The following is a 1,069,614-nucleotide window of genomic DNA, read 5'->3' as shown; positions in this document are numbered from 1 at the left end:
AATTAGTGTTGACATTGTTTGTGAATAAACGCTAAACACTGCTGTATGAGATTCACTATTTTTAACTCAAATGTTAACCTATCTGCTTTAAATGGGTTAATACTAAGATAATGGGTAATGGAATATCATATAACTATGTTAAGTGTTTTTCCCACTGGCAAGTGCCAATAGCAATTTCTAGGCTGTACTGTCTGAAGTGATAATTTTTGTATATTTGGTTAACATACTGAAAGGTTTTTTGCACTTTTATATAACACCTCCAAAAACAATTTTCTGTACATGAAAGTAGAATTAATATTTTATATTTCAATATTTTGTATTTCAATCTTTAAGTATTGTAATTATGTTCTATTTCATTTCTGCAGTATTGCAGCAGCGCCCCTCAAAGGGACATGAGTTCTAATAAATCAAGTGCACTGCTCTTGTGCTGGACCAGTTTTCCTTTTCAGCCAACAGATGTTTGGAATATTTCAATGGTGTTAAAGAATCAGCGTTTAGGATTTGAAATGAAATAAATTCTATGTCATTCTGCCAATTTACACTGTTCATCTTTTATCACACTGCATTCTCTCCAACATTTCCAAAATCAATTATGAAACTGTTCTCTTCTGATGATTCCAACAACAAATTGACTCATATAGCATCTTCTATGTAGTGAGATATTTCATGATTCAATATTTACTGGGGTTCCAAGCAGTAATGATGAGATAGAATTTATTATTCCACTTATTCAGCCTTGCTTTCTTGTACCTTTTATTCATTTTAGGAAGATAATTTTAAAAGATATATAGCTACAAAAATTGCATAAGGCATTAGAAGGCTGCTAAGAAAGTTAGTCTAAATATTGAATACATCTGCACTTGGAGAGACACGGATTAATGAGGGATAGTCAGCATGGATTTGTTAAGGGAAATATTCTGATGAAGAGTCACACGGACTCGAAATGTTAACTGTATTCCTCTCCGCAGATGCTGTCAGACCTACTGAGATTTTCCAGCTTTTTTTGTTTTTGTTTGTTAAGGGAAGGTCATGTTTGACAAATTTGATCGAATTTTTTGAGGAGGTAACCAGGAGTGTTAATGAGGGTAATGAATTTGATGTGGTCTACATGGACTTTAGCAAGGCTTTTGATAAAGTCCCTCATGGCGGACTGGTCAAGAAAGTAAGAACCCATGGGATCCAAGGTAAAATGGCACATTGGATCCAAAGTTGGCTGAGAGGCAGGAAGCAGAGGGTGATGGTAGATGGATGTTTCTGTGACTGGAAATCTGTTTCCAGTGGGGTTCTACAGGGCTCAGTGCTGGGGCCCTTGCTGTTTGTGGTGTATAAATGATTTGGACTTAAATGTAGAGGGTATGATCAAGAAGTTCTCGAACGACACAAAAATTGGCAGGGTGGTAAATAGTGAGGAGGATAGTCGTAAATTGCAGGAGGATATCAATGGACTGGTTGGATGGGCAGAGCTGTGGCAAATGGAATTCAATCTGGAAAAGTGTGAGGTAATGCACTTGGTGGAGGCTAGCAAGGCAAGGGATTACACAATGAATGGTAGGACCCTGGAAAGTACTGAAGATCAGAGGGACCTTGGTGTGCATTTCCACAGAGCCCTGAAGGCAGCAGGGCAGGTAGATAAGGTGGTTAAGAAGGCATATGGAATACTTGCCTTTATTAGCTGAGACGTAGAATACAAGAGCAGGGAGGTTATGCTGAAATTGTACAAAACACTGGTTAGGCCACAGCTGGAGTACTGCGTGCTGTTCTGGTCACCACATTATTAAGAAGGATGTGATTGCACTGGAGAGGGAGCAGAGGAGATTTACCAGGATGCTGTCTGGGCTGGAGGGCCTGAGCTATGAGGAAAGATTGGATAGACTGGGGTTGTTTTCCTTGGAAGGTTGAGAGGGGACCTGATATAGGTGTTTAAGGTTATGAGGGGCATAGATAGTGTGGATAGGAAGGGACTTTTTCCATTAGTAGAGGTGTCAAGAGCCAGGGGGCATAGATTTAAGGTAAGAGGTAGAAGGCTAAGAGGGGAGTTGAGGAGAAAGTTTTTACCCAGAGGTTGGTGGGAGTGTGGAACTCTGTTTGAAAGGGTGGGTGAGTCAGAAACTCTCGTAACATTTAAGAAGTATTTAGATATTCGCTTGCATTGCCATAGCCTCCAGGGCTATGGGCCAAGCGCTGGAAAATGGGATTAGTGTAGTCAGATCTTTGTTGGCTGGCATGGACATGAAGGACCGAATGGCCTCCCTCTGTGCTGTAAATGTCTATGAATCTAAATGAGGTAGTATGGAAATACCTTGGTGATGAATGTTCCGGTGTGCGTGTAACTGAACCATACAGAGCTGGAAAGGCTTGTTCACAGGACTTCTCTGTTAGTTGACCTCAGCTGAAGCACTAGTTAACTTCCGAGCCTTGCAGTCAGGTAGGGAAAATTCCGCAAGCTTTCCCACTCTTGATCAGTTCCTCTTGCTGGAAAGTGGGCATGTATATAGGTATTGGACAAGGACAGGACAGGCTCAGCTGCGACTGCCTGTAATTTACTGGCAGTCACTGTTCTGGAATCACGCCATGGGCAATGCATCAGTGCAACAGTACTCCAGCATGAAATAGCACCCTCAGAACACCATGGGAGAAAATGGGAGGGTAAAATCATATATTTTAAAAAATAGATAACCAAGTCTTTTATGAGTGGATCTGAGTGAGTTCGGATGAGATGGTTAATAGTGATAAATGCAAAATAATTGCCTGCTAGAGTGCATCACAATATTTATCAGTTAACAGTTAATATAGTATTAAAGGAAGACAATCAACTGGAATCTGTTTCCAACGTACTATTCTTCTGCATTACATAAGAGTGTCCTAGTATTCTAAATCGTAAATATTTTGATATGCAAGACAACCATCAGTACTAAGTACCTTTTTCAAGTAAGAATATATTTTCACAAAGAACTCGCAGGTGCATCTGACTTTCGTTTTAGGTGCCATTTCAATTACTCTTTCATGGTAAATTTGACAATTTATCTTTACTGAGCTTTTTAAAAGTTGCAGTACCAATAACTTCCTGATCGTGGCAATGCTGAGCTATTCAAAATGACCTTATCTCAGTAGAACCACTATTAGGAAATTAAAGAAGGGACAACCCTAATGTGCATTCTGTATTGTTTTATCTCATCACAACATTAAGTTGGGAGTTACAGTATTTATTGTTATTCTACTAAATCAATTGCACAAAGTTTTTGACCATTTTTCAATTAAGTATCTATAGAATTCTTAGTTATTTGGTCTTCATTGTTTGTAAAATTATCTAGGAATGAATAAACACTCATCTTTAACAATAAAACTCAAATTAAAACAGTATAACAAAAAAGCTAATGTTAATCTAGTGCATAAAAATCATGTAAGCGATCATAAATTTTCTGGGACAAATTACTTTTACAACTCTGCAAAGCTTTCACACACACGTTTAAGTTATTTGCCTTGTTCCTTTTACACTCCATGCCAGCGACTCTGCATTTTACAACAGCAAACTATCTGGCCTGATAGATTGGACATCATCCATTTTAACAATACATCAATGTTCTTTGAAACTCTTTAGCAGGACAGCATATATATATAGAGCAAGAAAGAACAAGATCATCCCAGAGGGAGAAAACAAGAGATCATCAGACAGGCAGAGAGAGAGAGAGAGAGAAAGGTTCCAGTGTGGAGAAATGGAGACAGACCACTGCACAGACAGATAGTGGCTATCTGGTGGCTACCAGAAACTATCACTCAGACACTGGAGGAGCAATAGAGGAGATGGAGCCACTTGGAATTCAAATTCATTAGAACATAAAGTGCAAAAGTAAAGGAAGTACAAAATTGATAAAGAATCACTTCTGACTCCAGGCTTTGAATTAATATGAATGCTATCAAATATGTCTTTCAGCAATCTATAGTCCAGAGTGCAGTAATAGCGATTTCCAAAGGAGGGAACTTCTAATCTCACATTTAGAACTTCTCTGATGTTTCAAAGATTTTATTATTTTCCAATGAATGCCAAAGCCAGGAGATTAATACCCTGCCACTTGCCTCAAAGATAACTAACAAGGATGCTTTCTAGTCATGTGAAAGGCCAGCACTTATTCCCACCATTCTGGTCATTTTAATCCTTACATTGTGAACCTGGATATCAATCTCAATATCAATAACCGCAGAGAGAGTCACTGCCACTTCTAGTGGGCATTCTACTTAGACAAGCGAAGGTTGAAGATGTCGAAAGGGAATTTAGAATGCCATAATGGCCCTTCAAGTGGGGAGCTCGTGATTATTCCTCTCAAATGGAAAGAATAGGCATGGAAAAGAATGCAAATAGGATTTTTTGATGAATAAGATCCAATCCAACCTCAAGAGACAGCAGGAGTGATTAACCATTGGAACTCTTTTTTCTATCAAAACAGCCAAGAATGTCTAAAGCAAGATAATGCAGGGTTGTAGCAACTAGTGCGTGCAGTCTCCTGCTTTCTGCTATGGAAAGGCAGAGCATGAATTTAACCACATCAAAAGGATGATAGGCAATGTGAATCGTGCTGGGATTCAAACCAGTCCCAGGTTCAGCAACCAACCAAGTGGGACAGCTTACCCTGCTGATTTCACTCTGATCTCTGGAGGCTATTCACGAAACAAGAACATTCAGAACATCTTACATTGAATTTTGACATTACTTTAGTCTTCAGAGACTGCTGCCCTCATACACGCACCCCACTGCCTTCCCCCCCCACCCCCCCCACCCCACCTCCACAACCCTCCCTCTCCCCCGACCCACAAATAAACTGCTCAAATAGAGACGCTGGTAGAAAAATGATTGGAAATGAATAGGCTTCAAAAATTGTCAATAGCAAATCAAGTGGCGGACAATCTTCCCTTATTTCACAATGGAAGGTGCCATAAAAACTGCTGTCAGAGTTTCACATCACTTTTTTTAAGATATTTTTTCTTAAGTCTTCTTTTCAGGAGGAGAAGCTCCACACACAGAATTCGACCTAAAATGGCGGAGGCACAGATGAGGCCTCCGTGCATGGCTCCAGCTAATCCATTGGAGAAAACATCCTGACCTGTAAGAAAATACACAAAGATAAGAGAATGATACTGACTACAAGTCTGGACATTCTCTAGAAATGAAGTAACCAGGGGCTGAGAAACTGCCTGAGATACTTCGGGAATTTCTGTTAGGATTTTTTACACAGAAATTCAATAACATTTTAAATGCCCAGTTACAATGGAGATAGCCATGGAAGAATTTGGACATGCCATGCCAATGTTTGTTTAAGAGTTTAAACACAAGTGGGTAATTTGAATAGGGCACTGGCAGTGAGAATAATAGCCAACATTGGAATGGTTTAGTGATCTCTGACCCCTTCCCTATCAAAATCCATTAAATCAGCAATCTGATGAAATTGGTTTCTTGCATGCCAAAGAGAACGTTTTTGTGAAGAGGCCCAACACTTGGAGCAGAGCTGAGACTGAAGAGAAACAAATTACAAGCAATAAACTAGAATTTAAACTGCACTTTCTCTTGCCAAGAACAGCTAGTCTTGGCCAAGCATTGCTTGTGTCAGGCAGAAGGTATAAAAGGAGAAACATGAACAGTAGAACACAGAAAGGTAAACTCATTTAGAAATTAGATTTAATCTAGCCCATGTCCTTAGGCAGTTTGCAGCTTCAGCTGAGCTCTAGAGGTTAAGACACAGCCAATTCATTTTTGTTTTCTAATTGCTCATTGTACAATGACAGTTTTGTCATTCCAGAGAAAAAGAGGCCTAATATTGCAGAAGATGTGATGAACAAAACATAAAGGTAAACTGTTACAGAACAGAGGACAGACCTGATATTCATTCTTCCCTGGAATGGTGACATAGTACTGGGGGATTATCAGAGTAAAATAGAGTCCTTAAATAGAAAGACTATGGAGTGAACCGGATTTTTGGCCAGCTCGCCACATTGTCCCTCCCCCGCTGTCCGCCATGATGTCCAACGCCAATGGGGCAGGAAAATTCCGCCCTACATCTCTCCCAGGAGAGAAAGGCATATGGCAGGTGTAAAATCTAGCCATTGATGGCAACAATACTGCTTACAACCAATTGTAAAAAATTAGCACTTTCCCACTTCAGTATTGATACTTTATCAAGCGGGAGCATTTTCACTTTCCTTCTTACACAGTTATTAACAGTAGAATCCATCCATATCAACATTCTGGGGGTTACCATTGACCAGAAAGTGAACTGGATTAGCCACATAAATACTGTGGCTACAACAGCAGGTCAAAGGCTAGGAATCCTGCAGTGAGTAATGCACCTCTTGACTCCCCAAAGCCTGTCCAGCATCTACAAGGCACAAGTCAGGAGTGTGATGGAATACTCCCCACTTGCCTGGATGAGTGCAGCTCCAAAAACACTAAATAAGCTTGACACCATCCAAGTCAAAGCAGCCCACTTGATTGGCACCTTCCACAAACATTCACTCCCTCCACCAGCGATGAACAGTAGCAGCAGTATGTACCATTTACAAAATGCACTGCAGAACCTCACCAAGGCTCCTTATGCAGCACCTTCCAAACCCACAACAGCTACCATCTAGAAGGACAAGGGCAGCAGACACACGGGAACCTGGAAGTTACCTGGAACCACCTGGAAGTTATCCTCCAAGCCATTCGCCATCCTGATTTGGAAATACATCACCGTTCCTTCACTGTCGTGGGGTCAAAATCTTGGAACTCCCTCCCTAACAGCACTGTGGGGTGTACCTACACCACTGGGATTGCAGCGGTTCAAGAAGGCAGCTCATCACCACCTTCTCAAGGGCAACTAGGGATGGGCAATAAATGCTGGCCTAGCCAACGATTCCCACATCCCGTAAATGAATAAAAATAATGCATTCTTTCCGTCTGTCCTGAACTATTGAAAGCAACAGGTTTCTACGTTAGTGTCAAAGTATTCCTGTAGTCTTCCAAGTTTCAGTCCCATATCTGCAATTATTTTTGATTGCACTTTCCCCAGTTTGTCTTTTCCAAGGTCACCCTAATCTGGTTCCTCCATCACTTGTCCAATGTTAGTCAGGAAGGACATATTTGGTGATTCCGTGCTTCCAGTCGTGAAGCAATGCTTGAAGTGAGTGCAGGGCAGTGATGGGATCACACAACTACAGCCCTGATTCACTGACCTACGTGTCCTTTGAGCATCAATCCCTGCTGGGAACATTACATTTTCCCCGCAGTCTCAAAACAACAAGTGGAAGGGGTAAACCTTCCCAAAAAGGGTAGCCAGGTGTGAATGCTGGTTGATGGCTGAGATTAAAAAGTACTCTGGCTGAGAGACCAATGCTCTACTAGCTTTCACCTTTGTTTCAAAGGTTTGGTACAACCAATTGTTAGAAGTAAATATTTACTACATAGGTTCATGGGTTTGGTGATACCTTATCCTTGATCTGTGGAAATATATCCGAGGCCCAGTTTATTAGCTTTCTGGCAATAGCCATCTTCAAATTCTCATAATCTATTCCTCTGTTCTTTACTTTTGTGTCCTTCCATTCCTCGAATCACTCATAACGTGCCATGGTCAGAATAGTCATACAGGAATTTCCTGATCATTGGAAACAACAACAACAACATATATTTATATAGCACCTAAACAAGGCACTTGGCATTATAAAACAAAATAGGATACTGAGCCCAATAAGGAGATATTAAATCAGTCAAGCAAAGGCTTGATCAAAGAGGCAGGCTTTAAGAGCTGTCTTACAAGGGGAATGCAGGGTGAAGGAGCGGAGAGGCATAGGGAGAGTATTCCAGAGTTTAGAGCCTTGCAACTGAAGGCACAGCCACCAATGGCAGTGTGATTAAAATCGAGGAAGCCCAAGAGGCCAGAATTGGAGGAGCACAGATATCCCGGGAGGCTGTGGGGTTTGAGAAGAATAGGCATAGGGAGGGGCAAGGCTATTGTGAGATTTGAAAACAAGGGTGAAAATTTTAGACTCAAGATGCTGCTTGACTGGGAGCTTACATATAAAATTATAGCTGTCTGCAATAGATGCCTCACAGAGATGAGTTTGAAAGAAAACCTGCCTCAAGTTTTCAAGTGATGGCATTTGCTATTACAAATTGGTGTCATAGGAAATGTCAAAGGTTAAAGAATGACATTAAAGACTGAAGACATTTTCGTCTCTGCACACTACAGAATGATTGGCTGAATAAAGCGAGCTTTATTTAAAGAGGCAATAACCTTTTTTACAAAGGCAATGAGTAATAACATTCTCGTTTGAATTGTAAAAATCAATCCAATCTTTTTTAAATGTTATTGTGACCTTTTCTCCAACTTTTATTCTTCCCCTCTTCAGACTGTCTTCAACTAATCAGGTGATATTAAATAAAGTTCTGAAGTGCTTCACCATTCCAACAATTGCCTTTCAATCACTGACAGTATTTTAATGTTTTCACCTATGTTGCTGAGACAATCCCTCACCTTTAAAAGTGTAGACTCAAGCCCATCCTTCATAACTTGTGCTCTTAATATACAAAGGTAAGCGCAGATGAGTGACACCATTCAATCCATCTTGCTCATCCTTCCATAGAAACCCCCTTCAATCATCTGCACCTTGAATGACTCCAGGGATTGAGACTTTCTTATCCTCTCTGCAAAACCTTTCTGGGTTATAATCACTATGTGTGAAGAAGTGTTTCCTGATATCAGTCCTGAACATGTCTTTTATCAATTTGTACCTCTATTCCCCCTTCTCCTGCAATTACTTTTAACTTGAAACAGTGCAAGCATTAATTAGCTTTGTTTGGTCACAGTGAATCTAACTAATGTTTAATGATAACTGTGGACTGAATTTTGACTAAAGCCACCTTAATTAAGATTAAAATCGAATGAGAGTTCCTATTGTGACAAGCAGAATATCTCTCCAAACTAAAGACAGCGAGGGCAGTTGCAGCCAATAACCTTCTGCTTCCAGAACATGGTATGTGCTGTTATGTCATAACAATGAGAAAATTATACAGAGGCTTATTAATATTAAAAATGTATGTTAGAATTTCAATCATAAGACCAATCTACACTTTAGAAGCCTTATTATGAGTGATAATCAACAGCTCCTCAATTTTCCTTTGAGTGCATGGGCCATTTCTTTAGGTACATGGCCCCTTTAAATTTTTTTGAGCAGTCAGTCATGCATGGTAATTTAAAGGGGTTGACTTGTGTGTGGCTTGGGAAGGGTCCTTTGGGTTTCTGTGGTTCATTTTCCAGTTGGCAGGCTGTTACTAGTGGAGTGCTACAGGGATCAGTGCTGGGGCCTCAACTATGTACAATTTATATCAATGGCTAGTATGAAGGGGTTGAAGGTATGGTAGTTAAGTTGATCATGATGCAAAGACAGGTAGGAAAATAAGTTGTCAAGAGGACATAAAGAGCCTACAAAGGGAGTTAGCTAGATGAAGTGAGTGGACAAAAAATTGACAGGTGGAGTATAATGTGGGAAAATGTGAACTTGTCCACTTTGGCAGGAAAAATAGAAAAGCAGTATATTATTTTAATGGCGAGAGAATGCAAAACCCTACGGTACAGAGGGATCTGGGTATTATGGTATATGAATCACAAAAAGTTGGTATGCAGGTGCAGCAAGTGATTAGGAAGGCAAATGGAATGTTGGCATTTATTGCAAGGGGAATCAAGTATAAAATTAGGGAAGTTATGCTACGGTTATACAGGGCATTAGTAAGACCACATCTGGAGTACTGTGTACAGTTTTGGTCTCCTATAATAGCATTAGAAGTAGTTCAGAGAAGGTTCACTCAGCTGATTCCTGGGATGAAGGGGTTATCTTATGAGGAAAGATTGAGCAGGTTGGGTCTTGTCAAGCCTAGAAGCACTGCATATGTCCCATTCACAGACAGCACTCTACATTTGAAAAAAGATGCCTAAAAAGCAATACAATTATGTGGACTTGGTGAAGTAATTGTGTAACTGAGCCATATAGATCATTAGCTTCCAGGTTTGAGTTCCAGACTTGTGTTAAACTAGCTGATACCAGCCAGGGTGCCAAGGGATCACTGAAAGTATTGTACGAGAAGGTAGATAGAGTTTTGCAATATCAGGGAGTTGAGGGCTATGAGGAGCTAGCACGAAAGAGGAGTTGAGGCCTGGGGCAGATCAGCCATGATCTTATTGAATGGCAAGGGAAGGCTTGAGGGGCCGAATGGCCTGCTCCTGCTCTTATTTCTTACGTTCTTATGCTCTAGAGTTTGCCTCAGAGGTGCTGAACCAGAGAAATATCCTGTTCTTGATGGCTATCTGGCAATATCTACTGCTTTTGTGGATGTGGGTAAGCTCAACTGTGATACACTCCACTGTCAGATAGGTTGATGACCCTGACTGTGTAGGCTTAGATGCAAATAATAGTCACTTGAGTGAGATCGCAAAGAGCAACTACAGCCTGTAGCAATATTGGTACAGCAGGCAGGCATGCAGCTGTAGAACACAGCATACTGTTTAGATCTTTTGTTAATTAAACCACTTAGCTAGTGGCGTTTTGCTCTGATAATTAACCAACTACAGCCCACTAACTCTGAGCTCTAGACTGAGCTTTTTATGAAGCCTAATGCAGGGAAAAAAACATCAATGCAGCATCAGTGGTACCGTACCCCAACGGAAGTCCCATGCAGGAAGGAGAAAGGGACAGAAAATGGGAAATGAAAACTTAATCTTTCATGACTGTAAAAATATTGCGCCATGAAAAGACCTACAACACAAATCTGAATCTATCCAATAATAAACTGGCACACTACATAAAGTTTTTTGGCGTTCTGAGTGAAAGGATGTCTGTTGTTACCTGGGTATCGCTCTTTCCAGGTGAAATCCTTGGCCGATGGAAAGGTAACAAATAACATTGGAATAGCTTCCATAAATTCCTCTCTGGTTGCAGAAATTGTGTAGTTCATTCTGAAACAAAGCACACAGCTGTAGAAAACACTTGCAGCTGCTATTCTCCTCAGACACTCATCCCCTAAATTCCTTTCCCAGTTTTTAGAAGTACAATTTTTAGAATATTTGTGATATTCTGAAAGGCTGTTCACTTATTAACAATGCTGACAGGAGCAAGTTGGACACAAGTGTACATTTTCTCTCCATTTTACTGGCAGCACATTACTGATAAGAAACAGGTATTAATTTTATCATCAATTTATATTACTTTATCCTAATTGCAAAGAAGCTACAAGGGAAATGTCCAATTGTTAATTAACTGTTAATTGATCTGGCTGCAGCTGATGGAAAGTTATTGTGTCGTGTTCCATTGATTAAAAACTTTTATCTTAGAACCTATTTATCATGAAACATTATCTCTGCAATTGACAAATAACAATGAAGAGCTGAATTAATAATAAGTGCAGTACTGCAGGTTTGTTTTCTACAAGTTTGTGTTGCTGCAGTCAACATGAAGATGAATCAGTGTGACATATGCACCCACTAATTATGTAATTTGATCTATATCACCAAGATTGTGATCCATTAATACGTGTCTGTCTTTTGTTTATATTTGAGCATATATTGTTGAGCTCCATTCATTAAAATTAGTCTGGATCTGTATTGGGTATAAATTGGGATGACACCCCTATTTTCTATGTAATCTGCTGGATTGCTCCTGGTTGGCCACATTACAGTTATAATGTCTTGGTCTACTTCTCTCTCAGATATAGAACTGGACCTTGAATTAACTTGGCATATCTAGAAAAAAAATGGTGAAAAATAATACAATTGAAGCAGGGCCCTAAAGAAGGTTAGATGTGGAACAAAAAAAAAAGAAACAGTCTGATTAAAATCACGAAACACCAATAAATGGGAGAAAGCAAGCCAAACCAAGCCGGCAACACAAATATTGGGATGGATTGAAGCAAAACATAACTTGATGCAAAGGATTTGAAGAATCCTTTCACACTTGAAATTGGGTTCAAGAGAAGCTAATGGGATGGATGTCTCCTGACTCCTAGGATTGTAAAGATTGTGACTGAATGGAGTTAGTGCAAGTCTTAACCAGTTTGCTATGGGTGTGCATCACATGCACATAGAACTGCTCATATTTGAACAGTCAATTAACATTTTATTCCAAAATTCTTCAAGGTTGCCTTGCATGGATCTTGAAACTGAACCTGAAAGTGATGAGTACTATTCTGGAGTTGGGGCTATAGTAGAATAACCTTTTCTGTATAAGCCATGCTCTAACTGACCTGGGCATTTTGATGTCTACATTGGGTGCAAATACCATAGATCATGGCATATAAGTCGACCTGGTGCAAAAGATGACCCCATTTATTTGGTGCCAAAAATCATGTTTAGGCCTATTCTCAGTGTAGAACTAGACCCCACTTTTCTGATAGGACGTACTATTCTTGCATGAGGAGTGGGCTTCAAGTATGCACCTCAGAAATGCATATTTTACTCACCTTATAAGTCAGTGCATGGGATCAAGCAGGCAAGTGTTGCCAAGAAGATGCATGGGAGCTTAAGACATGCCCATGCAGAGCAACAAACAGAAATGGGTCCTCCAGCAAAAAGGATGAAGTACAAAACTGGTTTCATGCTAAAGGTCATAACATATGCTAACTTGTCAAATAACAGTGCTGCAGTGAGGGAATTCAATGTTCGTGAAAAACTGGTGCGAGAATGGAAGAAGAAGGAATCCACCCTGAAGAAGATACCCAAGACCAAATGCACCGTGAGAACAGGGATCAGCCACTGACCTGATCGTGAGAAGCATGTATCAGAATAGGTCCTTGAAAATCGTCAGAATGGTTACATCATCACCAGAAATGCAATGCGTATATACGCACTTAAGGGGCCAAATCGAACCATGAGTCCAGCAGAGATTAGAGCTGGTTAATGTAGCTGCTTTACGGAATGAAAATGTCTAGTGTTGCGACAGCAGACCTAGATCACTTAGAGACTTCCAAGAGACCTCAATGCCAAAATGACCAGATTCCAGCAATTCATCATCAGACAGCAGCAAAAACACAAGTACTCATTATGTCACATTGGCAACATGGATGAAACGCTCATGAATTTCGATATACCCATCATCCGAGCTACTGAGTGGAAAGGTTCGAAAACAGTTCTCGTGAAAACCACAGGACGTGAGAAGACAAGATTCATGGTGGTACTGGCCTGCATTGCCGACGGAACAAAATTAAAGCCTGTAGTAATTTTCAAATGTAGAACCATGCCGAAAATCAAGTCCCCTGCAAGCATTTTTGTGCATGTTCAGGACAACGGTTGGATGGATGAGAATAATGGAGTGAAGTTGTGGAATAAGCGTCCTGGTGGCCTACGCAAAGCATGCAGCTTATTAGTGTGGGACATGTTCAGATCCATATAACCAATGAGATCAAGAGGTGCCTGTGAAGAAATAACAACCAAAGCACAGTTATGATAAAGGGTCCAACATCCACCTAAAGTTTCACTACACCTGGATTACTGTGTGCAGTTTTGGTCCCCTTACCTAAGGAAAGATATACTTGCCATAGAGGGAGTATAGCAACAAAGGTTCATCAATCTAATTCCTGGGGTGGATAGTTTGTCCCATGAGGAAAGATTCAATGGACTGATTCCATTCAAATATCGACAAGGTAGGTGCAGGGAGGATGTTTCCCCTGGCTGGGGATGTGTCTAGCACCGGTGGACACAGTCTCCGAATAAGGGGTAGGCCATTTAGTGCTGAGATGAGGAGGAATTTCTTCACTCAGAGGATGATAAATCTTTGGAATTTTCTGCCTCAGAGGGTTGTGGAATCTCAGTCATTCAGTATGTTTTTAATATATGGAAATCTATCGATCTCAATCTCGAACATAAAGGGATATGGAGATAGTGCAGGAAAATGGTGTTGAAATGGAAGATCAGCCATGATCTCATTGAATGGCGGAGCAGGCTCGAAGGGCTGAATAGCCTATTCCTGTTCCTATTTCTTATGCTCTTATGCTCATAGTTCAACCTTTGCATGTGTGTCTCAACAAGCCATTCAAGGGTCATGTTCGCGCCAAATGGAATAGGTGGATGGTTGATGGAGCGAAAATCTTCACAAAGAATGGAAATATGAGTACTGGGCAATTTGATGTTTTCTGTAGGTTTGTCATCAAATCAGGCAATGCTATTAATGCACACGCTGTAGTCAGATTGTTCAAAAAATGCAGAATATCCAATTCAATGGGTGGATAGGAAGGTGATTTGTTGTGGAGGGATGATTCTGAAACTGAAAGCGCCAAATCTGATCCAGAGTGGGATCCTTATGATGATGCCATAGCCAAGGTGACTCAGAATGAATTTAATGAATGCTTTGCATTGAATACCAAAGATAATGAATTTGACAGCTTTTAAACCGTTTTGATTGTGGTTAACAGTATGCTTGTAGAATTGATTTATTCAAAAGATGTGCCACTTTTAAAGTTTCAATTACTGGTGTTATTTTTTTTCACATTTCAATATGGCAACCACATACACCAATACCGATGGTTCACCTTTTATATTCAGGGAATAATTAAACCCCCATTTTTGAAAGGATTTTTTGAGGCTTCAAAGGTCAATTTATATGCTGGGATCTGCAGTAGTAGAAATATATTCCATTCGCCATCACTGGTGCCCCTCACCCTGTGCATCATTCAATTGCTGGTATTGAGTTTGAGTTAAGCGTTGCAGTGACTTACAGCTTATCCAGGTTGTTGTTTTGATAAATCCAATAATTGGTTGCCTTCAATCCTAAGCCTTCTGTTGTACCTTTGAGACCAACAAAGACAAGGAATGATCCCATGCTATGCTGGACCATGTCAAGCTGGGATTGAATGGCTGCATGGGAAAGAAATGCTGATTAGCATTATAACTGCTGTGTGCCACTGCATGGCAAACAATACACACTCTGCATTTTTATGTAGTGGATGTGAGAAATGTGGCATATTTTTTCTTCTATCTGTTCATGGGATGTGGGCATCACTGGCCAGGTCAGCATTTATTACCCATCCCTAGTTGCCCTAGTTCAAAGGGCATTTAAGAGTCAACCACATTGCTGTGGCTCTGGAGTCACGTGTAGGCCAGACTGGGTAAGGCGGATTCCTTCCCTAAAGGGCATTGGTGAACCAGATGGATCTATTTTTACAACAATCGAGAATGGTTCCATGGTCGTAATTAGGCTTTTAATTCCAGATTTTTATTCAATTCAAATTCCATCATCTGCCATGGCGGGATTCGAGCACAGGTCCTCAGAGGATTACCCTGGGTTTCTGGATTACTGTGCGACTATGCCATCGCCTTCCCACGAACATTAAAATTTAAGTAACCAAGGCATCGTAATCTGTCTTGATGTCTTCAGTAATACCAACAAAGCTCTTTCCCAATAAAATCACTTGATGGTTTACAAATGTCATTGAAACACAGGAGCATGCTTCTATTTATAACCAGCGATACATAACCAATAAAGATCAGTCCTGTGTGCTGGAAATTACAATATATCAATGGTGCACATGCAGAACATTCCTGAAATTGGTACCAATAAGACCTGTTGTCTATTTGATAAAGCGGATTATCTTTTTACCAGGTTGGGCTTGAATTTCTTTTGGGAAAAGATGTTCATAAGTGTTGAATATTCCAGCATCAGAGATCACTGAAGGGGCATATGTGTATACTTCTTCCTGTCCTTTATTTAGAGTCACTCCTACAAAGAGAAAATTAAATGTTTATAGTGAAGAAGTTTCAAGTGCAGCAAATTAACCTAATAAAAATGATTAAAACAAATATGTTGAGTTTGTCTTATTTTCCCTAAAATTAAATGTTTAGGCTTGGAGGTGAACAATCTGAGAATTACAATTTCCAATCTTCTTTCACTCAAAATGCCTGAACTAAATTAGTCAGGCTGTTGACGATATCGGGCGGAATAAAGGTTGCATTAAGACTTAAATTGTGTAAGGATGAATCACTACAACCATTACGTAAACTGGGACCATGAGTTTAACAGGGAGCCAGGAGAGGTGGGTTGGTCGAGGTTTCCATCTCACAGCTGATTTGCATTTGATGGTGTTACATTGATGTAAATACTTATGTAACTGTAAACCGCTCTTTATTTTTTTACTTGCTGAACACTAATCCACCGAAGAAGAATCCATTATCATTATTATCGTGGCCACGTCAGTTGTTAAGAGGGTAATTAATAGTTGAGCAAGATTTTGGCTGTACACAAGATAATACCAGAATAAGGAAGGTATTTGACCAATCCTAGTTCATCCAGAGGCTCTCAAATGTCCCTCAGTCCAACGAGCTCTTCAAAGATACTAGGGACTTGGCAGTGCTTTTCTATCAAATTCACATATCAATTACTCTTCTGTGAAGAAGAATTTTTTGATAGCACACATCTTTCTTTTACTATTTTGAATCTGTCCTCTTACCTCATTCTCAATTTAACTGAAAATAATTTTCCAGTTTTATCTTTCCCATAATGTTTACTGTATTAAATACCCATCTCCTCTCAGGTGCCTCCTTTCAAGGTTGAAAACCTCCTGCCTTGTTGTGTATATTATAATCAGCCCTGCATACAATATAATCTGCCTTACACTTACTTATTTTCTCTCTGATAAAGTATTTCATGTTATAAGTTTCTACTTAAATCAGGATAAGCAGCGGACATTTCCGGTATTTAGGATGGTCAGATATTAGACTTTCAAATAGGAAGCCAGAGTTTGAAGTCCTGTCTTGTTTGATATTCAGATCCAGCTAGTGTTAAGGTGAAAAGTTGCTCATTTGAGCTGGGCCATCTAAAGGTGAAATAAAACCTGATTTAGGGTGTGGAAGAAACTCCTGTGGAAAGCTGTTCAAACAGGCCTGAAGGTGGGTTGACCAAACAATAGCATTGACTGATTGTTGAAAACTATATCATCCTTACTTTCTGACTGAGGAAAAGCAGAGGAAAGGAACTGAGGATATACCAACGAAAAGCATTGTGAATTGAAACTCACCAAAAGCTTCCCCATCTTTGTTTATCAATATCCGTTGAACAGGAGCACGCACAAGTACAGCCCCACCTGCCCTCTGGATGACAGGGACAATATGGAAGGCGATCTCACTGGCCCCTCCTTTGGGGTACCATGCTCCCCGTTTATAGTGATGTACTAGTAGTGCATTCATGACAAAGATTGTATCTTTGGGAGCAACACCTAATAAGCCAAACAGATTTTTTTTTTTCAAACACACTGTATTTGTCCTTTCACATCAATCACAATATATAAGAAAGCTATAATTTATAACATAAATTTATAACCTGTACACTCAAGCAATCATTTTCATGTTCCTGTGAACAATACTCCATAATGATTACCATGCATGAATGTGTTAAATTGTGCAAAGTTTCATTTTGGTGAACATTCGTGCCTCATAAGTGTGCTGTAATGACCATCTTCGAAAAGAGAGAATCTAACCATCTCCTCTTGAAATTCAGTGGGATTACCACCATCAAATCCCCCATCATTAACATCCTGAGGGTTATCATTGACCAGAAACTGAACTGGACCAGCCACATAAATACCATGGGGAGAATTTTTAGCTTGGTGGGTGCCTGACCCGACCGAGCGTAAAATGATGCGTGATGATGTCAGGCAATCATCCCGACGTCATCGTGCACTTGCGCGATATTTCGGTTGACGGGCGCGCGCTGGAGTCGGCAGTCTGCCCGCCGACAATTAAAAGGCCTATTAAGGCCATTAAAAAGTTAATTGAGAGAAATTTTTCACTGCACGTCCAACCTTACGGTGGGCGGGCAGGCGAAAAGGTTTAGGAAACCTCATCCACAGGCGGGATGAGGTTTTCAACAGCAAATAAAAATAAAAATCAAGATTTTAAAATTGAATTAATAACATGTCCTCACTCATGTGACAGAATCACATGAGGGGACATGTTTTATAACATTTTTAAAATCGTTATTTTTTATTTTAAAAAATGTTCATCTCCCTGAGGCAGCTCTGTGCCTCAGGGGGATTTTCAAACATGCACCCGCATGCAGGTGTGAAGTTCGCACTCACCCTCCTCCACCCCCCCTCCTCCGCACAGGCACGCTTGTGTTTCACACTGGGTGGGCCTTAATTGACCCGCCAGTACTAACCGTACACTAAGGAGAGAGTAGGAGAGCTGTAAGTAGGAGCCTTGCCTTCGTAATTTGATTTGGATCTTGGAATTATTTTCGGTATAGCAGTCAGGTCAAGGATGCAATGCTGCTGTCATTCACTTGCTCTGCCACCACTGCTACTGTTGCTATGCAACTTGCCCAGGCATCCTTCTGCCTTTGTTTGGGCTTTGAAATGCAATCATTACTACATGCCCTGTCGGCTTGCTGTAATCATGTGACCTCCGTCATGAGGCACAGGGCTAAGGAGAGCCATCTTAGATTCAGTTCAGTAAAGACATTACTCTAGAACTACTGCAGTCTTTGAACTGAAACATGGTATGAGAAGTGGAGCTGAGTCTGAGTTTTAAAAAAGTTGGAAAAGCTGGAGAGAAGGCACAGCTAATAAGGAATGCAGAAATGCTTGGAGTTGCTACAAGCTGCTTAAAGAAGCCACTGACAAGGAAAAGCAAGCACAAGGTGAAGGCTGCAAGAAAATCACTGGGTGAGTTAGAAAAAGGCTGTAAATTTTCCCCTCCCAGCTCCTGTTGAAATGAAAGGTGATACACGGTAGAACTGGCAGTTTTTCTATTTGCAACGCAAAACTACGAGATTGCAACAGATTTAATTAACAAGCTGGAGCTGGTATGAATAGCAACACTTTTAACATTGCGGGGAGGGACTGCTACAAATTGTTTTCCACCCTAAATCTCTCCAAAGAACTGAAAAAAACAAATGATAGCCTTGAAAACATGCTTTAAACCCCAAATGAACGTAACTTATGAATGCTATGTATTCAGCACTAGGGTTCAAGGTGAAAAAGAGTGCATTGATCAGCATGTGACTGCAGTAACAGCTCGCAGAAACATGTGAGTTTGGGCAACTAAAAGATCTCATTAAAGATAGGATTGTCTTAGGCATAAGAGATCCTGCAGTGAGAGCAAGCCTACTGAGAGAGGAGAAACTTACTCTCAAGAAAGTGATAGACATCTGCGCAGAAGTGCAGAGGTTGTAAAACGTCAGCTAGAGCATATGTAAGGCAGAGGAGACCAGGAGTTACATTACGCTGGTAGATATTCCAAGCCGAAAGAGCAAAACAATCATGGACAAGGGGCAGAATGCAAGTACTGTGGAGGATATCATATAAAAGAAAAGATAGATTGTCCAGCATGGGGAAAGCAGTGTTTTAACTACAAGAAATTGAATTATTTTGTACGCAAGTGTTTGGCTAGAAAGAAGCAAAGCAAGCCTATACAGATGGCCACCGGAGAGATATCAGCCGAAGATTCTGATGAAGCACTATACACTATACAACAGGTTGTTTCCATCATACCTATAGGTGATAAATGGTTTGTGACTGTTAGAATGATGACCGCAGAAGGAGAGCATCAAATGAACAAGAAATGTCAGGCAGACACTCTTGCATCATACAACATCATGACCTTTACAGACCTTTGAGAAGTGGCTCCACATGGCGATCCAAAAATGAAACCCTTGAAAGTAAGGTTGAGGCTATATAACAGCTTGATGCTCATAGCGAGAGGACACATTAATCTGAAAGTACAATGCAATGGCAAGAATGAAGATCTGGAGTTCCAGATCATAGACGGAATGCAAGAGTTTATGCCAGTCAGAGGAAGTTTAAAGCTTGGACTGGTAACCCTAAATGTGCCAAAAAAGATTTACAACATGTCACAGTGCACTAAATCACTGACCGCTGAACAGATCCTAGAATAGCACAAAGATGTGTTTACAGGGTTTGGACGTTTACATGGTGAACATCATCTTGAAGTAAATGAGAGTGTAAGACCAATTCAGCATTTGCTGAGAAGAGTTCCAGTTGCCCTCAAGTCGAGCCTAAAAATTAAGATAGAAGAGCTGGAAAAGATGGGAGTAATCAAGAAAGTAACAACTCTTACAGACTGAATTAGCAGCATGGTAGCAGTGAAACAGCCTGGAAAGCTGAGCAGTCCAACGATCTAAATTAAGTTTTAAAGAGATCTCACTACCCCATGCCAACAATTGAAGGAATTTTGCCACAACTTGCAAGGCAAAGATCTTTACTACCCTAGATGCGAAGGATGGTTACTGGCAAATGAAGCTGGATGAAAGCCACAGCTTTCTAACTACATTCTGGATGCCGATCGGGAGATACAGATGGTTCTGTGTAATGTTTGGCATTTCCATAGCTCCAGAAGAGTATCAATGTAGACAGCATGAGATCTCCCCAGAGTGGAAGTCATAGTGGATGATTTACTATTCTATGGGTGTGGAGACACAATGGAAGAAGCCATTGCTGAGCATGATCAGAATCTAGTGCGACTGCTAGAGAAAGCTCGCCAGGTGAACCTGAAACTGAACAAGAAAAATTTGCAACTGAAAATGCCTGAAATCAAGGTCATAGGTCATGTACTGACAGCAAAAGGCTTATGCCAGATCCTGACAAGGTGAGAGCTGTAGCTGTAGTGGGGTCTGACCCCAAGCCACTGCAAAGCATTTTTCTAAAACTGCTACTATCTGCTCCAAAGCAGTTGCAAAGAACGTTACCTTGTTTACAGAGAAATCATCTACAAGGAAAACAGATGCACATCACTAACATGCTGTCGAGAGTAGCACTCACAGTGAAGAAAGTAGAGGATGCTACAACAGAATGTGAAATCTTCCAGATTCCACATGAAGCAGCAGCTCGACATCTTCTGGAAGTCATCAACCCAGAAGAGACATTGAATCTAACAGACAAGCACCTTACTCAAATCAAGCAAAATACCCATCAAGATGCAATTCTCCAAGTGCTGCAAAAAGTAATGATGAAAGGATGGCCTGAGAGCATCAAGGACACACCTGTGATCACAAGAGCTTATTGAGCACACCGAGATGAAATAACAGGCAAAGATGGCATCTTGTACAAAGGAAATAGAGTCATTATCCCTCGGGAAATGAAAGGAGAGATGCTGAAGCACATCCATGTAAACCATCAAGGAATTGAATTGAGTCTAAGGAAGGCAAGAGAAGTGCCTTACTGGCCAAATATGAGCAATGAAATTAAAGAAAACATCAGCCAGTGCGGTGCTTGTAATGAGTGCCAAGCTAAACAAACTAGAGAGCAACTGATGACGCATTACATCCCAAACAGACAATTGATGAAGCTAGGAGTAGACTTCTTTACTCTAGTAGGAACTGATTATCTTGCCACTGTAGATGACTATCCTGACTACTGGGAGTTAGACCACTTGACTTCAATGACGAATGGTGCGATAGTAGAGCGCTTGAAAGCATACTTCAGTCATTATGGCATTCCGGACATTCTGATTAGCAACAATGGCTCTCAGTTCACGAGTGAAGAATTCAGTCACTTCACAAAGGATTGGGAAACTCAACACTGTACATCATCTTCGCACTATCCCCAGTCAAATAGAAAGGCTGAGGTGGCAGTGAAAATTCCCAAGGAATCAAAGGAATGATCAAGAAATTGAGCAAATCTAGCACAGATGTATACAAGGTAATCCTTGAGTGGAGAAACACACTGACTGAAGGCATGGAAAATAGTCCAGTCCAAAGACTAATGTCATATCGCACTCAAACCACTCCTGCAATAGCTAAAAAGCTACTGAAGCCTGAAATAGTAACCGATTGGAGTGAAAAAATCCCAGGTGAAACAGCAGTTTGACAAGACTGCCAAAGCATTGCCAGAGTTGAGCATTGGAGAACCCATCAGGGTACAAACCTTCAATGTTCTCAATAGGAGGCAGCCCAGGTGGAAACTTGGGACATGCATAGAATAATTGTCACCTCAATCGTATGTGGTAGAAGCGAATGATCAAACATATCAGCGCGGCCACAGGCTAATGAAGCTGTTCCTTCACTTTAGGCGGCCAATCAGGAAGATGGGATCTCACCAACTGCACAGTGTACAGAACGGCCATCACACCCAGAGGTCCACTGGCTCCCAATAACTGAAATGGAACAACAACAGTTATCACAGCAACAAATGCCACGGGAACAACACTCCCCAGAGAGGGAACATCACCCAGATGAACAGTCAATGACGACATGGATGCGTGTCATTAAGAGACCTGCATGATTTAATGACAAAGTATTCAATGCATGCACAGAGGCTGACTAGAATAATGAACAGTTTGTTATTGCATGAGAACACTTGTGTTATAGTGGGTAACTTGGGTAATTCACAATTACACATGATAGTGCATGCAAATTTGTCTTTTGTTTGTGAGTAAAAGGGGGATGTTTTGTCTGTTGTTTGTCGTGAAAAGGGGGGGTGTTTGGGTTTTGAAATGCAATAATTTCTAAATGTCCTATCTGGCTTGCCGTAATCAGGTGACTTCTGCCACGAGGCACAGGGCTGGGGGCAGCCATCTTAGATTCAACTCAATGAAGACATTACACAAGAAAGAATGTAATCTTTGAACTCATAACATCCAACGGGGGGAAATAGCAGCTCCCTCCTCCTGGTGACCTCCCGCACTAACCCCTAATGCACAGTGTCAGAGAATCAGCAGAACCTGGCTACAACACATCTGCTTGCCGTTTTTTCTTATCATGTAGCAGTAATTTAGCACACAGTGCACCTGCCCCATTAATAGATGCAGACTACCTTGCCTGCTCCTTCCAAGTTCGCTAGTGTCACGAACCCTAGCACCACATTCCTCCTTTCCCCCAAATCCTCGGCCTCATATTTCCTTGCCCTGCCATTCCCATCCCTCTGCGATTCCTGACCCATCCCTGGTTCCACATATCATGATAATGACTTCACCTCCAGCAGTGGCCTAATTCTCACCTGGTGGGCTGTTGCACTTTGCCAGCTCCATTGATGTGAGCCCTGAGAAACAATCATCTCCGAGCGTCACCTTTCAGCCACCAGGAATGAACCCTGCACCCCATCAAAAATAGGCCGCCCAGTATCTGATCTTTTAATGCGTAGCTATGAACTTACATAACAGATGTCCCATCATTTCCACTTCCTGTGTAATGAACCCCCATACTTACCTTGAGTTTGGATCGGGAGATTGGAGTTCAGGAGGCCTCTGGACTCTAGCGCAAGTGCCGGCTGGGAAAGGGCCGCATATGCGCAGTTCGTCTGGGTTTCCTGTCTTCAGGCTGGGAACCGGCCCTGCGCGCCCGAACAGAAGAAAAAAAAAGTGAAACGGCGTGAGAAACAGGTCAGGTGACCCAAGCAGCAGGAGTGCCATTAGAGAGAAGGTGCCCCACGGAGCAGGACACAGGGAGGGAGACAGGGAGAGGTCCCAGAAGAAGGCCCCAGGCAGGGACAAAGACAGGGATTGGAGAGAGGTCCCAGAAAACAGTCTTGGGTAAGGGACAGGGACGGAGATCAGAAATAGATCCTGTTAAACAAAGTTGAGAGAAGGGAGCGGAGCAATTGGCCCCGAGTTAAAGAGAAAGCTGCGGGGAGCGGACCTGAAGCAAAGTGGGATTTGGAGAAGCCAGAAGATCTGAGGAGGTAGCCGAAGGTGTGTGACTCCTTACTGCGGGCCTTTGGAGCAGGTGTTCCATTTGGCGCGGCCGAAGATCTGAAATTGCTCTTGGAAGGTGAAGCTTGAGTGGCTGTGGAGATCCAGAGGAAAGGATCTCAGAAGGCGAGATTGAAACCTGGGAGGTGAATCCTTGTTGAAGCTGTCCGAGTGGGAGCTACTTTTGAGGAGAATTCCAAGCCGAGTTCTTTGAATGTGAACATTGGAAACCCTCGTGAGAAAGACAGAGTTTCAGAGAGACTAGTTGGCTCACATTGTGATGAGCGTCTGGGTGGGTTGATGAAAAATCAATGGAATCTGCTTTGGTGGATCTGTCGCTTGTTTTGGGGTTAGTGTGTCTGACCATGGTTCATTCACATGTACCACATACTTACCCTGAATATTAGAGCATAAGGTAGATATGGTAAATTGTGTTATCCTTCCGAATTTGTGTACACCTGTAAAAGTGTAGATGGGGTTAAGGCATGGTGTGATTTGAATCATTTACTTGCCTTTGTATTGAAATCTTTCCAATCTTTTTGTCTAGTGTAATATAGTTCATTTTTCTTGTTTAATAAACGTTTTGTTCTTTGTGTTAAAAGCACGCTAGTCTGTGATTGTGTTCAGTAACTGTTCTCCATGGTTTCTAAAAAAAAAAATAAAAGTTAGGATCTATCAAGCTAGATTATGCTAATCTTTCACTCTGGGATCTAACTTGTCCAGCATTAATATCAGCTGGGATTGTGACATCTGGAATATTTGAATTTGATTATCTTCTGATCTGGATGGTATATTTTAAGGAGTTTGCTGATTTGCACAATTCTGTTTGCTGTGAACGGCATAAACGTTTTGAAATAAATGACCTGTAGTAGCTTAAACAGCAATGTCATGCCAAACGATTTGGAATGTTAATGTCAATGTATATAGTTATTGTGTGTATATAGTTATATTTAATGTTGCATTCTGAATGAGACAGCAAAATATACCATCAGCTGAGGTCTCTTTAAAGAACCCTGAAAGACAGCAAGTGACCACCAGATGGTGCTGAAGGGCTATCTGAAGAATGAATAACCAGCAAAACCAAAACCATTTATACTGTTTTCTGACTGCGTTTTAAACAAAATCATACTGGGAAAGAGAATATAAATGATAAAATAGGCAGAATTTTTTCGCACTATTTAGGTTTAGTAGATTTATTTAAATTACTTTAATGAATTAGATATGCTTATACTGAAGAGGTTCCTTTAGGGAAAAATATGATTATGCAAGGATATATTTTAAATTAAATACACTCAGAAACATGCATTACAGCACAGAGGAGGCCATTCAGCCAGTTGTGCCTGTGCTATCCCATTGAAAGAGTAGTCATACTTAGTCCCTTTGGCCTGTAATCCTATAAATTCCTCATCTTCAGGTAACGGTCCAAGCTCCCTTTTAAAATTATTTATGGAATCAAGTTCCACCACCCTTTCCAGTAGAGAGTTCCAGATCCCAACAACTTAAGCTTAGATGAATTATACGTGTGATACGTACTGATAACAAGAAGTGAATGATGTTAATGTCTTTATTCAAACTTAGAGCAAGAGAAGCGGCCCAGAAATGTGTAGAGATAGATATTCTGAGGGGGATGCAGGATAAGTAGAGTGGAATATCTTGGTGTTCTTAATACATAGAAACATAGAAACTCGGAGCAGGAGTAGGCCATTCGGCCCTTCGAGCCTGCTCCGCCATTCATTATGATCATGGCTGATCATCCAACTCAATAGCCTGCTCCCGCTTTCTCCCCATATCCTTTGATCCCTTTCGCCCCAAGAGCTATATCTAACTCCTTCTTGAAAACATACAATGTTTTGGTCTCAACTACTTTCTGTGGTAGCAAATTCCACAGGATCACCACTGTCTGGGTGAAGAAATTTCTCCTCATCTCAGTCCTAAATGGTCTATCCCGTATCCTCAGACTGTGACCTCTGGTTCTGGACTCCAATGATGGTGAAACCTAAATTCACCATCTTTAGTTCATAGGTTGGGAATCTGGTTCTTGATGGACCTTGGAATCTTGCAGGAGGCACATGCACAGGCTGGGAAATGGCCGCACGTATGCAGTTGGGAATTTTTCACATCCTCCAGGCTGTGACTGGCCCCTATGTGCCTACACAGGAGAAAAGAAACAGAGCAGCGTGAAAGCGCAGGTCAGATCTCCTGAGAGGAAACGTCATCATCTTGTAGCTGTCCCAGGAGCAGAACACAGGAGAGGGGGTGCAGGGAGAGGCCCTAAACAGAAGTCTCAGTTAAGGGACTAAGCCAAGGGACAGAAATAGTTCCTTTAAGTGAGATTGGCAAAGAAAGGATCAGAGTAATAGACTCCGAAATTCAAGGAAGAGGTTCAGTGAGCAGAGTTTCAGTGACGTGGGCGCGAGAGGAGCCCTGGAGGTCCGAGAAAGCAGCTGAAGGCTGGTGACTCCGTGCCACAGGCCGCTGGGGCAAAGGTACCCCCTTTGGAGCAGTGGTGTTCGGCTTGGCACAGCTGAAGAGCTGAGGTTGTGCGTAGAAGGTGACGCTTGACGGCATTTGGAGATCGAGGAGAAAAGAATCTCAGAAGGCGAGATCAAAACCCTGCAAAGTGGCCCGTTAGTGAAGACATCCGAGTTGGAGCAACTTAAGAAGAGAATTCCATGGAAAGGTCTCCAGGTGTGGAGATTGGAGGAAACCCTTGTAAGAAAGATGAAGTTTCAGTCAGATTAGTTGGCTCGCAAGTGTGTGGGCTGTTGAGAAATCCATGGAATCAAGTTTGGTCCCGTCTGTCATTTATTCTGTAGTGTGGGATGTTCAACCAGTTTGTCTGTTAATTCACACATACCTCATAATTACCCTGAATGTTAGAGTATAAGATAAATATTGTAAAATGTTTTATCTGTCCGAACTTATATAGTAAAGTTTATTTCTCTTTGTTCAAAATCTGTGGAACCTAAAGGCTTTATTCACTTAGTAAGTGTCTTGAATCTCGAACTTCATCTGCTTTAAACAAAATGTTATCCGTCCCTAACCAGATCTAGCCCACCCCCCCTTCCCCACCCCGCTCCCACCCCCCCACCATGTCCCAGGGTCTGGTCAAGGAACATGACAAAACATTTCAACAATACAAAGTGACTAAATCTGTTGGCATAAAATTACCTTCCCAAGTTCCATAAATTTCCCTATCGTTTGCTCCTCTTGTGGAAATTGCCTCTTTAAAGCATTAACAAACTCTTGCTTCCCTCTGTGGAGCTCGTATTGACGACATTTCCCGTTTTTACCCAGGATAATGGTATCACATTGATCATCCATTCGCATCCATTCCAGCTGCCCCTCAGTGAATTGGTCTATGATTACTCTCAGGGGTCTGCACTTGTCCTACATAATGAATACCTGAAAACGCAGGGAGTTTGGATCAATAATAATAGTTTCTGATATCAAATTTTAGACCATGAGGATCCGAGGTTCTCAGATTCCCAGGGGCTGAACTTTTGGGTCCTGCCGAAGTTGGGAACAGAGGTGGATTGGGATGAAAACTGCGATGTTGGCTGTTGTGCCGGGTTCCTGAACCTGTTCCCGCTGTCGACCATTTTGACTGACAGAGATTTGGGGCCCAGCTGGGCTGCCTGCTGCCAATGGATGGGCAGGCAATTAAACTCATGGTGAGCCTTGTTACCCAGGGATTAAAGAGGCCGACTGGGATTTTCCAGTCAGCCTCCTGTCTCCCAATTTACTGGGCAGGTGGGGAGCTGACAGTGGGGGCTGATCAATTTAAATATCACACACAAAGCAGAGCTTTATAGACTAAAGCAATTAATATATTTATAAGCAAATAGTACAGTGAAACACAAACGTCAGAAAGGTGTAGTATAACTAGGCATATTGACAATGTGACCATCTTTTTAAAAATTTATTTTTTCAGGGGTTGTGGGCGTCACTCACAAGGCCAGCATTTGTTATCCATCCCTAATTGCCCCTGAATTGAGTGGCTTGCTAGGCCATTTTAGAGAGCAGTTAAGGGTCAACCACATTGCTGTGGGTCTAGAGTCATATGTAGGCCAGACCAGGTAATTCCTACAGGTACAGGGTGCGATTGACTGCACCCACGTGGCGCTCAGGTCTCCGTCGTTACACTGGGTGGACTTCATCAACCGCAAGGGATTCCACTCACTGAACATGCAGCTGGTGTGCAACCAACAGAAACGCATCCTGCAAGTGTGCACACGTTTTCCAGGGAGTGTGCACGATGCCTTAATCCTCAGTCGGTCACAGATCCCAGGAGTCTTCCAGGGTCCACTGAACCTGCAGGGTTGGCTCCTTGGGGACAAGGGCCTTCCGCAGAGGATGTAGCTGATGACACCCGTGCAGTGGCCTCAGACTGCAGCAGAGCGACTCTATAATGAGGCTCATGCAGCTGTTCGCAACTTGGTGAAGCAGATCATCGGGATGCTGAAGATGAGGTTCCGATGCCTGGACTGGTCTATTGGAGACCTGCAATACAGTCCACAGAGGGGTTCATGGATCATCGTCGTCTGCTGTGCCCTTTACAACCTGGCGCTGCAACGGGGAGAGGAGCTGGATGAGGAGGAGATGCAGGAGCTGCATGTCTCCTCCAATGAGGAGGACACCGGTGGGGACGAGGGTGAGGAGGTCCTCAGAGGCGATGATGACGGGGATGAGGCCCTCACTGGCCAGATGAGGCAGGTGTGCTTGGGAGGCCCTCATAGCTACTAGATTTGAAGAGAATGATGGCGACATGCAGTGAGGTGACCCCATAGATCCTCACATCGTATTTGTGAATGTTTGACTCCAGTGTGAACACCCTCTGTGAGAATGCTCCTGTCATGGAGATGCAGTGGAGGCCCTAATAGTCGCTCAATTGCAGGAGGATGATGACAACATGCAGTGAGGACACTCCATAGACCTTCACACAGCCTATGAGAATGTCTAACTCCTGTCTGGCTGAGTTGCACTCCGTGATCAGGGTCATATCATGGAGACGCAGCCCATGAAACTTTAGAAGTTCTGATGCTTTGTCCGCCTTCAGCACCTGAGCCCTTCAGGAGCTGGAGCACAGCATCAGTAGACACAGATGTTGAAGAGATGGGGGCCAGCCCCTCCATAAAGGTGCTGAGAACACATTGAAGGAATGATGAAACTCTGTGACGCCTGCCCACTACATTCTGGCAGCAATGGCCAGCACCGCTAAGGTACAGGCATCAGTAATGTCTCCAGGGAGTGTGAGGCCGGACCATCACTGTGGTCTGAAGGTTGCACAGAGCACAGGGAAGAGGCCCTGGACTGAGACACCTGCCTTTATCTTGTGCAGAAAGGTTTCGCATCTGAGTGACAAGAACAAGAATACTGCTCGTTACAACAAGGAGCCATAGGCAGGGAGACATTGTTGGGAGTTTATTGACAATAGTAAACAGTATGTATAAGTGATTAACGCCTGTGTCCAGGCTCTGCAACTAATTCTCCTTAACTGTCCTAACCCTGCTGGTATCTCTTGTTGCCTCCTGAACATCCACAGTGGAGGTGGAGGCAGCCTGCTGACTGCGACGCCCTGTCTGTGATGACTTTGGCAGACATCCTCTAGAGGGTTGAGACCTGGAGGGCCCCGGCCTGCTTTCGGGGTCCTGCTGTGTGGCAGTGGTACCCTCCTTGGCCTGTGGAGCTGGAGCTGCTGAGGTCACAGGAAGAGGGGAGTCAGGTGGGCCGCACACTCTCGGAGTCACCTGAATGGATTGGTCCAGAGTGTGCACCTGTTGATGCTCCTCCCTATGGGTGCCTGGGGGTCCCAGGCTGACTCCTTGAGAAGCAGGGGTAGCTGGAGTGAGATTCAGCTGCCTGGCACCCCTCTCGTGTGCACAATGTTGGAGGCCAACTATGGCAACAGCGATGGAGTTGAGCCTGCACAGTAGTGCAGGAGTGAAGTCCTGGACCAAGGTCTTCATGGCGGCTGCCACTGTACCAGTGTTGGCCTCAGTGTGTTGGCATGCCGGCGCTATCACATCATCCTGATGGCAGACGGACTCCTCCATTCTGCCTTGCAATCTAAGGAGTGCAGTGGACATCCCTTCCTGATGTTCCCGAGCTTGCCTTTGTAGCTCCAGCAACTGTGACATGACCGAGTCCAGAGGCTCATCATCTGACTCAGACTCAGCAACGTTCTGGCCTCTAGCAGTGCTCCGAGTGCTGGGGACCTGGGAAGTCCCTGCCATCACCTGCTGTGGATCAGACAGTGCGATGTGCTCACCAGATTGTGATCCCGAGGCTACTCTAAAGCTGGGTCCCAACGAAGTGTGTGTCTCTGCGCTGGTTGAGGTTGTGGGTGGGCGCTGTGATGGGACTTCAGGGAGGGTGCCTTCAGATTCCTCTTTGGAGGTTTCTTCAGGGCTTGATTGGAGGCCCTGGGTCATGGACTCTGTTGGCTGTTTGGCAGAAGTTCCTGTGAAAGCAAGGAGGGATAACTAGTGCGTGGCAGAGGCTTGTGGAAGAGGACAAGTCACTCACGGCTTAGTTGTCTGATGGATGTTGCACTGCTGGATCCTCAATTGATAGAGCAGCGCCGACCTCACCGTCAGCACAGGACCGGTCCAGATCCTCGCCAGGCAGCTGGATGGCTCTGTTTTCAAAGTCCGTGAGGATTTTGATTTCAGGTATTCCGCCACTGATCTGCAACCTCTCTCTCTTGTTGTGTGCCAGCTTGTCCTGCATGGACAGAGACGGAGAAAGAGTAAGCAAGAAGCCTGCCAGACCAGGTGATAGGTATACCTGGCCTGTCTGGGTGATGAGTGGTCCCATGGATGGGATGAGGACAATGAAGTTGTGTGTGAGAGAGTGAATGGTGATGTCCCTTGAACTGGCAGTGAGTGAGATCCTTGTGAATGTGTGATGGGTTTGTGAGTGTGTGAGTTGAGAGCGTTGAGAAGAGTAAATTACCCTAGTGGAACGGAGGAGATCATTCACCCTCTTGCGGCACTGGGTAGCTGTTCTCTTCAGAAGGACATTGGCGCTGACCACCGCTGCCACCGCCTCCCAAGCTGGATTGGTCACATTGCTGCCCATCCTGTGGCCAGAGTTGGGGTAGAGGACATCCCGGTGGACCTCCATGACATCCAGCAGTCACTTGAACGATGTGTTGTTGAAGCGGGGGGACTGTGGTCTTTTTCCCTTTGCTGGCCTTGTCTTCCATGCAGCAGTGGTGAGCCGGAAGCAATGAGCGCTATGCTTGTGTCTGGATTTTAAACATGGCACCCAGCACGATGTGGTGGATAAGAGCCTGCTGGCCATGGAAATGGTATATTTCCCGGGAGTGCATAAATAATGAGGCAGGTTTAGGACGATATGGCGTGAAAACCCGCCATTGCGGCCGGTGAGTAAAACATCGATTCCACCACCCGCCCCCGCAGCCGCACATTGGGTGCAATTTCCCCAAATTTGCACGACATTAAAAAAAAATGTCATCAAAATTCCATTTTTCTCCCCGTACGGTGGAGGTGTGTCATGCCCGGTACAGGCATGTCATATTATGAACTTACAGTCAATACTTTTAAAAATTGGATACAAACAAGGTGGCTGCTGCAAATCATGTGGCTTTTGGCACTTGGGTTATGGACAGTGTCAAGTCTTCTGCGATTATCAAATTAAATATGAACATAGGGAGGGTACCTCACAGCCATTTGTAGCATTCACATTTCTCATTGTTTAAGGATGGGCCACATAATGACTATGGAGTTTCCAGACCCCATGTCTTCATGTTTACTACTGGACGAAAGGGAAGATCAAAACTCAATCGCCACTATCAACTTCCTATTGTATCACAATGGCTTCCTCCATTCAAACTAGATGGGGTGGGCCTCAGAAGTCTTAACCCAGTGGTCATGTGACTGAAACAGGTTTCAGGGATTGCATCCCTATTACCCTAGAAACCAGTAGATCCATGAGAACCATCAGTTGTCAGCCAGTCCGAAAATCAGACTGAGAGTAGCTGCAAGTCATCAAGCAGCCAAAGCATATAACCTGCTCCAGTTTCAAAGTTCACCTGAGAACCAACTTCCTAGATATTCAACTACAAGAGACCTCACAACCTGCTGTGAATCCTTTGCTTTACAATACCCTCAATTCAACTTTAAGTAATTAAAACCTTTCAAGAAACCATAGGCCTGTCACCCTGGAGACCGGAGGTCATAATTCAGAGACTGAATTGACTGTAATATGGAAAGGTGCACAAACTTTATCTGTATCTAATCTCTGTGTCTGTGTGCATGCGAGATTGAGTGCGTGTGAAAATAAATAACCTCCTTCATTTTGAAAGCAGGGAAGCTAATAGCTTAATTATTAAATTGGAATATACACTGCACCTCCTTTCATAGAAAACATACTGATTACGGGTAGTAATAAAGCAAATACATTCTATCATGATAGAATTCATTAGATTATATTGACACACTCCATTCTTCCTGCCAAAATTCATCATTTCACACTTCTTGGCATTTTCGGCCCATCGAGTCTGCTCCGCCATTCAATCATGGCTGATAAGTTTCTCAACCCCATTCTCCCTCCTTCTCCCCATAACCTTTGATCCCCTTACCAGTCAAGAACCTATCTATCTCGGTCTTAAATGCACTCAATGACCTGGCCTCCACAGCCTTCTGTGGCAATGAATTCCATAGATTCACCACTCTCTGGCTAAAGAAGTTTATCCTCATCTCTGTTCTAAAAGGTCTTCCCTTTACTCTGAGGCTGTGCCCTCGGGTCCTAGTCTCTCCTACAAAGGGAAACATCTTCCCCACGTCTACTCTATCCAGGCCTTTCAGTATTCTGTAAGTTTTAATCAGATCCCCCCTCAACCTTCTAAACTCCATTGAGTATAGACCCAGAGTCCTCAAACGTTCCTCATATGATAAGCCTTTCATTCCTGGGATCGTTCTCGTGAACTTCCTCTGGACCCTCTCCAGGGCCAGAACATCCTTCCTGAGATATGGGGCCCAAAATTGTTCACAATATTCTAAATGTGGTCTGACCAGGGCCTTATAAAGCCTCAGCAGCACATCTCTGCTTTTATATTCTAGTCCTCTCGAAATAAATGCCAACAATGTGTTTTCCTTCCTAACTACTGACTCAACCTGCAAGTTAACCTTAAGAGAATCCTAGACTAGGACTCCCAAGTCCCTTTGCACTCCAGATTTCTGAATTCTCTCTCCATTTAGAAAATAGACTATGCCTCTATTCTTCCTACCAAAGTGCATGACCTCACACTGCCCCACATTGTATTCCATCTGCCACTTCTTTGCCCATTCTCCTAACCTGTCCAAATCCTTCTGCAGCCTCCCCCCCTCCTCAATACTACCTGTCCCTCCACCTATCCTTGTATCATCTGCAAACTTAGCCAGGATGCCCTCAGTTCCTTCATCTAGATCATTAATGTATAAAGTGAAAAGTTGTGGTTCCAACACTGACCCCTGCGGAACTCCACTAGTCACCGGCCACCATCCTGAGAAGGACCCCCTTATCCCCACTCTCTGCCTCCTGCCAGACAGCCAATCTTCTATCCATGCTAGTACCTTGCCTCTAACACCATGGAATCTTATCTTACTGAGCAGCCTCCTATGCGGCACCTTGTCAAAGGCCTTCTTGAAGTCCAAGTAGATAACATCCATTGGCTCTCCTTTGTTGAACCTGCTCGTTACCTCCTCAAAGAATTCTAACAGATTTGTCAGGCATGACCTCCCCTTGATTAAACCATGCTGACTTTGCCCGATTTTACCATGCACTTCCAAGTATTCTGAAATCTCATCCTTAATAATGGACTCTAAAATCTTACCAATGACCGAGGTCAGGCTAATTGGCCTGTAATTTCCCGTCTTTTGCCTCACTCCCTTCTTAAACAGGGGGGTTACATTAGCGATTTTCCAGTCCTCTGGGACCCTCCCTGACTCCAGTGATTCCTGAAAGATCACCACTAACACCTCTACTATCTCTTCAGCTATCTCCTTCAGAACTCTGGGGTGTAATCCATCTGGTCCAGATGATTTATCCACCTTCAGACCTTTCAGTTTTTCTAGCACCTTCTCCTTGGTAATGGCCACCATACTCACCTCTACCCCCCGACTTTCTTGAACTTTGGGGATGTTACTCATGTCTTCCACCGTGAAGACTGAAACAAAGCACCTATTCTGTTCCTCCGCCATTTCTTTGTTCCCCATTACTACTTCTCCAGTGTCATTTTCCAGCGGCCCAATGTCCACTTTTGCCTCTCTCTTACCCTTTATATATCTAAAAAAACTCTTGCAATCTTCTTTTATGTTACTGGCTAGTTTACCCTCATATTTAATCTTCTCCCTCCTTATTTCTTTTTTAGTTGTCCTCTGTTGGTCTTTGTAGGCTTCCCAAACCCGTGGTTTCACACTGCTCTTCGCCGCATTGTATGCTTTCTCTTTAGCTTTTATGCTGTCACTGACTTCCCTTGTCAGCCATGGTTGCCTTGTCCTCCCTTTAGTATGCTTCTTCTTCCTAGGGATGAATTTTTGCTGTGTCTCCCAAATTACTCCCAGAAACTCCTGCCATTGCTGTTCCCCTGTCTTTCCTGCTAGGCTCATCACCCAGTCAATTCTGGCCAGCTCCTCCCTCATGCCTCTGTAGTTGCCTTTATTCAACTGTAATACCGTTACATCTGATTCCAGCTTTTTCCCCTCAAATTGCAGGGTAAATTCTATCATATTATGGTCACTTCCTCCTAAGGGTTCCTTCACCTTAAGCTCCCTTATCAAATCTGCCATTCACACGTACTCTCTGCTTTCTGTGTCTTATCCAATTTTGTATCTATGCTGCAACTGCCCCTTTAAATTAAATTTTGCTAACAAGCCTATTTTGTGATATTTTACCCTTTTGGGTACCTTTTTCTATGTTACCTGTGAATCCATTCTCATATGCTATCTATCACTAGTCCACTGAACGGTTACCCATATTTTTATCTCAAGATTCAACACTGTTCACACTTTCGCTGCCCTCTAGCCTAATCCTACACGAGTACTTGCTCTTCCAAAACTCTGTTGTCTGCATCCTATACTCGTCTTCCACCTCAGCTTGTGTCTTTCAACACACTGATTTCAAATTCTTTTTTCTGATCTACAAATCCCTAATGGCCTTATTGGTTCCTAGCACCACAGCCACCTCTAGCCCGACTCCCAGCTCTTTTGTCCTTAGCCCTTTGTGTATCCAAATCCTCCCTTTCTAGAGGCAGAACCTTCAGCTACCTCGACCTTACTCTTTCAAACTTATTCCAGAACCTCTTTACCATCCCTTTAATAACTTTCTGAAAACCCACGCTCTCACCTTTGCCCTCGGTCATTGCTGCTCTTCTTCTGTCGCTCGGTATCCACTCTTTCCTTTGTGAAACTACTTGAATTAAAAGTGCTTAGATTGTGCAAGTTGTTGTTCTTTCACATATAAGAGACCAGGCTATTACCAAATCAAGGAAGTAAATCTTGTTCACCTTTCGATTAAAAGGTGCAGTCTAATCTTTAAGTAAAGCAGTCATGAGGCCAACAGATGGATACCTAGAGATATACTATTTAAATTACTTTCATAAGGAAGTTTAAGGGTTTTTTTTAGCCCTTTTATTCCCATCATTATTATGACAATGCCACTGCAGAGGATTCTGAGAGTTCTGTATGCTGTTACAAGGATGCGCTTTTCAAAGATAAAATTTCTAATTTCACTTTTTCTGGCTGGATTTTGAAAAACTGGAACCCTTTAAAGGCAATGGAAACTGCCCAGACTGCAACAATGCACATAGTTTCGCATTCTGCAAAATGGGATAAAAAGAAAAGACACTCAACCCCCTGGTGGTGTGAAAGGCCTCATCTCCTGTTGGCTTCACACCATCCTGAGATTTTTAAGATGTTACTGAGATGAGAAATCAAAATGCAATTACCTGTTCTGAAACAATAACTGCAGCAGACATTAACAAATAGCATTTCTCTGGAATATACAGCTAGCAGGGTACTTTGAGAACTGCTTACCAAGCAGGAGAGACAGAAGAAAAGACAATGCTGTATTGAACAGGCTGTCTGAAGTCTGTTTCTGTCTCTCTCCTGGAAGTATTGTGCCCAGTTTTGCAAAGTAACCACCCTGAAAAGTGAAATCTACTGCGAACCGAGACCTATTGGGAATAAAACATGGAAGTCTACTCCGTTCAACTACATCCAGGAGGACAACTGAATGAAATGTCCACAATGTGGAATTACCACATTGGGACCAGCCAAAGAACAGATAACCTGTTTTATTTTTCATTAAGTGTAAAAATCCTTTAAGCCTTTCCTCTTACCATGCCACCTGTACCAGTGTGTGTGTGTGGGCCCAGATGAATGTATGTGGCGTGTGGCGTATAACTGCTGGCTGCAATTACCTATGTATTTTTTAGTTCTGGAAGTAGTTTCAATAAACTTACCTTGTTCTTTGTTTGCCCAAGAAAACCTGTTTGACCAATTCTTTGCATTTGGGAAGTGGAAATAGTTGGACTCCTACAGAATTGGGAAAGTATATCCTCTCTAAATTCACAACAAAAATGTTGCAGTTAGACCTAGAGTGGGAGAATAGAGGAGTCATTTCACGCCCCCTCCCCCCCCCACCCCCCACCCCCCCGCCCCCCACCTCCCCCCCACCCTCCCCGCCACACCACCCCAAGCGTTCGTAAGAATACACATGTTAGAAATGTCTTACCAACATCAAACTCAAATCCGTTTTCACTGAATGTATGGCAACAACCTCCTGCCTGGTCATGTTGCTCCAGCACCAGAACACGTTTTCCAGCTTTGGCTAGAACCGCAGCCACCGTCAGCCCTCCAATTCCACTGCCAATGACAATGGCATCAAGACCCAGTAGTGGCAAAGCCTGAAAAGATGAGGCAAAGGTAGAATATCTAGTACTGAGGACAATACCTATTGTACAAACTTTACATTGGACTAAAAAAAGCCTGCAGTGCACAGTGTGGAAACTCTTCCCAAAGATTCCTGATATTTAAAAGGAAATATTTTCCATTCCCAATCACATAATGGACTTCTTCCAGTTGCAGTATTCTTCTGAGTAAACTGGTGTATTTAATTCAGATACAACAGTAAAAGCAGATTGGATGATGAATGTCGGAGGTACTTAGTATAAACTCAATTATACCCAGGAGACATATGATTTGAGTTAGAGTTGCTCAGCAGAGCCCCAGTAAATTGGTATTTAATTAATCACAAAGCTATTTATATTGTGATGAAGAATTTGTAACAAGTGGAAGCTTGCTTATCTTTCAGCATCATATATCAATCTCAACTTCAGAAGGTCTTTCCTCATTCTGGATTCATCACAGAGAATTGCCTTAATATTATTGAGAAGATTGTAAAATTTTAGTATTTTTGCTGATTAATAGCAAGCGTATAAAAGGCTTGCCCAATAGTTAAGTGAGTAAATACACTACATCCAAAGTTCCCAAAACCTGTTGCAAATCAGTTTTGAATTTAATAATCTCCAGTTATTTATGATTGTAGATGTTGATTATCTATTAGTTCTTTCTGGGCTGTGAGCATTGCTGGCAAAGTTAGTATTTATTACCCATCCTTAATTGCCCTTGGGAAGGTGGTGGTGAGCCACCTTCTTGAACTGCTGCAGTCCAACTGATGTAGGTACACGCATAATGCTGGATCTTTCTGTAGTGGTTTCATACAATTGAATGACTTGCTGGGTCATTTCAGAGGGTAGTTAAGAGTCACATTGCTGTGGGTCTGGACTCACATGTAGGCCAGACCAGGTAAAGACTGCAAATTCCTTTCTTGAAAGATATTAGCGGACCAAACAGGTTTTACTGACAATCTGGTATATACGTGATTGAGAGTAGTTTTTTAATTCCATATTCATTGATTCATTGAATTTAAATTCCAGCAGCCCATGATACGATTTGAGCTCATTACCAGAGCATTAGTTCAGGCCTCTGGATTGCTAGCCCAGTAACATTACCACAGTGCTACCATTCTAATTGTGATTGCTCTCAGGCTCCTTTAACCGAGCAGTGCGACTAAGGAGTGGAAACAATCAAATGTGTCTCTCCCCTATTTCAATCCGCTAGAAATACATATACCTGGACATGGGGCTGAATTTTTTGGGATGGGGAGGGGGGCGTTGTTCTAACTAATGTTCTAGTTAGCTACATATATTCACACAGGGCCCTGTCCTTTGCAGATAGAAGGAGCATGTCCACACATTGCTCCTTTTTCAACTAAACAAATGTTTGGGCGACAGCCATTCCCTCGTTCATTCCTATTGATAATGCCTTGACCAACCAGAGTTGACCTGCCTGGTTTGAATTTGAACACAAGCTTAGCAGTTAACAGTTCCCCGGTGCATTCTCCATGGCAACGCATCTACCAATCAGAGTCCACTTGATAACCAATCAGCACTCTCTTCTCATGCAGTATAAATTGTTGTTCCCTTTCCTATTGGTATACTTGTGAACCATCCTGATGAGGGCAAGACAAAAAACTTAACATCATGCCCCTTTGCTGAGTAATACTCTAGCACTATACTACCAAACGACTACAATGGGTTTTCTTATTTCAGTCCAAAGATTGCATTGTGTGAGTTTTACCGTGGATCAAATTCCTAAACCTAACTTTTAAGCATTAATCTTTATCTGATTTCAAAACTACAAGCTGTTAATCATAACAACTCTAAGCAGGAAGCTTTTATAATAGCTGCTTGTCAAACCACACTGCAGTGAAGCTATATACAGGGTTGCCTCCTTTTCGATAATTAGAGAGGGGGCACTAAAATCTCTAGCATTGCAATACTTATTTACAATTGAGTTTGGAAGTTTGCACATACAAATAAGAGGCCTAACACCTGCTTGAGATCTCCCATTTTAAGGTTGATTTGCTCTGAGGTAGCTTGCACTAATGGCACCTGCACTCAGTAAAACGAAATCTTGGGAACAGTTTGTGACATACAAGATAAGTCATTACTTTTACTTGCTTGATTATGGAGCCAAGTGGAGCAGGAGTGCTCCTCCTGGTCTGGCCTCATGGTCAATCAATGTTCCTTTGCGTTTGAGGCGCTACACTCAACACCCCACTAGCTTCCAATCCCTATTTAGCCCCCTGTGGCTCCTTCTTGATTTTGATTCCAACCCCTGGTCCCCAGTCCTTTCCCCCAAGGCCTCAATCCCAACCCCAACACCTCGGCCACACCAATTTTAGGGGGAGTTAGATTTGGAGCCTGCGATTCAGTTCTACAACAGGCAAAGAATTTACAAGCTAAAGGATTAGCATAGCTAAAACAGAAATTGCTGATAAAAGAGAGATGTTGAAGCTTTGTGTCCGGCACTCATCAGGACAATGTTGTGTCCATGTGCTCATTTGACATTGCTAGCCTATTCACCTTAAGGAAGCCATACATATTTGTGCTGTAGCATTATATCATGGCGATCTAGACCTGTCACCATTGTGTGAATTAGTATTCATTGAGCTTATGAACTCGGCAACTCAAGCAGTTGAGTTCAGTTTTAATGACACCATGGATGCCCAAATAGATGGTGTTGCCATGGGACCCCTTCTAGGCCCAGATCCCACAAACATCTTTGTTGGGTTCCATGAGAAAAGTGTCTTCAATGGAATGACACCTAACCTCTTACCCCTCACATATTTCCGATATGTGGATGATACATTCTTTATATTTAAATCTGCAGCTGCATGTAATAATTTCCTTACATACCTTGATGGGCTCCATCCTGTGCTCAAATTCACCTTTGAAATGGAGTAGATAAATGAACTCCCCTTCCTTATAGTACTAGTTGAGAAATCTGTCAGGGGGTTCTGTTTGGCAGTTAACTGCCAGTCACCAACTATTGGTGCACTCACCATGGCGACATCTCTACCAATCAGAGCCAACTTGCCAACCAATCTCTTCTCTTGCAATATAAATTGTTGTTTTCCCCTTGTTTTGGTATTCTTGCGAAGTGTCCTGATGAGTAGAAGATGAAAAGCTTTAACATGTCTCTTATTTCAGCAACACGCAAGTCCTGTGCTACCAAATGACTATTTAAAACAGAAATGTTGTTGACATGAGCACTCCGAACATTGTTGAGGCCAATATTAGACAATGGCGATGGAAAGCAGCTGAGTTCTGATTGTGCTTGCTACAGCATTCAGCCAGCTATTCATTTATCAATCAAAATTTGTAAAACTATTGGAGAATAATTCACCTGGCTAAAAAAGCTCTAAGCATCAATTATCTGACGGTTTCTAATGTTAAAATGCTTTAGTTTGGCCACAATTTTTTTTTATTCATTCACAGAGTGTGGGCTTCACTGGCTGGGCCAGCATTTATTGCCCATCACTAGCTGCCCTGGTGAAGGTGGTGGTTAGCTGTCTTCTTGAATCTCTGCAGTCCATGTTGTGTAGGTATACCCACAGTGCTTTTAGGAAGGGAGTTCCAGGATTTTGACCCAGCGACAGTGAAGGAACAGTGATATATTTCCAAGTCAGGAAGGGGAGTGACTTGGAGTGGAACTTCCAGGTGGTGGTGTTCCCATGTGTCTGCTGCCCTTGTCCTTCTAGGTGGTAGTAGTCGTGGGTTTGGAAGATGCTGCCTAAGGAGCATTGGTGAATTCCTGCAGTGCATTTTGTAGATGGTACGCGCTGCTGCTACTGTGCGTCAGTGGTGGGGGGAGTGAATATTTGTAGATGTGGTGCTAATCAAGCGGGCTGCTTTGCCCTAGACGGTGTCAAGCTTCTTGAGTGTTATTGGAGCTGCACTCAACCAGGCAAGTGGGGTATATTTCATCACACTTCTGGCTTGTGCCTTGTAGATGGTGGACAGGCTTTGGGGAGTCAGGAGGTGAGTTACTCATCTCAGGGTTCCTAGCCTCTGAACTACTCTTGTAGCCATAGTATTTATATGGCTAGCCCAGTTCAGTTTCTGGTCAATGGTAACCCCCAGGATTTTGATAGTGAGGGATTCAGTGAGGGTAATTTCATTGAACATCAAGGGGCGATGGTTAGATTCTCTCTTGTTGGAGATGGTCATTGTCTGACGCTTGTGTGGCATGAATATTATTTACCGTTTGTCAGTCCAAGCCTGGGTATTGTCCAGGTCTTGCTGCATTTGGACATGGACTGCGTCAGTTTCTGAGGAGTTGCAAATGGTGCTGAACATTGTGTAAAGTCCTCCTTACTAACATCTGGGGCTAGTGCCAAAATTGGGTGAGCTGCCTCACAGATTAGTCAAGCAACAGCCTGACATAGTCAACTTCACGGGATCATATCTTACAGATAATGTCCCAGAAATCAAGGAATCAAGGTCATTGATGAAGCAGCTGAAGATGGTTGGGCTGAGGATACCACCCTGAGGAACTCCTGCGGTGATGTCCTGGAGCTGAGATGACTGACCTCCAACAAACATAACCATCTTCCTTTGTTCTAGGTATGACTGCAACCAACGGGGAGTTTTCCCCCTGATTCTCATTGACTCCAGTTTTGCTAGGGCTCCTTGATGCCACACTTGGACAAATGTGGCACTCTCACCTCACCTCAGGATTTTAGCTCTTCTGTCCCTGTAGAACCAAAGCTGTAATGCGGTTAGGAGCTGAGTGGCCCTGGTGGAACACAAACTGGGCATCAGTGAGCAGGTTATTGCTAAGCAAATGCCGCTTGATAGCACTGTTGATGACCACTTCCATTACTTTACTGATGATCAAGAGTAGACTGATGGGGCAATAACTGGCTGGCTTGGGTTTGTCCTGCTTTTTGTGTACAGGACATACTGGGCAATTTTCCACATGGCTGGGTAGATGCCAGTGTTGTAGCTGTACTGGAACAGTTTGGCTAGGAGTGCAGCAAGGTCTGGAGCACAAGTCTTCAGCACTATTGCTGGAATATTGTCAGGGCCCATTAACTTTGCAGTATCCAGTGCCTTCAGCCATTTCTTGATATCACGTGGAGAGAATTGAATTGGCTGAAGACTGGCATCTGTGATGCTGCGGACTTCCAGAAGAAGCCGAGATGGGTCATCCTCTTGGCACTTGTGGGTGAAGATTGTAGCAAATGCTTCATTCAGCCTTATCTTTTACACTGATGTGCTGAGCTCCTCCATCACTGAGGATGGGGATATTTGTGGAGCCTCCTCCTCCAGTGAGATGTTTAATTGTCCACCACCATTCATAACTGGATGTGGCAGGACTTAAATCCATTTAAGGAGCTTAAATCTGATCCATTGGTTGTGGGATCACTTAGCTCTGTCTATGACTTGCTGCTTATGCTGTTTGGCATGCAAGTAGTCCTGTGTTACAGCTTCACCAGGTTAACACCTCATTTTTAGGTATGCCTGGTGCTGCTCCTGGTATGCCCTTCTACACTCTTCATTGAACCAGGGTTGATCCCCTCGCTTGGTAGTAATGGTAGAGTGGGGGATATGCCGGGCCATGAGGTTACAGATTGTGTTCGAGTACAATTCTGCTGCTGCTGATGGCCCTCTGCACCTCATGGATGCCCAGCCTTGAGATGCTAGATCTGCTCAAAATCTATCCCATTTAGCATAGAGGCAGTGCCACGCAATATGAGGGAGGGCACCCTCAGTGTGAAGGCAGGACTTCATCTCCACAATTACTGTGCGGTGGTCACTCCTACCGAAACTGTCATGGACAGATGCATCTGTGGCATGCAGGTTGGTGAGGATGGGGTCAAATATGTCTTTCCCTCTTGTAGGTTCCCTCACCACCTGCCGCAGACCCAATCTAGCAGCTATGTCCTTAAAGACTCAGGCAGCTCAGTCAGCGGTGGTGCTACCGAGCCACTCTTGGTGATGGACATTGAATTCCCCCATCCAGAGTACATTCTGTGCCCTTGCCACCCTCACTGCTTCCTCTAAGTGATGTTCAATATGGAGGAGCACTGATTCATCAGCTGAGGGAAGGCGTTACGTGGTAATCAGCAGGAGGTTTCCTTACCCAATGTTTGACCTGATGCCATGAGACTTTGAGGTCCAGAATCGATGTTGAGGACTCCCAGGGCAACTCCCTCCCAACTGTACACTGCTGTTCTGCCACCACTGCTGGGTCTGTTCTGCTGGTGGGACAGGACATACCCAGGGATGGTGATGGTGGTTTCTGGGACATTATCTGTAAGATATGATCCCATGAAGCTGACTATGTCAGGCTGTTGCTTGACTAGCCTGTGAGACAGCTCTCCCAATTTTGGCACTAGCCCCCAGATGTTAGTAAGGAGGACTTTACAGGGTCAACAGAGCTAGGTTTGCCGTTGTCGTTTCCGGTGCCTAGGTCGATGCCGGTTTCATTCCTTTTTTGAGACTTTGTAGCAGTTTGATACAACTGAGTGACTTGCTAGCTCATTTCACAGGGCAGTTAAGAGTTGGCCACATTGCTGTGGGTCTGGAGTCACATGTAGGCCAGACCAGGTAAGGACGGTAGATTTCCTTCCCTAAAGAGCATTAGTGAACCAGATGGGTTTATACAACAATTGACTTTGGTGTCATGGTCATCATTAGACTTTTAATTCCAGATTTTTACTGAATTCAAATTCTGCCATCTACCGTGGCGAGATTCAAACCCAGGTCCCCAGAGCATTACCCTGGGTCTCTGGATTACTAGTCCAGCGACAATACCAATATGCCAAAGTTTTTTTTATTAAAGACTTAACTCTGTCACAAAAAGAGTTTTATTCTGTTTCCATAACTTGCAAGTTCCCCTAAATATGCAAGGGACTATTCATAGTTCAAATGACATACCTCGCTTAAGGATTTTGTTCCTGGCATCTTTGTCCACTACCAAAGGCTGGGGAGGTTTTCTGGTGTCAACAGCAAAAGGGTTTGTACTTGAAGTAAGAAAAAAATAGACTAAAATAACTAAAAGTAAAAGAAGCAGAAGAAACAGAAAGAGCAACATGCTTATTGAATGAACAATTGACAGCAATGCGACGAGAAGGCAAAGTCAAACACAGATTATGGGCAACAGCCAAATGGAGGGAGATAAGGACAGAGAAGGAGGGTAGAGTCTTGTGTTCTTTTTATAATCTGCAAACGATAAATTTAAAGAAAGGAATCTCTTTCAATCATTTATCTTCATCTCCTCCCTGCTAAAGGCCGAAATATCTTAGCATTACTTGAAAACAACCAGCGTTTTGTTGACAAAAAACATGCACTGTCAAAATCCTTAGCATCAGTATCAGTAATTCAAATAAGCCAGACCTCAAACGCTGCCACTTTTCTAGACAGCATCTGTTGGTAGTAATTCCACCCCGCAGGACCCTCCTTTAATTTCCTTACTGGTCCCACGATCATCACCTTTGGCTTTCCACCCTTTTGTCATTTAATCTCTCCTGCCATCGACCCTTTCACAGACCTCCCCTTATGTTCTTTCCTCTATTCCCCACTTTCCCTGCCTCTGTACTTGATTAAAACCTGATACATCTCTAACTTTTTCCAGTTTTGATGAAAGGCCATTGATGTTTACCACTTCGCAGAGGTTGCCTGATCTGTTGAGTATTCCAGCATTTTCTATTTTTATTTTAGTGACACATATTATTGAGTGTGATTCTCTTCCACATTCTCAAGGGCAATTAGGAATGGGCAATAAATTCTGACCTAGCAACCCCCCACATCCCATGAATGAATAAATAATGCAAAAAAGGCCTGGCAGGGGATGAAGTCAAGGGCCTGGGGTAGAATTGGGGAGGAAAACACAATGTTTGGAGGCCATGGGCAGGGAGGTCAGAGACTGAAGTGGGCAAGGGCATAGGCCTGGGAACAGGATGCAAGACCTGGTTTTGGTGGGGGGGATAAGGTCAGGGAACTCAGTGTCATGATGTCATAGGCCTGGGAGGGGTCAAGGGCCTAGAGGGTATGTGAGAGAGGGGGAGAAGGTTGGTGGGCACCTGTGGCAATCTCATGTGTAATATACCTTTAAGAAGAATGCTATAATGGAAGGCCACATGATCTTAGTATTCAACAGCAGAGTAGCATGGGCTAACTAGTCAGTAGGAGTAGATTAGAGTTAGAGTCTGTAATGTAGAGACAGGGTTTGTGTTGTAAGCACACACGTGTAACTGCTAAGTTCCTTTGTAAATAAATAGAAAGTGTTCTACATAAGAACTGTCTGCTGATCTAATCTGTCTATGGCACCAACTCAGTCATCTCGAAACAAGCGTGCAACCCGGATCCATTAGTCCATCTAAATTAGGGACCAGGATCCAACAAACTGGTGACGAGAGGAAAAGCAAGAAAAAGCAAGGAAGGATGAGAAAAAAGCAAGAAAAAGCGAGGAAAGAAATCAAGTGAACCAAAATCAGGCCATACCTTGCACGGTAATTGTAAGTTGAATTTCCATCCTAATTGTCGAAGCAGTCCCCTCGAAGCATGCCACAGTTTGAAAGAGTTGATTCTTTTGACCTAACCGCAGATGATTGGTCTTATTATGATGAACACCTCGCGTTCATTTTCCATGCTAACAACATTGCGGGGAGGAGAAGAGGCGAGCGATTTTCTTATCCACACGTGGGAGTAAGACCTATGGATTGATTCAAAGTTTGATGGCATCCAGTGCCCCGGATTCTATAAGTTTTGATGACTTAGTGAACCTTATTAAGGGTCATTACCAGCCCAAGCCCTTGGTAACTATACAACGGTTCACATTTAACTCAAGAACTAGAGCCCCAGGGGAGACAGTTGCTTGTTATGTGGCAAGTCTGAAACAGTTAACAGAATATTGTGAATTTGGTACATCTATAAATGACATGCTTAGAGATAATTTGTTGTGCAGTATAAATGAAGATACGATTCAGAAGAGATTAATGTCTGAAACAAATTTGTATTTTTAGATAGAGCTAGAAATAGCACTGGCCATGGAAAGCTCAGTGAGGAACTCAAAAGCCATAAAGGGAGCACAAAATGGTGCCGTCCTCCTCATTGGGAGGGGATCCCCAGCCAAAAAAGGTGCAAAAATGCACAGCTCTGATGAGAAGCGGGAAGCAGCCACAGCTTTCAGACAAATAAAAAGAAATAACTTAGCAGCGAAAACATGGAATAATGGTGACAGAGGTGGAAGCAGACAACTTTGTAATGAATGAAAGTTTTAAAAAATTGAATGTTTTTACTGTCATCGAAACTGACACCTCATGAAAGGATAGAATCAGGCAAATTTTCAATCAAAAGAAAAAAACCCCATGAGATCCATAACAAAGAAGAGCCTGAAGTAACAGATTCAGATATTTATTAATTGTATAATTTAAAGTGGGAAGAATAGAACCTATCTATGTAATGGTGAGGGTGAATGACAGGCCTTTCAGAATGGAGGTGGACACAAGAGTATCCACTCTGGTAATAGATGAGTATGCCTTCAAATACCTGAATTATGGAGAATGTAAACTAAATTTGCAAGAAACAGATGCCAAATTGAAACTTACACAGGAGAAAACATCAAAATCAAAGGCATAAGCAGGGTTACTGTACAGTATGGAAGTCAATCAGTAAATTTACCCTTGATGGTGGTAGCAGGTGAGGGGCCAAGCCTCCTTGGACGAAACTGGTTGAAAGAAATTAAATTGGATTCTGGAAATCAGATTGCAAATCCTGATGCACTTAGCCGTTTGCCTTTGAGAGAAAATGATGAGGATGTTCCCATTCCTCAAGAACTCATTTTATTATTGAACTTCTTAGATTCATCGCTGGTGTGTGCTAGACAGATCAGAGATTGGGCAAGTTGAGACCCAGTCTTATCCAAAATACGAGAACAAGCTCTTCACAGTTGGGCACAGAACAGGAATCTGATGAAATTGAAACCATATTTTCACAGAAGCTATAAGATAACCAGCCAGGATGGTGTGGAGAGTGTGGAGAGCTCAAGTGGTTGTTCCTCCAAAAGGACGAAATACATTGTTAACTGAGCTACATAGTGTACATCCAGGTATTTCCCGAATGAAGGCCATAGCACGCAGCTACCTATGGTGGAATGGAATGGATGGGGAAATAGAGAGCTTAGTGAGAAGTTGCATGCAGTGTCAGCAAGTGCAAACATTACCTCCAACAGCTCCGTTACATCTGTGGGAGTGGCCAGGAAGGCCATGGGTGCGATTACATATTGACTATGTGGGACCTTTTATGGGAACAATGTTTCTCCTTATTGTTGATGCTCACTCAAAATGGATGGACATATATGAGGTATAGTCACCAAAATTTTCTGCTACAATAGACAAGCTACGTCAAAGATTTGCCATCAGTGGACTATGAGAAGTGGTCATATCAGATAATGGCATGGCACTTATGAGTACTAAGGTTCAATATCTTATTAGCCTCAACGGTATCACTCATGTAAAAATTTCACCGTACCACCGTCCTTTGATTGGACTGGCCAAGAGACCAGCTCAAACATTCAAAACTGGCATGAAGAAAATAACTGGAGACTCCATAGCGACCAAGCCAGCATATTTTATTTTCCATGATAGGACACCCCTCACACGACAACAGGTGTCACACCTGCGGAATTGTTGAAACGCCGTCTCAGAACGAGATTGAGCTTAATAATGCCAGATTTAGGAGGGAAGGTGGAAAGGAGTCAGGGACGTCAGAAAAGTGGGCATGACTGGCATAATCATGACAGAAAGTTTACCTTGGGAGAGATGGTATATGTGAAAAATTTTGATGGAGGACCCAAATGGTTATCAGGTGAAATAAGTGCAGTGACTGGACCTCTTTCTTACCGTGTGAAAGTGGAAGGCTCAGTCATACGAAGACATATAGATCATATAAGGAGGAGCGAAACAAAGTGTCTGGAAGTGATTCCTCCAGTGTTCGCGACTGCGTCAACGTCTCCTGTTGAAAGAACTCAACTGAGCACAGAGCTGTCTGAAGGATCGGCTGTACCTGCAAGAGTCGAGCAAACGGATTTGCAGGTGCCCACCAAAATACCTGATGTTCAGACAACACCAGGAAAGGAGGTTCCTGAAAAAGCACCTGAAGCTGTAGGGTTGAGACGTTCTACATGTACAAGGAAACCCCCAGAAAGACTGAATTTGTAAATTACTTATGTGTAAACAATCTGATATTTTGAGAAAAATTGTAATTGTAACTGTAAAAAGTATTTCTGAGTAAATGGGGAGGGATGTGGTAATCTGATGTGTAATATACCTTTAAGGAGAATGTTATAATGGAACATCACATGATCTTATTATCCAATAACAGAGTAGTGTGTGCTACCTCAGTAGTCAGTAGTCAGTAGTCTAAAGTTAGAGTCTGTAATGTCGAGACAGGGTTTGAGTTGTAAGCATGCATGTGTAACTGCTTAGTTCCTTTGTAAATAAATAGAATTTGTTCTAAATAAGAACTGTCCTCTGATCTGCTCTGTCTATGATACCAACTTGCTCATCCCGAAACAAGTGTGCAACCCGGATCCATTAGTCCAACTAAACTAGGGACTAGGATCCAAAAGAACCGATGCCTGATTGCAGGGGCTGCCCAGGCAAATGGTAGAGGTACCTTTTGGATCCAGCAGCCCTTATTTGGATGTTGCTGTCAGATTTACCAAGGCTTGAGAAACACAAAGTTGAAAAATGGAATAACAATGCTCGCAGCCTCATTATCATATTTAAAATGCAAACCTGCTTCCTTTTCCGCCTTCCTACTTTAGATATAGCTAGAAGTAGGCAGGCTGGGGGCAGGGGGGCTGCAGATGGAGGCTTGGATTGGGATTCTGATTTTTAACATATTAACTCCCCCCACCCACCAATTCAAACATATCCTTTTTTGTTTAAAATTGCCCCCTAAGTCTTATTCACCCATCACCCCGGTGATCACTGACCTACATTGGTTCCTGGTCCAGCAATGCCTCAAATTTAAAATGATAATTCTTCTTTCAATTCCCTCCAGGGAATCATTCCTTCATAATTTGTTACCTACTCCAGTCATACAAGTCTCCAGATACCCTTCACAAGACAGCACACCACAAGAGCTCTGATGGAAACAACTAGCAGTGCATCACAACTCAGCAAAATGTGCTAGGTCTCTGTAACGCTGCTGGGGGTGAAATTTGCACTATATCTGACTGGGACCCTGGGTTTTATAAATAGGGGCACAGAGCATAAAAAAGGAAGTTATCATCATCATCATCATCATCATCATCATGTGTGCTGGGTCTGAAAGTAGGTCCTTGACCCATAGTAGTCTTACCACATCTCTCCATCCTGTGCCAACATTTTCACTTGCCGATGACTTCCTTCAGTTTTCAAGCTACTCAACTTTGATATTCTCTTCCTTCTTCTTCCTCCTTTGCCTTGAAAGATTCCCTCCATAACTTCTCCCACTAGTCTGTTTATACTTGAGATGTGCTCCTTTCAGTCTCTCCGCCTTTTCGTAATTACGTTCAACAACTTCCTATGCTCATTTCCTCTCCTCAGGACTTCATCATTTGTTACTTTTTCTGTCCAGCAGATCCTTTCCATTCTCCTCCAAAGCCACATTGCAAAGCTATTCAGCAAGGTAGCCTCCTCCTTAGACCATAAGACCATAAGACATAGGAGCAGAAATTAGGCCATTTGGCCCATTGAGTCTGCTCCGCCATTCAATCATGGCTGACAAGTTTCTCAACCCCATTCTTCCACCTTCTCCCCGTAACCTTTGATCCCCTTACCAATCAAGAACCTATCTATCTCGGTCTTAAATACATTCAATGACCTGGCCCCCACAGCCTTCTGTGGCAATGAATTCCATAGATTCACCACTCTCTGGCTAAAGAAGTTTCTTCTCATCTCTGTTCTAAAAGGTCTTCCCTTTACTCTGAAGCTGTGCCCTCAGGTCTTAGTCTCTCCTACTAATGGAAAAATCTTCCCCACGTCCACTCTATCCAGGCCTTTCAGTATTCTATAAGTTTCAATCAGATCCCCCCTCATCCTTCTAAACTCCATCGAGTATAGACCCAGAGTCCTCAAAAGTTCCTCATATGTTGAGCCTTTCATTCCTGGGATCATTCTCGTGAACCTCCTCTGGACCCTCTCCAGGGCCAGAACATCCTTCCTGAGATACGGGGCCCAAAATTGCTCACAATATTCTAAATATGGTCTGACCAGAGCCTTATAAAGCCTCAGCAGCACATCTCTGCTTTTATATTCTAGTCCTCCCGAAGTAAATGCCAACATTGTATTTGCCTTCCTAACTACCAACACAACCTGCAAGTTAACCTTAAGAGAATCCTGGACTAGGACTCCCAAGTCCCTTTGCACTCCCGATTTCTGAATTCTCTCCCCATTTAGAAATAGTCTATGCCTCTATTCTTCCTACCAAAGTGCATGACCTCACACTTCCCCACATTGTATTCCATCTGCCATTTCTTTGCCCATTCTTCTAACCTGTCTAAATCCTTCTGCAGCCTCCCCGCCTCCTCAAGACCACCTGTCCCTCCACCAATCTTTGTATCATCTGCAAACTTAGCCAGAATGCCCTCAGTTCCTTCATCTAGATCATTAATGTATAAAGTGAAAAGTTGTGGTTCCAACACTGACCCCTGCGGAACTCCACTAGTCACCGGCCGCCATCCCTTATCCTCACTCTCTGCCTCCTGCCAGACAGCCAATCTTCTATCCATGCTAGTACCTTGCCTCTAACACCATGGGCTTTTATCTTACTGAGCAGCATCCTGTGCAGCACCTTGTCAAAGGCCTTTTGGAAGTCCAAGTAGATAACATCCATTGGCTCTCCTTTGTTACCTCCTCAAAGAATTCTAACAGATTTGTCAGGCATGACCTCCCCTTGATTAAACCATGCTGACTTTGCCCTATTTTACCATGCACTTCCAAGTATTCTGAAATCTCATCCTTAATAATGGACTCTAAAATCTTACCAACGACCGAGGTCAGGCTAATTGGCCTGTAATTTCCCGTCTTTTGCCTCACTCCCTTCTTAAACAGGGGGGGTTACATTAGCGATTTTCCAGTGCTCTGGGACCCTTCCTGACTCCAGTGATTCCTGAAAGATCACCACTGACGCCTCCACTATCTCTTCAGCTATCTCCTTCAGAACTCTGGGGTGTAATCCATCTGGTCCTTCCGCAAGGTCCAAATCTCACATCCATACAAAACAACATTCCAAATCAAGTTCTTGAATTGTTTGTTCAGCTTTCCGTTTAGTCACCATCTCTTCTTACCTTTCCCATTTCTATCCTTATTCTCTATTCTTTGTTGCATCTTCCATCTGTAGATATTATACTTTCTAGTCCTCTTCTTTCCAAGAATATATGAATATTTTGAGGAATGTATCATTTTGGTTTTGCCAGTGTTCAATTTCATTCCAAAGGTCATGTTTGCTGTTACTAGTCCATCTGCTAGTTCTTATAACCTTTCTTCTGTATTTGCTACAAGTGCTTGGTCATCTTCAGATCTAACTAATTTTAACATTCGCCTCTGCACAGCACCCCCAAACCCCCCACAACCTTAACGCCAGATTATTTGGCATCTTTGATCATTGTTTCTGCATAGATATTGAAGAGGACTGGTAATAAGAAAACTCTAGCTGAATTCCTCTTCCAATAGGGAGTTATAGAAAACCTTTTTAAAATGCTGGTTTGGCCTCAACTGTAGTATTGTGTCCAATCTGGGTACTATGCACTTTACAAAGAATGTGAAGGCAATTGAGAGGATGCAGAAAAATTTACAAGAACGATTCCAAGGATGAGGGACTTTAGTGACGTGGATAGATTGGAGAAGCTGTGGCTGTTGTCCTTCGAGAAGAGAGGGCTGAGAGGAGATTTGATAATAGTGTTCAAAATCTTGAGAGGCATGGCAGAGTAGATAGAGAGAACCTGTTCCCATTGGAGAAGGGTCTAGAACCAGAAAACATTGATCTAAGGTAAATGGCAAAAGATCCAAAGGTGCCATAAGGAAAAACCTTTTTACACAGTGAGTAGTTAGGAACTGGAGTGCACTGCCTGAGAGTATAGTGGAGACAGATTCAATGAAGATGCTTTGGTAAGACTTTACAGATGAGTGGGTATGTGGGTAATGGAGCATTGGTGGTGAAGAGCTGCTATCCAAAGGGACCCAGAGTCTGAGTAGGTGCTTACCATCAACATGGCCAGAGGAAAGGTATCCTGGATACTTCTCCCTGCCTCCTCCTCTAACTCCTCATCCTTCGATGCAGAATGTCCCCTCTCCACAGCCTCTGCTCCAACTCCTAGTATTGCAGCCTTCCAAAACCTCCACTCTCACTGAGGATGCAGTAACGCTCCCTGCCAAATCCAAAAACTCACCATAAATCCTTCCAAACCACTCCGCAGTGCCACAACAGCAGAAGTTCATCTAAAATGGCCTTACCTTCAAGGTGTGACCCTTTAAGTAACGTTAGTCAGGGGATGGGATGGGGGTGGGGGCGGGGGCTCCCTTTTGCAAATGAACGCATGTTCTTTGGGGAGGGACAGGTGAATGTGGTGAATGGACCTGCCTGGTCCAAGTTAGGACTACTTGCATCAAATCAGCTGGAATGGATGCTTGACATCATGATCTGGCCAGTTGGAAAGCTTCCACCGCATGCACGGCACGCCCACATGAGTATTCAATGAAAGATGTCAACAGAACGTTGTATACCTATGCAGGAGCAGTTATACATTTGGAAATAATTATTGGCACATTAATGACTCTTCAGAAATCTTTTTAGGGAATGCTTTCAAAAGCATTAATTCATGAATTCAATTGTTAAAATGTATTCTTTCATGAGATGCAGGTGTCACTGGCAAGGCCAGTTCCCCATCTCTAATTGCCCTTAAACTGTATGGCTTACTAGGCCATTTTGGAGGGCAGTTAAAAGTCAACCATATTGCTGTGGGTTTGGAGTCACATGTAGGCCAGGCCATGTAAGGGCAGCAGATTTCTTTCCCTAAAGGACTTGAGTGAACCAGATGGGTTTTACAACAAACAATGATAGCTGTCATGGTCACCATTACTGAGACTAGCTTTCAATTCCAAAGTTTATTAATTGAATTTAAACTCCACTCGCTGCCATGGTAGGATTTGAACCCATGCCCCAGAGCATTACCCTGGGCATTTGAGTTACCAGTCTAGTGACAGTTCCACTAACACCACTGTTTCCCCCAAATTACAAATTACATTACAAACAAGTCAGAATTTCCCATCCCACCCTAGATCATTACATCCAGTTTATTCAATAATTCTCGTGTAACGTTAATAAATAAGGCATTTCTTCAATGATGTAAACAGGAAATAAAGACATTAACATTATTGAATTCCAGCAACTGTACCAAACACCATATTATTGAATAAATAGGTTAGAATTGATGAAAGTAAAAATATAGTGTGCAGGTTGAAGTTTAAACTTGAGTGATTGCTCCCAGCACTAATTATAAGCGAAATGTTACCATAATACAACAGCAACTCCAGATCAATATCCTAGATTTCTAGGTATTGGGAGTGTTTCTTCTACTGTTGTAATTACTGGCAACAAAAATAGGATGTTTGGCTAGTTGGGCTTGTATAAATAAAGCCATTTAAAAGCTATTATAAATCCATTTTAACATTAAAGTTTAGAACTAACTGATAGAAAATTGCAGGCCATACATTGTCAACGTATTTCATGTGTGCTGCTTCTCGCTGGTAATATTAGACTGCGGAATCATCCCTTAAGTTCAATATGAATCAATATCAATAAAAGTCATTGCCCCACGATAAGGGCTTGGCATGGATTGAGGATTGGTTAACACACTGAAGACAGAGAGTCGGGATTAATGGGTCTTTTTCAGGTTGGAAAGATGTAACTAGCATAGTGCTACAAGGATCAGTCCTAGGGCCCCAATTATTTCCTATCTATATTAATGACTTGGAGGAGGGGGCAGAATGTAATGTATCCAAATTTGCTGATGATTCAAAAATAGGTGGGAAGGCATGTTGTGATGAGGACAAAAGGAATCTGCAAGGGGATATAGATAGGTTGAATGAGTGGGCAAAAACTAGGCAGATGGAGTTTAATGTAAGAAAGTGTGAGCTCATGCACTTTGGTTGGAAGAATCAAAATGCAGACTATTATTTAAATGGAGAGAGACTCCAAAAAAGTGCAGCACAGAGGGATCTGGCTGTTCTTGTGCATGAAACACAAAAAGTTAGCATGCAGTAATTAAGCAAGTAATTAAGAAGGCAAATGGAATTTTGGCTTGTATTGCTAGAGGGCTGGAGTTTAAAAATAGGGAAGTCTTGTTACAACTGTACAGGGTGTGGGTGAGGCCGCGCCTAGAGTACTGTGTACAGTTTTGGTCCCTGTAGTTAAGAAAAGATATACTGGCATTGGAGGCAGTTCAAAAGAGATTCACTAGGCTGATTCCTGACTTATCAAGAATGGCTAAACAGGTTAGACTTTTATTCATTAGAGTTTAGTAGAATGAGGGGTGATCTTATTGGACCGTACAAGTCTTTGAGGGGGCTTGACAGGGTAGATTTTGAGAAGATGTCTCCACTAGTGTGAGAATCCTGAACTAGGGGACATAGTTTCAGAGTAAGGGGACATTCATTTAAAAATGAGATGTGAAGGAATTTCTTCTCTCAGAGGGTAGTGAATGTCTGGAATTCTCTACTCCAGAGAGTTGTGGAGGCTAGATCACTGAAAGTATTTAAAGAGGAGGTAGATAGAATTCTGAAATATCGGGGAGATGAGGGCTATGAGGAGCTGGCATGAAAGAGGAGTTGAGGCCTGGTGCAGATAAGCCGTGATCTTATTGAATGGTGGGGCAGGCTTGAGGGGCCGAATGGCCTACTCCTGCTCCTAATTCATATGTTCTTTAGGACTAAGATGAGGAGAAATTTCTTTACTGTGTTGGGCAGTTGGTGGGGGAGTTGGACGGTTAGCGGTGGGGAAGGTCGGAAAGTCAGAGGGTCTAGCAGTCATGGGGCATGGTTGAGGGCAGATCAGGCAGCTGGTGGGTGAGGGTCAGGCAGTCTGCAGGGGTGGGGGGGGTGGTGTTTGGGCAGTGGCGGCGGGGGGGGGGTGTTGGTTCGGGTCAGGCCTGGCGGGAGATAGTCGTGGTCTGGGGTGAGGCCCATGAGGTTTGTGGAGAGTCCCGGTGGGGGGGAGCCCTGTGGTGAGGGGAGAGTCCCATAGAGGGGATGGTATTCAGGGGTTTGGGGGAGTCCCATGGGGCATTGGGGGTTGGGGGGAGTCCCATGAAGGATTGGGGTGATTCCGGGAGTGGGGGGGGTGGGGTGGGGGGTGGGGGGGGGAGAGTTGGGGGTGGGGGGACGGGACGTGAGCAAGGCATTCATTGGAAATAGTCTAGGTGCCGGGGGAGTCCCCGGGGGTTCGGGGCTTGGTGGATTCCCTTCTGGGGTTGGGGTGAATTCTGGGGAGAGAGTTCCATAGGGGCTGAGTCCCATGGTGGGGTGGGGTAGTCAGGGTATTGGGGAAGTGTCTCAGGGGCTCTGGGGTTGTGAGGACTCCTTGGGGTGGGGGGTGGCGGGGGGTGGTACATGGGTGTTTGAGGAGTCCTCTGTTGGTAGCTGGGAGTGGGAAGAGTACCCTGGAGGCTTGGTAGGGTGGTAAGAGTCCCGTGGGGGCTCAGTTTGGGTCTGTACATTAGAACACGGAAGCTAGAAGTTGTTTTAATTCTTCTAACTTTTTCCTGGGTAACTATTGATGTAAAACAGTCAGAATCTTCCAAAATATGCAATTTAAATCATATTTTCGTTGGTTCCCAGTGCAGGGCAATTGCGCGTCTGAAGTTTGCATTTCCCAGGCAATTGCCATGCAATTCTTACACAAAAACAGAATTACCTGGAAAAACTCAGCAGGTCTGTCAGCATCGGTGGAGAAGAAAAGAGTCGACGTTTCGAGTCCTCACGACCCTTCAACAGAACTGAGTATAGTTAGGAAAGGGGTGAAATATAAGCTGGTTTAAGGTAGGCGGGGGGAGAGAGAAGTTGAGGGGGGGGGTTGGTTGTAGGGACAAGCAAGCAGTGATGGGAGCAGATAATCAAAAGATGTCACAGACAAAAGGATCAAAGAGGTGTTGAAGGTGGTGATATTATCTAAGAAAATGTGCTAATTAAGAATGGATGGCAGGACACTCAAGGTACAGCTCTAGTGGGGGTGGGGTGGAAAGACTGACAAGGTATTAGTTATAGATTCTAAAATAATGGAAATAGGTGGGAAAAGAAAAATCTATATAAATTATTGAAAAAAACAAAAAGGAGGGGGAAGAAACGGAAAGGGGGTGGGGATGGGGGGAGGGAGTTTAAGATCTAAAGTTGTTGAATTCAATATTCAGCCCGGAAGGCTGTAAAGTGCCTAGTCAGAAGATGAGGTGCTGTTCCTCCAGTTTGTGTTGGGCTTCACTGGAACAATGCAGCAAGCCAAGGACGGACATGTGGGCAAGAGAGCAGGGTGGAGTGTTAAAATGGCAAGCGACAGGGAGGTTTGGGTCTTTCTTGTGGACAGACCGCAGGTGTTCTGCAAAGCGGTTGCCCAGTTTGCATTTGGTCTCTCCAATTCTTACCCCTGGAACCCTGGGGGGTGGGGGGGGGCGAGGGGGGAGATGGTCCCTAGCGCATCTTTGGGATATCCCCCCGTTATACTGCCCTGGAGTATGATTTGAATCACTCTTTCTATGTTAAAGGGGCAAAGGCTTCCACTATGTGCCATTCTGGAGATATTGGATTGCTGCTAATGATGGTGAGAATTAGATTTTGCAACTTTGCATTTTTGCAGATCAAGATCAAAAGGAAAATAATAAAGACAACAAAACCAAATTTTTTTCATGAGAAAACTCTGAACATAAAGACGATTTTGGTTGGCTGGTCCATTGCTGTAGTGTCTCGTCAAATGTGGAAAATACATTGTGAACCCTTTCAATGCTGTTCTTTCTCTAACTTAGCAGCAGAACTCTGACTAATTAAAGGCATTGACTGTGACAAAACAAATGCTTTAAAATTTTATATAACTTTCAGTGGACACTTCTGGACATTTTGTTTTCTGAACCTGATGAAAGTTACTCTCCAGAACATGATTTTGATGTTTTTGAGATTCAAAAATGTAATTAAATGTAAATAATATAGAATTAATGAACTTTGAAGATTATAGGGCATGTGGGTTAATCTGAAGTTTTCTTGGGCAGAAGAGGTGAGAGATCTGCAGGAATTCCAATCCATTGAGGTAAGAAAGCTGCCTCGTACTTGAAGAACTTTAGAAATGGTGATTCAGGCAAAGTAAAGTTTGTGAGGTAAATTGTCTCCCCACCTACCAAGTAACCAGCCCAGTAACCAAATGTCCCTATTGTCATTATAGTGTGATTACAATGAGCAAGGATTGCAATGTCATCAGCTGGACTCGATTGCTTTGGATCATCTGAAAAGAAAACATCTCCTTTGGAATTATCAATGTTCTCCTTACACCAATCCATTCCATTACTTGTCACTGCAAAAATAACATCTTTGTATTTATTTCTGAAGTAAGCCATTGCTGTGTCCAAGTATTTCTTATCAGCTATGACTCCTTTCCAAATATTTGGCATTACATGTATGTAATCTCCTCTTCGAACATGAACACCAACATATGTAACATTCTTTCGCTCCCCCGCAATACGTCTAAGGAATGCATTGGTCTGTTCTTTGAGAAAGTCATGAAAGGTGAACTCACGGAGAATTTCTTCTCGGATATGATGATAAAAGGTCCAGGAACACGGGTATCCTGACAAGCGAACATAGTCTCCTGGGATACTACGGTACTGATCGTCCATCCAGTCATGGAGATTATAACCTTTCCAATGTATCCTATTTCTCACAGTGTCATGGAGGGTCGGAAGTGTAGTTTTGAAGATAGGGGACAGGTAATTGGCCATGGCAGGTAAAATATATGCTTGGTGACCATTCAATTTTGCCAACGCGTATAACGTTGCATACTCGCCCATCTGGTTGCCGAGTCGCCCAATAGAGTTAATTGTCCAAATTCCTTTTGAAGAAATCTTCACCCTTTCAGAGTCTTTCTTTGTTTTATTTTCCAATGGCATGGTTACATTTCTGAAACACTGAAGATATTTGGCCATTATGTTATCATAGCTTAACTGATATCTGTTGGCTATGAAAAGTAATGTTATTGAAAAACATAACAACGTTGAAAAGACCAGCATTTTCTTGCTTTGGCAAACATGAACTCTGTTCAAAAGAACCATCTCCACGCTGACTCTTCACGTTGTGATTCTATGATTCTTTCCTCAATTCAGGAAGGAATTCTGGAAAGTTGAAAAATATAAGCCACACGGATCAGTACTATAGAATCTATGGTGAAATTGAACAACTCTTCAAAATTTGCTGATGGATTTTGTGTAAACTGTTTTTGAAAGATATGTATAACACATTATCATTATAATTGATAGCATAAGAGCTTAGTGCAGACAGACATTAAGTACACGATGGATGAGTATGAAAATTTCCCATCTTGATTGGCATCACAGGAAGACTTGGAGAAAACCACTACTCCATTAGCTGTGTTGATGTATGTCCCATGTGGGATGCATTGAATTACACAGCCCAGTCCCAGATTTGATAACAACAAGTGGATCACAGACATGGCAGCAATAAAAGGGGGAGGCGATGGCATAGTAGTATTATTGCTTGACTAGTAATCCATGGACCCATGATAATGCCCTAGTGACTTGGGTTTGAATCCCACCACAGCAGATGGTGGAATTTGAATTCAATAAAAACCTGGAATTATAGGTCTAATAATGGCCATGAAACCACTCTTTTAAAAACCCCATCTGGATCACTAATGCCCTTTAGGGAAGGACATCTGTTGTCCTTAACTAGTCTGGCCTAGTGTAACTCCATGTAACTCCAGATTTTAACTCTGAAATTGCCTAGCAAGCCACTCAGTTGTAACAAACCACTACAAAATCACAAAAAAGGAATGAAACTGGACGGACCACCCGGCAGCAACCTAGGCACTCGAAATAGCAACAGCAATCTCAGCCCTGTCGACCCTGCAAAGTCCTCCTTACTAACACCTGGAGCCTAGTGCCAAAATTGGGAGAGCTGTCTCACACTAGTGAAGCAACAGCCTGACATAGTCATCCTCACAGAATCATATCTTACAGATAATGTCCCAGACACCACCATCACCATTCCTGGATATGTCCTGTCTCACTGGCAGGACAAACCCAGCAGAGGTGACGGCACAGTGGTATGCAGTCAGGAGGGTGTTGCCCTGGGAGTCCTCAACATCGACTTCGTTCCCCATGATGTCTCATGGCATCAGGTCAAACATGGCCAAGGAAACCCCCTGCTCATTACCACGTACCGCCCTCCCTCAGCTGATGAATCAGTGCTCCTCCATGTTGAACATCGCTTGGAGGAATGGCGCAGAATGTACTCAGGGTGGGGTACTTCAATGTCCATCACCAAGAGTGGCTCAGTAGCACCACTACTGACCAAGCTGGCCGAGTCCTAAAGGGCATAGCTGCTAGACTGGGTCTGCGGCAGATGGTGAGGGAACGTGCAAGAGGGAAAAACATACTTGACCTCATCCTCACCAACCTGCCTGCCGCAGATGCCTCTGTCCTTGACAGTATGAATAGGAGTGACCACCGCACAGCCGTTGTGGAGACAAAGTCCCGCCTTCACATTGAGGATACCTCTATTGCGTTGTGTGGCACTACCATGGTGCTAAATGGGATAGATTTCTAACACATCTAACAACTCAAGACTGGGCATCCATGAGGCGCTATGGGCCATCAGCAGCAGCAGAATTGTAATTGAACACAATCTGTAACTTCATAGCGTGGCATATTCCCCACTCTCCCATTACCATCATGCCAAGGGATCAACTCTGGTTCAATGAAGAGTGCAGAAGGGCATGCCAGGAGCAGCACCAGGTATACCTAAAAATGAGGTGTCAACCTGGTGAAGCTATAACACAGGACTACTTGTGTACCAGGCAGCCATAAGCAGCAAGTAATAGACAAGGCTAAGCGATCCTACAACCAACAGATCAGATCTAAGATCTGCAGTCCTGCCACATCCAGCCATGAATGGTGATGGACAATTAAACAACTCACTGGAGGAGGAGGCTCCAAAAATATCCCCATCCTCAATGATGGAGGAGCCCAGCACATTGGTGCAAAAGATAAGGCTGAAGCATTTGCTACAATCTTCAGCCACAAGTGCCAAGTGGATGATCCATCTCAGCCTCCTCCGGAGGTCCCCAGCATCATATTTGCCAGTCTTCAGCCAATTTGATTCACTCCATGTTACATAAAGAAACAGCTGAGGGCACTGGATGCTGCAAAGTCTATAGGCCCTGACAATATTCCGGCAATAGTACTGAATACTTGTGGTTCAGAACTTGCTGCACCCCTGGCCAAGCTGTTCCAGTGCACCTACAACACTGGCATCTACCCGGCTATGTGGAAAATTGCCCAGGTATGTCTTGTACACAGAAAGCAGGGCAAATCCAACCCAGCCAATTACCGCCCCATCAGTCTACTTTCAGTAAAGTAATGGAAGGGGTCATCAGAAGTGCTATCAGGTGGCACATGCTTAGCAATAACCAGCTCACTAATGCCAAGGGCATCAAGGAGCCCTAGCAAAACTGGAGTCAATGGGAATTGGGGGGAAAACTCTCTGCTGGTTGGAGTCATACCTAGCACAAAGGAAGGTGGTTTTGGTTATTGGAGGTCAGTCATCTCAGCTCCAGGACATCACTGCAGGAGTTCCTCAGGGTAGTGTCCTCGGTCCAACCATCCTCAGCTGCTTCATCAATGACCTTCCTTCTATCATAAGGTCAAAATTGAGGAGTTTCACAGAATCACAGAATCTCACAGTGCAGAAGAGGCCCTTCGGCCCATCGAATCTGCACCGAGATGTGAGAAACACCTGACCTACTTACCTAATCCCATTTACCAGCACTTGGCCCATAGCCTTGAATGTTATGACATGCCAAATGCTCATCCAGGTACTTTTTAAAGGATGTGAGGCAACCCGCCTCCACCACCCTCCCAGGCAGCACATTCCAGACCCTCACCACCCTCTGGGTAAAAAGGTTTTTCCTCACATCCCCCCTAAACCTCCTGCCCCTCACCTTGAACTTATGTCCCCTTCAACTAAGGGGAACAGCTGCTCTCTATCCACCCTGTCCATGCCCCTCATAATCTTGTACATCTCGATCAAGTCGCCCCTCAGTCTTCTCTGCTCCAACGAAAACAACCCAAGTCTATCCGACCTCTCTTCATAACTTAAATATTTCATCCCAGGCAACATTCTGGTGAATCTCCTCTGGACCCCCTCCAGTGCAATCACATCCTTCCTATAATGTGGTGACCAGGACTGCACACAGTACTCCAGTTGTGGCCTCACCAAGGTTTTATACAACTCTGATTATTGCACAATGTTTAGCACCATTTGCGACTCCTCAGATACTGAAGCAGTCCATGTCCAAATACAGCAAGACCTGGACAATATCCAGTCTTGGCTGAGAAGTGGAAAGTAACATTTGCGCCATACAAGTGTCAAGCAATGACCATCTCCAGCAAGAGAGAATCCAACCTTCGCTCCTTGATGTTCAATGGCATTACCCTCACTGAATCCCCCAATATCAACACCCTGGGTGTTACCATTGACCAGAAACTGAACTGGATGAGCCATATAAATACTGTGGCTTCAAGAGTAGGTTGGAGGCTAGGAATTCTGTGATGAGTAACTCACCTCCTGACTCCCCAAAGCCCATCCACCAAGTACATTGCACAAGTCACGAGTGTGATGAAATACTCCCCTCTTGCCTGGATGAGTGCAGATCCCACAACACTCAAGAAGCTTGACATCATCCAGGACAAAGCAGCCCGCTTGAGTGGCACCACATCCACAAACATTCACTGCCTCTACCACCAATGCACAGTAGCAATAGTGTGTACCACCTACAAGTTGCGCTGCATGAAATCACCAAGGCTCCTTCAACAGCACCTTCCAAACCCATGACCACTACCATCTAGAATGACAAGGGCAGATAGATGGGAACACAACCACCTAGAAGTTCCCCTCCAAGTCACTCACCATCCTGACTTGGAAATATATCGCCGTTCCTTCACTGTCGCTGGGTCAAAATCCTGGAACGCCCTCCCTAACAGTACTGTAGGGTGTACCTACACCACATGGTTTAAGAATGCAGCTCACCAGCACCTTCTCAAGGGCAACTAGGGATGGGAAATAAATGCTGGCCCAGCCAGCGAAGCCCACATCCTGTGAATGAATAAAAAAAAAGAGGTGCCATTCAATTGCAAGACATTCAAAGTTTCTGGTCTATCATCACAAGGGAACTGTGTTGCCTGCACACACTTATTTCACATCCTTACAAAGTATTACAAAGAATTTACAGCTGAGAATCAGGTCATTTGGCCCACTGGGGCTTTACCAGTGATTATGCTCCACATGAGCCTCCTGACAGTCTTCTTCATCTAGTTCCATCAACATATCCTTTTATTGCTCATTTATTTATGCTGGTTCCTCTTAACTGTATCTATGTTATTCACCACTTTTTGATTGCTATCTGGTAAAGACATTTCTCCTGAATTTCCTATTGGATTTACTAGTACCCATCTTAGATTTATAGGCCCTTATTAAGGTACTGTCCCCAGTGGAAACATTTCTATGCCTACCCTATCAAACCATTTCAAATCTTAAAGGCCTCGATCAGGTTACTTCTCATTCTTCTCTTTCCCAGAGTAAAGAATTCCAGCCTGTTCAATCTGTCCTGATAGGTGAAACTTCTCAGTTTTGAGTGTTCATTTGAATGAGAGTAAAGGTTTCTTCAATCAGAATTTGACTGCCTATGTTTCATTGCCAGTTTTATGACAAGGTTAAGAGGAGCATGCTCTTCAAAGGGGTTTTTGAACGGCTGCTTTTTAAAATTCAATTTCATGAGTATTTCAAAGACTTGCCAGTGTTATTATATGCTCATTGGTTGTGTGCCTAGTGCATACTAGGGAAGTGGGCATGGGGAGGGTATGTATAAAAAGCGGGGGCATGAAGAATATGAAGGGACATTGAGGGACATGGGAAATATTGGGGGCATGAAAGGGTCATGGGGCCTATGAGGGGGCATGGATGGGGCATGAAGATTGGTGTGGGGAATGCAGGTGTGGGGGGTGAGGGTTGGAGGGCCTAACAACCATGAATTGAATAAAAGCAAAAAACTGCGGATGTTGGAAATCCGAAACAAAAACAAAAATACCTGGAAAAACTCAGCAGGTCTGACAGCATCTGCGGAGAGGAACACAGTTAACGTTTCGAGTCCGTATGACTCTTCAACAGGACTAAGGGAAAATAGAAAAGAGGTGAAATATAAGCTGGTTTAAGGGGGGTGGGACAGGTAGAGCTGGATAGAGGGCCAGTGATAGATGGAGATAACCAAAAGATGTCATAGATAAAAGGACAAAGAGGTGTTGAAGCTGGTGACATTATCTAAGGAATGTGATAATAAAGGTACAGATAGCCCTAGTGGGGGTGGGGTGGGGGGAAGGGATCGAAATAGGCTAAAAGGCAGAGATAAAACAATGGATGGAAATACATTTTAAAATAATGGAAATAGGTGGGAAAAGAAAAATCTATATAAATTATTGGGAAAAGGGGGGATCGGAAAGGGGGTGGGGATGGAGGAGAGAGTTTATGATCTAAAATTGTTGAACTCAATATTCAGTCCGGAAGGCTGTAAAGTCGGAAGATGAGGTGCTGTTCCTCCAGTTTGTGTTGAGCTTCACTGGAACAATGCAGCGGGCCAAGGACGGATATGTGGGCATGAGAGCAGGGTGGATTGTTGAAATGGCAAGCGACAGGGAGGTCTGGGTCATGCTTGCGGACAGACCGAAGGTGTTCCGCAAAGCGGTCACTCAGTCTGCGTTTGGTCTCTCCAATGTAGAGGAAACCGCATTGGGAGCAGCGAATGCAGTAGACTAAATTGAGGGAAGTGCAAGTGAAATGCTGCTTCACTTGAAAGGAGTGTTTGGGCCCTTAGACGGTGAGGAGAGGGGAAGTAAAGGGGCAGGTGTTGCACCTTCTGCAGTTGCATGGGAAGGTGCCGTGGGAGGGGGTTGAGGTTTAGGGGGTGATGGAGGAGTGGACCAGGGTGTCCCAGAGGGAACGATCCCTACGGAATGTCGCTGGGGGGGGTGAAGGGAAGATGTGTTTGGTGGTGGCATCATGCTGAAGTTGGCGGAAATGGTGGAGGATGATCCTTTGACTGCGGAGGCTAGTGGGGTGATAAGTGAGGACAAGGGGGACCCTATCATGGTTTAGGGAGGGAGAGGAAGGTGTGAGGGCGGATGCACAGGATATGGGCCGGACACGGTTGAGGGCCCTGTCAACCACTGTTGGTGGAAAACCTCGGTTAAGAAGGAAGGAAGACATGTCAGAGGAACTGTTTTTGAAAGTGGCATCATCAGAATAGATGCGACGGAGGCGAAGAAACTGAAAGAATGGGATGGAGTCCTTACAGGAAGCGGGGTTTGAGGAACCGTAGTCGAGGTAGCTGTGGGAGTCGGTAGGCTTGTAATGAATATTGGTGGACAGTCTATCACCAGAAATTGAGACAGAGAGGTCAAGGAAGGGAAGGGAAGTGTCAGAGATGGACCATGTGAAAATGATGGAGGGGTGGAAATTGGAAGCAAAATTAATACATTTTTCCAGGACCAGACGAGAGCATGAGGTAATCATCGATGTACCGGAGAAAGAGTTGTAGGAGGGGGCCGGAGTAGGAATGGAACAAGGAATTGAACCCAGCCGATGCCCCAGTTAATGGAGACAGGCTTTCTAACTTACTGGCCTCGCCATCTGTCCACCTCCATTGCTATCTCATGCCTGCCTCCTGAAGTGGTGGGCACATTTCCAGCCCATTCCCACCTCCCCAACAAGACATTAGGTGGGCAGCCCCCACCAGGACAGCGATGGAATCGCGAAGTCGGGAGATATCCTGCTTCCTGCTCCTTGATGAAAATCCGTCCCAAAGCGAGTTTTTCCAGTTGTGGGGAAAAGCAAGGCTAGAGAACATCAGCATATCATAGTCAGTAAAAAATCAAATGCGGATGCTTCTCTACCCAGAAGGAGGTGAGAATGTGGAACTTGCAACTGCAGGGAATAGATGAGCCGAATTACATGCATGCATTTAAGGGGAGGCTAGATAATCACGTGAGAGAGAAGGGAGTAGAGGGTTAATGATGAAAGACATTCGGCCTGTTTTTGTGCTGTATATCCTATCTAATTCAGTCTCATTCTCTCAGTTGTTGAGGGAACGGCTTGCCAATTTATCTATTCTTTGTCATTCCTTGTGTTGTATTCAATTCTCATTACAATTTAAACTCACACTGCTAAAAGGTCCTGAAAATAATTACAACTGAAGAAGAAACTTGTCTGACATGGAATTTGACAGGGTTTTAATTCAGATTCATTGTCAATTTTGTTTTGTTATTAGAATATAAAGCTGAACCAAGGTTGGAGGGTTTGGATAGTGCAGTGGATTAAACTATGGCCATTCTCTTCGGGGCATTAGGATCAAATACAATCTCAGTCAATGGGAGAGAAGTTTCCTTTTTTGGCTGGTAGGTTTTTTTTATTCATTCACAGGATGTGGGCTTCGCTGGGTGGGCCAGCATTTATTGCCCATCCCTAGTTGCCCTTGAGAAGCTGCCTTCTTGAACTGCTGCAGTCCATGTGGTGTAGGTACACCCACAGTGCTGTTAGGGAGGGAGTTCCAGGATTTTGACCCAGCGACAGTGAAGGAACAGCGATATATTTCCAAGTCAGGGTGGTGAGTGACTTGGAGGGGAACTTCCAGGTGGTTGTGCTCCCATCGATCAGCTGCCCTTGTCCTTCTAGATGGTAGTGGTCATGGGTTTGGAAGGTTCTGGTTCATGCATGGACATTTGATTCCTGGTATGCACTGGCCCACAAACCTAAAGCAAACAATCTCTGTATAATAGACAAAGTCCCATTATTTCACTTAGTGCAACTAAAAGATGGTTGTGTGAGAAATTGAAAAAATGTACCACCGCTATGCAAAATGTTGGATGTTCTTTTGATATAAACAAAATACTGCGGATGCTGGAAATCAGAAACAAAAACAGAAAATGCTCGAAAAACCCAGCAGGCCCGACAGCATCTGTGGAGAGAGAAATAGAGTTGACATTTCGCGTCCATATGACTCTTCTTCAGAGCTAAAGAGCAGTAGAAATGTGATGAAGGGGGGTTTAAGGGGGTGGGTGGAGTGGCTGAAGCTGGATAGAAGGCCAATGATAGGCAGGGGCAAAGGAGAGGTTGACAAAGATGTCATGAGGAGAATGTGAGAGGAGGACTCTGGGACAGGCAGTCAGCAGCACCTAGAGGAAAGAGCGAGAGGAGGACTCTGGGACAGGCAGCCAGCAGCACCTAGAGGAGAGTGCAAAAGGAGGACTCTGGGACAGGCAGTCAGCAGCACCTAGAGGAGAGTGCAAGAGGAGGACTCTGGGACAGGCAGTCAGCAGCACCTAGAGGAGAGAGCGAGAGGACGACCCTGGGACAGGCAGTCAGCAGCAGCTAAAGGAGAGAGTGAGAGGAGTGTCCCCTGCAGTCACCGTCACCGAGTGAATAAAAAGAGTGACATCACAGGAAAACCGTAAGTTCATTATTTGGTAAGTAACTGCTAGTTTGAACTACCTATCCTAAGTTGATTTCAGATTAAGGGTGACTACTGGGGCCCAGGATCGGTGGCCTAACACTTAGCTTCAACTCAGCAGAGAGAGCGAGTTCCAGTTGATTTTAAAAAGTGTATTTTGAATCTCTATTCTAACTTGCTTTCAGATTAAAGGTAAATAGGTGAAATATTTTACAGATTGATAAACTAAAGACCAGTAGGAAATTTAAAAACAAATTTAAAAAATAATTAAATAAAATAGAGATGCAGGGCCAGGCGATGTGTTGTAGCTGCATGATGTGGGAGCTGGTGGACCCCATTGTGGTTCTTAGTGACCACATCTGTAGCAAATGTTGGTTGCTCGAGGAATTCCGGCTCAGAGTTGATGAGTTGGAGTCTGAGCTTCGGACACTGTGACACATCAGGGAGGGGGAGAGTTACCTGGACACTGTTTCAGGAGGCAGTCACACCCCTTAGATTAACTAGCTTAAATTCAGCCAATGGTCAGGGACAGGAGGGTGTGACTATGAGTGAGGCAGGTAGAGGAATCCAGGAAGTAGCACTGCAGGAGCCTCAGTCCTTGCCCTTATCCAACAGGTTTGAGATTCTTGCTCCCTATGTGGATGAGAGCGGGGACTGTAGGGAGGATGAGCAAACTGAGAATAGCACCGTGGTACAGGGAGCCATTCGAGTGGGGGGAGAAAAGAGAAATGTAGTTGTAATCAGGGATAGTATAGTTAGGGGAATAGATACTGTTCTCTGTAGCCAGGATCGAGAGTCCCGAAGGCTGTGTTGCTTACCTGGTGCCAGGGTTAATCGATATCTCATCTGGGCTGCAGAGGAACTCGGAGTTGGAGGGGAAAGATCCAGTTGTCGTGGTCCATGTAGGTACCAACGAAATAGGTAGAAGAAGGAAAGAGGTTCCACTGAGGGAATATGAGCAGCTAGGGGCTAAATTAAAAAGCAGAACCAAAAAGGTAATAACCTCCGGATTACTACCTGAGCCACGAGCTAATTGGCACAGGGTCAATAAGATTAAAGAGGTAAATGCGTGGCTCAAAGATTGGTGTGGGTGAAATGGGTTCAAATTCATGGGACATTGGCACCAGTACTGGGGAAAGAGGGAGCTATTCTGTTCGGACGGGCTCCACTTGAATCAGGCTGGGACCAGTTTCCTGGCGAATCGCATAACTAGGGTCGTAGATAAGGCTTTAAACTAAATAGTCGGGGGGAGGGTTCAGTTGCATGGAAATATAAAAAATCAAAGTTTAAGGAGAGGGTAAGAGTGCAGGTTAATGACGAGGCTGATTGCTATCAAAAAGTGAAAGGAAGGGACAGAGTGTATGAATGCCATATTGTACCAAAGAATCATATAAGAGTAGGGAAAATTGACAATAGGGCAAACTTAAAGGCTTTGTATCTGAATGCACATAGCATTCGGAATAAAACTAATGAGTTAACAGCGCAAATAGAGATAAATAGGTATGATTTGGTGGCGATTACTGAGATGTGGTACAGGGAGAACAGGTTTGGGAGTTGAATATCCAAGGGTACTCAGTGTTTCGGAAGGATAGGCAGGAAAGAAAAGGAGGTGGTGTAGCTTTGTTAGTAAAGAAAGAGATCAGTACTATAGTGAGGAATGATATAGGCACTGAAGAGCAAGACGTAGAGTCAGTCTGGGTAGAAATAAGAAATAGCAAGGGAAAGAAGTCCCTGGTGGAAGTAATCTATAGGTCCACAAACAGTAGTTCAGCAGTAGGGCACAGCATAAACCAAGAAATACTGGGAGCATGTAAGAAAGGCACGGCAATAATCATGGGTGATTTTAATATGCATGTAGACTGGACTAATCAAATTGGCAAAGGTAGCCTTGAGGGAGAGTTCACAGAGTGTATTAGAGATTGTTTCTTGGAGCAATATGTTGTGGAGCCAATCAGGGAGCAGGCTATTCTGGATTTGGTTTTGTGTAATGAGATGGGATTAATTAATGTTCTCATAGCAAAGGATCCTCTAGGGAAGAGTGATCATACCATGATGGAATTCCAACTTCAGTTTGAGAGCGAGAAACTTGAGTCCCACACTATTGTTCTGGAGTTAAACAAAGGTAACTACATAGATATGAGGGCAGGTTTAGCCCTAGTAGACTGGGCAGGACAAGGTAGGACAGTTAATGAACAGTGGCAGATATTTCAGGAGATATTCATTTCCTCCCAAGTAAAATATATCCCAATGAGGATGAAAGATGGTAAGAGGGGGAAAAGCATCCATGGCTAAGCAAGGAAGTCAAAGATAACTTAAAGGCAAAAACTAAGGCATACCAAATTGCAAAGGTCAGTGGCAAAGGTCAGATTGGGAAACTTTTAAAGATCGACAAAGGGTTACTAAAAACATAATAAAAAGAGTAAAGATAAATTATGAAAGAAAACTAGCGCAAAATGTAAAAACTGATAGCAAAAGCTTCTACAAGTATATAAAAGGAAAGAGAGTAGCTAAAATGAATGTTGGTCCCTTGGAGGACGAGACTGGGGAGTTAATAGTGGGGAACGCAGAAATGGCAGAGATGCTTAATCAATATTTTGCATCAGTTTTCACAGTGGAGGACACTAGTACCACCCCAATAGTAACAGGTAGTGCAGAGGATATAGAGAAGGAGGAACTTAGAACAATCACCATCACTAGAGAAAAAGGTACAGAGCAAACTATTGGAATTAAAAGGTGACAAGTCCCCAGGACCTGATGGCCTACATCCCAGGATCTTAAAGGAAGTGGCAGCGGAGATAGTGGATGCATTGGCTATAATATTCCAAAATTCCCTGGATTCTGGAAAGGTTCCAGTGGATTGGAAAAATAGTAATATATTGCCCTTATTCAAAAGGGGGGGGAGGCAGAAAGTAGGAAACTATAGACCAGTTAGTTTAACGTCTGTCATTGGGAATTGTTGGAATCCATTATTAAGGAAGTAGTAATGGGGCATTTGGAAAGTCAAAATGCAATCCATCAGAGCCAACATGGTTTTATGAAGAGTAAATAGTGTTTGACTAATTTGCTGGACTTCTTTGAAGATGTGACAAGCAAAGTGGATAATGGGGATCTTGTAGATGTAGTATATCTGGACTTCCAGAAGGCCATTGATAAGGTGCCACACAAAAGATTAATACACAAGATAAGATCACACAGAGTTAGGGATAATATATTAGCTTGGATAGCGGATTGGCTAACCAGCAGAGAGCAGAAAGTCGGGATACATGGGTCTTTTTCTGGATGGCAGGCTGTAACTAGTGGGTTGCCACAGGGTTCGGTCCTTGGGCCCCAACTATTTACAATCTGTATTAATGACTTGGATTCATGGATAGAAGGTACTTTAGCTAAATTTGTAGATGACACCAAAATAGGTGGGAAAGTAAGTTGAAATGAAGAAATAAGAAATTTACAAATGGATATGGACAGATTAGGTGAATGGGCCAAACTTTGTCAGATGGAGTTTATTGTGGATAAGTGTGCGGTTATCCATTTTTGTCAGAAGTATAAAAAGGTGACTTATTATTTAAATGGAGAGAAACTTCAGAATGCTTCAGTGCAGAGGGATCTGGGTGTCCTCGTGCATGAATCGCTGAAAGCTAGTGTGCAGGTACAGCAGGTAATAAGGAAGGCAAATGGAATTTTGGCACTTATTGCTAAAGGAATAGAGTATAAAAATAGGGAAGTGTTGTTGCAACCGAACAAGGCATTGATGAGGCCGCAGCTGGAGTACTGTGCACAGTTTTGGTCCCCTTACTTGAGGAAGAATGTAATTGCACTGGAGGCGGTTCAGAGGAGGTTCACTAGATTGATTCCAGAGATGCGGGGCTTGTCTTAGGAGGAGAGATTGAGCAGTTTAGGCCTATACTCGCTAGAGTTTAGAAGGATAAGATCTAATTGAGGTATATAAGATGCTAAAGTGGATAGTCAAAGTAGACGTGGAGTGGATATTTCCCCTTTTGGGGCATTTTAGAATGAGAGGCCATAGTTTTAAATCTACCAAGGGGTGGTAGATTTAAATCAGAGATGAGGAGGAATTACTTTTCTCAAAGGGTCGTGAATCTGTGGAATTCACTACCTCAGAGTGCAGTGGATGCCAGGATGCTGAATAAATTTAAGGAGGAGATAGATTTTTAATTAGTAATGGGTTGAAAGGTTATGGGGAGAGGGTGGGAAATTGGAGCTGAGGCCGAAATGAGATCAGCCATGATCGTAATGAATGGCGGGGCAGGCTCGAGGGGCTGAATTGCCTACTCCTGCTCCTAGCTCTTATGTACTTATGTTCTTATGACCAAAAGGACAAAGGGAGTGTTAATGGTAGTGTTGAAGGCTAAAAAAGGTGCTGATAGTGGCAAAGGTAAGAAAGCAGAATGTGATAATAGCAGAACAAGGGTAAGCACTCTGAAAGGAACAACAAGAACAAGTTGACCCTTGTGGGAGTGGGTGTGGGGAGGGGGCGGTGATGGGAGAAAAAGAATGGTATAAAAAGGGGGGATAATAAAAGGGATAAAACAATGAATAAAAATAAAAATAAACGATAAAATAATTTTTTAAAAATAGGTGGATAAAAAATAAAAACGTGTTTTGAGAAAAAGAGGAGCGAGTTCATGGTCTGAAGCTGAACTCAATGTTAAGTCCGGAAGATTGTAAAGTGCCTAACTGGAAGATGAGGTGCTGTTCTTTCTGTTTGCGTTGGGCTTCACTGGAACATTGCAGCAAGCCAAGGACGGACATGTGGGCGTGAGAGCAGGATGGTATATTGAAATGGCAAGCGACAGGAAGGTCTGGGTAAAGCTTGCGGACAGACCGAAGGTGTTCCGCAAAGCGATTACCCAGCCTGCGTTTGGTCTCCCCAATGCAGAGGAGACCGCATTGTGAGCAGCGAATGCAGTAAATGTTCTTTTGATGTTGAAGCTGTGGCAGTTTGGTGATTCAGAATTGGTAGAGCTTCTCTCTGCACCTAACCTGATCTAAGAATGCCTGTTGATACCGGGTCCCTGAAATAGATCATTCAGAATCATTAGATACTCCACTCTCCAGTACTGAAATTATTTTGATGAGCACAAGTCATTTATAAATTTCCTGCAGTAAAATTGTTACAAATTGGTTATTTAAAAAATTTATTGCAAATTAAGAGGTCATGTCCCAGTATATTTTGAACTTTCAAACAAATGTTTTTCAAAACTGACTGCAAAAGGCTGCAAAATGATGGCCACTTGAGGATCATTTCTTTTGTGGATTGAAGCCACTCCCCTGTTTCAGGAGGTAACAAAAGGAACCTCCCAGACTGATGTTGATTCAATGTGCTTTTCTGAAGCTATTTCAAAAGAGTAATTGCAAATTGAATGGACAATTCAAATACAAAGGCACTGACTGTCTCAAACTCTAAAACATGTGAATTCCACAATACAGGGTGTATAATTGACCTAACCACCCACCTTATTTGGCAATATGTTTATATTACTAATAAAATTGGTACTATGAAAGGGGTTTCATTGTTAAAAGGTGAAGTTCAAAGAGGCTGGCGAGACAATGAGACTTTGAATTCAATCAGTGGTGGTAGGTATAACTTCAGTAGTTTTCGGGTGTGCAGAGCAGAGGCAATGTAAGATCAAAAGGCAGCTGCAAGCCTCCAACTGGCTCCACAGCAACTAATATGAAAGAACCTCATTTTGAATTCATAAGGTGAAAATGCTTTGCCTGATGTTTGGTTAAGTCTATGGGTTGCTTTTGAATTAATGGAGATTAGTTTGGGAATTTTTTAAAAGTTATGATAGTAATAATTTGTAGCCATGTGTATATATATTTTAACCTGTGTAAATTAATAAAATGTTTCACTTAGTTTAATGTAAAACCTCGAGAACTGGTGGTCTGATTCCTGAATTTAGAGTCACATTTCAAACATAACACTTAAAAAATTATATGTTATAACAGTTGTTCAAGGTTTCCCTCTTTTCCCTCCAACTGCATTGGTCATAACAAAAGTAATAAACAGCAATACCTTGAAAGTGGGAGAAGGACTCCCTGAACCTGTTCCAACTTTGAGATCACCCGAGAAGCAACGTCCTGGAAATTCGAACAGCTTACTGAGAATCTTCTGCTTTGCAAGACCTTCATTTCAAATAAAGCATCAATCCATCTAAGAAACTACAGTCATGCCATGAAAGAGACTGTGATAATTATAAGGTGCAACTATATTTTATATTCATCTGTACCTAATCTTTGTGTTTGTGTCTGTGTGTTTGTCTGTGTGTAGTATGTGCGAGATAAGTGAGCGAGATGTTGTGTTTTAAACATTCAGGGTAAGTGTGTGATAATAAATAACATTCTTTATTCTAAAACTCACAAAAAGCTTGCTTCTGGGTATTTTTTAATTGGGACAATTACTGAGGGTAAGAAAACACACAGCCCCTACATGCAAACGTATTGATCATGGGCAGTAAAAAAGCAACACATATATTCTGTCCTTGACAAAGAGAAAAAATTTGAAAAGATATATAGAAGAACAATTTTTAATAGCTGTTTAGTAGTACAGAACTTGACTATTGCTGAAAAAAGACATGTTGTTGAAACCTTTTGTCTTGCACCCATCAGGACAATTTGCAAGAATACCAAATGTAAAGGGAACAACAATTTATGGTTCATGAGAAGAGAAGACTGATTTGTTGGCAAAATGATAGGAATGTTGCCTTATGGGAGGGATCTCTCCCACATCCACATTATATAGAGCTACAATGATGCATCCTGACTTGTCTCCACAGAGGCTTTTAAATGCAGTGAGCAGCCCTGTCAGGTCTCTAAGCTGTTCTGCATTTAGTTGGGTGAACATGCAGTACAATTTTGCTAGAATTTCTCTATTAGTTAGCTGGATGGTAGGGGCTTCAGTGTGGGTCTCATCCAATCTCCATGCAATTCATCCTTGCTGTTCCTCTCGTCCTCTTTTGTTTAGGGAATGGGTTTTCCCTTAGGCTGTTCCACGTCCTCTGGAACACTATTGCCCTCAGGTGAATGTTCAGCTCCTGCTGTACTCCCCTGTTGCTCTTCAACTAAGTGAAGCTTCACCCTTACTCTATTTGGGAACTTCCCTGATTTCCATTTAAATTTACCATGAAGCTACCTGCTAAATCGATCATTGGCTCATTAGCTTGCTCCTTTGGCTTGTGAATAGGCATTCCACTTACTTGTTCCAAGTGCCCTGGAACACTTCTGCCCTGAAGTGGATGTTCAGCCCCTGCTGTATTTCCTTGTGGCTCTTCAACTGGGTGAGTCGTCTCACTCACCATCTGCTTGTCTGTTTGTGAGCTACCTTTGTCCCTATTTAAATCTGAGAAGAAGGTTTCTATAATCCATGATTCAGGCAAATCTACAACAGGGACAGAGGTGGGAATCTGTGTGTGAAGCCAGAAGAAATGGGAGAGATACTAAATGAGTACTTCTCATCAGTATTCACCAAAGAGAAGGACTTAGTGGTTGATTTGTCTAGGGAAGAGTGTGTAGATAGCCTGGATCATGTTGAGATCAAAAAAGAGGAGGTGTTAGGCATCTTGAAGAATGTTAAGGTGGATAAGTCCCCAGGCCCAGATGGGATCTACCCCAGAGTACTGAGGGAGGCAAGGGAGGAGATTGCTGGGGCCTTGACAGAAATTTTTGTATCTTCACTGGCTACGGGTGAGGTCCCAGAGGACTGGAGAATGGCCAATGTTGTTCCATTGTTTAAGAAAGGTAGCAGGGATAATCCAGAAAATTACAGGCCGGTGAGCCTTACGTCAGTGGTAGGGAAATTATTGGAGAAGATTCTTCGTGACAGGATTTACTACCATTTGGAAGCAAATGGGCGTGTTAGTGAGAGGCAGCATGGTTTTGTGAAGGGGAGGTCGTGTCTCACTAACTTGATCGAGTTTTTCGAGGAAGTGACAAAGATGATCGACGATGGAAGGGCAGTGGATTTCAGTAAGGCCTTTGACAAGGTCCCTCATGGCAGACTGGTACAGAAGGTAAAGTCGCACGGGATCAGAGGTGAGCTGGCAAGATGGATACAGAATTGGCTTGGTCATAGAAGACAGAGGGTAGCAGTGGAAGGGTGCTTTTCTGAATGGAGAACTGTGACTAGTGGAGTTCCGCAGGGATCAGTGCTGGGACCTTTGCTGTTTGTGGTATACATAAATGATTTGGAGGAAAATGTAACTGGGCTAATTAGTAAGTTTGCAGGCGACACTAAGGTTGGAGGAGTTGCAGATAGTGAAGAGGATTGTCAAAGGATACAACGCGATATAGATCGGTTGGAGATTTGGGCGGAGAAATGGCAGATGGAGTTTAATCCGGACAAATGTGAGGCAATGCATTTTGGAAGGTCTAATACAGGCAGGAATTATACAGTAAATGGCAGAACCCTTAAGTGCATCGACGGGCAGAGGGATCTGGGTGTACAGGTCCACAGGTCACTGAAAGTGGCAACGCAGGTGGATAAGGTAGTCAGGAAGGCATATGGCATGCCTGCCTTCATTGGCAGGGGTATTGAGTATAAAAGCTGGGAAGTCATGCTGCAGCTGTATAGAACCTTGGTTAGGCCACACTTGGAATATTGCATGCAATTCTGGTCACCACATTACCAGAAGGATATGGAGGCGTTGGAGAGGTTGCAGAGGAGGTTTACCAGGATGCTGCCTGGTCTGGAGGTTATTAGCTATGAGGAGAGGTTTGAGAAACTCGGATTGTTCTCACTAGAGCGACGGAGATTGAGGGGCGACTTGATAGAAGTTTACAACATTATGAGTGGCATGGACAGAGTAGATAGTCAGAAGCTTTTTCCCAGGGTGGAAGAGTCAATTACTAGGGGACATAGATTTAAGGTGAGAGGAGAAAACTATAGAGGCAATGTGCGGGGCAAGTTTTTTACGCAGAGGGTAGTGAGTGTCTGGAATTCGCTGCCAGAGGAGGCGGTGGAAGAAGGTACGATAGTGGTGTTTAAGAGGCAGCTTTACAAATACATGAATAGGATGGGAATAGAGGGATATGGACCCCGGAAGTGCAAAATGTTTTAGTTGACGGGCAACATGATCGGTGCAGGCTTGGAGGGCCGAAGGGCCTGTTCCTGTGCTGTACTTTTCTTTGTTCTTTGTTCTTTACCGTTCCTGTTTTAACAAATTTGCATTCCCTCAGGCTCTTCAGCTAAATGGGTAATTTCCCTTAGTGATTTATTTCCTGCTCTGGGACTTCTCTGGTCGCTGTTTAATTCTGGGAAAAACGCATCTGTCAACTGATTTCTGGGTCATTCTATGGGTCTATTTGAAATTCTACTGGACCTTCCTGGACCTCTTTTAATTCTGCTGGTCTAACTTTGGCCTTGTTAAATTCAAGCAGCACTTTCCTAGCTACTTCTATTGTAACAGTTTGTATTTCACCCTTTAGGGCCTCTGAACATTCTCCAGCTCCCTGCAGTTATGCAGAATTTGGTGGTTGTTTCTGTCTTCATTAAATGCAAGCAGCTTTTTTTTTTAGCTATTCCAACTGTTAGGGATATTAATACCCCCTGCAGGACTTCTGAACCTCTCCTGGCTCCCTGCAATTCTGCAGATTTCTGCTGGTTTTTTCCAGCCTTCTCAACCCCTTTTTTTTCGCTAGCTAACACTTTACTGCCAGCCAGATTGTATCCAAGTAGGAAACCTATCCTCGCTAACGGCAGCTCAGGGATAATTCCCACCAACACTGGGCTTGAGACTAGGTCACACTGCAGGTGGACCTGATGGAGGGGGATGCAGACACGTATCCTCCTCCCACTCCACTGGTCAGTGCCTTGGCTTTCAGGGAGGATTCATGTGATAGGCTTCTGTTTCCCTCCAGCATTAAGGACTGAACGACCCCTGTATCCTGGAGCAGCACAATGGACTTGCTCACACCTGGGACAGCACGGGAGCATTGCTCCTGGAAGGACAAAACCCTGAAAGCTCCCTAGGGTTTTCTCTGGCTCAGCCACACAAAGGGTCATTCCCTCAGGGGGACTAGTTTCCATGGCGAGGGTACCTGCCTGCTCCGCTGCACTTATCTATTGGGGCATCCTTCAGGAGCTCTTATGGAGCCCTATAAGATCCATGGGCTTCCCTTTCAACCTCCACCACTGAGCTCTGGAATATCTTATTTTGTTACAATGGGAACACACTGGACACGGCTGTTCTCTTTTTGAGCTCGAGGAGGGTTTCTTGTTTGCTCATTAGTGCCTTCCTTCCAGCCCAGCCAATTACCACCCCATCAGTCTACCTTCAATCATCAGTAAAGTGATGGAAGGGGTCATCAACAGTGCTATCAAGCGACACTTGCTTAGCAATAACCTGCTCACTGATGCTCAGTTTGGGTTCCACCGGGGCCACTCAGCTTCTGACCCCATTATAGCCTTGGTTCAAACATGGAGAAAGGAACTGAACTTCAGAGGTGAGGCAAGAGTGACTGCCCTTGACATCAAGGCCGCATTTGACCAACTGTAGCATCAAGGAGCCCTAGCAAAACTGGAGTCAATGGGTACCAGGGCAAAAACTCTCCGCTGATTGGAGTCATACCTGGAACAAAGGAAGATGGTTATGTTTGTTGGAGGTCAATCATCTCAGTTTCAGGACATCACTGCAGGAGTTCCTCAGGGTAGTGTCCTCGACCCAACCATCTTCAGCTGCTTCATCAATGACCTTCCTTCCATCATAAGGGGATATTCACTGATGATTGCACAATTTTCAGCACCATTTGTGAGTCCTCAGATACTGAAGCAGTCCATGTCCAAATGCAGAAAAAACTGGACAATATCCAGGCTTGGAGTGACAAGTGGCAAGTGACATTTGCACCACACAAAAGCCATGCAATGACCATCTCCAACAAGAGAGAGTCTACCCATCACTGACATTCAAAGAAATTATCATCGTTGACTCCCCCACCATCAACATCCTGGGGGGTTCCCATTGACCAGAAGCTGAACTGGACTAGCCATATAATTACTGTGTCTACAAGCAGCATTCTGAGCTTTTCCAATTTGGATTTGGCTCAAGGGAGGGATTCAGAGTAGGTTTGACCATCTCGTTTACCTGTTCTGGTTGATAAGTGAGGTCCAAATGCTCTACCAGCAACTGATGCAGATGACTTTTTTAAATCTTACTGGGTAGTTTTACTTGTATTTCCCTAGCCACAGCTTTCAATTATTCTACCAGAGATGGTGGTGTCTCGCCATTTAAATCTCCTTGTTTTAACAACATCTGCACATTGAAACTTGCCATTTTTCTAGTGTTAGGGGAAGGGAATTTTCGGCCGTAATTTTCTTTAGTTTTAAAGATCATTTCAGCCGTTGAATTTCCAGTCTTGGCTTCCAACTGGTTCCTTTTATATCAGATTTGGCTCGTTCCTTAATTTGAGCTCTGGTCAAATTTTTGGTCAGATTTTGCTTGTTTGGTCAACTTTTGGCTTATTTGCAATGGGTCTACTCTGGACGAGTCCGCTGTTCCTGTTACGGACAGGAGAGAGAAAAACTGAACTTCTCCATCCTCCACCCGCTTGACCATAAGCAGAAGTGCTTTTGAATTACTTTTAAAGTAGGGTGTGGCATGTTTTCCGAACACTTAGTTTGTGAGATCCAATTTAAAAGTAACTTGCAGCAAACTCATGTTATGATTAATTCAGAAAGTTAGTTTATTCACATTCAAACCCGGGGTGGGTGGGGGAATGGGGTGTGGGGGGTAGTGTTTGCAACCTGACAGACATATACAGTAAGGGGGGATAGAAAAAAGGAAAATTTATGCATCAATACTTTATTATTTTAGCTACTTTTAAAATTGACTTTTGCTGAACCACAAGATGGCTGCTAAAGGTCACAGGAATCACAAGATTGGCCATCTATTTTGGAAGCTTCCAACAGAGATTACAGAAACAAAAGAGCTTTGCTCTCTTCCTTGTAGAATTATGGGCACCAACAGTAAAATAAGCACAAAAATGAATATATTTCACGTGATCTCCAAAGCCCAAGGAATCAAAGTCCAGAGGTGTTTCCTTCATTGTTGGGGACGGTCCACATGAGTTTCTGGTTGGAGACTGCAACACAAACATCCTTGAAATGAATGATGAGGCAATGATCAGAGACTTATAAAATCAAACAGGCTTTGAGGAACTGAGAGATGACGACCGGCTGCTTGGTAAGCCGATAGATCTGCTGGAGTTCTTTCCAGTTGGTGTTAAAACAGAAGACTGAGCTGTGAGTTGAGAAATGTAATATTAATATTGTCCAAAGGGCTAGAAGCCTGGGGTCATGTGTTGTGGCTCATTAATGAGTTAATTTCAGCTCTGCAACCATTTCCTGTGCTTCTGGCTGAAATCCATTGTTTCCCTTTTGAGGCAAAATGGTGGCTGTTAACAGCTCTTCAGGTATAACGAGTTTTTATATCTCTGCCTTTGTTATTATCCTGGCTGGGGGCATGGTGGGAGTCAGTTTGCCTGTTAGTTGTCTAGTTTTGATTATAATGCGGCCTTACAATAGAGTGTGAGATTCTACAAGGAAGAGAGTGAGACTCTTGTTTCTGTAATCTCTGTTGGAAGCTTCCAAAACAGATGGCCAATTGTGTAGTTCAAGTGACCTTTAGCAGCCATCTTGTGGTTCAGCAGAAATCAATTTTAAAGTTAGCAAAAAGATTAAAGTATTGATGCATACAGTTTTGATTTCTTTTCATGCCTTATTGACATGAAAGTCCTTTCACCCTCTGGGGAAAAAAATGAATTTTATTTCATTTTTTTATGTGGCCTTGCAAAAGAAAACAAAGAGGTAAAGAGGTATACATCCATTCTCTCATTCACACCGGAAAGTCAAACACACAGCTAACAGGTGCAACATCAGTTCCTTGATGCACTTAAGAGATTTTAAACTCGGAATAGGGCGTCAGCGATGACACTGCTCTTCCCTGTGATGTGGGCAATGTTTAGGTGATCTTATTATATTCAAAACCTGTCTTTATTGGGAAAGACTATTTGAGTATTGGCATTCTGAATTTTTCTTTCTCTTTTGGGGCCAGGCATAAGCGAAGATATGGATTTCAGAACTCAGTGCCTCTTAAAATACCAATTATGTTTTGTCTAAAGGAGGGTTTTACATGGCGGTTAGCACCCAGGTAGTTAATATCAGTCAAACTGCTCTTGGTTATCTGTAGGGGTATTGTGTGCTTCTCACTATGTAAATGACAAATTCTTTTGACTGTAGGGCTGAGCTGCTTTTGTCAACCTTAACTTTTCCCAGTCCACCTTTGTAACCTGTGAATTTATCTGTTTGAACTCAAGCACTTTTAACAATCTGGTTGCCACGGGTTTGGTGGGCTGCAATCTGATTTTTGCCTCCTCTAGAAATTCCAGTTTAGCATCCGGCTTGGGTGTGAGAACACCCGGGGGGTACTCCAGATACTGTTGCAAGGCTCTATCAGTTGGTGCTGCAACATTTAGTTAACCTCCTCCCGAACCTGGGCCAGCTTTTCTGGACCCGGATGATAAGGTTGTTGTCTTATGGGAGGGACCTCTCCCACATCCACATTATATAGAGCTACAGTGGTGCAGCCTGGCTTGTCTCCACAGAGGCTTCTAAATGCTGTGAGCAGCCCTGTCAGGTCTCTTCACTGCCCTGCATTTAGATGGGTGAATATGGAGTCCAATTTTGCTAGAATTTCTCTGTTTGTTAGCCAGGTAGTAGGGGGTTCAATGTGGGCTTCACCCATGTCTCCCTGCCATTCATCCTTACTGTTCCTCTTATCTTTTTTTGTTTTGGGAATGCGTTTTCCCCTAGACTGTTCTATGTCTTCTGGAACACTACTGCCCTCAGGTGGATGTTCAGCTCCTGCAGTACATCGCTGTTGCTCTTCAGCTAAGTGAGGCAACACCCTCATTCTTTCTTGGTCTATTTGGGAACTCCCCTGGTCCCCATTTAAATCTACCATGAAGCTATCTGCTAAACAAATCATTGGCTCATTAGCTTGCTCCTTTGGTTGGGAATGGGTGTTCCCCTAACTTGTTCCATGTGCTCTGGAACATTACTGACCCCAATTGGATGTTCAGCTCCTGCTGTACTCCCTTGAGGTTCTTTAACTGGGTGAGGCATCTCACTCACCATCTGTTTTTTTGTTTGGGAGCTCCCTTTGTCCCTATTTAAATCTGGAAAGAAGGTTTCTATAAGCCATACTTCAGGCAAATCTTAGATTTCAGTTCTGATTTCAGTTTTGGCTTCTTTTTGACATGGCACTACATGGCTCCGAGGCTCAATCTCCCAGTAATGCCAGCTCTTCCCTACCAAGTGCTACTGGACTGTGACCCTCTCAGATGTGCCGACCCTCTCTCTCCCAGGCATTACAAGACTCTTTCACAAATGCTACCGAGTACTCTGATGTTCCAACCAAGGCCTGCAACGATTATTCGATTTTGCCTCGATTTTGCTTCAAGGCTGCAGGCCATCAGTTCCACCCCCCAGACATGAGTTCAAGCTCAGGCAATTCATTTCCTCTCAGTCAGCTATATGCAGGTACCCAGCCCATCCCATACGCAAATACAATTTCAATCCAAACACCCTAGGTTCTCTCTGGTATGCATGTTACAGAAAATTTCTTCAGACTATTTCCCAACTGATCAGGATACTGTTCTTGCAATTGCCCAATGTTTCAATAAAATTCGGACATAGAAACAAATAGATTTCTAAATTATCACTGACTGTGTAAAATTAATACCAGTGTATATGTAAGAGATGTGTTAGATACAAGCCTGAGTTCTTACAACACATACCCTCTTCATCAGTCTTCACTGTTTTGTTAGATATAAAGAAGAAAAAATGGTGCCAAGCAATAGATTTGAAAACGGTTAGGTAAAACAAGAGTTATTGCCCTTTGATGGCATTTTTAGAGCTTAAATTTTTACAAAAACAAGGCGCATTGAGTAAATATTAAAGTTGATTACACGATACTCATATCTCTGCTAATCTTACCTTTGCTGCGTACGGTAATTCTTTGGAAGAATAATTATTCACGGAAAGTAGTAATATCCTTGTACCTGTTTGACGTTGAAGGCAGCAAGAATTGACTGAAATTTGTGGTTGTGTAGCCTTTATGAGTGTACAATATATGATGTATCCTCTCTTACAGCCTGAGGTGAAATGAATATCAGGAAATTTGAGTGTGGTTAATGATTTACAATGGGAGTTTATAAACCGGTTGGGACAGGGCATCTGGCACTCAGGATTTACATGAAAAAAAAATCTTTCTCCAGTTCAGGTGATGTAGTTTTAGTGTCCTTCAAGCTCTTAGGCAACATTAGTAATAAAAATATAAAACGCTGGAAAAACTCAGCAGGTCTGACAGCATCTGTGGAAAGAGAAACAGAGTTAACGTTTCAAATCTGTATGACCCTTCTTCAAAGCCCAGCCAACATTGACGCTTTTCACATATTTTGCAATTTGATGGCTGTAAAAATCTTAAGCAACACTATAAAGGAAAATGTTGGGCATCTTGACGCTGTCACTTCAGGGTTGGTTCAGATTGTCATTCTTCAAGGGCTGGTCGAGCAAGTATTGATGTAAAGAATTTTGCAAGCAGTGTCCCATTGTAGTTGAGTTTTCCAAACTGGAAGGTGAGAGATGCAATGGAGGTGAGCTTACACCAGGGGCAGACTTCCCATCATTGCTCATGCAGACCTCATAATAGACAGGCACACCTGCATGGAAGTATCGGAAGTCACTGATGCTTTGAGAAAAATTCATTGGACAGCAAGAGCAGGAAGCAAAACACTTGTATTTACACAGCACATTTCACAATTTCAGGACGTCCCAAAGAACCTTACAGCCCATGAAATACTTAAAAAGTGTAGTTGCTGTTGTAATGTTGAGAGACATGGCAGCCAACGTACCCATAGTAAAGTCCCACAAACAGCTATCAGATCCACAATCAGATAATCTATTTTAATCATGTTGACTCAGGAATAAATATTGGCCATAGTACCCATAGTAAAGTCCCACAAACAGCTATCAGATCCACAATCAGATAATCTATTTTAATCATGTTGACTCAGGAATAAATATTGGCCAAGACACCAGGAGAACTTTCCAGCTCTAATTCAAATAGAGCCTTGGGAATGGAACTGAGAGGGGAGGCAGGATCTCCATTTAATCTCTCATCTGGAATACAGCATTGACAGTGCAGCGATCTCTCACTACTAGATTGGCCATTTCAGTCCATCAGGCATGACCCAGGACACAGAAAATATAATATACAATTCAGTACTTACATGCCTCAGTTGATTTACTCACCAAATGTCTGTCCAACATCTTGAGAATAAAGGTTCTCTGTTTCTATTGTTGGTCCATTCCAAATATTCATGAGCCTCTGTCTCAGGTATAAGCTTACCACACACTTGCATCCCTCCTTTCATCTTCTTCATCAAATTGCTAGTAATTTCAAGTGTGGAGTAATACTAATTACAATATCCATTCCTTGCAGATATCAACATGTATCTGGTTTCTGCTTTCACCTTGCCTCTTCTGAACTTTAGCTCAAGTTCTCTCATTGATGTTCTCAGGGCCAAGGTAAACACTTTCTCAAGGTTCAACTAGTAAATACTGTTAATGACCTGGAGTAAAACTTTCAGCCCCTTGATTAGGTCATGCTTTATCTGGATTTTAATTCTATTTATCCGTCTTGGCTCTGTAACCTTCAATGCTCTTGCCTAACAAAAATCTATGTATTTCAGTATTGAAGTTTCAATTGACTTAGTCTCAAAAGCTTTTCGGTGAAGGAGAATCCCAGTTTTTCACTCCCCTTTGTATGAAGCAGAACTTTCTAAAATCACCCCTGAATGGTATAGCTCTGATTTTAAGGTTAAGACACCATTGTTCTGGACTTTCCCACCAGGGGAAATCATTTCTCAATCTGCACTTTCAAATTCTTCAAATTGCTTTAAACACCTCAATCATATCACCCCTTAGTTTTCTAATATTCTAGGGAATGCAAACCTTGTCTATGCATGTTGGCCTCTTAATTTATCCATTTAGCTCAGTATCACCCTGGCGTCTCTGTGCTCTAAGGCCAATATATCCTCCCTGCGATCCAGTACCCAGAACAAAATGCATTACTCCAGATGGGGCATCATCAGAGCTCCGTACAGTTGCAACATAACTTCCATCCCATTTGTACCCTAGCTCGCTTGAAATAAGGTCAGCATTCCATTAGACTTTTAATTAACTTTGTACCTGTCCAGTACTTTTTAGTGGAAAATCTCTTCATTCGTCCACAGTCAATAAATTCTCATCATTTAGAAAATACTCTGATCCATCTTTATTTGGTCCAAAGCATATGACCATAATTTTCCACATTGAACTATAGCTGCCACAATTTTGCCCGCTCACTTAATCTCAATATTGCTTTGAAGCTTTCTGCTCTGTCTGCACTATTTATTGTTTCACCTAACTTAGCGTTAACTTATCCTTAACTTGAATATATGGCTCTCTATTTTTCTACCAAGTCATATATAAATATAATGAGAAGCTACTACTCTTAGCACATCACTGGTCACATCTTGTCAACTTGAATGAAGACCCATTATTCCTCCCATTTCCTACATTGCACCTCTGGTATATTATGACGTGAAAAGTTGTTTCTAATTTCATGGTAATTTTGAGACTGCGTCCCTTTGTTCCAGATTCCCTCAGCAGAGGAAATAATTTCTCTATCTGCCTAATGATTTCTTTTATCATTTTAAACATGTTGACGAGGCCACTGTTCAATTTTCTAAACTCATGCGAACACAAATGAAATTTGGTAACAAGCAAATAATTAAAATAAAAATACAACTGGCTAGTATGAGAAATTGGGTTAATAAGTGGCAGGTGGAATTCAATGTCAGAGTGAGGTAATTCATTTTGTTTAAAGAAAACGCCAAAGGTATTGTGAACAGTACGAGGTTCAGTGTGATGGAAGGACAAAGGAATTTGTAATGGTAATGCCCTCAGGTTGGTTGATAAGGCTGCAAAAACTAATATCATTCTGGGCTTCGTCTCAAAAAGGTATAGAATATAAATGCCAAGAGGTAATGGCCTATATAAAACCTCACTTAAAGTATTGTGTGCAGTATTGAGCTTCATGCTGTTGAGGTTTTAGAGAGGGTACAACGCAGATATACTTGGATGCTGCCTGGTCTGAAGATTAGCAAATATGGCAAAAAGGCTGAGTTGTTTTTTGTAGCTGGATATGCAGATTACAGGGGGGAGAATAGAAATCTTTAAAATAGACACAAGATTAAATAAGAAATTTAGAACAGGAGTTAGGGGAAACTCTTTCACTGAGCAGGAAGTTTGTGGGATAAAAGCAAAAAACTGCGGATGCTGGAAATCCAAAACAAAAACAAAAATACTTGGAAAAACTCAGCAGGTCTGACAGTATCTGCGGAGAGGAACACAGCTAACGTTTCGAGTCCGTATGACTCTTCAACAGGACTAAGGAAAAATAGAAAAGAGGTGAAATATAAGCTGGTTTAAGTGGGGGTGGTGGGGGGTGGCACAACCCCCTTAAACCAGTTTATATTTCACCTCTTTTCTATTTTTCCTTAGTTCTGTTGAAGAGTCATACGGACTCGAAACGTTAACTGTGTTCCTCTCCGCAGATGCTGTCAGACCTGCTGAGTTTTTCCAGGTAATTTTTGTTTAGGAAGTTTGTGGGATTCAATTCCATTATTAGTGGTTGAGGCACAAAGTCAGCATTAATGATTAAATTGGAAAGGTGAGTGAAGGTTGAAGGGATCAGGTGAGAAATATTTCCTTGTTTGGAGGGCAAATGTCAACAAGGACTGATTGGGCCAAATGGCCTGTTTCCATGTTGAAATTTCTATATGTTGACCCTGAAGTGGAAATTTCGTGGGTATAGTTCAACCTATTGAAAATCTGTGATTCAGTATTCATGTATACCACGAAGCAGGCAAGCAGTAGTTTTAAGGTATAAGTGAAAATTTAGAAAGGGTGTTTTTTTTTTAACAACTAAGGCAAGGGTTAGGAAAAAGAAGTTTGAGGAGGAAATATGCTCCCCTGATACAGGGAGAGCATGGGTTCGATGGAAGAAATGACCAAAGCAGCAAAGTGTGACATGGGAAGGTCCTGCTGATTTTAATTGCAGAACTGCAAAGATTTGTAGGGCCGTCTCCGATCTAGCAGTCGGCCAAATAGAGATTTAGCTGAGAAAATAATGACAAATTTCTCTGTGGCTGTGATAAAAACCCCGCCTGCTTCCTTCCATTTCCAACAAAACAATCAAAAAGTGGTTACAATTTCTGGTGTGCATGCAATTGTAAAGAACAAGCCAAATAGCGGAAGCTTTAATTGAATATTCTTAATAATTTGAAGAGAATCATTAATTATAAGTTTTGGGAACTTGATTTATTAGTCATTTTATTAGTATGAAGCAAAGAATTGCCATATTTATTTTGCTGTAATGAAAGGCCACATACCTCAAATGTTTCTCTCTACAAATGCTGCCAGAATGACTGAGCATTTCCAGCATTTTCATTTTTTATTCCATTTTCTCTGAGCTTGCAATCAGGAGGAAAGAGGAATGGGCAAAGAATTCTGAAAACGTTTAGCAGGCAAGGCTGCACCTGTGGGTCAAAAGAGAGTTGTTGGGATGAGACGCGCAGATTTATGGACTTTACCAGGGCAGGAAACGTGACTTGCGGGGTAACGTAATTAGGTGCGATGGGAAATTTTGATTTCCCGACAGTGGGTTGAGATGCAATGATAAAGTCAGCAGCATGTTTGTGGCGTGTCGAAAATTATGCCGGCCTGTGGACCTGTGCTTGTGATACATTTGCATGTGATACATTGTCGTTAACATGAAAAAGTTTTCAATAAGTTAATTCCTACCCTTAGGATAAAGTCAGCGGCACACAAGAATCTCATGGCACCGGGTTCACGATTGATTCAAGGTGCTGTCACCATTTGGCTTTGTGCAGTTGTGACTAAGGTAAGCAAGTTTCCATGTTGATCTCTGTGACCACAGCACAGTGCGTGTTGACAGGTTGGTGTTCGGATGCAGGGAGTTGCAGTGGATGGAAGGGCCTAGAGCCCTGGGTATGGTGGTCCTGCAAGGGGATGAAGGTGGCTGGGTCAAAAATGGATGAAGGGCCTAAAGGGCGGGGTTAGTGCTAGCAATGGTGGGTCCTGAGGGTCAGATTGAGGGTGCTGTGTGGTGGAGGGGACATCCGTAGTCAAAGTGGGAAGGTGTAGTCAGCATCGGGGCTGGTGTAGGGTCAGGGTCAGGTACTAGAAGGTCTCATGGGGTGGGTCACGGGAGCGAACAAAAGCGTGGAGGAGGACAACGTGCGGGTTCAGGGTCAGCGTTGGCATTGGGTATGATCACGGGTATAAGCACAGGGGGAGTGATGGCATGTGCAGTGAAATGGCAATAGGATCCAAGATAACAGGGGAAGGCAGGTTCAAGGGTATTAGGGGAGAGGTTATGTTGGGTTGGTCAAGGCTGATGGGGGTAAGCATGAGGGTGACAGGGGGAGGGTAGAAAGTATAGGGTTGTCTTTCCAATGTAACACATTATCTGTAGCTCACTGAGGATGCAAGTTTTGTTGCCAGGATTGCAGATTGAAATGGGAGGAGAGTCGTTTTGGATGGGTTGAGTTCATGTTGCACACAATTGGCTGACTGCAGGGACTCCCTAATAATTAGTTAAATGGATGAGAACCACGGATGAGCATGCTCTCACATGTATGTCTGCCCTCTTCAAACAGTGTAATTACTATGCTATGGTATGGCTGGAGGTGTTTGCCAGGCTGACCCAATCCTTAAGGGAAACTTGGCCAAGCTATCCGCAACAGTTTTGCAATTTGCATTTATTGCGAGAAGGCTTGTGACTGAATTCAGAAGTAATGAGTCCGCTAACACCCTTAGAGATTTAAAAAAATTAATTAAAACATTTATTAACTAAAGAAAAGGCTAAAACACATACACAAGATTACAGTTACACAGTTACTTAATATTATAACAATTTCTAGAATTCCTAATTAACCAGACTCCCGATTACACACCCCCTTTAAGGCAACAGTCCCAAATAGATTTTAATTTTTTAGAGACAACCCAGCAAGGTTACTACAAGCACCCACTCTACAATGGAATTCCAAAGGCTTTTAACCCAACTTTGGTTACTGGAACAGCAGACTTCTGCAAAGTGACTAGAGGCTTTTCCCAAGCCTGTTTCACATGGTATACCTATCAGATCTCACACGGCCACCCCCCACACAGCCTTCCATCTTTCTTTAAATATATTTATTCCTCTTTAATCTGTAAATCCCCCTTTCCTCCATGTCTTTAGAATTTACCTTTTCCCAAATTATAAAACTCTTTAATGCTGTCATTATGGTCAGCACTGTTTGGAAAAATCAATGTAATACACTGCCTTATTTATCTTGTTAGTTGTAAACATCCTACCTTCCCTTGGAAAACCAAACACCTCTCCACTTATCTTAACAATAACCCACAATAATATTATGAAAAATATGATCATATCATGACACTGCCATAACCACGGTTCTTATTCACCCGATATTTCCACAACTTCAGGAGCAGGAGAAGAGAATGTGGAGAAAGAGATCTCTTGCTGCCCAACAAGATGCCGCAAGATCAACAGCAGGCAACACCAGCGGGGGAGGCTGGTCCAGATGCAAACATCCAGGGAAGGCATCAGCAAAGACAGACGTTGGCATGTCAATGTATCCAGAGGACAAGAGCAAAATACCTCCAAATGTTAGAGTGGCAATGCCAGAGACGCCTGAAGATGTCCCAGGAATTGGTCAATGAGATATGTTGGATTGCTTATCAAGGCATGTAGCCACATGGATCTGGTTGGAACCCCATGCCAGTGGTCCTCAAGGTTAAAACTGCCCTCCTCAGGTGAGGATTTATAAGAGTATGAAGAAGAGCCCATAAATCCAAACGGGTCTTTCATGAATGCCAAGGCCGTGGAGAGACGTGCAAGGTATGCCAGAGACAACCTGATCTACACAAGGTTTGCACAACAATGACACTTCTGCATGACCATCAGGCATGATCATTGCCTGATCTTCATTGCCTTCCTGGGGTGTAGACCTAACCCTGCCATCCTCCCTTGCCAAATTAACTCTAAATCAGCCTCCTCTACTATGTAGAATAGAATGGGGAGCAGAGCTTTGTCACATATGTGTTGGTATCAAGGACATCTGAGGGGTAACAGCATGCCTTGCCCAATTGTTCTGATCCAGCACCATTATTCAGTTGCTTTGAATGCATCTGCATCTGCCTCATTTATTGCCTTTGGGAGTTAAGCAGGCCAATATCCTCTAGAGTGCATAGATAGGGGTGCCATCAATGCTGGCATTTAAACCCATGTTCCATAGAATGATTATCACAGAAGTAATAATTCATATGAACATCCAATAAAGAATGCATGAAAATGCAACACATCTCATTCAGAAATAATGTGTCCCTTTCTCTTCTCCAGCCATCACATTGTGAAAAACATGGGGCATTCCATGACCATGCTATGACTGGCCCCAACAATTCTCAATAATTACAATCAATTACAGTAAAACAAATTATATTGTGCTTTTTTATCAATTCAACATAAAATGGTAAAATAACCCCTGCCACCTTAATGCTCACACTTTCAATTTTTGTTTTCTTCAACTACATCTGGGTGGAGTGCTGACATTAGCAGCTGAGGTAGAGGCAGTCTGCCTTGTGTCATGCCCCCTTGCCTTGGATGACCATGGCGGGCACCCTCTCAAGCTGTGGGACCTTGAGGGCTCCATACTACTGGTGTCCTCCTGGACTGGTGCAGTGGTATCCCCCCTCGGCTTTGCCTGCTGGAGCTGTTGGGGTCAGTAGTGGAGAGGACAAGGAAATGCTGGTAACCCTGGCTGTGTCCTGAGACAAAAGCCTTGGGGCAGCTGGCACACAGGGCTTCTCCCTCATCTGGGTGTACATTGGCAAGTCTCTGAGGGGAAGAGGCTCATGGAGGGAGGTCCGGGGCCTCGGCTCCCTCTTGCCTAGCCACCGCTGCACTGAGCCTATTGGTTCAACCAGGTGAGGAGGGGGTGAACTGGCTCCCCTTTATTTAGCAACCTCGCTTGGTCACAACAAAAGTTTTTCAAATTCCTTGTCCCTGTAGATGCCTTTTCCAATCCAATTGTATTTACTTTTTAATTAGCAGCCAATCAAATCAAGTTTTCTTGATTCAAAGGAAGAGCAAGTTCATGAGCTTCTAAACCGAGAAAAAATAATAAAAGACATGACAACGACAACAACACACACAGATATCAGAGGTAGGAAAATTTAGAATCTAAATAAAAGTTAAAAGAATATACAATTAAGTTATTTGCTTGTCCTTGAGGAGTAGATTGTTAAATGTTGCAGCTGTTTGAAGTTAGCTGGTTGCCTTTAAAATTCTGGAGTTGAATTGAAGTCCAGGTAATTGCATTTTGCTGGAGACAATTTCCTTTCATTTAATTCTGTTATCGGTCTCCCAGAAATCAATGGGTTTCTCCTGAGGTTCTTTCCAATGAACAGTCACTTTCCCTTGGGTTGGATTTTTATACAGTAGAGATAGGGCTTTTCTTAATTTAAGAGAGAGAGAGAGAGAGATTCCTTACTGCTCCCTTCATCAATTTTTCAAGATGACTTCAACACGTCTGGCTTGGCAAAACCTGTTCTTAAAAACAAAAACAAAAATACCTGGAAAAACTCAGCAGGTCTGGCAGCATCTGTGGAGAGGAACACAGTTAACGTTTCGAGTCCGAATGACCCTTCAACAGAACTAAGTAAAAATAGAAGAGAGGTGAAATATAAACTGGTTTAAGGGGGGCTGGGACAAGTAGAGCTGGATAGAGGGCCAGTGATAGGTGGAGATAACCAAAAGATGTCACAGACAAAAGGACAAAGCGGTGTTGAAGGTGGTGATATTATCTAAGGAATGTGCTAATTAAGGGTAGAAAGCAGGACGAGCAAGGTACAGATAGCCCTAGTGGGGGTGGGGTGGGGTGAAGGAATCAAAAAAGGCTAAAAGGTAGAGATAAAACAATGGATGGAAATACATTTAAAAATAATGGAAGTAGGTGGGAAAAGAAAAATCTATATAAATTATTGGAAAAAAAGGGGGGGGTGGAGGAATCGGAAAGGGGGTGGGGATGGAGGAGAGAGTTCATGATCTAAAATTGTTGAACTCAATATTCAGTCCGGAAGGCTGTAAAGTACCTAGTCGGAAGATGAGGTGCTGTTCCTCCAGTTTGCGTTGAGCTTCACTGGAACATTGCAGCAGGCCAAGGACGGACATGTGGGCATGAGAGCAGGGTGGAGAGTTGAAATGGCAAGTGACAGGGAGGTCTGGGTAATGCTTGCGGACAGAGCGAAGGTGTTCCGCAAAGCGGTCACCCAGTCTGCGTTTGGTCTCTCCAATGTGGAGGAGGCCGCATTGGGAGCAGCGAATGCAGTAGACTAAATTGAGGGAAGTGCAAGTGAAATGCTGCTTCACTTGAAAGGAATGTTTGGGCCCTTGGACGGTGAGGAGAGGGGAAGTAAAGGGGCAGATGTTGCACCTTCTGCGGTTGCATGGGAAGGTGCCGTGGGAGGGGGTTGAGGTGTAGGGGGTGATGGAGGAGTGGACCAGGGTGTCCCGGAGGGAACTATCCCTGCGGAATGCCACCGGGGGGGTGAAGGGAAGATGTGTTTGGTGGTGGCATCATGCTGGAGTTGGCGGAAATGGCGGAGGATGATTCTTTGAATGCGGAGGCTGGTGGGGTGATAAGTGAGGACAAGGGGATCCTATCATGTTTCTGGGAGGGAGAACAAGGTGTGAGGGCGGATGCCTCCTGTTTATATTCCCAAAACTGCATTTTATTAACCTGTCTTGCAGTCATTGTTGTAGAACAACTAATCACATTTTGATCTTTCATCTCAGAAACTTCTGACGCATTTCATGATAACAGAAACCAACAGGAGATAACATTATTTTATCTTTTATAACAACAGGTGGTGTTTGAGTGTCTGTTGGGTGTAGCTGGCTGGTTAATATTTCCCAATGCGGTTTCCTCTACATTGGAGAGACCAAACGCAGACTGGGTGACCGCTTTGCAGAACACCATCGCAAGCATGACCCAGACCTCCCTGTCGCTTGCTATTTCAACACTCCACCCTGCTCTCTTGCCCACATGTCTGTCCTTGGCTTGCTGCATTGTTTCAATGAAGCTCAATGCAAACTGGAGGAACAGCACCTCCTCTTCCGACTAGGCACTTTACAGCCTTCCGGACTGAATATTGAGTTCAACAACTTTAGATCTTGAACTCCCTCCTCCATCCCCACCCCCTTTCCGTTTCTTCCCCCTCCCTTTTGTTTTTTCCAATAATTTATGTAGATTTTTCTTTTCCTACCTATTTCCATTATTTTTAAATGTATTCCACCCATGGTTTATTTCACCCCACCCCCACTAGAGCTACCTTGCTTGTCCTGCTCTCCATTCTTAATTAGCACATTCTTTTAGATAATATCACCACCTTTAACACCTCTTTGTTCTTTTGTCTGTTACATCTTTTGGTTATCTCCTCCTATCACTGCTTGCTTGTCCCAACAACCCTCCCCCACTTCTCTCCCCATCCCCCTTAAACCAGCTTATATTTCACCCCTTTCCTATTTCTCCTTAGTTCTGTTGAAGGGTCATGAGGACTTGAAACGTCAACTTTGCTCTTCTCCGCTGATGCTGCCAGACTTGCTGAGTTTTTCCAGGTATTTCTGTTTTTGTTTTGGATTTCCAGCATCCGCAGTTTTTTGTTTTTAACATTTCCCATTGTCTTTACTATTGATTAAAATTTAGCACTTTGCATTTTTAATCTCTTTCTTAGCTAGCGTGTTGGGTTTTGATGTCTGTAGGTTGCCTTTGAAATGTCTTTCTTTTCACGCTTCCTTTCAGAGGGGGTTCTTGTTGTCTTTCTCACCTTCACCTTGGAAGGTGGCCTTGCAGTCTAAAGCAGTTTGCTCTCATTTTTTAAATACTGAATTTCCAGTCAGTTGAAAGTTTAAAAAAAAATCATTTTCAAAAAAATGCAGGTCAGAGCGTACCTGGATCAAATGTTTGACCTGGCTCTCTCCATAGTGGTTGCCATCCTCTCCATGGATGAAGCCATGGACTCAAATGCCTGCGACATGGTAGAACCCATGACGTGCTGGACTTCTCTGAAATCCGTGCACAGCTGTGCGTTATTGCTGACGCCTCTGCCATGTTGTTCTCTACCCTCTGCTGCAGGTCCGGCTGGCTTCTTGAGGCCGTGACCAGAGGCCTGTCACCAGCATGGGGCTCAGCAGGGGCCAGATCCCCAGAAGATCTCTGACTGTCTGGGGACCCAGCTGTCACATCCTCCCTCAGCTGCAGGGATGTGTCTGTGGTATTCTTACCAGATTGAGCCCCCGAATCTACACAAGAACCCTCCATGGGCCATGTGGATGTAACTGTGCTGCCAGAGGTGCAAGATGATGAGGATGCATCCTTTGGGCATTGGCTGCTTGGCCTTGTCTTGGCCATGGCCTGGTCCTTGGATGGTGATGACCTGTAGTGGAGAACAAAAAGGACCAGATTAAGAATCACCACAGTTTGAAAGCTTCACATTTCATTGCATCCATCCGTTGGGCCCATTTGCCACAAGAAGGGTGATTGCCTCATCCTCCTTATACTCCTGGTCGGTGCAGCCTCGCCATCTGCCACCAATCGTGCTCCCTCCTTGTCAGCGATCTCCATCACCTCCTCCTCAGCAGCCGTGAGGAGCCTCAGGTCTAGGACTCCTCCTCCCATGCATTTACTCTCGCAAGAATTGTGGATCTGCTTGTCCTGCATGACAAAGTGCAGAGCTAATGACATGTCAAGTGACACCTCACTCCCTTACCTACATGCATTCCCGTCATACCTGCTGGCCTGTCATTCAAACATTGCCTCCAAGCACACACAAAAGGCAAACTTCCAGATGCTTTGGTCTCAATTGCCATGTGGCACTAAGGCAGTTTGCACATCCACTCTTCTGGTATAACTGCCCACTTGGCACATATACATCATTAATGACTACATGAGAGACTCCTGTTGAAGATGCGATACTGGCACTTACCCTTGCAGATCGGAGCAGGTCGTTGACCCATTTCCTGCACTGGACCCAGGTTTGGCAGATGACCCCATGGTTGCTCACTTCCTCTGCCACCTGTGCCCAAGCTGCCTTGGTCTGGCAGGAGGGCCTATACATACCATCTTCATACCTTTCCCTTATGGCCTGAAGGAGAACATACAGGGAGGCATCGCTGAACTGTCTGCTGCGGTGGTCAGGCATTTCTGCGAAGATATGCTATTATCAACCAATGGCGGAGCTTCCTGGCAGTGATATACAGCCTCTGTGTTTGAATAGGAAGCTCTTTAATAGGCTTCCAGCAGATGTTGCATTGCCAGCTGACCAATGAAAAGTTTCCCCCACTGCTAAAGCACACATGTTTTGTACGCATGCCGCTGACACTTAGAATTTTAATTATAAGTTCTGTTTACAATGTTGGGATTGACACACTGTTGAAAAAATCCAGGCCAACGTTTCAGGACAGTCAGCCTTCATCAGGGTTATGTCAGAGTGGAATCAGTCAACAGATTGAGCACTTAGAAATTAACTGAGCTGATGTTAATTAAAACAAAGAAGAGAGGAAAAAAAGAAGCAGAAGTTAAAATTATACAAATGTACAAAAACCATTGTGTCTTACATAAGTGTGTGTGTTTCCCTGAAATTAAGAGAAGTGAGCTTTAGGGCAGCGAGTCCAGGTACAAGCCCCAATATTGAAGGGAAATCGCCCAAGAGCAGAGGGTTCAAGGGCAACAGATAACAATTTTACAGAAACAGGTCCATTACTCTGATGTCTCAGAGGGGTACCACAATCATTCCAGAGGAAGACAAGGTAACAAGCTCAGTGCTACCAACTTGTAATGGGGAGGTTGTATAAGTCCTGGAAACATGACTAACAATGGGCATTGAGACTTCAATCTATGCAATAGATTAGTTAACTGATCCTGTTAATTTGTCACTAAGATAAAAGCAAAATACTGCGGATGCTGGAAATCTGAAACAAAAGCAGAAAATGCTGGAAAAACTCAGCAGGCCTGGCAGCATCTGTAGAGAGAGAAACAAAATTAACATTTCAAGTCCATATGACTCTTCTCCAGAACTGTTAACTTGTCAGCTATTTAAGGAGTCTAATCATATAGCATTTATCCATGTTCTTACTTGTCAAAATTACAATCAGTAAGCAGATAATGAGGGATTACCATAGTATAACTGACCATCCTTTGTAACAGTGTTACCTACTCAATCAGTAAATGTTAATGTTCAAGTAATTTTTGCACTCAAAGTCCATATTTAAGAGCTGCCAATTTTGTTTCCAGCTTAAAATATGTGACTGCTCATGGAGTCTTTGTCTGGCCTCTCTGATGAGTTGAAAGTAATGTTTGATTAATTTAATCAGTACATTGTGCATATCAGAATTGGAGATTTGTAGTATAAATTCTCATATAAATCAAACTGGCTGATTTAAGACAGTTCAGCATGCCAAATTTATACATAGACCGGATTGTTCCTTGCTGAGAAGTTAAAGAAAGAGTTTAAGGACTCTCTTGACCAGCAAATTCTTCCACAAGTTTAAACTCTTTCAAAATCCTGCTGCCCTTATCCCAACTTGCACCAAGCCCCGTTCACCCATCACCCCTCTGCTTGCTGATTTACATTGTTCCCAGTTGACACCTGAAGTGCTGTAAACTGCAAGGCTATGGACCGGATGCTGGAAGGTGGGATTAGGATGGGCAGCTAGTTTTTTATTTTTTCCTTTTCAGCTGGCACAGACACAATGGGCTGAATGGTCACTTTCTGTGCTGTAACTTTTCTATGGCTGGAATTTTACAGCCCCATTGGGGCAGGGATGGGGCTGTAAAATGTGGTGAGCCATTCTAAATTCCATTGACTATGGCGGGACTGTAAAATCCCGCAGGCATAAAATTCAGCCCTATGGTTCTATGGCAACAGCTTGATTTTAAGATTGTCATCCCTGTCTTTAAATCTCTTCAATATCTCTCCCCTTCCTATCATTGTGACTTCCTCCAGCACGACAATGCTTTGAGATACTTGTGCTCCTCCAATTCTGGTGCTCAGCTCCATGGAGTACATTTAACAACTGGCAAAGTGATAATATTCGCCAAAAAGTGTCACCCAGGGAAATGCAGTACAGGTACATTAAACTTTGTAGTCAGAAGGCTAAACCCAACCTATTTTCAGTTTTATCTGAAGCAAAAACAAAAATTGCTGGAAAAGCTCAGCAGGTCTGACAGCATCTGTGGAGAGAAAGACAGAGTTAACGTTTCGAGTCCGTATGACTCTTCTTCAGAACTCAGAGAGAAGATCAGTACTTCTTCAAGGTAGGCATTCCTGGAACAGAAGTGGCAGTCAATTAAACACTAAGATAAAAGCAAAATACTATTGGATGCTGTAAAGCTGAAATAAAAGCAAAAATTGCTGGACAAACTCAGCAGGTCTGACAGCATCTGTGGAGAGAAAGACGGAGTTAACGTTTCGAGTCCGTATGACTCTTCTTCAGATACTGATTTGAAGAACTGGGCCAATGTTTCTGGGAATGGAAGCAAGCCTTTTATCCTTGCCGCTTTGGTATCAGCCCACCTCTGTCTCCGACTCCAGGCGCGACTCCCTCCAAGTGATGAAAATCCTGCCTGCCCGTACTGTTGGGATGGAGATGGGATCATCATTGGGATTAATCCTGACTCCTGCTTCCCTCTTCCAACGGAAAAAATACAGTCTGTCTTGCTATCTCAGCATGCGCACAAAGAAGTGGCACATGCCTCCTATTCTAGCAATGCTGGTTTCACTCTCCAACTGGGACTTGAAACGTTAACTCTGTCTTTCTCTCCACAGATGCTGTCAGACCTGTTGAGTTTTTCCAGCAATTTTTGTTTTTGTTTCAGATTTCCAGCATCCGCAGTATTTTGCTTTTATTTCAGTTTTATCTGACCTGCTAAGTAGCGTTTCATCATTCCTGGGAAAACATTCCTTTGCTCATTCTCCCACTCCCAGCACAGAACCACAAATGCACCCTGCAATGAGAAATGCTTACCTGCTAAAGACCCACTGCTAGAAACAGGAGATCTGACATGATTCAAAAAATACAGTCTGTCTGGCTATCAAGCATGAGCACAATGCTGATCTCACTCTCCAACTGGGACTTGGACTGAAATTTTTCCGTTAGAAGAGGGAAACAGGAGTCGGGATTAATCCCAATGTTATGATCCCGTCTCCATCCCAACAGTACCGGCAGGCAGGATTTTCATCACTTCGAGGGAGTCTCGCCTGGAGTCGGAGACAGAGGTGGGCTGATACTGAAGTGGCAAGGATAAAAGGTTTGCTTCCGTTCCCAGAAACATTGGCCCAGTTCTTCAAATCAGTATAAAGCTCTCTTCACACTCTCATCCCCAAACCACTATCCCCTTCAGCCCTACTCCCTTTCATCCTCCTTCATTCCCTCCCCCTCAGCCCACTTCACCCCTTTACCCCACCTTGATTCCCCCAAGTTCCATCACCCTCCTTCACCACCCTACCCACTTACCTATTATCCACTTTATAAACAGAACACACAAGGCCTATATTACCATTTGGAGGTCCTTGATTGGCTCATATCTCTGTCAAAATAAACAAACACCACTTAACGGAAATTTGAAAAATTATATTTTAAAATTCTTTCATGGGGTGTGGGTGGCATTAGCTATGCCAACATTTATTGCCCATCGCTAATTGCGCTTGAGAATGTGGTGGTGAGTGTCCTTCTTGAACTGCCATAGGCCATGTACTGTAGTGTAAACCCACAGTGGAAGGGAGCTCCAGGATTTTGACACTGTGACAGTGAAGGAACAGCAATATAATTCCAAGTCTGGATGGTGTATGGCTTGGAGGGGAACTTGCAGGTGGTGGTGTTCCCATGCATCTGCTGCCCTTGTCCTTTGAGGTGGTAGATGTCATTGGTTTGGAAGGTGCTGTTGAAGGACCCTTGGTAAGTTGCTGTGATGCACCTTGTAGGTGGTACGCACTGCTGCCACTGTGCATTGGTGGTGGAGGGAGTGAATATTTAAGGTGTTGGATGGGATACTGATCAAGCGGGCTGTTTTGTCCTGGATGGTGTTGAACTTCTTGAGTGTTGTTGGAGTTCCACTCATCCAGGCAAGTGGAAAGTATTCCAGACTTTGGAGAGTCAGGAGGTCAGTTACTTGCTATAGAGTTCCCAGCCTCCAACCTGCTCTTGTAGCCACAGTACTTAAACTGCTGGTCCAGTTGAGTTTCTGATCAATGGTAAGTCCCCAGGATATTGTTAGATGGGGATTCAGCAATGGTATTGCCATTGGATGTCAAGGGAATATGGTTAGATTCTTTTTTGTTGTTGATGGTCATTGCCTGGCACTTGTGTGGTGCAAATAATACTTATCACTTATCAGTCCTAATATGAATGTTGTCTAGGTCTTCCTGCACATGGACATGGACTGCTTTAGTATCTGAGGAGTCATGAATGGTGTTGAACATTGTGCAATCATCTGCAAACATCCCTACTTCTGCCCTTATGATGGAGGGAAGGTCATTGATGAAGCAGCTGAAGATGGGTGGGCCCTGGACACTATCCTGAGGAACTCCTGCACTGATGTCCTGGGGCTGAAATGATTGACCTCCAAACCACAATCATCTTCCTTTGTGTTAGGTATGACTCCAACCAGTGGAGAGTTTTCCCCTTGATTACCATTGAATCCAGTTGTGTTAGTGCTCCTTGATGCCACACTCAGTCAAATACTGCCTTGATTTCAAGGGCAGTCACTCTCACCTCACCTCTTGAGTTCAGCTCCTTTCTCCATGTTTGAACCAAGGCTGTAATGAGGTCAGGAGCTGAGTTGCCCTGGCGGAACCCAGACGGAGCATCAGTGAGCAGGTTATTGTTGAGTAAGTGCCACCTAATAGTACTGTCGATGACCCCTTTGATCACTTTGCTGATGATCAAGAGTCAACTGATGGGGCGGTAATTGGCCGGGTTGGATTTTTCCTGCTGGTTATGGAAAAGACATACTTGGGCAATTTTCTACATTGCTGGGTAGATGCCAGTGTTGTAGCTGTACTGGAACAGCATGGCTAGGGGCGCTGTTAGTTCTGGAGCACAAATCTTCAATATTATTGCCAGAATATTGTCAGGGCCCATAGCCTTTGCAGTATCCAGTGCCACTCAGCCATTTCTTATTATCACGTAGAGTGAATTGAATTGGCTATCCTCTTCAGGAACTGATATCTCTGTCAAAGCCATCAAACTCTTATTCCCCAGGACAGCTGAATAAACAAACACTGCACAAGAGAATCCATTAATCCTTTTGAAGGTAGCCAAAAGCTCATACATCCACCCAAACTTTCAAAGAGCCAAACTGATGGCTGAGTTGATCAGCAAAGGATGAATGAAAGCTATCAAAGCCTTCAAATGGCCAAGCAGATGGCTGAGCTGATATGCAAGGAAAGAATGAAAACATTGGCAAGTGTTTAAACAATTAGCTCTAGATCTCACACTGGGCTAGCCTTTCAACATTGTGCAATACAGAATAACACTTAATCTAATGGATAAACTATTCTAGTGCATCTGAACATTTTCCCACTTTTACACTTGTTCTTTCACTTGAAAACTTGTCATTTGTCAGAGAAAGCAACCTAAAAACCACATTGGAAAATGTGAATAGCCATTGAATTATCACAGCACCTTCAGAACTCATTTTCCTAAGCACAGATATGACTCAGGCTACAACATTTCATGTAAAGAGGCTAACACTATTTTTACTCTCCTTTTATACTCTTCCCAACTCCAATCCATGGTTCACACCTCCACTTTGCAGGTGTGATTTTGGAGGGCTTCCAAATGCAGCCACCTTGATGTTCTGAAATTCTGGAAAAATCTAATTTGTAGTGCGTAGGGTTCCTGACCCGCACTCTTACTCATTCCGTTGGAAATGGCTGGAGATGGAAGTAGGGGCGGGACTTCCATCTTCACCACTCAGCGGCCATTTTGTCCCCTGAAACGGGGACGAAACATGCTGGCCTTGGAGTCAGGGAGATTCCTAAGGCAGGTCCTGACTGATGAGGAAAGAGCAGTGTTTCAGCAAGTGGGAGGCAGTTGTCAGCTCAAATGCCCTCCTCCAATGAAAGCTGATACAGCATCTTATAATTATTGATTCACCACCTGCATACCAACTGTTTCTACCATTGACTTCATTTCCTTCCTGGGGTGAACAGTTTTCATTAATTGTATTCCTGTCACTCATATGGTGGCTCTACACTGGGACTGGTAGTAGATCGATCCAAGGGTAAAGGTGATCTCACAGATGTCTTTTGCACAAGTGTTACCATGCCACCCCATGAATGTAATAAAAATTATCAATTGCTCATGTTTCCAAAGCTCGGGATTGTATTGCTTGCAGTTGGATGCTCCAGTTTTAGTCTGGCTTTCAGGGCTGAATTTTAGAAATAGAAATGAGGGAGAAAAACACCAGTGAAACTCCAGGAAAGAGAAAAGAAAGAGACAGACAGACATGTATAGAAAGAAAGGGAGATAATAAGATATCAGTGAGGGGCATAGGAAGAGATAAAATAAAATAGATTGGTTACCACAAGACATGCCTGCAACTTTTCATGGTTTCTGTCATAAATTGCATAAAATTTTATATTTTTCCTGTGTCTAACCCATTACAAAAATACCGTAAAACTATAAACTAGAAGCTTATTATACTCCATTCTCACTACTGGTATGAAGAACAGGGCTTTAGGGCAATCATGAATGACATCATTGAACAATATGTTGTACAGAACCAGTGAACTGAGAGATTCAGCTGTGACTGCCATTAAAAGAGGAACAGATTAATTTTATGAACAACCTCAGCTGATATTCACATTGTTACATTAGAAAATACAACACAAATTTTCACAGTTCCAAGGAACATGGATGTTACGGAGAGGGTAGAGAGAACTATTGCAATTCCTGTTCCCTTTCTTAACATCCGTAATCAGTAAGCTTTTGAGATGAAGATATGTGTGTGCTTTTTAACCCCTGAGTATGTGGATAATTTGAATAACCAGCAGTGAGCTTTTCACGGGTTTAAATAAAAAGAGTTGTTTATTCACGTGATCCCCCTGAAATCTAATGCTAGGGCACTCACTCACAGAGTCACACACACAAACATGCTCGAGGAACATACAGTCGAAAAGAACGGTGAGCTTTTACAAGTTAGAAATAAAAGGGATAGTTCATAAATCACACGATTGTCCTGTTTGGGAAATCATGCCTTGCAGGCCTGTTGGAAAAGATGTCTTCATTCCTGAAGTGCAGTTTAGGTAAGTTCAACAGCTGGAGTACGTGCTGAAGTTGTTTTCAAGATTCTCTCGAAGGGATGGACTTTCTGCAGGTCATGTAGTTAGTTGCTTATAGTCTCATCACCAGGACATCAGTTGGCGGTGTTAGTGGACATGAAAAGACACAGGCTTGGAGACGTTACAATATTACAGTCTCCGTTTCTGAAGGCATAGCTGTTCCTGCCCTTTCTGCTGCTACTGTGGGCGGAATTTTCCGCTCCTGTCAGCGGTGGGACTTGTGGTGGGTGGGGGCACAAAATTGGAGTGATGGCAAAAGTCATTTTCTAACTGGCGGGAAATTATTTTGGAATTTTGCTGACTTTCATGGCAGGTTGAGTTTCCCGGTGATCCATGTCGGGAACCACATCTGCATCCCTCTGCATCTCATGAGTTCTCATTAAAAATGCAATGCGCCGGAATCACATTCTCACTCCAAATTTAAATGCCCCACCAGCAGATAATTAGAACTGCCTGTTTCACGACCATATAAAAGTGGTGTGTACCTGGCAATCTTCACTTCACAAGCGAATTTGAGGTATGTGGATGCTTTATTCGCCTAGCCTTCACAGTTGTGCTGGGAGATCTTGGTGCTTCTATGAAGCTGTGCCAGGGCTGCTGCACAGGAGGCAATACCAGCAGGGGGTGGGGGATGTAGAGGCATGACTGGGGAGCTGGGGGGGAGTGAGTGGAACCAGGGATGCAAGAGGGGAAAACACAGGTATGGCTTGGGGGATGGGGGGGAGGTGCAGGGAATGAGAGGAGCATGGGAGGGAAAACTGAAATACAGACAAATGACTTGGCGCGGGGAAGTGAGTGGAGTACGGGAGGGAAGACTGGAGCACAGATGCACCACTGAGAGGGGTGGTTTGTCAAAGGCACAGAGAGTAATAGTGTGAGACAGTCCTAGGGCTGAGGCCACACTGGAGGACTCTGCATAGCACGCATGTCTTGGTCCTGGCCCTGGGAGAGGGCAGGGCATCGCCCTGAGAATCAAGGGCCAGTGGAGGCCGAGGAAGACCCTGATGCTACTGAAGAGTGATTACATCCATAGAGGTGATTGGCACAATCAAGTGTGTACAGAAAATGCCTATCATACATGGAGATGAGTGAGAGACAGTGCCTGTGATTGTCAATGGGTGGGGTGGATCATATATCATATATCATATATCATACATCATATATCATATCATATCCTCCGTGAGGATCTGACTTCACAAGGACTAGGAGACCATACAATGCTGGTAATGCTGAAGGTAACTGCTGCTCTCAACTCTTTTTGCTAGTGGATCATTCCAAGGCTCCACTGGGGACCTCTGTGGAATATCGCAATCGCCTGCTCATAAATGTATATGGGAGCTGGCCGAAGCCCTTTTTAAGGAAGGCACACAATTATGTCCAGTTCTTTTTGGATGAAGCCAGCCAGGCTGCCAGAGCAGTGGGATTTGCAATGGTCTCCGGCTTCCCACAAGTGCAGGGTGCCACCGACTGCACACATGTGGCCTTAAGAGCTTCCTGGCAGCAGTCAGTAAGATTTATCAATAGAAAAGGCTTTCGCTCTCTCAAAGTGCAGCTGATCTGTGATCACCGAAAGTAGATTATACAGGTTTGCTCGAGGTATCCTGGGAGGTCACTTGGCTCTCACATATTGAGTCACTGGCAGGTACCACAGATCTTCGAGGGTTCTCAGTGCATTCAGGGGTGGCTCCTTGGAGATAAAGGGTAACCCCAAAAGATTTGGCTAATGATACCCATTCAGCGGCTACAGAGTGCTTCAGAGGAGAGGTACAATGCGGCTCATTCTGCAACACGGTCATTAATTGAGCAGATGGTTAGCATGTTGAAGATACGTTTCAGATGTCTGGACTGATAAGGCAGCACTCTCCAGTATTCTGCACAGAGGGTCTCCCGCATCACCGTGGTTTGTTGTGCCCTACATAACCTGGCGCCGCAAAGAGGGCATGAGTTACCTCATGGGGAGATGGAGCAGGTGGCACTTTGGACAAGGAGGATGTGGAAAGGGATGAAATCGAAGAAGGTGAGGATGATGATGCCTCACAGGAAGAGGTCATAGCCCAGGCAGGCATGCCCATGAGACTCTTGTAGCGACAAGGTTCCAAGGTGATTAATGTTAGTGTGAGCTTATATGGGTGTATTTCCTCTGTCCGTTCAATGCAGATTAGATATTAAGACCTTATTTGTAATCCTGAACATCTCAATGAAGGACATCAATCTCAGAATGAATAGTCATAATCATGTGTAACAATGGCCTCATCTTTGGAAGGCTAAGCAGCCTATGGAGCATGTGGTCATTCTGTAACTGGATAAGAACTCCAGCAGCGTTCAATCTGAAGCACTCAGTCTGAAACAAGTAGATATGTTGCTGCTCTTTCAAACATTGCGCCAACATTTCACTGGGCATGGCAGCCTTCAGGAGGCGGGAACGCCACTGGAGCGTTGCAAAGTGCCTCATCATCATCATCGTGTTGCTAAACCGTGGAGTGGAGGGTTTATTTCTTTTGGGCACCATGCTCATTTACACCTTTAGCCCACACCTGTCCTGCAGAGAGTGAAGGTGTATGTGGGTGCTGTTTAAATATTGTGCCAGGACCTCCGACCCCATGAGGTTGATTAGCCACAATCTGGTTTACTGTTTGAAGACATTCATCCTGAGGGGGCACTGAGACAATCACTGTCTTTGTTTCAGTAAGACCCATTCAATTGAGGAATGTCTTTTGGATGGCCTCAGGATATGGGCAGTTGACACCTCTTAATCTGGAATCTATCCTTTTGTCTTTGCGACACAGCATAGTGCTTTGTGAATTCACGGGTCAGTTATATAACCCTTGGCGGCCACCTTTTGCAGCACATATGAATCTGTTCCAAAAGATTACACATTGAGTAAAGTTCATATTTTAAAAGTTATAAATATTCCATGCCTTTACTGGGCATGACATAGAGCAAATGGATTTGAGATGGTTGACATGACCAATGATACAATAGAATGGTGAGGCAGGCTTGAAAGGCTTGTTTTAGCTATCCTCCCCTCCCAGTCCCAGCTAGTGGAAATCAGGCAGGATGGCAGTGAAAATAAACTTATCCTCTCTCATCCAGCTGCTTTTTCGATGGATCTGAATATTAACTGGCTCTTCTGATTGGGCGAGCAGGACATACGCCAAAGCTAGAGGGGTCCTTTTTAAAAACGCAAGTCTGGTCCCAATGATATTAATGTCAACCAGGCTGGATGTCAGATGGGAAACCTGCAGAAAAACAGTAAAAGATGTCCTGAAGAATGCCCAGCAAAATTTCTCCTTCCCCCTACTCCGTTGTACGAAATAATAATGATAATTTTCCAATTCTGATCCCTATGCCTCTTGAAAGAATTCAGAGAAGATAGGGTTCAGGTGAAAGACCATTTTGTTGTGTTGATAAGGTGAGGTTTCAGATTCTGCTACTTTGGGGAGACATGGCACAAGAAGTTAAAACAAGGGGAAAAAATGGATGAAATGAAGATAACAAGGAAGCAATTTTGTATAAAATCAGGGCTGCATGAGAAAAGAGACAAATATAAAATGTGGACAACATAAGACGGTGAGGCATTCTCATTGAGGTTTGTCCAAATGCAAACTAAATGGTCAGACAGTAAACAGGGAAACCATTTACAAAGAAATTACAAGTTTTTTGACTCAAAAGTGAACTGCAAGATAGTGAGATGGTGATCAGGACTGGGATAAGGAATATAGTCTGGCTCTTATTAAACTGAAAAATACTTCAATCATTTTAATGGGAATGGCTGGGATACATGTGGAGAGTACATATTAAATTGACTGCTATTGGTAAGCTCCACCTATAATGGTGTGAGCTGAATAATCCTTTTTCATTCCTCATCATATTTCATAGCTTCTCATGATAGCATTTTAAGTGTTGCTTCCTGCTGATGCCTTTCCACTGTCAGGATCTCCCTAATGATTTGTTTGTTGCTTCAACTCAATCAAATGTCAACAGCTGCGATTCAGTATTGAGAGGTCCCTGCAGAGACACTATTTCACATCTGATAATCTCAGTTCATGGTGAGATTTATGCATTTATGGCTCCAATGCATTCGACTCATTTATCAATGACTACATATTAGCCAACTAGGGAAAATCAAACAGTATCACACACTGTATATAACCAAGAACGTCAATAAATGTCAGTAATATAACAATATCTTTGCTGGCTTTACAACATGAGTTTTCTCCATAATCCTCTCTCTCTCTAGAGATATTCAAAGTAAGGAATAAAAGTGTACTTTGAATCCCAATTTTCTATGGCCATGATACAGTATAGATAGCTGACTGGGTTCTTTCATCACTTAGCATCATTAATTAATCTCACTCTTATTTCAATCCCAAAGGTCAGGTTTGACTCAGCTGGCAGTGCTCTTGCCTCTGAGTCAAAATGTCATGGTATGAAGCCTCGATCATCAGAGTCTCGAGCTCATGATCTAGGCTGGCTAAGGGAATGCTGCACTGTAGGAACTGGAGTAGGTGTAGTTAAGGCCTTATAGTGAGGCCCAGGTCAGTCCTATCAAGTGGCAAAGAACAGGGAGCTCTCCCAGTGTCCTGGCCAACATTTGATCCTCATAAAACATCACTAGTGTCAAGGACCTATCATATTTTGCATAATATTATTGTGGGATATTGTAAAGTAGGCTTATGTGTGTGTGTGTGTACATGGTTCTGTGTGTCGCTGATTTAATTAAATTAGAGATGATTAGGCTGCAAGGTTTAAATTATCAAAGAAGTGAGGTGGAAAACAGGTGTTTGAAATGGGGATGAATGAACTAGAGTGAAGGCTCAGCAGAGACGGTGTGAATTAAATTAGCATTTTTAGATAAATGAAGAAGTGCGTGATTTTCAGAGACATGGAAAATGTTTACAATTGGCAAGAAAAATAGGGCAAGGTTATTACCTTGATTTTTCCCAAAAATGCTGGCCATAATGAGAACATGAAAGATTTTTATATTCTGGGAAAAGTAACTTCTAAAGACCAGTTAAAACAGTGGGATTTACAAATCAAAAGGGATAAAATATATTTAAAGAAGGACGGTAGGCTGTGTGATGTGTTTTGGCCATGTGAGCTCTGGAAAGGCGACTGTGTGAAACAGACTTGGGAAAAGCTTCTGGCCACTCTTCAGAAGTTTGCTGTTCCAGTAACCAAAGTTATGTTAAAAGCCTTTGGAAGTCCATTGCCCAGTGGGTGCTTGTGGTAAAACTGCTGGATGACTTTATAAATTTGGAATCTATTTGGACTGTTGCCTTAAAGGGGGTGTGTAGTTGGGAGCTTGGTTAAGTAGAAATTTTGGGAACTGCTATAACTGTGTAACTCTAATCTTGTGTATGTTTAAGTTTTTTTCTTCTTCTGTTAATACGAGTTTTAATTTAATCTTTAAAATCTCTAAAGGTGGCAGTGGACTGATTACTCCTGATTTCAGTGCACAAGCCTTCTCGTACTAAATACAAATCGCAAAATTGTTGTGATCGCGTGGCCAAGTTTCCCTTGTGGATTTAGTCAGCCTGGCAAATACCGCCTGCCATATCATTACACCAGAATCATTGTTAGTGGGACCTTGTGAGACAAGTTGGCTGCCATATTTAAATCCATAATTTAGAATATTTCATTAAACTCAGTCTGCAAGTGTAATTGTGTTGAGACTTGGCATTAAATTAAACTTTGGATATTTTTTCCCTATTATTCAAGTGTTGGATGCTAATTTTAGGTTTTATTCCCCATTATATATAAAGGCATTTATTTACCTCACCTTGTATACTAGTACTCTAGACTGAAGGCTTCTCAATACAAAAACTCCTGAAGTCATTTTAAACAGTAACTCAATGATCCTTCAGATACTGGGGACTTTGCAGTCACAACAACTTGCATTTATAAAACACACTGGAAAAAAACATGCCCAAAGCTCCCCAGTTAGGTTGAAAGCTGGTGCTATTTTTCTGGACACATACAACTCATGACAGCCAGTATGCACGTCAGCATGAATATTCATGTAAAAAGAATCTAATCAAACTTGGTCTGGAAATTGGATAGTGCCTGAATTAGGGTGTGATCCTGGTGCAACACCTGCTGTATGAACCTAACGTGGATCACGGCTGTTTGGTTTGCTTGTTGGCTATCCCTCGATTTGAGGGTGATGTCTACTCAGGGTCATGAGTTTCTGCCATGGGTCTTCATGAGGCTGATTTTCAACCCACAGGTCTTTGGGCACATGGGGCAGGATGTCCCACAAGGTATTGGGATCCAGAGTGCAGGACTATCTTCCTTAGATCCTGGTAGAAGCCTATGTGTGACTTTGCTTAATGTGGGGACCTTGGGGTGCCATCATTGTCCACATGATCTAGTTGGGTTGGTGGTCAGATTTTGGTGACATATCAAACCATGATGACCAGGACAACCTTGTTGTTGTAGCCTTCTTCCACCTTCAGAGTCGTTGACACACACTTCCTTTGCCAGTTCTGCCTTTGAGGACTTTTTGAACCAGACTTGGTCTGACACCTCCTCCTGACCTTGCTACGTGGATGGCCCAACCAGGAGCAAGGAACCCCTGATGGTACCTCTCAAGGCATCATCAAAATGTACAAGCCTCTATGCTATGTCAAGGTGGTGATCCACAGAGGGATACCTGAACCTGTTGGTACAGTAGAGGCAAGCTGTAGGCATCATTCATGGCCCCAGAGGCAGCTTGTTGGTTGCAGGAACAAGATTGTCCAGCTTAGATGCCAGCCTTGGGCAAGTCCACAGAGGAGGAGATCATCAGCAGGGAGAGATGATAGGGGATGACAGGCAGTGGCCACAATGGCCTAATAATTGTCTCTCATGACACCTGGTTTTCCAGGGGTTCTTCATTATTAGTTACTATGCAAGTGGTAACAGATCAAAATTCTGTGAGAACAGATACGCTCAGGTAGTTTTCTTTTTGGTTCTATAATTGAAGGATACATGAGGAACAAATCTATTATCATGGTCTAACCTTGGGATTTGTTAGTTTCTTACTCTAGAAGAGATCTTGCTGTCAATTAAGTCAATTACGATCAAGGCATAGCTGGGGCTGCTCTCTAAGATGCTCCTCAGTCACCTTCTCTCAGTGAGTGACATCACTACGACATTGCTTCTTACGGACATGCACAATAGCTATCATTAGAGTTAACTCTATACTCTACATCTCCCCTGAGTCTTTATCCCAATGCTATTATATACACATTCCCCTACACCTCCCCACAAACTCTCTTCTCTTCAAGGAAAAATCTCTGCTTATTTCACCAGTCTTCCTGAATGGGTGCGGAGCTCCTTCTGAGGTAGGTGGGAATCCTGATGCTCTGAGGTCAGTTTTTTGGGGATTGTCACTCCTGGTTTCCCTCATTTGTTCAATAGGTGTGACGCTCTCTTGAGGTCAGGGTACTCTGCCCATGCTGTTAATGGTGGTCTGTCCATTGAGATTAGGGCAGACCTGTTCCTTTGAGTGATGCCTGACTGTGTCTTCCTCTCTCCCCTTTCAAGGATTGGAAGGTCTTGAGCCCTATGCTTCTGGTTAAGCATATGAGCTTGGCTTGCTTGATTGACTTCTTCCTAGCTTGATGATGGTTTTCCACCATGACATTTGGTAGCAAGGTGGGGGGCAGGAAAGGAAGTTGGGTCTTTAGCTTGCGGCCCATCAGGAGCTCAGATGGGGCAAACCCATTATGTAATGGTGTCGAATGATAACACAGAGTGAGCTCAAAGTTGACAGTGCATACTCCTTGCTCAGCTTTTCATTAGGCTGTGGGTATTTTGGGGAGTTTGTGGCATGTACAAATTCATGTGACTTTGCGAAGGATTGGAAGCACTCATTGGTGAATTGTGACCCATTATAAGAGATGAAAACATCCAGAATGCCATGTGCAGAGAACATTTCCTTCAGGAAGGTCACGGCATCAGAGGTGAGGCCATGTAGCTTTTGCACCTCTATCCTGTGGGAACAATAGTCTACCATTATAAGAAACATTTTCCCTTTATAGTCAAACAAACCCATGCCAAGGTGTTCCTAAGACCTTGATGGGAAGGAGGAGGGCAGAAGTGGCTCTTTCTGCTCCTACCTGTGGGTGGTGCAGGTGACACAGCAGAAGACCATCTGTTTAATAGAGAGCAAACTCCCTGGCCACATACAGGCTGCTGTGCCCTGACTTGACATTTGGTTATGCCAAGATGTCCTTGGTGGATCTTCTGGGGGACTTCCAGTGAAGAGCTCTTGCTACCAGGAAGTCATCTACAATGCTGAAGTGGTGCTGCTGTTCGAATTAGTGCCTCAAGGCAGGATTGCTTGGGATGTACTGTGGCCACCTGTCCAAACAGTGCATGTGAATCTGGATGTTTTCTTCATCTTGCCTTTGTGATGTACGAAATTTGAGCAACTTCTGGTCTGTTGCTGACAAGTATTTGGTAGTCAAGGCTGTAAAGGCTTCAACATCCACTATGAAGGTTTTGTCTTCCTGTACTGGGTAAGTAGTGGGTATCCTGGACAATGTATCAACCATAGTCTGATATTTACCCTAAATGTACTCTGTAGTAGCATTGTATTGCATGAGTTTGTAGGCCAAATTGCTTGCTATCCATCCCTTCCAACCCTTGTTGCCTAGTTTCTGCTTAATGTATAAGTGTGTTTCTCTGAAATGTGTTCCTTGCATATGATTTTATGATTTGTGGAGGGGAGTGAGAAAAACTACAAAGGAGGCAGATTGCTAGTGGTTTAACGAGCTTTTGAAATTGACATGTCTTTGTGAACCATTATTTGTGTTTCTTTTGTTTCAAGTGTGGCAGTAGCTCAATGAAAGGCTGCACCATGTTTGTTTCAAATAAATGAGATCATTAAACTAATCATTTGTGATGTTTGCAGTCTTGAGAAACCACCGTTTCTGCTTGATTCAAATAGATGGGGTTTTTCAACTAATCATTGTCATATAATGTTTGTGGTCATGTTGGAATTGAATTATTGTGACTGACTGATGAGTGACTCAGCATGTGGGGCGCCTGCTACGAGGTAAAGATAAGCGGAAGATGGAACTCAACTAATCCGTGATATGGGTCACACTACCAAAGCCAATCAGAAGCAGCTGTAGATATGAACATGATTGATTTAAACTTTACAAAGTCTGTAGAACTTCTGAAAACAACTCCTTCAACTGTTCTTACAAACCTTATCAGCTTTTTTGACACCAGAGGTCACGACAAAAGGAGAGATCAGCTTAAAAGGAGGAGATCACACAGCTTCAGGTACTGCAGTCGGGTAGGAGTGATTTGGTCAATCACTCGAAGACGCGGAGAGACGGGATGACGCCAATGGCCGGACAGCAAAGTGATGATTGCTTCGGTGCTGCTTCATGCTCTCGTCTGGACCTGGAAAAATGTATTAATTTTGCTTCCAATTTCCACCCCTCCAACATTTTCACATGGTCCATCTCTGGCACTTCCCTTCCCTTCCTTGACCTCTGTCTAAATTTCTGGTGATAGACTGTCCACCAATATTCATTACAAGCCTACCGACTCCGACAGCTACCTCGACTACAGCTGCTCACACCCCGCTTCCTGTAAGGACTCCATCCCATTCTCTCAGTTCCTTTGCCTCCGTCGCATCTGTTCTGATGATGCCACTTTCCAAAACAGTTCCTCTGACATGTCTTCCTTCTTCCTTAACCGAGGTTTTCCACCCACGGTGGTTGACAGGGCCCTCAACCGTGTCCGGCCCATCTCCCGCGCATCCGCCCTCACACCTTCCTCTCCCACCCAAAACCATGATATGGTCCCCCTTGTCCTCACTTATCACCCCACCAGCCTCCGCATTCAAAGGATCATCCTCCGCCATTTCCGCCAACTCCAGCATGATGCCACCACCAAACACATCTTCCCTTCACCCCCCCGGCGGCATTCCGCAGGTATCGTTCCCTCCGGGACATCCTGGTCCACTCCTCCATCACCCCCTACACCTCAACCCCCTCCCACGGCACCTTCCCATGCAACCGCAGAAGGTGCAACACCTGCCCCTTTACTTCCCCTCTCCTCACCGTCCAAGGGCCCATACACTCCTTTCAAGTGTAGCAGCATTTCACTTGCACTTCCCTCAATTTAGTCTACTGCATTCGCTGCTCCCAATGCGGTTTCCTCTACATTGGAGAGACCAAACGCAGACTGGGTGACTGCTTTGCGGAACACCTTCGGTCTGTCCGCAAGCATGACCCAGACCTCCCTGTCGCTTGCTATTTCAACACTCCACCCTGCTCTCATGCCCACATGTCCATCCTTGGCCTGCTGCAATGTTCCAGTGAAGCTCAACGCAAACTGGAGGAACAGCACCTCATCTTCTGACTAGGCACTTTACAGCCTTCCGGGCTGAATATTGATTTCAACAATTTTAGATCATGAACTCTCTCCTCCATCCCCAACCCCTTTCCGATCTCCCCTTTTCCCAATAATTTGTATAGATTTTTCTTTTCCCACCTATTTCCATTATTTTAAAATGTATTTCCATCCATTGTTTTATCTCTACCTTTTAGCCTATTTCGATCCCTTCCCCCCACCCCACCCCCACTAGGGCTATCTGTACCTTGCTTGTCCTGCTTTCTACCCTTAATGTCACCTATTAGCACATTCCTTAGATAATATCACCACCTTCAACACCTCTTTGTCCTTTTGTCTATGACATCTTTTGTCTATCTCCACCTATCAGTGGCCCTCTATCCAGCTCTACCTGCCCCACCCCCCCTTAAACCAGCTTATATTTCACCTCTTTTCTATTTTTCCTTAGTTCTGTTGAAGAGTCATATGGACTCGAAACATTGCTCTCCGCAGATGCTGTCAGACGTGCTGAGTTTTTCCAGGTATTTTTATTTTTGTTTTGGATTTCCAGCATTCGCAGTTTTTTGCTTTTATATCAGCAAAGTCTGCTTCTATGCGAGGGTAACTCAGAGATCTGGTTGTAAGTGCAACTTCTCCATGAATTGTTATTTACAATAACATGCTTAGTGGAAACAAATTGAATCTGATCTGAGTGTGCCTCATCCATACTACTCCAGAGTAAGAGCCTGAACTTAAAAGTAAGACCAGGATTTCCCAACCCTGGTACAGCAGACGTGGCGGGCTATTCAAACCTCCATTCACTTCAGCGGGACTCGAAGATCCCGCTGGTGAGAGGGACCGGAAAATATTGACCTAAGGTTTTCGTATCCAACGAGTCGAAGTTGGAATTGTTGAATCCTGGGTGGCATTTTTGTGATTTCCGTTGTGTTCAACAATGGTATTATTGGCTTGTGGTTGGTCTCAACCTTAAAGTGCAGGTCCAGTACATAATCAGAGGAGTTCTCACATGCCCAAGTTGCGGCAGGGGCTTCCTTTTCGATCACAGCATAGAGCTGTTCAGTCTCGGTTAATGACATGGGTACACAGTCAATTGCCCTTCTTTTGTCATAACTTTGGGCCTGGAATGGCACTGCTCCCAGTCCTGTTGCAGATGCATCAACTGCTACAATCGTGGAAAGCTCTAGTCATAGTGGCTAGGACCTCTGAAGATGTTGGCATCATTTTGATTTTTTCGAATGACTGTTGCTGATGCTCAGTCCAGCACCGCACCTGGTCCTGTCGCAAAAGATGTCTGAGGGGTTCATTTAAGTGAGGCAGGAATTTGCCTGGTTGGTTGACCATGCCCATGAATCTTTGTAACTCTGTTACATTTCTAGGTAGCAGGAATTCCTTTATTGCCTTCATTCTGCGGGTCTGTGGTAATCTCACTTGCTTGTATAATATGCACTAGGAACTTTATTGTGGGCCTTGAAAGCTCACATTTGTCATCGAGTGGCAAGCCTCTTGCAGCATGAGTAATACCTTCCTGACCCGTTTGTCATGTTCCTGTTGCAAGGATCAAGATGTCATCCATCTGGCAGATATGCTATCAATGTCCTGCAGCATATTGGAATATTTCAGGGCTGATATGATGCCAAATGACAGATGGTTAAAACTGTACCATCCAAAGGATGTAATGAAAGTCAATAGTCATTTGGTAGTACAGAGCTTGAGTATTGTAGAGTAGCTAATCTCTCCGATGCTTCTCAGTGATCTCATGGAGTGATATCATTGTGACATTTTTTTTTTGAAAAAGGTACTTTATTCATAAAATACCTGGAAGAACATTCCAAAATATTTCAAAGTCACCATCACAAAAGTACAATCAGATTCAACTTTTACACATGGATCACGAGGTGCATCAATACAATCAATGAATATTACAATCATTTCAATATGGTCATTACAGACAATCAGACAATGGTATTGGAGTTATCAACATACATCCTGATGCAGTCTGAGGTGTTTCAATACAATTATAATACAATTAGTATTCAATACATACATTCATTTTGAGCTGTACAGCCCGAGGGGCTCTCAACAGTTCCCAGCCCCTCGGTGCACTGTGGCAGAAAGGTCTTAGACAGCGACCTTTCCCCATTGCGCCTTTGCGGCGGCTGCCCCAAGCTTTAGTGCGTCCCTCAGCACGTAGTCCTGGACTTTGGAATGTGCCAGTCTGCAACACTCGGTCGTGGACAACTCTTTGCGCTGAAAGACCAACAAGTTTCAGGCAGACCAAAGAGCGTCTTTCACCGAGTTGATGATCCTCCAGCTGCAGTTGGTGTTTGTCTCGGTGTGTGTCCCTGGGAACAGCCCATAGAGCACAGAGTCCTGTATCACAGAACTGGCTCAGGATGAACCTTGACAGAAACCATTGCATCTCTCTCCAGACCTTCTTTGCAAAGGCACAATCCACAAGGAGGTGAACAACGGTCTCGTCCCCACCACAGACGCCTCGAGGTCAACGCGCAGAGGGGGTGAGACTCCTGGTGTGTAGGAAGGATCTGACGGGAAGGGCCTTTCTCACCACCAGCCAAGCTACGTCTTGGTGCTTGTTGGAAAGTTCTGGCGATGAGGCATTCTGCCAAATGACTTTGACAGTCTGCTCGGGGAACCATCCCACAGGATCCACCCTCTCCTTTTCCCGCAGGGCCTCTAAGACGTTACGTGCCGACCACTGCCTGATGGACTTGTGGTCAAAGGTGTTTCTCTGCATAAATTTTTCCACGAGGGACAGGTGGTACGGCACGGTCCAACTACTTGGAGTGTTCCGCGGCAGCGTGACCAGACCCATCCTTCGCAACACCGGGGACAGGTAGAACCTCAGCAAGTAGTGACACTTGGTGTTTGCGTACAGAAGGTCTACGCACAGCTTGATGCAGCTGCACACAAAGGTGGCCATAAGTATGGGGGCGATGTTGGGCACGTTTTTTCCCCCTTTATCTAGAGGCTTGTACATCGTGTCCCTGCGGACATGATCCATTTTCGACCTCCAGATAAAGCGAAAGATGGCTCGGGTGATCGCCATTGCACAGGAGTCTGGAATGGGCCAGACCTGCGCCACATGCAGCAACAGCAAGAGTGCCTCACACCTGATGGTCAGGTTCTTACCCACAATGGAGAGGGAGCATCGCTCCCACATGCTCAATTTTCTTTGCACCATAGACACTCGCTTCTTCCAAGTTCTAACGCATGACCCGGTCCCTCCGAACCATATCCCCAGCACCCTCAGGCCGTCAGCCCTGACAGTGAAGGGGACAAAGGATCGGCCAGCCCAGTTCCCAAAGAACATGGCCTCACTCTTCCCACGATTTACCTTGGCTCCCGAGGCCAGTTCGAACTGGTCGCAGATGTGGATCAGTCTGTGCACCGACAGCGGATCCGAGCAGAAGACGGCAACATCATCCATGTACAGGGAGGCTTTGACCTGAGTGTCTCCACTTCCTGGGATTGTCACTCCTCTTATGCCCGAATCCTTCCTGATGGACTTAGCAAAGGGTTCCATGCAACACACGAACAGGACAGGGGAGAGAGGACAGCCCTGCCTGACTCCAGATTTAATAGGAAAGCTATCTGATTCCCACCCATTGATTGAGACTGCGCTACTGATGTTAGTGTAGAGCAGTTGGATCCAATTGCGAATTCCCTCCCCAAACCCCATTTTGGAGAGCACATCCACCATGTAGGTGTGCAATATTCTGTCAAAGGCCTTCTCCTGGTCCAGGCTGATGAGGCAGGTGTCCACACCCCTGTCCTGCACATAGGCAATCGTATCCCTGAGCAGCGTGAGGCTGTCAGAGATCTTCCTGCCCGGCACAGTGCAGGTCTGGTCAGGGTGGATCACCAATTCCAGAGTGGACTTGCCCGATTGGCGATGACCTTGGACAGAATCTTACAGTCCACATTCAACAGTGAAATGGGTCGCCAATTTCTAATTTCCTCCCTTTCCCCCTTGTGCTTGTAGATGAGGGTGATAATGCCTTTCCTCATGGATTCTGACATACTGCCGGCCAGGAGCATACTCTCATACACTTCTAGCAGGTCTGAGCTGATCCAGTCCCACAGAGCCGAATACAACTCCGCCGGCAAGCCGTCGCTTCCGGGAGTTTTACTCTTCTCGAAGGACTCAAGGGCCTTAGTCAGTTTGTCAGGAGTTAGCGGTTTGTCCAGGCTCTCCCTTGTACTGTCGCCTAAGACCTCCGTGATAGAGGACAGGAAGGACTGGGAGGCCGTGCTGTCTGTGGGCTTCACATCATACAATCCTGCATAAAAGGATTTGCTGATCCTCAAAATGTCGGACTGCGATGACTTTACTGAGCCGTCTTCTTCCTTCAGGCTGCTGATCACAGAGCTCTCTCTGTGTACCTTTTGGAAGAAGAAACGTGAGCACGTCTCATCCTGCTCCACGGAGCGGACTCTGGAACGGAAGATGATCTTGGAGGCCTCCGAGGCAAAGAGAGAGGATTGCTGGCTCTTCACCTCTTGGAGTTTCTCCTTGACATCGACTCCCATCGACTGCAGCCGCAGCAGGTTCTGCATGTTTTTCTGGAGTCGGGACATTTCCCTCTGTTCCTTTCTAGCTTTCTGGATACCTTTGAGGATGAAAAACCTTTTGATGTTTCCCTTGATCGCTTCCCACCAGTGTGTTAGGGACTCAAAGAGGGGTTTCACGGTTCTCCAACCTTTGTAATCCCTCTTGAGCTCCTCAATGTTCTCTGGGGTCAGCAGTTGTACGGTTAGCTCCCATGCCCCCCTGCCCACCCTCTGGTCTTCCTCTAAGTGACAGTCAGCCAGTAGGAGGCAGTGGTCAGAGAAGAACACTGGCTTGACGTCAGTGGATCTGACTGTGAATGCACGAGACACAAACAGGAAGTCTATCCTGGAACGGATGGACCCGTCTGGCCGCGACCAGGTGTATCTACGCTGCGCTCCATCTGCAGGGTTGCTGAAGACGTCGTGCAGCTTGGCATCCTTAACTGTTTCCATCAGGGATCTGGACTTAGCGTCCAATGTGCTGTCGGCCCTGCCGGATCGTCCAGACGCATCGATGATGCAGTTGAAGTCACCGCCCAGAATGACCGGCCTGGAGGTCGCTAGCAGCAGTGGGAGCTGCTGAAAAACCGCCAGCCGCTCACTCTTTTGTGCCAGGGCATACACGTTAATTAACTGGAGTGGAGCATTCTTGTACATTACGTCTGCTACGAGGAGGTGCCCGCCCACCACCTCCTTAACCTCGGAGACGGTGAAGTTGCTCCCCGCAGCTGAATACCCAGGCCGGAGGAACGAGAGTCGTTTCCTCCTGACCAGATCGATGGCCCATGGGACCACAATTGTGACCATTGCCTGTAGGAGCTGAGGTGCGGAATCGCACAATCCTACAGAAGCAACAGGTCAGCTTTGACCTTGGCTAGGTAGTCCAAGGTCGCAACACATCGCGTAGTAGATTTAATGCTACGCACATTTATGGTTATAATCTTTATCCCCATTTTTAAAGCATTTTGTCGCTTACCAAACCTATTGTCTTTGAGAGTTCTGGACCTTTGGTCTGCTCCTTCATACCCATAGTGTTCACAAATTGCCTCACTTTGGATGGGCTGAGGAAACTGTCCTGAACCACCCCATTGGAGATGTTCTGCTCAGGTGGCATCTGGGGGTTCGTGCAAAGAATGGGATTTGAAATGTCTTCTGTTGGAGAAGTGTCTCCGATCCTCTCCACCTCTGGGGCGTTGCTGCTCCCGGCTTCCCGGAGCTGGGGTGCGCTGAGAGCTTCACTGCTCCCAGATTCCTGGGGCTGGGGTACGCTGGCCTCTTCGGGTTGTGGGCAAAGTTGGGGTGCGCTGGTCTGCTCATTGTCTCCAATGTTCTGGAGCTCGGGTGTCTCGTCCTCCAACTCCCTAGAGCTTTGCTGCGTCTTCTGTAGGTGCCGCCCTTTCCCTTCTTCCTCCGAAAAGCAGCTGCCCTTGTCATCCATGTCGGATGGGAGACGCCTCTTGCCACTTGTCTGGGAAGTGGCTTGGTCCCTTCTTAGCCCCTTCTTCCTTTTGGCTCTCTTCACCAGCTGCCACTCCCCCTGCTGATTTTCCGCTACTGCCTCCTCCTCCATTGATTCGCTCTCCTGAGGAGTGGGAGGTCCAGGGGGCAGTGCTGTTGATTGGCTGTCTGCTGCCTCAATCTTTTCCTCCACCTTGTCTCTCTCTGTGCCCTCCTTTGTCTCGTTGTTCTCACTGGGGGCCTTGGTGGTTGGAGAGTTGCAAGTGTCCTTGGTAGTAGTGACATTGACCATTCCATCTGCTTCCCCCTCGTTGGCTTTGGCTGCCTGTGCATAAGTGAGGCAGCGTTTGGGGCAGGTCCTGTAGAGGTGGCCTGCCTTACCACACAGGTTGCAGCACTTAGTCTGTTTGCAGTCCTTTGTCTGGTGCCCTTCCTGTTTGTAGTTCTTGCAGAGGGCGGCGCTGCAGTTGGCTGCCACATGACCAGACTTGCCGCATGAGGGACAAAGTTTGGGCTGCCCAGCGTAGACAAGGTAGCCACGGCTTCCCCCGATAGTGAAGCTGGAAGGAGGGTGGAGGATGGCTCCCTTACCATCGGCCTTCAGCGTGACCTTGATCTGGCGTTTGCACGTCCAAATCCCGAAGGCGTCTCTAACCTTGGTGCAGCTCCCAACCTTGTCAACGTACCTGGAGAGGAAGGTGAACACGTTGGCGGCAGGGAGGTGGGGGTTGTAGAGATGCACAGTCACCACTCGGTCCCATTGCAACAGCAGAACAAAGAGCAGCTCCACCGTCAGAATCTTCATCTCCGGCTGGTCTCTCTTCTCCTCGAACACCTTCAGGAACTTGACGCAAGTTGCCATACGCTTGAAAGTCACGTCAAAAAATCCAGCGCTGGGGAAGTCTTGCAGGGAGTAGATCTCCTCCGCTTCAAATCCACACGCCTTCAACAGGATCCACTTGATGAAGAAGGCCCGATCCATGGGTGCTCCTCCTCCGTTGTCCTTCACCGTCACCCGAGCGGTGTTACGTACCCCATGGTATGGGGCTCGATTGGTTATAGCTATCACTTCACGACTACACTTGATCTTAGCCAAAAGGTTGAGAAGCGATATCATTGTGACATAGCTCCTTACTCACATGCTGAGTAGCTATCATTAGGGTTAAGCCTTTGATCTAACTCTCTACTCACAATGGAACTAAGAACTCCTTAAATTTGCTTGTACTTGCCCAAAGCTGCAATTTGCATTGTAACCTGATACACCAACACCCATTTCAGATATATTTTTTGCAAAAATATACTTTATTCATAAAATATCTGAAAGAACATTACAAAACATTTCAAAATGGCCATCACAGAAAGTGCCATAATATTCAAGTTATTTACATAGATCATGTTGCACCCTGAGGTGCTTCAATATAATGAAAGAAACATTACAAACATTTCAAAATAGTCGTTACAGAAAGTGCAATGGTATTTAAATTGTCTACATAGATCGTGTTGCACTCTGAGGTGCTTCAATGTAATTGTGATACATGTAATTTTCACTGCATGCATTCAATGTGAGTCATACAGCCCAGGGGGTGGGGTGCTATAGAATTCCCAGTACCTCGATGCACTATGGCTGAAAGGTCTTAGACAGCCACATTTCCCCATTGCGCCTCTGCCATGGCTGTCGCAAGCTTTAGTGCATCCCTCAGCACGTAGTCCTGGATCTTGGAATGTGCCAGTCTGCAAAACTCGGTCGGGGACAACTCTTTGCACTGGAAGACCAACAAGTTTCAGGCAGACCAAAGGACATCTTTCACCGAATTGATGATTCCCCAGCTGCAGTTGATGTTCGTCTAGGTGTGTGTCCCTGGGAACAGCCCATGGAGCACAGAGTCCTGCATCACAGAGGTGCTCGGGATGAATCTTGACAAAAACCACTACATCTCTCTCCAGACCTTCTTTGCAAAGGCGCATTCTCCAAGGAGGTGAACAACAGTCTCTTCCCCACCACAGCCACCTTGTGTGCAACGTGTGGATGGCATGAGACTCTGGGCGTGTAGAAAGGACCTGATGGGGAGGGCCTTTCTCACCACCAGCCAAGCTATGTCTTGTTTGAAAGTGCTGGCAATAAGGCAGATATATACTATTTAAATATACCAGGTCTGTTAGCTGCACCTGTCCCAAAAACTGTCAGCTGTGCCTCAGTTGGTAACACACTCACCTTAAATCAATGGTTTCAAGTGCCATTCCGGTGTTTGAGAATAATAATCTAAGATGGCACTCCAGTGCAGCACTGAGGGAATGCTACACTGTCAGATGCACTGTCTTTTGGATGAGATGTTAAACTCTCAAGTGAGTCTAAAAAGTTCCTATGAGAATGTTTTGAATAAGGGAAGGGGAGTTATCCCTAGTGTCCTGACGAATATTTATTCCTCAATCAACATAATAAAAAAAGATCTTATCCAGTCATTATCACATTGTTGTTTGGGAGCATGTGTGCAAATTGGTGTTGTGTTTTCTACACTACAACAGTGACTACACTTTAAAAATACTTCATTGGCTATAAAGCATTTTTAATTGTCCTGTGGTTGTGAAAGGTGTAATACTAATGCAAATCTTTCTTTCTTAAAATCTCAGTGCAAGAAAGATTTTTTCTTCTTTTAAAGAGATTTAGCATATTAGAATGAGCAATAGCATAATTTTTAATTCATGGTATACCTCTAATACTTTCTTATATTCCAGTCTTTGTTTGAAGCTGTTTAGACATTGTCTATGTTGTCAGTAACTGTCTTTTCACAGAGTCTGCCAGGCGCTGCTATATTGCTTCACAATGTTTGCTAAATGATCAGAGATTTATGTCTAATCAGCATTTATCTCACCAGCCTGCAGCTATTAGATGTACTTAACCCAAGAATTAAAATGATAAGCTGTTTTGCAATCAGCAGTAATGAGTGATTAATTAATGCACTTACCTACAAAACACATTAGAAGTGCATGATCATTGGAAATAATTACTATGGCACAATAATAAAAACACAATAATAAAACACTGCCATCTTTAACTTCAACACAAATATAATGCACTTCTTTTATAATAAAATCTTGGTCTGAGAAAATTATACTAGATCACAGCCAAGTGATTGCAAGTGAAGGAAAACACACATTAAGTTAGACGTGAAAAGAGGCAGCAGTACTGGAGTAGGATTTGCACAACTTGTGCATCAGTGATTCAAGATTGCTTGACGCCAGTGCTTGAGACTGAATCAACATTTCCTGTTGAAATAACTCAGCCAAGTACCAATGTATCTGAAGGGCCGACTGTACCTGAAAGAGTCGAAGAAACAAGTTTACAGGTACCTGCTGTGGAACCTGAAGCTCAGACAGCTTCAGTAAGGGAGACTCCAAAGCAAACTTCAGAAGCTGTAAAGTTGAGACGTTCTATACGCATAAGGAAACCCCCAGAGAGACTGACTTTGTAAATAATTGAACTGTGTAAATAACTTGATGTGCTGAAAAATTGTAAAATGTATTTTTCAGTGAAGTGGGAGGGATGTAGTAACCTGAGATTTAATATACCTTTAAGACAAGTATTGTAATGTAAGGTCACATGATCTTATTGTCCAATAGCAGGGTAGCGCGGGCTACCCTCCATGTGGGAGAGTCTTGAGTTCGTCACTGATGAGTGAAGACAAAGTTTTATGTTGTGAGCACACACGTATAGTTCTAGAGTTAGTTTGTAAATAAACAGCATGTGTTTATTCTAACAACTTTCTCCGGATGTTCTCTGTCTCTGTACTGATTCTGTCACCCCAAACAAAGCGTGAAACCCAGATCCTTCAGCCTCAACAAATCTGGGGTTCTGGATCCAACAACAACATATAAAAACTTAAAGGTCTTTGTTTAGCTCCTTATACTGTACACACATTTCTTAAAGATCCCCTGAACTTCTTCCAGGTTAAGGACTTCATACTCTGGGCTCCTAAATGCAGTCAGCTGATTTTTAATGAAGTAATTGTGCTTGTACCATGATGCAAAATGACACCACAAAGTGAGTATTGGACCTGTCTTCACGATGTTTTGAACATGTGGCACATTCAAATATGTGGAGACAACATTCAGTGAAGATGAAAATTATGCTGTGCATTTAGACATAAAACCAGGGAAAGGATTTTCAGTTCAGGGGAGAATCTGAAACCGGCCCCTCAGGGGAAACAGTCACTCATTAGGATTGACATTATAAGCATGCCTTTAATTGATCAAACGACCTTATGTTGCAACAGTAACCACTGATTTAATGGTGTTTTCTTCACACACCTACCTCTCAGGCAATAGTTTAGCAATAGGCAGGAACACCCTAGAAAGGTAGGACTGAAAAATTCTGCGTGTTGTCTTTGAGGTGGCTGTGGTGGGGAAGAGACTGGCGTTCACCTCCTTGTGGAATGTGCCTTTGCAAAGAAGGTCTGGAGAGAGATGCAATGGTTTTTGTCAAGGTTCATTCCGAGCAGTTCTGTGGCACAAGACTCTGCACTCTATGGGCTGTTCCCAGGGACACACACTGAGACAAACATCAACTGCAGCTGGAGGATCATCAGCTCGGTGAAAGATGCTCTTTGGTCTGCCTGAAAGTTGTTTGTCTTCCAGTACAAAGAATTGTCCCCGACTGAGTGTTGCAGACTGGTACATTCCAAGGTCCAGGAATACGTGCTGAAGGACACACTAAAGCTTGGGGCAGCTGCCACAAAGGCACAATGGGGAAATGTCGCTGTCTAAGACTTTTCTGCCATAGTGCACTGAGGGGCTGGGAATTGTATAGACCCCTCGGGCTGGTATATCTCACAAGAAATATATGCAGTGAATACTAAATGTATCATAATTGTACGGAAGCACCTCAGAGTACAACATGATCTGTGTTGATAACTTGAACACCATTGCACTGTCTGACTGTCTGTAAAGACCATATTGAAATGTCTGTAATGTTTATTGATTGTATGGAAGAATCTCATGATCTATGTGGAAAAGTCGAATATGATTGCACTTTTTGTGATGGCCATTTTGAAATGTTTTGTAATATTCTTTCAGATATCTTATGAATAAAGTATATTTTTCCAAAAAAAAGGTCATAAGACTAAGAAATAGGAGCAGGCGTAAGCCATTCGGTCCATTGTACCTGTTTTGCCATTCAATAAGTACAAGACTGATCCAACTGAGGCCTTAACACGCTTTCCTGCCTGTTCCCCACAACCTTTTGACTCCCTTGGCAATCAAAAAATCTGTCCAATTCACCCTTGGATATATTCATAACCCAGCCTCCACTGCTCTCTGAGGAAGAGAATTTGGAATACTAATGACTTTCTAAGAGAAAATATTCCTCCTCATCTTCACCTTAAATGAGAGACCTCTTATTTTTAAACCGAGCCTCCTAGTTCTAGATTTTCACATGAGGGGAAACATCCTATCAGCATCTACCCTATCTAGCCTCCTCAGAATCTTATATGTTTCAATAAGGTTACCTCTCATTCTTCTAAAATCCAAAGGGTAAAGGGGCTAAACTGTTCAAGCTTTCCTCAAAAGACAATTGCTGTAACCCAGGAATCAGCCTAGTGAAATTTCTCTGGACTGTTTCCAATGCAAGTATATCCCTCCTGATGTCAGATGACCAAAACTATAGCAGTACTCCAGGTGTGGTCTCACCAATGTCCTGTACCAGAATTACCTATTTTTATACTCCATCCCCCTTTCAATAAAAGCCAACATTCTATTTACCTTCCTGATTATTTGCTATACCTGTATGCTATCTTTTTGTAGTTCATGTACAAGGGCACAAAGATCCTTCTGTACTGCAGCATTCTGCAGTCTTTCTCTATTTAATAGATAATAATCTGCTTTTCTATTCTTTTTGCCAAGTGGAGATCCTCACATTTTCCCACATTATATTGCAGCTACCAAATCTTTGCCCACTGACTTGACCTATCTATCCATTTGCATGCTCTTTGTATCCTCCTCACAACTTGCTTTCCTACCTATGTTTGTACCATCATCAAATTTGATTACAATACAGTCTGTCCTTTCATCCATGATTTTGAAATGATCGTGTTAGGTTCAAAGTACTGAACTACGTTCCTAAAAGGTCACAAAAAGTGAAAGAATGAAGTTGCACCTATAATAATACAAATGTTGAAACAGTCTCCGATTAAAGTACAGCAATTGGATTTATATCATTAAGTAAAGAAGTCACAAGGAATGTTGGAGCAGGCCCTAGGGCCAAATGGCCTACTACTGCTCCTAATTTTTATGCTATTTTTCTTTCTTATATAAGGTATGTTATAGCCTGTAATATAAAAGGTTAATGTTAAATATGTAAATATATATTCTACTTTATCAGTGATGTAAGATCACATAACAAAACATGGAGCGAGATAGTTCTTTGTAAAGTCTCATGCTAAGTCTGTATTGTACATAGTATAATTTTTAATAAAAGGTAGAGTTTATCAGCAGCCTTGCCTCCAGCAGCATCTATAAGTCAAGATCATGAACAACCCCATCTAAGATGCACAATGGTGATATTAGACGGCGGCAGCAGAAAACGCGATGAAAGAAGCAACAAGTAAATGGCCCAGCAACTGGAAGAAGCAGTAAGAGAAATGATTGCAGGACAAGGACAGGGCAGGAAAATCTTCAACAGAAGTCCAGAAGCCAATCTTAGCTTTAACAGAGTGCTTCGACCACGTGGAAGGCCCAGATCAAGCTGAGAGGTGGCAGAACTTCTGTCGCAGGTTTACCAGGTTTAGGGCTAGAATAGAAGACTAAGCAAGGAACATGTCAGTACTTTATTCTACGCCATAGACACTAATGCATGGTCAGACACAGCATAAATGAAAATGCAGTGACGTATAAAAAAGTTATCAAAGCCTTTGACACTGATTTTAGTCTTCAGAGGGACACCATTATCGTAAGAGCAAAATTCAATAGACGTACCCAAAGACTGGGAGAGAGCGTAGATTCCTTCATTATTGATTTATATAACAACTGTCCCTAAGGCCCACAACAATGATAACAGATAACTGCATATCATCTGCATCTCAGATGGATTCAGTGGAGCTTGCTGCTCCTTAAATGGTTTTGCTTTCAGTTGACTATAGCAGGAGTTGATCAGCACTTTCAGACTGCACAGGCCACGCTGCCATTTTTAAAGCACAAAGACTCTCAAAGTCATAACCCGTCATTCTATGGTGAATGAACAGGACATGGCACATCATGAAAGGTTTGACATGCCTTCAGGAGGCACTTATCACATCAACAGAAAGAAGGAATAGACATCTAAAGCATCTTTCTGAAGTTTCCTGTGTCATATCAATGTAATGTAATGTGCTTAGTTTGGCGCAAACTGATTCAGGGGAAATCATCGGTGTAGTTGTCAATGTTCTAGTATTTAAAAATAGTTTAAATGGTCATGTGCCTCATTGAGCTTTATATTTAACATTTTAGCCAGAAAGGAAGTAAAAAGGAAGAGGCTAGGGATTGAATTTAATCTTCGTACTTTGAAAAGATAGGGTGGGGTCGTGGATGAGGTGTGGTTCTAAGGGGAAGCCTGGTCAATCTGTTATTCTACATTTGAATTATAATGATGCTTATATTGTAGACGGGGGCCAAGAAATTCTCCTCTGTCACCTTGATGGGATGTACTTGAATGAGCAGGTCCAGGAGATACAAGTTCCCTCAGGAGCGCACTATCTTATTGGATGGCTATGGAGAGTTGCAAATTAAGATGAAAAAATACAATTGGCTATTACTATTGACAACCCCCACCTGTCCATTTAATGACCATTGGTTAGGTCACGTGGGAAATCTGCTCTGCTGCATGTCCTGCTCAGAGCTGACCAATTTGCCAGAGGTATCCGTCACATATTCGAAGGGTTAGATTTAACAGGATTACTCTCTCCCGCACATCCAAGGCCACCCCGCAGCGAAAATGCGTTGCGGGCAGCCTAAACAGGCAGAGTGGGATTCTACCCCTCAATGGGGGGATGGGACACCCTCGAGAGATGCTGGTCAATCAGATTGGCCAGCAGCTCTTGCATTCCCAGCAGTGCCAGAACTCAGTAGTGGGCACTGTAAGCAGGCCCATACTGAACTTCAATGGATCACAGAGAGATGTGAGTCCTGAGTTTTAAGGGTGGAAAGCCTAGGGAGGCAGGTGAGAGAAGCGGGATGACATGTCATGGAGGACAGTCAGAAAAACAAAGGGGGGGTGGGGTGCTGTAGCATCATAGGGGGAGGGTGTGCTCCTGATGTATACATGGCATTCCCCAAATGATGCTGCCCCCACCCCCAGCCACTTTTTTACAACTTGTGTTCAAAAAAACAGACAGCTCACTCCTGTCTGACTGCACATGCCAACCCTATAATGATGTGGGCAGTGTAATATGGAGGAGATGGTGGTGTAGTGGTAATGTCACTGTACTAGTAATCCAGGGGCCCAGGTTAATGCTCTGGGCACATAGGTTCAAATCCCAACATGGCAGCTGGTGGAATATAAAGCTAATTTTATTGATTGTTGTAAAAACCTACCTGGTTCGCTAATGTCCTTTAGGAACATATGATTTTGGTTTCATAACTCATAAGCTTACATGTCTTAACAAAGATTAAAGGCCATGAAATTTGGCTCGTTAATGCTTGGTTCTTCAGTACTTCAAGTGCCATTTTGACTCCAAAATGGCACTTGCAACACTTCTGGAGCGAGCCACATTGGATACCATTTTGGTGGCCGTGCAAGCTTAGACTGCTGCCATCATTGCTGCAGATACCAGTGTTCAGTGGGGTGTCATAGCAGTCGAGCAATCAATCCAACAACATATTAGGATTGATGAGACATTTGGCCTGGTGGGAAGGGCAGTGGCTTTGTGGAGCATGAACCTGCTGTCCTGTCTCAGAATGTTAGCATTCACATTCCCATCTGGCACTCTTATCAGTATCCTTGTAGTTGCAGTCAGCCAGCCAGCCAAGGCTGAATATGCTCAGGGCTAAGATAGTGTGGTCCATATCTAGATGTTCTAGGGCCAGAGCTGCCCAAGGCCATTTGTAGCCTCCTCCACTGGAAGTCAGCAGCCACTGGGGTAGCACTGTGTAGGAGAGTTGGATATAAAAAGGCACAAGGAAGGCAGGCATTAAAGGAATGCACAAAGGTTGACGTCTGAATGCAAGATGGTGTTTTTTTCATACACCTGGTACCATTACTTTTGCAAAGTTTGTCTGGGGTCCCAGAAAAATATTTTAGCAAAAACATTGCCTGACTTTGTCCCTGTCTCACCTCATCTACTGCTGAAACCCTCATTCATGCCTTTGCTACTTCCAGACTATTCCAACGCATTCCTGGCTGGTCTCCCATATTCCATCCTCCATAAACCTCACTGCATGTGTCTTAACTTGCAGCAAGTTCCAGTCCCCTATCACCCCTGTGTTCATTGGCATACATTGGCTACTGGGTAAGCAACGTTCTGATTTTAAAATTGTCATCCTTGTTTCCAAATCCCTCAATGACCTCACCCCTCCCTATCTCTCTAATTTCCTCCAGCTTCACAACGCTCTGAGATATGCTCACTTCTACCCAGCCCACACTTTGTTCTGGCCTCTTAAGCATCTCCAATTATAATTGCTCCACCATTGGCAGCCATGCCTTCAGTTGCCCAGGACCTAATCTCTGGAATACCTTCCCGACAATTCTGTCTCTCTACCTCACTTTCCTCCTTAAAACCTACCTCTTTGCCCAAGTTTTTTGTCATCTGACCTAACATCGCTTTATGTGATTCTGAGTCATTTTTTGCTTTATAATGCTCCTATGGAGCACCCTGGGATGTTTTATTATGCTAAAGTTGCTATAGAAATATAAGTCATTGTTGCTGGTACAAGGTGAAATTTGAACCTGTAGTAATTATAGTTATATTTAGTGTGTAAAGAACCTTTAAGAATAATACTTGTTTGACAAGATCACATGATCTGTAGTAACTAACAGGAGAGTAGCACAGGATACCTCAGTAGCCAGTGTAGAGATAGAGTTGGAGTTGAAAGCAGACATGTAGTTGCCACTGAGTATATTGTAAATCAATTTAATGTTTCCACCCAAAGAGTATCTGCTGATCAACTCTATCATTAATAGCACAACTCGGCCACCCTACAACAAACTGGCGATGAGGATGGCATTGGACTGAACAGAAGAAATCAAGTTAGCAATCGCCCAGTGATTGTAAGTAGCAAGCTCCTTTAGAGTTGAAGAAGTTATCCTCTCTCAAAATGCCACAATTTGTGAGAATTGATCCATTTGAACCAACCACAGATGATTGATCTCAATACATAGGACACCTCACATTCTTTTTTCAAGCAAATGAGATTATGGGAAAAGAGAAGAGGTGAACCATCCTCTTGAGTACTTGTGGGAGCAAAACCTACAGCTTGATTTGAAGTTTGACAGCACCCAGTGCCTCAGATCGAAAGAATTTCAATGAATTGGTGGATCTCGTGAAGGATCACTTTCAACCAAAGCCCTCAGTCATGATGCAGAGGTTCAGGTTTAATTCATGAAATAGAGCCCCGGGTGAGACAATTGCCTGCTCCTGGCAAATTTGAAGCTTCTAACAGAATATTGTGAGTTCGGTACGGCTCTGAATGACATGCTTAGGGATCGTTTAGTTTGTGGTGTGAAAGAGGACACTATTCAGAAAAGATTATTGTCCGAAGTGAATCTGTATTTCAAGAAGGCGCTAGGGATAGCGCTGGCCATGGAAAGCACAGTAAGAGATTCAAAACCAGACAGGGTGCACAAAATGGCACCGTCCTACATATGGGTGGGAAACCTCAGCTGAAAGAGGCGCGATAAAGCGAGACTCCGCCAAAAAGCGGGAAACAGCCCCCACTAGCTGAAGAATAAAGAAAAATAACTTAGCAGCGAAATTAATGAGTAATTTTAATAGAGGCAGAAACAATCAGTCTTTTAGCGGTTGGCAGTTTAAAAAAATTGAATGCTACTTTTGTCATAGAAATGGACATATGATGAGGCAGTGCAAGGAAAGATTCAATTAGGTTTGTAAACAAAAGAAGAAGCCCAATGAAATCTACAATGTGGAAGAGCCTGAAACAACACATTCAGACATTTACTCATTTAATCTGAAAGTTAGAAAGACAGAAACAATATTTGTCACAGTGAAAGTAAATGGCAAAACTGTTAAAATGGAAGTGGACGCGAGAGCTTTCACAACAGTAATTGGGAAACATATCTTCGGATATTTGAATAATGGTGAACATCAATTAAGTTTAGAAGAAACAGACGCTAAGCTAAAACCATATATGGGTGAAGACATTCAAGTAAAAGGCGTAAGCAGAGTAACTGTCCATTATGGAAGCCAATCAGCAAAGCTACTCTTGATGGTGGTAGCAGGTGAAGGGCCAAGCCTCCTAGGGCGAAATTGGTTAAAGTAGGTTAAGTTAGAATGGGCTGAAATTTTCCAGTTGAGAACAAGTGAGCTACCAGAGCTACTTAGAAAGTACGCCACCACCTTTAAGGACGGACTGGGGAAAATCCAGGGCCTGCAAGCCAAGATTCATGTGGATCCGGAAGCGACCCCTCGCTTCATGAAGGCAAAACTGGTACCACGTGCCCTGCAAGTAAAAGTTGATATTGAACTGAACAGACTAGAGAAACTGGGCATTATACAATCTGTTCAGTTCTCACAACGGGCGGCACCCATAGTCCCCGTCTTTAAACCTGACCAAACGTCCAAATTTGTGGAGACTACAAACTGAAAGTTAATAAGGTAGCTAAGCTAGACAGGCACCCATTCCAAAAATCAAAGACCTGTATGCCAAGCGGGCAGGAGGGCCAATGTACACAAAGCTTGACGTGAGTCATGCTTATCAACAATTAGAGTTGGATAATGCCTCCTGGCCATTTGTCACAAGTAAAACCCACAAAGGGTTTAACACTATACATGATTGCCTTTCGGTGTCTCCTCCACTTGAGCCATCTTTCAGAGAACAATGAAAAGTTTACCGCAGGGACTGCCCCAGGTTTCAGTCTATTTAGATGATGTATTAGTGACAGGATTCACTGAAAAAAAACATTTGACAAACTAAGAAGTCTTAAAACACTTCTTGCAAGTTGGAGTACATTTAAAAAAAGATACGTCCACATTCCAAGTGAGGGAGCTAATCTATTTGAGTCACCAGGTAGATTCACAGGGCCTCTACCTGGTTCAGGAGAAAATAAGAGCCATAAATGAGAGGCACCTGCACCAAAGAACGCATCAGAGCTCAAATCATTCCTAGGAATGATCAACTATTATGGGTGGTTCTTACCCAATTTGTTTACAGTGCTGGCCCCCCTGCATTCTGTACTCAAAAAGAACCAACATTGGTCTTGAGAGGTGCCCCAGAAAGAAGCTCTCACAAAGGCAAAACCATTGTTGCACTCGTCCAATCTATTAGTGCATTATGGCCAGACAAAAGAATTGGTGCTGACATGTGACGCATCTCCCTTTGGAGTGAGAGCAGGTGGACAATGGCGCAGAATGGCCAATAGGTTACATGTTAAGAACACTCACCACAGTGGGAAAGGGATATTCACAGATAGAAAGAGAGGCCTGCCCATCATCTTTGATATCAAGAAATTTCACTAGTACATACATAGCTGTCATTTTACAATCATTTCAGACCACAAACCATTCCGAGGATTGTTTAGTGAGGACAAGGCTATACCACCCATAGCCTCAGCAAGAATGCAACTATGGGCTTTAATTCTGGCAGCATATGAATACGCTTTCGTACATAGGCCTGGTAATCAAATCGCAAATGCTGATGCCCGTAGTCGTTCGTCTTTACAAGAAAATGATGAGCACGCCCCAGTTCCACAGGAACATGTTTTACTGTTAAATTTCTTAGATTCCTCGCTGGTATGTGCTCGACAGATCAGAGACTGGACAAGTCAGAACCCAGTCTTATCACAGGTACGAGAACGAATGGTACATGGTTGGTTACAGGAGCTGGTATCCGATGAAATGAAACCGTACTTCAACAGAAGACATGAAATAACCAATCAGATGGCATCTTATTGTTGGGAGCATGAGTGATAGTTCCTCCAAAGGGAAGGGAGCCACTTTTAATTGAACTACACAGTGCCCATCCAGGACTTTCCTGAATGAAGACCATAACACGCAGCTATCTATGGGGGCCTGGGATGGATAGTGAAATAGAGTTTAGTAAAGCACTGTGTGCAATGTCAGCAACTGCAAAATTTGCCAGTGACAGTTCCATTACACCCATGGGAGTGGCCAGGTACACTCTGGGTGAGGTTACACATTGACTACGTTGGACTTTTCCTGGGAACAATGTTTCTGTTCTTTGTTGATGCCCATTCAAAATGGTTGGACGTATGTGAGGCAAAGTCACCAATGTCAGCTGCAACAATTGAGAAACTACGTCAGAGTTTTGCCATTCACGGACTACCAGAAGTAGTCGTTTCTGATAATGGCACGACATTTACGAGTGCTGAGTTTCAACAGTTTATCAGCCTCAATGGTATCACTCATGTGAAAACTGCACCGTACCACCCTTCCTCAAATGGACTGGCCGAAAGGGCGGTTCAAATGTTCAAGGCAGGCATGAAAAATCTAACAGGCGATTCCTTATCAACCAAGTTAGCACGCTTTCTTTTTCATTACAGGACTACCCCTCATACAACAACAGGTGTCACACCTGTAGAAATATTGTTGAAACGCCGTCTCAGGACAAGATTGAGCTTAATAATGCTGAATTTAAAGGGGAAGGTGGAAAGGATTCAGGGAAACCAGAAACCTAGACACGACTGGCATAGTCAAGAGAGGAAATTTACAGTGGGAGAGCTGGTATATGTGAAAAACTTGGGGGAAGGACCAAAGTAGTTACCAGGTGAAACAAGTACGGTGACTGGACCCCTATCTTACCAAATGGAGGTGGAAGAACGGATCATCCGTAAACATGTGGACCATTTAATGAAGAGAAAGACAAATCATCAAGATATGGTTCCACCAGTGATCCTGACCGGGTCTGTGTTTCCTGTTGAGGATACTCAACCCGGGACTGACTTGTCTGAAGTTCCTGTAAGAGTGGAGGATACAGAACTGCAAGTGCCTACCGAAGCACCTGATGTTCAGGCAACTCCGAAAAAGGAGGTACCTGGCAAAGAATCTGAAGCTGTGACGTTCCACACGTACCAGGAAACCTGAAAGACTGAACTTGTAAATTATTTACCCAGTGTGAATGTGCGCTTGTATGCACAGCCGAGTTAAAGGGGGAGGACTGTAGTAACTATGGTTTTATTTAGTGTGTACTTTTATGAGTAATACTTGTTAGGCAAGATCACATGATCTGTAGTAACCAATAGGAGAGTAGCGTTGGCTACCTCAGCAGCCAGTATAGAGACAGAGCTGGAGGTGAAAGCACACATGTAGTTGCTGCTGAGTATATTGTAAATAAATGTAATGTTTCCATCCAAAAAGTGTCTGCCGATCAACTCTATCATTAATAGTACAACTCGGCCACCCTACAACAGAATCATTAAAACAATTTATTTTACAGGCCAGTGAATGTATAGAGTAAAAAATGTGATTAAATCTGCCTTCCACCAGTTTTCATTCTCTCCATGTAAAGAAAGGAAAATAATAAACCATATATGTTGTACCTTTCATGGGCTGACTTCCAGCTTATTTATTACCATCCTTTCTAGTTGCAAAAATCAACCTGATCCTGGAACACCCCAAGGTAGATTTTCCTTTGGATTTACAAATTTCACAGTTAGAAGCTGCATGTAAAAATGTGTATGCTCAAAGTGTGTCTGCCACAGTATTGGCAATGGTGGATGTTGTGTTTCTATGTCTGCTTTACCCAAACTCACCAATCTCACACCAGGACTGGTAAATGCAGGTTTATTTTAAGATACAGTACAGAATCAGCAGACCGGACTACTTTATGGATTCAGCAACTTTCACTCACAAGGACAGCACAGCTGCAATTCTTACATGCTACAAGCTGCTAGTCACATGCTGCTCTACTGCCTGGCCACTTGCTCATTTGCATATTCCCTGGAAGTGATATCACAACATCCCCTTTTTTTGCCAAGAGAACATTGCACACAATAAGACTGAAAATATGTGCACAGTAGGGTTGAGTGTAAACTATTTACAAAAAAGATAGATCTTTGTTTAAGAGTTTAAGAATTTAAGGGATCAAGAGTCTGCATAATGTAAGGGTGGCTTATTTGCTAATCCTCCCAGACCTTGGTGGTGGTATGACCTTCCTGAGATCTAGGCTTGTCACATAGGTGTTCTTGGCTTATAAGTGTGTTGGCATCGTGTGTATTATCAAAGTTTTGATTGTTTTCATGGTGGTCTTCCACAATTTCACTTTCCAAGTTCTTCTTTGGATGTGTCTTGGATGCAATTGGAGTGTGGGTGACCAGGTTCCCTGGGTAGGATGTATGACCCGAACCTTCTGTCCAATGGCAGACTAGGCAGTTCTGCACCTACATGTCAGTTATGTGCTGTCTTCATCCTCCCTTGTGTTTCGAAAAGTTCCTCCTGTATTTCTGAGAACTGGGACAGGAGATGGCTTGGCAAGGTTGTCCTAACCTGAACATGATTTCAATGGTCAGCCCATATCTAAAGGTGTTGCATTAATGTGGAATGTGGCAATACAATGCTTTTCTTTGAGCATGTAATACTCAAATATACTATATACTATATGATAGTAGCAAAAGCCTCTAGCTGTTTGACTTCATCCACACATTGAGTCACATTCATTGTGTGGAGGGCCTGTTTGCTTTCCAGCTGAAGATGTTTCCACGCTGAATCTCCATTCTGGTCCATCTGGCTGCTAACCCCGTGTATGTGCTTGCGCTGATGTGGGTCTCTGGCAAACTCCCTGTTGTTGCTGCCAGTATGCTGCATATACTTTTTGATTGATTGTATCTTATTGTAATCTCTGGTCACACCTCCAGAATCAGATTTCCTACATAGGTGAGCCCAATATCCTTTTACACCGCATACCTTCCCAATGCCTTGGGATGCAGTACAGTTCAGCGGTGGGTGTAGGAAACCACACTTTGCACATAGCTTGCTTGCTTTCTGCATCCTGGCTGCTATGCCAATAATGGTAGCTGACCTAATGCTTGCAGGTGTTGTCCAGCGGCAATTATTTCATATTTTCTGCCATCATTTAGCAGTGTGTCACTATTGTGACTTTCTTTTCCCTTTTGGAAGGCTTTGATTGGCGTCGAAGCTACAGCCAGCTTCATGTTCCATTTTGACAGCTCAGTTTCTGAAAAACCACAGTCCTTGTCCTTATCATGGCGCTTGCTGATGAACTGATCGATTGATTCTTGTGGCTGCTGTCTGTGGGACATCAGGCCCAAACGGTGAATCCCAAAATTCGCTTTTATACGAAGCTGATCCTCCAGCATGTTCCACAGATGAACACGGTCCTTCTGATCCTCCTCAAGCAAGCCCAAAGTGTCGACTCTATGCAACCCCCTCTTTTCCAATGACTACCTGTATCTTTACTACTTTTTATCCAGTCCTATGATGGATAAGTCTAAAAATCATAGTTCCATCCTTTGATTCAAAAGCCTGAGTTCAGATATGATATCTGTGGCTTTCCAATTCATGCTGGGGATTCTGCTGGTCATCTTCCTGATGTGTAGGGGATTTGTAACCTATCTACTCCATGGAGAGATTCACTAGTACAGCTGCTGTGCTTTGCTTCTCCTTCCCTCTTCGGCTTTTGGCTGCAGTTCAGGTTTTTTTCCATTTTTGTGCACTTTTTTCTTTTGTGCGGTAATGGCACCCGAGGATGTGGCAATGGCCCTGCAGGTTTTCCTGTCCAGTTCAAACCCACTGCGCAATTCGGACCTGACTTGCTGCTCCCATTAACCACCGATCCAGCTAGTCCACCAGTCGGGAACTCAGTGTTCTGCAAAGCACCGTCTGTAGAGGGGCTCTGCCTCCTGGGGTTTTGACGTGCATACAGCCTCTGAGTTGTACCAAATCTTGTCTGGGACTCATCCTGTGGTCTTCAAGATCATACTGCTGCCACATGTTGTGTTTCTATGCCTGCTTTTTAAAATCTTACCAATTTCAAACCAGGACGGCTAAACTATATGTTGGTTTAGTTTATTTGAAGATGCAGTACAGAATGGCTCAGCAGACAGGACTGATTCAGCAACTATTACTCACAGGCACAGCACAGCTGCATTTCCTACACACACATTGCATAGTACTAGCTGCTGGTCACATGTGTCTACATCTTGGCCACTTGTGCATTTTAAAAAATTCATTCACAGGATGTGGGCTTCGTTGGCTGGACCAACATTTATTGCCCATCACTATTGCCCTTGAGAAGGTGGTGGTGAGCTGCCTTCATGAACCACTGCAGTCCCTGTGGTGTAGGTACACCCACAGTGCTTTTAGGAAGGGAGTTCCAGGATTTTGACCCAGCGACAGTGAAGGAACGGCGATATATTTCCAAGTCAGGATGGTGAGTGACTTGGAGGGGAACTTCCAGATGTTGCTATCCCCAACTATCTGCTGCCCTTGTCCTTCTGGTGGTAGTGGTCGTGGGTTTGGAAGGTGCTGTCTAAGGAGCCTTGGTGAATTCCTGGTGATTTGCATATTCCCTTAAAGTGATATCACAACAGTGGACATTAAGGGTCCCCAGCGACCATCTGAACTAAATACTGGTAGGGGTTCTGTATTTAGGAGTGTTTAAGGAGAAAATAGAGGCTGAAAGCTGTAGGGAGGGGAACCCATGAAAGCATGGTCTTTATTAAAGATCAAATCGTTTCTAATTCTATAGCATTAAAACTTTGTGGGGTGATTTTCCCAGATACTTTAGGTGCTAAAGAACCTCTGAGCTGACCAAGATGGGGTCTTAAGCTGAAACACCAGTTTAGCCCATGTTTAGTGCAAAACAGAATCTTGGTAAATAAGTTGAAGTTTGTTTTATGAACAGCCACCCAGAGAATTATTAAGGTGCTGACTGCCACTTAAATTTCTGGCTAGTGCTTACTAGCACTTACTAGCAGAAGCTGCACAACATTTTGGTGAATAGCACTTGAGGAGACTGCTTCCCCTAAAAGCAACCAGCTGATTGGGAATAAACATGGCATTGCAGCGTTTTCACCTTTTGCGTTCACTTGCTACTCGAAGTCTGAAGGTGATTTCTGAAACAGATCTAGAGACTTTCTGAGACATTTTATCTAGATTTCACCAACACGCGATCAACATTTGTTACAGAAATTCTGTGAGAACTTCACCTAACAGATTAAGTGCAGTGTTGCTGTACCTATTGGACATCTTTTATGAGTTACCAAGTGAAAGGGAGGGCTTGCTCATCAACATCTTGCTGGGGGGGTCCTTGCTCTGCGAGAATAATGATAGGAGGACATGAGGTTAAGCAGAGCAGTACCAGCTGCTGCAGGAGCAAGGGACAGGAGGGGTGGAGAGCAAAGTTGATTCCTTCCCCACCTCCCACAACACACCCTCATGGGTTCAGACACTCCTGCTCCTTTTGTTATTCTTTAATGGGATGCCAGTGTCACTAGTAAATTCAATATTTGTTTCCCATCTCGAAATGCCCTTGAGAAGGTGCTGGTGAGCCGCTTTCTTGAATTGCTGCAGTCCGTGTAGTGTAGGTATACCCACAGTGCCGTTATGAAGGGAAATCCTGGCTTTTGACCCAGTGTTAATGAAGGAACAGTGAGATTGTTCCAAGTTAAGATGGTGTGTTGCTTGGAGGGGAACCTGCACCTGCTGCTTGCTGTTCTAGTTGGTAGAGGTTGAGGGTGAGTTTCTGCAGTGTGTGTTCTCAGGACTTCCAGTGCTGCATCCAATAAGCTGCAAGCTTTCTCATTCAGTGCTTGAGTCATCGCAAAACTTGCCATTGTGTGTCAGCCAGCCCACTCCACACCTTCAGTGGCAGTGTTTGTGTGGAACCCACATATACTGCTCTACGAAAATTGTGCCTTATCAGTGCTCGAGTGCTAAACCTGTGGGAATCTAATTTAACACCTTCAGGCAAGTTCAAACCATATGGCTCAGCAATCAGGCCCCAAATTATGTTCTAAAACCAGACTTTCTAACAGGCGTGTCTATTTTTTAAAAAATTCATTCATTTACGGGATGTGGACGTTGCTGGCTAGGCCAGCATTTATTGCCCATCCCTAATTACCCTTGAGAAGTGTGCTGCCTTCTTGAATTTGTTTTCAACCTATCACCAAAAAACCCTGTGAATTCATTGTTTCGCAACACATCACTTAAAGAAGGTTTATTCCCAAATCCTTTCTGTGAAGGAAGAAAATCAAACTTCATGATACATAAAATGTCACATTTCATCTCTAGTCATCACACTTACCTATCTTGGTTTAACAAGGTGACCTGTGTTAGTTTTAATAATCCAATATTTATAATCCATATATTTAAATTGATTCTCAATCTGCAATACATTCTTGCTCAATAATTTAAGGTCTAACATTTCCTCCATCGTGACAGCCTTGTAAAGTTCGGGAAGTTCATCAGCTTGAATCTGTGCCATAAAACTGGCTATTGAATTAGCTTTTCTGGAAGTGGTTACCATGAAAACTGCAATCGCGGCCGCCTGTGAACATATTAATGCAATAAAAATAACCTTTAAAGTGAAATTTCCAATAAATGAATAACTTTTTAAATTAGGCCTATTTTTCATTCATTTACTAGGCCAGCGTTTATTATCCATCCCTTGCTTTATGTCTCATCCAAAGTATGACACCTCTTAACAGTGCATTACTCTCTTGCTCCACCAATCGTTTGTAAGAAAACACAACACTCAGTGCAGTACTCAGCTATAGGAGGGAAGGGTAAAACTCCAAGAAGTACGACTAATCGGAAACAAAGCAGCAGGTTAGTGTGTGGGGGTGTGGATTCAACTTCATGGAAAATTATGAAAAAACTGAAAAGAAAGGAGAGCCCAGGAGAGGCTATTAAAGTCTCCAGAACACAAAATAGGACAGAGTGTTTGGAAAGGGCTAGGAATCTAACTTCAGGCACATCAGGTAAAGGGACGACATGAGAAAGGGGATGGGAAATACAGGACTGAAGGTGTTGTATCTGAACGCACGCAGTATACGAAATAAGGTAAATGAGCTTGTGGCGCAGATTGAAATTGGCAGGTATGATGTGGTGGGCATCACGGAGACATGGCTGCAAGGGGATCAGGACTGGGAGCTAAATATCCAAGGATATACATCCTATCGAAAAGATAGGCAGCTTGGCAGAGGGGGTAGGTTGCTTTATTAGTGAGAAATTAAATTAAATTGATAGCAAGAAATGACATAGGGTCAGATGATGTAGAATCTGTGTGGGTAGAGTTGAGGAACCACAAAGGTCAAAAAAACCATAATGGGAGTTATGTACAGGCCTCCGAACAGTAGTCAGGATGTGGGGCACAAAATACACCAGGAGATAGAAAAGGCGTGTAAGAAAGGCAAGGTTACAGTGATCATGGGGGATTTCAATATGCAGGTAGATTGGGAAAATCAGGTTGGTAGTGGATCCCAAGAAAAGGAATTTGTGGAATGTCTACGAGATGGCTTTTTGGAGCAGTTTGTGGTGGAACCCACTAGGGAACAGGGAATTCTAGATTTAGTGATGTGTAATGAGTCAGATTTGATAAGGGAGCTAAAGGTGAAGGAACCCTTAGGAGGAAGTGACCATAATATGATAGAATTTACCCTGCAATTTGACAGGAAAAAGTTGGAATCACATGTAACAGTATTACAGTTGAATAAAGGCAACTACAGAGGCATGAGGGAGGAGCTGGCCAGAATTGACTGGGAGATGAGCCTAACAGGAAAGACAGTGGAACAGCAATGGCAGGAGTTTCTGGGAGTAATTTGGGAGACACAGCAAAAATTCATCCCTAGGAAGAAGAAGCATACTAAAGGGAGGACGAGGCAACCATGGCTGACAAGGGAAGTCTGTGACAGCATAAAAGCTAAAGAGAAAGCATACAATACGGCGAAGAGCAGTGTGAAACCAGGGGATTGGGAAGCCTACAAAGACCAACAGAGGACAACTAAAAAAGAAATAAGGAGGGAGAAGATTAAATATGAGAGTAAACTAGCCAGTAATATAAAAGAAGATTGCAAGAGATTTTTTAGATATATAAAGGGTAAGAGAGAGGCAAAAGTGGACATTGGGCCGCTGGAAAATGACGCTGGAGAAGTAGTAGTGGGGAACAAAGAAATGGCGGAGGAACTGAATAGGTACTTTGTTTCAGTCTTCACGGTGGAAGACATGAGTAAAATCCCCAAAGTTCAAGAGAGTTGGGGGGCAGAGGTGAGTATGGTGGCCATTACCAAGGAGAAGGTGCTAGGAAAACTGAAAGGTCTGAAGGTAGATAAATCACCTGGACCAGATGGATTACACCCCAGAGTTCTGAAGGAGGTAGCTGAAGAGATAGTGGAGGTGTTAGTGGTGATCTTTCAGGAATCACTGGGGTCGGAGGGTCCCAGAGGACTGGAAAATCGCTAATGTAACCCCCCTGTTTAAGAAGGGAGTGAGGCAAAAGACGGGAAATTACAGGCCGATTAGCCTGACCTCGGTCGTTGGTAAGATTTTAGAGTCCATTATTAAGGATGAGATTTCAGAATACTTGGAAGTGCATGGTAAAATAAGGCAAAGTCAGCATGGTTTCATCAAGAGGAGGTCATGCCTGACAAGTCTGTTAGAATTCTTTGAGGAGGTAACGAGTAGGTTAGACAAAGGAGAACCAATGGATGTTATCTACTTGGACTTCCAGAAGGCCTTTGACAAGGTGCCGCACAGGAGGCTGCTCAGTAAGATAAGAGCCCGTGGTGTTAGAGGCAAGGTACTAGCATGGATAGAAGATTGACTGTATGGCAGGAGGCAGAGAGTGGGGATAAGGGGGTCCTTCTCAGGATGGTGGCCGGTGACTAGTGGGGTTCTGCAGGGGTCAGTGTTGGGACCACAACTTTTCACTTTATACATTAATGATCTAGATGAAGGAACTGAGGGCATCCTGGCTAAGTTTGCAGATGATACAAAGATAGGTGGAGGGACAGGTAGTATTGAGGAGGCGGGGAGGCTGCAGGAGGATTTGAACAGGTTAGGAAAATGGGCAAAGAAGTGGCAGGCGGAATACAATGTGGGGAAGTGTGAGGTCATGCACTTTGGTAGGAAGAATAGAGGCATAGACTATTTTCTAAATGGGGAGAGAATTCAGAAATCTGGAGTGCAAAGGGACTTGGGAGTCCTAGTCCAGGATTCTCTTAAGGTTAAGTTGCAGGTTGAGTTGGTAGTTAGGAAGGCAAATGCAATGTTGGCATTTATTTCGAGAGGACTAGAATATAAAAGCAGGGATGTGCTGCTGAGGCTTTATAAGGCTCTGGTCAGACCACATTTAGAATATTGTGAGCAATTTTGGGCCCCATATCTCAGGAAGGATGTTCTGGCCCTGGAGAGGGTCCAGAGGATGTTCACGAGAACGATCCCAGGAATGAAAGGCTTAACATATGAGGAACGTTTGAGGACTCTGGGTCTATACTCAATGGAGTTTAGAAGGATGAGGGGGGATCTGATTGAAACTTACAGAATACTGAAAGGCCTGGATAGAGTGGATGTGGGGAAGATGTTTCCATTAGTAGGAGAGACTAGGACCCGAGGGCACAGCCTCAGAGTAAAGGGAAGACCTTTTAGAACAGAGATGAGGATAAACTTCTTTAGCCAGAGAGTGGTGAATCTATGGAATTCATTGCCACAGAAGGCTGTGGAGGCCAGGTCATTGAGTGTATTTAAGACTGAGATAGATAGGTTCTTGATTGGTAAGGGGATCAAAGGTTATGGGGAGATGGCGGGAGAATGGGGTTGAGAAACTTATCAGCCATGATTGAATGGCGGAGCAGACTCGATGGGCCGAATGGCCTAATTTCTGCTCCTCTGTCTAATGGTCTTATGGTCTTATAATCACAGGTTCATTCCCAGTCCCTGCTTGGTTAGATCACCTCAGCCTGAAGGCAGTTAAGCTGCCAAAGTTGACCTTCGTGCTTGTGGCCTACGGATAGATGAATAAAGTCTGGCATAGGACCTATGGTGATTCTTGGTCAGTTACACCTACAGGAGCGAGGTAGAGAGAGGAAAAAATCAAATATTGGGCTTCCGGGAGCCTCCACAAGATTAAATGTCAATTAGGTAGTTGCTTGCTGTCTGCATTCCTGTACCTTTAAAAGGTGAAGGGTTGCTATCTCCAAGAGCTGCTAGCTAATCAGAGGGCCAGCAACTCTTCAGCCCCAGCAGTGCCATCAGGCGCAGTGGCCACTGAAGGAGCCCTGGGGCAACAGCCATGGAAGAGACTCCCAAGGGGAAGTGGGTGGGCAGGTCCCCGTGAGGGGGAGTTGTTGTATGGGTGAGGGGTCCTTTCAGCAGGGGCCACCTGTAGAGTAAAGGGTTATCAGAAGCCTACATGAAGCTGATATTACAATGATGTAAGATCCCATGACTGAGGCGTAAGCGAGATCTGGAAGAGGGGATGCTCCAACCTCATGTAAAGATTCAAATGTATAAACACTTGCTGAAAATAAAGAGTAATGGTTTTTTTTTAAAAAAAGCAACAGACTTGAGCAGCATACTTTGGGAGAATAGGCAATTCCAAAAACCCCCATCAAGACCCCTACTACACAACATAGCATGCTGGCAGGGAGTAAAAGACCCAATGAACCTCATAAAGAAGATACAGGGCTGGCAAGAAAAGGGATCCTCAAAGGAAAGAAGAAAGGAAAAATAATTAATACTCACCAAGGAGTCGGAACCTCGCGGGGACAGCAGATACAAGCTGAGACACAGACCCGGAGACTGGACAGTAGTGAGCACAGGCCTGAAGCAGCAAGCAGCAGGATGGAAGCAGGAACAAGTTCAGGGCTCTGTCGACATTCCAGGGCTCAGCAGAAGCATGGAATCCAACTACCACCCCCAGCACCATTTCAGAGTGCAAAAGGCTCACAAAAGGCCAAGTATTGGGACAACTGGAGAAAAATGTTCACAAGGTACAGAACTGATTCAGGGTTACAAGAAAAAAGATCAAAAAGACCTGGTCAGTACATTACTTTATGCAGTAAGATCTATTGCTGATGCCATGATAGCCAGTCAATGTGTTGATGAGACTTAAACCTCTTATGACAAAGTCCTGTAAGCTTTCAACTATTATTTCAGTGTCTGTTGGAATTTAATAATTGAGAGGAGTAAATTTAATTAAAGAATGCTAAGACCAGGCAAAAACACCGATTTGTTCATCAATGACATCTATAGACTAGCAGGGAATTGTGATTATAGAATGTTAAAGGGTGAGCTGAGTCATGACAGAATCGTAGTCGGGGTCCTGTGTGAAACATGATTAGATCTGCTTTAAACAAGAGAGGATTTAACATGAGTAAAAGCAGTGCCGATTGCGAAGCAAATGGAACTCAGGAAACAGAATCGGGCATTTGTTTATGGTGAAGGAGAGATCCCCTGGAGAAGATTGAGTGAGAGCATTCAGTTTGTAGGCCATAAGAGAGAAAGTGCATCAAAACCAAAGGCTGCCAAAACAGGGAAACTTTAAAAAAGGGGAGAAAATTTGAAAACAGAGCCATACAGAAGAGATGGAAGAACATTAAGCAAAGGAAATAACCTTTCTGGGGAGGTAAATTATACCGAAAACAAATATTGGAATATTAAACTCGAAGTGGATGGACAACCCCACAGAGTTTAAACTAGACACAGGAGCAGGGGTTTCTGTTTTATCAGATGAAGTCAAATGACTCAAACTCTCATCTATTAAATGACAAGGCCCTGGTGAAAAAGTGAAAGGCCAACTCATGGCAAAGCTGAAATATAAAAATTGAGAAATCCTCGAGCCTCTCTGTCATTCACAATAAACTACTAAGCAGAAAGGCATGCCTAAAACTGAAATTAATCTATGTAGTGAATGCAGTTGCTAATGAGAACGATTGCAGTACATTTCAAAATTAATTCCCAAAGTTGTTTACTGGGGCTAAGAAAGCAGTAGTAATTTAGATAATAGCACAACATTTGGGGTCAGAAGAAGGAAAATTTAATCCAGATAGCAATTCAACTGAATTGGCTAGAATTCAATTGCAGATGAAACTCTTTGCCACGGAAAAAGAAATGAAAAAAACTTGAGCTTGAAAAAGAAATGCAAAAGTAAAAACTTGAATTTAAAAAAGAGAAAGGAAGAGAAATATGGAAGCTTGAATTTGAACTCTAGATAGGGAAATTAGCGAGGGAAAAAAGAGAAAAGGAAAGAGCCAGGGTTTCAAAGAGAGAGAGAAATCAGACAGTATGAACTAGCTAAAGAAAAGCAGAGGTCACATGGATTAAGATAAACTGTTCTACTCAATATAAACAATACTGTAGAGAGCCAACCTTCAGACACGAAAGATGAGTTTGCTAATGAAAAATGAGAATTGGTGAGAACAGCAGAGTGTTGGTCACAGGAAGTGAACACTTGAATGAGGACTTGAAACGTCTAAATGACAAACTTTTAGAAGCAAATTCAATAAAGATAGATCTTCAGTTAAAAGTTGATGAACTTTAAGTATCAAAGGTCTCCGTTAAATATCATGAAAAACGCCTTGAGTAGAAAAAGGAATTGCTGATGAATTAGAACAGTTCTTGAATACAGAATTAAAAACCAATACCTAAGAAGTACTGGAACTTTGCTGTGAAAAGAGCAATGAAATCCTTGAACTTCGATACAAACTAGAGAACAAAACAGGATGGGATGTGCAGTATGGAAGAACAGAGGTGCCACCAGGCTCAGAACTTTAATCACAGGCATAGAGCATGTGAATTGTCAGTGCTGAAGCTGGGGGAGGAGTAAGGGTCTCAAGCCAACAGAAGGAAAGCCTTGAAAAAATTCCACCACCAAGATTGTACAGGATTGAAACGCACCAGGGCATCATAAGGAGAAACTGCAGAGGTCCAAATGTGTAAATACTAGCTATAAATAAAGAGTAATGGCTTTAATGGACAGCAGATTCAAGCAGCATACTTTGAGAGAATAGGCAATCCCCAAAACTCCCGTCTAGACCCCGGCTACACAACAAAACGCTACCCTTCCCATCAGGGTCACAGATCGCCCAATCAAGAGGGCCTCGCCCTGAACCCGAAAGGAGACCACCAGGGTACACCTGGCTGCCTCTCCATGTGACATCAGTGGCAACACAATGAGGCCTTAAGTGGCCATTTAGGGCCTGAATTGGTCTGCAGGTGGGAAAGCCATCCTCAATCTTCCCTAATTTAATCCAGGGGAATCAGGAAGGCAATGGGCATTCCACCTCCTGCCTTCCCTCTATATTATATAGCTCTCCTTGCAGCCTTCCAGTCTGCTTCCTGGGGCGAGGTGGGGGAGTGAGGAATTAAATTTCACTTATTACAGTTGAAATAGTTGCCAAAATTCATTATCCTGGCTCGTAACTAAAGAGTAACCAAGTTAATGAGGTAACAGAGAGCTTCTGGTTATTATGGAAGCTCATGGCAACTTAAGTACATACACTGTTGAAAGGATGATCAACAGAAATGTTACACAATTGTAAAACCCAGGTGGTAATTACTATAATAATGTTTACAAAATTTTCAGCACTCACTTACTTGCATCCTACGCACTGGAGCCAATCAGAAATCATATGCACCATCGCATGTAATTCACAAGACATCAAGAAGAGATCTGTATGATTTTTTCTGTCAATTTTGCCTTCCAAAAAGAGTCACGGATGGAATTTTGTAAGTGGTGTGCTGTTCCTGATGGCAGAACCGGAAGTGTGTGTCACTTCTGCCCTCTTGCTTTTTCCCATTTCCCACTCTATTAGAATTAAGATTTAAAGTGCTGGCGGCATGGCAGGAGACAGGTGTGATTCCTTGGCAGGGATGCTTTTCAATGGGGAAACCCCACTGTCGGCTAACTATTCTGCAGCCACTGGCAGGGTGCAAAAGAACCTCTTGGCGGACAAGCAGACTCTGCATCATAACCAAAACTCTCCTGCCCAACTCTATTGTCATTAACATAAGATTTATTGAGAGCATTGGTGTTTTTCAAATTTAAATTTCAATTGTAAATAATTCCCATTACAATGGTTTCACTTTATTCCTCTGTGCATGCATCATTGTTATTTGTTGAGACCAACGTAGTCACAGAGCTCAATGTACTGATACACTTCCTGGTTGGCAGACATTAATGGTTACAGCAGATTTAGGGACATTTCCTTTATTCTGGAAGAAACAATGTTGTGTTTTTTGAATCACTCTTTATTGAATGTTCATGTTAGTGTCCAGTGTTGTACTCGCCACTCTGTGGGATATGGCTGTACTTACAGCTCAGCTGGGCCTCCCCGCTATAGATTGCAAAGGAGATTTTCTGACATCACTCTCAGCTGACCCAGGAAAAAGTTTGTATGCTTGGCTGGGAGACCAGACACCCGTTACTCTTGTTGAAACAACTGTGCTACAGAGAAACCATTGCTTGATCAACAGCTCTAGCTGTCTGATCCCTAAGGTCAATTTCACAAAGTTTATTTACACAAGGTTAAGTGGTTTCAAGGCTTTGTGGTTGCTGTTATTGATACTTTAAAGGGTCTGGATGATTGGCATTTCTATTGCCTTGTAGTAAAATGACTTTTTTTAACATAATGGAAAGTACTGAATGAATTACTTTTGTAATTTTTTTTTTTACACATCCTACTATCACTTTATAGTTCATTGGTTTTATATTGTGACTAGTAGGTCAATAGGCATGCTAGTGCCATAACCTGGCATAGGGGGCATGAGGAGCATGGGGGTGTGTAGGGAGTCTTAGCTTGGCATAGAGGGCATGAGGAGGACCTTTTCAATGGACTTTTAAAAGGTCCCCTCATGCAGACTAGAGTTCACAACTCCTCTGAAGTGCCGTGAACCATGCACAACTCTTTAAAAACTTGGCCTGACTCCATGAAAATTGTGTAGGAGTAGGACCTGCCTATCTCCACAATGGAGCCAGCCAGGTTGGGAGTGCTGGGTGCAGGCTTTTGACAGGAATCAGCCGAAACTCTTTAAAGGCACTCCCGAAAATCAGACAGCCCAGGAATGGGGGTCGGGAATGGAAGAATTGAGACTTGCCCGCTATTGTTAAAGGGATCCCAAGTCATCCCGACTTACTAAAAATTCATCCCTCTGTATCAGGAGTCATCAGACTGAAGGATTGCTCTTATAAAATCAGTCAACTGTTCAGTTAAAATGATGCTGAGAGATAGCAAGATGTATTTTACACTTCAAAACAAACAAAGTGAGAGGAGAATTTAATAAACAAACCAACATGAAGACACAAAGGACCTTCAGCTCCTTCCAAATTGTCTCACTCGGTTATAGCTAATGTATCAAAATAAAAATGCAACAGAAATAAAAAATTTTCACCCCAGCCAAAACTATGTAATCTCCTGGGAGAGATGAAAAGAGAGATATAAATCTAGGCCTATTTGGGGGGAAATTCTTCTCCAACACCCTTAAGTGATCAGTTAGTCCAGGATATCACTCTGGTCCTAATAATTTTATGCAGAACCTATCTATGTATGAGGCCATCTCCCCTCCAACTAGAAATGTGTTCAGCTCTTGCATGAATTATATTACTCATTCACAATTTACTGAGGTAAATACAAATGGCCAAAGTGCTCCATTAAAAGGCTATGAAAAATAGAAATGGTTGAGCTAATGTTAATCAAAGAAAGCAGCAGATAAAGATTTCTGCCAACAATCATAACCTTAGTGAGTGATTTATTCATTTTGCACCATCACTATGATAATGAATAATTCTCAGGTTCGGAGGGAGAATGACAAGGGTCAAAGCAAAAGAGAGTTAGGGTGAGGGAGAGTGGATATGGGGGCGGGGAAAGGCAGAGAGAAAAAGAGGGAAGGAGGATAAAAAGAAAAGAAAATTAGAAATTACTGAAGACATAGGATGAGGGGGAAGACTGAAGGGGGGAGGGTGCAAAAGTAATTTTATTTTTGACCTCTATCATCTTCTGCTCCAGTGAGTTGGGTGCAGCAAAATACAAATGCGCATTCTTAAATATTTGAGGGATGATAAAGCTGCTGAAATTAAATTGCAAAAGGAAATTAATAAGCAGCAGTGACATTAGATGCAAATTAATTATTTCTGGCAGGATAAGAAAGGGCGTGTCTTGGTTTGCATACAGTAGTTTCTGATCAGATGAGGTGGTACAGTTTCCTCAAAACTATTTAAAAATAGGATTTCTCCCATCTCTTAGCGCACAAGATGTGGCCCCAGAAACATTGGTGGCGTGAGCAGACAATATGGCACGATCGATTTCACGAAGGCGTGAAACCAGTTGGTGATCGCCCGCTCAGCCCGCCGATGGCAGGCCGCATTTCCTGCCAATGGACGTCAGGAACCTCACTGTCATACGTCAGCATATCATTATAAGGCCAGCCCACTGGAATTGTCTGCCACCCCACCACCCCCGGCCACCCACATCCCCCCCTGGCCCATCCACGTCAGCAGGAAAGCATGCTGACGTGTTTCACAACAGCACATAAGCGCCGTGCACTTGCCGGCCTGCGCTTTGAGGGGAACTGGTCGCCTGGTGGACTTCAAGCTTGAGGGGTGCTCGGGTGTTGGGGTAAGGGCAGCCCTGCCATCGAGGTGACATGTGAGGGGAGGGGGGGGGCAGCCCTGCGGTTGAGGCGACTTGTGGGTGGGTGGGTGGGGGGTCAAGGGCCTGCCGTTGAATGTAGCGCACAAGCATTAGGGGTGGGGGGGTTAGTGTGGGTGAGGGAAGAGGCCACGCATTAGGGAAACCTGTATAAAGTGACCTTTTCTCTGCAACTCAGACAGTTCAGGCGCAGCCACATTGATATGATTGGAGTTGTGCTTCTCGTTTATCTGCCCACCCAAGCAATACAGAAGCAACAAAGTGCCACCAAGTGCTCCAAAGCTTTTCACCCCCTCACACCCCCTTCCCACCCCCGCACCCCCGCCCCCGGCCCTGGGCACGGACTGCATAGTCATGAGCATTTTAGTAGACTACACAACAGTTGGACAACTGCACATGTTGTACAGTCTCCTCGCTAAGGCTCACCAATTAGAAGTCACTGCTGGAGGTGCTCACAGCTCTTGCAATATCAACATCCCGGTTTGGACCAGTCTCCCCCATGGTTCAAGCCAACAGTGCAGCCTTGCAGTGCGGGTTAGGAGAATGCCTGCGTCTGAGCTGAGAGCACAGCATGCAGTCCCATGGGCAAATCTGCTGCCAACTGGTCGGGTGAACTGGGTGGTAGTGGCGGGGTTTCGGGCAGCCATGCAATGCACTAATCTCTGGCCATTCAAGTGGTGGCCAGCACCCTCTGGGTATTGTTAAGGGGCCTTCAGTCTTAACCAATACAGGTCCTTAGTATACCCATGCTAACCACGTGTCATCATCCTGCAGGAGGACTACATCAGAATCATGGAGCCTGGTGAATTAGCTGTATGCCTGATGGCCTTCAGAGCGCAAAGGTGACAGAGGAGAGAGCGACTGAGGCTCCTGGCTGCACAGGGGCAGAAGCAGCAATCTCAGGAAGAAGGGGCGACTAGGACTCCCGCAGACGCTGCCCAAGAGCCACAGCAAGCCGGCGCCTAGCAACACCCAGGGTCTATAGATGCCGGTTTTCATTCCTGCAGATGACCGAGAACCAGTGTCGCTGAAGGCTGCGCATGTCTAGGGAACTGGCCGGTCACATCTGCCAGCTACTGCAGGATTTGGCGCCACGGGAACATGGACTGCATCCACTGCAAATGGCCATGAAAGTGACCACAGCGCTTAAATTCTACGCCTTTGACTCCTTTCAGGTCTCTGCAGGTGACCTCTGTGGGATCTCACAAGCCTCTGCCCACAAATGCATCCATGAGGTCACAGATGCCATCTTTGCAAAGGCACACAACTTTGTGCATTTCGCCTGGGACCAGGACAGCCAGGATGTAAGAGCAATTGGATTCGCCCCGATTTTGGGTTTCCCACAGGTGCAGGTTGCGATCGACTGCACTCCTGTGGTGCTCAATGCACGGTGGACTACAGCAAGGGGTTTCATCCACTGAATGTGCAGCTGTTGTGTGACCACCAGAAACGCATCTTGGAGATGTATGCACAGTTTCCAGGTAGTGTGCACAACGCCTACATTCTCAGTCAGTCACAGATCCCTGACGTCTTCCAGGGTCCACAGAGGCTGCAGGGATGGCTCCTTGGGGACAAGGGCTACCCACAGAGAACGTGGCTGATGACACCTGTGCGGCAGCTTCAAACTGCAGCAGAGCGATGCTATAATGAGGCTCATGCAGCAGCTCACAACTTGGTGACGCAGACCATCGGGACGCTGAAGATGATGTACTGGTGCCTGGACCGGTCTGGTGGAGCCCTGCAATGCAGTCCGCAGAGGTTGTCATGCATCGTCACCCTCTGCTGCACGCTTTACAACCTGGCATTGCAACGGGAGGAGGAGCTGGCTGAGGAGGAGATGGAGAAGCTGGAGTTCTCCTCCAATGAGGAGGACGCTGACAGAGACGATGGCAAGGAGGTACTTTGAAATGGCGATGACCAAGATGTGTCCTCGTACTGGCTAGATGAGGCAGGCAGGCTAGGGATGCACTCATAGCTGCTAGATTTGTGGGGGGATGATGACGACATGCAGTGAGGTGACCCCATATATCTTCACATTGCACCTGTGAACATTTGACTCCAGTCTGGTTTATGGCAGTGAGAATACCCTCTGTGAGAATGCTCCTGTCATGGAGACGCAGTGGAGGCCCTAATAGTCATTCAATTGCAGGAGAATGATTATGACATGCAGTCAGAGCACTCCACAGATCTTCACAAAGCCTCTGAGAATGTCCGACTCCTGTCTGGCGGAGGGCAGCTCGCTTGCGCTCTGTGATCAGGGTCACATCATAGAGATGCAGCCATGAAACTTTAGAAGCATCTGATCCTTTGTCCGCCTTCAGCACCTGAGACCTTCAGGGGCACAGCGTCACTGATCACAGATGCTGAAGAAATGGGGGCCAGCTCCTCCTTAAAAGTGCTGAGAGCACACAGAGAGAATGATGGAACCCTGTGGCGCCTGCCCACTACATTCTGGCAGCAATGACAAGCACCTTCGAGGTGCAGGCATCAGTAATGTTTCCAGGGAGTGCGAGGCCAGATCATCACTGTGATCTGAAGGCTGCACAGAGCACAGGGAATTGGCCCTGGACTGATACACCTGCTTTTATCTTGTGCAGAAAGGTTTCACATCTGAGTGACAAGAATTCTGCTCATCAGTACAAGGAGCCATAGGCAGGGAGACATTCTTGGGAGTTTATTGACAATAGTGAACAGTATGTACAAGTGATTAACACCCGTGCCTAGGCTGTGCAACTAATTTTCCTTAACTTTCCTAACCCTGCCGCCATGTCTTGGTGCTCCCTGAACATCCACAGTGGAGATGGAGACAGCCTGCTGACTGCAACGCCTTGCCTGTGATGCCCTTGCCAGGTGTCCTCTGGAGGGCCGAGACTTGGAAGGCCCCAGCCTGCTTTCACTGTCCTGCTGTGGGGCAATGGCATCTTCCTCGGCCTGTGCAGCTGGAGCTGCTGAGGTCACAGGAAGGGGGGATTCAGATGGTCCGGACACTTGGAGTCACCTGGACGGATGGCCCAGAGTGTGCACCAGCTGATCCTCCTCCCTCTGGGTGTCCGAGGGTCCCAGGCTGACTTCTTGAGGAGAAGGGGTAGCTGGAGTGAGTTCGAGCTGCCCAGCATCCCTCTCGCATACAAACGGTCGGAGGCCAACTATAGCATCTGCGATGGAGTTGAGCCCGCGCAGCAGTGCAGGAGTGCAGTTCTGGGTCAAGGTCTCCATGTCGGCTGCCATCCTACCAGTGTTCACCTCGGTGTGTTGGCATGTAGGCGCTATCACCTCAGAATGAAGGTGGATGGACTCCTCCACCGTGCCTTGCAACCTGAGGAGTGTAGCGGACATCCCTTCCTGAGGTTCCCAAGCTTGACTTTTCAGTTCCAGCAACTGTGATGTGACCGAGTCCGTAGGTTCATCACTTGACTTGGACTCAGCAAATTTCTGGCCGCCAGCAGTACTCCAAGCGCCAGATGCCAGGGAGGTCCCTGCTGCTGCCTGCTGTGGATCAGACAGTGCAATGTGCTCACCAGATTGTGATCCCAAGGCTACTCTAAAACTAGGTCCCACTGAGGTGTGTGGCTCTGGGCTAGTGAAGGGTGTGGGTGAGCAGTGTGACGGGACTTCAAGGAGGATGCTTCCAGATCCCTCTTCAAAGGTTTTTTCTGGGCTTGATTGGGGGACTGTGATGGCACAGCCGATGGTAAATGCTGAGTTGTTCAAATCCCAAAGAGAAACTTGAAACAACTGCCACAACTTGCAATTTGTATAAATTTTGAGATGTGTGCCTTGAATTCAGTAGTAATAAGACCACCAAGTCTTGTGGGTTTTTACAAAACTAGATTAAAACATTTATTAATAGAAGAAATGACTTTAAATACATATATAGATCTACAAATTACTACTATGATAACTTCTAAATCCCCTACTTAATCTGACTTCCAGTTACACTTTTGTTAAGGCAACAGTAAGACACATAGATTTAAAAGACCCAGGCAAAGTAAATGAAATCCTGAGCAATCGAATGCAAAGTGAGTTCTCTTAACTTCAGTCCCTGAAGGCAGCAGCTTGGTACACACAGGCTGAAGGCTTTTCACACTTGTTGAATCTTAGACTGCCTTCCCTTACACACAGCCTTCACCCCTTTATACATATTTTCCTCTTTGTATGCCAATTCCCATTGTTTCACTATGTCCTTTGAACTTTATCTCATTACTAATAAAAAGTCTCTCATAGCACTAAGTTTTACTTGTAATCTTTGGGAAAAATAAATAAACATACTATTTGTTACTACTTCTGCTGGCTAGGTATACATTACACTTTCAAATTCAAGCCACACCAGTTTGTTTAAGAATGCCAATTGCCCCCTTTACATTTCACATTCTAAAACTTCCCCATGTTTACCTAATTAACATTTCAAACCTAACTTCTCTTCTTACATCAAAGCACCCAGGCGAGCTGCCTCCATTGGCTGTTTCCCAGCTGTGCCTGCGGAAGCAAGGGGAGAAAATTAATGCATGGCAGTGACCTGTGAAATAGGACACAGTATTCACAGCATGGTTGTCTGATGCATTTTGCACTGCTGGATCCTCACTTTGAAGAACACCACCGACCTCACTGTCAGCACAGGACAGGTCCAGATCATCACCGGCCAGCTGGATGGCTCTGTTTTCAAAGTCCGTGAGGACATTGATTTCGGCCATTTCGCCACTGGTCAACAACCTCTCCCTCTCTTGCGCCAGCTTGTCCTGCTTGAATAGAGATGGAGAAGGTGTAAGCAGGACGCCTGCAAGGCCAGACGATAAGTATGCCAGGCCTGTGTGGGTGGTGAGTGGTCCTGTGGACAGGGTGAGAACAATGACAGTGTGTGTGAGAGAGTGAATGGTGATATACCTTGAACTGGCAGTGAGTGAGAACCTTGTGGATGTGTGATGGGTTTGTGAGTGTGAGTTGAGAGATGAGAAGAGTGACTTACCCTGGTGGAACAGAAGAGGTCATTCATCATCTTGCGGATCTGGGTGGCTGCCCTCTTTCGAAGGGTGTTGGTGTTGACCACGGCCACCACCACCTCCCAACTCAAATTCATGAGGTTGCTACCCATCCTGTGGCCAGAGCAGGAGTAGAGGACATCCTGGCGGGCCTCCCCAGCATCCAAAAGGCACTAGAGAGACACGTTGCTGAACCTGGGAGCTGCAGTCATCTTCAGTTTCAGGGGCATGTCTTCTGTGCAGCAATGGTGGTCTGGAAGCGCTGAGATGTGTGCTTGCAGCTGCACTTTAAACATCCGTGATGCAGTGGTGGGGCGATGGTGGGCGGGAGTATGAACCCACTCCACATGGAAATGGCGTGTTTCCCGGGAGTGCATAAATAATGTGGCGGGTTTGGGATAATACAGTGTAAAAACCCGCCATTGAGGCCGATGGGTCAAATGTCATTTTATCCACCCGCTACCACACTTAGTGCAAATCTGGGAAAATTCCACCCATCATCACACTAGTGGGTGACTGAGACACAAAGCCCAGGATCATGAAAGTCCTGTGTTATAGCAGCTGCAGCACCTTTTTGGACATTACAATTGGCCTCAGTGCTCTTAGATTTTGGAGGATGAGGAGACAGCCAGAGTTTCTGCTCCTCATCCAAAGGCTCATGTTGAGGTGGATTTGTGTGCAATCATGCATATTGCTATTTTTGAAGGTTTTGTTGATTTGAGCAAATTGTTTTTACACTCAAAGGAATATAGGAATTATAAATAGACCAGAGCACATCTAACTCATCTGTTATGGCCGATGCAGTTGGCAAAGCAGATTTATTTAAAAATCCCAGAGGGAACTTTAAACAGCTGTCATAACCTATAATTTTAAGTGTTATGTTTGAGATGTGACTCTAAATTCAGGAGTTAGACCACCAGTTCTTGAGGCTTTAAATTAAACTAATTGAAACATTTTAATTTACACAGGTTAAAATATATACACATGGCTTCAAATTACTACTATCATAACTTTTAACAAATTCCCAAACTAATCTCCTTTAAGGCAACAACAACCAACTTAACCAAATACCAGGCAAAGCATTTTCACCTTACAAATTCAAAATAACGTTCTTTGCACTTTGCATCCTGTGAAGCCATTTGGAGACTTGCAGCTGCCTTTTGATCTCACATTGTCTCTGCTCTGCACACCCGAAAACTGCGGAAGATATACCTACCACCACTGATTGTCTCGCCAGCCTCTTTGAACTTTGCCTTTTAACAATGAAACCCCTTTCATAGTACCAATTTTAATAGTAATATAAACATATTGCTTGGTAGCTGCTATGAAGATGTCAGTTTAAACCCCACTTCTTGAATACTCTGTTCAAAAAAATGCAAATGCACGCTATCTCTCTTACATATCAAAACTAGTACCCATCAAAGCACCCAGACCAGCTGGCTTTAATCCAATTAAGACACATCTGCGGACTAAACCTCTATTTTAAAAGAAAAATATTTTCTAAAACATTATACACATTAATAGCTTCATGACACACCCTCCATCATCCTAATAGTCTCATGGTATAATGATGATAGAGTTGATGATTAGTAGAACCATAGAACCATAGAACACTACAGCACAGAAAACAGGCCATTTGGCCCTTCTAGTCTGTGCCGAAATATTATTCCGCTAGTCCCATTGACCTGCACCTAGTCCATAACCCTCCAGACCTCTCCCATCCATGTATCTATCCAATTTATTCTTAAAACTTAAGAGTGAGCCCGCATTTACCACGTCAGATGGTAGCTCATTCCACACTCTCACCACTCTCTGAGTGAAGAAGTTCCCTCTAATGTTCCCCCTAAACCTTTCCCCTTTCACCCTAAAGCCATGTCCTCTCGTGTTTATCTCTCCTAATCTAAGTGGAAACAGCCTACTCGCATTTACTCTGTCTATACCCCTCATAATTTTGTAAACTAGTGACAGCAATCACTCTCTACTAATCAGCCTGCAACAGGACCAGGGATAACATGAGAAAAACTGCAATGGTAGACAGCTTTGGGAATCAAAGCTCGAAAGCAACAGTATACTCTATCTTTATTCTAATGCTTTATCTTGCAGTCAAAATGTGCTAGAAAACTATCACACACTTCTACCAGCTTAAACCACCTATGGAATATAGGCAATTCCCACCTCTCCAACCTAGCAGTGGATAGACGATATCATGAAGGTGCAAGGCAACAATGAACATGAATGGATAACTCACAACTAGAAAAATCACACATCTATGACAGAGAATGATGCACAGTTCATGCAAGTGAGGGAAATGTATAAAATTAGGTGAAGGACCAAGTTTCATATTGTAAAACATTACCAAGGAAGCAAAGAAAATGTGTTTATGAAGAAGTGGCAGCTATGTGACATTATGTTTGAATTTAAAACAAAAAATTGTAGGTTGTAGTTTTAAGTATATGCAGTTGCTAAACATTTGGTATAGGAAGATAGCCATTAATTTTCAATTTTTAATGTAGCAATTGCTATAAAAGTTAATAAATACTATTGTTAAAGATTTAACTCAGTCTATGAAAGGGTCCAAAATTTAACTCAGCTAAAACAGCTAAAAATCTTTTGCGAAACTCACACACTATTATGATCCCAGCTGATGTTACTACTGGACAAGCCTGATCCCAGGGTGGAACCCGGCTTGATAGATCCTAACTTTTATTTTTTGTTTAGAAAAGTGGAGAGCGGCTACTGCACAGAGTCAACTGATGAACTTTTAACAAAAGAATAAAACACTTATTAAACAAGAAAAGGTGAACAATATTACAATACTCCTTCGCCCACACTTGTACCTTTACAGATATATACAGATTCATAAGGATAACACACGTTACAAAAACTATCTTATAATCTAATGTTCACAGTAAGTACACAGTCCATGTAAACCACTAGGTGACTGGTGGTCAGACACACCACACTCTGAAACCAAATGACGGATGCCACCCCAAACTTGTCACACCGTGAGCCAACTGGTCTCACTCTGTCTTTCACAAGAGGGTTTCCAATCTCCACTCTCAAAGAATTTGCTTTGGAATCTTCTCCCAAACCACACTTTCTCTTGGATGCCTTCCACAAGAGTCCGCCCCCAGGGTTTTGATATCTCTTTCTGATGTTCCTCTCCTCTGGATGTGCATTTAAGCCTAGCCTTCCACACTTCCTGTCAGATACTCAGCTATGCCAACAGAATGCCACTGCTTCATGTACTCATCGTGAAGAGTTACAGACCTTTGGTTGTCTCCATGACTCTTCTGGCTTCTTGCAAGCCTATTTTGCTTTAAGTCTGCTTCGTGCAGCTTTCCCTCTTTAATTTGGAGCCTTTACCTCTGCTCCTTACCTTAACTTCACTGAACAGGACCTTGTTCAGATTCCTGTTCTTCTCCCTTCACTGTCTTCCTGGGACCTTTCCCTTGTTCCACTCTCTGATTTTGGCACTTTTCTTTTCATTCTTAGGAACATGCTCCCTGCAGTTCCCCATCCTGTGTCTAGCTTCTCATGGCACCTGCTTCCAACTGAACTAAAACTGCTGTTCTGTTGCTGTGGGTCCCCCTGCTGCTAGCCAACAGCACAGTTTTTTTTTAATTTCAAGAATCATAAAACCTCATTAGAATGCAGGTATACAAACAAACTGCCCCAGAGTTACAGGCATCAGTTTAAAGTGAAACTAAAACTCAGGTTCCCTTAACACACAAATACAGAAATAGAAATTAAACTTAAAGCTATAGCTTATTCCTAACACCCACAAATACAAATACAACTTACTTAAACTATATCTAGTTCCTAACAATGCATACACAGGTGCAAAGGCCTTGAGAACAGGGTTTTCCAGACCAGGAAACAAGAAAACAAGATAATAACATTACATCTGCTATTTATAAAAATCATCTTGTTTTGTTTCTAAGCAATTGCTTAAAACAAAGTGGTCTAACAGTAAGACAGACAACAGTATGTTATTCTAAAAGCAACAGATTTTCTTTATATTAGGAACATAAGTAAACAAGTCAAATTTTGCGGGACCATCATTGGGTTGAGACCTTAGACAGGTTTCCGCATAGCTGAGACAAAGACAGCAGAAACTATGCTTCATACTTTTGATTGTGAGTATAAAACTAGTTATTATTTGTTTGAATATCCTACTTTTATTCTCTAAGTGGATTTGAAGTTTGCATTTACTATATTTAGATGAATTAGTTTATCTTGCATTTATACTCTAATATTTAAAACATTACTATAATGTAATCCAAAATGTAATCTTATAATAAAGTATTATAAAGTAACCATTACAACAGGTTGTAGTCTTAATCTGTAAACCTCATGGACTCCAACACTTCTAGAATTTTTAGTTATAAAATTCTAAGTTCTGAGAGAGGTTATTCTTTAAGAGAGATAATTCTGCTATAATTAACCATGTATGCTTTATTCTGAGATATCTTTGTTTAGTCTAAATACTCCTGGAAGACAGGATATTTTATCTTAAGACCAAGTCAATAGCTAGCAGAGCTGATTTAAGCTCTTATGATGATTTAAAATTTCTTTCAGTTGAGGATTTAAACTATCAATAAGTTTGACTGAATAAATTTACCTCGCTGGGGGTAGAGATAGCAGAACCCTAACACTTTAAAGCCTAGATTTTGCAGTCAAGTGACCGTGCTTGCTGGTGAGTTTGAAGAAAGCTGGCCACAAAGATCTAGACTTTCCTGATGTTAATCGAATTCTGGCATTAGCTTTATCAGATCTCTGGTGTCCAGCAACAGTGATGTCATCAAAAGGGCCAAGCAGAAAGTCACATTGATGAATTCTTAATGACAGCAGTCCAGTAAGTAAAATGTCTGGAATATAATTCACATTTTAATAATTGTACAGAAGGCAAAATAAAGACGAGGGAACACATATGGGATTATGATGGAAATTGAAATATTAAAAACATTGCAAAAATATATTAAAAATCTATGGAATTAGAGAATGGAGAAATTTGACATTTGTTATGATCCTGGACCAAACCACCAAATCCTTGGTATGATATGGTTAGGAACCAGTAACTTATACTTTAAAGTAGACAAGATTGAGATCCCAGGTACTACTAAGAGAATAGAGCCAAAAGATTCCACAGTTTTGAAGAAACAAAATAAACTTTACAATACTAAGTCAAAAAAGTAAAACAATTTACAATATCTGTCTCATACACTAACATTTAAAATTAACATGAGATACATGTGAATGAAGAGCAAAACTGTGGTTGAACATGCTACACTGCATAATAAATGGCAGATGCAACTCAGATCCTATATATTTCACAGCAAACTGTCCAGAAGTCAGCGTCCACTGTGAATTACACAATCCCGTTAAACCCTGTCTTCCTCATGAGGGATTCCAAGCTTTTCACTTTCAAAGATCAAGTCTCTGAATTCTTTCAAAGACATTCTGACTCAGATTGCCTCAATGACTGTACACCTCCCAGGGTTTCAATCTCACCTCCCAAACCTGCATTCCCCTGAATCACCAAGCCTGCATTCCAGCACTGACTCACAGACAGGATTTCAGCTCTTCATCCACACCAAGGAGAACCCCACTGCTTTAAAGAATTAACTTTGCACCAACAGCACAGAATCACCAACTTTCCACTGTCTTTTCAGCTCTCCAAGGTTTCTCCAAGCCCCCATTACTTGGACCCTGCCAACCACAGCACTTACATTGCCTGAAACCTTTTCCTTTGCTCCTCTCACCAGTGGTTTCTCTCCACAGTGTTTCCTACTGGTGGTCTCCTCCTGGTTGTCTCTTCCTCTCAGTGGTCGGCTCCCAATGGCTCCTTCCCTGCTTTTTTCTCTTTCCCTCAGGGAACTTTCCCTGTCCACTCTCCCTGTTCCAGGACTCCTCTGGTAATTGCACCTTGGGTCTTGTGATTGGATTTTTGTCCTGTTTCCCCCTACACTGGTGTTTGTTCCAAGAATTATATGTTGAGGAAGAATGAGTCTAAAATTAGCCTGTACCTTAAAACAGGTTTATTTCCAAGACAGCAAAACAAAGTCACATACTCTTCCAGTGCCTCCCCAGAGAGTGAACTGGTTTATATACGCTCACAATGATTCCCTAATCCTTCCCCAACTGGGGACAGCTGTGCCCAATTTACCAATTTAAAGCATGCGTTTCATTGCAACACAAATTCAATATTAACGGAGATGCTCTAGGTACTTGCCCCAGCCTGAAGATCTCGCAATGCAGAACTGCACATGTGAAGCCAGCTCCTGATCCCCGCAAGCGCAGAAACTTGCCGTCTACAGGGAACTGGAGCCCTTGGCCCCTGGCCAGGTTAAGGTAAATTCCTATTTCTTGACACAGTCCACAGAAATAAAATTGGTCTTTCATGGTCAGGGATTCTGATTCTCTGTACACAACTGGAGTATTTCGGTCACCTTGAGATAAAGGCCAGAAGTTTATTGGCTCTTTTGGCTACTGTTCTGTAGCTATGTACTAGTTCAACTTTTGGCTCATGATTCACCTCCTAGAATATTTGGCATGATGGGGAAGCTATCGCTGCCCTTCTATTCAGGCCTCCAGCTAAATTTTGCAGAACAGGTCTTGGTGACAAGCATGGCTTCATACTGGTGTCCTGCTTGCCTGTTCAGAGGAGTAGGTTAGCTTTGGAAGCCTCCAACTCCACCGAGTTGTGTAATTGTCCACCATCATTCATGACTGAATGTGGCAGGACTGCAGAGCTTAGATCTGATCTGCTGTGACATGAAACTATAATGATTTTCATAATATTACTGTGGTTTATTGTAAAGTAGGTTTATGAGTGTGAGTACTTTGGGTGTAGATGGTTCTGTCTGTGTGGTTTAATTAAATTAGGGACAGGTATGCTGCAAGCTTGAAATTATCAAAAGAAGTTAGGGGTAAAAGGCATTTGAAATGCTAATAAGTAAACATGGACAACGTCTTAGCATGGATGGTGTGAAGGAAATTTGCATTTTTAGATGTGAAGGAGTTGTTTGGGTTTCAAATGGATGGTAGGATGTTTACAAGTAACAAGATAAATAGGGCAAGGTTATTACGTTTATTTTTCCCGCAAGGTACTGATGATATTGACAACAAGAGAGATTTTTATATTATGGTAAAATTATATTTTCAAAGGCATATAGAAACATATATAAAGAAGGAGGGAAGGTGATGTTGTGGGTCCATGCAAGAATATGTAAAACAGCCTTGGGGAAGCCTCCAGCTATTTTTGCAAAAGTTTGCTGTGTTCAGTGGAAAAAAGCCTTTGGAATTCCACTGTTGAGTGGGTGCTGTGGTAAACTTGCTAGCTTGCTATTTAAACTAAAAATCTATTTTTGACTGTTGTCTTAAAGGGGTTGTGTAGTTGGGAGTCAGTTTAATTAAGAATTTTGGGATTTGTTATAGTATTAAGTAATTGTAATCTTATGTATGTGCTTGAAATCTTTTCTTTTGTTAATAAATGCTTTAATTTAGTTTTTTAAAAATCTCTAAAGGTGTTAGTGGACTCATTACTTCTGAAATCAGTGCCTAAATCTTCTCGTAACAACTAGAAATTGCAAATCCATTGTGATAGCATGGCCAGGTTTCCCTTGTAGATTTGGTCCAACTGGCACACATCACCTGCCACATCATTACAGTTGGTTATGGGATTGTTTAGCTCTGTCTATCATATGCTGCTTCCATGTTTAGCACACAAGTAGTCCTGTGTTGTAGCTTCAACAGGTTGACACCTCATTTTTAGGTTTGCCTGCTGCTGCTCCTGGCATTCCCTCCTGTACTCTTCATTGAATCAGGGTTGATCCCCTGGCTTGGTGGTAATGGGAGGGTGGGTGATATGCCACACCTTGAGGTTACAGATTGTTGTTGAGTACAGTGCTGCTGCTGCTGCTGCTGATGGCCCACAGCACCTCATGAATGCCCAGTCTTGAGCTGCTAGATCTGTTCGAAATCTATCCCATTTAGCATGGTGGTAGTGCCACACAACACAATGGACGGTATCCTCAATGTGAAGAGAGGACTTCGGCTCCACAATGACTGTGCAGTGTTCACTCCTACCAATACTGTCATGGACAAATGCATCTGTGACAGGCAGATTGATGAGGATGAGGTCAAGTATGTTTTTCCCTCCTGTTGGTTCCCTCACCACCTGCTGAAGACCCAGTCTAGAAGCTATGTCCTTAGGACTTGGTCAGCTCGTTAAGTAGTGCTGTTACTGAGCCACTCTTGGTGATGGGCATTGAAGTTCCCCATCCACAATACATTCTGTGCCCTTGCCACCCTCAGTGCTTCCTCCAAGTGGTGTTCAACATGGCGGAGCACTGATTCATCAGCTGAGGGGGGGGATGGTATGTGGTAATCAGCAGGAGGTTTTCTTGCCTATGCCATGAGACAAAGACTGGTGTAGGAGGAGTGGCTCTGGTTTGTGGGGCACTGGCACTAGTATTGGGGAAAGTGGGATCTGTACCACTGTGACAGTCTATACATGAACCGTGCTGGGGCTGGTGTCCTCATGAGCCGTTTAACTCAGTAGAGAGGTTTTTAAACTGAATTGTCATGGCAAGGGATCAAATTTGGGAAGATGTGGTAAGTCAAAGAGTAGATGCAAGGCAAGAAAGACAGGTATTAATATGGGAAATGATAAACAGACTGTGACAGGAAGGGACAGAGAGTACAATTCTAAGACTAAATCAGCAGATAAGGCTAGACTCTACAAAAATAATAAAAGGGCCAAACTAAAGGCTCTGTATCTGAACGCACAAGGCATTTGAAACAAAACAGATGAACTGTTAGCACAAATAGATCTAAATAAGTATGATTTGATAGCCATTACAGAGGCATGGCTACAGAATGACATAGATTGGGACCTGAATATTGAAGGGTACGTGACTTTGGGAAGGACAGGAAGTTAGAAAAAGTTGGAGAGGTGGCTCTGTTAATTAATGATGATATTAGCACATTAGAGATGGATAGCCTAAGTTCAGGAAACCAGGATGTAGAAGTGGTTTAGGTTGAGATGAGGAATGATAAAGGCAAGAAGTCACTTGTGGGAGTGGTGTACAGGCCTTCTAATTGTAACTACACAGTAGGACAGAGCATAAAAGATGAGATAATGGGAGCTTGCCAGAAAGGTACAGCAATAATCATGGGGCATTTTAATCTACATATAGACTGGAAAAATTAGATGGGAAAAGGTAGCATAGATGAGGAGTTCATAGAGTGTTTTCGGGATAGTTTCTTAGAACAGCACATTTTGGAGCCAACCAGAGAACAGGCTATACTAGACTGGTGTTAAGCAATGGGATAGGATTAATTGATAATCTCATAGTGAAGGCACCCCTAGGTAGCAGCGATCATAATATGGTTGAATTTTACATTCATTTTGAGGGTGAAACGAGTGCATCCAAGACTAATATTTTAAACTTAAATAAGGGAAATTATGAGGGTATGAAAGCAGAACTAGCTAAAGTGAACTGGCAAATGAGGTTAAGGAATATGCCAATAGAAGTTCAGTGGCAGACATTTAAAGGGATATTTCAGAATACATAGAATATATACATTCCAATGAGAAAGAAAAATTCCAAAGGGAGGGCCAACCATCCGTTAACTAAAAAAGTTAAAGGCATTATCAAACTTAAAGAAAAAGCATATAATTACACAAAGACGGGTGGCAGGTCAGGAGATTGGAAAGAATATAAAGAACAGAAAAGAATGACAAAAAGACTAATAAGGAGGGAAAAATTAGAGTATGAGAGGAAGCTAGCCAGTAACATAAAGGTGGATAGTAAGACTTTCTATAGATATTTAAATAAGAAAAGTGTTAACAAAGTGAGCGTTGGTCCTTTAGAGAGTGTGCCTGGGGAATTGATAATGGAAAGTAGGGTGATGGTGGATGAATTAAACAGGTATTTTGCTTTGGCCTTCACTGTAGGAGGGCACAAGTAATAGCTGTAAATCAGAAAATGGAAGTGAGGGAGGAACTCGGGAAAATTACAATCACCAGGGAAGTGGTATTGAGCAAATTGTTGGGGTTGGGGGCTGACAAATTCTCAGGTCTGGATGGACTTCACCCTAAGGTCTTGAAAGAAGTGGCTTATGAGATAGTTGATGCACTGGTTTTAATTTTCCAAAATTCCCTAGATTCGGGGAAGGATCCATTAGATTGGAAAATGGCAAATGTAGCTCCTTTATTCAAGCAGAAAGCAGGAAACTATAGGCCAATTAACCCAACATCTGACATAGGGAAAATGTCAGAAGCTATTTTTAAAGATGTTATAGCAGGGAACTTAGAAAAATTCAAAGCAATCAGGCAGAGTTAACATGGTTTTGTAAAAGGGAAATCATGTTTAACCAATTTATTGGAGTTCTTTGAAGGAGCCACATGTGCTGTGGATAAACAGGAACCAGTGGATGTACTGTACTTAGATTTCCAGAAGGCATTTGATAAAATGCCACACCAAAGGTTATTGCAGAAAATTAAAGCTCATGGTGTAGGCGGTAACATATTGGCATGGATAGAAGATTGGTTAGCCAACAGAAAGCAGAGAGTTGGCATAAATTGGTCTTTTTCTGGTTGGCAGGATGTGACGAGTGGTGTGCCACAGGGATCAGTGTTGGGGCCTCATTTTTTTACAATTTAGATAAATGAATTGGATGAAAGGACAGAAGGAATGATGGCTAAATTTGCTGATGACACAAAGATAGGTAGGAAAGTAAATTGCAAAGAGGATGTAAGGAGGCTACAAAGTGACATAGACCAATTAAGTGAGTGGGCTAAGATCTGGCAAATGGGGCATAATGCCGGCAAATGTGAAATCGTTCATTTTGGCAGGAAGAATAAAAAGGAAGTTTATTATCTAAATGTTGAGAGATTGCAGAGCTCTGAGATTCAGAGGGATCTGGGTGTTCTGGTGCATGAATCACAAAAGGTTAGTATACAGGTACAGCAGGTAATTGGGAAAGCTAATAGAATGTTATCATTTATTGTGAGGAAAATTAATTGCAAAAGTAGAGAGGTTATGCTTCAATTATACAGAGCACTGGTGGTACTACATCTGGAATACTGTGTACTGTACTGGTCTTCTTATTTAAAGAAAGATGTAAGTGTATTGGAAGCAGTTCAGAGAAGGTTTACTAGACTAATACCAGGAATGGGCAGGTTGTCTTATCGAGAAAGGCTGGACAGGTTAGGCTTGTACCCACTGGAATTTAGAGAGGAAGAGGCAACTTAATTGAAGCCTTTAAGATCCTGAGGTGTCTTCACAGGGTGGATGTGGAGAGGATGTTTCCTCTTGTGGGAAAATTTAGAACTAGGGGTCACTGTATAAAAATAAGGGGTCGCTCATTTAAGACAGAGATGAGGAGAAATTTTTTCTCTCAGAGGGTCTTGAGTCTTTGGAACTCTCTTCCTCAAAAGGCGGTGGAAGCAGAGTCTTTGAATAATTTTAAGGCAGAGATAGATAGATTCTTGATTGCCAAGAGGGTGAAAGATTATCGGGAGTAGGCAGGAATGTGGGGTTGCCATTACATTCAGATCAGCCATGATCTTATTGAGTGGTGGAGCAGGCTTGAGGAGTGGCCTACTCCTGCTCCTAATTCCTATGTTCGTATGACTTCATGGGGTCTGGCGTTGATGTTGAGGACTCCCAGGGAAACTCCTTCCCGACTGTATACCACTGTGCCACTACCTCTGGTGGGTCTGGCCTGTTGGTGGGTCAGCACATCCCAGGGATGGTGATGGTGGTGTCTGGGACATTATCTGTAAGACATTATTCCATGTGTATGGTTATGTCAGGCTGCTGCTTGACTAGTCTGTGGAACAGCTCTCCCAATTTTGGCACATGCCCTCAGAGGTTAGTAAGGAGGATTTTGCAGGGTTGACAGGGCGGGGTTTGCTGTTGTCATTTCTGGTGCCTAGGTCGATGTAGGGTGGGCCATCCGGTTTCATTCCTTATAGACTTTCTAGCAGTTCGACACAACTGAATGGCTTGCTAGACCATTTCAGAGGACATTTAAGAGTTTACCATATTGCTGTGGATCTGGAGTCATATGTAGGCCAGACCAGGTAAGGACGGCAGATTTCCTTCCCTAAAGGACAATAATAAACAAGATGGGTTTTTACAACAATCAACAATGGTTTCAATGTCATCATTAGGCTTCTAATTTCATTTTTGTTTCCCTGATCAAATTCAACATCCACTATGGGATTCGAACCCCAGCCCCCAGAGCATTAGCCTGGGTCTCTGGATAACTAGTCCAGTCTCCAATGCTGAGAGCTCTTACTGTACAACATTTACTGCTTCAATATATACGTAGAGATTGTTATGTTGATTCCAATGTTGCCACTTTCAGTTAAGAAACTGCACAATGATCCTATCAGCCTGTTACTGATCATAATTGCTGTGACACTACCCTCATGAATTTATTGAGGAATTCTTCTCAAGTCAATCAACAAAAATAACAGTGTCATACACACATGCAGGAGTAGAAATTACTTGAGTAAAAATTATTAGCATCCATTAATATTCAGTCAGAATTTTTTTTTAAGGAAATGATTTCCAAAGAAAATGAATTAGAAATTTTAAAGCATTACCAATAATTCATTAATTCAGTTACTCATAAGTCAGAATTTTGCATTCTGCTCTGGATCATTACAACCAGCCATTCAATAATTTTCATGGAGCTTTATATAAATAACACCTTTGCTTATTTGTAAAAACAGGAAGTAAACAGTTTAACATCAGCAATTGTGCCAGGCATCATATTATTGAACATAAAGGCTGCAATTGATTGTGCATGTTGACATCTAAACCTAAGTGATTTCTGCTAGCACTAATAATAATAAAAATGTTACTGTAATATAAAAGCAACTGTAGATCAATGTCTCAGGTTTTCCTTTCAGCTGTTTGTGTGATGGGGGCTTTACTTGTACTATTGTAATCATTAGTGACAAAAATGGAATGCTTATCTAGTCAGGGTCATATATCTAAATATATTTAAAAAGCTATGTGACAAATCAATTTTAAAATGACAGTTTAAAATGTATTGACAGAAAAATCACAGGCTACACATATTCTCTAAAATAACTTTAGAAATAGTGATTCAGGCAAAGTAAAGTTTGTGAGGTAAATTGTCTCCCCACCTGCCAAGTAAGCAGCCCAGTAACCAAATGTCCCTATTGTCATTATAGTGTGATTACAATGAGCAAGGATTGCAATGTCATCAGCTGGACTCAATTGCTTTGGATCATCTGAAAAGATAACATCTCCTTTGGAATTATCAATGTTCTTCTTACACCAATCCATTCCATTACTTGTCACTGCAAAAACAACGTCTTTATTCTGAAGTAAGCCATTGCTGTATCTAAATATTTCTTATCAGCTACGACTCCTTTCCATTGGTTTGGCATGACATGTATGTAATCTCCTCTTCGAACATGAAGACCAACATATGTCATGTTCTTTCGCTCCCCGCTAACGCGTCTAAGGAATATGTTGGTCAGTTCTTTTATAAATTCAGGAAAGTTGAACTCATGGATAATTTCTTCTTGAATGTGATGATAAAAGGTCCAGGAATATGGATCTCCTGAGAACATAATATTGTCTCCTAGTGTACTAAGGTACTCGTCATCCATCCAGGCATTGAACTTATAGCCTTTCCAATTTATCCTATTTCTCACATTGTCATGGAGGGTCAGAAGTGTAATTTTGAAAATGGAGACAGGTAATTGGCCATGGCAGGCAAAATATATACTTGGTGACCATTCAATTTTGCCAATGCGTATAATGTTGCATACTCCCCCATCAGGTTGCCAAGTCGTCCATCAGAGTTAATTGTCCAAATTCCTTTTAAAGAAGTGTTCACCCTTTTGGAGTCTTTCTCTGTTTCATGTTCCAATATCATATTTGCATTTTCAACAAAGGTAAGATACCTGGCTGTTATGTTACCATGTCTCATATCTCATATCTGTAGATTATGGCAGCTAATGTTATTGCACAGAACAATATTAAAAAGACCAGTATTTTCTTCCTTTGCCAAACACAAACCCTGCTTAAAGGAACCATCTCCACAGCTTCCTTCCATTGTGACTCTATGATTTTGATTTCTTCAATTCATGTGGAGTTTCTGAAAGTCCAGAAATTGCTCATTATTATAAAATCAATGATGAAGGACAAGTCCTCAAAATTTGCTAATGGGTTATTTCTGTTTATGAAGCTACTTTTGAGAAATACATAGGATTCATTACTGATGAAATTGAGGGCATAACAATTTAGTACAAACAGATATAAAGTAATATGACAGGCTGGTAATGAATAATTAGCATCACGATTGGCATCACACTAAGGCTTGAGGAGAACCACTTAGTTGATGTGTTTAGTATGTGACATGAACTGAATCGCACAGCCTTGCACAGTTCCGGATTTGTTAGATTTGGTGACAGAGGCATTCTAGAGGAGGAGAGGGGCCTTTATCCTCTTCTCCCTGAGGAGTGAAGACCAGGATGAAAGTGCATGTGAGCTTGACAGAATAGTGGGTTTCCCGATAGTGCACACATGTGGTTTTGAGGGCCTCTGGTCACCACATTACAGGAAGGATGTAATAGCTCTGGAGAGAGTGCCGAGGAGGTTTACAAGAATGTTGCCAGGGTTAGAAAAGTATAGCCACGAGGAGAGATTGGATAGGTTGGGATTATTTTCCTTAGAACAAAGAAGGCTGAGAGGTGACTTGATTGAGGTGTACAGAATTATGAGGGGAATAGATAGAGTGGACAGGATAAAATTGTTTCCCTCGATGGAGAATTCTAGAACCAGGGGACATAGATTCAAGATAAGTGGCAGAAGGTGTAGGGGGGACATGAGGAAGAGCTTTTTAATGCAGAGGGTAGTGGGTGTCTGGAATTCGCTGCCCAAGTTGGTGGTAGAGGCAGAAACTCTAAACTCTTTTAAAATGTACCTGGATCTACACCTTAAGTGCTGTAAGCTGCAGGGCTATGGGCCGGGTGCAGGAAGGTGAGATTAGAAAGGGCACCTGGGTGTCCTTGGGCTGGCATGGACAACATGGGCCGAATGGCCTCCTTCTGTACTATAATTTTCCTATGGTTCTATGGTTTCTATGTGGCAGAAAGGACCATTGGCAGCGGTAGTGCACTAGAGAAAAGGCTGCTGCAGCTACAAAGAGTCATGCGCTAATCCAAACAGATGGTACACAACAGGCACCTTCAAGCAACAAGAATGGCCATCCAGTGTCCCACCAGAAACAGATACATGAGGCGAGTGACAAACCAGAAAATGACGATGATATGCATGATGAGATGAAGAGTGGTGAACACATGTTTCACACCATCAATCTCATGGAAAACATTGAGGCCATCACATTGTCTGAAGTGTTTGCCAAGATTTGAATTAACTGTTCTGAGAAAGTTCGTAGCTATTTGTTATTGAGCAAGATTGACACAGGTGCAAGTGCCAACGTACTATCTCTGCGGATTTTAAAAGACATGTATCCATAGACATAGAAGGCCATGATGAAACCTAATACTGTGCAATATTTGACGTACAACGGATCACTAATTCCATGTGCAGGTTCCATAGTCCTGGAGTGCAAATCCAATAAATCCTCCTGGTTGCTGCAAATGTTCAACATCGTGAAAAGTAAAGATCCAGCTATCACAGAATGCTGTGACCTCATGTTAGTAACAATCCATGGAATCTGTGAGACCTCACACAGCAGATCAACCTCAGAAACTGTTTCTCTCAACTCAGTTCATAGCCTAACATCAAAATATTCAGAATGTTTCAAGGGAGCTATAGTGTTATGCTTAGTGGAGAATGCAAGTTTGTTAATTGATCTGGTACATTTTGTGCAGCGCACATCCCAACAGCTACGAGAGAAAACAGCAAAAGATGCCACACTGCAGGAACTGTGGAAAACCATCATTGGAGGATGGCCTGAATTAATTCAGCATGTCCATGAACACAAGAGGCCATTTTGGCCTTACTGGGATGTGGTAGGCATCTCCCAGGGAGTCATTTTTAAAGGCTGGCAGGTCATCGTACTGGAATCTTTGTGAACTGATATTCTTCAACAACTTCATCACTCACACCTGGGCATGGATCAGATGAGAAGATTGGTCGGGTATGAACAATTACATTGAAGTTGTTGTCAAGAAATGCAAGGCATGTCGAGAGCATATGCCAAGTCAGCATAAAGCACCATCGATGAAATTTCTACCCATCCTTGATCCAAAATTGCATCCGACCTCTTTCATGTCCAATGGCACTGACTTCATTGTCATTGTCAACTACTTTACCAAATATCCCATTATTCGACAGTTGTACAATACGTCAAATAGAACTGTTGCGCACAACTGTTGCACACACTCTAAGTGCTATTTTCAGCCTATATGTTGTGCCTAGAGAGACCATTATGCATAACGGTAAGCCATTCCAGGAAAAGTGTGAGAAGTGGAATATCGATCACAATACTTCTTCTCCTCATTACCTTCGATCTAATGGCCTAGCTGAACAAATGATTCACATGGTGAAATCCCTAATTCTCAAATGTAGACAGACCCAGCAAGATCTACACATTGCAATGTTACATCTGAGAGTGACACCATTAAAAGGAACTATTCCATCGCCGTCAAAGCTCATGTTTGGCAGACCAGTGCCAATTCACCTACCCTTACCCATTCTAATCGAACAGAAACTAGAGAGCAATTTTAAAACTGCAAGAGAAAATTTGGGTACGCAATCGCCATGTTTACAGTTGGGACACCAAGTTTGCGGTCCGAATCTCACAGAACGTACATGGCAACCAGCCACAACCGAGGACAAATCAGATCCATTCCAGCTCCTCAACCACCGTACAGTCATATTGCATCTAGGACAAGACCGCAGACGCAACCAGGAACAACATCCAAGAATGATAATCCCATAGATTACTGTGAGCAATTAAATACACCCCCAGACAAGGTTGCCATTACAAGATCTGTGCACACCAACAGATTACCTCTACCATTAGAGACTCATCGATTCACCAGTCCTCTATACTTATGTAAAGGCAACTAAACACGGACATGTATTGTAAATAGTTATACTTCTTTGGAAGGTGGGAAAGCATCTTTAAACAGGACAGGGGATGTATGAATGATATGATATAAAAACATGACAGTGAAATGTGCCACAATTAGCAGCACTGCTTCTGGGTTTGTAAAGGAAAAATGGTCAGGATTCCCCATCAGTAACCCCTATTTTGAAGTGAATGGACATCAGGTGAGCACAGAATCAGATTCAGCTGTAATACATTCCACATGATGACTGAGGCACTGGAATGCAGCCAGCTGTCAGTTTGCCATTTCTTTCACAAATACCAACTAATAGATAATAGGGCAAGTGACTTAAACACAATATTTAGCGATAACTTGTGTTTTGTAAAATTATTTTAAAATTAGAAATACACAAATATTTCTTTAATAAGAATAATATTATGGCCCTTCTGTACAACAGTGAAACTCTGTTGACTTCATTAATAAACCAGCTAACTCTAATTCCAATTTCTGTACGTAACACATGAATAGACCTGGGGATATCAGAGAAGTATTGTGTAATAACAGTAATGTTGCAGGTTAAACAGTGATCATTCAATAGACACCCCAAACATGTGAAAATAACTGATTGTACATAAATCACAACATAACTTATGATTGTTTAGCGAACACAGCAAATGACATTATTTACCATTAATAGGGTATAATACTGTATATTTACAAACAATATGCCTTGTCATTTGTACAATGTAAAGCTTTGATCTATTTACTTCTTATAAAAAAAAGCTACAACCAAAAATACTGTTCACAATTTGTTTGCGACATGAATACAAAAAGTGACCATAGTATTAACTAAATGTGCACTGAATAACTTGCATTATAAGACAAATTACACTTTGTTGCTACTAAGAAAAATACTTTGGCTTACTTCTGTTCATAAAGGTAAAATCCATGTCAGAATACAAATACTCTCAATGTGCACACCGTACAGAAAGTCCTCCACTGGTTGGAGCAGGCAAAAAGTTTTAAGGGAAGCTGAAAGACAATGCACAAAGCATCAAGCTAACTGAAGCAGGGTAGCGATCACTGCACTGGACAAGCAATCATTGCCCCTACTCCGCCCATTGGAAAGTCTCAAGGGCCCACACAGACCCAACCGTTGAAAGACTAACTTCTTGAATTATCAAACAGCATCAGGTCTCCTTACCAAAAGACAGCAGCTCCAGATCAGTTTGTTCCTTTACTTCGTAGGACCCATCACTGACCACATCCTTAGCAGCCAGGGGCTTGACAAGACCCCTGCAGATTTTGACTCTGTGTTAAGAACCTTCAACATGTTTTTTACTTCATCTCAGGAAATCGTTGCTGCAGTCACGGGCCCCACAAACCAATGGAAGCGGTTGAATTGCTTCTTACTGCTTCATGCGCTGTAGTTAGTTCTCGCCAACAGGAGCCTGCAACAGATGATTCCATTCCTGCTCGACTATTTCATGGAATTGGTCAGGCCAGACCAAGTATGCAAAATTGGCCTATCATCCCACAATGCACCAACGAAGTGGCAAGGCCCACTCACCCTTTAGGCCCAAATGCACCACCCTTACTGAAGCCTGCCAAACTGGTCAAAAGGGCGGGAACCTGTGCCGCCACCATCTTGAAGTATTTACACTGCAGCACAAAGAGATAACACAGGCAGAAACACTGCTCAACAGGCAGCATAAAGTGCCTCCAATGTGGGAGGAGAGGGCATTTCCAGTAGTTCTGTTCATTTAATTCTCTAATAAGCGTAGAGAGCAAAAGATTGGCTACAACTCACAGCTCTCACAGAATATAGACTACAAACAGACATATGATATCTCAGAAGTGCAAGATCATTGCCAAGGCTTCTGGTCAGTCACTTTAGAAGTCAAAGGATTTCCAACCTGCTATAAGCTCGATGCGGGCACTGGGGTATCCATACTGGTTGATCATGTAACATGGCTCAACACATCTCCTGCCTAGCCATCAAATATTAAACCCCAAGGTCTGGGGTGGGGGGAGGAGACTAATTTGCACATTAAGGATCAGATTACATCCACAAGGTGTGACAGATCACAGAGACCCTCTATATCTTGCATAATCAAAGTATCTCTATTCAACAGGAATGCGTGTATACAACTGGGCAAACTAGAGAAAGTAGATGAAGTCCTTCCACTGGACAACAGGACCATGTTCCATCAGGAATTTTCATGACTCTTCCAGGGACAGGGTAAGCTAAAAAACAAATATTACATTTCATTGCTCCCAGATGCCATGCTGCTGTGTCTGTTCACCCCCCACGAGGCTATTACATCCTCTAGTACCGAAGGTCAAAGAGGAACTTGACTGCATGCTGCACAGGAGTGTCACTTCACTGGTCACACAACCAATTCAGTGTTGTTTCCAGCTGGTTATAGTTCCCAAACCGAATGTTCAACTCAGGCATTGACCTCACACAATTAAACAAAGCAGCCCAGAGGGAAATCCACAATAGTGTCTGTAGATGACAGCCTGGCAAAGCTTACCAATAGCATCCACTTCACCAAACTCCACGCTAGTAGTGGGATTTAGCAAAAACCTCTCGACCAGGAGTCTAGACTGCTGACAATCTTTATCACGCTGTTTGGCCGGTTTTGTTTGAATCGCCTTCCTTTTGGCATCTCATCAGCCCTGGAGATATTCTAGCGCACCATGTTCACAACCTAGAAGGCAAACAAGGAGTCATCTGCCACATGGATGTCGTCCTTATCCACCACTCCACAAGAGAAGAGCGTAACCACAGGGTCTTGGACAATGACCCACAATTTTCTAATGACCACTTCTGGAAATTCACTGCTGACAAGGAGATCGCCCATATTATCAGCTAGCCCTGTTGCATTATCGAGCCATGCCTCTAGCTAATACGAACATAGTAACAGGAGTAGGCCATTCAACCTGTCAAGCCTGCACCATTCAACACGATCATCGCTGATCATCAACCTCAATGCCTTTTTCCCACACCATTCCCATATCCCTTTATGTCATTGGTATTTAGAGATCTATCAATCTCTGCTTTAAACATACTCAATGACTGAGCTTCCACAGCCCTTTGGGGGAGAAAATTCCAAAGATTCACAACCCTCTGAGTAAAAAAAAATCTCCTCATCTTTGTCCTAAGTGGCTTCCCCCTTGTTTTGAGATTGTGCCCACTCGCCAACCAGGGAAAACATCTTACCTGCATCTACCCTGTCTATCCCTTTAAGTATTTTGTAGGTTTCAATGAAATCACCTCTCTCCATCTTTGAAACACTAGAGAATACAGGCCCAGTTTCCCCAATCTCTCTTCTCAGGGCAGTCTTGCCATCTCTGGAACAAGTCTGGTGGGCCTTTGTTACACTCCTTCTATAGCAATAATATCCTTCCTAATGTAAGGAGACTAAGACTGCTCACAGTACTCCAGATGCAGTCTAACCAATGTTCTATACAATTGAAGCAAGATTTCATTACGTCTGTTCTCAAATCCCCTTGTGATAAAGGCTAACATACCACTATCCTTCCTAATTGCTTGCTGCACCTGCATAATAGCTTTGAGTGACTTATTGACAAGGACACCCAGGTCCCTTTGTACACATACACTTTCCATCTCTTACCATTGAAGAAATACTCTGCACATCTGTTCCTCCTACCTCACATTTTTTTCATATTACGTTCCATCTGCCATGTTCTTGCCCACTCACCGGGCAGAATTGTCCCGGACTTGCACCAAGTGCGGCAGCGGGCAGGTAGAATGACATTTTACCCATCGGCCGCAATGGTGGGTATTCACGCCTTATCATCCCAAACCCGCCGCATTACTTATGCATTCCCAGGAAACACGCCGTTTCCATCATTCGCTCGCCACGCCATCGCCTTGCTGCTTCATCACGCCGGGCAACATATTTAAAGTCCAGCTCTGCGCACACATCTCATGCTTCCAGCCCACGACTATTGCAGGGAAGATGCCAATAAAAGGCAAAAAGACTGCAGCCCCAGGTTTAATGACGCGTCACTGGAATGCCAATTGGACATCGTGGAGGCTCGCTGTGATGTCCGCTCTGGCTGCAGGATGGGCAGCAGCATCACCAATCAGTGCCAATGCTGCACAGAAAAGGTTGGCCATCTAATTCAGATCGAGGATGAATGATCTCATCTGTGCTGCCAGCGTATGGCAGCCATCTCATCACTCTAAACTCACACACTGTTATGACTGATGCAGTTTATAAAGCAGAGTTATTTAAAAATCCCAGAGGGAAACTTTAAACAACTGTCATAATCAATAATTTGAAGTGTTATGTTTGAGATGCGACTCTAAACTCAGGAATCAGACCACTAGTTTGAGGTTTTACATTAAACTACATGAAACATTTTATTAATTTACACAGGTTAAAATATATACACATGGCTACAAATTACTACTATCATGACTTATTACAAAATCCCAAACTAATCTCCATTAAGGCAACAACAACCCATAGACTTAACCAAAACACCAGGGAAAGCATTTTCACCTTACAAATTCAAAATGAGGTTCTTTCCACTGTGGAGCCAGTTGGAGGCTTACAGCTGCCTTTTGATTTTACATTGCCTCTGCTCTGCACACCCGAAAACTACTGAAGTTATACCTACCACCACTGATTGGATTTAAATTCTCATTGTATCACCAGTCACATTGAAATTTACCTTTTAACAATGAAACCCCTTTCATAGTAACAATTTTTTTAGTAATATAAACATATGGCTTGGTATCAGTTAGATAGGCATCAAGTTTTCACTCCACTTCTTGAATACTCTGTTCAAGGAATGCAAATGCATGCTATCTCTCTGTTTACATCTCAAAACACCCAGACTAGCTGGCTTTAATCCAATTGAGGCATACCCACAAACTAAGCCTCTATTTTAAAATGAATTAATTTTTCAAAAAGTTATATACATTAATAGCTTCATGACACACACTCAAGCCCGTCACACTTGCACTGGCATCTCACTCACTGCCAGCTCAAGGGACATCACCACCCATTCTCACATACACATCTCCGTCTGGCCTCATCTCCTCTGGAGACTGCCTCCTTAGCCCTCACCATCTTGCGGCCACTTGTACAGATCAACATGTGCCTCCACACACACCCTGAGTTACCCTCCTTCTACAGTACAGCTCTCGTCCTGCAGCCTCTTCCCTTGCCTGAGGCCACTTCTCCACCTTCCCCTACAGCCATTGACAAACCACCCCCATATGGCTGATCGGGTAGGTGGAGGTCTGCCATGAGGCCCCCTAAAAGTGATGTGGTTGTGTCTGTGAAGCCTGGGGCTGATGACTGCAAATGTTGACCACAGCAAGGGAGGCAAGCAAACCTTGAAGTCTTGGGCGAAGTGCAGCCCACCAAGTGCACGTCACTTATGTGCTGTTGTGAAACAAGTCGGCGTGTTTTCCCGCGGACGATCCAACACAGGGGGATGAGTCCGGCGGGTAGGCCTAATAATGATATGCTGATGTATTACAATGAGGTTTCTGGTGTCCAATGGCAGGAAACACGACCGCCATCAGCAGGCTGAGTGGATGATTGCAAGCTGGTTTCATGGCCGTTGTGACCCTGATTGTGCCATATTGTCCGCTCACGCCACTGAACATGCCAGACGCATGCGGGTACGGAAAATCCCGGCCACTAAGTCTGTCTAAATCCTCCTGAAGGCACTTTGCATCTTCTTCACAACACATTCCCATCTAGCTTTGTGTCGTCCGCGAACTTAGAAATATTACATTTGGTCCCCATATCTAAATCATTGATATATATTGTGAACAGCTGGCGCCCAAGTGCTGATCCTTGCGGTATCCCACTAGTCACAGCTTGCCAATGTGAGAGTGTCCAATTTATTCCTACTCTCTGTTATCTTCCTGTTAACCAATCCTTAATCCATGCCAGTATATTACCTCCTATCCCATGCGCTTTAATTTTGCCAACCAACCTCCTGTGGGGGACTTTATCAAAAGCCTTCTGAAAATCCAAGTATATTACGTCCACTGACTTCCCTTTATCAATTTTGTTAGTAACATCCTCAAAAAACCCCAACAGGTTCATCAACCATGATTTTCCATTCATGATCCCATGTTGACTATGCCCAATCAGATCATTATTATCCAAGTGTTCATCTATCACATCCTTTATAATAGATTACAGCATTTTCCCTACTACAGATATAAGGCTAACAGTTCTGTAGTTCCCTGTTTTCTCTCTTCCTCCCTTCTTAAATAGTGGGGTGACATACGCTATCTTTCAATTTGCAAGAACCAACACAGAATCTAAAGAATTTTGGAACAAGGTCACCAATGCATCCATTATCTCCATAGCTATCTCTTTCAACATCTGGGATGTAGAATATCACATCCTGGGGACTTCTCAACCTTCAGTCCCATTAATTTCTCCGATACAACCTTCCTGCTAATGCTAAGATCCTTCAATTCCTCATTCTCCCTTGGACCTTTAATTTTGGGAGGTTTCTTGCATCTTCTTCAGTGAAAACAGACACCAAGACAACATTTAGTTTCTCTGCCATTTCTCTATTCCCCATTATAAATTCTCCTGACTCTGCCTATAATGGACCCCCTTGCTTGTCCTGCTATCCATTCTTAATTAGCACATTTTTTTAGATAATATCACCACCTTCAACACCTCTTTGTTCTTTTGTCTGTGACATCTTTTGGTTATCTCCTTCTATCACTGCTTGCTTGTCCCAACACACACACACACCCCTCCCCCCCCACCCCCTTAAACCAGCTTATATTTCACCCCTCTCCTATTTCTGCTTAGTTCTGTTGAAGAGTCATGAGGACTCGAAACGTCAACTGTACTCTTCTCCGCCGATGCTGCCAGACCTGCTGAGTTTTTCCAGGTATTTTTTATTTTTTGTTTTTGATTTCCAGCAACCGCAGTTTTTTGTTTTTATTTTTGTTTTTACCACATTTGTCTTAGCCAATCATTTCTTTTTACGTACCTATAGAAGCTTTTACAGTCTGTTTTTATGTTTTTTGCTAGTTTACTCCAGCTCCTCAGGCTGAGGAGGGTGCATCTGCCCCTAAGCAGGAAACCCATATCAGGCAGAGTGAGGTTGTGAAGGGAACAACACACGCCAATGATGCAGGAAACCCTATCGGGAGTATACTGTAGTGTGCCACCTGAACGGTCCAAAAATCTGAAGTGCATCTTCAGAATGCCAATGGTCTGGTCGATTAGGAACCGTGTGGAGCTATGAGCTGCATTGTACCCCTCCTCCGAACCACTCTGAGGCAGATGCACTGATGTCATTAGCCAACGTTTCAGTGGGTACACCTTATCCCCAAGCAGCCATCCCTGCAGATGTTTAGGCCCTTCGAATATCTGAGGCACCTGGGAGTGAATCAGGATGTGGGAGTCATGGCAACTCCCAGGGTACCTGACACAAACATTCATTATGTGCTTCTGATGAGTTCTCACCAGTTGAGCATTGATGGAAGGCTATTCTTGGCAGATATGATCTACTGGAGCTTGGGACAAGTGAAGACATGCACGGCATAGTTTCTCTCTCCATAGAACCATACAAAGGTTGCAGCACAGAAAGAGGCGATTCAGCCCATTTTGTCTGCACTGGCCAAACAGAAAAGATTTTTAAAAAACTAGCAGCCCACATTCATCCCACATGCCAGCACCTGGACCATAGCTTTGTAGGTTACAACACTTCAGGTGCAGATCCAGGTACCTATTAAATGAGTTGAGGGTTTCTGCCTCCATCACCAAACCAGGCAGTGAATTCCAGATGCCCATTAGCCTCTGGGGGAAGAAATGTTTCCTCATGTCCCCTCTAATCCTTCTACGAATCACTTTAAATCCATACGCCCTCGTAACAGGACTCTCTGCTAGCGGAAGCAGGGCATCCCTGTCTACTCTATCTAGGGCCCTCATAATCTTGTATACGTCAATCAGGTCACCCTTCAACCTCCTCAGTTCCAAGGAAAACAACCCTAGCCTATCCAATCTTTCCTCATTGCTGCAACTTTCAAGCCCTGGCAACATTCTTGTAGATCTCCTCTGTACTCTCTCAGGAGTAATTATGTCCTTCTTGTAATGTAGCGACCAGAACTGTACAAAAAATTCCAGCTGTGGCCTAACCAGCGGTTTATACAGCTCCATCATGGCGTCCCTGCTTATGTCTTCTATACATCGTCCATATGCTTCTTTACCATCTTATCCATCTGTTCTGACACCTTCAGGGACCTATGGACATGCACACCAAAGTCTCTCACTTCCTCTACCCCTCTCAATATCCTCCCATTTATTGAGTATTCTCTTGCTTTGTTTGCCCTTCCCAAACACATTACCTCACACTTTTTTGGATTGAATTCCATCTGCCATTTTTCTGCCCACTCAACCAAACCATTGATATAATTCTGGAGACAACAGCAATCCTTTTCACTATCAATTACATGGCCAATTTTCTTGTCATCTGCAAATTTCCCAATCATGCCACCCACATTAAGTCCATAGTATTAATATAAACAACAAGCAGCAAGGGATCCAACATTGAGCCCTGTGGAGTGCCACTGGATACCATTTTCCATTCACAAGAACACCCATCATCCATTACCCTTTGTTTCCTGTCCCTGAGCCAATTTTGAATCCAACTTACCATATTACCCTGTATTCCAGGGGCTTTTACTTTTCTGATAGTCTGCCATTTGGGACCTTATGAAATGCCCTACTAAAATCCATGTAGACAACATCCACTGCACTACCCTTGTCAATCCTTCTTGTTACTTCCTCAAAAAACTTGATTAAACTAGTAAGACATGACCTTCCCCTAACAAAACCATGCTAACTGTCCCGGATTAATCTGTTCCTTTCTAAGTGACAGTTTATTCTATCTCTCAAGATTGATTCTAATAACTTTTCCACCACAGAATACGGACTGATGGCCCATAGTTATTTGGTCCACCCCTCATAATAATGCTAATACATTCGCAGACCTCCAATCCACTGGTTCCTCACCCATACCTCACCTCATAAGTTGCTCATGATTAATGACTGAATGCCCTTTGGCCCATTATCAATGCTAATTATGGAAAGCACATGACAGTCCTCCACCGATGGGATGCCATATATGCCACACCTATGCCTCCTTAATGGTTGCCTGCATACCCAAATTTCACATTCCTCTGTGTTAATGTTGAGTTGCAGTGACTGTGATGTTGACTCCTGAATATCTCTGTTACTGTGCTGAAAAAGGCATGTCTTCCAATGGCTATCTTCTCAAGGAGGCCTTCCTCCTTTCTTTCTAATCAGAATCCAGTTTACTTTTGTAACACCAACAAGCTAGAGGGCATCCCCAGAAAGGGCCCCTTACTCCAGCTGCGTGCTCCTCCCACACTGCCTCAGACCCCTCCCGTTCAGAATCGCTACCACTTTTTATTTATAATTATACCATAACTTCAATAGAGCAAGATGGTGGTTCTGCACTACTATTTCGAGACCAGCTTCGACATTCCCTCTCTCACTGTCTGCGTCCAAGAAATTTACCTGGAACCTCACGGTGTGAGGGTAGAGCTCCCTCCTGTTATTCTCCAACCTCCCCTAGTAATACTGGATCCCATTGTTGTTGTCATCGACATTCCTACCTTCTCCCACTGAACCCATTACTACTGATGTGCCCATGTCCTATTTGAACTTCTACCTTCCCTATCTAGAAGCTGTGTGCCAGGTCACCCACCCACCAGGAAAGATTCACATAACCACCGCCACCCCCCCCACCCCACCCCAACTCCTTTATTATGTATTCCCCAAATACAGGCTTCAGCCACCTCCCATAGCCATTACCATCCCATCTGCAACCCAATACAGACAAGCCCATGGACAGTGACTGTGAAAACGTCCGACAAGTCAAGCTGTGCATTATTCCTAATGAACATACAGCCCTTACTCCTCTCTGGAGCTGGGTTACACAGTGCTTGCCATGAACACTCCTGCAGCATGGCCCACTGCACCTCATGACTGTCTCAACTCTCTGGCCCTTGACTGTGAGCTCCACAGAGCCCCAGGACCATCTCTACCATCTGACTCCTGACTGAAAGCCCCAGACCAAGGTCTTTGACTTTTACAGAGTTCCCCATTGCCCTCATGACTGAAGACCACACTGTGACCCTTCCCAACATCCCCCCCATTAGCCTCCATGCGACCCATCCCTCTTGTACCACACTAACACATCCCACCCTTCCAATTCCTAGAGTCTGCGTGTATCCCCTCCCATTCATACATGTGGTATCCCATTCACCCCCTTGTTTGTCAGCGTTTCAATTTCCCTTGATGGGCTCCAGCCTCCCACCCCTCGGTCTCCCCTCTGCCTTCCATCGTTCCCCCCTTCCTCCTCCATCCCCTTGCGAAGCCTTTCTGCCCCTCTGCCTTCCATCTTGCCCCCTTCCCCCAACCCCTTGCCAAGCATTCCTGCCCCTTTGCCACCCACCCCACACCATACCCCCCCAACCGTGTGCATGTTGTCCATTCCTCCGGTCACAAAACTAGTCTCTGTTTGAACGTTGAGCCCTGCCTGAGTACTGCTGCACAGTGGTGTCCTTGTGACTATGGAGGCAGCCACCAGGGCAAACCAACCCTACAGTCCCAGCAGTGTGGAGTTCCACTGGCCTCGCAACAAGACCAGCGCAGCGCTGTGATAGCTAAGCTATGTATGTTGCCCTCACCTCAAAGTGTGAGCGAAGTGAAGTCCGACCTGTGCACACCACTCTTTTTCAAATGAGATTCAGACCGATGTGGTTTCCCGTTGGCAAGATTGGAAAGCAGCACGTGATTCTGGTGTGCAGCTTATTTAATGAGCATTCATGAGTTGGTAATGAATGAAAATAGCCATCACGCCACTAGTCGGCAGGATACCCGACACGGAGAATTGCAAACTATTTTTATATCGGCGGGTTTCTGACTTTTTTACTCCCACAAAATTCTCTGTGCCTGCCCACCAAGAAATCCATCATTGGCAGGGTGGTAAAATTCTGCCCTTTATCTTTCTTGAGTAGTTCCAGATTTCCAAGAGCTATGTCGATAAAAGCAACTGTAACCATCACACTGAGTTGATTGAGAACTCTAGCTTAGGCTTAACCAAAGTAAGATGAGTCCTGAAAGTGAAATGTTGGAAGAGTGTTGCTGCTTTCATTATGTAATAAAATTAATAATGTAATGATAAATAATAATGTAATTATTAATAGTGCAATTTAGCGTCATAAGAAAAAGCAAATTTTATATTTCCAAGATCACTGCTTTTATAATTTATGCTCGGGTAGGGAGAAAATCCCTGGAAAATATTTATTTTTAGGAGGGGCTTCATGAGATTTGGCATTTTCATGAAAGGGATTCCCAGGATGTTAAAGTCGGGGAATCACTGATATAGAGTGGCAACTGTGATTAAAACTGCCTTCATCTAACCTTCATTCTCTCCTTGAAACAAAAGAAAAATAATAAACCATGTATTATTGGTAAAGGCTGAGTTGTTCAAATCCCAGAGGGAAACTTGAAACAACTGTCAGAAACCATTTTTGCAATTTGTATGTTTTAAGATGCAGACTTTGAATTCAGTAGTAATAAGACCACCAAGTCTGAAGAGGTTTTTTATTAAACTAAATTAAACATTTATTAATACAAGAAAGATTGTAAATACATATATACGTCAACAAAATTACTACTATAATAACTACAAAAATCACCTAATTAACTTGACTCTCAGTTACACCCCCGTTAAGGCAACAGTAAAATCCATAGATTTAACAGACACCTGGCAGAGCACACCCGGGACAGTCACATTCAAAGTGAGTTTCTTACAGCTCTGGGTCCTTGCAGATAGACTTGAGGTTTACAGGCTGGAGGCTTCTCACACTTGTTGGATCTTAAAATGCATCTACCTTACACACAATCTCCTTTATCCTTTATACATATCTTTCTCTTTGAATGTAAATTTTCCATTGTATCACTAGGCTTTTAACTTTACCTCTTCTAACAATAACATCCTTTCATCCCTCTAATTTTATTAGTAAGCTGAAAAAAAAAACACATTGCTTGGCGTCTTCTAGCTAGATATAAGATTTCATCCGCAGCCTTGAATGGTTTCTTTTAACAAATGCAAATTTACACTTTACCTTCTACCCTCCTTACGTTTATCTAATTGCCATCTCAAAACTACTGTACATCAAAGTACCCAGATTAGCTGGCTTTAATCCAATTAAGACACACATAGACCCCACTAGAACTCTATTTTAAAAAATAATTTCAATAACATTATAGACATTAATATCTCTTCATGACACCCTGTACTCTGTATCTTTCATGGGCTGGCTTCCTGACATTAGTATTACCATCCTTTATAGTTGCAAAAACTGACCTGCTCCAAGTCCAGGACCAGAACTCACCAAGGCAGAATTTCCTTTGTGTCCCATCGGTATGCAGCTTACAAATTTCCAAGTTGCAATCTGCACATAAAAATTTGCATGCACAAAGTGTGGCTGCCACCATATTGGCAATGGCGGACATTAAGTGTCCCTGATGACCATCTGAACAAAATACTGGCCTCATTAAAAGATGTATGTATGAGTTCCGCATTTAAATTTGGATAACATTATGAAAGACCTGGGAGCCTTGGATTCAATCTTTTCTATGCTCCCACCACTAGATTTCCCCAACAACGTGCATTTATATAGCACCTTTAAAGGGAGCAAAATGTCCCAAGTTTTGCTTCCCAGCACATTATCAGGCAAATTTTGACAACAAGCCACTTGAGATATTAGGGCAGGCGACCAAAAGTTTGGTCAAAGATGTAGGTTTTTGCGGCAAGATAGAGGCCGAGAGGTGTAGGGAGAGCATTGCAAGAAAGCACGGCTTTAATTAAAGAACAAATCTTTAAAATAGTTATTTAAAGTAGGTTCATATTGCTCCACCAATCACTTTGTCAGTCAACAGTTATGGAGGAGTGTTGATGTCAAACATTAAATTTCAACTTCATCTGCTGGACTCACATATGGAATTCTTTCAAAAAATACAGTTCTAAATGTTGAAGCACTGACTTAAGGTGGTTGTCAGAGGTCACCTGGCATGTCAGCAACTGCAAGTTGGTCAAGTTTCTGGAAGTTTCCAATGTGGATTACAAATAGGATATGCTCAGGCAACCCTTCCATGGAATTTCCAACCTGCTAATGTCCAGGATTACTTCAAAGATGGACCTAAACTTAAAATGTTTGCCACAATTTGCATCACTACATGGATACACTCCATTTGCATCAGGATGGAGATGGACAGTCTACAGAGACAATGGCCACCTGAATGTGTTGATATTTTCCTTCCTAGCTCATCACCTTGAAGAATGAGTCATTCAGAAGTGAAGGCTTGGACATTAAAAAAAATCACCTAGGCCATAACAGTAGCCAAGGTCTGTTCAGGCATAAGATAACCAATTACTTTCGGTAAAATAACCAATCATCATGGAGAGTGAGGTCATGTGATCAAATGCACCTTTTTCAAATTTCTTTTATTACAAAACCTTTCTTGCTTTGAGGCAGCCTAGAGAAGGAACATCTGAAAGCAACAAAAAGGCTGCTTGCCTCTCCCTCTCTCTAAACTAAATTGGACCCCGGTGTCGCTTATTCATACTGTGGACAGCAGGCAGAGAAATCCATACATTCCACAGCAGCATTTCCATAAGGAAAAACCACAGACTGCTGTCCACAATATGACATAAGTTTTAAGAACTATCTCAGCCACAAACAGCAGTATCAAAGACTTACAATCAGTGAAATCTCTTCATTTATTCGTCTTTTCTTGTTGAATCTTAATTTGGCCAAAAGTTAACCTCCTCTACTGTATAACTTTTGCAAGATGGTGCGTGTGTTTCAACAGTTGGACATGTGGTGACTTTTTAAAATGTTTTACTATCTTTAACTGGACGGGTTTTTAGCATTATAAAAACTAACCCCTTTCTTGTTTAAACTCAAAAAAAGCCTGTCTGATAGAGTTCTTGCAATTAGCATGTAAACAGTTAAGTACTCTGCTGGGTTAGATCCGCAAAGCCAATATGCCTATTAGGCTGTCAAGGTTGACCTCAGGGATTGTGGCCAGTTCCTGGGTGGGGGGTGGTGGGGAATTAAATTCCACTGACTACAGTGAGCATTTTCTGCTTTTAACACCTTCCACTCCAGTGAGTTGGATGTAGCAATATCAAAGTGCACAACCAAATGTTAGCATCATATCTACAAGAATTGTATTTTCTTTTAAAATTTGGAAGGACATTGCTTTATTAGGACACTTGGGAGCTGACCTGGACATTTTTTCAAAAAAAGGTTGCAAGTTCACCTTGGACTAGAGCAAGCCTGCCTTCTCCAAGAAATTACCTGTCCAGCACCACATTTGAGGGGGAGAGTTATTTGTTTAATTGAACTGCAATCACTTTAATTGATGGAAAAAAATTGTTTTAAAGGCAAAGGCCTTAGTGATTTACTGGAACTCATCTGACGGAGATGAGCTTTATATTTTGAACTTGTTGTTTTGAACTCATTTGGGAATGAACTGAAAAAGGGAAAAGCTGCCCAGCTCATGCTCTCTTTGCCTTGCTTGAAACCCAATGTGGTTATCAATATCCAGCTAGGAATCCTCATCTCAGGGGACATACGAACATACAATATTGGAGCAGAAGTGGGCCATTCAACCTCTTGAGCTTTCTCCTTTGATAACCTTTGATTCCCTTGCCTAACAAGAATCTATCTACCTCCACCTTAAAAATATTCAATGACCCCACCTCCACTGCCTTCTGAGGCAGAGTCTTCCAAAGCCATACAACCCTTTCAGAGAAAAAAAATTCTTCTCATCCCTGTCCTAAAGGGCAACCCCTAATTTTAAAGCAGTGCCCCTAATTCTGGACTCACCCACAAGAGGAAACATCCTTTCCACATCCACCTTGTCGAGACCATTCAGGATCTTATATACTTCAATCATGTCACCCCTCACTCTTATAAACTTCAGTGGAAACAAGCCCAATCTGTCCAAGCTTTCCTTGTAAGACAACCCACTCATTCCAGGCATCAATCTAATATAACACAAAGCTTTGATGTTCCTGGGCCTTGGTGCTTCAGTCACCCACTACATAAATTTACTGGGTGTGATATAGAATTTGTTCACAAGAAATTGCTGATGTCTCTGGGGGCACAATTTGTACACTAAGAGATGGGATAGGTGCGCTAAGAGAAATCCAATTCTAAAATAATTTTGAGGAAACTCTACCATCTCATCTGATCAGAAACTACTGTATGCAAACCAAGGCAAGCCCTTTCTTATCCTGCCAGATATAGGTTTTTAACTTGTATTGAGTGTCACTGCTGATTTTCGAATTTCTTTTAACAGTTTAACTTCAGCAGCTTTATTGTCTTTTGTTGTCCATATGTGTTGGTTTGTTAAATTTTCCTCCGCTTTGTCTGTTTATTCTGAAGTGTAAAACATATCTTGCAACAGCTGCGTGAATACTCAAATATTTGTCAATTTATTGTGTTATGACCAGTTATGACCAGTCAATTTATTGTGTTATGACCAGGATGAGAGGAGTGCACAGTTTATTTAGCCGCATTACTCCATAGTCGTACCACTCATGTATTTACTTAATTCACTTACCAAAATGGCCAATTATTTACCTTTGCTACTGTTACACCCAGAATAAAAGAGACTTTAACCAGACTCCTTTCAATAAACTGTGTTATATCTCTGACCTACCTCCAACTTGCCTGTATTTGGAAACCCGAGAGGCTGAGACCAGAAGGATTGATCTGGCTCTATTTTCCTTCATGCTGAAACTCCGTTGGTGAGTACCTCCAGGCATCTACTAGTCCTCACACGATGGAGCACCAGATCGACAGCATCAGAACCCTGCAAACTTTATCCTTTTTATGAAGATTTTTTCTTCAATCACCCATCTCTGCAGAGATTTGTTTATCCTTTGTGTGTATGTGTGTGTGCGTGTGTGTGTATGTGTGTATTTTCTGGAAAATTTTAAAAGGGATAGATAGTTACACTTCCAGATTACAAATTGTGTGTTAACCAGTTCTTTCAACTTGCTTTAAAAAAAAGTTTTCTTTTATAATAAATCAATTATTCTGAGTTTATTGAAAGGAGCCTGGTTAAAGTCTCTTTTATTCTGAGTTTAACTGTAGCGAAGGTAAATAATTGGCCATTTTGGTAAGTGAATTAAGCATTTACATGAGTGGTATGACTGTGGAGTCACAGGGCTAAATAAACTGTGCACTCCTCTCATCCTGGTCATAATTGATAAATATTTGAGTCTTCACACAGCTGCTGCAAGATGTGTTTTACACTTCAGAATAATCCGACAAAGCAGGAGGAAAGTTTAACAAACAAACGAACAGACAGATGGACAACAAAAGACAATAAAGCTGCTGAAGTTGAACTGTTAAAAGAAAATCGATAGTCAGCAGTGACACTCAATACAAGTTAAAAACCTATATCTGGCAGGATAAGAAAGGGCTTGCCTTTGTTTGCATACGGTAGTTCCTGGTCAGGTGAGATGGTAGAGTTTCCTCAAAATTATTTTAAAATTGGATTTCTCCCGTCTCTTAGCCCACCTATCCTATCACTTAGCACACAGGTTGTGCCCCCAGAGACGTCAACAATTTCTTGTGAACAAATTCTATATCACCTAGTGGGTGACTGAGACACCAAGGCCCAGGAACATCAAACCTCTTTGAACATTACCATTGGCCTCAGTGTTCTTAGATTTTGGAGAAGGAGGATGGGACAGGGGGACAGTCAGAGTTCCTGCTCCTCATCCATGTTGATGCAGATTTGTCTGCAGTCACGCTTATTACCTTTGGGGTTTTGTTGATTTGAACAAGTTGCTTTTACATTCAAAGGAACATAGGAGTTGCCAGCTGTATAAAGGTCAGGGCACATCCACCATCCTGGTAGTCTCATGGTAAAATGATAATGGACTTGTTGATTAATCACAGCAATCAATCTCTAATAATCAGTCTGCAACAGGCCCAGAGATGACATGAGAAAAACTACATTGGTGGAGAGCTTTGGGTATAAGCTAGAAAGCAACAGAGTACTCTCCTTTGTTTGGATGTTTTCCCTTGGAGTAAAAATGTGCTAGAAAATTATCTCACACTGCCACCAGCTTAAACCACCTATGGAAACTAGGCTATTCGTACGGCTCTAACCTAACATAAAAGCGAATAGACAATATTTTGACGGTGCAAGGCAACAAGGAGCATGTATGGGTGACTCACCACTACAAAAATCAGACATCCATGACAGAGAATGATGCACAGTTCATGCAAGTGAGAGAAACGTATAAAATTAGGTGAAGGGCCAGGGTTCATATTACAAAGCATTACCAAATATGTTTATCAAGAAATAACCACTATGTGACACATGTATGAATTTAATAAAAACTAGAGGCTGTAGTATTAAGTGTACGTAGTGGCTAAATTTTCGGTATGTGGAGATAACCATTCATTTTCGATTGCTCTCAAAGTTAATAACTATTTTAATGCCTGGATTTTGCAGTCAAGTGACTGTGCTTGCTGCTGACCTTGAAGAAAGCTGACCACGAAGATCTAGAGTTTCCTGATGTTAATCTAATTCTGGTGGTGGCTTTGGCAGCATCCAGCAACAGTGATGCCATCAAACAGGCTGAACACAATCATCTTGACAGATTCTCACACCCAGCAATGCAGCAAGTAAAAAGCCTGGATTATAATTGACATTTTAATAATTGTACCGAAAGCAAAATAAAGATTGGGGCACACAAACATAGGATTAAAATGGAAACTGAAATATCATAAATATTTGAAAAAATTAAAAACGGTGGAATTAGAGAATGGAGAAATTTGACATTCAACGAACATTAAATTGGTCTTTCAGGATCACAGAGGTTGGTTCATACTTCTGAGTCTCTTTACAACCGGAGTGTTTTAGTCACCCTGAGGTAAAGGCCAACAATTTATTGTCCCTTTTGGTTACTGTTCTGTACCTGTGTACTAGTTTACACAGCCTGCCTTCTAGAATAAAAACAAAAAGCTAAAAGCTACTGCGGATGCTGGAAATCCAAAACAAAAACAGAATTACCTGGAAAAACTCAGCAGGTCTGGCAGCATCGGTGGAGAAGAAATCAATTAACGTTTCGAGCCTTCACGGCCCTTCGGCAGAACTGAAGCATAGTTAGGAGAGGGGTGAAATATAACTGGTTTAAGGTGGGGGGGGCGGGGGGGAGAGAGAAGTTGAGGGTGTGGTGATTGTGGAGATAAGCAAGCAGTGATAGGAGCAGATAATCAAAAGATGTCACAGACAGCGGGGTGTGAGGAGCTGTAGTCGAGGTAGCTGTGAGAGTCGGTAGGCTTGTAATGGATATTGGTGGACAGTCTATCATCAGAAATTGAGACAGAGAGGTCAAGGAAGGGAAGAGAAGTGTCAGAGATGGACCATGTGAAAATGATGGAGGCGTGGAGATTGGAAGCAAAATTAATAAATTTTTCCAGGTCCCAACGAGAGCATGAAGCAGCACAGAAGTAATCATCGATGTACCACCCCTCCATCATTTTCACATGGTCCATCTCTGACACTTCTCTTCCCTTCCTTGATCTCTCTGTCTCAATTTCTGATGATAGACTGTCCACCAATATCCATTACAAGCCTACCGACTCCCACAGCTACCTCGACTACAGCTCCTCACACCCCGCTTCCTGTAAAAACTCCATCCCATTCTCTCAGTTCCTTCGCCTCCGTCGCATCTGTTCTGATGACGCTACCTTCAAAAACAGCTCCTCTGACATGTCCTCCTTCTTCCTTAACCGAGGTTTTCCATCCACGGTCGTTGACAGGGCCCTCAACCGTGTCCGGCCCATATCCCGCGCATCCTCCCTCACGCCTTCTCCTCCTTCCCAGAAACATGATAGGGTCCCCCTTGTCCTCACTTATCACCCCACCAGCCTCCGCATTCAAAGGATCATCCTCCGCCATTTCCGCCAACTCCAGCATGATGCCACCACCAAACACATCTTCCCTTCACCCCCCCTGACGGCATTCCGTAGGGATCGTTCCCTCCGGGACACCCTGGTCCACTCCTCCATCACCCCCTACTCCTCAACCCCCACCTATGGCACCTCCCCATGCCCACGCAGAAGATGCAACACCTGCCCCTTCACTTCCTCTCTCCTCACCGTCCAAGGGCCCAAACACTCCTTTCAAGTGAAGCAGCCTTTCACTTGCATTTCCCCTAACTTAGTCTACTGCATTTGTTGCTCCCAATGTGGTCTCCTCTACATTGGAGAGACCAAACGCAAACTGGGCGACCGTTTTGCAGAACACCTGCGGTCTGTCCGCAAGAAAGACCCAAACCTCCCTGTCGCTTGCCATTTTAACACTCCACCCTGTTCTCTTGCCCACATGTCTGTCCTTGGCTTGCTGCATTGTTCCAGTGAAGCCCAACGCAAACTGGAGGAACAGCACCTCATCTTCCGACTAGGCACTTTACAGCCTTCCGGGCTGAATATTGAATTCAACAACTTTAGATCTTAAACTCCCCCTCCCCCCATCCCCACCCCGTTTCTCCCCCCCTTTTTTTTTTCAATAATTTATATAGATTCTTCTTTCCCCACCTATTTCCATTATTTTTAAATCTAAAACTAAAACCTTGTTAGTCTTTTCCACCCCATCCCCACTAGAGCTGTACTTTGAGTGTCCTGTCTTCCATTCTTAATTAGCACTTTTCTTAGACAAATATCACCACCTTCAACACCTCTTTGGTCCTTTTGTCTGTGACATCTTTTGATTATCTGCTCCTATCACTGCTTATCTCCACAATCACCACACCCTCAACTTCTCTCTCCCCACCGCCTCCCCCCACCTTAAACCAGCTTATATTTCACCCCTCTCCTAACTATGCTTCAGTTCTGCCGAAGGGCCGTGAAGGCTCGAAACGTTAACTGATTTCTTCTCCACCGATGCTGCCAGACCTGCTGAGTTTTTCCAGGTAATTCTGTTTTTGTTCCGCCTTCTAGAATGTTTGTCATGATGGGCAGCAGGATCAGAGAGAGTAACTTATTGGCCTGATTTTAACTGCCACCGAATACTTGGCTCCCACCAGGTGGTGCAGGTGGTGGGAGTTAAAATCAAGCTCTGGGTTTCTGCTCAGCAGTCGATTTGTATGTATAAACAGTGAGAATTTTCCTGTCAACCGTTCCTGCATGTTTCCATTGTAACCCACTCAACGACTAATCCAAGAAGCCAGACTGATAAATGCTTGGGAGCAAAACATTGTCTCCAATGTTGAGAGCTCTCACTGTACAACATTTACTGCCTCAATATTGACTGCTGGTGAGAGAATTTGAGAAGCATAATTATTTTGACATGTGGAGATTGTTGTGTTGATTCCCAAGTTGCCATTTCCAACAAAGAAACTGCACAATGTTCCTGCTAAACTCCAGTCTGTCACTATTCATAATTGCTATGACAATACCCTCATGAATTTATCGAGGAGTTCTCCCCAAGTTAATCAATGACTGTGACAGTGTCATTCACACATACGGGAATAGTTGTACACTTGAGTGAAAATTATTAGCATCCATTAATATTCATTCAGAATTTTATTTCTTTTTAGGAAATGATCTCCACAGAACATGTGATAGGAATTTAAAAACATTACTGATAATTCATGAATTCAATTACACATAAGTCAGAATTTTGCATTCTGCCCTGGATCATTACAAAAGTGCATTCAATAATTTTCATGGAACATTATTTAAATAACACCGTTGCTCATTTATAGAAACAGGAAATAAACAGTTTAACATAATCAAACAATCAGCCAATGTCCCAGACATCATATTATTGAGCATAAAGGCTGCAACTGATGAAAGCAAAAACTTAGGGCGGAATTTTCCATTTTTGAAACTAAGTGCGGTGGTGGGCAGGTTTCACAGTGTGTATCCCGCTGCTGGGAATGTCGGGAAATCCTGCCCGATTCCGTGCTTGGAAGCTCATTAATTATGCCCAGGCGAGTATCTCTCTGCATCACCTGGTGGATCGGGAGCTGATTCGTCCACCCTGCTGTTACCTAACGGGGTTGAAGGTCCGGGCGCCTATTTAAACACCACCGGAGCATGCTCATCTCGCTCTCTCCAGCCCACCTGTCTCCAGGACACGCGCAGAGATGTCTTCCACCCAAAAAGGAGCAGGCAGCACCCCGCTTCACCCACCAGGCCCTCGAGGTCTTGATCAGAGGAGTGCAGGTGCATAGGGATGTCCTGTATACCAGGGGCAATTCCAGGAAGCACACTAGCCTCAACTCTCCGGCCTGGAAGGCCATTGCAAAGGAGATCAGTGCAGCTCGTAACCGCACCTGAAACTAGATCCAGTGCAGGAGGAGGATGAATGATCTCATCCACTCTGCCAGGGTAAGTCATCCTTCAACTCCCTCCAGCATAAAACTCTCATCATGGCATGATGTGCTCAAAGGGCTACTGTCTTCAGGGATCTCACACAACCATTAACAGGGGACACATATCACCACTGACTGACTAACAGAACCTTTCACATCGCCACCATCCCATCTATCATGCTGTTCACTCTCCTTCCTCAGACCCGGTCAGGAGGGCTCACCACACACAGGGGGCATGCATCTTTCCCAACCTGTGCTCCATCCTTTCTCATCGCATGCCTTTCTTTTGTCTTCATCCAGAGTAGGCTTGCCCACAACAGGCAGGAAACCCGGGGTGGAGGGGGGGCGGTGGGGAGTGGGGGTGGTGGTGGGGGGGTTGGTGATGGGGCACGGCCGATATCGTTCCCCTCAGTGTGTTTGAGCAAGCTGATGCTGAGATCGCTGGGGGGGACCAGGAATGCACCTGTGGAGAAGGGGAGATCCTATTTTCTCAGCAACCTAGTATGGATTACACCTCCATCGGTTCATCACATCCTGACAATCACAGCGAGTGACATGCAGTCTAATACTCCTCATGCTCATCAGCTAAAACTCCAATCTCTATCTTATAGACACCAGCAGATCGAGGCCCGCAAGGGTGCTCACCATAAGCCCCAGCCCCCAGGTCAATTCCGAAGAGGAAGCTGAGGAAAAACTGTCACTGCGCTCGCCCGCACCCTCCACAGCGCAGAGACACACATCTCATTGAGGCATAGCTCTAGACTAGGGTCAGGCCCACCTATTGGAGAACACCTCACTGACACGTCCCCACAAAAGTCAGAGGCAAGGATAGTCCAGGTCTCCGGCACTGCTGGAGAACAGCCACCCGCTAAGTCGGAGTCAGATGATGAGCCTCTGGAAGCGGCCACCAACTCAATGCTGCAGATGTAACGACAGGTGGCGGAACATCAGGCAGAGATTCGGCAGTCACACAGCAGGCTAGAGCGGAGGATGGAGGATCCATCCGTGTTCTGTCTGATATCGTGGCTCCGACATCCAAGCACCTCGCGGTCACCATGGGAAAGGTTGGTGACTACCATGGACACCCTGGCCCAGCAGGTTTTGCTGGATTTGCGCTCAGCCCTGGAATCCATGCCCATACACCCTTGTGGGCACCATCAACAAGATGCAGGCGACGGGGGGGATGAGGCACCTTTACCTCCCTCAAGGTGCACCTATAAGAACTGTAATGGTCTATGGTAGTTTCTGCCCTACTTGCATTGTTGCTAATGCTGTCTTGTCTTTGAGGCGCTGCCACCCACATCGAGGTGACCAAGATGCCATCCCCGAAACGTTACATCTGAATCCCTCGTTGCTATGAGAAGGTTTGAATGAGAAGCGCTACCTAACCTGGCTCAGTGAGCCAATCTCTGATCTGACATTCTAATGAAGAATAAATTGTTGATGATCAATGACTGGATGCCCTTTGGCCCACCAGGAATGCAAATTCCAGACAGGATGTGACTGGCCTTCATTAAAGCAATGCCATATATGTTGCACCTGTGCCTCTTTAATGATTGCCTGCATTCCCAAATGTCACATTCCGATATACTAATGCTGCTACGTAGAGAATGTAATGCTAAGTCATTGACTTCTGAGTATCCCTGTTACAGCACTGATAAAGGCTTTGACACCCAATGGCTTTCTTTGCAAGGGCTTTTTCCTCCTTTCTCTCTAATAAGTCTCCAGTTCACTCCTGCAGCACCAGGCTGGAGGACACCCCCAGAATATCCACTTTCTATGTGGGAACCGTAGAATTTCACAGCACAGAAGGAAGCCACTCGGCCCATCTTTGTAACTGCACAACTCTCAGAAAGAACTATCGATGTCATCCTATTCTCCATATTCCTCTATTGTTTTTATTTCAGATATGAAACATATGTTGGATTCTATTCCTGCCACTGTTTCTGGTGGGAACATTCCACATCCTAACAATCCTTCAGTCCTATTCGAGAGTCTGTGTGCATCCCCTCCTGTTCATACATTTGGCATCCCTTTCACCACCTCTGTTCATCAGCGTTTCAGTTACCCTAGTGGGGCTCCAGCTTTCTACCCTTCAGTCTACCTTTTGCCACCCATTGTTCCCCTTCTCCTCCACGTCCTTGCAAGGCCTTCTTGCCCCTCTTCCTTCCATCATGCCACCAACACCCCCCACCAACCCCTCTGCAAAACCTTCCTTTCCAATTGCCCCCCCATGTGTTCCCCCTGCCTCACCACCCCAATCCTTTGCAAAGCCCCCCCTTGTGTTTCCCCTTCCAGACCCCACCTCCTCCCAATCCTTTCCCAGGCAGAATGCTGATTTCTGAATGCTCAGCCTGTGGGAGTGCTGCTGCACAATGCTGTCCTTCTGGACAACGGTGGCGCCAACTGGGAGCACACCTGCCCTACAACACCAACCCCCTTCCCCCACAAAGCCCTGGTCACAATACTGGTCAGTGTTCTGAAAGTTGAGCTCTGCCTGAGTACCGCCGCGCAGTGGTGTCCTTGTGGCTATGGAGGCAAGCACTGGGAGCAGACCAACCCTACAACCCCAGTGGTGTGGCGTTCCCCTGGTATCACAGCGAGACTGGCGCAGCGCTACGGAAGGTTGGCTATATATGTTGCGCTCACCTTGAAGTGGTGAGCAAAGGTCCGACCTGTGCACGCCACCCTTTTTCAAACAAGATTCAGACCGACGTGATTTCCTGCTGGTGTGATGCAAGATTGGAAGCGATTCCGGCGACGAGCTAATTTAATGAGCATTCCTGAGATGGTAATGAATGCAACTGGCGTTCACGCCATTAGTCAGCAGAATATCCGGTCCACCATTAATCCGTCATCAGGAGAATTTTTATGCTGGTGGGTTTCCGATTTTTGGCATTCTGTTAAATTCTCCGCTCCCGCCGGGTGGGATGGGAGAATTCCCTGATGCGCAGGTTGACGACTGAACATGAGTGATTTCTGCCAGCGTTAATTATACTAAAAATGTTGCCGTGATATAACAGCAACTGTAGATCAACGCCTCAGATTTTCTTTTCAAGTGTGATTGGAGCTTTACTTGCACTGTTGTCATTATTTGTGACAAATCTAGTCAAGTCCTTACATTTACATATATTTAAAAAGCTATACGACAAATTAATTTTAAAATGACAATCTCGTAGTACACTTTATTGTTGAAGTACAGCTGTGACCTTGACCGGCATTGGTCTTTGAAAATATTGTTGATTTTCCATACAGTGGTTTTACTAATTTTTGGAGCAAAAAAAATCACCTACCCATTATAGAAACAGCCCAATCTTTATCTCCATTTGGTTCCACACTAGGAAGATAAGGCAGAATTTTACATTCCCATGACAGGAGGTTTGAAGTTGGTCTGCTCCGCAAGATTCCTTTCCACTGTTACATTCTTCTATATGAAGTAACTGTACCAATCATACACCAGGGATTGGTAAAACAATAGTGTGGGTTCTTTATTTGAAGATAAGGCTAATATATATTATATATACCGCAGATTAAGAAGGGCACCCTTTTTCGAAACTAGAGGCTTACACTTAAAGAATCAAACTATTTATATGACAGCAAAAGAAAACCATATTGTGTCTAGCTATACCCTGATACAAAGCAGTAGATTTTAAAATTCTCTGAAAGGTATCGGTGGTTTGCTTATACGCCCAGACTTAGTTATGCTGATCTTGCGTGGAGACTGTTGTATGTTTTCAGAATGCTGGTTGTCAGTAGGGGAGCAGTGTTTGGTTTGCATCTTACACCATGTTGCTTAAGCAATATGATTACTTGGGCCAGAATTTTCCAGCCCCATTGACATCAGGCATCATGGCAGGGAGTGTGGGGGTGGGCGGTGGGAAATACGGCCAAGAAAAAAAAAATCGGTTTTACGCCATTGTGAAACTAGTTTGTGGTCGTTCGCTCCACTGTTATGACACAGCAGTTGGTAAAGGCTGAGTTGTTTAAGTCCTAGAGGGAAACTTAAACAATTGTCATAACCTATATTTTCAATTGGTATGTTTGAAATGCAGCTCTGATTTCAGGAATAAAACCACCAAGCCTCAAAGTTTTTTTTTATATAAAACTAAAGATTTATTAAATTTAACAACAAATTAAACACGTACACATGTCTACAAATTACTACCATAATAGCTTTTAAGCACATCCCAAAATTAATCACTCCCAGGTAAATCTACACCAAGGCAATAACCCATAGACTTTAAACAGACCCCAGGCAAATCATATTTGATCTTACGAATTCAAAATGAGTTCCCTTGCAATTTGGTTTCCTTTCAAAACCAGCTCTAGGCTTACAGGTTGGTTAGGTCTTAAATGCTTAAATTCTGATTCACACACAAACTTATTTTTGTTTATACCTAGCTTCCCATTTGAATGTAAATTTTCCATGGTATCCTAGGCTTTTAATGTCACAATAACATTTTCATTCCACTGATTTTATTAGTAATATAAACACATTGCTTGGCATCTCCCAATAGGTGCAAGATTTCACCCATTATTTTGAATGGTTTATTCAACAAGTGCAAATTTACATTTAATGTCCTTATGTTTATCTAATTAACATCTCAAAACTACTATACGTCAAAGCACCCAGACTGGCTGGTTTTAATCCAATTAAGACACGTACACACACACACAGACAGAGATCCTACTACAATTAAAATCTAAAAATAATTTCCAGTAACATCATAGACATTAATCTCTTCATGACACTACCTGTCAACGGTGAGCCAGATTTCCTGTCGCCACATGTCAGGAATCTAATTTCAATACTTTAGCATCTCATTATAAGCCCTGCTCGTCGAAATCATCCCCCCACGCTGGATCATCCGGGCATATCAGCATGTGTTTCACAACTGAACATAAACGACGTACACTTGAGGAGCTGCACTTCACTCGGGACTTCGAGGTTTGTTTGCCTACCTTGCTTCGGGCAGCACTCATGGTCATCAGCGCCAGGCTTCACAGGGTGCACTTCATCACTTTTAGGGGGGCTCACGGACATGCCTCTACCGACCAGACCAGCCGTAATGCAGGGGTGGCTTTTCAATGGCTGCAGAGCTAGGGCTTGCTTGGGGAAGGAGGAAGAAGTGGCCTCAGGCAAGGGAAGAGGTTGCAGGGCAAGGGCTGTACTGGGGAACAGGTGTATCCCGTGGGGTGTGTGGGGGCACATGTTGATCTGTGCAAGTGGCCTCAAGATGGTGAGGGCTGAGGAGGCAGTCTCCAGAAGAGATGAGGCCTGATGGAGGTATGTGGGTGTGTGAGAGAGACAGAGAGAGAATTAAGGTGATGTCCCTTGAGCTGGCAGTGAGTGAGATGCCAGTGAATGTGGGATGGCCTTGTGAGTGTGAGAGTTTAGAGTGATAAGATTGTTGCCTTACCCTGGCAGCACAGATAAGATCATTCATCCATTTTATGCACGGGATGGCCGACCTCTTGTGTGCAGCTTTGGCAGTGACCACCTTTGCATCACCTCCTCAAGATCTCCATGGTGTCCAGAAGGCTTCCCAGGGGTGCGTCACTGAACCAGGAGGCTTCAGCCTTGGCTTTTGGGGCCATGTCTTCACCAGAGCAGTTCTGGGCTGCAAACATTGAGAAATGTGTGCAAGGCTGCAGTTTAAATATGGCATCCTGTGTGAGGAAGCGCTGAGGTAATGGGGTGGCGGGCAAATCGGAGGCCGCCCGCCAGCGAGACGGCGTGTTTCCTGTGGCTACATAATTAATGAGGTGGGAAAGGGACGATATGGCGTGAAAACCCACCATTGCGGTCGGTGAGTAAAGTGACTTATTTCCCCCCTCGCCTGCTACCGCACTTTGTGCAAATCTGGGATGATTCCACCCTTGGTGTTTCTGGTTGTGCTATTTTTTAGATTTGGCATTTTTGTCACACTGTCAAGCCATTTGTTGTTCATGCTTGACATCATCTGGGTTCTGGGCATATGCTGACAATCTCCAATGGATTCGATCTGCCATCAGGTGAGTGTTGTAGTCAAATTTTTTTGTTCGACTTTCAGTTCGGGAGCAATTTGTTACCCACATACCAGTCGTGGCTATCTTTCACCTTCTCCTATTTTTCAATGAATACATTTTGTCCTCCTGGGATTATGGACTAGTGATGACTGGGGAGTGTTCTCTGCACTTATCTGTCGAATAGTAATTTGGCAATATTTCTGCAGGGCGATGAAGTGTGCAAGTTTGGAATGGGGATAAGTGTTTGGTTCCAGCTGTCACATCGCCTGTCGGTTGATGATCTGCATTGTACAATTAGACTGTCTTCTCTCTGTGTAGGTATGGGGTTTCCAATGGCACACCTTTTGGTCTGTGATCCTTGTCATTGTCTTGATGATACCATGGATGGTGACCAAGGATAGGTCCTTGCATGATGTTGGGCCTGCAATCACTGAACCGATAGTGTCCAAGATATAAAATGTCTGAGGTGACCAGAGTGAGTTGTTGTTGAGTGTAATGGATCCGAGATGGAGTCTCTGGCCAATTGTATGTGATGAGTTTGGCAGTGGTTGGTTGAATCATCATTTGTCCCATCTATGGGTACATACATTTCAGCATGTGAAGGAGGTGGATGTTTGCACCTGCACCCGTATCCAGCTTTGCATACAAGTTATGCTGTCCCTGAATGTATGGGTATTTAATCTGGATGGTGGAAAAGGCTTCTGTTGACACCACTGTGCCAATACATTGTGATCTTACTGTTACTATTTGGCAGACAAATGTGGACAACACCCCCCCAGTCATCATTCATCAATACTCCCATGGAAAAACAGGGGGAAATGAGAGATGGCTATGACCAGCATCTGGGTAACGAATTACTCAACCTGAACATCAGGCAGAAAGTTTGAGTACAATACCCAACTTGAAGGTTTATGGATTCCAGTAGAAATTGTCAGCATTTGCCCAGCACCAAGATCATTTCAAATATGACACCAAAAGGCATGACAGTGCAACCAAATAGATGCCATACCAGAATAATGCCACAACCTGAAACAGTAAGCAATCCTATTGCAAATAGAGCAAGGGTCTAAGAGGCACACAAACACAGTATCCCTAACCAGCGTTCTGCAAACATACAGCAACCTTCAGCAAAGATCATCATAACTAAGTCTGGACGGATAAGCAAACTGCTGATATGTTTCACGGACTTGTAAATTTAGACCTGTGTTAAAGAACATTCAGAAGCATTGTTGTTTTCCTTTTCTGTTATGCAAATAGTTTGATCCTTTAAAGGTAAATCTTTTGTTAAGAAAAAAAGGGATGTTGTGATACGATGAGAGCAGATCTTAAACTTCTGTCCATCATTACCATGAACACAGGATATGATGTATTAGTCCCACAACTTGTAATTAGTCTGCAAGCAGCACTAACAGAGATTAGATGTACTATACTTAGACCCCTAGCTAAATCTTTGTACAGTCCTATCTTCAAATAAAGAACCAACATTATTGTTTCACCAATCCTTGTGTATGATTGGATGATTGGTACATTTACATCGAAGAGAAGAAGAATGTAACACTGCCCTCCCACCCTAACTTCTCCATGATTTAATTCACGAAGAGTGAATTAAAAAAAAATCAAGTTAACTTTACATCCTTTTCCTTGAGAAAATCCTTAAAATATAGTTGTTTTTGAGTGTCAGTTCCACTGCTGTACTGTCTAGACAAACATGAACCGTAAATTGTGAAACTCTACAATGCTGTTCATTCACTAATCTCAGCAACATAACTGAAACTCATTAAAATATATTAGGCAGTGACTTTGACAAAACAAACACTTTAAAATTTAATATAACTTTCACTGGACATTCTGGACACTTTGATTTCTGAACTTAATCTATGTTACTCTCCAGAAGCTTAACTTGGTGCTTTTGCAATTTAAAAAATATTGAACACAAGCAATATAAAATTGATGAGATTTTAAGATTATAGGATATGTAGCTATTGAGCTAATTTGAAGTGTTTTTGGGCAGAAGAGGTGAGAGATCTGCAGGAATTCCAATCCATTGAGGTAAGAAAGCTGCATCGTACTTGAAGACCTTTAGAAATGGTGATTCAGGCAAAGTAAAGTTTGTGAGGTAAATTGTCTCCCCACCTGCCAAATAACCAGCCCAGTAACCAAATGTCCCTATTGTCATTATAGTGTGATTACAATGAGCAAGGATTGCAATGTCATCAGCTGGACTCGATTGCTTTGGATCATCTGAAAAGAAAACATCTCCTTTGGAATTATCAATGTTCTCCTTACACCAATCCATTCCATTACTTGTCACTGCAAAAATAACATCTTTGTATTTATTTCTGAAGTAAGCCATTGCTGTGTCCAAGTATTTCTTATCAGCTATGACTCCTTTCCAAATATTTGGCATGACATGTATGTAATCTCCTCTTCGAACATGAACACCAACATATGTTACATTCTTTCGCTCCCCCGCAATGCGTCTAAGGAATACATTGGTCTGTTCTTTGAGAAAGTCATGAAAGGTGAACTCACGGAGAATTTCTTCACGGATATGATGATAAAAGGTCCAAGAACATGGATACCCTGAGAGCATAACACACTTTCCTGGAATATTACGGTACTCATCGTCCATCCAGTCATGGAGATTATATTGCTTCCAATTTATCCTATATCTCAGTCTGCCATGGAGGGTCGGAAGTGTAATTTTGAAGATAGAAGACAGGTAATTGGCCATGGCAGGTAAAATGTATGCTTGGTGACCATTCAATTTTGCCAATGTGTATAACGTTGCATACTCGCCCATCTGGTTGCCGAGTCGTCCATCAGGGTTAATTGTCCAAATTCCTTTCAAAGAAGTGTTCACGGTTTCAGAATCTTCCTCTGTTTCACACTGCATTGTCAAATTTTCAAAAAACTGAAAATATTCGCCTATATAACCATATCTCAACTCATATCTGTAGATTGTGGTCGTTAATGTTATTGCACAGAACAACATTAAAGAGACCAGCATTTTCTGGCTTCTCCAAACAGAAACTCTGCTTAAAGGAACCATCTTCACAGTTTCTTCATGTTGTGATTCTGATTGCCTCAATTTAGGTGGAGTTTCTGAAAGTCGAGAAATTGCTCATTATTATAAAATCAATGATGAAGGACAAATCTTCAAAATTTGCTGATGGATTATTTCTGTTTATGAAGCTACTTTTGAGAAATACATAGGATTCATTATTGATGAAATTGAGGGCATAACAACTTAGTGCAAACAGATATGAAGTAATATGACAGTCAGGTAATGAATTTTTAGCATCATGATTGGCATCACACTAAGGCTTGGGGAGAACCACTTAGTTGTTGTGTTTAGTATGTGACATGAACTGAATTGCACAGCCTTGCAAAATTCCAGACTTGATAGATTTGGTGACAGAGCCATTCTACAGGAGGAGAGGGGACTTTATCCTCTTCTCCCTGAGGAGTGAAGACCAGGATGAAAGGACATGTAAGTTTGATGGAATAGTGCGTTTCCCAATAGTGCACACATGCAGCTTTGAGGGCCCCTCAGTGTTAACAGGGCTAATACTCCCATGGCAAGAGCTGCCACTCTGTTGATGTGCATCTGGTGCGTGACCAGACTAAGAAATGCATCTCAGAGAATTCCTACTATCCTGACAGCACCCACGATGCTTTTAACTTGCTTAAGTCTGCAATACCCACCATCTTCGGGATCCTAGACACTCCACCAGACGGCTGCTCACTGACAGGGGAACCCGGTCCACACATGGCTCTTGACTCCCCTCCTCCATTCCATGCGAGGTCAGAGGGCCTTCAATGAGAGCCATAGTTGGAGGCAGTGGTGTAGTGGTAATGTCACCAGACTAGTAATCCAGAATGCCCAGGCTAATTGGCTGGGGACACAGATTCAAATCCCACCACGGCAGCTGGTGGAATTTAAATTCAGTTAAGACACCTGGAATATAAAGCTAGCCTCAGTAACAGTGACAATGAAATCATTGTCGATTGTCATAAAAATCCATCTGATTCACTAATTTCCTTTAGGGAAGGAAATCTGCTTTCCTACCTGGTCTGGCTTACATGTGACTCCAGACCCACAGCAATGTGGCTGACTCTTAAGTGACCTCTGAAATGGCCTAGGAAGCCACTCAGTTGTGTCAAAGTCTACAAAAAAGAATGAAAGTGGACAGATCACCCAGCATCGACCTAGGCACCGGAAACAATAGAAAACCCAGATCTGTTGACCCTATAAAGTCCTCCTTACAAACATGTGGGGGCTTATGCCAAAATCGGGAAAGCTATCTCAGACTAGTCAAGCAACAGCCTGATATAGTCATGCTCACGCAATCATACCTTATGGCCAATGCCCCGGTCACCACCATTATCATCCCTGGGTTATGTACCGACCCACCGACAGGACAGATCCAGCAGAGGTGGTGCCACAGTGGTGGACAGTCACGAGGGAGTTGCCCTAGAGTTCTCTACATCGACTCTGGACCCCATTAAGTCTCATGGCATCAGGTAAAACTTGACACTGGCCCCCCCCTAGCCGATGAATCAGTACTTCTCCATGTTGAACACCACTTGGAGGAAGCACTTAGGGTGGCTAGGGCACAGAATGTACTCTTGGTGGGGGACTTCAATGTCCATCACCAAGAGTGGCTCGGTAGCACCAGTGCTTATTGAGCTAGCCGAGTCCTAAAGGGCATAACTGCTAAACTGGGTCCATGGCAAATGGTCAGGGAACCAATAAGAGGGAAAAAGCTACTTGACCTCAGCCTCACCAATCTACCTGTCACAACTGCATCTGTCCATGACTGTATTGGTAGGAGTGTCCATCACACAGTCCTTGTGGAGACGGAGTCTTCGCTTACTATTGAGGATACCCTCCATCATGTTGTGTGGCACTACCACTGTGCTAAATGGGGTAGATTTCAAACAGATCTAGCAACTCAAAATTGTGCATCCATGGGGTGCTGTGGGCCATCAGCAGGAATAGAATTGTATAAAACCAAAATCTATAACCTCATGGCCCAGCATATCTCCCACTCTATCATTAGCAAACTGTGGGATCAACCCTGGTTCAGTGAAGACTGCCGGAGGGCATGCCAGGAGCAGCACCAGGTATACCTATAAAGGAGGTGTCAACCTGATGAAGCTACAATACAGGACTACTTTCATGCCAGACAGCGAAAGAAGCAAGCAATAGACAGAGCTAAGCGATTCCACAACCATCGGATCAGATCTAAGTCCTGCCGCACCCAGTCGTGAATGATGCTGGACAATTAAACAACTAACAGGAGGAAGAGGCTCCACAAATATTCCCATCCTCAATGATGGGGGAGCCAGGCAAAGTAGTGCAAATGACAATGCCGAAGCATTTGCAACAATCTTCAGTCAGAAGTGCAGAGTGGATGATCAAACTCAGCCTCCTCCTGAGTCCCCAGCAATGCAGATGCCAGTCTTCAGCCAATTTAATTCATGCCACGTGATATCAAGAAACAGCTGAAGGCACTGGATGCTGTAAAGGCTATGGGCCCTGACAACATTCCAGCAATAATATTGAAGACTTGTGCTCCAGAACGAGCTACACCCTTAGCCAAGCTGTTCTAGTACAACTACAACACCTGCATCTACCCGGCAATGTGCAAAACCACCCAGATATGTCCTGTCCACAAAAAAACAGGACAAATCCAACCCGGCCAATTACTGCCCCATCCATCTACTCTTGATTATCAGTAAAGTGATGGAAACTGCCATCAACAATGCTATCAAGTGGCACTTACTTAGCAATAACCTGCTCACTGATGCTTAGTTTGGATTTTGTCAGGGTCACTTGGCTTCTGACTTTATTACAGCCATGGACAAAAGAGCTGAACACAAGAGGTGAGGTGGGAGTGACTGCCCTTGTCATCAAGGGAGCATTTGACTGATTGTGGCATCAAGGAGCCCTAGGAAAACTGAAGCCAATGGGAATCAGGGGGAAAGCTCTCCACTGATTGGAGTCATTCTTAGCACAAAGGAAGATAGCTGTGGTTGTTGGAAGTCAATCAAATCAGTCCCAGGACATCAGTGCAGGAGTTCCTCAGGGTAGCGTCCTAGGCCCAACCATCTTGCTTCCATCATAAGGTCAGAAGTGGGGATGTTTGCCGATGATTGCACAATGTTCAGCACCATTTGCAACTCTTCAGATACTAAAGCAGCCCATGTCCACATGCAGCAAGACCTGGCCAACATTCAGACTTGGGCTGGTAGGTGGCAAGTAACATTTGAGCCATGCAAGCACCAGGCAATGGCCATCTCCAACAAGACAGAATTCAACCATCGCCCCTTGATATTCAATGCCGTCGCTGAAACCTCTACTATCAACATCCTGGGGTTTACCATTGACCGGAAACTGAACTGGACCAGCCATATAAATACTGTGGCTACAAGAGCAGGTCAGAGGCTGGGAATTCTGCAGAGACTAACTCACCTCCTGACTCCTCAAAGACAGTCCACCATCTACAAGGCACAAGTCGGGAGTCAGGAATACTCTCCACTTGCCTGGATGAGTGCAGCTCCCACAACATTCAAAAAGCTTGACACCACCCAGGACAAAGCATGGAAGTGGTAGACACCTCCAATCCAGCACTGCCAGACTGACCCAGGATGGAGCATCTTCTAATTACTGTCTCAGATCCTACTGCAGCACAAATAGAACCCTCCACTCTGTTAGTGCTACAGTTAGAGAAGATCAGTTAGAGGTAATGAGATCCCTAGCTGTTGCCATCCAGGCACAGATAGCTGCCATTGTGGATGTGGCACCCCATCCATCATGCTCAACATCCACTCCCTCCACCATTGATGCACAATGGCAGCTGCGTGTACCATCTACAAGATGCATTGCAGCAACTCACTGAGGCTCCTTCGGCAGCTCCTTCCAAACCTCGACCCCCTAGAAGGACAAGGGCAGCAGATGCCTTGGGAACACCACCACCTGCAAGTTCACCTCCAAGCCACACACCATCCCGACTTGGAACTATATCGCTGTCCTTTCACTGACATTGGGTCAAAATCCTGGAACTCCCTTCCTAACGGCACTGCGGGTGCACTTACACCACATCGACTGCAGTGTTTCAAGAAGGCTCACTGCCACCTTCTCAAGGGCAATTAGGAATGGGCAATAAAATATGCTGGCCTAGCCAGCGACGCCCAGGTCCAAAAAAAGTATTTTAAAAAAAGAGGCCATATGCGACACCATGGAGCAAGCTATCTTGATTTTGATGGGGCTTTCTGCAGTACAGTCCGTCTCCATGTTCCTGGTGATCTGCTGTATCCTGTGTAACCTTGCATTTATGAAGGCTCAACCACTGCCTGCTGGGATTTGGAGGCCATTTTGGGAGAAGGAGGAAGGAGAAGGAAGAGCAAGAGACCATATGCACCACATGCAATGCTGGACAGAACAAGAGGGACCACATTGTGAGGCTTCGCTTCAGCTGAAAGGAACTTCCTCACCCCTAACAAGGATCCACCATTCCATTACAATACATCATATCAGACTCCCCATGACAAAGTCCCTTTTGCCTGCATCACTCAATAAAGGCCGACAACAAAAAACTTCACATGACAACATACACACATTATACAAAAAAGAGAACTATTACCCTTGTGACTGGTGCTTGTTTTGTGGGTGGCCTTCCAGGCCTAGTGCTATGCCAGTGGCTGCAGAATAGCTGACATTCACTAATGCAAAGGGCCTTGCACAACCCCCTTGATCAGCTCCGAGCCTTGAGGTCTGACTTTAGACTACACCACCTTGAAATATGTGGCAGCTGTCTGGACTGGCTCTCTGAGAGCCATCAGCGGGGGCACTGGTGAAGGGCAGAGGTGGGAGCACAAATGCAGTCACCCTAAGGGAGGTCAGCAGGTTTGTGTTCAACTGACCCACTGTGACTTCCACTAGGGGTCACCTCATCAATCCTACTAATTTGCTTCAAGATACTGAATGCTCTGTCAAGCTCTGAGATCCACATCCACAATGGCAGAAGCTAGGGATCTCATAACCTCTAACTGATCTTTTCTAACTGTAGCACTGACAGAGTGGGAGGTTCCGTCTCTGCTGCAATAGAATCTGAGACAGTAATTAGAAAATGCTCCAGCCTGGGTCAGTCTAGCATTGCTGGATTGGAGGTGCCCACTTTCCACTTCCATAGTGGAAAGCATAGGCTCCAACCTCTGCATGAGGACCTGTTCACAATGGAGCCAGACTCCTTTACACTATTAGCCACTGACTGAAGGCTATCTGGCTGGTTTGTCAATACACCAAGCATCTAGGTATTCATGTTCCTCAGAGTTATCCTTTGGTCTGCCCCAGAGGTCCTTAGCTGAATCCTCTGCAGCAGAATGGGTGTCCAAACTTAACCTCCGAGGACATTACACATCACTGATCCATCCCCCTCCCCTGGCTCCAATTTAAAGGGGAGGCTTTCACATCAAAGTCTGGCATTGTGATGTTGCGTCCAAATGTTAGGAGCGGCAAGGAAGATGGAGGGTGGATTTCTCTGTAGACGTGGTGGAACATCAATTGAGATTGTCTAGAAGATAAATAACGAGAACTTACATGTTATTGACTGGAATTTTATGCTGCATTTTCCATTTCATAAGTGGCACATGGAATCCGTAGGCCACCAGCTCTGACCGGTGAAAGGTGTCAACAACAAGGCAAGGCTTCAGTGCCATCTCTACCAGCCAGCCATTCTGAAAGGCTACATTGACTTGAAGGAGTTGGGAATGGAGGCCATTGCTGGCTAGCAGCAGAAGGACTCTAAGGATGGAAGTTACAGCAGGTTAAATCAGGTAAGGGTGCCATTACCAGAAGGTGGTTGTTGTGTATGGGTGACATTAGCAGTGGGTGGTGATCGGGTAAGTGTGCTATTACCAATGGGTGGTAGCCAGGTAATGGTGCTATATGCAGGGGGTGGATTGGGGGGTGGGGGGGTGGTGGTTGGAACCTTCACGGGACAGAGGGACAGTGGAACGTGCTCCAAAGGGATTAGCAAGGGGAAGGTTTCAGAGGTGACAGGGAGAGACCACCTGGCATGGGACTGATCCACCATGCATCCACTATCTCTGCAGCTACTTCCTTTAAGACCCTAGAATGCAGACCATCAGATTGAGGGGACTTATCAGCCTTTGGTTCCATTAGTTTTCCTAATACCTTTTCAAGTGATCATGTTTGTTTTAAGATCCTCCCTCATTTTTTCCACCTGCTTTTCTAATATTCTGGAGATGCTTTTTCATGTCTTTAATTGTGAAAACAGATAGAAAATACTTGCTCGCAGTTTCTGCCATTTCCTTGTTTCCCATTATAAATTCCCCAGTCTCACCCTAGAAGAGACCAACGCTCACTTCAGCTACTCTTTTGCTTTATATTTACCCCTAAAGTTATTTTCTGTCTGTTTCTATATATCTTGCTAGTTTACTCTCATACTCCAATTTCTCCCTCTATTATTTTTGTAGTCATCCTTCGCTGGTTTCTAAAATTTTCCCAATCTTCTGGCCTTTACAGCATTGTACATCTTTTCCTTCAATTTGATACAATCGTGAACTTCCTTAGTTTAGCCACAGATCCCTCCTGCAGAGTCTTTCTTTCTCAATGGAATATATCTTTGTTGAGAGTTATGGAATATCTCTTTAAATGACTACCTCCCTGACCAAAGTGTCCAGGTAACGTTCCACCTCCCTGATGCACAGTGTCCAAAGTTCAGACTCAATAAGCTGAAGTTCCTCCGGCTACAGACACTCATTATAGATGTGGTTGTCTTGTATCACAACAGGTATCCACCATATGCACATGCTACAGCTGCATCAAATCACATCAACTGCCCTGCAATCATTTATTTTCAATTTAACTAATTAGTTTTCAAGTTCAGAATATCATCCAATGATTATCTGTAGTCGCACTATGGAGTTTAACGGATTACATTGTAAATTTATAACCCTTATATCTCCCTGCTACCAACTGAAACTACTGCCCCAGTTTAGAGAGGGAGAGATTATTAGAACTCACCAATCACCTACCTGCACAGTTAATAAATGCCTCTGGGCTTCAGCTCTTGGTTTTCATTGTCTCTGGCTCCTTCTTTTGGAGCCTCACTGTCACCAACTTCCTCTTGGATCACTCCTTTTTTTTATAAAAGGCAAACGAGCACCTCCTCCCTAACGTAGCAAATTCCCGGATTTAAGCACTCGGTCTCCAGCTTATAGCTTTATGCAATTTACTTGCTGTTAAGAAACCCACAATGCCACCGCTGAAAACACAAAGGCGCTGTTATATTATAAAGAAGCTAAGAAGGAAAAATTATTGGCAAATTATTTGGGCCTGTGTATGCAATTATAAAATGACATAGCCTGTAAACACCAGCAATAATAAACTGACTAAACTGATTGGAAGCGGTTATATCGGCGTTGACAGAATCCAATACTTTGGTCTAAATAGTAGCCCTCATTGTTTGAACAGTTGCTTCACCTGAATGATGATTGAGAGGTGGAGCAGCAATGGCAGGAGGGAGGAGGCAGTGAGCGGGGTCAAGGCGCTGTGTTTGGAAGGAAGGAGCAATGATCAATGGCGATAGTAAGGTGGGTGTGACCTGCAGCAAGAGCAGTAGCAGCCCACACTCTTACTTTCTACCACATTTGTAACATCAGTCAGTACATATTACAACAGGCATTGAGCAAGTTATTAATGTGTTGTTGACCAGGGTAAAGATCTATGGGACTTTGGAATCTAAACAACCCAAAAGACCATCCCAGTCCACCTAGTCAGCTCCAGAGCTCAAAAGTGTCCTTGTCATCTGTAATTTAAAACTGCAGTCAACCAAACTGGGGAGGAATGGCACACATATCGTCCCCAAATCTCTTTTGATTGTTCCCGGTCTGGTTGCCACCAGTCCAGCAAGAGGGGGGTTTAAAATCGCCCCATTGTTTCAGGGGTGGAGCTACACATAACTTGGGCTGCTCTCATTATCAGCAGAGTCCTTTCCTGAGAACTGAAGTTACAATCTACTGTCCTCATTTTTATAAATAGAGAAATATTTTGATTTTCAATGAGCTACAACCTGAAGGTAGCATTCGCACTGATGAATTTGAACGCCCACGATAGCACAAGTTACTATTTAAGCTAAGAAAAAAAACTCTATCCAAACTGTTTTAATGACTAAATCAGAAACTGGACCAAAAGATCGATAAAAAATGCAGAAAAGCTAGATTTACATGCGCTATCATGTGAGTTTGCCAAGAGACCGTATCTCGCCGACACACCCTAAACTCTAGTAGATTGTACAACAAGTCAACTATTTATCAATTCAGATCACAGAAATAAATGGCTGAGTGTGTGTGAAACAAAGTTAGGAAGCAGAGATAGATCGAGCAAAGTTGATGCAGAGCAAACCTGTACGAGCAGAAGGAAATCACTGCTGCAGAGTGACAGCGAAAGGAATTAAATTTGGTGCTGGAAAAAGTGAAGGACAATCCTTTTGATTAAAGATAAGTCTAATATAGATAAAGCAAAGTTAGGGCATTAATGTCAACTTTGGGGGTTAATGCATTAATATTTTTTAAAGCACATTTATTTTCTGCAAGCCTCTGAATTGCAGAAATTATGCTTTCCCTCTTACCCTACATTCAAAACAACTTATTTGCCCGCTTTCGATTTTAACATTGCTTACCTCAATTACTTTATTCTCTTGTCTCCTTCATTCCTTTCATTTCATAATAGTCATTTTTTTGTCTTTCCCATTGCTCTTTATTGTCTCAGTCTCCTAGTTTTTTTTTCTTTCCTATTTCACTGGGCCATTGTTTCTCTACCACAGGGCGTTCAATGCTACTTTTTCCCTTCCCTGACAGCAGCGTTAATCTGGCACCATTTCAAGCAAATTTACCTGCGCAACACTGACATAACCAGCAGACAATCAATCAAATTAAAATGTTCTCACCTGTCAAAAATCAGGAAGTTAAAAGCACTTCAAATTGCTTTTAGTTTAACTTTTTAGGTAGTGGAATCAATGTTTTAAGATGGACACTAAAAACACACTTGCAAAAACATGATTTGAAAATGTGAATTTTTTTAACCATGGAGCAATATGTTAATTCACAAATATTAAATCAGCTTTTCAGGGCCAGTAAAGGTGTTTAACAGTAATTATGAAGTTAGTTCGCTGTTAAAAACCCAGCCACACCTCAGTCAGCGAGCTCTTGAACAGAGGTTTTATAGAGCATCAAACAGGTTCAAGTGGAGATAAAAACAAAAAGCTAAAAGCTACTGCGGATGCTGGAAATCCAAAACAAAAACAGAATTACCTGGAAAAACTCAGCAGGTCTGGCAGCATCGGCGGAGAAGAAATCAGTTAACGTTTCGAGCCTTCATGGCCCTTCGGCAGAACTGAAGCATAGTTAGGAGAAGGGAGAAATATAAACTGGTTTAAGGTGGGTGGGGGGTGCGGGGTGCGGGGGGAGAGAGAAGTTGAGGGTGTGGTGATTGTGGAGATAAGCAGTGATAGGAGCAGAAAATCAAAAGATGTCACAGACAAAAGGATCAAAGAGGTGTTGAAGGTGGTGATATTTGTTTAAGAAAAGTGCTAATTAAGAATGGAAGACAGGATACTCAAAGTACAGCTCTAGTGGGGGTGGGATGGACAGACTAACAAGGTTTTAGTTTTAGATTTAAAAATAATGGAAATAGGTGGGGAAAGAAGAATCTATATAAATTATTAAAAAAAAAGGGGTGGTGGGGAGAAACGGGGTGGGGATGGGGGGAGGGGGAGTCCCCACCCCGTCTATTTCCATTTCTCATGCCGGAATGTCTCAAAGAAGGGAAAATGGGGAAGGAACAGGAGGGACTGTGCCCCACTTCAGTGACCAGGACCTCCAGATCCTAATGGAGGATGTCCAGAGATTGAGCTCCATAGCAAATCTCATTGGCTGGTGAAACCCACCCATAGTGACCAAGAGGGCATGGCAACAGATAGCCTCCACAGTCAGCGCAGCAGTGGACCATACGGAAGAACTTGGATTCAATGTGTGAAGAGGTTCTGTGACCTGCTGTGCTCTGGCAAAGTGAGTTGTTCAGCAGAAACACACAGAGGTCCGAGTGATGGTTCACATCTGAATGCTGAATCTATGGTGGGAGGCCTGGTTCATACATCTCCTATAGCATAGAGGCTTATAGAGTGGCAAGCCACTCCGATAGGTGCACATAGTAGAAGATGAATGTACACTGGGGATGCTTTGCCAGATTCAAGAGTTTTGTTCTTGGTGGCCCTATATATTAGGTTAACATTGCTATTTGTGTTGTAACTGCAGGCCAAGATGTCTCATAATGCCCGGGAGATAGTCTAGACTGGAGTTGGGGCTGCGAGTCCATGGGTGATCAGGAACGTGGAGGAGACAGGCATAGAGGTAGACAGAGTGTCTGCCCAGTTGTTTGTTGGGGATGGAGAATCGCACATAGGATGTGCTGAAGATGGTGGTAAAGGCACTTTTGAATATGGTTGTAATGGTAGAGCTGATGCTGTTAGTTCACAAAGCAGTTGGCATGAGAGTGAGTACAAAGGGTGGGTTGCATGATAAGGGCAGTGCAATTATGGTTAGAGGCTATAGGCAATGGTATGTATCACAGCATGCTCTCACACTGTAAAGGGGTACATCTCACTACGTACTTTTGTGTTTAGCACAGGTCCCAGCACCGCTTGCTTAGCCCCCCCAGACAATCTCATACCTCGGGCATCAGGAGGAGGAAGAGATGCCTGTGGAGGCAGAGTCACATCAGGCTAGCCCACTGTCTGCCAACACAGACATTCGCAGATGGAAGGACATAGCGCACATTTTGAGTCAGTGGCATGTGGTGAAAGGTGCTGCACCAGAGTAAAGGCAGAGATGTCAGCATCAGAAATATCTGTGCACTGACCCTCTTGGAGGAGGGAGCAAAGTCACGATAATGCCCCGGTAGGCATGGAGATAGAGCCTCGGGGGTCACCTTATGGGGTTACAGTATTTGGAGCTTACGCACTGCAAGTAGAGGGGTCCATGGCAGTGATGAACTGTACCTTGTCTCAGGGGCTTGACCGTATGCACTCCAACCATGAGTGAATGGCTAATCTCATTGACAGACACATGCAACATCGCTCAGAGTGGATGCATGAGCAGCATGACTCTCTGCAAAAGGTACAAAGCTCATTCAGGAGCCTGGAACAGTTTGCTCAGAGTATGAGCACTAACATCCATGGAATACATGAGGAGCTGTGTTCCCTTGACAGAACATTCGCACTCGTGGCACAGAGACTGCAGGAATGGATGACTGCAGTGCACCAGCAACCAGCACTACCTAATCCACCTAAAGGTCAAACTAGCGCTGTGGATGTTAGTGAGAAGGGTGAAGATTCTGAAAGCATCTCAAAATCCTCATCTTCTTCTAACTTGCCAGCCCCTCTGTCAGAGCTGTAAAGCCACTCCCTTACCTGGGGCTATACTCTGCCTAGGTTTTAGTCTTACTCTGGGTATGCAATGGTGCAGAACAACCATGTGGCTTAATCAAACTTTACTGAGTATCACAAGTCACGACCAGTATACACACAAAATGGCAATTGGCTTTCCCACGTGCAAAAGTCTCATATCTGGGTGGTCGATCCACTGAACGAGTCCTCTTCACGTCCTCAATGGCTGATCAGACCATGACTTCTTGACAATCACCCTGACGCTCTCGGGCTCCTGATATTTATAGTGTGAAGTATGCCACTCATGTTGGTGCTCATGCCCCGTTTTGGATGCCAGAAAATGGTGGCACTAATATTTGTCCAAACCCTTCCCCTCTGGGGTTGTTGCCAGGCAGTTGTATCGTGGGTGGATCCCCATTTCTCTTCCTATACACCTTTGCCCTCACCCACAAAGTGCCATGTCCATCTTCTGGGTTTTGCCCACTTTAAGTCAGTTTCAACTGCTTGAGCTGCAAGTTCATAAAAGGTCAACCTTGAGTTGGAAAAATAACTTCAGGACTTATTAACTTCCTTGTCAGCAAGACCTTGGTAAAGGTAAGCAGTCTCCGCTCTTATCTTGTCAAGTACAGTCACAGAGTCCCTCAGTTGAGACAAAACAATTTACACAATTGTCTGACAGTTTGCGATTGGCAATTTTGTCCTTAAATTAGAAAGAGAAAAATACATTTTTTAGCCCTCGTTCAATTAGGCATTAGCCACAAAGCTGTCTGTTTTACATTCCTCCAGTCATGTAGCCTTCCATTGTTCAACTTCCCTTTGTCCGTCTCTGCATACAGTACTGCCAAGTGGCATTTATATGTATGAGTATCGTATCCGAAGCATTCCATCTACAAGCATTAGTAAAAATTAGATTAAAAGAAAACGTGGGTGAGGAATGGGATTACAAAAAAACTTAAAAGAAAATGGGTTGACCTTAAGTCTTACAGAGATCTCATTTGCTTTACTTGTCCCAGCGGCAACGGCTGCCCCTGCAGAAATGCAGAGCCTGTAGTCCGAGGTAGGTCCCCAACAGGTCCCTGCACGATGAGGCTGGCCACTATGCTCCTCAATGCCGTATAGCACGAGAGTTGAGCCGCCTCCCTCTACCTCCTCTGAGGCAACACAGGAGGACACTTCTTTGGAGCGTTGTTGAGCACAGGGTGCTATGTCACCTCGATCACTAATGGGCTCACCATGGTTTAATTTCATATCACTTTGAATATATCACAATTATGCACATTGTAAATGCAAATCACTATTGGCAAAAAATGTTTTTGTCTGCTTTTGTATGCAAATAGCCTCTATGAGAATGTTAATGGGATGAAGGTAGATCATGCCAATGGCACTGAAGACTGCATACTGAAATCCTTCTCTCATTGACACCATCAGGTGCAAAGGAGTGCCCATGCATGTCTGATAGGGAGTTTGGTTCCTTCTCCAGATCTTCAGGTAGGGTAGTCGTACACTAAGGGGGGTGGATTGAGATGCTCCTTACAGCATTTCTTGTTCATCAATTAATGTCTTTAAGGTGGGATTAATGATCAGACAAGATCAAATCCAGTTTATCAGGTGCACTACGAGCATGAGTGCTGTGTTGCAGGCAGTCATCTGCATATGTGTATTGCATAGTCAATTAAGTGGATTTTCTGTATGTTAAGATGCCATGTATGCTCCAGGAAAACATGGTCAAGGCCAGCGAGAGAAATCATGGGCCCTGGTGCTTCTCCTGCTTCCGGGCCCCAGCTCACCACCACCTTCTCAAGGGAAACTAGGGATGGGCAATAAATGCTGGCCCAGCCAGCGAAGCCCACATCCCGTAAATGAATAAAAAAATAAATTACCACCAACTCTCTCCCCCTCCACCCCCCCTTACACCCCTCCACCACCCAGCCCGCCGCCTTTAATCCTCCCTCTCACAGACTTCAGGTGCCTAGAATTGGGAACCATTGTCACACTGGGGTTGAACTCTTGTATATAGGGTTCTTGCTTTTTGTACTCTATGCGTCTATTTGTAAAGCCCATCGAAAGCTCAGGTTTCAGTATGATACACTTTACAACCATGGCTTTGTCAAACAATTACACGTGACCTGGTTGTTCATGTGATGTCACCAGCTCTGTTTCTTCGATCCAGCCCCTTTGCAGTATGAAGACAGCAACAAAAATGGCAAAACCTCCAGCAAATTAGCACCATCCTATTCACCCGCAATAATGTACTATTTCTATCCATGCAAGTGGGCTTTGATGACAGAAAAAATACACGTTGCATTGAGTGATAAACGTTTTCTCATTTTAAACTGAAACTCAACCACACTTGCACATTCCCAGCATGGAGCATGTAATAGGAGAGCAAAGAGGTGCAGATGCTGGAAATCTGAAATAAAAGCAGAAAATGCCAGGAATACTCAGCAGGCCGGGCAGCATCTGTGGAGAGAGAAACAGAGCCAACGTTTGAGGTCCATGATCTGCACAAGTTCTGCTGACGGGTCTTTGGCTTTTGTTTCTTCCTGTACAGGTGCTGCCAGACATGCTGAGTGCTTCCGACACTTCCTGTTTCTATTAGAGCAACAATAACCCCTTTTGCCAGCCCTTCCCCCCATCCCCCTCCCCCCCCGAAAAAAGCAGTTAGACTTCTTGTGAGTCTCTCATGCTCCTTCAGCAAGAAATCCAGCAGCAGCTGCCTGAGGTCTGGTTTGGCAATGACATTAAACACAAATTTCAGAAAAAAGACTTAAGGCATGAGGAAAGCATAAACAACTTGCTGAGCAAAAAAAAAAATCAATGTCAAAACAATAAATTAGTCATTTAAAAATAAAGAGTAATTAATAAAAATGACCATTAAAAGGGCTAAGGAACAAAACCTTTTTTTGCCTTTTAGCTTAAGAAGCAGATCTAGAGAGAGACAGACTAGGCCTCAAGGCCTGGTCACCAAGGAAGGAGGTGGGGACCCGGGCCAAGCTAAGGAGCTGTGTTTAGCTAACGCTAACATTGCATCCGCCTCACATGGTGCACATTCCCAGCTGGCCTTGGCGGAATTCATCCCAAAGTGGGGGACAGAAGCAGGTTGCCTTTCAGCTTGGCTTTCCCTCCTCACACGGTCTGGTGTGCAGATAAACTTTTGGGGAGGGAAGAGGAGAAGAAGGGTGTGTGTGTTTGTGTGTGTGTTTGTGTGAGAGAGTGTGTGTCGGCATCGAATTGCCTGAGTGTGTGTGTATGAGTGTGTGTCTGTGTGTCCGGCTCAGTCCTGGTATCAGCATTCTCTCTCACTCTCACTCCCTCACTTACTCTCACACTCATTCAGTCCCTCTCGGCCTGGGAGCTTTTCAGATTCTATCGCTGAGGAGGAGTTCGGGACAGCTGTGAAGCTGGCAAGACGCACGTCCTCCCCACCCTGTCGATCAGTCCAGCGGCCACGGCTCTCACTGTTGCTGCAACCACCCTTTTCCCTGGCCTCTCCGGCTCGCTCTGCCATCTTGACTCCTGTAGCCCTTTAGTGGGCTGGTGCCTGTGCGGGAGTGCAAGAGTGGACTCCAGCACCCAGAACGCACCCTGTCTGTCAAAACAAACAGCCATAATCTCTGTGCAATAACCGCTTGTACCACAGGACGTTTCCTGGAGCCAAGTGCCCACTGCGCGATTGTAACCAGCACATTGAGACCAGCAGCGGCCGCTTGAGAAAACAGGGGGGTGCTGTCTGAGCCCAGAGCCCCCAGAGGCGCTGTCCCCAGTGATTAGTACTGTGTGCACCCTCCCTGTCCAGGGTCCTGGCTTCACCCTCCAACACCCTTGGGTTTTACCCACCGGCCACTTTTCATGCCGTATCGTTTCAAACCCGCCACATTAATTATGCATTCCCGGGAAACACGCCATTTCCATGGCTGGTGGGGTCTCATTCACCCGCCACAACCATCACATCACCGCTTCATCAAGCTGGGCGCCATATTTAAAGTGCAGCCACACACACACACCTCTCAGCGCATCCAACCCACGACTGCTGCACGGGAGACAGGATGGCCCCGAAAGGCAAAAAGACTGCAGCCCCCAGGTTTAGTGACACATCCCTCGAGCACCTTATGGACACCATGGAGGCCCGCTATGATGTCCCCTACCCCAGCTCTGGTCACAGGATGGGCAGCTGCATCGCCAATCCAGCAGGGGAGTTGGCAGCAGGAGTGGTCAGCGCCAATGCCCTGCAAAAGAGGGCAGCCACCCAGTGCCGCTACAGGGTGAATGGTCTCATCCGTTCCACCAGGGTAACTCACTCTTCTCATCGATCTCAACTCACACACTCACAAACCCATCACACACCCACAGGGATCTCGCACCTCAAGGGACAACACCACTAACTCTCACACACACCCTCACATCTCCATCAGGCTCATATCCTCTGGAGCTCACGTCCTCATCCTGTCCATGGCTCCGCTCACCACACAAACATTCCTCACAGTGCCATGTGTCCTGCTCACACTCTCTCCATCTGTTTCCATGCAGGAGAAGCCTGCTCACATCAGCAGGGGGAGGTCCCAGACCAGGGGCGGAGTGGCCCACATTAAGCTCCTCACTCACTTTGAGGAGTGTGCCATCGCGCTGACTGGTGAGGACTTTCGGAGCCTCAGGCAAGATCTCTCACATACGCGGATCCTTCACATTTCACACTCACCTCAGTGTCCTGATCATTTTCAGTGCTATCTGCTGGGGTTTGCTTTTGGTTGTCCATCTGAGCTGACCTGCATCTCCGCCCACCCAATGATCACACCCCCATGCAGCCCCTGATCTCGCCCACCACAACTGTTGTTTCACTTTCGATTTGGACAGCATTGTCTTGATTCGCTTTTTTTCGTCAGTTCCCCTGTCTTTTCCCCTCCCCCGATCACCCATTTCTTTTCCCCCACAGTTGGCCCTCCCCCGGCATCACCTTCCACCTCCCCTCCGTGACCTACCAGCCACAACCCTTTTCCTTCAGGGATAACCAGGTGATCGTGCACGTTCCCTTCCTTCCCGAATATCCCACCCCCATCCACATTCACCTCCCCGACCTCATTTCCATCCCCAGGGTCCGTGTCTCCTCCAAGTCCCCACCAACCACCCTCGCCATCCCTTCCAACACTACTATCAAACCTTCAACCTCCCACCCTACCACCTCACTCTGCCCTCCATCATTCTCACCATCCCCTCATTCCATGCCCACCCTCAAGTTCACTGCCCAGAAGGCAGTCATAGACCCATCAGAACCCTCCCTTGCACTTTCACCTGGGCATACCCCCTCCGCACCCCTACCCTCCCGCCCGGAACCCGTTCCCCCCACTGGACCCCTTACCCACTCCTGACCCCTTCCTCCCCAGAACCCCTCTCCCACTCTCGACCCTTTTTCCCCTGGAACCCCTTTCCCACTCCAGACCCCTTCCCCTCCTGAACCCTTTCCCTCCCTGGACACCTTCCCCTACTGAACCCCTGCCCTCTGGATCCCTTCCCCCGTCAGAACTCCTTCTCCTCCTCCGGATCCCTCCCTCCCCAAAACCTCTTCCCCTACTCTAGAATCCTTCCCCCCACCCGGAACCTCCTCCCACCCCCCGCCGGACTCCCTCACACCCCCTCCCCAGCTTAGTTCCTCCACCTTCCTGACTCCATCAAACACCCTCACTTCTTCCTACTGCTTTACTCCTTCCCCCTCCCTGACTTCTTCCTTCCCCCAGGACTCCCTCCCCTATCTGCATTCCTTTCTCCCTCAGAGCTCCTTCCTTTACACCTTCTAACACCCCTTATGCCTACCTCCCCAGTTGCCATCTTCTCCCTGTTAACCCTTCTTCCTCCTGTACTCCCGCCTTCCCTCCCAACCTACCACCCCAAAACCTTCATTCCACCCCCACCCCCCCGCCCAACCTCACTCGCCCGACACCTTCATTCCGACTAGGCACTTTACAGCCTTCCAGACTGAATATTGAATTCAACAACTTTAGATCTTGAACTCCCTCCTCCATCCCCACCCCCTTTCCATTTCTTCCCCCTCCCTTTTGTTTTTCCAATAATTTATATAGATTTTTCTTTTCCCACCTATTTCCATTATTTTTAAATCTATACTTTTAATGCCCTGTCAGTCTTTCCACCCCACGCCCACTAGAGCTGTACCTTGAGTGTCCTGCCATCCATTCTTAATTAGCACATTCGTTTAGATAATATCACCACCTTCAACACCTCTTTGTCCTTTTGTCTGTGACATCTTTTGATTATCTCCTCCTATCACTGCTTGCTTGTCTCTACAACCACCCCCACCCCCCAACTTCTCTCCCCCCACCCCCCCTACCTTAAACCAGCTTATATTTCACCCCTCTCCTAATATTACTCAGTTCTGTTGAAGGGTCATGAGTACTCAAAACGTCAACTCTTTTCTTCTCCGCCAATGCTGCCAGACCTGCTGAGTTTTTCCAGGTAATTCTGTTTTTGTTTTGGATTTCCAGCATCCGCAGTAGTTTTTTGTTTTTACCTTCATTCCCCCACCTGATGGTAAGCTCCGACACCTGCACATTACCGTTGTCAAAATATGTTCTGCAACAGCATCATCGCCTGGTTAGAAAAGCCTCTGCATGTTTGCAAGGGGGTGGAGCAAAGGCGCTCAGATTGAAGTAATGATATTTCAAAGCTTTTTTAAGCCTCCCATTTTTTTAAACTGAGCATAACAAAGACACCGCACAAGCCACATGGGGCACCATTTTCCCCCCGTCGGTGGGGGGGCGATGTGCGGGAACGGGCGTGGGCGGGCGGGCTTCCGATTGGCGCCCCCAGTCAGGGGTGCGCTGCCATTTTACATGGGCAGGCCAATTAAGACCCGCCCAGCGTGACGTCCGCCAGGAAGCGCTATGCGCTCTCTGTGCGGGCGGGGGGGGTTTCCCTTAGCCGGGAGTGCGCTCTTTTGCGCATGCACGCGGAAGAGCGCACAGATCTCCCTGAGGCAAAATGCTGCCTCAGGGAGATCGGCTCACATTTTAAACTTTAAATAAAGCTGAGAAAAAAATTCCCTGCCATCTCCCCTGATGTGACGCTGTCATATGAGTTGGGACATGTCCATAGTTTTTATTTTAAAATATTGTGAGATTTTAAAATCCTCATGAAACCTCAACCCGCCCGTGGATGGGGTTTCATGCTTTTTCAGAAGCCCGCCAGGGCTCCCGGCCTGCCCGCCAACCTTAAGGTCCATTAATGACTTCAACTGCTTTGTTAATGGCCTTAGTAGGCCGTTGACAGGTCGGCGGGTGAGCAGATGACTCGGGTGCACGCCCGCCGAACTGAAAGTCTGAATGACGCAGGGTGACGTCAGGACGCAGGCCCGACGTCACCCCACATCATTTTACACATCGGCCCCGTCCCCGCTCGCCGACCGGAAGATACAGCCCATGGTGAACATTTTCTAGAACAATGGAAAAATCCGAAACCACTTGCTTTAACTTTAATTGATTCAAGCTCTCCTGACAGGAAGTTATGGAAAAGCTCAGATTTCATTCTCCTCAGAGAATGCAGATTGAACTAGGTTCTTTTTTATCTTCTGTGGTGAGGAAGACAGAGTTGCTGTTTCGAGTCCATATGACTCTTCATCAGAACTAGAGAGAAATAGAAATGTGGTGAAATATAAGCCGTTTAAGGGGGGGTTGGACAGGTGAAGCTGGATAGAAGGCCAGTGATAGGTGGAGGCAAAGGAGAGTTTGCCAAAGATGTCTTAAACAAAAAGTCGAAATGGTGTTGATATTGGTGATACTGGCTAAAGGAGGTGCTAACGGTGACATTAAGGGTAGAAAGCAGGATGAGCAAGTGACAGATGGCCCGAGTGTGGGTGGGGTTGGGGGAGGGGATCAAAATAGGCTAAAAGGTGGGGATAAAACAACATGGAAATAAATACTAAAAATAACAATAGAAATAGGTGGGAAAAGAAAAAATATATATAAAAAATATATATATAATAATTATTAGGAAAAAGGGGATAAAAAAGGGTTGAAGATGGAGGGGAGAGTTCATGATCATAAGTTGTTGAACTCAATGTTAAGTCTGGCAGGCTGTAAAGTGCCTAGTCGGAAGATGAGGTGCTGTTCCTCCAGTTTGCGTTAAGCTTCACTGGAACATTGCAGCAGGCCAAGGACGGACATGTGGGTATGAGAGCAGGGTGGAGTGTTGAAATGGCAAGCGACAGGGAGGTCTGGGTCATGCTTGCGGACAGACCGAAGGTGTTCCGCCAAGCAGTCACCCAGTCCGTGTTTGGTCTCTCCAATGTAGAGGAAACCGCATTGGGAGCAGCGAATGCAGTAGACTAAATTGAGGGAAGTGCAAGTGAAGTGCTGCTTTACTTGAAAGGAGTGTTTGGGCCCTTGGACGGTGAGGAGAGGGGCAGATGTTGCACCTTCTGCAGTTGCATGGGAAGGTGCCGTGGGAGGGGGTTGAGGTGTAGGCGGTGATGGAGGAGTGGACCAGGGTGTCCTGGAGGGAACAATCCCTGTGGAATGCAGCCAGGGAGGGTGAAGGGAAGATGTATTTGGTGGTGGCATCATGCTGGAGTTGGCGGAAATGGCGGAGGATGATTCTTTGAATGCGGAGGCTGGTGGGGTGATAAGTGAGGACAAGGGGGACCATATCATGGTTCTGGGAGGGAGGGGAAGGTGTGAGGGCGGACGCGCGGGAGATGGGCCGGACATGGTTGAGGGCCCTGTCAGCCACCGTGGGTGGAAAACCTCGGTTAAGGAAGAAGGAAGACATGTCAGAAGAACTGTTTTGGAAAGTGGCATCATCAGAACAGATGCAACGGAGGCAAAGGAACTGAGAGAATGGGATGGAGTCCTTACAGGAAGCGGGGTGTGAGGATCTGTAGTCGAGGTAGCTGTGGAAGTCGGTGGGATTATAATGAATATTGGCGGATAGTCTATCACCAGAAATTGAGACGAAGAGGTCAAGGAAGGGAAGGGAAGTGTCAGAGCTGGACCATGTGAAAGTGATGGAGGGGTGGAATTTAGAAGCAAAATTAATAAATTTTTCCAGGTCCAGAGAAGAGCATGAAGCGGCAGCGAAGCAGTCATCGGTGAACCGGAGAAAGAGTTGTGGGTGGCTCACCACCGCTTTCTCGGGGGCAGCTGGGGATGGGCAGTGGATGGGCACAATCTCATGGCCCAGCATATCCCCCATTCTACCATTACCATCAAGCCAGGGGGTCAACCCTGGTTCAATGAAGAGTGCAGGAGGGCGTGCCAGGAGCAGTACCAGGCATACATAAAAATGAGGTGTCAGCCTGGTGAAGCTATAACTCAGGACTACTTGTGAGCCAAACAGCATAAGCAGCAAGTGATAGACAGAGGTAAGTGATCCTACAACCAACAGATCAGATCTAAGCTCTGCAGTCCTGCCACATCCAGTTGTGAATGGTGGTGGACAATTAAACAACTCACTGGAGGAGGTGGCTGCACAAATACTCCCACCCTCCATGATGGAGGAGCCCAGCACATTAGTGTAAAAGATAAGGCTGAAGCATTTTCAACAATCTTCAGCTGGAAGTGCCGAGTGGATGATCCATCTCGGCCTCCTCCAGAGGTCCCCAGTATCACAGATGCCAGTCTTCAGCCAATTCGATTCACTCCACGTGATATCAAGAAATAGCTGAAGACACTGGATACCTCAAAGGGCATTGGCCCTGACAATATTCAAGCAATAGTACTGAAGGCTTGTGCTCCAGAACTTGCTGCACCCTCGCCAAGCTGTTCCAGTACAGCTACAACACTGGCATCTACCTGGCTATGTGGAAAATTGCCCAGGTATGTCCTGTACACAAAAAGCAGGACAAATCCAACCCAGCCAATTACTGCCCCATCAGTCTACTCTCCATAATCACTAAAGTAATGGAAGGGATCATCAACAGTGCTATCAAGCGGCACTTGCTTAGCACTAACCTGCTCACTGATGCTCAGTTTGGGTTCCTCCGGGGCCACTCGGCTCCTGACCTCATTACAGCCTTGGTTCAAACATGGGCAAAAGAGTTGAACTCCCGAGGTGAGGTGGTAGTGACTGCCCTTGACATCAAGGCAGCACTTGACTGAGTGTGGCATCAAGGAGCCCTAGCAAAACCGGAGTCAATGAGAATCAGGGGGAAAACTCTCCACTGGTTGGAGTCATACCTAGCACAAAGGAAGATGGTTGTGGTTGTTGGAGGTCAATCATCTCAGCTCCACGACATCACTGCAAGAGCTCCTCAAGGTAGTGTCCTTGGCCCAACCATCTTCAGCTGCTTCATCAATGACCTTCCTTCCATCATTAGGTCAGAAGTGGGATGTTCGCTGATGATTGCACAATGTTCAGCACCATTCGCGACTCCTCAGGTACTGAAGCAGTCCATGTCCAAATGCAGCAGGACTGGGACAATATCCAGGCTTGGGCTGACAAGTGGCAAGTAACATTTGCACCACGTAAGTGTCAGGCAATGACCATCTCCAACAAGAGAGAATTCAACCATCGCCCCTTGATGTTCAATGGTAATACCATCACTGAATCCCCCATTATCAACATCCTAGGGGTTACCATTGACCAGAAACTGAACTGGACCTGCCATATAAATACTGTGGCTAGAAGAGCAGGTCAGAGGCAAAGAATCGTGCGACGAGTAACTCACCTCCTGACTCCCCAAAGCCTGTCCACCATCTCTACAAGGCACAAGTCAGGAGTGTGATGGAATGCTCCCCCCTTGCCTGGATGAGTGCAGCTCCCACAACATTGAAGAAGCTGGACACCATCCAAGACAAAGCAGCCTGCTTGATTGGCACCGCATCCACAAACATTCACTCCCTCCACCACTGACACACAATAGCAGCAGTGTGTACCATCTGCAAGATGCACTGCAGGAATTCACCAAGGCTCCTTAGACAGCACCTTCCAAACCCATGACCACGGCTACCTAGAAGGACAAGGGCAGCAGATAGATGGGAAAACCATCACCTGGAAGTTCCCCTCCAAGTCAATCACCATCCTGACTTGGAAATATATCGCCGTCCCTTCACTGTCACTGGGTCAAAATCCTGGAACTTCCTTCCTAACAGCACTGTGGGTGTACTGCAGCGGTTCAAGAAGGCGGCTCACCACCACCTTCTCATGGACAGCTAGGGATGGGCAATAAATGCTGGCCCAGCCAGCGAAACCCACATCTCGTGAATGAATAAAAAAAAGATCAAAAGGCAGCGGTAAGCCTCCAACTGGTACAACTGGCTCCACAGTGAAAAGAACCTCATTTTGAATTCGTAAGGTGAAAATGCTTTGCCTGGTATTTTGGTTAAGTCTATGGGTTGCTGTTGCTTTAATGGAGATTAATTTGGGAATTTGTTAAAAGTTATGATAGTAGTAATTTGTAGCTATGTTTACACATATTTTAACCTGTGTAAATTAATAAAATATTTCATTTAGCTTAATCTAAAACCTTGAGAACCAGTGGTCTTATTCCTGAGTTTAGAGTCGCACCTCAAACATAACACTTAAAATTGTTGGTTATGACAGTTGTTTAAAGTTTCCCTCTGGGGTTTTTTGAATAACTCCGCTTTACCAACTGCATTGGTCATAACACTGGATTACTAGTCCAGCGACAATACCACTACACCATCGCCTCCCCATGCTGCTGCTTTCAAGCTGGTAGGCGTTCTTTTGGCTTTTCAGCTTCAAGAGCTTGCCACCATTCTTAATTGGACGGCAAACCTGCCCCCTGGTCACTGACTGATTGCTGCAGGAAAAATCACGTTGAGTGGCTATTTCCCACACAGTGGCCAGTATTTTCCACACCCGCTGGGGTCAGGCATGTTTGGTGGCGTGAGTGGACAATATGACGAGAAGACCAAAATTCAGTTTCGCGACGTCATGAAATCAGTTTGCGATCATCTGCTCAGCCCATCGATGGTGGGACGCATTCCCCACCATCGGACGTCAGGAACCTCATTGTAATACATCACCGTATCATTGTAAGGCCAGCCTGCCGGACTCCTCCCCCCCACTGCTGGATCATCCACCCATGTCAGTGGGAAAACATGCCGACATGTTTCACTACACCACATAAAAGGAGTGCACTTGGTGGGCTGCACTTCACTCGGTTCATTTGCCTACCTTGCTTCGGTCAGCAATCGCAGTCATCAGCACCACACTTTACAGACAGCACCACATCACTTTTAGGGAGGCTCATGGGCAGGTTTCTACCCACCAGACCAGCCATATGTGGGTGGCCTTTGAACGGCTGCTGGGCTAGGGCTTGATTGGAGAAGAGGGAGAAGTGGCCTCAGGCAAGGGCAGAGGCTGCAGGACGAGGGCTGTACTGAGGAAGGGGGGTATCCCAGGGTGTGTGTGGGGGCACATGTTGATTTGTGCAAGTGGCGTCAAGATGGTGAGGGCTGAGGAGGCAGTCTCCAGAGCAGAGGAGGCCAGATGGACATGTTTGTTATGTGTGTGAGAATGGGTGATGATGTCCCTTGAGCTGGCAGTGAGTGAGATGCCAGTGAATGTGTGATGGGCTTGAATGTGAGAGTTTAGAGTGATGGAATGATTGCCATATCCTGGCGGCACGGATGAGATCATTCATCATCTATATGCATTGAATGGCCAACCTCTCCTGTGCAGTATTAGCACTGACCACCACTGCCATCGCCTACCAAGCCGGAGTGATAATGTTGCTGTCCCTTCTCCGGCCATAGCTGAGGTACAGGACATCACAGCAGGTCTCCACAGCATCCAAAGGGTGCTTGAGGGCTGCAGTCTTCTTGCCTTTCAGGGCCATGTCTTCTTTCCTGAAGCCCTGGGCTGGAAGCACTGAGTGCAACTGTACTTTAAATGTGGTGCCTGGCATGATATAGTGGCCTGGTGACAGCATGGCAGGAGAATCATAGTCCCTTGCCATGGAAACAGTGTGTATCCCGGAAATGCATAATTAATGTGGTGGGTTTGGGACGATACGATGTGAAAGCCCTCCATCGCGGCCGAGGGGAAAGACAGTGATTTTCCTGCCCGCTGCCACAATTGGTGCAAATCTGGGACGATTCCGCCCAGCCTGTGCTTCTGACCCACATTTGTGCCTAATGGCAGGGTTCAGAGGCCTGCAGGAAAATTCCTGCCCCAAGGAAAATTTCAGAAGGTTTTTTTTTTCAAAGAAAGAGTAGCCAAAATATTAATGTTTCAATTTTGTGATTAAAGGGCAAATTTTCTGCTGATGACACATCCATGCTCTACCAGGGTGTTTCTTGTCAAGGACCTGGGAGAGGGGGACCTTCTGAGTGGGTGCAATCCCAACACCAACTGGGTCCAATGCTGAGAGGTGGAAATCTGAAGGAGGAGGTTATAATTGTAGCCAGGACTCCTTAAAGTGAAAACTACACTTTTGTGTTTGTGGGTTGGGTGGTGGGACTGAAATCCTTCAACAGCTGTATACCAGATGACGATCCTGGAGACTACAAAGACTCAAGGAGGAGGAAAGATGCTTTCCTTATGCAGTAGTTCTGGAAGTCATGCTGTGGGAGGTTGCGTAAAAGTGTTTTGCCACTTTTGGTTGCGTGCGACACACTCCATATAAGACATCTGGCAGGCTGAGAGGGACATGTTGGTGGAGTAGGTTAATGTTGTGTCTTCTGTTAGGAGATCTTCTTGCAGATGTAGAAAAGAAGCAACATCTTGAAGAGGTTTGACAAGATAATTAAATGCTGGTGTTATCCCTTTATAGTGTTCTGTTATTTCCCTGTCAACCAGTTGCACACTTATAACATAGAATCATAGAATGATACAGATAGAAGGAGGCCTTTTGTCCTATTGTGACTGTACTAAGCCTTTGAAAGAGCTATCCAATTAGTCCCACTTTTACTCCAAAGCCTTGCTAATTTTTTCTCTTCAAGTGTTTTTCTGATTCTGTTTTGGAGTTATGCTTCCAGGCAATGCATTCCAGGTCATAGCAACTCACTGCATAAAAAAAACTCTTCCTCATGTCACCTCTGGTTCTTTTGCCAATTGCATTAAACCTGAGTTTTCTGGTTACTGACCATTTGGCCATTGGAAAGTTTCTCCTATTTATCAAAACTCTTCATGATTTTGAATACCTCTCTCTAATCTCCCCTTAATCTTCTCTGCTGTAAAGCGAACAGCCTCAATTTCACTACTCTTACCACGTAACTGAAGTCCCTCATCATTGGCACCATTATAGTAAATCTCCCCTGTACCGTCTCTAAGGCCATGACATCGTTTTTAAGGTGTAATGCCCAGAATTAACCACAATGCTCCAGCTGGGGCCTAACCAGTGTTTTATAAAGGTTCAGCATAATTTCTTTGCTTTTCTTCTCTATACTTCTGTATGTGCAGCCAAGGATCCATATGCCTTTTTAACAGCCTTCTCAACTTGTTGTAACACCTTTCAAGACTTCTGTACATCCACTCCCAGGTCTGTCTGTTCCTGCATCTACTGAAATGAATCATTTTATAATTCCCTGCACTAAATTTCATCTGCCATGCGTCTGCTTATTTCACCAGGCTATGTCCTCCAGAAGTCTGTCACTGTCCACCTCACTGCTTACTACATGTTCAAGTTTCATGTTATGAAAATATTGAAATTATACTTCATATACCCAAGTCCAGGTCATTAATGTATATCAAAAGGATATTGATTAACACCTACACCTGGGGACTGCACTGCACACTTGTCTACAGTGGGAAAAGTAACTGTTAACCATGGCTCTCTGCTTTTTGTCCTTTAGCCAATTTTGTACCCATGCTGCCACTTTTTCATTAATCGCATGCTAACAAGTTTATTACGTGGTACTTTATCAAACGCCTTTTGGAAGACCACACACATAATCAGGATTAGTCAAACTTTTGCCTTGAATAAATCCATGCTGGCTTTTACTTATTAACCCATATTTTTCCAAGTGACAACTAATTTTGTCCCTTATTGTTTCTAAAAGTTACTCTGGCTGGCCTGTAGTTATCCGGTTTATCCTTCTCCCCCTTTTTGAACAGCGGTGTAACATTTGCAATCCTCCAATCCTCTGGCACCACTCCCACATTTAAGGAAGATTGAAAGATTGTTGCCAGAGTCTTGGCAATTTCTAAACTAACTTCACTCACCAACCTAGGCTGCATCACATCTGGTCTGGGTGACTTTTCTACTTTGAAGACCTGACAAACTTTTAAGTACCTATTACTTTATCAATTTTTGTCCTATACAGTTTGTCTACTACCTCTTCCTTTACTATGACATTGATAGTATCCTCTTCTTTATGAAGACAGATGAAAATAACTCACTTATTACTTCAATCATGGCTTCTACCTCCTCAAGAAAATCTCCTTTCCAGTTCCTTGACTGCCCCTTTACTATTTATAGTTTAAATCCATGTTTACATACACTCCCTTTAGCCCTCTTATTTCCTTTTTCAGTTTTCCCCTATACTTTCTGTACTACAGTTCTCTACATAACTGCTACATAGCTGTTCCTCAGGGTCTTTATTTTTATTCATTCATGGGATATGGACATTGCTGGCTAGGCCAGCATTTATTGCCTATCCATAATTTCCCTTGTTCAGGGAAATTTGAGATCCAACTGCATTGCTGTGGGTCTGGAGCCACATGTAGGCCAGACCAGGTGGGGATTGCAGATTTCCTTCCCTGTAGGACATTACTGAACCAGATGGGTTTTTAATCAACAATGGTTTCATGGTAATCATTAGGCTTTTAATTCCAGAGTTTTGTTGAATTCAAGTTGGATTCAATCCGGGGTCCCTCGGGCATTGCCCTGAGTCTCTGGATTACTAATCCAGTGACAATACCACTATGCCATCGCCTCCATCTCCTTTGCAGCAACACAGGGAGGTGGAGTAGAAGCAACAAAGAGGGCAAGCTCTGCACCATGCCCTCCGCCAGGTCAGAGCTGGACTCCTTCAAGCCCCTTGACAGTGACAAGAGGCTGCCTGACAGGCCAGCCAAAGCGCCCAGCATCTCGCTGTGCATGTCCATCAGTGCTCTCCTGAATGCCGCTCCATTAGGGTCCTCATTTGAGTCTCCTATAGCATAATTCATTTGTGACTTGGCCCTCCAGTGAGCTAGCAAATGAACTAATCCTTACCCCTCGTCTGGCTGCAGCCTATTCATGCCCAGATGACTCACTACATGCTGATCCCAACTCTAACACTAGCCTCCAAGGTATATACAGTGCCGATATCTGAGCTGGTGGTTGAGTGTCAGATCAAGTGATGGAGCCTCTTCATCAGTGCTGTGCTGTAGTTCTCTCTCTTTGTCCATGGGCTGCTGTGGCTGGGCAGCAATTCTTGGCTGTCTGAAAGTAGGGAATCAGAAGAGAAGGTTGGTGTGAGGGAAGGTGGGTAGGGAAGAAGAGATCAATGGAGACACCATCAGCAACTTGCTCCTCATGCCAGATAGCAAGACGTTGTTGTTCTGGGTCCATAAAGCAGGAGCATAACACCATTCTCAATGTTTTCAGTGATGTCAGATGCCATGGGCTCCATTGCAGATACAGAGAATCTCCTCTGTAGGGCTCAGGAGATACAGGCATCCTTGTCTCCAGCCGGTTTCTCTCTGATCCCTTCTATTGAGTGCTACCTTGCCCTGCAAGAGAGAGTGAAGAATATCAGTTGTGTTGCTCTGTGTTTGGGTGATATACATACCACAGCTGCATTGATGGGGAAATGTGGAGGCAACAAGAGCTGGGTGTGAGGCTGGCAGCATTGAGAAGTGGGTGAGGATGAAGTGGAATATTTGGATGTTAGATGTGTGTCTTGAGTGTCAGGGAGTGCTGCTGGGTGAGTGATGGGACTGTGGTGCATTGAATGGCGTGACAGGAAAAGCGGGTAGGAGATGACTGGTCCTGGGTTCCAGACTCCAGAGGTTGACCACCCTGGCCACCAGTTCCCATTCTCTTCTAAGGGTGGTCCTTACCTCAGTCATTGAGTTCCAATATGCTGACAATGCTGCAACAAGTGCTGTGTCGGAAACGATCTCCAGAGAATTATCGATGTATTTACTGAGGCAAATGAGAAAATGGTACTTATACTCAGCATTCAGAAGACCAAAGTCCTCCATCAGCTCCAAATGGACACACCCCAGCCCCATTGGTTAGGATTCATGATCAGTGCCTGGAAAATGTGGAACACTTCCAGTAGCTTGGAATTTATCTTTCACAGGAGGCTAACATTGACAAACCAAAGGGAGCGAACTGAGGGTGGGTGTGGTAGGAGGGAATGATGAGCATGAGAGGGGGCAGGGGTAGCCGGAAGGGTAGGAGGGTGAGTATGCCTCAGTAGCAGTAGAAGGGACAGTGAGGGTGGTTGGTGGGGGCTCAGAGACAGTCAAGGACCCTGGGGGTGGGAAGGAGGAAGTCAGAGAGGCCAATGTGGATCGGGGTGGGATTCTTAGGAAGCTAGGGAACATGCACGTTCACCCAGGCATCCTGGAAAAACAAGGGTTTGGGTTGGTAGGTGACAGTGGGGAGGTGGAAGGTGATGCCAATGGGGTCCACAGTGATGGGGGAAAGGGCATGGGCGACTGGGGGAGGGGAAAGGACGGGAGCTGATCAGAAATTTAACGACTACCATGGTTACCGTAGTCGAAAGTGAGTGAAGTCTCGTGTTGGACGGGCACAGGTGTTACATGGGAGTGAAGTCGGTGGGTGGGCGGAAATGCAGGTCGGCTCAGATGGGCAACTGAAAGAGAACCCCAGCAGGCAGCATTGAAAATGCTCAGGACGGTGAGATGAGCGTGATGGAGGAAGGCTCCACGTGCACGGGAGAGAGCTTGCACGAGGCTTCAAAAAGCTCTGCCGCACACACACTTCTCCCTCTAGAATCACTCGTGGTCCGGCTGCGTGCAAGGAAATGCTATTGGGGGTGGGGGGGACAGTGAATGCAGCCGGAGGACTCATGAAGCTTATAAATGGAGCTGAAAGACACCATTCCACATTACCCAGTGAAAGTGAATATATTTTCAGATTAAAAAGTGACAAAATGTGTTCACCTGTGCAACCACTTGTGTTCAGAAATTCTTAACTTTTCTAGGTCTACCTTCTAGGTGCTGCCCTGACATCCACACCAGGGGTGGAGACAGCCTGTGCAATGGTTGGTCCTGTTGCCTGTGATGACTTTGGCATGCAGCTCCTGGAGAGCCGAGGCCTTCGGGGCCCCAGCTTGCTTTGGCTGCCTTCCCACGGGCCAGCGGCCCCCTCTGTGGTGACAGAGGACGAGGTTGAGGGAGAGGACAGCCTCTGAGATTCCTGAGTGAATGACCCAGGGCTGTACAGCTGCTGCTACTTCTCCTTATGAGTGCCTGAGGGCCCTGGCCTGACTCCTCGAGGGGAAGGAGCACCTGGAGGGAAGTCGAGGTGTGCCAATGCCTCTTGCGTTGCCACTGCAGGAACTCACCACAATGGAGTGCAGGTCTGCGCACATCTCTCTGTTCTGCTGGACCAGGGTCTCCATGGCATCCCCAATCCTTCCTATGAAGACCTGTATGCATGCACTTGTGGGCACCACTTCATCAGAGAGCAGGCGAATGCACTTCTCCAACTCATGTGCTGCTCTGTTGAGGGCTTCCAACAGCTCTGCATGATGTTCCCCTGCCTTCTGCTGACTCTCCAAGATGAGCTGTAAGGCCGAATTCAGAAGCTCATCATCTGACTCCCACCTCACAGATGCCTCTTCCCCAGCAGTCCTCCGAGTGCCGGGCAGCTTGGATGAACCTGCCTCCTCCTGCTGCGGACACGTGTCTGTGACCACCGGATTGTGAACCCGAGCCTGTTCTAGATCTAGGTCCCACTGAGGTGTGTGTCTCTGCACTGGTGCAGGGTGTGGGTAAGCGCTGTAACGGGTCATCCAGGCTGCTTATTTCCAGCTCTTCAATGGGGGAGGAGTCCTCTTCACTGGAGGTGATCTGGATGGAGCTGAGGGACTGGCTAGCTGAGAGTTGGTCACTTGGCAGAGCTCCCTGTGAACCAAAGTAGAGATAATTAGACTCTGCATGGCAGCAGAGTCAAAAGCAGGAGAGAGAGCACTCACATTTGTGTTAAGGGAGGGATGATGTGGTGCAGGATCCTCACGTGGATGTTCACCGCTGACCTCACTGTTGCCACAGGCACAGTCCCCGTCCTCACCAGTCAGTGCAATGGCACGCTCCTCAAAAGCTTTGGAGCACTTGGTGGCACTTTGATGCCTCTGTGTTGCCTGAGTGGGCAGATAAGCTACAGGCCCAGCTCCAAACATGTCAATGTGGCTGCGCCTGAACTGTCTCAGCTGCGGGGGAATGGTCACTTTATACAAGGTTTCCCTAATGTGTGGCCTCTTCCCTCTCCCCCACCACACACGGGCTTGTGCACTACCTTCAACTACAATACAATCCTTGCCCACCCCTCCCCCCACCCTCCCAAGTTGCATCAACTGCTGGGCAGCCCTTGCCCCGGCACTCCACTGTCAGCCAGTCGGGGAAAAGCAACTTGCCTGTACCCTCACCTGAACGCGTGGCGCCTCAACCTTGACCCTGGCGAGCTCTGCGCAACATTAGCATGCACTCACCTCCGAGTTCCCCTTGAAGGGCAGCCCACCATGTGCCTGCTTTATATATGCTGTTGTGAAATGCGTTGGCGTGCAATCACACTGATGTGCTCGGATGACCCAGTGTGGGGGGTGGGGTGGGTGGGGTGGGGGGGGTGATTCTGGCGAGCAGGTCTTATAATTGTAATTATAATGCAGAAGTATTACAATGAGGTTCCCACCGTCCGACAGTGGGAACTGTGGCCCGCCATTGACAGGCAGAATGCACGATTGCAAATTGGGTTCATGATGTCGTGAGACTAATTCTTGGCCTTCTCGTCATATTGTTCGCTCATGCTGCCAAACACGCCCGACGCCTGAAAATTCCACTCTAGGACACATCTAATTCACCCTCCACCATCCTGATAGTCGTGTGGTACAGTGATAATAGAGTTGTTGATTAACCACAGCAATCAATCTCTACTAATCAGTCTGCAACAGGCACAGGGATAAAATGAGGAAAACTGCAACGGTGAGAATCAAAGTTGGAAAATAACAGAGTTCTCTATCTTTGTTTCAAAGCTTTCCCTTGGAGGTCAACTGTGCTAGAAAACTATCACACACTGCTTGAACCACCTATGGACCTAGGACATTCATACCACTCAAACCTAACCAGCAGAGAATAGACAATATTTTGATGGTGCAAGGCAACAAGGGGCATGTATAGGTGACTCATAACTACAAAAATCAGGCATCTATGACAGAGAATGATGCACAGTTCATGCAGGTGAGAGAAATGTGTAAAATTAACTGAAGGGCTAAGGTTCATATTGCAAGACATTACCAAATAAGCAAAGACAAAATATGTTTATCAAGAAGCAGTGATTATGTGACTTATGGCTTGGATTTTTGCCATGACAGGGAACCTCTACATTGTGACGAAAATGGCGGATGAGACTGGAAGTCCCACCCCAAAACACAGCACTTCTTATTTTCATGAGGGTGGGACAGGAACTGGGCCAGGGTTTGCGCATGCTAGGTTTATGGAGGCAGGTAGCCTTTTAATTCACCAACTGCCTCCACTGAAGTGTGGTTTTAGTAGGCTAGGAGTGTGAAACCCAGAGTGTGCAGATTAAACCAGATAAGAGCTGGTCTGAACTTGGGGTATTCATTCGGATAGCTAGGTTGCCCGTTTAGAGAGTTAAGGTACCCCTTTGGATATAGTCCCAGGATACCTTTGGGAGAGGTTAGGCATCCTTTGGGGTAGGTAAGGCACCCTTTGAGATTGTTAAAAGTAAACATTACTGTGTGTAAAAAGTACATACACTCATTGGAACTGTTAAAGCTGTCAAAGAAGTGTCAAAGAATACCAGGTGACATGATATTGAAGGGCAAAGGGTGGTGTGTGGGGGGCATGGGTTGGCATGAGTTTGCACTAAGTTAGCAGAAAGACTATGAAGGGCTATGTGGATGTGGGGGCATAGGGGAAAGGATGGGCTGTGGGGATTGGGTATAGGGGCATGGGGTGGCACAGGGAATATGGTGGGCCATGGGGGCAGGGGAGGGCATGAGGTGGCAAGGGGGAGTGTGTGTGGGGAGGGTGAGGGGTTGGAGTGCTGTTCTTTGTATCAATCTATTTCTAACTTTAATTCAACAAAGCGTGGGCACAGAGGCAAGCTATCCGCCCAGCTCACCTCCACACCGGGCAACATCCACACTCATTCCGGGGGTGGTGGGCCTGACTTATTATCCAGCCTGCTCCCCACCAGAATGCAAATCAGAGCTGCATACTGCCATTTGTAAAATTTGGGTTCACAGAGCTAGGAATTATCCTGTCTCTACGCAATCAAACTGGGAGCGAAAGCCGGGGCCCATGTTCGAATTTTTAATGAAGTGACAATGTCACACGAGATGGGACATGTTAATAAGAAACACATAAGGTTTATTAAATTTTAAAAAAAACGGACATCCCGCCAGTGGATGAAGTTTCATGAATAATCTGGAGCCCGCTGGGTCTCCTGGCCTGTCCGCCAGCCTTAAGCTTGGACGGGCGGGTCTTTAACAAGGTTAATTAGCCTGTCAATGGCCTTAATTGGCCATTGACAGGTCGGCGGGCGGACAGCTGATTTCGCTGTCCACCCGCCTTCCTGAAGATTTAAGTGGACCGGGATGATGTCGGGGGTTCCTCCCGACGTCATCCCATGTCATTTCCCTTCGGAGAGCAGGCCCCGCCCCCCAAATCGCCGAGGGGAAAATCCTTCTGATGGTCACCCCACAGCTTACGGACGTGCAGACAGAGAGGGAATGGGTGACCATCAGTCAGAAGAAAGGCGTCAGACAGGTAGTCAGGAAATTCCCCGGGTGCATCTCGCTCGAGAACCATTTTTCGGTGTTGGAAAACCATGACAGTGACGGTTCCTCTGGGGAGTGCAGCCACGCTCATGGCACTGTGATTGGCTCAGCTGCACAATGGGGGTGGGGGGAGGGAGGAGGGGAAAAGCAATAGTGGTAGGAGATTCGATAGTAAAGGGAACAGACAGACACTTCTGAAGACTTGGACATGACTCCAGGATGGTATATTGCCTCCATGGTGCCAGGGTCAAGGATGTCACTGAACTGTTGCAGGGCATTCTAAAGGGGGAGGGCAAAGAGACGGAGATCATGGTACATATTGGTACCAGCGATAAACGTAGAAAGAGGAATGAGGTCCTGCATGCAGAATTTAGGGAGCTAAGAAACAGGTAACAAAACAGGACCTCCAAGGTAGTAATTTATGGATTACTTCTGGTGCCACGCGCTAGTGAGTATAGAAGTGGGAGGTTAGTCCTCCAGCATGGCTGGAGAGATGGTGCAGGAGGGAGGGCTTTAGATTCCTGGGACATTGGGACCGTTTCTGGGGGTGATGGGACCTGTACAAGACGGACGGGTTGCACTGGAATGGGACCAACATCCTTGCGGGGAGGTTTGCTATTGCTGCTGGGGAGGGTTTCAACTAACTTGGCAAGGGGATGGGATCCTGAGAGGAGGTTCAGCAGGGGGAGATGAAGAGTCAAAATTAGAAGAGAGAGCAAGTGAGTCTGGAAGGCATAGAAATTATAGGTCAGATAAGGCAAAAGGGAGTTTGGCAAGGTTGGATGGTATTTATTTTAAGGCAAGGAGTCTGACGAATAAGGCAGATGAGTTGAGGGCACAAATTAACACATGGAAGTATGATGTCATTGCTGTGACAGAGACATGGTTGAGAGAGGGGCAGGATTGGCAGCTCAATATTCCAGGATATAGGATCTTTAGGCGAGACAGAGAAGGAGGTAAAAGAGGAGGGGGTATCACAATATTGATCAAGGCATCAATTACAGCAATAAGGAGGGATGACATCTTAGAAGGCTCCTCAAATGAAGCCATATGGGTAGAACTTAAAAACAAAAAAGGAGCAATCACATTGCTGGGAGTGTACTATAGGCTCCCAAACAGTCAGAGAGAACTAGAAGAGCAGATATGTAGGCAAATTTCAGAGAAGTGTAAAAAATAATAGGGCAGTAATGGTGGGGGATTTCAACTTACCTAACATTAACTGGGTTAGTCATAGTGTGATAGGTTTAGGGGGAGCAGAATTCTTAAAATGCATCCAGGTGAGCTTTTTAAGCCAGTACGTTGAAGGTCCTACTAGAGACGGGGCGGTCCTAGACTTAATTTTAGAGAATGAAGCTGGGCAAGTGGTAGAGGTATCAGTGGGGGAACATTTTGCAGATAGTGATCATAACTCCGTTAGATTCAAGGTTGTTATGGAAAAGGACAAGGATGGGTCAGAAATCAGAGTTCTAAATTGGGGGAAGGCTGATTTTAAGAGATTAGCATAGAAAGGGAGGAAGTTCTAAGTGGCCTGGCAGGCTTAAAAGTAGATAAATCTCCAGGCCCAGATGAAATGTATCCCAGGCTGTTGAGTGTGGTAAGAGAGGCAATAGCAAGGGCACTGGCAATAATTTTCAGTACCACTCTGGACACAGGAGAGGTGCCAGAGGATTGGAGGACAGCCAATGTGGTACCGTTATTCAAGAAAGGAGGAAGTGATAAACCAGGGAACTACAGGCCAGTCAGTCTAACCTCAGTGGTGGGAAACTATTGGAAGCAATTCTGAGGGACAGGATTAATCTACACTTGGAGAGGCAAGGATTAATCAAGGACAGTCAGCATGCTTTTGTTAAGTGGAGGTCATGTCTGACCAATTTGACTGAATTTTTCGAAGAGGTGACCAGGTGTGTAGATGAGGGCAATGCATTTGACATAGTGTACTTGGACTTCAGCAAGGCTTTTGATAAGGTCCCGCATGGGAGACTCATAATGAAGGTCAGAGCTCAGGGGATCCTAAGCAATTTGGCAAATTGGATCTAGAGTTGGCTGTGTGACTGGAAGCAGAGGGTGATGGTCGAGGGGTGTTTTTGTGACTGGATGCCTGTGTCCAGTGGGGTTCCACAGGAATCAGTGTTGGGTTCCTTGCTGTTCGTGGAATATATAAACGATTTAGACTTGAAAGTGGGAGGGTTGATCTGTAAGTTTGCGGATGACATGAAAATTGGTGGGGTGGTAAATAGTGAGGAGGATAGCCTTAGATTACAGGAGGATGTAGACGGAATGGCCAGATGGGCTGATCAGTGGCAAATGGAATTTAATCCGGATAAGTGTGAGGTGATGCACTTGGGCATGACAAACAAGGCACAGGGATACACGATGAATGGTAGGACCCTGGGGAGTACCGAGGGTCAGAGGGACCTTGGTGTGCATGTCCACCGGTCCCTTAAGGTGGCGGGACAGGTAGATAAGGCGGTTAAGAAGGCATATGGGATACTTTCCTTTATTAGCTGAGGCATAGAATATAAGAGCAGGGAGGTTATGCTGGAACTGTATAAAACGCTGGTTAGGCCACAGCTAGAGTATTGCGTGCAGTTCTGGAATCCACATTATAGGAAGAATGTGATAGCACTGGAGAGAGTGCAGAGGAGATTCACCAGGGTGTTGCCTGGACTGGAGAGTTTTAGTTATGAGGAGAGATTGGATAGACAGGGGTTATTTTCCCTGGAGCAGAGGAGATTGAAGGGGGACATGATTGAGGTGTATAAAATTATGAGGGGCATAGATAGGGCAGACAGAAAGGAACTTTTCCCCTTGGTGGAGGGATCAATAACCAGGGGGCATAGATTTAAGGTAAGGGGCAGGAGGCTTAGAGGGGATGTGAGGAAGAATTTTTCACCCAGAGGGTGGTGGGAATCTGGAACTCACTGCCTGAAAGGGTGGTAGAGGTAGAAACCCTCATAACATTTAAGAAGCATTTGGATGTGCACTTGAGATGCCATGGCATACAAGGCTATGTGCCTAGTGCTGGAAAATGGGATTAGAATAGTTAGGTACTTGTTTGACCGGCGCAGACTTGATGGGCCAAAGGGCCTTTTTCTGTGCTGTAGACCTCTATGACTCTAAAACATCATCTTTGTATTCATTCCTGAAGTAAGCCATTGCTGTGTCTAAATATTTCTTATCAACTATGACTTTTTTCCATTGGTTTGGCCTGACAGGTACGTCATCTCCTCTTCGAACATAAACACATATGTTACATTCTTTCACTCCCCTCTAATGCGTCTAAGGAATGCCTTGGTCTGTTCTGTGATAAAGTCATGAAAGGTGAACTCATGGATAATTTATTCTTGGATATGATGATAAAAGGTCCAGGAACATGGGGTTGATAGAAAATGAACATCATTTTCTGGAATGCTATGATTCTGATCATCCATCCAGTCATGGAGATTATATTGCTTCCAATTTATCCTATTTCTCACACTGTCATGGAGGGTCGGAAGTGTAATTTTGAACATAGGGGACAGGTAATTGGCCATGGCAGGCAAAATGTATGCTTTATGACTATTCAATTTTGCCAATGCGTATAATGTTGCATACTCCCCCAACAGGTTGCCGAGTCGTCCAATTGAGTTACTTGTCCAAATTCCTTTCGAAGAAGTCTTCACCATTTTAGGGATTTTCTCTGTTTCATTTTCCAATATCATGGTTATATTTGCAAGAAATGGAAAATATTTGGTTGGTATATTGCCATATCTTAACTGATATCTCTAGATTATGGTAGCTAATGCCATTGAACAGAGCAATGGTAAAAAGACCAGCATTTTGTTGCTTTGCCAAACAGAAACCTTCCATAAAAGAACCATCTCCACAGCCTCTACGTGTGATTTGATTTCTTCAATTCAGGTGGAGTTTCTTAAAGCTTGGAAATTGTTCATTACTATAAAATCAAGGATGAAGAACAAGACTTCAAATTTGCTGATGTATCATTTCCTTTTCCAAAGCTGCTTTTGAGAAATTCATTACTGATGAAGAGGGCAAATCACCTTAGTGCAAACAGTTAGAGAATAATAGGTCAGGCGGGTAATGGAAAGTTAGCATCATGATTGGCAATACACTAAGACTTATGGGGACCACTTAGTTGCCATGTTTAGCATGTGACATGAAGTGAATCACACAGCCTTGCACGATTCCAGATTTGATACATTTGGTGAAAGTGACATTCTACACGAGGAGAGGGAACTTTATTCTCTTCTCCCTGAGGAGGGAAAACCAGGATCAAAGGGCATGTGGGCTCGCCAGAATTGCCGGCTTCCCGATAGTCCACATGTGGCTTTACTGGCCCGTCCACCTTTTTCGGAGCGTTATTGCCACGGCAAGAGGTACTTGTGCTGTCTGTTTTCATTTTGCTCGCTAGTTTTCTCTCATACTCCAATTACTCACTCCATTCTCATTTGAGTCATCACTTCTGGTTTCTAAATTATTCCCAACCCCCTGGCCTACCACTAATATTTGCTCATTTTACATCTTTTCCTTCAATTTGATACCATCCTCAATTTCCTATCTTCATCACAGATGGTGGGTGGGAGTTTCCGGTCCCACCAGTGGTGGGCATCGTGGCAGGCAGGACCATAAAATTCGGAACGCAGCCAAACTCATTTTTCCACCAGTGTAAAAACGGATTCCAATTTTCCGCTCCCGAGTTTCATGGTAGGTCAGGTTTCCCACCATGCCACATCTGGGACTGCATCTGCATGCCTGTGCAAATCATGAAAGCTCATTAAAAACCCAGCTCGCCAGAATCACACTCCCACCCCAAATCTAATAGCCACACTACTGGTGTGAACAGCGATCGGACATAACTGAAGTGCACCTGGCAAACTGTACTTTACTCATGACATTGGGGTTTGTGCATGCAGCATTCGCCTACCTTTCACTGCACTGAGCTCACGGCTGCGCTGAGTCTGCTGTGCCAAGGCTGCTCAGGCAAGACCAGTGGGAAGAGAAGGGCTGGAAGGTGGGGGGAAGCTATGGGTGAGACTAGACAAAGGCAAGGGAAGGGGGGAGTGAAAGGCACACGTTTAACTGGGGTGGGGAGTGGGTGGTGACTGAAGCCTGGGAGGGAAGGGGTGGACAGAGGTATATACCTGGGGGGTATGATGATTGCAGTGCAGGAGGGAAGGGTGGACAGACACACATGACTCGTGGGTTGTGAATGAGAGGGGATAAGTGAAAGGCAGTCTGGGGGCAGTGTGCACCATGTAGTCGGGGCCAGAGAGCAAAGGGACTATGGGGGCAGTGTGCACCATGCTACAAGGCTATGCCTGGCGCACATGTCCTGGTCCCAGTCCAGGGAGGGGGAGGGCCTGTCTATGCTGCCATCAGTCATGCACAGCATGGTATGCAGGGTGTAGTCAGTCCCTCATGCATTTGGGTCCTGGGGGTTGGTGGTCTGGCACTGGATGGCAGATGGCACAGCCACAGTCAAGGAAGGCATCTGCAGCCTGTAAATAGGGAACTGGCACTTGATCGTTCTCATTGAGGGGTCACATCTAAGTAGGTCACTGTGCTTAGGGCCTCAAGATGGGGAGGGGTGAGGTCGACATGGGGCATTGGGACATCCACAGAAAACAGTTCAAGGAGGAGGACAGGGATATCTACAAGAATCATGATGGGCTTCAGGGTTAAAGAGGAGGCAGGGGAGTGATTGAAGGGAGGGAAACTTGCATGTGATGCTCTTCCAGGATGATAGGAGGGCTTGGACGGTGACAGGGTGGGGGGAGTGTTGGAAGCTGGCCTCATAGAGGAAGCCGAGCAGCATCATTTCGATAGCAGCTTGGGGCCAAATGTTGAACGGTTATGAGTGAATATTTGTCCCTCTCATGGGAAGGCACAAAGGTCAGAAAGATCCAATTGTAAAGGGGCCACGGTGAAAGTACTTACGCAATATGCTCCGAAGACTTCTACACATTGCAGCTGAGAGGTTCAGACTTCTTACACCTCAATGATTACAGCCATTACATTAGTGCAAGGCTGGGCTCTATAAGGAGGCAGACTGATGGTGCCCTGACTGAGGTGGGTAACATCTGGCTGCACTCATCCAACCCCCGCTGGGAGTGCTCTGTCATGCCTGGGGTGTTGGGGGGTGGGAGGTGTGGGCAGTGGGGGGATGGGGACGAACTCAGCTTCCAGTGATCCTTAAGGCTGTGCTACAGATGCAAGGGAGGGTCTGGGGATGGAATGCCTGACTTGAGGGCAGCCCAAGGGCTTCACAATGACTCCCGAGTTTGGCAATGGAAGGTGATCATTGCAGGGTAAAGGTCATTCATGTCTTTGATCAATTTTTCCATGGAGACATGGAGGCAGCAGGCAACACTGCCTTTTTTATTCCTCCCATGCAACTAGGGAGGAGAAGAAGGGCCCATCATCGGCAGGCTGGGCAAAGCGGAGAGCCTCACCCTGTGGAACATGGGCTAGCAGGACCCCATGAAGACCCAGATGCTGAGGCTGAGAGACCAATTCCACGGAGGCATTTGGCATGACCCAGGGTGTACAGGAGATGCCTCTCATACTTGCAGATGAGCAAGAGACGGTGCCGTCGATGCCTTCAATTGTCAGGGGATGGGGTGGCTCACATCTGTCAAAGTATTCGGGAGGATCTGACACTGCATGGCCTGGGAAGCCAGCCATTGCCATTGGCTGTAAAGGTGACCACTGCACTCAACTTCTTTGCAAGTGGCTTGTTCCAGGGCTCCACTGGGGGCCTCGGTGGAACATCACAATTCTCCGCTCATAACTGCATCCGATAGGTCACTGCCACCCTGTTCAGGAAGGCACCCGATTACATCCAGTTCACCCTGGATGAAGCCAGCCAGGCTGCCAGAGCAGTGGCATTTGCAGTGATCTGCAGCTCCCCACAGGTGCAAGGTGCCATCGACTGCACACATGTGGCTTTAAGAGCTCCCTGGTAGCAGCCACAACAATTCCACACTCTCAACGTGCAGTTGATCTTTGATCACCAAAAGCAGATTATGCAGTTCTGTGTGAGATATCCTGGGAGTTTGCACAAATCTTACATTTTGAGTCACTTGCAAGTGCCACAGATCTTCAAGTGCCGTTAGCGCATTCACGGTTGGCTCGTTGGTGACAAAGACTACGCCCAAAGTATGTAGTTAATGATGCCCTTTCGGTATCCACAGAGTCCTTCAAAGGAGAGATACAATGTGGCTCATTCTGCAACACACTGCTTGATCGAGCACACCATTGGCTTGCTGAAGATGCATTTCAGATCTCTGGACCAGTCAGGTGGCGCTCTCCAGCACTCTCCCCAGATGGTGTCCCGCATCATCGTTGTTTTCTGCTTTCTCCATAACCTAGTGCTCCAAATGGGGATGAGATGCCAGATGGAGAGATGGAAGAGTTGCACATCTCCTCCAATGAGAGGCATAAGCTCGATTAGGGCCAAGATGTTGAGGCCATAGAAGAAGAGGCCATAGCATGGGCCAAATGTGGCAGACATGCCCATGCAACACTTATAGCCACAAGGTTTCAGGGCGATGAAGATGACTAGCTCATTCAAGCCTCTTTCACCTGTGCCATCCATGCAGGCCTGACATTAACACCTTCTTTGCTGTCCTCATTATCTCAATGAAGGATGTCAATTTCAGAATGAGTAGTCATAATCTTGCGTGACAATGGCCTCGTCCTTGGAAGGCTAGCAGCGTATGGCTCTCCACAGGGCATCTAACATGCAAGAATAATTCTGCATATGAGATCCCTGTGGACTGTAACCTTGCAAATGCCTGCTGGCCTTGGGAGATTGTAAGTTAAAAGTAAGGAGAAGGTTGACTTATCCCTGGCGACCTCCTCCAAAGCATTGGTGGTGAGATTGGTGGACCTCCGGCTCCCGTCAAAGGGGTAAAAGACCTCCTGCCAGTCCTTGATTGCCTGGAGGGGTATCGCCAGGCGCTTGTTACTGAACTTGGGCGCAGATGGTTTGTCTCTTCTGTAGGCCATGCTGGTGTTTGCCATGACAAGCCCTGGGCTGCAGAGAGTGAATGTGTGTGCAGGTGACCTTTAAATATGGCGCCCAGAAATACGACCCAATGAGGTAATGGAGGGGCAGGTGAATCTCAACCCGCCCTGCCACAGGATACAATGCGCTGCTTGTTCATGCATACATAATGAGGTGAAAAGTGAATGATCTGGCGTGCCAACCCACCTCTCCCACTGGCGGGGTCCACGCTGACTTTCTCTCCCACCACTACACTTAGAGCAGAATTGTCCCAGAGTTGCACTAAGTGCAGTAGCAGGAGTAAAAAACGTTTTACCCGCCAGCCACAATAGCAGATTTTCGTGCCGTATCGATTGGTTCCCACCTCATCAATTATGCAGCCGCAGGAAATACGCCATCTCACTAGCGGGCGGCATCTGAATCGCCCGCCACACCATTACCTCCCTGCTTTCTCACTCCCAGTGCCATATTTAAACTGCAGCCGCGCACGCAGTTCTCAGTGCTCGCAGCCCAGGACTGCTCCAGTCAAGACATAGCCCTGAACGCCATAAGAGTTCAGTGACTGGTCACTGGGATGCCTTTTAGAGCCTCACCACCTCCACCACCACTCTGGCTGCAGGAGATCCAGCAACCTCGCCATTCCAGCTTGGGAGGCGGTGGCCCTGGTGGTCAGTGCCAACACTGCACACAAGAGCTTGGCCATTTAGTGCAGAAAGAGGATGAATGACCTCACCCGTGCCGCCGGGGCCAGGCAACCATCTCATCCCTCTAAACTCACACACTCACAAGCCCATCACACATTAACTGGCATCTCACTCACTGCCAGCTCAAGGGGCACTACCACCCACTCATTCGCACATGCCCTCACATCTCCATTTGGCCTCATCTCCTCTGGAGACTGCCTCCTCAGCCCTCACCAACTTGAGGACACTTGCACATTTCAACATGTGCCCCCACAGACACCCTGGCATAACCCCCTTTCCCAGCACAGCCATTACCCTGTAGCTTCTTCCCTTGCCTGAGGCCACTTCTCCCCCTTCCCCAAGCAAGCCCTAGCCCTGCAGCTGTTGAAAAGCCATCTCTGTCTTATGGCTGGTCTGGTAGGTAGAGACCTGCCCGCGAGGCTCCCTAAAAGTGATGTGGTGCTGCCTGTGAAGCCTGGCACTGATGATCGCGAGTACTGCCCGAAGCCAGGTAGACAAATAAACCTCGAATTCCTAAGCGACATGCTGCTCGCCCAGGTCCACTTCGCTTATGTACAATTGTGGAACATGTTTGCATGTGTGTCCGGATGATCCAGCGTGGGGGGACGATTCTGGTGGGCAGAGCTTATAATGAGATGCTAAAGTATTGAAATTAGGTTCCCAACATGCGGCAGTGGGAAACATGGCCCACCATTGACAGGTGGAGCCGACAATGCTGAACTGGGTTCATGATGGCGTAAAATTGATTTTGTCTTTCTCGCCATATTGTCCACTCACGCTGCCACACGCCTACTGCCAATGGGAGCGGAAAATTCCAACATTAGTCTCTGTAGTGGTAAATTCCGCACAGTGTATCCTGCTTGATGAGTCTTTTTTTCTCAATGGAATGTATCTTTGTGCAGAATTATGAAGTATCTCCTTAAACGTCCGCCACTGCTTCTCTATCATCTACCACTTTAGTCAATTTTCTTCATACTCTTGGAATTGCCTTTATTTATGCTTAAGACACTAGTTCTGGACACATATTTCTCAACCTCCAACTAAATATGAAATTCAACATGTTATGATCACTCTTAACTACAGGATCCTTTCCTATGAGGTCATTAATTAATTCCAACTTATTATAGATTTACAGGCCTAAAATAGCCTGTTCCCTGATGAGTTCCAGAATGTATCATTCTAAGAAACTGTCCTGAATACACCCTACGAACTCCTCCTCCAGGCTACCCTTGCCAACTTGATTCATCTAATCTATAAGATTAAAATATCCCACTATTATTGAAGCTCCTTACTTACAAGCCCTAGAATATTCAGGTTCCAGTCTATCATATCATAGTCATTTATTTCTATTTGTGGTATCAATTCACCTATCTTATTACAATGCTGTGTGCATTCAGATAAAGAGGCTTTAATTCTATTTTGCTACTATTGTTCCCTCCACTGACCTTATTTGGTGGTGTACTCTTATACATGAACACTCTGTCCCTTCCTGTCACACTCCGGTTATCATTCCCACATCACGACCTGCACTATTGCCTTGTCCTTTCTCTTTCATTTTCCAAATCTCTCCTCACATGAGCCCTCCCCCTCCTTCAGTTACAATGCCCTAAGGGCATTGGCACAATGGACTTCCATTGGATTTGTCCATGAATATGCTTGGCAAAGTGCTGCAGTGGTTTGCTGTTGCCCTCTGCAGAATGGCTTACCTGGAAACTCTCCCACCCTTTACTGCCTCCACCAGGCGCATTGGAAGGATTTACAGGTTGATAATCAACCCCTTTGGCCACATTATGAACGCACCTCCCATGGCCATCAAATCCTGAATTGGGGCTTGAACCCAGATCTTCTGGCCGAGAGTTAGGCACCGCTACCACTGCGCCATAAGACCTCCCTGTCCTCCCTCCACTATTTAGTTAAAAGCCCTCACCCTAGCCCTAGGTACACAATTCACCCGGACACTAGTTCCAGTGTTGTTCAGGTGAAGACCATTCCAATGGTACAGCTCCCTCTTTTCCCAGTACTGGTGCAAAGCCCCAGGATTTGAAATCCATCTCCCCCAAACCAATCGATGAGTTACACATTCAACTCTCTGATTTTATCTACCATATGCTTATTTATTTGTGGCTCAGGCAATAATCTAGAGATTATTAGTTTTGTAGTTCTGCTTTTTAATTTAGCCCCTAGCTGCTCATATACCCTCAGCAGAGCTTGTCTTAGCCCTACCTATGTTGTTGGTATCCATGTGGACCATGACAACTGGATCCTTACCCTCCCACTACAAGTTCCTCTCCAGCCCTGAGGGCATGTCCTTAACCTTGGCACCCATGCAGGTAACATAGACTTCAGGACTCAAGCTCTTGGCTGCAGAGAACAGTGTCTATCCCCCTAATTGTCTCATATTGCTACTAAATTGCTTTTTACTCCCAGTGCTTCAATAGCCCCCCTGTACCATGGTGCTGTGGTCAGTTTGCTCATCCTAACTGCAGTCTCTGCTCTCATCCACACTAGTTTCAAGAACATTGAATCTGTTGGACAATTACAAGGGCTGCGTCTCCTCCATTGCTACCTGCGTCTCTCACTGTCACATCCTTCTGGCCCTGATCACAGGCCAAATTGGAAGCATGTAGCCTAAGGGGTGTGAAATAATCCCTGGAACAAAATAGTACAGGTACTATCCCCATCCCTGATGCATCACAACATCTGAAGCTTGTACGCCAGCCCATCAACTCTGAGCCAAAGTTCCTGGAGCTACAGGCACTCAGTGCAGATCTGATTGCTATGGATCATTAGCTTCAACATGCTACTGTTGCAATACATCACCTACCCTGTCATCTTGTTTGCCTTTAACTAATTAAGTTTCAAATTTAGATTATCACCAAATGATTATCCGTAATTATGGAGTTTAACCAGTTACACTATAAATTTATAATATTTATATCTCCTCACAACTGACTTGAACTGCTGCCCAGTTTAAAAGGGGAAGAATACCTAAACCTCACCAACCACCAACCTGCACACATATTGGTGCATCCAGGTTTCAGCTCTTGGAGCCTCAAACTTCATTCTTTTTTGCTTATTTTAAAATGGGCTCTTGCAGAATAAAAAGATGGTCACATGACTCGCAAGATTGGCCATCTATTCTGGAAATCTCCAACAGCAGTGACAGGGACCAGTTCCAGTTTCATCCTTGTGGAATCTCACGCCCCATTCTAATCACAAAGCCAGGGAACTCACAGACATTGAAACTCATTATTCCTGCAGAGGTGCTAACAGCCCCATCTCACACCTGGGACTGTCAAGATTCATTTCAAAAAGGAACAGTTGAAGGGAAATGAACATCATTTCTATCTTTTCAAACTTACCACTCTAGCAGAGTCTGTGGGTCTACGAGGACAATGTGCAGAATTTTCCATTTGCAATCATCCCCTCCACTCGCCAATGGCAGTTCATGTTTCCCGCCAGCGCACATCGGTAATTTCATTTTCATACATCCACATATCATTATAAGCCATGCCCGCTGGAATCATCCTCCAATGCTGGATCATCCGGGCACATCGGCGTGATTGCACGCTGACCTGTTTCACGACTGTACACTAAGTGACGTGCACCTGGTGAGCTGCACGTCGCTCACAACTTTGAGGTTTGTTTGCCTACCTTGCTTCATGCAGCACACGCTGTCATCGGCGCCAGGCTTTGCAGGCAGTACCCCGTCACTTTTAGCGGGGTTCACGAACAGGTCTCTATCTACCAGACCGGCTGTAAGGCTTTTTAACAGCTGCAGGGCTAGGGCTTGCTTGGGGAAGGTGTCGAAGTGGTCTCAGGCAAGGGAAGAGGCTGCAGGGTGAATTCTGTACTGAGGAAAGGGGTAGCCCAGGATGTGTGTGGGGGTCACATATTGATCTGTGCAAGTGGCCTCAAGATGTTGTGGACTGAGAAAGCAGTCTTCAGCGGAGATGAGGCCAAATGAAGATGTGAGGATGTGTGTGAGAGAGTGAGTGTTGATGTTCCTTGAGTCGGCAGTGAGTGAGATGCCAGTGAATGTGTGATGGCCTTTTGAGTGTGTGAGTTTAGAGGGATGAGAGGGTTGCCTTACCCTGGTGGCACAAATGAGATCATTCATCCTCTTTCTGCACTGTTGGATGGCCAACCTCTTCTGTGCAGTGTTGGCATTGACCACCACTGCCACCACCTCCCAAGCTGGAGTGGTGAGATTTCTGGACGTCCTGTGGCCAGAGCAGGGCTGGAGGATATCACGGTGGGCCTCCAAAAGGCATTCCTGTGACAGATCACTGAACTCTTCTTGGCTTTCAGGGCCATGTCTTCACTGGAGCATTCCAGGGCTGCAAGCATTGAGAACTGTGTGCGCGGCTGCAGTTTAGTTATGGCACCTGGAGTGAGGGAAGGATGTGGTAACAGCATGGCGGGCGATTCAGAGACTGCCCACCAGTGAGACCGCATGTTTCCTGTGGCTGCATAATTAAAGAAATAGGAAGCGAATGATATGGCGTGAAAAGCCGCCATTGCGGTCAGTGGGTAAAACATCATTTTTCCCACCAGCGACCACACTTAGTGCAAATCTGGGATGATTTCTCCCAATAGCTACTCGGAACAGGGCCACTAATTTGAATAATGACTCATTCAGAGGCTAATGATTGGGATATTATAAGCAATAACACAAAAGCCAGATGCAGGCACCAGATAAACAATCCTTTATGAAATTATTGTGGATGAAAGAGGTCATTCGACTTGAGAGACCATTTTGAAATCTCTTTATGCAGTTGAGAACACAAAAACAGACCAGTCTGCTAATCTACCTCCATCCTGCAAGATCAACAGCAGGATTTTAGCTTGACCAAGCAACCTGCAACAAGTCTCAGCCCCTTGAAGCCTGCTCATCTGCAAGCCACCGGCCACTGCCTGCCAAGTAGAAGTCATCCCTGAATATCCATCTTATTTTGCTGTACTGCCCTCCATTTTAAAGGAATTGTTTGCTGCTGATCTCCGCCAGGAAACTATGGGAATTGGAACCTCTCCGTGAAGTAATCCCCCTCCGGATTTTGAATTTCCGAGGTGAACTAATATTCATTTCTGTGTTTCTTTTAGTGCTGTTATCCGTTGTTGTAAAACTCCCCTGTGTGTGTGTGTGTGTGTGTGTGTGCGTGTGTGTGTGTGTGTGTACATCCCCCACCCCACCCCGGGTTTGAATGTGTGAATAGAATAGGTTCCTGAGTTAATTATAGAGGGAATTTGCTGTGAGTTACTTATAAAATTGAACCTCACAAACTGAGAGATTGGGCAAATACACCACAGCCTAGTTTCAAAACAATTAAAAACCCATCTGCTTACGGACAGACAGTGAGAGGATAAAGAAGTTCAGTTTGCCTCTCTGCCCTGTCTGCACCACAGGAATCGGTGATGGGTCGTCAACTATTTACAATCTATATTGATGACTTAGATGAAGGGACTGAATGTATGGTGGCTAAATTTGCTGATGACACAAAGATAGGTAGGAAAGTAAGTTGCCAAGAGGAGAGTAGAGAGTTTACGTAGGGATATAGACAGGTTAAGTGAGTGGCAAAAAAAATTTGCAGATGGAGTATAATGTGGATGAATGTGAACTTGTTCACTTTGGTAGGAAGAATAGAAAAGCAGTATACTATTTAAGTGCAGAAAGGTTGAAGAACTCGGTGTGCTCAGGATTTAGGTGTCCTGCTACATGAATCACATAAAGTTAGAATGCTGGTACAGCAGGTGATCAGGAAGGCAAATAGAATCTTGGCGTTTATTGCAAAAGGAATGGAATATAAAAGTAGGCAAGTTTTACTACAGCCATTCATGGCCTTGGCGAGACGACATATTAAGTTCCCTGTGCAGTTTTGGTCTCCTTATCTGAAAAAAAGATATAATTACTTTAGAAGCAGTTCAGAGGAGGCTCACTCGACTCATTCCTGGGCTGAAGGGCTTATCTTATGAACAAAGGTTGAACAGGTTAGGCCCATACCCATTGGAGTTTAGACGAATAAGGTGATCTTATTGAAACATATAAGATCATGGGGAGACTTGATAGGTTGGATACCCAAAGGATGTTTCCACTTCTGGGGGAGATTAAAACTAGGGGGCATAGTTTAAAAATAAGAGGTTTCCCTTTAAGGTAGAGATAAGGAGAATTTCTTTCTCCCAGTGGGCTGTTGGTGTGTGGAATTCTCTTCACCAGAAAGTAGTGGGGGCTGGGTCCTCAAATTTATTCAAGGCTGAGTTAGATAGATTTTTGTTAGGCATGGGGAGTCAAGGATTACGGGGGGAGGGTGGGAGGGGGGGGGGCTGCAAACAGGAAAGTGAAGCTGAGACCACAACCAGATTAGCCACGATCTTACTGAACAGTGGAGCAGGCTTGAAGGGCCGAATGGCCTACTCCTGCAGTTTCCAAAAAAAAAATTGATAATGCAGAATTTCGGATCATGGACAAATTTGACATTTCACCAATATTATATGGGGCAGGATTTTCCATTGGTCAAGCAGTGGCGGTGGGCGGGCCTGGGAGCAGCCGGGAAATGGATTCCACAATTGGCCCCCAACTGCGATTTCATCCTGGATGGCCTATTAATGGTCAGCCAGCGCGAAAGGCGCGCTGAGAAGCTCAGCGCTGCTGGGGTGGGCTGGGGGGGCCGGGAGGAATGTGAGCGCTAAAGTCTGCGCATGCGCTGGGGGAGCTCGCACTGAAAACTCCCTGAAGGCACAGAGCTGCCTCAGGGAGTTGAAGAATTGTGGAAACAAAAATAAGGAATTTAAAAATGAGAGAAACATGACTCAGTCACATGAACAGGGACATATTAAAAATGATGCGTAAAAGCTTTTTGAAAAAAAATTACTGCTGGAAACATCACCCTGCCCGTGGATGAGGTTTCATTAAAAATCCAAAGGCCGCCTGGCCAATTTGCCTGTCCACCAAATCGTAAGGTTGGACGGGCAGCGAAAAATAGCTTTCAATTATTTGATTAAGGGCCTCAATAGACCTTTTAATTGTCGGGGGGCATGCTGCCGACTCTCGTGCGTGCCCGCCGAGCGTAATATCGTGTGAGTGCACAATGATATCGGGATCCTCGCCCAACATCAGCGTGCACCATTTTACGCCCGATCGGGTCAGGTGCCTGCGGGAAGTAACATCCTGCCCATGAGGGGACCAGTAAGGGTGTTTAACAGTAATTATGAAGTTAATACACTGTTAATAACCCAGGTTAATAACCTCCTTGAACAGAGCCTTGAACAGGGTTTTTACAGCCAGTCCAACAGTGTTCATGTGGAAGTTCCTGTCAATTCATGATTGTAGGGGAGATTGTGGCAACCTTTGCTATGCAACCTTGGAAGGAACCTGAACTCACTTACAGCAACTTCTGCTTTATTGTGTGTATTTCCAACTTCCCAAGTTGCTTTGAGCTTCAGTGGAATAATGATGGTAAACATTGGTAATTCCTCTGTCATTACCAGGATAGGGTATTTTCTTTGACGGTGTACAAGCACAACTATCTATTCCAGAAAGCATAGGGGCAGCTGGGGACTGCATTGAAAATGATGGCTGAAGGACTTGATACATTCTTTCCTCCCATACACATTTTTTTTTACATGCATCGAACTGAAAAACAAATAAAATAATTTAAGCTTTACTTGAATATTTTCAGTATGTCAAAGAGAAACATTATTTTATCAAGGGAAAATTGAATTATTCACCATTTTGTGAGTATGAAGCAAAGAAACTCCACATCCATTTTGCTTTGATGTTGCAATCAGCCACAGAAATATATTGATCTTGTACTTAAATAGCTCATATCAAGCTTTAAGTGTGAATGGTAAAGTTCAGAACTTTGTATCTGTATAAATCCAGATGCAACCTGTATCAAATAACATGGGCGAATAATGTACAGAATACATACCAAGTTGAGACTGTGTTATGATAATCATCTTTCAGAAATGAAGGTGTGGGCAATAAATGCGGGCCTGGCTGGTGATGCCCACATTCCATGAATGATTAGAAAAAAATGTGCAACGGACTCGTAAATAGTGAGTGCTCCATGTGTGAATGAGCTATGGGATATCTTGCAACAATAGAAATCTGCGGTAAGGTAACAATATCATACGCTACCTTCACTATGGAAGGAGGCAATTCAGAAATAATTTGTGCATGTACTTAAAATGTTTGATTAATGCATACAATTTGCTACTCATCTCATGTATTGTTTATACATGCCTTACAGCTGTGTCACATATCTCAATGATATTGATGGAGAGCAGCTTTAAGATTCTAAAATACTTCTTTACGTACAACCCAAATCAGCCGAAAACATTTCGGAAATCCTATTGTTCAAAATTCAGAGTCCCCATCATAGAAAACTATTTTCAAAAGTTGTGACATATACCTCTGAACTTGGTCAAAGCAACCGGTCACTCACTGATGACTCTAAATCTATTCAAGGGATTAAGTGAAATGCATAGACATTTTGTTGCTCAGAAGTCTAAATTTAAAGTCATCAATGTGAAAACATTGAATATTTTGGGCAGTCCAAATTAAACGAGCCCTGATTATTCCAAGGGATGTTGATGCAAGGGGTCACCAGGAAGCAATATTGTTAAAGATGCTGTTTCTAATTTGGGCACTTGTTTCTGTTCAGCCAGTTGATCAGTCGGATCCTGGGGCCCAACGTAACATTGTGACGCCCTTATCAAACTCTACGGGAAAGGATGGAAAGAACACAACAATCTCCCAATATCTCCACTAGCTGTTCATTCTGTCGTCATTAAATCAGAATCAAAGGTAGATGGTTTGTGAACCAAGAAAAACAATAGCAAAACACTCTGAAACACCAACGTTGCTGTGTATGAAATAGGAGATGGATGATTTTTAGCAATGTGGTAATATTTGAGAAGGGAATGTGCTACTCTTCTTTCCTTCGTCTCGTGAACTACAGGGACAAGGACTATAATATAAGGCACATCAGCAAATTTTGGCCTGAGTTCTGAGCTCCAGGCATCATATGTGCTGGGGGACTCCAGGAACACCCCACCAACCCACTCAGCCCTGGGAGTCCTCAGGTGTGGATTGCATGGCAATTGCCTGGAAAGTTCAAACTTCTGTTGGGCAATTGCACTGCAAAGGAGCCATCCAAAACTTCAATTTAAATCACAAACTTCGGATGGTTCCGTCTGTCTTACAACAATAGTTACGCAGAAAAGGTTAGAAGAATTAAAACCACTTCTGGGTAACTGTGGGCAGAATCTTCTGGCTGGCGTGCGGGTAGTGGAGCCCGCACGCCAGCGCTTAAAATGTCGCGCGAGTGTCCCGACGTCAGCGCGCGGCATCGCGATATTTTGGTCAGCGGGTGCGCACAGCAGTGGGACGCGCGCCCGCCATTAATTAAAGGCCTCGTTAAGGCCCTTAACTTGCCAATCGTCGACGATTTTGAGGGGCTCGTGCAAACTTCGGCTCGGCGCCCGGGCCCAACGGGCAGGCGGGTAGGTGATTTTTTTTTACAAACCTCATCCAGTGACGGGATGAGGTTTGATGGCGGGTTTAAAACGTTTAATAAAGTTTATTTCATTACATGTTCCATCTTGTGTGACATTTTCACATGAGGGGGACATGTTCATGAATTTTTTATTGTTCTATTTTTTATAATTGCCAGCCTTTCAGCGATCTCCCTGAGGCAGCACTTTGCCTCAGGGAGATGTGTGCTCTTTTGCGCACATGCATGAAAGAGCGCACTCCTGCAGTTGGGGAAGCCCCCCGCCCGCACAGGAAGCGCATAGCGCTTCCCATCGGGCAGCCCGCTGGGTGGGCCTTAATTGGCCCGCCCACTTAAAATGGCGGCGGGGCCCGTTTCGGGTGCGGCGATCGGCTGCCTGCTAGCCACCAAGCTGGTGGGGCCCGCCCGCCCATCAAGGGCAAAATTCTGCCCTATGTTACTGACCCGCCCCACTCCCCCCATCCCCTGACCCTCCGGGGGACCCCAAGACTACCCCACAGCCCCTGCCAACCCCCTCAACTATTCACCGCCCCCAAACTGTCAAAGGCCTGTCAAGGCCATTAATCAACTAATGAAGCCTATTGCCCTTAAAGTTGGCGTGGGGGCAGGCGAAGAGCCCAGGCGGCCTTCGCAATTTTCATGGAACCTCATCCACGGGCGGGATGAGGTTTCATGAAGGGTTTACAAATTAAATAAATTTTTTCGTTTAAGCTCATTGACATGTCCCAGCTCATGTGGCACTGTCACATGAGGGGACATGACTTAAATTTTTTTCTTTTCTTTATTATTTCTTTATTAAAATGTTTGGAATTTAAACTAATCTCCCTGAGGCAGCTCTGTGCCCCGACTCAGGGAACCCACCCCGCAGTTAGCACAGGGAATTGGCCTGCCCACGTAAAATGGCGGCATGGACCCAATCAGGGGAGCTGAACAGGTCCGCGCCTGCCCACACCCGCCCCCGCACAACCCGCCACCCCCCGCCATCGGGGAGAGAATTCTCCCCTATGTGCTCAAACTTGGGAATAGGACTTGAATGCAGAACATTACAATTCAGAGACGAGAATGCTAACAACTGAGCTGCACCTATAAATGTTTCTGCTTATTCAATGGGTGGTAGTACAGTGTGCCACCACACAGTCTCTAATATACAAAATTATTTCAAAAGGGAACAGGCAGTTAAAAGGCTATTGAAGTGAACACTCAAAGATAATTTCAACAAAAAGTCCACTAAAAACAAGTGAATAGGGCACTTGGCAGAGCACACACCTCCACGCTGCACCAACTCAACATCATCATGACCAGGCAGATCCTCCTCGAGGTTTCTCCCTGCCTGATTGAGGCTCTGTCGCTACAAACCTGGAAAAATATATTTATACTTATACATATTTAAGATTACTATAGGGTGTTCCTAAATCTTAAGCTATAAATATGAATCATGAATAAATGATGCCAGTAATTTCCACCACATTAGTTTTCCCACCAATTTTTTAATTTCCCTTCAGTATTTTCTCCTGGATAATGGGATATATACCGAAGAATCAGGAATCAGATCAGGAACTGAACTGGGACATTCTGAGCCTGCTGTCCTGTGACACAAAACACAACACATTTATACCCAGTTATTAACCTCTAAACTAACTGCATTAAACACATTTACAATAAGCTTTCTTACCATTTCACTCAATGATCTAAAGTGCAATTTTTATTCATTTTGTTTCAATTTAAGCATTGGGAGTGATTTTAACTTCCTCAAAGTTCACTGATATCTCAACAACAAAAAAACAGTTGTAGTAAAGTGGAGTGCTATGTACCTCCAAGAGAATGTAGTTGGTTGACCATGTGACTGTATTGACCAATCACTACACAGGGCGGGCTTCTTGGGTAACTGTAAGTCTAGAGCTGGAGGTGATTGAAGAAGCACCCATGGGGCAGAATTTTGTGCTTGACGTGTGGGGGGCGTAAAATGACGGGCGGTGACGTTGGACGAGCGTCCCAACGTCCCCATGCGCCATCGCGATATTTCGCTGGGCGGGCGCGCACTGAAGTTTGATGCACACCCACCATTAATTAACAGGCTAGTTAAGGCCTTTAAACAGGCAATTGACGCCGATTTTCAGGCACCAGTGCGATCTTTGGCTTGGCACATGGGCGCAACAGGCAGGCAGGTAAGAGACTTCTTAATAAAACTCATCCAAGGGCGGGATAAGAGGGCTCAGTGGGGTTGTCAATCTGGTTTGTGAGTATTTATTGTAGAAAGTTTTTTAAACTTGCCTGTGTGATCTGTAACGGTTCAGAACGAATTCCAGCAGCTTCCTGTGTACTTCTAACCTTCAGCTCAGCACTCTGCAGTCAGGAATCTTTATCGGGCCTGCAGCTTTCTGGAGGCCTCCCTTTAGCCTGGGTATGCGTTCTGATATGTCCACTGGAGGCAGCTCCTCTGAGGAGGAAGGGAGGGCTAGAATAAGAAGGAGGCCAGGAGTGCACAATCAGCCTCCAGGGGAGCCACCTTTGGGAGGACAGGCGCAGGCACAAGGGGTGCAGGGCCAAGAGGTTGTCCAAGGTGGAAGGGGCCGCAGAAGATGCCGATATCCTGCTGCCAGGGTATACAGGCGGCGAAGCAGCTACCTTGATATGTCTAAGGTGCAGTGCCGAAGGAGGCTCCAGTTGTCAAGGGAGACAGTCAACTACATCTGTCAGATGATTGGCTCTGAGATCTCCCCTAACTGTGTGGGCGGACACCCCATGCCAGTGGCTCTGAAGGTCACAGCTGTCCTCAACTTCTATGCCTCTGGCTCCTCCCAGGGCTCGGTGGGTGATCTTTGTGCTGTCTCCCAATCAGCTGTCCACACTTGTGTCAAGCAGGTTACAGACGCTCTGTTCAGACGGGATTTGACCTGCATCCACTTCCGCTGTGACCAGGCAAGTCAGACACAGCGAGCCAGAGGCTTCGCGGCCATTGCTGGCCTCCCCCGTGCCCAGGGTGCTATAGACTGTACACATGTGGCCATCAAGGCGCCAGCAGGTGAGCCCGGTGCCTTCGTCAACAGGAAGGGCTTCCACTCCATGAACGTGCAGATAGTGTGTGATCACAGGATGCTGATTCTACAAGTCTGTGCAAGGTACCCAGGCAGCTCCCATGACGCCTACATCCTCAGACACTCCCAGGTGCCGGGACTCTTCAGTGCTCCAGCCCAGCTGGATGGATGGCTGCTGGGTGACAAGGGCTATCCCCTCAGAAGGTCATACATGACGCCTCTCCACCATCCAAGAACAGAAGCTGAGCAGCGCTACAATAGGAACCACAGCACCACAAGGGCTGTGGTGGAGAGAGTCATCGGTCTTCTCAAGATGCGCTTCCGATGCCTGGATCGCTCAGGTGCCGCACTCCAGTACCCCCCAGATCATGTCTCAGTGATAGTGGTAGCATGCTGCGCTCTCCACAATCTTGCGCTGGAAAGGGGGGGACGCAGTGGTCGATGAAGACATTGACACAGTGGATACGGCTGCACACGATGAGCCCAGCACTGATTCTGAGGATGAGGAGGCACAGGGGAATGATGAGGGGCTAAACGCTGACCCGGGACTACACCAAGGAGGCAGGGACACCCGGGAATCTTTAATCCAATGAATCTTCAGCTAGCTCCACACGAATAGATCAGGAGGACCAGCCTTGCCTGGCGCTTCCATAGTCGGCACTTAAGTGCTACATCTGCCACTTCATCAGCTGTAACTAAGGGCTTTGGACATAAACCTCAATGTCCCCTCAAACACTCATGACATGTATGGAAAACATATAAATGCAGAACAAAGGAGCCACCCTCAGCCATGGTAACACATCTGGGTTTAATTTTCTCCATCATAAGGTCACACAAGATGAAAGCAAAATGTTTTTCAACCATAAACAAATAACAAGTCCCTAATCTCGGGCCAACACAAAAGCACCAGTGACAAACCCGTGGTGTGCCTAAGGTGCCTTATGTTTACGTTTTCGGGTGCTACGTCTTGTTGCTGCCCCATCGCTGGGAGTGGTATCTGAGCCAGCCTGCTGACTCTGCAGTCCTGGTGGCCTCGATGACCTTGGTGGACGTCCTCTGGCCCGTGGAGCCTGTGCTGGCCCCGCCTGGGAGGGATCTGCCAGGTCCACAGCTGGCATCTCCCCAGTCGTCGCAGGCTCACCCGATAAAGCGGTCACTGGGAGAGGGGCGGAGCAGCTGGTGCCCTCATCCAGAGCGCCCTGAGAGGAGCCCACAGATACGACAGGCAGCTGCTGCGCCAATGTGAGGTCGCCCCGGACCTCCCTGCTCACCGTCGATGGATGGGCAACGAGCTAAGAAGCTTGAAGCCCACACCATCTCCCACATTGGCAATGACCAGCTGTGGCCACTGGTGCTGTGAGGACTTGCAGGTCCGAGCGTATCCCCAGGAGAAGCTGCTTGTTCTCCTGGAAGCCCCTCTCCATGAGAGTCACCATTCTCTCCATGGAGGAAGCATGACGCTCTGTCATGAGGCTCATTGCATCACTGATACTCCGCATGGACTCCTCCACCATGGACACCAAGCGAAGCATAGTCTCATGCAACACTCCCAGATGCTCCCGCACACCCGGCCGCATTTCCTGTAGCTGTGGCGTCGCGGACGACTCCAGAGGCACATCATCAGGCACCAACTGAGCATGTGCCTGGTCCCCTGCAGTCCTCCGACTTCTGGCACCATCGGCACTCTCTGTCCCTGCCAGCTCCTCCAGTGATTGTGAAGTGCCCTCACCACTGTGCCCCGGGACAGTAGCTGATGTTGGAATTCCCACCAATGTGCGAGTATCTGCACTGGTGCCTGCCTCGCCGAAATGGTGTGACGCAGGTGACAGTTCAGGGCCCTGAGGTATGAGAGGGGGTATCTGCAATTGCTCCTGGCTCTGATGATGCTGCAAAAAACAACAAGGACAGTGGATCAGTTAGCGTGCACACAGTGACACACTTCATCCCTTTTTCCATGGTATATTATGCGCTCAACCTTCCAGAACCTTTGGACATGAATATTAGTGGGGTGGCAAATAATCAGGAGGAGGCCAAAACATTTCAGGTGGATACAGGCGGGCTGGTCAGATGGCCTAAGGAATGCCAAATGGAACGTTATGTGGATAAGTGTGAAGTGCTGCACTTGGGCAGGAGAAACAAGGTATGAGAATACACGAGGAATGGTAGGACTTTGGAAAGTAAGGAGGATCAGAGGGACATTGCTGGGCATGTCGACAGGCCTGTTAAGGTAGCGGGACAGGAACATAAGGACTTTAAGAAGGTAAATGCCATAGTTGCCTTCATTAGCCAAGGGATAGAATACAGGAACAGGGAGGTCATGTTCCAAGTGCAGAAAACACTGCTGAAGCCACAGCTATAGTTCTGCGTGCAGTTGTGAAATGCGCTTCATGGGAGGGATGTGATTGGAGTGGAGAGAATGCAGAGGTCGCTGACCAGGGTGCTGGCTGGGCTGGAGAGTTGGAGTTATGAGGAGCACAGCATAGACTGGGCATATTTCCCCTGGAGCAGAGGAGATTGAGAGGTGGTATTATTGAGGTTTATAACATTATAAGGGGCATAGATAGGATGGACAGAAAGGAACTTTCCTCCTTGGCAAGGGATGAGTAACCTGGTCGCATTGATTTAAGGTAAGGGGCATGAGGTTGACAGGTGAGGTGATGAGGAACTTTTGCCCACAGAGTGTGTTGGGAATGTGGGACGGGCTGCCTGAAAGGGTGGTGGACACAGAAACCCTCCTAACATATAATAAGTATTTGGATGTGCAGTTGCGATGCTGTGGGATACAAGGCCATGGGGACAGTGGTGGGAAATGGGATAAGGCAACTTTGGAAGGTGCTGGACACACACACATCTTTGAAGGGCCGAGGGACCTTTGTCTAAGACCCAGACCTCTGACGCTATCAGTCTGTGACCGAGCAATGTTGCAACAATAATAAATCAAACAATCATCAGTGCTATGGATGGTGAGAAGACAGAGCGGATGTCACTGTGGACCTCAAATACCTGGCTGTTCCACCCCAGCCTCACTGACACCAGTTGACCTGGGTGCAAGGCGCCTCTCAAACTCCAGGGCCTCCTGCTCGAAACGGCTCAAAACCATCAGCTGGGCCTGGCTGCCTCCAGTTCGTGAACGCTCACACGCATTGTGAGCATTCTTCTCCTGGAAAACAGGGAAGACCATTCATTGCAGCTAATCGCACATGGACTCTGCACGCGCATACCACACCCCAACCACAGTGGCCCATATCAGGCCTCCAATGCCTCGTCTCCCCACTTCTGCTGATCAGTCACACAAAGATAGTACGCCTGCTCCCAAAGCCCCCCAACGGCCACCTTGGACACATTCTGCATCCATCACTTTAGGAAACACACGGGCTTAGCTCCCATAGCAAGGAGGCACAACTAGGTGTGGCGCCGACAGCAGCAGATGGTTCTTGGCCACGAGACCTTGAGGCTTCCCTTCCACAATCTCATCATCGTGAATAGGACATGTGTTGGAGTTCTGAGTATGCACCGAGCTGCATCTCCTGCAGGCTGCCCCCAGACTAGTCATGTGTGATTAAGAGAACCCACCTCCTCATCAATCACTTAGGCTGATGTAAGCATGGGCACTATCTGCTTGCCCACCCAGCGTATGAGAAATGCCCAACATAATTTAATGCAGTCACGACAGTGAGACTTGGGGGGGTGCCCTCAAAGGCTAAGGCTACCTGCTGGGTTGAATGCCCAATGCCAACATGGTACTCACCCTTCCGGAGTGCAACAAATCGTTGAAGTACTTACGGCACTGGATCCAGGTGCGCTGCACGTTGCGGGAGCTCACCGCCTCCGCCACCTCCTCCCACCTCCTTGAGGAGGGCAGCAAGGCAATAATCAGAAAAGTGAGGGGCACATTGGCCCCCCGCTGGCCTACCCTGCAGCCTGGCCTGCTCCTGTGGCAGACCCTGCAGCCTGCCCTGCTCCTCTGCCCTTCCCTCCAGAGTGCCCTGCTGAGCAGACCCCCTGCGGTTGGATCTCCAGGTGGCCATTGTGAGCAGCGTACAGGAGGCTTCCAGGCCTTCTTTTAAACAGACTGCCGGGTCGCCATTGGACCTGGCGGTCTGTACACGCCTGCCACAGCCCGCACGCTCCCACTATCCTCGGGAGTTGGAAATGCGCTGGGCGGGCCTTAATTGGCCCGTCCGCACAAAATGATGTCGCGGCCCCGATTGTGGGCACCAATCGGGTTCGTGCCCGCCTACATCTGCTCCTGCTCCGCCCACCTGCCAAACGGACAATTTTGGCCATGGTGTTAGTGCTCTGTTCTTAGTTCCAATAAGCTACCAGTGCTTGTTCAGTTACTCGGTCTCTCTGCCTATATTGTTTCAAGCACCAACTAATGTGTTAATATCAAGGGTACAGATAGCATTCGCTGGACAAAGCGAACCTGATAACCAAAAACATAAAATTGGCGACGAGGATAAACCGGATCAATTGACATCAATCAAGAAAGCCGAGGTAAGCTAGCTACGTTACTTTGCCATTACCTTGAAAGCTGTTTGAAAGCGCAGTCTCCTCAGTCAGCGAGTATGCCGCGGTTTGGGCATCTTGAACCATTCGACCCTGTTTCTGATGACTGGTCTCATCACGTCAAAAGCCCAGCGTTCTTCTTTACCGCTAATGACATCGCGGGGGAGGACAAGAAGAGGGCGATTCTTTTGTCCAATGCGGGAGCAAAACATATGGGCTGATCCGCAGCCTCACGTCGCCTGACACCCCCAATACGAAGACTTTCGACGAGTTAGTAAACATTGTAAAACACCACCTGAAGCCAAAACCCTCAGTCACTGTGCAGCGTTTTAAATTCAATTTGAGGAATAGGCTTCCAGCAGAGACAATCGCTGGCTGTGTAGCTGCTTTAAAGGAATTAACGAATCACTGTGAGTTCGGAACGTCAATTAACGACATGTTGAGAGATTGATTGATATGCGGAATCGGGGGTGATGCTATTCAAAAGCGATTGCTATTTGAAATTAATCTGGACTTCAGTAAGGCATTAGAATTGGCAACAGCCATACAGAGCGCTGTTAGAGACTCAGAGGCAATAAAAGACACACAAAATGGCGCCACCCACCTCGTAGGGTGGGAAGGGCCGGTAACAAAAGGTGCGAAAACATCAGACTCCACAGACAACTGGGGAGTGCCCACTATGTACAGACCATTGAAGCACAACAGTCCGACAGTGAAAACCCACATCACTAATGAGAAAAATGCATCCAGGCAGCCTGCAGATAATCGCCAGTTCAGAAATATTGAATGCTTTTTCTGCCACCATAATGGTCACACCATACAGCACTGGCAAGATCGGCTGAGACAGCTTTTTAAAAACAAAGGTAGAAATCACGAACAAAAACAAAAATATCTGGAAAAACTCAGCAGGTCGGACAGCATCTGCGGAGAGGGATACAGTTAACGTTTCGAGTCCGTATGACTCTTCATCAGAACTAAGAAATATAGAAATGAGGTGGAATATAAGCTGGTTGAAGGGGGGTGGGACAGGTAGAGCTGGATAGGGGACCAGTGATAGGTGGAGGCAAAGAAGAGATTGCCAAAGATGTCGTAGACAAAAGAACAAAGGGGTGTTGACGGTGGTGATATTAGCTGAGGAATGTGCTAATGATGACATTAAGGGTAGAAAGCAGGACGGGCAAGGTACAGATAGCCCTAGTGGGGGTGGGGTGGGGGGAAGGGATCGGAATAGGCTAAAAGGTAGAGATAAAACAATGGATGGAAATACATTTAAAAATAATGGAAATAGGTGGGAAAAGAAAAAAATATATTTAAAAAAAATATTAAAAATTATAAATTATTAGAAAAAGGGGGATCGGAAAGGGGGTGGGGATGGAGGAGAGAGTTCATGATCTAAAATTGTTGAACTCAATATTAAGTCCAGAAGGCTGTAAAGTGCCTAGTCGCAAGATGAGGTGCTGTTCCTCCAGTTTGCGTTGAGCTTCACTGGAACAGTGCAGCAGGCCAAGGACGAACATGTGGGCATGACAGCAGGATGGTGTGTTAAAATGGCAAGCGACAGGGAGATCTGAGTCATGCTTGCGGACAGACCGAAGGTGTTCCAGCCCTGCCACCCCACCACCTGCCACGACACCCCTACATGCCACTCTACCCACCTGCCACCTCATCCACCTGCCACCCTAGCCACATACCACCTCACCTGCCTGCCACTCTGCCCACTTATCCGCTTACCTATCCCACCTACCCATTTACTCATTCATCCACTCACTCATTCACCAATTAACTAACCTTTATCCATTCACCCATTTATAAACATTCGCACTGCACTTTTAAACTTACCATATGGCAGCTAGGGCTGTTAAAAGGGGGCACATCCAGTCTCCCCCGCAACGCTACAGAGCTGTGACAGAGCACACCCAGGAACGCTGCCCTCCGAATTTCTGGAGAAACCACGTTAGGAAGAAATGTGGAGCAGCATCTAGGCATGGAAAAGTTCGAGCGGAGCGGCAATCTGATGATTATCCACCTTCATGGAAGATCCGGGAGGTACTGGATTAGTAATCCCAATGCCTGGATTAATGATCCGGAGACAGATGTTCAAATCTCACCAGGACAGCTCAGGAATTTAAATACAATTAAACAAATCTGGAATGAAAAGCTAGTATCTGTAGCGGTGGTCATGAAACTATTCAATTGCCATAAAAACTCATATGGTCACACTAATGGGCAACTCCAGACCAATGGTAACATCTTAACTGCCCTTTGAAAAAGCCAAGCATTCATTTGTATTCAAGAAAGCGACTCACCCACCATCTTCTCAATAGGAATTCGGGACGGGCAGTTAATGCTGGGCTTGTCAGCGACGTAAAGACCCCATGTATGAAAAAACAATGAGTTTCTGGTAAAAGGAAGAGAGGGGCTTAATTAAAGTGAGGGGGAGGCCTGCACTGTGTGTTTCCTGACAGCAGGTCTAAGGGGGGAAAGTGCTGACTGGCCAAGGTCAGCGCTGAAGTTTTTAGCCTTCCCTGCGGGTCAGGAGGAGTAGGTCCTGGTGGTCTCTCTCTTTTCCCACCACACCAAACATTTAAAGGAGTCTGCTGCAGGGCGTTTAAACGAGGCCCTGCTATTGAGATCGGCAGGGCCTCCACATGCCCAGCCTTGCCGGGTTTAATCTGCACAATATCAGGGCCTGTTGGTCATTTTGAAAAATCAAAGCAAGTCTTCAATATCCTTTGGATGAAAAACTTGTGGGAGTGACTACACAGGATATGGCTGAGATAATCTCTGCATATGAGGCTGAATTATGCCAGAGTGGTGGGAGTCCTGACGCTGAGCTGTAAAGCAGGAGGTGGGGGGGGCGGGGTGACCATGCCCCAGCAGGTTAGGGGGCCCTTGAGCATATATTTTGGCGCTCAGGCTATTCACTGTCTGATGCGAGGGCTCACGTCCCTTTAAATGATGGGATCCCCAACTTCCACAGTGAGCTGTCCAATCAGAGGGCAGGCAGCTCTTCAGTTTTAGCAGCGCCACCAGGGGGCAGTGTACACTGCTGCAACTGCAGCTCTCAAAATTGGGCTTGGGCTTCCCCACATGGTGAGCGAGGTTCAGGGGTCGCCTGGGCCAGTCGTGTGGGCCCCGGTGAAGGAGTGGAGTGATTTGTAAGGGTGGGACGGGAGGGGGGGATGTTTCTGTCAGTGCAGCTGTTGTAGGGTGGCCAAGTTGTACTATTAGTAATAGAGTTGATCTGCAGACACTTCTTAAGTGGAAACATTAAGTTTATTTACAATATACTCATCAGCAACTACACATGTGCTTTCAACTCCAACTCTATCTCTACAGTGTCTGCTGAGGTAGCCCATGCTACTCTCTTATTGGTTAATACAGGTCATGTGATCTTTCCTAACAAGTATTGTTCCTAAAGGTGCATTACAGGCTAAATAAAACCTTAATTACTACATTCCCCCTTGTTTAACTCTGCGATATATATAATATTTACAAGTACATATTTTTCAAGACAACATAACATACACACTGGGTAAAGAATTTACAAGTTCACTCTTTCAGGTGATTCCCTGGTACGTGTGGAAGGTCCCAGCTCCACAGCTTCAGATTCTTTGCCAGGAACCTCCTTTTACGGAGTTGCCTGAACATCAGGTGTATCGGTGGGCACCTGCAGTTCTGTATCCTCAACTCTTACAGGAGCATCAGGCAAGTCAGTCCTGGGCTGAGCATCTTCACCAGGGAATGTCGACCCGGGAGTGGTCACTGGTGGAACCAAATCTTGGTGATTTGTCTCTCTCTTCCTTAAATGGTCCACATGCTTTTGGATGACCTGGCCTTCCACCTCCACATGGTAAGATAGAGGTCCAGTCATCGCACTTATTTCACCAGGTAACCACTTTGGTTTAAGTCATCACACTGTCACTGTGCATGCCAGGCACCCTGGTGAGACAATGGAGATCTGCATCACGGTGCCATTGTCTTCCAATTTTCAATGGGGACTCCAGGTTCGAGGCTCATGTCAATGAAGGGACTAAACTAGAATGGTTGCACAAACCGAAGATCTCACCTCTGTGCACTGCACTCTTACCTTCGTCTGGTACCCCTGCCTCTCCACGCCTGGTTGCACAGGGCTCTCAAGCACCAGGGCACCTTGGTCATCTCCGGAAAGGATTAGGAGACTTGTGGGGCCTCCGCTGGTCCGCGACCTTTCTAAATTGCTATGGGCCGTCTTCTCCTGATACAGCAGAGGAGCATTGATTAGTCCACTCTGTAGCTGCAGCGCCATTGCAGTCTGGCCAACCCCAGCTGACAAGCACCTGGCAGGGCACATTCAGGTCGTGGGCCTCGAGCCACAAGGCACTCAGTCCAAGCAGTCAGGGCTCACCCCCTTCGCCAGCTCCAGCGTCATTGACAGTTGGCACTCAGGCTCTAACACCCCTGAGGTCCATGGGGAGACGGCTACACCTTAACTCTGCTTATGCCTTTTATTTGAAAGTCTTCACCCATATATATTTTTATCTTGGCAGCTGTTTGTTAATTAATGTTCACCATTATTCAAATATCTGAAGGTATGTTCCCCAATTACTGCAGTGGAAGCTCCTGTGTCAACTTCCATTTTAACAGGTTTGCCATTTACTTTCACTGTGACAAATATTGGTTCTGTCTTTCCAACGTTCAGATTAAGCAATGAGTAAATGTCAGCATTTGTTCGGTTCAAGCTCTTCTACATTATAGGTTTCATTGGGCTTCTTCTTTTGGTTACAAGCCTGCTTGGATCTTCCCTTGCTCTACCTCATTCTCTGTCTATTTCTGTGACAATAGTAGCATTCGATTTTTTGAAACTACCAATCACTAAAAGACTGATGATTTCCACTTCTATAAAATTATTCTTTGATTTTGCTGCTAAGTTATTTTTCTTTATTCTTCAGTGAGCAGGGGCTGTTTCCCGCTTCTTGGTGGAGTCTCACTTTCTCACGCCTCTTTTGGCTGAGGTTTCCCGCCCCTTGTGGAGGACGGTGCCACTTTGCACACTCTGTATTACTTTTGAACCTCTTACTGCGCTTTCCATGGCCAGCGCTATCTCTAGCACCTTCTTGAAATCCAGGATTACTTCGGACAATAATCTTTTCTGAATCGAGTCGTCTCTCACATCCACACACTAAACAATCTCTGAGCATATCGTTCAGTCGTACCAAACTCACAATGTTCCATTAGCTGCTTCAAATTTGCCATGGGGCATGCAATTGTCTCAACCAGAGCTCTACTTTTTGAATTAAACCTGAACCTCTGCATCTTGACTGGGGGCTTTGGTTGAAAGTGATCCTTCACGAGGTCCACCAATTCATTGAAATTCTTCAAATCTGGGCCACTGGGTGCCATCAAACTTTGAATCAAACCATAGCTCACACGAGTACTCAAGAAGATCTTCTCTGCCCCCATAATCTCGTTCGCTTGAAAAAAACTGAGGCATTTTATGTATTGGGTCCGATCATCTGTGGCTGGTTCAAAAGGATCAATTCTCCCAAATTGTGGCATTTTGAGAGGGGATAATTTCTTCAATTCTAATGCAGCTTGCTATTTACAATCACTGGGTGAGACACAGTGCCAATTTCTTTTTAACTTGATTCCTTTTGTTCAATCCTGTTTTATCCTCATCACTAGTTTGTTATAGGGTGGCCAAGTTGTACTATTAGTAATAGAGTTGATTACAAGCACTTCTTAAGTGGAAACACTAAGTTTATTCACAATATACTCATCAGCAACTACATGTGTGCTTTCAACCCCAACTCTATCTCTACACTGTCTGTTGAGGTAGCCCATGCTATTCTCCTATTGGTTACTATAGATCATGTGATCTTTCCTAACAAATATTATTCTTAAAGGTACATTACACACTAAATCAAACCATAATTACTACAGCAGCCCTTGCCACCAGGCAGCCTCTTCTATGAGCCACTGGCTGCCCACACAGGATGCACCCACACTGGGCCAGGAAGGAGGCAGGCAGGGCTTGCTGGGAAACCTCTCCACGTGGCAAAGGGCCCACTAGCCTCTTGTGAAATCACAGCGGCGATGGGTGTAGGACCTTAAATGGCCTCTTAAAGGCCTCAATTGGCCTCTGGACGGGAAGGCTGTCCTCCACCTTCCCAATCACTGATAAAATTCCAGGGCATCAGGAAGGTGACAGGTTAGCCACTCCCACCCACCCACATCTTCCCTCCCCGCACCAACGCCCACCACTCCCCCACCCCTGCCGTTTCCCAACCCACCCATAAAGGGCTGGTAAAACCCAGCCCATTCAGCCCATAGTGTGATAATAATTTAAGGAATGGCAGTGCTAACAATTCACAAAATCTATTTTAAACTAATAGAGGAAGATGAGTCTGACCCTGAAATTACAGTGAGGTCAGCACTCAAATGACAAATATACTGGAGGAATTATTTAGTTGTGTAAAGTACAGTCTTTTCAAATACACTATTTCTAATAAACCTTTACCACGGGGACTGACATGCACTTCTTCAATTTTCCAAAGGCAGTCTGAAAAAATTGTTTAGCGATGACATTGCCTGACTTTGACCCCTGTCGAAGCTCATCTGCTGCTGAAACCATTATTTACGCCTTTGTTGCCACTAGACTTGACACTTCCAAAGCACTGCTGGCTACTCTCCCACATTCTATCTTCTGTAAACTTGAGGTCACCCAATACACTGATGTCCCTGTCTTAACTCGCACGAAACCTTATTCATTGATCACCCCCGTGCTTGTTGATCTACATCAGCTCCTGGCTAAGCAACATCTTGATTTTAAACTCTCATCCTTATTTTCAAATGGGGAGACAGTGGTGTAGTGATACTGTCACTGGATTAATAATCTAGTAGGTCTAAAATAATCCACTGGGGACATGGGTTCAAATCTCCCCAAGGCAGCTGGTGGAATTTAAATTCCATTAAAAAATCTGGAATTAAAAGCTAGTCCCAGTAATGGTGACAAACATGTTAACTCTCATCAACTGTTGTAAAAACTCATTTGGTTTGCAAATGTCTTTTACGGAAGGAAATCAGCCATCTTGGGAAATGGCCTAGCAAGCCTCTCAGTTCAAGGTCATCTAGGGAAGGGTAATAAATGCTGGTCTTGTCAGAAATGCCCACATCCCATAAAAGGAAAAAAAATACCTCCATGAACTCACACCACCCTATCTCTGTAATCCCCTCAAGCCTCAAAACCCTCTGAGATATCTGCACTCCTCTAATTACGGCCTCTTGAGCATTCACAACTATAATTGCTCCAACACTGTTGGCTGTGCCTTCAGGTGCCCAGTACCTAATCTCTGAAATATAGGGCTGAGTTTTGCCCTTGACGGGCGGGCGGGCCCGACCGACTCAGCGGCAGGCGGGCAGCCAATTGCCGCCGCCAAAACAGGCCCCACATCCATTTTACATGGGCGGGCCAATTAAGGCCCGGCCAGCATGACGCCCGGCAAGAGGCTAAGTGGTGCCTCAGGGAGATCGCTGAAAGGTGGTGAAAGTTTAAAAATAGAAAAATAAAAAAATCATTAACACGTCCCCCTCATGTGAAAACGTCACACGAGATAGGACGTGTTAATAAAGTCCACCAGAACTTGATTAAACTTTTTTAAAGCCGAAATTAAATCTCATCCCACTAGTGGATGAGGTTTGTTAAAAAATCACTTACCCGCCTGCCCGTTGGGCCTGTGCGCCAAGCCGAAGTTAGCACGGGGCCCTCAAAATCCTCGTCAATTGGTGACTTAAGGGCCTTAACAAGGCCTTTAATTAATGGCGGGCACGGATCGTGCTGCATAGCGCATCCGCCCACCTAAACAGCGCGATGCCGCCCGCTGAAGTCGGGACGTCATTTTAAGCACTGACGTGCGGGCTCCGCCACCCGCACGTCAGCCAGAAAATTCAGCCCATACTCTCTCTACCTCACTTTCTCCCTTGAAATCTATCTCTTTCCCAGCCTTTTAGTCATGTAATTGAATATTCAATTGATATCCAAATATGACTCAGCCCCATTTGTAATTTTATAATGCTCCTATGAAGCATCTTGGAATGTCTTATTACGTTAAAGTTGCTATAGAAATATAAATCATTGCTAATACGAGGTTGGCTATGAATCATTAACCCAGTTTATTTGCAACTAGTGAACAAGTAGAGTAACAATTGTGATTAAATCTACCTTTAACCAATTTTCATTTTCTCCTTGAAAAGAAAGGACAATAATTAGCCATGTACCCTGTACTTTTAATGGGCTGACTTCCTGCTTATTAAAATTACCATCCTTTCTAGTTGGAAAAACCAACCTGCTTCAAATCCAGGACTGGGACACCCGGAGGTAGATTTTCCTTGCAGCCCCTCAGCGTTGGATTTACAAATTTCACAGAAGCTGCACATAAAAATTTCTATGCACAAAGTGTAGCTGCCACCAAACTGGTGAAGTGGACATTAAGGGTCCCTGACAACCATCTACACTAAAGACTGGCCTCATTAAAATATGCAAGTTAGGGGTTCTGCATTTGAATTTGTTGCCTGGGAGCCTTTTATTCAATCTTTCTTATACTCCCATCACTAGATTTCCCCAACAACAATGTGCATTTATATAGCACCTTTAGAGGTACCCAAATGTCCCCAAATGCTTCACAGACACGTTGTCGGGTAAATTTTGACACCGATCTTAAGATAGGCGACCAAAGGTTTGCTCAAAAAATGTAGGTTTTTAAGGAGGAGAGAGCAGCTGAAAGGTGTGAGGATGGGATTCCATGGAAGCTCTCATGAAAGATCAAATCTTTAAATTATGTTTTAAAGTAGGCCCATATTGCTCCAACAATCGCTTCGCGAGTCAGTGCAATGCCTAGTGTGGTACTCAGTTATAAAAAAAACGAAGACGCTCACGGATTAAATCCCCAGTTTCTGCTGAGCTAGATCCCCACGGCCAATATGGCAGTTAAACTTTCAAGCTTGACCTCAGGGCTTGTGGCCTATGGAGAGAAAAACAAGTTCTGGAATAGTTCCTATGGTGATTGTTGGCTAGTTACACCTACAGGAATGAGGAAGAGAGAAAAAAACAACTGTATGATTTCTAAGATCAGGCTCAATTGCAATGCACCCACTGAGCTGAATTTAATGGCCATGGTGGTAGCTCTGTCCACCAGCCACAAAGCCAGGGACAACCTCACTGTGGCCAATTCCATAAGCCCGCATTAGATTAACTTCAGTCGGGCGGTTGCTGCCATCGGGGTTCTGCGCCTTTCATGGTGAAGTTGCTATCTATCTGAGCTGCCGGCCAATCAGAGGGCCAGAAACTCTTCAGTCCCAGCACCACCACCAGGAGTGGTGGCCACTGCTGGCAGTTCAGAAGACCCGGAGAGCCACCATGGAAGGGTCTCCAGAGGAGTGGCGAGTGGGGCAGTCAGTGGCCAGCCAGGCAGGCACTTGTGAGAAGGGAGTCATTGTTGAGGGCAGGGGGTGCTCCCTCAGTTGGGACTGCCCTTACCGTTGGGACTGTCTGTGGCTCACAGGATATTTTATCAGAAAGGCCTCAATCTGGGCCCATAGGGCACCAGCGGTGGTGAAATAAGGCCTGTAAGTGGCCAGTTAAGGGCCTGGATTAGATGGCAGGGTGTGGCATAATGGTATTATCACTGAACTAGTATCACAGAGACCCAGGGCACTGCCCTGGGGGCCTTGGTTCAAATCCAACACATAAGATGGTGAAATTTGAATTCAGTAAAAATCTAGAATTAAAAGTCTAATGACAACCATGAAATCATTGTCAATTATAGGAAAAACCCATCTGATCACTAATGTCCTTTAGAGAAGGAAATCTGCCATCCTCACCTGGTCTGGCCTACACCATCCAGGACAAAGCAGCCTGCTTGATTGGCACCCGTTCCACAAACATTCACTCCCTCCACCACCGATGAACAGTAGCAGCAGTGTGTATCATTTACAAGATGCACTGCAGAAACTCACCAAGGCTCCTTAGGCAACACCTTCCAAACCCACGACCGCTACCATCTAGAAGGACAAGGGCAGCAGATACATGGGAACATTGCCATCTGGAAGTTCCCCTCCAAGCCACTGACAACCCTGACTTGGAAAGATATCATAAGACGTAGGAGCTGAAGTAGGCCATTTGGCCCATCAAGTCTGCTCCACCATTCAATCAGATCATGGCTCTACTTTCCTGCCTTCTCCCAATAACCCTTAATTCCCTTACTGATTAAAAACCTGTCTATCTCAGCCTTGAAATATACTTAATGACACAGCTTCTACAGCCCTCTGTGGCAAAGAATTCCACAGATTGACTACCCTCTGAGAGAAGAAATTCCTCCTCATCTCCGTTTTAAATGGGTGATCCTTTACTCTGAGATTATGCCCTCTGGTCTTAGGCTTTCCCACAAGGGGAAACAACCTCTCAGCAACTACCCTGTCAAAGCCCCCTAAGAATCTTATATGTTTCAATAAGGTCGCCTCCCATTCTTCTAAAGCCCAATGAGTACAGGTCCAACCTACTCAACCTTTCCTCATCAGAAAATCCCTCCATCCCCGGGATCAGCCGAGTGAACCTTCTCTGGACTGCCTCCAATGCCAGTATATCTTTCCTTAGGTAAGGGGACCAAAACTGTTCACAGTATTCTAGATGTGATCTAACTTGTGCCTTGTATAGTTTTAGCGAGACTTCCCTATTTTTATACTCCATTCCCTTTGAAATAAAGGCCAACATTCCATTTGCCTTTCCTATTGCCTTGTATGTTAACGTTTTGGGATTCATGCACAAGGACTCCCAAATCCCTCTCTGCTGCAGCCTTCTGCAGTCTTTCTCCATTTAAACAATATTCAGCTCCTCTATTCTTCCTGCCAAAGTGCATAACCTCACATTTTCCCACATTATATTCCATCTGCCACTTTTTTGTCCACTCATTTAACCTGTCCTTGTCCCTCTGTAGACTCCTTGTGTCATCCTCACCACTTGCCTTCCCACCTATTTTTGTATCATCTGCAAATTTGGTGATAGTACGTTCACTTCCCTCATCTAAGTCATTAATGTATATTGTAAATAATTGAGGCCCCAGCACTGATTCCTGTGGCACTCCACGAGTTACGGGTTGCCATCCTGAAAATGCCCCTCTTATCCCAAATGTCTTCTATTAGTTAGCCAATCCTGTAGCCATGCTAAACACTACCCCCAACAGCATGGGCTCTTTTCTTATTAAGTAGCCTTACGTGCAGTACCTCATATATTACATCTATTGGCTCCCCTTTATCTATCCTGCTTGTTATCTCCTTGTTATCTGCTCAAGAATTCTAATAAATATGTCAGGCATGGTTTCCCCTTTACGAAGCCATGCTGACTCTGCTTGATTAGATTATGTAATTCTAAATGCTCTGCTACAACATCCTTTATAATAGACTCTAACATTTTCCCAATGACAGATGTTAACCTAACTGGCCTATAGTTACCTGTTTTTTTTGTCTCCCTCCCTTTTTGAATAAGGGTTTTACCTTGGCAGTTTCCCAATCCTCTGGGACTTTTCCAGAATCTAAGGATTCTTGGAAGATTACTACCAGTGTATCCACTATCCCTGTGGCTACTTCCTTTAGTATCTTAGGATGCAACCAATCAGGTCCAGAGGACTTATTGGCCTTTAGCCCCGTTAGTTTCCCTAGTACTTTTTCTCTAGTACAGTTATTGTATTTATTTCCTCCCCCTCTTCTGCCCCTTGATTATTTAATATTTGAATGCTATTAATATCTTCTACCGTGAAGACTGAAGCAAAGTATTTATTCAACTCCTCTGCCATTTCCTGATTTCCCATTATTATTTCCCCAGCCTCATTCTGTAAGGGGCTTATGTTCACTTTGGTCTCTCTCTTCCTTTTTATATATTTAAAGAAGCTCTTACTGTCTGTTTTTATATTACTTGCTAGCTTACCCTCAAAGTTTATTTTCTCCCTCTTTATTATTTATTCTGTCATCTTTTGTTGGTTTTTAAAACTTTCCCAACCCATTGGTTTACCACGAATCTTTGCCACATTGTATGTCTTTTCTTTTAATTTGATACTATCCTTAACTTTCTTGGTTAACCATGGTTGGTTTACCCCCTTTCTTGAATCCTTCTTCCTCACTGGGATATGTCTTTGTTGATAATCATGAACATGTATTAAATGTCTGCCATTGTTTATCAACCATTTTTTCTGCTAAAATCCTTTCCCAGTCCACCCCAGCCAACTCTGCTGTCATTCCTTTGAAATTACCCTTATCTAAGTTTAGCACAGTTGTTTCCAACCCAAGTTTCTCACTCTCAAACTGAACGCTAAATTCTACCATATTATGGTCACTGTTTCCTAGCGTATCTTTTACTCTGAGATCATTTATTAAACCTGCCTCATTACACATTACCAGATCCAAAATAGCCTGATCCCTTGTTAGATCCACAACACATTGTTCTAGGAAACTGTCCTGAATACACTCTATGAACTCTTGCTCGTGGCTACCTCTGCCAATTTGATTTTCCAAATCTACATGAAGATTAAAGTCACCCATGATTAATGGACTGCCTTTTTTACATGCCCTCATTACCTCCTGATTTATTCTGTGTCCTACAGTATAGCTACTGTTCGGGGGCCTATAGACTACTCCCACCAGTATCTTCTTCCTCTTGTTATTTCTTACCTCCATCCACATGGATTCTACATCTTCCGATCCAAGATCCTTTCTTGCTATCGTACTTAATCCATCTTGCACTAACAAAGCTACCCCACCACCTTTTCCTTCCTGCCTGTCCCTTTGAAAAGTCAAGTACCCCTAAATATTTAGTTCCCAACTTTGATCTCCTTGTAACCATGTCTCTAATGGCTATAAGATTATATCCCTTAACCTCTATTTGTGCCATTAATTCATTTATTTTGTTCTGAATACTACATGCATTTAAGTAAAGAGCCATTAACTTTGCCTTTTTACCATTTTTTCCTCCTTTGACCCTATTTGCTGCTTTTTTTTTATGTTTGTATGCTCTGTCCCTTCCTGTCACACTCTGGGTATCATTACCTGCAACGCTGTCATATCCACCACCCACCCCCCACCCCACCCTCAGCTGATGAATCAGTGCTCTTCCATATTGAACATCACTTGGAGGAAGCACTGAGGGTGACAAAGGTGCAGAATGTACTCTGGGTGGGGGACTTCAATGTCCATCACCAAGAGTGGCTCAATAGCGCCACTACGGACCGAACTGGCCGAGTCCTAAATTACATAGCTGCTAGACTGGGTCTGCGGCAGGTGGTGAGGGAACCAACAAGAGGGAAAAACATACTTGATCTCACCCTCACCAACCTGCCTGCTGCAGGAGCATCTGCCCATGACAGTATCAGTAGGAGTGATCACCGCACAGTCGCTGTAAAGACGAAGTCCCAACTTCACATTGAGGATACCCTCCATCGTGTTGTGTGACACTGCCACTGAGCTAAATAGGATAGATCTCAAACAGATCTAGCAACTTAAGACTGGGCAACCATGAGGCGCTGTGGGCCTTCAGCAGCAGCAGATTTGTGCTCAACCACAATCTGTAACCTCATGGTCCAGCATGTCCTCCACTCTATAATCACCACCAAGCCAGGGGATCAACCCTGGTTCAATGAAGGGTGCAGAAGGGCGTGCCAGGAGCAGCACCAGGCATACCTAAAAATGAAGTGTCAAACTGGTGAAGTTACAACTCAGGACTACTTGTGTGCCAAACAGCGTAAGCAGCAAATGATAGACAGAGCTAAGCGATTCCACAGCCACCAGATCAGATCTAAGATCTGCAGTCCTGCCACATTCAGTCATGAATGGTGGTGGACAATTAAACAACTTACTGGAAGAGGAGGCTCCACAAATACTCCCACCCTTAATGATGGAGGAGCCCAGCACATCAGTGCAAAGATAAGGCTGAAGCGTTCGCAACAATCTTCAGCCAGGAGTGCCGAGCGATGAATGGCCTCTTCCAAGGGTCCCCAGTATCACAGATGCAAGTCTTCAGCCAATTTAATTCACTCCAAATGATATCAAGAAATGGCTGAAGGCACTGGATACTGCAAAGGCTTTGGGCCCTGTCAATATTCCAGCAATAGTACTGAAGACCTGTGCTCCAGAACTTTCCGCACCCCTAGCCAAGCTGTTCCAGTACAGCTACAACACTGGCATCTACTGGCAATGTGGAAAATTGACCAGGTATGTCCTGTACACAAAAAGCAGGACAAATCCAACTCGGCCAATTACTGCCCCATCAGTCTACTCTCCATCATCAGTAAAGTTATGGGAAGGGGTCATCACCAGTGTTATCAAGCGGCACTTGCTTAGCAATAACCTGCTCACTGACAGGCCATTTGGGTTCTGCCAGGGCCTCTCAGCCCTTGGTTCAAACATAGGCAAAAGAGCTGAACTCCCGAGATGAGGTGAGAGTGTCGGCCCTTGACATCAAGGCAACATTTGACCGAGTGTGGCATCAAGGAGCCCTAGCAAATCTGGAGTCAATGGGAATCAGGGGAAAACTCTCAGCTGCTTGAAGTCATACCTAGCACAAAGGAAGATGGTTGTGGTTGTTGGAGATCAAATATCTCAGTTCCAGGGCATCACTGCAGGAGTTCCTCAGGGTAGTGTCCTAGGCCCAACCATCTTCTGCTGCTTCATCAATGACCTTCCTTCCATCATAACGTTAGAAGTGAAATTGTTCGCTGATGATTGTACAATGTTCAGCACCATTCGCAACTCCTCAGATACTGAAGCAGTCCATGATCAAATGCAGCAAGACCTGCACAATATCCAGGTTTGGGGTGAAAACTGGCAAGTAACATTCATGCCGCACAGGTGCCAGGCAATGACCATCTCCAACAAGAGGGGGTCTAACCATAGCCCTTGTCATTCAATGGCATTATCATTGCCGAATTCCCCAATCTTAACATCCTGGGGGTTACCATGATCAGAGACTGAACTGAACTAACCATGTAAATACTGTGGTTACAAGAGCAGTAACAGAGGCTAGGAATCCTGTGGCGAGTAAGCCTGTCCACCATCTACAAGGCACAAGTCAGGAGTGAATGAACTGGCAGTGAGTGAGATTCCTGTGGATGTGTGATAGGTTTGTGAGTGTGTGAGTTGAGAGTGATGAGAAGAATGACTTACCCTGGCGGAATCGAGGAGATCAATCATCCTCTTTCAGCACTGGATAGCTGTCCTCTTTTGCAGGGCATTGGCGCTGACCACTGCTGCCACCTCCTCCAATGCAGGATTGGTGATCTTGCTGGCTGGCCTTCACTCAGAGCGGGGATAGCGGACATCACAGTGCACCTCCACTGCACCCAGCAGGTGCCCGAGGGAGGTGTCGCTAAGTCTGGGGGCAGTATGTTTCCTCTCTTTGGCAGCCATCAGCTGACAGCAGCTTCCTATCCTTGGAGAGTCCCAGCTCTTTGCAGGGGCGGCCTTTAAATATGGCACCTGGTTTACTGAAGGCCTGAGGTGATGGCGGGGCGGGAGAAGCAGAGGATGGCTTACCAGCGACCTGGCTTGTTTCCTGGGAATGAATTACTAATGAGGCAGGATTGGGATAATACGGCACGAAAACCCAGCATTGCAACCAATGGCTAAACCGTCCTTTTCCTCACTCGCTGCCACACACAGTGCAAATCTGTGATGATTCCGCCCATTATGTTTGAATTTATTAAAAACCGTAGTCTGTAGTGTTAAAATGTGCATGTCTGCTAAATTTTGGGGATATGATGATAGCCCTTCATTTTCTATCCTTTCTGTAGCAATTGCGATCAAATTTGATAAATACTTCAATGCCCGGATTTTGCAGTCAAGTGACTGTGCTTTCTGCTGACCTTGAAGGAAGCTGGCCACAAAGAACTAGCCTTTCCTGATGTTAGTTGAATTCCGGCGGTAGCTATAGCAGATCCCTGAAGTCCAGACACAGTGATGTCATCAAACAGGCTAAGCAGCAAATCACATGGATGAATTTTCATGGACAGCAATACAGAAAGTAAAAAGCCTAGGGCGGGATTTCACCCCCCCCTCCCCCCCCCCTCCCCCCCCCAGTCGGTGGGGGGTTGTGCGGGAGCGGGTGGGTTCCCAATCAACGGGAGCGCCAATTAATGCCCGCCCAGCATGACGCCCTCCAGGAAGCGCTATGCGCACTCTGTGCGGGCGATGGGGAGGGGAATTCCCTGAGCCGGGAGTGCGCTCTTTCGCGCATGCTCAGATCTCCATGAGGCAAAGTGCTGCCACAGGGAGATCGGCTCAGGTTTGAAAGTTTCAATAAAGAAGGGGAAAAAATTACTGACATGTCCACTCGTGTGCCACTGTCACACGAGCTGGGGCATGTCAATTTCTTTTATTTAAGCATTTTATAAAAATTTTAACACCCTCATGAAACCTCATTCCGCCCGAGGATGAGGTTTCATGTTTTTTCAGAAGCCCGCCTGGGCTCCCGGCTTAAGGTTGGACAGGCAGGTCCATTAATCATGTTAATTACTTTTTTAATGGCCTTAATAGGCCTTTGACAGTTTCAGCCGAAGTGAAAATCTAAATGGCGCGGGATGATGTCGGGACTCCCACCCGCGTCATTTTACGTGTCGGCCAGAGGGTCCCGCCCCCGCTCATCGAACAGAAGATTCTGCCCCTGGAATATAATACACATTTTAAAAATAGTGCAGAAAGCAAAATAAAGATTGATGCAAACACATGGGATGAAGGTGGAACCTGAAATGTCATAGACAGTAAAACAAATTAAAAATCTATCGACTTAGCAAATGGAGAAAATTGGCATTCCATTTGATATTGATCTTTCATGGCCAGAGACGTTGTTCAACAATTCTGAGCCTCTGTGCAACTGCACTATTTCGATTGCTCCGTGATAAAGGCCTGCAATTTATTGGCTCTTTAGGTTACTGATCTGTAGCTGTGCACCAGATCAAATTTTGGCTCATGATCCACATCATAGAATGTTTCGCATGACGAGGAAACTGTCACTGCTCTGCTACTCAGGCCTCCAACTGAATTTTGCAATACAGTTCTTGACAAGAATGTTGGCTTCATACGGGTGCCCTGTTTGCCAGTTCAGAGGAGCAGGTTAACTTTGGGGATAGTGAGAAGGCAGCAGGATCAGGGTGGGTAAAAGCAAAATACTGCGGATGCTGGAAATCCTGAACAAAAACAAAAATACCTGGAAAAACTCAGCAGGTCTGACAGCTTCTGCGTAGAGGAGTACAGTTGACGTTTCGAGTCCGTATGACCCTTCATCAGAACTAAGGAAATAGAAAAATGAGGTGGAATATAAGCTGGTAGAGGTGGGTGGGACAGATAGAGCTCGATAGGGGGCCAGTGATAGGTGGAGGCCAAGAAGAGACGGCCAAAGATGTCATAGACAAAAGGACAATGTGGTGTTGACGGTGGTGATATTATCTAAAGGATGTGCGAATGGGGACATTAAGGGTAGAAAGCAGGACAAGCTAGTGGCAGATGGCCCTAGTGGGGGTGAGGTGGGGGGAAGGGATCAAAATGGGCTAGAAGGTGGGGATGAAACAATGGACTGAAATAAATTTAAAAATAGGAGGGAAAAGAAAAAAATATAGTTGTAAAAAAATTATAAATTATTGGAAAAAGGGGGATCGGAAAGGAGGTGGGGATGGAGGAGAGAGTTCATGATCTGAAATTGTTGAACTCAATATTAAGCCCAGAAGACTGTAAAGTGCCTAGTCGGAAGATGAGGTGCTGTTCCTCCAGTTTGTGTTGAGCTTCACTGGAACAATGCAGCGGGCCAAGGACAGACATGTGGGCATGAGAGCAGGGTCGAGTGTTGAAATGGCAAGCGACAGGGAGGTCTGGGTCATGCTTGCAGACAGACCGAAGGTGATCCGCAAAGCGGTCACCCAGTCTGCGTTTGGTCTCTCCAATGTAGAGGAGACTGCATTGGGAGCAACGAATGCAGTAGACTAAATTGAGGGAAGTGCAAGTGAAGCGCTGCTTCACTTGAAAGGAGTGTTTGGGCCCTTGGACAGTGAGGAGGGGGGAAGTAAAGGGGCAGGTGTTGCACCTTCTGCGGTTGCATGGGAAGGTGCTGTGGGAGGGGGTTTAGGTGTAGGGGGTGATGGAGGAGTGGACCAGGGTGTCCCGGAGGGAATGATCCCTGCAGAAAGCCACCAGGGGGTGAAGGGAAGATGTGTTTGGTGGTGGCATCATGCTGGAGTTGGCGGAAATGGCGGAGGATGATCCTTTGAATGCGGAGACTGGTGGGGTGATAAGTGAGGACAAGGGGGACCCTATCATGGTTCTGGGAGGGAGAGGAAGGTGTGAGGGCAGATGCGGGGGAGATGGGCCGGACACGGTTGAGGGCCCTATCAACCACCGTGGGTGGAAAACCTTGGTTAAGGAAGAAGGAAGACATGTCAGAGGAACTGTTTCGGAAAGTGGCATCATCAGAAAAGATGCGATGGAGGCGAAGGAGCTGAGAGAATGGGATGGAGTCCTTACAGGAAGCGGGGTGTGAGGAGCTGTAGTCAAGGTAGTTGTGGGAGTTGGTAGGCTTGTATTGAATATTGGTGGACAGTCAATCACCAGAAATTGAGACAGAGAGGTCAAGGAAGGGAAGGGAAGTGTCAGTGATGGACCATGTGAACATGATGGAGGGGTGGAAATTGGAAGCAAAATTAATAAATTTTTCCAGATCCAGACGAGAGCATGAAGCGGCAATGAAGCAGTCATCAATGTATTGGGGAAAGAGTTGTGGGAGGGGGCCTGAGTAGGACTGGAACAAAGAATGTTCCACATACCACATAAAGAGACAGGCATAACTGGGGCCCATGAGGGTACCCATAGCCACATTGTTTATTTGGAGGAAGTGAGACGAGTTTAAGGAGAAATTGTTCAGTGAGAGAAGCTAGACGGAGGAGAGTAGTGGTAGATGGGGATTGTTCGGGCCTCTGTTCGAGGAAGAAGCGGAGAGCCCTCAGACCATCCCGGTGGGGGATGGAGGTGTAGAGGGATTGGACATCAATGGTGAAGAGGAGGCGGTTGGGGCCAGGGAACTGGAAATTGTTGATATGATGTAGAGCGTGCGAGGAATCGCGGATGTAGGTGGGAAGAGACTGGACAAGGGGAGAGAGAATGGAGTCAAGATAGCAATAAATAAATTCCGTGGGGCAGGAACAGGCTGACACGATCGGTCTGCTGGGACAGTCCTGTTTGTGGATTTTGGGTAGGAGGTAGAAGCGGGCTGTCTGAGGTTGGGAGACTATGAGGTTGGAAGCTGTGGAGGGAAGATCTCCAGAAGAGATGAGGTCAGTGACAGTCCTGGAAACAATGGCTTGGGGTCATGGTCCAGGGGGAGGTAGAAGGAAGTGTCTGCGAGTTGACGCTCAGCCTCTGCAAGGTAGAGGTCAGTGCGTCAGACAACAACAGCACCACCCTTGTCAGCGGGTTTGATGACAAAGTCAGTGTTGGACCTCAGAGAACGGAGTGCGGCAAGTTCAGAAAGAGACAGGTTAGAGTGGGTGAGAGGAGCAGAGAAATTGAGACGACTGATGTCACGCCGATAGTTCTCAATGAAAAGATCAAGAGCAGGTAAAAGTCCAGAGGGAGGGGTCCAGATGGAGGGAGAATATTGGATGCGGGTAAAAGGATCCGTTGAACAGGGAGAGGAATCCTGCCCAAAGAAGTGAGCACGGAGATGAAGGCAACGGAAGTAGAGTTCAGCATTGTGCCGAGCCCGAAATGCATTGAGGTGAGGGCGTAAGGGTATGAAATTGAGTCCTTTGCTGAGCACTGAACATTCAGCATCGGAGAGAGGAAGTTCAGGGTGTATGGTGAATGCACGGCTGGGGCTGGGATTGGAAGACGGGATGGGGACGGAGGGACGGGCAGGGGTGGAGGGTCCTGGTTGGTGTCATGAGTTGTTGGAGCTTGCGTTCCTTTGTATCTGAAAGAAAGAGTCAAACTTTCTTGTTGAGGCATCGGATAAGATTTGGGTAACTGATTGGCCTCATTTTAACTGTTCTCAAACACTTGGCTCCCACCAGATGGTGCAGATGATGATGGTTAAAATCAAGCCCTGGGTTTCTGCTCAGCAGATGACTCGCATGTATAAATAGTTACAATTTTTCTGTCAACAGGTCCTGCATATTTGTTTTGTGACCCACCTGATGACTAATCCAAGGAGCCAGACTGATAAATCCTTGGGAGCAAACTGTTGTCTCCCATGTTGAGAGCTCTTACATTTACTGCCTAATTATTGACTGCTGGTGAGAGAATTTGAGAAGCATAATTATTTTGACATCTGGAGATTGTCACGTTAATTCCCAAGTTGCCATTTTTAGCAAAGAAACTGCACAATGTTCCTGTTAAACTCCAGCCTGTCACTATTCATAATTGCCATTACAATACCCTCATGAATTTATCGAGGAGTTCTTCCCAAGTCAATCAATGACTGTGACAGTGTCATTCACACATACAGGAATAGTTGTACACTTGAGTAAAAATTATTAGCATCCATTAATATTCATTCAGAATTTTATTTCTTCATAGGAAATGATTTCCACACAACATGTGATAGGAATTTAAAAACATTACTGATAATTTATTAATTCAATTACAAATAAGTCAGGGTTTTGCATTCCACCCTGGATCATTACAACCAGTTCATTCAATAATTTTAATGGAACATTATTTAAATAACACCTTTGCTCATTTATAGAAACAGGGAATAAACAGTTTAACATAACTAAACAATCAGCAATTGTGCCAGACATCATTTTACTGAGCATAAAAGCTGCAGTTGATGAAAGCATAAACATAATGAGCAGGGAACGTGAATTATTTCTGTCAGCACTAATTATAATAAAAATGTTACCGTAATATAACATCAACTGTAGATCAAAGTCTCAGATTTTCTTTTCAGTTGTTTATATGATGGGGGCTTTACTTGTATTGGTAATTATTTGTGACCAAAATGCATGTTGCCATTTTTAAACTTTTCATTCATCGATTCTTGTCACATTCGTATATCTAAATATATTTAAAAAGCTATATGACAAGTCAATTTTAAAATAACAGTTTAGAACGAATTGACAGAACATTTCTGGGCTACACATATTGTCAATGTGCATTGTTTGTGCTGCTCCTAACTTGTAACGCCTGATCAGAGAATCGTCCCAGTTTCTCTGCACAATGATATTACAAATATATGATTAGTGTACACCTGATATTGTTGAAGTACAGCAGTGTTCTTGATCAACATTGATCTTTGAAAATATTATTGCATTTCTATAGAGGGGATACCGATTTTTGTGGGAAAAATCACCTGTCCATTATAGGGACAAGCCAATCTTTATTTCTATTTGGTTTCATAACAGGAACATATAAACAGGAGAGGCCATTTAGCCCTTAGAGTTTGCACCACCATTCAATGAGACCTGGGCCAGAATTTTGCCTAGAGGGGTCGGCCTGAATGGGTGTAAGATCACGCAAGTTGATGTCAGGTGAGCGTCCCAACTATAAATTATGAACCCCTTCAATGGTGTTCATTCATCGGCCTCAGCAAAATAACTTCAATTGCATTAGTACTCCAGATACCCAGGCTAATGATCTGGGGACCAGGGTTCAAATCCTACCACCACAGATGGTGAAATTTGAATTCAATAAAAAATCTGGAATTAAAAGCCTAATGATGACCATGAAACCATTGCCAATTGTTGTAAAAACCTATCTGATTCTCCAATGTCCTTTAGGGAAGGAACTTTGCTGTCCTTACCTGGTCTGGCCTACACGTGACTCCAGACCCACTTCTCAAGGGTATCATGACCATGGATCATAGCCCCGAATTACTTACAGACATATTGAACTTTTAAATAAGATATGTATTTTGTTTAAAAAAAGGACATACAAGCAAAATCTGGCTGAGACTGTAAAGTAACTACTTGCTGGAAAATTCCTATGTGGATTACACTTGACCAACTGGTCCAGAGAATGGAATGTTGCATCTAAAAAGGTGTCAAGGTCTCCTTCAGGCGGAGATACTTCAAAGGAAAAGATGCAATGCAAAAACTGAATGGTGGTTGCAGAGATAACGAAGGCTGATTATCACCTCACCAGGAATCATGTCCTATGACTTATAACCCAGACTGTGGACATGATGTGAGTTGAAAAGAAAGCAGATCTGGGTGAAAGACATGTTTGTTTTTCCATTCCAAGAATACACAAGGAAAGGGGTTAAAAGCCAACTGCAACCTGATCTCTGAGGGATAGCTTTGGCATTCCAGGTCTGGTGTGCAAGGATGTGCTATGAAGGTCACAGCTGAAGAACATCAACTGGGCATCCCTGCACTTGCAGGTTAACAAAAAATCTCTCTCTGAATGTTGGAAGCAAGTCACAAGTTGGCAAAGTCATGGTCGAAAAGGAAAAAGGACAGCTCCTTCCAGCGAACTTGCAGAACCAAGAATCTCCAAAGCAACTGCTCAACTCCCAAAGTCAGCTCTACCGGAATTATCCAACTTCCCTTCCAAGAATACACAAGGAAAGAGGATAAAAGCCAACTGCAACCCTGGTCTCTGTGTGCTAGCTTTGGTGTTCCAGGCTTGGTGTGTGAGGGTGTGTTGTGAAGGTCTCATGAAAATGTAATAATTTTCATAATATTTTTCTGGTTTATTGTGAAGCAGGTTTATGGGGGTGAGTATAACTGGGTCTGTCTGTGTGTAATTTCATTACATTTGGAGTCAAGCAGACTGCAAGCTTTGACTCATCAAAAGAAGCTAGGTGCTTGACATGCTAATGAGTAAACATGGATACTGGCTTCGCATGTAAGGTGGGAAGGGAATTTGCATTTTTAGATAGATGAAGGGAGGTTTGGATTTCAAAGGGATTGTAGTCTGTGTACAAATAGCCAAATAAGCAAGGCTAAGGTAAAAGCAAAATACTGCGAATGCTGGAAATCTGAAACAAGAACAAAAATAGCTGGAAAAACTCAGCAGGTTTGACAGCATCTGCGGAGAGGAACACAGTTAACGTTTAGAGTTTGGATGACTCTTCATCAGAACTAAAGAAATATAGAAATGTGGTGAAATATAAGCTGGTAGAGGGGGGATGGGACAGGTACAGCTGGATAGAGGGCTAGTGATAGGTGGAGGCAAAGAAGATTGCCAAAAATGTCATAGACAAAAGGACAAAGAGGTGTTGACGGTGGTGATATTAGCTAAGAAATGTGCTAATGGTGCTCTTAAGGGTAGAAATCAGGACAAACAAAACAAGTGGCAGAAGGCCCTAGTGGGGGTGGGTGGGGGGAAGGGATCGAAATGGGCTGAAAAGTGGAGATAAAACAATAGATTTAAAAATAGGTGGGGAAAGAAAAATATGTTTAAAAAATATAAATTATTGGAAAAAGGGGGATCGGAAAGAGGATGGGGATGGAGGAGAGAGTTCATGATCTGAAGTTGTTGAATTCAATGTTAAGTCCGGAAGGCTGTAGAGTGCCTAGTAGGAAGATGAGGTGCTGTTCCTCCAGTTTGCTTTGAGCTTCACTGGAACATTGCAGCAGGCCAAGGACGGACATGTAGGCTTGAGAGCAGGGTGGAGTGTTGAAATGGCAAGTGACAGGAAGGTCTGGGTCATGCTTGTGGACAGACCGAAGGTGTTCCGCAAAGCGGTCACCCAGTCTGCGTTTGGTCCCTCCAACGTAGAGGAAACCGCATTGGGAACAGCGAATGCAGTAGACTAAATTGAGGGAAGTGCAAGTGAAGTGCTCCAGCAAGGCTAAGGAATGTGTTTCTTTTTCTCAAAGGTTACTGACAATAAATAGTAGCAACATGAAAGTTTTTATATTGTGAGGAAGATAGTTTCAAAGACATATGAAACAATAATATTTATATATTAAAAAGAAAGAAACATAGATAAAGGAGAATAAAGCTATGTGTCAGGAGAAGGCCCTATGAGTTCTAACAGAAATGTGTGAAATGGCCTTAATGAAGCCTCCAGCATTTGTACATAAACCTACTGTCTACCGAATCTGAAGCTGGAGAAAGCCACTGTCCAGTGTATTGTGTTAATTTGCTGCATCTGTTTAAAATTGAAATCTATTTTTGGACCATTGCCTTAAAGGGGGTGTAACAGGGAGTCAGGTTAATTAGAAATTTTAGGAATCATTATAGTAGTAATTGTAGACTTATGTATGTGCTTGACATCTCTTATTTTGTTAATAAATATTTCAATTTTTAAAAAAAATCTCCAAAAGTCTTGGTGGACTTATTACTTCAGAATTCAGTGCACGCATCTCGAAATAAATACGAATTACAAAACTGTTGTGATAGTGCAACTAAGTTTCCATTGTGGATTTGGTCCACTTGGCACACATCATCTGCCGTGTCATATCAGAAGGCCATAGCTGAATAACATCAACTAGGCATCCCTGTGCTTGCAGGTTAAAAACAAAACTCTCTCTGATTGCTCAAAGCAAGTCACAAGTCAGCAAAGTCACAGTTGAAAAGGAAACAGGACAACTCCTTTCAGCTAACTTGTAGAATCAAGAATCTCCAAACCAACTCCTCAACTGCCTAAAGTGTGCTCTACTGGAATTAGCCAACTTAATGGCTGCACCGTTTCATCATCTACTCCTCACGGAGCAGCCAATGACTGAAAACATTTATCTTTATAACTTTCATTTCTGGAACCACTTCTCATTGCTAATCAATGTGTGTTGCATTTTTATTGCTATTTTCTCTCGCATTAGTAACTAATAAACTCACACTTTCTCTGACTCAAGACAGCTTGGTCAAATTGGCTCCTTTGGAAGCATAAATACATTTGGAAAGGAGTCATAGCTGATAACGAAAGAAGGGTTCCTTTTTAAATTAACCTTGTTATGACCAATGGAAGGGGTTGAATAGAGGAGGGGAGCCAGTTCAAACCCTGCCCATCCAGGAGCATATCAATTTGGGGTACCTCATCCAGGATCATAACTAATTGGAGGAACCTCGCCCGGGGCCCAGGCGCAATAAGGGGCAATTAGGGATGGGCAATAAATGCTGGCCTAGCTAGTGATGCCCACATCCCATGAATGAATAAAAAAAACCTAATTAAAATATATTAGGAAGTGACTTTGACAAAACAAATACTTTAAAATTAAGGTAAAGTTCAATGGACATTCTTGAAACTTTGGGGAGGGTTTTCGCCTCATTGGGCAGATGCCCGGGAGTGGGCATGCAACAATCCACTGCCCGCTATCGGGCCCTGACCGCAATTTCATGCTGGCTGGCCAAGTAGCGGCCAGCTAGTGTGAAACACATGCTGATAGCCTCATTGCTGCCAGGGTAGGGCAGGATTAGCGCCAGCACTGAAGTGTGTGCATGTACGCGAGTGCGCTCAGTGAAAGCTCTCTGAATGCCCAGAGCTGCCTCAGGGAGCTGAAGATCTTTAACATCAAAAATAAAGATTTCAAAGACAAGGAAAGCATGTCCCCTCATGTGACCGTAAGGTTGGACGGGCAGGGAAAATTTCACTTTAATTAATTGATTAATGGGCTTAACAGCCCTCTTAATTGTCGGCAGGCGCGTTGCCGACTCTCGCGCATACCCGTCAACCGAAACATCGCGTGAGCACACATGCCCGCATGCAGAGCTGAAAATCCCACCCTTTGATTTCTGAACTTAATCTAAATTACGCTACAGAAGCTTAATTTGGTATTTTTGAGATTTAAACATGAAGGGCATAGAATTAATGAGCATTGAAGATTATAGAAATCTAGCTATTAGGCTAATTTGAAGTGTTTTTGGGCAGAAGAGGTGATAGATCTGCAGGAATTCCAATCCATTGAGGTAAGAAAGCTGCCTCGTACTTGAATAACTTTAGAAATGGTGATTCAGGCAAAGTAAAGTTTGTGAGGTAAATTGTCTCCCCACCTGCCAAATAACCAGCCCAGTAACCAAATGTCCCTATTGTCATTATAGTGTGATTACAATGAGCAAGGATTGCAATGTCATCAGCTGGACTCGATTGCTTTGGATCATCTGAAAAGAAAACATCTCCTTTGGAATTATCAATGTTCTCCTTACACCAATCCATTCCATTACTTGTCACTGCAAAAATAACATCTTTGTATTTATTTCTGAAGTAAGCCATTGCTGTGTCCAAGTATTTCTTATCAGCTATGACTCCTTTCCAAATATTTGGCATGACATGTATGTAATCTCCTCTTCGAACATGAACACCAACATATGTAACATTCTTTCGCTCCCCCGCAATGCGTCTAAGGAATGCCTTGGTCTGTTCTTTGAGAAAGTCATGAAAGGTGAACTCACGGAGAATTTCTTCTTGGATATGATGGTAAAAGGTCCAGGAACACGGGTATCCTGACAAGCTAACATAGTCTCCTGGGATACTACGGTACTGATCGTCCATCCAGTCATGGAGATAATAGCCTTTCCAATGTATCCTATTTCTCACACTGCCATGGAGGGTCGGAAGTGTAGTTTTGAAAATAGGGGACAGGTAATTGGCCATGGCAGGTAAAATGTATGCTTGGTGACCATTCAATTTTGCCAAAGCGTATAACGTTGCATACTCGCCCATCTGGTTGCCGAGTTGCCCATTAGGGTTAATTGTCCAAATTCCTTTTGAAGACATCTTCACCATTTCAGAATCTTCCTCTGTTTCATTCCTCAACGTCATGGTTACATTTTCAAGAAACTGAAGATATTTTTCTGTTATATTACCAAATCTTAACTGATATCTGTAGATTATAGCAGCTAATGTTATTGAAGAGATCAATGGTAAAAAGACCAGCATTTTCTTGCTCTGACAAACAGAAACCTTACATAAAAGAGTCATCTCCACAGCCTCTTCACGTTGTGATTCTCTGATTCAATTTCTTCACTTCAGGTGGAGTTTCTTAAAGCTTGGAAATTGTTGATTACTGTAAAATCAAGGATGAAGGACAAGTCTTCAAAATTTGCTGACGTATCATTTCTTTTTAAAAAGCTACTTTTGAGGAATGCATTACTGATGAAATTGAGGGCAAAAAACCTGAATGCAAACAGATATAAAGGCCAGAATTTTACGGTCAGCGTGCGGGCTCAGCGGGAGCCGGCAGAGGCAGCTGGGAAGCCGATCGGCTCCGCACCACCATTTTACGCAGGCAGGCCAATTAAGGTCCGTCCAGTGTAAGATGTGACAGCAGCAACAGGGAGAAGGGGCGGGGGCAGGAGCTCAATGTCTGCCGGGTTCAATGGCGACCCGGCAGCCGAATCAAAACGGCCGCGGCAGCCGTACGAAGGGTGCCAGTGAAGCAGACGCACCTCGTCATGGAGCCCTAAGTGCTGAACACGGCAGGCGTGTGAGTGAGTGGTAAATGTCAATGAGACAGCATCTGGACAAGGGGGTGCTGCTTGGAATGAGTGTCTTGCGGCTGCAGGGTCAGGAATCGGCTGAGCCCTGCGAGGTGTTCCTCAGGTTGGGGTTGGCCAGGCTGCAATGGCGCTGCAGGTACAGGGTGGACTAATCAATGCTCCTCTGTCCTTTCAGGACAAGACATCCCATAACAATGCCGAGAGGCTGCAGACTGGCGGAGGACCGCCCCACTTTCTAGTCCTAAGTAGATACGAGCAGGAGGCCCTGGAGCTGGAGAGGCACCATGCGCCAGGTCAACCGGCTGTGGTGAGGCTGGGGTGCCACAGGGAGGTAAGAGTGCTGTGCGCTGAGGTCAGAATGTCTGTAAGACCAACCATTCCACTGTTGTCTCTATACTGATGTCAGCCTCGAACATGGAAAGACGAGGGCACCCTGATCCGAGTGTCAGGCAGGCACAGTAACAGTGTAATGACTTCAACTGATGACATGTCCTTGTCCTTCCTTTCAGGTGTGCCAGCAGCCCATCGGGGTGAGGAGCCTGAAGGCCCACCGCTGACCCCAGAGGACAGCAACCATGGAAATGCACCAGCGTCACACCCTCTCAGCCAAGCAGGCACCAGCACAGATACCAGCACCTTGGTGGGCATTACATCGGCGGATAGTGTCTCGGTGCACAGCGGCAAGGACACTTCACACTCATTTGAGGTGCAGGCGGAGGCAGAGAGTGCCCAGGGCGCCGGCAGTCGGAGAACTGCTGGGGACCAGAAACATGCTCAGTTGGTGGCTGATGATGGGCCTCTGGAGTTGTCCCTGAGGCAGCAGATGCTGGAAGTCCAGCAGGGTGTGCGGGAGGATCTGGCGGAGATACATGAGGGAATGCGTGCCATGGTCTCTGTGATGGAGAAGTTCATGCAGAGCATGTGCAATGCAATGACTCTCATGGCCGAGCGCACTGCCCCCTCCATGGAGAAAGTGGCGACTCTCATGGAGAGGCTCCTCCAGGAGCTGAATCAGGGCTTCCTGGGGATGCGCTCGGGCCTGCAAGCCCTCACACCGGCAATGACCTCAAGCAGTCACTGTCAGTGTGGGAGATGGATTGGGCACCCAGTATTCCAGCTAGGTGCCCATGTATCCAATGGTGAACAGGGAGGTCCACAGCGACCTGATGTTGGTGCACGAGCTGCATGTCACCTCTGCGGGCTCCTCTCAGGGCGCTCCAGATGGTGGCAGCAGCTCCTCCGCCCCTCTGCCAGTGACCGCGGTGTCCGATGAGGCTGCAGCGGCTGGGGAGATGCCAGACCGCAGGCCGCTCCCTCCTAGGCGGGGCCAGCACAGGCTCCACGGGCCAGAGGGCACCCGCCAAGGTCAACAAGGCCAACAGGACAGCAGAATGTGCAGGCTGTCTCCAATGCCGGTGTTAGCGAGGGGGGGAGTACCTAGACGTAGCACCTGCAAGTGAAAACTTAAAGCACCTGAAGCACAACGCGGGCTTATCACTGGTGATATTTCTTTCCCCCAGTTTTATGTTAAATATTATTTGGTGTGATGGAGAAAACCTTTCAATTTAATTTGTATTATGTACGCCAGGCATCACATCATTAAATGTGTTTCTGTTCAACAAGCCTCTGGGTGTTTCATTAGTTCTGCAGGTGCAGGGTAACCCATGATGTTATGAGTGACTTGTTTGTCATTGAACTTGATTGAAATGGCACATAGTGCATGTTGTTCACCAAGCAAATGTTCCTGTCAGGTATCGAGTATGGAGCCTGCAGCCCTGGCATGTGGTGGTGGTTCTTATTTGGTGGCTAGCTGAAGGAGTGTTGGATCAAAGCCTCCCAGGTGACCCTGCCTCCCTGGAGGTTGCCCAGGTCAGCGTCTATCCCCTCAGTGTTCTCCTGACCATGCTCGTCCTCAGACTCTCTACTGGGCTCATCGTCTGTTGCCAGAGCAGCTGCATCAACATCTTCTTCCTCCACTGCGTCCCCCCTTTCCAGTGCCAGATTGTGGAGAGTGCAGCATGCAATCATTATCAGTGACACATGATCTGGGGGGTATGGGAGTGCGCCCCCTGAACGGCCCAGGCATCGGAAGAAACCGATGGCTCTCTCTACTAGCTTGTGGAAGCATGGCTCCTATTGTAGCGCTGCTCAGCTTCTGTTCTTGGATGGTGGAGAGGTGTCATGAGCCACCTTCTGAGGGGATAGCCCTTATCACCCAGGAGCCATCCATCAAGCCAGGCTGGAGCACTGAAGAGACCCGGCACCTGGGAGTGTCTGAGGATGTAGGCGTCATGGGAGATGCTTGGGTACCTTGCACAGACTTGCGGAATCAGCATCCTGTGATCACACACTATCTGCACGTTCATGGAGTGGAAGCCCTTCCTGTTGACGAAGGCACCGGGCTCACCTGCTGGCGCCTTGATGGCCACATGTGTGCAGTCTATAGCACCCTGGACGCGGGGGAAGCCAGCAATGGCCGCGAAGCCTCTGGCTCACTCAGCCTGGCTGGCCTCGTCCGTGCGGTAGTGAATGAAAGTCAATGCACGCCTGAACAGAGCGTCTGTCACCATCTTGACACAACTGTGGACAGCTGATTGGGGGACACCACACAGATCCCCCACTGACCCCTGGAAAGAGCCGGAGGCATAGAAGTTGAGGGCCACTGTGACCTTCAGAGTCACTGGCATGGGGTGTCCACCCACACAGTTGGAGCTGATCTCAGGGCTGATCATCTGACAGATGGAGGTCACTGTCTCCCTTGAGAAATGGAGCCTCCTTCAGCATTGCACCTCAGACATATTGAGGGTAGCTGCATTGCCGCCTGTATACCCTGGTAGCAGGATAGTGGCGTCTTCTGCAGCCCCTTCTGCCTTGGACTTCCTGTTGGCCCTGTGCCCCTTGTGCCTGTGCCTGTCCTCCCATAGGTCGCTCCCCTGGAGGCTGAATAGGGACACCTGGCCTCCTCCCCTTTCTGGCCCTCTCTTCCTCCTTAGAGGAGGTGCCTCCAGCAGAGACCACAATCCCCATTCCCAGGGTAAGGAGAGGCTGTCTGATACCTGGAAGGACCCAAGTGTTATGACTCCTCCGGAGTCCTGAACTGAAGCCTGTTATTTCTGTCAAAGCAGCTCTGAAGCGAAATGTTCACACAAGCTGGCAGCAGCAACTTACAAGCTAAAGTACAAACTACTCGCATTAGCGAGCCCACTCACCCCTCTTATCCCGCCTGTGGATGAGGTTTTTGAAAATGTGGCCTACCCGCCTGCCCGTTGCGCCCATGCGATGCCCTGAAAATCGCACGGGCTGCGTAAAATCGCAGACAATTGGTGCCTCAAGGGCCTTAACTGGCCCATTAATTAATGGCGGGCACACCTCTGTTTCCATCGCGCGCCCGCCTAGCGAAATATCGAGATGGTGCGCGGTGACGTTGGGACGCATGCCCGACGTCATCGCGCACCATTTGACGTTCCAGCGTGTCGGGCACACGCCCGCACCCCAAAGGTAAAATTCCGGCCAAAGTGATAGGACAGGTGAGTAATGAAAATCCAGCATCGTGATTGGCAATACACTAAGACTTGGGGGGACCACTTAGTTGCCATGTTTAGCATGTGACATGAAGTGAATCACACAGCCTTGCACAATTCCAGATTTGATACATTTGGTGAAAAAGACATTCTACCGGAGGAGAAGGAACTTTATCCTCTTCTCCCTGAGGAGGGAAAACCAGGATCTAAGGGCATGTGGGCTCGCCAGAATAGCCGGCTTCCCGATAGTCCACATGTGGCTTTACCGGCCCGTCCACCTTTATAGGAGCGTTATTGCCACGGCGAGAGGTACTTGTACTGTCTGTTTTCATGTTGCTCGCTAGTTTTCTCTCATACTCCATTTTCTCACTCTATTCTCATTTGAGTCATCACTTCTGGTTTCTAAAATATTCCCAACCCCCTGGCCTACCACTAACATTTGCTCATTTTACATCTTTTCCTTCAATTTGATACCATCCTCAATTTCCTATCTTCATCGCAGATGGTGGGCGGCGTTTTCTGGTCCCACCAGTGGCGGGCATCGTGACAGGCAGGACCGGAACATTTGGAATTTGGCCAAAAGTCATTTTCTCACCGGCGTAAAAACGGATTCCAATTTTCCGCTCCCAAGTTTCATGGCAGGTCAGGTTTCCCACCATGCCACATCTGGGACTGCATCTGCATGCCTTTGCAAATCATGAAAGCTCATTAAAAACCCAGCTCGCCAGAATCACACTCCCACCCCAAATCTAATGGCCACACTGCTGGCTAATTAGACCAGCGTGAACAACGATCGGACATAACTGAAGTGCACCTGGCAAATTGTACTTTACTCACGACATTGGGGTTTGTGCGTGCAGCATTCGCCCACCTTTCACTGCACTGAGCTCACGGCTGCGCTGAGTCTGCTTTACCAAGGCTGCTCAGGCAAGACCAGTGGGAAGAGATGTGCTGGAAAGTACATACCTGACTTGGTGGGGGTTGGGGAGGGTGTGGGTGAGCATAGACAGAGGCAAGGGAAGGGGGGAGTGGAAGGCACACGCTTGACTGGGGTGCGGGGGCTGGTGACTGGGGCCTGGGACGAAAGGGGTGGACAGAGGCACATGACTAGGGGTCTGGTGATTGGAGCACAGGAGGGAAGGGTGGACAGAGACACATGACTGGTGGGGTGTGAAAGGGAGGGAATAAGTCAAAGACAGTCTGGGGACCGTGTGCATCATGTAGTCAGGGCCAGAAAGCAAAGGGACTATGGGGCAGTGTGCACCATGCTACAAGGCTATGCCCGGCGCACATGTCCTGGTCCCAGTCCAGGGAGGGGGTGGGCCTGAATATGCCATGTCAGTCGTGCATTGCATGGTATGCAGGATGTGGTCACTAACTCACATATTTGGGTCCTGGGGGTTGGTGGCCTGGCACTGGGGCAGCAGATGCCACAGCCACAGTCAAGGAAGGCATCTGCAGCCTGTAAATAGGGAACTGATAAGTAAAAGTGGGGTATTCGATAGTCTCATTGAGAGGTCAGGTCTTGGTAGGTCACTGTGCTTAGGGCCTCAAGATGGGGAGGGGTGAGGTCGACATGGGGCATTGGGACATCCACAGAAAACGGTTCAGGGAGGAGGACAGGGATATCTACAAGAATCATGATGGGCTTCAGGGTTAAAGAGGAGGCAGGGGAGTGATTGAAGGGAGGGAAACTTGCATGTGATGCTCTTCCAGGATGATAGGAGGGCTTGGACGGTGACAGGGTGGGGGGAGTGTTGGAAGCTGGCCTCATAGAGGAAGCCGAGCAGCATCATTTCGATAGCAGCTTGGGGCCAAATGTTGAACAGTTATGAATGAATATTCGTCCCTCTCATGGGAAGGCACAAAGGTCAGAAAGATCCAATTGTAAAGGGGCCACGGTGAAAGTACTTACGCAACATGCTCCGAAGACCTCTACACATTGCAGCTGAGAGGTTCAGACTTCTTACACCTCAATGATTACAGCCATTACATTAGTGCAAGGCTGGGCTCTATAAGGAGGCAGACTGATGGTGCCCTGACTGAGGTGGGTAACATCTGGCTGCACTCATCCAACCCCCGCTGTGAGTGCTCTGTCATGCCTGGGGTGTTGGGGGTGGGAGGTGTGGGCAGTGGGGGGATGGGGGCGAACTCAGCTTCCAGTGATCCTTAAGGCTGTGCTACAGATTGAAGGGAGGGTCTGGGGATGGAATGCCTGGCTTGAGGGCAGCCCAAGGGCTTCACAATGACTCCCGAGTTTGGCAATGGAAGGTGATCATTGCAGGGTAAAGGTCATTCATGTCTTTGATCAATTTTTTCACAGACACAAGGAGGAGTGCACAATGGAGGCAGCAGGCAACGCTGCCCTTTTCATGGCTCAACTGAGGAGAAGAAGAAGGGCCCAGCATCGGCAGGCTGGGCAAAGGGAAGATCCTCGCCCTGTGGAACATGGGCTAGCAGGACCCCATAAAGACCCAGATGCTGAGGCTGAGAGACCAATGCCACGGAGGCGTTTGGCATGACCCAGGGTGTACTGGAGATGCCTCTCATACTTGCAGATGAACAAGAGACGGTGCTGTCGATGCCTTCAATTGTCATGGGCTGGGGTGGCTCACATCTGTCAAAGTATTCGGGAGGATCTGACACTGCATGGCCTGGGAGGCCACCCATTGCCATTGGCTGTAAAGGTGACCACTGCACTCAACCTTTATGCAAGTGGCTTGTTCCAGGGCTCCACTGGGGACCTCGGTGGAACATCACAATTCTCCGCTCATAAACGTATCTGAGAGGTCACTGCCACCCTGTTCATGAAGGCACCCGATTACATCCAGTTCACCCTGGATGAAGCCAGCCAGGCTGCCAGAGCAGTGGCATTTGCAGAAATGTCCGGACTCCCACAGGTGCAAGGTGCCACCGACTGCTTGTATGAGGCTTTAAGAGCTCTACCCTCACACCGTGATGTTCCAGGTAGATTTCTGGGAAACGGACAGTGAGAGGGGGAGTGCCAAAGATCATTTTTAAATAGAAGTGCAGAGCCACCATCTTGCCCTATCAGAGAAATGGTGCAGTTAGAAATCGAAAGTCGAAGCAAATCTAAATGGGAGGGGTCTGAGGCAGTGTGGGAGGAGCACACTGCTGGAGGAAGGGGTCCATTCTGGGGGCATCCCCTAACTTGTTGTTGCTGCAAGAGTGAACTGGAGTCTTGTTAGAGAGAAAGGAGGAAGACATTCTTGTGAAGAAAGCCATTGGAAGTCAAGCGCATAAATCACAAACTACTGGTAAAGGTTTTAACACATCTCCCTGACATCACACAAGGGTGCGGAAACTATCTTCAGTGAGATTGACATCATATGAATGTGAATCTCACAGAGGGAGAGTGGCACTGAGTGGGAGGATGGCTAAACCTCGAAATAAGTGGATTCCAATGTGTATAATCACAACATCTTCACTTGACCAAGCTATTCACAGAAACATCAAATGTATTTACATGAGTGTAATATTTTTACCAATGGTAGCCCACCCATGGCTCTAAAGTGATTTCAATAATTCTTAATTTTCCTAACCCTATCACTGAACCTGGGTGCAGCCCCAACATACGCAGCAGAGGTGGAGGCTGCCTGCTGACTGCTATGTCCTGATGTCTGCAATCACCTTAGCAGGCATCCGCTGGTGGTCCGAGGCCTGGAGGGCCCCGGACCTTATAAGGGTCTCCTGTTCAGGGGCAGACACACCATCCTCGGCCTGAGCAGCTGGAGTGGATGGGGTCACAAGTAGAGGGGACTCTGAGCAGCTGGACACCTCTGTAGTGTCCTGAGAGGATGTTATGGCTGACGCTTATCCTCCCTGTGGGTGTGCAAGGGCCCCGCCCTGACTCCTTGAGGAGAAAGTGCACCTGGAGGGAGGTCAAGGGGCCGCGTCCCCATGTCGCCTACATCTCGATGGTGCCCACCAGGGAGTGCAGGGCCGAGCACAAATCCAGCAAAACCTACTGGACCAAGGTCTCCATGGTAATCTTCAACTTTCCCATGGTGACCTCAAGATGCTGGTATGCTGGAGCCCTGGCAACAGAGATAATGCGGACGGACTCCTCCATCCTTTGCTGTAGTCTGCGAAGTGACTGCCGAATCTCTGCCTGCTGTTCTGCCCTGTGTTGTTGAATCTGTAGCACTGACTTGGCAGCAGCTTGTAGAGGCTCATCATCTGACTTGGACTGAGTGGGTGGCTGGTCTCCGGCAGCCTCTCGTGTGATTGAGACCTGGGCTGAACCTGCCTCCAACTGCTACGGGAACGTGTCTGTGAGGTGTTCTTCTGTAGGTTAGCCCAAGCCTAATCTAAAGCTATGCCCCACAGTGGCCAGTGTCTCTGTGCTGGTGGAGGGTGTGGGTGAGTGCTGTGACGGTCCGACCTCAGCTTCCTCTTTGGACATAGTCTGGGGGCTGGGTTTTATGGTGGGCACTCTTGTAGGCCTGTTGGTGCTTATAAGATAGAGATTGGTGTTTCAGTTGATGAGCATGAGGAGTATTAGACAGCATGTCACTCACTGTGATTGTCAGGATGTGATGAACTGATGGATGTGTGATCCATGCTGGGTTGCTGAGACAATCTGATCTCTCCTTCCCCACAGGAGCGATCCCTGTCATCCCCTGTGATCATAGCGGCATCCTCCTCGAATCCCGTGAGGGTGACAATGTCTGCCGTCCCTCCCCTGGTCTGGGGTCTTTCCCTTCTGTTGTGGGCAAGCTTGCCCTGGATGAAGACAAAAGAAAGGCATGTGATGAGAAGGGATAGAGCAGAGTTTGTGAGAACGATGCATGCCCCCTGAGTGTGGTGAGCTCTCCTCAGAAGGGACTGAGGATGGAGTGTGCACAGCAAGATAGATGGGATGGTGGTGATGTGAAAGTTTCCGTGAGACAATCAGTGATGATATGTGTCCCCCGCCAATGGTTGTGAGATCACTGAAGAGAGTAGCCCTTTGAGTACCTGATGAGAGCTTGATATTGGAGGGAGCTGAAGGATGACTTACCCTGGCAGAGTAGATGAGATCATTCATCCTCTTCCTGCACTGGATGGTGTTTTTGCTGCACTGGCCAGTCGCGCTGACATCATTTGCGATGGCCTCCCAGGCTGGAGCGGTGAGGCTGGTGTGTTTTCTCGAGCTGTCCCTGGGGTAAAGCACATTCCTATGTGCCTGTACTCCTCTGGTCAAGGCTCAGAGGGCGTCGTCGCTGAGGTGGGAGCGCTGCCTTTTCCTATTGGCTTGCAGACTTATTTTGGGTCGGAGACGTCCCTAATAGTCTCCTAGAGGCAGCTGGGCTGGAGAGAGTGAGGTGTATGCGTTCCAATAGCGTTTAAATATGGCATCCCGACTGCTGAACCTGCTTGGTAACATTGGGGCGGACAAATCAGCTCCCAACCCGCCAGGTGATTCATGAGATACTTACCTGTGCATAATTCATAAGTATCCAAGCCCAGAATTCGACACAATATCCCACCATTCCAAACAACGGATACACGACGCGGAACCAGCCCACCACCGCACTTAGTTTCAAAAACGTAAAATTCCGGCCAAAGTTAAAATCTACTGTTCTCGTTTTAATAATTACAGAAATGTTTTTATTTACAATGAGCACAACCTGCAGGTAATATTTACACCGATGAATTTTAAATGCTCATAATCACTCAGGTTACTACTTAAACGAAAAATAAAATTCGGTCTCAATTTTTGAACTACTAAATGAGAGGAACACCCAGCCTTGGATTGACAGGCACATAATGTCTGCCAAGAGATTGTACCTTGTCAGCACACCCTACACTCAGATGGATTGCACACCAAATTAGAGATTTATAAACTGAGGTCATGGAAATAAAAGACTGAGTGCGCGTGAAATCAAGTTAGGACGGAGAAGTGCAGTGATCAAAGTTGGTGTCGAGTGAACATATACCAACAGAAGGCAATCGTTGCAGTAGATTGACAGTAAAAAGAATGAAACTTGGTCCTGGATAAAGTGAAAGACATCCTTCAATTAAAGAAAAGCCTAATTTAGATCAATCAAACTAAGGGTAGTATATAAATGTCAATTTTTGGGATTAATGCATGACATTTTTCACACATTGTCTGAAAGCTTGTGAATTGCAGAAGTTAAGCTATGTCTCTTTAGCTGCATTCAAAACTCCTTCACTCACTCACTTCTACCTTTAATGTTGCTCACCTCAATTTCTTTATTCTGTTTGCTCCTTCGTTCCTTTAATTTCTTCCCCTCTTTTCTCTGTCTTTGCCGTTTCTCTTTATTGTCTCCGCATCCTAGTTTTCCTTCCCTATTTCACTCCACTGCAGTTCTTCCCCAGCCAGACATACAAACTGCACCTTTTATCTCAACAAGGAACACAATCCTCGATGACAGTTATGAATTATTTTCTTTGCTTAGTAATGTCACATAGCATGGGTTGTCAAGGATAATATTTGTATAATGTGGTGGAAAGGATGGATTGTTGCCAAATCAAACACCATCTTCTTGCTTGTGTTAAGACATTCAAAGAGAGCAGTATTTTAAAAAAAAATAAATGCAAATTTCCAATAATATCCGAAAGAATGACACATCAAGATTTCATGGTTTAAAACTTTTATTCTAACAAATGACTAAAAGCATCATTGACTAAACACTATTTTCTTTTTGTGGACAATGTGCAATTTAAACTACAAAGAGGAATGTTCTCATACCTATCACACATTGCACTCTCCATGGAATTACAGTTCCTACTGCAAGCAGTCCACATTTTCTCCCAGCTTCCAATGTGTTCCCATATCCCCGCTTCACCAAGTAGCAATTTTGAGTGACCATATCCATATGCTTCCTTCATTTTTCAGAGAATTTCTTAAATCCACCACCAGCAATAAAGCATGTTCCAATGATTCTTCTCCCCCCCCCCCCCCCCCACCCCCGGCCATGCCAGGAAGAATCTCCCAGAATCCTGAGATGGCTGCTGGATGTGTCTCTTTGGCGAGAGACCATCTCCTCCCGTACCTGGCTATGGTAGCTCACAAAGTCAGGCAGTCTCTTTTCTCTGTTGACCACACAAAACTTCTGCTCTCTGTCAATGATATTCATTAATTTGTAGAAAAACTTGTAACCTGAACTCGAAAATGGCTTCCTCTGCCCTCTTCCCCATGACAACATGAAACACATCAACCTGTGACTAGGTAGGAATAGTAATTTGCCATCCCTGATCCCTATGCCCTTTCACCTTAGAACTAAATGGACTGCTTACAGCACAACTACTTACAACCCACTACCTTCAACACCTTTCTGGGAATTTGGGAGACTCAGAATCTACTCATTGAAACTCAGAGACTGCTGCCATTGTCTTCAAGTGTAAATAGCTTGCACCTTCTTCTCAGTGAAATAATCTAAGCCTTCCTCTGATCTCCAACAATCAAAACAACCAGGATTACTTTCAGGCAGACTGCAGAACTGGTCACATGTCCCCCTTCATTTACCCTGCTACAGTTCCAAAATATAATAATCACTTTTTTAAAAAGAAAATACACTCTCAAGATGTAGGGGATGTGGGTGATGCTGGTGAGGCTGGCATTCATTGCTGATCCCCAGTTGCCCTGTAAAGGGAGTGCAGTGCCTTCTTGATACTCACTGTAGTCAGTGTGGGGAAGATGTGCCCACAGTTCTGTTAGGTGGGGAGTTGCAGGATTTTGAGCCAGCCTAACAGGAAAATGAGCAAAGAATAATGCGTTATATGGTGCTGGTGAATTATGGAGATAGATAATGATTGCTTGGTGGGGAGTGTTGAGCCTACACTAGAAGTAGCTTTCTCCCCATTACAAGGAGAGAGAACTATACATAAACCAGGATATAAGTGACTGTGCCACTGCACTCACCTTTCCTATTTAGGTCATTAAACTGCTTTCTGTATTGGATCCAGAGTGTGGGACACACTCCTGTTGTTGACGCCATCCTCTATATTCAACCATGCCTTCTTGATTTCATTTACAGGCTTCTTTCTCCCATGAATAGGGGACAGTGTCTTCCCACAGGCCGTTTGAACCCCCAGCATCATATCAAAAATGGTATCACTAAAGCAAGCGCCAGTCTTTGCCCCTGCTGTCACTTCCTTGTGTTTCTGCTCCTAACTCCAGTATCCATCAAATTTCATATTAGTAATACCCCTTTAAATACTGGGCCAGAGATCAACTCACGTGGGTTGTCATCAAGCCTGCTCCACCCAATAGGTCGGCAGAAAGGGTTGATGTTGATTTGTGATTTGGAAATATTTTGACTTTATTGATTTTTCATTTGCACCTTGGATCTCTGATTTAGTTAATTGTGTGTGTGTAAAATTTAATCATGCTAGGAGAAATGATACCTAATCTAACTGCACCATTCAGGACGAAAATCAAGTGAATTGACATAAAACAAATGTGAGCAAATGATAAAACAATTTATCAGGAGATGTTAATCGCCTGTGAATAGTCCATTTAATTACTTGCACATTGTTTTAAATAGCATTTTAGGAACAAACAGAACTGATCTATTCAAAAAGGGGTTAAATGAGATTAAACAATTCGATGCTATGTTTTATATTGACCAAACAAATGAAGATTTGCATATCTCATGATGTACTAATTTGATTGTGTAAAAATTCATGGCTTGTGTATTGTACCAGGAAACTTGCCAGCAAACTGATATTTGAATGATTTCTGTAGGACTTTTTGACGATTCTCCAAAATTTTTTATATGCTTCCTGGTTAGGATGGCTCCCTAGAAAGATTTCACCTTTGTGATTCTGCAAATGAACCTTTGTGGGAACTTGAAGCCTAACCAATCAATGAAATCTCATACACAATTTGGGTGCAATTTCTTAGTGGCACCCAAATATGGAGACTTACCTCCATTCTGCACAGATTAAAAAACCCAGGCTGACACAGGGCCTCCTGATCTGCTACCTTGTTAAGTAGCTCAGGAGAGAGGCTTCAGGGCCCCACCATCAAGTTCAAATGAGGGTCAGAAGCCTATATACTGGGCTAGGGAACATATCTGGCTGTGGTTTTCTCCAAATGTGCCCATTAATGGACATAGGGCAGGCCTGCATCTAATTAGAGATGACTGGGGAGCTCTGATAAAAGCTGGAGGGCCAATAGGAGGCTCTGCCAGCACTGAAGAAGCAGCAGGCTATCTTTTCAGGTAAGTGAGGGAGAGAGCACCCCAAGATGGTGTTATAAAGAAAAAATATCTTCAGCAGCTGGACCACCACTGTGGTGGGAGGCAGGGAAAACCCTTCCCACAGGCCTGCCTGCGTCTGCAACTGAAGGTCATGAAGGTCGGGAGCCTGCCTGGATCACTGGCTCCCCAGTCTGCTAATGGCAGAGGACCTCCAGGCAGCCACACTGTTTCTCAGTGCCTCGCCAAGCCTGGAGGCCCACTGCAAAATTCTAGTTGGCCTCAGCCAATAGGCCTTAATTGGCCTCCAACAAGCTGAGTTGGTACCCAACTGCTTGTGCCCCCCTCCTGGAGAAATGGCCCGGGAAAAAGATGGAGTCAGAAAACTAGCACAACCACAGGCAGGGCAAATTTACATTCCTGCCCACCTCCGTGCCCACCCTCTTCAGGGAATAACAACTCTGCCCAAGATTTTGTGTACCCATTGATCATTGGTCAGGGTCTAGGCTTTTGTCCAAAATTAGTGTAAAGGTCAGGACAATACCTCGAAGGCTTTTAATTTGCACTCTTTTTTTCTTAGCTACATTTGGTATGATTTACAACAGGTTTTATAATGTAACTGTTTTGCAGCCTTTATCTGCTGCAAAAGGTCTACAATTAAATTTTCTCCTTTTAACTCAATTTCTGTCAATTCATTACAATGTATTGAGCATTATTCTGGTTCTTTTATTAATACCTGACAGATTATACACACTCCGGCCTTTTTTTCTCTGATTTATCCTTGTGAACATTTAACATCTTCCCGGCCTGCAGAGGACAGGGGGGCATTTAAGTTGTGACTTTGCAGCCACAAAAAATTGGACAAGTTATAGGGGTGCTGATAATGGAGCTGGGATAGGGGGTCTGAGTACTGCTCCAGGGGCAGGCAGACTGAGCTCCGGGTCTAACTACACTTCAAGAAATTGAGCAAAGACATTGGCCTGGTCAGCAGCAAAGCAACATACAAGCATTCGAATTAGGAGCAGGAGTAGGCCATTCGGCCCCTCAAGGCTGTTATGCTATACAATAAAACCATGGCTGATTTGATTGTGGCCTCAGCTCCACTTTGCGTTCAACCCCCTACATCCTTTGACCCCTTTGTCAATTAAGAATCTATCTAATTCAGCCCTAAAAGTATTCAATGACCCTGCCTCGACCACTCTCTGGGGAAGAGAGTTCCATAGACTCATGACCCTCTGACAGAAAAAAAAATTCTCCTCATTTCCATCTTAAATGGGAGACCCCTTATTTTTAAACTGTGTTGCCTAGTTCTAGTCTCTCCCAGAAAGGGAAACATCCTTTCAGCATCCACCCTGTCAAGCCCCTTCAGGATTGTATATGTTTCTATAAGATCACCTCTCATTCTTGTGAACTCCATGGATACAAGCCTAACCTGTCCACATTTCCTCAAAGGATAGCCCCCTCATTCCAGGAATCAGTCAAGTGAACCTTATCTGCACTGCTTCTAATGCAATTATGTCCTTTCATGAATAAGGAGATCAAAACTCTCCATAGTACTCTAGATGTGGTCTCGCCAATACCCTATACAACTGCAGCAAAGCATCCCTACTTTTATATCCCATTCTCCCTGCAATAAACAACAACATTCCTTTTGCCATCCTAATCACTTGCTGTACGAACTTTTTGTAATTCATGTACTAGGACACCCAGATCCTTCTGTACTACGCAGTCCTGCAATCTCCCTTCCCTTTAAATAACATGCTGCTTTTTTATTCTTCCTGCCAAAGTGGAATATTCACCTTTTCCCACATTGTACTCCATCTTCAATATTTTACCCATTCACTTGATCTATCTACATCCCTTTGCAGACTTCTTACGTCCTCTTTAAAACTTACTTTCCTATCTTTGTGTCATCAGCAAATTTAACAACCATACATTCAATCCTGTCATCCATGTTATTAGTATAGATTGTAAGTAGTTGAGGCAACAGCACTGATTCCTGTGGCACTCAACAGCGCTCAGCCTGGAGCTCAATAGAAGCTGCCCACAAACTCTCTGGCTTGGTTTTCCCCTTTCCTGGCAGCAGTTTTTTAATCTGGTACCAATTCAAGTCAATACTTTGGCCTACAGCAACAGTGAAGCCAGTAAGCAACCAATAGGTAGGCAACCAATCAAATAAAAATGTTCTCAGACCGCAAGCAAAGAATTTAAAAGCACATAAAATCAATTTTAATGTAACTTTTCAGACAACAAAAATCAATCTATGACTGTTATAAGATAGAAGCTAAAATATAAAACTTTCAGTGCTAGAATCCATTATTTGTAAGTTTATGGTAGTATACTAGAAAATCATGGTTTGATCAGGCAGAGTTAACATGGTTCTGCGAAAGGGAACTTGTGTTTAACTAACCAGTTAGAGCTTTTTGACAAAGTAACCTTAAAGGCGGTGTCAGGAAGATATAATGTTATTGGAATTGCAAAGTAGAGTAAGTTTGTGTGTGTGGTATTGAATTCTTCATCAAGATGAAGAGTGACAGAGTTGATTCTGAGACTAGGGTCCTGAATTTTAATAAAGGAAACTACGATGGTATGAGGCACGAGTTGGCTATGATGGATTGGGAAACGTTACTTAAAGGGATGATGGTGGATTGGTAATAGCAAACATTCAAACAACACATGGGTGAACTGCAACAATTGTTTATTTCTGTCTGGTGCAAAAGTAAAACAGGAAAGGTGGCCAAACCATGGCTTACAAGGGAAATTAGAGAGAGCATTAGATCCAAGGAAGAGGCATACAAATTGGCCAGAAAAAACAACAGACCTGAGGATTGGGAGCAGTTTAGAATTCAGCAAAGGAGGACCAAGGGATTGATTAAGAAGGGGAAAATAGAGTATGAGTAAGCTTGCGGAGAATATTAAAACTAACTGTAAAAGTTTCTATAGGTATGTGAAGAGAAAAAGATTGGTGAAGACAAATGTAAGTCCCTTACAGTCAGAAACAGGGGAATTTATAATGGGGAACAAAGAAATGGCTGACCAACAAAATACATACTTTGGTTCTGTCTTCACAAAGGAGGACACAAATAACATACCAGAACTGTTGGGGAGCACAGGGTTTAGTGAGAGGGAGGAACTGAAAGAAATCAATATTAGTAAGGATATGGTGTTGGAGAAATTGATGGGATTGGAGGCCGATAAATCCCCAGGGCCTGATAATCTACATCCCAGAGTACTTAAGGAAGTGGCCCTAGAAATAGTGGATGCATTGGTGGTCATCTTCCAAGATTCTGGAGACTCTAGAGATTCTAGAGAGGAACAGTTCCTACAGATTGGAGGGTAGCTAATGTAATCCCACTATTTAAAAAGGGAGGTAGAGAGAAAACAGGGAATTATAGACCAGTCAGCCTGACGTCGGTAGTGGGGAACATTCTAGAGTCCATTATAAAAGATTTAATAGCTGAGCAATTGGAAAACAGCGGCAGAATTGGACAGAGTCAGCATGGACTTACGAAAGGGAAATCATGCTTGACAAATCTACTGGAATTTTTTGAGGGTATAACTAGTACAGTTGATGAGGTGGAGCCAGTGGATGTGGTTTATTTGGGCTTTCAGAAGGCTTTCGACAAAGTCCCACATAAGAGATTAGCGTGTAAAATTAAAGTGTATGGGATTGGGGGCAGTGTATTGTGATGGATAGAAAACTGGTTGGCAGACAGGAAACAAGAAGCAGGAATAAACAGATCTTTTTCCGAATGGCAGGCAGTGACTGGTGGGATACCGCGGGGATCGGTGCTGGGACCCCCAGTTATTCACAATATATATTAATGATTTAGATGAGGGAACTAAATGTAATATCTCCAAATTTGCAGATGACACAAAGCTGGGTGGGAGGGTAAACTGTGAGGAGGATGCAGAGATGCTTCAGTGTGATTTGGACAAGCTGAGTGAGTGGGCAAATGCATGGCAGATGCAGTATAATGTGGATAAATGTGAGGTTATCCACTTTGGTAGCAAAAACAGGAAGGCAGATTATTATCTGAATGGCTATAAATTGAGAGAAGGGAATGTGCAACAAGACCTGGGTGTCCGCATACACCAGTCGCTGAAGGTAAGCATGCAGGTGTAGCAGGCGGCAAAGAAGGCAAATGGTATGCTGGCCTTCATAGTGAGAGGATTCGAGTACAGGAGCAGGGATGTCTTGCTGCAATTATACAGGTCCTTGATGAGACCACACATGGAATATTGTGTGCAGTTTTGGTCTCCTTATCTAAGGAAGGATGTTCTTGCTATAGAGGGAGTACAGCGAAGATTTACCAGACTGATTCCTGGGATGGCGGGACTGACATATGAGGAGAGATTGAGTCGGTTAGGATTATATTCATTGGAGTTCAGAAGAATGAGGGGGGGGATCTCATAGAAACCTATAAAATTCTAACAGGTCTAGACAGGGTAGATGCAGGAAGGATGTTCCCGATAATGGGGGAGTCCAGAACCAGGGGTCACAGTCTGAGGATATGGGGTAGACCATTTAGCACTGAGATGAGGAGAAATTTCTTCACCCAGAGAGTGGTGAGCCTGCGGAATTGGTTACCACAGAAAGCAGTTGAGGCCAAAATATTGTATGTTTTCAGGAAGGAGTTAGATATAGCCCTTGGGGCGAAAGGGATCAAAGGATATGAGGAGAAAGCGGGAGCAGGCTATTGAGTTGGATGATCAGCCATGATCATAATGAATGGCGGAGCAGGCTCGAAGGGCCGAATGGCCCTACTCCTGCTCCTATTTTCTATGTTTCTATGTATGTTTAATCATGGACTCTAGCATTTTCCCAACGACAGATGTTAGGCTCACTGGCCTATAGTTTCCTGCTTTTTGTCTCCCTCCCTTCTTGAACAGGGGCATCACATTAGCGGTTTTCTAGTCCACTGGGACCCTCCCGGAATCCGGTGAGTTCTAGTATATTTCGACCAAAGCTTCCACTATCTCTGCAGCCATTTCCTTTAAAACCCTTGGATGCAGACCATCAGGCCCTGGCGACTTGTCTGCCTTTAATCCCATTAGTTTGTCAAATACTTTGTCCCTCGTGATAGAGACTGTTACAACATCTTCCCTCCCATTAGTTCATTGCTTATGGGATATCTTTGGGATGATTATAGTGTCCTCCACCGTGAATATGCAAAATATTGGTTTAAATTATCTTCCATTTCCCTGTTCCCCATTATCAATTCTCCAGTCGCATCCTCCAAGGGTCTCACGCTCACTCTCTTTCTTGTTATATACCCATAGAAGCTCTTGCTGTTTGTTTTTATATTTCTTGCCAATTTATTTTCACAATCAATTTTCTCCCTTTTTATTAGCTTTTTAGTCATCTGCTACTGGTTCCTAAAAAATTCCCAATCCTCTGGGCCACCACTAATTTTCACTGCTCTGTATGCCTTAGTTTGTGATTGGATATTCTCCTTAGCCACCTTTGTTAACCACAGGTGATTCATCCTTCTCATCGAGTCCTTCTTTTTGACTGGGATAAATTTTTGCTGAGCATTATGAAACGTGTGCTTAAATGTCTGCCACTGCTCATCCACTGACCTTCCCCTTAGTCTATTTTCCCAACCTGCTTTAGACAACTCTTTCTTCATACTCTGCAATTGCCCTTATTTAAGTTGAGGAAACTGGTTTGAGACCCGAGTTGCTCACCCTCAAACTGAATTTGAAATTCTACCATGTTGTGGTCACTATCCGCTGGAGTGTCCTTAACTACGATATCTCTTATTAATCCCGCCTCACTACACATTACTAGATCTAAAATAGCCTATTCCCAGGTAAGTTCTGCAGTATATTGCTCTAAGAAACAATCCCTGATGAACTTTACAAATTTGTCTTCCATGTTACCCCTGCCAAACTGATTTTTTCAGTCAATATGCAGATTAAAGTCTCCCATGACAATTGTAGCATCCTTCTTACACGCCTCCATTATTTCCCAATTTATACTTCGTCCTAAAGTGAGGCAACTCATTGGGGGCCCATAGACGACTCCCATTCGTGACTTCTTCCCCTCGCTATTCCCTATTCCCACCCAAACTGATTCCACATCACAATCTATTGCACTTATAACACTGCTCACCACTGCACTGATACCTTCCTTTATTAGCAAAGCTACCCCACCTCCGTTTCGTTTTTGCCTATTTTTCCAGAATGTTGAATACCCTTGAATATTGAGTTCCCAGTCTTGGTAACCCTACAACTATGCCTCTTTCAAGTCATATTCATTTACTTCTATTTGTGCCATCAACTCAGCTATCTTGTTACAAATGCTCCATGCATTCAGATAAAGAGCCTTAAGCTCTGACTTTTTACCATTATTACTCATTCGGGTTATGATTTCTGCTGCACTCTTCTGTTTATGTTTTCTGCCCCTTCCTGTCACACTTTGATTATCGTTCGCCTCTTCACTACCCTGCACCTCTGCTCTCTCGTTTCTTTTTGATTTTTTAAACTTCCCTTCAATTGAACCGTCCCCGCACTAGTTCAAAGTCTGAACTACAACCTTAGTTTTACGATTTGCCAGGACGCTGGTCCCAGTGTGGTTCAAATGAAGCCCGTTCCAATGGAACAGCTCTCTCCTTCCCTGGGATTGTGCCAGTGCCCCATGAATCGGAACTCACATCTCCCACACCAATCTTTGAGCCACGCATTTACCTCTCTAATCTTATTTACCCCACACCAATTTGCACGTGGCTCAGCTAGTAATCCGGAGATTATTACCTTTGTGGTTCTGCTTTTTAATTTAGCCCCGAGCTGCTTGTAGTCCCTCAGCAGAACCTCTTTCATAGCCTTACCTATGTCGTTGGTGCCCACATGGATCATGACAACTGGATCCTTCCCCTCCCATTCCAGGTTCCTCTCCAGCCCAGAAGAGATGTCCTTAACTTTGGCAGCAGGTAGGCAACACAGCCTTCGGGACTCTTTGCTGCAGAGATCAGTATCTATTCCCCTAACTATGCTATCCCCTATTACTACAGCATTTCTCTTTTCTCCCCCCACTTGAACGGCACTCTGTACCACAGTGCTGCGGTCAGTTCACTCATCCTCCCTGCAGTCTGTGCCCTCGTCCACACAGGGCGCAAAATCCTCATACCTATTGGACAAGGGGACTGGCTGAGGCTTCTCCAAAGCTAAATTCTGGATCCTCGTATCTGCCTCACTCGCAGTCACACCCTCCTGTCCCTGACCACGGTCCAAATTTGATGTAATTAATCTAAGGGGTGTGACTGTCTCCTGAAACACCGTGTCCGGGTAACTCTCTCCCTCCCTGATGTGTCGCAGTGTCCACAGCCTGGACTCCAGCTCATCAATTCTGAGCCGAAGTTCCTCGAGCAGCCAATGCTTGCTGCAGATCTGGTCACCGTGGATCACCACCAGTTCCCATGTGCTACAGCTGCATCACATCAACTTCCCAGCCATCTCTATTCTATTTAATTAATTAATTTGGATGTTAAATATTTTAAAAGTGAATTTCTTAACTATACTCTTCAGCTGTAATAACGCCTTCTGATTTAAAGCACTTGGCCAATCAAAAGAGACACGGAAGAGATACCCACCTACCTGTTTTCCTTTGATGTCATACTTTAGCTCTGACAGGTTGAAGGGGCTCTCCGCCATCGGTTTTTATCTCCCGTCACCACTGCCATTCTCACACAGGTCCGCTCTCCGTGGAACCGCTTCTACTTCTGGGGAACTATAGAACTGACCCACCCAACTCCCCCACAACCCTGTCCCTTCACAATACCCCACAACTATCCCACACACCCCACTACCTCTCCCGACTACTCCCTGACCCTCCACGGGACCCTCCCCGACTACATCCCCCACCTCCCTAACTACCCATGACCCTCCACAACACTCCTCCGACCCCTCACAGGACCCCCCAAATTCCCTCCTCAGCCCTTGGCTACAACCCAACTGCCCTCCCACCCACCGACTACACCTCCAGCCCCCAACTGCCCTCCCTCCTGACTCCACCACCCTTCCCCGACCACACCTCTTACCCACAGACTGCACCCCCACCCCAAACCACTACCTGCAACCCCCCGATCGCCCTCACAACTCTCCAACTAGCCCCGCAACCCCTGACTGCTGTCCCCATTTCTCAATAGACCTCCGCACTCCCTGACTACCTTCCCCAGTCCCCAACTACACCTCTGCCCCACTGAATACCCCTCCCCCCCCCACCACCCCCCGAGACCCCTGACTTGCTGACTGCTGTGGGAAATTCCTGGGAAGTTTGAACTTCTGATGGAGAATTCTCCTGCTCCCTGGGATCACACTAATGGGCAACTCCAGACCAATGGTGACATCTTAACTGCCCTCTGAAAAAGCCAAGCATTCATTTGTATTCAAGAAAGTGACTCACCCACCATCTTCTCAATAGGAATTCGGGACGGGCAATTAATGCTGGGCTTGTCAGCGACGTAAAGACCCCACGAATAAAAAAACAATTGGCAGAAATTTCTACACCGTTGGGGGAGGGGGTTGTGTGGGGGGCGGGCGTGAACTTGATTGGTGCCCCCGATCGGGTCCGCGACATCATTTTACACGGGGTGGGCCAGTTAAGGCCCGCCCAGCGTGGCGCGTGCCCGGAAGCGCTGAGCCCTCCCTGTGCATGCGGTGGGGGGGGGATTCCCTGAATCGGGGCCTGCACGAAAGAGTACAAAGATCTTCCTGAGGCACGGGGGAATAAAGAAATTTAAACATTTTAAAGCATGTCCCCTCATGTGACTGTGTCACATGAGCTGGGAGATGTCAATGAATTTTTAGAAAAAAATTTTGTTCAATTCTTAAACACTTCATGAAACCTTATTCCACCCGTGGATGAGGTTCCATAAAAAATGCAAAGGCCGCCTGAGCTCTTCGCCTGCCCCCCGCCAACCTTAAGGTTGGGCGGGCAGCATTCTTAACTGCTTTAATTGATTTCTTACTGGCCTTTATTGGCCGTTGACATTTCGGCGGGCGCGCAGCCGACTCTGTCGTGTGCCCGCCGAATGAAATATCGCGATGACATCGAGACACACTCCCGACATCATCGCACGTCATTTTACACGTCGGCAAGTGGGCCCCGCCCCTGCTCGCCGACTCGAAAATTCTTCCCAATGAGTTTCTGGTAAAAGGAAGAGAGGGGCTTAATTAAAGTGAGGGGGAGGCCTGCACTGTGTGTTTGCTGACAGCAGGTCTAAGGGGGAAGGTGCTGACTGGCCAAGGTCTATGCTGAAGATCATAAGAACATAAGAAATAGGAACAGGAGCAGGCCATTCGGCCCCTGGAGCCTGCTCAGCATTTCAATAAGATCATGGCTGGTCTTGTGTTTCAATTTCCACATTCCCATCTCACACCAATAACCTTTGATTTCCTTGCCTAACAGGAATCTATCTACCTCTGCCTTAAAAATATTCAATGACCCCGCCTCCACCACCTTCTGAGGCAGAGAGTTCCAAAGTCGCACAACCCTCTGAGAGAAAAACTTCTCCTTATCTCTGTTCTAATAGATTGACCCCTAATTTTAAAACAGTGCCCCCTAGTTCTGAACTCACCTACAAGAGGAAACATCCTTTTGATGTCCACCTTGTCAAGGCCGTTCAGGATATTGTATACTCCAATCTAATCACCTCTCACTCTTCTAAACTCCAGTGGAAACAAGCCCAGTCTCTCCAACCTTTCCTCATAAGACTACCCACCCATTCCAGGTATCAATCTAGTAAACCTCCTCTGAACCGCCTCCAATGCATTCACATCCTTCCTTAAATAAGGAGACCAAAACTGCACACAGTTTTCGAGGTGTGGTCTCAACAATGCCCTGTATAACTGAAGCATAACATCCTTACTTTTATGCTCAATCCCTCTTGTAACAAGGGATAACATTCCATTAGCCTCCTTAATTACTTGCTGTACCTGCAATACTAACTTTTTGTGACTCATGCACTAGAACAACTAGATCCCGCTGCACCTTAGAATAATGCAGCTGTTCTCTATCTAAGTAATACTCTGCTTTTTTGTTCTTCCTGCCAAAGTGAGCAACTTCACATTTTCCCACATTAAACTCCATCTGCCAGATCTTTGCCTACTCACTGAGCCTATCTGTATCAGTTTCTTTCCCGCACCCGCTGCGGGTCAGGAGGAGTAGGCCCTGGTGGTCTCTCTCTTTTCCCACCACACCAAACATTTAAAGGAGTCTGCTGCAAGTATTTAAAGGAGGCCCTGCTATTGAGATCGGCAGGGCCTCCACATGCCCAGCCTTGCCAGGCTTAATCTGCACAATATCAGGGCCTGTTGGTCATTTTGAAAACCAAGTCTCCAATATCCTTTGGATGAAAAGCTTCCACTCACTTGTGGGAGTGACTACACAGGATGTGGCTGAGACAATCTCTGCATATGAGGCTGAATTATGCCAGAGTGGTGGGAGTCCTGACGCTGAGCTGTAAACCAGGATGGGGGCGGGGTGACCATGCCTCAGCAGGTTAGGCGGCCCTCGAGCACATATTTTGGCGCTCAGGCTATTCACTGTCTGACTCTAGGGCTCACGTCCCTTTAAATGATGGGATCCCCAACTTCCACAATGAGCTGTCCAATCAGAGGGCAGGCAGCTCTTCGGTGTCAGCAGCGCAACAGGGGGCAGTGTACACTGCTGCAACTGCAGCTCTCAAAACTGGGCTTGGGCTTCCCCACATGGTGAGCGAGGTTCAGGGGTCGCCTGAGCCAGTCGTGTGGGCCCCGGTGAAGGAGTGGAGTGATTTGTAAGGGCAGGGCGGGAGGTGGGGGGATGTTTCTGTCACTGCAGCCCTTGCCACCAGGGAGCCCCCTCCATGAGTCCCTGGTTGCCCATATAGGAGGCACCCACACCGGGCCAGTATGGAGGCAGACAGGGCTTTACTGGGCAACCTCTCCATGTGGCAGAGGGCCCACCAGGCTCTTGTGAAATGACAGCGGCGATGGGTAGAGACATTAAATGGCCACTTAAAGGTCTCAGTTGGCCTCTGCACAGGAAGGCTGTCCTCCACCTTCCTCATCGCTGATAATATTCCAGGGCATCAGGAAGGCAATGCCTCTCCACTCCTACACACCCCATCTTCCCTCCCCATTTTATGGCCACACCAACCGCCAGTCCCGCCCCCACCACCAACACCCCCCACCCCCACCATTTCCCAACCCGTCCCTCATGTTGTTGGTAAAACACAGCCCATTCAGACCATAGTGTGATAATATTTAAAGGAATGAGGGCTAACAATTCATAATAAAATGATCAGAGTGTATATTTTATGTTGCTAAAGGAAGATGAGTCTGACCCTGAAACGACAGTGCAGTCAGCACTCAAGTGACAAATATACTGGAGGAATTATTTAGTTGTGTAAAGTACAGTCTTTTCATATACACTATTTCTAATAAACCTTTACCACGGTGACTGACACGCGCCTCTTCAATTCTCCAAAGGCAGTCTGAAAAAATTGTTTAGCGATGATATTGCCCGACTTTGCTCCTGTCTAAGTCCATTTGCTGCTGAAACCTTTATTCACGCCTTCATTGCCGCTGGACTGGACTCTTGCATTGCACTCCTGGCTGCTCTCCCACATTCTACCCTCCATAAACTTGAGGCCATCCAATATCCTGCTGTCCCTGTCTTCACTCACACCAAGGGCGGGATTTTCCCAGAATTGCACTAAGTGCGGCAGCGGGCGGGTAAAATGGAGTCTTACCCGCCGACGGAAATGGCGGGTTTTCACACCATATCTTCCCGGCCTCACCTCATTGTTTATTTATTCCAGGGAAACACGTCATTTCCACGCAGGGCGGGCTCTCATTCGCCCGCTCGCCATCGCCCCGCTGTTGCATCGCTCCGGCCGCCATCTTTAAAAGGCAGCCGCCAGGAATGCGCTCATCGCCACCAGCTCACCACCGCGGTCAGGGAGATATGGCCCACAAAGGCAAAAAGACTGCAGACCTCTGCTTCAATGTCGGATCCCTCGAGCGACTGCTGGATGCTGTGGTGGCCCAACAGGATTTTCTCTACGCCCTCTCTGGCCGCAAGATGGGTAGCGATGTCACCAACCCGGCATGGGAGGCGGCGGCAGTGCAAAAGACCTACAGAGGAGGACAACCACCCATTGCCGCAAAAGGATGAATGGTCTCTCCGATCTGCTAGGGTAAGTCACTCTTTTCATCACTCCCAACTCACACACTCTGAAACCCATCACACATCCACAGGGCCCTCTCTCACTGCCAGTGCAAGGGAGAACACCACTCACTCTTTCACACACACACTCATTGTCCTCATCCCATCCATGAGATCACTCATCACCCACACAGGCCAGGCATACTTATCATCTGGCCCAGCAGGCGTCATGATACACTCTCCTCACCTCTATCCATGCAGGACAAACAGGCACACAACAGGAGGGAAAGGTCTCAGACAGGTGGAGGGATGCCGGAAATCAAAGTTCTGACAGAATTTGAAAACGGAGCCATCCAGCTGTCCGACGATGACCGGGACCGGTCCTGTGCTGACGGTGAGGTCAGCAGTGCTCTACCACGTGAGGATCCAGCAGTGCAACATCCATCAGACAACCATGCCCTGAGTGATGTGTCCCGTTTCACAGGCCACTGCCATGCACTAATTATCTCCTCTTGCTTTCACAGGCACATCTGCCAAACATCCAACAGAGTCCATGACCCAGGGCCTCCAGTCAAGCTTTGAAGAAACCTCTGAAGTGGGATCTGAAGACACCCTCCCTGAAGTCCCATCACAGCGTTCACCCACACCCTTCACCAGCACAGAGACATGCATCTCGGTGGGATCTAGCTTTAGAATAGCCTCGGGATCACAATCTGGTGAGCACATCACATTTTCTGATCCACAGCAGGCGGAGGTAGGGAATTTCCAGGTCCTTGGAACTCGGAGGACGGCTAGAGGCCAGAACGTTGCTGAGTCCGAGTCAGATGAGGAGCCTCTGGACTCGGCCGTGTCACAGTCGCTGCAGCTGCAAAGGCAAGCTCGGGAACATCAGGAAGGGATGTCCACTGCACTCCTCAAGTTGCAAGGCAGGATGGAGGAGTCTGTCCATCTCCAGGCTGAGGTGATAGGATTGGCATTGCAACGCACCAAGGTCAACACTGCCAGGATGGCGGCCGCCATGGAGACCTTGGTCCAGGACGTCACTCCTGCCCTGCTGCATGGGCTTAGCTCCATCGTTGATTCCATAGTTGGCCTCCAACAGGGTGTACGTGAGAGTAGTGCTGGGCATCTCAACCTCACTCCAGCTACCCCTTCCACTCACGGAGTCAGCCAGGGGCCCATGGGCACCCATAGGGAGGAGGATCAGCAGGTACACGCTCCGGGGCCATTCACCCAGGTGACTCTGGGAGTGACCGGCCCATCCGAATCCCCTCTTCCTGTGACTTCCGCAGATCCAGCTTCACAGGCTGAGGAGGGTGCCACTGTCACACAGCAGGACCCTGAAAGCAGGCTGGGGCCCTCCAAGTCTCGGCCCTCCAGAGGACGACAGCCAAAGTCTTACAGTCACAGTCAGCAGGCTGCCCCCACCACTGCTGGGATGTCCTGGGAGCACCAAGACGTAGCTGCTGGGTTAGGAATGTTAGGTAAAAGTAGTTGCACAGCCTGGCCATGGGTGTTGATCACGTGTACACACCATTCACTATCGTCAATAAACTCCTAAGAATGTCTCCCTGCCTGAGGCTCCTTGTTCTGATGAGCAGTGTTCTTGTCACTCAGATGTGAAACCTTTCTGCACAAGATAAAGGCAGGTGTCTCAGTCCAGGGCCTCTTCCCTGTGCTCTGTGTGGCCTTCAGACCACAGTGATGGTCCAGCCTCACACTCCCTGGAAACATTACTGATGTCTGCACCTTGGCGGTGCTGGTCATTGCTGCCAGCATGTAGTGTGCAGGCGCCACAGAGCTCCATCATTCTCTCTGTGTGCTCTCAGCACCTTTAAGGTGGGGCTGGCCCCCATCACACCAGCATCTGTGACCAGTTATGCTGTGCACCAGCTCCTGAAGGGCTGAGGTGTTGAAGGCGGACACAGCATCAGATGCGTCTAAAGTTTCATGGCTGCACCTCTGAGATGGCCCTGATCATGGAGCGCAAGCGAGCTGCCCTCAGCCAGACAGGGGTCACATTCTTAGAAGCTAAGTAAAGACATATGGAGTGTCCTCACTGCATGTTGTCATCATCCTCCTGTGATCGAGCGACTATTAGGGCTTCCACAGCATCTCCATGACAGGAGCATTCTCACAGAGGGTATTGACTGGAGTCAAACGTTCACAACTGTGATGTGAGGGTCTATGGGGACACCTCACTGCATGTCATCATCATCCTCCACAAATCTGGCAGCTATGAGGGCCTCCCGAGTGCACCTGCCTCTCCTAACCAGTGTGAGAGCCTCATCCCCATTGACATCACCACCGAGGACCCCTTCACCCTCAACCCCATTGGCATCCTCCTCATCGGAGGAGACATGCAGCTCCTCCATCTTCTCCTCAGCCAGCTCCTCTCCCTGTTGTAGTGCCAGGCTGTAAAGGGCGCAGCAGATGACGACAATGTGCAGACTGTATTGCAGGGCTCCACCAGACTGGTCCAGGCACCAGAATCATATCTCCAGCATCCCAATGGTTTGCTCCACCAAGTTGCGAGCTGCTGCATGAGCCTTGTTATACCGTCGCTCTTCTGCAGTCCAAGGCCGCCACGCGGGTGTCATAAGCCATGGCCTTGTCCCCAAGGAGCCATCCCTGCAGCCTCTCCAGGATTGAGGGAGAGAGAAAAAAAACAACTGTATGATTTCTAAGATCAGGCTCAATTGCAATGCACCCACTGAGCTGAATTTAATGGCCATGGTGGTAGCTCTGTCCACCAGCCATAAAGCCAGGGACAACCTCATTGTGGCCAATTCCATAAGCCCGCATTAGATTAACTGTCAGTCGGGCGGTTGCTGCCCTCGGGGTTCTGCGCCTTTCATGGTGAAGTTGCTATCTCTCTGAGCTGCCGGCCAATCAGAGGGCCAGAAACTCTTCAGTCCCAGCACCACCACCAGGAGTGGTGGCCACTGCTGGCAGTTCAGAAGACCCGGAGAGCCACCATGGAAGGGTCTCCAGAGGAGTGGCGAGTGGGGCAGTCAGCGGCCAGCCAGGCAGACATCTGCAAGGGGTGAGTCAGTGTGAAGGGCGGTGGGGAGCTTTATCAGTGGGCACTGCCCTTACCATCGGGACTGTCTGTGGGCCACAAGGTGCTTGACCAGGAAGCCCTCACCCTGGGCCCGCAGGGCATCAGCGGTGGTGGAATGAGGCCTGTATGTGGCCACTTAAGGGCCTGAATTGGCCTCTGGGTGGGACGCCTGAGTGGGCCACCCTTATCCTTCCCGAATTTAATCAGGGGGAATTGGGGAGGTGAGGGGTACTCCACCCTCCCATCTTCCCTCCTGATTATACAGCTTTCCCCTGTACCCACCGCCACCCCACATGGCCACCACACCCCCAACCCCACCAGCATCCCAGCCTGCTCCCTGGGAGGAATTAAATTCTACTCACTACAATTGAATAAGCTGCCAAAACTCACGACCTAGACTCAGGCCTAAAGAATAGCCAAGTTGATTAAGTAACAGAGAGCATCTGAAGTTTATAGCAGCATAAGTACATACACTGTGGAATGAATAATTGACAGAAATGTTACACAATTATAAAACCAACAGGATAATTACTGTAATAATATTTGCTAAATTTCTCCACCCACTTGTTTGCATCTCACCCAGTGGAGTCAATCAGAAATCATAAGCACCATCACAAGACACAAAGAATAAATCTGCATATTTTCCTGTCAACTTTGCCTTTAAAAAATGTTATGCCTATTATTGGATGTATAGATCTTAAAGGATTAAATCCTAGACAATGGGCTGATTTGTCTGTCTTTGGTTTGGAATGAATCAATTTTCAAAAGGATTTTGCCTAACGCCCAACATTCCTTTTTATTACACAATTATTCCAATAATTCTTCACACGGCCTTCAGTAGCTCTCAACGTGATATGAAACTAGGAAATCAGAGATCTGGTATCCCACCTAGTTCAAAAGAAGAGAACAATGGCTCTGTTCAGCATTCTAACTGTATCATGTTTCATTGACTCAGCAATTTGCTCAGTTAAAATGAGTTGCTGAGAGATAGTAAGATGTATTTCACACTTCAGAACAAACAAATGAGATGAGAGGAGAATTTAACAAACATAGGAACGAACATATGAACACCAAAAGACCCTCTGGTCTATCCAAATTGTCCTGCACTGTTGTAGATTATGCAGCAAAATATATACACTTTACACCCCAACCAAAACTATGTGACCTCCTGGGAGAGATGAAAAAACAGATTTAACCCGAGGCCAATGTAGGGGAAAAGACCTGGGAAATTCCTCTCCAACCCCCTTAAGCGAGCGGACTTGGACAAGGAGATCACTCTGGACCTTTCGATTTTATGCAGAACCTACCTTATGCATGAGGCCATCTCTGCCCCATCCTGAAATGTGTTCAGCTCTCGCATGAATGATATTACTCATTCACAATCTACTGAGGTGAACACAAATGGCCAAAACACTGAAATAAAAAGCAATGCAAAGTATAAATAGCCACACGGGTGTTAATCAGTAAAGGCAGCAAATAAAGATAAAAGCAAAAAAAGTGCGGATGCTGGAAATCCAAAACAAAAACAAAAATACCTGGAAAAACTCAGCAGGTCTGACAGCATCTGCGGAGAGGAACACAGTTAACGTTTCAAGTCCGTATGACTCTTCAACAGAACTAATGAAAAATAGAAAAGAGGTAAAATATAAACTGGTTTAAGGGGGGTGGCGTGGGACAGGTAGAGTTGGTTTCCACCCTGTCAACGATCATGATCTGATGAGTGATTGATTCGTTTTGCAATATTGCAATAATATGCATAATTCTCAGGTTAGGAGGGAGAATGAAGAAGGGTCAAAGCAAAAGACGAGAGTTAGGGTGAGGGGCAGTGGATATGGGGGTGGTGGGTAGGCAGAAGGAAAAAGAGAGAAGGACAAAAAGATGAGAGAAAGTTAGATTGGGAAAATTACTGGAGACGTCGGATGAGGACGGGGGGGTGTATCTGAAGGAGGGAGGGTGAAGAATCAATTTGTTTTACACTTTTATCACCTTCCACTCCACTGAGTTAGGTGTAGCAACATGAAAGCGCAGTCAAATATATCACAAATATAATTCAGTGTTGGCAAAGCTGCTGAAATTAAACAGCTAAAAGAAAATCGATAATCAGCAGTGACACTCAATACAAGTTAAACACCTATTTCTAGCAGGATAAGAAAGGGCTTGCCTTGGTTTGCATACTGTAGTTTCTGGTCAGGTGAGATGGTAGAGTTTCCTCAAAATTATTTTAAAATTGGATTTTTCTCATCTCTTAGCGCACAAGATGTAACCCCAGAGACATCAGCAATTTCTTGTGAACACATTCTACATCCCACCTTGATACCTCAGTATGTTTATGTAGTGGGTGACTCAGACACAAAGCCCAGGAACATCAAAACTGTGTTATATCAGCTGTAGCACCTCTTTGAACATTACAATTGGCCTCAGTGCTCACAGATTTTGGAGGGTGAGGATGAGGGAACAGAGTTCCTATTCCTCATCCAATGATCCATGTTGATGTGGATTTGTGTGCAATGCTTATCATTATCTTTGGAGGTTTTGTTGATTTGAACAAATTGCTTTTACATTCAAAGGAACATAGTAATTGCCAGCTTTATAAAGGTCAGGGCACATCCACCATCCTGGTAGTCTCATGCTAAAATGATAATAGAGTTGTTGATTAGCCACAGCAATCATTCTCTACCAATCAGTCTGCAACAGGCCCAGTGATAGCATGAGGGAAACTGCAATGATGGAGAGCTTTGGGAATCAAAGCTTGAAAGCAACAAAGTACTCTATCTTTATTTGGATGCTTTCTCTTGGAGTTCAAACGTGCTGGAATACTATCACCCACTACCACCAGTATAAACCATCTATGGAATCAAGGCAATTCCCACCACTCCAACCCAATCTAGCAGAAAATAGACAATCTATTTTATAGTGCAAGGCAACAATGAGCATGTATAGATGACTCACAACTCAAAAGGCAGACATCTATGACGGAGAGTGATGCACAGGTCATGCAAGTGGGGGTAATGTATAAAATTAAGTGAAGGGCCAAGGTTCATATTGTAAAATATTACCAAAGAAACAAAGACAAAATGTGTTTATCAAGAAGTAGCAATTATATGACCCTATGTTTGGATTTAATAAAAACTGTAGGTTGTAGTATTAAGTGTACTAAATTCTTGGTGGATGAAGATAACCATTCATTTTCCATGCTTTCTGTAGCAATTACTATCAAATTTGATAAATGCCTGGATTTTGCAGTCAAGTGACTGTACTTGCTGATGACCTTGAAGAATGTTGGCCACAAAGAACTAGGCACTCGTAATGTTAATCTAATTCTGGCAGTAGTTATAGTGGAAAGGAAATTTCCTTTTTTCCTGATATTACTGTGGGATACTGAAGCAAGCTTGTGGGGGCTTTGTGCATGCTTGTGTGATTAATTTAATTAAACTGAAAACAGTCACACTGCAAGGTTCAAATCATCAAAGGGATAAAGTGTAATAGCAGGCATTTTGAAATGGAAATGGACAAGCTAACATTTGCATTTGTAGATAAGTTGAGAGGTTGTTTGAATTTTAAAGGGGAATCAGAAAGTGACAAGGAAAATGTTTGCACCTTGCAGGAGTTCATAGGTGAACAAGTAGAGCAGGTATCATGTTTTATTGACCCAAAAGCAAAAACAAGATGGAAACATGATAGATCTTTTATTTGGAAGAGAAGAAAAAGGCGCCGTGCATTCAGGCGAGGGCTTTTTCCCGGCTGGCAGACAGTGTGGTGCCGGGGCAAGGGCTACACTGCTGTTGGGGCAGGTTGGCAGGGTGTAAGTCAACATGGCCTGATGGTAGTGCACAAGCACATGCCAGGGGGGTGGGGAGGAAAGCCGCCATGCATTAGGGAAACCTTGGATAAAGTGACCATTCCTCCACTGCTGAGACAGTTCTGATGCAGCTACAATGACATGCTTGGAGTCAGGCTTCTAGCTTATCTGCCCACTCAAGCAACAGTGGAAAATGTCTCCAAATGCTCCAGAGCTCTTCACCCCTCGGGCACAGACTGTAAACTAACGAGCGTTTTAGTGGACTGCAGAACAATTGGGTGGCTGGTCACCTTGTACAAGCTCTTTGCTAGAGCTGGCCATGGAGCAGCCACTGGTGGAGGCGCTCACAGAGCCGCTTGCAATGTCATCACTTAGCCTTGGACCAATCTCCACTTTGGTTCAAGCTAACAGTGCAGTCTTGCAATGCAGGTTAGGGGAATACCTGCGCCTGAGCTGAGAGCACAGTATGCAGTCCAATGGGTGAAGCTGTCGCCAATCGGTCAGGTGGAGTGGGGCGGAATGTGGGTGGGGTTTCAGGCAGCCATGCAGCGCACTAATCTCTGGCCATCCAATTGGTGGCCATCACTCTCCGGGATGTGTGAAGGGGCCTTCAGACTTAACCAAGAGAGGTTCTTAATACACCCATGCTAACCCATGCATCTCTCTTTCATCCTGCAGGAGTAGTACATCAGGAGCATGGAGACTGGTGACCTAGCTGTATTCCTCATAGCTTACAGGGACCTGAGACGAAGGAGAAGAAAGTGACGGAGGTGCCTGGTTGGGCAGAAGGAGGAGCAGCACCCTCAAGAAGGGGAGGCTGGGGCTCCTGCGCACACCACTGAAGAGTTACAGCGAGCTGTCACTGGTTGGCATCTAGCTAGACCCAGGGTCTACAGACAGTGCTTGTCATTCATGCAGATGACCAACAACCGGTGTTGTTGAAGACTGTGCATGTCCAGGGAACCAGTCAGTCCCATCTGCCAACTACTGCAGGATATAGTGCCACGGGGACATGGAGGGCATCCACTGCCAGTGGCCATGAAAGTGACCATGGCACTCAATTTCTATGCCTGTGGCTCCTTTTTTGGCTCCACAGTAACCTCTGTGGGATTTCGCAAGCCTCCACACACAAATGCACCCAGGAGGTCACCGATGCCATCTTCGCAAAGGCATAAACATTGTGCATTTCGCCTGGGATCAGGAAAGCCAGGAAGCAAGAATACTGGGATTTGCTCAGACCTCAGTTTTCCCACAGGTGCAGGATGCCATCGACTGCACTCATGTGGTGCTCAGATCTCCTTGACGACAAGAGGTCAACTACGTCGACCGCAAAGGCTTCCACTCGCTGAATGTTCAGCAGATGTGCAACCATCACAAACGCATCCTACAGGTCTGCACATGATTTCCAGGGAGTGTCCATGACTCCTACATTCTCAGTTGGTCTCAGATCCCTGACGTCATCCAGGGTCCGCAGAGGGTTGGCTCTTGGGTGACAAGAGCTATCTGCAGAGGGTGTGGCTCATGACACCCGGCCTCAGACTGCAGCAGAGAGAAGGTATAACAAGGCTCAAGCTGCAACTCGCACTTTGGTGGAGCAAACTATTGGGATGTTGAAAATAAGGTTCCAGTGCCTGGACCGGTCTGATGGAGCCCTACAATACTGTCCACAGAGGGTGTCATGCATCGTCATCGCCTGCTGCGCCCTTTACAACCTGGCGCTGCAAAGCAGGGAGGAGCTGGCTGCGAAGGAGATGGAGGAGCTGCATGTCTCCTCCGATGAGGAGGACATCAACGGGGATGAAGGTGAGGAGGTCCTCGAAGGCGAAGATGATGGCAATGCGGCCATCACGTTGTTCAGATGAGGCAGGCATGTTTGGGAAGCCCTCATAGCTGCTGGATTCATGGATGATGATGATGACATGCAATGAGGAGACTCCATAGATCCTCACACTGCATCTGTGAATGTTTGACTCCAGTCTGGCTGATGGCAGCGCACATACCCTCTGTGATAAGGCTCCTGTCATGGAGACACAGTGGATGCCCATTGTCCCTACATTACAGGAGGATGATGACAACATGCAGTGGGGACACTCCACTGATCCCCAAATAGCATATGTGAATGCCTGATTCCTGCCTGGCTGATGGTAGCTCGCTTGCGCTCCGTGAACAGGGTCATATCTGGAGAAGCAGTGAGGAAAATTTAACTTCTCCTGATCCTATGGCATCCTTCGGGAGCTGAACCCTTCAGGGCCAGACTGTCACCGGACACAAATGCTGATGCGATGGAGAGCCAGCTGCACATTAAAAGTACTGAGAACGCATGGAGAAAATGGCTGAACTCTGTGCCGCCGGCCCTGGACATTCCGGCAGCAATGATAAGCCCAATTGAGGTGCAGGCATGGCTGATGTGTCCAGTGACTGGGAAAGCACAACATCAGTGAACTGGGAAGGTTTAACAAATACAGGAAAGAGGCCTTGGACTGAGACACCTGCCTTTATCTTGTGCAGGAACCAAGCTTTCACATCTGAGTGACACGAACACTGCTCATCAGAACAAAGAGCCATAGGCAAGGAGACATTCTTGGGAGTTTATTGACAATAGTGAACATTATGTACAAGAGATTAACACCCGTGCCCAGGCTGTGCCATCGAGGCCTTCCATGCTCGGTAGGCACCGCAGGGACTGGGGTGTTTTATCGACCCTCTTTACCACATTTTGACTTAATGTTGGTAAGTTTCCTTTAAATATGGTCTTTTGTTTTTGCAGTTTCCCTTAAGGGGCTGTCTTTTAATTTGTCCCCTGATTTGTTAATTTAGTTTATTTGGTTTGGACCTGAAAGAGTCGTAACATAAAAGAGTTACACCATCCTGATTGGGCTCAGATGGAGCTCGTTGCTGCCTGAGCAGTTGCTCTGAATGTGGTTGTGGCTGTGTCTGGAGCTGCTGCCAATGGGAAAGGGACACCTTGCTACTACTATTGCTTTTTCCAACATACTCCTCTGGAGTTTTACAATCTGGTCTGTTTTTGCTGCTGCCCAAGGCACACTAGAAGCCTATGGCTGGTAACGTTGCCAGGGCTGCAAGGCCGGAAGAATTGGAGGAGAGAGAGGAAGTGTTGCAGGACAGGGAGACCAGGAGGCAAGGACTTTTTAAGAGCACCAGAGGTGAGTGTCTGGACTTTTGTTCAGTGGGGGCTGTGAAGACTGTGTGTTTTGTAGGGGAGGAAGAAGCCTGCAAAAGGGAGTCAGAGAGAAGGGGTGCATACGTGTATCCATTTAACATCTTGCCCCCCGCACCTTCTTGCCCCGCCAGTGTCCAAGTCCAGATAACTGGTGCTGCCTGGTGAAGAGAAATGGTGCTTACTTCTGCTTGCCAAGCAGTACCGGTAACCTGGTGAAGACATTACCCTCCTCTATTGGTAGATCAGCAAGGCCCCACCCTCACTCCACTCCACCCAGTGACACCCACCCACCCTGCAACCTTTCCCCTCCTGTGTCTCCCTGTCCTTTATCCCCCCCTCTCCCTCCTCCCCTTCCACCTTTACTTAGCATCGGGAGGGAGGGGCTGCACCACCTTTCCCCCTCTCCAAATACGGTATCACTGAAAGAGCTCCGGGTGGGTGTGGCTCATCCCCAATGGCTACCGTGGGGTCACCAGTGGCCGGTCCCTCCGAGGCAGCTGTGGAGGCGGCGCTATCACTGGTGGCGGGGGCCCCCAAGAAGACCAATGCAGGAGTAGCTGCTTCTGTGGCCTCCGTTGCTCCCACAGACCCATCTCCATTTTGCCTCCTGACTAGGGCCCTGGGGATAAAGAGCTACATTCCCCCAAGATGACCATCGAAACACGCATGAAGGCTTTGGCTGGGGTTGGTGGCCCCTCCGCCATTGTTGCAGATTTGAGCATGTATGTGAAGGCCATGTCCTTCCTGAGGTCCGAGTGGGCAGTGCACCTGGCCCTGGCCAAGGGGCTCACCGTAGGCGGGACCTATCAGGCGGTGGATCCTCTTGAGGACACCTGTGGAGAGGTTTATTCTATCTAATGCCCCACCCTTTATTCCCGGTGGGCTCCTTCTACCCCCCACCCGCCTGCACCAAATGGGGGAGGTCAGGTCTGGGGTGGTGCCGATCCTGCTCAGTCTCAGGGAGCCCGATCTCCTCCACGTCTACTCCTTCCGGCACCATGTCTTTGTCCGCCTAGCCCAGGAGGAGAGCACGGAGGGGCAGTTTGATGTAACTTTCGAGAGGGCTGCCTACCACATCTTCTGGTTGGCGGACGGCATGTGGTGCCATGCCTGCGAGGAGGTGGGGCATGAGCCGAAGAACTGCTCTGCCTCCAAGGCCGCCAGCACCACCCAGGTGGCCGCAGCTGGCACTGCCGCAACCCCTCCCCCACCACCCACTCCATCTGCTCCACCGCAAGGGGGGAGTGATGCTGGTGGTGGAAGTCACCCCATCTGCCAGTGAGGTGGGGGAGGAGCATCCCTGCAAGAAGGGCAGCGGAAGGCTAAATACCCACAGGTGCACACCCAGCCCCTATTCCAAACCCCAACCCCACCCAAGGCCCCTTCTGCCACCAGCACAGGGAGTAATGACAATTCTGGGCCAGCGTCGCTCTTGCAGGGGTCATGGGTCCATAGGTACGTCAGCGCCGAGTAGAAGGCCCGTTGGCGTCCCTGTGCGTGAACCCGGGTCCGGCGACAGAGGTGCATGCATCCCCGAGCTGACGGTGATGCTACACCGGGTCAGGGCACCCGGGTCCCAGAGGATGAGGTGCCAGGGGGACGAAAGCAAGGAGAGGGGGGCCTCCACAATGGAAGTATCCCTGGCCCTGAACCTTACCTGGAAGAGGCGCCACCCCTCGGAGGGAGAGGACCTCGTCGAGCGAGAGGTCAAGCACATCAACCCCGCCCACGGTGAAGAGGTGGCGGTGCCCTCGCTGTCCCCGGCCCGTGATCCTTCGCCCTGCCCTCTGGGAGCCCGGGATGACATTACCGAGCTGCCCTAGTCCCCTGAGGTGGGCACTTCGTGGGGTTGTGAGGGTGCAGCAACCTGTAGCTCCAAGGTGCCCTCTGACCTGCTGGGAGACTGCGGTACTGTCAGTGACACTGGGTCATTGGGCGGTGGTGGGAGAGGGTCCCAGCTCCTTCCCAACCGTTGGCACCGGGCGCCTCTGTCCTGGGTCCAGAGCTTTTTCTGGACTCGCTGGGTGACCTGGTGCCTGGAGGGGTGGGGGAGAGCCGGGCTCTGAGCCGCCACCACTCTTTGACCCAAATCCCCCAGAGGAGACCAGACAGGACCCCCCCGCCCTTGACCTTGGGGGTGGGATCGAGGTGGAAGTTGAGCTGACTGGCAGCTCTGAACCAGCCCCCCGTACTCAATATGGGGAAGGGATCAGAAACTAGAGGCGACGGCCTGGAGGAGGATGGGGTTTCGGTGCTGAGCACTGGGGATGACTTAGAGTCACTATCGGGTGAGGTGGTGGATCCCCTGGTGGCCCCCCCACCGATTCACCGCTCATCCCTTTACGGGAGGTCCAGGACTTTTTGGCGAGTAATCGCGGTCTGGTCGCCGAGACAGGGTCCAGTCAGCCCTGGACTGGTGGCATTCTTTTCCATTTGTGTTCTGGTCCGCCCGTGAGGCCCTCAAGGCCCTTGGGCTGGAATGGAACGCCAAGCAGAGGTTCCATACGTTCCTTGCTGGGCTCCTGAAAGAGAGGAAGGATTAAAATAGTCCTCTCCTCCTCTCCTTCTTACACTGGGCATGGTGATGGTAGCACATAATTCTGACAATGAAGGCTACCATAGCCAGCCTCAACACCAAAGGCAGCAGGGACGCCCAAAGCAGGTTCCAGAACTTCTCGGTCCTCAGGGTTGGGAAGTATGCGGTGCGGTTCCTGCAGGAAACCCTTACCGTTCCGGGACTCGAAGCCACGTGGATCCTGGAGTGGCGAGGGTGGGTGTATACATCAGTCACCTGGCCTCCAATTCAGGCGGGGTGGCTATCTTGTTGGCCCCACATTTTCAGCCGGAGATCTTGGGGGTCAAGGAGCCGGTACCAGGCCGGTTGCTGCACCTGACTGTGCACCTGGGGGGCGCGGAGCTTCACTTTGTGAATGTGTACGCTCCCCTGGGCGCGCAGCAGCAAGCGAGACTCTTTGAGGAAGTGTCCACTCATCTCGGCTCCATCGACACGGGCGGGTAAATTGTCCTCGGTGGGGGGGCGGCGATGGGATTTCAACTGAACCCTCAGTGCCAGGGACCATCTCAGTGCCCAGCACCACACGCCAGTTGTGAGTAAGTTGATGGACCTGGTCAGGTCCTTCGACTCGGTGACATCTGGTGACATCTCCAACCTGACTCCAGCGTTTTCACTTTCATGTCACCTGCAGTCAGAGTGTCCAGGCTCAACCGCCTTTATGATCCCAAGGCGCTCGTGTCCTGTGTTCCGTCGGCTTCTGTGCGGCATGTGCCGTGCACGGACCATCATCTGGTGTGGGCGGAACTCGCTCCGTTCTGCGCTCGGACGGGGATGGCGTACTGGCCCTTTAACAACCTGCTCCTGGAGGACGAGCTGTTCCGTCGTTTCTGGGTCGGCTGGAGAAGGAAGCGGGGAGGTTTCCCCTCCTTGAGGCTATGGTGGGATGAGGGCTAGACTCACATCTGCGTCTCCGGTCAGGAGTACGCGAAGGTTTCAACAAAGAGGCAGAAATCCAGGTTCGAGGAGTTGGAGAAGGAGATACTTGACCTGAAGACACATCTCCCTCAGCCCGATGTGGACCCGGCCCTGCGGCTGGTGTATGAAGAGAAGAAGAATGCGCTGCGGGACCTGCAACTCGTCGGGTCCCCTATAAGCCTGGGGGAGCTGATCGGCGCCCTCGACAGACTCTCCAGGGGCAAGTCCCCGGGGCTGGACGAGCTGACTGGGGAGTTGTTCAGGGCGTTCTGGGACATCCTGGGTAACAACTACATGGGGGTCCTGGGGGAGAGTATCATGACCAGGGAGATGCCCCTTTCGTGGCGCAGGGCCGTCATTGCCCTGCTGCCTAAGAGGGGGGATCTCCGTCTCCTTAAAAACTGGCGCCCGGTCTCCCTCCTCAGCACGGATTACAAAATCTTTGCCAGGGCAATGTCTTCTCACCTTGTCACCGTGCTGGGCCACATGATCCACCAGGACCAGTCCTACACTGTCCCGGGCCCTACCATCTTTAATAACATCCACCTGGTCCGGGACAGTTATCCACTTTTCCCAGGTCTATCTCTTGACCAAGGGAAGGCATTCGACAGGAATATTTATTCTGGACTCTGCAAGCACTCAGGTTCGGGACGCATTTCGTCGCCCGGATCCGACCACAGAGTGTCTAGTTAAGGTTAACAGGTCCCTGACAGTGCCCCTTCACTTTGGGAGAGGAGTATGTCAGGGCTGCCCCCTGTCTGGCCAATTGTATCCCATCTGTGTGGAGCCTTTCCTGCACCTCTTGCGGAGGAGGTTGTCAGGATTGGTTCCGCACAGGCCGGGCATCGGGATGGCCCTTTCGGCTTATGCCGATGACATGCTCTTCATGTTCACCGACCTGACTGACCTGCAGAGGATGCGCGAGTACCAGGATGTCCACTGTGCCGCGACCTCTGCCAGGGTCAACTGGGGCAAGCGTTCTGTACTCCTGGTTGGTCAATAGCAGATGGGTCCCCTTTCCGAGGAGCTCAGGCCTTTCACCTGGAGCAGGACCAGCCTCCTCTACCTGAGGGCCCACCTCTGCCCTGCTGAGGAATCCTGGCAGGAGCTGGTGGCCAAAGTCGCTGAGCGGGACTGCTCCGAGTGCTGTCTTACCAGGGTCGAGTGCTGGTCATAAACCAGCTGATCGCCGCCATGTTGTGGTACCAACTGGTCACTTTGACCCCTTTTGGTCACAGAAACCCAGAGAATGCTCATCAATATCTTCTGGGACAAAAGGCTGTACTTTGTCGCTGCTGAGGTCTTGAGTCTCCTGCTTGAGGACGGTCAGGCGCTGGTCTGCCTACGCACTCAGGTGGCGACCTTCCACCTTCAGGCCCTGCAGCGATACCTTTACGTTGAGCCCCCTCCAAGATGGTGGTCCCTGGTGACGTATTTCTTCCAACCAGGTGCACGGCCTGAATTATGAGGTGCAGCTTCTGTTTGTAGACCTGAGGGGCCTTCATAGCTCCTTTCAGGCATTGCCCGTCCTTTACCAGGACCCGATCAAAGTCTGGAACGTGGTCGCCTCGCGACGCAGCTCTCCCCCGTCAGGAGTAGCGGCTATCGTCAGAAAGCAGCTGCTCAGGAATCCGCACCTCCGCCATTTTCGCTGGCTGCTGGAGAGGAGGGCTGTGACTACTGGGGTGACCAGGATCGGGGACGTGCTGTGTGGTGGAGGAGTGGGCTAGATGATTTCACAGGTGTTGGGACTCAAGGTGGTGCAGGTGCTTGGTGGTCTTCCGTCTGAGCGTACCCTTGCTTGGACAGAATTCCACATTGGCCCCAAGCCCCGAACCCTCCCTCGGGAGCCCGAGCCCCACAACCTGATTGGCTTGGCGGAAATGCCCTCTGTGCCCTTTAGCACAGCATGGTGGGGTTTCCTGTATGGGCTGCTGCCACACACCCTTCACATCCTTGCCTGGGCATGCCCTGACATGCCTCGTTGCCATCCGGGGGCAGAGGTCCCCATTGGGGGACCCTCAACGGGGGCATCTCCCCACTTTCCATCAGGGTCCTGGAGTTGAGGGTGCTGCACACAGCAATTCCATACAATCATAGGACGTGTCAGATCATGGACTCCCAAAACACTTGCGTTTTTTGCGGCCTTGTGGAGTCCGTGGGCCATGCTTATATAGGTCGTTTTAGGCTGCACCCACCTTTTAATTACTTTTAAAACCTTTTGCTTCTGTTTTGTTTGGACTTCAGTCCCACGCTCCTGATCTCCGGGCACCTGGTGCGGACAGGGAGGAGGACCTCCTCCTAAACCTGTTCCTGGGCCTGGCCAAGTAGGCCACTAACAGGTCCAGGCAGCGGGTGATCAAGGGGGCCATCTGGCCCGACTGTTTGCCCCTCTTCCGCAGCTACGTTCACTGCCTGGTGTCCCTGGAGGGGCCTTCCATGCCCAGCGGGCACCGTGGGGACTGGAGTGTTTTATTGACCCCCTTAGTCACATTTTGGTTTAATGTTTGTATGTTTTCTTTAAGTTTTGTTTTTGTTTTTGCAGTTTCCCTTTAAGGGGCTGCCCTTTACTTTATCCCGGGTTTTGTTAATTTAGTTTATTTGTTTGTAACCGGAAAGAGAGTTACATCTTCTTTACCTTCCTAAACCTGCTGCTACACCTTTGTGCTCCCCGACATCCACAGCGGAGGTGGAGGCAGCCTGCTGACTGCAAAGCCCTGACTGTGATGACCTTGACCAGCTTCCTCTGGAGGGCCGAGACCTGGGAGGGCCTTGGTCTGCGTTCGGGGTCCTGCTGTGTGGCAGTGGCACCCTCCTCAGCCTGTGGAGCTGGAGCAGCTGTGGTCACAGGAAGAGGGGATTCAGATGGGCCAGATACTTCCGGAGTCATCTGGGTGGATGGCCCTGAGGTGTGCGCCTGCTGATCCTCCTCCCTATGGGTGCCAGAGGGTCCCTGGATGACTCTTTGACGAGAAGGGGTAGCTGGAGTGTGATCGAGGGGGCTCGCACCCCTCTCGTGTTGACATTGTTGGGGGCCAACTATGGCGTCAGCAATGAAGTTCAGCCCGCACAGCAGTGCAGGACCAATGTCCTGGACCAAGGTCTCCATTGAAGCTACCACCCTACCAGTGTTGACCTCAGTGTGTTGGCCTACCAGCGCTATCACCACAGTCTGAAGGCAGACGGACTCCTCCATCCTGCCTTGCAATCTAAGGAGTGTAGCGGACCCATCCCTTTCTGATGTTCCCACAACTGTGACATGACTGAGTCCAGAGGCTCCTCATATGACTTGAATCAGCAGATTTCTGGCCTCCAGCAGTCCTCTGAGTGTCGGAAACCTGTGTTGTCGCTGCCGCCACCTGCTGTGGATCTGACAGTGCGATGTGCTCACCAGATTGTGATCCCGAGGCTACTCTATAGCTAGGTCCCACCGAGGTTTGTGTCTCTGCGCTGGTGGAGGGTGTGGGTGAGCGCTGTGACGGGTCTTAAACTAGGATGTCATCAGATTCTTCTTCTGAGGTTTTTTGGGGCTTGAGACAAGGGCCTGGGTTGTGGACCCCCGCAGCTGCTTTCCAGATGTGCCTGCGAAAGCAAGAAGAGATAATTAGTGCATGGCAGGGGATTGCGGAACAGGGGAACTGACTCATATCATGGTTTTCTGATGAATGTTGCATTGCTGGATCCTCATTTGGCCGCGCACCACCAACCTCATCGTCAGCACAGGAACAGTCCAAATCATCGCCGGCCAGCTGGATGACTCTATTTTCAAAGTCCATAAGGACCTTGATTTGATTTCAGACTGGCACTCCCTCACCAGTCTGTGACCTCTCCCTTTTATATTGTGTGCCAGCTTGAACTGCATGAATACAGGTGGAGAGAGTATAAGAAGGACACCTGCCAGGCGTGTGTGTGGTTAGTGAGTGGTGCCATGGACAGGATGAGGACACAATCCACAGGGCAGGTGAAGGTGTGTGTGAGAGAGTGGATGGTGATATCCCTTGAACTGGCAGTGAATGAGACCCCTGTGGATGTGTGATGGGTTTGTGAGTGTGAGAGTTGAGAGTGATGAGAAGAGGCATTTACCCTGGCAGAAAAGGGAAGACCATTCATCCTCTTTTGGCACTGGGTAGCTGTCTTCTTTTGCAGGGCATTGGCGATGACCACTGTTACCACCATCTCCCATGCTGGATTGGTAACATTGCTTGCTGGTCTTCACCCAGAGTGGGACGGGGATAAAGGACTTAACGGCAGGCCTCCACTGTATCCAGTAGGAGCTTGAGGGAGATGTCGCCAAATTTAGGGGCAGCATGTTTCCTCCCTTTGGCAGCCATAAATTCCCAGCAGCTGCCTATCCCTTGAAGAGTTCTAGCTCTCTGCAGGGGTGGCCTTTAAATATGGCACCCAGATTACTGAAAGCCTGACGGCGGGGCAGGTGAACCAGAGAATCAGTGACCTGGCCTGTTTCCCGGGGATGAATTTTAATGAGGAGGGACACACCGGGAATGGGACGATGTGGCGTGGAAACCCTTCATTGCGGCTGCCTGATGAAACATCCCTTTTCCTGGCCACTACCGCCCTTAGTGCAAATTTGTGACGATTCCACCCATTGTCTCCCATGTTGAGAGCTCTTACATTTACTGCCCAAATATTGACTGCTGGTGAGAGAATTTGAGAAGCATAATTATTTCGACATTTGCAGATTGTTGTGTTGATTCCCAAGTTGCCATTTTCAACCAAGAAACTGCACAATGTTCCTGTTAAACTCCAGCCTGTCACTATTCATAATTGCTACGACAATACCCTCATGAATTTATCGAGGAGTTCTCCCCAAGTCAATCACTGACTGTGACAGTGCCATTCACAAATACGGGAATAGTTGTACACTTGAGTAAAAATTATTCGCATCCATTAATATTCATTCAGAATTTTATTTCTTCATAGGAAATGATTTCCACACAACATGTGCTAGGAATTTAAAGACATCACTGAATTCATGAATTCAATTACAATTACTTCCATTACAGAATTTTGCATTCCATCCTGGATCATTACAACCAGTACATTCAATAATTTTCATGGAACATTATTTAAATAAAACCTTTGCTCATTTATAGAAAAAAAGAAATAAACAGTTTAACATGACTAATTAATCGGCAAATGTGCCAGGCATAATTTTATTGAGTATAAAATCTGCAATTGGTCAAAGCACAAGTTTAATGAGCAGGGAATGTATGATTTCGGTCAGCACTAATTATAATAAAACTGTTACCGTAATATAACAGCAACTGTAGATCAGTGTCTCAGATTTTCTTTTCAGTTGTTTATATGATGGGGGCTTTACTTGTATTGGTAATTATTTGTGACCAAAATGCATGTTGCCATTTTTAAACTTTTCATTCATCGATTCTTGTCACATTCGTATATCTAAATATATTTAAAAAGCTATATGACAAGTCAATTTTAAAATAACAGCTTAGAATGAATTGACAGAACATTTCTGGGCTACACATATTGTCAATGTGCATTGTTTGTGCTGCTCCTAACTTGTAACGTCTGATCAGAGAATCGTCCCAGTTTCTCTGCACAATGATATTACAAATATATGATTAATGTACACCTGATATTGTTGAAGTACAGCAGTGTTCTTGATCAACATTGATCTTTGAAAATATTATTGCATTTCTATAGAGGGGATACCGATTTTTGTGGGAAAAGTCACCTGTCCATTATAGGGACAAGCCAATCTTTATTTCTATTTGGTTCCATAACAGGAACATAGAAACAGGAGAGGCCATTTAGCCCCTAGAGCTTGTGGCACCATTCAGTGAGACCTGATCTGTGAATTTATTCCATAAACCTGACTTTGCCCCATATCCCTTTGCTTAACAGAAATCTATCAACTGGGATTTAAAATGAAAGTAAACCCACCACCAACCGCCATTTGCGGAAGAGAGCTCCAAACATCTACCACCCTTTGCATATAGAGGTGTTTCCTGACTTTGCTCCTGAAACACCCGGGGCAGAATCTTCCACCTGTGGGGCTGGCCTGTCAGGCGCAAGCGCAGAGCCTGTCGCCGCCCGCGATCGGCTGTGCGCCGCCATTTTATGTGGGCGGGCCAATGAAGGCCCCCCACCCAGAGTGACGTGTGCCCAGTAGCGCTCAGCGCTACCTGTGCGGGCGGAAGTGGGGGGGGGGGGCGAGGAAGAAGAAAGGGTGCAGAAATCTCCGAGGCACGGAGCTGCCTCTGGGAGATTGAGTTCAGATTGAAAGTTTGACAAAAAGATTAAAATTATTCAGACATGTGACAGTTTCACATGAGCTGGGACATGTTTATGAATTGAGCAAAATTTATTTATTAATTTAATAAAAGCCTTCATGAAACCTCATCCCGCCTGTGGATGAGGTTTCATGAAAAATGTGAAGGCTGCCTGGGCTCTTCGCTTGCCTGCCAACCTTAAGGTTGGATGGGCAGCATCGATAATGATGTTAATTGGTTTTTAAATGGCCTTAACAGGCTTTTGACAGTTCGGCTGCGCGCCCGCCGAACAGGAGACCCAAATGAAGTGCGGTGACGTCATGACATGAAAATTCTCCCCCATGTCCCCCATTACCAAGATTACTTAATGGCTGAAATTTTACTGCTCAGTTTCCCACGCTACCCTGAAAACTTCAATCAAATCCCACCCCCTGCCCCATCTTCTAAATTCTCATTTGTTCAATCTCTCCAATTTAACCCTTGGGAGCCTAGGAAGCTTTCTAGCAAATCTACTCTGCATTCCCTCCGAGACTAATGTACCTTCTGTAAGATGTGGTGCCCAGAACTAACCAGGGTGCTCCAAGTGTGGTCTAACTAGGGCTTTGTATAGGTGTGGCGTGATTTCAAGCCTCTTGTATTCTACGTTCCTAGAAATTATGGCCATTATTCCATTAACAGATTTGAAGGCCAACATTCCATTCAGGTGAATAATCCACTCTGCCAGTTTTTCACCCAAGTGTAAAAGTGAAATAGTTTCTGTAGGAGTGAGTTGTTGCAAGGCTGTAGGTTTTGGATAATTCGGGACACAAGAGGAAAGGATAATAAATATTATAAAAACAGAAAATGCTCCGCATGACAAGGTCAGCCACATATTGTTTTTATTTCAGGTTTACAGCATGCGCAGTATTTTGCTTCTGTATTAAAAATATTATGATTTAAAGCATTGTTTGTATATTAAGGGGCAGTGGTTCCAATGTTGTGGTATTCTGGAGATATTGTATTGCTGTTTTGATGGTGAGATAAATTGCCCTTTGGTAGTACAGAACTTGTGTATTGCTGAAAAAAATGTTTCGTCTTGGACTCATCAGAACACTTAGCAAGAATACCAATATAAGGGGTAAACAACAATTTATACTGTATGTGAGTGCTGATTGGTTGGCAAGTGGATTCTGACAGTTAACTGTCAGTCACCATCACTGGTGCATTCTCCATTGCAACTCCTCTACCAATCAGAGTCCACTTGCCAACCAGTCAGCATTCTCTCACATACAGAATAAATAGTTGTTTTCCCCTCATATTGGTATCCTTGCAAGTGTCCTGGTGAGTGCAAAACAAAAAACTTCAAAATGTCCCTTTTTTCAGTGATGGTGCGATAATTAGGTTTGGCAGCCTTGTGTTCTTACAGACACATAACAAAAAACAATAAAGACAGTGAAGTTAAATTTACATCCTCTTCTGTGAAGAGAAAGTCTTTAACATATAGATATAGATTTTGACTGTACATTCCACTGCTATACTGTCGAGTCAAACATGAACTATATATTGTGAACCCCTTCAAAGCTGTTCATTCACTAACAAAATAACTGAAACTCATTAAAATATATTAGGCGGTGACTTTGACAAAACAAATACTTTCAAATTTATATAACTTTCACTGGACATTCTGGACACTATGGTTTCTGAACTTAATCTAAATTACTCGCCAAAAGCTCAATTTGGTATTTTTGAGGTTTAAAAAAATATTGAACATAAACAATATAAAATTGATGAGCTTTGAAGATTATAGGACATGTAGCTATTGAGCTAATTTGAAGTTTTCTTGGGCAGAAGAGGTGAGAGATCTGCAGGAATTCCAATCCATTGAGGTAAGAAAGCTGCCTCGTACTTGAAGAACTTTAGAAATGGTGATTCAGGCAAAGTGAAGTTTGTGAGGTAAATTGTCTCCCCACCTGCCAAATAACCAGCCCAGTAACCAAATGTCCCTATTGTCATTATAGTATGATTACAATGAGCAAGGATTGCAATGTCACCAGCTGGACTCGATTGCTTTGGATCATCTGAAAAGAAAACATCTCCTTTGGAATTATCAATGTTCTCCTTACACCAATCCATTCCATTACTTGTCACTGCAAAAATAACATCTTTGTATTTATTTCTGAAGTAAGCCATTGCTGTGTCCAAGTATTTCTTATCAGCTATGACTCCTTTCCAAATATTTGGCATTACATTTATGTAATCTCCTCTTCGAACATGAACACCAACATATGTTACATTCTTTCGCTTCCCCGCAATGCGTCTAAGGAATGCATTGGCCTGTTCTTTGATAAAGTCATGAAAGGTGAACTCACGGAGAATTTCTTCATGGATATGATGATAAAAGGTCCAAGAACATGGATACCCTGAGAGCATAACATACTTTCCTGGAATATTACGGTACTCATCGTCCATCCAGTCATGGAGATTATATTGCTTCCAATTTATCCTATATCTCAGTCTGCCATGGAGGGTCGGAAGTGTAATTTTGAAGATAGAAGACAGGTAATTGGCCATGGCAGGTAAAATGTATGCTTGGTGACCATTCAATTTTGCCAACGCGTATAACGTTGCATACTCGCCCATCTGGTTGCCGAGTCGTCCATCAGGGTTAATTGTCCAAATTCCTTTCAAAGAAGTGCTCATCCTTTTGAAGTCTTTCTCTATTTCACACTGCATTGTCATGGATACATTTTCAAAAACCTCACAATATTTGGCTATTATGACACCATATCTTAACTCATAATTATAGATTATAGTAGCCAATATTATTGTACAGAACAACATTGAAGAGGCCAGTATTTTCTTGCTTTGGAAAGCAAAAACTTTCCTTAAAGGAACCAGTTTCTTCATGTTGTGATTCTGATTTCCTCAATTCAGGTGGAGTTTCTGAAAGTCCAGAAATTGCTCATTATTAGCAAATTTTGAGGACTTGACCTTCATCATTGATTTAATAATGTATCAGTCCTTTTTATGAAGCTACTTTTGAGAAATACATATGACTCATTATTGATTAAATTGAGGGCATAACAACTTAGTACAAACAGGTATAAAGTAATATGACAGACAGGTAATGAGTATTTAGCATCATGATTGGCATCACACTAAGACTTGGGGAGAACCACTTAGTTGATGTGTTTGGTATGTGACATGAACAGCCTTGCAAAATTCCAGTTTTGAAAGATTTGGTGACAGAGGCATTCTACAGGAGGAGAGGGGACTTTATCCTCCTCTCCCTGAGGAGGGAAGACCAGGATGAAGGGCATGTGAGCTTGCCAGAATAGCCAGCTTCCCAATGGTGCACACATGTGGCTTTGACGGCCTCTTCATGTTAACAGGGCTCATACCGCCACGGCAAGAGATTCAACTCTGTTGATGCGCAGTTGGTGCACGACCACACCGAAAAACCCATCTCAGTGATTGCCTACTATACTGGCAGTACCCACAATGCTCTTGTCTTGCAACAGCCTGCATTTCCCACCATCTTTGGGCCTCCCAGCCACACCACCAGATGGCAGCTCAATAACAGGGGTAGCTTCTCCACTCATGGTTCATGACCCCACCTTCTGCCATCCCATTTGAGGTCAGAGGACATTCAATGAGATCTATGGAGCCACGTTCAACACTGTGGAGCAAATCATCATGCACCTAAAGCAGAGATTTTGCTGGGGCCTTTCTGCAGTACGCACCCAAAAATGTTTCCATGTTTGCGCTGATGTTCCGCTTCCTGTGAATCTTCGCAATTATGAGGGTCCCGTCACTTAGCCATTTGGAGAAAAGGGGGAAGGAGAAGGAGGAAGCGGGAGGCTATACACACCACGTGTTCCACTTTGTTCCTGGAGGCAGTCATCCCCTTAGATTAGGCAGAACTTTAGAGTTGGTCAATGGTCAGGGGCAGGAGGATGTGACTGCAAGTCAGGCAGGTAGTGGGAGCCAGCATATAGTGATGGAAGAGATTCAGCCCCTGACTTTGTCCAACAGGTACGAGATGCTTGGTAGCTGTGTGGATGAAGAGAAAGACTGCAAAGTGGGTGAGTGGACTGGCCCTAGCACCATGCTCAATGAAGCCATTCAAGCAGGGGGAGAGAAGAGGAATGTGGTAGTGATAGGAGACAGCAAAAAGTGAGAGCCCAAATGGCTGTGTTGCCTGCTTGGTACCAGGGTTCAGGACATCTACTCAGGGCTGGAGAGGAACTTGCAGTAGGAGGGGGTGGATCCAGTTGTTGTGGTCCACGTAGCTACCAATGACATAAGTAGAACGAGGAAAGTTCTGTATAGAGTGTGTGAGGAGCTTGGCACCAAATAAAGAAGCAGAACTTCAAAGGTAATAATCTTTGGATTATCACCTGAGACATGTGCAAAATGGCATAGAGTCCATAAATTTAGAGAGATAAATGCGTGGCTCAAAGACTGGTGTGGGAAAAGTGGGTTTCGGTTCGTGGGGCACTGGCACCAGTACTGGGGAAAATGGGGGCTATACCATTGGGACGGTCTACACCCGATCCATGCTGGGACCAGTGTAATAACTAGCTGCATAACTAGGGCAATAGAGACGGTGTTAAACTAAATAGTGAGGGCAAGCAATCAAATTTGTGAAGATGTGGTAAATCAAAGAGTAGAGACAAGGCAAGAGAGAAAGGTAGTAATATGGGAAAGAATAAACAGAGGGTGACAGAAAGGGACAGATAAAACAAATCTACAGGCAGAATTTTCGGGAAGGCGGAACAGGAGTGGGCGTGGGCGGGCGTGGACCTGATCGCCACTCATGATTGGGTCCACGCCGCAATTTTATGCGGGTGGGCCAATTAAGGCCTTCCCAGCGTACTTCATGACTCCGTGCGTAGCGGGAGTGAGTGGGCGGCGATGGGCGCGCTCAGCTCACCGGGTCCAATGGCGACCCTGCGGCCTGTATAAAGGAAGGCCTGGCAGCCTTGGGAAGGCTGCTCACAATGGTTGGGCGAAGGGCTCTGCAGAGGGGCAATGGAGGTGACACAAGTCCGGAGGATAGGCCATTGGGGCAGGCCAGGCCGGAGGATAGGCCATTGGGGCAGGCTAGGCCGGAGGATAGGCCATTGGGGCAGGCCAGGCCGGAGGATAGGCCATTGGGGCAGGCCAGGCCGGAGGATAGGCCATTGGGGCAGGCCAGGCCGGAGGGTAGGGCCCTCGTGTGACAGTGTGCCCCTCGTTTTTCCGATAACTGCCTTGCTGCTCTCCTCGAGGAGGTGGCAGCACAGCCGGAGGTGTTGGCTCCCCAGGATGGGAAGAGGAGGCCCCCCCGACATGATGAAACGTGCCTGGGAAGGAGTGGCGGAGGTGGTGACCTCCCACAATGTGGTGCGGTGCACCTGGATCCAGTGTCGCAAGCGGTTCAACGACTTGTTGCGCTCTGGAAGGGTGAGGACACTGTTGGCATTGGTCACCTAACCCAGCAGGTCGGCTTTCCCCCCTGCACCCCCACCAAGTCTGAGTATAATGACTGCATTGAATCATTGACGGCATGTGTCCTTTGCTGGGTGGACCAGCAGATATTGTCCATGCCGAGGTAAGCCTGAGAGGATGGTGAAGAAATGGGTTCTGCACCCACAGCATGTGTTACACTTAGACCCACATGACTGGTTTGGGGGCAGCCTGGAGGAGCTGCACCTAGACGCTGTGCTTGAGCTGCAGGACATGTCCAAGTCAGGGTGATGAGATGCTGGGAGGGGAGCTTCAAGGTGGCAACGAACCATCTGCTGTCCTCTGCATTCCACGTGCTTGCACCTACTTGCTTTGGAAGGATATACCGAGTGATGCCTAATGTGATGTAGGCAGCGTGTGGCCAAGGAGTTGGGGGGGTGGGGAACAGGCCTAGCACCTTTGTGTGAGTGTTCAGCAGCTGCGGGATGAGGAGGCTCTGGATCCCTGATATGTCCCACTCTGGTTGGGGTGGGCTGTGCTTGAAGAGAGTCCATGTACAATTTGCACAAATCAATGCCCTTCTCTCATTTTCAGGAGAAGAATACTCATAATGCTGCAGAGCGGTTGAGGACTGGAGGTGGCCAGGCGCAGTGAGCCATTCTCAGCTGTTCCGAGCAGGAGGCCTTGGATTTGGAGAGGCGCCATGCACCCAGGCCCACTGTCGGTGAGGCTGGGGTGCCATGGCCAGGTATGAATGCCCAGCAGTGAGATCAGCATTGTTCCCCCAACAGCCATAGCACTGTCGAATGTTCAGTGATTTAATTTTGCAACATGGCTTGACCATTGCTTATGGAAGGATAGTGATCTGGGGGACAGGGATGCACTTTGTCATCATCTCCATGTTTAACTGATCCAATGTCCTTGTTCTTCCTTTCAGTAAGAGTGGAGCAGGGCCTCACACACCTGAGGGCCGTGAAGTCTCACCTGCGTCACACCATCTCTGCCAGGCAGACACCAGCGCAGATACTAGCACCTCAGTGGGAGTTAGAACATCGGCTAGTGTCCCGGGGCACAGCGGTGAGGGCACTTCACAGTTGCTGGAGGAGCTGGCAGAGACAGAGAGTGCCCATGGCGCCAGCAGTCGGGGGGCTGCAGGCGACCAGGCACATGCTCAGTTGGTGTCTGATGATGTGCCTCTGGAGTCGTCCGCGACACAGCAGGGGCAGGAAATGCAGCCGAGTGTGCGGGAGCATCTGGGGGAGATACATGAGGCTATGCTTGGCTTGGTCTCCGTGGTGGAGGGGTCTACGCAGACAATCGCCAAAGCAATGAGCCACATGTCCGAGTGCCATGGGTCCTCCATGGAGAGAGTGGCGACTCTTGTGGCGAGGCTCCTCCAAGGGACCCATCAGGGCTTCCTGAGGATACGCTCGGACCAGCAAGCCCTCACATCGGAATTGACCTCAGCTGGTCAGTGCTAGTGTGGGAGGTGGTCTAGGCACCAAGTTTCCCAGCTCGGTGCCCATCCATCCACAGTGAGCAGGGAGGTCCGAAGCAACCTCACGTCAGCGCAGCAGCCACCTGTCGTCTCTGCGGGCACCTCTCAGGGCGCTCCGGATGAGGGCGGCAGCTCCTCCACCCCTCTCCCAGTGACCGTGTATCCAATGAGCTGCGACAATTGGGGAGATGCCAGCTGTAGAACTGGCACATCCCTCCCAGTTGAGGCCAGCGCAGGCTCCACGGGCCATAGGACGACTGCCAAGGTCATCGAGGCCAACAGGACAGCAGAGTCAGCAGGTTGGCTCAGATGCCACTCCGAGTGATGGGGCAGCACCAAGACATAGCATTCGGAAACGTAAGGCGCATTAGGCACACCACGGGTTTTTCACTGGTGCTTTTGAGTTGGCCCGAGAATGAGGTCTTGATGATTTGCCTTGAACTGAAACACCCTTGTCATTTTGTTTCATTAAGTTTCTTTGCCTGTGATATTAAATTCAGACATGTGACCATGGTTGAGAGTGCCCCTTTTCATCTGCATGCGTATGGTTTCCAAAAATGTTAGGAGTGCTTTGTGGGACATTCAGCTTTATCAACAAGGCCCTTAGTTACTGTTCCTAACCTGGCAGATTTTGCACTTAGGTATCGAGTATGGAGCCTACAGCCCAGGCTTGTCCTGGAGGTCCATCTGTGTTGTGCTAGCTGACGGTTCGACGGTTTAAAGCCTCCCAGGTGTCCCTGTCTCCCTGCAGTATGCCCGGGTCAGCGCCCACATCCTCAGCATTTCCCTGTTCATGCTCATCATCGGACCCACTGCTGGACTCATCATGTGCAGCCGCAGACACTGCGTCAACATCTTCGTCGTCCACTGTGTCCCCTCTTTCCAGCGCAAGATTGTGGAGAGCGCAGCATGCGACCACTATCACTGAGACACGATCTGGAGGATACTGGAGTGCATCCCCTGAGCGGTCCACGCGTCGGAAGCGCATCTTGAGACGTCCGATGGTTCTCTCCACCACAGCCCGTGTGGAGCCGTGGCTCCTATTGTACCGCTGCTCAGCTTCTGTTCTTGGATGGTGGAGAGGCGTCATGAGCCACCTTCTGAGGGGATAGCCCTTGTCACCCAGCAGCCAACCATCATGCCAGGCTGGAGCACTGAAGAGCCCGGCACCTGGGAGTGCCTGAGGATGTAGGCGTCGTGGGAGCTGCCTGGGTACCTTGCACAAACTTGCGGAATCAGCATCCTGTGATCACACACTATCTGCACGTTAATGGAGTGGAAGCCCTTCCTGTTGACAAAGGCACCGGGCTCACCTGCTGGCGCCTTGATGGCCACATGTGTGCAGTCTCTAGCACCCTGGACACAGGAGAAGCCAGCAATGGCCACCAAGTCTCTGGCTCACTGTGTCTGACTTGCCCAGTCCCAACGGAAGTGGATGAAGGTCAATGCCCGTCTGAACAGAGTGTCTGTAACCAAGTGTGGACAGCTGATTGGGAGACACCACAAAGATCACCCACCGAGCCCTGGAAGGAGCCAGAGGCATAGAAGTTGAGGGCAGCTGTGATCTTCAGAGCCTCTGGCATGGGGTGTCCACCCACACAGTTAGGGGAGATCTCAGGCCCAATCATCTGACAGATAACGTTGACTGTCTCCCTTGAGAGACGGAACCTCCTTCAGCACTGCACCTCAGACATATGATGTCTTATAAAATGTGTTTATAAATTTTATAAAAGCTTCAGGAAACCTCATCCCGCCCTTGGATGAGGTTTCCTAAAAAATGTGAAGGCTGCTTGGGCTTTTCCCTAGTATGGGCAGCGTTCTTAACTGTTTTAATTGATTTCTTAATGGCCTTAATAGGCCGATGACATTTCGGCTGGCATGTGCCCACCGATCGAAATATCGCGCTGGCGCACGATGACATCAGGGCGCACGCCCAACATCATCACGTGTCATTTTATGCGTAAGCATGTCGGGCCTGTCCCCGCACGCCGACCGGAAGATTCAGCCCATGGAGAAAATAGAAATAAATAAGTATGACCTGATAGCCATTACAGAGACATGGCTGCAGGATGACATAGATTGGGACCTGAATAGTGAAGGGTACATGACGTTTAGAAAGGACAGGAAGCTAGGAAGAGGAGAAGAGGTGGCTCTGTTAATTAATGATTGCACTAGCACAATAGGGAGCGATGACCTACGTTCAGGAAACCAGGATGTGGAAGCAGTTTAGGTAGCAATGAGAAATAATAAAGGCAAGAAGTCATGCGTGGGACTGGTGTACTTGGTCAGACGGGTTATAAAGGAAGAAATAATGAGAGCTTGTCAGAAAAGTATGGCGATAGATATGGGGAAGTTTTAATCTGCATTTGGACTCAAAAAATCAGATGGGGATAGGTAGCCTGGGTGAGGAATTGACAAAATGTTTTTGGGATAGTTTCTTCGAACAGCATTTTCTGGCGCCTACCAGAGAGCAGGCTATGCTAGACCTGGTATTGAGCAACGAGATAGGATTAATTAATGATCTCATAGTGAAGGTGCCGCACCCTAGGTAGCAGCAATCATAATATGATTGAATTTTACTTCCAGTTTGAGAGAGAGAAGAGTGAGTCTAAGACTAGTATTTTAAACTTAAATAAGGGCAATTATGAGGGCATGAAAGTAGAGGTAGCTAAAGTGAACTGGCAAATTATGTTAAGGGCTAGGTCAATAGAGATGCAGTGGCAGGCATTTAAGGGGATATTTCAGAATACACAGAATAGATACATTCTAACAAGAAAGAAAAATTCCAAAGGGAGGTCCCACCATCTGTGTTTGATTAAAAGTGTTAAAGATAGTATCAAACTTACAGAAAAAGCATATAATTGTGCAAAGATGGGTAGCTAGTCAGAAGATTGGACAGAATATAAAAAAAGCAAAGATGACTAAAAGATTAATAAGGGAGGAAAAAATAGAGTACAAGAGAAAGCTAGCTCGAAATATAAAGACAGTAAGAGTTTCTATAGCTACTTAAAAAAGAAAAGTTAACAAAGTGAGCATTGGTCCTACAGAAAGTTAATCTGGAGAATTCATAATGGAAAATAAGGAGATGGCAGATGAACAGGTATTTTATTTTGGTCTTCACTATAGAAGATACAGATAACATCCCAGAAATAGCGGTAAATCAGGAAATGGAAGGGAAGGAGGAACTCAAGAAAATTACAATCAGCAGGGAAGTGGTACTGAGTAAAGTGTTGGAGCTGCGGGCTGACAAGTCCACAGGTCATGATGGACTTCACCCTAGGGTCTTAAAAGAAATGGCTAGTGAGATAGTTGATGCATTGGTTTTAAGTTTCCAAAATTCCCTAGATTCAGGGAAGGTCCATTAGATTGGAAAATAGTGAATGTAACTTTTTTATTTAAAAAGATAGGGAGACCGAATTAACAGGAAACTCTGGGCCAGTTAGCGTAAGATCTGTCTCAGGGAAAGTGTTAGAAGCTATTATTAAGGACATTATAGCAGGACACTTGGAAAAATTCAAGGTAAACAGAAAGGGGCCAGCATGGTTTTGTGAAAGGGAAACCATGTTTAACCAATTTATTGGAGTTCTTTGAAGAAGTAACATGTGTTGTGAATAAAGGGGAACTGGTGGATGTACTGTACTTCCAGAAGGCATTTGGTAAGGTGCCACATCAAAGGATATTGTGGAAAATAAAAGCTTATGATGTAGGAGGTAACACATTGACATGGATATAAGACTGGCTAGCTAACAGGAAACAGAGGGTAGGCAGAAATGGGTCATTTTCTGGTTGGCAAAATATGACAAGTGGTGTGCCACAAGGATTAGTGCTGAGGCCTCAAATTTTTACAATTTATATAATTGACATGGATGAAATGACCAAAGGTATGATGTCTAAATTTGCTGATGACACAAAGATAGGTAGGAAAGTAAGTTGTGAACAGGACGTAAGGTGGTTACAAAGGGAGAAAGATAGGCTAAGTGAGTGGGCAAAGATCTGGCAAATGGCGTATAATGTGGGAAAATGTGAAATTGCACATTTTGGCAGGAAGAATAAAAAAGCTTATTATCTAAATGGTGAGAGATTGCAAAGCCCTGCAGAGGGATTGGGTGGGCTAGGGCATGAATCGCAAAAGATTAATGTGCAATTATAGCAAGTGTTATGTTGTTACCAAGGGTTTGCTCTCCTCAGCGAACACAGTTGCGCGCTTATCTACTGAGGTGTTGGTCGGTAAACTAAACGATGTGGACGAAGAGACTGTTGTGTGGAGAAGTATATGCTGTTTGTTCATATAAACAACAGAGCACAAACACATGCTTCTTGATCCAGAACCCATTCTACACTACTGATTTACAACGTAGCCTGCACTACACAGCAATTGGGTGATACAGTCACGTAGTCAATCTGCTCACATTCTCTTAAAGGTGTATTGCACCTAAGATTACCACAGCAAGTAATTAGGAAAGATAATAGAATGTTATCCTTTATTGTGAAGGGCATTGAATACAAAAGTAGGGAGGTTATGCTTTAGTTATACAAGGTATTGGTGAGACCACATCTGGAGTACCATGTTTAGTATTGTCTCCTTATTTAATAAGGGATGTAAATGCATTGGAAGCTGTTCAGAGAAGGTTTGCTAGACTGATACCCGAAATGTGTGGTTTGTCTTATGAGGAAAGGTTGGACAGGCTAGGCTTGTATCTGCTGGAGTTTAGAAGAGTAAGGAGCGACTTGATTGAAACATAAAAGATCCTGAGGGGTCTTGACGGGGTGGGTGTAGAAAGGATGTTTCCACTTGTGGGAGAATCCAGAACTAGGGGTCACTGTTTAAAAATAAGAGGATTTAAGACAGAGATGAGGAATTTTCTTTTTCTCTCAGAGGGCTGTGAGTCTTTAGAACTCTCTTCTCTTCCTCAAAGGCAGTGGAAGCAGAGTCTTTGAATATTTTTAAAGCAGAGGTAGATAGATTTTTGATTAGCAAGGGGGTGAAAGGTTATCAGTGGTTGGTGGGAATGTGGAGTTGAGGTTACAATCAGATCAGCCTTGATCTTATTGAATGGCAAAGCAGGCTCGAGGGGCTGAGTAGCCTACTCCTGCTCCTAATTCATGTGTTCATATATCGTATATTCATGTATATGTGTAAATCTGGACAGAACGAGAAGGACCATATTCTGAGACTTTACTTCAGTTAAAAGGAACTTCCTCATCTTCAACATGGATCCACCATTCCATTACCACACCATTCCACATCATATCAGACTCCCCATGACCAAGTTCCTCCAGCCTATATCACTCAATAAAGGTTAACAGCAAAAACCCTCACATGACAAGGAAATTACGGAGAGGAGGCATTCACACTGAAGTCTGACATGGTAATGTCACTTCCAAATTTTAAAAGCGGTGGAAAATATGGAGTGTGGATTTCTCCCAGGTTGCGATGGAATGTCAATTCTGCTTGTCTACGAGGTAAATAACCAGAATTTGCATGCTGTTGACTGGAATTTTATGGCGTGTTTGCTTTTTCATGGGATCTAAGGGCTGTCAGCCCTGACTGGTAAAAGGTGGCGACAACAAGGTAAGGTCTCAGTGTTATCTCTATCAGCCAGGCATTCTGCAAGGCTACTTTGGGTGAACGTGTGGGGAATGGATACCATTACAGGCTGGAGCGGAAGGATTCTGAGGATGGGGTTTACAGTGGGCGGCAGTCAGCTAACGTAGCCATGCCTACAGGTGCTGGTTGTGTATGGGTGTAAATAGCAGTAAGTGGTGGGTGGGTGGATGGTGGGGGTATGGTGTGAAATCTGCAAGAGATGCAGAAGCACAGTGCAACGTGCTCTAAAGGGAGTAGCAAATGGAAGGTTCCAGCAGTGGTGGACTGCAAATATGTTGCAAGAAAACAGGAGAGACTGTGGTGTTTTTACCATCCTAGCCCCTTAATTTGGAGCTAATGAAATCTGATGCAGCTCGCGATTAATTTTCCTTAACATCGGCCAGATGAAGCCAGGCAATTGCTATGGATAAAGTGAAGAACCATGCTTCAATTTTTTTTAAAAAAAGTCTAATATAGATCAATTAAAATTAGGGCATTGCCAACTTTGGGGATTAATGCATTAATTTTCAGCACACTTCATTTCCTCAAAGCCATTGAATTGTAGAAGTTAAGATTTCCCTCTTTACTCACTTTCAGAACTGCTTCATTCGCTGACTTCGGGTTTTAACATTGCTCAGCTCAATTACTTTATTCTCTTCATTGCTTTCATTTTCTTCCCATCTTTTCTCTGTCTTTGCCATTGATTGTTCTTTATTGTCTCCGTCTCATAGTTGTTCCTTCCATATTTCACTTCATTGCTGCTTTTCTATAGCGACATGTGCAAGACTGGTTTCCCTGTTCCGGCAAGTGTCTGTACCAAGGAAATGCTTTGATCTTCTCCAGCAGTGACACCAGTAAAGCAGACTCATTAAAACGGACTGTTCTTTCTTATTACAATCAGGAAGTTAAAAGCACTTGCAGTCAATTTAAATATAACTTTTCAGATAGCAAAATCTATTTGAATATTTTAACTGTCAAAATAAACAACCTGTCCAAAAAAAAACTTCCAAAAATTCTCATCGCGGAAAAATTTTATAATTCACAAATATAAAATGAGCTTTTGAGGACCAGTAAGGATGTTTAACAAATATTATGTTAAAAAACCCAGCTAACTTCACTCAACAAGGTCTTTAAAAAAAAGTTTTTAACAACTAGCGAGTCTAACAACGGAAGTTCCTGTCAATTTCTAGGGCCAAAACTTTCCGCTTGCTCAGTTTGTCAATTAAGTACCGCCCAGCGTCTTAGCGACTCCCGGGGACAGGGGTTGTAACTGGAGGATGATTTGGGGGGAGGGAGGATGGGGTAGGGGGGAGGAGGAGGTGGAGGACTCCCCGCCATGTCACCAGCCAGGTGTGGGCGGAGGTTGGCGACACTGCGATGATGTGCACCCAGTGCCGCAAAAGATTCAATGATTTGCTGCGCTCTGGAAGGGTGAGTACCATGTCAGCCTTGGCCATTTGACCCAGAAGGCAGTCTTAGCCTTTGAACCACCCCCCCACGTCTTGCTGTCGTTACTGCATTGGACATTTGGCGCATGCTGGGTGGGCAAATGGGTACTGACCATGCTTACATCAGCCTTAGTGGTTGAGGAGTAGATGGGTTCTCCCCACAGCATATGTTGGTGTTTGTCGCATTTGAGTAGTCTGGGGGCAACCTGCAGGGGAGGCAGCTAGACACATACTCAGAACCCCAACACATGTCATATTGATGGTGATGAGATGGTGAAAGGGGAGCCTCAAGTGCCATCTGCTGGCCTCAGCCGCCCACCTAGTTGTGCCTCCTTGCCATGGGTGCTCAGACCAGTATGTTATTCAAAGTGATGGACGCCGAATGTGTCCAAGGTGGCCGTTGGGGGAGGGGGTTGGGACCAGCTGTACTATCTTCTGGGGACTGATCACCAGTAGTGTGGACAGGAGCCGCTGGAGGCCTCAGGCCCTGTGGTTGGGGTGTGGCGTGCGCGTGCAGAGTACATGAGCGATCAGTCCCGATAAATCCTCTTCTCTGTTTTGCAGGCAAAAAGTAAGCACAATGCCCGGGAGCGCCAGAGGACTGGAGGTGGGCACACCCTCTTACAGCGCCTCACACCATTTGAAGAACAGGCCATGGAGCTGGGGAGGAGGCCAGGGCGGCCGGGGGCGGCGAGGCTGGGGTCCAGCAGCCAGGTATTTGAGGTCCACAGTCCCATCCACTCTGTCTGCCCACCATCCAAACCACTGATGGTTGCAACAATCGTTAATGCTGAAACAATGCTCATTCACAGACTGAGACACTCTGACGTGTGGGTCATACAGAAGGGACCCTCGTCCCCTTGAGGATTCATGTCTTCACCACCTTACAAAGTCACCTTATCCCATTTATGACCACGATCACCATGGTCTAACATACCATTGGATCGCTGCTGCACAGCCAAAGAGCTATTGCATCTTTGGGGGTTTGAACCTCCACCACCCTTTCAGCCAGTGCGCCCCATATTACTCTGTCCAAAAGGTCCTCAGCACCTCAGCTGTGAACCTCATGGCACTCAACTTAGATAAATGCCACCACGTTACTCATCCCTGCGCCAAGGGGAAATGTTGCCTTCTGCCCACCCGGTCTATGCCCTTACAAACGGAATGAAGGCCAATAATGTGACCTCTCAATCTCCTGTGATCCATGGCAAATGTCGCAACTGTTTGCGATGTTTCCTCAGCCCCGCAACTATCCAGGCCAGAATGCATCCAGGTCGGTACTTCTGCACTCTCCCCACTCCAATGGTACATAACATGCCATGTGGCATTCCTGAGGCCATCTGACCAGCCTGTCTGCATGTGCGTTTAATGGTTGGGTCTCCTCTTGACTCTTTTCCACCCCACCAATGTTCGTCTCCTTAGGGTCTTGAAGGGTGAGCGACTTATGAGGCTGGGGGGAAAGGGATGAAAGGTGTTACTGACTGAACGCTAACTGATGCACTGTCCTTGTTGTTAATTTCAGCATCACCACCAGAGTGACGCGCCCATCGACCCTGCAGCCCCCCCTCTACACCTGAGGGCCAACAAGTGCAACTTGTGGCACATCATTTCAGCCAGCCAGGCACCAGCACAGCCACAAACACCTCAGTGGGGACTTTACCGTTGGCTAGTGTTCTGGGTCACAGTGGAGACGGCACTTCACAATTGCTGGAGGAGATGGTAGGGGCAGAGAGTGCCGATGGCTCCAGCAGCCGGAGGGCTGCAGGGGACCAGGCACTTGCTGAGTCCGGCACTGATGACGTGCCTCTGGAGTTGTCACCAATGCAGCAGCTGCAGGACAGGTGGCAGGAAGTGCGTTTGCATCTGGCAGGGTTGCATGAGGGAATGGTTCAGTTGGTCTCTGTGACGGAGGAGTCCAGGCAGAGTGCACGTGAAGGCATGAACCTCAAGGCAGAGCTTCAGGCATCGTCCAATGAGAAATTGGTGACTCTCATAGAGAGGGGGTTCAATCGGATGGAACATTTTATGATTGGGATATGCTCTGACCTGCAAGCCCTCACAGCGGTACTGGCCACAGGTGGTCATTCCCAATGTGGGAGATGTTGCAGGCACCAAGTGTCGGCACTCGGTGCCCATGCATCTGTGGTGAACAGGGAGGTCCAATGTGACCTCACGTTGGTACAGCAGCTGCCTGTCATCGCTGCGAGCTCCTCTCAGGGTGCTCCGGATGAGGGCAGCAGCTCCTCCACCCCTCTGCCAGTCAACGTTTCTTCCGTTGAGGCTGCAACAACTGGGGAGGTGCCAGTTCAGGAACTGGCCACTCCCTCCCAGGCGCAGCCATCATAGGCTCCACGGGCCAGAGGACGCCCGCCAAGGTCATCGAGGCCAATAGGACAGCAGAGTCAGCAGGCTGTCTCTCAAGCCACTCTGAGCAATGGGGCGACACCAAGACGTAGCACCCACAAACGAAAGCATAAGGCACGTTAGGCACTCCACGGGTTTGTCACTGGTGATTTTGTGTTGACCGTAGAATAGCGACCCAAATTTTTCTTATTGCAATGGATTGTTGTTTGGTTTTCTTTTGGACAGAATAAAGTCCACTTTTGTGACCATGGCTGAGGGTATTTCGTTTGTGGTGCATTTTTCTTTATCACATAGTTATCATGAGTGTTTGAGTGGACTTTGATGTTTCTATACTAAGCCCTTAGTTGCAGCTGAACAGGTGAAAGATGTGGCACCTTAGTGCCACGTGTGGAAGCGCCAGGCATACTGTTCTTGCTAATCCATGTGTGTGGAGCTAGCTGAAGGTTCTTTGGATTAAATTGTCCCGGGTGTCCCTGCCTCCTTGGTGCAGTAGCGGGTCGGCGTGCTGCCCCTCATCATCGCCCTGTGCTTCCTCATCCTCTGAGCCACTGCTGGATTCATCATGTGCAGCCTCAACGAGGGCATCAAGGTCTTCATCGTCAACTGCATCCCCCCCTTTCCAGCGCAAGATTGTGCAGAGTGCAGCATGCTACCACTATCACAGAGACGTGATCTGGGGGGGTACTGGAGTGTGCCCCCTGAGTGGTCCAGGCAACGGAAGTGAATCTTGAGAAGCTCTCTCCACCACAGCCCTTGTGGTGCCGTGGCTCCTAATGTAGCGCTGCTCAGCTTCTGTTCTTGGATGGCGGAGAGGCGTCATGAGCCACCTTCTGAGGGGATAGCCCTTGTCACCCAGCAGCCAACCATCCAGCCGAGCCGGAGCACTGAAGAGCCCCGGCACCTGGGAGTGTCTGAGAATGTAGGCGTCATGGGAGCTGCCTGGCTATCTTGCACAGACTTGCAGAATCTGCATCCTGTGGTCACACACTATCTACACGTTCATGGAGTGGAAGCCCTTCCTGTTGACGAAGGCACCGGGCTCACCTGCTGGTGCCTTTATGGCCACATGTGTACAGTCTATAGCACCCTGGACGCGGGGGAAGCCAGCAATGGCCGCGAAGCCTCTGGCTCGCTGTGCCTGACTTGCCTGGTCGCAGCAGAAGTGGATGAAGGTGGATACTCATCTGAACAGAGCATCTGTAACCTGCTTGACACAAGTGTGGACAGCTGATTGGGAGACAGCACAAAGATCACCCACTGAGCCCTGGAAGGAGCCAGAGGCATAGAAGTGGAGGGCAACTGTGATCTTCAGAGCCACCGGTATGGGGTGTCCATCCACACAGTTAGGGGAGATCTCAGGGCCAATCATCTGACAGATATAGTTGACTGTCTCCCTTGAGAGTCGGAGCCTCCTTCGGCACTGCACCTCAGTCATATTGAAGTAACTGCTTCGCCGCCTGTATACCCTGGCAGCAGGATAGTGGCGTCTTCTGCGGTCCCCTCTACCTTGGACAACCTCTTGGCCCTGCGCCCCTTGTGCCTGCGCCTGGCCTCCCAAAGGTGGCTCCTCTGGAGGCTGATTGTCCAGTCCTGGCCTCCTCCTTATTCTGTCCCTCCCTTCCTCCTTAGGGGAGCTGCTTCCAGTGGAGAGGTCAGAACCCATACCCCCAGGCTAAATGGAGGCCTCCGGAAAGCTGCAGGCCCGAGAAGGATAACTGTCTGCAGACTGGTTTCAAAGTACACAAGAAGCTCTTGGAAATCGATGAGAACTGCTAACAATCACACAGGTAACTTTTAAACACTTTCAGCAATCAAAACTTCGTGGAAAACGTGAACAGCCCCTCTGAGTCCACATAGCCCGACATTGCATGAGTTTTATTAAAAACCTCCTGCCCTCTGGGCCCGTGCGCCGACCCGAAGTTCGCACGGGCCCCTCAAAATCCAGGACAATTGGCAAGTTTAAGGGCCTTAACGAGGCCTTTAATCGATGGTGGGCAAACGCCCCAGTGCTGAGCGTGCCCGCCGGCTGAAATATCGTGATTCCGCGTGATGTCGGCACGCTCACGACACATTTTAAGCGCTGACGTGCGGGCTCCACCACCCGCACATCAGCTGGAAAATTCTGGCCATGATTTCAGGGAGATTGCAGTCTGAGGGAACCGTTACTACACAATCTTTGAAGGCGCCTCTGCTCACAAACAGCAACTTCTGGATTTGCTGAAATAATGATGGTGAATGTTGGCAGTTTCACTGTCATTACTACAACGGAATCCAGGCCATTTTCTTTGTCAGCATATAAGCACAATTTTCTATTCCAGTAGGGATGGGAGCAGTAGGGGACTGCATTCAAAATGATGGCTGAGAGTGTTATACATTCTTTCCCTCCACACATACTGAAAGTAGGCTGGATCTTCCTTAAATAAAGTCATAATACTGAGTCCGGTGGTTTCAACCAGGGTTGTGAAATGCTCTACTATTAACAGCATTGCCCCTGGGTTTGTAAAGGAAAAATGGTCAAGATTCCCCAAGAGTAATTTTGAAGTGTATCATCATCAGGTGAGCACAGGATCAGATTCAGCTATAATATTTCCCCCATTGTCAACCTCCCACAGTCTAATTATCAATGACTGAGGCAGCCAGCTGTCAGTGTACCATTTCTTTCACAAATACCAACTCATGGATGATAGAGCAAGTGACTTAAACACACCATTTTTGGCAATAACTTGTTTTTTTAATTATTTTAAAATTAGAAATACATAAATATTTCATAAAGTAAGAATAATATAATGGCCCTTCTTTACAACAGTGAAACTCTGTAGACTTCATTAATAAACCAATTAAATCTAATTTCAACTCCAGTACATAACACATGAATAGACCTGGGAATATCAGAGAAGTATTGCGTTACAACAATAATATTGCAGTTTAAACGGTGATCATTCAATAGATACTCCAAACATGTGTAAAAAAAAACAATTAAAGATAAATAACAACAGTAACTTTACAGACAACGTGGATTTTTCTTTCACTTTTAAGAAAGACATACTATTGCTTAGCGAGCACAGGAAGTGACATTACTTACCATTAATAGGGTATAATACTGTATATTCACACACAATATGCCTCATCATTCGTACAATGTAAAGGTTTGACCTATTTATTTCATTTAGAAAAAGCTACAACCAAAAATACTGTCCACAATTTGTTTGAGACATGAATACAAAAAGTAACCACGGTATTAACTAAACATGCACTGAATCACTTGCGTTATAAGACAAATTACATCTTGTTGCTACTAAGAAAAATATTTTGACTTACTTTTGTTTGTAAAGGTAAAATCTAGACCAGAATACAAATAATCTCAATGTGCACATCATACAGAAATTTCCCCACTGTTTGGAGCAGGCAAAAAGTTTTAAAGGAAGCTGAAAGGTAATATACAATTGCCGTGTATGTTAAAAAAAAATCAGAAATACACTTCTCCAATATAATTTTATTTTTAAAATCACATTAAAACTATAAATTGTTTTTCGGCAAAGATAAGGTAAATGGTAGATTTAGGCAAAGTAAAAAGAAATGTGGTTACAATTTTTTTTATATGCATCTAACTGACAAACTAAATAACAACTTTTACTTGAATATTTTTAATGTGTTGAAGAGAAACATTATTTATAAAGAGAAAATTGAGTTTGTTGCCATCTTATGAGAAACAAGTCAAGAAACCCCACATCTATTTTGTTCTAATGTTGCAATCAGCAGGGACAAAAGTATATTGGTCTTGTACTTAAATAACTCCTAATCAAGCTTTAGGTGTGAATGGTAAACTTCAGAATTTTGCATTTGTTTAAATCCAGATGTACCCTGTATCAAATAATGTAGGATAATGATGCACACAATACACACTTGTGACTAAGTTGTGATATTCATTTTTCAGTAACAGACTCTCAAATAGCGAATGCTCCATGTGTGAATGAGTTACGAGATCTCTTGCAACAATTGAAAACTGCAGTAAAGTATCAGCACCATACCCTACCTTCATTGTGGAAGGTTATACATTCAGTAATAATTTGTGTGTGTGCTTAAAGCATATGAATAATACATACAATGTTCTACTTATGTCACACTATTTATCGGAGGCCGTACTGATCTGTAACATATCTAAATAATGCCTCAATAGCTATTAATGGAGAACAGTTTTAAGATTTAAAATACTTCTTAAAGCACAAGCTAAAACATTTTAGAAATTATGTTGTTCAAAATGTCAGAATCCCCATCATAGAAAATTATATTCAAAAGTTGCAATATAGACCTCTGAACCTTGATTAAAACATGATGCTAAATTCACTCAGGGATTAAGTGAAATGCTGCTTAGAAGTCTAAATTTGAAGTCAACAATGTGAAAATGTTGAATATTTTGGGCAGTCAAAATTAAATGAACCTAATGATTATGAGAGAGGTTCATGTAAGGGGTCACCAGTCAGCAATATTGCTAAAGATGCTGTTTGTAATTTTGGTACTTTGGATCAGCCAGTTGATCAGTCGAATCCTGGGGCCCAGTGTAACATTGTGACGCCCTCTTTCTAAACTATGGCAAAGGATGGACAGAACACAACAATCTCCCATTATCTCCATTAACTTTTCATTCTGTGGACACAAAATCAGAATCAAAGGTAAATGGTTTGTGAACCAAGAAAAACAATACCAAAACACTCTGAAACACCAACCTTGCTGTGTATGAAGTGGAATATGGATGATTTTTTAGCAATGTAGCAATAAATTGAGAAGAAAATGTGCTACCCTTCTTTCTATTCACTCTTGAACTACAGGGGCAAGCGCTTTAATGTAAGGCACCTCCACAAATGTTACATTTCTTCTGCTGCTTTGGTTGTGTCAGCATCACAGACTAAAATCCATATTCTGTCAACATTTATGAATGTGGTTCACAATGTGACAATGACCTGTTGATATGATAATCTGTTTTTTGTGATGTTGATTGAGGGATAGATATTGGCCGGGACACCAGGGATAACTCCCTGCTCTTCTTCGAAATAGTGCCACGGGATTTTTTACATTCACCTGAGCAGACAGATGAGAGTCCAGTTTTAACATCTTATCCAAAAGACAGCACCACCAGCCGTGCAGTGCTGTGCTCTGATTACAGTGCCCACCTTTGATTACATAAAAATAACTACGTGTGTTAGGTATGGAGCTAATTAGCAACTGCAGTGTTGAATGCATCTTACACATTAATTCATAGATAGATGAAATGCCTGAATGGGATTTGGACATTGTCTTATCTAGGAGCTGCTTATCAATGTGAACAAGGATACAACCGATGCTGTAACAGTGCCTCTGAGGAAGGTGTTGGGTTTTCTGATGATGCAGAGGTCAAGGACTGACTTGATATCCTAAAATCATACACAATGCCATTGACAAAATATAATCAATTCACTTTTCTTTCTTACCATTGTTACCAAATTGAGAGGTGATCTTGTTAAAGTGCTTCCATCATGCACTAAAAGATAGATCTCGGGATTTGTAAACACAAGCTGCTTCAAATCTTTACCATAAAACCGACAGGTTAAAAATTTCAAATGGAAATGTGGCCACTTAGATTTAATTTAATCACAGGAATTTTTTGGATATGGTGCTTCAAAATGATTGTGTGATTATAGAAAATGATAAATGAAAGTTTTGTTTATTCCAAACAAACACATCAACAATTTGAATTTTTGTAGTGTATTTTATATATATAAAGAACATCCAAATGCATGTCACTGAGGTGCTGAGCTAAAGAAGGAAATAGTAGGAGGCTAGATATGAAATTAGATCAAAGAATTGGGCTGCAAGGAGGTTCTTTAAAGAGGAGACAGAGCTAGAAAGAAGGGGAGTCTAAGGCAGGAACCCCAGAGGCTGGGAACCAGGCAACTGTAGTCTCAGGAGCCAATGGTGGGGCTAAGGGGGGTGGGGGGGAGGGGAGGGGCGGTGGTGGTGGTGTGTGGGTGGTGAAGCACATGAGGTCAGAGTTGGGGGAAAGGAGTAAAGTAAGTCTAGTGCATGCATCAATATTTGGGCACCCGATGACATAGTTTTAGCCATTAAAGTTTGGACGAATGAATAAAACAAGTTTCCCCCTCTCAAAAACTGGAGTTTTAAACACGAACCAACTCTGATGCACAGCAGAAGGCTTTAAAGAAATTATTTTTGCTCCATTTTCATAATGTACAGGTGGTAGCAGAAGACTTTCTATGTGCACCAATTACAATGTTCGAAAGACGTTCGTGAAGAAGGCATTTACAATTTTGCATCAAATAGTGTGCAAAGGAACTCTCATGTTTACATTCATACCAAACCTCCCACATGCACTTAATAGTTCTGGAGATGCCAGGAGATTGTTTTTCCGTTCGCTTTTGAGAAGCACAGGAATATATGCAGGAATAGAAGACACCATTGCAATTCATTTGGCTGGTGGCGAATCCTGACAAAATCCTGATGGGTTTGGAATGTATGTGGTTAAACAAGTTAAAAAGTAATCCTATGTTCCGCGGTTGAGCCGGTCAAAAGGCAAAACTAAATTCACCACTTCAAATATAACCGAGTCAACCTCCTTCTAAATGGGAGCTTGCAAGTCACGACTTTTCTTGGTGTTCTTCTGAACTTTAAATTAAAATAGCTGAAGCCGAGAGAGTGATCACAAATTTTTACAATTCTACTAATCTACAGGGATTAGTCTTCATTCAGCAAAACATGATTCGGTAAAGTTCCAAAGAAAACATTGGTTTTGCAAAACTATACATACATTGGCTTTTGCTAAATTCAGCCTACAACAATCGTACACTTACAGCAATTGTATACTATTTCATCTGTTTCTTTCAAAGTAAATCTATAATTGAATCTTTTTTACATTGATAATTCCTTCACGTTACATATATAGAGTTTTTTTTAATTGTTACAAAGTTAAAAATACAATAAAAAACAACTTTTTAAAAGTACCCCTTCCCAGGGATTTATTTTTAAAAAATGATCTTCAATATATTAACTGAACAACTATAGAGGATGGGTCTGATTTTAATCACTAGAAGCAATATCTTTTTTACAATTGGCTAGCACTGGAAATACATTAAAAAACAAAATCTACAAAGAATGCCTAGATACTTAAGGATGAGCAATACTCTCTGCAATCCATCATTTACAAAAGATTAATCACCCATCCACAAGGTGAAATTCTTCTTGTTAATTTTGGTGAAAAAGCACAAGGCCCAAATAAGATTTTCTGGGTTGTATACTCCCATTTGCTCTTCCAGTAAAATTATAGACTGGAGGGATTTTATTCCTGAATTTATTTACTGCTAACTGACTGGTATGTATGTAGTAAAGGAGCTCAAGGGTTGATGTAAATAAACTGAGGAGTTTACACAGATGGATTCGGTGAAATAAACAGGACATCTCTGCAGTACTTTAGTAAAAATATTAAACAAGACTGTGGGAATAATACCATACAAATACTCCATTCATACTAAGTGAAATGTGTATTATTAAATGAGTGTGTGGATTGTTCATTGGATTGGATTGTTCTGTTTGTCCATTCACTAGCAAGGAAGATGGGTGTTCGCACTTGTAAACTTTTGATATCGCTATTTCACTTCAGTTTTATTTTATTGGGAAGGAGTGAGGGAAAATTTGGTAAATGTCTAACTTTCCATCTTGAAGACCTGGCTTGTGATTTCAGCCAGCACCAGTGGTATAAAATAAAACTCTATGATAACTGTCAATATGTTGCAGCTAAAGTTAATGAACAGCTCACATCTCAAGGGCATGAATCCACATCATTACAGCTCTGAAGCTGAGATTCACAAAGGCAACAGGAAATTGGTTATTTTATTTTAGGCATAACCACACTGAACAAATTACAACCAAATGATATTAAACGTAAAAAAAAATATAAAATCTATCATTGATGGGACAGGGAGTGGGAACTAAAGCCTGTATGCTTTAGCAGTGAACTGAAACACGGTTTTCCATCCTAAGAAGGCTCAATTAGAACTTTTATCCAGTTTTTAAAATATAGTCCAAGTGAGCCAATAAAAAGAGATACTGTCCTGTAGAGGACGCTTGTTATTAATAAATGTTAGTTCAAATCTGGTTGAAAAAGTCCTATAGAATAAGAGTTGTGGAAAATAAATTCCCAATGCCAGTACAGAGCAATAAGCAGTGTCCAATTTAATGAACACTTGTAGGAGTCACAAACAGGGCAAAACCTGGGATAAGACCATGCTGTGCTGTATTATCACATGAACACGTTAATGTACAAAATCCTTTATCCATGATTTAATTAAGACATTAACATATTTCCAATAGTTTACTGCCTCTGAAACAGTAATGAAATTCTTATAATTGTGTAAAGCTTTCATGTGTGATTATTGCACAGTTTTAAATATATATTGTGTACAGTTATTGCATGAGGACCAAGATTTCAGTATCCAGCAGCCTGTGGTCAGTGCAAATCTGTACAGTTTAATGTATCTCACCTGGTGTAAGGGCAATAGTTACAAGTTAGAATCCTGATAAACTCTGAATCCAAACTCCCACCTTCATCGTTGTGAAGTTCTTTGCAAAAAATTAAATAGGAACAGAAACTTAAAAAATAATGGATGCCTTGAATTTCAACACAAAGGTGCCCATTACTATTTTCCTTTATAAGGAACAATTTATTCATTTTCCTGCTGAAATCCCACAAAGAATAAGTGAAACCTTGGTCTTCTTGTGATTTTATTTGATAATTAATGGACTTATAGGAGTCAGCAAAATTTGCCATTAACCTTTGGACACTGCAGCCCAAAAATCTTAAATTTGCCTGATCCCTGTATTGTTCGCAAAATAAAAATGATGGTAGCTGGAGAGCATTCCCATTCTTTCATTTAAAACCCTTTTTAGATCACCTCCATTGCTGATTGACATAATATAACTGTTGTCACCGTGAGCTGCTGCCCCAATTATGACCAGCCTAAACGGGGCCCTCTTAAATTCTAAAGGACCTTTTCTATAATGTTAATGGTGCTCTGTGTAAACCATATTCCTTTATCCTTTGGAAAGCGTTAGTAGACCCAGCTCACTGGCACCCACTGGGGCTCTGTGCAGAGTTTCTCCATAGCAGCCCGAAGTTTTTGGAAGGCCTTGTCGAGGTTATCATTCATAATGGTGTGATCAAAGTAGTGGCTGTATGCTCGCTGGATACGGGAGCTCTCATCCACTGTTTTCTTCAGATCAGTGTCCTTGAAAGAAATATAAAAGAAGGACTTAGTTGCTATGCTGTGGAAGGTGTATGTTCTCTGATCTCAAAAATGTTCCACATTCCATTCTGTAATCTGTCCAATTGTTCTAAAAAAAACTGAGAGCGGAAATGACGCAATTCAGTAACTGACAGATGTTTAATATCTTGAATTAATAGGGCGCTTAAATAAGGCAGAGAAAATTCAAATCAACTTCTTAAGGGTTCATGTGCTGCTTTGACACATGTTGTTTCAAGGACTGGGAGCAGATATTGTATAAAAGCTGATGTTATCAATATATGTTGTGTATCAGATTCAGACTATTTTATATCATTATCACAAGATAGATATACACACAAGTCAATTGTATTAGTTGTTTATGAAATATGCGCCATCAATATGACAGGCATGCTCCACATGCACAATTCATCATACTTGAATGCTCCTTCATCACCAGCACAAGTTGTCACATTGTCACAGAACAGCCTGTTTTCTGTGGTATATGACCCAGTTTAAAAGGTTACTGAAACTTGCACAACTTATATAATACAAATAAAGTGTTGGCTTTTTTCCCCCCAAGCGTGTACTCCTTCATCTTCAGATTTCAGTTTCAAATCTAACCTGTGAAAAGGACATAAGTACCTACTGTGTCCAATGGCTTTTGGAGTGAACCTAACTCCTTTATTTATTGTTACAATTTTGAAGCTGAAAGTTGTTATGTTTTGGGGCTGTGTCTTTAATGTAAAATGAAGGGGGTCATAAAACCTGCTCTGAAGTCTGTCTGGCTCAAAGCCTAGGTGGTTTGATTGTTAGAGACTGGGGGTTTGGTGGTGGGGTTGGTTGGGTGGCGGGGAGGCGGTGGTTTGCAGATTATTTTATTTGAAGAAGGTGCAAGCTCTTCACACTTGGGGCAAATTCTTACCCTCGTCGGGCGGGCTCAGTGGGGCGGTCAGGAGGCCGACCACTGCCTGCGATCGGGGCCGGACCGCGATTTCACGCTGTGGGCCAATTAAGGCCCGCCCAGCGTGAAATGCACGCTTCGGCGCTCGGAATTGCCTGTGTGGTCGGGGAGGGGTGGTGATGGTAGGAAGACGAGAGCGCAAGTTCACACATGAGCGCGAGTGCGCGCTGGAAAAGCTCCCTGAGGTACAGAGCTGCCTCAGGGAGATGAAGATATAAAAAATGTTAAAAAAACTTGTCCCCGCATGTGACTCTGCCACATGAGCAGGAACATGTTAGAAATTAATATGAAAATTGTTCTTAACAACGGATCGAAACCTCATCCCGCCTGTGGATGAGGTTTCGCAAAAAATGCAAAGCCGCGTGGCCTTTTCGCCTGTCCGCCAGCCATAAGGTTGGACGGGCAGTGAAAAATTCAGTTCAATTACATTGTTAACAACCTTAATAGGCCTTTCAATTGTCGGCGGGCGTGCTGCTGACTCCCGCGCGCCGACCGAAATATCAAGTGAGTGCGTGATGACATCGGGACGCTCGCCCAACATCATTGCACGTCATTTTACACTCGAGCGGGTGGGGCGTGCACCCACCCACTCAGTGAAAAATCCTGCCCTTGGACAATAACATCTGTCATTGGGAAAATGTTGAAGTCTATTATAAAGGATGTGATAGCAGAGCATTTAGAAATACACAATCTAATCAAGCAGAGTCAGCATGGCTTCATGAAGGGGAAATCTTGCCTAACAAATTTATGAGAATTCACTGAGGAGGTAACAAACAGGATAGATAAAGGGGAACCAGTAGACGTAATATATTTGGATTTCCAAAAGGCATTCGATAATGTACTGCACATAAGGCTACTTGATAAGATAAGTGCCCATGGTGTTGGGGGTACTATATTAGCATGGATAGAGGATTGGCTAACTAATAGAAAACAGAGAGTTTGGATAAGAGGGGTATTTTCGGGATGGCAACCTGTAACTAATGGAGTGCCACAGGGATCAATGCTGGTTATTATTTACAATACATATTAATGACTTAGATGAGGGAAGTGAATGTACTGTCGCCAAGTTTGTGGCTCACACAAAAATAGATTTGGAAGGCAAGTGGTGAGGATGACACAAGAGTCTACATAGGGAAATAGACAGGTTAAGTGAGTGGGCAAAAACTTGGCAGATGGAAAATAGGCCAGAATATTGCCGTCAGCGTGCAGGGGCGGGCCCAACACATGGACGCGTAAAATGACAAGCAATGACACGTGCGTGCGTCCTGACGTCTTCACGCGCCATTTAGATATTTCGTTCGGTGGGCATGTGCCGGAGGCGACTGCGCACCTGCTGAACTGTCAAAGGCCTGTTAAGGCCAATAGAAAACTAATTAAGCTGATTAACAGTGCTGCCCGTTCAACTTTAAGGTTGGTGGGCAGGCGAAGAACCCAGGCAGCCTTAGCGTTTTAGAAAAATTTTTAAAAATAATTAAATGAAATTTGTGAGATACACAAACATGTCCCAGCTCATATGACACTGTCACATGAGGTGACATGTTTAAATGAGATTTCAGATCATTTATTGAAAATTTGTACTATCAACTCCCTGAGGCAGCTCCCCGACTCTCCCTCCTCCCCCCGCCCGCACAGCTAGCGCTAGCGCTACCGGCTGTGCGACACGCTGGCCGGGCCTTAATTGGCCCGCCCACGTTATATGGTGACATGCAGTCGATCGTGGACGGCGATCGGCTCCACGCCTGCCCCCGCCCGCTCCCACCCAGCCCGCCCGAGACAGGTAACTTTCTGGCCATAATGTGGGAAAATGTGAGGTTATGCACTTTGGCAGGAAGAATAGAGGAGCTGAATATTATTTAAATGGAGAAAGACTGCAGAAGGCTGCAGCGCAGAGGGGTTTGGGAGTCCTTGTGCATATATCCCAATACGCTAACATGCAAGTTCAACAGGTAATGGGGAAGGCAAATGGAATGTTGGCCTTTATTTCAAGGGGAATGGGGTATAAAAATAGGGAAGTCTTGTTAAAACTATACAAGGCACGAGTTAGGTCACACCTAGAATACTGTGAACAATTTTAGTCCCATTATCTAAGGAAAGATATACTGGCATTGGAGGCAGTCCAGTGAAGGTTCATTAGGTTGATCCCACGTATGGAGAGATTTTCTTATGAGGAGAAGTTGAGTAGGTTGGGCCTGTACTCATTGGAGTTTAGAAGAATGAGAGGTGACCTTATTGAAACATATAAGATTCTTAGGGGGCTTGACAGGGTAGATGTTGAGAGGTTGTTTCCCCTTGTGGGAGAGTCTAGGACCAGAGGGCATAATCTCAGAGTAAGGGGGCACCCATTTAAAACAGAGATGAGGAGGAATTTCTTCTCTGAGAGGGTAGTCAATCTGTGGAATTCTTTACTGCAGGGAGCTGTAGAGGTTGGGTTGTTAAGTATATTCAAGGCTGAGATAGACAGATTTTTAATCAGTAAGGGAATTAAGGGTTATGGGGAAAAGGCAGGAAAGTGAAGTTGAGGATTATCAGATTAGCCATGATCACATTGAATGGCAGAGCAGACTCGATGGGCCAAATGGCCTACTTCTGCTCCTATGTCTTATGGTCTTCTGGTCTAATGGCAAAGGCAGCTGTGATGCAGGTTGGCAGACTGAGAGTCTCCAAAGTCCCAGAAAAGTGTTGAAAATGTTGGGTTGTAAACAGTGGTGATTTAAAGTGTCCATTTACTTCCAAGATAAAAGAGAGTTGGGGGTCTCAAGGATAGCTGAATCAGCATTTCTATCTGGATGCAAGGTCCATGTGATGCACATCGCCTTGGAGAATGGCTTTGAGAGTGGAACGGTCTCAGACATCCCTGAAAACTCACAGACAAGGTTAAGCTTCTGCCGGCATCCGGGAAAGGGAGAGCGGCCATAGACAGCCAGATGCCGTGGTCCACTAAGCAGGAATGTGGGTGAAAGCTCACACTCAGATTGAAAGACCGATTTCATGGCTGGAGGATTTGCTTGGCTTGTGCTAGTGGAGGAATCTTCATGGATAAAAAAACTCACCTTTAAAGACAGTTCTGAGATTAAAAGTTCCCAGGCTGAGAAAGGAAAAGAACAGTAGTAAACCCTTGGGAGTTAAGAATGACTTTGGATTGGTTCCAGGAGACTTAAAGAACAGTGTAAAGTATATCAGGGAAGTATGTTTTCAGTTGTGCTAAAGGAAAAAGGGGAATTTTCTGTTTTGTGGCTTAAAGTATAAGTTGCCTACAAAGGTACTGTTAATAAAGGTTCTTTAAATCTTTTGTTACAGTAAAAGTCTTAAAATGTGAAATCTTGACATGTCATCCTTTCAGCTATTAACTGAAAGTTCAAATTTCTTTGTCAAAGGTTTCAGACTCTTCAGAGATTGTAACATTATACTAATCACTTAAAAGGTGTGCTTACCTTTCATTTCGCTAAACAAAATAGCAACATTGCCATTAAATTGAGATACAACGCTGTTGGCTGGAAAGAGATAAATTTACACAAATTCAACTTACAGTTAATTGTTTTGTTGTAACTCCTGCATCAATTGCTGCCCTGTGCATTGCCCGCAGGGTGTCCAAATCTGGAGCCTCAATAAACACCACATAAGGCATGAATTCAGATGTCCTCAGAACCTTTAGCGCCTACAAAATATGAGGAAACAAAAGATTGCATTTCTCCTTCTGTATCATGGCCTTAATTTTAATGACTGCCTGCAAATACCATCCCTTAACTGGTAGAAGAGGGGGGGTTAAAATATTGGGATCAAGCAATCCAGTCTCATACCCTCCTATTTCAAATTTCAAAAGTACAAATCAGTTCATCTAGGGGTGCAATAGCATAGTCTAGGTTACCGGGCTGATAATCCAGAGGCCTGGACAAATGATCTGGAGTTGTGTTCAATCTCACCTGGACAGTTCGGGAATTTAAATACAATTAAATAAATCTGTAACAAATCTGCAATGGTGGCTCTGAAACTATTTAATCACAACACAAACCCATCTGGTCACACCAATGTGCAACTCCAGACCAACAGCAACAACTTGACTGCCCTCTGAAATAGCCGAGCAAGCCACTCACTTGTACTCAAGAAAGTGGCTCACCGCCATCTTCTCAAAGGCAATTAAGGAGGGGCAATTAATGCTGGCCTTGCCACTGATGTAAACATCCCATAAATTTTTTAAAAATCAATGAGTCTATGGCAAAAGGAAGGTGGGAGCCTAATTAAAGTGAGAGTAGGCCTGAACTGTGGACTTCCCGGCAGCAGGTCAAAGGCAGAAGGTGCCGACGGGTCAAGGTATGTTCTCTTCAGCACAGGATCTGTTCTATTTAACACTCCCTATGGGTCAGGAGGGCCAGGCCCTGGTGGTCTCTCTCTTTTCCCACCACACCAAACTTTTAAAGGAGTCTGCTGCGGAGTATTTAAATGAGGCCCTGCTATTAAGATCGGCAGGGCCTCCAAGTCCCTAGCCTTGATGGGTTTAATCAGCACAGTATCAGCGCCTGTTGCTCACTTTGAAAAATCTGACAAAATCATTGGGGAGCCACAGAGTGGAGGGCCCAGCAGCCAATGTAAAATAGCAATAGCAATGGGAAGAGGACCTTACATGGTCGCGTAAGGGTCTGAATTGGCCACTGGGAAGAAAGACGGTCCTCCACCTTCCCCAGTGGTGATAAAATTCCATGGTGCTGGGAAGGCCGCAGTCACTTCACACTCCTCCCCTGTCTTCCCTTGATATTTTGTGGCCCTCCCCAACCCTGCTTCCCAGCCTGTCACTCGAGGGCTGGTATAATTCGGCCCGGAGTGTGATAATATATTGGAATGGCAGTGCTAGCAATTCACAATAATGCAATCAGAATATATTTTTAATTTAATAGATAAAGATGAGGCTGACCCTGAAACTGCGGTGAAGTACTGAGTTGATTATTCTGTTGTGTGGCTATAGCACATCACAGCCCTTTCATATACACTATTTCTAATAATCTTTAACTGTGATGACTGACCTGTAAGTAAAAATCAATTTATTTGATATTTACAGTCTCAAAATGTTTTCTTACCTCTAAAATTAGAGCCAAATACTTTCAGATTAAAATTTGGAGTCAAAGTAAGCTCCATCAGGAACTTGATGTAAAGCAGAGTTTCCCAAAACGGTGCATTGTGGCTCCAATGAGATTTTAGGATCGCATGCTGTGAGGTAACAAAGGCTGTCTTGCAGCTTAGACTGATTCCTAACAGCTGCAAGGCCCCTTTAAATCCTGGCGTGTTTTTCTATTAGTGGGCACGGCCTAATGGACTGCACTCTGAGGCCCCAACTGCTGCTGCAAAAAAAGCCGATGTTCATTTCTTTTGGAGAAACCCTGCCTTTTCATCAGCTGCCCGGTGCTCAAATTCTGTTCCCCCCAAAAAAAACCACCCCTGTTAAAAAACTAAACCACCCCCCCACCAGCAACTGAAGCTTCCCCTCCTCCCACCAACTTCATCAGCTGAAGCTCCCACGCTTTACGCCACCTTTCCTCATCCAAAGCACACCCCCCCCAGCACTCGCACCCCCCCCCCCCCCCCCGGTCTACAGCTCACATACCCCCCGACCAAAATTTAATTCTGGTCACATGAAGTCTGAGGCTTTAAAATTGGGTCAAACTCGGAAGACGTTTGGGTGTTTGGGAAGCACTGATTTAAAGTGTATAAGGACACAAATGAAATTTTAACCTCATTCTGGAAAGTCAGCTTTACAATACCATGGTAACTACCCACAGCATTGATTTTATGGCCTGAATCTTCTGGTTTGCGTGCCGGGATGGGCCCCACTCACCGACGAGTAAAATGACGCGCGGTGACGCCAGGCGTGCATCCCGACGTCACCGCACGTCATTCCGATCTTCAGTCTGGCGGGTGTGCACCGGAGTCGGCTGTGTGCCTGCCAAACTGTCAAAGGCCTATTAAGACCATTTAAAAACAAATTGAAATAATTCACAGGGCTGCACATCCAACCTTAAGGTTGGCGGGGGGCAGGTGAAGAGCCCAGGCGGCCTTCGTATTTTTCATGGAACCTCATCCAAGGGCGGGATGAGGTTTCATGAAGGGTTTATAAATGTGATGAAAATTTTTAGTGAAATTTATTGACATGTCCCAGCTCATGTGACACTGTCACATTAGGGGACATGTCTGAATAACTTTTTAAATTCTTTTTTTCAGGTTTTCCAGATCAAATTAATCTCCCTGAGGCAGCTCCGGGAGCCTGCACAGGTAGCGCTGAGTGCTTCGGGGTGTGCATCATGCTGGGTGGGCCTTAAATGGCCCACCCCTGCAAAATGGCGGTGCGCAGCTGGTCACGGGCGGCGATCGGCTACGTGCCCACTCTCAAACCGCTCACCTGACAGGGAGGAAATCCTCCCCTATGGATTTCGTATGAGAGGCTACAATGTATTTATTGCAGCTTTTTAACGTGCATTGCAGGTAAAGAGTCTTCTGAAGTCCAACCCACAATGAATAGATTTTCAAATAATAATAATAATAGCAATATTATGTTGTAATTATGCAAATATCCAATCCTTCCCTTACCTGTGGGTTTGCATCCAAGATGCATATTTTTCCACATTCAACAACCTCATGAATGGAATCAATCTTTGTTCCATAAAGGTTCCCTTCATATTCACCATGCTCCAAATACCGCCCACCTTTGATGTCATTTTCCATTTCAGCACGGGACACAAAGGCATAAATGTGCCCATCGTTCTCGTCCTCCTTTGGCTTTCGTGAGGTGACTATAATGAACAGATACAACAAGAATCCTCAAGCACTTCAAAGGAAAAAAGGACTTCAAACACGGGAAACAAAATCAGACCGACACAAGAGGTCTGTCCACAGCTGTCAAGAGAAAAGCCAGGTTAATGTGTTGGGTGATAAAAGCAGAAAACTGCGGATGCTGGAAATCCAAAACAAAAACAGAAACAGAAATACCTGGAAAAACTCAGCAGGTCTGGCAGCATCGGCGGAGAAGAGCATGGTTGACGTTTCGAGTCCTCATGACCCTTCAACAGAACTGTTCTGTTGAAGGGTCGTGAGGACTCGAAACGTCAACCGTGCTCTTCTCCGCCGATGCTGCCAGACCTAACGTTTTGGGTGTACGCACTTCAGCAGAACTGCAAACTGAACAATGTGTGAGCGGCTTGGCAGGAATTACAGAGGACAATGGGTCAAACTCCTCATCTCAAACTGTTTAGGGTGAGGAATGGGGAGAGCTCTGAAAGTAAATGCTAGCCTAATTTTCCTCTTTGTGGATGCTGTCTGTTTCTACTTTTAAAAAAAATTTAACTCCAGTTTTTCTGCATTTGGATTCTTGCCCTTTATTTCCTCATTTCTTTTGTTTTTTTACCTTTATATATCTTCCACGGGATTGTTTAGTTATTTCCATGACTTTCATCATCTCATTGAGTGTTTATACATCATCACCTTCCATAAAAACAGCTTGCAATATCAATGGCAGCACTCTGGTCTCTATGGCCAGAACCTTTGGTCGGCGTGCAGGGGCGGGGACCCGCTCGCCGACGCGTAAAATGACGCGCGGTGACATCGGGCTTGCGTTCCCACGTCACTGGGCGTCATTCAGAGATTCAGTTTCGCGGGTGTGCACCAGAGTCGGCATGCGCGCCCGCCGAACTGTCATAGGCCTATTGAGGCCATTTAAATATCAATTAAATTAATTAACAGAGCTGCCTGTCCAACCTTAAGCAGCCTTCGTATTTATCATGGAACCTCAACCACCTCAAAAGTTCATAGACATGCCCCAGCTCATGTGACACTGTCACATGAGGGGACATGTCTTAAACATTTTGTTTTCTTTATTTAAATTTTTCAAATTCAAACTAATCTCCCTGAGGCACAGAGATCATGAGATTTCTGCGCTCTTTCGCAAAATGGCGGTGAGCTCGCTCCTGCTCAGCCCCCACAACGAGGAGAAAATTCTCCCCTATTGACAGATAAGCATCTCTGGTCAGGTTCCACTACAGGAGCTGACTTTTCTCTCTGATGGCGGGAAACAGGGGCTGGGACTGTTCCTGGTGATTTTCTCTGGTGTGGTCAGTTAATAGTCAGGAGGCAGGTTCATGTCCAACTAAGGATGGCAGATGGACTCTCGTAGTTGGAGGCCACTTGGAGGCCTTCCATGTTAAAAGGCTTTAATGGAAGGTATGTAAGCAAGAGGACACTTCAGCATGGAGGCACCCTCTCTCCAGCATCTTAAAATATTTAAATAAAAAATAAATTCAGCAACTGCACCACCATCGTTAGGGAGCACCTCTACTGGGCAGCCTGTGACTGCTCCTGCACTCAGGCAGGCAGAAAGGGCCTCTGGGCCTGCAGCCAGGCAGGCAAGGAGGGCCTCTAGGCCTGCCTGGACTGCTACCTGCCCAGCTCTCTCCTGGATGTCCATCACCAGGCACCTAAACTGGCCCCGCTGCCCACAGAAATCTGGAAGCCATCTGGAAAATTCCAGTCAGCCTCCTTTAAATGGCCTCAGTTAGGCTCTTAAAGAACCTGATTGGCAACCTGTCACATACGGGCAAGTTGACATGTTGATCCTCGATCCCATTGCCACAAAAGTGTCCCAGAGGCAGGATACAGTAAGGGAACTGGCACAAAGACTCCATTATTAGCTCCCGCCCACCTCCAATCCCAGTGTCAGCGGGAACCAAAAATCTAGCCCTAGGCCTGGCTGCCAGCGAGTGCTACATTGTCAGAGCGGCTGTCCTTCAGATGAGAGGTTAAAGGCTCCATTTGTCTGTTCAGGTAGCAGTATTTGAAGAGGAGCAGAGAAGGCCCTCAGGTGTTCTGACTAATATTTATACCTGAAGGAGCGGTTGAACTATTATTTATCTTAATCACTGTTTGCGGGACTTTGTTGTACATAAATTGGTTTCTGTGCTGGCCTGTTTTTCTATGAGTCATGTAATATAATTGAATGTTACTCTATGGGTTATGGAAGTGTGCAGGTTGTTACTACCATGAGGTTTATAAGATTAGTAAATTAATAGGTAAAGTCAGGGTAAGGGAGAAAGTAACAAAATCTTAATCAGGGTTACTATGCATGTATGTGAATGCATGGAGTATACTAAATAAGATTGGGGAGTTACAGGCACAGATTGCCATGTGGGAATATGATGTTGCGGTGATAACAGAGACCTGGCAGCTTATGGAAGTGCAGAACTGGGTGTTAAATATTCCCGGGCACAAGGTGTTCAGAAGAGATAGGAAAGGAAAGGAGGGGTGGCGGTATTGCTTAAGGAGAGCATTGCAGTGCTGGAGAAAGGGCATGTCCCAGAGGGTTCAAGGACAGAATCAATTTGGCCAGAGCTAAGGAACAAAAAGGGTGCAATTACACTGCTCGGTGTAGTCTATAGACTGCCAAATAGTGAGAAGGATGTAGAAGACCAAATCTGCAGGGAAATTACAGAGAGATGTGGGCATTATAGAGTAGTTATAATGGGGGACTTTAATTACCTGAATGTAGACTGGGACAGCGGTAGTGTAAAGGGCGGAGAGGGGCAAGAGTTCCTTGATTGTGTTCAGGAGAATTTTCTACAGCAGTATGTGTCCAATCCAACAAGAAAAGATGCACTGTTGGACCTGGTTCTTGGAAATGAGGCGGGCCAAGTAGATCATGTGTCAGCGGGGGAACATTTAGGAGACAGTGATCATTGTATTGTATGTTTTAGGATGATGATAAAAAAGGATGATAGGCAATCCAGAGTAAAAATAATTAACTGGACAAGAGCCGGCTTCGATGGGGCAAGAGCAGAGCTGGGTTAAATAGAATGGAACGAAAGATTGGCAGGAAAAACTGTAACTGAACAATGGGCTTGACTTTAAAAAAGAATTGGTTTGGGCACAGTCAAGGTATATTCCATCGAAAGGGGAAGGTAGGACAAACAAATCTAGGGGCAGAATTTTTCATATGAGCTCCGTGCCTCAGGGAGATTGAATCGATATTAAAATTATTAAATAAGAGGTTTAAAAATTTATTTAAAAATGTCCCCTCATGTGACTGTGTCACATGAGTTGGGACATGTTTTTATATTTATTTAATAAAAGCTTTAGGAAACCTCATCCCGTTCATGGATGAGGTTTCCTAAAAAACGCGAAGGCTGCTTGGGCTTTTCGCCTGCCCACCAACCTTGAGGTTGGACGGGCAGCATCAACAATTACAATAATTGCTTTGTTAATGGCCTTAACAGACCGTTTACATTTCAGCGGATGCACAGACAACTCCAGCGCGCACCCACTGAACAATATATCGCAGGACTGCGCGATGTTGTTGGGTCACACGCCCGGTGTCATCGAGCATCACTTTACGTGTCGGCATGTCGAGCCCGCCCCCGCACGCCGAGTGAAAAATTCTGTCCCAGAACTCCCTGGATGGAAAAGGAGATTTGAAATTAAGATAAAGAAGAAAAAGTGCGCTTATGACAGGTGTCGGGCAGAAAATACAATTGGAGACAAGGGAAATTAGAAAGTTCAGAGGGGAGGTGAAAAAGCCTATTAGAGAAGTGAAGAGGGATTGTGAGAAATGACTGGCAGTCAACATAAAGGAGAATCCCAAAGCCTCCTATAGGCATATAAATAGTAAAAGGGTAGTAAAAGGAGGAGTAGGGCCGATTCAGGACAAAGGAGCCATGGGCGAGGTATTTAATGAATATTTTGCATCCATCTTTACCAAGGAAGCAGATGCTACCCAAACCATGGTGACAGACGAGGAAACTGTCACTAGAAGGGTTCAAAATTGATAAGAGATGAAGTGTTGAATAGACTGTCGGTACTTAAAGTTGACAAGGCACCGGGACCGGATGAGATGCATCCAAGGATATTGAAGGAAGTGAGAGTAGAAATTGCAGGGACACTGGCCATAATCTTTCAGTCTTCCCTAGATTCGGGGTTGGTGCCAGAGGTCTGGAGAATTGCAAACATTGCGCCCTTGTTCAGAAAAGGCTGTAAGGATAAGCCCAGCAATTACAGACCAGTCAGTTTAACTTCAGTGGTGGGCAAGATTCTAGAAACAATTATTCGGGATAGAATTAGTAGTCACACGGTGTAGGATTTTTCAGTCAGCGTGTGGGGGCGGGCCTGACACGTCAATATGTAAAATGACGCGCAATGACGTTGGGCATGCGTCCTGGCGTCATTGCGCTGTGTTGCGATGTTTCGTTTGGCAGGCACGCGCCGGAGTCGGCTGCGTGTCAGCCGATATTTAAACGGCCTATTAAGGCCATTAGGGAAGTTACTAAGCTCATTGTTGAAGCTGCCTGTCCAACCTTACGGTTGGTGGGCAGGCAAAAAGGTTTTTTAGGAAACCTCATCCACGGGCGGGATGAGGTTTCCTAAAGCGTTTATTAATTAACTTTAAACATTTTATGAAATATAAAAATATATCCTCTCTCATGTGTCATGAGAGGACATGTTCAAATAATTTTTTAAATCTTTTATGCGTTATTTACAATAGCAATTCAATCTCCCTGAGGACGAGCTTCCTCAGGGAGATTGAAGCACTCTTTCGCGTGCATACATGAAAGAGCGCAGGCCCCGACTCTCTCTCCTCCCCCCGCCTGCACAGCTACCACTCACATCTTACGTTGGGCGGGCATTAATTGGCCCGCCCATGTGAAATGGTGACGCAGAGCCGATCGTGGGCAGCGATCGCTCCTGCCCGATCCCGCCAAGCCCACCCGCTGCCTGAAAAATTCAGGCCATGGAAACATATGGGTTGATATGGGAGAGCCAGCTTGGATTTATAAAGGGGAAATCGTGTTTAACTAATTTTTTGAAGAGGTAACAGAAAAGGTCAATGAGGGTAACGCTGTTGATGTGGTGCACATGGACTTTGAAAAGGCATTTGACACAGTGCCAACACAACCGACTTGTGAGAAAAGTTATTGCTCATAGAATAAAAGGGACAGTAGCAACGTGGACACAAAATTGGCTGAAAAATAGGAAGCAGAAAGTAATGATCAATGGATATTTTTCAGGCCAGAGGAAGGTTTGTAGTGGAGTTCCCCAGGGGTCGGTATTGAGACCCTTACTTTTCCTGATATATATTACTGATTTAGATCTGGTGTGCAGGGGATAAATTCAAAGTTTGCAGATGATACAAAACTTGGGAGTGTTGTGAACTGGGAAGAGGCTGATGTGGAACTTCAAAAGGACATGGACAAGTTGGTGGAGTGGGCAGATAGGTGGCAGATGAAGTTCAATGTGGAGAAGTGTGAGGTGATGCATTTTGGTAGGAAGAACATGGAGAGGCAATATAAAATAAGGGGTTCAATTTCGAAGGGGGTGCAGGAGCAGAAAGACATGGGTGTATATGTGCATAGATCATTGAAGGTGGCAGGACAGGTGGAGAAGGCAGTTAATAAAGCACATAGAATCATGGGCTTTATTAATAGGGTCATAGAGTACAAGAGCAAGGAGGTTATGCTGAATTTATATAAGACACTCGTTAGACCTCAGCTGGAATATTGTGTACAGTTCTGGGCACCATATTATAGGAAGGATGTGAACACAATGGAGGGATGGACACATGGTTCTAGTCTACTGCTTCAGAAGTTTGGTCTTCTGGGTCTAACTGATTGTTCTTTTTAAGGCTGATCTTCTCAGTTTTCACATCTGCCCTGTCTCAACTCCCATCTCTTTCCTATTTACATTGGCACAGTCACAATCTAGCTAACTTATCATAAAGGTGATTATCAGACCACTAGTAGCTAGAGTTAACGTGTACACGAAAGTCTGCATCTACTCACAAGGAATGGTTGTTCCAAAACGCATTGGGTCAGACATAATGAGTCTATTCTTTAAGCTTCGCCGCCCAACGCCTTGTGCTCCTATAAGGACCAAAGTCTTCCTTTGAAATGGTGGCATCTTTGCTACTTCCTCATAGATCAGAAGTTCATGTCGATCAAATTCTAGAAATTAAACAGAACAGGATTTAGCTGGATTTACACTGATAAATAGTACAGTGTTATTATGAATACAGTTGAATGGTGTGAATTGCAGTTTCAGTCTTTACAAATGCAGCACCTGCCATATCTCGTACCAGGAGATCTTTCAGCAACACCAAAGACACTTTGTTAAGGTAAAATACAAACTAATTTCAAAGAAGTTTTATAGTATGCGATCAGTAGCCAGATCTGGATCAGTAGCTTGGTCCTGGCTTTGGCTTTGGCTTAAAGTAATGAGATAAAGATCTAATATCCGCTGGTTTTAAGAGTGACTCTGAAGTGAGTGAGTTTGGGATGTGTCAACTGAATTCGTTGGAGTGCAGTTTCTGAACAGAAAACTTTTCATAACTTTTCATGAAATACAAAGACACCTTTTAACAACAGGAAATAGGATCCCTTTGTCGGAATGGGGTAAAATTGTAGGTAAGTTAGCAGGACTGATTTGGGCAGAATTTTCTGGCTGATGTGTGGGTGGCGGACCCCGCACGTCAGCGCTTAAAATGTCGCGCGCTAACATCGCGCGAGCGTCCCGACATCAACGTGCAGCATCACGATATTTAGGTCGGCGGGTGCGTTATACAGCGGGACGCGCGCCCGTCATTAATTAGAGGCCTCATTAAGGCCCTTAACTTGCCAATCGACGAGGATTTTGAGGGGCCCATGTGAACTTCAGCTCGGCGCACAGGCCCAATGGGCAGGTGATTTTTTATTAAAACTCATGCACTGGCCGGATATGTGGACTCAGAGGGGTTGTCCATGTTTTTCATGAAGTTTTTAATGCAGAAAGTGTTTTAAACTTGCCTGTGTGATTGTTAGCAGTTCACATTGATTTCCAAGAACTTTTTGTTTACTTTGAAGCTTCAGCTCAGCACTCTGCAGACAGTAATCTTTCTCGGGCCTGCAGCTTTCCAGAGGCCTCCATTTAGCCTGGGTATGGGTTCTGACATCTCCACTGGAGGCAGCTCCTCTGAGGAGGAAGGGAGGGATAGAATAAGGAGGAGGCCAGGACTGGACAATCAGTCTCCAGGGGAGCCACCTTTGGGAGGCCAGGCGCAGGCACAAGGGGTGCAGGGCCAAGAGGTTGTCCAAGGTAGAAGGGGCCACAGAAGACGCCACTATCCTGCTGCCAGGGTATACAGGCGGCGAAGCAGCTACCTCAATATGACTGAGGTGCATTGCCAAAGGTGGCTCCGACTGTCAAGGGAAACAGTCAACTATATCTGTCAGATGATTGACCCTGAGATCTCCCCTAACTGTGTGGGTGGACACCCCATGCCAGCAGCTCTGAAGCTCACAGTTGCCCTTCACTTCTATGCCTCTGGCTCCTTCCAGGGCTCGGTGGGTGATCTTTGTGGTGTCTCCCAATCAGCTGTCCACACTTGGGTCAAGCAGGTTACAGATGCTCTGTTCAGACGGGCATTGACCTTCATCCACTTCCGCTGCGACCAGGCAAGTCAGACACAGCGAACCAGAGGCTTCGCGGCCATTGCTGGCTTCCCCCGCGTCCAGGGTGCAAGAGACTGCACACATGTGGCCATTGTCAACAGGAAGGGCTTCCACTCCATGAACGTGCAGATAGTGTGTGATCAAAGGATGCTGATTCTGCAAGTCTGTGCAAGGTACCCAGGCAGCTCCCACGACGCCTACATCTTCAGACACTCCCAGGTGCCGGGGCTCTTCAGTGCTCCAGCCCGGCTGGATGGTTGGCTGGTGGGTGACAAGGGCTATCCCCTCAGAAGGTGGCTCATGACGCCTCTCCACCATCCAAGAACAGAAGCTGAGCAGTGCTATAATAGGAGCCACGGCACCACAAGGGTTGTGGTGGAGAGAGCTATCAGTCTTCTCAAGATGCGCTTCCGTTGCCTGGACCGCTCAGGGGGCGCACTCCAGTACCCCCCAGATCGCGTCTCTGTGATAGTGGTAGCATGCTGCGCTCTGCACAATCTTGCGCTGAAAAGGGGGGATGCAGTTGACGATGAAGACCTTGACGCCCTGGATGAGGCTGCACATGATGAATCCAGCAGTGGCTCAGAGGATGAGGAAGCACAGGGCAATGATGAGGGGCAGCACGTCGACCCGCTACTACACCAAGGAGGCAGGGACACCCGGGACACTTTAATCCAATGAACCTTCAGCTAGTTCCACACACATGGATCAGCAGGACCAGCATTGCCTGGCGCATCCATACGTGGCACTAGGTGCTACATCTTCCACCTCATCAGCTGCAACTAAGGGCTTAGTACAAAAACATCAATGTCCACTCAAACACTCATATGTCTGTGAAACATACAAATGCAGCACAAAAGAAACACCCTCAGCCATGGTCAGAGAACTGGACTTTATTCCGTCCAACATCAAAGAGAAACGTCTCTATTACAAACATAACTATTTGTTCCCTAATCCCGGGCCAACACAAAATCACCAGTGACAAACCCGTGGAGTGCCTAACGTGCCTTATGCTTACGTTTGCGGGTGCTACGTCTTGGTGCCGCCCCATCATTCGGAGTGGCTTGTGAGACAGCCTGCTGACTCTGCTGTCCTGGTGGCCTCGATGCCTCGATGACCTTGGCGGGCGTCCTCTGGCCCGTGAAGCCTGTGATGGTCCCGCCTGGGAGGGAGTGGCCAGTTCCAGAACTGGCACATCCCCAATTGTGGCAGCCTCAACGGATGCAACGGTCACTGGCAGAGGGGCGGAGGAGCTGCTGCCCTCATCCGGAGCGCCCTGAGAGGAGCTCGCAACGACGACAAGCAGCTGCTGCGCCGACGTGAGGTCACATTGGACCTCCATGCTCACCTCAGATGGATGGGGCACCAAGCGGCAAAACTTGGTGCCCAGAACATCTCCCACACTGCGAATGACCACCCATGGCCAGTACCGCTGTGAGGGCTTGCAGGTCAGAGCATAACCCAATAAAAAGAGTCTCCATCCGATCGAACCTCCTCTCCTTGAGAGTCGCCAATCTCTCAGTGGAGGAAGCCTGAAGCTCTGCCCTGAGGTTCATGCCTTCATGTGCACTCTGCCTGGACTCCTCCATCGCAGAGACCAACTGAAGCACACCCTCATGCAACCCTGCCAGATGCAAACGCAAATCGTGCCGCTTGTCCTGCAGTTGCTGCATTGGTGACAACTCCAGAGGCACATCATTACTGCCGGACTCACTCCGGCTGCTGGTGCCATTGGCACATTCTGCCCCTACCATCTCCTCCAGCGATTGTGAAGTGCCCTCTCCACTGTGATCCAGGTCACTAGCTGACGGTAAATTCCCCACTGAGGTGTGTGTGTCTGCGCTGGTGCCTGGCTGGCTGAAATGATGTGACGCAAGTTGCATGTCTTGGCCCTCAGGTGTGGAGAGGGGTCTGCGGTATCGTTGGCCGCGGCCATGCGGTGGTGATGTTGAAATTAACAACAAGGACAGTGCATCAGTTAGCGTTCAGTCTCAGTAACACCTTTCATCCCTTTCCCCCCCAGCCTCATAAGTTGATCACCCTTCAAGATCCTAAGGAGACGAACATTGGTGGGGTGGAAAAGAGTCAAGAGGAGGCTCAAAAATTAGACGCGCATACAGACAGGCTGGTCAGATGGCCTAAGGAATGCCACATGGAATGTTATTGCCATTGGAGTGGGGAGAGTGCAGAGGTTCCTGACCTGGATGCATGCTGGCCTGGAGAGTTGGAGTGATGAGGAAACATTGCAAACACATGCGACATTTGCCGTGGAGCACAGGAGATTGAGAGGTCACATTATTGACCTTCATTCCGTTATTAGGGGCCTAGACTGGGTGGGCAGAAGTCAACATTTCCCCTTGGCGCAGGGATGAGTAACGTGGTGGCATTTATTTAGGTTGAGTGCCATGAGGTTGACAGATGAGGTGTTGAGGACCTTTTGGACAGAGTAATGTGGGACGCACTAGCTGAAAGGGTGGTGGAGATACCAACCTTCCTAAGATGCAAAACGTCTTTGGCTGTGCAGCAGCAATACCATGGCATGTTAGGCCATGGGGATAGTGGTCACAAATGGGATAGAGTGACTTTGGAAGGTGGTGGTTGCACGTCTTGGCCCTTAGGTGTGGAGTGGGGGCTGAATCCTCAAGGGGACGAGAGACCCACAGTCAGAGTGTCTCAGTCTGTGAATGAGCAGTGTTGCAGCATTAACGATTGCAGCAGCCATCAGTGGTTTCGATGGTGGGCAGACAGAGTAGATGGGACTGTGGACCTCAAATACCTGGCCGCTGCACCCCAGCCTCGCCGACAACTGCCGCCCTGGCTGCCAGCCTCCCCCCCAGCTCCATGGCCTGCTCCTTGAAGGTGGTGAGGCGCTGGAGCAGGGTGTGCCCACCACCAGTACTCTGGCGCTCCCGGCTATTGCTCTCTGTTTTTGCCTGCAGAACAGAGAAGAGGATTTATTGGGGCTGATCGCTCATGTACTCTGCACGCGCACGCCACACCCCAACCACAGTGGCCCATCTGAGGCCTCCAGCAGCTCCTGTCCACACTACTGGTGATCAGTCCCCAGAAGATAGTACGGCTGCTCCCAACTCCCTCCCCCAACGGCCACCTTGGACACATTCTGCGTCCATCACTTTGAATAACACACGGGTCTTAGCACCCATGGCAAGGAGGCGCAACTAGGTGTGGCGCCGAGGCCAGCAGATGGCTCTTGGCCACGACACCTTGAGGCTCCCCTTTCACCATCTCATCACCATCAATAAGACATGTGTTGGAGTTCTGAGTATGTGTCTAGCTGCCTCCCCTGCAGGTTGCCCCCAGACTACTCGAATGTGACAAACACCAACATATGCTGCGGGGAGAACCCATCTACTCCTCAACCACTAAGGCTGATGTAAGCATGGTCACTATTTGTTTGCCCACCCAGCATGCGCCAAATGCCCAATGCAGTAACGACACTAAGACGTGGGGGTGGGGGGGGGCCTCAAAGGCTAAGGTTACCTGCTGGGTAAAATGGCCAAGGCCGACATGGTACTCACCCTTCCAGAGCGCCACAAATCATTGAATCATTTGTGGCACTGCATTCCTGTGCGCCGCACATCGTCATGGGCGCTTACTGTCTCACCCACCTCCTGCCACGCCTGCCTGGTGACATGGGGGGCCATCCTCCAGATACAAAATATCCTGATGGCTGGACACCTCTTGGAGGAGGACAGCACGGCAGGCATCGGAGAAGCGAGGGGCACAGTGGCTCCCCGCTGGCCTACCCTGCAGCCTGCCCCCCTCCTCCTGCTAATGTGCTCTGAGAGCCGCCCGTCTCTCTCTGTGAGTGGCCATGGTGAACTGCCTCAAGGAGGCTGCCCGGCCACTCTTTATACAGACTGCCGGTTCCCCATTGGAGCTGGCGGTCTGAGCACGCCCGCCTCCGCAACGATTTTCCCGTTCTACATGGGAGTCGCTAACCCGCTGGGCGGGCCTTAATTGGCCCGCCCGCGCAAAATGGCAGCGCAGCCCGTTTCAGTGGCGGCAATCGGCTGCCCGCCCGCCCGTCAAGGGCAAAATTCTGCCCATAGTTTTTGGTGACTGTGGTTGTACAGGACTATTGCCAGAGTTAAGGGAATTAATTGGTTGACCATATTCTCAGATGGGCAATGTTCCAGAGGAACACAAGAACACACGAGGAAACTAATATGGGTGAAGAGGAATGAAAAAAATTGTAACAGGAATGCTGGAAAAACTCAGCAGGTCTGGCAGCTTCTGTTGGGGGCGGGGGGAGAGACAGAGTCAATGTATGACTCTTCTTCAGAGCAGCACTTGAAACGTTAACTCTGTTTCTCTCTCCAGGAATGGTGCCAGACTTGCTGAATCTTTCCAGCATTTTCTGTTTTTATTTCAGATTTCCAGCAACTGCAGTATTTTGCTTTTATTTTATGGAAAAAAAACTGTATATTTTTAAAGCAACAAAAAGAGACTGAAAGGTAGGTGGGTGCAGGTCCATGATTCTGGCAGTGTAAGGTAGTTATAGATTTCAGAGGGACCAAAAAAAAAGCTTCATATAAAAATCAACAGCTTTTCTTTTAAATACAGTCAGGCCTGACAGGAATCTGAGAAATGTCTGCAGTGTAATAATATTTGTGGTCTGAGTAGAGAAAATTTCCGACATTATTAACTTGTTGTTCAAGACAAATGCTAAGCATGGTCAAACATCGTGGGCAGAATCTTCTGGCTGGCATGCGGGTGGCGGAGCCCGCACGCCAGCGCTTAAAATGTCGCGCGCTGACTTCGCACGAGCGTCTGGAGGTCAGTGAGACAGCACAGGAGAAAGAAGAGAGAGAGAAGGGGGACAGAGAATACGAGAGATTCAACAGGTTCATAAACAAGGATACAATAACTACCGTAAGTTAGCTCAGGGTGTCCCTGTATGAAACATTAACAAAGCAATCGCCAAAATGTGCAAAGGTATTTTGAGTCTCATAATATTGGATTATGACAGTTGAATTAAGAATGAATATGTGCGTCTCAAGTATACCAGTGTTCTTTTATTGTATAATACACTTTAATTAGCAGTTGACAGCTGCACTTTTATTCAGCATTCTTTGGTTCAGGGCCACTGCAGTGCTTTTTACCTATGAAATATTGGGATGTATATTTATCTGGTAAAACATGATAGAATCAGCTGCACATGTTACACTCCACCCCAACTGAAAAGGAAAATCAGGTGGAATGTGAAACTGGCTGTGGATTCACTGCAATCACACAAGGTGCTACCGCCCATTACAAATTTGAACCATTAGCATGTCTGCTGCCTTAGTACTTAATTTTCTTCATATATTCCTCTTTGTGAGTTTTTTGTTGCATTTTGTTGTTGATCTTTTAATTTGCTGTGAATTGTTTTCATGCTGAATTTCTACTTTAGTTTTACTCACCAGTAATTATTAATCTGGAATGCTAACCATGCCTGGTCTTTGATCTGCATGTTGCAATGGTAATGAGTTGTTATAAAACTGTGTTAATTCGTTCAATTCTGGCTGTTATCCTTTAGTTGAACAATCTATGCACTGAAATAAAATCATAACACTTGAGAATTTTCTCAATTTAAACCAGCTGCAGTTTTTGCATGATAAAGTCTGTTAGAAACAGGACTTGCATTTATATAGCACTTTTCATTACCTCACGATGTCCCAAAGCACTTTACAGGCAATTAGGTACTTCTCAGGTTTGTCATTGTTCTAATGTAGAGAAACGCAACAGCCAATGTGTGTACACTAAGCTCCCACAGACAGCAACAACCATAAAATCTGTTTTGAGTAATTTTTCTTGGTGGGGGGAGGGGGAGTGTCAGGAAGATATAATAATGTTATTGGAATTTATTGTAAAATAGTGGTATCTGTGTCTATATGTGTCTGTCTGTGTGTGTGAGAGATTTAATTGGATTAAAGGCAGCTGTTCTGAAGGCTTTGACGTATTAGAAGATTAGCTAGGTTTGAAATCTTAAGTACCTAAACATGGGGGAAGTTGAGAATGTAAGGTGTAAAAAGGACATTTGCATTTTAAAATAAACCAGACTAGCTTGGATTCAAAGAGAGGGAGTGAAATATTACACCTAACCAGCAGAAGTTAAGAAGCAGTGTGTTTATTTTTCCCAAAGATTACTGGTAAAATTAGTACCATGATAAATGTTTATGATCAACGAAGTAAAGTCCAAAGACATGGTGAAACAATGGGAATTTGCATTCAAAGGGGAAAATATGTATAAAGGAGAGAAGGCTTTATGTAAGGGAAGGTATTTTAAGATCTAACAAGTGTGAAACACCTTCAGCATTTACGCCTCATGCTGCTGTCTACGATGAACTGAAGTTAATAAAACTGACTTTGAATTGGATTGTTCAGGGTATCATGTTTCTTTGCCTGGGTCTTTTAACATCTATGGCCAGAATTTAGCCCTCGATGGGTGGGCAGGCTCCACCGGCTCAGCGGCGGGCAGGCAGCCGAACTCCGCTGCCGAAACGGGCCCCGCCACCATTTTGAGTGGGAGGGCCAATTAAGGCCTGCCCAGCGGCCTGCCCGATGGGAAGCGCTATGCGCTTCCTGTGTGAGGGGGAGGGATTCCCCAACTGTCAAAGTGCGCGCGAAAGAGCGCACTGCTCCCTGAGACTAAGTGTTGCCTCAGGGAGATTGGTGACAGTTTAAAAAACCTCAAAAATAGAAAAATAAAAAAATTGTTAACATGTCCCCCTCATGTGACAATATCACACAAGATGGGACATGTTAATAAATATGACATAAAGTTTATTAAAGTTTTTTAAAACGGACATGAACCCTCATCCCGTCAGTGGATGAGGTTTCATGTTTGTTCTATTGCCCACTGGGGCTCCTGGCCTGCCCACCAACCTTAAGGTTGGACGGGCAGGGCCTTTAATTGGGTTAATTATCCTGTCAATGGCCTCAATTGGCCATTGACAGGTCAGCGGGCGGACAGCTGATTTCGCTGTCCACCCGCATTCCTGAATATTTAAATGGGGCAGGATGATGTCAGGGGTTCCTCCCAACGTCATCCCACGTCAGCGAGCGGGCCCCGCCCCCAACTCGCCTACAGAAAAATTCTGACCTATGTGTCTTACTGTTGCCTTAACCAAAGTGTAACTAGAGTTAGATTAATTAAGGGATTTATAAGTTATCACAGCAGTAATTTGTAGATCTATGTATGTATTTAAAATAACTTCTTCTATTAATAAAGGTTTAGTTTAGTAAGAAACCTATAAGACTCGGTTGTATTATTACCAATGAATTCAAGGCATGCATCTCAAAATTTATTCAAACTGCAAAACAGTTGTGGCAGTTGTTTCAAGTTTCCCTTTGGGATTTGAGCAGCTCAGCATTTACCGTCGGCTATGCCATAACAGGGAGCAGAAACATAGGCTAGGATGCATGGGTTAAATCTCCTACTCTTCTTCAAGATAGTGGCATATTTTATATGTGCCTGAGAGAGCAGATAGGGGTCTTGGCTTCATTCTAAAGATGGCACCTCTGACAGTGCGACACTCCCTCAGTACTGCACTGGTGTGTCAGCCCATAGACTAAAAAGTATTACAAGGCTTTGTGGATTTATTATTTTTTGACATGCTTTTGACATTCACTAGATTAATATGTGTCGTGGGTGACACAATGAACTTTAATTTCTAAAGGTAATAAATGGTATGGGGAAAGATGTAGGGTATAATAGAGTAATGGCAACTTTATGAGTATTAATATTTCTAGTGATGCTTTTATTTTCTGTAGCTAAAAACTAGTAAAGGAATGATTGTAATTATTCCCTTGTAAATCGTAAGATCTTAAGGAATAGGAGCATGAGTGGGCCATTTAGCCCAACAAGACTGCTCTGCCATTCAAAAAGATCATGGCTGATCTGATTGTGGCCTTATCTCCACATTCCTGCCAGCACCCCCATAAACCTTGACTCTCGTATCGATCAAAAATCTAGCATACAATGTAAGCAAGTTCAATGCTCAATAAATCAATTCAAAAAGTAGTTGAATGGTGCAGAACAGAAAGACCCAGGTTCATTCACTGATCTGTGCTGAGTCAGATAATGGCAATTGGCAAAGCAGTTGGAAGCACTGCAATTAAGCCTCGATGCCCTGGAGTTGGGGATGGGAATATCAACCAACCATCCCCCGTTAAGCTCGCTCCTGACCACTCCTCAAATTCCTGTGGGTTGTCCTGCAGGATCAGGCACCATTAAAATGCTGCCCATAATCAAACAGTCTGCCAATACTCAAGGACAACTGCTTGGGGGAAATGCCAAAGGATGCAGAGCACTCACAGAACTATACCCCAGCAAGGATTCAACAAATGGCACAACAAAAAGAGAAGAGACAATGGCAATAAAAACTCAAAGACAAAAACAAAGGGGGAAAAAATTGTTACAAGGGCACCCTACACAATGCCCTAATTTGTACGAAATATATCACTTCACCTCTAATTTGTACAGAACTTAAGCATACAATCCAGACTTACACCCCATTGTGGTACCAAGGGAGTCGGAGTGACTGTCTTTCAGGTGAGACATCAAACTGCCCTCTCAAGACAGAAAAGGTCCCACTGAACCATTTTTCAATGGAGAGCAGGGGAGTTCTCTCCGGGGTCATGGCAAAATATTTATCCCTCAAGCAATTTCAGCAACCCAGATTAACAGGTCATTGCTGTTTTGGGGGCAACTTGGCTTCCATGTTTCCTACATTATAACACTGACTACACCTCAAAATGTACACAATTGGTTGTAAAAGATTTTAGGATGCCCTGAGCTTTCAAAGGTGCTATGTAAATATAAATCTTTCTTTCAACAAATGACGCGGCCATAATACCAAGAATTCATGGTTCTTTCCCGCCAATCCTGAGGCAAAAAAGTTCACACCAGCAACTTTTCATCAAGACCAGTGCATCATTAAATTACCATCAAGGCCAGGATTTTTACCTTGTCGGGCAGGCCCGGGAGCAATCGTGAAGCTGGCCGCTGCCAGCGATCGGACCCCGACATCGATTTCACGATGGCTGGCCGATTAACGCGCGCTCCAACGCTGAGCGGGAGGAGGGTGAGCGCTGAAGTTTGCGCATGCGCGTGGGTGTGTGCACTGAAAGGTCCCTGAGGCACAGAACTGCCTCAGGGAGCTGAAGATTTATAAACTCAAAAATAAAATACTTACCAATGTTAAAAAACATGTCCCCTCGTGTGACTCTGTCAGATGAGCAGGGACATGTTATGAACGAAATTTCAAAACTTCCGTTAATTAATGGCAGGCACGCAACAGAGATCGTCACGCACCCGCCCACCAAAATATCGCGATGGCGCTTGGTGACATCGGGACGCTCGCCCAATGTCACTTCGCATCATTTCACGCATCGGAGTGGGGGCCCTGCCCCCGCATGCCGACGGGAAAATTCTGCCCAATGTATCAATGTGCCAACTTAGTTGATTGTTACCTGCATTTTTGGTGGTTAGATACATCATCTTCTTCTTCCTTTTTCCACCCATACTTCCACATAGTGCACCTGTTGATAAAATGAAATACTGCATATTCACGGTTGGAATGGACACAGATCGCTTTAAACAATTAAAAATCCGCTTACAGTACCAAAAGGTTTAAATTACCCTGCGTTGTTAGCACATTCGAATTAAGTTACTCTGCCTTTTTGTTAAAATAGAGAACAAAAGATTCCATCTGAATGCCTATTGGCCCCGGAATTGCTGAAAAAACCAATGGTGAGTTCACCTGTGATTGTCAGTTCGTAAAAAACAATCCAACAATTTGTGACTTTCATCAGATTGATTATCACTTAGCAGCATTTGTTACGATAAGACTAAAGTGCATCATCAGTCCAGAGGTGGCTCAAACCAGTACAACCTCTGTAGTGCAGTATGCATTATTGATAGTGGCATGTATGGTACTTCTCAAATATGTGGCTGGGTTCTGTGCTGGATAATGATCAATCTTTTTCAGGAATTCTTCCATCTTAAATGCCACAAGTTCCAATTTTGTTGAACTAGTCATGTTGTTCCTCCGAAAGAGTCTGCAACTTTCCTGTGAGCTTCTCCATTGAAACGAATTGCTGAATTTACACGGCTAATGTACATGAATCCCACCACAACCATTTCGGGCTGATAATTCATATCATAAGGACTTTGTTAACAATGCGATTTATGGTGTTGTCAAGCCACTCAAACATGGAGGTCCAGAATGAGAACAATGAAACGGTGAAGCCTCATTCTTTTAGATAGTAACCCAGAATGAAAAAAACAGTAAAAACTGGGAAATAAGAGTACTGGTCCGAACTGGTCTTGTATACCTTAAAAAAGAACACCAGTAAAACTGAGAAATAAGAGTACTGGCCCGAACAGGCTTTTCCTTCTGGGAAATTGTTCCTGGAGGTACTTAATTCATTTTATTACCCACCTTGGCAGTAATTTTGTGCCAGTCTAGTCAGCTGCTCTCCTGCTAGTTGCATCATGACAATATCAGGATGTTAAAAGGCCAACTAGACAGACTTTGGTCTTTCCTCGTTTAGCAATGCCAATGAATGCAGTTATGAATTATTACGCTTAAGCATTTTATCACAATTTACTTCTATTAGCCAAGAATGTCAGAATCTGTTTTGCAAAGTGAAATGCGAGCACAGTGCCTCCTCGATCACACAGAACTTACCAGAAGAACTGGAGAAATCCCAGTCTCGCTTTACAAAAGCTTTCCTCTTTTCCTCCAACAGCTGACTGGGGATAAGGCCCGCACTCCCTCCCTCCTTCACATGACAGGCCTAGAAGACAAGAGAAAACAAGGGTGACTAAAACCTTAGCACTTCTCTCATTCCAATCATTGCCCTGAAGTTTAATTTCCTGCAGCAGCATCCATGAGGGGAAGTTGGGGAGGCGTAGTGGTAACATCCCTGTTACCAGAGGCTCAGGCTAATGCTCTGAGGACATGGGTTCAAATCCCACCATGGCAGGTGGCAGAATTTAAATTCAATTAATAAATCTGGAATTAAAAGCTGGTCTAATGGTGACCACGAAACCATTGTTGATTGTCGCAAAAACCCATCTAGTTTACTAATACACTTGAGGGAAAGAAATCTGTCGTCCTTACCTGGTCTGACCAACATGTCACTCCAGACCCATAGCAATGTGGTTGACTCTTAAATGCCTTCTGAAATGGCCTAGCAAGCCACTCAGTTGTATCAAACCACTGTGAAGCCTGAAAGGAATGAAACCGGATGGACCCCCCAGCATCGATCTAGGCACCGGAAATGACAACAGCACACCCAGGAGATGAAGTCCCGTCTTCACATTGAGGATACCCTCCATCGTGTTGTGTGGCACTACCACTGAGCTAAATGGTGAACAAATCTAGCAACTCAAAACTGGGCATCCATGAGGGGCTGTGGGCCACAAGCAGCAGCAGAACCGTATACAACCACAATCTGTAATCTCATGGCCCAGCATATGTCCCACTCTACTATTACCACGTGGCCGGGAGATCAACCTTGGTTCAATGAAGAGTGCAGAAAGGCACTCCAGGAGTAGTACCAGGTATACCTAAAAATGAGGTGTCAACTCGGTGAAGCTACCACACAGGATGACTTGCATGCCAAACAGCGGAAGCATTAAGTGATAGACAGAGCTAAGCGATTCCACACTGGTGGATTAGATCTAAGCCCCGGAGTCCTGCCACATCCAGTCCTGAATGGTGGTGGATAATTAAACAACTCACTGGAGCAGGAGGCTCCACAAATATTCCATGCTCAATGATGGGAGAGCCCAGCACATCAGTGCAAAAGATAAGGCTGAAACATTTGCAGCCACCTTCAGCCAGAAGTACCGAATAGATTATCCATCTCGGCCTCCTCCTGAGGTCCCCAGTATCACAGATGCCAGTCTTCAGCCAAATTGATTCACTCCATGTGATATCAAGAAATGGCCGAAGGCACTGGATACTGCAAAGGCTATGGGCCCTGACAACATTGCGGAAATAGTACTGAAGACTTGCGCTCCAGAACCAGCTGCGTACCTAGCCAAGCTGGCTGCAACACTAGCATCTACTCAGCAATGTGGAAAATTGCTCAGGTGTGTTCTGTCCACAAAAAACAGGACAAATCCAACTATTGCCCCATCAGTCTACTCTCGATCATCAGTAAAGTGATGAAGGGTTCCCGATTGTGCTATCAAGCAGCATTGAATACAGCAATAACCTGCTCACTGACACTCAGTTTTGGTTCTGCCAGGTCCAGTCAGCTCCTGACCTCATTACAGCCTTGGCCCAAACATGGCTGAAAGGGCAGAACTCAACAGGTGAGGTGAGAGTGACTGTCTTTGACAGCAAGGCAGCATTTGACCAAGTGTAGCATCAAGGAGCCCTAACAAAACTGGAATCAATGGGAATCAGGGAAAAAACTCTCCACTGGCTGGAGTCATACTTAGCACAAAGGAAGCTGGCTGTGGTTGTTGGCGGTCAGTCATCTCTGCCACAGGACATCACTGCAGGAGTCTCTCAGGGTAGTGCCCGATGCCCAGCTATCTACAGCTGCTTCATCAATGACCTTCCTTCCATCATAAATTCAGAAGTAAGGATGTTTGCGGATGATTTCACAAAGTTCAGCATCATTCACGACTCCTCAGATACTGAAGCAGTCCTTGTCCAAATGCTGGATGATATTCAGGCTGGGCTGATAAGTAGCAAGTAACATTCGTGTCACACAAGTGCCAGGCAATGGCCATCTCCCAGAAAGAGAGAATCTAACCATCGCCCCATGATATTCAATGGCATTACCATCGCTGAATCCCCCACTATCAACATACTTGGGGTCGCCATTGACCAGAAACTGAACTGGACTAGCCATATAAATACTGTGGCTACAAGATTAGGTCAGAGGCTGGGAATTCTGTGGAAAGTAACTCACCTTCTGACTCCCCAAAGCATGTCTGCCATCTACAAGGCCTGGATGAGTGCAGCTCCAATAACACTCAAGAAACTCGACACCATCCTGGAGAAAACAGCCCACTTGACTGGTACCCCGCCCATCACAATAAACATTCACTCACCCCACCACCGACGCACAGGCAGCAGTGTGTACCATCAATAAATGCACTGCAGCATCTCATCAAAGTTCCCTCGACAGCATCTTCCAAACCCGCGATCTCTACCACCTAGAAGGGCGAGGGCAGCAGATGCAACAGAAACACCACCAAGTTCCCCTCCAAGTCACTCACCATCCTGTCTTGGAAATATATCGCTGTTCCTTCACTGTCGCTGGGTCAAAATCCTAGAACTTGCTCCCTAACAGCACTGTACCTACACCACATGGACTGTAGAGGTTCAAGAAGGCACCACCTTCTCAAGGGCAATTAGGGATGGGCAATAAATATTGGCCTAACCAGCGACTCCCACATTCTGTGAATGAATAAAAAAGACGTCGAGGTCTCCTGCCTGGTGGAAATGGGGCTGTGGTGTCATCAAAATCTAAAGTTTTCTCTCCACGATGCGCTGCTTCACCATTTGCTTTGCAAAAACAGCATCTTGCTCTCTGGTTCCTCAATGACATCCGTTGGGCAGAGTGAGGTTCCTGTACTTGTAGTGGATATTAGGTAAACTGGCCAGAAAATGTTGGGGTTCATCCATTTCAATGCAAGTACCTTTAAAGGATATGCCAAGTGTTAATTACTGACAATCAACCTCTCTGGAACTGAAAATTAACTATTACAAGTGTAGAGTCTCATTCCTTTAGGTTTTAAAACTCGCAGATAAAATATTTTCAATGTCTCTATCTCCTCCTTAATTCCATCTTTCTTTACACCTCTTCATTTCCCTTTATACACTTGATTTAACAATGAAGTCACTATTCTGACTTCATTCAGGCCTTGGGCTGTTCATTTGACCATCCTTCAACTTGATTGGCTAAGGAGGTTCACTCGGCTTATCCACAAAGGCCCCAGATGTCCTGTAGAGCACTATATCCAGGCTCCATCTCAATTCCAGAAACTTGCAGAGCAAAATATTATGGAATTGAATGGGCAAAGAGATGTCAAAATAACAACGAGCACCCATCATTATCCTGTCACAGCAATATCTGGGCCAACTAAGGGGAGACATGGCAAAAGAAACTAAACCAGGGGAGGAAATTAATGAAATGGAGATAAAAAGAAGCGTTTTGTACAAAATCTGCGTTGTGAAAAAAGTGTTCAAATACCAAAAATGGATATCATGAGATGGTGAAGCATTCTCAAAGGTTTGTCCAAATATAAAATAAATGGTCAGGCAGTAAATAGGAAAACCATTTACAAAAAAATTACAAGTTTTCTAACTCAAAAGTGAACAGAAAGATAGTGGATAATTGATGTAGAATTGGATAAGGAACATAGCCTGGTTTCAGTTAAACTGAAAACCACTTATCCAGGGTACACGTTAAGAGTACAAGTCGAATTGACTGTTCTCAGAAAGATTGATCTGGAAGTCTGAATTATAATGGAGTGAGATACATAGTTCTTCTTCATTCCTCTTCGTATTTCATAGTTTCTCATGATTGCATTTTGCTATGTTAAAAGTGTTACCTCCTGCTGATGCCTTTCTACTGTCAGATGCTTCATAATGATTCATTTCAAGCAAATTTCAAATGTCGACTCTGATTCAGAATTGAGAAATATTACTTCACATCTGACAACCTTTGTTTATGGTGAGGTTGATCTATTAATGGCTCCAATGCAGTTGACTCATTTATGAATCACTAGACATTACCCAACTAGCAAAAAACAAACAGTATCATACACTGTATATCACTGAGAATGTCGAAGAATGTACGGTTTATATCTTAAGATTTTTATGGATCCTGGGTTTATGATAGAACATAAGTTTTTTGGGAGGTTCTTCCATAGTTATCTCACTCCAAAGATGTTCAAAGCAGCAGATTATACTGAATTTCTACATCCATGCTTCAACATGAATAGCACGTACCTTTCCTCTACTCCTTTCTCTGCAAGGCAGGGCCAGGCCAGGCAAATTGACAATTCTTCTGTGACAGGAACAACAACTCCTTCTATTTATTTAAGTGCCTTTAGAGTAGTAAAATGTCCAGGATGCATGTCAGGAGCATTATCAAACAAAATTTGACACTGAGCCAGGTAAGGGGATATATGGGGATATACAAATGACTAAGAGCTTTTTTACAAGAGGTAGGTTTTAAGGAGCACACTGCACCACATAAAAATAGTTTGTTAGCATATAGATTAGAGCCATTAATTAATCTCACATTCACCTCTTGTCCTGAATTATTAAGGTCTGACTTAGTAAGTCTTCTTGCCTCAGAGTCAGAAGGCTATCAGGTCAACCCCAACTCCAGAGGTTTGAACATGTAATGTAGGCTGACTAAGGGAGTGCTGCACTGTAAAAGGTGCTGTCTCAAAACAGAGAGATAGGGAACCAGAGCAGATTAGGGAAGGAATTCTAGAGTTCAGGGCCTCAGCAGCTGAAGGCAAGGAAAATGGTGGAGTGATTAAATTTGGGGATGTGCAGGAGGAAAGAACTGAAGGAGGATATCTCAGAGGGCTGTGGGCTGGAGGAGATTATAGAGGTCGGGAAGGGCAAAGCCTTGGAGGGATTTCAAAACAATGATGAGAATTTTAAAATTGAGACATTGGTTAACTAGAGCCAACGTAGGTCAGAAATGAATGATCGTGAATGGATTAGGGTATACCAACAGAGTTTAGGATGACCTCAGAGTTTAAGGATTGTAGAATGAGGGGATGGCCAGCAGGGACTGCATTGGAATAGTCAAGTCTAGAGGCAACAAAGGCATGAAGAGGGTATCAGCAGCAGGTAAGCTAAGGTAGGGGTGGAATCCACCAATATTTAGGAGGTAGAAATAGGTGGCCCTAGTGATGGCGTGAATATGTAGTTGGAACATCATCATGGGGTCAAATACAATACCAAGTTTGTGAACAGTGAGAGGGATGGTGGTGGCTGGGGAATGAAACTTGAGCCGATTCTCTGGCTATGACTGGATAGTTAAGAATGGAGCCAGGCAAGTACAGTCTCGTCTATTGGATAACTGAGGAAAGGCATTGGAAAGGGATTTTGCGGTCAACCATAGGTTGCAAATAGGTCGAGAAGGACAAGAAGGGATAGTTCACCGTTATCACTGACACGTAGGATACGATTTGTGAATTTGATTAGGGAGATTCAAATTGAAGTTCTGCAAAAGATAGGCACAGATTTGAGAGGTGACAGAAACGCTCAAGGGCTTCGGACAGGAGAGGGAGGTTGGAGACGGGACAGTAGTTTCCACTACCATTTGCACTACTGCTGGGGGTCAAAGGTTGTTTCTTTTGGCAAGTGAGGTGATGACAGGAGATCTGAAGGAAAGCAACAACAGTTTAAACAAAACTAATGATCAATACATTGGATCATCCATTCTATAGGTAGTTCATATGTGTTTCAAACTAAAATTTCTAAGGTGCTAGACTGATGTGTTTCATACTACACAACACAAAAACAGGGAATTTGCTAACATATATCTTAGTAGTGCCATTAATTAATCTCATATTCATCTCTTGTCCTAAATTGTAAATATCAGACTTGACTCACTTGATAGACCTCTTGCCCTGTGTCAGGAGATCATTAGGTCAAGCCCAAATCAGAGAATTGAACACATAATCTAGGCTGACAGAGAGAGTGTTGCACTACAAGAGGTGCTGTCTTTTGATTAAAATTGATGAAATTGATTAAACTGACATCCTTCTGCCCTCTCAGGGTGGTGTAAAAGATTAGACAACACAATTCAGAGATCAGGAAGAACCTCCAGTGTTCTGGCCAACATTAATTCCTCAACCAACATCACCTAAGTTGCTGTTTGTGGGAGTTTGCTGTACATAAATTGGCTACAATGGACTGAATCTTCTGGCTGGCGTGCGGGTGGCGGAGCCCGCACGCCAGCGCTTAAAATGTCACACGAGTGACCCGAGGTCAGCGCGCGGCATCGCGATATTTCGGTCAGCAGGTGGGCTATGCAGCGGGACACGCGCCCGCCATTAATTAAAGGCCTTGTTAGGGCCATTAACTCTCCAATCGACCAGGATTTTGAGGGGCCCGTGCGAACGTCGGCTCGGCGCACGGGCCCAACGGGCAGGCGGGTAAGTGATTTTTTTTTACAAACCTCATCCAGTGGCGGGATGAGGTTTGATATCAGAATTATACAATTGTAATAAAGTTTTTGTGTATTTCATTAACATGTCCCATCTCGTGTGACATTTTCACATGAGGGGGACATGTTAATGATTTTTAAACTTTTCTATTTTTCATGTTTCACTGCCTTTCAGCGATCTCCCTGAGGCAGCACTTTGCCACGGGGAGATGTGCGCTCTTTCGTGCGCATGCGTGAAACAGCGCACTCTGACAGTTGGGGAATCCCACCCCCCCCTCCCGCCCGCACAGGAAGCGCATAGTGTTTCCTGTCATGGGACCCGCTGGGCGGGCCTTAATTGGCCCGCTCGCCCATCAAGGGCAAAACTCTGCCCAATGTTTTCCTACATAACAAAAATGACTAAACTTCAAGGGCTGAATTTTACGCTGACCGGGGAGGTGCGCACCCGACCTGATCGGGCGTGAAATCGCGCGGGATGACATCGAGCGAGCATCCAGACGTCATCACAGGGTCGCACGATATTTCAGTCATCGGGCACACGCTGAAGTCAAACAGGCCCGCCCACAGTTAAGAGGACAATTCAGCCCATTAACAATGCAATTGTTTGTCATTTTACGTCGGCCGTCCAACCTTACGGTTGGCAAATTGACCAGGCGGCCTTTACATTTTTCATGAAACCTCATCCAAGGGCAGGATGAGGTTTCCGTTATTAAATAAAATAAAAATAGAAATACGTGGACAGCATTTTTATAATCTATATGTTCAGGTGCCTGATTGTGATGCTTGGACATTTTTTTTCCCCTGATTTTAATAACTTAATTTCCTGGGTTTCGGGTCTTCAGCTCCCTGGGGCAGCTCTGTGCCTTCAGGGAACTTTCTGTCAGCGCTCACCTGTGCCTACAACATCGCTCACCCTCCTCCTGTCCCCGCCCCGGCAGCACTGAGCTTTTCAACATAAAAACAGGATTTTCCTGTTGTGACATAATATCCTCATAAGGTTGCTCTGCCAGTAACATGGTGTTGGCACTTTCCACTGAAAAGAAACTGTGGACTTTTTATCATCCTATTTCTCAAATGCTTGATGCTAACCCCAGTTATAATCGCAGGTTTTATTCTGCATTCGGTACAAAAGTATTCCCCACACCTGAGTGGGAGTAAATACAATGTAATATTTACAAAAGCCCTTGTTAATTAGTGACTAGATGGTTTAACAGGCACAATGCAGACAATAGCTTACACTCACTTACTATAAAAAGCATGCCATGTGCTTCGTAGACCAGTTGAATTTCTAGGTACACAGAAATCATTGTGTGATGATGTCCCACATCTTCATGCAAATACTATCTCAACATCTTGTTCAGAAAAATTAAAATTTGTGACAAAAAGCGTTGTTATTTGCAGCACAAATACTAGACTTACTCAGAGATGCTGCACTAAGACCTGCTGGGCATTAAATTTTAATATCAAGTCATCATGCAGCTCCACACTGGCAGGCCTGTGTTTTGTTGTTGCGTGCTTGTAACAGAGGGTGGGAAACAAAAGCTGGTTTTAGTCCTCCAGCTTTATTTGAGATACAGGTCGATATCTCTGAATTAGCAACCGCTTTTGTGTTTTGTAGAAGGGTGACAAAGTTCTCAAATTGGAACATTAAACGGCTCTAAATATAGTAAGCAGGAAAATCTGCTTGGAGGATAATGCTATTCGAGTGACATTCAACCCATATGGAAGGGTTTGTGCCAGTAACACAGCAGAATAGCGAACGCAGTGACTGTGCTTACTGTAAGGGTCTGGCACATATACGGTTAACGTGGGACCGTGCACAGTGCCACCCATACACTTACAGTCATCTAAGAGAGCACCTAGGGGTCAGTCTAGTGTGCATATGTGCATAGTTCTTGTAGTTAATAAAAACATACAGTTAACCTACTTAAGACAACAAAGACTTTATTAAGTCCCACTGAAGGATTTCTAACACCCTACAACATGGTGGCAACGCTTGGAAAAAACCAGAACCTCAGAGAAGCTGCACCAGAAAGTCAAAAGCTGGAAAATTAAGGGAGCACCATTCTGACCAGACTGAAAGCATCTGAAGTGAAGACACAGAGGGAAATCACCCTGAGAAGCTCCATAGCAGAATTGGAAGCAGAGGGCAGAAAAAAAAATTCCACTTTGCAGCTGCGGACTCCAGAGATCACATGGACATCCAGTTTGAATACCCATGGATTGCAGACTCAAAGGACCAAGCAGGGATGAGCTAAAAGATTAAGTTCTTGACTATAGCCAGTTCAAAAACATTTCCAGTCTTTTAAAAGTCAGAACAGCCAGTTTTCAAGAGCATCACAGCCAGCTGAATTCCCTAATGGGTGCCTGAACACATGGCCATAAGCCCATAAGATCATAAGACATAGGAGCAGAAATTAGGCCATTCGGTTCATCGCGTCTGCTCCGCCATTCAATCATGGCCTCCGAGTTCACTCCGAAAAGGAGAAAAAAATAAATGGAGACGAGCACGACTTTCATCCGCCCCCGCTATCAACATCCAGGGGGTTACCATTGACCAGAAATTGAACTGGACCAGCCATATAAATACTGTGGCTGCAAGAGCAGATCTGAGGCTAGGAATCCTGCGGTGAGTATCTCACCTCCTGACTCCATAAAGCCTACAAGGCACAAGTCAGGAGTGTGACGGAATACTCTCCACTTGCCTGGATGAGTGCAGCTCCAACAACACAAAAAACTTGACACCATCCAGGAGAAAGCAGCCCACTTGATTGGCACCTCAGACACAAACATTCACTCCCTCCATCCCCGACGCACAGTAGCAGCAGTGTGTGCCATCTACAAGATGCACTGTAGGAACTCACCAAGGCTCCTTAGACAGCACCTTCCAAACCCACGACCACTGCCATCTGGAAGGATAAGGGCAGCAGACACATGAGAATACCACCACCAGCAAGTTCCCCTCCAAGTCACTCATCATCCTGACTTAGAAATATATCACTGTTCCTTCACTGTCGCTGGGTCAAAATCCTGGAACTCCCTCCCTAACAGCACTGTGGGTGTACCTACACCACATGGACTGCAGCAGTTCAAGAAGGCAGCTCACCACCATCTTCTCAAGAGCAATTAGGGATGGGCAATGAACGCTGACCTAGCCAAGTGACGCCCACATAGCGTGAATGAATTAAAAAAACAAAACAGGATGGAGCAACAATCACCTGTCACCACAACTGCTGAATCAATAAAGCATGGTTCAATACCAAGGAATGAAAAAAGAGGATAAAAAGGTGCAGAGATGTCAGAGTAACCTCCAAATCAACAGAGTTTACCTGCAAGTACAGAGACAACCACTCCTCCAACAGTAGTGTGAATGAGACACGGAAGGGTTATAAGGCCTCCAGACTGTCTGAACCTATGAACTCAGAGGTTTGAAGGGGGGACAAAAACAAAAATATCTGGAAAAACTCAGCAGGTCCGACAGCATCTGCGGAGAGGAACACAGTTAACGTATCGAGTCCGTATAACTCTTCATCAGAAGGGCGGAGATAGTAATAGCGATGTAAATATAAGGGGTAATCTAGAATAACTGAAAGTACATTGGATAAAGACTTGGTTGGGGTGTAGTATAAGGGCCTGTCACATATAGGGTACATATAGGGTACACATACAGTACCACCCACACAGTGATGTAAGAGAATACATGACCCACACCTAGGGTCAGTCTAGTGTTGGAGCGAGCCATGTGCACAAGGAAACATGCAGACAACTCCTAGCTTAAACCCTTTACTGTGTATCTGTACATAGTTCTTGTCATTCATAAATACATACAGTTAACCTACTTAAGATTACGAAGACTTCATTAAGACCTGTCGAATGGTACCCAACACCCTACAATACTTACCTGCCACCAATTAAGGTCCTCTTGATTCACAATCTGTAATATATCGCCACAGGTAAACTTCAAGCCAGCTTCTTTGCATGGGATCAGGTTATCATTGATAGGTTCATACTCAAAATGGCATTTCACGAACACCTGCAAGATTTAAAAATGTGTAACAAAGTTATTTTTACTCCAATGACATACTCATAAATGAGTGTGATCAACTTTGTGGCATTACAACAACAATTTATATAATGCCTTTGACATAGTAAAAGAGAGTAAACCAAAGACAGACTTTAACACTGAGCCACATGATGAGCTATTGGGACAGGTGACCAAAGGCCTGGACAAAAAGGTAAGTTTTAAAGAGCGTCAAAGGGAAAGGGAGAAATCGAGATGGAGAGGTTAAACAAGTAAAGGCACAGTAAAGGGGCAGGAGTTTTCTCTTGGTGGCGTTGCTCGGCAGGGGCGGGCGGGAAGCCGACTGCCGCCCGCGATCAGCTCCGCACCACAATTTCACGCGGGCGAGCCAATTAAGGCCTGCCCTGCACGGATTGCGAGCGGCAGCACTGAGCGCTGCCTGTGCAGGTGGGGGGAGGAGGGAGAGCCAGGCCGAGCGTGCAGTTCCTGCATGTGTGCGAAAGAGCGCTTCAATCTCCCTGAGGCACGGAGCTGCCTCAGGGAGATTGAAGCGCTGTGTAAAAAAATGAAGGGAATAAAAATTTAATAAAACATGTCCTCTCATATGACTCTGTCACATGGGCCAGGATTTTCCCCTTGGCGATCTGAGGGCGGGGCCCGCTCGCCGAGGGGAAAATGACGCGGGATGACATTGGGAGGAACCCCCGACATCATCCTGGTCCATTTAAATTTTCAGGAAGGCGGGCGGACAGCGAAATCAGCTGTCCACCCGCCGACCTGTCAATGGCCAATTGAGGCCATTGACAGGCTATTTAAAGTAATTAAAGACCTGCCCGTCCAACCTTAAGGCTGGCGGGCAGGCCAGGAGCCCCGGCGGGTCCCAGATTATTCATGAATCTTCATCCACTGGCGGGATGAGGTTTCATGTCCGTATTGTAAAAAATTAATAAAGTTTATGTGGTCTTTATTAACATGTCCCATCTCGTGTGACATTATCATATGAGGGGGACATGTTAATCATTTTTTAATGTTTCTATTTGTAAAGTTTTTACCACTGTCAATATTCTCCCTGAGACAGGAATTGTGTCAGGGAGCAGTGCGCTCTTTCGTGCGCATGTGCAAAACAGCGCACTTTGACAGAAGGGGAATCCCTCCCCCATCCCCGGAACAGGGAGCGCATAGCGCTTCCCGTCAGGGATGCCGCTGGGTGAGCCTCAATTGGCCCGCCCACTTAAAATGGCGGCGGGCCCCATTTCAGTGGCGCGGGTCAGGTGCCCGCCCGCCGCCAAGCCGGTGGGGCCCGCCCACCATCCGAGGGCAAGATTCTGCCCATGAGCTGGGACATGTTTTTAATTCAAAAATAAAATTTTAATTTAACGTTCATTTGCTTTCTCGTGGATGAGGCTTCCTAAAAAATGTAAAGGCCACTTGGCCTTTTCACATGCCCACCAACCGTTAGTTTGGACGGATGGCGTAAATTTGAATTTAATTAGATTGTTAATAGCCTCAATAGGCCTTTTAATTATCGGCGGGCACGCAGCCGACCCAGCGCGCTCCCACCGAACGAAATGTCGCGAGACTGCGCGATGACATCAGGACATATGCCCGACGTCATCATGCGTCATTTTAAGCTGTGGTGTGTCGGGCGTGCACCCGCATGCACGCCGAGCGTAATATTCTGCCCCAGGAGCGTACAACAGACCAGAGTAGAAAGAAACCCACACCACATGAACAAATACATTTTAAAAATGGTATAGGGCTGAAGGCAGTTATAGAGAGTTATAGAGAGGAGCAATGCTTTGGAGGGGCCTGAACACGAGCATGAGAACTTTAAAATTGAGGACCAGGAGTCAAGGTAGATCAGCGAGCGCAGGGGTGATAGGTGAACATGACTTGGTGTGAGGTTGGATATAGGTACTAGTGTTTATTTGAGTTGAAGTCTATGGAGGATGGAAGATGGGATGATGGCCTGGAGTAGTAGGGTCTGGAAGCAACAACAGCATTGTTGAGGGTTACAGCAGTGGATGAGCTGAGGCTGAGGCAGATTCTGGCAATATTACAGGTTTGAAGTAGCATGGTGGAGAGGATATGGTGTCGGAAGTTTAGCTCATGGTCAAATAGGGCACTGAGGTTGCAAACAGGTTGATACAGCATGAAACAGTAGACAGAGTGGGGGATGGAATCAGTGACGGGAACCGAAAACAATGACTTCCATATCTCTTGAATACTAACTTTTTTTTGACTTGGAACTATATTGCCATTCCTTCACTGTCGCTGGGCCAAAATCTTGGAACTGCCTTCCTAACAGCACTGTGAGTGTACCTACACCACATAGACTACAACGATTCAAGAAGGTAGCTCACCACCACCTTCTTAAGTGCAATAGGGGATGGACAATAAATGCTGGCCTAGCCAGAGAAACCCACAATGCATGAATGAATAAACTTAAAAAATGGAAAAAATATTTGGAGGAAATTTATGCTCGTCTAATAATGCATATCAGGCAAGCAGCATGGCAGGGTGGTGGGAGGGTGTCATGGGTGTACATGTGGAGCCCGACATTGTGTTTTCAGATGGTGTTGTTGAGGGTCAGATGAAAAGTAGGAGGTTGCCAAGAATGAATCCTTAGTGCAATTCAGGGGTAACAGTGTAGGGTGGGAAGCGGAGACATTGCATGAGAGTATCTAGCAGTGACTGGAGAGGGCAGTCCAGCCCACTGAACAACTGGGGAGAGGGCATTAGAGGAGGATGGGGTGGCCAATTGTGTCAAAGGCTGCAGACTGGCAGAGAAGGAGGCATAGTGCACTTCAGTCAATTGTATAGGATATTATTAGTGACATTGATTGGAGTTGTTTCAGTGCTGTGGTGTGGCAGAAACTTTATTGGGAAGGTAGTTATTACAATATTTTACTCAATAACAACTTTTAATTCTATAGTGTCTTTAACATCGTAAAGTATCTCAAGGTGCTTCACAGAAGCATTATCAGACAGTGTCACTAAGCACCATAAACAGATTAGTACAGGTAGATTGACCAGAATTAAATCAAAAAGACCATTAAAAATGAAAATAAGTCACTGGAGTTCACTTCTACAGGCACTGAGTAGAAAAGCAGAGAAGAAATGTTGGACTTGTATAGAACCTTGGTTAGACTTCACTTGGAGGACTATGCACAGCTCTAGTCTTTATACTATAAAAAGCTAAGGCACCGGGGAAGGTGCAAAAAAGATTTAGAAGCATGATACCAGAACAAAGAGGTTGGAGCTAACATGAATGACTGACCAGGGGTATGTGGAGGAAAGGGTTAACATCAGGCGCATCTGATACTGATGTAACTAATGCAATGTCACATAGGGTGACAGACAAACCCTAATGAAACTCCATCTAGACCCCGAACACAAGATGAAACAGGGGAGGGGCTCTTTTCTTTAGAAAAGAGAAGGCTGAGGGGTGAACTAATAGAGGTCTTTAAAATTATCAAGGAGATTGATAGGGTTGATGTTGAGAAATGTTTCCACCTGTGAGGAAATCCAAAACCAGGGGTAATAAATATAAGATTGTCACAAATCAATCCAATAAAGAATTCAGGGGAAGCTTCTTTTTCAAGAGAATGCTTAGGATGTGGAACTTACTACCACATGGAATAGTTGAGGAGAATAGCAGAGGTACATTTAAGGAGAAGTTAGCTAAGTACTTGAGAGAGAAAGGAATACAGAGTTATGCTGATAGGGTTAGATAAATAACACCACCACAGAATCTAGTCGTTCTAGTGTACCATATAAAAAAATCAGGGATCGACTTTTGCATGAGATCAACCATTACCTGAGTACATACGGTATGTTAAATGTGCTATATTAATGCAAGCTGGTGTTTTTAAAGAAATTGCTCGGATAAAGCAGGATTATTCTGATTTGTGAAGTGGAAGCCAACTATTAGTGATATTGCAAAACCTTTTAGTACAGTATAGCAGGTCTAGAAGTAACAAATGCATGGCGGAGGACTTCGTTAGTAGGTGTGCTGAAGGAGGGAATAAGTTAAGTGATGTTACATCACAGAGATGAGAACTGGCCAGTTAAAGATGGCGCAGATATGTGGTCGGAAGCTCCTCTTGGTCAAATACGACACCAAGATTGTCATCAGACAGTGGCTTGGGAGCGGGATGGAGTCAGTGGCGAGGGAATAGAGTTTGTGGTGAGGACATGTGAACAAGGAGCAGGAGTAAGTCATTCGGACCCTCAGCCTGCTCCGCCATTTAATAAGATCATGGCTGACCTGATAAGAACCTCAAATCTGCAACCTGCCTACCCTCAGTAACCTATCACCCGCTTGCTTACCAAGGACCAGAGACAATGGCTTCAGGCTTCCCAGTATTGAAGGGTAGGGGAACAATACCTTAGGAAAGAGAACCATTAATAATATCAATTCACAAGGGGGGGCAGGAAGAGATGGTCAGGTGGTGAGCAGTTTATGAGGATAGGGTCAAGGAAGCAAGAGGTGGATCATATGGAAGAGAGTGAAGATAGGAGAGAAACTGGGGGCTGTATTTTACGTGCCACTGCTGCATGCTTTGAGTGTAGGGGGGGGGCACATAATAAAGGGCGGGTGACCACCCTACCACCCTCCGGCTCACCCCCATAATACAGTGAGGAGGGAAGGGAGGGGGTGTGGTCAGGCAGCCAATTGTGGAGCCCACCCACCATATTCAAATAACTAATCAAGGGTCAATTAGGCTTGTTACGTGGGTAGCTGGGCAGGGGCAGCCAGTCAAAGTCAAACGGCAGGAAGGAAGGGGGTGGTTCACTCTTCGGGGGCTGCCCTTTGCCCCCTACCTGCCCAGAACCTTAAACCCACCCCTTCCTCCCCCCTCCCTAACCTACCCAAACTCTCCCTGCCTAAGACCCTGGGCTTACCTGCTCCAGGATTCGATGGACCTTCTCCTTCTCCTCCTGTATTCCCAGCAGCTGCCACTGATAAGCTCTTGGCGCTGCCAGGACTGATGGATCTGCCAGCCAATCCGATTGGCTAGCAGCTCCAGAGGGAGGGACTTCCTCCCCAGTGAGGGGCGTGAAGTCCCACTTGGCCCTCGTTTGGCCGCCATCGTTTGGTTGGCATTGAGCATGTCAGCAAGCCATCCGCACCTCCACCCACCCCCCAACCCCTGACATCCCCGTATTATTCAGCAACAGATCACGTTTAGAGTTATGGTGGGGAGAACTGTAAATCTTGTAAATCTACACAAAGGATCAATGCTATTCAACAGAAATTCATTTAAATATTTGACCTTGAATGTTATATAGCAACTGTTATACTACTTTAATTAGTAGCCAACTTCTTTATATGGTAGTAAGCATTCTGGATCAGCGTTGGCCCGCACACATCACTGAACAGCCATAGGTACTATGACAGTGATTTTGCTACAAATATTAATTTAAGCAAAACATTTCTTCTTCAGGCTCTGCTTGCAGCCACAGCTAGTAAATTAGTTAACTGGCTTAAGCAGGCTTTCAGCAGCTAGATTCAGACAGCATAAAAGCAAGCCATCTACAGTGCTGCTTTTGTCTGCACTGGAATGCTGCTTTGGGCTGCATTAGAGTGCTTCAATTGGAGTTTGGTGAGAGGTGGAGTTCGGTGAAGAGGGAAGGAGGTGATCCTTTCATTTTCTACCTTTCCTCAGTAAGATGAGCCATGGCCTTGGTAAGTAGGGCCTGGTAGGTATTTGTTCTTTCCTTAATATTCTCCTAAACCAGAGGAAGTAAAAGTAAAGGGAGTAATTTAAGGGTAAGTCATGGCAGGGCAGCTTGGCCAAGTTGAATGCTTCTCCTGTACAATGTGGGTAGTCAGGCCACTTCCAGTGTCCAGGGTGACCATGTGTGCAGGAAGTGTCTCCACCTGCAACAACTCAAAATTCATGGGCAGAACCTTCGGCTGTCAGGTGGGCTGGTTGGGAGCTGGCGCGGGTGGGCATGGAGCCGATCGCCTCCCGCGCTTGGCGGCGCGCCGCCATTTTATGCGGGCGGGCCAATTAAGGCCTGCCCAGCATGATGCGTGCCCGGTAGCGCTCAGCGCCGCCTGTGCGGGCGGGGGGAGGAGGGAGAGTTGGGGCACGGAACTGCCTCAGGGAAATTAAATTCAATTTGAAACTTTAAAATAAAGGAAGATTGAAAGTATTTAGACATGTCTTCTCATGTGACTGTGTCATATGAGCTGGGACATGTTTATGAAATGTGTAAAAATGATTTATTAATTTAATGGAACCTCATCCTGCCTGTGGATGAGGTTTCATGAAAGACGTGAAGTCCGCTTAGGCTCTTCGCCTGCCCGCCAACCAGAAGGTTGGATATGCAGCCCTGTCAATTAGTTCAATTGGCTTATTAATTGCCTTAACAGGCCTTTGACGGTTCGGTGGGTGCGCAGCCACCTCCAGCGCACGCCCGCCGAACAGAAGATTGGAATGACATGCGGCGATGAGGCGATGCACGCCTGACGTCACTGCGCGCCATTTCATGTGTTGGCATACGGGGGCCCGCCCCCACACGCTGAAGAGAAAATTCTGCCTCACATTTCGGAGCTGGAGCTGTGCTTGGAATCACTGTGGAGCATCCACAAGGATGGGACCACACGGGTGAGCGTCCCGACGCCATCGCGCGCTCGCGTGATATTTCGGTCGGCAGGCGCGTGCAAGAGTCGGTAGCGCGCCCGTCAATTAAGAGGCCGATTAAGGCCATTAAGCAATGAATTAACCGCTATTTTTCACTGCCCATCCAATGTTACGGTTGGTGGGTGGGTGATATCGGCCAGGCAGCCTTTGGATTTTTGAGGAAACCTCATCCAAGGGCGGGATGAGGTTTGGGCAGAATTTTTATCATCAACATGTTTGGCTGAGCGATTCTTATGGGTGGAAATTTTGTGCGGGATTTTAAAATCTTTACTTAAGGGTTTAAAATTCTTCCGCTCCCTGAAGGCAGAGAGCTTTCATTGCACACTCCCCCATGCCCGTGCTGACTTCAGCACTCACCTTCCTCCCGCCTCCCCCTGACCCCGGCAGCATGAACCTTTCAGCGCGCGTACCACACTGGCGTGACTGGCCGTTAACTGACCAGCCAGTGTGAAATCGCGGTCGGGGGCCGATCGCGGGCAGCAGGCCGTTTCCTGACCGCTCTCGGGCCCACCTGCCTGCTGACCTCAAAATCCGGCCCATAGTCACAAATGTAAAATCTTCCATGAAGCAGCAGAATAGAAGATGATCATTTCCTTTAATTCTTTCCATTACAAAGTATTGCTTGACGTGTTTTAGGGTGGCAAATGGGTGCAGTTTTGTTAAACAGCTGAAAATGGGGTTATCAGCAAAATTAAACATTTGAGTATGGATGACTGCCCTCCACCTGCAAGTGCAACCTGATTTAAAATCACTAAAATTGAATTCAAAAAAACCCATTTAATAATTTCATTGGTATACTTCAATCAGTTTCTCAGTAAATTAAATTGGTATGAAAAGCTTTTAAAATGTGCCTACTGGTGCCTTTGCGCCTAAGCAATTGAGCACAGTTTGAAAAGCCTTCCCAAACCAGCACAATCGGCGGGATTTCACAATTTTTTGGGGGCGGCGGGAACTAATTCTCTGGATGTGGTCTGATTTGGTCAAATTGCATCGTAAAGTATAAATGATCACGGAAAGCACTAAACTCAAGTGGTTTTGGGCAGAACTCACGTATCTTTAAAATTCCTTGATCTTTTGCACTGGTTCAATGTTATCTATCCCCACAACTGCACATTTACTAAACAAAGATCCACCATTTCGGAAACCCAGGAAGTAAAGTGCTCACAATGATCAGAAAAAAAACTCTCACACTCTGCTTTTTGTCTTCCCAGTTTGTCAATAAGTAATTGTTAAATAACACAATGGGAGTTTTGTAATCATAGTATAAGGATGTCAGAACATAGTAACAGGAAGGAGGACTTAAAATGTAATTTGAATGTAATAGTCATTGTCTTTGCTTTTTTGCTGGTTAGTAATTAATGGTTAACCATGCAGATAGCAACAGATGCTGTCAGCTGATGCCTCCCTTCCGTTCTCTCATGAAGACATCTGTGAGAGCAACAATGAAGATCAGAACGTTCTGGGCTAAAAACCGGTGTGCCCTTTTTCAGGTGCAGGGGTCACGATTCACGACCCGCCCGGGCCCATCCTTTGATTGTCCTTGACATTAATTTTAGACATTGTGGCCGATTTGGATTGGCCGGTTTCTTGGATGCGGGTCAGGTGTAGAAGATGTTGCAATTATTACGAGATCTCAGTTTGCTAGTAGGTTTCTGACAGTTGACGTCTCAAACCGGCTAACACACACTTTTTCCAAAAGAGAGGGAGAGCGCCCACATTTTCAGCCTGTTTCCTTAACTGAAAAAACTTTCTTGACACTCCCTGTGTCACTTGCAATGTCTCCTCAGTCTGCCTGGCCTGTTATAGTTCACCCATTGTGTATTTCCAAGGGATTTTGGGTGGGTCTGTCTATGGCAACAAATGTTTCAATATCCAGCAGTTTGCACTTTAACGTCCCTCCTTCGACATTAACCAGTTTCAATGGATCTTTGAATTATAGGAAAGGTCCCTCTCTTCATAATCCCCTGAGGGTGTCTTGTTTGTCTTTTTACCTTCAAAGACGGCCTTGCATTTTTAAGTAGTTTGTTCTGCCTCGTTACAAATTGCAAAATTTCCACTCAGTTGAAAAATCATATTTTCAAAATTAAACTTCAAAAGCCTCGTGACAATGTTAATTTCATGCTTATTCCTCATTTGAATGAACGTTGCCTGCAACTCAGCTGCCCCACACTGTGGGCTGCCTGACACAAAGTCAGGGGCCTAAGAGCATGCAAGGCTAGCATGTGTTCCAGCTAGCCTCCAGCCCTTAAAGACCGTCTGTCCCTCTTAAAGGGAAGTTGCACTGCAGAACGGAAGGCTGTTGAAAACTAATTTTACAAGACTGATGATGAAGAAAAATGGAACATCAGTTCAGGAGGGTGCTTCATGGTGCATTGATGCTGTTCTGAAGGCACAAGTAATGGATGTGGAGCCCAAGGGAGAGGGCATGTTTCTGTGTGTGTGATGGGGTGGGGGGTGGGCAAGAGGCTCTCACACAAGACTTTCTGAAAGGTTTTTGGGGGCAGGTGGCCTGAAGACCTGGCAGCAGTAGAAGAGGTTCAATGACCTCACACACATAGTCAAGGTCAGTGAGTACACCTTCACATCACCTGTCACATCTAACTGACCACCAGCCTGTCATGTTGATCACTGTCCCCTAGTCCCATCACTCACTCAGCACACAGGACTTGCACCCAAAATTCACCTCGCCTTCACATACCTACCAATGATATCAGCTCCACACCCACTTCTTGCTGCCTCCACATACCTCCCGTTATGTAGCTGTGGCAGGAACGTCACCCAAACACAGTGTCACACAATCACTGACATCTGCCCTCCCTCTTGCAGGAGAAGATTGTACCTAACAGGAGAGTGACCCAATTGGCAGGGTGGGTTGAGGGGGGTGGAACGCTTCCATCTCCTGGGCACAATGAAGGAGATGGCGCTGTGAATCATGGAGCTGGTCACAACCCATGGCATCTGGCACCAGTGAATCTATCCAGGGTTGTGGCAAGTGACTGCCTTTTGTTCCTTCTCAACTCTGTCCTCACCCTCATCCTGAGGTGTCGCATGAACTAAAGTTTCAGATTGTGTGAACATGGATTTCCTGTTTTTCAACTCTGCCCACCTTCCCTTATCCCAACCCTCCCTTTCTTATAAGCTTTCAGATACACAAGGCTGCTACCTGGCCAGTCGCAGCAAGCACAGGAAGTGGAAGATCAACCCATGCCTGTGATGAAGAGCCACTGTGCCCAAGCCAATCCCCAGCTACCAGCTCAGATACTAACACTGCACAAACCTCAGAGGGTAATGCAGACTCAGGATCTACACGGGTCACTGGGCATGAGTTGGCTCCAACCAGGTCAAGGGGAAAGGGTAGCCTGTGCACCAGCTCCCAGAGGGTGAGATCACAGACAGGTTCTGCTATAGGGGGATTAAGATGAGGACTTTGATGGCCTACAGAAGAAGGCTGATGAGCATGAACAGCAAAATTATTGAGGCATTTGCAGGTCTGTCAGGCAATGTTTTGTCACCCTAAAGGAGCATGGAGAAAACTGGCTCCAACATAGTGTGGGGGGGGGGGTGGGGGTCATGTGCTGCAAGGAACTCATAATTTCCAGCATGGAAGTAGTGGCTAACTCATGATAGCACTGGCGACCCAAGGCGATCGAGTGTCTGGTGGCTGCTATCCCATTTTCCACTGAGGTTGTGAGATCCATGCTCGTTGCCATGCAAGCTGAGCTTGTTGCCATGCAGGCTCAGAAACCAATCCTCTAAAAGACTGCAGCACCAGAAATTCTTCAAGTTGAAGGCCTGACTTTCTAAATAACGTTAGCGCCGGCCTTTGCTAAGTGGTGTACTAATTTGTTGAATGAACCTACATGGTCCAAAGTAGAACGATGGCAGTCACAGTAGCTGGCAGGGCAGTGAGACGTCGGGGCAACACCAGTTCAGGTCCTTCCAGCAGCTGCGTCCACCAGTGCCCTTCTCAACAGCGCACATTGCGCGGGCCATGCCAGACTCAGCTGGTAGTGCAGGCAAGAGGGCAATCGGCTAGTGACACTACAAATATGAACTTCGCACCCCTTAACTACCCATCAAGAGCTTCCATGTCACTTGGTCAAAAACCTGGAACCCCCTTCCTAACAGCACTGTGGGTGTACCTACACCACAGGATCTTCAGCGGTTCAAAAAGGCTGCCACCTTCTCAAGAGCAATAAGGGATGGGCAATAAATGCAGGCTCTGCCAGCGATGCCCACATCCCATGAAGGAATAAAAGGAATACTCATTGTAACCTGGTACAGGAAAATCCATTTCAAATAAATTTACTGAAATTTGCCTGGCGTGTTTGAAAAAAAGCTTAATGTCACTGCCTTTTAATTTAAAGCTGTTCGGGCAAGCCCTTGTCTATGTTGTCAGTGACTGACGGAGTTTATTTGCACAGTGACCACCAGGTGTTGCTGTAGTGCATTATCTCAATCTGCTCAGAAGTGTATTTTTAATTAGCATTTGCCCACCAGGCTGCAGTTATTGGATGCACTTAATCCAAGTAAAAAATTAAAAGCTGTTTTACAATCAGCTGTAATGAGCTATTAATTAATGCACTTACCCTAACATGCATTAGAAGTGTATAACCATGGAAAATAATTACCAAGCCAGAAAACAAATACTGTTGTCTTTAACTGCAACACAAATCATAATGCTCTCCTCTTATAATGAAATCTTGAACTGATAAGATTACATTGCATCACAGCAGAGGGATTGATTATGGTAAGGTTAACATCGCTCACTGTTATTAACGTGTAAATCTAGACAGCATCTTTCTTCGCATGCACAGCTAAATGAGGAAATCAGGAAGTTACTGTCCAAAATGCCTTGCTGCTCCGGGAGCTACATGGTAACAGTATCAGCCTGAGACATTGACCATTGAAATACACAGAACAGCGTGAAGTTGCTGTGCTTATCTGCTATTTACATTCAAAACTCCACAGAAGTTGGGGCACGTCCATTTCAGTGTAAACATTCTTTCAAAGGCATGGTAAGTCTTAATTATTGTGAAACAGTAACAAATGCAAAGCTTTATTCCTTCAGATTTTACTTATTGTTGGAGATTTTTTTTTAAATTAAATAGAAAAAGTTAAAAGCTTTCAGTATCTCTTAGTCCAATCTTACATTCCCTTTGCTTCCTGTATCTGATTTGACTTTGAATTAAATATTCTAACAGGTACTGCCTGGTTAAGACTCTACACCGCTCATTAATGGTTCGTGAAACTGATTGCTTAAGGGGATACAAATTTACTTGCCCTGTTCACTCAGATCCTAGATGCCTTGTAGAGGGCACTGTGCTTTTTGATTGGTTAGCGGTGACGAATTCAAGCCTTACTTTAATTCAATCAAAGCCCATTCCTTACACAGAGTTAAAATTGGGCCCAAAGTTCCAATGCAAAAGCCCACAAAATGTTTATGCAAGTGTAATGAGTGGCTGGCGCTGTTCACTCAATGCTGATCACAAAATCTAGTTAAAGTAATCTAAAGTTAAAGGCAAAAGGAGATTGCAACACTGCAATAAAATTTACAGAATCGATGTAAGACAAACCCAACACGGCCAATTACTGCCCCATCAGTCTAGTCGATCATCAGCAAAATGGTGGGAAGGTGTCATCAACAGTACTTTCAAGCAGCACCTACTCAGCAATAACCTGCTCTTTAACACTCAGTTTGGTTCTGCCACTCAGCTCCTGACCTCATTGTAGCCTTGATCCAAACATGGACAAAACAGCTGAACTCCAGAGGTGAGGTGAGAGGACTGCCCTTGACATCAAGGCTGCATTTGAACAAGTGTGCCATCAAGGAGCCCTAGCAAAACTGAAGTCAATGTGAATTACAGGGAAAACTCTCCACTGGTTGGAGTCATACCTAGCCCAAAGGACAATGGTTGCGGGGCTATTGGAGATCAATCATCTCAGTCCTGGAATATCGCTGCAGGAGTTCCTCAGAATATTGTTCTGGGCCCAAATATCTTCAGCTGCTTGACTCAATGACTTACCCTCCATCACAAGGTCAGAAGTGGGGATGCTCATGAATGACTGCACAATGTTCTGCACCATTCATGACTTTTCAGATACTAAATCAATCTGCATCCATATGCAGCAAGACCTGGACAACATTCAGGCTTGGGCTAAAAGGTGGCAAGTAGCATTCATGCCACACAAGTGCCAGGCAATGAGTGTCTCAAAGAGAGAATCTAACCATCTCCCCTTGACATTCAACGACATTAGCATTGCTGAATCCCCCACTATTAGCATCCTGGGGATTACCATTGACCAGAAACTGAACTGGACCAGCCATATAAATACTGTGGCTACAAGAGCAGGTCAGAGGCAGGGAATTCTGTGGAGAGTAACTCAACTCCTGACTCCCCAAAGCTTGTCCACCATTTACAAGGCTCAAGTCAGGAATGTGATGGAATACTTGTACTTACCTGGATGAGTTCAGTTCCAACAACACTTAAGAAGCTCGACATGATACATGACAAAGTAGCCGCTTGACCGGCACCCATCCACCACCTTAAACATTCACTTCCTCCACCACCGATGCACAGTAGCAGCAGTGTGCACCATCTACAAGATGCACTTCAGCAATTCACCAAGGCTCCTTTGACAGCACCTTCTAAACCTACGACCTCTACCCCTAGAAAGACAAGGGCGGCAGATGCATGGGAACAACAACACACCATTCTGACTTGGAGCTATATCGCTGTTCCTTCACTGACACTGGGTCAAAATCCTGGAACTCCCTCCCTAACAGCACCGTTGGTGTTCTTATATCTCATGGGCTGCAGCGGTTCAAGAAGGCAGCTCACCACCACCTTCTCAAGGGCAATTAGGGATAAGCAATAAATGCTGACCTAGCTAATGATGCCCAGATCCCATGAATGAATAAATAAAAGGTTTTCAAGACTACTTAAAGCTGAACAATATCCTTAATTTAATACAAGACCACTTCTAAAAATGCACTAACTTGACAAAGTGTTATGAGATAAGACAGTGAGAGAGACATTACATGGCTGGAGAAGAAAAGGGAAGTCAACACAATGTAATTAATTGGTACTGTCGGTTATGTAAGTGAACTTTTATCAATTGCAGGCACATAGTCTTACACAGTTGATTATACAAAACATATAAACTTGTCGGTTTCTGTTCATCTGCTGACAGTTCACCCATTTTCGTAAAGGTTTCTTGAATGCCTGCCAGGTTAAGGGCCTCATGCTTTGGACCCCTAAATGCATTCAGCTAATTTACCAAGTTTCACTGTGCTAGAATCATGATGGAAAGTAACACCATGAGGTGAACATCGTCATACATAAGAACATAATAGGAGCAGGAGTAGGCCATTCAGCCCCTCAAGCCTGCCCTGCCATTCAATAAAATCATGGCTGATCTACCCCAAGCCTCATCTCTTCTTTTGTGCCAGCTCCTCATAACTCTCAACTCCCCGATATTTCACAAATCTATCGACCTCCTCTTTAAATACTTTCAGTGATCTAGCTTCCACAAATCTCTGAGGTAGAGAATTCCAGACATTAACTACCCACTGGGAGAAGAAATTCCTTTGCATCTCAGTTTTGAATGAGTGTTCCCTTATTCTGTAACTATGTCCCCTAGTTCGAGGTCCCCCCATTAGTGGAAGCATCTTCTCAACATCTACCCTGTCAAGGCCCCTCAGAATCTTGTACGTTTCAATAAGATCATCCCTCTTTCTTCTAAACTCTAATGAATAAAGGCCTAATCTGTTTAGCCGTTCTTGATAAGTCAACCCCTTCGTCCCAGGAATCAGCCTGGTGAATTGCTTTTGAACTGCCTCCAATGCCAGTATATCCTTCCTTAAATACAGGGGCCAAAACTGTACACAGTAGTCCAGGTGCAGCCTCACCAACACCCTGTACAGTTGTAACAAGACTTCTCTATTTTTAAACTCCAAACCCCTCGCAATACAGGCCAAAATTCTATTTGCCTTCTTAATTACTTGCTGTACCTGCATGCTAACTTTTGTGTTTCATGCACAAGAACACCCAGATCCCTCTGTGTTGCACTTTTTTGGAGTACCTCTCCATTTAAATAATAGTCTGCATTTTGATTTTTCCTACCAAAGTGCATGATCTCACACTTTCCTACATTAAACTCCATTTGCCAAGTTTTTGCCCATTCACTCAACCTGTCTATAACCCCTTGCAGATTCTTTATGCCCTCATCATAACATGTCCTCCCACTTATTTTTGTATCATCAGCAAATTTGGATACATTACACTCTGCCCTTTCCTCCAAATCATTAATATAGATAGTAAACAATTGAGTCCCTAGGACTGATCCTTGTGGCACCCCACTAGTTACGCCTTTCCAACCTGAAAAAGACCCATTAATCCCGACTCTGTCTTCTGTGTGTTAACCAATCCTCAATCCATGCTAATACATTACTCCCAGTACCGTGAGCTCATATCTTGTGCTATAAGCTTTTATGTGGCACCTTATCGAATGCCTTCTGGAAATCTAAATACACTACATCTACCGGTTTCCCTTTATCAACTTTGCTTGTTATATCCTCAAGGAACTTGAGCAAATTTGTCAAACATGATTTCCCTTTCACAAAACCATGCTGACTCTGTTTGATTGCGTTAAGCTTTTCTAAATGTCCTGCTATTTCTTCCTTAATAATGGACTCTAGCATTTTCCCAACGACAGATGTTAGGCTGACTGGCCTATAGTTTCCTGCTTTTTGTCTCCCTCCCTTCTTCAACAGGGGCATCACATTAGTGTTTTCCAATCTGCTCGGACCCTCCCGGAATCCAGTGAGCTCTGGAATATTTCAACCAAAGCCTCCACTATCTCTGCAGCCACTTCCTTTAAACCCTTGGGTGCAGGCCATCAGGTCCTGGCGACTTGTCTGCCTTTAGTCCCATTAGTTCCTCAAGTACTTCGACCCTCATGATAGAGACTGTTACAAGATCTTTCCTCCCATTCGCTCATTGCTTATCTGATATCTTTGAAATGTTTATAGTGTCCTCCACCGTGAAGACCGATGCAAAATATTGGTTTAAATTATCTGCATTTCCCTGTTCCCAATTAGCAATTCTCCAGTTGCATCCTCCAAGGGTCCCACACTCACTTTAGCTACTCGTGTTCTTCTTATATACTTGTAGAGGCTCTTACTGTTTGTTTTTATATTTCTTGCCAATTTACTTTCATAATCAATTTTATCCCTCTTTATTTGCTTTTTAGTCATCCACTGCTGGTTCCTAAAAAATCCCAATCCTCTGGCCTGCCTCTAATTTTCCCCACTTTGTCTGTCTTAGTTTTTGATTGGATACTCTCCTTGCCTGCCTTTGTTAACCATGGGTGCTTTATCCTTTTCATTGATTTCTTATTGACGGGGGTAAATTTTTGCTGAGTGTTATGAAATATCTGCTTAAATGTCTGCCACTGCTCATCCACTGACCTCCCTCTTAGTCTATTTTCCCAGCCTGCTTTAGACAACTCTTTCTTCATACCTCTGTAATTGCCCTTATTTAAGTTGAGGGCACTGGTTTGAGATCCGAGTTGATCGCCCTCAAACTGAATTTGAAATTCTACCATGTTGTGGTCACCAACCCCTATATGATCCTTAACTATGAGACCTCTTATCAATTCTACCTCATTATACATTACTAGATCTTAAATAGCCTGTTCCCAGGTAGGTTCTGCAACCTAAGAAACTCTAAGAACTCTACGAAACAATCCCTGATGCACTCTACAAATTTGTCTTCCATGTTACCCCTGCCAATCTGATTTGTCCAGTCAATTTGCAGATTAAAATCACCCATGACAATTATTATGCTCTTCTTACACACCTCCATTATTTCCCAATTTATACTTTGTCCTACAGTGAGGCAACTCTTTGGGGGCCTATAGATGATTCCCATCCATGACTTCTTCCCCTTGCTATTCCTTATTTCCATCCTAACTGATTCCACATCACAATCTATTGCACCTATATCATTACTCACCACCGCAAGTGATATCATATCCATTTATTTCTATTTGTGCTGTCAACTCATCTATCTTGTTACAAATGCTGTGGACATTCAGATAAAGAGCCTTAAGCTTTGACTTTTTACCATTATTACTCATTCTGGCTCTAATTGCTGCTGCACTCTTCTGCTTATATTTTCTGCCCCTTCCTTGGGGACCTGCTCAGGTCAACTACTTTATATCGGATGTGAAAGGTGAGTGAGATAAATTGGAGGAGATAAAATTTAATAAGATACAAATCACGCAGTTTCTCTACGCATGAAGAGCAGATCTCTATTTACTATAACAGTCTGCTTGCAAATATAAACATTTGATAATGGGACATAGAGGCTTGATCTTGGCAGAACTCTGCCAAAAGCTGAAATCCAACATACAGTGTTCACTGTTACAAGGATGCAAGTCCTCTACTGAAGCACAGCAACAGAGAATCATGGATAGAATTTTCCCCCAGGCAGGGGGGCATTGTGTTGGGGCAGGCGTGGAACCAATTGGCGCCCCCAATTGGGTCCGCACCGCCATTTTACGTGGACGGGCCAATTAAGGCCCGCCCAGCGTGACACGCGCCCGGAAGCGCTGATCATTCCCTGTGCGGGCTGGTGGGGGGGGCTCCCTGAGTCGGGGTCTGGCGCTCTTTCGTGCATGTGCGCAAAAGAGCGCAGAAATCTCCCTGAAGCACAGAGCTGCCTCATGGAGATTAGTTTAAGTTCCAAAAATTTTAAGAAGAAAAAAAAATTAAAGACACGTCCCCTCAAAGTGTCACATGAGCTGGGACATGTCAATGAACTTTAATGAAAAATTTTATTTAATTTATAAACCCTTCATGCAGCCTCAACCCGCCCGTGGATGAGGTTCCATGAAAAATGTGAAGGCCACCTGGGCTCTTTGCCTGCCCCCCGCCAACCTTAAGGTTGGACGGGCAGCTTTCTCAATAGACTTAATTAGTTAATTGACGGCCTTAATAGGCCTTTGACAGTTTGGCGGACGCATAGCCGATTCTGTTGCGCGCCCACTGAACTGAAAATCTAAATGACGCTTGGTGACGTCAGGACGCACACCCAGTGTCACCCAGCGTCATTTTACGCCTCGGCGAGATGGCCCCGCCTCTGCTTGCCAAGCCGAAGATTCAGCCCCAAGAGTGGAACTTTTAACCCCTTGAGCCTGTTTCGTCAATCAGTTAGACTATGGCTGATCTATATCTCAATTCTACTTATATGCATATTTGATCACTGTCCCAGGGATCCAAGTTCACATTCTTCCACTGCTCCGGGTGTCTGCAATTTGAAGCACTGGGTCCCAAGCGCATCATTAACAATCTTGACCCTAAAAAAATGAATGCCATTTGAGTTGGTTGACACACACGTGTAGTTTCTTCAGTGCTAGGTTATTAGTATTTGGAGGTTCCTCCATGGAACCCAATAAATCTTCATGTGCATCAACCTTGTGTAAAGCTGCAATGACACCTTTAATGAAATCCATAAACTTTTTAACATGAGCTTTCTGCCAGAAGGAATCTATCCCATATACAGAGTAGAATCATAAAATGGTTATATCACTTAGAGATGGCTCTTGGCCAATCCAGTCTGCGCCAGTTCTCTGCAAAGGGGAATCCAACTAGTCCCACTCCCCTGTCCTTTTCCTGTAGGTCTGCAATTTATTTTATCTTCATCCAATTCGCTTTCAAAAGCCACACTTGAATCTGTCACCATCAGTCTGTCAGGCAATTTCAGATCTTAACCATTCACTATGTAAAATAAAATGTTTTCACATGTCACCTTTGATTCCTTTGCCAATCGCCTTCAATCTGCATGCAGTGGTTCTTGACCCTTTCACCAATGGGAACATCTCCCTATCTACTCTGTCCAGGCTCCTCCTGACTTTGAGCACACCTGTGAAATATCCCCTCAACCTTAATCTAAGAAGAACAGTCTCAGCTTCTGCAGTCAATCCACAAAACTGAAGTCCCTCATCCCTGGAACCAATCTCAATTTTTTTTCTCTGCGCCTTCTCTAAAGACTTCATATCCTTCTTAAAGTGAGGTGTCTAGAATTGGACCAATACTCCAGTTGAGGCTCAACCGTGTTTTATAAAGGTTCCTCATAGCTTTCTTGCTTTTGTGTTCGATCTGTCTCTATTTATAAAGCCCAGGACCCCGTATGCCTTATTAACCACTTTCTCAACCTGCCCTGCCACCTTCAACAATTTGTGCACATAAACCCCCAGGTCTCTCTGTTCTTGCACTCCCTTTAGAATTGTACCCTTGAGCACATTTGGTCTCTCCTAGCAGATATATATGATAAATGAAGATCAAACACAAGTCACAAACTCAACGTGCAGTTCTACCATGCATTGGCAATATCCAAAAGCCTCAGAAACTTGGGTATGCACAAAAATAACAAATAGGCAATTTGATGCTTTTGATTCTAGATTATTCTGCGAATATTACAAGGTTGAGCCTCAGAACAAACCTTGAGTGAGACTGTAAGCCAACTGACAAATCGAATCAAATGTGACTGCGCCAGTTGGTTAATCATTCCTCTTTATGCCACCTTGACTCTAACTTTTCCAGAGCATTCACCACCAACATGGAAGAGGTCACAAGGTGAACCCAGAACAGGATGAGATAACATCAAGGTTCTCCTTAACAGCATAGACCTTACTGCCACTGAAGCGTAAGTGACAGCCCTGAACCGTTAAGGCTGAAAGAAGCTGGTAGTGAAAACATCCTCTTAAGGATAAATCTCTAGATAATGACAGCCCAATGTAAAGTACAGCTTTTGAATCTTACAGCATTAAGTAACGCACATGAAGTCTCTGTTCACTTCATTGGGAATGTAAATCCCAAACCAATTAATGGGAATACGATCTATTAATTAAAACAGAATTATACTCAGCTTCACATGTACATGTGGCAGTATAATCATAGCAGTGCACATTTATACACAGAGGTCTAGGAATGTGTTGAGGCAGGCTGGGCAGTAATTTATCATTTAATAGTAGTAGTTATTTTGGTTTTTTTAATGCTAAGAAAGAGGAGTATTCATAATATAGGCTGTTCTCATAGGCTCTCATCCTTTAACAAGGTCGCTCCATGTTCAGGGCCCAAATTTGATCAGAAAAACATTGATTTGTAATAGACCAAAAATTGCATTCTGATACATTTAATATTATCAGAGAGTGAGTATTTACAGAGGTAGGTGAAATGTTACTGCATGTGCACTACTGTCAGATCATAGCGCAATGACCCACATGAAGACTTCCCCTCACTCCAATGAAGTTTGTTGGAAAGGCGCCTCATACACATTCCTAGATTGATTTAGTCCGGTAAAATAGAGATTTGTTTTGCAACTCATCTGTAGCAGGAGTTCCATTAACTTCCACCTTTAAGGTCCAAAGACTCTAAACATCATGACCCACTGTCCTATGACCCCCCCAGAACTGTGCACACCACCCAAACTGTGAATTACCTAACGTTTCACAAAAAAACCCTCTTCACTCTTACACCCTATGCTGTTATTTATAAAACCAAAATGTTACTGGCTTTTTTTAAAAAAGCTTTATCTACCTGTATTTGCATTTTCATGGGATTATGACTTTGAACCTCTTGATCCCTCTGCTCAGCCACACTCTCCAATGGCCTGAATCTTCTGGTCGGCGTGCGGGGGCAGGCCCAGCTCGCCGATGCATAAAATAACGCGCGGTGACATCAGGTGTGCATCGCGATGTCACTGTGCGTCATTCCAATCTTCAGCTCGGCTGTGCGCCCTCCGAACTGTCAAAGGCCTCTAAAGGCCATTAATGAATGAATTAAAGTACTTGTCAGGGCTGCTGGTCCAACCTTAAGGTTGGCGGTGGGGGCAGGCGAAGAGCCCAGGCAGCCTTCACACTTACCATGAAACCTCATCCACGGGCGGGATGAGGTTTCATGAAGACATAATAAATCAAGTAAAATTTTTATTAAAATTCATTGACATGTCCCAGCTCATGTGACACCGTCACATGAGGGGACATGTCTGAATAACATTTTATATTCTTTTTTTGACGTCTTCGTAATGAAAATAATCTCCCTGAGGCAGCTCCGTGCCTCAGGGAGATTTCAGCGCTCTTTCGTGCGCATGCGCAACAGAGCGCAGTCCCCGACTCTCCCTCCTCCCCCCACCCGCACAGGCAGCACTGAGCATTTCCGGGTGTGCGTCACGCTGAGCGGGCCAACATAAAATGGCGGCGTGCAGCCTATCACGGGCAGCAATCGGCTGTGCACCTGCCCGCGGCCGCTCCCGCCGACCCCGCACGATGGGGAGAAAATTCTCCCCAATATCTTTCCATTGAGTTCATAATGCTTTCCAAAATGTATAAGCTCACACTTATGCACAGTAAAATTGTATGTCACCCATCTCCCCATCCTGTCAATATCGTTCTGAGGTCTTTGCCATTTCTTCTTGCTATTTGCCAACTCTCTACTTCTGTGCTGTCAGAAGATTAAGATTGTGTTTCTCAGCACCCCATTCAAAATCATTCATTTATACCGAGAACAAAAATTGACATAGCACTTAATTATGGGGGTGCATCACTTCTCCGAAATGCACAATGCCTAGTTCCCTAGCACCTTTGTTTTCTGTCTGTGGATTACATTTCTGTTTATGCTGCAACATTTCCGTACTCTGCACACCTGAGTTTTGGCACACCCTTATGAGACACTCTATCGTACACATTCTGATAACTATTTTCTAAGGCTTAAATTTGTCATATACAGCTTGCCTTTGACACATCCATGTTGTCCATCTTTGATTAGCTTATTCATTTCTAAATGGTCATTAAAATTATGCCTGTGATAGTATCCATAATTAATAATCCAGTAAGAGAATGGGAAGCAACAGGTTTTAAATGTAGGATTTCTGCCAGTAGAATTTTATTATTATTTATTCATGGCATGTGAGCACAGTGACAAGACCCAGCCCATTTGTTGCCCATCCCTAATTGCCATTGAGAAGGTGGTGGTGAGCTGCCTTCCTGAACCACTGCAGCCCATGTGGTGTAGGTACACCCACAGTGCTGTTAGGCAGGGAGTTTCAGGATTTTTCCCCAGCAACAGTGAAGGTACGGCAAGATACTTCCAGGTCAGGATGGTGAGTGGCTTGGAGGGAAACTTGCAGGTGGTGGTGTTCCCATGCGTTTGCTGCCCTTATCCTTCTAGATAGTAGAATTTGTTCGTCCCTTGAGGCAAAGATGGCCATGTTCATTATCTGGGATGTTTGGTAGGGTTCTGGTGGGTACATAGGTGACTGCTGAGGCCAATCTACACCTGGAAGGTTCTGCTGCAAATAGGACAGGATATCTCAGACGATTGAGATTTGGATGAGTTGCTGGCTCAGAATTGTGGGTCTACCTACACCACATGGACTGCAGTGGTACAAGAAGGCAGCTAGCCACCATCTTCTCAAGGGCAATTAGGGATGGGCAATAAAAAAATGAACACTTGCTCCATGGTGTTGCATGTGGCCTCATTTTTCTTTATTCTTTCACGGGACATGAGCATTGCTGGCTAGGCCAGCATTTTGATTGGTCATCCCTAATTGCCCTTGAGAAGGTGGTGGTGAGCTGCCATTTTGAGCTGCTGCAGTCCATGTGGTGTAGGTACACCCACAGTGCAGTTATAAGGGAGTTCCAGGATTTTAACCCAGCGATAGTAAATTTCCAAGTCAGGATGATCTGTGATTTGGAGGTCGTTCTTTATAAAGAAAAAGATGCATCTCCTATTATTTATTTGTTTGATCTCATTTATTGGCTTTTGCTAGTTCCAAGTTACATTTTATTGGTGGACTAGATGCTCAACATAAAAATGCTTGCTCTTTGGGATAAAACCATCTTCAGTTGTATTAATCAAACTGCACCAAATTATCACTCTTAAATATACTAAAGGATATTTTTTAAAAGTACACGGTTAAAAATGACTTTCTATAACACTGCCCAATTGTGCTGGCCCACAGCAAATTTTACATTTTGCGATATACAAAAGAGTTTGAGCAGAAACTTGAGGGGAAAAAAAACATACTTCTCAAAACTGGCAATTTTAGACGAAATTTGATCTTTCCCCCAAAGGCAGAAACTCAACCTGCTATGTTGGCAGGGGGAAGTGAGAAAAAGAGATAGTGACATACAGAGCTGAATTTTAGAGAGTGAGAAAGAGAAAAATAAATATAAACTACACCTTCATTAAGTGAGCTGATGGGGGCAGCCAAGTCTAGTGGGAGACAAGGCAGAAATATTTGTTGATGCTATTATCATTGTGGTTCCTATTTCGACCTGCTGGGTAGAATATTGAGGAAATTAAAATACTGAATTTAGCACCTAGTGGTTCTAGAATAGTAACCTAATTTTTTGCATTAAACCATCTGGGCACCATTATCAATGCATCATCAGATTTCAGTTGATTATGCAACTTATTGCTGCGAATAATCGAGTTTTAGTACCAAATTTCAGGGGGACTCATTTTTCAAGCTTTATCAAAAACATTTGAGATATTGGGCCTGAATCTTAGGCCCCACCGAGGCTGAGGTCAGAGGTGGGCAGAAACTAAAAATAGCGCTGTCAACCAGCGTGTGGGTTCCCTGGCTTCACCCCATTCCAGAGTCATCTTTATGTGGAGGTAGGATGGTGGGGGAGTCAGGGGGGAGGGGGGAATGGAATGACAGGGACAACTTCCCGCACATATGTAGCCGACCGGGCTCTTTAAGGTTACTTTAAGGCTAATTAAAAGAAGACATTTACGGCTCTTTTATCTTCTCGAAAAATGTTCTGTTTTCAATATATCTAGTTTGCCTGTTTGTACAGTAATATGGTGGCCATGTAGAGTTTGTTTCTGTTGTGGTGTAAAAAAATTCCATGCGCATTTCACATGTGGTCCAAGATGGTATTCCATCGAAGGTGTTTCTTTCTCCGGTGGCCTAAGGAGCTATTTATGAATAGTGCCTTTAGCTCAAAAGTCTGTACGTTCAAAGTATCAGTTTTCCTTATGGCCTCAGCCCAGTTTAAGTCTAGATAAATAGTCTCTGCTGATTTTTCACGTTGGTAATGTTAAATTTGGAATTCTGATTTGATCTAAATCCAACGCCAAATCAATTTGAATGTCTATCATTAAACAGCAACGACACCTCAAAAGTACTTAAGCTATGCTGCTGGAAACCTGAAGTTAAAAACAGGAAATTCTGGACATACTAAGTCAGACACCATCTATGGAGAGAGAGAGAGAGTCAATTAAAGTTTCAGATCGATGACCTTTTGTCAGAGCCGTTTTAACGAAACATCATTGGCCTCAAACAACACTGTTCCCTCTCTCCACAGATGGTGCCTGACCTCCTGCCCATGTCCAGCATTTTCCGTTTTTACTTCAAAAGTAGTTCATTGGGTATGAAGTGGTTTGGGAAGACCCTGATGTCATGAAAGGCAGTATATGAATACAAGCTTCCCTTTTACCATTGGACACTTCCATGAAAGTGAAATTCCAGCTTATAAATACATTTCATATGAAACCATAGTTACCAACAACTGAAATCATTTGACACTGAAGCTTAGACAGACAGGTTAGTTGTTATTTTAGGTAAAAGTATCATCTGCATCACAAACAATTATTCCACAGCCTACTTGATAAAATCAAGCAAGTTAAACATGCAAATTGTAGCTACGAGCAAACTGTCTTTCATTTACAAATTAAAATTCCATGATTAATCACTGTGACAAGGCAAACTTGCAGCCTTTGCTGGTGCATGAATCAATTAGCACCTTTTCAGAATTCCTGTGGTAAAATGAAAAGTCTCGAATTACAAAGAAAAAGTGACCATAATGTAGGGTTGTCAGCTGTGATTAAATATATTCCTGGCGGTTCCATCACATGACTTTCCCCATGCTCTTGCCATTAGTCGGCTGACACATCCATCCTTGTGACTTATTGCCTTCCTATGTCAATCTTTTTAAAATTCATTTATGGGATGTGGCTAAGGCAGCATTTATTGTCCATCCCTAATTGCCCTTGTTCAGAGGGCATTTAAGAGTCAACCATGTCACTGTGGGTATGGAGTCACATGTAAGCCAGAACAGGTAAGGACAGCAGATTTCCTTCCCTAAAGGGCATGAGTGGGCGTGTTTTTACAACAATCGACAATGGTTTCATGAATCATCGACTTTTAATCCAGATTTTTATTGGATTCAAATTCCACCATCTGCCGTGGTAGGATTCGAACCCAGGTCCCCAGAGCATCATCCTGGGTCTCTGGATTACTATTCCAGTGACAATACTGCTACACCATCGCCTTCCCAATTGGAAAGCAAAAAGATCATTATACAAATGGATGATGCTTGACTATCAATCAACCTTTTTTGCCCCTCATATTCAATGGTAAAGAGACATTTTCAAAAACAATGAATAAGAAGAAATCTTATTTAACGCCCTGATGATTTTTCTCCACACAGCATGATTTTTTGCACACAGTAGTGTTCTGGAGATTGACCTTCAATTCCTGGAGACTCAAGGCCAATCCTGGAGGATCGGCAACCCTACACCAATGTGATATCTTTGCTGGGCAGAAAAGCGGCTGTGCAGCACAAGGAGTTCAAAGCACCCAACTGAAAAACTAGTTTATTCCTGTTTGACTATATTTGGACATACATAACAAATGGCCACAAGAGGGTGCTCCTCTTTAATGAAACACTACACAGAAGTTCAACTTCCAAGCAACTCATATCCATTACTTGCTTTTCATTGATTTACAAATCCCACTTAACCACTGGGTTCTTATTCCTGAGAGTATACCTCCTTTCTTGACCTAAACTTCCAGAATGTGGGAATAAACTTGACCCATTTTGGCCCGAGTCTGAGGAGAAGTTTTCTCCCAGTAAGGACTGATTTTGACCTTCACCTTCAATTGAATTTTCCACTTCATCCGACATGTCTATTTGACGCTGACTCGGACCTGAACTGGTTTCAGGTACAGCTTGCACTGAAGTAACCATTGGTGCCCTACTTTAACCCAACTATCCAATTCATCAAACTCATTTGATTCTTCCCGACTCCCTTCTTCTTCATGAACTTCTGAAGGTAAAACATGATCTATGTGTAAAAGCCTAGTTTTCCCACTGTCAAAAGTTTTGACCAAACATTGCATGGACCACATATTTTCATGACTCTCCCTGGTAACCGCTTCAATCACTTATAATGATCTTTCACATTTACCCTTCTGGTTCAACTTTAGACTTCATTCTCTTACTCTGCCCCTATCATGACTCTCTTTCTGCCTGGATTGTTTCTCTTCTACTGGCTGTGCTAAATGTGGCGTCAGCAATGAAAACCTTGTTCTCGGCTGTCTTTTAAGAAACAATTCAGCTGGCATTTTGCCGCTAGGAGCGTGAGGTGTGTTACAATAAGTAAAAACAATTTTGCCAGCTTGTGATTCAATTACAACTGATGTTTCTTCTAATTTGTATCTAGCATTTGTTTAACAAGAGCAACCTTAACATGTAGTGTGTGCACTGTTGCTCCATTTGAAGCAGGATGTTACGGTGGGACTGCAGTGTTATTTTATCCTATTCATTCCCATGAAATTTGAAACAAAACAGAGATCTGCTGTCAGCTGCAATTTCCTCTGGGAAGCCATAAGCAGCAACCCAACTAGGCAAAACATCTAGAGTTTTGCTAGTTGTTGTTTGATTCATCGGAAATCCCTCAACCCACTTTGAATAGCTATCCATCACAATGAATAGCTGTAGGTCTTCAAATTCTGCAAAATCTGTGTGTAGCCTCTGCCAGAGTCTAGCTGGCCATTTCCATGGTTGCAAAGGTACCGATGGCAGCCCCTTTTCTATAACTTGACATGCTCTACAATGTTTCGCTGTGTCTTCCATGCCCTTACCTAATCCTGGTCAGCAAAGATAGCTTCTCACTAGACACTTTGTCAAGCTCATCCCTAAGTGTTGATCATGAAGATCACATAGCAAATGCTATTTGTACCTTTCAGGAATTACGATTCTGGTTCCCCACATAATACAATCTTTATCGACTGACAACTAATTCTTACATATAAAAAGTGGCCTGATTTCTAAACCCAGTATCTGTGTTGGCCATCCATTTGCGATATATTCATATGCCCTTGCCAATACATGAGTTGTTCTACCTATGTCATCTGGTGCGACTGGCAACTGATGTATGTGTGAAAAGAAAAACACATCTTCCCTATTGTGCTTTACCTCTAAAGGGGATGGTAATCTATTCATCGCAACGGCGTTACAATGATCTACTGATCGTCTGTACATAATATCATACTGAGAAGCAGACAAAATCAAAGCCCATCTCTGCATTCGGGAAACAGCTAAAGTGGATACTGGAGAATTTGGATTCAAAATAGCCGCCAATGGCTTATGGTCAGTTTCGATTATTAAACTACGAAAACACAGGTATTTATGAACTCTTCTTATTCCAAAAATCAAAGATAATGCTTCACGTTCCATCTGAGAACAATTTCACTCACTGACACTGACGGGTCCCTAAGGCAAATGCAATCAGTCTCCTCACCATCAGCCAACACATGAGAGATCACAGCACCCACTCCATATGGGAGGCATTACATGCCAGCTTAATCTTTCCGGACACATTGTAATGCACAAGCATTGTACCAACTGCCAATTTACTCTTACACAACTGGAATGCTTTGTCATACTCCTTAATCCAATTCCATGGAACACCCTTCCTCAAGAGTTCATTCAATGGATGCAATAAGGTTGCCAAATTTGGTGTGAATTTATTGTAGTAATTCATGAAGCTCAAAAAAGTCACCAGACTAGCAATCCAGAGGCCCAGGCTAATGCTCTGGGGACAGGGGTTCAAATCCCACCAGAGCTGCTGGCGGAATCTAAGTTCAATTAATAAATCTAGAATTAAAAGCTAGACTCAGTAACAGCGACCATGAAACCATTGCTGATTGTTGTAAATACCCCATCTAGTTCACTCATGCCCTTTAGGGAAGGAAACCTGTTGTCCTTACCTGTCTGACCTATATGTGACACCACACCCATAGCAATGTGGTTGACACCTAAATGGCATAGAAAATGGTTGAATCAAGTAGGATCCAAGCCAGTTGGTGAAGCCAAAATCAAGACAGAGCTTTTCTTTATTGAGTTTATTGACTTGTTCATGCAGTCTCACCTCTCTCCTCCCAAACAACCTAGTGTCCCATGTATGTAGTGAACCTATATGTTCTCAAAGATAATTAACACCCATCACCATTTCCTCTTAACCTTACCAATGTAATTGACATGACATTAACAAAGATTGGGCGTTGATGAGGTACTGTGGCTATTAGCAGCAGCAGAATTGTACTCAACCACAATCTGTAACCTCATGGCCCGGCATATCCCCGTCTCTACCATTACCGTCAAGCTAGGGGATCAACCCTGGTTCAATGAAAAGTGCAGGAGGGCATGCCAGGAGCAGCACCAGGCACACCTAAAAATGAGGTGTCAACCTGGTGAAGCTACAACACAGGACAACTTGTATACCAAACAGCAAAGGCAGCAAGTGATAGAGCCACGTGATCCCAGAAATAATGGATCAGATCCAAGCTCTGCAGTCCTGCCACATCTAATTGTGAATGGTGGCGGACAATTAAACAACTCAGAGGAATAAGAGGCTCCACAAATATTACCATCCTCAATGATCAGTCCTGTACATCAGTGAAAAAGACAAAGCTGAAGCATTTCAGAAATGCCGGTTCCCAAGTGAGGTACCCAGCATCATATGTACCAGTCTTCAGCCAATTCGATTCACTCCACTTGAAATTAAGAAAACGCTGAAGGCACTGGATACTGGAAAGGCTATGGGCCCTGACAACACTCTGGCAATAGTACTGAAGATTTGTGCTCTAGAATTAGCCACACCCCTAGCCAAGCTTCACCAGTACAGCTACAGCACGGGCATCTACCTGGCAATGTGGAAAATTGTCCAAGTGTATCTTGTCCATAAATAAAAAGCAGGACAAATTCAACCCAATTAACAGCCTATCAGGCTAATCTCAATCATCAGTAAAATGATGGAAGGTGTTGTGAACAGCGTAATCAAGCAGCACTGACTCAGAAGTAATCTGCTCACTGATGCTCAGTTTATGTTCTGTTAGGGCCACTCAGCTCCTGACCTCATTACAGCCTTGATCCAAACATAGACAAAAGAGCTCTACTCAAGAGGTGAGGTGAGAGAGACTGCCCTTGATAGCATGGCAACATTTGACCAAGGCTGGCATCAAGGAGCCCAAGCAAAATTGGGGTCAATGGCAATCGGGTGAAAGCTCTCCACTGATTGGAGTCATACCTAGCACAAAGAAAGATGGTTGTGGTTGTTGATGGTCAATCATCTCTGCCCCAGAACATTGTTGCAGCAGTTCCTCAGGGTAGTGTCCTAGGCCCAACCATCTTCAGCTATTTCACCAATGACCTTCCTACCATCATAAGGTCAGAAGTGGGGATGTTCGCAATTAATTGCACAATGTTCAGCACCATTCACAACTCTTCAGATACTGAAGCAGTCCATGTCCAAATGCAGCAAGACCTAGAAAATATTCAGGCTTGGGCTGATAGGTGGCAAGTAACAGTCGTGCCACACAAGTGCCAGGCAATTACCATCTCCAACAAGATGGAGATGGTCATTGACATTCAATGGCATTACCATCGCTGAATCCCTCACTATCAACATCCTGGGGGTTATCATTGACCAGAAACTGAACTGGACCAGCCATATAAATACTGTGGCTACAAGAGCAGGTCGGATGCTGGGAATTCTGCAGAGGGTAACTCACTTCCTGACTCCCCAAAGCCTGTCCACCATCTACAAGGCATAAATCAGGAGTGTGATTGAATACTCTCCACTTGCCTGGATGACTGCAGCTCCAACAATATTCAAGAAGCTCGATACCATTCATGACAAAGCAGCCCACTTGACTGGCACTCCATTGGCACCTTAAACATTCACCCCCTCCACCACTGATACACAGTGACAGCAGTGTGTACCATTTACAAGACGCACTGCAGCATCTCACCAAGGCTCCATCGACAGCACCTTCCAAACTCACGACTTCCACCACAAGGGCAGTAGATGCATGGGAACACCACCACCTGCAAGTTCCCCTCCAAGTCACATACCATCCTGACTTAGAACTATATCGCTGTTCCTTCACTGTCACTGGGTCAAAATCCTGGTAGTCCCTTCCTAACAGCACTATGGGTGTACCTACACCACATGGATGCCAGCGGTTCAAGAAGGCAGCTCGCCACCACCTTCTCAAGGGCAATTAGGGATGGGCTATAAATGCTGGTCTAGCCAGTGATGCCCACATCCCATCAATGAACAATTATAAAAAACAGCTGTCACTGGGGCCTTCTCCATATTCAGCTGCAGCTTATTTACTTCACCAGACGACTGGCAGTTGCTAACTCTAACTTTTCTCAAATCATGTTCCGCCACATCCATGGACAATGAGCAAGCTATGTCGAAAGTTAACTTTGGGAATGTCAGCAACTTAATGTGGATGCACTCACTCATTCACTTTTTAAACTGCACACAAATCTGTCCCGCAATGCTCTCTCTTGAAATTCTCCTAAATTGCAATGGATGGACAGCATTTTTAAAACTATGATAAAGTCTTCAATTTCGTCATTGGGCAGCTGATTCCTGGTTCCAAACTGATGACTTTCTGCAATCTCCAACGCCTTAGGATTGTCATGCTGCCCACAAACTGACACAAAATGTCTGACAGCGGCGTCTCTTTTGGTTTAGTAGAGGTGAGCAAATTCTGGGCCTGCTTCAGTCAAGAATATTGCCTTTTTCCTTTTGCCCACTGCCTGATTAATAGCCAAGTTATCAGGAACATCATGGGTATTATTAGTAGCAAAATACATCACCAGCCACTCCACATACGCGCTGAAAGACTCTAGGTCATGACTGTACTCTCCCAGTTGTCCAATAATACCTGTTGATGCAATCATCTTCGAAGATCAGTCCACCTATGTGTACAAACAGCTTTTTCACTAAGACTCGATTTTTAAACCTATTTCTCAGCAAAAAAGCCTCACAATTCCTCTACTGTTTTGCTGGAAGCTTCTTGAACCCACATTTGTTCAGCTAGGGAATCCACAATCCCACCTCATTGCCAAACTGTCACATCTTTGCGAGATAGAAAAGTGGCTGTGTGCCAGCACATGAAGTTCAAAGTACCCAACCGAGAAACAAATTTATCCCGGGTTTGACTATAAATATATACATACGCAAATGGCCACAAGTGGGTGCTATTACAGTTAATAATATTCTACTAACTCATTTAAAGCCACAGTGACCCCTTTGTATTGCCTTTCCCTCCTAAATTCCTCCACCTCTCTCTCGTTTTAGAATGCTTCTTAAAACCTTCCTCACTGACCAAACTTTTATGTGCCTGTAGGAATATCACATATGGTCCAGTATCAAATTTTGTTTGATAGTGCACAATTTTTTCCTCACCTAATATTTACGCACATGCACTTTTAAGCAGAGGTCACTCAGAGGTCAGTGATCGATTTGGGGAACCCCAAGTGTTGTTTCTTCTCCCTGGCCGAAGGTTGTAATTGTAGCACTCTTAAACAGTCAGCTAATTCAGCAGAAACATGGGGTTTAAACCTGGGACCTTCATATTCCTGATAACATCTCTTGAATACTTATAATAGCTACATTCATTCTATTTATATTTAAAAGTTCAATATTCTATGACCAGCTCAAAGATTAAGATGCATGCTTCTGTGGCAAATTAGTCACTTGTCAGACCCAAGATTGCATCTGGTCCAAAAGAAAGCTTTCGCTATCAGCCATTTTAGTTTATCTAGCTATTGAAACTGCTATGTAAAATTCTATGTAATCCATAGAGTGTCAAGCTATCTCCAGATAGACATCAGTCCATAGTACAATTTTCTAAACCCTGCTTTGAATATAGCAGGTGTAAATAGTTCAAAAGAGTACATTGCTGCAACACTGTTGTTGTAGAGGCACTTTGGGAAATGTTGGGTAGTTTTATGTTACACTAACCAGTTCTAAAAGTGACCTGACATGTTTAATTGCTGATTGCAGTGACCTTATCATTGTCCCCACGTCATCCCCCAGTTAAAATTCATTTTTATTGAGTAAAGTCAGCATTTATCAACCTTATATTTGTCGATCTATAACACCAATATTATTCACTATTCACTTAACAAGGGTGATTGTTTATTAAACCGGGCAAACATTTATCCTAAGTATTTTCTATATTTTGCACAATAACAACCCAATCACTTTAGAAATATATGACAATTTATATTTATATAGCACTTTTATGTAATAAACTCTATCAAGATGCTTCATGGGAGTGTTATTAAGCAAGATTTGAAAATGAACCACATAAGGCAATAATTAGCACTGAAGATCAACAGCTTGGTCAAAGAGGTAGGTTTTAAGCAGCATCTTAAAGGGGAGGAAAAGAGGCAGAAAGGCAGAGAAATTTAGGGAGCGAACTCCAGAGGTTAGGGCCAGCTGAAGGCATAGCCACTAATATCGGAACAATTAAAATCAATAGACTAGAATTAGAGAGTATCGGGGAGAATTGAGAAGTTGGAGGAGATTACAGAGTTGGGAGGAGTGAGGCCATGGAGGGACATGAAAACAAGGATGAGGATTTCAAAATCAAGGCATCACTTGGTTGGGAGCCCCTGCAGGTCAGCTAATATAGGAGTGATGGATGAAAATGTTTTCTTGTGAGTAAGGACACTGGCAGCAGAGTTTTGGATAACCTCAGTTTAAGCTTACCGAGGGTAGAATGAGGGAGGCTAGCCAGAAGGCATTGTAATAATCAAAACTAGAGGTAGCAAAGGCATGGATGAGGGTTTCATCAGCAGGTGAGTTGAGTCAGAAGCACAGTTGTGGAATGCTACGAAGGAGGAAATTGTTGGTCTTGGTGATGGTGTGGATTTGTGGTTGGGAGTTCATCTCAGGATCAAATACCACTCCTAAGTTGCAAACAGTCTGATTCAGCCTCAGCCGGTTGCTAGGAAGAGGGATGGAGTTGGTAGTAAGGAACAGAGCTTGCAATAGGGGCTGACAACAATGGCTTCAGCTTCCCAATATTTAATCAGAGCACACTTCTGTTTCTAGTACTGGATGTCAGACAAGAAGTCTGATAATTTAGCAACAGTGGGAAGTTGAAAGAAGTGGTAGTGAGATAAAGCTGGGTGTCAGTGTGCATGTGCAATACATTGTAACAAACTTTGTGGCATTGTCTTATTTTAAAATCTCTGGAAAATATTCACAGAAACACACAGCAAAAAAAAAAGCATCATAACGATAGTTTTGGAAATCATTTAAAATGGATTCTTATTTGCATGTGAGAAATATATGCACAGATATGTCAATGTAATTTGTCAATTTGCACCCATTAAAAAATGCTGATAGTAGTGCAGGGTGAGTGAGAGATGATGGCTTTCAATTATTGTTTCAATGAAGTCCAACAGATAAAACTAATTGGCAACAAAATTATCGTACTCACACAGCATGTTGGACTAGGTGAAAGTTACTGAGCTATTGCAGGAATTAATGCTACCTGCATACAGCTAAAGATAATGGGACTAAAGCTAGAAAGACAGATAAGATAATTTCAGAACAGAACAGGGGTTCCAACTGAAGTGCAATGCACTTCTGTGGGATGTAGCCTGCTCATTTTGTATCTGCTCTGCAAGATGAAGTGCTACACTGCCACTCAGCTCTCCATTTCAGCTGCGAACTTCTCAAATTACTAGGCTAATCACATATTGTGATAACTATGGCTCCATATACCAGAGAAATGATCTACAATATACAGCTACTGTCTAGTACAAATCATCGTATCTTAAGCATCACTGAGTAATCAGGAGGTTACTAAAACCAAGTGAAGATCAAAGATTCTTGTGAAACAAACAAAATAGCAGACAACATTCCAAAGAGTGCAAATTATCAGATTACTGAAATATTATCACATGTTGTCATAAGGCTTAAATATTTGGAATGAACACAATGTTGGCCCAAAACCTATGGCAAAGGACATTTGTATTATACAATGCCCAATTGGATTTAATAAAGCTGTCAACCATATGAAGGGATTTGACAGAGCTGTTATTGTTAATCACTGATTTTATTGTTAAGAATTTTACCCACCATTGACTCACAATGCTTTAAAATGTTCATTATGAAGTGATGCAGAAAATGAACATTGGGAAAAATGTTTTCATATGAAGGAAGCCAGTAGTGGAACTTATGCTGATAAGGGTGAAAAGGGGCTACAATTACTTTATTTATATAATGGACTTAGCTTTTTCACAGAATCACAGAATTGTTATGGTGTAGAGGGAGACCATTCGGCCCATCTTGTCTGCACCGGCCCTCTGAGCATTTAAATTTAGTTCCAATCTCCTGCCTTTTCCCTGCAACCCTGCACATTGTTTCTATTTAGATAATTATCCCATGTGCTCTTGAATGCCTCAATTGAACCTACACCCACCACACTTCCACGCAGTGCATTCCAAGCCCTAACTATTCGCTGTGTGAAAAAGTTTTTTCTCACCTCGCAGTTGCTTCTTTTGCAAAACACTTTAAAACCATGCCCTCTGGTTCTCGATCCATTTACGAGCGGGAACAGTTTCTACAGGAGTTTACTCTTGAGTTGTAGGAAGTGGAAACTTATTCCCTACTGTAAGCACTTATAATCAATACTTATACATTCCTTTTTATAGTTAGACAGATAATGTTAAAGAATAGAAGACATTTATATATAGCGTTTAAATGTTTACGAGGCATAAAACAGTTTCCACATACTAAAATGGTGACTGCAAGGGATTCAGTTTAATATCTTATAAACTCCTGAACTCTCATATTTGCAATTACAATTCATCACGCGTGGATTATATTTAATTGAAAGTGGTTTTATGTTTACTATTTTCTTCAAGACATAACAGCAGCTTTGTAATGAAGGGTTACAGGAGGGAAGGTGAACTCCAATTCATTCAAGAGCATTTCCCTCCAGTTCAAATCTCTTATGTTTTCACATTTCTTGTGCAATTCATTGAGATGTGTGAAATGTCTATGATCATGATGTTCTTTATATTGGAAACAGACAAACATGTTTTTAAAAAAAATAGGTTTATAAAACTGTTCCAGACAACTATCATAAAGTGATATGAGAAAAAGCATTTCCACACAGTGACTGGAGTACACTACCTGAGAGACAGTAGTGGAGGCAGGTTCAATCCAAGTATTCCAAAGGGAATTATCCCTTTGTTATCCAAAAGGGAAGAATGTTTAGGGTTATGGGAAGAAGGCCGGGAGAATGGCACTAAGTGAATTGCTCATTTGGAGAGCCGGCACAGACACAAAGGGCCTGATGGCCTCCTTCTGCGCTGTAAAAGTTCTGTAAATTCTGTGAACTAGATACCTGTCAGTCTGACTTTGCAGTAGAGGAACAGAATGAATAATCAGGAGTGCACTACAGGATTACCCATAGGAATCTGTTAAATAACAGCAAATGCTGATTCAAAAAGGGGACGCTCCTAACTAACCAATCTCAACTTTCATGAAGGAAGTGACATTGCAAGTTGGCTGTGGAAAGCCTTATGGCATGGTACACCTAGACATCCTGAAAAGCTTTCAGCCAAGTTCTGCAGAAAGCCATAAGCTTAAAGCAATTCAAAGTATTTGTTAGAGGGTAGATGTCAAAAAGAAGAAATGAAGAGTGTTGGGCCCTATTAATGATTTGCATCCAGAAGCTCATTGCAAATCGGTCCAATCTGTAGACCAGTTCCAGTTAGTGTGAAGTTGCTCAAGTTTTGAATTTCCTGCAGAGAGGAGCCAATGATACCCAATGCTGGAGATTTCCAAGTATGGTAGAGTAAGAGAAAACCCTGGATTCATTTAAGAGATGGATGAATGTTGTGGTGGGTAAGAATGCTAAAGGCTCCTTTTAGGTGGATAAGCTAAAATGAGCCAAACAGCTCTTTTCTGATCCATATTAATCTGCGGTCTCGTAACCTGTTTTTTGCCTTTATCTTTTTTTCTGAAAGGTGTTTTTTTTTTTGTTTTGCCCAATTTTGCAGTAATGCCAAGTCCATTGAGGCCAACTGTAGCACCACGACTTCCACCCCAGCTCACATGAACTAGCTCAATACAGGCAGGACCTTCCCTAGATAAATTACCTGAGCCATCAATCGCTTTAACTTTTTAAGTGTGTATTTATAGGGAAAATGCTTTTATTCCTGTACTCCCTCTTCACTTTCTTAATCTTTTAATTTTTTGGTACAATTTTAAAAAGCTCAATAAGCTTAAAACGAGTTAACATTTGTATCAATTGTACGTGATGCAATACAACTGGGTGAAAAATGGGCTAGCAAATTGAAGTACACTATAACCTATTGGAAACTAGGACCAGAATCGTGAGCTGTAAGTAATAAATCAGGCTTTGCCTTACTGGACCAGGCCATGATCATTGTTGGAGTTTGATGGGACTGTTTCTTAGACCTGTACAAAGCAAGATTTTAGGAATCGTATACCAATTTTAAGTAAACAATAAGGTTTATGAAGAGAAAGATGAGAAAAGACCAACAGGCCAACCAAAGTTCACTCTATCAATTATACATGGAACCTCATGCACTACCCTTTCCAACCTCTAGCAATTCTAACTCCTCTGAGAAAACAAACTACCTGCGGCCAGCTTGTGGAAAACCCCTGTGAAATTTCTCATTGACTCCACAAGGCTGAAGATTCTTGGCTTTTTCAGGAAAAGTGGTTGACTGAAAATGTTCTGACATGATGATAACTCCCTCTTAAAACACCACAACCTAAACCTATAACATGGGATCTTCATGTATAGCTTGGGATTGATGGAGTTGTTCTTAACCTCCCACTCTCTTGTAGTCTATAGGCTTTTCAGCCTCCATATTTGGTATCATCTAACCATTGCTTTGAGATTGTTTTTGCCTTCTCTCCTGCTCGTTTCAGTTTTGCTGTTGTCTCCCACTGTGAACCTCAGCTTGTTACCTAAATGTCTCTATTAAATTAAACGAATCTAATCCTCAGAAACCAATGATTCAATGCAAAAAGGGGTAAAAGGAATGCTAATCATTGACAATATTAATGTAGCCAATTCTTCCATCATTAGCAACGAAGCATAACAGCTGCAGCTCTTACCTGTCGTGGAGGATGTGGTTCCTGGTAGCTGGGCAGGATCTTAAGGATGACACTTCCACTGGCATTCTGCAGCATTTCCTGCAGGACCTTTGGATCATTTCCAACCTCTTTTCCATTCACCTCCTTGATGATATCGCCCACATGCAGTAAACCCTGCTGGTCGATCATGCCTCCATGGAGAATTCGGGCAATCACAAGCTCACTGTTTTCAACCCTGAATGTCACACCCTGGAAAGGACGAATACTACTTGTTATTGACTGGCAGCCACTTGTTCTAGAATAAGCACCTTTTTTTTTGTTATGGAATGAGAAAGATTTGTTACTGCATTTAAGATTAAAATGGTGACTCAATTAGACAATATAAGATCTGAAACTCAGAAGCACACTACAACATCAAATATAATTATATTTCTCAGCTACATTCAATGAAAAAGTTGACACAAAATATTGTTCCATTTTGCTGATCCTAGTGCAAGTATTACATGTTCTTAGTATTTAACTTGTCCCAGGAGACTTTACAGGTTCAATCGACAGTACCTTCACCACCAGGCCTGATCTAATCCCTCCGCGATTGCCTCAATGATTACAGAAGTTTGCCACTATTACCAAAAGCTAGACTGCATGTGTGAGCACGAAGCAAAGGATTAAATTGAATACAATAATTAAGAAACAACGGTGTGCTCATTGGAAATATAAATACTGTAGGAGGGTAAAACTGAATAATGTTACAGTGGAGGTCAGTTAAACTGTTTCTGGACAGTGAGAGGACACATAACAGGGAACGGCGAAGCATAAAGAATCAACTATTTCACCGCCATGCAGTTGCGTAGCTTATAACAATGCAAGAAGGGGAGAGAGTGGCAGAGACTATGGAGCCAAAAGCAGCACGAGAAGGGGAGAGAGTGGTGGGGACTTAAGAGCTTAAAACAGTGTGACAAGGGGAGAGCACGGGAGAGACTTGGAAGCTTAAAACATGTGGCGGGGTGGATGGGTTGGTGGGGGTGCTTAGTTCTGTGGCATTGTAGGGAAACCGGTAAGTGATTGGTTAATGTGTATTCTTTGCAATTATCTTTCAAAACTCAGTTAATTTATTAGTAATAGTAAGGTTTTATTCGTAGTAAAGGGTTCCTAACAGTAGTAAAACATTTTAGTCATAGAGTTTATTAATTATAAATTAATTAAAATAAATTAATTAACACATAATGAAGATGGGAGGGCAGGTGATGTGTTGCAGCTGCCGTATGTGGGGTCCAAAGCATCCATATCTGCAGTAAGTGTCTGCAGCTCAAGGAGATTTGGCTCAGAGTCAATGAGCTGGAGGCCAAGCTACAGGCACTAGGATGCATCAGGGAGGGAGAAATTTGGCCTGGGCATTTTTTCCAGAGACAATCACACCCCTTAGGATAGGGTTGTCTGATTTAGTCCAAGGGCAGGGACAGGAGGGTGTGACTGCGAGTGAGGCAGGTAAAGGGGCTGAGAAGGTAAAAGTGTAGGAGCCTCAGCCCTTTTAACTGTCTGACAGGTTTGAGGCTCTTGCAATCGCCTTTGCCGGCAGCTCCGGAGGGCCTCAATGAGGAGCAGAGGACCCACTTAGCCTTCATTATTCCACCCCGCAGCACTTTATGGCTGCAGGGTAGGTCAGTGTCGAGCATGTTGTCTCCACGCCAGTATTGTTTCTGAGGGGTGGGGGTTTGTCATCCACCACCTCCCACCCCACCCCGTATTATTCAGCCCATGGTTGCAAGATGACCAAGGCTGGGACCTGAATTTTGAAGGGTATTTGACATTTCCAAAGGACAAAATGCTAGGAAAAGGTGATGGGGTTATCTCATTTGTTTAAGTTTTTTGAAGAAGTAACAGGCAAGGTGGATAAAGAGGAACCTGTGGATATGGTATACCTGGTCTCCAAAAGGCATTTGATAAAGTGCCACAACAACTGTTACTGCACAAGAGGAGAGCACATGAAGAAGCAGGTGACATATTAGCATGGGTAAAGGATTGGTTAGCTAACAGGAAGCAGAGAGTTGGGATAAATGGGTCTCTTTTGGTTTGGTAAGCTGTAGTGGAGTGCCACAAGGATCAGTGCTGGGGCCCCAACTATTAACAATCTATATCGATGGCTTGGACGAAGAGACCAAATGTATGGTAGCTAAATTTGCCGATGACATCAAGATAGGTAGGAAAGAAAGTTGTCAAAAGGAAGTGAGAGTCTGTAAAGGATATAGATACGTTAAGTGAGTGGGCAAAAATTTGGCAGATGGGGTATATTGTGGGAAAATGTGGACTTGTCCACTTTGGCAGGAAGAATAGAAAAGCAATAATCTATATAAATGGAGAGAGATTGCAGAACTTTGTAATACAGAAGGACCTGGGTGCCCCGGTACCTGAATCATATAAAGTTGATATGCTGGCACAGCAAGTGATTAGGAAGGCAAGTGGAACATTGCTGTTTATTGCAAGGGGAATGGAATATAAAAGTAGGGAAGTTTTACTGCAGCTGTGCAGTGCCTTGGTGAGACCACATCTGGAATATTGTGTAGTTTTGGTCTCCTTATTTGAAAAAGGATATAATTGTGATGGGAGCAGTTCAGAGAAGGTTCACTTAACTCATTCCTGGGATGAAGCGCTTATCTTATGAAGAAAGGTTCAACAGGTTAGGCCTATACCCATTGGAGTTTAAAAGAATGAGAGAGGTGATCTTAATAAAACATATCAGATCTTGAGCAGATTTGATAGGGTAGATACCAGGAGGGTATTTCCTCTTGTGGGAGAGACTTGAACTAGGGGCCACAATTTAAAAATAAGATGCCTCCCTTTTAAGATGGGGATGACAAATAAAAGATTCTCTCAGAGGGTCGTTAGTCTGTGGAATTCTTTCCTCCAGAAAGCAGTGGAGGCTGGGTCATTGAATTTATTCAAGGCGGAGTTAGATAGATTTTTGATAGACAAGGGAGTCAAGGGTTATCTGGGGCAGACAAGAAAATAGAATTGAGACCACACTCAGATCAGCCATGATCTTATCCAATGGTGGAGCAGGCTTGAAGGGCCAAATGGCCTAGTCCTGCTCCGAAGTCCTATACTCCTAAATGCAATGTCATTCTCCAAGTATGTTATTCTCCCAATCAACATAATGGGCAGAATTTTATGAGTTGGCGAGCAGGGGCGGGACCCACTCGCCGACGCGTAAAATGACATGCGGTGATGTCGGGGGGAAACTCCTGACGTCACCGCGCCCGATTTAAATTTTCAGGAAGGCGGGAGCGCAGCCAAATCAGCTGCGCGCCCGCCGACCTGTCAATGGCCAATTGAGGCCATTGACAGGGTCAATTAAGCAATTAAAGGCTGGCGGGCAGGCCAGGAGCCCTGGCGGGAACTAGAAAAAACATGAAACCTCATCCACGGGTGGGATGAGATTTCATGTAGGCTTTAAAAAATTTTAATAAAGATTTTGTAAAAATTATGGACATGTCTCAATTCATGTGACATTGTCACATGAGGGGACACGTAAGGGAAATTTTATTTTTCTATTTTTGTCTTTTTTACATTTAGGCAGCACTTAACCTCAGGGAGATGAGTGCGCTCTTTCGTGCTCATGCGCGAAAGAGCGCACTCTCGATTTTGGGATTTGGGATTCCCCTCCTGCCTGCACAGGGAGCGCATAGCCCTTCCGTGCAGACGTCACGCTGGGTGGGCCTTAACTGGCCTGCCCACGTAAACTGGCGGCTCACCCGTACGCGCCCATCCATCAACTTTCCCCCATTGGGGGGAAAATTCAGTCCAATATTTCAATAGATTTTTTCATTATCCCAGGAATATTGGTGCCTCTGTTATACAAGTAGTGTTCTATGAGACTCCTAAAGGGTTCTGCTAGACTATATGTTGCAGAACATGGGCATGTTGCCCAGCCAATGCTTTAGTTGTTGAAAGTTGTTGGGCCTATCCCATGTCCTACTCTTTCCATGAGGGAGCATCTCTAACAGTGTAAAGGTAGAGGGAAAAGAGGAAAAGAAAGAGGTTTAATGAGAATGGGATAAATCTGAAAAAGACAGTTGCACGTGGAATAGGAAAGGGACAGGAATGTAGTTGGGAGAACATTAGTAATTGTCAGCTGGTTGGATTATTGAGAGAGGGTTAGTGGATGTTTGCAGCACTGCAAATGAGTTCAAGCAGCAGCAGGCGAGATTCCAGACTGCCAAGGTTAAGTCACTATTGTAAACCTTTTAATATGTAATTTAATCCTGCATGCAATTATCTGAGGCATCAAACTAACATTATTATTTAGAATAATCAACTTTATTTTTTGGATGTATGCATATCCCAGAACCTTTTTTAGCCCTTTCATTAATTATTGAAGCATCTGAATTGAAACTAATTGGAACACAGTTTTCTAAAGGATTACTTCCCAGTTCCATAAATGTCACCAATTCTCTTCTTGTATTGCCAATTTCCAGAAAACCAATAAAGATAGGAATTTTGCAGTAATAATTAAAATGCTGACTGAGCATGAATGTGTCAATATCAATCCAAACTTCACAGGGCTGAAACCTCAGCTTCAAACCCCACAGAAATTGGAAAAGAAGGTTAAACCTCACAGCAAGCCTTGTCTTTTAGATAACACGTTCGATTTTTAAAGGATTATCCCCAGTTCCATTAATGTCCCAAATTCTCAGCCATATTCAAAGAAAAAGTTGACACAAAATGTTTTTCAATTTGATGATTCCAGTACACCTATTACATGTTATTAGCATTTAACTTGTCATAGGGGACTTTACAGGTTCATGCAACAGTATCTCCATTCTTTATAATGGAGATATTCTTCAGAATACCCAGAAAATCATATTTTGTGAATATTAGCTACAAGGACCAGTATGCTGTTTTACATCCTGAAACTCCTGTCATTAATTAAATTTTGAGGTAAGATGCCTGCAGGGTGATATTAACTGTGACACAAATTCACAATGCAATTTACTTTTACATTAAGTTCCTAAATGACCACCTCTATGTGCAATTCTATGAATACGTAACATATAAAATAGATGGAGGTTGAAAAGACTATTTTTTGAGCAGCGAAACAGGCTTGTATAACCCTCACTTATATTCCTTCATTTCCTCTTTATGCTCCCATTCATCTTTGTTCACTTCTTCATTTTCATTTCCTGGTTTCCCTTTAGCCATTTTCTTTCTCATTCTTTTCCTCTACAGAAGCTGAATTTAAATGGTCTATTCTCACAAGATTGGGAGTAGACTGTTTTCTGATGTGATGGTGATTGAGAGATAAATATTGCCTGGGACACTGGATGGAAAACCACTGATCTTAGTTGAATAGTATTAAGGGTTATTTTATGCCCGCCTGCAGTGCTAGAGACAAGCTCTCAGGGAGTGGGGGAGGGGGTCTCTTAAAAGAGCTCTTCTGGATTTTCTCATTGCATTGTAAACTTAAACCACAGTTCATGCTATCTTGCCGGGATTTCCCTTCAAAATCTATTTAATGGAAGAAGTTTCAGTACGTGAAAATAGCATCTCAGTCCCGTTGGCTAATATTCACGCACAAAACAATGATTTTCTGGATATTCTAGTGATAAACATTATAAAGAGAGAATTGGAGACATTAATGGAACTGGGGAAAAGCCTTTAGAAATCTAACATCTTTTCCAATAGATGAGGATTATCATGCGGCTTAACCCTTATATTCAAATGTCTATTGGTTTGAAGCTGGGGATTCAGTCCTGTGATTTTGGGATTAACAGTACTTTTACAGTTTTAATCTACTACTGTACAAAATCCTATCTTTTTAATTCTTAATGCTAGTTGTAACACAGTATTAGAGAAGTATAATATATAACAGAATATTCTATCTCTTCTAAACAGGATAGCAATTATTAGGAAAATTGTAAATTCCAGTCAGTTGACTGAAGTAGATCATATGAACTCCCCTTTCCTGCCACATGAAATGAGGCTTCACAGACTTTAATGGTCACCGTCCCAGAAGGGGGAAAAAACTTTATCCTGAATTTCCTTTCCTGTCACCTCTTGGCATTTACTCCGCTTAGGACCATCCTGTCAGCCTCTCATTCTCATTTCATACTAATATTCAACAGCATCAACGTTGATGTTCACTGTTGCCATGGGATAGAAGGCACAGAGTCTGCTTTGTTACTTAACATACTATCATTGTGAAAAGTTTACGTGAAAATAAGCAACTCTCCAGAACTGACTGGGATGCTCCATTTTGATTAACATAAATCTCAAGCTGTGCCCCAAAACGAGATTAAAGCCAGAGATGTCATATTGAGAATGCTGTGACAGTTTTCAATTACACCTTGTTTCCAACTTTATACTTGAGAGCTACTGTATCATATCAATAATTCACTCCCATTTTAACATTAATTTCTTAAGCTACGCCAATAACAATTTGCAATTATATCTTTTTATTGCAAGATCATGGGACCAGTAGTTATTCTTTTCCCTGGGACTTGTCTAATATTGACTTGGGCATCTTTATTAAATCTAAGTTAGTTTCTTCTGAGGCAAGTTATTTACACTGACAACATTCTATAACTCCAAGATAATTCTTGGAGTAATTCTTTTCACATTGAACATTAATTATAATTATTTTCTGTGCATCATGGGCCACATTTATCCTTCTGTAGTTCATCATTCACAGTTTCCTGCATCATGTGCTCCAATATCCCATGGGTTTTGCACATCAGAGTCCCAAGACAAACACGATAATGTTTAGCACAATAATGATGAAATGTGTGATTTAATTTGCTGTATTGTAAATTGAAGGCCTGATACAGGATTATTGGCAGTAATCAAATCTTACTTCTAGATCATGGATGTATCACCCTATCTGAGTAACCCCATTTGAACCCTTTGACTTGCTTAGTGCCTTGCAGTCCACTGCCTGGTCTTATGCACAACAACAACATGACTTGCATTCATGTAACCCTTTTTAAAGTATGTGGCCTTGATAATGGAGTAGACATGAGGTCAGGAGCTTAGCTCAGGGCCGAATAGGGTACCAAAAGTTACAAATGATCCGGTTCAGCCTCAGACAGTGACGAGGGAGAGGCATGGAATCACGAACTTGGAAATGGAGTTAGTGACAGAAATGTGACACACAAGCAAAATACTGCGGATGTGTGAAAACTGAAATAAAAACAGAAAATGCTGGAAATACTCGGCAGGTTAGGCAGCATCCGTGGAGAGACAAACAGAGCAGAATATTACGGGGGGCTGGGGGGGGTTTGGGGTGGATGGTACGCCCCTTAAGAACCCATAACGCGCTGTGGGCGGACTAAATTGGGGCAGTCAGATGGGAGTAGGCAGGCCGCGTTTTAAAAAAACCTTTTCAAAGGGTAGAAAGGAGTGGGGAAGGGTGGGTTGGGTATTGTCTTCGGGGAGTTGGGAGGATCTCGAGAGCTGCCGGTCAATTGGATTGGCTGGCAGCTCCGTCAATCCTGGCAGCAATAAGAGTATTAGTAGGCGCTGCCGGGACTGCAAGCAGGCCCAAGAAGGCAGCCCGTGGATTCCAGAGCCAGGTATGTCCGGGGCGATGGACGGGGATGGTTCCGGCAGTTTAGGGAAGGGGCTGGGGTGGGGTTGGTGTGTTTTATGGAGCAGGTGGGTAGGAAGAAATGGCAGGTACTATTTTAGGAGGGCTGCTCCCTGATCAGCAAAGGTCAGCCACACCGCCCCCCCCACAACTCCCCGAAGACAATACCCAACCCACCCTTCCCCACTCCTTTCTACCCTTTGAAAAGGTTTTTTTAAAACGCGGCCTGCCTACTCCCATCTGACTGCCCACGTCAGCTGTATTATGGCATGGTCAGCATATTATCGGGATCAATTAGCTTGTCAACAAGCTCAATTGGTCCTTGATTATTTATTTAAATATGGCAGGCAGGCTGCCAATTTCGGTGCCTACCCAGTCCCGTATTAAGGGGGTGAGCTTGGGGGTGGGTGGGAAGTTGTGGGATGGTACCCACCCCATTTTATGACCCCCAACTTATCCACAGAGCTCCTGATGAAGCTACATGCTCGAACCAAGTCCAAGGCTAGAAAGCTCTGCCCCTAAGATTACCCCGCACTTAGGGCTGATTCGCCTATACATTCACATGATCACCAAAACAGTGTGAAAGGTTTTACTTACAATCACCACATTCCTCCCCCTTTAATTTTGTTTTACGTCTCTTATTTACAAGAATATCTTAATCCATAACATATACAAATATATACAGTTCATGCAATTATAGATTGAGTCTTAGAGGTGGTTTTTTGATTCGGGTAGAGCGACATAACTCTATGACTTAAGAATCTTCCATTGGATCGACTTGACCAAGAACTGCAGCATCAGGGACACTCCTGGACAATGGCAGTTCAGAATTATTTACAGCAACTGAGAGTATGTCTATTCTATGTCGATCTGGCACCTCAGGGATCAAAGGTTCGACTTCAATTTCAGGTGGAGTAACTGGTTGTTGGAGTGTCTCTCTACTTCTTAGATGATCCATGTGTTTCCTAACAATCCGTTTTCCACTTCCACTTGGTGTGACAAAGGTCGTGCTTCAGAGACGATTATACCAGGAACTCATCACAGTCCAGTTCCTAAATTTCATGCAAAAACTCTCTCTCCCACACTAAATTTTCGACCTTTACTGTGAACATCATGATTCACTTTCTGACTACTCTGGTTCTTCTCCACCTTCCCCTCTAAGTTAGGGAATACCAGACTCAATCTTGTACGAAGATGGCGTTTCATTAGCAATTCAGACGCTGTTGAACCCATTGTTGCATGAGAAATCGTGCGATAGTTGAGAAGAAATCTTGAAATTCGTGTTTCGAATGTTCCGTCGGATAATTTCTTCATTCCTGTTTTAAAAGTTTGTACTGCTTTTTCTGCTAACCCATTGGATGAGGGATGAAACAGTGCTGTTCTAACATTTTTAATCCCATTTAGATTCAAGAATCTCTGGAATTCCGTACTAGTGAAAGCAGTGCCATTATCTGAAACAATGACTTTTGGTAGGCCACACACACTAAAACATTGGTGCAACTTTTCAATAGTTGCACACGATGTAGATGATTTCACTTCATACACATCCATCCACTTAGAATGTACGTCAATGATCAATAAAAACATGGTACCTAAAAATGGATCTACATAGTCTATATATTCGACAAGGCCACTCCCACGAATCCAGTGGAGCTGAAACGGGCAACTTCTGCTGTTGCTGATACTGGAGACAGTGTTTTAACCATGTTTTTCTATACCATTGTCTATACCTGGCCACCAGATATAACTTCACGTGAGCATCTTCATTTTCGAAATGCTTGAATGCGCACTGTGAAGCTTTGTCAATAGTGACTCTCTTCCTTGCAAAGTGACGATGACTCTTGCTCCCCACAGCAAGACACCATCTTGATAACTTAATTCAGGTTTATGGGCAGAGAATGGTTTTAGCTCTTCAGAGGATTGTGCATTTGACCATCCTTGCAATACCCGTTCACGGACTCTTGATAAAATTGGATCCCAGTTTGTCCAATTCCTCATCTGCTTCACACAGACCAGTGAAGAGTTCAGGAAATTCAACACAAGCACAACTTCTTGAGGTACTGGAACAATGTAATACTATCAGGCAAAGGGAAACAACTGAGCGGGTCTGCATTTGCTATATGCACACCTGGACAGTGCATAAAAGAGAACTCATATGCCAACAAAATCAAAGCCTATCTTTGAATTCTAGCAGAGGCTATCAGTGGGATTGCTTTATCTTCACTAAATAAACCTAACAGTGGCTTGTGATCTGACACTATGGTGAAGTGTCAACCGTACAAATATTGATGGAACTTCTTTATTCCAAATATTACAGGTAAGCCTTCTTTTTCAAGCTGTGAGTAATCCTTCTCAGCTGCAGAGAGGGTTCTGGAGACATATCCTATTGGCCTCTCAGAACCATCTTCCATCTTGTGTGACAATACCACTCCCACTCCGTAGGGAGGTGCATCACAAGTTAGTGTTAATTCCTTTGACAGGTCGTAGTGTACTAGCAGATGTGATGGTTGTAAAAGCATCTTGACTTTTATGAAGGCTTCTTCTTCTTGTGCCTTCCAAGACCATCTGTGGTTCTTCTTCAATAATAAGTGTAAAGGGGCTAACACTGCAGACAAATTAGGCAAGAAGCAACTGCAATAATTTATCATGCCCAAAAAAGACTTGAGTTCAGTGACACTGGCAGGAGGGGGTGCTTCCTTGATTGCCCTGGGCATCCATTCGATTACCCAAATAAGTGACTTCAGTCGCTTGGAAAGTACGCTTTCTTTTTTCTCAATTGTACACCAGCCTTCGAAAATCTCCTTAAAACTTCTTCTAGATTGGCCAAATGTTCAGCTTCCATTAATCCTGTGATCAGGATGTCATCCAGGTACACTACAACTTGAGGAAGTCCTTGTAGCAGGCTTTCCATGGTTCTTTGGAAAATCACACAGACAGGTGATACACCAAAGGGTAGGCATGTATATTGGTATGGGCCCTTGTGCGTGTTGACAGTTACATACCCTCTAGATGTGCTGCCCAGCTCCAGCTGTTGGTATGCATGGCTCATGTCCAGTTTAGTGTAGGATCTTCCTCCGGTAAATTTAGCATACAGATCTTCAATCCTTGGGATTGGATAACTGTCTTGTTCACAGTTAATTTATAATCTCCGCAAATCCGAATGGCTTGATCTGGTTTCATCACAGGGACTATGGGCATTGCCCATTCTGAAAATTGGGCTGGCTGGATTATTCCTAACTTCTCCAAGTGGCACAATTCTGCATCCACCTTCTGCTTTAGGACATAAGGCACAGGTCTGGCCTTAAAGAACCGGGGTGTTGCCTCAGAATCTACGTATATTTTAGCTTGTGGGCTTTTTATCTCTCCCAACTCATCTCAGAATATGCTGTCATTCTTTTTTAACAACTCAGGAATTCCTCTTTTTCTGACTTGAAAAATTTCTGACCAGTTGAGTTTAATTTCTTTCAGCTAATCACAGCCCAGAAGGCTAGGTCCTTCACCTGTTACAGCAACCACTGGCAGCTGGGCTAGTGTTGCCTGTAGGATACAGGTACAGAGGCGATGCCTTTCACCTGTATTGCCTCTCCAGTGTACGTCTTCAGCTGAGCTGTGGTTTTCTCCAGATTCAGTGGCTGGGTACCTTCACTGAGATATTTAAAGATGTGTTCTCCCACCACTGTGATCGATGCTCCTGTGTCAACCTCCATGACTAGAGGCTTCCCATTTACTTGAAGGGTAATGGTGATTGGTTCAGTTTTCCTGGTCTTACGATTGTGTAGGAAATAGATATAAGTATCAGCAACTTCTGGTTCATTTATATCATGCACTTCAATCATCTTGGCCTGAATCGCTGTCTTGATTTCACCCTGCATTGCTTTATAATGTGCCCTTTTTTGTGACAGAAGTGGCATTCTGCCTCTTTAATCCTGCAGGTTCCTGGTACATGGTTACCCCCACATCGATTACACTTGAATTTCTGAATCACTGGTGAGCTGTTTCCAGTATTACTTTTTGTTTTTTGAGCGGTAGGCACTGTGTCCCACTTCACGGTTGTCTCCCTGGTTTTCGCGTCATGCCCATTGGTAGGTTCCCAATCTAACTGAAGAATGACACCATGTTTCACACTCTGTAAAGCCTGTGAGTCCCTCTCAGAACCCTCCATTGCTAGCACTATCTCCATGGCGCGCTTCAGGTCAATATTAACTTCTGCAAGTAAACGGCTCTGACTGGCGTCGTCCTGTACACCGCAAACCAAACGATCTCACAATGTATCATTTGGAGTATCTCTGAAGTCAGAGTGCTCTGTTAACTGTTTTAACTTCATAATATACATTACAATCGGCTCACCTGGTGCCCTTACTCTAGAGTTGAACTTGAATCTTTGCATGATCACCGATGGCTTAGGCTGAAAATGTGCCTTCACGAGGTCTATTAGCTCGTTAATGGCATGTTTGGGGTAATCAGACTACGGATTATCTTATACGTCTTGCTCCCACAGACACTTAGAAGAATTGCTTTCTGTTTCTCCTCTGCTGTTATTTCGTTTGCCACAAAGTAGAAACCTCGGCGCTCTATGCACTAACTCCAGTCTTCCATGGATGAGTCGTACAGGTCGATTCTGCTGAAGAGTGGCATGACTAGTGAGTGTACTTTTCTTTCTTCCCTTAAAAATCAAAATACTCACATTTGTGAGGCAAAGTGCAGCATTGGATCTATTTATCCTCATCACCAAAAGTAATAAGCTTGATGTACCAGACAGATTTCTTGTTAGAAACAGTAAACTTTACTTGCAGAGCTTCTGATGAAGCTACATGATTGAACTAAGACCAAGGCTAGAAAGCTCTGCCCCTAAGATTACCCCACGCTTAGGGTTGATTAATCTGTACAGTCACATGATCGCCAAAACAGTATGAAAGGTTTTACTTACAATTGCTACAGCAACACACTGCACTCCTGATTCCTGGACTGGGCTTGCTGTGAGCTCAGCTCCTTTCCAGGAACATGGGATTATCTTTCTAATTTTGGCAATGCTAGAGTGGGAAGACAGATACGCGCTGACAGCAAAGACTGGGGAAGGAAAGAGACAGTCAGGCTGCTTTCAGCTACTTGTGGCCAGTTGCGGAAGCAGCACTGGCAATTGGAGCAAGCCATCTTGCTTCAAGATGGTGAGTCATACTAAAAACTGGCAGCAGGCATGAAAAACTATGTAGAAATTCTCAGCTTTGTAAAACTGTGGTTACCATCCAATACTTTTAATGCTGCCAACTTTAAAGTACAGTTCTGGATCTTTATACCTACCAAATGTTCGCCCTTGACCTTGCGAATCCCCACCATTCGGACAGCATCAGGTGGTACAGGCTGATTGTTGAACGTAGAGTCCATTAGCGACTCTGGACTTGGAGGTGGAGTTTCGTAGTTCTTCGAGGCGACTGAGTCGTGAGCTTCCAGCAGGGACTGTAGGGCAAATGGAACATGTATTCAGTGCCAAACTCTGGGCAACTGATTTAAAAAAAAACCCATATATTTCAAAATTCAAAAAATATGCCATTAATCAGCCTTGAGAGTTCTTTGCCTAAAGGTTTATACTTACATATACAAGTGCATGCTGCAAGAGGCATACTTTATTTTTCAGCAGAGGAAGTGAGCTTTGTAATTCTGCTTTTTGAATTCCCCTTGCGATCTAACACAATCATTCTGTGAACTTGTGAAACAACAGAAATCTTGAAAGTTTTATCATAATTACACTATGACACCTTAATTTGAGCATTTGGAAGAATTCTCTTTTAATGTTGGTGTTGGCCCAGGGAAACTAATGTACCTGCCTCCTAATTTGATACTAATTGAATTCAACACTGTTAACTGGTACCAACTGCAGGTCAAGTATCCTTTATCCAAAACCCTTGGGGCCGATTGCATTCTGGTATTCGGATATTTTCAGTTTTCCGAGCTACTGTATATATGGTTGGCCTAGGCTGCTCACATTACACTAGCCTAAGCCTAGGTTGGTTATAGTCTACAAAAACTCGGTTGTTTCTCCATTAGCCAACCCTCACACATCCTACTTCTTACCTGTAACAATATAATATTACAGTGCTTTATTAACATACAAATTAACTGCATAGCTGTACAAAAAAAGTGTTCGGTTTTTGGATGTGTTCGATTTTCAGATATACAGATAGAGGTTATTTGACCACAGTCTTTTACGGGTAAATTGAGCCTCCCAATTCGTTGCTTGTGATGACCCCTTTGTCACCTTGGGGCGCTTCTGGCAGAAGTCTATGACATTCAAATCATCCATGGCATTTCTGAGAAATTAGGTTATATTTTCTTGGATTAGTGCCAGTATTCTCACCAATGCCACTTGGCCTTAAAAATAACCATCAAATTGGGCCCCTTGGTAACTTGGGAATGGCTTGACTTATTGCTCAGAGGTCAGGTACCTGAGGTTTTTTTTTTGCTTTTCTCTTAGTGAGCCTGATCTTTAGTCAAACGCTGGCCTTTTGTAGGTGCTAAATCACAATAGCAACGTCGCTCACAGTTTGACAAGTTGGGAATAATTCAATCATAAACAATTTAGAAACGCACAATTCCCTGGTTTGTATTTCTGATTACCTCCTGGACATTTTCCAGGAACAACCGAAGCTGTTGAATCCATCATGGAGTCTTCTGTAGGCGTGTATTGGAATTATCTCCAAGCCGAATTCCTAAATCCGGCCTAGCCACTATCCAGGAGAAGGAGAGGCTGCTGCAATGGTTTGAGCGCTTCCCAGCCAACGAACTGCATTAATGTATTTGTCAAATCACTGGAAAAAAAAAGAGCCATTCTGCTTCTGATTTGCAGCCAAGCTCGCCGCAGAGCTTTCCAGTTAAAAACTCGGGAAAACATGGAGGAAGTTAGCAGAAACAAGAGTGGTGCGCTAGAAAACTAAATTTATGTCACTGTCGCATGGAAGTCAGTGGCTGTGGCTGTAAGTTCAGCACAGCGATTATCTAGAGATATAAAGCATGAACATCGCTGAACATTGATAAGGACCTATAATTAATGGCTAAGGCCATTAGTGATGAGATAGCATGTAATTTTTTTACTCTTATAGCTTGTGCCGTGATTTACTGCCTGTGAATCACACTTTTTGCAAAACGTCCCAGTCCCAGTTTCTAAGCAGACCCAAAGAGCAACAATTCGCTTGCTCTGTTAAGGATTGACGGTTTAATTTAAGGTTTGTCTAACTATTAAGCTCTTTATTTATTATGAAACCCACATCAGTGGAGTGTAATTCATCCATTCCTGTTTTAGTAGCAAATCTCTCAAATGAGCTACTTAATCAAGTGAGAGTACGGTATATTTGATAGCTGTAGGTAATTGTGCAAGGGAACCATTACAGTCATGTCATTAAATAATCAAAGAAGGGTCTTGTTTCAGTAAGTGTTTTCAAAATTAGCACCAACAGAGCTTAAGTTGATTGAAATTTTATAGTCACCAAGCACGCTATTTGTTAAATTGGTTATAAAGAAATAGCCATACCATTTATTAGGGTAAAATTCAGTATGGTACTTAGCTAGAAAAAATACAGCAAAAGGAGCTCACCATAATTTAGCCTCAAGCTCAGCAAAGAACTAAATGGGCACAGAGGTCAGACAAAAAGGCTCAATTTTCCAACTGGCATCATTTTAATGGTCAGGTCATTCACTTTTGTTAAGATAGGCTAATTGCAAAATCAGGGCTAGTGTCTCCACGAGGCTTCTATCGTTACAAGTTTAATATAGTGCCAGTTACACTTTGAATGGTTGACCATGGATGTTCGGTGTGGCTCATGGCTGGAATTTTCCAGTCCCCCCACCCCCCCCACCGCTCCGGTGGGTTTCCCCATGACGGGGCCGGTGAGCCATTGAAATCGCCGTTCACATCAGCGGGACCAGAAGATCCCTCCGGCGTGAGGGGCTGGAAGATTCCAGCCAGTGTTTCCTCACTTACGCTTAACCCAATGACAGTGGCAAGATTACAGCCTGAGGAAGCTAGGATGTAATATCACTGAAGGTTATAATTTGAATCAGAATGAAATGCATTGCAGCTACAGTGTAAATAAAGAACATCAGATAATAGCGTTGTTACCCTATACCTGAAAATGTGGTTCCTGGAGAATACGAGTGAGTTCAGCTGCGGAATCATTCTCCTTAGCAATTGGGGTGATATCATCAATGATCTCCTTCACTAACTCCAGGTTATTATCACGTACAGCCTCCAGCTTAGTGTCTTCCAGCTTCTCATGGGCCTATGTGATAAAAATTGATTTATCAAAACAGAGATATGGAACTGATTTGTCAAGTTCTTTATCCTCGAAATAAGTGAGTCACTAAAAATCAATATTTGAGCTTTATATAATGTAAACACTTTATGCAGCCACATACATCCCTTCTATAGAGAGGCCTGGCATATGCCTATTAGTTGTACACACCATGACAATAGGTTAAGGAGGCATAGGTTCATACTAATGAAAGCTAAATTTAGGACTGATATCAGAAAATTATTTTTCATTCTAATAGTGGTCAGGATATACAATGGGCTTTGAAGAGGGGTGATGGAGGCAAAACCCCAGAAACATTTTTTTAAAAATAGCTAGTTATGTTACAACCGGGATGGGAGGAGTGTGCAGTTTACCTAGCCCCACTACTCTGCAGGTCGTACCATTAATTTGAAGTTTGATTCACTCACCAAAATGGCCAATTATTTACTTTCGTTACTGTTATCCAGAATAAGAGAGACTTTAACCAGGCTTCTTTCAATAAAAACAAAAACAAAATTACCTGGAAAAACTCAGCAGGTCTGGCAGCATCGGCGGAGAAGAAAAGAGTTGACGTTTCGAGTCCTCACGACCCTTCAACAGAATGTTGAAGGGTCATGAGGACTCAAAACGTCAACTCTTTTCTTCTCCGCCGATGCTGCCAGACCTGCTGAGTTTTTCCAGGTAATTTTGTTTTTGTTTTTGTTTTGGATTTCCAGCATCCGCAGTAGTTTTTTGTTCTTTTAATAAACTCGGAAGATTGATTTATTATAAAACAAAACTGTTTCAACAAGTTGCAAGAACTGGTTAACACACAATTATAACCTGGAAGTATAACTATCTATCCCTTTTAAAAACTCCCCAACACACACACACAGATACACACACAGACAAACAAAAGGCACACGAGACATCTCTGCAGAGATGGGAGGTTGAGGAAAACTTTATAAGGAAAGGATAAAGTTTGTAGGGTTTCAATGCTGTCAATACGGTGCCCCCTCGTGTGAAGACTGTTCACCAGGCACCGTAGTTGCCAGGATATTCTTTCCAAAGGAGCCACAGCGTGGATGTGAATAGGGTTGGACCAATCTTTCTTGTCCCAGCCTTTCAGGTCCAAAAGCAGACAAGTTATATGCAGATGTGAATTCTCTGGCTGTGGCAAGGCAGGGAGAGAGCCAGTTAGGCTAACCTTCCTTTTTAGCTTGTTCCCCAAAAGACTGAGTTCACAAACAACAGGTTCAACACTTAAACCTTGTCTCTGCCATGTGATTTCCAGTGAATCGCTTGCCTTTGCCTTTACCAGTTTTTTTCCCCCATCAATTAAAGTGATTGCAGTTCAGAACAAACAAACCTCTCTTCCCCTTCAAGTACCATACTGGTCAGCTGATTTCTTGGAAAAGGCATGCTTGTTTTACAGTTCCAAGGTGAACTTATGACCTTTTTTTAAAAAAAAATTCGAGGTCAGCATCCAAACGTCCAGATAATGCCACGTCTTTCTATACTTTAAAAGAAGAATACCATTTTAAAAGATATGAGTCTAACAGTTATAAGGATGAGGGTTGTTTTTGGATGGATGAACTTGGATGATTTAAATGGTCTTCCTGATCTTCGTCCATCTTGTGATTTTACAATATGCTGTTTGTGCAGCGGAATGAATTAATTTGTAAAAATGAACCATGTGTTCTTTGTTCAACAATAGAGCACTGCACTTGGTGAATAGTTTAAAGTGATGAGTGAGTGCATTGTAAAGTGTAGATGATTTTCCTACCTTTCTCCACAGGCATTGTTTAACCCCATCAACATCCTTCAGCTGAAAGCATGGAAACATCTGGACTATGTGTATATAGAAAATACCAGCCTAGTTCTCATCTTCTGTGATGTTGTTCACAGGAGTGAAGAACATTCAGCATTCAGATGAATTAAAGGTCAGATGACACGGTACAATTGGATCAAAGCACACAAAAGTGATTCAGTTCCTATTCTAAAGTTTTATATTCTATCCTACTTTTACAAAATATGGCACTTTGATTTTATCTTGTTGCTTCAGGTAAATTGGGAAGCAGAGTTGGTTGAAACAGAGTTTATTTATAGTATAGCTTAAGAACTGTAGATGCCAGGTGGACACACTGCAGTTTCACCAGTGGTGAGAGGATGTAATTACAGAGTGACATGCTTTTTTATTTAGATTGCTTCATAGCCACTAAATGAAAAGTGCAATTCAATGGTGCAACTCACAGCCTCCCTCTTGCTAAGATGGAACACTTCATTACATCATAGGACTTCCAGTGGTGACATGTAACATTGTCAACTCAACTAAAGAAGAGCAAAGCATAAGTAACTCAAGTACCCAATACCTTGAGTTTAACCTTGGTATAACCAAATATTGAATGTGGCCCTATGCATTGGTATCCAAGCTTGCAAAAATGGGAAAAATAAGTTATTTATAACATATATGCAGTGAATGGACTAAAGGCCAAATTTGCACTTAAGAGGATGTCACTGACAAAAAAAGACGACATTAAGGCAATTCCAGCAAAATCACGAACACATCTGCTGTGAAGTTTAAATCATCCTCTGGACAAGAGCAAATGCATTTTCCTCTCCTTGAACAAGTTATTATGCCTCAATGGGCTTAAACTCCCTCAGAAATTTCCCATTAAGGTTGCAATCAACACGCACACACACACTCATTGCAAAATGGTGCTTACCATTTCTTCAAAACAGAAAGTAATCTATTAGTGGCATTAATTTAATAGTACAATCTCCTGGAGCTATGCTGTGCCCCAAATTAATTTAAAACGTTTATTTCATTATCATTTTCTAAACTATAATTGCAGAAACGATTGGGTTGACACCAATTGCCCCCATCGAGTGGAAAACGGGTCAGCAGGTTGGCCGTGCTTTTTATAACCTTCCAGATTTTGAGCAGGTAATTAATCTGTTATTTAACGTGCTGATGGATACCGCTCATCCATTCAGCAACAATAGGGGATTCCAGCTTAAAATGCATCAGCAGAACCAACAAAGAGTCCAGAGTTAATATAAATGGATTTTGCAAAGCTTCATTTCACTGTGGTAGCCTAGAATTGATTTTGTGATATTAACTGTTGGGAGGCTGAATGCATTCATAAAACCTTTGCTCTTTCAGTACAGATTAACCCGCTTTATATGGTTTAATATCTCCACCCAAATAATGGACAAAGGAGTGTGGCACAAAGACATTAAATTTTAATCCACTGTATTACCAAGAGTGCTTTTTCGAGCAATATCTGTAGGGTCATTGAAAGCAAATATCAATGGAAGTGCATTTTCCAATTCGTTTCAGTTCAGTAGTAACTGATTCAAAAAGGAGGGAACAATAATTTTTTAAGTAATGGTTAAAAGCTGTTTGTATGTTGGCTGTGACTGGCTAAGGAACAATTGCGGAGACATAGATATGTCTGAATAATAACTGGTTTATTGTATGAACATAACTATTTACAGATGTGCAAAGACTACAGGTATCACTCAGTCTAAGCCATCAGCATTCTCCCGCTAAACTCCTAGTCAAGTGACTCTCTCTTACATCATCATATGGGCCATACTGTTTCCCCAGTCTCACACATTAACTCTTTCAGCCCCGAATTAACTCTTTCAGCCCTGAACACCCTCATTCTACATCTCCCCCAAAGTCTTTGTCCAAATATATTTTGCATTTATATTTGCATACTTTGCCTTCTCCCACAAGCCTCTGACTTCATAGGTTTAATCGGTCTGGAGGTTTCACGATTTTGCCTGTTCGTGTCCTTGTGAAGTTTGGAAGATAGGTAGTCTCCCCTTGGACTTCATGGCTATGACTTGCTGGTCTTTGCTAGGAGTTGCAGTATTTGCTACATTGCCAGTTTGACTCTCAACACCTGGTTCTCCCAAATATAAAATGTAAGGTTCTCTTTGAGGAATGAGGATAAGATTTCTCCTGTTCCTTCTTATCGTGCCTTCTGGGGTATGTATCAAGTAAGGCCATTGTTGATCATCATCCCTTTGGACAATGACACAGTCTCTGCCTCGATCTCTTATCCCAACCTTGCCTACTTTGTTCAGCCTGGGCAGGTTTCTGGTATGGTATCCCCTATTATAAGTCAAAGTTAGATATTTTCTATAGGTCCACTGACACAAATGTCTGCGTTCCAGAGGGCAGAAAATTACGCTTGGCATGAGGGCGCACGCCTGACATGCTCGAGTGTGAAATAAAGCATGTTGACATTGGCCAAATGTGCCAACGTCAACATGCACTCTCGCGATAGTTAGGTTGGTGGGCGCACGCCAGAGCCGGAAGTGCGCCCGCCAAAAATTAAAAGGCCTATTAAGGCCATTAAGTAAACAATTGTCCTGAATTGTTCACTGCCCATTCAACCTAATGGTTGATGGACAGGCGAAAAGGCCAAGCGGCCTTTGCATTTTTTAGGAAACCTCATCCACGGGCAGGATGAGGTTTCCTAAAGCAAATAAAAATAAAAATTTTACACTTGAATTAAAAGCATGTCCCTGCTCATGTGACAGAGTCACATAAGGGGACATGTTTTATGACATTTTTATTCTCTTTTTTTTAAACAGTGCTTCATCTCCCTCAGGCAGCTCCATGCCTCAGGGAGATTGAAGCATTCTTTTGCGCGCATTTTGTGCTAGGCCCGCTCACCCTCCTCCACCCGCCCGCACAGGCAGCACTGAGCGCTGCCGCTCGTGTTCCACGCTGGGTGGGCCTTAATTGGCCCGCCCGCGTGAAATCACGATGTGGTACTGATTGGGGGCAGCGGTCAGCTTCCCAACTGCCCCCGCCGAGCATCCCCACCAAGGGCAAAATCCTGCCCAGAAAGTGTATTTTGGATCTTTGGTATCGCCTAGGAAACATTGTTATTCCTCTTTTAGGTGAGACTCCTCTATTTCATTAATGGCCTTATGTGCGAAAATTCTCTCATGCTCCTCTGTGTATCTTAGTTCCAGACATCTTTCCAAACTGTCCAAACCTTTTACAATGAAAGCATTCTGCAGTGCCTACAGAACACTGTTCATGCCTGTGGAGCTTATTGGTGCCACAGCGCTGGCATGGTTCACTGGCATCTTGAGCTTTTGTTCCATAAAATCTTTTTTTCCCCAGGGGTGTCTTTGGCATTGTTTTGTTTAATAAGCTGTACCATCATTGGGGGTTTTCTGAACCATGGTTTGTCTTCCCCTCTTAGTATGGCTCAATTTGGCTGAAGGACCTCTTATTAACAAACTATCGTATTCTCCAAAGTTAAGTCTTTGGATTGCAGTAAGTCAGAAAAGGTGTTATCAGTTAACCTGACTCCAAAGTGGTCTCATATCAGTTAAGATTTAAGATCCCCATGTTGACAACCTTCAGCCAGTATAGGTCATTGATAAAGGTATCGATTGGTTCACCAGGTTTCTGGACCCTTTTGTTAAACTTGGCTCTTTCTAATATCTTGTTACTCCATAAATTAAAATAATTTTCGAGGACCTTTTGGACCTCTTCGAATTTGTCTGATGTTTCATTAGAGCCTTGTCTTGCTATCACATCGTCAACAATTGCTCCAATGGAGTACAATGATGTATTGACTCATTCAGCCTTTGATTTATTGTTTAATCTGAATCTTAAATATCCTTTCCTCCATAGTGCCCAATTCTTTGTCTGATCTGGCCCTTCTATGTGCCCAAATTGGTCTGACATACTGAATTTGGAACCCATAGCTATTTTAAGCTCCTAGGAAGTTTGGCTGGAATTTTTGAACTTCTGTTGCAGGAATGGAGTTTTCCCGTGCTGATCAGCCTTTTCACTGTGACCCGCTGTGGGCACTGACCCTCTTTGGTAGTTGTTCCTAAACTTGACGGAATTTTAAAACTAATCGCTGGACGTAATTATTAAGGCCAGTTCACTGCTTTCCTCCAGTTGGAGAATCGCTTTGAGCAGCCGATTTTTTTTCAATTGCCAGTGTTATTAATCCATCACACACAGTCATATTTACGCGCCAATGCCTCCTTTAATTTAGTCACATCATGATAAAGCTCATCAAGAACCTTTCTTTGATTGTTCTTGTAATGTGGCTGACATGTTTAATGTGCATCCCAGTTGCCCTCAAAAGGTAACATTCTTCCTGAACTGCTGTGGTGCTTGTGCCAATGATGCTCCTACACGGATGCTAAGTAGGGAATTCCAGCATTTTTATCCAGCGACAATGAAAGGACAGCAGTATAGGAATATGTCAATCTTCCAGCTGATGGTATTCCAATGATCTTACCTCTCGTGTTCTTCTCAGTGACACAAGACGTTGCAGGGCTAAGAAATGCTGTCAAAGTAAGTTTGGTGAGCTGCTACAGTGCATGCTATAGATAATATATGGTGAGGCCTAGTCAGTTGAGGTGGTTACGACCAGTGGCGGGGCCACTGGTCAACAAACTAATTTATTCTGAATAGTGTTGCATATCTGAACTGTTGTTGTGACTGCAGTCACACAGGATAACTATTCCATCATACTCAAACAGATAATTGCTTCTGACATGCCCTGGGAATTGTGCAGGTGCCTTTAAATAGTAACACCTCCAGTATTATCCGACATAGAGCAAAATCCATCAAAGTTTCGTATCTCCTATTTTCAGGCTAAAAATACTCAGCTGATATTTCAATTGTGCTGCTTTAGTTTACCACAGGTTCACACTGCAAATTAACTGATATAATACTCACTTTTCAAGTTTCTTGTCACATTCCCACTGGCATGCATATAATTTACATCTTTCCCATATCAAAAGCAACTGTCTTGAGGCAGCCTGAAACATTTTATCCTGAAAGCTACACACGACAGTCTAATAATTAACCATCTTCTGAAAGTAAAATTGTCTTCTGAAGCAAAATGGTAAACATAAAATAGTTTCCACTTCCAGGTCACCAAGGTCATTAATTTAATGATACTGAAAAATATTAGAAAGATGGTGAGGTTCTATGACATTCCTCCCATACGAGATCTTCAAGAAACATTCTAGGGTCATCGACCTTGCCATTTTGCACATCTGGCTCAAAACTTCATACCATAGAGATGACGCTCCAGTTTTCAGGGCAGTGAACTCGCTTTTTATAGAGTTCACTGTTGTTAGTTAAAGGGAGAAAGCTTGAGGCATTGCACATTATCATTTGTAGGGAACCTGATTTTCAGAGGCTTCCCCACTTGAACTGATCACTCTAAAGATTCTGCACAAATGACTTAAAAGTTGAGCGCTAGGGCAACCTTCAAGTGGCTTCATAGACACCTGATACCCCCAATAGGCATGCAGACAATGTGTAGCGTTGGCAGAGCTGCCTGTCCACCTAGATGATTATAAATAGCAGTGAGTATGAATGTTACATACTTCCTGAACCACTAATAAATAGGCCTGATTTCTAGGATAGGATCTTCTATGTCCAGCAGAAGTGACAAATGGAGTGTCGTTTTAATATCTCTTCCATCTCCCTCAGCATTGCACTAAAGTGCTAGCCTGTGTTGGAATTTTCATCTTTTGAATTTGTGAAATTTTAATTTAAGCATCATTTTTTATTGTCAATTATCTAATCAATCAGGTAGGTATGTTGAGTTTCGTCAGAGTTTAAGGTGAAATATAGCAAAAACATATGACTGTGACAACCAGCGAGCAGCAGTCCAGGTCAGGCAGCATGGCTGGAATGCGCAAACAGTTCTTTCTTTCATTTTCTTTCTCTTTTCTTCTTAGGATCTCAACTCTTCACGGCTTTTCAAACTACCCAGGAGTATTTGCATGGATGTACCCTTGGGAGTTTCCCTCTACTTGTCACAGGGCAGTTGTAGATGAGCTACAGTGGATGTGTGAGGTTGGTACAAGACAGATGAGCGTGACATACCATGACAGCCAATCTCCTGGTAGGAGCATACAAGCAGGAGAGGAGGACGTTTGTTTCTCAAAAGCTGAAACCTTAAGCAGTTTCTGTAAAACAAGACTTACAGAAATAACCTATTGTTTTACCTATTTCGGGCTGACTACTAAACAAATATTTACTCTTAGCATATTTCTAATTTCTAACACCTGGACTATGTGCTCAAGTCCTGCAGTGGTGCTTGAACTGAAGACCTTTTCACTCAGAGATGAGAGTGGTATCACTGGGCCAAGGCTGAGAACTAACACCTTTTAAACAAAAAGAAAAGTGCAAGCTTCAAAGTTATAACACAACACAGGATATCCAAATGCGAGAGCATAATTCAGCAAATTGCTTATGGTCGACATCAATAGCAATTGATTTTACCTCTACTAACCATCTCAAGTGTGCAATGCCCTGAAATTCAACATGTTGCTTGGCTCCAGGACATCAGACAAGCAATTTCCAGTGTGATTAGGAACTTTACCAAATACATCTGGAGAGGTTTACTTTACAGAAGTGTCAAGCTGCTTAAAAATCGCAAGGAAATTTTGTAAACAAACATAGTAAAAATAACCAGCAGATGCTTCATGTGGAGATATACAAGTTGAACCTTAAGAATTTTATGCTATGCTCTATTAAAATAAAGACAAACAGACTCTAATGAAAACTCTTAAAAATCCTGGTGTACAATGGTGCCTGGCAATGCCTGTCTGGACCAGTAAGCCCAAGATTGGCCCAAAATCAGACCTCAGGCCTGATGAGTTGGACAAGCTGCCAACAGTTCCAGCGGTAGCTTTGACTGTATACTAAAATTAATCTTGAGCCATTTGTTTAGCTTGCAGTAGCCCAAATCTAAGTCCCAGGGAGGAGGGCAGTGATTGGGACACTTTGGATTCGGGGTGCAATTCTGCTCCTCTTGGCTTCAAGGGAAAGGATTTAAAAATAAAAGTAAAATTTATCTGTTGAGGGTGGGCTGCTGAGTATCCTGAGTGGAGCAGGCCTGGGTCCCTGCTTTGAACATTAGAAAACAATTTCACAGAGGGTGTGGTAAATTGGAGTACCATGTACCTTTAAGAGAATGCAAGTGGACTAACCGTGTGACAGTACTGACCAATCACTGTACAGCGCGGGCTACTGGTTAACTGCAAGTCTAGAGCTGGAGCTGGTCGTCGGAGCACGCAAGGATTTAGCACTCTGTCTTCTGTTGCGATAAACAATCACAGTTTGTTCTTATGTCGGTCTCTCTCGGTTATTGACCGCGAGCATCAGCTGACAAATGTATATGGAGGCGTGCAAGTCGAGTTTACTCGACTAGTGAATTCACAGACTCGAAACATAAAACTGGGGACGAGGATTAAAAATAGCAAAATTGCAAGGCCCCTGAATGAGAATCCACGAGATGGGTGAGCAAAACATTCGAAAGAGAATCTGTCCTTATGTTGTCAAATAGGCAGCAATCAGAGCAGAAAGCAGTGCTGCAGCTTTAAACGTGAGAAAAAAACCCGGCAGAATTGCGATCGTGGGGATCCCGCCAAAACTCGAAAAGAGTGCGAAAACCAGCACAGAAAAGCCAACAACTGCAGGGACGGAGTTGCTCTCAAAGCGGCAATACACTTAGAGAGGTACAGGCAAGAAAAATGGCAAAGGACAGAAAATTTTAAGAGACCCCAGAGAGGGGGCAACTCTGCGGAAGGCAAAACACGAATCAATCGATGGCAGTCAAGAAAGCCACAGTAAGCTAAACGTCTGAATTCATCATTAACTGGGAAGCCATCGGAAGTGCAGCCCCCTTGCAGTCATTCATGATGCCGCAGTTCGGGCGTGTCAATCCATCCAGCCCCATTTCAGGTGACTGGTCTCAGTGTGTCGAACCAGGAGGAGGACGATTCTTTTGTCCATAAGTGGGAGCAAAACGTATGGGCTGATCTGCAGCCTCGTGTCACCTACCACCCCTGACTCGAAGGCTTTCGACGAGTTAATAAAAATTGTACAAAACCACCTGAGACCAAAGCCCTCAGTCACTCTGCAGCGCTTCACGTTCAACTCAAGGAATAGGCTTTCAGCGGAGACAATAACTGACTATGTGGCCGTTTTTAAGCATTAACTGAACATTGCGAATTCGTAACATCCATTAGTGATATGATGAGAGACCCACTGATTTGCAGGATTGGAGATGATACTATTCAAAGGCGTTTACTAGCCAAAGTTAATCTAGACTTCAATAAGGCATTAGAATTAGCCATGGAGAGTGCTGTTAGAAATTCGAAAGCTATAAGAGATGGACGAAATGGCGCTGTCCATCTGGCAGGGCGGGAGAGACCAGCAACAAAAGGTGCTAAAACATCGGACCCCATAGAAAGGGGGGGGAAATGCCCCCTATGTGCAGATCAGTAAAAAACAGCAGTACCACAATGAAAACCCACAAAATGAATGAGAGCAATGCATCCAGGCATCCAGTGGGCGATCGACAATTCAAACAAGTCGAATGCTTGTTCTGCCACTGCTATGGTCACATTAGGCGACACTGCAGAGATAGACTGCGACAGCATTTTAAAGACAAAGGGCAAAATCGCGAAATATGTCTCATGGAAGAACCAGAAGAAATAGAATCAGACATCCATTTAACCTGAAAGTGGGTAGGACCGAGCCAACCCAAGTAGTCATTATAGTCAATGAACAACCTGTTAAGATGGAAGTTGATACTGGAGCTTCGATGTCCGTCATTGGAGAATGTTCATTCAGATACTTGAATAAAGGAACCCATCCTTTAAGATTGGAAGTTTCAAACACTAAACTGAGAACATACACGGGGGAAGAAATAAGACTGAAAGGGTTATGTCAAGTCTCGGAGACATATGGAGATCAATCTGAAAGACTGCCCTTGTTAGTGGTGGCTGGAGAGGGCCCCAGCTTAATAGGCCCGCAACAGGCTCCAAAAGATTAAATTGAAATGGGCTGAAATTTTTCAAATTACAACGAAAGGCTTACAGGAATCGTTGCAAAAGTATGCTTCTGTTTTCAACAACAAGTTAGGAAGGATTCAAGGGCTACAGGCCAGAATCCATGTAGACCCAAACGCAGTCTCCAGATTTATAAGAGCCAGACCTGTCCATTATGCTCTATGGGACAAGGTTGAAATCAAACTGGACAGACTGGGAAAATTGGGCATCCTACAACCAGAGCAGCTTTCTGAGAGGGCGGCACCCATTGTACCTGTACTGAAGCCGGACCAAAGCGTGCATTTATGCGGTGACTATAAGCTAACTGTCACTAAGGTAGCCAAATTTGATAAACACCCGATACCCAAGATTAAGGAATTGTATTCGAAGTTGGCAGGGGGCACCACATATTCGAAATTAGACATGAGCCATGCCTACCAGCAGGTAGAGTTGGAAAAGGACTCTAGGGAATTCGTCACCATTAGTACGCACTGAGGATTGTATTAATACACACGTCTACCCTTTGGGGTCTCCTCAGCGTGTGCTATTTTACAAAGAATGATAGAAAACTTGCTCCAAGGATTGCCCCATGTTATCATTTACTTGGATGAAGTATTGGTCATGGGACTGACCGACGATGAATACTTAGCAAATCTAGAAGAGGTGCTCAAACACTTCGCACAAGCAGGCGTACATTTCAAATGAGAGAAGCTAAGAAGGTAGTTTACTTGGGCCACAAGGTCGATGCGCAGGGCCTGCATCCTGTGGAAGAAAAAGTCCAGGCCATTCGCAAGGCACCTGCCCCGAGAAACACCACAGAGCTTAAGGCCTTCTGAGGCATGGTAAACTACTATGGCTGATTCCTCTCAAACCTTTCGACTGTGCTGGCCCCATTGTATGGCCTGCTTAAGAAGAACCAGAAATAGAGTTGGCAAGCCCCACATCAGGATCCCTTCCTGAAAGTGAAGCGATTGTTAAGATCATCGGCCTTTTTGGTCCACTTTGACCCCAAGAAGGAATGAATTTTAACATGTGATGCGTTATGGATCACATTATGGAATAGGGACTGTCCTTTCACATCGGATGGCGGATGGCTCTGAATAAGCCATCGGTTATACATCTCACACAGTCAGTGTCACATAGCGACAATATTCCCAGATCGAAAAACAGGGGTTGTGTCCTACGCCTGGAAGTTTCATCAATATCTCCACGGTCGCCATTTCCATATTATAACCAACCACAAGCCCCTACTGGGATTATTTGCAGAAGATAAAGTGATACCATCTATTGTATCAGCTCGAATCCAGAGATGGGCACTAATATTAGCCACCTACGAATACACTTTTGTTCACCGTTCAGGAACTCAAATCGCACATGCTGACGCACAAAACCACCTTCCCCTGCCAGCTAATAACAGAGAGGCTCCGATTCCCCAGGAACTGGTCTTAGTGCTAAATTTTCTGGATGCCTCCCTTGTTCAGACCAGACAAATCTGTGAGTGGACAAGTCGGGACCCACTATTGTCTAACGTCCGGGAGCAGGTCTCGAGTGGTTGGGCAGGTGGATTTAAATCTGAGGAGATGAAGCCCTATTCTGATCGCAAATATGAATTCTCCTGCCAGGACGGTATATTACTCTGGGGAGCAAGGGTTATCGTGCCCCCGAGGGGGCGAAGGCTGTTATTAGCCGAGGTACATAGCGCTCACCCGGGTATTAGCAGAATGAAGATGCTCATATGCAGCTATCTGTGGTGGTCAGGCATGGAGTTGATTATAGAAACCCTGGTCAAAAGCTGCCCTCAATGCCAGCAGGTGCAAAAGCTCCCCCCTTAGCTCCATCGCCCCCATGGGAATGGCCTGGGCGGCCATGGGTGTGTCTCCACGTTGATTACATGGGACCCTTCTTGAGCACAATGTTCCTTTTACTGATTGACTCCCACTCCAAATGGATGAACATCTATGAAGTCCAGTCCGCTGCCACCATAGACCGTTTGAGGCAGAGTTTTGCAGTGCATGGGTTGCCGCAGGTCTTTGTGTCCGACAACAGGACTATTTTTACCAGCGGGGAGTTCCACAAGTTCATGACCCTTAACGGCATTACCCATATCAAAACCTCACTCTAGTACCCAGCATTGAACGGCATGGCTGAGCGGGCAGTTCAAACCTTTAAATCCAGGGTCAAAAAGATGGAAGGCGATTCCATCAGCACGAGATTGTCCCAGCTCTTGTTCGTATACTGGACCACGCTGCACACAATGACTGGCATTACCTCAGCAGAACTACTAATGAAGAGACATCGCTGCACCCGCCTGACCCTTATCCGGCCCAATTTAGAGGGGAGGGTGGAGGAAAGCCAAGAGGTGCAGAAGACCAGGCACGATGGCCATGGTCACGAAAGAACTTTCATGGTGGGAGATGCAGTCATCGTGAAGAACTTTGGAGATGGGCCCAATAACTGGACCCCTCTCCTATAATGTATCGGTGAACGGCCAAATAATTAGACAATACTTGGTTCATCTCCGCAAAAAAATGCCAGTCCCACAAGAAGAAGTGCAGTCTTCATCTACGCTTGAGTTTGTGCCACATGTAGCGGACGGGTCACATGATTTGGAAGCACCGGTGGGGCCTGTGGGACCCGAGGGGGTCGGGGAGATAAACCTGCCAATTTCCACTGAGGAACCTAATGGACAACTGTCCCCTAAAAAGATCTTGGAAAAAGCAGCCGAGGTTGTTGAACTGCAACAATCAATACATCCGAGAAAGCCTCCTGAGAGGCTTGATTTGTAAATAATTAGCATAAATAGTTCACGTGTCATTAAGCTTGTCAACTGTATTTTTTAAGTAAAGGGGGAGGGATGTGGTAAAGTGGAGTACCATGTGCCTTTAAGAGAATGCAAGTGGGCTAACCATGTGACAGTACTGACCAATCACCGTACAGTGCAGGCTACTGGTTAACTGTTAAGTCTAGAGCTGGAGGTGGTTGTGGGAGCGTGCAAGGATTTAGTGGTCTGCCTTCTGTTGCGATAAACAATCACAATTTGTTCTCATGTTGGTCTCTCTCCATTAATGATAGCGAGCATCAACTAACAAGTGTATGTGAAGGCGTGCAATTCGAGTTTACTCGATTAGGGAACTCATAGACTCAAGACATAAAAGAGGGGTTCTTGATCAGGCCCCCTTTAAACAAATGCAGGGAGCCCAACATCCATTTTAGGTGCATAACAGGAACATGTATAAAACAGTTCCGGCCTCCTGACCAGGTTGAGTGCAGGCCCCTGCAACCATAAACTTGTTATTCTGTCTGTTTTGCTGAATGTTTACCAATTTTTATTCCCATGTTTACAATTTCCACATCATGGACACTTCAAATCATGGATATTTATAGCAATGTTGGTTGCAAGACACAAATTCCAGTGTCCGCTCTTCCAGGCAAAGTGTTGTTACACAGAATTACAAACAAGGCAGCATCAGGTAATGGACTCATGGGGCAGAATCTTCTGGCTGGCGTGCGGGTGGTGGAGCCCGCACGCCAACACTTAAAATGTCGCGCGCTGACATCGCACGTCCTGAAGTCAGTGCGCGGCATCGCGATATTTCAGTCGGGCGCGCTATGCAGCGGGACGCACGCCCACCATTAATTAAAGGCCTTGTTAAGGCCATTAACTCTTAAATCGACCAGGATTTTGAGGGGCCCGTGCGAACTTCGATTCGGCGCACGGGCCCAACGGGCAGGCGGGTGAGTGATTTTATTATAAACCTCATGTGGCAGGATGAGGTTTGATATCGGGTTTAAAAACTTTTAATAAAGTGTTTGTGTTCTTCACTAACATGTCCCATCTCGTGTGACATTTTCACATGAGGGGGGCATGTTAATGATTTTAAAATTTTTCTATTTTTAGAGTTTCACAGAGTTTCAGCGATCTCCCTGAGGCAAATGGTCACACATGCGCGAAAGAGCGCACTCTGGCAGCTGGGGTATTCCCCCCTGCCCACCTGCACAGGGAGCGCATAGCGCCTCCCGTCGGGCGACACGCTGGCCTGGCCTTAATTGGCCCGCTCACTTAAAATGGCCACGGGGCCTGTTTCGGCGGCGGCGATCGGCTGCCCGCCCGCCTGCCCATCAAGGGCAAAATTCTGCCCATGATCTCAAAATGGAGAAGTGAGCATTTTAATGTCTACAACATTAAGTAAAACTAAAAAAAAACAAGAGCGTTAAGCACAGCACTTGCAAAAAAAACAAGGTAAATTTTAATTAAAGTGATCCAAGCATTTACTAGAGTATGTGAGTTAAATACCAACATTGTAAACGCAATAGAGACAATATAATTCTTGTGGATGGTAATGCCAGATAGTCTGACTAATGGAATATTCGTCAGAAGAATTTTAATTCCATCGCCTGCTTTATGACTAGCCACCCAGTGTCTATCACTAACTTTAGTTGCTGACATTAAAGGCTTATTGTTTGTACAATCTTAAAAGCAATATTTGATTTTTCATGTAACTGAAAGTTTATTGGTTATCTTGTTTAGTGAGAGGGTAAATATATTCAAAAATGATGGGATTGAGAATGATGCTACACACTCTAATGGGAGCAATTCTCTCCTCCCAGATCAGTGAATTTGGTGCAGAATAGTAACAATATCTTTATTGGACTGCTGATTGTTAAAATCTTTCCATCCCTAGTATATACACATTCATATTCCTTTGCCTGGTTAACTCGTTCATTAAGCTTAGCCTCCATCACATAATTTGTGGCACCAAAGACAACAGGAGTTCTTTTACTGGGGGCAGAATCAGCAGGGGAATGTACATATAGCTATCAAAATTAGAGCGAGTTGATATTTGCATATGTGTGTATGATTGAATTGAACAATGTGTCCTCAGCTTCAAAAATAGATTATTGTGGTAATGATTGAGTTCTTCTTGCTGGCAGGCTATGCTTCCTACTCATTAAATCAGATAACCTTGTAAATGTTCTCATGGTCCAAGCAGCAAATCCTATTTAGGCCTCTTCATACTTTACCTCAGCATGAACAACTGATGCTTCAGCTGGTCATGATAGTAAAGGTTCATTCCAACCATCGCCACATAACAGAAAATGGAATTGGCTTTTAACAATTGATTTTTAGTATCATTAACTACATTGCCTTGCATTTATATAGCATCTTACATGTAAAAAGTCCCAAAAGGCTTCAAAGATACGAAATGAGAAATTAGGAGGTGTGACCAAAAGGAGGACGGTTGAAGGTGCATAAAAGAATACATAGGGGAAGCAGTGTATAGGTGAAGAATAAAGGGTTACAGCAGGTTGTAGATTTAGGATGTCAAGAAACCATGATTTAAAGATAGAGAGGCAATAGTTGGAGGCCCAATAATGGCTGCAGGCATCATGGTGTGTGACTAACCTGTGCTTGTTCATAGTAATGCAGGCAGCCTGCAAACTTAGTGTCTGCCCATCCACTACCTTAAACATTCACTCCCTCACCACCGACGTACAGTAGCAGCAGGGTGTGCCATCTACAAGATGCAATGCAGGAACTCACCAAGGCTCCTTAGACAGCACCTTCCAAACCCACAACCTCTACCACCTAGAAGGACATGGGCAGTAGACGCATGGGAACAGCACCACCTGCAAGTTCCCCTCCAAGCCACGCACCATCCTGATTTGGAACTACATCGCCGTTCCTTCACTGTCACTGGGTTAAACTCCTGGAACTCCCTCCCTAAAAGCACTGTGGGTGCACCTACACCACATGGACTGCAGCAGTTCAAGAAGACAGCTCACCACTACTTTCTCAAGGGCAATTAGGGATGGGCAATAAATGCTGGCCTAGTCAGCGACATCTACATCCCACAAATTCTTACACTTTTGAAAAAAGATAGCGGTGTGCAGCTCAGGATTGAACGGCTGTTGAATGGCTGCGTATCTCAGTGGGGCCCCAAGTTCATGCCAGGCTAACACCGCTCTGAAAGGCAAGGTGCATTCTGGCTGCAGCAAGGGCTATAAGTGCAAGAAAAGTAAACGAGCATGAAGAAACTTGAAACATGGTGTAACAGGGCAGAGAGAATGCTCCAAGGTTCTCCATTGAGCACCAGATGCCTTGGTGTATGAGGTGCATAGGAGGAGAGAGGTCCTCTTCCCTAAAGAGGTCAGGGGGCCCTCAAGGCAGATAGTAAGAAGGCAGTGGAAGCGGGTAGTCATCACGGCCAATGCCAGCAGTCTAGACACAAGAGTACAGTCACTAGAAGCTTAATTATCTCAAATGAGTAGTGAAGGTGAGTGAATGCATCTTCACATGCAATTTCCATAAAATTGAAACAATAACTCATACTCAACTGCACCCAACACACCCCCATCATTCACTTACCAACAATCTCCATCAACTGTGACTCATACTGCACATTAATAGCCTTGCCCTCCAACATTTCGCACTGCTGCAATCTGCACAGTCACATCTCACAGCTTGCACACACTTTTCAACTCTTTCAGGCACATTATTCAAACAGTGTATCTTACTCTTAAAACATTTCCCTCTCTGTTGCAGGACAAGGTGATGCAGAACTGGAGGCAGCGGCACCTAACTGCCAGCGAGAGGCACAGTTGCATGTCCTTTCCTCCATGGGGGAGACAATGTGGGAAACCAATTGTTATGACCGATGTAGTTGGTAAAGCGGAGTTATTTTAAAAAATAATTTTAAGTGTTATTTTTGACATGCGACTCTAAACTCAAGAATCAGGCCATTAGTTCTCGAGGTTTTACATTAAACTAAATGAAACATTTTATTAATTTACACAGGTTAAAATATATGTACACATGGGTACAAATTACTACTATCATAACTTCTAACAAATTCCCAAACTAATCTCCTTTTGGGCAACAGCAACCCATGGACTTAACCAAACACCAGGCAAAACATTTTCACTTTACGAATTCAAAATTAGGTTATTTTCACTGTGGAGCCAGTTGAAGGCTTACAGCTGCCTTTTGATCTTACACTGCCTCTGCCCGCACACCCGAAAACCACTGAAGTTATGCCTACCAGCCCCATTGAATGTTAATTTGCATTGTATCAACAACCTCTTTGAACTTCACCTTTTAACAATGAAACCCCTTTCATGATACCAATTTTATTAGTAATGTAAACATATTGCTTGGTAGCTGCTAGTTAGGTGTCAAGTTTTCACCCCACTTCTTGAATGCTCTATTCAAAAAATGCAAATGCACATTATCTCTCTTACATATCAAAACTAGTACCCATCAAAGCACCCAGACATCTAATTAAGACATACCCGCAGACTAAACCTCTATTTTAAAAGAAAAATATTTTCCAAAGTATTATGTACATTAATAGCTTCACGACACCAGTAGTGCATCATGATTGTGAAGCTGAAACCTTCAAGAATGAGGGTATGTTCCTACCTGATCCACATTCTCATATCCACTTCCATCTCATCACACAATCTCTTGTAATTTACAAGCTAAAGATGGGGCAAGTCTGCATCCCCTGCTTTCCCCTTCACACCAACCCTACCCTTCTGCCTTACACTTTCAATACCTGAGAACTGGTGTCAGGAGGCTGAAAGAGGAACAAGAGACTGATGATAAAGAAATGCTGTCACTCGAACTCACACTCACAGCCACCAGCTCAAATGCTGGCACTGCGTAAACTTTAGAGGATAGCTTATGTTGTGATATTGCTTTCAGAGATAATATGCTAATGGTAAGTAGCCAGGATGTAAACCATGTGACCAGCAGTCATTGTTCAGCAGAGCTTTCAGTTTAGCTAGCAGCATGTGGTGTGAAGGAGTTGCAGCTGTACTTTCTTGTTAACAAAGCTGTTGAATCTTTATGGTAGATCTGTCTGCTGAGCAATCCTGTACTACATCTTCAAATAAACCGAACAGTCCATTGTGGGATTGGTAAGTTTGTATTAAGCAAACATAAAAATACAACATGGTGAGCAGCAGTGCTGCCTCTTAAACAAAATGATGAAGATTTGAAAATCACAGGAAAAGCCACAGACAAGATTTTGTGCTGTACAAAGGTTGTATATGCATTGACTACCTGGGGAGGCAGAGTCCCTTTACAGAGCAGTGAGTACCTGATTTGTGGGGTAGCCGAATCAGTGTTGAATCGGGCAGTCCACTTTGAACCAGGCAGTCGAGTCTGAGTCGGGCAGTACTAGCTGCAGCGCCATCACGATGCCCTCCTGATGCCATTCTTACCCAAAAGACAGAAAACCTGTGAAACAGAAAACCTGAGCTCCAGCCAAGAAAGAGAGGGAGAGAAAGAGAAAAACACGCAGCTGCTGCGTTGCTGAATCTCCCCACGGAGTAGAGAAGCTACAAATCCCTTACACATCGTCAGCATTCATAAAAGGCAGGAAACATCAGGAAGATGACCAACAAATTCCCCACCATTAATTAGAAGGCCATAGATGTCCTATCCAAATTTAGGCTTTTCAAACAAAGGCTGGAGCTGTGCTTTTTAGATTATAGCTTCAACTCCAATTGATGTTTTCCGTAATGATTTTTTGGAAATGTCATGATATTGACACTTTGCTAAAAGATCGCACAAAATGTGAAGCCATTGTAGCTGGACAACAACACCTGCAAGCATTAAGTGCAACGTCCAGTGTTGGCGCAGTAGCAAGGGTGCAGAAAGCAAGTAAGTCAGGTGGGAAGTGTGGACTGCTGCACCCACCGCGATGCTGTCCTGCATTCCAAAACCTTTGTAAGTTATGCAGTGTAAAAAGGCATTGGGCTCACCAGTGCAAGGAATCTGGTTCCAGAGGTACGATGAGAGGTAAGATGCAACCAAACTAACAATATGTGCAGTGTACTTGCGACAACTACAGGGAGTGCACCAGAGACCTACATAAACGCAAGCGCGTCCAGGAGATTAGCAGCAACACAAACCAGGGAGCAGATGCAGCACAGAAAGTTCTTCAACTGGAAAATTGACAGGCTTTTCACTTTATGAATGTGACACAGTGTGTGGATGAAGTCACATGGTTAGAAGCTTTTGTTATTATCAACATGATACTCCCAATGAAAAGCAGCAAACACACGCTCACAGCCCATGTTGACGCGGGAGCAAGTGCCAATACCTTACTAGCCAGAATCCTGTAGGACATGTATCTGGATCATTGGGAGTCAATGATACAACCTATGGCAGCCAAACTAATTGTGCACATGGGTCACCCATTTATTGCATAGATACACTGACATTGAAATACAGCTATGGCAAGTCTGCACGGAAACCACAAGTTTTCTACCTGGTGGACACGAGCGGACCAGCAGTAGCAGGGTTACCGGCGTATAAAGAACTCAACATTGTGACTGTACACAGGACCACCAAGACACCGATGGCAGCAGAACAGGTGAAGAATAATCTTGCTGAGTCAGTCCATGACCTACAACAGATGCATCCAGACAGCTTCAATGCCATAGGAAACTTCGAAGATGATGCTGTACTACACCTCAGAGAAGATGCAATCCCATCGATTAGCTTCTCCTATTTGTTCACACTGCACTTTCTAGGAGGGTCAAAGAGTGAGTTAGATGACATGGAGAGTGACAGCATTATCCGTTGTGTGCATCAACACACTGACTGGCGCAGTTCCATCAAGTGTGTACTGAAAAAAATAGCAAAATTCGGGTATGCTTAGACCCAAGATGTCCAAATATCACTCTAAAGAGACAAGATTCCAAAATTAGAGGAACTGAATCCCAAATTCACAGAGGCAAAGATTTTTTCCAGGTTGGATGCCAAACACGGATATTGGTCGATCCATTTAGCAGTGATCTCAAGAAATCACTACTTTCAGGACGCCATTTGGAAGATACTGTTTCCAGAGATTACCATTTGGTTTATCCATCAGTCAGGATCTGTTCCAGCGGCATATGGACAGAATTAAAGAAAACATCCCTGGTGATATTGCGGTGATGGGAAAAACCAAAGAAGATTGTGACCTGAAATCGACACTCACTGATGGCAGCAGCTCGTCGTGAAGGACTCGTCTTCAACAGCAAGAAATGCCAGGTGAACCTAGGTAAGGTTAACTTTTTCAGTTCTATCTATTCAAGTTCCAGTTTCCAACCTGACCCAGGCGAACTCGAAGATGTGTGAGACATGCCTACTTCCCAGGATCAAGAGGGCTTGCAGAGAGGCCTCGGATTTTTCAACTTCCTGGCATCACACACACCCAACTTTGTGAACAGAGCATCGTCACTGAGAGAGCTGCTAAGGAAGGATGTTCCATATGTACGGCAGGAGGGCTATCAACATGGGTTCAAGTTACTTAAACAGGCATTGTCAGGAGAGACATGTCCTACGATACTATGACTCAAAAAAGGAGACGATCTTAGAGGTTGACACATCTCAAAAAGAGCTAGGAGCATGCCTTATGCCAGGTGGCAAACCAATTGCATTTGGTTCCAAAAGTCTATTGCAGGCGCAATCCAAATATTCGAACATAAGAGCATGAGACACTCGCTCTGGTATTCAGTGTCACAAGGTTCCACACGTATCTATTTGGTAAACAATTCATTGTGGAAACTGACCACAAACCACTGGAAATGAATTGGTGCAAGCCACTGAAAAGTGTGCCACCCAGACTACAACGACTTCTGATAAAAATTCCTGTTATGACATGGCAGGTGATATGTGCCAGGCAGAACCAAATTCACAAGGGAAACTTGGCCCCGCTATCACAATGGTTTTGCAATTTGTATTTATTACGAGAAAGCTTATGCACTGAATTCAGAAGAATTGAGTCCACTAACACCTTTAGAGATTTTAAAATTAAATTAAAATATTTATTAACAAAAGATAAAATCAAAACAATAAACACACACAAGATTACAGTTACACAGTTATTTAGTCTTAACAGTTCCCAAAATTCTTAATTAAACAGTCTTCCCAACTACACACCCCCTTTAAGGCAACAGTCCAAAATAGATTTTAGATTAAAATAAGCAATCCAGCAAGGTTACCACAGCACCCACTCAACAGTGGAATTCCAAAGGCTTTTAACACAACTTTAGTTACTGGACACATCAGACTTCTGCAAAAGTGGTTAAAGGCTTTCACCACCCCCCCGCCCCACCCCCCCCTCAATGGTTGCTTTACATGGTGTACACCTGAAGAGATCATTTTGGACAATCAGCCATAGTACACTGGCAGACCTGTTAGGGACATGTGTGCCAGATGTCACATAAACCATGTGATAACCTCACCACACTATTCCAGATCCAACAGTCTCGCTGAGATAATGGTTCGCACTGTTAAGCCATTAAAATCATAAAGTGCAGGGAAACAAGAGCAAAACCTTTAGACATGGTCTTATCATCACCTGTGGAAATCATATTCACAAGGGAGGTTAGGACAACCTTGCCAAGCCACCACCTGTCCCCTTTCTCAGAAGTACAGAAGAAACTTCTCGAAAGGGAGAGTGAAGGTGTACAACCGACATGCTGGTGCAGAACTGCCTAGTCAGAAGACAAAAGATTCAAGTCATACATCCTAACAAGAAAACTTGATTACCCGCAGAAGTATGAAAAGTGTGCAATAAGCCTAGATCCTATGAAGTCACACCACGAAATGGAGCGACGTTGAGAAGGAACAGACGCCAGCTAAGGGAATTGTATAACTGTAGTCTAGAACACATCCAAAGATGGACTCAGAGAGTGAAATTTTGGAATGCCACCATGAAAACAATCATCACTCCAACAATACGCAAGATACCAACACACAATTCAAGAAGACTCAAGTGATATACCTAGATCTCAGGAAGATCATACCATTATGAGATCTAGGAGAATCGTTAAACCATCTATGCATTATACACTTTCTTAAGTTCTTAAATCCTTTAACTCTCGAACAGACATTTTTTATGTAAATGCTTTTCACAACCACCCTAACATATATGTATTTTCACTCTTAATATGTGTAATATTTGCAAAAAAGGGGGATGTTGTGATCTTGCTTTAAGAGAGAATATGCAAATAAGTAGCCAGGATGTAAATCATGTAACAAGTAGATATTGTTCAAAGTAGCTTTCAGTTTAGCTAGCAGCATGTGGTGTGAAGAAATTGCACCTGTGCTTTCCTGTTAACAGTAGTCATCGAATCTTTATAGTAAATCTATCTGCTGAGCAATCCTGTGCTACATCTTCAAATAGATGTTTAGTTTCCCAGTCCTGTGTGAGATTGGTAAGTTTGTATTAAGCAAACATAGAAATACAGCAGCTTAGAAATCAGATCTGTAGGTGGTGAGTCACTGGGTACAAGTGGGCTACAGCCAGGGTAGGAGGAAAGGGTAGCACGGATGCTAGCTCCCCAGTGGGCAAGAATGCACATGAGTTCTGCTATGCAGGACTCAGATAGGAACTCAATGGAGTAGTGTACAGAAAATGGCTGATGAGCATGTACACATAAATGCTTGCTGCATTGGCAGTCTTGCCAGAAAGCCTGCTGTCACTGTCAAGGTGCATGGAGGAGCCTGGCTCCAATGTGGCACAGGGTTTTGTGGAGAAATTGGAGCCCATTCTTACCTCCAGGAGGGACACTGGTTAATGCTGCCCTTGCCCTTCTCCGAGCTACAGGTCTGGTTACAAGAGGTGGCAGAGTTCTGTGAGCATCTCCTTGTGAACAACGGATGATGCACACAACTGCTCCCAGCCTAGGTGGAGGTAATGCAATTGGAAAATCCTGCTGAGAGTCCTTCTCCATGCCCCACCCTCGCTCCTGAGCAGCAGCCTTTCATTTGTTGATCTTTATGCCACTATCAGCACCTCCTATAGCCCTTAGCACTACCATTAATACTCCCTTTGTTTTTTTCATCCATGACATCTTTGTCAATCTCTCCTTTGTCCCCACCTACTGCTGGCCTTCTTTCCAGCTTCACCTGCTCAGCCCTCCTTAAACAGTATAAATTTCATCACATTTCCACCTCCCTTTAGCTCTGAAGAAGAGGTCATACAGAATCAAAACATCAGCTCTATTTCTCTCTGTATAGATGCTGTCAGACCTGCTGAGTTTTTCCAGTCTTTTCTGTTTTTATTTCTTTCATTTGTTGCCTCTGTACTGACTCCCTCTCATGCTGCAGCTCACGGGGAACCACAAATATAGCCAGTACTCTTGGGAGCAAGCGGGTGCCCAGGGTCCTTGCATAACCAACACGTTCTGGATGTGCAGCACCATTTTCTGACGTCATCAACCATAATCAAGTCGTCACTTTCAGATGGTCGCACTGAGCCAATAGAAAGTAACCAGCAACTGACCAGCAAATTGTTGATGATTCCTTTAATTGGAATTGGTAGGAGGGGTTCCCTGATGCCGCTGACTGCATTGCCCAGTTGTGTGTTGGAGAGAGAGTGTCAACTAAAGTGGTGAGATCCAAAGTGGCAGTGGTGGCATCAAATCAGCATTGGGATGGCATTCAGCATGGGCTACAGTGGCAGTAAGCACAAGATAGTAGAAATGCCATTTTGGTACCAAAACAGCACCTGGAGCATCAAAACAATGGATGCAATGGAGCTGAATTTTTCAGTCAGCAACTTCAAATGTAGTTGACAAGTGAATGTAGGACAAGGAGAGTAGGAGGTGATAGTTAGTATGACTTAGAGCAGAACAGAATGTGTGTGTGGTATCATTTTGGACAATTTAACATTTGTAAAGGGTGGAAGAAGCTAAGCCATTAATTGTAGTAGTAAACACTAGGAGATCACAACAATTTGAAGAGGATGAGTGGTTTTGAATGGAGGAAAAATAAACAGCATTGTTGAAGAGGGGAAGAATGACATCTGAAGGGAAGGAACCATTGGCAATCTCAGCTACCACGGGGACTACAAAGAGGAGTTGTATCATCAGGAGTGAGGGAGCAGAATATGATTCTTATCAATGAAACGAGCTTGGGGAGACAGGGAAGTCAACAAGGGAGAAGCTACAGGAAGGTGAAGATTCAGAGCAGTTTGGATATTGGGGGCAAAGGCAAAGGAAGAGACAGCCACATAGATAGATGGTCTTGACATCCATGAGCTTTTCATTTGAGGTTAAAGGGGATGAGGGAGAGGTAGCTACTCTTTCAGATAAAGGGCTCTGGCCTGAAACCTGAAAAATAATTATCACCCAAGTTTATTAGTTATCACATGTTGATGCCATTTGAATCTACGTTAAAAACTATAATGGAACTTTGTGTATGAGCTTAGTGTGAAAGTGATTTAATTTCAGTCTGAATGCAAACTTGACTTAATTAGGTTACCCAAGGTATTTTTTTGAGTGTAACATCCAAGTGTTTTAGAAATAGTTAAAAATATATCTGTAAAGTGTATAACCACAGTATTAAAGAATAAAAGATGCAAATATTTTTGCCAATGGCTGACTCTTTGCACTACCCTCTTATCCATGCAGCCAATGAAACCAATGATAAAAATCTTCAATGATCTGACTCTGATCATCACTGAATAATCATGTAACACCCTCACAACCTCTTCACAAAATGGTTTTGCATTCTGAATGTACCAGGATATGTTGCCTATTGTTGCAATTTTCTGGAGTTGGATTGAAGTTCTTGAACTGACATGAAAGATGATTAGTGGAGGCTGAGACAGATGCATATAAGAGAGGAGCTAGGATTGCACCATCAACAGCTGTAGACCAGAAAAAAATAGTGATCCAACTATCCCTCCCACATCCCTCATGGCCACTGCCAATAAATCACCCTGATCCTAAAAGGCTTAGCACTTCAACACCAATAAATACAACAATGCAAGTGGACTCACTGTCAACGTATGCTCCTGAAAATGGCACATAAGCAAACTGTACAATCGTTCCAATGTGAAAACAATAAATATTCTGAAACAATTTGAAAGCACTTTCAACTGACATTTACACTGTCAAGTGATGACAAACCAAAGTACCCCCTTCCATTTTGCATTCAACTGCTTACTTATTCAAAAATAGCAGGGTCGTTCTCCTGGTTTCCTTGGAGATATCTTTCTCTACTAGCATCATCACAAAACAAATTATCTGGTCATTATCTTATTGCTGTTTGTGGGATCTTGCTGTGCATGAATCAACTGTGACGTTTTCCAACTACACTTCAAATTGTTCTTCACTGTAGTTGTTTTGGAACATCCTGAGGCCACGAAAGGAGTTTTATAAATGCAAGTTCTTACTTTATTTTCTTTTTACCTATAAATAGACCAGAATGTCACTGAAATTAACGTGAGAAAATCAAATTTTTAAAAGGCAACATCCATATGCTTACAAAGCGAGAACAGTCACATAACCTTGGCCTTGCCTATTTTCTCTCTGTTCTGCTCAGGTAGAATTAGACAGGCAGCAGTTGCTTTTTGATATATTGCTCAATTGGCCATTATTCATGTATGATTACAGAGTGAAATGTTGGCAGTTCATTTGACTATTGGGAGTACTTCCAGATAGTTACTTTATCGGGGCCATAAAGTCTGGCTGACTTCTGCCATGTCTAACCCAGAGATACAGAAGCTGACCATGCTGCTGTGGCCAAGATCAACAAACTCCGCACAGACTATAGGGATTGAACCAGGCATTGTTCAGGTCTGTAGGCCTCAACTGCTCACTTGATAAACTTGCCGAGCCATTAGGAAAGATGGAATGATTTATTGCACACGATTATGTATTTTAGTTTATAATTACTCTAATTTTAAACAAAATAGAAGAAGAATATGCTAACATGCCTCCAATAACCAAATAACTTTCAATTACAAACCATAATTCTACCAAGTGACGTGAAGATGGAAATATAAGAGCCATTAGGAATAGTAATCTGGGAATTCGTATCATTTTCCTGCGTTACTGAAGCAGATGCATTGCCTGATATAGTTCTGCCTTTAATTGTGAAACAATTACCTCTTGAGTAATTCATCTGGTCTCTAGTCATTCAATACCTGAAGTTTAGAGAAGTAGGTAAGAATATGTGTATGCAAGTTACAGTTTTCTAACTGGTAACATAATGGGCAGCATTTTCCCATCAGCGAGCGGAGGGCATGGCCCACTCACCCACACATAAAATAACACATGGTGACGTCGGGCTAGTGTCCCAATGTCACCGCGCGTCATTTCGAATTTCAGTTCGGCGTGCTGTGTTACTTTCTACTGAGAACTATGATTAGCCATTTTGGCAGGAAACGGTCAACATTTCGATTTTGGTTTGAATGAATTCTAACTTAAATATTGGGCAGAATTTTCCATCTTGGGCATCATGGCAGGCATGAGTGGACAATATGGCAAGAAGGCATCGTGAAACCAGTTTGCAAACGTCTGCTCCAACCGTCAATGGCGGACCGCAGTTCCCACCACCATTGCACATCGGGAACTTCATTGTAATACATCTGCAAATCATTATAAGCCCGACTCGCCATAATCGCCACCCCCACACAGGATCACCCTGGCATGTTTCACAGCTGAACATCAGCGATGTGCACCTGGCAAGCTGCACTTTGCTCACGAATTTGAGGCTTGTTTGCCTTCCCTGCTTTGGGCAGCACTTGTGGTCATCAGTGCCAGGCTTTGCAGGCAGCACCACATCATTTTTAGGGGGGCTCATGTGCAGGTCTCTACTTATAAGGCCAGCCGTAAGGCTTTTCAATGGCTGCAGGGCTAGGGTTTTCTTGGGGTAAGGGGGAGAAGTGGCTTCAGGCAAGGGAAGAGGCTGCAGGTCTAGGGCATTGCTGGGGAAGGGGAGGTATCCAAGGGTGTGTGTGGAGGCACATATTGATCTGTGCAAGTGGCCTCGGGAGGGTGAGGTCTGAGGAGGCAGTTTCCAGAGAAGGTGAGTTCAGATGAAGATATGAGGGTGTGTGAGAGAGAGAGTGAGTGGTGATGTCCTTTGAGCTGGCAGTGAGTGAGATGCCAGTGAATGTGTGATGGGCTTGTGAGTGTGTGAGTTTAAAGTGATGAGATGGTTCCCTTACCTTAGCGGCACAAATGAGATCATTCATCCTCTTTCTGCATTGAATGGCCAACCTCTTCTGCACAGCCTTGACACTGACCACCTCCGCCACCACCTCCCAAGCCGGTAACACTGGTGGGCCTCCTGCAGCCAGAGTGAGGGTAGAGGACACCAGCGCTGGGTGTCCAGAAAGCGTCCCAGGGATGCAGCACTTTCAGGGCCATGTCTTCTGTGCAGCGGTCCTGGGCTGGAAGCACTGAGAGGTGTGCGCATGGTTGCGTTTTAAATATGGCACCCGGCAGGAGGAAGCAGCGAGATGACAGCGTGGCGGGCGAATGAGATCCCGCACACCATCGAAACGGCGTGTTTCCTCGAAGCGCATGATTCACGAGGCAGGTTTGGGACGATACGGTGTGAACCAATAGTAAACACAGATTCTCTGGTCATTATCACATTGTCCTTTGTGGGAGTTTGCTGTGCACAAATTAGCTACCGCAATTCCTATATTACAACACCACTTTAAAAAGTACTTCATTAGCTGTGAAGCACTTTGGGATGTCCTGAAATATAAGTTTTGACTTTCTTTCTGTGGAATCGCTTTCCTACTTAACTGCTGGCCAGTAATTAATGCAAGACTTTTCCATTTCTTGCACAGCGCTCCTGGGCAACATATTGCTTCCTGTAAGGACTCCAACCCATTCTCTCAGTTCCTTCGCCTCCGTCGCATCTGTTCTGATGACGCTACCTTCAAAAACAGCTCCTCTGTCATGTCCTCCTTCTTCCTTAACCAAGGTTTTCCACCCACGGTCGTTGACAGGGCCCTCAACCGTGTCCGGCCCATATCCCGCGCATCCTCCCTCACGCCTTCTCCTCCTTCCCAGAAACATGATAGGGTCCCCCTTGTCCTCACTTATCACCCCACCAGCCTCCGCATTCAAAGGATCATCCTCCGCCATTTCTGCCAACTCCAGCATGATGCCACCACCAAACACATCTTCCCTTCACCCCCCCTGACGGCATTCCATAGGGATCGTTCCCTCCGGGACACCCTGGTCCACTCCTCCATCACCCCCTACTCCTCAACCCCCACCTATGGCACCTCCCCATGCCCACGCAGAAGATGCAACACCTGCCCCTTCACTTCCTCTCTCCTGACCGTCCAAGGGCCCAAACACTCCTTTCAAGTGAAGCAGCATTTCACTTGCATTTCCCCTAACTTAGTCTACTGCATTCATTGCTCCCAATGCGGTCTCCTCTACATTGGAGAGACGAAATGCAAACTGGGTGACCGCTTTGCAGAACACCTGCGGTCTGTCCGCAAGAATGACCCAAACCTCCCTGTCGTTTGCCATTTTAACACTCCACCCTGTTCTCTTGCCCACATGTCTGTCCTTGGCTTGCTGCATTGTTCCAGTGAAGCCCAACACAAACTGGAGGAACAGCACCTCATCTTCCGACTAGGCACTTTACAGCCTTCCGGGCTGAATATTGAATTCAACAACTTTAGATCTTAAACTGCACCCCCCGCCTCCCCCCCCCAACTCCCCCCATCCCCACCCCGTTTCTCCCCCCTCCCTTTTTTTTTCAATAATTTATATAGATTCTTCTTTTCCCACCTATTTCCATTATTTTTAAATCTAAAACTAAAACTTTGTTAGTCTTTCCACCCCACTCCCACTAGAGCTGTACCTTGAGTGCCCTGTCTTCCATTCTTAATTAGCACCTTTCTTAGACAATATCACCACCTTCAACACCTCTTTGATCCTTTTGTCTGTAACATCTTTTGATTATCTGCTCCTATCACTGCTTGCTTATCTCCACAATCACCACACCCTCAACTTCTCTCTCCCCCCACCCCCCCCACCTTAAACCAGCTTATATTTCATCTTTCTCCTAACTATGCTTCAGTTCTGCCGAAGGGTCATGAAGACTCGAAACGTTGACTGATTTCTTCTCCACCGATGCTGCCAGACATGCTGAGTTTTTCCAGGTAATTCTGTTTTTGTTATCCACTCCATTCCTTGTTCACCAGTGAATACAGGTATATGCAGGTGTTAGGAGGTTTGAAATGCCGGAGATATTCTCTTGGGATAGCAGTGTTGGTCACACCCATAAGCGATCCTACTATTTTACATTGAGGAGTGTGCCCGTACTGCCCAATATTGAATGATGTGATAGCATAACCCAAGGGTGTAACACCAGGACCTCTCTGTCATCAGAACTGGCCAAACCGCCTTCTCCATTTGACTTGACATTCTCTTTTCCACTTTTCCAGAGGCAGCCTGATAAAACAGTTTAGACCAAATATTAAGCCATTACCATTTATACTTGTGCAAAAGTCAAATTTCTGAGACCCTTATTTAGGCAACAAGTTAAAGGGTCGATTTTTACAGGGTAACGTTTTCGAGGGGCTTACTTTCATCTATCGACACTCGCGGCTCACGCAGCCAGTGAAGAACCGTACGAGTCTCAGATGCTCGCAGGTCGCAAGGAAGTGGATTATGGTCGGGAGGAAACATAAGAGGGTAATTTAATTTTCTTTTCCTATGGGGCCACAGGACTGTGTGCGACAGCTCAGTGAGCTTAGTTCCATTTCTGGGCAAGTTTAATATGTCCAAGGCTCACACACACTGTGCGCACTGACTCTGCAGTTTGTTCCAATCTTACTTCTGTCATTTCAATGAGAAATTAAACTTTTACTAAAGTTCCCCGATAACTCAGTCAGCAAATTGCACACTGTGACCTAGCACCAATGCAGAAAGATCAGAAACTCCGGCTTTAAAACTGAATCTCTGCTGTGTTACTCTGAACGCAGAGTGGAGCAGTGAGCAGAGTCAGAGCAGAGTGTCCTTGGAAAGTCAGGGGTCAACTTTTACATGAGGTATGTGAAAAATGAAGGATTTTTTTGGCCACAAGTCAAGGGTCGGCTTTTACAAGAGATCAAACCATTGACAGAGGCAAGTGATGGCATTGTGGTAATTCCACTGGAACCCAGATGCCCAGGGTAACGCCCTGGTGCCCAGGTTCAAATGTCACCATGGCAGCTGGTGGAATTTTAATTCAATTAACAAGCCTGGAATTAAAAAACTAGTGTCAGTAATGATGACCATGATACCATTGTCATAAAAAAACATCTGCTTCACTCATGCCCTTTAGGGAAGGAAATCTGCCATCCTTATCTGATCTGGCCTACATGTGAACCCCAGTGATTTGGTTGACTCTTAAGTGACCTAGCAAGCTACACAGTTGTATCAAACTGATGCAGAATAATCAATAACGAATGAAACTGGACAAACTACCCAGCATCGATCTAGGGTCCAGAAACAACAATGGCACACTCAGCCCTGTCAACTCTGCAAAGTCCTCCTTACTAACACCTGGGGGCTTGTGCCAAAATTGGGAGAGCTGTCCCCCAGACTAGTCAAGCAACAGCCTGATATAGTCAGACTCACGGAGTCAAACCTTACAGACAATTCAGACATCATTATCACCATCCCTGGGTATGTCCCGTCCCAGCGGCAGGACAGACCCACCAGAGGTGGCGGCACAGTGGTATACAGTTGGAAGGAAGTTGCCCTGGAAGTGCTCAATATTGACTCCAGACCCCATGAAGTCTCATGGCATCAGGTCAAACATGGGTGAGGAAACCTCCTGCTGATTGCAACCTGCCGCACCCCACCTCCTGCCCCCACTCAGCTAATGAATCAGTACTCCTCCATGTTGAACACCACTTTGTGAAAGTACTGAGGGTGGCAAGAGCACAGAATGTACTCTGAGTGGGAGACTTCAATGTCCATCACCAAGAATGGCTCAGTAGCACCACCACTGACCAAGTTGGCTGAGTCCTAAAGGACATAGCTGCTAGACTGGGGCTGCAGCAGATGGTGAGGGAACTAACAAGAGGGAAAATCATACTTGACCTCATTCTCACCAACCTTCCTATTGCAGATGCGTCTGTCCATGACAGTATTTGTAGGAGTGACCACCACACAGTCCTTATGGAGTTCCATATTCCCATTGAGGATATCCTCCATTGTGTTGTGTGGCACTACCACTGTGCTAAATGGGATAGATATCAAACAGATCTAGCAACTCAAGACTGGGTGCCTATGAGGTGCTGTGGGCCAACAGTAGCAGCAGAATTGTATACAACCACAATCTATAACCTCACGGCCCAGAATATCTCCAACTCTACCATTACCACCAAGGCAGGGGATCAATTCTGGTTCAATGAAGAGTGCAGGAGGGCATGCTAGAAGCAGCAACAGGCATACCTAAAAATGAGGTATCAACTGGGTGAAGCTACAACACAGGACTACTTACATGCCAAATGGCGGAAGCAGCATGCAATAGACAGGGCTAAGCAATCCCACAACCAGATCAGATCTAAGCTCTGCAGTCCTACCATGTTCACTCATGAATGGTGGTGGACAATTAAAAAACTAACAGGAAGAGGAGGCTCTGTAAAATTCCAGCTCCAGGTGCAGGACTGGAACTCTCAGTCTCCCTGTTTAAAACTGGACCTATCATCCTTGCATCTCTTTTCCTCGCTTTTGCCCCTCTATTTCCAACAAGATGGGTGGGTGGGTTGCTGCGCATTCAATTCCTCCACCTTTCAGGGATTGACTGGTAAGCTTTTCAACTAGGCTTTCTCTTTTTGCAAGATGTATTCTTAGCAGATGGATCATTCTGGCCCAATGTGAAAAGGATTATCCCTGCCATGACAGGTTGTATTGTTGCATTAAGCCATCAGAGTCAAGATAACCAATTGTATAATATCTTCAGTTGTCATAGGCTCATTAATGCATCAAATCCCCACTTACAGCAGTTGGAATAGCTGATGGCTTTTTAAGTCTGTGAGTTCAATGATTCAAAGTTCAACTCATTCCTAAATCCTTTTCGTGAAGGAAGGAAATCAAATTTCCTGAAACATGACAATGGATGTGTCACATTTCACTCATTAGTAGTCACTTTTACTTATTTTGGTTTAAAAAAGTGACTATTTTGATAGATTTCACCACTAAAACTACGAAGGCTCCATTTACTTAAATCAATTTCTGATCTGTAACATGATTTTGCTCATGAATTTCATGTCTAACACCTCCAAGTTGACAGCCTTGTAAGTGACAAGTTCTGAAAAAGTGTAAGTTTGAAAGTATTCCATAAAGCTGGAAGATGGATATATCTTTCTAGATATGGTTATTGTGGAGACTGAACAGCAGCAATCACTTCCACTTGTGAATATATTAATATGGAAAGAAGATTTGAATTTCACGTGTCAAACTTTTGAAAAGTCATTAGATTCATATTTTCTCACAATTGCTTTATGAGTAAATGTAACACCCAGTGTGATACTCAGCTGTAGAAACCAAAATGATCACAGATTCAATCCTGGGTTTGGCAACCTCAGAGCCAATTATCTCAGTGCCCATGGAGAGAAGCACTTAATAAACTGGAGGCCCCATTTCTGCTCGTTAGACAGTCACCCCTTAATGGAAAGAAAAACTTGCATTTACAGCAGATTGAGAGATTGAGAAATAAAGGAAGAAGGAGAGAGAGACAAAGGAACATTGGCTGGCTAAGATCTGGCTCAATTGTAATGCAACCTCTAAATTTCCAATAGCCTGCCAGGATTCACTATAAAGGCTCCTTCCTAAATTAAGCAAAGTAACAATAAAGAGCTCTGGCATCCATGGAAGTTCACATCAGCATGTGTGGATGGTAGAAAAGAATGGTAGAAATTGTCACCATATCTATATTGCTGTTAAATCTACACAATTATAAAGCTCAGATGACTGGCATCGCCACGATGTTCACTAAATTCCCACCTGCCACGTGGTTCAATTCTACACACAATAGGGTAGCTTTAACTGGAATCAAACATACACAATCACGTGCATCTTTATGAGACACTAAGAATTGATTGACATTTTTTTTTCTGTCAATTGTGCTTTACTAAAATAATTGAAATGCCTATTAATGGATGTACTGATCTTAACAGATAAGTCCAAGATATTGAGCAGCTTTGTCAGTCTTTGGGTTAGAATGGATTCTTTCTTTAAAAAACGCCTGAAGCTTAAACAAATTTTCTTTTTAAAACACAATTACTCCAATAGCTCTTCACATGTCCTTCAGTTACTATCAATGTGATGTGAAAATAGGAAACTGGAGATCCTCACCAGTTCCAAAGAATATCCTCACCAGTTCTAAAGAAGAGAACAGTGGCTCTGAGCAGCATTATAATAGTATCATGCATCATTGACTCTCTGCATCTGAAGTCATCGGACTGAAGGATTACTCTTATACAATCAGGAAACTATTCAGTTAAAATGAGATGCTGAGAGATTAAAAAAATGTATTTTACACTTCAGGACAAACAGAGGGGAGGATTTAAAATGTATCACTTGTTCACAATCTACTGAAGTGAACACAAATGGCCAATATGCAGCTATAAAAAGCAAAAACAATGGCTTAAAAGTAGAAGTAATTTTAATCAGAGAAAGTAGCAAAGAAAGATCCCAGATTCCAGCCTGTCAGTAGTGATGATCCTATGAATGATTTACTCACTTCACACCATTTTTATATGATGTATAATTCTCAATATAGAAGGGAGGGAGAATGAAAACTGGAGAGGAGTGTTCAGGAGAGAGAGAGAGATAGAGAGATGCACAAGTGGGAGAGGGATGGTAAAGAGAAGGAAAGAGAAAGATTAAAAAGAGGATGAGCGGAAGCAAGATGGGTGAGTACCAGAGACGGTGGAAGGGAAAGGAGAAAGGAGAAAGCAAGGGAGGGAGGCAGGAGGGCAAGAGTAAATTTTCCTACCTTATACTCCAGTGAGTTAAATGCTCGAAAATGCAAGTGCAGTCAATAAAATTACTAATGAAATTGAGTGTTGGCAAATCTTCTGAAATTGAACTGGCTAAAAGTAGGTATACATTCAGCAATGACAGTGGATACAAATTAATACCTTTACCTGCCAGGTAAGAAAGGGCTTTGTTTGTTTTTCAGCTCTCAAATGGGGTGCGCGTAATTTTTTAAGATTACATTACAGCAAGTAATTTTCACTGGGAATATATATGGGGTGTGATGAAAGGAATTGTGTGTTTTGTGTTGAATTAGTTAAGATCGAAAACATCACAAATGACATGATGATGTGGCAGAACTTGAAAAAATATATATTTTTAAACAGAATTTCTCCGGTTCATTAGATGTCATAAAAAATATAAAAACTCTATGTTGCACCCTGATACAACAAGTGCCAGCAATTGTATCTAATGAGTGACTGAGACGTACAACCCAGCAACATCCAAAGTCTCTGTGAAATCAGCTACAGCACACGTTGAGCCATTACAATTGGTCTCGGTGCTGTAAGATTTTGGAGACATGATGGGGGAGAGGGTAGAGGGCGGGTGGAATCAGTCAGGGTTCCCCCTGCTCATTCAACAACTCATATTGCTGTGGGTATGTTGCAACCAATTAATGTCATGTTTATTGATTTCTTTGAAGGTTTTGTTGATTTGTATTTGTATAAGATGTTTTCACGTTCTGCCTTTGTTTGAGTGATTTCTTGTGTAGTAAAATGTGGTAGAAAATTTCCACACTACCACCAACCCACTTCATCTATAGAATCTAGGCCATTCCCACACTTCAACGCTGCTGAACTGATGATGGATAACATGTAGATGGTGCAAGGAACAAAGAGCATGCGTGACTCACACCTACAAAATTCAGGCAGCTACAACAGAGAATGATGCACAGTTCACAAGATTAGGTGAAGGGCCAAGGTTCATAGTGCAGGACAATAAAAAGTTTGAAAAGGAGAAAAGAGAAAACGTGCTTTATCAAGAAGCCCTTCTTTTCTTCATCTTCTTAGGCAGTCCATTGGGATCGAGGATGACTTGCTTCTATTCCAGTTCAGTGGGTTCTAAGGTGGTTGATACACAATCTATAAGCTCTGCCACATGCGGGGCAAGTGGTGCTTGAAGAGTTGGACAGATGTGTTGTTTGGAGGTTTGTATGTTCCCTCCGATGCCTTGGCTTCACCTTTGCATGTTCACAAAGATGTCTTTGCAAAATAACCATCTTCATTTTGGTCAGCCACAAGCCAGGGGCTCCCATGAGTGGGTGGGTATGTTTGACCTCTTCAGGGATGCTTTGAGGACATCTGTAAAGCGTTTCCGTTATCCTCTGGAAGTCTCCAGCTGCGACCAAGTTCTGAGCAGAGAAGTTACTTCTGGAGTCTGGTGTCAGGCGTACAAACAACATGTCCTGTCCAATGGAACTTGTTTTGAGTGATTAGCACCTCGATGCTGGGTATGTTGACTTCGGAGAGGACACTGCTGTTGGACCGTCTTTCTTGCCACAGTATTTGGAAGATCTCGGTGGTACTTCTCCAGTGCTTTGAGGTGTCTGCTAAGGGTTGTCCAAGTCTCCGATCATATAGGAGCACAGGGATCACTGATGCCCAGTAAACCATGACCTTAGTTCTGAGTTTGAGATCCTGGTCCTCAAATCCCTCAGTCAGTCGAAGGCTAAGCTGGCATGTTAGGGGCAATGATGAATTTTGTCATCTGCGTCTGTCTTCGTTCAGAGGAGGTTCCCAAGGAACAGAAAACATAGTGTCTAGGATCTCGTGGTTGATCTCAAACAATGGGGGGAAGGTTGTGCTGTGGGAGCTGGTTGGAAGAGGATCTTAGTTTTCTGGATCTTTAGTGAAGGGCTTATTTTCTCATATGCTTCAGAGAAGGAGTAAATAATGACTTGGAGCTCATTCTAATCATCTGGCCCAGCATGACAGCAGTGTTCTCACAGAGGGTATTGGCACTGCCATAAGCCAGACTGGAGTCAAACATTCACAACTGCGATGTGAGGATCCATGGGAACACCCTCGCTGCATGTCTTCATCATCCTCCACAAAGCTGGCAGCTATGAGGGTCTACCGAGTGCACCTGCCTCGTCTAGCTAGTGCAAGCACCTCATCCCCGTTATCGTCACCACCGAGGACCCCCTCAACCTCATCCCTGTTGGTGTCCTCCTCATCTGAGGAGATCACCAGCTCTTCCATCTCCTCCTCAGCCAGCTCATCTCCCTGTTGGAGTGAGTAAAGGGCGCAGCAGATGGCAGCAATACGTGACATCCTCTGCGGACTGTTTTGCAGGGCTCCACCAGACCGTTCCAGGCACTGGAACCACATCTTCAACATACTGATGATCTGCTCCACCAAGTTGCGAGCTGCTGCATGAGCCTCATTATAGCGTCGCTCTGCTGTTGTCTGAGGCCGCCGCACGGGTGTCATCAGCCACGGCCTCTGCGGGTAACCTTTGTCCCCAAAGAGCCAACCCTCCAGCCTCTGTGGACCCTGGAAGTCTGCAGGGATCTGCGAGTGACTCAGGATATAGGCGTTGTGCACACTCCCTGGAAACCATGCGCACACCTGCAGGATGTATTTCTGGTGATCGCATACCAGCTGCACGTTCAGTGAGTGGAAGCCCTTGCGGTTGATGAAGTCCACCCAGTGTAGAGACGGAGACCTAAGCGTCACACGAGTGCAGTCAATTGTACCCTGTACCTGTGGGAATCCCAAGATCAGGGCAAATCCAATGGCCCTTGCATCCTGGCTGTCCCAATCCCGGGTGAAATGCACAAAGTTGTGTGCCATGGAGAAGCTGACATACATGATCTCATGGATGCATTTATGGGTGGCGGATTATGAAATCCCACAGAGATCACCTGTGGAGCCCTGAAAGGAGCCACTGGCATAGAAATTGAGTGCCTCGGTCATTTTCACAGCCACTGGCAGTGGATGCCCTCCATGTCCCCTTGGCCCAAGTCCTGCAGTAAGTGGCAGATGTGAGCCACCAGGTCCCTAGACATGCACAGTCATTGGTGATACTGGTTCTCAGTCATCTGCAGGAATGGCAACAGTGTCTATAGATCCTGGGTGTCACTAGGCGCCAACCAGCCACGGCTCGCTGTCGCTCCTGTGTGCAGGAGCTCCTGCTGCCGCTTCTTCGTGATGTTGCTGCTCCTGTCTTTGCGCAGCCAGGAGCCTCAGTCACTCTCTCCTCAGCCTTCTATGGCCTCTGAAGGCCAACAGGCATACAGCTAGGTCACTAGGATCCATCCTGACATGGTCCTCCGACAGCATGAAAGAGAGAGAGAGACGTGGTTATGGCTGGACTTAGTACCTTTCCTGGCCCTGTGTGACTGCCCCTTAATGCTTCCCGGAGAGTGCTAGTCACCCCTCGGATGGCCAGAGATGAGTGCGTTGCATGGCTGTCAACCTGCAAAATGGGGAACATGGGGGACACTGGTACAAACCGGGATGCTGAGATTGCAAGGGGCAGTGAGCGCCTCCAGCAGTGACTGCTACATGGCCAGCGTTGGCGAGGAGATTGTACAACATGCGCAGTCCAACTGCTCCCCAGTCCAATAAATTGGTGGGGGGCTCAAAGTCTGTGCCGGGGGTGTAAGGTACGGAGCGCTTGGTGGCCCTTTGGTGCCACCACGTTGCTTGTATGAGCGGGCATGCTAGGATCTGTCTCAGTTACAGAGGCATGGTCAGTTTATACAGGCATCCCTAATGCGTGGCCACTTCCCTCGCTTGCCCTGACTCCCACCTCGATTGCCTGTGCGCGGGATGCAGGGCAGCGCTTGACCCCCCCGCCCTGCACCCCCTCAGCAGTCGCCTCCGAGGCAGGCCAGCACTTACCCCCGGACACATCCTCACCCTCCCCCTCAGCAGTCGCCTCCGAGTTTGGCCAGCACTTGCCTCTGCCCCCTGGTGCCTGAGGCCTGAAAACAACAGGTGAGCTGTGGAGAATGCTGCTGCTCACTCACCTCAGTTCCCCCAAAATGAAGGCCGCCAAGTACACATTGCCAGCGTGCTTTCCTGCAGATGTGGACGGACGATATGGCGGGGTGCCAAGATTATATGCTGATGTCTCACAATTAGCTTCCCGCCGACCGATGGCGGGAAACGCAGCCTGCCGTCGGCGGGCTGAGTGGACGATCGCAACCTGCCTTCACGCTGCCGTGAAGCAGGTTGCGCCATATTTTCCGCGCATGACGCCTATCATGCCTGCTGCTTGCCGCCAACGGCTCAGAAAATTCCACCCGTGGTCTCCCTGGGTCAGTAACGTAGGTGTTTAGTGAAATTCTCATAGCAATAGCAGTTGGTTAATTATTTCATGGCATCAAATGTAAACTTTTTGCAACATATATATTGGTAAGAAATTGCACTTTTTGATGAATGTGGTATTTTTTGCCATGAAAATGATCCAGAACACTAACTGGCATACATTATCAGCTGTTGATCGATGCCTCTCTTAGCATGGTAATTCCATGACTCACAAAACATAATGTTTGCGCAGCTCTCTGTACTTATCTTATAACTCTGAATCTCATTCTATTTAACGCAAATATGCAGCACTTCATGTGTTAAAAGGTTTTTAAGGGCTGGGACCACACATGCTGCTTTTCTCTGAATCTCCATGAACACATCGGCAACCTTTTGAAAGCAAGATGCCCAAAATGGCAAACAATATTTCTCAAAACCTCACACCATGGGTGGGATTTTCCTGCCCCTCCCACCACCAGGATCGTCCAGTCCCAGTGAAAGCCGATGGACTTTTGGCTAGGCCGCCGGACCTTCCACGCCAGGTGCCGCCATGACGGGACCAGAAAATCCTGGCCCATCTTTCCAAAAATGGCATCACCAAGCAATCCTTGCAAAGTTTAACACCACAAATTAAAGATGGTCAAGTTAGAGGTTAAAAAAAATCCAACCAATATTGAATTTACACAAGTGACTAATGCAACAGTACTTTTAGTAGCTGATTAATTTTAATGTGCTGGCTGCCCAACCAGCTATCAATAAAAAGACAACTTCTACACTTGCTGTGCTCCACAGGTTTCATACTAATAGGACATCAGCGCTGGTGCTGTGTAGATAGAATCTGGTCCAACATCACCACATGATCCTTTGATCCCCTCCCAATGTCTCTCGGCGACAGTAAAGGCTTTTATGGCACCTCAGTGTTTCTGTTGGCATCCTTGCTACTCTTTGTAGAATTAGGTTTAAAGGTTTTAAGTTCTGTAATGAATGTCATGTTACACAAATGGTGCATGCAGTTCACGCTACTTCAACACTTTGACATGGTGAACATGTTATGATACAGTAAGATAAATGCAAAATACTGCGGGTGCTGGAAATCTAGAACAAAAACAGGACAAGCTAGTGGCAGATGGCCCTAGTGGGGGTGGGGTAGGGGGAAGGGATCGAAATTTTAGCCCATTTCGATCCCTTCCCTCCACCTCACCCCCACTAGGGCCATCTGCCACTAACTTGTCCTGCTTGCTACCCTTAATGTCCCCAACAGCACATCCTTTAGATAATATCACCACCGTCAACACCCCTTTGTCCTTTTGTCTATGGCATCTTTGGCAGTCTCTTCTTGGCCTCCACCTATCACTGGCCCCCTATCGAGCTCTACCTGTCCCACCCCCCTCTACCAGCTTATATTTCACCTCATTTCTATATGTCTTAGTTCTGATGAAGGGTCATACGGACTCGAAACGTCAACTGTATCCCTCTCCGCAGATGCTGTCAGATCTGCTGAGTTTTTCCAGGTATTTTTGTTTATGTTATGATACAGTCTTAGTCTTTAGAAATATTTGTTTCTGAAATTTGCTTCCTGAATTCTAGGTGTCCAGTTGCCATCTGATGGAAAATTGCAGAAAAATAGGGGGAAAAGTGGCAGGATCATTAACCACATAAAACGATACAAGTGAAAACTGTGCCATTCTTCATCGCAATCATGAGAAATGCTGGACTCATTCTGAACTTTCCAGAGTATTGGACTTTTAACTTGAAGAAAATAGTCTGTCAAAAGCAAAATGGCGGAGCTTTAATTTTGACCAGTCTGGTTCTTTCTAAAGGTGGTCATGTGGTAACAAAATACTTTTCTTCAAACAGAACTAACCTTTTAAGCTTCTCGTATCAAGAGTTTCTGTAATTACGCTGCCCACCAATTTATTTTATTTATTAGTGGAAAACCATGAAATTCTGAGAATAGAAATGGACAATCACTCAAAACATGATCTTATTTCTATGCCCAAAGGCCATAAAGAACTATGACTTTGAATATTTTAATTCATAGTTGTTGAAAGTCTGGAGTCACATCGGTTCCTGGAATAATGAGAAGCATCATCAAATCATATTGATACAGCTCATTTTACAACTCAGATAAAATGTCATGCAAGCTAGGGCAACATGATCTGCTGTAAAAATTGCTTCTTTGCAAGAAATGTGTTTAAAGAGTTTATACACTCTTTGTTTACATACAAGTTCAAAATTAGGAAATATGGACTAAGGAAGGATCTCAAACAGAACTTAACTTTACATAAAGGATAACCAAGTAGAGGGATAAATATGCCGGACAGAGGCAGCAGAAGTGAAGAACAGCTGTTTCAAGAGGCAACAAATATGCATCTCTAAGAACAAAGTCAAATGTCAGCAGAAAGGATATGAACACATATCTAGCCTAACAGCACTGTAATCCAGTGATATTGGGGGGCTGCCAGTCTTTAATGAGACATTAAACCTGTCAGATCCGACTGTTCTGGTTATTCAGGTGGATGTTATGAACTTTCATGCCAGTATTTGAAGAGGAGGATGGAGTGATTCCCAGTTGAAATTTCTTATTCATCCAGCCCCATCAAAACACTGACTTTAAATGCTCTGCTACCTCATCATTGTTTCTGGGGCCTGGCTGTGATCCAAATGCATGTAGCATAACATGAAGAACTACATTTTGGAATGTTTGAAAGACGTAACTAAGGTCTATATAAATGCTGCTGCTACCACTTCATAGAAAAGTAATCCTGGCAAACATCTACATGTCAAACATTATCAAATTTCTGTCTTTTCAAATGCTGTGTATTCAGAAGCACAGATGGAAGCCACTTAGAATCTACACAGGTATGAAGAACCAAGTCAATTGGAGCTGTTGACTCAAATCTCATTGCCTTTCCTTTCCCTTAAAATGTCATATAAATCATAGTTCAGCACCTTGTTTTAATTTTAGATCCATCATTTTCAGATTTGCTGCAATAACCAACAGCTTTTTTTAGTTCCCCCCCCCCACCCACCCTAGCTAATGGGTTAGGTCAATTAAAAGGTAGGTCCTTGGCTCATTGTCTGTTGATGCTTTATCCTGAGCTATTTTCTTGGCAGTTTTTCTCAGTGGTGGTTTGCCATTGCCTTTCACTCGGGGCAGGGGAAGGAGGCAGGTCCCAGGTATAGATAAATCAGAACGGAAATTGAACCCGTACTGTTGGCATTATTCTGAACCACATGTCAGCTACCTAGCCAACTGAGCTAACCAGCCATTGGATTATGACTATTATGATTATGATTATCTCTTTCGGCTACAATTGGAAAATAATTCTTTCAAGTGCATCGTTCCTGAAAATCTTGGTAACAAATTATTTCCTCATAAAGGCCAATGCAAATGCAAGTCCCCAAGGGATACAAGTCCTATAAGGACTGGGTCCCTGGTGTTACTAGTCCAACCACCCATTCCATCTCAGGACAGACTGTTACCTAATAGATTTAGTCTGACATCTCAAAGTGGCTCTTCGACTTTTGCACTGGGGATAGCATTAATTCTCATTGAACTTAAAGGCCAGAACTCTTACCTTGATGGGTGGGCGGGCTCCACCGGCTCGGCGGCAGGCGGGCAGCTGAACTCTGCTGCCGAAATGGGGCCCGCCGCCATTTTGATTGGGTAGGCCAATTAAGGCCCGCCCAGCGGCCTGCCCGACCGGAAGCGCTATGTGCTTCCTGTGCGGGGGGGGGTGAAAGGATTCCCCATCTGTCAAAGTGCGCTCTTTCATGCATGCGCACGAAAGAGCGCACTGCTCCCTGAGACTAAGTGCCGTTTCAGGGAGATCACTGACAGTGTAAAAAACATTAAAAATAGAAAAATATTAAAATTATTAACATGTCCGCCTCATGTGACAGTGTCGCACGAGATGGGACATGTTAATAAAAAGGACATAATCTTTATTAAACTTTTTAAAAACGGACATGAAACCTCATCCTGCCAGTGGATGAGCTTTCATGTATTATCAGAAGCCTGCTGGGGCTCCTGGCCTGCCCTCCAGCCTTAAGGTTGGACGGGCAGGGTCTTTAATGATCTTAATTAGCCTGTCAATGGCCTTAATTGGCCATTGACAGGTTGGCGGGCGGACAGCTGATTTCGCTGTCCACCCGCCTTCCTCAATATTTAAATGGACAAGGATGACGTCGGGGGTTCCTCCCAACGTCATTTTCCTGTTGGCGAGCGGGCGCCGCCCCCAAATCGCCGACGGAAAAATTCTGGCCATAGTCAATATTTTTTTGTTATGTCAATAAATTTTAAGTAATATGAAGAGGATTTAAAGCCTATTGTCCTGTTGACTTTTCAATCTGGTGAGAGACAGAAGAATACATAGAGGGTCCAGAATGAATGGGGAATGATATATACAATGTACAGGTAAACTGTTCTTTTTTAAACTATATGCAAAGCTCACTGAACCCAGAGCACAGGCATTAATGTGCCATATGGTTGAACTGTAATTAGCATGTGGGAATGTTTAATGGTAAGATTGACATCAAAATGCAAACTAACTTCATCACAATCTCCATCTTTGGGCAGATCTAATTGTACAATCAGTGCCTTATACTCAATGGGGAGAAGAGCAGGTTCAGAACAGAGTATTGCGATCACTGGTGATCTGACACATTGATCTGCTTCTACACAGGGTCAAATGACATGTCAAATGACAGTTCAGAGCCACTCATTCAAGGTCCCACTGGATGTTGCACCTGCACTGTTGTTATTTTGTTGCCCTAACAGTAGTTTGGAATTCAGCACATGGCATAATACTCGCTATGGGATTACAACAAATTTCTCAACTCCATATCTTCAACTTGCTGTTCCTCAATGGAACAGTTATTGTGCTTCACAGGTCCAGAATTGATGGTTTAATGGCAGTTTAATGTTCCCAAAAATGTATGTTATCATCTTTGTTTAAACACATGAACTTTCATAAGCACTATACTGTGCTATGCATCATGGTGTGAAATAATTAGCTTCTTGTGTGGCATCATGCAGTTTTAGCACCTTGAAAATGAATACTAAAACACATTTTTGGTGTACTGAAAATAAATCTATGGGTAGGTAAGGAACCGCCTTGCAAAGTACTGGAGGCTTAAAAAGAGCCATCTCCTTGTTAGTTCCAGGAAAACATCGAACAAAATAAAGGTAAATGTCACACAAAATGTTAGAAGCTGCATCTTCTGCATTGGCTTATTTTCGTTGGACCACTTTAACTGCACCTCTTAAAGCAAAACAGGAAACTAGTGTTAGAAAGCCCATTTAACCTAAATGTTGGAGACACGTGGGCAGCAAGGAAATGCAGCTAGCATGACTACCAGCTGGAAAACATTTATTTTTTATGCCAATTAAAGCTATAGCTCATATCGGAGTTAACACATAACCAACAAGAAAGTAAGGAGCTTCTGAAACTCTCCAGAATGCAGAGGGTCTTCACACAAACACCACTCAGATTTCTTGAGGCACTCATTCTTGAGTGTCCTATTGTCATAGGAGGACAAAATTGAGGCAAGAAGCTAAGAACACCCCTCTCCCACCTAATCCACAGTGTTACGTTCAGTTAGTCCCTACTCCAAGTGCAAGATCAGTGTTTATGACCTTTGATCCAGAAGCAGTAACAGCAAAGAAAATTTGTAATTACTTCAAAATGTTCGGAGAATCTATAATTGTTTATTAAAATGCTGGAAAAGAACTTTTAAGAGTTTGCATCACTTGTAAAGGGATCAATTGTACTTTTTGGATTAGAAGAAAAACTGGTTCATGTGACCTAGCGACTCTTGACCTGGAAGCAGTGCCCACAGAAAAGAAGTTAAAATATGGAGATTGTATCAGTTCAGTTCTGCAGTAAGGAGAGAACAGAGGTACATTTACGAGGAGCTGTGTGTGTAGTAGAGTTAAAAAGGACAGAAAGCTGAAGACAGGTTTAGAGCAGGGATTGTGAATTGGAGAATTCTACTGCTACTGCTTAGTTTTGCCAGAGCTGACCGGACCGTTTAACAAGGCTTATTAAAAGAGTTGGAAAAAGGAGTCTCCGGGGAATCTGTGCCATCGAAACTTTCGTGAACCTAACGAAGGAGGTTCTTCAGGAGTGTGCCGTGCCAGGAGTGTGCAGGAAGTAACAACTGGCTCTGGAAACTCAAATGTAGTAGACCACTGTTGCAGGTAACTCAGGCACCAAACCCATTGAGTGGGAAAAATGAGAGATCCTATGTACCTAAGTTGGAAAGGCTGTGAGATGCGGTGCCACATTTGTGCAGAGAGTGATGCGAATGCTTGTAATTTTGTGAGGCGTACCTTTGTTGTAGTGACTATTTAAAGTGAAATTAATCTCTTTGAGTGAAATATCATCAGCCTATTAATTCATGTTTAATTTATGTTGACTCTGATTCATGTTAAAGTAAAAGTCACAAAAAGTGAAGTCTTGGGTGGAATAGTGCAGTCCTGTCAGCATCGGGTGTCATGGAGGGCAGGGGGGGGAGGGGGAACAATATAGTAAGAAGGCCAAAAATTGATTTCACACTGCAGTTTGCAATTGTCCACTCCACCCGTCAATGGCAGGCTGCGTTTCCCATCGCTGCATATCGGGAACTTAATTTAAATAATTTGACATCTCATTATAAGCCCTGCTCGCCAGAAGCAACCCCCATGCTGGATCATCCGGGCACGTCAATGTAATTGCATGCTGACGTGTTTCACAACTGCACAGAAACAACATGCACCTAGCAACCTGAACTTCGAGGGGAACTCGGAGGTGAGTGCACATGACCTTACACAGGGCTTGCGAGCATTGCCCGTAGGACATCAAGGAAGAGGTGCCACGCATTCGTAGGGCGCACAGGCAAGTCGCCTTTAACCAGCTGCCTTTGTGCGGTATGAAAGCAAGAGCAGCATAGACAGAAGGAAGTACACAAGGACAGGCTGGAGGGCCGTGATGGAAATGGCCACACACTTTGAAAAGCTTGTCAAAGGTGAGCATTCCTCTGCAGCTGAGACCATTCAGACCAGGGAACTGGTCGGTCATATATGCCACCTGCTGCAGGATTTGACGCCATGGGGACATGGAGGGCATCCACTGCCAGTGGCCGTGAAAGTGACCACGGCACTCAGTTTTTATGCCAGTGGCTCCTTCCAGGGCTCCACAGGTGATTTGTGACGTCTCACAAGCCTCCATGCACAAGTGTATCCAGGAGGTCACAGACATCATCTTTGCAAAGGCACAGAACTTTCTGCATTTTGCCCGGAATCGGGAAAGCCAGGAAGTAAGAGCACTGGGATTTGTGCAGATCTCTGGTTTTCCAAAGGTGCAGGGTGCCATCGACTGTACTCTCGTGGCACTTAGATCTCCGTGGCAACAAGCAGTCAACTACGGCAACTGCAAGGGCTTCCACTCGCTGAATGTGCGACCACCACAAACACATCCTACAGGTCTGCGCACGATTCCCAGGGAGTGTCCATGATCCTTCAGCAGGTCTCAGATCCCTGACATTGTCTAGGGTCCAAAGAGGCTGCAGGATTGGCTCCTCAGGGACAAGGACTACCCACAGAGGACCTGACTGATGATGCCCATACAGCAGCCTCAGACTTCAGCAGAGCGATGGTAGAGCGAGGCTCATGCTGCGACCAGGTCTTTGGCAGAGCAAACAACAGGCATTTTGAAAATGAAGTTCCGGTGTCTTGACAGGTCCCTTGGAGCACTGCAATGCAGTCCACCGAGGTCGCACATCATCATCACAGAATCTGTGATCATCGCTTGCTGCATGCTCCACAACCTGGCACTACAATGGGGGTAGGACCTGGCTGAAGATGAGATGGAAGAGCTGGAGGTCTCCTCCGATGAGGAGGACATCAAAGGGGATGAGGGTGATGAGGTCCTCGAAGGCGAGGATGCCGGTGATGAGGCCAGCACATTGGCCAGACGTGCTCGTGATGCCCTCATAGCCGCAAAATTCTGTGGTAAAGTGAAGTACCCTGTCCCTTTAAGAGAATGCAAGTGTACTGATCATGCGACAGCTCTGACGAATCACTGTACAGCACGGGCAACTGGGAACTATAGGTCTAGTTCTGGAGGTTGCTGAGTGAGCACATATGATCTGGTGTTCTACCCTATGTCTCAATAAACCATCACTGTTCATTATTACATCAGTCTCTCCCCATTATTGATTGCAAGCAGCAATTGAGGAGAACATAGGAAGACGTGCAATTAGAATTCGGTTGGCCAATGAATTCATTTACCCAAGACATAGAAGTGGCAATGAAGATAAAGAACAAAACAAAATAAATTTCAAGACGAGTGAGCAAAGCATTGGAAAGGGTACTTGCCTTGTAAAATAGACGACAGCCGGCAATCGGAACAGAAATCAATGCTGCAGTTTAAAATTTTTTTAAAAACCCTGCAGAATTGCGATGGTGGGGATCCCGCGTAAACTCAAAGAGAGCGAAACCCAACAGAGAAAAGCCGACAGCTGCAGAGACAGAGTTTAAAAAAAAACAGTGACTGCTCTTAAAGCGGCAGTACAGTTAAAAGGGGCAACACGTGAAAAATGGCTATGGACTGAAAATTACATGAGGCCCCAGAGAGAGGGCAACTCCGCAGGAAGCCAAACACCTAAATTCGTCATTACCTGGAAAGTCTATCGGAAGTGCAGTCTCCTTGCAGTCGTTCACAATGCCGCAGTTTGGGCATGAAAATCCATTCAACCCCATTCCAGGTGACTGGTCTCAGTATGTCGAACACCCAGCATTCTTTTTCACTGCTAATGACATCATGGGGCAGGAGAAGAAGAGAGCGATTCTTTTGTCCTTAGCAAAACATACGAGCTGATCTGCAGCCTTATGTCACCTAGCGCCCCAGACTTGAAGACTTTCGATGAGCTAATAAAAATTGTACAGAGCCACCCGAGACCAAAGCCCTCAGTTACTGTGCAGCGCTTCAAGTTCAATTCAAGGAACAAGTCTCCAGAGGAGACAATAGCTGACTATGTACCCGTTTTAAAAGCACTAACTAAGCATTGTGAATTTGGAACGCCCATTAGTGATATGTCGAGAGACCGGCTGATATGCAAGATGATACTATCCAAAGGCATTTGCTAGCCGAACCTTGTCTAGACTTCAGTAAGGCATTAGAATTAACTAGCACGATGGAGAGTGCTGTTAGAAATTCTAAAATTATATAAGATACACCAAATGGCGCTGTCCATCTGGTCGAGCGGGACAATCCGGCAACAACAGGCGCGAAAATTTCAGACTCCGCGGAAAGACAGGAAACGCTCTCTAGCTCCAGACCATTGATAAACAACGGTACTGCTGTGAAAACTCACAAAATGAATGAGAGAAATACACCCAGGCCTCCAGTGAGTGAGCGACAACCCAAACAAGTTGAGTGCTTTCTCTGCCACCACTATGGCCATGTAATGAGGCACTGCAGAGAAAGGCTAATACAGCACTATAAAGGAAGAAGGAAAAATCGTGCAATATGTCTCATGGAAGAGCCGGAAGAAATAGAATCAGACATCCATTCATTATATAACCTCAAAGTGGGCAGAACCGAGCCAATCTGAGTAGTTATTACAGTTGACGGTCAACCCATTAAGTTGGAAGTTGATATGGAAGCATCAATGTCCGTCATTGGAGAGCATACATTTAGATATCTGAGTAAACCCATCCTTTGAAGTTAGAAGTTTCGAACACAAAGCTGAGGACAAACACGGGCAAAGAAATGACTGAAAAGGTTATGTCAAATCTCGGCAACGTATGGAGATCAACCTGAAAGGCTGCCCTTGTTGGTGGTAGCTGGAGAGGGCCCCAGCTTAATAGGCCCGCAACAGGCTTGAAAATATTTGATTGAAATGGGCTGAAATTTTTCAAATTACAATGAAAAGCTTACAGGAATTGTTGCAAAAGTATTCTTCCATTTTCAACGATGAGTTAGGAAGGATTTGAGGGCTACAGGCCAGGATCCATTTCGACCCAGACACAACCCCCAGATTTATAAGAGCCAGACCAGTCCATTATGCTCTACAGGACAAGGTTGAAATCGAACTGGACAGGCTGGAAAATTGGGCAACCTACAACCAGTGCAGTTTTCTGAGTGGGCAGTACCCATTGTACCTGTACTGAAGCCGGACCAAAGCGTGCGTTTATGCGGTGACTAATAAACTAACTGTCACTAAGGTAGCCAAACTTGATAGACACCCGATACCCAAGATTGAGGAATTGTATTTGAAGTTGGCAGGGGGCATCACATATTCGGAATTAAACATGAGCCATGCCTACCAGCAGGTAGAGTTGGAAAAGGACTCTAGGGAATTCGTCACCATTAATACGCACCGAGGATTGTATCAATACACACGTCTACCCTTTGGGGTCTCCTCAGCGTGTGCTATTTTACAAAGAACGATGGAAAACTTGCTCCAAGGATTGTCCCATGTTATCATTTACTTAGATGAAGTATTGCTCATGGGACTGACCGACGATGAACACTTAGCAAATCTAGAAGAGGTGCTCAAACCCTTCGCACAAGCAGGCGTACATTTCAAATGAGAGAAGTGTCTGTTCCAAGCTAAGGAGGTAGTTTACTTGGGCCACAAGGTTGATGCGCAGGGCCTGCATCCTGTGGAAGAAAAAGTCCAGGCCATTCGCGAGGCACCTGCCCCGAGAAATACAACAGAGCTTAAGGCCTTCTTAGGCATGGTACACTACTACGGCTGATTCCTCCCAAACCTTTCGACTATGCTGGCCCCATTGCACGGCCTGCTTAAGAAGAACCAGAAATGGAGTTGGTAAACCCTGCACCAGGATCCCTTCCTGAGAGTGAAGCGATTGTTAAGATCATCGGCCTTGTTGGTCCACTTTGACCCCAAGAAGGAATTAATTTTAACATGTGTCGTGTCCCCTTTTGGAACAGGGACTGTCCTTTCACATCGGATGGCAGATGGCTCTGAATGACCTATTGGTTATACATCTCAGTGTCGCAGAGTGACGATATTCCCAGATTGAAAAGGAGGGCTTTTCAGATGCTGGAAATCTGAAACAGAAACAAAAGCTGCTGGAAAAACTCAGCAGGTCTGACAGCATCTGTGGAGAAAAGACAGAAGGTTTATCTATTGTGTTCGGCATCTGGAAGTTTCATCAATATCTCCACAGTCGCCATTTCCATATTATAACCAACCACAAGCCCCTACTGGGATTATTTGCAGAAGATAAAGTGATACCATCTATTGTATCGGCTCGAATCCAGAGATGGGCACTAATATTAGCCGCCTACAAATACACTTTTGTTCACCGTTCAGGAACTCAAATCGCACATGCTGACGCACTAAACCACCTTCCTCTACCAGCTAATAACAGGGAGGCTCCAATTCCCCAGGAACTGGTCTTAGTGCTAAATTTTCTGGATTCCTCCCCTGTTCAGACCAGACAAATCTGTGAGTGGACAAGTCGGGACCCACTATTGTCTAACGTCCGGGAGCAGGTCTTGAGTGGTTGGGCAGGTGGATCTAAATCTGAGGAGATGAAGCCCTATTCTGATCGCAAATATGAACTCGCCTGCCAGGACGGTATATTACTCTGGGGAGCAAGGGTTATCGTGCCCCTGAATAGGTGAAGGCCGTTATTAGCCGAGTTAAATAGCGCTCATCTGGGCATTAGCAGAATGAAGATGCTCGTACGCAGCTATTTGTGGTGACCAGGCATGGAGTTGATTATAGAAACCCTGGTCAAAAGCTGTCCTCAATGCCAGCAGGTGCAAAAGTTCTCCCCTTAGCTCCATCGCACCCATGGGAATGGCCTGGGCGGCCATGGGTGTGCCTCCACATCGATTGCGTGGGACCCGTCTTGGGCACAATGGTTCTTTTACTGATTGACTCCCACTCAAAATGGATGGATGTCTACGAAGTCCAGTCGCCCACGTGCGCTGTCACCATAGACCGTTTGCGGCAGAGTTTTGTCGTGCATTGGTTGCCATGGGTCTTCGTGTCTGACAACGGGACCGCTTTTACCAGCGGGGAGTTCCACAGGTTCCTGATCCTTAACAGCATTACCCACATCAAAACCTCACCCTACCACCCAGCATCGAACGGCATGGCTGAGCGGACAGTCCAAACCTTTAAATCCAGGATGAAAAAGATGGAAGGGGATTCCATCAGCAGGAGATTGTACCGGTTCCTGTTAACATACTGGACCATGCCACACATGACGACTGTCATTGCCCCTGCAGAACTACTAATGAAAAGACTCTCTGCACCCGTCTGACACTTATCCGGCCAAATTTAGAGGGGAGGGCGGAGATAAGCCAAGAGGTGCAGAAGACCAGGCATGATGGTCATGGTCACGAAAGAACTTTCACGGTGGGAGATCCGGTCCTCGTGAAGAACTTTGGAGATGGGCCCAATTGGCTGTTAGGTGAGGTGAGTGCAGTAATTGGACACCTCTCCTATAATGTATCGGTAAGCAGCCGAATAATTAGATGACACGCGGATCACCTCTGCCAAAGAACGCCAGTCCCACAACAAGAAACGCAGTCTTCATCTTCGCTTGAGTTTTGTGCTGCATGTAGAGGACGGGTCACACAATTTGGAAGCACCGGTGGGGCCTGTGGGACCTGAAAGGGTCGGGAGCCAAACCTGCCAATTCCCATCGAGGAACCCAGTGGACAACTGTCCCCTGAAAAGGAGGTCTCGGGAAAAGCAGCCTAGGTTGTTGAACTGCGATGCTCAACACGTCTGAGAAAGTCTCATGAGAGACTTGATCTGTAAATAGTTGTTGTGTAAATAGTTAATGTATTTTAAACTTGTTAGCTGTACTTTTAAGTAAAGGGGAGGGCTCTGGTAAAATGAGGTACCCTGTCCCTTTCAGAGAATGTAAGTGTACTGATCATGTGACAGCACTGACGAATCACTGTACAGCGTGGGCGAATGGGAACTGGAAGTCCAGTTCTGGAGGTTTCTGAGTGAGCACGTATGATCTAGTGCTCTGCCCTATGTCTCAATAATCCATCACTGTTTATTCTTACATCAGTCTCTCCCCGTTATTGATTGCAAGCAGCAATTGATGAGAACATAGAAAGGCGTACAGTTAGAGTTCAGCTGGCCAATAAACTCGTTTACCCAAGACATAAAAGATTCATGGAGGATGATGACGAGATGCAGTGAAGACAGGCCTGACATCCTCAACTTGCATCGGTGAACATTGGACTCCTGTGTGGCTGATTGCAGTGCACATACCCTCAGTGCTCAGGCTCATGTTATGGAGACACAGCGGAGGCCCTAATAGTTGCTAGATTCCCGGAGGATGATGATGAAATGCATTGAGGACGCTCCATAGATCTTCACATAACCTTTGTGAATGCCTGACTCCTGTCTGGCTGTGGGCAGCTCACTTGCATTCTGTGATCAGGGTCATATCGTAGAGGCACAGATGTGAAACTTTAAATGCACCTGATCCTTTGTCAGCTTTCAACACCTGAGCCCTTCAGTACCACAGCGTCACCGGTCACAGATGCTTAAGAGATGGGGGACTAGTCCCAGCTCAAAGGTGCTGTGAGCATACAGAGAGAATGATGGAACTCTGTGGCGCCTGCCTACGACATTCTGGCAACAATGACAAGCACTGTTGAAATGCAGGCATCAGTAATATTTCCAGTGACTGTGAAGCTGGACCATCACTTTGGTCTGAAGGTTACAGGGAAGAAGCCCTGGACTGGGACACCTGCCTTTATCTTGTGCAGGAACCACGCTTTCACATCTGAGTGACATGAACACTGCTCATCAGAACAAGGAGCCATAGGCAAGGATACATTTTTGGGAATTAATTTACAATATTGAACAGTATGTACAAGTCATTAACACCCATGTCCAGGCCATGCAAATACATCTTCTTCACCTTTCCAACCCTGTTGGGGGAGCACCAACATCTTAGTGCTCCCCCGACATCCACAGGGGAGTTGGAGGCAGCCTGCTTACTGCTGTGCCCTGTCTGTGATGACGTTCGTGGGCATCTTCTGGAGGGCCGAGAAATGGAAGGCCCCAGCCTGTTTTTGGGGTCCTGTGATGAGCTGGAGCCGCGGGGGGTCACAGGAAGAGGGGATTTGGATCGGCTGGACATTCCTGGAGTCACCTGGGTGGATGACCCCGGGTTGTCGATCTATCTGCTGGTCCTCCTCCTTATGGATACCCAATGGCCCCCTGTCTGACTCCTTGAGAAGGGGAAGCTGGAGTGAGATCGAGCTGCCCTGCACTCCTCTCGCATTGACACTGTTGGAGGCCAACTATGGAGTCAGTGGTGGAGTTCAGTGCGTGCTGCAGCACAGGATCGACCTGGACCTGGACCAAGGTCTCCATGGCAGCCACCATCGTACCAGTATTGACCTCAGTGTGTTGGCTCCTCCGTTGCAATCTGGGGAATGCAGTGGATCTTCCTTCCTGATGTTCCTGAGCTTGCCTTTGCAGCTCCAGCAACTGAGGTATGACAGAGTCCAGAGGCTCCTCATCTGACTCAGATTTCTGTCCTCCAACAGTGCTCCAAGTGCTGGAAACCTGGGAGGTTCTTGCCACAATGCGATGTGCTCGCCAGATTGTGACCCCCGAGGCTACTCTAGAACTAGGTCCCACGAGGTATGTGTCTCCGTACTTGTGGAGGGTGTGGGTGAGCGCTGTGATATGTCTTCAATTAGGGTGTCATCAGATTCTTCTTCAGAGGTCTTTGGGGCATGAGTTGAGGGCCTGGCTCATTGACCCCCTCGGCTGCTTCCCAGATATGCCTGCGAAGCATGGAGAGATAATTAGTCCATAGCAGGGGACTGTAAAACAGGGGAACTCACTCACAGCATGGTTATCTGATGAATGTTGTACTGCTGGATCCTCACTTGGTTAAACACTGCCGACCTCACTGTCAGCACAGGAACATCTGGATGACTCGGGAGGCACGGCACCATTTTATGTGGGCGGGCCAATTATGGCCCACCCAGCGTGACATCCGCAGGGAATCCCTGTGCAGGAAGGGGGTATTCCTAAAACCGAGAGTGCACTCTTTCGCACATGTGCACGAAAGAGCGCACTCATCTCCCTGAGGCTAAGTGCAGCCTCAGGGAGATCAGCTCTAAATGTGAAAAAGCTCAAAATAGAAAAATAAAATTTCCCTAACATGTCCTCTCATGTGACAATGTCACATGAGTTGGGACATGTTATAATTTCCAAAAAAACTTTATTCAAATTTTTAAAACCCTACATGAAACCTCTTCCCACCCGTGGATGAGGTTTCATGCTGTTCTTATTCGTGCCGGGGCTCCTGATTACTTTAATTGACCCTGTCGATGGCCTCAGTTGGCCATTGACAGGTCAGCGGGCGCACAGCTGATTTTGCTGCGCCCCCACCTTCCTGAAAATTTAAATGGGGTGGGGTGATGTTGGGAGTTCTGTCCAACGTCACCACGTGTCATTTTACGTGTTGGTGAGCGGGTCCCGCCCCCTCTCGCCAACAGTAAAATCCAGCCCTGTGAGTACCTTGATGTCGGGCATTCCTCCACCAGTCTGCCACCTCTCCTTTTTGTTGTGTCTCAGCTTGTCCTGCCTGAATACAGATAGAGAGAGTATAAGAAGGACGGCTGCCGGGCCAGATGAGAAGGATGCCTGGTATGTGTGGGTGCTGAGTGGTGTCATGGATGGGATGAGGATACGATCTGCAGGGCAGATGAATGGTGATGTTCATTGAACTGGCAGTGAGTGAGATCCCTGTGGATGTGTGATGGGTTTGTGAATGTGGGAGTTGAGAGTGTAAAGAGAAGTAAACTTACCCTGGCAGAATGGAGGAGATCATTCATCCTCTTTTGGCACTGGGTAGCTGTCCTGTTTTGCAGGGCATTGGCACTGACCACTGCTGCCACCATCTCCCAAGCTGGATTGGTGACCTTGCTTGCTCGTGTTCGCCCAGAGCGGGGGTAGAGAACTTCACGGCGGGCCTCCACTGCCGTCCAGTAGGCCCCTGAGGGAGACGTCACTAAAGTTGAGGGCAGCACAGTTCCTGCCTTTGGCAGCCATGACTTTGCGGCAGCTTTTTGATTCCTTAGAGACTGCTAGCTCTGTGCAGGGGCACCCTTTAAATATGGCGCCCGGATTAGTGAAGGCCTGAGGTGACGGTGGGCTGGGCGAATCAGGGGCCGCCCAGCCAGCGATCCGGAGTGTCTCCCGTGAATGCATTATTAATGAGGCGGGACGCGCTGGGAATGGGACGATATGGTGCATAAACCCGTCATTGTGACCGGTGAGTAAAACAACCTTTCTCATGCCTGCTACCGCACCTAATGCAAATCTGGGGTGATTCTGCCCCTCGATTGGTAAATTTCTTCATTTCACAGAATCACACAGTGCAGAAGAAGCCCCTCGGCCCATTGAGTCTACACCGACACGTGAGAAACCCCTGACCTACCTACCTAATCCCATTTACCAGCACTTGGCCCATAGCCTTGAATGTTATGATGTCCCAACTGCTCATCCAGGTACTTTTTAAAGGATGTGAGGCAACCTGCCTCCACCACCCTCCCAGGCAATGCATTCCAGACCGTCACCACCCTCTGGATAAAAAAGTTTTTCCTCACATCCACCCCCCTAAACCTCCTGCCCCTCACCTTGAACTTATGTATTTGGTGGTAGTTGGGTAAATTTGGTTATTTTGGTTTATGGATTCCTATGGGGATCATATCACCAGTTTAGAGGAAGCCTTGGAAACCCAAGAGAAGCAGATGGGGATGCAACATTTTTATTTCATGTTTCCAAGTGCAACCAAAAGCAAAATCTACCTCAAGATTTTAAAGCAACTGACAATTGTACTTTTCAGAACAGAAAGACAGAAGAAAGGGGTTGGAAAAGTTACATTTTAATTAGAAAACAATGCATGGTGTTGACTGAGGGTTCAGGATTAATAAATTTATAAAAATTGTCAATACATATATTTAAAAGGTTCTCACCTTCTGACCCATTAATCCCTTATTCGTGGTCAGACTCACAGTTGCAACAATGAACCAGTTTAAATATGAACGTTAAAACAGACTGTGAATAACGGGAGCATTAATTATAATATTGTAATGCACTGTTGTCTGGAGATTTACCAATAATGTTCCTTTGACATTTGAATGGTCACAGCACAAACCCTCAAAGCAAACATTCCACATACATTGAGATTGTTTGATGTTGCTTTATAGAAGCCGTAGTAGGATTTGAAAGATGCCGTGAATATAGTGCCATACTAATCAAAGCTGCAAGGCTATGTTTCATGTTTCCTGTCTACTCGCTCTCAAAACCGTTACTAAAACAAATCTCCTGTTTATAATACTGTTAGAAAGGCTAAATTAAGAGTAAACAAAACCGTAACTTTTCCAACCCCTTTCTTCTGTCTTTCTGTTCTGAAAAAGAAAGTAAACCAGAACATTACAGTTCTTCTATTCAAGTATCCAATGGAGACTTTTGTGAGTTTTATCTCATTTCCAGTCAGAACTCAAATATCAAAACATACAACCTCTCACACTTTGTAATTTTTTTTTAGAACTGCACAGATATGCAGTGTATGTATTTCCAAATATATGCCAGCAAATTGTTCACGGTAAGCCAAGAGGACATGCTGCTTCATATAGGAGTATTACAATATACTGCTAAAGTTAGTTCTGTTTTTTCCTAAGGCCACAAGATCTAATATCTATAAATAGGTACAATTGTCAATTCGAGGATAATTATTTCTCGAGATAGATGCCAGGCTGTAAATATCTGGTTTCTTTCCCCATTCATAAATCCAGGTGCTTTTACTGGAAAACTAAATTGCTTTGCATCTGTAGCCAAGTGGCATCTGCAGTATGAGGGTGGTCTCCATGCTGCTATACAGATATATCACATGAAGAAAAATCTAATGGCAATTTCCTTAAAATATTTTATTACATTGGATTTATTCCCCTTACATTTGGATTTTTCCTACTGAATAGCTGTGTTTTTTTCTGAAGCAGGTCCAGATGTTTCCTGTCACTTTGCTTGCTTGCAATGTAGCAATTTGGTAACTGATGACTATCCTTGGCCGGTTCAGGAAAATCTGAATGCATTCAGGAACCATGTTGGACTTAGTTCCACTTTCTACAGGCTGCATTAGTATAGAACCGTTCTCCCGGAGAACTTAGCAGTGATCAAAGGAATAGTAATGTCACAGGGAAAATACTACAGATGCTGGGAACCTGAAATAAAAACAGAAAAAGTGCTGCAAAGACTTTGCAAGTATGGCAGCATCTGTGGAGAAAGAAACAGAGTCAGTGTTTCAGGTCTGTGACGTTTCATTAATATGTTCTTCCTTCAGCAACCGTCTCCGGCTCTGAATTCTTCCACATGGATTCCACTGCAATTCCACCCTGCATGTTTCGGATTCACCCATCATTGCGGATATTTCCAATGTCTCTTTTGCACAGAACATGTCATCTGCCTCTTTTCCCAGTCAACACAAGAGATGATTTGATAAATTATTCAGGTACAACTGTCCTACCTGCAGAGTAAGTTCTCAGAGATTTTCAATATTAACAACAAGGGGGCATTTTTCATTCTGTCTGCCGACTGGAACACAGGCAGTCAGGCTTCTGAAGTCACCCATGTAATTTATTGACCGGGACCCCACTCTCTTCCTGCAGACTTTGATTTAACATCTGCCTCTGAGTTGGTGAGGCCGACGCCTGCCAAGCACAGGTTAGGTACTTAATATGCAGATTGGAATCCAATGGCACCATCGGGTCCTGACTGCTATTTTAACCAGAAGCCTACATGGAGAGAATTACCGGCCAAGCCAACCAAACAAGAACAGGAGTTGATGCTATAAGAGGTCCAAAACATTCTCTTCATTTTTGGTTTTCCTTGTGGGGCCAGAAGGGGCTGAAGTGTCTCCCCTGCTTCAGGCTTCTCCCCTTCCCCATCTTCCATCGCAAGGTCCTCTTCTCATGGCATTTCTGAGTGCCAGGTGTTATGCATTTGCCGGTTTGCTATCTTTCTTATATATCTGGTTAAACTCAGAGCAATGTAGAGATGACACCAGTTCTAAATCCACAACAGGTTTATTTACAGTACTTAAAAATATCTTCACTCACAGGATTTCTACACACAAGGGGCAGAATTTTCCCCCTGTTGGGGGGGAAGTTGATGGGCAGGCGCATGCAGGCGCTCTTCCGATCAGCGCCCCCAATTGGAGGCGCAGCACCATTTTACATGGGCGGGCCAATTAAGGCCCGTCCAGTGTTATGTCAGCAGGGAAGTGCTATGCGTTCCCTGTGCATGTGCACAAAAGAGCGCACTGATCTCCCTGAGGCTAAGTGCTGCCTCACGGAGATGGCCTCTACTTTCAAAAATATTGAAAATAAAAAAAAAATTCCCTTACATATCTCCTCATGTGACAATATCACATGAGTTGGGACATGTTCATAGTTTCCAAAAAAACATTATTAAAATTTTTAAAACCCTACATGAAACCTCATCCCGCCTGTGGATGAGGTTTCATGTTTTTTCTACTTCCCGCCGGGGCTCCTGGCCTGCCTGCCAGCCTTAAGGTTGGACGGGCAGGTCCACTAATTACTTTAATTGATCTGTCAATGGCCTCAGTTGGCCATTGACAGGTCGGTGGGCGTGCAGCTGATTTTGCTGCGCCCCCAACTTCCTGAAAATTTTAATGGGGCGTGGTGACATCGCGAGTTCCGCCCAAAGTCATCACGCATTATTTTACGGCCCCGCTCGTCGATGGTAAAATCCTGCCCATAGTCTCAGCTCAGGTTCTGAAACTTTCTGTATGGTGTCAGTTACTTAACTCTCTAGTTCCACCCGTAGCTAAGAAATTAAGCACAGTGAACATAGATCAGTCAACAGACCAACATGATCAAACACAGATCAATCAAACATTGAACACCACATATTTACTCCCCTTTAACTAAAGACACTATTTTAAATTAAATCATCCTAAACAACAAACATGTACACATCAATTTATTTCTTAGGCAAGAATTTTCCCATCAGCGACCGGGGGAGGGGCCTGCTCACTGATGCGTAAAATGACGCGGAATGACTTCGGTTGGAACTCTCGATGTCATCCCATGTCATTTGCATTTTCAGGTCAGCGGGGAAGCAGCCAAGTCAGCTGTGCACCCGCCAACTGTCAACATTCAAAAAGCAATTAAAGCAATTAGTGGACCTGCCCATCCAACCTTAAGGTTGGCGGGCAGGTCGGGAGCGCTAGCGGCCACTTGAAAAAGCATGAAACCTCATCCATGGGCACTTGCCACATGAGGGGGCATGGATGGTAAATGAAATTTTTTGAAAGAATAACTTCTTCGCTGTGGGAACCTATCTCCCTGAGGCAGCACTTAGTCTCAGGGAGATCAGAGCACTCCTTCGCGCACATGCGTGAAGGAGCGCATTTCCGCATTTGCCATTCCCCCCCACCCGCACAGGGAGAGCACAGCGCTTCCGTGCGGATGTCACACTGGGTTGCGAAAAATGGTGGCGCGTCCCCGATTGGGGGCGCTGGTCGGGTTCGCACCTGCCCCCTCCCACCCCCACACAACCCCCCTGACGGGGTGGGGGGGGGAATTTCTGGCCTTAGAGTCCAACTTGTTTGTTTTCTCTAAGCACCTAAGCAGTCGTTGAGATATGAAGGTCTCTTGGGTCTGCGATTACACCTATGAACTTCTGGTTATAGTTCTGTGTGAACAACTTGATGAGGCGCGAATGATCAACATCACTCATTGGAAAAGGAAATATATCCTCATAATCACAGTCCTCAAAACACCCTAGTCTGCCCACTATAAAGCGTTTCGCATTCCACTTGGTGTTGTCATCCAGCAGATAAGCATTGGTACATCTTGATCTTCTTTGGAGCTAATAGAGATGATGGAAGATTGTAGTCACAATTTGGCCATTAATGTGAACCCAATCTCCAACTTCAAATTGTGGTTCCCTTTTGCTTATGTTTTCACTTTAACTTGTTACTTTGCAATTTCATCCGCTTTCGCTCTGATATTCTCATTGACTGGTGGTGACAGCTTAAGAATGATCAGTGGTGTGCAAAAGTTATGAGCTATTGTAAGTTTGACTGGTGTCTTTCCGGTCAGAGAGTGTGGCGTAGATCGATACGTGCGAAGTAGGATGTGAATGGATTGTGTGAATGTTGTCCCCTCTGACATACCAGCTCTCAGACTGCTGAATTTTTCAATGCCGCCATTCAATTGCAGGGTGTAGCCCGATGTCAAATGGCAATGCATTCAGTAACTTGCTAGGAAGTCCGTAAACTGACTGGAAATAAACTGCCATTTATTGTCCATACCGATAGTCTCCAGCAAACCCCATTTTTATGTTTCACCTTGTGCTCGTAGCAGTGAGATAGGAGCAAGGCATAAATATTGTAAGGTGGCCCAAACACCACATATTTCATAGAAATCCAATGCCTGTCTTTCATCATATTCTTGCAAGAGAAAATGATGATATAGTCAATGAGTACTGCCATCATAGCTTGTACAGAAGAAATGAGTCTGACATTGATGGTGTCTTCATCTGTTAATGTTTTGAAGTTTGTTTACAAGACTCTCAGAGCGAGGATAAACAAACCTGAAGCGAAGAGGTAGCCCTGTGCAAGGAGATTCCACATCTCTTGTTCCAATTCTTGCGTTGCTCTGTGAATCTCAGCTCTGGGAAGCGCCAGATAACCATACTCAATCTGATATTCAAATGAGATCCATACCTACTGTTCGGATTACATCCAGTTATGAAGCCCTTTCACATCAGTCATCCCACCTCACTGCACATCAATTTGCTTACACTGATGAGAGACCTTTTAAATGTTCTGACTATGAGAGAAGCTTTCTCACAGTTTAAAAGTAGGCACCAAGTGCTGACACAACAACACAATCACACCGAGGAGAGGTTGTTCAACAGCTCTACATGCAGGAAGGAATTAATTAATTCATCCCACCTACTGACACACTAGCAAGTTCACATTGGGGAGAGGCTGTTTACCTGCTTCATGTGTGGTAAGAAATGATCTCATTAATCCAATGCTCATCGCTACTTTTGTTATGTATTTGCTGGTTTGCAGACTTAAAAAATTAAGCACAATGAACAGAGTAACATGATCAAATACAGATTAATCAAATCATTGAACACTACGCTAGGATCTGTTCTTTTTGCAGCCCCTTGCTAGAAAACATTATGCTGTTGTTTGAATGCCAACTGCAGCTTCCAGCTGGGTTTGGATGTGACCTCCTGTCTGAGGCTTTGCAGCTAAGACCAGGAGTTGTCCAGAGAATGTATAGCGGCTCAAAAGTTTCATCTAAACATGGTGATAACAGCAGAATCATTGTTAGCTTTAAATACTTTATTTCTTATACAAAATACACATGTGTCACCTCTAAACATATGGCCCAGAATGAAGGGACAGAAGTTTTTATCTGGCTGGAAGGTTCTTTGTGAAATGCACTTGTGTAATGGACATGGAACCACAGCACAAAACTGCTCTTAACTCAGACAGAACAAAGGACTGCCCGTGTGGTAAATAAGAAAATGTTGTACTTGTGCCAAAATATGTTGCTGAGGAAGAGTACAGGATGATACACTCTGTATCTATTCATGCTAGACCTGACCTGGTGATGCACACAATAGGCACCCAAAATGGAAGAGTCTCACTTCCTCAGAACCAGCATGTCTTACCGAGCTAGGCACTTTAATTACAAGACAAAGTAATTTAAAGTACTCAATCGTCAGTGATATCAATTGACAATATTAGTAATCGTATGCTACACTGCACTGTTAAAACTAAACTGCAAAACAAAAATGAGAAGAAAAAACATCAATTCTTTCCAGCAGGCAGCCAACAGCTGAAAATATCAAAAAGAAATGTTGTCTTTATTGAAGAATGTCAAATGTAGCCATAGAAACTCACACTTAACTGCTTTATTGTATTTTGCTTTGAATTATGGACACAAGGCCATTATCTATCACTCCAAGCACAGTGTAACTGTAATATGAACATGCTCTTTTGGCTAATATTTCATACAAATTCCCAACTGTTATTTAGAATCATTTCCTTAACAAATCAGTATCAGACATATATACGGCAGCCTAGAAAGCTCAAAGAAGCGACAAATAAAAATAGCAAATGCTGACATATCCACAAAAGTAAAAGCTGATGATTGAAATCAGCCCTGAAAATAGGCCTATCACCAGGAACCTTTTTTTTATGCTGAGTGATAAGTTAAATTACTTGTTTGAAATTTGGAGTTCCAATGATTTTCCCAATGCTTTTGGAGATAACGCATTCATAACTGGTCCATTTATCAAAGAAATACGAAACCCAGTGACTTTGTCAATGACATGTGAAAATCAAGAAGTTATACTGAAAGTACAATTAGCTTCTAACTTAAACTGAAGGCATAACACATATTCCACTCAGAGTTCAGGGAAATACTCAAGAATATAAAAGGAGGATGTGAAGAAAGCATGGGAGTTATTGTCTGGGCAGTCTGGTGACATAACTCCCCTAGGATATTTCTTTAAACATGCTTACTGTACTTTCCAGCATTTTGGAAGCATAACTTTAGAGTCAAAAGAGATTTATACTGAAGGGGTTATAGCTATTTAAAATATTAAAATGAATCATTTGTTACAAGTTGCAGTTGAATTTTTATTTTGTACAGGAAGCATGGCCCTAAATAGTTCAACAACCCTAAACTATACTTCTAACATAGCTACATGATGTGATATTGTAACTAATAGGTGCTAGACTACTTTTATAACAAAAATAAGCTAATTGAAATAAGTAAATAACATTTTACTGCAAACATATCAATGTAAATAACACACTTGCACTTCTATTACAGGTGCTTCCAGCTATCTGGAGTAGGTTTCCAGACAAAAGCCCATTGACTTCAGCTTCTTCACGAGCTATTAAAAGAAAGAATTTGAATTTTGTATAGTGCCTTTCATGACTTCAGGATGCTACACGGCACTTCACTTACAATGAAGTACTTAGTCACTGTGGTAACGTAGGCAAATGCAACAGCCAAAATTGCACACAGCAAGTGCAGCAAGTTGCACTGATTTTTTTTTTGAAGTCGTGTTGGTTGAAAGATTAAAATTTACCAGGCGCAGGGAGGACTCACTTGCACTAATCCATGAGATCTTTTACATCTACCTTGATTTAACATCTCACCCAAATGGCATCTGTGACAGTGCAGCACTCGCTTAATATTGCACTGAAGTGTTAGTCAAGATTGTGCACACAAAATCTGAAGTGGCGTTTGAACTCACAATGCTGTTACTTTAAAAAAAAGATTAAATCAATGCAACTGGCTTTCCCCCTGAGTCTTACAACCCTGGCACTTCCACCTGAAATCAGAGCCTAGCCTATACATTCTTCACAAGAGCTAAATGCAGCCTGGTCATTTCCAGTTACTCCACAGGCTTCAAAATCTTCTGATGTGCATTCCACAAGAAGCCAAAGAGCCACATTAAGTGAAACTCCTTGGTCATTTTCAGATTGAGAAGAATCTATTTCATCTGGATAGAAACCTAAACTGAGCTACATACAAAATCCACTTCACCAACCTCAGATGAGGTGCAAAAAGAAAAACTCACATTTATATAATGCTTTTCATGACTACCAGATGTCACAAAGCACTTAACAGCCAATGAAGCACTTTTAAAGTGCAGGCGTTGTTGCAATTCAGGAAATGAGGCAGCCAGTACTAGCACAGCAAACTCCCACATACAGCAATATTACTAATTGTAGTATAAAGGGTTAACAGATAGGATATGCTAATGTATGACATAGGTGGTGATGTACCATGGACACTAGTTAGTCATATGTTAGACTCTCAAGAGAGAGGTTGGAATCATGCCTTGGAGCTAGTTGCCTACTCTGTAACCTGTTTAGAAGCAGTACTAATAAACAAATGTTAAGCAGATACTAGAGTATGTGTACAGTCTAAGAACCCAGTCCCTCGCCTACAGTCCAAGACCAATCTCAGAACATGGTGGCAGCGATGAAGGCAGTGATGTAAAAGACACATCAGTGTTATCAAATTAACCACAGAGTGAAGGAACTTTTGAAAGCAGCTTGAGAATTCTTGGTGGTAGAAGGAGGCACATTGGAGAGAGAACAATGACCATACCTGAAGAACAGACCCTGCTCTTCCCCTGCCCATTTGACTGAATCGAGGGCCCACAGAGAGGCCAGCAGTGGGAGTTATGGAAACACCATTTTCTCTGATACTGAGCAGCATCAGGTCTTCATGAAAAAGAGCCAAAAGCCCAAGTTACTTCCTTTCTTTATGCAATAGGTCTAGTAGCAGATGACTTTCGTTTAAGGCAGGTTGTGCAGTTTGGTTTCAGTGTGGCAAAAACTGGACATTTCAAGCATTTCTGCAAATCCAGCAATTTTAATCAAAGTCACAGAGCAGTGAATATTTACGAAATGCATTCCTTTCAAGAAATGGAAAGTCCAGAAAACGACACCCCACGGAGTTCCTAGGGGAAGAAGATAGTCTTAGTCTAGACTACTGGTCAGTGACAGTCCAAGTTCAAGGCTTCGATACTTCATTTAAAATTAATACTGGAGCAGCTGTTAACATATTAGCAGATGACCTCGACTGGCTTCAGCCAATGATGCTTTATCCATCAGACATCAAGTTACAAGGTTCAGCGGCACTGACCGCCCAATCAAAGGCAGGATTATTACTGCTATCAGCTACAAAGGGTGACTTGCTCTTTGATTCTCTATATGTCTTTCACAATCAATGAACATCCTTAATGAGTGGCGATGTTGGCATACTTTTAGGAATCTTAGAAAAATCAGATGATGCTAATAACATTTGAACGACTCTGTCCTTCATGCAATAATCTTCAACCTTTTATTTAGAAGTAGTGGAAACTCAACCTTCAGAAGCTGAGGAAGTTTATACACTTATCAGTAATTTCCTTTCTTTCAGAGACACCATCCAGTAGACCCAGGGCATGGAAGTTATGAATCTCTCAGTTCTTCACACAGTAAGACCAGATGTGGAGGATGCAAGAGGCACTGCAGCAGATGGTGACCATCCCCATGAAGACCTGTTGGACCTGAATTGGCTCTTCCTAGACAGTGATGAGGAAGAATCCCTTGCAGCACTGAGTGACCTCTTGGAGGTCGAGGTCCTGGAGAATGATTCATCTTTCCCGATGTTGGATGCACCTTATGACATCTCTGTTGTCTTTGGAAGAATCAGCTGTGTTTTTAGTGGCTGAGCAGCATTCAGATCTTAGTTCTACTGAATCTACCAATGTATTATCTACTTTATCTCCTTTTGCTCATGAAGAATCCTCCACAGGGAATGCTTTGCCCGAGTCCAGGTTAGAGTCCATAGAGGATCACACTGTTAGAGAGCTGGTATCCTTCCAGGGTGAAAGTCAATTGGCATCCATACTTCAGTCCCAGTCAAAAGTCGTCATCTCTTCAGAGCTGGAGGGCAGCACAGAAGTTGTGGCAGAATCTTTAGCATTTCAGAAGCTGCAGAATCCTGTACAGCAATCGTGTCTCTGAGTTGATTGTCTACAAGAAATTCATCTCATTACAGAAGATGAAGTTGTCTTGTCTCCATATTCTCAGCAATCCTTCCCATTGTCCATAGTGACTAACCTTGCACAGAGAGAAATGGGGCTCTCTTACTACTGCCGACAAAAAGTAGATGGTCCTCCAGGAAAATCATTGGGAAATCATCTCTTCTTTTCCTGACAGTCTTACAGGAAGTTGGTTGTTTTTTCCTTCATCATCTAAGTTCATTAAAATCTCAGATCGTCAATGTCTTTTCAATCTTTGATACAGCAATCGATGATACAACTATGATAGTCTTCCCTGGAGTTTGAAGATCATTTCTCTTCTTAAGCTTCTTCCCAGAGTCCTTTGAGAGAACAACAAGTTCCTCAGAGTTCTTCTCTTCTAGTCCCAGAGGGTGCAAAGATTGATTCTCTTCAGTCTTCTCTTTTGAATCAGTCTTTTATCGAAAAGCCTTTGTTGTCTTTACAATTCAGTCATTCTGAAACCTACACTCAGCTTCTGAGCTATGCTGACAGCAATGCTGATAGTGTTGTCCCATTCTGCAGACGATGATATCCTACCGGATGCAGAAGAAAGCTCTCATGCCTCCAAGATGTCTTCACTAAGGGCTGAGAATACTAAGGGAGATTGAATCCCCCAGCACTGTGACCTAGGGAGGGGACAAGTGGGAATTGGAGTTGAGTAGAATCTGTAGTTATAAGAAGGGAGTTACAGAAATGTATTGTAAATAGTTAAAAGACATAGTTTTGTGTGGTTAAAAAGTAGGATGGCATACTTGGCAGGAGGTGTAGTATAAAGGGTGAACAGATGAGATATGCTAATGTATGACATAGATGATGATGTACCACAGACACTAGTCAGTCAGGTGTTAGACTCTCAAGAAAGAATTTGGAATCATACCTTGGAGCTAGTTGCCAACTCTGTAACCTGTTTAGAAGTAGTACTAATAAACAAGTGTTAAGCAGATACCAGAGTATGTCTACAGTCTGCCTAAGAACCAAGTCCCACGCCTAGAGTCCAAGACAGAAGGACACAACCACAGAACATGGTGGCAGTTTAGAACAATAATGACCAGATAATCTGTTTTTGTGATGTTGATTGAGGGATAAATATTGACCAGGACATCAGGGATAACTCCCCTGTTCTTCTTCGAAATAGGGCATAGGTTCTTTTACATCCACCTGAGCAAGCAGATGGTGCCTCAGTTTAATGTCTCATCCAAACATTTCATTATTGGCTCCTCCAAAAATCTGGTACTCCCTCAATCCTGCAGTAGAGAGTCAGCCTTGATTTTTTTGTGCTCAGTTGGGATTTGAAACAACCCAAGGCAAGTTGATAGTTCCTGGCTCCATTCACCAAGACCATTAACACTCCAACACATCTACAACATCAAACACTGATGCAGCAAACATATCATAAATAATTAACCTGGTTAAACTCAGACTGAATAATCATAGTCCTGAGGTATATTTCTTTATAATAAAAGATCCGCAGGACCAAACTTTCTTTCATGGCACAACATTAATTGGAGTTTTTCAACCATCAGGAGGGCCCAATATTCATTAAGATTCACTGGTTTGGATCTAAACTTGGATCTACAGAGAATGATTCAATCATTCTGTAAGTGGAGGATAATTTGTTTCTAATCTTCGTGTTTATCAAGGCAAAAACTGAATTGGCATTTGGCATTTTCAAAATGTTTACGCAAAAATCAACATCGCCATTGAAGAAATTAATTTCAAAGTCCCGGCAACTGTTCCAACGGTGTTTATAATCTGACTCAGATTAACAGCAGATCTTTGTCATTTGCAACCTCTTAGCTATAAAATAATCATTGAGTTTTATGTAAACCGGTGGTTTTGGTGCCATTGGGTGCCAGCGTCATGAGCCAATGTGGGACCAAGACGATTGCATGGCTGAGTAGGTACAGAAGCGATGTTGACAGCACTCTGCATAGGTCTCAATGAAGCAGCCAAGCAGTGTGTGAAGTATTAATCTTGTTACTTTCTGTCAGCAATTGCTGACAAGCAGGCACAAGCCTAGAAACATTGACTGTCAGTGTGAAATGCTGTTGTTTGGCATGTATACTAACAATGCATCAATTAGAAACCAGTTTGTACCAGATGGTGGTAACAAATTCTACGTGAGATTTACTAACAACTGAATTGTTGAAACTGCTATAAATAATGTTGTTTTATAATAATTACATTAAAATAACGTTATTCCTTTTTTTTTACCAATCTTGGATTGCAAAGGAACCTGAAAAAAGAACATCAATCATGGCACATTGGTTGTGTAAAACATGTCACCACATATTGTTGGCTTCAGAGGAACAACAATTCATCTGCTTTTCCAATTAATCTACAACCTTACAAAGGAAGGCATTCATATTGAGTGGTGCCTTGCAATCCCTCATGTTTTATGTTATATTGTAAAACAGATGCTTCAATTCAACCTTACAGACAGGTGTCTATGTATAAAATTCCCCTGCCAATGATTGCCTGAATAATGAATGCTGATTATGGTCCAGTACCTCCATTCCTGATGTCACTGGAACAGAATCTTTCTTCACAGAATTTTCTAGACAAATTGCCTCTCCCTGGAAAGCTTCCCACTTTTACAGCAAGACACAGGGAACAAAGGCACATCCAAAAAAAATACCATAGATCTCATTACAACATATAGGATTTTCACAAAATTCAGATGAATGTCATTCTTTTTAAAGTCTTTGGAATTAGGTAGAACACATTTGATCCCATTTCATTTTTTGGTGTTGAAATATGCAGTATTCTTCAAAGTATTAAGTATAACACTCACTGGCTGCTTTTCTACCTTCTCTTATTTAAAAACTTGTTCTTATATAAGGTAGCTTTGAAAAAGATTCATTCTCAGTCATTCAGAGTCTTTGGATCTGTTGTTGAACATAACACATCTGAATATCCTTTTAATTTAACATGCTCAGGTCCAATACCTGCACAGCAGAAGAGGCTGGCTTGCAATAAACCAAGCTTGAGCATATTTCATGCTGGAGCTCATTATCTGATGCATTGCATAAAACAGCCCACAAACCAAGAACCATGACACAAGAGTGTATAGGTTAAATAACTACCTTAGCTAGTGATCGTACAATTGGGCTCTCCATGATTCCTCTCAGGAAGAGTAAATCTAAGTCCTTGGCTCCTGTAGAGTTTGGCAAATCATTCAAGTTGTCCAGGACCTGCTGCATAGCTATAGAAAGAACAGAGTGCACATTTCAGTATGGAGTGTTTCACATATGAGAAGCTATTAAATACTACACATAAGTTGAGACAAACTACTTGGTCAAATACATTCATAGCACTTTCTCAGGATCAAGCAATGAAAATTCATAAGTCAAGTTGTTGCCCTTGAAAAATTATAAAATGAAATAAGTTTTCTTGTGTTATATTAAGAACCCCACAGCAAACTCGAGATAAGGTAAAATAAGAGGGTTAGTTTATTTTACACACATACAAAACGTGGGAAGGGGTTTCACGACGTCTGCCCCTTTTTGCGCTCATACAATAAAAGCAGGATAAGGGAAAGAAAGGGGTATAGGGCAAGACCACGATACAAATAAGAGCTATGGTTTCACGTATGTCCAAAGTCCAGAGTCAACCGGTCCAGTAGCAGAGGTTAGCAGGCTGAAACTGTGGCAGGGTGATCCATCTTTCTGAAACCGAGGACTTCCACAATGGGAGAAGGTATGTAGAGATGAATTAGTCTTGAAGGCACAGATACAAAAGCTCCAATGTTCCAGTAGTACACAGTGTAGATGAGGCACTTCACCTGAACAGAGCTCTTTCTGCTGCTACCTGTTAGACGGTAAAATGGTAGACTGCCTGGGTTCAGTTCCACTCGGCAATATTACAGGTTCTAGCAGCTTGGGGGAGGTCACGTGACATACTTCCCACTTCTTCTCCTGGGTGTTGGACAAAAGATATGTTTGCTCAAGTTTGAAATCTTGAGGTGTTTAATAGAAGAGTCAGGGTTCCTTTTGTCCTTTGTAGATGTACCATCTCCGTTGACTGGAGCTCTGCCTTAGGTATGTAAAGGGGGTGGGTGCATTTCTTTGGAATTTGATTGTCAGTAGTCACAGAAGGCATCAGCACCTCTGCAAAGATAACATGGTCCCTGCTGGTTTCTGAAGATTAGAAATTCCTCTGGTATGAATCATGGCTAGTTAGGGTAAAGCCTTGTCCATGTTTAAAATAAAAATAATAATTTTATAAAGTAGCAAGGTTGATGTAGATATGATACATATATATTCCTTCCTGTCTTCTGGCCGGGACACTTGTGTGAATTATTTTAAAGGTTACAAATGTCTAATCTGAAATAACAACTCCTAATTCATGTAGAAAAAAATGTCCCAATGCAGTTTGTAATGAAGAACTGGACACTGAGCTGGAGTTTTGGGGGAGAGCTGTGAAGGTGACCAGAGTGAGATTTAAGAAGGAAGCTTTTGAAATTGTGTTGAGGACTTTGAGAAGGGAATTCCAAACGATTGGGAAGTGTTGGGCTCCAGCTGTAATAGGACTGAGAGGTGCATTGTACAAGAATTAGAAAAGTGTAACTTGTGACGGCAGAGGTAGAGTGGGGCAAGGAGGCAGTTTAGGATTAGAACTGAGAAATCAATGAGTTGCAGACTAGGTTGTGGAGCTGGGCAAGGCCAAAGGTGTTAACTGAGCAGGATTTATTGTGGGGTAAAATGCAGGTTCTTGATAAGATGTTGCTTGTGCAGTGCTGAAGCTGAGGAGGCCTGCAAGGACAGGACTGGAGAAGTTGAGCATAAAGATGTCTGGCAAGGTGTTGAATTTCTCATCTTGTTTCTGTGTCCAATCAGCTTTCTGATTTAACAATGTACGGTCATGTGAGTACCATCAATTATAACAATAGGGAAGTAACGAAGTTGGCTAGCAACAGCCATGCCAGTTTACAGTCAGTATAGCTAGTGCCAGTTTACAGTTGGTATAGCTAGTGCCAGTTTACAGTTGATATAGCTAGCAGCAGGCACTACATTGTTCTATTGCCTTTTGCTTCAACAGCAGGTAGCACCACAGGAGAAAGGTTAAGCTTGGCACTGAGAATAAGCTGTTGGAGGGATTTGAAGATGCCATAATAAATCCATTTAGCAATGTGCACAATATTACAAATTTTCATTCCTTTTAAATGTACAGAGCATACTTTCTTTATGTAGGTAGCAGTTGTAAGTAAACCAAGCAATCTGGACTAGACAATGGTAAAGCCTAGATAGCTATGTCACAACCATACACTAAGGGGACAACATCATTTACACGTGCCAAAAGAATGAGTTGCCTGCACATGAAGCCCAGATGTTTGAAGATGCACATTTTTTACATCCTGGTCACATCATTGTAAAATGTTATAAAGAGAGGTATCTGTAGTGTAATGGGTTAATAGGGTAGTTATGATAATGAGTGATGTAGGTCGTATGTATCATTGACATCAGCAGTCATGTGCTAAGCTCTCGGGAGTGAGGATGGAACAATCTGTACTCAGAAGAGACATACCTATTCTGTAACCTATCTTGTATATAGTGTTAATAAACCAGTTTAAAGCAAGTAACAGAGTAAGACTATGGTCTCTCTGGATAAAATAGGTCACGCATACCAGAATCCAGCAACCATGCCATGAGTATATGAATCAAGGTAGCAGCAGTGGTGACACAAATCTAGCCAAGGGTTGATGGTGCTATTGACAGAACCACGGCAACAAAGTGCAGGAAAATTTAGTAGCAGAGTGAATTTACAAACCCAGTGAGAAGTCACTGTCCCTACTCCACCCATTTGAAAGTCTTGAGGACCCGCAGAGAGGCCAAAAGTGGGAGTTATGGAAGAAGCATTTCCTCCGATATCGAGCTGCATTGGGCGCTCAGGCTAAAGGGCAGAAGCACTAGATCAGTTTGTTTCTTTATGCTGTGGGTCCGGTAACTAATGATGTCCTCCTGATGCAGGGGGTGGAAGAGTCCTCTGCAGACTTCGACACCGTTCTCAAAGCCTTCGGCACATACTTTAGCCCAAAGCAAAACCTAGTGATACAGCACGCGCACTTTAACCAAAGGTCCCAAAGACCAGGGGAATCAGCTGAATTATTTCTTACTGACCTATATTGTCCAGCTAACTCTTGGAGATATGGTGCATTGAAGGATGAACTTATTCATGACCGCATTGTCATGGGGTCTGTGATGAAAGGCTCTCAGATTTTTTGCAGACCAAGAACAACCTCATTCTGGATCAAGCAGTTCAATATGCGAGGCTGGCTGAACTCAAAGAGATAAACCAGGTTATAATTTGTCATGACTCCAAGGCTCTAGGTGACTCTGTTTACTGGGTATGCCCATGGCCAGTGGCCCCATCCACTCAAAAACCTGCCAAATTGGGCGATTTTGAGATGCCTACATTGTGGAGCAAAGAAACAACACAGACGCCAAGATTTCCCAGCAGGGGGCATAGAGTGCTTCCTCTACAGGAAGACTGGACATTCCAAGTGCTTCTGTAAGTCCAACAAATGTAATCGAGGAATAAAACAAGAGAATATTTATGAAATGCACTCCATCCAAAAAAATTGGAAATCAAGACAAGGAGGAAATGACAGAGTTTCTAAGGGAAGTAAATGGTCATAATCAGGACTATTGGTCAATTACTGTGCAAGTTAAAGGCTTTGACACCAATTTTAAAATTGACACAGGAAATGCCATTAACATACTCCCTGATCATCTAGACTGGCTTCAGCCAATATCCCTTCATTCATCAGATATTAATTTGCAAGGTCCAGGTGGCACAAACCTTCCATTAAAAGGCAGGATCATTGCTGCTTTTTATTACTAGGGATGACAGACAGATTGTTGATTCTCCCTATGCTGTTCACAATCAATACACATCCTTCTTGAGTGGAGATGTTGGAATACTACTGGGAATTCTGGAAAAAACAGATATTGACCTGCATTTAGACAACTCGATGCCTTTCATGGACAAATTTCCTAAGTTTTATGTAAAGGCAGTGGATTTTCAGCCTACAGCAGCTGAGGAGGTTTATTCACTCAGCAGTGATTTCCTTTCCATCACAGAGACAGCATCCACTGGGCATATATTGAGGTTGTGGACCTCTCAGTTCTTTACACAGCTGGGCCAGAACTGGCAGATACGGAAGGCACTGTGGCAGACAGTGGCCGTCCACAAGAGGACCTGCATTGGCACTTTCCTGAAGAATGTAATTAGGAAGAGGCTATTGTAGCTCCGAGCGACCCATTGGAGGGTGAGGTCCTAGAGGTTGATTCGCCATTCCAATCTACTACCGAACCATATGAAGTCTCTGTTGTTTTTGCTTTGAGGAGTGTGCTGTGTTTACTGCAGCAGGACAACATTCCGATCTTCGTTCCACTGAGCCTTCCAATGCAACGCATTGTGAATCTCTGGTTGACCATGATAAGTTGTCCAGGCAGAGCAACATGTTTGATTCCATGCTTGTGTCCATAGAGGATCTCGCTGCCAGAGAGTTGGTAGCACCTGTTACCTTGGGTGAAAGTAAAGTGACACCCACGCTTGAGTCTCAGCTGAAAATCTTCTTCCCTCTAGAGCTGTCCTTCAGAACAGAAGCTGAGGCAGCATCCTCAGAGCTTCTACAGCTTCGGAATCCTGTACAGGAAATTCGTCTGCATGTCATCTTAGAGATTCACCCCATTGTAGAAAATGGTGTTGTCTTATCTTCCTAGCCCCAAAAAATCTTCCCCGTACCCATGGTGCAGCAGCCACACTCAGACAAAAATGTGGCAATGTTACCACTGCCTACAGAAGTGAACATCCTTTCCGAAATACCCTCGAGAAAACATCTCTTCTTCATTTCCTGAAATACCAAGAGGAATTTTGTTGTCCTTCTTCTTGTCATCCAGATTTGTTAGAATCTCAGGTGTTCAGCACTTTTTTTGTCTTCGACGCAGCAGTGAATGATACACCTGTGAGAATCTTCATTGGAGTTGAAGATCCTTCGTTTTCTCAGGTCTTTCATAGAAACATAGAAAATAGGTGTAGGAGTAGGTCAGTTGGCCCTTAGAGCCTGCTCCGCCATTCAATATGATTATGGCTGATCCTCCATCTCAATGTCATACTCCCACTCTCGCCCCATAACCTTTGATGCATTTAGAGTTCAGAAATCTTTTTCCTTCTTAAATATATTCAGTGACTTGGCCTCCACAGCCTTCTGTGGTAGAGAATTCCATAGGTTCGCCACCCTCTGAGTGAAGAAGTTTCTCCTCATCTCAGTCCTAAGTGGTCTACCCCATATCCTGAAACTGTGACCCCTTGTTCTCGATCCCCCAGCCAGAGGAAATACCATCCCTGCACCCAGTCTGTCCAGCCCTGTCAGAATTTTATATATTTCACTGAGATCTCCTCTCATTCTTCTAAACTCCAGTGAACACAGGCCTAGTCAGCCCAACCTCTCCTCATATGATAATCCTGCCATCTCAGGAATCAGTCTGGTGAACCTTGGCTGCAGTCCCTCTATGGCAAGTATATCCTTTCTTAGGGAAGGAGACCAAAACTGCACACAATACTCCAGGTGTGGTCTCACCAAGGCCCTGTACAGCTACAGTAAGACATCCTTATTCCTGTACTCAATTCCTCTCGCAATGAAGGTCAACATTCCACTTGCCTTCTTAACTGCTTGCTGCACCTACATGCTTGCTTTCAGTGATTGGTGTACAAGGTCCCCTTGTACATCAACATTTCCCAATCTATCACCATTTAAATAATACTCTACCATTCTGTTTTTCCTACCAAAGTGGATAACTTCACACTTATCCACGTTACACTGCATGCCATGTATTTGCCCACTCACTCAACCTGTCTAAATCACCTCAAAGCCTCTTAACACCTTTCTCATTGCTCACATCCCCACCAAGTTTTGTGTCGTCAGCAAATTTGGAAATATTACATTTGGTTCCTTCATCCAAATCATTGATATATATTGTGAATAGCTGGGGCCCAAGCACTGACCCCGCTGGTACCCCACTAGTTACTGCCTGCCACTCCAAAAAAGACTCATTTATTCCTACTGTTACCTGTCTGCTAACTAATTCACAATCCATTCTAATATATTACCCCCAATCCCATGCGGTTTAATTTTACGCACTAACCTCTTATGTGGGACTTAATCAAAAGCTTTCTGAAAATCCAAATACACCACATCCACAGGTTCCCCCTTATCTATTCTGCTAGTTACATCCTCAAAAAACTCCAGTAGGTTTGTCATACATGATTTCTCTTTCATAAATCCATGTTGACTTTGTCTAATCCCATTGATATTTTCTAAGTGTCCTTTTTAACAGACTCTAGCATTTTCCCCACTACTGATGTTTGGCTAACCGGTCTGTAATTCACTATTTTCTCCCTTCTTCCTTTCTTAAATAATGGGGTTACATTTTCCACCCTCCAATCTGCTGTTCCAGGATCTACAGAATTTTGGAAGATGGCAACCAACGCACCCACTATTCCCATGGCCACCTCCTTTAGTACCCTGGGATGTAGGTTATCAGGCCCTGGGGATTTATCAGCTTTCAGTCCCATTAATTTCTCCAGCACTGTTTTTTCAGTAATACTAATTTCCTTCAATTTCTCTTTCTCACTAGACCCTTGGTTCCCTAGTATTTCTGGGAAGTTATTTGTTTCTTCCTCATGAAGTCAGAACTAAAGTATTTGGTTAATTGCTCTGCCATTTTCTTGTTCTCTATTATAAATTCTCTTGTTTCAGACTGTAAGGGACCTACATTTGTCTTCACTAATATTTCTCTTTTTACGTACCTTAGTGTGCTTCGAGGGAGCAGAAGATTCCTGAGGGAGTCCTAATTTCTTCTCGTTCAAGAGAGTCCAAGTGTTGATGTCCTTCAGTATTCTCTCTTGGATCAGTCTCTCTTTGGATAAGTTCCACGATCCTTACAGTTCAGTAATCCTGAAGTCTACACTTCAAATGCTAGCAGTCCTGAAAAGCTGCTGTCCCATTTCGTGGGTGATGAAGTCCTCCAGGAAAAGAGGAATGCCCACCTGTCTCCAAGACATCTTCCCAAAGAGCCGAGAGCACTGTGGGAGACTGAATCCCATGCAACAGCGACTTGTGGGGGGATGGGGAAAGAGTAGGAGTAGGAGTTGGGTACAATCTGTAGCAGTAAAACGGAGTTACAGAAATGCAATGTAAATAGTTAAAGCATAGTTGTTGTTAAGAAGTGATAGAATGGGGGAAGGTGTAGCGTAATGGGTTAATAGAATAATTATAGTAATGAGTCATGTAGGCCATAATGTATCAGTGACATCAGCAGATGTGTTAGACTCACGGGAGAGAGGATGAAACACTCTGTGCTCAGGGGAGACATACCTACTCTAACCTATCTTATATATAGTGTTAATAAGCTAGTTTAAAGCATGTACCAGCGTAAGACTATATTCTCTCTAGATAAGATAGACCACGTACACCAGAAGTCGGCAACCACACCACAAGTACATGAAACAGTATCTATATACTTATTGCTCCATTGTCCCTTGTCACCATGCTTTTGTGCTCAGACTGCTGGATAGAGAAACCATGGCAACAAATGTTTTGGGGAGGGTTGTCCAATGTGGTGTCAAATTCGAACTCAATAGAATCATGAATGCAGATTAATGGAATTGCAGTTCATGACAATTTCCCAATTATGACATGATTGGGAAGAACTTCATCTTGTCCCATTGGCATCCCTTTCCATTTTATATCTGGTCACTCGCTCTCTCTAATGAGTAGGCCTTTAAAAACATAAGCAATAACAAACAAGGATTGAGAGGCACTGATAGTGACTGAGACATTTGAAAGTGCTGTCTCTAACATTTAAAGATTATGGAACAATTCAGTGGGTAGCATTTATTATTTAAGACATATCAGCATTGTAGGTAATAGAGAAGCGTGCTGATGTTTCTCAAATATGACAGATACAGCATTTGACTAAGGTCAACCAACTGAGTCCAGACTAGCTGTCTAAGTTGTGAACTTCCTGGAATGTGTACTTCTGTATAACAAAAGGGAAACCAAACTTCCTTCGACAGCATCTTCCAACCCCATGACCTCTACCACCTAGAAGGACAAGGGCAGCAGATAGATGAGAACACCACCACCTGCAAGTTCCCCTCCAAGTCACACACCATCCTGACTTGGAACTTCATCATATCACCTTTCCTTCACTGTCGATGGATCAAAATCCTGGAACTCCATTCCGAACAGCACTTTGGGTGTACCTACACCACATGGACTGCAGCAGCTCAAGAAGATAGCTCACCACCATCTTCTCCAGGGCAATTAGGGATGGGCAACAAACGCTGGCTTTTCCAGTGATGATCACATCCCATGAAAGAATTTTAAAAATACACTTACCCCCTAAGGAGACCAGCATAGATACAATCAAGCATAAGCTTGATAAACACACAAGGAAGCAAGGAATAGAAGAATATGTTGATTAGGTTGAATGAATAAAAGTGGAAGGAGGCTCATATGGAGCAGCCCTAGCATGAACCTTTTAGGCTAAATGGTCTGTAAATATTATGTAAATATGTAATACAGAGGGTGAAAGAGACACCGTGACCATCCGATCCCAGTTCTAATACAGTGGCTCCTGGTTATTGTCTCTTTTGGTTTACCAGCTAAAAAAAAGAGGTAATATAACAAGAATTTCACTCCAATTAACTTATAAAATGTTCAAGTTAAAACCTTTCACAATAAAAAATACTTGGTTCTTCATTTCAGTCAAATTATTTTTTCAGAGGCTACCATGCTTCAATGAGAATGATTTTGCCCACAGCATATTTAGCACTAATGACGAAACATTGACATTCATTTGCAAGTGAAATAGTGAAAAAAATATTTAAACTCGTCATCAAAATCTAATAAGTCAAACAATTTAAAAACTAGCATTTTACAATTAATGAGGAAAATAACGATAAATATAATTAATTTTGCTATTAATGTTGGCAGTTTTAAGATAATGCAGCCACTGCTGAAGCTGTGACATTAGCCTTACATCGCCCTACATGTACAAATGAGGATATGACTATTTAGTGAATGCTTGTTCTAGAATTGTTATATGTTATTCATTTCATTTTAATTTCACGCTATTGGTATCTTTTGTCACCATATTTTACTCTTTAACCAACAAAATGGGATGGGTTCAACTCCTGTTTCTGCTATGTGCCCCCCTCCCAGCCAACGCCCCCCCACCCACTATATCTGTATTCCTTCAATCTCTCTAGATCAAAATCCTCGAATTCCCCTCCTAACAGCACTGTAAGTGTAGCTACACCAGATGGGCTACAGGGCAACTCATCCCCTTCTCAAAGGCAATTAGGAATCAGCAACAAATGCTGGATTTGCCAGCAGCACACTATTTGCATAGTATTTACAACACAGAAACAAAGCATTTAGCCTAACAGGTTCATGCTAGTGTTCATGCTCCATATGAGCCTCCTGCTGCTCTTCTTCATTTAACCCCATCAACACATTCTTCTATTTCTTTCTCCATTGTGTGTTTATGAAGGAATTAAAAAATAACCACCTAATATACTAAGATGAACTGCCATTTTGAAAGTTACTGTTCTCATTTCCATCCAATTGTATTTTAGTAGAGGAAGCCCCTGCCTTAGATCTTAATAATGTACGACGCAATATAAAAAGGTCAACAAAATGTTCCTGTTGATTATAGTGGTTGAGAGAGACATGCAGGAGAAATTTTACAGATTTCGCTCACTTAGAGCCAGAATTCTTTTTAATGCAGGTAAAAATTGCAAGAGCTAACACTGCCTTGAAGGGGGATGTTAACACAAAATTTCACAAATCAGGTAAGTAAGGGAATCTCCATTACAATTTATATTGCATATTATCTGTAATAATAGAGGCCAATGTTCAACCAAGCATTCCAACTAATCGCTTAGCTAAGAACCATTGAAATCATCCAAAAAGTTTCAAACATTAGTGAGGGATAAAACTTTATGTTGGATTCTCTCTGGTCCAGTTTTCACTGCCTTACCAAAAGCTAATGAATAGATATTCATTTTTCATAAAAATGATCAAATTTGAATTCGACAGTCATCAAATGAATTTTTAAAAATGCTGAATCAATATAGGCCTTTATTTTCTGAAGCATTTGTCATGATCACAAATGACTCCAGGAAAATATACTTCAGATGAAGCAATTCATTAAAGCCCTCAGAGTATGACCCTATTTATAAATCTTAACATATTACTGATAACAATTCAAAATGATAATCTCCATAACATGAAAAAAATGGACCAGAATTTGCTGTCAAAATAACAAGGCTAATAGCCCTCGGAATTATTTATGGCTAACCAGAACAGCCATTCCGCCACTCACTTAGCAAATATGCTATCTTGCACTTAGGCTCCCATTTTGTTTTAAGAAATTGATTGTATTTGCCCATTAAACACATCACAAAAATTCAAGTCCGGTCATTACAAATGTAAGTACCCTCTTCAACGATGTGATTAATTTTAATGATTGCCAACCAATCTCACTGGCAGAAAGAAATTAACCATTACAAGTCTGGAATCTCATCCCTTCAGGTTTTTAAGTTTTCAGGAAGACTTCAAAAAATGTCAGTTCTTTTTTTGCTTTTCCTTTCTCTTTTCCTTCTCTCTCTTAATCCAATCTTACTGTTCTCTTTATTTCACTTTCTGTACCTGATTTAACTTTGAATTCATCCACTTTAACTAACCCTCATTAGTCTTCCTTGTGCTACTTTCCCAATCCTTAAATCTCATTGGTTATGGAAATACCCTGTAGGTTGCCCTGTTCACTCAGGTCCCAGATACCCTGCTTAACTTGCTGAACTGACATCAGTTCACACTATCTTTTGAGCTGAAGAATGGGGCATGTCAAACTAATGTCTTCCCAGAATGAAAGAGCAGTGAAAACTGGGAAATAAGAATACTGGTCCGAACTGGTTTTGTATACCTTAAAATGGAACACCAGTGAAAACTGGGAAATAAGAATACTGGTCCGAACTGGTTTTGTATACCTTAAAATGGAACACCAGTGAAAACTGGGAAATAAGAATGCTGGTCCGAACTGTCCTTTCCTTCTGGGGTCCAGCAAATTCTGTCCCAATATGTGTATGAATATCAATAATCCTGGATCAGGTCGGACTCATCTAAGTTACAATGTTATCTATTTCATTTTTTGCTCTCATTTTTTTTAAATGTGCAGTGAAAGGAATACTTGCCAACAATAAGCTCTACCTTCCCCCTTTTTAATTGAGATACTGGGATAGTCGTTCTACAGAAAATGATAATGACGTGTTTTCATTTCAAAAGATGATAATGGACATTTGTCTCAAAAAATATCCGTTTTATTAATAATACACTCAAATATCGAGCCTCTTCCCTAGCGTGCTATCACACTGTGCAACATTTATCCAGGGCTGATTCAGAACTGGCTCTCCAATAGGGAGTCAAGTCAGTCCTGAAAATGCAACAGCGTTGTTTAATTAAGTGTCCAATTACACTGCATGTGACTCTGCATGACGTTTTCTGCGAGGATAGAGGATTTAGCGGAGATTTTGATCATGGTATTTTAAACTAGACTGGGGCGTTATATATTATTAAAGTAGATCCAACCCAGGTGATAAGGATAGACTTTTCATGAGTTGACTCGTGAAGACAGCAGTATCGACCCTCTTCTACCTTACTTCTCCACTGCTCTATGTAATGGCGATTGCTGTCCTTGTATGGAAGTTACAGGACCAACCATTTCAATTGCACCAACTCCAGATAATAAATAAAAAGCTAAAAATGAAAAATGTGCAAGCAGCAGAAAATTATTTTGATTTTGAAGAAGAAAAATTAAGTCAGAGAAAAATCAGAAAGGAATTGAACATGGCAATGAGGAACATGCACTCTGCAAGCTTCTGCCAGAAGGAAAACAAGCTAAGAGTTTTTCTGCAGCTGTAGAAGCTAGGAATATCGCAGGTCAAATCACTGGTCTCAGCGCTGAGTTAGTTGCTTTTCCAGCGCGCACCTGCACACATGTGCAAACTTGCGCGTTCGCCCTCCTCCCCCTCAAACACAGTCAGCGCTGAGCGCTGCCGCTCACCTTTCATGCTGGGTGAGCCTTAATTAGCCCGCCAGTGTGGAAGTCCCGGTCCGGTCCCAATCACGGGCGGGGGTCGGCTTCCCGACTGCCCCCGCCCACTTCCGCCAAACCCGCCCGATGAGGGAAAGATCCTCCCCTCAGGGTTAATATGGCCCTAATGTCATTTTATTTTTTGCTATTCAACATTTCAGAAGTTGAAAAGGTTAATTTGGTACCCAGTAGATCTTATTTCTACTGAAATACAATGGAGAATGTTAAAGCAAAGCAAATTTCAGATTAAGCTTAATGTGAAGTTGAAAAAAAAAGTTTTGAACACAGCCAGCAGCATGATAGCTGCCTGAAAATAGATGTACATATGTCTCTTCTCACCATTAACAAAGGCTAACTGTAGCTGATAGATTTCTCATTCTGAAGATTTCAGAGATATGGGGCTGGATTTTCCTTCTGGGGTCAGGACCCCAACAGAAGACAAACTTCTGGTCATGACCCCGTACCACAGTGCAAGCAGACCCTCAATGCAATTTGTCAGTCCCAGGCCTATTATTGGCCAGAGTGCGCACTTGCCATCCAATTAAGGATGGTGGGCTGGTCCTAAAGCCGCAGTGCCAATAGAAGGCCCTCCCAACAATGACACATCCAGAGCCCCAGCAACTGACGTGGGAGCTGCCGATGTACGTTGGAGAGAGGGCACCTCCGTCTTGAGGCACCCTCTGAACAATTCTTAAAAATGTGAAAGTAGAAAGGGACCACACATGCCAGGCCATTCGCATTGAAGGGTTGAAGCCCGCCACCCCTGCCACCCCCCACCCAATGGCGGCCTGTGGCCATAAGTTATGGCCATCATAATATGGCAGCTGTAGGGGAGGGGGCACTTTAATAAAGGCTACTGGAGTGTTCAACCCACAGCAATCTGGTTGACTCTTAACTGCCTAGAATGGCCTAGCAAGCTACTCCATTGTACTCAAGAAGATAATTAGGGATGGGCAATAAATTCTGGCATTGATAGTGGAACCCACATTCCAACAATGAATGCAAAAAAAATCAAATCTACACCCCCCCCCAAGTCAATACTCAAGTAAAATTGTAAACAAGTCGAGTATCCTTGATTCGAAACCCTCGGGGCAGATTGAATTTTGGATTTCAGATAATTTCAGTTTTCAGATACCGCATATAAACTTACAATAGCCTAAGCCTATGCTAACTATAGGCTAAAGTAAATATAATGGCTAGAAAAGTAAGATGTATCACTGAATAATAAATACAGGATACGTGTAATAAGTTTCTTTTTGACATATTCACCACAAAAATCGCAAATAGTGCAGACAAACAACTAGACTTTTCACACTCAAGGTCAATGAGGTTCAAAAAAAGTGTGGTTTTTGGATGTGCTCAGTTTTCATAATTACAGATAAAGGATAATCGACCTGTACTGTAAACACTATACCATTATGCTGGTTTGATAAAACAGTTACAAAAGGCTATGAATCTTAAATCATTAGAATTGTTTTAAACTGACAAGAATTTATTAGATAGATGGACTTTAAAATTCTGTATCATGCATACAAAACCACAACATAAAAATACTGGAACTCCTCTCCATCAATTGCAAATTTAATCCCTGTGAAGATTCTCTCTCTCCCCTTACAGAAGGAACAAGGTGTAGATGATGATACTGATAAGCAGTTTGAAGAATACATGGGCATTAGGAGTATGTACATTTTTGCACTGTTACCATACCTACAAGGTATTAAACAAGTATCAACTCCTTAATCATCAAAACAGCCCATTTTGCTTTCAAATTCCAGCTCATCCATCCACATTACAACTTGTTCCAATTTTAAATTCCATCTCATCCATCAGTAACGGAACTTGTCCCTATCTCAAACATCACCTTTACTGTAACAGGCAGAACACAGAAAGCGTAGAATGTGAGAAAAGGTTACTTATCCCATGAAAGACCATTCTTTCACAGGTTATGGGCAATCTGTTCTGACATATGCCCTATCTGACTCATTAATTTTTTTGGAGGCAAACTCTGCATAAAGGGTAATCAAGCAAAGCTTCTGAATATTAATTCACCCTTACAGTTCCAATATTCAATGCAGGTCTACTTCTTTGCATAGCCAACATAGTACAAAAACTCTCCTATACTGACAGCATGGCGCTGAATTTTACCGGGATTGGGGGGGCGTTGGTGGTGGAGGATGGCTGGTATGTTGCTCACTCCACCCACCTCCCTCCATTAGAAAAATCCTGCCCTGCAGTGATATTACACTCTGGGTGGCCTGAACAAGCAGAGAGTAGAACTTCCGACCTTCAGTGGAAGAACATTCTACCCTCATGAGCTGCCGCTCTTGCAGTCCCAGAACTCAATAGTGGGCACTTCTGGGACTGCAAGCAGTCTCAAGAAGAAGACAGGTAAATTGTGGTTTTTTGGCTGGAGAGGGATTGGGCAATTGGGCAACCTGGGAGGGGGAGAGAGTAGTGGGTTGGGGGGGGTGGGTGGGGGGCGGGGTTTGCAGGCCAGGTAAGGTGACACAAAGGGTGGGGGTTACAATCTATGGGGGAGCGATGCCTCCGCTGTGCACAGGACATCCTCCAAATGAAACACCCCACTTGCTTCCCTGCCCTTTGTCAACATTGGTGAAAAAACAGTCTTCCCACTCTGGCCCGCCTTCCACTTCCTGGCATGCTATGGCAGTTGGGACAGATTGAAGACCTTAAGTGGCCACTAATTGGACATTTAAGGGCCTCAATAGGCCTAAGGGCAGGCGGGTTAATTGATGTGCACCCCTCCCCATGCCAAAAACATACCCAGTGGAGAGCTGTAAGATCCAGCCCATGGTAATAATTTGGTACCACGGAATGCTCTGCAGGGCATATGATTCCCTTAATCCTTCCTTAGGCTCATGAACTTCCAATTACCATTCCCAAGCAGATATATTTTTGAAAGTGTTTAAAAATGTTTATCATTGCAGTCCCAGCTGCCTTTCATGTAAGTCTGTTTCTCTTATCCGTTGTATGAGAAAAATCTTCTAAACTATAGTTTCATTTCAGGCATGCTAATACTGAACTTGTGTTTTGGGAATAATTTAAAACAATAAATAAACAGGATGTTTAAGAGCGGGCGTGTGGAGGCACGCCTCCGATTGGCGCCCCCATTTGCGGGGGGTGCTCCTATTTTATGTGGGCGGACCAATTAAGGCCCGCCCAACGTGACGTCTGCAGGGAGACGCCATGCGCTCCTTGTGCAGGTGGGGTTTTCCCTGAGCCGAGAGTGCGCTCTTTCGCGCATGCGCACAAAAGAGCGCGCTCATCTCCCTGAGGCTAAGTGCTGCCTCAGGGAGATCGGCTCTACTGTAAAAAATAAATCTGAAAATAGAGAAAAAAAAATTTCCCTGCCATGTCCCCTCATGTGACACTGTCACATGAATTGGGACATGTCCATCGCTTTTAAATACAGTTTATTTTCATTTTTTAAAACCTACATGAAACCTCATCCCGCCCGTGGATGAGGTTTCGTGCTTTTTCTAATGCCCGCCAGGGCTCCTGGCCTGCCCGCCAACCTTAAGGTTAGACGGGCAGGTCCATTAATTACTTTAATGACTCTGTCAATGGCCTCAATTGGCCATTGACAGGTTGGCGGGCGCACAGCTGACTCTGCTGAGCCCCCGCCTTCCTGAAAATTTAAATGGGGCGGGATAACGTCGGGAGTTCCGCCCGATGTCATCCCGCGTCATTTTACGCTTCGGCGAGCGGGCCCCACCCCCACTCGCTCGCCGACTGGTGAATCCTGGGCCATCTAATTTTAGGTTTATTGGGCAGTACAAATAGGCTGTATGCTTCTACACCAGGCGCAGAATTTTACATCCCATGGGCGGGCGCGCATCCGACCCGATCGGGTGTAAAATTGCGCAAGATGACATGGGGCGAGCGTCCCGACGTCATTGTGCACCCGCACAATATTTCGCTCGGCGGTTACGTGCCCACTGAAAATCAAGCGGGAAATTAAGCCCATTAACGGCGCAATTGTCCGTGATTTTTCATGGCCCGTCCAACCTTACAGTTGGCGGATGGACGAATCGGTCAGGCATCCTTTGCATTTTCCATCAAACCTCATCCAACGGCGGGATGAAATTTCCGTTAGGAAATAAAAGAAAAATAAATATCTGGGGACACTATCTTTATGAGGTATGCTGTCAGGTACTTGATTGTGATGCATGGACATTTCTTTTGCAGCTTTTGACAACTTCAATTCATTATTTGCAGGTCTGCAGCTCCGAGGCAGCTGTCTGCCTCAGGGAGCTCTCTCGCAGTGCTCACCCACGCCCGTGGTGATGTCGTCGCCCACCCTCTTCCCATCCTGGCAGCGCTGAGCTTCTCATCACGCGTTTCACGCTGGCTGGCCGATAATTGGCTAGCCAGTGTGAAATCGCGGTCAGGTGTCCATTTCCTGGCTACTCCCAGGCCCACCGATCGCGCCCACCCGATAACCAAAAAAATTCAAGCCCCACACGTTTAAAAGCCTAGGTCACACCCCTCAAGATTTCTCTTCAATGCAATGAGGTTCTGTTGAGAATCCTTCCTCATAGCTATGAACCGTAACCTCAAAAATGACCCTTGTCACTCTACTCTGAGCCCTTTCAAATAGATCAATGATATCCTGAAACAAAAATAGAAAATGCTGGAAAAACTCAGCAGGTCTAACAGCATCTGTGGAGAGAAAGACAGAGTTAACGTTTCGAGTCCATGTGACTCTTCTTCAGAGCTAAAGAGAAGTAAAAATGTGATGAAATTTATACTGTTTAAGGGGGGGTGGAGCAGGTGAAGCTGGATAGAAGGCCAGTGATAAGTGGAGGCAAAGGAGAGATGGAGTCTGAGTGCCCAAAACTGTATTCAATATTCCAAAGATGATCTCAGCAGTCAAGTATTCAGATAATTTGTTTTGACTTAATCCGAATCACCCTACCTTATAGTATCTGCACAGGTGGTTATTATATGGATATTGCAACGTAGAAGTATGTTCATTCGGCCCAACAAGTCCATGTTAAAGCTAACGAATGTGAGATATCGGCCTAATCCCATGTCCTGTTCCTGTTATTAAAGCCTTTTACCTCTTTTTTCTTCAACCACAGATTCAACCTATTCTTCAAGATTGACATGAACGCTATTTCAGCCACTAACTCTGGTTCACAATCCTGCTTAAAAACCTTTCTCCTTCTCTCTGTCCTAAATGCCTTACATTCAATTTTATAATAATGTCCTTTATTCTAAACCCATCAATCACTGGAAATGTCTCCATTTATAATTTTAAACAGATATATTAGATCACCCCATAATCATCCCTGTGCTTTCAAAACCACCCCCAAAAGATGTTTTTTCCAACCATGTACTGTCAGATAAATAACATGTGCTAACTATTTGCCCCACTGAAGCTACCAGTTACCACATTAGCAAACCATATTCTTGGCTGACAGAATTCCAGTAAATTAGATAGTGTACACTCTTCGTCCAGTAGACAGCTTATTTCTTTGAATTCAAAGTTAACACTAACTTAAAATTATCTGATAATCAGAGTGGACTGTCTACAGCATTATCTAGCTGAGATTTAGAGGATACCAGAGATTGCTCTTTGTTACAAAATAGCCACCAAAACATACGCAATACAGGCAAAAGAGTGAAATGCAGTCTTAACATGGCTGGTTTATTTTGTGCAAAACACCAAAATAAAAAATGATATAATTTATAGAATAACACTTGGTAAAGTAAGGAAATTTTGCCCCTCAAGACGGAATCATGTGAAGCTCCTGGGAGTAGGAAACAAGGAGGATAGGGGCAGTTAATTGTGCCGGAAGCCAAAACTCAGCTTCCTGGTGACAGGATAAAACTTTGGAATTAATTTGGTGGTGGATTGACCGTGGAGGAAGCTTCCTGCTGGCAAGAGTCAGGCACACCTTATTAATAAATTTGCATGTTATGCATGCACATTAAAAGGCAACCTCGCCAGAATTAAGTGTACCTTCCCAATTAAGTTATCAGCGAAAGAGAAACACGTGTCTTCAGATTTATGACTGCTTAAGCTTGGCATGCACCAGGCAAGGTCATCTCCCTTGTGGATTTGGAGTGAGGAGGAGCTGCTATTTCCTCTATGGGGAACTTTGTTCAACTACTGGAGAGGAGGCATTGTTGCTTGAGATCAGCTTGCGATGGTCAAAGTGATGGGAGTATAGCTGACCAAGGGAGAGGAGGATGGAGGGGGAGTGAGATGGCAGCCTTACAAAGTCTCGGGGGGTACAGGGGGAAGAAACTGGACTATACAGGGAAGGTCAATGTCGAAGCTCTGAGAGCCGGGGGTAACAGAGGAAAGGTCAAGGGTGATAGTGGGGGTCAAGGATGATGGACGACAGGATGAGGGTGTTGGGGGACAGTTCCACCGTGTCGCAGGGGAGCTCAAGGGTCACTGATAGCTGGTGAAGGGTTATGAGGGTTGGGTCAATAGCCACCAAAGGCAGGGCATGGGTGATGGAGTGGTGGGTCGAGGGTGATGGAGGAAAAGTCAAAGGTAATTGAGTGGAAGTGCAGAGTAATGGCTTCCATGTCTAGGGTCACCGTGTGAGTGTCCATGGATATAGCTGCATCAAAAAGAAGACTTTTCTGCAGTGAATCTTGAGGATGGGGTTGACCATGGTGGGATGGGTAGAGGCCAGGGTTTGCCTGATGCTAAGTACAGGGCTCCCAATTGCTCAAAAGTGTTCATGACAGGATGGAGGGCCTCCTGCTGCAATCCCTAGGAAACAGGTCCTATTCCCAGATGGTCTGGAGGAGGACTTGCAGGGAGCTATCACCACGGGGCCACTCTTTGTCTGCTGTCAGGCTGCCGCTTTTGATGGGGTGGCAGAAGCTCCAGGAATCCAGGTGGTAGGTACAGAGCGGGTGGCAGCACTTACAGTTCACAAAACCTCCTCTCAGACAGTGAGAACGATGCTCTTGGCTTGAAGGGAATCAATGCCTGTCCAGGTACCCTTTAAACATGGCACTCCGACGTAACAGGGGAACGTCAACTTCCTGTCCACTCTGCCCCATGATTTGCCACGGACTGCGCAAACGAATAGCTGACTGGCTGCTGCCTGATTGCGCATGGCCAGCTGTCCCGCTTATGAGTGGAACTGCCGCCCACTTCCGGTGCCAGCGGCGATAACTTTGTGCTACCGGAAGATTCCGCCCAATCTTTCGGTTATTTCTGGCAAATCTGTCCGTCTCTATGCCATGGTGAGGCTGGAGAGCAAATGTGACAAAAATCAAGTGAAGCAACAGAATCGACAAAATAAATGCAAAATAAAGTTCATCTTTAGTTTTGAAACATATAAATATTAGAAAGTAACTCCTAGTACATTTCATGGGTAGTTTACAAAATATCAAATCGATCCTGCCCAGCCATTTGGAATAAAAAATTCCCCTGATCACATTTTGAACACACAAAGCACAGGCATATGCCAACCATATAAAGTAAATGCACTATGTCTGTCAGAATCCTGTATTCCTTGGAAGTTATAATTAAACCATTTTGCTGCATTATCACTCACTATTACACTGTACATCTCCCACATATGCCTGAACCGCCTCCAATACTGCCCCCAATCCATTTACCTGCACAAAGCATCTCACTTCCCATCAACAAATGGCTACAAGCATGAAAAGTGGGCGTTCAGTAGCTGCAATAAGAATCTGTTGAATTAAAGACTCCACTTCCAACATATTCCTGAAAATGATGATGGTGACACAAATATTGCAGCGTACGCAGATGATCAATTCTCCTGCTCAGAGCCTTTTACCATGCTAATAAAGAAGTATTTGTTACCAAGAGATTTTGGTTAAAGTGGACGTTTGCTCAGGTAAAAAGATGGCAATGACTGCTAATCGGAAGAGCTAAAAGAGTCTAAATGTATAGGCAGCACTGATCTGTCATTATAGTTGCAGGATGGGAATATACTACAGCTGCTCTCTCAATGAGTATCTGTTAGGTGTGATATGCAGGCAGCAGAATGGAGTTTTTTATCACTAGCTGCACAGCCAGCCAAGTCAAAGTAAGGTCAATCATGAAGGAGCTTTCCTCATGTGTGCTTTGATGCAGACAGAGGATTGTGCTACTAGGCTGTTCATTTCTAATGTGAAGAGCATGATATCCTTTTGGACGCCTGGGCACTTTCAAATGTGGCTTCTCATTAGGCTAATGTTACACAGTGAAATAGTGAGAGACCGGCTCCCGGCAATGAGACTCTTGACTTTCCTAATAAACTCCTGCTTAGTCTCCCGCATTCCAAAACTCTGCTGCCCATGCCCTGACTCACACCAATTCTCTTCACCCCTGTGCCTGCAGACCTACACTGGCATCCCATTCTCATTCTTGTTTTCAAACGCTTCCTTAGCCTGGCCCCTCCCTATCTCTGCAATCTCTTCAGCCCCACAACTTGTAGTGTAAATGGTTAACAGATGGGATATGCTAACGTATGACGTAGATGATGTCCACTGACATCAGTCAGTCATGTGTAAGACTCTCAAGAGGGAGGTTGGAATCATGCTTAGGTGCAACATGCCTACCCTGTAACCTGATTAGATGAAGTTCTAATAAACAAGTATTAATCAGATGCCAGAGTATGCCTACAGTCTGTCGAAGAACCAAATCCCAGGCCTGGAGTCCAAAGTAGAAGGATCCAACACAGAACATGGTGGCAGCGGTGGACACATTGATGTAAAAAAAACACATCAGTGTTATTGAAGGAACCACAGAGTGAAGAAACCTTTGAAAGCAGCTGGAAAAATTTCGGTGGTAGAAGGAGGCACACTGGAGAGAGGTAACGATGACTGTACCTGGTGAGGAGTCCCTGCCCTTGCCTCACCTATTTGACTGCTTCAAGCACCCGCAGGGAGGCCAGCAGTAGGAGTTATGGAAAAACAATTTTCTCCTCTATCAATCAGTGTCAGGTCTGCACAAAAAAGAGCCAAAGCTTCAAGTTAGGTGTTTTCTTTGTGCAGTCGGTCCAGTAGCAGACAACGTGCTCCTAAAGCAAGGTGCACAGGAGTCCACCGTGAAATTTGATTCCATTCTTAAAGCCTTTAAGCCTTTGATACCATTTTTAATTCACCCCGGAACCTCATTATTGAGCAGGCAGTTCAGTGCTCGGTGCAGCTCCAACTCCTAGCGCTGAATCGGGCTGTAGTTCAAGACAACTCTGAGGTTTCACATGACTCCATGGATTGGTTAGGCACACAGGTAGTGGCCCCACCCACAAGAAAGCCTGCCAAACCTGGCAAAATGGCATGAAAGGGTAGTGGCATGAGAAACAAACATAGACCTCAACTCTGCTCAGCAGAGGGTATAGAATGTTTCAAGTGGGGCAAAACTGGACATTTCAAATGTTTCTGCAAATCCAGTAATGTTAAATGAAGTCAAAGACCAGAAAGTATTTATGAAACACATTCCTTCCGAGAAATAGAAAGTCAGGAAAAAGACTAAATTACAGGGTTCTTAGGAGAAGTAGATAGTCTTAATCCAGACTGCTGGTGAGTTACAGTCCAAATTCAAGGCTTCAATATTATTTTAAAATTGATACTAGAGCAGCTGTTAATATATTAGCAGATGACCCCGGCTGACTTTAGCTGACGACCCTTCATCCATCAGACGTCAAGTTACAATGTCCAGGTGACACAGACCTTCCACTCAGAGGCAGCGTTATTGCTGCTATCAGCTACAAGAGGTGACAGATCATTGATTCTCTCTACTTTCTTCACAATTAATGTACATCCTAATTGAGAAGTGTTGTTAGCATACTTCTAGAAACCTAGAAAGAATGGAATATGCTCATTTCATTTGAACGACTCACTGTCCTTCATGCTACAATCTTCAGCCTTTTATTCAGAAGCAGTGGAAAGTCAGCCTTCAGGAGCTGATGAAGGTTATACTTTATCAGCTGCCAACCCCCTGCCCCCTATGTGCTCGATCATGCACAGATTAGTGCAAATCAAGGGACAAACCCCACACCCACACCCAAAACCCAGCTGACATGCAGCCCACACGATTTCACCAGGTGTGCAGGCAGCAATGTCCACAGACCTGCCTGGAGCTGGGGAGATGGCAGCAGAGGCAGGAAGAGGTCCTTAAGTGATAATGAATTGGCTACTCAAGTGGAGGTGGGGCAGGAAGGTCAGCCATGGGCCGACTTACTTCCAGTCAATGCGGGAAGGCGTTGGGTATCGGTCCCAACGCTGAGCCACCAGATTTTCAGGCCCGCCTGCCTCCTTCCTCACCTCCTGCAGGAGCAGAAGATTCCGGCTATTGAATTTGGCATACGGTAGTAAAATCCCACACCGGTGCATGTTCTCTCCTTCTTGTGCACATTGACTTGAAAATGGACTACACCTTTTACAGAAAGAATTGCAACTCAGAGGCTGATTATTTTTCAGCTACATTGGGTGAATGCTTTCACCCAGCGCAATTATGCAATTCAGTGGAAGCTTGAACATTTTAAGACTTGAAGCACCAACTTCCATGTTGGTCCATGTGTCAGTTCAATGATTAATTGTCACAATTTACATTTTGTGTGAACAGCACCATGGTTTGCTGTCCTTTCTCAATCTCAGGATCACTTCTGATAATTTCAACACTTCTTCTCCACAGCCTATTAATCTATCATTTGTCCCAATGCAGTTAATATATCTCCTCAATTGATTCCTCCTCCTATGTTAAAAGGTCAACTTTTTGATAGCCCATGGTGGTCCATTTGCGATCCCTTCTTATTCTTCATCCACAAACTACAACCAAGGGGAAAGTGACTGACGTCCACATGTTTCTAGCTCCAATTCCATTGATCTCCTTGGCTGTTTGTTCAGGCCAACTCTCAGATACAGAGTTTTGATTTGACTCCTGAGCTAAGCTTTACACACATCTCGTCCATCACCAAGGAAGTTTTCTTCTATAATCAGAACATTAATTATACCACTTTCCCCCTCACCACTGCTGTATCCTCATCTTGAGGATTGATTTCTAAAAGACTACTCTTATTAGACTTTTATAATAGTCCACTAAGCCAAAGCTGTCTCTCCAATCCTATTCTGCACAATGTCCTGGAGGTCTATCAGGCCCATCCTGACCCTTTCCCCGACCAACTCCAGCTTCCCAAATCCCAACACATCATTTTCAATATCCAGGCCCTCACTTGCACAGTTTTTCAGTCCCTCTATTTGGTTAATCTGCTCCCAGTAATTAATTCCAGCCTCATGAGCGATATTCTTCAGACTCTGGATGACGGTATGCTTCAGTTCCTTCTAAGCCACCAATGGAGGCTGATCTTCTGTTACTGTGGCTCTTCCTTCTGGAGATCTCCAAAACCGCTTTGCCTGGCTACCTGCCATAAAAAGAGTCTCACAAAACCATTTCTTCAAACATGCCTTTGGTGTTCACCCTCAAAGTTGCCTTACTTTTTGACTTGATGCTCACCTCTTCCATTTGTAACCGTGCTCGGAGAATGGAATTTCACCTGAGGAGAGCTATATAAATCTAAGCTGTTGAGCATGTAAAGGTTTTCATAATAAATGGATAGCAATTTCATTCTGTCAGGAGTCCTAATAAATCAGATGCATGGTATGTGAAGTGAATAGGACAGAGTCTTAAGTCCCAATATTTAGGGAGAGGCAGGGGGGTTGCAGGTGAGGCTAAAATACAAGTGAAGAGTGCAGCTAGTCCAGGCATGCAGTGGTCCCGTCAATTTTAGTGGCAGGGCCTCATCAATATTTTGGAGACCCATCTCCTGGCCAGCAGCTGACCAAATTGACAGACTGGCTGGAGAGTGAGGGGGAACCACGGATGTAGAAAGCCACAGCTGGGGACCCCTGGGGTTGTACTTGGCAATCGGGAGGTGGAAACAGGCAGAGGTTTCTTTGAGGGATCTAGGAAGTGCCCTCTTGCTCCTCCTGTCCCTTTGCTAAAGAGGCATTTATCTTCAGGAGCCAGTAGCTGCCAAGTTTCCCGACCCCGGGAAAACCCATGTGGGGAGGCGGTGACATAGTGTTGTTGTCACTGGACTAGTATTCTAGAGAGCCAGGGTAATGCTCTGGGGACCCGGGTTTAAATCCCACCATGGCAGATGGTGAAATTTGAATTCAATAAAAAATCTGGAATTAAAAGTCTGATGATGACCATGAAACCATTACCGATTGTTGTTAAAACCCATCTGGTTCACTAATGTGTATTAGATGTTCATACAGATGACTAGAGTCACCAGGTAGAAGTGTGTCTCCGGCAGTGGCACCAAACAGGCAACATCGGATTGGCCGTTCGTTACATGCAGCACCTGATCTTCAGTTCCACTGCAGTCAATGGAATTAAATTTAGGGAAGGAAATCTGCTGTCCTTACCTGGTCTGGCCTACAAGTGACTCTAGACCTGCAGCAATGTGGTTGACTCTTAAATGCCCTCTGAAAAAGGGCAATTAGGGATGAGCAATAAATGCTGGCCTAGCCAGTGACGCCCACATCCCAGGAACGAATAAAAAAAAAATCAAACTCCTGTGGGAGTCTGATTAACGAGGCTAATAAATGCTCCCCCTCTACAGGTAGGACACAAAGATGCCCTGTCACTGTGCACACACAGGATGTTGGTGGCACATTCTGCTTATTTTCACTTTTTACCTCCCCCAACCCTCTCTTTCCCATTGTGAGGGGTTTTAATATCAAGGTCATGACTCATGATATCTGTTCTAAGTGGGTTACACTGTATACAAATTAATTTAAAATTCCAAAATAGACGATATAAAGATCACAACGAACACATGTTTTCACCATCACTGATCTTGGTACAGTGCCAACACCTCTGCTATGGTAACAGCTTTCGGCTCTTCTAAGCTGTTCCTAAGACAAATTACTCTTACAGGTTCTCTTGCAGAATGACGTAGTGCCTCTAATTCCATAGTTAGTATTTAAATTGATGTATTATTTGGTGGAATTAGCTTCCAGCTCCCTCACAAGTGCTTCATCATCAGTTCCAGAGCCACATATCGCTTTGCAAAGAGCATGCATTTATATAGCGCCTTTCCAGATTACAGGATGTCATAAAGCAATTTATAGTCATTGAAATACTTTTGAACTGTAGTCGCTACTGTAATGTAAATAACGCACCAGCTAACTTGTGCACAGCAAGCTCCAAAAACATTGCAAGATTACTTTCATCTTGGCTGCTGCACAGGACAAACAGATAATGTGTGGCAGAAAATGAAAAGACCAGAAGTAGGAAAGTTTGCACCAGTATTAGATGTTCATACAGATGACTAGAGTCACCAGGTAGAAGTGTGTCTCAGGCAGTGGCACCAAACAGGCAATATCGGATTGGCCGTTCATTACATGCAGCACCTGATCTTCAGTTCCACTGCAGTCAATGGAATTAAATACCAGGTACTTAGTATAATGTACCTTTTAAGAATCTTTTCAATTACAGATGCCTACGTTGTGCAGTGGTCAACGTAAATAGGAAATTCAGGAGTGGTAAGAATGGGACAATCCACCAGCCAACTTTTCATAGAAAGAACCTATATTTCACAGATCACTCAGGGAGTCCGAGTTGCTGTGGCAACATGCACTTTCACATGCTAGTTGTAATCTAGAGCTATGAATCATGATGGTAGAGGCTCCACCTTTCTTTCCATCACATGGCTGACCAGGAAATCTCTACTATTCTTACCACCTGCCATTGGCGTGTGTTGGCTGCACAAAGAGCTGTGCTTATTAAAACTCACAAAACAACTGCAAATTATGGTCAGAACCAGCTTCCTTTTGCAGCTATAGGCAAAGTTATAACACGTAAGACAAACAAATACTGATTGCATCAGCATCACAGTTTTCAAATGAAGTATCAGGTCCCCTGCTATGGTGGGTGTACATGTTGCTTAGCTCGGGTCTGCTACTGTGATACAAGCCAGCTGGCATGAGTAGCGAATTGTTGGCTTTCTTCCAGCATCTACTGTGACATAGCATCTTAAAATCACACTGGATCCTCGGTTTCATTGGAACCTGTTTGGATATGATAGCAAAAGGCTCTCTACAGCCAACACTAATAGAATTTCATTTTTAAAGTTTGAGCTTCACACCAGACTGCCTAAACGTTGTGTGAGGAAGAAAGCAGAGTCAACGTTTAATTTGAAAATATAGACCTAAAATTTATATTTTGCATAGATCAATGCTAATGTTCAATTAGCAGGGAAAGGAATTTAACACATTGAGTGCTTGAAGATCAATCTTCATAGGGCATAATTTTAAGATCATGTATATAGTTAATTTAAAAAAACCTTCAGTTATTTTAAACTGCAATTCCACATGCTTTTCACACAGGATGTAATCAAATTCTGAGGCATTTGGTTTACAACATTTTTATTAATTTTAATACTAATGTCTGATGCCATTTAGTGTCTCCAAAAGCTTTTGATGATCTTGCGGGAATTTTTTTTTCATTTATGGAATGTGGGCTTTGCTGGCTGGTCCAGCATTTATTGCCCATCCCTAGTTGCCCTTGAGAAGGTGGTAGTGAGCTGCCTTCTTGAACCGCCGCAGACAGACATCAGTTGGTATACCAGCCCATATGTACTGATTCAACAAATGGTGCTGATCAAATGGCTAGATCCCATCGTTTTTATAATTCTTTTACATGTGGGGGTCGCTGACAAGGCCAGCATTCGTTGCCCACTCCTAATTGTCCTTGAACTAAGTGGCTTGCCAGGCTATTTCAGAGGGCAGTTAAGAGTCAACCACATTGCTTTGGATCTGGAGTTATATGTAGGCCAGACCAGGTAAATGGCAGATTTCCTTCCTTAAAGGACGTTAGTGAACCAGGTGGGATTTTACAACAATGATGGCAGTTTCATGGTCACCACCACTGAGACTAGCTTTCAATTTCAAATTTATTAATTGAATTTAAATTCCATCAGCTGTCGTGGTGGGATTTGAACCCAAGTCCCCAGAGCATTAGCCTGGGCCTCTGGATTACTAGTCCGGTGACATTACCACTATGCTCTGTCTCCCCAAAATCTAGATAGAACAACTCGCTTACAATATTTTAAAACTAATCTCAACTGATATTCCCTAAATATACATTTATTAATTATAGGCATTTAGCATTAAGCTTATATAGGCTAAATGTTGACTGCTTGTGGTGTGACTATCAACTAAAAGCAACTATTTTCCACCTGCAAAACAGACAGCCAACAATGGAAAATTGGGGAGGACAGAAGTGGAACACTGCGCCAACCCCGTTTACGCCTGTGCTCTGGCTATTATAATTTTTAGGTGGGTCTGTAAAATGGCGAGCAGCTTAAGTATAGAAATCCAAATCCTACACTGGTTGTAAGACCCTAATTGTATTTTTTTCAGGTACACATGGGTGATTGTTCACCATGAGTGCTCTACCCATTTGTACTGGCATTGAGTGGACTATAGCCAGTGGACCCGAAAGCAACTGCTGGAGGCCGCTCAGAAAATGGTCTTCATAATAAGTCTAGCCCAATGCCAGTTGGCTTGAGCAGCTTCCTCCCCGGGGCCAGCATGCTGGCCAGCTGATTTCCAGCCTTGCCACAACTAGTACCTTAAAGCAGGATGCCCATGGCTTGTCAGCGGCATGTTAATGAGGCCAGAGTCACAAAATATCTCAGATCTCACATCAGTACCAACAAGCAGCTGCCATGAACAACTGGCCAACTGTGTGTCCATTATGGGCAGAAATTGAAGGTCAGCTTCAAGAGAAGTGCTTCATTACACTGACAAACCATAGCAAAATTGGCCTGTGGAAATTTCAGGTCAAGGTATGTGATATTCTTGGTGGATGTTTGTTTATAAACAAAGCTTGCTGGCTGAAAATTATTGTTGATAAATTTTTAAAATCATGACTCGCATCCATGTTATTTTAACAGCTGCACTATGTAGTCTTGCATTGCAAGTATCTCTAGTGAATATTTGTACAGATAATATATGCACAATAGGGTTGCCTCTTATCTGGTTTAGGCCCCTGCAGTGTAGATTTTGAATGGTATTAGGAAACTATAACTTAAACTAAAAGCTTTTAAAAAAAACCACAAGTCATGTTTTCCACTTGCTGTGTCTTATTAATGTCAGAAACAAATATCTCTGCAAGGTTTTCAAAAAATTACCATCATCAGCAAAGTAAATGTGAGAACCTCAAGCCCTAATCCTGCCCTCTGAGCCCTCTGTCCATTTTAAGGAATGATCCTGCATGTTAGGTCACTCAGGTACCTGTCATAACACAGGATCAATGTATGAACAGGACAAGTTGGTAGAAACTCATTGAACATCACAGCGAGCAATAGCAGATTTATGAATCTTGTACGATTCCTGTACAATTAGTATAGTTTTCTAAAATGTGAGTGGCATATTGAGCCAGCAGTTGTTCAGAACTGTTACACTTGAATCCTAATAAACACATTAGCTTGCCAAGAAATGTTCTGCCTAGCTCAGAATTTCTGTCAACTCCAGATTATTTTTGAAAAAAAAAAGCAACCAATTATCAAATCTTTTTAGCCAATGCCTAATTAATCTTTCATTGGGTAATTCAATCTGAGCAAAAACAGGAAGCAATGAACAGAAAGATATTTAACATGAAAGCAATCCCGCTCCTACAGAACATTAATGTCTCCAAAAACAATGGTGATGGTACCCGCAGCATTGAGCACCAGCTCTCTGACCACCACCTTCTCGAGGCAAATTAGCAAGGGCAATAATTGTGATACCCATATTCTGGAAATAAATAAAGCAAAAATTCTTGCTCTTGTTACTACTTATTTGAATAATGCTTTGAATTAACACAGTTTGATGCTGTACATTTCCGCCCTTTCATCTGATAAACACATTGGGCCGTAACCTCCAACTAGCTTCAGAAAATGCTGGCCTGCCAGTATTAGAAGCAACAAATGCACACTCACCTGGTCTTGAAAATTACCTTGACGCTTCCGCTCGCCAGAGCTGCTTGGGGCCTACATCGAAAGGCTCCAAAGTTTATGATTTAAACCGCATTTTCGGATGGTACCCAGCGCAGGGCAATTGTCCACAGGAAGTGTGCACTTTTGGACAATTGCCATGCAAACCCGTACCTGGGAACTTCCCAGAGGGATTCCCCAGTGCATCTTTGAGGTACCCCCCAAATCCGAAGCTTTCCGAGCTCGGAGGTTAATGGCCATTAACAGGCTTCTGTAAATTAAAGGGCTGATTTGCCATGCATACCCATTGGGACTTTGGCTGCACACTGCCCAAGGTCAGAAATGATAAGGTAATTGTGGAATCTATACACTAGATATGTTCTTAGTGGGTGAATCCTGTGACCGTGTAAAGTCAGAAAATTGCCTCTTATCAGCAAATGTTTTAGAAGAACGTCATTTGTCCCTTTTGTCTATACAGCGATACCGTGAACCTACCCCTACAGGAACTACCTATTCTAATCCTTATTTCCTTATGTTTTCCTATAACCTTCAATTTCCTTCAGATCGCTCCAAATGTTACTTAACTCAGCTTCAACATTCACTTTGTATTGCTGAAAAAGAGAGATTTTCTGTCAAAGCTTCTTCTCTTGCACTCATCAGGACAACTGACAATTGGTCACCATCAACTGATGCATTCTCCATGGCAATGCCTCTACCATTCTCAGTCCACTTACCAACCAATCAGCACTCTTTTTTCATTATATATATATATGTTATTTCCCCTGACATTGGTATTTTCTTGCGAATTGTCCTGATGAGTACAAGACGAAAAGCTTCGACCAAAAAATCTCTTTTTTCAGCAATACTCAAGTTCTGTACTGCCAAATGACTATTCATACACTTTGTGGTAAAGGCATTCAAACTCTCAAAACCCCATCATGTGTAAAAATAAACTAATCTAACTTTGTAGCAAAGTACAACTGTACCATTCAACAATTCTTCAGTTAAGTTTTAGTGACTCGCTTGAAAGTCTTTTTTTTCCTTCCAGGATTTAGTATAAATCAAGCTATAATGTAAAGTTTAAAACATGCATGTGTTGCAAACTGCAATGGCTTCTCCCAGAAGTAAATGAAACAAAATGCAAATAATGTGGGATCTTCTGACACTTTGAAATTAGTATTTTCTTCCAGCTCCAATCTCATGTTTGCATTAGGAATTATGCATCTTTGGGCAACTGGATAAGATTTATTGAGGAGAAACTTAATGCTTGTGGTTGGATATTAAGGTCTGGCATTCATTTACTTGGTGCCAAATGCAATGGAAATTTTTATTTTAGTGAAGTGGATTGTCCATTACTGCAGTTTGTGTATGAATAATTCCAAGGACTCCACACAAAATTCCAATGAGCAATGTAATGAACCTGGCACAGAGAGCAAGTGCATTGGACTGAAATACTGGGTACTCCCTGCAGGTCTGCAGATGCTGCATCTTTTCCATTTTACTTGCTCAAAGTTCAAAGCTGTATAATGAGAACCGAGTGCTGGGAACCCACAGCACATTAATCTCACTAATGATTTGATATCAGGCTAACATTAAAACCCCCTTTTGTGTTCAAATTTGTGCGTACTGCCCAGGAATCATTCAGCAGGGTTGTAAATCTGGCTGCAACTCGGAATTGTATGTCCCTAGATCTCCACAGCCTTTTGAAAAATTTGAAGGCTTCTGAGAACAAACGATGTATCCAGTTTTTTTAAAACTTCAATGATGTGGTACAAAGTGGAACATAAGTCACACTGAGTCATGTTACCATGATCTTGGCTCAGTCAGAGTATAGCCTACCCATGTATTATTTCACCATCTGGAATTTGCCATACCCTTAGTTTCGAGATCACATGAAAGCTCAAAGGGATGGCATTAATAACATAAGAAAGAGAAACAGTCCCTAGGATACTGTGTGTCTTTTTGGGCTAACATTTTGTCACTCAAAATTGGGAAGGTGAAATGGGCTAACCTTTCCTTCTTGATAAAGAGGATGTGCTGTCACATTTGTTGTTAAGAAGGCAATATTGTAGCATTAACAGTGTCTGCATGAGTAAGGATTTTCAAAAAAATGTAATCCATTGAAACGTTTGTCCACATGTTCCACAACAACTTGTCAACTTGACAAACTGATAAAATTTGGTGGAGCATTCTGTTCCACACCAACAGCTCCCTAATGAGTTGGCGATTTCTATTTAAGAGGACTACCTAAGTTACTTAAGCGCTACTTGAAAGCCTTGCCAGGCAGCATGATCTGGACTTCCCACTGAGTTACTCTACTGATCAGAACTAAAACACTCCTGCAATCACTTATGAAACAAGAGTTTTTTTTTGTATCTATAGGTTGTGGAAATGGATGTTTTGTTTAATTTTGGGGAATATTGTGTTATTCTGTAAAGAAGGCTGCAGGTCTGTGTGTGTGTGTGATATAATTAAGCTGGGCGAGAGGATGATAGGAGTCAGGTTGTCTGGGGCTTTGAAAACATGAAAAGGATAGAAGTGTTAAGTTTGAGGTACAAGTATATAGGTTAAATCTAACATTTTTCTTTTTAGACAAGTTGAGAGTTGTTTGAATATCAAAGGGGAGTCAGAGGTACCAAGAAAATGTTTGCATCTTGCAGGAGTTCATAGGTAAACAAGTAGTGGGGATATTAGATTTTATTGACCCAAAAGCAAAGATAAGATGGAAACATGAAAGATCTTACATTTGGAAGGGTTCGGGTTTCAAAGGGGTGTGAGAACAATAGAAAAAAGGTGAAAGGAAAGAAAAGTATATTAGAGCCACTGTTGATTGCTGTTGAGCTGGAGAGAGAGAGAGCTAGAGATAACTGGAGCTGTTTGAACTATTGAGATAGCTGGAACGCTGGGCTGGAGGAGGATGCAGTTTGAATCATCCATACAGTCAAGCCAGAAAAGTCTTAGGCTGCAGAAAGCAGTTTTATTCTGAAGTGAATTCCACCACAGAGTGGGAGAGGGTAGAGGTAATGTGGTACACCTTTATTGAAGCTACAGCAATATGCCTTGTGTAATATTACTGGATTTCATATTTAAACATCGGATACTGCATATAAACGTACAATAGCCTAAGCCTAAGCTAGCTATAGTGTAAAGTAAATAAAATGGCCAGAACAATAAGATGTATCACTGAATAATAAATACAGGGGACCTGTAATAAGTTTCCTTTTTGACATGTTCACCACAAAAATCGCAAACAGTGCAGACAAACAACTAGACTTCCCATGGTCAATGAGGTTCAAAAAATGTGCGGTTTTTGGATGTGTTTAGTTTTCAGAATAATGGTTAAAGGATACTTGACCTGTATTTGCATTTTGTGTTCAGTACTTAAAGAGTTATTCTCCATTTGAATTTCTCCTATGAATTTAAACAATGCCCAATTAGGTTTTGCTTTGGGTAAAGTAGCTGATCTCCTGGGGTATTAGCCACAGGAAGTCCAGTAAGGTGCATTATTGTTAAGGTTGGCTAGTAAACTAACCAATACCTTTAATGCCCCACGATCCAACCTTTATCTAATAGTAATCCAATAATCTGTTGATATCTGCTCTGAAACCACCCCCAACGATTCCCTCATTTGCAAGTCTTCATCTCCCCACCCATCTGGTTTCAGAATCTCCCCAAATTCTGACTCTCCAGCTTTCCTACCAACTTGGCTGCACATGATCACAATTCTCTGTGACAGTGCTCAGGTGAAGTCAGGGGCGAGAGGGCAGTGATGATTTCCTAGGCTGCTGGAAACACAGCTCAGGTCATGTTCCCCCAATTCTGGGAAACTCCTGGTCATTCGAGGCTCAAAAGCCGTCCCTGTTAATGCATTTGTCAATCACTATGTTCACTTTTTTTTCAAACACCTTTAGTGGTAGCAGATAACAGTTAACGGTAAGGTTCCCAATACCTTTAACTGCTGTCTGCTATCACTAAAGGTGTTTGAAAAAAAACATGAACATAGTGATTGACAAATGCATGAACAGGGACAGCTTTCGAGCTTCAATTCGATTTTAAAATGTGAGTTGCTAATGTAGCCACATTCACTTTCAATACTTCCTGAATATTGAGCAAGATTTCTTAGCTTAATGTGCCATTTTATTAAGTGGTGTAAGAAGTAAAAGTGAGGAAATGATTCATATCGACTGCTGTTATCTTACAATTTCTATCTTCAAAATGTAATTTCTCCCTAGAGAGAACATAGGCATAAACATACCCGACCAACAAGAGAGGGCAAAAACAGCCTGCAAGACCTATGCTCTTACCTTGTGTGAGGGAGTGACTAGCAAGAGCTGGCTACACAACAAATCCTTGTCATATATTTTGCCCCTTCTCAAATTCTAGCACTCAACACATCACTGCTTCCTAGCTAGAGCCTTACCGCAGAATAATAACGTCCAAAGGATTAGTTACACAAAATCTTTGATCTGAGAGGCTATAATGCTTCCTTCTGATTGTTTCATGGGACAAATTTATGAGCGGTTTCTGCAGTGACCCATTTACAGCTGGGTATATATAGCATCACACAATCGTGGAAGCAGCTTCATTTCCTCCTTTAATGATTTAGAATTTTTAATCAACTCTAATGGAAAAAGACAAGCTGAATAAATAAGGGATTATCATGACTGGAATATTATTTTAATACTGAGCAACATTTGGGAGAAATAGCTGTCAGATGCCTCTTCTGAATCATTAAAATGTGCATTGTGGGCCAGCATTAATGAATCCAGCAAACCAGATTCAGCCTTCAGGTTTCCGCTCTGTACACCAGCACAAGCTTACAAAAATGGATTACAGTCCCTGCCACACACAGCAGGAATTTAACAAGGCCCACAGAGCAAGTTAAAATATCCCGTTATAGCAGAGGAAGACAAGGATTTTAACATCAAGGATCCAGTATATTGAAGCAAAAATGTCATAGCTTAGTTGCTATCTCAAGGTACCAACTTGCAAATATACATTACATTATTAGCCATTACATAAAATTGGAAAAATTTTCAATTGTGAATATGACTCCATTTCAAATGAGGAAGCCACTGATGTCTGTGTAAATTTTTAACAAACCATTTCAAAGCTGTGCTTTTAAGTGCTCATTTATGAAGAGGCAGATCGACATAACATGAATCCCCTCTTCCTCAGGGGAATTATAAAAGAGAGGCAATCATACATTGGCCTTCAAATTACTCCATGTGAATATTAAAGTATGAACCTTGAATATTTTGCAATGTCATGCCTTTCAAGTTATTGAACGGCAGCTTTAATTCATTTAAAACAGTTGACTGATGCTTCAGTTGAATTAACAGGAGGAGCAGCAACGTGTTTGTACTTCAATTTTCACACAGCCAAGACTTTTCAGAAGGAAACTTTTGGACCTTCTGGATTTTATTTTTGAAGTATAGATTTTTGTTTGTAAGGACATCGATGTCCAACTGCTTTATGCTTCTTGAAACTATAGGAACTGGCTTCCAAGTACACCAATCTCTACGTGCTCTCATCAAAGCAGTAATGTTTTAGAGGGAGTCCAGAGAAGAAGCTACAAGGCTGATTCCTGAACTGAGGAAGTTGAGTTACAAAGACAGATTCTCCACCCTGGGATGTGAAAGGTAAAGCAAAGCTTGCTGGAAGTCTTAAGATTTTGACAGAAAGTGGGTATTTGATTCAAGGACGTTTGTCTGTCAGGCTGAGTAAAAGGAAAATGGGAAAGCTAAGCAACTTCTTTTTTACAGTTAAATGGATGTTAGAGTTGAGAACAGGTTAGCAGAGAAAAAGCAGACCATGGGCAGAATCGTCCCAGATTTGCAAAAAGTGTGGTAGCTGGCGGGTAAAACAATGTTTTACCCATCAGCCACAATGGGGGCTTTTCACACTGTATCGTTCCAAACCCGCCGTCTTAGTTATGCATTCCTGGGAAAGACGCTGTTTCCATGGTGGGTGGGCTCTCATTCGCCTGCCATGCCATCCCCTTGCCGCTTCATCAAGCTGGGCATCATATTTAAAGTCCAGCCGCGCACACACATCTCAGTACTTCCAGCCCACGACGACTGCAGGGAAGATGTCCATGAAAGGCATAAAGACTGCAGCCTCCAAGTTCAATGACACATCACTGGAACGTCTTTTGGATGCCATGGAGGCCCGTCGCTATGTCTTCTACCCCAACTCTGGCAGCAGGATGGGCAGCGGCGTGACCAACCACCAGGCTAGGGAGGCGGTGGCAGTGATGATCAGTGCCAATTGGCTATCCAGTGCAAAAAGAGGATGAATGATCTCATCCATGCAGCCAGGGTATGGCAACTACCTCATCATTCTAAACTCACACACTCAAGCCCATCACACATTCACTGGCATTTCACTCACTGCCAGCTCAAAGAACATCACCACTCACTCTCACACACACCCTCACATGTCCACCTGTCCTCATCTCCTCTGGAGACTGCCCCCTCAGCCCTCACCATCTTGAGGGTACTTGCACAGATCAACATGTGCCCCCCACACACCCTCCTTCCCCAGTACAACTCTCGTCCTGCAGCCTCTTCCCTTGCCTGAGGCCACTTCTGCCAAGCAAGCCCTAGCCCTGCAGCCATTGACAAACCACCCATATATGGCCGATCTGGTAGGTAGAGACCTGTCATGAGCCGCCCTAAAAGTGATGTGGTGCTGTGTGTGAAGCCTGGCGCTGATGACTGCGAGTGCTGACCGAAGCAAGGTAGGCAAACAAACCGAGTGAAGTGCAGCCCGCCAGGTGCACGCCGCTTATGTGCTGTTGTGAAACACGTTGGCAGGAAAGGGCGGATGATCCAGCGGGGAGGGACGCTTTCTCGCGCAAGCCTTACGCTGATGTATTACAATGAGGTTCCTGACCTCTGATGGCAGAGAACGTGGCCCACCATCGGCGGGGCGGAGCAGATGATCACGAACTGGTTTCACACAGTTGTGAAACTGATCGTGCCATTGTCAGCTCACACCACCAAACATGCCCGACGCCAGCGGGCATGGAAAATCCCAGCCAGTGAGTAAGTGAAATTAAAAATGAAGAAGAGATCAAGAGAGGTGTTGCCTCTCATGGAGCGAATTCAACAGATCGGGCAAAGGTTAAACCAAATACTGCTCATGAGATGAAGCACTCTGGAGCAACATTCTTCAATAAATTTATATAATACACATTGGGTCACCAACTCTGGTTAGATGTAGCCCAAGAGGATTCATCACATGGCTTTGCACCTCCAACTGACATCGCCTTCCATCCTACACTCCTGCCATTGGCTGCCTGGCCATCCCCTGGGCACAGTGTCTTCCTATGTTAGCTACAAACAGATTCTTGGTTACCCAACTGGATGACTCTTGACTGTTAGAGAAGGTAAACAAGGCTATTTGACTGATCAATTCAGAACTAATAAACTACTCAAAGAAAACGGAAAACAAAACAAATTTTTAAAAGGATTTTCTCCAAGGTTTCTCGCAGCAGTGTCCCAAAGATTAACTGTTATCTTGGAGACTCCAGGATAATCCTAGGGCAGAATTTTACACTCGGCGTGCGGACGCGCGCCCCACATGCCGGAACGTAAAATGACGCGTGATGACGTCAGACGTGCATACCGACGTCATCACGAACTCATGCGATATTTTGTTTGTGCGCGCACGCCCGCCAATAATTGAAAGGCCTATTAAGGCCATTAACTAGGTAATTAAGTTGAATTTTACACTGCCCATCCAACTTATGGTTGGCGGGCAGGAAAAAAGGCCAAGCAGCCTTGACATTTTTTAGGAAACCTCATCCACGAGCGGGATGAGGTTTCCTAAAGCTAATATGGATTAAATAAAAATTTTATTTTGAAAGTAAAAACATGTCCTATCTCAGTCAGGCAGTCAGCAATGGTGGTGTAGAGGTGAGCATAGCTACTTCCCAAGCAGTTGACCTGGGGGGTCTGGAACGAGTGTCCTGCAGTCAGCATCATGGTGAAGCAGTCTGGGAAGAGTGTCCTGCAGTCAGTTCTTGTTGAAAATAACAAGGGTGACATCACATCACAACACAATGCGAGAGAATGGCGGAGAGATCAGAACCAGCGAGAGTGTGGGGAAGCATCAAAAAGTGTTGTGAGCACAAAAGTGAGAGCTGATTGGTGAGTAGTGGGTAAGTGTTTTTCTCCAGTTTTTCTCCAGTTTAAAATGGGTTAAGGTAAGGAAAGGTAAGAGTTCCAGTTTTTATTTAAAGTACATAAATAATTTAACATTTCTGTACTGTATTTAACTTAAAGGAAGGGATTTTTTTTCGACTAGCGGCATGGCAGGGCAGCTCAGTCCAGTGTTATGTGCCGAGTGCAACATGTGGGAAGTCCTAGACGCTCCTTGCGCTCTCAGGGGCCACGTGTGCGGGAAGTGCCACCAGCTGCAGCTACTTGAGCTCCGGGTTTCGGAGCTTGAGCAGCAGCTGGAGGCACTGAGGTGCATCCTCGAGGCTGAGAGTTTTGTGGATAGCACATTTTTAGACATGGTCACCCCACAGCTTACGGAAGTGCAGACAGAGAGGGAATGGGTGACCATCAGTCAGAAGAAAGGTGTCAGGCAGGTAGTCAGGAAATCTCCAGGGCGCATCTTGCTTGAGAACCAAATTTCTGTGTTGGAAAACGATGAGAGTGACAGTTCCTCTGGAGAGTGCAGCCACGCTCATGGCACTGAGTGGCTCAGCTGCACAACAAGGGAGGAAAAAGAGTGGAAGAGCAATAGTGGTGGGAGACTCAATAGTAAGGGGAACAGACAGGCATTTCTGTAGATGTGACTCAAGGAAGGCATATTGCCTCCCTGGTGCCAGGGTCAAGGATGTCACTGCACAGCTGCAGGGAATTCTAAAGGGGGAGGGCAAACAGACAAAGATTGTGGTGCATATTGGTACCAATGGCATAGGTAGAAAGAGGGATGAGGTCCTGCAAGCAGAATTTAGGGAGCTAGGAAGATTAAAAAACAGGATCTCAAAGGTAGTAATCTCTGGATTACTTCCGGTGCCAGGGGCTAGTGAGTATATAAATAGGAGGTTAGTCTAGATGAATGCATGGCTGCAGAGATGGTGGAAGAGGGAGGGCTTTAGATTCCTGGGACATTGGGACCATTTCTGGAGCGATGGGACCTGTACACGGCGGACGGGTTGCACCTGAACCAGAATGGGACCAACATCCTTGTGGGGAGGTTTGCTAGTGCTAGTGGGGAGGGTTTAGATTAACATGGCAGGGGGATGGGATCCTGAGAGGAGGTTCAGCAGGGGGGATGCACAGCCAAAATTAGAAGAGAGAGCAAGTGAGTCTGGAAGGCATAGAAATTATAGGTCAGATAAGGCAAAAGGGAGTTTGGCAAGGTTGGATGGTATATATTTTAATGAAAGGAGTCTGACAAGTAAGGCAGATGAGTTGAGGGCACAAATTAACACATGGAAGTATGATTTCATTGCTGTTACAGAGACATGGTTGAGAGAGGGGCAGGATTGGCAACTCAATATTCCAGGATATAGGGTCTTCAGGCGAGACAGGAAAGGAGGTAAAAGAGGAGGGGTAATGCAATATCGATCAAGGAATCAAATACAGTAGTAATGAGGGATGACATCTTAGAAGGCCCCTCAAATGAAGCCTTATGGGTAGAACTGAAAAACAAAATAGGAGCAATCACATTGTTGGGAGTGTACTATAGGCCCCCAAACAGTCAGAGAGAAATAGACGAGCAGATATGTTGGCAAATTTCAGAGAAGTGTAAAAATAATAGGGCAGTAATAGTGGGAGATTTCAACTTCCCCAACATTAACTGGGTTAATCATAGTGTGATAGGTTTAGAGGGAGCGGAATTCTTAAAATGCATCCAGGAGAGCTTTTTAAGCCATACGTAGAAGGTCCTATGAGAGAGGGGGCGGTCCTGGACTTAGTTTTAGGGAATGAAGCCAGGCAAGCGGTAGAGGCATCAGTGGGGGAGGGGGGGGGGCATTTTGCAGATAGTGATCATAACTCTGTTAGATTCAAGGTTGTTATGGAAAAGGACAAGGATGGGCCAGAAATCAGAGTTCTAAATTGGGGGAAGGCCGATTTTAATAAGATCAGATATGATTTGGCCAGAGTGGACTGGGAGCAGCTACTTTTAGGGAAATCTGCATCAGAGCAGTGGGACTCATCCAAGGAGGAAATAGAGAGAGTACAGGGCCAACAAATCCAGGGAACCCTGGATGTCAAGGAATATACAGGTTTGGATAAAGTGAAAAAGTGAGGCTTATGGCAGATACCGAAGGCTCAAAACAGCAGAAGCTCTAGAGGAGTATAGAATGTGTAGGGGGGAATTTTAAAAGGAAATTAGGAGAGCAAAAAGGGGACACGAAAAAACATTGGCAGGTAAAATAAAGGAAAATTCAAAGTTATTTTACAAGTACATTAAGAGTAAGAGGATAACTGGGGAAAGAGTAGGGCCCATTAAGGAGCATAATGGTAATTTGTATGTGGAGCCGGAAGACATCGGTAGGGTTCTAAGTGAATACTTTGTGTCAGTGTTCACAAGTGAGAGGGACAACTGGGCATGAAAATCAGGCAGAAGGACTGTGATATAATTAAAGAAATTAGCATAGAAAGAGAGGAGGTTCTAAGTGGTCTGGCAGGCTTAAAAGTAGATAAATCTCCAGGCCTGGATGAAATGTATCCCAGGCTGTTGAGTGAGGCAAGGGAGGAGTTAGCAGGGGCACTGGCAATAATTTTCAATACCTCTCTGGCCACAGGAGAGGTGCCAGAGGACTGGAAGACAGCCAATGTGGTATCGTTATTCAAGAAGGGAGGAAGGGATAAACCAGGGTATTACAGGCCAGTCAGTCTAACCTCAGTGGTGGGGAAAATATTGGAAGCAATTCTGAGGGACAGAATTAATCTACACTTGGAGAAGCAGGGATTAATTGAGGACTGTCAGCATGGTTTTGTCCAGTGGGGTTCCACAGGGATCAGTGCTGGGTCCCTTGCTGTTTGTGCTATATATAAACAATTTAGACTTGAATGTAGGAGGGTTGATCAGTAAGTTCGCGGATGACACGAAAATTGGTGGGGTGGTAAATAATGAGGAGGATAGCCTTAGATTACAGGAGGATATAGACGGGCTGGTCTAATGGCCTGATCCGTGGCAAATGGAATTTAATCTGGATAAGTGTGAGGTGATGCACTTGGGCAGGGCAAACAAGGCACGGGAATACACAATGAATGTAGGACCCTGGGAAGTACTGAGGATCAGAGAGACCTTGGTGTGTGTGTCCGCCTGTCCCTTAAGGTAGTGGTACAGGTAGGTAAGGTGGTTAAGAAGGCATATGGGATACTTGCCTTTATTATCCGAGGCACAGAATATGAGCGCAGGGAGGTTATGCTGGAGCTGTATAAAATGCTGGTTAGTCCACAGCTAGAGTATTGTGTGCAGTTCTGGAATCCGCATTATAGAAAGGATGTGATTGCACTAGAGAGAGTGCAGAGGAGATTCACCAGGATGTTGCCTGGGCTGGAGAGTTTTAATTATGAGGAGAGATTGGATAGACTGGGGTTATTTCCCTGGAGCAGAGGAGATTGAGGGGCATGATTGAGGTGTATAAAATTATGAGAGGCATAGATTGGGTTGACAGGAAGGAACTTTTCCCCTTGGTGGAGGGGTCAATAACCAGGGGGCATAGATTTAAGGTAAGAGGCAGGAGGTTAGAGGGGATGTGAGGAAGAACTTTTTCACCCAGAGGGTGGTGGGAATCTGGAACTCACTGCCTGAAAGGGTGGTAGAGGCAGAAACTATCATAACATTTAAGAAGTATTTGGACTTGCGATGCCTTAGCATACAAGACTATGGGCCTAGTGCTGGAAAATGGGATTAGGATAGTTAGGTACTTGTTTGACCGGCGCAGACTCGATGGGCTGAAGGGCCTTTTTCTGTGTTGTAGACCTCTGTGACTCTATGTGACACAGTCACATGAGGGGACATGCTTCATCAAATTTTTAATATCCATATATAGTTTTTTTAAAAAGCGCTTCAATCTCCCTGAGGTAGCTTCATGCCTCAGGGAGATTGAAGCGCTCTTTCCTGACTCTCCCTCCTCCCCCCACCCACACAAGTAGCGCTCAGCGCTACTGCTCGCGATCCACGATGGGCGGGCTTTAATTGGCCAGCCCACATGAAATTGCGGTGCGGAGCTGATCGCAGGCAGCTCCGTGACCATCCCCACCCGCTCCTGCCCAGCCCACCCAGCGACTGGAAAATCCTGGCCCTAGATTTGGCAACTCTAACTGTACAGTTGTAGGGAAATTCAGATTGAGGGGTCAGCTTTCTCTGTAAGTGGCATAACAGCTATAACATCTGGATAAATTCAGCTGGATTAGAGTCATTTCTAACCATCGGGGCACAAAGATGCATTCCCCCAGCAGGGGAGTGCCAAGGATGGGATGCACGCAAGTCTACCAAATCACCATTCTCTGATGCACAGGGCACATAAATATAACACAGCACACAACATACTGATGAGAAATTATTGGAAGTTTAAAACCTTGGAGTAGAACTCAATTTATAACACCTCTTCCATAGAGTATGAAGCAGTTTACATAAATTCTAAATGCACAAAGCCGTCTTACTGAAATCTATGCAAAGGAAAGGTATTACCGTTCCATAAAGGTTTCACTTAAAAAAACAAAAGCCATTCCCCAAAGATTTGAGGAGAAATCAAGTCTGTTTCTCCATAAAACCAAAACAATTATAAATACACATGGACTTGATAACATCAACTGGTTCTGAATCTGATTTAAGGCTGTAGAACTGAAGGTTCCATTAGCCAGTGCAGAACCCAACTGAATTCAAACCCATTTCAATCTATTTCTTCTTGAACTGTATCCCTAACTAAAATGTTGACACTTAACTCTGGCCCCGACCACTCCCGCCCACCCCCGCTGAGCTCGCCTGATGAGGGCAAAATTTTGCCCTTAAAATCAAGCGCCCAACTCTGCCACAAAAGGACAGAAGGATAATGTACTTTGCAGCAGAGTGTAGAGTATTATTGAATGCACCCAGGTAGCCATAAATGTACTTAAACTCAATGCCATTCCTTTAATGAATAGAAAGGGCTCCCACTGCCATGTATATGTAACCACTGGAGCTATATTTTCTAACTGAATAGGCTGATGGCTGTCATTATACCTAAAACGGTTGTCCGTGGAGAAGGCAGGGGTGGTTGCAGATAGGGTGGCCATAAAGACAGAAATTGTCATGGCTAATGATTGTGAAAACAAAAATAACTATTAAGGAGGCACACAATAAGGAGCACGCTTTCACCTGGATTTTAGTCAAGTACACCACTGGCCACCAGATGTCTAATTGGATAAAGAGTGCTCTAATACAATCTTGCTCAGGTGTCAAAGGTTATTGTAGCCTGCACGGCATTGACCAATGAACAGAGCTGGATTAAGTATTCTTGGGGCATGGACTCTAAAACCCTCCACAGCCCTCGCCCCTCACTGCAATGACAGGTGGCAGTGCGCAGGTGGTAAGAAATCTGACTATGCTGTTTTAAATGCCTGAATGTTTTGATCCAATGGTTGTATGCAGTTTTTTTGCATTATGGTGAGTTTTACCTGGAGGACCATATTTGCATGCATGGGGTCCTTGGATAGCTCCATATTTGGCTCCTAGGGATGGGCCCCACAGAATCGTGCTAAATCTGCTCTTGCCTATGAAGCTGCATGTTCATAGAAAAGTCAGAAGAAAAAAGATAGCAACTAGAGGCAGAAGACAATCTAAACCATGAGGCTCAAGACCCATTGAAATGACCCCTCAGGAGGGTCTAGTAAGAGCAAACACTTAATTAAGTGCCTAAAATATACAACCTAAGTCACCTTTACATATGGCCAATATGCTTATAATATCAAGCCACATTTTGTTTAGTACATGCCAAACCTCAAATGCTGTATCCACGCTTACCGTAATGTGTTTCATAAAATATCTTTTTGGACACATTCCAGGGACAGATGCAACAACACTTATTCATCCTCTTATTTGTCTTTCTTCAATATTTCCCTCTACTCCTTCTAAGTATTTGAATTGGATAATTATCTGAAGAGAAAATATTTGTAGGGCTAAAGGGAAAAGACGGGGGTGGGACTAGCTGAGTTGCTCGCGCATAGAGCTGGCATGGACTTGATGGGCAGAATGGCTGCCTTCTGTGTTGTAATCATTCTACGATTCTAATTCCTCAATGGAAGGAGTAAATGAGGTGGATGATTTTTGCTTAATGTATCTGTGGCTAGAGTTGGAAATGGCCCAGCGAAATCGCAAATAAATAAAGCTATAAAAAGTTCAGTGGCTTTTTGGGTTTTGTAAGCAGAGCAAAGGGGGTTATGATCAATTTGTAAAAGCCAGGATAAAGCCATAGTTAGCGTATTGTGTGCACTTCTGGGTGCTTCAATATAAAGATTATATCAAAGCAATTAATGGTACACAATATACATTCAATAGATTGACACCTATGATAATCATTAAGGAGATCCTTGGAGATACCGAGCCTCTTCATAAGGATAGAGAATGACAAGAGGTGGTTTAATAACTACTTCTAAATATATGGAAAGATTATTTCCTCTGGTTATGAGGAATCACGCATTTGAAGTTGTCTAAGACTAAGAAAGAAGTTAGGAGAAATGTATTTATACAGAAGGTTTAGAACGTGGAGTACTTCACCACAAAATAGAGCTGAGGCAGGGACCACTGTATTTCTTCAGGAAAAAGAGGTCAAACATTTGAAGCAGTGGAAGATAAAAGGCAATGGTAAGGGAGCATAGATGAAATAAATGCTTTACTTTGCACATATATGCTGCAGGATCAAAATATAGTACTTTTGAAAGCTTTAATAAGCTGGTGGTGTGCATTCAATTCTCAATTGTCCGGTGGGCATTCAACCCTGCTTGTTAATGATGAACAAGCATTCAGTTTGTGTCTAGCTGTATAATGCATTCCTGTTCCCTAGAGGTAGAAGGAAAAAATGTGAAATCTGGAAATACGAAATATAAACAGAACATGTTGGAAAACTCACCCAGCATCTGAAAAAGATTCACATTTCTGATGCAATCATCAAAGATAGCAAGTTTTGCCCTTTGACAGAGGGTCACACAAAAATATGAACTTGTTTCACTCTTTCAGATGATCACCCTGCTCTGCAATTTGCAACATTTTCTGCTTTCGTTCTTGTTCTCCACTGGTCCAGGCAGCCAAGTGCACTGATCGGAGCGATCATACTCAGCCTCATGAATGCCTGAAGCCCAAACTATCTGAATGTTGTTTGCATCCTCATTCAATTTCTAATTTCATCAAAGGCTCAGAGTTCAAGGGGACCGATACAATATTGATATTGAGATGCTTTGGAGTATCTCCAAGAAAACAGATTCTTCCCTCTCCAATTAAGGTTTGGATCTTGATTATGTATTTCCTTCAACTGAGATACCAAAATTATTGACAGCTATTGCAAATATTTAGTACATGATTCATGTATATTAGGATTTTTAAAATAGTTTAATGAAAATTTAACTGTAGAAATGGGATATATGCAATTAAAGCAGCTTGGAGTCTGTAACTCTGAAAAGATTGAGGCCATGTTGACTCATGAAAGCTAGAAAGGGAAGGTAATTAAAATTCTGGACTTTAGAGATAGTCAGAGACCAAAAAGAAATGGCAGTTCAAAAGGTGATCCATGTTTGTTTAATAAAGTCAGAATAGAAGAGCTATAGCTTTAAAACAACTGTTCGTTCTACTTAGCTGGAGAACTGGAGATGTTACGTCTGCCATTCTTGCAGTAATGGCAGTCCTGAGAGGTGCTTTTGTATTGGGAGTTAGAGCTAAATTGGTTTAAGAATATTTAGTGAACCCTGAAAGGCTGTAAAACCCATTTACTTCATCAGGTCAAAAAAGAAATTATAAGTGCAGGATAATTAATCCAATGGTCGGTTTGAGGACAGCCCATAGAAGGCTATGTTATCATGGAGATGGGTGGAGCTTAGCGAGGTTCTCTGCTTTCAATTTATCTGGGAGTTTTTGCTCAGTTAGTTGTAGCTTGGAACTTATAGCTGAAAAGCTTACTGAGAGAAGATAGCCAAAGTAAATGTCAGCTATAAGAGAGTGAAAAATAGCTTCATTATAAACTGTGTGGAATGCGGATAAGGCTTAATCTCAGTTTGAATTTTGTGAGGAAGCAGTAGCTGGAAGATTGCCTAGTTTTAAACTAGTGGAAGTATCTCCAATGGTCCTCTACAAAGCCCTGTGCAAAAGAAAGCAACAAGCAGATTAGTTTGGAAGTATTGGAAAAGTAACCAGAATAAAGGACTGAGTCAAGAGATGGTAAATGAAAGTTTTACCACCGAGAATTGGTGGAGCTGAGGAGAATTGTCGAGGGCTGTGGCCTACTTATGGGTGGTCCCTACAGAAATAAATAGCTTTAAGATTGATATGTCTTATAAAATAATTCCTGGGGAAAGTAGGAAGTAAACCTATAAGGGCCTGGCATATGTGAGTATAAGCTATAGTGTTAACTTAATTGTATTTGCTTTCTTTAATTTGTTCCATTTACAATAAAGTTTGTGTTTTGTTAATAGAAGTGAAATCTTGTGGCATAGTTCAATTGGTTAAAACGAGGTGTTTGGATATCTGTTTAAATGCTAATGGTCCCTAACTGGATCATAAGACAAGTGTTGTGCCCAGAAATTAGTTAGGTCATAATTGACCAGACCCACTTCATTATATACGAGAGAGAGAGAGAGAGAGAGAGAGAAAGCGCGAGTGAATATTTTCATCTCTTCAATGTAGCCTGGGCATGAACCCATGTTCCAGAGCTGAAGAAACAGTGCTTCAACTCACTGCCCAGTTCTGGAAGTATGCTAGCAATTTATAAACTATTTTCTTTAGCTTCCATCATGCTTTGACACATCGCACAGTGGTAAAAGTCACAAAAAGATACAAGTCTAGACTGTATGTTATTTAGATCTGCAAAAGCTGGGCACAATCAATAGGTGAAAACTGTTTCATTCTCCAGTGTCACATTTCACCGTGATTATCAGACAAGGTTTATAATCAGCTTCTTGCACTTACTGGCCCCTCATTATGGGTTGGGCCCCTCATTATAGTGTTGACCAGCATGGCTCCAAATCACAGATATCCAGAGACCAGAATGCCTAATTGGAAAGTTTTTATAATATCACTCTTGTCAGATAATAAACCATGTTCTATTTTATCACTAACAAGAGTTGACACGTTGCAGTAAATTTGACCTCTGCAGCAATAGAGAATTCAGAAGGAACTAACAGAGGCAAAGGAGCACAAACATTGAAAAAATGGAAAACATATGCTGTGGGAGCCAGAAATTATAGTGGAAACAGACCCTTCCTATTTTTAGGATAGATTTATCTGAGCAACCTGAAATTAATGTGATATATCCTCGCCTAAAGTATCATACTAGCTGCTGATTGAATACAGTAATAAAAAAGGAGTTGACAAAAATTGAACTGGTTAACCATAAACCCCCAAAGCAATTCGGATAGGATTTTAAAAAATCATTCTAACTACATTGTGTGTGTCAACACAGCACAACATCAGCCGAAGGCACAATTCTATTTCAGTTGATGGTAAGCATCAACAATGCCTGGCAGCAGTTCTCTTATTTTACACTCTGTTTTCTTAGCACTGGAAAAGCCTGAGGCCTCTGCAGTGTCCATCTACTTGCTGTCTCCGATGCTCTCTAGAATGAAAACTTTCAAATATAAAAGCTTTTATTTGCTTTACCCATTTGGGGCAATTTTACATGTGTGTATTCCTAGTAGAGAGCCTCTCCCACCTGGAGCTCATCCCAGAAAGTTGAGGGTGGGTGACCCATTATTTTCTGGCCCATGGGCCAGTATGTGGGCTTGTAAAGTTATTTAATCGGGCTCTCTCCACGAACCACATCTCCGATTTTGACATGCATGTTAACGTTAGCTCACCCAACTGCCGAGTCAGTCAGTAGCTCACAAAGCCTTTGATGGAAATTGCCCCTTTGCCCACCTGACTAGTCCAGGGGCAAGGTTAATTACTTCCTTCCTGTCAGCAACATTAAGTCATCCTTCCCCTTCAATAAGCTGCATTGTAGCACACTAGCTTTCTTTCAACATGAAGCAGATTTTTGATCCCCTTTCTTTCCTCATCCCATTAAACAGATCCCCTTTCTTTCCTCATCCCCTACTGAGCATTGTCCAGCCCTTGAAATGATCATCTCATGGAACCTGCTCACCTTCCCCTGCCGGCTGGTGCTCAGCTTTCTGGCCTTTGTCATCTGCCACACCATTGAGACTCCCGACACTTTCACTTCAATGAATAATTTTGCACTCCTCCTCTTTGTCCTTCCATCTAGCAAACCTCATCTTCCTATCCCCATATTCTTCACCTTCTGCACTCCCTTCTCTCCTCTTCTTTCCCTGCCCCCTCATCCTCTCCCTCTTTCCTCTCAATCTTAATCCCCTCCATGTTTGGATCCAGTTAATCCCCACTGCCCAATGCTGCATGATCACAATACTGCACTTCATCTTAACTCTGTGCAAATCCATGGGAGATCAACCAGTTAATATATAAATCTGCAATTCCAGTGTCATCTATATGGAAATAAGCTCTCAAACCAGTTTTCACATACAGAGTATTAAAGTTACAGACTGACAGTTTGGTAGGGAATATGTTTAGTCATTATAATTGTTAAAAAGTGCATTAAAAAAACTCATCTTACTTGTTAAAGGCCAAGACATTTGGAAAAAAGAAAACATTTGCAATCTGATAACTTTCGCAATACAAAGTCAGGAATAGCATTCAGAACAAAAACAATCTTGTAGTAATTATAGTTTTGAAAAATGTCAGACTGTAGCTTTAAGAATAATCCTGTGTCGTAAGATCACATGATCTGCGTAACCAATCATTTTGCAACACGAGGAACCTCTCGGAGGCAATTCTTCTTTAGTAATAGAGTTAGATGCACACGTGTAGCTGCTGCTATCTTGTAAATAAAGTTCAATGTTTCCACCAAGAAAAGTTGCCTGGACAATCAACTCTATAACAAATCTCCAGAGATCTCTTAATAAAAGTGAACATTATTCATATCCATCAATGTTGCTTTAATTCATAGGCCTGAATTTTCACCATGGCGGGGTGTTAATGGCATAAGGCAAGACTTACGCCCATCACTTTAGGTAGGCTGGCAGCACTCCATTCCCTCCAGAACCAGCGCTGCAATGGCCGGAAGAGGCACTGTAGGGAGCTGCCTGGAGCTAAGTGCAGGGAACCAGAGGAGGGGTAAGTGGCAGGGGATCCAAGACAAGGAGGGTAGGGAAGGCCTGGGAGGTTGCAAGGGGGGCGATCAGTGTCCTGGGGGATATGCTGGGGAGCTGGGGGGGGGAGGGCCAGAGGTCACCAGACCTTGAGGGGAGGGCGCCCCCAGTCAGGAAGGAGCTTCTGATGGAGTGACTCCCCCGACTTCCCACCCAAGAACGCACTCCGTTCGTTTTTGGGTTTGCCCCCTTGTTCTGTCATCCGCCTGCCAGCCTAAAAATTAAGGCTTATAACACAACTTTGGTTACTGGAACAGCAAACTTCTGCAGAGTGGCCAGAGGCTTTTTCCCCCAAGTCTGTTTCACTCAGTCACCTTTCAGAACTCACAGGGCCACACCTCACACAGCCTCCCATCTTTCTTTCAATATATTTCTCCATTTTTGACCTGTAAATCCTGTTGTTTCCACTTGCTTTTAGAAGTTGCTTTTCCCCGAATATAAAAATATTTCATGTTATCATTTGGGAAAAATCAATGTAATAACCTTGCCTTAATTATCTTGTCAGTCGTAATTATTTTCCATGTCCCTTTGAAAATCAAACACTTCTCCACTTATCTAAAAATGCAAATTTCATTCACCCCATATCTGCTGACCTCACCCTTGCTCTGCTCACCTTCATTTCAAATGCCTGTTTTACATCTCACTTGTTTGATAATTTAAACCTTGATGTCTACCCATCTCCAGCCCAATTAAATCAGTCACACAAACAAAACCACACACAGACAGACAAACACAAACCTGCTTTAAAATATTCCAGAATAATATTAGGAAAAATATGATAGTTTCTTGACACTATCCCATGACATCACGAAACTCCACCCCTGCCTCAGCTCATCTGCTGCTGAAACCTTCATCCATGCCTTTGTTACTTCTAGATTTGACAATTCCAATATTCTCCTGCTCAGCCTCGCACGTTTTACCCTGTAAAAACTTAAGCTCATCCAAAGTCCGGCTTTCCATATCCTAACTCACACCAAGTTCCGTTTACCTATCATCCCTGATCATTGATCTGCACTGGCTCGAGGTCCAGCAATTCCTTGATTTTAAAATTCTCATCCTTGATTTCAAATCCTTCTATGGCCTCCCTGCTCTCTATGTAATCTCCTGTCTTAAAATCCTCCAAGATATCTGCGCTCCTCCTTCTTGCATTCTCTAAAGAGTCATATGGACTCACTACTTTAACTCTGTCTGTCTCACCACCGATGCTGTTAGACCTGCTGCGTTTTTCCAGCATTTTCTGTTTCAGATTTCCAGCATCCGCAGTATTTTGCTTTTATCTTAGCGTCAGAAACCCGTACTCTGTGGAAATCAGTCCTTCGTTGTGATTTTCCACTAAGCGGCCAATTAATGACCAGAGGTCGGGTTCGCCATCCAATTAAGGACAGTGGGAGGCCTTCCAAAGTTGGTGGTCCAGAGAGCTTCCAGCTTGAAAGCGGCAGCAGCCTGTCATTCAAGGTGAGTGAGAAAGAAAGCATGCTTCAAAATGGAGGCACCCTCTCTCCAACTTCTTTAGTGTTTAAATAAAAAATGGTTTTTGTAGCAGTATGGGGCTAAACTGATCCCCACATCGTACAACAACCTGGAGACCGATGGGAAAATTATAATCAGTCTCTGTTAACAGACGTTAATAGTCCTTCAATTGGATTAGTTAGCTAGCTACTGAATACAGGCAGGTAACCAGCGCCCCCCCTTCACACTCCCTCTTAACCCTGCATCCCACCTTCGGGAAAATGGCCAGGGTGTGGGGTGGAGCCAGAGAATCGGCACACAGGCCGGCAGTGCTACATTTATTGCCAGCCTGCCTTTGCTCCTGGCCCCAGCAGGGCCTAAAAATAAGGCCAAAAACAAAAATAGCTGGAAGAACTCAGCAGGTCTGACAGCATCTGCGGAGAGGAACACAGTTGACGTTTCGAGTCCGTATGACTCTTCATCAGAACTAAGGAAATATAGAAATGAGGTGAAATATAAGCTGGTTGAGGGGGGTGGGACAGGTAGAGCTGGATGGAGGGCCAGTGATAGGTGGAGGCAAAGAAGAGATTGCCAAAGATGTCATAGACAAAATGAGGCCCTTTGCCTCAGTCCTAATACAGACATGAACCGCTTGCAGTATAAAATGTTTTCCCATCTCCCACACACACAATGCTCTGGAGTGAGATTGGCAATTAGTACTGAACTTGGAAGAATTCTGCACTGTTAGCTCATGGTGAATAGAAGCAGAAGGGAGACTACCTGAGCTTTACATAGGGCGCTTACAGCCTGCAGGCAGGGGAATCTTTCATCCTATCATCTATGAGATAGATGTGAACCAGGCTCTGTAAGTGCAAGGCTGGTGCCTAACGTCACCCAGTTTGATGCAAATCACACTCTAAAATAAGCTCCTTATGTGTTACACGATCTGTTTCACCTTTAAAATGAAAATCTCACTTTTACCATTCCCCCTGTTTTTGGCAGCATGTTTAGAGAGTGGGCATGCTGTTGATAAATATATGCCAGTTACACCCTTGCAAATTTTATGATTCTTATACCTATAAAATAGACCATAAAATGCACATTTTTTAATATCTGTTCTTGGTGTGGATCATGCTGGCAAGACCACATTTATTGGCCAAAAACATTGGCAGGTAAAATAAAGGAAAATCCAAAGTTATTTTACAAGTACATTAAGAGTAACAGGATAACTAGGGAAAGAGTAGGGCCCATTGAGGACCATAGTGGTAATTTGTGTGTGGAGCCGGAAGACGTAGGTAGGGTTCAAAATGAATACTTTGGGAAGAACCTCCCCCCATTGGGGAGAAGGGAAGTGCAAGAGTGGGCGTGGGCAGGCGCGCCTCCGAACGGCGCCCCCCAATCGGGCGGGGTGGGGGGGGGGGAGGGCGCTGCCATTTTAAGTGGGCGTGACGTCCGCCAGGAAGTGCTATGTGCTCCCTGTGCAGGCCGGGTGGGGGGGATTCCCTCAACCGGGAGCATGCAAAAAAAGTGCACTGTTCTCCCTGAGGCTAAGTGCTGCCTCAGGGAGATTGGCTCAGAATTAAAACTTTGAAGGTCGACTTGGACTTCAGCAAGACTTTTGATAAGGTCCCACATGGGAGACTGAATACGAAGGTAAGAGCCCATGGGTTCCAAGGCGATTTGACAAATTGGATCCAGAATTGACTGAGTGGCAGGAAGCAGAGGGTGATGGGCGATGGGTGTTTTTGTGACTGAATGCCTGTGTCCAGTGGGGTTCCACAGGGATCGGTGTTGGGTCCCTCGCTGTTTGTGGAATATATAAACGATTTAGACTTGAATGTAGGAGGGTTGATCAGTAAGTTCGTGGATGACACGGAAATTGGTGGGGTGGTAAATAGTGAAGAGGATAGCCTTAGATTACAGGAGGATATAGATGGGCTGATCAGTGGCAAATGGAATTTAATCCGGATAAGTGTGAGGTGATGCACTTGGGCAGGACAAACAAGGCACAGGAATATACGATGAATGGTAGGACCCTGGGAAGTACCGAGGATCAAAGAGACCTTGGTGTACATGTAATGCAGAAAAGTGTGAGGTGTTGCATTTTGGAAGGACAAACCAAGGTAGGACATACACAGTAAATGGTAGGGCACTGAGGAGTGCGGAGGAACAAAGGGATCTGGGAGTTCAGATACATAACTCCCTGAAAGTGGCGTCACAGGTAGACAGGGTTGTAAAGAAAGCTTTTGGCATACTGGCCTTCATAAATCAAAGTATTGAGTATAGGAGTTGGGATGTTATGGTGAGGTTGTATAAGACATTGGTGAGGCCAACTTTGGGGTGTTGTGTGCAGTTCTGGTCACCTAACTACAGGAAGGATATCAGTAAGATTGAAAGAGTGCAGAGAAGATTTACTAGGATGTTGCCGGGTCTTCAGGAGTTGAGTTACAGGGAAAGATTAAACAGGTTAGGATTTTATTCCTTGGAGCGTAGAAGAATGAAGGGAGATTTGATAGAAGTTTACAAAATTATGAGGGGTATAGACAGAGTAAATGAGAGTAGGCTCTTTCCACTTAGATTAGGAGAGATAAATACGAGAGGACATGGCTTTAGGGTGAAAGGGGAAAGGTTTAGGGGGAACTTCTTCACTCAGAGAGTGGTGAGAGTGTGGAACGAGCTGCCATCTGACGTGGTAAATGCGGGCTATAAATTGGATAGATACATGGATGGGAGAGGTCTGGAAGGGTTATGGACTGGGTGCAGGTCAATGGGACTAGCGGAATAATATTTCGGCACAGACTAGAAGGGCCGAATGGCCTGTTTTTCTGTGCTGTAGTGTTCTATGGTTCTATGTCCACCGGTCCCTTAAGGTAGCGGGACAGGTAGATAAGGTGGTGAAGAAGGTATATGGGATACTTGCCTTTATTAGTCAAGGCATAGAATATAATAACAGGGAGCTTATGCTGGAACTGTATACAACGCTGGTTAGGCCACAGCTAGAGTATTGCGTGCAGCTCTGGAATCCGCATTATAGGAAGGATGTGATTGCACCAGAGAGAGTGCAGAGGAGATTTACCAGGATGTTGCCTGGACTGGAGAGTTTTAGTTATGAGGAGAGATTGGATAGACTGGGGTTATTTTCCCTGGGGCAGAGGAGATTGAAGGGGGACATGATTGAGGTGTATAAAATTATGAGGGACATAGATAGGGTAGACAGGAAGGAAATTTCCCCCTTGCTGGCAGGGGATAATAACCAGGGGGCATAGATTTAAGGTAAGGGGCAGGAGATTTAGAGGGGATGTGAGGAAGAATCTTTTTACCCAGAGGGTGGTGGGAATCTGGAACTCACTGCCCGAAAGGGTGGTAGAGGCAGAAACCCTCATAACATTTAAGAAGTAGTTGGAAGTGCACTTGCGATGTCATGGCATACAAGGCTATGGGCCTAGTGCTAGAAAATGGGATTAGAATAGTTAGGTACTTGTTTGACTGGCGCAGACTTGATGGGCTGAAGGGCTGTAGACCTCTGTGACTCTATGACATGGAAGGTGACACAGTGGGCCTTTTTCTAGAACCACTGCAGTCCTTAAACTGATAGTGCTCCTACCATGGTATTTGGTAGAGAATTCCAGACAAAAGGAATGGCTACAATTGTCCATGTGATTTTGCAGGGAATCTGCAGCTGATGGGGCTCCCCCCATATGTCTCTCTCAGTGCTGGAGAACGCAGGGGAAGGTGGTGCTATTGAGCTAAAGTTGGCAAGTTTCTGCAGTATGTCAGTGGTGGAAGGAGTGGAGGAGTGAATATTGAGTTTAGATGGAGGGACAGTGGATTATTCTTTCTTGGATATTGTTCAACTTCTTGAGTTCTGTTGTAGCTGCAATGATCCAGATAAGTAGTGACTATTCCATCACACTTCTTAGTTGAGCATTTTAGGTAGTGGAAAGGCAATGAGTCAGGATGTGAGCAACCAGTCAGAGAAACCAGTCTTTACTTTGCTCCTGTAGCCATGGTGGTGATATGACTGGTCCAGTTAATGGTAACCCCCCCATGATGCTGAAGGTGCGGATGCTGGTTATGGCGGTGCCATTGAGGGGAAGAGCACATGGTTCGATCTCTTCTTCTTGGAGATGCTCGCTGGATGACACCTGTCCAGGGTGTTGATCAGCTCCTGTTGTAAGCAAGCATAGGCCATTTCATTATTGGGGAGCTGTGAATGGAGCTGAACTCTGTAGAATGATCAGCCAACATACCAATTCCAGGTAGAAAATCACCCCAAAGTCTTTTTAATTCAATAAAATTAATTTCTGGACGTGGAGAGAGTGATGGAAGTTTGTAAAGGGAGTCAGTGACACGCTTGCCTCGGAGTCAGAAGATCATGGATTCAAGGTCCTCTTCAGAGACATGAGCAGATAATTTGGGTGGGCATTTCAGCGCAGTACTGAGGGAGTGCTGCACTGTTGAAGATGCCATCTTTTGAATAAGCCATAAAATTGGGCCAGAGGTGGGCATATAAAAGATCCCAGAACACCCACCAAGACTGCTTAGGCAGCACATACCGAACCCACGACTGCTACCACTGAGAAGGACAAGGGCAGCAGAAACATGGGAACACCACCACCTGGAAGTTCCCCACCAAGTCACTCCTCATCCTGACTTGGAAATATATCGCCGTTCCTTCACTGTCGCTGGGTCAAAATCCTGGAATTCCCTCCCTAACAGCACTGTTGGTGTACCTATAATACAGGGACTGCAGCAGTTCAAGAAGGCAGCTCACCACCACCACCACCACCATCAGTACACTCATTTTCTAGGTTTTAAATAGGCACGGCTGTGAGCTCTGAAACACTTTAGCCTCATGCACCTCAAGGGCAATTAGGGATGGACAATAAATGCTGGCCCAGCCAGTGAAGCTCAGATCCTGTAAATTAATTTTTAAAAATCAAAGAATAGCAGAGGAGTTTCCCTGTTGTCTTGGCCAAGATTTATACCTTAACCAAGAACTAAGAAAGACAATATGGCCACGTTTATTTCATTGCTGTTTGTGCAACCTTGCTCTGTTCAAACTGGCTCCCACATTTCCTACATCACAACAGTAACCAAACTTCAACAGCACTTCATTGGCAGTAAAGCACTTGAGACATCCTTGGGTCATGAAAGGCACCAGACAAATGCAAATTCTCTCTTTCTTATTCTACCTCAAGGCCAAAGCATCCAAATCTAATGCTTCACTCATGTCCCGGGCAAAATAACACTTCACCAGCTTGGGGATCTAATCTGGGTTTGCACTTCTTAGCTCACTGGGTCATTGGAGGTGGCATATCAGAAGCGCTTCTGGCAGGTTGATTGAGTGACAACAGTTTATTATTATTACCGGAAATTGTGAGTTCCTCTTTTTGTACCAGGGAACAAATTAACTTATCCACTGTACACTTAATTTTTGAGGTTTTAAATAGACATGGCTGTGAGCTCTGAAGCACTTTAACCTCATGCGTCTCAAATGTTTTAACTTGACAGCTTGCATACAGAAACACATGCAGCTCCCAGCCATGTATTTTTCATGCCTTGAATTTTACAGCCAATTGCTTGGCAATTTTGGACTGTACATATTCAGCTTTGCACAATATTCAAAACTCACTTTCCGGGAATTTTTAATTTCCTTGATCTTGGCAGTCAGTGTGTGTTGTGTCCTGGAAAACGAGAACTGTATTGTCAAATAGCACAGGAAGATTTAAAACAACATCTTACTTTGCTTTAATATTTGCTTATTTTGAAGCTTAGCCAAGCAAAATGCACATTTTTCTTCAAAGTGAATTAATTTCTTTTGCCAAAAGTTATCCATCGCTATTCATCTCTACCATGCCCCAAGTCCCAGATTTTAATGGTTCATCATACAACATGAGTGAATTTAGCAGACATGTTCGAGGAGCTGAATTTCACAAGATGTCATTGTCTTGACAACACGTTGTTGTTGCTCTAGCGACTGCATGGTGAACAATGCACTGGTGCTGCCCCAACACCATTTTCTTTTCAGCTCTTCCTGGACTCAGTGACAGAGTGACATCTGAATTAGCAGAAGCAGACAAGTCACTGTTGTGACTTAAAACAGGAGAGATAAGGCTGTCAGCATCAACTTAAAGTAGTGTGTGTGTTTCTACATGTTTATAAACTTAACTTTATGATGCACTTCATCAGTTTTCAGCTAGCTCTTAGCATAGTTCACACCTAGGGGAAGCTGCGATTTTCCCATTTATTAATGTGTTAATAGCCATTTAGTCATACAGAATTGGAGTGTTGCTGAAATAACATACATTTTTTGTTGAAGCTTTTCGTCTTGCACTCATCAGGACAATTCATAAGAAAATACCAATGTTAGTAGAAACAACGTATTTATACTGTATGAGAAGAGAGTGCTGATTGGTTGGTAAATGTACTCTTATTGATAGAGGTGTTACCATGGAGAATGCACCAGACTGACAGTTAACTGCCAAGCATTGTTTGAAATTTAAACCAAGCAGCTTGACCCTGATTGGTCAAGGCATTGCCCCTGAGGAATGAGTTAGCGAATGGCTGTCACTTATTTTGTTTAGCTGAAACAGACGCAATGTGTGTACATGTTCTTTCTGACTGCAAAGAATAGAGCCCGGTGTGTTAATATATGTGCTTCCAGTACACGCTGTGTCACACTGCGAGCCTAACCGACAATCTTAAATTAGTTGTCAGTGTAATTCTTAGCACATTGAGGATTATTTAGCAAATGTTAGTCTAATCACAGAATCACACTGAATGTTGGAACTGTGTTTTGAGTTTTGCAAGCACAGGCTGGTTGGGTACGGTCTGTACCTTGCCCATTGTGAACAGCAGAAGGGATATGCTATTTGATACGATTCATCAGTCTTTGGGATGTACAGCCTACATACCTAGCATCACATTAGCATTGAATTCATTTACCACATTACTCTTTTGTGTGATAGGCAGAACATTTTTTTGGCTTGACGGCTGCATAGTAGCAGCGTGAAACAGCTAGCTTCACCTGGTGCTCAAATTTTTGAGATACCTTGCCCTTCTAGGGTAATCTGAGGTAGACTGGACACTGTTCAGGGCCAAAAGTGATGGCCTTGGGCCTGTTCATGAATTTGCATGATACACAGCGTGAAAAGCTGGATGAAAATCTGTGACAAAAAATTTCTGTTTTTTCAGTAATGATGTGTTAATATTAACATTATCTTTATGCCTTTTCCAAGAGTAGCACACAATATATGAATAAGGAGTTGTTCATCGCTAACATCTCCCTGAAGTGCTAAATCTTTGTCTTCACAGATGCAGCCTGACCTGACGATTATATTTCCAACATTTTCTGTTTCTGTGGCCTGACATTCTGGCGTAGTTATGCAACTTGCGCTGGCCAATCTGCAATGCACTGATCTGAACAGCAACTTCCGTTCTTAACTTTCTCTCCCATTTCCCTGCCAATTTCTTTCATTCACACTCTGCTTTGAATCTTCCATTTTTGGAGTTACTTTTCATACTTTTCATCATTCGAATGCATTGTTAATGGTCTGATTGAGATTCTGGGACCTCTTATAATACTTCTCATCTCTTTGTAGCTCTTTATATCTAAAATAAAATATTCAGAGGCTATCAAACACAGGGTGACTACTTGGTACTTGTATTTAGCATAAGGGACTGTTTATTGTTCTCCCCTTCCCTTCTTTGTTTGGTTGTGACCTATAATGGGACTCACAGTTTCCCTTTCTGTCAAGAAAGGTTGATACCCAAAATAGCCTTTCATTCTCCTTTCTTGTGATGCTGACTAACCTGCTATATATTTCCAGACTTTTCTTTTTCAAATAAATCTATACAGGTCCATTGCTGGGCTATGAGAACTATTCTACATATTGTGGCATTTGCTAAGTGACCTTAGCAATTGAAACAGCAAGAAACAGAGTGATAATGGGAACTAAAAGATAACATAACAAAATCATGCACGATGGATTTAAAGAAGGGTTTACATCTGAAATGCCGACTGACTTGCGTTTTCTTTACCATTGAATCCAACAGTATTTTGCTTTTTGTTGGACAAATTTGAGATGTTATAAACTGAAACATGTCTCTTTTTCCAATGCCTGTCACAAACGTTAGATATTCAGAACCCAAATCACCTTCCAGAAAGACAGCTCAAACACAATTATGACAAAACATGTCCCCCAGAAACAGTTAGCTTATCCAACTGCAGAGTATTTTACCTCTCCCCATGAGTTGTTGAGCATTTAAAAATTTGATGCTCTCAATTTGGCTTTACAAATTTGAATCTTTCTTAAAACTAATCTAGTTTAAACATGTGATCCCTGCTGTTTGAAAGCCTCAAGGTCAATGAATTCATGGAGAGTGCAAATATGTTCCAGCCACTGAGTGCCCATTATAAGACTACTCAGGAAGGACGACCCATACTAAATCATCAGGGGATTAAATCATTTCTTCTCTTGACTATTAGGAAGTGCATGCCTCCACTGCACTCATCCATGCATATGCACGAATAAATATAAATAATAGTGATACCTTTCTTCTATGGCACATAATTTCACAGCTCTATTGCACCTCTGACTGAAATGAAATAGTTCAACTGGTTTCTGGTGCATTTTTTTTTTCAATCGCACAGCAGAATTTCATTTGCTTTTCTGCACCTAAATGTCTGTAAGCACAAAAAGGACAATTACCACCTCGGGACAGAGAAGGACACTGTTTTTAATGAAGAAAAGACTAGTTTGACTCATTATGTTCAGGTGTAAAATAGGTAAAAGCAAAATGTCTTATGCTACTTAGCCAGCCTTATTCTTCCTCCCAGAGATAACTTACAGCAGGAGGCACAGTTAAATTAAGGTGCCAGTAGCTGCCTCTTGGCACGTAAACTAATACTGCCTTTTCTGTATCTGTAATATTACACTGCAAATTGGAGGTACAATGTAACTGTAATTTTCAGGACAGAAATTTGTGACAGAAACATGTTTTGCCATGAGTAAGACAAGAGAATAATCTGAACTAGATAAAATTCTGTTATTCAGAAGTTAACCCAAAATAATTTATTTCCAATCACTGGCAGTTTAAAGTAAGTGTCGTTACGATCTGGTTAGGGACCAGTAACTCCTGGCTTAAATTAGACAGAGTTTGAAATCCCAGTTACTCACTAGGGGAATAGAGATTCCATGGTTTTAAACAAACAAAATAAACTTTACTATACAAAGTCAGGAAAGTAAAACAATTTACAATATTAGTTTTATACTCCAATATTCAGAATTAACATGAGGTGCATGTGAAATAACAGGCAAACTGTGGTCGAGCACACCACACTACATATTAAAGGACAGATGAGACCAAGACAGGTCCCACAGATTCCTCAGCAACCCACCCAGACATCACTGTGAGTCACACAACCTCATTAAAACTCTGTTTCCCTCATGAGGGATTTTGTCTGTGAGAGTGTGGAACGAGCTACCATCTGACGTGGTAAATGCGGGCTCACTCAGAAGTTTTAAGTATGAATTAGATAGATACATGGATGGGAGAGGTCTGGAGGGTTATGGACTAGGTGCAGGTCAATGGGACTAGCGGAGTAATATTTTGGCACAGACTAGAAGGGCCGAATGGCCTGTTTTCTGTGCTGTAGTGTTCTATGGTTCTATGAGGGATTTCAACTCATCACATTCATAGATCTAGCCTCTGAATTCCCTCAAAAGCTGCTCTGACTCGGACTGCCTCAATGACTACTCACTTCTCAATGGTTCAATCTCTCTTCCTAAGACTGCGTTCCACGGGATCCACAAAGCTGTACTCCCACCTCTAATTACTGGCTCACTTCCAACTCTTTCTCAGGCCACGTGCTTTACTTAGCTGGCGTTGCCCCGGGTTTTTATGAATGAATGACTGTTTTTTTTTTAAAGCTTTTTCACACATGCTATTGCCACTATAGAGTTCAGTGGTTCTGTACAACTATTTCATACCTATTCATACATTCATACCTATTCAACTAGGTGAATAGGTATGAAAGTTCCATTGGCTCACATGGAGGGTATGAGGGGCCATGGGGGTGGGGGTGGGGGGGCGGTAGGGGGGAATGTGGATGGGGGCATGAGGTAGCATGAGTTGGCATGGATGGGGCACGGGGAGTCTGTGAGGGTTGAGGGGGTGTGAGGGGTGAGGGCTGGAAGTGTGTTTTTTGTTTCATTCATTTTGTTGTAAGCGGGCCAAAGTCAAGTCGCACTGAGGTGGGCCTTTTAAACAGCCCACCTTGGGATCCGCAGCCCATGTGGCTGCCTCCAGACTGATTCCACACCCTCACCTCACCCAGCCCCCGGAAGGAAAATCCCGCCTTTGGAGGCACTTTCTCCCAAGGCGGATGAGTAGAGCTGGGGAATTTCCTGACTCCCGCTACCTGCCTCATGGATGAAAATCCAGCCTGAGGTGTCCTGAATGGATTTTGTGATCCATCATACCACATAGAGAACAGCTCAAATATTACCAACTTGCCTTTTGGTTTCAGTTCACTTCAGGAGAAACTTCCTGTTAAATCATCACAGTGTAATCCAATCAGTCAATAAAGTGTTGCATGTATTTTTTTTAATATTCAAATTCGCTTGGTGCAGACTGTTGGAATGATTAGTGAATGAAATCAACTCTTCGGGTGGAATTTATTGTCCTCCCCAAGGCAAGTTTGCAGAGGGGGTGCGGGCATCATTAGATCAGGCGGGAGAATGCTGGGTGGGGACCCGTCATTTTCCTGCCTCTGCCCTGATTGACTCTGATTGGTCAGGAAGGCTCGTGGATGGCTTTCCCCACCCTTACACCAACTGAGGCCCTTAAGAGGCCCTTAATGCCCACTTAAAGGCTTCATCCCACTGGCATTCAACCAGTTGCCACTTGGGAAGCCCAAAAAGCAAACCCTGTCATGCTTGTTTGTGGGCTCCCTCGTTCAAAGGCACTCAGTGCCTGACTGAGGGACCCAGTGTCAGGAAGGTAGCCCCCTTGCCCGTGCTGCCAACTGCCCTCCGCCATCCCCCCTCTGATCCCTACTCTGAGATCCCCATCCAGTCCTCACTCACCTGTGGTTTCGGTTCCTTGGCAATACTAGGCCTCTCCCCGGGCGCAATATTGACAGCTGCCGCCACACCTTCTGCTGATGCCTGCAGTGGACAGCTGACAGCTTCTGATTGGCCAGCAGATCTTGGCGGGCACGATTTCCCCTCCTAGGGTGTCTGATTGCGGAGAAGGCCTGCTGCTGACCACTTAAGTGCCTGAGCGGGCCTTCTCCAACTGAGACAATGCAGGGCCCTCGTCTGCTCTCCAACCAGAAAACCTTTGTTCCAAAGGAAATGGAGCAAAGGCAGGTAAATTAATTTGGGCTACAGGTCATCCATGAACTAACTGATGGCAGAACAGGCTTGGATAGCTCCATAGCCTTCAACTATTCCTATGTTGGTTAAAACCTCTAATTTCCCATGTGCTGTGAAAATTATTTTACTAGTTGTAATGATGCATCATTTTGATGTTGACATTTGGATCTATTGCCTTCAGTTCAGGGTTGCCATGCCAACTCTGGCTGGACATAGTCCAGGAGATGTCAGCAGAAGTGACTTCCTGGAAAGCTCCTGGAAGTCGTGTCACAGAACAGCCGGCGGCTTTCCCAGATCCCTCTGCTTCTCAGAGCTCTGCAATCTCTCATCATTTCGATAATATGATTCTATTTTATTCATCCTGCGAAAATGGACAACCTCACATTTTCCCACATTATACCCCAATTACCAGATCTTTGCCCTCTCACCTAACCTACCTATAATACCCTTTGTAGCCTCCTTATGTCCTCTTCACAACTTACTTTCTTACCTATGTCATCAACAAATTTAGCATCCATACTATCAGTCCCTTCATCCAAATCAATCAAATAAACTGAAAACAGTTGAGGCCCCAGCACTGATCCCTGTGGTACACCACTCACCACATCCTGCCAACCAGAAAATGATACATTTATGCCTACTCTGTTTCCTAATAGCTAGCCAATCTTCTATCCATGCCAATATGTTCTCCCCTATGCCATGAGCTTTTATTTTCTGAAATAACTTTTAATTTAACTTTCACATTATCAAATGCCTTCTGAAAATCTACGTACAGTACATGCACCAGTTCCCGTTAATCCACAGCACACGTGACTCCTTCAAGAAACTCCAATAAATTGGTTAGACATGACTTCCCCTTCACAAAACCATGTCGAATCTTCCTGATTGCCCTGAATTTTTCTAAGTGCTCTGCTATAACATCTTTCATAACTGCTGCTAACATTTTCCCTACAACAGGTGTTAAGTGTAGGATCGAAATCCCCTGTAACTGGGAAATTTATGGAACATAATTTCAATCCCACAGACATGTTTTGATCTCATGACTGGATCTATAAATTGCAAAATGATAAACTGCAGTCAGCAGCGCAGGGCTTAGCAGCAAGGGGTTAATTCGGACATTTAGTTAAAAAACAGTAACTCATCAAAAGGGTTTGGACATTGACTGGCTGCTATTAGGAAACAATGGTACCAGGGAAATGCCATTAATTAATGCAATCAAGAAGACTGATTACCCAATACAAAGGCACAAAGGACATATCATCAATACAATACACTCAAGAAACAATGCAACTAAGGTCTACACCACAGATAATACTGGAATAGATAAAAACAAAAAGCTAAAAGCTACTGCGGATGCTGGAAATCCAAAACAAAATAAAAACAGAATTACCTGGAAAAACTCAGCAAGTCTGGCAGCATCGGCGGAGAAGAAATCAGTCAACGTTTCGAGCCCTCATGGCTCTTCGGCAGAACTGAAGCATAGTTTCAACAAGGGAGAAATATAAATTGGTTTAAGGTGGGTGGGGTGGAAGAGACACATTGAGGGTGTGGTGTGAGCAGATAATCAAAAGATGTCAGAGACAAAAGGGTCAAAGAGGTGTTGAAGGTGGTGGTCTTTGTCTGAGAAAAGTGCTAATTAAGAATGGAAAACAGGATATTCAAAGTACAGCTCTAGTGGGGGTGGGGTGGAAAGACTAAAGGTTTTAGTTTTAGATTTAAAAATAATGGAAATAGGTGGGGAAAGAAGAATCTATATAAATTATTAAAAAAAAAGGCGGGTGGGGGGGGGAAAGAAACGGGGTGGGGATGGGGGGAGGGGGAGTTTAAGATCTAAAGTTGTTGAATTCAATATTCAGCCCAGAAGGCTGTAAAGTGCCTAGTCGGAAGATGAGGTGTTGTTCCTCCAGTTTGCGTTGGGCTTCACTGGAACAATGCAGCAAGCCAAGGACAGACATGTGGGCAAGAGAACAGGGTGGAGTGTTAAAATGGCAAGCGACAGGGAGGTTTGGGTCTTTCTTGCGGACAGACCGCAGGTGTTCCGCAAAACGGTCGCCCAGTTTGCGTTTGGTCTCTCCAATGTAGAGGAGACCGCATTGGGAGCAACGAATGCAGTAGACTAAGTTAGGGGAAATGCAAGTGAAATGCTGCTTCACTTGAAAGGAGTGTTTGGGCCCTTGGACGGTGAGGAGAGAGGAAGTGAAGGGGCAGGTGTTGCATCTTCTGCGTGGGCATGGGGAGGTGCCATAAGTGGGGGTTGAGGAGTAGGGGGTGATGGAGGAGTGGACCAGGGTGTCCCGGAGGGAACGATCCCTACGGAATGCCGTCAAGGGGGGTGAAGGGAAGATGTGTTTGGTGGTGGCATCATGCTGGAGTTGGCGGAAATGGCGGAGGATGATCCTTTGAATGCGGAGGCTGGTGGGGTGATAAGTGAGGACAAGGGGGACCCTATCATGTTTCTGGGAAGGAGGAGAAGGCGTGAGGGAGGATGCGCGGGATATGGGCCGGACACGGTTGAGGGCCCTGTCAACGACCGTGGATGGAAAACCTCGGTTAAGGAAGAAGGAGGACATGTCAGAGGAGCTGTTTTTGAAGGTAGCGTCATCAGAACAGATGCGACGGAGGCGAAGGAACTGAGAGAATGGGATGGAGTCTTTACAGGAAGCGGGGTGTGAGGAGCTGTAGTCGAGGTAGCTGTGGGAGTCGGTAGGCTTGTAGTGGATATTGGTGGACAGTCTATCATCAGAAATTGAGACAGAGAGGTCAAGGAAGGGAAGAGAAGTGTCAGAGATGGACCATGTGAAGATGATGGAGGGGTGGAGATTGGAAGCAAAATTAATAAATTTTTCCAGGTCCCGACGAGAGCATGAAGCAGCACCGAAGTAATCATCGATGTACCGGAGAAAGAGTTGTGGGAGGGGGCCGGAGTAGGACTGGAACAAAGAATGTTCCACATACCCCATAAAGAGACAGGCATAGCTGGGGCCCATGAGGGTACCCATAGCCACACCTTTTATTTGGAGGAAGTGAGAGGAGTTAAAGGAGAAATTGTTCAGTGTGAAAACAAGTTCAGCCAGACGGAGGAGAGTAGTGGTGGATGGGGATTGTTGGGGCCTCTGTTCAAGGAAGAAGCTAAGGGCCCTCAGACCATCCTGGTGGGGGATGGAGGTGTAGAGGATTTGGACATCCATGGTGAAGAGGAAGCGGTTGGGGCCAGGGAACTGGAAATTGTTGATGTGACGTAAGGTGTCAGAGGAATCACGGATGTAGGTGGGAAGGGACTGGACAAGGGGAGAGAGAAGGGAGTCAAGATAACGAGAAATGAGTTCCGTGGGGCAGGAACAGGCTGACACGATCGGTCTGCCAGGACAGTTCTGTTTGTGGATTTTGGGTAGGAGGTAGAAGCGGGCCGTCCGAGGTTGGGCGACTATCAAGTTGGAAGCTGTGGGAGGAAGATCTCCAGAGGAGATGAGGTCAGTGACAGTCCTGGAAACAATGGCTTGATGTTCTGTGGTGGGGTCATGGTCCAGGGAGAGTTAGGAGGAAACGTCTGCGAGTTGACGCTCAGCCTCCGCGAGGTAGAGGTCATTCTGGAATAGGGTCATTCAAACCCTCATTAACTTTGGAACCAGGTGTTGTTACTGTATCACCTTAAACAGCAGAAGAATTGCTTATACAATGAAAACTGATAATATTCGTCTGGATACCTCTTCCATGGAAAACCCTGTATTGTTTCAACCAGCAGTAGCTGATGACATTTGTCTGGACTTTGCAATGGAATGAACTAAATGGATATTGGAACAACAGGAAATATGTTTTGACACATCGGAGTTAAGTTATCAAAAACATGGCAAGATCTGAGTATCTAGGCTGCAGTTGGAAGGAGGGTCAGGGCTGGTCACCTTTACTCAGGCCTACATTCTACACCGGACAGACCAGCCGTCTTGGGGAAATATAAGCATTTTCAGCCATATTGTGGTGACATTGGCCTGAAGGTTTTGGGCTGCAGTTAGAAGAAGGGTTGGAGTCTGGTCACCTTGACTCAGTCCTACAGTCAACACCGGATAGACCAGCCGCGTTGGGGATTGTAAGTTTCAGCCAAATCGTAGCGATATTGGTCTGAGGGTTTTGTGGAGGTTTGGGGCAGAAAATTGGTGTTTTCTGCCAGCAATTTGTAACTCGTTTCAGCCATATTTAGATGATATTGGTCTGAGGGTTTTCAGGACAAGATGCGGTGTTTTGCCTGTGTTTCTTTTAAGTTTAAACTGAGTAGTGGTGACTTCGGGTCGGGCACTGGGAATGGGTTGTTTTAAATTTGGGGGGTTTTGTGGGTGATTTAATAAAGCAATTGTGAATTATCAGAAGAAACATGTCTCGCTGGTCATTCTGTTCAAGCCATACGCTTGTGAATCTGGTGTCAGGAGTTTGAGTGTGGGCAGGGTCTCTGAGGGAAAAGGGGAACCACTACATAATTTAACTGGTCTGCAGTTTCCTGCTTTGTCTCCCTCCTTTTTGAATGAAGGAGTCACATTCGCTCTTTTCCAATCTCATGGAACCTTCCCCAAAACTAGTGAATTTTGGAAAATTAAAACCAACACATCAACTATCTCACTAGCCACTTCTTTTAAGACCCTAGGATGAAATCCATTAGGACCTGGGGACTTGTCAATCTGCAGGTCCAACAATTTGGTAAGTGATTGTAATTTTCTTGAGTTCCTCCCTCTCTTCCAATTCCTTATTCACAGCTATTTCTGGGATGTTACTGGTATCCTTTGTAGTGAAGACCAATATAAAATACCAGTTTAATTCATATGCCATCTCCTTATTTTCCATTATTAATTTCTCAGACTCGCTTTCTATAGGACCAATGCTCTCTTTGTTAACTATTTTCTTTTTAAAATATCTATAGAAAATCTGTCATTATATTTCTAGCTAGCTTTCTCTCATACTCTGATTTTTCCCTCCTTATGAATCTTTGTTATTCTTCACTGTTTTTTATATTCTGTCCAACCTTCTGATCTGCCACCCATCTTTGTGCAATTATTTGCTTTTTCTTTAAGTTTGATACTATCTTTAACTTTTTTTTAGTTAACCATGGATGTGGGTCCTCCCCTTGGAATTTTTCTTTCTCGTTGGAATGTATCTATTCTGTGTTCTGAAATATCCCCTTAAATGTCTGCCACTGCATTCCTTAAACTAAATTGCCGATTCACTTTCGCTGGCTCTGCTTTCATACCCTCATAATAGCTCTTCTTTAAATTTAAAATACTAGTCTTAGACACACACTTCTCACTCTCAAACTAATTGTAAAATTCAATCATATTGTGATCACTGCTACCTTCACTATGAGGTCATTAATTAATCCTATCTCGTTGCACAATACCGGGTCTAGTATAGCCTGCTCCCTGGTTGACTCCAGAACGTGCTGATCTAAGAAATTATCTGGAAAACAGTCTATGAATTCGTCATGTAGGCTACCTTTGCCCAACTGATTATTCCAGTCTATACAGAGATTATCTGTAGATTAGAATCCCACATGATAATTGCCGTACCGTTCTGACAAGCTCCCACTATTTCTTCTTTGATACGATGCCCTACTGTGTGATTACTGCTAAGGGGCTTATACATAATTCCCACAAATGACTTCTTGCCTTTATCATTCCTCATCTTGACTCAAACTGCTTCTATTTCCTGGTTTCCAGAATTTGAATCATTCCTCTCTATTGTGCTAATGCAGTCTTTAATTAACCGAGCCACTTCTCCACCCTTTCCTACCTTGCTTTCCTTCCTAAAAGTCACATACCCTTCAATATTCAGGTCCCAATCGATGCCATCCTGCTGCCATGTCTCTGAAATGGCCTACCTACATTAAAGGTGGTGCAGACCAAACAAACGCATAAGAGAGCTTCCCCCACCCCCACTTCCCCGACTCCCTTTGCCGCTGCTGTTGTGGTGCATGATGGTGTCATCGCGCACATGTACAGGCTGGAAACTAGCAAAGAAAAAGTCAGGCATGTTCCAATCTCCCAGAATGCCTTTTTTGGCCGCCAAGAGATTGATGCCAATTCTGGTAGTCTCCCGGCCATTCTGAGAGGGTTGGCAATCCTAACTTCAGTGTCAATGTCCACGTTTTTAAAAAATACTTATGCTCGCCACTTCCCTCTCCCGAACACGCTCTGTGAGCAGGGCCTCTGGAGATGAGCAGCAAGAGGCAAGAGGAGCAGCTTTGAGTCATTTAAAAAAAACTTGGATTGTAACAGCCCCAGCTTGGCACTTCTGCACTATCGGGACTCGCACTTTTACAACCCTGGAGCTCTGACATCAGATCAGATCTGGATCTTCAACGGGGAAATGTAGGTTTAGGAGACGGAAGTGGTGAGAGGGTGAGTCAGAGAATGGGAGGTTCAGCAAGAGGGTGGGTCAGGCACGGAGACAGGTCGCAAGCTGGAGAGTCAGGCACAGGGCCACAAGTCGGAGGGTTAGGCTCGGTGAGAGACCTGAGGTCGAGCACAGGAACAGGCCTCAAGTCAAAGAGTTAGAGAGTGCGAGAGGCCGCTCCAAAATGGCGCCAATTGGATCCCATGGGAAATGACATTAAAATGAATCTAGCGACACTCAATAAGATTATAGGCCTCGTTAACTTAGTGCCGTTAGAGTGAAACAACGTCAAAAGGCACAACGTTAAATGGGGACTTCCTGCACAAAAGCTACGAAAGCTACGTATATTAATACACAGGGTTCTGTTCTTTGCAGACAGAAAGAACATGTACATACATTGCGCCTGTTTCCGCTAAACAAAATAAGTGACAGCCATTCCTCAGGGCAATACTTTGACCAGCGAGGGTCAAGCTGCCTGGTTCAAATTTCAAACCATGTTTGGCAGTTAACTGTCAGTCACCATCACTGGTGCATTCTCCATAGCAATGCCTCTACCAATCAGTGTCCACTTGCCAACCAATCAGCACTCTCTTCACCTACAGTATAAATTGTTGTTTTCCCTTATACTGGCATTCTTGAGAGTGTCCTGAAGAGTGCAAGATGAAAAGCTTTGACATGTCTCTTTTTTCAGCAATACTCAAGTTCTGTCCTACCAAACATCTATTTAAAACAATAGAAAGTATGCTCCAGCTATACATAGCTTTGGTTAGACTACGCCTGGAATTTTCAGAGCAGTCCTGTAAACAACGCCTTAGGAAGGATATACTAACCATGGAGTGCAGCTCAGGCTTATTGGAATGATTGCTTGTCTCAAAGAGTTAACTTACAAGAGGATACCACACAAACTAGGTTAAAAATTCAGGCAGATGCCCTTTCATCATCGACCTGAAACATTAACTCTGTTTCCCTGTCCACAGATACTGCCTGACCTGCTGAGTATTTCCAGCATTTTCTGTTTTTATTTCAGATTCCCTGCATCTGCAATATTTTGCTTTTATACGAACTGGGGTTGTGTTTTCTGGAATTTAAAAGGTTTAGGATGATTTGATGAAAGTTTTCAAGATATTAAGGGGAACAGGTATGGTAGATAGAGAGAAGTTATTTCTGCTGTTTGGGAGGTCTAGTCCATGGGAGCAGAGTCTAAAAGTTAAAGCCCAGCCTTTCAGGAGTGAAATTAGGGAACACTGTTACAAGCAAAGGGTGGTGGAGCTTTGGAACATTCTTCCACAAATGGCAGTTGATGCTAACTTAATTGTTAATTTTAAGTTATAGATAGATAGATTTCTGTTCATCAAAGGTATTAAGGGATATGGGATAACAGCAGGTATGTGGAGTTAGGTCACAAAACAGCCATGATCATTTGATCGGCATGAGGGGAAAAATGGCCTATTCTCCTAGGCTCTTATCTTCAATTGTTCTTGCTCCCAAAAATCAAATAGCACTTGGTGTCTTAATTGCAAGTGGGCAACACATCTGAAGCTAGGAAGAACATATAAATATATAAATCAAATTAACTAGCACTATGTGCCTGTCTGTACTGCACATCAGAGAATCGGCTTGGCTAACAGTATTCTCTGCACAACTATTATTTTTCAGTAAATTGGTTGACAGAATACCTTTTCTTTACAGCTGTGAGCTGGTGTCTAGGGAGTGGAGGTCTAACAGCGCTGCTTAAGTAAAAGCAGAGACAAATGCAGAGTGCTATGATGTCCCAATTCCTTAATAATCAAGTTGTCACTTTTATAAATAAGCTTAAGCAACAGAGCAGGCCTTCTACATCTAAGCACTCCTGAGTGCGCAGTCTGGCATTTCTGAAGGAAGCACTGTTCCTCTTGGGAACAGCTTACATGCTAACAGCCCTGCTAAAGAGGCATGATCAACAACTCCATATTTTAACCAGGTATCGTAGTATATTGGTTCCTGTGCTGGACTAGTAACCCAAAGGTTGAGAGTTCAAATCCCACCATGGCAAGTTATGAAACTAAAACATTTGGTCATTTGAAACAAAAACAAAAATAGCTGGAAAAACTCAGCCGGTCTGACAGCATCTGCGGAGAGGAATATAGTTAACGTTTCAAGTCCATATGTCTCTTCTGATGAAGAGTCATATGGACTCGAAACATTAACTGTATGCAGATGCTGTCAGACATGCTGAATTTTTCCAGCTATTTTTGTTTTTGTTTCAGATTTCCAGCATCCACAGTATTTTGCTTTTATCAATTGGTAATTTATTGACTAAAAAGCTGATAACCTAAACTAGTTTTTTGCAACTATGATTTATGGCCTATAGAGAAGGCAAAATGTACCCTGTTTGAACGATTGACTCTTAACATGCTAGCAAGCCAATCAGTTGTAAAACAAGTACCCTGGGTGTCAGGACAAGTAGCAGGGAATCACAGCCTCACCAGCAAAATGAAAGGTGCTCAAATTGGGAGAGCTGTCCCACAACAGTTAAGTAACAGACATAGTTGTACTTTTGTCAGCCAATTGGATAGACCTGCTAGAAAATATGACAACGATCCAGACTACCATGATGTTTCATAACTTAAAGTTGAATAAAGCCAATGAAACCACCAGATAATTGCCACCTACATCGCTTCCTCAACTGACAAATCAATAGTCTTCCATGTTGAACATCACCGAGGTAAATGAGCACACAAAATGTACTCTGGGTAGTTCAGCGGTACCTTCACTGGCCAAGTTGGCTGATAGTTGCAAGACAGGCCCACAGCAGGTGACAAAATAACCAACACCAGCCAAAGTCTGCTTGATTTCGTCCTCGCCAACTTAACAGTTGCAAATACATTTGTCCATGCAAACCCTGATAGTTGTGACCACCACATAACTCTTCTGATCACAAAGTCTCAGCTTCACAGTGAAGAAACCTGATAATACCACTGTGAAAAATAGGACAGAGTAAGGACTAATCTAGTAGCCTAAAATAGGGCATCCATGAAGCACTTGGGCCTGCGGCACCAGAGAGTTGTCTCTGAACACTTTAGATAACATTAAATAGCAAATGGATTGTTGTAAAAGAACGAAAACTTGTTTCCTCAGTTTGTGGGACTCAGACCACCCTGTCTAATTACCCATTTGGGTTTCAGCGAGAAGACTTTCTAAGCTGTTTTAAAATTATTATGAAATTTCAGCTTGCCCTTATTTACATACCTTACAACCAGTTAACTCATAATCCTGCATTGGAATTTGAGTTAAACCTTTCCTTTTTAGAAAAATTATATTCTGCCAAAAACTACTTAACAAAGAAACAAATTGAGTGCCATCCAGCCAGCTATGGACCAATAAGTAAGCTGTTAATCTCTGACTGTGGAGGAATCAAAGGCTATCTTTGTCCCAATATTCTGCTGAACTCAGGAATTTGAGTTTTGCTCTGAATATGTGGGAGTTAAGACAGCTGTAATTTATATAGCAGAATCTCTTGCAAGCCAATAGTTCCTGGTGAGAATACACTTAATGCACTTTATATATATATATATATTATATATATGTATTTACACACACATATACATAAAAATTAGCACTGTCTCAATGACACTATTCTCTAAATTCCAACTCTTAGTGCTATATCTTTATTCCCCTAGTTGAATACAATTATTGGAAGTTTAAAATCCTACCTACAAATGCTTGAAATAAATATTGTTTCTGTCTGAGACCAAAAAGTAGTAAAAAAGTGATCAGGAGGCTTAGAGTGTATTCCCTTTCAAAGGGACTAATTGTTCTCACCTTAAAACTATAGGAACAAAATCCAAGGATTCAGGTAGAAGTGTGGCAAAGTAAATGATTATTGCTGAAATTCTCAATTATCATTGCAAGTCTTTTCAATACTATCTGCAGAACGTTGTGATGGGGTTTTGAGGATTCTTCCCCATGTAATTTTAGAAGACTGCGGGAATAACAGAATCCCAGCACAGCTCCAAATGATCTGCAGCAGCTTCACCACCCTGGGTCACGTACAGTTGTATATTTTCACCTGCTCTGCTGCCATGCAGGTCAAATTCTTTCCAGACGATGGAAATTTATAATGCATCCTATTTTCCTCAGGTGGTACCTAATACATAACCTACAGATAGACACTGAAATCATAGTGAACTCCTGAGGTTTTGTTTTGAGCAAAACCAAATTTTAGGCTCGAAAATATGATTCCAGACACGTTGCAACACAAAAAAAGTTCAGATACTGATTGAATTCTGAATTTAACCACGCTTATAGTCACCCAACACGAGGAATTGTGACAAGCTTATTTTTATATTGACACAGAAGGCCATTTTGGTCCAATGTAGCCCACCTCACGTCTATTGCACTGAAACCAAGTATCTCCAACATTTCCAAGGCTTTGCTTTGCCTACCGAAATCCGTTCGAAGTTTGCGAGAAAAACACCTTGAAATCAATCCTAAATTTCTGTTTCGTTTGTTTGAACTTAATTCTCTGTCCTTCTGTCCATGTTTAGTTAGACGTCTGACTTGGATTTGGGTTTTTCTTTTCTTTACCAGTTACTATCACTTACAGCTCGATGAGATCACTGCTCAGCACATGGCCACAATGCCTAAGTGTCTTCAGCCTTTCCTCTCCACCTCAGCCTTCTAACACTAGAGATCAGTCACAAATTTCTTCCCTGAACAACCTCCAGGGCTTGATTGCCTCCTTTGTGTTGCACAAAGTCTGATTTAACACTGAAAATATCACAAGTATTGCACAAATACAATCTGTCACAGCCTAGTCATTTCGAAGGGATTTTACCCATTATAAAGTCTGGAGATAAAATACGGCTTTCTGGATACCACCTTCAAAAATCAAAAGACATGCACCAAATGATCCTTATATCCTATAACCTATAAACTTGTAAAACTCAAAGCCCACCATTACATAATCACCACTTTTCAACTTACATCCAACTCCTATTCTGTATTAAGGGCCTACACTTAGGCCCTTCAAGTTAAAAATGTACAGCTAATGCAGTTTCAAACAGTTAGTTAAAGCTGTAGCCACCCACAAGCCCACTTCTACTGAAGATTAGTTTTGAAAAATGCTACTTACAAACTCCACGTTTCTAATCGCCTCCTTCAGGTTCTATGGTTTCTGGTTGCAGTCGAGATCAAACTTCTCAATGGTGTGTTTCCCTTCTAAACAGTGCTGACTTCCACACAGCACCAGCAGCTTCTAGCCCTGCAACGAACTGAATTTGAAGGCTGCAATACCCCACAATTATCTCCGTACAGTGTTTCCCAAAATAATCTCACAGTTCCAAAGCAAACAATGCTGAGGCCGTCTAATTACCGAGGAATAACGTCTGTTATATTTATTTAATTTTAGAACCATGAGTCAACCATGTGGGTATGGCTGGAGCCACAGACTGTGGCCAGGATGGAGCCTGTAACCTCTGTCACACCCACATGGCTAAGTAACATCTTGAAGGCAAACAATTCAACATTATTTAGAACCCGGGAGAAGTTGGAAGCTCATTCTTTCAGAGTAAAGCTTAGTTTGAAGAATTAAAATGAAGAAAATGATGGAGCTATGTGGCTTTAAATGCAATGCGATGTAGATCCCGGCTTTTTTGTGTCAAGAAAATGCCTAGTTACAGAGTTCAATCTTTAACCTCTTGCATTTATAGAGAAATAAAGTGTCTTTAGAAAAGTTGTTAAAACACAAGTCTCGGCAAGTTGCATTCTTTAAAGGAAATAGAACTTACCTATGGGAACGCAGCAGTTCATACCCTGCCCAAAGAATCACTTCCCACCACCTCACAACTATCAAAAGACCAGTGATGTAATCAAAGATGATGTAATCCTTTTCATCATACAGCTGGGATAAAACCCGTTCGCAACTCATTATTGGTTTTTTCAATCTACTATTATTGCAGTGCTTTATAAGGTTTATAATTTGATAGCACAAAACTAATCCTGTTAAGGGTGTGACCATATCAGATGTCGCAGGATTTATGTCATGTTACAATACACCAGGATGTTAATAGCTTTGCTTTCTTTCTACTCAGTGTAAAGTGCCTGCTGATAAAACCTGTATAGTACAACAGAGATTTTATATAAAGACTATTTTCTAAAATCTGCCCTTTCTTTCTGCACATTTCAGAGAGACAACGTTTAATGGAGGTCTCCTGGGCTGCCCATTACTGATGCTATGACACAACATGGCCAGTTTATATATGTCACAATGAGACACATAAATCTAACCTCTATGGTTTGCAGTAGTGAGATGGCTGAGCTAACCATAGCATAATTTCAAAAACAGAAAACTTTCTGAGAAAGCACGTTGGGTGAAATCATCCCAGATTCGCACTAACTGCAGTAGCGGGCAGGCAAAACAACGCTTTATCCGCTGGCCACAATGGTGGCTTCTCACTCATGCCATGGCGGGCAGGCTCTCACTCGGCCGCCACGCCATCATCTCACCGCTTCATCATGCCAGGCGCCATATTTAAAGTGCAGCCACGCGCACACCTCTCAGTGCTTCCAGCCCACAACTGCTGCCTGGAAGACATGGCAGCCCTCAAAGTCAATGGCGCGTCCCTTGTGCACCTTTTGGGCGCAATGGAGGTCCGCCATGACATCCTCACTCCTGCACTGGCTGCAGAATGGGCAGCAACATCACTAATCCAACTTGGGAGGTGGTGGCAGCGCTGGACAGCGCCCACGGCCTGTAGAAGAGGACAGCCACCCAGTGCTGCAAGAGGATGAGTGATCTCCTCTGTTCCACCAGGGTAAGTCACTCTTCTCATCACTCTTAACTCACACACTCACAAACCCATCACACATCCACAGGGCCCTCACTCACTGCCAGTTCAAGGTACGTCACCATTCAATCTTACACACACACCTTCATTGTCCTTTATCCCATCCATGGGACCACTCACTGCTCACACATGCTAGGCATACTTATCATCTGGCTGGGCAGGCATCCTGCTTACACTCTCTCCATCTACATTCATGCAGGACAACAAGTAGGATAGGTTGCAGACTGGTGGAGGAATGCCTGAAATCAAGGTCCTCACTGACTTTGAAAACAGAGCCATCCAGCTGGCCGGTGACAATCTGGACTGTTCCTGTGCTGACGGTGAGGTCGGCGGTGCCCTACCAAGTGAGGATCCAGCAGTGCAACATCCATCAAACAACCATGCTGTGAGTGATGTGTCCTGTTTCACAGGCCACTGTTATGCACTAATTATCTCTCCTTGCTTTCACAGGCGCATCTGGGAAACCAGCTGACAGGGTCCACGACCCAGAGCCTCCAATCAAGCCTTGAAGAAACCTCTGAAGAGCAATCTGAAGGCACCCTCCTTGAAGTCCAGTCACAGCGCTCACCTACATCCTCCACCAGCACAGAGACGCACGCCTAGGTGGGACCTAGCTTTAGAGTAGCCTCGGGATCACAATCTGGTGAGCACAGCGCACTGTCTGATCCACAGCAAGTGGCAGCAGGGACTTCCCAGGTGTCCGGCACTCGGAGGACTGCTGGAGGCCAGAAATTTGCTGAGCCTGAGTCTGGTGAAGAATCACTGGATCGGTCATGTCACAGTTGCTGGAGCTGCAAAGGTAAGCTCAACAACATCAGGAAAGGATGTCTACTGCACTCCTCAGATTTCAAGGCACGATACCACCTTCAGGCCGAGGTGATAGCGCCGGCATGCCAACACACTGAGGCCAACACTGGTACAGTGGCAGCCGCCATGGAGACCTTGGTCCAGGATATCAGTCCTGCACTACTGCACAGGCTCAACTCCATCGCCGCCGACATATTTGACACAACAGTATGTACAAGGGAGGGGTGTGGGGCAGCCCAATCATACTCCAGCTAACCCTTCTCCTCAAGGAGTCAGCCAGGGGCTCTTGGGCACACATAAGGAGGAGGATCAGCAGGTGTACCCCCCCATCCATAAAGGTGACTCGGGGATCCTGGAAATCCCCTCCTCCTGTGACCTCAGCAGCTCTGGCTCCACAGGCCAAGGAGGATGCCACTGCCACACAGCAGGACCCCCAAAGCAGGATGGGACCCTCCAGGTCTCGGTACTCCAGAGGACGCCTGCCAAGGTCATCACAGACAGGGTGTAGCAGTCAGTAGGCTGCCTCCACCTCCACTTGGATGTCCAGGAAGCACCAAGACATAGCGGCAGGATTAGGAAAGTTAAGAAGATGTAGTTGCACAGCCTGGGCATGGGTGTTAATCACTTGTACATACTGTTCACTATTGTCAATAAACTCCCAAGAATGTCTCCCTGCCTATGGTTCCTTGTTCTGATGAGCAGTGTTCATGTCACTTAGATGTGAAACTTTTCTGCACAAGATAAAGGCAGGTGTCTCAGTCCAGGGCCTCTTCCCTGTGCTGTGTGCAGCCTTCAGACCAAAGTCATAGTCCGGACTCACACTCCCTGGACACATTACTGGTGCCTGCACCTCGAGGGTGCTTGTCATTGCTGCCAGAATGTCGTGGACAGGTGCCACAGATTTCCATCATTCTCTCTGTGTGCTCTTGGCACCTTTAAAGTGGGGCTGGCCCCAACTCTTCAGCATCTGTGACCAGTGACGCTGTGCTCCTGAAAGGGTCAGGTGCTGAAGGCAGATGCTTTTAAAGTTTCATAGCTGCGTCTCTATGATAAGACCTTGATCACAGAGTGCATTCGAGCTGCCCTCGGCCAGACAGGAGTCAGGCATTCTCAAAGGCTGTGTGAGGATCTATGCCATCTCCTCACTGCACGTCATCATCATCCTCCACAAATCTAACAGCTTTGAGGGCCTCCTGAACGTGCCTGCCTCATCTGGCCACTGCGAGGGCCTCATTGCCATCATCGTCACCTTTGAAGACCTCCTCACGCTCATCACAGTCGACGTCCTCCTCGTTGGAGGAGACCTCCAGCTCCTAAATCTCCTTCTCAGCCAGCACTCTCCCCTTTGCAGCGCCAGGTTGTAAAAGGTGCAATTATATTGCAGGGCTCCACCAGACCCGTCCAGGCACTGGCACCTCATTTTCAGCATCCCGATGCTTTGTTCCACCAGTTGCGATCTGCAGCATGAGCCTCATTATACCTTTGCTTTGCTGCAGTCTGAGACCACTGCATGGGTGTCATCAGCCATGTCCTCTGCGAGTAGCCCTTGTCTCCGAGGAGTCATCCCTGCAGCTTCTGTGGACTCTAGAATACATCGGGATCTGTGGCCAACTGAGAATGTAGGAGTAGTGGACACTCCCTGGAAACGTTGTGCAGACCTGCAGGATGTGATTGTGGTGGTCGCACACCAGCTGCACATTCAGCGAATGGAAGCCCTTGCGTTGACCTAATTGACCCCTTGTTGTGACGGAGATCTGAGCACCACATGAGTGCAGTCGATGCACCCTGCATCTGTGGGAAACCTGAGATCTGGGCAAATCCAATTGGTCTTGCATCCTGGCTCTCTTGGCCCCGGGCGAATTGCACAAATTTGTGTGCCCTCGCGAAGTTGGCATCCATGAACTCATGGATGCATTTGTGTGTGGAGATCCCACATAGGTTACCTGTGGAACCTTGAAAGGAGCCACTGGCGTAGCAATTGAGTGCCACAGTCACTTTCATGGCCATAAGAAGTGGATGCCCTCCATGTCCCCGTGGTGCCAAATCCTGCAGCAGCTGGCAGATGTAACCGACCAGTTCCTTAGACATGCACAGTCTTCAGTGACACTGGTTCTTCGTCATCTGCAGGAATGAAAGGCAGCTTCTATAGACCCTGGGTCTAGCTAGGTGCCAACCAACAGCGGCTTGCTGTGGCTCGTCAGCAGTGTGTGTGGGGGCCCCAGCCACCTCTTCTTCCTGAGAGTGCTGCTCCTCCCTCTGCATAGCCAGGCGTCTCCGTCACTCTCTTCTCCGTCATCTCTGCTCTCTGTATGCCACGAGGCAAATGGCTACTTCACCAGGCTCCATGATCCTGATGTACTCCTCCTGCAGGATGAAAGAGAGATACGTGTTTATTAGCTTGGGTATACGAAGAACCTCTCATGGTTAAGTCTGAAGGCCCCTTAACCCATCCCAGAGAGTGCTGGCCACCACTTGGATGGTGTCACAACTCACTGCGGATAGTGCACTGTAATATCAAGCCCTACTGTTCCCCAAGTGTGACAAATGTGAAAAGTTTGACCAAATCACCAGATTGCCTCAATTCTACCTAGCTGCTTAATTTAGGTTAGCAGAATACGAGCACCGGGTTTGTAAACTTAGTAAGTAAATAACTGTTTATTGAACAAACTGTCGTTAACCAATGACAAAAGAAAGAAATATGAACTGCTAATTACTAACTCTATAACCTAAACTCTACCCCTTCTTAAATCCCTATACACACACATACAAGACACATAAGACACACAAAAACATGGATTTTAAGGGTGGGATAAAACAGTTCAATAGCACCAATTCCGAAGCAAAGGATTCGATGGATTGATTTTGATCGATGTCTTCCAAATTCCTTTTAGCTCTTGTTGATGACACGAGGTGGTCTTCCAGCACTTTCAGTATTTATTTCACTGGTTGAGCAGTTGCCTTTCAATGGGCTGAATTTTCCCCCCATTGTGGGCAAAGTTGAATGGCAGGCGCGCACAGGCGTGCTTCCGGTCGGTGCCTCCAATCGGTGGCATGGCGCCATTTTACGTGGGTGGGCCAATTAACGCTATGCACTTCCTGTGCGGGCGGGGGGAATCCCAAAATCGAGAGTGCATTCAACTCCCTGAGGCTAAGTGCAGCCTCAGGGAGATCAGCTGTAAATGTAAAAAACCTAAAAATAGAAAAATAAAATTTCCCTAACATGTCCCCTCATGTGACAATGTCACATGAGTTGGGACATGTCCATAATTTTCACAAAAACTTTATTAAAATTTGTAAAAACCTACACGAAACCTCATCCCGCCTGTGGATGAGGTTTCATGCTTTTTCTAATTCACGCCGGGGCTCCTGGTCTGCCCACCAACCTTAAGGTTGGAGGGGCAGGTCGTTTAATTACTTAATTGCCTCTGTCAATGGCCTCAGTTGGCCAGTGACAGGTCGGCGGGCGTGCAGCTGATTTTGCTGTGCCCCCGCCTTCCTGAAAATGTAAACGGGGCGCGGTGACATTGGGAGTTCCCCCGATGTTACCGTGCTTCATTTTACACGTCGGTGAGCGGGCCACGCCCCCGCTTGCCGACGTATAAAATCCTGCCCAATGTCTCTAGCAGTGGTTTTCCCCTTTGCCTCTTGACAGAAGTTTTCAGAGAGAGCAAGAGCAATCTATAGAGAGACGAAGAGAAAAGGCCAGCTCGCTATTATCATGGAATTACTGGAATCTTCCACACACAGTAGAAAGAGGTTTTAGGTCTTATTCCTTTCAGGCTAGAAGCTATTCTGCAGCACTGCCCTCATACAAAAACCTGGTCACCTGGTCAGGAGCCAATTAAAACATTGTTGCCACATCGCTCCCTAGGTCCAGGATTCCTTGCCAGCACCATCCTGTCTTTCATGGCACACTCTGTTCCAGGACTGCAGCATTGTATATATCTCTCATCCTGTTCCAGTGGTCATGCCCTTCAAACTGCAGCCATTCACAGTCCAACAGAAAATAAAAAGATATGTTCTTTACAATAGTCCTACAGAAATAAAAAGATATGTTCCTTACAATGGCCAGACTTTAGTGCACTGCATGACAGCCCGAAACCCAAACCACCTCTGCCCCCCTCCACCTGACCGACTGGTGGCAGACTTGCCCATTGGGCTGCATGCTGTGCTCTCAACTCAGGTGCAGGCATTCTCCTAACCCGTGCTGTAGGGCTGCACTGGTAGCTTGAACCATGGGGGAGACTGGTCCAAATGTTCTGCAGTCCACTAAAATGCTCATTAGTTTGCAGTCTGCGCAAGGGGTGAAAAGCTCTGGAACACTTGGTGGCACTTTCATGCCTCTGCATTGCTTGAGTGGGCAAATAAGCTAGAGGCCCGATGCCATGCATGTCAATGTGGCTGTGTCTGAATTGTCTCAGCTGCAGAGGAATGGTCACTTTATACAGGGTTTCCCTAATGCATGGCCACTTCCCTCCCCCCACACGCTACACGTGCTTGTGCACTACCTTCAACCGCATGAAGCCCTTTCCCCCACCCCCAAGTCACCTTAACTGTAGGGCAGTCCTTGCCCCCACGTCTCCAATGCGCCTCAACCTTGAATTCCAACAGGCGACCCGGGCGAGCACTGTGCAACGTTATTGTGCACTCACCCCCCAAGTTTCGCCACAAAGTGCATCCCGCCAAGTGCGTGCCTTGCATATGAAGTTGTGAAACATGTTGGCATGCAATCACCCGACGTGGATGGACGATCCAGTGGGGGTGGGGTGGGGGGCGGGGAGAATGATTCCAGCAGGCTGGCCTTATAAATTATGCAGATGTATTACAATGAGGTTCCCGATGTCCAATGGCGGGAAGTGCGGCCCGCCATCGACAGGCTTAGCGGACGATCGCAAACTGGTTTCACAACATTGTTAAACCAATTGGCCTTCTCTCCATATTGTCTGCTCATGCCGCCGAGCATCCCCAGCGCCAGTGGGCACGGTCGATTCCGCCCATTGGTACAATATTTCGGAGTCCCATTGTGATGGAGCACGGATTCTTAAATTAATGTCCAACAGAATCTCAATCAATTGTTGGATGAGACTGAGCAGAGAGCAGGCAATTCCTCCACAGCAGGAGAGGTGAAGCATAAAAAGTGACCTCCATCCACCCCCTCTAGTTGGTTAAAAAGAAACAGTGGTAGGGAGTAGGTAGTTTGTTCTCCGATCTGCTCTTCTCTTCCAGCCATCATTAATGCACAAAGTCCCAAGGAAAAGGAAGGCGAAATAAAATGTTTTCAAAGAGCAGCATTTGAAAAACCAAAATAAACAAAAGACTACATTTAAAAAAGAACGAAGGGCCTTCTAACTTTAATTCTCAAAGCTATAGGATGATGTAGCCTTTCCTTGTCAAGTAAAGTACATTAAGCTCCGGGGTGCCTCCTCTATCTATTGCAACAGAAATTTCTCTAATCCAAATATCCACCTCAATCATCCAAGGAAATTTTACTTATTTTTTTACCTAGCTTTATTTATTACTGCTTCCACAGAAATCCCATCATATCCTGCATGTGTCCTTGGCAGCAGTCTGTCACTCACTACAGAAAATGATAGTGAATGGCACTGCTACAGTACCATTTCGTACTTTCTACATTACATCAGTGACTGCACTTCATTGGTTGCAAAACATTTTGGGTTGCCTTGAAGTCAAAAAAAGTGCTGTATAAATGAGAGTTTCTTTCTTTGCTAGAATTTCCCAGCTCAAGCCCCTCTAGATCACTGCCCAAGCCAATCTCAAGCATCAACCACCAGGCAGAGGTCAAACTGCCCAAATGCTCAAACAGATCAATGGAGTGTCTTCAAATGCAGGGAGATACTTGAAATGATGGGCCTCAGAAGGAAAATGACTGACAGAAAAGATCTCCTTAAATTGAAGCGATGCATAGCTCTCTCTATGGGTTTATCTAATGACTAGATAAGCCAAACAGATCAAGAAGGTTTCTAGTTCAATTTTGTCTCTGCACCAACTGAGCTGATTTCAGCTGAGCAGGGGTTGAGGGGTTACAATTGGTCTCAGCTTTAGGGAGGGTAAAATCTGACAGGATTCTTGCTCCTGATGCTATCCAATGATGCCTGCTAGAATTAGACATGGGCTCTGGGTAAGGAGACGATCATGACTGACTTTTGTGCCTCACCTGATTGAATAACCTACCGACACTCAGTGTCTCAACCTACACAAGACGAATGGTCATTTGAGTGAAGCATAGGTGTGCAAACCAGTGTTGGTGGAACTGTACTACAATCATAAAGAAAATGCCTTCAGGCAAAATTAGTGAGAACAGAGTCAAAACATACAAGATGTGGAGATAAAAGCATTGAAAGTGCTTCCCTTTGCCTTGACCCTTCCTCCTTTTACTAAAAGCACTCTGTTCAAGTCTCTTGGAATTGGCTAACATCATGGGGGTTATTGTGTCTGATATTCTTTTAATTGACAAAATGGGAGGCAGGAAAGGATAAGGAAGAGATGGAGCACAGCCCTTGCTGTAGTTGGGGAAAGGGAAGCTACTGCAGACATGCCTTTTTCACAGTGTGAATTTATCCCATTTGTACTTTAAGGTCTCCCCTTCCCCTGGCCTCTCATTCAACTTTGCCAACTGCTTTGTGCAACTCCTGACTGCCCAAGGAATTTAATCTGTTCAAACACTCACCAATTCAATATAAACACTATTCACAGCTCTAAGAGAATGGAACACGATACCCATAGGAATAGCATTCTCATTCAACAACTGAACACACCTTTGTGAATGCGCTATTTATGAATGAACAAAACATCAAATGTTGCTTTAGGTCAGACATAGTTTAATCAAAACCATACACCTGTTACTTAGCAGACTTGGATTCTACATGTGCACCTGTACCTAGATATTACAACACATTAATTACTGCGACCTAGTAAAGAAAGAAAGACTAGATTTTATACAGCGCTCTTAATGACCACCAGCCACCTCAAAGCACTTTGGCCTGGATTTTCACCCTTGAGGCGGGTAGCGGGAGCTGAGAAAATTCCCAGCTTGGTCAGCTTGCCTCAGGAGAAAATGCCCACAAGGAAGGGATTTTCATCATAGGGGGCGGGTATGGGGTGACATCAGGCCAGCCGATCCAGGAAAAAGGTCAGAGAGAGCCACAGCGGCTGCCAGGTGCAAAGACGGGCTCTTTAAAAGGCCCACTGTGATGTTGTGGGACTTCATCCCAGTTAAACTAATAACAGAAAGACCTCCCCAACCCTCACACTCCACAGGGTCCCCATGCCCCATCCATGCAACCTCATGCACCCACCCATCCCAATGGCCCCTCATGCCAAGAAACGCCCCTCGCCCCTATAGCCCCTCAAGCCAAAGTATGCCCCCCAAACAACACATATGGCCCCTCTTGCTCCCCCATGCCAAGGAATGCCTCCCCAAACAACTCCTATGGCCCCTCCTCCTCCCCATGGCATGCTATGCCCCCCCAAACAACTCCCATGGCCCTTCATGACCCCATGCTAAACTTTGGCACTTCCATGTCCATTCGCCAACTATACACTGTACAGAGCCAATTATAGAACTCTATTAGTGACAATAGTATGTGAAAAAAGTTTTAAAAAAGTAATTCACTGATAACTTTCCACTTAAAAAAGCTCATTTGTATTTTGTTTCAATCATCCAGACCCTTTAAAATTTTGATAGTTTAAACTGAAAGGGCTTGAAAATACTTCATCTTTTGTAAATAGAAGTTATGAAATTGACGGCATAGATCAGAGAGCCAGGCCTGTCAATTAAGCAGCGTCTTCGCTGAGGCTCAAGTGTTTCAACAGGCCAATGGATTTCTGGGCTCTGAACCAGGCCTTATTACGTGTTATTGAATGAGCACCCATAAACCTATTGCAAAACACCTGAGCCCCAAATACTTGATTGACAGCTCTGGCAATTTGATCTATGCTGCCAATTTAACAGTGCTTTTGTTTACTAGATAAAGAGGTTTCAAATGCTTGCACTTTCAGCGATTGAAATTTTAAAATGTCTGGGTGATTGTGACATTTTTTTATTCTTTAATAAAGAGATGTTGCTTTAAGAAGGTGGAAAGTTGTCAATGAAAGATTTAAAAAAAAAATGCACCCTACTGTCACAATAGGGTTCATTGGTTCTATGCAGTGTATAGTAGGTGAATGGGCATGGAAATGCCATAGCTTGGCATGGGGGAGCATGAGGGGCCATAGGGGGTGGGTGGGGGCATACCTTGGTATGGGTAGGTATGAGGAAGACATTTTGAATTTGCTTTTTAAAAAGTCCCCTCATGCACACTATAGTCTATAGCTCACGCCACCTCTGGAGTTGTCATGAACCATGAATCATTGAAAAGCTGGCCTGACTCCGTGAAAACTGCAGAGGACTAGAAAATGCCTATCCCCACAATGGAGCCGGCCAGGCTGGGAATGCAAGGTGCAGGCTTGAGAACCAAACAAGCTTGCACTCCTGAAAATCGGAAAACCCAGGAATGGGGTCGGGAATTCCAGAATTGGGTTGCGGCCACCATTTTTAAAGGGCTCCCGAGTCATCCTGCCTCGGGGTGAAAATCCAGGCCTTAAAGACAATTAAGCACTTTTGAATCATAGTCACTGTTGAAAAGCAGGCATTGTGGTAGTCAACTGGAGGACAGCCAGCTCCTGCAAATAGCACTATGATAATGACCAGATATTCTGTTTGTGTGATACTGATTGAGAACTAAGTATTGACCAGGACACTAGGGATAACTCCCTCAGCTCTTCTGTCAAATAGTGCCAAGGGACCTTTTACATCTACCTGAGCAGGCAGATGGGGCCTCGGTTTAATGTTTAATCCAAAAGGCAGGATCTCCAACAGCACATCATTCCCTTCGTCCTGCACTAGAGTTTCAGCATTGATTTTTGTACTCAAGTTCTGGAGTGGGACTTGAACCCAGAACCTCGTGATTCAGAGGTGAGACTACTAACAATTGAGCCACGGCCAACACAAATGAAGAAATGATGATCTACTGTAGGATTTTAAGCTTAATGAAAAATCAAGACAACTAAAATATGAAGATATAATGAACAAAAGTCAACAAAAAAGTATAGGGTCAGCGATTTGTAAAAGGTTAGGATTTCCCAGACCAATTATTTAGATATAAGGCAGCACAGCGTCCAAGTGTAACATCTGGAATTTGCACCAAATGTTATGGTTTCCACATATGGACAACAAAAACAGCTACACAATGTCAATGAATCTCAAAGAAATAAACTGTGACTCCCACCCAAATTTTCATACATGTTATTGCTTAAGGATACATGGTAAAGTGCCTTTAGATGTCGTGTATTGCAATGAAAAAAGCATGCAGATCACGAGTGATGCAGGTCACTGTGGTAAATATGAAAAAAACTTTTCCATCGTGAAAGATACCCCAGTTGTGCATACATACATACCATAGGATTGGGCTTAATCAGATGTGACTATAGCTTTTGGTTTCTTTTTACTTAATAATATGATTAAAAGTCCTTCATTGGTGTTTGATTTGCTCAGGTACAATTTTTGTTCACATTGGGGTTAAATTGTTGAAAAGGCAAGATTCGTGTCTTTTGATTTGTTTTCATGGCTACATTGGGAAGCAGCCAAGGTAATTTTGGGACAAGGATTAGAACAATCGAAGAACAGGATGAAAACAGTTGGCATTTATTGTTTTAAAGGAAAAGCATCCTTCTACGGCTCTTGTATAAAAGAACGCTTGCCATGCCACAAGCAATTGCTAATTCCTTCCTAACAGCACTATGGGTGTACCAACGGCAGCAGTTCAAGGTGGTGGCTCACCACCACCTTCTCAAGGGCAATTAGGGATGGGCAATAAATGCTGGCCTAGCCAGAGACACCCACATCCCGTGAAAGAATTTAAAAAATCAATTACAAAATTTCTTGAGGCCTTATAAAGCTTTTCTTAAAAAGTTGTGGACAGATTGAGGATTGGCTGGGAACAATGGCAAGGTTAATTTTTACAAGGGGAAAGAAAATGTATAGTGTTGATTAACTTCTCTTTCTGCCGACTACTCAATGATATTGAGCCTGAGCTTAACTCTGTGAAAAATAATGGGCAGAGTTTTCCTGTCGGCGATTTGGGGGCGGGGCCCACTCGCCGATGGGAAAATGACGTGGGATGACGTCGGGAGGAACCCCCGACGTCATCACGGTCCATTTAAATATCGAGGAAGGCAGGCGGACAGCGAAATCTGCTGTCCACCCGCCGACCTGTCAATGGCCAATTGAGGCCATTGACAGGATACTTAAGCTTGTTAAATGCCCTGCCCGTCCAACCTTAATGCTGGCGGGCAGGCCAGGAGCCCCAGCGGGCTTCTGATAATACTTGAAACCTCATCCACTGGCGGGATAAGGTTTCATGTCCGTTTTTAAAAACTTCAATAAAGTTTATGTGCTTCTCATTAACATGTCCCATCTCGTGTGACATTGTCATATGAGGAGGACATGTTAATAATTTTAATATTTTTCTATTTTTAAAGATTTTTATGCTGTCGGTAATCTCCCTGAGACAGCACTTAAAGGGGAATGTGAGCTCTTTCACGTGCATGCACGAAAGAGTGCCCTTTGACAAATGGGGAATCCCTCCACCCCCCGCATAGCGCTTCCTGTCAGGCAGGCCGCTGGGCAGGCCTTAATTGGCCCGCCCACTCAAAATGGCAGTGGGCCCTGTTTCGGCGGCAGAGTTCAGCCGGTGGGGCCCCCACGCCCATCAGGGTAAAAATTCTGACCAATGAGTTTTGAGTGAGTTAAAATCGTGCCGATTGTATCCAGAGCTGATCTCATACAAATAAATGAGAGACGTTGCAACCCATAATCTTGTGTCAGGAATCAAACTTATTAGAATAATGGAGAATACATTTGTAAATATGACTGAGTTTGGTTGTACTCATACCTTGCAATTTACAGGAAGATCTGCGCAATGCTGGATGAATTGCTAACTATCCTCATGGGTTTGGCTGGGTCCATCAAGTAGGTATAAAGGGCTGGGGAAAGCCTGAGCAAGAATGAGAAATTGAGAAAGACTGCATGGAACCAAACACAGATAGCAAACAAAGGTAATGTTCCTTAGGAATATGAGTGAATGTAGTAAGTTGGTCTTGAGCATGTGTCGGGGACCATAGTGAAACCTCAAAGGTTCTTAATTGAGCTTGCAATTTCCATATTTGAAATTCAACTGGTGCTGTAAAAAAAACTAACAAGATGTTATCTAATGGGTTCAGAATAAAATGCACAGTTCAAAATCTAGCCTATGACACACAAAAGCATAAGGGAAAACCATTCCACACATTGTGCTTGATGCCAGTGCTGGGACTTGAACCGGAATGTTCTACCCGAATCCAGTTTTTCCTCTCATTTCCCTTTATATTCTTCCTTTTCACATATTGATCCAATCTCCTTTTAAATTAGGTCGTATTCTTTGGGATAATTCTCCCAAGCTTTTACTGCTGGGCAGGAATCCTCATCAGCCGGCTATGCACTTCCAGAACTTTGGCAATACGAAGTTCTCACCAGCAAATCAGACTCTGAAATAGCCATTTGCAGTAAATCATTCCGTGTTTAGATAACAACTTGTCAGTTGAAATAATATTTGACTATTTAGCTTCTCAAAAATGTTAATAACCTCTATTGGATCCTCAAAACCTTCTCTGTTTTCGTGGGAAAAATATCAAACTTTTTCCCAACATTTTTTCAAAACTATAACCTCCCAAGCTTGGTATCTTTCTGGTGAATCCTTAATGTATCCTAGCAGTGTCTTCAATATGGGACATCCACAGTTACATGTAGTACTTTAATCTTTATGTTTTGTACAAATTTAACACTTTTATGCTTCTTTCATTCAATGCCCTTGCAACTTGTTAATGCAAACCTGCAAAATCCTGGAAAGATCCTTCTCAATTAATAGTTACATTATTTTTCCAAACTACTGATTCATGCAGGTGATCTCAGTAGATCTTGGGACAATTCTGAGACACTGCATTTGATTTCTTAAACTCAGCCATAACTGTGTCTAATACCAGGGCAGCAAGTTCATGACATTCCAAAGTGGATTGTGGTCACCTGTAGCTTGATTTCTCAAACACTTATCTGTCTTTTTTGCTTCTGGAGAAGTTCAAATGACATTCAAATCTTATATTTGTAATCACCCATGTGTTCCTGCTGTGCCCTTATTGTGGGGTGGGGGAGGAGCAGAGGTAGAAAATACATGATATCACTACAAGAAATAAAAACATGGATGATGAATAGCCCACCAAAATTGTTCACTATAACACAAACAATTTTCACTCATCAAGGCTCTCAGCTGCCTTACTTAATCCATGAAGGAAAATAAATAATCACAAAGGCAACTTTCAAGAACTCTTCTTGGCCGTTGAGATAATTGAGCTAAGAATCCAGGACATTACAATCTACATTACCCTATCTAGTCACATGTGATAGTTGACGTTTCTTGGCTCCAAGTCTATAGAATATCTGATTCCCTGTACCTGCCACTTACATAATTTCCAAACCCATTTTTTTAACAACATAATTGCCCAACTCCAGAGGACGGTGCTTTCAAATTATCACTGTCAGAAGTGAATTCTTTAGAATGCCTCAACAGATATTACCACTGGCACCATAAAAAAATTGTGGGACCATCTCGGAAATACAACTTCTGTGAGCACATATCTGTATTCTACCACATTACATCACATTGGTTCATTGGCATGTCACACAGCCGACTGAATACACAAAGGCATTAACAACTTACTGTTCCGACTGTCACAAAATCTACAGAAAATCTGCAAATGATTACGTATGTAAATACAAAAATAAATACAGGAAACAGTTTAACATATTCTTTAGAAATCTGTGACAAGAAGCATGTATCTTGCAGGTAATTTAATGGCTTCTAGTGGGAAGCCTTTCCTGCCTGAAGAACATATTGGGAATGTGGGTGCACATGATGCAGAACTTTCTGGCGATTAAAATAAATGGTTGGAATATTGTGGAGTACAAAGCTGAATTTCTGATATGTATTTCTGATAGGCGAGATCTGATGGTTGCAGCCTTGTAAAGTTATTCTCTCACACCCATGTACATAATCTACTCGAGCGTATTACTTTTAAAAAGTCAGCATTTCTTTGAATGCATTTTTCTCAATGTTTGCTCCATCAAGTGTGTAACGTTATCACCATATACTTTAGTAAAACAAACATGCAAGTTACATGCAATGAAAAGTTGAATTATGATTAATAGGGTCATTAGTATTTAATGAGCTTGTGATCCAGATAATTAGAATGCATTAGTTTACTGTATTTTATAATTGAAAATGGGAGTAAATGATGTTTTGAAATCAAAAGAAATCAATTGATTTAGCATTTTGTTAAGCCTCTTGGACCATGCCTTTAATCATCTTTTAGACTTTCTACTACTTAAGCATCCATTCTCAATTTAGCAAAGTGCGGCACTTAGTATGTGAAAGGCAAGCCGTGATTGTTTAATATTTATTTAAGACTCCTACTCTGACACTGTCTGCTATACCAAGACAACAATAGAAAATACATAATTTATATCTGCTATGAATTGAGGAAGTATATCAAAGCTCTCCTATTTAACACACCCATCACAAAAATTGCTATTTACAAGGTTCGCAAAGACATTGTTCACTAGAGCTTAGTCACTGAAAATATATTCTAATACTGGCCCAAATATTCAACTACCATGCAAACAGAAAATCAAACTAGATTTTAAAGGATTACCAAGAGGTGAACACTTGCAGCATCACGATGTAACAATTTCTCTTTTCTCCATGTGTGGCACTGATGTAAATGTGTTAATGAGGATTTCCTTTGCCTGGTGTGCCTTGTAAAATTGTAAGTATGCTCTACAGGAATGTGTCATCCCACTTCACAGTGACTAGGGAAATTCTTACTGCTACATTCAGAATCAATAAGTACTTTGTTTTAGCCCAAAACACCTCCCACAGACCTGACTCAGCCTAAACTTCATGTAAAGTCAAGTTGCCATTGCTTTGTTGGTTCATCTGAACTAGTCCAACTGGAAGCTCACAAAACAGCTTAGGACTTCTCTAAACTTGAGTTCTACCAGTTAAGTAGAAGTTTGCTCATTTTGATCTCTACATCTGACAAAGAAAAGTTACTCAAAGGGGAAATAATTTCAAATGTAAAATTATCCTTTTTTACATCCATGTGATATATAGAGCTGGAGTTTGGCTATCAAGGTGGGTAGTATGATTGTGAAATTTCCCGATTTGCTGGACCACCTTGGTAAAAGGTTAACCAAATTGTGAGATTTTCCCCCCCATGGGGTCAAGCGGAGGATAAATTCGGGCCCACCAATCTTGGAAGCAGACGCATGGAAGACACAGGGACAGGCGAGTGCCAAGGTGGCCAGGTTAGAAAGCCCACCTTGGTTCTCTAAGACTTCATCCCAGTTTTTTTCAAAAGAAGGTTTTAGCCCTCACCACCCCCATCCACTCACCATGGTCCCTCTGCCCCTGTGCCAACTCAATGCCTACATTTGCCCACAACCTACCCAATAGCTCATCATACTCCTCATGCTAACTCAATGCTAACTCATGCTCCCAACCCAACCCCCATGGCCCCTCATACACCCCATGATAACTCGATGCCAATTCACCCAGTACCCACCATGGGCAGACCACAGGAGCCATGTGGAGTTAGCAAAAATAAACTTCTAAAAATTTAATGGAGCTCTCGCTATACAGGCTTGAAAAAACTTTAAAAGCTTTCAAATCTCAAGTTGTTGATCTCTTATTAAAAAAAACAAACATCTGTTCCTACCCCTAAACCTTTAATAGCTCTCTTTAAACTGTCAAAAAAATTGAACTCAGAAACCCCCCTGCTGAGATAATTGTAGTTTTTGAAACTCAGCCAAGCATCCATAATGAATAACCCTTAGGGAAATGGCAATAAATAACTCTACTGAAACTGCTCGAACAGATGCTTTCCCATCTTGCATGTCATTCAAAGTAGTCCAGCACAGCTTTGTTTTTTTAACAATCACTGACAGCTGCAGCCAGTTTGTTTTACAGTTTAGGGAGCAGGGGATTTAAAAAACTTCATATCGTGACAGTTAAACAGACCTTATCCACCCTTCACGGGTATTTACGTCTACCCCATCAGTTCATGACTCCCACAGTGCAGGTTAAGGCCCTTGCAACTGCCACAATTGGCTGTTGGAGCTCAGCACCAAGTTTAAATGGCCCTGCTGAGTTTTGGGTCCCCTCCTGCATGATTCAATCCCTAGCCGCTTTCCCCCGCTAACAAAAATGGGATGTTGGAATTGGGGCTGGGACTCCCGCATCTGGGTCCCACCCGTCATTTTTAAAGGTCCTACTTTCAGAAAAGTCTTCCTGGCTCTGCGAAAATTTGGCCCATAAGGTTTTGGGCATGGGACATTGTTCCATCTCACCCACCCTTTCAAGCCACCTATTAGTTTTCTTACCATATTCTAATAGCCATGCAGACCCTTAATTTTGACGAATAAATAATAAACAATTCAGTTTAAACGCTATAATAGTTTTATGCTCTGTCTCCCCAGCTGGGAATCTGTTCCAGAACTCCATCACATTTGTTGCCTAAATTTCCTTAATTTTGAACTTTGCTTTCTAACTCTCAAATCCTTTCCAATAGAGCTACTTTACTGAACCTTTTATCAATTCTCTCCTCACTTTCTTCTCCAGAGAACAGATTTTAACATTGTGTAACAAACAACGGCTGAACTAGTATCTGTGAGGTCCTCATTAAGGTTATATGCTAGAGGCCAGAGCTCCAAAAACTTTCCAAAAATCAGAATCTCAAGATATTCATATAATACATCTGATACTACTTATGGTTTATTCACAAAATCATGAACTTTTTGAATTTTACTTTAAAAATTCACAGACTTTCAGTTGAAGGAAGCGATTGAAAGGAAGAGCAAACTATCCTATTCCTGGATGCTCCATTTCAATTCTTGCTTACCTTTTGTTACTAATTTCCACCACAACTGCTCTTATTAAGATATTTAGAATTCTAATTTTTGGCAGATTTATTTTGTCACATAGAAATACCTTAACGTTTTTGTTAAAACAGCAGGAAAAGCAGCTTGATACCAACGCATTGAGCGTGTGCACAATTTTTCTTTAATTCATTCACGGGACATGGGCATTACAGGCAAGGCCAGCGTATTTATTGCTCATCCCTAATTGCCCTCAGAAAGGAGGTGGTGAGCTGCTGTCATGAACTGCTGGAGTCCATGTGGTGTAGGTACACCTACAATGTTTTTAGGTAGAGAGTCCCAGGGTTTTGATCCAACAGTGATGAAGGAACATAGATATATTTTCAAGTCAGGATGATGTGCGACTTGGAGGGGACCTTCTATGTTTTAGCATTCCCATGCATTTGCTGCGCTTGGCCTTCTAAGTGACAGAGGTCACAGGTTTGAGAAGAGCTGTCAAAGAATACCTGGCAAGTTGCTGCCGTGCATCTTGTAGATGACAGACAAGGCTGCCACGGTCTGCTGGTGATGGAGGGAGTGAATGTTTAAGGTGGCGGATGGGGTGCCTATCAAGATGGATGTTTTGCCCTGGATGATGTTGAACTTCTTAAATGTTGTTGGAGCTGCACTCATCTTGATGAGTAGAGAATATTCCATCACATTCCTGACTTGTACCTTGCGGATGGTGCACAGGCTTTGGGAGTTAGGTGAGTTACTCACCGCACAATACCCAACACCTGACCTGCTCTTTCAGCCATAATATTTATGTAACTGGACCAGTTAAGTTTCTGGTCAATGCTGATACCCAGGATGTTTATGGTGATAGTGGATTTGACAATAGTAATGTTGTTAAATATCTAGGGGAGGTGGGTTAGACTTGCCCTTGTGAGAGAGAGCCATTGACTGGCCCTTGTGAGGTGTGAATGGGACTTGCCATTTATCAGGCCAAGCCTGAATGCTGTCCAGGTCTTGTTGCATGCTGGCATGGATTCCTTCATTATCCAAGGAGTTACGAATGGAGCTGAACTGACTCATCAATGAGCATGCCCACTTCTAACCTTATGTTGATGGGAAGACTTAACAACTCAAGACTGGGCATCCATGAGGCACTGTGGGCCATCAGCAGCACCAGAGTTGTACTCGAACACAATCTGTAACCTCAAGGCCTGGTATATCCCACATTCTACCAATAGCATCAAGCTAGGGGATCAACCCTAGATCAACGAAGAGTGCAGCAGGACATTCCAGGAGCAGCACCAGGCATACCGAAAAATGAGTGTCACCCTGGTGAAGCTACAACACAGGACTACTAGCATCCCGAACAGCATAAACAGAAAGTGATAGTCGGAGCTAAGCGATCTCACAACCAACAGATCAGTTCTACAGTCCTGACACATCTAGTCGTGAATGGTGGTGGACAATTGAACAACACACTGGAGGAGCAGCCTCCACAAATATCCCCATCCTCAATGACAGGGGAGCCCACCACATCAGTGCAAAAGATAAGGCTGAAGCATTTGCGGCAACCTTCAGCCAGAAGTGCCGAGTGGATGATCCATCTCGACCTCCTCTAGAGGTCCCCAGCATCACAGATGCCAGTCTTCAGCCAATTTGATTTACTCCACATGATATCAAGAAACAGCTGAAGGTAATGAATAGTGCAAAGACTATAGGCCTGACAATATTCCAGCAATAATACTGAAGACTTGTGCTCCAGAACTTGCCACGCCCCATGCCAAGCTGCTCCAGTACAGCTGCAACTTTGGCATCTACCCAGTTATGTGGAAAATTGCCCAGGTATATCCTGTACACAAAAAGCAGGACAAATCCAACTCAACCAATTACCGCCCCATCAGTCTACTCTCGATCATCAGTAAAGTAATGTAATGGGTCATCAACAGTGCTATCAAGCGACACTTGCTTAGCAATAACCTGCTCACTGATGCTCAGTTTAGGTTCCACCAAGGCCACTCAGCTCCTGACCTCATTACAGCCTTGGTTTAAACAAGGACCAAAGATCTGAACTCCCAAGGTGAGATGAGAGTGACTGCCCTTATCATCAAGGCCGCATTTGACCGAGTATGGCATCAAGGACCCCTAACAAAGCTGGAGTCAATGGGAATTGGAGGAAAACTCTCCACTGGTTGGAGTCATACCTAGCACAAAGGAAGATGATTGTGGTTGTTGGAGGTCAGTCATCTCAGTTCCAGGACATCTCTGCAGGAGTTCCTCGGGATAGTATCCTCAGCCCAACCATCTTCAGCTGCTTCATCAATGACCTTCCTTCCATCATAAGGTCATTGATGAATGAATTAAAAAAAGGATCATTAATCAAGCACCTGCAGTTGGTTAGGCCTAGGATACCATCATGAGGAACTCCTGCAGCAGTGCCCTGGGGCTGACATGATTGGCCTCCAACAACCACAACCACCTTCCTTTGTGCTAGGTATGGCTCCAAACAGTGGAGAGATTTCCCCAATTTCCACTGACTTCAAATTTACTAGGCTCCTTTGATGCCAACATTTGGTCAAATGCTACCTCACCTTTGGAACGCAGCTCTTTTGTCCATGTTTGGACCGAGCCTGTAATGAGGTCTGGAGCTTAGGGTTCCTAGCAGTGCCCAAACTGAGCAGCAATGAGTAAGTTGTTGGTAAGTGTCAGTTGATAATACTGCTATAGACACCTTCAATCACTTTGTTGATGATTAAGAGCAGGCTGATGGGGTGGTGGTTGACCGGCTTGGGTTTGTCCTGTTTTTTTGTGGACAGGATATACCTGGGTAATTTTCCACTTTGTCAGGTGACTGTACTGGAACAGCTTGGCTAGGGGCGTGTCTTGCTCTGGAGCACAAATCTTCAGCTGAGATGTTCTTGGGGTCCATAGCTTTTGACGTATCTGGTGCCTTCAGCCATGTCTTGATATCACGTCAAATGAATCAAATTGCCTGACAACTGGCTTTTCTGATGGTGAGAACTTCGGGATGAGGCAGAGATAGATCATCTGCTCAGCATTCCTGGTTGAAGATGGTTGCAAATGCTTTGGCTCTTCTCTACAGCAGTAATTTCCAGGCTATAGAATGAATAAATCTCCATGCTGTAATTCTGCAAAATACCTTACTGAGAAAAATAAGTTTTTAAAAATAAAATCGGCAAGCAGCACCAAGGAGTTTTTTTGCCAACAACTGGTCTTAGAAAGGATAAATCAGTTATTTCATCTTTAATTAATGCTCAGATCGCAGCAGGCTGATTTAAATGCAAATCCTCTCTGCTCACTCACGGAGTATGTGTAGCCTGGCACACGCTCTGCTCCTCTAAAGCCTTCATGAGGTGACATGAACATGAAACGGTAAAATATTTTACACTCTCCACCCTGTATGGTAATGACATGACAAGTTATTACAGTCGTTCCCTGCATCCACATTTGATATTTAATCTCTGCTTCTGTAATTAAGTAGAATTGTCTAGAACGGCAATTTTCCAAGTATTATTTACTGTTCTTGTTCTAACACTGCTTTCTTTATTATATAAAAATGAAAAAAAGCAAATTACAGAGTAAAAACAAGGTACAATTGTTCAAGTGAATCTAGCAAAGCATGCTGCTCAGAACAAAGCTTTCATTTCAGGCTTATTCTTTTATATAATATGAAGAGTTAAATATACAAGTGCTGTGCAGAGACAATACTGCAGCCTCACTATTAACACACACTTGAAAATAGCAACTAAATCCTCATTACAGCAAAAAGTCTAATGATAATTAAAATCTAAACAGCTCCTTCATAAGAGAAATTTTACCTCCTTCACTCTGCTTTGACTCAGTCACTTCAAATGATGCTGAAGAATCCACTTCTAATGAGGTTCTGTGTAGTCGACCATTAGCCATGCTGAGCTTTACTTAAGCTGTAGAATACTTTCCTGCCTCTGCTGTCTGTAGTAAATGTATAGGCTCCCGTGGCCCTTATTCTACTTTAGGAGGTCAAATAGGCTACATGCCAGCTGGCTCTTATGGAGATCATCAATGTGAAGAGAGTCCAGCACAGTTTATGTTTGAATGGACAAACAATTTAATGTGCTTGGGGTCCCCCTCGGTGGCTTCTGTCCAGCTAAGTACTCCTAGCCTTGTCTTTACACGCACTAACTCCAACTGACCTGAATCCACAAACGGGAGGAGATAGTGGTAGCTGCTGCAGTTGCTATCAACTATTTTAAACCCTATTGTACGTTTTTACACATGTTCCTTTCCCGCAGCACCCCATCCAAAATAATTTGGTTGGCTTCAAATTGTAAATTTTCTTTTGTGGTTTAAATAACCCTTACAGTACCGAACACCATTTTGAATCAATGATCTTTTATTTTAATTCCTATCAATTTTTCCTCTCAGTGGTTTTCTATGTGGCCCTGAACATCACCATGTCGACTTCCCCTAGTGGAAGATAACATAATCTAATCTAAAGCCTCTCACTTAATATCCACCATAGATGTTGGTCCATGAATGACGTGTCACTCAGTCACTTTTAGGCAATTATGAAAGTTGTCTCATGATCCCATCTTTCTAGCTTTGTGTTTTTTCCCCCCTCTTTGTTCCAGGTAGTACTTGACTCAGGCCAATGATTAAGTTTCTCCCTCTCTCCCAATTTCATTACTTTCCTGATATCGCAAACAGCTTAATGGGGAAGGGCATCTGACTTTCCTGCTAGTTAATTGCAGGTTAGCAATTTATTGAATGTTGCCTCATTCTATAATAGCCCATTGGAAGAAATTCCGTGATGGTCTATAGGATAAATATCTCCGCTAGTTTGCCAACCTCAACAGAATTTATGAAATTTAATGCAGCAAAAATACTATAAAAAGCAAACTATTTAGACAGTAGGAATATTCAAAATTTCAAAAAGTAGGTGCACAAGTGTTCTCTGGTACAAGGTTAACAAGCAAAAGCCAGGTCATTAAGCAGGGATCCTGCTATTGCACAGGGCTCAAATCATAATTAGATGCATATTATTGGCCTCCTGTGATTCTCAGAAATTCAAGATGGTTTGCTCTAATCCCCCACCGCAATTACAATTAACATTGCGGAATATTGGGAAAATCTTTATAGTGGGTAGAGACAGTATCTTTGTTGTTACTGGTGAAAAACTCAAACAGGTCACAGATAAGACACAAAGGTGACCCATACAAGAGTCTAAGCCTAGCAATAAGTCTCATTGGGTTCAATAGTGCCACAGCAGCTAATGGCCCCAGAAGGGGTTCAAGGGAATCACTCCAATTCTCTTGGGCCACTTTCGCAATACAATCATTTACCCTCTCTCTGTATGACTTTACCCAAGCCCTTGAATATGCCACTCCTGAGTTACCCAATGTTCCTCTCCTTAATCTTCCAAAAACATACAAACTGCTTTATTAATCCTCCTACGCTGCCTCCCCTTCATTAACCACATCTCAAGAAATTTTTCCCATTATTCCCAAATCATTGAACCAGCTTCTCAGTGCTCTTGCATGCTAACAGTACTCTCAATCCCTGAACTGCCCTCTCAGCAGTCTTATAACCTGGGAACCATACCCCTTCCTTATAAGCATAACCCTATCAAACAAAGCCCCATTGTTCCCTGAATTCTGACCCATCAATTACTCCCATATTGTTTTTAATCAATCATGGGATGTGGGCATCACTGGCTAGGCCAGCATTTATTGCCCATCCCTCATTGTCCTTGAGAAGGTGGTGGTGAGCAGCCTTCTTGAACCACTGCAATCCATGTAGTGTAGATACACCCACAGTGCTGTTAGGGATGGAATTCCAGAATTTTGACCCAGCGACATTGGAGGAATTTCCAAGTCTGGATAGTGAATGGCATGGAGGGGAACTTGCAGGTGGTGGTGTTCCCATATGTGTCTGCTGCCCTTGCCTTCTATATGGTAGCAGTCGTGGGTTTGGAAGGTGCTAAGGAGCTTTGGTGAGTTCATGCAGTGCATCTTGTAGGTGATACACACTGCTACTACTGTGCATTGGTGGAGGAGGGGGTAATGTTTGTGGGTGGGGTGCCAATCAAATGGGCTGCTTTGTCCTAGATGGTGTCAAGCTTCTTAAGTGTTGTGGGAGCTGCACCCATCCAGGCAAGTGGGGAGTATTCCATCACACTCCTGACTTGTGCCTTGTAGATGGTGGACAGGCTTTGGGGAGTCAGGAGATGAGTTACTCACCGCTGGATTCCTAGCCTCTGACCTGCTGTTTTGACCACAGTATTTATATGGCTGTTTCTGGTTAATGGTAACCCCCAGGATGTTAATAGTAGCGGATTCAGTGATGGTAATGCCATTGAAAGTCAAGGGGCAATGGTTAGATTCTCATGGTCATTGCCTGGCACTTGTGTGGTGTGAATGTTACATACCACTTGTCAGCCCAAGCCTGGATATTGTCCAGGTCTTGTTGCATTTGGATATGGACTGCATCATGAAAGTATAATAATTCTTATAATATTATTGTGATTAATTGTAAAAGTAGGTTAATAGTGGGGTTTAAATAATTTCTGTGTGTGTGTCTGTGTGGGATTTAATTGAATTGAAGACAGCTGGTCTGAAGGCTTTCACTCATCAAAATAAGCTAGGTTTGAAATGCTAAATATGTAAACATGGCCAAAGTCTTAGAATGTAAGATGAAGAGAATTTGCACTTATCGATAAATCAGGAGGGTTTGAATTTTAAAGGGATGGTAGGATATTTACACCTAGCCAGAGAAGCTAGGCCAAGCAGTGTGTTTATTTTCCCAAAGGTTACTGACAATATTAGCACCATGAAAAGATTTATATTATGAGAAAGGTAAAGCTCCAAAGACATATGGGAACAATGGAATTTACATTAAAAGGGAGAAACATGTATAACGAAGAATGAGGCTGTGTCCTCGGGAAAGCATTGTCAGATCTACCAGAGATGTGAGAAGTCTCCAGTGTTTGTGCATTAAGCCTGCTGTCTACAGACACCGAAGCTGGGAAAAGCCACTTGAATTCTACGGTCCAGGGTATTGTGTTGACTTGCCTGGATCTGTTTAAAATCTTTTTTTTTACTGTTGCCTTAACATGGGTGTAACTGGAAGCCAGATTAATTAGGGGTTTTAGGAGCTATTATAGTAGTAATTTGTAGACCTATGTCTGTGCTTGAAATACTTTCTTTTGTTAATAAATGTTTAATTTAGTTTTCTAAAAAATCTCTGAAGTCTTGGTGGACTTATTACTTCTGAATTCAGGGCACGCATTTCGAAATAAATACAAATTGCAAATCCATTGTGATAGTGTGATCAAGTTTCCCTTTGGGTTTGATCTGCCTGGCACACATCATCTGTCACGTCATAACAGACTGCTTCAGTATCTGAGGAGTCACGAATGGTGCTGAACATTGTTTAATCATCAGCAAACATTCCCACTTCTGACCTTATGATCGAATGAAGGTCATTGATGAAGCAGCTGAAGATGGTTGGGCCGAGGACACTGCCCTGAGGAACTCCTGCAGTGATGTCCTGGAACTGAGATGATTGACTTCCAATAATCACAACCATCTTCCTTTGTGTTAGGTATAACTCCAACCAGCGGAGAGTTTTCCTCCTGATTCTCATTGATTCCAGTTTTATTAGGGCTCTTTGATGCCACACTCAGTCAAATGCTGTTTGAGGGCAGACACTCTCACCTCATAAAATCATCAAGATATCATCATCAATTACTACTAGATCCCTCCACTTCACTCCACTCCCAACATCTTTGCACCATCCTCCAACCATTGCTACTTTCCTTAAATCCCTCTCCTCACCACCATCACTACCATATTCCCATATACCATTCCCAGGTTTCAGCATTCTGCCTTCCATTATTGACATATCCTATGTCTCCTTCCATACCTTAGAAACAATTCCCCTGTATTTAATAGGTTCCTGCACGACTAGAAGAACCTCTCCATTCCCTTAAAACCTGAGACTCCCATTCCCAGTAAGTGTACAACATTGACCCAGATCTTCTGGTCTCCGGCTGGTTGTACCCAAGAGGTATCCTGGAAGATGTGCTGGAGGGCCCCTAGGGATTTCCGATGCAAGGACTCCGTGGAAATTGCTCAGGGAGTTTCAACTTCCAATGGACAATTACGTGTCTACAATTACCACGTGTCGGAGGTTTCAGATTGATCTGACTTACTTAGTGGAATAGTTACCCAGGAAAAGTTAGAAGGATTAACACAGTACTAACACTTGGGTAACTATAATACTGACCACCTACTACCCCAACCCACCGTCCCCCCACTGACTACACCACACCCCCATCTCACAACCCTTCACTGAACCTCCCGACAACAACCCGAACCCCTTCTGGATCCCCCCGCCCCTGGCTACACCCCCTCCAACCACCCAATGAGTGCCATATAAAGGGGGCACAGCTTGGCTTCCCCCAACACTCCTATGCTACAAGGGAAAGGTTCCAGGAGCAGGCACGCTCCACATTTCTCAGGAGGTCCAGTTTGGAAGACTGGGCGAGAAATGTGGAGCTCTAGTGCAGGGCAAGTAAATCCAGTGGTGATTGGCACTCCTCGGAAGGTTCAGCCCGTTATTTTCCTTTATACAGTTCTGTTCACTGCACTATAGAAAGATTGTGCTAGAGAGGGTGCAGAAGAGATTTAAGGGCCATTGCCTGAGCTGGAGAATGTTAGTTCTGAGGAAAGATTGGACTTACTAGGGTTGTTTTCTTTAGAACGGAGGAGATCTCTGTGGTAATTGTCCATTGTGGGGAAACCCAATCAGTGTATAAAATTATGAGGGCTCCAGATAGAGAGGAAGGCCCTACTCGCCTTGGTTGAGGGTTCCATAACAAGGGGGCATGGATTTATGCTAAGAGGTAGGAGGTTTAGTGGGGATTTGAGGGGAAATCTTTTCACCCAGAGGTTGGTGCAGATCTGGAATTCAATGCCAGAAAGGGACATATAAAAATTACTTGGAGTTGTGGCAACCGACAAGGCTACGAACCAAGAACTGGAAAGTGGGATTAGGCTGGATGGCTTCTTGTCAGCTGGCATGGACACTGTGGGCAGAATGGCCTCCTTCCGTGCTGTAATAATTTCTATAACTTCCCTTTCAAAAATGATTTTGCTCCTCTTTTTACACATTCATGTTTTATCTCTACCCACCCAACCTAAAGTCCAAACACTAGCTGCCAGTTACCTCTCCTCATACCCATTTTTGGCTTCAATGGTGGGGAAGCTTTGAGAAACAATTATTCAGGATAGAATTAGCAGTCACGCGGAAAAATGTGAGTTGATTACAAACAGCCAGCATGTATTTTCAAAGGGGAAATCGTGTTTAACTAACTTGATGGAGTTTTTTGAAGAAGAAAGAGAGAGGGTTGATGAGGATAATGCTGCTGATATGGTGTACATGGACTTTCAAAAAGCATTTGATGCTGTGCCAAAAAGTAAGAAAAGTTATAGCTCATGGACTACATTGGACAGCAGCATTGTGGGTACGAAATTGACTGAGTAATAGGAAACAGAGAGTAATGGTCAATGGATATTTTTCGGGCTGGAGGAAGGTTTGTAGTGGAGTTCCCCAGGGGACGGTATTGGGACCCTTGCTTTTCCTGATATATATTAATGATTTAGATCTTGGTGTGTAGGGGACAATTTCAAAGTTTGCAGATGATCTGCAACTTGGAAGCATTGTAAACTGTGAGGAGGACACTGTAGAACTTCAAGAGGACATAGACAAGTTGGTGGAGTGGGCAGATAGGTGGCAGATGAAATTCAATACAGAAAAATGTGAGGTGATACATTTTGGTAGGAAGAACATGGAGAGACAATATAAAATAAGGTGTACAATTCTTAAGGGGGTGCAGGAGCAGAGTAACCCGGGTATATATGTGTCTAGATCATTGAAGGTGGCAGGACAGGTGGAGAGAGCAGTTAATAAAGCATCCTTGGCTTTATTAATAGGGACATAGAATGCAAGAGCAAGGGGGTTATGCTGAACAAATATAAGACACTAGTTAGACCTCAGCTGGAGTATTGTGTACAGCTCTGGGTGCCATACGATAGGAAGGATGTGAACGCACTGGAGAGAGTATAGAAGAGGTTTACAAGAGTGGTTCCAGGGATGAGAAACTGCAGTTATGAAGATAGGTTGAAGAAGTTAGGACTGTTCTCCTTGGATAGAGAAGGCTAAGAGAAGATTTGCTAGAGGTGTTGAAAACCATGAGAAGGCTGGATAGCATAGATAGGGACAAACTATTCCTCATGCCACTGTTGCTTCTATTGCCAATCACCTTAAATCAGTGTCCTCTGGTTCTTGACCCTCTTCCAACCAAAATAAATCACTTCAACTTTCTCTGCATTAAATTTTGTCTGCTATGTGGAGAATTTGTGTTGCCACATCAGTGGCACAGAAGTAACTAATTATGAAAATGCAATGTTGCTTTAATACAAGTCAAAACCTAAGTATAAATTTTAAACCTTTTCTCATCATCAGGTTTGAACACATCAATTTGGCTCAATTGGTAGGACCATTGCCTTTGACTCAGAAGGTTGGATAAGTTCAAGCTCCCATGAACTCAAGTTAGGTTCACACTTTAACGACATACTGAGGGAGCACTGCACTCTAGGAGGTGCTATGATTTGGATGGAAAATGCCAGTTCTTGTGCTTCAGGAGTTTGTTAAAAGATTGGATGACAGTATTTGGAGAAACAGAAGGTCTTCCAGTTTCTTGGCCAAAATTCTTCCCTTGACCAACGGTGCTAAAATTAACTGGTTTTTAATCTCATTGAGATCTGTAAGGTAGAACTCCATGCATAGAGCTGGCTGCATTGACATATCTAGCAAATCACTGACTTCTAAGTCATTCATTGTATTAGAAGTGCCTTGAGGAATTTGTATAAGGCATGATATAAGGAACTATATAAATGCAAGTTTTGTTTTAAGATGTCATAAATCACCTTCAGCTTGTACATTGTATATTGATCATAAAAGAATAATGGGTTACACAAACATATTCTAATTTAAGGGTCGGGTGACAAAAGCTTTACTGATGTCTTATCCTCATCTGAGCCCCAGGATGGTAATGCTGCTTTATGGAAAGGAAGCTGTATTTCATTCAGCATCTAAGATTGTCTGGTATCTTGTAAGGTCCTATAAATCATCCTATGTACTGAAAGGCCTTTCATCATTGTTCTTTCTGGTGCATAAAAAAAAATTAACTACATATATATATACTATAACCTTACAGGAGGGTTACTGATAATCACCTAGTCTCAAGAATTTGAAGATGAACTGTTTACACTTCAACAACATATTTTCAGATTCCATTACAGTGCCTTGATTAGATTACTATCTTGTGATGTAATGTTAGTTATCCAGTGAATTCCACTGAATACATACTGAAATTTTATGAATTATTTTATTCCATTTTTGATCTGTTCTCACAGTGGAGACACCAACATTCAAGGTGCACTGCTAACATGTGGCATGTAAACACCAGAAGTTATCATTTGGGACATGATTACTGCTGTTGATTCTTAAGATATGTGGTGGCTAAATATCTGTATATGATAAAAGCAATGTTGAGTACAATGCTCGGCAGGATTGCTGTTCCAAAAACACTTCAAACAGTAATTAGCTATGTGAAATAAAATAAGCTGAAACTGTTGGAAATACTCAGCAGGTCTGGCAGCATCTGCAGAGACAGGAACAGAGTTAGCGTTTCAGGTCAATGACCGTTCCTCAGAACTTCACATGAAAGGTCACTGACCTGAAACATTAACTTCTCTTTATCTCACCCCTAGATAATGCCAGACATCCTGAATATTTGCAATGTTGTCTGTTTGCACCTCAGATTTCCAGCATCCACAGTATTTCGCTTTTGCACTCATTGGGCGGAATCATCCCAGATTTGCACTAAGTGCCAGAACAGGCAGGTAAAACGACATTCTACCTGCTGGCCACGGTTGCAAGTTTTCAAGCCGTATCAACCCAAACCCGCTGCATTACTTATGCATTCCTGGGAAACATGCCATTTCGATGGTCGGCGGGCTCTCATTCACCCGCCATGCCATCACCTCACCGCTTCACCATGCTGGGAGCCACATTTAAAGTACAGCCGCGCGCACACCTCTCAATTCCAGCCCGCGACTGCTGTAGGGAAGATATCCACAAAAGGCAAAAAGACTTCAGCCCCCAGGTTTAGCGACATGTCACTGGAACACCTTTTGGATACAGTGGAGGCTCACCGGAACGTCCTTTACCCCTACTCTGGCCGCAGGATGGGCAGCAGCTTGACCAACCAGGCCAGAGAGGAGGTGACAGCTGTGTTCAGCGCCAACACCCTTCCAATGAGAACAGCCACCCAGTGGGGCAAGAGGATGAATGATCTCCTTTGTTCCACCAGGGTAAGTCACTCTTCTGACACTCTTAACTCGCACACTCACAAACCCATCACACATTCACAGGGATCTCACTCACTGCCAGTTCAAGGGACATCACCATTCAGTCTCTCGTACACACCTTCATTGTCCTCATCCTATCCATGGGACCATTTGCCACCCACAAATGCCAGGCATACTTATCCTTTGACCTGGCAAGCATCCTGCTTATGCTCTCTCCATTTCTATTCATGCAGGACAAGCTGGCACACAACAACAGGGAGAGGTCACAGGCTATTGGAGGAATGCCGGAAATCAAGGTCCTCACAGACTTTGAAAACAGAGCCATCCAACTGGCCAGCGAGGATCTGGACTGTTCCTGCGCTGACTGTGAGGTTAACAGTGCTCTACCAAGTGAGGGTCCAGCAGTGCAACATTCATCAGACACCATGCAGTGAGTGATGTGTCCTGTTTCACAGGCCACTGCCATGCACTAATTATCTCTCCTTGCTTCCGGAGGCACATCTGGGAAACAGCTGATGGAGACCATGACCCACGTCCTCCAATCAAGCCCCGAAAAAACCTCTGAAGAGGAATCTGGAGGCACCCTCCTTGAAGCCTTGTCACAGCACTCACCCACACCCTCCACCAGCACACAGACACACACCTCGGTGGGACCTAGCTTTAGAATAGCCTCAGGATCACAATCTGGTGAGCACATTGCACTGTATGATTCGCAGCAGGCGGCAGCAGGAACTTCCCAGGTATCCGGCACTTGGAGGCCAGAATGTTGCTGGGTCCGAGTCAGATGATGAGCCTTTGGACTTGGTCATGTCACAGTTGCTGGAGCTGCAAAGGCAAGCTCGGGAACATCAGGAAGGGATGTCCGCTGCATTCCTCAGATTGTAAGGCACGAGGGAGGAGTCCGTCCGCCTTCAGGCTGAGGAGATAGCACCAGCATGCCAATGCACCGAGGTCAACACTGGTAGGATTGCGGCCGCCATGGAGACCTTGGTCCAGGATGTCGCTCCTGCACCACTACGCGGGCTCAACTCCATTGCTGATGTCATAGTTGGCCTCCAACAGTGAGTACGCAAGAGGAGTGCAGGGCAGCTTGATCTCACTCCAGCTACCCCTTGTCCTCAAGCAGGTGATCCCCCCCCAAACCAGGGCCATCTATCCAGGTGACTCTGGGAGTGTATGGCCCATCCGATTTGCTTCTTCCAGTGACCTCTGCAGCTCCAGCTCCACAGGTCGAGGAGGGTTCCACTGCCACGCAGTAGGACTGCTGATGCTGAAAGCAGGCCAAGGCCTTCCAGGTCTCAGCCCTCAGCCCTCCAGAGGACACCCACCAAGGTCTTCACAGACAGGCGTAGCAGTCAGCAGGTTGCCTGCACCTCTGCTGTAGATGTCCGGGGTGCCCCAAGACGTATTGGCAGGGTTAGGAAAGTTAAGAAGATTAGTTGCACAGTCTGAGCACGGGTGTTAATCACTTTCACTATTGTCAATAAACTCCCAAGAATGTCCCCCTGCCCATGGCTCCTTGTTCTGATGAGCAGTGTTCGTGTCACTCAGATGTGAAATCTTTCTGCACAAGATAAAGGCAGGTGTCTCGGTCCAGGGCCTCCTCCCTGTGCTTTGTGCAGCCTTCAGACCAAAGTGATAGTCCGGCCTCACACTCCCTGGAAACATTACTGGTGCCTGCACCTCAACGGTGCTTGTCATTGCTGCCAGAATGTAGCGGGCAGGTGTCACAGGGTTCCATCATTCTCTCTGTGTGCTCTCAGCACCTTTAAGGTGGGCCTGGCCCCCATCTCTTCAGCATCTGTGACCAGTGACGCTGTGCTCTGGAAGGGGTCAGGTGCTGAAGGTGGAAAAAGGGTCAGGTGTTTCAAAAGTTTCATGGCTGTGTCTCTTTGATATGACCCTGATCACAGAGCACAAGCGAGCTGCCCTCAGCCAGACAGGAGTCAGACATTCTCGGAGACTATGTGAAGACCTATGGAGTGTTCTCACTGCATGTCATCATCATCCTCCTGCAATCGAGTGACTATTAGGGCCTCCACTGTGTCTCCATGACAGGAGCATTCTCACAGAGGGTATGCGTGCTGGAATATGCCAGTCTGAAGTCAAACATTCACAGAAGCATTGTGAGGATCTACAGGATCTCTTCACTGCACCTCGTGATCATCTTCCACAAATCTAGCAACTATGAAGGCCTCCCAAGCACGCCTGCCTCATTTGGCCAGTGCGAGGGCCTCATCGCTGCCTTCAAGGACCTCCTCACCCTCATCCCCATCAGTGTCCTCCTCATCCGAGGATACCCCCAGGTCCTCCATCTCCTCCTCAGCCAGCTCCTCTCCCCGTTGCAGCTTCAGGTTGAAAAGAGAGCAGCAGGTGACAGCAATGAGTGGCACCCTCTGCGGACTATATTGCAGGGCTCCACCAGACCGGTCCAGGCACCGGAACCTCATTTTCAGCATCCCAATAGTTTGCTCCACCAAGTTGTGAGTTGCAGCATGAGCCTCGTTATATCCTCGCTCTGCTGTAGTGAAGTCGTCGCACGGGTATTATCAACCACGTCCTCTGAGGGTAGCCATTGTCCCCGAGAAGCCATCCCTGCAGCTTGTGTGGGCCCTGGAGGATGTCAGGGATCTGTGACCGACCAAGAATGTAGGAGTCGTGCACACTCCCTGGAAACTATGCGCAGATCTACAGGATGCGTTTGTGGTGGTCGCACACCAGCTGCGCATTCAGCGATTGGCTGCGTATTGTGATGGAGGTCTGAGTGCCACGTGAGTGCAGTCGATTGCAATCTGCAGCTGAGTAACTCGAGATCAGGGCAAATCCAAGTGCACTTGTATCCTGGCTGTCCTGGTCCAGGCGAAATGCACAAATTTGCGTGCCCGTGCAAAGATGGCATCCGTGACCTCGTGGATGCGTTTGCGGGTGGAGGCTTGTGATATCCCATAGAGCTAACCTGTGGAGCCCTGAAAGGAGCCATTGGCGTAGAAATTGAGCACTGCAGTCACTTTCATGGACTCTTGAAGTGGATGCCCTCCATATCCCCTTGGCGCCAAATACCGCAGCAGGTGGCAGATTTGACTGACCAGTTCCCTAGACATGTGTAACACTGGTTCTCGGTCATCTGCAGCAATGAAAGGCGGCGTCTATAGGCCCTGGATGTCGCTAAGCACCGAGCTGTGACCGCTCGCTGTGGCTCTTTGGCGGCCTGTGCAGGAGCCCCAGCTGCCCCTTCTTCCAGAGGGTGCTGCTCCTCCCTCTGCCCAGCCAGGTGCCTCGGTCACTCTCTTCTCCGTCGTCTTTGCTCTCTGTACGCCACGAGACATAAAGCTAGTTCATCAAGCTCCATGATCCTGATGTACTCCTTCTGCAGGATGAAAGAGAGAGACACATAGATTAGCTTGGGTGTACTAAGAACCTGTCCTGGTTAAGTGTGAAGGCCCCTTATCGCATTGCGGAGAGTGCTGGCCACCACTTTGATGGACAGAGATTAGTGCGCTGCATGGCTGCCCGAAACCCCACCCACGTCCGCCCCACTCCACCCGATAGATTGGTGGCAGCTTTGGCCCATTGGGCTGCATGTTGTGCTCGCAGCTCTGGCCTAACCCGCACTGCAAGGCTGCGTTGTTAGCTTGAACCATGGAGGAGGCTGGTCCAAACAAGGATGCTGACGTTGCGAGGGACTGTGAGCGCCTCCACAAGTGGCTGCTCCATGGCCAGCATTAGCAAGGAGATTGTACAACGTGCGCAGTCATCCAACTGTTCTGCAGTCCACTAAAATGCTCATTACTTTGCAGTCTGTGCTGGAGGGGTGAAAAGCTCTGGAGCACTTGGTGGCACTTTGATGCCTCTGCGTTGCTTGAATGGGCAAATAAGCAGAAGCCCGACTCCAATCACATCAATGGCTGCACCTGAATTGTCTCAGTTCCAGACGATTGGTCACTTTATATCAGGTGTCCCTAATGCGTGGCCGCTTCCCTCGCCCACCCAACCCCCGCCACCAAATGTTGTGCACTACATTCAGCTGCAGGTCTGCCCTTCCCACCCCATCCCCCACAATGCACCTCAAACTTGAAGCCCAACAGGCGACCCTGGTGAGCCTTGCGCAACGTTACTGTGCACTCATCTCTGAGTTCCCCTCAAAGTGCAGCCCGCCAAGTGCACGCCTTTTATATGCTGTTGTGAAACATGTTGGCGGGGGTGGGGGGGAGGCAGTCCAGTGGGAGGGATGGACAATTCCTGCAGACAAGCCTAATAATGATATGCAGATGTATTGTAATGAGGTTCCAATGGCGGGAAACATGTCGGGCTGAGCGGACGATCGCAAACTGGTTTCACACCGCCGTGAAACCGATCGCGCCATACTGCCCGTTCACGCCACCGAACACGCCCGATGTCGGCGGGTACAGGAAATCCCAGCCTTTATCTCACCCCCAGGTAACCCCAGGCCTCCTGAATATCCACAGCGTTGTCCGTTTTTACTTCAGATTTCCAGCGTCCACAGTATTTAGCTTTTGCACTCATTATGTGAAGTGCTTTGAGCTGTTCCAAATTATAAGATGCTGTATAAAAGCAGGTATTGTTACAAGCCTTGGACCTTGAAAATAAAGTAACATGCCAAGCTCTTTTCTACCCCATTACGGTGGTGATGTTATGTCTGAAAATGGATAGTAGGCTGCACCCCAAAGGGAAATTGTAATGAAGTGGTTGGAAACATGATTATGCACATCATCATTAAAGTTAATGGGTCCCTGTCTTTCCCTTACCTACCAGGTACCTTAAGCATTAAACACAAATTGGGAGCACTGCCTCAGGAAGAATTGGCTATAATTCCAGTGCAAGAGTGTATGAAACCTGTTCAGGTTAATTGATGAACTGCTGTCAATGTGGAGTTCTCAATAGGGAATCAACTTCATACATAAAGAAATCCTTACTTAAAATATATTACTAAGTGCCATAGCCTGTAGTTGATTAAAGGGCAGCTTTTTGCTGGGGAACAGAATTAAACAATCTTGCTATTTGGGTTAATTTAAAAAGAACCTGTTACAACATTTTAGTCCAAATAATAGGAACACATGTATATATGCGGTAATAACTATTATGTACATAACACATTTTTTTGGATTAAACAGACTGATTTGTATGTACAGTGAATTTACCAAATTGCTGTGCACTTGCACAGAAAACATATTAAAATAAGCATCACAATTATATACTTTCTCACAATAAAGTGCATATTTATGCGGTGATAAAAAAATTTTGCATAATCAAAATAAGTCACCAAGAGGTTACAAAAATGAACGGAATACATTGACTTAAACAGCCACAGTACTAATCCCACTTAATTCAATTTATTGGGGGTATCATTCATGTAGTGTGTGGGAATTCTGACAGCAATGCTACAGTAATCAGATTCCCTTTCCATTCTGCTGATTTTATACACCATTTTCAAATAAAAATAAAATCATGAAAATGAATTTGTCAAGATCCACATGTTATCACAGCTCCAACCCCCTTTACAACCCCTCACAAAATTCCTCTGTAACTTCTTAGGTTGTTGTGATCTATGAGCCACCTTACCTTAGTTGAAGTATCTGAAATGTCTATGGTTTCTGCTGCAGTTTGTTTAAGAAAAAAACAATTTGATGAACAGATCAATTTATTTCACTTTTTTTTCCCTCCCTTCCCAGTAAATTTCCTGGTCAATGGACTGTGCAAGAAACAGCTCATAAGGCTGAGTCATTGCCTCTTTGGACCTGTCTGCTAAAAACGTGGATGATGGTGCAATATACCAACTCCTTCTGGTAATGTAGTGTGACTAACTGGCCAAACTTTTAATTGGATCTTGAAGGTCAGGATTCATAGGCATTAGCTCAAATCTGATCTTTCTGCAGTCCTTTGATGCATTAAAATATTATTCCACGTTATGTTGATGCGATCCATAGTTTGGTCAGTGACAACGATGCATGGATTAAGATTAGGCCAAGCCCATTTAGCAGCCTGTAGCCGCACCATTTCCACCTAGTGGTTTCAAAAACAGCTGTCACGGACTGAAATTTATTTGTTCTTTTTTATTGTCCATGGTCAATATGTACGTATGTGTATAAAACATGTGTGTTTTCTTACCGTCAGAGAGGATGTCCTAATTTAAATAACCCAAGCAGCAATCTTTTTTGAGCTTTTTGGTTATTTATCATCAAACACTTGTCCTGGATGCTTAAAATGTGATGTTTCACTCACTCGACTCGCATATTATCACACATAAAGATTGGATATAGATGAAGGTAAAACAATACAATTACAATTTATCACCGTCTCAATCTCTTTTGTGGCAGCCCTGTAGTTTCTTAGATGAGTTGATGCTTTAGTTGAAGTGAAGGTCTCGTAAAGCAGATGATTTTGAGTAAGCTGCGAGGCTCCTTGTAGTTGAATTCCCAAGAGGTTGTTTCTCATGTGAACTCAAAGTTGGAACAGGTTGGGGAGAGTCCATCTCCCACTTTTAAGGTAGTTCTGTTTATTACCTCAGCCACTTAGGTGGCTTCCTGATGAAACTGTCTGCTGAACAGCTTCTTGCTGTTATTTTAAAAGCAGACAACAAAATGGCTTCCTCACCATGATACCTGTACAAGTTCAAAGTCCTTTTTTCCAAAAAAGGGGTAGCATGTTTATCTCACATACTCTGTTGTCATTTAACACCTTGAAATTCACCCAGTCTAGTTTGGATGAGGGACCATCATAATACAATGGAAGTTCAATGGGATCCATTCACATTAGTCTAACATACATTGAATTTCGATGCTTCTTTTGTCTACGGTGAAAAAGACTGGCTGGCTGGAATGCTATAGTTCTTGTGTTGATGGTCCAACTTTAAACAAACGAATGTGTGAATTCCCTGGATGGCTGTGAATGTACATCTTTAATTCAGTATTTGCTTGAGTCTCAGGACTGTCTGGAGTGAAAATGCCAAAAGGTCACATGATTGCAGCAGCCATATTTAATAGTTTGTTTATGTTCAGAACTTTAAAGTATTGACTAAATGTTCATAATATTCTGGAACATGACATGTCTCCAATGTATGGCTTGCTTCCAAAGCAAAAGAAAAATGCACACATTCACTCGTTCATATACATTTGGACATTCACAGTAATCTGGTATTGCTACAGTTTCTCTATCACATTCCCTTTTCTTAAAATCCCCAGATATATTTTATCTGGTGACTATTCATTAATATTGGTACATAAGCTTTCGAGAATGGTAAATCCAACAGACATATAATTCTCAATGCAATTAACAGTTTGGGAAAGTTCAATCTCTTTGCTGAGCCCTAGGGAGGAGTCAGGTTTCACAAGGCTGGATACTGTTTCAAGGCTTGTAATATGTAAATTACGCCGATTGTTTTGTAGGGTTGTCTGTAGAGCTCTTGATCCTTGGCTGTTTCCACAACCCAGGAGTACAATATTAAAAGTTCTGGTCCATTGATGATTCTTATTTCTAAGGTGATGATTTGGGTGTATTGTTTTTAAACCCCTGGGAAGTGTCTGGGTTCTTCCTCGGCACCTTATTGTCAGTTGCCTTGGAAATTGAGCTGCTGGATTTGGGTGGCTTTAAATTTTGAATGTGATCCTGTAATGGTTTGAAAGATAATCCTGTGTTAGCAGCACTTGTAGTTTCCTTATGGGTTTTATAAGTGCAGTTCACGTTAAGGGGTACTGACTTCCCCTTTCCTGGTACCTTGGGAGTGGGTTGGTCTTCAATCTTCCCCATGTCCTTTGGGACATTACTGCCCACAGGTGGCTGGCCAGCTTCTGGCTCTTTGACTGGATGAGGCGTCTCCATCACTGTCTGTCTGCTGGTTTGGGAAATTCCTATGTCCCTATTAAAATCATGACAGAAGATCTCTGCTAACCAGACCTCTGTTCAGCCCCTTCATTCTCTTTAGCTTCTTATGGGCCCTGTCTTGGTCTCATTAAACTATACTGGCCTGGTTTTGGCCTCTTTAGATTTGTGGGTTCCATTTTGACTCTTTCTACCTTGGTGCGCCCTCTGCTGGCCTTCAGAACGTCCTCTGGCTTTCCTTCTATTTCCCTAATCCTTTCTGGTTTTATCGCACCACCGCCCCACCTCCCCCCATGCTCTCCCGCCCCATGCTCCCCCCATACCCCCCTCCCACCCCCTCCAACACCCTTCCCCGTAGGATGTTAGTAACTTCTTCAGCCCAATGCAGCTGAATAGATTTTTTCTAGTTCCTCTCTGTTTCTCGGGTCTCCATGGACTGTATTTGACCTTCTGGGCACAGTAGCTGGCGCCCCACCAAACTATTTCTCAACAATAGGTCCACTCCCCTTAATGGTAGCTTGGCACAACCACAACTATCAGTACATCAGTGACCCACTTACTCTGCAGTTGAATTTTAACTGGATGAGCCTTTAAACCAGTGCCCTTTTACTAGCACTGTGACCTGTGTCCTGCAATTGGCAGCAAATCAGCAGCCATCGCTACAAGCATTGCCTGAAAACACCCTGTATCTCTAAAAATAGTTATTTTATTTCTTGGAGCTTGTGATACAAAAGGAGTCATTTTCCCTTTGTGCAAGAAGTTTTGGTAGGTATTTTGTCTTACCCCTGTCCCATTTGAGTCTGTGTTTGGTACTTTTAAGGCAATACACACAGTCCTAACCACAGCTCCTCTTGTTGGTTTCTTGGCAAACCAGCAGTTCTCTTTTATGTGCCCAGGCTTGCCACGCTGGAAGCAAGCAAGGCATGTTCCTGCTGTTTTACTTTCCAGGTTCTTTCTTTTTAAAGTTGGGGATTGATCTGAACTGGCTTCTCTACTCTCCTTTCCTCTGGAATTGATTTCTGCTTCATCTACCTCAATCCTACCTCTCCCTTGCTGGTAAGAGTTACTAGATTTAAATTTGCTTTGATTTCGAGGTTTATGGCTTAAATCACAGTGACCAGCCATGATAGCTACATCTCTGACTTTGGAATCACTTTATTCCGCCATGTGAGTTTTGAGGCTTTAGTTTTTAAACTCCTCTAGTAGCACTATTTCTCTTAGCCCTTCAAGGATGCAGTCAATGATTAGGGCTCAGACCCACCAGTCAAATGCCAGCTGTTCAACTCTCTCTAATTCCACAAAAATCTGTGTGGGCTTCTTATGGGAGTTCCAGAATTGTCGGCGGTATGTCTCTGGTGTGAGATCAGAGGCACAGAGAATAGCAGCCTTTGTATACTGGAACATGACACAGCCAAAACTTCTACTTCAGTCGAGCAAGCAACTAATTTAAATTCAAATATTATGGCTCGATGAAGTCAATCATCAGCCATGTGATTTTAGTGACAAACTGGGGGAGGCAATCCAACCAGAGGGAGAGCCCAGAAAAGGTCCAGGTAAGTTTTTTTAAATACCTTTGCTGTGGACTCCTTGTGGGCCAGGATGAGAAAGCTCCCCTGCCCCCGACCCCCGCTAACACTCCCACTCCAGGGAGTCCTTAGGCCTCACTCCTCCCAACTTTGGCTCTCTCTCTCTTCACTGTAATCAACTGCCAAAGACTTGCCAAGTGCTAACATTATGCCAAGGACCATTCCCTTCAATCCCTTGCAGCCCAAAGCTCCTAACCTTTTTATCTGCTCCCACCCCGACTTCAATATTTAAATGAGACCTTAGCCTCAGGCTGAGGTCCCTGTGGTGGGCTACTGTCCCTCCCATCCAGATGCACTGCCCAATAAAAATTGAGTCCAGATGTTTGTGAATGACAATTTCATATTTTGAACTCTACCATGAACGAGTACTGTTAAAGCAAAGAAACAAAGAGATGTTGTCTACAATTTATCCCAGAAAAAATTCTAAGTGCAACGCGAAGCAAAAGCAATAGCGACCAATCATTCACAAACAAAAACAAAATTAGCTGGAAAAACTCAACGAGTCTGACAGCATCTGCGGAGAGGAACACAGTTAAAGTTTCGAGTCCGTATGACTCTTCATCAGAACTAAGGAAATATAGAAATGAGGTGAAATATGAGGGGGATGGGACAGGTAGAGCTGGATAGAGGGCCAGTGATAGGTGGAGACAAAAGGACAAAGGGGTGTTGACGGCGGTGACATTATCTAAGAAATATGATAATTGTGACATTAAAGGTAGAAAGCAGGACAAACAAGTGACAGATAGCCCTAGTGGGGGTGGGGTGGGGGGAAGGGATCGAAATGTGCTAAAAGGTGGAGATAAAACGATAGGTCAAAATAAATTTTAAAATAGGTGGGAAAAGAAAAATATATTTTAAAAATGAAAAACTATTGGAAAAAGGGGGATCGGAAAGAGGGTGGGGATGGAGGAGAGAGTTCATGATCTGAAGTTGTTGAACTCAATGTTAAGTCCGGAAGGCTGTAAAATGCCTAGTTGGAAGATGAGGTGCTGTTCCTCAAGTTTGCGTTGAGCTTCACTGGAACATTGCAGCAGGCCAAGGACGGACATGTGGGCATGAGAGCAGGGTGGTGTGTTGAAATGGCAAGCGACAGGGAGGTCTGGGTCATGCTTGCGGACAGACCGAAGGTGTTCCGCAAAGCAGTCACCTAGTCTGCATTTGGTCTCTCCAATGTAGAGGAAACCGCATTGGGAGCAGGGAATGCAGTAGACTAAACTGAGGGAAGTGCAAGTGAAATGCTGCTTCACTTGAAAGGAGTGTTTGGGCCCTTGGATGGTGAGGAGGAGGAAGTAAAGGGGCAGGCGTAGCACCTTCTGCGGTTGCATGGGAAGGTGCTGTGGGAGGGGGTTTAGGTGTGGGGGGTGATGGAGGAGTGGACCAGGGTGTCCCGGAGGGAATGATCCCTGCGGAATGTCGCCAGGGGGGTGAAGGGAAGATGTGTTTGGTAGTGGCATCATGCTGGAGTTGGCGGAAATGATGGAGGATGATCCTTTGAATGCGGAGGCTGGTAGGGTGATAAGTGAGGACAAGGGGGACCCTATCATGGTTCTGGGAGGGAAAGGAAGGTGTGAGGGCGGATGCTTGGGAGATGGGCCGGACACGGTTGAGGGCCCTGTCAACCACCGTGGGTGGAAAACCTCGGTTAAGGAAGAAGGAAGACATGTTAGAAGAACTGTTTTTGAAAGTGGCATCATCAGAACAGATGCGATAGAGGCGAAGGAACTGAGAGAATGAGATGGAGTCCTTACAGGAAGCAGGGTGTGAGGAGCTGTAGTCGAGGTAGCTGTGGGAGTCAGTAGGCTTGTAATGAATATTGGGGGACAGTCTATCACCAGAAATTGAGACAAAGAGGTCAAGGAAGGGAAGAGAAGTATCAGTGATGGACCATGTGAAAATGATGGAGGGGTGGAAATTGGAAACAAAAATTAATAAATTTTTCCAGGTCCAGGCAAGAGCATGAAGCAGCACTGAAGCAGTCATCGATGTACCAGAGAAAGAGTTGTGGGAGGGGGCCTGAGTAGGACTGGAACAAGGAATGTTCCACATATCCCATAAAGAGACAGGCATAACTGGGGCCCATGAGGGTACCCATAGCCACACCTTTTATTTGGGGGAAGTGAGACGACTTTAAGAAGAAATTGTTCAGCGAGAGAACAAGTTCAGCCAGGCGGAGGAGAGTAGTAGTGGATAGGGAATGTTTGGGCCTCTGTTCGAGAAAGAAGCGGAGAGCCCTCAGACCATCCTGGTGGGGGATGGAGGTGTAGAGGGATTGGACGTCCATGGTGAAGAGGAGGCGGTTGGGGCCAGGGAACTGGAAATTGTTGATATGATGTGGGGTGTCAGAGGAAGCGCAAATGTAGGTGGGAAGGGACTGGACAAGGGGAGAGAGAATGGAGTCGAGATAGCAAGAAATGAGTTCCGAGGGGTAGGAACAGGCTGACATGACCAGTCTGCTGAGGCAGTCCTGTTTGTGGATTTTGGGTAGGAGGTACAAACGGGCTGTCCAAGGTTGGGAGACTCTGAGGTTGGAAGCTGTGGAGGGAAGATCTCCAGAGGAGATGAGGTCAGTGACAGTCCTGGAAACAATGGTTTGATGTTCAGTGGTGGGGTCATGGTTCAGGGAGAGGTAGGAGGAAGTGTCTGTGAGTTGCCGCTCAGCCTCTGCGAGGTAGTTGTCAGTATGCCAGACAACAACAGCACCACCCTTGTCAGCAGGTTTGATGACAAAGTCAGGGTTGGACCTGAGAGAACAGAGTGCAGCAAGTTCAGAAAGAGACAGGTTAGAGTGGGTGAGAGGAGCAGAGAAATTGAGACGACTGGAGCAATCGTTGAAGGGATGAAATAGAAACCAAAAGTGCTGGAAAAACTCAGCAGGTCTGGAAGCGTCTGTGTGGAAAGGAACCGTTAACATTTCAAGTCGAATATGACTCTTCTTCGTAAGAAAAGTAATATTTGACTTGAAACGTTAACTCTGTTATTTCAAATTTCCAGCACCCGCAGTCTTTGGCTTTTATATTGAGAGCAGAATACAGTTAAAGTCACTGTTTTGTTACGGCACCATGCAATGCATCCTCTAATTTTTTTTTCTGTAGAGTGTGGCTGTGCACACATGGGGCAGGATTTTACCGTCGGTGAGCGGGGGCGGGACCTGCTTGCCGTCGCGTAAAATGATGCGAGATGACATCGGGCGGAACCCCCGACGTCACCCCGCCCCATTTAAATTTTCAGGAAGGCGGAGGCGCTGACCTGTCAATAGCCAATTGAGGCCATTGACAGGATCATTTAAACAATTAAAGGACCTGCCCGTCCAACCTTAAGGTTGGCGGGTCGGCCAGGAGGCCCGGCAGCAACTAGAAAAAACATGAAACCTCATCCACCGGCGGGTTGAGGTTTCATGTAGGGTTTGAAAAATTTTAATGAAGTTGTTATGGAAATTATGAACATGTCCCAATTCACGTGACATTGTCACATGAGGGGACGTGTAAGGGAAGTTTTTTTTCTCTATTTTTAATATTGTTGAAAGTAGAGCCGATCTCTCTGAGGCAGCACTTAGCCTCAGGGAGATGAGTGCGCTCTTTCTTGCACAAGCGCGAAAGAGCGCACTTTCGGGTTTAGGGATTCCCCCCCCCCACCCGCACAGGGAGCGCATAGCGCTTACCTGCGGACGTCACACTGGGCGGGCCTTAATTGGCCCGCCCACGTAAAATGGCAGCGTGGCCCCGCCATTGGGTCAGCTCCGCCCACCTGACGAATGGAAAATTCAGCCCATGGTAGCTTAAAGAGGCCAACTTGAGCATGTCCTGTGTGGATTGCTGTGCAGCCGCGCAGCTTAGAGGAAACACTGGATCAAAGTTCAGTGGAGGGCTTCACTGGCTTTATCAGAAGTGCAACTTATAAGATTTTAATTCTAGCAAAATTCGATTGAAAATTAAAATACTTACATTTTCCCCTAATATGAAGAAAAAGTAGCTTTTCATGTTTTTTAAAACCAATGGGCATGATTTTAATCACATCTCCCCACCCCACTCCCCTGGCCCATCACCACCCTCACCCCCTACCCCCCACCATCAGGTGGAAACCACTTAAAATAAGGGCTATCAGTTATCCCATCAATCCTGCTTCTTTCCTGGTGTGTCTCTGTATTAGCCTGACATTTTGAGCAAGTGAGCAGAACCCAGGTGGGGTCCTGTTTTAAGTATGTAGACAAGGTCCAATGAGGTCATGAGGACCCATTCTGCAAAATCAGACAGAGATTTGAGAGCTTGGCAATACTGGCTTCCCCATCAGGCAAAACCTGATGGGAGCTGGATCCTGGGCCAGTAGGGCTGAAATGTATATGTCGGCGAATTCCGCATGCCTGTCATGTGTTCCAACTCCCCAATAATAAGGTGCAGTGTATCTTTCTTTAATTATGTGGCACGTTGTGCATCTATTGAAAAAAGTGTATGCTTAAACTTGAAAAAGAAAATATGATCAGCTATAATTCTCTCAATTCTTCAGTATTTGTAGTTGTAGTTTTTGTAGTTTTACTTTTTTGGCGTGTTACCAAGAGGAATGAGATGCCAACACACAAACCAAAAGTTCCTTTCCACTTCACTCACTCCAGAGAAACTCAGAGAAACACCCATTACTATCGGGCCACTGTGTATTTTTTTTTCACATTTATGTCTTCTCTGATGAGATTGCCAATCTTGTGGCCTGTCGTGCAGTGGGTGCACACCCACTAGGAATGTTGTTAAGACTACTCAAGCTTATTCCATTTCCTATATTTTCATTCCATGAGTCAAATCCTAGTTCCAGATGTGAAAGGGCAGTGTGAAGGCACATTGCAACATGCAAGTCATCCCAAGGGTCCAGGAGTTTGAACATGGCCAGTCAGAGGCAGCAAGGAACATAACCTTGTCATTCAAGGATTATAGTCGATGGGTCTTAATCATATCATCAGGTATGATGATCTCTGCACTTGAATTCCAAATATGGCTCTTATTGCGTTATGTTCTACATAAATCATAAAATGTATTTCATGTAATGCTACAGGTCATGATTTTTCCGATGTAAGAGAGGCAATAAACTATAGAACCAAAGTTTAAACATGCCTAAATGATACATAGGAACGTAGGAAATAGGAGCAGGAAAAGGCCATTCAGTCCCTCAGGCTTGCTCCACCATTCCATTAGATCAAGACTGATCTTCTACACCAAAGCCAATTCCTGCACTATCCCTATAACCTTTGATATCTTTAATACCCGGAAATCTATCGTTCTCTGTCTTGAATATACTCAATGGCTGAGGCTCCATAACCTACCGCGGTAGAGAATTCCAAAGATTCATCACCCTCTGCTTGAAGAAATTCCCTCCTTATCTCAGTCCTAAATGTCTACTTCTTATTCTGATACTGTGTCCCCAGGTTTTAGAACCTCCAGGCCAAGGGCAACATCCTTCCTGCATCTACCCTGTCGAGCCCTGTATGAATTTGGGTAAAACACAGACATAAAAATTACATGGAGAGAGGTGATCGGCCGAGTCAATATCCTTACTCTGGTATAAAAACAAAAAACTGCCGATGCTGGAAATCCAAAACAAAAAATAAAAAATACCTGGAAAAACTCAGCAGGTCTGGTAGCATCGGCGGAGAAGAGTACAGTTGACGTTTCGAGTCCTCATGACCCTTCAACAGAACTCAAGTCATGAGGACTCGAAACGTCAACTGTACTCTTCTCCACTGATGCTGTCAGACCTGCTGAGTTTTTCCAGGTATTTTTTATTTTTTGTTTCCTTACTCTGGTCCTTTGTATTTGGCTGCAAAGGAGGAAATAGTTCCTTATGGGGCCCATTAATCTGAGTACAAACCTATGCTGAGACCAACCACACCAGCTGGGAGGTAGCATGTACACAGGCATTGCCTTTTCTCAGAAGTTTGATCCTGCCAATGCTCCACGTCACACTTTTCTCAAGATGGAGATGGCAGTCAAGTAACTCATGAACAAACTGGAGAAACAGTTGACAGAGAAGACTCAGCAATGTTCATTAGTCCAAGAGGAAGCTAAGAGGTAAAAGAAAGAGACTGAAGAACCGAAGAACCAGCTGAATGAAACAGAAGAGGCCTTGAAAGGAAAAGTGGTGGAACTTTCCAGGATGCAAGAGGATAATGAAGCCATGAGTAACACAATTACAGAACTGAAGCAAGCTAAGAATTCACAGGAAAGAGAACTGGCTGTCAGGAAAATATAATAATTTTCATCATGTTATTGGAATTTATTGTAATGTAGAGTAATAGTGGGATCTGGGCCTATGGAGGTGTGTGTGTGTGTGTGTGTGGTAACAATTAAAGGCAGCTAGTCTGAAGGCTTTGATGTATCAGAAGAAAAGCTAGGTTTGAAATATTAAGTAGGTAAATATGGGTGAGTTTTAGAATGTGAGGTGTAAAGGGAGCATTTGCACTTTTAAATAAACCATACTAGCTTGAATTCAAAAGAGGGGGTGAAATATTTCACCTATCCAGGAGAAGTTAAGAAACAGTGAGGAGAATTTTCTCCCTGTCAGGTGGGCCGGTCGGAAGAGGAGCCAATCGCCACCTGCAATCAGCTGCGTGCCGCCATTTTACGTGGGCGGGCCAATTAGGGCCCGCCCAGCATGACACGCACGCAGAAGCGCTCAGCCCTACCTGTGCAGGCGGGGGGAGGAGGGAGAGTTGGGGCCTGCGCTCTTCCGTGCATGCGCGTGAAAGAGCGCAGAAATCTCCCTGAGGCACGGAGCTGCCTCAGGGAGATTCATTTCATTATCACAAATTGAAAAAAAGAATAAATGGCCTTATTCAGACAAGTCCCCTCATGTGACATTGTCACATGAGCCGGGACATGTTTATGAATTTTCTTGAAACATTTTATTGAATTAATAAACCCTTCATGAAACCTCATCACGCCCATGTATGAGGTTCCACGGGAACTTTTCCCCTGTTGGAAGGGGGGTTGTGCAGGGGCTGGCGTGGACCCAATTGGCACCCCCGATCGAGCCTATGCCGCCACTTTACGTGGGTCGGCCAATTAAGGCCTGCCCAGCGTGACGCACACCCAGAAGCGCTTTGCGCTCCCTGCATGCGCAAAAGAGAGCAGAAATCTCCCTGAGGCACAGAGGTTCCTCAGGGAGCCTAGTTTTAAGTTTTAACAGTTTAATAAAGTGTTGAAAAATTTTTTTTGACATGTCCCCTCATGTGAAACTGTCACATGAGCTTGGACATGTGCATTAATTTCAATAAAAATTTTTGAGGAAATTTAAAATCATTCATGAAACCTTATCCCATTCATGGATGAGGTTCCATGAAAAATGCGAAGGCCACCTGGGCTCTTCACCTGCCCGCCAACCTTAAGGTTGGATGGGCAGCTCCATTAATTATTTTAATTGTTAGTTAAATGGCCTTAATAGGCCTTTGACAGTTCGGCGGGCACGCAACCAACTCGTCTGCGTGCCCACTGAACTAAAAATCTAAATGACACACGGTGAAGTCGGGACACACACCCGACGTCACCGTGCATCATTTTATGCCTCGGCGAGTGGGCCTCACTCCCGCTCGCCAAGCCAAAGATTCAGCCTTATGAAAAATGCAAAACGCGTGCGTCATTTAAACAGAAGATTCTGGCCAATGTGTTTATTTTTCCCAAAGATTACTGGTAAAATTGGTATTATGAGAGGTAAAGTCCAAAGACATAGTGAAACAATGGGAATTTGCATTCGAAGGGGAAAATACGTATGAAGGAGAGAAGGCTGTGTGTAAGGGAAGGCATTTTAAGATCTAACACAAGTGTGAAAAGCCTCCAGCATCTAAGCTGCTGTCTACAAGGAACTAAAGTGGAGGAAACTCACTTTGAATTCAACTGTCCAGTGTGTGTGCTTTGCCTGGGTCTGTTTAAATCTGTGTGTTTTACTGTTGCCTTAATGGAGGTGTAATTGGGAGTTAGATTAACTAGGGGAGCGAGGAGTTATTATAGTAGTAATTTGTAAACCTATGTATGTGCTTAAAATCATATTTTTTTATTTAATAAAGGTTTAATTTAGTTTGTAAGAAACCTAAAAGACTCAGTGGTCCTATTACTATTGAATTCAAGGCAAGCATCTCAAAATCGATACAAATTGCAAAACAATTCTGGCAGTTGTTTCAAGTTTTCCTTTGGGGCTTGAACAGCTCAGCATTTATCATCGGCTGTGCCATAACACTGGCCAACTGTGAAGCCAAAGTGAAGGACAAGGACAAGCTCTGCTGCAGACAGAGAAAGAAACAGCAGAAATAAAATTGGAAAATGTAAATCCGACACTGAAGCTCATGGAGCTAGAATAAAAAGCATTAAATGTTTCAAACATACTGAGAACCATGAGTCATTGAAAAATGAAATGGCTGAAATTATGAAACAAGTGGAAATAAAGGTTCCATTTTTTGAGAGGTCAATGTCGAGCAGAACACGATGGACACAACAGAAAAAGGGAAATGCCTAACCAACAAAGTCCCCCAAAGCAACTGAGATTACTGTTCCTCCAAACATGACAGGATGTGTTCTTGAGGGATTGTCTGGGCTCTTAGAGTCATTGTTTCAGAGACTGATCCGTTACCTTTCAAAGTACGAGTGGGAGATAGAATCATCCATAAACACATAGATCACATCTGTGCCAGAGAGACATCCCAACAATTAACTGGTCAACCTGTGATTAACGTTGAACCGTCGACTTCTGAGGTGTGTGATCGACCTGGAACAGACATTCCAGATGTTTCGGAAGAGTTGCCAAATCCTGAACTGCTTAGTTCCAAAGATGTGTTTCACAGTGCAGCTCCAGATTCTGTTGATCCTGTTCAGAAACCTTCAGTGGTAGAGCTACACCGCTCTGGCCATATAAGATGACAAGCTCAGAGACTTGACTTATGATCACCTGAAATTTTATATATGTTTGTTGGAATGTTTAAATGTTTTTCTGTAAAGAGTAATTGTAAAAAAATTAAAGGGGGAGGAAATGTGGTAACTGGATGTACAGTCACTCCCTCCTGCCAATCAGGGGTCATGTGATGTACTGTGGGGTCTCTGAACAGTGAGTTCTTAGTGTGGGCAATTCGCGGGGTGGGGCTTTCCCAATGAGAGATCTGGTCCAGCTTGCAAGCACTAAAACTGTCTCTGTAATAGTGTTTAACAGTTTCCTGACGACGCTAGTCTGTTGCATAGAGTCATCGCAGTGAAGGAAGTCCCGCCCTCAGGAGCTGCCAGCCAATCCAATTGACTGGCAGCTCCACTAGCCCTGGCAGCACCAAGAGCGGGTTAGCGGGCACTGCAGAGTCTGCAAGAGGAGGAGAAGAGCAGCCCATGGATCCCCAGAAACAGGTGAGCCCAGGGTCTCGGGCATGGAGGGTTTGGGCAGGTCAGGGAGGGGGGGTGGTTTTAAGGCTGTGGGCGGGTAGGAAGAATGGGGGAGTTCTACCTTGGTGGGGCCACCCCCAATCCGCAGAGTAGAAACCCCCTTTGCTTCCCACCCTTTGAAGAGAATATTTTTTTTAAAAACCGGGCTGCCCACTCCCATCTAACATCCCACGTGAACCGTTTGATAGCGTGTGCTGTGTATTATCAGGGTCAATTGGCTTGTTAACAAGCCAAAGTGACTCTTGATTATCTGTTTAAATACGGCCATCAAGCTGCTAATTTCGGCGCCCATCCACCCTCCATACTATGCGGTTGAGTTCAGGGGTGGGTGGGAAGGTGATGGCGTGGGCACCTGCCCTATTTTACGTGCCCCCACCGCCCCCCAACCCCTCTCCGAAAACAAACCCAGCGGGGGCACGTAAAATGCAACCCCGAGTCTTGGAGTTCATCACATGGCAAACTGTTTATGGTCAAGGCTCGCCCTGCAGACACACCTTGTCTCAACAAGCTTAACATGGAGTTTAAAAATTGTCACGAGGCTGCAGTGCCATTGCATCGTCTACCCATCGTAAAACAGGTGCCCAAAAATTGATTTTACCTGTGCCAGTATTAGTGAAGTTACATAAAATCAGTGCAAGATTGGCATTTTGTGTTTTAGCCATTCAAATAGTTTCAAGAGTAAGTTTTTCCGCATTTTAATTCTCATTGTTTCTGTCAAATGGATCCAGACTACAATAATCTCTAACACAAAAACAGAATTACCTGGAAAAACTCAGCAGGTCTGGCAGCATCGGTGGAGAAGAAATCAGTTAACGTTTCGAGTCCTAAATGACCCTTCGGCATAACTGAGTATAGTTAGGAGAGAGGTGAAATATAAGCTGGTTTAAGGTGGGGAGGGCGGGGGGAGAGAGAAGTTGAGGGTGGGGTGATTGTGGGGATAAGCAAGCAGTGATAGGAGCAGATAATCAAAAGATGTCACAGACAAAAGGATCAAAGAGGTGTTGAAGGTGGTGATATTATCTAAGAAAAGTGCTAATTAAGAATGGAAGGCAGGATACTCAAGGTACAGCTCTAGTGGGGGTGGGGTGGAAAGACTAACAAAGTTTTAGTTTTAGAATAATCTCTTATTCAAATGTAAAATAAATTATTCATTACTCAGGCCTTCCAGAGGTGAACAGTGATTTCCCAAACCACTCTGCTCCACACATATTGTGGCATTTCACCAGTTCATATTTTACTACTACCTCACACACTTTCTCTAACCTTCCAATGCATTATAAACTGTAGACTTGTGTTGTATTTGCAATTCATCTATCATTTTTATGAACACAACAAGTTTATTAAAGACAAGCCTAGAAATTATATTACATTATGAATGCTATATATCTGTTGTAGGGTGGCTGAGTTGTGCTATTGATGATAGAGTTGATCTACAGGCACTCGTAGGTGGAAACATTAAGTTTATTTACAATGCACTCAGCAGCAACTACCTGTGTGTTTTCAACTCCAACTCTATCTCTACACTGTCTGCTGAGGTAGCCCACACTACTCTGCTTAACAAGTATTATTCTTAGAGGTACATTACACTCTAAATAAAACCATAATTACTATATTCCTCCTCCTTTAAAGTAGCTATACATATTATATTTGCAGGTACATATTTTTCAAGACAACATAATATTTACACTGGGTAAGGAATTTACAAGTTCAGTCTTTCAGGTGATTTCCTGGTACGTGTGGAAAGTCGCAGCCCCACAATTTCAGATTCTTTGTCAGGAATCTCCTTTTCCGGAGTTGCCTGACCATCAGGTGTTTTGCTGGGCACTTGCAGTTCTGTATCCTCAATTCTTACAGGAACATCAGAGAAGTCTGTCCTGGGTTGAGTATCCTCAACAAGAAACACAGACCCGGTCATGATCACTGGTGGAACCAAATCTTGGTATTTGTCTCTGTCTTCCTTAAATGGTCCACATGGCCCACTAAAGGGTCCACTAATGTCCCTTTAGGGAAGGAAATCTGCTATCCTTACCTGGTCTGGCCTACACGTGACTCCAGACCCACAGCAATGTGGTTGACTCTTAAAATGCCCTCTGAAATTGCCTAGCAAGCCACTCAGTTGTAACAAGCTGTTACAAAGTCACAAAAACAGAATGAAACCAGACAGACCACCTGGCATTGACCGAGGTACCGGAAACGACAACGGCAATTGCAGCCTTGTCGACCCTGCAAAGTCCTCCTTACTAACATCTGGGGACTAGTGCCAAAATTGGGAGAGCTGTCTCACAGACTAGTCAAGCAACAGCCTGACATAGTCATCCTCACGGAATCATACCTTACAGATAATGTCCCAGGCATCACCATCACCGCCCCTGGGTATGTCCTGTCCCACCGGCAGGACAAACCCAGCAGAGGTGGCAGCACAATTGCCCTGGGAGTCCTCAACATCGACTCCGGACCCCATGAAGTCTCATGGCATCAGGCCAAACATGGGCAAGGAAACCTCCTGCTGATTATCACATACCGCCCTCCCTCAGCTGATGAATCAGTGCCCCTCCATGTTGAGCACTGCTTGGAGGAAGCACTAAAGGTGGCAAGGGCGCAGAATGTATTCTGGATGGGGCACTTCAATGTCTATCACCAAGAGTGGCTTGGTAGCACCACTACTGACCGAGCTGACCGAGTCCTAAATGATATAGCTGCTAGACTGGGTCTGCGGCAGGTGGTGAGGGAACCAATAAGAGGGAAAAACATACTTGACCTCATCCTTGCCAAACTGCCTGCCGCAGATGCATCTGTCCATGACAGTATCGGTAGGATTGAACACTGCACAGTCATTGTGGAGACGAAGTCCCGCCTTCACTATGTAGAGGGTTCAACAAGGGACGGTGCAGTGCTGGACCTAATTCTGGGGAATGAAGCCAGACAGGTGGCTGAGGTGGTGGTGGAGGAGCATTTTAGTGATAGCGACCACAACATGCTACAATTTAAGCTTGTTATGGACAAAGAAATAGACAAGTTGGAAAAAAATGTTTTGGATTGGGGGAGAGCAGATTTTAGTCAAATAAGGCAGGATCTGGCCAAGGTAGACTGGGAACAACTACTTGTGGGGAAATCTACAGAGGAACAGTGGGGGGTGTTCAAAAAGGAAATGGGGAGGGTACAGGCTCCACATGTTCCCTCTAGGGTGATAGGAAGGAGTAACAAGCCCGGAGAACCATGGATAACCAGAGATATTCAGGGTACGATGAAAAGGAAAAGAGAGGCTTTTAGCAGGTACAAGGGGAGCAAATCAGTGGAGGCATTAGTGGAGTACAGAAAGTGCAGGGTGGAGCTTAAGAAAGCAATTAGGAGAGCAAAGAGGGGATATGAGAAAGCTCTGGCTGGTAAAATTAGGGAAAATCCCAAGATATTCTATAAGTTTATCAAAGGGAAGAGGATAACCAGGGAAAGAGTAGGGCCCATTAGGGACCAAGGGGGCAATCTATGGCTGGAGCCAGAGTATATCAGTAGAGTGTTGAAGGAATACTTCACATCTGTCTTCACCCAAGAGAATGAGGATGAAGGTATCAAACTTGGGGAAAGAGACTGCGAGATTCTTGAGCAAATTGATATAGGGAGTGACAAGGTATTGGAGGTGTTGGCAGGCTTAAAAGTGGACAAATCTCCAGGTCTGGATGATTTGTGTCCCAGACTGCTGAGGGAGGCAAGGGAGGAGATCGCAGGGGCTCTGACCCAAATTTTTAATTCCTCTCTGGCCACAGGGGGTGGGGGTGGCAGAGGATTGGAGAACAGCTAATATGGTTTCGCTATTTAAGAAGGGTGTAGAGATAAGCCAGGGAGCTACAGACCAGTGAGTCTCACGTCAGTGGTAGGGAAACTATTGGAGAAAATTCTGAAGGAGAGAATCTATCTCCACTTGGAGAAGCAAGGTTTGATCAGTGATAGTCAGCATGGCTTTGTCAGAGGGAGGTCATGCCTAACAAATTTGAATGAATTTTTTGAGGAGGTGACCAGGTGTGTAGATGAGGGTAGTGCAGTTGATGTAGTTTATATGGATTTCAGCAAAGCCTTCGACAAGGTCCCACATGGGAGACTTATAAAGAAGGCAAATGCACATGGGATACAGGGTAATTTGATAAGGTGGATTCAAAATTGGCTTAGTTGTAGGAGACAGAGGGTGATGACAGAAGGCTACTTTAGTGACTGGGAGCCAGGGTCCAGTGGCGTACCACAGGGATCTGTGCTGGGTCCCCTATTATTCGTCATTTATATACGACATAGATCACAATGTGGGGGGTAGGATTAGTAAGTTTGCGGATGACACAAAGACTGGCCGGGTGGTTAACAGTGAGGTTGAATGTCTTGGGCTACAGGAAGATATAGACGGGATGGTCAAATGGGCAGATAAGTGGCAGATGGAATTTAACCCTGAAAAGTGTGAGGTGATACACTTTGGAAGGAGTAATTTGACAAGGAAGTATTCAATGAACGGCATGACACTATGAAGTTCTGAGGAACAAAGGGACCTTGGTGTGTGTGTCCACAGGTCTCTGAAGGGGGAGGGGCATGTGAGTGGGGTGGTTAAAAAGGCATATGGGACACTTGCCTTTATCAATCAAGGCATAGATTACAAAAGTAGGGAGGTCATGTTGGAGTTGTATAGAACCTTGGTGAGGCCACAGCTGGAGTACTGTGCGCAGTTCTGGTCGCCACATTATAGGAAGGATGTGATTGCACTGGAGGGGGTGCAGAGGAGATTCACTAGGATGTTGCCTGGGATGAAACATTTAAGTTATGAAGAGAGGTTGGATGGACTTGGGTTGTTTTTGTTGGAGCAGAGAAGACTGAGGGGCAACCTGATCGAGGGTGTACAAGATTAGGAGGGGCATGGACAGGGTGGATAGGGAGCAGCTGTTCCCCTTAGTTGAAGGGTCAGTCACAAGGGGGCATAAGTTCAAGCTGAGGGGCAGGAGGTTTAGGGGGGGATGTGAGGAAAAACCTTTTTACCCAGAGGGTGGTGACGGTCTGGAATGCACTGCCTGGGGGGGTGGTGGAGGCGGGTTGCCTCACATCCTTTAAGAAGTACCTGGCTGAACACTTGGCCCATTGCCTTGAATGTTATGATGTGCCAAGTGCTGGTAAATGGGATTAGGTAGGTAGGTCAGGTGTTTCTCACATGTCGATGCAGACTCGAGGCCAAAGGACCTCTTCTGCACTGTGTGATTCTGTGATTCACATTGAGGATACCCTCCATCGTGTAGTGTGGCACTACCACTGTGCTAAACGGGATAGATTACGAATAGATCTAGCAACTCGAGACTGGGCATTCATGAGGTGCTGTGGGCCATCAGCAGCAGCATATTTGTACTCGAACACAATCTGTAACCTCATAGCCCGGCATATCCCCCACTCTACCATTACCATCAAGCCAGGGGATCAACCCTGGTTCAATGAAGATTGCAGGAGGGCATGCCAGGAGCAGCACCAGGCATAACTTAAAATGCGGTGTCAACCTGGTGAAGCCATAGCACAGGACTACTTGCATGCCAAACAGCATAAGCAGCAAGTGATAGACAGAGCTAAGGGATCCCACAACCAACAGATCAGATCTAAGCTCTGCAGTCCTGCTACATCCAGTTGTGAATGGTGGTGGACAATTAAACAACTCACTGGAGGAGGCGGCTCCACAAATATCCCCATCCTCGATGATGGAGGAGCCCAGCATATCAGTGCAAAAGATAAGGCTGAAGCACTTGCTACAATCATCAGTCAGAAGTGCCAAGTGGATGATCCATCTCGACCTTCTCTGGAGGTCTCCAGCATCACAGATGCCAGTCTTTAGCCAATTCGATTCATTTAACGTGATATCAAGAAACAGCTGAAGGCAATAGATAGTGCAAAGGCTATGGACCCTGACAATATTTCGGAAATAGTACTGAAGACTTGTGCTCCAGAACTTGCCGCGCCCCTAGCCAAGCTGTTCCAGTACAGCTACAACATTGGCATCTACCCAGCTATCTGGAAAATTGCCCAGGTATATCCTGTACACAAAAAGCAGGACAAATCTAACCAGGCCAATTACCACCCCATCAGTCTACTCGCCATCATCAGTAAAGTAATAGAAGGGGCCATCAACAGTGCTATCAAGTGGCACTTGCTTAGCAATAACCTGCTCACTGACACCCAGTTTGGGTTCCATGAGGGCCACTCAGCTCCTGAACTCCTTACAGCCTTGGTTCAAACATGGACAAAAAAGCTGAACTCTCGAGGTGAGGTACGAGTGACTGCCCTTGACATCAAGGCAGCATTTGACCAAGTGCGGCATTAAGGAGCCCTAGCAAAACTGGAGTCAATGGGAATCAGGGGAAAATTCTCCGCTGGTTGGAGTCATACCTAGCAAAAAGGAAGATGGTTGTGGTTGTTGGAGGTCACTCATCTCAGTTCCAGGACATCACCACAGGAGTCCCTCAGGGTAGTATCCTCGGCCCAACCATCTTCAGCTGCTTCATCAATGACCTTCCTTCCATCATAAGGTCAGAAGCAGGATGTTCGCTGATGATCGCATGATGTTCAGCAACATTCGCAACGCCTCAGACACTGAAGCAGTCCATGTCCAAATGCAGCAAGATCTGGACAATATCCAGGCTTGGGCTGACAAGTGGCAGGTAACATTTGTGCCACACAAGTGTCAGACAATGACCATCTCCAACAAGAGAGAATCCAACCATCGCCCCTTGATGTTCAATGGCATTACCATCACTGAATCCCCCCACTAGCCACTAGCAACATCCTGGGGGGTTACCATTGACCAGAAACTGAACTGGACTAGCCATATAAATACTGTGGCTACAAGAGCAGGTCAGAGGCTAGGAATCATGCAACAAGTAACTCACCTCCTGACTTCCCAAAGCCTGTCCACCATCTACAAGGCACAAGTTGGGAGTGTGATGGAATACTCCCCACTTGCCTGGATGAGTGCAGCTCCCACAACATTCAAGAAGCTTGACACCGTCCAGGACAAAGCAGCCCACTTGATTGGCACCACATCCACAAACATTCACTCCCTCCACCACCGTCACACAGTAGCAGCAGTGTGTACCATCTACAAGATGCACTGCAGGAATTCACCAAGGCTCCTTCAACAGCACCTTCCAAACCCATAACCACTACCATCTGGAAGGACAAGAGCAGCAGATAGATGGAAACACCAGCACCTGGAGGTTCCCCTCCAAGTTACTCATCATCCTGACTTAGAAATATATCACCGTTCGCTTCACTGTCGCGGGGTCAAAATCCTGAAACTCCCTTCCTAACAGCACTGTGGTGTACCTGCCATGAAGGCAGCTCACCACCACCTCCTCAAGGCCGACAATAAATGCTGGCCCAGCCAGCGAAGCCCACAACCCATGAATTAATTTTTTAAAAAGTTTACGAATCATCCGGCCTTCCATCTCCACATGTTAAGATAAAGGTCCAGAGGATAGAGGATCGCACTTATTTCACCTGGTAACCACTTTGGTCCTTCCCCGAAATCTTTCACAAGTACCTGCTCTCCCACGGTAAATTTCATCTCACAACAATGCCAGTCGTGTCTAGTTTTCTGGCTTCCCTGAATCCTTTCTATCTTCCCCTCTAAATTTGGCATTATTAAGCTCAATCTCATCCTGAGACAGCATTTCAATAATAACTCTGCAGGTGTGACACCTGTTGTTGTGTGAAGGTTAGTCCTGAAATGAAAAAGTGTGCTAGCTTGATCACCAAGGAATCTCCAGTTGGCTTTTTCATGCCTGCCTTGAATGTTTGAACTGCCCTATCAGCCAGTCCATTTGAGGAAGGGTGGTACGGTGCAGTTTTCACATGAGTGATACCGTTGAGACTGATAAATCGTTGAAACTCGGCACTTGTAAATGTCGTGCCATTATCAGAAACGACTACTTCTGGTAGTCCATGAATGGCAAAACTCTGACGTAGTTTCTCAATTGTAGTGGCTGACGTTGGTGACTTCACCTCATATATGTTGAATGGGCGTCGACAATGAGCAGCAACGTTTTCCCAGGAAAGGTCCAACGTAGTCAATGTGTAACCTCACCCAGGGTTTACCTGGCCATTCCCATGGGTGTAATGGAACTGTCACTGGCAACTTTTGCAGTTGCTGACATTGCACACAGTGCTTTACTAAACTCTATTTCACCATCCATCCCAGGCCACCATGGATAGCTGCGTGCTGCTGTCTTCATTCAGGAAATTCCTGGATGGGCACTGTGTAGTTCAATTAAAAGTGGTTCACTTCCCTTTTGAGGAACTATCACTCAAGCTCCCCACAATAGGATGCCATCCTGGCTGGCTATTTCCTGTCTTCTGTTGAAGTTCGGTTTCATTTCGTCAGATACAGGCTCCTGTGACCAACCATGTAGCACTTGTTCTCGTACCCGAGATAGGACTGGGTCCCGACCTGTCCAGTCTCTGATCTGTCGAGCACATACCAGTGAGGAATCTAAGAAATTTAACAGTAAAACAAGTTCCTGTGGAATTGGGACATGCTCATCGTTTTCTTGTAAAGACAAACAACTAAGGGCATCAGCATTTGCGATTCGACTGCCAGGCCTATGTACGAAAGTGTATTTGTATGCTGCTAGAATTAAGGCCCTTCGTTGTATTCTTGCTGAGGCTATGGGTGGTATAGCCTTGTACTCACTAAACAATCCTAGCAATGGTTTGTGGTCTAAAATGATTGTAAAATGGTGGCCGTGTACATACTGGTGAAATTTCTTGACGCCAAAGATGATGGACAGGCCTTCTTTTTCTACTCCCGAGTATCCCTTTTCCGCTGTGGTGAGTGTTCTTGATACGTAACCTATTGGCCATTGTGTGCTGTCGTCCGTCCGATGAGAGAGCACGGCTCCCACTTCATAAGGAGATGCGTTACATGTCAGCACCAATTCTTTCGTCCAGTCATAATGCACTAATAGATTGGACGAGTGCAACAATTGTTTCATCTTTGTGAAAGCTTCTTTCTGGGGTGCCTCATAGGAGAAACGTTGGTTCTTTTTGAGTAGAGAATCCAGGGTGGCCAGCACTGTAGACAAATTGGGTAAGAACCACCCATTATAGTTGATCATTCCTAGGAATGATTTGGGCTCTGAGGCGTTCTTTGGCGCAGGTGCCTCTCTTATGGCTCTCACTTTCTCCTCAACCGGGTAGAGGCCCTGTGAACCTACCCGGTCACTCAAATAGATTAGCTCCCTCACTTGGAATGTGCACTTTTCTTTTTTTAAATGCGCTCCAGCTTGCAAGAAATGTTTTAAGACTTCTTCTAAGTTTGCCAAATGCTCTTTTTCAGTGAATCCTGTCATACCAATCATCTAAATAGACAACAACCTGGGGCAGTCCCTGCAGTAAGCTTTCCATTGTTCTCTGAAAGATGGCACAAGAGGAGGAAACACTGAAAGGCAATCGTGTATATTGGTCCAACTCTTTATGGGTATTAATTGTGACAACTTCCCAGGAGGCATTATCCAACTCTAGTTGTTGATAAGCATGACTCATATCAAGCTTTGTGCGTGTTGTCCCTCCTGTCACCTTGGCACACAAGTCTTTGATTTTTGGAATGGGTGCCTGTCTAGCTTAGCTACTTTATTAACTGTCAGTTTGTAGTCTCCACAAATTCGGACACTTTAGTCAGAGGGGGGTATAGGTGCCATTGTGAGAACTGACTAGGTTGCATAATGCCCAGTTTCTCTAGTCTGTTCAGTTCAATATCGACTTTGTCTTGTAAGGCATATGGCACCTCATGAAGTGAGGGGTTGCTTTTGGATCCACATGAATCTGCAGGCCCTAGATTTTCCCCAGTTGGTCTTGAAGACAGTGGCGTACTAAGTTTTTTTTTAATTTGTTCATGGGGTATCACTTGCCAGACCAGCATTTATTACCCATCCCTAGTTGCCCTCGTTCAGAGGGCATTTAAGAGTCAACCACATTGCTGTGGGTCTGGAGTCACATGTAGGCCAGACCAGCCAAGGACAGCAGATTTCCTTCCCTAAAGGACATTAATGAACCAGATGGGTTTTTACAACAATCATTAGACTTTTAATCCCAGATTTTTATTGAACCCAAATTCCATTATCTGCCGTGGCGAGATTTGAACCCAGGTCCCCAGACCATTACCCTGGGCCCCCGGATTACTAGTCCAGCGACACTACCACTACTCCACCGCCTCCCCCAAGTAGCCCTGGTAGCCCACTTGCTCTCAACTGGAAAATTTCAGCCCATTCTAACTTAATCTCCTTTAACCAATTTCACCCCAGCAGGCTTGGCCCTTCACCTGCTACCACCATCAAGGGTAGCTTTGCTGATTGGCTTCCATAATGGATAGTTACTCTACTTACGCCTTTTACTTGAATGTCTTCACCTGTACATGTTTTTAGCTTGGCATCTGTTTCTTCTAAACTTAATTGATGTTTACCATTATTCAGATATCTGAAGGAATGTTCCCCAATTACTGTAATGGAAGCTCCCGTGTCCACTTCCATTCCAACAGGTTTGCCATTAACTTTCACTGTGACAAATATTGGCTCTGTCTTTCCAACTTTCAGATTAAATGAGTAAATGTCTGAATTTATTGTTTTAGACTCTTCTACATTGTAGATTTCATTGGGCTTCTTCTTTTGCTTACAATCCTGCTTGAATCTTTCCTTGCTGCCTCATCATATGTCCATTTCTATGATAATAGTAGCATTCGAGTTTTTAAAAATTGACAATCGCTAAAATACTGGTTGTTTCCACCTCTATTAAAATTATTCTTTGATTTCGCTGCTAAGTTATTTTTCTTTATTCTTCGGCTAGCAGGGGCAATTTCCCGCTTCTTGGCAGAGTCTCGCTTTTTCAGGCCTCTTTCGGGTGAGGTTTCCCGCCCAATATGGAGGACGGTGCCATTTTGTGCACCCTGTATTGCTTTTGAATCTCTTACTGCGCTTTCCATGGCCAGCGCTATCCCAAGCACCTTCTTGAAATCCAGATTCACTTCAGACGATATTCTTTTCTGAATAGTGTCCTTTTTCACACCACACATAGAAACACAGAATCATAGAAACTAGGAGCAGGAGTAGGCTATTTGGCCCTTCGAGCCTGCTCCGCCATTCATTGTGATCATGGCCGATCATCCAACTCAAGAGCCTGCTCCCACTTTCTCCCCATATCCTTTGATACCTTTCGCCCCAAGAGCTATCTCTAACTCCTTCTTGAAAACATACAATGCTTTGGCCTCAACTACTTTCTGTGGAAACGAATTCTACAGGCTCACCACTCTCTGGGTGAAGAAATTTCTTCTCAACTCAGTCCTAAGTGGTCTACCCCGTATCCTCAGACTGTGACCCCTGGTTCTGGACTCCCCCACCATCGGGAACATCCTTCCTGCATCTACCCTGTCTAGTCCTGTTAGGATTTTATAGGTTTCTATGAGATTCCCCCTCATTCTTCTGAACTCCAGTGAATATAATCCTAACCGAATCAATCTCTCCTCATATGTCAACCCCTCCAACCCAGGAATCAGTCGGATAAACCTTCGCTGCACTCCCTCTACAGCAAGAACATCCTTCCTCAGATAAGGTGACCAAAACTGCACACAAAATTCCAGGTGTGGGGTGTGGTCTCACCAAGGCCCCGTACAATTGCAGCAAGACATCCCTGCTCCTGTACGCGAATCCTCTGGCTATCAAGGTCAACATACCATTTGCCTTCTTTACCGCCTGCTGCACCTGCATGCTTACCTTCAGCGACTGGTGTACGAGGACACCTAGGTCTCATTGCACATTCCCCTCTCTCAATTTATAGCCATTCAGATAATAATCTGCCTTCCTGTTTTTGCTACCAAAGTGGAGAACCTCACATTTATCCACATTATACTGCATCTGCCATGCATTTGCCCACTCACTCAGCTTGTCCAAATCACACTGAAGCATCTCTGCATCCTCCTCAAAGTTCACCCTCCCACCCAGCTTTGTGTCATGTGCAAATTTGGAGATATTACGTTTAGTTCCCTCATCTAAATCATTAAAATATATTGTGAATAACTGGGGTCCCAGCATCAATCCCTGCGGTACCCCACTAGTCACTGCCTGCCATTCAGAAAAAAACCTGTTTATTCCTACCCTTTGTTTCCTGTCTGCCAACCAGTTTTCTATCCATCTCAATACACTACCCCAATCCCATGCACTTTAATTTTACACACCAATCTCTTTTGTGGGACTTTGTCGAAAGCCTTCTGAAAGCCCAAATAAACCACATCCACTGGCTCCCCCTCATCAACTCTACTAGTTACATCCTCGAAAAATTCCAGTAGATTTGTCAAGCATGATTTCCCTTTCATAAATCCATGCTGACTCTGTCCGATTCTGCCACTGTTTTCCATGTGCTCAGCTATTAAATCTTATATAATGGACTCTAGAATGTTCCCCACTACTGACGCCAGGCTGACTGGTCTATAATTCCCTGTTTTCTCTCTACCTCCCTTTTTAAATAGTGGGGTTACGTTAGCTACTCTCCAACCTGTAAGAACTGTTCCAGAGTCTATAGAATCTTGGAAGATGACCACCAATGCATCCACTATTTCTAGAGCCACTTCCTTAAGTACTCTGGGATGTAGATTATCAGGCCATGGGGATTTATCGGCCTTCAATCCCATCAATTTCCCCAACACCATTTCCCTACTAATGCTAATTTCTTTCAGTTCCTCCCTCTCACTAAACCCTGTGTTCCTCAACATTTCTGGTATGTTATTAGTGTCCTCCTTTGTGAAGACAGAACCAAAGTATGTATTTAGTTGGTCAGTCATTTCTTTGTTCCCCATTATAAATTCCCCACACTAAACAATCTCTGAGCATGTCGTTCAGAGTCAGACCGAACCCGCAGTGTTCCATTAGCTGCTTCAAATTTGCCACGTAGCATGCAACTGTCTCACTCGGGGCTCTATGTTATGAATTAAACCTGAACCTTTGCATCGTGACTGAGGGCTTTGGTTGAAAATGACCTTTCATGAGGTCCATCAATTCATCAAAATTCTTTGAATCTGGGGCACTGGATACCGTTAAACTTTGCATCAAGCTGCAGGTTTTGCTCCCACGAGTACTCAAGAGGATTGCTCTCCTTTTCTCTTCCCGTGACCTTGCTCACTTGAAAAAAGAATGTGCGGTGTTCTATGTATTGAGATCAATCATCTGTGGCAGATTCAAAAGGATCAATTCTCCCAAATTGTGGCATTCTGAGAGAGGATAACTTCTTCAATTCTAATGGAGCTTGCTACTCACAATCACCGTGTTGGGTACAGTGACAGTTTCTTTTTAACTTGATTTCTTCTGTTCAATCCTGTTTTATCCTCATTGGCAGTTTGTTGTCGAGTGGCTAAGTTGTACTATTAATGATAGAGTTAATCTACAGACACTTCTTGGGTGGAAACATTTAAACTTATTTGCAATATGCTCAGCAGCAAATCCATGGGCAGAATTTTCTGCCTGCCAGGCGGGCGGGGAGCTGACCCCCGCCGGAGAAGCGGGCCCCGCCGCCATTTTATGGGCCAATTAAGGCCCGCCCAGCGCGATGTCCGCTGGGAAGCGCTATGCACTTCCTGTGCGAGCGGGGGGGGGGGGGGTGGGATTCCCCAAAAGCAAGAGTGCGCTCTTTCACGCATGCGCACAAAAGAGCGCACATCTCCCTGAGGCTAAGTGCAGCCTCAGGGAGATCGCTGACAGTTTTAAAAACGTTAAAAATAGAGAGAAAAAAAATCCTTAACATGTCACATGAGATGGGACATGTTCATAAATTACACTAAAACTTTAGTAAACTTTTTTAAACCCTACATGAAACCTCATCCCGCCGGTGGATGAGGTTTCATGTTTTATCTAATTCCCGCTGGGGCTCCTGGCCGACCTGCCAACCTTAAGGTTGGACGGGCAGGTCCTTTAATTGTTTCAATGATCCTGTCAATGGCCTCAATTGGCCATTGACAGGTCGGCGGGCCCACAGCTGATTTTGCTGCACGCCCACCTTCCTGAAAATTTAAATAGGGCGGGATGATGTCGGGGGTTCCCCCCCGTCAACCCGCGTCATTTTACACGTCGACGAGTGGGTCCCGCCCCCCTGCTTGCTGATGGCAAAATTCAGCCCCATGTGTGCTTTCACTCCAACTCTATCTCTCCACTGACTATTGAGGTAGACCGTGCTGCTCTCCTATTGGTTACTACAGATCATGTGATTTTCATTAGCCAGTATTATTCTTAAAGGTACATTACATACTAAATAAAACCATAATTACTACAGTATCATTTCAAGAAAAGTCTAATTTTGGAGCTGGTGAGGGTGCTTCTACTAAAATAGCCAACAAAGGAAGTTTATGAAAATACTAGACGTTCCTACAACAGTTACATCTAGGCTCTAAAAATGTGTATTTTTAGGATGATTTGCACATTATAGAGGCCTTTGTTGGTTTTTGTAGAATAAATGAGAAAGAATAGGAGAGAAGCAGTCTTATCTTGCACACATCAGTGAAACATTCTATCATGTCCCAGAGCTGTGTATATGGAAATCAATTCTTCTCTCACAGTAGGATTGAATTCCAGATCACATCTTGTATTTGCCTCAACCAAGAGTCAGTTGAGTTCACCACTTACAGTCTCCAGCAAACACCAGCCTAATCGTTGATTTAATGAAGTTTGCTTTTCCTTGAACTATTTCTTCTAACAGCACATTTGGAAATTCATCACTGCATTCTTTTTTAACACATGAACAAAGTATTCTTACTTGGCCATTGCCAGTTTTAATCAGTTCCCTTTCCACAGTTGGTTCTGGACATATTTCTTTCTAAACACGGTCTTTGATAGTCTTATTAGCTGTCTACAGGTCCACACTTCAAACACCAAGTCCATTGAAATCAATTTTCTTCACTCATTAACTTATGCCTGAAGCCTTTGTACATACTTTCTACATTGCTGTGCAGAAGATAATTATCTAAGAACTGGCAGCTGTTAATTTGTATTCCTCCCACTGCCCTCCAATGCTAGTGAGTCCTCTCATCTGAGTTTTGGTATGTAACTGATTAGCTTACAAGTCTATCAAACTCTTTTTGGCTATCCTGACCTGCTCTGATGCCCTCTCAAGTCGAACTCAAATTCCTGGTGAAGATTAACGCCTGGAAATTAGCAGGGGTGGTTTATGTAGTAGCGGTGGACTTTTGGATGTTTCCCCACATACTTTGGAGTTTTAACTTCACGGCGTGCGTCTTGTGTTCCTGACAGGTTCCTCACTATAAAGTCAGGCTGACTGACGGGCTTGGATTCCAGTCAGGCAGGGAGGACATCAGAGCAGGCGGCAGGAGCAGTTAAGCTGGATCCATGACCAGGCAACGGGAAACACTCCTGCTCCTCGTGGCTCATGAGCAGTGCTGTAAAGACACTTGCCTTCTCCCTGAAGCTGTCCACGCTCTTCTTCAGATGCTGTAAAGGCCACTGTAAAACCTGAAAGCAGGTTAAACCAGAAGCTGCCAGCCTCTTAAAATATTTAAATTTCCAAGCCATCTCCTGAAGCCGTCTCTGGTCACATTCAACCCGGAAATGGAAAGGCTGCAATTGAGTTTCAGACCTTTAACATTTCAATATCCAAACAAACCCAAGCCCCCTGTTTTTGAGTGTTAAAATTCAGCCTTAATTGTCCACTGTACTCATACCTTGTGTTGAAAAGTCCACCTGAACCAGTGCAATAAAAAAAATGATTAATTTAAATGGCTCAGAGTCATTGACGGACACATCAATGATTTTCCCATCAATTGTTATTGTCTTTTCAATCAGTAACTGCAGGCTCACAATCACATCTTATGTCTCACTTGCCCTTTCGCATTCTTGTTCACATCTCCGAAAGCTATCAATTATATATCTTAAAATATCATTATTCATTGTATTTTCCTGAAGCGACTAATCAGACCAATTGTTTGAATTTTGTGGGCTGTGATTTCTTTTGGAATGTGATTGATTAGGATCAACTTTTTATTTTTGGCAAGCAGGACTAAGACTATAAATGATTTAACAATGCAGTTTAAAAGAAAATCCACTACTGGTGCAACAGTTTCAGCAGAGAAACCAATACTGCTTCTCGCAATGTCAAGAAACCAATAACGAGACATTGAAACATTAGTCTCTCTGTGTCTGGATACCACACAGGGAACAACAAAACCCAACAGGATGTGGTACAGACAAAGGTCAGATAGCTGCACTTAGACCCAAAATAGCTCACCTCAGTTCAAAGCCTACCCTAAAAATCCTGCAAATAGTCCATGACATGAGACCTGCAGATTGTTTATGTTATGTTAAGTTTTATATTTAACTCCCTCAATTTTAAGCAAGAAAAGACAAAGCTCTTCCATTTATTTAGGGGCCTTTCATAGCCTCTGAACTTCCCAAAGCGCTTTACAGTAAATGAAGAAGTGTGGTCACTATTTGTTAATTGTATAGTAATTGAGTGTTCAATTCTATTCCAGGTGGTGAACATTAATTGGGAATTCACTTGGGCTCCTATATATCAGAGCAGACTCAAACTGTGGATTAGGATATACATCTCTGTAATTTGTGCCTCTGCAAATAAAAGCTTGTAAATGTGTAGAGATTAGACTCCAGTTCTATCCTTCTTCACTTAGTTATCTAGAGTAATGTAGAACACTTGTACTGCAGGAAATGTAACAGTCAATTTGAACACAGCAGGCTCCCAAAAACAGCAATGCCCAGACCACTTGTTCTGGTGACACTGGTTGAGGAACAAATGTTGGCCAGGACTCTGTGGATAACTTCTCAGCTCATTTTTCCTCAGTATAAAGCCATTATTTTCACATCTACCAGAAGGGGCAGAACAGGGCATTGGTTTAATGTCTCATATGAAAGATAGCACCTCTGACAGTAGCGCTGGAGGGGAACGTTGGCCTAGATTATGTGCTCAAGTTTTTAGGGTGGGACTTGAACCCACAATCTTCTCACTCAGAGCTGAGAGTGCTTCCAACAGAGCCAAGGCAGACCCTTCTTCAATGACTTGTTACAAATTTTCACAGAATCACGAATATTGGAAATCTGTGCAAACGGTCCTTTCTAGTTGAACTATCCCATTACAACATGGGAAGACAAACTCATGTGAAGAGCATGTAGTCCATTAATAGCTGCTTTCATTATTTCTTGACTAACTCAAAAGGACTCTCAGACCAACGATGGTTAGAATCAAAACAAAAAGCTAAAAGCTACTGCGGATGCTGGAAATCCAAAACAAAATAAAAACAGAATTACCTGGAAAAACTCAGCAAGTCTGGCAGCATCGGCGGAGAAGAAATCAGTCAACGTTTCGAGCCCTCATGGCCCTTCAGCAGAACTGAAGCATAGTTTCAACAAGGGAGAAATATAAATTGGTTTAAGGTGGGTGGGGGGGAAGAGACACATTGAGCGTGTGGTGTGAGCAGATAATCAAAAGATGTCAGAGACAAAAGGGTCAAAGAGGTGTTGAAGGTGGTGGTCTTTGTCTGAGAAAAGTGCTAATTAAGAATGCAAGACAGGATATTCAAAGTACAGCTCTAGTGGGGGTGGGGTGGAAAGACTAAAGGTTTTAGTTTTAGATTTAAAAATAATGGAAATAGGTGGGGAAAGAATCACATGGAAGTACATAGCTTCATAAAATGTACATCAAAAGTAGTTTTGATTTTCTAAATAATTGTGTGGGCACAAACATTCCTTCACAGCTTTCCTACCAACCTCACTTTCAAAAATGTGTTTGGTTTCTGCACGGTCTTTTGTAGTACAAAACAAAAGCCAGTCCTCATCCTCTTGCACTCCATTTGCTCTAAAGCCACAGAATCAAAAGAAGAGTAATCTTATCTAACTTTATCAACCTGTCTGTCCATTGTACTGTACCACTAAAGCAATTATTGTTTATTTGTGTAGCAACCCACAACCAGAATCATATATTGTGAATGGTGTGTCAACATTTGCTCGGCATATTAATGGTGCCATTTCTTTCAATGACAATGGATGTGGATTTCATCCTGCATCGTGTTAAATATTTCTATTTTGAAGGTTTATTAAGCAAAACTTTAATTAGAACAGGGATCCTGGATATTTAGAATGGAAGTCAGCTCTGCTGTTTCTGATAAGATTGCCATTGGTTTGTGACCAAGTGAATATACAATTCTGTAAGATACATTACATGCTAATGGTACAGAAATTCTCCCCAGGGCTGCAGCATTTGGCTTTATTTGATAGCTCGCTGACATGTACAAACTGATAATGCAACACCTGATCCCCTATTATTGAGCACAGAGGCTTGAAACATCCGCAGTGCAATCCTTTAAGGGGCTGCCTTTTAAGTTGTCCCTTGATTTGTTAATTTAGTTCATTTGTTTTGACTCAAAAGAGTTACCACACCCCACTGTGGCCAACCAACATGAAATATGTTTGGAGCCTGGGGACAAACCTGGTGCAAGGGTTCATCAGACAACGTTAAAAAATAGAACATCTCAGTGAAATGATTTGAAACGAATATCGATAGAGAGATCCAAATTTGTCCTGAGCCCCGCTACCCCAAGTCAACTGGAAAATCATGTCAGCACTCAATAGGCAACCAGTAGTCCTGGATTATTTGTTGACATCGTAAGTTCTTCTCCCTCCCCACTGGGGCTCCACATGCATCATGCGCCACACAGGGAGTGCCTCAGATTGGAATAAATGGTGGAATCTCACTTGTTAAAGTAATATCATGAAACTAATATATTTTTTCATTATATTATTGTGGTTTATTGTGAAGTAGGTTTACGGGTGTGAGTGTAGTTGGGTCTGTCTATGTGATCTAATTGAATTAGAATTAGATACACTGCAAAGTTGAAATTATCAAAAGAAGTTAAGGGTATAAAGCATTTGAAATGCTAATGAGTAAACATAGGTGAGGGCAGCATGCAGGGTGTGAAGGAAATTTGTATTTTTAGATAAGTGAATAGGTTGTTTAGGTTTCAAAGGGATGATAGGATGTTTAGAACTGACAAGATAAGCAAGGCCAAGCAGTATGTGTATTTTTCCCAAAGGTAACCAAATTGGCAACATGACAGATTTTTATATTACAGGAAAAGTAGAACAATGGAATTTACAGATTAAAGAGGAAGAAACATATATAAAGAGGGATGGAAGACTATGCAGGGGTGTGGCTGTGTGAACTCCTGAAAGGTACGCTGTGACACAGACTTGGAGGAAGCCTCTAGCCACTTTTGCAGAGGTCTGCTGTGTCCAGTGACTAGAATTATGTTAAAAAGCCTTTGGAATTCCACTGTCAAGTGGGTGCATGTGGTAACCTTGCTGGGTTGCCTAACCAAATTTAAAATCTATTTTGGACTGTTGCCTTAAAGGGAGTGTGTTGCTGGGAGTCAGGTTAATTAGGAATTTTGGGATTTGTTATCGTATTAAGTAACTATAACCTTATGTATGTGCTTGAAATTTTTTCTGTTAATAAATGTTTCAATTTAATTTCAAAATCTCTAAAAATGTTAGGGTATTCGTTACTTCTGCATTCAGTGCACAAATCTTCTTGTAATAAATACAAATTGCAAAACCATTGTGATAGCGTGGCCAAGTTTCCCTTGTGGATTTGGTCTGCCTGGCACACATCATTTGCCACATCATAAACAGTTATAAAAAGTTAGGAAATCTTGCCCATTGTTTTTCTCATTGGGATCTTTTGGAATATTCAGTTATTTTGGTTTGTTGATCTCCATGGAGATCATAACAACATTAAGGAGTGATTTGGTCAAGGTTTTCAAGATATCAAAGAGACCAGATAGTTACTTTCTAGCTACCCTATTTCCAATGGTGAGAGAACCTAGGTCCGGGGAAATAGCCTAAATATTAGAACCAGACCATTCAGGAGTGAATTTAGGAAATACCTCAATGTAGCGAAGGGTGATAGAAGTTTGGAACTCTCTTTCCAAAACAGCAGTTGTTTCTGAGTCAACTGTTAATTTAAAATCTGAGATTGATAAATTTCTATTAACCAAAGATATCCCTCAATAAGCACCACGAAAAAATCTGATCATTATCACATTGCTGTTAGTGGGAGCTTGCTATGTGCAAATTGGCTGCTGCATTTTCTACATTAGATCAGTGACTATACTTCAATAATACTCCATTGGCTGTAAGATGCTTTGAGTAATCTGGTGGTTGTGTAAAGTGCTATATAATTGCAAGCCTTTCTTTTTTTTTGAAATGTCCAAGGAATGGTGGAACAGGCTAGAGAAGCTGAGTAGCTTACTCATTTCCTGGGCTCATGTTACAATGCAGCTGAGAACAGTTTCGGCATTGCCTCCAAGACATTTGCCTGTTGTGAAAGCTTTGTTTTTGATCAGAAGTGTCAGCAACTATACGAACCAATTAATTATAGAGCTGCCTTTCACTATATCTTCAGTTCACTGGTCTTCACTGTTTAGCCCATGCCGCGGTAGTGAAATAGAACTCAATGGAGCTGATGTGCCGATAGTGTTTATATCCAAGACTCTGTTAAAAGTTTTCTGAAAATGGACACCAAGAATTTTGAAATAGTTGATTATTTTGTCTTCAAAATGTGGTTTGAAATATTGGCAGCAGTTATACATGAGGTTCCTATTTATCTGTTGAGGCCTCTTACTTTGGTATAAATTTACATCTTACAATAAACATTTTATGTAGTTTAGACCACATGATATAGTCCATCTATACAGTGTTTTGCTATTTAGCAGAGAAGTCAGAATATAAAGTTAGCAAACTTTATGGCCTGAATTTTCCCCTTGGCGATTTGGGGGCGGGGCCAGCTCGCCGACGTGAAAATGACGCGGGATGACGCTGGGAGGAACCCCCGACGTCACCCCAGTCCATTTAAATATTCAGGAAACTCTTTCGAGTTATCAACAGTCACAGATTGCAACTCTTTCGAGTACAATTACAGTTCTTGGTTTCCGGGAGTGGGACATGAACCCACAACCCTCTGATTCAAAGGCGAGGGTGCTATGAACTGAGCCACAGCTGACACCTCATTTAAATATTCAGGAAGGCGGGCAGACAGTGCAATCAGCTGTCCGCCCGCCGACCTATCGATGGCCAATTAAGGCCATTGACAGGATAATTAAGGTAGTTAAATGCCCTGCCCATCCAACCTTAAGGCTGGCGGCCAGGCCGGGAGCCCCAGCGGGCTTCTGATAGGACATGAAACCTCATCCACTGGCGGGATGATGTTCCATGTCCGTTTTTAAAAACTTTAATAAAGTTTATGTGTTGACATTGTCACATGAGGGGGACATGTTAATAATTTTTGTATTTTTCTGTTTTTAAAGTTTATTAGAATGTCAGTAATCTCCCTGAGACAGCACTTAGTCTCAGGGAGCAGTATGTGCGTGAAAGAGCGCACTTTGACAGTTGGGGAATCTACCCCGCCGCACAGGAAGCTCATAGCGCTTTAGCGCTTCCCGTCGGGCAGGCCGCTGGGTGGGCCTTAATTGGCCCGCCCACTCAAAATGGCGGCGGGCCCCGTTTCGGCGGCGGAGTTCGGTTGCCCGCCCACCGCCAAGCCGGTGGGGCCCGCCCGCCAACCTAGGGCAAAATTCTGCCCTATTACTTTAAATACATATCCCAGGAAATGAAAATCCATTAGTTGATTCTGAGGCACACTATACCAGTCATCACTGATGAGGTTATATTTCAGTTCATGGCAAACATAGGTCTGTCAATTGAAACTGTTTTTAATGGTGAAGATGAATAAAGGTCTTCATTGTGACAGCCTCATTATTTTGCCTTTAAAAATAACATATGGCTTGTCATTTAAATGTAAGCTCTATTAATTTATTCTGGTTTAAATATTCAAGTTATTAGTGCTGGCAATTATTTTCAGCCGCTAACGCAAATTGGAATAGGCTTAAACAATCAATAATGGCAGTGAACAGAATGAAGTAATTCCTGAAACCTGCAAATCAGAGACAAAGCGCACATCTCTTGCCCCTGTCCAGCAACCATTAAAAAGCGAGGGTGATTCATACAGATAATGGTGATGTCTATCCAATAATAATAATACGGTCTACATAGCCAGCAATAAGCATTTCCTGTTGACAGGAAGTTAGGATGAAATGACGTGGGCGTTTGCAAATTTTAATGGGCCTCTTCAAAAAAATAAAAGCTGCATTTAGTAATGTTCTTATTTTGGATTTATTTCATAATTCTGTGAGACCCAAGGCTGAATACAAAGGAAAAACCTTTTTTTTAAAAGCTTAAAACATTATACACAGCAGCATTCCGCCACTACTAGGAATACACCATCTTCAATACATTCGGAGTACTGGTGTCGCCTGGAGGGCTTTCTGTCATTTGTGAAAACACAATCTTTCTTCTCCAGCTCTATGCCTGAACCAGAACCTCCAAAGCAGCGTTGCAGAATCTGGGTGCCCTGTCAGTGCTTCTTCCAGCCACTTCCTCCTTCAGGAACTTTCCCTGTTGTCAGCAGCCACAGTGGTCCTTCCCTTTAATGGGTACCTGGCTGCTTGTAAGTGGCATCAGAGATGCCCAATTCACAGCCCCTCCTCCACTCCCAAAAAACTGTTATTCAAAATAATGCGGTTAGCAATGACTGCACCTATATTACTTTAATGAGACCTTTGTACCAATTCAATGTGCTTACTAGGACCATGTGCACAGGTGTGTGCAATTCACACCCCGCTCCTGCACACTCGTTTATTTTGGCACAATTTAAATTTTAGACCTTGTCTACCAGAGAATTAACTGGGAACTGACATTAAAACAAAACTGAGAGTTAATAACTATCAGGAAGGATTGAACAACTGGAGCTCTTTTCTCCAGTAAAGAGAAGGACGGTGGGAAGGGGTGGGGAGGGGAAATGACCTGATACAGTTCTTTTTGATGGGGTAGCTGTGATAATTATGGTTTTATCTAATGTGTAATATACCTTTAAGAAGAATGTTATGAAGGAAGATCACATGATCTTGAGTAACCAATAGAAGAGTAGTGTGGGCTACCTCTGCAGTTAGTAGTCAGTAGTATGGAGATCGGGTTTGGAGTGAAAGCACACACGTAGTTCCTGCTGAGAACCTTTGTAAATAAACATGGGCCTGAATTTTTCAGGCGGCGGGTGGACTTGGCAGGAGTGGGCAGGAGTGGTCGCAGAGCCAATGTGCGGCTGTGGGGAGGCAGAGTAGGGGCCAGCGCTCTTTCGTGCATGCACGCGAAAGAGCGCAGAAATCTCGCTGAGGCACGGAGCTGCCTCAGGGAGATTGAATCGATATTGAAAAAAGCAAATAAATGGTTCAAAAATTTATTTAAACATGTTCCATCTCATGTGGGACATGTTTTTATGTTTAGGAGAAAAATTTAATTTATTTAATAAAAGCTTCAGGAAACCTCATCCCGCTCGTGGATGAGGTTTCCTAAAAAAATACGAAGGCCACTTGGCCTTTTCGCCTGCCCGCCAACTGTAAGGTTGGATGGCAGTGTTAACAAGTGCTTCAATTACTTTCTTAATGGCCTTAATAGGCCGTTTGCATATCGGCGGGCATGCAGCCGACTTCGGTGCGTGCCTGCCGAATTAAATATCGTGGGACTGCATGATGACGTTGGGATGCAAGCCCAACATCATCTCGTGTCATTTTATGCGGCGGCATGTCGGGCCCGCCCCCACACGCTGACTGAAAAACTCTGCACATAATGTTTTCCGCCTATGAAGTGTCCGCTGATCAACTCTATCTCTAGTACCAACTCTTACAACAAGTGTGCGACAAGGATCCACAAGATCCAACAGTAGCTATGTGGAGAAGATGCTTCCACTTGTAGGTAAGCTTATGATTCCTAGTTTAGACCCCTAAACATTAAGCTACAATAAGAAATTCAGGAGAAATGTTTTATCCAGGGAGTGGTTAGAATGTGTAGCTTACTATCACACAACAGTGGTTGAGATGAATAGCATAGTTACTTTTCATGGGAAACTAGACAAGTAGATGAGGGAGAAAGTATATGCTGGCAGGGTTAAATGAGTTAGAGTTGGCTGAGATTCACGTGAAGCATAAACGTGGAGAGTAGACCTGTTGGGTCAAATGGCGTGTTTCAATGTAATTCTACTCTGATTAGAGCAGTCTGCCAAATGTCTGATTGATACACTGTCTGATACACTGTCAGATACTGATAGTTAAGAGAATGATTGCAAAACACACACTTATGAGATATTGAAACTTACTCAACAAAGGGACAGACTATAAACACCCATACATACTTAATGAATCACACTTGCAACCACCATACAAATGTATTTGAAAGGGTTCATTAGCTTTTTACTGATACACAACTTTGCCCTGAGCTAACTTTGTGCATTTCACATGTGTGCAGCCCTCATGGAAGTCTTGTGGCTTAAGTTGTGATTAAAATTGATTCAAATTAAATCGAACACAACTCTTTTTTTAAAGCTTGCTCTTGGGTCACTACTTTCATCAAATACCAGGGAATATCAAACATAAGGTGAGAATTACAGGCTAAAATCATTAAATAATTATTTGCAAATCAAACAGTCAAGCAGCAAAATTAACTAGATGAAACACCCTACAACTGGAATTTACTGGAATACTGTGCAATAAGATGTTCAATTTATCCCTTTTCAATTTCTGCTCTAGTCTAGAGAAATAGGAAAATTGTTATGTGATTTAAAAGTTTCTCCTAAACACCCTCAGTTACTGACTTTCTTTAATTCTGGGAACTGGCCTTTATACTGGCAGTGAAGACCTTGCAAAAGTATCTGTTAACAGCCAACTTTAAAACTATTATAATTCTAATTCAATAAATATTTTTTAAAATATATGCACAATTGTCACCTGGACGAAATTATTTACATATTTCTTCACATACATCGTTTGCAGAGGTTGGAGGAATTGCAGCATTTTGCAATTAAGTCACTCAGACTTGGACCGCATAAAAGGCTAGTTGAAATACAAAGCAGCCACACTTCTGAGCATAGAGGCGTAAATAAAGTTAAATTTAGCGCAGCAGCCTCACACCTCTGGGAACGGGGTTCAAATGAAACCCAAGTTAATGAGATGACCGTCTTCTCTGCCCTTTGAAAAATGAATTTGAACGGTCCTATCCCTATTTCTCATGAACATTCCGCACTATTTGATAATCCCAGAGCATCACAGGTGTTGGAAATGAAAAAAAAGTGTCATACTCTTACACTAATCAATGCTTTGCAGAGATTGGGACTAAGCCATATTGTCAGACAGGCAGCACTGAAGGAGTTTTATTCTAAAGGTGGTTCCATTGTATATGTCATTGGAGTGTCTGCACCTGTCCCTGGGTGGCTGACATAAGAAGAGTTGTCCAACCCAATATCCCCTACATTCATGAAACCAAAATCTTAAAGGGAAAAACTAAGCTAAACCCATGATATCCAGAACATTTGGAGCAATGGGATTCCAAATATTGCACAGGGAAGGTTTAAAAAATAGAATGTAAGCCCTGATCTCATTTGGACCTCTTCCCTCACAGAAGCTCATTTAAGCTTACATGGGCTGATCGAGTTTATACTCGTGTTTCCTGCATCATGTATTGCTTAGGCGTGGAAACATAAATGACTATTTGAAATAAAAATTGTGATACAAGCAACCTTGCCTACCTGATGACGCACTGCAAATCTTTCTTTCCCAGTACTTCTTACACCTTGCAGGTTTTCCATTTCCTCTTCAATCCACAGGCTTAAAATTCAAGCTCAGTTCTGCATAAAGTTATTCATTTACCTTGCCTTTTCTCCTACAAATTTCAGTCCAGGTGATTTCCTGTACTATGAGACTTTATCTATCCATGTGTGTCAAATAAAAAAAAGGAGCCAGATTTCACTATGGGAGGGCATCTATTGACATCTGCCATTGGTTTAAATTGTCCCCTGCACCCTTTAGCCCAAAAATGTTTTGTCCACAAATTGCTGAAAGTGCATGTAAATAAAGTTACAATGAGGGCAAAAGGGCATCTGGAACCTGAGTTTGAGAAAGTGGTGAATTACAGCTGATAAGTTCAATGTCAAATCAGATTCTGAAATAGAAATGAGGGGGAAAGAAGATTGGATGATGAAAGAGAACAAAAAGTCAGAAAGGAAAAGAAGAAGAAAAATATGCCATTTTTTATATCTCTGTGAAAAATACAAAACATGGAGGAATGAGACTCCACACTCTTATAGTTAATTTTCAGTGCCAGAGAGGTTGGTCTATAGTCACCAACACTTATCAAGTTATCAAAAAGGTACGTTGGCATGACAAGACTTAACTTTCAGTGGCAAAAATAATGAGCAATTAATGGGCAAAAACAAGTTCCAAATAAATGGGAAGGCTAAGTGTGAGATGCATAATTTGGACACTAACTTTTACATATTCATATTTAAGCATGCATCTGCTCCTCAACTGTTTCACTTATCTATAGGTAACAGAGTGCCATTAGCCTCGCTGTTATTTACAACAAATTCTGCCTATAGCTTGTATCGGAAATTTTACACATGAGCTCTATGTTGAACTGCATTCTAAATTCTGAAGCAGAATTTAGAAATCAAATTAAGGTTTAGGTAGGAAGTGGTAACTACTGTTTTAACCAGAATTGTTTCCGAATTGAGTCATTAAATGGGTGTAGTCACCAGGGGGCTGGGGTTGGACAGTCTCAGTTTCTGGAATAGTTCATTTGGTTGTTATGACTTCATTTTTGATACAGTGGTAAGAACATGCTCCAGCAGAGAATTACCATTTGGAGCATAAAATATTTCAAATTAATGTTTTGAATTTAATTTTCTTGATCACATTTCAAACTGTGCAGTTGCAGATGCACACATTTCTATAATTCTGTGATCAGTGATACTATCGTTTCTGTATAAACAGCAAAGTGTCTGCACTATTCCCTTTTGCATCTTGGCCAGCATCACTATCCAGAATTTTAAGAACACACCATCAGAATGGCTTAACCCACCCCTTGGAAATATGCCGATATAATACTAGTCACACAGTGCATGCTGTTCCTTTGACGCAACCATTAACTCAGCAGGTTTCTGAAAGATACTTTATAATACTAGTTTATCTCTTCATGAAAACATTGGCTCGTTTGTTTTTGGGAAAGGAAGACAGGAATAACAATGTTATTTTTCCATCAGTGATGTCATGTGTGATGCATTTTGATGTTTGCAACAACAAAGACAACAACAACTGCCATTTACATAACATTTTTAACATAGAAAAACATCCCAAGCCACTTCTCAGGAATCTAATCAGAAAAAGCGGAGTGCCAAGTTGTAAAGGAGGCATTGGGAGAGGTGACTTTGGTCAAAGGGGTAAGTTTTAACAAGCATCGTAAAAGGGGAAGAGAGAGGTTTCAAGAGAGAATTCCAAAGCTTTGAACTTAGAAGACAGAAGTGGAGGATGAACAAGAAGTCAAAATCAGGAAAGTAGAGTTCTTGGAGGGCTGTACGGCTGAGAGTGTTTCCAGAGATAGGGAGGAGAAAGACCATGGAGAGACTTGAACACAAAGGTGAGAATTTTAAAGAAGGAGGTGTTGGTTGACCAAAAGACAACATAGCTCAGCAAGAACTGGCATAATGGGTGACTGGGACTCATACATCCATTATCTAGACTTCTGCCAATCCAGTGTGGGACCAGGTACATGAAGGCTGAGTTTCCTGTTCCTGCATGCAATTCTCTCTGCCTGACCTTTCTCTGGGTGTTGCAGACCCAAGCAATCCAATGAGCCTGACATACAACCGGGTCTGACCCATGGACTGTAAAACTGCACTTCCCTGCTGATCTTCTCTCCCTCCATTTGTAGCTTTGCTGCTATCGGCTGAAATTACAAACTTACTGTGCAGCCTAAATCATTCCAAATCAAGTGTTTCATAATGAGGCACATTTTCTTTCCTTGATTTGACTGCAACATTTGCACCCTAGCAATATGCAAAGCTGTTTATTACATCTATCAGCTGTAATTGCTATAATCTGTCCCAGGAGTTACCACCTCCAAGAGCTGCCTTCGACTCTTCTGCTGCTTTTTGAATGCTGTCCTGTCGGTGCACTCACAGTGTGTCGACTAAGAAAGATATAGGGCAGAATCATCCCAGGTTTGCACTAAGTGCGGTAGCGGGTGTGATAAAAGTTGTTTTACCCGTCGGACACAATGACGGGTTTTCACGCCGTATCATCCCATTCCTGGCACGACCCGCCTCATTAATAATGCATTCGCGGGAAACACTCCGGATCGCTAGCGGGTAGGCTTGGATTTCCCCATCACAGTGCTTCCTCGCTCCAGGCACCACATCTAAAGCGCACCAGAGTGCGGCCTACATCATGTGAACCACCCGAGGATCCTGCCCCATATCATCCTCAACACAACTGTGAGTGCTCACTCTCCTGCTTTTGACTTTGCTGCCATGCACTAATTATCTCTACTTTGGTTCACAGGGAGCTCTGCAAAGCATCCGATGCCCTTAGCCAGCCAGTCCTTCAACTCCATCCAAGAAGACACCTCCTCCAGTGAAGTGCTGGAAACAAGTAGCCTGAAAGGCCTGTCACAGCGCTTACCCACACCCTACACCAGCACAGAGATATATACCTCAGTGAGAACTAGATCTAGAGCAGGCTTGAGTTCACAGCCTGGTGGTCACTGCACGGACACGAGTCCGCAGCAGGAGGAGGCAGGTTCAGCCAAGCTCCCTGGCACTTGGAGGACTGCTGGGGGAAGAGGCATCTGTGAGGTAGGAGTCAGATAACAAGCCTTTGGATTCAGCCTTCAAATCATTGTGGAGAGTCAGCAGAAAGTGGGGGGACATCACGCAGAGCTGTTGGAGGCCCTCAACCAAGCGGCACGTGAGTCAGATGAATGTGTCTGCCTGCTCTCTGATGTAGTGGTGCCCACATATGCATGCTTGGAGGTCTCCATGGGAACGATGGCAGACGCCATGGAGACCCTGGCCCAGCAGGATGGAGAGATACAATCGCGGTAGCCATGGGTGAGTTCCTGCAGTGACAACACAAGATGGAGATGGGGCTCAACATCCCTCCAGTTGCTCCTCCCCTCAAGGAATCAGGCCAGGGCCCTCGAGCACCCGAAGGGAGGAACAGCAGCAGCCGGACACCTCTGCATCATTCACTCAGGAATCTCAGAGTCTGTCCTCTCCCTCTGAGTCTCCTTTGCCTGTGACCCCCTCAGCTTCGTTCTCTGTCACCACAAGAGAGCAGCTGGGCCACAAGAGGACAGCCAAAGCAAGCTGGGGCCCCCGAAGGCCTCGGCTCTCCAGGAGCTGCATGCCAAAGTCAGAGGCAACAGGGCCAACCATTGCACAGGCTGTCTCCACCCCTGCTGCAGATGTCAGGGCAGCACCTAGACGATGTGGTAGACCTTGAAAAGTTAAGAAATCCTGATCACAAGTGGTTGCATGGGTGAACACATTTTGTCACATTATAATCTGAAAATATATTCACTCTCACTGAGTAATGTGGAATGTTGTCTTTCAACTTCATTGGCAGGCTTTGCGAGTCCTCCTGATGCATGCCCCCTCACCCTGGCCCCCGACTAGTTCAGCTGCATACAGCTGGATCATGAGTGATTCTGGAGGGAGAAGTACTGTGTGGCAGGGTCTTTCGGAGCCTCGTGCAAGCTCTCTCCCATGCATATCGAGCCTTCATCCATCATACTCATCTCACGGTCCCAGGCATTTTCAATGCTGCCTGCTGGGATTCTCTTTCAGTTGTCCCTCTGAGCTGACCCCCATCTCCGCCCACCCACTGATCCCACTCCCATGCAGCACCTGTGCCCGTCCGACACGAGGCTCCGCTCACTTTTGATTTCTGACAAATGATAGTTGTCAAGTTTATTGTTAGCTCCCCTGTCCTTTCCTCTATCACTGTCGACCCCCCCGGCATCACCTTGCAACTCCCATCATCACCTACCAACATGAACCCTTGTCTTTCTAGGATGTCCAGGTGAACATGCACACTCCCTACCTTCCTGAGAATCCCACCCCCATCCACATTCACCTCCCCGTCCTCCTCCTTCCCACCCCCAGGGTCCATGTCTGCCTCAGAGTCCCCACTAACCACCCTCACCCTCCCATCTACTGCTACCAATGCACCCTCACCCTCCCAGCCTACCAGCTCCCTCTGCTCCCATTTATACTCATCATTCCCTCCTACCATGCCCAGCCTCAGTTCGCTCCCCCAGGAGGCAGTCACTGACTCCACAGACCCCCCCCACTTGTATGTTCATTGGGACATCAAACCCCCCACTTACTCCTTCTTCCACCCTTAGTCCCTCCGCAACCCCCGGACACCTTCCCCCCTCTGAACATCTCCCCCCCTCAGCACTCCCTTCCTTACACCGACCTCCCCACTTGCTGCATTCTTCTCCATTACACATTCCTGCCCCCATACTCCCTCTTCCCCCCTCCCCGCCACCTTTCTTCTCCCCCATCCAATCTCAGCACCCCCAAACCCTTTGTTCACCCCATCCCAAACTTAACCCGACACCATCATCGTCATCCCCCACTCCCAATCTTAGCCCCCTCTGTTGCGCCTTCTTCTCCCAACACCCCCCTCCCTCCCCCCCACGCCTTCCTCTCCCAGTCAGAGACCCCCTCGCCAATCATCCATAGCAGCTCATGGCCAAGACCGTGATGTTCCGAAGCAGACCCGAAGCATCAACGGAGACCTCCCATCTTCCGTGAGCTGCTTCACAGTGGAGTCATGGCCATTGAGAATCCTCCCAGCATGCGATGCACGTGTTCCTCCAGGTCCGGTAGCTGTAGGGCTCCAGCATCTTCTGCTCCTCGGATGCCCACGATCTGAGCAAAGAGCCTAACGGTAAGTCCCAGCTTCTGTACATCACCCTTGTCCTGACATGTTCTGTGATAACGTGTTTTCTGCCGGCATAACGGCAAATCAGTGGTGGAGGGACGATTCCAGCCGGGTCTTACTTTACATCCCAGTACCGGGATGCAAATCGGGTTCACGCCGGCCTCCAGCAGGATGTGCATTTCACCATGGTGGACATCATCAGATGATCCCGCTGTGCTTTCACAGCAGCGTGGAACTGATTTCTGCCCCTCACGCTGAATCGCACTCCCCAACCCTGCCTGCCAGGACAACATGACTGGACAATTCCGCCCATAGTGTTAGATCATCTTGGCGAAACAAAAGCATTTCAGTCACAAAGGTGGAGAGTGAAAGATTATTTAGATCTCATCTCATTTCTGCTGAACTCTGAAATATAAAATATTAAAAATGAGCTCCTTTTCTTCAGTAATCTGCTGTTTTCATGTCATGTGCAGAGCACAATGCCTGTATCGGACAGTGATTGTGCAGAAATGCTATGAAGCACATGGAAGGCGCTATATAACTGAAAGCAAAATGCTGGAAATCTGGAATAAAAACAGAAAATGTTGGAAATACCCACAAGTCAAGGAGCTTCACTGGAGATAGAAACAGAATTAATGTTTCAAGTTGATGATCCTTCACCAGAATGATTCTCTCTTCCCAGATGCTGTCAGACCTGCTGAGTATTTCCAGCATTTTCTGCTATATAAATGCAAGTCTTTCTTGTGGGGTTGGATTTTGCACAGCTTCCCCCCTCCCCGGGCATGTTTTTTGGCAGCACAGCACGTAATATACGAGGGATGTCCAGCCCACCATCTTCCCAACCACCCCTGAGCTGTCCCCAAACTACAGTAGATGGGTGAGTGCCCAAAACAACATCCTGCCCACCATTTTTAAATAAATAACTAATGGTCAATTGAGCTTGTTACCAAGCCAATTGACTGGGATATTACACTGCCCACACCATAATACGGTTGGCATGGATAGGTGGGCATGAATGGGCAGTTCATTTTTTGAGCCCATGTTGAAAAATGGCAGGAAGAGGGGACCACATCATTCAACGGTTGCCCTGTGCACATTGGGGGGCACCTTACCCACCCAGGGCATCCCACCCACCCATTTCCCCCCCTACCAAGATGTCACCCCACTTCGTTCCTTCCCACCTGCCCTCTAAATCCAACCCTCCCATCCCACTCCTCCCAAGCCTGATCCACCCCCCCCCACCCAAAATGGTCCAACTTACCTGGCTCCAACATCCATCTTCTCTTCTCCTGGGGCCTGTTTGCAGTCCCAGAAGCGCCCAATACCGAATTCTGGTGTTGCTGCGACTCCTAGAGCTGCCAGCCAATCAGATTGGCCCTCAGCTCTCACAGGCAGGACTTCCTCCCACTGAGTGGGAGAGGTCCCACTCTCTCTTTGTTTTGGCCCACCGGCAGCGAGGTATGGCTGCGGGTCAAGCTTCTTTCAGCTACGTTGGCTGTCGATCGACTTCCCTTCCGAGCTGCAGGGGGGAAGGGGCAGCAGTCCGTGCCCCTGCTATGTCAAGCCCATAAAGTCATAGAGTCCCTCCTTCTTTTAGCTGAGTTTCAGTATCGCCAATGGTCAAATAAACTGTGTAAATCAAAGCAAGAACTCAAAAGGATAGAAAGATTGAAGGGTAAGTAATGTTTAAATAAAAACAAACCCAGTAATGTTGCTAGAATATTGACTGCTAAGACCAAGGAAATCCCACCAGTTCGAACCAAAGCTTTCCTTTAATTCCATGACTTTCCACAATACACAGCAAGTTATTAAAATAGTAAATAAAACCAAAACTAAACCAAATTCAGTGCACTGAATCCCACACCCCAGTCACTTGGGTATCTGCTCCTTCCTTTTCTCCATCCAGAATCAGGTTTTCAGCTGCCTGTGGCCCACTCTCTGAAGCTCCCACCCTCCCGAAAACCACCACCTCTTCTCCGTCAGGACTATCCTTGAAATTCAACTTTTTTGGTACTTACTCCCAACCTTCCCTTCCTTGATTCAGTGTCCATTTTCCGTAACAGCCCTGTGAATTGCCTTGGGGCAGCTTCTAAGTTAAAGGTGTGATATTAAGTGCTTCAAGGGTGTGCCAAAAGCCAACATGAAGAAATGCAACACTGACATTAGCTCCCGAGAGACCACCACCTTGGATCGAATCAGATGGCGGCAATATCTGTGGGAGGGATCCCAGCATTTTGAGATCCAAAGACAACAAAATGAAGAGGAAAAGTGAGAGTGGTGAAAAGTACACGCCATGCCCCAAACTGATATTGCATGACCCACATCCCACATGACAACAAGCGTCCTACACGCCATAAAGTCTACAGATCCTGCATCGGCCTCATAAGCCATCTTCAGACTCATGAAAGGCAATCATCCTCACCAATGAGGAATAGCCAATATTAGGCAAATTTTATAATGATATAAGAAAGCAGAAAGTTGGTGCCAAAATATCAGAGATGACAGTTTGACTCAGTTCATAACCCTTTTGCATCTGAGCCAAACGGTTATGGGTTCAAGCCCCACTCCAAGGCTTGAGGATATATTGCAAACCATAGAAACTTAGACTGTGCACACGCAGCATTAACAGGTGTGTTATTGTTTGGATGAAACAGTAAATCAAGGTCCACTGCCTGTTGCATTGGATAATTCTCCCCATATTCAGGTCTACATTCCTCCTTCAACCAAATAACAGATTAACTGCCCATTTGTCAGACACTGCTCTGTAACAGGTGGCTCGCAAATTTATATAAGAGATTGTTACGTCTTCTGGTTCCCAAAAGTTCGAAGTAATCACACTTTTGACAGAGATAGGGGAAGCTATGTCAAGTCTATTTATCACATCTCAGTGTGCGTGTGGCGGAATGATACATTGTTGCTTTGGTACATCGACTAGACCAGTAGGGAGTGATGTGGCATTCTGGATATACATATATATAGTTCCTAAATCACTTTGGAATAATAGAGCAATTCAACACGGGTGCTGTGTTCCAAATAATTTGTCGTACGCAAAGTACTTTGAGAAGTTTCCGGAAGAAAGGGAAATATTCAGAATATCAGAAAAGACAAGGAAGGTAAAAATGGCGGGGTAGCAGTTTTGATTAAGGAAAATATTACAGTCAAAGACAGAATCTAATTGATTGTAGTTAAATAATAAATGAGCTACAAAGCTGCTTTACATATGTCCCAGGGAGCCAAATTGTAGGAAGGAAATAGGGAAGAAGATTGGCAAGAAAATTACTGAGAGGTCATAATAACAGAGTGGTGTTAATGGGAGACCTCAACTACTCCAATATTGAACAGGACTGTGATTCTATTAAGAGCAGAAATGTTTTGCGTGTGTTCAGGAGAATTTTCTTGATAGCATGTTTCATGACCAACAAGGAATGAGGCATTGCTGTATCTAGTCCTGGGGAATAAGCTGGGTAAAATGGAGAATGCCACACTCAGGGGGCAGAATTTTGCCCTCAGATGGCGGGCGGGCCCCACCGGCTCGGCTGTGGGCGGACAGCCGACCCCCGCCACCGAAACGGGGCCCGCCCCCATTTTGAATCAGTGGGCCAATTAAGGCCCGCCCAGTGGCCTGCCCGACAGGAAGCACTATGCGCTTCCTGTGGGGAGGGGGAGGTATTCCCCCTGTCAAAGTGTGCTCTTTTGCGCGTGTGCGTGAAAGAGTGCACTGTTCCCTGAGGCAAAGTCCTGTCTCAGGGAGATTAGTGACAAGTAATAAAAGTCAAAACTTAGAAAAATTAAAAAATTAACATGTCCCCCTCATGTGACAATGTCACACGAGATGGGACATGTTAATAAAAAGGACATAAACTTTATTAGACTTTTTAAAAACGGACATCAAACCTCATCCCGCCAGTGGATGAGGTTTCATGTATTATCAGAAGCCCGCTGGGGCTCCTGGCCTGTCCGCCAGCCTTAAGGTTGGACGGGCAGGTCTTTAATTATCTTAATTAGCTTGTCAATGGCCTCAATTGGCCATTGACAGGTCAGCGGACGGACAGCTAATTTCGCTGTCCGCCCGCCTTCCTAAAAATTTAAAGGACTGGGATGACATCGGGGGTTCCTCCCGACGTCTTACCGCGTCATTTCCCCCTTGGCGAGCAGGCCCCGCCCCCAAATCGCCGAGGGGAAAATTCAGGCCAGGGGGTATCTCAGGAATAGTGATCACAGTATATCAAGATTTAGATTAGTTACAAAGAAGGAGCAAGACCAATCTAGAATAAAAGTACTTAACTGGAAGAGGGTTAATTTTAGAGAAATGAGGAGAGGTCTGACCCAGATAAATTTGTGTCAAGACTAGCAGGCAGAAATGCAATGGGGGAAAAGAGGGTACATCCAAAGTCACAGCTCCCTGGATGATGAAGTTGTTAAAGAGCAGAATGAAGTATAAAATGTGGGCATAGATAGATGTCAGGTCGGTAATACAAGAGACAGAATCAGGCTGAATATGAAAAGTACAGATGAGAAGTGTAAAACGAACTAAGAGGATGAAAAGACGGGAAGGCAAAAGGTATGGCTGAGGACTAAATGCCTACTTTGCATTAGTGTTTATGAAAAAAGAGGACTTCACCGAAGCTACATTAAACGAGGATAGATCTGGGATATTGGATGAGATAAAAATACAGAGGACTCACAGGAGTGACATACTTAAAATGGATAAATCACCCAGCCAGGATAGGATGCAGCCCAGGTTGCTGAGGGGAGCAAGGATAGAAATTGCAGAGGTACTATCCACAATCTTCCAATTCTCCTTAGGTTTACAGGTAATGCCAGAAAACTGGAAGACTGGAACAGTTACACCCTTGTTCAAAAAATGGGTGAAGGATAAACCAGGTAATTACAAACCAGTCAGTTTAAACATGGACTTTTTTTTATTATTCATTCACGGGATGTGGGCACCACTGGCTGGGCCAGCATTTATTGCCCATCCCTAGTTGCCCTTGAGAAGCTGATAGTGAACTGCCTTCTTGAACCGCTGCAATCCATGTGGTGTAAGTACACCTGCCGTGCTGTTAGGGAGGGAGTTCCAGAGTTTTGACCTAGCGACAGTGAAGTTACGGTGATATATTTCCAAGTTAGGATGGTGAGTGACTTGGAGGGGAACTTCCAGGTGACGGTGTTCCCATGTATCTACTGCCCTTGTCACAGTGTCCCATGTATCTGCTGTCCTTGTCCTTCTAGATGGTAGTGGTTGTGGGTTTGGAAGGTGCTATCTAAGGAGCCTTGGTGAATTCCTACAGTGCATCTTGTAGATGGTACACACTGCTGCTACTGTGCGTCAGTGGTGGAGGTAGTGAATGTTTGTGGATGTGGTGCCAATCAAGCAGACTTTGTCCTGGATGATGTCAAGCTTCTTGAGTGTTCTGGGAGCTGCACTCATCCAGGCAAGTGGAGAGTATTCCATCACACTCCTGACCTGTGACTTGTAGATGGTGGACAGGCTTTGGGAACTCAGCAGGAGAGTTACTTGTCACATGATTCCTAGCCTCTGACCTGCTCTTGCAGCCACAGCACTTATATGGCTAGTCCAGTTCAGTTTCTGGTAACCCCCAGGATGTTGATAGTGGGGGACTCAGTGATGGTAATGCCATTGAACATCAAGGGGCGATGGTTGGATTCTCTCTTGTTGGAGATGGTCATTGTCTGACACTGGTGTGGCACCAATGTTACTTGCCTCTTGTCAGCCCAAGCCTGGATATTGTCCAGGTCTTGATGCATTTGGACATGGACTGCTTTAGTGTCAGAGTCATCGCGAATGGTGCTGAACATTGTGCAATCACCAGTGAATATCCCCACTTCTGACCTTAAGGTGGGAGGAAGGTCATTGATGAAGCAGCTGAAGATGGTTGGACCAAGAACACTACCCTGAGGAACTCCTGCAGTGATGTCCTGGAGCTGAGTTGACTGACCTCCAACAACCACAACATCTTCCCTTCTGCCAGGTATGCTCCAACCAGCGGAGAGTTTTCCCCCTGATTCCCATTGAACCAGGGTTCATTCCCTGGCTTGATGGTAATGGTAGAGTAGGGGATATGCCAGGCCATGAGGTTACAGATTGTGTTTGAGTACAATTCTGCTGCTGCTGATGGCCACAGCGCCTCATGGATGCCCAGTCTCGATTTGGTAGATCTGTTCGAAATCTATCCCGTTTAGCACAGCGGTATTGCCATACAACACGAAGGAGGGTATCCTCCATGTGAAGGCCTGACTTCATCTCCACAATGACTGTACTTTAGGTGTAACTACACCAGATGGACTGCAACGGTTCAAGAAAGGCGGCTCAGCACCACCTTCTCAAGAGCAATTAGGTATGAGCAACAAATGCTGACCTTGATGCTCACATTCCATGAAAGAACAAAAAAAAAGCTACATTTTAAAGGGGAGACCTGGAGGTGTTTATGCACAATTTTTTGAAGGCGGCACAATGGGTTAATAAAGCAACTAATAAAGCAATATGAATCCTGGACCTAATAATTAAAGGCCAAGAGTGCGAAAGTCAGGAAGTTAAACGAAACCTACAAAAAACACAAGTTCAGCTCCTGTTGGTGTAGTGTGTCCAATTTTGGGCACCATGCTTCAGGAACGATGAGAGGATACAGAAGAGATTTCCTAGATTGGTTCCAGCGAGGGATTACAGTTATGTGGATAGACTGGAGAAGCTGGGGTTGTTCTCCTTAGAGTAGAGAAGATGAGATTTGATACAGTAAATAAAGAGAGACTATTTCTAATGGCTTAAGGCTTGATAACCAGTGAACAGAGACTCAAGGTGATTGGCAAAAGAACCACAGGCAATAAGAGAGAAGTTTATTTTTCTATGCAATGAGTGAAAAGGATTTGGAATGCACAGCCTGATACAGTGGGACACACAGACTCAACAGTGGCCTTGAAAAGGGAATCGGATAAATACTTGGAGAAAAAAACCATAGGGAAACAGGGGGAGAGTGGGACAAACTGGACTGTTCTTCAAAAGAGCAGCAGCAGCCTCAATGGGCTGAATGGCCCCCACTGTGCTGTACTCTTCTAAGATACTATGACGAAGTAGTGATAAGATCTATCTTTTAATACTACACAATTCCATTTAGAATTCTGGTTCAGAATTATTCAACCCATGTAGAAAAAGAAACGATTTATTTAAGTTGCCTTGATGTGGTATTAATAATCCCAAAGATACACATCACGGAGAAACACTGCTGTCTGTGTAGTCCAGCTTTTTGGTTATGAATTGTAGTCCTCTGTTCACTCCATCTTGGCCAAATGCACAATATCTTGGCCACATGCACAATACAGCAAGGTCAGGTTTTGTTGTACGGTGGCCGAGTTATGCTATTTGTGATAGAGGTGATCTGCAGGCAAATCTTGGGTGGAGCTATTAAGTTTATTTACAATATACTCAGCAGTAACTACACGTGTGCTTTTAACTCCAACTCTATCTCTACACTGACTACAGAGGTAGCCCGCTCTACTCTCCTATTGCTTACTACAGATCATATCATCTCTCCTAACAAGTATTATTCTTAAAAGGTGCATTACACATTAAATAAAACCATAATTACGATATTCCTCTCCCTTTAACTCGACTATACATATTAAATTTACAAGTACATACTTTCCAAAACAGCATAATATTTACACTGGGAAAGGAATTTACAAGTTCAGTCTTTCAGGCGGTTTCCTGGTACGTGTGGAATGTCGCAACTTCACAACTTCAGATTCTTTGTCAGGAACCTCCTTTTCCAGGGTTGCCTGAACACCAGGTGCTTTGGTGGACATTTGTAGTTCTGTATCCTCAACTCTTAGAGGAACATCAGACATGTCAGTCCTGGGTTGAGTATTCTCAACGGGAAATGCAAACCTGGCCGTGGGTCACTGGTGGAGCCAATTCTTGGTGACTTGTCTCTCTCTTCCTTCAATGATCCGGATGATCTGGTCTTCCACCTCCATGTGGTAAGATAGAGGCCCAGTCACTGCACTTCTTTCATCCTGTAACCACTTTGGTCCTTCCCCGAAGTTTTTCACGTATACCGACTCTCCCACAGTAAATTTCCTCTTGCGACTATGCCAGTCATGCCTAGTTTTCTGGATTCCCTGACTCCTTTCCATCTTCCCCTCTAAATTTGGCATTATTAAGCTCAACATTGCCCTGAGACAGTGTTTCAACAATAACCCCATAAGTGTGACACATGCTGTTGTGTGAAAGATAATCCTGTGATGGAAAAGAAAGTGTGCTAGCTTGGTTGCCAAGGAATCTCCAGTTGGCTTTTTCGTGCCTGCCTTGAATGTTTGAACTGCCCCATCAGCCAGTCCATTTGAGGAAGGGTGGTACGGTGCAGTTATTACATGAGTGATACCGTTGAGACGGATAAACCGTTCAAACTCAGCACTTGTAAATGTCGTGCCATTATCAGAAATGACTACTTCTGGTAGTCCGTGAATGGCAAAACTCTGACGTAGTTTCTCAATTGTAGTAGCCGACGTTGGTAGCTTCACCTCATATATGTCCAGCCATTTTGAATGGGCATCAACAATGAGCAGAAACATTGTTCCCAATATAGTCAATGTGTAACCGCACCCAGGGTTTGCCTGGCCACTCCCATGGGCGTAACGGAACTGTCACTGGCAACCTTTGCAGTTACTGACATTGCACACAGTGCTTTACTAAACTATTTCACCATCCATCCCAGGCCACCATAGATAGCTGCATGCTATCGTCTTCATTTGGGAAATTCCTGGATGGGCACTGTGTAGTTCAATTAAAAGTGGCTCTCTTTCCTTTTGGAGGAACTATCGCTCATGCTCTCCTCAATAGGATGCCATGCTGGCTGGTTATTTCATGCCTTCTGCTGAAGTACGGTTTCATTTCATCAGATATCGGCTCCTGTAACCAACCATGTAGCACTTGTTCTCGTACCCAAGATAGGACTAGGTCCCGACTTGTCCAGTCTCTGATCTGTCAAGCACATACCGGCGAGCAATCTAAGAAATTTAACAGTAAATCAAGTTCCTGTGGAACTGGGACGTGCTTATTATTTTCTTGTAAAGGCAAACGACTAAGTGTGTCGGCATTTGTGATTCGATTGCCAGGTCTATGTACGAAAATGTATTCATATGCTGCCAGAATTAAGGCCCTATTAGTATTTCTGTACCTTCTTTGTAAGTGCCTCCTTCTTCCTGGTGCAGACTTTAACCTCAGCCTTCTTTTTGACTTCACTATTGGCCAGACTTCTCTCAGATGCAAGCTCAACTTGCCTGAGCTCAGTAGCTGAGTCTCCCAAAATTTCATTATCTGTCTGCTTCTTGGAAAATTCAGCGACTTATGCTTCCAAAGCCTCTTTGGCTTCATTTAGCTGATTCTTCAGCTCTTCCATCTCCTTTTTGTAGTTGTTTGCTGCCTCCTGGAAAATTGAACATTGTTGTGTCTTCTCTGCCAACTAATTCTTCAGTTTGTTCAGAGAGGTGTTGAATTCTGTTTCTCTTCATACTTTTTCCAGAGGTACAAACTTTGACCTGAGGGAATCTTGCAGTGCGTGAAGGCCTTTCAACGGGTTTTCTTTTTCCCTTCGAAGGTTGCTCACTTTGCCTTGAACACCGTCATCAAGCAAAGTCTCTTCGAGTTTCTTCTGCTGTCCTTCCAGGGCTTGGCTTAAGACAGCCTGCATTTCTTCAGGATGTTGAGTCCTTACTTGCTCCTTTTTCAAAACAGGTATGCTTGCAGCTTCCTTTTGGAATCTCAGAGGCCAATCAAGGTCGATCTCCCTTAGCCAACTTCACCCTAGAAGGCTTGGTCCAGTGTCTCTCAATACCAGCACTGGTAGCTTTGCTGATTGGCTTCCATATTCGAGAATTACTCTGCTGATGCCTTTTACCTGAAGTCCTTCACCTTTGTAAGTTTTTAACTTGGCTATTGTTCATTCCAAACTTAACTAACGTTCACCATTATTCAAATATCTGAAGGTATGTTCCCAAATGAATGTAGTGGAAGCTTCCATTTTAAAAGGTTTGCCATTTACTTTCACTGTGACAAATATTGGTTCGGTATTTCCAACTTTCAGCTTATAAAATGAGTAAATGTCAGAATGTTGTTGTTTCAGGCTCTTCTACATTGTAGATTTCATTGGGCTTCTTCTTTTGTTTACAAGCCTATTTGAATCTTTCCTTGCATTGTCTAATTATATGTCTATTTCTGTGACAATAGGAGCTAGACCAGAAAATTGGAGAGGGTGCAATGATCTCACATTCTTTTTTGAAGCAAACGAGATTAAGGGGGAAGAGAAGAGGCGAGCGATCCTCTTGAGCACTTGTGGGAGCAAAACCTACAGTTTGATTCGAAGTTTGACGGCACCCAGTGCCCCAGATTCAAAGAATTTTGATGAATTGGTGGACCTCGTGAAGGGACATTTTCGACTCAAGCCCTCAGTCATGATGCAGAGGTTCAGGTTCACTAGGCTTGCTGGCATCTTCATGTAAACTGTACTAATAAGTATTTGGCTTTAGTGAACAGTCCACACAATATTAAGCTTTTTGTGGAAAAAAAATTGAGATTCAATTCTTGGTAGGTGAGATCGAGCTCTGTAATTGTGCTGGTGCTAGCGCTAAATCCAGAAGTGAGAAAATGGCGTCTGCAGCACTAACAGCTGCATCCAGCATGGCACCTCATGGTGGGAAGGCTGCTAGTGTGGATGTGCCACAGGTACACTGGAAACCTTCGAAGTGGGCAGGTCGTGACATCAATCAGCTGCACGATGGGCCACCCCCTTCCCCATCAGCATATTTAAAGAGCCAGCCATCTAACTTGCAGGTGAAGTGCTTTTGACTGACTTTTGTTTTTTCAAAGTTTGTGGGAGTACTGTGAAGTGCATTTAAAGCTGTTTTTGGTGAGTTGCAGGGTTTTGCAGTGAGCATTGCTGCATCCATTTTGTGACCAGCTCACACAAAAGCTCAATAGTTATGGAGGCTGTCGTTGCAATGTCTCTTGGTCTGCAACACCACAGAAAAATGGAGCAGAGGCTGCAAAGAGGGGAAGCACAGCAAACAGCAAGGAACAGGAGGAGGAGGGCTCTCTACAGAACTGACTAGGGTGTTCATGGTGCACTTCTGCTACCTCCACCTCAGCCCAGGGGCAAAGCCTGAAGCACCTGAGGTTCACCACGGAGATCACCACTTCCTTCAAAAGGACCTGCAGCCTCAGGCAGAGAGCGAAGATGCTGCTGCCAGTAGTCTTCAAGAGCACTGGGGCCCTAACTTTCCACATGATAGGATCCTTCCAGGTGGGAGTAGCCAACCTTGGGAATATATCCACAATTCACAGTGCAGCACTGTATCCAAGAGGTGACAGAGACAAGTTCATAATCTACTCTCTAATCAGGCAAAGGAAGGATGAGCAAGCAAGTGGCTTTGCCAGGGAAGCGCAAAACCCAGAACAAGAGGCTGGCTGCTTGAAGGCAAAGGATAATCTCTGTACAAGTGACTGATAACCCCCTCTGCCACCTGACCACGGAGAGTGTCATGCTGTCAAGCGGAACATTATGGAACAGACCATTTGGTATTCTTAAACAACTACTGTTGCCAGGGCCATTCGTAGGGAGCTCTACCACACTCGCTGGAACATGCCTCCAAGTTTGAGGTAATCTCCTGCAATCCTCACATTTACCAAATGGTCCAGCCATTGTCACCAGGCATACAGAGGCCAACTGAGGAACACGAGGAGGTGGTGGCACCTGGAACTCCTTCACTCCAAACGGGCTGTCTGAGTACCTACTTAGACTTTGGTCCCCTTAAGATGCCCTCCCTTTACCGCCACTGTTTCACTATTCCCTACCTTCCCATCTCTGACATCCCATCATGGAGTCCGCTTGGGCAAAATTCTGCAAGAGAAGCCAGCAGCAAAAGTTTTTTCATAAAACCTTTATCCAACAACACATCCTATTATACAAGCAAAAAGGAACTATTCAACTTTCTCCATTTCCTTAGTATCTGATCTGGTGCTTCTATGTATTGCTATCCCAGTGGCTGGGGGAAGACTGCTGACTCTCACTGTGGGACTCACTAACTCTCTCTTGCAGGATCCCCTCGAGTAGCTCTGGGCCTTGAGGGTCTGGCTTTGGATAGCACCATCTCAGCATGGGCAGCAGCCGTCCAGGCTGGTTGAGAGGCAACAGCAAAGGCACTGGCAGAGTGGTAGTGGTGGGAGCATGAACGCTCTCCTCCTGAAAGAAGACAGCAGGTTTGCCCTCCACAGTGGCACTGCCACTACCATGGGTGGCACCTGGTAATCTTTTGGGAGGACAGATTGCTGAACTGCCTCGAAAGCCTGTATGCCCCTTTGAGCACTGAGAGTTGCAGCAATGAGGGCAGCAGTCTGAACCTGTTTGGCAGCAAGCGTGGATCACATGACCTCCGTCTGAGCTCCTACTGCTGCACTGAGATGTCAAGGGGCTTCCACCTGTGTTGCAGTGGAACCTGAGACAGTGGCCACTAGATGTGGTATCCCAGCAGGGCTTGCAAGTGCTGTCATGGAGTTGGCCGTTGCTGCCACGTTGGAATGGGTGGGCTTAAAACACTGTATGGAGCCCTGTGCCACCTTGGTGCCAGATTCCTCCATGCTCCTTGACAGTGACAAGAGAACATTGGCAAGCCTTTCAATGCATCAAGCATCTTGGTCTGATTGTTCATCAGCATTCTCCTCACTGCCCCATTGAAGCCCTCGATCGCAGTCCCCTAAAGTGAGCTGGCACATGAACTATCCTATCCCCTGGCCTGGTTGCAAACCACTTGTGCCCAATGTGCAGATCCTGACTCTTCATTTGCTACTCAAGTTTGCACTGCCAGTGGCTGCGAGTGTCACATAAGGAGTTGCTCTTCCTCCATCAGTGATGTGCTTTTGCCCTTCCCTCGAGGATGCTGTGGCTGGGCAGGCAGCAGTTCCTGGGAGTCTGAAAGAAGAAACTCAGCAAGAGAGAGTTAGGGGTGAGTGCAGAGGGTGGGGGTGGGGTGGAAAGCAAGAAGTCCATAGTCATACCATCTGCAGCTTGTGCTTCATGCCTGATAGCAGAATGAGGCCGGGTGAGATTTGAGAAGGGGCATAGAAAGAAACATACCGCTATTTTAAATATTCTTGGTGGTGCTGGATGTAGCGGGTTCCATGATGTGGAGCATCATCTTCTCCGCAGGAGCCAGGAGATAAAAGAGTGCCTGGCCCTGACTGCTTCTGCTTTGCTCCCGATGATTGTGTTTGTGTGACTTTGTCCTGCAAGATGAAGGGAAGACTGTTAGTGATTGTGATGTACTGTGTCTGGGTGATGCGTCTGTTTAACTGTGAGAGGTGGGTGCGAGATTTACATCATTGGAAAGTATGTGAGGGTGAGGTAAACTATCTGATTGATAGGTCTCAGTCCTGAGTGCTAGGGGCTGCTGATGAGTGAGTGGTGGAGGTATGGTGTATTGTACAACGTGAGAGGTTGATGATGTGGTGGGTATGAGATACCCTTCGAAGATGCATTCACTGATCTTGACCACCATGTGAGGTAATTGATCGGTTGCGAAACTGCTGCCATGTCCTTGGGTCGAGTCTCTGGGTACTGACCTCCCTGGCCACTTTGCTCCCATTCCTTTCTGAGGGCCTCTTGCTCCCCCCGCATAAACAGGACCTCTCTCCTGCTGCCAACCCCCATCACTAAGGCCTCAAGCAATGTAATAATGAATTTTTTGAGCCCTCTCTCTTCCTTAGTGCTTCATTTGTTTAACTTCTACTTGCAGTTAATTGCAGCACAGGCAGTCAGAAGTAGCTTCCTTCAAACGAATGCAGCTTTCCTGTTAGCCACTCACAGAGTTAGGCTGCCCGTTGAGTGATTAGCCATCCAAAAACACAGGTCGCACTTGGCTGAACACTACAATCAATGAAATGAGGGGGCAGCATGCAAACCTCAACAGGTTCAGGCGTGGGCTGCTTGCGAACTGAGACCCCAATGCCCAAAAGAGTGAACAACTGAATCGTTAACCATTGGTAATTCAAATCGTCTTCTCAGTCATTATTTGAGAGGAAAGATTTTGGAAGTCTTAAAATGTGCTTTTACATGGGTACTCTCAAATTACTCGTGCTCACTTCTAATGTGGAAATCCACATATGGGCTGGAAATGCTGGTACCCTGAGCTTCATCTTTCAAAAATTACTTAGTTGAAGCCAAGATGTAGCTGGGTATTGAATTCTATCTGTCAGGAAAGTGAAAGCTTTCTAGCACAATTACTACAGGTCATAGATGAATTGAGTTCTGACAGCGTTAGCTATGTTGCTAATAGAAAAGTCACAAGTTCGCAGCACAAAACACGACATCCAATTCAACAGTGTCGAGCTGAGCCCAGAGCTGCAGCCACCACAATTTCCTTTTTAATGGGGCCTGAAACGGCTTACAGTACAATGTTCTGTTCTTCTATTTTGCACATCACTTGAGTTTATAACACAACCAGATAACAACTACTCAGTTCTATAGGCAATATTCTCAAAGTGAAAACTATTTTTTAAAAAATCACATCTGAATCTAAGAATTCAAACTATGGTACTTCTCAACATTTTGGCACCAATTTACATAAGTTTGCGACATCTACCTAATTGAAAACTCTCTTTCTGTAAACTTGCGGGGTTAGACTATCCCTGCAGCATTGACAATTGCCGCGTCCTAAATGAATCATATTATTTGTCAGCAGAGAATGATAAAATCCAGAGTAACAGGCAAAACCACTTTCCTGGCCCGCCACTTCCCAAGTCCTCCTATGTTATCTGTGAACAACACCCTGGGAGATAAAAACAGAGAGTGCTGTAAAAATGCAGCAGATCCGGCAACATCTGTAAGGAAAGAAAAAGGGTTAACATTTCGGATCAGTGACCTTTTTCAATTCTGACAACAGCTCATTGACCCGAAATGTTAAATCCACTTCTCTCTCCACCAATGCTGCCAGACCTGCTGAGTATTTTCAGCATTTTCTGTTTTTCATTTCAGATTTGCAACATATGTAGTATTCGGCTTTTGTGCCATGGGGGATCCACTGATGCCTAGAAAATTTGCTCAACAATAAACTCATTTGTTACTTGTCATCCATGTTACAACAGACTTTACTATAAATTCACATCAGGACCACTGGTTTATTTTGAAAAAGAAGCTTTGAGACTAAAGAATGGCATACTTGGATGCATCCAAATTGACCAGGCCCAAAGGTGAATCTTTGTTGCTTGGTTCAAATGTACCTTCTTTCCACCCAAATTGCTTAGTATTGAAACACAGCCTGTGCAGAGATTCTGCAAATATATCTCTGTGATACCAAAAACCACATGTCTGGGTTTTTATATAATAGTCACTTCTGGGGCAAGTGGATGTGGGAAAGAGTGCAGAAATAGTTGTTTTTCAGGATCACATCTGCGCAGTAGTTCTGCAATTGAGGTTTGTTTTAGGTGACAAGGGAAGAATTTTTCAATGTTTGTAATGAGTGAGATGAAATTACTCTCCCAAGGAGGATATCTTAAACTGTCAGCAGGAAAACCACTGCTCTCAAAGTGTCCCACCCACCTCTGATCGCATAAGGTTGTGGTAATTTCCAGAAAATCAGGCAGTCCTAGACTGTCCACCAGCACTCAGATAAGTTTAGGGGGTGGGGTTCAGGCATTCTGCTGCATCTCATGAATGGGGGTTGGGTGGGAGAATGTAGGGAATCTGTGTCAGAAGACAGCTAAACTTTAGTTGTGTGGCCTGAAGGAGAATTTGAATTCCTCCCAGCCCCACAGGCTAAATAAAACTTAACGGGGGTGGGGGTCTGCTTAGCTTCCTGATATTCTCCACCTGGCTTTCCCCAATCAGACGAAAGACAAAAGCACTGACAGGGTCCAATTATGTCAGGTTTATCCTTAACGCATAATTTAATCAGCTGTTGACTATATTGTATTTACATATCCTTATTTGTGACTACCTCAACCGGAAACAATTTCTCCACATGTACTCTAACCTTTCATAATTTTTAAGGCCTTTGTTAGCTCTCTTAGTCTTATCTTTTTACAGAGAATAGAGCCCACTCAATCTTTCCTGATTGTTGCAATCTCTTAATTCTTATAGCATCCATCTTTCCTGCTTTTTCTCCAGCTGTTCAATATCCTTTTTCATAGTATTCAGACCAGAACTGTTCACAGTACTCCAAATGTGATCCACCGAAGTTTTTAATATCACCTCCCTGTTTTCGTGTTCTATTTCATCGGAAATGAACTCCGTTGCTTTTTTAAAAGAAAAACACTCTTTTTAGTTTTATCAACTTCGACTGCTTTAGTGATTTATGTGCCTGTAACATCTGGGCCACACAAGTCAGGCAATGACCATCTCCAACAAGAGAGAACCTAACCATTTCATTTTTACATTCAACGGCATTACCATCGCTGAATCCCCCCACTATCCACATCCTGGGGGTTACCATTGACCAGAAACTAAACTAAACCAACCATTTAAGTACTGTGGCTACAAGAACAGATCAGAGGCTTGGAATTCTGCTGCAAGTAACTCACCTCCTAACTCCCCAAAGCCTGTTCACCACCTACAAGACATCAGTCAGGAGTGAGATGGAATATTTTCCACTTGCCTGGATGAGTGCAGCTCCTACAATACTCAAGAAGCTCAACACCTTCCAGCACAAAGCAGCCCGCTTGATCAGCACCCATTGACCACCTTAAACATTCACCTGTCTCCACTAACAAATGCACAGTGGCAGTATGTATCATCTACAAGATGCACTGCAGCATCTCGCCAAAACTTATTCGGCAGTAACTTACAAACCCACGACCTCTATCACCTAGAAGGACAAGGGCAGAAGATGCATGGGAACGCCACCACTTGTAAGTTTTCCTCTAAGTCACTCACCATCCTGACTTGGATCTATGTTGCTGTTCCTCACCATCACTGGATCAAAATCCTGGAACTCCCTTCTTAAAATCATGGTGTGTGGACCTACACCACATGGACAAGATTTCAAGTTTCAAGACTTTTACTGTAATAAGCAAATTAAAAGCAACATTGTATAAACGCTATTCAGTAGACGATTTATACTCTCAAATTAGGAATCTTTTCTGTAGTTTACTTTTAAAATGACAGAAAATCCCTCACCCCAGTAGTACTTTAGTCTGTTCCTTAAGTGGACGCTTCATTCTCCAGAAACTAGTCTAAAGCTATTCTCAACTTCTGATAGCTCACTTCCATTTTCCTTTTCCAGCCTGCTAACTTTTAATCCCCAAACTGATTTTCACGGTGAGACATGAATTGGAAATTCTTTCCTCTAGCCAAGCTAGGCAAATCTTCTAATCTTGTTTAAATCTTCACAAACTCAGTCTCTTCAATCTGAGTGTAAACTCCTACCCATATTTCTCTGCTTAAGGTGCAGGACTAGCTGCATCTATCTTTCTCCTCTCTCTCTCTCTCTCTCTCACTCTCTCCCAGATTCTCGCAGACCTACCATGTCAATGAGGTTCAGAGATATTTTAGCCAAACCTGCAACCTGATCCTACAATACCTTCCTATGGACCTCTCCCTTCCCAAAGGCCATTCCCACGGCAATGTGAATCACGTGGGCCTTGTATCCAGAAGGAAATGCTAATTAGTTATCCTTTAGACCCTAACTCCATTCTATCTTGAAATTAAACACACAGTTCAGTTTAAAGGATAACTGTTTGTAAAACCTGACATCCCCAACTCTTCCCTGTGACTTGGAGACTAACAGTCCTTGTGCCATTAGCAGAGCTGCCCTAGCCATTGTTAACAGGTCTGAATAACAGATGAGAATAAATTGTACCTTCTTTCCACCAAGACAACCTGGGCCCTCCTTTAACCTTTAAAAACAAAACCACCCAAGCTTGTTTTTTTTTTGCTGGACAGAATTCAGGACAGGTCAAATTACCCCCTTCATTCATCAATTTTAGCCTAAATTAAAGACAGTTCCAAAACATAACAATCTTACAAACTTCACACTTGTAACAATGGGACTGCCTAGAAGGGAATTGAGAGTTTGAAGGCTAGCAAAATATCGGAACCAATGGTGTTAAAAGCTTTCATGGGGGGTAGGTGAGGGCAAATGAAACATCATAAATAATGCAATACTGAATAAACATCCTGTGCTGAAATCTCTACCAGGACAGGGTGAGTTAATGAACAAGAATGGAAACAAAAAGATTCATCACCCATTACTGAGGAAGATAGGTGAAAAACAGCAATTGTAGTGTTATATCTGAATAAACACTTGCATTTGTAGGGAAATAATTAACTGATTTCATTTCCAAACCCTGTTAAACATTCCCATCAAAGAATAACAAAAACAGTGGAAGAGGGATCGTGAAGCGTAATTGCTTTAATGTGCTCGCTCCCATCATGGGCAGATCTCGTTCAGTCAACAATATGCAAGTACAACACATCAGAACTGAGAAGAGGAGGCCCTTACACAGCTTCGGCAAATTAAAATAGAACCATTTGGTAACAATACTTCATATGAGGAACCAGTTATTGAAACCAACAAGTGGCATCTTAGCCTTCCAATGAATGTTGCCGATTTGGTTTCACTTGTGATTACCTCGAGTCATTTTGGCTGGAAAGTGAAACAGACATCCCAACTCATTTATCCCTGGTTGGAATTTTATCACTTATTAAGTTTGATTGCAGGGTGAAGGGCCTTGAGAGGAAGGGGCACTGATTCAAGTAGGTACAGCAAGTGTCAAAAAAGCATGAGCCATGGACCAATTCAACCCCATTTTTGGGAAATCAGATCTGACAAAATTTCTAAGAGATCTTTCATATATATATTCCCGAGATGGAATCTGGTTGTATGGTGACTCTATTCCTACTATATATTCTAGTAATCTCTCTGTTTTGGGCATCATTTTGCCATGGAATGACGTGCAGATTAATTCCTTCTCAAAGCCAAGTTCTATTCTGCCATCAATTTATTCATCACAGTTCATTTCAATATGTACCAGATGTTGATGCCTTGGCATCGGAACTTCTTAATTAGACTCTGCTGTTTTGTGCTTCATTATGTCCCAAGACCTATTTACTGGAGTGTCAAAATTTTTTTCAAATGCAGCATGATAACATGTCAACCACATGTTAAAGGTTCTTCAATAAATAACTTGTTCATGTACCATGACATAAAGCCACCAGTTCCATTGAACTGGAACTTTTCAAAGTAGCTCCAACACTTCAAAAGCCAGAGTTCTGTTATCACCATGTCAGATGTGGATCAGTTGATAACACTCTCGTGAGTTGAAAGGCTGTATGTTCGACTTGCACTCAAGGACTGAGTGCAAAAATCAAGGTAGACACCCCAGAGCAGTGGTGAGCGAGTGCCGCACTGTCAGAAGTGATGTCTTTCAGATGAGACATTAAGTTAAAGTTGGACAGAAGAGATCCCACGGCACTATTTTCAAGAAGAGTAGGGAAGCGATCCCAGGTGCCTTGGCAAATATTTATCCATGAAGGGACACGACACAAAGAAGCAGATTGTCCAGTCATGATCACATTGTTGCTGCAGGAAGTATGCTGTGTGCAAATTCGCTGTTGTGCTACCTAAGTTCAAAAGCATGTCACTGCATGTAAAGTGTCGAAGGCATCCCATGTTCATAAAAGGTGCTATATTAATGCAAGGTCTTTTCCTTTTTATTTACAGAGATGTAATTTTTCATTAGGTTGCTCACTGCTCTCAGATGGATATATTATTATGGTTCCAGGTTGGATTAGAACTGCAGCAGCTTTCAAATCACAAGGCATCAAGCTTGAGCCAAGTTCATAATATCAGATATGATTTTTAGGATTTCTTGTTAATTACCTTTGGATTTGGAAGACGAGTTTTAAAGTTTTCTCTCCCAGTGGTTACCTTTCATTTTCAGGTTGGTCTGATAACTATAGGGCCAGATCTTCCAGTCTATGGATCATTGGAGACCAGATGTATGACCCAAGATGCGTGCTGGGAATCCACCGAAGTCCCAATGCGCTGACCCCCGTGGGAATTGCATGGGCCGTTTGAACTTCTGATGGATAATTCTCCTGCTCCCCGAAACCCTCTGCAAAATTCTCCTACTCTGAATTACAGTTAGACTTCAGAGAGCTCCGATGTACTGACCTGGATCGTTTTCCAGAAAATGTTAGATTATAACCTAGTCTAATTCCTGGGTAATAACAGAACTAACATCTTCACCCACCATCACCCCCTCTCCTGATTCTCCCCCTGCCTCCCCAACTACCCCCGCACTGGCTCGTCACACTCGCCCACCTACCTGCCATCCTACCCACTTACCATTCTACTCCCCTGCCACCTCACCCACTAACCACCCTACCCACCTATCAGCCTACTCACTACCCCACCCACCTACCTACCTACCCTACCATCCCACCCATTCACCTACTCACCCATTCACTAACATTCACACTGGACCTTTAAACCTACTATATGGCAGTTAGTGTCATTAAAAAGGGCTATGTCTTGTCTTCGCCCCAATGCTCCAGTGCTGCCATGGAGTTCTTTGATGGATGCTGAGCTGTGCCGGGCTCAGACAACTCAGCAAGAGATGCAGAGCGGCACCAAGACATGGAAAAGTTCAAGCGGAGTGGCAATCCAATGCTGATTGCTGCTTTGTGGAAGATCCAGACTCTGTTCCATTGGACAACGCAGGCTTGTTGTGAATGAGCAGCTCACTTGGCCCATTCTTTCTAATGAGAGTCTGAGAACCAGCACTCCTGTTTCCTTCACAGTAGACCAGCCTGCAAGCTTGTGCGCATTTCACAATGAGACACTTAAGCAGAGGCAACGATTTTCTTCCATACTTAGTCACTGCATCCTATCAACAGAAAGAAAATGACTCCTGTCTTTTCTGTGTTTTCATTTGCACTAGATGGTTTGAATCTGTCTTACCTCTTAAGGGACTAAGAGGGAACTTAAGTGTTTTGAATCTGACAATGAGCGACTTCAGAGACCTGGGAAACCCGGACGGCAACTGTCAAATTGGCTCCCAATTGCACTGTGGGAGCCATGTTTAAAGTGTCCCCATTTTATAATGAACCCTTCCCCCCATCCTTTCACCTCACCGTGGAGAGGTTAATACAAATCATTCAGTTTGTTAACAATGGTGAGCAGCGCATGCTGACAGAATGACTACCAGGTGCATCTGTGCACATGAAAGGTCATTTCTTGACACTCATCGATTAAAATAATCTGCATGTGCACAAAATCGAACATTAAAACCCAACTGCAGCAGCTTAAAGGACCAACCAGCCCCTGGAAAAGGCAGCTGATGTTGCAAGTCTAATGGTATACCTATTTCGATTCCACAAGCAATCCTGCTATTAATTTGATCCAGCTTTGGACCGAACTTGAGCAATACCAGACACCAAGTGTCCAACACTGCCAAGGCATTAGTATCAAAAATATGACGTTTGGCATCATTCTACCATTCAGACTTTGTTAGAATTTACTCGTCCATATTCAGACAAGGGCTTCTGACATTTGTTGTTTCTGTCAGAAACAACAATAACTACAAAACTGAGCAAGGATCCAGCATAATAGGCCCCTGCCCAACTTTCCTCTGTGACCCATCTCAATACCAGCGCTAAACTGGCGAAGAATAACAAGGCAATCCTGGCTAATATGGCCAAAGTGACGCATGCAGCAATATAGAATTGTAATCAAATTTCCTTCTCGTGCCTGGGGCAAGTAAATATGTGGGAAATAAAATAATCACCCATGTTTCTGAATAAGGAAGAATCATGAATTATGCTTCTTCAACTTTTTCTTTTGAAATGATGCTGCAAACTGTAGGGGCAGAACTTCGATCTCAGACAAGATCTGTTGCAGAACTCCTCAATCCTGGGAAACCATGCTACAAGCTGGGAAGTTTGCCCTTGCAACCTGTAGTGTGGGTCACTAAAGCAGGCTGCAGTTCTGAAGGTGACATGAAGTCATGTGTCCAAGTTTGCCATGCAATAGCTCTAGGTCTCTCCCAATAATTGGTGTCCCAAGAGTCTCCTCTCCAGCAAGAAAGACAAAATCCAACAGATAGTATTATTTTCTATAAATGGGGAAACGCTTAGATGAAAGACGTACCCAACACCATATACTTTTCTTCCCTTTTAATGGCAGAGAAAAAAAAATCTGTGAATTTCTATTTCAGAAGCAATATTTCAATTGAAGGGAACAATGACATTTAATTAAATAGGAATGGTAATTATATTCGATAAAACGGAACCTGCTGCGAGAGATTTATTTTGCTAATGGACTATTATACTAGGTCATTCCCCACTAATGAGATAAACAATTCAAAACCTAGGCAATAGGGTAGAAACAGTTGAATAGGTTGAACTTATGAAGGTGCACACAATATAATAATTTTACTAATACTTACCAGGAGAAATTATTCATCTTCTGAGTACCTATTGCTTCAAATGTTTTGCCCAGGTATGTTTCAAAGCTGACTAGGTGAGAAAAGCTATAGTACAAATCAGATAAAAATCTGTTCTGGTCTGTTTTCGAGGTGTTCAAACTCAGAGTAGATAGGGAGAAAATATTCCCAGTGGTTGAAAGATCAAGAACAGAGGATGCTGATTTAAAGTGAATGGCAGAAGAACCAATAGAGACACGCTGAAAAACATTTTTATGCAGCAAGTGTTGGTGGAGGCAGATTCAAAAGGATAATTATCTAAAGAAAACCCATTTGCAGAGCTACAGGAGAAAGACGATGGAGTGGGACTAGCCGAGTTGCTCTTCCAGAGAGCTGGCATGGTCACAATAGGTCAAGTGGCCTTCTCTTGTGCTGCAACTATTCTATGATAATAGGCAGAAACCAGGAAGCCACGTGAAATTGGGCCTGAGACATCACCTGCATATCGGGCATCCAGAGCCAACCCGTTTGTTCTTCAAGGACAAAATTGGGCTGTATGTCACCACGTCAGCAGCCCATGGTAAGCCCTGGGTAAGGAGGGAAGGGTTATGGAAGACCAACAGGAGGCAGTAGTAGGAGGGAAGGTGGCTGAGCGACGTCTGTCAATTATCTTCAGGATAGTCAATTATCATTGCAGTAAAGGCAGGAGGAGCATTCCTCCTGCTCCCGGCTCCACTCACTGTTAAGTATGTTTTTTTTAAACTCACCCATTGGCGGCAGCTTTCAGGGCAAGCTAATTTCCAAGCAGATCAAATAAGGCTAAGGACACACACCTGCTTTTAAAAAAGCTCAAGTACCTTTGAGCTGAATGAACCTCATCTGCACATGGTGATCTCTGAAACATGATTCCTGTTCATTAGAATGTTTTCTGCAGTCATGCACCCCCCAGTTTATAAACCCTCAGAACACTTGAGCCCAATATCAAAGCTAAGGTACATTCCAGGCAAGTGGGTAAGCCAGAAGATTGCATGCACAAAACCTAGAAATTTGAGGGCTGGATTCTCCCATTTTAACTTGTTTTAATCATGACATTTTTCCTTCTGTATTCCTCCTTCTTCCTGTAGAATTAGGGTTGAAAGGATTAATTTGTGGGACTATGGAAACGGCACCGCCCACATGATGATGTAAGAGACACATGACCAAGAGTCGCAAAGGAGAATGCTTCTGGCTTAAACAGAGTAAAAAACCTAGTCATGTATATCTGTATATGGTTCTGTTATTTCTTATTCATTCGTGGGTTGGGGGTATCGCTCGATAGGCCGGCATTTATTGCCCATCCCTAATTGCTCTTGAGAACTGAGTGGCTTGCTAGGCCACTTCAGGGGGCATTTAAAAGTCAACCACATTGCTGTGGGCCTGGAGCCACATGTAGGCCAGACCAGGTAAGGACAGCAGATTTCCTTCCCTAAAGGGCATTAGTGAACCAGATGGGTTTTTTAACAACAATCAGCAATGGTTTCAGATTTTTCTTGAATTCAAATTCCACGTTCTGCCATGGTGGGATTCGAACCCAGGTCCCTGTGATGACTGTCACTTTAAGATCAGTTCAACTGAGTAGGGGTCATGTGATTTGTTCAACCAATGTGTGGGGGAATAAATTTTAGGGAGGGGCTTCCTAGGAAAGACGGCTGTATAAGGGGCTGGCTGGATACAAGCAGTCACGGAAGCACTTGTGTAAAGATGATTTGTTTTGTTCGACTAAGAAGCCTCCCAGAGCGTGTTCCTACATTTGGCGATGAAGAAATAAACTATCCCGACACTGTCTCCCGCCTGCATCGTTGAGTATCATGTTTAACCGATGACTGTGAATAGGAAATTATATTACTCACTGAGATGCTGCTTTATGGCTGAATAGGCCGATTTGACTCCTCTAAAGAGGAACGGGGTCATTTCCAACCAAAACCTTCAGCCATAATGCAACGTCTTAAGTTTAATTCGGAGTAAGAGCCCTGGGGGAGTCGATCGTATATTGTGAAACTCAAACAATTATCAGAGCATTGCAATTTTGGTATGACCCTAAGTGATGTGGTGCGGGATCGATTTGTCTGTGGCGTGTGTAACGATACAATTCAACGTTGGTTGTTAGGAAATTGATATCGACTTCAAATGCGCAATAGAGATTGAGCTTGCCATGGAAAGCGCTGAGGCAGATGCACTAGAACTGCAGGGCGCGCAAAGTGGCACTGTGCACCAGTTAGGGAGGGAACCGGTAGCCAGCCATGGTGCCAAATTGGCCGAGGCCACTGGGAAAAGGAAAGCAGTTCCAGTAAGCTATAGAACTGAGAGATACAGTGGACACAGTGATTCCCAAGGTCCAATGTTATCACTGTAGGAGTAACCACATTCCTGAATCTTGTCGATTTAAGGAGGCGGAGTACCATTATTGTGGGGAAAAAAGGACACCTGAGGAGACAATGCATGGCTAGGTCCAGGCAGCCGGATAGCCAATGCAACAAGTATAAAAGCAAAATACTGCAGATGCTGGAAATCTAGAACAAAAACAAAAATGCCTGGAAAAACTCAGCAGGTCTGACAGCATCTGCGGAGAGGGATACAGTTGACGTTTCGAGTCCGTATGACCCTTCATCAGAGCTAAGACATATAGAAATGAGGTGAAATATAAGCTGGTAGAGGGGGGTGAGACAGGTAGAGCTCAATAGAGGGCCAGTGATAGGTGGAGGCCAAGAAGAGATTGCCAAAGATGTCATAGACAAAAGGACAAAGGGGTGTTGACGGTGGTGATATTATCTAAGGAATGTGCTAATAGGGACATTAAGTGTAGAAAGCAGGACAAGCAAGTGGCAGATGGCCCTAGTGGAGGTGGGGTGGGGGGAAGGGATCGAAATGGGCTAAAAGGTGGAGGTGAAACAATAGATCGAAATAAACTTAAAAATAAGTGGGAAAAGTAAAATATATTAATAAAAAAATTATAAATTATTGGAAAAAGGGGGATTGGGAAGGGGGTGCGGATGGAGGAGAGAGTTCATGATCTGAAATTATTGAACTCAGTATTAAGTCCAGAAGACTGTAAAGTGCCTAGTCGGAAGATGAGGTGCTGTTCCTCCAGTTTGCGTTGAGCTTCACTGGAACATTGCAGCAGGCCAAGGACAGACATGTGGGCATGAGAGCAGGGTGGAGTGTCGAAATGGCAAGTGACAGGGAGGTCTGGGTCATGCTTGCGGACAGACTGAAGGTGTTCCACAAAGCTGTCACCCAGTCTGCGTTTGGTCTCTCCAATGTAGAGGAGACCGTATTGGGAGCAGCGAATGCAGTAGACTAAATTGAAGGAAGTGCAAGTGAAATGCTGCTTCACTTGAAAGGAGTGTTTGGGCCCTTGGACGGTGAGGAGAGGGGAAGTAAAGGGGCAGGTGTTGCACCTTCTGCGGTTGCATGGGAAGGTGCCGTGGGAGGGGGTTGAGGTGTAGGAGGTGATGGAGGAGTGGACCAGGGTGTCTCGGAGGGAACAAGTACCCAGTGTGGAAGACCCTGGTAAGTCTGATATTTACTCTCTTTCCAGCCTCAAGGATGGTAAGCTAGACCCAATCACCATAACACTCTGTGTAAATGGGAAGCCTCTAAATATGGAAGTAGATACAGGTGCATCAGTCACTGTGATGGGCAAACACACATTCCAGTAGTTGAGAGGAGGTGCCCAGCCTTTAAATTTAGAGAACACTTCAGCCAAGCTGAAAACATACACCAGAGAAGAAGTAAAGGTGAGGGGTACCACCATTGTACCTGTAAGGGATGGACAGCAGTCAGTCCAGTTACCTATCGTAGTAGTAATGGGTGATGGCCCAAGCCTTCTGGGCCGTGACTGGCTCAAGAAAATGAAGTTAAATTGGGCTGGCATTTTCAAGATGAGGACAGGAGGATTGTCAAAATTGTTAAGAAATTATGACAGTGTCTTCTGAGACGAGTTAGGCAAAATTAAAGGCTGACAAGGGCGGGCAAAACCTACCAGAATCCGGACGCCACCCCTCGATTTTTCAGAGCAAGACCTGTACCATATTCCCTGCGTGAGAAAGTGGAGGCTGAACTAAAGAGGTCGGAACAACTAGGTAGTATCCAGCCGGTTCAGTTTTCAGAATGGGCTGCACCCATCGTCCCTGTTATGAAGCCCGACAAGACCATCTGCATTTACACTAGTTACAAACAAACTCAATCAGGCCGCAAAGCTGGACAAGTATCGTCTTCCACGAATCAAAGATGTTTATGCAAAACTGGCCAGGAGCCCGTTATACACCAAGCTGGACACGAGTCACGCTTATCGACAGCTTGAGTTGGATGACAGTTCCCGAGGATGTGTCACAATAAACACCCACAAACGGCTTTTTCAGTACATGCGCCTGCATGCACAACATTCCAATGCACAATGAGGAAGCTACTACAGGGGTTGCCACAGGTTGTGGTTTACCTCAACGATTATACTCATCACAGGGGCCACGGAGGCCGAACAGCTGGCAAATTTAGAAGTGGTGTTAGAAAGATTTTGGGAGGCGATAGTTCTCCTCAAGAAAGAAAAGTGCACTTTTCAAGCCAGGGAGGTGACTTACCTGGGGCACAGGGTCAATGCTCAAGGGTTACCGTCTGTCGAGGAGAAAGTCAGGGCCATAAAAGAAGCGCCTTCGCCCACGAACATGTCTGAACTTAAATCATTTCTCAGAATAATCAGTTATTATGGGCGGTTTTTGTCAAATCTATCGACTGTACTGGCCCCCTTAAATGCCCTACTAAAGAAGCACCAGCGGTGGATTTGGGGAATTCCTCAGGAAACGGCTTTCAACAAGGTGGAGCAATTGCTGCCGTCTCCAAGCCTACTTGTACCTTCGACCCATTGAAGGAACCAATACTGACGTGTGACCCCTCTCTCCATATGGCATTGGGTCAGTGTTGGCCCATAAGATGGCTGACAGCTCAGAAAGGCCAACTGATTATGTGCCAAGAACACTATCAATAACTGAAAACGGCTATTCACAAATCAAAAAAGAGGCCCTATCAATAGTTTTCAGCATTAATATCTACATGGTTTCAGATCACAAGCCGCTGCTGGGCCTTTTTAAGGAGAACAAGGCTATTCCACCAATAGCCTCTGCGAGGATTCAGAGGTGGGCACTGATCCTGGCCATATATGAATACACCTTCAAACATCGACCAGGGGTACATATTGCGAATGCAGACGTGCTGAATGGCCTGCCCTTGAGAGAAAGTATTACATGTGTACCTATTCCTCAAGAATTTGTCTTGGCCTTAACCTTTTTGGATACACTATCAGTCTGTGCAAAACAAATCAAAACCTGGACCAGTCGGAATCCACTGTTATCTGGAGTACGTGATAAAATCCTTACAGGATACAGGGGGAATGAGGCAGTTTCAGAGGACATGAAACCCTGCTCCAACCATCAACATAAACTTAGTTGTCAAGATGGTATTGTACTATGGGGAGGGTGAGTGGTCATTTCTGTGCCAGGCCAGAAACTACTCCTAATGGAACTACATAGTACCCACCCTGGTATCTCGAAAATGAAAATGTTAGCCAGGAGTTATGTATTGTGGCCCAGAGTCGACACTGATATCGAGCACATGGTAAAGGGCTGCCAACAGTTCCAGTTACAGCAAAACCTGCCAGTCATAGCTCCACTACACCCTTGGGAATGGCCTGGGCAGCCATGGGTCCACATCCATGTCGAATATGTAGGACCATTTATGGGTGCGGACTTGCCCCTCGTAATTGATGCACACTCTAAATGGATAGAAATTTTTGAGGTGAAGACACCGACATCGATGGCGACCATCGAAAAGCTGAGGCTACTGTTTTGCAAGTCATGGTTTGCCTGAAGTAACCGTGTCCTATAACAGGGCAGTGTTCATGAGTGCGGAGTTTCAAAGCTTCACTACTCTCAATGGTATAAAACACAAAGACAGTGCCCTATCACCCAGCACCGAATGGCTTAGCCATTTTAAATCTGGCATGAAAATACTATTAAGTGGATCTTTAGCAACAAGAATCTCACGTTTTCTGCTGAGTTACCACCTCACACGCAATGACAGTTGTTCCTCCTGCTGAACTGTTAATGAAACGTCGTCTCAGGACAAGGTTAAGTCTTGTGTTTCCAAATTTGTAGGGGAGGGTAAAGCCAAGTCAGTGCAACCAGAAGACAAGTCATAATTCTCACAGTACAGCTAGGAAGTTCTGAACTAATGAAAATGTGTACATGAAAAACTTTGGCAGTGGTCCGAGCTGGATTCACGGAAGGGTAGTCCCTGAGACCGGATCTCTTTCGTATCAAGTAAGGATAGAGGGACGGGTCATTCAGAAGCACCTTTGAGGGGTAGAGAGGCACTCTCACAGTCAGTGTTACCACTGAGCGATGGTGAGCTTGTGTACACAGGGGATTCTGGTCGACCCGTAATAAATGTCACGGACATCCTTATGGAAGTTAATGATAATGAATTGTCCATACCAAATGTGGCTGTGAGCCCAGAGCGGCTGGAGCGTAGGACTGCCAGGGAGCAGGAGGTGGCCTGTCCCTGGGCCTGCAAAAGGAGGAGCTCCGAGCAAGGGGAAGCAGAGCCCGTAGGTGGACTCAAAAAGGCCAGGACAGAGCAGGAGCTGGTGCTCCTCCAGGAGGTACCTGTTAGTATAATTCCAGAAAATGTCGATCCAGTAGAAGCCTCACAACCTGTCAAACTACGCTACTCAACGCCAATTCGAAAACCACCCCAAAGACTTAATTTGTAACTATGGGGTCTATTGTTTGTATTGTTGTTGGATCCAGGTTGCACGCTGGTTTCGGGGTGACTGAGTTGGTACCAAGACAGAGAAGATCAGTAGATCGTTCTTAGAAGAAACACATTCTGTTTATTTACAAAAGGAACTCAGCAGCTACACTTGTGTGTTTACAACTCAAAACTCTGTCCTTATTCTTCAGAATCTAACTCAAGACTACTGACTACAGAGGTAGCCCGTGCTACTCTGCTATTGGGTACCAAGATCATGGGATCTTACATTACAACATTTGTCTTAAATGTATATTACACATCAGATTACTACAACTGTGTAATTGAAGACCGGGCTAACAACATATTTAATTATTTCTAGAATTCAGAAAATTGTTGGTTCAATTGTACAAAGCAATTGTTAACTGAAAAGATGTACAAAGGAGTTAAGAGGGGAGGGATGTGACGACTGTCACTTTAAGATCAGTTCATGAGTACGGGGTCACGTGATTCGTTCAACCAATGTGTGGCTAGTGTAGGGAATAAATTCTAGGGAGGGGTTTCCTAAGAAAAGATGGCTGTATGAGGGGCTGGCTGGATACAATCAGCCACAGAAGCTCTCGTGTAAACAAAGTTCATTTTGTTTGACTAAGAAGCCTCCCAGAGAGTGTGTTCCTGCAGTCCCCAGAGCATTACCCTGGGTCTCTGGATTACTAGTCTGCTGACAATACTACTATGCCACTGCCTCCCAATGAACCAGTTATTATTCAGACATCATAATGTGTCAGCAATCATTCCTTAGCCAATCACAACCAACATACAAGACTTCCAGCTCCACATCCTGTTAAGTATCAGGGCAGCCAATTTCCTTGTGTCCAAACTCTTTCGAGTTATCAACAGTCACAGATTGCAACTCTTTCGAGTACAATCACAGTTCTTGGTTTCCGGGAGTGGGACATGAACACACAACCCTCTGATTCAGAGGCGAGGGTGCTATGAACTGAGCCACAGCTGACACCTCAGGCATGTGATGCTTAACTACTTGGCATGATCTGAGCGCACTATTTAAAGTGCCAACACTTTGGGAGAAGCCAGGAGCTATTTAGCACGGATACATGAGGAGCAAGGCCAGCACCCAGAAGCAGTGATGCTTTCCTTGAATTATTCCTGGGTGAAATCGGGAGTAGGCAGGACAGGATGGATACTTGCCGATTCCTGTGACGTAAACCTCTGTGCCCCTGCCTTACTCTGCCTTGCCTAGTGTACTCCATCACATCAGTCCTCACACCCACTTAAGTTTCAGCAGTTCACAGCCTTCACTTTCTATGTATTTGCTCATCCCACCCTGTATCCCTCCATAATTGCATAAGGATTGGGGAGGGTGGCAATGCGATGCATCTGTCTGATAGTCAGCCTCACCGAGTGCACTCCATCCATCGGGTGAATACATGACCTTCACTCACTCACAGATCTGTTCTTTCACCTTTAGGGAAGAAGAGAGTGCAAAACACAAGGAAGAGGGAGTGGACTGACAGTGGTCTGTCACAAATTGTGCATGTCACAGATGCAGAAGAGGACGCCATGGAGATAAATGGCACATCTATGTCCCTCTCATTCAGAGGAGGAGATACTGGGAATTCACAGATGCCTGCTGACGGTATTAAACATATCTCAGACATGTGTGCTGACTTTAGTTCAATGACTGAACTATGAGATGCTCGAGTGTGGTGACTGTCAAGGCTGTCACTTGGCCATGACTAATTCACATTCCTTTCTTTTGTTTTCCAGGGCCATAACATAGCGCAAGTGTGGATGAAACTATATGAGGACAATTCTTCGGGGAACTGCATTCCTTGTGAGGTGAATCATCACAGGATGTACCAGCTAAATACTTGCGCTTTGGTGGATCCAGTTAGATATAGGCTGGAATCATCCATCCCCGCTGGCGTTGGGTGTGTTCGGTGGCGTGAGTGGACAATATGGCGAGAAGGCCAAAAATCTGTTTCACGACATTGTGAAATCAGTTTGCGATCATCCACTCAGCCCACCGATGGCGGGCCGCATTTCCCACCATCAGATGTCGGGAACCTCATTGTATTACATCAGCGTATGTAAAGCCAGCCCACCAGACTCATCCCCCCTCCGCTAGATCGGCTGCCTGTGCCAGTGTGACTGCACACCGACATGTTTCACAACAGCATATGAAAGGCGGGCTACACTTTAAGGGAAACTCAGAAATGAGTGCATAGTAACGTTGCGGAGCACTCGCGAGGGACGCCTGTTGGACTTCAAGGTTGAGGAGGGTTGCGGGGGGGGGGAATGCAGTCTTGGGTTGCGGCGAAATTGGGGGGGGGGCAATGGTTGGGGCGACTTTGGGAGGGGGGCAAAAGCTGCCCCAAGCAAGTGTAGAATGGGGGGTAGAGTGGGTGAAGGAAGTGGTCATACATTAGGAACACTTTGTATAAAGTGACCACTCCTCTGCAGCTGAGACAGTTCAGGCACAGCCGCATTGATACGTGGAGTCCGACCTCTAGCTTATCTGCCCAGTCAAGCAATGCAGAGGCAAGAAAGTGCCACCAAGTGCTCCAGAGCATCTTACCCCTCAGGCACAGACTGCAAGCTAATGAATGTTTTAGTGGACTGCAGAACAGTTGGACGACTGGGCACGTTGTACCACCTCCTCGCTAAAGCTGGCCATGGAGCAGTGATTTGTGGAGGGGCTCACAGCCCCTTGCAATGTCAACATCCCGGTTTGGACCAGTCTCCCACATGGTTCAAGTTAACAGTACAGCTTTTCAGCGTGGGTTCGGAGAATACCTGCGCCTGAGCTGAGAGCATAGCATGCAGTCCAGTGGGCAAAGCTGCCACCAAGTGGAGTGAGGCGGAGTAAAGTGGGGTTTCGGGCAGCCATGCAGCACACTAGTCTCTGGCCATCCAAGCACTTTCTGGGATGCATTTAAGGGGCCTTCAGGTTTAATCAAGAAAGGCTCTTAGTACACCTATGCTAACCCACTCATCTCTTTCTTTCATCCTAGATAAAGGCAAAATACTGCGGATGCTAGAAACCTGAAACAAAAACAAAAAATGCCTGAAAAACCCAGGAGGTCTGACAGTATCCGTGGAGAGAAAAACAGAGTTAATGTTTCGAGTCTGTCAGAGAAGAGTCAAACGAACTCGAAACGTTAACTCTGTCTTTCTCTCCACAGATGCTGTCAGACCTGCTGAGTTTTTCCAGCATTTTTTGTTTTTGTCTCTCTTTCGTCCTGCAGGAGGACAACATCAGGATCATGGAGCCTGGGGAACGAGCTGTATGCCCCATGGCGTACAGAGAATGAAGACGACTGAGGCGCCTGGCTGCACAGAGGGAGGAGCAGCATCCACTGAAAGTAGGGTGCACACGCTGCCGAAGAGCCACAGTGAGCCATCGCTGGTAGGGGCCTAGCTAGACCCAGGGTCTATAGATGTCACCTTTCAGTCCTGCAGATGACCGAGAACCAGTGTTGCCAAAGACTGTGTATGTCTAGGGAACTGGACTGAACTGGAATCCAGCTACTGCAGGATTTAGTGCCACGTGGACATGGAGGGCATCCGCTGCCAGTGGCCACAAAAATGACAGCACCACTCAATTTGTATGCCAGTGGCTCCTTTCAGGGGTCCACAGGTGGCCTCGGTGAGATATCACAAGCCTCCACCCACAAATACATCTGGTCATGGATGCCACCTTCGGTGCAATTCGCCTGGGACCAGGAGAGCCAGGATGCGAGAGCGATTGGATTTGCCCAGATCTCAGGTTTCCCACAGGTGCAGGGTGCCACTGACTGCACTCACCTGGTGCTCAGGTCTCCCTCGCAGCATACGGTCAACCACATCAACCGCAAGGGTTTCCATTCGCTAAATGTGCAGCTGGTGTACGACCACCACAAACGCGTCCTGCAGGTCTGCGCATGGTTTCCAGGGAGTGTGCACAACTCCTACATTCTCAGTCAGTCACAGATCTCTGACGTCTTTCAGGGTCCACAGAGGCTGCAGGGTTGGCTCCTCAAGGACAAGGGCTACCCACAGAGTACATGGCTGATGACACCCGTGCAGCGGCCTCAGACTGCAGCAGAGCGACGCTATAACGAGGCTCATGCTGCAACTCGCAACTTGGAGCAAACCATCAGGTTGCTGAAAATGAGATTCCGGTGCCCGGACTGGTCTGGTGGAGCCCTGCAATATAGTCCACAGAGGGTGTCACGCATCGTTGTCACCTGCTGTGCCCTTTACAACCTGAAGCTGCAACAGGGAGAGGAGCTGGCTGAGGAGGAGATGCAGGAGCTGGGAGTCTCCTCCAATGAGGATGACGTCGATGGTGGTAAGGGTGAGGAGGTCCTCGAAGGTGACGATGATGGTGATGAGGCCGTCGCACTGGCCAGACGAGGCAGGCACACGTGAGATGCCCTCATAACTGCTAGATTTGTGGAGGATGATGATGACATGCAGTGAGGAGACACCATGAGATCCTCACATTGCATCTGTGAATGTTTGACTCCAGTCTGTCTTATGGCAGTGCACATACCCTCTATGAGAATGCTCCTGTCATGGAGACGCAGTGGAAGCCCTAATAGTTGCTCGATTGCAGGAGGATGATGATGACATGCAGTCAGGACACTCCACAGATCTTCACAAAGCCTGTGAGAATGTCTGACTCCTGTCGAGGGCAGCTCGCTTATGCTCTGTGATTGGGGTCATATCATAGAGATGCAACCATGAAACTTTAAAAGCATCTGATCCTTTGTCCACCTTCAGCACCTGACCCCTTCAGGAGCACAGCGTCACTGGTCACAGATGCTGAAGAGATGGGGGCCAGCCCCACTTTTAAGGTGCTGAGAGTACACAGAGAGAATAATGGAACTCTGACGCCTGCCCGTGACATTCTGGCAGCAATATAAGCACTGCCGAGGTGCAGGCATCAGTAACACATCCAGGGAGTGTGAGGCCAACCCATCACTTTGGTCTGAAGGCTGCACAGAGCACAGGGAAGAGTCCCTGGACTGAGACACCTGCCTTTATCTTGTGCAGAAAGATTTCACATCTTAGTGACACAAACACTACTCATCAGAACATGGAACCATAGGCAGGGAGACGTTCTTGGGAGTTTATTGACAATAGTGAACATTATGTACATGTGATTTAACACCCATGTGCAGGCTGTGCAACTACATCTATTTAACCTTCCTAACCCTGCCTCCATGTCTTGGTGCTCCCCAGACATCCACAGCGGAGGTGGAGGCAGCCTGCTGACTGCTGCACCCTAACTGTGATGACCTTGCTGGGCATCCTCTGGAAGTCTGAGACCTGGAGGGCCCCGGGCTGCTTTCGGGGTCCTGCTGTGTAGCAGTGGCACCCTCCTCGACCTGTGCAGCTGGAGCTGCTGAGGTCACAGGAAGAGGGAATTCGGATGGGCCGGACACTCCCGGAGTCACCTGGATGATTGGCCCCGGGGTGTGCACCTACTGATCCTCCTTCCTATGGGTGCCGAAGGGCCCCTGGGTGACTCCTTGAGGGGAAGGGGTAACTGGAGTGAGATCAAGTTGCCCAACACTCCTCTTGCGTACACACTGTTGGAGGCCAACTATGGCATGAGTGATGGGTTCAGCCCGCTCAAAAGTGCAAGAGCGACGTCCTGGACCAAGTCTCCATCGTGGCGGCCATCATATCAATGTTGACCTCGGCGCATTGCAATGCTGGCGCTATCACCTCAGCCTGAAGGCAGACGGACTCCTCCATTGTGCCTTGCAATCTGAGGAGTGCGGCGGACATCCCTTCCTGATGTTTCCAAGCTTGCCTTTGCAGCTCCAGCAACTGTGACGTGACCGAGTCCAGAGGCTCAACATCTACTCAGACTCAGCAGATTTCTGGCCTCCAGAAGCCCTTAGAGTGCTGGACACCTGGGAAGTCCCTGCCGCAGCCACCTGCTGTGAGTCAGAAAGTGTGAAGTGCTCACCAGATTGTGATCCTGAGGCTACTCTAAAGCTAGGCCCCACCGAGGTGTGTGTCTCTGTGCTGGTGGAAGGTGTGGGTGAGCGCTGTGACGGGACTTCAAGGAGGGTGCCTTCAGATTCCTCTTCAAAGGTTTCTTCGGAGATTTATTGGAGGCCCTGGGTCATGGACTCCATCAGCTGTTTGGCAGATGTGCCTGTGAAAGCAAGGAGAGATAACTAGTGCATGGCAGTGACCTGTGAAACAGGACACATCACGCAAGATGGTTGTCTGATGGATGTTGCACTGCTGGATCCTTACTTAGTACAGCATCGCCAACCTCACCGTCAGCACAGGAATAGTCCAGATCCTCGCCGGCCAGCTGGATGGCTCTGCTCAGGACTGTCTGTGAGGACCTTGATTTCAGGCAATCTGCGACCTCTCCCTCTTGTGTGCCAGCTTGACCTGCATGAATAAGGATGGATTGAGTGTAAAAAGGACATCTGCCAGGCCAGGTGATAAGTATGCCTGGCAAGTGTGGGTGGTGGGCAGTCCCATGCACAGGATGAGGACAATGAAGGTGTGAGTGGAAGAGTTTTTTTTTTATTCGTTCGTGGGATGTGGGCGTTGCTGGCTAAGCCAGCATTTGTTGCACATCCCAAATTGCCCTTATTCAGAGGGTATTTAAGAGTCAACCACATTGCTGTGGGTCTGGAGTCACACGTAGGCCAGACCAGGTAAGGACGGCAGATTTCCTCCCCTAAAGGACATTTGTGAACCCGATGAGTTTTTTTAGGACAATCAGCAATGGTTACTTATTCATCATCCGATTTTTAGACATCATAAATTTTTATTGAATTCACATTTCACCATCTGCTGTGGTGGGATTCAAACCCGCACCCCCAGAGCATTAGCCTGGGACTCTGGATTATTAGTCAGTGACAATACCATTATGCCACTGCCTCCCCTATGTGAATGGTGATGTCCCTTGAACTGGCAGTTAGTGAGATCCCTGTGGATGTGTGATGGGTTTGTGAGTGTGTGAGCTGAGAGTGATGAGAAGAATGACTTACCCTGGCGGAACGGAGATGATCACACATCCTCTTGCAGCACTAGGTGGCTGTCCTCTTTTGCAGGGCCTTGGTACTGACCACCGCTGCCACTGCCTCCCAAGCCGGATTAGTGAGGTTGCTGCCCATCCTGCGGCCAGAGTGGGCATAAAGAACATTACTGTGGGCCTCCATGGCGTCCAAAAGATGCGTCACTAAACCTGGGGGCTGCAGTCTTTTTGCCTTTCGGGGGCTTTGTCTTCCATGCAGCAGTTGTGGAGTGGAAGCACTGAGAGGTGTGCGCACAGCTGGACTTTAAATATGGCACCTGGCGTGATGAAGCCACGAGGTGCTGGCATGGCAGACGAATGACAGCCCGCCCAGCATGGAAATGGCATTGTTTCCAGGGATACAGAATTAATACGGCGGATTTGGGACAATGTGATGTGAAATGGCGTCATTGCGGCTGGTGGGTAAAACGCCATTTTACCGCACTTAGTGCAAATCTGGGATGATTCCGCCTATAATTTGGTTTTACCGGAGGAATCACAAGGGAACATGGGCTGGCACTAGTGGCAGAGACAGCTATGAAAAGTCCACATCCCGGGGTGGGGGGTAAGGGAAGGGGAGGGGAGGTGTGTGAACAATCCTCTCCCAGCTCTGCTCAGCTGGACACAGATGCTGAACCCCAGGGGCTAAGGTGCAGGGGCAACTTTGTGAGGTACTGACAGAAACGCCACACACATGTTGATCTTCAAGAACTGTATTTTCTTTTAAAATTTGAAAGGACATTGCATTATTTGGACACTTGGAATTTTTTTTTTGAAAAGGTCATAAGTTCATCTTGGACTGTAAGCAAGCATGCCTTTTCCAAGGCAAAACCTGACCTCCATGGTGCTTGAGGAGGAGAGCTATTTGTTTATTTGAACAATAATTACTTTAATGGCTGGATAAAAAACATGTGATTTACTGGATATCATCTGACAAAGAGGAGCTTTAAGTTTTGAACAGGAATGAACCGAGAAGGGGAAAAGCTGCCCAGCTCACACTCTCTTTGCCTTGCCTGAAACAGAAGTGTGATTGTCAGTATCTAGCTAGGAATCCTCATTTCAGTGAAACTTGTCTGTCTTTGTAAGCCCGTGAAGCTGAGACAAAAAGGATCGATCCAGCTCTCTTCTTCTCCATGCCAAAGCTATGTTGGTGAGAACCTCCATACACCTACTGAGACTAGCCACCTGTCTTCACATGAGGGAGCACCAGATCGACAGCACCAAAACCCTGCAAATTTTACTCTTTCCGGAACACTGTTTATTACCCACCCATCTCTGCAGAGACCCTTTTTGTTTGTCCTTTGATTTTTTGTGTGCGTGCATGTGATAGCTACACTTCCAAATTATAAGTTGTGTGTGAACCAGTTCTTGCAACTTGTTTTACAAAAGAAGTTTCATTTTATTATAAATCATTCATTCTGGGTTCATTGAAAAAAACCCTGGTTAAAGTCTCTTTTATTCTGGGTCTAACAGTAGTGAAGGTAAATAATTGGCCATTTTGGTGAGTGAATTAAATTGTTAAACTGATTGTGCGACCTGTGGGGCAAAATAATCCATGCACTCCTCCCATCCCGGTTGTAACACACACACACTCCAAGGGTGGAAATGTCTAACTGGAGCAGGAGTGGATTGGTGGTGCAAGTAATGATGAGATTGTCACCCTCCATGGGCAGCTCTCAAATGACTCTATGCAGGTCCTGACTACGGACACGCAGGAGAAATCCGCCATTTAAACTGGGTTACAGATACCATGGCCTTACGAGGCATCACTGATCTTCAACATGTTGCTCTGCAGCGGAGTGATGTGGCGCTGACCCAGGAGAGGGATAGCGGCAAAACGGGTCATGGAAGTGGAAATTCCACTCAAAATACCCCCGCTTCTTACCTGTTGCTCCCCATTCCTCAGCCTGTACCCAACATACTGCCTCCTCGCCCAATACCAGAGTCTTCCTCTACACAAGTGCAGCTGGAGCCATTTTTGGCAGAGCCCTTAGGGACGCCACCACCCACCACCCAGAGGCTGGGGTTCAAAAGCACTGTAGCAGTCCCAGCGAGGGTCCGAGAGACCTGCCACTACCTCTGCCAAAAGCAGACCCGTTGCACCATGTTAGTGTTAGTAAAGCAATTGTATTTCGCCAAATGTATACACAACTGTTTGACAAAACTGTGTTCCTTTTTATTTTTAAATAACACATCAAATTTATTGAGTCACACTACTTCCATATCTTTTCCATTATTGCATCCTGAGTGACAACTTGCCCTTTGACCTTGTTTCACAATGAATCATTAACACTGACACATGGCGAGATGCATTGGGGAATATGTAATGAGTGTGTGAGTGGCTGAAGGACTGTTTAGTGGGGGTGGGCTTCATTTTTTATAATCTGACTGACAAACTGAATCTTTGAGCCCCGAGGACATCCAGGCAGCACAGTATGTGGCTGGTCTGGTGATGGATGCCCCAATTCAATAAACAGGAGATGATTGATGAATGTCTTGGTTGTGCTCCATCTATAATCCTCTGCACTGCAACCTGTAAAATGATTCTGGACAGACTCGCTGGAGTGTACTGAAGCCAATGGATTATGATTGTCTTCCTCAGCTGATGTCTTATCAAAAAACAACCATGGCACCGCCTCCCCTTCCCCCCACCCTTTTCCCCCACCCCCTCCCCACCTCACCCCACCATTCACAATTTTGGTGTTGCCCATTTGAAAGACTTCACAACTCAGAAAAACCTCTATACTCACAATTCCCTGAAAAAGCATTAGGCAGAGGGAAGTGAGAGAGAAGCTGTAAGTAATGAGGTTTTATTGATAATGGACAATCTAATGTTTTAGACATCCCCATGAAAAGCTGCACAATCTCACTTCGGTTCTCACTGATTGGTTTCCCAAGTCCTGAAAAACATGTGCTGGAGGTATTGAATGACAATGTCGATTTAAAATCAATTTAAAAACCCCTCATTACCACATGCCACTGATGTAAACAGCTACAGTAATTAACAACCCATTTGTATTAAGGATCGCCCCATCTCTTCGGAGAACGTTACTCGCTTATAGCCAATCCCATCTCTATTAAACCCAGAAATGGGAACAATGGAGTCATGGTGTGGTCGCGCTTTAGGATTCTAAAATTTCTACATCCCACCCGATTCAAACCAACCCATCCTTGGGGTGTTAAAATTCCGCTCTTGTGCCAATTATCCATATTTATCACTGAACAGGGAATAGGCCATTATTGTTTCAATACTTTGGTCAACATTGCCTGCTCATTTCGTGTTTGTGAACTGCTGTTCAGATGCAGCCTTGAAGCAGGCATTTTGTAGAGAATCCCCTCTTCGGTGACATTACAAACAAGGAGACTGACTTCTGTGCAGCATTCCCAATTTATGAAACCACATTGCCATGTCTCAAAAGATTTTGCACAAATTCCAACCTAATCCAAAACAGCAATTCTAAAGAAAGGAGGGCTAATGGATACTGATAATGCACACATTTTCACTTATAGCAGAATCAAGGGTATCAAGGGGTATGGGGAGAGAGCGGGAGCATGCTGTTAAGATAGAGGATCAGCCATGATCATATTGAATGGTGGAGCAGGCTCAAAGAGTCGAATGATCTACTCCTGCTTCTATTTTTCTATGTTCTATGTAGCAGTTCAACTTTTAAGGAGGAAGTAAGACAGTAAAAAAATGAAGGTAACCTGGGCTCTGAATTCATTTAAAATCAAACTGAGCCACATGAGGAGATACTAGAACAGGTGGCCAAAAGCTAGGTTACACAGGTAGATTTCATTGGAGTATTAAAGGAAGAGAGAGGAGTAGACAGGTGGAGTTTAGGGAAGGAATTTCAGAGCCATGAGTCCAGACAGCTCAAGGCACAGCTACCAATGGTGGAGCAATTGGAGATGTACAAGAGGCCAAATTGGAGGAGTGCAGAGATCATAGGAGGTTGTAGTGCTGGAGAAGGTTAGAAACTGGGATGGGTGAGGCCATGGAGGAATTTAAAAACAAGCATGAGAATTTTAAAATTGAGGCATTGCTGGACCAGGAGTCAATGTAGGTCCACTTGCAGAGGGACAATAGGCGAAAAGAACCTGGTGTGAGTTAAGATATAGGTAAACAAATTTATGCAGGATGGAAGATGAGAGGTTGGCCAGGAGACCATTGGAATCGTCAAGTAACAAAGGTAGAGATAAGGGCTTCAACAGACGAGCTTTTAATCGACTACTTTCAGTAGTAACTGACTGCAAGATGACAGTTCCAATTTTCATTGGACCGAGACGCCATTCCTGGTATCTTACACATCCCACCGTTGCTGTAATTTACCGAAAATATATACCATCACTTTGTGATTTTGAAACAATGGCTGAAAAGACCTCAATATTTAATGCATTATTTTGTGTTAACAGGAACTGGGGAAAATATTCTGTTGTTGCCTTGGGGAAAGCAAAGCAAATGCTAAGGATAAACGATCCTTCATCTGACATCCAATATTATACATTGCCAACATTGTTATGTCAGTCTTTTCAAAAAATAAGATAACTGAGCACAGTGGATACTGAGCTGCTTAATTAAAACCTTAATCTAAATATATTTTACTAATTTTCATCATACAATAACACCATTCTTGATGTTTTTTCAATAGAAATATCAATGTTTGTGTCCCTCTGTGCTTTTTTTGCAGAATAATTTTTTTAAAACTGTAACATAATTGTGTAACTGGCTCAAAGGAGCCACTAAGCCTGAGAATTTTGAGAACTGACTTAATAAACACGCACAGCTGGCAAGACCAAAATTGCTGTAGTACCTCAGGTTGCTGACTATATCCTCTCATTAATTCAACTCATTCACATAATCTGCCTCCAACAAACTACCAATCCTACGGACATCATTATGAAATTAAACCAAGTACTTCCCCAGTAGAGGAGCATTCCAGATCCCCTCAGTAAAATGCAAAGGCTCTCTTACTAGTGAGGGACAATGTAAAACCCTCTCTCTTTTTCCAAATGACATTGGGTCAATTGATATTTTCAAGACCAAGTTTGGTCGATTAAGGAGGGTTAAATATAGTTGAGGTACAGGTCAGCATGATTGCATTGAATTGAGGGACATGTTCGAGGACCTGAATGACCTACCCTTGTTGCTAACACCAAGAATTTAGCATTTCTGGAAGGTATTCAGCACTCCCAGTATTGACCTATGGCATATGAAACTTATTTAACATAGATTTAATTAAAAAAAAAAATAGGTCAGTACTAAATAGTCAAAAACAATGTTATTTGCTCACATGTAGTGATAAACTGCAGAAAACTAGTGAAGATCTTAAAGGATTAGAAAGGATCAAACACTGCATGAACTGGAGATGAACAAAAGCTGTGTCTAGAATTCTAAATGTCAGAGTTCAACAGGCCAAGTAATTGCCTTTTCTTGTGTAAAATAAAGCACAGCATTACATACCTTATTCGATTAAGTGACTACATAAAACACTTATCACACTTTTCTAACCACCAGTTAAAAAGGAATTTGGGAACATTTAATTAAAAAAACTTTAATATATGTGAAGGTATATCACCATTGCAACTCATCAAGATACTGTAATTGTTCTTATATATTCCATCATAATTAGGGACCTGCACAGTGTTTCATCGCTGCAGCAGATACTGTAGCTTCTGTTTCCATAACTACAGCTTAGCTGTTGGCATGATGCAGAGAGAAGCACTGACCCTCCACTAGCTGACTAATGCCCTATGTAAATTAAAATGTGTAGCACTGTCAAGACTGAAATAAATGTGAACACAAAAGGGATTGTATTAAATCAAACTGCATTTTCAGATGGTGTGACATGCTTTTCTCTAGTATTGGACAACCACCTGCACATTTTTCAGGAATGCTGCACAGAACTACTGACTTAGTCAAGCAATAGCATTATTTAACTGAATTTTAGTTGAAAATCTCATACACAAGACTATTCCCAAATCTCGATTTTCTCTTCCAGTAATGAACTTGTTTGCCATAGGGGAGCTTGAAAAGGCATCTAACTGGCCTGTGTCTTGATGAATAGCACACACAGACATAGCACCATAAAGGAATCCAGATTTCTAAAGATACAGTTGTATCTCAGCAATAGTTTTCTTTTTGCTGTTATTGGATGTCACATGGAGATACATTCTCAGAGACTCCCCCTTCTGGCTCAGTCAATGGGAGTGCTGATTGATGACCATAAAACCCCAAATTATGTACGCTGAGCTCCGGGACAGGTTCTCCACTCTGTGCTTCTATTGAGTAAGACTTTCCATGGGGAATAGTGTATAAATCAATCCATAGAATAGGACAGATATTAACTGGTCTCATGAGTACAGAGGGGAGAATAACAAAAGATGATTTTAGCTATCCAAAATGTAAGTATAAGTTACCACAGTCAGGCTCTGCTTGTTACGAGGAGGGAATGTCAGATACTTATACCCTGCAATAGAGCTGGTAGGTTTCAGAGGGACAGGTCTTGTGCAAATGCCCACAATTGGCTAAATCGAAAAATTGTTGTAACTTATCAACCCTGGCAGTGCAGAAAGCCGTCTAAAAATAGGTTTTCCCAGCAGTCAGGCTTCGCAAACCCTAGCAATTCTACAACCTGTTTCAATCTGACAGCAGTAGCACCCATCTCTCGCAATATAAAATATGAAAAGGCAATCTAATTGAAGTTTTGGAGATTAGTAAGGAATCAGTGAAATAGATCCACACTTTGAGCACTGAAATACAGGAAATGGAAGCTAGAATTAGGAAGGAGGAAACTCAGGCAGGAAGTTATTCAGCCAAAGTTATCGGGGAAGAGCTGTCAAAATGCAGAAGATAAATAGGTAGAGAGACAAATGAACTGTAGTGAAAAGCAAGAGAGATTTGAAGAAAAGGTAGGTAGCTGGGTTTGAGCTATCGGGTGACAGGCTTGTTGTGCATAATGGCCGTTCTTGCTCCTAAAAAAAAACCCGGGCCAGGATTTTTCAGATGGCAGGGATTTCCACCCTCACTCAGGAAGAAGTCCCGTTTCAGAGAGTTGCCTGGCAATCCAGCAGCCCTCAGATCCTAAGTTTTGGAGTCCAGGACTAGGCAATTGAGAGTGGGTCTCAGGGGGAGGTGAGGGGAGGAGAAGCTGGGGGTGGGGGTGGTGGAGGGAGCACCCACTGGGGGAAGACCTTGTTTGGGGGGGGGGGCTGCCCAATGTGGAAAGGAGGCCGTTGAAGGAGGTGCCTCCCTTGCCCCTTTCCCACTTGAGGCCTGAGCAGGGTGAATTTCTGAGTGCTCCTCCTGCTCCTGAAGTCCTCCTGCCAGCTTGAAAATTGAGGCTGTGAGAGAGAGGAATGGCCCTTAAGTGGTCATTAATTGCCCATTTAAGGGCCTGCATTGGAGCAAGGGTAGGCTGGCTGGCCTATAGGCCTCGCCCATCCCACTGTAAAATTGCGGACAGGTCAGGGTGGGTCGGAGGGTAGTGGAAAGACAATTGGGGAGTTTTACAGTGCCAACCTGCCAATGAGGGGCCGTGAAATTTATCTCCCTATGCTGTAACCCCCTGTGGTAAGCACCTTCTCCCCAACATCAAATTCCTAAATTCACCTGGGAACGACATGAAGGGATAGTCATTTGAAAGATCAGTCTATACTGGACAGTGTGGTCCAAACCAACTGCATTTACTCATCCCCCCCATGATTTGACCTTTGCGTACATGTTGGAGAACTAAATTGATGGTCAGAATGAGCATGCTGGGGGTCTTCCATGATCCGATTCAGGCTGCCGTTTTTAATTCTGCATTTGAACTTCTGTGCATGAGATATAGATAACGGTGTTTGTCGATGCAAGTTCCACAGGCAAGAGAATTAAAAATGACTTGTCAAATTTGGATCAGTGTGGAGGTTCTAGGGGACTGGCAGTATACCTGGCTACTCTATCAGGTGAAAAAAGGGGGCTTTCTCCTCGGGTTACAAAATTCCTTTGGTTTTTCTCCCCAATCCCTTTCAGACCTGCCCACGGAGGAAGAGGTAATAGCTTGGTCTATCGGCCCAAACGTTGCTGTTCTTCAGCCATGTCACAGGACACAGAACTGCCGACAAGGGTGGCTTGGGGCCAACTCTTGTTCCAATTATTCGCACTTTCCTCCTGTGGAGAGCTGGCTAGCTTTCCTTTGGCCTCTTTCATTGTGGCATGCCAAAAAAAAATCAAGTGCTCAGGGAAAGTGGAAGTGAACCGACATCTAACATTGCCACAAAGCACCAAATTGACTCAGCTAGCTGTAACCCCCTCCCGCTGTGAGAGAAATAGACCATTTTTATAAACAAAATAATCCTTTAGATACCAGTCCAATTCTTGATCAAAGGCAGTTTTAATAGACGTTGAGAATTTTATTCTCGTGCCCTACTGAGGTTTGCAAGGTTAATAAACCTTTAATGGAGAGAAATGTTAATGGCTCTGATTGTTGTCTGGTGACTATCAATTGGGAGTGGAATAAATCCCCGAATGATGGCTTACTGTAAGTTTTATAGATTTTCTTCTAAAAGGGAGGCATTCTTCATCTACTTGATTAAACTGATATAAGGATCCATTTATAAAGCCGCACTTAAAAGTAGCTGCAGAATTCTAATTCCCAAAAGAGATAAAGCACTATGATCACAAGTACAGCTAGTTTTATTAAATAGCTGTATAAGTTGTAACATCTTGACCACTGTTCAAAGCTTTATTGGGTTTGTCAGTCACATTTGAGGAATTATGCGTTATCAGGTTAGTTTTGTTGCTTGAGCAGAAAAAGTATTGTTTCATCAGATATTATTAAAGCTTTCAATGGAATACCTGGCATTTCAGTATGGTGTAAAGAGGCAGGGTGTAGTTTTATGCCACATAGTTTCCATCAGTGTCACGGCTGATTGACATAAGAAAGAAACTTCAGCTGGAAGTTCAGCTCCACAAATAGCTACTCGCATCATTAGCAGAATTATGGCAATACAGAGTGGAAATGGAGTGAGGAGGAAGAAAGGGGGAGAAGCGGGGTGAGAGAGAGGGGGGGGCAAGAGAGAAAGAGGGGTGAGAGAGAGAGAGGGAAGGGCGAGAGAAAGAGGGAGGGAGGGCGAGGGGGGGGCGAGAGAAAGGGGGGGCGAGAGAAAGGGGGGCGAGAGAAAGGGGGGCGAGAGAAAGGGGGGGTGAGAGAAAGGGGAGAGCGAGAGAAAGGGGGGGGCGAAAGAGAGTGATGGTGTGTGAGAGAGAGAGGGCGTGTGAGAGAGAAGGCAAGACAAAGAGCAAGACAGAGAGGGCAAGACAGAGAGTGTGAGAGAGAGAGGGCGTGTAAGAGAGAGAAGGCGTGTGAGAGAGAGGGGGTGAGAGAGAGGGAGGGCGAGAGAGGGCAAGAGAGAGAGAGGGCAAGAGAGAGAGAGAGAGGGCGAGAGAGAGAGAGAGAGGGCGAGAGAGAGAGAGAGAGGGGGGGGCGAGAGAGAGAGAGAGGGGTGGGGGGGTTTGGCGAGAGAGAGAGAGAGCTATGAGGGCATTGCTGATCATGAAGCTTGGGTAATGTTCACTATGGCCAACCTGATGACAAACAGTTTGGCCAAGAATGTTTTTGCCTCTGCAATTGGATTCATAAACGAACTGAAGCTCGTCCCTGCTTGCAGTTCATCCATTAGGCAGCATCCTGTCAAAATAACTGCAATCGCAATGAGCAGTTGATCAAAAACAATTTCCTCTGCAAAAGCATTTGAAGAGTTATCAGAACAATTAAGACCTTCAGCAAGTGTAGATGATGCAGCATGTTGAGAGGTGAGAAGACTCATCACTGAGATGATGAGGGACCATGTGAGTCGCAGACATCCACATGAACACATAACAACAAAAAATAATTGTAAAATGTTTTAATGTTCTGTCAGGAAGATATAATAATTTCCATAATGTTCTTGGAATTTATTGTAAAATAGAGTAATACTGGGATGTGTCTGTGCGTGTGTATGTGAGACTTAATTAGATTAAAGGCAGCTGGTCTGAAAGCTTTGATATAACAGAAGAGAAGTTAGGTTTGAAATGCTAAATAAGTAAACATGAGTGGAGCGTTAGAATGTAAGGTGCAAAAGGGACATTTTTAATCGCAAATATGTTTAGTTAGACTAGCTTGAATTCAAAAGTGAAATATTACACCTAACCAGCAGAAGTTATGAAATAGTGTGTTTATTTTTCCCAAAGATTATTGATAACATTGGTACTATGATAATTTTTTATGATTAGAGAATAAAGTCCAAAGACATAGTGAAACAATGGGAATTTGGATTCAAAGGGGAAAATATGTATAAAGGAGAGAAGGCTGTGTATAAGGGAAGGCAGTGTAAGATTCAACAAGTGTGAAATGCCTTCAGCCTGTATGTACCACGCTGCTGCCTCCAGGGACTGAAGTTAAGAGAACTCACTTTGAATTTGACTGTTCAGGGTATCGTTTACTTTGCCTGGGTCTTTTAAAATCTGTGTGTTTTACTGTTGTCTTAACAAAGGTCTAACTAGGAATCAGATTAACTTGGGGATATAAAAGTTATTGTAGCAGTAACTTGTAGACATGTGTATATGCTTACAATCTTTTCTTTTATTAATAAATGTTTAATCTAGTTTTATAAAAACCTCTCAAAGCTCAGTGGTCTTATTATTACTGAATTCAAAGCCCACATAAGACCATAAGACATAGGAGCAGAAATTAGGCCATTCGACCCATCGAGTCTGCTCCACCATTCAATCATGGCTGATAAGTTTCTCAACTCCATTCTCCCGCCTTCTCCCCGTAACCTTTGATCCCCTTACCAATCAAGAACCTATCTATCTCGGTCTTAAATATACTCAATGACCTGGCCTCTACAGCCTTCTGTGGCAATGAATTCCATGGATTCACCACTCTCTGGCTAAAGAAGTTTATCCTCATCTCTGTTCTAAAAGGTCTTCCTTTTACTCTGAGGCTGTGCCCTCAGGTCCTAGTCTCTCCTACTAATGGAAACATCTTCCCCACGTCCACTTTATCCAGGCCTTTCAGTATTCTGTAAGTTTCAATCAGATCCCCCCTCATCCTTCCAAACTCCATCGAGTATAGACCTAGAGTCCTCATACGTTACTCATATGTTAAGCCTTTCATTCCTGGGATCATTCTCGTGAACCTCCTCTGGACCCTCTCCAGGGCCAGCACATCCTTCCTGAGATACGGGGCCCAAAATTGCTCACAATATTCTAAATGTGGTCTGACCAGAGCCTTATAAAGCCTCAGCAGCACATCCCTGCTTTTATATTCTAGTCCTCTCGAAATAAATGCCAACATTGCATTTGCCTTCCTAACTACCGACTCAACCTGCAAGTTAACCTTAAGAGAATCCTGGACTAGGACTCCCAAGTCCCTATGCACTCCAGATTTCTGAATTCTCTCCCCATTTAGAAAATAGTCTATGCCTCTATTCTTCCTACCAAAGTGCATGACCTCACACTTCCCCACGTTGTATTCCATCTGCCACTTCTTTGCCCATTCTCCTAACCTGTCCAAATCCGTCTGCAGCCTCCCCGCCTCCTCAATACTACCTGTCCCTCCACCTATCTTTGTATCATCTGCAAACTTAGCCAGGATGCCCTCAGTTCCTTCATCTAGATCATTAATGTATAAAGTGAAAAGTTGTGGTCCCAACACTGACCCCTGTGGAACTCCACTAGTCACTGGCCACCATCCTGAGAAAGATCCCTTTATCCCCACTCTCTGCCTCCTGCCAGACAGCCAATCTTCTATCCATGCTAGTACCTTGCCTCTAACACCATGGGCTCTTATCTTACTGAGCAGCCTCCTGTGCGGTACCTTGTCAAAGGCCTTCTGGAAGTCCAAGTAGATAACATCCATTGGCTCTCCTTTGTCTAACCTATTCGTTACCTCCTGAAAGAATTCTAACATCTCAAAACATATAAATTGAAAATTGGTTGTGACAGTTGTTTGACGTTTTCCTCTGGGATTTGAACAGCTCAGCATTTACCATCTACTGTGTCAATACAGTTCACAATCAATCTGCCATCAATCATAGTCATAAAAATGCCACTGACTCAGAAATTCTTGATGCAGCAATAAACCCATCAGAGCATTGCGGGGTTTAGAGAATGTTGGGGGCTGACCTTTCTGGTCACAATAAGGACTCAACTGCACAGAGGTTAGAAATGCCAATGGAGTCTTACTGCACAGATTGAAGGGTTTAATAAACAAATTTGATGGAAGGAAGTAGACTGCGAACTACGTCACCAAGCTAATGCTAGGTCAGTAGGTGTGGACAATTAATATGAATATGCTAAAAGCTACTCTGGGCAGGGAAACACTGTTCCTGGAAACAGTGCCAGGAATAATCATATCACTGTTGAGCTGGACTGAGCAGTTATTGATTAATAAGAATGCAGCACTGGACTTGGACATCTACATCAAGGTGTGTGGCACAATACAAGATGCCCTGTGCAAATCCTTCAACCACATTGAAGCAGATGACCATTGAATAAACTAATAAGAAAACTCCAGCACTTTGATGACAGCTGCTAGTCAGTACATTCCTGAAGTCAGGTGTGAAAATGGACTCCCATACATCCCATACCTGGTGTCAAACACAATTGGATTCCAGATCAGCTGCTGCAGATATTCTGCATCTCTAAATGTTGGAACAACCATTTGAGGAGGTACCATGCCTTCATACGCAGTGGCAATAGGCTTGGATACTTCATGGGTTGTGGTGCTGTTCACTGTGCTATTCTTAAGCTTTTCAGGGTTCCTAATGTTCACCAAGTGAGTCCTAAACCCAGAACTTGTTAGCTGTCTGTTAACCAGCTAACGGAGGGTCCTCCTTGGTTTAGGGGATGAGGGGTAGGTGGAGGAGAGAAAGAGATTCTATAGATATATAGCAAGTAATTAGCCATTGTGCAAGAGGGACCATAGACATCTCTGGATATTGGAGAGAAAGAATTGGTTATATATAGCCTGAGGGGCATTACTCAGCATCAAGCATAAGGCAGGCGAGGAGGCAGTTCCCAAGTCTACCTCAACCGGAACAGGAATTGAATCCATGCTGCTGGGGTTATTCTGAAACACATGCTTACCATCTAGCCAACTGAGCTAACCAGCCTCCATATATATTATACATCATATATATTTATCTATTATATATTATGTATATGTGTACAATAGAGACAGAGAGAGAGAGAGAAAAAGTGAACACAAGAGGAAGTGAGCAAGAGCCAGAGTGAGATGGAGAAAATAAGAGTAAGAGACACAGAGAAAGAGAGAGAGTGAGCGAGATAGAGAGAGCGCGAGAGAGAGAGTGACAGACAGACAGACAGACAGGCAAAGGGGAGGAGGAGGTGGAGATAATACAGTGATAATGTCACTGGACAAGTAATCCAGAGACCCTGGCTAATGTTCTGAGGACATGGATTCAAATCCCACCACAGCAACTGGTGGAATTTAAGTTCAATTAATAAATCTGAAACTAAAAAGCAAGTCTTAGTAATGGTGACCATGAAACTATCATCGATTGTTGTAAAAACCTATCTGGTTCACTAATGTCCTTTCGGCAAGGAAATCTGCCATTCTTACCTGGTCTGGCCTACATGGGACTCCAGACCTGCAGCAATGTGGTTGACTCTTAATGCCCTCTGAAATGACCTAGAAAGCCACTCGGTTGTATCAAACTGCTAGAAAGCCTGAAGGGAATGAAACCGGACAGGTCATTCAGCATCGACCCAAGCATCAGTGTCAAAACCCAGCCATGTTGATGCTACAAAATACTCCTGAGTAACATCTGGGGCTTGTGCCAAAATTTGGAGAGCTGCCCCATAGATCAGTCAAGTAACAGCCTGATCTGGTCATACTCACCAAAGCAGACAATGTCCCAGACACCACCATCACTCCATCCCTGGGTACGTCCTAGACACACCAGAGGTGGCAGCACAGTGGTATACCGTCGGGATGAAATTGCCCTGGGAGTTCTTAACATTGACTTTGGACCTCATGAAGTCATAAGGCATCAGGTCAAACATGGGCAAGGAAACCTCCTGCTGATCACCACGTACCACACCCTGTCCATCCTCCCCCCCACCCACTGCTCAGCTAATGAGTCAGTACTCTTCCATGTTGAACAGCAATTGGAAGAAGGACGGAAGGTGGCAAGGACACCGAACATGGGGGACTTCATTATCCATCACCAAAGGTGGCTCGATAGCACCAAGACTAACCGAGCAGGCCAATCCCTAAAGGATATAGCTGCTAGACCAGGTCTGCGGCAGATGGTGAGGGAACCAACAAGAGGGAAAAGCCAGCTTGACTTCGTCCTCACCAATCTACCTGTCACAGATGCATCTGTCCATGACAGGATCAGTAGGAGTGACCATCGCACAGTCTTTGTGGAGACCAAGCCCGCCTTCGCATTGAGGATACTCTCCAACATGTGTGGCACTATCACCCATGCTAAATGGGGTAGATTTTGAACAGGTCTAGGAACTCAAAACTGGACACCCACAAGGCACTGTTGGCCATCAGCAGCAGCAGCAGAACTCTATTCAACCACAATCTGTAACCTCATGGCCCGGCATATCCCCACTCTACCATTATCACCAAGCCAGGTCAACCCTGGTTCAATGAAGAGTGCAGGAGGGCAAGCCAGGAGCAGCACCAGACATACCTAAAAATGAGGCGTCAACCCCTTGAGGCTACACAGGACTACTTGCATACCAAACAGTGGAAGCTGCATGCAATAGACAGAGCTCAGCGATCACACAACCAACAGATCGGATCTAAACTCTGCAGTCCTGAGAAATAGTGGAAAATTAAACAACTGACAGGAGAAGGAGGCTCCACAAATATCCCCATGTCCGTCCCCCCCCCCAATCCTCAATGGGGAGGGAGCCCATTACATCAGTGCAGAAGATAAGGCTGAAGCATTTGCAACCACCTTCAGCCAGAAGTGCCGGGTGGATCTATCTCGGCCTCCTCTGGAGGTCCCCAGCATCACAGAAGCCAGTCTTCAGCCGATTCCACTCACTCCATGTGATATCAAGAAACGGCTGAAGGCACTGGATACTGCAAAGGCAATAGGCCCTGACAATATTCCGGCAATAGTACTGACAAATTGTGCTTCAGAACTTGCCACGCCCCTAGCCAAGCTGTTCCAGCACAAATACAACACTGGCATCTACTAGCAATGTGGAAAATTGCCAGTGTTATGTAAAAGCAGGACAAATCCAACCTGACCAATCACCACCCCAACAGTCTACTCTCAATCATCATTAAAGTCATCGACAGTGTTTTCAAGCGGCACTTACTCAGCAATAACCTGCTCACTGATGCTTAGTTTGTATTCCACTCAGCTCTTGACCTCTTTACAGCCTTGATCCAAACATGGCCAAATGAGCTGAACTCAACGACTGAGATGAGGGCGACTGCCATTGACATCAAGGAAGCATTTGACCAAGTGTTACATCAAGGAGCCCTAGCAAAACTGGAGTCAATGGTAATCAGGGGAAAGATGTTGTGGCTGTTGGAAGTCAATCATCTCAGTCCCAGGACATCACTGCTGGTGTTCCTCAGGGTGATGTCCTCGGCCCAACCATCTTCAGCTGCTTCATCAATCACCTTCCCTCCAAGATAAGGCCAGAAGTGGGGATGTTCGCTGATGATTGCACAATGTTCAGCACCATTCACAACTCCTCAGATAATGAAGCAGTCCATGTCGATATACAGTAAGACCTGGACAATATCCAGGCTTGAGCTGGTAAGTGGCAACTAAAATTCACACCACACAAGTGCCAGGCTATTACCATCTCCAACAGGAGAGAATCTAATCATCGCCCCTTGACATTTAATGGCATTAACATTGCTGAATCTCCCACTATTAATATCCCGGGGGTTTTCATTGACCAGAAACTGAACTGGACCAGCCATATAAATATATGGCTACAAGAGCAGGCCAGAATCTAGGAATCCTGCAACGAGTAACTCATCTCCCGACTCCCTAAAGTCTGTCTATCATCTACAAGTCACAAGTCGGGAGTGTGATGGAATACTCTCCACTTGCCTGGATGAGTGCAACTCCAACTGGAAGCTTGACACAACTGAGGACAAATCAGCCCACTTGTTTGGCACCCCACCCACCACCTTAAACATTCACTCCCCCCACCACCAACACACAGTGACAGCAGTGTGTACCATGCACAAGATGCACTGCAGCAACTCACCAAGGCTTCTTTGACAGCATCTTCCAAACCCACAACCTCTACCACCTAGCAGTTGCTTGGAACGCCATCACTTGCAAGTTTCTCTCAAAGCTACACACCATCATGACTTGGAACTATATCACCATTCCTTCACTGTCACTGGGTCAAAATTTTGGAATTCCCTCCTTAACAGCACTGTGCGTGTACCTACAACATGTGGGCTTAAGGGGTTAAAGAAGGCATCACCTTCACCATAACCTTCTCTAGGGCAATTAGGGATGGACAATACATGCTGGCCTAGCCAGCGATGCCCATAAACAAATCAAAAACAAATGTTATGAGGGACAGGAGGAAAGAAGGATGAGAACAGAATGGAAGGAGAGGAAGAGGGGTCGAGTGACAGCAGAGGAGGAATGAAAGAAAAGAGGAAGAGTGAGAGAGTTAGAATGCAAAGTTTGTGTTGCAGAATGCAGGGCTTCTCTGGGTGATGCCAGCATATGAGAGTGTACTTTTGGAGTTTGTTGCAGGTAGAGGGGGATATTTGTGTGCTCAGTTGGTCTGGGGAGGCCTCTACATTGACTTTACCATCAGGGTGAGTTTTCAGTTTCTTGAATACAGGATTTGTTATCTCAGAACTGCAGTTTCCTTCCATCTTCTACCCCACATCGCCCGTCAATAAAAAGCAGCAGCTGCCCCCTTAGCTTCATTCCAGGTGCCTAAACCCTGCACCAATTAGTGAACTTTGTAAATTGGACAGAGAGTGCTGCACATTGACTGGAGGTTCATGAACTGTCCTTAGTAGAGAGGAGCTCACATTTCCATTACCTGGCTTAGGCTGAATGTCTGAAACCCAATCCTTCATCCAAAACTACAAAAACAGAAGCATTTGGCTCCTTTGTTCTGATAAGATCCATGATGATTTAGGGGGAATTTTAACCCCGCCCGCAACAAGTGCGGGTTTGGGTCAGGTGGGATGTTGAAATGTTAAAAAGATTAATCGTGACACCAACTGCTCACCTCCAGTTTTAAAAGTGAGGAAGGGGATTAGGGTTGCCAATTGCGATTAAATGTATTCCTGGAGGTTTCATCACATGATTTATCCCATGCTCCAGCCATTATTTGGCCAAAATATCCATCCTTTTTACGTGCTGTCTTCCTACGCCAATTGGAAAGCAAAAAAAACTCATTGCCCAGTTCGATGATGCTTGCTGTCAGCCAAGCAGTTTCCTTTTCCCATTTTCAATATTTTTATATGTCTGGTAAAAGGAAATATTCAAAGAAAATGACAGAAAAAAAAATCCTTTTTTAATGTCCCAGTGATTTTTCTCCAGGATTGTACACAGCAGTGTTCAGGAGATTGATCTTCAGTTCCTGGAAACTCCAGGCCAACCCTGGAGGGTTGGTAACCCTAGTTGGGAATCAATGCACTTCCAGGAAGAATGTTTGCAATTTAAATATTATAATGAGGTTTCATGCCTCATATTTTTTGTATGTAGCCCTGTATGGCCGGGTTTTCAGGGTCTCTGAAAATCCTGAGGCTAAAGGGAGGCGAAGACTTCTGGATCCAGGAGGCAAGTGGATTGAGTTTACCAGCCTTATCAACAGCTAACCCCACCCAACAATCAGATCACCACCGCCCCCACCGACCCCCACCACAGGTGCATCCCTAAGAGCAGGCCTCAGATCTCCCCCGATATCCTCTCCTATTCTCCCCTCGCTGGCTTTTCCGATCCCGCTTTCCCATCACTCTATTCCCCGGCTGCAACCTGGTGGTTGAAGACCCACCCTTCCCGAGAGTCATCCATACTTTCAACCTACCTGGCAACAGCCAGGAAACACAAACGTGAAATTCTCTCATCAGCTCCTGCTACTAAATTCAGCAGAATCCAAAGAAAACCCGTTTTTCCAGAATTCCTGACCTCAAAACTCCCTCCAAATTCATATCCATCCCTGAATGTAGCATTTGTTATACCAAGAAAGATCCCATGTCTATTCCAATTTATTTTGTGAAATGTTACTGTTCTTGATGTGTGCAAGTAATGAAGATTGAATATGCAAATCAGCGCTCGGGATGGGTGAGAATAATTATTCCAGTTTCTATATTTGAATTGAAAAGAACACTCAGTTTTCACATCAGTTTGTGTTAATGCAGCACAAGTACACTGGAATCCTTGAGAGCATTATTTTTCAACTCATTAAATATCAAACCTTCAAAGGCAAGCAGCTTTTTGGTGAGTCCAACAACTGAATGGCACTTATACAGAGGGGTCCTCCACGGACTGCAACAAGATTTTGTTTTAATCTTCTCACAGCAGAGCCGTGCTATTTATTTGCCAATGCTAGATGGAGACTACAGGAAGGCAAAAAACAAATCCACTTTGTACATTCTCAACAAGACTGGCAAAGGAAGATTTCTATTTCAAGCAGTTGATGAGATCAAGGAGATCCTATACAGGCCCAGTGAATTGGGTAGCTGCAGGGCTTCAGAGAAACCTGTAACTGAACCACTAAAATGACCTAAGCATACTGCCCACTGACATCAATGCAAAGCAATTTTCAACATGGGAAGTGTCAGTGAAGCAGTGATGAATCTGATATCCAAGTGTTCCAGAGTCAAAGTTGTAAGGCCAGCCCTGCCCTCAATCCTTTAAAGGATTTAATTCCTTGCAATGTACAAAATGTATTCAGTGCACAGTTTGACCTATTCTTGGATGATGCTGCATATAATTTAAGGCTTTACACAAAATATTTCCATTTACCAATGCTCAAAAATTTTTAATAGTGTCAGTGCCCAACACATCTCTTATGGAGGATGTGAATAATTCCATCAATGTTGAATTCTCTGCTTGACTGCATTAGAGAAAAGTTTAGTCATGTGCTAAAGTCTCATAAAAGCCCCAATGCCAATTTGTAAAATGAACCAAATTAGGAAAATATTTTGAGTTGCATACAATGCAATTGCGTAATTGTAGCTATTGTACCTGGAAATCTGCACACTGAAACAGGGACATATAAGGTGACAAAATAGTCACCTTAGTGTTAGAAATTGGATTTTGTCACAACATAAAAGTAGATCATTTGAAGATGGGACTTAGGAGTTGAGTGTCCAAGTAGGCTATTAAAAATTGCATGCAAATGGTATAATCTTGTTTAGTTTTATACACTCAGGAAACGCCACAGTGTCAATTTGGTGCTACCACATGGTTGGAATTCATCTCTGGATCTGTACTGATGAATAATCCATAAGATAATGGTCAGAAATTAATTTGTGTGTCAAAGCCAGCAAATATTGAGATCTTTCACTGAGTTTGGAGCATGAGGGGTCCCATGGAATTTGGTGGGGACAAAATGCTGATATTTTCCTGCCAGTAAAATGCAGCAATTTAGAACTACCTGCTAACTGAACTGTGACATAAACCCCCAATTCAACAGCTTTTATTTAAAGTGATGTAGGATGATACGAAACATTGCACTGCTCTTAGCATTTAGTACAAATTTAACACGTTCAACCAATATGGCTATCATTCCTACATCATTACAGCAGTGACTATACTTCAAAAGTACTTCATTGGGCTGTAAAGCACTTTGTCACACCGTGGGGTTGTGAAAGATGCTATATAAATGGAGGTCCTTCCAGAAGTGTGTCTTCAACCTTGGTGTCACAGCACACAACAGCAGCAGAATTCACCCCTACACTTCCACCTCTCAAAGAGCTTTATAACATAAAACAACTGGGTGGAAGCTGGAGAGGTTGAGGGGGGTGGGGGGCAGCAGTGGGGTAATGGGGTGGTGGGGCGGAGAGACCATTTAGCGTGTCAAGCTCATTCCTTTCACATACCTTGTACAGTTTGCTCTGGTGTAATTTATTTAATCTTACGGAAGGGATTCCTCAAGTTTCTTCTCAAAGGTAATAGAGCAAATGTCCAAAATATCTATCCAGCCTGGTCATAAACAGAGACCTTGAGCAATTTCAAACTTTGAATATTCACATGATAGAGCCAAACTGTAAATGGTATATGAAAGCATAATCCATAATGTTTTAACATACTGCCTTCTAGGCATTAACATAATTGCCATCTTTTGTGATATATTGTTCAACCCAATTTTCCAACTCGCTGAAAACATTCTTTGAAATGAGAAAACATGAATACAGCATTAACAATATGAACATTAAAAAATGATGAATTATACTTTGATATGCCATTGTACAGTTTACTTCAATCAATCCAAAGTTATTAAAATTTAACATTGCACAAGGACTCTACAAATACCCATTACAGTGCATGTGTGAGATCAGTTACTTCCCACAGCCCTAGTAGCTTGGCAGCAATTGTACAGCACACAGTATTTGATTGTCTTTCTCTATATTTACCCTTTATTAACAAAATGCCATGCCGAGTCCAATAATTGTTCTGCTCTTTTTGTAAAATGAATTATTCTGTCGTCTCATCTCCAATCTCATGTGACGCTGTGAGATTTGTACTCATGTCCTCTGGAATAGTAAATTGCTTATATCTGTGATATCCCTGCCCCTCTCAATAAACAAGGATATCCATTTTTTGAAAGGGAAAAGGCAAAAAAATGGTTCATTTAGTATCACTTTCTGCCTGCAATTGATAATATTGTTTTTACAAATTACACTGTGGTACTTGCAAAACCTGTGCAAGTGTGTACAATGCCAATTAGAATTAGGATGTCAAAGAGGAAGTCTTTTTTTTGGTTGTTCATTGTTAATAAATATGATCACAAGATGAAAATAACAAGAACTGTGCACCAATAGTCATCATCAAAGGAGGAAACTCAGGGGTTCAACTGCACATAAGCAGTTCCCTTGGACAATATTTCCTGTACATACAAGTTTTTCTTTCCTCCTAATTCAACATATAACATATACCCAAATTCAACCCACTAGATCACATAATGACAATTTAATACCTCTGAGAGGATTCCATGACATTAACCTACTTGCTTTCCTGATTTTGAGACACAACTAGTAGGCCCAGGTAGGATGGGCCAAATGGCCACCTTCAGTGTTGTATGATTCTATGAAGTGACATTAACTAAAGTCGCCTTGTCAGGAGGTGAGTTACTTGCTGCAGGATTCCTAGCCTCTGACCTGATCTTTTAGACACAGAATTTATATGGCTAGTCCAGTTCAACTTCTGGTCAATGGTAACACCCAGGATGTTGATGGTGGGGGATTCAGCAATGGTAATGCCATTGAATGTCAAGAGGTGATGGTTAGATTCTCTCTTGTTAGAGATGACCATTGCCTGGCACTTATGTGGCGTGAATGTTATTTGCCATTTGTCAGCCCAAGCCTGGATATTGTCCAGGTTTTGCTCCATTTGGACATGGACTGCTTCAGTATCTGAAGAGTCATGAATGGTGCTGAACATTGTGCAATCATCAGCGAACATCCCCACTGACCTTATGATGGAAGGAAGGTCATTGATGAAGCAGCTGAAGAGGTTCTGTTCTGAGCAAGTTTAATTTCATCTGTACCTGACATTTGGTACGCTGATTAATAAACTTTTGTAACATTTCTGTTTACAATACCTTAGTACCATTGTTAATTCATTGAAACAAGATAATGTCTATGGCAAAATAATCTAAACAGAAATTTGGCAGGAATGCATTACCCAATATACTAAAATTGGCCACAAAGAGAAGAAAAGATGCAGAAATCCATTCAGCCCATCTAGCTCAGGCTTTCAAATCTATGGCAGCATTTATATTCCCCATGAAGGACTGCAAAGTCTTATCACGGCAGTGAAGCATTTTAAGACATTCCAAGGTCATAAAAGGAGATATATAAATGCATCCTCTTTCTTCTACACATAGGCCCCTTCTCATTCACCACTTTTCCAAGTTTTTTCTCAGAGCTCACTCCCTCTACAGCACAGCCCTGTGGCCATTTTCTGCATTGCTTGTAAAATTCACTGATGTCTCATCAAGCAGAACCAAACACGACACACAAAGTATTAGCATAATGTTCTCAGACATAAGTTTTACTGATTTGACAATATTACAGATTTCTGGTTATACCAGTTCTAGATATTTTAGGATATCATTAATAATGCCTTTCTAATTGTACCTGAACACTTCCTATTTGGAATTTTAAGATGGCTGGGTCAGATCCCCCACAAATTACAAACCCGGTCTGGATCTGACAAGTTATGATGTGGACGAAAATCATCATGTTTATGTTTTGCTCTCTAAAGTATGAATGGAGTAGGATGTACTTTGTGGGTGGTTTGAGATTAATTTAATTCCGAGTGAACAGTTAGACTTTAGATAAAAGTATTTTGTTGATTTATAGGCCAGAATTTTCCGGCTCACGTGCGGGTGGCGAAGCCCGCACGTCAGCGCGTAAAGTGACGCGCGCTGATGTCGTGCGAGCGTGCCGACGTCAGCGCGCGCCATCGTGATATTTCGGTGGGCGGGCGTGCTCAGTTCGCCCGCCATTAGTTGAAGGGCTTGTTAAGCCCCTTAACTTGCCAATTGTATACGATTTTGAGGGGCCCTTGCCAACTTGGGGTCGGCGCATGGGCCCAACAGGACCAGGGTATACAGGCGGCGAAGCAGCTACCTCAATATGACTGAGGTGCAGTGCCGAAGGAAGCTCTGACTCGCAAGGGAAACAGTCAACTATATCTGTCAGATTATTGGCCCTGGGATCTCCCCTAACTGTGTGGTGGACACCCCAGGCCAGCGACTCTAGAGCTCACAGTTGCCCTCCACTTCTATGCATCTGGCTCCTTCCAGGGCTCGGTGGGTGATCTTTGTGGTGTCTCCCAATCAGCTGTCCACACTTGTGTCAAGCAGGTTACAGATGCTCTGTTCAGACAGGTATCCACCTTCATCCACTTCCGCTGCGACCAGGCAAGCCAGGCACAGCGAGCCAGAGGCTTCGCGGCCATTGCTGGCTTCCCCCGTGTCCAGGGTGCAATAGACTGTACACATGTGGCCATCAAGGCGCCAGCAGGTGAGCCCGGTGCCTTCGTCAACAGGAAGGGCTTCCACTCCTTGAACATGCAGATAGTGTGTGATCACATGATGCTGATTCTGCAAGTCTGTGCAAGGTACCCAGGCAGCTCCCACGACACCTACATTCTCAGACACTCCCAGGTGCCGGGGCTCTTCAGTGCTCCGGCTCGGCTGGATGGTTGGCTGCTGGGTGACGAGGACTATCCCCTCAGAAGGTGGCTCATGACGCCTCTCCACCATCCAAGAACAGAAGCTGAGCAGCGGTACAATAGGAGCCACGGCACCACAAGGGCTGTGGTGGAGAGAGCCTTCAGTCGTCTCAAGATGCACTTCCGTTGCCTGGACCACTCAGGGGGCACACTCTAGCACCCCCCAGATCGCGTCTCTCTGATAGTGGTAGCATGCTGCGCTCTGCACAATCTTGCGCTGGAAAGGGGGGATGCAGTTGACGATGAAGACCTTGACGCCCTGGATGAGGCTGCACATGATGAATCCAGCAGTTCCTCAGAGAATGAGGAGGCACAGGGTAAAGATGAGGGGCAGAACAATGACCCGCATTTACACCAAGGAGGCAGGGACACCCATGACAATTTAATCCAAATAACCTTCAGCTAGCTCCACACACATGGATCAGCAGGAACAGCTTTCCGGACTTAACATTGAGTTCAACAACTTCAGACCATGAACCCTCTCCTCCACCCCTTTTTGATCCCTTTTTTCAATGTTTAAAATTTTTATATATTTTTTTTCCCACCTATTTTTATTGTTATTTTTAAAATTTATTTCTATTTTTTTCATTGTTCTATCCCCACCTCTTAGCCTACTTCGATCTTTTCTCCCTCCCCACCCCACCCCCACTAGGGCCATCTGTCACTTGCTCTTTCTGCTTTAATGTCACCATTAGCACCTCCTTTAGCCAGTATCACCACCATCAACAAACCTTCAACATTTTGTTTTTGACACCTTTTGCAATCTCTCCTTTGCCTCCACCTATCACTGGCCTTCTATCCAGCTTCACCTGTCCCACCCCCCTTAAACAGTATATATTTCACCATATTTTTACTTCTCTTTAGCTCTGAAGAAGAGTCATACAGACTCGAAATGTTAACTCTGTCTTTCTCTCCACAGATGCTGTCAGACCTGCTGAGTTTTCCCAGACCTTTTTGTTTCAGATTTCCAGCATCCGCAGTATTTTGCCTTTATTAAAGAAGTAATCCCCTTCTCTCTGGCCCACCATCACTGCTGGGGCTTTTAGCTATCTCAGCTTCATAATCTGGACTTTTGTACCTAAACCTGCCTTGTTACTTCTCTCTCCATTTTCAAATTCCCCTTAAATCCTCATGCATTCAGCTCACCTCCCTTAATTCTGTGTGGTCAGCAGAGAAAAGAGGTTACTTGGCTTTGCAAACTACCATAGCTGGATGCGGGAGGGAGACAATCTCCAGTCAAAGGGATAGATCTCACAATCCCACTGTCATCTAAGGATTCTGGGAGATTGGTCCTGGTATGGCCAGAGGGAAAGAATAATCAGGACAAGCTTTACTGCTGCTGAAGGATTTGGGGAACACTCCAAAATTTAAGGGAAGTGCCTGGAGACAATCATTTGAAGTTACTACTCGGTGAAAGGGGGAAATATAAACCCACTGGAAACTGGGAACAACAGTGGACTGTTTGCTATGAGGACTGTAATTCTATGGAGAGTGTGATGTTTTATAAGTATAAAAAAGGGAATTTTCCTTTCCATTGTTTAAAGTATAAGTTGCCTACAAAAATAGTGTTTAGTCATAGTGCTTTAGTCATTTGTTACAGTAAAAGTTTTAAAACTGAAATCTTGTCATACCATTCTTTCAGATAGTAGCTGGAAGTTTGAATCTCTTTTCGAATGTTATTGCTTTCTACAGGGATCATAACACCACTTTTCAAAGCTGTTTTTCTCCTCTGTTATACCAAGTTACACTACGTTGCCGTAAGAAGCTCTATGTTTTCACACAGAGGAAAATACATCCCCAAATTTTGTGGAGGAAAGGAAGAATAAGGCTGGATTTGGCCATATCTCATCCCAACACATTGCAAAATGCTTCACATGCAACAAACTACCTTTTGAAGTATAGTCACTCATTATGTAGGCAAACCTGACAATCGATAGTGTACAAGGGCTCATAAATAGTAAATGAGATGAATGAATTGTATAGTTTTTTGTTGGCATTAGTTGTGGGAAGGGAAACATATTTAAAGGCTACATTCTTTATAGAGAAAAGTTTAATTATGAAGCTTTTTAAAAAATGTATAATATAAATGAACAAATTGTAACAATGCTGCATCATGTCACTGTGAAAAAAGCACAAAAGTCTTTTGGCTCATCCCCATCTCAAACAAAAGTAGGATGTGTCATAAGTTCAGTGACGCTTTAGAGTATTGCTTCTATTCAAGGAAATAAGGTAGATTTAATTCATTTATTCCATACAATTCCCAAGTTAGTTTCACTAAGTTCCAAATTTATGATTCACCATAATTCAGTAAGTACCAAAAACCAGATTTGTTCCATTGCTTTCTACATTTAAATACTTGTCAAGGTTTATTAATGTCTTAGTGGGCAGAGCTATTACATTAATTTTTCATAAATTTCTTGCATTTCGAATACAAACTAATGTAAAGAGTGAGAGGATAATTGATCATCATAGCCCAGAGCCTTTATTCCCAAGTCGTTTGGACAACTCTAGACCAAGATTTACAAAGGAGCTTACAGCACCTACAATGCATCTAGAGTTGCCACTGATGCTGCCTAATGGGGAAAACAAAAAGAGACAACAGAGAACATTCAGAGATATAAGTTCAAGTGTTAGGCTTAGTTTAGGGTCCTACTGTTCAGCTAAACCTGAAAGAAGCTGTCAACTCAAAACCACACTTAAAATGAAAAGAAAATATATTACCAAAGAAACCCACTGCACTATTTGATTCTGAAAATAATACGACTGTTCTGGGGAATAAAAAAAGCAAATGCCAGGAAAAACTGTGCAATTTGGCTCTTCTTTGGTTGACTTCTTTAAGTGTACATGACCTCAGCTTACAGTTTGCCATAAACCTTCACTTGCAGAAACAAATGTTAAATTGTAGTATTTGTCCTGGTAGAAAAGATGTAGAATACATTTATGAAACAGAAGCATTAGTAGATCAACACCACATTTCACTTTTTCTTCACACATGCAGCCCAGCAGAGCAGAGTAGCTCTAGTTGTGTGTGCAGCATGAGAGCTTAACAATCCCATATTGTCCATTTTTGAATAAGGACTTTGTGGGGATGAGAAAATCAATTTGGTTGTAACTAATGTGCCAGCCCTGAACCTTGAAGCCATGTTTTTCCCTAATGAACATGCTACATCTAATTCAACAGGACAAGTGAAAACTAGGAGTATCACAGAATCACAGAATCAGAATTACAGTGCAGAAGAGGCCCTTCAGCCCATCCAGTCTGCACCGACATGCGAGAAACACCTGACCTATCTACCTAATCCCATTTACCAGCACTTGGCCCATAGCCTTGAATGTTATGACGTGCCAAGTGCTCATTCAGGGACTTTTTAAAGGTTGTGAGGCAACCCGCCTCCACCACCCTCCCAGGCAGTGCATTCCAGACCATCACCACCCTCTGGGTAAAAAAGTTTTTCTTCACATCCCCCCTAAACCTCCTATCCCTCACCTTGAACTTATGCTCCCTTGTGACTGACCCTTCAACTAAGGGGAACAGCTGCTCCCTATCCACCCTGTCCAGGCCTCTCATAATCTTGTACACCTCGATCAGGTCGTCCCTAGTCTTCTCTGCTCCAACGAAAACAACCCAAGTCTATCCAACCTCTCTTCATAACTTAAACGTTTCATCCTAGGCAACATCCTGCTGAATCTCCTCTGCACCCCCTCCAGTGCAATCACATCCTTCCTATAATGTGGCGACCAGAACAGCACACAGTACTCCAGCTGTGGCCTCACCAAGGTTCTATACAACTCCAACATGACCTCCCTACTTTTGCAATCTATGCCTTGATTGATAAAGGCAAGTGTCCCAGATGCCTTTTTCACCACCCCACTAACGTGCCCCTCCGCCTTCAGAGATCTATGGACACACACGCCAAGTTCCCTTTGTTCCTCAGAACTTCCTAGTGCCATGCCGTTCATTGAATACTTCCTTGTCAAATTACTCCTTCCAAAGTGTAGCACCTCACACTTCTCAGGGTTAAATTCCATCTGCCACTTATCTGCCCATTTGACCATCCCGTCTATATCTTCCTGTAGCCCAAGACACTCAACCTCACTGTTAACCACCCAGCCAATCTTTGTGTTATCCGCAAACTTACTAATCCTACCCCCCACATAGTCATCTATGTCGTTTATATAAATGACAAATAATAGGGGACCCTGGCTTCCAGTCACTAAAGCAGCCTTCTGTCATCACCCTCTGTCTCCTACAACTAAGCCAATTTTGAATCCACCTTATCAAATTACCCTGTATCCCATGTGCATTTGCCTTCTTTATAAGTCTCCCATGTGGGACCTTGTCAAAGGCTTTGCTGAAATCCATATAAACTACATCAACTGCACTACCCTCATTTACACACCTGGTCACCTCCTCAAAAAATTCAATCAAATTTGTTAGGCATGACCTCCCTCTGACAAAGCCATGCTGACTATCCCTGATCAAACCTTGCCTCTCCAAGTGGAGATAGATACTCTCCTTCAGAAATTTCTCCAATAGTTTCCCTACCACTGACGTGAGACTCACTGGCCTGTAGTTCCCTGGCTTATCTCTACAACCCTTCTTAAATAGCAGAACCACATTAGCTGTTCTCCAGTCCTCTGGCACCTCCCCCGTGGCCAGAATGGAATTAAAAATTTGGGTCAGAACCCCTGCAATCTCCTCCCTTGCCTCCCTCAGCAGTCTGGGACACAAATCACCCAGACCTGGAGATTTGTCCACTTTTAAGCCTGCCAACATCTCCAATAGTAGTTCAATGTTATTCATCCTTTCAGGTCAAGAACTCCCAGAAAATTTATTTTCCTTTAAGAGAATCAAACAACAAGAATAAAAACATGGAACCAATCAACCATTCAAGTTAAACATAAAAATGGTGCAGTGGAGTAGGTGGCTGGTACATATACTGACCGATTCAGATTTGTATGCAACAGGTCATGGCAAAATGGCAGGCTTTACTAGAGGCTCACCTATAGTAAATTTGACATTCATAAAGAACATAATGGAACATGAGAATATGAGAAGGCTATTCAGCCCCTCGAGTCTGTTCCGCCTTTCAATCAGATCGTGGCGGATCTGTATCTTAATTGCATCTACCTGCCTTTGCTCCATAACCCTCAAAGCCCTAACAAAAATCTATCAATCTAATTTTTGAGATTGAAATGGTACCGATAATCTTTGCTGCATCTGATCCAAGATGGGGGATTCATTTGCCAAAGTGGCAGAAGCAATGGTGCAGCTTCTGCACCGGTCTCTGATCAGAACCAAAAAGTACACGGAAAATTGAAAAGGACAGCCAAACCCCTGAGTGTCTCAATGAGTCAATGCGTTATAATAAGCTAAACAGAACTCTTAGGTTCAATCCCTTGTCTTTACCGGGTTAGCTGCTCTCAGCATTATAACAGACCTTTTGTGACCCCAGTACATTGGAATACAGGGGATGACACAGAGGTAAAACACAGCCAAGGTATGTGATCTCTAACCAAAGAGGCTTTCTGGAAAGTGTGTAAATGGATATTAGTGAGAGTGGAAATAAACCAGGCTACAAAACCTTCTTTCATGTCCATCCATGGAGGAACAGTCAGCTGACCCAGTTGTCCGGGCACACACATGAAGAGTGGCCACCTAGTTCAAACGCTGGAGTCCCACCAGTGAAAGGAAGAAAAGGGGAAACAGGATGGACATAGGTATACAGAAATAACCAATTGAGCAACCAAAATCCAACATATCATCCAACTTGTTAAATAAAACCATTCCCAGTCACTAAAATTTCAAACAAATTCCATGCTCAAAAAATTTTGATTAAAAAATTGACATTGATTTGAAGAGACATTTGAAGAATTTGCCTCCTGCAGCCCAGAGAGAGCACATAACACGCCTTAAAGATAAATGTTTTACATGTTTGGAGAGTGAAACCGAGAGTCACCATTTTCTAACTGCATTGTAGGAAGCAACATAAAGCCACAGTGCTACACTCCACAATACAGCTCAGATTGCTGAGCAAGATCAGACTTGTCAGCTATAAATTGTTTTGCATTTAATTTATCTTTCAAATATTAAAAGGCAGTTATTTAAGTTTAACAGCAAGGAGCAAAGAAACCTTTGTACAAATAAACTTCAAGGAAGCACTTGTTAGTAAATCAAAAAACTGTGTGAACACACGGCAGTCCCATATTCCTAACCATATATGTATTCGTGTAAAATCTCAGGACTGCACACACGTCTGCAAACAGTAGCTGGACAAGAAGCAAATCAAAACTAAGAGAGTCAAACAGCATTTTGATCGTTTAACACAAGATCAGAATCGTGTCAGAAACAAGCCTGGCTTTTTTTCACAAAGGAACTCATCAATTCTCATCCAACGCTCTCTATCATGAACATCGAAGTTTGCAAACTAGATACTAGGGTTAATAAAAGTAGACTTCAGGTTTGCTTTGAGTTACGAGAACGCTTGGATGAAAACTTCAATCAACTCAGGGGTAATAATGTGACTTTCTGAAAAAGCGATATAGATGGGGAAGGGTTTCAAGTTAAAATGTTTAACTTATGTTGGATTGGTCTTTGAAGGTTTAAAAAAATCAGAATGCATATCCAATTATTAGCAGTGGAAGTATATCTCGTGTTTAACTTAAAAAAGGACTTCCTTACCAGGGGCATTAGAAACAATATGGTTTGAATTGGTTTAACATCCCCCATTCCCCACCAAGGAACATCAGGCCAGTTCAAAAGTACTTTGTGAAGGTAACAACGTGCATATCTAATTTATTAACCCTGGTTCATGCACAGGAGTGTAATCAGACAACAAGTTAAAGCTAGGAAGAAAAATAACAAGAGTTAGGCTGCATAATCTATTGCATTCACTTTTCTGACACAGACCAAGAGTGACAGTTAATGGTACCCAAGCATTAAGCTAAAGAACCAAGGCTTTTCCAGGATAACCATGCTGGCACACAGTTTTTTATAAACTCACCTGCATCCGAATGAGCTGAAGCCACAGGCATTTTGATACCCGTCTTCCAAAGACAATTACAGTTGGAATGCTAGACTTCTACAGGTTATGTTTATTCTTCATGCAATCAAATATCTGTAAAAGAAAGAAGGTACAAAGTTTATGTGAGATCAAGTTGAAAACAGCTGCATAGGGACAGCCACATCTGTGCTTTAAGTTCGCGGATTCTATGAGCAAGGGGCAAAATATTTAGGGTTATAAAGTCATTATGGCACAGAAGGCCATTCAGCCCATTGAGTTCAAGCCAGCTCTCTAGAGCAATCCATGCCCTGCTAACTTATTTCCTTCAACAGTCCATCCAATCTCCTTTTGAAATCAATTTCCTGTTAAAGTCTCAGTAACGTTTTTTTTTAGGTAAATTACCAGTTGCCACCATTTCACAATCTGAGCTCCCAGGCTGTGAAATTCCAAGCAATCAGCTGGAAGGCGGATGCAATTCAGAGACTGCCCTTCTTCTGCCAGGATTCAGCCATGTGGATCTAGTCAAATTCCTGGGAGAGAGGGCAGCAGGTTTCCACTTGACCCTTCCATATTAGGTGGGAATTTATGAACTACACCAGGTAGTCCACCCAGTATGCTGCTCTAAAAGTCTCAATGAGACCCTCACCAGATGACAGCTGCCATCAGTGCCATTACGACACTTATAAATCCCCCAGATAATGGTAATCGATCCAGGGGAAATTGATTTCTTATTCTGAAGAAGTATGGTTCTCTTCTGAGCTGGTGATATATGTACCTCTCTCCCACCTTTGTATAGTCTTGGATTAGAGTAAGCACCACTGTTATTCCCTTACAAGTAGCCCATGTTGGTCATGTACACGATCCTGCCTTGAATCTGGCATCCTTCATTATGGTATACACTCTGGGGTAGCTCTGCTGATAAAACAGGGTGATTATAATTTTGGTTCCTCCCTGGACTCTCATTTATAACAAACACAGTGTCATTTCCGTCAATGTAATTAAGATAACTGCGCAGTGGCTCCAAAAACCAATTACAATGAAAATCTTCGGGGCAATGAGTAAGCCAGAGGCTCTCTTCAGAAAGTTGGCTTCTCTGATAATCATCTGTTTGTTTTTAAGTGTTTGCACCCGAGACAAAAACTCCATGGCCAGAATTTTCCCCTCATCGGACAGGCTTGCCGGAAGTGGGTGGGTGTGGTCGGAAAGCCAAAAAGCACCGCGATTTCACTGAGGCAGGCCTTACCCTGCGTGGATCGCAAGCAGCAGGGCTCGGTGCTACCTGTGCGAGCAGGGGGAGGAGGGAGAGCAGGCCTGGCGCGCAGTTTGCACGGAGCTACCTCAGGGAGATTGAAGCGCTTTTGAAAAAAATTAATAAAGACAGTAAAAAATTTTTAAAAACATGTCCCCTCATGAAATGGGACATGTTTTTAAATTCCAAAATAAAGTATTTATTCAATGTTTATTTGCTTTAGGAAACCTCATCCTGCTCGTGGATGAGGGTTCCTAAAAAATGTCAAGGCCGCTTGTGGCCTTCTCGCCTCCCGCCAACCATAAGGTTGGACAGGCAGCGTAAATTTGATTTTAATTAGCTTACTAATGACCTTAATAGGCCCTTTAATTATCAGCAGGCACACAGCCGACTCCAGCGGGTGCCCGCCAAAGGAAATATCGCGTGTCATTTTACGCTTGGGCATGTCGGGCACGCGCTTGCAGGCTAAGCATAAAATTCTGCTCCATGTTTAGCCAAATGATCAAGGAAACAAGTGAAGGGGAACAGTATGTACATATTTGGAAAGGCACATCTGATGCTCCAGGATTACTCCAACATTTTGTTAAGAATCCCAGTTAATACTGACTTTTACAATATCCAAGAGCTGACAAGCTGTGGTTAGTAAGCCTAGAAAAATGGCCTACAAATCAAAGAGTGAGGTTCCTTTTTCATTTGTTCATGGGACGAGGGGATCACTGGCTGGGCCAGCATTTATTGCCGTCCCTAATTGCCCTTGAAATGGTGGTGATGAGCTGCCTTCTTGAACTGCTGCAGTCCATGTGGTGCAAGGACACCCACAGTGCCATTAGGGAGGGAGTTCCAGGATTTTGACCCAGTGACAGTGAAGGAATGGCAATACAGTTCCAAGTCAGGATGGTGTGTGGCTTGGAGGGGAACTTGCAGGTGGTGGTGTTCCTATGCATTTGCTGCCGTTGTCCTTCTAGATGGTACAGCTTGTTCATCCTTCGAGGCAAAGATGACCATGTTCATTATCTGGGGTGTTTGGTAGGGTTCTGGTGAGTATATAGGTGAGTGCTGAGGCTGATCTGCATTCGAAAAGTTCTGCTGCAAATAGGACAGGATAGATTCTGACGATTGAGATTTGGATCAGTTGCTAGCTCAGGATTGTGGGTACACCTACACTACACAGCCTGCAGTGATTCAAGAAGACAGCTCACCACCATCTTCTCAAGGGCAATGAGGGATAGGCAATAAATGCTGGCCTAGCCAGCGGAACTCACATCTCGTGAAAGGGTTAAGAAAAATTCCTCTCCTTGCCTTTCCTCTCAGCCTCTGATATGTGCTTTCTTTTGAAGGAGACCGCACCATTTTTAATTTGGTTGCACCAGGTGCAGCAATCCTGGCCAATCTTCTCCCAAGTCTTCCATGAGAGAAGACTCCAGGCTCAAGGACTTCACAGTAGATTTGCTTTGGTAAGCGAGTGTCAGGCATTCTGGCTACATGACCAGCCCAGCTCAGTTGTGACTGTCTCAATGTGGTATGGGTGCTTGGTATGCCAGCTCAATAAGCACCTCAGTGTCTGGTATTTTGTCCTGCCGTCTGATCTGTAGAAGCTACCAAAGGCAGCTCAAGTGAAAGTGAATGAGCTTCTTGGCAAGATGCTGGTACACAGTCTAAGCCACACATGCGTAGATGAGCGTGGGCAGGACTATTGCTCTTTCAGTTTGATAGGCAGACTCACTTCTCGTCATTCCCAGACTGATCTTCAAAGTCTGCCGAAGGCTACACTTGCTTTGACAATTCTTGCATGTGTCACGTCATCAATATAGAGAGCGCAAGAAAGTATGATGCCAAGATTAGTGAATTTATCCACTCCTGGCAGGTCCTGGTCACAGACTGAAACCTTGGGCTTGAGATGGGGCTTTCCTGGAGCAGGCTGGTACATTACTTCAGTTTTCTTTGTGCTGATCTTAAGATCAAAGTTGTTGCATTAAGAACAAGTCCATACAACGTTGCATGTCCAGCTCTGAACTGGAAGCTAGTGCACAGTCATCAGCAAATAAGAACTCGCAAAGTGTATCCTTGGAGACCTTGGTCTTTGCCTGGAGTTGTCTCAGATTGAGCATCCATGTGATATCTTACTTCTCTTCCAGGAATCATCAACATGGAAGGCAGTGGGCAGCATGATGGGTAAAAACATGAAGAGCGTTGGCGCTAGCATATAGTCTTGTTTCACTCCATTAGTGGCTGGGAATGGGTCAGAAGGCTCACCATCATCCAGGACACGTGCGAACATGCTGTCATAGAACTGTTGAAACACTGATGAATTTCTCAGGGCAGCTGAATGTCTCCGTTACTTTGCAAAGGTCCTCACTGTTTCTTTGTGTGGTCAGGGTCTAGACAGGGGTTTTCAGGATTGTCCATTCTCCCAAAGTATGCTGCTCAAGTCTGTAATTTCTCAAAACCATGACTTTTTATTTACACAAGTATTTATACATTTGGACCTCTGTGAGGTTGAGCTTCTCCTCCTTCCAGATGTCTCTTACTTCTCAGTCATGTGATCTGACATCATTATCACAGCAACATCATGTGTGCTTCTAATATTAATCCTTTACTCCACATCTCCACCCACCACAAGTCTTTATCCCCATCATACATACACCTTCCTACATCTCTCCCCAGCAAAGTCTTGGGGCAGAATTCTGCCCTTGATGGGCGGGCGGGCCCCACCGACTCAGCGGTGGGCGGGCAGCCGATCACCGCCGCCGAAACGGGCCCCGCCGCCATTTTAAGTGGGCAGGCCACCCAAAGGGAAGCATTATGCGCTTCCTGTGCAGGGGGGGGGAGGGATTCCCCAACTGCCAGAGTGCGCTCTTTCGCGCATGTGTGCGAAAGAGCGCACATCTCCCTAAGACTAAGTGCTGCCTCGGGGAGATCGCTGAAAATTTTTGAAAGTTTAAAAATAGAAAAATAAAAAAATTATTAACATGTGCCCCTCATGTGACAATGTTACACAAGATGGGACATGTTAATAAATATCACAGAAACTTTATTAAGGTTTTTTAAAACCGACATGAAACCTCATCCCGCCGGGGGATGAGGTTTCATGTTTTTTCAGAAGCCCGCCGGGGCTCCTGGCCTGCCCACCAACCTTCAGGTTGGATGGGTGCGGCCTTTAATTGATTTAACTACCCAGTCAATGGCCTCAATTGGCCATTGACAGGTTGGCGGGCGGACAGCTGATTGCGCTGTCCGCCCACCTTCCTGAATATTTAAATGTGGCGGGATGACGTCCGGGGTTCCCCTGACGTCACCCCGCGTCGGCGATCAGGACCCATCCCCAGCTCCCCGACACAAAAATTCTGCCCTTGGACTTCACAGAGTTAGTGTCTGAGGTGTCTTGACCAATCTCCCTGATCTGGTTCTGATTTCCTTTTGAGGTCGAGGATATTCCAAACTCTTCCTTCTGTCACTGTGAGTGATCTCCTGGTGGCTTTTGAGCTTGTAGTAAGTATTTCTTCTTCATCAGGATTTGAGTAGTAAGCCCAAATGTGTATTGGCTATCTATTGTTATGACACGGTGGATGAAAAGTACATGGCAGATCAAACCCATGAGGGAAACTTGATCACACAGTCACAACAATTTTGCAATTTGTATTTTATTTCAAGATGCATGCCCTGAATTCAGCAATAATAAGTCCACCGAGATTTTTACAAAGCTAAATTAAACATTTGTAAACAAAAGAAAAGATTTCACGCACATACATAGGTCTACAAATTACTACTATAATAACTCCTAAAACCCTAATTAATCTGGCTTCCAGTTACACCCCCGTTAAGGCAACAGTAAAAAATAGATTTAAATAGATCCAGGCTAGTCAAACATAATATCCTGGAAGTAGAATTCAAAGCGGCTTTTCCCAGCTTCAGTTTCTGTAGACAGCAGCTTAATGCACAAATACTGGAGGCTTTTCACACTTCTAGTAGATCTTACAATGCCTTACTCTCTGACACATAGCCTCTTCTCCTTTATGCATATTTCTTCCTTTTAATGTAAATTCCATTATTCTCATACGTCTTTGGAACTTTACTTTTCTCATAATATAAATTTATTCATGGTGCTAAAATTGGCAGTAATCTTTGGGAAAAATAAACACACTGCTTGGCCTAGCTTCTCTGGCTAGGTATAACATCCTACCATCTCTTTGAAATCCAAACTACACCGATTTATCTAAAAATGCAAATTTTCCTCACCTCACATTCTAAAACTGCAGCCATGTTTACGTGTTTAGCATTTCAAACCTGGCTTCTTTTGATGAATCAAAGCCTCTGGAGCTACTGTCTCCAATTCAATTAAATCACACACACACACACACACACACACACACAGAAACTATCCAAACCCCACTATTAACCCACATTTGCCATAAATCACAATAAATTATGAGAATTATTATACTTTTGTGACATTATCCAAGGATATTAAGGCACTGTGTTTTCTCCTTATGATACCCTGGTCTGTCTCAATCCTGTACGATCTTGGTTGTGGAGTTTTTTTCAACGATTGTGTTTTCTTCTGTTGGTTTCCGACCAATATTCTTCCCCCGAGCTTCAGCACTGGTAACTCATGTGCTCTTTGTCTGTAATTAAAGTTCCAAGTCTGGTTGCTTCTCTGTTCTTCCTCATATGGTTTTTCATGGTCGTTCGTGGTGATATTAGGTTTGAATTTTAGTTCTTGGCTGCTTATGGCACAATTAAGACAGTTAGAAATCATTTCTTCTAAAGAGCGAGTAATGCCTTTCCACTAGACTGATTGCTGTGCCCTTGCATGATATTTTGCTATTTCTGGATGGCCTTGGCAAAGAACATCAAGCTGAAGTGCAATCAGAATGACTATTCTCTAATTGAAGAACAATAAGTCGCCAATGACAGTGAGGTGCTTGCACTGTTCAAAGTGCTGCCGGATTAGTAGGGATATAGTCTGGTCATCCTTCCAGATAATATGCTCAGATTTGGAGACATTCTTCTATTTATTTCCTGCAACTTTTTTGCAATAGCTGGTAGGTGCTGAGTGATTAAGGATGCATACGCTTCAGCCTCCTTGAAGTGTAAATCTTCTTGTTTAATGGTATTCTTGACAGTGTCTGCCATTGTTTGATACTTCCTTTGCACATACTCTGTGATGGAGTCTTATCTCATCAATCTTAGTCTGAACCACTGGATTCTGGGCAGCATCTTTGTAATTTCTTTCATGTTCAGATGGCGGACTAGAGGCTTATGGTCTGTTTCGATTTTGAAAAGCAATCCCATGATATAGTCTGAAAATTTTTTGCATGCCCACATTGCTGCCAATGCTTCTTTTTCTATTGTGGCGTATCATTGTTCTAGTTCTGTTAGTGATCTCGAGGCATAGTGGACTGGTCTACACTTGCTGCCTCTCTGCACTTGAAATTAAACTGCCCCCAGTCCTGTAGACGATGCATCAGCTGCTACTACGGTTGGTAATTCATAATGTATCAAGATTTCAGAAGAAATTAAAATTAATCCTTTCAAAAGCATTTTGCTGGTCCATGTTCCAGCACCACTGTTTCAATAGCTGTCTCAAGAACTCGTTGACCTCTGATAAATTTGTTAGGAACTTGCCTACTTGGCTGACCATCCCGGGGAATCTTTGAACCACGGTTATGTTCCTGGGTTGAGGAAATTTTCTGATTACTTTTGTTTTTTGTGGGTCAACTGTAATCCCAGTTGCTTGTACTAGAAACTTGATCATAGGTTTGGCGAACTCATATTTTTCATTCAATGTTAGGCTTGTACCCTGTAAGACTCGCAAGGCTGCTCTGACTCTTGTGATCATGCTCTTCTCTTGTGGAGCCATAATTATGTCATCCATATGGCATATTACTCCTTCCATGCCTTCTAGAGTGTGAGACATTGTTCTTTGGAAAGTTTCTGGAGAGGACGCTATTCAAATGGCAATCTATTGAAACAATAACGACCTAATGGTGTTATAATAGTGGTCTGCAATCTGGATTCCTTGTCCAAAGGCAAATCCACTGTTCACATCCAATTTGCTAAATAAAGTCCTCTTGGTTAGTTTGGCAAGGCTACCATACATTGAGGCCATTGGGCAGATCTCATGTTCTACTGATCTGTTTAGTTGAGTTAAATCCACGTAGATTCTTACAGAACCAGTTGGCTTTGGGACTCTAACCATTCCTGAGCACCATTTTTCTGGCATGGTGACTGGCGAGGTAACCTCATGCTGCTATATCTTTTTTATTTCACCCTTGACTTTGCCCAAGATTTGGTGAGGGACGGACTTTCCTCAGTGTAAAGAGGCAAATTGGTTTAGCATCAGCTCGTAGGGCGATATGGTACTTGGTCTTTAACTTCCCTAGGCCTGTAAACAATTTTTCACTTTGAAATGTACTGCTGTAGTTCTCATCAGCAACTTCATCTACTTTATCGTTTAATTTCAGTTTTAGGCAAGGCTTTCTGCTTAGTAGAGAGCACTCTTGATTTTGAATGACAGGTTGAAAGTTTTCTCGGTCTTTATATTTCAGCTTTGTCATAAGTTGGTCTTTCACCTTCAAAGTTGTCCCACCAGGGTCTTGTAATTTGATAGGTGAGGGTTACAATGTAATCGGTTTAAGCCATTTGACTTCATCTGATAAAACAAAAATCCCTGCTCCTGTGTCTAGTTTAAACTCTGTGGGGTGTCTTTCACTTCATGGTTCACAATCCAATACTTGTTTTCAGTATCATTTACCTCCCCCAAGAAGGTTAGTTCCTTTGCTTGTGGTTCTTCCGCTTCTTGTATGTGGCTCTGTTTTAAAATGTTCTCCCTCTTTTTATAGGCTGTCAGCATTTTCGAGCAGCCAATAGTTTTGAAATGGCATTTTTCCACAGTTGTGGCATTCTACCCCACCCCGCGCCCCTCCACACTGGACATTGTTCACTCTTGTGTGGTTTATTCCCGCCAAACCAAAGACATTTCAAAATGGCAGCCGGTGCTCTTTTTCTCATATTGGCATGGGGCTTTGGCATGCTCTCTCTTTTATGGCCTACAAACTGAATGTTCTCACTCAATCTTTTCTATGGGACCTCTCCTTCCCCGCGAACAAGTGTCCAATTCCGTTTCCTGAGTTCTGTTTGCCTCGCAATCTATACTGCTTTTCCTCATGTTAAATCCTCTCTTGTCTATAAGAGATCTGATAATGCTTCCTCTAGGACCCCGACTACGATCCTGTCATGAATCAGCTCACCCTTTTAAGGTTCCATAATCACAGCCAATGGACATTGTTGATGAACAGATCCATACTTTTGCCTGGTCTTTCCTTTCTTATATTAAACTTAGCCCTCTATTATTAAATTCTGACAGTTGCTGCAATAAGAAGTCTCATCAACCTCCTGCCTTGCTATCATGTCGTCAGCAAAAAAATGCTACCGCATAAAGTTATGTACTAACCCGGCCTTTCTGATGTTTTTTTTGTCCAATCCTGAAGCAGTTCTGTACCTTGTGAACCTTTATCTCCAGTTGTCCCAGTTCTGGGCCTGTTGCAAGCCTTCTGCACTCTGAAATGGTTCTGCGAGCGGTAGCGTGGATTCCATGCTTCTGCTGAGCCCTGGAATCGTTCCTGCTTTTATGCTGCTGCTTCGGGCCTGCCAGTCTCTGGGTCTGTGTCTCAGTTTGCATCTGCTGCTCCCACTATGTTCCGATGTCTCGGCGAGCCTTAATTTTTTTTGTGTTCTTGCTTCGAGGACCTCTTTACTTGCCAGCCCTCTATCTTCTTTTTAATGTTTACTGGGTTTGTTACTCGCTGCCACCATGTTTCATTGTGTGATCATGGTCTAGGCAGGGGTTTGGGGATTATATATTCTCCCAAAGTATACTCTTTGAGCCTGTAGTTTTTCAAAACCATTACTCTTAATTTAAAGCAAGTGTTTACACATTTGGACCTCTACACAAGATTGAAGCTTCTCCTCCTTCCCGATCTCTCTTATTTCTCAGATATTGATCTGACATCATCATTACATCAAAATCAGAAGCAAACATGATGCTAACCCTTTACTCTGCACTCACTGCTGACAGTGTCAAAAGGTCTTGGTCAGGTCACGTTCTGTTCCAGGCATTTCTCCTAGAGCTGTCTAACTGCAAACACCATTATCAGTGCACTGTAAACGCTTACCAGATCCCAATATATAGGTTCTCCAGTCATTAAGCTGTCAGTATCCCAATCATTTTAATTGATTCCATCTCACAATACAATGGGAAAATCCAGATACAAGAGGTCAAAAATTACAATATATGAAAAAAATACCAATCTTTAAAGTTTACCAATTATTCAGCAGTGAAAAGAACTTGCAAAACTCTCCTGACATTGTACAGCTAGTTGTGTCAATTGTAGCACCCACAACAGCATGCAAACTCAGGCAATTTGATGTAGATTTGGCAATGAGCCTCCAACAAACATGCAAAAAGTCTAAATCGATTTGCTCACAATAGGATCCCAATCTATTAAATGCCCTGACTGCTTCATGAATAAAGGAAAAAAACAATTGGGAAAGAAATGCTTAACCATGCAAGCAGTCAGAACTGCTGTCAAATGTGTCTTCGGGTAATGAAATGTCATTCAAACTTTGTGGATATCAAGTGAAGCTACATGATACAAACTAAATTTTAGAGGTAACTACTTGAAGACTTTAATTTGGGAACATGTTACATTGTAGTTGACAGACGCAATAAAAAAAGTTGTCTCTTTTATTTTGCTTTCCTGCTAAATGCTATTATGCCAAAACACAACTGGTCCTATGATTCTTCAGTAAAAGCAAATAGCTTCCTTGAACTAAGGTTTTCTTCCAAAAACACTTTCCCTCAACATAATTGTGATTTCTCTAGAGTAACTTTTCACCAAGAAGGTGTGTCACTTGTTGTCAATGACACAACCACAAGCAGCTTCAGATGTACCACAAAACAAGTGTAAAATATAGCAACTATAGACTATAGTAATTACAGTCAGTCTTCTGAATGTTGGCCTTCAAGCACAAGATCAAAAGGTTAATGAAAAATTGATTACCGTGCTGACATAGCTTAGAAAGCTGCCATCAGATGAAGGCTTTTTCTGCCTTTAAACATCAGTCTCCAGTATGGCCTTGGAACATTTAAAATATGTATTTAATGCAGTTATAATGATTTATATTTTAATATTTTGTTTTGGTCTGAGCTCCAGGTCAAGCTAGGCTGAGATGAAGTGGCAGGCAGGGAACTGTAGTTAGCCTCAGTATGGGTGAGTTTGGGCCAGCAAAATGCCTGAGGGAAGACATCAGCAAGGTTCCTGCTGCCTGGTGATTCTTGTGGGATAATGTAAATTTTGACAGGATTGGGCTCAGCTGCATGTAATCCTCCACCTCCCTCAATGTTAATAGAATCCAAGCCAGTTGCTGAAGTCAAAAAACCAAGACACAGTTTTCCTTTACTGAGGATTCATTGACTTTGTGCCATCTCACAGCTCTCCCCCCATACCCAGTGTCGCAGCTGTCCCCTATTTATACTCTTTTGAGTACCAATGAGCTAAGAAAATTAATCAAATTAACCAATTTAAACAAATTGGCAGCTCCTCATAAGGCCACTGAAACGGAGGAAAAAATTTAAAGGAACCTTTCCAAATTAAATCAAAATGTCATTTTGGGGGCTAATGATGCACTCTAGCCCTCACAGTTCCAGAAGTTGTCCTCTATTTATTTTATTTATTTTTTTTTTACAAGATTTTTTTATTTATTTTTTAATATTTATTTTACAATAGCCATTTTCTCTCATTATTTACACCTCGTGTCCCCCATAGAACCTGGAGAGGAAATCTGTGGGTCGGGGTATTTCTGTTTCATGGAAGTAACGCATGATGTGTGTCCGCTGCTTCCACACTTTAATAGTTTCTTCAAGATCCATTTTACCCTTAATCACCAGCAAGTCGATAATCCGGGGGTCAGTTATGTGGGCATTTTTCATGAACATTTCCCGTACTTTTTCCCGTCCCTGTTTCACTGTGATATCCAGGTAGAATTTATGTATGGTGTTGGGCACCTCCCGGTACCAGGCCCGGTAAAGCTCCCGCACCCGACGCTTGGCTTCGCTCTGGTTCCGGGACAGAAAAGGCTTCACCGCCTTGACCGAACCCACCACACGGGCGCCCCCAGCAGACTCCGCCATCTTCAGCCGAGCCGGCAGGGCCAGCATCCTCTATTTATATGTGCTCAAAGTGCATAATGAAACAATGCCCTTCACCTGTGTATCCTAACAATATAATTAACATACTCAGCACCCCTCCAACCAGACACTAATGCCAACCATATCCATTTTGCCCATTCAGCACTCAATCTGTGTGCCAGAGCGAGCAAATTAAAACCAAGGTCTCTTCACCCTAACTCAGTGCTACCACTACCCAAATCCTTGTTATGAATGCTTCACACTGTGAGAATTCTGTTGGCATAAGGACCTCCTGCCCCATTATACAACGGCTGGAATCACTTATAGCAACATGTTTGAACAGGAAATCCAGAACATTCATCAGGAGAGAGAGCTGGGTGGATGTTGGAAACAACATTTTTAAATGGTGGGGGGGGGGCGCGCGCAGGGTTGGGTGGTGGGGGTGGTGGGCGTGGACAGGCAAAGGAGGAAAAACTAGAAGTTATTCTCTGGGGGTTCACAAATATCCCCATCTTCAATGATGGGGAAGCCCAGCACATCAGTGCAAAAGATAAGGCTGAAGATTGTTGCGAATGTTGCTGAGACATTCGCAACAATCTTCAGCCTGAAATGCCAAGTGGATGATCCACCTTGGCCTCCTCCTCCGGAGGACCCCAGCATCACAGATGCCAGTCCTCTGTCAATTCAATTCACTCCACGTGACATCAAAAAATGGCTGAAGGCACTGGATACTGCAAAGGCTATGTACCCTGACAATATTCTGGGCAATATTACTGAAGACTTGTGCTCCAGATTTTGTCGCGCCCCTAGCCTAGCTGTTCCAGTACAGCTACAACACTGGCATCTAACCGGCAATGTGGAAAATTGCCCAAGTATGTCCTGCACACAAAAAGCAGAATAACTCCAACTCAGACAATTACTGCCCCTTCAGTCTACTCTCCATCGTCAGTAAAGGGATGGATGGGGTCATTAACGGTGCTATTAAGCAGCGCTTGCTTAGCAATAACCTGCTCATTGGCGCTTAGTTTGGATTCCACCTGGGCCACTAAGCTCCTGACCTTATTACAGCTTGGTTCAGAGGTGAGGTAACAGTGACTGGCCTGACATCAAGGCAGCATTTGACTGAGTGTGGCATCAAGGAGAGCTAGCAAAACTGAAGTCAATGGGAATCAGGAGAAAAATTCTCCACTGGTTGGGGTCATAACTAGCACAAAGGATGACGGTTGTGGTTGTTTGAGGTCAACTATCTCAGTTCCAGGACATCATTGCAGGTGTTCCTCAGGGTAGTGTCCTCGGCCCAACCATCTTCAGCTGCTTCATCAATGACCTTCCTTCCATCATAAGGTCAGAAGTGGGATGTTCGCTGATGATTGCACAATGTTCAGCACCATTCGTGACTCCTCAGATACTGAAGCTGTCCACGTTCAAATGCAGCAAGGCCTGGATAATATCCAGGCTTGGGCTGACAAGTGGCAAGTAACATTCGTGCCATACAAGTGCCAGGTAATGGCAATCTCCAACAAGAGAGAATCTCACCTTCACAAGTCAGGAGTGTGATGGAATACTCTCCACTTGCTTGGATGATTGCAGCTCCAACAACATTCAAGAAGCTTGACACCATACAGGACAAAGCAGCCCGCTTGATTGGCACCACACCCACAAACATTCACTCCCTCCACCACTGAATGGACAAGGGTAGAAGGTACATGGGCACCACCACTTGAAAGTTCCCCTCCAAGCCACTCACCATCCTGACTTGGAACTATGTCATTCTTCCTTCACTGTCCCTGGGTCAAAATCCTGGAACTCCCTCCCTAACAACACTGTGGGTATACCTACGCCACATGGACTGCAGTGGTTCAAGAAGGCAGCTCACCACCACCTTCTCAAGGGCAATTAGGGATGGGCAATAAACGCTGGCCTAGCCAGTGACGCCCACATCCCATGAATGAATTTTAAAAAGCACAGCCTTCTATTCCCTTCGCCCTATTTAGCATCCACTGAATTGCATCTTCACTATTCACCTCAACTGCTCCATGTGGTAACAGGTTCTGCGTCATTCTCAAGGTAACGAAGCTTCCCCCAAATCCTTTATTCAATTATTAGTGACTATGACCCCTAGTTTTGGAATCTGCCACAAGTGGTAACATCTCTAACCTACTCTATCAAACCCTTTGATAATTTTAAGACTTCTATTAGCTCACACCTCAGCCTTCTCTTTTCCAGAGAAAGGAATCCCAGTTAGTTCAATAGTTCCCAATAGTTATAATCTCTCAGTTCTGTTACCATCCTTGTAAATCATTTTTGTGCCTTCTCCAGTGGCTCCATAACCTCTTTATCATGTGGTGACCAGAATTGTACATAGTACTCTAACCAAGATTCTGTATAAATTTATCAATATTTCTCTGCTCATAAATTAAACTCCTCTGGAAATGGACGCTGGTGGTTTGTTTGCATTGCTTATGACCTTGTTAACCTTCATCGTTCCATTTAATAAAGTAGAATATGGGAAGATTAGTGTATGGGGCAGCATTTGGGGTTAATATGCAGAATTCTAAATATATTGCCTGCAACCCTGGCTGAAATGACCCGACAGTGAATCAAACATGATTCAAATCTTCTACCTGGTAATTATCTTTAATTAATGAAAGACTTTGTCTCTGGGTAATTGATTGTCTGTTGATGCTGAGAGAAGGCAATTTCCAAGGAGAATCATTTCAACACCATTTGAAACCATACCAAATGAAGCAAAAAAAAAAGGAATTGAGGTGACATCTCCCTTGACCCATCCCTTGGAAAATAAATTTTATACATTCAATATTTCTACTGCCTTCAGGCCTACATGTACTTGAGGTTTGTTTTTTCCCCTATATAAAAATGAAGAGTTGTTGGGTATACCTACAGCTTAAGCTATAAGACTATGTCACATTGCAATGACTTTATTTTCATGTCATGTGGTTATAATTTGGCCTCTTCCTGAATTGTCAGAATTTTGGCAATGTCACCATTTATGGTAACTGTTGTTCAGCTTTTACTCATTTTCTAGATTGATATGAATAACTGGATAGTCTATCAAAACACTTGTTTTAGAATTGGGGAGATGAGGGGGTTGGGGGGGGTGGTGGGCGGCGGTGGAGGTTGATGCGGGGGGGGCAGGTTGATGCGGGGGGGGGAGGGGTGGCGGCTACTTTGAGCAGCTAGTACCAATGAAATCAAACCACAGCAAGACTCACTTCATTTAGGACAGTGCTTCTCAAACCTTTTGCACAGGCCACTTAGGTGGAGTAAAAGACCCGTTGGACCACCTACTGGTCCTATCCCACCTACCTTTGCTTGCCACTGTAAAATAAAACTCATTAGAATTAATAGCAAGAATAGTGCTGCTGTTAATGAGACACCAGTGATGTAACGTCTGATTCCAAGCTGGAGAGCTTCAGTCTCAAGTCGGGCTCCACGTTCAGCCAGTTCCTCTTCTTTGTCTTCAGTCTCACTACTGTTGAAAATCCCATTTCGCAGTTATGTGTTATTGGGAATGCTAGGAGGTGCTTTAAAGCTGCCAGGTCCAGGAAACTCAGACTGCGCATGGAGTCAAAAGTCCATCGAACTTTTGCCACTGAATACTAGCTTCAGTGACTTGCATTTTGAACCAGCCCATGGACCTCCTGGAGGGCCCTCACAGACCACCAGTGGACCACACTTTGAGAAACACTGCTTTAGGAGGAGAAAATTACCGGGTGAGGGAGGAGTGACAAGAAAACAGAAGTTACTTAAATTGTACTAAAATATTGAAAAAAAAGCTAGGCAGGATTTAGTTGGATATTCAATATGTGGTGATGTACTGGAAGTCCCTTATTCATTGTGCTTCATCATTACCATTACAGTGGGAAAAAAACACAGATGGTACAATTAGCTTGTATCACCAATATCAAATATTTCCAGGCTACAAGTAACTTCACGTTCCATCTGTGACAAACACATTATGGAAACTATTTCCAATTAATATTCACATTCTGAGAAAATGACATGTTTATCAGGCTTAAAGAAGAATTAAAAACGTTACCACTCAATAGCACCCTCTGGTGATCCTATTATGGATTAAGTCACAATCTTAAAAAATCTTTAGCCAGCTAATCTTTCTAATATCTATGCAACAAAAAAGTTTAGAAGTTCTGATGAGGGGAAACTAAAATTCCAATAGCAGAAAACTGGCAGTAAACCAATGATTGAAATGTTAGCTCACTGTCAAGAAGATATAATAATGTCTATAATGTTATTGGAAATTATTTTAAAATAGAGTTTAGCGGTGTGTGTGTGTGTGTGTATGTGTCTTATTTGGTTAAAGCCAGCTGGTCTAGAGGCTTTGATGTATAGAAGAGAAATAGGTTTGAAATGTTAATTAGGTAAACATGGGGGTAATTTGCATTTTTCTTTAAACAAACTAGTCTACTTGGATTCAAAGAGAGGGAGTGAAATATTACACTTAACCAGGTGAATCTCAGAATGAGTGTGTTTGTTTATTTTTCCCAAGGATTACTAATAAAGTAGGTATTATGAAAGGGTCTTATTATTAGAACAGGTAAAGTTCAAAATACATAGTGATACAATGAAAATTTCTATTCAAAGAGGAAAATGTTTATAAAGGAAGAGAAGGCTGTTGGTAAAAGGAGAGGGATTCTAAGATCTAAAGCCTTAGGCCGCAGTCTGCAAGGACCCAGAGCTGAAAGAAACTAATTTTGAATGTGACTTCCAGAATGTGCTTTGCCGGGGGTATGTTTAAACTGTGTTTTTTTCAGTTGCCTTAACGGAGGTGTAACCAGGAGTCAGATTAATTAGGGGAATTTTGTAGTAATAGCAGTAATTTTGTAGACATATGTATGTGCTTACAACCTTTGTTATATTAATAAATGTTTAATATAGGTTTATAAAATTGTCTTGAGACTCGGTGGTCTTATTACTACTGAATTCAAAGCCTACATCGCGAAACATACAAATTGCAAAATTGGTTATGACAGTTGTTTTAAGTTTCATTCTGGGATTTGAGCAGCTCAGCATTTACCATCGGCTGTGTCATAACACTTACAACTACAATTTGAAATATATAGCAAAAGATAGAGTTAGTATTTTTCAAATACGCATCTTAGTTATAATTGGTTAGTCCAACTGTGCATCAATTGCCGGCGATAGCAATCTCGGTCATAGGATATAGTCAAATTGGGCCAATTAAGAAATATTTTTATAGAAATGCTGCTAAAATGTCATTGTATGTCAACAACCTGGAACCAAGCTCTTGGAGACAAGTTTGTGAACTCATATTTGCCAATGTGTTAAGTCAGTGTTTCCAAACTTTTTCTGATGTGACCCCGGGCAGAATTCTTTGCTTGGCGTGCGGGCACGTGCCTGACATGCTCAAGCGTAAAAAAACACATGGTGACTTTGGGTGAGCATCCCGATGTCATCACGCACTTGCGCAATATTTGGTCAGCAGGCGCAAGCCGGAGTCACAGCCGCCCCCGTCATCAATTACAAGACCAGTTAAGGCCATTGAAAAGGCAATTAAGCTGTATTTTACAATGCATGTGCAATTTCACGCTCATCGCATGGGCAAAACGGGCAGGCGGGCAGCCAACAATTTCAAAAACCTCATCCAAGGGCAGGATAAAAAGAACCAGTGTGAGTAGTGAGTAGTTTTGGAGATAGTTTGCTGCTGGTTGCTTCTCGGCACTTGGCAGCTTCATCTCATTCGGGGCTTCATCGTTAGCATTTCCAGGCTTCATTTCAGGACTTATTGGTGTCTCCAAGACCCCCGGAGGATTCAGACCATGTCGGCTCTTCCAGGTATCAGACAGTCTTCCCTTACCCTGGTAAAGGAGATTGTGGTTTCCGCTGGTGGCACCTCCTCTGAGGAAGAGAGGGGACCCAACGCAGCTTCCAGGGGAAGGGCCTGTGGGAGGAGGGGCGCAGACATCAGGGGCTCAGGGCCAGCAGGAAGTCCAAGGCGGAAGAGGCCGCAGAAGATGCCACTATCCTGCTACCAGGATTTACAGGCAGCTATACAGCTACCTCTATGTCTCAGGTGCAATGCCGAAGGAGGCCCCGCCTCTCCAGGGGGGCCATGACTTCCATTTGTCAGATGATAGGGCCTGAGATTAGTTCCGACTGTGTAGGTACACACCCCATGCTAGTAGCTCTGAAGGTCACAGTGGCCCTCAACCTCCATGCTTCTGGCTCTTTCCAGGGGTCAGTGGGGAATCTGTGTGGAGTCTCCCAATCAGCTGACCACAGTTGCATCAAGCTGGTGACAGAAGCTCTGTTCAGGCGGGTACTGACCTTTATTCTTTACCGTACAGACAGGGCCAGCCAGGCTGAGCGAGCTAGGGGCTTGGCAGCGATTGCAGGGTTCCCCCTTGTCCAGGGTGCCATCAACTGCACACCTGGCCATTGAGGTGCCAGCCAGTCAACTGGGTGCCTTCATCAACAGGAAGGGATTCCACTCTATGAACGTGCATAGTGTGTGACCATAGGATACATATTCTGCAAGTCTGTACAAGGTACCCTGGCAGCTCCCATGACACTTACATCCTCAGATACCCCCAGGTGCCAAGGCTCTTCAGTGCTCCAGCCCGACTGGATGGATGGCTACTGGGTGGCAAGGGCTATCCGTTGAAGAGGTAGTTCATGACGTCTCTCCACCACCCAAGAACAGATGCCAGAGCAGCATTACAGTAGCAGTCATGCCTCCACAAGGGCGATGGTAGAGAGGGCCATAGGTCTTCTCAAGATGCGCTTCCGATGCCTGGACCATTCAGGGGGTGCACTACAATACCCCCGCCAGAGCGGGTGTCACTGATAGTGGTTGTATGCTGCGCTCTGCACAATCTGGCACTGGCGAGGGGGGACCCACTGGAGGAAGAGGATCTTGATGCAGCTGCACTGGCCACAGTTGATGAATCCAGTGGTGAGTCAGAAGAAGAGCACAGTGGGGAGAACGCTGAGGGTGTGGAACCAGACCTCGGTAACCTCCAGGGAGACAGGGACACCAGGGATGCCTTGATCCAACGCTCCTTCAGCCAGGCTACCAAAGATCTGCTTCTACCTCATGCCAGGGCTGCTGCCTCCATCCTGGATGTCTGAAATGACCCTTTCAATAAGCCTGTGCAATAAAATATCGAGCCACTCACGTCCAGCATTACATACCGGCGTACCCTGCACTGGAAAGAAAAAAGGTAAAGCATACTCAGACCATCAGAACCAAAGCAAATTTAATGTTATTGTCACATTGTTACCATTACTGGTGTTGATGTCCACACCAGAAGACATAAAAACCAAACATAAATGAACAGAAAATCACCCGTGAAGTGTCCCTCTTGAGCTCATGGTGCCTTTATCTTACGTTTCCGAATGCTTTGTCTTGGTGCACCCCTCCTCACTGACACCGTATTGGAGGCAGCCGGCTCACTCTGCTGTCCTGTTGGCCTTGATGACCTTGGCAGTTGTCCTCTGGCCTGTGGAGCCTGTGCTGGCCCCGCCTGGGAGGGAGCGGCCAGTGCCACGGCTGGCATCTCCCCAGTCACCGCAGCCTCGTCAGAAGCAATGGTCACTGGTGGAGGGGCAGAGGAGCTGCTGCTGCCATTATCCAGAGCGCCCTGAGAGGAGCCCACAGAGACAACAAGCAGCTCATGCACCAACATGAGGTCGTTCTGGACCTCCCTGCTCACTATTGATGGACGGGCACCTAGTTGGGATACTGGGTGCCTCCTCCATCTCACACACTGGCACTGACCACCTGAGGTCATTGCCTATGTGAGGGCTTGAAGGTCTGAGCACAACCCCAGGAACCCCTCATTCTGTCCCTGGAGCTGCCTCTCCATGAGAGTCACCAGTCTCTCAGTGGAGGAGGCAGTGCGCTTGGCCATGAAGGTCAATGCAGTGCTCATGCTCCGCATGGACCACTCCACAATGGAGATCATGGCATGCAAACTCTCATGAAAATCTGTCAGATCCTCCTGCACATCCCGCTGGACATCCAGCATCTGCAGCAAAATGCACGACTCCAGAGGCTCATCATCTGTCTTTGACTGAGCATTGTCCTAGTGCCCAGCAGTCCTCCGACTGCCAGCACCCTGGGCACTCTCTGCCTCCGCCTGCACCTCAAGTGAGTGTGAATTGCCCTCAGCAATGTGCACCAACATTCTAGTCTCTGATCTAATGCGCACTGAGGAGCTGGTATCTGCGCTGGTGCCTGCTTCAGAGAGCGGGTATGACGCAGGTGCAAATGAAGCCCGTTGGTCCTTCAGTGTCAGGGATGGCCCTTCGGGGTCCAGAGAGCGAGTGCGTGCTGGTGAATCTAAAAGGGAGAACAAGGATATGTCATTAGTTTAAATCATCACACTGTCACTGTACATGCCAGGTACCCTGGTGAGACAGAGAACCGCATCATGGTGCCATCATCTTTCAATGGTCGATGGGGACTCCAGGTTTGAGACACCCATCAACAAAGAGACTACACTAGAATGGTTGCACAATCTGAAACTCTCAACTCTTTGCATAGCACTCTTACCTTCATCTGGCACCCCTGCCTCTCCACTCCTGGTTTCATGTGCAGCGTGCCAGCTCTCCAGCTCAAGGGCGTCCTGTTCGAACCTGGTGAGCAGCAGCAGGTTAGGTGGGGCCTACGCCTGTGCGTGACCCCTTTAATTGTTTATGGTTTGTCTTCTCCTGAAAGGACAGAGGAGCATTGATTAGTCCACTCTCTACCTGCAGCGCCATTGCAGCCTGGCCAACCCCAGCTGAGGGGCACCTCACAAGGCACACCCAAGTCGTGGTCCTCAAGCCACAAGGCACTCAGTCCAAGCAGCCAGGGCTCACCCCCTTGGCCAGCTCCGGCGCCATTGACAGTTGGCACTCAGACTTGACGGCCAGACCTTAACACTTCTGCACACTGACCGGTGCCAACATGGTACTCACCCTTCCTGAGCGCAGCAGGTTCCTGCTCTTCCGGCACGACACCCATGTGTGCCACACCACGGCATGGCTGCTAACCAGCGCTGCCACCTCTTCCCATGCCCTCTTCGTGACGTGCAGTGGCCTCCTCCTCCCATCTCTGGGGACAAGGGTGTCCCTCCTGGCAGCCACCTCCTCCAGGAGGACCGCGAGGCACTCATCCAAAAAGGGGGGGGGGGGGCCCGAGTGCCCACCTGACCTGCCCTCCCGCCTGGCGTCTCCAGCCGCACTCGACTCCATCACTTTGCTAACGCCAAGCAGGCATTCTTCCGTGACAGCCTTCCAGGGGCTGCCTGGGCCATTTTTAAACTGGCTGCTGGGTCACCATTGGACCCGGCAGCCATCAGGCCCCCAACCCGCTCGGCCCTTCCCGACTAGCAGGGGAGCCGCGGGTAAAATTCAGGCCCCCATTTTAATGCCCGTCACTACACCCCCCCCCACCTCCCGCCCCATGAATTAGACTTTGTGTGACCTAGGAGTTAAAATCTAGGACTGGGGGTGCATTGGGGTTTAGAGAGCTGTTGGGCAGGTTGGTGCTGTTTTTCGGGGTGGGATTTGAAAGTTGATGAGCAGGTTGGTGGTGGGGGTGCGGGGGGAGTTGGAGAGTTGTTGAGCAGGTTGGTGATGGGGGGAGGGTCGGGGGTAGTTTGAGAGCTGTTGAGGTTGGTGCTGGGGGGTGGGGGCAGTTGTTTGCTCTAAAGAAAGCAAAGATCCACCTTTCTACAGGGTATGGCTGTAGCAGCAATCAGGCCTCCGAGAACAGACAATTAAGTCATGCCCACTGACAGGCAAAAAAAACAGGAACATTTAAAGGGACCTCGCAGCTGTCAAAACGCAGTCCGAACTTGACGGCCGTCATTGCAGCCTCAGAGCTTGTGACTCCAGATCACAGTTTGGGAACCCGCATGTTAAGTATTTTGATCGAGTCGTCATTTCTTAAAAAGCTGTGAAAGTACTGAGTGAAGTTTTGAGTGAAGGGAGATAGGGGAACATGGAAGACAATCTTTGAATTCAAATGGGATAGATACAGGCAACTAGGAAGAAAGTTAGCAACTGATAGGTGAATGAAGGGACATGGAGGAAAATGTTACAGTCTGCTCTGACCAGTTTCTGACTGGAATTAAACTAAGTACCTAAAAGTTGGCTGGATGCTATGAATCAAAGCTTTAAGAAATGGACTAAGATAAGTATTTTCCAAATGGTGATGTTTCAATGTGAAAAGACTTCCTTTTCCCAATAAGTTGTTTGACATTCAGCTTTCTTGCATTCAACCAAGTTGGCACCGTTAAATGTTATCAGTAAGGGCACACGGCAGGGTTATCCGCACCCACCCGCCGCCGCGATCTTCTGGTCCCGCTACAGGTCTATGGGCTTCTGGCCGGGGCACCGCCTTGCCCGCGGAGGGTCCCACCCACGATGGTGCCGGAAAATCCCGGCCACTGCCTTTGTCTTTACTAAGACAAAAGATGTAGGTGGTGGGGACTGGAATATTTTGCCCTTTACTGTGCCATTATCAAGCTCTTGGGAGATGGAGTACAGTTCAGATCTTAAACGGATCGATCACCGCTGCCTCAACATAATGTCACTCTGTTCTCAATAAAAGTGTGGCACTTACCTTTCCTATCATAACCAACTGCAGCCCTGCTGAACGAAGGTTGCAAATCATTGCTGAACTACGGATGGTTTTGTGGTGCGGTCAGCCTTATTTATTACCCTTACAGAAAAGCTTTGCACCCCATCAATTCGAGCAGAGTTAAATCTGGATTGCCAACCACACTATTTTGAAATAAAAACAGAAAATGCTGGAAATACTCAGCAGGTCAGGCAGCATCTATGGAGAGACAAACAGGGTTTACGTTTCAGGTCGAGGACTTTTCATTAGAGCTCAAGAGCATTGACCTGAAATGTTAACTCTTGTTTCTCACTCCACAGATACCACCTGACCTGCTGAGTATTTCTAGCACTTTCTCTTTTAGTTTCAGATTTCCAGCATATGTAGTATTTTGCTTTGGTAATGCTATTTTAAACCATATATTTGGAAACTAACTAAACATTTAATCGATTTTCTCTGTCAAGATTTATTACATTTCTGAGATTCAAATCATTGAGATCAGGTTTTAAATAGACTAGTTTGAAAGTTGGAGACACTACTCAATAATATCAATTATGCAACAACCACTTTGAATACAGAACATTGGCTATCCCTCCAATTCACCCTCCAAGAGGTGATTTATCCCACTTGGCACCTCTCTCTGATGACAGAGTTGTGATTACGAACTTCTTGTGACCTCAGATAATAAAAAAGCATAATGCATTAGAGTACCTATGTGACACCCTGTTTATAACACATTTCATTTTTCAGATCAGATCAGATCACGATGGTCATCTTTATGTGCGTCATTTGTTAAGGCTTTAATGAAATAAGTCAGTGAAGCACAGCAAGGCTTTAATATGTTTAAAGTGATGAAAGCTGAATGGACGTCATCGTTTTTTCATTACATCTAAAATGATGTTATGTTTCAAGGAGTTATGAAGTTCTGTCTGTATTTCTGAGATTGCAGCAATATATTCAAAGCATGTACAGTTAGTTTTAGTCGACGAACTTCTGATTGTAAATTGCATTCAGAATGAAAGAGAGATTCAGAACAGGTGCAAATAAATCTCTTCATTCCTTCACATTAAAGTATCAAGGGCAGAATTTCCCCAGGGCATTGGAGGCAGGTTTGGGAAGGAGCAGGGTGGGAAACTCTGGAATATGACGTCAGGTCAGGATCCCAAAGTGAACACATCCTCCTCTGGCTTTCCCCAGAGTGGCACTGAAGGTGAGCTGGGAATGTCCTTGGAGCTGTCAGTTAAGTAACTAAGACATTGTTGAGGTTATTCAGAAGCCCACCTTGAATTACTTCAGCCTCAAATCTTGACATTTCCAGTCATGGAAACTGGCAATAACTCACCAGGATGACTGCACAGTGGGAAGGCTTTAATCAGAGAAACTGAAAAGCTCCAGCTATGGCCAGGTGAGAGGCTGCTGTTCAAAGTGCTTCTTCCCTCTCAGAGAGAACTCTTGATGCTTGACAGATGATTTCCAATTTCTTGGAAGACACTTCAGCTGTCCAGCACTTCACTGACCATCAGCTGTACTTGCCTGCTGCCAGCCTTCACTACAGCATTTCCACAGCGAATGGAGCTCCACATCCAACTCTGTTGAGAGTCAAGGGCAGACACCATACCACTACCAGCTACACTGGCAGCAGCAGGAGCAACATCAACTGTAGTACCAGCTGCCCTCTCTTCGGCTGCTAACCAGGTAGGTAGATACTGAGCTCCAGCTGGAAGGAGGTGAGACCCCAACACAGGGTCCATAGGCAGAGGGCCAGCTCTCTCAACATGTCTAGACTACCAGAGGCTCAGGCTCTCACACAGATCACTGCCGACACCTGCAGCCTCCTGGAATGGGACCTCCTTCCCAGTGAAGCTGAAAGATGTCTTGTCCTGAGGTGTGCTGTGCAGAGGAATGTTGTGAGAGCCAATGCTGCCACCTAAAAGTGTTATGCCAACCCCTTTTCCTGCCCTCCTAAGGTCCTGGATTCTTTTAGTGCACTGTCTCCAGGTTGCAGGGAGCACACTTCTGCTGCTGACCACCTCAGCCACTTCCACCCAAGCCTGCTTGGTTGTCCTCTTCCTCTCCACCTTGTTATTGCTCACATCACTGCAGACCCTCAGATCTCTCAACAGAGCCTTCGGGTAAGAGTGAGACAACAAGCGGGGCAGCCTTAGGTCTCCTCTCCATTCCTGTGGTTACAGCAGCTGCAGAAATCCCAGTCCTGGTGAGCTTGTCTGACCCATGCCATGACACTTTCAATTAGTTTTTTTTTCGCTGGAGGGGCTTTGGCTCTGGGTCATTGAGCTGGAGGCCTAGCTGCAGACATCAGGGAGGGGGAAAATTAACTGGACGCTTTGTTACAGGAGGTGGTCACACCCCTTAGGATAGAGTTATCTGATTTGGGCAGTGGTCAGAGACATGAAAGTGTGACTGTGAGTGAGGCAGGTATGGGGATCAAGAAGGTATAAGTGGAGGAACCTCAAACCTTGCAATTGTCCAACAGGTTCAAGATTCTTGCAGCTTGCACGGATGAAAGCAGGGGATTCAGGGTGGATGAGCAAACTGGCCATGGCATTGTGGTTCAGGAAGCCGTTCAGGCAGTGGGGTGGCTTAAATAGCAATGTAGTGGTAGTAAGGAACAGTATAGTCATTGGTATAGACACAGTTCTCAGCAGGTAAGAGTGCGGAAGGCTATGTTGCCTTCCCAGTGCCGGTGTCCGGACATCTATTCTGGGATGGAGAGGAAACTGCAGTGGGAGGAGGAATATCCAGTTGTCGTGGTCCATATAGGTACCAATGACATAGGTAGAACTAGGAAAAAGATACTGCTAAGGGATTAGGAGTAGCTAGGCATTAAATAAAAAAAGTAGAACCTCGAGGGTAATAATCTCCGGATTATTACCTGAGTCTCCAGTAAATTGGAGTAGGGCAAGTAAGATTAGAGAGTTAACTATGTGACTCAAGGATTGGTGTGGGAGAAACGAGCTTCCATTCATGGGGCATTGGCACCAGTACTGGGGCATGTGGGAGTTGTACATTGGGATGGTCTTCACCTGAACTGTGCTTGGACAAGTGTTCTGGTGAGTCATATGACTAATGTGGTAGAGAGGCCTTTAACCTAAATAGTGGGGGCATGGGATCAATTGAGGGAAGATGTGATCAATTAAACGACAGATGGCAAGGCAAGGGAACAAGGTAGTAATGAGGGAATTGACAATCTGAGTGTGGCAGGAAGCAACAGAGTGTACAAATTTCAGCATGCACCAGCAGAAGGCTAAAGATTGCAAAAATAAGAAAAAGACAGAATTGAAGGCACTCTCTGAATGCATACAGCATTCGCAACAAGGTAGATGAATTGTTGGCACAAATAGGAGTAAACAGGTATGATCTAATTGCCATCACGGAGACATGGCTGCAGGGTGACCAAGGCTGGAGAGGACGTAGGGTAGTGCTGTTAATAAAGAATGAGATCAGTACATTCGTGAGAGAGGGGATCTTAGATTGGAAGATCAAGATGTAGAATGAGTTTAGGTGGAGCTAGAAGGGGCACCTAACATTGGTAGGAATTGTTTATAGATCAGTAGTGGTAATGTAGGGCACGGTATAAATCAGGAAATTAGAGGTACATGTAACAAAGGTAGTATATCATGGGGAACTTCAATCTACATAGAAACTAGGTACACCTAATTAGCACTAATGCTGTTGAGGACAAATTCCTAGAATGTATACAAGATGATTTTCTAGAAGTTTGTTGAGAAACCAACTAGAGAACAGACTATTTTAGATCTAGTATTGTGTAATGAGAAAATGCTAGTTAATAATCATGTTGTAATGGAGCCTCTGGGAAAGAGTGACCATAATATGATGGAATTTTACATTAAGTTTGAAACTGATGTAGTTCAATCCAAAACTAGAATATTAAATCTAAACAAAGGAATCTATGAAGTATGAGGGACAAATTGGCTATGGTAGATTGGGAAACTACATTAAAAGGTATGATGGTAATTAGGTAATGGCTAGCATTTAAAGAATTAATACATGGTTTACAACACATTTACATTCCTTTGAGGCACAAAATTCAGCAGGAAAGGTGATCTAACCAGGGCTAACAAGAGGAGTTAAAGATTGTATTCGATCAAAGGAGAGGCTTATCAAGTTGCCAAACAATTAGTAAGACTGAGGACTGGGAGAATTTTAGAATTCAGCAAAGGAGGACCAAGAAACTGATGAAGAGAGAGAAAATAGACTTTGAAAGTAAATTACTGAGAAACAAAAACAGACTGTGAAAGCTTCTATAAGAATGTAAAAAGGAAAAGATTAGCAAAAACAAATGTGGGCCCATTTCAGGCAGAGACAGGAGAATGTATAATGGGGAATAGGAAAGTGCCAGAGAAACTAAACAAATACTTTGTGTCCGTCTTCATGGAGGAAGATACTAAAAACCTTTCAGGAATATTGGAGAACCAAGGGACTACTGAGAATGAGGAACTGAAAGAAATTAGTATTAGTGGAAAAAAAATGTAGTTCTGGAGAAATTAATGGGACTGAAAGTTGATAAATCCCATGGACCTGAAGATCTACACCCCACAGCATTGAGAGAGGTGGTGGAAGAAATAGTGGATGCATTGGTGGTCATCTTCCCAAATTCTATAGATTGGAACAGTTCCTGAAGATTGGAAGGTAGCAAATGTTACCCCACTATTTAAGAAAGGAGGGAGAAAGAAAATGCTTACCTACAGACCTGCAAGCCTGACATCAGTAGTCAGGAAAATTTTATAATCTATTATAAAGGATGTGATAACTGGACACCTAGAAAATAATGGTGGATTGGACAGAGTCAACATGGATTTATGAAAGGGGAAATCATGTTTTACGAACCTCAGTTTTTTAAGGGTGTAAGTAGCATAATAAATAAGGGGGAAGCAGTGAATGTAGTGTGTTTGGATTTTCAGAAGGCTTTCAATAAGGTCCCATACATGAGGTTAGTAAGCAAAAGTGGAGCACACCTGATTGGGAGTAATATACTGACATGGATTGAGAATTGGTCAATGGACAGAAAAATTTCAATTTGTAGGCGGCACAAAACTTGCAAGTATTGTGAACTGTGAAGAAGGAAAGTGATGGAATTTAAGGAGACATAGGCAGTTTGATGGAATGGACGGACACATGGGAGATGAAATTTAACGCACAGAAGTGTGAAGTGATACATTTTGGTAGGAAGAATAAAGAGAGACAATAGCAAATAGAGGATACTATTCTAAAGGGTATGTAGGAGTAGAAGGACCTGATTTGTTTGACACGTGCACAAATTGTCGAAGAAGACAGAGCAAGTTGAGAAAGTGGTTAATAAGCGTTACGGGATACTGGGCTTTATAAATAGGGACAGAGAGTACAAAAGTAAGGAAGATATGATGAACATTTATAAAGCACTGGTTCAACCTCAGGTGGGGCATTGTGTCCAATTCTGGGCACCACACTTTATGAAAGATGTGAAGGCATTAGAGAGGGCACAGAAAAGATTTACTGGAATAGTTTCAGGGATCAGTGACTTCAGTTATATGGTTGGATTGGAGAAACGGAGCTGTTTTCCTTAAAGAGAAGGTTGAGAGATTTATATTGAGGAGGTTTATAGAGGTGTTCAAAATCATGAAGGGTCTGGACAGAGTAGGGAGAAATTGGTTCCCATTGATGAAAGGGTCGAGAACCAGAGGACACCGATTTAAGGTGAGTGGCAACTGAACCAAACACAACGTGAGTGGTAACATTTTTATGCAGCATGTAGATAGTATCTGGAATGCACTGTGTGAGAGTAGGGTGGAGGCGATTTAAATAGTGGCTTTCAAAATAGAACTGGATAATTGTCTGAAGATGAAATATTTACGGGGCTGTGGAGAAAAGGCAGGGGGGTGGAGCTAGCTGAGTTGCTTTTACAGAGAGCTGGCAAAGACATTACGGGACAAATGCCCTCTTCCTGTGCTGTAACCATTTCACAATTTAATGAGATTTCTCCATTATGACTAGAACTTTTAGACGTTTTAATCTTTTTTTACATTTTATTTTCTATCTTCATCCCTTGTGCATGTCCCAATCACTTTTATTTTGCTTTTCTGTATGTAAGAAAAAAAATTACAAGTCAAAATGAAAGGGATTTAATGATTTTACTTCCTGGTTTACTTTCCGTGAGGGTACTTCAATATGATTGGCTGCTTACTCTGCTTGGTTACAGTCACTTCTGCTGGATCCATGAAGATCCACTTGCCTTGGTGCAAGATTCAAATCGATATTGGGAAAAGGGAAACACATCATTAGATTTTTGTGGGCATCTTTTTTGAGATCAGCAGGTTGCTGATGAACATAAAATTCAGCCCAGTATTCCTCTCATTGTACATTATTCCATTGCAAAGGATTAAGCATTGGATGAGCTGGGATCTGTGCCTTGGGTATTAACTGTCAATGGCAAAAAAAAAGTTATCCCCTATGTTACAAATATCTAGTTCATGGCTCGTGTGTTTTAGTACATAATCTTTAGCTTTAGGAATCAAAATCTAATGGCAGTAAATTGGAATAAATGCATTTAAAGCAAGCCTGGAGTCTATTACACTTAAAAGATGGGGTCCACGTTGACTGAAGAGGTTAATAGCTAGAAGAGAAAGAGATATAAAACAGTAGGTGGGCTTATTTAGCTAAAGAGCTAGAGCTGTGATGTCTGCAATACTTGCAGTAATGACATTCCAAAGAGATATTTTGTTTTGAGAGTTAGAACTAAAATAGTCTCATGGCATTCAGTAAATCCTGAAAGTTTGTAAAACCCATTTACTTAATCAGATAAAAGAAGAAATTGTAAATGAGTGATAATTAACCTAAAGGTTGCTTTGAGGACATCCCTGAACCAGTTATGTCATTACGGAGCTGGGTAGAGCTTGGGAAGGTTCTCTGGTTTCAATTTATCCATGTGCTTGCCAGAAAAATTAGTTGCAATTTGGACCTTGTGTGGTTTGCAGCTCACTGAGAGAAGATAGTGAAAAGTAAATAACTGTTAGATAGATAAAAGCAAAATACAGCAGATGCTGGTGATCTGAAATAAAAACAAACTGCTGGAAAAACTCAGCAGGTCTAGCAGCTATTGAAACTAAGGGGAGAATCTACAGTGGCTCTTACAGAGTCTTGTAAAGAAAGCAACAAGATTAGTTTTGAAGTGTTGAAAAGTAAACAGAACGAGGAACTGAGGCCTCCACAGTCAAGAGATAGTAAATGAAAATTTTACCTCTGAGAATAGATGGAGCTGAGAAGAATTCTCCAGGGGACTGTGGCATTACTTATGGGTGATCCCTACAGAAATATACAACTTTAAAACTGATATGTCTTATAAGAGAGTTCTTGGGGGAAGCAAGATGTAAACTGGAGTGCATAACATACATAATTAAGTTAATAGTGCGTAGCCAGAACTTTTCGCTCGTTGGGCACACGCAATCAGCTGGTCCGGGAGCGGACGGAAAATGGGACCCTAACCTCAAATCGACACCTGACCGTGAAACACACACTGAGAAAGGCTTGGCACTGCAAGTGGGGGCCCGATATCACCGTAGGTTCTGGTGAGCGCTTGCAGGGAGCTCCCTGAAGCCAGAGCTCCCCTGCAGGGAGCTGCAGACCTCCACAGAATAAACAAAACAAAAATGCTGCAAAATATGTCCATGCAGCACAATTAAGCACCTGAATGCATAAAAAGCCAGTCCCCAGATATCTCATTTTATTTTATTTGCCCGCGGAGAGTTCATCCCGCCCTGGATCGAGGTTTGAGCAAAAATGTAAAAGCCGCCTGGCCGATTGGCTCGTCCGCCAACCATAAAAGTGAACGGACCACAAAAAATCGCTTTCAATTGCCTCCTGAATGGACTTAATTGCCCCGCTTAATTGTCAGCGGATGCACTTCCAACTGCTGTGTGCGCCGGCCGAGCGAGATATTGCGCGATGAGTCTGGATGCTCACCCGATGTTATCTCCTGCTATTTTGCGGCCGGATGGGTTGGGTGCCCACCCGCAGGACTTAAAATTCTGGCCCATGTTTTACTGAATTCCTTTATATATAATAATGTTCGTGTTTTGTTAAAAAAGAGTGAAATCTTGTGGCGTAGTTCTACTGGCTAAAACAACGTGTCCGGGTTTCTCTTTAAACATTAATGGCGTCTAACCGGATCATAACACTTAGCTGGGCAAATACTTTTCCTGAATGTTTGCCCTTTAAAAGGCGCCTGTGAGTAGAATTGTTAACCAGAAATAGTTTCTTGTGAGCAAGCTGTTTATTTTGCAGTGTTTAGTGTCGGAGCAAATGGTTTCATTTGCTTTGTTATTTTCAAGAGGTCTAAGCCATTTAAAAAAAATAGATGAACAGATTGAATTTGAAATGTCAGGCTACTGAAGAAGTGACAGCAGCTGTGTGTCCTGACTTAATCTCAATATTAATTTGAATTATCTGACAATTCAGATTGAAACCATGCACAAGTAGTGCACTTTGTTTTTTTTTAAATTGTCCCATTTTAGCAAAAAGCAATTTTGAAATGAGCAGCAGCAGTAATACAGCTGGTGGTAATTGTGGAGATTGTTTGAGCTGTATCCAGAATGGCTTGATTATTGCCTTCAGTGTTGGAAAAAAATTCCCCTGTTGTATGAATGTATTTTGCACTTTTTTTTATTCTTTCATGGGATGTGGGCATCATTGGCAAGGCCAGCATTTATTGCCCATCCCTAATTGCCTTGAACGGAGCGGCTTACTAGGCCATTTCAGAGGGTGGTTAAGAGTTGAGCACATTTCACGCTGTGGGTCTGGAGTCCCATATAGGTCAGACCGGGTAAGGATAGTCAATTTCCTTAGGTGGCAGATTAGTGACAATCAATGATAGTTTCATGGTCACCATTACTGAGACTCACTTTGTATTCCAAACTGAATTTTGAAAAATTAATTAATTGAAATCAAATTCCACCAGCTGCCATGGTTAGGTTCAAATCCATGTCCCCAGGGCATTGGCCTAGTGGTCTGGATCATTGGTCCAGTGACGTTACCACTACACCTCCCTCTACCCATTTGATTGCAAAATACTTGCATTGTTTTTTCACACTGCTTTATTCCTTGTACATGGAAGAGAATTTCTATGTGTGGCACTGGGCCAGAACTAACCTAAAGAAGCTGTTATGAGTACAAGGATGGTGTCAGCACAAGATGATTTTGGTATATAGCGCATCTTGTCAATCTTCTACCACAGTCATTACCATTCGCAGAAGAAAGAAAGGCATAGCATGCATCTTTGGAGAACTGAGTTGCACCAAGGGCTAAGGTTCCTTTTCATGAATTGGCATGGCCCAGAGCAAAAGAGATCATTTGCTTTTTTTTTTAAAAAAATGCATTCTCATGATATGGACTGGCATTTATTGTCCATCTTTGCAGTTGCCCTTGAGAAGGAAGCGAATACCTTGAATCGCTGCAGTCCTTGCATTCAAAGTACTTTGTAAGTCCTGTTGGATAGGAAGTTCCAGGGTTTTGACCCAGTGACCATGCAGGAATGCTGGTGTATGTCCCAGATAGGATGGTGTGGCTTTGAAATTTGGAGGTGGTAGTCTTTCTGCGTATCTGCTGCCTTTGTCTAAGGTCAGTGCTTAGAATAACTTAATGGTTTGAAACTATTCGGTAAGGTCCCGCACATAACGCTACTTAAAAAGATAAGAGCCCATGATGTTGGGATTGTATATTAGCATGGACAGAGAATTGGCTAACTAATAGAAGACAGGGCGTTGGGATAAGGGGGGCATTTTCAGGATGACAACCTGTAACTAGTGGAGTGCCACACGGATCAGTGCTGGGGCCACAATTATTTACGATACATATTAATGACTTAGATGAGGGGAGTGAATGTACTGTCACCAAGTTTGCGGATGACACAAAAATAGGTGAGAAGGCAAGTGGTGAGGATGACACAAAGAGTCTACAGAGGGATATAGACAGGTTAAGTGATTGGGCAAAAACGTGGCAGATGGAATCTAATATGGGAAAATGTGAGGTTATGCATTTTGGCAGGAAGAATAGGGGAGCTGAATATTATTTAAATGGAGAAAGACTGAAGAAAGCTGCAGAACAGAGCGATTTGGGGGTCCTCGTTCATGAATCGCAAAAAGCTAACATACAAGTTCAGCAGGTAATAGGGAGGGCAAATGGAATGTTGGCCTTTATTTCAAAGGGAATGGAGTATAAAAATAGGGAAGTCTTGCTAAAACTATACAAGGCACTAATTAGACCACATCTAGAATACTGTGAACAGTTTTGGTCCCTTTATCTAAGGAAAGATATATTGGCATTGGAGGCAGTCCAGAGAAGGTTCACTTGGTTGATCCCAGGTATGGAAGGATGTTCTTATGAAGAGAGAATCAGAATCACAGTGCAGATGAGGCCCTTCGGCCCATCGAGTCTGCACCAACACGTGAGAAACACCTGACCTACCTACCTAATCCCATTTACCATTGGCCCATAGCCTTGAATGTTATGACGTGCCAAGTGCTCATCCAGGTACGTTTTAAAGGATGTGAGGCAACCTGCCTCCACCACCCTCCCAGGCAGTGCATTCCAGACCGTCACCACCCTCTCGGTAAAAAAGTTTTTCCTCACATTCCCCCTAAACCTTCTGCCCCTCACCTTGAACTTATGCCCCCTTGTGACTGACCCTTCAACTAAGGGGAACAGCTGCTCCCTATCCACCCTGTCCACGCCCCTCATAATCTTGTACACCTCAATCAGGTCGCCCCTCAGTCTTCTCTGCTCCAACGAAAACAACCCAAGTCTATCCAACCTCTCTTCATAACTTAAATGTTTCATCCCAGGCAACATCTTAGTGAATCTCCTCTGCACCCACTCCTTCTGAAAATGTGGCGACCAGAACTGCACACAGTACTCCAGCTGTGGCCTCACTAAGGTTCTAAACAACTCCAACATGACCTCCCTACTTTTGTAATCTATGCCTCGATTGATAAAGGCAAGTGTCCCATATGCTTTTTTCACCACCCCACTAACGTGCCCCTCCACCTTCAGAGATCTATGGACACACACGTTAAGGTCCCTCTGTTCCTCAGAACTTCCTAGTGCCATGCCATTCATTGAGAGGTTGAGTAGGTTGAGCCTGTAGTCATTGGAGTTTTGAAGAATGAGAGGTGACCTTATTGAATCATAAAAGATTCTTAGGGGGCTTGACAGGGTAGATGCTGAGAGGTTGTTTCCCCTTGTGGGAGAGTCTAGGACCAGAGGGCATAATCTCAGATAAGGGGTTGCCCATTTAAGACAGAGACAAGGAGGAATTTCTTCTCTCAGAGGGTAGTGAATCTGTGGAATTCTTTACCGCAGAGGGCTGTAGAGGCTGGGTCATTAAGTGTATTCAACACTGAGATAGGCAGATTTTTAACCAGTAAGGGAATCAAGGGTTATGGGAAAAGGCAGGAAAATGGAGTTGAGGATTATCAGATCAGCCATGGCAGATGGAATAGAATGTGGGAAAATGTGAAGTTATCCACCTTCGTAGGAAAAACAGAAATGAAGAGTATTCCTAAAATGGTGAGAGATTTTTTTTTTTTTATTCATTCATGGGATGTGGGCATCACCAGCCAGGCCAGCATTTATTACCCATCTCTAGTTGCCCCCTATCAACCACATTGCTGTGGGTCAGGAATCACATATAGCCAGATCAGGCAAGGACAGCAGATTTTCTTCCCTAAAGGACACTAGTGAACCAGATGGGTTTTTAATAACAATCAACAATGATTTCAGGGTCATCATTAGACTTTAATTCCAGATTTTTATTGAATTCAAATTCCACCATCTGTAGCGGGATTTGAACCCAGGTTCCTAGAGTATTACCCTGAGTCTCTGGATTACTCATCCAGTGACAATACCACTATGCCATCGCTTCCCCCCAAATTGACAAGGGTTGATATCCAAAGTGACCTGGGTGACCTTTTTCATTAGTAACTGATAGGTAACATGCAGATACAGCAAGAAATTAGGAAGGCAAATGGTATTGCAAGAGGATTCGAGCACAGGACTAAAGACGTCTTGCTGCAATTGTATACAGCCTTGGTAAGACCACACCTGGAGTACTGTGTACAGTTTTGGTCTCCTTACCTAAGGAAGGATATACTTGTTATTGAGGGAGTGAAACAAAGCTTCCGTGGATGGTGGGATTGTTCCATGAGGAGAGATGGAGAAGGCTGTGCCTTTTTTCTTTAGAAGGGTGAGAGGTGGCCTCATTGAAGTGTACAAAATTCTTACAGGGCTCAACGATAGGTGCAGAAAGCATGTTTCACCAAACTGGGGGTTAGGGGGGAGGGGGTCTAGAACCAGCGGAAACAGTCTCAGAATAAGAGTTAGGCCATTTAGGAGTGAGGTGAGGAGGAATTCCTTCTCTCAGATGGTGGTGAATCTCTACCCCAAAGGGCAGTGGAGGTTCAGTATATTCAAGACAGTGATTGGTAGATTTCTATTGATTAAAGAGATCAAGGGATAGGAAGATCGTGCGGGAAAATGGCATTGAAGTAGATGATCAGCCATGAATCTAGTTAAATGGTGGAGCAGGCTTGAGGGGATGATTAGCCTACTCCTGCTCCTACGGTCCCATGTTCCTTGAACAGAATTGACACGTTCTGTTGAAGAGTCATACAGACTCGAAACGTTAACTGCATTCCTCTCCGCAGATGCTGAGGTTTTCCAGGTATTTTTGTTTTTGTTTTTGTTTTTGTTTTGGTTATCCCACCTTCCCTGATTGGCTGGGGAGCCTAAAGTTGGGATGTCAATTGGTTTTCTCTGCTAAAGAGTATCTGTTGGGTGTGCTGTACAGGGTTGGGTTCCAGGCTTAAAAATGGTCCTGCCATTGCAGCAGGGACTGAGATGGTTCCACCCACAAGAACTAGGAGCCCATTGAGCCTGCTCCACAATTTAATAAAATCCTGGTTGATCTGATTGTACCCTCAACTCCACTTTCCCGTGTTTTTTTTTATTCTTTCATGGGATATGGGCATCGCTACCTAATTGCCCTTAAACTGAGTGGCTCACTAGGCCATACCAGAGAGCTGTTAAGAGTCAACCACACTGCTGTGGGTCTGGAGTCACACGTAGGTCAGACCAGGTAAGATCAGAAGATTTCCTTCCCTAAAAGGACATTAGTGAACCAGGTGAGTTTTTATGACAATCGATAATAGTTTCATGGTCACCGTTACTGAGACTAGCTTTTAATTCAGATTCATTAGCTGAATTCAAATTCCAACAGCTATCATGGTGGGATCTGAACTCATGTCCCAGGCCTCTGGATGACTAGTCCAGCGAAACTATCACTGTGCCACGATCTCCCCATATGCCCCCCATGACCCTCGACTCCCTTGTCGATCAAAAATCTAACTCAACCTTGAATATATTCAATGATCCAGCCTCTGTTCTTTGCTGGGGAAGAGAATTTCACAAAGTAACAACCCTCAGAGAAAAAAATTCTCCTCATCTCAGACTTAAATGAGAGATGAGAGTCAAGATCAAAAATTGATAAATAGGTGGTTTTAGGAAATTAACCTATAATTTCCAGCTGTATAAATAGAAAACAATGCAACATGAGATGGATTTGAATGACAAAATTCAACATCCCATAGCAGGGTGGCAGGAAGATAAAATATATAGGGAGGCCTCAGATATTCCGACTGACCAACACAATAGTAATAAGAAGCTCAAAGATTTCAAAAGGACTCTGCAGCATCGTAGAATTATACAGCAGTCATGCGTAATTATTAGCTAGAAAATCTGCTGCTGAATAATCAACTCGCGGTTGTGGTTAGTGTAATGTGCATCCTCACCTTTCAAACATATAACCTGCACAAGAGAATTCAACAACAGCCAAGAGGTAAGAATAGTTACCAGTTCAAAAAATTAACTAGTTTGAACGATTTCTCTCTTGATTGCCACTTTGGGGATAGGAGGCTTTCAAAATAAACCATACACAAAAGGGTTTGGTCTTCCGTTTTCAAGCATGGCAAATAATGCAGCCACTGGGAAAAGGCTCGAAGATCCTGGCATCCATTATTGATGACAATGAATTTCCTTGATGAACTGAGCTTAGCTCATTGAATGTGCAATTGTCGAGTGCAGACCAAGTAATTTCAGCAACTTACATTTATAAAGTACCTTGTCAGGTAGTAAGTATCCCAGATTGTTTGGGGCAGTGGGGTGGTGGAAAGGAATACAGAGTATTTGCAACCATGATGAAAGTGTCAAGACTGAATGCATGACCAAATAATTTGTTTGTGGGAACATTTGAAGACGAGAGAGAGGCCTCAAAGCAGAAGAGCCTGGAGAAAGAGAGTGTGTTCTAGGCTATAGGACCAGGATGGCTAAAGGCTCCGTCATCAATGCTGAAATAACAAATAAAAAGGGTCGCAAATGAGGCCGGTGTCAAAAGAGCACGCGCTGGGATGTAGGTTCTGACGGAGAATGCAATGTTAAGATGGGGCTAGATTCTGGAGGGATTTCGAAAAGAACACTGGGGTTGGGAAAGCTAATGAAGGTTGATAAATACAGGAGTAAACAGTGAAGTGAAATGTAATACGAGATGAAGCACGGGCAGCGGAGTTTTGGACAAGTTGCGTTTTTTGTGGGATGGAGGACAGAAGGCCGATATATGGAAAGCATTCAATCCTGGAAGTAACAAGGTTGTGGAGATTGATAAAAGTTGTAGAGGTGGAAATATTCATCATCCTCCTGGGGGTGTTGGGAGGTGGAGGAGGGGGGAGGATGGTGTTGTGAGTCTTGTTGGTAACCCACTCAGCAGTGGGTTAAAGTACTTAAGGAGGCAAGTGAAGAAATTTAGCACCTGCGATAGCTATTTGGCAACAGTAGACGGGTCACACACAGCATCTGGATCACAGCAGCTTAGAGGGGGTGACTGCACAACAGGAAGTAATTGAGGCCTGCACCTGACTTGCACTCAGCTCAAAGAAGGGGGAAAGCAACAAGCCTGATTTAGGCAGAGGCTTGTGATGACACGAGCAGCTCATTGAGGCTGATATTGCTGATAGTGATCTTGGTATGGAGATTGCTGGCAGTTTCTGCAAGAAAGGTAGGTACAGATCTACCTATCACCCCGTCCACTTTCCAAGATTCTGCCCAATAATTCAGTTAATCTAAAATTCTGATATATCCCTTGCACTTACTAATGGTGCTGGACTGCTTCTTCATCTCAGTGACACTTTTGCCATTTTGCTTTCATTATGAGAGTTTGGACTAGCCAATGGTGCTCTTACCTCCTTCCAAGTCAGAAGGTTGTGGGTTCAAGTCTCACTCCAGGACTCAAGTGCCCAATCTGGGCTGACACATCAATGTAGTACTGGGGAGTGCCACATTGTCAGAGGTGCCATTCTTAGGAGAAGACTTAAAACTAAGGCCCTGTATGCCTGTCCTAAGGTTTAAAGACCCCATGGCTCTATGAGACAAGCAGAGAGTTTGTCTGTCATCCGAGTTAACATTCATCCTTCAACCCAGCTAACATCAGTAACCACACAATAAGACTTCTGTTTTGCTTCATTGGTTTCTATAGACAAGCACACACATACACTATGACCCAAAACTTTACCTGTGTACAAAGTACATAGGACAGCAGTCATCCAGGTGAACAATGAATCCTAGAGTATGCACTGAAAAGTGTATGGGATTCTACTGTATACCTTCAATCTTTTCGACTAACTGAAAACACAAAAAATAGCAAACTATTAGAGACTAATTAAGAGCTCGGGTACATAGTCTCAGGATAACAGATTAGCCATTTACGGCTGAGTGAAGGAGAAATTTCTTCACTCAGAAGGCTGTAAATCTTCTGAGGACTATGGACACCAGTCATTGAGTATGTTCTAGGCTGAGATCAATAGATCTTTGGACTCTAAAGAAATCAAGGGATAAGGAATCAGGCAGGAAAGTGGAGTTGAGATTGAAGATTAGTCAGTCTTATTGAATGGTTGAACAGGCTCAATGAGCCATCTAGCCTATTTCTTACACATTTATGTGTCCTACATTTTTGAAGATGTATGCATTTTGGAGTAGGTTTTGGGTGTATTCTCTGGTTCCGTACAAGTTTAACTTTGGAAACCTAAAGCATCAGTGTCACATACCACCCCTACCCTGTATGGACTCGCTTTTGTCTCAAAACTTGAGAAAAGCACAACCTTTTAGATACTATTGCAGAGACATTTGCTATGCAATTAGTTTATTTTTTCTTAGTTCTATATAATTCTCTGAGTGATTCAGTGGGAGCATAGTTGTCTAAGAAATTTGTTGGTTCAAGTTCTCCTCCAGGAGTTGAGTGCATACTTAGGCTATCACATCAGTGCAGTTCTTGGGGAGTGCTGTATTGTCAAGAGATACACAAGTGTCAGCCGAGATGATGAGGAAGAACCTTTTTACAAAGGGAACTGTGGTAACCTGGAACTCGCTACCTACAAGGGTGGCTGAAATAAAGACAATGAGTGATTTTGCGAGGAAATCCTATGGGCACTTGAGGGAAATAAACTTGCAAGGTATTGCAAGGTACAGGGATAGAGTGGGGGAATGAAACTGATTGAAATGTTCTACAGATGGGCCAAATGGCCTCCTCCTGTGCCACAACAATGACTCTATAACTCTAATTCATGTGTCGCCAAAAAGTTTAGGAGATCCAATAAAAGCAGATTGCGCAGGTTACAATATCTCAGTTCACTTTACAGCTTTCGTTCCAATGCAATAAAGTAGTCAAGTCTCCATTAGTTCTCCGGGGCTCTAGGCTATGTGCTTTACATGAGAGATAAATCTGAGGTTCCCTCGTCAACTTTCCATCAAGTAGTGGCACAGCAAAGTAGGAAAACACCGGGGGCAGGATTTTCAGCTCGGTGTGCGGGCATGCACCCAACACGCCCGAGCGTGAAATAGCGCGCGATGACGTCGGGCAAGCGTCCTGGCGTCATCGCGCAATATTTCAGTCAGCGAGTGCGTGCGAGAGCCAGCAGCGCACCCGCCGACAATTAAGAGGCATATTAAGGTGCTTAAGCTGGTAATTAAGTTACAGTTGGCGGGCGGGCGAATAGGCCCGGCATCCTTTGCAAAACCTCATCCATAGGCGGGATAAGGTTTCCAACAGTGAATATAAAAAACAGTAAAAATCTTTAAAACTCATTTTGAGTATGTCCCTTTTCATGTGACAGAATCACACGTGGGGACATGTTTCCCCTAATTTCCCTTAATTGGCCAGCCAGCGTGAAATTGCAGTCGGGGCCCGATTGCAGGTGGCAGACCGTTTCTTGGCCGCTGCCGGGCCCACCCGCAGGACGAGGGGTAAATCCTCCCCCAGAGCATATATCTCTCCCGTTGATAGCCAGGTTGGCATGTTCCAATGTTGGGATAATTCCACATACCTATAAAATGCAAATACAGAGATTCTTCTGGACTCAAAAAGAACAGATCGTCAGACTTGTCACACCTTCATTCTTTGTACCTTCATTCACCACATCAGTGCAGTATTGTGCTTTATCACCAGGGTTTCCTGGGTATAAAGAGAATGGATGGATTTTACAAATGCATTCTCGCAGCACAGCTTGTGGATGAGGGGAAGTATCCTGGGCTCTGCTGACTTCTATGCACAAATTCCCAACAACTGCTTCCAATGCAAAGCTCTATGTCAGCAGCACAAATTCAAATAAGTAGGCAACTAACCCTGTCAACTGCAAGTACCAACCTATGAAACCTTGAACGCATCCAAGTTGGACTTCTATATAGTTCTATGACAGGCATTCCTTTAAATCCCGATTTCAGAACTGACCTGAAGATATCCTGAATTAAACAATGTTCTCTGCCAGGAAAGGATGCAATGCGAAAAACTAATCTGTACCACTCACAGGTCTCTTAGCTGGGCAATGAACAATGTGGAAATTGGCCCAATAATTGATTACATGATACAGGGGGACAAAAAAAACAGGGTTTATACATCTGTTTCATATATACACATTAAAATATCAATTAATATTTCCAATCCAACTGACAGGATGACCTTCGAGTATTTTGCATTTAACTACTGCACTGATACATTATGAAAGGCAACATCACTTCTGCACTCAGTTTAAATACATGGTACACGCTGCAATGCTCGTCGCCCTTCAATCATTCTCTGATTATTTATGTTCTACATTTATCAATTTCTGGAAATTATGCACACATGTAATGACAACTTCCCTACGAAAATAGGCTTCCAAAAAATGCAAACATTTCTAACTGGCAGATTGCAATCATCAACAACCTGAAATATATTTCTCGTGTAATTGAAAGACAAGGAAAAAAAAGTGCTGCACACACCAATTACAGCTGAAGAATACCAATTATATTCACCAACTCGTGCACTATACCACAGTGAACTGAACGCCCTCAGAGGGCCCGAAAAACATGTTGCAGCTGGTCATCCCACCATTCAGTAAAACCCAGTGATAAGCTTCCAAACTGAATGTTCACTCAGGCAGGAATGATATCTGCGCAGTCAAGAACAATTCGCACCGTTGTACTACGAGGTCCTACAGAGAACCAAGTCACATTGACTGTGGCTAGGGCCCCGTTAAAACTCACAGCTATGCGCTTTCATCATTTTAATGGTATAACGATCATTTCTTCCTGGAGCGTGGGGGCAGGCGGTAACAGAATATGACCGAGTTTTGTGATGTCTTACGAATGCCTAACCATAATGCAGATAGTTGCAACAATTCCAATGGATCAATAGTGATGTCTTAATTAGAAAGAGAAAATTTCTTGTATCTCAAGTCACCCACATTGTATTCTCTTTTTATGAATATTATGATATCTAGTGCTTTGTAATCTGGTAGATCCAATCAATGTTTAAAAGACTGGTGAGGAACTACCCTGATTTTGAAATAAAAACAGAAAATGTTGGAAATACTTAGCAGGTCTGGCAGCATCTCTGTCTCCCTCTCCACTAATGCTGCCAGACCTGCTGTTTTTAACATCTTCTGTTTTTATTTTGTATTTTTGGCATCTGCAGTATTTTACTTTTGTACACTGACTTTGAAGTATAACCAGACAAAAAGAAAACACTAAGTAATCATTTACAGGAGCTATTATGGAATTATTATTGTTCTTGGTGGAGTCTCAACCCGGGTCCCCCTGTCCCCTTGGTAACCAAGCCACCTAGGCTTGTTGTCAGGCAGAATTGGGTGCAGGAGTGGAAGTAATTTCCAGGGGAGGTGGGGTAGTGGGGTGTGGGAGGGCTGGCAATGCATGATCTTGCACTGGTCAGCTCATTGTACATACATCCACATGGAGCAGGGTGAATCTCGTGGCAGGGGCAGGCAGGAAGTCACTGTCCCCGCCATTACCTCATGGGGGTCAAACGTCTGGGTGCCATATTTAAAGGGCATCCAGTAAGCCATTAACTTACTGCAGGCCAGGAACTTCAGTGCTGAAGGACGGCCAGACTGCAGGAGAATGTCACAGAGAAGAAAACAACGTGTGGCCCCATCGTTTAGCGAAGCCTCCCTTCAGACTGTTCTCCAGATCCTGCAGGAAAGGCAGGAGGTGCTGTTTTCACAGGATGGCAGCAGGAGGCCCTCCCACCTGACCACGCCAGCCTGGACAGAGATCGCAACAGAGGCTAGCGCCAATGGGGCCCAGCACAGAAATTCACAGCAGCGCAGGAAGGGGATGAATGATCTGCTGCGCTCCGCCAGGGTAGGTATACCATTTAGTCTCACTACAAACTGAGACTCTCACAAGGGCATCAGGCAGTCTAAGTACGTGAGCGCACAGGAATGTCACACAGGAGTTTGGGTTGCAGCAATCACCAACAGATGGGACATCTGCACTGAACGGAACCACTCTGTGCTCTCAGTCTTATAGCAGTTGCAGGATATCCTGCTTGTTAATCACTTACTGGGGAAAGCTCAGCAGTTGCCATAGGCATGCACGCTCCTAAACTGTTCGTGCAACCATTAGGATGACAATCAGTCTTTTTGCAGGACAAGATCGCCCACAATAAGCGAGCAAGGCAAGACCAGAGGCGGAATTCCCGGACATTCAAGTCTCCACCCCATATGAGAAACAGGTCACAGAGATAGCCAGGGGGGAGCAGGATCATGCTTTTACTGCAGGTGGGATAGGACTACCCCAGGAAGCCAGTGAGGATGCCTCCAGTCTGCAATTGTCAGCTGCACCCAGTGAGACATTTATTTAATTAAATAGCTTGCTTAACCAATCACTAAATCTTTCTTTTTTCTATTCCAGGTACCAGCAAGGAAAGGGGGAAGGCCATAAAACCAGGTCAGCCACAGCTCCAAGTCCAACATCACCTCTGAGGATGATGCCTCAGAGGATGCACTATCACGGTGTTCACTTACACTCTCCAACAGTGCAGTATAATGAAAGTGAAAGTACAATCATTTTCATAATTTTTTTCTGATTTATTGTGAAGTAGGTTTATGGAGGTAAGTATAGTTGGGTCTGTGTGCGATTTAATTACATTTGGAGTCAAGTAGACTGCAAGTTTGAAATCATCAAAAGAAGTTAGGTGGTTGACATGCTAATGAGTAAACATGGATGCTGGCTGAGGTGTGAAGGGAATTTGCATTTTAGATAAATGAAGGGAGATTTAGATTTCAAAGGATCTTAGTCTGTTTACAACTAACCAGATAAGCAAGGCTGAGAAATGTGTTTACTTTTCCCAGAGGTAACTGACATTATATTGGCAACATGAAAGTTTTTATATTATGAGGAAGATACCATTTCAAACAGTTTATGGAACAATAGAATTTACATACTAAAAAGAGGGAAACATATGTAAAGGAGAATGAAAGGCTATGTGCCAGAAGGCCAGGTAAGATCTAACAAGTGTGTGTGGAAAAAACCTTAATGAAGCCTCCAGCATTTATGCATAAGTCCGCTATATAATAAAACTGAAGCTGGGGAAAAGCCATTTGGAGTTCCACCATCACGTGGGTATTTTGTTAACTTGCTGCTTCTGTTTTAAATCTAAAATCTATTCTAGACTGTTGCCTTAAAGGGAGGTTAATTAGGAATTTTAGGAGTTACTATAGTAGCAATTGTAGTCTTATATAGGTACTTGAAATATTTTACTTTGTTAATAAATATTTCAATTTAAGTTTTAAAAATCTCTAAAGGTCTTCATGGACTTATTATTTCTGAATTCAGTGCACGCATTTCATAATAAGTACAAATTACAAAACCATTGTGATAGTGCAACCAAGTTTCCCTTGTGAATCTGGTCTGCCTGGCACACATCATCTGCCACGTCATAACAGCCACATCGGTGGGTCTACCCTCTAGAGTAGGCTGAGGGTCATAATCTGATGAATACATCGTTGACATGGGTCCACAGATGGAAGTGACAAATGAGGTCTCTGGCACTGAGAGGATTGTTGGAGACCAGGCCCCTGCTCAGCCCCATGTGGATGGCGAGCCTCTGGACTCAGCCCTAAGAGACCTGTTGTCTTCTGCCTGTCTGTATCTACATCAGGCAGAGTTGCTAGAGGCCATGCGTAGACTGGACGAAGGCTGGAGGACCCTGTCCAAGTTCCGTCTTATGTCGTGGCTCCAGCACGCGAGCACTTGGCTGCCTCCATGGAAAGGGTGGCAGCTGACTTGGAGATCCAGCGCCAGCAGAACGCAAAGTGGCTGCCAAATATGCACTTGGACCTCCACTCCATTGCTCTAGGCATCAGTGCAGTGCGGTATTGACTAGCTGAGAGGGGGATAGGGCACCTTGACCTCCCTCCAGGCGCCCTGTCTCATAAGGAGTCAGGGAGGTGCTATTGGGCACCCACAGCAAGAAGGAGTGCCAGCCAGGCACCCCAGGTGCCCTGCTGCTTCACCTCCCCTCCGCCAGTGACCCCACCCCTCCAGCAGGTCAGGCCAGGGAGGGTGCACCTGCACCTGAACAGGAGGTCCTTAGCAGGTCAGAGTCCTCAGGCCTCAGGTCACCAAAGGACGCCCGCCAAAGTCCTCACAGTCAACAGGGCATAGCAGTCAGCAGGCTGTCTCCACCTCAGCTGTGGCACATGTGTACAATCATTGTTTATTGTTTTCGCACTTATAAATATATGTTCACTTGCACTGTTTGGAAGTTTCCTGGATTCCATCTTGCTGCTAGTTGCTTCAATGGTCACGGCCATTTATGGGTGTGGAATGTGAGCCCCCATCAGAGTCCAGTAATGAACTCCTATAGATTCACTTCTCTCACATTATCAACATAGTGATTGCTCAATAATCCCACATGTGCATGATTAAGCATTGGTTTTCATTTGTGAGTGTGCTGCCTGGCAACGCATCATGTAATCCATTACTAGCAGCTCACCATGTCCTGACATCTGAAAATGCGTTCATCAAGGTCATTGTATCTCCTGCCGCTGTTGCCCTGATGCGAGATGTGGGTGGATGCCAAGAGTACTTGAGTGGAATTAAATCCGCTATGTGAGTGACTAGTAACACTCTAGATGCAGTTTCAGGGCTGAGAGAGTGAAGCTCTACACTGTCTCCTTAAAGGTAGAAAACCAGAGGCCTCCCCACATGTCTGGAGGAAGCTGTGGTGGGCACATTCATTCATTAATGGCCTTCCTGGTGTTTTGTCATTTTGAGCTAACATGCAGGTGAAGGCTGTAAATAAGGAGGCAACGGGTATATTAGCCTTGGTCCAAGAGGGATTTGAGTCTAGGATTTAAGAACTGTTAAGTTGACTGAAGCCTTTGTCAGCCCTCACATGGAGGTCTGTTTGGCCAGCTTGTCTCCTTATCATGGGTGGCAGTAGACCTCACATAAAGGATTTGCAACCAAAGTGCATCGGACATCATTGAAGGACCAGAGTATCAGTGCATGAGGAGAGAGAGAGTAGAATTGGCCTGTGTGTGTACCATGCTGAGGACTGAGAGACTTTCCATGTGAAGCATCAGCAGCTCTAATAGGCCTCTGCAGGGTCCTTGCAGGAAGCAAGTTTACCTTGGGTAGAGTGTCCACAATGAGGGATCACGGTGTCAGGAACATAAGAACATAAATAGGAGCAGAAGTAGGCCTTCCAGCCCTTCGAGCCCATTCCGCTATTCAATAAGTTCATGGCTGATCTTCTACTTCGGCACCATTTTCCTGCACTATCCCCGTAACCCTTGACGTTTTTAATATGTAGAAATCTATCAAACTCAGTCTTGAACATATTCAATGACAGAGATTCCACAGCCCTCTGAGGCAGAGAATTCCAAAGATTCACCACCCTCTGAGTGAAGAAATTCCTCCTCATCTCAGTCCTAAATATCACCTGCCCCTTATTTTTAGACTGTGTCCCCTGGTTCTACACCCCCCAGCCAGGGGAAGCTTCCTTCCTGCATCTACCCTGTCGAACCTTGTAAGAATTTTGTCTGTTTGAATGAGATCACCTCTCATTCTTCTAAACTCCAGAGAAAAAAGACCCAGTCCAATCCCTCCACCCCAGAAATTAGTTTAGTGAACCTTCGTTGCACTCCCTCTATGGCAAGTATATATTTCCTTAGACAAGGAGACCAAAATTGCACACAGTACTCCAGATATGGTCTCACTAAGGCTCTTTATAATTGCAATAAGACATCTTTACTCCTATACTCAAATCCTCCTGTAATGAAGGCCAACATACTACTTGCCTTCTTAATTGCTTGCTGTTCCTGCATGTTAGCTTTCGGTGACTCATGAACACCGATTTGAAGTTCAACACTTCCCAGCCTCTCACCATTTAAGAAATACTCTGTGTTTCTGTTTTCCCTATCAAAGCGGTAACCTCACATTTTTCCGCATTGTATTCCATCTGTCAAATTTTTTGCGCACTCACATAGTCTCTCCAAATTCCCTTGAAGCTTCTTTGCATCCTCCTCACAACTCACACTTCCACCTAGTTTTGTGTCATCTGCAAACTTGGGAATATTACCTTTAATCCCCACATCTAAATCATTGATATAGATTGTGAACAGCTGGGGCCCAAGCACTGATCCTTGCAGTAGCCACTAGTCACAGCCTGACAACCTGAAAATGACCCATTTAATCCTGCTCTCTGTTTTCTGTCTGTTAACCAGTTCTCAATCCATACCAATATATTCCTCCCGATTCCATCTGCTCTAATTTTGTTTGATAACCACTTGTGTGGGACCTTATCAAAGGCTTTCTGAAAATCTAAATATGCCACATCCACCTTATCTATTCTGCTAGTTACATCCTCAAAAAACTCCAACAGGTTTGTGAAACATTATTTCCCTTTTATAAATCCATGTTGAACTCTGCCAGTTCCTAAAAATTATTTTCTAATTGTCCTGTTATCACTTTTTTTTTAAAATCGATTCCAGCATTTTCCCTATTACTGATGTCAGGCTAACAGGTCTGTAGTTCCCTGTTTTCTCTCTCCCTCCTTTATTAAATAGTGGGGTTACATTTGCCACCTTCCAATATGCAGGAACCAGTCCAGGGTCTATAGAATTTTGAAAGATGACCACCAACCCATCTACTACTTCTAGACTCCTCTTTCATCACTCCTCCAACCTTAGCCTGCCTCCTGTTTCCAGTCTCTGCTCCACCATTCCACCCTAACCACCACCCCCCGCAACCCTTCGCCTGCTTCCCATGCCCCGCCTTTGTGCAGCTTATCCTACCAGCACCCGATACGAATCAAGTTATGAGCGGTCCCCAAAAAGGCAAAAGCAGCGTTTGCTCACCTCAAAGTTGTGGAAGAAATGAAGCTCACCAGGTGAACAGCACTTATATAAAGTCATAAAAGTGAACGTACTAATGTCTTGCTGGTGGGGAACTTAATTCCACTGAGATGCCCTTTTAATGTGCACGCATGACATGCTAATGCATGCAGAAGGACTTCCCTATGTTGTCTGTCGAGAAGCTCGACCCAGTTTAATCTGCCTTTAAAATCCCGAGAATAGAATTCCTGCAGTTCATCCCACCATTGGGAAACTGATTTTTGTCCTCTTGCCAAATTAAGTTCCCCTGCCCGCCACACTTCCCACTGCTGGCCAGAAGATTCCCCTGAAAATCTAATCATCTTAAAAAACTTTGCATTCTTAAAACCATACTAAGTCGTAATTATTGCTGAACAATCGAGAAACTAATGTTACATTTGTGGGATGTCAAATCTCCCCATTTGATGCTAAATCTTACACCGAATTTTAACATAAGCTTAAAAAAAGTTATGAAATAATTATGTCACCTTCAACCTTAATCCAATTTGTATGTCCCAATCTTTATATTTCCTTCTGTAAGACTATTTCGAAAAGCGAATGATAAAACCTGCTCGTTACCTCATGGTTTGTTGTCTGTGAGAAATTGGCAATATGATTAGCTGCTTAGTCTGTTTGGTGACATTATTGTTTCTGGATCCCAGAGACCCCCATAGCTGTCAACAGAATTAAATTAATACCAGGAAAGGTGAAATCCACACCACAGGGTTCACTAGTTTTTCTGTGAGCAGATTTCTTCAAGGTCAATGACGAGTGCCATTAATTTGCCACTGATCGTAAAATCCGAGCCATTGATTTTTTTTTATTGAAGTTTTTAAATATAAAAAGATAAAGGGCAGGATTTTTGGGTTGCTGGGCGGACCGGGAAATCTGCCACCACCCACGATCGGCCCCTGACCGCGGTTTCATGTTGGCTGGCGAATTAATGGCCAGCCAGCGTGAAACGCGCGCTGAGGTGCTCAGCGCTGCAGGGGTGGAGGCAGGAGGAGGGCGAGCGCTGAAGTCAGCACAGGCACGGGGGAGCGCACAATGAAAGCTCCCTGAAGGCAGAGAGCTGCCTCAGGGAGCTGAAGAATTTTAGAAACAAAAATAAAGATTATGAAATGCAGAAAAGAAATGCCCTCACATAGGACTCACTCACCTGAACATACAGATAATAAAAATTCTGTCAAAACATTGTTTTAAAATTAATCTCGGAAACCTCATCCCATCCATGGATGAGATTTCCTCAAAAATCCAAAGGCCGCCTGGCCGATTCGCTTGCCCGCCAACTGTAAGGTTGGACAGGCAGCAAAAAAATTACTCTTGATACATTAATGGCCTTAATAGGCCTCCTAATTGTCAGCGGGTGCACTGCCGACTCTCATGTGTGCTCACCAACTGAAATATCGTGCAAGTGCGCGATGACCTCAGGGCACTCACCCAACATCATCACACACTATTTTACGCCTGATCGGGTCAGGCGTGGGCCTGCCCGCGGGACATAAAATTCTGCCCAAGGATTCTTTCCAAAAGTTCTCATGTCAATCAGAGCAATAGTTGACATAACTTGATTGCGTCATGACATCTAAGCTTATTAGCCATCTGTTTGGGTTCAGTGTTTATGGGAACAAGATTTGCCAATGCTTTGAGCATTCATCCCAAGACTACTTAAAAAGAAAACCAATTGGCATTTTAACATGCCAGAAAATCTCACTGCACAGTAATTTAAATCTTTACCCGAAACTCTAAATTTCCTTGAAGAATTGTTACGTATGCAATTGAAGCCGATTGCATCAATACGTCTAAAGTTCCCAGAGAATGGGTTGGTATACTTTAATGGAGCAGATAACCAACAACCATCTGCCCATTCCTTCACAGGTACGTTATAAAGTCACAAATTCACCCCCAGCTTGAAGAATGGACTAATAACACTGAACCATCATCAACGAAAAAACCCCTTATTATAGGTTCTGGGTCTTGCCTTTAGAGTATTTTTTAGGCTGTTAAATTCAGGGGTGTATCCAAACTGCTCAACATCTAACAATACAAGGGGTTCAACCAATTCAACCAACCCTTTCAATCTGATCTAGATAATCATGTCTTTCACATGTGCTTCTCTAATCTCTTTGAAGGCAGACTGAGAAAACATGATGAGATGAAGCCTAATACAAATTGATTAGTTGCTTAGTTGAAAGAGTGCAGTTTATCCTTGGATAACACAAAGTAATGAAAATGCTGCACTTCTCCATATCTTACTCAACATAAAACAAGTTCCAACAATATTTCTGCATATACTCCTTCACAGCACAGTGAAAGCTTTTCCCAGCAGCTTGGTTTTCAGAAAGATCAATTGCTATCACAGCTTCTGCAGGACTTAACAGCCTGTGTCTCAGGCATTGAGTTTTTCTCTCCCTCTGTTCTTGCTTAAAAAGGAAAAGCCCATCAACAGGCCTGCAAAGTATCCAGAACCAGAGACTTACCAGAACAATGAGTGTTCATTTCATCACTAAGATCAGCTAATGAGTCATTCATTGCTTACAGTCTTTCAGAAAACAACTTTCATTTGTATCCTAATCACCTTTAGATGCCATATTTTCCCCGAAAATTTTGTACATACACTTTGCTTTAAAAGAAGTTTATTCTTTGTTTGGGGGAGGGGGTGTGGGGGAAGGAATTTTCTGCAGAAAAATGATCAAATAAATCCCAATGCCCAACACTCCTAGAATAAGGCAATTTACTTGAGCTTTTAGGAGGTCTAACACAACAGAACCTGCACTGCCAGATTTAAGGCTAAACAATTAAAGGATAAGTGATTCTGTTTATATAGAGGACCACAGATTGGCATGCCAGGTGAAAACAGACTTATGTAAAACTCAGTTTTCAACCTTCACTTATCTACAGAAAACAGACTTGCAATGTATCTGCTCCAGAGGACAGCTTCAGAAGAACAATTTCATGGATTAAGTTTCACAACCTAGGAATCGGTTAGGTGCTAGCCTGCCGGAGAAACTTTCCATGGTCAAAAGGCTTTGGACAGAGTTCCTCCATTTCTCAAAGAGAATATTAAAAAAATTAAATTAAAACTATCTACCCCCCTCTTTGAATATTCTCTAACCTTTAATGCATTTGCTAGATAACTGCTGGCACATTTAGTACATCTGAGGAAAGTGGACGCAAAATGCGCTTCCACCTGCAGTCAGCCCCCAAACACAATTTCATGCAGGCTGGCCAGTTAGTAGCCAGCCAGTGTGAAACGCACGCGCTGAGAAAGCCTCAGCACTGCTGAGGGGGTGGGGGGGAGGGGGGGGGAGGCAAGAAGAGGGTGAGTCCCAGCAAAAGTGAGGGCGCAGGTGGGTGCCTTTACTGAGCTCCCTGAAAGCAGACAGCAGCTGCAGACCTGTACAGGTTAAATGAGAAGGAAGAAATGTAGCAAACTATGCCTATGAAGCACACTCAAGCACCTGACAACAGAACTCAAAAAACCTCAGTCCCCAAATATCATTTTTATTATATTTCACCCCGGACATTTCATCCCGCCCTGGATTGAGGCTTCGTTAAAAATGGGCTGCCCGCCTGCCTGTCTTGCCCATGCGCCGAGCGCAAAATCGCATGGGCAACGTAAAATCGTGGACGAGAGTGTTTTTAATGGCCTTAAATCGTTGGTGGGTGCGGTTCTGGCACCCACGCCGACCTCAATATTGCTTGCATGCGCAATGATGTTGGGACGCACGCCCAACATCATTTCGCATAAATTTTGCATGCCTTTGGGTCAGGCGTGCGCCCGCCTGATCAACGTAAAGTTCTGGCCTTAGTGTTAGCTCGAAACACTGATTGGCCAATGAACTGCACTGCAGATTGGCAGTTCTGATGAAGAGTCATTCGGACTCGAAACGTTAACTGTGTTCCTCTCCGCAGATGCTGTCAGACCTGCTGAGTTTTTCCAGCTATTTTTATTTTTGCTGCAGATTGGCTTCTACCATTAACTCACACAACAAATAAACAACCTTTCTGGGATTATTTGGGGGAGGCACAGGACAATGCAAAGCCCTGTGGCAATTCACAGAAACAAGCCACATTTTGCTATTTTAACCTAGTTGACTGGCTGTGAAACTCACAGACGAGGTGGAAAATGGATTTTACACTCTGCCCAATGGGGGCAATTTTAACCTATCCTGTCAGTCGGCAATTTGAAGGGCTTAGGTACAACATTAGTTTTACAACCCAGTCGACTGAAGTTAGGGTAATATTGGGCAGGGTGTAAAATCAGTATTTCACCTGTTGTAATGGCGTTGGTTACAGAACGTGTCTGTTAAGGAAGTCCTTGTAGTCTTCTGTATGTTAACAGCAAGTCTTTTAACTACTTGTAACTATATACATATATACAGTAAAGAGTACAGGCAAGGAGCTATCTCCATGTCTAGATCTTGACATGTCCCTGACCAGCACCACACTGACCCTAGCTCTGGGTCAAGTGCCTCCTTACATCATTGTGTGGACCGTACTGTACTCAGTCCCACATTAACCCTGTATATACCAGACCATTATACTACATCACCCGATCTCGTGGGTTTCCCACCCTGTGTGTTAGGCTGAAATTTTCTCTTACATTTCAGTCCGACTCTCTTAATACTCCAAATTTAGCAAGTATGTGTTTAGGGCCACACTTGCATAAACATTTTACTGCAGAGTCCTGTCTTGTATCTTGATTTTTTTTGTGACTTTATAACTAGGTGTGAAGGAGTAGACAAATGGTTTTATTTTTGGTTATCTGTCCCATTATAGCAGCCATACCAACCTATTCTCTGGGAATTTTAGATATATTGATGCCTTCAGTTTGAAAATTAAGGTTAACAATGGTAGCTTAGCAACGAATGATTTTCCCTTTCCGAAAAATTGGCATTGCACACTTTTCCAATCCATGGCACCCAAGTATAACTTTTGCCAAATTAGTTTTAAATACAAATTGAGGTATGTTGCACTACTTTCAAAAGAATTGCTACCCCACCAACTTATATTTAAAAGGAGATGCAACACATTCATAAAATGATGCATAAAATCAAAAAAACTAATGGCACCATATAATCTCACTACAAATTTTCCACTTGATGAAAAGAAGGGATGACTAAAAGGCAAACAGTTTGGATAGAATATAGAAAAGAACTATATAAAGCCCATTGTAATCTCCAAATATTGAAGTACTCTTCTGCTCAGTGCTGTAGCTGTAGCATTTTTAAGTCAAGTAAATTATTTTTCTGTAAAATTAAAGCTCAAAATTAACATTTACAAAGAATACAGGAGGCCATTCAGCCCCTGGACAGAATTTTACGAGTGGGCGAGCAGGGGCAGGGCCTGTGTAAAATGACACGCAGTGACGTCGGGGGAAACTCCCAACGTTACCGCGCCCGATTTAAACTTTCAGGAAGGCGGGAGCGCAGCAAAATCGGCTGCGCACCCGCCGACCTGTCAATGGCCAATTGAGGCCTTTGACCGGGTCAATTAAGCAATTAAAGGACCTGCCCGTCCAACCTTAAGGTTGGCGGGCAGGCCAGGAGCCCCGGCGGCAACTAGAAAAAACATGAAACCTCATCCACGGGCAGCTGAGGCTTTAAAAAATGTTACTATAAAGGCTGTGTAAAAATTATGGACATGTCCCAACTCATGTGACATTGTCACATGAGGGGACATGTAAGGGAAATTTAATTTTTCTATTTTTATCTTTTTCACGTGTAGAGCCGATCTCCCTGAGGCGTCACTTAGCCTCAAGGAGATGAGTGCACTCTTTCGTGCTGATCGGAAGTGTGCCCGTACGCGCCCGCCCATCAGCATCCCCCGCTCCCCCCACCCCACCAAAACGGGGGGAAAATTCAGCCCCCTGTCCGTGCCATTGCTAGCTCATTTGATTGATCTAATCCCATTTCCTTGTCCTTTCCAGATAACATTTATCCAATCCCCATTAAAATGGTGCTATGATCTCTGCCTGAGTCGCTGCTTGTAGTAAAGCATTCCATGTTCCAATAATCCTGGATCTAACAGTCCTCGTCATAGATCCAATGATGATCCTGTGTTGTTGCATCCTCATTGCCAATGTCAGTCTTGCCATCAGAGATCTGCTCACTGGCTTTTCTGACCTTGGAGGACCCAGGGATTTACAAACCGCTGTCAAAATCAGGTGGAAATGACATCCCACAGTGCAAGAACGTAAAACTACCGTTTCCTCCTCAGATATTAATCAATTAAAGATGAGAAATGTGTAAAGAATAAAACAGCACCATAGTTGTTGAAGGGGTTAGCGCTAAGAATTTATATTTAAACAAAACTGCCAGTTCTCCTTGGTGCTGCTCAAATTGGCTTGGATAATGCATTATTTCATGGACAAGAGTATATATATTGCAACTCACATGCATTGTTCTCCTGCCAAAATGGATTGTTGATCTCCAGATGGACTCAAAGGCAGTAGAGTCAAATTGATCCCAAAATGTATTCATTTACAGTAATAAAGTACAAAGGCCCACTTTAGCAGGAGAACAAACATACGAACAAGGAGCAGGAACAGGAGAAGGCCATTCGGCCCCTAGAGCCTGCTCTGCCATTTAATAAGATCATGGCTGATCCAATAGTAACTTCAAATCTGCATCCCACCTACCACACTGCCATGAAACTAACATATAATTTTCATAATATTTTTCTGGAAGTGAAGTAGGTTTATGGGGATAAGTTTAGTTGGGTCTGTCTGTGTGTGATTTAATTACATTTGTAGTCAAGCAGGCTGCAAGTTTTAACTCATCAAAAGAAGCTAGGTGCTTGACATCCTAATGAGTAAACATGGATGCTGGCTTAGCATGTAAGGTGTGAAGTGAATTTGCATTTTTAGATAAATGAAGGGATCTTCACTGGGATTTCATAGGGATCTTAGTCTGTTTACATCTAGCCAGATAAGCAAGGCTAAGGAATGTGTTTATTTTTCCCTAAGGTTACTGACAATAAATCGTAGCAACATGAAAGTTTTTATATTATGAGGGAAATAGTTTCAAAGACGTATGGAACAACAGAATTTACACATTGAAAAGAGAGAAACCTATATAAAGGAAAATGAAAGGCTGCGTGTCAAGAGAAGGCCATGTAAGATCTAACAGGAGTGTGCGAAGTAGCCTTAATGAAGCCTCCAGCATTTGTGCACAACTCTGCTGTATTACGAAGCTGGAGTTGGGAAAAAGCCATTTGGAATTCACAGAATTTTAGCGGCACAGGAGGCCATTCGGCCCATCATGTCTGCACCAGCTCTCCAAATCAGCATTATGACATAGTGCCATTTCCCTGCCTTTTCTCCGTACCCTTGCACATTATTTGAATTAAAACAATTTTCTAGCATCCTCGAGTACCTCAATTGAACCTGCCTCCACCACACTTCCAGGTGGCGCATTCCAGACCCGACCGACTCGTTGTGTGAAAAAGATTTTTCTCACATCACATTTGCTTCTTTTGCAAATCACCTTAAATCTGTGCCCTCTCATTCTTGATCCTTTTATGAGCAGGAACAGCTTCTATCTATTCTGTCCAACCCCCTCATGATTTTGAACATCTCTATTAAATCTGCTCTTAGCCTTCTCTCCAAGGAGAACAGTCCCAGCCACTCCAACCTATCCTCATCGCTGAAGTTTCTCATCCCTGGAACCATTCTTTAAACCTCTTCTGCACTCTCTCCAATATGTTCACATCCTTCTTATAATATGGTGCCCAGGACTGTACACAATATTCCAGCTGAGGTCTAACGAGTGTCTTATATAAATACAGCATAACCTCCATGCTCTTGTACTCCATGCTCCTATTAAGAAAGCCCAGGACACTATATGCTTTATTAACTGCTCTCTCCACCTATCCTGCCACCTTCAATGATCTATGCACATATATACCCAAGTCTTTCTGCTCCTGCACCCCCTTCAAAATTTCACCCCTTATTTTAAATTGTCTGTCCATGTTCTTCCTACCAAAATACATCACCTCATTGTTCTCCCATTGAACTTCATGTGCCACCTATCTGCCCACTCCACCAACTTGTCTATGTCCTCTTGAAGTTCCACACCGTCCTCCTCACATTTCACAACGTTCCCAAGCTTCATATCATCTGCAAACTTTGAAATTATCCCTTGCACGCAAAGACCTAGATCATTAATATATATCAGGAAAAACAAGGGTCCCAATACCGACCCCCGGGGAACTCCACTACAAACCTTCCTCTAGCCCGAAAAATATCCATTGACCATTACTCTCTGCTCCCTATTTTTCAGCCAATTTTGTATCCACGTTGCGACTGTCCCTTTTATTCCATGAGCAATAACTTTTCTCACAAGTCTGTTGTGTGGCACTGTGGCAAATGCCTTTTCAAAGTCCATGTACACCACACCAACAGCATCACCCTCATCAACCTTTTCTGTTAGTTCTTCAAAAAAACTCCAGCAAGCTAGTTAAATACAACTTCCCCTTTAGAAATCCATGCTGGCTCTTCCTCATCAACCCATATTTTTCCATGTGACTTCTAATTCTACCCCAAATAATTGTTTCTAGAATCTTGTCCACGACTGAAATTGAACTGACTGATCTGTAATTGCTGGGCTTATCCCTACAGCCTTTTCTGAACAAGGGCATAATGTTTGCAATTCTCCAGTACTCTGGCACCACACCCAAGTCTATGGGAGACTGCAAAATTATGGCCAGCGTCCCTGCAATTTCTACTCTCACTTCCTTCAATATTCTTGGATCTCATCCGGTCCCAGTGCCTTGTCAACTTTAAGCACCAACAATCTATTCAACACTTCCTCCTTGTCAATTTTGAACCCTTCTAGTGACAGAGTTTCCTAGTCTGTCAACATGGTCTGGGTAGCATCTACCTCCTTGGTAAAGACGGATGTAAAGTATTCGTTTAATACCTCAGTCATGGCTCCTTTGTCCATGTGCATATTCCCTTTTAGGTCCCTAATCAGCTTTATTCCTACTTTTACAACCCTCTTTCTATTTAGATGTCTATAGAGGACTTTGGGATTCTCCTTTATATTGGCTGCCAGTCTTTTCTCATAATCCCTCTTCACTTCACTAATATGCGTTTTCACCTCCCCTCTGAACCTTCTGTATTCCTCTTGGTTCTCAATTGTATTTTCTACCTGACACCTGTCATATGCGCATTTTTTCTTCTTTATCTTAATTGCAATCTCCACTGTCCAGGGTATCGTGTTAACTTGCTGAGTCTGTTTTAAATTTATTTCAGACCATTGCCTTAAAGAGAGAGTGTAACTGGGGGTCAGGTTAATTAGGAATTTTAGGAGTTATTATAGTAGTAATTGTAGTCTTATGTATGTGCTTGAAATCTTTTATTTTCTTAATAAATATTTTAAATTAATTCTTAAAAATCTCTACAGGTCTTGGTGGACTTATTACTTCTGAATTCAGTGCACGTATCTTGTAATAAATACAAATTGCAAAACTGTTGTGACAGCACGACCCAAGTTTCCCTCATTGATTTGGCCTGCCTGGCACACATCATCTGCCATGTCATAACACCCATGAAAATGTTCGTAAGTTGCATTATGAAATGTCTATAAAATAATGCATCCTTCAAACTAACATCATCAGCACAGAGAGAACTGTTAGCTTTGTTAAATGCAAATCCACAGCACTAACTACTGCAGCTTTGGTGCAGTTTCATTCTTTATATAATTCCCATCTTTAATTTATTAATGTCCGAGGAGAAAAACACAGTTTTTAAGTGCATGCACTTTGGGTGCCATTTCCTCTCAGAACTATAATCGCAATGCTTGTTTCATAGACTCAGTGCAGCATATTGAATCTCAGTAGATTTCTGTTTGCGCCACAGCACATAATTTGGACTTTGCATAAACATCAGCACAAAATGGGCAGCATAAAAAAAGCTGGGAGTTATAATATTGAAGTATACGTAAAAGGGGAATAACCAATACAGATTTGGCTGAACAGAGAATGGCACTGGGCGGGATTCTCTGAGCCTGCTGGTGGCAGGCGTGATAGGTGGCATGGGCAGAATATTTGGCGCGACCTGCTTCATGATGGCATGAAGGCAGGTCGTGATCGTCCGCTCAGCCCGCCGATGGGCAAGCTGGGTTTCCCGCCATCGGTCGCCGGGGAGTGAATTGTAATACATTAGCATATAATTAAAAGGCCATCCCACCAGGCCTCTTGGCACCCTGCCATATCGTCCGTCCACGTCGGCGGGAAAGCACCCTGACGTGTTTCACGACAGCACGCAGACAACATGCACTTGGCAGCCTTCACTTTGGGGGAACTGAGGGTGAGTGAGTAGCAGCGTTCTCCACAGCTCGCCTGGTTGTTTACAGGCCTCAGGGGTGCCGGGGGGAAGGGTGGGGGGCAAGCGCTGGCCAGCCTCGGAGGCAACCCTTGTCGGTGGGGGTGGGGGTGGGGTCAAGTGCTGCCCTGGCGCTGCATCCCGCGCACAGACAATCGAGGTGGAGGGGCAGAGTAAGGGAGGGAAGTGGCCACGTATTAGGGACACCTGTATAAACTGACCCTGCCTCTGCAACTGAGACAGATCAGGCGCAGCCACAGTGATATGTCTGGGGTCAGGCTCCTCGCCTGCCCACCCATGCAAGCAACGTGGAGGCACCAAAGGGTCACCAAGTGCTCCATACCTTAACCCACCCCCACAACCCCCCAATACAGACTTAGAGTCCGCCACCACTCCATTGGACCGCGGAGCAGTTGGGCTGCACATGTTGTACAATCTCATCGCCAACACTGGCCATGTAGCAGTCACTGCTGGAGGCGCTCACTGCCCCTTGCAATCTCAGCATCCCGGTTTGGACCAGTGTCCCCCATGTCGCAGGTTGACAGGACAGCCATGCAGCGCACTCATCTCCGGCCATTGAGGGGTGACCGCCACTTTCCGGGAAGCGTTAAGGTGCGGTCACACAGGGCCAGGAAAGGTGCTAAGTACAGCCATAATAACCAAATCTCTTTCTCTTTCATGCTGCAGGAGGATCAGGTCAGGATCATGGATCCTGGTGACCTAGCTGTATGCCCACAGAGACCATAGAAAATGGAGGAGAGAGTGACTAAGGCACCTGGCCTCGCAGAGGCAGGTGCATCAACCTCATGAAGGGGCAGCAGGGGCTCCCGCACACGCTGCCCAGGAGCAACAGCGAGCCATGGCTGGTCGGCGCCTAACGACACCCAGGGTCAATAGATGCTGCCTGCCATTCCTGCAGATGACTGTGAACCAGTGTCACCAACGACTGCGCATGTCTAGGGACCTGGTCGCTCGCATCTGCCACTTACTGCAGGATTTGGCGCCAAGGGGACATGGAAGGCATCCACTGCCAGTGGCTGTGAAAGTGACCGTGGTGCTCAATATCTATGCAAGTGGCTCCTTTCAGTGCTCCACAGGTGACCTCTGTGGGATTTCACAATCCGCCACCCACAAATGCATCCATGAGGTCACGGATGCCATCTTCTCCGTGGCACACAACTTTGTGCATTAAACCCGGAACTGGGACAGCAAGGGCCATTGGATTTGTCCAGATCTCGGGATTCCCACAGGTACAGGGTGCGATTGACTGCACCCATGTGGCACTCAGGTCTCCGTTGTTACACTTGGTGGACTTCATCAACTGCAAGGGCTTCCACTCACTGAACGTGCAGCTGGTATGCGACCACCAGAAATGCATCCTGCAAGTGTACACACGGTTTCCAGGGAGTGTGCACGATGCCTACATCCTGAGTCGCTCGCAGATCCCTGCAGACTTCCAGGGTCCACAGAGGCTGCAGGGTTGGCTCCTTGGGGACAAGGGTAGAGGATGTGGCTGATGACACCCGTGCAGCGGCCTCAGACTGCAGCAGAGCGACGCTATAATGAGGCTCATGCAGCAGCTCGCAACTTGGTGAAGCAGACCATCGGGATGCTGAAGATGCAGTTCCAGTGCCTGGACCAGTCTGCTGGAGCCCTGCAATGCAGTCCACAGAAGGTGTCACGCACTGTCGTCGTCTGCTGCGCCCTTTACAACCTGGCACTGCAAAAGGGAGAGGAGCTAGTTGTCTCCTCCGAAGAGGAAGATGCCAATGGGGATGAGGGTAAGGGGGCCCTCAGTGGTGACGATGATGGGGATGAGGCTCTCGCACTGGCTAGTGGAGGCAGGCACACTCATGAGACCCTCATCACTGCCAGATTTGTGGAGGATGATGACGACATGCAGTGAGGTGTCCGCATAGATCCTCACATCGCGGTTGTAAACGTTTGACTCCAGTCTGGCTTATGGCAGCGTCAATACCCTCTGTGAGAATACCCCTGTTATGGAGATGCAGTGGAGGCCCTAATAATTGCTCATCACAGGAGGATGATGACAACATGCAGTAAGGATACTACATAGATGTTCACACAGCCTCTGAGAATGTCTGACTCCTGTCTGGCCAAGGGCAGCTCACTTGCGCTCCATGATCAGGGCCATCTCAGAGACGCGGCCATGAAACTTTAGATGCATCTGATGCTGTGTCCGCCTTCAACACCTCAGCCCTTCAGGAGCTGGTGCACAGCATCACTGGTCACAGATGCTGGTGTGATGGGGGCCAGCCCCACCTTAAAGGTGCTGAGAGCACACAGAGAGTATGAGAGAACTCTGTGGTGCCTGCCCACTACATTCTGGCAGCAATGACCAGCACCGCCAAGGTGCAGGTATCAGTAATGTTTCCAGGGAGTGAGAGGCCGGACCATCACTGTGGTCTGAAGGCTGCACAGAGCACAGGGAATTGGCCCTGGACTGAGACATCTGCCTTCATCTTATGAAGAAAAGTTTCACGTCTGAGTGACACGAACACTGCTCATCAGAACAAGGAGCCACAGACAGGGAGACATTTTTAGGAGTTTATTGGCAATAGTGAACAGCACGTACAAGTGATCAGCAACCATGCCCAGGCTATGCAACTACTTTTACCTAACTTTCCTAACCCACCGCTACGTCTTGATGCTCCCCAGACATCTACAGCGGAGGTGGAGGCAGCCTGCTGACTGTGACGCCCTGTCAGTGATGACTTTGGCGGGCGTTCTCTGGAGGGTCGACACTTGGAGGGCCCTGACCGGCCGTTGACCTTCCAGTGTTGACCTCGGTGCATTGCAATGCCGGCGCTTTCACTTCAGCCTGAAGATGGACGGACTCCTCCATCGTGCCTTGCAATCTGAGGAGTGCAGTGGACATCCCTTCCTGATGTTCCCGAGCTTGCCTTTGCAGCTCCTGCAACGGTGACATGACCGAATCCAGAGGCTCCTCATCTGACTTGGACACAGCAACATTACGGCCTCCAGCAGTCCTCCGAGTGCCAGGGACCTGGGAAGTCCCTGCCTCCACCTGCTGTGGATTTAGAAAGTGCGATGTGCTCACCAGATGCTACTCGAAAGGTAGGTCCCACCGAGGTGTGTGTCTCTGCGCTGGTGTAGGGTGTGGGTGAGCGCTGTGACAGGACTTCAGGGAGGGTGCCTTCAGATTCCTCTTAGAGGAATCTTCGGGGCTTGATTGGAGGCCCTGGGTCATGGGCTCTGTCAGCTGTTTCCCAGATGTGCCTGTGAAAGCAAGAGGAGATAATTAGTGCATGGCAGTGGCCTGTGAAACAGGACACATCACACACAGCACAGTTGTCTGATGGATGTTGCACTGCTGGATCCTCACTTGGTAGAGCAGCGCCGACCTCACCATCGGCACAGGACCGGTCCTGGTCATTGCCAGCCAGCTGGATGGCTCTATTTTCAAATTCTGTCAGAACATTCATCTCTGGCATCCCTCCACCTGTCTGCAATCTTTCCCTCCTGTTGTGAGCCAGTTTGTCCTGCATGGATAGAGGTGGGGAGTGTATCAGGGCGCCTGCCAGGCCAGATGTTGGCCTGTGAGAATGGTGAGTGGTCCCATGGATGAGCTGAGGACAACGCAGGTGTATGTGAAAGTGTGAATGGTGATGTCCCTTGAACTGGCAGTGAATGAGGGCCCTGTGGATGTGTGATGGGTTTGTGAATGTGCGAGTTGGGAGTGATGAAAAGAGTGACTTACCCTGGCGGAACGGAGGAGATCATTCATCTTTTTGCGGCACTGGGGAGCTGTTGTCCTCTGCAGGGCGTTTGCGCTGACCACCACTGCCACTGCCTCCCAAGCCAGGTTGGTGACTTTGCTGCCCATCCTGCAGCCAGAGCGGGGGTAGAGCACACGCCGGTGGGCCTCCACGGCATCCAGCAGTCGCTCAAGGGACCCATTGTTGAAGCGGGGGAGGGGGGGGCTGCAGTTTTTCTTTCTTTGCTGGTCATGTCTCCCAGGCAGTGGTGCTGAGCTGGTGGCGATGAGCACTTTGCTGGCGGCTGCCTTTTAAACATGGCGGCCGGGTGTGATGCAACAGCGGGGTAATGGCGTGGGGGCGAATGAGAGCCCGCTCGCCATGGAGGCAGCATGTTTCGTGGGAATGCATAAATAATGAGCTGGGCTCGGGACATTACAGTGTGAAAACCCACCATTTTCATCGGCGAGTAGGGATCTTTTTACCCGACCGCTACCGCACTTAGTGCAAATCTGGGAAAAGTCCCCCCTGGTTGTTGGCATAATCAGCTCTTCGTAAAGTCATGGCTCAGCAATGAACTGAACATTCAGCGGTTATGTCAATTAGTTCTTGAAGCCGCTCAGTTAAGCATCTTCCAAACAAGAGTATTTGAAGATAAAAGCAAAATAGTGCGGATGCTGGAAATCTGAAACAAAAACTGCTGGAAAAACTCAGCAGATCTGACAGTATTTGTGGAGAGAAAGACAGGGATAACATTTCGAGTGTGTATGACTCTGCTTCAGAACTAAAGGTAAGTAGAAATGTGGTGAAATATATACTGTTTAAGGGGGTTGGGACAGGTGAAGCTGGATAGAAAGCCAGTGATAGGTGGAGGCAAAGGAGAGATTGCAAAATATGTCATAAACAATAGGTCAAAGGGGTCAAAAGATGTCATAAACAAAAAGTCAAAGATGGTGACATTAGCTAAAGGAGGTGCTAATGGTGACATTAAGGGCAGAAAGCAGGATGAGCAAGTGACAGATGGCCCTAGTGGGGGTGGAATGGGGGGGAGAGGATGGTGTGGGAGAAAAGATCAAAATAGGCTAAAAGGTGGGGATAAAACAATGAATGGAAATAAATTTAAAAATACAATAGAAATAGTGGCATCATCGGAACAGATGTGACGGAGGCGAAGGAACTGAGAGAATGGGTTGGAGTCCTTACAGGAAGTAGGGTGTGAGGAGTTGCAGTTGAGGTAGCTGTGGGAGTCACTGAGCTTGTAATGAATATTGGCGGACAGTCTATCACCAGAAAGGTCAAGGAAGGGAAGGGAAGTGTCAGTGATGGACCATGTGAAAATGATGGAGGGGTGGAAATTGGAAGCAAAATTAATACATTTTTCCAGGTCCAGATGAGAGCATGAAGCGGCACTGAGTCATCGATGTACTGGAGAAAGAGTTGTGGGAGGGGGCCTGAGTAGGACTGGAACAAGGATTGTTCCACATACCCCATAAAGAGACAGGCATAACTGGGGCCCATACGGGTACCCATAGCCACACCTTTTACTTGGAGGAAGTGAGACGAGTTTAAGGAGAAATTGTTCAGTGAGAGAACAAGTTCAGCCAGACGGAGACTGGTGGTGGATGGGGATTGTTTGGGCCTTTGTTCAAGGAAGAAGCGGAGAGCCCTCAGACCATCCCGGTGGGGGATGGAGATGTAGAGGGATTGAACGCCCATGGTGAAGGGGAGGCAGTTGGGGCCAGGGAACTTGAAATCATTGATATGATGTAGGGCATCAGAGGAATCGCAGATGTAGGTGGGAAGAGACTGGACAAGGGGAGAGAACAGGGTCAAGATAAGAAGAAATGAGTTCCGTGGGGCAGGAACAGGCTGACACGATCGGTCCACCAGGACAGTTCTATTTGTGGATTTTGGGGAGGAGGTAGAAGCGGGCTGTCCGAGGTTGGGAGACTATGAGGTTGGAAGCTGTGGAGGGAAGATCTCCAGAGGAGATGAGGTCAGTGACAGTCCTGGAAACAATGGCTTGATGTTCGGTGGTGAGGTCATGGTTCAGGGGGAGGTAGGAGGAAGTGTCTGTGAGTTGGTGCTCAGCCTCTGCGAGGTAGAGGTCAGTACGCCAGACAACAACAGCACCACTCTTGTCAGCAGGTTTGATAACAAAGTCAGGGTTGGACCTGAGAGAACGGAGTGCGGCAAATTCAGAAGCAGACAGGTTAGAGTGGGTGAGAGGAGCAGGGACATTGAGACGGCCGATGTCACGCCGACCGTTCTCAATGAAAAGATCAAGAGCAGGTAAGAGGCCAGAGGGAGGGATCCAGGTGGAGGGAGAATATTGGAGGCGGGTGAAAGGATCCGTGGAACGGGGAGAGGACTCCTGCCCAGAGAAGTATTTGGTTTGGTCCAGAATTGAGAAAAAAAAACAGAAAATGCTGGAAATACTCAGCAGGTCTATGAGTATCTGTGGAGAGCTAATATTTCATCAAGAACGTCATCGACCTGAAACATTGAGCAGAATTTTATGCCGGTGGGGTTTTACGGTCCTGCCGAAGTCGATAAGACTTTTGACAGCTCACCACATTGTTCGGCCCCACCCCTCCGAGACAGGGCTGCAAAATTCCGCCCATAAACTCTGTTTCTCTCTCTACAGATGCTGCCTGAACTGCTGAGTGTCACCAGGGCCTTCTGTTTTTGTTTTCGGTTTCCAGCAGCCAGAATGCGTCACAATGGAGACACCCAATCAACCTGGGTTTTCTGTAAGCCATTCTCTCAGCTCACTTAGCAGGCATCGAAAATTAATAGGAACCAGCTCAAGTTAAAGTATTAATCTTTTATTGTTAGGCCATGAGGAACAGTGGGATCCAATTCTCATCGATAAAGACGTGTTTCGATCCCCCACGATATTCAAGCTCTTTCCCTATGTCTACAATGTGAGAAAATAAAACATTGCACATCAGAAACCATCTCTGCCCAGAAATGAAAAGAAAAGTCTTAATATACACATCAGGTAGATGGGCATTTCCTGCTGCTATCAACTGTTCATTCTTTTTTTTTTAAAATACAACAAATTGGTCTCAGGACTGCAGTTCTTTTCATGAGGTATGTCCTGCAGATTCAAAGTCTGGCTTACAACCAGGAGAAATCAAGAATGTATTGAGCTCAAGTTAAACTACAATTCAGGGAATGGTATTGGGCTTTTCATTAATCTTCAGTCAATTGCAGGGCTACAGCCTTCTACTTTCCAAATTTCCATCAAGCTGTCAGCCAGAAAATATAATTAACAGTAAAGAAAATTTAAGTCCAAACAAGTCTAATGAGCTGTTTTGCAGAAAATGAATAATGCAGAGTGCATGTAAACGTTTCTTCGTTAGAAACGTTTTTCAGATCAGTTTTTGCCGAACGCTTAAGGTATAGTGCAATAGTTAGAAGAGTTATTTGAACCTCGTCATCAGAGGTCAAATTCTCACCTTTTATGCATTTTTAATTTTTTTCAATATAAGGTGCAACATTAGCAAACCACAATTACTGTTTTAACCAAGAGCTCCATCAATTATAGAAATCTGCACATTGCACACAACTGCTCAGTAGTTTTCGAACTTGTTTGTGTTAAGCACCCACAGCAGATATTGGCATATGCCCATGGACTGAAGATACCAGTGACAAAGGCAGACAATGTGACTACTGTGGCAAGTTGTTTTTATTTATATTGACAACAGAACCAACTGTGTTCAAAATGTGCTGACAGAAATCCTGATTTAACACTATGATTTTTGTGACCTCCCACATCCTTAGAATTGCCACCAACTCTACTTTAAAACTAATTCAAGTGATTTATTGTGATATCATTTGTTAGCACTCAGGTCTACTCAAAAATCAGCATCTCCACTCCCTTGGGGATTATGTATGCAAAATTGCAGTACTTGAACATCAAACGATGCTAAACAATGTAAGTGGATACAAGGATGCAAGAATCATCGAGGATATCAAAGCATTTATTCCATTCAAAACCACAAATTTGCTGTAGTGATATGTTCAAACACCGGCGCAAGACAAAAATATTAAACATCTTCCTGATATTAAAAAAATTAGCACCTTTCAGCTTTTATATGTGCAATGCTTTTCACCTACCAGTTAAAAAAATGTTAGGAAGGATAGATACCCTCCCTAAAATCTTTATTTCCACTATTTACTTGAGAAAGTATTGGGCTAGAATTTACTGTCTAAAAACAGTGAGGCTAACAGCACTCAGCATCATTTGTGCACAAATAGCAATTTCTTGTGAGGTGACTCGATACGAAACTCCAAAAGTTGCAGTCCAGGATGAGCCCACTCCACCATTAGCTTCTGGAAAGCGCATCTCGCTGTTGGACCCACCATGGAAATGCATCGAACAGTGGGCACTTCTTGTACTTGCATGGTAAACACAAACTAAACTTGCCTTAAAGTTTGGGCTGGTGCATTACAGTCTACGCCAGGCTTGTCCAACATGCAGTCCCCGGGCTGCATGTGGCCCCTCGAAGCCATTCGATGTGGCCCCAGGAGCCAGTTTTCAAAATACCGGTCAAACAGGTCAAGTTGGGGTGGAAGATTCTGCAAGGAGCTGCTCCTCCAATCACAGGCCATCCCTCTTCTACGTTTGCTGCCGATACCCTCTCGAGCCTATCAGCGGCACATGTGGGAGAGAAACAGTCTGTGATTGCAGGAACAGCGGCGGTGAGTTAGCTGGAAAGGGGTTCTCTTTCGGGTGATGCGGCAGGGGCACCCGAGTGCCGGGGTCCGGGGAATGGGGAATCGGAGTGCCAGGGCCTGGGAAACCTGGAACCCAAGTTCCGGGGCCCGGGGAGCAGGAAACACGAGTGCTGGGCCCAGCGGGCGGGGAACACGAGTGTCAGGGGCTGTGGAGGCGAGGCTGGCTGCAAGGTCTGGGAGTGAGATGCTGTGGAGCCCCAGGTCAGAGGAGGGGGGTGGTGGGAGGAGAGACTGACTGGCATGTATGGGAGTGGGGAGAGTGTGTGTGTGTGTGTATATAGTGTGTGTGTGAAAGAGAAAGAGAGCGTGAGTGTGTGTGTGTGTGGGTGCAAAACAAATATGTGTGCGTGGGAGTGAGAGAGTGAGTGTGTTTCTGCCTTACACCCAGTCTCAGGTTTCTCACCACCGCACACCAACACATGCACACACCCACTCACAGTGGACGAGGGTGAGCGAGTGAGCACCCGGAGATTGGGAGTGAGCCTTGCCACACACTCTGACTCTCTCACACTCTGATCATTTTTATTAATTGCTCCTTTCTTAACTTAATTTATTGCTATGATATTGCTTTGATTTTGCTCAGCAAGTGTTTCTTCTCTTAACACCTCCACATTTTTTTGAAATTCAGTTTAAAGATGTGGCAAACCTCATATTTCTCAAATTTGCTCATTGATCCCCTGAGTGAGAAAAAAATGGAAGTGTGTCTCCCCCCCCACTCCCTCCCCCCACCCCGACCCTCCCTCCCTCCCCCCCACACCCCCACCCCACCCCGCCCCCTCCCTCCCTCCCCCCACCCCGCCCCCTCCCTCCCTCCTCCCACCCCACCCTCCCCTCGCCTCACCCGCCCAAGCATAAAGGTTGGATGAGGCTGGTCTACATTGTAGTTCTTAATGACTGAAGAAACATCTCTGGCACTGAAAATTAACTTTTACAAGAGAAGAGTATCATTTGTTCAGCCATTAATTGTTGCAGGAAATTTAAACAACAAATAAATTCACATTTTAAAAAATATTTATTGCTTTCTCTCTCAATCCAATCTTCCTTTTCCTCTCTATTTTGCTTTCTGGTGTGATGTCGCATTCACTTTTCCATTTTACATTTCCTGGTTCAGAATGCGCACCATATATTAACAGTTCTTCAATAATCTATCTGACTGGTTACTGAGATGCATTGTTGCTTATCCTGTTCACATAGGCCCTGTAGGAGGACACCATGCCATTTATAACACCTTGCAGAAGCTCATGGACATGGAAGAGGCCAAGGGCAAGCGCCCACTTGTTTGCCAATAAACCCTGGAACATTGAAACAAAAACAAAAATACCTGGAAAAACTCAGCAGGTGTGACAGCATCTGTGGAGAGGAATGCAGTTAACGTTTCGAGTCCGTATGACTCTTCATCAGAACTAAGAAATATAGGAATGAGGTGGAATATAAACTGGTTGAAGGGGGGTGGGACAGGTAAGAGCTGGATAGAGGGCCAGTGATAGGTGGAGGCAAAGAAGAGATCACCAAAGATGTCATAGACAAAAGGACAAAGGTGGTGATATTAGCTGAGGAATGTGCTAATGACGACATTAAGGGTAGAATGCAGGACGAGTAAGTGACAGATAGCCCTTGTAGGGGTGGGGTGGGGGGGGAAGGGGTCGAAATAGGCTAAAAGGTAGAGATAAAACAATGGAAATACATTTAAAAATAATGGAAATAGGTGGGAAAAGAAAAATATATATAAAAAAATATTAAAAATTATAAATTATTGGGAAAAGGGGGATCAGAAAAGGGGTGGGGATGGAAGAGAGAGTTCATGATCTGAAGTTGTTGAACTCAATATTCAGTCCGGAAGGCTGTAAAGTGCCTAGTTGGAAGATGAGGCGCTGTTCCTCCAGTTTCCATTGAGCTTCACTGGAACATTGCAGCAGGCCAAGGACAGACATGTGGGCATGAGAGCAGGGTGGAGTGTTAAAATGCAACCCTGGAACATTATTTTCCATCTACCATCCACTGTGAATTTGCAGTATTTGATTAAGACTCAAAACTTGATTTATGTTCCTTTTTCTCTCCTCCCTCTTCAAGCACATCTCTTTTGCTCAGTTCTTTACATGATTATAAGAGATACATATAAGGAATAGGAACAGGAGTAGGCCAATTGGCTCTTCTACCTCAACTCCACCTTCCTGGACTATCCCCATAACTCTTAATTCCCTTAGGGCAGGATTTTTAGTCCGGCAGGCGCCTGTGATCAGTGGGCCCATGAACGGCCGGGGAATGGATCCCCGACCGTGATTTCACGCTGGCTGGCTAATTAACGGCCAGTTAGCGTGAAAGGCTCAGCGCTGCCAGGTTGAGGGCAGGGGGAGGGCGAGTGCTGAAGTCAGCATGGGGGAGCGTGGAATTAAAACTCCCTGAAGGCAGAGAGCTGCCTCTGGGAGCTGAAGAATTTAAGCGCAAAAAAAAAAATCAAGATTTTAAAAACTGGGAAAAAAATGCCCACACATCGGAATCACTCGCCATAACATACGGGTGATAAAAAATTCTGTCCGAACATCTTTATTTTTGTTTTTAATTAATATCGGAAACCTCATCCTGCCCATGGATGAGGTTTCCTGAAAAATGCAAAGGCCGCCTGGCCGATTTTCCCGCCCGCCAACCATAACGTTGGACGGGCAACAAAAAAAATCTCAGTTAATTACTACTTTAATGGCCTTGATAGGTCTCTTAATTGTAGGCGGGCACGCTTCCGACTCTGGCGCCGGCCCACTGACCACAATATCACGCGAGTGTGCAATGACGTCAGGACGCTCGCCCAACGTCATCGCGCACTATTTCATGCTCAAGCAGGTTGGGCGCGCGCCCGCACACCAAGTGAAAAATTCTGCCCTTAATATCCATGAAACTAACAACCTCAGTCTTGAATATGTTAATCGACGGAACATCCACGGCCATCTCGGATAGGGAATTCCAAAGATTCACAACCCTTTTGAATGAAGAAATTCTTCCTCATCTCAGTCCTAAGGCCATAAGACATTGGAGCAGAAGCAGGCCTTTCACCCCATTGAGTCTGCTCTGCCATTCAATGAGATCATGGCTGATCTGATCATCCTCAACTCCACTTTTCTGCCTTTTCCCCATAACCCTTGACTCACTGATTAAAAATCTGTCTATCTCAGCCTTGAACATACTTAATGACCCAGCCTCTACAGCCCTCTGAAGTAAAGAATTCCACAGGTTCACTCCCTCTGAGAGAAGAAATTCCTCCTAATCTCTGTCTTAATTAGGCGACCCCTTACTCTGAGATTATGCCCTCTGGTCCTAGACTCTCCCACAAGGGGAAATAACCTCTCAGCATCTACCCTGTTAAGCCCCCTAATAATCTTATATGTTTCAACAAGGTCACCTCTCATTCTTCTAAACTCCAATGAGTACAGGGCCAACCTACTTGACCTCTCCTCATAAAATCCCTCCATACCCAAGAACAACCTAGTGAACCTTCTCTTGATGGCCTCCAATGCCAGTATATCTTTCCTTAGGTAAGGGGACAAAAACTGTTCAAGTATTCTAGGTGTGGTCAAAATGCTAGTGCCTTGTATAGTTTTAGCAAGACTTCCCTATTTTTATACTCCATTCTCTTTGAAATAAAGGCCAACATTCCATTTGCCCTCCCTATTACCTGCTGAACTTGTATGCTAGCTTTTTGGGATTCATGTACAAGGATTCCTAAATCCCTCTGTGCTGCAGCTTTCTTCAGTCTTTCTCCATTTATGTAATATTCAGCTCCTCTATCCTTCCTGCCAAAGTGCATAACCTCACTTTTCCACATTATAATCCATCTGCCACGTTTTTGCCGAATCACTTAACTTGTCTATATCCCTCTGTAGACTCTTTGTGTCATCCTCACCACTTGCCTTCCCACCTATTTTTGTGTCATCTGCAAACTTGGCAATAGCACATTCATTTCCCTCATCCAAGTCATTAATATAAATGGCCAAGCCCTAGTATTCTGATAGTTCTAAACTTCCCAGCCAGAGGAGATGCCCTTCCAGCATCTACCCTATCAAGCCCGTTCAATGAGATCACCTCTTATTCTCCTAAATTCCAGGGAAAATAGTCCCAGTCAACTCATTCTCTCCTCATAGCACAATCCCCTCATCTGAGGAATCAGTCTAGAGAACATTTATTGCACTCCTTCCAAGGCAAATATATAATTCCCTAGGCAAGGATGCCAAAAGTGTACAGAGTACTCCAGATGTGGTCCCGCTAAGGCCCCACATAATTGCAGTAACGCTTCTTCCCTTTCATATTCAATGCCTTTGTAATAAAGGATAACATATCATTTGCTTTTCTAATTGTTTTCTGTACCCAAGTGTTAACTTTCTGTAATTCATGAATAGGACACCCAAGTCCCTCTGAATATCAACACTTCCCAGTTTTATTCCATCTGCCAAGTTCCACTCACTCAATCTGTCTATGTTCCTTTGCAGCCTCTTTGCATCCTCCTCACCCACCCAAGTTTGCATCATCAGCAAACTTCAATACATTACACTCCGTCCCCTCAAGCGTCATTAGTATAGATCGTAAATAGCTGAGCCCAAGCAGTGATCCTTGCAGTACCCCACTCGTTAGAGCCTGCTAACCTGATACTTTAATGATCTTTTTACCCCCTCTTAAAACAATGTCCTATTACACGACAAAACTTAAGCATCAAGAGATTTTTTTTTTAATTTAATGACTTAAACTAGAGAAAAAAATGCTTGTAAAAAAAAATCTGCTTGGATAGCATAGCAAATTCCAGCAACTTTAAAATTCCAACTCACATCTTCCTATCAATGGGAGTTCAGTCTGCTCTTTTTCTACTAGGCTGTCATGTGTCATGGCATGTCTTGATGTATTAATGCTTAACATTTTTCATAGGTGCAGAATGGAAACCACAACTCACTGACCGAGAACTGGTTCACAGCATGTTGTGTTTAACATAGGTCCAAATTACATTTTTGTCACGCTCTTAACCTCAAAATAAAAGAACAGGCCTATGCAGGGAAGACTTTAACCATGATGTGACCAATTTTATAGGCAAGTTTAATGACTTTTATCGGAAGTGCATAATTTTGAGTCTGTTATGCTATAAAGGCCATTTTTAGCAGGATACATTAACCTAGGTGAAGGAGAAAGTCAGTGGTTATCTATCATATTTCCTTATATGGTACAAGATGCCCCTGTCAGAAACAGGTCCAGCTCTCACTTAAAGCAATGCAAGGAATCAGCATTTACCACATGAGCAGACATAAATCCAGCCTTTTTTCAGAAAAGAAGAAATCTCAAACAACCAATGAAGTTTTGTAAACGTGACGCCTGGTTCTCCCTAACCAATTCAGTTAAAATAATTGGTCTACGTAAATGCAATCTATCCTTTCATTATCTAATAATCTTCAATCAAATCGCCTCCAGGTTGAGACTTCTCTGAATACTAAACACATTGAGTCTTTTTGGTTGGTGTTTGAAAGTGAGAATTCATCTTGTGGCCCTCCTCAGCAGCCATATCAAAGCCTCATGAGGAGACCACAACTAGACAGAGGTAAAAGTGAGGCCAAACCAAGGTCTTGTACAAATCAAAATGGTATGCATCGTTTTATAGTGAATTGTCCTGTATGCTGCCTGATTTCACCCCTGCTTTAATTATTTTCCCTGTATGGTGTATGTATGCATAGCATTTGACATGCGCATGTGCATCACACAATGTGTAAACAAAGTTAAACATAATTTTCCAAGTATGGACCCAATCCCTAACATGCGGTAGCATTATTTCCTACTGAAGCTGCAATGGGAAAGGTCGAATTCCAAACCCATTTAAAATCATGTCAAAATTCAATTACGTTAAACAGTTGTCGCAGGGGGCACATAGAGCCAAGTTCATTCATTTCTCTGGCCCATTTTTCAAATTCTTTAATCAGCAAACTGCTCCATTCTGGATCATTTTTTAGCAGCCTGATGTGACTTTGCAAGTGTGAGGCATTCTCACCTCTGGGCACTAAAGGTGAAAGTGCTATTCAGCACAGGGAGAAAAATTTTGAATTGTCTGCTATAAACCTCTCAGCATAGATGTGCCTGATTTTATAAAATAATACTGCAACCTGTTTTAAAGATTTTGAAAACTGCACTTGGTATCCTGCACACGAAGCATTGTACTGAAGGAGTAATAGAAAAGAAAGCTCATATGTTCTGTTTCAGTTTGTCACATATGGATTAAAGAAGTAATCCATACATGAGCAGAGAATCAATCTGAATCTTTTCTCCAGATACAAAGCTGTGTTTTTCTGTGGCAGGAAAGCTTCCCTCCTGTGTTATCAGATGCTGGTAGATGGAAGAGTCGGAATGAGATAGTTCTATTTTAATAGATCTATTGGCAATTAAGTTCGGGGAAACTGACTTACCACAGTTGAGTTGGGGGGGGGGGCAGTGAGATAAATCTATCCACAATCTAGAGGAAGCTGATTTCACGGAATATACGGCATAGAAACAGGCCATTCTACAACTAGTTAGCACTGGTGTTTACACTCCATTAATCTTCTCCAATTCCATCAGCCCCACATCAGTTTTCAGTATTGATGTACTTTTGAAAATATCTAAGCTATTTACCTCAATCGCTTCTTTTAGTAGCAAGTTTCACAATTCTTAACTATTTTCCTCTTAGTTTTATTGGTAACTATCTTGCAGTTACAACTGCTAGCTTTGGATTCTCTCCACATCTACCCATCCAAAACATTCATACAGTTCAAGGCCTCTATCAGGTCACCTCTAAGTCATCTCTTTTCCAAAGAAACGCTGTTCAATCTTTCCCAGTGTCTATTATCTTAGTTCTGGTACCATACCTTCTTGCAATTTCTCCAGTACTTCTATGATGTATTAACTATCTGACTGGCGGGTTGGGGGGAGGAATTGATGTAATTGGCAACCCAGCAGAGGATGAGGAGAGTAAGTGAACTCACCTGTTGGCACACAAATTGATGGAGGAGGGAATTGGTCTAGTGGCAGTATGGTTATTGGTGAGGGGAGGGCAGGGCGGAGTAAAAATTGACCTACTGGCAGTCTAATTGTGGATGAGGATTAATCTACTGTCAGCCTCTCTGGGTGGGTGCAGGAAAAAGCAATGTATGCAAGTTCTGACTCTGTTTTCCAACAGTCCTGTCACCGTGAGTAGGGCAGACGTCACATGTTTGCCAGAGGCTGGAGAGGAGAAACGAGTAACTTCAAGTTACCCCATTGACTAGAAAAATTGACCTAGATTTGACCATGAATGCATGGTGTGACACTTACAGCTGCCCACAGGCTTTGTGGGCTTTTTAGCAGCAACTTATGGTTATCTTTTTCAGTGTAGCGCTCTCTCTCCAAGGTATCTGTGGCATGTGTTAAAAAGGCAACAAACAGTGTATCTCTTCCACCAGACTGAAGAATCCACGTAAACTTGGCTTCTAAGCCAGAAAGCATGAGTTAGAATACGTTGTTCAATGTAAAATCATGTACAGAAAACGGAAGGGGGAAAGAAAGATGGGATTGAAAGGCAAATAAAAAAGGACAGAAAGACGTTAAAACATTTTAATTTCCAAGAATTAAATTCTGAAGAACACTTGTAAAACTACATTTTCAGGGCCAAAGGGGTTATCCCTCAGTAATTAAGATATATCACGCTGTTAAGATTTATTTACACTTGAATGCACCAGCCTTAACTTTTTTTGGCATGTTTAATGGCTATACGATGGGTAAGTAACATAACCTCGTGTTTGTGTGTTTTAATGCTGAATCTCTCAACAAGGTACCAACGTAGCAAAGCCTGTGGAGGAAATGAGCAAAAATGGACAGCAGCTTCCCAGATTTCCAAGGCCTGAATTTTCTGCTTGGTGGGCGGGTGTGATTGGCGGGTCCAGGAGCGGCGGTTGGGAAACGGACCGCCAGCCGCAATCGGGCCCAGATCACGATTTCACGCAGGCTGGCTAATTAACGGCCAGCCAGCATTAAATGCGCACTGAGAAGATCAGCACTGCCAGGGTGGGGGCGGGCAGCGGGCAGGCGATGACGTCAATGCGGGCGTGGACCAGCGCTGACAGAAAAGGTCCCTGAATGCACAGAGCTGCCTCAGGGAGCCAAGACCTGAAAAAGCAAAATTAAAGGTTTAAAAAGCCAATAAAAAATGTCCATACATCATACTCAATCACATGAAAATTTAGCTAATGAAAATGCTGTCCATAGAAATTTATTTATATTTTGTTTCACCATGGAAATCTCATCCTGCCCGTGGATGAGGTTTGATGAAAAATGCAAAGGCCGCCTGGCCGATTCACCCGTCCACCAACCATAAGGTTGGTCAGGCACCGAAAAATTGGACTCAATTGCACCATTAATTACCTGAAGGGCTTAATTGCCCTCTTAATTTTTGGTGGGCGCACTTCCGACTTTTGCACGCGCCCGCCAACCGAAATATCGCTCAAGCGTGGTTTGACGTCGGGTGCTTGCCCGATGTCATTTCACACTATTTCACGCCCGATCAGGTCAGACACACAAGATGCAAAATTCAGCCCCATGTTTAAATGTGTTAAGTTGTGAATGCTGGAAGTTGCTGTGCAATTTACACTATAATAATAGTGAGTGACTATAACCTCATTGTTATTCTTAATAAAAAATTCCAGATTGTTGTCTCTCCTCCTCCCCTCCCACCAGTGGTAGTGGAAAACAATAGACTAAGCATCAAAACAAAAACAGAATTACCTGGAAAAACTCAGCAGGTCTGGCAGCATCGGTGGAGAAGAAATCAGTTAACGTTTCGAGCCTTCACGACCCTTCGGCTGCCGAAGGGTCGTGAAGGCTCGAAACGTTAACTGATTTCTTCTCCACCGATGCTGCCAGACCCGCTGAGTTTTTCCAGGTAATTCTGTTTTTGTTTTGGATTTCCAGCATCCGCAGTAGCTTTTAGCTTTTTGCTTTTATCTCTGTGACTAAGCATCAATGTAGTTCTAATCTCAAACACAAATTAACCCATCCATCACAATCACTTACACAGCTTCAAAGGACAGTCAAATACTTGGAGAAAAGGAGCAGCTTTACAATTCCAACAAAGATTATTCGTAGCTGCATAACTGCCAGTTCTCATTACACATAGAAATATTAATATTCAAATTTCCCCTTGTTAAATACATTTTCCATTTATTAAATTCATATTGTAAATCCAGCATTAGCAAATGCTCTAGCCATCGACATCTAAGAGGTAGATAAAGCTTTGAGACAGAAAGAAAAAATGCTGCAAGTGCATCTGTGGAGACAGACACAGAGTTTAACATTTCAGGTCGGTGACCTTTCCTCAGAAACGGAGAAAGTTAGAGATGTAACAGATTTTAAGCATGCACAAGGCAGGGAAGATGAGTGAGGAAAGGCAGAATGAACAATGAGGAAGCTCTGTGAGAGAGTAACAGAAGTGATTAAATGACAAAAAGAAGGGTCATGCAAAGCAACAAGAAATGGTAATAGGATAAGTCAAGATACAAAAGATGAGTCCAGAGGATTTGTAAACAGCAACAGCAAAACCCTTGCCAGTACTTGACGTGGGAAAAAAATGGGAGCTGTGGCTATGTTCTGAAATTGTGGTGAAGGTTTTGAAGCACCTATCGATAAGATGCTGTTTTTTATTCATTCATGGGATATGGGTGTCAGTGGCTAAGCCAGCATTTATTGCCCATCCCTAATGCCCTTGAGAGATTGGGAATAAATGCTGGCCTAGCCAGCGATGCCCACATGCCATGAATGAATAAAAATAGCACCTCATTCCACAAACTTTATTGGAAGGCAGAAGTCAGAGTGGGAGTGTGAGAAGAATTAAAACGACGAGCAATGGGAAGGTCAGGGTCACCCTACCAGACTGATCAGCAATACAATCACCCAATCTGCATTTGGTCTCACCGCTGTACAGGAGAAAGCATTTTGAGCAGCAAGTGCTCAAGTTGAAAGAAGTACAATCACTGTTTCACGTGAAAAGAGTGTTTGGGGTCCTGGCCGGTAGGAAGGGAGGAAGTGAAAGGGCTGGAGTTACAATTGCGTTTGCATGGGAATGTGCTTTAGAAAGAGGAGAGGCTGGTGGGAGTGACTGAAGAGTGGACCAGGGTGTTCCAAAGAAAGGTTCCCTTCAGAATGATGAAAATGGAGGCGAGGAGCAGATGTGGTGACATCACGCTAGAGGTAGCTGAAATGGCAAAGGACAAGGGAACCCCAGCATGGGGAGAGAGGAGATGTAGTATAAGGGGTTAATTCTAACTGTGTGATATGCTATTGAAACACAATATACATCATCAAAGGAAGTGATGCAACATCTCATGATCTTGCTGGACCTCATGGCAGGATGCAGCCACTGTAATCAAAACAGAAAATGTTGGAAAAACTCAGGTCTAGCAACATCTGTGGAGAGAGAAACAGAGTTGATGTTTCGAGTCCATATGACCCTTCTTCACTCTGAAGGAAGGTCATACAGACTCAAAATATTAGCTCTGTTTCTCTCTCCACAGATGCTGCTAGACCTGCTGAGTTTTTCCAGGATTTTTCGTTTTTGCTTCACATTTCCAGCATCCGCAGTATTTTGCTTTTATCTGCAGCAACGGTAAGTTGCTTCTTAATAAAATTAATGTTTTTCTTGCCTCAGCAGACTCTGTAAACATTGTGTGTTAACACGAGAACAGGAATATGACTGCAGCGATTCCAGAAGGCAGCTCACCACTACCTTCTCAAGGGAAATTAGGAATGGTAAATAAATGCTGACCTAACCATCGACACCCACATCCCATGATTGAAGAAAAAAAATATGGTGGCAGCAAGTGAAAGAACATGCATAGAAAAGTCTCTGCAATTACAAGAAAGCTTTGAGCAGGTCACAGATCTCAACCAAGCTGAAACATGGCTGGACTGGCAACGACAATTTGCCAAGTATTGGACCGCATGGGGCCTTGTGCGAAGGAGAGCAGGGAGCAGGTCAGTACACTACTAGATGCGATGTGTGGCTGTGCAGACAATATCCTAATCAGGCAAGAGATCAGCAAAGAAAAAGCCACATACGATGAGGCAATAAAAGAACTTGGTGCCTACTTAAGCCTGCAAAAGAATCCCATTGTCAAGTAGGTTAAATTTAACAAGTGTACCCAATGCAAGGGGAAAGTATTGATACATATATCAACAATCTGTACAGACTTGTGAGAAATGTGAATATGACAGGTTAAAAGGTGAACTAATCAGGAACTGTGTCAGAGTCTTGGGTGAAGCATTTTCTGACCACTTGCAGTCGAGAGATAATTTAACCTGAAAAAGACAATTCAGCTGAGTAGACAAGCTGGGGTCAGGAAGCAAAATTGATCAGGGACTCAAGGTGACAGGGAGAACCATATCCCAAAACGACTGACTCAGTGGAGTACGTTAAGTTTAAAAACAGAGAAGTGGCCATAAAAAAGCAGGGGAGATAGGAAGAGCATCCACCAACCATCCCAGTTAACTGTAAATCGGCGTGGCAGGAAAAGCACAGGTGCAGAAATGGCCCTGCCAAAGAGGCCGAATATCATTTCTGGAGAAAGAAGGGTCACTTCCAGGCTATGTGTCGCAGCAAGAAGGCTATACAGTATAAGCAAAAGGAGAAACCTTCGAAAGGTGGCAAGATCCATGAAGTAGAAGATGTTAATGATATTGAGATGGTTTTCCTTGGAGAGATCCAGGAACCAAGTGGGAGCTACTGGAGTGCTGATATCCTAGTAGAAGGAAACAAGACACGCTTTAAGTTAGATACATGTGCAGCAGTTTTGGTTCTTTCTGATGTTGAACTGTGGTTGGAGAAAATTTCTCTTCAGCCATCAAACAAAAATCTACATGGGCCAGGAGGTATAGAACTCAAGGTCATAGAACAACTGAATTCAACCTGTCAATATACAGAGAGAAAAATCACTGAAACCTTACGTGGGATTCTGAACCAGATTTGTGCACTCTTAAGCAGGAAAGCCTGTATTGATTAGAACCAATTTGCACAGTAGAGGAACTGGGAAGCCAAGAAGATCAGCCTAAAAACTTCAGAGCTGAATTTCCACAGCTGTTTTCAGGACTAGGAATGATGAAGGCAGCATACCACATCACTATGTCCTGGAACAAAGCCAATGTGTCTGTTCACACACACAAAAGTTCCTCATCCACTCTCATCAAAGGTAAAGAAGAAAATTGACTCTATGTTGAAGTAGGGGTTTATTTCACCTGTGACAGAACCAACAAGCTGGTGCTCAGGGATGGTCCCAGTGCCAAAACCTAACGGATCTATCAGAATTTGCATAGATCTTGCACAGCTGTACAAAGCAGTTGAAGGCGAAGTTCATCCTATGTCATCTGTGGATGAGAGCATAGCAAAACTGGGAAAGAGTTCAATTTTTACAAAGCTAAATGCAAATAGTGGTTTTCGCAACTACCCCTCGATGAAGAGTCTAAGTTGCTCACAACTTTCATTGATCATTTGGGAGGTTTTCTTTTACCAGGTCACCCTTTGGCTTCACAACAGCACCAGAAATCTTCCAGAGGCCAATGAAGAAGAGTCCCAGAAGAACTGGATGGAGTTGAATGTTGCATGGATGATGTCCTGATCCATGGGTCCACTCAGACAGAATATGACACTAGAGTGTGAGCTGTGCTGCAGTGCCTACAGGAAGCAGGACTTATACTCAACAACAAATGCAAATTCTTGCAGCCGACTGTTAAGTTCCTTGGGCACATTGTAGATGCCTCTGGTGTCAGAATTGATCTACAGAAGACAAGAGCAATCAAGGAATTAGCAGTTGGAATGTGACTAGGCTCCAGAGATTCATGGGTATGGTAAAGCAAGTTGCAAAATTCTTACCCAACCTAGATGTCATCGATGAGTCATTATGTCAGCTGTTTTGACAGGACAATACATGGTGCTGGGAGGAAGCACAACAGAGGTGTTTTGAGAAAATCAAAGAGATGCTGATATCACCTGATATCTTAGCTCACTACGACGCAGAGCTACCCACTATCATTTCTGCAGATGTATCTTCTATAGGATTGGGAACTGTCCTCTTTCAGACACAGATGGATGGAAAGCACAGAGCAGTGTATTACATATCCCTTTCACTGGTAGAGGCTGCAGAGATAAGCAGCGATAGAGAACGAAGCAATAGCCGCTACATGGGCTTGTGCAAAGTTTGCAGATTATGTTCTTGATCTCTACGTCAAGTTAGAGACAGACCACAAACTCTTAGTGACACTTATCAATTCTAAGGAGTTAACAAAAATGCCTCCACAAGTACGACTATGACAGAGGATGATGAGGACAGAGTATGGCTGGGAAAATAGCAGACTACAGCTGATGTTTTGTCCTGTATCCTGGTGGTAAGACCTGAAGGTGATGCAGTCCTTGTTAAGAGGTAGAAACCTTTGCATCAACAACAAACACAGTTCTACCAGCAACTGAATGAAATCAGAGATGCACAGAAATATGATGAAGAACGTGCGCAGGTCAGGAGGTACTGCTTCAAAGGATGGCCAGCATACATGCTACACAATCCCATTCTTGGGCAGTACTGTGAACAGAGAGTTCATCTAAGTGTAGTTGATGACTTACTCATCTATGGGACAGTGGTCATTCGAGAGTTTTGAGACTCGACATATTATAACGATTGCACCAGACATTTGGCCATCATAAAATTTCAAGCAGGGCAAAATATTATGTTTGGTGGCCAGGTCTCAGTCACTGGGACAGATGATATCAAACTGTATCACTTGTGCTATTCATCGTCAGGAGACGAGAAAACAGTTGATGGCATCTTCCTTTCCATTAAGACCACAGGAATGTCTTGGGATGGACCTCTTCGAACACAGAGGTAAAATGTTCTTGACTGTAGTAAACTATTACTCCAAATAGATAGAAAGTCAAGCAACTGCAGCATTACACTTCTGAAGCAGTGATTACATCGCTGAAGGAGATCATTTGCAATATTTGGAATCGCAGACCTTGTAAACGAGACAATGAAATGCAGTTTGCCATTGAATACTTTAAAGATTTCATGGCATCATATGGATTTGTCCATACTATCAGTTCACCAAGATACCCTCAAGCCAATGGTGAAGCTGAAAGAGGAATACACACTGTGAAACCATTACTAAAAAATTATGACATCCAACTTGCACTTCTGAGCTATTGTTCAACTCCTCTCCAAAATGGTCTAGCATCATGTGAACTCCTAATGAGAAGATGACTGAGAACTCAACCCCCTACTCTCCCACACACACTCGTGCCATGTGTACAGCTGATGACTTGGACAAGGTGAGGGAGAAAGAGATGAGTATTGTTCCAGTCGGATGTGGAACTATGACAAACGTCACAAAGCACGCAACCTGCCAGGTCTCCAACCAGGAGAGCCAGCTTGGATCTGAGACCAAGCTCACTACGGACAAGTGGCTGAACAGACACCACATCCATGGCCCTACCTCATCCAAACAGATAATGATACGGTGAGATGGAACAGGCATGCACTAGTTGTCACACAGAAGCAACTTCCTACACAATCAAAGCAATCATCTACCTAACTGAAAAGACCAGGGATGCTGCATTCATCAAGAGATCCAGATGACAACCAGATTGGTGAACAGAAGTCATCTACAAATTCCTCTTCTGCCCAGCAGACTCTGAGAGATCACATGCAGGACTCAAATCCCCAATCTCCTCCAAAGAAGCTGAGGGCCCCGTCAGGTAGACTAGTGAAACTGCCATAGCAGTTGTCCCTATAAAAAAGAAACTGAAGTCAGAGAGTTGGGGGAGATGTAGTATAATGGGGAGAATCAGAGATTTTGGGGAAGATGTTATATAAGGGACAAAAACAAAAATACCTGGAAAAACTCAGCAGGTCTGACAGCATCTGCGGAGAGGAATACAGTTAACGTTTCGAGTCCGTATGACTCTTCATTCATGGTTCTGATGAAGAGTCCATATGGACTCGAAACGTTAACTGTATTCCTCTCCGCAGATGCTGTCCGACCTGCTGAGTTTTTCCAGGTATTTTTGTTTTAGTTTCAGATTTCCAGCATCCGCAGTATTTTGCTTTTATCTTAATGTCATATAAGGGGTTCATTCTAACTGTGATGTGCTAATGAGACAGTGTACATCATCACAGGATGTGATGCAACACCTCATGATCTTGCTCTCTCTATGTTGGACTTCATGGTAAGATGAAGTAAATAGTTACTTAATAAAGTTAGTGTTTTCCTCACCTCAGCAGACTCAACATTGCGTTAGCACAATGAGACCAAGAATGTTACAGGAGAGAAGACAAAAGCAGGCGCATGGGAAATGGGACAGACACAGTTGATGGCCCTATCGACGCAAAGGGATCCTTAGTTGGGGAAGCATGAAAGACAAATCAGAAACACGGGTGGGTAAGGTGGCATTGTCAGAACAAATGTAATGGAGACAGAGAAACTAGGAGAATGCAATAGAGACCTTACAGGAAGTGGAATGGGAGGAAATGTAATCAAGGTAACTGCGAGAGTCAATGGGCTTGCAGCACATATTGGCAGCCTATCCCCAAGTTAGTAGATGGACTATGCGTTGGCAAGGGAAGGGTGTAAGTTAGAGGAATGGCTGGTGAAATTTTCCAGCCAGGGGTGAGAGCATAAAGCAAAACTGATACGCTAATTATGCCCTGATTCTGCTCTACACCGAGGCTTCTAGATCTCTAATTATTGCTCCAAGTACGGTTTCTGCCGCCCTCTTCAATTAATCGGCCCGTAGGCCCGATTCTCCTGCCTAACCTGTCTATTGGCTTTAGCCTGCTCCCTGCCCTTGCCTTCATGACCCCCTCTGTTGAATTCAGCTCCCTTCTGCTTCTCCATAGCAGCTGCTCTCCACTTCAGCACCCTATCTCCTAAACCCTGAATGGCTCCATCAATCAGCCTCAACCCTGCCATTGCTCTCAAGCTTGATATCCATTTTCTCATCTAGTTCGTGTACTTCTTCACTTATATTTATTTTGAACCATTATCCTTGCCTCTTTCCCCCACACTCTATCTCAAGCTCCCTCCTATGTAATTCCTGCTGCTGCACTGCCCATCTCATATCTCCAAGCTATTCACTTTCCCAAAATATTTGCTCTTCCTTCAGCTGTCCTGTTCCTCATTAAGCTTGAGCCACTCAGTTACTTGATGACCACATTTCTTCTCTCTCAATTGTTATTTACTCCCTCCACAATGGTTTTGCTTTTCTCCCAACTGAATTCCCAATACTGCAAGTTGCCTACCCGGGGTTACTCACGACCCATATCCACCAATCTCATGGCTTAGTATGCTCCCTATCATTCCTTGTCAGTACACCCAGATTTCCAAGTCATTATGCTTTCTTCCCAGGCTTAATCATCCCACACAATCTCCTATATTGCCACAGAACCAATTCCTGCATTTCCCCTCTCGCTTCTAACTCCACAACACCACATTTTATCACCTAACATCACTGACATCCCAGCATTCCTGATAAAACACTCTTTGACATCCTATCGCAATATGACAGAAAATCCACTCATAACTGAAAAGAACATGATTTAGAGCCTTTACAGTTCCCTGCCAGTATATAGAGGCAACGGAGAAAAGAACACTCATTCACATTATTTTCTTCATCTACTGATTGCAAGTTTAATTGGAATTAACTCCTGTTGATCCTCAATGGCTAATACAATGGATGGAGATATTTATGTGGTAGTTCTAATATATTTAGGAAGTTACAGAGCCAAATTCAATGCCACCTTGGTTGGTAGCAGGCCTGCCCGAGTCAGAAGGTTATGGGTTTAAATTCCACTCCACAGGCTGAATTTTCCCCCAGTCGGGGTAGTTGAAGGGCGGGCGCACCCAATCGGAGGCGCACCACCATTTTACATGGGTGGGCCAATTAAGGCCCAGCGTGATGTCCGCACAGAAGCGCTATGCGTGCGGGCGGGGGCGGGGGGGGGGGGGGAATCCCAAAATGAGCACACTGATCTCCCTGAGGCTAAGTGCAGCCTCAGAGAGATTGGCTATAAATGTAAAAAAGATAAAAATAGAAAAATAAAATTTCCCTAACATGTCCCCTCATGTGACAATATCACATGAGTTGGGACATGTTCATAATTTTTACAAAAATTTTATTAATTTTTTTTAAAAACCTAAATGAAACCTCATCCCGCCCGTAGATGAGGTTTCACGGTTTTTCTAGTTCCCGTCGGGGCTCCTGGCCTGCCCGCCAACTGTAAAGTTGGACGGGCAGGTCCTTTAATTACTTAATTGACCCTGTCAATGGCCTTAATTGGCCATTGACCAGGTCGGCGGGCACACAGCTAATTTTGCTGCGCCCCCGTCTTCCTGAAAATTTAAATGGGGCGTGGTGACGTTGAGAGCTCCCCCCGACGTCACCGCATGTCATTTTACACATCGGCGAATGGGCCCCACCCCGGCTCGCCAACGCATAAAATCCTGCCCCACAGATTTAAACACAAAACCTAGCTCAGTACTGAGTGTGTGCTCCACTATTGGAGGTGGCATCAACTTGAGGAGCCATTAAGGGCAGAATATCAAGCTCAGCGGGTGGGCGTGCACCCGACCCGGCCCAGCATAAAATGACGCGCGATGATGTCGGGCGAGTGTCCCAACGTCCTGCGATATTTCGTTCAGCGGGCATGCGCCGGAGTCAGCAGCGTGCCTGCATACAATTAAAAGGCCTATTAAGGCCATTAAAAAGATAATTAAATTCAAATTTACCCTGCGGGCAGGTGAAAAGGCCAAGCGACCTTTATAGGAAACCTCATCCACAGGCCGGATGAGGTTTCCTAAAGCAAATAAAAATTTTACACTTGATTTAAAAAACATGTCCCTGCTCATGTGACAGAGTCATAGGAGGGGACAAGTTTTATGACATTTCACCGTCCTTTATTAATTTTTTCAATATCATCTTCATCTCCGAGGCAGCTCCATTCCTCAGGGAAATTATTCAGTGCTCTCTCGTGCTCACGCGCATAGCTCGCACTAGGCCTGCTCGCACTAGTCCTGCTCGCATTCCCCTCCCTCCTCGCCTGCACAGGCAGTGCTCAGCGCTGCCACTCACTTATCACACTGGGCGGGCCTTAATTGGGCTGCCAGCATGAAATCGCAGTGCGCTGTCAATCGCGGGCAGTTGGTTTCCCAACCGCCCATCCCTGCCAATCCAGCACGCCAAGGGCAAAATTCTGCCCTAAACCGAGGCCCCACCTGCTCTCTCAGGTGGGTGTAAAAACATTCTAGGGCACCTTTTTGAAAAAGGGCAAAAGGCAAAATCCTCAGCATTCTAGCCAATATTTATCCCTTATCAACATCACTACAAATAAATAGATTCTCTGGTCATGATCACCTTGGTGTTTGGGGGAGCTTGCTGTGCATAAATTGACTATAATTCAGCAGTATTTGATTGGTTGTAAAGAGCTTTGGAACATCCAAAGGTCATGGAATGCACTATGTAAGCACAAGTCTCTCTTTTATGTGCGATTTAAACGTGAAAGGGTTGCACCATTTTAGATTTAAGAAATCTAAAGTCCAATTTGTAGGAATTTCTTTATTAACCAACCTGGATTTTTGCTGCACAGATGGCCATAATATAATGAAGGGTTAGAGATGTTTGGAAGCACAACCGGTGTCTGCGTGTGCTGATTTTAAATGGATCAGGGTTTCTGAACTGTGGCAGGATAATGCTTTTTGTCTCCAAATCAATAAAAAGTGGTGATTTTTTTTTTATTTCTTTAAATTCCTGGAGTTCCGGGCCATAAACTACAGGCCTCTACAAGCTAGTGCTTCAACTGCATAATGCTGAATTTCTCTTGCGCCCAGCAAGGGTAATCAAGATGGATGCGTACACTTCTAAGGATGGTTAAATGGTAGAGGTCTCCTTGAAACAAGGTCAAAACTAAACCAGCAGGGCACTTGCTTCCTTGCTCGATTGACATCAGTTTACACCAGGTTTTCGTTTTCATTAGAAATTGCAATAAGAGCAAAGACTTCCCAGGAGAAAACATTGCTGGGATGTGTGGAAAGCGAGGCAACTTGATTTTTCTTGGAGAGAGTCGGTGCAGACTCGATGGGCTGAATGGCCTCCTCCTGTGCTACACCATTCAATTAAATGATAACAAGCTACAGGCTCACGCCCCACAAGTGGATTGACCTAATAATTAATTAATTTAAAGTTGGTCAAATATAAATCTTATTCCACAATTCATCATACAGCAGTACAGTACAGACGATCAGCGTGCTACGATGCTTTTTCTCCATGTAAATCATCTGGCCTAGTCTCACTCTTATGCGCTCCCTTTTACCCCTTGATGCTTCTCTTTTTCAGAAAAGTATGTAATTCCACTTTGCAAGTCTTGATGATATGCACTGGCTTGTGACAGAAGATTCCACAATCTAACCACCCTCTGCACAAAGAATTATTTTCTAAGCTCCTGTTTGATTCCGTTCATGATTCTGGGCCAGATTTTCCATTTTGGGTCAAGACCCCTGACATTGGGGATAAATGTTGGCCCTGGGCCCTCACTATGTTGGGAGCAGTACGTTAGTGGTTTTGCTTGATTAGTGGCCAGAGGGGATGCTCACCTTCCAATTAGGGGTGGCAGGCGGGCTCTCGAAGATGTGCAGTATGGAAGGATTTGCAACCTGTTGTGTTGGGAGAGAGGGCGCCTCCACCTTGAAGTGTCTTCTCAGCATGTGTGAAAAAAAAAAATTGAAATAAAAATGGCCACTACTGCTGGGCTGTCAGGGTGGTGGGGGAACCAGCTGTGGCCAGGTAGGCGAGAAAGAACGTCCAAGTCTTCCTTGGGGTGCTGGATCCCCAGTTTACCCTGGGACGCCACCTCCTGACAGATGCTGTGCTGACGCCACGGAGTGCAGGGGTGGTGGGGGGCCCTCCTATGATCATTGGCCTTAATTGGCCTTTTAATTACCTCAATTGGTTACACTCAACTTCCAAGCAGGCAGGAGGTGTTCCAAACAGGCCCGGCCTCAAGGAAATTGGCCTTTATGGGAGGGGGGGGGGGGGGGAGATTGGCTCGTGGGTTGGCAGCGGGAAATTGCGTGCCTGCTGGTCTCTATTCCCAACAGCCAAAACTCCTGACCCACCTTAAATCTGTATCCTCTTCTTACCTCGGCAACCTGTCAGGATTTACCTTTCCTAACCTTCAGGCCCTCTATTTCACCGTCCCTTAGACTTCACCCTCTATTTCACCGTCCCTTAGACTTCACCCTCTATTTCACCGTCCCTTAGACTTCACCCTCTATTTCACCGTCCCTTAGACTTCACCCTCTATTTCACCATCCCTTAAACTTCACCCTCTATTTTACCATCGCTTAAACTTCACCCTCTATTTCACCATCCCTTAAACTTCACCCTCTATTTCACCATCCCTTAAACTTCACCCTCTATTTCACCATCCCTTAAACTTCACCCTCTATTTCACCATCCCTTAAACTTCACCCTCTATTTCACCATCCCTTAAACTTCTCAACTCTTAACAAATTAAGCTCTAGCTCTCACAACTATCATTTCACATCCAAGTGAATTGATGCTACATCTTTCACATTGCTTTGAGAGGTGACCTATAATGGGAACCTATTCTTCCAGATATAACCTAGCTAAGGTTTCATACAAGCTCAAACTTTTCCTTTAGGTGTTTTAATGCTTAGTTCGAGATATAAAACCAAATATTCTGTTTGCCTTTTTTTCTGGCCTTTCCTACTTGTGCTGCCACCTTTAATCTGTTCATAGATAAGCAATTAATGTAACAAATATACATTTTTCAGGATGATTCTGGTAGCACTGTGAAATATATATTACAACACTTCACATGCTGACCATCCTTGTAATATCAAAAATATTTTTAAATGTTATGAAAGCTGTTATTGATGGAATCCGTTCTGACCCATGTCTCACACTTCATTACAATGCTGCTGCAACATGGTAGAATGGTTCACCCCATACTTTTCTGTGTATTTTTATTGATCCATGGGATGTGGGCATCGCTGGCCAGGCCAGCACTTATTGCTCACTCCCAATTGCCCTTGAGGTGGTGGTGGTGAGCTGCCTTTTTGAACCCCACTGCAGTCCCTGTGGTGTAGGTACGCCCTCAGTGCTGTTTGAGAGGGAGTTCCAGGATTTTGACCCAGTGACAGTGAAGGAACGGTGATATATTTCCAAGTCAGGATGGTGAATGGTTTGGAGGGGAACTTGCTGATAGTGGTGTTCCCAGGTGTCTGCTGCCCTTGTCATTCTAGATGGTGGATTTAGAAGGTGCTGTCTAAAGGAGCCTTGGTGGGTTCATGCAGTGCATCTTGTAGATGGTATGCTGCCACTGTGCGTCGGCGGTGGAGGAAGAGAATGTGAAAGGGGTGCCAATCAAGCAGACTGCTTTGTCCTGGATGGTGTTGAGCTTAGTGAGTGTTTTTGGGGCTGCACTCATCCCGGCAAGCGAAGAGTATTCCATCAGACTCCTGACTTGTGCCTTGTCGATGTTCGACAGGCTTTGGGGAGTCTGGAGGTGAGTTACTCGTCACAGGGATTCTTGGCCTTTGACCTGTTCTTGGAGCCACAATATTTATATGGCTGGTCCAGTTCAGTTTCTGGTTAATGGCAACCCCCAGGGTGTTGATAGTGGGGGATTCAGCAATGGTAATGCCATTGAATGGCAAGGGGTGGTGATTAGTTCTTGTCATGAAGCTATTAATGTACATAATATTTTGGAAAATATTTTTCATTTAGCGGTTTGGTCTCTGGGGTATGTCTAATTGGATTAAAGCCAACTGGTCTGGGAGCTTTGGTATGTTCTAGTTTGAGATGTAAACAGAGAGGTAGAGTACATTTGCATTTTTTTTTAAATCGAGCATTCAAGAAGTGGAGTGAAAACTTGATGCCTATCTAACAGATACCAAGCCACATGTTTATATTGATAATAAAGTTGGTACTATGAAAGGGGTTTCATTGTTAAAAGGTAAAGTTCAAACAGACTGGTGATACAATGAGAATTTGAATTCTATCAGCGGTGGTAGATATAACTTCAGTAGTTTTCGGGTGTGCAGGCAGAGGCAATGTAAGATCAAAAGGCAGCTGTAAGCCTCCAACTGGCTCCACAGTAAAAGGAACCTCAATTTGAATTTGTAAGGTGAAAATGCTTTGCCTGGTGTTTTGGTTAAGTCTATGGGTTGCTGTTGCCCTAATGGAGATTAGTTTGGGAATTTGTTAAAAGTTATGGTAGCAGTAATTTGTAGCCATGTGTATATATTTTAACCTGTGTAAATTAATAAAATGTTTCATTTAGTTTAATGTAAAACCTCGAACTAGTTCCTGAGTTTAGAGTCGCATCTCAAACATAACACTTAAAATTATTGATTATGACAGTTGTTTAAAGTTTCCCTCTGGGATTTTTAAATAACTCCACTTTACCAACTGCATCAGTCATAACAGGTCTCTCTTGTGGAAGATGGTCATTACCTGGCGCGAATGTTACTTGCCACTTGTCAGCCCAAGCCTGGACTTGCTGCATTTGGACAGGGACTATTTCAGTATCTGAGCAGTCGTGAATGGTGAACATTGTGCCATCATCGGCAAACATCCCCAATTCTGATCTTATGATGGAAGGAAGGTCATTGATAACGCAGCTGAAGAAGGTTGAGCCTAGGACACTACCTTGAGGAACTCCTGCAGTGAAGTCCTGGAATCGAGATGATTGACCTCCAACAACCACAACCATCTTGTTTTGTGCTAGGTATGACTCCAACCAGCAGGGAGTTTACCTCCTGATTCCCATTGACTCCAGTTTTGCAAGGGCTCCTTGATGCCACACTTGGTGTAATGCTGCCTTGATGTCAAAGGCAATCACTCCCACCTCACCTCGGGAGTTCAGCTCTTTTGTCCACGTTTGAACCAAGGTCAGAAGCTCAGTGACCCTGATGGAACCCAAACTGAGTGTCAGTGAGTAGGTTATGGCTAAGCAAGTGCTGCTTGATAACACTGTTGATGACCCCTTTCATCACTTTACTGATGGAGAGTAGATTGATGCGGTAGCAATTGTCTGAGTTGGTTTTGTCCTTTTTTGAGTGCAGGACATACCTGTGCCCCATGTTATTGGGTAGATGCCAGTGTTGTAGCTGTACTGGAACAGCTTGGCTAGGGGCACGGCAAGTTCGGGAGCACAAGTCTTCAGTGCTATTGCTGGAATGTTGTCAGGGCCCATCCATAGCCTTTGCATTATCCAGTGCCTTCGGCCGTTTCTCGACATCATGTGGAGTGAATCGGATTGGCTGAAGACTGACATCTATGATGCTGGGGACCCCTGGAGGAGGCCGAAATGGTTCATCCACTCGGCAATTCTGGCTGAAGATTGTTGCGAATGCTTCAGCCTTATCTTTTGCACTGATGTGCTGGGCTTCCCCATCAGTGAGGATGGGGGATCCTCCTCCTGCTAGTTGTTTAATTGTCCACCACCATTCACAATTGGATATGGCAGGACTGCAGAGCTTAGACCTGATCCGTTGGTTGCGGAATCATTTAGCTCTGTCTACCACTTGCTGCTTATGCTGTTTGGAACGCAAGTAGTCCTGTGCTGTAGCTTCACCAGGTTGACATCGCATTTTTAGGTATGCCTGGTGCTGCTCCTGGCATGCCCTCCTGCACACTTCATTGAACCAGGGTTGATCCCCTGGCTTGGTGGTAATGACAGAGTGGGGGATATGCCGGGTGATTGTGGTTGAATACAATTCTGCTGCTCTTGATGGCCCACAGCGCCTTCTTGAAGAACTGCAGTCCCTGTGGTGTAGATACGCTCATAGTGTTGTTAGGGAGTGGTGGCTGCCTTAAGGGCCCCTTTTCCACATTGGGGCAACCCCCTGCAGCCCTCTGGGTTCCCCCCCCCACCACCACCACCACCGGCGCTGCTGGGACGATGGAGCTGCTGGCCAGTCAAATTGGTCAGCGCTCTGAGGCAGGACTTGCACTCAAGTGTGGGACAGGAGTCCCATCACCAGCCAAATAATACTCCATGAAGTGGAGTCCCTGTGGTGTAGATACACTCCATGAAGTGTTATATGGCTGTAGGGTAGCTGTGATCGTTGGGGATGTTTCCCACCAATTCTTTGAATAACCCCACCATCTGCCCAAAGTTACAGGTAGGGAGATATTATCTTTATTTTCTGTGAGCAATGCCATGGAAAATTAATTTAGTACAATACATCGTGGTTCGTGTGTCGTAATGCTCCTTTCCTTCTATCTGACTCATTGTTGCCAATGCTACAGGAGCTCAGATACCTTTAAAAATTCTTCAACACAAGGACGTTTGATTACAATGAAAGGAAAAGCTCGAATTAGGACAATAAAGATTCATGAAGCAACATGCCTTACAGTGAATGTGAAGCGTTTTCTCAACAACAACACGCAATGTTTTTTCAAGGTTTCAGGACCCAATGGGTCCATACTTCATTCAGTCTATCACCTGATGCAGTCTTGTGTACTCACATAAGCTTATTAGACTAGTGTGTGTAACTAGTCAGAGCTTCAAACCCAATTGTTTGGTAAACTAGTTTCAAGTGCTGTTGATTAAATCTGAATGTGGAAGAGGGAATGTAGCCTGTATCAGTGTGTTTAGCGTATGAAATTCCAATTACGTAATTTACATTGAGAGATTTTCTAATGCAGTTTGAGCTGATCTCTGTACAGCTTCAGGCATCGAACTTTAAAACCTATAATCATGATGCAGAAGTTGCACTTCTTTGAACTGGCTGCAGCATGGTGCATGTGTTGTCTCATGCCCGAACTGGATTCATTCAAATACAGAGAGCTCTCGGCTGTTAGCAACGACAAGCGTAACAAAGCCTAATTTGTGGATGCTTGTCAATTCCCGGAAAATTAGTCAAACGTCCTGGAGGACAGTTCTGGTGCATCAACTTGGCAAGCATAACTACTTGCTTTAATATAGCTTCTAGTCCATTACAATCATTTTTGATTTGTGTAAAATAATTCTGTAAGTGATCAGAATACTGTGGAAATAATCAGTGCCTCTAGTTGCTCATATGGTGCTTTTTGAGCAAACTACATTCACTAAGTGGCATGGATAGTTATCGGTTTGGAAGACTCAGACAGCTGAGACTCCAGCTCATTACTAAATAGCAAAAATCTAATGAAGGAGAAGGAGGAAGAGTTCCCCAGTGTTACAAATGATTGCCCTGTGGCATCCTTCACTGACCACATGTCCATGATTTGACTGCAACATTTGTGTGCATTGTAATTGTATAGTTGCTGTCTAATTGCCAATTTGTTCATCAGTCGCTGAGTAAAGGGAATGGAATGCTAAACCCTAGTTGGTAGAGAAAATCGTTTTGTTTTCAGTACAGCCCAGCGTCATTGAGACCAGAGTGTGTGTGTGTGTGACTACTGAAACCTGTTCGGTTCCAGAGACCATCATGCCACAAGAGCCTAGCCAGGCTGCCAACACAGATCAGAACATCACCACCAAAGGCCTGTGCAAGTTCTTACAATAGGCCGGTCCATAGCAGATGGAATGCAATGAGGGCAGCTTTCTACCAAAATTGATCTGGCTGCTAGTAACAAACATGTTGTGCTTATATGAAAGTGGTCTATTTTGTTAATTTTCCACAGTATAATTTCAATGCGTCATTAAGTTGAACTAATAAATTTATGCCAGCAACATGAGAATGCCTTTGGGAATGCTACAGGATGAGGGTGGTCTATTGGTAATGTTTTGGTGCTAATGTTTTACACTCCACTTCTGTTAAACTTGTGGGCAAACTGGAATGAATAATCCCTCTCATCGCTTTTCATTTTATGTTAGGAGTTTCAACCACTGATTAACCAGCACCTGCTTAATCTGGATGGTAGAAGCATGCATTAGACTGTGAGAAGACAGTTGTCTTTTGATAGCACAAAAAAAGATCTGGAGAATTTATGTGCTATCAGAGATAATTTTGTTTCAAGTCTGCCGTCACTGTTGGTCAACTGCTTTCAGTGTAGAGTATTTATACAGCTTTTTTAATTGTCTTTTTTGACAAGGTGTGATTAACCTGCACCACCAATTGCGTCATTGTAGCCACAAAACGGACCTACACGAGGTAAAATTATAACCCTATCATTATCCCAAGGTCATAATGTCCTGTTAATTACTTCTCTCTTTGTCATAAATTTATTCTATTGACAAATGCTCTCAAGCCCATCTGGGACTGTCACAGCAATATGACGAAGACTAGCGTCAACAACTAAGAATTTAGAGAAGTTATCCAGCTGGTGTTTGTATTAATTGATAATCATTGTTCCTCTACAAACATCCATCCTCTCAAAGTCACAGCAAATTTTTAAATCTTTGTTTAACATTTATGAATAGAAATTTCTCTCCAGTAAAGTATCTCGCTGGACCACAACCCCCATCATCGAACATCAAGTTATTGTTTCCCTGACTGTCACTGACCTCCTCTGGGATACTTGCCCCCAGTACCTCCAACCTCCTTAACCTCAATCCCACACAGCCTGCTGTACCTCCTTCCCAAGATCCACAAAAGATCCACAAGATCCACTGCCCTGGTAGCATAATCGATTCAGCCTGTTCTTACCCCATGAACATATTTCTTCCTATGTCGACTCTATGGGCTGGGTCTTTGGTCTGGGGTCAGGACCCCGATCATTTTTGGGTTCTGATCCTGAAGCAATTTTCAAGCAAAAGTCCAAGTAATGGCAAAGGGCTTGCCATTCAATTGAGGATAGAGGAGAGGCTTCTGCGATTGGAGGGCTAATAGGGGACACTCATGTACTGAGAGAGTGGCAGCCTGCTTTTGCAGGTAATTGGTGGACGAGGGTGGGTGGAGAGAGAGGGTGCCTCAAGGAAGAGGCGCCCTCTCAGCACTTTGAGGGCAGAATTTTACGTTCCGTGAGCGGGCGCGGCCTGAACCTGATTAGGGGTAAAACTGCGCAAGATAATGTCGGGCGAGTGTCCCGACGTCATCGCACACATGTGCAACATTTCGGTCAGTGGGCGCACGCAGCATTGGTAAGCGCGCCTACCGGCAATTAAGCCCATTAATGGCGCCATTGAACGCAATTTTTTGTAGCCTGTCCAATCTTTGGTTGTCAGACTGGCCAATCAGCCTTTACATTTTTATGAAACCTCATTCAAAGGCGTAATGAAATCTCCTTAGGAAATAAAATGGAAAGAAATATCTGGGGTCAGCGTTTTTTATGATGTACACTTTCAGGTGCTTGATTGTGCTGCATGGACATTTTTTTGCGGCTTTTTTATTGTTTATTTTATTATTTGCAAGTCTGCAACTCCTTGAGGCAGCTGTCTGCCTTCAGGGAGCTCTCTCAAAGTGCTCACCCGCGCCCATGGTGATGTCGTTTCCCGCCCCCACCCTGGCAGCGCTGAGCTTATAGCACAGCGTTTCACGTTGGCTGACCGTTAATTGGCCAGGCAGCGTGAAATCGCGGTCGGGGGCCTGTTTGCCGACTGCTCCCGTGCCCACCAATCGCACGCCCTCCATGAGAGGAAAATCAGGCCTAAAAATTCTAAAAGTAAAGATGTTGTAATATCGCTTTAAGAGAGAATATGCTAACGATGCAAACGAGTGAGATGTTCCTTTCCTTTTGCTTTTTCTAATTTGCAATTCCTGCAGGAATTGGTTACGCACATACATACAAACATGCGAATTAGGAGCGGGAGTAGGCCACTCGGCCTCGAGCCTGCTCCACCATTCGATAAGATCATGGCTGATCTGAACGTAACCTCAACCCCACCTTCCTGCCTACTCTCGATAACCTTTCACCTCCTTGTTAATCAAGAATCTATCTGGCTCTGCCTTAAAAATATTCAAAGACTCTGCTTCCATCACCTTTTGAGAAAGAGTTCCAAAGACTCAACCCTCAGAGAAAACATTTCTCCTCACATCTGTCTTAAATGAGTGGCCCCTTATTTTTAAACAGTGACCCTTAGTTCTAGATTCTCCCACAAGAGGAAGCATCCTCTCCACATCCACCCTGTCATGACCCCTCAGGATCTTAAAAGGTTTCAATTAAGTCAAGTCCTACTCTTCTAAATTCCAGTGGATACAAGCCTAACCTGTCCAGCCTTTCCTCATAATGACAACCCGCCCATTCCTGGTTTTAGTCTAGTAAACCTTCTCTGAACTGCTTCTAACGCATTCATATCTTTCTTTAAATATGGAGACCATACTGTACACAGTACTCCAGATGTGGTCTCACCAACTGAACAACTGAAGCATAGCCTCCCTACTTTTGTAATCAATTCCCCTCACAATAAGTGATAATATTCTGTTAGCTTTCCTAATTACCAGCTGTTCTTACTATACTACAAGGGAAGAAACTAGCTGTTTGGTGAGTATCTTGTAAGTAGTTAAGGCCTATTCCAGTCCTAACGTTTAAAATAGTACATGAACTGGTGGTAAAGTTTATAAAATATATAAAAATGGAAAATAAATAATTGAATAATATAATTAAGTAAGTAATTAAAATACATTCATGGATGGCAGTACAGGGGATGTGTCAAGGCTGCAACACGTGGGAGCTTCTGGATGCCAGTGTGATCCAGGGCAAACTCCGCTGTCGTAAGTGCTTGTGGCTCGTGGAGCTTCAGCTCAGGTTATTGAGCTGGAGGCCGAGCTGCAGACACTGCGACCCATCAGGGACAGCAAAAGTTACCTGGATGCTTTGTGCCAGGAAGCAGTCACACCCCTTAAAATAAGGTCTTCTGATTTGGTCAATGGTCAGGGACAGGAAAGTATGACTGCGAGTGACATAGGTAAGAGGACTCAAGGGGGCAGGAGTCTCAGACTTTGCAATTATCCAATAGGTTTGGGGTTCTCTCCCCTTGTTTGGATGAGAGCGGGGGCTGCAGGGTGGATGAGCAAACTGACCGTGCACCATGGTACAGGAAGCCATTCAAGTGGGGGGAGCGAAAGGGAATGTAGTGGTGGTAGGGGGCAGTATATTGAGGAGGATTGACACCGTTCTCTGCAGCAAAGAGTGGGAGTCCAGATGGCTGTGTTACCTGCCCGCCTGGTGCCAGGGTTCAGGACATTTGTTCAGGGCTAGAGAGAAATTTGCAGTGGGAGGGGGTGGATCCAGTTGTTGTGGTCCACGTAGGCATCAGCGACATCGGTAGAACTGAGAAAGAGGTTCTGCATAGAGAGTGTGTGAGGAGCTAGGCACCAAATTAAGAAGCAGAATTTCAAAGGATTATTCTGGATTATTACCTAAACCACATGCAAATTGGCATAGGGTACATAAAATTAGAGAGGTGTATGCGTGGCTCAAAGGCTGGTGTGGGAGAAGTGGGTTCTGGTTCCTGGAGCACTGGCAGCAGTACTGGAGAAAGTAGGGGCTATACCATTGGGATGGTTACACCTGGAGCTGGTTTTCTTGCGAGTCGTATAACCATGGAAGTAGAGAGAGTTTTAAACTAAATAGTGGGGTAAGGGATCAAATCTGGAAGATGTGATAAATCAAAGATCAGTGACAAGACAAGAGAGAAAAAGGTATTCATGTGGGAAATGATAGACAGTGACAGAAAGGGACAAAAAGAGTATAAATCTAAGAGTAAATCAGCAGATAAGGCTAGATGCTACAAAAATAATAAAAAGGACAAAACTAAAGGCACTGTATCTGAATGCACATAGCATTTGAAATAAAACAGATGAACAGATAGTTATTTATTTCTATTTGCACTATGAACTGATAGCCATTACAGAGACATGGCTGCAGGATGACATAGAATCGGACCTGAATATTGAAGGGTTCATGACATTTGGGAAGGAGAGGAAGCTAGGAAAAAAGGTGGAGGAGTAGCTCTGTTAATTAATGATGGTATTAGCACAATAGAGGGGAATGACCCAAGTTTAGGAAACCAGGATATAGAAGCAATTTGGGTAGAGAGGAGATAAAGGCAAGAAGTTACTTGTGGGAGTGGTGTACAGGTTTCTTAGCAGTAACCATATGGTAGGACGGAGTACAAAGGAAGAAATAATAGAAGTTTGTCAGAAAGGTACCGTGATAATCATGGGGGATTTTAATCTAGATGAGGAATTCATAGAATGTTTTTGGGATAGTTTCTTAGAACAGCACATTCTGGCACCAACCAGAGAGCAGGCTATACTAGACCTGCTATTATGCAATGAGATAGACAAGAAGGTATGGGCGAAAGCATGGACCTGTGATCCAGTGGCAAGAGCAACGTAAAGCCTGATCTGCCAAAGTCGGACAGGTGCAACATAAGGCATGGAGAGTGCCGCAAGAAGAGCAAAACTTGACCTCGACAAAGGCAAAAGCTGGACATGGCAGTTAGTATTTCAAAAGGTCAGTGGCTCGAAATAAACTTGCCATGGACAAAAAGTGCTTCTAATAATTAAATAGTGAATAATTAAGGAGCAAGAGGCCGGGAAGTGACTGTGGGCTAGATCACAACGGGCCCTTGATATATTATTCAGTCAAGGGAAGAACGGAGGTCAGCAACAGACAAAATTAATTTCTGTAGGTTTCAAATTTGTAAATAAATGTACTTAAAATGAAATGTTTATTCATTTGACGGCCATCAATAAACAACGTGAATATAGCAGAAAAGGAGATGACGAATAGATTTTTTTTTAAGAAATGTTCTTGGGAGTAAACATGCATAAACTCATACTGTAATACCACCTGTGAGTCAGAGCCTGACACCACATAACTGGTGATAGGTCGCATAGGATAATTTCCATTATAAATGAGATTCTGAATGGTTGTGATTGGGCAATAGTGATAGATTGTTTCTTCTAATTGGCAAGGCAGGAACAAGAGGACAACATTTTAAGATAGCTCAAGAATTAAAGAGAGATTGTAAAATGATTTTTCTTTAGAAGGATGGTGATTATCATGTGGAATTGTCTTCCATAAACCACTGAAGGAGGAGGTTGCGAGTACTTTGTGATTGGATAGTTCCTTAATAGAAGACTGCAGGATTGGACTGGACAGTTCAATTGAAGAACAAAACACCAGACTTGATGGTCTGACTGGCCTATTTCTGTCCTATAATATTCATGGTTTATATGTTTATATTAGAGGCCGGCTTCGTGTTGTGGTTCCTGAAATCAAGCCTCTGAATGCTGGTCCTACAAATACTGACTGCACAGCAACCAGAGCAAAACTGGATCTGAAATTGGTTCCATGTCACTTTGCTTCTGGATCCTGTGCCTTCTGGCCAAATTGGGGAAAGTTCATGCAGGCCAAACTTCTGCTGGATTGCCTGGCTTCATGACAATTAGCGACTCAGAAAACATGGCTGCATCTAAAGCCACCTGTGAAAACCAACTCCTGTGGGTGGTCTCTTCACCTAATTTACTTTACTATGGCGTGGCCAATGTTGGTAACATTGCTCACAGCATTCAGCACAATATGAACACAATTCACCCAGGCAGCCCTCCTCTCCTTGATATGACAGACCCACCACGTACATTTTAGTGAGAAAAAACAAGTATGGAGGGGACAATTCATCAGAAACTCAGACCTGGCAAACGTGAGAAAAATCAATATATATGGAGCCAATTTAATTTTTAAGTAGAACTAATTCTTCAGTGAAGTTCTACCAATTGTTCGAAGTTTGTTGCTTAATTGCACTATACGAGGACTGAAATGCATAAAGGACAAAAGTGGGTGGGAGTCACAACCAGCTCAGGTGAGAATCACCAACACAACCTTCTTCAAAATACTAAAGAATCACATTCCCGTTGCATAAAACATTTTTCCTCAGCATCTCCTATCTTTCACTGTTTGATGTTACACATTTTTCTCCCATTCCTTTCAGCTTCCCATTTAAGGCAAGAAGTTTCTAACATCAGTCTATTTGATGAAATTGGAAAAAAGTCAGATGCATTTAGATTAGCCAGGCTCAAGTTCAACGTACACACTTTATCTGACATTTCATCATTCCTGCTATATGTGCTCCTATTACAAAACATTCACCATCTCCTCGTCGCCCCTGGGTTAGTGCAGAGAAGCATAGCAGCAAGCACCCACATCAGCTCAAGTTACTATTCTGCAGAAGCTCTAGTTCTACATCGCTGATATTTGAAACAAAGCGAGCTTAAAAGAGCATGTTTACTGCTATACTTAGAATCTCAGCGCTGCTTTGATTCAGCTTGTCCCTTGAAGATATACTTTCATGTAAGCACTGTATCTGAGCCACAGAAATAGAAACAATGAAATAATCCTAAGCTTAATCAAAGTAGAACACTTTGCCTTGAGTTTAGATCTGGTTTCCTCAGAGCTTCCACCACTCTGCCCCCTGACACAATTGCATGATCCGGGGAAAAAAAATCACATTTTCAAATTTCCAAAACAAAAGTCTCATTTATATTGCATAGTTCACAACCTCAAGACATCCCAAAGCATTTTATAACCAATTAAATATTTTTGAAGTAAAGTAGGAAATGCAGTAGCCAATTTGCCAGCAGTAAAGCTCCACAAAAGCAATGAGATAATGACTAGACAATCTATTTTTGTGATGTTGATGAATGGATAAATATTGGCCATGAAACCAAGGGTAAATCCTTGTTCTTCTTCATAATAATGCCACAGGAGCTTTTACGTCCACCTGAGGGGGCAGACAGGGCCTCAGCTTAAAGTCTCATTCGAAAGTCAGCACAGCTATCAATATGGGAGCTGATGATGGCAGTGGTAAAGTCACTGGACTAATCCAGAAGCCCAGGTTAATCTTCTGGGGACACATGTTCACATTCCACCACGGCAGCTGGTAAAATTTGAATTCAATTAACTTAAAAAAATGTCTGCAATTATGATCATGAAACTACCATCAATTGTCATTAAAACCCATCTGGTTCACAATGTCCTTTAGTGAAGAAAATCTGACATCCTTACCTGGTCTCGCCTACATATGATTCCAGACCCACAACAAGGGAGCAGTTAGCATTGGGCAACAAATGCTGGCCTTGCCAGCAATGTCCACATCCCATGAACAAATTTTAAAAATGCTCCAACAATGTAGCATTCCCTCAGTACTGTTCTGGAGTGTCAGCCTGATTTGTGTGTTAAATCAAGGCTTATTTGTTCAGCTGTACTCAGCTTTTTTCTAATCCTGTAATTTTCTTCCCCAGTCCATGAAAGCTCACTAGAATGATTAATATTTGTGCATCAGCTTTGCTCAGTCTGTGGAACCATTGCCTCTGTGTTAGTATATCGCCAGTTAAGCTCCCATACCAGAAGCTGACACTCCAGTGCTCTGTAACTGCAGTCTCCTAGATAATCAATTAACTAAAGGTCCCATTTGGAAGTTCTGCTGTTCAGGTGGCCACTAAAGGTCTCATGGTATTATCCAAAAAAAATCAGTGTGTTCTTCCCGGTCAATATTCCTCCCAGACCAATACCATTAACTAGTTATTCATCCCTTTGCAGTTTCTGGCAGGTTGCAGTATATTTTTAAAATCTGATTTCAGGATGTGGTGATGTCTTCACGGATGCAACTATTGCCAGTCACCAAGTTCCATGAAAGGTTGTTCAAGTCTTCACCTTGAATTGCTACTGTTCTTGATGATGGTGCTCCCAAAATGGTGTTGGCGATGGAATCCCAGAATATTTCTCAAAGTGGTAATGAAGAACTGTGATAATGAAGAACTGTGATAATGAAGAACTGTGATAATGAAGAACTGTGATAATGAAGAACTGTGATAATGAAGAACTGTGATAATGAAGAACTGTGATAACATCCCAGTTGAGTTGATGTGCAACTTGGAGACAATGGTCTTCCAATTATATTGCGGCTCTTAGCCTTGTCTATGCAGTGTGTCCTGAAGATTGTAGACAATGAAGCCACAATGCTTCAGTGACGGAGCGGTTGGTATAATGGATGCTATTGCTAAAGTAGTGTAACAGCAGTTGCGCTCGAGATAGGCAAACACATTGGGCAGAATTTTACATCCCTTGGGCGGGCGCGCACCAACCCAATCGGGTGTAAAATCGAGAGAGAAGAAGCGGGCAAGCGACAATTAAGAGGGTAATTAAGCCCACTAATGGCATAATTGACTCAGACTTTTCATTGCCCGTCCAACCTTACAGTTGGCAGATGGGCAAATCAGCCAGGCCGCCCTTGCATTTTTCATCAAACTTCATCCAAGGGTGGGATATAAATAAATTTCTGTGGACAGCATTTTTATCAGCTATATTTTCAGGTGATTGATTGTGATGTATGCACACTTTTTTTTTCAGCTTTTAAAACCTTTATTTTAGCTTTTTCAGGTCTCCAGCTCCCTGACGCAGCTGTCTGCCTTCAGGGAGCTTTCGCACAACGCTCACCCTCGCCCTGCCCGCCAGAAACATCATCGCCCGCCCTCTTCCCGGCCCCACCCTGGCAACGCTGAGCATTTCAGCACGTGTTTCACATTGGCTGGCCATTAATTGGCCAGCCAGCGTGAAATCGCGGTCGGGGTCCAATCGTGGTCGGTGGTCTGTCTCCTGACTGCTCCTGGCACTTCTGACATGTCTTCCTTCTTCCTTAACCGAGGTTTCCCACCCAATATGGTTGACAGGGCCCTCAACCATGTCTGACCCATCTCTTGCGTCTCTGCCCTCACACCTTCCTCCCTTCCTGCGCCTCTGCGTTCATATCTTCCTCTCCCTCCCAGAACCATGATAAGGACCCCCTTGTCCTCACTTATCACCACACCAGCCTCCGCATTCAAAGGATCATTCTCCGCCATTTCCGCTAGCTCCAGCATAATGCCACCACCAAACACATCTTCCCTTCATCCCCCGTCAGCATTCCGTAGGGACCATTCCCTTTGGGACAGCCTGGTCCACTCCTCCATCACCCCCAACACCTCTTCCCCCTCCCAAGGCACCTTCCCATGCAATCACAGAAGGTGCAACACCTGCCCCTTTACCTCCTCACCGTCCAAGGGCCCCAAGCATTCCTTTCAGGTGAAGCAACACTTCACTTGCACTTCCTTCAATTTGTTCTACTGCATTCACTGCTCCCAATGCGGTCTCCTCTACATTAGAGACCAAACGCAGACTGGGTGACCACTTTGCGGAACACCTTCAGTCTGCCCACAAGCATGACCCAGACCTCCCTGTCGCTTGCCATTTCAACACTCCACCCTGCTCACATGCCCATATATCTGTCCTTGGCCTGCTGCAATGTTCCAGTGCAGCCCAACGTAAACTGGAGGAACAGCACCTCATCTTCCGACTAGGTACTTTACAGTCTTCCGGACTTAACATTGAGTTCAACAACTTCAGACCAAGCCCTCTGTCTTTTTCTCCACAGATGCTGTTAGACCTGCTGAGCTTTTCCAGCATTTTTCTGTTTTTGTTTCAGATTTCCAGCATCATCTCAATTGATTAAAGATAAAGCTGATTATGCACATGCTCCCCATCCAGGAAATGCAGCCCTGGCAACACAAGAAATCCAACGTGATGCAGCTCGTTTATAAATCCAGTAGGGGATTCAGGAGAAACATCTTTATCCACAGGGTAGCAAGAAGGTGGACCTGTTATTACAAGGAGTGGTTGAGGTGAATTTTCTTTTTAAATCCAATCATGGCAAGACCAGCATTTGTTGCCCATCCCTAATTGCCCTTGATGTGGTGGTGGCAAGCCACCTTCTTGATCCGCTGCAGTTCATCTGAATTCAAGAATTAAGAACTTTAAAATGATCTGGATTTTGTATATTCAGTATTTACACAGTTTTATATTGTATCCACAAATCTAATGTCTACAGAAAGAATAGTCTTCTCATCGAATTTGAACACTGGTGACAGCTACAGAGATAACATTATGCGTCAATTCATTATCATCCACTGATACCATTTAATTTTATAGCACTTTCATGCGGAGTAGACCTGCTGGAGAGTTAAGAAAAAAAACGCAACCCTCAATTTTGTCGATTCCTAAGCTAAAGGATTTAAAATAAGATTTTGTCAATCTTTACAGCTTATTAGCATCACTTCAATAAATATAGATTTTAAACATACCTTCAGCAGTCATAACCCATGGTCAGAGCTCTGCAGATGAAACTTCAAATGTGAGATAAGAAGTGGCTGGAGACAGTCTCACACCAGATATAAATGTTAATTGCAGATGAGCTGACATCAGTTTATATTCCTTGTATGGACCCAGTGACTTGGAAAACACACGGCAGCAATCTAAGGTTTGAGGTACACTTCCATGACAAGGCAATATACAATGTTAAAATTTTGAAGGGAATAATTAAGAAATTAATTTCAAGTCAGCAGCATTTATGAAATAAGGCATTAAGTAACTTGAAACAAAGCAAAATAGTCACCAGCTCCCTTTTCTAGTACATGTAAAATCTTAATTTTGAATATAATGCTATACTGAAATGACGCCTATGCCATTAGGTAGTTACTTCCGCAGAGTTTGGCAACCCTCACGTATCATGATCAATACATGCATAGACAGTTCAAAGCCAAGAGCTCTGTAGGTCAGAAATGTTTTTTTCGGTATTGCTGATAGTGATCATTCACTTCTAGGTTAGAAAGTGGGGAGAGATATAATTGTACAGATAAATTGAGGCAGGTCAATAGAGAGACTATAGATGAACCTGGGCAGGATCAATTGTTCATTGTTATATTTGTGAAAAATTATAATTGTCTACTTTTTTTCCATGCAATCTTCCGTGAACCTTCAGTGTTTACACCAGAGTCTCATGCAAAGCAACAAGATTTGATCATACGGTGCAAATTTGCAAAGAGAAAAAGCATCTCACCTTCACTTTAGCACAGTGGTTCTCAAACTTTTTCATCCATGAACCACTTAGGCAGGGCAACAAACCCTGTGAAGCACCAAGCGGTCTTATCGCACCGATTTTCATTTGCCACCACTAAAATAACTCATCGGAACTAATGGGAAGAATGATGTTGCTTTTAATGAGATGTCAAAGTGATGACGTTAGGTTCCAAGCTACAGAGCTTCAGACTCATGTTGGGCTCCACGTACAGACAGTTCCTCCTTTTTGTTTTCAGCTACACCGTGTTGAAAATCTGATCTCATGGTTATATGTTGTAACAGTAGCATAAATCTTGCTTATAAAAACTACATTTGTGTTGCTTGCACTTAGGACGACTTCCACCTACCCAGGAGCCAATCAGGTTGTGTGATGTCACATGAGCATTAGAGATGAGTGTTCTGGCCTGTTCCCTCATATGGCCTCAGGAATGATGTTGTGCATCAGTGACTTGCACTTTGGACCGCCCACAGGTCAAATGGATGACCCACTTGGACCACCAGTGGTCCACTGTCACCATTTGAGAACCACTGTATTAGAATTGCTTGCAAATCATGTTGTGTCTTGCAATCCCCAAACATTTATGAGCTTGGTGGATGATACATACATATGGCTGGAGTTTGTCAGAAAAATGCAATCCTATCTGTCAAGTGTGAATGTCTGTGAGAAGTCCATTCCCATCACAAATTCCCCTTTATACACTATCACAAAGTCTTTGGTCTTGCCCCTCCCACATCATGCATCTTCATTGTGTGCTAGATATTGGACTTCTAAGAAGTTAAGTATGGTTGCAACAAATTTAGGGCAGCTTGAAAAAATCATTTGAACACCAGTATTATACTATAGTATATTATAATAGGTAATATAGTGTACTAAACTATACTTCACACACTTTTCAGATATCTGCTCTTTTATGCCGAATGAAATGGTTCCGACTTGTTCTAACTCGATTAACATGTGTTTGTTTTTAAGCCCATTCTCAAAAAACTATCAAGTAGTTCAATTGCACTTTCCAAAATCCTCCATGCCTTTTTTTTTGGCAGAGGGTGGGATTCTTGGGGAGCTGTGGATAGTTATAAGTGCAGTTGCAAGATTCCAACAGCATAGGAAAATTCCTAAATGTTCAATTGCAAGTGTTTCTAGACATCCAAAAACCAACATGAGCTAACTTTTTTTGATGAAATTACTATTGGGCCAGTCTTTGAAGCCCATAGAAATGTGTAGCTTATTTTCAACAGATAATCAGTACTGGTTAAGTAGCATGTATAAATTCTCACCATCTAGGAATTCAGATTTCTCAACAGGTCTTGTGGAAATAAAACCATTTTCAAATTGAGATGGATGTTATACCTCCTCAAGAACATTCCTATATTTCCTAGCCAGTTAGAAAGACTCACATCTAGACGCCTATTACCTCAACATGACTGAACTCATTTATCAGTTCAAATTCGTAAGTTTTCAAATTTATTTCTTAAGAATTCCTAAGAAAAACAGCCCACTGTTTGAAATTACCCACTATACTGCAATAGTAATCTTTGCCTGCCAATTTTATAGGGTTAATAATTGAATCTCACGCAAACCATCACACATTGCATCTGATTCACGTCAGACTTTAAAAGCCCACTTCAGACACATATGGTCAGAAAATTCACTCTACTCAATGCTGAAAGTACATATTCAGGGTGTGTTGTGCACATGTTCCATCAAGGTCAGACTGAATCGAGATGAGAAAAAAAAGAACTTCAAATCAATCTGAGAAGGATGTTTCAAAGCAATGATTTCAAGTTGATAAATGATTGTTGACCTATGATAATAGTGTTCAGGATTTTCCTGGAGACTTGTGCCGCTGGAATATTCTGCCTGCATTGTTGCATCTGTTTTGTAGCAAAAAGAGTCAGAGAAAATGATGGCGGAAAGGATTAACACTACTATTCTCTGAACTTTTATGTTACTTGGCCAAAATAGGGAATACTTGACCCGCTCCCCATTGAAAATGGTGATTAGGAATTTCCTGAATTTAGACTAGTTTTCTTGCCACAATGACGGAAAAATGACAGAGATAGGTCCTTGGTCACGTAGCGATTTATGGCACTGATTCTCAGCCTGAGGGGACCATTAATATCTTGGAGTTTCATCTCCACAGCCTAGAATTCACTTTCACTTTTATTTTTTGCTTCAAGATCTTTCATTTTTGCTAGTCCTTACTCCAGCGTCATGTGGGTGTCTGAAGCCAATAATTATTTTCAGGACCCCCAACCCTCTCTATATGTTCCTAAGGTCAAAGGATTACACAAAGCCTTCCCGCTAGGAATTCCTCTATTCTCCAACATCTTGGATGATGAGGAGGATGAGCCTGGGCAGGAGGCATGGAACATGAGGAACCATGGCCAGAAATAGTGCCAAACTCACTGCAAACCCCTCCTCTCAGAGACTGCAGAGGGAACGCCTGGCATACCAATCGCTATCAAAGGAGTGGAGAACGAAGTGGTCACCCACCTCTGAAATTCTGCAGGGAGACCTGAAACTGTGGTCTACTTCCTGCAGAGCCTTCTCTACAAAATGAAGGTGACTTTGGCCTTCAATTTGTATGGCTCTTGCTCCTTCCAGTCATCCTAGGGGCATCTGCAATATCAGCCAGGGAACTGCAGGCTTCTGCATTTGACAAGTGGCAAGATGCCTCTTCCACAGGGCATCTGACCTCATCAAACCTAAGCATGTCACCCGAAAAGCTAAGGGAGAGATCCATCCACTGACTTGCTGGTATCCCCATGTTGGACGTGCTTATGGCTAGTTGCTGAAGGTTCCACTCAAGAACCTTCAACATGAAGGAAATCCTACTTGCTCAATGGATAAATATTTTATTGATGTGTAAGAAAAGATCCTGCCACAAAGTCTCAGCATTGGGGAAGCTGCGTTTGGGCGTCAGCATTCCGCCACATATGAATTATTCAACAGATGGTGGTCAAGGGGGGTAAGTTGATCCTGGGAGACAATGCCTGCTCCCCTTGAAGCTACGGCTAATGATACCATTCCGTGTCACCAACAATGCAACAGGGGAAAGGTACAGCTGTGCGCACACAGCGATCCAGCATGCAAGGACCATAGGGATGCAGAAAGCTCGTTTCAGGTGCCCGGATAGATTAGAATGGATGACTCCTACAGTACACCCCTGATAAAGTGGCAAAGACTGTAATGATGTGACACACGCTGCACAGCTGTTTAAGCAGTGATAACCTCCAACTCCTGAAAGCAACCACACCACACCAACACCACCCATTTCAAAGCTACTAAATCGAGCCGCGTGAGGAAGTGTCAAACAATCAGCTTGTGGAATGATTCCTAAGGGGCAGTCAATGAATCACAGGCAGTACAAAATCGAAATTGAATGTACACACTCAGCAAGACAACATCAACAAAAATTGCACCAAAGAAAACTTTACTGAGCTTTTATCTAAAAACAATATCAGGAAGTTTTTTTTAAAAAATCCAACAAGCTTTTATAGTGGCCTGTGAAGGTTTTCAGGTCCACCACTGGCTAAATGCATTTGAAGCCTCTGATTTGACCATGTTGCTCACTGTGGCTCATTCAAAAATAATTCTTTCCAGGAAATTGAGTTCACAAGCAGAAGGGTGGCACGCTAAATGAGCAAATTATGGCACACATTACCACTCCAGAAAATTGTGCATGATTAAAGAAGATTCAATGATGCTAAAATTGGCTAACCGTTACCAACGGATCCAGACATATTGCAGAGTCTGCAGCAGAGAACAATCCATTCAGCCAAACCAGTTTATGCCAAAGTCTATGATCCACACAAGCCCTCTCCCATCCCTCTTCATCTGACAGCATCAGCATAACTTTCTAATTCTCTCTCTTCTGTTCATCTTGCTTCCCTTTAAATGCATGTATGCTATTCACCTCAACCAGTGACAACTTAAGAAAATAAAGCTTGTAATTCAAAGCATTCTGAAATCTCATAAGCAGCACCTCTCCTAGGAGACCACGCACATTATCATTGTTCAGAAAGGACTGCCATTGTTTTGTACATTCTATTATGTTTCTCAAAAAAAATCCATGAAGAGCTATAATGCAGAATGCCAAGGTCAGAAAGAGTTAAGATTGTTGGTTGAATCAAGGATTAGTCATTAAGCGATACCAAGCTTTGGTTTTAAACTGTACATTATAGACAGAGAAAAAGCAAGAGGTTCCACAGCCTTCACACAGGTGTTAAGGGTAGGAGATTTCAATATAGAGGATACAGTGAGGAGAAACCAGCAGGCATGGCAGTGTTAGAGCTGAGGAAGATAACTGAAAAACATAAAAGTACTGTACACTTTAAAGAAAAGAATCAGTCTTCAATTTATATAGCGTCTTTTATGACCACTGGCCATCTCAATGCATTTTATGGCCAATGAAGCACGCTTGAATTGTAGTCACTGTTGTAATATAGGAAATGCGGAACCAATACGCGCACAAACTCCCAAAAACAGCAATGTGATAGTGACCAGATAAGCTGCTATTTTGATGTTGATTGGGGGGTAAATATTGACCAGGACAAGCTCCCTGCACTTCTTCAAAATAGTGCCATGGGATCTTTTGTATTCACCCACGCAAGGGCTGAGCAATAGTGCGAAAGAAAATAAAGAACGAAAATGAGAGGAAGAAAATTCTGAAGGTGAGAGAAAGATCACCAAGAATAATTAAAACTTTCCTAATTTATTGTCATATGCGTTATCTGATTTGGCAGGGTGGGGGCGGTGGTTGAAGGAGCATAGCAGTAATGTTACTATTGGGCTAGTAATCTAGAGGCCTGGACTAATGCCCTGGGGGCATGAGTTCAAATCCCTACATGGCAACTGTGGGATTTAAATTTGATTAATAAATATATGTAGATTAAAAAGCTAATCTCAGTAATAGCAACCACGGAACAACTGGATTATCATAAATACTCACCTGATTCACTAATGTCCTACAGGGAAGGAAATCTGCCATAATTACCCAGTCTGGCCTCTATATAACTCCAGACTGACAGCAATGTGTGGTTGACATTTAACTGCCCCCAAAAATGGCCTAGCAAGCCACTCAGTTCAAAGGCAACTAAGGATGGACAAGAAACACCAGCCTTGCCAATGATGCTCACTTCCCAAGAAGGAATAAAAACAATCCATCTCAACATATTTTGGCCAAGTTGGTATTTTCCTCAAAACTTTTTCCCCATTCTTCTAAGATTAACCCTCACTGATGGGAGAGTCAATTTATACCCATGTTTACAGGAAAAGTAAGAGATTGTTCAATTGGTATTTGTCATTTCCCAGTTGTCTAAAACCACATTCCTATCAGACTCCCGTCAAAGGTCTTGCTACTTCAAACTGGTTTACTCTGCATGTACTTATAGATGCTGGGCAGAGTTAGACCAAGTAGACCAGCACAGAGGAGGAATGAATCGAAAGACTTGGTGGGAGGTGGGAAACTGTGGATGGAGGATGGGGTGGGGGGGTAGGGTGACATCAAGCAGAAAATAAACTGAACAAAAACACTTACCTGGGGATCCAACAGTCCTCGTCTCCCTTTAGCCGCTGGGTTAAACATAAAAAGGAGTTTCAGTTGGAGGTATCTAGCTTTATTTTAATATTTAAAGGTGCAAGGCTGACTGGGTTTGGGTTTGAGGATTTTAACATTGTAGGCAATCTAAACCCACTTCTTATCCATATACACAGTGACTTTAATATACAAAAACACCCCAAAGTGCTTCATAAAGGCACAGTACAAAAGTTCAACACCAAACTCCATTATGTTATGATGTCTGATAAAAGGTCATCGACCTGAAACGTTGACTTTGTTTCTCTTCACAGATACTGCCTGACCTGCTAAGCATGTCCTGCTTTTTTTGTTCTTACTCTATTGTTATGGTCACTACATTTCTCTACATTACAGCTGTGACAATATTTTAAAAGTGCTTCATTGGCTAGGAAGCACTATGGGGGACCCCGGGGTTGTGAAAGGGGGTACATAAATCCAAGCTATTTCTTGCTTTTTTTATTCCTTAAACATTTGGATCAAAAAGTAAATTTTGCGATACTTATGCAGGGACCAGATGTGGAAATTATTACTAGCAATTATCAACAAGTGCCTAGCACACCAATCTTCCGGCTATACTTTAGCTTTCTGCTCCTCCTCCACTACTATCATGGCTGCTGCACAGGCCTCTTTTTTGCCTTGCTGCCTACTTATTTTTCTTGGTATTGTGAAGTTTTGCACCAGGCCTTGACCACTTCCAGGCACCTTTGTGTAGTATAAAGGGTTAATAGGTAGTGTACATCATCAGTGATGTAAGATCGCCGACAATAGAGCCATACTGAGGGTGTGTAGCCTTGTGCTGTATAAAGTTAGAAGGGTGTTTAATGAAAGGTAAAGTTTATCAACAGCCTTGCCTCCAGCAGTCTCTATCAATCCTGACCAAGAACAACTTAAGCTATGTCCAACAACGATGAATACAGACTTTGTTAAACCATAAAAGAAGCATGCCGCCCGAGTGGCCTATGAAATATATGGTCTTTGCTTCAGCGTCTACTAGTATGCTCTGCAATTATTCTGGTTGAAATATGTGCTTGACTATGTTTACACTCCAATGCTGTTCTCAGTGCCATCATCAACCATAGCTGAAAAGCATAACCATGGTCTTCCAGCAGGCATCCATCCAGTTTGCATGAGCCTTGAAATAATGTTGGCACCACGAGTTGTCACATAATTACACAATCACGGTTCTTTCCTAGATAATGGGTATCTACTGGAGCTACTTCCAACTAAATTTCACTGTTGCTTTACAAAAACACACAAATTTACTGTCAACTTTTGCAACAGAAATCTGAAATCCAAACAAGTATGTTAAGTGAAATTGCTCAGCTAAAGCAAGTGAGGTGAACAACGGGGGCAAAGTTCACACACACAGCATGAAATTTGTCATGGAATCAGATTGTCAGTATTAGCATAATGCAGAGGGGCTGTGCTGCTTCCCTATGCCTGACATTTCTTTACTGCCAGCAGAATCTCTCAAAAGTCAGCACTTAAATGTCAGCCAAATGGATTAACCTGTGCAAATTCTTTGCTGTTTTGACGTAGGCAATCTACTGCTCTATTTCTATTGGTTACTTCACTGACAAACAATCAATGTTATTCTAGTTAACATGGAAAACTTTGCATCACCTCACATATATACTGAGGACCATTTTGGCAAAAAAGGGAAAAGGCAATATAGACTTAATAGCACTGTTCCAAAGAGTGTGCAGGCACTGAGGGACCTAGGGGTGCATGTGAATAGATCTTGAAGGTGGCAGAACATATTGAGAGAAGGGTTAGCAAAGTGTACGGCACCTTGGGCTCCCTAATTAGAATTATTGAGTACAAAAGCCAGGAAAATGCTGAACCTTTATAAATAAGGCCACAATTAGAGTAATGCATCCAGTTCGTCACTTCACTTTAGAAAAGATGTGAGGGTCCCTGACTGGATGCAGAAGAGATATACCAGAATGGTTCCAGGGATGGGGGGATATTAGCTACAAGTTTACAAAGAACAAAGAAAAGTACAGCACAGGAACAGCCCTTCGGCCCTCCAAGCCTGCGCCGATCATATTGCCTGTCAAACTGAAACATTTTGCACTTCCGGGGTCCGTATCCCTCTATTCCCACCCTATTCATGTATTTGTCAAGCTGCTTCTTAAACACCACTATCGTACCTGCTTCCACCACCTCCTCTGGCAGCGAATTCCAGACACTCACTAGCCTCTGCGTAAAAAACTTGCCCCGCACATCTCCTCAAGTTTTCTCCTCTCACCTTAAATCTATGTCCCCTAGTAATTGACTCTTCCACCCTGGGAAAAAGCTTCTGACTATCTACTCTGTCCATGCCACTCATAATTTTGTAAACTTCTATCAAGTCGTCCCTCAATCTCCGTCGCTCTAGTGAGAATAATCCGAGTTTCTCCAACCTCTCCTCATAGCTAATAACCTCAAGACCACGCAGCATCCTGGTAAACCTCCTCTGCACCCTCTCCAATGCCTCCATATCCTTCTGGTAATGTGGCGACCAGAATTGCACGCAATATTCCAAGTGTGGCCTAACCAAGGTTCTATACAGCTGTAGCATGACTAAACCAACTTCAGTTGCTGCTTGTAATGTATATAAATCCAATACTAGAGCTTTAAATATAGCTTTATTGAAAAGCAGTATCAAAACTATCTTGCTCCTCCCTATCAACTCATTCCTTGCCACCGATTAAAACTTCTGGTTAATCCTCCTTTGCACCCTCCTGATCATACAGTTACTAGCTTTCCAAAATGAAAAATGAATTTTCCCCTCAAATTTCTCCAACAATTCTAATCTCAAATGATCTTGTTAAAGAACTGTTCATAATTGCTCCAAATCAGGGTTCATCCCCAAACATACTGGATCCTCTAATCTGTGGATTTTGTTAAGAAGTATGGACCCAACGATATCCCTCCATTACCCTTAAATTACATGCCGGCAAATCCTTGTTTTATCCCTTACTCCCAGTCCAATATTCTGTTTCCTCAGTAATTTGCTTTTGTTCATTCCATACACTGGACCACCTCAACCTTCATGCTATCAGCCAATTGCTCTTACATTGATAATTTCTCAAATTAAAGGAGCTGTTCGTAGCTGCCAAATTGTCTATCAAATGGTGCACTGAAAATGCTGCTTCTTTCAGTTCACTGAAGTCCGTCCTTAGGTCTCTAATAAGCATAATAAATCATTCTTTGCCTCATTACCTCTTCTTGTCATCAAATTAAACTCCATTGCAAAATCTCCTTCTCTGAAGCTCAAAATTTCTCTTTCATGTCAAACACTGCATTTCCCCTCTTAACTCTATAAAGCCAAAATGCTTTCAACACTTAAAACTGCTTCCATAACTGAATTGGCTCCTCTAACATGCTCCTATCAAATATTTAGATAATCTGGGTTAGGTTATGTGAAACCTGCTACCACATGGAGTGCCTGAGGCAAAAATTATATATCCATTTAAGGGGAAGCTAGATGAGCACGGTGGAGGGTGGGGCGTGGGGGTGGAGAGGAGAAAGGATGAAGGGTATGTTGATAGAGTTAGACATAACTCCATGTTATGGGTGAGAAGAGGCTTATCTGGAGCATGAACACTGCCAACCTTTTCCGCGCTGTAAATTCCGCATATGATTATTTGGACTATTTGGGCAGAATTTTGCCCTTGATGGGCGGGCGAGTCCCACCGGCTCGGTGGCGGGTGGGCAGCCGATCGCCGCCGCCAAAACGGGCCCCACCGCCATTGAGGCCCACCCAGCGGGCCACCCGACAGGAAGCGCTATGAGTTTCCTGTGCCGGGGGTGGGGGAGATTCCCCAACCGGCCGACGGAAAAATTCTGGCCTTTTGGGTGGCATTGTAGGAAAGCCAGTTCCCTCCCCCATCCCTTTTTATGGCTCTGTGTTCTCTCACCTATATTGCTTGTATTTGAGAACAGGTTCTTCCTCACCATTACCATGTGTTTTTTGAAAACCCACATAAAATACCAGTTTCAATAAGGGTTTGTGTGTAAAGCAAATAACCTCAGAATACCCCTTCAAAGTTTACACTGTGCTGCAGTCACACATTGTATCACAGTAACTTCTCAATTAAAAAGAATTGAAAGGGGAAAACAGCTCACAATTTCCCACTAGGGTTTGATTGATTAGTTGTCAAATCATTTGGATCCTTACCTGGTACAAAAATATAAAAACCTTCATGTGTCCACACCAGTCAAAACTAAGTCAATTACTTTTCATAGAACAAAAAGATTTCATTTGCTTTAAAGTGGCCCTGTACCAGCAATCCATGCAGTTGGACAGGAAATTGTGCGGCTGAATAAAACTACCTGAAGAATGGTAGAAAAACCAAACTATTACAACATGGGGAGATACAGGTGTAGTGGTAACATCACTGGATTAGTAATCCAGAGACCCAGGCTAATGCTGGACATGGGTTCAAATCCCACTACAACAGCTGATGGAATTTGAATTCAATTAATAAACTATAAAGCTACTCACAGTAATGGTGACCATGAAACGAAATGATCATTGATTGTTGTAAAAACCCATCTGGAAGGAAATCTGCTGTTCTTACCTGGTCTGGCCTACACGGTTGACTCTTAACTGGATGTGCAACAAATGCTGGCCTTGCCAGTGATGCCCACATCCCAAAAAACCTAACACCCTCATTGCTCTCGCCAGGTTTGATAAGCAAATTGGACCATCTCACGTGCATTTGGAAAATTCTGAAGTCAACGAAAATATATTTATTCGACTTTTTAACTTAACAAAGGGTCAAAAAGATTGATTGTGGGGTACAACGTCCCTCCCCACATTCGGGTTTCCAATCCTCCAGGATTGCTGTGAACTATCCAGGAATTGAAGGTTAATACCCTGGACACTGCTGCAAGGAAAAAGTCAGAGAAAATCATAGGAGCATTAAAAACAATGTTTTTCTTCAATTTTATTTGACAATCCTGTTTATTGGTTAGAAAAATATTGGAGATGAAGGGAAACAGTTGTGTGAACAGGCAAGGAGGTGGGCACAAGAGGTCATGTAATTAAACCTACAGAAATACGTTCTGTATACTAGGCAACCCTAGTGCATACGTCTGTGGCTATTTTATACATTCAGCCCCAACCAATGTCATGGTAGTGCACCAATCAAATCCATGGTTGCTATCACAGTATAAAGATTTTTCAGAAATTGCACACAGTCCAGTAAGATAAAAGACATGTCAAATAACAAGAGGAGAAAGTAAATGATTGCCAGTACAGTACACTTAAACAAAAATTATGGGTATGCAGCAAGGCAGAAATCAGGTGGCAAATGGTACGAGCAGGTTCAAAGCTTATACTCAAGGCATTGGCTATCAGTACAGATCAAGTGCAAATGTGCTCAACACCACAGGCATTCAGCCTGTAAGATTAACAATTTTGATTTAATTACAAGTTCTCTAAGCAGAAGGAGAAGAAAGTCAAGAAAAGTCTTGAAGTTGGCTGCTGGAAACTCGGAGTTTATTTCACATATCAAATCAGTTTTAAAAATGAAGATAAAAATGATGGAGGGTGTGCTTCTTTAAATTGTTAATCACTGCTGTGATGTCCCAACCATCCCAGACCCTTTTTTCCCATCAAGCTCCATCTTCTCGGACCAACGCAGCTGCCTGCAGCTTGCTCTGACAGCTTTCATTAGGAGCGCTATATTAATTAGATCCCTGCATGTACACAGCAGGATTAAATACTTACAGTGGTGTTTGGTTGTCACATTTTTGCCTTGAGGAACACTCATTATTCTTAGACATTTCAAACTTGCAATTAAATTCTAAAACAGTTTCTAATAAACCTTCCATTTGTATTTTATTGCAAACCAGCACAGCCTTAAAACAACAGGATACATTGGACCCCAAAACTAAAGTATTACACAGCAAAGCAGGAAATAGATTGATTTTTAATTTATTATAATTTAGCTAATAATAGCCAAATTGCTTTCTTTGCAATGTTTACACTAATTGCTTTTAAACAGTGGTGGCGGGAGCTTCTCATATTGGGACATTGAGTGAAACGTAAGTACATAAGACTTAGCAGCAGGACTAGGCCATTTGGCCCTTCGAGCCTGCTCCACCATTCAATAAGATCACGGCTGATCCTGGTTGTGGTCTTAGCTCCGCTTTCCTTCTGGTCCTATAACCTTTGATTCCCTTATCTATCAAAAATCTATCCAACTCAGCCTTGAATAAATTTAAAGACCCAGCCTCCACTACTTTCTGGGGAAGAGAATTCCACAGGCCAATGACCCTTTGAGAGGAAAAAATTCTCCTCATCTCTGTCAGAAAGGGAAATCTCTTATTCTTAAACTATACCCCCCAGTTTTCATCTCCTCCACAAGCAGAAACATCTTCAGGGTATCCATCCTATCATGACCCCTCAAGATCTTATATGTTTCAGTAAGATCACCACTCATTCTCCTAAACTCCAATGGGTATAGGCCTAAGCTGTTCAACTTTTCTTCATAAGATAAGCCCTTCATCCCAGGATGAGTCAAGTGAGCCTTCTCTGAACTGTTTCTAAAGCAGTTATATATTTTTTTCAAATATGGAGACCAAAACTGTATACAGTACTCTAGATGTGGCCTCACCAAGGCTGCAGTAAAACTTCCCTACCTTTATATTCCATTCCTCTTGCAATAAACACCAACATTCCATTTGCCTTCATAACCACTTGCTGTACCTGCATACTAACTTTATGTATGAGGACACCCAGATCCTTCTGTACCACTGAGTTCTGCAATCTTTCTCTATAATTTACTGCTTTTCTATGCTTCCTGCCAAAGTGGAGAAGTTCACATTTACCCACATTATACTCCATCTGCCAATTTTTTTCCCATTCACTTAACCTGCCTAAACCCCTTTGCAAACTCAAACATACTACCTTCTCTTGACCACTTAATTTCCTACCTATTTTGGTGTCATCAGCAAATTTAGCTGCCAGGCCTTCGGTCCCTTCATCCAAGTCATTGATATAGATCGTAAAAAGCTGAGGGCCAATACTGACCCCTGTAACACTCCACTAGTTACAAGTCTAATAGTTTTCTTAGCATCTTTGCCCTGATGATCATGATTGTTTCAAGTTCATCCCTCCCTATCATTTATCGGTTATTAAGTATCTTTGGGAAGTTTTCTAAGTCTTCCACAGTGAAGACAGACACAAAATACCCATTCAACACCACTGCAGTTTCCTTGTCTTCCATGATCAATTCCACAGTTTCAGTTTCCAGAGGTCTGACAATAACTTTAGTTTTTTTTTTCCTATTCAAATGCTTGTAGAAACTCTATCTGTTTTTATATTACTAGATAGCTTTCTCCCATATTCATTTTTCTGCCTCATTATTACCTTTTTAGTCATTCTTTGCAGGTTCTTAAAATCTGTCCAATCCTCTGACCAACCACTAATCTTTGCAGATTTGCAGTGTTTCTTTCAATTTAATACTGCCTTTAACTTCCTTATTTAGCCATGGATAATGCATCCTTCTCAGAGTCTGTTTCTCACTGGGATAAATCTTTGCTGAGAGTTATTAATAATCTCCTTAAAAGTCTGCCACTGCAACTCTACTGTCCTACCTTTTAACCTAATTTCCCAGTTCACCTGAGCTGTCTCTGCCTTCATTCCCTCCTAATTGCCTTTTTTTAGGTTTAAAATATTAGTCATGGACCCACACTTCTCCCATTCAAACTGAACATGAAATTCTATCATGTTGTGATCACTATCACCTGGAGGCTCCTTTGTCATGAAGCCATTGATTAATCCCGATTCATTGCACATTACCAGGCCCAGGAAATCTTGCTCCCTGGTTGGCTCTAGAACATACTGCTCTAAGAAATTGTCCTGAAAACACTCTTATGAACTCATTTTTCAGTCTACCTTTGCCAATTTGATTTGCCCAATCTACATGTAGATTGAAATCACCCATGCTTATTGCTGTATATTTCTTACATGCCCCATTTATTTCTTCCTGTATGTTCTGTCCTACACTGACTACTATTAGGGGGCCTATAATCTACTCCAAGAAGTGACGTCTTACCTTTACTATTTCTTATTTCCACCCAAACTGATTCTACATCTTGCTCTTTCAAGATGAAGTCATCTCTCACTATTGTACTAACGCCACCCTTAATTAACAGAGCTACCCTGCCATCTTCTCCTAGCTTACTGTCATTTTGATAAGTCAAATATCCTTCAACATTCAGGTTCTCCTTTGGTCACCTTTCAACCACATTTCTGTAATGCCTATCAGGTCATACATATTTACCCCTATCTGTGCTGACAATTCATCCCTTTTCTTGCAAATACTGTGTCCATTCAGATACAGGGCCTTAAACTCTGTTTCATTTACAATTTTTGCAATCTTCAGCATTTTATGCTGGTGCACTCTTGGTTCTGTCCCTTCCTGTCACGCTCTGGCATTCATTATCCAAATTGTTGCCCTGCTCTATTACTTTGTTGCTTCCCTTTACTTTACTATATCTTCTCTCACATGATCCCTTCCTCCCACTATTTAATTTAATAACATTTAGTTTAAAACATTCCCCTTGCCCAAACATTACTATTAAGAAAATGGCATTAGTAGTGCATTTATTAATGGGGCTCCTTCAATGACTCAGTGAGTCCCTGGGTTAGGGATGGAGGGGTGAATAATCTATCTTAGAAATGCTGTTGGATATCAGTTGATAACATGGTCAGGCTCTTCTCTAGAAACTGGAGGTTCACACATGACTCAGCAGTTAGACCAGGCAACAGAGGGCATTGTGGTTGGATGGGGAAAATTAATGAGCAAAAAAGATTTTTTTTTAAAATTTGAATGAATGTGTTGAACCTCTAATAGCAACTATTTATGCCTTGTCCCTCGCTCATTAATTAGAGTCATAAGAGTTATACAGCACAGAAACAGACCCTTTGGCCCATCGTGTCTGTGCCGGCCATCAAGCACCTACCTATTTTAATCCCATTTTCCAGCACTTGGCCTGTAGCCCTGTTTCTGGCATTGAAATTCCAGACAGATAAAGCAGATTAAGGATAAGACCTGTTCTAGTTTGGATAATGAAAATAATATTTCGAGGTTAGATTTGTGCTACAGGCAGTAGCCTGGCAGATTCAAAGCCTAAAAGGAAAAGGAAAAGGCAAAATACGTTACATTTCAAGGATTTAAAGTTCAGTCCATGTAGATCTGCACATAAGAACACCAACCCGGCTATATTATCTGAGCTCTGATGGATAAATAAAAAAAGGACAAGATAGTGAACTCCTTTAATTTTTCCTGTGGTCTCACATTTACCCAAATTACTGCAGCCAGCTTTAAAGATAACATTTGCACCACACAAATTATGCACAATGACCATCTCCCAGAAGACCTAAGACCATAAAACATAGGAGCAGAAATTAGGCCTTTTGGCCCATCGAGTCTGCTCCGCCATTCAATCATGGCTGACAAGTTTCTCAACCCCATTCTCCCCGTAACCTTTGATTCCCTTACCAATCAAGAACCTAACTATCTCGGTCTTAAATATACTCAATGTCCTGGCCTCCACAGCCTTCTGGCAATGAATTCCATAGATTCACCTCTCTCTGGCTAAAGAAGATTCTCCTCATCTCTGTTCTAAAAGGTCTTCCCTTTACTCTGGGGCTGCGCCCTCAGGTCCTAGTCTCTCCTACTAATGGAAACATCTTCCCCACGTCCACTCTATCCAGGCCTTTCAGTATTCTGTAAGTTTCAATCAGATCCCCCCTCATCCTTCTAAACTCCATCGAGTATAGCCCCAGAGTCCTCAAACGTTCCTCATATGTTAAGCCTTTCATTCCTGAGATCATTCTCGTGAACTTCCTCTGGACCCTCTCCAGGGCCAGCACATCCTTCCCGAGATACGGGGCCCAAAATTGCTCACAATATTCTAAATGTGGTCTGACCAGAGCCTTATAGAGTCTCAGCAGCACATCCCTGCTTTTATATTCTAGTCCTCTCGAAATAAATACCAACATTGCATTTGTCTTCCTAACTACCGACTCAACCTGCAAGTTAACCTTAAGAGAATCCTGGACCAGGACTCCCAAGTCCCTTTGCACTCCAGATTTCTGAATTCTCTCCCCATTTAGAAAGTAGTCTATGCCTCTATTCTTCCTACCAAAGTGCATGACCTCACACTTCCCCACATTGTATTCCATCTGCCACTTCTTTGCCCATTCTCCTAACCTGTCTAAATCCTTCCGCCTCCTTAATACTACCTGTCCCTCCACCTATCTTTGTATCATCTGCAAACTTAGCCAGGATACCCTCAGTTCCTTCATCTAGATCATTAATGTATAAAGTGAAAAGTTGTGGTCCCAACACTGACCCCTGCGGAACTCCACTAGTCACCGGCCGCCATCCTGTGAAGGACCCCCTTATCCCCACTCTCTGCCTCCTGCCAGACAGCCAATCTTCTATCCATGCTGGTACCTTGCCTCTAACACCATGGGCTCTTATCTTACTGAGCAGCCTCCTGTGCGGCACCTTGTCAAAGGCCTTCTGGAAGTCCAAGTAGATAACATCCATCGGCTCTCCTTTGTCTAACATGCTCGTTACCTCCTCAAAGAATTCTAACAGATTTGTCAGGCATGACTTCCCCTTGATGAAACCATGCTGACTTTGCCCAATTTTTCCATGCACTCCCAAGTATTCTGAAATCTCATCCTTAATAATGGACTCTAAAATCTTACCAACGACCGAAGTCAGGCTAATCGGCCTGTAATTTCCCATCTTTTGTCTCACTCCCTTCTTAAACAGAGGGGTTACGTTAGCGATTTTCCAGCCCTCTGGGACCCTCCCTGACTCCAGTGATTCCTGGAAGATCACCACTAACGCGTCCACTATCTCTTCAGCTATCTCCTTCAGAACTCTGGGGTGTAATCCATCTGGTCCAGGTGATTTATCAGACCTTTCAGTTTTCCTAGCACCTTCTCCTTGGTAATGACCACCATACTCACCTCTGCCCCCCGACTCTCTTGAATTTTGGAGATGTCACTCGTGCCTTCCACCGTGAAGACTGACGCAATGTACCTATTCAGTTCCTCCGCCATTTCTTTCTTCCCCACTACTACTTCTCCAGTGTCATTTTCCAGCGGCCCAATGTCCACTTTTGCCTCTCTCTTACCCTTTATATATCTAAAAAAAAACTCTTGCAATCTTCTTTTATATTACTGGCTAGTTTACCCTCATATTTAATCTTCTCCCTCCTTATTTCTTTTTTTAGTTGTCCTCTGTTGGTCTTTGTAGACTTCCCAATCCCCTAGCTTCCCACTGCTCTTCGCCACATTGTATACTTTCTCTTTAGCTTTTATGCTGTCACAGACTTCCCTTGTCAGCCATGGTTGCCTTGTCCTCCCTTTAGTATGCTTCTTCCTAGGGATGAATTTTTGCTGTGTCGCCCAAATTACTCCCAGAAACTCCTGCCATTGCTGTTCCACTGTCTTTCCTGCTAGGCTCATCTCCCAGTCAATTCTAGCCAGCTCCTCCCTCATGCCTCTGTAGTTGCCTTTATTCAACTGTAATACCGTTACATCTGATTCCAGCTTTTTCCTCTCAAATTGCAGGGTAAATTCTATCATACTATGGTCACTTCCTCCTAAGGGTTCCTTCACCTTAAGCTCCCTTATCAAATCTGCCTCATTACACATCACTAAATCTAGAATTGCCTGTTCCCTAGTGGGCTCCACCACAAGCGGCTCCAAAAAGCCATCTCATAGACATTCCACAAATTCCTTTTCTTGGGATCCACTACCAACCTGATTTTCCCAGTCTACCTGCATATCGAAATCCCCCATGATCACTGTTACCTTGCCTTTCTTACATGCCTTTTCTACCTCCTGGTGTATCTTGTGCCCCACATCCTGACTACTCCCCTTTGCATTACTGTCACTGAGGCCACAACTATCAACATCCTGGGGGGGGTCATCATTGACCAGAAACTTAACTGGACCACAGTTACATAAATACTGTGGCTACAACAGGTCAGAGGCTGGAACTGCTATGGCAAATAACTTCCCTCCTGACTTCCCAAAGCCTGTCTACCATCTAGAAGGCACAGGTCAGGAGTGGAATCGAATACCATCCCTCCCCACTTGCCTGGATGAGTGCAGTCCCAACATCACTCAAGAAAGTCAACACCATCCAAGACAAATCAGCCCACTCTATTGGCACCCTGACCGCCACCTTAAACAGCGACTTCCTCCATCACCGACACATTGTGGCAGCAGTATTTACCATCTACAAGATGCACTGCAACAATTCACCAAAACTCCTTTGATAGTACCTTCCAAATCCATGACCTCTACCACCTAGAAGGACAAGGGCAGCAGATGCATGGGAACACCAGCACCACCTGCAAGTTCCCCTTCAAGCCACACATCATCCTGACTTGGAACTATATCTCCGTTCCTTCATTGTCATTGGATCAAAATCATGCAACACTCTCTTGAACAGCACTGTGGGTGTACCTACATCACAAGGACTGCAGCAGTTCAAGAAGGCGGCTCACCACCATCTTCTCAAGGACAATTAGGAATGGGGAATCAATGCTGGCCTAGCCAGCGACACCCACATCACATGAATCAATTAAAAAAAATCTACTATCCATTAGACATAGGCTATACAGCAAATAGACTATTCGGCCCAACAATGATGGTGTAGGCTCCAAATCAGTCTCATCTCATTCCATCTACCACATTTCAGCATGTCTTTCTATTCCATTTTCTCTCATGTTTCCCTTTGAAATCATCTCAGCTCTTTGCCTCAAGTCCTTCGTGTGGCAGCCATTTCCACATTCTAATACATCCAAGAAAATAAATTTCTCCTCATTACCCGATTGAATTTATTAGTAACAATCTCGTATTCATGGTTCCCGGTCTTCTGGTTTCTTTCTCGATTTATAGCTCCACAGAACCCAAGACAATAATAAAAAAAAAATTCGGAGTGGAAAAAAATTCCTGGAACCCATTTTGACTAATGAACATAAATTCAAGGCAGAACAATGTGAACCAAGATTGTTATCCTTTCCTCCATCTCCACAATCTTCCTCCACAAGCTAAATTCTCAAGATTTATTGTCCATGCTGGTTTAAAACAAAAAATCACAAAACCTGTAGAGGTTAAGCAATGAAACCCAAAACAAGAGCATTTCCTGTTTAAAGCATGATGAATATCTGCTGCTGTCGAATTGCATTCATCACATCACAGCCCTGCATAGGCAGAGTAAAATGAGAAACAGATGATGCTCCAATCTCACTATTACCTTGAATAATTCAATTCAATTTTAATTTAAAACATCTCACGGCAAAGCTTAAACATGAGCACAACTCAGTGCTCTAGTCCCTATCTGTTATAAATTTATTCCATCCTGCTTCTCAAATCCTGAGGAAAGTAAAATCATCAAAAATGAAAAAGACAGAGTTCCTACTTTGAATCCATCAATCTTGGAGGTCATCAGTTGGAAATCAACCTATTAAACTTGGCTTTTGTTCAACGTAGCATATATTTGTGGCCTACAGTGCAGGGGCAAATGTTAATAGATTAACAGTGACAGAGTGGGATGTCTGATCTTCGAAGAATTAGAATCTAGCATGAATATCAAAATTCAACCTTTCAAGTTCTAGTCAGAATTTCCATTTTCATCAATTAAATTCATACAGTGGCTGGAAATTTTACAGGGCCATTTGGAATGGGTTCAGAGGTCGGGGCGGGGTTGGGCTAAAATCGGAACAGAAGACTTCACATCATTTTCGCAGCTGACCAACAGCCTCCAACATGGGCCTGAATTTTTTTTTAGGATCCGAAGTGCTGGCGGGGAACGCACCCCGCCAACCTCAGCAGCCCCAATGCCGTTTTATACTCCAACAAGCATTGATTGGCAATAGGCCCTCACTCAGAAGACCCGCCTTGGATGACTACCGGCCAATCAGATTGGCCGGCAGCACTCCAGCCACAGCGCTGCAGTGGCTGAAAGAGGCACTGCAGGGAGCTGCCTGCCACTCGTTCCTGGGACCCCCGAGGACAGGGAAGTGGCAGAGGTCGCAGAGTGGGGTGGGTTGGCAATGGTGGGCAATCCAGATCTCAGCAGATAGGGCAGAGGGAGGGCTGGAGGTCACTAGGCCCTAAAAAGGGGAGGGCGTCCCCACTCAGAAGGGGCCTTCTGATGGAAGAGCACCCCCACCCCCTTCCCGTCCAGAATCAAACTCCATTTAATTTCAGCCTTCCCCCTGTGAGCTGTCACCTGCCCACCAGCCTAAAAATTGAGGCTGAGCAGGAAAAGTTGGCCACTCAAGGTCACTAATTGGGGCAAGGGCGGGCTTCCCGTCCGAGGCCCTGCCCACCCACCATAAAATCACCACCACCTCAGGGTGGGCGGGAATCCCATCCCCAGCAATTTCACACTCCCTACCCACACCGCCTCAGAACCCGCCGGGGGGGGTAGGAGCGTAAAATCCTGGTCATGGGGGTCTTTACCTTCCAGCTGTGTCGATGTGCAATTAAAAAAGGTACTTACCTGGCCATTTGACTGCAATTTTATACCACATTTCGAACTTAACCAATGGCTCGTGGGAGCCACAGGGCTCATCTGGCTAAAGGAGACAGCAAGCGAGAGCTCAGTGCTGCCTCTCTCCAGCAACCATCGAGAGCTTTGCCATGTCACTGGGGCTTGGCATTTGTTCAAAAGGAACAAGTGAGAAAAAGGGGCAGAGAGTCATTGGGGTAGAAGGTCTTGCACAAGGAGAGAGATCACCTGTCATATGGGCCTCATCCACTCAGGCTTTGGGGTCTCTGTTTAGGAGGAGGAGCAGGAGAAAGAGAAAGAGAGAGAGAGAGAGAGAGAAAAAGAAAAAGAGAGAGAGAGATTCAGGCGCTGGCAGCAGGACATCAACAAACTCAGGGCCTACAAGAGTGCCTGTCTTGAGGTGGGGCACAGAGGGGCATGTAAATTACCTCCTGTGCACAGGAGAGACTGTCCCCAGGAGACAGTCTACCATCTGAGGCTCAACTACCATCAGGTGTCCCAGTGGCATTGTCAGCAAAGGCTGCTCCTCTCTAGGGAGGCTGTCACTGATCTCTGTGCCATGTTGCAGGACAAGCTGAGACCCATAGTGACGGGTGGACACCCAAGGCCAGTAGGGCTAAACTTCTATGCCCCAAATTCTTTCCAGGGATCCACTGGCGGTTCGAGAGAAATCTCATTCTGCGGATCATCGGTGTATCAAGGAGGTTAACCAATGCCTTGCTCAAGAGCCAGTATGCACTATCACAACAATCCAGTCAAGCAGAGAGGTAAATTGAGTTCAGGGCCAGTGCTGGATTCCCCAGCTTCAGGGAGGTGATCAACTGCATCCATGTGGCTATTGAAGTTCCCACAGATCATTGAGTTGTCTTCATTAACAGGAAGGGCTTCCACCTGCTCAATGTACAACTGGTCCGTGATCACCACAGACAGGTGCTTCAGGTTTTGAGCACAGTCCCCAGGAAGCAGCCACAATGCCGATACACTTCTGCAGTCAGAGGCGCCACAGTTGTTCTGGCCACCTTTCCGCCTTTCGGGATGGATATTCAAGAGACAAGGGCTCTGCGCTGACGATATGGGTGCTTCTACCCTTGGCAGGAACCCACACATGGACGCAGAGGAGAGGTACAGAACCAGCCACCAGGGCAACCCATGTGACCATCGAGCAGGCCGTACGTCTCCTGAAGATATGACTCAGGTGCCCAGATCAATGTGGTGAAGCCCTTTAGCATGCCCCGGTGAGGGTCTCGTGTATTGTGGTGGTCTGCTGTGTTGTGCACAACCTGGCGCTGCAGAAGGGATAGCACTGTGAATTGCAAAGCCTCCTCTGTGATGTGTTCACCAATCGAAATGCAAATAGATACCCACCAACATAAGAATGCCTGTGCCGGTGGAGGGTGCAGGTGCATCCTCTGAGCCTCCCCCCTCCTTCTCCGAGGTGACGGGCTGGCTGACAGTCACTCCAACTCTCCACTCGTCAGCCTGATCCTGACTGTGGGAGAACAAATAGACTGAGGGTTTGTGGGCTTCCCAGTGCACCGTTCTACAATCCCTACTGTGGGAGCTCACTGTGTCCAGCAATGGACATATGAGCACTACGCTTCATGTGTGCCAGATTCGCCCTTGTGCCCCTTCATTTGCTCACTCTCTCTTGCGCCGACACCCTTGGCCTTCAGTAGCTGCCCTGCAGGCCTCTTCCTCCATGGGAGTCAGGGTGTACAGATGGCTGCAGCTCTCCACCTGTCTTGGCCTTTGTTTGTGGCAACCTAGGTTGCCACACCTATTTTTGTGGCAACCTGTAGTCTATAATGTGGGTCACATGAATGCCTCCTTGGTGAAATGACTCTCGAGGGAACTTGTGGGGGTCAGCAATGACAGACGGCACCTCGTCAAGGTGCAACCTTGCCTCTGGCAGCATATGTTGCTGCCTAACCCCACTCCCAGTGACAAGGTAGAAACTCCGTCTCTTGCATTGCCCTATCCAAGGCCCAAAGGGATACGAGATATGGAATCCTCACCTTGGCAGACTGAGTAAGGTCTTGACGCGTTTGTGGCACTGGATCCAGGTTCTTGGTGATCCATGGCCGCTGATCTCCTCTGGGACCTCTGTCCATGCTCACTTGGCCAGGCAGGCCAGTCGTCTTCTCCCATCCCTGGCAAACAGGATCTTCCGCCTTGTCCTTGCAGCCTGGAGGAGAGATTGCAGGGAGACATCACTAAACAGTGAGGCCCCCCCCTCCCCCCAGGGTCGTCCAGCTGCTGTTATGGGCTGCAGGTTTGGGTTTAATTTTCTGATTTCCAGGCAGGCAGTCTGTGGAAGCTGGAAGGCAGTCAGCAGTGAATGCAGGGCCGACAGCTCTGTAAATATGGTGCCAACACCTGCCGCGGTGTCAGCTGATGCCCCTGTGCTGAGAGTGAACGGCTGATTAATTGGCTGGCTGCTGTAAGATCTCGTGCTCCCAGTCACTCAACACTCGCATGGAGATGGCACCTGCTTTTGGTCCTGATGTCAGGACCTGCGGCCTAGCCCAATATGCCTTTACAACAGGACCAAGTACAGAAGCCCATTCTTCTATTCCATAAAAAGAACATTTTAATCAGGTGTTGTTAAGAGAGATTGAACAACACAGAAAAAAAGGAAAACAAAAAAGGACGATTGAGCCAGACAAAGAGATTCTCAAACGTTTAACTTCCTCGCTTGAGAACATATAAAGGGATATAAAAGAAACGCTCCTGTAACGAGCAACACAAGCAGCACATTTTCAAGAATATAACAATCTTTCTTTGGGTGCCTGGCAGTCACTAGCAATTAATTCTAAACTACATTGCTCCCATTATATAAAAAATTAATTATGTTCCCCACAGTAATACATTTCTATTATAAAGTCCAAAACAATTTTTGCTCAATATTACATTTAACATGTTTGCAGTGCATTATTTATTATAGATTTATTTTGTATTCTAGTTATTTAATGAAAACTGACATACAGATATATTCATTTAGTATCTTGGATCTTCCTATCGGATTCCAGAATGGAGCATTGAAACCAATTTCCTCCTCTTTGCAGTACTATTTACTGCTTTCCAATTTTCTATGGGTCCATATTTCTCTCCCAAACCTCAACTTACTCTATACCCTTCCCCACAATATTATTGGCCCATTTTTTTGATTTTTCTCCTCTCAAATCCAGATTGTCTGAATAGGCATTCCTTCTTGATCCTTCAGGAAACCAGCACTAAGATTTCCCTATGGTGCCTGTTCTCATCCCACACACCAATAAAGAAACTGAATAAACATCCTAAAGTACCCCTCAGCTTAATCGTGTGAAGACCCGCAACACAATACCACATCTTTGATCTTTTGATGTTACTGTTGAGTTCTTACCATTATACTCCCATTCTGCTGTCGATAATTTTTTTCTGTCCATGTTTACTTATTCCCTTGTTACCAGATTCAAAGTTCCAAAACACAAGAATTTTTTTTTTTCCAGTTTAATAAATTTAAAGATGAAACACTGAATACAGTGGGTATGATAGTGCGGTGATTCAGGTGGACATAAAAGATCCCATAGCACTATTCAAAGAGGAACAAGGAAGTACACCCAGCAGGCCAACATTCATTCTTTATCCAATATCACAAATAGATTATCTAGTAATTTATCTCATTGCGGTTCATGGGAGCTTGTTCTGCACAAATTAAATTGTCGAATTTCCTTTGATTACAACAGTGAACACTCTTCACAAGTGCATAATTTGCTGTAAGTACTTTAGGATATCCTCAGGTTGTGACAGGTGCCTCATAAATGCAGGCTGTTCTTCCTTTTGTTATTGGGCTAGTAATTCAGCAGTCTGGTCTAGTAATCCCAAGAACAAAATATCAAATCCCACTGAGTGTAAAAGATACCTGGAAATAAAAACATTTTGCATCAGACAAAGTGACCATGGAGTTGTCAAGTTTGTCAGTCAAAAAAAGCAGATTCACTAACATCCTTCCAGGGAAGGGAAACTGCAGTCTATACGCTGGCCTATGTGTGACTCTGTTTCCAAACCAACCTGGCTGACTTTTACCTTCCCTTCGAAATGGTCTACCAAGCCATTTGGTTGGCCCACTACCATCTTCTCAGGTCAACCAGGGATGGGTAACAAAAGCCAGCCTTGTCGATGACACCCACATTGAGAATTTCTTTTAAGTTAATGTCACAATTCAAGAAGGTGTATTGTCTCAGGGACTAAAAGCATCACAATTAATGACTGTTACAAATACATTCTCCTATTAATTCAAATGCATATTGTGCTCAAAAAATTCTAATTATTCAGCAATTAAATTAAATCAGCACAGGATGTGTGTCTTGAGTAAAGCAACTTGGAATTTAGAGGAATAGCCAGTAGCAGATAGCCACATTCCGACATTTGCCTCCTTTCCTACACCACAGTTCTGTGATTGTCTGCCTCTCACTTGGCACCAGTTTTCATTTGTTATTTACTCTGCCAAATAGATTCTGTGTTCATTTGAACTCTAGCATTAATATTCTTACAGTAAGCTGTTGAAAACCACAACAGCTCAATCTGGCGCTGCAGAACCTGCTCCCCCTTACATTTAAGCTGCCCAGTCGACTGATAGGGTTATTGGTCTGATTTGAATAGATTAGATTTAAAACTTGCATATGGTCAGTCAAATAACTCAATTGTGACAAAGATTGAACTGAAAAGGCAGGAAATTTCAATTTTTTCAGTACTGAAATATAAATGGATTTTTAACTGTAGAGCATGTATTTACTGATGAAGTTACACTTACCAATCTGTATTTACAGCAGATGTCACTTTGTGTTAGTGTTTGTAATCACAGGATGCTGGCTATTGATCAAGGATTGCACATGCAGGCCGACAATCTGAATGAGCTGACTGCACCAGCTGGCCTCACCTTAGGATGCAAACAGGATGTCTGCCCTTGGGACACAATTCCCGAAGCACTCGTACAAGAAGAAAGTGATTGGTGCAAATCGGCAGTTCTGGATCAGGTCGAGTGAGTGTCCCAATAGGGTCAAAATGTCGGGCATTCTGGAGTTGGATTCGAACACCACGACAACTCTCAAGTCAACACAATGAAGCTTGTCTGCAGATTCCCAGCAGAGTAATAACGCTGCGCAGATCGGCACTGTCAATATGCTGGAAAGACCAGATGAATGCTATAGGTTTGTTATGATGCCACGGAAAAGAAAAATACCCTGGTCATCCTGCAATTTGACTAAGTTTATGTAATTGTTTCACAATCTTTTATATTGTTATGTTATTTGTAAAGAAATAGGAACCCATTGTTATGACAAGGCACATCCAGGATGCCACGTTTTACTGCTGCATTGCACTGATGTGCCAAGTAACAATGTTTCAGTTCACCAGTAACATGGAGGGCTGAAAGAAATAAAATACTGAAGCTTCATCGATTGTGAGTCTAAAGTGTGGTTATTCCTAACTAATGGGAACCAGAAGACTGAACATGGTGGCAGCAATGGGATGATGCTACTCTGTGCTCCGATATCAAGCTTCAGATTTATCATTGTGGGCTTATTTCTCACCCTCTTTCTGATCTGAATGGATGTGTGAATTTCTTTTCTCTGGGAAACATTGTATCTATCCATTTCATGGATTCCTGCGCCTATTGTGTTCTCAACCTTATCATCATCTTCCAGCGTTTGGATATTTTGGTTCTTTTTACTTCTCATTCGCCCTGTTGCTCCGTATCTGATAACTCATTTACTATCTTCTTTCTTTGTTCTGCACATCTTTCCCAGTGATTTCACTTTCTACAAGCTCTGCAGTTTGATTCATATGTGGGACATTTCCTTCTGTGAGCTCACATGGTCATCCACATCTCTTGCAAGCCTCTCTCTCTCTCTATCTGGTGTGCATCCTTCTGTTCCTGCTTCACTGCATTAACCCTGTTGCCTTTCTTTTGACTTAACTGAATGTTAGCCATTTGGGTATTGGCATCTTCTCATGGATGCTGCCAGAGCTACCATGTGCCCTGGCGGCATCTACAGCCTGTGACATTCTGCACTTGTCCTTTGCAATTAAATCTTTTTGCACTTCAGGGTGTGCAGAACCCCAAATGAGCTGATCTAGCAGCCTTTCATCTATGTCCTTAAATTTACATTTTCTGGCTGCATTTTTCACTCTTGTTAAGAAATTGTCAACAGGCTCAGCTGGTTCTTGCTTCAGGCGATGAAATTCATTCTGGTAGATACAATAATTGGTTTTTAACTGGAGGCGTGTGTTAAATTGTTCAAAAATTTTGTCTGGGTTTTGCTGTTGTTTTCACTCAGTTCCCAGCTATTAAAACAAAATTAACTCTTTGTCTCCTGTCCACAAAAGGATGCAGCCGATCCTTTCCTCTTCGCTGGTGCCTTTTTGAAAGCTACTGAATATTAGCCTGCACTTTTGCTTAAGCTTCTCAAATGCCTCTACAAATCAGCTTCCCAATTCATTATGGATAAGAGCTGTGCATTTGTTGCAGCAGGGGCCATTTTGTTTTTGTACAAATTCACTCAATTTTTTTCTCTCTCCCTCTGGCACTAATTCAGGGTTGTTTAAGTGTAGCAAGCTTTTTTTTAATTTTTAAAAAAGACACAATCTTCTTATAAACTAGCTTAGCAAACAGTATTCCAGTGAACCAACACAGGTTTCATTCCAAGGACAAGTTGGAGCTTGATTTCCTGAACTGATTTACTACCTGAAAAGAACTGTCAAGTGATCATGTTCCATCACTTTCACTGTTCTCTGAAGTGCGTAACTGGTGAGTGATTGTAACCAGCCAGCGATTTTAACTACTTTATGAATCTATTTAGTTAGTCTTTACAAAAGGAGTGTGTAATTAGTGCAAAAATATTCTTTATTTCCTTCACACAAGCAACTGGAAGGGTTGTTCATCACATCAAGGAAGTACAATTACAGTACTGGTTTTGTCAAGCTTCATTTGATACCACCCTCTCCATTGCACAGATCAGGCACTTCCAGCAATTGTCAGGAGGAAGAACAGAATGAATGCAATGAGTGACAGATTGAATTGAGAAAGGTCAGTAGGGTCCAGACATTTCTGGTAAAACAAATTTTTGCTTTGGAAATAAAAAGTATTTATGGAACACCATGTAATTGAGCAATAAGCAGGGTAATGCCTGCACAGTAATACAATTCCACTCAAATTTAATGACAAGTCTAAAGGGTGGGTGATTTTAAATATGACAGCTCAGTAGCAGTGCATCTGAAAAATATTTGAACAGTACAAGTATATAAAAAGGTGCACCACCTTCAAAAAAAAGGAATTAACATCTGACCACATAATCCGATTTGTATTGAAATCTATTAACAATGTCTTGTAATCGCCATACCATATGTAAATGTTATATAAATGCTAGCTGTTACTGTTCTAAGTGACATTTCTGGTAAAACAGGTACCTGACAATTTTTCACTTCGAGAGATTTCTAACACTTTGGGGAAACTGGTATCTATTTCAAATGGTAAATTATTTTAATCTTTGCTCCGCTTCCCTGTTTTTTTTAAAATAACACATTAATTGTATTTGAGATGACCATTAAGCAATCTTAATTGCTCCTCGTTGTCTCCCACTATTATGGTTTTCTACAACACGAGTACACTCCAGGGATGATTCTACTTCCAATGTTTCTGCCTTCCCCATGGGAAAAGGCCATACTCAAAACCCTACAATGGCTCAGATGGAAAGATTGGAATTCACATTCTTGAAAGAAATCAAAGGAATGTCTCACGACTCCATAGAACACGTTCGTACTCCAGGTTACTGTAACACTCTACTGTTTACTTTACTGGAAAGATCTCTTAACTAAGACATCTTTTTCTAACAGGGGTAAGGGTTTAACAGATGCACTATGGGCAGGATTTTCCCGTCGGTGAGTGGGGGGCGGGGCCCGCTCGCCGATGCGTAAAAAGACGTGCGGTGACATCAGGCGGAACTCCCGACATCACCGTGCCCCATTTAAATTTTCAGGTAGGCGGGGGCGCAGCAAAATCAGTTGAGTGCCCACTGACCTGTCAATGGCCAATTGAGGCCATTGACAGAGTTATTTAACTAATTAATGGATCTGCCCATCCAACCTTAAGGTTGGCAGGCAGGCCAGGAGCCCTGGCGGGAATTAGAAAAAGCATGAAACCTCATCCACAGGCGGGATGAGGTTTCATGTAGGATTTTAAAAATATTAAAGTTTTTTTTAAAATTATGGACATGTCCCAACTCATGTGAGTGTCACATGAGGGGACGTCAGGGATTTTTTTTTTCTATTTTTAATATCTTTGACCGAACAGCCGATCTCCCCGAGGCAGCACTTAGCCTCAGGGAGATGAGTGTGCTCTTTCGTGCGCATGCGCGAAACAGCGCACTCTCGGGTTTAGGGATTCCACCCCCCCCGCCCCCCGCCCGCACAGGGAGCGCATAGTGCTTCCGTGCGGACATCACGCTGGGCGGGCCTTAATTGGCCCACCTACATAAAATGGCAGCGCGCCCGCAATTCAACTTCGCCCCCAACAGGGGCAAAATCCTGCCCTGAGTCCTCACTATATTTCCAGTGTGGTCATTTATAAAGTAAGTACTAGGCTAAAGTTATACATGAAAAAGACACCAATAGTTAATCAATGCCGGTTTTTTTTTTTCAGTTGAGTGATGTGAGCAGTTTATTTGACTGGCAATAAGTGCAGAGTTTTAGCTCTTTGCCAAATTGATGGTAATTTCTATGCATGTTCAAGGGGTTTAGATGCAATAGTTTCTTAACTGTGGGACATAAAGTTTTCAATTATCAATACAGTCATCTGAGCTTTAATGTATTTCCTTATCATAGAACCATGGAATTACAGAAGGAGGCCATTCAGCCCATCATATCTGTGTCTGCTCTCTGCAAGACCAGTTCAGTTAGTCCCACTCCCCCACCTTTACCTGCAGCCCTCCCAATTTTTTTTTAACCTTTCAGATAATTATCCAATTCTTTTATGAAGGCCACCATTGAATCTGCCCCTGCCGCACTCTCAGGCAGTACATTCCAGATTCCAGCCACTCACTGCATAAAAAAAGTTTTCCTCATGTTGCCTTTGGTTCTTTTGCCAATCACCTTAAATCAGTATCCTCCGATTCTCAATCCTTCTGCCAGTGGGAACAGTTTTTCCCTTTCTATTAGCCTCCATGTTTACAGTTGTCCATTAGTTATATGGGCATGTTACTGACACCCTGCTTATCAAATATGATCATAAATGGAGCTTAACTGGTTGAGTCTGGAAAGTGATGTGGAACTCGCCATGGTTGAATAATGCAAGTTGTAAACTTTAATTGATATCCAAGAAGGAACATCACACTACACCATGGGAAGAATATTCCCATCGGTGAGCGAGGGCGGGGCCCACTCGCCGACTCAAAATGACACCAGGCGGGCGTCCCAACATCACCGCGCGTCATTTAGATTGTCAGTTCGGTGGGTGCGCTGCCTCGTCGGCTGTGCTCCCACCGACCTGTCAAAGGCCTATTACGGCCATTAACTAAGTAATTAAAGCTGTTAAGAACGCTGCCCGTCCAACCTTAAGGTTGGCGGGGGGGGGGGGGGGGGGTGGCAGGCAAAGAGCCCAGGCGGCCTTCACATTTTTCATGAAGCCTCATCCACAGGTGGGATGAGGTCTCATGAAGGGTTTATTCATTACATTAAGAAAAATTTTGTCACATGAGCTGGGACGTGTCCTTAAAATTTTCTTTTAAACCTTTATTCCATTTTTCAAAACTTAAACTAATCTCCCTGAGGCACCTCCGTGCCTCGGGGATTTCTGCACTTTTTCACGCGCATGCGCAACAGAGCGCAGGCCCCAACTCAGGGAATCCCCCCTCCGCCCACACAGGGAACCCTCAGCGCTTCCAGGTGTGCGTCATGCTGGGTGGGCCTTAATTGGCCCGCCCACATAAAATGGTGGCGCGCACCCAATCGGAGGCGCTGATCGGGTTCGCACTCGCTCCCACCCGCCCCCGCACAATCCCCCCAAAGGGGGAAATTTCTGCCCCATCTGTTATAATCAGGCAAGTTGGGGTTGAATGGCCTCCCTCTCTCCCCATTCCTCATTTGACTGCAACATTAATATATGCAGCTTCTACCACATGTAATTGGGCCACACTGAGCCCGATTGATAATCTTAAATTGGTTGTTAGTGTACATATATTAATACACAGGGTCTTGTTCTTTGCAGACAGAAAGAACATGTACTCAGATTGTACCTGTTTCAGCTGAACAAAATAGGCAACAGCCATTCTCTGGTTCATTCCCAAGGGCTTGACCAATCAGAATCAACCTGCCTGGTTTGAATTTAAACAAAGCTGGCTTCTGGCCAGGGTTCCAATGTTCCTCCTTAGGATACAAACAAAGTGGTTATTAGCATCTCTTCCAGTATAATGAGTTTCGATCTCTCTCTTTCATGATGGTTCTGGTTGGGAAGCCAGCACATCTCTGTACTTCCTCTGGTTTCATTATTACAATCAGTTTGTACAATGAGGTGTGAGGTTCCACAGGCTGAGCAAGGAATTATTTTATGCTTGTAACTCCTGGTGATAGCTCAGAACAAAGGGCCAATCCTGTGGTCGTGTGGCTTGTAGCAACCATTCTTTTTGGTTTAGTAGAAAATCCATTATAAAAAATAGCAATAAGAATAAAGTTTTAAACATACCGGGCTGTAACCTCCGACTAGCATCGGACAGTTCTGGCCCGCAGGAAAAAGAAGAAATAAATACTTACCTGGTCTTGAAAATTATGTTGCCACTTCCGTTGGCAGAAACTGCTTGGGGCCTGCATCGACAGCTCATTGCAGACCCCAGCGAAATCTCACTCCAGCGTATTCAGGCCATGTCCCCTTTTTTACGGCACTAGCTACCGGTCCAGGGAGTGGTGTCAGGTTGGGGTTGTTCGGGGGGGTGGGGTGTGACGGAGTTCAGGGGGCTGGGGATAGGGGGAAATGGGATATTGGGGGATGGAGGAGGTCATGGAAATGGGGGGAGTGTTGGAGGTTGGGGAGGTGTAGGGGGAGTCCATCAAAAGGTACGGAGTGGAGGCTTCAACAGATTGGTTAATGTTTTGGACATGGAAATGTGTCTTGATGGAGAGGATTTGAGAACTATATTACAGGACAAGCCAACCGGTCATGAGTTATATTGCTTATTCTACAATGCTTTCTTGCTAGGAAAGGCGTACACATTACAGATGCAATTACACACTTCTACCTTCCACTATGAATCTTGTTCTAATGGAAATTTTACCTTCTGATTTGGTTACGTTTCCTTCTTCTACAGTATTTTTTCTTTGTAACGCAGTGCAGGAGACAATGAAGCGTGGTTGAAAACATTTTTAAAAACAACAGTGCCACAATGTCTCTCAACAACCAGCTACATAAAATTAGAAAAAAAAATTGTTTTGGAAATATAGGAATCTTCAGGTAAAGTTCTTCAAATGCATTTCCACACACATCTGACCTTAACAAGCCTCTAGTCCCATTTTCAATTGGCAGGAACATCAGCACCGTATCAGGCCAATGAGCCGATCACTGGAAAACCATATCCCATCAAGGGGCTACATTGCAATTTTGAGTACTTCAATTTTCTGAAATCCAAAATCAGAACTTTACACACGGTGCACAAAATAGGCACACATCCTTCATCATAGACATTTGCCCAATTTCTGATGGGCACTATTGAGTTTAGAGGAAACAAAAAATGGGCATTACCGATTGGAAAGTTTACACTTTATGCTCACCACACTAAAAGGAACTAATCACGAATGCTGACAAATTTATTACTTGTCTAACATAACCGATTGGTACCACAGTCATACACGTGATGTGCATTTTTCCCAAAGTGCGTGTCGCACATGCAACACCTATGAAACTTTTTCCAACTTTTTACCATATGCCAGAAGTTGGCCCAGTTTCTGCCTCTCATCCGGCAAGCCCTGGAGCACGTCATTTTTTTTCTCTCTGCTATACAGAATATTTGGTTAACCTGTGAATCAGCAACCAGAGTTGTCCATATTATTCCCCCTTTTCAAACATCAGCTTCATTAATTTTTTTTAAAAATTGCATTGTGGCAAGCTTTAAACAGATACCCAAGGTCATTAACATTTGCTCAATACTCGGGATAAGAAATGCCCTGGCAATCCTGATGTCAAAATACTTAAAGACAGTGCCCCACGAGAGAGCAATCACAAATTAATTGGACAGAAAAATACAATGTAAAGATTTTCACCATTCACCGTGTTTAAATCCTGCTTAGCTGTGCTACAATTATTGGAATTCAATACGCACACTGCCTTGTTTTGCTTTATTGTGTTTGAAAGGAAATGATCTACGGCTAAAACTCATGTTTTCCTGAGGGCAGTTTAATTCCTTCCACGGTGACTTTCTGCTATGTACATTCCCCAGCGGAGGTGAGGCGTGCTCCTACAGTTCTATGTTGCTGCTCTACAGATACCAGCTTTGAAGTGCACCTTTAGTATAGCACCCAAGGAGAGGATGTGCTGAAATCAGGAACTGGCCACTGGTGAACTGTATATACAAATGCATATTACACCACTGCGCTATACATCTTCCCGGCACAGTGTCATGTAACCATATTAAATGTTTCTGTCCATTACATTTCATCAGTGGATGTCCAAAATGACTAATGGTGCCATCAGACTCAATTACGAATATAGCTAATCTATAGTAACACAGCCCACTTGTACTCCAGGAAGAAATAAATAGTCACTGAATGGTACAGATGACGGCCATTCAGCCCATTGTACCTTGCCAGCTCTGTGAAAGAGCTATGCAATTAGTTTTATACCTGATCACGCTCCTTCCCTTTCACTGTGTAACCTTTACCCACCACGATCAAATATTTATCCAGTTTCCTTTCAAAGATTACAAAATCTGCTTCCACCACCCTTTCAGGCCGTGCATTCTAGATCATAGCTCGCTGTGCAAACATTTTTCCCTCATGTTGCATCTGATTCTTTTGCCACTTAACCACTGAGGGGCTGAGAAAATCCAACAGCCAGTGCACCCAACCAAATCCACACCCTCCCAAATCTGGTACCAAACAGTGCTTCCAGGTATCAGCACAGCTACAGGCATCTTGGAGAATGTAGGTAGTGAACTGGAACAGTAAGCACAGCATGATTCACGATGCATGAGTGAGGAATGACAAGCGATGTTGGTTACAGAAAACAGGCATCTGCTACGCAGGGGTCCGTCATGTTACCAGTCCTTCAGCATCTGCCCATTCAGAGCTTGCAGGACCAACTTTGAGTAGGATTATCTACTAAAAGTCAATTATTTCTGTGGAACATATGCTGTAGTCTCTGGAAATGAATATGGTGCAAGTCCAGGAACATAGATCCAAGCACTTTGGAATGAATCAATGAATGCATTGCTGTTAGCAAAATGGATGACAAGGTACAGCTGTAGTGACAACTCGGTGACACGGGTCCCAGGATGGGAAGAGCTTTCATTGTTGCACCACTCGGTTCTACAGAACTGTCCACATTGTCACGACGATGGGAAAAAAACGATTGAGTGAGATCTACCTATAGCTTCACCAGCTAAACAAAGACATATTGAACTGTTTAAAGAGGATCTGTTTCTATTTTAAAAAACATAAGGAAAGACACTGACCAAAGATGGACACCAACAGTCACTTGATGTCTGGTATTGTAAGTGACCACTTTTCTGGAAAGTTCCTATCTGGATTGCACTGCAGACCTGCCCTGAGATGTTGCATGGAATGTCACACCTGGGGGTGTCAAGGTCCACATCAAACAGGGATTCTCGACAGGAAGGCATTAAAAATGCCAAGTGCTGGACTTTTAATCCACTGTAATTCTGTCAAGACAATGGGAATTGCTACCCTGCCAGTTACACCCACCAGGCACTCAAAACATCCTATGGAGGACAAAATAACCCCATGCCCTTTTGTTTTCTACTATCTCAAAACGTGTCAAAAAAGTTTCTGACAAATTGTGATTACTTGGTCTACAACAATGACTGTGAGACATATTAATCGAATACCTCCCTGGGAATATGCAAACAGGAGATTTCAGAAATGGTTTTCAAAGCCAGCAGAGAGAAATCATCGGGAAAAGAAGTTGCTGGCTTTGAAAACCATTTCTGAACCATCTCTCTCTCAATTTTCTATGAAATTCCTGTGACCTCCCTTTCTCCTAAAGAAGAAAAAAGACAATAAAAAGTATTCCAGGAAGGATGTTATTGCTATTAAGAGTGCGCAACAAAGGTTCACCAGACTTGCTCCTGGGATGGTGGGACTGTCCTATGAAGAAAGATTGGGGAAACTGGGCTTGTATTCTCTACAGCTTCGAAGAATGAGAGGTGGTCTCATTGAAACCTATAACTTAAAAGGGATAAGACAGGGTAGATGCATGTAAGACGTTCCCCCTGATAGGGGAGTCTAGAACCAGGGGAAACATCTTATTTAAAAATAAGGAGGAAGCCACTTAGGACCGAGATGAGGAGAATTTACTCAGAGTTGTGAATCTTTGGAATTCTCTGCCCAAGAGGCCTGCGGAAGCTCAGTCATTCAGTGGGATTTTCTGCACCCACCCGCCACGATCTTCCGATCCCGCCACAAGTCAACGGGCTTCTGGCTGGAGCGACGCCACACTCGCGGCGGGTCCCACCCGCAACGGGGCCAGAAAATCCAGGCCATCGAGTAGGTTTAAAGCAGGGATTGGCAGATTTCTAAATCACCAATGACAAAGGGATATGGGAATAGTGTGGGGAAAAAGGCATTGAATTGGATGATTAGCCATGATCGTATTGAATGGCGGAGCAGGCTCAATGGGCTGAATGGCCTACTCCAGTTCCTATATTCCTACCAGTGATCATGAACCATATCGCCCAGTACCCTCCCTACCATTTGATCACTGTGATGTTAGCCAGTTAGAATTTTTCCCAGCTGCCTTTGAATTGTTCAGTGAATCTACACATGCTGGCAACTTATTCCATAGGGCATCTACCATGTAAAACCAAAGAACCAAACATGTAACAATGTCTCTCTAACATGCGTAATTTAAATAGCCTATCCATGTAGACCAAATGTAGTCCTTTCAGTACTTTAAAGGCATCAAATGAAGACTCTGCTTTGACAGTAAAAAGACAAAGCTTTCAGCCTGAGGTAACTAACAGTCTTCAAAATGAGCTACAAAACATTGTTAATATTACTTGGAGAAAACTACATCTATACATAACACATGCACTTTGATTGTGACCCTCAGCAAGCCCAGTTATTTATGAGCGCTGAACCAAAACTCCCAGTTCACCCAAAGCCCAGGGCTGGCATTAAATTGAACCACATCCAACCAGTTAGGTCTGGTTCTAGCAACAATTTTGTTTTAAGTTCAAAATGACAAACTTTCGACACATTTTACAACCAAGCCAATCATTTCTTTTTCACTTTAGCGTTGACCAGTTCATGTAAAATTTCACATTTTCTTCAAATATTATGTAGTTGCACTTTTGATGTTTGTAACCAGTTAGCTTTAGATCTATTCAAAAGGAGAATTAAACTTTGCCTCTGAACCATATTTCAGAATCTGCACCAGTTCCATTTTTGATCCCTGCCCCAAAACAATGACACCCTGCAGGCCTGAGGCTTCGCTGTAACCATCCCTCCTTCCTTTAAACTTCGATCTAAAGGACAGATTGGTTCACATCCTTCACAGAGTCTATAAACCCCAATCCAGTTTATTCATCCCAAGGCTACAATTACTACAATGCTGACCTAGATATTGCAGTGACAATAACAACAAGGCTATCAGCACTCATCTATTACAGGGTAAGCCTGACAGCAAATACTAAGGGTCTGTACGTGCCCAATCAAACACGAAAATTCAGGAGCTGCTTTCAGAGGTACCCTGCTCCTCCAAAGGGTGTGCTGTTGTCATTTTTGCTGACAAATCCAGCACTGATATCATTGTAATGGCCTGAATCTGGTAATTACCCACTAGTTCCACATCAAAAAAGGTTGAAAAAAGTTAGGGCTAGTGCATTCTGGAGTAAGCCAATTCTTAAACTGAGTTTTGTGATAATTATGAATTAACAACCTCTTTAGCCCTGAAAAAATAAATTTTGCAAGTGTGCAATCTCATTCCTTAAGAAAATTATTGACGGCTTAAAGAAAGTTTTTTTTTTAAAAAAAAAGTTTGTCTTTCATTTCTCCTTTCATTCCATTTGTATTTCCCAATCTTCATTTTGCTTCCTGTATATGATTTAATTTTAATTTATATTTTCCATTTTTTTTAATTGCCAGGTTTAACCTCTGCATGTCCCAATGAAGGGCTTTTTTTAAAATCTGATTGGCTAAGAAACCTTTCTGTTGCTTGTCCTGTTCAGAGATGACACAGATCCCATGTAGATGGCTTCACATTGAAACATGCCAGATGGCCTGAAAGTCACTACTAACAAGTCCAAGAAAAGTTTGTGGGTAACAGGACGCAAGATAAATGGCGATAGCCATTTCTTCACCGCAGAGGAAAATCTAGGACAGCAACAACATAAGAGTTTCCACCCCCAGCCAATTATAACCCATACGGTGCAAAATTGAATAACACTCCGATCAAGATGAATGCTTGGCTGATTTTCTGATGTCAGGCTCACATACTTGAACTTTGGCAGCCCCAAGTAATGTTTCTCTTACCATGTTGCCCACTTCAAGTGGGATGAGATAGACAGGCCAGCTTTTCTGTGATCACATGAAAATAAAAGCACATCCTCTTCATGGTGTTGTTGCAGACTTATAGGAAGCGGCCACATTTCTGGATTTTCTGCCTTCCAATGAGATGTCTACTCGGAATGCAAATCGTACTGGTAGCTTGTTGAGTGCGTAATAATTAGGGCCAGCCACCAAATTTACATGGGGCCTGCTCTGGCGGCCTCCGCCCTATTCAACATCATCCGCTACCTGCCCAATTTATATGCAGCATGAAAACGTTTTTAACCAGTGACAGATTAGTATCCTGATATAGTTCTTCATTCAACACAGCCAGCAACATTGAAATATATTCATATAAATTTTACGGTCAACTGAAAGCTAGGTCCTGAATTGAGGCCAAATGGCAGTGCTAGGATCATAAAATAATCCATCATGATGTGGAAGAGCTAATCACCCCTTTCAGTGTGGGCTGCATTTGGACTTATGAGAGGCAGCAAGCTAATTCCCCACATTATCTACGTAGTTACCATTTGTACATACCCACCAGGGAGTTATGTTCCAGAAATTTTAAATTCTCACTAAAGCAGCTTAAATGTATTTTGTACCGCAGTTCTCCATTAGTGGGATTTGAAACCGGCAGCCCAATAACAGAAATCACAGCTATCTTCAAAAATACAATGGGGAGTACTCCGTAGCCTGATATATTCAGCTTTCGGAACAAGATAAAAGGGAGGCAAGAGCAATGGAAATTTCTGATATAAAATAAGTACTTCACCTCAGTTTACATAGTTGAAGTGGATATTGGGATTGTGGAACCACTAAGTGCTGGAGAACAGTTGGTTACCATTCAAACCGAAGTGTATTAAGATAGGTTACTCAGATTTAAGATAGGCATATCAATAGAATTTGATTTACTTTCAAGGGAATGTAACAAAATCTGAAATGGTTTTGACTAGCTTTCCAAGACCTTGTAGAAAGCAAAGCTGTAGTAGAGAACTGGAGGTTTGCAAGTGTGAAAGCCTTCTTTGAAGAAAGGAGATATGGACCATCTAGGAAATTATAGCCCAGCTATTTATTTCATTAGATCCTATATTCAGGCAGACACACTTACCCTCAAGGGTAATCAGGGTCAAGCAATTAATGTAAAAAACAGAAAATATGCTGCAAATACTCAGCAGGTCAGGCAGCATCAATGGAGAAAGAAACAGAGTTAACATTCTGACAAAAGTTCATCAATCTGAAATGTTAATTTTAACTGTGTGTGTCACCCTCTCTCTCCCCACAGTTGCTGCCTGACCTGCTGACTATTTCCAGCATCTGCACTATTTTGCTTTTGTATTAATGGCCCATTAATGCTGGCATTGCACTGCATCCCATGAATGAACATAAAATAAATGCGAGGGTCATTAAACAAGGTGTCAGCGCAAGTAAATGTCAAATGAATTTGTACAGGTCTTAATTTGACTACAGTTAGTGCATTGAGAGATTTGAGGCACCCCTGTCAGTAACAGTATAAAAACCATGAAGAAAAGATGCAGTACAGATTTACTGGAATGTCATCAATGAGGAGGGATTACATTTATGAAGAGATTTGAGACATTAGAAATGCAAAGGTTAAGGGGTGAGCTGGTATGGATCTTCAAATTGTGAAGGGCTGCGAATAGTAAAGACTGTTTCCATCACTCAGCAAGGCAAAAGCTGAAAGGCACACATTTAAATTGATCATAAAAAGAATTAAGAGATTAGAACACTTCCTTCTATTACACAGAGGGCAGTTAGAATATGGAAATCTCTGCCACAGACTATCATTGATGCAGAGTTCAAAAATGCTTTTAAAAAGGAATTAGATAATTGTTTCAGATATATTGGCGAGATAGCAAGCAGCAGAGTGAAATTAGACATGGTGATTCACGTAGCAGAAAGTAACAGGGACACTTAATAGATGGAAGGGCCTGAGTCTGTGCTGTAACATTCTGTAAAAGGTTAAAGCTTTTTAAAAGAAGGACAACTATAAAATGATACACATGTATAAATAGAATAGCAAGGTACAAATAGAATAGAATTAATAGTTCAGAATCCAAACCCTTTGCGCATACAAGATAGTTGGCTGTCTCACCTCAGGTGCAATGCATCATTAAATACCAAAGCAACAAATATTCTTCACATGAGAAAGTCAACCTACTGAGTTTTGGATGACAATGACAGCTTTACTAAAACATTCACCTCAGTCCCTGTAGGATTGTGCATACTGAAAAAAATTGCACCTCAACAAATGCAGGTTATCAAAGAAAAGCTGCTGACAGCATCTACTGCTGTTACTATGGCAACCATTAAGATGGCAAGAATTAAAAACAAATTTGTTGGCAAATATCTATCCACCAGATTATCAGTTCTTCAGTCTTTCATCACCCTTTCCTCTTACATTAAATGCTTTTGTTACAAATATCTTGTCATCTAAACAGGGTTTGATTTTTTTTCTGCTCCCTGATCTCTCATTTATAGAATCCAGAATAATATGTAATGAATTGCTTTTCCTCCCCATATGGCACAGTAAAGAAATTCAAGCAGTCTTTAGAAACAGCAGCTAAAGGTATAAGGCACAATCACATCAAAAAGTTATGATACAATTAATTATTAAGTTATTGCTTCTAAACAACAATAGTCCTGGGCTAGAGCCAATACAGGGCAATTCAGAAAAAGCTTCTGAGAGCAAATTGCTATTCATGAACACACGTGCACACAAATGTTGATGCATTTTCTCTTTTCTCTCACTGAATGCCTTGGTACAATGCCTCTGAAGACTTACCCGGCTGAAAGAAAATTTCCAAGATTAGCTCAGGGATAATTCCTTTTCTAATTTTCCTTCCATCCTTCATCTATCACCTGTGAGCCAACACCAGCCGAAATTCAACAAATTGGGGTTAAAAGTTGTATTCTACCAATTAATGCCAACTGTTGGCTTATCAACATGCAATTCCACCTCATTTTTTGGGAATTTGTGCTTATCACGATGAAGGATTTCCTTGTTTGCAGAGTGAAACATTTTGTAACCCAGCAAAAACAATCCATAGATTAAAGAACAATCCAGCAAAGCTCTTTCCTTTGTACCAATATACCTTAATCACAGGAGACCAACCCAACCACACAAATGTGAATTTATATATTTCCCACATGGTTATGCTTCTACTGTGTCAATTTAGTTGCAATTTATACAGCATTACCAGACATTCCTGTCCTGTGGTAACCCAATACACTCTGGAATTCCTGCCTTTTGAACCCAAATAATTGATCCAGGGTGGAAAAGAAAAATAGGTGATGAGAAGCCCAGAAGGAAAAAAAAACGCAGTAAATCTGGGAAATAAGATGTTTTTTTGCCTTCTGGGAGAGGAATAGAAAAAGTGCAGAAACTAATGTGAAAGTTCACACTATTTGCCACAGTGTAAAACAACCCCATGTGACAAATTCGGGATGTCACATTGAAGATTTCAAAGGGGACTATTCCAGGAAAACCAGCTTGTGTGGAACCCCTCATGTGGGAATGAAGCATCATTTGGAGAATATTGTTATACATACTTGTTTTTTTTTTGCAAATGTTTAAGATGTGATATTCGATTATACTTGCAAATGGCAGTAGAAGCTACTGTATTCCAGAGTTGCTTTGGTTTCATTTTTGTGCAAACAATGTGTTTTAGGCCTAGAAGAAATTTTCATAATTAATTCTAATATTCAATTAAAACATTCTTTTCCCCCGTGGCTGGGAGAACTGAAGCCAAGCCAATAATTAATACTTAGAGGCAGACTTCAAATAAATTGTGTGCTTTACTTCTCTTTGTAGAATCTGCAGTTAGAATTATACAGGAGTCATTGAAGCTGATCAGAATTCTGCAAGGAGATCCTTATAATAACCAGTCATACAAAAGAATATCACATGAGGTCCAATTCCAGATTTAAAGTGGCTCACCACAAAAAGCTCATCTTCCCTCAACTCTTTGCACCCCACCCCCTGCCAATTTTTTTAAGCTAGCTCCATCCCATCGATGTTATTTCAGCAATAATCTGTATCTCTTTGAAAATTCCTTAACACTATGGGGCTGTGCACCAGTTTATAAGACTAGTGCAGGGGAATGTGACAACATTGGGATACCACCACCTGTACCCACATCACATTGACCTGCAAATCTGCAGTTGGTTGCATTTTGTATGTGACAGTGTTTGCAAGCATTTTGCGCTTTCGTGTCATTGAGGCATCAGATCTGTTGCAAAAATATTCAAATGCTCACCTGACACCGTTTGTAGAATTTGTTCTTTTTTCTTTAGTACTCAAAATAAAGGCTCTCTTATTTAAGATGGGGATGAACAGGAATTTCTTTTCAGACGGCGTTAATCGTTGGAATTCTGCATCCCAGAGAATATCGAGGCGGAATCATTGAATATATTCAAAGTTGTGCTAGGTTTTTGATCTGCAGGCGAGTCAAGGGTGATGGGGATGCGTGGGGAGGAGGGGTGAGTGGGGCCGCAGGCAAGAAAGGGAGTTAACGCCACAATCAGACCAGACATGATCTTATCGAATGGTGGAGCAGGCTTGAGGGACAAAACGGCCTATTCCTGATCCTACTTTTTATGTTCATATGAGTATTTGATCCATTGGTACTCAAGCTTCAATCCATATAAAGTCACATACATGTCCAAACAGCAGCACAGTAGCCTGTTCATTATGGAGTTAGTCTGGCAACATACAGGTTGAGAATTCAATTGCCACTATAGCAAGGTATGAAATTTAATGCAATATACCTTGTACCTTGTTGCCTAGCACCAGAAAATGGTCATAAAGGCTGCCGTTGCACAAAATGCCAACAACTTCACTAATGACTTGAAGATCCCTGCCCAGTCTGGCTTATTTTTGACTCCAGTCCCCCTCAACTAAATAGTTGCCTCTTAATGCTATCAGGCCTGTACTGCCTACCACAAGAAGAAACTAATATACATTTCCTTTTCTTATTTTAAAAAAGGGCGTTGAATTAATTCCATGTCCACAGGCATTGGAAAAAAAAATTCTAATTTCCCATTTAGCTTAATTAACTTTAAACTGTTCTGCAGTCATGGCCAAAATTAAATAATCAGATATACCTACATCCTATAATTCTTCTGAATGTTTTAAAGATCTGAATCACTACATCACACATTTAGAGCAAACAAGCCTCAATATTAAGAAGTAAATTTTATCCTCTGGGTGGCAAACTATGAGCTTGTAATATAACTAATTTGCTGTCTGAAGGAATCGGAGCTGTAGTTCTTGCTCTTGGAGATGGTCAGGAATTCCTGTCCACCATATTGAATTCATTCTCAGAGCAAAGCAACAGCATCAAGCTGAAGTCATAGGAGGATCAGCAGTGAACCAATTGTCAATCAGTATGAGGTAAGAACCCTGGGTGGGCAATTGGGCAGGGGAGAAAGAGTGGCCCATGAACAGAATAAGATTGGTGGAGACGTGAAAAGAATAAGAGTCCCACAGAGCAAAGGAATGCATTTGGAAACTCTGATCATTTCAGGGGGATAAGTAGCTCTAAATAAGGGACAAATTAGAGAGGCAAAATGCTTCTGGATGTGTTATGGTTCCTTTTGGTAATGGAAAAAGTGATTAGTCAGGTCACTTTTGGAAAAGAAGTAATGATCTTATTGGTCTTCGAATATGGATAAACCCAAATTTCACTAATTTAATATTTTCCAGCCCCCACTCCCAACTACCAAGACTAAAAATCTGTTGATTGTGAGATTACACTTGTTAAAACTGGCCCATTCTCCTAATGTTTAATGAAAAATACAAAACGTTCAGAATATAAGAACAAGAGAAGGCCATTCAACCCCTTGAGCTAGTACAATCATTCAAATGGATCCTACCTCAACTACACCTGCCTATCTTTGTTTCATAAGTCTTTTCCCCTTAACCAACAAATATCTATCAACATGAGTCTTGAAAATTCAACTTGGTTCAGCACCCACAACCTTCTGGCTGCTGGGGGATGGGGTGCGTGAAAGAAACTGTTCCAGATTTCCATCTAACTTAGGTGGAAAAAAGTGTTTCCTTCAATCATTCCCAAATGGTCTTGCTGTAACTTTAAGTTGATGGCCTTTAGTTCCTGATTAAGAGGAAAGAGTCTTGTTCTGTATCTACCCAACAAATCCCTTTCTTCATTTTAAACACTGATTGGATCGCCCCCTTAACCTTTTAAACAAGGGAAACTTTTGCAACCTGTTCTCGTAATTTAACCCTTCAACCTTGATATTCTGGTGAATCTGCACTGAACTCCCTCCTAGACCAATATATATTTCCTGAGATTCAATTGCAAAAACTGAACACCATACTCCAAATGATTAATGCTCTGTGGAACGAAAGGATCAATCCCAAAAACCATTCCCGAGATAAAGGCCAACATGCCATCAGTCTTTGATCATTGATTGTACCCATGCACTAGCTTTAAATAGCTTCTGCACATGGACGCCCAAATCCCTTTGTTTTTCCATGGTTCCTAGTCTCACCATTACGAACATATACAGATTTTTCTTTTCCTGCTCCAGTGGGTTACTTCACTATTCCCCACATCAACTGTATCTGCTATAACTCTGCCCATAGCTAAAGTTCATCTCTCTGAACTTAAGTGTCATCTACAAACTTGAGCACACAGCTCTTTTCCTTCATCCAGGTCATTAATATATGATGACAAGCTGAGACCCCAGTATAATCCTTGGGGAACACTACTTTTCATATCCCAACAGAGAACGCTGCCTTTATTCCTACTCTGCCTCCTACCTCTCAATCAATTGCCAACCCAGGTCACGAATTTACTGGCGAGAATGCTGATCAAATGCTATAGAAATGCATGTGCCAGGGTTGACATTTGAATGAATTTTACGTAAATATAAATTCACTGCCTACAGCCTTGTTATCAAACCTGTCCAACTTACCCCTTAATAGAACCATTCTAGTCAATGACATGCAATCTCTCTCTGGAACCACAGTAACGTAATCTGCAATCAGTTTTTTTTTCCTCCTCTTGTCCTGTTAAGTCTGCCATTAGCCAATATTCTTAGTTATCAATTGTCTTTTGTACTATACTGTAATGAGTTAATGTTAAATACCTCGGCCCAAGTCTCTGATCCTATTAAAAGCATTATTTACATTATCCTACATGTATGACTTCTGTTCCTTACTACCTTCAATTTCCTCATAACAGCACAAATATAAAATATTCTTAGAATTGTTATTCCATTGCTCGAGGACAGAGATATCCACTTTAAGGAGCTGATCAAGCATTTTCTTAAAGGCTACTTTAAAGATAAATTGACTACAATCGCAACACTCTGCTTCTCTTCCCAGTGAATTGGACTGCAAGTTTCTTGGAAAATATCTGGTGGCATTCTAGAGGGCTGGATTCAACATTGGTTGCGTGACAAAACTTAGTGTGTTCATAATTCACCTGTCATCCAATTTCCCACAGTATAGGGGAGGCAGCACACTCCTTTAAAAAGCACTTGGAATAATTATACCTACATATTAATATGAAGATACCATAGATATTCTGAGGGCAAGATGTTCTAATCACCCAGCCAGAAACTGCATTTTTTAAAAAGTCAATTAATTCATTAACACAGCAAAGTTAATTGTGCCCAAGAGAGAGTTTTTGATCACACTATTGATGAACCAGCCCAGTTCAAAAACCAGGATTCGTTTGCCTGTCTCTACACAGGTTAAAAGGTGATTACATCAAACCTGTACTACTACAGGTTCATACTATTTTTTGCCTTCAAAGGATTAAAGTATTTAAACTATTTCAGCCAATTGGCAAACCAAAGGAAATTTGGACAAGCGAGAGATTATTCACAATGCTAATGGAAGAGGTGATGGAATGAACTTACTTTCTTGTTTGCTCGCAACAGTGCCCAGGAGATTCTTCTTCGAATCTAGGATACCCCTGGACAATCTGAGAGGGTTGGCAATCTTAGCACTGTCTGATGAGGTGTGTTCTTGTGCATGTCCTAATGTAACTGTGTCACAATGCAAAAAGTGCATAAATATTTCTATACTAAAATATGCTCAAAAATCTGCATGCACTGTGTCAACTTTTGACATGATAAATTTCTGTATTCACACCTATAATTGAAGCTGCTGATGTAAATTTGTCAGGTTTTAATTGTATTTTCAAGTTACTGGTGGTGATGTAGCACCTCAACCTGTACTGTAACTTCTTGTACTTTCCCGCTTCCCAAAATTCCACCATTTGTGTGAAATTATTTTCTAAAGAGAAAGGAACAGTAAGTGTGAATTTAAAATGGACTCTGGATTACATCTGCATGCTCTGGTCCAATTATCTCCTGCTCTGTAACCCTCCGAAACAAAAGCTACATTTGGCCTTAATTCCAATGCTGCATATGGGAGATTGACTTCTTTTATAATTGCTTTATGCTTCATCTATAGACAATCAATAACTTATTCAACCCCATTCAAAGTGACTAAATTGAAACCTTTAAGACCCTGAGGGGTCTTGACAGGATGGATGTGGAGAAGATGTTTCCTCTTGTGGGAGAATCTAGAACTAGGGGGTCATTCTATAAAAATAAGGAGTCACCCATTTAAGACAGAGATGAGGAGAATTTTTTTTCTGAGGATTGAGAGTCTTTGGAACTCTGCTTCCACTGCCTTTTGAGGAAGAGAGTCTTTGAATATTTTTAAGGCAGAGCTAGATAGATTCTTGATTAACAAGGGGGTGAGGTTATCGGGGGCAGGCAGGAATGTGAGGATGAGGTTACATTCAAATCAGCCATGACCTTATTGAATGGCAGAGCAGGCCCGAGGGGCCGAGTAGCCTACTCCTGCTCTTAATTCATATGTACGTTCATATATATGCTATCACTTGTTTATTCAAAGTGGATTATTTATAAAGACAACTAATGTGATTCTTGATATTGTATGACAGTATACCTGCACAACCAATTATACCTTTTTTAAAAAAATTGAGTGTCATAGTACTGCTTCTATTTACTTCCCAGCTAGTATCATCTTATACAAAGTCTACTATGGAACAGTCAGAATACCCAAAAAGGCTCAGCTGATAAACACTGCTGCATGCAACTGAGTCCAACATTTCAATGGCACAAGAATGTTTGGAATCAATCCCTTAGTTTACATTGCAGTGGAGAACTATATTTTCTGAAGATTGGACTCCAAAAGCAATACTGTACAGTTATTTTTTTAAAAACTGAATGCACATTATTTGCATGTAGTTTAGGCAGCACATCATCAATCGTTGCAATTCTTTCTGGTGCTCTAAGGTCAGTTACAATGTCACACACAGCAGTAAGTTGCTGGCATCAGATGAAGAGATCTGCCTAAAGGGGATAATTCATCGTTAATCATGTTTGCAGGAAAAAAAAGTGATGAGTTACACCTGCCAAGATCACATTTGGATCAAGATTATCAGTAAGATTGGGCTTTAGGACTCGATGTCAAAACATCTTTTAAAAATTTGATAGTTACGGTGATATGAGTCAAAAATCCAGGTACAACACGTCAAAAGTACTTCATTGGCTTTAAGCACTTTGAACGTTCTGTGGTTGCGAAAGGCACTATGAAAATCTTTCTTTCCTTCTATCGATATGGAGAGCTGTAGAGTCCTGGCCCCTGGATTGTAAAATCCAACAGATCAAAAATAACAAAAAAAATCAGAATGCAATGCATAATTTATTAATTTTTCCCTACATTTCTGTGGTGAACGACTCAGCAGGGGCCACATGACAATGGGTTGATTTGCTTTAAACTTGTACTTCCCTCAAGCCAAATCCCTCTCTTGTTTTGTATCTCTTCAAACTCAATCAAGAACTCCCATGTGGAAGCCAGACTTGAGCTTGCATCTTTCAGTTCAGAATGCTGGTGATTATTGTAAACCGCCACCAGATCACAGATTTTTCCAACTTGGTCCACAAAATGAAAATTACAATTTGTTGTTAGATATGCACTTCTTTGGATGGGATTTTAAATATTGGAAATAGAAAAAGTCCAAAGTAAAATTGCTTCCTTAAAGTCTAGTTAAGGTAAATCACAGAACCCACTTGGAGAGTTACTGCAATCTAAAAGGTTTAATCGGGCCCAGGCTCTTTAATATCTTGACAAAAAGCTTCATCATAAAGAAAGTAAATGTATGCAAATTTGCATGAGACACTCATGGTCAAAATGTACATAATTATATTATTTTGTATGCAGCCTTGCAATGTTTCAGATGTTTGCTGAAACAGATACATTTACAGAATTAATTAAAAAGTCTAGGTTGTATCTATACACAACAGATGTATTGTATACATGCACAATTCATGGCATATGGAAGTAAATGTGTTGATACATAAAAGAGCTAATAAGCTCAATGGGCAGGATTTTATGGTTTGCTGGGGTTCCTGCTGTTCCTGCCTCCCTGGTGAAAAGGTCGATGGTGAATCAGTCCCTGTTCCGGCAGGTTGTCCCAGAGCCATTTAACACTCAGAGGGACATTAGGTGGCTCAGGCAGAAGCTTCCGCCCACTGGGGAGGAAGTCCAACCTCTGAGATGGCCGGTAGCTTTCTGGTCCCAGCAGCGCTACCAGGAGCCTGATAGAGAGGTAATTTGAGAGGATTTCAGGGGAGGGAGGTGCAAAATAGATGGCTCCAGTCAAATGGACGAGGATGGTTGGGGGTGGGGGGGAAGGGTGATATGCACAGGCCAGGGGAGGGTGGACAAACCTAGAGATGGGCCTCTGGATTCTGTATGGATCCCCTTTCCCACCAGTAGCTCCAGGAATGGACTTGGCATGCTTCAAACATCCTCAGTCCACCGCGTGGAAAATGGTGTTTGGGCAGGAAAAGGCTCTTAAATGGCCATTAATTGGCCACTTTAAGGGCCTTAATTGGCCCAAGGGTGAGTGGGCCACCCAACAGCTCCCCCCGATTCCCCCATGGGTAGGCTTAATTTTATGCCCCTGACCATCTGCCAACCCACATCTGGGGGAGCGTAAAATTCTGTCTAATGTTTCCTTTCAGTAAGTCTTCAAATCAGTGAAGGTCACTGGGACCTTGAGTTTTATTTGCAACCACCACATTAGGTTAGTGTAGTGCCAATTAATTCAGCAAACAAGATAACTGATAACTACAGATTTAGGGTTGACTCTCAAAGTCACAGTAGAACTGGCGTAAAGTAGTTTTGCTTCACACCATTGTTAGGGTATGATGTAAGTGCAGCCTGATCAAGATCTGAATCAGGCAATTTCACTGTCAGTTCATGCCTCTAGTTTTCACTACACAAGTTTAGTGTCAGTTTGAAACAGAAACTACTTTGCACCAATGTTAAGCTTGTAGCATTAATATATTCAGCATACACTAAGGGAACAAAAGCGATTCCATGAATGAAGCTGTCTAAACATAAAAGAACTGGCAAATTATGGCAATTGCAAATTCTTAGCAATATTGTCCCAATTTTGACAGCTTCCTTCTCACGGGGAGTTACTAGCAGACCTGTCAATAAAACCTGATCTACAATCCTGGTTTATGAAGGCCATCTCATGCTTTTTAGATGAAAGGGATCATCATGACTAATGGGTCTGGGATGACTCACTTGATCTTATTGTGCCACTATAAGTAGCGCGTGAACCTTAATATTTTACAAACCAGTTTCAATGCACCCTGTAGCTTCCCCCCTTTTCTTTCCAAGCACAATGCTTAAAACTCAATCCCAAAATCCCTGCCTTAAAAGAAAAACTGATCAGATATCCCAAGAAGAGACAAAGCCTAACAATTAGATCAGTTTACTCACTTCTGGCATTCCAATCAAAACATTGCAAACTGCTGTTAAAAAAATGAGGACAGTTTAATTAAAACAGTGGTAAATTCCAAATACAACAGAGGCAAAGGAGAAATGCCAGTGAAAAGAATGAAAACAATACAGGGAAAAAAAGAATATCACAAAAGAGTATTTAAAAACCCAAATTTAGCCTCTATGTTCCTCATAAGGTCAAAGCTATAAAAAGATGGGAAAGAGATATCAGACCTGATAAGTACTGGTTTCTGAACAGATTATTTTTGTTTGATAGATGTAGAGGGAATGTAAGCCAATATTAGACAAGCCAAGACCAAAAGCTTGAAAGCATTGAAACTCCAATGCCAAGTTGGAGCCTTTGAAAATAAACATCCACATCATTAATATAGTACTGCAAGCCAACTTTCAGAATATGAACATCAGCAGGGGCTACATAAACAGACCTACATTAATACTGCAATGTTTGCAAAAAAAACTTAGCCAAATTTGTAGCAATTATTATGAACCTATTATTAGGCTGGAATAGCTTTCACCTGCTGCCTGTAAAGTTGCAACACAATCTGCTTTGAGTGATTAACTGAATTTGAAGCAAACCAAGAAGAATCCTAAAGCAACTGCAATTGAACCCTTGCAGTTCAACTTTTACATGTCCCTACTACATCCAAAAATAATGTAAGATTCAAATGTTCCATTTTAAATAGCATATTCTAAAAACATACTCAGTGCTTTTCAACTTTCACACTGTAATAATTACTGTTACAACATCCCATCACCTCAGACCTAATTCCCTTTACAATCTGTAGTCCTTGAACAATCCAAGTTCCAACCATCTTTTATGAGGCACATAGCACAAAACAAGACCACACGGTGAATTTCAGCCCTCAACTTCACCTAAACTTTATACCCACCGGGCTGAGGAAATTCTCCCATCCCAGGTATTTAAAGTGGCTATACCCTTATTCAGGGAGAAGAGCCCTCATCCTCTTGTGGCTGATATACTGTTGCCCCTTAATCACTCTACTACAATACAGACAGAATAGTACTACATGGCATGAAATATTTATAATTAAATAGTTTCTCTTAGTTACCGCAAGTGAAAAGTGAGTGCAAAATGACTTGGTGAATTATTCTCACACTGTGAAAGACAAAATGGTCAGTGAATATTCTAGAATCAATCTTTAGTAATGACGCAGGCACATTATATAAAGTAGTTATTGGAGCTTTAAGGATCCAATAATCAGGTCATTAGAACCAAAATGCTTATGTGAATAAGTCAAGGAAACTAAAACATGTGACTTCGGAAGAGATGATCCAATATAGAAGATCTCCAATGGAAAGATGTGATTTAACAATGTTGATAAAGCCATAATCAAAATTCACACAAGCCAAATAAAAACAGATTAATGGGAGAAGATTCAAAGGACTAATGTGGCTAAGTAGAATTGTAAGATATGGTACCGGGGTTAAGCACAGGCTTTCAGAATAGCAAAACAAATTCAGCAGGTCAAAAGATTATAAGGGCAAGCAGAAATAACTGAGGAAAGCAACAAAAGAAGCCTTGAGATAACAAAAGATTTGAGAGCAACAACACAGGGTTTTCAAATAATATATACAATAGGTGAACACAAATATTGGTCTACTTTTCAAAATGGAAGGAAATTGGATTCCAGGAACACATAGGTTTATAGAATTGGGAATGTCCTGCATCACCACAGTGACTAGATATCAGAAGCACTTCATTGGTGGTAAAGCACTTTGGGATGGTCCTGAGGTCATGAAAGGTACCATATAATGAGGAAGAACTTGCATTTTTATTGCACCTTGCAAAGCCTCAGACAATCCAAAGCACCTAACAGCTACCAAGGTACTTTTCGGATGTGGTTACTGTAGTAACGCAGAAAACTCAGCAGCCAATTTATGCACAACAAAGTCCCACAAACAGCAGTGAGATAATGACCAGCTAATTTGATTTAGTGCTGTTAGTTCAGAGTTTAATATTGGCCAGAACACTGGTCAGAACTCCCCGCACTTCTTCAAACGGTGACATGGCATCTCCCCTGACAGGTGAGAAGATGGGACTAGGATAGATACCCACATACTTACATGAACTGACCTCATATTACCACACAAAGTCAGCTCAAGGCAAGTGCACAGGGTTCTGGTCTCAGCAGCAGCAGCACCACCCTGCAACCACATTATCAACCCCTCTGTCTGCTGTGTATGTGCCGTGTTCAGCTCAGAGTTCAAAGTGAAACTGAGACTGGATCACATGACACACTTCCCTTCTAGTGATGGTATGCTGCTATCCCTTAAAGGCATATTATGAGATTTCCTCATGAATTCAGGCTGGATTCATATGCGTATGTCTCATTTCTCTTTTATCTGATCAGTAATCAGCATCTTTAGAACAGAATCCCCCCCTCTTGATGGATCAGGCAATTAAACTGTAAAATTACTGCAAGCTTTGACTTGACACAAATTACTTTTGTTGTATAGATAAATTGAAAATAAAGAGCTGATATTTTTTTTAAAATAGATGGGCTTCCTTTATTTTAATCAAAATGGGAAGTTTTCCAAACCAAATTTAATGTATCCACATCTGCTCACAAACCAGCTCAGCATATCAGTCCTAACATTGTTGCTCTACACTTCAGAGATCAGAGGCCACATCCATTTATTTTACTTATTGCTTTTTAGACGTATTTCATAATACACATTTAACATCTTAGTGGGTGGAATTAAATGGTCCAGGGACAAACTTCCATTCATGAGAAAATAAAGTACTGCCATGGACAAATTATTCAAAAGGTTTTCCTGATGATTTCAGGAATATTTAAATGGAGAGTTCAGTTAATGTCAATTTGTTTTCACCCCTCAAAATCAATACCAAACCAAGAAAAAATAATTAAGTACTTTTAAAATGAGCAGGGTCACTGGTTCCCAAATACTCACTATTTTCATTCCCTTCCCTTTTTCAGCGACTGTTTTTGGCTGAAAAGGGGTCGGTGTATAAACATGACAACATAAGAACAAGGAGCAGGAGTAGGCAATTTAGCCCCTCGAGCCTGCTCCACCATTCAATACAATCATGGCTGATCTCATTTCCCGCCTCTCCCTGTAACCTTTCAACCTATTACTAATTAAAAATCTGTCTATCTCCTCCTTAAATTTATTCAGCGTCCCGGCATACAGTGCACTCTGAGGTAGTGAATTCCACAGATTCACAACCCTTTGAGAAAAGTAATTCCTCCTCATCTCTGATTTAAATCTACCACCCCTTAGCCTAAAACTATGGCCTCTCATTCTAGAATGCCCCACAAAGGGAAACATCCGCTCCATGTCTACTTTGTCTATCCCCTTTAGCATCTTATATACCTCAATTAGATCTCCCCTCATCCTTCTAAACTCTAGCGAGTATAGGCCTAAACTGCTCAATCTCTCCTCATAAGACAAGCCCCACATCTCTGGAATTAATCTAGTGAATCTCCTCTGAACCGCCTCCAATGCAACTACATCCTTCCTCAAGTAAGGGGACCAAAACTGTGCACAATACTCCAGGTGCGGTCTCACCAATGCCTTGTACAGTTGCAACAACACTTCCCTATTTTTATACTCTAGTCCTTTAGCAATAAATGCCAAAATTCCATTTGCCTTCCTTATTTCCTTCTGTACCTGCATACTAGCTTTCAGCAATTCATGCACAAGGACACCCAGATCCCTCTGCACTAAAGCATTCTGAAGTTTCTCTCCATTTAAATAATAAGTCGCCTTTTTATTCTTCCGACCAAAATGGATAACCTCACACATATCCACGTTAAACTCCCTCTGCCAAATTTTGGCCCATTCGCCGAACCTGTCCATATCTATTTGTAAATTTCTTATTTCTTCATTGCAACTTACTTTCCCACCTATTTTGGCGTCATCTGCAAATTTAGCTATAGTACCTTCTATCCCTGAATGCAAGTCATTAATATAGATTGTAAATTGTTGGGGCCCAAGGACCGAACCCTGTTCTAGTTACACTAGTTACAGCTTGCCATCCAGAAAAAGACCCATTTATCCCGACTCTCTGCTGGTTAGCCAATCCTCTATCCAAGCTAATATATTACCCCTAACTCCGTGTGATCTTATTTTGTGTATTAATCTTTTGTGCGGCACCTTATTAAAGGCCTTCTGGAAGTCCAGATATACTACATCTACAGGATCCCCATTATTCACTTTGCTTGTCACATCTTCAAAGAACTCTAGCAAATTAGTCAAACACGATTTACTCTTCATAAAACCATGCTGACTCTGATAATGGATTCCAACAATTTCCCAACGACAGACGTTAAACTAACTGGTCTATAGTTTCCTTCATTCTGACTCCCCCCCGCCTTTTTGAATATGGACGTTATATTAGCATTTTTCCAATCCACTGGAACCTTTCCAGAAACCAATGCCAACACTCTGCCAATTTTCCCTCTTAGTGTTCAGTTGGAAGTGAACAAGAAAAAGGCCACTGACTGCTTCACCTGATGATGTGGGCCATGTGTAAGTACACCACAGCAGAATTCATAAGCTGAACACAAAGTCAGCCACCCCTCATCATCGGGCTGCCCATTCATGGTTCCAAGTAATTGCATCCTCCAGGGCACAGGTGGGATTTGCAAAGACAAGTACATTTGTCACTGTAGAATGTGAAAAGCCTAAGACTTAAAATCAATAACACTTTGAAAACACCCATAATTAATATTAGTAGGTTCCTAATTTGAAAAGAATTGCTTTACAAGGGTGGCAACAAAGTGACCATACACAAAGATAAAGTTTAACTTTGTCACCACCCTTGTCCCTGCAATGACTACAAACTCAAACATCTCTGAGACAGGTCAAACAAGAGAACAATACACAGGCTGTTGAACTTTAAAATGTAGAAAGGTTCTTTGAAACAGCTGGAAAACGGCTGACAGTTCAGTGTAAGTTGAGTTTTAATTCACTGTTAGGATGCAGCTCCTTACCATCAGGGTCAAAACAATACTTCAGCCTCCTTCAATGGAAGTCCTGTGACAACGCTATTTACCAATACAATCAGCCATACCTTAAACAAGAGCCCCATTCAGTATGACTGCTGTGTTCCCTCTCTAATTTTGCATTATTACCATGTTAAATTTGAAATGGGAGTTGCTAATTGCAGAGATTACTCAAATACTTGACAGCTGGTAACATTCTCTGGTGCACAAAAGCATATGAGCATGCAAATTGTCAGAAAGAATTATGTGCACATGAGATTTACTGAATTTCTTCTCCGTGCAACTAAAGATTTTGCTTTCCTATATAAAAGGGGGTGCATAAATATAATCCAGGAAATGACAGCTGCAGCTAAAAAAGACAAGTGACACTGATGCTTCATGATAGCTTTCTGCCAATATTTACCAGTTAGGTAAATCACTGTTAGGAGGAGATTTTTCGAACCAAGTATAATTTTGTTTTAAACTTGCATTTGCCCAGGTCTTCCAATTTTAGATTGTACATTTAGGATTGAGGGATTGATCACCTAAGTCCAACTTGCTACCTTCCACCCTAAGAGAGCTGCAGTGGCAGGCATGATAACTGAATCTATGTCATCCACACTTGTCCTATGTCACCCATTTCCCAGCAAACTACAAGTAGCAGTGTCTGACAACAACTTATATTTGTATAGCACCTGTTAACCTAATAAAATGTCCCAGGTGCTTCATAGGAGCATTATAAAACAAAATATGACACCGAGCCACAGATGGAGTTTGGTCAAAGAAGTAGGTTTTATGGAGTGTCTTAAAGGAGGAAAGCGAGGTAGAGAGATGGAGAGGTGTGGAAAGAGAATTTCAGAGCTTAAGACCTAGGGCAACAGCAGGCATGGCCAGCTACCATGGAGCAATTAAAATCGGAGATGGTCAAGAGGCCGGAATTAGATAAGCATAGATATCTCAGAGGCTTGTCAAGCTGGAGGGGATTACAGAGATAGGAATGGACGAGTCCATGGCAGATTTCAAAAAGAGGATGAGAATTTCAAAGTCAAGACATGATTCGATTGGGAGCCAATGTAGGTCAAGGAGTACTGGGACGATAGGTGAACAGGACTTGGTGCAAGTCATGGGCAGCAGAGTTTTGGATGACCTCAAGTTTATGGAGGGCAGAATATGGGAGACCAGCCAAGCAGTGCATCCCGATAGTCAAGTTCAGAGGTTGAGAGAGATGGTGGTGAGATAGAGCTGGATGTCGTCAGCATGCACGTGAAAACTAACACTATGCTTTTGGATGATATTGCCAAAGGGCAGCATGCAGATGAGATCCAGAAAGGAGCCAAGGATAGATTCTTGAGGAATACTGGGTGTAATGGTCCAGAAGCAGGAAGAGAAGTGATTGCAAGGTAGTCTGGATATGATCAGATAGAAAAGAATGGAACCAGGTGTGAGGAGTCCACTCCAGCTGGACAACATTGGAGAGTCATTGAAGGAGGATGGTATGGTCAATTATGTCAAAGGTTACAGATGGGTCAAGGAGGATAAGGAGGGAATGTTTACCTTTGTCACAGTCAGGAAGGATACAGAAGCCATCTGTAACTTTGATAAGAACAGTTTTAGTACTGTGGTAAGAACAGAAACATGATTGCAGGGATTCAAACGTGGAACTCTGGGAAGAACGGGAACAGATTTGGGAGTCGACAACATTTTCAAGGCCTTCGGAAAGGAATTGGAGATGGAATGATGGTTGGCAAGGATAATGGAGGTCAAGTGTTGGATTTTTGAGGAGTTGGAGAGATGCCGGCAGATTTAAAGGAGAGAAAGGGAAAACATCTGAAAAGAGAGAACCATTAACAATATAACTGCATTCCAAGAATAGTGACAAGTTTCAGCGGATGAAAGTAGGACCCAATAGTGTTTTACGTGGTCCAGTCAGTCCTGGCATGGATGGCTAAACCAATTGTCTGCTATAACCTCCCAAGTCTGCATCTTGAGGGCTTAAGGGAGCGCAACCTTCATTTGCTTACATTCAAAATAACAGGGTCGCCAAGAGTGCTACACTTTGTAAAAATGGGTACTATTTGCACCATAAAATCTTAACAGCACAGAAGGCAGCCAGTCAGCCCATCATATCTGTGTCAGCTCTCCTGCTCTTTCCTCATCACCTTGATAAATTTTTCCTTTTCAAAGGCAGAGTCAACTTCCTTTTGAAAATTATTATTGAATCTGCTTCCATTACCTTTGCAGGCTGCACATCCCTGATTCTATTCACTAGAATGTAAAAAATAGATTGCAATAATTACCCTATGCATGACAAATTATGCCATAATAAGGAACAGAATGCCTTTATTTCTCAGAAAACCATTGCTATGCCAAAAGAATTTAATCTCAAGAGACAAGACCATGCATCACATTTTAAATATGATCAGGTAGAAGAAACGCAGTGCAGCAAATTGTGTGCTGGGAACAATGGCTTTCATAGAATCATAGTAATGTACTGAACAGACTAAGTCCATTTAGTCCATCATGTCCTGCCAGCTGAAAAAGGGTTATTCAGCCTAATCCTATTTTCCAGCTCTTGGTTTGTAGCCTTGTAGGCTACAGCACTTCAACTACGCTTCCAAATACTTCATAAATGCAATGGGGAGTTTATGCCTCTGCTATTCTTAGAGGCAGTGAGTTCTTTTAGATACCCAAGAGTTGCCACCTGGCCAGGCATTGGTGGAAGAGCAACAAGATGCTGGAGATGGAGCAACACTGTCACTCAACCACACCCCCGCAGCCACCAGCTCAGATGCTAACACAAGCAATTTAGAAGATAGCATAGAGGTGGCCTCAGCACATGTGAGACACCAGGCACGTGTCCTGCAGTCAGGATAGTTTGCAAGGGTTGCATGGATGCCAGTACACCAGAGGCTGAGGTCACACATCAGTTCTGCTGCAGAGGATTCATATGAGGCCTTCTACAATGGAGCGGGTTACAGAAGGCAGTAGATGGCATGCACAAATGAAATGCTTAGTGCATAGGCAAGCCTACCAGAAAGCCTATGTGCAACATCAAGGGTCCAGCACCAACTTTTCACTTGGCTTTGCACAGAGCTCGGAGGGCAGTCCTTACCAGCATGGAAGTGACAATCAACTCCATTAACGGTCTTATAGACCCAACCATGAAATCGGGTGGGATCCCCCAGTCCTTCCGAAAGTGAGTGGACTTTTGGCTGGGCTGCCAAATCTCGCGCGGTAGGTCCCACCACAACAGGGCCAGAAACTCCCAGCCATAGTGGCTGAGATCTCAGCTTCCATTGCAATACAAGCAGAAACCACTCACCATCTGGATGCTGTGATTTCTGTCCAGCAAGGTTAGGCTGCTGTCTTCATGGTTAGGGATACCAGTGTTCAAATAGGGCTTGAAGGGTGCTTCAGGAATCCAGCCATCTGCCTTCCAACAGGTTACTAGGATTGCGGAGGTGCCTTCCCCGGGGAAGTGGCTTTGGTTCCATGGGTCTGCTGACTTCTCGCAAGATGACAGCCTTTGTTCTCCCATCACTCTGCAGTTGCTGTTGCCTGTCCACCAGACTGCAGACCCCCAGACTGAGATGGTACAGTCCAAAGCCAGGCCTTCTAGGCTCAGAGCTGCAAGAAAACATTTTCCAAGGCCAACGGCAGCTTCCGACACTGTAAATCAGCAACCTTCCACCAGACTAGAATAGCACTGCCTGGAAGCACTAGCACAGACAAAGGCACATGGAAGATATTAGGAAATAGAGACAGTTTAAGTAAGCTATATTTGTATTTGTGGGTGTTAGGAATGAGTTTTAGCTTTAAAGTTTAAGTTTGATTTGTATTTCAGTATCTGTGTGTTAAGAAAAGGTCAAATGGAGTTTTAGTTTCACTTTAAAAAGGTAATTGCATTTCTAATGGAGAGTTTTACAACTAAGCTAGGCAAACAAGACTAGAAAAAAGTGCTGTTGCTTAGCAACAGGAGTCCAGAGAGGCAGGTCCCTCCCGCAGATACCAAAGAAGAGAAACAGTAGCTCGATTTTCAAAGTTGTTTTGAATTCAGTTGGTTTGAAAGTAGCTGCCAGGAAAGACTTGGGTAGCCAGTACCAAGCTAAAGACAAGACCCCAAAATCCAGGGCAGTTGAACAGAGGAAAGTCCTAAGCAGACCTTCTAGTCAAAGGAAGGATAAGAACTTGGAAAAAGTCCTGTTAAGTGAAGTTAAGGGTGAGGGGCAGAGAGAAAGACTACAAGCTTCAGATTTAATGAGACAAAAGCTGCAGAAAGCAGATTTAAAGTGAGAACAGCTTGCTAGAGGCACGAAGGTCCAAAGAGACAACTGAAGCTCTATAACTCTTTGCTATGGCTATATGAAGCAGTGGTACTATTGATGGCTGAGGCAGTGAGAGAGTATGTGTGGAAGACAGCTTGAATGCATGTGGTGACCCAGGGGAGACGAACATTGGAAGGATATTTTGAAACCCTGGAGGTGAACCCTTACAGAAGGCATCTGATAGAAAGCGTTGGCTTGGGAGAAGATTCCAAAGCGAGTTCTTGGAGAGTGGAGATTGGAAACCCTCATGTGAAAGGAAGAGCTCAGTAGGACTTGTTGGCTAATGGTGTGACAAGCGTCTGGGGGAGTTGAGGAAAGATCCATAGCATCTGGTTGAGGTGGCATCCGTCATTTAGTTTCAGAGTGTGCTGTGTCTGACCATAGGGTGCCTATTGGTTTACATGGACTGTGTACTTACTGTGAACATTAGAGAATAAGATAGCTTTTATAACTTGTGTTAAGCTTACAAATCTGTATGCATCTGTAAAGGTATAGTTGTGGGTGAAGGAGTATTGTAATATAGTTCATCTTTTCTTGTTGAATAAATGTTTTTATTCCTTTAATAAAAGTTCATCAGCTGGCTCCTGTGACTCTGTTCAGTGGCTACTCTCCACATATCTAAACAAACAATTCAACGTTAGGATCTATCAAGCTGGGTTCTACTCTGGGATCAGGCTTGTCCAGGGATAACCTCAGCTGGGATCATAAAGATAAGAACTGGGAATGCACAAGGGTGATAACTTGCCAGTAGTATGCTATATGGCATGCTTAGATTTAAAAATCTTGTTTGGAATGTTTATTTTGTGTAAGCTTTCATTTTAGCATTGTGATTAAGCAGACACTGATGGTCAGTGACAGAGGGAAGGGAAGGTATGGCGCTGATGGGGAATGGGAAATGCAGGTTACATTTTCTGGTAGTGCAGTCAGATGAGTTGTACAAGGACAACCCAATCAGAAAGGCGCTGTCCAGGTTTCCTCCTCACTTTCTCTTCATCCTCCTGCTGATCAGCTGATCGCTGTATAACTGGCAGCAAGGGCTGTGTCCTCGTGATGGTAGGATTGTGCAACATGCAGCAACTCAAATCTTGACATGTGCATTGCCAAGTACTACAGGGCTCCGCCAGATTGGTCCAGGCAGCAGGGGCGTTGTTTAAGCATACCAATGGCCTGTTCTGTCACATTTAGTGTGGCAACATTGCTTTCATCGTATGCATACTGCACATATGTACGTGCGTTACATACCAGAGGCATGCACCACGCTGTCAAAGGATAGCCCTCGTCACCGGTAGCCACCCTTTAGTTTGCCGTGGTGGCTCAAATGCAGATGGTAGAGCAGACTGCTTCAGATCAAAGGCATCATGACTGCTGCCAGGGTATCAGACATTGACCATGGTCGCATGCCTGCTGGACATTCAAGGGGTGGAATCCCTTTCAGTTGCCGTACATCTTAGAGTTGGCATGTGGTGTCCACAACTCAATATGCAGCCAATACCATACTGCACAAAGGGGAAGCCTGAAATCCTCAAAAAGCTGTGTGCCCACTCAAGAGAAAATTACATCCAATCAGCTCTCTTTAAAGAGGGAGCCTCGGTGACCTCCCTTACAAAACAGTGGGTGGCAAACTGCAAAATGTTGCAGATATCTTCTGCTCCAGCCTGGAAGGAGCCTGATGCATGGACGTTCATGACCATGGTCACCTTTGCTGCACCCATATTTGGGAGCAACTTGTTTATGCAGAAGCGATGAAGGTCCTCCAGAACCTTCAACACCACTCCCTGCAGGCTTTAGAAACTTTAAAGAACTCCAGAAAACACCAAGCACTTGTACAATCATAGCACAACTGCCAGCAGAAACCAATCAGCAACAAACATGGAAGTAGTTGATGGCCCCTTTAAATAGCACTGATGGGGTTTTCTTCCCGTTGCTGAATGCGTTCAGAGATCTGAGCTTCATAGAGGGCATTAGCTGGAAGCACTGGCATCAAACTGACATTGTACATGCTATTGGTGGACACTCAGGGTGCAGGTACTATTACCTCACCACTATGGCATCCAACATGGTCAGCACCAGAAGTGTGCACGCAGCTGTGGATGCCATTCTGAACCTGTAAAGGCACCCAAAAGTCAGGGACAACAAATCCAAATTTTGAGCCCTTTGTACCGTTATTGAAACCATGTTCCAAGGATGCACTTCTGAAGTAATCTGCAGTTTAAACATAACAATAATCTTATTCCCCCCAAAAAAAAACAGACATAGCTATCAAGATACATTGGCTGAGTAACAAATTAATTGTCTTGCCTCCGCAGCAACTGACTGCAAAGGTCAATGACTTTAATTTCTTTTGCTCCTGGTTTTGATGAGAAGTGGCATTTCTGCTGCTGTGTAATTAGTCGATTTCATTCATTGATGCAATGCAGATTCGACGTTCAGTAATGAACCGGACAAAGTAAAAAAATATCTTGGCTCCTCGACCGAGATATTAAGAGAGTGTTGATGTACCATGAATCATCACGCATGATGGGACGCGAGATTGATTTGATATGGCTCAGGAAACAGAAATTGAAAGATGAGCTCCAAATCAGTCAGCAGACAGAACAGCACGAGGAAGTACTCCATTGTGATGGCATTAAAATGGATCAGGTGATAGTGAGCATGGTGCAGATAGTGAACTTTATTAGGTCAAGCCGTTCAAATCACAACCAGTCTCACAGCATACTTAAGTGGTCGAAGCGGAACGTGATTGCATGGGGACGGGATATCTCAGCCGGAAAAAGCTCATCCAATGACTTGCTAAGCTTTGTGAAAACAGATGAAGGAAAGCTCAAGAGTTATTTGATCTATGGTTGCATTGTAACCTATTGTTTCTAGTTAGCTGTATGGATTGAGCTGAATGTCAACTTGCAAGATCATCATCACATAATCACAGAAACTATCAATCCTCCAGAAACCTCCGAACTGAGCCTTCAAATCTGGGAAGAACAGCTCCATAATCCACATCTTATACATGATACGGATAGGGTAGGAAAGATAAATGAATCCCCCACTCCAAAATTCCCTTACTATCCACAATCAGTGGGATTTTTTTGGAAAAGGTAGACGTGTGCATTTTGAAGCCCACTTTAGTGGTGCAGTGGTCAATGTAAAGAACCAGCAGCAGACTTTTGTAGGTGAGAAGATTTTTTTTGATTCGCACACTCACTGAAAATCTAAACACCACCTCACACCACACATTCAAGGAAGTACAATTCAAGAAGGCAGTGTACTTCTACAAGGTATAAGCCAAAAGAATAGTTAACAATTCATCTGCCTGGCTTGCTGTGAAAGATCAGTCATTGTGGGCCCAAGAAAGGAAGGAATCTTTGACCACTCGAAATGACGTTCAGATGGGCTCAAAAAGCTGAAGTCAGATATCCGGATTGTTTCAGGGTTCCCTTGAAGAGATGAATGTTCAGCAGGTCACAAAGCTAGACACTTGTGATTTTCGTATCAGGAGGTCAAATTTCTTTACAGGCGTACATGGCAGGCTGGGAGACTTTTAATAACTTTACAGCCTGCCAGTTCTTAAAAGGAAAGGTGCACTGCCTTTTCTGCAGCTGCTAAAGTTTGCAGAGCTCTTCTGAAGACTGCCCAGGTCGTTTCTATGTCTTTCGAAAAAAACTAATTGTCCCCAGTCAGTTTCAGTCACATGACCAATACTGGTATAGTCTAACCAGAATGGTTTGGGAAGTCTAAAGACACCACTACATTACAGGAGCTAGATGGTGGTCTTTCACATTTAGCTTGTGGATAACTGGTCTCATGAGCTCTCTTTCATTAAATTGCCAACTTGGAGACATAGGCCGGAATTTTCAGGCCCGGCCACCATGGCAGGCTCGCCCGCAACAGGGCCAGCGAGCCACTGATATCTCTATTCACATCAGCGGGACCAGAAGATCAGGCCAGCATGAGGGGTGGAAAATTCCGGCCATAGAGTCTAGAAGTCAATTGGTTCTGTGTTTGGAGTAAATGTCAAACAATGACAGGTGTGAATTCCACATGTCTGGACATGTCCATTCAAGGGGATGTCCCCCACCCAGGATGATTCAATTAGGAACTTTCCAGAAGCTTGAGATCATATGAACATACGAATTAGGAGCAGGCCACTCGGCCCCTCGAGCCTGCTACGCAATTCAATTAAATCATGGTTGATCTGAATGTAACCTCAGCCCCATATCCCTGCCTACCCCCAATAACCTCACCCCCTCCTTGTTAATCAATAATCTATCTAGCTCTGCCTCATCTCTGTCTTAAATGAGTGGTTCCTTATTTTTAAAACAGTGACCCCCTAGTTCTAGATTCTCCCTCAAGAGGAAACATCCTCTCCACATCCACCCTGTTAAGACCCCTCAGGATCTTAAAGACTTCAATTAAGTCACCTCTTACTTTTCTAAATTCCAGTGGATACAAGCCTAACTTGTGCAGTCTTTCCTCATAAGGCAACCTGCCCATTCCAGGTATTAGTCTAGTAAACCTTCTCTAAACTGCTTCTAACACATTTACATCTTTCTTTAAATAAGGAGACCAGCACTCTACCCAATACTCCATGTGATCTCACCAATGCCCTATACAACTGAAGCATAACCTCCCTACTTTTGTAATCAATTCCCCCCACAATAAATGATAACATTCTATTAGCTTTCCTAATTACTTCCGGTACCTGCATACTAACCTTTTGTGATTCATGCACTAGGACACCCAGATCCCTCCAAATCTCAGGCCTCTGCAATCTCTCACCATTTAGATAATAAACTTTTTTATTCTTCCTGCAAAAATGAACGATTTCACATTTGCCCACATTATACTCCATTTGCCAGATCTTTGCCCACTCACTTAACTTGCCTCTGTCACTTTGTAACCTCCTTACGGATACTTCACAATTTACTTTCCTACCTATCCTCGTCTCATCAGTAAATTTAGCAACCGTTCCTTCAGTTCCTTCATCAAAGTCAATTACAATTTGTATAAATTGTAAAATGTTGAGGGCCCAGCACTGACCTGTGGCACATCACTTGTCACATCCTGCCAACCAGAAAAAGACCCATTTATGCCAATTCTGCTTCCTATTAGCTAGCCAATCTTCTATCCATGCCAATGTTACCCCCTACACCATGAGCTTTTATTTTCTGCAATAACCTTTGATGTGGCACTTTATCAAATGCCTTCTGGAAATCTAAGTACAGTACATCCACAGGTTCCCCTTTATCCACAGCACATGTGACTCCTTCAAAGAACTCCAATAAATTGGTTCAACATTATTTCCCTTTTACAAAACCATGTTGACTCTGTCTGATTGCCTTGAATTTTTCTAAGTGCCCTGCTATAACATCTTTAATGATAGTTTCTAACATTTTCCTGATGACAGATGTTAGGCTAACTGGTCTACAGTTTCCACTTTGTCTCCCTCCCTTTTTGAATAAAAGAGTTGTATCTGTTATTTTCCAATCTAATGGAACCTTCCCCAAATCTAGGGAATTTTGGAAAATTAAAACTACTGCATCAGCTATCTCACTAGCCACTTCTTTCAAGACTTTAGGGTGAAGTCCATCCAGACCTGGGGATTTGTCAGTCTGTAGCCCAACAATTTGCTCAATACCACTTCCCTGGTGATTGTAATTTTCCCAAGTTCCTCCCTCCCTTCCATTTCCTGATTTACAGCTATTTCCGGGATATTACTTATGTCCTCTATAGTGAAGACTGAAGCAAAATACCTGTTTAATTCATCTGTCATCTCCCCATTTTCCATTATCAATTCCCCAGACGCACTCTCTATAGGACCAATGGTCACTTGGTTAACTCTTTTCTTATTTAAATATCTATAAGAAACTCTTACTATCTGTCTTTATATTACTAGCTCGCTTTCTCTCATACTCTAATTTTTCCCTCCTTATTAATCTTTGTCATTCTTTGCTGCTTTTTATATTCTTTCCAATCTTCTGACCTGCCACCGGTCTTTGTGTAATCATATGCTTTTTCTTTTAAGTTTGATACTGTCTTTAACTTTTTTAGTTAATCATGGGTGGTGGGCCTTCCACTTGGAATTTCTTTCTCATTGGAACATACATATTCTGTGTATTCTGAAATATCCCTTTAAAGACTGAACTTCTATTGATATATCCTTTAACCTCATTTGCCAGTTCACTTTAGCTACCTCTGCTTTCATGCCCTCATAATTGCCCTTATTCAAGTTTAAAACACTAGTCTTGGACACACTTGTTTCTCCTCAAAATGAATGTAAAATTCAATTATATTATGATTGCTGCTACCTTGGGATGCCTTCACTAGGGTTATCAATTAATCCTCTCCTGTTGCTCAATACCAGGTCTGGTATAGCCTGCTCTTTGGTTGGCTCCAGAACGTGCTGTTCTAAGAAACCATCCTAAAAATATTCTATAAATTCCTCATCTGCACTACCTTTACCCATCTGATTTTTCCAGTCTATATGTAGATTAAAATCCCCGGTGGTTATCGTTTTCTTTCTGAAAAGCTCTCATTATCTCTTCTTCTACGCTCTGTCCTACTGTGTAGTTACAATTACGAGGCCTGTACACCACTCCCACAAGTGACTTCTTGCCTTTATCATTCCTCATCTCAGCCCAAAGCACTTCTACATTCTGGTTTCCTGAACTCAGGTCATCCCTCTCTGATGTGCTAATTCCATCATTAATCAACACAGCCACCCTCCACCTTTTCATAACTTCCTGTCCTTCATAAATCTCACATACCCTTCAATATTCAGGTCCCAATCAATATCATCCTGTGGCCATGCCCCTGTAATGGCTATCACATCATGTTTATTTCTATTTGTGTGTATGTAGATGTTGCAAATGTCACCTGACCCTTTGGCAGCCATCTTAGCCATCTTGAGAGTGTCCATTTAAAAAAGAAAAGACAGTTATGAAAAGTTACATACAAACTCAATCCATGTTTGAAGTTATCAATAGGGCATGCCTTCACTGGGCATGACACACTTCCAAACCTACAGATAGTAACAAGGCACAATGAAGGGAAGTTTTTTTTCAAAACTAACTGTAACGAGGCTAAAACCTCACGCTGTACATTTTTATTACATATCCTCATGGCTAATTTCTAAAATTTGAAATCAGGAAGATAACCTTTTAAAATGGCTGAAGCCATGTCTGGCTGTGACCCTGGAACAATAAGAGTTATTTGGCAGTATCACAGAAACGTATGCCTGCTTATCTCTGAAGAGATGCCGACGACCCATGTGGGCCACAGATACCAAATTCAAAGGGAATTATACAAAGCCAATCTACATTTCATAAGCCAGGCCTGGCCAACTGGAGCTGACACGTCTGCAAGAACAAAGGGCCCTGCAACCTCCTGTTAAGACTTAATGGCCGGGACATTAACAATCTCAGTAACCCAGACAAAGGGATATACACCCTTTGTCAAGCCAAAGTGAAGAGGTGGGAGTCATGTGATGTGACCCCCCTGGCTGATGGAACCTATAATATTGCCTTGTGGAGCTGCAGAGCTCAGTCTGCCATCTTTCTGTCTACTAGGCAGCAGCACAGAAAAGGAGCTTTGCCCAGGTTTGAATGCCTGACCCCATCTGCACTGTTTCTACTGGAACCTCTGAACATCTGTACCATTGCCTACAAAACTGATTCATCTCTGTGTACCTATCTCATAATGGAAGTCAACTCTACTGGAAAAGTGAATTATCCAGCATCAGTTCAGCCTGTTGACCTTTGTGAAGACCATTGGACTTTGATTCTGGACTCTGGGCACATGTGAAACAACAAATCTTTTCTGTGGTCTTCACCCTCTAAATCTTTCTTTCTCTATCCCCCTCTTTTATTGTATGAGTGAAAAGGAGGTAATGTTGCTGCTCTCCTCCCGTGTTTGAGTGTGTGCAAATAAACTAATCCTCCGAGTTTATCCTATCTCAAGTTTGCTGTAGGGTTATTAATAGAAATTGGATCACGCCAAAACTAAGGGGTTGGGAAAATACACCACCGCTTATAAAAATCAAAACATCTTTCTGTTTATGGACAGGTGGGGAGAGGAGAAATCAGAGCTGTTTAAATTAACCTACTCCCCTCTCCCCCGTCTAACACTTACTCTGTGAAGAGGGGACAGTCTGTCAGTGTAAGAAGAATTCTGATGTTTGTTCTGATTTCCAGTCTTATTCCTTTTTTAAAAAAAAAAGTTTGCTTCTCTATTTGTTGTGATCCCATTCTGTCAGTTCCTTCGCCTCCGTCGCATCTATTCTGATGATGCCACTTTCAAAAACAGTTCGTCTGACTGTCTTCCTTCTTCTTTAACCGAGGTTTTCCACCCACGGTGGTGGACAGGGCCCCCAACTGTGTCCGGCCCATCTCCCGCACATCCACCCTCACACCTTCCTCTCCCTCCCAGAACCATGACAGGGTCCCCCTTGTCCTCACTTATCAACCCACTAGCCTCCGCATGCAAAGGATCATCCTCCGCCATTTCCGCCAACTCCAGCATGATGCCACCACCAAACACATCTTCCCTTCATCCCCCCTGGCGGCATTCTGCAGGGATCATTCCCTCCGGGACACCCTGGTCCACTCTTCCATCACCCCCTACACCTCAACCCCCTCCCACGCACCTTCCCATGCAACCGCAGAAAGTGCAACACCTGCCCCTTTACTTCCCCTCTCCTCACCGTCCAAGGGCCCAAACACTCCTTTCAAGTGAAGCTTTCACTTGCATTTCCCTCAATTTAGTCTACTGCATTCCCTGCTCCCAATGCGGTTTCCTCTACATTGGAGAGACCAAATGCAGTCTGGGTGACCGCTTTGCGGAATACCTTTGGTCTGTCCGCAAGCATGACCCAGGCCTCCCTGTCGCTTGCCATTTCAACACTCCACCATGCTCTCATGCCCACATGTCCGACCTTGGCTTGCTGCATTGTTCCAGCGAAGCTCAACACAAACTGAAAGGACAGCACCTCATCTTCTGACTAGGCACTTTACAGCCTTCCAGACTGAATATTGAGTTCAACAATTTTAGATCATGAACTCTCTCCTCCATCCCCACCCCCTTTCCGATCCCCCTTTTTTCCAATAATTTATATAGATTTTTCTCTTCCCACCTATTTCCATTATTTTTAAATGTATTTTCATCCATTGTTTTATCTCTAACTTTTAGCCTATTTCGATTCCTTCACCCCACCCCACCCCCACTAGGGCTATCTGCACCTTACTCGTCCTGCTTTCTACCCTTAATGTCACCTATTAGCACAATTCTTAGCTAATATTACCACCGTCAACACCTCTTTGTCCTTTTGTCTATGACATCTTTTAGCAATCTCCACCCATCACTGGCCCTCTATCCAGCTCTACTTGTCCCACCACCCCCTTAAACCAGCTTATATTTCACCTCTCTTCTATTTTTCCTTAGTTCTGTTGAAGAGTCATACGGACTCGAAACGTTAACCGTGTTCCTCTCCGCAGATGCTGCCAGACCTGCTGAATTTTTCCAGGTATTTTTATTTTTGTTTTTGTTTTGGATTTCCGGCATCTGCACTTTTTTTGCTTTTAAACTGGTCATTATGTTCGAAAGGAGTGTTATTGGCAGCCCTTTAGCCCAAGTCAATTTCATTAATCTATAGCTCATCTCCTGGGAAGGTATAATATCAAGTACCAGCATGAGGCTATCATTCTATTGGCCCTGCCTTAAGTAGCTTTGAAAGCAAAGCAAGATTGCAGATATATGCAAGATTGCTTGAAGGTTCTGGCAAAGCGAATCAACCCACACACGGAAAACTGACAGGTCAGGAAAGCTGACAAAGTGCTATGCCACAGTTAAAAATTGTACATTTGCACTCAGCAGATTGGTAGTAAATGGATAAAGTCAAAACGAAAGCAAATTACTCTCTTGAAAAGCAAAAATAAGGCTATATGCTAATAGCTTGATTAGATCAAATCTGAAGCTTAAAAGAAGCATTTAGTGCTCACAGGGCTGGTAATAATATGTAAGCCAATAGCTATTAGGATAAAGAATTTAGGAACGCTGTAAAGAGAGGCATTAAAATGGCTGAGAGGACATCAGCAAAAAGAAACACTTACATTGGCAATAAGAGATCAACATAAGAAAAGTTACTAAGGGATGAAGGTGGGAAGCTTCTAATGGAAAATGAACAAACTGCAGATTCTATAAACGTACTTTGCTTCAGGTTTCGCAAGTACAGTGGGTTTTGGGATTATTGAACGAAAAGAGGTTGCTGAACAGTTGATGGCGATTATTATTTCATGGTAAATGTTATTGAAAAGGCCATTCAAACTTTTTTTAAAAAAACAACAAATTACTTGTACCTGACGATTTAAATCCTGAGATAAGCTAAATAAATAATGGAGGCTCTGCCTGCAGTTAACTAAAATTCTGTAGAAGGAAAGGTTATGCCAGAGGTTTGAGAATTTTCCAAATACAACAGTGGTCTCCAAAAGGAGAGAAGGATAAAGCAGAGAATCATGAGCCAGTCAGTATTTTATCAGTTGTAGTACTACTAGCTGAAGTTCCTCAGCACTGGGAGAAATATGAATCAATTAGGGCCAGTCAGTAGTTCTAAAGCACAAGTTGTGTTTGATCAATCATACAGAAGTATTTCGAGGAGTAACAGAGAACAGATAAAGGAAACGTAGTGAATGTGGTTTTTATGGAAGCTCAAAAGGTATTTTGCATGGCAGCACAAAAAAGGCTTTGAGGAGGTAACGAGTAGGTTAGACAAAGGAGAGCCAATGGATGTTATCTACTTGGACTTCCAGAAGGCCTTTGACAAGGTGCCGCACAGGAGGCTGCTCAGTAAGATAAGAGCCCATGGTGTTAGAGGCAAGGTACTAGCATTGATAGAAGATTGGCTGTCTGGCAGGAGGCAGAGAGTGGGGATAAGGGGGTCCTTCTCAGGATGGTGGCCGGTGAGTAGTGGAGTTCCGCAGGGGTCAGGGTTGGGACCACAACTTTTCACTCTATACATTAATGATCTAGATGAAGGAACTGAGGGCATCCTGGTTAAGTTTGCAGATGATACAAAGATAGGTGGAGGGACAGGTAGTATTAAGGAGGCAGGGAGGCTGCAGAAGGATGTGGACAGGTTAGGAGAATGGGCAAAGAAGTGGCAGATGGAATAAAGCGTGGGGAAGTGTGAGGTCATGCACTTTGGTAGGAAGAATAGAGGCATAGACTACTTTCTAAATGGGGAGAGAATTCAGAAATCTGGAGTGCAAAGGGACTTGGGAGTCCTAGTCCAGGATTCTCTCAAGGTTAACTTGCAGGTTGACACGGTAGTTAGGAAGGCATTTATTTCAAGAGGACTAGAATATAAAAGCAGGGATGTGCTGCTGAGGCTTTATAAGGCTCTGGTCAGACCACATTTAGAATATTGTGAGGAATTTTGGGCCCCGTATCTCAGGAAAGATGTGCTGGCCCTGGAGAGGGTCCAGAGGAGGTTCACAAGAATGATCCCAGGAATGAAAGGCTTAACATATGAGGAACGTTTGAGGACTCTGGGTCTATACTCGATGGAGTTTAGAAGGATGAGGGGGGATCTGGTTGAAACTTACAGAATACTGAAAGGTCTGGATGGAGTGGACGTGGGGAAGATGTTTCCATTAGTAGGAGAGACTAGGACCCGAGGGCACAGCCTCAGAGTAAAGGGAAGACCTTTTAGAACAGAGATGAGGAGAAACTTCTTTAGCCAGAGAGTGGTGAATCTATGGAATTCATTGCCACAGAAGGCTGTGGAGGCCAGGTCATTGAGTGTATTTAAGACCGCGATAGATAGGTTCTTGATTGGTAAGGGGATCAAAGGTTACGGGGAGAAGGCGGGAGAATGGGGTTGAGAAACCTATCAGCCATGATTGAATGGCGGAGCAGACTCGATGGGCCGGATGGCCTAATTTCTGCTCCTATGCCTTATGGTCTTATTGCAAAGATATAAATAAGGATAATGTTACCACATGAATGTAAGAGATGGCTGGAGGGCAAGAAGCAAAGGGTCAGGATAAGAGCAATGTCTAGGAAACGTGTGAAGTTGTTTTCCAGAGAAGACACTGATGAGGCTCTTTTGGGGTTTGTTTATTTAAGACTTAGGCCGGAATTTTCTGTCCCAGTTGGCATCGGGCATCATGGCTAGTGTGAGTGGACGAAATGGCGGGAAGGCCAAAAATCGGTTTCTACACTATCGTGAAACCAGTTTGCGATCATCAAATCCACCCATCAATGGCGGGCCATGCTTCCCACTGCTGGACGTCAGGAATGTCATTTTAATACATCTGCATATCATTATAAGCCCTGCTCACCGAAATCACCCCACACCCTGGTTCTTCCGGCACGTCGGTGTGATTGCACGCCAACATGTTTCACAACAGCAGTTATAAGGCGTGCACTTAGTGAGCTGAACTTCGAGGGGAACTGAGGGGAGTGCACAGTAACGTTGCCCAGCGCTCACAAGGGTTGCCATTGGACTTCAAGGTTGAGGCACCATACATCCAAGCGAAGGCACAGACAAGTCGCTTTTACCTGGCTGGCTGACAATGCGATGCCAGGGCAAGAGCTACACTCCGTCTGAGGCGAGATGAGGGGCAAGGCAAGGCAGCCTGGATTGATTATTGTGTACAAGCACATGTGTGGGCTGGGAGGTGGGTGCAGCCACGCATTAGGGAAACTTTAAATAAAAAGAAGCGACCATCTCACCACAGCTCAGACACAGACACATTGACATACTTGGAGTCGATCCTCTAGCTTATCTGCCCACTCAAGCAACACAAAGGCATGAAAGTGCCACCAAATGCTCCAGAGCTTTTCATCCCTCAGGCCACAGACTGCAAACTAATGAGTGTTTTAGTAGACTGCAGAACAACTGGATGACTGGACAAGTTGTACAATCTCCTTGTGAGAGCTGGCTGTGGAGTAGTCACTGGTGGAGGCACTCACAGTCCCTTGCAATGTCCTTCAGGTTTGGACCAGTCTGCCCTATGGTTCATGCTAACAGCGCAGCCTTGCAGTGTGGGTTAGGAGAATGCCTGCGCCTGAGCTGAGGGCACAGCATGCAGTCCGATGGGCAAAGCTGCCACCAATTGGTCAAGTGGAGTGGGGCAGAGGTGGGTGGGGTTTCAGGCAGCCATGCAGCACACTATACTCTGGCCATCCAAGTAGTGGCCAGCACTCTCCGGGATGCGTTAAGGGGCCTTTAGACTTAACCAAGAGAGGTTCTTAGTACACCCAAGCTCACCCACACGTCTCTCTCTTTCATCCTGCAGGAGTACAACATCAGGATCATGGAGCCTGGTAACTGGTGACCTAGCTGTATGCCCTGTGGCTTACAGGAAGTGGAAGCAAAGGAAGAGAGAGCAACGGAGGCACCTGGCTGGACAGAGGGAGGGGCAGCACCCTCAAGAAGAAGGGGCAGCTGGGGCACCTGTGCGCACCGCTGAAGAGCCACAGAGAGCTGTCACTGGTCGGCACCTAGCTAGACCCAGAGTCATAGATAGTGCTTGTCATTCCTGCAGACAACAGAGAGCCAATCTTGCCGAAGACTGCGCATGTGCAGGGAACTGGTCAGTCACATCTGCCACCTGCTGCAGGATTTGGCACCACAGGGGCATGGAGGGCATCCACTGCCAGTGGCCGTGAAAGTGACAGCGGCACTCAATTTTTACGCCAGTGGCTCGTTTCAGGGCTCTACAGGTGATCTCTGTGGGATCTCGCAAGTCTCCACCTACAAACGCATCCAGGAGGTCACAGATGCCATCTTCGCAAAGGCGCACAACTTTATGCATTTCGCACGGGATCAGGGAAGCCAGGAAGCAAGGGTGCTGGGATTTGCCCAGATCTCAGGTTTTCCCACAGGTGCAGGGTGCCATTGACTGCACTCATGTGGTGCTCCGGTCTCCGTGGCAACAAGTGGTCCACTACGTCAACCCCAAGGGCTTTCATTCACTGAATGTTCAGCTGGTGTGACCACCGTAAATGCATCCTACAGATCGGTGCATGATTCCCAGGGAGTGTCAGTGACTCCTACATTCTCAGTCGGTCTCAGATTCTTGACTTCTTATAAGAACATAAGAAATAGGAGCAGGAGTAAACCATTCGGCCCCTCCACCATTCAATAAGGTCATGGCTGATTTTCTTTTGTTTCGATTTCTACATTCCCAGCTAACCCCGATAACCTTTGATTCCCTTGCCCAACAAGAATCTACCTCTGCCTTAAAAATATTCAATGACCCCGCCTCCGCCACCTTCTGAGGCAGAGAGTTCCAAAGTTGCACAACCCTCTGAGACAAAAACTTCTCCTTATCTCTGTTCTAAAAGGGCAACCCCTAATTTTAAAACAGTGCCCCCTAGTTCTGGATCCGCCCACAAGAAACATCCTTTCGATATCCACCTTGTCAAGGCCGTTCAGGATCTTGTACACTTCAATCAAGACACCCCTCACTCTTCTAAACTCCAATGGAAACAAGCCCAGACCGTACAACCTTTCTTCATAAGACAACCCACTCATTCCAGGTATCAATCTAATAAACCTCCTTTGAACCACCTCCAACACATTTACATCCTTCCTTAAATAAGGAGGCCAAAACTGCACACAATATTCGAGGTGCGGTCTCACCAATGCCCTGTATAACTGAAGCATAACATCCTTACTTTTATGCTCAATCCCTCTCATAACAAAGGATAGCATCCATTAGCCTTCTTAATTACTTGGTGTACCTGCATTCTAATTTTTTGTGACTCATGTACTAGAATACCCAGATCCCGCTGCACTTCACAGGGACGCAGCCGCTCTCCATTTAAGCAATACCCTGCTTTTTTGTTCTTCCTGCCGAGGTGAACAACTTCACATTTTCCCACATTAAACTCCATTTTCCAGATCTTTGCCCACTCACTCAACCCATCTATATCCATCTGTAACCTCATGTCCTCTTCACAACATACTTTCCCACCTATCTTTGTCTCATTTGCAAATTTAGCTCCTATGTCTTCACTCTCCTCATCTAAGTCATTGATGTCTTCCAGGGTCTACAGAGGCTGTAGGGTTGGCTCCTCAGGGCCAAGGGCTACCGGGATGTGGCTGATGATGCCCGTGCAGCGGCCTCAGACTGCAGCAGAGAGAAGGTATAACGAGGCTCATGCTGCAACTTGCACTTTGGCGGAGTAAACCATTGGGATGTTGAAAATTAGGTTCCAGTGCCTGGACAAGTCTGCCGGAGCCCTGCAATGCAGTCTACTGAGGGTGTTACACATCGTCATCACCTGCTGCGCCCTTCACAACCTGGTGCTGCAATGGGGAAAGGAACAGGCTGAGGAGATGAGCAGCTGCCTTTATTTTATGCAGGGACCAAGGTTTCACATCTGAGTGACACAAACACTGCTCATCAGAACAAGGAGCCATAGGGCAAGGAGAAATTATTGCGAGTTTATTTACAATAGTGAATATTATGTACAAGTGATTAACAACTGTGCCCAGGCTGTGCAACTACAGCTTCTTAACTGTCCCTGGAGAGGGAGCACGCGGTGTACGCCGGCACCATCGAGGCCTTCCGTGCCTGGTGGGCACCGCGGGGACTGAGGTGTTTTGTTGACCCCTTTAATCACATCTTAGTTTGATGTTTTTAAGGTTCCTTTAAAAGTTTGTCCTTGGTTTTACAGCTGACCTGAATTAGGGGCTGTGCTTAATTTCTCCCTTGTTATTGTTAATTTAGTTTATTGTTTTGACTCAAAAGAGTTACAGCTTCTTAACTGTCCCTGGAGAGGGAGCACGCGGTGTACGCCGGCACCATCGAGGCCTTCCGTGCCCGGTGGGCACCGCGGGGACTGGGGTGTTTTGTTGACCCCTTTAATCACATTTTGGTTTGATGTTTGTAAGGTTCCTTTAAAGTTTTTCCTTGATTTTACAGCTGACCTGAATTAGGGGCTGTGCTTGATTTCTCCCTTGTTATTGTTAATTTAGTTAATTGTTTTAACTCTACAAGAGATACAGCTTCTTAACTGATTTGTTAATTTAGTTTATTTGGTTGTGACCCGAATGAGTTACACCTTTTTAACCTTCCTAACACTGCCGCTACACCTTGGTGCTCCCCCCACCTCCACAGTGGAGGTGGAGACAGCCCGCTGACTGCTATACCCTGTCTGTGATGATCTTGGCAGGCATCCTGTGGAAGGCCTGCTTTCAGGGCCCTGATGTGTGGCAGCGGCACCCTCCCTCAGCCTGTGGAGCTGGAGCTGTTGGGGTCACAGGAAGAGGGGATTTGGGTGGGTCGGACACTCCTGGAGTCACCTAGGTGGACGGCCCCGGGGTCTGCACCTGCTAATCCTCCTCTCAATGGGTGCCTGAGGGCCCCTGGCTGACTCCTTGAGGAGAAGGGAAAGCTTGAGTGAGATCGAGCGGCCCCACATCCCTCTCATGTTGGAGGCCAACTATGGCGTCAGCGATGGAGTTCAGCCCGCGCAGCAGTGTAGGACCGATATCCTGGACCAAGATCTCCATGGCGCCCGCCATCCTACTAGCGTTGACCTTGGTGCATTGGCATCCATCACTTCAGACTGAAGGCAAACGGATTCCTCTATTGTGCCTTGCAATCTGAGGACCATAGCAAACATCCCTTCCTGATGTTCCCGAGCTTGCCTTTGCAGCTCCAGAAACTGGGGTATGAGCAAATCCAGAGGCTCTTCATCGGAGTCGGACTCAGCAGGTTTCTAGCCTCCAGCAGTCCTCCGAGTGCCAGAAACCTGGGAAGTCCCAGCTGCCATCTGCTGTGGATCAGACAGTGTGCTGTGCTCACCGGTCTGTGACCCCAAGGCTACTCTAGAGCTAAGTCCCACCGGGGTGTGTGTCTCTACGCTGGTGGAGAGTGTGGGTGAGCGCTGTGACGGGTCTTCAATGAAGGTTTCATCAGATTCGTCGTCTGAGGTTTCTTCAGGGCTTGAGTCAAGGCCCTGGGTCATGGACCCCGTCAGCTGTTTCCCAGATGTGCCTGCAAAAGCAAGGAGATATAATTAGTGCATGGCAGGGGACTGCGGAACAGGGAAGTCACTCACAACATGGTTGTCTGATGGATGTTGCACCACCAGATCCTCACTGGTTTGAGCACCGCTGACCCCACCGTCAGCATGGGAACGGTCCAAATCGTCACTGGCCAGCTGGATAACTCCATTCTCAAAATCTGTGAGGACCTTGATTTCAGGCATTCCTCCACCAGTCTGCAACCTCTCCCTTTATTTTGAGAGCCAGCTTGTCCTGCATGAAGACAGATGGAGAGAATGTAAGCAGGACGTCTGCCAGGCCAGATGAAAGGATGCCTGGAATGTATGGGTGCTGAGTGGTGCCACGGATGGGATGAGGACATGATCTGCAGGACAGATGAAGGTGCACATGAGACAGTGAATGGTGCTGTCCCTTGAACTGGCAGTGGGTGAGATCCCTGTGGATGTGTGATGAGTGTTTGAGTTGAGAGTGATGAGAAGAGTGACTTACCCTGGCGGAATGGAGGAGATCATTCATCATCTTTCAGCACTGGGTGGCTGTCCTCTTTTGCAGGGCGTTGATGCTGACCAGCACTGCCAGTGCCTCCCATGATGATCATGATTGCTAGCCTTCACCCAGAGCAGGGGTACAGGACATTGCGGCAGGCGTCCACCGTGTCCTGTAGGCGCTTGAGGGAGGCATCAATCCATCTGGGGGTAGCATGTTTCCACCCTTTGACAGCCATCAGTCCCCAGTAGTTTCCTGTCCCTTGAAGCCTCTTTGCAGGGGCGGCTTTAAATATGGCACCCAGTTTACTGAATGCCTCAGGTGATGGCAGGGTGGATGGATCAGAGGATGCCCCACCAGCAACCCAGCATGTTTCCTGCAAATGCATAATGAATGAGGCAGGAATGGGACAATATGGTGCAAAAATCCTCCATTGCAGCCAGTGGGTAAAACATCTTTTTTCCCCACCTGCTACCGCACTTAGTGCGAACCAGGGATGATTCAGCCCTTAGTTTGCTCCTTGGACTTGGGATTGAGAGAACAGCGTTGAAAATTGATTGTGAAAGACTACGGAAACATGCAGAACATAGATAAGCTCAAGTGGACAAATAGGCAGGAGATAGTTCCATCAAGCAACAGTTCAAGGGGCCATCACCATTCACTCTCTCATGCACACCTTTATCTGCCCTGCAGATCACGTCCTCATTCCACACAGTAGTTCAATCATGAAAGAAAACATTTTGAAAGCAAGACTAGAAAAAGGAAGCACACTTTAAACAGTAAGATTTAAAAGATCTAGTGGAGCTATTTAGATGGGCAGGGAATTTAAAACGTGACAACATGAGTAAACAAAATCTTTGGTTTTGTATCTATGGGTATAGGATACATAATTAAGATCATAATGTTGAATTTGTACTTTAGTTAGACTCGAGTATCGTGCAGTTTTTGGTACCTCATTGTACTTTTTCAATTGCAGTTTTATCTTTTCTGTATAATCTAGATTTATTGAACGTTACCAGGGATGAGGGATATAGTTGGAAGAGAGGCTTGAGTAGTTATCACTGTTTCCATTGGCAAATTGGAAAAAAGGGTACACATTTAGTACAATCACACAGAATGTTATTTAAAAGCAAATAATATGAAAGGGTTAGACAGTAAACATAATGGGGATTACAGCTCGTGAATCCGTGGAGAAAAACACTGGGACGGACTCAATGAGCCAAAAGGGCATCTTCTTGTGCTACAACATTCAATGATTTTATACTTGGAGTCCTGTAGGCACACAGCATGCCTGGTGATTCACTGCTTTATAGCAAGGGCCCGTCATGTCCAGTCAGTAGCCCTCCTATCTACTCCTAGCAGAACCAAAGATAAAATGACATGAGATAAAACCAGAAAATGCTAAACGTATTCAGCACCTGCAGAGAGAGAAGCAGAGTAGTTCTTCTTTTGGCTTCTCCTATTTTACTTGGGCTCATCACAATGCTGATTGATCACCCTTCTCCACCTCTACCTGGCAGTTACCCATTCCTCTGCCAGTTTCATTGTGTTGAAGTCTCCCACCACCACAGATTTCCATCTGACTTTACATCTTCCTCTTCTCCTTCTTCCTGACAGTCCCATCTCTATCACTCACCTAGCCACATTTCCTCTCTCCCCACAATAGATGGCAATACCATTTCAGTCTCTTCTTGGCTACTTTCACCAATGCTCCCACAGCGTTCACAAACTCCCTGATATACTGGTTCCTGATTGTGTCCTTTCTTGTTACTCCACACAACCATCTCAGCACCCACGCTCACTAATTTCCATTCATTGTCTCTCCCTTCTTGATGTTGCCCAAGTTTCTGTGCTATATAACAAGGCCAGTCTCACAACTGTCTGTAGAATCTTCCTTTCAGTTTCAGTGATATTTTTCCTATCACAGAACACTCCACTGCATTACTCCAACCAGAGCTCATCTGCTGCTTAATTTCCTTCTCCATACTTCCATCTTCTGCCACCACTGACCCCAGGTTGTTGAAACTATTCACTTTCTCTAAGTCTCTACACAATCTTTACACCTTCACCCTGATCCTCTTCCCTAGGCTCAAACTGACAGCCCAGAGGTTGGGCTTCTGGACTTTGGTCTACTGATCTTCATACCCCTGTCCTCCAGTGCTTTTCTCCAGTTCTCCAGATATCCAAAGCTGCCAGTTATCCAGTGAAACCCAGCCACTGGTTCAGGCAAGTCAGCATGTATTGGGGCCAGTCCCAAGCCCAGGAAAATGGGAGGGTTAGTGGCAGGAAAGGTATCTGGTTGAAAAACCAGCCACCAAATCCAAATGATGGTTGATATGAATGGAGAGGGAAACAGGGTTATGGGCAGAATTTAACGGTAATAGTGACGGGTCTGTCCACTGATTGGATAGGCAGTGGCAATGACCCCATGGCCTTTTCCAGGAGCCCTGTTGGGATTAAGTCCCAGTTAGCCATCCTGCTGGCTGCTGTCAGGGTTCCTGGCCACTGCACCAGGAATTTCCCACAGCACAATCTGGTGCAGGTGCCTCCAAGAGTTGCCAGCCAACCAGAAGCTGGTAGCTCTCCTGTACAGGTACTACAGTGGGGCCTAATAGAAAGGTAGCAGGTGGCACACCTGGACGAAGGTATTTGGGGTGGGATCACTGAGGCCAGTCATGGAGGAAATGGCTGTTGCATTGCTGCTGGCGTTAAAGAATATCAGGACAGAGGTTTAGTCAGGTGGGGAACTATCATGGTAACTAAGTCTCAGAATATTTTGTTGGTTGAGATTTGGCAGGTGATTAAGAGAGTCAAAAATATTGGCATAACAACTTATACTGTGTGTTAGTCCCATCATTCTTAAATGTTGAATATGGGAAATTTCTTGAAGAAATAAAATGGTGAACCATTTACTGGGACTGGTCATATCAGTCGCTCATAGTAGAGTAACTGATTCTCGGCATACTTCACAGAATCACACAGTGCAGAAGAGGCCCTTCGGCCCATCAAGTCTGCACCAACACGTGAGAAACACCTGACCTACCTACCTAATCCCATTTACCAGCACTTGGCATGTCATAACCTTCAAGGCTATGGGCCAAGTGCTCATCCAGGTACTTTTTAAAGGATGTGAGGCAACCCACCTCCACCACCCTCCCAGGCAGCACATTCCAGACCGTCACCACCCTCTGGATAAAAACGTTTTTCCTCACATCCCCCCTAAACCTCCTGCCCCTCACCTTGAACTCGTGGTCCTTTCGTGACTGACCCTTCAACTAAGGGGAACAGCTGCTCCCTATCCATGCCCCTCATAATCTTGTACACCTCGATCAGGTCACCCCTCAGTCTTCTCTGCTCCAACGAAAACAACTCAAATCTATCCAACCTCTCTTCATAACTTAAATGTTTCATCCCAGGCAACATCCTGGTGAATCTCCTCTGCACGCCCTCCAGTGCAATCACATCCTTCCTATAATGTGGCGACCAGAACTGCACACAGTACTCCAGCTGTGGCCTCACCAAGGTTCTATACAACTCCAACATGATCTCCCTACTTTTGTAATCTATGCCTCGATTGATAAAGGCAAGTGTCCCATATGCCTTTTTCACCACCCCACTAACATGCTCCTCCACCTTCAGAGATCTGTGGACACACATGCCAAGGTCCCTTTGTTCCTCAGAACTCCCTAGTGTCATGCCGTTCATTGAATACTTCCTTGTCAAATTACTCCTTCCAAAGTGTATCACCTCAGACGTTTCAGGGTTTAATTCCATCTGCCACTTATCTGCCCATTTGACCATCCCGTTTATATTTTCCTGTAGCCCAAGACATTCAACCTCACTGTTAACCACCCATCCAATCTTTGTGTCATCCGCAAACTTACTAATCCTACCCCCAACATAGTTATCTATGTTGTATATAAATGACAAATAATAGGGGACCCAGCACAAGTCCCTGTGGTACGCCAATGGTCACGGGCTTTCAGTCGCTAAAGCAGCCTTCTGTCATCACCCTCTGTCTCCTACAACTAAGCCAATTTTGAATCCACCTTATCAAATTACCCTGTATCCCATGTGCATTTGCCTTCTATATAAGTCTCCCATGTGGGACCTTGTCAAAGGCTTTGCTGAAATCCATATTGACTACATCAACTGCACACCTGGTCACCTCCTCAAAAAATTCAACCAAATTTGTTAGGCATGACCTTCCTCTTACAAAGCCATGCTGACTATCACTGATCAAACCTTGCCTCTCCAAGTGGAGATAGATTCTCTCCTTCAGAATTTTCTCCAATAGTTTCCCCACCACTGACGTGAGACTCACTAGTCTGTAGTTCCTCTACAACCCTTCTTAAATGTCGGAACCACATTAGCTGTTTTCCAGTCCTCTGGCACCTCCCCGGTGGCCAGAGAGGAATTAACAATTTGGGTCAGAACCCCTGCGATCTCATCCCTTGCCTCCCTCAGCAGTCTGGGGCACAAATCATCCAGACCTGGAGATTTGTCCACTTTTAAGCCTGCCAACATCTCCAATACCTTGTCACTCCCGATATCAATTTGCTCAAGAACCTCGCAGTCTCTCTCCCCGAGTTCCATACCTTCATCCTCATTCTCTTGGGTAAAGACGGATGTGAAGTATTCATTCAACACTCTGCCACTATATCACTCTTTCCCAATGGCTGCTTTTCCTTTGTATTGCATGGCTTTTAGCGAGTTTACTTCTATATAGTATGATATGTGAATTCAGTATCTAGATGCTGTGCCAACCTGAGTCAATTTGACCGTTGTTAAATGAGCAGTAATAAGCAAAGGATTTCACAGGAACAGTGTGTGTTAGCACTATCGACAGAAAGCAGAATGCAATTTAGAAATGTCAGCTTGAATAATTGAACATTCGCCATTTAGATAATAGATGGGACTCTATTTTTATAAAAGTCCATTTCTTGCCTTTCGCCGTAGATGTTTGCAAAGTTTAATGGAATCTGTGTGGGTCCAACTTGTTAGAAATTTCACAGACCAGATCACACGATAAAATCTCAAACTGGGGCCCATCGGCCTAGAACAATTCGGTCCTTAAAGTGGTAAAACTTATTTCTCTGAAAAGTGTCATTACTAATCCGCATTTTTTTGAACATATATAATTTACTGTATACCCATGTTTCCACATCTCCTCCTTCAGATTTGGTATTTTATGTTGAAATTACATCATCTGTAAAGAAAGCTTCAGGGCGATAGCTTTATCCATCGGTTCAAAACTCCGATAGATTGTAAAATAATCCAGGTAGCGGAGTTGAAGCTATTGTCTGTAACGTAATGTCACAGCATCATATGAATTTTACAACTCAGGTGAAGTTTAGCCCCACACGCATTTATTTCTACCTCTCATGATCTTTGCTGATTCAAAGATCTCAAAGTCATTCGCATCAACCATGACGTGTACAATCGGATCTGGGATCACACCAGTGCTGTGTCTATTCTCACTCTCCATCAACATTTTTAATTTGGGTTCACAGTAAAAAGGCATTTTCCGTGAGCTGATCAAGTCTCCTATGATTGGTAGAGTTTAGAATCTACATAATCCTTCAAAAACAAGCAAGGACCAAATGTATTAATTAACACCTAGGATCAAGCTTTGTGATCATGGCCAATCAACAGGTCGCAGAGTCTGCCTGCAACTTGCTACCACCTTTCTTCCAGTTTCTATTTTGAAGCTTAACTATGAGGAATAGCTTTAGTTATTTCTGAAGTAAAATTTATTCTGAATACTTTTGATCACAAGAAAATACATATCTAAAAAAACAAAATAAAACACTAGGTAATAATGAAAAGTGCAAATAAACAAGGGAAAGTATCTGAAGTTGCAAAGCTAGATGATAAATTAATCACTGCACACAATCCAATCTCCAATCTACAGTTCAGCATAAGCTGTTTTTCATCTGTCATATTCCTTTCATCATGCACAGAAATATCGTGAGTTTTCTTAGTTCTTACAAGTTTTCAGAAGATCTTTTTTAACTCCCCCACTGCATTGCAAAAGCACCAACAGTTGACAACATGTAAAAACAAAGACCATACCAAAAGAAGTTCAGTTACAACTTTGAGAGTGGTCGATTATGTGGTCAGGACCAAATACCGTTCAAATATTTCGAGACCATCTAATGCCTTTTGTGGATTTGTCTTTATAATATTTGCCCATATTTTTAAAATGGATAGCCTTTAGCTAAGTCTGTTTAATAGAGTGCAATTCCAATAATTAACTCCGAGCTTCAACTCACTCTTATAAATGTCATCCGTGAAGGAAAAACTGATTGCACTCTCTCCACAAGTCAATATTTGCCCTCATTAACTGTAACACATAAGCCTGAAAAGTTTGTTTTGTAGCAGAATAAATTTACTAAAATGAATTATCATTAGGTGCTGGATTTAAGGGGTGTTTTATTTATTGTACCAGAGTTAGTTAGCGCTTGGAGTTCCTTATAATGACTCTCATCCTTTGTCACTGTTCTTTGCACAGATAAAGCCAAATCAAAAAACTTATAAAGCAGCTTCATCTACATCAAAAAGCATAACAATTAATGGCAAGATTATGTTCTAAATAGTCAATCGTATCAAGTTCCAGCAACAAAACTACAGCTGGAAGCAGAAAGCGTCCATGACAGCCAAGGCATAATTTCATAGAGTTCATCTTGATCTATTACAAAACATCTGTAAGAAAATGCATAAGAATTTCTGTATAAGTTTGCTTAAAAGAATATCCAAGATTCACCATTAATAATTTTTGGCTTGTGAAGAAGCTCGCTGTGGTTGTGTTTACTTTTGAGACATGCTGATGCCTCAAATGACTCATGGGCACAACCACTTGCGAAAACAAATAAGGCCTTGAAGCAACAACAGATGGAAGGCCAGGCATCCAGTTCTTAAACAATTACATGAAAGAGGTTCATCGGAGAAAACAAACTATATGGACCAAGTCCAGTGGGACATGGATCAAAGACTGATCACGCAAACTGGAGACCAACATGGAGCAATCAAAGACATCACACAAAGCAGAGATCGTTATGGAGCAATCAAAGACTGATCACGCACCCCGGAGACCAATCAAGTGCCTCAGGAGGAGGATCAGGCACGAGGGCAGTTGCTGTGTAGGCTGAAAACCCTCATCAACATGGCATTGCCCGGAGCGAGACCATCAACAGAAGTCCCGCTAGGAGTGAGTCGGGTCCTAGTCAAATCCAATTGGTCTGCCGTCAACCCAGTCTGGACTAAATACGGCATTATTTACGCTGTATTTTTTTTAATGTTTAATCTTTTGGCAATAAAGCTGTTGGATTTGCAGTGAAATTGTGTCATTTGTGATTCACAATCTCAGGGACATTACACATCCTTCCTGCTTAAGAGCATAGGGATTGGAATTCTCCATTCTACTTTAGCTTTGAGATTATGAAAATATTGCTTCATAGAGTTATTGTTCCACCACTCAAGAGTTCAGGAATGCACATGGGTTGTTTTAAAAATGGCACAAATGTTTGTTGCTGTGTTTTTGTGGGCTTATTAACAGCCAAATGTAATCTGATCACAAATGTCCCCGAGCTATAAACATGCTATTCCAAGTTTATTGATATTAACGATGATAAGCTATATCACAGCTTTATAAGCACGTTCAAGGACAATTCCACAGAAATATTCATTAAGTTTGCACAGGCTTTCATGCATTAACCAGATTCAATTATGCTTGGGTGTTCTATGTTCTTATGTCACTACAATTGTTTCTCAACCTTGAAAAATATGTAAAGCAACTGGTTAACTTCCGATTAAAAATCAGATGTGCACGTATATTGCATGCTGGAAGTTCAGAATAATTAGCATCCTGTTCAACTGGAAAATTCTATTCCAACTCACACGTGTTCACCACCCACCCAGTACCATGTGCAATCATAAAATGGTTCCAGCACAGCATGGGACTATTTGGTCTGCTATGTCTGTGCCTGCTCTCTGCAAGAGTAACTCATGTAGTCCGACTCCCCTGTCTTTTCCACATAGCCCTGCAAATGTTTTCGCTTCAGATAATTACCCAATTCTCTTCTCAAGGCCTCAATTGAATCCATCTCCACTATGCTCTTGCTGCATAAAAAAGCTTTTCCTCATGTCGCCATTGCTTCTTTTACCAATCACTTTAAAAATATGTGTTCTGGCTCTTGACCCTTCTGCTAATGGTAAGACTTTCTCCCTATTGACTCTGTCCAGACTGTAGTATGAAAGATTAATAGATGGGATACGCTGATGTATGACATAGATAGTGATGTACTACTGACACTAGTCAGTCATGTATTAGACTCTCAAGAGAGAGGTTGGAAAAGTTACATGTCTACTTGTAGCCTATTTAGAGGGAGTACTAATAAAACAAGTGTTAAGCAGATACCATCATATGTCTACAATCTGTCAAAGAACCAAGTCCCATGCCTAGAGTCCAAGACAGAAGGACCCAATCTCAGAACATATACCCCTCATGATTTGGAACATCTCTATGGGCAGAATTTTCCCTTCATCAGGCGGGCGCGGTGGGTGGGCCTGGGAACGGCCGTGAAACGGAACGCCCACCTGCAATCAGGTTCCGACCGCGATTTCACACTGGCTGGCCAATTAATGGTCAGCCAGAGTGAAAAGCACACGGAGAGCCTCAGCGCTGCTGGGGTGGGGGCGGGAGGAGCACAAGCACTGAAGTTTGCGCGTGCGTGGGGATGCGCTCACTGAAGGCACAGAGTTGCCACAGGAAGCTGAAGATTTTTAAAATAAAAAATAAAAGGTTCTACAAATAAAATAAATGTCCCTCATGTGACTCAATCACATGAAGAGGGACATGTTTAAAATGATTTCAAAAAAAAATTTTGTTGTGTTTTTATTTACTGTTGGAAACATCATCCTGCCCATGGATGAGGTTTCACAAAAAAATGCAAAGGTGGCCTGGCTTATTCACCTGCCCGCCAACCATAAGGTTGGACAGGCAGCGAAAAATTCGACTTAATTGCTTGCTTATGGGCCTTAATAGGCCGCTTAATTGTCGGCAGGCGTGCTGCCGACTCTTGCTCGTGTGTGACCGCTGACCAAAATATCGAGAGAGTGCGCGATAATGTTGGGACGCTCGCCCAACGTCACATCATACTATTTTACTCCCGATTGGGTCGGGCACATGCCCGCTCACGGGATGAAAAATTGTGACCTATCTTTTCCTATTCTTTAACGAGAAGTGGGCGATGCTGGCTTGGCCAGTATTTTTATTGCCCATCCCTAATTGTCCTTCAAGGAGAACAGCACCAGCTTCTCCAATCTAGCCATGTAACAAAAGTTCCTTATCTCTGGAACCATTCTTGTAAATCTTTTCTGCATCCTTTTTAGTGCCTTCACGTCCTTCCTAAAGTGTAGTATGAGGCCGTCCACATCAGAGACAAGGCTGATGTATAGGTTATGCAGTCAATTCACATTGTCTTGTGTCGTTATCTATTCGTGAACATCACTTGAACTGCATTTCAGTGTGTCTGACAGCCAGAACACAACTTTTGATAAGCAAATAAAATATTGAGCCTATCTACAGCGATAGGGCACAGCGGATGAGTGTCAAGTAGAATACCTCCCTAGGACATACACTCTCATTTTATCAGCAATCACCATAGACATAGATAATGAGAGTCAGCAAGGGACACAGGCCGACAGAGAGAGACATGCATGAGACACACAGATTTAGAACATGAGAAAAGAAAATTTCAAGTAGCATTTTAAGCCAAAAATTGCAGCTTCAGTAGGGCCGGATCTATGCATATGCACTCTGCATTTGTCCCCTTGCCTGAAATTCTGAGATCGGCTCTCATCATTGAATTCTTCACGCACCTTGCAAGCAGCAGACTGATGGAGCGGCCAGGTTTCTGGTGAAACTGCAGCTCCAAAAAAGCTGCTGCTGGCATTTAAGATGGAACTGCTAGCAGAATTACAGCTTGCAACAATAAGCTGATGGGAAATTCCCTTTCAAAGTAAAGGCTCGCTTTTCTATAGCACCTTTCACTTCCTCAGGGCCTCCCAAAGTGCTTTCCAGCCAATGACTACTTTTGAAGCGTAGTCACTTCTGTATGAAGGAAACACGGCAGCCAATTTGCGCACAGCAAGATCCGACAACAGCAAAGTGATAAAGACCAAATCATCTGTTTTTGTGTGCTGTTAATTGAAGGATAAATATGGGCCAGGACACCAAGGATAACTCCTTCTTCAAAATGCTGTCACGGGATCTTACATCAGTTGAGACAGCAGACAGGGCCTCCGTTTAAAACCTCATCTGAAAGATGACACCTCTTGCGTTGCAGCATTCCTTCAGCATTGCACTGGAGAATCAACCCAGATTTATGTGCTCAAGTCTCTGCAGTAGGACTTGAAGCCACAATCTTTGACTCAGAGAAGAGAGTGATACCACTGAGAAATAGCCAACATCAAGACGTCAGAAAAATGCAATTCAAACTCATCATCATTAGCGACTCACTAAAATTTATTTCATAGTCATCCCTTTACTTAACTCCCCACATTGTACAATTATAAGCCTCATTGGAAAAGAATGAGGTTGAAAGTGGGTTCAGATTCTGACTTACAGCCTACACATCCTATTGTGCATCTGTGCAAAGGGTACTTGCCATCAAACTGTGAATAATCTGTTGTATTGCCATAAGATTAATGCACGTGACATTCTGTGTATAGAATAGTTGCATTTTGGTGGTAGACTCCTTGTTATTTGAATATGCCCAAGCTGTAGGTAACTTCATACTCTTCTCTAGATCCTCTCATGACTGAAGAGTTTGATGAGGAATCAGCTTGCATGTCTACAGAATTGTGTTGTCATTGTTGGAGCTTGAGGGGAGAATCGTCTGCAGCTGCGCCACCTCTAGCCATGTTGGATGCCGTGGGTTTTTGGGTAGATGATCTTCAAAGCACACTGAACCAAATTTACAGTGTTTGCCTCCACATAGGCCTGTTGGCTGCAGTGTTTTCCAAAGCGAGGTGATCTGCAATGCAGTTTTTGTGAGGCTCCTTTCAGGGTGCCCTTTTATCATCTTGCTGATCACCTTGATGCCATTTACCCTGAGACGGTTCCCTTTTGTCGATCTGTTTGGGGGTTCTGTAGTCATCCATCTGGAAGACGTGGCCTGCCCACACAAGTTGAATTTTCTGGCGGGTATTGTCCATATCGTTGAGCTCAACATGGACAAAGGACCTTGTTGTTTATGATTCTGACCTGCCATCAAATTCTCATGATGGACTTAAGGTGTCTTTGGTTGAAGTGTTCCAGAGTGTTGATGTGGTGCCTATAGCAGGCCCAGGGTTCTATGACATACAGCAGGGTGAGAAAGAAAATGGCCGGGAGAGTTTGATTTTTTTATCTCCAACTTAAGGCAATGCTGCTTCCAAATTCAATCATGGAATCAACCATAGGCAGTACTTGCTTTCTGGATGCATGCATGAATATCTTCACCAATTGTGACATCCCTAGAGAGCACACAACCAAGGTATGAGAATTTTTATACATATGCATATGTATGCACATCACCCACCCATAAACCATCCTCTGGAACATTACGACCTGTATATATGCCATTTAAGGGTACATATCATTCGAACAGATTTTAATCTTTTCTGGACCATGTGTACAATTGCTGTAACAATATGTACTGAGGGTCTTCATCAACAATATAACTTGGACATTCTTACCAAATAATAGTATGAGGGACATATGCCTTACTCAGTTTACATCAGACATAATACAAACATGAACCATAAAGCACTAATAGTAAAAAAATTTAAAAATTAAAAATACCTGGAAAAACTCAGCAGGTCTGGCAGCATCAGTCCGGAAGGCTGTAAAGTGCCTAGTCGGAAGATGAGGTGCTGTTCCTCCAGTTTGCGTTGAGCTTCACTGGAACAATGCAGCAAGCCAAGGACAGACATGTGGGCAAGAGAGCAGGGTGGAGTGTTAAAATGACAAGCGACAGGGGGGTCTGGGGTCCTTCCTGACTGAATATTGAGTTCAACAATTTTAGATCATGAACTCTCTCCTCCATCCCCACCCCCTTTCCATTTATTCCCCCTCCTTTTTGTTTTTTCCAATAATTTATATAGATTTTTCTTTTCCCACCTATTTCCATTATTTTTAATGTATTCCACCGATCATTTATCTATACCTTTTATGCCCTTTTAGTCTTATTTCACCCCACCCCCACTAGAGCTATCTATACCTTGCTTGTCCTGCTATCCATTCTTAATTAGCACATTCTTTTAGATAATATCACCACCTTCAACACCTCTTTGTTCTTTTGTCTGTGACAGCTTTTGGTTATCTGCTCCTATCACTGCTTGCTTGTCCCAACAACCACCACCCCTTCTCCCACCACCCCCCCACCCCCCACCACCCCCCGCCCCCCCTTAAACCAGCTTATATTTCACCCCTCTCCTATTTTTACTTAGTTCTGTTGAAGGGTCATGAGGACTCGAAACGCCAACTGTACTCTTCTCCGCTGATGCTGCCAGACTTGCTGAGTTTTTTCAGGTATTTTTTATTTTTTGTTTGGATTTCCAGCATCCGCAGTTTTTTGTTTTTATTTTGTTTTTATAATAGTAAAAAATTGTTGGCCTTAATCTGAAATGCACAATCCTTCTGGAGTCTGAACCCCCAAATAATTAAAAATCAGTTTCTTTCAAGCGCTCAGACATTTACAGCACAGGAGGAGGCCATTCAGCCCATTGTGTCTGCACCGGTCAACAAAGATCTGACTACACTAATCCCATTTTCCAGCACTTGGCACATAGCCCTGGAGGCTATGGCAATGCAAGTGAATATCTAAATACTTCTTAAAATGTTACGAGAGCTTCTGACTCAACCACCCTTTCAGGCAGTGAGTTCCATACTCCCACCATCCTCTGGGTGAAAAAATTTCTCATCAACTCCCCTCTTAGCCTTCTACCTCTTACCTTAAATCTAAGCCCCCATGGTTATTGATCCCTCTACTGATGGAAAAAGTGCCTTTCTATCCACCCTATGCCTTTCATAATCTTTATACGTCTCTATCAGGTCCCCTCTCAACCTTTGTTGCTCCAAGGAAAACAACCCCAGCCTATCCAATCTTTCCTCATAGCTCAGACCCTCCAGCCCAGGCAGCATCCTGGTAAAACTCCTCTGCACCTTCTCCAGTGCAATCACATCCTTCCTATAATGCGATGACCAGAACTGCACAGTACTCCAGTTGTGGCCTAACCAGTGTTTTATACAGTTCCAGCATAACCTCCCTGCTCTTATATTCTATGCCCCAGGTAATAAAGGCAAGAAACCCATATGCCTTCTTAACCACCTTATCTACCTGCCCTGCTACTTTCAGGGATTGATGGATATGCACACCAAAGTCCCTCCGATCTTCAGTACTTTCCAGGGTCCTACCATTCATAGTGTAGCGTAATCCCTTGCCTTGTTAGCCCTCCAAGTGCCTTACCTCACTTTTCTCCGTTGAATTCCATTTTCCACTGCTCTGCCCACCTGACCAGTCCATTCATGTCCTCCTGCAGTTTACGGCTATCTTCCTCACTATTTACCACCCTACCAATTTTCATGTCATCTGCGGACTTCTTGATCATACCCCCTACATTTAATTCCAAACCATTTATGTACACCACAAATAGCAAGGGCTCCAGCATTGAGCCCTTTGGGACCCCACTTGAAACAGACTTCCAGTCACAGAAACATCCCTCTACCATCGCCCTCTGCTTCCTGCCTCTCAGCTAATTTTGGATCCAATGTGCCATTTTGCCTTGGGATCCCATGGGCTCTTACTTTCTTGATCAGTCTGCCATGAGGGACCTCATCAAAAGCCTTGCTAAAGTTCATGTAGACCACATCAAATGCATTACCCTCATCAACACTTCTGGTTACCTCAAAAAATTTGATCAAATTTGTCAAATATGACCCTCCCTTAACAAATCCATGCTGACTATCCCTGATTAATCCGTGTCTCTCCAAGTGCAGATATATCCTGTCCCTCAGAATTCTTTCTAGTAACTTTCCCACCACCATTAAACTGACTGCCTTGTAATTTCCTGGTCTATCCCTTCCTCCCTTTTTTAATAATGTGACAATGTTAGCAATCCCCTAGACATCTGGCACCTCACCTGTGTCCAGAGAGGATTTGAAAATTACTACCAGGGCCCCTGAAATCTCTTCCCTTGCCTCCCTCAACATCCTGGGATACATCTCATCTGGGCCTGCAGATTTATCCACTTTTAAGGTTGCTAAACCCGCTAGTACCTCCTCTGTCTCTATGTTAATTTCCTCGAATATTTCACCCTGATGTCTATAGCTGCGTCGTCCTTTTCCATTGTGAAGACAGGCGCAAAGTATTCACTGAGGACTGTACCCACGTCTTCCGGGTCCACACACACACATTACCTCAATGGTCCCTAATTGGCCCTACTCTTTCCCTAGTTATTCTCTGGCTCTGTATACATTAGAAAAGACCCTTTGGAATTTCCTTTATTCTACCCACCAATGCTCTCTCATGCACTCTCTTGGCTTTCCTAATTTCCCCCCTGCACTTTTTACACTCCTCCAGGGGCTATGCCAGATTAAGTCCTCGGTATCTGCCATAAACTTCTCTTTTTTTCCTTAATCCTAACTTTATGTCCCTTGACATCCAAGTTCTCCAGACTTGTTCCCCCTTTGTCTTTATGGGAACATATTTGCCCTGCACTCTCGCTATTTCCTCTTCAAAATGCCTCCCACTGCTCTGACAGATTTATCTGCAAGAAGCTGCTCACAGTCATTTGGGCCAAATCGTATCTCATCTTAGCCTTTCCCCAGTTTAGAACTTTTATTCCCGGCCCAACCTTGCCCTTTTCCATAACTATCCTAAATCTAACTGAGTTATGGTCACTATCTCTAAAATGCTCCCCTACTGATACGCCTTCCACCTACCCAGGCTCATTTCCAAATATTAGGTCCAAAACTGCATTGTTGGTCTTTCTACACACTGGCTAAAAAGTTCTCCTGGGTGCAACATAAGTATTTTGCTCCCTCCTTGCACACAAACTATCCCAGTTAATATTTGGGTAGTTAAAATCCCCATTACTGCTTTATTATTCTTACACTTCTCTGAAATTTGATTACATTTTTGATCCTCTATCTCTCCCTGACTGTTAGGGGGCCTACAGTGCCCCTTTTGTGTTTTTACTTCTACCCATATGGCCTCACTTGATGATCCTTCCAAGATATCATCCCTCCTCACTGCTATAATTGTTTCCTTGATTAATATTGTGACCCCACCCCACCCCCACCCCCCCACGCCCCCCACCCCCCACCCAACCTCCTCTTCTACCCCCCTCTCTATCTCATCTGAATGTTCTATGACCAGGAATGTTGAGCTGTCAATCCTGCCCTTTTAGCTAAGATTTGGTCATAGCTAGGATATCATAATCCCACGTGCCTATCGGTGCCTCAGCTTGTCCCTTATTCCTCAGGCTCCTTGCATTAAAATATATTCCATTTAGCCTTGCTAAACTCACTTCTTTCTTATCTCGCCTATGTTCCCTCTGCCTTCCAGACTCACTTACTAGGGTTTTAACTTCTAACTTCCATCTCAGCTTCTCTCTCCTCTGAACTGCTTTTCAGGATCCCATCCCCCTGCCAATTTAGTTTAAATCCGCCCCAACAGCATTAGCAAACCTCCCCGCAAGGACGTTGGTCCTGTTCCTGTTCAGATGTAACCCCGTCCAACTTGTACAGGTCCCACCCCCCCAACCACCAAAACATTCCCAATGCCCCAAGAATCTAAAGCCCTCCCTCCTGCACCATCTCTGCAGCCACGCATTCATCTGATCTTTCTGCTCCTATACTCACTACTGCGTGGCACCAGGAGAAATCCGGAGATTTGAAGTCCTGCTTTTCAATTGCAGTGTCTTGAAAATTGGGTGGCACAAAACTGAAGCTTGAAAAATACACAAACTACAATCTATTGACCCATATAGGGGATAAAAGGTACCATCAGGGACTATTGGGTAAATTACTGAATCTAACTCATAATCCCTTATCATATTTAACTATCCTAGCTGGAAATTGAGGGGGTTAAAATCAAACACTCCCACTAATGCAGCTTTCTGCAGTCACACATCTTCTCTCCCACTTTCTTCTACAACCGGGATTGAAAGAGTTGCATTTCTCTAGTGCTTTGCACGTACTAAAGACATCCCCAAAGTACTTTACAGCCAATGAAGTACTTTTGAAGTGTAGTCACTGTTGTAAGGTAGGAAAACACAGCGGTCAATTTGTGCACAGCAAGCTGCCACAAATAGCAATGTGACAATAACCAGATAATCTGTTCCTATGATGTTGACTGCGGAACACATATTGGCCAAGATTTCTGGGATAACTGCTTTGCTATTTGAAATAGATCCATGGGATATTTTACTTCTTCCTGAGAGAGCAGGCGGGACCTTGGTTTAATGTCTCACCTGAAAGACGATACTGCTGACAATGACTTCCTAAATTTAAACATTGTGACTAGATGCGGAAGACTTGCAAGCACGGTGGGTTTTCCTCCTTCCGTCTTGAAGGTAAAAAGATGCCTCATTTTTCCCGCAGCGTTTAGGGTGGTAGTTATCAACCAAGACAGGTGATGCCTAGGCCAAAATTCACAACCTTAGAGCTGGTCGGTTCAATTGCTCTTCAACTGTTTACACAAAATTTGGGGTGTTTTTAGTTTTGTGTCACAATAATGTGCAGCACTGCTTTGGGAACTTAAGGCTTTGATTTGCTCTATGGTTAAGTTATTCTCTGCTCCAAGGGAAACAGCACTTTTCTTTTCAAGCACAAGTGTCACTCTAAATTTGTTCTAATTATATGGCAATGGACAGGTTTTGCTATAATTTGGCAACCATGATAGTATGTTGGAGAAATGTAAATGTCAAATGTAGAGGCCAGCTTTAACTTAAAACAAAATGCATAGTTATTCTGCACAGAAATGTCAGCTGGACACAGGATAAACAGTAGTAAGTTCATTCATTTGATTGTACCATCTGGGCAGCAATCTTGTTTAGGACAAACAACCTCCTCTTATGCAAATACAGTAGGGTTCCAAATAATGATAACAACTTCTATTTATATAGCACCTTTAGTGTAATAAAATGTTCCAAGATGCTTCAAAAGGGTCATTATAAAATAAAATATGGCACCAAAAGGAGATATTAGGTCAGATGACCAAAACTTAATCAAAGAGATACATTTTAAAGAGTGTCTTAAAGAATGAAAACAAGGTAGAGAGGCAGAGAGAGGTAGGGAAGGAATTCCAGAGCTTAGGGCCTAAGCAACCAAAGGTGGGATGCCATGGTGGAGTGATTAAAATCGGTGATGCTCAAGAGAGGGTCAAGTCACACTTCTCACTGGATCTCCTCTCATTAAGCAGTGCCAACACCAAGCTCCTCATATAAAAGTGGTAATGGAAAAGCAGAAAGACAGGGGACTAAAGCAAGGCAAATACCATGGCAACAATGATTCCAATACGAAATTTGTATCACTGTATTAGAATGAAAAGTTAAACTCTTGAACTAATTGAAATTCAATGAAGCAATCGTGTTCAACCTACTTATTGGAATGTTCAGGGTAACGATTCAGAGCAATTCACATTCATCTGAATACAAGAAATGCTCCCTTACGCCTGCTGTTCCCAATCGAACTATCTTACACCCCCTGAGATGAATCAAAATGATCCAGTCTAAACTTCCTGTCAATTAAGAAAATCTCTGTGCTCTCTCTCTCTCTCTCTTAAGCTAAATAGATTTGGACGTATTTCAATTCAGAGACTGCAATCTCTGGGAACGATCGTCTCCTTCAGCTGCTTTGTGAGGTAACAATTTAACCACATGTGGGAAGTTTTATTAAATGTTCAGTTTTTCTGACGAAATCACAAATAAACCTTCACAAACAACCTGACTGCAATTTCCCTAGAAATGCTGACGTGAGAAAATCATCCCCAGTTCTAATTAGAAGGATGTTGCTGAAGTCCTCACAGTCTGACAAATTAACTGAGAAAAGCATTTAATCTAGAAAGGTCCAACTGCAGCAGAATTAAAGGTGAGCTTATACTGCCTGTTTTGCACTACTGTTAAGTACCATCCTATTTTGCAATGGTGTAAAGCAATACAACTCCAGGGTTGCACCCCAAAAGAGTCAGATTAAGAACATTTTGAGCCCGAGCACTTTCTTGACCCCTTTGCACTTCCTTCAATTGCACCCGCCCCATACTCGTGTTTCATTAAACATAAATCTATCGTAAAACGTATGCAGGAATCGGCCATTTGAATGTTTCCACAGTGCTGTTAGTATTTATATCATAGTGAATCTGCCAACTGTATTCTCCACCTCCTGACAGTAATTTCAAACACTAGAATATTTTGCTCTAATGGTTGAAAGGATTTATTCCGTCTCATGGTAAGTTCTACCAAGGGCCCATATTTGGGTGGAAACTCCGGACACAGGCTATGCAATTCAGTGCATCAATTCGCCCTTGTGGCCTAATAAGACACCAAAATGCATCAGCGTGAGCCCCTCATAACCTTCCACAACCATTACATTTCACACCAAATGGAGTATAACATATTGTGAAGCCAGATTTAAGTGTTAGAGGGGTTAGTTAGAGCTCATGGAAAATTTATAACTTTAACCTGGATGTTTTCTAAATATTTTTGTGGAATCTGGGCAACCCTGCCTAGTCTTTCAAAATGTATAATATTTACCAGTATGGAGTGGAGGAAAACAGACAGATTCCCCGCAGTTCTGCACACACAAAGGACCCTGCTGGCTTCAAGAGTACACAAGTATGCAAGGGTTTCCACTTTTGGGTGTAATCAGCAATCAGGGCATGAATTGCACTCAACATTGCTCTAGTTTCAAAAATGATTTTTTTTTAAAAAAAACTCAAATATGCATTAAATATAATCCCTGCTATAGTTAAGAGCAATAACTTGGAGTTTTATTGTTACATTATGAAAATGGGTTTAAACAAAAAAAAAGCATTTTCAGTGAGTGATCCCATTTTAAATATCTCAAAATGACATTAAAAACTATTGTCACAATGACGTGATGTGCTCATGTGTCACATGAATAATTCCATCAGCTGGTCAAATACATATATTATTGAACAGCTTTAAAAGGATTTTTAGAAAGCAAGCAAAGACACTGACTTAAAGTAGTTTAAAAATAGGGAAGTCTTGTTACAACGGTACCAGGTGTTGATGAGGCTGCACCTGGGAATACTGTGAACAGTTTTGGTCCCTGTATTTAAGAAAGGATATACTGGCATTGGAGGCAGTTCAAAAGAGATTCACTAGGCTGATTCCTGGGATGAAGGCATTGGTTGATTTGTCAAGAACGGCTAAATGATTCAGGCCTTTATTCATTAGAGTTTTGAAGAATGAGGGGTGATCTTATTGAAACGTACAAGATTCTGAGGGGGCTTGACAAGGTAGATATTGAGAAGATGTTTCCACTAGTGGGGGAATCTCAAACTAGGGGGACATAGTTACAGGATAAGGGGACACTCATTTAAAACTTAGATGCAAAGGAGTTCCTTCTCTCCGAGGGTAGTGAATATCTGGAATTCTCTACCTCAAAGTTGTGGAGGCTAGATCACTGAAAGTATTTAAAGAGGAGGTAGATAGATTTTTGAAATATCGGGGAGTTGAGGGCTATGAGGAGCTGGCAAAAAGAGGAGTTGAGGCCTGGGGAAGATCAGCCATAATCTCATTGAATGGCGGGGCAGGCTCGAGGGGCCGAATGGCTTACTCCTGCTCCTATTTCTTATGTTATATTCTTAAGCTTGCTGCCACATGTCACCTGATGGCCAGTATTACAAGTTAGCCAGTTTCTGGAAGGTTCCAATGTGGATTACAATTAAGATATACCAAGGCCATCTCCCATGGAATTTCACACCTGCTGATGTCAAGGATCACTTCAAAGATTTACTAAAACGGTACTGGCCCTCACCATTTGCATTTCTATAAAATTACCTGTCAAGTAGAGATAGAAAATCTACTGGACAATGGCTATACAGGTGTTCTTCATCAAGATGGAGGATGGATCATTCAGGCCATAACAATAACTAACATTGGTCCAGGCATGTGCTAATCAAATGCCTCCTAAACTCACTATGGGGAGAGAGATCATGTGACCAGAATAGCCATTTTGAAATAGCTTTTATTAAAACACCCAAGTTGCTAAAAAGGAATCTGGAAGTAAATCTGCCAAGGGAGCAGTAACACCATCTCTCCCGTCTCTCTCAAGTACAAGTTCAAGACCCTATCTGATACATGTTTGGAAGCCACCACAGCGATAGGAAAATTCCATCAAAAATAACCTCAGGTACAAATCACACCAACTTTTGGAAAAGATAGATTAGTCTAAAAAGAGACCGTCTCCAGAAACTGCAGTTTGCATCAGCCTCAGCTCCACTGGGATTTCAAGACCACTGTGGAAAAATGCAGCCTCATCCACCGACACCAGTGAAGGATTCATAAACAGTAAACTCTCTATTTTTTACCTTTTATCAGTGAATTTTAATTTGAACATAAAGTAGCGTCCTACTCTACAATTTATTACGATGCGCATGCGTGTGTAGGTGGCAAAGGTTTACCTTTTTATCTTTGCCTGGGTGGGTTTTTTAGCTCAATAAAAGCTAACGCCTTTTGTTTAAACCCACGAAAGCCTAGCAGACTGGTTTCTTTGCAATCAGCACGTAAATGGTTAAGCACAGACATTGAATTAATACTTTCATCTTCATAAATTACAGAAAAAACACCTGTTACAATGAATTGAGGGGTGGGAAAGAATGGGCAAGTCCTGGCACATGTCCTTCCCGATCGTAACACTATGCAGAACAATTTACTAGTTTTATTCGGAAAATGTAAATGTTTAAATACTGGGCCGTAGCTTCTGTGGAGTGGCAATCTCAGTCAGATCAGTGGGGTGGTGGTCAGTGGCGGGGGTGGGGTGGGTAGGGCAGTCATGGATTGCAAAGGTAGTTGGAAGTGAGGGTGAAGTTGGGCGGCAGGGAGGGGCTTAGTTAGGGGGAGGGGGGTAGTTGGGGGTGGGGAATGATATCAGCGGAGGGTGGGGTCAGGGTGGGTCAGTACTGTAGTTACCCAAGGGAGTAGAAGTGGTTTCAGTTCTTCTAACTTCTTCTGGGGTAGCTATTGCTGTAAGATACATTCAGAACCATTCGAAGTCTGCGATTTAAATTGGAGTTTTGGATGGTTTCCATTGCAGGGCAAATACCCAACAGAAGTTTGAACTTTCCACACCGTGCAATCCTTACACGGGGACTTCTTGGGGGAGGGTCTGGCCTCCCAGCACATCTTTGGGGGGCTGTCTGGGCATGATGCCCTGGAGCTCAGAAGTTATGGGCCATTAAAAAAAAACTTTGAAAACGTGCTTATCAATGTCCTTGCACTTAATTTTAAGAGCTTCCTTGAAAAGGTCACAAAATAAGCACAATTAGTGAAAAATTATGATAAATTCATGGCCAGTGTCATGGAGGGAAATGTTGCATTTACACAAGTGCAAAAATCCCAGAAGCTCCATTTGCACTGGACATAACTAAATTCCTCAATCTTTTGAGCTAGTTTGGCCCATTTCTGGAGATTTGCGCTGGGAGAAAAAAAACAGTGCAACCTCATGGAAATTCCAGGCTAAAGTGTTGCCAATTGTGAATCAATTCTGTAGTTAATAAGCCATAAGACACTGGAGCAGAAGTAGGCTCTTCAGCCCATAGAGTCTGCGCTGCCATTCAGTAAGATTATAACTGATCTGACAATCCTCCAATCCACTTTCCTGCCTTTTCCCCATATCCCTGGATTCCCTTACTGATTAAAAATCTGTCCTTCTCAGCCTTTAATATACTTAGCAACCCCAGCTTCTACAGCCGTCTGCGGTAAAGAATTCCACAGATTCACTACCCTCAGAAGAAATTCCTTCTCATCTCGGTTTTAAATGGGTGACCCCTTACTCTAAGGTTATGCCCTCTGGTCATAGACTCTCCCACAAGGGGAAACAACCTCTCAGCATCTATCCTGTCATGCCCCCTAAGAATCTAAAATGTTTCAATAAGGTTGCCTCTCATTCTTCTAAACTCCAATGAGTACAACCTACTCATCTTCTCCTCATAAGAAAATCCCTCCGTCCCCTGGAACAACCCAGTGAACATTCACTGGACTGCCTCCAATGCCAGTACATCTTTCCTTAGATAAGGGGACCAAAACTGTTCACAGTATTCTAGGTGTGGTCTAACTAGTGCCTTGTATAGTTTTAGCATGACTTCCCTATTTTTATATCCCATTCCCTTTGAAATAAAGGCCAACATTCCATTTGCCCTATTACCTGCTGAACTTGTATGCTAGCTTTTTGTGATTCATGCACAAGGACCCCCAAATCCTTCTGTACTGCAGCTTTCTGTAGTCTTTCTCCATTTAAATAATATTCAGCTCCTCTATTCTTCCTGTCAAAGTGCAGAACCTCATTACCTTACATTATATTCCATCAGCCAAATCTTTGCCCACTCACTTAACCTGCCTACATCCCATTGTAGACTCTGTCATCCTCACCATTTACCTTCCCACCTATTTTTGTGTCATCCGCAAACTTGGCGATTGTACATTCATTTCCCTTATCCAATTTAATAGCTCTTGTAAATAGTTGTGGTTCCAGCACTGATCTGTGTGGCACTCCACTAGTTACAGGTTGCCATCCTGAAAATGCCCCCCTTATCCCAACTCCTTGCCTTCCATTAGCCAATCCTCTATTCATGCTAATATACTACCCCCAACACCATGGGCTCTTATCTTAAGTAGCCTTATGTGCAGTATTTTCAAATAGTCTCAAACCATTAAGGTATTATAAGCACTGACCTTAGACAACAAAGGTTATCACCTCCAAATTTCTAAGTCACACACCATCCTAACTGGAACATACACCAGCATTCCTGCATGGTCACTGAGTCAAAACCCTGGAACTTCCTATCCAACAGGACTTGCAAAGTACTTTCAGTGCAAGGACTGCAGCGATTCAAGGTACCGGCTTCCTTCTCAAGGGCAACTGCAAAGATGGACAATAAATGCCAGTCCATATCATGAGAATGCATTTTTTTTTTAAAAAAAGCAAATTATCTTTTTTGCTCTGGGCCATGCCAATTCATGAAAAGGAGTCTTAGCCCTTGGTGCAACTCAGTTCTGCAAAGATGCATGCTACATCTTTCTTACTTCTGCGAATGGTAATGACTGTGGTAGAAGATTGAGAAGACGTAGCAAAATCATCTTGTGCTGACACCATCCTTGTAATCATAACAACTTTTCTGGTTAGTTTTGGCCCAGTGCCACACATACAAATTCTCTTCCATACACTAAGGAGTAAAGCAGTGTGAAGAAGCAAAGCAAGTGTTTTGCAATCAAATGAGGAGAGGGTGGTGTCATGGTAACGTCACTGGACCGATAATCCAGAGGCCTAGGCCAATGCCCTGGGGATACGGGTTTGAACCTAACCGTTGGCAGCTGGTGGAATTTAAATTCAATTAAGTTTTCAAAATTCAATTGATAAATCAAAAATAAATCTGGAATACAAAGCGAGTCTCAGTAATGGTGACCGTGAAGCCATCGATTAGTGAAATCTGCCACCTAAGGAAATCTGCCATCCTTACCCGGTCTGACCTATATGGGACTCCAGACCCACAGCGTGAAATGCGCTCAACCTTTAACTACCCTCTGAAATGGCCTAGTAAGCCACTCAGTCCAAGGCAATTAGGGATGGGTAATAAATGCTGGCCTCGCCAATGATGCCCACATCCCATGAGAGAATGAAAAAAATGTGCAAAATACATTCATACAACAGGGGAATTTTTTCCAACACTGAAGGCAATAATCAAGCCATTCTGGATACAGCTCAAACAATCTCCACAATTACCACCAGCTGTACTACTGCTGCTCATTTCAAAATTGCTTTTTTGTTCAAATGAGGTAATTTTTAAAAATACAAAGTACACTATGTGTGCATGGCTTCCAATCTGAATTGTCAGATAATTCAAAGTAATATTGAGATTAAGTCAGGACACACAGCTGCTATCACCTCTTCAGTAGCCTGACATTTCAAATTCAATCTGTTCATCTATTTTTTTTTTTTCAAAAACGGTTTAGGCCTCTAAAAATAACAAAGCAAATGAAGCCATTTGCTTCGACACTAAACACTGCAAAATAAACAGCTTGCTCACAAGAAACTATTTCTGGTTAACAATTCTACTCACAGGTGCCTTTTAAAGGGCAAACATTCAGGAAAAGTATTTGCCCAGCTACGTGCTATGATCCGGTTAGACGCCATTAATGTTTAAAGAGAAATCAGAACACTTTGTTCCAACCGGTAGAATTACACCACAAGATTTCACTTTTCTTTTCGACAAAACCCAAACATTATTGTATATAAAAGGAATTCAGTAAAACATGGGCCGGAATTTTAAGTCCTGTGGGTGGGCACCCGACCAGTCTGGCCGCAAAATAGCACGAGATGACATCAGGCGAGCATTCTGACGTCATCGCGCAATCGTGCGATATCTCGCTTGGCAGTCGTGCACAGTCAGAAGTGCGCCTGCCGACAATTAAGCGGGGCAATTAACCCATTAAGGGGGCAATTGAAAGCGATTTTTCATGGCCCGTTCACTGTTATGATTGGCGGATGGGCCAATCGGCCAGGTGGCCTTTACATTTTTGCTCAAACCTCGATCCAGGGCGGGATGAAATCTCCGTGGGGAAATGAAATTTTAAAAAAAGAGAGATATCTGGGGACTGGCTCTTTTTTTTGAGGTATGCTTTCAGGTGCTTGATCGTGCTGCAGGGACATATTTTGCAGCATTTTTGTTGTTTTGTTTATTCTGCGAAGGTTTGCAGCTCCCCTGAGGCAGCTCATGGAGCTCACTGGAAGTGTTCACCAGCACCCGTGGTGACGTCGGCACCCACCGTCTTCCCACCCCCACCGGCAGTGCTGAGCCTCTCTCAGTGCGTGTTTCACCCTGGCTGGCTATTAATTGGCCGGCCAGCATGAAATCGCGGTCGGGGGGGGGGGGGTCGATCGCAGTCAAGGTTCCATTACCTATCCGCTCCCAGGCCTGCCGATCACGTGCGCCGGATGGCCATGCACTAATTATGTATGTTTTACACTCAGGTTTACTTTTTACTTCCCCCAAGAATTCTCTTACAAGACATATCAGTTTTAAAGTTATATACTTCTGTAGGGACCATCCATAAGTAATGCCACAGTCCTCTGGAGAATTCTTCTCAGCTCCATCTATTCTCAGAGGTAAAATTTTCACTTACTATCTCTTGATCGTGGAGGCCTCAGTTCCTCCTTCTGTTTACTTTTCAATACTTCAAAGCTAATCTTCTTGTTGTTTTCTTTACAAGGCTCTTTAGGAACCACTGTAGATTCTCCCATTAGTTTCCATAGCTGCTAGACCTGCTGAGTTTTTCCAGCAGTTTGTTTTATTTCTGGTCATCAGCATCTCCAGTATTTTGCTTTCATCTAACGGTTGTTTATTTTTCCCATCTCTCTGAGCTGCAAACCACACAAGGTCCAAATCGCAACTAAATTTTCTGGCAAACACACGGATAACTTGAAACCAGAGAACCTTCCCAAGCCCTACCCATCTCCATAACGATGTAACTGGTTCAGGGATGTCCTCAAAGCAACCGTTAGGTTCATTATCACTCATTTACAATTCCTTCTTTTATCTGATGAAGTAAATGAGTTTTACAACCTTTCAGGATTTACTGAATGCTGTGAGAGTATTTTAGTTCTAACTCCCAAACCAAAATCTCTCTCTGGAATGTCATTACTGCAAGTATTGTAGATATCACAGCTCCAGCTCTTTAGCTAAATAAGCCCACCTACTGTTTTGTATCTCTTTCTCTTCAAGCTGTTAACCTCTTCAGTTAACATGGACCTCATCTTTTAAGTGTAATAGACACCAAGCTTGCTTTAATTGCATTTATTCCAATTTTCTACCGTTAATTTTTAGCTTTAGGAATCAAAACCTATGTAACAAAACATATTAACCAAGAACTAGATATTCGCAACATAAGGGATAACACTTTTTTTTTGCCATTGACAATTAATATCCAAGGCACAAATCCCGGCTCATCCAATGCTTACTCCTTTGCAATGGAATAATGTACGATGAGAGGTATACTGGGCTGAATTTTGCACTCGGCAGCAAAGCAACGGGGCTTACTGCTGACCTCAAAAAAGATGCCCACAAAAATCTAATGATGTGTTTCTCTTTTCCCAATATCGATTTGAATCTTGCACCAAGGCAAGTGGATCTTCATGGATCCAGCAGAAATGACTGTAATCAAGCAGAGTAAGCAGCCAATCATATTGAAGTACCCTCACGGAAAGCAAACCAGGAAGTAAAATCATTAAATCCCTTTCACTTTGACTTGTTTTTTTACATATACAGAAGAGCAAAATAAGTGATTGGGACATGCACAAGGGATGAAAATAGAAAATAAAATGTAAAAAAACATTTTAAAAAACGTGAAATTTCTAGTCATAATGGAGAAATCTCATTAAATTGTAAAATGGTTACAGCACAGGAAGAGGGCATTTGTCCCATAATGTCTGTGCCAGCTCTCTGTAAAAGCAACTCCACTAGCTCCACCCTCCTGCCTTTTCCCCACAGCCCCGTAAATTTTTCATCTTCAGACAATTATCCAGTTCTATTTTGAAAGCCACTATTTAAATCTGCCTCCACCCTACTCTCAGACAGTGCATTCCAGATCCTAACTAAATGCTGCATAAAAATGTTAGCACTCACGTTGTGTTTGGTTCAGTTGCCACTCACCTTAAATCGGTGTCCTCTGGTTTCATCCCTTTCATCAATGGGAACTAATTTCTTCCTACTCTGTCCAGACCCTTCATGATTTTGAACACCTCTATAAACCTCCTCAATATAAATCTCTCAACCTTCTCTTTAAGGAAAACAGCTCCATTTCTCCAATCCAACCATGTAACTGAAGTCGCTGATCCCTGAAACTATTCTAGTCAATCTTTTCTGTGCCCTATCTAATGCCTTCACATCTTTCATAAAGTGTGGTGCCCAGAATTGGACACAATGCCCCACCTGAGGCTGAACCAGTGCTTTATAAATGTTCACCATACTTTCCTTGCTTTTGTACTCTATGTCCCTATTTACAAAGCCTAGTCTCCTGTATCCCTTACTAACCACTTTCTCACTTGCCCTGTCATCTTCAAAAATCTGTGCACATTTGTATCAAACAAGCCCAGGTCTTTCTTCTCCTACATGCCCTTTAGAATAGTATCCTTTATTTTCTATTGTCTCTCTTCACTCTTCCCACCAAAGCGCATCACTTCACACTTCTGTGCATTAAATTTCATCTCCCATGTGTCCACCCATTCCACCAAACTGTCTATGTCCTCTTAAAGTCCATCACTATTCCTCCTCACAGTTCACGATACTTGCAAGTTTTGTACCATCTACAAATTAAAATTTTTCTCTACGCACCCAAGTCTAGGTCATGGATATAAAATCAAGAAAATCAGTGTTCTAGTGCTGTCCCTTGGGAAATCCCACTATGTACATCTCCTCAAAACAAAAACTGATGTTCATCACTACTCTTTGTTACCTGTCATTCAGATAACTTAACATCCAGGCTACCACTATTCCTTTTATTCCATGGGCTTTAACTTTGCTGACAAGCCTGTTTTGTGGCACATCGTCAAACATCTTTTGGAAGATGCTACAGACCACATCAACTGCATTATCCTCATAAACCTTCTCTGTTAACTCATCAAAAAACTCAATCAAGCTAGTGAAACACAATTTTCCTTTAACAAATTCTTACTGGCTTCTACAATTGATCCACATTTGTCCAAGTTTATTATTTCTAGAAGGTTTCCCAGCACTGAGGTTAAACTATCTGGAACAATAGTGTAACATTTGTAATTCTCCAGTCCTCTGGTACCACTCCTGTATATAAGGATGATTGGAAGATTATGGCCAATATCACTGCAATTTGCACCCTACTTCCATCAGTATCCTCGGATGCATCTTACCCAGTTCTGGTGACTTATCAACTTTAAATTTAACCAGCATTTCTAATATCTACTCTATCAATTTTTACCCCATCCAGTGACTCAACTACCTCCTCTTTCACTATGACTTAACAGCATCGTCTTCCTTGCTAAAGACAGATACAAAGTGCTCATTTTGTGCCTCAGGCTTGCCCCCTGCCTCCAAGAAAACCCTTTTCTTGGTCTACAATCAGCCCCATTCCTCCTTTTATTATTTAAATACCCACAGAAGACTTTTGGATTCTCTTTTATGTTAGCTGCCAGTCGCTTCTCATTCTCTCTCCTTGCTTCTCTTATATCTTTTTTTCATTTCCCCTCTGAGCTTTTTACATTTAGTCTGGTTGTTTGTTTTATTATCAAACTGGTATCTGTCATACACATCTTTTCTGCTTCATCTATCTCATTCACCATCCATGGACTTCTAGTTTTGTTCATCATACCTTCCCTCTTCATGGCAATGTACCTCAACTCTCCCCAAGCCATCTCCTCAAGACAGCCCACTGTTCCATACAGTTTTGGCTACCAATCTTTGAATCCAATTCCCCTGGGCAGATCCTGTCTCACCTCATTGAAACTGGCCCTCCCCAATGCATTATTTTTACTCTGCATTGCTCCTTGTCCCTTTCTATAGCTAAATCTTTTGACACTATGATCGCTGTCTCACACCTGACTAACTTCATTGCTCAGAATGTTGGGTTGGAAACAAATTCTCCTGAACACACTTCAGAAACTTTTCCCCCTCTCTGCCATTTACACCATAACTATCCCAATCCACTGTAGGACAATTAAGAATTTTTCACCTCTCTGTAATTGCTTTGCAAAATCGTTCCACGATATCTTTTCCACTAGTTGGTGGCCTGTAGAATATACCCAATAGTATTAATGGTATCTCTATTGTTTGTTAGCTCTAACAAATGGTTTCTGTCCTGATCACTCTGGGATATCCTCTCTCTCCAATACTGTAATAAGACCATAAGACATAGGAGCAGAAGTAGGCCATTCAGCCCATTGAGTCTGCTCCACCATTCAATGAGGTCACAACTGATCTGATAATCCTCAACTCCACTTTCCTGCCTTTTCTCTATAACTCTTGGTTCCCTTACTGATCAAAAATAATAGACAATAATAACAACAACAACAATAACAACAACAACCCTCATCAATACAGCCACCTCCTCCTTTCTTTCCTAAAAATGTCCCATTTTGGACAGCTGGATTGGAGACACTGTACTGTAATAACCAATCAGAAAGGAGAAAACCAGAGGCTTAACAAAGAACTGAACAAAATAGTCAGAAAGTATTTTCTTACACAAAGGTACACTGGAGGGGTTGGCTGGATAGTCAATAGAGAATTCTGGAATAGAATTTATTCCAATTGTTGAGTATTCTTTAATAAGGCTGTCATCTTGCCTATCCCAAGTTATTAGGTTTTCTACAATTCTGATTGCATTTCCACTGCTTATTCCTTATGCAGCAGACAGAACAAATGCTGAATACAATAAATAATAGAAATGAGTCACACAGCCTGTACATGAGTTGATGATGGATAAAACTATGATCAACCCCCTGTTACACATAGTTACTGAATCAATCATAAACTCAGAATTCAGATGAAATCCCAACTGTTGAAGCAGCACTTAACTCTCGATCTGCCAAACTCTCCCTAAATTGCTAAATGACCATCAGACTGAGTTCTAGTGCTGGTTTTATCACTTAATATTACCTTATGGAGGTTCATTCTCTATCCTGTTTTCCTCCATCTCCCTGGAAACGAACTTGTATCATTACATTTTGCGGTGGTTTGAATTAAATGGAACACTGTTTTGTAAGAAGTGGATAGCCTCCTAAAATACCATACAAGGGAGATAATAGATGCAAAACCAGCTGTGAAATAGAGCACTGTGCAGAGAGGGATAGCTCAACCAACCAGAGAAAACAATAACCCTCTCAGTTTCTAATCTCACAAAGAGCCTTTCAAATATTGTCCAGTCCAATTCCTGGTTATAAACAGGGCCCTAATATCATAAGACAGTTCTCTTCTTTGACAAAGGATAATGGGAATTGTATCTCAGGCAGAGTATTCTGGTAGACAGGGAGTGGAGGAAAGAGATCGAAGTGCTTCATGTATTTAAAAATGCTGTCGAGTTTGGGGCGAATTTATTTATTTATTCCGTTCGTCTATTATAAGAAACAACAACTTGTATTTATATAGCGCCTTTAATGTAGTAAAACAATACAAGGTGCTTCCAGTAGTGTTATCAAATAGAAGTTAATACTGAACCACAAAGCGATGTTAGGGCAGATGGCCAAAGATTTGGTCAAAAAGACTTTAGAAGAAAGGGAGTCTGTAAAGGAAGAGAGAGATAGGGAGTCTTTAAAGGAAGAGAGAGATAGAGAGAATAAAAGGGAAGAAATGCCAGAGCTTGGGGTCCTGGGTAGCTGAAGACAGTAATAAAATCGGAGATGCTGAAGGGACCAGAATTCAAGGAGTGCATATGTCTCAGAGGGTTGTACGGCTGGACACGGTGATAGAGATAGGGATCTTAGACCATCAGAATGAGGGCCTCCTTGCTCTAGGGAATGTGAAGGAACACAGAAAACACTGGCTCAGTGCCATTTTACGTGGGTGACATTTCCCACCATTCTTGCAAATTTAAGAAATTGTTGCATGTAATTATGAAACACTAGTTAAATAAATCTTAACAAAAATAGTCTTCCTCATTTCTAAAGAATTGACCAAAACATAGAACTTTTTATAAAATTCATTCATGGGATAGGAGTGTCACTGGCAAGGCCAATATTTATTACCCATCCCTAATTGCCCTTGAGGTGGTAAGCTGCCTTCAAGAACTGCTGAAGTCCATGTGGTGTAGGTACACCAATAATGCTGTTAGGGAGGGAGTTCCAGGATTTTGACCTAGCAACAGTGAAGGAATGGCGATACAATTCCAAGTCAAGATGGTGTGTGACATGAGGGGGGGGGATCTTGCAGGTGGTGGTGTTCCCATGTGTATGCTATCCCTGCCCTTCTATGTGGTAGAGGCTGTGGATTTAGAAGGTGCGATTGAAGGAGCCTTGGTGAATTACTGTAGTACATCTTGTATATGGCACACACTGCTGCCACCATGGATGGATTGAATTTTAAGGAGAGGGATGGAGTACTGATAATGCAGGCTGCTTTGTTCTGGATGGTATTGAGCTTCTGTATGTTGCTGGAGCTGCGCTCTTGCAGACAGGTGGAGAGTACTCCATCATTGTCCTAACTTGTGCTGCAGATGGTGGTGATGTTTTCAGAAGGCACTCAGTGAGTTACTTGCCACAGAATTCTCAGCATCTGACCTGTTCTTATAGCCAAGTTATTTATATGGCTGGTCCAGCTAAATTTCTATTCACTGGTCATCTCCCAGGTTGTTGATGGTGGGAGATTCAGCAAAGGTAACAGAATTGCATACCAAGGGATATTATCAGATTCTCTTTGTTGGAGATGGTCATTGCCCAGCCCTTGTGTAACATGAATATTACTTCACTGCAAGCAAATTGCATCGTCACATTTTGCTAAAACCAAGGAGGAATATGTTTTTTATAAAAAACTAAATCTATCAAGTTTAGTATTGCTACCTTTTCAAAATAAAGAAAATCGTTGGCAGTTTCTTGTCTGCAGTTGAAGTATCATTGTGCAATGAGAAAGGTTTATTTAATAACCTAGCAGTGGAGAAGCCTCCAAGGAAGAGTGATCATAATATGAAGAATTTTATATTGAGTTTGAGAGCGATTTAGTCAAGTCCAAAACTAGGGTCTTAACTACATAAAAACAAAAAGCTAAAAGCTACTGCGGATGCTGGAAATCCAAAACAAAAACAGAATTACCTGGAAAAACTCAGCAGGTCTGGCAGCATCGGCGGAGAAGAAATCAGTTAACAGTTCGAGCCTTCATGGCCCTTCGGCAGAACTACATAGTTTGCTTTGTTCAGAGTTATGAGGAGTCAAGTGTCTAAGGTGGATTGGGAAATTAGATTTAAAAATATGATGGTAGATAAGCAGTGGCAAACCTTTCAAGAATTGTTGGTTTGCAACAAATAAACATTCCCTAAGAAATAAAAATCCCATGGAAAAGTTGCTCATTAATGCTAACAAAAGAAGTTAAAGATGGTGTTAGATTAAAGGAAGAGGCACACAATATTGCTAAAAAGATAGCAAGCCTGATAATTGGGAGGATGTTAGAATTCAAAGGGTAACCAAGAAGCTAATAAACAAAGAGAAAAGAGAGTAGGAGAATAAATTAACAAGAGACATAAAAAAAGATAGTAAAAACTTCGAGAGGTATGTAAAAAAAAAATTAGCAAAAGTAAATGGTTCCAAGTCAAGATGGTGTTTCCCTTAGAGGCAGAGACAAGAGAAATTATAATCAGGAATTCAATGCAGGGATTTTAAATGAATGTGTTGTATCTGTCTTCACAGTAGAAGACACAAAAAGCATTCTGGAAATAGTGGGGAACTAAGAGCCGAGTGAGAATGAGAAATTTAAAGAAATTAGTATTAAAAAATAAATAGTACTGAGGAAGTGAATGTCACTAGAAGTCAACAAATCTCCCAGGCCTGATGCCTAGGATTTTAAAGAGGTAGCCATAGGGACAGTAGGTGCTTTAGTTCTCATCTTCCAGAATGCCCTAGATTCTAGAGAAATCCCCATGGATTAGAAGGTAGCAAATATTACCCTGATATTGAAGAAAGGAGGAGGAGCATTAGGAAACAGGGAACTATAGGTCAGTTGGCCTAATATCAGTGGTGGGGAAATGCTAGAATCTGTAATTAGGGTCATGGTAAACAGGGCACTTGGAAGATCATATACAATTAAAGAAAGCCAGCATGAATTTGTCGTGTTTGACACATCTGTTGGGATTTTTGTAAGGTTATTGTTGTATGTTTGTATGTTGTCTTATGAGGAAGTCTAGAGGCTTGTATGGTTGAACAATAACTGTTTATTAATAACACATAACTATATACAGGATACAGTCCTGATTAGGTGAGATCTTCATGCCGACTTCTACCAGACTCACCATTACACGCTACATAACTCCCATGTGACTCTCTACATCATAATGGGGTGGTAACATTTCCCCAGTCCCACATTAACCCTTACAGTCCCAAACACCCAAGTCTTTACCCAAATGTATTTACAATAATGTTTGCATGCTACCCCTTCTCCCCCCACATCTGAGTTTACAGATTCAGATAGTCTGGAGGCTTTATGACTCTTCCAGGTCTCATTTGTTTCAAGTTTGGAGGAATGGTAGTCTCAGCTGCTTTGGGCTGACTTTGTTGGTTTGGTGTTGAAGTTGTAGTACTTGGTGTTGCAATTATTTGGGCTTCTACATCTGGTTCGCTCAATGTTATGATAGGAGGTTTGCCACAAGGACAAGCAGAAGACTTCTCCTGTTCGGTGTGATTGTGCCTTCTGGGATGTGTGTCAAGTAAGACCGTCATTGACCGACATCCCTCAGTACAATGACGCCTTCTCTGTCAAGGTCCCTGATCCAAACCTTGTCACCTCTGTTTAGCCTGGGCAGGTTTCTAGTATGGTGCCTCCTATTGTAAGTGGAAGCTTGTCACTGTCTGTAGGATTGTTCTCCGTTCTGAACCTTCTGATGGTCCCGGACTGCAAACCCTGGGATTAATTTCTTGGGCAGCGTGGGAAGTTGAGCATGAAGTTTTCTGTCCATCAGCAGCTCTGACGGGTCTAATCCACATTACGGTGGGTGGATCTGTGTCAAAAGCACCATTGGAAAGTCATCATTTTTCTTCAAGAGGGTTTTAATAGTGCGGACGCCCCTTTCCACCTCACCATTAGATTGTGGATACCTTCGTTGAAATCCATAATTCCTGGAAAAATAAGTGAAGTATTCATTAGTGAATTGCAGCCCATTGCCCTGACTAGGTGAGGTGAGATCTTCATGCCGACTTCTACCAGACTCACCACTACACTCTCTATTTGACTCCCACCTGATCCGGGATGCCATGGATCGTACAGATTTCTTTCAATGACATAGTGACTAACTCTATGGTCATTTTTTGCAAATGCTTCACTTCAATCCATTGAGAGAAATAATCAACAATGAGAATTAAGGACTTGCCATTGCATATGAATAGATTCATTGCAAAACCTTTTCCACGGTATGGTAGGGAACTGTCTGGGGAGAAGGGGCTCCCTCTGAACAAGTTTGTGCAGCGTGCACACCTGGCAGTCTAAAATGATCTCTTCAATTGCTCTGGATATTCCGGGCCACCACACTGCAGACTGGGCTCATGCTCTGCACTGAGAGATGCCCAAAGTGGCCTTGGCGGATTTGTTATAGAATCTCCGGCCAGAGCGAGACGGGAATGACCAACCTCTCATCACACACTAGCAGATCATCAATTACAGGTGAAGTGTTTCTGCTGTTTGAAGTAAATTTTTATAGCATTGCCACCTTGACACTGTAGTGTTCAAACTTGTGGGGCAGAATTTTGCCCTTGATGGGCGGATGGGCCCCACCGCCTTGGCAGCGGGCAGGCAATCGATTGCCGCCGCTGAAACGGGCCCTGCCGCCCTTTTAAGTGGGCGGGCCAATGCGGGCTATGCGCTTCCTGTTGGGGGGGGGGGGGAAAGAGGGGATTCCCCAACTGTCAGAGTGCGCTCTTTTGCGCGGACATCTCCCTGAGGCTAAGTGCTGCCTCAGGGAGAGCGCTGACAGTTTTTGAAAAAATGTAAAAATAGAAAAATAAATAAATTAACATGTCCCCCTCATGTGACAATGTCACACGAGATGGGACATGTTAATAAATATCACAGAAACTTTATTAAAGATTTTTAAAACCGACATGAAACCTCATTCCGCCGGTGGATGAGGTTTCATGTATTATCAGAAGCCCGCTGGGGCTCCTGGCCTGCCCACCAGCATTAAGGTTGGACGGGCAGGGCCTTTAATTGATTTAACTACCCTTTCAATGGCCTCAATTGGCCGTTGACATGTCGGCGGGCAGACAGCAGATTTCGCTGTCTCCCCGCCTTCCTGAATAGTTAAATGGGGCGGAATAACGCCAGGGGTTCCTCCCGATGTCATCCCGCGTCATTTTTGCGTTGGTGAGCTGGGGTCGGGGCCCGCTCGCCAGACGGAAAAATTCTGCCCGTAATGACAGATGCGGATGCACTTCATCCCACATCTGCTCCTGGCGTCTCTGTTGAAGCTTTTTGGAGCTCGCGAGCAGTTGTGTTGTGACCGACTGGAATATATGACTCTAGCTCGTTGACCAGGTTGACATTGTGCACCACAGGATGGTTGAGTGTAGCCTTGGACAGTGTATCCACAGTCATCTGATGCTTCCCCTGAACGTACACTCATATGCAAAGTGTACAAAATGTAAGCAGAATCTGAATTCTGGGGAGCATCCTGGCGTGTTCCTTCTCATCCACCAGTGAGGCCAACAGTTTGTGATCTGTCTTGATGATCACTTTCAGCCCAACAATATATAGTCATAGTCAGAGAGCTTCTGAGAAGCCCGCGTCATTGCAAGGGCCCCTTTTTCAATAATTACACACCACATTTCTATGTCTGACAGCACCCTAAACGCATAACATACTGGTCAGCAACATCCATCCAACGGCCTAATCCTGTTGATGAGGCATCTGCTGTGATTGTAGTTGGCAGGGAGGGGTCAGGATATCCAGTGAGAGCAGCATATCTTGGCTCTGATGGAATTCCTGCTCTTGGTGTGCATCCCAACAGCATGCTTGGGCCTTTTTGAGAAGGTCTTGCAGAGGCTCTATGACCTGCGCAAGGTTGGCCTGCAATTTTGCCAACTGGTTCACCATCCCAGGAATCTTTGAAGGTCTGGTTGGATGACAGAGTTGGAAACTCATTAAGTGCCTTCATTTTGTGTGGGTCCGCCCTGATGCCTTTGCTGCTGACAATACGACCCAAGAACTGAATGGAGGTCTTAAGAGAACTCACACTTATCACTCAGATTCAACCCTGCTTCCTGCAAGCGTTTCAAGACAACTGTGAGTCTACTGTCATGTTCCTCAACAATCGTACTATGAACAAGGACATCATCCAAATGGCAGATGACTCCTTTAAGGCCATGTAAGATAGCTGACATAGCGCACTTAAATAGCTCAGGTGGTGAGGGATCGCCGAAGGATAAATAATTGAAGCAGAATCTGCCAAATTGGGTGATAAAAAAGTTGTCAGCAACTTAGATTTCTTGTCCAACAGAACCTGCTGTTAGCATCAAGTTTGGAGAACACTGTATTGCTGGAGAGTTTGGTCAAGCTGTCATCCACTGAGGACATCGGGCGGATTTCCCTTGCCACAGCCTTGGTGAGTTGTGTCAGGTCGACACAGATGCGAATGGGCCCATTTGGCTTCAGAACTGGGACCATCCCTGAACACCATCCTGTCGGCTGAGTCACGAGGGAAATGATACCCATTTTGGTCACCTCATCAAGTTGCTGTTATACTTGCTTCAGTATTTTCCATGAGGTAAACAAGCACACTGGTTCAGCATCGTTTTTCAGTGTTATGCTATATGCAGTCTTCAGCCACCCACTTAAAATTGGAACCAGATCCTTGCTAGTTAATCTCATCAATCTTTTGGATGAGGTTGCAGTAGACACTGCTTTCCAGCACAGGAGAGAAAATTCATGGTTGTGGAACACAATGTCTCTTGTAGTGGTTTGTTTTTAACTTGGAGCATTGCTTGCAATGTATGTTTGACCCGGAGCTTGACGTCTCCTGGTCCATATAACCATGTGTTGGTGGCTTCAGACATTGTTTCACTAGCCATTGTTCCTTACCCGACAGGACCATCACACTGGCTCCTTTGACTAATTTGAAATTCATGGAGGTGACCATTTACATATATTCCAACATTCCCAAAATGTGAATCTGGGATCCTTAATTTCCCCCAAGGAGCATTGTTGCAGTTCTTGGTGTGGCTCATCTATCTCATGAACTCATTTGGCATCTTCCGCATGTCTCAAGGTTTTAGACTTACACATCTTTTGAAAGTGTCCCAGGTGGTTGCAGTGAAAGCACTGTACAGTGTTTGCTGGAAACTGCTCACGCCTGAGGTCTCTTGGCGCCAGAGTGCTAACAAGGTCTGCCACCATCTTGTGTTTTGCTTGGGTAATGTTTTCCTTACCCTGGAATCTCCTTGCCCTTTTGTTGCTTTATGAGCTGGACCGTTGGAATTGCTCTGTACCACGCTGTAACTTCACCATGAAAAATGGATAGGTTTTGCTTGCTTACTTCCAATTGCCTGGCAACTTGGATGCTTTTTCCAAAGTCAGATCTTCTTTAGATTGAAGTACATCCGAAAGAGTATTCGGTCTACTACTATTTGGTCTCTTATGAGCTTCAACTTAAGGCCACCATAGCCACAACCTTCAGCCAATCTGTATAACTCATTTATGGAAGAGCCTGTGGGTTCCCTGGGCTTTCGGACTCTCTTGTAAATTTTGCTCGCTCCAAAAGTTTTATTGCTTCTTAGATTAAAGTAGGTGTCAAAGGACTTGATCAGCTCTTCAAAGTTAGCGGAAAATGCATTTATTCCTTGTCTGGCAATTAAGTCATCAGCTATTGAACCTACTGAATAAGATAGTGTATTCACTTGTTCAGCCCTTGTTTTCTTATTCAAGCCTGATGCTATCATATATCTCAACAATCCTCTTCTCCACAGTGCCCAATTTTGTGCCTGGTCTGGCCTTTCAATCTGCCTTAATTGGTCTGGCAGTGTTCATCTATGGTTGTTTTCAGCACAGGGGAGTACAGCTTTAGCATTTTTTTTCTTTCTTCCTGCACTTGCTGGGATTTGGCAGGCTCCAGTTGCAGTTACAGAGCCATTTTAAACTTCAGCGATTCTGCAGAAAATCTTTTGAATCAGTTAGTTGCTTTCCTGAGCTTGAAGAATTGAATTGAAGCCAATTTATTTTACTCTGACTTCTCTTTAAATCATTTTATCATTCACATGAGGTTGCCATGTGTTATGGCACTGACTCTGGATCCAAGCTGCTGTGTTCTTCAAGCTGCGCTCATGAAACAATCAATCATTCTACAAATTTAAAAGCTTATTTTGTCATTTTTTTTCGGAGTTTGCTCACCATTTTGCAATCTGGCTATGTTCTGTGACTCTGCTTTCGATCGGGTCTCGCAACAGACCTCCACGTGCTCTGGTGAAGTCTTTTTACACTGCAGAGTGGATCTTTCTTCTGCCCTTCAGCTTCCACACCTGTAATGGAGCTTCCTGGGCAATCTCCAGTTGTGTATTCAAGGCCTTCAAGTTGGGCACACTTCTCTCAGGTCAGACTGCAGTTTCCAGACTGAGGATTTTGAGGTCTTTCACTTGCTGCCACCATATTATATTGTTGTATGTTGTCTCATGAAGAAGTCTAGAGGCTTGTATGCTTGAATATTAACTGTTTAATAATAACACATAACTATATGCATATGTACAGAATACAGTCCTGACTAGGTGCTATCTTCATGCCGACTTCTACCAAACTCACCACTACACTCCATTACTCCCATGTGACCCTCTACATCATAATGTGGGCAGTACTGTTCCCCTAGTCCCACATTAACCCATACAGTCCCAAACACTCTAATAGTACAGTCATAACCAGTAGCGTGGATAAGGGGGAACCTGTAGATGTAATGCATTCGCATTTTCAAAAAGCACTGGATAAGACACCATTCAGGTTATTTCACAAGGTTAGGGTTCATGAGATTGAGGGCAATATTTAACATGGATTGAAGATTGGTTAATGGGCAGAAAATAGAGAGTAGGAATAAATGGGTCATTTTCAGGTTAGCAGTCTATAAACTGCCAGGGTAGCACAAAGGATCAATGCTTGGGCCTCAGCTATTTACGAACTATATCAATGATTTAGATGAGGGCAAAGTGTAGTGTATCAAAGTTTGCCACCGATACAAAGTTAAGTGGGAAAATAAACTGTAAGGAAGACACACAGAGGCTGAAAAGGGATACAGACAGGTTAAGAGAGTGGGCAAGAACTCAGCAGATGGAATATCATTTGGGGAAGTATGAAGTTATCCACTTTGGAAAGAAAATCAGAATATTTTTAAAATGGGGTGAGATCAGGAAATGTTGCTATTCAGAGGCACCAGGGTGTCCCTGTACACAAAGCAAATTGAGGTGTCAGCTGTGGCTCAGTTCATAGCATCCTCGCCTTTGAATCAGAAGGTTGTGGGTTCATGTCCCACTCCCGGAAACCAAGAACTGTGAATGTACTCGAAAGAGTTACATGCGATCTGTTGATAACTTGAAAGAGTTACACAAAGCAAGTTAACATGCAAGTTCAGCAACAATTAAGTAAATGAAATGTTTGTCTTTTTTACAAAGGGATTAGAGTACAGTATGAGTGTAAAAAAAATGACAATTATATCGGTCCTTGGTGAGAGCACACCTGAAATACTGTGTACAATTTGGGTCTCCTTACTGAAGGGAGGTTATACTTGCCTTCAAGGGATTATAACGCAGCTTAACTAGAATGAATCCAGGGATGAGGTGGTAATTCTGTGAGCAGCGATTGAATAGACTAGATCCCTATTCCCTCGAATTCAGATGAATAAGAGCTGATCTCATCTCAAATTATAAAATGCTTAAGGGGCTTGACATGGTAGGGAGAGATGGTGGCATAGTCGTAATGACTAGTAATCCAGAGGCCCAGATTAATGTTCTGGTGACGTGAGTTCAAATTCCACCCTGGCAGCTGGTAGAATTTAAAATTCAATTAATAAATCTTAAATTTAACAATAGACTCAGTAATGGTGACCATGAAACTACCATCAATTGTTGTAAAAACCCAGCTGTTTCACTAATGTCCTTTAGGGAAGGAAATCTGCCAGCCTTACCCAGTTTGGCCTACGTGATTCCAGACCCACAGCAATGTTGTTGACTCTTAACTGCCCTCTGAAACTGCTTAGCAAGTTACTCAGTTCAAGGGCAATTCAGGATGGCTGGCGAACGCTGGCCTTGCCAAGCAACGCCCACATCCAATGAAAGAATGAAAAAAAGATGCTGGGAGGATGTTTCCTCTGGCAAGGCATCTAAAACTAGGGGTCACAGACTCAGAATAAAGAGATTGATCATTTAGGACTGAGATAAACTCCTTCACTCAGCAGATTGTGGATCTTTGGAATTATCTACTTCACAGAGCTGTGGATGTTTAGTTGAAGTATTTTCAACACCAAGGTTGACAGATTTTGGATACTAAGGGAATTAAGGGATTATGGGGATAGTCCAGGCAGGTGAACTGGGGGTAGAAGCTCAGCCATGGTCTTATTTAAAGGGTCAAATGGTCTACTCTGGCTCCTATTCTCATGCATGAAAGAGTATAAATTGAATTTATTTCTTGGAGTGCAGGTGTAAGATGGCTTCAGTCTTACGGATTTAAACTGAACCTCCCTCTGGTTCCCGCTGGTAAGCCGAGACCAGAGCTAATAATTTACCTCAGAACTACTGAGTTCTTGCTCCCAAATGGATCTTAGCAAGATCAGGTGCAGATGTTGCGAATTCGGTTTGTATTTTATTCTGCATAAACAGAATTTCCCAAGCAGGTTAGTGTGAAGGATGTAAAAGGAGAAGTGTTAGCAAAAGTTTCAATGTTTAAAGAGCAGCAAAACATATCTATTATTTCTGTCTTGATTCTTTCACATACATGTAATATAAAGATCCATTTCAATGCAATTTTCATGTTATTCTTATCAACATTTCGCCAAGTGCAAGGAAAAGAATTGCCAGGTGCTTTCTCCCATTAAAAAAAAGGTAGTTGAAACCATCTTTGGCTTCAATTGAAAAGGCTAGCTGAATATAACCGCCTTAGTGTTTCTGGCTTATCCAATATGCCCAGATGGTGAGACCAAAGAAAACAGCCTATCTGAAAACAGAACTCTTTCAACACACAGATTTGCAAGCAGGGAGAAGATTAAAAACAATACATGAACACAACCAGCTAACAGGTATAATGAGCCTGGTAGAGGAGACACTAGACACAAACCTTTTGTCTCATCTGACATCATGTAAATCAAGAGGAATATCAAATGCATCGCATTGTTGAATCCATGGCCTTCTGACTCAAAGGTAAGGGAATGTTACCACCGAGCCATAGCTGACAACAGCAAATAGTGTTGAAATGAAGGCTGGTAAAAAATTGGAGGAGAAATAGCTAAGGAAGGCGAGGGGTTCCTGCACCCTTTTGAAATCCTTGGAAAGTGCTAGTGGGAATGGCAAACTGTTGATTTGAACTCTGACAATGTGTAAAAGGAAAGCGAGAGAAGAACGTTGAGGAGTGGAGTGTTTCAGAACAGCATACCTTCAGCTAAGAAACAAGAGGAATGATAATTGAAACATTAACCGTAATAGTATTGGTAAATAGAGAGAGACAATAAAGATCATGCTGGAGGGAGACAAAAGGGGAAAGGATCAGGCAATAAGCTTTTCTTCATAACATATCCAGGAGTGCAAAGTATATTCCAAGACCTTCAGATACAGGAGCAATATTCAAGATTTGAACAGGCTTGGGCTTTTTAGAGAATTAAGTGCTGTTACAGAGAAAAGGGTGTTAATGGGAGGCAGATATAACATCGGAGAAAAACATGGGAGTTCAATTTAAGGCTAGAGAATCCAGACTGAAAAGGTCAATAGATGCAATACAAGTAAGGTTGGAGCTGCAAATAGGTTTAAGGTGGTAGCTTTTGAGTAGTTTTACAATAGGCACCAAGGAAATCTGGTTTTTGAAGAATCAAAGAAGAAGCATGGTTGGCATTACCAGATTGAAGGACAAGGATTAGATCAAGTACAGTAGTCATTCAGCCATTGTACAATGAGCGGAGTAAAGCTTGTCATCATTAAAAATGTACAAGGTGAAAGCAATTCGGCAGATGTAAAGTGCTTTGGGACGTCCTGAGTTTCTGATCATTTTATATATTATTAATGCAACCTCATTCCTTACAATTACACCATTTATGAGGTTCAAAATATCACTGAATAGATAGCTGTAAACTTCTTCCTAACAAAGGTTTTGACGATGTTGTCAATAATCTGCCAGAAGCAAACCTGTAAAGTTCGATGTAATACTATATTATAGTGAATGTACAACATTTAAAAAGGAGCGGTGTTCCCTTTCTGTGCATGGCTATATAAGATAAGAAACAAATTGGTTCCATGTTTCCACACAAGTTAGAATGGCATACATACCACAGAAAGCCTGTCACTATTACACAGACTGTCAGGATATTCAGTGGCACCAACTCTATTTTCATAATCTGGTCAGTTCATCTATATCCGAAATGGCAGACAGAAAAAAATCCAGTTGTAAACTAACAAGCTTTCAACCAGTGTATTTTAATTGTCTGGTTGTTTGGTGGTAGAGGTTTGAATGCTAATGTCAATTAGGGCATCTACCTGCTGCTCTATCTCCAATTTTAAATATTTCTTTTTAAATCCTTCTGTAATCTACTGTCAAATTGCTCCAGTCATGCTGCTACCATGAACACTTGAAGCGACAGGAAGGGCACAGTATCCTTCACTTTCATTGCCTCAAGATCAAAAGGAAATAACACACAAATTTCCGTTGACATCACCCCACACCTGTGGCATTTCCTAGTTTGCACAGTGTCCAAAATTGCAGCAGCTATAAAAAGTGCATATTAACCACAACATTCAGTCTACTTTGTCACACTTGCAGTCATCAGGGATTATATTACGATGATCTCATGGTGTTCATGCACAAACATAGAAGACCTGGGGACTGAATAAATCTCTTCACAAAGTAAAATCCTTGATTCTGATAAACTTCATAATCCCACATTTACAATCCTCAGAAATTTACAGAAAATATTTTTGAAAATTTAAATATAGCATTCTTTTTAAAATGTGGGTGTTACTAATAGCTTTAATCGCAATACAATTTCTGATGTATTATACAGAGTTGAATGTTTACCAGAAGCTTGATCTACTTCCAGGACAAGTAATGTCTATGAGACAGGATTCTAGTCAGCACCACAAAAGACAGGAGTATTGGAAACAAAAAGCCACACATACACACACATGCACCCAGTGTAACTTTCACAGTTTATTTTAAATGGTGCAATTCAATGTAGAAACAGTGTAGCTGTGTACAAGCATGACACTACCCATTAGGATATTCATGTTGACTCTGCCATTATCGGTTTTAAAATTGCATTTTGGATGTTTGTGAGAGTCAATCATTGCTCCTGTACATGAAGAAAATTTTGAACATCACAAAAAATTCAATGAAGTAGCCAACAAAATTGGCATTTAAAAGAAAAAATTGGACTGGTCACAAGATAGACAGGAGGGCGATTTGGGTCTGTCTGACACGGATTGAGAACTTTCATCACTGCGACTGAGATTTGAAAGATAAGATCGATGGTTTTCTTTCTCTGCCATCTGCAGGGCTCTTACAAGAGTCAAAAGATAGAAACATGGCACAGAAGGAGCCAATCCACCCACTACCCCTGTGCCCACAGCAAAAATAAAGTTATCCAGTCGAATCCCAGTACAGGAGTTTGTCCACTGCCATGTAGGTTACGTGCCTCAAGTGCATATCCTAGTATTTCTTAAATGTGACAAGGGCTTTCTCCTTCAAGGGGAGGCGGTAGCGTAGTGATATTCTCACAGGGATTAGAAATCCAGAGATCCAGGGCAATGCTCTGGGGACTCAGGTTGGAATCCCACCACAGCAGATGGTGGAATTTGAATTCAATAAAAATCTGGAATTAAAAGGCTAAAGACCACCAAGAAACCATTCTTGATTGTTGTAAAAACCCATTTGGTTCACTAATGTCCTTACCTGGTCTGGCTCCAGATCTACAGCAATATGGTTGACTCCTATTTGCCCTCTGAAATCACCGAGCAAGCCACTCAGTTGTATCAAACCACTACAAAGCCTGTAAGGAATGAAACCATATGGACCACCAGGTGGCATCAACATAGCCATTGGAAACGACAATGGCAAACTCAATGACCTGTTGACCTTACAAAGTTCTCCTTACTAACTGAGGGCTTATGCCAAAATTGGAAGAGCTATCTCACAGACTAGCCAAGCAACAGCCTGATATGATCATACTCAAGGAATCATACCTCACAGATAATGTCCAAGACACCACCATCACCATCCCTGGATTATGTCTTGTCCCAGCAGAGGTGATGACACAATGATATCCAGTTAGGAGGGAGTTTCTCTGGGAGTCCTCCACACCAACTTCAGGTCCCATGAAGTCTCATGCCATCAGGTCAAACATGAGAAAGGAAACCTCCTGCTGATTACCATGTACTGCCCCCCTCCCCTCAGCTGATGAATCAGTACTCCATCATGTTGACCACCACTTAGAGGAAGCCCTGAGGGTGGCAAAGGTGTCTTGGATGGGGTCTTCAATGTCTATCACCATGAATTGCTCGGTAGGGCCACTACTGATCAAGCTGGCCGAGTCCTAAAGGACATAGTTGCTAGACTGGGTCTACGGCAGGTGATGAGAGAACCAACAAGAGGAAAAGACATACTTGATCTCATCCTCACCAATCTACCTGTATAGATGCATCTGTCCATGACAGTATCAGTAGGAGTGACTACTGCATAGTCCTGGTGGAGACCAAGTCCCATCTTCACGTTGAGGGTACCCTCCATCGTCTCTTGTGGCACTACCACCATGCTAAATGGGATAGATTTCAAACAGATCTAGCAACTCAAGACTGGGCATCCATGAGGCGCTGAGAGCCATCAGCAGCAGCAGAATTGTACTTGGCCACTATCTGTAACCTCATGGCCAGGCATATCCCCCACTCTAAATTACCACCAAGCCAGCGAATCAACCCTGGTTCAAAGAATGGTTCAGGAAGGCATGCCAGGAGCAGCACCAGGGGTCAAACTGGTGAAGCCACAACTCAGGACTACTTGCGTCCCCAACAGTGAATGCAACATTCGATTGACAGAGCAAAGCGATCCCACAGCCAACAGATCAGATTTAAGCTCTGCAATCCTGTCACATCCAGTTGTGAATGGTGGTGGATAATTAACCAACTCATTGGAGGAGGTGGCTCCATAAATATTCCCATCCTCAAATGATGGGGAGCCCAGCACATAAGTGCAAAAGGTAAGGCTGAAGCATTTGCTACAAACTTCAGCCAGAAGTGCTGAGTGGATGATTCATCTCGGCCTCCTCCGGTGGTCCTCAGCATCACAGATACCAGTCTTCAGCCAATTCAATTCACTCCATGTGATATCAAGAAACAACTGAAGGCACTGGGTACTGCAAAGGCTATAAGCACAGACAATATTCCAGCAACAGTACGGAAGACTTGTGCTCCAGAACTTGTCGCACCCCTAGCCAAGCTGTTTCAGTACAGCTACAATACTGGCACCTACCCAGCAATGTGGAAAATTGGCAGGTATGTCCTGTATAGGACAAATCCAACCAGCAATTACCGCCCCATCAGTCTACTCTCGATCATCAGTTAAGTGATAGAGGGGTCATCAACAGTGCTGTCAAGTGGCACTTGCTTAGCAATAACCTGCTCACTGACACTCAGTTTGGGTTCCGCCAAGGTCACTGAGCTCATGACCCCATTACAACCTTGGTTAAAATATGAACAAAAGAGCTGAACTCCAGAAGTGAGGCGAGAGTGACTGCCCTTGACAGCAAGGCAGCATTTGACCCCTAGTAAAACTCAAGTCACTGGGAATCGGGGGAAAACTGCCTGCTAGTTGGAGTCAAAGGAAGATGGTTTTGGAAGGTGGTTGTGGAAGGTCAATCAGCTCAGTTCCAGGACATCACTGCAGGAGTTCCTCAGGGTAGTGCCCTAGGCCCAACAATCTTCATCTGCTAATCAATGACCTTCCTTCCATCAAAAGGGTCAGAAGCGGGGATGTTTGCTGATGATTGCACAATGTTCATCACCAGTCATGACTCCTCAGATACTGAATCAGTTCATGTGCAAATGCAGCAAGACGTGGATAATAGCCAGGCTTGGGCTGACAGGTGGCAAGTAACATTCGTGCCACATAAGTGTCAGGCAATGACCATCTCCAACAAGAGAGAATTTAACCATCGCCCCTTGACATTCAATGGCATCACCATCGCTGAATTCCCCACTAACAACATCCTAGGGGTTACCATTGACCAGAAACTGAACTGGACTAGCCATATACTGTGGCTACAAAAGCAGGTCAGTGGCTAGGAATCTTGCGGTGAGTAACTCACCTCCTGACTCCCCAAATCCTGTTCACCATCTACAAGGCACAAGTCAGGTGTATGATGGAATACTCCCCACTTGCCTCGATGAGCACAGCTCCAACACCGTTCAAGAAACCCAACACCATCCAGATCAAAGCAGCCTTCTTGATTGGCACCCCATCCACAGTGGCAGCAGTGTGTACCATCCACCAGATGCACTGCAGGAACTCACCAAGGCTTCTTAGACAGCACCTTCCAAACGCAGAAGAACAAGGGCAGCAGATAGATGGGAATACTATCACCTGGAAGTTCCCCTCCAAGCCGCACACCATCCTGAATTGGAAACATATCGTCGTTCCTTCACTGTCCTTGTGTCAAAATCATGGAACTCCCTCCTTAACAGCACTGTGGATGTCCCTACACCACATGGACTGCAGCGGTTCAAGAAAGTAGTTCCACCACCACCTTCTCAAGGGCATTAGGGTGGGCAATAAATGCTGGACTAGCCAGTGATGCCCACATCCCATGAATGGATGAGGAAAAAAAAACACGTTTCAGGCAGCGGATTTCAAACTTCCCCCACCTCTCACCCTCTGGACGAAGAAAACTCAACTCCCCTCTAACCCTTTTAAATCTATGACACCAAGTTACTGGCCTCTCTGCGAACAGGAATATCCAATCTAAACTTCCGATCCATTCTATCTAGGGTCCCCGTAATTTCATACACCTCAATTAAATCTCCTCAGCTTCCAAAGTAAATAGCCCCTGTCTATTCAATCTTTCCTCATATCTATAATTCTACATTTCTGGCAAAATCCTCATAAATCTCTTTTGTATCCTCTGCAGGACAATGATATCCTTCCTATAATGCAGTGACCAGAACGGTTCTGAGCAGCTTCAATCATTCCACCCACCCCTCCCCACCAACCATCAAGGATCACAAATAAACAGCCCAAAGTTGGCAGCAGTCAATGAAGCTGTGAGGTAAGTTTACCAACCGTTCCCTCAGTTAAAGGTAGCATGGGTCAGAGATAGGGCTGCTCTGGCCAGCTCTCCCATAAGAAGTAGGAGCGGAAGTAGGCCATTCAGCCCATCGAGCCTACTCCACCATTCAATGAGATCGTGGCTGATCTGATAATCCTCTACTCCACTTTCCTGCCTTTTCCCCATAACCTTTGATTCCCTTACTGATTAAAAATCTGCCTAACTCACCCTTTCAAATGTGGTTCCAACAGTGATAGATTAAGTTCACGGGCTGTGTGCTAATGAATACTGGTGATTTGGGAAATTCATACTCATTCAGAGTCTCATGAGACTGAGATTGAAGTTCATTTTGTGAAGTTGTCAAGAAGTGTTACATCTAGCTATCCCATGCAATACGACCTGGGAGTGTCTGATGCCAAGTGCACAAAAAGAATAAAAAAGAAATGAGCAAACCAGTGAACATATGTGCATTTATCTAACTCCATTCATATCCCCAGGATGTTCCAAAGTCCTAAACAGCTACTTCATTACTCCTGAGGTTCAATCATGTTGTCACGTGGGAAAGCCCGACAGACAATTTTATTCACAGCAAGTTCGCACAAAAAATACATAAGTTAACTGGCTTGAAAAATCTTTGATAGCATTGGCTGTGGGAAGCATATTAGCTAAATACCAGGAGGACTCACTGCTTTCCTTTGAATAGTGCCATGTCTTTTACATCCACCCAAGCAGTTATACGGGCTTTGATTTAATGTCTCATCTGAAAGACAGTGCTGCAGGTATTCAGCAAAGACTCGAGGGGATCACTGACTTCAGTAGAAAGAAAAATCAGGAGAGATGCAAAACAAAAATGCCAACATGCTTTCACCCATTTTACACTGTTGCAAGTCAAGATGAGAGTATTTTCTCAACTGTGATTTTACATTGATATATGGAACTTTTTTTAAAAAAAAGTTGTATACGTACTTCTTCTGGGTTTTCAGCTGGCTGCAAATCCTGGGGAAAATTGAATTTATGACCGATTGCAATAAGTTCAAAGCTATTGGTGCAATCAGTACACCAGATTTCATTGTACCTCAACATTGAATGAGCCTTTGTAACATTTCCTGGCACTTGAATGGGAATCGAGCAAAATAAAGTATCTCACACTCCTGTTCCATTTATTAACAACCTTAGCATTCTTAAAAGGAGCATTGCCAGAAAGATCAAATGTTCCAGGGTCCTTCCTGCTTATTCACAGCACAGCATTGAGCTCAAAGTACAGACACGCTTTCCTCTAATGAACACACAATCAATATGCAAGATTGCAGGAAAATGCAAAAAAAAAAGTAAAACTCTGAAATTTAAAAACAAATCTTCAAAAAAGGAAAGAACAGTTAACTTCCAATTTTTGTGCATCACCACAGGACGTCCAATGTCAAATATTTCAAAAGCAGAATATTGTGGATGCTGGGGATCTGAAATAAAAACAGAAAGTTCTGGAAAAACTCAGCGGGTCCAGCAACATCTGCGGAGAGAGAACTAATGTTTCAGGTTGAATACTCATGTGTTTATGAATGGGGAAAACTACATTTAATCAGTTCCAACCTACTGAGGGTGGATTTTAATGGACCTACATAAGAAATAGGGTTAGAAGTAGGACAGAAGTCAAAACTTGTGCCATCATTCAACAAGATCATGACTGAACTTCTACATCAACTCCACTTTTCCACCCTATCCTCATATAGCTCGATTCCCTCCAAGCGCAAAACTCACTCTCAAGTTTCGAATATACTCATTGACTGAGTATCTACAGCCTTCTGGGGTAGAGAATTCCAAAGATCAACAACCCTGTAAGCAAAGACATTTCTCCTCACCTCAGTCCTAAATGGGCCCTTTTCCTGAGTCTATGACCTTCATTCTAAACCCAGCAGCCAGGGAAAACAGCCTATCAGCATCTACCATGTCAAGCTCTCAAAGTATTTTACACATTGCAATTGTATCACCTCTCATTCTTCTTAACTTCACGAAGTTTCAGCCTTTCTACTCAACCGTTCCTCATACGAAGCCATCTCATCCCAGGAATCAACCTGGCTTTGCTGCATCCTATCTAAGGCAAGTATATCCTTCTATATATAAAGAGGAGCCCAAAAATGTATACAGTACTCCAGGTGTGGTCTCACCAAGACTCTATGGAATTGCAGCAAGATTTCCTTACTCTTACAGTCCAACCAATATGCCTTCTGATTTTTTTCTGAAGTGCATGGCCTTTTAAATATTTTTAGGTCAATGAATAACTTAAAAAGGTTGATTTATGCGTGCTTGCGAGAGAACTTTGGGTCACTTTGTGGCTGTATGGCTTACAGGGAATATGGATTCCAAACTCCTTGCAATAAAGGCCAAAAAGATATTTGGCTTTCTGATTCCTTACTGTACATACATGAACAAGGACCCCCAAATCCCTCTGAATTTCAATATTTAAGAGTCACCACCTCTTAAAAAATCTTTTGCCCTAGCATTCTTCTGACCATAATTTTACACTGCCCCACATTATATTGCATCTGCCACCTTCCTTCCCAATTACTTCACTGAGGAAGTAACAAGCAACGTGGATAAAGGGTAACACAAAAGGCATTTGACAAGGCGCCACTTCAAAGGTTACTACAAAAAAAAATTGGTGTGGGGGTAACATATTAGCATGGACGGAGAATTGGTTAGCTTACAGGGAACAGAGATAGGCACGAATGGGTCATTTTTGGGTTGGCAAGATATAACAAGTGGAGTGTCACAGGGATCAGTATTGGGGCCTCAACTATTTCCAATCAATATTAATAACTTAGATGAAGGGACCAAGTGTATAGTGGCTAAATTTGCTGATGACACAAGGATAGGTAGGAAAGCAAGTTGTGAAGAGGACATAAAGGAGTCTGCAAAGGGATATAGATAGATTAACTGAGTGGACAAAAATTTGGTAGATGGAGTATAATGTGGGGAAATGTCAACTTGTCCACTTTGGAAAGCAGAATTTAAAAAAAGCAGCACATTATTTAAATGGGAAGAGATTGCAGAACTTGAGGTACAGAGGGATCTGGGTGCCCTGGCACAAAAAGTTAGTATGCAGGCACAGCAAGTGTTTAAGGCGGCAAATTAAATGTTGCTGTTTATTGCAAGGGGAATGAAATATAAAAGTAGGGGTGCTTTGCTACAGTTGCATAGGGTCTTGGTGAGACTACATCTATTGGACTGTGTAGAGTTTTGGTCTCTTTATTTAAGAAAGGAGATAATTGCATGAGAAGCAGTGCAGCGAAGTTCACTCGACTGATTCCTTGGATGAGGGGGTTATCCTTTGGGAAAAGGCTGGGCAGGCTGGGTCTGTATCCATTGCAGAGTAGAAGAATGAGAGGTGGTGATCTTATTGAAACATAAGATCCTGAGGGAACCTGAGAGGGTGGATGCTGAAAGGATGTTTCCCCTTGTGGGAGAAACTAGACCTAGGGGACACAGTTTAAAATAAGGAATTTCCCATTTAAGGCGGAAGATGAGAAGAATTTTTTTTCTCTCAGGAGGGACATGAGTCTATGGAAAACTGTTCCCCAGAGAGTGCGGCTGAGGCAGGGTCATTGAATATTTTTAAAGGCTGAGTTAGATTGATCCCCTTGTCAATCAAGAGTCTAAGTGCATATGGAGTAGAAAGAAAAGTGGAATTGAGGCCACAATCAGGTCAGCTGTGAACTTATTGAATGGCAGAGCAAGCTTGAAGGGCCTACTTCTGCTCCTAATTCGTATGTTCATATGTATCCCTTTGCATCATCCTCACAGATTACTTCTCCACCGAGGTTTGTATCGTCAGTTATCTTAGATATATTACACTCGGTCCACTCATCTGTATAGGTTGTAAATAGCAAAGGCCCAAGCACTGATCCCTGTGGAAATCCACTAGTTCCACCCTGCCATTCTGAAAATGGCATGTTTCTTCCTATTGTTTCTTCAATCCAGATAATTCATTACCCCTAATCCCATGAGTCCTAATCGTGTGTAACAACATCTTGTGTGGAATCTTATCCAATGTTTTCTGTAACTATAAATATATTACATCCACAGGTTCCACCTTATCTACTGTGCTGATTATACCCTCAAGGGGGAAGAGTTTAAAAATAAGATGGAGATGAGGAGGGATTTCTTCTCTCACAGGGTCATTGATCTTTGGAATTCTCTTCCACAGAGAGCAGTGAAGGCTGGGTCATTGAATATAATAAAAGGCTGAGTTTGACAGATTTTTGACCGACAAGGAACTCAATGGGTTGGAGTGGCGGGGGAGGGGGGTTGTGCAGGCAGGAATTTGGAGTTAAGGCCACAATCAGATCGGCCATGATCTTACTGAATGGGGAACAGGCTCAAGGGGCCGAATGGCCTGTTCCTAAGATCTTATGATCAAAAAAATAATAGATTTGTCAAATATGATTTTCCCTTTATAAAACTATACTGACTCTGTCTAATCATGGTGATTTTCCAAGTGTCATTATCACATCTTTTTACAATAGGTTCCAATATTTCACCACTACTGATGTCAGGCCAACTGGCCTGTCATTCCCTGCATTCACTCTCCCTCCATTCTTGAACAGTGGGGTTACATTTACTATTTTCCAATCCGTAGGGACTGTTCTAAAATTTAGGGAATTCAGGAAGATCTAAACTACAGCATCCACTATCTCTGCAGTCATGTCTTATGAAACTGTCTGATGTAGACCATCAGATCCAGAGCATCTGGCAGCTTTTAGTTGCATTAATTTTTCCTGTAGGTTTTCTTTACTAGTATTCATCACTAAGTTCCTCACTCTCATAAAAGGTAGCCACAACTTCCCGTATGTTGTTTGTATCTTTTACTGTGAAGTTGGTTACAAAATGTTCATCCTAGCTATCTCCCATTTCCCTATCCGCCATTATAATTTCTCCAGTCTCTGCCTTCAAAAGGACCCATGTTTACTTCCACGGAGACATGCTTGGCAATGGTCAACTGTTAATATTGCTCAGCAGAGCATTCAAATTGCCAGACTTGGATATGGATATCATCATAGGTGTTGGCCATTTTATATTTGTTAAACCATTTACACTTTCAGCCTTTAGAATTATCACAAAGTAAGTTGTTAAACCATAGACAAAACGATAAAGAAAGCAAACATGTGGGCTACTTTATTAATGTAAAATTGTATGTGTTTGAGAAATATAGTATCAATGCACATTAATAGCATTATTTATTGGTAGTTTTCCATTGATGCATGCCTCTGCCATTACGAGTGCTTTTACACCACAACCATAAAAGTTCTATGCAAAGCACTTTTCATCAGGTCAAACCTTAACTCTGGATTTGCACTATATTTATTTAGCAGAAAACACTTCACCCCAACACTAAGCTTGAAAATGTAAGTGTAAATACATCTTAAGGTATTCAGTTCTTTCGTAATTTTCATGTACTCTAACTGAACAATTAGGAAGTTAAGAGTTGACACCAAGTTAAACATTCTTGATAAAATGTGGCAGAACAAATCCTTTTGAAAGCTTGAAATTGTTCCAGAAGTGGCAGTTAAATGGTGGCTGCTTTCAAAAGTGTTTTTTGGGTCAGTCAGATGTCTGGCAGTACCATGCCTCAGCAACTGCCAAATCAATCTACTGAGTGACACAGCAGAGTTTCTGTTTACCCAATATGGACAGACCACCCTAAAAGCCATGGATATCAGGGAGATTCCCTAGTAGCTTACAGCTTCATTACCATCTCCCTGCCTGTAGATAGATGCTACAACTGCATCACTCCAAGAGACTCACAATCAGGACCTCAAATGTACAACCTTGACATGAGTCCCTGGTTCCTGGCAGTGTTCTTCAATATCATTTCCATTTCTCTCCTTCCTTATTCCGCCCACTTTTACCCTCTTACCTAGGGCAGCTTCCAAGAATTTGGCATGAAGTAAGGTATTAGATATCACCAAATGGCCTACTGTAACTCATTGATTTTGTTGTTTAATTTTTAGGTTTTTTATTTCAAAGTATTGACAGCAGAGAAACAGGTCATTTGGCCAAACAGGTTGATGGTGTTCATGCTCCATTCTCATCCTCCAACCCATCGACATATGCTTCCATTCCTTTCTCCTTCATTGTCTAGCTTCCCCTTAAGTGCATCTATGCTATTTGGCTCAGCCAAGTTCTGTGGGAGTTCCACATTCTCACTACCCTCTGGGTAAAGATGTTGCTCCTAAATTCCCCCCATAGGATTTATTTAGAGGTGACAAAGATCTTGTTATGGCACAGTGGATGGTAAATGCTGAGCTGTTCAAATCCCAGAGGGAAACTCGAAACAACTGTCACAACTATTTTACAATTTGTATTTATTTCAAGATGCGTGCCTCGAATTCAATAATAAGACCGAGTCTAATAGGTTTCTTACAAAACTAAATTAAACTTTTATTAATAAAAAAAATTAAGCACATACATAGGTTTACAAATTACTACTACGATAACTCCTAGCTCACCTAGTTAATCTAACTCCCAGCTAGACCACTGTTAAGGCAACAGTAAAACACAAATATTTTAAAAAGACTCAGGCAAAGTTACATGATACCCTGAACAGTCGAATTCAAAGTGAATTTTCTTAACTTCAGTTCTTGCATTACAGCAACTTGAGGCTTAAAAGGCTGGAGGCTTTTCACACTTAGAATGATCTTAGAATGTCTTTCCTTACAGACAACCTCATCTCCTTTATACAGGTTTCTACATTTTTAATGTAAATCCCATTGTCCCAATATGTCTTTGCAACTCTATTTTTCTACTAATGAAAGCCTTTCATTGTACCAATTTTATCAGTAAGCTTTGGGAAAAAATAAACATGCTATTTGGCTTCTTCTGGCTAAGTGCAGCATTTCACCACCTCTTTTGAAATTCAAGCTAATTTAATTTATCTAAAAATGCAAATGTTCCCTTTGCACCTCACATGCTAAAACCTCAACCATGTTTACTTATTTAACATTTCAAGCCTAGCTTATCATCTGATACATCAAAACCTTCAGACCAGCTGTCTTTAATTCAATTAAGTCCCACACACACACACACACACACAGAGACACACTATTCCTATTTTACAATAAATTCCAATAACACTATAAAAATTGTTATATTTTCCTGACAATTATGAAGGGTCTAGACAGAATACATGGGGAGAAACGTACCCACTGATAAAGGATTGAGAACCACAGGACACAGATTTGAGGTGATGGGCAAAGAGAACCAAAGGTGACATGAGGTTTTTTTCTCTTGTTACACATGCAATCAAGACTTTCAAATGGGAACAGGATAAGCACGTGAAGGGAAAGTATTTGCAGGGCTATGGGGAATGTGTGGGAGAGTAGGACTAGCTGAATTGCCCTAGCAAAGATCTAGTATAGGCTCAACAGGCTGTATGGCCTCCTCTGTGGTGTAACCATTCTATGATTCTATTGTGTCTATTATCTAGCCTATTATGTCAGCTTGAGGAAGGTGCATAGCATGGGAAGACTAGGAATGCAATTCCTCTTAATGAGTAAGAGACGCTGGAGAATATATGCGTTTCCTCAGCAATTAACCAACCAAAAAATAAATCATGTTTGAAACATGTGATTTCTGAAAATGTGATTTTATCAGCAAATTGATAATACAAGAAAAATAGGCACTCACCATTACTTACCAAAACAGGAATTCCTCCCTAATGCACATTCATATAACACTCTCTAGGTTAGAAAACAACAATAATATTAACTTTACTTCCCCAAACTCCATGTTTCGATTACCACTCATAACATGCATGCCAACTGCCAATATTTCACACCTAGGTCCACGCCCTGAAGCCAGGTCAGTGTTACTGGACAAAAATCAGCATAAACCAGGGTGTCTGCCATCAGTCCCATTCTATGCATAACTGGTTACTAACTCCCCAAACTCAAGCACCACTCTTCTCCACTCCATTCCAAGGAATATTAGCAGCTGCTGTATATGGCAAGTGGTCATTCTTTTAAGAGCAGGAATTCCCACCTACCCCATAGGGTGTCTGTAATCACTAATGTTAGGGAGGAAAGACCAGTAACCGCAAAACAAGCTGGGGGGGGGGGGGGGGGGGGGTGGGGGGTGCAGAAAAGGTTACAGAGGGGAACAAATTAATGAATCACACTCAAGGAGAAATAGCATGAGGGAAATGGATGGCAATATCAAAGGGAGAGTGAAGAGGGCAATGAAAGGGACAGAAACAAAACAAGGTAGGAATGGTGCTTGAGGATGGGAGAAGAAACAAATGTCAGGATTTCTTGTCGGCAAATGAGAGAGCGATATAGCATTTTGTCAGCCTAAACAATAGAGTGGAAGATGTGCTGCATCGCTGCACACGCACACACACAGTTGGACTGGAATCTGGTTAAGATTCAGTTCCTCTAGAAACAAAATCAGTGGAATGATTAATCTTTGGTCATGACAGCTCTACCTAGCTCAGAAAGGGGCCATTGTCAAGACTTTGTCTCCAGACGAGGCCTAGTGGGAGAGCAACTGGTCAGGTACTTAAAACAAACAACTATATGACAAAACTATGTTGGGCTTTTCATTCAACCTTGTTTAATTAGGACTCAGCTAGAATAGAAATTAATTTAGTGAACAACAACCTGATAAGGCATTCAAATAGATAGACTGGATACCCATTATATACAGTTCATTAACAGGTCTTATATACAGCTTTGACCATAAATCACTGGTGATAGGACAGACACAAATTAATGAAACTTCAACAAGTTAGTTTTGAAGGCTGGAGGTGGAATGTTTCTTGGGACTGGCTAGGGAGAAACGCTTGAGATGCAATATGGAACTGGTTAGTTAAGAGTGATTTATCAAGGACAGAGGGTACGTGTGAAGTCAATAGAAGGTAATTGCAGCTGAATGACATTAGAAAGGTGGGCTTTTCAGCCCACTTGCTTAGACAAAGAACTCAGCATTTAATAGTATATTTCAAAATAAAGTAAACTTTCATAGGGCAACAAGGCTTTGTCAATAATTTATCCACGTTCACCCCTGAAAAAGCATATAAACGAGACTTTGAGGGGGCCTCAGTGCAGTTAGGTGGTGAAGAGTTCTCAAGGAAGACTCCGGTCCAACTCTCCTTGAGTAGTTTAAAGGAGTCATAAAGATGTGAAGCACTAAAAAGAGGGAAAAGAAGAGAAAGTGCTGTTCATGCATGCTTGCCATCCTACCCGATGGACCGGTACTCGATACTTGAAACAGTGGTATGTTTTTGTTGTATAACTGGTGTTACATTCCATCTTAAACTCTGATTAAAGTCAACATCCCACCATATTGATTGCAGTCAATCCTGATTGATTAGATAGTGAAATAATCTTGTGACTGATTAGAAGTTCTACATCTGACGGGGGCAAAGAGCCAGCTTGAACTCAGCAGGCAGAGGGGAAAGAATACTGATATGAATTGGAAGAGCTGGAGGAGGAAAGATTGTTTGTACAAAAGGATAGGGGAATGGATAGCAGACTGTGTCTGAATTGGATCTGGAGGAGGAAGTGTGTGTCACTGTGGTTCAGTCGGTAGCATTCTTGCCTCAGAATAAGAATGTTGCAGGTTCAAGTCCCATTCCAGTGCAGCACTGAGTGTTATGATCCTTGGTCAGACCCCCAGTTGTTGGTGAGACCTGGTTCAGGTCCAATAATCTTTGTTTAAAGTAGACAAAGTTTGATATTCAAGACACTAAGTGAATAAAGCCACAAAATTCCACAGGCTTGGAACAAACAAAAAAAAACTTTAATATACAAGTTCAGAAAGCTAAAACAATTTACAATATCTACCTTATATTCTAACTTTCAGGGTAAGTATCAGGTAAATGTGAATTAACAAGCGAACTGTGGACGAACACACCACATTACAGAATAAATGCCAAATGCGACCAAACCAGATTCCATGGATTTCTCAACAACCCACCCTGACATCAGTTACACGGAGCCCACTGATCTCACTGAAACGTCATCTTTCTCATGAGGCTTCCAATCTCCACATTCAAAGATCTCACCTTGAATTTCTCTCCAAAAGTTGCTCCCACACCGATGGCTTCAATGAAACCTTACAGGGTTTCAATCTTGTTTTCCGAGGTTCCGTTCCCAGATTTCCAAGTACACTCAAGCATCAGCTTACAAGCACAACTGCAGCAAAGAGTGAGGGTCCAGATGGCTATGTTGCCTGCCTGGTGCCAGGATTTGGGACATCTGCTCTGGGCTGGAGAGGAACTTGCAGTGGGAGGGGGAGGATGCAGTTGTCATGGTCCATGTAGGTACCAATGACATAGGTAGAACTAAAGTCAGTATGAAGATCTGGGTACCAAGCTAAGAAGCACAACCCGGTAATAATTTCTGGATTATTACCTGAGCAACGTGCAAATTGGCATAGGGAAAATAAGAATAGAGAGACATATGCATGGCTCAAAGGCTGGTTGGGAGAAGTGGGTTCCGCTTTGTGGGGCACTGGCATCAGTACTGAGGAAAGTGAGGGCTGTACCGTTGGGATGGTTTACACCTAAACCATGCTGGGACGAGTGTCCTCGCAAATCGCATAACTAGGGAAGTAGAGAGGGCTTTAAACTAAACAAGAAGGGTGAGGGATCCAGCTTGGGTAGAGGTAACAATTCAAGGTGTAGAGTCGAGACAGGAGAGCAAAATAGTAATATGAGAAATGAGGGTCAGAGAATGGCAGGATGGGATTGAGAGAAAAAAACCTAAGAATGCATCAACAGTCAAGATTAGATGTTGCTAACAAAAAGACAAAATTGAAGGCTCTCTATCTGAATGCACGTAGCATTCATAACAAAGTAAATGAATTGATAGCCCACATTGAAATAAACAAATATGATCTGATGGTCCACATTGAAATAAACAAATATGATCTGAAAGCAATTACAGAGACATGACTGCAGGACGACAAAGATTGGGACATTAATATTGAGGGGTACATGACATTCAAGAAGAATAGGAAGCCAGGTAAAGGTGGAGGCGTAGCACTGTTAATCAAAGAGGGCATTGGTGCAATAGTTAGAGATGAACTTGCTTCAGAAGATCAGGATGTAGAATCGGTTTGGGTGGAGATGAGGAATAGCAGAGGAAAAAAGTCATTAGTGGGAGTGGTCTACAGGCCCCCTAACAGAAGCCAGTATAGGATGAAGTATTCAAGAGAAAATATTGTGCTCTCGTGATAAGGGAATGGCAATAATAATCATGGGTGATTTTAATCTAAACAAACTGGAAAAATCAGATTGGCAGTAGTAGCCTGGATGAGGAGTTCTTAGAATGCTTTCACAATAGTTTCTTAGAACAGCATATTCTGGAACCAACCAGAGAGCAGGTTATATTAGACTTAGTATTGTGTCATGTGACAGGATTAATTAATGACCTCAGAGTAAAGGCACCCCTGGGTAGCAGCGACCACAATATGATTTTACATCCAGTTTGACAGGGATAAGACCCGGTCTAAGACTAGTATCTGAAACTTTAATAAGGGCAACTATGTGGGATGAAAGCTAAGCTAGCTGAAGTGAACTGGGAAACTAGGCTACAGGACAGATCAATAGAGAAGCAGTGGCAGACATTTAAGGAGATATTTCAGAGTATTCAGAATAAGTACATTCCTACTTTAAAGAAAAATTCTAAGGGGAGTACTCACCATCTGTGGTTAACTAAAGATGTGAAGGAAAAAGCACACAACTCTGCAAAGATGAGCGGCAGGACAGATGATTGGACAGAATACAAAGAACGGCAGAGAATGACTAAAAGGTTAATCAGGAGAAAGAAATTTGAGTAAGAGAGGGAGCTAGCTAGAAATGTAAAAACAAATAGCACGATTTTCTACAGGTACTTAAAAAGGAAAAAAAAGAGTAAGTAAAGTGAGTGCTGGTCCTCTAGAGAGTGACAGCGGGGAGTTAACAGTGGATAATAAGGAAATGGCGGAAGAAACGAACAAATATTTTGCTTCTGTGTTCACTAGAGGATACAAAAAACATTCCAGTAATAGCTACAAATCAGAAAGTGAATGGGAGAAAGGAACTTGGTGAAATTGAAATCACTAGGGAAACTGTACTGAGCAAATTGATCGAGCTGCGGGCTGGCAAGTCCCTGGGTCCCAATGGACTACATCCTAGGGTCATAAAGCGGTAGTCGAAACGCTGGTATTAATTTTCCAGAATTCACTAGATTGTGGAAAGGTTCCATCAGATTGGAAAGTAGCAAAATGTAACCCCTCTGTTCAAGGGAGAGAGGCAGAACTAGAAACTGTGGGCTAGTTAACTTCCCCACAACAGACGTCAAGCTATTAGAATCAATCATTAAAAGGAGGTTATAGCTGTGCACTTAGAAGAGCTCAAGGTAAATCAGGAAGAGTCAGCATGGTTTTATGAAAGGAAAATCATTTTTAACCAATTTATTGGTGTTTTTTGAGGGAGTAACATGCACAGTTGATAAAGGGGAGTCTGTAGGTGTACTGTACTTGGATTTCCACAAGGCATTTGATAAAGGTGTCAAATCAAAGATTATTACAGAAAATTAAAACGCATGATGTAGGAGGTAACATATTAGCATGGATAGAAGATTGGCTGGCTGACAGAAAGCAGAGAGTATGCATCAATAGGTCTTTTTCTGATTGGCAGGATGTGACGAGTGGCATCCCACAGGGGTCTGCACTGGGGCCTCAAGTTTTTACGATTTATATCAATGACTTAGATGAGGGGAATGAAGACATGGTAGCTAAATTTGCAGATGACACAAAGATAGGTAGGAAAGTATGTTGTGAAGAGGACATGAGGAGGTTGCAGATGGATATATATAGGTTGAGTGAGTGGGCAAAGATCTGGCAAATGGAGTTTAATGTGGGAAAATGTGAAGTTGCTCAATTTGGCAGAAAGAACAAAGAAGCAGAGTATTACTTAAATGGAAAACAGCTGCATAATTCTGAGGTGCAGAGGGATCTGGGTGTTCTAGTATATGAGTCACAAAAAATTAGTATGCAGGTACAGCAAGTAATTAAGGCAGCTAATGGAATGCTATCCTTTATTATGAGAGGGATTGAACATAAAAGTAAGGATGTAATGCTTCAGTTATACAGGGCATTGGTGAGACCGCACCTCGAATACTGTGTACAGTTTTGGTCTCCTTATTTAAGAAAGGATGTAAATGCATTGGAGGCGGTTCAAAGGAGGTTTACTAGATTGATACCTGGAATGAGTGTGTTGTCTTATGAGGAAAGGTTGGGCAGACTGGGCTTGTTTCCACTGGAGTTTAGAAGAATGAGGGGTGATTTGATTGAAATATACAAGAGCCTGAATGGCCTTGACAAGGTGGACATCGAAAGGATGTTTCCTTTTGTGGGTGAGCCCAGAACTAGTGGGCACTGTTTTAAAATTAAGGGTTGCCCTTTTAGGGCAGAGATGTGGAGAATTTTTTTCTGAGGGTTGTGCGACTTTGGAATTCTTGGCCTCAGGTGGTGGAGGCGGGGTCATTGAATATTTTTAAAGGCAGAGGTAGATAGATTCTCATTAGGCAAGGGAATCAAAGGTTACCGGGGTTAAATGGGAATTTGGAAATCGAAACACAAGATCATCAGCCATGATCTTACTGAATGGCATGGCAGTCTTGAAGGGCCGAATGGTCTGCTCCTGTTCCTATTTCTTAAGTTCTTCTGCCGTACTAAGCAGGACACTACTGCGCTAAAAGGGCTACCTTTGCCCCAACAGCAGCACAGGTTCACCGACCTTTAGCTGCCTTCTCAGATCTTCAGGGCTTCCCTTGAACCCTCTTCAAATATCATGGCTTCTCCTGAGCCCACTTCATGTAAAGTCTGCTCCCTGCAGCTTTTTCTTTAATTGGAGACTGTTTCACCTTTTGTTAACTCAACTGGGACCTGTCCCGGTATCCTGTCTCTTGTCCTTGCCTCTGGAACACTTCCTAGGACCTTCTCTCTGTCCCCCTCTGTGGTTCCTCTCTCCGGGACTTACTTGACTATGGCACTCTGCATCTGGTCACCTCACTTGGCTTTTCACACCCTTCTTTTTTTAGTCCAGGCACAGGTGCCTGTCCTTGGCCTGAAGAAAATGAAGATGCCAAACTGTGGATGTGCAGCCCACTCTGGCTTGGGCATGCACAAGAGGTCTGAAGACCATCAGGATGTGCAGTCCCGAACTCCGTTCCTAACCAGCAGGCAAGTTGAGTTTCTTAACATGAGGGAGTGTTGCACTGTCGATGGTGCCATCTTTTGAATGAAAAGGTTAACCTGAGGCCCAGTCAGGTGGATGTGAAAAACCCTAATGACACTGCTTCAAGGAAGAGCAGGGGTTAAATCCCTGGTGTCCTGGCCAATATTTATTCCACAATCAACATCACCAAAACAGAATATCTGGTCATTAACACATTGCTGTTTGTGGGAGCTTGCTGTGCACAAAGTGACTGCTGCGTTTCCTTCATTACAATAGTGACTACACTTCAAAAGTTATTCCATTGGCTGTAAAATGTTTTGATGTGACTGACACTGTATAATTGCAATTTTTTCTTTTCCTTTTGAACTGGTGCGATGGGGGTAATTGAAAGTGCAAGAGTGCCTTCTGAAATAATGTTCTGGGGGGGTAGGGGGGGTGGGGGGGGAGTTGTACCAATCTGGTTGGTGTGTTGAAAGGTTAAATGCCACTGCATCTTTTTTTTTAAATTGACAAATCAATCAATTGCAATTAAAATAAAATAGAATCCATAATTTTTAAATGCAAAATTTAAAATATCACTGGCGCCAAAATGCACCACCAATTTTGGAGTTTCCTTTTAAGCTATCACATACTTAGGTCCCATACTGGTCTCCAATACACATCGAGGCACGTTGGGTATACCTACAGCTTAAAGTTACAAAGCCCATGAAACTGTTGTCACACATCACAGGCATAAAAATTCAGATCATTCATGAGGCGTCAACCTTCTGGGCTTGTGCCAGCTTTCTTGAAGCTGTGCCAGTTTCTAAGTTGGCATATATGCAGATACTGGGTTGAGGAGGGGTTGCCATCCAAAAGACAAATATCCCTAGGCACCCTGCCAAGGCTTCAAAACAACAGGAATGTTCATCCCTGCTGCTCCAATGCCACTTACTATGTTCTTCATTTTCTATTTAACTTTGGTGCAGAAACAAACTGCAGTCCTCCTCCAAAAGGTTCCTGAAAATCACATCACTTTGGCACACTTTAATTAGAAGAAAAAGCCCAGACAATCTTTCAAAGTTCTAAGCCACTGGAATGAAACACTACTTTCATTAGTGAAACAGTTAAGAGCTTAGAGCCTGAGCTACACAATTTATTACGGAGGAAGCCAAGAAAAATCACCAATTACTGAATATAGTGCAATCCACAATACATTGTTTGTAACAATTTATAGATATAGGGTGGCATCGACTGAAATTCAATATTGTGTGCATAGATAGATATGTGTAGTCAGGCATTAGGACAGAGTTCAGCAGCACTGTCTATGTATATGTTATTTAACAGTCAGCTCATGTACTGCAGGCTATTTAACTGAGGATTTACACAATACCTGGTGCATGAGAACACTAGCAGAGTCCACTGACATTAGCTAGGAGGTTGAATAATCAGAAATGCCTGAGCCAATCCATTGCATAACAAACCTCATGTTTGCATATTTAAAAGTCAAGACATTTCTTCTATATGCCCATATACTCATCCAATCAATCGCTTGGTAAAAATCAAGGAGCAGTTCCTGCAAAAACTGCAGATAAAAACATGTTTCAATGAAAAAAGTTTCTTGAGGACAATTCAAAGCAAATTACTTATTGTAGCCAAGCAGCTCCCATTCCAAGCAACCTTTAGAATTGGAGATCATTGACGTTCAGGGCAGGGAATCAAAACTTACGCGTTTCCCGTGTCCTGATACGATCTCCAAACATAGGACTATTTGGTCATGGGGCAGCAATGTCCATATGACCATATGAATTAGGAGCAGGAGTAGGCCACTCGGTCCCTTGAGCCTGCTCCACCATTTAATAAGATCATGGCTGATCTGATTGCAACCTCAACTCCGCATTCCCCATACTCCCTTTAATCTTTCACCACCCACCCACTGCCCCCCCTTGCTTATTAAGAATCTATCTACCTCTGCCTTAAAAATATTCAAAGGTTCTGCTTCCAGTGCCTTTTGGAGGAAGAGAATTCCAAAGACTCTCAATCCTCTGAGAAAAAAATTCTCCTCATCTTGGTCTTAAATGGGTGGCTGCTTATTTTTAAACAGTGACCCCTAGTCCTAGTTTCTCCCACAAGAGGAAACATCCTCTCCACACCCACCTTTTCAAGATCCCTGAGGATCTTGCATTTCGATAAGTCACCTCTTATCGAGTCCATTTTGTAACTTAAGATAAATCTCTTTTGCCCAGCCCCCATACAAGTATTTTTGTGAGTGTTTGAAGTTGCTATTGCAATCATTTTCAATATTTAATATGAAATTCAATAACACTAACACACAAAGAATATTCATTGAAACATACAAAATTCTGAAAGGTCTTGACAGGATAGATACTGAGAGGAAATCTAAAACACCGGGGCACCGCCTCAGGATAAGGGGTCAATAGTTTAGGATTGACACGAGGAGAAACCTCTTCACTCAAAGGGTTGTGAATCTTTGGAATTCTCAATTCCAGGGGGTTGTAGATGCTTCTGCATTGAGTACGTGCAAGACTAAGTTAAACAGATTTTTGGTCTCTCAGAGAATCGAGGTATGTGGAGAATGGTGGGAAAGTGGAGTTGAGGAAGGAGATCAGCCATGATCTCATTGAATGGCGGAGCAGGTTCAACAGGCTGTGTGGTCTACTTCTGCTCCAATTTATGTTCACAAATGGGGTGCAAAAAAATGCTGTGCAATATTGTCTTTCAAACACATAACTCAGGAACAATTCTCTTGTCTGCAATGTGAATGGAAATGACAGCCAGTTTAAAATTAAAAGATTAATGGCTCCTTTAAGGCAACAAATAAAAGAATTCCCTAGAAATGCTGATGTCATGAAGATGTGCTCTATGGAAAATAATGATTTTCAATGCATCTGGAAGCATGAATTGTACTTTTAATAAAACAGACTAAAGTAAGGTGAACTCAGCCATGATGGCTACATCATTTGTATTACTGTTTATTTCACATTCCAACCATATTGAGATGGAGACAGCATGTCTGCAAAAGCCCAAAGACAATGACCTCAGATGAATGTCAATAAACCACATTTCCTATTTCCTCAGCACAATGTCCAGACACTCAACCAGGTGGAGACAAACCATCAAACCTAATCACTTGAAGAAGCTATGAGGGGGAATTCTCAGACCGGACCTAATCAAGTTACAATTGCAATACATGATCATGTTTAAATTACTGGTCAGTTGGTGAGGGCGGTCTGATGACAAGCCAATCCTTTGTAAGTTTTAAGCACGTTTTCTCAGCATAACAGAGGACAAGTAGTTGAGAAAGATCAAACCCTTCTTGTTTTTCACGACAATATCCAGGCTTGGACTGACAAGTGGCAAGTAACATTCACACCACACAAGTGCTAGGATGACCATCTCCAACAAGAGAGAATCTAAACATCGCCCCTTGACATTCAATGGCATTACCATTGCTGAATCCCCCACTATCAACATCCTGCCCTGGGGGTTATAATTGACCAGAAACTGAACTGGATTAGCCATATAAATACTGTGGCTACAAGAGCAGGTCATAGGCTAGGAATCCTGTGCCAAGTAGCTCACCTCCTGATTCCCCAAAGCCTGTCCACCATCTACAAGGCACAAGTCAGGAGTGTGATGGAATACTCTCCACTTGCCTGGATGAGTGCAGCTTCAACAACACAAGAAGCTCGACACCATCCAGGACAAAGCAGTCCACTTGTTTGGCACCCCTTCCACAAACATTGCCTCCCTCCACCCCCGATGCACAGTGGCAGCAGTGTGTACCATCTACAAGATACACTGCAGGAACTCACCAAGGCTCCTTAGATAGCACCTTCCAAACCCAGCACCACTACCATCTAGGAGGACAAGGGCAGCAGACACATGGGAACACCACCACCTGTCACTCACCAAGTCACTCACCATCCTGTCTTGGAAATACATCGCCGTTCCTTCACCGTCGCTGGATCAAAATCCTGGAACTCCCTCCCTAACAGCACTGTGGGTGAATCCACACCACAGGGACTGCAGCTCACCACCACCTTCTGAAGAGCAATTAGGGATGGACAATAAATGTTGGCCTAGCCAGCGACACCCATATCTCATGAACGAATAAAAAGTATAAAACCTTGAACACTCACGTCTATCGCAAGGAGTCATGTCTCTTGAAGTGGGGTTAGAAGGCAGGGAGAGGTGAGTGCTAAAGTTAGAATGAATTTTACTCAGTCACCTATGCAATCTCTATGTTGTCACTGTCAACAGTTTTGACATAATGAGACTCATATATGGTTATTAATATTAAAAACAACAGAGGTCTAAGAGCTGACTCCAAAGGGCCTGGCTCAACATTACTGTGTATTCTAGCATTACTTCATATGAGCACTCTTTGCTTCCTATTTAGTAACCCGTTTCTGATCCAGTGCCATTTTCTATCTTGGATTCCCATGGCTTTAATTAGTCTTTAATGCAACTCTCTAATAAAAGCCTCACTGGCCCAGAAAAACTAATTTTATATTCATGCAATGTCAAAACACATTTTAAATATATATTTGAAAAGATTGTTTATGGTATTTCAGTTTCTACCTTAATCCCTTGTGTATGTCCCAATCGTTTACTTTGTTCTATGTAAAATTCTAATTAAAAATGAAAAATTCAGTGCGTTTTCCTTCCACAGCAGGCTCAGCTGGTAGCACACTCACCTCTGAATCACAAGATTCCAGGTTCCAGTGCCACTCCCGGGCTCGAGTATAAAAAATCACGATTGACACTCCAGTGCAGTGCTGAGGGAATGCTAGACTGTCAAAAGCTTTTCAGATGAGACGTTAGACCTAGACCCCATCTGCCTGCTCTATTGGGTACAAAAGATCCCAAGGCACTATTTTAAAGAGCAGGGGAGTTATTCCCGGTGTCCTGACAAACATTTACCACTCAAATCAACATCATAAAAACAGATTGTCTGGTCATTAGTACAGTGTGGTTCGAGAGAGTTTGCCGTGTGTAAATTGGCTTCCCCATTTCCTACAGTACAACAGTGACTACAATTCAAAATTACTTCATTGGCTGCAAGCTGCTTTGGGGCATCCTGTTGTCATGAAAAACACTGTATAAATGTAAGTCTTCCTTCACTTTCTTTTTACTGATTTGTGGAAAGGTGGTGGCATAGTGGTACTGTCACTGGATTAGTATTCTAGAGACCCAGGTTAATGCTATGGGAACCTGGGTTTGAATCCCACTACAGCAGATGGTGAAATCTGAATTCAATGCAAATCTAGAATTAGAAGCCTGACGATGACCACAAAACCATTGACGATTATCATAAAAACCCATCTAGTTTACTTAATGTCCTTTAGGGAAGGAAATCTGCCATCCTTACCTGGCACATGTGACTCCAGATCCACAACAATGCAACTGACTCTTAAATGCCCTCTAAACAAGGGCAGTTAGGGATGGGCAATTAATGCTGGCCTAGCCAGTGACGCCCACATCCCATAAATTAATTTTTTTTAAAAATCTGTGAGTGTACTCTAATGCGATTTGCTGCCTGCCCTGCTTGATGACATCGCTGCTGCTGGACATCTCCTTGGTCTGTCGCCAGATTCAGAATTACTATCAGGAAAGGGTAATTACACATCACTAATCTCGCTAGATCTTTTTTTGGGCAGCTTTCCTGGAGGTCAGCCACAAGCACCATCATTTCACCACTGACTACAACATCTGGGCAATAATTTCTCAAACCTTTGAAGGATGACAAGAACAGCTAAAGAAATGTATCTCTGACTCAAATTAATTTTCCAATAAATCAAATACGTTAAAAGACCCATGCACTGTTTCTATTTGTCATGGTCAACAGTTTTGACATTAATTTCATTCTGTATGACCATAAGGTAGATTAAAAACAACAAGGCTCCAAGGTACCTTGGACTTTTTATGGAAACAAATTAGTGTGATTCTAATACAGAACCGTGAACAATGGCAACAGTAAAGATTTGACTTTCAAAAAATGATTTTTGCAGAAACAGACCATAATATTTATACACTGCAGCTGAGAGGGCAACACATATTAATGAACATTTATATCAGCTGCCACTTTCAAATATAAAAATGTTAGCGTATACAGACATCACTGGAAATTTGAAAAATTTCCTATTTGTCACAAGATGGTTTCTGAGAGTGGGAGAGGAGAATAAGTAAAACAGAAGAACGAAAGAGTAGGCAAGGAACTGCAGATTAGCATGGTTACAGGAAGGGAATTGGAAATGATTCATTATAGCATATTATATGAGCGTCGCTATCGCCAACTTGGGTTCATACAACACTTAAATATAGAACATGCACCAAGAGAAGAAACTGTTGCCAAACAGGATGGCATTGGACTAGATTGGAAAGGTATGATGTGCCTAAAAGAAAAACTATTGAAGGTACAGACTTCAGTAATGGGAATGAGGTAAAAATGAAAACAGTAGACTTTGCGGAGGTGGACATTAAGTGCTCTTGATGATGGATAGCAATTTAGGTTTGAAGCTCAGTTCAATTTTGAACAGTGACACCTGGTCATGCTTGGCAAGCAGCTTTTTGGGGGGTGGACTTACGGTGTTTTTGGTACAGAGTTTTTGATGAACATGTGTTCAACCTTCCCAACATTCAACTGCCTTGATTTTGGATTCACAATCTGACAATGCACTAGTTTTTATGGAGCTAAAGGTGATGGAGGAATATAGCCATGTGTAGCAATTCATGGGGGAAAAGGAGGAGCCAAGAACAAGTGTGAGATACCCCAGGAGGTACGCATGCAAAGGCAGGAGGAAATGTCATTGCCAATGATATGCTGGCTACTTTGTGGTATATATATCAGTTGATCCAAAAGATATCTTGCACAAGATAAATCTTACTGAAGAGATGGAGGAGAATAGAGTTGTCAGTTGGTTTGAATACTCTAAAATGGTTGTGAAGAACAAGGGAGGTGAATTATAAAAACTGCAGCTTAGAGCCATCTAGCCTACCAAAAACTGATGACACATTTTCCATTAGTGCTTATATTATGTATGTCACAGGTTCACTCATTTGAATTGCGTGCTTAGCATTTTAGAAAGATCATTTCTCAGCACTGTTCCCTCATTGGTGTACAACTCTATCACATCAGGGAGAGTGGGAAGACAGAGCACGTCAGAGAGAGCAGGGCCAGTGCATCAGGGAGAGAGTGAGGACAGCACGTCAATCTTACAGTATTAAATACTAAGAACTGATATCGTAAAGAATGGCAGATAATTCTCTGAAAATGTAAACCTGTGTGTCACCTGCATTAACATAGGAAAGAGTGATATACAGAAAATGATGGCCACCTTGCCTAAATCACTGAAGATTACAGGCAAGAGTGTCTTCATTCCACAATATTTTTAGCAAGCTTCTTTTGAAGTACTTAAAATGCACAACCACAATCTCATTAATTACCAGAACCATCACTGTAACTAATTTGATGGCACTCAATTTCCTGAATAAAATTTCAAAATTGATAAAAAAAACCAAGCATTAAATGTTATTAACACGTAGCGGTTATAGTGGAAGGATGTGATTATTTATGTGCACTGTTTAAAAATGTGCATACATATACCCACACTCCATTCTCCAGTGATGTTACACATGCAGAGTCACAACTAAATGTTTTTCAGGTGAAGTGAGTTTAGAAGGCAGGGAGTTATACCAGGCAGACAGACAATTTTCAGTTATGCATTTTAAAATCATGCATTATTTCCATACTTATATGTAATATTTTGATTCCATATTCTTTATTATTACAGAAAAGCATATGGCGCTTTGGGACATGAGTCAGTGCAGCGGTTTCTCGCGGGCTAATTGGGAAAAGCAAAACTGAAGTACCATAGTGCCACCATTAGCAGGACAGCGTAATTACAGAATGAAGTTTACATACAATTTTTATTATAAATGTGGATATAAAAAAAGGTAGAAGCAATGAAGTAAGAAAAAAAATTTGGACTGAAAGGTTAAAACAAATTAAATGAGTTCCTAGAACAGTAATTGCTATCTACTTTAATGGCAGAACATCTCAAGTTTTATTAAATCCAAAGGAATCCTTTTTATATCAACATGAAAATAAATTTACAGTAACTTAGCGAGATGAATGAATTACTAAACAGGAATGTGTGTGCGCAGGTTTCAATATTCTGTCAAGTAATTTCCAGCAATAAGTTTAAAACCTGACTTCCACTGGATACCAAATATCATGTGATGTATGCATAAAGATAAGCTAGCATCCTCCATTTTATGCTAATAGCACCAACAAATAAAGTCTCTGCAGAGTGAGTGAATTGAGGGGGATGAGGGGCACATTGCTGATTGAAGGTAATCGGTGAACACTCCCATCTAACTTAATGTTGAAAAAAGTCACTAAGTTAGTGCCTGGAAATATATTCCTTCTGAGTAATTGAAATTTTCATTTAGACTAAAATTACACACTCCATAGCTGGACTGAGTGAAACTTTTCACATTTTTACATACTGCGTGGCTCATTAACTACTTGGATCATTTTTGCTTGTACCTCGCGGTTACTCAAGATTTATTTTTCATTCCTGCTATCAAAACTGTAATCTCAGCGCTGAACATTTCCAAACTGTCTAGTCCTGCAATTTTGTCCGATGGTCAAATATAAAGAAAGCAGGTTTGTCTCCTGATTTTATTTTAAATAAGGAAAACATAGCCCCAGCTGTAAAAATGGTTCTCTTGAGAGTTCCACAGGGCCAAACATCCACCACATTACAGGGAGGCTAGTCATGGTTAAACAAGAGGTTCTATATTATTTATCAATACCATCTCATTTCGCAATAATGGGAATGCCACTTCACACCATTTTACCAGACTGTGAATAGAATTGAAGATTGAGAACGCCCCAAGGGTCAGGTTCATCAGTCTTCTTTTATACCCTGTTTGACATAAACAAATATGTATGAGCAATGTTAATGTTGTACCCATCACGCCTTAAAAGCCATTTCAATTTTTAATTCTGTGGCTGATTATAGGGTAGAATGGCATTAAGTGTCAACATGATTGAGTCTTAACTACCTTCTGAAGTGGCTCAGTAAGCCACTAAGTTGAGTCAAACTACTTGTAAGGAACAGAAGAATAAATAATAGCATCATTTGACAACAATCTAGTCATTGGAAGGCATACCCAAAAATCTTTCCTAAAACCAATGGACTGCTGTTAAGTTGGGAGGGACATCTCAGACATAGTCAAGCAACAGCATGACATAGGGATAACTTACCAAATTTAATTTTTACTATCAGCCGATGACCAAGACTCCTGCCACCATTCTTGGCTATATCCTGACTCACCGGCAGAACAGACTCGCCAAAGGTGCAGGCATAGTGATATATAATAGGGTGGTAGTATCCTCAATGTTGAGCTTGGACCCCTGAAGTTTCAGGGTTTCAAAACCTCTCTCAACTTGTTGAGCAGCACTTGGAGGGCAGCAAAGGAATGGAATTACTCTGGATTGGTCTTCAGTGTCCATCGGCAAGAATAGCTTAGTTGTAGTATCACTGACCGAGCCCATAAGGATATAGGTGCCAGACTTTGCTCGGTTGCAGGTGGCGATAGCCAACACAAAAGAATAATCTACTTGACCTCATTCTTACCGACCTCCCTGTTACAGATGCAGCATTGGGAGAAGTGAATGCGGCACAGTCATGGAAATCAAGTCCCATCTTCACACCGAGGACACCCTCCATCATGTCATGTGACACTAGCAAATGCCCTAAATCAGATAGATCAAGAATAGATCCAGCAGTTTAAAACTGGGAGCTACGAGGAGTATTGGGCCAGTAGTACCTTGTGGTATGTTGCAGCAGAAATTGTACACCACCACTATCTCTTACCTCATGGCCCAGCACATTTCTCAGTTGCGTCCATTGTCAAGCTAGATGGCCAACCCTGGCTCAATGAGGAGTGTAGAAGAGCATACTGGGAGTAGGATTAGATGCGTGTCTCAAAATGAGCTGCCAACCTGGTGAAGCTACAACAGAGGGCTATATTTGTTAAACAATACAAGCAACATGCTATAAAGGCAGAAAAGCAATCCCAAACCAACGTATTAGGTCAAAACTTTACAAGTCCCACTGTACCCAGTCGCAAATGGCAGTGGACAATTAAGCAACTAACGGGGGAGGTTCCATGATCATTCCCATCCTCAATGATGGTGGAGTCCAGCTTGTGAATGTAAAAGAGGAGGCTGAAGTGTTCCCAAGCATTTTCAACCAGAAGTGCAGGATGCATGAGCTTTGTCAGCTTCCACCTAGGGGTATTACCATCACAGATGCCAGTCTTCAACCAAGTTGATTAACTCCAGGTTCTCAGCTGTAGTGCTGAAGACTTGTGCTCTATAATTTGCCAAGTTTCTAGCAAGCTCTACCAGCACAGCTAAAACACTGGCATTTACCTGTAATGTGGAAAATGTCCACAATGTCCTGTCCACAAAATAAAAACAGGACAAATCCAACCCAGCTAATTACCGTGCTCATCAACTTACTCGCAATCTTCAAAGTGATGGAAGAAGTCAAACAATGCTGTCAGTTGGCATTGATGTGCCAATAATCTGATCAATGATACTCAGTTTGGGTTCAGTCAGAATCACTTGGCTCTAGACCCCTGTACAGCCTTGGTCCAAACATGGACACAAGAGCTGAATTGCAGAGCTGAGGAGAGAGTGACTGTCCTGGGCAGCACATAGCAGTGTGACACCAAGGGACTTAGTAAAACAGTTTGAGATGAATGGTTGTCAAGACACAAACTGGATCTTGGTGATCAGGTTATTGGTGTGTTAGTGTCGATTGGTAGTATTGTTGATAACTGCATCAGTTTGATGATGATTGGGAGTAAGCTAATGGGATGATAATCATCCGGTTGAATTTGTCCTGTTTTCTGTGGACAGATAACATCTGGGCAAATTACATTTTACTACATTAAAGGTGATATATCAATGCAAGATGATGTTCTGAGTATCTTCAATTTAAATCGTTCCACCATACCTTCAGCTGCCTAGGCCCTAAACTCTGGAATTTCCTACCTAAACATCTCTGTCCTCCTTTAAAATGCTGTGTAAAATATTCCTCTTCGACTAAGCTTTCAGTCACCTGTTCTAATATCTCCTTACGTGATTTGGTAAAAATTGGATTTGACAGTGCTCCTGTGAAGCATTCTGTGATGAAAGGCACATGCATATAAATGCAAGTTCTTTTTGGTGTTGAAATCAATGGAGATCAGGGCAGGAGGGAACCTCCATTAGCTGAAGCCAGACCCATAAGACATAGGAGCAGTAGGCCATTCAGCCCATCGAGTGTGTTCCACCATTCAATGAGACCATGGCTGATCTGCTAATTCTCAACTCCACTTTCCAGCCTTTTCCCCCCATAACTCTTGATTCCCTTACTGATTAAAAATCCATCTATCTCAGCCTTCAATATACTCAACAACCCAGCCTCTATAGCAATGAATTTCACAGATCAACAACCCTCAGAGAAGAAATTCCTCCTCATCTCTGTCTTAATTGGGCAACCCCTTACTCTGAGATTATGCCCTCTGGTCCCAGACTCTTCAGCAAGGGGAAACAACCTCTCAGCATCTACCCTGTCAAGCCCCCTAAGAATCTTATATGTTTCAATAAAAGGTCGCCTCTCATTCTTCTAAACAATGAGTACAGGCCCAACCTACTCAACTTCTCCTCATAAGAAAATCCCTCCATACCTGGGATCAACCTAGTGTACCTTCTCTGGACTGCCTCCAATGCCATCATATCTTCCCTTAGATAAGGGGACCAAAACTGTTCACAGTATTCTAGGTGTGGTCTGCCTAGTTTAGTTTTAGCAAGGCTTCCCTATTTTTATACCCCATTTGCTTTTAAATAAAGGCCAACATTCCATTTGCCTTCACTATTACCTGTTGAACTTGTATGCTAGCTTTTTAGGATTCATGCACGAGGACCCCCAAATCCCTCTTGTGCTGCAGCTTTCTTCAGTCTTTCTCCATTTAAGTAATATTCAGCTCCTCTATTCTTCCTGTCAAAGTGCATAACCTCACATTTTCCCACGTTATATTCCAACTGCCAAGCTTTTGCCCACTCACTTAACCTGTCTATATCTCTCTGTAAACTCTGTGTCATCCTCACCACTTGCCTTCCCACCTATTTTTGTGTCACCTGCAAACTTGGCAAAGGAAGGCGAGAGAGGTCTTTGGAGGTCCCCATTCACAATTCCTCAGCTAATGAAGCAGCCAATCCCTGCTTTCATCAAGACCCGGGCAACATCAACGCTCGCCACTAACGGGCACAAGTGTCATTTGCACAACAGAAATGTCAAGCAACGACCATCTCTAGCATGAGAGAGCAGAACCACTTCTTGATATTTAGTGGGATTGCCATTGCTAAGTACACCACCATCAGCATTGATGTTTCACCATTGGCCAGAATCTAAACTGGACCAGTCACACAAATGCTACGGCTACCAAAGCAGAGTAGGAGCAAAGTATTCTATGGTCAGCACCTCATCTCTTGGCTCTTGTTTGAGTCAAGGAAAATGCAAAGCTTAATTTCTGCTCTATGTTGAGTTAGCTAATGTTAGAAGAGCTGGTGGTAGATGTGTGATTATGTATCAGTCCCCTTGGGGTAGGGGGTGGAGCGCTTTAGTAATCCTTACTGGCCGTGTGAATAGGCAGCAGATCAGGACAAAAATTGTGTCAAGCTTTCATTATCTATCTGCATAGTTGGAGTTGCCTGCTGACATCAACAATCAAGGTCAGTAATCGCTATTTGCATGAGGTAACAAGGCAACCTCTCCCTTTTAAAATCAGGCAAGCAAAATTAAGAGGGGCAGGCAGAATTTGCATTGGAAGTCTATATTTGTAAAATATTTCTCCAGGAAAAATCCCTTTTCACCAGCACAATGAAGTCATGTAATCCCCAGTTCCACAATGAGAAAATAAACTCTCCGTTGCAAGGTTAAAGTCAGTGGAATTAGAAAAGGGAAACAGACATTTCAAATTCAGCCACAGAGAGATCAGAACCAGAAAACCGCTTAGACGCCCGGATTTTCAGCTTATTAGCCTCACAGACAACACGGCAACAAATGTTTAGCCTCCAGTATGAGGCTGTGTCATTGCAATTTCAGCTTGAAATAAACCAACATTTGAAAGGCTGAAGCGAGCAGGTGAATTAACCCTGATCCCCACAGTTTAAGTTTCAATCCAGCATAACAGAAAATGTTCAAGTCATGAGCTGAAAGATACAGTAATGTAATTTTAAGTCATGGACTGGTCTCAGCATGTTTCAGCCCCCAAAATGCCCGATCAAGAGGCAAGAAGATGACCCCAAGGAGGAAATGATCATTTTAAGGCTGATGTATTCTCATTGTTGGGGGGGGGGTGGAGGGGGGAGTGGGGCGCGGCATTTTTGTGCTTTGTTTTATTGACTTTGGAAACGCTCGTCTCTTTTTCATCTTTGTTCCTGATAGGCAGCAACTAACTATACACTTCTCTCCATGAAATATATTTAAAAAGGATTATTGCAATGTGGAGCAGGAAGGACATTTCCCAGTCTTTTCACTGCATTCACAAGGTAGAGGTATAGCTGTGGGCCTCAAAGTTAACCGGAGGTGGGGTTTCTATTCCTTACCTGGAATCTAGACAGAATCTTCTTCACTTGCAGTGATTTAGAAGATAGCTGACTGGGCTAAGGCAAGAGTCGTGACCCCTGCCTAGCACACTCTATTGCTCTAGTATGACCTTTTCAAAATTGCTCTATTTTTTCTCCCCCCCCAGTTGCAAGCTGTTTATAGGGCAAATAAAGCAATCAACTGGTTTTGCCTTCACTCGGGGTGATAAGGTCAGGAGATCAACGTGCAACACAGCAGCAAGGTTTGATTTCTGACAGTTCTGACAGATGAGTTTGACTCCTGCAACTCCTTGTGCCTATAAAGGAGCTCTTGCCATGAAAGAGAGCAGACAGTGTGAGAATGCTTAGCCAGCTTTGAGAAATGTTGAAGGCCCAAATGAGTGGGAGTTAAATTTAGCTTCTTCCAAATGGAGGGCTCATGACAGCTTTAGCTTCAAAGCTGATGGCACTGACAACTTTGCTCCTACATAAGCTCTGGATAATAGGAAGTGCCGAGATGTTTCGTCGTTGAAAGATTACTAATTTTATTGCACGGGAAATGCACCACCGTCCACGGCTGTATTTTTGCTATTGGGGGAAGCTTGTGCCAATAGGGTGAATTTGTAGAATTTGTTCTTGTATATTTACTTTATATTGACTGATCTGTTCATTCACATATATGAATGACTAATGGCTAATTCAAGTTGCACTTTTCTATATATTTGGAAGATTTCATGAAAAAGGTAACAGAAACTTTGCACCGAGAAGAATTTGCTTAATTTTGGCCATTAATCAATGTTTCACTATGCTGCAAGCAATTAGGAACGCAAATGATATTAGCCTTTATTACAAAGGGATTAGAGTGTAGGAACGAAGAAATCTTCCTGGAATTGTACAGCTACATGGTGAGACCACAACTGGAGAACTATTTACAGGCCTCCTGACCCAAGGAAGGATATACCAGCCATGGAGGGAGTACAATATACCAAAGGGAGCTATCCCACAGCTACCTCGACTACAGCTCCTCACACCCCGCTTCCTGTAAGGACTCCATCCCATTCTCTCAGTTCCTTCGCCTCTGTCGCATCTGTTCTGATGATGCCACTTTCAAAAACAGTTCCTCTGACGTGTCTTTCTTCTTCCTTAACCGAGGTTTTCCACCCACGATGGTTGACAGGGCCCTCAACCGTGTCCGGCCCATCTCCCGTGCATCTGCCCTTACACCTTCCTCTCCCTCCCAGAACCATGACAGGGTCCCCCTTGTCCTCACTTATCAACCCACTAGCCTCCGCATTCAAAGGATCATCCTCCGCCATTTCCGCCAACTCCAGCATGACGCCACCACCAAATACATCTTCCCTTCACCCCCCCTGGCGGCATTCTGCAGGGATCATTCCCTCTGGGACACCCTGGTCCACTCCTTCATCGCCCCCTACACCTCAACCCCCTCCCACGGCACCTTCCCATGTAACTGCAGAAGGTGCAACACCTGCCCCTTTACTTCCCCTCTCCTCACCATCCAAGGGCCCAAACACTCCTTTCAAGTGAAGCAGCATTTCACTTGCACTTCCCTCAATTTAGTCTACTGCATTCGCTGCTCCCAATGCAGTTTCCTCTACATTGGAGAGACCAAACGCAGACTGGGTGACCGCTTTGCGGAACACCTTCGGTCTGTCCACAAGCATGACCCAGACCTCCCTGTCGCTTGCCATTTCAACACTCCACCCTGCTCTCATGCCCACATGTCTGTCCTTGGCTTGCTGCATTGTTCCAGTGAAGCTCAACGCAAACTGGATGAACAGCACCTCATCTTCCGACTAGGCACTTTACAGCCTTCCGGACTGAATATTGAGTTCAACAATTTTAGATCATGAACTCTCTCCTCCATCCCCACCCCCTTTTTTCCAATAATTTATATAGATTTTTCTTTTCCCACCTATTTCCATTATTTTTAATATGTATTTCCATCCATTGTTTTATCTCTACATTTTAGCCTATTTCGATCCCTTCCCCCCACCCCACCCCCACTAGGCCTACCTGTACCTTGTTTGTCCTGCTTTCTACCCTTAAAGTCACCTATTAGCACATTTCTTAGATAATATCACCACCTTCAACACCTCTTTGTCCTTTTGTCTATCTCCACCTATCACTGGCCCTCTATCCAGCTCTACTTGTCCCACCCCCCCTTAAACCAGCTTATATTTCACCTCTTTTCTATTTTTCCTTAGTTCTGTTGAAGAGTCATACGGACTCGAAACGTTAACTGTGTTCCTCTCCGCAGACGCTGTCAGACCTGCTGAGTTTTTCCAGGTATTTTTATTTTTACCAAAGGGAGTAGTGGCTTAAGTCTTTCAAATTGCCAGCACTCATGATCTGGGGGGAGATGGCGGCGTAGTGGTAGTGTCACTGGACTATAATCCAGAGGCCCAAGCTAATGCCCTGGAGGACATGGGTTCAAATCCCACCATGCAGTTAGTGGAATTTAAATTCAATTAATAAATCTGGCATTGAAAGCTAGTCTCAGTAATGGTGACTGTGAAACTAGCATCATTGTCATAAAAACCCATCTGGTTCACTAATGCCCTTTAGGGAAGGAAATCTGCCATCCTTACTTTACCTGGTCTGGCCTACACATCACTCCAGACCAGACACACAGCAATGTGGTTGACTGCCCTCTGAAATGGCTTACCAAATCACCCAGTTCTAGAGCAATTAGGGGTGGGCAACAAATGCTGGTCATACCAGTGACACCCCATCCCATCAAAGAATTAAAATAAAAACTAATGGCCACTCAGGTAAAGATAAGACATGGTACTCAGCAACTGTTGATCAGTAGCTCAAATGAGGCTGTCAATGCATCCAAAGATAGGCAACAGGTGAATATTGAAGAGGAAAATAGAGGCTGTAAAATTAACAATGAATTATATAAATTTGTTTAATGCTAAAATCTGTCAATAATACACAAAATTCCAGAGTGAAACAGAGTGCTTTAATCCAGTGGTCCAATTTCCACACTCTAATGTACAGTATTATTTTACTACTGCTGTCTCAGAGATAATACATGACAATAAATTGTGGCAAACACTATTGTTTATTAGTTACACTTGGGAAAGTTTAACCAACAAGTACGTGCAAAGGCAAGTTCCTATTGAGAAAGGAGAGCAGTAAGTCCTTAAGCAAAAACAGTAATGCATGGCATTGACATCTGGAGCTTGAATGCATCTTATTCTGTGTAAAAGAGCATAGAAAGTAGAGCATATCATATTCAAAAATCATACCTACAAGTCAATAATGGATGCATATACAGTATGAAATATACATATACTCACATAAAAAACTAAGACATTGCTTTGAAATTTATTTGGTGTAGATTTGATAGATAAAAACTCAAAAAAAATCTAGATTTGACTTTCACCATTAGATGGTTTCTGAAGGATATTAAAATTAAAGGTATTTTTCTTGTTAAAACTTCAGAATTGAAACTTGCAGATAATATGTATAGCTGACTCTAACTAGTGTGACGACCTTTGACTTTGAAGTAGTATAGTAAGGAAAATTTGTAATTTCTTTAAAAAGGTCAATGGAATTTGTATTTGTTTTTAAAGCATGTGAAGCATCTTGAAAAGAGGACTCTCACGCGTTTTTATCAATTGTAGAGAAATCAATTGTAATTTTTTTTTGCATAATGAGAAATATTGGTCCATGTGACCTGGTAACCCATAATCTGTAAGCAGTATCAACAAGAAGGAAGTTAAGAATAAAAGCCATGTGGCTGGCAGACACAAAGGAGAGCTACAAGCAGAGAAGCCGAAGGGTGAATGTGATCTGCGCTTAGATGTAGACATAAAGAGAAAGCATACAGAGGAACACAGAATTCTTGTAAGGAGAAGCAGCAGAACTCTCGGGAAGAGGTCAGTTTTTCTGTTTTGCAGAAAAGGAGACAGTAGCTCTTTAGAGGTTCTGTAAGAGCTGGCTAAAAAACGATCCAAAACCTGGAAAACTGTGTGAATAGCCCAGAGACTCTAAAGAGCTGCGTGATTTCCAGAACTGGCCAAACCATGAACCAGGATGTCATTGGTTGATCAGTTGAAAAGAAAATCTAGAAAGCTACACCATCAGGACTGTCATGACCCTAAGAAGAGAGGGTTTGTAGTGCCTTGCTGATGATAATCGTACCCACGAAACTCGGTGAGAACTGTCGTCGGATAGGACTCCTGACCTCCCCTGCATGATAAAGAACAGCATATTGTGGAACTGTGTAGTTATGTAGTGCCACATGTCTCTGGGGAGTCATGCGGACGCTTGTGGTTGCGTAAGATATATCTTTGTTGTATCGACCACTTAAAAAGTGAAATTTACCTTTTTACTTGAAGTATCATTTGACTGTTAATTAATGTTTAATTTACATTGGTTTGTTTTGGTTTGTGTTAAAGTAAAAATTACAGAAGTGAAATCTTGTTGGTAAGTTCTTCATTTGGAGGTCATTTAGTAAATTTGGTTTACAATTCCCCCAGACTGTACTGCAGGTCTGCTTTCACATCAAGTAACTCACTGCTAAAAATGGGGATCAAAAATCATCTAGTTGGCTCTTATCACGGGTTCAAAACATTGACACAACATCATCAAACATGAGAAGTTTATATCTTGTGAGAAGCTCCCTGCAACTCAGATGATACTATTTCATAATGGCAATTATAACTGTACAACATATTATGCTGCTGCTAAAGGGCAGCTGTGCTTAGCATTAAAGCATCTCCACAGAGTCCAGTTGCTTTAAATAGGTCTGTGTGAGGTAAATTAGAGCTTAAACACAGATTTAAGATTGGCAGGTGTATATAAATTCCTGGCTTCAGATAACGGTAAACCAGCAAAAAAAAACTTTAATTTGATTTTACATTTTGAGTTTTAGCACATTGTGTATAATCACAGAATGATACACCATGTAAGGAGGTCATTTGGCCCATCATGCCTGTGCCAGCTCTTTGATGGAGCTATTAAATTAGTCCCAATCCCCTGTTCTTTCCCCACAGCCCTGTATTTTTTTTTCCTTCCAAGTGTTTATCTAAGCCCCTTTTGAAAGTTACTATTTAATCAACATCCACCACCCTTTCAGGCAGTGCATTCCAAATCACAGTGACTCATATACACAAATAAAAAGAATAATAAATCTGATAATTTATGAGCTTGCTTCTTCCCTGCCGCACACATAAGCATTGGTAATGACTAAAAAAAAAAGACATGTCGACAATCTATTTATTCTTTAGGTTATTAAATCACTCGTCGCAGGCTTTCACATGAGATAAAAACCGCAATTAGTAACCTAAACTTTATCAAGTCCAAATACTTAGGTATAATTTTACTTGCTAAACCTTTATTTTTAAGACCAGGCGATGGTTTCTAAATTCAACATGAATAAATTTATTGATGAACAAGAATGTTGATTGGGGCCATTGGCTCAATGAATTCCAATGTTTTAGCAAAGATTTTTGAGCACACGAGTGTTACACAAACACACACTTCAACTGAAGAGAACCATTTGTTTAATCAGCTAAAATGTATTTCAGAGAGAGAGAGATGATTGCTGTTCTCTTGAAGACTCAGAATGTTTATCTCAGAGAGCAGCTGAGCTACAGAAAACAGGACAATCTCAGATTCAATTCCCAATCTGTACAGAGTTAGCTGAGCTCAGCCAAGAAGGCAATAGGGGCTTTACAATTGGTATCAGTGCCCTGTGGTGGAAAAGGCAGAGTTATTCCAGCACTTCTGCTCTGATCAGAATCACCCCAGTTGGATGTCAAATAAAGACAGATTCAGGCTTAGCTTTGATGTCCCCTGTGATCAGTAGCTCGTCAGATAATACCACAGTCAGTTTGCTGATAGTTTGCGAATACCAAAGAAGGACTGGGGCTGGTGGAAACAGTCCACATTAAGGTCTTCTGTGGTGGGGGGTGGGGGGAGGGAGGGGATGGAAAATTGAAAACTGGCAAAGAAAAATAAATTGTGTCATTAATGGAAAATAACAGAAATACCCATGAAGAATACAATTACTCAAGACTGTTCTTCAGGGCTATTACAAGCTAAAAGTGTAAAGGCAAATCCATCAGAAAGACCTTGATCATAAAATCATGGAAAAATTTATTACCAGCAAACAGCTAATTAATTACTAAAGCAAAAGACTGTGGATATGAGAAATCTGAAATAAAAGCAAAATATGATGGGAATACTCAGTGGGTCTGGGCAGTAATGTTCAATGACCATTTTGATGAAAGGTTATCAACCTTAAATGTTATTGGGCTGAATTTTGCCATCATGGTAAGGGTCCTGACAACCAACCAGAAAGCCAGGGATGATCTGGCCTCGGCCATTTGTGGAGCCCCCAGCTGCATTTTTTAGGGGTCAGGCAATTAGTTGCCATCAGGGCTGCCATCCCTTTAAAGGATAGCTGCCTGCCCCCAGGTGCTGCAACCAATTGGAGAGCTGGCAGCTCATCAGTCTCAGCAGCGACACATGGAGCTGTGGCCACTGCTGGGAATGCACATAGAAGAGGAGGATGCTATGGAAGTTCACCATCCTCTCTGCTAGGTAAGTGGGGTCTGGGTTGCTACGGTGGCAGCCATTGCTACTAGAAGCCCCTTTATGGGCCACAGCGCACTCAAATAGGAGGACCCCACTCAACCCTACAGGGAGTCCACCAGGGTTCACCATGTGGCAGAGGGTCCACCCACTGCTGGTACGATGTCAGTGGTAGCAGGAAGAGGCCTGACTTAAGTGGCTCAGTTGACCTCTGGGTGATAATACAAATTTGATACTCCGATGTGGTAGCACCAATTTTAACATTACCACGATCGACCAAATCATCTGCCCCCATTAACCTAGCTAGACAAAAGAGATTGAAAAATGACCCAGTTAATTGATTAACCAAGGTGAACAACCTTTCTCCAATTCTAAAACTGATTCAAAACCTCTCAAAGAAGATATGGAGTACGTTCAGTGTACAATTAGAATCAGTTGCACAACAAATGGGTGCAAGCAGGTAGGATGTTTAATGGAATAAAAGGCAATATTTTGACTAGTAGCACAGGCGCCTTCTACTACCTGTTTCCAAATTGTTGTTGTACTTGTCAATCCCCATTCAATGGAGCTTGCATTTGTTCAGACACATTAACACAAGCAAACAAATCACAAAACCCATCTAAATAAATTTGCCAGCATGGACATGTAAAGTACATTTCATACTGCATTCATACTGGTATCAAATAAGACTGGAGATATTGTTACACTTGACAAAAAAAACTGTGAAATGTATTTTCAGTCTCTTATTTATTGCCTGACCAAAATACACATGTACGTTTGTAATACCCTAACCCCTGTGAAGAATGAGCTTAATCTCGATAAACTGGTTTCTGAGGGAGGCTAATTATTAAACAATGTTTCCAGAGTTCAACGTGTTTCATTTAGAGGCCCAGCTTTTTGAGAGATGGACGTTTTTTTCCATGTTGATTTAAAACCAAAATCTCTAAAAAATACTTTGCCCACCCCCCAACAAGTTCCCCAATTTCAGAAAATTCCTGGAACTCTGGGGCTAAATTCTTCCAACCATGAAAAGCAACATACGGACAGCAGCTAATAAGCAGTCAACCAGGTTGTTGTTGCAGCTATTGCTGCCAAAGTTTATGATGGAACAAACACTTTAATAGGCAGAATAGGATTGCAGGAATGTGACTTTTAGTGAATCAGTCATGCACTCTTCCTGGGACACAGTCTGCCTGATAAGGCAGTGATCAAAACCTTCAACTCCAAAAGACAATCCACAATGCCTTAGGCCTAAATCTCTGTTCTAAATGACACAAAATAACAAACGTGTGGTTCAGTTCAATTTCAGAATTCAGTAATATCAATGAACTACTCCCTCACTATTCCTATGACATCCGATTTCACTAAAACCTTGAACATTTTGCCATCCACCAGTGTATGATAATATTAAGTTAATGGTAATATAGTACAACAGATAACTACTATAGATAATAAGGAGCATCTCAATTAGTTCTAATACAAGAGTAAAGTACTACAAATGCTGGAAAACTGAAATAAAACAGAAAATGCTGGAAAACCTCACCTGATATGGCAGCATCTACGGAGAGAGAAACTTAGTTAACATTTCAGGCTGCTGACCCTTCATCAGATCCACTCTAAGGGTCACCAACCTGAAACGTTAACCGTTTCTCTCTGCACAGATGCTACCAGACCTGCTGAATATTTCTGGCATTTTCCGTTTTTGTCTGGATTAGCTGCCATGTACAGGTGAAAGCAAGGTGGGATTTCAAATGATAATTCATTCCATTACCCAAACAATAGGTATTAAAGGTGGCATTTTGAACAAAAATGTCCTTTCATTCCTGGTTGTTTTTATAAAGAGGATAAATAACATAAAGCTAAAAGAAAAAGTGATGCAATTAATTATCATTAAATTCTTTGACCCCTGGGACTTGTCTCAAATCCAGTCATACTGACAAGATGGAAGTCTTTTCTGACAGCCAGCTGCTAGATCCTAAGTTAGTTTTGGCAGTCTCAACTGCACAGCAGAACTAACCACAGTACAAACCACTATGTTATTAAATTGACAATCTCACTCTGGTACTATTAGAATGTATGGTAATGGGAAATAGAAAAATTATTCATGGTTTATTAATGGCTGTACCCTTTAGATAAGGACTAATGCATGTTGTTGGGGTAGTGTAGAGGGAACATTACTCTAATTGGCTGTGCTTTCTGTAAGGGGTCAATGTCAACAATATTTCTCTACAGTAGAAAAATATTCATATTCCCAGTACTGTCACCCTTCAGTTCAAGATTCAATCTTAAAAAGATATAAAACAATCATGAAAACGAAAAAAACACTAATCGAGCATCCAACATGACAAACTCTGAGGCCACAATCATTTTACAATCGTTTATCATCAGTTTTCACTGCTATTTTATAGAAATATGCAACTTCTTTAAACTGATATAGCCTAAAGCTCAAACAGCCTTATAGAACAATGACATTATACCACCTCCAGAAGGTCCTTTTCAAAAGGACACTGGTGCAGTTACAATAGAGCCAATACGTTCATTCCTTATTAGCGCCAGGCTTGAAGAGTCAATACTAATTTCGCAGTGGAAGGTCCCCCCCAGACCTGTCATTGTATAGCAACTCCACCAAATCTCTTTCCACTGGGACAATGTACCCCTCACCAACATCTGGACACACTCCAGGTTGATTAAATAGCTCATACACCTATGAAGAGAACCTCAACCCGAGTGCGAAGTCCGATGCCGATAGAATATGGTGCACCCTAGCCTGGAATACAATCCGCTCATGATCCGACCGGCGGTAGGACCCAGAAGAATTCTCTGCCAATGTATGAAGACGTTGAGTGGTCAGGAAGAGGTTCGACTGGTCAGCCAGCGAGGCCTTAAAATAACCTGAATACAAAAAATTATTTTTTCCCCCCCCAAGTGTATTTATACAACATGTCAATTTCCCTCTTCGAGTGGCCTCAAGAAACGCCAGATAAATGAAACCAGAGCTGAGTGATAAAAGCATTCACTTTACATGAGAATACGCCCTTTAACATCCCAGCTTCTCAATAGTCAATTACTTGCATGATCAAGACGTCAGGGAACATTTAATGAGTGAATACTAAAAGCCCAGATCACGGATCTGTATTTAATGCCACCCAAGGAGAGTCACATCTTGGTTGCAGTTTGTATCTAAAATGCAATTACTCTGGCGCTTGTTACATTTTCACCAATTGTGCAGATTTAAAAAAAAGTTGCAAGTAGATGGCACACGGTGTAAATCAGACCCTACCTTGTATTATTATTTTTTTTTCGCGCAAAAGCCTCCCTTTTGCTCCAGTGTATCTTCTAGAGTGCCGTGTTGGTTTCCCCAGCGTAACAAGAGCTGCTGTCAATTCGGTCTCATCCACTGACTCTTAAAGTGGCAATGCTCCGCTGCCTGGCGTGGGAGCTTTAAACCCGCCGCGGCTCTGATGCCTCGTGGATAATGCGGGGGCATGTTCCTCCCCCCCCCAAAAAAAAACCCCGCTTGAAACTTACTGGAGCAATCCCCCCCCACCTCCCACAAGGTGGTTTGCCTAGTCTTAGCGCAGTTCAAGGGAAATCAGTTCGTTCCCAATTTACATAAATCACTGCCCCAAGTTCAGGCAGGAGTGAAGCCAGATCAGTTAACAAAATATATTTTCAGTTCCAGGGATGTTGCCGAACTACATTCTTCATTTGCCCTTGTCAAATCCAGATTTATATGGAGAGTGCAGTTTTATTTATTCTTTGCTGCTAACATCTGTATCTTCATAATCGTGGCTATGTCTTGATTCACTTCGTGCTATCTTCCCTTAATTCCTGTTTAGTATAATACTACATTCACACTACGCAAAATCAATTCCCCAAACCTCGGGTCACTTATTAAAAAAACAAATGAAACATTGCCTAATTAGCCCTCACTTACCAGGTTTCGGGAAGGGAATGGGATGCCAATGTGATGTGACTTGGTTGCCGATGATGAATTGGGTTTTTTATCTTATTCCTCACATGGTATAGGGAAAGTGCTCCCATGATGTTTTAGGCCCTTGCCTCAAATTTTCTTTGGCTTCCTGTGAATGAAAAAGGCTCACTTTCTTCAGTGGAAGAAGAAACCAAAGAAAAACTCAAAAACAGACCGGAGAAAGGGCACTCAAATCACGAGGAAAACAGACCAAAAATCTGTGCGCCAGTCAAATTACAAATTAATAAATATTTAAGATAGAGCATCCCTGGTTCATAAACATATCATTCTGCAAACAATGTTCTTGCCTGAGTACTAGTGCCAGCTAAAGTACAATCAATGGACAGGTCTGTGTCACACTATGTGGAATGAGTTGGCAACCTGCAAGTTACCAACCTATTCTGCTACTCTCGAAATGGCAGCCTGCCAAGTAAGGAGCTAAATGATATTTTTTGCTTGCGTCTTGAGTAGTTGCCTACAAAGCAACAGTGAAAGTGTCGAACTATCCCTGCTTCCAAATCACTATTATAATGATTGTAGCTTCTGTGAATAGGATCCTGACTACAAAATCAATTGTAACATTTCTCTAGTCGGTTAAAATGAAGGGTGGCTAAACAGAATCATTTTTAAGGTACTTTACTTTGCCATTGTACCCCACACATATAATGCATCAACATTCTGATGCCTCCTTAAGGAAATCATTATGTTTCTGCATCACACCACTGAGGAAACCCAACATTTCAGGTCCAGCAAAGGTCCTGCAACATACTCAACTAATGTTGTCCACTAGTTCCGTCAACAAGCACTTTGGCTGACAATGGGAATTGGCTTCTTTCCATCGCTGAATGCTATTAGGAATGAAGAATCATACACTAACCCCATCCTGCCAAATACTGAGATCAATCGCAAATGGTGGAAATTTTTTTCTTTTGTTGCTGTCAGTTTTCAAAGCAAAAAGAAGTTAGTGTAGTTCCAATTAGTTACAATGGGTTAACAGTACCAAACTACCTGTCATTTGACAAAAGAGTGAAGCAGTAGGAGTTGCTGCACTGAGGTAGCAGTTAAAGTCCATCGTTACAACAGAACCAAAGAAATTTTGAGTCCAACTATCACTACAACAACGGGAATGTCTTTTTTATAATGCAATGTTCACTATTTTGAATCCAAATATTAAATATTTGGAAGTAATATTTAGACACACAGTTTGTACCAGTTCTAACTGTATGTCATCTTAAGGATGTAATATCTTCACCCGTTTAATCTTGATCCCGACAACGCATTCTTATTACATCTGACAAGGACTGTCCCATGAAAACAGATACTGAGGGTGGATCCAACTAGCTATATGAAATGTCAGGAAAAAACACTAGAGATAAAAGGTCACCTCATAACATTGCCTGACCTCACCCTGCCTCCATATATCTGCTACCCATGTTGTTACCCTCCATAAATTTGAGCTCATCCAAATTTCTGCTGCTTGTATCCTAACATGCACCAAGTCCTGTTCACATATCAGTATAAAACGCTGGTTAGGCCACAGCTAGAGTATTGCGTACAGTTCTGGAATCCGCATTATAGGAAGGATGTGATTGCACTAGAGAGAGTGCAGAGGAGATTTACCAGGATGTTGCCTGGGCTGGAGAGTTTTAGTTATGAGAAGAGATTGGATAGACTGGGGTTATTTTCCCTGGAGCGGAGATTGAGGGGGAACATGATTGAGGTGTTTAAAATTATGAGGGGCATAGATAGGGTAGACAGGAAGGAACCTTTCCCCTTGGTGGAGGGGTCAATAATCAGAGGACATAGATTTAAGGTAAGGGGCAGGAGGTTTAGAGGGAATGTGAGGAAGAATCTTTTTCACCCAGAGGGTGGTGGGAATCTGGAACTCACTGCCTGAAACTCACTGCCTGATACCTTCATAACATTTAAGAAGTATTTGGATGTGCACTTGCGATGCCATGGCATACAAGGCTATGGGCCTAGTGCTGGAAAATGGGATTAGAATACCTAGGTACTTGTTTGACCGGCGCAGACTTGATGGGCCGAAGGGCCTTTTTCTGTGCTGCAGACCTCTATGACCCTATGGCTGTATGACTCCATGCTTGCTGCCATGCTTGCTAACTTACACTGGCCTGCAGTCCTCAATTTTAAAATTCTCAATCTTGTTCCACAGCCCACCATGTACTCACCCCTCCCTATCTCTGTAACTTCCTCCAGCCCTACAACCTACTGAGATCCCTGTTCTCCTCCATTTCTGATCTCTGGCACATTCCCGATTTTAATCATTCCACCATTGACAGTAGTGTATTCAGCTGCTGAGGCCCCAAACTCTGGAATTCCTTCTCTCCTTCTCTCTACTCCCATAAGACACACCTTAAATCCCCTTCTTTAGCCAAGCTTTTAGTTATCTGTAAAAATATCTCCTTTTGTAGCCCAGTGCCAATTTTTGTTTGATAACACTCCTATAAAGCACCTTGAGAGATTTCACAATGTTAAAGGTGGTATATAAATGCAAGTTGTTGTTGTTACCTAAATGACACGTTTCCATTTGAAGCATAATATAAAAACGTAGGAGCAAGGAAAAATATTCTGTTTATTTCAGTACAAAACCCAATTGAACAAAACACTCTGAGAAAGACCCAGTGAACACAGTCATCTTGCACAGTTGATTTGATGTTGTAGTTCTGTCCCTGTGAGCAAAGATTGACCTCAGTTAAGTGCAGAAAACATCAGAAGATGTTTAAGGAAATCTTTTCTATTGAGGTTCTTGGGATTGGAATAAATCTTCAATTGATTAACATAAATGTTAATCTACATACAATTAGCAAACAGAAACAAAATCAGAACTAAAACTCAAACCTCAGTGACCCCAAATAAACAAATATACTCAATTTGCAAATTTTTGGGCAAGTTTTGGTTTCAGGTTAGCTTAGTGTGTCTCCTTTAAGCACAAGCAGGCCACACGTACAGAAAATAGCTCTCTACTCACTTACACCTCCATTCCCACAACGTCATTATGTTCCCCATCATTATAGTGGCCGTGGTTGTAACCACAGGGATGCTTTTCTTTCAATAAATGTGGTAACATCTGTCAATTTGACTCTAAACACCTTAACAAAGAAGGAAACAGAACTCAATTTCTGACCAGCGAGAATGGAGTAAAGTTGAATCATGTACCTCTACTGTCCTGTAACATAGAGAAAGGATGATTATCAAGAGATGTATAAGCCTTTTGTGTGAGCTACATAGGAGAGATATACAGCCATGCTCTCTGGCACTGTAGAAAGGCTCAGATACTGGTCAGAAGTTGGCTCCTCGGAGTCAATGGCACGCAAATAACCATTCTTGAATTCCAAGGAGATTTCATTCTGTACCCACATCTAATCCCCCACATAAAAGTGGAATATTCCACCTTTTAGTAGCAACAGCAACTCTAATGATACTTATGAATGATTAACATAGGCATAATGATTCTCACAACCCTGTATCAGTATGTCACTGTAATTTATAACAATTACAATTTAAATAAGCATAACATAATTACACCACAAACTGTAATTATTGATTGTTCTACAGACTGCTTCCTTAACATTACTGGAATTTATAATTTTTTAATATTGATGGCATTGACAGGCAGACTCAGACAGCTCCCTGGTACATTGGTCTGAAAATCTGACATCCAAATATTACTTTCTGTATGATTAAAATCACAAGCCTACTTTCTATTTTGCTTTATAAAGAGGGGTCTTCCAATAATCAAGAGCAGCAGCAGAGATGCCGATCATTACAACGCAGTGAAGTCTCTCTTCAGGCTAATCCACAGTGATTGCTGACAATCATGTTTCACCATTTTAAAGAGTCATCGTCTTTCTGAAAAAATATTTGTAAAGTGAAAAGGATTTGCCAAGCACAAGGTGCTGTGATAAAAATTGCTTCAAAATATATCACTTGGAGATATTATGGTGTCAGAGTTGGATTACTGCTCTTGTCCCAAATATAAAAAGGTATGCCTGAAAATTGTAATACAGTACAAACATCCATATAGTGTCCCTTTAAGACTGAAGAGCTAGAATTTACTTGGAAGGGGTAACCACAATATGACACATCATGGAATCACATACCCCAGAAAGCATTAGACTATACAACACACTTCTCAGTAGCTCTTGGAGATTCTCAACATCAGCAGTCCATTAAAAGTCAAATTATTAATAAAAAAAGTTATCTTAAGCAATATAATGTTTTTCTATTTCTGTTAATTTATTTAATACTTCTACCATGTATTTAATGCTATTACTGATGACATCAGGGAAAGCTGGCTTATGAAAACTGGTTTAGAAATCCAATGAGCCTGACTATATGATGATCTGAATTAATATCAGCAGATACTTTTGTCAGCCCTGTGTGTTCACTCAGTTCCCTTACACAGTCACACCGACCTCACTGTTTAATTAAATTTAATATGTAATTCAGTTTTAGCACTTTGATGCAAAAGTACAAAGTATTTTATCACACTCCTGACTTGTGCCTTGTGGATGGAGAGCAGGCTTTGGGAAATCAGAAGATGAGTTACTCGCTGCAGGATTCTCAGTCTCTGAGCTGTTCTTGTAGCCATACTATTTATATGGCTGGTCGAGTTAAGTTTCTGGTCAGTAGCAAACCCCAGGATGTTAATGGTATTGAATGATTGAACAATGGAAGAATTAAACATTTACATTAGCACGAGGCCAGTACAGGGGTACAAATCCCTCGATCACAACCTCTCGCAAAGATATTATTACAAAGGTATACCAGTAAAATGGGAGTTATAAATGAATGTTTCTTTTTAAATACATTTTTAAAAATTCTCTGTATTGAACATGTTTTTTGTATCTCAAATCCATGTCCATTCTTCCTATAACTACATGGGGGAGGTGGTGGTATTACCATATTGTCATTGGACTGGTAATCCAGAGGACAATAATGTCCTGGGGACCCAGGTTCAAATCCCATGGCAAATGGAATTAAAAGTCTAATGATGACCATGAAACCATTGTTTATTGTCATAAAATCCTATCTGGTTCGCTAATATCCTTTAGATGGTCTGGCCTACATGTGACTTCAGACCCACAGTAACCTGGTTGACTCTTGAATGCCCTCTCAAATGGCCATATTGTGGTATATCAAACCAATAAAAAAAACCGATAAAAAGGAATGAAACCGGACAGACCACTGGCATTGACCTAGGCACTGGAATCAACACTAGCAAACCCAGCCCTGTGTTGACCCTGCAAAGTTCTCCTTACAAATATCTGGGGGCTCATGCCAAAATTGGGAGAGCTGTCTCACAGACTAGCTTGACATAGCTATACACCACCATCACCTTCCCTGGCAATATCCTGTCCCACCAGCGCAGACCCAGCTGAGGTGGCAGCACAGTCGTATACAGTTGGGACAGAGTTGCGAGAGACAGCGCAAAGTGATTCCACAACCAACGGATCAGATCTAAGCTCTGCAGTCCTGCCACATCCAGTCATGAATGGCGGTGGGCAATTAAACAAATCCTGGGGGAGGAGGCTCCACAAATATCCCCATCCCCAATGATGGGGGAGCCCAGCACATCAGTGCAAAAGATAAGGCATTTGCAACAATCTTCAGCCAGAAGTGCCGAGTGGATGATCCATCTCAGCCTCCCCCTGAGGTTCCCAGCATCACAGATGCCAGTCTTCAGCCAATTCAATTCATTCCAGATGATATCAAAAAACGTCTGAAGGCACTGGATACTGCAAAAGCCAGGGGCCCTGACAATATTCCAGCAATAGTACTGAAGACTTGTGCTCCAGAACTTGTCATGCCCCTAGCCAAGCTGTTCCAGTACAGCTACAACACTGGCATCTACCCGGCAATGTGGAAAATTGCCCAGGTATGTCCTGTATACAAAAAGCAAGACAATTCCAACTAATTACCGCCCCATCAGTCTACTCTCAATCATCAGTAAAGTAATGGGAATGGTCATCAACAGTGCTATCAAGTGGCATTTGCTTAGCAATAACTTGCTCACTGATGCTCAGTTTGGTTCCGCCAGGGTCACTCAGCTTCTGACCTCATTACAGCCTTGTTTCAAACATGGACAAAAAAGATGAGGTGAGAGTGACTGCCCTTGACCTCAAGGCACCATTTGACCGATTGGGGCATCAAGGAGCCGTAGCAAAACTGGAGTCAATGGGAATCAGGGCAAAAACTCTTCGCTGGTTGGAGTCTTACCTAGCACAAAGGAAGATGGCTGTGGTTGTTGAAGGTTAATCATCGCAGTTCCAGGACATCACTGCAGGACTTCCTCAGGGTAGTATCTTAGGCCCGACCATCTTCATCTACTTCAAACACTTTCCTTCCATCATAAGGTCAGGAGTGGGGATGTTCACTGATGAGGGTTTCATCAGAAGTTGTGCTGAAGCAGGGGCAGAAATGGGCAATATTTTGGAGGTGGAAGCAGACCTCCAATATTTGATCCATTTCTGAGTGCACAATGGGTTAAATGTTATAGATCAGATTTTAAAAGCATAGTTTAATTGTTGAATGAATAGTTCAAAGATATAATGGAGTTTGATTAGGAATACAGTGGTGATTGATCAGGATGGTCAATACATATGTTTAGCACAATTGTTTTCCTAAATTTGGAAATTTTCACAGTTGAAAGAACCAATACATTTTAGTTATATTGTATAATGCAGGAATCTTGCAGGAATCCTTCACCTTACAGAAAGTATACTAAGGCAGATTACACAAGATCATAAAATAAAAATGGAATGAAAGAGGGCATTTATCAAAAGTTCACTCCTTTCCAAAAATAAAATAGACAATGTTCACCACAATTGACACTACGTAGTTTACATCAACTACATGCTAGAGAGAAGCTCTTGATAGAACATTCCAATACATTTAGTTTCCATTTATATCTGAGGCAAGAAATGCTTCAGTCGCTGTGCAGCATTGTACATTCAAAAGGAATGTTTAATATTTGTTCTCACAATATGCGTAGGGTTGCCAACACTCTAGGGTTTAAAAATTAAGCTCCATCACACTGCTGCAAGGAACTCAGGAGAAAATCATAGGGGCAAAACAAAAGTGTTTTTGTTTCACTCATCTTCTTTGGACACTTTTGTGTATTAGTGACAAAATATTTAGAGATGGGAAGAAAACAATTCGACTAACAGTCAGGAATCATCCATTTGGGTAGCAAAGGATTTTTGCATTTCAATTGGCATGTTAAGACGGTACTTTGTGAAGACTAGATGTGCTAGGTAACCAGTGGCAAGAGTGTGGGAACAGGAGGTCATGTGACAACATCCTGGACTATGTCTAGCCAAGGTTGGCAAACACAGATGTGAACAATATGGGTGAGGCCACATTTATGTCCTATTGAGAGCGACAGTTATTGTACACCCATAACTGCTTTGAGCAAGTGGTAGCAGCCTTCCCCTTGAAGCACTGCAGTTTTTTTTTTGGTAAAGGTTGCTTGCACAATGGCATTGGGTAGGGGATTCTGTTTATTTGTTTACTGGGTCATGTCAGAGGACATTAAGAGTCAAAAACATATTCTGGCACTGGAGTTACATTCAGACCAGGGAGACATAACAGCTTCCCTTCCCTGAATGGCATTTGTGAACAATTTTTATGACAATCTGACAGCTTTTATGGACATTTTTCTAATGCAGCTTAGAGGTTTCAAGACTGAATTCAGTTTCATAATTTGGTGGGATTTGCACACTTAACTCTAGTTTGCTTGATTCATACCATGACCACTCAACTACTTTACACATAACATGTCAATACATGTAGCGACTTTCAACCTTGCTACCATTCTAGTAACTCTCCTCTTCACCCTTTCTAAGGCTTTGCCATCCTGCCTAAAGGCTGGTGCCCAGAGTTAACCACAGCGCTCCAGCTGGGGCCAAATCAGTGTTTTATAAAGGTTTCATACAAGTTCCTTGCTTTTCTACTCCTTGCCTCTATTAATAAAGCTAAGAATCCCCTATGCCTTTTTTAACAATAGCTTTCTCACTTGCCCTGTCGCCTTTAAAGGATTATGAATGTTCATTCACATTTAGTTTATATTTCCTCTTCTCGTTGCTTCTTCCAAAGTAAATCTTTTCACACTTCTCTGCATTAAACCTCATCTGCCACATGTCTGCCCATTTCACCAGTCTGTCTACATCCTCCCGAAATCTGTTACTATCCTTCTCATTATTCACCACATCTCCGAGTATTATGTCATCTGCTAACTTTGGAATTAAAAGGGTGGTGGGAACAGATTGAACAGTAGCTTTTAAAGGAGAATTGGATAAATACTTGAAGGAGAAAAAATCTGTTGGGATATGGGGAAGAGGAAGGGAGTGTGACTAACTGGATTTCTCTTTGAGCTTGGTGGCGCAGACTCAATGGGCCAAGTGGCCTCCTTCTGTGCTGTACAATTCTATGACATAGATTTTAACTTACCTGACCTGATGGAAACAGGGGCATTGGTAAAGCACGAGGCACCCAGAAGTCAGGATGCCCCCGTGGGTTGTGGAGTTTAAAATCCAGGTGGGTAGCAGGGTTCAATCAGGAAAGCAGCGATTTCAATAGGCAGGATTGGGCGATCCCCTGGAGGCCGACCAATCCCGGGATCCCAGGGGTGAAGGGAGTCCTCAGCTGAGGGAGGTTGGGGTGGTAGAATCAAAGGCTTGGAAAAGAGATTGGAGGCCAGGGGTTGTAGGGGTGGGACATGGGAGGTGGGAGAGGTCAGAGGCCTGGGCGAAGGTCAGAGGCCTGGAAGGAGGAGGTCACAAACCTCGGGTGGGTGGAGGGGTTGGGGGGTTGTGGGGGGCGGGGGTTGGGGAAAGGCCAAAGGTGGTTCGGGAGAAGAGGGCCTAATCATATGAGTTGCCCAGGTAACCACACTGGATTCAGGAAGTTGGTGTAAAGGCACTCATCTCGTGGATCTGCAGCCCTCACCTGGATGTACCTACTGGGTTTCGCAAGGCTCAGGAAAGCAGACATATATTGTTAAATCGAAATGTAGAATAATAATGGGGCTTGCAACCTCAATATCATATTTCAAGTGCCAATACTCCTCAATTAAAGCCGGAAGTGGGTAGCTTGGAGGCAGGTTTGTGTCAGGATTCTGATTTTTAAGACTCTAACCTCCCACCACCCATGCCACTCCCCAAGCCAACCCAAACTCACCTCTTTATTTTTGGTTAAAACTCTCCCCATTGGTTGTATGCCAGGCATATCCAAGTCCATTAATATACATCAAAAACAGCAATGCTCCTGACACCAATCCCTGGAGGATAACATTGCATAATTGCCTCCAGTTTAATAAACAACTATTCACTGCTACTCCCTGCCTTCCATCCCTTAAACCAATTTCATATCCAGCCAGCCACTGCCTCTTTAATCCCATACACTTCAATTTTACTAAAAATTCTACTGTCAAATGTCTTTGGAAAGTCCACATATACATCATCAACCGTAAACTCATCTCTCTTCTTCCCTTTAAGGGCAAAAGTCACCAAGTCTCCGCAGTGATTGTTGATTAGTTATTGCATGTGTCACTAATCAGGTTTTAATACTCATATCCTGTGGCAAGCAATATATCACAGCACATGGTACCTGAATGTTTGGGACTGATAAGGGTTGGGTCATATGTTGTATTGCTGGTTAAAAGCCATTGTAAAGATTTTACACACAGATCATACTCTATCCAAGACAATATTGTCTGATTTTACACATTGGTTACCAATAATTAAAGTTTATGGCCTGGATTTTGAAGTAGTTGATGATTGGAGCATTTGGATAGTGAATTAGGAGAAACTTAGCAAGGTGCTAATTCTATATTCATTACAAGGAGCAAAACGTGCAAGCCATGATTTATATAGTCAGAAAATGACCTGCAAATCAGCAGGGTGTGTAAAAGCAAGAGGCCATTCTTAGAACCAGAAAACAAACTTCAAAGAATCTCATGCAGCTCAACCAAATTAATAACAATTACACCATCCAGAGTGTAGAAAATTCTTGAGAAATACCTTCAGAGGCATGAATTGGTTTTTGGAAAGAAAGATCAATAACAGTGGCCTAACATAGAATCATAGAATAGTTATAATGCAGAAGGAGGCCATTTGGTCTATCATGTCCACGGGGAGAATTTTCTGCATGTTGGGTGGGCCGGTCGGGAGTGAGTGCGGAGCCGGTCACCACCCGCGATCGGCTGCGAGCTGCCATTTTACCCTTAATTGGCCCGCCCAGTGTGACGCACAGCCAGTAGCATTCAGCCCTACTTGTGCGGGCAGGGGCAGGAGGGAGAGTAAGGCCTGCGCTCTTTCGTGCATGCACGTGAAAAAGAGCAGAAATCCCCCTGAGGCATGGAACTGCCTCAGGGAGATTAAGTACATGAGCTGGGGCATGCTTATGAATTGTGCAAAAATTATTTATTTATTTATTTAATCAAACCTTCAGGAAACCTCATCCCGCCCGTGGATGAGGTTTCCTGAAAAACGTAAAGGCCGCTTGGGCTCTTCGCCTGCCCGCCGACCTTACGGTTGGACGGGCAGCATTGATAACTAACCTAATTGGTTTTTTAATGGCCTTAATAGGCCGTTGACAGTTCGGCCAGTGCGCACCCGCCAAACGTAATATCTAAATGACGCGCGCTGACGTTGGGACACACGCCCGTCGTCACTGTGCGTCATTTTACGTGTCGGCGTGCCAGGCCTGCCCTCACATGCCGACGTCAAAATTCTGGCCCATGGGTCTGCAAGAACAACTCAGCCAGTCCCACGCTTTCCCCATAGCCCATAGTTCTCTCTCTCTTCAGGTACTTATACAATTCCCTTTTGAATGCCCTGATTATCTCTGGTTCCACTGCACTCCTAGACAGTGCGTTCCAGATCCTAACCGTTCACTGCATAAAAAACATTTTCCTCATGACACCTTTGGTTTTTTTTGTTAAGCACCTTAGATTGTCTCTCAACCCTTACGCCAAAGGGAGATGTTTCTCTTCTCTGCTCTGCTCAGACCCTCATAACTTTGAGCACTTCTGTCAAATCTCCTCTCAACCTTCTCTTCTCTGAGGAGAACACCCCCAGCTTCTCCAATCTATCCAGGTAACTGAAGTCCCTCATACCTGGAACTGTTCTCATAATACTCTCTTCTGCACCCCTTCTAAAGCCTCCACATTCTTCTTAACACGTAGTGTCCAGAATTGAACCCAATGCAAAAGCAAAATACTGCAGATACCGGAAATCTGGAATAACAGAAAATGCTGGAAATACTCAGCAGGTCAGGCAGCATCTGTGGAGAGAAACAGAGTTCATGGGCGGGATTTTCCAGTCCTGCCAGTGGCAGGCATCATCGCGGGCGGGACAGGGAAATTTGGAGTGCGGCCAAAAGTCAACTAGCTTTTGGCTGCTCTCCAATTTTCATACCCCGCACATGATGATGCCTGCCGCTGGTGTAAGTGGAAAATCCTGGTCAATGTTTCAGGTCGATGACCTTTCTGAAAGCTCATTGGCCCGAAACATTAACTCTGTTTCTCCCCACAGGTGCTGCCTGACCTGCTGAGTGCTTTCAGCATTTTCTGTTCTTATTTCATACTATATTAGACACATGACTCCATTTGAGGCCAAACTAGAATTTTATAAAGGTTCATCATAACTTCCTGATTTTTATATTCTATGCTTCTATTTATGGAGCCCATATGCTTCTTAACCACTTTCTCAACCTGCCCTGCCACTTTTAACAAATTTTGCTACCCATCCCTGATTGCCCTTGAACTGAGTGGCTTGCTAGGATGTTTCAGAGGGCAGTTAAGAGTCAACCACATTGCTGTGGTTCTGGAGCCACATGTAGGCCAGACCAAGTAAGGGTGGCAGATTTCCTTCTCTAAAGGACATTAGGGAAGCAGATGGGTTTTTACAACAATCGATGATAGTTTCATGATCATCATTACTGAGACCAGCTTTATGTTCCAGGTTTATTAATTGAATTTTAAATTCCATCAGCTGCTATGGTGGGATTTAAACCCATGTCACCAGAACATTAGTCTGGGCCTCTGGATTACAAGTCATTACCACTACACCGCCATCTCCCCTACCATGTTGAGCCCCTTAAGCATTTTATATTTTTCAATGAGATCAACTCTCATTCATCTGAATTGGAGGGTATAGGGATCTAGTCTATTCAATCTCTGCTCACAGGATTACCACCTCATCCCTGGATTCATTCTAGTTAAACTGTGTTGTAATCCCTCAAAGGCAAGTATATCCTCCCTTCAGTAAGGTGACCCAAATTGTACACAGTATTTCAGGTGTGCTCTCACCAAGGATATGTAATTGTAGTAAGACTTTTTTTACTCTCATACCATACTCCAATCTCTTTGTAAAAAAGACAAACATTTCATTTACTGCCTTAATTTGCTTTGTGTACAAGGACACCCTGGTGCCTCTGAATAGCAACATTTCCTGATCTCACCCCATTTTAAAAATATTCTGGTTTTCTGATTTTCTTTCCAAAGTGGATAACTTCATACTTCCCCAAATGATATTCCATCTGCTGAGTTCTTGCCCACTCTCTTAACCTGTCTGTATCCCTTTTCAGCCTCTGTGTGTCTTCCTTACAGTTTATTTTCCTACTTAACTTTGTATCGGTGGCAAACTTTGATACACTACATTTTGCCCTCATCTAAATCATTGATATATTTTGTAAATAGCTGAGGCCCAAGCATTGATCCTTGTGCTACCCTGGTAGTTACAGCCTGCTAACCTGAAAATGACCCATTTATTCCTACTCTCTATTTTCTGCCCATTAACCAATCTTCAATCCATGAACCCTAATCTTGTGAAATAACATCTGAGTGGAGTCTTATCCAGTGCTTTTTGAAAATGCAAATGCATTACATCCAATAGGTTCCCCCTTATCGACACTACTGGTCATGACTGTACGTTAGAGTGTTTGGGACTGTAAAGGTTAATATGGAACTGGGGAAACAGTACCATCCACATTATGATGTAGACAGTCACATGGGAGTAGTGGAATGTAGTGGTGAGTTTGGTAGAAGTCAGCATGAAGATGGCACCTAGTCAGGATTGTATTCTGTATATATGCATATAGTTACGTGTTATTATTAAATAGTTAATGTTCAAGCATACAAGCCTCTAGGCTTCTTCATGAGACAACATACAACAGTATAACATGGTGGCAGCAGGTGAAGGACCTCAAAATCCCTAAGAATGAAGAAGTAGGGAAACTGTAGTCTGACATGAGAGAAGTGCGCCCAACTTGAAGATCTTGAATACACAGCTGGGGATCGCCTAAGAAGCTCCATTACAGATGTGGAAGCTGAAGGGCAGAAGAAAGGACTCCCTGTTGTGCTTAGTCTTTGCTCCACTTTATATTGCCCAGGGTGTCAAGTCCTTACTGAGAGGATCCAAGGGAGCTATGAAACATAACGAAGAAAAGCAAAAGGCCATCACAAAGGCTGCCTATATCCACCTCTGTAACATACAAACATAAGAACATAGGAGCAGGAGTGCCCGTCGAGCCTGCTCCACCATTCAATTAGATCATGGCTGATCATCCACCTCAATGTCACTTTCTTGTGCTATCCCCACATCCCTGGATGTTATTAGTATCCTGAAATCTATCGATTTCTGTCTTGAACGTGCTCAATGATTGAGCTTTCACAACCCTCTGGGGTAGGGAATACCAAAGATTCACCATCCTCTGAGTGAAGAAATTGCTCCTCATCTCTGTCTTCAATGGCCTGCCCCTTACTCTGAGAGTGTGTCCCCTGGTTCTAGACTTACCAGCCAGGGGAATCATCCTATCTACATCTGCCCTGTCATGCCCTGTAAGAATTTTGTAAGTTTCAATGAGATCATCTCTCATTCTTTGAAACGCTAGAGAATACAGACCCAGTTTCCTCAATCACTCTTCATAGGGCAATCCCACCATCCCATATATGCCTCAGCCCATCAGCTGCTAAAACTCTTATCTATGACCTTGCTTGCCTCTGGAAATGCCTATACCAATGTTCTTCTGACCAGTTTTCCATCTTTCAACTCACCCAAATCCCACATCCTATCCTGCATCAAATCCCACTCACCCATCACTCTAGTCCCTGCTGGCAGCCCCGCAACACTTCCAATCTAGCATTCTCACTCTCTTGTTTAAATATCTTCATGGACTAGTCCCTTGGCCCTGCAAACTCCCCCCAACTTCTCTGTTCTTCCAAATCTGGCATTGTGTGCCCTCCTCTATTTGGCCCACCAGCAGCAACTGTACCTTTAGCCATTTAGATCCCACCATCTTGAATTACTTTTACAAACCTGTCCATTTCTCTCTCTTCCTTTAAAAACTATTGCTTTGACAGAACATTTTGTCACTCTCCTAATACATCCTTCTTTGGTTCAGTGTTCATTTTTTTGTCTTGATTATAAATTTTTGAAGCAATTTGGAGCTTGTCTTATTGTTACAGGCTTTTTTAAAAAAAAAAGTATACAAGCTGTGCACAAAATTCCTCAGCCTGTTGCATAGCATCATTACCCGCACTTCAGCATAATATGCCAGCTGGAGACAGTTACATATGTGGATTGAGGACTTCCTATTGATAATCCGACCACCAGATCTTCCATTGAGAGAAGTTTGGAGCCAGGAAGGAGGAAGGTGAACTGCTAGGTGACTTCTCTTGGTTAATTAAAAAAACATTTTCCAATAACTGACAGAAACTAGCAACAAATAAGATATTCCAAGAATAAATCTGGTCATAGTTAATTTACCAACTAATACATGAGATCTTCACTGGCAATAATTCCAACCAGCTACAAGTATAAGTTGGAAACTTTGGCCGTGATCTTCCAGCCCCCTCACAATGGGTGCCCCGCGGCGGGGCTGGTGAGCCATTGAAATCTCCGGAAGATTCCGCTGGCCTGAGGGATTGGGAAACTCCAGCCTTTGAGTCAAAGCACTGATAGGGTAGCAATTATAGATTTTGTGCACACCATCCTGCACTAGATTTCGTGCTGGTGTCTCTGGAGTAGATCTTGAACCTATAACCTACTAACTCAGAGGCAAGACTGCTATCACTGAGCCACGGCTGCCACATCATAATCCACCAATCGGATTGCTTCAAAAGTTGCAGGATATTTGACACAACCATGTTTACATACAGCCAGTATTTTTCAAGTTTAGGAACCAAAATACACTTCGCATTTCCATAAATATGGGAGGGTTTCTTTTGAAAGGGACATTTAATCAGTTAATGAGTCATTTCCGATGCACAATTTAATATTGGCACATGCACTGCATGCTCTATGATTTGATAGATTAGAGCTACATTAATATTAAGGAAGCATCTTATGATTACACTATAGGAAGCAAATTTTCCCTTGATCCAAATGTCTCAATCAAGCTATTACTGGCCAACAAAGTGCAATGCTGTAAATCATCCAAGGCAGAAATGGAATTCAACTAACTCAATTATAGCAACAAATAAGTCATCATCGGTCATGGAATGAGAATCATCAGTTGTTATTACCATTTGTTCCAATGGTTTGAACCCATTTAGAGAATGATAAATTGTTTCTATTAGTTAAAGAAAAATGCATTTTTTTAATGTTTCTTCTTGACAGTTTTTGATTATCCTGGCATTTGCCGTGCTGCCAAAATATGAACCATATTTTAATTTCTATTTTGTATGAAAACTATTTCTGATTTATAGAAAACCACATTAGTTAATGTAGTCAGTAACAGATCCAAGCTTTATCTGAATCCAAATTGAATGACCTTGGACCGCTTGAGATTTTGATGAATTTGCTCACTTTAGCACCATTTGGAATTATGATGACACATCCTGGCCAGTACAGGCAAGTACAGTTATTTGCTGCAGAAGGAGAGTCACTTTAGCCAGTGATACAAGGAGTGCAGGCAGTATAAAGGTGACAGGAAATATCCATACAATTCTATACCTATAACTACAGATGTGTTACAAAGCTTTTTACTTTCTTTAGAGATTAAGTCAGATTTTAAAATGCAGCACCTTACACTGCTACTGCACGAGATGGTTGGAATCTTCCTGATCCCGTGAGGCAGGTTTGGAGGCAGGGCCATGAGGAATTTCATGGAAGTTGTGCTCCTGCCACAGGGAAATCTTCTCGGAGGCAGGTCATCACCAACAAAGGCTACCTACCTGGCAGCAGCACATAGCCAAGCTGTATAAATAATGCCAACCTTGTATAATTAATTGCCCATTTATGAGCTGATGGGGCTGCACTGAGATGTTCCAGGCAGCAGACAGGCCTCCCACTGAAGGCCAAGCCCAGCTGGTGCCTGGTGACAACTTGCCAGTGGCTGGCCTAGGGGGCTCTATAGGCCTCATACACTAACCACCCCACCCCCCCCAACCCCAAGCAGGGCCACAGCCTTCATTGGGCTACAGCTGCAGACACTGGCCATCCCAGTGGAGAGGTTTCCCCTCCACAGAAATGGCCTGAAAGCAGTAGCCACGTTTAATAGATTAAATTGTAACTTCTTCAAGATGGAGTTTTCCTTCCAACAGGGGCACTGTCTCCCTCTGCTGGTGGGGCTGCCATTCTTCCAAGGCTGCAGACCCACAGAGATGACATGCAGCCTCCAGGTCTCAACTGCCAGACTTAATTCAATGATGGACCCAGAGCCAGCCTCTTAATTGGCCCAGGCGGGTGCCCTGACAGGCAGAGTGGGACCTGGATCTGGAAACAGCCCTGATGATGCTCATTGTCTAAGGGCAGAAGATTCTGCCCGATTACCCATTTCATCTATTAACATAGAGCAAAATCTTTTGATTCTCTCTTTGGAAGCCTGCAAAAAGTGAGGTAGAGTGCCACAAGACTGTTACCCAAGAAGGTGTGCTACACTCTCAGGGTCAGGGTTCAGGATGTAGAAATTTGTATCAGGCAATGCCGCATGTTGTATTTTATGCCTCAGAGTTTGCAGAGATAAAACACCAGCTTATGTGCATGTAACAGGAGTTCTATTCAATGCTTTAAAATGTCTGCTCTGTCATGTTTATAGCAGTTTGCCTCAGTTTAGTTTACTTTTCCAAGTGATCATACCTAAACTTAACTAATCATATACACAGTGACCAGTCAAACTGTCAACAGACACACATAATCAAACACCAGAACAATTGAACAGTTTTTGTTCCCAAAACCTAGTTATATTAGAACCATGTTTTGTTGCATTGTTAAAATATTGTTGATACATCTGAGGCCTCCTGCCAGATGATGTTTCTAAATGGGATCAATAACTTGCACAATTAGATAACAGCCTTTTTCCAAAGTAACTGTAATATTCTGATTTTTTTGTAAGTTTACATTTGTTTGGAATTAGAATGCACCAGCCATGATGCAGCGATGATAGCATGTATTGCCTCCATAACATCTCTCCAATCCACCCCTGCCTCAGCTCATGTGCTGCTGAACCCCCATCTTTGCCTTTCTTACCCCTAGACTTGGCTGTCCCAGCACACTCCTGGCTGGCTTCCCACATTCTACCCCCTGTAACCTGAGGTCATCCAAAACTCTGCTGCTTCCTAACTCACACCAAGTCCCATTCACTCGTCACCCCTGATGTTGCTAATCTGGACTGGCACCCCGGTTAAACAACATCTTAAGCTTGTACTCAAATCTTTCAATGGCCTCACCCCTCCCTAACTCCTTACAACTCTCCAAGATATCTGCATTCCTTTAATTCTAACCTCTCATGCGTCCATGTTTTTAATTGCACCACCATTGGTGGCCATGTTTTCAACTCCCAAAACCCGAAGCTCTGGAATTCCCTCCCTGAAGCTCTCCACCTCTCTACCTCTCTTTCTTCCTTTAAGACATCCTTAAAACCTACCTCTTAGTCAAAGCTTTTGGTCATCTGTCCTCATAGCTCCTTATGAAGCTTGGTGTTAAACTTTACTTTATAATGCTCCTTTGAAATGCCTTGGGACCTTTTATGACCTGAAAGGCACACTATAAATATAAGTTGTTGTTGTCACGACTCACTGGGGATAGTGCGCTGTAATATCAAGACCCACTGTTCCCCGAGCCGCGACAAATGTGAAAAGTTTGACCAAACCACCAGATTGCCCCAATTCTACCTAACTGTTTAATTTAGGTTAACAGAAAACGAGCACCAGGTTTGTAAACCAAATAAGTAAATAACTGTTTATTGAACAAGTTGCCTTTAACTAGTGGCAAAAGAAATAAATATGAACTGCTAACTTCTAAAACACACACACACACACACACACACACATAGAAACACAAGATACGCAAAATATGGATTTTAAGGGTGGGATAAAACAGTTCAATCGCACCAATCCAGAGTACAGGATTCGATGGGTTGATTTCCAAATTCCTTTCAGTTCTTGTTATTGACACAAAGTGGTCTTACAGCACTTTCAGTATTTAGTTCACTGGTTGAGAACTTGCTTTTCAATGTCTCTAACAGTGGTTTTCTCCTTTTCCTTTTTACAGGGATTTTCTCAGAGAGAGAGCAGGTTATAGAGATATGAGGAAAAGAGAGTTTAGTTGTTGTCTCTTTGCAGGCCAAGAGCTTTATGCTGCATTGCTACAACACAAAACCCTGGTCATCTGGTCAGGAGCCCATTAAAACGCTGTTGACAGGCAGCTCCCTTCATACAGGACTCCTTTCCGGCACCATCCTGTCTTTCATGGCACACACTGTTCCAGGGCCACAACGTTGTATATATATCTCACCCTGTTCCAGTGGACATATCTTTCAAACTGCAGCCATTGTAATTTTAATTCACAGTCCAACAGAAAATAAAAAGATATGTTCTTTACAACAGTCCAACAGAAATATAAAGATATGTTCCTTAGATTGTTGTGGTTGCGTTGGCTGACTAAAGAGGTGTCCATGGATTTATAGGCAAATTGCAAACATAAACATATCATAAACTTCAGAATTAATTGTGCATTTTTACAAAGTTAAGCCTGTAAGAGCAATCTGGCAAATACTAACTAGTGTGATTACATTTATCAAAATCTTGAGCTCAGAAACTTTATTTTCTGACAACAGCATCAGGTGTTTTTATTAATAGGTGGGTCAGTACTTTGATTTTCGGTGATGCTTCTCTTCCCACTTATATAAAGTTTTCTTTCTTAGTCCATCTTGGTTATTTTCTTTGGCAAACGCAGGATGGATTGTAAAGTTGTAAGTGCCCTAATCCTCTGGCTTTTGTACATGTTGCATTCTTGCTGAAATGCTTTTTTGTCAAGTGAAATTTGTATTAAAGTATTAATAGATTTAATGAAGTGCTGAGAATAGAGAAGTGTGGGAACATTTTCTGTTGAGAGAGTTGATATATTGAAGTGCGATGGTTTTGATCTCAGCTATTAAATCATGATGCTAAGTGGCTAAAGTAGTGAAAATGTCATAGTTATGTCCATTTAAAGAAAAATCATGGTATACTTACTTTCTTAAACACATTTAATATTTTCACAGAACCACAGAATGGCTACAGCACAGAAGGAGGACATTTAGTCCATTGTGTCTATGCTGGCTCTCCAAAGGAGCAATTCACCTCGTGCCATTTCCCTGCCTTCTACCCGGAATACTACACATTCTTTCTTTTCAGATAATAATCTAATTCTTTCTTGAATGCCTCGACTGAACCTGCCTCCACTGGACTCTCAGGCAGTGCATTCCAGATCCTAACCACTTGCTGCATGAAAAACTTTTCCTCATTTCACCATTGCCTCTTTTGCCAATTACCTTAAATCTGTACCCTCTTGTTCCTGATCCTACCATCAGTGGGAACAATTTTCCCCCAAACCCCTCCTGATTTTGAATTGCTCTATCAAATCTCCTCTCAACTTTCTCTTCCCCAAGGAAAACAGTCCCAACTTTTCCATTCTATCTCCATAACTGAAGTTTCTCATCCCTTGAACCATTCTCATGAATCTTTTCTGCACTCTCTCCAATGCCTTCACATGCTTCCTAAAGTGCGGCACCCAGAACAGAATTCAATACTCCAGTTGAGGCCAAACGAGTGTTTAACATACAAGTTTAATGTAATTCCTTGCTTTTGTACTCTATGTTCTTACTAATAAAGCCTAGGATGCTCTCTGTTTTATTAACCAATCTCTCAACCTATCCTGCCACCTTCAATGATTTTACACATATACCCGGGTCCCTCTACTCCTGCACCCCCTTTTGGAATTGTGCCCTTTATTTTATATTGTCTCTTTGTGTTCTTCCTTCCAAAATGAATCATTTCATATTTCCCTGCATTGAATTTCAGCTGCCACTTGTCCACTCGTTCCAGCAAGTCGTCTATGTCCTTTTGAAGTTTCACATTATCCTCCTCACAATTCAGTTTTGTATCATCTGCAAATTTCAAAATTGCCCCATGTACGCCAAGACCTAGGTCATTAATATATATCAGGATAAGCAGAGGTCCTAACACTGACCTTTTTTGAACAAGGATGTAACATTTAAATTCTGTTGTATTATGGCACCACCCCTGTGTCTAAGGAAGACTGGAAAATTATTTCCAGTGCCTCTACAATTTCCACTCTCACTTTCTTCAGCTGTACTTCATCCAGACCTGGTGTCTTATCAACTCTCAAGGGCAATTAGGGATAGGCAATAAATGCAGCCTAGGTAGCGACATCCACATCCCATAAATGATTAAAGAAAAACTTTAAGTAGACAGCATATCCAATATGTAATGACCTTGGTGTACCGGACAGGTTTCTTAGTTGAAAAAGATAACTTTATTACAGAGCTCTTTTGGAAGCTACAAGCTTGAAACAGGTCCACGACTAGAAAACTTCATCCCCAAGATTGCCCGTTTAGAATGTGTATCGATGATCAATGAAAACATGGTACCTAAAAATGGACCTACTTGGTCTGTATGTAGTCTAACCCAGGGTCAAACAGGCCACTCCCACAGATGCAGTGGAGCTGAAATGGGCAACTTCTGTTGTTGCTGACACTGGAGACAGTGCTTGACCATGCTTTCAATGTCCCTGTCTATGCTTGGCCACCAGACATAGCTTCACGCAAGCATCTTCATCTTCGAAATGCCTGGATGCACACTATGAAGCTCTGTCAAGAGTGGTTCTCTTCCTTGCAAAGGGCTAATGACTCTTGATCCCCACAACAACATTCAATCCTGACAACTTAACTCTATTTTATGGGCATGGAATGGCCTTAACTTTTCAGACAGGTGAATTCGACGATCCTTGCAATACCTGGTCTTGGGCTTTTGACAAAATTGGATCCCGGTTTGTCCAATTGCTTATTTGCTTTGCATACACCAGCGAAGAGTCCAAGAATTTCAATACAAGCACAACTTCTTGTGGTTCTGGAGCATATACAATGTTACCTGGTAACGGAAGACAACTGAATGCATTTGCATTTGCAATATGCACATCAGGACGGTGCATAAAGTTATCCTCATACGCCGATAAAATCAAAGCCTAATGTTGAATTCTTGCTGAGGCTATTGGCGGAATGGCTTTATCCTTACTGAATAAAACCCTTTAGCGATTTATGGCCTGACACAATGGTGAAATGTTGTCCATGCAGGTACTGGTGTAATTTCTTCACTCCAAATATCCCTTTCAAGTTGTGAATAACCCTTCTCGGCTGCAGAGAAGGTTCTGGAGACATTGCCGATTGTCCTTTCAGATACGATTTCCGTCTTTTCTTTTTCTGTTTGCTGCAAAGTTTTGTCTCATCCTTCATTTTGATTTCACAGTCGGCCCAATTTCTCACTGATGAAACCTTAACTAGGTTCAGTTCAGGGTTGAGCTACCCATGGCTTCGTTACCCCCTCACATCTTGGAAAATTCCACGACTTTTCCTTCTACTGCCTCTTTGGTTTCAATCAGCTGATTCTTTGGCTCTTCTGTCCCCTTCTTGTATTTTTTGGCTTCCTCTTGGAAATTGAACATTGTTGAGTATTTTCTGCCAACTGTTTCTTCAGTTTGTTCAGAGTGTCATTACATTTGTTATGTTTCTTTTCATGCTTTTCCAGTGGAACCAACTCTGACCTGAGGGATCCTCGCATCCTGTGAAGGTCCTTCAACTCTCATAACTCATTCCGAAATACACTGTCATATTATAAAAACAAAAAACTACTGCTCCAACAACTCATCGACACCAACACCCATCTAGGACCCTCCACCCCTGCTTGTCCCTCCAACCCCACCCCATCTTCCAATCCCAGCCCCAGCCACGTATTCACTATACCCCCTGACCTTCCCCTCTCCAATGCTGAACGTTCAGTGCTCAGCAAAGGACTTAATTTCATACCCTTACGCCCTCATCTCAATGAATTTCGGGCTCGGCACGATGCTGAACTCTTCTTCCGCCGTCTTCGTCTCCGTGCTCACTTCTTTGGGCAGGAGTCCTCTCCCCGTTCAACGGATCCTTTTACCCACCTCCAATATTCTCCCTCCACCTGGACCCCTCCCTCTGGATTCTTACCTTCTCTTGATCTTTTCATTGAGAACTGTCGGTGTGACATTAGCCGTCTCAATTTCTCTGCTCCTCTCACCCATTCTAACCTGTCTCTCTCTGAACTTACTGCACTCCGTTCTCTCAGGTCCAACCCCAACATTGTCATCAAACCCGCTGACAAGGGTGGTGCTGTTGTTGTCTGGCGCACTGACCTCTACCTTGCGGAGGCTGACTGTCAACTCGCAGACACTTCCTCCTACCTCTCCCTGGACCATGACCCCACCACTGAACATCTAGCCATTGTTTCCAGGACTGTCACTGACCTCATCTCCTCTGGAGATCTTCCTCCCACAGCTTTCAACCTGATAGTCGCCCAACCTCGGACGGCCAGCTTCTACCTCCTACCCAAAATCCACAAACAGAACTGTCCTGGCAGACCGATCGTGTCAGCCTGTTCCTGCCCCACGGAACTCATTTCTCGTTATCTTGACTCCCTTCTCTCTCCCCTTATCCAGTCCCTTCCCACCTACATCCGTGATTCCTCTGACACCTTACGTCACATCAACAATTTCCAGTTCCCTGGCCCCAACCACTTTCTCTTCACCATGGACGTCCAATCCCTCTACACCTCCATCCCCCACCAGGATGGTCTGAGGACCCTTAGCTTCTTCCTTGAACAGAGGCCCGAACAATCTCCTCCACCACTACTCTCCTCCGTCTGGCTGAACTTGTTCTTACACTGAACAATTTCTCCTTTAACTCCTCTCACTTCCTCCAAATAAAAGGTGTGGCTATGGGTACCCGCATGGGCCCCAGCTATGCCTGTCTCTTTATGGGGTATGTGGAACATTCCTTGTTCCAGTCCTACTCCGGCCCCCTCCCACAACTCTTTCTCCGGTACATCGATGATTACTTTGGTGCTGCTTCATGCTCTCGTCGGGACCTGGAAAAATTCATTAATTTTGCTTCCAATCTCCACCCCTCCATCATTTTCACATGGTCCACCTCTGACACTTCCCTTCCCTTCCTTGGCCTCTCTGTCTCAATTTCTGGTGATAGACTGTCCACCAATATCCATTACAAGCCTACCGACTCCCACAGATACCTCAACTACAGCTCCTCACACCCTGCTTCCTGTAAGGACTCCATCCCACTCTCTCAGTTCCTTCGCCTCCGTCGCATCTGTTCTGATGATGCTACCTTCAAAAACAGTTCCTCTGACATGTTCTCCTTCTTCCTTAACCGAGGTTTTCCACTCACGGTCGTTGACAGGGCCCTCAACCGTGTCTGGCCCATCTCCCGTGCATCCGCCCTCACACCTTCTCCTCCCTCCCAGAAACATGATAGGGACCTCCTTGTCCTCACTTATCACCCCACCAGCCTCCGCATTCAAAGGATCATCTTCTGCCATTTCCGCCAACTCCAGCATGATGCCACCACCAAACACATCTTCTCTTCACCTCCCCCCGGCGGCATTCCGTAGGGATCGTTCCCTCCGGGACACCCTGGTCCACTCCTCCATCACCCCCTACTCCTCATCCCCCACCTATGGCACCTCCCCATGCCCACGCAGAAGATGCAACACCTGCCCCTTCACTTCATCTCTCCTCACCGTCCAAGGGCCCAAACACTCCTTTCAAGTGAAGCAGCATTTCACTTGCATTTCCCCTAACTTAGTCTACTGCATTCGTTGCTCCCAATGCGGTCTCCTCTACATTGGAGAGACCAAACGCAGACTGGGCGACCGCTTTGCAGAACACCTGCGGTCTGTCCGCAAGAAAGACCCAAACCTCCCTGTCGCTTGCCATTTTAACACTCCACCCTGCTCTCTTGCCCACATGTCTGTCCTTGGCTTGCTGCATTGTTCCAGTGAAGCCCAACGCAAACTGGAGGAACAGCACCTCATCTTCCGACTAGGCACTTTACAGCCTTCCGGACTGAATATTGAATTCAACAACTTTAGATCTTAAACTCCCTCCCCTATCTCCACCCCCTTTCCGTTTCTTCCCCCTCCCTTTTGTTTTTTCCAATAATTTATATAGATTTTTCTTTTCCCACCTATTTCCCTTATTTTTAAATCTATAACTGTAATACCCTGTCAGTCTTTCCACCCCACCCCCACTAGAGCTGTACCTTGAGCGTCCTGCCATCCATTCTTAATTAGCACATTTTCTTAGATAAGATCACCACCTTCAACACCTCTTTGATCCTTTTGTCTGTGACATCTTTTGATTATCTGCTGCTATCACTGCTTGCTTATCCCTACAACCGCAACCCCACCCCCACCCCAACTTCTCTCCCCCCACCCCCCACCCCCCCACCTTAAACCAGCTTATATTTCACCCCTCTCTTAACTTTAATCAGTTCGGCTGAAGGGTCATGAGGACTCGAAACGTCAACTCTTTTCTTCTCCGCCGATGCTGCCAGACCTGCTGAGTTTTTCCAGGTAATTCTGTTTTTGTACACTGTCGTATTCCCTGAGTAGCTCAGAAACTCTTCCTGTTCTCACTTTAAATATTTCTGACCAGTTGAGCTTAATTTTTTGTAACCACTTGCGGCCTAGAAGACTAGGTCCTGTCACTATGATCACTGGAAGCTGGGCTGTCTATTGCCTATAGGACACAGATACTGTGGCGATGCCCTTTCCTGTACTAACTCTCCAGTGTATGCCTCCAGTTGAGCTGTGGTTTGCTCCAGATTCAGTGGCTGGGTACCTTCATTTAGGTATTTAAATGTGTGCTCTCCCACCACTGTGGTCGAGGCTCCCGTGTCTACCTCCATGACTAGAGGCTTCCCATTCACTTGAAGGGTGACGGTGATTGGTTGAGTTTTTACTGTTTTGACACTGTGTCGGGAATAGATATCAGTATCAGCAGCTTCTGGTTCTGTTATATTGTGCACTTCAATCATCTTGGTCTGTTGTCTGATTAGCTGCCTCAATTTTGCCCTGCATTGCTTTATTACATGCCCTTTTTTGTGGCAGTAATGGCATTCTGCCTCCTTAAATCTGCAGGTCTCCAGTAAATGGTTACCCCCACATCGGTAACAAATTAATTTCTGAATCGCTGGTGAGATGCTTCCACTATGCCTTTTTGTTTTTTGAGCAGCAGAGACTGTCTCCTGCTTTACGGCTGTTTCTCTGGTTTTCGCGCCACACCCGGCAGTGGGTTCTCGCCCCAACTGAAAAACGGCGCCATGTTGCACAGTCTGTAAAGCCTGTGAGTCCCTCTCAGCACTCTCCATTGCTAGCGCTATTCCCGTGGCACGCTTCAAATCGATATTAACTTCTGCAAGTAAATGGTGCTGAATGGCGGCGTCGTCGTGAACACCCCAAACTAACATGTCATTGAGTGCACCTCCGAAGTCGCAGTGCTCAGTCAACTGTTTCAACTTCGCTACATAAGGACTCTCCTGGGGCCCTTATTCTGAAGTTGAACTTAAATCTCTGCATAATTACCGATGGTTTTGGCTGAAAATGCATCTTCACGAGGTCTACCAATTCATTAAAAGATTTAGAATTGGGCACGTTCGGGGCCATCAGACTGTGGATGAGGTTATATGTCTTGCTCCTGAGGACGCTTATAAGAATTGCTTTCTGCTTCTTCTCTGCTGTTATTTCATTCACCACAAAATAAAAACTCAGGCGCTCTATGTAGTGGCTCCAGCCTTCCATGGACAAGTCATCAAGGTCGATTCTGCTGAAAAGTGGCATTCCTGGTGAGTATACTCTTCTTTCTTTCCTTAAGAACTGATGTACGGGCACTCACAAGACGAGGTGCAGCGTCGGAGCTATTTATCCACGTCGCCAAATCTAATGAACTTGATGTACCGGACAGGTTTCTTACTTGAAATAGATAACTTTATTAAAGTTATCTAGTTTTCTGATGAAGAGTCAGAGTGTTCCCCTCCGCAGATGCTGTCAGACCTGCTGAGCTTTTCCAGCTATTTTTATTTTTGTTTCAAGATTTCCAGCAGCCATAGTATTTTGCTTTTAACTTTATTAAAGAGCTCTTTTAGAAGCTACATGCTTGAAATAGGTCCACGACAAGATTACCCGCACTTAGGGCTCATTCGTCACAACAACCACGTGACCCCTAAAGGCAGTAAGAAAGGTTATACCTACAATCACTACACGACACATCCTCCTTATCAATTTTAAACTCTCAAATGTCTGAATTACTTCCTCTTTTACCATGACTTGGATAGCATCTTCTTCCTTGGTAACGCCAGATGCAAACTATTAATTTAAAACCTCAGCCATGCCCCCTGCCTCTCCCTGATGCTCTTATTTGCTTTTTCAATTCCCCTTTGAACCTTCTATATTTCACCTGGTTCTCGGCTATATTATCCACCTGATAGCTGTCATAAGCACACCTTGTTGTAAGTTGAGTATGTCTCACAGAGAGGTTCTGAGTCTTCAATGGTTGAACATTAAGTGTTTATTGATAACACATAACTATGTGCATATATATAATGTATAGCCCAAGCTATGAGCTAACTCCATGCTTGCTTCTACACAGGTCTCTGTCCAGTCCACAGCTGACTCTAGTCTCAGGTCATGTGTCCCTTTACATCACACTGTTGGCCAGTCCCACATTAATCCTTGTTATACCAGGTACCCTTATACTACACAGCTTTCTTTTTATATATTTTCCTCATAAATCTCACAATCATGTTGCGTATTCTGCTCTCCTGGAGCGGAATCTTGTGCACTTTAAAAAAAATTGAGGTTCCAGCAATCAGTGGGTGAGTTCCTGAGGCTGCAGAGCCAATCAGAAGGACCACAGCCTTGGAAGGACAGCAGTCTCACAGGCAGAGGATGAAGCTGCCACTGCAGGATGAGGACTGCGAGGGCGCCTCCATTTTAAGACGCCCATGTTCAATTTCATAAAATAAAGGGTGGTTACAGCAGCAAGGTCACCTGTGTGGAGGGGGAAACCCCTCTACAGGATGGGCTGTGATTGCACCCGTAGCCTACTGATGGCTATGGCTCCAGTGTGAGAGGGGCAGGGAAGACAGTGAGTGTAGGAGGCCTCATGGGTCCCCAAGCTCAGCTGCTGCCAAGTTGCTTCCAGGCACTTATCGTGACTGGGCAGGGGGGTTGGGGGGTGCAGCCCATCCTTCACTGGGAAGGTCCTGGTGGCAGCTCCAGTCTGCGTACAAATGGACAGTTCATTAAGCAGAGTAGCTACCTGCTACCGCTGGTCGAGTAGCCCCTGCTGGTGATAACCCACCTTGGGAAGTAGGAATGTGTGTGTCTGCTGACCCAATGCTAATATTTCATTTCCCTCTCAATCCTGCCTTCAAGCCACCATCACAAAACCGGGAAGATTCTGTGCCTAATGTTTGAATCTTAATTGTGTTGCTCTGAGCTTTCTGTGTCTGTCTTTCTTCCTCAAGGAGGCTAATTCTCATTTAGAATTTTTTTTTGAGATTTGCCTTGATCTTTCATCTTGACCTTGTGTTTGCGTGTCCATCTGTAACTTGATCTTTGTTTTAGCATCTGATGTCCTTGTAACCAAACTTACTTCTCTCTATTATCGTGACCTGTCTCTCATTCTATCTTCTGAATGTCTGGAATGTTTGGACACCGCTGTGTCCCCATTTGTTCTCTCTATAATCCCTAGATTCCTTTGCTATCTTAGATCGTTATTTTTTCGCTTTGTTGATTTATGTCTTTCACTTCAATCATCTGCTGTATTTTCCCCCTGAAATATTTATTTTCCTGTTTCATGGTCTCTTTTTCTGTCGGTGCCTCTATCTATCTCTGTCCCTAGCTCTAATCAGTCTTTGTCACGCAACCTCCTTTTCTGTCCCTGCAATCTTCATTCCTCTCCTAAATTCTGTCCAGCATAATCCCTCTGTGAACTTCAAATCTCTCCTTTCCCTCAATCTTTCTCTGCTCACAAAACAATTTTTTGCTTCTGAATATCTCTCTCCCACCTAAGTCTCCCCCCTGTTATAATCTCTTCCTCTTTTCTCTAGCATTTTCTCTCTCTGTCCCCCAATGTGTCATTCTGGATTTCCAGTCCCTTATTTTGCCTTCATTATTTTTCCCCCCATCTTCACCCGTCCCCCAATCGCTGATTCTTCATTTGCTAAAACTCTCTCTGACTCCCTTAATTCTCTCTTTTTCTTTTCCTCCATTCACCCTTTCTCAGCCTTACACAACTTCAATTTTCTGTCTGCCTATCTCTCGCAATTAAGAGCAATTTGTGTCACAACAAAATCACTTGAGAATAGGCTGTGTGTGAGCTAAACCTCACTGAGATAATACAATGTGGAGGGAAAAAAAGGGGAGAGTGGAAACTTCGGTATGAAGCACCACCAGTGGCAATAAATAGTGTGTTAAAAGGGCAAAGACTTGAAAATAATATTTGGGAAGTAAGTGGCTTATAAGGGAGGGGAAAAGAAAAGGCAAAGAGCAGGTCGAGAAGCAGCTGGTGTCCAGTAGTTGTAAGAACAAAATGTACTGAGCTAAGTCTACACAAAAAGGCTCAAAGTGATGAACAATGTTGCATGAGAACAACAGAGAGGGAAGGCAGCTGTAGGTGCAGGAGGAGAAAGACACAGGACAGGAAAATTAATTTATGAAAGAATAAAACAATAAAAAGCAAAGAAAAAATAGATAAAAGAAGAAAACTTACTTTTACCAACAGCTTGGCACTGGCACAAAAGGTTCACATTTGACTCCCAAACCACTGAGTGGTCAGAGATACAATGGAAGGCTTTCACACTTTAACAGAATGGGGAAACCCCCATTACAGCGCCACCTACAAATGTAAAACAGGTGAATACACTCAAATATTGACATTTCTAAAATTATGTTTTCATTGATAGAACCCAACACAAGCTATTCAAATGAAATGGAATTCATTGACCCCTCATTGATTTTAATATACAATAGGTTTTATCAACATTACTTTGCTTATCATTGTGAAAAATGCCAGTACAATGAAACTCTTTTCAATTATTGTGATCTAATCTTAGCATAAAGCATTATTGGATCAGGTATAGCATCGTCGGAATCGAGCAAAGCACTTTCTTGTAATCCCTCAAAATAAGTTATAACCTCAGCCTCAGAAGAGCTCCCCCCACCAATTGAATAGACCATCCTTGTAACTCTTTGACCAAATGCCAATTTAGCCCTAATCACTGCTAAATAATAATGATTTGCCCTACAGACTTATGCCAGTAATAAAGTTCAAACCTACTGTACTCAGTATGTACACATTGTAATGGAAAACTGACTGGCAACGGGCTACAAATCACATCAGCACATTTAAACCATGATATTAGGCTGCTTGAATGCAAGATGCACTTGCTATGAAGTTGTACAAAGTACATTTTAATCACTTCCAAACTTTGTTCTCAAAGTGGCAAGGAGAAATGTAAGAAACAGCAACAGGAAAAATGGAGAAGCAAAGTAAGTACAACAAAAGTCTGATCAGTTATTTGAAAATTAAACAAAATTGGCAGACATATACTGCACGAGACCCAAACTAAGTAGATTTATTTGATAAGTGCAAAATGTTAAGCTTGTAATAAATATGTTTGGATTAATAAATCATGGATCATCTCAGCTACAAGTGATTTGATATTCCTGAACAGGTGAGATGAGACTGCAAGACATATGGGCAGAATATTAAGCTTGGTGGGTGGGTGCATGTCCGACCCAGCCAAGACCACATGCCAAGGGCAAAATTCTGCCCATAATCTAATCAAAGGGTCCAAATGATGTGAAATGGTGATAGCTTGTAATCTCTGGCATCCAGTTAAGTGCATTTCTTAAATGTAAAAACATATTTTATGAGAGTGGTGTGTTGAGTTGGCATCTTGTAGATGTCATGGGCTAGGCATAGTTCCTTACAGAACATTGTGTGACGAAGTTCATAGACCACACACACACATACCTCTGAGATTATTATTTTATTTAACTACTTGCCAGCACTGTACCTTACACTTTGGTCCATGGCACCACCATGTGGAATACAGGATAAATAGAAAAGTGTCTAACTCCAAATATCCTTGGTGTTACATATCATGGTTGCCAAATTGAGGAAAATAACATATATTGCCAGGGACACACATCTAACATATAATCCACTAGGACTTCTAAGAACTAATGACTTACAAGAAAAGTATTTGCAGTGTAACAAATACAATCTTTCTTCAGCGGCACATTCTAACCCCATAACTATCACAACCAGAATCACTCCCAAGTCTCACATCATCCCAACTTGCAAATTTATTGCCATTCCTTCATCGTTGCTCAGTTAATTCCTGGATCTTCCTAATCAACCCCACTCTGTGGACTGCTACTGTTCAAGAAGGCAGCCTAATAGGAATGGCAATATTCTGACTTTGCCGGTGACATCCACATCCTGAGCATGAATTAAAAAAGACACATGGCCTCAGGACCGCAAGCCCGCCACAAGGGAATCAGATTATGAGTGAATGTTGAAGCTCTTACAAGTAAAAACCTAAATGTATACGTAACTCTTTGATTTCAAACTCGTTAAGCTGTGTGCAAAACTATCAGGACCTCTGTGATGGAGGCAAAAGGCTGTTCCTAGAAGCAAGAGAAGTAGGTGTGGCCATTTAGGAACACAATAAAATCAATCTATGACAGAGGTTACCATAACATCAGGGCTTGGGCATCCTGAAGATTATCGGCATCAGTAAATACATCCAAATGCTGCAGCGACTAGTGACATAACGCTGAATTTTTGTCCTGGGGTTTGGACAGCGACGTTGGGTGCATTTCCTGGTCTGAATTTTGATGCACTGGCCAATTAGTAGCTAGGGTGGGGGGTGGGTTGGGGGGAATTGGGGGGTGAACAGCAACCTTAAAATAAGGATGGTGGGCTGGTTTCTAGGGCTGGAAGGCTAATAGGAAGTCTTCTAGCAATGACAGATTGGCAACCGCTCCGTCAGAGGCATGAGCTGCTCATGTGGTTAGGAGAGAGAGAGAGAGAGCGCCTCAAGATGGCAATGTCCTTTGAAGACTTTTTTTTAAACATAAAATGAAAAGGCACCATAGGTGCCAGACCATCATGCTGGAGGGGGAGTCCCTCCACTGGATGGTCTATGGCCATAGCTACAGTCATCTCACAATTATGGCCACTGGGGTGGGGGTTAAAAATGTTGAGCTTTAGCCTCCTGGTCTGCTGCTTGAAGACTGCCTCCATTCATCAGAGATTCAGCCTCAATAGGGAGACCCTCCTACCAACTGCAAAATTCCAGTTGCAGTTTTGCAGGCAAAATAACAACTAAATGGTCATAGCTACTTAGAAGTTTGTACTGGCTATGTGCCAAGGAGACAGCTTGTACACTTGCATTTTTCTGTTATGAAGTTACAATGGTGAAGTAAGATGGCCTAAGTTAGACATTCCTACATCCAATTAATGGCACTGTGGCATGTAGCCAAAGGTTGTGACATTGTCTTAGGCAAAAGAAAGTACTGAGGCAAAAGTTCAATGGATTTGTAGCCCTTGCCTAAGTTGTCATTGGCATGGTGATGCCTGAAGTAGGTCCTTCCTACTATTGACTTTTTGATAACTAGAACTGTGCTCAGTCCTGACTGATTTCAGTTCCAAAGTGCATCAAGGCACTTCACCGTCAGACCTGAAGCAAACAATACAAAAATCATCCTCATCATAATTATGTTTGCCTTAGGAATTATTTCATACGATCTATATACTGCATTTCAGTGAATCTTTTTTATCGACCACTCTTGTTCCTGCACAGAGAAACTTAAGTATAACCCAGCAAACCTCCCAGACCTCTTAGATACAAACTATAATCACTGCAAAAGCTTCATGGGGACAGGGAGGGCTCTGCTTATTAAAATTTTCCTTGGAATATGATTTTATAACATTGCATTAACAGTGCACAGATCTCGGCCTGGAAAATGTGGCTCTTTTTTTCAACAAATATATTTTGAATGGCACAATTCTCACATTAGCTTTTCAGTAAAGATCATTCAAATGGAAAACTGACAATAGACATATATTTCCAACACCATTTAGATATGCTACAATTTACTGCTTTGCTTGGTTTTGCATGTTGTCATTTCTGGCTTGAAAGCCAGAAGATCCTGACAGCAATACAGTTTTCACTTTGTTCTTTACTTGAATTCTTTTGAAAGCTTATAATACTGAACATTGTGAATTTATCCTTTTTTTGGTGTTAACTTGCTTGCTCTGAGGGAGCCATTTAGTGCCTTACCCAGCATAGTCCCTGATCCAGAGCTTACACAAGCTAATGTTCTTGTTGCTGCTGTGCAGAGTATCAGAAGCTCCAGCAGATGACGCCACAATGACAATGTGCTGAGATTTTCAACAATGAAAACCTGGTTGGGCTGAAAAAACGTTTACATTAATATGGCATCCTTCACAACATCAGGGCTTCCCAAAGCCCTTCATAGCCATTGAAGTGCATTGGAAATATAATCACTGCTTTAATATAGGTGATGTGACAGTCAACTTGCGCAAGCAAGATCCCACAAATAGCAACGTAATAACGGACAGATAGCCTGTTTTGGTGATATTGGTTGAGGGATAAATATTGGTCATGAGATAGCTCCCCTGCTTGTCTTTGAAATGGTGCTGTTGGATCTTTAACGTCCACCTAATTGGGCAGAGTCTCAGTTTAATGCCTCACCTGAAAGGTGGCACCTCCGACAGTGCAACACTCCCTGGATTGTGTGCTCAAGTCTCTGGAGTTGATTGGTCATAGCCAAGGCAACAGCTGAAATTTGTCTCTGTACCTTAGGCTGAAAATATAAACAATGTTTCTTCACACTGATATACCATGACTCCTGTTGGAACATGCACATGAATTGGTTTTGGGCGGAGGCAAGATTGGACATAAGTACAATGCTTCCCATGATCAAAGAACCTTGCAATGCTCGCTGTCTAAGCTTGTGCATGAGAGCTGACCAACCAGGCAAGGTGTTGTCATGCACCCTTAAAGCTCCAGTATCGCATGAATCAGTACTTTTGGGGAAAGAGTAAATTTCATGGGGAAAAGGTTAACTAGAACAAGACCAAAGTTAAAAATAAAAGTTGAGTTTTTATTTTTTACAAAACTTTTAAACATTAGAGATCCTTTATAAATCTGTTAAGTTTAAAATATTAAGAAAGATCTCCTGACTTTCAATGCTAAAAAGTCAAAAATCAGTCTGAGAAATAAGTTGATATCGACCAAAAGGACTTTAATTAAGAACTGCAACTTTCAAATTTACTGCAAGGCCATAAAAAATAGTCTACATCCCCTAAAGGGAGATTATTCTCATTATAATGAGTTTGCAAAACCATTTTTCATTTGTTTGGAGATGCAAAACATAATGATAAAAATTATGTTAAAATGCATTATTGCATTACTAGTGTGTGGTGTTCCCATGGTGAAAATAATACTTCACTTTATCTGACACCCAAGTCTTCCATAAAGAGTTGTTTTCAAATGCCTTTTCAATGCCCTTTTAATAAGGTTATCAATCATTCAGTCAACAATAATATGACATTATTGCAAGCAGTTTAATAAAGTCATTGAGTAAATCACATTTAAACGCTTCATTAACTTTCTATAAATTTAGGGAATTAGTGAACATGATCCAAAAGACTGTTAGTATAGTATGGTTAATGGTGGATAACATACCTAAGAGCAGGCTTTGGGTATGTTTGTTGAGTTCAATTCTGGACAACACATTTTAGAAGAGTTGGCAAGGCCTTGGAGAGGACATTTATTAAAATTATACCAGGGATGAGGGAGAGACTAGAGAATCTGGGATTGTTCTCCTTAGAGTAGGGAAGGTTAAGGGGAGATTTAATAGGAGCATGTTATGAGGGCTTTATTCGTGTAAGAAAAAATTGTTTTCACTGGCGAGTTTACTCAGTGAGGTGTTATGACCTGGAATGCACAGCCTGAAAGGTTTATGAAAACAGGTTCAATAGTAACTTTCAAAAGGGAATTGGAATGTACTTAAACAGTAAAGAAGTGCAGAGTTATGGAGCAAGAGTAGGGGGTGGCAATAATTTGATAGCCCTTTCAAAGAGCTGGCACAGGTATGATGGGCTGAATGGTCTCCTTCTGTGCTGTAAGGTTCCATGCTTCTATGTATTATACCCCATTAAACTACATATTTGTTGTCCCTTACCTCACGGATTCTAATTTATGTGAAAGGAGACCTTCCCTCTGCAAGAGGGAGCTCACCACTTACAATTTGTAGAATTTGGGTGTTGCTATAGCGGGATCACTCAATGGAGCAGAAAGGCTTTTAAGATTGGAAATGGATTTTTTTTTTAAATAAGGCCTTTAATGGGAGCAGGAAGTTGGTATTTGGAGCCTGAAGGGAAGGAATGGTGCCCATCAGAACAAGGTGGCAAGGGAATGAAGCAGTATGCCAAACATACCTTTCTGCTGGCATTTATGTGTGGTGGGTGAGGAAGCAATGCTGGGGTAAGGGATGGAAATCGAGACCAGATTAGGAACACAGTAGTAGGCCTCATAAGTCTACATTCACACCATCTTTACTACGATTTGCAGTGGGATATTGATGTGAAATACAGAGCAGAGAATCAAGATATAAACAAGCATGGAAAATTAATCACAGATCAGTTAAGAGATCAATGTTGCCCTCTGAAAGAACAAGTTGTTAAATTATTCCGAAGCCAGATGGTGAAGTGGAAAACCAGATGTCAATCATTTATTTACAGAATGCATCATTACTTATATCTACCACCTCCTTATAACTACTGTCCCAGCAGTCTTTCTTTAAATGTGCTCAAGGTACTTAATCAATCAATGCCCTTCATCTTTCAATCCTTAAACTTGACAATATAATTAACATACTATTATGACACAGCATATGGTGAATGCTGAGTTGTTCAAACACCAGCAGGAAACTTGAAACAACTGTCATAAACAATTTTTGAAATTTTTATGTTTCAAGATGCAGGCTTTGAATTCAGTTATAATAAGACCACCGAGTCTCAAGAGGTTTTTATAAAACTAAATTAAACATTTATTAATTAAAAGATCGTAAGCACATACATATGTCTACAAATTACTATGATAATAACTTCCAAATAAAATCCCCTAATTAATCTGGCTCTCAGTTACGCCTCCATTAAGGCAACAGAAAAACACATAGGGCAGAATCTTCTGGTTGGCGCGTGGGGGCGGCCCCGCACGCCGACACGTAAAATGACGCTCAGTGACATCAGGCGTGCGTCCTGACGTCACTGTGCGTCATTCCGATCTTCAGTTCGGCGGGCGTGCACCGGGGTTGGCTGCGCACCTGTCGAACTGTCAAAGGCTTATTAAGGCCATTCATCAACTAATTGAAATACTTGTCAGGGCTGCCCATCCAACCTTAATGTTGGCGGGCAGGCGAACAGCCCAGCCAGCCTTTGCATTTTTCATGGAACGTCATCACGAGTGGGATGAAGTTTCATGAAGGGTTTATAACTTTAATAAAAAATTTTATTAAAATTCATTGACATGTCCCAGCTCATGTGACACTGTCACATGAAGGGACATGCCTGAATACTTTTTTTAATCCTTTTTTTTTCAATTTTTCACAATCAAATTAATCTCTCTGAGGCAGCTCTGTGCCTCAGGGAGATTTCTGTGTATTTTCACACAGATGCACGAAAGAGCGCAGGCCCTGGCTCTCTCTCCTTCCCCCGACCACACAGGTAGCACTGAGCGCTTCCAGGTGTGTGTCACGCTGGGCGGGCCTTAATTGGCTCCTGGCCAGCGTGACCGATGGGGAGAAAATTCTCCCCATTCATTTAAACAGATCCCTGGCAAAGCACAGCCTGGACAGTCAAATTCAAAATGAGTTTCTTTCAGCTCTGCATCCTTGTAGACAGTGGCTTGAGGCTTATAGGCTGGAGGCTTTAGATCTTAGAATCCTTCCTCTTTTACCAACAGCTTTCTCTTCCTTTATCCATTTTTTCCTCTTTGAATGCAAATTCTCATTGCATCACTAGATTTTTTGAACTTTACCTCTTCTAACAATAAAACCCTTTCATAACACCAACTTTATTAGTAAGCTTTGGAAAAAGTAATCACATTGTTTGGCTTCTTCTGACTAGGAGTAATGTTTCACCCATTCTTTTGAATGGTTTATTTAAAAATGAAAATTGCCCCTTTTACACTTCACCTTGTAACTTCCATTTGTTTACCTAATTAACATTTCAAACCTGCTTCTCTTCTATACATCAAAGCCTCTAGACCAACTGGCTTTAATCTAGTTAATCCAATCCAATTAAGACACAGATACACACACATAGGGCAGGATTTTCTGCCTGTTGGGCGGGCGGGCCTGACCCAATCTCCGGCGGGCGGGGAGCCGATCCCCGCCGGAGAAGCGGGACCAGTCGCCATTCTACGTGGGTGGGTCAATTAAGGCCCACCTAGCGTGAAGCGCTATGCACTCCCTGCGCGGAGTGCCAAAAGTGAGAGTGCTGCCTCAGGGAGATCGCTTACACTTTTAAAAAGATTAAAAATAGAGAAAAAATAATCCCTAACATGTCCCCCTCATGTTCATAAATTACAGTAAAATTTTATTAAACTTTTAAGTACGCTGTATGAAACCTCATCCCGCCGGTGGATGAGGTTTCATGTTTTTTCTATTTGCCGCCAGGGCTCCTGGCCTGCCCGTTTAATTGTTTAAATGATCATGTCAATGGCCTCAATTGGCCATTGACAGGTCGGCGGGCACGCAGCTGATTTTGCTGTGCCCCCGCCTTCCTGAAAATGTAAATGGGACAGGATGACATCGGGGTTTCCTTCCGACGTCATCCCGTGTCATTTTACGCGTCGGCAAGTGGGCCCTGCCCCCAAATCGCCGACAGCAAAATTCTGCCCATAGACACAGACACCACTAGAACTCTATTTTAAGCTAAATTCCAATAATATTATAGACATTATTATATCTTCTTGATACATACCATTAATACAAGTGTAGTTTTCATGAGCGAATGTAGTAGTTGGGATTCAATATGGTTATGTTACTGGACCAACAACCTACAGGTCTTTAGTTCATAACAGGCAATAAATAAAACATTGCCAGCAATACCCACATTCTAAGAATTTATTTTTAAATTGGAACAGATATTTTCCAGATGAACATCAAACTCAGTAAAGGTATAGAAAAAAAGTTGGGGAGATTGTAATCAACTTTCTAGATCATTAAAGTTCTTAAGAATGGTTCTCCAATTTGGTGTTCGGAGCAAGGAGTAGGCTTACAATCTGTGATTTTCAAGTGATTGGATGGAAAATCAAGGACTCCTAATCAGCACTCCCTATGAACACCACTTCTTGCTGATAGATGCTGATTAAAATCAGTCCTTTTATGTTCGTAATATTACATTGAGCTTCCAATTACATTGATTGGTTCATGCTAATCACATAATATGACCAATCAGATCTCAACAAAAATCTCTGCTTATCACCTGATATCATGATCCAATCAGATTCTCATAACACATGAGAACCATTTAAAAATAATTCTATTTTTATCGTTAGGGTTTTCCCTGTTTTATAATTACTTATAAAAGTAATTTATAAGTAAGTATTGCCAGGTGCTGAGTCACAACTCTTCTGCTGTACTCGTCCTGAATATAGCTACGCTCTCCGATCCAAGTGTATTTGGCCTCTGTAAGCCTAATTTTAACTCTGCCCACCTAGCAGAAATAGAACAGGCTTGTAGTTAACATGACAATTTGTCACTTAATGCTGTGCTTCTGCTGGTTTTATGCCACCGCCATTTTAATTGTGGCTTATGTCAAACTCAACCAAAGACTGTTTACTCCACCATCTCCCAGCCCAATAAACTGTTCCCTATTTACAGCTCTGCTCCTTAGTCTCATGCCCTGAAATCTCATAAGCAATTCTGCAGAATATCTACTCACATATGTTTTATGATACATACGGCTCATCTACCCATCCCTTTGCAGCTTCCTTACTGAATTTTTACCATTATTATAAAATTTCCATTTTTGCCATCATCATGTCTGGTGAAGATTTCTGTCTGGCTCTGTAACGTGATCTGTATTTTACATGATAATGGGCCAGGACTATAGTAGTGTCAGCTGATAGAAAAAGAGGATCTACTGAGGTGTACAGGATTTGTATCCCCTCACAACATTCATTGCATGTGTTACATTATATAGTGTTGTATGCTATGCTTTTGGGCATTATAGGCTAACTGGCCTTTCTTGTGGCCTACCTCAAGGGTATTTTTTTTTATATTCGTTCTTGGGATCTGCCATCACTGGCAAGGCCCACATTTATTGTCCATCCCTAATTGCCCACATGCATATCTCCAAAAATTGCCCACATGCATATATCCAAAAAATGGAAACTCTTCTGCTTAATGCTCTTTTTCACAATAGTCTAGCATTCCTGCATACATTAGGGCTGCAAATGCAGCTTCAAAAATTCAAACATTTCCTAAATGGAAATGGAGAGTGATGGATTCTAGGAACAGGGTGGGCATGTGTGATAGGAGTTACTGCCCATTTGGAGGGTCCACACCCTGCAGACGCAGACTTGTTGGGTCCAACATGCTGTTTCATGTTGCACTTTGTCATTCTACAGATTTGGTTTAAAATCTAATTTTAAGTGAGCAATATATTGTAAAGCTGAACTTTAAAAGCTTAATGGGGAAATCTAGCTTTAAAACAGATCCTGAATACCTCATGGGAATACTGATAACCAGGTTTTTAATTAAGGTAAAATAACTCTCAGGACCTGAAAAAAAACACATTAGACTACTTTCAATAACTATAACTATATGAAGTGATTTAATCAGGCATAAGTTAGAAAGGATTTTCTTTATTCCTCTATTATGGGGTAGCTCTTAATAATTTATTGACAGGGTTTAGCTGATTTAAGCATCAAAGTATTTTAAATTTTAATATTTAAGGACTCATTATGTTTTGTCTCATTAGCAGTTTTAAGTATTTTCATTTGTAGCATCAGGTGCCTGAAAGGATTAATGAATGCACAGTTGTTACAAAGTTTGTGTGGTGTTGGCCCTGTCGTTTCAAGCAACCCGAAAATATTTCCTACTGAAAACAAAAAATTCAAGATAGCACCTCTACCCTCTGGAAAACATCAGCATGTATTATTTAAAAACCAGCTGACTCTCTCCTTCTGCTGAAGCGTATGTTGAAATATTCACAAGTTAAGCCAGCTCAGTATTTTTAATACTGTTCTTTCAACAAATAATATTAATGTTTGGATGAATATTTTGAGGAGAGCATGTCGATATCTAACAAATGCCAAATGGTTCAACATGGTTTGTATCCAAATCCACCACGTGTGAGAAAATGCAATGTTGTGTTGTCAACCTTGGCTCTGTTGGTGGCACTCGTGCTTCAAGGTCAGAAGATTTAGGTTAACTTTCCAATGCAGTACTGGGAGAGTGCTGCACTGTAGAAGGCGCTGTCTTTTTGATGAGCTGTTAAACCGAGGCCCTATATGCCTTTTCAGGTGGACATAAAAGATCATGGCACTATTTGAATAAGAGCAGAGTTCTCAAAGGGTGTCCTCAATCTGCATCACTGAGACAGATTATCTGGTAATTATCTCATCGTTCTTTGTGGGGCCTTGCTGTGTGCAAATTGGCTGGTATTTCCTACATTGCAATAGTGACTACCTTTCAAAAGTATTTCATTGGCTGTGGAGCACAGTAAGAAGTCCTGAGATCATGAAGGGTGCTGTACAAATGCAAGATCTTTCTATAATGAGTGGTTAGTGCACTAAGAATGCTCAGGAAGTAAAAAGGTAACTTCACAGAAGTGCAGACTTCCTTTTGCAAATTTGATTCATCCATTAAACTTTAATTGCACATAAACATTTTTACAATACAAACAGAAGATTTTTCTCAGAGAGACCACACATTTTGATTTTGATTGCCATATATTAACAATAAATTATGTACAATTGTCTGCCACAAAAAAGCTTCAATGGTTTCTCAATGCATGAAAAAGGTTTGCATGCAGTGATCCTTTTGGTTTGGTGTAGTCTTCACATAATTCTTTAGAGGTCCGATCCTTCTGCACCATAATTAAAACGCAAAGACACAAAAGGTAGACAAGGTACAAAGAGGAGGGAATCACCACATCAAGGAATCATCGTACCTGTGGAAAGTAATAATGAAGCTGATAAAAAAATAAGTCAAATACATGCATTAGATTTCATTGTACATTAGATACAGGTTAATATCCATTCAAATACCTGATCAAGAAAGAAACCAACCTGGTTTGTCACTAATATGCACTGTGTGATTTTCGAGACATTACAGGGTAATTTTTTAGTCTATGTATTAAATTGTTCTTGTTCACTCTTGATAATTTTACTCCTGCAAATTCGAAATTACTGCTAATATCAATTATGATGACAATTACTGGAAAACAGCAATAGCCTAACATGAAATATTATTAGTATGTGTACAACAGACATGTTTTCATATTTAAATTACCATTTCGTTTGAGTTCACAAATCAGTAACTTGCTAAGAGCATTGAAGTTTAAAAACCATCAGTACTTGTCTTAAATATTGTGTGTTTGAAATGGATGTCACTTTAAAATATTTCAATGATGATGTATTTCAGCTTAATGAGGTAAATATTAAAGACCATATTAAGCTTCAATTATTCCACGTTACATGCTCTGTTCTTTATAACATCTCATGACTCATTCAACTGGTGTTAATTCATTCCCTGGACCTCAAGGAACTCATTATAATCACCCAACCATTATTCTTTGATTTATTTGTCATTTCCCAGACTCATTTTACCCACAGTGTACTCCTTCACTGGGGTTCTCAATAAAACAAAATACAATTTTCTTCTCAACGTGCTCCTAGAAGTTGACCTTCTGCTTCCCCAATCATTATGACAAAATACAGCAGTACACAGTATTTCAGATAAAAGCAAGATACTGCGAATGTTGGAAATCTGAAACAAAACAGAAAATGCTGGAAAAACTCAGCAGTCTGTATTTCAGATTTCAGACAGTATTTCAGAGTTCTGTTATCCTATCAAAGTAGGATATCACCAGAGTTTAGAAATAAAGTGGAAAACGAAAAAAAAAATGAACCAGTAAAGAGAAAATAATAAATGAGAATAGAGACTGAATTCTGTAAAGCTGAATAATGAAGAGCTGAGAAAGAGTTTGAACGCAATGTTTCAAAACCAGCAAACCTTATTAACCATGTTAATTTTATATACAAATAAATGGCTATGAAGTTGGATATAAAATTATACACGTTAAACTTAGCATGGAATTAGATTTCAAGCTTCTTTCGGTTTAGTCAAGGTATTCATCTTCAAAAGTGTGTCTGGGTCAAACAAATTGTTAAACAAATGCAGATGCATGCAGCTGGGTGAATCCTAATTGAGTTCCAATTGAATTAGCTGGTTTGTTTTTCAGATCTCAGACTAAATGATCTTCTCATGCTGTGTGAATGTCCTGAAGCTGTAATAATCAGTAATGGGCACTGTTGTCATTCGATGTTTAAACTGATCTGAATGTGAATTTGGAAACAGTGGCCAAGGTTTAATGTGGGTGATAGAGGTCTCACCCACCGGTCAGAGAACTGGTGAGAATCCCAAGTCGCTTTTCTCCAGAGACCCGACACTATTTAATTCCAATTAGGCACTTACCTGGGCAACATTAGTCCTCCTGTCTGATCAAGCCTCCCAAGGATGGAAATCCCACTCCCTGAGAGCTACCGGTCAGAGGCCTGCAGTTCTCCATTAGCAACACCGTCAACAGGAACGGTAGCCACTGCAGGTACTACAGTGTAGCCTACATTGAGGATCGCCAGTTAGAGATGAGTGCAAATAGGATGGGGGTCACTGGGAGGTGGTCGCCAACAAGGGTGGGGAGGTGGTTGGAAGTAAAGTCGGGGAGGGGCTTCTTGCGGTCCTCCCACCTTCCTGATGTTGGGTCCTTCAGTCGGGCACAGCATGCCCATGAATAAGTGAAACCCCCCAAGCACCCCCCCACCACCAATCCCCCTGGGTCGTCCACTGGTTTGCTGGGTGGCCTCCCAGAATGGCAAGTCCCTCACCCAGCAGCAGGATGAGGCCCTTAAGTAGCCACTTATGCACCTTGATTAGTCTCCAGATGGGGAGCCTGCCCGCCAGTTTTCCTGCCCTGGACCTGAACAGAGGGAGGCGGGAAAATGGTGGGAATCGCCACCCTGTACCTTCCCGTCCAATCACATGGCCCCCCCCCCCGCCCCCCCCCCACCTCCCCCCCACCCCCACCCCACTCCACCTTCAAACTCATTAGGGTGGGGGCATTATATTCTGCTCACCCAGACTGATGAGATTGGCAAATTCAAAACAGGCAGTATCTCAATTCTACTAACAGGTACTAGAAAATATGCTACAGAAATGACCAGAGGCCTTGCATATTCAGGCCAGTAAATAAACTATGTAAAATAATATAATCTGCAGCCTTTAATGTCATTACTCCAAAATAGGGTTCATTTAAGTCTACAATGTCCTGGTTTACCTGAAATCGGCTATTATGAGCTTTGTTGAATTGAAGAGAAAGAGAGCTGCACACTGTCTTGTGAGTAATAATAATGCGTGCATCTTTTCACCTCCAGCAACTGAAATCTCTTCTGTTCCTTCTTTCAGACCTTTTGCAATAGCTCCTCCCTAACTATGTCACAGGTATATTTTTGAAAAGCCAGTCTTGTTAAACATTAATTTGGCGAATTTTGCTGGCACCTTGTTTTCCAGAATGTTGAGCTTTATTATAGTAGAGAAAAAAAAAGTTCATTTTAATCTGAATTGCCCAGCAGAAACTGGATGGGTGGACAGTTAAAAATGATAATGTTACTTACCTCCTTGAAATTCAACCCTTTCCTGCTTTATGTGGTATAAACCCGAGATGTGGGCAGAAGCCTTGTGCATTTTTTGCCATTTGGGCTCCTGTTAAGTCATTAGGATCCTGATAGCATTTTAACCTGGCTGTGAGTGGGAAAGTCCCAGCATTTTTCCCACCCGGTCCGAAAAAGCTCAGCAACTGCTGGGAAGGATGATGAAGCCCTCCAGCTAAGTCAAAACATTACCTTTGTGGGACCAAGAGGAGCAGAAGTGCTCCTGTGGACCCACAAGAAAACACTCCACAACCCTTCCCTGAGACTGCTCCCCCTCTCCTTCCCTATCCTGAAACTTCCAAATCCGTCTCCCTGTCACTTACCTAGAAGATACCAGGAGACCCAGGGCACACAATTTTCTCCTACCAGCAACCACGCTGTGCCCTCTTCCTGCCCAGAATGGGTGGGAGATCGGCTAGTGAGGCCTGGCTGTTAAAATTACAATTGCCTCCTGCTATCTCTGGCAAGCAGAGAATTAAGTTGCCCCCTCCAAGTTAAAATCCACCTCAGGGCTTATTCCACATATGCATTTAACATCAGCTATTAAGACAAGGATAACAAAGAACTTTTTGAAACATTTTGTGCTGGCCAGAAGTACTTTCATATGTTATCTGGCCAGCACAAAATGTTTCAAAAAGTTCTTTGTCAGTAGAGGAAGCCATCAAGCTTTTCTTTATAATCACACGTTGTGGTGCTTTAAAGTGCAACTACTGAATTTATATTCTGTTTTTTCAAATTGTTATCAAATCCCTCCATGCTCTAAAGATCCCCCCCCCTATATCTGTGATCTCCCTATCTAAGCCTTTAAGTTCCTGAGATCTCTGTAATCCACCAATCCTGTCCTCTTAAGCATTCCTGACTTAATTCGCCACCATTGATGGCTGTGCATTCAGCTGCCAATGCCTCCATCCCTAAATTTTCCAGCTCTTTACCTCTCTCTTTTCCTTTAAGACATTCCTTAAAACCTAGCTCTTTGACCAAGCTTTGGTCATCTGGCCTAATATCTCCTCCTTATGTGGCTTAGTGTCAAATTTTGTTTGGTAATGCTTGTAAAAGGCCTTGGGATGTTTTTATCATGTTAAAGGCACTATATGAGTGCAAAGTTTAGTCCCATCGTACCAATCATGTTGCTAAATCACATATTGTGAACACAAACTCTGCTTCTGGGAATTTTCTCCACAAAGCTGACATAAACCAGCAGGAAAGAAAATAAAGGTCAGTAATGTTCAAAGATTCTTATACATTCGCATTACACTCAGGACAGTATAGTGAGTTGATATAAATGTTAGGAATAAATAAAGATTTCTGCATCATTTTTGGAATAGAACTATTTTTCATTTTAATTTAGCTTTAATATTATAACTTTCATGTATTTGTGCAGTGATTATGATGATAATATGGTCTAAACGTAACTAACCATGTTTTCAATGATGCTGGATAGGTTCCATATGTTCTGCTGTTGGCAACAATTTTTAAAATTGTTCTACGTTGTCTAATACAGTAGAGATGTTCATACAACCATCAAAATAATAAAGGCATATCAATGTTAGTGTGTGAACGCATGACACCGTCAAATGCCAGGTGCACCACACAACGCATGTTGGCAGGTCAACCATATTGAGAAATCTCACAATAAGGGATTACAAATGGCTGTAATGGTCTGTATGTGCAGCTTTTTTTATACATGATTCATTCTCAGAAAGGCAGGTCTCTGGAAAAGAATTGCACTCAAATGTTTAATTTTATTCTATTGCTTTTTTATTTGTTTTTATTCCATTTAGAATCCATGGTTCCAGTACATAAAAACCTTTTTTAAATCATTCTGACAGTGAAGAGTTCCTGATCTAAGGCTGGTCTTTAGACACAAAGCCAATCTTTGAACCATACAATGTTGCTTAGGTCTCTGGATGATAATGCTAAGCACACTAAATCAAATCATTTCCTGCCAAACTTTACCTATTTTAGAAATGCTCCTATGTGCAAAGCAAGTATTGGTTCTGTCTTTATTGTTGGTTAAAGAAAATTGTACGAAGTTTAGCAAATTGGTAGTTTTATCTCCTTTTAGCATAAATTGTGACCTGAACATAATCCCGATTCCAGTACATTTCAAATTCAGCTGGATTTCCCTCAACTCCAGAGATCAGAAAAACTTTTAAGTTTATTTAATGAACCACTTTCTATTCCTTTCTATTGGGATTAAGAACATAAGAACATAAGAAATAGAAGTAGGATTAGACTATTTAGCCCTTTAAACCTCCTCTGTCATTCAACAAGATTGTGGCTGATCTGGTCGTGATCTCTACTCCATGTTCCTCCCCTAACACTTGACTCCCTTGTAAATCAAAAATCTAACTCAGCCTTGAATATATTCAATGACCCAGCCTCCTCTGCTCTCTGGGGTAGAGAATTCCAAAGATTAACAACCCTCAGAGAAGAAATGCCTCATCTCCATCTTAACGGGAGGCCCCTTATTTAGAAACTGTGCCCCTTAGTTCTAGATTCCCTCAAGCGGAAACATCCTCTTAGCATCCACCCTGTCAAGCTCCCTCAGAATCATATATGTTTCATTAAGATCACCTCTCATTCTTCTAAACTCCAATGACTATAGGCCAACCTGCTCATCCTTTCCTCATAAGACACCCCTTCACCCCAGGAATCAATCTAGTAAACCTTCTGCGGAATGCCTCCAATGGAGACCAAGAGTGTACACAGTCCTCTAGATGTGGACTTACTAGCCCTGTACAGTTGTGGCAAGACTTCCCTACTTATATACTCCATCCCTCTTGCATCCCTCTTCCATTTGCCTTGCTAATTATTTCTTGCATGCTAACCTTTTGTGATTCATCCGATCCTTTGTACTGCAGCTCTATCAATTCAATTCAAATAATATTCCGCTTTCCTGTTCTTTCTAACAAAGTGGACAACCTCACATTTTCCCACATTATACTTCTATTTTTAGCACATTCACATACCTACCTACATCCCTTTGCAGACCCTCCTCACAACTTACTTTCCTATCTATTGTCAGAAAATTGGCCCTTTGTCCAAATTATTAGTAATTAAGGCACTGATTCCTGTGGCACCCCACTTTTTTTTTATTCATTTCATGGGATGTGGGCATCACTGCCTAGGTCAGCATTTATTGCCCATCTCTAATTGCCCTTGTTCAGAGGGCAGTTAAGAGTCAACCACATTGCTGTAGGTTTGGAGTCACATGTAGACCTGATCGGGTAAGGACAGCAGAGTTTCTTCCCTAAAGGGAACCTGGTGGGCTTTTAATTGAATTCAAATTTCACCATCTGCTGTGGTGGGATTTGAACCCAGGTCCCCAGAGGATTACCCTGGGCCTCTGGACCACTAGTCCAGTGACAATACCACTATGCCACCACCTAATTGCAGATGGCAACCTGAAAATGACCTATTATGACTCTCTGTTTCCTGTTAGTTAGCCAATCCTCTATCCAAGCTAATATATTACTCCCAACACCATGGCCAGGATTTTCAGCTTGGCGTGCGGGCGCGCACCCAACACGGCCGAGTGTGAAGTAGCGCGCGATGACATCAGGCGAGCGTCCCAATGTCATCACGCACTCGCGTGATATTTCGGTTGGTGGGCGCATGTGAGAGTCGGCTGCACGCACGCTGACAATTAAGAGGCCTATTAAGGCCCTTTATCATCTAATTAAGTAGAACTTTTCACGCCCTTTGCATTTTTTGCAAAACCTCATCCACGGGCAGGATGAGGTTTCCAAAAATGAATAAAAAAAAAATAAAATTTTTTAAAACTTTTTTCACATGTCCCTCTTCATGTGACTGAGTCACATTTAGAGACATGTTTATATTATTTCTGAAATCTTCATTTCTCATTTTAAAAATCTTCAGCTCCCTGAGGCAGCTCTGTGCCTCTAGGGAACTTTTACTGAGCGCATCCCCACGCATGCGCAAACTTCAGCACTCGCACTCCTCCCGCCCCCACTCCGGCAGCGCTGAGGCTCAGGGCCCGATCGTGGGTGGTGGACCATTTCGCGGCTGCTCCCAGGCCCGCCTGCTGCACCCGCCCAATGAGGGGAAAATCCTGCCCCATGAGCTCTTAACTTGTGTATTAACTTTATCTATTGGTTCCTTTTATCCACCTTGCTTGTTACATCTTCAGCAAATTCTAATATATTTGTCAAACACAATTTTCCTTTCATAAAATCATTTTGACTCTGCTTGATGTTATTATGATTTTCTAAATATCCTGCTACTACTACTTCACTTTTAATGGATTCTAACATTTTCCCAGCCACAAATGTCAGGTTAAGTGGCCTATAGTTTCCTGCCTTCTATCTCCCTCCCTTCTTTAATAAGGGTGTTGCATTTGTGGTTTTTCAATCTGCTGGGAGCTTTCCAGAATGTAGAGAATTTTGGAAGATTACCACTAATGCATCCACTATCTCTGAAGCCACTTCTTTTATGACCTAGGAAGCAGGCCATCAGGTCCAGCCTTTAGCCCCATTAGTTTCCGGAGTACATTTTCGTTAGCAATAGTGATTTTTCTAAGTTCCTCCTTCCCTTTTGGACCTTGATTTTCTAGTATTACTGGGATGCTTTTAATGTCTTTCACCGCCAAGATACGTACAAACGCTTGTTCAAAGTCTGCCATTTTCTTGTTTCCCATTATTAATCCCCAGTCTCATCCTTTAAGGGATCAATATTTACTTTAGCAACTCTCTTCCTTTTCATATATTTCTATGAGCTTTTACTGTCTCTTTTTATATTTCTTGCTAGTTTGCCCTCATATTCTAATGTCTCCTCCTTTAATTGTTTTAGACATAATTTACTGGTTTCTGAAATACTTACAATCTTCTAGCCTGCCACTAAACTTTGCAGCATTGTATGCCTTTTTTTTTTCCATTTGATATTGCTGCTTCAAGCATTACATATAATGATGTTTTACCTTACTAAAACTGTCATTTTCTTTAATTTGGGTTACTTTCTATGAGGAAAGATTTACTCTGTTTTAAACAAAAATCAAAGTACTGTTGACTAAGTTAGAAACAAAAGGTAGTGAATCATCTTTGCAGTTTTATGATAATTACTGAGTAGGTTGAAAAGTGTCTGTGTGCGAATGTGAGTCGCTATCATTTCCCTGTAGGACACTGAGCTCTAAGCATGAGAAACACTTCTCCAGACTATATTTACCTTGACCTCCCAATGTGATCCCTGCTTGCATCAAAGGGGGACTCTGACAACGCTTCTGGACTACCTCTCTTCCCATATCTATTGGAGAGAAAAATAAACAAGCAAGTTCAATTTTAACATTTTAATTTCCTTTGCATGTTAAAACAACATAATTTCAAAATACCTTCCACACACTAACTTTTCCGGCTACTATAATTAGAATAAAATAGGAAGTCACAGATTTCCAGCGATTTGCATGCACATACCTTAATCACTATGAACATTAATAAGTGGGAAAAGTATCACTGCATTTGGTTTACTTTAAATGTCTAAGCATATCTTTGGAAGAATATCAATTCTGAATATATGGCAGAAGATATATAATGAGGAACAAAGAGTAAATACTGATCCAATTCCATGAATAAGAGATTCAAAATGTCACCTGCAAGTGAGTTGTAAACTGTTTTGTCAGCAGTGTGATAAAATGGATATTCCACTTTCCACACATATTCTATTCACAATACAGGAACAAAATTGAGGCACCTAGTATATTTGGAAGTAACTATTAAGTATGTTGTCGCTGTGTTTGCGGGAGTACAGGGTATTGTTGAAAGTAAATTACTTTCTTATTTAGAAGATTATATAATGACACTTTTCTCATGAGTTTGAAGGTGATAAAAAAAAAACGTGGTGACAGATAATTGAGTGTTTTACATCGAATTTACAGCACAGGATCAGGGCATTTGGCCCAACTGGTCAATGCAGGTGTTTTTATGCCCCAAGCAAGCCTCCTCCCACCCTATTTCATCTCATCCTTTCAGCTTATCCTTCTATTCCTTTCTCCCTCGTGTACTTCGAGTTCCCCTTAAATGCACCAATGCAAATTGACTCAATTGTTTCTTGTGGTTCACTAGTTCCACATTCTGCTCTCTCTCTCTCTCAATAAAGATTTTCCTCCTAATAAAGTCTTTATAGAGTATGATATTGCCTGAAGGTTTGAAGTTTATGAACATCTTGGCAGGCAAGCAGTCAGAATAAATACTGCCTGGTAAAAGGTTAGATAAATATTCTGAATTTACCTTTGAGAGATATTGGGAAAAATCATTTCTTTAGGAGCTGTAATAGATTGGACATGGTCTGGGTAAGGAATAGGTTTAATTGGATTGGTCTCATTCCATGCTTTTTTATTTCATTCCTCCTTGGATTTTCTAATGAGCAGGAAAATCAGGAGAGCTAGAATGAAATGTATGCTGATGTGGAAAGATGATTGAGAGGATGATGAAAAGGATTAGATGTGCTAGTGTGGAAGGTACGAGATCACTAGGAAGTCTACAAATTAAATGACACCAAGAGGCTGAGGAAGATCTCAGGAATACAGAGGTGATTGTGGAGGATCACGGTGAGAGAAGAAGAAAAGCTTAAAACCAGAAGAAATGCTGTGAATAAAGCTTCATACTACCATCCAAAATGAGGAGATAAATCAGAACTCAATCTACTCCTGGTTAGAGATGAGATGTCATGAATCACTATGGGCTATTTGCTATAATGGACTTTGTTAAAAATAGTTTTAGATTCAGGGTTTCTTTCAGTATGAACTGTTAGACCATTTTCTTTGTTGCCAATTCTCCCCTTGTCTCCTGAAGTTTATACTGGGAAATAGTTCCACAGGCACTGCTGGCCCTCTCAGTGCCTTTCCTAATTGATGTCCTTTCTGGATGAGTCTGAACAAAGATAGTTGGCAGACAATTTATCAAGTGTGTCACCATAACCAAGCCCAATTCTGTCTGCACCCAAACTCCATAAATGTGCCATTGACACAATGTCACGAGGGTACTGTTATTATACAATCAAATTGTCTTGGATTCATTGCTATTGAGGTTTATTTACATTTCAATTTCTGTCTCCTAAACTCTGGAATTCCTTCCCTAAATCTCTGCATCTTTTTCACCTGTGTAAAACTGACCTCTTTGTTCAACCTTTGTTAACTGTCCTAATAGCTCATGTGGGTTGGTATCATATTTTGCTTAATAATGCTCCTGTGAAACACCTTGGGCACCTTACTGCTATGATGATGCTATATAAATCTATGCTGTTGCTGTTGTTTATAAAATCCACAACCATTTTATCCACAACCTGCTGTATGTCAGCAACAGATCTGCTACTCTCATGTTCCTTTTGGGCTGTAACTTAAAACCTGATGATCTTAATCCTGAACTTTAATTTTTTAAAGAAAATCATGCTTTGCTTTCTGATAATTCTAAGTTGTGCATGATCAAGAATGAACATCAAGCTGCCTGTTAGTAAAAAAGGACAGCTGATCATTTATGACATACTACTTGTCATTAGTAGTGACAGCGACGTCAGCTTCAGTTAAATGTTTGGTTCTGCAGCACCTCTTCTATTCGTCCCATTGCATTTACTAATCAGCTGACATTTCTTCCTGACGACTTTCCCTCATTAGAGTTGGCCTTACATCCTGTTATAGAGTAGACCATGTACAGTGTAAATGGTGCAAGAAAAACTCTCCTACGTTCAGAAAAACATTGAATTGATGCATATTCGGCCCAGTTTTACTCAAAAATCACTTTGCGCTAATACAAATGGAGGGAGATGGTGGCGTAGTGATAATGTCACTGGACCAATAACCCAGAAGCCCAGGCAAATGCTTGTGGAACGTGGGTTCAAAAGGTAGCAGGTGGAATTTAAATTCAATTCATAAAACTAGTCTCAGTAATGGTGACCATGAAACTATCATCAATTGTTGTAAAAACCCATCTGATTCTCTAATGTCCTTTAGGGAAGGAAATCTGCCACCTTTACCTGGTTTGGCCGACACGTGACTCCAGGCCAAAACTAAATGTGTTGGTTGACTATTAACTGTCCTCTGAAATGTCCCAATAAGCCACACAATTCAAGAGTAATTATGGATGAACAACAAATGCTGACCTTACCAGTAATGCCCACATCCCATAAAACAATTTTTAGAATATACGGTAGAAACTGCACCAATTTACTTCAATGGTAACTGGCGAATTACAAAGACCTGTACAACCCTGAGTTTTGGGTTAATGTGTGCACAAGCTGTACAGCTGTAATTCCTAAAAATGACAAGTTAAATACACATTTGCCACTCAGTTCTTTACCTGTGTCATTGTATACACATACATAAAACATGCTAAATGTAGGTTACCTGCCCAAGTCAGAAAGGAGCATAAGCCCTCTCAGGGTCTTGAGCACAGAATTTAGGTTGTTACTTCAGTGTAATACTAAAGCATTACTGTATTTTCCTTTTGATGAAATGTTAAACTAAGGCTCCATCTGCCTGCTCAAGTGGAAGTAAAAGATGCATGGCGCTATTCAAAGAGCAGGGAGCTTCCCCGGTGCCCTGACCAATATTCACGTCTCAACCAACGCCAAATGCATTAACTGGCCTTTCATTTGTTCGTTGATTGTGGAACTTTACTGTCTGCAGGTTGGATGCTTAATTTGCCTACCTACCAACAGTGACTGTACTTTAAAAGAGACCTACTCGCTGATCTACAAAAGAGTAAGTGTTATGGGGCAAGGCAGGAAAGTGGAGTTAAAGCCAAAATCAGGTCAGCCATGATTTTATAGAATGGCAGAGCAGGCTCAAGGGGACAAATGGCCTACTCCTGCTCCCATTTCTTATCATCTCACATAAAGCGCATTGGGACACAACAACAACTTGTATTTCCATAGCACCTTTAACACAGTAAAATGTTCTGAGGTGCTTTGCCAGCCTAAGAGAGAGTAATAGTTTTAATGGAGACTAGGGCATCAAAGGTGGAAGTGATCCACTGGCAGAGTCCACAGAGTCAACACATTCTCCACATATAAGTGAATAGGTGTTGTATGTTAGATAGGTGCAAAACGCCACATAAAATTTATTTCTTCTACTCAGATGAAATAATAAAAGTGAATTTTGTGCTTAGGACTAGATACTAATGAAGCTTGTTAACTCATTAAGCTCAATGGTCTGAAAAATTAAGATTATCTTTCTTAATTTCCTCTTAGGTTTTACTGCAGATATCTTTGGTGAATCAAATTCTGATTTTTTTCCCCCCATTTCTAGATTATCTTCCTATTTTCCTCTGACATCTTCTAGTGCTGACTCAAGCCTCCACTTTTCTCATATAACTAAGAGATCCTTAGGCCTTGCTTTTTGCAGAGGGTGAGGTGTCAGGAAAGGTACTCATGAGCCCAGTGGTGGTGGTGAACCCAGAAAGGTCAGAGGCCCAAGCCCTCATTTATTTAAAGTTTTCTGGAGACCTATCCAACACATAGCCAGGTTCACTACTTGGCCTGGTGGGCAGCAACGGGAGGCTACAACTGGAGAGCTGTGGGAATGAACCCTGGCTGTCAGTGGAAGGACAGTTTCCATGGAAATTGTGGTCAGCAATTGGAAATGGCTGGGGCAGATGGAGCATTCCTATTCTGCCTGACCCACAAGGATTTCAAAGAGGCAGAAAGTTTTGAAACTTACCTTGGCTCCCAGCTGGATGTTAATATGACGTTGTGGTGCTGGTGATATCATTGGGCCAGGACATTGGCATTTTAAGTTGGCACCAGCCTGCTTTTAATGAGAGTCTCATCAATGTTCTGAATCACCACTGTTAATATTATGACAGCTGGGAATGAGGTGGATTGGGAGCAGCATTTTCAAGATTTTAAACCCTTGCACAAACCTTTCCTGTATGTTGTGGTGGTGGTGGTGGTGGTTGAGGGGGGGGGGGGGGGGGGAAGAGAGAGAGAGAGAGAGAGAGAGAGAGAGAGAGAGAGAGAGAGAGAGGGGGGGTAGAATTGAGGCCTTTTGGAGTCTCTGCACGCATAATTCCATTTAGCCTCCAGTGATTGAGGTACTCTCTTAAGGTTGAGTTTCGTCATATGGCACCCATGACATAGTCAGGGTACTCGCAAAGTACTCGCTTAGGGTACACAAAGACTTGGACCTGAGACTTTCTGTAATGGAATTCAAGTGCTGTGCATCTACAGCTGAGAGGCAGTCAATCCAAATCCTCTTTTCTAAATACATATATAATCTAATTAACAATGTCATAGCAAGATAATGCAGAAGATTCTTTCTGCTTTCACTTTGTCTGGCGGTCACATAGATGGTACAAAGTAACAGGATGTCAGTTTCCTTCAAGGCGAACATTCAGATTGAACCATTTTGTGATAATATGTTTTCAATGAATAAGTCCCACTTTGCAGTGACTGATATTACAAGGCTGAAGAGATTTTTGTTCAGATCCTCCATTTACAGGGAGTTGTGAACTCCTGAGTCGGAATGGACTGACAAGAAAATAAAGGAGTACTGTAACATATGTGAATAATTTAGTGCAAAACGTGGTGATACATGATGAGAATAAGGGCATGTTTAAATCAGAAAGTGAATAGAGCAATGTTTAAAAGGGCTCAAACCTTTTAATATACTAAAGGCAGTAAGTAAACTTCACTGCCCTTACTTCTTCATAAAAAGTTATCTGTGTTTTGATAGACTATCTATACACTAATCACTTTGTGCAAGTGTTCAGTTTACTGCATCCTGGTAGCAATCCCACAATTAATTTCTCATGCTTTTTTGTTCTTTCATAAATTGCAAGGCACAGTGAGTTTTAAACAGTGTTTATGCCTCAAACCCTGGTTTGAATTCAGCCTAGGCTGATGAGTTCTGAGTCTCTTTCAACTCATCCGCAAAGCTGGATACCAATGGAAACAACTCATGTGAAGTGAATTTTTCATTTTCAACCCAATTCACAGGGCAGTTGTTCCCCTGAACAAAACTATTCATAATTGCAGACGAGTCAGTATTAAATTGCTAGAATGGCTAACCAGAAATGGCTGTCTAGTGGAGTGAACAGAAATGTCAAATTGACACAGTAGAGTGTTTTTTTTAGATTTAGATTAACTCGTGTTAAAGTGTGGAGCAGAGGGAGTTTTACTTTGCAACTGAGCTCCTCGGTGTTAACAGCAGAGTGTTAAAAGTGATAAAAGTATTCAATTCACAAATATTGATGCCTGTGATCTTAATCTGAAAAAAATTTACTTTGTGCAAATAAAATGCTCACAGCAATCGTTGCCGTAATGGTTCCTTCCTGGAAAAACTTAAGGAAAAATAAAACTAAATGACTTTGATTGGGGAGTTTGAACATTTCAATTGTCCTTGTATTAATAATTTCATCAGTGCATCTTGATCAGCCCTCAAGTTCAGTTCAGGGTTCGAAGCATCAGTTGAAGGTACCATCATGAGACGTAACCATATGGTGTGTGGGGGAGGGTGTGATGAGTTTTAATCATTCACTCCCAATTGCTAACAACGTTGGAATATTCTTCCAAGAATGTATGTTTGAGTTCAGGCAATAAATCTGAATGTTATGAAGCACATGGGGGAATAAAACAACGAAATGGCTCAATCAGCATTTGAAATTTTAATTGATTAATATTAACAGCCTTTGCTGTATTGGGGAATTAAATACATCGAGTTAGGGCTGTTAGATTGTTGCTATTAGGATGACTTAAGATGAGAGCCTTAGTGAACTAGGGAATGGAGGAGGGACAATTTAAGGGTTGAGACTGTTGTACAACACAGAAACTGATGAGTGAAAAGTAAGACCAGAGTTTTCTATGCATCCTTGTTGCTTTACACAGCATAGATCAACTGTCCACTGCCCCTTAAGTAAAGTGTTGCCAAAGGGCACTGTGGTTTCTGTTCACATATATTATCAATTTTTTTAAAAAGTCGGAGTGGTTTCTAAGTGCTCCCAAAATAAAGATAAATATATCCTGTACTTTCTGATGTCAGTCCAGCTGCACTGACTACTCAATGCAATTTGACATCAACAGCAAAAACAGAAAATGCTAGAAATACAGAAGTCAGTAAGCATTTGGAAAGAGAAACAGCTGGATTTGATAAAGGGCGCATACCTAAAATATCATCTTTAAGTGTTTCTCTTTAAAGATTCTGGATTGTATCTTGCGCATTTTCAAAATATTTGGCTTCTATTTTACATTTGCAGTTTTCTTTTCTTTTTTAATTTTTTTTCAGGTGAACTTATTTTCCCAGGTAATTGTGTTTTTACTCTGTTGTTTTGAACCAATACTGTTAAAAAAAAAATAGAAAGCTGCCACTGTGAAGATATGACCAGTAAACTGCTGACATGTACAAGGTTAAAGATGCAGCAAATGAACAGTCAAATTTTAGATTTAAGCAGGGATAGGAGTGTAATTAAAGCTTAAGGTCAATACTATAATTAACACTAACATTACAATCTGACACAATGGCCACAGTCATTCATACAAGGTGCAGCATAAGCCAAGTTTATTTTAGGTTAACTCTTTACAAGTATATAAGTAGGCTTAAAGGATTGGCTGAGTGTTAAAAAGCAGAACAGGGAGATGAGTCAATCAGATCACTGAAGCTTCAAATGCATTTCACCTATAAAGCAACAATGAATGTCAAGGTGTACATATTTCAGGGCTTTTACTACACTGGGCATTATGACATGAAGCTGAGTTTAAAACCCTAAAACGTTTGCTGTTCTCTTCAAACAGTGAACTGGAGATAATGTAAGGAAATCATGCACAAAATACTAATGTATATTCAAAACAAGTAATTGGAATAAGAAGGTATAATTAAAATTGTAGATGAATATTTTGAGCGAGTGTACTGGGATCCCAAAGGAGGTCTTGTGATGCAGAGGGTAGCATCCCTGCCTCCCTGCCTCTGAGCCAGAAGCTCCGGGTTAGAGTCCCACCCCAGGACTTGATGGCCAAGGAAGGTGCATTCGTAATGTGGCCAGACAGGTTGAGTATCAAGCAGCAAATCCTTCCAACACATGCCAATGGCAGGCGGTAAGAGCATGAGAGATTCCTGGTCAGCCATGTGATGGAAAGAAAGTTGGAGCCTCTACCATCACTGTCTATAGTTCCAGGTGCCAACATGCATGTAAAAGTGTATGTTGCTAAAGCAAATTGGACTTCGTGAGTGATCTGTAACACACCACTACAGCTGGGTTCTTACAACATCAATAACCATTTTCAGCACAACAGGATAGTTTACAGCACATGTTATTAAGTGAAATAAAGTTAAGAAGCATCTTCAGAATATGCTTGGAAGGCTATTTGAAATACACATGTGCCCTTGAATGCTGATTTACAAGCTAATTAGGTGCCTGGGAATCTTGTTCCTCTGTGCTTTGTAATGATGATGCTGACCAATGAGTGTAGCTGCCTTGCTTCCTACATTACTACTGTGATTATACTTCAAATGTACTTCAACAAATATAAAGCACCTCGGGACATCGTGAAGCACCTGCTCCATCCCCTCTTAAGCAGTATAAAATTCATCACGTTTCTACCTCTCTTCTGTCTGTTTCTCTCTCCGCAGATGCTTCCAGACCTGCTGAGTTTTTCCAGCATTTTGTATTTCAGATTTCCAACATCTGCAGTATTTTGCTTATATATATGGAAGTTCTTTATTTTCCTATACATGTATAGGGTGATCTGTACCTACACTGTAAATGTAAAACAGGAATGTTTCATTTAGTCTCAATAGATTTAATTGTTTCAATTTGGTGCTGGCGTAAAGTCAACATTACAGGCATTTAGAAATTAAATTGCACTTTAATATTTTTATCTGAAATTAATTAGCTCATATTCCCATAATCTTATAAGAAAAACTTAAAGACGTTTTTGCAAGTTTGAACAAATCTTTCATTAGTGGTGAATTCATGAATGTTATTAGTCATGTGTCAATCATTTTGTTAATACAATTATTATTAGGGAACAATTTGACAGCATATAGATAATAGCCAAATGTGAAGTGATGACTTGATCTAAATGCATCAATTACTTGACTGAGTACTTTCAGCCAAACATTTCTATTTAAAGACTTCTCTGTTCCATAAATTAATTACTTTGCAATGCCTTCAAATCAAATACTACATGTAATTCCCAGAACAATGCTGGTCCTGAATTTAAGGGCTCCCAAATAAGAGAAATCAGTTTTGCAGGTCAGTGAAGGGTGTAGTAGTTCAAAGACAATTTGTAAAGGTTGCTCACATATAGCTGCACCGTGTGAAACAGAAGCTCTAAACTTGTTTTGACTTCTTTTCACTGACTCACGCTCCACAGGCACCAGTCACTGCGAATGCCTCAGCCAACTGCTCAAATCCCAAGTGTGAGCCTGAACGGTACGTGTTGGCAGGCTATTTGAATCAGGGAGGCTTCACAGCTGAGCTTCATTCTGTTCTCACCCAACGTCCAGCCAGACACATTCCAGCAGGAGTCAACAGATAGTCGTCATGAGTAGGAAGCCCACTTAATAACTAATTCCACTTAGACCATGAATTAAACCTGAAACTTGCCTGAACAATATGACACAATGCTGCACTCAATTTCACAGGTTGGTCTTGTCAGCCATCAGCAAAAATGCACCATGTGAAGCTACCCCCTCCCCAACGGATTTGCTGCATATTTATCATCTTAAAGATGGAAAGGTGCCGACAACAACAGCACAGTGCTGCACTTGGGAATGAACTTCCCCACTAAGCAATTGGGGAGCTCTGTGCGTGTTTTTAAAAGAAAATGATATTATGCTAATTAAACAACAAAGGGAGTAAAGTAAGCAAATCAATCATATCAGATGATTGCTTAGCGCTCTTAATGATCTGCAGCAGGAACTGACTGTAGTGTGAGTTATAAATATGCAGTGTGAATTGTTGCTGGCTTGTTTGTCATCTTGCATATTCAATGATGTGTGCCTTCAGCTTACCTCTGCCGTGTGATGAGATTGATGTAATGCCTGAGAGCAGAGTAGTACTTCGCCAGTTCCTCTGGGGGTGCATCCTCTCCTGGGTTCTCAGGTTTGGGAGGATAGGCATCCACCAAAGTCCCGAGGCACACCAGCACGCAGATAGCAAGAGCAATCAAGGTTGTCCAAGGTTTCTGAACGGCCACCATCTGTCACACAGGGAAGGAAAAGCCAAAGTCAGCACAACATGTCAAGGAAAATCAGCTTGAAAATCAGCAAAAGACTGTTCATAAACGAGCTTAGTGTAACAAGGTTATCTAGAAGCTGATTTAAGTATTCACATCCATAATGTTCCATTACTTTCACCCTGGAACAATTTCAAAAGTGTTTGTGACATTTAAGTATGAGTACTGATTGGAAAACAGAGATAATTCAAATTGAGCATGCAGTTTTAAATAGAGCAATTGACATGAAGAATTTGCCCAGTTCATTAAAGCTCATTCGTCTTCACTAAATTAGATTATAGTGCAATTGAACTTTACTGCTGCACTGGCATGGAAACACAATAGACCATGAGTGGTGGGATGTGCAATCCTGTTCTCAATCTGGAGGGGAGATGCACCAAGCTAGTGGTGGTTAAGGGAAGTGGTGGGTAGGGGGTGAGGAAGAGAAGTGAGTGTTGGAGAGAGAGGTAACTGCCGGAAGAGAGGAGATCTGAACAAGGTTGATATGCAATTAGCCTCAGTTGATCAGGTCTACTAGAGATTAATCCAAGAACAGACCTAGAAATAGTCAGAACTCTGCCAATTCAAAGAGCAGTTTGAAAGAAAAGTATGCAAAAGAAATAACTGAAGGCAAAGTATATTCACTGGGTCTTGTACGGCTTCAATTACTTGAAAACATAACGTTTCATTGTAATGTAGTACTCAAGGTTGAAAATCAGTATGTGATAGATGTACTTCCAGGGGTAAACATTGGAGGCGAAAATATAACAAACTTGTGGTATACTGACAACACAGCCGCTACTTCCAAAATCGTGAGGAGGCTTACAAAATGCTATAGATAAAGAAAAATCTAGAAGGTTTCAATATGGATTGAGTATGAACATCAAAGAGACAAAAACAGTAGTAGTCAGAAAGAATACATTAGAAGAAACAAGAGTGAATATTGAAGTGGATGGTGTCACACTGGGACAAGGAGATAAGCTCTTATGACTCTTCTTCAGAGCTCTGAAGAAGAGTCATAAGGACTCGAAACGTTAACTCTTTATTTTCTCCACAGATGCTGCCAGAACTGCTGAGTTTTTCCAGCATTTTCTGTTTTTGTTTCAGACTTCCAGCATCCGCAGTATTTTGCTTTTACCTAAGGAGATAAGCTCGTCTACTTAGGACAAATGATAGCGGAAGATGGTTGACGTGATGCCGAAGTCAGAAGAAGGATAGAGACAGCCAGGAGTAATTTTGTGAAGGTGAAGCATGTGTGAACAACATGAAAACTCAAGCTTGTAACAAGGACAAAACTCATAAGATGCTACGTTCTATTCATTTTCCTGTCTGCCTCAGAAACCTGGACAATAAGTAAAGACCTGTACAAGAGAATAGAGGCCTTTGAAATCTGGATGCAAAGACGTACGTGAAAAACTCCATATACAGACCATAAGACAATTGGAGAGGTGCTAGACAATGCAAGAGCAAAAAGAACTCTAAAAAGTGACATCCAGAAAAAAAGTCAGTATTTTAGATGTTTGATCAGCACTGAAAAGCTACAGAGATCTTTTTTAGAGGGCAAAGTGGAAGGCAGCAGAAAGAGGGGTCAACCTAGGCTTAGCTGGATGACTGATGTCACAGAGAAGTTGCGGATGAGTTACAGTGGATGTGCAAGGTTGGTGCAAGACAGCCAACATGACATACCATGGCACCAGATCTCCTGGTGGGAGTAGCTACAAAGCAGAGAGAGAGATAGATGGCAGAATGAAAGTTTAAAGTGGTATGGTTAAAAGTGAGTAGAATATGATGTTTTAAGCAAATAAAGGAATTCAGAAAGTCATGAATTAGGCCAGAGAAGTAAGGCACCCGCACAAAAACATCTAAACTGAGATATAAATACAAGAGTGGCAGAGGGAAGCGAAAATCTGATGAAGTGACCATCAGTACTTATATATTAATCATGAAATTCTACGTGTGATTAATAATATTTAAAACTAACAGCTGCAAACCATATAACCTACATTCAAAACTTTGATAAACCAATCAGTCTGAATGTAAGAGGAAAGAAAAAGAAAATGTTCCATTTGCATTTAAGCATCACACAACTGAGCACTTGCCAGAGATGAGTGAACCAAAGGAGGCCTAAGACTTTAGTAACTAAAATTAGCATCCAGGAGAACAAATAATGGATGTCAATGTTTCGATGATTTTAAATAAACCCCATCAACATTATACACTTTTAGTTCTGACGCTTTAAAGATTAAGGGCTTCAATGGTAAAACCAGAGGCTTTGAACCATTTCCTCATTTTCTGCAGATCTGCAGGAACTAACATTTTGTAATTCCTTATGTTTTTATCCCTTCTTTGCTGTCAGTTAACTCAGGTTCATTCTCTAAATGAATCATTTAGACCAGTGTCATAGTTGGCGGCATTGTCACCTACAGTGTCAAAATGAAATCAGTAAAGTCGACTAGCCACATATGCATGAGTTACTATAAAAAGTTATCCACATTTCTATTATATCATATTGCTGCTATATAAAGGTATATATTAACGAATGTTTCCCTCACTTGGAACCAAGCCAACATAGAACATTAAACTGTGCAGTGGAGTTTTGGTAAATGAGCTGTGACTTCAAATATACAGGTCTATGCTGGCCTCACTCCCACTCACTTGGGGTTCAGACATAAAAATGATTGGAAAATTAATTACGTGGAAATCTAATTATGTTAACTAGGAACCAGGAACTCTACAAAAGACGTAAAATGCTGCAGCATGGACTGTTAGGAAGTCACGTCCCAACAAGTTCATACTGTTAAAGGTACTATGTCAAATAATTTACATCATTGTACTTGGAATAAAAGGGGCCCTTCAATTCAATTAAAAGGAGTCCAGTAAACTTGTACTGTGTGCATTTGAACGTAGACAATACAATGCATCCTGTGCACATCATACCACAAAGCAGAAATGCTGAGCTTTTCTCAATCCAAATCAAAAAGGTTCTGCCAAGCACTATGATTTTTTTCTGAATTTAAAACAGTTTAGTTAATTCAGCAGGGTTACTGAAAGCATTTTTTGTTGTTTTGTTTTCCCCCCTGGTGATCAATTGGATTTCTTCTCAGCTTCTCCCTCGTACATTACAGTGACAGTAATGGTCAGAATCTACTTACTACCTACCTCTTCTTGAAATGCCAGCAACAACCATTGAATAGTTAGTTAGACCTGCAAAACTAGCCATACCCCACCATTCGGATAGGGAGCTGTGCTCATCGAAGTTTCTGTCCGCCGGCTGCTGCTGTCATTGCCTAACACTTTGAGAAAAGGCTTATTATAAAAGTTACAACCTCTTTTCTGTGGGAGTTGGAGGGGGGCGAGGGCCCACATAAACTAACCTGGGAATTCGAAAAAAGCATATTTGGATGAAATGCATAATGTGTACTTACATTTTCTATTGTCTGGATGTCTGGTCGACGATCAGAGAAAATCCTAGTGTGTCTATCCTGACTCTTGCTCAGCCGTGTTCAGTTCTCTTCTGAAGCTGCTGAAGATCTCAGCTCGCTTTTTATATGCGCGGACTCTAAGACCACGAGGGCGGCGTTCCTTTGTTATTTCCCCCCCCACCCCCTTAGACTTATTTTGCATTGATGAGCTATTGAGAAATCGATATCCACTCACTTGGCTGGTCTTTCCCCCCCGCACCAGATAGCTTATCTTCCGTAGAAAAATAAACAAATCATAAAATACGTCTCCCTCCCCAATAAAAAGTAAACAGGAAGGAACAAATTGACAAGCATCAGAACTGACATTTAGGATTCAACTCTTGAGATATCCTGATCCCTTCTCCAATCATTTCAATCCATGGTGCAGTATTTGGGAAGAAGATGATGCATATGATAAACGTCTAAAATTACAAAACTATTTTAATTCCACCCTTTTAAGATGACGGTTTGTTCTAATAGCGTGATAGAAATACGTTGTCTTGGTAATTTACCAGACAAAAATGTTATATTAATAAATACCGCTCGATTTAATTTAATACATAAATCCAGATTTTAACATTAATGGAATTCAGTCAAATACTGAAAAGTCTTGAGTTACTTTAGCTGTATCTGCCGTCGAAACCATAAAAAAAGATCAGTGTGTTTTTTTTATACAAAACTTGCAGATGTAATAACATTGACTCTTAAAATCTGACAAAATAAGAGCACACATTACAGTTTTGTGGTCTTATAGCATTCGGCTCTCCTCTATTAACCTAACGAACCTTTGACTAAATTTAAATCATCTAAAATCAAGAGACTGAAGGGGATGGGGGGAAAGGCGAAAATGTGTTAAACTCAATCTAAACAGAAGTTGGGAAAATACCAAGGCTTTTGGCCAGCAAACACACACACACACACACAAAAGGCTGCGTTTTCAAATTCAACAAAAGAAAGTTTCTTTCAAAGTTTGTACCCAATCATACACAGACCCTCGACCTTCTTGTTCTGAGCGTTAGTGGGAACCAAGCTCAACATTAATACATGTTAACATTCCACTCCACAGTGACATTCCACAGTCACTTTTCATCAGATTCGCCCGGTGGTTATACCGATTTGTGTTAATTTTGGCCCCGAAATAATATAAACCCCAAATTAGATTTGTACACCAGCAATTCCTGGAGGATCCCACTAGATGACGTGACATGGAGAGATAACGGCGGCTGCCATTTCACGGAAGTTCTGGTGTAAAACGCACTTTCTACATTTCATGATTTTGCTTTGAAATAAAGTTGAAGTCGTTGCGATCCTTTGAAAGCTTATCAAGTAACACGGCAGGTAGCTGTAAGCGAGCAAACTTTTTTAAGTGTGGTTTGAGTTCCTTTGAGATATTTATAACAAATTTGTTTTGCATCAATTCTGCACTTGACAGGATAAGAATGACTGCCTCAGCAACTTTAACCCTGAGCAGATCTTTCACCATTCAGATAAGTAGCTGGAGAGTAGAAAGGAGAGAATTGAATTGCACTGGAAAAAATAGACCCAGATATGGAACAGGCAAATTTTCCTAACCCACAGGGTGTTACAAAAAAATCAATTTTGTTATTTGTAGATGGGTTAGAAAGACATTCGGATAAACTTTAATTTGCTTTGAAGATTTAACTGCAGTGGGGCCGGCAGCGCGTTACACTGGCGTTGCTGTGAATGGTTGCATCAAAAAAATGTCCTGCAACATCTTCGTGCGGCTTCACAAGCGCGAATCTCGGTAGGGTTTTCTCATTCGTAATTGCTATTTGCCCTCAAAACGTGTAGGTGTCGCAATTAACCACCTCTTACGTCGACAATCTGAGCCCAATTTATAAACCCAGCTCTTGATGCAATTGCTTTCGTTGTAAACTAAATTTTCTGCTTGTATTCGCGTTCTGGACCAAACAAGTCTTATACCTTTACAAGCCTTCTTAAAGATGGATTACGATGAGCACAAGAACGCCTTATAAGTTAATTTTGTAGAGATGGTACCTTAAGGTCCGATTTACTGAGGTGAAACCGGAAAGGCAAAAATCTATAAATGACATTGACCCATTTGCTTTTAAGATGACTAGCAATAGACTTTTCTCGAAACACTTATGAGTATGCATCTCTCAGGCTAAATATAGCTGATACAAATAAACTTAGGCTGTTGTAAATTTTCATTACATTCTTTCAGTATTGGGGATCAGTGTCTTTGTGATTTACCAATGGATTCTGATGTAGAGATGCCCGAGAGTGGAGCACGATGGTACAGTGGATGTTACACTGATATAATTGTGTACCACTTTCTTACAGTAGCCCTCTTCAGGGCACCATGGCGGTGCTGAGGGTCAGTGCATTATCTTGGCCAATATTTGCCCTCCAATCAACATCAGGTTGCCTGCTCATTGTCACATTGCTATTTGTGGGAGCTTGCTATGCGCAAATCCACTACTGCATTTCATGCATTACAACAGTGACCACACTTCAAGCGTATTCAAAATTGGTTGTAAAGTGCTTTGGGATTTCCTGAAATGGTGAAAGGTGCTATATAAATGCAGTTCTTGCTCTTTTTTTTCCCACTAAGTGGGAATGATTCAGGATCAATCATCCAGTCTGTTCCCCACCTCAGCCAAGTAAGAACTGGCTGAGTAAAGTCTTCCTCTGGCATTTCCCCGTGCAGACGAGAGAAACCGTAATTAGGCAGAATTGACCTGGGTGGTATCTGCTGCTTTTTCACAACTGGGCAAAGATGTGGGAGCAGGCTTCTCCTTACTCCGGTCAGTTATGAACTGAAGAACACTAAGGGAAAAAATGGGATAACATATTGAAATAAAAATTAGACTGAAAACCTTCCTGAAAACTTGTATTTTTTCCAAACAGGACAATCACACTCCTTTTAGATGTATGTGTTGTTCATAAAAAGTTTTAAAAAATGGTGACAGCGGACGACATTTCTTTATATTATCTATATTCTGTGATCATACTCAATGCCTTTGTGTAAGGTAGGATGATATAAGTAGAGAAAGAGTAGAATGTCAGTGGCAGGATAAGAGGTATTAAATAATCTCTGTTCTGCCCATTGCAAGGTAACAGCTTATATTTGAGCAATACACTACTAAAAGAAGTCAGCTACTCGTGTATTTTATGGGACACATATGGGCAACTAGAATGATAATTTTCAAAAATAATTTGTTCCATCACTTACATTTAACTCATTGGTGCAGCTAAGGTGAAGTGACCTCACTTTCATGTGTCAAATCCAACATCTGATCAAGCATCCAATTCTCTGCCTAATGTCCATTAGCTGAGTGCACACCCACACAGACAATGGAGGGAGGCACTTATCTCCTTACCACCCACTAAGTAAAGGTCTTTCCAATGGTACATCCATTACTTATCCTTGGCTTTATGTCATTAACTGTTCGCTTAAAGATAGCAGTGGTGCTGAGTAAACAGCCATTTTGTTACAGTTTGTATTTTTAAGGTGGAAAGTTTAAAGTGATTTTCCACTTGCCTGCTACATCATCAATCTCTTTCCTCAAGTTTCTTGCTCTGTAAAATGAAAAAAAATAAACCCAGGAAAAGTTTTTTCCAATTCTTTTATTGGAATTCAGTGATTCTGGTGAAGGATGCATCTAGAAACATTAATCTGTTGGTCCCATTCAGAAGCTGATCAGCTCCCTGTGCATTTCTAGCATTACTTATCTTAATTCAGATTTCCAACATTCATGAATTAATTACTTTTTACCTCTACACCGTATTTTTTAGATGATGTAAATGTTTTCAACTGTGAACTGTATGATTGCTTTCATGTGCAGGCAGAATATTAAAATCCCGAGGTGTAATAAATTCAATTTCCACTTATGGACATAACTCCATTGTAAAAAAAATCACAAGTATGCTGTCAATCAAAATCAATGCACAAAAAGAAATCTTATATTCTGGATTTATAACACTGGTGCTGTGCTTTGCTCCAAAAAAAAGGGTCATTTTTAATGCTTTGACTTTCTCGAAAAATTGAGAAACCACAGTAAATCACCTGGTGCATCATTGCTCTATTATGACCGCATATTGTGGAAATATTACTTTGATTTGCAGATTTTAAAAAAGGACTTGCATTTGTATAGTACCTTTCATGAACATAGATGTTCCAAAGTGCTTTACAGTCAAAATACTTTTGAAGTATCGTCACCATTGTCATGTAGGAAACATGGCAGCCAATTTGTGCACAGCAAGCTTCCACAAACAGCAAAGACTTAATGGCTAGATAATTTGTTCTTGTGATGTCAGTTGAAGAACATGTATTGGCCAGGACACCAGGGAGAACTCCCCGCCCATCTTCAAAATAGTGCTATGTGACTTATTTACATGAGTGTAGACAGGTCCTCAGTTTAACATCTCATCAGAAAAACAGCACCCCTGACAGTACAGCACTCTCTCAGTACTGCATGGGAGTGTCAACCTAGATTGCTTGGAGTGGGGCTGGAACCGCCAATTTTCTGATTGGAAGACGAGAGTGCTACCCACTAAGCCACAGCTGATGACATAACATAAACTATATTGTGTATCTGCAGCAAGTTGCTCATCTTTCCCAGTGTTTAGGAAATGATTAATTGAGTGTAAGATATTACCCAAACAAATGGAGGCATAGTTGAATTAAGTCTGTCCACTGTAACTTTTGCTTCCGAACAAATGGATACAGGGCAGCATTGGTTGTATCTTAATTGGTAAATGCAATTTCTGCATGGTAAAATGCCTGGTGGCAGAAACAGGACATATATAAAAAAAACAGATATTTTTTCACCTGCATTTTTCTGTAGAATTGGTATCTGTAATATGAACAGTAGTCCATAGACCTAGCACAAAGACGCCAGTACTAAGAAATTTAACTAATAACCTGTTCAACCACGTGAACCACTGCATTACTATGAATTGGGTGCTAAGCCAGAGATTTGGGTGAACCTGGTCCCAATGATCACCTCATGCATTCAATTTGAACTGGGTGAAGGATTATATTGAACATGTATATTAAGTTTGTCCACTAGCCAGGCAATGATCATCATTAATGATCTTTTTTTTCAAAAAAAAAGTCCATGTACATATATCAAGACCAACTCTCTTTATCAATATCATTATTCTCTACCCAATACTAGAAAACTAAGGTGATGATTTAGTATGTAGGTAAATATTTCCCTCTCATCCATCAGATTTGAATCCAATTTGGAGTGACTGAATGAAAGTTTCTTCCCTCTGTATAAAACTATATAAAATGAAAGAAATGACAAACAAGCAACAGGAAAACTGAAAAAAACATCAAAACAAATGGATGCTCCAAAGGGAGAAAAGAAAAAATTCGAAACAAGACAGACGTAAACAATATTTAAATGATACCTATCAATCAAATATTTTCTAGACACTGCTCATGCGCGCAATACACAGGCATGACAATATCTCAACATTTTATTCTTTTCCATGTTTCCCTTGGTTGTTTTGTCATTTGTGAAAAACCTGAGCAAAAGAAACACATGAGACAAAAAGATTACAGCTGATGGGGATGTCTGATGCTGATTCAAAAACACGTACAGCAGACTACACTCCTCTCAGGTGTCAGTTTACCCGAGGAAATCCAGAAGGCACTGAAAATGTGGCACAGCAAACACCAGCACAAAAAGCTTTGATTCTGTCAGCCTTTATCTTTGTTACTGTTGCCAGTGAGGAGAAATGTATTTTTATCCATCAACATGAGTTTCGTAGCACAGAAAAAGCAGCTTGACAATTGATACCATGAAATATAACCATTGCTCCCATACTTCATGCAGCTCCAGGCACCAGATACAGAGGTAACAACTTAATGATATTGCCATTATTGCCATTATTTGCTGTCCTTGCCTTGTTGGTTTTCATATGCCACACATCATTGCTAGCTGAGGGCAAACACAAGCAACCTGCTCTCTTTGTTATACCATGCCACCCTTAGCTTATATAATACAGACATATGGCCACATAACTCTCATCCTGATATTTGTTAACAGATTATTGGAATTAAGGTCAGTACTTTGACTGGAATCATGGTTCTCTGCAGAACAGGCAAACAATGAACATAACTGTTCATTTTCTCACTTGTACGGTTAAATGTTGAGGTGTCACAAGTAAAATAGTATTGTTGGGAAGCACAAGGAAAAGAGGATGATAGAAAGCTTGCTGAATGAGATATTCATATCATTTTTTTTCTGAACAGTTAAAAATATCAGGTCAGCAGATAATGTAATTATGATATGGTCAAGTAGTCCTACTTACACTGTTACAATCATCCAACTTGTTGAGTAAGCAACTTTTACAAAATATTAACCCCGTCCTCATTTTGAACAGTAATAAAATATGAATTGAAGGGAAAATAGCTAATGCATTTAACTTTAATAAAAGCAACAGTAGGGCAGTGCAAGGTTTTTCAGGACAAACTCAGAATCAGAGGAATCCAATGATACGCAACATAATTTCAGCAATAGAAAGATGCATTGTTAATTAGGGAAAATATGGAGTCAGGACGGTCATTCAGAATTACCACTGAATTAGTGCATTAGTGTCGTCAGAATCAGAGAGTGCATTATTACTTAGAATATTTTCAGAATCAGAGTGTACCATTACTCAGAATAACTGCGGGCACAAAACATTGAAACATATAAAATTCTGACAGAGCTGGACAGACTGGATGCAGGGATGATGTTTCCTCTGGCTGGGGGGGATCTAGAACAAGGAGTCATAGTCTCAAGATACGGGGTAGGCCATTTAGGACTGAGATGAGGAGAAACTTCTTCACACAGAGGGTGATGAACCTGTGGAATTCTCTACCACAGAAGGCTGTGGAGGCCAAGTCACCGAATATTTAAGAAGGAAATAAATAGATTTCTGGACTCTAAAAGCATCAAGGGGTAAAAGGAGAGAGCAGTATGGCATTGAGATAGAAGGTCAGCCATGATCATATTGAATGGCAGAGCAGACTCGAAGGGCTAAATGACCTATTCCTGTACCTATTTTCTATGTTTCTATGTACTGCTACACAGAGCAACCTCAGAATGAGAAGAATGCACTCAGAGAAGTCAATAAACTTAGATTCCCCATGTTTTAGTGAGTAAAGACATAGCCCAATGTAGCATTAAAGCCAGCATATCAGAAGGCCATAGGTTTGATCATTGGTCTGAAACTAGGTGGCAGTATTTCATGAGCTACAACCTCAATGCCAGAGGAGGAGAAAAAAATCAGCCAGGATATGTTCATCTACTTGGGTGACCTGGCTGGAAGAGCACTTGTGGACTTCAAGTGAGGATGGGGTGATGTCAAATATATATTGTACCCAATAGTTGGACACCCAGCCAGCAATCACAATCTAGGTTCACACATGAAGAATAGCAATATGTTCAGATGCTGAAAGGCAACTGTCTGAAGTATCACACTCCAGCAAGAGGCAGGACCTTTGGCAGAGAAAGAAGAAAGCTGGGGGACCAGAGGAGCAAGTGTAAATTAACCAAAGAGGTGCTTGAGCTAGTTCTTTGTCCTAGGTCTCCTGCTACTCTGCTCACCAGATTTTCTATCCATGTATCTATGTAACACCAAAGACTTAGAGAATTAACTAAAAAAGTTGAATTAAGATAAAAGTGTTATTTTCTTTAATTTAAATGGGTTTCCCCTAAAGACCAATAACTTTTAAAAACAAATTCAAACAAATTCAAATAGCTGAAAGGGTCACACGCCAAGATATCAAGTTTTAAGACTTTTTCCATAACACACAAACTAAAAACAACATTGACCCCAAAACCATATTTCAGTCGGCAGCTTGTACTCTAAACTATAGAAAGGATACCCCGTTTAACACTTTAAATGACCGAAAATCTCTCTTTACGCTTTTACTTTACTCTGTCCCTTAAGTGGACATTCTATTCTCCAGGAACTAGTCCAAAGGGCTTCTTAGTTCCTTTTCCCTTTTCAGAGATTAGAAGTTATCCAGATGGAACTTACTTTCACAATGTGGATTACCTGGAGATCCCTCCTCCAGCCAAAACTAGGTGAATCTTCCAGCTATGTTGGCCCTCACAAACTTGGTCTCTTCAATCTGAGCACAAGCTCCCACCCACATTTTGTGTGGTGAACAATAGAGACTTGCTGCCACTATCTCTGTGCTCTCTCGCTCTCTCTCACTCTTCGATTCTTACATACTGACCCTATCTGTGAGGTTCAGTGATATTTATAAAAACCTGCAACCCAATCCTACAATGACTTCCTCTGGACTCTTCCTTCTCAAAGCCCATCTCTATGGCAATGTCAGCCACATGGTCCTTCCAACCAGCTAATTAGCTATCCTCTAGACCACACCCTGCACCCCCCCCCCACCAACTCTATTCTATCTCGGAATTAAATAGACAGATTAAAGTATAACATTTTACAAAACCTGATATTCCTAACACCTCCCAGGGACTTGGGGACTAACAGTCTATCCACCATCAACACAGCTGCTCTAGTTTTTGTTTACAGGTGTGAATATCTTGCATCTCCTTCCCAGTAAGACCACCTGAGTCCCCCTTTAATCTTTAATAACCAAGCCACTCAGGTTTGTTGCCAGCAGAATTCAGAACAGGTCACATGACCCCCTTCATTCCTCCATTTTACCCTAAATTAAAGACACAGTCCCAAAACAAAACATTCTAAAACCTTACATTGTAATATAATTATTTTAAAGAGATATGACTGACTTGAGTGACTTGGACAACTAGATAGGGAAGAGTTTTCCGGTCGGAGAGTGGGGGCGCCGATCGGGTTTGTGCTCGCTCCTGCCCACCCCCGCACAACCCCACCCCACCCCCACCCGACGGGGGGAAAATTCAACCCGTAAAGTTATATGATCAGGCTGTGACTGGATTAAATTAACCAAGGCAGATGATTTTGCAATCCTGGGTGGTGCAGTATCACTCAGAATAACCTTAGAATTCTAGTTTGAAGATTCAAACTGCCAACAAAAGGCTCCCCAAAACTAATACGGACTCAAAAATTGCCCCTCATATCTTAACTTGATTTTTTTTTCTCTGAAGACAGAGTTCAGGTTTGCTGCCTTCATTCCTTTGAGTGATGACAATTTACGAACATTTTCAGAACACTTATGCAGGAGGCTAAGCTCATTATTTGTTGAACTCTGTTCTCTGGACAAGCCTGCTAGTACTTGTTCCAAGGGTAATGATACACAAAAGGACAGTGTGAAGACACTGTAAGCTGACTCATTTATAAAAAAAAACTATTCAATGTTATATATTTTGACATGCATTTCTTTTTAATTG

General features: G+C 43.9%; 7 protein-coding genes, 1 long non-coding RNA gene and 3 pseudogenes across 19 annotated transcripts; 1 reads left to right on the top strand and 10 right to left on the bottom strand.

Annotated features, from left to right (window-relative positions):
• Positions 1–4,927: 4,927 nt before the first annotated feature.
• On the bottom strand, positions 4,928–43,597 carry LOC144667683 (all-trans-retinol 13,14-reductase-like; annotated as a pseudogene).
• Positions 43,598–56,763: 13,166 nt separating this feature from the next.
• On the bottom strand, positions 56,764–93,721 carry LOC144667682 (galactoside alpha-(1,2)-fucosyltransferase 2-like). Its single transcript, XM_078529136.1, has 3 exons — positions 93,506–93,721; positions 92,805–92,956; positions 56,764–57,860 (listed from the first exon to the last, which is right to left on the bottom strand). The coding sequence occupies exons 1-3, from the start codon at positions 93,719–93,721 to the stop codon at positions 56,777–56,779; spliced, it is 1,452 nt and encodes a 483-aa protein (XP_078385262.1). The 3' UTR covers positions 56,764–56,776.
• Positions 93,722–165,096: 71,375 nt separating this feature from the next.
• LOC144667681 (galactoside alpha-(1,2)-fucosyltransferase 2-like) lies at positions 165,097–165,922 on the bottom strand (annotated as a pseudogene).
• Positions 165,923–198,361: 32,439 nt separating this feature from the next.
• LOC144668000 (galactoside alpha-(1,2)-fucosyltransferase 2-like) lies at positions 198,362–208,831 on the bottom strand. Of its 6 annotated transcripts, XR_013573408.1 has the most exons (4): positions 208,277–208,500; positions 206,631–206,860; positions 198,465–199,667; positions 198,362–198,434 (listed from the first exon to the last, which is right to left on the bottom strand). XR_013573408.1 is itself a non-coding variant. In XM_078529700.1 (3 exons), exon 3 carries the CDS (start codon positions 199,612–199,614, stop codon positions 198,550–198,552), a length of 1,065 nt encoding a protein of 354 aa, XP_078385826.1. In that variant the 5' UTR covers positions 199,615–199,667; positions 206,631–206,860; positions 208,787–208,831; the 3' UTR covers positions 198,362–198,549. The 6 variants fall into 6 exon arrangements, 5 of the variants coding, with proteins under 5 accessions (XP_078385826.1, XP_078385827.1, XP_078385824.1 ...); XM_078529700.1 differs by lacking the exon at positions 208,277–208,500 and adding an exon at positions 208,787–208,831 and having other exon boundaries at positions 198,362–199,667; XM_078529701.1 differs by lacking the exon at positions 208,277–208,500 and adding an exon at positions 208,787–208,831 and having other exon boundaries at positions 198,362–199,667; positions 206,631–206,834.
• Positions 208,832–284,492: 75,661 nt separating this feature from the next.
• LOC144667680 (galactoside alpha-(1,2)-fucosyltransferase 2-like) lies at positions 284,493–295,061 on the bottom strand. Its single transcript, XM_078529135.1, has 3 exons — positions 295,047–295,061; positions 293,595–293,881; positions 284,493–285,594 (listed from the first exon to the last, which is right to left on the bottom strand). The coding sequence occupies exons 1-3, from the start codon at positions 295,059–295,061 to the stop codon at positions 284,493–284,495; spliced, it is 1,404 nt and encodes a 467-aa protein (XP_078385261.1).
• Positions 295,062–331,711: 36,650 nt separating this feature from the next.
• LOC144667742 (galactoside alpha-(1,2)-fucosyltransferase 2-like) lies at positions 331,712–333,519 on the bottom strand. The gene has a single exon (XM_078529190.1). It carries the CDS (start codon positions 333,436–333,438, stop codon positions 332,524–332,526), a length of 915 nt encoding a protein of 304 aa, XP_078385316.1. The 5' UTR covers positions 333,439–333,519; the 3' UTR covers positions 331,712–332,523.
• Positions 333,520–353,037: 19,518 nt separating this feature from the next.
• LOC144667987 (MAGUK p55 subfamily member 2-like) lies at positions 353,038–998,474 on the bottom strand. 7 transcript variants are annotated; one of them, XM_078529672.1, is made up of 14 exons: positions 967,533–967,556; positions 867,299–867,425; positions 734,417–734,530; positions 514,323–514,441; positions 445,532–445,684; positions 442,713–442,868; positions 429,857–430,084; positions 392,801–392,932; positions 382,422–382,530; positions 381,202–381,270; positions 370,078–370,239; positions 363,851–364,053; positions 360,804–360,932; positions 353,038–356,319 (listed from the first exon to the last, which is right to left on the bottom strand). In XM_078529672.1, the coding sequence occupies exons 3-14, from the start codon at positions 734,445–734,447 to the stop codon at positions 356,143–356,145; spliced, it is 1,668 nt and encodes a 555-aa protein (XP_078385798.1). In that variant the 5' UTR covers positions 734,448–734,530; positions 867,299–867,425; positions 967,533–967,556; the 3' UTR covers positions 353,038–356,142. The 7 variants fall into 7 exon arrangements, with proteins under 7 accessions (XP_078385798.1, XP_078385802.1, XP_078385800.1 ...); XM_078529676.1 differs by lacking the exons at positions 867,299–867,425; positions 967,533–967,556 and adding an exon at positions 998,229–998,474; XM_078529674.1 differs by lacking the exons at positions 867,299–867,425; positions 967,533–967,556 and adding an exon at positions 997,572–997,784.
• On the bottom strand, positions 504,623–506,272 carry tlcd3bb (TLC domain containing 3Bb). The gene is given in 2 exon segments (XM_078529134.1): positions 504,623–504,706; positions 505,952–506,272. Coding segments are annotated over 2 exon segments (405 nt in total).
• Positions 608,927–624,203, top strand: LOC144667988 (uncharacterized). The gene is made up of 2 exons (XR_013573407.1): positions 608,927–608,975; positions 623,710–624,203. It is a non-coding gene; the product is annotated as an uncharacterized LOC144667988 (long non-coding RNA).
• On the bottom strand, positions 745,417–745,877 carry LOC144667741 (NADH dehydrogenase [ubiquinone] 1 alpha subcomplex subunit 6 pseudogene; annotated as a pseudogene).
• A 40,106-nt stretch (positions 998,475–1,038,580) lies between the features above and the next one.
• Positions 1,038,581–1,060,511, bottom strand: LOC144667986 (peptide YY-like). Its single transcript, XM_078529670.1, has 4 exons — positions 1,060,244–1,060,511; positions 1,056,616–1,056,803; positions 1,046,844–1,046,921; positions 1,038,581–1,038,901 (listed from the first exon to the last, which is right to left on the bottom strand). Exons 2-4 carry the CDS (start codon positions 1,056,801–1,056,803, stop codon positions 1,038,877–1,038,879), a joined length of 291 nt encoding a protein of 96 aa, XP_078385796.1. The 5' UTR covers positions 1,060,244–1,060,511; the 3' UTR covers positions 1,038,581–1,038,876.
• Between the last annotated feature and the right edge of the window lie 9,103 nt (positions 1,060,512–1,069,614).

The sequence above is a fragment of the Cetorhinus maximus genome, chromosome 25, assembly GCF_964194155.1.
Source record: "Cetorhinus maximus chromosome 25, sCetMax3.hap1.1, whole genome shotgun sequence".
Classification (NCBI taxonomy): Eukaryota; Metazoa; Chordata; class Chondrichthyes; order Lamniformes; family Cetorhinidae; genus Cetorhinus; species Cetorhinus maximus.
The sequence above is the reverse complement of the archived record's forward strand: the minus strand, read 5'-3'. Positions and strand labels throughout refer to the sequence as shown.

Excerpts from the sequence above, each read along its gene's own strand:
- LOC144667680 (XM_078529135.1), bottom strand. Across the intron at positions 285,595-293,594 it reads ACCATGGAGACCTTGGTCCA|AGAATCACAACGTGAAGAGG; the intron begins GTAGGTTTTGCT and ends AAATTGAATCAG.
- LOC144668000 (XM_078529700.1), bottom strand. The coding sequence starts at position 199,614 with ATGGTTCCTTTAAGCAGAGTTTCTGTTTGGAGAAGCCAGAAAATGCTG.
- LOC144667986 (XM_078529670.1), bottom strand. The coding sequence starts at position 1,056,803 with ATGGTGGCCGTTCAGAAACCTTGGACAACCTTGATTGCTCTTGCTATC. Across the intron at positions 1,046,922-1,056,615 it reads AATCTCATCACACGGCAGAG|ATATGGGAAGAGAGGTAGTC; the intron begins GTAAGCTGAAGG and ends TCTCTCCAATAG. Across the intron at positions 1,038,902-1,046,843 it reads GATCACATTGGGAGGTCAAG|GTACGATGATTCCTTGATGT; the intron begins GTAAATATAGTC and ends TACTTTCCACAG.
- LOC144667987 (XM_078529671.1), bottom strand. The coding sequence starts at position 609,509 with ATGGCTAATGGTCGACTACACAGAACCTCATTAGAAGTGGATTCTTCA. Across the intron at positions 381,271-382,421 it reads GGATTTCTCCAGTTCTTCTG|GTGCACTATGTGGAAGTATG; the intron begins GTAAGTTCTGTG and ends TTTTATCAACAG. Across the intron at positions 360,933-363,850 it reads TCTTGGATGCAAACCCACAG|GCGCTAAAGGTTCTGAGGAC; the intron begins GTAAGGGAAGGA and ends CATATTTTGTAG.
- LOC144667742 (XM_078529190.1), bottom strand. The coding sequence starts at position 333,438 with ATGACAATGCAGTGTGAAATAGAGAAAGACTTCAAAAGGATGAGCACT.
- LOC144667682 (XM_078529136.1), bottom strand. The coding sequence starts at position 93,721 with ATGCCTGACCACCGCAGCAGACAGTTCAGCGATGCCTCCCTGTATGTT. Across the intron at positions 92,957-93,505 it reads ACCTGCTCCGATCTGCAAGG|GTCATCACCATCCAAGGACC; the intron begins GTAAGTGCCAGT and ends TCTCCACTACAG. Across the intron at positions 57,861-92,804 it reads AGATTCGGGGGCTCAATCTG|CGTGGAGATGGTTCTTTTGA; the intron begins GTAAGAATACCA and ends GTGAAGAGTCAG.